General features: G+C 44.3%; 3 protein-coding genes across 8 annotated transcripts; 1 reads left to right on the top strand and 2 right to left on the bottom strand.

Annotated features, from left to right (window-relative positions):
- Positions 1-59209: 59209 nt before the first annotated feature.
- On the bottom strand, positions 59210-193831 carry ABHD5 (abhydrolase domain containing 5, lysophosphatidic acid acyltransferase). 4 transcript variants are annotated; one of them, XM_069211972.1, is made up of 11 exons: positions 193635-193770; positions 177640-177731; positions 175810-175901; positions 141896-142014; positions 121919-121963; positions 113754-113839; positions 101120-101492; positions 85197-85351; positions 71824-71935; positions 63984-64170; positions 59674-62193 (listed from the first exon to the last, which is right to left on the bottom strand). In XM_069211972.1, exons 5-11 carry the CDS (start codon positions 121933-121935, stop codon positions 62104-62106), a joined length of 1020 nt encoding a protein of 339 aa, XP_069068073.1. In that variant the 5' UTR covers positions 121936-121963; positions 141896-142014; positions 175810-175901; positions 177640-177731; positions 193635-193770; the 3' UTR covers positions 59674-62103. The 4 variants fall into 4 exon arrangements, with proteins under 4 accessions (XP_069068072.1, XP_069068074.1, XP_069068073.1 ...); XM_069211973.1 differs by lacking the exon at positions 177640-177731 and having other exon boundaries at positions 59560-62193; positions 193635-193831; XM_069211971.1 differs by lacking the exons at positions 175810-175901; positions 177640-177731 and having other exon boundaries at positions 59210-62193.
- Positions 193832-269804: 75973 nt separating this feature from the next.
- Positions 269805-785274, top strand: ANO10 (anoctamin 10). Of its 2 annotated transcripts, none has more exons than XM_069211970.1 (13): positions 269805-270208; positions 299576-299732; positions 310417-310608; positions 322045-322179; positions 325034-325153; positions 329967-330536; positions 344583-344638; positions 354175-354249; positions 358843-359025; positions 387139-387330; positions 400295-400423; positions 635754-635873; positions 783569-785274. In XM_069211970.1, exons 2-13 carry the CDS (start codon positions 299591-299593, stop codon positions 783596-783598), a joined length of 1944 nt encoding a protein of 647 aa, XP_069068071.1. In that variant the 5' UTR covers positions 269805-270208; positions 299576-299590; the 3' UTR covers positions 783599-785274. The 2 variants fall into 2 exon arrangements, with proteins under 2 accessions (XP_069068071.1, XP_069068070.1); XM_069211969.1 differs by lacking the exon at positions 269805-270208 and adding an exon at positions 297867-297917.
- A 51005-nt stretch (positions 785275-836279) lies between these two features.
- On the bottom strand, positions 836280-923971 carry SNRK (SNF related kinase). 2 transcript variants are annotated; one of them, XM_069211967.1, is made up of 7 exons: positions 923575-923971; positions 922167-922609; positions 896314-897003; positions 884840-884981; positions 870117-870329; positions 857900-858034; positions 836280-840417 (listed from the first exon to the last, which is right to left on the bottom strand). In XM_069211967.1, the coding sequence occupies exons 3-7, from the start codon at positions 896975-896977 to the stop codon at positions 839202-839204; spliced, it is 2370 nt and encodes a 789-aa protein (XP_069068068.1). In that variant the 5' UTR covers positions 896978-897003; positions 922167-922609; positions 923575-923971; the 3' UTR covers positions 836280-839201. The 2 variants fall into 2 exon arrangements, with proteins under 2 accessions (XP_069068068.1, XP_069068069.1); XM_069211968.1 differs by having other exon boundaries at positions 923432-923699.
- Between the last annotated feature and the right edge of the window lie 229462 nt (positions 923972-1153433).

The following is a 1153433-nucleotide window of genomic DNA, read 5'->3' as shown; positions in this document are numbered from 1 at the left end:
CGTTAACACAACACAAAGGGCCCGATTACCACCTTGGCAGAGGAGATTACTCCATCCAAACGTGACAGATATTCCCCGCTGTATTACAAGTTCCGTTATATCCTTGTAAAACGGCGGGCAGGATATCCGTCACGTTTGTGATCGAGTAATCCCCCACCCGCCAAGGTCGTAATCAGGCCCAATGTGACACAAGGGATTTACTTTCCAGTGTAAAATGTGGTTTGTGCTGGACAGGTGCTCTTTAAATAGGTCAAATACACTTTGCCCCTTATCCAGGGGTGCTTCTGAAGGCGGATTACTGCAAGCACTCATGGGTTTATACCCAAAGCCCAGTCTATTAAGGTAGCCTGATCAGACTTTGCACCCAAAACTAAATTGTAGTAGAATTAGTTGTTTAAAATGATGATGTTATCCTTCTGCTTTTTCCTTCCCTGACCATACTCCTAGGGCATCCTTTCCCACGCCTCCTTTCCTTCTCTCAGTCACCTGCATCTCTCCCCTCTTGTCTGTCTTTTTCCTGTGCATCTTACATCCAACTCATTGGATCTCCCTTCTGCACCTCGCTTTTTTCCTTTAACCCGTCTTCCTATGCTTGGAATTGTTCACTTCCATCTTTACCACATTGCTTTCTTCTGCCTCACTCACATATCTAAAGCACCTGTTCCATAATACCCAAATGACTGTTCCCTATCCAGGCTGGAATGCCATTTTAGTTAGATTAATCAAATAGAAGAGCTGGGTGTGAGGTTTTTCAAGCACCAGGCAAAATGATGTTTTGCCTTTGGCGTGCTCCCTTTGCCTTTGGAAGCAGGCCATTTTCAAGCCATGGGTTGTTATCTGTTGACCTATCATTGCCATGTGCAGTAGTGTCACAATGTATCTGCCTAAAGTGGCCCTAATGCATCATCAGCACTAGACCACTCTGCTGCAGTGACACTGGGCAGTCAACTGGGTTCACAAGGTCACTTCACCCCAATCCCAGCCAGTAGCATCCTTCTGATACTAGACCTTGGGCCCAGAGACAGCAGAACTGATGAACCTCAATTCTCACCTAAATCTTTCCTGGCCATTATCTCTCTGTATTTTGACCAGAAAATGCAGATCATGACCCGGAGTAATCAACTGTTTTAGTACTTGAACCCAAACAACCTCAGTACCCCAATCACACTTTACTGCATCCGTTGCCATTAACCTATACACAGCTCTACCAGTGTAGCAAGGTCCTGATAGGTAGCACACATGCAATTCCACTCACAGCTCTGCCAATGCACCTCAAGACTCGGCTGAAGCACTCGATCTTACTCTATTAATGACATCCTGACACAGCTTTGACAATGCAGGTCAATTCAGAGGCGATTTGTAATACTTAAAAATATAGGCATCTCAGCATTCAACAATATTAGCTTGTGCAGCAAGGGGCAGGATTTGTGTTTTAATAAAAGTGACAGTATACTGCAATATAACTAGCAAACTGCATAGATTCTGCAGGACAGAACCCAACAAACGTGCTTCACCATGTCCAGGAAAACATCTCTTTCTGATGGTTGAAATTACAACTGCACTTCCGGGCCACTTTTTCCAAGTTTTAGTTTGAGCTACTAATCTCCTTAATATTTTGCACCTCTGCTTTGTGGCTTATAATGCGTGTCCTGCTTGGCTCAGGGCCCAGGTCAACTGGCCACCAGGGCCAGACAGGCCTTTCATTCTACTGGGCATTCCCCCGGTGGCTTTCCCCGGTGGGCTGGAGCTCTTGGAGGTCGGTTTTGAAAGCCCAGGGCCGCTGCTGGTGCTTCTAGCACTTTACCCAGCTCCAGGAGGTTAGTTGCAGCAAGCACAGGGAGGCTTCAAAAGAGGGAAGGATGAAAAAGGTAGAGAGAAAGCGATCAAAAAGAGAGACGAGAAGAAGCGCGAAAGAATGGGTGGATATAAAGAGAGAGAGAGACAGAAGGAGGAGACATAGAGGACGGGGCAGCCATGCCCAGCTCTAGCATTGCCGGGGCCACTGGAACTATGTGATTGTGCAGCCACGGCGTTTTTTTTGCATAATTATAGATTTGCCACATAATTCATCTGCTACATAATCTGATGTTAACAAAAAATTGTTTCTAGCTCAGTTGAAAAGTTATTAAAAACACAGCAGTACCTGCTGCGAGCAGTGGGAAAAAAAGGTTGTCAGATCAAATTTCTGTTGCTTTATGCTATATTGAGGCATTAAACTTGCACTAATTAGGTGCAACCAATGCCCAGAGAGTGATAAGTATAAAAATGAACAATTAATGAAGCAATACTATCAAAAAATGTGCCACATTATGCCACATAATTTGCCATTTCTTGTTGCTTAATTTACTGAACCCTGCCACATAATTTGACCCTCTCGTGACACACAATTCCAGTGGCCTTGAGCATTGCACCTCACAACTACCCAGCTTTAAATTGTTCCCCTTCTTGAAAGAGTGGGTCTATTGGCATTTCATTGGTGGGTCTACTGCAGTCAGAATGAAAGTGGGGGTCTCAATTTAATGGACTTGTCTCCAAGTTTGAACCGTTTTATGTTGATGAATAATCCCTGTGCTAAGGTTGTGCCACCCGAGCCCAGCCCACAAACAATTTTGCACACAACTCCACTCCTTTTTGGAAATACCGTCATACCTAGGGCACAGCCTGTCTAATATTTTGACTTTTTGTGCCTTAAATACGTTTATGTTCGGTATAACAATTTGCCCTTTTGCATTCCTTCGGTCATTGTGAGTTTCCATCTTTGTAGGTGGTGGTAGTGGGGGCGTGGGGGGTGACATTGCGTCAATGGACCAAATGCTAGATGGTCTGGGCTGCACCACATACATGCTTTAAACTGTCTCCTTGCTTGTTTACCGCGCTTTTGATGTTATCTGTGGGGGTCAGACCAGTCCACGGCAACGAGGGGGCCACGGGGGCATTGGTGGGGGGCAAATATTTCTCGCTGCGGACGGCAGAAGAAGAAATGGCTGCGACCAGCGGGAATGGAAACTTTGGAACAAAATGGGGCCGTCGTGACTGAGCAAAGGCGCTGAATTTCAATGCTTCGTTCTTGGAAGGAGGTGTCGCTGCTCCTCGTTTGCAGTGTTTGTGAGATTTCACGCCCACGGTCGCCCCTGGGAGCGCGAGGGCTTTCTTTCCGTCAGAGGTGGAGGGGGGAGGGGAAGGGGGGGGGGTCGTTCCTTCGCGCCCTGCAGTAGTGTGGCACGTGCTGCGCCCTGCAGAAGTGTGGCACGTGCCGCCACGTGCCGGTGAGCGCCAAGGCGCGGCTCAGCAAACAACATGGCCGCAGGCTAGGCATAGAGAGGAAAAGCAGCCCTCTCGACTGGTTGGGGGAGGCCAGCTCAGTGGCGTAACGAAACTGGAGGGGCTCCCCCTGCAAAGTGCATGGAGGGGGCCTACCCCTCCGGCATTGGCGTAACGAAACTCGAGCCCTCCCCCTGCAAAGAACATGGAAGGGGCCCACCCCTCAGGACTCACTCATGCCAGGTGCTGTGCAGAAGAACCCCTGGAGCTTTGGGAACTCCTCCCCCCCCCAACACTGTGGGGGCTTTTGTTGCGCCAATGAGCCTGTTCCTGCGACTCTGTGCTTGCTGTCAGCTCAACAAGCGCTACTTGTGCTTATGGAAAAGCACCCCCCCAACATGGGGGGAGCGCGGCCCCTTAGGGATCGGGGACGCTGGGGCCGGACCCTCTGCTCTAGTTGTGCGCAGGCTGGCCTTGATACTTCCGCCTGCACGCCTTGCGAGGTGTGTAGGCGGAAGTGACACCTAGGGAGGTGCGTTGGGCCAACGTTGTGGTTGTTCCGGTCTGGGCCGCCGCGCGCCAGTGGGTAGGCACCCCCCCAGAAGGCTCGGCCTTCTTCATTTTGGCGCAGCGGCGGCCTGGACTGACGGAGGCAGTTTTGTTGACTCGCGACTCAGCGTTTTCTGGGCTGGTGTCTGTGACGACGAGCGTTTTTGTGGATGGGTGCCGGCGACGAGGAGCAGGTCGTCCAGTTCGGCCGTGAGGAGTCGGGAGAGTCGAGTTGAGCCCGCCTGGGGACATACAGGTTTTTTTGGTTCGCTGCGCGTGGAGGGACAGGGATTCCCTGTTGATTCATTTCCTTGCCTGAGGTGAGTGTGCGCACGGTGGCTGGTGCTCCGTTTTAGGAGAAAGAATAATAAGTTCCTGTGCACGCTCTCACTTGCTCGGGCAATTTTTTCAATTGGCACAAGACCCTCTACCTCGTTCTATTTGTATAATCAACTGGTGGGTGCTTGGTAGCATAGACGGGCGTCTAATATTTGTTTTTAACAAGCGCCTTTAGCAGCACAGCGTTTTCCATCTGGTTTCGGTAATTAAATTAGCGGAGGGCTTTAAATTTGAGGTAGTCCGGGCGCGCATTTTCTCCTCAGCGCTTTCAATAGTTGGGGGTTTATTTATTGTTGAAAAGTGTATTGGGCCCTTATTAATTGATGGGCTTGCAATTCCATAAAGCAGCTGGGGGCCGCGCTCCATTTTAGTGTGCAGATTTTATAAGGCAAAGTTGTGTGTTATAAAAATTTTTAAAAAAACACTGCTAATTTACACTGTCGATATTATTGAGATAAAGCTCTGAGTTTTTACTTTTGCTAAGGTGACATTGACAACACAGCTTGATTCCATGTTGTTAGCTATCAGGGTGTTTCTTTTGCAGTAATTAGTGTTACTTGACTATATATTATAATTCTATCACACGACATGGGGCCTTTGTTACTGTTATAGTCTGTGTTAAGTTACTCTGTTTTAGAGTCCTGTCTGCCCCCGCCCCCTTTTTTGTAGCAGAGAAGGTATCCTTTGCGCAAGGGGAATTCATAGCAGCGTGTAATACACTGTGTCTGATTTTAGACTACCGAATTCCATCAGACCCTTGAGCAATGGCATCCAATCGCGTAAGGGTGGGCAAGAGGAAGGGGAGTGACCCGGAATTGGCGCAACTTTTGAAATTGGTTTTGGCTAAATTAGGTGATGGGGACTCAGATGGTGGGGATGCCCCTTCCGAGGGAGAGGACAGTGGTGAGGGCCCTTCCCGCCCACAGCGAACACATGTGGCCCGCGCGCAGCATTCCCTCCAGTGAAGCGGAGAAATAAAAAACAGGCCACAGTAGTTCAGCAACCACCATCTCCCTCTCTGGTTAGTACAGTTACAGAATTGCCCCTGTCCTAGCTACTGCTTCAACAACGGCGAACAATACTGCGCTGCGCTCAGGGGAGGTGGTGGCGGCACCAACACCAACGTTAGGGGTAGAATCTATGTTGGCCAACATACGGCGGTCACTGGTAAATTTGTCAGCGCCCCCTGGAGGGTCAACCGTTCAATTACCCCCAAGTCTCAGGTGCTGGCACCAACAACTGGCCCAGGCACTGAGCAGGTGCAGGTTGCTCCAGCCCTCCCAGGAACCTCACAGGATTCAACGGCCCAAGCTTTGTTGGAGGTTTCACAGATATTAACCAATATTAATACAACATCCGCCCCTCCTCCCCCTACGACTCCTTGGGCTAACGATTCACTGCAGAATTCGGTTCTGGAACTTAAGCACCAGGTCGAGGCATTCGGGGTCCCGATAGCACCTGATAAGACTGAAGGCCCCTCCACTTGCATTACTTTTCTGGGTATTGAGATTGACTCTTTGGCTGGGGAGTGTCACCTTCCGGTAGACAAACTTCAGGCATTTAAAGGGTTCATTAGATCCGTCCTGTCCCATAATAAAGTCACACTTCATCAGCTACAGGTTCTGGTGGGTCAATTGAATTTTGCACTGAGGATTATCCCTACGGCCCGCCCTTTCTCCAGATCCATAGCCAGGGCCATGGCAGGTTTGACCGAGAAACACCAGCACACCAGGCTGTCTTCAGAAGTCAGGGAAGATTTGAAGGTTTGGGATGTATTCTTACAGGACTTCAATGGGGCAGTGATTTGGCCTCATCCTCCGGTGGCTAGCCCCACCCTTGGATTATTCACAGACGCAGCAGGTAGCGTGGGTTTTGGCGCCATTCTTGGATCCTCCTGGTGTAGGGCAGATTGGCCAGCTGATTGGGTCAGCATGGGACTAACCAAAAATATAGCTTTTTTAGAAATATTCCCCATCATTGTCGCCGTCTCTGTCTGGGATCACATATTAAAGGACAGGTCTGTGGTCTTTTGGTCGGACAGCATGGCTGTAGTAGAGGCAATCAATAGACAGAAAGCTAGTTGTAGATGGGCACTTAGGCTACTTAAGCATTTGGTGTTACGGTGCTTGAAACTCAACATTACCTTTCGGGCAAAGCATGTACCGGGGGTGAATAACAATGCGGCTGATGCCTTGTCTCGATCATTGATGCAGGATTTTCTGAGGTTCCACCCAAAGGCGTCGGAGAAGATGACAAAGTTCCCAACATCACTGTGGAAGATTGGTGTCCCGCACTCTCAGCCCTAGTAGCGACATCTTTAGCTGCCCGCACAAGGGTGACATACGAGAGAGCCTTTTTACATTATAGACTGTTCTTGAAATCCTTAAGTATTTCAGATTGGTTTTCTGCTGAAGCAATCTGTACATTTTCACAACATTTAAGGGATAAGGGTAAACCAGTGTCTTGCGCCAAAGCTAACCTGTCCGCCATTCGTTTTTTCGCCAAACTCAGGAATCAAGATTCTCAGCTAAACTCTTTTGTCATTAAGCAGGCTCTGGTGGGTTGGTCTAGAACAGACGGTCCTAGGTCAGACACTAGGCGTCCCATAACACCCCCCTTACTAGAAAAAGTATTGTACGCAGTCACCGCAGTTACATCTTCACCTTTCGAGGCTACCTTATTTACAGCTGCTTTCTCTGTGGCTTTTTATGGGGCATTCCGCATTGACGAACTGATAGGAGCCTCCAAGAGCGACCACGCTGGAGGACTCCAGTGGGCTGATGTTCAAATCAGTACAGATTCTACAACTATACAGTTGTGTAGGTCCAAAACAGATCAGTTAGGTAAGGGGGCGCGTATTGGGCTCCGGGCGGCACATGGTTCACTTTTATGCCCTGTGGGCAATCTCGCATCTTCCTTGGCGGTTTGCCCTCCTGATAGGTCCACCGCGCTATTCATTCATGCAAATGGGGACTGCCTATCTCGCTACCAATTTGCAGAGGTACTGAAAGTTACACTACGGGCAGCGGGGTCGAATCTCTGGGTTACTCTCCCCATTCATTCAGGATTGGTGCAGCTACTTTGGCAGCAGGTGCAGGTTTGCCCATATCAGAGGTGAAAGCTATTGGAAGATGGGCTTCTAACTGTCGTTATGTCTACAAGTCCAATACTGTTTCTCACGCATTTTGTTTTTTATTGCAGTCAATGGCACCTCATGTGGTTTGGGTCCTTGCGCATTTGTTCGTTCGTCGGGCGGCTTACCGGTTGCAACAGCTCCGTAAACCGAAACTAGCAGCAAGCCTAGACGTGGCCTTCCGTTGGTGCGGGGTTGGCGGCAAAGGAATCAAACAGCTGCAACAACTTGTCGCTTTGGCCCGTGGAATCATTATTCATCTTGGTGGCAAGGACCTGGTGCACATGGGGCGGAAGACACTCAGGGAAACTATTTTCCTGGAAATTACTAAACTAGCTAAGCAATTCCCAAAGACAGCCATCGCTTGGTCTCACATGGCGCCTCGCCCAAACTGGGGCCCAGGCATTAAACCACGAACAATCAATGTGTCAGTTAGGAGACTCAACGCGGAGATGGCCAAACTTTGCCCCAGTCCAGGCCGATTATGGAATATTCCTCATAAACATCTAAAAGGTCCTGAGATGTTTCATAGGGACATGGTTCACTTGTCGGATGCCAGTACGGACCAATTTATGGCTGAAATGTGGTTCTATTCTCGGAGTTTGTTTTCTGGTGGGGAGGGCGAAGGACCTTTGGGGCCCTGGTCGCCCTCGTGGCGGGAGAAGAAGTACTAAAGTAACCTGAAGCAACAGAGGGGTCCCCAAGGGTGGGGCCCCGGTATAACACCAGAGATAGGATCCTGAAGTCCTGGACCAACCTGCGGATGTACACACCAGATTGGGGTAGGGAGCCCAGATCACTGGCGTGGTCACGGTGCTCATGCCCTGGGCCGCCCTGTTACACCCCTTGGCTGATTGGTGTTTGGGGAGGGGGCGGAACCCTGAGCATGTGGGCAAGGAACAGAGGAAGCAGGGGTACCGCCCCCCCTTGGGATACAGGTGACGTCCAGTTCCTGTGTGGTCCAAAGGAGGTTCAGGACAGGAAGGGATCCTGTCAAAAATTGTATTATGGTTACAGATATAAATTGTATGAATTCATTTGATATTACTTTTGGATTTGGGGTGAAAAGTTTCTTGAAGTGATTTATAAGATAAATGTTTTAATGTTTTGGATATTAACAAAATAAATAAAATAATTACTTCTTCCAACGAAATGAGGTGTTGGTCTGTGTATGACTGGTGTTGGGGCAAGGGCCTGCTGGCGGCCTCCGAGTCCTATTAGGTGACTTCTGCTAGGCTCTGGGTACCGCCACTGCTTTCCTTTTCAGTGGCAGCCTTCAGTTTTGAACAGGTGTGCCACAGAGGCCCGGAAAGTTTTCGAAGCAGTTGGCAACTATGTGCCTGAATATACCATAATTAGCCTGTCCCTGGGGTGTGTCTGGGTTGCTCCAAATTACAGGGATTTACTAGGGAATGCCTAGGTAACTGGGTAATGGCTACTTTTTAAAACGTGGAGAAACAAGAAAGCTATGCAAACATCAGTTCTTGGAGTGAACACAGCAGGACGTTCAAGATGATGATATGGAATATCACCTAACAGTGAAAGGTATCAGAAATAAACATTGGGCAGTTTTTTTGGACAAAAGAGGATAGAATGCAAACCTAAATTGCACAGGTTTTGAGGACAGTGCCTTCAAGGAAAGGTATGGAAAATGTGTCACAAGTAGTGGCCGTATGACTATCAGTGCCAACTGCCTGCATTTGAAAGACAGTTCTGGTCAAACACAATGGGCATGGACACACAATGCAGAGAGACAGCACATCATAGACATGGGTACAGACGTGCCTGTTTTGATGATCAGGCAGGGCCTCTTCAGCTGCACCTGGTCCATGCAGGTGGGACCCTATAGGGGCAGTTAACAGTAGAGTGAGGAATAGAAGGTGTGGAGTTTTTGGGGAAGCTCATGTTATGTTTTGTAGTCTAATTGGGGGGGCTCCCCAGTCCATTCATAAGGATGGACAGGCAGTAATTTCACCCTTGATTGAAAGTCCCAGCCTTTTTGGCAGTGAGTGGAAGGCTTCAGACCTTAGGGCAGGGTATTTTGGTTTAAGGAAATTGATTGATCACTTATTGAAATTTACTCCCACAGTTCTGTTTCCTCCACATTAGTACCAGCACTTCTCAAAAAATGTCTGCTATATTTTTCATCAGCAGTACTGCCACATCTCTGCACGGGTATTTTATTATTATTGTTTTTTGTTGTTATTATTTATTGGAGAGTGGCAACACCTCTCAGCAGATATTTAATACGTCTATTGGAAAGCATCAGAAATTTTCAGGAAGGGTGCTATACGATTATTGGACAGTGCACACGCGTGGCACCTTTGAAATATGGCAGTCATACACTAAGTTGTGTGTACAACACTTCTCGGCAGGGCTTTGATGGGACTGATTTATTTTGTTTTGCCGGAAGGACTGTCATACTTTATATGGCAGCACCAAAACTGTTTGACAGGATAGCCATGTTCTAATCCATAATACAGAGACTTCTTAGCAGTTTCCCTATGCTTTCTTAAAAATACCAACACTTATGAGCAAGGCTGTCTACTTAAATTACAGTACAGTAAATGTACTTTAGTTATTATGGATAGTACAAACACTTCTTACATCTTATGTTATGTTATATGTATTTGTAGAGCACACAAGTCACCCAGGAGGGTATCCTGGTGCTGGAAGCAGGAGTTGCTGTACCGGGCCATGCTTATATGAAGAGCCAGGCCTTCGGCCTCTTGCAAAATTCAAGAAATGAGAAGATGGCAGGAGTAGGTTGTTTCAGGCTTTGGGAGTGAGGTAGGATAAGGTACGACCTCTGTCTCTGGTCCTGCGTATGCGGAGGATGTGTGCGAGTAGGAGTCAGAACTGCCAGTATGTGAACCAGGTGAAGTACGCAGTGGCACATCAAGCAACCTCACCAGTTATGATAACATACAGAGCACAGTCAGCCCTAAAGTTCTACACTATGAAACTTTTCAAACCGGACCCTGACGAGCAGGGCACGTATGGAGGACTGGAGGACTTTCATCAAAAGCAAAGCAGCACACTGCAATATTCCTGTTAGTGCAGTGCGCCGCAGACAGCCCCGGCGCGTCAAGGAAAATTTATTAACACTTTGGCCCATATTTAAGAAAAAGTGGCACATCAGAGCTGATGCACCACTTTTTCTGCCCCCCCCGGCACCTAACAACACCATGGTTGCACCGTATTAATGACACTGTGCACCATGGCGTTCGTTGGCACAATAGCATCAACATTTTTGACACTATTGTGGCGCTTTGCTACACCAGCGTCAAAATGTTGACGCTAGTGTAGGAAAGTGCAAGGAGGGCCAAAGTTTTCTATGGGAGCATCATTTTAACACCTGCTATGAGGAGGCTGGAAAGTAAATCCCTTATCAAGAATTCACACCGCTTTCAATATGCAGGAATGATGTAGATGAACGAAAAGGGACTGTTGAGATTATCTGACATGAGAGGGTGAGATGATATGCAATACAGAAAAGGTATACATAATTGTAAATTTCCACAATATTGTAATATGTGACATTAAAATGTTATGCACGAGATAAAACAGATTTGTATAAAAATAAGAGCGTGCTATGCCTCTTCCTGGGCCCCTGCAATCGACTCACCAACAGGAAATAGGATACCATTTACTACTGAAATGTGAACAAATAATTTGAAAAAATTTCACTGGGAATGCTCTTTAAGAATGCATTTCAGCCATAAAATACAGGTAAATATCCCGATCGTATCCGAAAGGAGCTTCAGAAACAAACGATGAAGCCAAATGTGGGGGGGGGGATTCTTGGCCCCTTTCCCTCCCTATTAACTGCACCACTGCAGCACTGGCAAACTCCTATTTTGTCTGGATTGGTTAAACTCATGGCACTGTTGCTAAGAGAAGGGTACAGTCATTGTGCATTACATCACTATTGAAATGGCATGCAAAGGTAGGTCGGGTGTATTGTGTGCACGCATTTGTAAGTGACTGAGCAACTCAGGTTTAGCAGACTGCTGTGTGGTTTTTTTTTTTTAGACCAATGAATGCGTTGATGTGGAGTCAAGCACAGAGAGGTCCATACTTGCCAATATTTGGAAAATTAAGGAGGGACGTTTGGAAAAGGAAATCAGAAAATTGTATCTCCCTATTAACTTGCATTAGGTTGGAGGATGTTTTTAAAAGGAGACACCTGAGAGGTAGGGATACACAAGAAGAGAACTGTGTAACTCTGAGGCAAAACACTTACAGGGACATGTGAGGATGGGCTTCTCGAGCCTGGAAGAAGTGTGGAGAAAAGATTAGCATCATGGCATGCTACCTTAGCCTGCCAAGTTCAGTAGTAGATATGCAGCAAACATGCACGCGTATAAAATGCAAATGGAAGACTGGGTGCTGAAATGAAGGAAACAAGCATTTGCAATGCAAAGGGTCTCGCGTTTGCTCGAGTTAGAGCTATTAGCGTAAATTCCTAACTGGACTATTCTTGCCACTTAAGTTGAAAATGAAAAGTAAAACAGTTGACATAAGTGAGCCGATTCAAAGCACCATAGCCGTCATGAGCGTGAGCGTGAAGGAGAAACACAAAAGGAAAAAGAAGTTTGCTTGCAGTGAAACATATCTGCAATCGTGCAATTATCCATGTAACAGGGGCAGCTGCAAGGTGGTAGGCAACAAAACCACCCCAAGGAGGGACAGAAGTAAAGCATTTACCAATGATGAAGGATTTTTTAAATGCACGCCCACGAACAAGTGAAAGTGGTGGGCGTGGTTAAAAGCCCACAATACATACAACAGGTCAAAGTGCTTGCGCGCTCGACCTAAAAAAGCCTTGTGATAGATAAAGCTTTTACTAGTTGGTCATAGTCAACTGTTGCATCACAATGCACAGCTCTCCTGTCAGATCCTCAGAGACTAAAGTCCTCAACCGAACATTCCATAGAACATACCAACAGGTAAGGTCAAAAAGGGAAAAGGAGGAAAAACGAGTTAAGAAAAAGAGAAACGTGCCAGGAAGAGGAAAGGGAAAAGGCTAGGTAGGGGCACATTAATACAGAGAAAACTAGGATGTACGACATCTCCCTTGGAGAAAAGTAAGATATAACAGTAGCAATCTTCGATTTCACTCAAACTTGTGTCCCTAGTATGTGTATTTCTGGTGCTAACAGGAGGGCAGGCACCCCCCCCCAAAACAAAGTGCCACTTTTACCACAGTGAGAACATTTCTTGACCTTAGCTTCAACAGAGTCTGAGAGAAGATCCTCCAGTTTCTTTCACATTTCATTGGCTGCACTTACCATGACCCTGCCCTCACAACTGCCTGCCTCATGTCTCCTGATGCACCTGCTCACTGCCGGACTGTTACCTGTCTGCCACCTCAGTAGGCCCATGTGTGTACATGGTGAAAATGACAAGCGTTGCTTGGGGAATTGGCTTTACTTGAGCAAAATGAAAAAAATATATATTCGTAAGCAATGTGAGTATTTTTGCACAATGACAAGTTGTCATGCTTTTTTAAGTACATTGTACTTCTGATTTGATTGCATTGGTGCCATTGTGCACCTGTTGCTTGTGGCGGTAACTACATAGCTCACAGAAACACTTCATGATCTATACTGATTTTTATATCATCATTACTGGTGTCTGACACATGAACATATGGGTTATATCTGCTTTCTGAACCTGTAAAGTCTTTGTAACCTTAGTACCAACACTTGTACCTAAGCAAGTGAGCTCTGGAATAGTTTTGCAGTTTACTGCGTGAAATTGTGTGATCTGTGTAATGCCAAATCTTTTCCATTTCTCTGTTTTTAATATCCAACTACAAATCTTAAAAGTGATAGGAATGAAAAATAAAAGTAAGTGGAAGGTTTAAATGTAGAAAGATACTATAAACATCTTGTAAAAAGGGGCGTGGCCAACTGTCCTAGAAGGCGGTCGCTTAATTGAATGGCTCCCAAGCCTGGACCCCTTATTCCCGCTTATGCTATGCAGGGACATCCAGCTACATCTGGACCGTGCCACTCCCCCAGTGCCTGGTGACCCCTCCCAAAAACACTGAGGTCGTGGAAAACCGAGAGAGTGAGCGGGGACGACAACATCGCCCGGGGCCGCATATACACTAGGCCTGCCCCCGGACACTGTAGGCCGTGGCCAGCAGTGCTGACAATCTCCTAGCTGTCAGGCCTACAATACTCACTAACAGAACGGGGTTGCAGGTCAGAGGAAACCCAACCGCTACAACATTCAAGCCCGCCTACCAAGGTGAGAGGAATCGGGTGGGAGACACACCAAGCTTGTTGCCGCATGGGTCTGACTTTGTAGCCTGTAAAGCTGAGGTGAGAGGATGAGCATCTGAACCCGCATGGGCCTAGAGGCCCCTTTATCTGTGTGGGGAACGCTGCACTTTGGTGGGCTTCAGCCATGGGGTGCAGCATATGACCTGCACAATGGGCCGAAAAGGCCTAAAGCCGTTCCTCCGTACCGACGCCTGAAGCGGTGCCCAATTGATCTGTGCATGCGTGGGCCTGTCCCGTTGCGAAGCACATCATTAAATATACATCGCCTGTTTCGAATAATTGAGGCAGCTTGTGATTCCTATCCATTTGCTGGCTGCCCCTTCCTTAATATACGTCATGCCTTCGACACCCTGAGATGGGAATATATGCTAATGGCACTGGCGAAATATGGGATACCAGTAACCTATATAAAATGGATAAGACCACTCTACTCAAGGCCAACAGCTAGAGCTAAAACGGGATCCCATATATGGGCACCATATACAGTATCATGGGGGACCCGACAGGGATGTCCGCTATCACCACTACTAATTGTGTTAGCAATCAAACCTATAGCACAGCTGCTCCATCAAGAAGCAGTGTCTTGGGTTATTCCTATTGATGGTACATTACATGCCGTCTCCCTATACGGAAATGACATGATCCTATACCTGAAAGATCTGTGCCTGGACACCCAACAGATAGCATGGACACTATCTGGGTTCGGAGACCTGTCTGGGCTACGGCTTAATGCCGACAAGTCCTGCGCCTTTTCATTCGCAAGTACCCTGGCTGAACCCATTCTTACATTTGGAGACGACAACCTCCAAGTGGCCCTACGTACCTTTCAATAATTAGGTATACATATATATAGTGAGACAAAAGATCTATTGGAGGGAAAACTCTTGTGAGCAATCAACTCACTCAAGGCCTCTGGGATTTTGGACCATACTGCCCCTTTCAGGCGGCTAGCACTGGCGAAGATGGTCCTTCTACTGCGCTTATTGTACTACTTTGTTAATCTACCTGTAGTGCTGCCAGCGTCAGTGTTCCAGTCAATGAACACTTTGCTGATGGAACTGGCCTTTGGTAATGGACGTTGCAGGGTAAATTTAGCCAAGCTGCAAGTTCCAATAGACGAGGGAGGGATGGGTGCTCCGGATGTCAAAGCACACTGCATAGCAGGACAGGTGCAGTGGCTGACATATTGGCTGGTTGGACATAACTTAACAGAAATAGGTTACATGACAGCCCAGATCAGTCGTGGACAACGGCTTAGTCTGATATGTCCTGGCGCTATTGTTCCCGCACAACTTCACTGCTGCTGAAAGTGGCTCTTACCTACTGGAAAATGGCCCTGAGATACACACACACACCCCAACTCCATATGCACTGAGCATCTCTTTGCAGGGCCTCCCCCTCACCATGGGTACACCAACGGCACAGAGATTACACATGTGGGAACAGGAGGTAGAACTGACAGTGTCCCCATTATTTGCTAACAGAGTCTTAGGTGGTCATTACGAACTTGGCGGTACATCCCGCCGAGTTCGGTGCTGGCGGTCTAAAAAAGACCGCCAGCATGTTGAAGACCCCGCCAGCCACATAGACAAGATTCCTTTGGGCCGGCGGGTGGAAACAGTGTTTCCGCCAGCCGGCACAGAGGAATGCAGGGCCTGTACATTGACGCCGTTTCCACATGGAGCCGGCGGCAATGTAGCAGTGCGGCAGGTGCAGCAGCACCCATTGCGCATATCACTGGCCGTAAATCAGGCAGTGACATGCGTGATGGGGCTGTGCACGGGGGCCCCTGCACTGCCCATGCGAAGTGCATGGGCAGTGAAGGGGCCACCAGGGGGGCCTGGGGCACCCATTCCACCAGCCTTTCCCTTGCGGGCTAAACCGCCAGGGAAAGGCTGGGGGAAACAGGTACATTATCTGGTGGGCAGCGCTGCCCTGTCGGATTAGTAACTCTGCAATTGCCAGACAGCCTGGCGTGGCGGAGTTCCGCCTGTGGCAGTCTTGCCAAGTACATAATATGGCGGTCCGGACCGCCATGCCGGTGGCTGTAATTAACACCACCGCCGGCATGGTGATCCGGACCTCCATGTTCATAAAGACCGCCTTAATACCACACACATGGATTACCAGACACCCTATTCTTAACACACACAAGTATCCTGCATTATGTTTGCCGACAGTGGACAATTGAAGGGACAGAACCGGAATTACTGCAAGCACTGCATGCAGTGGGGCACGGCAGACATTAAGCACACTGGCTTTATTGTGAACTTCAAGCTTACTTAGGGATATCCCTAACACCATTAAAAGCCAAATGGGAAGCGGATTTGGCTCATGAAGTCACTGACAAGGAATGGTGCTTCCTACTGGAATGCCCCAAAACAAAATCTCAGAACTCCAGATTTAAATGTATCGAATTCTCGATCATACACAGGGCATATCTTACACTATACAGAATAAACAAAAATATTTCTTGGTGCAGCTGCTGCAAGCCCATTCTGTCACATGGTGATGCAAACCTGCTACATGTAGCATGGGCTTGCTCCCCCGTAACCACCTACTGGTCAGATATTGCAAAGTCACTTATTGACCTAACTGGACAGACTCACTGGCAGTCACCAGATGCATCTATCCTAGACCTGCACCACGACCTAAAAGTGCCAGAGTGTCGATTTGATTTACTGATGTGGCCATACTCCTAGCTAAATGGTTAATCACAAGATGCTGGAAGTCCCCAAAGGCACCACAAATAACACAATGGCGGGAGGACGCTGTCAATTGGGGCCTGGTGTAAAGTGGAAATCTGCGTAGGGAGGAGTATAGAGGTCTAAGGAAGACACCTATTTTCTTGGAATGGGACATGTTGTTGGAACAATTCAAGGCTCAAACAGAGACTGAAGAGGATGCTTCACAAGAATAAGCTCCACCTATTGCTACACTGACAGTGAATCTAGAGATTGCATGGCACTCCTAGAGATTAGAAAGTTGCCAATTTGTTGCCCTTATTCCATTGGCCGTTTGCTGAAGCTGGAGATGAGACCTCATTCTGCTCTCCTGGGGAGACGTGAAAGATTCCCAGGAGAGATAGCAATAGAGACCTGCCACTGGAGGAGGTGTTACCCGCTCCTGGCAAGAAGCCACATGGGGTATTGGTTCAAAAGGCAAGCTTCAAAGGGGAAGCCAGCTTTGCAGGGCAAGTAGTGCATACACATGGGAGGGGGATGCTCTATTGTTGAGGTAGCCAGACTGGCATCAGGGACAGAAAGGGAAAACAGTTGCCAAACTGGTTTTCCCATGGGCATGTAGTCCAGAGGTATCCACACCTCTAGGGTGGGCTACTAAGCTCCACACACCAAGAGAGGGTTCCTGACTTCTTGGGAGTGAGCAGAATAGAGCACTCCAGGATAGCTAGATGACATACTTCACAGAACGTTTCCATCAAGCAGGAAGGGTGATGCTAGCCCATTAGCTTGTGATTGTGACCTTCCCTAAGGGCACCTTTTTGGGCATAAAAAGGGCACCCCTGGCAGCCAGAACTCAGATCGTGCTTCACTGGAGAAGAGGACCAAAGAAGGACTGCCCTGCTGACCCTGGAACTGGCAAAGAAGAGGCTGCACCGAAGTTGGACAGCACCTGCTGCTCCTTGGGCTAGCGCAGGAATGGACTGTGCCTGCTGTTTCCTGCTCATGGAGAAGTTATTCCCCAAGCGTAACAAGAAGCAGAGACTCCAAGAGTCAGCTGGATGACTTCCTGTTTGCAGCACAGAGTCAAAAAATCTGAAGAAGCCAGCTTGGGTGAATTGGTAGCCCAGATTGCAGGATCGTCACCCCTCACTGCAGTGCAGCCTAGGAGACCATGACCCAATGCTCTAAGGGTGCACCTGAGTCTGCTGGAACCGGGAGTGCAGTGCAGTCTGGTAGCCTAGAAGGAGAGTTATTGCCAAAAGAAGGAAACCACTGAAGCTGTTGTGCCCGGTAACCAATAATCCATTAGTGACTGGACTGTTGCTTGGCCAAAGAGGACTTCGAGGGACTTCAACCCCTGTAACCAAAGTTGTCCCACCAGAATCATGGATCCAGGAGTGGCCCCAGAGCAACCTCTGTTGATTGCACAGCCTCCTCAGCATCTGTGAGCATCTTCAGCATCCTGTATCCCTTGCATCAGGACCACTTTATAGAAATCAATGGCAAGGGACCACTGATGCTGGAACTGGACTAAAGACTGCATTTCTTGTTGAGGTAACTGTTTCTTTGGAGCTTGTTGGTTCCCTTGATGGGGTCCCTGCCAGAGGAGTCGCACAAAGTATCTCTGAGTAACTGCATTCCACTCTAACAAAGTTTTTCTTCAAAAACTTTCTATGCATCACATTTGTTGAATTTGCAAATCTTTGTTCATGCTTAAGTTAAGAGTCTTGATATATTGTTCCTTGCAAATTCTATATTCTGGAACACCCCTGTGTATCTAAGGTTTTACAAACCTGACTGGTCCGTCAGGGTTGGGAGTGTATTACACAGTGAGGTCTCAAAACCACACCATATAATACACCTGATTTCCATACAATTACAATTTCAAACTAAGTGACATACACATATTTTCCCAAAGGCATGTCTTCAGGTTCCAATATCAGTACCTAGGGCACTAGGCCATGTTATTAGTCGTGTCATGTTATCTTATTTGGTTTGTATTAAAATATTACTAGACATGTATTCAGTATTCTGTGTCATCTTGGACAGGTCAAGGGAGGCTCAAGCCATATTTTTCACCAATTCAATACAGTAAATCATTTTAACTGATACAGAAAAGTGTGTTAAAAAACCTCAATTTGCCTCCTTGAGATCTTTGAAAAGTGATACATCATATCCATTATTATTTGAATTGTTTTGATTGTTCAAAAGTGTGGCGAAAAATATCCACTTCATATTACATTTATATCTGGCCACAAATGGATCTCCCACCAAGGGAATAGAAAGAGGTTCAGGCCTCAGAGAATGTGAGACACACTGAAGCACTCCTCATCAATGAAAAGACAAGCAGCACAAAACTATCTTTTGATAAATTAACTTTTTGGGTCCAAATTCATGCTCCTCATGTAAACTTTAACAGGATTGGAACCAAGCATCTTCAGAACTCTGCTAAGAGAACGATAAGAGCTCAAGAGTTACCCAAATTCAATGTGTAGTTTACGAGAAAGGTACCAGTAGCTATTCATGTGCCTTCATGATAGATATGTGACAAGGGATGTCATATACTTGACCCGCGAGGCAGACGTACTCTAGTTAATTTTCCCCAAAAGACTGATGGACAATCTACCACAGGTGATCATGTGGCACAGAAATGGGGAAATAAACCTATGTACTGAAGATGGCTGTGTAAAATTTCTATCAGATATTTGTTACCCATAGATAGGAAATTGGTCTTTGGAGGCAAGAAAAAAGGTGGTGCGATAGAAGTGAGTCTTAACCACACTTGTCACATCTAAGAAGAGAACATAGGAATCCCACAAAGGGAAGGAATTATCTCTAAGGAGGAGAAGAGCACTACTATAGTTCAGATGAAATTTCAAAATAATCCTAGGACATAGGATGGACTGGTGAAAGGGACTACATTTTCTGGGTGGTTATATGTATCCTTAGCCCCCTCAAACTCCTTGCTGAAGTAATGAGGACAGCTACCTTGGGAGTCTGTAATTTTAGAGGTGAACCTACTAACATTGCAAAGAGATCCGCAGCAAGAACCATGAACTCCAGATTGGGTTCCCAAGCTGGGGCCAGGAAGTCTAGAAACATCCAGCAAGTTCATAACTCTTTAAGGTTCTATATTTATACCTCAGGGCCCGGGAGAAAGCTTTCCTTCAGGAAATCAAGAAACCTAACAGTCATAAGAGCTAGAAGCTAAGTCAATTTCTTGTGCACTAAGAGGAACAGGTAACCCAATGCTTTCCATATAAATTTGAGTGTAGCAAGGTGATAAGATTGTTCAAGGGCAACTACTCTCCACCTGAACATCCCACACACGGAGCTGGTGCAGACTGAAGAGTATAATCTACAGGTGACTTAGCTTGAACAGTTGTACCTTTGACCGTCTTAGGCGACATCGGTAGAACTCATTACCGAGCCACTATTGCTCTGATTAATCAGGGCAACCTTGGCCTCCTGGACTGTTGGGACCATAAGAATATCCTGCCTCATTCCTGCAGATCTCGCTGCAAAGCATGGCATCTGCAGACAGGGGGTCAGTGACAGTTACAGGAAGGGATATGCACAGAGCTGGCCCTCTGACCAAGGGATGGAAAGGGAATCTATGTCTCTCAGAATTAATTACAAGTAGATTCCACTTTATCTGAAGGTCCGTTTTGCTTTATGGAATGTAGTATAACAACAGCATTTCACTCTCTTAACATTGCATGGTATCTCACAAAGCTTCCTTCTACTATATTCCTAAAACTCTACATGAAAAAATTACCTTGATAAAAACTTTCAATAGTTCCCTAACTTTTATTTCTTTCGAATTACCCTTTCCTTTCCTTCCTTGTACAGCATGCCTCCTTTCTCTGAGTAGATACCACTCTCTAAGTTGTATGCCTATCTGCCTTGATCGCTGTTGTATGTTTGTAAATTGCTGTCTCCTCATTTCATAGTGCGCAACATTTCCTCCTTTGAAACCACATCTCTGCAACCTAATAATAACCTTATACAACCTAATCTTCTCTTCTAGCAGATCTTTTCGTCCAGCCAACCTTTTGCATGAACTTGCATAGCCCGCCTATAAGGATCACACCTAACTTTTATACATTTATAAACTGGAGTGAATGCTTGGACTAATGTCCTTACGACCACAGGAAGTAATCCCAATGACAAACAATAGCTATTGGACTAACCATTTACTCTGGGTTCTGGAGTAGCGTGCTACTCACCATGAAGCTCTTCAACACCAAAGGCAGTGAGCGCTATGTAAATGGAATTACAATACAATAAAAAATAAAAGAACAGACAAACTGGCTTAGACGCATGCTGAAATCTTCAGCACTTCCTTCTTGGGACTACAGCTCAAACTCAAAACAAGTAGGAAACCAGAACTCACTAAGCCAAGTGTGGAAACACCACTTCTGAAACCCGTGAAAAGATATCCCCACTGAAAATCTCCTGAAGGCCCAGAAAAACATTCTGGCAAAACTGAATCCCCTGGAGGAAATCACTGAAGGCCAGCAACAACAAACCAGAAACAGTGGCCCAAATTTAAATAGCAAACAAATCCTGGAGCCCAGATTAGTTATGAAATGAGATGTTCGAACACAGCTCACATCGAATCCAAGTTACACCAGTAAAACCACCTTAAACCGAACCATAGCCCATATCTTCACATTACAGATTCTTATCGGCAAATCTGTATAGAACACAAAATGGGATATATTTACCTAGGACTAAACAATTAATAGAAGTATAATGGGGGAATACATAGGATATCACAAAATCTATTTACACCTCAAACTGCTCTATAGGTAACAAGGTGCACACCCGCACCTTCAAACAGAAGTGTAGAGCCAGACAAGAGGCAGCCTTCTCCATCCTTCTTGAGTCTTACATGGATGACTTATTCAGACTGATAGAGGAATCCGAGGCCCCAGGTCTGATGAGGAGTCAGGACCAAAAATGGCCATTGTATACAGTGGACCTGTTCATCCTGGCGCACCACAAAGAATGGCTGCAGAAGAATTGTAATGCCCTGGAAGAGAACTGCAGAACATAGACCCGGCAGGTAAAATTCAAAATGAGAGAAACATTAATGATTTTCCAGAAAAAAATCAGAAGAGCTGTCGAAATTATCTCTTAATAGCTCAGAAGTTAGCACACCACAGACTACATCTATCTGTGGCTCGGAATAAGTGCATCTGAAAGTTTTAGACAGCAATAAAGGCACTTAAAGAAATAAGTGTGCATTATAAGCCATCAAGAAATAAATATCACACTACAACTCACCATTAAGATTGAGTCAAAACTACCGAATCTCCCCAAGCCTACCTTTAAGGAGGTGACGCGTGGGGCCTAGCAGCAAATAAAGGAGTATATTTAATGAGACAAATTCCCAACAGAAACGCTGCATCTGTAGTTCTGCAAAGTTTCTCCCTGTGCAGAGTAAGGCCCATATTTATACTTTTTTCCCGCCGCATGTGTAATTTTTTTACGCAAAAGAGGCGCAAACTTACAAAATACAATTATATTTTGTACGTTTGCACCGCTTGTGCGTCAAAAAAATCCACAAATGCGGCGCTAAAAAAGTATAAATATGGACCTAAGTCTCCAAATCATGGTTTCAAAACAGAATGGGGAAGGAGCAGAGGGTTTTCTTCTGTTGCTAAATATCAAAAAGTGCTTCTCTAAATGCTGGTGTCACATCAAGGGGACTGGCCCAAATGGCTTCCACCGCCAGGCACCAAAGTACCAAACAGCTGAACCCTAAGAGAATTACTAGAGCTGTATCTCACTGGCATTATATTGGCCTGGAGCATCATCCTGACAGTCTCCTAACCAATGAGACCACAAACGGAAGTGACTTCCCAGGGACTGAGAATCAAACCAAAGAAAGCAGTGCACAAGGTAATGGGAGACACATCTGAGGCAACAAAACAAACTACAATGCTGCAGATCTCGGCAAGAAAAGCGAATCTTACTAAATACTTCACTTGTAAAACACTCACCCCACCGTGTACTGATGGGTGACCAAAGAATAGAAATGGAGACTGACAAACACAGAACAGGGCAAGCCACAAGTTCAGAGAGAAGTAGAAGGGGGAAGTAAATACAGAGACACTTTCTCATACCCTGCCCCACCCATAAAACTACTCAGGACACCTACTTCCCCAAGCTCTGCAAGTAAACAGAAGGCTTTGCTAATAACACTGAAGAATTAAAACTGCATCTTTCCAGATGACCTACCAAAACAATGGACAGAGCGACAAAATGGAGCTACTCGCGTCAATAAAAGTGACATTGTCCATAAAACATAAAACATCCTGGAAAACGAAACAACCACTATTAGACATACTGTAATCGTGAATGTACTGTAGTGGTTTACTTTAGCAACATCTTCTTTACAGATGCATCAAACTGCTGTAAGAATCCTTGAGGAATTGATTTTTCCCACTGTTCATCTAGGGATTGCCACGTGTTAAGTAAACCCTTTGAACTTCACTAGGAATCCTAAAATTACCATTAAAGTACAGGTTAACACGAATGCAAAATGTACAGTTTACTCATCATTTAAGATGAGCCTTACAAACTGCTTGATGTGGTGTCACTGCACGCAGGAATTAAGACACCGTTGTGTGTAGCAACTCCACAGTCCAGAACTACTGTTCCATTCCAATGTTTCCCTAGATAATGCAGATTTACTGTTAAAATCAGTGCAGGTTATTTTCAAATTCCAGTCTGATTTCCCTGGACATATTCCACCTGGTTTGGTCATACTGTGTGCAGTAATAGCACATCATCTTAGAATACCGAGATAGAACTCCTGTTTCCAACCACATCTGGAATTTGGAGATACTCAAGATGAGGACAATGATGTTTTGAAAATTGATGGAACCTTTGTGAAAGATATCTTCACCCACAGGACTGCACCACCTTCAGCTGCAGGGCACACTCTGAGCAGGAGAGCACTGATGACCCAAGGCTGTTGTGTACTCAGGGGGTGGTGTGTTCAATAAGATTGGGGGGGGGGTGTAGGCTCCAGATTTTCCAACAAGCACCGTGGTGTAGCTTGGTACAATACATTATGAGAAGCAGGACACAAGGGGGACTTAAGAGGCAGTAGAAAGAGAGAGGAGTGTGGATTGTTCGGGTGCTTAAAACAATACTTTTCAAACTCACCAAGTTTTAAGGCAGAGAGATTGTGCGTGTTTTTGTCAGTATGGTGTTGGCATGTAAAAATCCAGGGTGAAATCCGACAGATACGTCACCAGATACTTCACCATACCCAACAGAAAGCACCTACACCCATGTATTTACTACAGAATACAGTTTTAGGAAGGTGTAACACCCAAAACACCCCTCCTGAAGGTAGGCCCCTGTGTGTACATAATATGTGTACATAATATTCCATTGAGTACGGAGGGCGGTTCCAAGTGCAAGAGAATTTCTTGCACACTCTCAGGCAGGACCAATGGTAGAGATCTAGTCAGTGATCATGTTGTACAGGATCTATCGTGAACAACATTCCCAAGCTTTTTTCAATTTTAACAAAACAGTTACCATACTTTTTGTTAAAAAGACAACAGCCTTTCCTGGCTGAAAGGGAAGGGGCGTGGTCCTCGTCTAGTGAGAGAAAGGACCGGAAGCTAGAAGAAACAAGCCAGCTCTGTCTGCTGCCTGAAAGAAATGTAAATGTGTGCAAGTGGTTAATCAGCAAACCTAAAGGCTGGTGGGAGCCAGTACAGGCTTTAACTGATAGAATCATCTGCAGTGACAAAGAGTTGTTCTTTTTAAGAGGTGCTGTAAGGGTGGTACCAGTTCTGGGCTTACACTTTTCAAAAGCAACATGTAAAGAAGGTTTGCACTAGATAGAGTTGGTGTACTACTAAAAATAAAACTTCTGAAGGCACTTGAACACCGAGGGGCAGATTTATTATTCTTTCATCTTGCAGCAGTGCGCTGCGTGAAAGGGCAGGAATGCGCCATATTTACCATTAAACAGTACATTCCTCTGCTTTCCGAGTGCTTGCACACGTTTGGCTGCCTAGCGTGAACACAGGCACCCTTGTATCATATTACAGAGGTGCCTGCATTGTAGGCAGGACTTTTTTTTATCAGAAGAGGGCACCTTCCAGCACAAAAACAATCCTGAGAGGCATTTTCCTATTTCTGTGTGTGTAAAATGCAGCACACTTACAAAGAGGAAAAAACAAGGAGAAATGAAGATATTTCTCCTTCTAATACCCCACCTGGGGAGGCATAGCAGTTTGACTCATTCTCAGGTCTACCATTAATGGTAAATCTTGGAATGCGTCAAAGTCCATGGGTGGGTGCGTGGTAACACCCACTCTTCACCCATGAAATTCCTCCCTGGGGTAGAGTAATGCAAAACAGCGATTTGTGGTGCTTTGCGGTACTCTAGATTTATCTAGCCATGACGGGCAATGCAAGGTGCCCTTGCATGGCTTCATAAATCTCACTCAGGTTTTGCGTCACCATGGCGTTGAGCAAGGGGACGCAAAACCTTCATAAATATGGGCCTGGGTGCCAGACTTATCAATACTTTGTGCCAGTGCAGAGTCCCCAAAAGTAGTGTAAACCAGGGCAAAGTATTTATTTATTTCTTTGCACTGGGAAGCTGCCTAAAAGTAACACACGCTAGTACTATGCGCCTTAATTTGTGTCAAGGGGGTTGGCGTCCCAGTGGAGGCTTGGGTGCTCCAAAGCTACCATGCATGTCTTTTGATGCAAGGTCTTTCTACTAACATTTGTAGACAGGGATTTGCACCAAAAATATATGCTTCTTTGAGGCGTATACAAAGTAGGAGAAACGTTTTTTTCTCTAAACTTTACACACTTTATATGTGTGCTGCACCATACAACACACATCTAACGTGGGAAAATTGTAAAGTATATCAGAGTACAGTATTTAGTACTGCAATGATACCCTTCCTATGCAAAACCAATGCTAGACATCACAAACGCTTACTTTTGCACATTTGCATCTGCCTAATTGTGTGCTACTGCTTGGGAAGAGAGCAGCATTGCCTTATCATAGCAAATAAGGGCATATCCTCTTTTCATCCTCTCATGCAATTTAGCTCAGCGATTATGAATACTGTGCTGCATTGCATAAAGTATTGGCAAATCTGTCCCTCAGTCTTGTTGCACATGTTGTGGCTGCCCATCTTATATTGTGTAATACTTTTTTTTTTTAATGTGGCAGCCTCTCTTACACTGTGGGTGACACATTTTTCAAACTAATGACTTACATATTCACAGTGCTTTCTCTTACAGACCGGGACAGCTGGACACTATAAATACATGTTGTGCTCTCCCTGTTAGGAAACTTTGTGATGCCACAGAATTCTAAGGTGATGGGGGGGTCCTTCGGAGGTAGTTAGCCACTGTGCCAGTGTCACCAGGCCTGAGTTACGTCTGTTCCTGATGGGCTCTTTCATGTATCTATTTAACTCGGAATAAACCCTCTCCTAACAATGCTATGTGCCAGCGTATTACTACAACACATCTTGCATCACAACTATATACGTCACTACTTGCTAGTGTACCAACCTGTGCCATATTATGGAAAGGGCACGTTGTCTCTGTCTGTGGCATGGCGTACCTTTAAACAGGTATGCCAGGTGCGACCCATGACCTTGTTTTGGTCAGGAGAGGCTCCCCTCGCCGCACAGCTCCACCTGACTGCGCCCGTGCCTTTTACCCCGCCCTCGCTTCTGCTGAGAGTTCAAGGCCATCCACCACCCGCAGGCTCCCACCTGCGCCTCATCCCTGGTGTCTAGTGGTTGCCGTAAGTATTGTGTGTCTGTCTTGTGACAACCTGTTTATTTTTGTAGTTTTCACTGCTTTTTGTCTCCTTTTTTCTGCCTTTTTCTCCCCCTTCCCCAGTCCCGCCGCTGCGTCCCCTGCGCCCCCCCCCTTGTGCCCCCATTCGCCCACTGCTCCCGCCTCCCAGCTGCTCCTCCTTCCCACCTCCCCTTCTTAATGGCAAGCCCGTCTGTGCCTGTCTGCACCTGGACCACGCCCAGCACCAGATCCCCTGGCCTCCGCGATCCTCTCACCACCCAGCTCTGCTACAGTGCCAACACCATCCACGCCCTCAACTCCGGCCGATCAGCCACCTGCTTCCAAGCCCCCCGAAGCTCACCCACGGACCCTTCGCATGCCGGAATTGCAGCTTCACCAACCCCTGAGCCACTGCCCCTCCTGCCAGAACCGGACACAACCACCTCATATGCATCCTCCTCAACACCTGCTCCGTCCACAAGCATGCCATCGAACTTTGGGACCTGCTCATCTCCTCCTCCCCGGACGTCACCTTCCTAACAGAAACCTGGATGAACCCCTCCTCGGAACCCAACATCGCCATAGCCATCCCGGACGGTTATAAGATCACCCTCAGAGATCGCACCAACAGACCGGGAGGAGGGCTCGCCATAGTCCACAAGAACACCATCAGAATCTCAACCAACACCGAAGACACCCTCAACACCTCCGAACACTTCCACTTCCAAATTCACATCAACGCCAACACCACTCTCAGAGGAACACTTGTCTACAGACCCCCCGGACCCTGGACGCAGTTCAGCGACTCCATCGCTGACATAATCAGCGATCACACCTTTGCTTCTACGGACTACATTCTCCTCGGCGACCTGAACTTTCACCTCGAGAACGCCAACGACGGCAACTCCACCGCCCTGCTCGCCAACCTCGGTCTCAAACAACTCGTCACGACACCCACCCACTCCGCCGGCCACTCGCTCAACCCCGTCTTCTCCGCCAGCAGCCACGTCACCTTCAGCCACACCACCGAACTACACTGGACCGACCACGCTGCGTTCATCTTCAAGATGCCCACCACGCATCACCACCCACAACAGATTCCCCATCGCAGCTGAAACAAGGTCACTGAAGACCAACTGATCTCCACCCTATACCCGAGCCCCGCCACCCAACACCACTGACACTAACACAGCCGCCCACAACCTCAGACAATGGATAGACGACTGCGCCAACACCCTCACCCTGATTAAGAAACCCTCCAACAACCGCACCAGCACCAAGGCTACCTGGTTCACCGCCGACCTTCAGACCTTCAAATGGGAGTGCCGAATACTTGAGAAGAAGTGGCACCACGAACAAATAGAGACCAACCACACTACCCTCAAGAATGCCATTCGCAGGCACCACTAGCTCATCTGGACCACCAAGAGATCCTCCTACAAGGAACGCATCAACAACAACGCACACAACAGCAAAGAGCTTTTCAACATCGTTAAGGAACTCGCCAACCACAAGTCCTGCTCCAACGACACCCCACCTTCGCAAGACCTCTGTGACTCCCTCTCCACCTTCTTTCACCGCAAGATCACAGACATCCACAACAGTTTCAACACCTCGATCCCCATGACAGCCACTGTCACCACAAACCCCAACTCACCAGACCTCAGCCACACCAACCTCCTGCTCTCCTGGACCCACATCAACGACGATGATACCATCAAAACAATGAACACCATTCACTCCGGTTCACCATCCGACCCTTGTCCTCACCATGTCTACAACAAAGCAAGCTCCATCATCGCCCCCCAACGCCGAATGATCATCAACAGCTCCTTCGAGACTGCCACCTTACCGGAAAGCTGGAAGCATGCCGTAGTCAACGCCCTACTAAAGAAACCCAAAGCAGATTCAAGAGATCTCAAGAACTACCGGCCCATCTCCCTGCTCCCTTTCCCGGCGAAGGTCATCGAGAAGATTGTCAACGGTCAACTGACCCGCTCCTTGAAGACAACAACACTCTGGTCACGTCTCAGTCTGGTTTCCGCAGTAACCACAGCACTGAGACCGCCCTCATCTCCCCCATCGACGACATCAGGACCATTCTTGACAGAGGCGAAACTGCGGCCCTCATCTTCCTAGACCTCTCGGCCGCCTTTGACACCGTCTGCCACCACACCCTACGCACTTGCCTCCACAACGCAAGGATCCGCCACAAAGCCCTGGACTGGATTACATCCTTCCTCACCGGCAGAACCCAGAGAGTCCGCCTCCCTCCCTTCCGATCTGAAGCCACCGAAACCATCTGCGACGTTCCCCAGGGATCCTCCCTCAGCCTGACCCTCTTTAACATTTATATGTCACCGCTCACCAACATCGTCCGATCACACAACCTCAACATCGTCTCTTACGCCGACGACACCCAGCTGATCCTCTCACTCACCAAGGACCCGGCCACCGCCAGAACTAACCTCCACAACGGAATTAAGGCCATCGCCGACTGGATGGAGAGCAGTCGCCTGAAGCTGAACTCGGACAAGACGGAGATCCTCATCCTCGGCTCCACCCCCTCCGCCTGGGACGACTCCTGGTGGCCGGCCACCCTAGGAACCGCACCGATGCCCACCAACCACGCACGCAACCTGGGATTCATCCTCAGCGACTTGAGACCCTCGCGGGTGAGTGGCGCGCTCTACAAATGAATGATTGATTGATTGATTGAGGTGCAACCAAGGGCAGTAGAATGAATGTATTGCCCACAGGGCAGCTGCAAACTGGTGCTACTCTGGAGGCAGAGCTTTCATTGAAATAGAGAGCGACTACTTCAAAGCTGCTCTGTGTTTCACAGTGTAGGCAGCATACAACCCGCACTTCAAAGAAGATAGAAAGGTCTCCCTGCAGGCAAGGGCAGTGAGTGACGGCACTTACCTGCAGGGTGATGTCTGGGGGCGGGCGGGCTACTGGATACCATTTCCTCCATCCAGACGGCTGCAGTCAGGAGGTGCACTGGCAGTGTGGCACCTTTTTGTGACGCACTGTAAGTGCACGTCCTAAGGGCCTGTTTGCGTCTTTGCTCGCGCCTACACTGCTGGTGCAGAGGCAAAGCGATTCCCTCATTTGCATGGGGCCACGTCTATGTGTTGCCTTTGCTATCAGAAGGGGATGCACAAGTGTTTTTGCGTCCCCTTCTGTGACAGCATTGTGCTGTGGGAGGCACACAAAGTGGGAGCACTTGCTCTTTGCACCCTAGGGGCACAATGTATAAGGCAGCCCCAGGATTCAAGTCAGTGACCTGGTTACACCCACAGATATCTGAAGTAATCGCATTTGCCATCTAAGCTTTCTTACCAGAACAATGCAATAACATTTGCATTTATTTATTTTTATATTTTATCTAAAATGTGTACATTATGTGCAGTTCCTGTAGTAAATAGGCCAACAAAATAGCTATAGAGTATTTTGTTCTTTTCAGCCACTCTCTGGCCCTACCCCAACGCTCAGTGACTCCACCCCATTGTACTCAGCATCACAGTTTCCATAAAAGTGAAAAATGCATTTCGACTGCTGGATACAATGGCATATTATAGACGTGGAGGTCATTGCAATCCAAACGCTCGATCTTGCAACACCGCATTCTAATACAGAGCATCTTTCTTTCTCCAGTGTCCCCGGTTACCAAGGAAACCCCTGCCAGCCTCCTGATTGCATTGTCGTTTCCTAGGTAACCAGGAAACCCTGCTCCCTTAGAAATTAATAGAAGGTAATGCACCACCTACGCAGTACGCAGATGGGAGGAGGGCTGGGGATATCTAGCTCATCAAGGCAACGGGCTTTTCCATCTCTTCGAAAGAGGAAGGGGGAGCACACGAGGATAACAAAGAAAAGTCCACAATGGCACTGATTCACCACATTTTGTGCGCCTGTGTTCAGTGTGGGTGCACAAAGAGGTGCCATCGGTGGGAACAAATAGCACATTTATGCACTCAAGTGGGGTCATGGAGAATCTGCCAGTGCGACACACGTTCCGCAGTGGAGATCAGTACAGTGGCCGAGTGATGGCCGCTGGGAAGGTAGTGTACACCCCTCAAATAATAACGTTTGTGTGTTTACCTTGGGTCAAAGACCCAATGTGCACACCTGATGCCGAAGAGGCTGGCATTCAAGTGCATATTAAGGCCCATATTTATACTTTTTTAGCGCCGTATTTGCGTCATTTTTTGACGCAAAAGCGGCACTAACTTACAAAACACAATTGGGCCATATTTATACTTTTTGACGCAAAACTGCGCTAACGCAGTTTTGCGTCAAAAAAATTAGCGCCGGCTAACGCCATTCTGAAGCGCCATGCGGGCGCCGTATTTATTCAATGACGTTAGCCGCCGTTAGCCGCCGGCGCTGCCTGGTGTGCGTGAAAAAAAACGACGTACACCAGGCAGCGCCGGCGTAGGGGGAAATGGAGCTTGGGCGCCAAAAAATGGGGCAAGTCAGGCTGAGGCAAATTTTTCGCCTCAACCCGATTTGCGCCATTTTTTTCGACTCCCAACCCCCATTGAAATGACAGGAGTCATGCCCCCTTGCCCAATGGCCATGCCCAGGGGACTTCTGTCATTGGGCATAGTGGCATGTAGGGGGGCACAAATCAGGCCCCCCTATGCCACAAAAAAAAAAAAAACACTTACCTGAACTTACCTTAATGTCCAGCCTTGGGTGTCCTCCTGGGGTGGGCAAGGGTGACAGGGGGTGTCCCTGGGGGCATGGGAGGGCACCTCTGGGCTCCTTCAGAGCCCACAGGTCCCTTAACGCCTGCCTTGTCCAGGCGCTAAAATACGGCGCAAAAGCGGCCGTAGGTAATTTTTTTTGACCCGCCCACTCCCAGGCGTGAATTTTGCCCGGGAGTGTAAATACGGCGCACATGCCTCGGAGTCAATTTTTTAGACGGGAACGCCTACCTTGCATATCATTAACGCAAAGTAGGTGTCCACGCTAAAAAATGACGCAAACTCCATGGACTTTGGCGCTAGACGCGTCTAACGCCAAAGTATAAATATGGAGTTAGTTTTGCGTCGAAATTGCGTCAAAAAAAACTATGCAATTCCGGCGCAAACAGAGTATAAATATGCCCCAATTGTATTTTGTAAGTTTGCGCCACTTTTGCGTCAAAAAGCGGCGCAAATGCGGCGCTAAGTGTGAAACATCCCAAAATTCAACCATTTTACACGGAAGTGCAGGAGTGGGTCTTTCTCCACTGCGAAAAAAATATTTTCCCTTTGGAGAGAAAAAACAAAAAAAAATTATTGATATGTGAATGAAATCAGCAGCAGTGAGCGAGAAGGAGTACTAATTGGGAGTTTTGGGGACCCAAAAAAATTGAAATCTTATTTGTTTTATTTTTTTCCCTTGCCCATCTTTGGGTAGTCACTTCTGCAGCACGGATTAGTGCCAACCTGTATAAGAGCAGATACACAAATTACATGAGCTCGGGAAAAATGGGATGTAAGTGTGTTGTAGTTGGGAAGGGGTTTTGGGGAGACAGGATTTCCCTAAAATGGCCCCAGATTTTAAGATTATAATTCTTCAGGGAATATTGTGACTCCGACTTCCTTTCAGGCAGCCTGGTCAATGGTTAATTCCCAAGTAAAGACAATCACTCCTGTGGCTGTGCGCATGCTCAGTATCTTCCATTAAAGCAGCAAAGGGGCTGTGCCAAATTACTTTTCTATTTCCTCGGTTGGTACGGGTGCCCATCGGCTGGTAAATGTATATGACTGGCACCAACAACAGTACATCAAAATGTCCCTGGATCCATCAGCATGCAGACTCACACCACTGGACATTTTTGTGTCACAGGAGAAACCGTGCCCATCTGAAAACTGCCACAGGAAAGACATTGTCCACCCGACCGAATCTACCAGCAGAAGCAACAAACCTCATGTATCCTGTGGCAGGAAAGGCACTCTAGGTGTCCTTAGGTGGCATGTGGCAGTGGAAGATTCGCATGGTATTCAGAAAACAATATTGTCAGCTGGCAGTGATTCAAGTATATATTACACCAACGCGTGTTTTTTGCAAGCTCTCTGTTAGCAAGAGAGATTTTTCCATTGGTGCAACAGGTGCAGTGGCACCAGGACCCAGATGCCTGAGGGACCCACTAAACCCTGATTGTTGTTGTATTTTACAATTCAAACAGTAGCCAGGGGACCCATTCTCCTTCCTTGTAGAAGGGGCCATGCACAGTGGCTAGCTACCGAGCATTAGGTGTGATGAATACTCCTGATCAACAGTGCTTTTTTTAGCAACCTACATTCTACAACATCCAGACAGGATTTAACTTTGCAGCATTCAAGTTATGCACAGATCTCAGCGTGTAGGAGCATTTATTTGTGCCAAGAAAAATCTCAACACCTGCCAGCTAAAAAGCATGCATTATGTTAAAATAAAAATATATATATTCCAAGCATGTGGCTGCCACACATATGCAGCAGGATGGCGTTTTCTTTTTTTGTTTCGAAGTCTATATTGGAAATAGATTTTTTTTTTAACCAAATGTTACACCTGTTGCTTTTTCCAATGTTTTGCTTATTTTTCTGTACCCTTTCTGCTATTGTGAAACACTTTATAAAGCTGAACATTCATAAATGCAATTTTTATATTCTAATATCTTTAATATTGATCCCACTGGGCCTTTTTACAGTCTTTTGAGGCAGAAAATTATTATTCAGCATTTACCCATGTAGAGGGCCTTGTTGTAAGTGAAAAGAGTGTACAAAATGTTGGGTATGCTCAAAACTTTCCTCCCTGAAAAGTATACTGATCTGATGTTTGACTAAACCAGGAGTCTCCAACATTTTCTGGCATAAACCTACTTATGTTCAGTGAACATCGTCCAGAGTGACTGATATTACCATTGTACTAGTAAGCATATCAGACAAGATTCCATTAGTGACCACCCCATGACAGATGACCACCTGTGATCACCTTAGTGCCACATACAGGGTTGTCATCAGTAATTAAAAAAAAGGCTTTAGCAATTTAGAATGCCTCTGCTTGGGTAATACATATTAGCCACAGCTGTAATACCCCTGGCACCAATGTAATAATATGAGTCATAAGTCTCCCTGATCCTGCATAATTTATCACTCATATATCGTCTTCAAATATATGTTACAAAATCTCTCATTTTTCCTAAAACATCAGCTTATGAGTTCTGAAAATACACAAGGTTTCATCTCCAATACACATTACAATTTTAGTATAAATATATATTAATTCACCCTAGCAAAAGCTTCTAATTTAGAAAGCTGGGTTGCACATAGGAGAGCTACTTACAGGTAGCTGGAGAGCAACCAGTAGCTCACAAGCTACTCGCTGGAGAAGCCTGGACTACACCCATCTGTTGTGCAAGTGTCACTTCTGAGACACGGTAAAGTGGATCTGTGGTGTGAAACCGTGAACGTTTGCAAACATGGGGATGCTTGTTGGTGAACACAATACTGATATGACATGGACATGGATGGATTCATTGTGGACTCATCTGCTACACCAAAGAGTTCATTGTTACTGTCCACTTTGGGAGAATCTCAAAGTTAGGGAGACGTGCCTTAGGATGCACAAGGGGCAAGGTGGACAAGGGAAATTAGATGGTATGGTCCTACAGTTGAATAGTGGTCCAAGTATGAGTCCTATAGAAATGAGCTTTAGTGTAACTTGCTACTGGCTAAAAGAAGTTGTCCACTACAGGAGGAGTGTTGTTTATTTGGCGCTCAGGCTAATAGCCCGGTGTACACATAGGTCTGCAAATACTTAAAACATAATTATGTGACCTATTCTGTAACTCACATGCTGCACATGTGAATAGCTTGATGACACCCAGACACTTCAGTGTAGCAGGTACGGTTATGGACCAGCATGTATCGCTATCAGAACAATGTATCAAAGAAAACATATTGTGTTGACAAAATATTGTATCAAGATTATCAACAACAAAAGTATCGTGAAGGTAACTTTCTATTTCAAGGAATAGTTTTATTACACTCAACGCCACACATAAGTAGCTTGACAACATGTATCTTCGTGGTACGTAGATGAGGATTTAAGAATAGTAAATTGATACTGACCTATTTACACTTACCTTTTCGAAATTGTGGTTCACAATATATTTGATACAATATTCTGTCAACACAATATTTTTAGATCAGTATTCTCTCAGGCAACTGCATATATGACTGCCAGAACAGGGGACATATTTATCATTTTTTCACACAACGCAGCGCTATAAGGAAACTTTCTGCGCTGCATGAGATGGCATAAAATGTGCCATATCTATCAAGATATGGCGCGTCCTGTCCTCTGCCTGCACTGGTGCACAATCTGCAGCCTAGCACCAATGCAGGCAACCTTATGCCATGGAGCAAGGGTGCCTGCAGTACAGGAGGATTGGTTTTATGCAGAAAGGGGCACTTTTGTGCACAAAAACAACCCTTAGAGGCATTTTTCTCTCTCTTAATGTGATGCCGAATACAGCACACTTAGAGAGGAAACGATATGGAGAAATAAAGATATTTCTCCTCATTGCGGCTCTGGTGGGAAGGCGTACATTTCTGATCCATTCCCAGGTCTGCCAGTGTTTGTAAATGTGGGAATGAATGAGAATACATGGGAGGATCCGTGGAAACACCCACACTCCACTCATATAATACCCCCACCGCGCGGAGTAACACAAGGCAAGGACTTGCACTGCCTTGCCTTACTTCAGATTTATGAATCCACGCAAGTTGGCCTTGTGTTGCTTGGTAAATCTCATTCGAGGTGGCGTAAAGTGACGCAAAATGTTAATAAATCTGCCATAGTTCCTTACCTGAGGCACGAGCGAAACAAAGGTGGAGCATGTCATGACCCTATCCCTACAAGAGAGACAGAAAGCGAGAGAGTGGATGTGTGCATGTGTGTGACAGAAAGAGAGAGAGAGGTCTTAGGTACACAGGTATAAAACTCAGTTACAGAAGTAGCGAGTCAGGGGGTGCGGATCTGGTAACAGTGTACACGGGCATCTGATTGGTGGAAGACCTACCCAGTTGTATCTTGTGTATTGTCCAGGGCCGACTAACCAATCCTTTTCGCAAAGCAGGTAGGAACAACCTTTCTTGTAGACTTCTTCATGGAGAAACCTGTGCCTCAGATCTACCAAACCAAACACAACTGTCTAAACCACTTAAAGCTAAAGAAACAACTCTATGTCTTGCATATTGTACCCAAGTTCTGAGGTTCTAAACTGTTTCCTCACAGTGTAACATAGTTTCTCCTTTGCTACAGCTCGATGGTAAGGCAGCTAAATTGCTTTTTTTTCTACCACTGTCAACTTTCTTTTATACATGGTAGGTAAACATGAGCACCTACACTTGGTGCTTAATATACACAAATGTAAACATCACTTTCCTTGCATCTAAATGTAAAGTCTCTTTCTTTGTGTAGTGTATTGAGTAATGTGCTGACCCTACATGTTTCTGCACTTCCAACACACCTGTGTCTACCAAAATATATAGCAGTTTTAATGTTTAAATATTATACGTTTGTGTGTTATAAATTGTTTCTCATTGTTTGCACGTGATGTAGCGGGAATGCTCGGTTTGTCATTTTAAGTTAGTGAAATGTATGTCAACGTCTGGACCACGTGTACCTTTTTGAGGGGTAATTCATTTTGTGTTGCTATCCAACTAAGTAGGCTTTGCAGCACTTGACTACCTAGCTTGCTGGACTTTCTTCTGAGGATGAGCAGTGAGGTATTTGGGTATTACTCATCTAATGCTTTTTTTGTCGTATGATAGATTCCCTTCCACTGACTTAAGTATAATAACCATGAGATTTCCTGCACCACATTAGGTTATGTTACGTGACATATTAAATAAAAAAAACAAATCACTGCTTAGTTTACTCTCTTCAATTTTCTAGGTCAAGCATAGCAGCGCACAAGCGCTGCTCTTCTTGACATGCTGTAATCTATTCTGTGGGCTTTACCCACACCAATCACTTTCATTTGTTCCTTGGACCGCCTTTCAAAAAATCACTTGATGTCGTTTGTAAATGCTTTTGTTTGTCCTGCCTTGAGGCTGTTTTTTTTTAACGCCTTGGAGACTGACCCGTTACATGGATCTTTGCATGACCGGCCAGATAGCTTTGTGTTGGCTGCACTATTTTTTTCTTTGGCCTCGTCCTCATGCAGTATGTTGTTTCTTCATCTTCCATGTTTTTGGGCATCCTGTTGTTTCTTTTCAATGGCTGCAGGGTCTTTATTTTTATTTTTTTGCCAGTTTTATGTAGAACAAACTCGACACAAAGGTATTGGAGTACTTTATTATTTTTTTTTGCAGTTTTATATAGCACAAACTCAATATGAAGGTATTACAGCACTTTACATGAGCACCGGTTACACTACACAAGAACACATTAATTTTTGGTAGCAAGGGAAAATTAAGTGATTTGCCCAGAACCACAGGACGTTGAGCGGGTGCCGATACTCTAAAAATGTGCTCCAGCTCCAAAGTCAGCAGCTCTGGCCCTTAGGCCACATCCTCTCCCTGAGGGTTCTTTGTCTGATGCGTGTTGGGGCAGTCTGGGAATAACTAATTTAAAAAAATATATATAGCTTGGTAATACAGGTTTTGCCATTTCATAGCGCTGCAAAGCAGGTGCCATTCTTAACATAATCACTATAATTAATTTGCATCAACCTTGCAGAGATGAAGAGGTGAGAAAGCTATGTCAGGAATGTAATGTGCGACATTCTCATTCTGCCAAGACCTCTGCAATGGGTGCATTGACTAACTGACTTAAGTAGAGCTTAACACTAAGTGGTAGCACATGCTCTTGATAACCTCCAGCTGGTCAGCAACCAAGCACATAGGTTAGTTCTAGGCAAGAAGATGGCGAAAGGTGTTGTCTCCAAACTGGTGGAAAAGGAGTTGTGACTCAAGACCCAGCACTTCACGGCCCTAAACTTGATAGCAAAAAACATCTAGCCTTTGGATGTAAATTGGGCCTCTTCAAATAGATTTCAGTTAGCGAGAACTTGATACAAAGGTATTACAGTGCTTTACATGAGCACCAGTTACATTACACAAGAACACATTCATTTTTGGTAGGAAGGGGAGATTAAGTGATTTGCCCAGAATCACAAGATGTTGAGCCGGCGCCAAGACTTGAACCGTGTTTCCCAGCTCCAAAGCCAGCAGCTCTGGCCCTTATGCCACATGCTCTCCCCTAGGGTTCTTTGTTTGGCGAGTGCTGGAGTAGTCTGGTAATAACTCGTTTTTTAGCACTTGGTAATACAGGTTCTGCCATTTCATAGCCATGCAAAGCAGGTGCCATTCTTAACAAAATTGCTATAATTCATTTCCAGTTAAGCTGCCTCTTCTGGTATTCACTTTTTATAGGGTCAGTGTTTTTAAACGTTAGGCTGGTATTGCCAATGTAGAGGAATAATTCCTTTAAAAGTTTGATACACAGAAATATAAGGCTGCCCTCATTCTCAGGGTTAAATGCCACAAAGGTGCCTCTTCACACTAGAAAGGGTTGCATCTCTAGGGTATCACAGTGAGTCTGCAGGAAGGAAGCAAAAGCACTCCTAAGATGGCAGCCTTGTTGTGCCCTCTCTCCTGCAGCGACAGGCCTGGGAGGGTTGCTGTGGCACCTGGCATACATCCTCTACACGCCATACCAAAACACATAGGTATAAGGAATTGTCATTTACAACACCAATAGCTCTAACTCTGAGACCTTTTGCTTTGCAAATGCTTGTTATTTATGTTTTTTTTACTGCCTCCTTTACTTGGCTCACTTTACATCTGTGGGGCTTCCCTGGGTCAGTGTTTCTACCTCTAACTACCAGCCTTAGAATTTACTCCAGTCTCACATCTACTCCACTCTCAGACTATTCCCATGCAGCGGCCACCCCTGGGGGGAGGGTGGGGATTGGAGGGGTCACGTTACTTTGATGTCCCAAGATGGTGGACTCTGGTTACCCACATCTTCCATCCTCCACCCTCCTTGTCAGACGATGTGCTCTTATAGACCGAAGTGACCCCAGAACAAAAGGTAAGCCAACTGGTATGAACTCTGAAACTTGTTGACTAGACTAAATATTATACCCAATCCAGGCAAGTCCTGAAACTGTGGGCCTTATCTCCAAACTTCCCTACAGCAGAGACTGACAGCTTCTTGAATCTCACTCACTATGACTTTCTACAGTTTCTGACCGAATCTCACAAAACTCTTTCTAGTAGCCATTAGGATGTAATTTATTCACTTTCGGTAATATCAGTTCTATTAGGGTTTGTTTACTGCGACAATGAGTCCATGTCGTAACCCACATTTGACCATCTTACTTGAATAAACCGTCATACAAAACGATCAATAGTTTTGATTTATTTACCTTTATTACTCAAGACTACATGCCAGCTTGCTTAACAACCTTGGCAACATATAGCCAAAATTATTTATACAATTTCATTTACATATGATGCCAAATTTACCTAACCACCTTGTTTGTAGGCTAATCAGTCTGTCTTCAATTATCCTGTTATTTTTGCATGTAGCATTGACTCCCCTACTGTGGGATAATACACACAGGTGCCCTAATTTACCATTTTAAACTTTTGTTTCACTAAGAAACTTGTTTTTGTCCCCCAGCCCTCCCACCTCCCCCTCCGCCTCCCCCCTCACACACACACTAGCATTCACAACTGTTGGCAAACATTGCCTAACAGCTTTGAGAAAGTTCATTGGCGTCACATGTCTGAGAGAAACACTTGTCAGCTGCTTCTAAATCACGCAAACCTCAAGTTAAATATTTCACTTTGGAACAATAAACAGAAACTTCCCCTAATCAGAATCGGGTGTGGATTAGTTGGGAAATATTTGGAAAGTGCTACAAGCCTCCATGAACTTCTCCATTTCCTCATACACTTCCTCGAACCGGAAGGAAAGAGAAATACTACTCTGGGAACTCTCCTACAAGAGCAAATAATTTATAAAACCGAAGGATGGACAGAAGTTCCTCACTAATCATGAGGCTGTTCTCGGTCAAAGATGGCAGAAAAAGCAGCCCAATCCTTGCCAGCCTTCAACACCATCACGGGCCTAAGGACACACATGTACAACTATATTGTACTACCTCTGAACCTGCAACAAACAGCATTTTTGAACTGAACTGATAGCTCAACCTATCTATCACATGCTCTGATCCCTAGCTGGTTTACAAACCACCACTGCACAGCTTGAGATCTTGAGATGCGAGTGAGATGGGCAGCAAAAGCTCAGTCTGAGAAGTAACTGCACTTTAAAACTTTACACATCAAAATAACTTTTCATGCATTACTCTAATGGGGGTAGGGCACCCCTTACTCTGCTAAACATCAGATCATTCAACGAGGGGCACTGTGTGATCCGAAAAGAGCCAATTTACATTACTTCATTGAAATTAATTGGATGGCATGCATTATTTTGGAGGGACAAAATAAAACACATAGAAAGTGGTTCATATTGCTGTTAAATCTGGGCCTATATAAAATTGTGATTTTCTAGTAGGAGTAACATTTGGGACTTTAGTCGGTGAGCTGGTGCAATGCAAATGCCAGAAAAACGAACCAACGTGCCTTCCTAATCTCATTCCATTATTTATAGATCGATAAATAGATGTGTGTGTGTGTGTGTGTGTGTGTGTGTGTGTGTGTGTGTGTGTGTGTGTATATATATATATACATATATATATATGTATAGAGAGAGAGAGAGAGAGAGAGAGATATTTTACCACACTACCCTATTGAATTCCTCTTGAAGGACCAAGACCTGCTTGCAATGCAACATGATAATGCTTGGGAAGACACCTTTTCTGCACCATGCCCCATGTCTTAATGTTAGAGACTCATTCAGGTTTATTTAAAAAAAAAAAAAATGTGATGATTTTTTTAATTAAATGCTTAATACAACAATCTGATCATCACATTATTATCTGTAATAATACAAGCAAATCCATAGCAACAATTTAACATGATGAATACATTTGAGGATGGTTATTGCTAGAATGGCAAGAACGGTATCCAAGTATATCCCCTGGTATACCCACACACACCATTCCTGAAATGAAAGCCACAAAGGTCATAATTCACTGTGGCCAGTAGGAAAGAACCGGATGGGGCAGAACCTGTGATGGTGAACAGGAAAGGGCTGATGGTTCCATGTATGGGTGTGTGCGGTGTGGTAAACTCGATTGAAAGCACTCTGGCCATCCTGATGAAAGCAAGTGGTTGCACATGCTGGTCCAGCTCAGCCTGGGAACTGCCTCCTCTCTGAAAAGATTACAAACTTAGGGTAAGATGTATAAGACATTTTCATCGCAGAATCGGGCCATTTGCGACTGCAAAAATACTTTTTGTGATGTACAGACACCAAATTGTGATTCAGAAATGTGTTACCGAATCACAGTTTGGGTTTGCAAACAAAAACCGAATCACTATTTGAAAGGGGCATGTTCAGGGTGTCCCTTCCAAATAGGGAATCTGAATAGTATGTACTAATGTTTTGCGACCGAAATGGGGTCGCAAAACATGCACACTTTACCACCAGCTCAATGTTGGTGGTAACTTACTTGCAAATGGGAAGTTGTTCCCTGGAAGCCGCTTCCCCTCTAAAAATGTTTGAAAAAATATTTTTAAGAGGAGGCAGTCATTCCACAGACTACTGCATACTCTTAAAAAATAAAAATTTAACTTTCATTAGTTTTAAAAACCTTTTAACACATCGAGTTTTCCTTTATGAATAATGGGCTGCATTTAAAAAAGGATTGCTTTACTTAAAAGCAATCACAGACACAGCGTTCTTCTGATCCCAGCAGGCCACCATCCCTGTGATGGCAGCGAATCCTAGTGGGCCACAAATTGCAACCTACCTCATTAATGGTCATGTGGTAGGTAGCTTTGCGACCCACTACAAAGCAATAACTTGCAAAACAACCTATTAGTACATAGGTTGCTTCCTAAATTACCACACTGATTGCAGAAATACTTACTGGTCGCAGATGTGACCCATATTTTGTGACTAGTTGTAGGTATTTCTAAAATCAATGTGTCAATTATTGCTTCATTAAAGCAGCTGAGTCACTAAGGGGAGACACAGATTCTTATCCCATGAGTAAAAACACTTGAGAGATCACTATTCAGGGAAATCATGAACATGGTCCTCAGTCACTTCGACACTCATTTGGAGATGCATAGCACAAAGACTGCCTGTTTGGCTCTAACCAAGACATTATCTCTGCTTGTTTTTCTCTCTGGATTCCGTAGACTTCGCTGTCACCTAGTCCCTGGTGAATATATCACTCTGGGCCCAGGCTGACCTTAGGCACAATATTCCAGCCTTCTGGGCAATCATTCATTCACAATAGGCACGACTATTATGGTGCTAATGAATATCTGTCAATGAACCTTCCCTACTCCATTTGCACTTTAATGGCACTGCTAGCTAGGCGGTTCAACAGAAGCATGCACTTAGTTAACATTCAACCTCTTAATAAGGATTTATGCGCTAATTGCCTAGTCAGTTGCTGCATTCCTTTAGTCGCTCAGCATGTAAGGAAAAATCCCTGAATCCTCCTTAACCGCATTGTAGATTGAACCTTCATGCACAGCTGTCATCCATGGCAGAGCACACTCATACATATCTGCACACAAAGCATCCATGGTATCTGAACTGTCTTGCCTGCTGCTAGGCCAGGAGGGAAATTTGCACCATGGTCCCAAGCGTGCAACCTCCTGGCAGAAGGCCCACAGAAATCCCCAAGGACTCAAGCCAAGGTAGCATATATGATATAGTGGCACCCCAAGGCACACAGTAGCATCCTGTTCCTCAGACATCCATATCACAAGGACATCATTGCAAACATACCATGCATGACTGTAGCCAACTTCCTCCTTGTACTATGACTGTCCAGCACTAAACACCAGATTCCTCCATGACCAGCACAAAACATCAGACGGCCTCCATGTGGCATGCTTGCATGGAACCTGAACTGGATAAGCAGTGATCTAAGCACACACCTTCATTCTGGAATCCACCTATTGACCATCAGAACTAGGGCCAGGGTAATCCCTAGACTCTCTAAAGATTTCCATACGGTGCATCAACTCTGGCAATCAGGAGTCTTTTATCTGGGGCTGCAGCAGGTTCTACAGCGTCCCAATCAAGCATCACTATGACTCCAACCATTTCCCTAGCTAACCAAAGACTGCATCCACCAGCAGTTTCACACCAAATAGGTGCATCCATAACAACCTACTGTCACAAACTGATTCATGCAACACAAAGGAGGAAGACAACCTATAAATGCAGAGAACAGTTCCAGAAAAGTCAAGTGTATTCTTCCGAGGTGCCAGAAGGGGGCCGTTTGGCCAGCTCCAGTTCAGCAGAGAATGGCATGGGTGTGGGATGACTACGCACGATCCTGGATCTGGTTGCATGCCACAGCTGCAGGGGAGTTGGTGCAGCGATGGCTAGAGCATGAGCATGAGCTGTGCATGGCTAGGATCTTCTTGAGCAGACTGCCAACATTTGCCCTCTAGCTCTAGAGACCACAGCAAGGGCTCCTGTTCTAAGTTCCATATCCATGGAGAGGGACACGTACAAGGGGATATGCCCTCTTGCACAAACTAACCACATGGGTTGCAGGTGCATTAGGCATACTTTGCCACCAGGCTGACTTTGTGTCCATTTTTTCCAGCAGCCTGGGCACACTCAGAGCATGGTGCATTTCAACCCTGTGCACAGAGACGATTCCTCTGGAAAGAGCACTAACCATGCCATTTTGCCCAACCTACCCTTGCCTGGTTGCTGCTTCTCTGCAGCGTTATGCATTGAGCCTGATGCCCAAGTCTTGGCCTGGTTTTTACTTTTATGGCCTGTCTTGCTAGGTAAGTTAAGGGTTTCCCGCATCTGACCGCGGCAGAACCGCCGCGGTCAGAATGCCCTGCGGGGCACCGCCGGTCTGTCGGCGGTGCTCCCACCGACCCTGGCCCCGGCGGTCATAATGACCCCCATAATATAGTGTGGACGGCGTGTGGCTTCAATTGAATTTAGAAAAGCTCCAACTATCCTACTAAAATTATTTTTTTTAATTTTTGTTAATTTATATTTGTGGGTAAATTAAATAAAATGTGTTATCATTTGATTTGTGTGTTTGATGGAATGCTTGTTTCTGTATTTTTTTGTGCACTGTTTTGCTGTTCAAACCATCAACAATGTTTAGGACGGGGTCCCTGAATCTCGGTGATACCGCCTTTGTCACAGTACTGAGCATGTAAGATGGGAATACCTTGGAATGGCTCTGTCCTGCTAGGGTGTCAGCAAACGTATGATCTGTTTGACCAGAGGAGTATCTTTGCTGTGAGATGTCTAAGCAGTTTATGTATAAGTAACATAAGAGATAGCTCTGCCTTGCGAATTCTCACCTTTGAGATTAATAATTCTTCTGTACGAGACCTTAGTCATGAGTGATGTGCTCGCAGCTGAAGAGTTCAGGTGTGAAATGTGTGAGAGATACGTTGTATGAACAATCCCTGTAACCTCAGAACAGCTCTGAAGCCACAAACTTCAATATTCTTCGTACATTGAAGGAGTGGGCTTTTGGCCTGTAAGATGCATGCATGTAAAGTGTGGCTATGCCGTCTGAAGTCTAAATCTCTGAGCTATGTTTAATGTGATGGACAGGTTTGCTGTCCAGTGCACACATCTCTGATGGTTCGGCGATTTGATGTAGTTTAAAGTCTGAGTCAGTGCAATCTCTGTAACCTAAGGTAAGGGCTGAAGCCCAAGCCTTTAAGATGACAGTAACCTGACTGATTGATGGCAAAATCAATATGAATGAGTGATGACTTTCAGGGATGAAGCATGTTTGTGCATAATGATCTGTGTTACTTTCTTGTGAGTATACATCTAGACTTATCTACCATTCTATTCTCTGTAGCTGGTCTGGCATTCAGTCCGTGTTCTATGATCTTCTCTGTAACAAACAAGCATTGGCAAAGCCAATACGTTTCACCCATACAAGAGCTATTGGCTTGGCAATGTGTTTTTACCATGTTGTACACCAGTGTGGCTGCTGATCAGCATGGCTAAACATTAAGGGTGTGGAGTGTCAGAGTGGAGTGAGGGTGTAGTGTCATACAGTGGATTTGTTGGAGTAGAGTGTTGTGGAGTAGAGGGTGTAGAGTGTCGTAGAGTAGAGTAGAGGGAGGTAGAGTTTAGTGGTTCAGTGTCAGAGTGTCGCAGAACGTGTTGTTGTATAATGGAGTGGTGTAGAATGGAGTGGGTGAAGAGGGTGGAGTGGATTGAGGTAGTCTGGTGGATTGGAGTAGAGTGGGGTGGACTGGATTGAGGCAGAGTGGGTTAGATTGGGTGGAGTGTGGTGGACTGGAGTGCATGAAATGGATGGAGTGGACTGAAATAGGGCAAAGTGGATTGGAGCAGGTAGATTGGGTGGGTGGACTGAACTGGATTGGATTGATAGGACGGGGTGGACTGGACTGGGGTAGGTTGGATTGGGGTGGATTGGAATGGGGTGGTTTGGAAAGGGGTGAATTGGACAGGACTGGAGTGGGGTGGCATAGATTGAACTTGAGTGGTGTGGATTGGACTGGAGTGGGATGGATTGGATTTGAGTAGGGTGGCCGGGAGTGTGATGGATTGGAGTGGAATGGACTGGAGTGGGGTGGATTGGAGTGTGGTGGACTGGATTGAATAGGAGTGGGGTGGGCTGGATGGAGTGGGGTGGACTAACCTCTGGTGGGCAATATGGATTGGATTAAGGTGGACTGAACTGGGGTGGGGTGCAATGGATTGGGGTAGAGTGGGGTGGAGTAGACTGGGCTGGAGTGGGGTGGACTGAAATGGAATGGGTGGACTGGATTGAGGTAGACAAATGGGAGGGATGGACTGGAGTGGGGTGACTGGCTTGGATTGGGGTGCACTGGAGTGGGTGTTTTGGGGTTGCTTGGATTGGAGAAGGGGTGGATTGAATAGAAGTGAATCGGACTCTTTGGGGTGGATTAGATGGGGTGAACTGGGCTGGGGTGGAATGGAGTGGACTAGATGTGAACGGGCTAAATTATAATTGATTGGACTGGGTGGGTTAGAATGGATTGGGGTGGGGTGGATTGAACTGGGGTGAGGTGGTTTGCAGTAGTGTGGATTGGAGTGGGATGGATTTTTGGAGAGGGGTGGACTGGAGTTGGGTGGACTGGACTAGATTTCAGTGAACTCGATTTCAGTGACTGGACAGAGTGGGATGGATTGGAGTGGGATGTATTTCTGGAATTGGGTGGATTGGAGTGGGGTGGGTTGGATTGGTGTGAGGTGTATTAAGGTAGACTGGATTGGACTGGAGTGAGCTGGATTAAGGTGGTTTGGAGTGGGGTGAGTGGATTGCAGTGGGGTTGATTGGGCTGCGGTGGATTGAACTGTAGTGGGGTGGATTGGATTGAAATGGAGTGGAGTGGATTTGAGTAGGTGGACTGAGTTGGACTAGATAGGAGTGGGTTGGATAGGAGTGGGTTGGACTCATGTGGAGTGCACGGATTGGGCTGGAGTAGGGTGGATTAGATTGGGGTTGATTGTTTTGGAGTGGGCGGACTGGAGAGGGGCAAAATGGGATGGAGAGGTGTGGATTGGATCGGGGTGAGGTGGATTGGAGTGGGGCAGACTTTTGGATTGCAGTGGGGCTGATTGGAGTGAGGTAGATTGTTTTGGATTGGAATGAGGCAGGTTGTTCTGGATTGCAACTGGCCAGACTGGAGTGGGGCACATTGTTTTGGATTAGAGTGAGGCAGACTGGAGTAGTTTAGATTGTTCTGGATTCCACTGGGGTGGTTTGTTTTCGACTGGAGTATGGCAGATTTGTTTGGATTGGAGTGGGAAAGACTGTTTTAGATTGGAGTGGAGTGGACTGTGGTAGGATTGGATTGGGGTGAGGTGAACTGAACTGGATTGGGGTAGACTGCATTGGAGTGGGGAAGATTGTTTTGGATTGGAATGGGGCAATCTGTAGTGAGGTAGATTGTAGTGGGGCCGATTGTTTTGGATTAAAGTGGGTCAGATTGGAGTGGAGCGATTTCCAGTTAGGCAGATTAGAGTGGGGTGGGTTAGAGGGGAGTAGACTGGATTGGGGTGGGGTGGAATATTTTCGATTGGAGTGGGACAAATTGTTTTGGATTGGGGCACATTAGAATGGGAGAGACTGGAGTAGGGCAGACTGGAGTGAGGCAGATTGGAGTGGGGCAGATTGTATTGGAGTGGGACAGATTGCAGCAGGGCAGAGTGGAGCAGGGCAGATTGTTTTGGATTGGTGTGTGGCAGATTGTTTTGGATTGGGTCGGACTGTTTTGGAATGGAGTCGGGCAGACTGGAGTGCAGCAGATTGTTTTGGATTGCAGTGGGGCACATTTGTTTAGATTGGAGTGGGGCAGACTGGAATGAGGCAGATTGTTTTGGATTGGCGTGTGGCATATTGGAGTGGGGCAGATTGTTTGGGACTGGACTGGGGCAGATAGTTTAGGATTGGAGTGGGGCACATTGTTTGGATTGGGGCAGACTGGAGCAGGGCAGATTGTTTTGGATTGAGTAGGGCAGATGTTTTTAGATTGGAGTGAAAGATTGTTTTTGACTGGAGTGGCCCAGATTGGATTGGAGTGAGGCAGCTTGAGTTGGTTTGGAGTTGGGCAGACTGGAGAAGGGTGGATTGGAGTGTGGTAGATTGGGGAGAGTGGGATGAAATTGACTGGTCAGGGGTCAACTGGATTTTGTGGGGGATTAAATTGGAGGAGGGTGGATTGGGCTGAGTGGGGTGGATTGGAGTGGGGAGGAGTGGATTGGAAAGGGTAGGACTTCATGGTTATGTGTTAAAGCATAATTTCATAAATTGCACATAAGAAAGAAGGATAAACTGCTTACCTGTAATCCTAGTTTACTTCCAGGGGAATCCTGATCAAAGTCATAAGCACTGAATCATCCCGCACAAGTACAGGTAGTACAAACTATGTATGTATGTGTATATATATATACACACATATATATATATATATATACATACACATATATATATATATATATATATATATATATATATATATGGAAAATGTCACTTACCCAGTGTACATCTGTTCGTGGCATGAGACGCTGCAGATTCACATGCTGTGCATTATCCTGCCATCTAGTGTTGGGCTCGGAGTGTTACAAGTTGTTTTTCTTCGAAGAAGTCTTTTCGAATCACAAGACCGAGGGACTCCTCCCTTTCGGCTCCATGGGCGTCGACTCCATCTTAGATTGTTTTCCCCGCAGAGGGTGAGGTAGGAGTTGTGTATATAGTAAAGGTGCCCATGCAATGGAGTTAGTATGTATGTACATAATGTATATAAAAATAGTTTATATTTACAAATTTAAAAATGTATAGTTTCATCAACTTATAACGGCTACAGGCTCCCGGGGAGGCGGGAGGGCGCATGTGAATCTGCAGTGTTTCATGCCACAAACAGATGCACACTGGGTAAGTGACATTTTCCGTTCGGTGGCATGTGTAGCTGCATATACACATGCTGTGCATAGACTAGTAAGCAGTTATCTCCCCAAAAGCGGTGGCTTAGCCTGTAGGAGTTGAAGTTGTTTGAAATAATGTTCGTAATACAGCCTGTCCTACTGTGGCTTGTTGTGTTGTTAACACATCAACACAGTAATGTTTTGTGAATGTATGAGGTGTAGACCATGTGGCTGCCTTACAGATTTCTGTCATAGGTATATTTCCTAGAAAGGCCATTGTGGCGCCTTTCTTCCTATGGGAGTGCGCCTTTGGCGTAATAGGTAGGTCTCTTTTTGATTTAATATAGCAGGTCTGAATACATTTCACTATCCATCTGGCAATGCCTTGTTTGGATATTGGATTTCCTGCATGAGGTTTTTGGAAGGCTACAAACAATTGTTTTGTTTTGCGAAACTGTTTTGTTCTATCAATGTAATACATTAGTGCTCTTTTAATGTCTAACGTATGTAAGGCTCTTTCAGCTACTGAGTCTGGTTGTGGAAAAAAGACTGGGGGTTCCACTGTTTGGTTTAGGTGGAATGGTGATATAACTTTTGGTAAGAATTTGGGATTTGCACGGAGAACCACTTTATGTTTATGTATTTGTATAAAGGGTTCTTGTATAGTAAATGCTTGTATTTCACTTACTCTTCTAAGAGATGTGATAGCTATTAGGAAGGCTACTTTCCAGGTTAAGTATTGCATCTCACAAGAGTGCATGGGTTCAAATGGTGGACCCATGAGTCGTGTTAATACAATATTGAGGTTCCACGAGGGAACCGGTGGTGTTCTCAGGGGTATGATTCTTTTTAAACCCTCCATAAATGCTTTGATGACTGGGATTCTAAAGAGTGATGTTGAATGTGTAATCTGCAGGTAGGCAGATATTGCTGTGAGAAGTATTTTAATAGAAGAAAATGCTAGTTTAGATTTTTGTAAGTGTAATAAGTAGCCTACAATGTTTTTGGCGGAAGCATTTAGTGGTTGAATTTGATTATTATGGCAGTAATAAACACATCTTTTCCATTTGTTTGCGTAACAATGTCTTGTAGTAGGTTTTCTAGCTTGTTTAATGACCTCCATACATTCTTGTGTAAGGTCTAAATGTCCAAATTCTAAGACTTCAGGAGCCAGATTGCTAGATTGAGCGATGCTGGATTCGGGTGTCTGATCTGTTGTTTGTGTTGAGTTAACAGATCTGGTCTGTTTGGTAGTTTGATATGAGGTACTACTGACAGGTCCAGTAGTGTTGTATACCATGGCTGACGGGCCCAGGTTGGTGCTATTAGTATTAGTTTGAGTTTGTTTTAACTCAATTTGTTTATTAGATAAGGAAGGAGTGGGAGAGGGGGAAAAGCGTAAGCAAATATCCCTGACCAACTCATCCTTAACGCATTGCCCTTGGACTGAGGGTGTGGATACCTGGACGCGAAGTTTTGGCATTTTGCGTTTTCTTTTGTTGCGAATAGGTCTACTTGTGGTGTTCCCCAGCGTAGAAAGTACGTTTGTAGTATCTGGGGATGAATTTCCTATTCGTGTGTTTGTTGGTGATCTCGACTGAGATTGTCGGCCAACTGGTTTTGAATCCCTGGGATGTACTGTGCTATTAGGCGAATGTGATTGTGAATCGCCCAATGCCAAATCTTTTGTGCTAAGAGACACAGTTGTGATGAGTGTGTCCCTCCCTGTTTGTTTAAGTAATACATTGTTGTCATGTTGTCTGTTTTGACAAGAATGTGTTTGTGGGCTATAGCGGTTGAAATGCTTTCAATGCTAGAAACACTGCTAACAGTTCTAAATGACTGATATGCAGTTGCCTTTGTTGAACGTCCCATTGTCCCTGTATACTGTGCTGTTTGAGGTGTGCTTCCCACCCCATCATGGAAGCATCTGTTGTGATCACGTATTGAGGCACTGGGTCTTGGAATGGCCGCCCTTGGTTTAAATTTATAGGATTCCACCATTGAAGCGAGAAGTGTGTTTGGCGGTCTATCAACACTAGATCTTGAAGTTGACCCTGTGCTTGCGTCCATTGTGTTGCTAGACACTGTTGTAAGGGCTGCATGTGTAGTCTTGCGTTTGGGACAATGGCTATGCATGAAGACATCATGCCTAGGAGTTTCATTACAAACCTCACTTTATAGTGTTGGTTTGGGTACATGTTTAATATCACATTTTGGAAGGCTTGTACTCTTTGTTGACTTGGAGTGGCAATCCCCTTTTGTGTGTTGATTGTTGCTCCTAAGTATTGTTGTATTTGACACGGTTGTAGATGTGATTTTTGGTAGTTTAGAGAGAACCCTAGTTTGTGTAGGGTTTCTATAACGTATTTTGTGTGTAGAAGACACTGTTGTTGAGTGCTGGTTTTTATTAACCAATCGTCTAAGTAAGGGAATACGTGCATGTGCTGTCTCCTGATGTGAGCGGCTACTACTGCAAGGCATTTTGCGAATACTCTTGGGGCTGTTGTTATGCCGAATGGTAATACTTTGAATTGGTAATGCACGCCTTGGATTACAAACCTTAGGTATTTCCTGTGTGAAGGATGTATGGGTATGTGGAAATAAGCATCCTTGAGATCTAATGTTGACATGTAGTCCTGTTGTATGAGCTGTTCCCAGTTGTGGTAATATTCTGTAAGTCTCCCCCCCACTGGTGTTGCGTGGTGGTGGTTTGTGACATTGAAGTCACTGTTTCGTTTGTGGGGTTTTTGGGCTCTGGAATTTCCCTCTTGGTTTAGGGAACTGTCCACCCCTATCCTCGAAACCCTCCTCTCTGATATTGGCTCTGATATGTGGGTCTGACTTGTGAGGTGGAAGGCTCTGTGGTTTAGGCACGAAACCCCCCTCTAAAGGGCGGCTTCCTAAAAGTGCCTCTGCTATGTGGGGAGTAGAGCGCGCCCATGGCTTTGGCCGTGTCCGTGTCTTTTTTCAGTTTTTCTATTGTCGTATCCACCTCCGGCCCAAATAATTGTTGTTCATTGAAAGGCATATTCAGCACAGCCTGCTGAATTTTTGGCTTGAATCTGGAGGTCCGTAGCCATGCATGTCTCCGAATGGTTACCGCCGTGTTTACTGTCCTGGCCGCCGTGTCTGCTGAGTCCATAGCCGACCTTATTTGGTTGTTGGAGATAGTTTGGCCCTCCTCGACAACCTGTTGGGCACGTTTCTGGAACTCTTTGGGAAGGTGTTGAATGAGATGTTGCATTTCATCCCAATGTGCCCTGTCGTATCTTGCCAGTAGAGCTTGAGAATTGGCAATTCGCCATTAATTGGCTGCCTGTGCTGCCACCCTCTTGCCTGCAGCATCGAATTTCCAACTTTCTTTGTCGGGCGGTGGTGCGTCTCCAGAAGTTTGTGAGTTTTCCCTTTTCCGGGCTGCTCCTACTACCACCGAATCAGGAGTTAACTGTTGTGTGATATATACAGGGTCAGTAGGGGGAGGTTTATATTTCTTCTCCACCCTAGGCGTGATGGCTCTCCCTTTGACTGGGTCCTGAAACACCTGTTTGGCGTGTTTTAACATGCCTGGCAGCATTGGCAAGCTTTGGTATTGGCTGTGCGTAGATGACAGGGTGTTGAACAAAAAGTCATCCTCTATGGGCTCTGCATGCAATGCTACATTATGAAATGTAGCTGCCCTGGAAACCAACTGCATGTTTGCAGTACTGTCCTCAGGTGGTGACGGCCCTGCCGGGTAGCAATCAGGACTATTGTCTGAGACTGGTGCATCATACAAATCCCATGCAACCGGGTCATCTTGGCTCATCCCTGTGTGTGTTGGTGACTGCATCATTGGGGGTGTTGCTACCGGGGACAGATGTGGCGAATGTGCTGGCGATTGCTGTGGCGAAAACCGTGGTGGTGTTTTTTCTTTAGCCACTTTCGCTTTCGGCTGCATTTCCGCCTCTTGGAATGCGAGCTTCCACTTCATCTTTATTGGAGGAAGAGTTCTGATTCTCCCCGTGTCTTTTTGTATGTGGAGCCTCCTCTGGGTATGGTCTGGCTCTCCCATGCCCAGTTCTTGTTCAAATCTGTGACCTTGTAATTGTGTGGAAAGGCCTTGTTCCTCTGTATAGGAGCTTTGTTTCGGCTCCGAGGCCGCATGTTTCGGCACCGAAATCTTTTCGACAGTCTTTTTCGGCTCCGAGGAAACCTTTTTGACTTTCGGGGTGCCGAACTCTCAGTGCCGAATCTGGTCGGAGCCAGCATCTCGACCGGAGTCGGATGTCTTCGGCTGCTGGGAGGCCTTTTTCGGTGCCGATGTTTGGTCACTGTGTTTTCGGGTTAAGCCATGGCCTGTTGGCGGTGGCGTCCCCTTGGCCTTCATTATTTTGGCGTGAGTTTTCCCCGGGGCTGGTTTACTCACGGTTTGTTGCGTCTTCGGCTGCTCACTCTCGGACTCGTCCGAGTCCGAAATCTCGAATGGAGAATCTCTCCTCTTCTTCGACGTCGATGTGCCCGGTCGGTGTCGACACCATCTGGAGCCTTCGAGCTCTTCGATCCTGCAGTGTTTTCTTGGATCGAAATGCCCGGCAGGCCTCGCAAGTATCCTCTTTGTGTTCGGGAGACAAACACAGATTACAGACCAAGTGTTGGTCTGTATAAGGATACTTTGCGTGGCAGTTGGGGCAGAAGCGGAAGGGGGTCCGGTCCATGAGGTTTGAAGATAGACGCGGTCGGGCCGACCAGGCCCCGCCGAGGAGTGGAAGCCCCGAAGGGCAGCCGGAGCGCTTCTTTCTTCGGTGTCGATGTGCTAGCACTAACCCGGTACCGAGCGCAAACAATACCGTCGAATTTTCCGATAGCTAACTAACTTTTCTGAACTGAAATACGGAGCGAAGAGGAACACGTCCGAACCAGATGGCGGAAAGAAAAGAATCTAAGATGGAGTCGACGCCCATGCGCAATGGAGCCGAAAGGGAGGAGTCCCTCGGTCTCGTGACTCGAAAAGACTTCTTCGAAGAAAAACAACTTGTAACACTCCGAGCCCAACACTAGATGGCAGGATAATGCACAGCATGTGTATCTGCAGCTACACATGCCATCGAACATATATATATATATACATATATATATATATATATATATATATATATATATATATATATATGAAAAAGAGAGAGAGGGAGAGAGAGAAAGAGAGAGAGAAAGAGATAGTGTGTGTGTGTATATCCTAAAACAAATGGGCATTTTACATTTACTTTTTTAAATATTACATAAGCCATACACTGTAATCAATCAAAAACCGCTGAGCATAGGAAGCTTTCGCCAAACCTTTATTTGAAAGTAGAAAAGAAAGGAAATACGAGGCATTGTTGAGCATTAGGCTTCACTGAAAGCATAGACAACTGGCACTGTGCCTTTAAGAACCTCACAGCATTCCCTTTATCTCAACAAGCCCCACAGGTGACAGGTCAGGTCATTTTTACTGAGACAATAAATATTTCTTCATACAGATTGAGAACTGTAATGGGCTTCCGTCCGGGGAGGTGGGTGGGTTCCTTATGACTGTTCCCCTGGAAGAGAACTGGGATTACAGGTAAGCAATTCATCCTTCTCATTCAGGGGATCCTTATCAATAGTCATAAGCACTGAATAGAATAGCAAGCCCATCCCACAACATGCAGATTTAGAAGCCGAAAACAGCTCTAACTTTCAACCAAACAGATTTAGTTAAAAAAACCTGCCCTACTTGAGTGTCAGCTCTAGCATCTGAATCCAGACTGTAATGCCTAGTAAATGCATGGGCAGATTTTCGAGTAGCGGCTTTACCGATTTCAGAAATTGCCACATTTCTTAATAAAGCTACAGTAGCAGCCTTTCCTCTAGTAAGAGTGTACTCCAAGCCTTGCTGGAAAATGCTTGTTAGCTAACTGATAAGAAAGTACAATACATGAAACAAGCCACCTGGTGAATGATTTTATAGAGGAGGATAAACCTGTGCGAATTGGACCACAGTTAACAAATAAGTGATCTGATTTCCTGATACTTTTGGTCTTATCTAGGTAGAATTTCAAAACCCTCTTAACATCCGATGAGTGCAAAGATCGTTCAGCTTGATTCGCTGGATTAGGAAAGAGTGTAGGAAAAGATATTGTCTGATTAACGTGAAAGTCTGAGACTACCTTTGGAAGAAAACTGGGGTGTGTTCTCATAACCACCCTGTTAAGAGTAAAATATAGTATATGGTAATTTTGAACATAAGGCTTGAATTTCACTTACCCCACGGGCGGAAGTGATAGACTCCAAAAAAGCCACTTTCCAGGTGGGATGCTGCAGATAGGCTTTATGAATTGGCTCAAATGGACGACCCATCAACTTAGAAAGGACAATGTTGAGTTCCCAAGGAGGAGAAGGCTTCTTTAATAGGTGCAACACCTTCTTTAACCCCTTAAGAAATTCTTTTTTTTTACGACTGTGATACTGAAAAATGAAATTTGTGAGGTCGATTTTCTGTAAGCTGTGATGGCAGCAAGGTGCACCCTGATGGAAGAGAACTGTAACTCTGATTTGGCTAAGTGAAGGAGACAGGGAATAAGCACATCCTCCTGACATGAAACTGGATTATGATTATGCTGTGTGCACCACAAAAAAAATATTTTCCATTTAAATGCATATGAATGTCTTGGCGAAGGTCTCCTATCTTCCCTTAGAATGTCCATACACTCCAAGGAAAGTCCTAAGTGTCCATATCAGATGAATTCAGGAGCCATGCTGCAAAGTTCAGGGAGGAGAGGTTGGTATGTACTATCTGTCCCCCGAACTTGTACAGGAGATCCTGTCGACATGGTAGTCTCTTGTGAGGCCTCTCAAAGAGATTTTGAAGGTCTGTGTACCACCACTAGCGAGGCCACTCTGGGGCTATGAGAATCATCTTAGTGTGCGACCAGTATATTTTGAGGATCGACGTTGGGCTGAGAAGAGTCGGTGGAAATGAGGAAAGAAATTTCCCTCACCAGTTTATCAGAAGGGCATCCCCTTGTGACCCTGGTTGGAATAATCGAGATGCAAAGTCATGGCATCTTTTGTTGTTGACGTCTGCAAACAAGTCAATGTAAGGATAACCCCACCTCTGGAATATTTCTTGCAAGACATAGTCGTTGAGAGCCCAATCATGTTGGTCTTGAAAATTTCTACTGAGATCGTCTGCTTGCTTGTTCTGAGTTCCTGGCAGATGGATGGCTGTTATTGTGAGACTTATGGCTAGTAGCCATTTTCAGATGGCCTGTGCCTCTTGAGAGAGAGGACCAGAGTGAGTTCTCCCTTGCTTGTTCAGGTAATGCATCATTGTTGCATTGTCTGTTTGGACAAGGATGCTGTTGATCGCGAGTGCTGGGAAGGACTTCAGAGCCAGATGGACAGCTCGGAGTTCCAGCAAATTGATGTGGTACATTTGTTCTCTGTCTGACCACGAACCATGTGTCTGAAGAAGACCCATATGAGCACCCCATCCCTGAAAAATGCCTCTGTAACAAGTGATTGTCAGGGAAGTTCCTGATGGAAGGGAAGCCTCACCATGAGATTGTTCCTTTGAGACCACCATGGAAGAGACTGACGTGCTGATTGTGATAGTAGTAGTCTGTCTTCCCAACGGCTGGATAACTGGTTCCATTGATGTTCCCGACACTGCTGTAGAGGTTGCATGTGCAACCTAGCATTGGGAACTATAAATATATACAATGCCATCAACCCCAGAAGAGATGCTATCTAACTTGCAGTCGGACAAGGAGACTTTAGAAGAGTGAAACACTTCAGACTGATGATAGTCTCTCCTCCGAAGGATACATTCTTGCAGACTGAGTATCCAGCATTGCTCCTAGGTAGTGTAATGTCCGGACTACTTTGTCTGTTGATTTCTAGAAGCTTATGTGAAGACCGAGAGTTGATAGTGTCTGCCTCCAAAACTGGAAATGCTCCGCTGCCTGGGACGGAGAGAAGCTTTTTATCAACCAGTCGTCGAGTTATGGATTAATGAATATCTTGTGTCTCCTTGGAAAAGCTGCGACGATGGCCAAGGACTTTGAAAACGTCCTTGTGCAGATTTGAGTTTGAATGGTAGGGCCTTGTATTGGTAATGGCGGGAACCCACTGAAAAAACGAAGAAACGTTTGATGCTAGGTGGATATCAAGATATGGAAATGTGCAACCTACAGACCGATAGCAGACATCAAGTCCCCTTGCTGCAGTTGTGGATATATCTGCTGCAGAGCCAGCATCCTACACTTTTCTCAACGCATGTACTTGTTCAGCACTATTAGGTCTAGGATGGGTCTAAACTCATGCTTCGGGCCTTTGTTTTTCACCGGAAAGTAACGGGAATAGATTCCCAATTCCCTTTGAGAACCTCCTTCATTGCCTCTTTTTGCAATAAGGTGGTGATTTCTGATTGCCAAAGAGGCAATAGGTATTGAGATGTTCTTGCTGGCAGTATTGCTGGAGGAAGGGACTTGAAGCTTAGAGAGTAGCCATTCTGCATAATATTCAAAACCTACTTGTCTTTTGTGATTTTGTATCACTCTGCCATGTCGGTGCTTACACGTCCCTCACCGGAGCGGGAAACAGTGAAGGGGAAATATAGTTTTCATTGTTTTGCAGTAGACTTTCCTGGTGCTGCAGGTTGTTGTTGTTGTTGCTGCAACCCTCTACTTCTTAGTGGTCTACAAGGGCGGTAATGAGACCTTGACTTTCTGTTGCCAGTGAGGGGTTTGAACCCTCTGCTATCTCCTATCATAGGGCCTGTAGTGTCTTTGGTATTCTTTCTTTTTCTGAAGGCCCTCCGATTTGAGAGGGTCCAGCTCTGTTTTCATTTGGGAAATTTCTTCGACTGCATGTGAACCGAAGAGAGTGTTGCCAGAAAACGGAAGATTAAGAATACAGTGTTGTGCTTCTGGTTTCAGCCCAGTAAGGTGTAGCCATGAGAATCTTCTTGTTCATATACCATGGGCATATCCATGTGCAGCCAAGTCGGATGCATCTGCAGCTGCGCTTATGATTTGGTCAGTTATAATCCCTCCTTCATTAAGTACCTCCAGAAAATCTTGTCTGATCTCCTTTGGTAACTTTCCTGTAAATTCTGAGAGTGAGTCCCAAAGGGATCTGTCATAGCGTTCCAAGAGTGCCAAAGAGCTTGCTACCTTCATGTAGGTAGCACACATTTTCTTTCTTATTGCATCCATGTGTTTACTCTCCGTATATGGTGTTGTTAAGGTAGAAGATGTCGCTGCATTATGTGACTTTCTTGTAGCAGCGACTATGACAGAATCCAGAGGAGGCTCAGACCTCAGAAATAATGGGCCTTGATCCGGGGGTTTGTATTTCTTAAGTATTGGAGAAGGTGCGGATCTTAAGGATGACTGAGTAAGGAACAATTGCATTGCTGGTTCCAGCAATTCAAGCACCAGAGGAAGCAGAGGTTGTGAAGTCGCTCTGTGATGCAGAGTTTAAAAGATCACAGAAGATGAGGCAGAGGGAGTTGGAATATCTACTTTCAGTTTTGTGGCACCTCTGATCAGGACATCATTGAAGGTGATGAGATCATCCACAGGTGAAACACATGTTGGAGGTGTATCTGAAAGTGTTGGAGAATAGTCTCGCACTGATGACCTTAATGAAGTAAACCAAGATGGTACTCGCCAATGCCTGGTGTGAGATCTTGACATTCTGGATCTTGTCCTTAATCGTGATCTGGTGTGATGGGGGCTAGGACTTCTTCATCTCGTTCTAGATTGTGACCTTAGGATGGTGCCTTACTTGACTTGAAGCCCTTTGAGATGTTGGTCTCTTATGTTGGCTTGTTTTTGTAGCAGAGGTAGGATGGAGAGAAGCAGTACTCAAGAGAGAAAAAGTGAAGGTATTCTCTTTGGAGACAGTGTGTGAGGTCTGGAAGGTGAATATACCTGTGAATATTCTTAATCAGATGTTGCAGGTACTGGCCTTTTCCTCAAATTTTCCAAATATCCTGGAGATAGGTGGAAGGGCGAGTGAGTTATTGACCTTACAGGTGTTTGAGGTTGAGAAGATACCTCTGACACAGGTGCAGTGTTTTCTAGAGACTTTGATGCATATTTTGACGTATTGTATGCATCTCTTGAAGTCCTGACATCAACAGATATTGCTGCACCAGAGATGTAGTCTTCAACATCGCTCTTCGGGTATGCCTCAATGCTCAGGGATGGCCGGCACCTGCTTTTGACAGCATCTCTGAGAAGGCCAGTATTTTCTTTGATGCCCTACCTTTCAATGTCGACCGGGGCCTTGATTGATGGCATTTTCACCGGATCTCCTCTCTGGTGCTCTTTAGGATGAGAGGAGGGCTCTTTGGAGGACGTAGAAAGTTCTCCAAGGCTTCTTATGGAATTTTCTCTGTCCATAAAGCCACAAAGCCTGATCTTCTCTCTATCCCTCAGCGTGTGCTCAGAAAAGTTCTGGCAATGGGGACAGGAATCAGGACGGTGGGAATCTGGGAGGCAGACAATACCGACTGAATGGGGGGTCAGTCTTAGCCTTTTTCTTCCCAGAGGCTGGGCACTCCATGCCTTTTTGACTGGTTTAAAAAAATTTCCCGTCAGAAAATAAGTTGTCAGCGCAGTAAATACTGGCAACTGTCAAAAGAAAACTTTTCACTTAATGCAGTGATATTTTTCTGACTTTTTAGTAAAAATAAAGAAGAGCTCAGTGCTCCAGGATCCTAACTGAAGGAGCCAGAAAAATTAACTGAACTAACTGACACCTGTGGGGCATGATGGGATACAGGGGGTGCTGTGAGATTCTTAAAGGCACAGTTCCAGTTTTCTATGCTTATTCTTTCAATGAAGCCTATTGCTCAACAATGCCATATATTTCCTTTATTTTCTACTTTTAAATAAAGGTTTGTAGGAAGATCCCTATTCTCAGCTGTTTTTGATCGCTTGCAATGTATTGCTAACATAGGCGGTCACTATGAACATAGGCGGTCCGGACCGCCATGCCGGCGGTCCACACTGCCATATTATGTTCATGGCGTGACCGCCACAGGCGGAACTCCGCCACCGCCAGGCTACCGCTGCCAGGCAGCCTGACGATGGCAAAGTTCCTTATTCGACAGGGCAGCGCTGCCGGATAATGAACCTGTGTCCACCAGCCTTTCCCTGGCTGTGTCCCCCGCCAATGAAAGGCTGGCAGAATGGGAGCCCATGTACTTGGCATGGGCAGTGCAGGGGCCCCCGTGCACAGCCCTGCCGCGCATGTCACTGCCCGATTTACGGGCGTTGATATGCACGACCGGTGCTGCTGCATCCGCCGCACTGTGACATTGACGACAGCTCCATATGGAGCCGTCGGCAATGTGCAGGCCCAGCATTCCATTGGCCGGCTGGTGGAAACACTGTTTCTACCCACCGGCCCAGCGGAATGTCCTTTATTGGGCCGGCGGGGTCCTTAACGGGCTGGTGGTCTGTGTTTAGTTAAATCAGTGCTTGTTCCCTGTTCCACAGGAAGGCCTGCAGTGACCAATTATGAGGCTGTAAAGAAGAGTGCCAAGCAAGCAAACAAATGGTAAACAATAGGCGGGCGCCAGCCCTTTTTAGTTAACAACAGTCTCACAAGCAAGATGCATGAGCTGACAAATGTTTTCACAGGCTCGACACTAAAATGGGGGGTCTCCACATTTTCTTTTGCTCCTTTCACCTCTCTTATGGACATTTGAGTTTCAGGACAGTCCTGAAGGTGGCACTGTGCCAACATCCTGGGAAAGGGTTCTACAGACGTTTGATGAGGCATGGAGGTGGCCAACGCATATTTAAAAGATGCCACTTTGTCTAATAACTGAAGTAAATCAATCATATTATACTCATGACAGCGAACATTTTACAAAAACATCACGCTTACAAGACGTTTAATTAGGTGAAGAACAAGAAATATATATATTTGTGTTCATTAAGAAAATACTCGGTTTCTAAAATGCAAAGTTACAAGCACTAGCAAACCTCAGATTATCTAACTTTTTTTTTTTTTTACAACAAAATCAACATGCATGCTATTTCCATTTCTTAAACAGGTTTCCTTTAAAGTGGCGAGATAACTTGCATTTTCTGTTTACATTTTAGTAAGCACCTTAAGAAATGTAAAATGAATACTATCAGGCAGAAGAGTTTTGATTACGGTTTATGTTAAAGGGCAACCTTTTTTCCAATCAGGTCAGTAACATTATTTAAATACAACTCAAGTCTCCATAGAGCTTTGTGCAACAATGCAGTTATGGCACCATGTTCTGTGACTGTATTCCCATGGGATAACACTTGCATTTAATGAGCACCATATTGACAAGAGGCTTGACAGGAAGGGACACAAGTTTGACATGGACAATGTCCATCCCACAGGTCCGCCTTAACCTGATTATGGGCAGGTTTAAAGTACTAGTTCTAGAAGCAGGTACCAGTCTTATCACAAGCTCCAAGTTTGCTTTGAACGAATTTGATTTATCACATAGTTTGTAGTCAACTCCTTGAAGGATCGGGATGAGCTTGAGATTTTGTTGGAAAAGCTGGAAATTGGACAACCAGAAAGAAGCTCCAGGTACAGTTGTGTCTTCTCGAAGTACCTTCGTAGTTGGAAAACCTGTTGGACACATCAGCAACCTGAATAAAGCAACAGACTGGAGTGCAAAATTGCTTGTGCTTTGAGGCCTATCAAAGCTGCTTAACAGGTCTGCCTGTAGGACTAGGAATATCTAGAATTTAGGGGGTTAAATTATGGATCCACGTGTCTGCTGCACCATGAAACATAAGATATGGCTGGTGTGGCCTTGTTTGCAAGCCACAGTCAACAACGAATCAGGTACCTGCAGAGCCAGAAGCAAACCAGACTCTGGCTTGGAACCTTTGGCACAGTTCCTCATATTAAAACTGAGGTAAATTACATTGGCTAACAATGATGCATGAAAATATCTTATTAAAAACACACCAGGGCTCTCCTTTCCAGTGTAATATCTTGTCTCGTATATTAGGAATACCCTATTCCAAACTTTTTGCAAAGCCATAGTTCAAGGCAATCTATCCTTAGGCAGAGCCAATATGACGAGTAGAATCACATCAAATATTTTTTAAAAATGCACCAAAACACAGAACACTAACACATACATTGTGCAGAGTGCCAAGACAGAGCTCCATGGGACTGATTGCTCAACACCGCTGTCGAACAAGCAGTATCTCTTACTTACAAGTGCTGCTACATAAAATACATCTGTCACAAAGGGTGAACGGGAGAAAGGATAGCTGGTACGAATGCTGATGTGAAATCTAGTGCTCAGTGCAAGGTGTTTGCGATCACACTGGGATCGCTGCATAAATGCACTCTCTCAGCAGAGCCGATTATCCATACACAGAATGAGGTATGTTCTAATGTTCAATAGCAACGTCAAGTGTCTTCCAGAATGGGTTCCCGCCGCGTCCCAATCTCGGTATTCCGATGACCGGAGAAGAAGTCACTTTGGTAGAAAACCTTATTGCGGGTTATTAGAAATATCTCCACAAAACCCTTCAGTTGAGGCCAAATGAATTCTCAAATATACACAGTGCACGGCTTACGACGGGCAGGTAGGCAGCTGGTGTGGCGAGAAACGTTTGCCCATTGCGTTTTATCTAACGAACATGACCTTGAACTGTTTAGAAGTTAAAAAACTGAGCAGAAAAACAAATATTATGACTGTGATAAGATTCCAGCAGAAAGGATATATTATCCACGGGTTTATGACGGGGTTCCAAGTTTCCTAGGAGACATGGGGCAGTCCTGTTGTGAAAGATTCCCTTCGTACCTTTTTCCACAGGATATTGAACCTGAGCTGAAGTGAGCCTGGTCCAGAATTTACTTCTCAGATCTCCTAAAACGTACACGTTAGTGGCAAAATAAAATATACATTTTAGCATTTCTTTAGTAAAACCACGAGTTTGCTACCATTGAATACATGCTGATTGTATGCAGCAAAAACAACAAAGTACTACTGTCTATATCTGCTACAAACCTTAATATATATATATTAATAATATACGAGTTAAGAATAGAGTTTTCTTGAGTGGGTGTGTGGCATACAATGCTGAATAAAGTGCAACTGTTCAGTGTTGCATATTCACTTATAATTTAAGAACATCTTCCAGTTAAAAACATGAGCAATATCTTTTAAAGTATATCTTAAAAGCTGAGTTCTTTTCAATCGAAGTATATAAATATAAATGAGAGATCTGGAAGCAAGAAGTGTAAAAATGGTACAACGCTACAGCTAAAAGTGTTCCAACAAATAGGCACTTTTGGGTACAAGTGTGCAAGATACTTCTTAAAGGAAGCAATGGATGTGCAAAACAGTCTTCGAGTCACTTCATTGTCCGTTTACATGCGTCTCCTCCGGAGCAGCAGGCACCGCAAACAGGCAGTCATTGCTTGCAAGCCCCGGTCAGTCCACGGAATCACATATCTCCTTGACTTTCTGGTTGAAATCGTCTGGTTGGTCAGCATACACATAGTGGCCTGCCCCACGAATGGCCTACATATAAAAAACAACATATCCAGCAAGATGAGATTCTTAATTTCCATTATTCGGTTGTATCTCATTTTTAAAGTAAAACATAAATAAATTATGTGAAACCTCATATCTTTACATAGAACTAAATAGGAAACAAATTTTGAGTTTTGACCCCTGAAATGGCACACAATTATTCATGCAGAATCAGATGTGAGCTGGTGTCTTAACCTTGTTGGTCACAAATGGATGCAAGAAAGTGACAAGCTAGTTGGAGAGAAAATCGGGGAGGTCACTTGTCCTTAAAGTGTAAATATTCCCTAAACCTTAGTTCTTCCCTAAAAAAAGTCTTGCAAGATAATGAACTGACCTCATGCAAATGGCACCCAATTCTACTTGGACGCCAAGTCAGACTTGCAAATCCTGGTGGCTTCTCTGTTGGTTGCCTACATTTCCACTGTGATTCCCCACTGTCACCCCTCTGAGCTCTCAGTGTTCCTCTGCAGAAGAGAAGGAGCACTGGGGCGCAGGAGGGTGCAGATCGCAAAACGACCTTTCAGGCCGCTACATGACCAGAAAAGAATGAAGCCCAGTGAGACTTACTGGTTGGCGAGGGGGCTGCTCACAGGACGGAAGGTGCTGAGACAGTGCAACAAGTAGGGGAGGAAGATTCTCCTGTATCCCGTAAGTAGTTCTCAGAGGCAGAACAGGAGAGGTTTCAATCAGGGGGCATTGGTGGGCGGTTCTATGGTTTCAGAATGATCCATAGGGAGGCAATGAGGTGGACAGCAGCAGTCTGGTTGTGAACATGGTGCTAGGAGGCTGCCATGAGGTTAAGAAGTTTCAACAATAGCAGCCCAGATGTCAACTTTTAAGAACCACTCAGGTCTTTATTAGGTGTGGAGGGCCACAAACTGTAGCAAATATGCAAGGGACCAACAACACATGAACATCTCCACCTCCTGGACCATTTCAGAGCTACTGGACTTCAACGCCACGGGTCTGAATTGCATCATTTCCATTGCAGTCCATAGCACATAGTGCTACATGGGGCGTCCTAGAAAGTGCTACGCTCGTGCCTCTCTTTTTCACCACATCCCCTGCTCTTCAGAGTGATCCCTTCTCGCAAAGAAGCATAGGGCGTTATCATACCCAGAAATACTATTCGGATCAAAACCTCACTAGGCCGTCAGTCTAGACATAAAACAAGTCAATTTGAGATTGATCAGAAACGAGGAGGCTACGGTGGGTCATTTGGACAGAACATTAAATCAGATGGATTTGTTAACTCACAATGTATGATCAACTGAAATGTAACTCAATGCAACAATCGAAAAAACATAGTTAATATGGCAGGTTGATTTAATGGGAGAGCGCGGAAGGGTGCCTGGTATGTTTACATCCTTCTCTGTTCTCTTCAGTTACTGTTATTGCACTCGACAAACAAACACTAAAATATTTTGAAGCTGTTTAGGCAGTTGGGTGTCATAAAATGGCGCACAAATGTGACATATCTATTGTGTAAGAAAATATTAAAAGGATTCCCAATTTATTAACTAGTTGCAAACTACCAGTTGGCAAAACTTTAAGGCATAAAATGTGACTTTAATGCAGAACGTAGAATAATTTATTCACTGTAAAAATGCATTTTAATAAAAAAGAATTCATTAGGTGGGTGCAAGTGGAACCCAATATTAATTAATCCCACGTGCTGCTTCTCACCAACGCTAAACAACTTAAGCAAGAAAGCGGTGAGAGACTACTCATGAGCGGTGGATCAGTGGTAAAACATGAAAAGTTAATGATGAACTTACTACAGTTTGCACAAAGCAGCCCGGCCGCAGGGACTGGATGGAGCTACCGGAGTTCCCGTCGATACACGAGCGTGCACCGTAGATGACGGTGATCGGAATGTCCGGGTCCAACTGGTCGATCCGCTTCAGCATTGGCCTCTGTGCCCATCCATAGGGCACGGTCATGTTTCTGAACGCAGTCTCCCCGCTGTGACGACAAGAGACCATCATTAAATTCACAGAAGATTCAGAGATTTAACAACTGACTGATTACAATTGTGTAACGGAGACTGTTCACTGGTCGCTGTGTGCAATGTGTGCAGTGGTGCTGGAACACATTTTAGAGTGGGGGTGCTGCCATAAGTGGTACATCACTGAAGTCATAGGGAGCCAACAGACTCACATGTCCACCGCTCAAATTAACAATTTATATTTCCTAATACTAATCCACCACTAATCCTCTGGGTTGTGGAGTAGCGTCCTACTCGCCGGAAAGCACTTCAGCGCCTCATCAGGTGTAGAGAATGAGCCACTTACATTCAGTAGGAGTGAAAAGGGTGTGGTATGTGTCCAATGGTGCATTTTGGAGCACACAGTCACAAATATATTGCTAAAGCATCGTGTGTGGAGCACGGTCATTTACAGACAACACTTTTTCCATTGACATGGCCTCTAAATTTGCACAGACGTGTAGCTTTACTGATAATAGTATATAGCACACAGATGATGTGTGGAAATTGAGTTTCAGTTAATAGTTATCATTTACATACCACCAACTTAAGCGTCTTGGTTTGTTTTGAACCTATTACAATATTTGTTTTCACCACATTTCAAAATTACAGAAGAAAGTGCTTAATCCATGCTTTCCTAACTGCTGGCATATTTTGAAATATTTGTACAGTTCAGGTTTTGTTTTGTTAGTAAACATTATCATACAGCCTTTCCTTTCCTACTCAGGAAGATTGTTATATAGTTCACATTACAAAATCCTCTCACTTTGCAGTCAGAGAAAGAAAAGTAAACACCAGTCTCCATGTTAAAAGCATATTCAGCAATTTGTTAGAAGACAGCACCTGGCATTTGACCTACATTACAAGATAAAACATAAAGGCATCTTTATTGCTCATTCACCTTCTGAACTCTAACATGTTTTTGGGGGTGCTGCACCACCCCACCCCACCTGTACCTGTGTCACTGGAGTGAGGTCTAGAGGCTCACTACGCTGCTGTGTGCTTTATTCACTCTTTGCTTCCATCAGATTGGTGTGTAGTGCTGTGCAGGGCACGTGTGCTATATATGGATTAAATTACCCTGAAAGCATCTGTTTGTGGCATGTAGTGCTGTAGATTTACATGCTCTGCATAGTCCTGCTATCTAATGTTGAGTCTGGATGTGTGCAAGTTGTTTTTCTGCAAAGAAGTCTCCTGAGTCACGAGGCAGAGTGCCTCCTCCTCTTGGTGATACTGCACATGGGCATCATCTCTATTGTTAGATTGTTTTCCCGCAGTCGGGTGAGACTGGAGTGTGTGTGAGCGTTAGTAAAGAGATGCCCATGCATATAAAATTACAAGAAGGTACACAACAACCACAGGTGACTGGGGAGGAGGGCTGGTGCATGTGAATCTACAGTACTACATGCCATGAACTGATGCTTACAGGGTAACAATCTGTTTAATGGCATGTGTTGCTATGGATACATATGCTCTGCATAGACTGTAAAGCAGTGCCCACCAGGTGGCTAACCTGAGGGTGTTGCAGTTGTTTGAAAAAGGGTACGCAGCACTTCCTGTCCTACATTTGCTTGTTGGCATGCTAATACATTCACACAGTAATGTTTAGTGAAAGTGTGTGGCGTAGACCATGTAGCTGCTTTACAAATTTCTGCTACTGCTATAATGCCCAGGAAAGCCATAGAAGGGCCTATCGTACGGGGAGAGTGGGCTCTAGGAGGTGTAGGTAAAATTCTTATAGCTTTGGCGTAACCAGTCTGAATACATTTAATTATACATCTGGAGATACCAGATTTAGGTTAGGGGGCGAAAATGCAACAGAGTTGCTTAGGTTTATGAAACCCTTTTATTCTGTCAATATAATACATTAAAGGTCTTTTTACATCTAGTGTATGAAGGGCCCTTTCTGCAACTGAATTAGGTTGAGGAAAGAAAACTGGTAATTCAACTAACTGACTGACGTGGAAAGTGAAAACTATCTTTGGAAGGGATTTTGGGTTAGCTTGAAGGACAACTCCATCTCTGTGTAGTTGAAAGAAAGGCTCTTTCAAGGCTAGTGCCTGGAGCTTACTGCCACATCTAAGTGAAGTGATTGCTACTAAAAAGACTAACTTCTAAGATAGGAATTGGAGGGAGCAGTTATGCAAAGGTTCGAATGGTAGACCCATAAGTCTGGTAAGTACAAAATTAAGATCACAAGCAGGTGCAGGGGAAACCCTGGGTGGAATTACTCCTTTAAGTCCTTCCATTAACACCTTAATGACTGGTACTTTAAACAATGATAAATGTCTGTTTTGCAGGTAGGCAGCCGCTGTAGCTAAATGCAGGCATACTTAAGTATAAGCTAGGCCAGAGGTCTGCAAATGAAGCAAATAGCAAGCAATGTTTTGAACGATTGGCGCGAAGGGTTCAATGTGTTTATCATGGCAGTAGAAAACAAATCTTTTCCACTTAGTAGCATAACAAGCTCTGGTTGTGGGCTTGCGTGCTTTCTTGAGAATGGTCATGCATTCTGGTGGGAGATTCAAGTAACTAAATTCTATGACTTCAGGACCCAAAACGCAAGGTTGAGTTCTTTTGAATTGGTGTGCCTGACTTCTCCATGATTCTGAGTGAGAAGATCTGGGTTAAGAGGAAGTTTCTCGTGCGGCACTGCTGAGAGCTCGAGTAATGTGGTGTACCATGGTTACTGAGCCCAAGTGGGAGCTACCAGAAACAGGGTGAAAGAGGTTTGCTTGAGCTTCCGAGCCACAAATGGAAGAAGTGGGTGAGGTGGAAAAGCGTAGGCAAATATCCCTGACCACTTCATCCAAAGAACATTGCCATTGGATAGTGGAGTGGGAGCCTGGAGGCGAAGTCTGGCCATTTTGCGTTGTCTGTGGCGAGCAGGTCTATCTGTGGAAACCTCCACCAGCATAAGTATGGGTGGAGTTCCCACTTGTGGACTTGTTGCTGCATCCTGCAGAGAAGGTCAATTAAGTTGTTGTTTGAGCCTGGGAGGTGTTCTGCTAACAGGTGAATGTTGTGCTGTATTGCCCAATGCCAAATCGTCTGAGACAGGCGTGCTAGCTATAGCGTGATTGTTCCCCCCTGTTTTTGTAAATACAGCATGGCTATTGTGTTGTCTGGCTGAACCTAGACAACCTTGCCTTTCAGGTGAACTAGAAATGCTTTCAATGCTAAGTAAACTGCATGAAGCTCTAGGCAGCTGATATGGAGACTTTGGTGTTTGGTGTCACTGAGACCCTGAACTGTGAGATCCTGTAGGTGTGCACCCCAACCTGTGAGGGATATGTCCGATGTGAGAATGATCTGGGAACTGGGTCTAGGAACGGCCACCCCATTGATAAGTTTTGTGTTCTACCACTGCAGAGAGTAATGTGTGCGGCTGTCTACCAACACTAGATCCTGTAACTGACCCTGTGACTGAGACCATTGACTCACCAGATATTCCTGCAGCATACGCATACGTAGTCTCGCATATGGCACTATTGCAATACAAGATGCCAATATACTTAAAACTCTTTGAACTGTTTGTTATGTGTTACTTGGGGTGAAATTCATGTAGCAGAGTGGTGATATAAATCCTGGTTGCATTTGGGTAGGCTAGGCCAAACTGTGTGTTGAGAGTAGCCTCTAGATGAGGCTGAATCTGTGAAGGATGAAGGTGAGATGTTTGTATGTTGATTATAAACCCCAGTTGATGAAGAAGTTGTAGAATGGTCTCTGTGTGTTGCAGAAACAACTGAAGGGTACTAGCTTTGATGACCTAATCGTCCAGATATAGGAAGACATAAATACTCTGCGTAGATGTGCTGCGACTACCGCTCGACATGTAGACTGAATTCAATGTCAGAGCTGGAGTCTGGTATGGAGAGGACCTTCTATTTAGCTGCTGAGGCCCTGTACAGTGCCTCCTCTGCCTGTTCGACATCATGATGGATTAAGATGTCAGGTGTCTCTTCCGGTTCTTTTTGCTGCATTTCTTTCCGACACGCCTGATGGTCCGGCAATGTTTTCTTCGATCTGAAAGATCGACAGGCCTCACAGTTTTCTTCGTTGTGGTCTGGAGACAGACACAGGTTGCAAACCTGATGGAGATCTGTATGCCGGTATTTCGAGTGGCAGTTGAGACAGAATCGAAAAGGAGATCGGTCCATTAGCAGCGCATTGTTGAGTAGAAGGTAATAAGTCAAGAAAGAAGGCCCAAAGGCCACGACCGGAGAACGCTTAATCGACGATCGAACAATTGCTTCTGTTTTCGAAAGACTTTGGTGGAACGTAACCAAAAACAATACCGACAGGTATAGTAACAACCAACTGAAGGCGACCCGAAACTGTCTCGAACCGGAGCGCTGAAGAACATGTCCGAACCCGATGGCGGAAAGAAAGCAATCCAACAATGGAGTCGATGCCCATATGTATTATCACCGAGAGGGAGAGTCACTTTGCCTTGCGACTCAAGAGACTTTTTCAAAGAAAAACAACTTGCACACATCTGGACCCACACTAGATGGCAGGAGTATGCTCAGCATGTGTATCTACAGCCACACATGCCATTGAACATATATATATATATATATATATATATATACATATATATATATAGGAACTGGATTTATGTGTGCTTATGAGTAGTTCAAAACAGGGATCCTGCAGTGCTGGGCATATGCATGTGCTGGATGCATGTTGGTCTCTGAGTAGTACAATACCTGGAAGACATAGTGCTGTACAGTGTGTGTATATTCTAAGCGTGTGCTGGGTGTATGTGTGCCTGTTAATTATACAATACATTGAAGATTCTGGGTTCCATTTTGGGAGACCCAGGGCTAATTGGAAGAACAGGAGGAGGTAGAGGAATACCCTTCAGACAGATTTGTGGATTGCTGCTTTCCTGTGAGTTGGGTGGGACATATTGGAGGAAGGCAGAGTCAGGCTCTTCAGTATACCGCAAAGGGTGCCCTCTGATTCAGAGAGAAGTCACTTGGAAGGGGCCTGGGCACATCTCAGCAAGGAAATGGAGCAGATAAGAGAGTCATAAAGATTAGGGCTGAGGCCCTGGGGTATTTTGTTAATACACATATCACTGTGGCTAGCATCCAGTCGTGAACCACAAGTCACTCAGTCTTATGGCCTGTGTTGTGGGGCTACTAGATTCAGAGTCGGTCCTCCTGTGACAGAATGCTTTCTGGAGGAAAGGCAGGGCAGAGGAGAGGGCACCTCGAAGGGAAACACACCGCAAACATAGACTTCAAAAACTCAGACTCCTAAATCACATCCGGTGTCCTGGAACAGACCATAAGCTGAAGGCCCCCAAAACTGTCAACTGTCAAGCACCCAGTTGGGCTGTGTGAGGAAGAGAAGCTCTACAAGACTTCTGCCTGCGACCAGGACAGACTCCCAGCTAAGAGAGGGATAACACCCAGAGAATCCAAGATCACCCACCCCTGGACCCTGGAACACCAGTGTCCATCTGCTTGTGGGCCCTGTGAGGGAGAGGAGAGCGCTGGAGTGAGCGAGTGAGGTCCAGTAGGAGATGCTGGTAGGAGAGACTTGTTCAAATAGAAAAGAAGAAAATATGGAGACAGAAGGCATGGTGTGGAAGAAAAGATGGAAAGAAGACTTGTTCAAATAGTACGGAAGAAAAGATGGAGACAGAAGGCAGGCTAGTGTAGTGTGGAAGAAAAAGTGGAAAGAAGACTCGTTCAAATAGTACCGAAGAAAAGATGGAGACAGAAGGCATGGTCACGTAGTGTGGAAGAAAAGGTGGAAAGAAGACTCGTTCAAATTGTACGGAAGAAAAGATGGAGACAGAAGGCATGGTCATGTAGTGTGGAAGAAAAGATGGAAAGAAGTCTCGTTCAAATAGTACGGAAGAAAAGATGGAGACAGAAGGCAGGATAGTGTAGTGTGGAAGAAAAAGTGGAAAGAAGACTCGTTCAAATAGTACCGAAGAAAAGATGGAGACAGAAGGCATGGTCACGTAGTGTGGAAGAAAAGGTGGAAAGAAGACTCGTTCAAATAGTACGGAAGAAAAGATGGAGACAGAAGGCATGGTCATGTAGTGTGGAAGAAAAGATGGAAAGAAGTCTCGTTCAAATAGTACGGAAGAAAAGATGGAGACAGAAGGCAGGATAGTGTAGTGTGGAAGAAAAAGTGGAAAGAAGACTCGTTCAAATAGTACAGAAGAAAAGATGGAGACAGAAGACATGGTCACGTAGTGTGGAAGAAAAGGTGGAAAGAAGACTCGTTCAAATAGTACGGAAGAAAAGATGGAGACAGAAGGCATGGTCATGTAGTGTGGAAGAAAAGATGGAAAGAAGACTCGTTCAAATAGTACGGAAGAAAAGATGGCGACAGAAGGCAGGATAGTGTATTGTGGAAGAAAAGGTGGAAAGAACACTCATTCACGTAGTGCAGAAAAAAAGATGGAGACAGAAGACATGTCCATTTAGTGTGGAAGAAAAGATGAAAAGAAGACTCAGTCAAATAGTATGGAAGAAAAGATGGTGACAGAAGGCATGGTCATTTAGTGTGGAAGATAAGGTGGAAAGAAGACTCATTCATGGAATGTGGAAGAAAAGATGGAGACAGAAGACATGTTCATGTAGTGTGGAAGAAATTATGGAAAGAAGACATGATCTTGAGTGGAAGAAAAGGTGGAAAGAAGCCTCATACATGTAGTGAGGAAGAACAGATGGAGACAGAAGACATGATCATGTAATGTGGAAGAAAAGATGTAAAGAAGACTTGTTCATGTAGTGCGGAAGAAAAGACGGAGACAGAAGACATAATAATGTAGTGTGGAAGAAAAGGTGGAAAGAAGACCCATTCATGGAGAGCGGAATTAAAGATGGAGAAGGAAGAGACGTTCATGCAGTGTGGAACAAAGGATGGATAGATTTTCCCCAAAATGTTCTTAAAAAAAAAAGTGACCAAATTTTAAATTATTGTAAAGTTTGCATGGAAAAATTGTTGCAACTGCATCCATCCCGCCTTTGTGTGCATGTAATGCAGGCCTTGTGGAATCTCAAGGCACTACTCACACAACACATCACTATACATCAACTGTGGTGTAGCTATACATATAAATCTAACGTTTAATGGCCTTTGTGCAATATATCTTGGTACTGCTGTAAACTAGTGAGCTTCTGGGCTCCCCTGCCAGGGTCATGGCTTAGTACCGTGTTAGGTTAAAGGTAGAAGGCATGCCATGCCAAATGCATTACGAATACTGTTTTAGGGTGCAGAGTGGTCCATAAGATTGTAAAACAATCTGGGCTTCCTAGTCGAGGACTGAGAAAGAGATGAGATGATACTGTGAGGGACTCTTCGGTCCATCCGTTCCCTCCACTTGCTTCTGAGAATGCATCAGCACAAAAAAAAGGTGGATTGTTTTTTCGGCAGTGATAGAAACTTCTCCATAACTTCATTAAGTAGTTTAAGTGTCACACAGGTTTAGTTTTCATTTTGGCACATATGAGGCAAATTACATCAAAACCGACAATATTAAAGGTCGAATGCTTATTTCTATCACACAAACTACAAGTAGCTCACAACTTCCTTGGATTTCCAAACACAATTTTAAAAAGCTCTTAACGTAAAGAAACAGAATGCAGCCAAGTACTCACCTGGGTGTTTGCACGTTGCAGTGGTAGATGTACTCTGTCACAGTGTCGTCGTCAAACATCGAGGAGTACTTTCGCTTGAAATCTGGCCTTAGACGCTGTACAAGACTTAATCCTATCCGGAAAGTGTAGAAAAAAAAACAAATAACTATGTTTGCCACAGACTACTCCCAGTGAAACAAATTGTTTCTAATTTGTAATGGTGGTACTAGTCATCGTCTTTTGCTTTCTGTTTAGTTACTGCCTGAGAACCAGTCACTGGCCTGTCAGGATAGTTTCCATTAGACACCAAAAACCTCATTCCAATGGCCCTTTAATTCTGATGGACCTTGTAACAGCAGCTCCACAACCATAAGCTGGACACCCTCCATGGCCTCTCTTGGAGTAGGAGGACCAGTAGGGCCTCCATGGTGGTTATTTTCACCAAACATGCTCATGCCTTGCTGGTCTCAGCACTTTTGGTTAAAAAAAAATCATTCCCGCCATACCCATAGAGAATTGTTAAATGTGGGTGGCTGGGTATGGGCAAGGTTTCTGACTCACTAGCAGCTTGGCAGTTCACCCACCAGGCGGCCTTAAATCTTAAATGATCAACTTCAGCATAACTGCTATTCTGGATTTAAAGACCAAGGGGGTCATTTTGACCTCAGCAGTCTTTTATCAAGACCGCCGAGGGACCGCGTTGCTGAAGACCGCCAGTGGTGGCGGTTTTCTGCTCGGCGTATTATGACTGTTGGCAGCTCTCCGTCCTTTTTCGGATGGTAAGCCGCCAACAGCCATACTGGCGGTCGGCGAGGAAGTGGAGGTTGCTCCACCTCCACCGCCACGTCAACAGAACACCGCCCCCCGAATCACATCCTGTGATTCGGCGTGGCGGTGTTCTGTTGACAGTGTGGTGTCGGCGGAGCAGCTACCATGGATCCCGTCCCCTCCCGGAGGATCGACGGACCAGGTAAGTCGATCGTCCGTTAGGGGAGGGGGGTGGGGTGGTGTTGTGTGTGTGCATGGGGGTGTGCGTGTGAGTATGTAGAGGGAGTGTGTGAGTGCGTGTATGCTTGCGGGGGTGTTGTGTGTTTGGGAATGAGTGCGTCTATGTCTGTAGGTATGTCTGTATGGATGTGTGCGTGTATGTTTGAATGTGGGTGTGCGTGTCTGATTGTGTGTGTGGATGTTGGCATGTATGTCGGTGTGTGTGCGTGTATGTGTGTTGGTGGTGCCTGCGTGCGTGTCGTGTGTGAATGAGTGATGTGATGTTGGGCGTCGGGGTGGGGAGGGGGGTCCTGCCACCTTTGGGGGGTGGCAGTGGTGGTGGGGGGTGTAGGGGAGGGAGACGGGGTGGGGGTGGGGGAGACCCCTATCAGTGCCAGGGAAGGAATTCCCTGGCACGGATAGTGCTTACCGCCATGGATTTCATGGCGGTTTCAAACCGCAGGAAATCCATGGCGGTCAGCCAGGTCCAAATACCGCCGGCGGTATAGTTACGACCGCCGGGCTGGAGACCCAGGTCTCCAGCCCAGCGGGCGGAACGGAGAAGCGGCGGATGACCATGGCGGTAACCGCCATGGTCATAATTGCAAAAATTAGACCGCCAGCCTGTTGGCGGTCTTACCGCCGCTTCTCCGCAGTCCGCCAGGGTCGTAATGACCCCCCAAGATACTTATCTTCAGTAACACATTATCTGGTAGAGACAGGATCTATCCACACATTCCTTACTTTAGAATCCTCCCCAGATGTGAGACTGGATCTGAAAACTTTTTCGCCCCATAGAACATCTGTATGTTTGAAGAGGGCTTCATGCGAATCCGTATCGATGTCGTCCAACGGATGTGATGTGTCAGTTTCTTCCGTGACTATTTCCCACGCTCAAAAACGTGGACCCACATATAGAAACTGCCTATTGAAACTAAATCTTTGAGACAAAGAAGGACTCAGTTCGCAGAGCAGGGATGATGTGATGGTCGTTTAGGAATCTGCGGCTAGATCTTGTCTCTGTCAGATGAACAAGTTACTTCCCTTCCGTAACGCATTATCTGGTAAAGTCATCTAGATGCATATTCCTTATTTTAGAATCAGATACCAAAGCCATACCATCCCAGAGGAGGGGCTGTGCACTGATTCCATTAAAAGTCTGTAATCAGAACAAAATCAGTCTATAACCACAGAAATAGACTGTATGCTAATAGTAATTCATCTGAGTAAACGCATACTCTTTACCAAAAGAACTGTGGAAAGGATCATAGTAAGAAAAATCATGAACACATTGAAAACACGAAGCTAACTTCACCCATGACCTAGACCATTAAAAATCTCACACTAGAACAAGTCAAAAAGACCGGAAATTAATAATGTAGGTGAGCCATAACATATTCCACAACGTAAAACTTGTGGAAGGAACCACTTGTAACAAAGACATAAGACATTTGAAAAACACATGGAATAAAGACTATCCATGCAAGTATGACCAATCTGTGTCAGTGCGAACAAACAATGTGAATATAAAACTATTTGTTCCATTAATGGGATCCGGACCCATGCATGAGTAGCCCATAAGTACTGTGGAAAGGACCACAGAAATGAAAGTCACAAAGACAAAGAAAACATGGGTAAAAAAAAACACTACCCATGACAGTAGAAGAATATTGGCAAATGACTAGTGAAGATAAATCTATTTCTTCTTATATGTAGACCCAAACTGCATGTTCTACAGTTTTGGAACACAGAGCAGCATAACATGACATTGAGCAATTCCTCTTTGCCATGTAAAGGTATATCCTAATCAGACCTACTCTACAATAAACACAGAGAATGCCTATCTCTTGTAGAGAAAACATCAAATTACCCTCTTTAAAATGATGATAAAAATATCTTTCAGATATTGCTAGTTTATATAATGACATAGGAGTACAATAAACAAACACCTATTGTAGTAACAATATAGATTTATCTTTATTATTTAATGTTTTAATATATATAAAGATAGGGCTGAATAAAATAGCAAGTATGAAAACGAAATCTTGGCAGTGTGGCAGAAAACAAAGTGAGTATGTGACTCATATATGAATAAGAACCACCAACAGAGCTAGAAAAGGTGTCAAATACTTAAAAATTGAAAATTAAAAGGATTCTAAAATTAAAAGAATCCAACCGATTTTGTATATTCCGTCTAACGACAATACTTCACAAGGTGTGAACCCAACCTACAATAACTAGAGTCAGGTAAACAATGAAAATAGTCATACCTAAAAGAGGCAAACATCTAACCTTCTCATGCACAACATACATGAACATCTTCATAGAGAACAAAAATACTCCTTAAGAGGGTAAAACCCTTCAGAAAAGAAGGAGGTCTTAAATGCAAACGCAAAAGCGCAGAACAACTTCTAAAGAGTCAATAATATTAATTACTCTATACAAAAGAGTGAACAGAATCTAAAGAGAGACATGTCTCAATGGAGACCCATGATAACCTGACATATGCCAGGAAAATGAAGGAATAATGTTTAAAGAACATGTCTAGACCATACAAATGTCTACACTAAAGTGTAGAAAATCCATCAAACTGTGATGACTATCTGATATAAAACCTTTAAGACCAAAACAAAGAGAGTCTTAAAGTCCCCAAGATTATACTTTCTGGTTTCTATTGTAGCAATGCAACTCCTTGTGGCGTCGGCAGGTCACAGTGCAGGCCAGCGGCGTCATTGGCAGTGTCGTGGTGGTTTCTCCTTTTAAACAGCACAAAACACAGAGTTCCCAGTGCTGCAGGTTGAGGAAACTGAAGTCTTTGGTGTCCCTGAGACTTCCAACAGGAGGCAAGCTCTACTCCAAGCCCTTGGAGAATTTTCTCAAGCAGGACACACAGCAAAGTTCACCCTTTGCACTCTTTTCGGGCAGAAGCAGCAACTGCAGGTTAGTCCAGCAAAGCAGCACAGCAAAGGGACAGTACTCCTCCTTAAGTTCTTCAGCTCTTCTCCTGGGCAGAGGTTCCTCTTGATTCCAGAAAGATTCTAAAAGTCTGGGGTTTCGGGTCTTCTTCTTATACCCAGTTCTGCCTTTGAAGTTGGCAAACTTCAAAGCAAATTCCCAAGTGTTTGCAAGATCCTTCCTTGTCCAGGCCAGGCCCCAGACACTCACCAGGGGGTCGGAGACTGCATTGTGTGAGGGCAGGCCCAGTCCTTTCAGGTGTGAGTGACCACTCCTCCAATCCCCTCCAGCACAGAGGCTAATCAAGACATGCAGGCTACACCCCAGCCCCCTTTGTGTCACTGTCTAGAGGAGAGGTGTGAACAGACCAACTGTCAAACTGACGAAGACGGGGAATCCACAAACAGGCAGAGTCACAGAATGGATTAAGCAAGAAAATGGCTACTTTCTAAAAGTGTCATTTTCAAACTAACAATCTAAAAACCAACTTCAATAAAAGATGTATTTTTAAATTGTGAGCTCAGAGACCCTAAACTCCAGATTTTTATCTGCTCTCAAAGAGAATCTGCCCTCTAAGGATATTTAAAGGCAGACCCCATGTTAACCTATGAGAGAGATAGGCCTTGCACAGTGAAAACCCAATTTGGCGGCATTTCACTGTTAGGACATATAAAACACACTAGTATATGTCATACCTTAAACATACACTGCACCTAGGGCCTAACTTAGGGGTACCTTACATGCAGTAAAAGTGAAGGTTGAGGCCTGGCAAGTGGGTACACTTGCCAAGTCGAATTGGCAGTTTAAAACTGCACACACACAGACACTGCAATGGCAGGTCTGAGTCATGTTTACAGGGCTACTAATGTGGATGGCACAACCAGTGCTGCAGGCCCACTAGTAACATTTGATTCACAGGCCCTGGGCACCTCTAGGGCACGTTACTAGTAACCTATTAGTAAATCAAATATGCCGATTATGGATAAACCAATCCACAGTACAATTTATATGGGGAGCACTTGCACATTAGCACTGATTAGCAGTGGTAAAGTGTGCAGAGACAATAAACCAGCAAAAACAGAGTCCAAAACCAGGAGGTAAGAAGGCAAAAAGACAGGGGAGACACGCTAAAAAGCTGCCAGGTCTAATGTAGGGCTTCACTGTAAGGAAGACCTGGCTCAACCCCTGGTTGGCCTTGATAAAGAATGCCAATCAGAGGATCAGAAGATAATTCCACTGAAGGAAGTGTTAGATCCAAAAACAACAGCAACCGTTCTTAACAAGTAAACCAGACAGGAACTTGCAAGGCCATCGTGGTCAGAAGGGGAAGTAGGCCTGAGGCTGGGGAAGAGTCCAAGCCACTAGCCACAGGTATGTCAGCCAACCAGCTGTCCTCTACATGAGGATGATTAATATCTGAAATGGGTGGTATACCCGCCAACTCTTCCAAAGCCTCTCCACCATGTCCCTCTGAAGGGTAAAGATTAACATGAGGGGACTCCCCAGAATATGGAGGGAAATCAGGGATAACCAGCATGACTGGCACCATACCAGATGTCAGCTACCACAGAGAAGGTGATTCTTTAACGTTGATTTAGACTTTAGACAGGGAGAGGGATGCGACGTCGATCGGTGCCGCCAGCGGAGTCCGCTGATTGGATACTGGCGCCTAAGGTTGGAATCCAGAAGGGCTGTACGCCAGTGTCGTCACAGCTTTGACAGCTGAAGCCATAGCCGACTGCCTAACTGAAGCCGAGGGAGAACCCGCCCAGACAAAGTCAAGACCTCTTGCACCTCCTAGAGGCCTATAGGCGTGCCAGTGGAAGGTGATTTTATAAAATTCCCGCATCTGGGTCATAGTCACCCCAGCCCCATGAAAAAAAGGGATACCCGGGGTAGACTCAGGCCTCGACTCCTCAACCGAGGACTGATGGGAGGCCATACTATGTAAAGATGGCAACTGTTGTGACGTCGACCGCTTGCATCGTGACTTACCTTGTGAAGTCGATGGAGAATGATGTCCATGGGAATGACTCCTTAGATGGGCCCGCAAACAGACCTTAGTATGAGCAGGAAACCTTGGTTGATGGTAAGCCTGGAACGGCTATGACATCCATGCGCTAGAAGCTTTACACAACCCTCTGGCAGAGCCTTCAGCCAAAGTTAGCAACAGGAGTCCCATTGTTCGTCATCATGGTGCTTGCCAGGCACCACATACAAATCGGGTCTGGGTCCGTAGCCAACATTTGTTATCCACAGGACCCACAGCGTTTGAACCCTGATTACATGGACAGGAAAAGCACCCTGTTCCCGTAGATGAAAACGTTGAAGTAGCCCGAAAGTTGCCTGACCAACCGTTACTGGAACTACATTGCAGGTGTGTAAAAGAAAGAGACGTTGGCCTGTTGTCAAGGGGTTTATATGGACTCAGTTGACATCACATCTGGTAGACGATGTTGATACAGAGTCGCATGACACCCTCTTCTGATGTGCAGATGTGTTTAGGGGGGATGGAAGGGTAGGGGGGGAGTGGGTTTTGGTGTGGAAGGGGAGGTTTCTGGATCCAGCCTCGCGCCTAGGGAGGATTCTAAAGTAAGGAATATGCAGCTAAATGTCTCTATCAGATAGAATAGACCCATATTAGCTCATCCTGTTTCTTCTGTACTCGTCCGTATCTAACGTACAAGTACTGACAAAGCCAATAGTTTTGATTTTGTATAATGAAAAGTTCCAAGCCATGCTAACAGCCATCACATAGGTACAACATGAACAGCAGTGCACAATTGCCACAAGAAGATCGTATAGGTTCTTCACTCCCTAGAGATATATTCATCACTGAAAAGAGCCCTAAATCACACCATGCCATTGTGGAGAAAAGTGAGGAACAGAACAGGCTGCAGCCTTGCCCAACCTGGAAGTGGACTGCAGCCTCTGACCGAAACAGTCTTTTTGCAGCCTTAGGGGAAAAAGTGAAGGATTCACCTCCCGTCTTCCTGCCTCAGGAGCCAGAAAGCCCACTAGCCATCAGGGACTGGAGTAACAATTAAAAAAAAGAATTAAAAAACGGAATGGTGTGGATTCTTGGTTCGTCTTGGCATAGATTACTACTTCTGGGCACAAGATAGTTATGCTGCCACCTGTGGGAGGCAGAATGGGTGTTTCCCGCCTCATTGGGGATAGCTGCAATATTCAGGCTCAAATCTCCAATGGAGGGAGGGGTCTGGGGGCAGACATACCGTCGGGGTACCAAAAATGAGGGGTGTGGCATATGCCAGAACAGACCAGCCCCTATTCCCATAACAAATTAACACATTCAGTGCCCGAATTTTACACTAGACACACTATTCGGCGTTTGAACCGCAGTTCACATGTAACTAGGTATGCCTGGCACAGACCAAGACAGTGTTGCCAGTTACAAAGAGAAATGCTGCCAAAATGCTGCCCTCAGGAAAGGCACAAACACTGTGCAACAGCACCAAGGAGATTGCACTAGTGAAGTGTAGGGACACATCCCCTTTATGGGTGAGAAAGAGCAAAGTTGCCATATCTTTGAGGGCACTCTTCACTTTGGCTAATTAGTATTGTCTTTCCTTCGAGGTTTAAAAAAAGTACAAACCACGTCCATCTTTAGAGAGGAAAAGTTAACCTATGGCCTGATTGCTTCTACTAAAAACTTTACCTCTCAATGTCATCTGACTCCAAAACATCACCATCGTATCCTAGGCCTACAACATACAACTCATCCTCTCACTAATGGACAGGACAACCACCAACAGTACCAACTTCACTAACTGCATGAGCATGGTAGCAGAGAGGATGAGGGCCAAGTGCTTGAAGCTCAATTCCAAAAAGATGAAAGTACTCGTCTTCAGAAGTAACGCTTTCCTGTGGGACTCCACCTGGTGGCCATCAGAGCTAAGACCAACACACACTGACCACGCACAATAGCTCGGGGGGGGGGTCATCCTAGAAACAAGCTCAACATGACAACACAAATCAACACAGTGAGCTACCCCTGCGTTTACATCCTTTTACATCCTATGCGTGCTACGAAAGATATTCAAGTGGCTGACACAGAGCACCAGAAGGAAGATCACACAAGCACTCATCACAAGCAGGCTCAACTACGGGAACACACTCTACACTAGAATCTCCAAGCAACTCCTACAGAGACCATCCAGAACCCTGCTGCAAGACTCATACTGAACCTCCTGTGCTGCACCCTCATAACACTGCACCTCAAAGAGCTTCACTGGTTCCCCATTCACAAGCACAGCCAGTTCAAACTTATCACACACTTACAAGCCCAGACAAAACACTGGACAAGCATACCTAAACAACCCCATACACTTCCACAAGCCTGCCTGAAACCTATGCTTGGCCTCACACTCTCTTCCACCTCCCTTTCACAAAAGCAGGGCAGGAGGTTATTCATTCTCCTACATTGTACCCACAAAATGGAATAACCTCCCTCAGCACATTAGAGCCGCCTCCTCACTTCTTCAGTTCCGCAGGACACTGACGACCTTGCTCTTTGAAAAGCTCTGATTCTCACCACCCTAATATCTCACACATATACACGTTGTGCTTTAGGTGTGCTATCTTACACCACTGGCTGTAACTGCACCTACGCTCACAAACTTTACTCTACACATACATCCAAAACTGCTAACCATCACTGACCCTAGTTATGAAATGCTCTAAACGGCTCACACCTTGTGTACCCTCACTCACAACAACATATCTTTCGTTTCAAGCTGCAACCATTCCAGGAACCTCTATCCTCAGTCCTACATTACTGATTGGGACCCTCCCATACATGATTTACCCGCTCTTGTGAACCCAAAGGTCCCAAGAAAATCTGTTTGGGACATAATACTATATCTCGGACCATCAATGTGAGGGTTTAAATTTTAACTTTAAAACAAATGTGCCATTTGACATCCTACCACAGACTTCTTGGTCTGTAAGGGCCACATCAAGTATACAAACCCAGGAACTCTGGATTATTTTCTCATTCATATAAAATACACTTTGCTGCAATTCTCATGGAAAGTGCTCCAATGTGGCTAGGGCCAGCAACACAACAACATAAATCAGGGCCTAATTTAGAACTCCGCGGAGGGATTACTCCGTCACAATAGTGACAGATATCCCATCCGCCGAAATTTGCATCCATAGAATATAATGGGATTTAGATTTCAGCGGACTGGATATCCGTCACCGTTGAGACGAAGTAACCCATCCACCCAGTTCTAAATCAGGCTCTAAGCCTGTAACAATCTTTGCACAGTGCTGGTGGGTATTCAGTATATTGTGGAAACAAAGTCACTGAACAGAAGCCTGTAAAGGAATTTATTCCTTTATGTTCTAGCCACTAGGATAAGCTTTAATGCGTGTCAGGGTCTGGTGGTATTAGTGGCTAGGCAAATTTGTGGCCAACAACTGAGAATTAAAATGTAAAATACAAACAGAAAAGATGCAAGATCTCCCCTAGAAAGGCAGGTTAAAGTTATGAGCATAGGATTCTATGCAGGATGACTGTGCAATCATCTTGCTTTCTTACTCCACAACATACACTGTCAGTGTTCAGTCACTATGTATATGATCCCATTTCTAAATACTTCCGTGGGATGCCAATGAGATGTCCTAACAGGTCTCTCTCTGCAGACATCGCACTGCGACCCTATCTTCTATCATGGAGATATTTTGCGTTCACTGTGGAATAACGCCCATTGAGGGGTATTTGCTTCATTAAGCAATCGTTTTGACTGACTGAGGTGCAATTTTGCTTATCTTTGATAATATTTGAATCATGGGGATGGGAGACGTTAATTCTAATGTAATTACGTGTATTTGTCGGAACGCAGTATAAGAAGAAACAGAATCCCTACTTATTGACAGTATTTTAAGTGGAATCTCTGGTCTGTCCAAAGAGTATTGACTGCACACATTCCAACATCCTGTGTCCAAAAAGAAAAGAGAGGTGTACAGGGTTCAAAACTGCTAATAGTTTACTGATGCTATGACTTAAAAAATTATCATATGGCATTTGGCCCGACGATGACATCACAGGAAATCTCATCACATGACGTGGTACCCAGGACTGAATAACCAGCTGTTTGGCTTTTCACCCAAAGATCTAATGGGAAACAAATGTCAGAAGATAAAAGAATGGCCTCCCCAGACACATGCTGTCACCATTAAATATAACATCCTTGAGCATAGTTCTCAGTTAGCAGTTCTATTGACAACTATAAGACATGTATTCCAAGGTATTGCACTGCTTTTAGAGTGTTGATGGTAATTGTCTTTCTGCTCAGCCTGCTGATATTCACCTAACTGGTTCAATTCTAGACAAATCTGTAAGCATGGGATTGGTTGTAATGATTTAATTTTAGGAGTTGTTGGACACACCAGGTGTGGGGCAAGGGGGTTGGTCAGGCAATAGCTTGACTGTGACAGAGAGAAGCTGAAGGAACACAGTGAGAAATTTGTTAAGACTACTATTAGACGAGACTTGCAGAAGCCATGTTGTAAGACGGGTACAAGGCAGTAAGTGGGAGTACCTTGAATTTGAAAGTGTGAAATAGGACATACATAGAGGCAAGCTAGAATATCTTCATCATGAAAACACTTTGTCCATCTGCACTACCACTTTCAAAAACAGAAGAGCTTAAAAAATAACTGCTATCCAAAATAAAGCCTTTCTCTTCAACAACTTGACCACCACATGGCCTACTTTTAATTGTTTAGATCTTGTTGAGCACGATGTCACAACTAGTCCCCTAAGAAGTGGAACTCCAACAAGTCAGAATGGCCTTGCCTTAGTGCTAGTAAACACCTGTAACATTCCCCCCCACCCATCTCAAAATCATCTGGGTGTTGGGGGTGCCAGCTGCTAGTGTACTGTCTCTGCTCAACAGTTATGGCCATGTGATCACCAGGATAGCCAAATCTTAAAATTGATGAGCCTGTGGGTTTTCTGTAGGTTTGACATTTTCAGTTTTTCGTAGAATTACACAGTAACGTATGAAGAGATTGCAAAACTGTAATTGTAAATTGTTTTTATAAAGTGCTCATAATCAGACGAGACGAGGTGCTTAAGTGCTTTGCAGTGAAAAGAACAATACTGTGGAACCCAAAGCTAGAGGTGAATATGTAGTAGATTAATAAAATGTGCTTCCTTATAGGATTGGTTGTGTTAAGTTTGTTAAGTTTTTGCTCTTCAGATCTTATGCCTTTATTTGAGTGTCTTGAATAGGGATAGATTAATTAAAGTGGATTAGTAAAGGAAATATGGGAGTTGTTACTGGAGTGACAGATGGGGGAATGAATTGGATAGAAAAGAGAGAAGAGTTTGGAAAGCATGTTTGGGATTCCATAGTAGTCAGAAACCTCTGGGATGAATCCGAGTGGATGGAAAGGAAGAGGCGGAGTTTTTTTTTTTTTAATACAGAAAAAATGACACACAGCAAAATATATACATATATGCATACATATAAACAGACACACATGTACACATTATATTTAATCATATTTCTATGCACATTTCTGTGTGTATGTAAATATATCCATATGTACATACATGTAATATTTACATGGCCAGACATATACATGTGTGTTGCACATACATATGCTTACTTTTCTTTCTACAATTGCAATGTATATCCAGACAGTTAACCTGTGATGTTAGAATATATATGCAGGAATTTTTATATCTAAATATATTGTTATGCTCTTATTGATGGTTGAAATTGAGGCAATTAGCTGCGTGGTAGACAAGGGTAAGTGAAGTTTTGATGACTGGCGTGGCTTTCTTTAGTGCGTGCTGAAGGAGGAAGTGGATGGGTGGGAGCTGGTGGAAGAGCATGAGGGTCTGGTTTTATCATTCTAAATTCTGCAATGGATGACGGACGGTTGAGTGAGTCATACTTTTATTTATTTATGGGCTGAGCAGACGGTGTATGTGGTGCTTGGAAACTGAAAAAGAGATGGGGAGAATCTGCTTTATTTGTGTTGGCATTAGAAGCATAGAGCATGCATGGATGGATGGGAGTTAATCAATGTCTGAGTTGTTTTACAGAGAAAGGTTGTGAGGGTGTTTTGGTTGGTTATTATTGTGTGATACTGTCAAAGTGACTTGAGATACAGGGTTTGAATGTAAGGGAGTGGAGTGGAGCTTGAAGATGAGGGTCTTGGGTTGGGTGCTACAGGTGACGTGAGATGTAGGAATTGAATAAAAGAGAATGGAGTAGTGCGGAGGTTGAAGGTGAGGGGATCTGGGTGCTAAAGGCGAGTCTCTGGCCAGTGGGAGATGGGATACACAGGGGTTATAAGGGTTAGCTGTAGGGTGAGTAAGGCGAAGTGTTAGGTTTGTTGATTGAGAGGAGTGTTGAAACTGTTGTCCTGGGCTTTGGGAGTCAAGAAGAGGGGGAGTGGTGACTACGAAAGTCTGATAGAGGGGTATGAGAGCTGATATGGTAATAGTTGGAGTTGGCATGGTGTAGAGGAAGGATTTCGAGAAAAAAAAGGGAGAGGGTGTGTGATACTGGGAGGAGTACAACTATGTACTGTATGCGGCAGTGGTATAGAGGGGACAGCGGAGTTCGATTTGGGTTTAGCACAGAGTTATAGGCTGTGTAGAAGTGAAGGGACCCTTGTATAGATGCAGGGATAGAAATATATGCAGGAGTGTTTGGTAGAGAAGGTTATTGTTTGGTGGGTGAAGGTAGGTTGGAGAGACCTTGTTTGCAGAGGTTCGTAGGTGTTTGGTTGTCGAAAGATTGCGTGGATATTATTTGATGTAGATGTGTTATGTCTGATTTGAATTGGTAACAAAAAAGGGCAGCATTTCTGGCCTGAGGTCCTTCCACACCCATATAGGGAAATCATCCTTGTCCTCTCTCTGCCCAGTGCCTCGACGCCTGAGATAAGACACCCTGAGAGAAGGCGTTGTATGGGCTGGTGGTGAAGTCACGTGACCCTTTCTCATCTGCAACCTTTGTGGTTGCCAAGCAACCACCAAATAAATGCACCTGGGGAAGGGGTGTGTTCAGATTTCTAATCAACAACTTGTGTCTGGAAGGGTAGGAAGGGACACAGTTATGAAGAAAGAAGAGGGGATAGGATGGAGGCAGCTACACATAAATAGGCCCCCTACCACCAGAATGACTGAATATTATTTTTTGAAAAGCTTCAACGATTAGAGTTCCTATCAATCAAGATTCAGCTGAAACCCCCTCTGCCAGCTTCAGGGCTCCTTTCTGGGTCAATCATTACTTCTCCAGACCTAATAATTCAGTGTGGGCCACGTCAACCACAACTTCTCAACTTTCAGCAATTACAGAACACTGTACAAGAAAATGCATGTCAGGAAACCTCCTTTATATGAGTCAGGCATTTCAAAACACCACTTTTGCTGTACACAAACGCAAAAAAGCAGCACTCACCAAAAGGTCCAGCCACCCGGAGCCCTGCCAAAGGGTTAAATGGACTCAACACAGCTCCCACTGCTTTAATCCAGATTGGAATTGGTCTTTCGCCCTCAGCATTGTCAGGCCTCTCAGGAAAACCCCATGGCTCCACCAATATAAGGTGTTTTACCCTGCAGATAAAAGGCAATACAGGTGTTGAGGCAACAGTCTCTTCAGGGTGTAATTCCCTTACTCTCAAGCAGGTGCATCCCACCTTGCTTATGTTCTTGTACATTAACAGATGGTTTTGCAAACACTGGAAATGACAGCCCTCCGCTTTATACTGGTAACCATAACTATATGAAAAACACTAACCAGATGAATTCTACATTTTCATGTCAAATATTAAGATGCAAAATAAGATACCTACTGAAGTGCCAAAAAAGTTTGCCCACCAACACCCCTCACTTCTTAGATGTTTTACATGTCTACATTCAATAAGGTTTTCATTTTTAAATAAAGATACCAAGGCAAACACCTGGTCCTATTCATCATCCTTGGATATAACTGTAAACCCTGCCACAATTTGTGTATTATGTAACCCTATTTCCAAAATAAGTCAAAATACATTTTTAAAACATGTTTTGGAAAAATTGCAATAGAAAGAAGTTGTGAAATTGTACATCTGTCAGTAAATGGCAGCATAACCTTCACATGTAAAATTCAGTATCTTGTCCACTTTCCCAAAACCAGTGTAAGTTCAGAAGACTGTTATACCATAGGCTCTCATTACAAGTTTGGCGGGCGGACTGCCATTGAGGCCAGAACATCGCCGGCCCTATTACAAGTTTCCTGCTGGATCGGCGGGTGGAAACAGCGTAATTTGGGCAGTGAAAAGCAAGACTGGGCTCTCCATGGGGGTCCCTGCACTGCCTATGCCAAGTGCATGGGCAGTGCAGAGGACCCCAACACCCCCATTCCGCCAGCCTTTCCATGGCGGTCCAACTGCCATAAAAAGGCAGGCAGATTGGGGAGTTGTAATCCCCAGGGCGGCACTGCATGCAGCACCACCCTGGCGGATTACAGCATCCGAGACTGCCAGGCTGTCGACTGTCAGCAAGCTGGCCGTGTCGGTGGTCGGACCGCGGTGGCTGCGCCACGTCATAATGTAGCAGTCGGTTCACCACAACCGCGGCAGTCTGATCGCCACCACGAGTCTGGCGGGAGGCCCATAGTATTCAAAATATTTGACCAATTTTAAAACTTGCATGCCTTTGCCAAGTTGGTAAAAATGTTACAAAAAAACTGCCAAACAATAAATAGCAACATTTCTAAAATGTAAAATGTAATTAATGAAAGTGTCTTTCATCCATGTTTCCAAAATGTATCTGTCTACAGTTGCCAGCTCATCAAAGTAATACTAACATCAACTTTGTGTGAATTGTTAGCACAACACTTTGCTCTATCAATGTTGACTAATGTAAAATCAGCTCCAAACACCTTAGCCAAGCAAGGAAATGCATAAACTTCACAAAATGTCACTGACCTCTTTCCCCCTGTCTTCGTAAAAAAAATTAATAATAAACAAAATGTATTCTGATATTTGGGAATGCCCTGAATGGCATATTGCACGTCAATTTTAAAGGAAATGTTATTGATACTGCATACATGTTCCTGAAAAACCTCATGAAAAGTTTGGAAATCAATTACCACTTTCGAAATCACACAAGTACGTTTCCACATTCCATTGCTCAAAAACAGTACACACAAAGGTTACAGAATAAGGCACGGTCAGTACTAAACCCAAAAGGCTCTTTAGGGTGTTCAGTAGTTTAAAGAGCTACTAGAGATGCCCACCCCCTGGACAAAGCCCCACTTTTGGTGGCAAATCCGACAGGAAAATTAGGTAAAACAGAGAGGAGTGACCACTCCAGATGGGACCACCCCTAAGGTGTCCAGAGCTGACGTGACCCCCTCCCTCTAGAATCCTCCATCTTGGTTTGGAGGACGGGGACCAACAGGGTTAGGAATGTGCTCCCCCTCCCCAAAGGGAGTGGGCACAGGAAGGGTGTAGCCACACTCAGGGACAGTAGCCATTGGCTACTGCCCTCTGACCCCTGTAGTATTTTAGTTGAGGGGCACCCCTGAACCTAGGTTACCAGATTCCTGGTGACCTCAAAAAGAGAAGAAGAAAGAAGCATGAAGAAACTCTGCTAAGCCGACCCCAGCAGAGAAGCCTCCAGACAACAAATGACTTGGCCCCAGCCCTAACGGCCTGTTTGTAGCTTCAGAAGCCCTGCTACAAAAAGGCGACACATCCTGCAGGACCAGCAACCTCTACAAACCCCAGAGAACTGCCTGCCCCAGAGAGGACCAAGAACTCTAGAGGACAGTGGTTTTCCAGAATCCACCCGCTGGACCCAGCCTGCAGCATCTTTGTGACCCCTGGGGTCCCCCTATTGAAAGGCACTGGGAGCCCAACACTGTGTTTGCCGCTGAGGGTGTGTGTTTGGTGCTAACCTGTGGAAATCCTAACCCCCGGAGACTGGAACTATAAGTCGAGTACTTACCTCAAAAGTCGAGTACTTACCTCAAAACTGCATTAACACCCCCCCTCCACCCAGGACTGTTCAGAAAATTGCAGTGAGTCAACTTTTGAAAGTGAAAAGTGTTACTTGCCTGTAAACTGTTTTATTATACCTAAACAAAGTACATTTGATACATATGCTTGGTACATACTTACAACTGTACTTACCTGTAACAAGAATCTTTTGGTTCTAGAAATAAAGTAACAAATAGATTTTTCCCATATAAATACATTGGCCTGGAGTTAGTCATCGAGTGTGTGCTCCATTTCTTGACTGTGTGTACAACAAATGCTTTGCACTACCTTCTAATAAGCCTAACTGTTCGACCACACTACCACAAAAAAGAGCATTAGTATAATCTACTTGACCCGCTGTTAAGCCTCTGGGGAGCCCCTGGACTCTGTGCACACTATAACTCACTTTGATATAGTGTATACAGAGCCAGATTCCTATAGGAAGCACAACATTTTAGTTTACATGTTTTAAGCCATATCCTTAATTATGTAGGCTACACTTCTTGGAACAGATTCTTAGTTGCGCTTCTTAGGTTGTGCTTCTTTTCGTGACGCCTCCTGACTTTTCCATCCCACTCTTAGCCCTGCAGCTAGCAATACGTACGAATAACAAAATATCTTGTACAAAAAAAGCGAGTCTCAGGCAATGGGATGAAAAGATTTGATCACATCTCAGCAAGGCAGAACTTATACTGACTGTGGTTTGATAATTAAGTTTATATTAAAAGCCAAAGTAGTGTGCACAAGTTATTGGAATACTCACTTTAAACCGTTTACAACATTCAACGTGACAGTGGATTTAGGTAAAGAAAACATCAGATCATTTCCCAGACAGAGGTTGATAATCCCGCTGTCACGCCTACAAACTGGTTTGGGTGGTTCTTTTTCATATTTCCTGTTCTTTCTCATAGCAGGCAGTGATGATGCTGCCTCTTCTGCAATTGGCTATTATCAGCCTTCCTTAAGTAGCAGTGAGGGAGAGACAAAAGGGGCAGGCCCTGTCCCTGAAACGTCCTTCCCTCTAACAACACAAAATGATGTCTCGCTCCCCACTCCCCCATTCTCCTACCATTAACCAAACTGGCGGGACTCTGGAAGATATAATCAGCAATTTGCAGTTAATAGGTGACTTCAGAAATTCTGAAGGCAGTCCTGCCTCCATCGTCACAAAACTTCGATGTCGAAAGGTTACACCCTGAAGATCAGGACTGTCGGTAATCCATGTATGGGGAGGCTGTGCCGCCATCTCCATCTTGTAGCATGTAAAACCAGGAGCATTCTAAAATAGATCCTGCCAGTTTCAGCAATCTTAACTCACATCCACATGGAGTCTTGCAAGCTTTACACAACACACTCCTTACAAGCGCATGAGATGTCAGCACTAGGGTACGGTGGGGGGGGGCAAAGGGGGGAGTCTCATGCTAGTGGAATTTTACATGAGTGTGGCCGGCATGTGCCACACTCCATCTGAATCAGAGACAAAGGTCTGATCAGGGCTAGGATTATTGAAACAGTATGCTGCGACTACCAATTAACGTTGATAATCCAAGACCTAGATTGTACTCCCATGTCAGCTAGAGGGACCGCAGGATACACACTTCCAAGGCTCTGGACCGCAAAATCTAAAGGAATGGCCTATGTCTCAGAATGCATGCAGGATTAGGACAAGCTGGACCACAATAAGTCAGAACACCAGATATCGCATTCAGCTGGGTCCTTCAAGGCAGGGGTACAAGCCTGTTTACCATGCATGGGACATTTCCATTCCAACACTTACCATAACTTAGATGGTGCTCTTGGTAGCCACTTTACCCTTCTTGGCTTCATCAAAGTCTACAAAGAGCTAAATATGTTTACTTTTAGTTACGAAAAGGGTAATGGTTAAGGTTAGGTTAAGGTATAAAATTAGGGTAAGGGTGCAGGCTAGAATTTGTGTTAGACTTTAAGTTATGATTTTGTTATGATTAAATTTATGGTTAGTGCAGAACTTGGGTAAGAGGGAGGATAAGGCTTACAGTGAGAGAGAGGGATGGGATTGGTGTTAGGTTAAAGAGATTTGGTCTGATCACCTTACATAACGGGAAATGCCATAGTGGTAGTTTTAGGTGGAGGGGTGATGGTTGGGTCACTTTCAGCATGGGTGAATGCCTAGATCAAGTACATTAACAATGACAATTAGACAGCACGTCATCTTAAATGGTTAAAACCTTTTTGTTTTGAACCTCAGGATTTTAATGTTGGTTAACCCAGATTTAACATCACCATTCACCTAACATAACTGTGTTCATGGCTAATGATCCTTAAAGGCTACTGATGAATTAAAGTAAAGAAACAGGGGCAGAGTGGGCAACTGTGGGAGGAGCAAGGTGGGATCTTATGAGACCAATGTAAGTGGGCGCAAGATGAATGGAGTGTGGGCGGGCAAAGACAGGGTTGTATTTAGGCAGGGTCTACTTTATCCATGATAGTGAGAGGCAACAAGGCACCACCCTTTGAAATTGGTATTTTTCAAGTGGATAATCCATGCACTATATTATTACAAACAATAGTCTGTGCCGTAACAAAGTTAGGCAAATGAGAGAATATTCCTCAAGCAGGCCCATCATCATGCACCTTTTGGTGCCAACTCTTAAGCTTCATAAACACAAGAGCTGTATCAGATAATAGTGCTCTAAATGTCACTGAAGTTGAATTCAGTATCCTTTGATAGGTGATTCACATAGAAGGTAAGGCGAGGTCAATTCTTCATCTAATGAATGAAGCTGTTCATAACAATTTCCGATGTGACAATAATTTCAGATTAAAGTAATGGAGCACATTACTCACCACAGAGCCACACGTTTCCTTCACTTCTGACTGCCAATTAGTTTTAATCCTTGGGGAACAAGAACTAGAACCTGCTCTTCAGCTTTAACAAGTGGCCCTAACATACACAATATTTTCCTTACTCACCCTGGCTTATAAAAACAAAGATACCTTCAGCCTACAAGTTCACAACAGTAACTGAGCAATGAAGTTTGAACCTACCATTAAAAATTAGAGAATCCATTCTGAGATCTCAGCATTTGAGAAAGTAGCTCACTACTCTCTAATAAACAGACTTTCACCAGAGTAAAGTCTGTTAGTCTCTCCAGGAGATGGTATTCTCATAACTTAAGCATAGGTTCCACGGAGTTAAACTGGAGCCATTTAAATGCAACAGGGGTGGACATTTCATGTGGAGTTCCACATGGATCACTTATCAACAGTGTTGTTTAAAAGCTCATGCAATGTTTGGTCCTCTAAGGAGTCAGAATACCCCACGAGGGGCGAAAGTCTGCTCTTTAGAAATGCCATAAACATTAACATATTGTTCCCTTATTCAACCTCCTCCAAGAATTAGCTGGTTGAATGTCAATCTTATAACACTGATAGTAAGCTTTACGTTCAGGTCCAAAGTCCCATCAGAACAACAGAACTGGTAGCAGTGGTAAAACAGATGTTGCTCCTCCCTTGAAGTAAGCACTGTAATTTGCAATAGATAAAGTGTAACTGCTCAACAGGTGAAAGCACTCTGCTACCAACTTAAGGCCAGATGTACGAAGCATTTTTCGAGTCGCAAAGGGGCCGATTCACAGAATTGGTCCGTTTGCGTCTTGAAAAATGCTTTTTGGGATGTACAAAGCCCAAACTGCGATTCGGTAACTTGTTACCAAATCGCAGTTTGGGTTTTGCGATTCGGTATTAGGAAGGGGAGTATCAAGGGGCGTCCCTTCCTAATACCGAACCCAAATGGTACGTATGCTTGTTTTGTGACCAGTGTCAAACTAGTGCTAACCCATTCGCAAACGAATGGCAGCGAGAATATTTTTTGGGACCACTGCCTGCTCTGAAAAAAATGAAAAGTAAACTTTTCATTTTTGTTTTTGAAATGCATCTCGTTTTCCTTTAAGGAAAACGGGCTGCATTTAAAAAAAAACCCTGCTTTATTTCAAAGCAGTCACAGACATGGTGGTCTGCTGTCTCCAGCAGGCCACCATCCCTGTGAGGGCAGCCATTCCCAATGGGCTCGCAAATTGCGACCTACCTCATGAATATTCATGAGGTAGGTAATTTGTGACCCCACTGGAAATCACTAACAGTGTAAAGTACACTGTTGTACATCCGATTTTGCGACTCACAAGACTCGCAGTTTGCGAGTCGCAAAACCGGATCTTTGTATATGTGGCCCTTAGTGCTGTAGGCAGTGCAAGATACTCTCACATCAACATAGAGAAAGCAACACCCAGAACAAAGTAGTAATGTACGAAAGTCACTGAGAAGGCATCCAGTAAACTCAGTCCAAACGAGAAATTAGTAGAAGAATGCGATGCTTAATCCATAATTAACAGGCAGCCGATATGTGTTCAGTCTGAAGACTTTTTCAAGGCTGCAGGAATACAATATTGTATGACATGTATCAATACAAATGTCATGACTGTGTACTGAAAAATGCAAACCCAAAACCTACATCCGAAATTGTGACAGAACAATAGAACGATGGGTTCCTCAATCTTGCTTACTAAAGATCAAAGCTTTAATGCATGAAGACTTCTTTTAACTTAAGGGGGGAAAACAGAAGCCGTTCATTTTAGAATAAAAAGAAGAGATCTTTAGTTTATATCATCTAAAAATGGCCAATACAGTCCTTCATGAGCAAGTCTGCTTTGTAGTTCAGAACTGTTTTAACAGCTGCACTTGCCAAAGATTATACCCCTTTCTTGCCATAGAAAAGCTTGGGACTGTGGATGTATAAGTGTTTGTAAAACACTAGGAGAGCAGCTACAGGTGGCTGAGAAAGCTTTTACCAGAGTAATCAATGGCCTCGAAAAGAAAAGAAAAAACATGTCCCATGCAAGAATAGAATATCCATGCACCATTGTGAGGAAATAGGGTCATCCTAGGGTAGCCTGTTCAAGTGTCTATGGGGTCTACCATTTTGGGTAGTATCTTGGATTCTGTAAGGAGCTTTGGGAGCTATTTCATCTCAGTGCCTACAAGTTTCCATCCAAGAACAAGTACTGTTTTGCAGTCCAGGTTGTGCTTATTTGGAACAGTCTATCTGTTCAAACCTGATCTGTTGGGTTTTCTGGAGCTTCTCAAGGATATCTTTCCTAACTGCAGAAACCAGACAACAGTGTTTAGATAATGCTTTCAGGTTAAACTGTGCAACAGAAAGCTGTATGTGATTTCTTGCAAAAAAACAATTCGTGGAATACCATTACTGAGAAATATTTTCACCTAAACTGCTTAATGGATTTGGATGAATGGAATTTACCATTTCAAGGAAACCAGTTCATAGAATGCCTTTTTTTTCTAAATTGGCTTGTGCATGCTTATTTTTTAACATGTAAATGAAATGGTTGAAGGTATTTTACAAATATATAAGCACTTACTTCAGGGGACACCATTTCATATTTATATCTTTCACATCGTGAAACAATTACTGTGGATGCTTTTAATTTGCTGACCCCTCTGCACCCCATCCCTGACCCCTAAAATCATGTCACCAAAACAAACTAAACCCCTCCATGACCTCTACCCCTTTATAAGCATAAATCCCACCCATCCTAAAACCCTAAAACCACGTGCTAACCCTAATCTCCATCCACTCCCAAATAAAAAAAACTCCTTTCTACTCCTAAACCTCACCCTTCACGGAACCCTTAAAACCCTCATCACCCCTAAACTCCATCCATCTCTGAACACTAAAAACCCTTTTTATGTCTAAACTGCACTCATCCATGGCCCCCCAAAACCTCTTTCTGGCCATAAACTCCATCTATCACTGGTACCTAAAACCCCTTACCCCTCCTAAACTCCTTTCCTGAGCCCTAAAACCCCTTCAAGACTCCTAAATTCTATTCATCACTGAACCTTAAAAACCATCACCAGCCTTGAACTCTGATCCTCTGGGAACCCTAGAATCCTATCAACACCCTAAACTCCACCTATTCCTGATCCCTAAAATACCCTGGCCATCTCTAACCTTAACCTATCCCTGAATCCCAAAATCCCCTGTCTGTGCCTGAATATTACCAGCCCCTGCCCCGTGGAAATGCCTCATCAACCATAAACATCAACCAACTCTGAACCCAAAAAAACTCTCAATATCCCTAAACTCCACTGTGGTTTAATGTAATTTGGGACTTTTCTTTACAATAATATTTCCTTCAAATGTTTCTTTTAATTTTCAATGTATTTGTATTTCTGTAAAATTGGATTTCTATGCTTTGCTTCCCTCCAATATGGTTTCTTGGTTTTCTTTTTTTCCATTAATCCAAATACGTCAGCTACAGAGACAAACTCGGGAAGCCTTAGTCATCTCAAGAAGAACTACCATTGGTGAAAAAAGGGGCCTGGAATTTTGTTTTTTTGCTGAAAACAAAAGTAGATATGAAGATTTCTCACAAGTACTTTATTATCTGGCTGGTATGACGAGAGATGGAACATTAAAAGAATTTTAAGTGAGCTGGATGAGCATACCAGGATATGAAAAGTTAAAGAATATAAGGGGTTCCAAAGGTGGACTACTAAAAATTCAGGACCTCTAGACGTCATTCACAAGACATGAGGAACAAAACTTTTTTGCTAGCAAGGGTGTCATAGACGATCCAAACAGGAAATGCTCACAGTTAACCCGATTCATGCCTAAATTTGAAAGATCGACTACTGAATGTGACTCAAAGGCTAAAGAAATCCTGTTCCTGGATTAACCTGGGTTTAGTTCTTGGGCCATTTTACAGAGTTGTCTCAGGAGCACAGTGAGCATCTACCCCTGTGCTCAGCACTCCCAAGACACTTTTGTATTACAGAAGGGGCCTTAAACTCATGTGCAGACCATTTCAGAATATTAATTGTATGGAGGGCTATTTAACACTTACAAAACATGAAGCTGGCATACCATAAAAAGCCAGTGCAGACAACACATGGAATGTCATTCTTTGGGAGGTGGACACAGAGTTACAAGAACCTCACAAAATGGGGTATGTCTAAGTGTACCTTCACATTGGGGTTCTCTTTTCTACCTCTCTTTCTCTGTTCGTCACATTATCCTACTATCCCCATCCCCAAGATAGACTGAAGAACATCAACACATACATCAATAGTTGAGCATGACTACAGTATCTCTACAGGTACATCTCGACTTCTAAAAGAAGGCCTTAAAGGCCACACAATGGCAAGTGCATTCCAGGATTACTGTACAGAAACACAAATGCACTGGTGAACCATTGCCTGTGTTTCTTGCAGGACTCCTGCCAGTGCCTGAGCTAACTTCAAGATATTGTTAGGGCCACTGAAATTATGAGATTCTGCAGCTGCAACTTTTTTTGCATAATTATGGATTTGCCACATTTGCCAAATAATCTGTCATCCGCTGCATAATCTGCAAACTTTAGCAAAAAAAATGTTTCTAGCTAAAACTGAACAAATGTTACTTAAACGTGGTGACATGATTTTGCATTAAGTGAAAGGCCCTTTGCAAAGGTTAACTGGTTATCTATTGGTTGTTTTTTCAGTATTTGGCTGTTAAAGTGGTACTAATGAGGAGAAATCTTTGCCCAGGCAGTAATATAATTTGTAAAAACAACAAAATAATGAAGTAATAGTAACAAAAAATGCAAAACGTCCTTCTTCTTGCCACATAATTTAGTAAACACTGACATAATTTGGTGTTCCTGTGCCGCATAATTACAGTGGCCCTAGATATAGCACATAAAATGAAGAGAGCACACTTTCTGCTGCTATATAGAGGCAAACAGCCCACGTCTGCACCAGATGCTTCAACAAAAACTGAGCTAGATCGCCTGATATGTAAGCCAGCAACAAAAAATATTTACAAATGTATTAGTCTTAACTAAACAAGAGTAATAAGCTGATTCAGTGACCCCTTCAATCGTATTTTCTGTAAAGAATGGAACGATCTCACAAGCAAGAAATTAAACCAGTGGTTAATCAAGAAGGGTTGCTGACCTTAAGAGACAGAAGTCAAGTAATGGAAGATGCATGCTCATATGGAGACATGATGGGTGGGTTCTGCCTGGCTTAGGTGCATACCCTAGCCAACCAGAAACCCCATTTCTAACAGCCACTTACAAGGCTATGCTTTAATGGCAGCTAAACTAAAGTACGCATCAGGGTGGCAGCCCTGACATTTTCCTGGCCGGTTCCCATTAGGTCAAGGATAGTACCTCTGAAAAAGATGAAAGGTCTCATTTGATGATGATCAATATGTAACTGAAGGCTACTGCAGCATCAGTTACCATTGAAAAAAATAATTTACATTTTTACCACTGGTAGCAGGTGAGGGGCAGACCACTCTTGTGCACATCATTACACTCAAGCTTGTCCTAATGTTAATCAATTTAGTTAAACTTTTCAGCCAAGTCAACAGTCACGCTTCACAGAGTTGAAAACAAAGCCCTCAGTCATGCAATGAGGCAACCACAACGGACCACATGACCACAGCTGAACAGGGCTAGAATTGGCTGCAAGTATGCAAGGCCTTGTGCTTGTTGCATAAAGCTGCTTCTAGAAAGCTAATGACCCAAATACAAGTGGGAGGTTGGAAACACAGAGGCCAGTGAAAGCACTAAACTTCAACTGATAAGGAAAGGTGCAGATCTAGGAATATCTCAACAGCGGGGGGAGGCGAGGGGATGAAAAATGGTGTTACAAACGCATAGAAAGGTTTCTCTCAGTAATTAAATATTTTATATAACCCATCTTGCTGAATCAATAATTACATATGGAATACTGAGACACTTTCTACCAGTGCCCCTTTCTTACTTTGACATATGGACTTATGAATCAATTTCATGTGTGCACTTATGAATGTGTATTGTATACATCATCTTTATGGCACTTTATTAAGTATCTATCTTCTATTAATTATAAAACTGGCTTAAACAGATGTCATTAAGGTGCCTGAAAGAATACATGCACATCTCTTTACAAACAGCACCGAAACAGAGTGTCCTGTGGCCCACTCAATGAGCCCCAAGCAACATTTCAATATTTTACTTTGGAGCCGACTAAGGAAAAGGCCACAATGAGGTCTCTAGTGTAACTGCAATCCAACCAAACGCTACCTGCCCCTGGATCTACAAACATGTGAGAGCTTTCTAAAAGCAGCATGGCCACTTTGGAGTGCATTCTTAATTAGTTCACATGAGCATGTGATATGGTGTGGAGGTGGATTATACAACTCACATACCTGGTTTCTGGTCTTTCCTTTTCGCCTGGCAACACTGAGCGATCTTGGGCAAATTGGTAACCCCCTGTACCTCAGTTCCATTAGGTACCAACATTGGGAGTGCTATAATTTATTTATAAATGTTTGAGACACTAGTATTAAGGTCATTTGCATTTACAATAAGGTGTCCTGATACTAGAGTCCAGAGAGTACATTTTGGAAATAGGTCACACAGCACTTTGGCAAGCCTGATAAGGTAACGACCCTGAAAAGCGCTGCAGCTGCACTCCTCCCATTTGAAAAAGGTGTCCTGGAATGAACTGGCAGAGGGCCTTTTGCCAAGTGATAAAAGAATGCAATATATGCCACAAGGTTCCTGGAAATCCACTTCACAGAAAAGGAAATCCCTAGAAAGCTCCCTTCTAGAAATGAATGAAGCAAATAACTTGTCGTATTGTTTTAGTGTGGGCCAGGTCGTCAGGGCACTTGAGTACATTTCTGTTTTTTTATTACAGGATTGCTCTGATAAAGAGAAATATACTCAGTGAGAGCAGTAGCTATCGGACATGGAGTCTTTCCGTTGCTCCATGGGCAGAGCCCTTTTCCTCAAGATATTTAACTTCTGTGCCAGGTAGTAGGAGAAGCCAGTGTTCAATAATGTATGTACCAGCAGCATGAACATCACATGTGTAGCCTTGAGAGGGGCAAGAAGAACTCTGGTATAACCTCAACACCATCAAGGACTGTAGTATGAATTTAAAGTCTTGCTCAGGAATGTCAGACTGTAATCTTCTTGAGCCTAAGTGGAACTTAACATAACTTAACATTCTCAGTTACATTTCTGGTCAAGAATGATGCCTAGGGAGATGGTGCAGGCAATGATGATGGACATGCGTTCACGTTCGTTGAGAGACTCTAGATCTGATCAAAGAAGGAGCATTGGGGAGATGAGCAGAAACTTGTTTTTCTGAGGGTTAATCTTCAGACAATTATGAGTAATCAAAGCAGGAATTCTTTCCTGGGTCACAGGGTAGAGGGGTTCATGCCAGCACATGGGGTGACTTTAAAGTACAGGTGACTATTATTAGCATAATGGTTGAACCACAGTGTAAGACTACAATAGATTCAAGGTGAACATTGAAGACAGCAGGGTTAACAATGGAGCCTTGTTGTACACCTTGCATATGGTTGACTGCCAAGGGAAAGCAAAGTTGCTGTTAACCAGCTGAAAGCGATGCAGACAGGACTTTCCATACTCTTGTGTTCCACTGAAGTTTCAAGGAGCTCTTTATCTACTGGGTCAAAGGCCACAGACAGATCAAGGAGAACCACCAAGCAGGACTCAGAAGAGAAGAGGGCTTACAAGTCATAGTTGCTTACTTGGGGCATGGCAGGCTACAGGATAGGTCCAGTCTTCTCACTGGTTGCATTCCATCCAGAAGGCATTGGAAGAGATGGGTTTGTGTTGTGCAGTCATGTGGTGCTTTCTGCCCTTTGGTTGGAAAAAAAGACCTGCTGCAGATTGAAGGTTGTTTTAGAGCAGTTAGTCCTACTGAGAACTTACACATTCTTGATGCAGTCATGCAGCTTGCCCTGGGCTAGCGGAAAGGTCACAAGATTTGTGCAGTAGGAGGCCAGGTGCTATTTTTACACCCTTCGGAAGACTGGCTGAGTTGCGTCAGTCAGCAGAGGCTATGGTCCTGTCAATATATTCCTTTAAAGGTCAACCCCTTGGCCAAGAAATTTCTAGTGCGAACAGAATGAGACGGAGTGTGAGGAGTGAGAGGAAAGACCGATTGTTCGTGAAAAAATTACTAATCTGTTTATGCCAATTTTACAATTAATAGAAGATATTTATTAAAGTACCATACTTTGAAGGATGATGCATACAAAATCACATTCATAAGTGCACACATAAAACTGATTCATAAATGCATATGTCAAAGTACGAAAAAGGCATTAGAAAAAAGTGTCTCAGTATTTCAGGTAATTATTAATTCAGCATCATGGGTTATATCAAATATTTAATTACTGAAAGAAACCTTACTATTAGTTTGTACCACCATTTTTCACCCCCTAACCTCCCCCGCTGTAGGGATAGTCATAGATCTGCACCTTTCCTTTTCAGTTGAAGTTTAGTGCTCTCACTGGCCTCTGTGTTTCCAACCTCTCGCTTGTATTTGGGTCATTAGCTTTCCAGAAGCGGCTTTATGCAACAAGCTCAAGGCCTTGCATACTTGCAGCCAATTCAAGCATTGTTCAGCTGTGGTCATGTGGTCCGTTTTGGTCGCCTCGTTGCATGACTAAGGGCTTTGTTTTCAACTCTGTGAAGCGTGACTGTTGTCTTGGCTGAAAACCTCAACTAAACTGATTAACATTGTGACAAGCTTGAGTGTAATGAAGTGCATAAGCTTACATATTAGAAGCTGGTAATTTCTATCCTAAAAAGCTTTGGTAGTCTGCACTGACATCAACACTCTTGCCAGCAGAAAGTGTTCATTAAGACCAAAATAATGGAATACCGGACATCAGAAAAATCAATGTACACGGCCAATGAAGTGAAGTCTGCCATACATGCGTTTACACATTATAAAGGAGGCACGGAGACCAAGGACAGAGCTCAAAGTCATACAAAGACTTTTGCTCGCCAGTAAATATTATTTTAGATCTCCAGTTTCACAAGTTTTCATTCTTTTCAACTTGTTTTGGAAGTAATTTCAGAAACAACATTTTAAAGAAACCCACCAAAAGAATTCCTATTTAACCCCATATAGCACAGTCTAATCAGTGGCATTTAAATCTGCCTAAAGAAACATGGGTACACTTGTCCAGTGATAACATTCAGTAACACATTTCATCAAAACTCATATGTTTATTATTTCAATTTTTCCTTTAGCTCCCTTTAAATCAGTTACTGACTGAAACATCCGCAAAGAATCACTGCCCTCTCTTAACATATTCCAAACATTCTTCTCCTGCACAACTTTAATTCCCATTACTTCTATTCTCCTACTTGTATGCGGAATACCCAACAGCATTTGCTACGGCTTCCTCCAAAAAAACACAGAAAATGCCAAACGAGTCATCCTTTGTATCTATCATTCAAATGTAATCATATAAAGTGTTATGATCTCGCCCACACTGAAACTCTAGCCTGTCCTCCCTACAGAGGCAGAAGTAAATTATGATCTGCCATGCGTAATACAAAGTAATGTAGTAATGTCACACATTGTGATCTGGCCAGTGTGCGTACACTACACAGTCTATCCTTTAAAGCAAAAAGTCAAATTACATTTATCCTGTGCCATGTCACTGGCTTTGGCATTTTATACTTTCACTGCACATTCAATTTAGACATATATTACCAATTTGCCTTATACTAGCTTACCTTTGTGTAGCTTTACTTACCAAAGAACTTTACTGAAAACAACTGTTGATTTAGTGAAGGTAAATACAAAAAGCTACAGCTCCAGACATTTTGCAGGCAGATATTGTATTCCTTACTTCCAATCTTGGTGGTGGCTTGCGGACAGACAGTCGGCTTTCCACGGTATGTTTTCCTGTTTTTCTCCAAGGGGAAAACAATTGGCCTTCTGCAGAAAGGCTTTCTACGATACACCCACTGACTGGGAGGTGAACTTTTCTCACTCAACACTGCCCCACAAGCACAGCTAAAACAACCCTCTCCTTGTGCACATTTATGAAAGTTTCTGGAGTGGGGAACTACCTGCAAAGTTTCTGTAAAGCCCACCAGTTTCTAGCTATCTGAGCATTCCCAAATGTTGTGCTTAGCCATTCCACATTCCCTTTTTTCCAACTGATGGAGAAACTATTACACTCTGCGTCCACTCAGAATGCCATATCAAAGATCCAGTTTCCATTTTAGAAGCAAAAATGCCCTTCCCTAGGCTCATGGGCAGGCATAAAAACTTTTGAATTTGGCCCATCAACAAAATATATCTTAGACTTCCCATCCCAACTTCTTTTACAACAAGTTTTCCCTCACCAGGGAAACCTCACTCAGGCTTGACAGTGAAAGGATGTACAGATTTATAGATCTTTCTCGATTCTATTAGAAAAATCAATTTCAATGAGACAACACAATAGTATTCTCCACAGCCAGGTCTTCCACCTAGGACTTACCGCAATGGGTACTTTAATGCATAAGCGGACGCCAGGAATCCACCCAGATTGTGTCCTAATAAAATCATTTTGTCCAATCCTACTTCGATCCTCCACTCTTCTATGGAATCCACAAACTGATTTTCCGCTTCTTCTGCATCACTCGCAAACAAGGGGCGACTACTGCGGCCAAATCCCAAGATGTCAAATGCGTACACAGCCCGGTCTTGACAGAGTTCTTCAAAATTGAGAGCCCAAAGTCCGACTCCGCCTCCAAAACCATGCAAAAGGATTAGCGGGGTTTTGTCTGAAACGGCCTGAGTGAATGAGAGGGTCCAGATTTTATTTCCATTGGATACTGTGATGTGTTCATTATTGTACGGGATCTTGATACCTGTCAAGAGAGAAAAAAAATCTAAGTTGGAAAAGCAAATCAGACAGAACACAAACAAACATTTAGAGAGAAAAACCAGCCCGGAAGGGTGAAACATTCTACACACAATGCATATTTATTTTTATGTATTTATTTACACATAAGCTAGAGAGCAGATACAGCCAATGAGGCAGCAGACACTGCACAAAACACTATAAAGTGTGAAGAAAAACTGTAGTGAAGAGAGATGGCAACCTGCAAATGGGTGGAAGAAACTTACACACGAGCTGGAGGAATTTGAAAAACAGACACAGACTGATTTTTCATTCTACGAACAGTGTATGTGTAAAAAAATCTTCAGGATGAGAATTACAAAGTGCGGATGCATCAGTTGAGAAGTCTTAGTCAAGAGTTTTCTATTTTCTAACCAGAGGTAGTGCCTACTAACCACCAGGGATGAGCAGGTCATCTCTAAAACAGTTCAGCAAGACCAAGAGTTTAATGCTTCGAGGTGACTTTACAGGTATTCCATAACAGGCATGTATTTATTAACAATTTTTTTAAGCACACTGTTACCCCAAAGGGCATCCTGTTGTTAAATGGATTAAAGGTGTCATTGTTATCAAAATACAAGCAGAGGGAGCCAAAAGAAGACATATGAAATCTGATAAAATTCACTGGAGTCAACAGCACTGAGAAAGACAACGTTCAACGATCCCTTCAGTGACAGCGTAGTAATACGGCGACATACTTAAGCAAATCTCAGACCGTGATGCACATATCCATACGACTCTCCCACAGATTTCTTGGGAAATGATTTCACTCAAAACTGAAGTACAATGAGATGGCCCCACGAGAAAATACACAAAACAAGCATTTGCAATGCAATAGGTCTCACATTTACTTGAGTTGGAGCTATTGGCGTTTTAAATGCTTACCTGGACTTTTCTTGCCAAATAAATTGGTCAACTCTACTGCATAATTTGGTCCTCTCTGCCACATACTTACAGAGATGTCAGCACCTCTAGTCCACACATACGGCTATGTGCATGAAATACACGTTTTACGTGCTATACAAACCAGCATTTGCAATTCAATAGGTCTCACATTTGCTTGAGTTAGAGCTATTGGCATTGTAAATGCATAATTGGACTTTTCTTTCCACATAAACTGGTCAACCCTGCCGCATAGTTTGGTCTTCTGTGCCACATAATTTCAGTGGCCCTGCATATAACTAAAGAACTTCCATTAACCGTCTTCCTGCAGCAAAAAAATGAAAATATTGTCATCGTTTATATTTTTTCATATTTTTATTTAGGGTTTCCCCCTCTCCCCCCACAACCTACTGTGGGGCCCCAGAGGTGACCTACACAGAAAGAGCACATTGTGAGGATTGTTATGGGCAAAAATGTTTTAAAAAGCTTTATGAGGTGAGTTTCTGAGTGCAGTGAATATTGTCGTATCTTGATTGTAATGCTCAGAACAGCCCCTAGAGGACACCATAATAAAAACAGCATTTGTAAGAAACATGGTCATGTAACCACAGTCAGCACCTGGAGGGAATAATGACATGAAAAGAGAATGGCAGAAAGTAATGCAGCATAATCATATGTATCCCCTAAAGGGCACAGTGCCTTGAACATTTACTGCAATATTATTACAAACAAGGCCTTTAAAACACAAACTACTCCCAGCTGTAAAACAAAAGTTCCATCCATGGGAGAGTTTAAAAAGACATTGAATGGTGGGAGAGATTGCTATTTTGGCGTCCCACCCAACCTAATGTGGGGACCCAGAGATGACCTAGTCAGAAAGAGCGTGCTGTGCTGAATGGCTTGGTGGTGGTCCCTAGTCGTAGGACCACCAAAGGCTGAGTTATGGGCAAAAATGCTTCAAAAAAAGAAATGCCCCGCAAAGCATTAAGGGCTGACTTTCCCCGAGTGCAGTGAATATTGTGGTATCGGCTCTCCCGCTGTTTCGAGAGAGCTGCTTTCAGGATTTCTGTGTTCAATGCTCCAGTTTGTATATTTTTCAACTGCTAAACTTGTTAAGTGGTACTCATGTAAAGTGCTCCTCAGATCAAGGTTGCGCTATATGAAACTTCACGTAAAGTGCTCCTCCGAGTTTGCGCTATCTGAAACTTCACATCCTCATGTAAGGTGCTTCTCCGATCGAGTTTGTGCTACATGAACCTTTTTTTTAAAAAAAATGAAATAAATTAAAAAGAACCTCCCTCCAGCTTGCAGCCTTTATGTGCAGACACCACAAAGAAACAGTGGCAGGCCCAAAACAAGGAAGAAGAAGAAACAACATACGGCCAAGCAGTGCAAAGTGGCAAGGCCAAATAAAGAAGTAGTGCACCTGCACTAAGGTATATCGCCGATGGTGCAATGATCCAAGTAACCGGGTCAGTCTCCAAGGCGGTAACAAAGTAGCCTCAAGGCGGGAAAAACATGAAGCATTTACCAATGACATCAAGTGATTTTTGACAGGCAAACCCACAAATGCGTGAAAGTGATGGGCATGACACTGGCGTGGTTAAAAGCCCACAATACTTACAACAGGTCAAAGCACTTGCGCTCTTGACCTAAAAAAACTGGATGTGCCTAGTATCGTGATTGTACCCTTTGTAAAGGCACCGGAGCGCGTGATGTTGGGAAAGCCAACTCCTTTGTGCACGAACACCCCCAATGAATGTTTATGGCCCTCAAAGCAAAGAGGCAATAAAAAAAAACAAAAAAAAAACAGCCCACCACATCAGGCCCAGGAGCTCCTGCGCTCGGATTACACATTTTGAGGTAAATCTTCCTTTGCAGGACGGGGCCTTCGTCGAGGTCTCCATTCCGTAGTACGAGGGAAATTGAAAACAAGGCCTGATAGTTGTGAACACTATGTGAATATTGCAGCAGTACTCGCTATTCTGGGCCCTAGGAGGCCCAAAACAACATTCATTGGTAATGTACACGACAAAGCAAAACACCTGAATGGTTAAAGACACATGAATTCCTCCATGTCACAATAATTTGGACTTCCCTCACCAGAACATCGGGAGTGGTGCATTTGTGCTCGTACTAGGGGCCATACGGTAATCCCCTAAAACTCTGTGAACACACGGGGATTAGAGAAATATATGGGTGTCCAAGCACCATCACTTACTACAGGGCTTATGGTGATGAGTAGGGAAAGTGCTGGGACAAACACTATATAATATATTTATATATATGTATAAATAAAATAAAACTAATATTCAGTATCGCTTATCTTGAAGAAGTTTTATTTTTCTGTGCTTTTCGGCATTAATACTAACCAGTTGAGAAAGCGAATAAAGCGCACAAAGAGAGATGAAGCGAGATGTAAGCGCACTAAAGGATAGGCATGAGGGGTAGGCAATGTGATTTTTTTTTATCTTCGTGAGTTGGGAGAGTGCTGGGATGAGCACTCAAAATCACTGGCTTCGTTGAGCTCTTCCCCCTTACCGGTATTAAACAACCCAAGGATACAGTATCTGAAGGTACGCACGAGGGAGCGTGCAATGTCAGCACCTCTAGTCCACACATGCGGCAGTGCGCACGATAGGCACGTTTTACGCGCTAGATTAAAAAAAATGGATGAGCCCAGTGATGTGCCTGATCTCATGATTGTACCCTTTGTAAAGTCACACGCACCGGAATGCATGATTTTGGAAAAGCCAACTCCTTTGTGCGTGAACACCCCCAATGAATGTTTATAGCCCCTCGAAGCCAAGAGGCAAAAGTAGTGCGCCCACACTAACGTATACGGCGGTTCGTGCATTAATCCATGCAACAGGGTCAGTCTGCAAGGCATAACGAAACAGCCTCAAAGCGGGACAAACAAAGGATTTACCAACGAAATCAAGGGACTATTGAAAGGCAGGGCCAGGAACGAATGAAAGTGAAGGATGTGGTTAAAGCCCACAGAATAGATGTCGAAAAGAGCGGCTCTTGCACGCTGCTATGCTCAACCTAAAAATGAAAACTACAAAAATACAAGCTCAAAAATATAGACTCAAAATATCGATGATAAACAAATATCTCCCCACAATAACATTGGCGGGCCCTAGATCCTGCTTATACATACGATCTTCTAACCTGGAGCTGCAATCTGCAGAAGCTGGAAGTTTTCTTAATTTCTTGTTTGAATGATGCAAGCAGGAAGTCCTATAGAGGGTGAAAGCAGCTATCCTTCGGTGCCCGGCACAGTGACCAGAGTTAAGGATCTCCATGGACAACTCTGTCTAGAGCAACAGCCTGTGGTCTGGCCTGGAATGTGTTTCACCCCAGGCCAGTCCACATGCTGCAGCTTCTCACGAATATGGTACTGCAGTCATTCAGGAAGTGCCACGTGCACTCGCCCCAACCCCCTTGTTTGTCAAATTCCTGCTTCTATGCAAGGCAACAGATTTACAGATTTTGCAACCATCCACTTTTTCCAACGTTATGTAGCGAGCATCCCAGGTCTCTCTGGGACGCAGAATCATGACGTCATACCCAACAAGCCTGCATCCTGCTTCCGGTGCATAAAATATTGGTGTGCCATGCTAACCTTGAGGAGAACTTGTCTGCAAAGTGAGGGCAGGATATATGACGTGCTGTGCCACTTACATGCCAGACACCTGCTCTTCTTGAAAGACTAGTTTAAAAGTTTGTTCCAAGCAGCACTATTGCAAACATAAATAAAAACACAGTTAATTTAGTAGTTTGACCAGCAAAGAACAGCAGCAAAATCTAAACCAATAGTATGTCACTGATGTAGGACAATTGTATCCTCATATGCCAACATTTTATACCCATTGACTGGATGAGGCATGGGGACAAAAATGGAAACAAATGGGCTTATGTTAAGCATGACATCAATGCAGCACAGTGAAACATTTGGCCATGTGTATAGTTCTATATCCCAGCTACGAGCCATGTATGAGTGGCAACAGGAACGTGACAGCTGCAGTGGTGTGCAATGGTCATTCTGCAAGGGATCAGATGAGCTTAGAGGGCAATTTAACGATAGAGGGTGGGACTAATGGGTGACAAGTTTTGCTAAGTGAGTGCAGGACACCGCTAGGGCTGCAGGTACGGCTAAAGGTGATTACAAATATAAGACATGGCCGAGGGTGTGCAGTGTGGGACACAAATGTGGGCGGGCTCTACCGTTCACCCAGGCTAACATAACTGGCTAAAAAGTGGAGGTGCGGGGAGCGCAGACATGATTTTATGTTCCTGGGCAAATCAGGGTTAGCCATCTTTCTCTGGTGACGGGCCGTGGCAACTATAGTTTGACTGTTTTTACTGTGATTTTTGGCAAGGGAGTGGTCAAAATGTGAGTTTCCTATAAATGTCTTACAATCCCGCGCTCTGAAACAGCTCATCAAGCGCCTACACTGATACAACCTAAGAAACGGCCACAAAGATCTAGTGAATGTGTGGAACCGGGGCAGAAAAAAATGCAGTGAACCACTAAGGTTTCTGGAACAGAGATCTAGCAGCCTGGTTGCAGCTTCATTTTACATTTTTATATATATGGGTTCCACTGATGCATTTCACACAAGAATGTGTAGAGAATAAATTCCGATTTGAGGCTTTTGAAAGTGAGACTTACGTTGTTGCAAATTCCTATTCCAAGAGACATTTTCAACTTTCCTTTGCAATAAGGGGGTGGATGGGTGGGGGGGCTAAACAGAAGGGAAGGCAGCAGAACACAGAAAACTACATGTGAAACGGCTGTTGCGTAAGGATCAGAGCTAAAGGCAATTAACTACGTCAGCAAGAGCCAAAGAGGGGAAGGTTGAAGTCAGGAACCACTTGCTTCACTAAAAATGTCAGTCATAACTTGCTCAATCCGTAGCAGGAAGCTAGCCAAGTGTGTGTTAAGGGCACAGCTCATTGGCTCGCTTCACAGCAGACAAGACTAGGAGAGAAGCTAAGAACTAAGAAGGATGCAACAGGAAGAGCCTGCACTGTGATGCACCTTTACAAGGAGACTTTGATGTTCGCCTATAGGATTTCATCAGGCGCGTGCTGTTTGTTAAAAGAGTTACTTACCTTTGGTAGCAATACTTCTGGTGGAGACTTTATCTTTGTGAAGGGTCTTCAAATTACGACTGTCAACCAAGTGCTAGTACCTTCCAGTGGGATTGAACAGCGCTGATTAACCAAGGAATTCATGCAACGCAGTCCTGGTTGTAATGTGTAGCAAAAGGGATGAAAATGTGGCCGCCTGGCAAACACTAGGCCACCTCTGGTGAGAGCTTTGGGTGCAGCCGCAGCGCTAGGGGAGTGGGCACAAATGCCATGAGGATGGTCATCCTTGGCTAAAGTATGGCAGATCTTTATGCAAAGTAAGACGCAACATGAAATGGTGCATTTGGTCAGCGCCTTGCCCTTCTTAGCCTCTGGCAAAGACCGCAAAGACGCGATTATCCACTCTGCCGTATTGAGTGCGGTCAACATAGTAGGATACTGCTCATTTGGGGTCCAGTCTATGCACCTAATAGTTGCAAACCTAGAAGGCCTGAAGTTCTGACCCTATGGGCTCAAGGCATTGACACCAAGAGGATAGTCTTCAGAGTAAGGGTTGAAAGGGGGCAACTGTGTGTCGGCTCAGCTGGGAATGCAATGGGGAAAGTGAACAGAAGATTTGGATCTCGCTGAGGAACAATGAACGGAGAGCGAACAAGTCAAGTAAACCTTTCAGAAAATGCGCCGATAGTGGCGACTTAAACGGAGGTGGCTGGCCAACAGATATATGAAAGCGAACGGGGCAGCCAAATAACCATTCCCAGAAGCCACTAGTAGGCTGTGCTGGGCAAGTGACAGTGGGAATCACAGAACATCAGAATGGTGAAAAAGAACTGGCTTCAGACCTTCAGAGTCACACCACTAAACAAACCTATTCCAGCAACATGCATAAATGGATTCTGTGGCTGGTCTCCTGGCAGCCAGGGTGACCCCTCAGACAGCAAATAAAACTACAAATAAAACTACACTAGCAAGTACCACAACCTCCATGAATACAGCCTCAGGATTGGGATCTGGGATTGAGGAATGATCCATCCTACTGCGAAAGCAGGTCCCCTACTTGTGTGAGAAAGCAGCACGGCCTAAATGCAGAGTACCAACATACTGGCGTACAGGGTAATTTCTGCTGAGGTGCTGCTGACCACCCCCCCCACCCCTTATGGGAGCTTCAAGGTTGTTGAGGGGCATAGAGTTCATGAGAACATCATCTGCCTGACTGCCTCCCTCTCTGGGTTGTGGAGACTGTGGAGGCTGTAAGGGCTGGAGTGGTGACTGCAAGCCTTGGATTTCGCTGCTGGTTGAGAAGATGATGGAGCCTGTATCTTTCAGAAAAGAGAACTTTGAGTAGATTTTTGGTAGGAAGGAAAGAGTGAGGCTTCTCTTGGCCCAGTCCACCATCTCATCTATGCTCCTGCTCAATATATCCTGTGGCCCTTAGTCGAACGTAACTATGGAGCCCAGTGGTTGCACTTGCCCCCTTTCTTTTGCAGATTCTGTCTTTTTGCATTTTTCCCTTCCAAAACTGGAAGGGGGGGGTGCTCCCCTTCTCTTTCCTGACCTCATGGGGATTGAGTTGGCAGCCCCTCTGTAGTGGGAGAGTTCCCCTGTTGACTGATTTGCATTGCTTTGCTTTTACCACTCCTTTGCTTTGATGCTTTGCTAACTAGGTTGCTTTCTTTTTGCTTGCTTTGCCTTTGCTTTTTCTTTTTTATCGTTTGTCTTTTTTGTCATTTTATCGTTTTGTCGCTTTGACGTTTTGAAGTAATTCTCAATGAAAATAAGCTGGTGTTGGACTGGTGCTAAGCTGTCGGCCATAGAGCTGCAGAGGGATGAGGCCTCTTTTTTCCCACCTGTTGTATAATGGTTTTGGTGCCTGCTTCTTGGTGTGGATGTCTCAAGACCCAGCAGAACAGCACGGCCACACCGCGCCCATAAACTGACGAGATGCTTTAGTGCCTTGGCGCCTTATTGTGATGGGAGGGGGGCAGTAGCACACACATCTTACTGCTGGCCTGGGGGGCTAGGGTGAGAGAGCTGGGCGGTGACTGAGCAGAGATTTGGGTGATGATTAGGTATTGAGGAGATGCAGGATGAAGGCAGCTGAGGAGAACGCAGATCAGCAGGCTGCACCAAGACCTGGCTTGGTCGCCTCGGCTACTGACTAAAATCTCTGTGGCGGAGGGCCTCCCCTATCCGTGTAGATCTGCTTCTCCCTTCCCACTCCCTCTCGCCTGCCCTCCCACGTGGTGTCCTGTCCACCGTCCCCTCTGACACCCTCACTTAAGGAAGGATGTACAGCTGCCCCGGTCAGTGGAGGACAAGGCAGATCAGGTGCAAGACGAGGTAGGCTTGGTCCTTCGTGGCCACAGGGACACGCAGGGAGGAAGTTCCTGCCGCGGGTTGCTGGAGCTGGTGCGCAGAGCGTCAGAGATGCCGGGGTACAGTGTGGGTTGTAGCGTGATGGGCCAGACCGCCCTTGCACGCTCTGTCCAAACAAGCCAGTCAAGTTCAATCGGGGTTTGGGCTTCCTACTCAGTTGGCTTCCAGGTCTCAATGACCTGCACCCCCAGCCCCAGTCTCTGTGCCTCAGACTTTGGGTCAGCTCCCCTGCAGCCGCTTCGATTTGCATCCATACTCAACCGTCGCTTCCCCCCTCTGCTGCCTCGCAATAATTCTCACTCTGATTGGCACCAGGTCACGAATCTACAGGACCTGAAAGAGCTATCTTAATGCTGATCCTGGCTTTCTGCTTCGGCAGCAACACAACTTTCATTTCTCTACTGGCATCAGCAGTAATAGTATCTCAGACCCCCAGAGGGCCTCCGGGTGACACAAGAATTTTTTGCTCCGGTGCAATTATGTCACCTTTCACTCAGCAGTTATGTAGCGAGACTTGTTTCAGAGCTCTCTCCTTGGTTTTCCCCCATTTTATGTGCCTTCTCCTTGCTGTTCCCTCATTTCTCAATGCTTTCTCCTTGCCTTTTACCCTGATTTTTGTGCAGCTTCCCCATGCAACTCTGACCATCACCTCACTTCCGGAATTCCGAAGGTCCCTCAAGACCTGGCTGTTCGAATAAGCCTCGGGTACCTGCAAGACCTGGATACCCTGTTGGGTGATTAGCTGCGCTTTACAAATCCTGAGTGATTGATTGAAACTGGGGAGACCCCTTTGCAGCATAGGTCACTCATAAATTGCTCTCTTTGTTCATCATCTTCCTTTGGGTGCTCCACATTCTTGGAACACGATGGGCATCACCTCCTGTACAGTCTTTAATCCTTTAGGGCCAGGCACAAAAATTCCCTCTCTCAGCAGGGAGGCTTAAAGGTGCTTAAAGCAGATCCTCAGCACTTCCAGCAGACAATGCAGACCTCAGGTGATGTCCCCTTCTACCCCGGGAATCTGGATGTCAGGCAGGCACCAGCCCTGATTGCACATCAGCTCTTCAAATGTTCAGTGGAGCACTCCTTTCCTTGGTGAAGAAGAACTTGGACCAAAGAGGGGTGGGTTTTGATCCAATTTTATAAACATTTTCCAAATGGGATGTGGATCTACTGTTTGGGTTGGTTCTTTTTCAAATGTAATTTCCATGATGTTCTCTAGGCACAGCCTTTTTGCAAAGTGAGGTTTCTCACAACAGGTAGCAATAGGGCTGGGTCCAAGCATGAGTGCCCAAAACATAGTTTCAATGAAGTATGTGTTCTCTGCAACTCGCTCCACCAGCATTCCTGAGGCAGCAATCAAAGACAGACTGACTGACAGCCCCTGCCAAATCGGACTGGCCTACAGAGCAATCAGGCAGTGCCTGAAGGACTGGTCGACAGATCGGTGTATGAGCAGGTTTTTTGGCTACTTGTAAGCCGGTTTTATGGTCTGGTGGGCTGGTTCTGACTGTTGATTTCTCTAATATTACCACAAACAGTGCCTTCCACAAGCACACATGAATATATTCTCCCATTGCTTGCAAAACATCAATACAGTTTGTCTTTACAAGTTTAGATTTCTCCTGATTTGCAAATGCGGGCCTCTTTTTTAGTTATATGATTCGCTAATGGACGCCACTTTTAAGATGGTGCCCGAGTCTATGCCCTGTCCCAGTCTGACCCTGGACCTCGCCTAGACAGTTCTTCACCATGAACAACAGAAATTGCAGTCCCAACCTCATCCCTACCATCCAGTAAATGGCTATGCTCAGGAATAACTAATTAGAAGTCCTCTGCTAACAAGGATATCATGGAATGTTTAAAATAGTGCCCTGTCGTCATTCTCCTTGCCTCCTCTAAATCTACACCCTCCAGCTATAGGAATGCTGGCAATATGCTTCCACTGCCTAGGCAAGCTATCATCACACTCCATCTTGTGCCATGCTATACTAGGGGCATCCACTGGCTCCAGTACTCAGACTTGCACAACACACAGTCCCACTACCATACATGTACTACACATTTACTGTACACTCAACATGCACACAGGATGTCAGCGCAATGCCCTGTTTTAGAGAACAGTGGATTGTACATGAGTAGTCAGTAAACTGTGCTCTCACTGACAGAAAAAAAGTCTAGTCACATTACAAAAGTTACAAAACACTGTACACTTCCAACACCATTTTAGGTGATGTACCTAGAACAGTGACATCAGTCCACCGCCTAGTAAGATCTCCTAGTCACAGGATGGCTCCTGGACATTGCAAAGTCAGGAACATACCAGAGGCAAAAACCATCATGGCCCAAAGAGCCCAGATCCTTAGACGTTCAACCTGGAGGCCATGGGAAAAGGCATTTGGGTATAAATTTACAGATGAGTCTTTGACCAGCAGACTTTCCAGTGAATGGACTGACAACATAAACTGGATCACTCAGAGCAGACTTTGTCTTCTTCCAATTTGCAAGTATAGGCTCCAAGACTGCCTGGTTAAAGTTTTTAGATCCAGAAACTGCAGATGAGGATTGCGAGATTTCTGTTAAAATGTTAGATGTGCCTCTGCAAAGGGCAAGGTCACCATCATCGTTTCGCCTGCCTTTCATACCACTGAGGCGAATGAACACACTTCTTCTGAAGAAGGCCAAACATCTCGTTCTGGAGAGGCGTTGAAATCATTTACTGGGGCAGAGGCATCCGTGTTGTAACAAGGGAGGAGGTTATGAGACTCTGAGTCACATTCTTCTATGTAGTCATATTCTTTATCAATTATAAATGCACGGGGTAAACCTGGTAACCCTCAGAATCTGGGCTTAAGTTTAGATATTGTATTATGATTCTGTCCCATAATCATTATCAGGAATAACAAGCGCATCAGAGTGAGACTCAAAAGGTTCATCCATCCACTGAAACCTCTGGGCCCTGGGGAGAGGCTGTGGGAAGGGCTTGTCATCTAAACAGCCCTTCTGCACTGGGTTTGTGTTAGCAGACTTTGCAGCTTTTAAAGCGATTCTTAAAGTTGTTCTAATGCTGGTGGCAATGTTGACTGAGTATGTGGCACTGAGCACACTGGGGGTGAGGGTCATCATTGTGACACTTTTTTCTTTCTAGGTGCTGAATCAGGAGCTGTCAGGGTCAGAGCTGCCAGAGTCACTAAGGCCGCAGCATTGGGTCCACCTTTGGGAAGTTGCCCAGAAGTACTGAAAAAGTCCACTCTAGCAAGTCAGAAGCCTTTGACTTGCGTGGGGTCGGCCGATGGAGCTGGACAAGTTTTGCTTCACCTTTTTTAATGCTGGAATTGACTCCAACACTGAGGAATGGCCGGAAGGCAGGAAGCAGTGCTGACACTCCAAAGGGTACTGGGACCAGACCACTTCCTCAAGGAGGAAGAGAATTTCTCCTTTCTGTGGAGCTTTTTGTGTTTTTTTATGTGAAGACCTTTGGGGAGCCAGTTCCCTGTCGGGGAACCTACATGAAAGAGAAAGCGTAAATGCTTTGTGTCCACATCCGCCCACCACCCCAATACCCCTCCTCCCCCAAGACCTTGTCCATAAATAAAAAATCTCCACTGAACTTTTGCATATTTTTACAATGAAAAGGTTGACGCACAAGAAGGATCTTTAAGCAATAGCATTTTATAACTTGAGACTGAAGGCGATCTGTCATAAACCCAGATATGTACATTATAATTACATTAAAACTGTATATTTAAGTTGTAAATGGACAAAATGGCATTTTCAAAAGTCATAGTTTAGCAGCTGCAAATTAAACATAATCCTTAATTGCCAGGCTTCACAAGTTTATGTAGTGTGTGAAGACAAAATCAAGACATACACTTGAGCATGTTCTCCTCTGCTTCTTTCAGATGTGGTACTGATGTTGGGCACCAAGTCGGAAGCCAGTTCGAGAGCCATCCAGACCTAAACGGTTGAGATATTAAAAAAGCTATAACCTACAGAAATCAAGAGTTTGAAAATCAAATATGTCAATTTCACAAGCATCTCTACCACTTTCTTTTGTTTTAATACTTTTTAATAATAATTCTGAATGTAGCCAATAAACAGACAGTATAGATAAGGAGTGTCCAACCTGGGTCTAGGGGGGCTGGTGCATGACAGACTCTAAGGCCAACCACTGACTATGTAAGTGACTTTCAATAAAATGTATTATATCTAACTTAATCAATTAATCTTGACATGTACCTGGCTCTCCTGGATAAATGTTGGACACCCCTGCTGTAGAAAGTGCATATTTTCTGGTAATGGAAATAAACTATTCATTAAACACACACACACACACATATATATATATATATATATATATACACACACACAGTTTATGCACAACAGAAACAATTACCTGGGAGCAGGTTGTCAATTAAATGTGCCATTATTTAGCTTGCTGACAAGCACAGACTTTTTTCTGTTTAAATTGATCTTTTGGATGACCTGTTGCACTGTGCACATTAAAGAGAACTGCTGACAAACATAGAGGGACAGAAAGGATTGCTGCTTGACAGTGCCTTAAATGAGAAGTGAACGAAGCAGTAGAGGCTGGGGGCTGTGGTCTTGGTGGGGCATCAGAGCATTAAAAAAGTCATTTGGTGACAGGATGGGTTAGGCTGTTTACGTAATAACTTTGTGTAATTGTTTTCAATTTTTTATTGTATTACTTTTGAATTATTCAAATACTGCTAGTGCACCTGATTCTTCAAATGAGACAAAGTACCTCAAGGAAAGTAGGACATTAAAAATATATAGGTTATATTGTGCGAAACACACACTTGCAACAATCATCGTGCACAATTTAAATTGTTTTTTAACATTTCACAGGAAGATCATGAATCTGAAAGTCAAATGTCCCAAGCTACCACATAGTAGATTATACACTAGATTGTTAAGGAAAAACAATGTTAGACTACAAATATTTTGATTCCTTTCAATATGATCAGCTATAGACTTTGAATTAAAGTGTAAATAAGAAGCAAGCAGTATGCTCAGATAGTGAAGATGCTACACATGACTTAAGGCAACGGTGGAGTAAGATGATAATACAATAACATTTGGAGAACTACGGAGCTGGGAAGAGGATGAGGTATTCGTTAGTCCTCCATTTTAGATACTGCTCCATTAATTAGGCACGAAAATCCATGGTCTATACAGCATTAACAGAAAAGAAGAGGTAGGAATAATTAAAGGGGCCCAATTTACAAAATGTTTTAACAGTTGCAAACCCTCTGAGTCGGTAAATCTGAGAGTTTGCAACCACTAAAACACTTTTTGTAATTTACTAAACCCAGTTAACGATTCGGAAAAGGCTCTCCAAATCGTTAAGTGAGTTAAGTAAACTTTAAGAAATGGCTATTTTGAAGAAGTGTGTAAAGGGCGTCCCTTCTAAATACAGATTCCTTAAGAAATGTATTAATGTTTTGGGACTGAAACCAGGTTTCAAAACATTATTATTTTCACACTAACTACAAACAGATGGTAAGCCATTCGCAAACGGGGACCCCTTCCCATTTGAGAAGGTTGACAAAAATGTTTATTATGAGCAAGACCACTGACTACACCTAAAAAAAGGGTTTTCAACTATTTATTCTTGTTTTGATTGTGCCCAGTTTACTTTTTAGGAAAAAGGGTTGCATTTTAAAAAAAAAAACACTTTAATTAAAAGCAATCACAGACATGGTGGACGGCTGACCCTAACAAGTCACCATGCATTTGACTCTAACCAATTGCTGTGTGTCACAATTTGCAACCTACCTCATGCATAATAATGAGTTAGGTCGAATTGCAACCCACTACAATTTGGAATTTTGCGAAACAGCCTATTAGTGTATAGGTTGATTCGTAAAATCCCATTCCCAAGAAGTCAGTGCACAATTTGCAACCAATATATGCAAATGGAAAATTCATAAATCAGGCCCATGGTTCCAGAAGTGTCCTATAGATAGGTTTACATGAATTATCAAAGGAATTTCGGAAATTCAAAAAAAAGGAGCAAATATGTTGCTTAAAGCAGCTATCTACATAAAAATCTTTAGTGTGGTTTAGCCAATTATTTAAATGCCTTTCATAAGGTTAATCAAGATTACAGGAAAAAACTCAACATGTCTGGCATAGAACCAAGTCTTTTAAAATTGGCTCCACATTTCCACGAGAACATGTGAGCAACGGCTGGACTGGGAATGAGCAATGCACGCACCAAATAAAAGAAAACAGCAAATGGGCTTAAAAAGGGATGTGTGCTTGAGCCAGCTCTTTTTAAACTTTATTTGCAGATTTGCCATCACCAGGAAGGTCCTTCCCTTCAATTCTTGGTGATCATCATTTATAATTAATAATGTATGCTGATGATCTAATTTTGAAACCTCTGTATGCCATCCAAAACTACTAAACAGGCTATCTCCCTACAATGTACAAAAAACTACAGATTACAGTGGATAAAGCGTGGGTATTAAAATTCACAATATTTAAGGATGTTATGACTCCTACTCTCACATAGGAACCTCATTTAAATAGGATTGCTGTAAAGATGTAATCTGTGGTAGGTGGACTAGAATTCAAAAGTCCATATTGGGGACATTCTCTGCAAAGGTTTGTAAAGGAATTCAACACAAAAAACAATGTGATACCTTCTTATTTAGTACCACTTTTCATGGGATCTGCTGATGTTAAGTTGGATTTAATTGGCTGCAACTGGTTAAGAATATATTTAATATATATATAAACCTCACAGTGCTCCTCAGATTTTAACTTGCTAGGAAAGCAGACAGTCTATTTACAGTTAAGACTGTAACCACTGATTGAATGAGAGTGAAATGTGCTTATGCTAATACAACTGGAGGTTTATTATGTAAATACCTACAGCAATTTCACATTGGAATACTGGAGGGAAAGCTAGTAACATGTACCCTCAGTGATTACGAACAAGTTCCAAAAACCATCTTTGAAGCTGCACATAAAAATGTACGCAGAAGAATTAAGCTTGTTCGGGTTAGTGGGCGAATTCCTGTATGGCAATTCTTGCAGAACCAAGATGGGGATATAAAATAGCTAGAAGCCTAATAGAGCCTCTTTTTTGAGGTTCCTCTTCAAACAATTGCCATTATCTTTATGCCCAAGGATAAGAAGAAATGGAACTGATACGAAATGTGTGTTCAGTATTCGACACTTGCACTGTTAACACATTGTATGGATTTGTCTAGAGGTAAAGGTAACTAGAAATAAATATATAAATAATATATTTAATAGAAAGAGGATAACCAGTATGGTGGGTAAAACAAACTCTCTTTGAGTTAGATTCTAGGAACCAAGAATGTGCACTACTGGTTACATAGCTTTACACAACAAACGTCCAAGTATCAATTTACAATCAGAACAAGCTCCCATTGTTAAATAATGCTTATTAAAATGAAGAATTGCAAGGCAAAGACTAGCATGCTATTTTTTACAATAGTTAATCTTTCTAAAATACTAATTTTAAAACACCTTTTATTTGTAGAAAGCTGTTTGCACTGCCAAATAGGTCCTTTTACCTAACAAACCAATCAGGGTAATTTTGTGGAAAAAAATAACATTTTAGGTATTCTGAAAGATGGTGTATATAAACAAAAATGAGTGAAGCAAAAGGCTACTTAAGACACCACTAAACAAAAGTAGTAAGGAAAATGCTTCACACCATAACTACCGGGAGTATAACTGCTATCCTACATGCTGCTTGACACCTTCACAATTAAGAAGTACTAGGGAATGCAATAAAAGGTTTTAATTAAACTTTGGCAGTATAAGTGTAATTTACAATGCAAAGCACTTGACTCAATAACTTCTGGGGAGCAAGCGACTAGAAGCCTGTTGCCTATCTGAAAAATTGTGTTCATTTTTAAAATGAAATGTGAAGAAATGCCAACAACTGAAAAGCCACAAGGATGGAAATAAAACTTCAAATATACTGAGGGAAGAAGCAGGCACATAAAGTCAATATTTCAAAGGGAGAAAACAAACATAGGCCCCTTGAGACACTCACAAATGATTTGCCACATTTTATAAATCCTGATTGATTGAGTGATTGACTTTGTAAATGGTCTAAGAAGGGAATGAAACCTGTAACTCGCATTGGCAAAGCCAACAGGTCTGAATGGCACTTGGAACAAAGACTACCACTAAAAACTGCTGCACTGAAAAAAGAAAATAAATCTTGCTGTACACAGCACATCCATGAAGTAACGTGCTTAATGTATAATGCAACCAAGCAACATATTCTCTTGTGTAATGCAGTGTAAACACTTCGCAAGAGGTGAAATGATACAACAAACAGTTAACAGAATGTGATCAGAGAGAAACACTCCTCTGGGTGAAGCCAAAACCCACTCTATGTATATTTTAAAGAACTGGTAACAATATGTAAAACGAACAGCTGTGTTGTCAAGCCAGACCTAAAAACCTTGTTTCGAAAGGTTTAATGTTTAAACTGGTTGCAGATGTTACAAGAGCTCTGAGCAAGGTAACTGTGCACAACAATCTCTGGGCCCAATGATGGCTGTAATGTGGGTGCCAGAACACGATAAGCACAGACAGAAACTGGTAATCAAAGGTCACAGGGAAGGAAAATGTTGCCAATTTCCCACAGTTCTGAAAAACGTGCTAACGTCCAATAACTACACTGACAGAGGAAATATTAAACATTCAAATATTGTTTGAGAATGCAGGGAGAAAATAAATGCAGGAAATTAGGCAGTGTTTTCGGCTTGGTCCTCTTGCCTAACCATCTGCATATAGGATGATTTGTCATGAGACTGAAGCTGAGGCGGGTCACTTGATACAAGGGAAACAATAAACTTTGGTTTGGAGCTAGGATATATAATGTTGGCGCAGGATAGATGGTTCAGGTTGCTCTTCTGAGGCTGATGGGCCTTATGGGGGAGATTCCCCAAAGGTAGCTGATGGGGACTCTCCTTTATGCAGACAATATTGTGTCATTTGACCCGACTTCTAAAGGCTTGAAGAAACGTCTTAATTTTTTTTAAACCTATGCTGGCAGACATTATTTAAAAGTTAATATAAATAAAAGTAAAATCATGAAGTTTCACAGGAAGAGTTGTTACCCAAACATATTGATAATTGATAGTGATAAATCTATAAAGCGCTCGAAGGCCCTTAGGTATCTTGGCACTGGCATCGGTAACTACTGAACAAGAAAGATCTATAAAAAAATAAATAGGTGGTGTTAAAAAAAACAGATTTTGTGAAAAGAGTAATGTTTTAAGTTGTTTCCTAAACTGCAAAAGGGTAGATGTAGCTTTGAGGTACAGGGGAAGCATATTCCACAATTTAATGGTAACATCTGAAAGACTTCTGAAACTAGGAGAGCAGCTTGGGGAGGTAGATCTCGCCATTGATCTGATAGAGCTAGAGCAGCGGGGTCTTCTGGGAATGCGCCAGCAGAAAACCTCTCTCAGGTAGAGTGGCCCTGAATTGTGAGACGCATTGTAGGCAAAACACAGCACTTTGTAAGCCACTCTTTTCCTATAGATGGCTTTTGAGTACCGTACCTATAGAAATCATTTCAATCTTACCCCTATTTAGGAAACCTTTTCTTGGCTGAATTAACTGAGGAAGAACATATTGCACATAAGACGACGAAGGCTCTGTCCCATGTAAAGGCACTTAAAGCACTTTATGGCGCTACAGGCCAAAGGCACTTTATTAATTTACTGACTGTTTACAATATGAAAATCCCCCCATACGCTATTATGTGGTTTAGAAACTATAAAAAATGAGCACTGGCACTTTATGCATAGAGTATAAGGGAACATTTTGCGAACAATCTGCAATTTAAATACCATGTTATCAATTGAGGCGCATCAAAATGGGGCTGGTAAGCACATTTGGAAGAGGTTAGGCAGCTACAGTACGCTCCTATTCGTTTAAAGGAGAACTCCTTGAGGAAGCTCATAAGTGCAGAATGTTTTCCTCTGGAAGGGGTGACCATATTTTGATTTCTAATGTTGTATATGCACTTGAGCACTGTAGTCTAAAAGTGGTAGATTTGCAAGATAAGAGTTATTGTACCCTCCGAGGCTATCTAAAGTCTTTTATGAAACAGCTCTATGGAACAGGATATTCGCCTCTGTGGGTGATTAAAGAGGCTGGGGGGTTAATAAGGACAGTAAGTATTTGGCCCACAGTCCTATTTAAGATGGAATTTGGAGCACAGGGTCCGCCGCTGTATGCTCAGGTTTAAATTAAATTGCCTCCCTTTAAGATGTGTTACGGATACTTGGCGGTGAAAACGTTGGGGCAAAAGGAGGTGTAACTTGTGCAAGGGTGCAGTACAGATGGTCAAAAACGGTCTATTTGTTTGCCCTGTGTTAAAATCCCCTAGATTACATTTTTTAAAGGCCCTTTTTATTAAATATGGTACTGTATTGACTAGAGCAGCTGCTCAGTCGTTATATAGCCTGGTTACAGAATTGTAACATTTTTTAAGAGCTTTTTAAACATGTATCAATTCCTGTATTATGTAGATTAAACCACAAAGCCTGTTATAAATGTATCTAATTTTAATGCATTATGTTTTTAACTCTCACTGTTGCTATCTTTGCAGACCTAAAACTTTGATAAAAATCAATCAATCAATGGGTTCGGGACGTGAATTCAGGCTATCTACACACAGCAAGTTTGCACTTAATTACATTTAATTAATATAAATGGGATTTTTTTTTATAGATAGTGGACGTTATGAAAATCTGGCAAGGATTAGCCCTTAACAGCATCAGTGCTTTAGCGGGATTCCTACTGAAGTAAGATGTAAAGTGAAAGAAAAAGACTGCCAGGAGTTAAAACAGGACTATTTACAAGAGACAACTTTATAAACAACGGAAATAGGGGAATATACTGAAAAACGACAAACATCTACATTTAACTTAAATCACAAACTCAGTAGTTACACTAATAGCAACAATAAAATTTACAATTTAGAGGATTACCCTTCTTTAATGAACAGTTTTATTACTTATTTTAAATCCTAATTCGATTCTATTTAGTTGTTTTGTATGCCTGCCACATGTGTACACTCAAGTCACTACTAAATGCATACTTTTTTTAGGGACTAAAGTTTAGGTGCTTTTGTTGTTTACCAAGTTATGGTATTTTTTCAGATTAATACAAAAATCGAAGTATGATAGACCTGAGATCCCAATTAGTTATTTGTAAGCTAATGTTGACAAAATCAATTTAGACTTTGAAAAGGATTCCTCTATTAAGGACACGGGACCCTCAATTACGGAGCGTGCTTCATCACTGGGTCCCTCCCCACATCCCGTATCAGTTTTTCTATTTTCAGGGAGTGCTCCTGTTTAGGAGTTCTTGATAGGGGAATTAGTTCCCTGATGTGATCTCCAAAACCGCACATAAACCCTTCAAGCTTGGAGAGACACAGACACACATGTACGCAAGCAGACACACACACGCACCCCATTCCCCCCCACTCCAAGTCATAGGATAGGTTCTGGACCTCGCATAGTCAAGGACAGGCCTAGACCTCTGCACACACACTAGAGTAGTGCGACCGCAGGGCAAAAATACAAATCAGAATACCAGAAACACACCCAGTCGGGCCCACAGGAGAGGGACCCACCAGTGTTGCATGTAGGGGACATGTCTGACCCAACACAGTGTGTTATCCGTGATGAGGGCCAAGGTAGGAGGATCCCTGTAAGGTCCAGCACACAATATTTGGGAAGTGGATTGGCAGGTTCCGCTCCCACACTAAAACGCCTTCAGAGTGTATTATATGCAGAATATGCACAATAAAACAAAACAATAAATACCTTGGTGACGTAACTCTAGTACATACATACTGTGTTTAAACGCATTCATACAAGCCACACATTTACAAAGAAAATGTTCCCGTTGACCCAGATCCAAGTAGATCACATACATTCCATGCATCATTTAGTTAGGACATTGATTCTTTGCGCTTCAGAAAACTGTACTCACCAATTAGCAGTTGACATGACCCCTCCAATCTCGTGCTCCAAAGCTCTGAGGGGAATGTAAAAGCAACACATTGTTAAAGGAAAACCAAATAAGAGATTATACCACCGTGTCTGAAGCGTCCACTGCAGTCCTCCTGATTAGATGCATGTCAATCAAAGGGACACACTACAGAAGGATCTCCAGGGCAGAGGCCCACAACATTCAGCAAACCAAAGGCAGGAAACACTCTTATCTTCTTTTATATTAGAACTGCTGCTAGGGTGAAACCATGTTGTGAACCACTGCATCAAATATACAAGGTATATATATTCAGCAAGTACTTTTTTTTAACACTTAGTGCAGGGATCTCCAATAAGTAGCTCTGGAACTACTGGTAGCTCGCCAGCTCCCTGGAAGTAGCTCATGGGAGCCCATCCCAGCAGGTCAAAGGGAGGATTTGGGCACATTAAACGAAATAATGAGTCACATTTTTAGACCCTTGAAGTCCCAGCCAGAAAAAACAATTTCAGGTCTCCACACTAACACAAACATACACTGACAGTCTGCTGCAGTCAGATAGTCTGCAACATGACCACATGCTTTCCCTGGCAGAGCATCAATGTTGAATAGAGATTGGTCATGTGGTGTACCTCATTGTGACAATCACAGTGTGTAAATTAACACTCAGCCATGAAAGAATGGGAGAAGAAGCAAGAGTAGATTTGCTTTAGTCGGGGCTGCAAGGAGTGATCCGCATTGGTAATCTTATAAGGAAAGGTCTGTACTGGAATCTTATTGGACGTGGTCATCTTTAGAGGTGTGCAAAATCCACCTAATTTGCTTTTGTATGTAAAAGGACAAATAAATACTGAAATGCAAATCCATCATTTGGTGCTATATTTTAGATCAAAATGTGTCAGTTTGCCAATTTTTGATGCTAGGATATAGTTTTCCCCCACAAAAAAGCTCACAAAACAGAGCTGCTGCAAACAACGGGTGCTCGCATTTGTCTGTTTACATTTATCCAGCACTCTATCGCAATTTAATTACATGATGTGCCATAATGCTGTTAGTTTTAGTGTTATAACAAGAGTACCGCAAAATTACACTGGTGTAATTTAAATTTCACCCAGGCCTAGTCATATTGTAACAGTGATAGTATTCATGAGTAGCTCAGGGTGATATTCATGATTAAAACTAGCTCCTGTCACAGAAAAGGTTGAAGACCCCTGACTTAGTGTGTTCCTTGTTGCAACTCTTACCCTCCTTTCTTTTGTTACCCCTTGCCTCCTCTCCCCCTCGCTTTGTCAAACCTGATTTTTGTACCCTGTCCTCCTCTACCTACAACCTTCTCACATGCTCATGCAAATTTTTCATTTGCTCTCCCCCCAAAGCTAATTGCGTCATTTTATTATATTATTTAAATCGCACACCCGCCCCGCTCAAATCCTTTCTGTTGAAACGTTTGTTAAATCGTTGATTTTGTTGTGCGCTACTGCCTTTCAAGGTTTATGTTAAGGTCTGACATAAGCCTCTTGTTCGAATGTACAGTATGCAGACACATCATCGGTTGACCTTCATGAAAATTAGAAAAAAAATGTAAATAAATGATGCTGAACCTCATTTAAGTGCATTGATGTTGCATTTTTGACAGCCTGGCTAGCAGCAGCTTTGCACAATCTCCCACGATCTAATGTAGACACTGCGTTGGAAATCTAACAGAAACAAATGTGAAGTAACTTTCAATGATTGACAAATTATTTTAGTTTTGCAGTACTAGTCAAGAACCCTCTGGCCAATAGTCAAAATAGTTGAAGAACAAGTCAACAGCAGGATACTTTCCTCTATCTGCCCTGATTGTAAATTCACTAAACAGATTAGCTTCCTGAATTGGAACTCTCATGGTATGTCCCTTCAATTTAATGGGTCCCAACTTATGTTAGCCTTTGGAACAACTTGTACAAATAAAGGCAATAATTTACATTAGTCTCAATACAAACGAAGTGAGATTCACTTTGCCTAATACAAAAATAATAATTAACCTGATCGATGATAAGGTCGTTTAAGAAAATTGGCAACTATGTGATGCCCTTCCGCAAAATGTTGTGGCCTGAGAGGCAAGCTGACCCTATAACGCACCCTAAATAACCCTATAATTCACCTTACAATACCAACAAACCTCTGTTATAAGCGCCCCTCAAGTTCATCATTGTTGTGTTGCCATTTATCCTTACTATCCTATGTTCAACATAGTTTACATCATATTTCAGCTCCCAAGAGCTAGCTCTCTTCTCACCCTTGGTGCACAGCAGAATATTAAAAAACACAAAGTCAATAAAATCAGGTACTGCAAACATAACACCAACAATTCTGTGGAAATATAAATAGGGTTTCGGAGAAGGGAGAGAAGACAAGGGGTCTTGAAAAGACAACGGTTATGGCAATACCCAGGATAAGAAAATGGAAAGAATTTCACACTGCGACAATGACAGCAATTAAAATAAAACAACAATCACTGCCAAAACCATTAAGTCTTGCATTTTTCAGAGGAGTGCAAAGCAACTAGCTCTGCCGATTCTAGTAAATTTCTTTTATGTTTTATTTTTTCAACAATGCTCTACATTTCAGAACACTTGAGAAAAAGCTATCATGGATCTTAAGGTATTTCTAAACTGCACAGTGAATTCAATAAGAGCATAAAAACATCTGCACACTTATGGAGTGCTGCGTGAAAAAGAAAAAAACAGTAGTTCCCTGAATGTGAGCAGTGTAAGAATAAAGGTTACCGAATCAAAGGGATGGTAAAGAAGTAATGGTTCAGGTGAAGGACAAATACATGGAGAGAAAGGAAATAAATTCAATAAGAAACAAGCAAATGACAGTGACAAAAAAGCCAACCAATATTAGGCAACTGAACTATGTTTTCGGTTTCTCACTGACGTCAGCCTTCAGTTCTCACATTGGTACCGTACTCCTCACCCACAGCCTGTGGATATTTACACACATCCTTGTAGCCATCCTCCACTAGACACTTTTGTAGTCTAACTACCAGGACACTGCCTTCTAAATACAGAATTGAGTATAACGTTTCACTATTCTTGTTACCTGAATTCATGCATCCATCCTGGACACTTTACCTAGAAATGGAGGCGCCCTGGTAATGAACAATCATTTTTATTAAAGAGCGGGTTGTGTTGTGTTAGACAATAACTAGGTCGAACTTAAAAATAAAACTGGCCTTCAAGATGAACACCTAGTTGGCATATGCAAATACTTCACCTTGACTGTGATCCTGTTTGTGGATACTTCGGGGACACAGGAGATTATGGTAGTCTACGGATCACAGAGTTAGGCAAATTGGATGGCTACTTTGAGAACTGAGGACCTGTTTAGCTGTGATCGAAGATGTTCTGTGCATGTACTACATGATCATTCTGGCACTCAAGTATTGGTGGATTCCTCCCCAGTGTTGGCTTGGTCAGACTGTAAGCACTGGGTCTGTAGAGCTCTATGAAATGCTGTGGGTATTGATATTCACCTAGGCCCTCTTCCCAGTGGCTATTTGTGCCTTAGGTGATCAGTGCTGGACATTTCCCCTTCTCGTCACAGTCTGTTGACCAACTTAAAGTGTTACTTCCCTCTGCACTGAAAAATTACCAAGCTCTTCTAGCTCAATGCCTTCAACACAGACAGTGGTGGAAAGTCCCTGGGGTTGTTCAGCTACTGCAAGGCACTTGCATTCCTTTGCTTACTTAAGTGTGGAGCAAAGGAACCTGGACTGATAGGAGATGTTTTGGATTCTTCATAGTGGGAGAGAGACAGACACACCAAGCCACAAAAAGGTAATTATTGGGCAAATACAATGCCCGTGACTCCAAGAGGGAGGATAAAGAGGTCGGCTAAAGTGGATCAAAAAGTGATGGGCAGATCATCAATTTCAGCTTTGGGATCCGAGACATTACAGCTTCATGTAGAACTGTCTAAAATGTTGAACATGGTTGACAACAAAGAGAAAGGGGACTGTGCTTCAGATGGATGCACTGATGCTTCAGATGGATGCACTGGAGAGGGAGTCTGAACACACACAGGGTCATTCAAATTATTGGAGTCCAGTGTTTAAAGGTGGACGGCTGCTGCCTCTGCCTTCAAACCCCCAGAACATTTTGCAGGAGGCACAGCCGTGAAGGAGCAGAATAGAGGGGAATAGAGAAAGTTTGAGAACTAGGGAGAGAAAGAAAGAGAAATTTGCGATGGGTGAATTCCCTTTTTCCATCCATGGTAAACACAGGTGAAACTATTAGCAAACCTGCTGTTTCCACATCCATTTATCTATTACTTTTTAATCTCCTGTGCCGACTATCTCCCTCTTAGGAGGTGGAGGTGAATTCTTAATCAGGGGACTCTGATTGTATCTGTGAGTGTACCTTGAAGGGAAGGGATAAAAATATGAGGATCGAATGCATAGTAAAAAAGGAACTGGGGGGCAACTTACTGCAGATTGTGTTGCTGCAATACATCAAGGAAAATGAGGGTCGATTAATATAAACATTACACTCTGGGAGATTTTTAAGCCTGTCCTCAGAGGACACAATTTGTACAAAATCATGTAGAAGGACCCATAGCAGTCGCTGACTCCTGTTGTAGTAACAAGACTGCTTGATTTTGTGTGGCAGCACCACCGAGTGACAGCTGCCGGCCTAACCCTTCCGGTTAGCTAGCAGCACCTCAACAATACTAAAGCATACCCCTTTTCTCTCAGTTATACAAGTCTCACACAGGCAAAGACAAACAGAAGCAGGATCTTGGTTCAATAAATATTTTATTGAAGCAGCTGCGTTCTACGTAAAAAGGCATGAATTGCAACTTTGAGGATAATGGGACACAACGTTATTACGACAGTGACCAGGAAAGTGAAACACAAGAAGAGTCCCCCCATACTGTCACACTAGTGTCCCTAATATCCCTACCTACACAACTAAGTTTCTACATGAGAGCAAGTAGCAGTAGTAGCCCTAATCCACCCTTCTGGTCCAGGGAAGGAAGCCCAACCCTCATACCTGCTATCAGAGGTGAAGAAGAGGTCTGTTAGTCTACTCGGAGTCCTCCCACGCAGATGAAGAGGAACCAAAGGGTTTCCGCAGAAACATCGATGACGTGCAGCATGAGATGGCAAGCTGCCTGGAATGTCCCCTCCACCCAGGTGTGGGCAGTTTCATGTTTTATAACATATGTTATTCTAAGAACTGCCCTGACGTGACAACATGTATTTTTCTGTGTAGGGTAGACAATGTACTCTTTGGACCGGCAATACCCGGTAAATATTGTGTGCAGCTTTGGATTGAGCACATGATGAGACGGTTGTGAAAAGAAATGAATAACAAATTCTACGTGGAAGGGCAACTAATAAAATAATGAAAAACATCTCTACTAAAATGAAGCTTTGCTAAAATAAAAGGAATAAAAGCTAAATGTAACTAGGTGAGAGGGCATAGGCCTCAGGCCCAGGACTAAATAATGTGCCCTTCTAAATGCTAAAATAATATAAAAATATTACACTCTGGGAGATTTTTAAGCCTGTCCTCAGAGGCCACAATACGGACAAAATCATGTAGAAGGACCGGCAGCAGAAGGTTTAGGACGTGAAGTCAAATCTTTTTTTTTTAAATCATCCTTTCATTCTTAATTAACATATTAATGAAGCACAGAGTTTACAGTCACACATTGTGCCACAAGTGTGTTAGCATAACTATCTGGTAAACACTGACTTTTATTACAATGTCTGCTTTCTGCCCTGCACATCCTGAATGTCTGCACATGCTTCCAGCTTTTTTCTCATTTCCAAATCTGCGCCTGCCACATGATGCCCTGGTAAGTTCTCCACTTGGAACAAATTATTTCCCATTACTTCGGACAACCCCTCCCTTCGTATATGAACTTCTCTGCTACCATGCACAGGGCCATGTCTTTAATCCATGTTTCTTAATCTAGAGCCTCTGCTCCTATGACCCACTCCCCACCATAATGAAGTCAAAGCTTTTGACTACGACGACTATGGAAATGCAGCAATTGGCTTCTCCCAACAGAAGAGTCTACCCCTGATCAACTAATTCAGGCAGAGCAGTGACTAATCTGATCAAGACTCACAATGCGGGGACCAAGAGGATGTTCTGCAAGGTTGGAAACGAGGCTGAGGACACAGAGCATGGTTCAGTAGAACCAAACAGAATTTCAGATGGGCAGGGAGAGTAAGGAATGTGCAAGAAGGAATAGTGTGAGGGATTCTGGAGGTCATAGGTGGTGTGCACACTGGTGTCCAGCGCTATATTGATCCAACTGCAAGACGATGGGTTACTTATGTATTTAAGTGGCCTGAAACGCCATCATCTGTCTGAAAGTGAAATATTAAAACTGGATGCATATCTTCCAGAAGAGGATCTTCCAACCTCGACAAAGCAACTACAGTTGGATAAAATACCTGGGCAGAGTCATCAGAGGCACTATTTAGGTGGTCGTATGGGTGACAAAATCCTTAAAGCAGATCTGCAGCAAAGACAGATGGAAAGGTACCTGTAAGCTATCTTTAGATCCCTAGCAAACCTACTAGAGAGTTGTGGGCTCACCCTTTTTTTCATAAGCCGATGACACGCAGATTTTGTTTTTCTCCCTCATCGGCCCAGAACCAGGACCTGTCGATCTTGAACCTAGGCTTGAGGAAAATCTTGGGATAGATGAACAAAAACTCCCTTGAGCTCAATGGTGATAAGACAGATGTCATGGTTCTTGATAAGAACGTTGTTCTGTGGGCCCTAGACACTGGCCGGCTTTTCTAGGGACCTTGCCTACTTCATCCACGCAGGTGAAAAACCTGGGCTTCCTTATTGATGATATACTGACCTTGAAACCGCAGGTGACTAAAGTAACTGTCAACTGTTTTGCTGTTCTCAGATGGCTAAAAAAAAAAAGATCATCTGGCTAATGCCCTCTGCAGCTCAGAGGACCGTAATACAAGCTCTCATATTTAGACTGGATTACAGAAACGTGCTCCATTTGGGCGCTGATAAGACAACAATTAACTGCTTAAGATAGTTCAAAATGCTGCTGCCAGAATGCTCTTTCATTTACCCAAATCAGCCTCAGCTTCTCACCTACTACAGGAACTACATTGGCTTAGGATCGCTAGGGGGTTGAGTTCAAGGCACTGTGCTACATATTCAAGGCTAAACAGGGAGCAGGATCACACTACAATCAGAGGCTGGTGAGGCTCTATCAGCCCACATGTTCTCTTAGATCTTCTAACCAATCTTTGTTTACAATACTGAGAATTGGTCTTTCTCATATGAAAGGGCTTTCTTTCTCATGCATGGGCCCTCAAACTCTGGAACACTCTGCCGGAAGCTCTAAGGAACTGTAATTCATTAATGACCTTTCGCAAAGGCTTTAAGACCTGATTTTTCAAAATTAACTGATTTGCACACTCTACCTAAACCTACCCTGCACTGGGAAACCCTTTTTGGGTAGCTGCGTGCATTACAAAACTCATAAATAAACATATGTGTGCCAGGCCACTAAAACAATGATTCATAAGCAAGTTAAGGTGGAAGACAAATGTCCATTATATCACCTGATTTGCATCCATAAAGTGGAAACAAAAGTCCAAAGTACACCCAGATCAGTCTGGTCTCATGTCTCAATAATCCACTAGACTGAATTGCATCACCTTCACAACTGTATCAACCAGTTGGATGCAACTGGTTATCTCCCCTGGATGTGTTCACTGGCTGGACAATAAAAAAAGCTTTTGACTCAAAAGTGACTTTTTTTAACTGAAGGTGTAACTGAAAATAGAGTTTGGTCCTGAAATCATGTCACGCGTTGCATAGCTGCATGCACACCCACCAATCCAGTGGCGGTGAAAGGAGTTTGGTCCGCGAGAAAATTTCAACAAATTAAGGGAACAAGACAGTTTTTTTTCACCTTTTGTTTCAGACCATCTTTTATGGTTAAGTGTGACTTGCGGGTCAGTGGATTTTGGTGGGAAGTTCGGCGAGAGGCCAGTACGTTACTATAGGTGGATAACATCTTAATGTGTGTTGCACATCCATAGTACACATACCCAAATTTGTATCTATATTTTGGATACTTGGACTACACTCCGAAATGAGTGTCCTGGAAAGAAGCCTTGTATGTAGTAGAACAAATTAACAAGGGATGTGCTCCCAGACGGGCCCACACAAAAGGAAGGGATTACAAATAAGTGACACCGTAAGAGATTTCAAATCTGCATGATCTGGTCAGAAGAGATTAAGTTACATTGTTTTCAGATGTGAAGGTTGCAATTGATCACAATAGTGGGGAATACTATCTTTAACAGAGAATCAGACACTTGCTGAATATGTACAACATCAACTGCTATGACAAGCCAGAAAACCTGAAGACTGATTTCATGGTATTGATGAATTGTCAGATGCCATCATCTCTAAACTGAGCCTTCCTGTTCTTAATAGAAGAGTCATTCTTCCATGCTATTTAGAACTATAAAAATCAGTCATGTAAAACTTTCTGCTGTCCTTTGACGAGCCTCACCCCCTGCCTCATTGTATACAAGGGGGAACCTCAAAGTGACTAAATATAATAATATACTTTAAGCTTGCTGTAGGAAAGTTGCTTCTTTTTAGCATGGTTACCCTCACTTTTTGCATGTTTGTCAGTGTGTTTGACTCTGTTCACTGGGATCCTGCTAACCAGGACCCCAATGATTATGCTCTCTCCTTTTAAAAATGGTTGCTGGAACCTTTTTCACCCCACATTTGGCCTACTGGTGCCCCCATGTAAGTCCCTAGTATATGGTACCCAGGTAATCGGGGTACCAGGGGATCCCTATGGGCTGCAGCATGTATTATGCCACCCATAGGGAGCCCATGCAAAGTGTTCAGCAGGCCTGCCATTGCAGCCTGCGTGAAAGGGTGCATGCACCCTTTTACTACCAGGCCACTATACCAGGTCACTGTTAGTCACCCCTATGGCAGGCCCTCCTAGCCTAGAGGGCAGGGTGCAAGAACCTGTGTGTGAGGGCACCCTGCACTAGCAGAGGTGCCCCCACGAACTCCAGCTCCATTCTCCTAGTCTTCGTGAGTGCGGGGACGGCATTTTATGCGTGTACTGGACATAGGTCACTACCTATGTCCAGCTACATAATGGTAACTCCGAACTTAGGCATGTTTGGCATCAAACATGTCGGAATCATACCCCAATACTGTTGCAAGTATTGGAAGTATGATTCCGTGCACTCTGTGGGATACTTAAAGGACTCCCAGAATGGCTACCACCAGTCTTAAAGGGTTTTCCGGGCAGCCCCTGCTGCTTGATCTGATCAAGCTCAGGAAGGGAGAACAAAGGATTTCCTTTGGGAGAGGGAGGTAACACCCTCTCCCTTTGGAAATAGGTGTGACTGGCTTGGGAGGGGTAGCCTACCCAAGCCACTGGTACGCTTTGAAGGGCACATTTGGTGCCCTCTGTGCATAAACAAGTCCACACCGGTTCAGTCCCTGCTTTGGAGCTAAAAACTGGACAATGGAAAGGGGAGTGACCACTTCCCTGTCCATCACCACCCTAGGGGTGGTGCCCAGAGCTCCTCCAAAGGATCCCTGGGTTCTGCCATTTTGAATCCAAGGTTGGCAGGGAACTCTGAGAGCATCCGAGTAGCCAGGAGAGCCAGGCGACGTCAGAGCCCCCTCCTGATAGGTGCTTACCTGGCTAGGTGACCAATCCTCCTTTCAGGACTATTTAGGGTCTCTCTCTTGGGTGGATCCTCAGATTCGGCTTGCAAGATTCCAGCAGGATTCCTCTGAGACCTTCACTTCGACTTCTGGCCTCCAGAACTGTGGCTGGACCCTCCAGGACCCGACAATCTGCTTCCGACATTGTTTCCAGGGCTCCTTCCAGCAATTGCAACATTTCCACCGGCTGTGCATCCACTGAGAGCGGCATGTCTTCAGTCTGCACTAGAAGAAAGAAGTAATCTCCCTTGGAGTGAAGGAGTCACTCCCCTGCATCCGCAGGCAACTGCTACAATGGCGACCGGCTGCGTGGATTTCCTCTCATCCTGAGTTGTGTGGATCCTGCATCACGAGTGGTGGTCCAGAGTAGTCCTCCTGGTCCTCTCTGCCAGCTGTCCAACTTTGGTGGAGGTAAGTCCTTGCCTTCCCACGCAGGAAAGTATCCCGTGCACCACGTCACTTGCAGCTGCCAAGGGTTGTTTGCATCTCCTCCACGGGATCTTCAGGTGACGTTTACCTCCAGTCCCAAGCACTCCTTCCTGCAATGCACAGCCCTCTGCGTGGTTCTCCTGTGTTGTGGGATCCCTTACAGTAGTGCTGCATGGGCTCCTTCTCCGACTTCTATGTCCCTGTCCTGTGGGACTCCTGTGGGTGCTGCCTTTGCTCTTGTGGGCTCTCTTGTGTCGCTGAGGGTCCCCTCTAACTCCCCCTCCTGGGTTGAGTCCTCCTGGGCCTTGCTGGTCCCCAGAAGCACCACTTTTGCACTAACTGTGAGTTTGTATTTGCCAAAGCTTTTTGGTGGAATTCCTGCACCGACACCCATCTGCAATCTTCATTCCAGTATGGAACATCTTCTGCATCCTTCAGGAACTCTTCTCCGGCTCCAGGGCTGCAGTGCTGACCTGATCTTCATCACCGTCAACCAACTCCTGCAAGTACAGCTGGGTGGGTAGTAGCTCCTACTTCTCCTTGACTCCACTATTACTTTTGGACTTGGTCCCCTCTCTCCACAGGCCTGCCTCTCCAGGAATCCACTGCTGGTTTCTTGCAGTCTTGTCTGGGTGTCTTCTTTTCTTCCTTTTGGGTGGTTGGGGAAATTCCAGTGAATTACTCCTGCTTTCCTGGTCACTGGGGGGGGGCTGTGTTACTAACCTCTGTGGTTTTCTAGTACTCCCAGCTCCCCTCTACCCATTCCACTTACCTAGGTGGGAGTCCTGTGCTCGCATTCCATTTTTTCATATATACATTTGCACTGTTTTCTAACCTTTTCTATGCCTATTGCTGTTTAATAGTGATTATAATTAGTGTATTACTTACCTCCTATTGGAGGGTTGCCCTTCTACTACTTTGTGGTATTGTGTGACCAAAAATAAAGTACCTTTATTTTTGTACAACTTTTTTCTTTCATGTGTGTAAGTGCTGTGTGACTACAGTGGTTTTGCATGTCTACTAGATAAGCCTTGGCTGCTCATCCACAGCTACCTCTAGAGAGCCTGGCTTTTATACACTGCCTACACTTCACTAAGACGGGATACCTGGACCTGGTAAAAGGTGTAAGTACCTTACATACCCACCACACACACCAGGCCAGCTTCCTACACTTGCGGATTGATGATTACTTGACAAGTAGGTCTCAGGAGAGGATGTGTCCCAAAACACCAAACACTGTGGGTGGACTGAGAGAAAAGGATGGGTGCATGTCTTCTGGAACAATTGTACACTAAAACCACGAGTGACACAAAGTTTAAGAAAGTGTTTTAGCAGGATAGCTTTCACTTCCAGTGAAGTTTGAAGCTGGGCTTAGCAAACGGGGCACTGGAACAAGGTGGGAGGTTAGGTATGGTTGAGACATGTATCACATCCCACTGGATCTATGCAAAATAATAAAATATGAAACATAACTAGTTTTTTGCTCTCACTGACACTCAGCAATGCTTTTGTTTGTAGCTACCATTACGTCTTTATATGAATGAATGTATTGTTTTGGCTTACAAGTGTAAGCCATACAATATGAAAGACATAACAATACAAAAGATTAAAACATAATTTGCAGGTTGAATTTGGCTAGAAAATTTAATAAAATGATTCACTTGCACAATATTATAACAACCAAATGACATAATTATTCGACAATGTCATCCTTGGCATCTGGGATCACCTTGCTATCCTTCTAAAGTGTGTTTAGCAGATACATTTCTTGTTCAATTTTATATCACATGGTAATGCCAATTTCATACAACATATTTAAAAATTCATAATAGGTGTCTTCTGCTTATAAAATTGATCTCTTTCCCTTTTCTTCCCCCTCCTGGTGTGTATGATGTAAAATATTCCTATATAATACAAAATACATGCATTATAATAGTAAACCATCATGATTACAAACCTTTAACCAATTTCAGTTACCCGCAGATATTGGATCAAAGATGAATGATATAATTAACATCAGATTGTGTGGCAGGAGCGAAATGTTTAAATATTAGCATAGAACTGTGAACAAAGTTAATTTACTCGTAAAGTGACAGCCATGAGACTTTCCAGGCAGCATAAATTTAAGAGGCCACTTGATTGAAAATAAGTTTGCTGCCAGTCTGAAGGCATACATTCATAGCAGCATCAGTGTCTTATATAATATATATATATTTTTTTTAAAGCAGGCAATTATATAGCCTACTTGCTGAAAGTGCATAGCGGCATATGCAGAAGTGTTTCATTGCATACAATTACATACTTTACTTTGATTACTTCCTCGCTTGAGGAAGCCATGTTCTCGGGGTTAGACCAAAAAGTATGCTGGTTAATGACCTTGCAATATGATTTAGCTAATGCAGATTTTGTGAGTTACTGCTTTGTCACAGTTCCCGAATAGGCTTGAGATTAAGTTACAAGATTGGTTTAGTCCATATTCAATACCAGATCAAGACAGGGTAAGCGCTGCAACAGCTTTGATTATGTTCTTGTCCAACTCATGTCTTAGGGCTGCCGTTGGGGTTCTCGGGCCAAGCTACATTAAACAATGCGATGATTGATTTTCAATCTTCAGAAGACTCCGGGCCATACTGCCTCGCAAAAGATCAGCCCCATGCAAGCCGGCTGGCTCTGTGCTTCGGAATGGTAGACCTATAAGGCTGGCTTTGTCAATCCAGGGCCAAATTTGCAGCTGAAACGCAGTACAGCGTTTGAATACTGAGATAGGCTGGCTTTGCTCTTAGTTTTCTGCTTACATTTTACATTAAGCCTTTTTTCCAAGTAGTCATCAAAATAGACCTGTTGTTTCAGATTGTATAAAACCAAAAAGATTGTAAAAAAAAAATAAAAAAAAATTGCAGTTGTAGTCATCAGTAAAATGACAACTGCTATATTCACACTCCAACTCAAGTGCAACACCTATAAAACAGAGATTATGCTACTTGGGAAGTCCAATTCTTTCGACCCCATGCTATGGTGGCCCAATTCCACCCTAACACCTCCGTCCACGGTCAAGGTCCTTAGAAACCTCGGGACAAAATGTGATGCTTCTCTTTCCTTCCGGTCACAAGCGACCATTGTGGCAGGAACATTTTTTGGCCTCCTTAAATCCCTGAAGAAAGTTCTTTGACTACCTTCTACTGGTGGCCAGAAAAACAGTAGCCTTTGCATTAATAACATCAAGGTAGAATTACTCCAATAGTTTGTATGCTGGTTCTTCCAAACTAACCTTTCAGGAGCTACAGGTGGTTCAACACTCTGTTGCCAGACTGGTACTGAAACTGCCCCCGTCATTCTTCCGCATCTGCATGACTGAGAGCATTGCACTGGCTGCCAGTAGATAAAAGGATCCTGTTTAAAATTCTCTAGTTGGTGTTCAGAACTTATAGAGCACTATGACCAAAATATCTAACTGCTAGAGTTAACCATCATACATCACTCCAATCTCTTAGGTCCTCAAATGCCAATCTGCTCAAGCACCTCACGTTCAGACTGAAAACTCATGGAGGAAAATCTTTCGCAGTTCCGGGTGCAAAAGCATGGAACCACATCCTCAGACATCTTCAATTAATTGAACCAGAAGCCTTGTTTAAAAGGCAGCTTAAAACATGGCTCGTTGGTATTTCTGATGTTCTCTACTGTTATTTGCTCATACTCTAAAGTACAGGTTCTTGGTTCAATTTTGTTTTTGGAGCCATATACGTTTACCGCCCAGCGCCAAGATGCTCTTCTGGGAGTGACAGTGCGCTTTATAAATCACATCATTCGTTCATTCATTCACACAGGAACGTTTATATCCTATTTGACAGCTTGTGAAACAGGTCAGGGAGAGTTAAATTAGCAAGAAATAGGTGAGAATGAATTAAAATAGGAAAAGCAGTGCATCGCCTTATGATGCGTTTCTTTATGGTAAGAACACCAACTGTACACTGGTGGGTAAACAGCCAGGTTTCGATTGAGTTAATACTCAATAAACAGACATTAAGGATAAGGAACCCTTGCTCAGTAATGGCTGTCATAAAAGCCTGCGCCTTATGGACTTAATAATCTGAGTCACAAGATATGTCTGGCTTACATGAAGGCCTTGAAGGCACACATTTAAAGAGACATTTTACAGGTGCTGAAGATCAGCGGTTAGAGGGATAGTCACGACTTTCCCATTTGACCAAATTGTGCAATCCTGTTCAGATCATTTGATCTCCCGGTGACTTGCCCTAACCATCTACTGAAAGCGAGGGAACAGAGATGCAGTAGATGAGGGTAAAGCTTACAGTACGGTTAGGGATATGAGAGCCAAGCACTGCTACCAGGGCAGGCCATGAATATATTTCTACAACCAAAGGTGAACCCATATAAATGTCAAGTGATTAAAACCAATCTTCCAGACCAATTCCTTTAACACGCCAAAATGGATGCCACAAGTTGCATCTTTGCAATAGTTGAACGGAGGGCTCATCTGTCACGTCAGCACAAAAACTGTCTTTCCTGAAATGCCAACAATAGCAACTTTGGCACTTTCATGCCACTCGAGTTCCATAAAACATGCCTACAATCAAAAGTGTTTAAGAAATATTTCATATCTATTCACCACATTTTACTCTCTACATCTTTTATAATTCACAAATGCTCAGTTGAATTAAAATACACAGGAGGGTAATGTTTATCCATCAAATCCTGTACCATATTGTCTCCTATCTGATGGCAGAACACTTCCGTGATGACAATGAAGAGTACAGAAGCTAGTACTGATGTCCCCATCGCCCGGTTCTTCACTTTAGCGTACAGTGGATACCACCATTCCTCAGAACCTAGAACACAGTGTGTTCTCAAAAGCTATATCACCTCGACCGACAACCTCTACCAGGGTTGACAAGAACATCCTGCCGTCAGCCTACAAACAAAAAGTTTAAAAAAATTGCAATAATGAAAAGGAGAGGGGCAAAAGGACAAGAGATCGGGAGGGAGAAGGACCCATTTCTTTCCTCGAATTATGAATTTGAAAAAAAAAAAAAAAAAAAAATAACTGTTGTGCTTCACAGCAAAATAAGCACCGAAATGAAGGGCATTAAATGTATTTGGAAAAGGGGGAGGGGCGTGAAAGCACTAGGAGGGGAAACGTCGAGAACTACTGCATTATTTATCATCATAAGTGGAGGAAGAAGAGAGCAAGAAATAAAGCACAAAATGTATAAGAGTCAGGGGGGGGGGGGGCTGAAATACCACCAAAGGTACACAATGTGGATCTTTTAAGTGTCCTTGTTCCTATGTACGGGCGTGGACTTCACAGGTGGTTGGAGTTTATCCCATAAGTAAATGTCATACATTTTGGAAATCCCCGAATACTTCTGATGCTGCATCATTTCAAACAGAATTATCCTGTATCGTCAAAACAAATCCTTCTAAGCAATGAACCCAAAAGCACATTAGTCACTAAAGTAATGACAAAGCTGTTATAAAGCAGTTTATAACATTTCTCCTGCAAACAATCGTCTTGAAAAAATACACATATGCCCAGAGTGTTAACAGTGCATCAATGCAGTGCAAATCTGTAAGACACCAAACTTTTTAGTTATGCCTCTAACACACAAAACATCAACACATTTAACCCCCAAAAGTATCGGTGGTGCAATCTTAATTCTAAGTGACTTCCACTGTACCATTCTACTTCTCATAAAGTAAACCTTTCAAAGGAGTGTTCAAACCTCTATAATGAAACTAAAGTGGAAACGATCAAATGCCTTGTTTTCAGTCGTCGCACTATATTCTAATTAAAGTAAAGTGAAATCTTGCAACTACCTTATTTTCAGCCAGTGGGTAAGTAGCCTCACTATGTTCTAATTAAGGTCAGGTGAAACTCTGTAAATACCTTCTTTTCAGCAGTGCGGTCAGTCGCCTCATGTTAGCCCACATATCATCCATGGAGGTCGGGCTCGTGCCGCAGAGCTGCTCCTCGAGATGCAAGTTATAGGAGAATGCTAGGCGCATTTTCAAAGAATAGAAGCTGTCCAAGCACCTCATGGTGCACATGTAGAAAACAGACTCAACTATCCTTTCTACAAAGAACCTCAGGTCGTGGGCAGCGGAGAAGTGACAACGAGCTGGCAGTCACAGGGCGTTGACTGAAGGCGAGTGCAATAAATATACCATGACCACGCTGGCGTGCTGCAGTGACAAAGTCCATCCATCAACCATAAAAGGCACATTTTGCATTTTTTGCCTGAATTATTAAGTTAATAATTACACCATAACAGCTGAGGCACTGAAAACCAGAAAAACGAAAGTAAAGTGGACTTCACGCAATGATAACGCCTCAGGCACAAAAAGTTAGTTAAGCAACACCTGATACCAAATGCTGCATATAGTGGTCGTACGGTGTATTCAACAGGAACCGTTACTGGTTGCAGCAAATGACACCTTCCTGACAAGGCTGCAGAACAAAGCCGCTCGGCAGACCTGCAACCTTCCAGCACGGTCGCCCTCCGCTCCCATTTTCAGAAAACTACACTGGCTACCAATCAGACAAGCATTTGCACTGCAATAGGTCTCTCATTTTCTTGAGTTAGAGCTATTGGCAATGTAAACTCATAACAGGACTTTTCCTACCACATAAATTGGTCAACACTGCCTCATAATTTCAGCTTTTCCTGCCATATAATTCCAGTGGCCCAGCATTTAACTAAAGCTCTTCCATTTACCCTCTTCCTCCATCTTAAAAGATATACAATTATCATGTAAACCTTTATCAGAAATACATTTTTGGCATTAGAGTGTAATACTCAAAACACCATAAAAATATAATTTGGCACTGATTGGTGGGTGAAAGGAAAGAGGGAGTCGAGAGTAAAGATGGAGAGGACAAGTGGCGTATTAACTGTGCCATGGGCCCTGGAGTAAGACAGGAAAATGGTTGACTGGAATTTCGGTAGGAAAATACAGAAGTAATTAGAGTTGAGTGAAGCGCGTAGGTCTCTAGGCTCCGGTGCCACTGCACTTGTTGCTCTGTTGATAACTAGGCCTCAGGAGAGAAAGAGGATGGGGCAGAAAAAGAAAAGCAAAAGGAATACAACAGACGGAGAAAAGAATCTGAAGGGGTTGCAAAGAAATAAAAGAAAGAAAGAACGAGAAAATGAAAACACAACTAAGAGAAGAAATAGGGAAAACGTGTGAGACAAAAGAAAAAAGGGAAGGAAGCTAGCGAACGAAAGATAAAGTGGAAAAGGCATGAAAGAAGTATGAAAATAAAATGGAAAATGAACATTAGCAAAAAAAAGAGAGATGGCGAGAGAAAGAACCAGGGCATGTATGTACCGACACATTTCCCACAGACACAGAATGGGAAAACCACTTTGACACTTCAGGTCCCGACAAGTAGCTTGTGGCTTCCACATAGAGATGGGAAAAAGAGGAATTTACAGTAAAAAATGAATTAGCAGATAAAGATCAGAAAAACACCAGAGAAAGGAAGAAAGATCTAAAAAAAAATTTTTAAAAAAGAAAAATGTGAAAGGACACATACCAAGTCAAAGGAAATAGCAAAAAAAAAAAAAGGCAAAGAAAGAATGACGGGAAGAGACAAAAATAGTGAAAGAATGGACACCTGATGAAGAAAAAAGAGAGGAACGAAGCAAGGAAAGAAATAACCAAGTTTTTGCAAGCTTGAAATAGCAGGTTGGAAGAGGGAAATGAAAAAAAAGGGACAGGAGTAGAAATATACAGTTGAAAGAAAGAGCGAAACTGTTAACGTGTGGATTTTAAGAGCTGGGAAGAGAAAAGTGGGGGAGAAAGAAAACATTGAAAGTAAATGGAGTAAAGGAAAGAACGGCGTGAGATAGGTGAAACAGACCCTGCCAAATAAAGATGGCAGCTAAGAATAGATTTAATTGGCTCCCCCCACGTCCTCAAACAGAAGTCAGTGTGTGGAACAGCAGGGGGGGCCCCAGAACAGCAGAAGGTGCATTAGCAGTTGTATGTGAACCCCAATACAGCAATATTGGGGTCTTTCAGATCAGGATTGGCGGTATAGACAGAGCTGTGTCCCGGCCCAGTGCTGGAATTACAGAAAGGCAGCGAGTGAGGAATGAGCAACAGAGCGCTGTGTAATTCCTGGTATTGGAATAATGGGACGCTGCAGGTTAGGGTTGAGGTGCACTGATAGAGTTTATGTGGGCTGCAGCACTAGAATAGTAATGGGTACACAAGGTCACTACTGAGGTAGTTAACAGAGTTATGTGTGGAACTTAGAATTGGCGTGCCAGTGTTGCCGAGTGTTAACCTGGAGGTGCCCTGGTGAAGCTGTGAGTGGGGCCCAGCCTGGGAGTGGCATTGCCTCTGAACCACAGAAGCGAGGAGTCCTGAAGGGCGTATGTGAGTCTTAGTACTGAGAAGAAATGCACACTGAAAGTTACAATTGATCGATTTAGGCAGAGGTGTGGGGGTTCCCATCAACAGTGGCGTTGGATGTTGGACTTGAGGTACACTGGCTGAGCTGGGTTTTGCTCTTTTGGGTTTCAGTATTGGCTTGGCAGTGGGACTGAATATTACAATTGAGCTGCTGTAATTGAACTGTATGTGAGTGGGGTCCCAGTATAGGAAAGGAATTGACCTTGCCGGGGTAGAACTGAGGTGCACCGATGGAGCTGCGCCTGAGGTCCGAGTACTGGAGCAGCAGAGTGTACTGACTGCAAGAAATGAGGTGCTCTGGCAGTCAGCGTGTGTGAGGCTCCTGGCACTGGCACGGCCGAGGGCTTGGAGTGTGTGAACTGAGGTGCATTGATGGAGCTGCATCTGAGGTCTCAGTACTGGGCAGAGTGTACAGAATTGAGCAGAAGTGAGCACTGTCTCTAAGGATGCGGGGCCCTGGAAGAGCTGGGTGCCTAGGCTATAAGCAATTACAAGCGATCCTCCGCCCTTACTCTCAGCACCAGGGACCAAAGACAGGCAGACTTGGTAAAGAAAATCCAAGCCAAAGAACGGCGGGTGCCAGGCAGCTGAGAGAAGGTGCAGAGAGTCCACCAAGACCAAATGTGACAAAAACAACAGATTGATTTAAAGCTTTATTTACAGCTAAGCTCAGAGCAAGAATGCTCTGCAAATGAAAGGGGAAGCTTCCCTGGACAGTAGCAGGAAACTAAGTTAAAAAAAAAAAAAAGTCCCCTACAGACCAGATAAACAGGACAAAGCGTAATTATACAGTAGTTGGTCCCTGCTCCCACACAGAAGGAGGGTCAAAGAGGCATGACTGACAACTAGCAAGCAAGGATTTATAAATGATACTGAAGCTAACAAATGAAATAACTGCAAGCCCACAAAAGAAGTATACTTATGCTTGACCTAAAAACGGGCCGTTTTCAAACTCTGCTGCCCGACACATAAAGCACTATGTAAGGCTCGCCAGGCCTGTCCGCACTCAAGACTCAGTCCCTATGAGCCCTCCAGACAGCTAAGGGCCTCAAATAAAGCGCTCCTGCAGATTCCACATACTTACACCTCAAGATCTAGGGGTAGATCTTTTTCATACACGACCCCATACCACTGGAATAAACTTCCTTTTCACCCAAGCACCTGCCCAGATTTAAATGTTTTTTTGTTTTTTTTTAAACGTTAAAACTTGGCGGTTTTGACCCACCTCAGCCATTCTAATTAGCGCAGCGCAGAGGTACTCCTTCGAGAGCGAGTAGAGCACTATACCAAGAGAAATAAATCAATAATAAATATATTTGCACTACAGACCACAAGCCAGCAGAAAGCCACTCACCTGCCCTAACTTCAGAAGGCTCCTGCCCATTAGAAACTCTTTGAAGCCTTACGTCTCTGACACTGCACTCCAAAGGCCTTGGTCCTCCTCACCAATCAGGTCCCAATACGTAGAGGGGTCTAGAAATATGAACAGGATTATTAAAAACATCTGAGCTACAGCGGATAAAATTCACCACCATCAGTCATACAACATTTGTCCCATAAACGGGGCCTGTGGATGACCAAGACCGGAATTGCCAGAACGGATGCACACTGTGGCTGCGTTGGGAGTTATTCGCAGGTGCTGGTACCCGGTTGGTAGTGTCCCTCCTACTGTGTAGCTGAATTAGCTTGGGGCCAAATAGTGCACTCCCATTTCTGTTACTGAAACACAGTCCATAAATTCGTTTTCTGATCTGAGTAGTACATCTCTTTTTTATTATTTTGCAGTGTGTGTTATCAACTTTTTCCTAATTCAAGAAGATGAAATTCAATATTAACATAAATATCAAATTTCACCTCCTTGAACTAGGAAGAAAGTTGACTGCACCCAATATAAAATTAAAAAGATATATTTCACATAAATAAAATGTAATCTGTGGATTTTAGTAACAGACATAGGACTGCACTATAGGTAACAAACAAACCTGAATACTGCATTCGTTTTTAAGTCAAAAGATTGCACATGCCAAGCACCTGTGCCAGTGACCATGACGCTTCAAAACACTTGCAAGCCCTTGAAGAGATAATCTCAGAACAGGCTAACAAGAAGAAAGGTAAGATTATACAACATTTGTTTTAAATACTATTATGCACATACCCATCCTGAAGCACATTATGTGAATAAACTACAGCAGGCACAGTCTACTGACGTCAGGCGTATTTCACAAATACTTCAGCAAGACCTCCACATATATTATCTGTACTTGCAAAGAAAAGCAATGCTACAGATCCCAAATCTTAAAGCCATGTATCAGTAAAGTAGATCTACTGTTAGGAAATAGCTGGACAGCGTAGTGTACACTTTTGTGATTCATATGCAGTATGTCAAAAGTTGGAAATAAAAAGTGAGAAACCCAAAAAGGTACGAAGTAAAAGTTAGAAAATCATAACGCTCGAGAACGCAAAAGAAAGAAATGAGAAAAAGTGAACATGTAAAAAATATTTAACAAGACAAGCACAAGAAGAGGGTTAGGGTCAGTTTTAGGGTAAACGCTAAGGTAAAAGTGATGATAAGGTTGTGAATTACAGTGAAGAATAGGGTTAGAATAGGGACAGGGGTAGAGATAAGATTAGGGCGATGGCTATTGTTGCATTCAGGGCTAAAATGACAGAGTGCTTCAGGATTACAGCTAATATTGGGGTAGAGGGAAGGGTTGGGATTCGGGTTAAAAAAGAGGGTGATTGAGTGGATTATGGTAGGAGGTAGGGTTAGTGTTAAAGTTAGGGGATGTAGGTTAGATAAATAATTATAAAGGGTAATTGATGAGTTAGCATTATGGTTTAGGTTGAGATTTATGTTTATGATACTTTACTTTAAGAGTTAGAACCTACAAAAAAAATCTGTACCAGGATAAAAAGAAAAAAAAAATATCGCACTTCAAACTTTGCTAGAAACATAGCGTTAAACTCTGGACTTTTAGTTTCACGTTTGTATTCAAACGTTTGGCTTTTGTCACTAGACAGTGTCTATCTCACATCAACGAATCACAGATAACACTAGACATTGCAGTTGTAAGTATGGAAAAAGTCAAAAGTAAAGCAGAAATCTTAATCTTGGATGACTGACGAAGGGATCCGTTGGAGGGCTAAATCACCAACGACGTTGCAGAAACAGAAGACAGGCGAGGGGCTGTGTCAAAAAATTGATTCCATGGTAGATATTTGTACTGCCTTTGTCAACAACAGCAATTGTGTTATGTGAATGATAATAACTGCACTTTTCTCATGTTTCTAAATGCTATATATAACAGATTACACAATCTTATGGTAGTCAATTTACCAACCAGAAAAGAATGAAAGACTGAACATGCCTTGCTAGGATTCAAATGTCACCATGGTCGCAGATATCCCATCCTGCGTACTGCAAGTCACTATGGCCTGTGGCACTTGTAATACGGCAGATGGGGTATCCATCACGTTTTGGTGGAGTATCCCATTTGCCAAAGTCTAAATAAGGTCCTACGTCTTCCAGTGACTTGCCAAGCATTCAATGTACTCTGCCAGTTTAGGTAATCAGAGGACTCACAAGTTACTTGTTTCTTACTGTCAGTGTTTCCCTTAGGAACTCATTCCTTTCAGTGTCGGAGCCTGAGGCAAGTGGCACAGCTTGGAGAATCTGATGGGGGCGGAGTGAGGGTTAGATACAAATGAAGAGGTGGTTACGGTAGGTGTTGACTTTCCTTAGTTGTCTGTAGGGGGATTTGGCTCTTGCAACATTCTCACTCAAAAAACCCTATGTGTGGGGCCACTGGAATTATGCAGCAGGGGAGGACCAAATTATGAGACTGGATTGACTTAATTATGTGACAAGAAAAGGCAAAGTATGCATCGTAATGTGGCACATTTTGTGATGGCATTACTTCTTTTTTTATTTTTATACGTTAACACTGTCTGGGCAAAAATGTAAACTCCTTACTGCCAGTTTAACAAACAAACACACCTATAAGCACCAGAAAGGTGATCAGTCAAACTTTGCGAAATGCCTCCACAGTACGACCACACACATTGTCGAGTTTTTAGTAACTTTTAATGCGTTTGAGCAAGATAAAAACTTGTTTGTTAAAATCGGAAGACTATGCAGAAGATGATGGATTATGTGGGAAATCATAAATGTGTGGAAAACTCCACACCCGCAAAAATCACATATTTTCAGTGGCCCTGCTCACATGTGTCAGCCATTAGGAGTTCTGGGGTTACTGAAAGGTCTCTACGATGGGAGCCTTTGGGGGACTCCATTTTGTGATCGTATTCAACGTTGCGCATGATTTGATTCGCTTGCCAGTAGTATGTTCAACATTGGTCTCTTTGTGGCAACAACAAGCTGAAACGGAACCCTGAGTGGAGACTTTAAAAAAAAGCATAAAATACAGTTGTTTATGTTTTATGAACTTTCAAGCAAATCACTGTGCTCCTCACACAGAAGTCACAATGTTCCCCAAATTATGAAACTAAGAATGAAAAAGACCGCTCACCTGCAAACATCTGCAATTATGAAGCACACACGGATGCACAAACAGTGGGTCGCGTGTTCTTTAGCTAAATAGATCATTACAGAGGAAACCTTCGGAGGACATGTGCAATTTTGCACAACTGTGACAACACAATGGGTGCAGGCGGGATGGATTCTGGCTAGGTGTGAATCTATAAGGTGGATCATGCAGTAGGGTTCAATAAATTTAGAGGCTTGCCTGGCTGTGGGAGCCCAATATGTGGTAGAAGCAGTCTGTGTTTTGGAAGAACTCATAACATATGTGTGTATGTATGCATTTATTGCTATGGAAATTACAGGGATGTGGAATTCCTATCGCCCGACGCCCGGGACATCTTGTTTGGGGTCAAGGGCTACAAGTTTTTATGTTTACTTTGTCCTTGGGACAAGTAGGCCCAACCCCCTGCAGCACAAACCCTTTGGCTGCCTGATTACAGAGAGTGGAACTCTCTGCAGTTGAGTTAATGTGTTTCCAAAAGATAATGCTGTTCGAACTTGTATTTATGGTTCATTATTTGAAAGTCTTCATTATTAGGGTGAGTGCTGTAAATAAATGTTTTAAGGTCACACTTCACTACTGACGTTGGTTCCAGTACAAAAAAAAACAAAAAACGTGTATACACATGTTTGAAAAGTTTAGGCTATGAGGCTAAGTTTGATGCTCCCAGAATGCTCTCTGATTATATGCAAATGAAGTGTCATTTAGTAAAATGTGTTGATGCATGCTAGTATTTCCCAAAAATATTTCTAATGGAAAATCAGTGTAACCATTTTCAACACGATTATGGGAAGCATGAAAATAAACAAACACTGACAAAGCCAACTGATCTGACATATTTTTATAAGTCTTTTAGTTTCATCAATGCGTGTCTTGTTTTGACATGGCTTTTGTAACACTTTATTGTTGTGGGAGCTACCAGGCCCTCAACATTGTAACAAACACTGGCAAACCCCCCCCAAAAAGTTTTTGAACTCTCTAAAAGCACACCAGCGGCATAACAAAGGCCCCGCAGCTGCCCTCCAGGGGGCCCCTTCAGCACAGCACCTGCCCTGAGTGAGTCTGGAGAGGGGGCTCCTCCATGTTCTTTACAAAGGGGCACCCTCCAGTTTAGTTAAGTCACTGATTGCCACTGTAGTTCCTGACACTGAACAAAACTACTTTGTGTGGCAATATGCTCCTTGTGGAAGAGCAGAATGCGATCACTCACAGTAAAGCCGGCCGAAAGAGAGAGAAATAGAAGTTTAATAAAAACAAAATGTCTTTGTTAACACCAGACCTAATTAGGGACCAAGACCCACATGTAGGTAGCTTTTTGCATGTCGCAAACAGCGACTTTCGCTGTTTGCGACATGCAAAAAGCACACTGTGATGCACAAACCCAGTTTTGCGATTCAGTAACCTGGTTACCGAATCGCAAAACAGGTTTGCGACTCGCAATTAGTAAGGGGTGTTCCCTTCCTAATTGCGACTCGCAGTGCAATTTAGGATTGTTTTGTGACCGCGAACGCGGGTGCAAACCAATCGCAGTTTGCACCCATTTCAAATGGGTGCTAACACTTTCGCAAAAGGGAAGGGATCCACATGGGACCCCTTCCCCATTGTGAATGTCACTGTAAACATTTTTTCAGAGCAGGCAGTGGTCCTGTGGACCACTGCCTGCTCTGAAAAAATGAAACGAAAACGTTTCATGTTTCATTTTTGTTATGCATCTCGTTTTCCTTTAAGGAAAACGGGCTGCATTACAAAAAAAAAAACTGCTTTATTGAAAAGCAGTCACAGACATGGTGGTCTGCTGTCTCCAGCAGGCCACCATCCCTGTGAGGGCCGCCATTCGCGAGGGGGTCGCAAATTGCGACCCACCTCATGATTATTCATGAGGTGGGCATTTGCGAAGCCCTTGCGAATCACAGATGGTGTCAGGGACACCATCCTACATTCGGATTTGCGACTCGCAATTTGCAGGTCGCAAATCTGAACCTACCTACATGTGGCCCCAAATTCTTAAAGAAAGTCACAAAAGTGCACCCATGGTATATGTTGTACCCTATAAAATATTTGTGAACTGTATTTTAGCATGGGTAAATACGATGTGTAGATTTGCTCATGTAAAAATCTATTGAGCATTTGCAAGTTCATTTTCCCTCCAGCCACTTTCTTCCCAACCCTGGAAGAAGTTCTAATTCTGCCATTGTCAGGAGTAAATTTCCAACCTTTCTTATTATGGGAAAATATTAGAGAGAAGCTGGTAAAAATCTTTAAAACATGCAGGTTAGTAGGTTTGCAGACTCAAAGGCATTCCCGCTTACTGCTTCCTCCAGCCCCAGTATGCAGATCTGCAGAAAGGTGGCAAAATAAGGAAATTGTTACAGTAGGGATTGAAACTGCAAGTATTTAAGCCCTACTGTGGTAGTAGCCCTGGCATAATCAGAGAGGCTATTATCAGAGCACTTACATAATGAGATTGCTGCCATAATTTGTCGCCACACTACATGGCACCAAAGGGACAAGTAGATCTTTTTACAGGACAAGTAGATTTGAGAAGCAACCTGTCCACTGGACAAGTAGATATTTTAATAAATTCCACACCCCTGAAATTAGAGTATATTTGCGGTTGGCTATAGAGTCTTGTGACCTTCCCCAATAACCATTTAATATTAGAAGGAGTGATTATCTGCTGGGGCGGATCATTCTTGTGAGAGATAGGGAGGCAGAGCAACAGAGTGGGAGTAGGAGGTTCAATATGTGGTATATGTGTAATGCCAGAGATTTGTCATGATGTCACATGCAGTGCCTCGATTTTAAGTAACTGGCATCCTTCACATTTCCTTTTATGTAAGGGTTTGATTGCAGACTTCGGTTTTCATCACGTTTTGTGTGTAGATCCTGGGAGTCCCGAGTGAGTGAGAAGCACTGAGTGCAAGATAAGGCTGTTGTCAGCACAATGTAGTGATTTAACTGTAGAATGGGGCGTGCCACAAAGGAATACATAGTCACCCACAGTGCTAGACTAGTTCAGCCTCCACCACATTTTGGATTAGTGTAGTTGATATTTTGTGAGGTACCAGGAGAACAAAAATCTGAGATACTCGATTTCAGACACTTTGACATTCTTATAGCCCTGAAACCCAAATTCTGCTCGTAGCAGACACAACGTGGCATTTTCCTTCTGTTAACTTGCCAAGAAACCTGGGTCTTACCTTTATAAATCGGATCTGAAAAGATAACTATCCAAGTCTCTTCCTGTTATTTCTACTACATAAGGATGTTGCATAGGGAAATTCTATTTCTTCCTCTGGACTGTTGCATATCAGTCGTTCAAGTTTCCATTACATCTTGTCTTGACTACAGTAACTTGCTGCAGCCATAGCTACAGATGCTTTTGTTATGCAGACTTCAATGTATTCAAAATATAGCAACCACCTTGTGACTTGGCTTCCAGCTACGTGCTCTATTATATATTTTCGTTATGCACTTGCTATTGGCTTCCAGTAACAAACAGCTGAGTTTTCGAGGCACTAGATTGTGCTATCACACCTTACAAAAAATAAGGACCTCTTTTCTGTCAACAGTTTATCATCCTCCTTGTTCTGAATCCATTCTCCACTCCTCCACAGCCCATTGGGTATATGTAAGTAGAATCAGGACAACATGCCACAGTGACCGGTCCTTTTACTGAACAATCTTACAGAGGGGATATGCTTGAAAATCAATCATTTTCAATTTTGTGAAACGCTGAGAAATTGGATCTTCCCTTAATGTGTAGGAACTTCACTATCTGATTGTAATACCTCATCACCACAAATATCTATCATACAAAAATACATATTAAAATAATGATACCTTGTACAGAGTTACAGGACCCTACGCCCACCAACCCTCTTGTTCCATCCTTCTGCCACTGCTCTTCATTTCCTCTACCCACATTCCTCCCTTCTAAGTCTCTCCCCATCCCTTTTTTCTTGTGTACTCCTGGTTTTCTCTTACCGACCATCTTTCTGTCCCATCCTCCTGCCTTTTCCCTGTTCCCTGTGTTACCCCTGCTCGACACCCCTCTTGATCCATCCAACTGCCTTTCCCTGCTGGTCTCTTTTCATTACTGCCACTGGGATCAAGTACTTTTCCTATTAAACAAACCTACGGCTATGTGTAAGGCTTCCTTGCTTTCAACAGAGCCACTTTTTTTTTTCTAGGTCAAGTAAAGGCCGGGTGAAACGGAAACCTTTATTTTAGTTCTTCCATTCTTTCTATGTCATAGTCAGTAACAAAGGAGTGTAAATGAAGGCACATTTCCGAAGTGACCTTTATTAAAAGATAAGCATTTGCAATGCAACGGGTCTCGCATTACATCGAGTTAGAGCTATTAATGTTGTAAACTTCTAACCGGACTTTTCTTGTCACATTAAATGAAAAAAAGGAAGAAAAAAAAAGCGCGATTGCGCTGCGAAATAAAGAGAAAAGGTAGTCCAGAAAGCATATGGAAAACATGGAGCCTCATATGTTTCCAGTAGTTTACCGGTGCTCTTGAGGAGGGCTAAACACCAGAAAAGGCATGACGTATCCATGCCTTTCACGAATGAAAACAAGCGGATTTTAAAAGGCAAGCCCACGAACCAATGAAAGTGACTGACGTAACATGGGTGTGGATAAAATCCCCCTAAAGAGAGATTAGAAGTGGGATGTAGCGCTTTATGCTTGCCCCTAATAAAAACGAAAATAGTATTGAATCATAGGCAAGGGAGCCTTTAATCTAGATGTCATTTCTTTGTATGGCTGTAGAGAGCTTACACCACAAGCATTGGTACGTTAAACCCAGCCCTACTGACTAGGCAATGTTCATTTCCCTCCAATTCCAATGTCTATCGTACATATATTTAACTATTGTCTCTTTCCAAAAACTGGGATTCACATCTTTATTGTAACTGTGATATTTGTGCTGTACGAGCACCTGGAATCACCTCAACCCTCTTCAGCTGGGCCTTGACTGCTGATTCACATCTACTCAAGAGAGTCAAAGAAGGTTCTCTGGAAGGCCAGCACTCTCTTTTCATGAGTGGATCCAGTAGCAAGCGGTTGTCTCTTCAATGGCAAGTCTTGGGGCTAAACCATGAGAGCAACTTTAACTCTGAATGCTCGGGGGGAGCCAAGGGACTGAACTTTTCTGATGTACTGTTTACATTGCCTTAGTCCAAATCGTCATTCATTAGGCTACTTTTTGCATGGCACAGCTACAGTTCCTGAGGTACAACTATATTGTCGAATTATAGGTGCCAACATAAACAAACAAGCATTTTCAATGCAACGGGGCTCGCATTGGCTCGAGTTAGAGCTATTAGCGGTGTAAAGAAAAAAAACGCAGCACGATCGTGCTATGTAAAATGCAGCGTGATGGCGCTGCGTAGAAAATAAACAGATAAAGTAGTCCGGACCCCAGGCTGAAAACATCGGGCCTCGTATGTTTCTAGTAGTTTACCGGCATGACGTATGCATGCCTTTCACAAATTAAAGCAGGCAGATTTTAAAAGGCAAGCCCAGGAACCAATGTAAGTGACTGACGTGACATGGGCGTGGTTTGAAGCCCAAAGAGAGATTACAGAATGGACTGAGCGCTTTGTGCTCACCCATAAAAATGACTAACGTGATTGGGCAAAGGGAAGACTGATGATTCTCCATGACGGTCGCACCATGTAATTCACTGTAGTGTCATCCTATCATACGCTGTGCTTGCGTTTCCTTGTGATCCTACTGGAAACGCCCCATCAAATTCAACTAAGACTGGAACACCCTGAGGATTGCTTCATGCTGTGCTCATCACTTCAGTTCTGAAAGTGTTAAAAAGTACGCTTGCGGTGTACAATGGCTTGTCCACACACGTTGTACGCATGTGTATTTATGCAGCACCAACCTGGAGAAACAGAGTGCTGCTCCAAGTACACCTTTAGTCATTCTGTTTTACCTTCTACAATGACACAGGTATTTCCCACAGCCACTCGTGTTTATCGCATAAAGATCCGATAGTGCGACCATACGTGTTTATAATGTATGAAGCGATGTCAGTGCATTTGTAGACTCAGTATACATTGAAATAATAAAAATGTGTTTTCCTATTTAAACACTTGCGTGATGATTGATTGATTGTTCACAGATTGTGAACAGTTTTCTGAAATCATAAGTATTTATATACCCTACATGATTATCTGCTAGTTAATAATTGGTCTGTTCACAGTCCATGCCATCGAGAACAGGATGTCAACTTATTTTCTCAAACTCAACAGGAACTAAAAAGGAATATCTTTACTTCTCTTGTGTCTTCTTTACTTTTCAAGTGTGGTCGCCTTCTCTTCTGGCCTTGCATTACTTCCTCAACCACATCTGCTGCAAATTCCCTGGGTTTCATCATTGACCTTTCAACTTCACAGTGATAAACAGGGGTCCTCGTGCACATTTCGGTGATGGGAAAAACACTGGTGTGAGTTTTCGGTCTTTCATACCCTTGAAGTTATCAGACTTGATGTTAGGAATTACATTTTTTCTAGCTACAGGCCCCATCTTTTTCCAAAACAAGGTTCCAGGAATGCAGACATTCAATAACATTACAAATGTTCTTTAAATAAAGAACTTATTGTCAAGCAATCTTCAAAACTGCGGACGATACATTATTGTGGTGGAATGTTTTTGAAAACATTTTGCAAACACGTAACTAACAAACTTTACTTCCATAATTCTCCCGCAAGAAGGGGTATTTGGTGATCTTTTTAAACTTGTGTTTATTAACAGTTCGTAAAGGACATATAAACAAGTAATTTACATAGCTCTAATAATTTCCATAACTATTTTTAAGCTGAATTCAGCAAGCCAACAGAATTACACCAGCAGAACTTAAGACATAAGCAAAGTTGAGATCAGAATTCTCAGCAATATATAATAGTGTAACACAGTCTGTTCTTAAAGAAACCAGCTCATAGCCATAAGATTATAAATGGTCAGCAAATTCAAATTACTGTTTGCATAATCTGCATATAGGTCTTGAAAAGGGAAAAGCCTGCCATGCCCCAGTGTCCGCTGAACATGGGAGAAGGTTAAAGCTAATGTGTGTGAGCACTTTAAGTAATTGAGGATAATTCATACTGCGCCTACACTATTAAAAAATCCAAATATCCACTAGTGACTCTATGTTCACTCAAAGCTCATAGATCACAATCCGATGAATATGATCTCTGGTCAATCTTTTAAATTTTATTATTAAATTAATACACAGAACCTAACAATCAATCTCCACAGAACCGATGAAATATACACAAAGTTGAAAGTAATCCCCGGAAGAGTTTTCTTTAGTAGCAGAAATTTCCTTATAAATACAACGGCCTATAGGGTCAGTCAGAGCTCTGCCAAATGTAAATATCCATATCTAGGTTAGTCAACAGGCAACTGTCCAGGTAGATTGCAGATCCAACTCCATACGTGACATTCTAATGGGGAGCTTTTCCAGAGACTAAATACCTTCTAATAGAGCCATAGCTTGACCTAACGAGGGCAACTAATAGGGGCACCATAAGTTAGGAGTGATGACACCATGGCCTGAAATACATCGAAGGGCGGATCAAACAGACTTTAGTTACAATGTTAAACTGCAACATCGCCTTAAACCTTAATCCGAATTTATTTGAAGGATAAATCGCGGTACATGCTCCACTATTTCTAGTGGAAGTCGTTTTAGGTACCACTGGCCTTGGAATGCTGAATGTTCAAATTTCATGATTTTAGAATAATTAATATTGACCTTAATTATATGTTTGACCACGGGAGGCCAGTACCTCCAACATATGTTGAATTCCTGTAGTATTCATAAGCATAGTATACAGCATTCATTTTCAGGCCTCCACCTGAATCAGGTGTGGAAATGAGTGTCATATGCTAAGGGCAGTATTTCAGTGACTAAAGTATATTCTAAATACAGTAGTTGCAAAAAAGTATAAATTCTACAGACTATAATGTAGTTAACAATACTTTGGGGGAAAGAAAGTGGATTGAGCATCCTAAAAGGACATTATACATCCTGTACCAGGAAGCTATGAATGAATGGGGCCACGATACGTTTGAATCTTTTGAAGCCACCCATGATGAGAAAATTACTTTTGAGGTGAAGTTTGCGAAGCCTTCTTCTTGCAACAGAGTCCTACCAGTCGATGGCTATGAAAACCTTGACTACACCACAAATGCAATGTTCCATTTTCAGACACTGTGGCACATCTTTGCCTTAATATGCCCCATTTGTGCTCTACATATCTAGAGGTTGGTACAATTTTTTCAGAAAGATAACCAGAAACAAATATCAAGGCTGATTTGACACATGAATGTCGAGTTTTCAATTTACTGTTTACCAATTCACTCGGGGAGCCTAGGCACTGTGCTCAAAGAGGAAGTTCACATTTTTTTCCAAAGTGGTTTCCTTACATTGTGAACTTTCTGTTCTTAGCCGAACAATATCTTTTTAACTAACTTTGACACAACTTTTATTGATAAATCTTTAGATTGTGAAGATAAAATCAGCAGCAATCTTATTCGAAGATGACTGAATCCAAGAATTTGGTTAGCCACAATAAGACTTACTTACTCATTATTTTCCAGCTCCTCAACAACTAGCTGGATGCATACAAAAGCCCAATGCCAGAGGACCCTTGCCCAAGAGATACAACATACCAGCCAGAACAGCCCCTCCCTCGTGAACACACAGGGCCAAGATAAAAACACTTTCCCATACGGACCAGGCTACCTGTGCCTCCCGTAGGGCCACACCCTTCCAAACAAAACTCTGCCAAACCTGCCAGAGTACCTACACACAATCCAAGAACGCACGCAGTAAGCAGCAAGACCTCTTGAGCTACATTGTTCAGCATAAGGAATTACCTAGACTGTAGTACCTAAACTGTGTCCTCTCCACAACCAGGGACAATACACTACTGCAACAAGCTTAGCCATTCAGCACCTTCCAACCCTAGCACAAAAATATCAAGACAGGAAAATGGATGCTTACAACAAAGCTTGGAACAAATGCCCCAGCCTGGTCTGTGAAATACTGCCTAAAACGCACACATCCCCCATCCAGGATCTATGAACCTGAATATGACATGGATCCTAAGAAGCCACTGCCCCATTTTGACATAATCAAGTTAAATGACTAAATCATCATGGTGAACACCTTTAAAAATCTGGAATCGTATTGTTGCTGGGTATTGAAGTGGAGTTCGGAACTGACGTCTGGAGGAGGAGCGAAGAAGATTGCAGGTGTGCGTATGTCCGTATAGGAGCACGGAGCAGAGACCGGTGGTGGAGTGTAGTGCTGCGAAGGCCCAGGTACCAAGGTTCAGGAATTAGACCACAGAAACTCATGAGCTCAGGCACATGAGGGCTGGGTCCGGAGAAATCTTGGTCGAGGGGACGAGATGCCAGCAGCCTTTTCATGCCACTTGCATTCCACCAGTGGTTAGGCATATGGCGGTCAAACTGTGTCCACCACCTCACAGCCACTTACTTACGGCTGTTTTCGGCTGCCTTTCGCCACATAGACCTCCCATCCTTTCGGTCTACCCACCAGACCTTTCATCAAATTGTCCCTCGGTTCCTCTGTTTATTGCCTGTCTTCAAACCCATACCCAAGCAAACTAACTTTACCTGAGTTCCCATGCTCCAGCCCCTCTGGCTCCACACAATCCACTGTCACATATCATAATTTTATCTACCATCATAGCTAATATAGTTAATCTGGCAGCACGCTTGTTGATTTACATAAAAGACAGGAGCAGTGAAACCAAGTCCTCGCAGAGTCACACAATCGGCATATGCATCATAAGTATGTTATACCAACTTTAAAAAGTGCTCCAGACAAGCGAGTGGTGCGAGACACTGGTTCAATCAGTCAGTGGTGAGCATGTTCACGGCATTAGCGTCACTGCCCCAGGGTTGAGCCGGAGTGGTGCGGAAGCGGCCGGACTAGGTCTCAGTGTGGCTTGCATCATTCTGTGTGCTCTCTCGCCCCTGCCTATTTGGGATTTTCTTGTGCCTTTGCCCACAGCACCGCCTTCACCATCTATGGTACACGATCCACAGCACACTTTCTACTTTCTCCACAACAGCTATAGAAGTTGCCATAGACGCTGCTCACATTGCACCGAAGTAACTGTCGACCTAAAAACTTTCCGTAGCAACTGCTACACAATGAGGTCAGGTAAACCTAGGGGCAATCTCCCTTTGACCCAGCACAAAAGGAAGAGTCAAAAAGCCTCTGGCACATATTTCCAAACGGCTAACCCCAAGCAAAGCTTTCGATCCTCCCCATCCTCAAGGGTTAGCATATTAGTCTCACTGCTTATTGCATCTTCGCCTAGCATGTTCGCCTCCTGGCCTAGGCTCCACAAAAACCTGATAAAATTCTTATTCATAAAAGACGAAGGTGCAGTCCTATATCCATCCACGGAGGAGGTTAGTGGGGTGCTTACTGCATTACAGCCCCCACTAACTACCTGGCTCGCTAGGCAAGGATGCAGTCGCCGTTCAGCAAGCCACAACATGACAACTCGATGGACCAGAACACCTTGATCAGCCCTATTAACATAACCTCAAACCCCCCTTCTGAGCAGCATCTTGATACATCTTCAGCAGTTCTTTTAATACAAAATGCTAATACCAAACAGGATACTCATTCTGAGCAGGCAGAACTGTGCTTAACGTCAAACAGGGCTCCAACAAATACCACAAACCCCACAAAGCACAAGACAAATAATGATGCACCTAAAGGCATCATTAGCTTGCAACAACAAACTTTTCAGCCTGAGCAGTGATCTTCATCACAAAATCCGTGCTCTTCTATAGGCTCATAGACAGTAGTGAACAATGTATCAGGATGGGGAAATCAGCATACCCTTTTGCCTGCTAATGTAATCGCCAGAAGCTCAGTTACACATGAAGCAACGTTCAATGGCGATTTCCAAGTTAGGTCTCCGATCCAAGACTATTGCATTAATTCCCCAATGGATATTAAGACCTGGCAACAATTGGTTAACACTCTAGATATTACTGCTAAGGCATTGCAATACCAGTCCAACAAGTTTGACATCCAAATGTTATTACGAGAGATGCTAGCTCAATATACATCATTCACTCAGTCTCCTTTTGGAAGCCTCAATGTCAACATAAGTAGATTACTTCTAAATGCCCATAATCCATCGGTTCATAACTTACCACCCTCTTCTGTGTTTAGTATACAAGACTGCGTTTTGCTCAATTTTGATGGACAAGCTGCTCGCTTTAACCTCTATAGTGGGTGACTTACTTCTGGAAGTAAGAACAATTGGCAAAGCACAGCCCTCTAATGCTAAACCCTAACCACTTTGTCTCCAACAGCCTTGCCAAACACTTCTGAACAATCACTAACATTGTTAGCAGCAATGGAGCCCTCCACTAAAGCACCAATATAAAACAACGCTACGGAACTTTGCGTGGCACTACATCCCATTCCTTAAAAACTAGAAATAATAGATAATAATGGAAAAACCCAAAGCAGATAATATCATGCTACCGAATACTGTAACAATCTCACCAATAAGTTCCAATAATGCTACAATGATTGTATGCAGTACCCCTCATGCACAACTATTGAGACGCAAGAGAAAGCAACTCATGAAACTGAATAAAAAACAGGATAAGATCTTGAGAGTTGCAAGACAGGCCTCTACAATCAAACATTTCTTTCAATCTACAAAAAAAAAAAAAAAAAAAAAAAGAAGGAGGGACCCATGCTGAGAAGGAATTCACTCATAATTCTAACCCCCAGGAAGTGACCTTTAGAGCACCCTCTTAAGACCTAAGTGCTCAGTCATCCTCACAAAAATTGATAGAACATGAACTCTCGCAAGAGCAGACACTAGAAATTCAAATGAAACTAGCCTGCTGTTCTCAGTAGCACAATTTAAATGAGAACCTTTGCCATGCATGGTGTCAACTATGAACCTTCACGCCATAGGTCATTCTCAATCCTTAAGCCGGCATACTATCACTAGGAGCGTAGGCCCTATACTATCAAAAGAATCAAATTCCACACAACGAGCCACCTCAGATATAAAAGCAAAGTCCAAACTAACAACAGGAAACGCTGAGGCAATAACAATCCATCATCAAGCAGACAGTATTCCTGTAACTGGGAAAGACCAAAGCCACACAAGAGCAAGCAGTGAAAAGTTAAATTAACCTAAAATTACTTCAGCAGCTAAATCAGTGTACACAATCAACAATAACATTCAATCACACCATAACCAGTGAAATCACCGTAGAAAATTCTAAGCTGTCAGGTCCCCTATCACCGCCACGGCTGTATTCCAATGTTGTTGCTTCATCAGACTGTTATCCGACCAACAGAGCACCTGGCACTACTGTCACACCTCAATTAGGAGCTGGTAAACTTAATGAACAATCACATGGTTTGCCCATGCCTTTGATCCACTCTGGCATGGTCTCAACACAACAACACAACCCAAGACGCCTTAACTTTAATAACAATCTGGCACCCTGAGTATACCTCTCAAAGCAATAATGAAGTACTGAATCAAGATATTGTTGTCAAACTCTTGGCCTCACATCCAAACCTCCAACATTTAAACTAACAACATTGTTTCTATACAACTTATCCCTGCAAATATACTGGCTCACAAGGAAGCAACTGCTGTGACATGGTCTACTTATTCAGCAGTCAACACAATCTGTGATAATCAGAAACTCTTAGAAGAGATGGGTATACTGATAACTTTTCCAACAGCACTCCTAAAGAAGGAACATGCTCAAGCATGCAGCCAGCCCTCTTCCAACTATCTCATAATTCAAAGACCCATGGGTTTCGATAAAACCCAAAGAATACCATCTCTTCTAAGAAATCAACTGTTGCTACTGAATTACAAAACCTAATTGTTTCCACTCACAACCAAGCAGGGAGATGCTGTATGTCTGTTACTCCACCAGCTGAAAATACCTGACGCGAATTACGGATGGCTCTCTGCCAGCTTAGCCAGACCACCATCCAATTCACTTGCATCTACAGGGCATACCCGTTTAATGTTAAACCCTAAGAATGAGGCTGCATCTATATCTCTAATAATTACTTCGAACATAGCAGGTTTTGAAAATCTCTTAACAATGTCCTTTTTAACATAATATGATATTATTTGCCTCCAGGATTTGTGGCGTGATGTGGAAACCCTGCTTGAAATATTATGAGTTATTCTCTCCTGTCTCAAGAATGCATATTAAGGGCCACACAATGGGTGGTCTGTCCATCTTCTTATCATCCCGCTGGGACTTTGCGGTTTCTGAGTACACCACCAGTAATAAAGACTTTTTATGCATGGAGATTAAAAATTGGAGCTACAATTCCATGAAGAATAAACTACTCTTCCTAAACGTGCATATCCACTGAGCACCCTCTGGGAAAAAGCAAAAGGTGAAGGAGCTGAAGCAATTAATTTTGGATATCAGGCATAGTCATCCCAATGCTCATCTCCTCTGCCCGGTGATTTCAATTTAAATCCTTTTTTTGCAGGACCACAGAAAAAACAGCAGACTCCTGGTGGCTAATTCCATTGCATGTAACAATCCCACACAGAAAAGGTCCACCGATCGCACTCAAGCAGCTGGTTTAGAGAGCATGTCTCTGCAAGCATTAAATGGCTATTTTCCGGAAGACCAACCATCATATTTTACACATTTCTCTCCGAAAAGATCAGCTATTTTAGATTATATGTTACAAGCAATCTCACTGTTCAACACTATTAAGTCATTCTCCGTTATCTTGAACTGTGAAAGTGATCACATGCTCTAGAGCTTGCTTACAAAAAAACTGCAGCAATGAGCACATTACTTTAAGGTCCATTGGTTCAAATGATACTCATTATAACTGGAAACAAATTAAATGGAGCTCGGAAGTTGCAATAAAATACACCATCTGGAAAACAACATTATCTAATCATTGTACCTCCTTGTGACATACAATTCACGACTGAGGCTGCAACACCTACTTTCTGCTCTTGCCAGTAGACTTCAGCCTAGCCCAGCATTAAGACACTCCAGGCTCACCTCTTCATAGCCTTGATTTACAGAGGACCTTAAGATCCAGGACAGAGCTCTCAATAAGATGATAAGATCACTTAAGTCTGTGTCTTGTCCCTCTCTACCTGTGGAAATACACGCCTTACCTAGAGGGTATAAAGAACAAATCTGGCAAGCAAAACAAAGATATGAGGAAGTACTCCAGTTGAGCTTTTCTTGGCCTGTCGAAATAAAAATCCAAAGGAGTTCCTGATTATCATCAATCGCCTCAGTAAGGGGACAGAAACTGTCAAAATAAATGGGAATAACGTCACCTCCGAAACTTGAATCACTCGCATCAGCATCCTGTACAAAGCCACAACAGAATGCTCTAATCCACAACTCAGTGATACTAAGTTTAGCTCCTCGTACGTGCGAATCCTTCAATATGTGTCAACCTTTACAGCAAAAAGTATAGTAAACTTGATCCAGAAGAGTAGAGCGGATGGAGCACCCCAGCATTCCTGCTTCAGTATGCAAATAGGATGCTGAGTTCTGGTCCTTGTCAATGGAAAAATTGTTTATAGCTTGCTTGATCACTGAATCCACCCCTTCTGCCTAGCAAGGATCATTACTGCACTTTATTTACAAAAAGGGCCCAGTGGCGAGCCCCGACAGCTATCGCCTTATAGCCCTCTTGGACGTTGAGGCTAAATATTTTGCCTCTCTTATTCTGGAGGACTTAGAAGCATAGGCATGCTAAAAAAATTGATCTCTCTCAAACAAACTGGCTTTAGACCTTTGTTAGGCATCACAGACAGCCTTGTGGCAAAACAGAAAAGGAAAAAGGAGTTACTTTACTGCTGATTTGCAGAATATAGCAAGGCCCTAGACCATGTAAATCGTCAGGTGCTCTGGTCTAAGCTCAAAGCCTGGGAAATCCCACAAGTACTACTTTGTGGCATTCAACTACTCTATTCTGAAACGTGGGGTAGAGGTAAACTGGGAAATAATACGGCAGTCTCTGACAAGATAAAAATTGAACAAGGCGTTAAACCAGGGTATGTATTAGCCCAACTATTTTTAATCTGTTTATGTGCGATCTGGTACCCGTGCTGGATTAAATTATCAGTGACGCACCAAAACTGGCAAATCATCCCATAACTTCACTTCTTTATGCAGATGATGTAGTCTTCTTAAGGACTAAAGCAATAAAGCTACAGAGACTGTTCAATGTTTTACACAAGCATAGCAGCTTAAATGGAATGACGATAAATTTTGAAAAAACAAACATTGTGATATTTGGCAGAAAAAGGGGGAAAAAAACTTGTGCTTGGTACCTGGTAACAGCCATGTGGTTACATCGAATAAATATAAATATTTGGGATGCTGGCTGGATGACAAAAGAGACCATTTAACTCACCTAAATTCACTAAAACCAAAATCTGCTTCATTACAATTTGCCTTTCAAGGAATTCTCAAAAGTACAAAACAGCCTACGCTTGAACCTCTGCTGAAGATAGTAAAGGCGAAACTCATCCCCACAGTGGGTTACAGTGTAGAAGCTTTTCCAGGGAAACTGGGCACCTTTTTGAACAACGCTTAAAGTGCTGTTTTCAGATCATTGTTCAAGCTCCCTCATCGCACCTCACCAGTCCAGATTAGGTTGGAGTTAATGACGAGCGATCACCTCCTTGTATAGAAAGTCAGTTTCTTGAAATATATGCACTCAGCATGAGCCGCAAAGGAAGACTCACAGAAGAATCTAATCTTGCTGGAAGTCCTATCTAAGCAAGTTGCTTGGTGTCCCCAAATGCTTGGAAGTATGCCCTCTCTGATGCCTTGGAGTTCAAGTGTGCAGCAGCTCTCTGGAATTGAAACCTTCTTCACCAGCAGTTGAAAATGGCCTTAAATAAAGAGGATCATAAGGAATCTTTTGTATCTGATCGTCGGATCCTCATGAGAAGAAAGCACGCTGACCTCATCATCAGGAGCTACGCCCAAAACCAGGGTGCAAAAACATCACTGAATAATTTTCATTGTATTACAAAGTTAAGGTCGGTTATCGCCACATGGGCTGTTTTAATTCCTTAGACTTTCTGCCCCTGTGGGCGTGCCAACCTATAGGTAAAATGTGCCGTCTCTGTGAATCGCTTTAGGGGTTACTACCACATCTGCTCTGCATATGTCCCGTGTGACGTCACAAACATAAAAGGATTCTTCCTCATTTCTTGATCAAACAAGGGACACTGATAATACACGCTGCCGTTGATTTCCTTTTGAACGATGCCCACCTACAAGGAATAGCCTGGTAAAATATTTTGGACAGAGTGGACAAAATATTAATTAATTTAGCCGCACGCCCAATTCCCTCAAGGTTATGGAGACACATTTCTGGTGTGTGTCTATTGTGTGATCTGGTACTTTATGTTCCCAGAGCAAGCTAGCATCTGCTACAAAGGTGGTCAGAGGCTCTTTGTGTGCTGGACAAGTATTAGCATTTTTCAGCCTATACCCTCCGCTATTGTTCAGTCATTGTTGGTACAATGTTGGCTAATAGGTGAACAGAATGGGCAGGCTGCTAGGCGAAATCCGTTAACACTACATGGGATTATTTCGAGTCTACCATCATCTCATTGTTGAATGTCGTCTACTCTGACACTTTAGGAATTCACTGTCCAGATCTTGACATTGGTAATAATTTTTAGTACAGATCCTAGTGATTATTTAGCATTTTAATAGTATTTAGCGCATGGCACTTTATAATTCTGCACTTTAACAATAACTACTGGTCCCTGACAATTTTTCTTTTTTTCTAAAATGCATTAACAGCAGTGAAATCCCACTACGCTCAGTCCCAGAAACTATCAAATCAACAACAGCTGAACCACCAGCAACATTAGTAGATCATTCCATCTTGAGATTTCTTGACCTCATGTCATAGTTATTGGAATCAGTTATGTGTATGTCCAGTGAGACCTAGTTTGTTTCTAGCATTCCATGCAAATTCACTGTTATATGTCTTGACACTAGACAGATGTTTTTACAACTGCACTATGTGCTACAGTTGTTTTAACTTTTTATGAATTGATTGTCATGTACATTGTGACATGTTCGTTCACTGATTTTATTTTTTACGTTATTACTTCATGCTGCTGACACTTTAATGAACTTGATTATCTAAACAGAGTACTTTAAATTATTATTATATGGTTCAGCAAAAGGAACTACCTAGACTATGTCCTCTACACAATCATGGATAATTTGCATAATGGAACAAGCTTAGCCATTTATTACCTTCCAACACTAGCACAAAAAACCAAGACAGGAAACTGGGTGCTTACAACAAAGCTTGGAACAAATGCCCCAGCCTAGTCTGTAAAACACTGCCCGAAACCAAACCTCACATCCAGGACCTAAGACCCCGAATATGACATGGTTCCTAAGATGCCACTACCCGCCTTTTGACATTATCATCAAGTTAAATGACTAGATCATCATGGTGAAGACATTTAAGAAGCAGGAATCATGGACCTAAGTGAAAATTACACACAAGATAGCCTTATCCAGATGTTATTGAAGTTTAAAACTTAAAAATGTCTACAAAAACTTTCACGAGCTATTGTTCTGTGAACTGAGTGTTTTCTATTTACCCCTAAAATTGGATCATTTCAGGAGTTAAATCAACTTGAGTCTGAGTGCGAGCTCCTACCAATGTACCTTTATCATTACAACCGAATGCTCTTGCTGCCATGAGCCCTGCAACTTCTACGACTTGGCGTAAGTACGTGTAAGTCACGTCTCTTTTCATCACATCACACCTGCAACATGTTGACAAATGTGGCCCTTTTGATATGGGACAATGCACATCCAGCGCATGTCAGCCATTTATATTTTACATGCATGGAACTTTGATGTGATGTGCGCAACGACTCATATTGCTGTGCGGTAATTATTTGGGCATATTCTCCTGAGGGACAATGCTTAACGACACACATTCAGGTGTCCTATTTACAGATAATATTTATCAGCTGTTGGTACACTATCTTTGAGACAGTGCATAATGATACACACAGGGGTATCCCATTTGTCAACAATATCTACAGTTTTGTACATCTCGTGTTATTGGTGCAACAATTTATTCAGGTCAGCTCTGAGACGTCAAGAAAGTAAATTAGCTTGATGCATTTCTATCTGCTTCCTACGATATATGTAGCCTCTTGGTTTATCTTATCATGTGGAAGTTTTTTCTACAACTTAAGCCTACAACATGGCACCTGTAAACATGTCACACCCACCAGCTTTTTCCTCAGACAGAGGAGAATTAGCACTGCTCTAGAAACGATGGAAGGGGTTGTTTGATTTCCACTTACTTGCAACTGGGAAAAGGAATTCTCTCCTGCATGAAATCAAGTAATACTTTTTTACATAATTTAGTGGTAGAAAGATAGAATACCTTTGGGCAAGTGAAAACTGAGAGTGTGAAAAATTATGTAACCTCTTTGAGAACCTTAACGCGTAATGATCTCACTGACTCACTCATAAGGGACCAGCTTGTAAGGTGCAACAATATGAAACCGTTGACGAAGAACCTTTACCTTAAGGAGGCTATACAGATAGTCGAGGAGATGAAAAACACTTCTAATTGGGTGCAGGAGATATAAGACCGCAATAGTGAATCTGTGAATGTGGTATCAAAAGAGAAAGGAGAGACTACGAAGGCAGATTTGAATACGGAAAAATTGAAAAAGGTTGATCTGAAAAGCTGGAATGTTCCATCGAACAAATATATCAAGGATTTACAAGTGATGTGTTACAGGAGCACGGGCATCTCTTAAATAATCCTGGGTGTTATGCGGAGAATTAAACATGAATGAAGTTTGGCAAAAAGGGGTATTATGCCAGGGTATGTAGAGGTGGGAAGATCCACAGCACAGCACAAGTTTTGTTTTTAACAAATCTGGGTGAGGATTCATATGTGGTTGAGCAAGGTCCAGGTGTGTTTGAGTAAGTTGTTTCTACTAAAAAAAAATTGAGCACAGATTATTTTAAAGAAAGGTGCTGCAGCTATAGTTCACACACTTGTACCCAATCCCATGGTGGTATGAATTAGAGAAATTACTGGAAGAAAGGGCTATTGAAGAGATTGATTCATCTGCATAGCTTGCACCCATAATGTTTGCATAAAAAAATAGAATGTGTGTGACTGACAAGATGTAAACAAGCAAATGATGGGCTAATATTTCTGAAACACTTGCCATGCTAAGCAGTGCAAAGATGTTTAGTGTCAAGGATTTATCATCTGCATACCATCAATACGGAATCTAGGATTTTGAAGTATTTTATTATCCCCTTGGGTGCCTATATGTTCCACAGTGTGCCTTTTGGTATGGCATCTACCGCAGTGTGTTTGATTAAATGGTACATGAGAGTATATTCCAAGTATTATTTTTCCAGGATCACATACTTATTGTTAAAAAGGAGAGATAAGACCATGATGGAGTCCTGTGAAAATTTTAAGTGCACTCTTGAAGTCGGGTCTCATGATGAAGAAAGAGAAGTGCAGGCTCAGAGAGAACACTGAAGTACCCAGGGTAAGTGAGTAGACCAAAGTTGGAGGTAGTTCAATGTATTTTCAAAGCTCTTTTTCCTACTGATAAGGTTCTATTGAGATCATATCTCTGGTTGGCAGGAATTTTATTGTAAAGTGTATTTGTAAAGTTTATTGATACTTTTTCCATTGCACTGCAACCCTTGAGACAGTTACTCAAGAAAGGTGTGAAGTTTGAATGGTCCAATGAGTGCAATTTGGCATTTGAGGTGGTTAAATAAGGGGTTAGCAAGATGTCCTCTTTAGGTTGTTTTGATGTTCTCAAGAAAGTGGTCTTGACAACTGATGCCAATCAGAAGTGATCAGATGCCTTGTTGTCTCAAAGGCTAGATGGTGAGAAGTTTGTGGTGTTTGCCCTTCGTGCCCAGCGTGGTGCAGAGGAACATTACTTAGTGATGGAGAGAGAGGCTTAAGAGAGGCTTAACTGTGTTTTGGGGCAATACACCATTTCAAGTTCTTTTTGTAGGGTTTGCCTTTTGTGGTGCTTTTGACCAGACACATCTCAACCAGTTATTTATTTGTGTCAAAGATGAGGATCTAACACCCACGATTAGTGGGTAGTGGGGTTGAGTAACCTTAATTTCATGGTAGAATACCTACCAGGGCCACCAATAACAGGTGTCTATCAAGATCACCTGCTGAGGAAAAAAGTGCTGAGTTGGATCAGAATTCTGTATTTTAGGTGGAAGAAAACGCCTTGGATAATGAGGAATGGTTCAAAGCTCAATCTTTGGTTACAAACTATAAAGCTGCACAAGGTAAATTAATTTGTGGTTAAAGGTTGGACAGACCACAGACGTCTTCCCGAGTTGGAGAAGTGTTTCTGGAATGTGAGGGAAAAGTTAGGTGTGGTAGATGACAAATGTTTTAGAGTACACATGATAGTTACACCAGCAAGTTTAAGAGATAAGCAAATAAATTACACTCATGAAGGCCATTCAGTAAGGAATCTTACTAAATCCAGCCTAAGGATATTGTGTGTGATTGTCAGGTGGAGAGTGTGGTGAAGGATTGTACACTTTATGCTAAAATTGACAAATATAAGGTTACATGCACTTCCCCACTCATCAGAAGTGCCTGAAGAACCATAGACTAAATTGGGCTTTGACTTGATGGGTCTTTTTGAGCTATTACCAGCCAAGTAAGAACGTGTTGCTTATAGTAGATTACACCTCCAAGTGGGTTGCATGTTGTGGCGACGCCAAGACAGCAACTGTGACAGCTGCAACCTATTGAGCGCTGGCCCTGCCCGTCTAGTATCTTACATAATCCTGCTGGACCTGTGCAGCCTGCACCCCCGGAAGAGCAGTGAAACGCCCCGTATGCGATGGGGGCATTGTTGTTGGCCCCAGGCTCGCCGATCTTTGGTGCAACCCAAGGAATCGTGGGCACGCAGACGACACAGACCTTGCTGCGGTGAGCACTGGAGCAGTGGATCACTCACGCTGGCTGGGAGCGTACACCGCGTCCGCGCCATTAATCTTGGTGGAGCCCCGGCAGCCTGCACACTGAGAGGGTTGTGAGGAGGATCATGCAGAGGCCCGTGGTGAGACAGGGTGTGGCTGGCACGAACAGGGCACAGCCTGAATCTGACCTGGTGCGCACGGTCACTGAAGCGCCTGGGGCAGAAGATCTCCTGCTGTTTGGAGGCCCGGGTGAGGAACAGGAAGCTCCTGACTCCAGATAAGCGTTCAGTAGCATGCAGCGATCACCTGTGGGGAGAAAGCGCAGTGGAGGCGAGCGCTGTAGTGGTCTGCAGGAGCTCTGGTGAGTGTGTGAGGGACTCAGGCTGCAGCGTGAAAAGAGACTTGTGATCAAGCTATACCAGCACTAACGTTACGATGGGACTCAGCGGCCCGCGATGAGCCCGCTCCAACTACGAGTGGCTTGAGGTGCCGGACTGTGAGATTGCGCACAAATGAGGGGGGCCATTAACGACTATATTGATATAACTAATCTACTCCATGGAGGAAACTTTCATTGCTGCAAATCACTTTGGTCATTTTGATCCCTAGTCCACCTGATTATTATCGCCACTACTGGGAACAAAGGACAGATACTATGGGCCAGAGCCTAGTACACCAGAGACATAGACCTGTTGGCGCAATAACGACTCCAGGGTGCGCAAAACTGAGGACTGTAACGCAGGCTGGCCACATGCTAGCAGAGGGGTCCCGAACTGCCTGACATATATTGACACTAATCTGACACCCCATCCGTCCGCCTCAAGATTTATTGTGAGCCCTGCATTTGGTTATCCCCAGATGAGCCCGACACACTGCCCTACAATTGCTCTAACTGTGATCCAGCAGTGGTTGGCCACTCCGTGTCGCACAGGATTGAGGGGGCCAAGCCTCAGCACGGATCTTACCAATGGTACTGGGGACCAGGGAACAGACAGTGCATTGCTCTGGAATCTTTATATTAACAGTTTGGAACTACTGCATGGGACAGCGACCTGGCCACCATGATGGTGCAAACCAAGTCCCCCAAACCCATGGGACAAGAAGTTACTAAGACCTCCAAACCCATGGGACGAGAAGTTTTAAGTAATGCGTATTGTGCAACCTCGATGGATACGCCAGAGGATCCTATGGCCAGGTTGAACACCACCCTCTGCAGTCATTCTGTGCAGTTTGATAAAATCTTGCAGGCAACAGCTGACTAAGACACCGCTGGAGGCAAAGATTGATACAGTCTCCTTAGAAGCCAACTTACTTAGAGCAGACCATCGAAAACTAACGGAGACCGTCAATGAATCGGAATCAGTGCTCACCAGCATGAGACCTACTTTCCAAGGCCTACAGACACAGGTGCAAGATCTACAGACGAAGGGTGAGGACCTTCATCGGCGAGCGGAGGATGCGGAGGGACGCTCCCGCCCAATGTCCGGTTCTTTGGCCCCCAACGTTGAACTGTTCTTGGAAGACTGGCTGATGTCTATGGTACTGAAAGACAGGATACCACATTTTTTCCTCAATTGAGAGGGCGCACAGTACACCCGGTAGGCCACCACCCACTGGGGACAGGCCGCGCTCACGGATTGCCCAGTTTCTCAATTTCTGTGACCGTGACTTAATCCTACAATTGTTTCGTTCGAAAGGTCCCTGGCACTATGAGAATGTCACTATTATGGCATCCCCCAAGTTCACCACTGAGGTGCAGCGGCGTCTCAATTCTTGTCTTGCCATGAAACGAAAACTCCAAGAGCTCTCCCTGAAGTATGCCGTATTATTCCCTGCCAAACTAAACGTCATCTACGAGGGGGTCATCTACTTTTTCACCTCCCCAGAAGACACCTGGCGGCAGTGACGGGCCCGGATCAGAACACAGGAGAGTGGCTGATACCTCGTTGCAAGAGCCATTGAAAGATGACACACCAACATGACAGTGTGGAGATGGCACTTTCATCGAGTACCACAAATTGAAGGCCAGAGATGACACTGATATTGGCAGATGATCTAAAATTGTAGCCCGTCTTCTTCCTCAGTATTGAAGGGTGCCTTTGCCCCTCCTCCTGCCCTGCTTGATGACGGGCCTACCAGAATAATGGCCGAGGGGTCCGGGCACACAGGTCCGACATAACTGTTATGAGCGCGGGCTCGCAGACAAGCTGAACTTGCGCTCCTAAGAGAGTGCCCCGCCTCCAGACAATGACTAAAATGGATGAGGTTTATGCTAAGGAATTAGAAACTTAATCTTACTGTTGATAATGTTTGTGTGGGAAGATCAGGCCAGAGACTCTCCATCCTATCGGCGAGGGGGGAAGTTAAGCTTGTTATGTTTGTTTTCTTCAACCTACTTTATCTGTATACCGTATCTCTCTCTACGCAATATATGTGGGACTGGTGAAGCATGCTGGGATTAGTAGTGAGAGTACAAAGAATTAGCCATGGGCACACGGGGTCCCCAGTCCCGGGATGCGACTGCAGGTCAACAAGATCCTTATTTTCCGGAGGGTATGGTGTATACACACACATCACCATATGGGTGAACGACAGAACACTTCCACCCCTCAATACAAGTTCCTGACATGAAATGTCCGTGGTAGGGCCAAAACTCCAAAGCACTGTAAAATACAAGCATATCTCAAGTGCCACCATATACAAGTGGTGATTTTACAAAAAATGCACATCACACAAACCACACTTAATGAGGTGAGGACTAGATGGAGGGGACAGGTTTATAGCACCACTTCTTCTGCCTATGCTAAAGGGGTGCTGATATGGATTTCTATGGACATACCATATGTTGTGGATTTGCATAAAATTGACACAGAAGGCCGATATGTGATTTTGTTGGCCTTCCACAGGTGATCGCAGAGATATACCCCCAAATTTCAGTCAACTGGCATTCCTCGATACCCTCAGTCCTGCCATACTACATGACCCTTAGAGCCCCGGAATATGGGGTGGTGATAACAATTGCGTCTCTGATATACACGTAGACAGATTGACCCCCACAAAGCAGGGTGCGACATCCACCCGAGCGACACGTCGCCTGCTTATGCGACATTTAGCATCTACACAACCCTATGGCAAGGGACTACTCTTAATAATCACCAGTCCAGGATAACCACATGAGACTAGATTTGTTTCTATGCAGCGAATCCCTAGGTGGGTGGGCCCAGGGAACTGAACACTTGGCACGTACGCTCTCGGATCACTCCCCATTGCTGTTCACACTAAAATGGGGAAGAGAACAGTCTGTGATACTCACCTGCTGCTTCAACCGGAGGCCCTATTGGATCCTCCATATAGAGGAGATCTCTCTAAGCTGCTTTTAACTTATTTTGAACACAACCAAAAAACAGAGACATCCCGGGCACTGGAGTGGGAGGCCCACAAGGTGTTGGTGCGAGGCGATTGTATGCGAGTGTCTTTGGGGGGAGGCTTAAAGAGCTCTGTCAGCTGAGCTCTCACGACTGGAGAAGGAAATGAGAAGGACGTAGTACGCTTACCCACCCACGTAGAGTGGCTTTGCACCCTGAGAGGGGAAAATACAGACACAGAAATATGACTAGAAGACATGATTATAGAAGATGGTTAGCCTCGATACACACTGAAGGGGACTAATCAGGCAGATTACTAGCATGGCTAGTTAAGGAGGACGTCCACCGAAAGCCAATAGGAGCCATATGTCTGCCTGACAGCAAGATAAAGAATACACAAATGGCCATAAATTCTGCTTTCAATGACTATTATCAATCACTCTATTGAGTACTACCTCCACACCAATGGATAGAGTGCGCACTTACCTAAACAGCTTGACTTTGCCCACGATATTGCCTACATACAGGGAGGACTTATAGGCACAGCCACAGCTGGATGAAATCAAATTGGCCATAAAACAGATTGCTAGGAATAAGACACCGGGCACCGATGGACTCCCCATTGAATACTATGTACAATACACAGCCACACTAGTGCCCACATTTTGCGGGGTTTTTAATGAGGCCCGAAAGACGTGCCAACTACCCCAAACACTTAAAGAAGCACTGATAGTGGTGTTACTTAAGCCAGATCGGGACCGTTAGATGTCCGATCCTATCAACCACTGTCCCTATTAAACCTGGACTGTAAAATACTCGAGAAAATATTGGTCAATAGGCTACTCCCAGTTATTAATAGTATAGTGCATTCGGATAAATCAGGTTTCAATTCTGGTTGCAATACCTTCATTAATATTAGGCGTCTGCTCAGTCTTATTGATATGGCCCCAGGTCATGGGAGGGGACTGTGTATGGTATCATTAGACATAGAAAAGGGCTTTGATACCCTGGGATGGGGATTCCTTGTGGCCACGCTCACACAGATTGGCTTTGGTCCTGTTTTTGTGAGCTGGATCAAGACATTATACAGCAACTTGATGGCGCGGGTGCGCACAGGGATTACCATCTTGGATACCTTTGCTATTCATAGAGGTACCAGGCAAGGGTGCCCGTTATCCCCTCTATCATTTGCCCTGGCTCTGGAGAAGTTGGCATGCGAACTGAGACTTCAAACAAGACTTTGGGGAATACCAGTTCTTGGGGTGCATCAGGAGGCTTCCCTGTAGACGGATGATGCACTGCTGTTCCTACGCGATGCCCCCTCTTCATTCTCACACTTAATGGCTCTGATGGACGACTTTGCAGAGATATCTGGCTTGCGAGTTAACTGGGACAAGTTGTGTAGTTATCCACTGGTGCTGGTCCCGGCGCCGGAAAGGGGACTTCTCCCTGACTGCCAACTAAAGTGATGCCATGATACTTTGAAATATTTAGGAATACAGATTTATCATGATCCAGATGACCTTAGAGAGGGCAACCTCAACAGGTCCCTGAGGGGGTTCTGCAGGTCTCTCCCTTTTTTGGAAATCCCTCCCATTGTCACTGGTGAGGCGCGTTGCCAAGATGCTAGTGTTGCCTCGGCTATTATATTATTTTGCAGTTTTCTTTATACTTACCTAAGACCTTTTTTAAGGCAGTACACAGCCTACTGACAGACCTAATAGACGGGTGGCCTTACAGGTGTTACAGAATCCGCAATCGGAGGGTGGGCTGAGTGCACCCAATTATGAATGGTGCTATGCGGCAGCCCAGCTCCAGTGGTGGATGTGGTGGCTTGGTTCTGACAACTGCCCCGAGAGAGTACAGATCCAAGGGGCTCTTAATGGAGTCCCAGTGTATACATTGTTGACATCCCAGAGACCCCGACATATTACAGAGAGCAAGGAGATAGGGTTGGTCTGTCAGTGTTGGGCAAGGTATGCGACGGGAAATGACGATGGGCCGCCCTACTCTTCCCTGGTCTCAATATGGCAGACGCCACGTCTGGCTGTTACGACCGGCTGAGCTGTTGTGGCCGCTTGGACTGTCACCGGCCTCCTGATGCTGGGTGACCTGTACAAGGAAGGTATACTTTTATCATTCCAGGAACTCAGAAATGGATTCAAAATTCCAATGGGGTACTTTTTGACATATTATGTGCTACAGAGAGAGATGCTAGACACAAGGAGGGGGGTGAAGTGGAAAGAGCCTCCCTGCTCCCATATACTACTTACTTTTCTTACACATGGGGGCACCCTGCATGCCATTACCAACATATACCTGGCTTTGCAGCCCACAGCATTTAGGGGCCTCACAGAAGCTCGGGCAAGGTGGGACATGTAATTGTCCTCCCCATAACTGATAGCCAATGGACTCAAGTGGTGCAATAGATAAAAGAAGTATATCGTGACACACAGTTCAGGTATACACAATTGAATGTCTTAAATCAGGCTTACTTATTGCCGCAAAGGATAGCGCAAATGTTTCCAGGGGTGGCCCCAGTGTGTCCCAGCTGCAGGCCTTTAGGGATGAGCTTTTATCATATGACATGCGATTATCAACCACTTCAACACATTTGGGATAAGTCTGTAAAAATCATAAGCGAGATAGTGGACTATAGAGTGCCACTCATACTGGAATTCTGCATACTGGGGGCACGGACACGAACACCAACAGACAAAAACATTCACAAATGTATTGACCTAGCCCTTGCTCTTTTTAAGTACCAAATACTGATGCAATGAAAAGCACGCCCTGGTGTGGGCGAATGGCTAAGAACACTGCTAACATGGATGCGAGCTGAAGCTGAGTACTACTCTAAGATGAAACTCCAAGGTGTACTGGATATGCAGTGGAGATTTGGAACATATGATGAAAGTGAAATCCAAAAACAATGACCCCCCCCCTAAATCGAGACTTTGGGTCATGAAGAGTTACTACATTACTGCCAGTCACATGTTTACTGTGAAGTCTGTGGGCATCCCGTGGTGCACAGCACTACTCCAATAATCTGGTGACAAGAAAAAACGAATGCACTGCCTTACTGAAGTGTGACTATGGTTGTATTTAATCAATGTCAGAACCCCCTAAATTGTGCAACTGGTGGGCGTGCCATCCATGGTCATTTCTAAAGTTACTAGTGGATATGCTACAATTTCTACGCCATTGTGGAGAACAGTTTCAATCTCTATTTCTTCTACTTCTCGATCTCTTTAGTATCTGTGTAATCTTCCTTCTTGGGTCTAATTTCCTTGTATTCAATGCCTGAACAGGTTACATCGTTCATGCCATATGATGTTCATTAAGCAGTTGCCAAGACCCGCTCTTTGTTAAGTTTCTCAATGAAAATCAATAAAAAATATAATTTTAAAAAAAAGTGGGCTGCAACCAAAGGTGTTGGGTGGTGTACACAGGGAGTATGACTGAACTCTTAAAGGACAAATTTGCTTGTGAAGGTATACCAAAATATTTGGTAACTGATATTGGAGTGCAGTGAACCTTATCTGAAATGCAGGAATTCTTGAATAGGCTGTCTATAATTCACCAAAAGACTGTTGTACATTCCCCAGAGTAAAGGGTTAGTGGAACGTACGAACAGGGATGTCAAAACCCGTCTACAAATGATATTTGATAAGAAGGTGCCACTAGAGGATGTTCTTCATGAAACATGGTGGGCGCACCTTAATGCTCCTAATGGAGTTCCTTGCCATCACCTTTCTTTTTTTTTTGATGAGAAGAATTGCATCAGTCATTTTGAATGGAAGGCTGGGGATGTTGTGCTAACACTGCTGGGGATACAGGCACTATATGAACGAGCATAGCAGAGTGCCCTAACTGATTGTTATACTGTGCTGAGTATTAGTGACCTCTGTGACTGGCTGGTGTAGGTCTGCTCCCCCAGCCCCTCTTGCTAAACTGGATATATGAATAAGCTGCTACATTGCCTGCTAAACCTCCATTGTTATCCTGCTGCAACACTACCTGTGGAGCATGTGCTGACCAGGGAACTGTGTCCTGCAACTTTTGAAGGGCCTATTATCACAGCTCAAGAAAAGGAGGAGAGATCAGCATTTGTAAGGGGACTCGAGGCCTGATCCTGAACATTGGAGACCCACCCGTGCATTGGCTTGGGTCTGTCTGCTCTCCCCCGCTCTTCTAACCGGCTTGGAGGTACGTGAACACTGTAACTTTGCCTCCCATACCTCCACTGGGTCTACTGGTGCTCTGAAAGAGGCTGAACCCTACAGTAATGATCGGGAAGGGGCCTAGGCCTCTGTTCAAATCCTGAGCTGCCACAGTAAACCATTGGGGAATCTGATATAATTAGGGAACTATAGGGCACCTAACGGCCTCAACATATACCCCAAATTAAGAATTTGGATGCACAGCCCCTGCACAGTTGGATCGTGTGTTTGGCCCCTCACAGGCATCCCCACATATGTATAATGCTGATCTACGCCTGCTCCCAATTAAGGATTTGCATGGATAGCCCCTGCGCAGCTGGATTGGGTGCGTGGCTCCTCACAGGCATCCCTACATATGTATACTAATGATCTACACCCTGAATAAAGTTGAGAAGAGAGTGCAGAAACAGAGGGATTGATCATAGCTTTACTGGGACCTCGTGGAATCAGGTGGGGACGAGAGATGTACTTTGGGGATAAGTAATCTGGTCCAGCTACACCCCGCTCTGTGGGGCACCTGACTCTCCATTCCCCTTTGATGTTGGTACACTGAAGTGGTCAATGCTTCCAGCTTGCTTGGAGAGCAGAAAGCATGGGGAGTGACTTCAGAATGGCAAATATACAAAGAAAAAGGGTGCGGGCGAGCCTGGCTTACCACAGGAGCCTGCCAGTCTCTCTGCGTCCGACGTAGTGATTTTTTTTTTTTTTAGGATAAAATCCTCAAAATCAATACCAATTTAACAGGGACGAGTAACCTTTTTAAGAAGCCAGAACTCTAGCTGGTCCTACAGCATACTCCAAATCAATGTCTTTTCAGGTTCCGTCTGCAGGAGCAAGTGACAGCTTCCTTCGCCAAATGGAAATCAGGATCTCCGACTGATCTTATTCCACCTCACATCCTGAAGCTGATCACGGATATTGTTGGCCCAATATATCAGGAGTAATTCGCTACCTTTCTGGTACTCTACTGGATGACTGGAAGTGAGCCAATGTGATTCCCTTACTTAAAATGGCCTAAGGCTATCTGGAATCCCTGTCTAAATTTAGACCTATCCGTCTAATCCCAGCAGCCGCAAAAGTCTTGGAAAGATTGGTAAATCAACAGTTTAACACTTTTCTCACTGAGAACATCTTGCTCCCTGCTTCTGGGTTTAGAGCTCGCAGCAGCACTGAGTGTGCTTTATTATAGGTCTCTGAAGAGGGGCAGAGCTTGTGCAGCCAAGATCGGGGACACGCCTTGAAAGAGCTTTAACATCTATCCCCACAAGTCAGCAATTATCCTGTTTGGTGCAAACCATCCACTCTGCAGGAGAAAAGACTCAAATCCCTCAAGCTTTGAGTTGATAACCTAGCCAAAATCTGCGACTGGAGAAGAGGCTGCAGATAGCGGAGAGCAGCTTAATGTGAAGTGGCCTGTGGGGAGTTGTGCCTGCCATCTCTAAACCGCGCCGACACCAGGCAACTGTGCTTGCCACACCTCCCCCCCCATACAGGTATATTCGGCTGCCCCCAGTATACCTTCTGCCCTCCTGAAGGAGCTTGGAAAGCTGCAGTGTACTGCTTCCCATGCACTGCAATGCGAAGCCACTGCCAGGATTGGAGCTGAGGCAGCAACGACGTTCGTAGAGGCAGAGGAGCTTTGCTATGGCTCATACAGTGGGGCGCCTGCTGCTAGGCCACTCACTACATTGACCCGAATTGGGGTTGAGGGGTGATAAGGGAAAAAGAAGGAACAGACTGAGGCTCTTCAGTGTCCGCTGCCGCAGCTTTCCAACAACTTACCTACTACTGACCTGGCTGGTAGCTATACTTGCTACAAATAACCATTATCTTGCCCGGTATACCCAGAAATCTACCTCTCTGCTGCAACAAAAACAGGTTGCTTGTGCTGCCGGGCTCACACTCAGCCCTGGGAAGTGGGCCCTCCTCATTAAAAGGCCTCCTGCGCGGACGCATCGATGGCATAGGATGCCTCCGCGCTGGAGCAAACAGCACAACTACACAGCCCTCATCTGACCAGAGAGACAGAACCCAACTCATCAAACCTACCAGAATGCGCCAATTCCATTGGGGAAAAGCTGGACTCGGTGCTGGCAGCGACGGCAAACCTCACCACCTCACTGGCAAGCACACGTATGTCCCTAGAGAGTAAGATAGACAAAGTTACAGCTGATCTCACTACTACATGGGGATCACAGAAAATTAGCAGACTAAGTTAAGACTACTGAGCACCTTCCTTCTGAACTGCAACCGAAAACCCAGGAACTACAGGTAACACTGCGCTAACTGACAGACCGCATCAACATCTTGGAGCACCGAACTGAAGATTTGGAGGCTACTCACAGGGAAATAATGTGCAAGTGGTGGGCTAAGAGGGAACAGAAGGCACAGATGCAGTAGCATTTGCAGAAAAATGGATATGTGATCTTCTTCAACCTGAGACACTGTCTCAGTTTTTCTTGGTGGAGCACACCCACCACATCCCAACAGAGGCCATCCCCAAGAGCAAACCACCGCCTGTTCCTCTTCCGCTTGCTGCCTTGATAGAGACTCCATTTTACAGGAAATTTGCAAGCTCAAAGAAATTACAGTGGAGAACTCCCAAGTCATGTTTTTCCCAGACTACACTGTGTTCGTACAAAAACAGAGCAACTCCACTCCTTTATGACAGTCAAATGTGATCTTCGAACCCTCGACATCCGTTACTCACTCCACTTTCCATCACGGTTGAGAGTGATCACCGGTTGAGACTGATCACCGGAGTATGTATGGGAATGGTTGGAGTCCAATGGCTTCGGAACACTGTCACACCGCAAACTTAAGCTGGGGTCATTTAATGTCCCACCTACGGACCACCGCAGGAGACACCACACTCATCCCCTGACCTGGAACAAGTCTTACAGGAGAGATGGCGAGCCACACAAATGTTTGTCACGATGCAGGAGACCAAATAGAACTCCGATCACGAGATGGGGTCCACTAAGTCACTCAGCGATGATAACTCACCCACCTCCTGGCCATCTGGAGCGGAATCCCTGCCTCCCCCCTGAAGTGACACCGCAGACCACAGATGGCATCACATGAATATAATCATCTAGAACAGATAAGCTGTCTTTACCCACACCTGATCCAGCCCCAAGTAAACCCAGACATTGCTGTTGCACTGACCGGCCTCCCCCTACAGAACAACTACACACTATATTTATGTCATATCTACCTGCACTGAACTCAGTGGCCTAGAGCTGCCTACCTAACGCTGCCGCACCAACACAAATCTATGACCAACCTACCCTATTACTAAGGGGATAGACTCCTCTAGCTGATGTGCTTTGCTTCCCTCCAACGTTCCTCTCGCTAAGAGACATATACTTTGCCGCATATGTTGTTTGGCTGTTTGAGCGGATGCCTGTTGTCCCTCCGCTCTTTTGGTATTCATGTTTTGTTATTTGTGATATGCTATGTCTCCCTCTCCTTGATACAAATGCCACTTGACACTAACTCCTGCCCATCTTTTGACATGTCTACCCCGATCCACTAGTGCCTGGATAATGCACCATGCGATCTTGCGGAGCCCTACTGCACCGCGGCTATGACCAGCCTTACTATAGTCATGTGGAACGTGAGGGGTATGTATACCTCCTCATGACGTTCTTCGGAGTACTCTTACCTTAAACGTCACTCTATCAACTTAGCCCTCTTGCAAGAAACCCATCTTTCACAAACCAAAGCCTCCAGATTGCAGAGGTGCTGGAGGGGCCAAGGGCCAAGTGTTCGCCACTACTTTCTCCTCTTACACTAAGGGTGTGCTACTGTGGGTCAGGCCAGGGAATCCCTTCACTGCAGATAGCTCTGTAATTGACAGTGAGGGCAGATACATACCAGAATGAGCCAAGTCCATTGGGGAAAAGCTGGACTCGGTGCTGACAGCGATGGCAAACCTCACCACCTCACTGGCAAGCACACGTATGTCCCTAGAGAGTAAGATAGACAAAGTTACAGCTGATCTCACTACTACACGGGGATCACAGAAAATTAGCAGACTAAGTTAAGACTACTGAGCACCTTCCTTCTGAACTGCAACCGAAAACCCAGGAACTACAGGTAACACTGCGCTCACTGATAGACCGCATCAACATCTTGGAGCACCGAACTGAAGATTTGGAGGCTACTCACAGGGAAATAATGTGCAAGTGGTAGGCTAAGAGGGAACAGAAGGCACAGATGCAGTAGCATTTGCAGAAAAATGGATATGTGATCTTCTTCAACCTGAGACACTGTCTCAGTTTTTCTCGGTGGAGCACACCCACCACATCCCAACAGAGGCCATCCCCAAGAGCAAACCACCGCCTGTTCCTCTTCCGCTTGCTGCACAACCTTGATAGAGACTCCATTTTACAGGAAATTTGCAAGCTCAAAGAAATTACAGTTGAGAACTCCCAAGTCATGTTTTTCCCAGACTACACTGTGTTCGTACAAAAACAGAGCAACTCCACTCCTTTATGACAGTCAAATGTGATCTTCGAACCCTCGACATCCGTTACTCACTCCACTTTCCATCACGGTTGAGAGTGATCACCGGTTGAGACTGATCACCGGAGTATGTATGGGAATGGTTGGAGTCCAATGGCTTCGGAACACCGTCACACCGCAAACTTAAGCTGGGGTCATTTAATGACCCACCTACGGACCACCGCAGGAGACACCACACTCATCCCCTTAAATGTCACATATACACTCCTCACCTGACCTGGAACAAGTCTTACAGGACAGATGGCGAGCCACAAAAATGTTTGTCACGATGCAGGAGACCAAATAGAACTCTGATCACGAGATGGGGTCCACTAAGTCACTCAGCGATGATAACTCACCCACCTCCTGGCCATCTGGAGCGGAATCCCTGCCTCCCCCCTGAAGTGACACCGCAGACCGCAGATGGCATCACATGAATATAATCATCTAGAACAGATAAGCTGTCTTTACCCACACCGGATCCACCCCCAAGTAAACCCAGACATTGCTGTTGCACTGACCGGCCTCCCCCTACAGAACAACTACACACTATACCTATGTCATATCTACCTGCACTGAACACAGTGGCCTAGAGCTGCCTACCTAACGCTGCCGCACCAACACAACTCTATGACCAACCTACCCTATTACTTAGGGGATAGACTCCTCTAGCTGATGTGCTTTGCTTCCCTCCAACGTTCCTCTCGCTAAGAGACATATACTTCGCCGCATATGTTGTTTGGCTGTTTGAGCGGATGCCTGTTGTCCCTCCGCTCTTTTGGTATTCATGTTTTGTTATTTGTGATATGCTATGTCTCCCTCTCCTTGATACAAATGCCACTTGACACTAACTCCTGCCCATCTTTTGACATGTCTACCCCGATCCACTAGTGCCTGGATAATGCACCATGCGATCTTGCGGAGCCCTACTGCACCGCGCCTATGACCAGCCTTAGTATAGTCATGTGGAACGTGAGGAGTATGTATACCCCCTCATGACGTTCTTCGGAGTACTCTTACCTTAAACGTCACTCTATCAACTTAGCCCTCTTGCAAGAAACCCATCTTTCACAAACCAAAGCCTCCAGATTGCAGAGGTGCTGGAGGGGCCAAGTGTTCGCCACTACTTTCTCCTCTTACACTAAGGATGTGCTACTGTGGGTCAGGCCAGGGAATCCCTTCACTGCAGATAGCTCTGTAATTGACAGTGAGGGCAGATACATCTTCGTCAGAGGTTGTTTAAATGGCCGCCATATTCTCCTGGGTTCAATACATACCCCTAATTCCAAAACTAACTTTCTTCACAACCTATCAGGAATACTTTCTCAATTGGGGGGAGGGGCTTTTCTTGGCTGACAGGAGGTGACTTCAACAGTGTACTAGACACTACCCTGGATCGCTCCTTAACCCCACCAAAACGCCTCCCACCTACAACGCAATAACATTACACAACAGGCCCCACCGTTGGCGGCACTGCAACCCAAACACAAGAGTATATTCTTATTACTCAGCTAAAATTACACGTGTGAATAGACTGGCTGATCAGCTCCCTTTCTTTACTTCCAACTGTCACTTACGTAGACTATTTAGGCCGACCTATTTGGACCATAACCCCCAACCCCTGCGCTTATCCTGACATATACATCCTTCCACCATTCCCCAATGGTGATTACAGCCCAGATTGCTGGATGACCTACCATTCCGGACCTCTCTTGAAACAGCAGTCTCCAATTATTTTGACTCCAACGGAACACAGCCTCTAATGCATCTATAGTATGGGATGCCTTTAAAGGTACAATATGGGGTCATTGCCTAGGGACGCAATGATCTATGAGCCAAACGATCCACAAACAGGTTTTGGGAATTGAACACACACTTATGTCTTGAGTGTCAATCCATAAGTCACCCAAATAGAGCATTCCGACTAGCAGAAGCCCAGAAGAGCACTCCTCCTTACTAGGAAGAATACGCTGCTTAAATGATGCTGCCCATTAAGCCGCACGCATGCAGTGGCAGACAAATCCGGCCACCTATTAGCATGGCTAATTATACAAGACGCACCCCATTGCCCAATAGCTGCACTACGCTGAGCCCAAAACACACAGGTTTACACCCAGCTTGAAATACATAGCAAACTAACCACACACTGCAAACAGCTTAATCGATCAGTCTCTGTTGCTGAAACTGCAGACTTCCACCACTTCTTCACCAAGATCACACTGCCCCACATTACACCAAAGCAACAAACAGAGCTGGACGAACCCATCACAAAACACGAAATTTGAGAAGCAATACGCTCATTAGTCTCCAGTAAAACACCTGGCCCAGACGAACTCTCCACTGAATTATACAAAACATACTCTCCTTTAGTGTGCTTGTGATTATTGACATTATACACTGAAGCGCTATCAACTGGATGCTTTCCTGCTTCCTGAAGAGAGTCACTCTGTATCTCCCTTCCCAAACCCAGCAAAGATCTAACATTGATGGGATCCTACCGGCCACTTGTCCTACTCAATACGGACTACAAAATGCTGGCCAAAATACTTGTGGATAGTCTAGTTCCCTTGGTCCCAGCCCTGGTGCACTCTGATCAAAATGGGTTTGTCCCTGCCCGAAGCACTTCACTAAATCAGAGACGCTTCGTTCGAGTCATGACCTACTTGCGATCACACTGGTCCAACGCTGGTAGCCTGGTCTTAGACCTCGAAAATGCTTTTGATTTGCTGGAGTGGCCCTTCCTGTTTCACATGCACCCACACTATGGCATTGAGGGCCATTTCCTATGCCTATTACAATGAATATACATACTTTTCATAATAATGGGCCCAAGTATCTCAATGAGAGGATCAACGAGTACCATCCTGTGAGATCCTTGCGGTCTAGCAGTGCCAATCTAATTGTGGTTCCTCGCTTTAAAAGGCAATTCACAGGAGGCTCCTCCTTCACTGTTAGAGCGGCAGGTCTGTGGAACCAATTGCCTGAACAAATTAGGTCCAGAATAGAGGGAAAAAAAATTAAGGAGTTGAAATCATTCTTGATCAAGCACCATGGATGAGAGAATTTGGTTGATTGTCTGTTTCCACCGGTCTCAGTACCTAAAAGCGCCAGGACACTATTTTTGAGTAGCTGTGTGCTATAGAAGACTCTTTCATTCATTCATGTCTTTTATCCCCATTACTATTTGCACTAGCAGTAAAACCCCTTGCAAGCAGAGCGAGGTCGGGTAGTACTACAGAGGTCGAGATATATACAGCAAGCTGCATCATATGGCCCTTTATGCCGATGATATGTTGCTGTTCCTCAATGACCTGGTGGTAGGTTTGCCAAAAGCAATTACATTATTAGAAAAGTGCGGCTCAATCTCAGAAATCCCATCTGTTCCCACTATGTAGAGATATGCTCCAACCTTGAGAAGTACATGGGCTAACCTGTGAAGAAACTTGCCTTTAACACCCTGGTAACTAAAATATATCATAGCACCATAGATCTGTTGGATGGTGATATTGGAGCAGCTCACCAATGACTATGCTCAAGCACTGAATTTTGGAAACCGTTGCCGTTATTGGTTGCAGGGAGGATTGCTCTAGCTAAAATGGTGGCACTTCCTCGTCTACTGTATTTTCTTCCCTCCCTACCACCAGTAATCGCTCACTGCATATTTCGTGTCCTAAACACATTGATGATAGACCTTGTTTTAGGGTCGGGCATACAGACAGTGGCACTGTCTAAGTTACAAAGAACTACACCAGAGGGAGGACTTGCGTTACCTGATTTAGAAACCTATTACCTTGTGGCACAGCTCTAATGGTTCAATCAGTGGAACAATGCCTGGGTAACTAGGACACAGAGAAGGAATGATGCTACCCAGGACCACAATTCTCTACTATATGTCCTGCTGAACCTGTGGCTGCCAGTTTGTGATAATACCACAGAGATGCAGATTATCAGACACTGGTGGCAGCGTTGCCTTCAGACGACTCGAACTCGCCTCTCGTATTCCCCTGATATTCCACTACCAGGCCTGAGTATACATGCCAGAAAGGGGGGGTGGGGGGGAGGCATTAGGAGGATTTGGAGAAAGGGCGACTTATGGTGTGACTCGGGTGGGGGGATCACTACAGAGATGGGGAACTGCTAGATTTTGAAATTTTTGTGGCGACATTTGAGATATCTAGAGGACACTTTTTCTTACATGGAGCAGTTGTAGCGACCATTCGAAGCCATTGGAGAGCGGGTTTGATGGATCCCTCCACCCACTGCTGCTGCCAGGCCCTTTGCAAAACCACAGGACAAGTCACAGCAGTGATCAATCTTTACAGGCCCCTTAACACAACTCTGGTAGACCTATGTGAAAAATGGGGAGAGGACTTTGGGGCACCTATAACGGATGCGAATTGGGAAACAATCCTAGCACCTACCTAGGAGTATCCCGTAATGATAGATTTAACCTGATAAAAGTCTATTTCTTACACAGAGCATACTTAACTCCTGGCAAAAGTATTAGGATATATCATGCAGTTGGCACTGCTCGTCCTAGATGTGGATAGGTGGGGGCTGAGATGCTATATATGGTATAGTCCTGCCCGAATTTGCAGGATTTCGAGAATGAAGTAGTTTGATGCAATAGGGAGGTGACCCTACAGCCACTTCAATGCTCTCCTCTAGTGCGTCTGTTGGGGGGGGGGGGTTCCCATATCCGAGTAAGCATAAGGTTGCCACCAGGTTTGTTGACTTGGCACTTGTCCCAGCTTAACATAAATTACAACTCACTGGAAAGCACTTAGGGGTCCTAAATTGTTCAAATCGAAAGAGAATCTACTATTATGGGCAGGATATGAAAGTCCAATACTCCCCTGTTAAAACTAGAAGAGGAGTGGGGTCCGTAGACAAGGCTTGGGACCATCTTGTAGAATGCCGAATGGAACGAGAAGGAGAATCTCCAGGTAGCCCTCTATCGACTGTATCCACACGTGAGGGAGAAGAGGGGACACCTAAATGAAGTGAGCAATGGGACCAACGTTAATTGAGGAGGCTGATGAATCTGCGGGTGAATCAGAGTGAACATGCGTGGCAATGATCTATATGGGACCAACTGCAGGAAGGGGGCAGGGACGGGAGGGATTGGAAAGGGGATAGTGAGGTGCCAATGAATATAATATATGCAAGATGACATAAACTGATCACCAACATTTTTTACTCCCGATAGGAGTTGAAAATCATAATATATTAAGCTAATGACAGTCATTGCTTACTACGAGTGCACTGATCTGTGGGTATGTTAAAACTTGAATCAAGTTTATTTAAGAAAAAAGTGGTAGAGAATGTGAACAAAAGAAACTATCCTGTGGCAGGGCACATGGCTCCCCCAAGTAGTGAGGCTAGAGGGATTCCAATCCTAGGATGTAGTAGGCATAACAAAATTGGGGCACATATGTGTCCTAAACCACATAGAATCATTTAAGCAACTGTCCATGGAATTCTCTGAATATAAAACGCAATTCTTTAAATACCTCCAGTTGCGTCATATCCTGGAACCATATGGGGACAAACTGAAGGCCCTACTAGTTTTTAATCCCTAAAAATTTGAAAAGGGGGGCATTTCTAGTATATATAGGCTTTTAGTAGTCAACATGTCACATCCTCTTAAAAATCTCTGGGAGCATGAGGTTACGAGTTGAAAGATTACGATTGGACTCAGGCTAAAATAGCCTGCCGCTCTCTGGTCATTTAATTTCTAACCATTTCTATGGTAATTTCTTCCAGCCTGAGATGAATCCAATTGAAATATTTTCATAGGGTATATTTTCACCCAGCCAAACTCTGGCAGATAGGAAGAACCACAAACAGCAATGGTTCATGTTGCAGAATGCCTGCAGCACATTTCTACATGTAATGTGGGGCTGCCCAGTGACTGCGTAATATCACAAGTGTATAAATAGGACAATAGGGAGAGTGCTGGGCCATTTAGTTGCAATAGACCCTAAAGCAGCAGTGCTTGGCATAATGTTGCGCCCGATTACTATTAGCAGTGGACTTCAGGAGGCCCCCACAGTGGGAGAATGGGTAAAAGGTGTGGACTGCTGTTTAAAGGCTGAGGAAAAACTCTAAAAAGCAAGAGGCTGTTCGAGGAAATATAATATTTGGAGTCTTGGGTGGTGGATTTATAAAACTGAATGATCAGTACCTGAGTTTGCAATACTAAAGTATGAAAACAGTCAAAAGAACTGTAACAAAAAAGTTGCTAAAATTCACGAAAGCAGATTCCGGGGTGCCCAATAAAAGACTTTCATGTCTCCAAACAATGGTGAGACACAGCTATGTGTGGTCCCATGACCTGGAGTATATCTGTAGTATAAAAAAGCAGAGTGGCACATCAATAGACTGCACTGTAGTTGGGTGCAGGCACAGTAATCTTCCAGCTTTTTCAATCAATCAATCAATCAGTAAATTTGTAAAGCGCGCTACGTACCCGTTAGGGTTTCAAGGCGCTGAGGGGAGGGAGGGTTTAGCTGCTATTGGTCGAAGAGCCATGTCTTGAGGAGTCTCCTGAAGGTGAGGAGGTCCTGGGTCTGGTGCAGAGGGGTCAGGAGGGAGTTCCAGGTCTTGGCGGCGAGGTGGGAGAAGGATCTGCCGCCGGAGAAGCCAGATTCTCTGAAACTTTAACTCCAACATGAAGCTACTTACACAAGATGCAAGCCATGGAATACAGAGAGTAATTACTACTGAAATGTATTAACCTTCTCTTCAAGCAGCATTTATTGCTGCCTTAAGCATTAGAGGTTAAGAGGGAGCTCGTAATACCAGTTTTCCAAACTCCTTCTCCTCTTATTTGTTCCCATTTCTGCAGGCTGTTCATTCTGATTCTACAAATCGATTTGTTCCTTTCTGTATGTTTTTCCTATTCATCATCTTAAGTAACAACTTTTTAGTAACTGTTTTGTCAGTACTTTGATAAAAGCCAATTCACTGTATAAATTGTATTTTACCAGTATTCACGAAAGGCCATTTGATCGAAAGAGTCAAACAATTTAAGGCAGTATCTCACACAGTTTGTTGGATCGGACAGTAAATGTCCTTTTTACTTGAAAAGAAGTAATGTTATGCATGTTCCTGGCAATAGTAAAACGCTTTCCCGGGCTTCACATTGGAAAAATAAAGAAACGCATTCACAAACTATAAAAATTCAAAATAAGGGAACCAGAACGGGAATAAACAGGCACGCCCACTGTATGCTTGCTTGGACACTGTCAAAAACGCAATGTGTTATTGAAAAAACAAGGGCTCAGTAGATTAGTATCTATATATTAATCACAACAGCTTCTGAATAATTTGAACCTCGATGTACAAAGTTCTAAAGATTGTTTAACAGGTCGTAAAAGGTCCATATCTGTCATTTTAACACATATTTAGTTTGTGCGGGCTTGCCCTTAGTCCTTGGTTCTTAATCTGTGATCCGGGTCCCGTGAGGTCCACTGAGGGGGGAGGGGCGTAGGCCATGAGGCCCACTTAGATGATCCGCGACTCTTACACAATTAAACAACATTACTATACATTAAAAATAATAAAATATATACAAAGAGAAACTTATTTTGTGTATGGTTTTGAGGTTCAAACCATGAAGTTGCTAGGGAAGGGGATCCCCGACATCCAGTGATGACTCGGTGTGTGCGCCCAGATTCCAGTAAGTGTTCTGTTGGGGTCCACATAAATCACGAGGTTCAGAACCTCCTGCATATATCGTATGGTTCTAAAAACTGCACCTTTCCGAAGCAATGGAGAAAAGGATGTTTCCCTCGTAAGAAGGAAATAGCTTGCATTAAAAAAAATGTAGTGATCCATTTATGATATGAATTTTACTCAGAATTAATTCCCCCGTTTAAAGCCCCCCCCCCGCCCTCAAGCAGTGGCACGAGCTGCCGCTGGGCAGCGCTCCGGGCAGCTCCCGCTCAACTTCAGCCCCGCCGCTCTCCGCATGATGCCGAGGATTAAAATACCAAAGGGGGCTGGGGGGCCACTTAACACTGCATGAATACCGTGCTCCGTGCGGGTAGGGGTGCCGGCCACCGGGGCTAGGCCGAGGAACCGACTAAGCGGCTGTAGGGTCAGTCGGATGGGAGAGCCGCTATCTACCACACGCACCTCTATTTTAAGTTTTGGACATAATGCAATTGAGGGGCACTGGGGGGGAAATACCGGGCTGCACGGGTCGGAGGCGACGTCGAGGTATCGTGTCGCCATCGGTATTGTCCTAAGTCAGCCGCAATTATCCCATCTTGCGCAATCAAAGTTTATCAAAAAATGAAACTCTGTCCCCTGGAGTTTTCATAACATAAGGTGTCTTTCGGATTAGAAATGAACACCTGGTCTTGCGGCTCATTCCCGTTAGTAAACAAGCCTGCAAGCGGCCTGTCCAGTGTGAATTTAAAAAGCAGAAAATGTAGACAACGCTGGCCCTCCCTCTCGCAGCCCAACCAACCTCTGCATTATTTTTCCACGTATTTGGAGTCCATCTGTAAAGGTTAACCTTCAGCTAACACTGGCCTCACTGGCCTTTTTTCTATCACTCTATCCTCTCTCAAACTCGCGCCAAGCTATGCAGGCACTGGCAAAGCCAATAGGCCTGGGCTACTTGGGTTTTATGTTCTGTGTTGTAATGGCTGGAAGAAGGTAAGCAAAAAGGAATGATCCCATGTGTGTTTGTCTCCGACGGAAATCAGCGTATCGGCACCAAAGAAGCAGTACGATTCAATTTTGCAAAATGTACAAATGATTGATTCACACGGAAAAGCACTTTTGGGCCAATCAATCAATCAAGAAATTTATAAAGCGTGCTATGTACACGCCTATGAGGGTTTCAAGGCGCTAGGGGGGGGGGAGGGATGCTGCTAACGGTCGAAGAGCCCTGTCTTGAGGAGTCTCCTGAAGGTGAGGAGGTCCTGGGTCTGGCGTAGGGAGGTCAGAAGTGAGTTCCAGGTCTTGGCGGCGAGGTAGGAGAAGGATCTGCCGCCGGAGGTCTTGCGCTGGATTCGGGGGATGATGGCGAGGGAAAGGTTGGCAGAGCGGAGTTGGCGGGCGGGGACGTAGAAGTTGAGTCTGTTGTTCAGGTAGGCGGGTCCGGTGTCGGTGCCAAGAGATGGTAAATGAGCGGTCTATAGCAGCAACAGGGGATTGCAGCGTCTGTCCTCTCTGTATGCACACCTGATGTAGTCGCTTAAGAGGATCCTTGTGCAGCAAAGGTTAGTGCTCACTGTGATGAAAGATGCCTTGCTTCAAGATGAAACTGGCGAAAGCAGAGGTCAACAAGCACCTGGAACTATGTTTTGGCTCAAAATGATGCCGGAAGTGAATTTCGACACAAGTACAGCACAAATGGAATTCTGAAAGCAACACGGATTCCAGGCGGCACAAATGGCACAGATGATGCCAGAGGGGAAACCCAGTTTTTTTAATAAAGTGGCAAAGGTACAGCATGCATGGCACTCGAGGACAAAGATGGAGAGGGACATCAATTATAAAGCACTGCTAAAATGCTGCTGACACCGAAGGGAGGAGGGCCCTCCCTCCCGGTAAGGCTCAGTTCGGCCCCACAGGATGGGGCCCCCGCGGCCTTCAAGAGCCTCAGTGGGGGAGGAGGCACATGCCCTTCTCCCCTAAATAGGTTATCTGCCCACTATGGTTGTAGCCACAACCTTATTGATATGGTGGCAGACAACCAGATCTCACTATGGGATCTGTCAGGCCAGAGGATCCTCAGTGATGTGATATGTACAAAGCTTTTGAGACATAATTGCTCAAAAACTGCTGATCAGATCAACATCAAATCACAAAAAAAAAACCTCTCTTTCTAACGTTCTGACTTGGTGTAAATCCATTAGGCCGTTTGAGCTGTACCTGTGCCTAAAAATCCTATGGAAAAATGCCTGGGTAAAATGCAGGCACCCCAATACCTTTTTTCAGCCTTGGTTGATGAACCACCCTGTACCTTTCCACGGACAAACTAAACAAAAAGAGCACTTTTTTGGAAAAGATTTATGAAGATTCATCAAACAGCACAAAAGTTATTAGCCACACAAAAAAGGCATTCCCTATGTAAACCCTATCCCAACTGTAAGTAGAAATCCACATTTCCTGCGTGGTCACTTTGAATTTTTGTCCTTCTGCTGGGCCCTATATTTTTGCTGGTGTTAGAACTCTGTGCACTTTACCCTGCTAACCAGAGATAAAGTGCCTGTGCTCCCAAGTTAAACATGATCACATTGGCTTATTCCCAACTGGCACATTTAACTTATACCCTATTAGACCCTAGTATATGGTACAGAATATACCCAGGGATTGTAAGTTAATTATCACTAGTGGACTGCAGCACCTCCTGTTCCATCTACAGTGACAGTGTAAAACAAGGCTTCAAGTCTACCTCTGTAGCCTGACTGTGGTAGCTTAAACACTGTAACTAAGCGTGTCTCAATGTAACCTTTTGACAGGTCACAACCTCACTTTTAAATAATAAGTCAATCCTATGTATGCCTTGTAGCCCGCAAGGCAGGGTGCATGGTATCTGAAAGCAGGACATGTAAAAAATGTATGTTAGCATGCCCTTACAGTACTAACACTTTTTCACTGCGACAGGCCTAGATGTCCTACACAGAAAACTAGAGTACAGATCAAAAGTTCTAATACTCTAAACCTGGGAATAGGACTAGGAAGAAAAATAATTAAACAATCTTTACTTGCTATTGAAAATCCAGTTCGATGGATAAGTCTGATTTTTAATAAATATTAAGGAAAAGTAAGTTTTTGAAAGTAAGCTTTTCCCTGCCTGAAGTTCCTGCAGGCTATATTTGTATTTGCTCTCCCACTTCTGCCACCCAGTAAAAAGCATTTGAATAGGACTGAGAAAAGGTGTGAAACGACTCCCAGGAGAAAACAACGAGCTGACCTGAATGGGCAGAGATTACTCCTCTGAATCACACAGAATTGGGAGAGTGGTGCTGTGAGCATCCTTTCTGACATTACAGTGCAACATCCTGCTTGAATAACAAATCCGTCTTGACAGGTCTACTGAGTTTTTAAATATCAAACTGACTGCATTTGAAAGGAAGGGGAACAGGATGCCAAAAAATCCTTGTGTCTCCACTGTCTGGTTGCTGGAAAACCCTGTGTATCAACCAGACTTCTGTCTCTGGCTTTATTCGAGGTACAATGACTTCCCACAAACTGGATTTTAGTGTTAAATGTGGGAAGAAATTAGGATAACCATAGTACACTCCCCACAAACATCCCAGCCGTCAGGGCCCATGTTTAGTGTGATCAAAGACGCCTGCCATCTTGAAAATGCCCAAAGTGGGTAGGACAAGGCCAAGTAACGTTTGCCCCATTGGTTAGGGTGTGCCCAGGAATCATTTCTATCCACCAGTTCTCGTCGGACATAATTGTGGCATCTCCAGTCATCCACTTTAGAACATCCCTGGACCTGAGGTAGATCAGAAGAGGACTGAACCAGCTGTCTGCAACCTGAGAAGAGCCCTGAAGGACTGGACCTGCTTTCTCTCTTGTAGGCATGACAAGAAGTGGACTCCAAGGGTCATGAGGCTAACCTTCTATTAAAGCTACAGGGAAAAAACAAGGTACGAGAATGCTTTTCATGGAACTACCCATCTAATCAGTGGAGCTGAATCTGGGCTGGGCTCTGTCTGACACCCTGTAAGTCTCTAGGTGCCTTCCTTGAGGTCCAAGGGGCTTCAGAAGTGTACTCCTGTGGTAGATTGGGTCTTAAGGACTAAAGCCAGGAGGTACATTTTTTGACCAGGACAAACCTTGGTGTATCTGACCCATGCTCCATTGTAGTCAGCGTCAAATTGCGTGTAGGTACTGGTTTATGTCGACCAATGACTATCATTGGCACTTTGTGCTATTCCTACTTAAAACTTTTTAAAAAAATCATATCTCCTGTTCATCTTATTAGATTTTTACTTTATTTTACTCTAGTTTTTTTTTATTTGGGTTGGAATTTTCATTTAGTTGCATTTTAACTGTGTTACTGTTCTGGAATTGCATTCTTTAGACATTGCCCTAAATTAAGCCTGTCTGCTCCACCATAGCTTCCAGGAGGTTAAGCTCAGGTTAATTTAGTGACTTTCAGGGTATACCCTGAGAAGGGTTGTGATTATTCCTTGATGTGGGTAGTCATCCACTCCAAATAATAATCCAATTTCTTACAAAGGCTGATTAAAAGTTACTCTATGCATAGATGTCTAAATAATACATTGATAACTCCGTAGAATCATCATCTGTGGTGTCTAATCCAGCGCTAAAACATCTAGAATCACAAGGGTGAACATGATCAGAGCTTTAAGAAACGCATCTCTGCAAACGTGGCTTTGAAAGACCACCACTGGCTTCCAGGAATTAAAGACAAATTCAGAGTCCTCTGTGCTATCCACGAGGCCATGCTGCTACTGAAATCTGGCTCCTCATTACACCCCTTCTAGGAATTTTCTATCAGCCAGCCAAGCACGCATTCAATAGCCAGATCCATGTAGAAAGGTCGGTGGGGATTTAGGGCCCCAGATTTTGAAACACTTCATGCCTCACAGCTAAACAAAGCCACATCCGGTTTAGAAAACTATTGGAAGAAAGAACATTTTAGCCTTCTTTGAACAAAGGAAACCACATGGGCAACGACAAAGGAACACTGAACAGAGGTTGCCACAGCTTGTAATCAGTTCAACTATACCTACCCTCACTATCTTCTGCTTTTGTATTTACCACCATTTTACTCTCAAATAGAGCTTTATATAGACCACAACATGCCAAGCAGGCACTACAAAGGCACCCTAAATAAATGTTACTTAGCATTAACATCTTATGTCTACATTTTGAACTATAATTTAATTCCATGCTCTCCTTTCATTTTAAACTGCTCCATCTCAATTATCCCAAACGTGTAGCTTCTGTGCCTCCGCCTCCACAATTCTTCCTTTCTCTTTTACTTCGGTAAACTCTTTCATTTCAGTCTTTTGCCACTTGTTGTCCTTCTCCAGAAAGAGGCTCCCTATCCTGAGCTCTCTGCAGCCAAGCTTCTGTCCGTCTATGGATACAGGGCTGCCTGGGTCTCTGGCAATCAGTCATAACAATCACCAGTGTGCAGGATGAGGCATGTGAGTAACAGGTGAGGCCGTGCACTGCAGAGGAGAGCCCCAATGGGAAGGAACTCGGCAGTGCTGATGTATCCGTGTTCACAGTTTGCAAGTCAATTCATTGTAACATTCGTAGTTTAAAAGTGACAACTTCCTTACCTACCTAGGCCACCCGATTTGATGGAAAGTGAGTTGGACCGGCATTCTGTTAATCTAGGAGTCTCACAACTTTCTTTGGCACGTTTAAAGATACTATTGACAGCAACGCTGCCTATAAAATATCCTTAGGCTCAAACTAAGGCATCAGTAATGCAGCACCAAAACAATCTAACTCCTCTGCAGAAGCCTAGACGTTGTAGATGATTGCTTAGTAACACAACCACGCCTTAATATGAAATCGATTAAACCTCTTCCATGTGTTTGACAATAGCAGGAACTGCAAAACCATCCGCAATTATACACTTCAATCGCCAACATGAACACAACTGACACTGCGAAGCACACTACACCTCCATGTTCACTGATACCCAAGACTGAACTGTTTTTTCTATATCTAATACAACTTAAAAGCAGATTCTATCTGCTTTTGGGTAGGTCTTGTGTAAACCTATCCAAATGTCCATGTTTGAGCCCCGTTTCTAGTGCCAATTCATAAAAACATTATATGTATGCGTTATAAAAATATATTACTAGGAGAAGCTGTATCCCATCACCTGTTTTTGGTAGTTTCCTCTGAAGGTTGCACAAGTGGAAAACGTTTTGCTAGTGTTGCGTAAACAGCAGTGAAGTGGAAAGTAAGGTGCATTCTTGAAGTCGGCGTTTTACAATTATTGCCCAAGAGAGAAAAGTGCTGATAATAACAGTGACACGCGACAACGGAAGGGGGTTAGGGGGGCACTACGACAGGAGTCAGGATGGCTGTGATATGAGAGAGAGTCAAGGACAGGCACAGAGTCGCAGTTACAGGAAATAAAGATATGCAGGGATAGGAGGGAATGGCAGTGACGAGACAGGCGATGATATGCTGTAGTGGGGCAGTGACAGGAGAGTGGAGCGTGTCAACTACAGAACTTGGGTCAATTACAGCAGAAGAAGGGCAGTGACAGGTTGTGTGACAGAGAGATAAGCAGTGACTGGAGAGGGAGACATGGAAAGTGAATGGAGAGAGGACAGTAACATGAGGCAGAGAGAGACGGGCACGGTAGTAACAGGAAAGAGGAGAAGTGACGTGTGAAAACCTTACTACGCCAGGTGACACTCTGAGGAAAATAGGAAAAAGCGGGACACCGTGCAAGAACTATAGAAGGAAAGGGCAATTAACACTGAGTGCCCTCAGAATGAGCAGATTTTTAAATGATGGTGTTCCTTTCTGTCAAATAGAGTAGAAACACAGAAAAGCGGATCTGACATTTTCAAAATCGATGAAAGACAGGGCACTTATTATAAACATCAGTACAAGCATAAGAGATTAGATAAACTGTTTCTTCCCAGTGACTGTTGTTCTATTACAGAAACTGAGGTCTGGTGAAAGTGCAGAAATACAGTGTAGGTTTGTCATATTGCAGGGGTGAAGGAAGATGGGGAACGTTTCATGTAAATAAAAGGACCGGAGCTCTGCACCTTGGATGACAAGGGTCTTGGGAACTATATGTATCCCCAACATGATATGCACGAGAGTACTGGGGAGGAGGGATCCGTCACCAGACTGGTGACTACACAGTGGCAATGTTTTGGGGTGAAAAGAAAGAAAACAGGAGATCTTAGGGAGCTGGTGGCAGTATGAGAGGACTGACACAGACTTAAAAGGGCACAAGAAAGGGAAGCAAAATAAAGGAAGCAACAGATTGTAAATAAAGCTGCGAGTGGGGACACCAGCAAAAGAAAGCTCGAGGGAAAAGGATGAGAGTAAAAAAAAGGAAAATACAAAAAGAAGGCACAAGGATGCGTGCGGGCGTAATAAGAAAACAAGAATAGATCATCAGATGAGAATGGAAGCCCTGTGAATAGGGCGATCGAAGAAGAAATAACAGGAACCCCATCTATGATGAAATTACATGGATAATGAAAAGACACCAAAGAGCAGACAATCCAATGCCACTACTGCAGAACCATAACACCGGGGGTAATATAAGTACTACATTTATTATCATCAAAGCAGCCAACTGACACCGTAAACACACACCAGCCCTCCGGACACAGACGAGGATCGCCGGACACAGGACTTACCTCCTGTCTCTAACTGGGTTTACAATCCCGATAGAGTCTCCACTGCTTTCAACCCTAAAAGTACTTCAAAAACTGAAGGCAATGACAACCAATCAGAAAGCTACTTTAAAGCGACTATGAAGCTGGACGGTACAGGGCGGGACCTCGGCTTAAGCACCGCCCCATGACGCCTCCATTGGTTACGAAACGCTGAGACTGTTCCGGAAATTACGTCAAACTCGTACCGGGAGTGATCACCGTTTTTCTGAGCCGGAAAGAGTTACTGATGTCGCACAGGAAGAGATAGCCTCAGCCGTCGTATGCCCGCTGGGCCAGGCTGAGACTTAGTAGAGAGTGGCTTATGAGTGCCGGTGGTAAAAAGGACTTTTTGGCGTGTAAACCCGCGGACAAGACGCCTCAACCAGCAAGGGCGCTCTGATGCAGGGGCCCACACAGTGCTTAATTTGAGCCGGTGGTTTCCGGTGCGGGGCACCGGCACTTATTTTTCTGCCTGAAGTATTTACCGCGAGCAAAAGACACATATAGGAAAGACGAGGAAGAGAAAGACGGAAAAGCGTCACAAAGGGAGAAAGCTGTAAGAATGAGCTGGAGGGACAGGGAGTGGCTAGAAGTTGAATGAAGTGGCCCGAGATGGCTTCAGGATTACTCTGCCTCAGTATTCCGTGCTCGCACATTTAATTGCAGCAGCCTGGTATTTCAGAGGGGAGCTTTGGCTACCAGCACGTTTTTATTTAAAATTGAGTACTGGGCCCACTACGCCTCAACAGTCAGGATGGGTTTCAGCTTCCTTGTGTTAGGCATGCAGTGCTGACTGAAAGGGCAGGTTTCAGTGTGTTGGCATAGTTTATTTGCCAAAAGTATACTATGGCAGCATCCGCCTTCATCGTTCACTTGCAGGATCACTCGCGTTGATCCCATCGCGCACCTTCCACTTCGGGAGACACAGCACCCATACATTCTCATTCGCTCTATATTCATGTACTGCATCTACGGTGCCACACACTTGTGGCCCTCATTCAAGACAGGGCGCATCGCAGGTTTGTAGGCGCTCTAACTAAATCACACCAACATCTAGGTGTGGACATTAAGGTAAATTCTGCACACTCACTGTTAAAATTCAGGAGAAAGGGTACATTTACAAACGCCTGTGAGGTGGTAACTAGCAAAGGGGAGTATTATGTAGTGATGCTGGTTAGGCTTCACTATGCAATACTCTCATGATACCCCAAAGATGGTCCTTTAGATTCACAATAATAAATCCTTAGCTCAGTCCTGGTAGCGTGGTAAAGAACAGTCAAGCTTTACTAGAGGAACACGTGTTAAGAATTTGAGAGTACCAACATGGATGATAAGTAATTGACACAACAGTTGCGTATAACTGGAGTTATACTTTTTAGAGTAAAAAAATAAGTACATTTATAAGCCGTCAAACTTTACTATTGCGGTCAGTGGGGAAAATCACCAGTGGCAATTGGCCACTTGCGTGGTGAGTTCAGGGGAATTCACTGGTTAAGGTTGTGTGGTTCCCAAGACCAAGCTGTGTTAGTCAGATTTTACCTGGCTCCTGGGGCCTGAGTGCAGAAATATTCTGGCTGTCCTTGGTGCTGAACGCGGAAGCCGTGGGTGCAGAAAAATGGTACTTGTGACACCCTGTCACTTGCAGGTCAGGTTTGTGGGAGCCCACTGGGGGTTAAGATTGTGTGGCCCCCTGGGCCAGGATTCACCAGGCAGAACAACTCCACCTAGCCTGGATGTCTCAGGCACAGAGATGTGCTCGGCTATCCTTGGTGCTCAACGGGACCAGCGGTTGCTGGTTTTACCACTAAGATGGTGCAGGCAAGAAAACAGATGCAAAGACTCAGCAATGGAGCCACAGGTGATGTCCGATGAAGGTGTTGCAGTGTGCCCCTGAGTTGCAGCGTCAAGTAAAGGGGGAGATAAACGGACTGGCCACCAAAAAGCCTTGGCAGTGGTAAGGGCAAGGAGAAGTTATCTCCCCTTGCAGAGGTCCAATGGAAAGCGGTAGTTGGCTGAAACTTGGAGGAGCCTGGACTACATTTCCCATAATGCACTATACCACCTCTCTTTGGGCAATTCCTCAGAAGGCCCGATGCCCATCGCTTCTTTGGATCCGATAGTCACCTTTTACCTGTGGTGAGCAGCAAACTTGTGTCACCAGTCCAAGGTAATCTGGTCTTGCCTTTGGCTCACACAGAGTTCCCTCTTGCTGGTTGAAGCAGTCTTTGTCCAGGACGAGCTGCAGTGGAGCAGTTCCAGGAAGGTTGACCCAGGTTCAAGGTATCACACCTTATGTTAGTGCAGGTTCCTTGTCATCAATGCAGGTCACTTGTCCTTTCTTCGCAAGTTGTTGCAGATCTGAGGTTCTGGTGCTAGGGATCTCCGTAAATCCTAGATTTAGGGGTGTTACAGGTGTGGGTGCTAGTAGCCAATGGGCTACTGGCCCCAGCGGCTAATCTGCCCCTTAGGTGACCACATCTGGTGGGTTCTGGCACCTTTTCTAACTGGAACCCTCTATATCTACCACTTTTCAAGATGGCAGAAGTCTTCCTCGGCTGTTCAGACCTGACTACCCACCCTAGCGATGTGGCTAGCCTTATGGGGGTGTACGCCTCCTGACTAATTCATTTTCTGCCCTACCCAGGTGCAAATGTGCCTGGGGCAGTGGGACAGCTTTGTCCTCTACTATGGGACAGCTTGCTTGCATATCAGAGGTGGTTTGATGTGCCACTTCACTAGTCTTCCTGGGAAGGAGGGAGATGTGACCTCTTTACCATCCAGGCCATTGTCCTGACTCCTAGGACTGTTCACACTTCTGCCCAGGGGGTGATAATCCTCTCTTGGCAGCAGGAGCTTCTGGCTAGAAGCCAGAGCACAGGAGAGCTGGGGCAACTTGGTGGGCAACCTCTATGTTTGCTTTCTGGGTCCATGCTGCATCGCCCTCAACACAAGATTCATGTCATGGAAGAGAAGGCACATTGTTTGATACAAACTATGGCCCATTTCGGTGGTACCATAATGTTGTTGGAGACCTCTGGTTTGCCTGGGTGCCAGCCAAGTTTATCCTATGGACTGTCATTCCCTTATAATAGCCTTTAATAGGAAAGGCCATTATAGGGATGTATAAACGTGCACTTATATGTCAACACCCTTAATATAATGCACCCTGCCTTCAGGGCTCAGGAGGCCTACCCGAAGGGTGACTGATGTATATTAAAGACAGTGCCTGGGCTGTGCTACACATGGTGTGGGCAGAGCCGATTTTGAGCAGTTTGCACTGCTCCTGCAGTCTGCAATGGCAGGGCTACGGTTAGTAGCTTGCTTGGGTCACTTGGGGTGACATAAAAAGTGCTTCAGGCCCTGGTGACCCCTTTAACACTCATGCCTTGGGTACCACTGCTACCATGTACTAGGGACTTATAAGGCGGTTAAAGTACTTGGCACTTGGGGATGCCAATTCACTTTTTCAGATTTAATGAGACCACTGCTACTGGGGCCTGGTTAGCAGGCTCCAGTGCACTTTCAGAATCATAACCAACAGCATCTATTGTGAAAAGTGGGGGTGACCATCCAAAAAGGGCCCTTACCTACAGTAATGCAATAATATAAAGTAAGTAAACAGCAGGCTGATACAGGTACTTGTATACATTGTTTGCTGCTTTGCGTAATGCTTAGCCATAGTAATCAAGCATTTACATGTTGCTGGCCTTATTTAATGATTAATAAAAGTAGCAAACATATCCGTATATATATATATATATATATGTTTTTGGTTACTGCTTTTGCATCTCTAAATTCAAAAGATTCATATACCAGGTTGGACAACCTCAGACTGATTACATCTTGAAGTGATTCAATGTTTCAAAATATAGTGCTTTTTAATGACTTTCTTGCGACGTACAATGAACGTTATTGGCATGTATGTATTCACCATACTACAGATTTTGTTTATTAAACTTGTACTTAACAACAAGGATTGCTTGTGTGTAAAATGGATATTGTTAGTTTGTACACAGATATACCCCAGTAAAAAGAATTGAAGGTCATCGTACATGTCCTTTTAAAGCAATCGGAGCTAGAAGAAATAAGGACTTGGATTAAGTAAAGAAATACAACAATAAGTAAAGTCTTCAAAGAAACAACAATGTTCAGATTGGACTTACAGAGAGAAAGGCGAGAGAACTGACCATCCATATACAAAATTATGCTCAAGAAATGTAATACCAGAGATACCACAAATTGTGTATATGCAATGCAATGCAATGCTGTTGCAATCAATCAATCGGTGCTTGTAAAGCACAACTACTCACCAGTTAGGGTCTCAAGGCGCTGGGGTGTGCGGCGGGGGGATAGCGTATACCGGTAAGGTGGTTATGGAAGCCATGTCTCCAGTTCCTTCGTGAAGCTGAGGAGGGAGGTGGTTTGTCTGATGTGGAGAGGAAGGGAGTTCCAGTCGGTGGCTGCGAGGTAGGAAAAGGAGCATCCTTCGGTTCTGGTTTTCCTGATGTGATAAATACAAGTTGGCATGGCAGAAATATCAGTGAAGACTGATTGGAATGAATATTGATTGGACTTCCAGACAAATAATATAAAGACACCTGTTGCTTATCAGTTTCAAGACGGATGACACAATTTGCATCAAATTAGGTTTTTGATATTGGAATTCACCCATCCCTCAGAATGAGAAGAGACACACCTAAAAGTATTTTAAGAGCAGAGGCACCCTGGATAATATCTTGGATAATCTGTACCCCGGAGGCCATAACAAGGACTTTAATGCTTTTTGTAAAGTAATATTTGAAAGTATAATTGAAAAAGATAATGATGTATTAAGGGTTTTGAAAACTAGGAGAAACTGATAATTGAAGAAGTGAAGTTTGTCATGGTAGGTGGGTTTAATGGGAGTAGGTTTATTAGGGAAACATGGTGGCTAAACAGGGTAATAAATGTACGAAAAGTACAAACTAGACTTGTACTGACAGGATGTGATAACTTGATGTGAGGATGAGGGCTTGTGATAGCTACAGCTAATTGAAGAGCCCCAGTCAGAACAAAACCAAGCTTGGGTTGCTTGCATTCTGGTTCAGTGAATACCTGACCCGGCAGTTCGGGCTGGACTGTTCCTACTGGAGCAGGGCCAAGACTGACTTGCAAATGACCAGGTCCAATCTGAGGTGGGCAAAAGAACAATGGAATGCTACCCCCAAGCGATTGCCAGTGGTTACACTTATTGCAAGCACCCTTCCATCACCTTTTGTGTGTTTGAGATTGTGATAGAAGACCGATCAGAAAATCTATAACCCTATTGGGAAGATGCGACAATCCCAAACAGTATGAAATGTGAAAACATGTAACAAGATGTTTTTTTCCTTTTGTTAGTAATGTCGGGATAGATGGTCCTGAAAAAACTTGTATAGTTAATGTTTTTAAAAAATAATATTGAAGTGATATTTTTGTTTAACAAAATACCTCTGAAGAAGGCAGAATAAAAATGTTTTAGGTTAAAAGTAAATAAAACCAAGGCATTTATATCAGCATGGTGATGAAGAAATTTGTGAAGAAATTGGATTTGTATATAAAAAAGAATGCTGGTAAGGGTTACAGTTGTTAACCACATTAACAAAGGATTAAAGAAAACATTTTGAGATGGGAGGAATATTGTTTCACTGGAGGTGTGGATGAGTATACCAGGAGATAAATCTGTTTCAGTTGCGTTATGGTATACCTGTCCCCTGCCTATAATGCATTACCCACATCATTGTGCCTAGGAACATTGTAAGGCTAAGCTATATGGTGGGGACTAGTGAGGTTGTTCTTGCTACATTGGTATTAGGTACAGGTATTGGCTGAAGATTACATCCTGTTACAAATGCCTCCTGGGGACAAGGCAGGATCACAACATGTGTTTTGGTGCAGCAATCGCAGCACATGAGTAGAGACCATCGGCAACGACCACACACTGTGTTTAGTGGGGATAAAGTAAGCCTTGTCCAAAATGTACTTGAAGGAGAGTCAATACTCTGTGCTGAAGACAGTGCACACTGTTCACTATGTATTGCAAGCAGGGTCAAACACTGACTCACCACTTGAAATCAATAGCATACAATGTTCTGCTATACAGTCCCAAATTTTCCCTTTTTGCTAAAAATATGACCTTCCAGCAAGCTCTGGCAGAGGGTAATTCAGTGCAAATTAATGAAGGATCAGAAACGTGTACGGTAAACAAAGCATTCAAGTTCTCACACTCAACTTTGGTTTTCAGCAATGTCCCTAAATGTTAGCTAACAAAACCCATTTGCAAGGAGCTTCTGAAGATTCCAAGAAAGGAAATGTAGGTTACAAGTTGTAAATCCCAATTCCCATTATCATGTCACCTCAATGTATGTAAGTTCTGCAGAACAGGAGCTAGGAAAGAGTTTATTTTTTAAATGTAGCTAAATAGAACCAGTACAAGTCACTCCTAGTTAAATGTTACAAATAATAATTGGAATCCTCGCAATTGTATATTTGCCTATGCATTATTGATCATGAATCAGGATTTTGATAAGTGGCGTCTCGCTAATCCGCTTGTGAACCGTTGTAAATAGCTGAAATTGGGAAACTTTCTCATACTAACTTTTCTGTGAGTGCAAATCGAATGTAGTCATACTAGGCGCAGTTCGCAGAATATATTCTTAGATTACTCATAGGAAGAGTTTGGTGTAAGTGGATAAACAGATCTGTGATTTCTACCACTTGTGGCGATAGTTTCTGCGAGATGGTTTCGTCTGTGCGTTAGTTTAGTTTAGATTGTGAGGATCCAGAACTGACTCCTTAAAGAAGTTGTAATTCTTTGATGTGGGAAGACAGCAGCATAAAGCAGACTTTGCAGCTTCTTGGACTGAAGCATATTGTGTTACAAAATGGGAATATTTCTCCCAAACACATAAGAAAAAATAGGGCCTCATTACGAGTTTGGCCGTCCGACCACGGGACCACCAAACTCACAGGGAGGACTCCACTGCCATAGCGGTGACATTCCCCGAGCGTATTACAGTGTTGCTGACCGGCGGGAACATTGCAATACACGATAGGATATTGGCCTCGGCTCCCTTTAACACTCCAGCGCCCTTACAATGCACACTGTCTGCAAAGCAGTGCAAGGGCAAATCTCATAATTAGGCCAGTAGTCTTTGGTGTTGTTCGTGGCTGTATTATAAAGTATATCCAGTAGGCTGGAGGAAAATGCTGTAACCTTGTTTATAGAGTTTACTCCAGTAACCGATTAATATGTCAGGTGGTAACTGGCTGAACTTTCCTGCACGGTGTACAAGAAAAGAACAGAACGAGTTAAAGGACATTGAAACCAAAGAGGTAGGAGTAATGGAGTGCAGCCATGTATCTAAAAGGTGATTTGAAGACAAAAGCTGGATGGTCATTGGCTAATTGGATTGGTATTGCCTCTTTAAGATAGTTACACATTGATGCAATGATGAAGCTTGAGGAGTGATTAGTCCTAGGTGAAAATACTGTTGTTCACCATAACGAGAGTATAACGTTACGTTTTGGAGTAGATTCATTGCCTGGAGTTGTTTTAAAGGAGTAGTACTTGGTGACATAAAGGAGTCTGTTGCTTAATTCAGAATTCTTACTAAATGGCTTTGTTAAACCTGCAAGGAAACTTTATATTTGAGTTTTGCCTAGCAAGGACTAATTCTAGTTAGTGATGTTTGGGGACAGGGAGTGCAATTCTTTAATAAGAAAACTAAGGAGCTGCAAACCAATTGACAATTGATAAAAGCCTTATGTGGCAAATAACCACAATTGTGCAGTTTTTAATATCAGATCTGTGGATACCCAATAGGGCTGTTCAATGAAAAAGCAATTTGGTCTGTTGGAATTATAGTACACTTCACCTGGTCAGAAAGCATTCAATACCTTGCGTGTAGCCAACAAGCTCTTGGCTGTGGAAATATTACTATTGATAGCTCAGGAGTAAATACACAACTGGAAAGATGCAGAGGGTGTTTTTGGGATGATGTAATCACGTCACTGAACACCCTGTAACCTGGATGTGTGATAAACAACAGTGATGGCATGCTTCCTAGAAATGGGTATTTACACAGCTGTGTGACGCAAGGGGTGTAAGATCTGTGCAGCACAGTCAGACCATGACATTCATTCACAGCCTGTGTTTCCTGGATCTGTGTGATAAACCATACTATTGACCTCAAAGAAATACTTTACAGGTATGCATACAAATGTGTGTTAACAAATATTGATGTTAATAAGGCAACACATTACTAGGAAATGGCAAACCATCTTACATCGGTCCCTCCCACACACCTTCTCATGCCGAAGTGGCACTTTCAAGTGCAAAAGAGAATTCTGGCAGATGGTGTCAGTTGTCCTGTCAAGGTGTTTGGTGATGACCGATCTACATAAATCATCTTTCTTCATAGACTGATATCATTTTTGGAAATCTCAGCACTTGACGAATAGCAAGAGAAGATCGTGTTGTGCTTGGGACAGCAGCCATCACCATCCTTGTTGCTTCTAATGTGACAGAGGCACAAGCTTAATGGATGATTAATAACACTGGAATAACTTATTCAGTATCATTAAGTTTCTGCAGTGTTACCTTTACTCCACTAAAAACACAACATAGTCTTCTTAACAACCTGGGTGTACAGGATGGAAAAATCTATGAAAGCTTGCCAGATATACCAGAAGGTGGTGGTGACCAAGTTGATGCTTAGATAGATGCATTCCAGGTACCTTTTTAAAAACTGGAAGATCATTTTTGTGATAAAATTAATGTAATGTTGGAGCGGCACAGATCCTTTAGAAGTGTTCAAGGAAAAAGTGAAAAGGTATCAAACTATGTAGCACCCCTAAGTGCTCTATCTAATGCATGTGAAGTGTTCTCTGTGACTGTTTAATCAGGAACCAATTGGTAAGGTGGACCAACAATCTCCATAGTCTGGAAGAACGTTTACCTCGCAACCCTTGTCTGAATGATGACTTTGACATAGCAAAAACAACAGGACATACAGATGACTATCGAAGGGAAATGCAGGCACAGTGGAACAGATCTGTGGAATCAAGAAGAATGAAAGACAGTGCCAATCTTAAGAATAAACAAGGGGTGACTATAGTATAGTCAAGGGCAATAGGTGAGGGAATATTGGGCACCTAATTAATAACCCTAGTCACTTAGCAAAACAGTTTTCCTGTCGAAAATGAGATATATGTGTTAGAAGAGGGCACTTAGCAAAGAACAGACTAGTAGAAATTAGTTCAGTGCCTTGAAAAAGACAAGAAAAAGATTATGGGGGTCATTCTGACCCCGGCCGGCGGCGGGAGCCGCCAGCCTGGCTGGAACCCCCAGAATACCGCTGCGCGGTCAAAAGACCGCCGCGGGTATTCTGAGTTTCCCGCTGGGCGGGCGAGCGACCGCCAGAAGGCCGCCCGCCCGCCCGCCAAGTGACCCCCTTCCATGAGGATGCCGGCTTCCACAGAGTCGCAATTTTCAGTGTCTGCCACGCAGACACTGAAAATCTTAATGGGGCCCTGTTAGGGCCAGAGGCATGGGCACTGCAGGGGCCCCCAGGGGCCCCACGACACCCGTTCCCGGTTAAAACCGCCAGAACCAGGCTGGCGGGAAGGGGGTCGGAATCCCTGCCGTGGAGGATTCCCCAGGGCAGCGGGCTACCGGCGGGACACCGGGCTGTACCGCCGCGGTCAGAATGCCCATGGATGCACCGCCAGCCTGTTGGCGGTGCATCCGCGGTCCCCGGCCCTGGCAGTCCATGACCGCCAGGGTCGGAATGACCCCCTATGTTTCTGATCAATAGTGGTAATGCAAACTTGGAGCTACCCATAATTTCATGCATGGTGGCCAGGAGGAGAACGTCTTTGCTATTTTGTGTTCCCTATTTACTTTGAATGACATCAAAGTCTAAAGGGTATGTGCTAGAAGAGGAGGACATCAACCCTTTCCTATAATGACTCAGTTCAGTTAAAGGGTATGGTCAATGAGGATTTCTTTTAAGGGAAGAGCTACAGTAGGAATGGAATGCAGCACATTACCAAGCATGAATTTTTAAGGTGGCTACACCAAACATAATTTGGTATTAGATTAGACCCCCAGGGAGACTCCACGTGTCTTCCTGGTTGACATATCCTTTAGGGGAGAGAAAGTCTGCAACCAGTTTCCAGAAATCTTTTAAGAAAAATGTGGTCTCCTTACAATTTCGAACACCAAATCAGGTGCATGGCAGGGGCATTATTGGTAACTCACAAGGGTCTACCCAAGCCTCATCTAATGAAATAACCCCCAAAGGAAGAGTAGAACAAGTTGCTAATTGTAGGGTTTAATGAACAGATTTAGAGTTCCATATGGTTGGCCCCTACCAAGGCAGGTGACAAGGAGATACCATTGTGTGTGGATCTCAGGGGCCTGAATTCCAGAATATGGTTTCATCCTTTTCCCAGAATTAATGAAATGCTCAGTGCCTTTTGGGAGACAAGCTGTTTTTCTGTCCTAGATTTGTCATCAGCCTACAACGAGATCGATTTGCATTGCAACTCTAGGTTCCTACCACATTCATAACACCATTTGGACCATATCATTTCAACAGAATGCCATTCAGGTTGGCCTCCACTGCAGCTGCATTACAGTGCATAATGCAGACCATCATAGAAGACCTCCCAATTGTGCTATGTTTTCAGGATGACATTGTGCAGTACAGTAAAACTGAGCAAGGTCTTGATTCCATATTAAGTATAGTGTTAGAGGAACTAAGGGAAGCTGACCTCACCACCAAAAGAGATAAATGCCATATTAGGGTAGAGTTGTTGACCTACCTGGGTCACACTTTATCAAACAATGACATTTAACCTAAGTATGACGTATTACAAGCAGTGAGTAAAGCTCCAGCACCTGTTGACAAAGATGTACTTAAATAATTTTTGGGCCCAGTGGAATATTAGTTCAAATCTTTAAAGAATTTTGGAAGCATTTGTGATCCCGTGCATTACAAAAGGGGTGACATTTGTGTGGAATACCAACTGGGGTAAAGCATTCATAAAGATCAACACTGCTATTGTTGAAGCACCTTCATTAGGCACTTTGATGTTCACCGGTATACTGTTTCGACCAGAAATGCGAGAACAGCCTAGAAGCCACCCTGATGCAAATGGTAGATGAGAAGGACCACATTGTTGTTGAAAGAGTGCAGAGTATGTTGAGGGCCCTGTTTGATAAGTCTTTTGCACCTAAAAATCTGTAACTTGCTTTAGAAGTGAATGAGATATTGTGTTTTAAAGTAAATATGCTTGCATTATTGGCAACGAATTTTAGTAGGATCTGTTTGTGGCTTCTATAAAGGACCTCTAACTTAAAGATGTGCTGATTGGTTCTGGACCACTTGAAATCGACAGATTAGGGACGTTTTCATCAGTAGATATTCTGAATTGCAGCAGTCTAATCTGGAACTGAGAAAGGGTGTCATAATCAATTTAGGTTAGTCCGCTGGTGGAAATTTAGCATACACCCAAGGAAATGTATGTAGTTTGTGCATGATTAAACCTCAGAAAACACTTGAGATAATATTTGCAGGTTGTCGTCAATTTTCACTCCTAGGCTTTTGACCTCTTCCAAGAGAGAAGGGCAAATCCCTAAGATGGAAGGCTGTGTTTAATCATTCCATAAGTGGCAATTGGTGTAAATCATCAGAACCTGCGCCTTATCTGAACTCATCTTTTACCAATGTTCATTCATCCATATATTGACATCCACTAGGAGGCTTTAGGAGCCTCACTTTCGGAAGAACCCAGCTATCTGCTTAAATATGTAGGATTACACTATGGGGCTAAACTAGTTCCACAAATGACTGAATACACATATTGAATAGCTATGGAGACAATGCCTATGCTTGGGACGCTCCATAGTCAGGAATAAGAGATTTAGACCAAAGAAAGCATAACAAACCTTTTTGGATACATTCCCCCAAACGGAAGAAACCCAACTGAAAACTGTGTTTTTTTATATAAGTTGACGTTAATTGAGTAAGGATGTTGAATGCAGCCAATAAGTCTAAAAAAGTCAGAGCACAAATGCCATCCCTATGCGTTGGTAGATGGAGGTCATATAAAGCGGTCTGTATGGTCAGTCAGCCTGGTACATGTGTTTGGACTGAGACCAATGTGTGCTTCAACAGGAATCTCATTACTTACTACATATGTACATAGGCTTTTTGCAACATAGGGTCTAGGGGACCTGTACCCAGTGCACAAATTAATGAAATTTGCAGACGTGCAGTCCATTTTTTAACTGGGACGAGACAATTTACATAATACGCCTGAGTTGCACAAACCTGCAGAGTGATCTGGGTTTCATTCTCAGGGGTACCACAGTCCTTGCACACTATGGCTACTATGCTTGCTACGGCACAGTGCAAGCGACTGGTTGCAAATATTTGTGGGGCACCTTGAATGGGCGAAGGGTGGGACACCAAGGCAGCCATCAGCTGGAAAAAGGTGGCAACAAGGCACTCACTGACTCACAGTGGGACAAAGCATGCCAGGGACTAAAACTGACATTAAGAAATGCTGGCTTCAAGCTGCTACAATTAATTACCAGTAAACTACCTATCTGACACCACTTAAAGCAAGATATATTTAAAGGAAGAACTCTGCTGTGCTTGAGATGTCATGAACAACTGCAGACATGGCGATGTCACGGAGTAGGGATTTACTGGACTAGGGTGGTAGAAAGATTGCATCAATGTACTGGTAGGCCTCCGGGTTAACACAGAAAGAGTTCCATATTGGATTTGTGCCCAGTTAAAAAAAAGGAAATAGAAAATTTGTTGTGCTGGGGAAAATTTAACCCAAACAGATAATAGTGATACCGTGGCGGGATCCCAGATGGCCCAGTCCATGACAGAATGGGTAGCGGCTGAAGAAAGTCACATGAAAAGAGCGGGAAGAGGTGATAAATTTACAGAAGATGTTGCAGAGTGAGAACTACTATTGTGTGACACTAGACTGTTAGGAAACGGAAGCACGGACATGCACATGTAAAAAAGGGTGGAAAGTAGGTCTATCAAACAAATCGCTCATAGCCAACACAATGTGTCTGTTGCAAAGTGACAAGGATGGAAGCAGTGCTTAATTTGTGCTTGTTGTTTCCGGTGCTGAGCACCGGCACTTATTTTTTAGGGCTGGGCCTTATTCTTCTTCCTTAAGCATCTGCTGCGAGCAAAAGACACATATGGGAAAGACGGAGGAAGAGAAAAACGAAAAAGCGTCACAAAGGGAGAAATTAGAAAGCTGCAAGAGTGAGCTGAAGGGGCAGGAAGTGGCTTTATATGGATTGAAGAGGCCCGAGATGGCTTACACCGCCTCAGTATTCCGTGCTCACACATTTAATTGCAGAAGCCACATGTTTAAGAGGAGGTCTTCGGGCACAGGCACCTATTTATTTACAAATTAAGCACTGGATGGAAGGAGTCTACATTAATATGCAAAATGACAATAGGATAAAAAGAGTAATAAAGATGAAAACATGTAATAACTGAGCAAAACAAATAGCAGAATTCTACTAAAATAAAAAGATAATACTGTGCAATGATTGAAAAGTATGGTGACACAGACCAACAAAGTGTTGGATAAATAAACTGTGTGGGTCCGAACAAGACAGAGGGAAATTTAATGTTTAGGTTAAGACAATATTTATTTCCCCATCTTTGTTTTACCCTATTTTATAACATACATTTCACAATATTACAAATCGAAGTGTAATGAAACATTCAAATGAGACTTACTCTTAAAGAAATATCAATAAAGATATTTATACGAAAGAAATAGGCCCTAATAGTAAATCCTGATAGATTTCTAGGTGCTCTGTGATTATGAATTCTCAAGAAAGTACATTTATTTTAGCTTTTTAGGCAATTCCTTCTTGATGCTCTGCACCAGGTCCTACATTTGCTAAAATGCTATGATTCTGGGAACATAAACTGCGCCCTGTGTGGCATGCATCAGATGTGTTCCAAACACTCTTTCTGCGACCCTAATTTCTCGACGCCTCCCCTCGGTACTCTAATATCCGCTATCCCATTTGCCAATGTGATGTTCCCATTATTAACATTCCGATGTCCCTGCATACCCTTATTCCCCATATAGGTACAGAAGAACCATAACCACTACCCTCGTTGTGTGGCTTCCTATCTAACATGGCAGATAACATCACCAATCATATCACAGACAGTGAATTTAGGGCTATTGCACTGTAACCTAAAACTGCCTCCATTTTATGTTTTTGATTGAATACATCCTTACTGACACACTATATATAGGTACCCATGTATATATGCATACGTTTTCCTTACAGGTCAAATTAGAAGCTGTAAGCAAGACTCTTCACCCCAATATTTAGAGACAGTACAGCAAATATTCAAAACATTCCACGCTCTCAAAAGTGCATGGGTTACTCACACGCCTAGGCCTGCATTTCATGGTGATTATTGTTACTCTCTTGTGTGCATCTTGGATGAGTGAGCAGCAGGAAGTTATGCGTGCTATGACAATGTTTACCACCAGCATGCAGTACAGTTGTCACAGTGGGTTATACATGGGTTTGTGGATGTTTGAGACAATGGCTGCAGACCAGGAAGAAGACATTCTCTGCACTGTGTTATCTTAACACCCAAATCCAGCCATTAACTTGTTTTACCCTCCAGTGTGCTGTACCGGACTGACCTCTGCAGAAGGTTGGTAAGATGTATGCTTGTACTGTCATGAAAATGGCTCTGTACCAGAATATCGCAGCTTGAACATTGTTGACAAAAACAACATGATGTCCCAAATATCGTTTAAAAATATTGTAGCATTAAATTTAATATTAGGCCTCAATATTTATGTCAGACAATATTTTTGTTATCAATATTCTGTCATGCAACCCACCAATATGTTAATGGAAGTGATATTGTGCTCCCGTTGACTGATGTGGACCAGAGAGTGTTGACCCAAAGTACTCATCCACACCTTCTATTTGCTAGTTAGTTGTCGAGGACTGAAAGTTAAACATCTTCCAATAAACCCTTTGTGAATCTTGCCCAAAGTGATTCAATCAATCAATCAGAAATTTGTAAAGCGCACTACTCATCCGTGAGGGTCTCAAGGCGCTGAGGTGGGGGGATGTGCTGCTACTGCTCGAACAGACAGGTCTTGAGAAGTCTCCTGAAAGTAAGGAGGTCTTTGGTCTGACGCAGGTGGGTGGGAAGAGTGTTCCACGTCTTGGCAGCGAGGTGCGAGAATGAGCTGCTGCCAGTTGTAGCTCTGCGGATGCGTGGGAGGGTTGCGAGGGCGAGGTCGGCAGAGCGGAGATGCCGAGTCAGGGTGTAGACGGAGAGCCGTCTGTTGAGGTATTCTGGTCTGGTTTTGTGCAGTGCTTTGTGAGCGTGGGTGAGGAGTTTGAAGGTGATTCTCTTGTTGACTGGAAGCCAGTGCAGGCCTCTCAATGGCTGCCCAATGTGTGTGGAACTCCACTCCTCAGTGGACACACATCAAACTTTGTTGTGTTCCATATGATATGATGAGAAAGCGTGTTGTTTGGTAAATTGTAGAAAGGAATTTGGGCAAGAGTAACTAGATGGAGAAATATGTGTCTCTAATTTAATTAATCAAAACATTGATGTAGGAAGTTGGCTCTGTATGTGCTATTTCAAAGTAAGGAATAGCATGCACAGAGTCCAAGGGTTCCCCTTAGAGGTAAAATAGTGGTAAAAAGAGATAATACTAATGCTCTATTTTGTGGTAGTGTGGTCGAGCAGTAGGCTTATCCAAGGAGTAGTGTTAAGCATTTGTTGTACATACACATAGACAATAAATGAGGTACACACACTCAGAGACAAATCCAGCCAATAGGTTTTGTTATAGAAAAATATCTTTTCTTAGTTTATTTTAAGAACCACAGGTTCAAATTTAACATGTAATATCTTGTTTGAAAGGTATTGTAGGTAAGTACATTAGGAACTTTGAATCATTTCAATTGCATGTATACTTTTCAAGTTATTGACAAATAGCTACTTTAAAAGTGGACACAGTGCAATTTTCACAGTTCCTGGGGGAGGTAAGTTTTTGTTAGTTTTACCAGGTAAGTAAGACACTTACAGGGTTCAGTTCTTGGTCCAAGGTAGCCCACCGTTGGGGGTTCAGAGCAACCCCAAAGTCACCACACCAGCAGCTCAGGGCCGGTCAGGTGCAGAGTTCAAAGTGGTGCCCAAAACGCATAGGCTAGAATGGAGAGAAGGGGGTGCCCCGGTTCCGGTTTGCTTGCAGGTAAGTACCCGCATCTTCGGAGGGCAGACCAGGGGGGTTTTGTAGGGCACCGGGGGGGGACACAAGCCCACACAGAAATTTCACCCTCAGCAGCGCGGGGGCGGCCGGGTGCAGTGTAGAAACAAGCGTCGGGTTCGCAATGTTAGTCTATGAGAGATCAACGGATCTCTTCAGCGCTGCAGGCAGGCAAGGGGGGGCTTCCTCGGGGAAACCTCCACTTGGGCAAGGGAGAGGGACTCCTGGGGGTCACTTCTCCAGTGAAAGTCCGGTCCTTCAGGTCCTGGGGGCTGCGGGTGCAGGGTCTTTTCCAGGCGTCGGGACTTAGGTTTCAGAGAGTCGCGGTCAGGGGAAGCCTCGGGATTCCCTCTGCAGGCGGCGCTGTGGGGGCTCAGGGGGGACAGGTTTTGGTACTCACAGTCGTAGAGTAGTCCGGGGGTCCTCCCTGAGGTGTTGGTTCTCCACCAGCCGAGTCGGGGTCGCCGGGTGCAGTGTTGCAAGTCTCACGCTTCTTGCGGGGAGCTTGCAGGGTTCTTTCAAGGCTGCTGGAAACAAAGTTGCAGCCCTTCTTGGAGCAGGTCCGCTGTCCTCGGGAGTTTCTTGTCTTTTCGAAGCAGGGGCAGTCCTCAGAGGATGTCGAGGTCGCTGGTCCCTTTGGAAGGCGTCGCTGGAGCAGGATCTTTGGAAGGCAGGAGACAGGCCGGTGAGTTTCTGGAGCCAAGGCAGTTGTCGTCTTCTGGTCTTCCTCTGCAGGGGTTTTTCAGCTAGGCAGTCCTTCTTCTTGTAGTTGCAGGAATCTAATTTTCTAGGGTTCAGGGTAGCCCTTAAATACTAAATTTAAGGGCGTGTTTAGGTCTGGGGGGTTAGTAGCCAATGGCTACTAGCCCTGAGGGTGGGTACACCCTCTTTGTGCCTCCTCCCAAGGGGAGGGGGTCACAATCCTAACCCTATTGGGGGAATCCTCCATCTGCAAGATGGAGGATTTCTAAAAGTTAGAGTCACTTCAGCTCAGGACACCTTAGGGGCTGTCCTGACTGGCCAGTGACTCCTCCTTGTTGCTTTCTTTGTTCCCTCCAGCCTTGCCGCCAAAAGTGGGGGCCGTGGCCGGAGGGGGCGGGCAACTCCACTAAGCTGGAGTGCCCTGCTGGGCTGTGACAAAGGGGTGAGCCTTTGAGGCTCACCGCCAGGTGTCACAGCTCCTGCCTGGGGAAGGTGTTAGCATCTCCACCCAGTGCAGGCTTTGTTACTGGCCTCAGAGTGACAAAGGCACTCTCCCCATGGGGCCAGCAACATGTCTCTGGTGTGGCAGGCTGCTGGAACTAGTCAGCCTACACAGACAGTCGGTTAAGTTTCAGGGGGCACCTCTAAGGTGCCCTCTGGGGTGTATTTTGCAATAAAATGTACACTGGCATCAGTGTGCATTTATTGTGCTGAGAAGTTTGATACCAAACTTCCCAGTTTTCAGTGTAGCCATTATGGTGCTGTGGAGTTCGTGTTTGACAGACTCCCAGACCATATACTCTTATGGCTACCCTGCACTTACAATGTCTAAGGTTTTGTTTAGACACTGTAGGGGTACCATGCTCATGCACTGGTACCCTCACCTATGGTATAGTGCACCCTGCCTTAGGGCTGTAAGGCCTGCTAGAGGGGTGTCTTACCTATACTGCATAGGCAGTGAGAGGCTGGCATGGCACCCTGAGGGGAGTGCCATGTCGACTTACTCGTTTTGTCCTCACTAGCACACACAAGCTGGCAAGCAGTGTGTCTGTGCTGAGTGAGAGGTCTCCAGGGTGGCATAAGACATGCTGCAGCCCTTAGAGACCTTCCTTGGCATCAGGGCCCTTGGTACCAGAAGTACCAGTTACAAGGGACTTATCTGGATGCCAGGGTCTGCCAATTGTGGATACAAAAGTACAGGTTAGGGAAAGAACACTGGTGCTGGGGCCTGGTTAGCAGGCCTCAGCACACTTTCAATTGTAAACATAGCATCAGCAAAGGCAAAAAGTCAGGGGGCAACCATGCCAAGGAGGCATTTCCTTACACAACCCCCCCCCCCAAACGAAAGAGGATGAGACTAACCTTTCCCAAGAGAGTCTTCATTTTCTAAGTGGAAGAACCTGGAAAGGCCATCTGCATTGGCATGGGCAGTCCCAGGTCTGTGTTCCACTATAATGTCCATTCCCTGTAGGGAGATGGACCACCTCAACAGTTTAGGATTTTCACCTTTCATTTGCATCAGCCATTTGAGAGGTCTGTGGTCAGTTTGAACTAGGAAGTGAGTCCCAAAGAGGTATGGTCTCAGCTTCTTCAGGGACCAAACCACAGCAAAGGCCTCCCTCTCAATGGCACTCCAACGCTGCTCCCTGGGGAGTAACCTCCTGCTAATGAAAGCAACAGGCTGGTCAAGGCCATCATCATTTGTTTGGGACAAAACTGCCCCTATCCCATGTTCAGAGGCATCTGTCTGCACAATGAACTGCTTAGAATAATCTGGAGCTTTTAGAACTGGTGCTGAGCACATTGCTTGTTTCAGGGTGTCAAAGGCCTGTTGGCATTCCACAGTCCAGTTCACTTTCTTGGGCATTTTCTTGGAGGTGAGTTCAGTGAGGGCTGTCACAATGGATCCATATCCCTTCACAAACCTCCTGTAATACCCAGTCAAGCCAAGGAATGCCCTGACTTGAGTCTGGGTTTTTGGAGCTACCCAGTCCAGAATAGTCTGGATCTTGGGTTGGAGTGGCTGAACTTGGCCTCCACCTACAAGGTGGCCCAAGTAAACCACAGTTCCCTGCCCTATCTGGCATTTGGATGCCTTGATAGAGAGGCCTGCAGATTGCAGAGCCTTCAAAACCTTCTTCAGGTGGACCAGGTGATCCTGCCAGGTGGAGCTAAAGACAGCAATATCATCAAGATAAGCTGTGCTAAAGGACTCCAAGCCAGCAAGGACTTGATTCACCAACCTTTGGAAGGTGGCAGGGGCATTCTTTAAACCAAAGGGCATAACAGTAAACTGATAATGCCCATCAGGTGTGGAGAATGCTGTTTTCTCTTTTGCTCCAGGTGCCATTTTTATTTGCCAGTACCCTGCTGTCAAGTCAAAGGTACTTAAGAATTTGGCAGCACCTAATTTATCTATGAGCTCATCAGCTCTAGGAATTGGATGAGCATCTGTCTTGGTGACAGAATTGAGCCCCCTGTAGTCCACACAAAACCTCATCTCTTTCTTTCCATCTTTGGTGTGATGTTTGGGGACTAAGACCATTGGGCTAGCCCAGGGGCTGTCAGAGCGCTCAATTACTCCCAATTCCAGCATCTTGTGGACTTCCACCTTGATGCTTTCCTTAACATGGTCAGATTGTCTAAAGATTTTGTTCTTGACAGGCATGCTGTCTCCTGTGTCCACATCATGGGTACACAGGTGTGTCTGACCAGGGGTTAAGGAGAAGAGTTCAGGAAACTGTTGTAGGACTCTCCTACAATCAGCTTGCTGTTGGCCAGAGAGAGTGTCTGAGTAGATCACTCCATCTACTGAGCCATCTTTTGGGTCTGATGACAGAAGATCAGGGAGAGGTTCACTCTCTGCCTCCTGATCCTCATCTGTTACCATCAACAGATTTACATCAGCCCTGTCATGGAAGAGCTTAAGGCGGTTCACATGGATCACCCTCTTGGGGCTCCTGCTTGTGCCCAGGTCCACCAGGTAGGTGACCTGACTCTTCCTTTCTAGCACTGGGTAAGGGCCACTCCATTTGTCCTGGAGTGCCCTGGGAGCCACAGGCTCCAGAACCCAGACTTTCTGCCCTGGTTGGAACTCAACCAGTGCAGCCTTTTGGTCATACCAAAACTTCTGGAGCTGTTGGCTGGCCTCAAGGTTTTTGGTTGCCTTTTCCATGTACTCTGCCATTCTAGAGCGAAGGCCAAGTACATAGTCCACTATGTCTTGTTTAGGCTCATGAAGAGGTCTCTCCCAGCCTTCTTTAACAAGAGCAAGTGGTCCCCTTACAGGATGACCAAACAGAAGTTCAAAGGGTGAGAATCCTACTCCCTTCTGTGGCACCTCTCTGTAAGCGAAAAGCAGACATGGCAAGAGGACATCCCATCTCCTTTTGAGCTTTTCTGGGAGCCCCATGATCATGCCTTTTAATGTCTTGTTGAATCTCTCAACTAAGCCATTAGTTTGTGGATGGTATGGTGTAGTGAATTTGTAAGTCACTCCACACTCATTCCACATGTGTTTTAGGTATGCTGACATGAAGTTGGTACCTCTGTCAGACACCACCTCCTTAGGGAAACCCACTCTGGTAAAGATACCAATGAGGGCCTTGGCTACTGCAGGGGCAGTAGTCGACCTAAGGGGAATAGCTTCAGGATACCTAGTAGCATGATCCACTACTACTAGGATGTACATATTTCCTGAGGCTGTGGGAGGTTCCAGTGGACCAACTATGTCCACACCCACTCTTTCAAAGGGGACCCCCACCACTGGAAGTGGAATGAGGGGGGCCTTTGGGTGCCCACCTGTCTTACCACTGGATTGACAGGTGGGGCAGGAGAGGCAAAACTCCTTAACCTTCTGGGACATATTGGGCCAGTAGAAGTGGTTGACTAACCTCTCCCACGTCTTGGTTTGTCCCAAATGCCCAGCAAGGGGAATATCATGGGCTAAGGTCAGAATAAACTCTCTGAACGACTGAGGCACTACCACTCTCCTAGTGGCACCAGGTTTGGGGTCTCTGGCCTCAGTGTACAGGAGTCCATCTTCCCAATAGACCCTATGTGTTCCATTTTTCTTGCCCTTGGACTCTTCAGCAGCTTGCTGCCTAAGGCCTTCAAGAGAGGGACAGGTTTCTTGTCCCTTACACAGCTCCTCCCTTGAGGGTCCCCCTGGGCCTAAGAGCTCAACCTGATATGGTTCAAGTTCCAAAGGCTCAGTTCCCTCAGAGGGCAGAACTTCTTCCTGAGAAGAGAGGTTCCCTTTTTCTGACTGTGTTGCAGTTGGTTTCCCAACTGACTTTCCTTTTCTCTTGGTAGGCTGGGCCATTTTTCCAGACTCCAGCTCTACTTTTTCACCCTGTGCCTTGCATTGTGCTCTTGTTTTTACACACACCAGTTCAGGGATACCCAGCATGGCTGCATGGGTTTTTAGCTCTACCTCAGCCCATGCTGAGGACTCCAGGTCATTTCCAAGCAGACAGTCTACTGGGATGTTTGAGGAGACCACCACCTGTTTCAGGCCATTGACCCCTCCCCATTCTAAAGTTACCATTGCCATGGGATGTGCTTTAGTTTGATTGTCAGCATTGGTGACTGTATAAGTTTTTCCAGTCAGGTATTGGCCAGGGGAAACCAGTTTTTCTGTCACCATGGTGACACTGGCACCTGTATCCCTCAGGCCCTCTACACTTGTCCCATTAATAAAGAGCTGCTGCCTGTATTTTTGCATGTTAGGGGGCCAGGCAGCTAGTGTGGCTAAATCCACCCCACCCTCAGAGACTAGAGTAGCTTCAGTGTGGACCCTGATTTGCTCTGGGCACACTGTTGATCCCACTTGGAGACTAGCCATTCCAGTGTTACCTGGATTGGAGTTTGGAGTGGAACTTTTCTTGGGACAGGCCTTGTCTCCAGTTTGGTGTCCAGACTGACTACAGTTTCGACACCAGGCCTTTTTGGGATCAAAGTTTTTACCCTTGTACCCAGGATTGGTTTGTGAAGAGGCTCTGGGCCCACCCTCCTGTGCAGGTTTTTGGGGGCCTTTAGAAGACTCTTGACTATTTTTATTTTTGGCTGTCTCACCACCTTTCCCCTGGGGAGGTTTTGTGACCCCTTTCTTTTGGTCACCCCCTGTGGAAGTTTTGGACACCCTAGTCTTGACCCAATGGTCCGCCTTCTTTCCCAATTCTTGGGGAGAAATTGGTCCTAGGTCTACCAGATGCTGATGCAGTTTATCATTGAAACAATTACTTAACAGGTGTTCTTTTACAAATAAATTGTACAGCCCATCATAATTACTTACACCACTGCCTTGAATCCAACCATCTAGTGTTTTTACTGAGTAGTCTACAAAGTCAACCCAGGTCTGGCTCGAGGATTTTTGAGCCCCCCTGAATCTAATCCTATACTCCTCAGTGGAGAATCCAAAGCCCTCAATCAGGGTACCCTTCATGAGGTCATAAGATTCTGCATCTTGTCCAGAGAGTGTGAGGAGTCTATCCCTACACTTTCCTGTGAACATTTCCCAAAGGAGAGCACCCCAGTGAGATCTGTTCACTTTTCTGGTTACACAAGCCCTCTCAAAAGCTGTGAACCATTTGGTGATGTCATCACCATCTTCATATTTAGTTACAATCCCTTTAGGGATTTTCAACATGTCAGGAGAATCTCTGACCCTATTTATGTTGCTGCCACCATTGATGGGTCCTAGGCCCATCTCTTGTCTTTCCCTCTCTATGGCTAGGATCTGTCTTTCCAAAGCCAATCTTTTGGCCATCCTGGCTAACTGGATGTCCTCTTCACTGGAGTTATCTTCAGTGATTTCAGAGGTGTTGGTCTCTCCTGTGAGGGAACCAGCATCTCTGACTATTATTTTTGGAGTCAGGGTTTGAGGGACCTTGTTCTCCCTAGATAGGACTGGTAGGGGGGAATTTTCCTCCAAGTCACTATCCTCTTCCTCTGAGTTGCCACCCTCAGAGGGGTTGGCCTTTTCAAACTCTGCCAAAAGCTCCTGGAGCTGTATTTTGGTAGGTTTGGGGCCCATTGTTATTTTCTTTATTTTACAGAGTGACCTTAGCTCCCTCATCTTAAGATGGAGGTAAGGTGTGGTGTCGAGTTCCACCACAGTCACATCTGTGCTAGACATTTTGCTTCTAAAAGTTGGAATACTTTTTAAGAATCTACAACTGGTTCTAGAATCTAATTCAAACTTTTACAAACTTTTAAACTCTAAAAGAAATGCTAAACAGGATCTAACACAAGGCCCTAGCAGGTCTTTTAAGAATTTAGAAAACTTTTCAAATTGCAAAAATCAATTTCTAATGACAATTTTGGAATTTGTCGTGTGATCAGGTATTGGCTGAGTAGTCCAGCAAATGCAAAGTCTTGTACCCCACCGCTGATCCACCAATGTAGGAAGTTGGCTCTGTATGTGCTATTTCAAAGTAAGGAATAGCATGCACAGAGTCCAAGGGTTCCCCTTAGAGGTAAAATAGTGGTAAAAAGAGATAATACTAATGCTCTATTTTGTGGTAGTGTGGTCGATCAGTAGGCTTATCCAAGGAGTAGTGTTAAGCATTTGTTGTACATACACATAGACAATAAATGAGGTACACACACTCAGAGACAAATCCAGCCAATAGGTTTTGTTATAGAAAAATATCTTTTCTTAGTTTATTTTAAGAACCACAGGTTCAAATTTAACATGTAATATCTTGTTTGAAAGGTATTGCAGGTAAGTACATTAGGAACTTTGAATCATTTCAATTGCATGTATACTTTTCAAGTTATTGACAAATAGATACTTTAAAAGTGGACACAGTGCAATTTTCACAGTTCCTGGGGGAGGTAAGTTTTTGTTAGTTTTACCAGGTAAGTAAGACACTTACAGGGTTCAGTTCTTGGTCCAAGGTAGCCCACCGTTGGGGGTTCAGAGCAACCCCAAAGTCACCACACCAGCAGCTCAGGGCCGGTCAGGTGCAGAGTTCAAAGTGGTGCCCAAAACGCATAGGCTAGAATGGAGAGAAGGGGGTGCCCCGGTTCCGGTCTGCTTGCAGGTAAGTACCCGCGTCTTCGGAGGGCAGACCAGGGGGGTTTTGTAGGGCACCGGGGGGGGACACAAGCCCACACAGAAATTTCACCCTCAGCAGCGCGGGGGCGGCCGGGTGCAGTGTAGAAACAAGCGTCGGGTTCGCAATGTTAGTCTATGAGAGATCAACGGATCTCTTCAGCGCTGCAGGCAGGCAAGGGGGGGCTTCCTCGGGGAAACCTCCACTTGGGCAAGGGAGAGGGACTCCTGGGGGTCACTTCTCCAGTGAAAGTCCGGTCCTTCAGGTCCTGGGGGCTGCGGGTGCAGGGTCTTTTCCAGGCGTCGGGACTTAGGTTTCAGAGAGTCGCGGTCAGGGGAAGCCTCGGGATTCCCTCTGCAGGCGGCGCTGTGGGGGCTCAGGGGGGACAGGTTTTGGTACTCACAGTCGTAGAGTAGTCCTGGGGTCCTCCCTGAGGTGTTGGTTCTCCACCAGCCGAGTCGGGGTCGCCGGGTGCAGTGTTGCAAGTCTCACGCTTCTTGCGGGGAGCTTGCAGGGTTCTTTCAAGGCTGCTGGAAACAAAGTTGCAGCCCTTCTTGGAGCAGGTCCGCTGTCCTCGGGAGTTTCTTGTCTTTTCGAAGCAGGGGCAGTCCTCAGAGGATGTCGAGGTCGCTGGTCCCTTTGGAAGGCGTCGCTGGAGCAGGATCTTTGGAAGGCAGGAGACAGGCCGGTGAGTTTCTGGAGCCAAGGCAGTTGTCGTCTTCTGGTCTTCCTCTGCAGGGGTTTTTCAGCTAGGCAGTCCTTCTTCTTGTAGTTGCAGGAATCTAATTTTCTAGGGTTCAGGGTAGCCCTTAAATACTAAATTTAAGGGCGTGTTTAGGTCTGCGGGGTTAGTAGCCAATGGCTACTAGCCCTGAGGGTGGGTACACCCTCTTTGTGCCTCCTCCCAAGGGGAGGGGGTCACAATCCTAACCCTATTGGGGGAATCCTCCATCTGCAAGATGGAGGATTTCTAAAAGTTAGAGTCACTTCAGCTCAGGACACCTTAGGGGCTGTCCTGACTGGCCAGTGACTCCTCCTTGTTGCTTTCTTTGTTCCCTCCAGCCTTGCCGCCAAAAGTGGGGGCCGTGGCCGGAGGGGGCGGGCAACTCCACTAAGCTGGAGTGCCCTGCTGGGCTGTGACAAAGGGGTGAGCCTTTGAGGCTCACCGCCAGGTGTCACAGCTCCTGCCTGGGGGAGGTGTTAGCATCTCCACCCAGTGCAGGCTTTGTTACTGGCCTCAGAGTGACAAAGGCACTCTCCCCATGGGGCCAGCAACATGTCTCTGGTGTGGCCGGCTGCTGGAACTAGTCAGCCTACACAGACAGTCGGTTAAGTTTCAGGGGGCACCTCTAAGGTGCCCTCTGGGGTGTATTTTGCAATAAAATGTACACTGGCATCAGTGTGCATTTATTGTGCTGAGAAGTTTGATACCAAACTTCCCAGTTTTCAGTGTAGCCATTATGGTGCTGTGGAGTTCGTGTTTGACAGACTCCCAGACCATATACTCTTATGGCTACCCTGCACTTACAATGTCTAAGGTTTTGTTTAGACACTGTAGGGGTACCATGCTCATGCACTGGTACCCTCACCTATGGTATAGTGCACCCTGCCTTAGGGCTGTAAGGCCTGCTAGAGGGGTGTCTTACCTATACTGCATAGGCAGTGAGAGGCTGGCATGGCACCCTGAGGGGAGTGCCATGTCGACTTACTCGTTTTGTCCTCACTAGCACACACAAGCTGGCAAGCAGTGTGTCTGTGCTGAGTGAGAGGTCTCCAGGGTGGCATAAGACATGCTGCAGCCCTTAGAGACCTTCCTTGGCATCAGGGCCCTTGGTACCAGAAGTACCAGTTACAAGGGACTTATCTGGATGCCAGGGTCTGCCAATTGTGGATACAAAAGTACAGGTTAGGGAAAGAACACTGGTGCTGGGGCCTGGTTAGCAGGCCTCAGCACACTTTCAATTGTAAACATAGCATCAGCAAAGGCAAAAAGTCAGGGGGCAACCATGCCAAGGAGGCATTTCCTTACACAACCCCCCCCCCAAACGAAAGAGGATGAGACTAACCTTTCCCAAGAGAGTCTTCATTTTCTAAGTGGAAGAACCTGGAAAGGCCATCTGCATTGGCATGGGCAGTCCCAGGTCTGTGTTCCACTATAAAGTCCATTCCCTGTAGGGAGATGGACCACCTCAACAGTTTAGGATTTTCACCTTTCATTTGCATCAGCCATTTGAGAGGTCTGTGGTCAGTTTGAACTAGGAAGTGAGTCCCAAAGAGGTATGGTCTCAGCTTCTTCAGGGACCAAACCACAGCAAAGGCCTCCCTCTCAATGGCACTCCAACGCTGATCCCTGGGGAGTAACCTCCTGCTAATGAAAGCAACAGGCTGGTCATGGCCATCATCATTTGTTTGGGACAAAACTGCCCCTATCCCATGTTCAGAGGCATCTGTCTGCACAATGAACTGCTTAGAATAATCTGGAGCTTTTAGAACTGGTGCTGAGCACATTGCTTGTTTCAGGGTGTCAAAGGCCTGTTGGCATTCCACAGTCCAGTTCACTTTCTTGGGCATTTTCTTGGAGGTGAGTTCAGTGAGGGCTGTCACAATGGATCCATATCCCTTCACAAACCTCCTGTAATACCCAGTCAAGCCAAGGAATGCCCTGACTTGAGTCTGGGTTTTTGGAGCTACCCAGTCCAGAATAGTCTGGATCTTGGGTTGGAGTGGCTGAACTTGGCCTCCACCTACAAGGTGGCCCAAGTAAACCACAGTTCCCTGCCCTATCTGGCATTTGGATGCCTTGATAGAGAGGCCTGCAGATTGCAGAGCCTTCAAAACCTTCTTCAGGTGGACCAGGTGATCCTGCCAGGTGGAGCTAAAGACAGCAATATCATCAAGATAAGCTGTGCTAAAGGACTCCAAGCCAGCAAGGACTTGATTCACCAACCTTTGGAAGGTGGCAGGGGCATTCTTTAAACCAAAGGGCATAACAGTAAACTGATAATGCCCATCAGGTGTGGAGAATGCTGTTTTCTCTTTTGCTCCAGGTGCCATTTTTATTTGCCAGTACCCTGCTGTCAAGTCAAAGGTACTTAAGAATTTGGCAGCACCTAATTTATCTATGAGCTCATCAGCTCTAGGAATTGGATGAGCATCTGTCTTGGTGACAGAATTGAGCCCCCTGTAGTCCACACAAAACCTCATCTCTTTCTTTCCATCTTTGGTGTGAGGTTTGGGGACTAAGACCACTGGGCTAGCCCAGGGGCTGTCAGAGCGCTCAATTACTCCCAATTCCAGCATCTTGTGGACTTCCACCTTGATGCTTTCCTTAACATGGTCAGATTGTCTAAAGATTTTGTTCTTGACAGGCATGCTGTCTCCTGTGTCCACATCATGGGTACACAGGTGTGTCTGACCAGGGGTTAAGGAGAAGAGTTCAGGAAACTGTTGTAGGACTCTCCTACAATCAGCTTGCTGTTGGCCAGAGAGGGCGTCTGAGTAGATCACTCCATCTACTGAGCCATCTTTTGGGTCTGATGACAGAAGATCAGGGAGAGGTTCACTCTCTGCCTCCTGATCCTCATCTGTTACCATCAACAGATTTACATCAGCCCTGTCATGGAAGAGCTTAAGGCGGTTCACATGGATCACCCTCTTGGGGCTCCTGCTTGTGCCCAGGTCCACCAGGTAGGTGACCTGACTCTTCCTTTCTAGCACTGGGTAGGGCCACTCCATTTGTCCTGGAGTGCCCTGGGAGCCACAGGCTCCAGAACCCAGACTTTCTGCCCTGGTTGGAACTCAACCAGTGCAGCCTTTTGGTCATACCAAAACTTCTGGAGCTGTTGGCTGGCCTCAAGGTTTTTGGTTGCCTTTTCCATGTACTCTGCCATTCTAGAGCGAAGGCCAAGTACATAGTCCACTATGTCTTGTTTAGGCTCATGAAGAGGTCTCTCCCAGCCTTCTTTAACAAGAGCAAGTGGTCCCCTTACAGGATGACCAAACAGAAGTTCAAAGGGTGAGAATCCTACTCCCTTCTGTGGCACCTCTCTGTAAGCGAAAAGCAGACATGGCAAGAGGACATCCCATCTCCTTTTGAGCTTTTCTGGGAGCCCCATGATCATGCCTTTTAATGTCTTGTTGAATCTCTCAACTAAGCCATTAGTTTGTGGATGGTATGGTGTAGTGAATTTGTAAGTCACTCCACACTCATTCCACATGTGTTTTAGGTATGCTGACATGAAGTTGGTACCTCTGTCAGACACCACCTCCTTAGGGAAACCCACTCTGGTAAAGATACCAATGAGGGCCTTGGCTACTGCAGGGGCAGTAGTCGACCTAAGGGGAATAGCTTCAGGATACCTAGTAGCATGATCCACTACTACTAGGATGTACATATTTCCTGAGGCTGTGGGAGGTTCCAGTGGACCAACTATGTCCACACCCACTCTTTCAAAGGGGACCCCCACCACTGGAAGTGGAATGAGGGGGGCCTTTGGGTGCCCACCTGTCTTACCACTGGATTGACAGGTGGGGCAGGAGAGGCAAAACTCCTTAACCTTCTGGGACATATTGGGCCAGTAGAAGTGGTTGACTAACCTCTCCCACGTCTTGGTTTGTCCCAAATGCCCAGCAAGGGGAATATCATGGGCTAAGGTCAGAATAAACTCTCTGAACGACTGAGGCACTACCACTCTCCTAGTGGCACCAGGTTTGGGGTCTCTGGCCTCAGTGTACAGGAGTCCATCTTCCCAATAGACCCTATGTGTTCCATTTTTCTTGCCCTTGGACTCTTCAGCAGCTTGCTGCCTAAGGCCTTCAAGAGAGGGACAGGTTTCTTGTCCCTTACACAGCTCCTCCCTTGAGGGTCCCCCTGGGCCTAAGAGCTCAACCTGATAAGGTTCAAGTTCCAAAGGCTCAGTTCCCTCAGAGGGCAGAACTTCTTCCTGAGAAGAGAGGTTCCCTTTTTCTGACTGTGTTGCAGTTGGTTTACCAACTGACTTTCCTTTTCTCTTGGTAGGCTGGGCCATTTTTCCAGACTCCAGCTCTACTTTTTCACCCTGTGCCTTGCATTGTGCTCTTGTTTTTACACACACCAGTTCAGGGATACCCAGCATGGCTGCATGGGTTTTTAGCTCTACCTCAGCCCATGCTGAGGACTCCAGGTCATTTCCAAGCAGACAGTCTACTGGGATGTTTGAGGAGACCACCACCTGTTTCAGGCCATTGACCCCTCCCCATTCTAAAGTTACCATTGCCATGGGATGTGCTTTAGTTTGATTGTCAGCATTGGTGACTGTATAAGTTTTTCCAGTCAGGTATTGGCCAGGGGAAACCAGTTTTTCTGTCACCATGGTGACACTGGCACCTGTATCCCTCAGGCCCTCTACACTTGTCCCATTAATAAAGAGCTGCTTCCTGTATTTTTGCATGTTAGGGGGCCAGGCAGCTAGTGTGGCTAAATCCACCCCACCCTCAGAGACTAGAGTAGCTTCAGTGTGGACCCTGATTTGCTCTGGGCACACTGTTGATCCCATTTGGAGACTAGCCATTCCAGTGTTACCTGGATTGGAGTTTGGAGTGGAACTTTTCTTGGGACAGGCCTTGTCTCCAGTTTGGTGTCCAGACTGACTACAGTTTCGACACCAGGCCTTTTTGGGATCAAAGTTTTTACCCTTGTACCCAGGATTGGTTTGTGAAGAGGCTCTGGGCCCACCCTCCTGTACAGGTTTTTGGGGGCCTTTAGAAGACTCTTGACTATTTTTATTTTTGGCTGTCTCACCACCTTTCCCCTGGGGAGGTTTTGTGACCCCTTTCTTTTGGTCACCCCCTGTGGAAGTTTTGGACACCCTAGTCTTGACCCAATGGTCCGCCTTCTTTCCCAATTCTTGGGGAGAAATTGGTCCTAGGTCTACCAGATGCTGATGCAGTTTATCATTGAAACAATTACTTAACAGGTGTTCTTTTACAAATAAATTGTACAGCCCATCATAATTACTTACACCACTGCCTTGAATCCAACCATCTAGTGTTTTTACTGAGTAGTCTACAAAGTCAACCCAGGTCTGGCTCGAGGATTTTTGAGCCCCCCTGAATCTAATCCTATACTCCTCAGTGGAGAATCCAAAGCCCTCAATCAGGGTACCCTTCATGAGGTCATAAGATTCTGCATCTTGTCCAGAGAGTGTGAGGAGTCTATCCCTACACTTTCCTGTGAACATTTCCCAAAGGAGAGCACCCCAGTGAGATCTGTTCACTTTTCTGGTTACACAAGCCCTCTCAAAAGCTGTGAACCATTTGGTGATGTCATCACCATCTTCATATTTAGTTACAATCCCTTTAGGGATTTTCAACATGTCAGGAGAATCTCTGACCCTATTTATGTTGCTGCCACCATTGATGGGTCCTAGGCCCATCTCTTGTCTTTCCCTCTCTATGGCTAGGATCTGTCTTTCCAAAGCCAATCTTTTGGCCATCCTGGCTAACTGGATGTCCTCTTCACTGGAGTTATCTTCAGTGATTTCAGAGGTGTTGGTCTCTCCTGTGAGGGAACCAGCATCTCTGACTATTATTTTTGGAGTCAGGGTTTGAGGGACCTTGTTCTCCCTAGATAGGACTGGTAGGGGGGAATTTTCCTCCAAGTCACTATCCTCTTCCTCTGAGTTGCCACCATCAGAGGGGTTGGCCTTTTCAAACTCTGCCAAAAGCTCCTGGAGCTGTATTTTGGTAGGTTTGGGGCCCATTGTTATTTTCTTTATTTTACAGAGTGACCTTAGCTCCCTCATCTTAAGATGGAGGTAAGGTGTGGTGTCGAGTTCCACCACAGTCACATCTGTGCTAGACATTTTGCTTCTAAAAGTTGGAATACTTTTTAAGAATCTACAACTGGTTCTAGAATCTAATTCAAACTTTGACAAACTTTTAAACTCTAAAAGAAATGCTAAACAGGATCTAACACAAGGCCCTAGCAGGTCTTTTAAGAATTTAGAAAACTTTTCAAATTGCAAAAATCTATTTCTAATGACAATTTTGGAATTTGTCGTGTGATCAGGTATTGGCTGAGTAGTCCAGCAAATGCAAAGTCTTGTACCCCACCGCTGATCCACCAATGTAGGAAGTTGGCTCTGTATGTGCTATTTCAAAGTAAGGAATAGCATGCACAGAGTCCAAGGGTTCCCCTTAGAGGTAAAATAGTGGTAAAAAGAGATAATACTAATGCTCTATTTTGTGGTAGTGTGGTCGAGCAGTAGGCTTATCCAAGGAGTAGTGTTAAGCATTTGTTGTACATACACATAGACAATAAATGAGGTACACACACTCAGAGACAAATCCAGCCAATAGGTTTTGTTATAGAAAAATATCTTTTCTTAGTTTATTTTAAGAACCACAGGTTCAAATTTAACATGTAATATCTTGTTTGAAAGGTATTGCAGGTAAGTACATTAGGAACTTTGAATCATTTCAATTGCATGTATACTTTTCAAGTTATTGACAAATAGCTACTTTAAAAGTGGACACAGTGCAATTTTCACAGTTCCTGGGGGAGGTAAGTTTTTGTTAGTTTTACCAGGTAAGTAAGACACTTACAGGGTTCAGTTCTTGGTCCAAGGTAGCCCACCGTTGGGGGTTCAGAGCAACCCCAAAGTCACCACACCAGCAGCTCAGGGCCGGTCAGGTGCAGAGTTCAAAGTGGTGCCCAAAACGCATAGGCTAGAATGGAGAGAAGGGGGTGCCCCGGTTCCGGTCTGCTTGCAGGTAAGTATCCGCGTCTTCGGAGGGCAGACCAGGGGGGTTTTGTAGGGCACCGGGGGGGGACACAAGCCCACACAGAAATTTCACCCTCAGCAGCGCGGGGGCGGCCGGGTGCAGTGTAGAAACAAGCGTCGAGTTCGCAATGTTAGTCTATGAGAGATCAACGGATCTCTTCAGCGCTGCAGGCAGGCAAGGGGGGGCTTCCTCGGGGAAACCTCCACTTGGGCAAGGGAGAGGGACTCCTGGGGGTCACTTCTCCAGTGAAAGTCCGGTCCTTCAGGTCCTGGGGGCTGCGGGTGCAGGGTCTTTTCCAGGCGTCGGGACTTAGGTTTCAGAGAGTCGCGGTCAGGGGAAGCCTCGGGATTCCCTCTGCAGGCGGCGCTGTGGGGGCTCAGGGGGGACAGGTTTTGGTACTCACAGTCGTAGAGTAGTCCGGGGGTCCTCCCTGAGGTGTTGGTTCTCCACCAGCCGAGTCGGGGTCGCCGGGTGCAGTGTTGCAAGTCTCACGCTTCTTGCGGGGAGCTTGCAGGGTTCTTTCAAGGCTGCTGGAAACAAAGTTGCAGCCCTTCTTGGAGCAGTTCCGCTGTCCTCAGGAGTTTCTTGTCTTTTCGAAGCAGGGGCAGTCCTCAGAGGATGTCGAGGTCGCTGGTCCCTTTGGAAGGCGTCGCTGGAGCAGGATCTTTGGAAGGCAGGAGACAGGCCGGTGAGTTTCTGGAGCCAAGGCAGTTGTCGTCTTATGGTCTTCCTCTGCAGGGGTTTTTCAGCTAGGCAGTCCTTCTTCTTGTAGTTGCAGGAATCTAATTTTCTAGGGTTCAGGGTAGCCCTTAAATACTAAATTTAAGGGCGTGTTTAGGTCTGGGGGGTTAGTAGCCAATGGCTACTAGCCCTGAGGGTGGGTACACCCTCTTTGTGCCTCCTCCCAAGGGGAGGGGGTCACAATCCTAACCCTATTGGGGGAATCCTCCATCTGCAAGATGGAGGATTTCTAAAAGTTAGAGTCACTTCAGCTCAGGACACCTTAGGGGCTGTCCTGACTGGCCAGTGACTCCTCCTTGTTGCTTTCTTTGTTCCCTCCAGCCTTGCCGCCAAAAGTGGGGGCCGTGGCCGGAGGGGGCGGGCAACTCCACTAAGCTGGAGTGCCCTGCTGGGCTGTGACAAAGGGGTGAGCCTTTGAGGCTCACCGCCAGGTGTCACAGCTCCTGCCTGGGGGAGGTGTTAGCATCTCCACCCAGTGCAGGCTTTGTTACTGGCCTCAGAGTGACAAAGGCACTCTCCCCATGGGGCCAGCAACATGTCTCTGGTGTGGCAGGCTGCTGGAACTAGTCAGCCTACACAGACAGTCGGTTAAGTTTCAGGGGGCACCTCTAAGGTGCCCTCTGGGGTGTATTTTGCAATAAAATGTACACTGGCATCAGTGTGCATTTATTGTGCTGAGAAGTTTGATACCAAACTTCCCAGTTTTCAGTGTAGCCATTATGGTGCTGTGGAGTTCGTGTTTGACAGACTCCCAGACCATATACTCTTATGGCTACCCTGCACTTACAATGTCTAAGGTTTTGTTTAGACACTGTAGGGGTACCATGCTCATGCACTGGTACCCTCACCTATGGTATAGTGCACCCTGCCTTAGGGCTGTAAGGCCTGCTAGAGGGGTGTCTTACCTATACTGCATAGGCAGTGAGAGGCTGGCATGGCACCCTGAGGGGAGTGCCATGTCGACTTACTCGTTTTGTCCTCACTAGCACACACAAGCTGGCAAGCAGTGTGTCTGTGCTGAGTGAGAGGTCTCCAGGGTGGCATAAGACATGCTGCAGCCCTTAGAGACCTTCCTTGGCATCAGGGCCCTTGGTACCAGAAGTACCAGTTACAAGGGACTTATCTGGATGCCAGGGTCTGCCAATTGTGGATACAAAAGTACAGGTTAGGGAAAGAACACTGGTGCTGGGGCCTGGTTAGCAGGCCTCAGCACACTTTCAATTGTAAACATAGCATCAGCAAAGGCAAAAAGTCAGGGGGCAACCATGCCAAGGAGGCATTTCCTTACAATTGATAATTAATTTGTGCGGGTAAGTAAAAACTAAACTTTACAAGCAAAAACCACTCTTGCCATTTGTTGGTATGGGGGTATTAAAAGAGTGCTTGGTACCATAATCAATTCCATGTGATATTTTTCAACTTCTGCTTCACTGTGTTTTAATTAGTTCTATTAAATGTGAAGCAGTTCAGAATCTAGCTTTATCCTCTTCTTGCGTTGCTAGTGATCTAACAAACTAAATTAGATCATGGGCGTATTTAAATGAAGATGACATGCTGCAGCATTTCAAAAGATAAAACACAACAGATGGAGAAAGTAAACCATAGCTAGACTTTGACACAGTTATTACTAAATACACACTTTGTCATCTTTGATTCATCTTTCTCATCTTATGCCCTTTAATGCTGTGATCCTCATCCTTGCTTCCATACGTTGCATACATTGCTCACATGCCCTGGATCTTGGTGGTTATACTCACTATGAAGTCCAAGGATTGAACACGTTAGCTAGGACCATACGTTATTCTGCTTCTTGAAGATGCTTCTTGACACCTGACCCACCAAAGCTCTGATCATTAAAAACCATCACTCTGCAAGGACCATGGTCTGGGTGTAGCTAAGCCAGGCAGTGGACAAGTACATTGGATATACAAGTTTATTTCAATGAAGACTCTCCTAGGCGAGCAGGCTTCTTACACCACAATTCACACCATCAGCATGGGTCTAGTGCCGTCAACGAAAATTCCATAAAATGTTGAAACAGCCTCCTTGCTGATAACTGTTTGTGACAGTAGCTTCCACTAGTCTTCCCTCTCTAGATAGCTACCTTTTCACAAATTTAGAGGTGATTAATGATGTTGAATTATATTGATCTGTATCCCTATAGTTATTTTCAACATTCTGTGCATGGCTTTTCAAAATGCACCACTTATTGCCATGATTGGTAGCTCTCCTTTTCAGGTCGCAGCCTACCACACATCACTCTGGTTTGCTAAAGACACCCTGGGGGCATTCAGAAAGTTTGACCTAGGAATGCATTCTGCCTGTTGCTTGCCAGTGGCTTTGTAGTTTGTAACTCACGTTTTCTTGCTTTCCATTTGTTGGCTTCATTTGGTTTAAGCCTTTTCAACTTGAGTTCGGTCCTTCCCTTGCCAAAACCTTCTTTACCATATCCTTCTGACTGCTTCCCCTCTGTAAACAGGCCTGTAAAACTTTTCTTATCTTGTCAGATTTTCTGTGCATTCAAAGACTGATGTCAAATGTCAGACATTGTCTTCCGAGGGTACTTGTTTACTTTTCTTTCTCTGACTTCAGAGTAAGAGGATCTATGTGAAAATCTTGCTGAATACTCGGGGTAGGAAAGAGTTTCTTTTCTAGCACATGACAACATTTAAATGAACTGTGTAGTTATTTCAGAATATATCAAGATTAGGAACACAATTAAGTGTATTTTTTTTTGTTATTTCTGAAGCATGCTGGAAACAAATACCTTAATATGATTAAATCAAATCATTAGTCTAGGTGGTGCAATTTCCACACAGTATTGTCTGTGCACTACATAGATTTATTAGTAAAACTGTGTATCTGTTCAAATGTAATGGTGATTTCAATTGAAAAAGTTTTGTCTGTAATGGCAGTGTGCTACCACACCAAGAAAACTCCACTCTACGCCACTCCACTCTGCACAATTTCACTTTAAACCACTCCATGCCCTTGCACTCTGCACCACTCCTCACCACTCCACTCCTCGCCACTCTATTCTACCCTGTACCACTCTACTTTATGCCAATGCACTCTTCGCCACTGTATTCTACATCACTTCACTTTTTGCCATTGCGCTCTACACCACTACATTCTAGGCCACACCAATCCACTCTGCACAATTCCACTCTACGCCGCTCTACTCTGTTCTGTGAAATACACTGTCTGTGTTGTTTCACCCCCTCCCAATGTGCTGCTTCGGCCCACACCCACTGGCCTCGGTGTTACTAGGCGACATCATCCTTTTCATGTTGCTAATCTCCTGTCCCGCTCTTTGTTGCTCCGTCCTCCTCCCCCACCCCGACCCAACTAAAAAACTGATCCATGTAGAACGAATAGCTTAGAGCTGCGATGCCATACCAGTGGAAGATCACTCACTATACAAAACAAAACCAAATAAGAAGAATTTAGGGCCAGATGTACGACCCCGAGTTTTGCGACTCGCAATTTGCAAGTCACAAAACCGTATGTACAACAGTGTACTTCACACTGTGTGCGATTCCCAATGGGGTCGCAAATGACCTACCTCATGAATATTCATGAGGTAGGTTGCAATTTGCGACCCCATTGGGAATGGTGGCACTCACAGGGATGGTGGCCTGCTGGGGTCAGCAGACCACCATGTCTGTGACTGCTTTTAAATAAAGCAGTATTATTTTTTTTTAATGCAGCCTGTTTTCCTTAAAGGAAAACGGAATTCATTTCGAAAACAAAAATGAAAAGTTTTCTTTTCAGCTTTTCAGAGCAGGCACTGGTCTGTGGGACGACTGTCTGCTCTGAAAAAATGTTTTTGCATGCAATGGGTTAGCACCAATTTGAGACTGGTGATAACTGCAATTGTTTTGTGACCGCATTCGCGGTCACAGAACAATCATACATTGGACTGCGACTCGCAATTAGGAAGAGAGCGCCCCTTCCTAATTGCGACTCGCAGGCCCTTTTTCCAATTCAGTAAATAGATTACCGAGTCACAAAAATGGGTCTGTACATACCAAAATGCTTTTTTCTCATTGCAAACGGCCAGATTCTGCAAATCGGGCCGTTTGGGACGAGAAAAAAGGTACATACATGTGGCCCATTGTATGTCAATCTTGGATACCACGATTTCTATTAAAACATGTTTACGTTCTACTCTACCGTGTGTGCCATTTTATCCTGTATTTCTTTCTTCATAAATGTTTCTTAAAATATAAATTTCTTGGTATATTCAATCATGTACAATCACAGTTTCTGACTATTTTATATAACGTCCTATTTCTTACTTAGCACAGAATTGAATTGATGTATCATAGCCCAACATTTTCTATTATTTGTAATTGCCAAATTCCAATTTTACATATTTCTCATAATTGTTCCTGTTAAAGTAAGCTCAGTGCTCCTGTTCTGCCAGGAGGGGTGTCCTGCCAGCTTAAAATATACTTTCTGATTTTGGAACAAAACAGGCATGTGCACTGGAGGGATGTTTATCCAGTACAATGGAAACATATTGTCTGCTGTCCTCAAACCTCCAGCTATTCCATATAGTGCCCCCCTTTGGCCATGTATAAAATATCCCTCTCAGCAGGGGTGTGACTTGGCCAGTCACATTACTGGGGGGTGTGACCTTCTGATTTTCCAACAATCACACTAGCATATCCAATTAAAATACATTATACGACAAGCAGAGAGCATGAGGGGGGCTTGAGGGGCAGTGGAAAGGGAGAGGAATGCGGATTGGTAGGGGTATGAAGCGAGGGAAAATACAATATTTTTTGTAAACTAACTTAATTTTTTTGAAGTCTTTCAAAACAGAGAGAGGGAGAGTGTGTCTGCTTCTTTGTCTCTTTGTAAAATATTCTGATGAAATCCCCCATGCACCTCACCATACCCGACTGAAAGCACCTGTACCCAACCATTTATTAGGGGAGTGTAACACCCCAACCCCACCCCCCTTGGCGGTACGCCCCTGAGCAAACAATAATATGTAAAAAGAGAGAGAGAGAGACAGTGTGTGTGTGTTTTGTCTGTGTGTATATGTAAAACTTCCAGGTGTACTCCGACAATGACCTCACCATACCCGACTCAGAGATCCTGTAGACAACTGTTTACTTAAGAATACATTTCTTAGGGGTGTACACACTAAACACCCCTTGAAGCTATGCTCCTGCCTCTTAACCTGCCTGCAGTTTGAGTACATTTCATACATGTAAATAAAGGCTGCCCACCAGGAGTGGAGAGAACTCCCTGCCACCCACTCCGGGCTCACCACATACCGTGGCACCAGTACTGAAGGGCCAGCGGAGCCACACACACACGCTTGATCCTGAGCATGGTGTCAGAAAGCTTCTAGCCTGGTAAGTCTCTGTACTGTCCGTTCCCAGGCACAAGGTACTGGTGACATTTGCAAGCTTAATGGAGGGAGGTGGTGGGGGTGTTGAATCAGAAGCTCACCGGATGACACCAACCAGATGCCTGGCACCCCTAACCACACATGTCCGATTTTTTTTTTGCAGTTTTATATAGCGCAAATTCGACCTGAAGGCAGCAAAAAGCTTTACACGAGCACCAGTTACATTACACAAGGTCATGTTCATTTTGTTTTTAGGCATGGGGAGATTGAGTGATTTGCTCAGAATCACAGGATGCTGAGCTGATGCTGAGATTAGTACCTGGTGCCCTAATTCCAAAGTCAGGAGCTCTGGCCATAACACCACCTCTTGCGTTTAGATAGATTTTACATCAATGCATTTTGTTGCCACAAATATTCAGCCCATCACAAACGTTTTTGCAGACTTTAACATATAAAAGTGCTTTTGGGGTGCAAAAATGCTGTAAAAAATGCATGAGAGTAAAGGCACAATTTTATTTTGATGTTTGTGTGAGTGTGTTGGGGCAGTTACTCACCATTTGCACATACTAAACCGATCCCTTATTTCAACCTCCTCAGAACCAACGATAATGATCCGTCTTTCCCTAGATTTACCGAGTCTTTTTCTAGCATTGCGTGCCATCCTGCCACACGAAGATTTGATGAGTATTGCATATATGCTTGTGTTGGTGCTGCACTGGCGTATTGTGCTCCATGGGGAGAGTCCACACATCTCTGATTAAGAAACAGACCTCCTTTGTTTTAGTCAAACAGCATTATTGTTTGCTTGTTTACTTTGTCACTCTTAAAACATCCTTCTTTCAAAGTCAGACACTGTCGTATTAACAACTTGGGGTGTACACAAATCTCTGTCCTACCACTAATGCACAGAAAGGGGCAGGTGAGCGTATGTACTTCTGGTGAGCACAAAAACTGGGGGCTGGGGTGCTAGAGGCTCAAAGTAAAAGCCAACAAGCTTTGGCAAAGTCAATCGGTCTTGCCTCTATGAGAGCTACTGACTTTGTCAGGTTGGTTTATAGCCATGTTGTACTGCATGTGCACCAGGGCTGAAAGTAAAGAAAAAAACACTATGATGCGGTGTGCACTAGCCTTGTTATAGGACTTTCTTTTCTTTACTTTCATGACCAGGTAAACTAGTTAAGAGCCCAAATGAGTATGTGTATGAGTTGCATTCCCAGTCTGGGTTGGTTTATATGTAACCTCAATGAACACACACACATACCATACATAACCTAAGAATTTTGCCATCCGCAAGCCATCTCCTGGGCAGTTTATTTACACTCATCCACACAGGGCAAAACCCTTGTATACAGACCACCAGGACCCTGCACTCATTTTGCCAGATATATCACAGACTTTGTCACACCCTTCATCATAAACTCCAGCACCTTCATCCTCCTCAGAGACATCAACTTTCAGCTAGAAGACAGCCTCAACCCAAATTCTACAGCCCCTCTAGAAAACCTCGAAAACATTGACTTCACCCACCACGTTACCAAACTCATCCACATCGTCAGACACCTATCGGACCCAATTTTCTACTCAGTCAGAAACATAACAGTTGATAAGCAAACAACTATGACCTGGACCAACCATGCCCTTGTTAGTTTCAGCATACCCATCACGCACCACCACAGGCCTTCTACCATTGGAACCACCCGTCGCAGCTGGAAAAGCATCACAGAAGAGGAGTAAGCTTCCGCTGTCTCCATGCACCGGCCCAAGCACACCAGCAACTTGCCGAAAGCCATCAAGAACCTCAACAGATGGATCACCTTGTGCAGACATCCTGTCTCCCCTCAAAGCAGACCCACTAGCAATAGCCCAGCCAAGGCCAGTTGTTATAGAGAGGAATTCAGGCAAAACACCACTGCATGCAACTGGAGCCTAAATGGAGAACCAGCCAAGACTCCACATATAAAGACATCTCCAAATCAGCCCTAAGAGGCAACCACCAGCAGATACGGAGCACCAACTGTACAGCGCTTGCAGATCGCATCAACATCAGCACTAACACTAACGCCATAGTCACCAGAAAGTTGAATTAGAGGAACATCTATGCTGGGATCACTAAGCAACTCACGAGAAGACCATCCAGAACTCGAGAGCCAGACTCATTTTCAACCCCCCACACAGAACTCAAATTACACCACACCTCAAGGACCTCCCCTGGCTCCAAATACACAAACGCGCTTAATTCAAAGTCTTCACACACATATTCAAGGCAATGCACAAGGCAAGATGTCTTAGGTCCCATCTACCTGAACAGTCGCATCTCATTCCATCAACCACCTAGACAGCCCCGCTTTGCAAGGCTCCTACTTGTACACATCCCCCATATAAACAGTATCAGATAAGGAGGACGGGCGTTCTATGACATCGCTGCTATGGCGTAGAACAGCAGCCCACTTCACATCAGAGCCTCCTTCTCTGTTCTTGAATTCTGCAAAAAACTGAAGACCTGGGTTTTCAATTAACCAATCTACCATAGGCGGGGCTAGGCAGACACACCAGCTCAGCACCAGGACACCCTTGGTGGTGATGGTGTGTTTTACGAATACACATGAGACATTAGTGCAATGAGAGGTGGGTAGGTGAGTAGGTGGTTGACTGTTGAGTGACAGAGAACAAGAAGTTATAGAAGGAAAGAGCAGAGCCTTCCAATCGTCGACCTCCACGAGTTCGCCCTCATTCCATCAGCCTGGGCCAGCTGGTGGCCAGGATGAGGCTGACTGCTGCCCTGGTCCTCGGGACTTTGCCTGCACTAACAGTGTTCATGTGTGTTAAACATAATGACATGTAAATTGTTTCCAACAAAACAAAGAGAAAAGCACACAGGCTGTTTACTTTGAAGCGCCTTCCCTAAAGATCACAGTCATGGAGGATTAATGCCCGGAATTCTGAATTAAAATTCTGTGAATCGGGCCTTCTGAACCCTGTGCAAAGCTGAGCTGGGTTTCAGGAAAACGATAATTACAACATGATTTGCTAACTGGGGTGACACAAACTTAAAAAGATGATGTAATCGGTGCCAAAGGCTGCCCTTTCCGCCATCCCCCGTTACCAAACTTCTGTCTCTCCATAGTCTCGCGAGAGGCAGCTCGCAGAAAGTTATGTTTGTTCTTGCTTTATTAAATGCTGCAGTCTATCCCCCCGGGCTGCACGCGTGGCGCGTCTGCTGAATATAAATGTGACTGCTAAATTTAGGCTGCTCGAACCCCTTCCGGAGACGGTTCGGAAAGCGGTTGCTTAGTTACACGCAACTCTTACTAGAGATGTCACACATTTAATCTTCTTTCTCCCCTCTCTGTGAGCAACAAAATTAGCTGTTACGTGGCATCTATGGATGGGTCATATGCACCCAGTTGGTGCCTTTTGACCCCTTCCACGGACATGTGTCCACTCCCCACTGTTTAATTTGAGAATAAAAAGGTGCCGGTGCCCAAAGCCCTCCTCTTCCACACACGGCTGTTGCAGTTAAATGTGCGAGCACTGACTATTGAGGCAGCGTAATCCTGAAGCCACCTCGGGCCTCTTCAATCCATTTACCGCCACTCCCTGCCTCTCCACCTCACTCTTGCAGCTTTATGCTTTCTCCCTTTGTGACGCTTTTTCGTTTTTCTCTTCCCAGTCTTTCCCATATGTGTCTTTTGCTCGCAGTAAATGTTTGATGCAGAAAAATAATTGCAGACCCTCAAAAATAAGTGCCGGTGCTCAAAAATAAGTGCCGGTGCTCCGCACCGGAAACAAGACACACAAATTAAGCACTGGATCAGGGCTAGGCTTCTATTCTAGTCTTGCCCCTTAGGGTCTGATTACAACTGGGCCATTAGATTGTGATCCATGTGCAGACACCTTTATATATGCCCACGCAACAAGTGGTGCACTGTTAATCACCTAATAATTACCAGGAGCGATAAAGATCACAGCCTTCATTACATTTCGGTAGGTCAATCCACCTAGAAGTTAACAAGGGCAGAGGGTTGTGTTTACCAGTAAGCACCAAAATGTGCAGGTTATTCCTCTAAAAGATGCACTAGTGGGGAATAATTATATTATCCCATAAATTCCAAGAATTTTGATGTCAGATTCTGGACACTGGTCATCAAGCCCTAAGTGTACATATGTAAAGTAAAAGGAAAGAACGCCCTGCATTGTTCATGTGCCATCACTTGTATGCGGTGCAGACATTGTTATAAACTATACAGAGGGCAGACGTGTTTAAGAGCTCTCCTTCGACACTCCTACATGCTGAATAGTAAGGCTGCATGCATTGCACCACTTTGTCAATATGGCATGGCGATTTTTGCCTCGCTGAGCCACATTAGCATAAAAAAAATGGTGCTAATGTGGTGGAAGAAGGCGCTAAGGCCTTGTAAATCTGGCCACCAGTTTTGTGTTAAAAGTCAGGGTCAGATGTATTGATAGGATTCGCGAACAGTGGTTGCAATTTTTGCAATTACTTTTTTTGACTCCTATGGTGTGTTGTGAACCAACCTATGTACTAGTAGGTCGGTTCACAAAATACTGAATAGCAGTGGTTTGCAATTCAACCTGCCTCCTAAATATTAATGAGGTAGGTCGCAAATTGCGACCCACTTCCATTCACTGCCATCACACATAGAATGGCCTGATTCGGTCAGCAGACCATCAAATCTGGGATTGCCTTTAAATAAAATAATTTTGTTTTTGTTGCAGAACATGTTTCTTAAAAGGAAATGGGAGGCATTTAAAAAAAGCAAAAGAAAAGTTTTAGAAACTATTTTTAAGAGTTCGTACTCCAAAAAGTGTTTTTCAGATCGTTCACAAAGGGGAAGGACTCCTTTCCGTTTCTGAACTGGTTATCACTAGCTTTCAGTTGTTGACTAAAGAGTAATGTTTTGCGACCTCATTTTGGTTGCAAGTCATTAATACATACCATAAGGAATCGCTATTTGGAAAGGATGATCTAAACGCGCTCTTTCAAAATACCAATTCCTAAAGTTCCCTAAGCCCATTTCGTGATTCATTAACTTGTCAGTGAATCACTAAATGGGTTTAGTACAGTAGAAAAACACATTTTCTTGACGCAAGACCTGTGATTTACCGAACTGCAGGGCTTAAGACCAGAAAATGCGTTTGCACATCCGGCCCTCACTTTCTACTTGGAAGGAGCATGGTGGAAAATCTAAAATAACACACGCCTCTAAATTGCAGGGCAAATAGAGCACAACTACCAGTGATTAATTTGAGCAGGTGTTTTTTTGGTGCTGAGCACCGGCACATAACCACACTTAATCGTCAGCACCAGTGACATGGTGATGCTGTTTGTCTAATTTAGAGAGGACCAGAACAACAGTTGTTTATTAATTCAATACACATTAAAATGGCTAATACCTGCCAACAAAGTCATTCTTATAGCTTGGGGGGGACTGCAATAGTCAGAGTTGTCACAGTTGTATGAGTGTGATGGTTAGTAGTTGTGTTGTTACTGTAACTGGCAGAGCTAACAGCAGCAATGACAAGTTCAAGCGGAAATGGCCTCCTGACGAGGGCCTGGCACGTATTTCTTTTTACAAATTAAGCACTGAGTGAAGGCAAGGTGGTCACCCAGTTAAAGAAACTACACATTTAGAGACGGATGATCTAGACCATAACAGAACCTTTTTTGACATGGCTATGTTCACTGAGGATACACATCGCTAGATATGTTTTAATATTACTGTCTCAGGGCCTTGATTAAAGCAGACGCTCTGAGCTTGCCATATCTGTACTGCTATTGAACGTATATTATTCATATTTGTTACTTGCGTTGTAACTGAAAATAACAATAAAACATTAAAAAAAAGCTTGGAAAACCATTGGGCGCCATTAATGTCCGATAAGATGCCATCAATGGCTGAAGTGAGATGACTCTGTTGATGTTCTGGTTTGGGAGGCAGATATCTAAACTAGCACTAGATTCTGTTTTCATTTTCACATAACTATAATGTGGGAAACCATGATGTTGGACTATTTTCACTCTGTGGTCGATGCACAACATGACCGGTTTGAACTTCAGACAGCCTAGAGACCCAAACAGGTAATCAAATTATTCCACCATTTCGGCAATGTGCATATTCCTGGCAAAGCCGGGCAGTGTGCCCATGTGGTCTTTCAGTCACTTGAAACGACATTTCTTTGTGATGAATTGCTACTCTGAATGTTTCTGCTAGCTTCTGTGGGGGGATGCTGCCAGAGGTACATATTTTCACCTTTGTTGGTAAAAAGCATGGTTTGGGCAATAGGTTGCAAATACTGGCACCTGTCCATGACATTCACAGATGCACCATAGTCATCCTAGGTGGTTATAGGATGTCTTTGCAATTGTACGTGCCATTATGATTGTGATCTTTTGCTCCTGAAACTTCTGAGAAAAATCTCCCCCTCATATGCTGTGTCCAGCACTTGCACTTGCTCCCTAAACATGTGAATCCAGTCATTGTGTCCATGTAAGATAATCTGAAGTGTCTTTGAGAAAGCACCTCTCTTCCAGGACACTGTACCTCGTTTGCCCCCTTCAAACACTCTGCAGATTGGTGTGATGTGCTAAAGTTTGAGCAATCCTTGCCTCGTGCACGGGCACATGCTTGGAGGATGGCGCTCACCCCGGCTGTACTCTAAGGCCTGCCACCCTTCATTGAAGTTGTTCTTTCTGCACACATTGCCTCTGGAGAATGGTTTGCTTCAAATGGGGTCCAGAACTTTTGATCTGATGGGTCGTGGATCTTCAGGCTTTTCCTTAACCGTCCGTTGGACAAGGGCACACTCCATTCACCCACTTTGGCGTTTGCCAGCTCATGTGATCCCCAGAATGTGAGGATGGCATCTGCTGGCATGTGAGGCTCCTGGAGCACTGACAGACCGTAGAATTAATTGTGCTCTCACTTCCTTAGTTGGTCATCATTTGTGCATGATTAGCTGACTTTCATTGGATTCTCCCTCCTGTTGGGCCTGCCTGGGGATGAACAGCTTATCGTTGGGTTTAGCTGGGGATTGAAGTGAACCCCCCCGCACTGCCACCGTTGCATGATAATCAGATTCAGTTGATGTTGCTGCCACTGTTCAGCATGTGCAGCATGCAGTAGGCTGAACATCTGTCCTCACAGTCTCCACTCACCAGCGGGGTCCTCGACCAAGCTCCTCCATTGACACAGCAGTCCTTGGCTGGCCATCCATCACACCTTTTACATCCATAGCAGGAGATCTGGCAGGGATTGTATTGGATTGGATTGTGAATTTACAAAGTGTTTACTACTCCTGATTGGACATTTAATTGCTTTGCAAATGTGTAGCAGTCAACTTTGTGGTGCCCAGAGCTAGGGCCTGATTAATAGCTTGGCGGACGGATACTCTAAGCCAGGCCCTTGCTTTCTAATGCAAGATGCAGTGTTTCGGTTAGTCGTATGGTAAGCTACACTGCTGGAGTTGGTAGACTAATTAGTTGCATGATGTTTACAGTTGAGAGGAAGTTGCTTATTATTGATGCAGATTTTTCAGTTATGGATAATTTTGCATTCTTAATAGCGTATTATGAATTGAAGGTAAATGGGGAGTTCGCAGGCATGGGGCATGTAGGGCGCAGATGTAGATATTTTTAGATATGCTTATTCTTGCCGGGTCCTCGAGTCTGGAAGAGAGAGTTCAGTACAGTGTGGCCAGAAAAGTTAAAAATGATAAAACAGAGGAGATATGAAAAGGCTGTGGTTCAGATAAATAGGTGTAAGAAAAGTCCTGATACGTATTTCATTTGATTTTTGGAGATGATTTTCATGTAATATCATGCAGTGAGTACATTTACTAGACGAACATTTTTGATAGTATGAAAGTTGTGCATTTGATGAGAGTTGTCAGGGTTTCTTTGGTGCTGTTCATGGCTCTGTAACTTCAGTGCAGTGGACACATATTTTCATCATCCTACTTTTTTCCAGATTCACAATGGAATCCTATCTTTTTCGATGCAATGTAAGGTCTGCTGGTCGAGGGTTATGATTATCCATTCTTATCATTTCTTGGTGTTAGACTATGTCCAATTTCTGTCGATTGTTAGTTCCTTACACAAACGTAGGCTCTAGATTGAGGTGGGGAAGAGTCCAGACTTCCACAGTTTCCTACTCTCCTGGGGATTCTTGAGTACCTTATTTTGGCTGGCAGTGAATTCAATAGTTTTCCACTGATGGATTTCTTTTTATGGGGTGGGAGGGGGACAATGAATTGTGGTGCCAACCTTAAATATAATGCCATATTCTGAGAATGTTTCTTCTGTTGCATCTCTAACAATAATTGTCCAGATCTATTATTGCCTTATGCAGAGCGGTTTGAGGAAAGATCTTCTGGCAACAGGTAGCCTTCCGAGCTGGGAGAGCTTGTCACAAATCTTAAAGTGTAGAACTTGCGTAGCTGCCGCATCTTGAATTCTTTAGAGACAATGTAAACTAGATATCAATACCGAAAGGTGTAATCCATTGTCATAATCTATGGGTGATAGAATGAGAGAGATAGTTGCATTGGCCGTCTACCAGAAACCCAAGGGAAGAGATGCATAGGAGCCTCCTCATTGTTTGCAATTTTGGTTTTGGACAATTGCTTGATCTGTGGGCCACGAAGATGACTGAATTCATGATAATTGCACACCTCAGAGAAGGTAGTTGATGGTGGCCCTTGCCGCTTTATTGAAGGATTCTAGCTTTTCTGTTCTGGGGCAATCAACCAGTTCTGAGCACACATGGTCATTTGAATTATTCAGTTTGAAGACTATCTGGGTTGTAGCAAGTGGGGTTGAAGGTTTTGATGAGTTCCTAGAGTGGTCTGATGTAGAAAATAAACAGAAAGGGTGAGATACTTGATCCTTGTGAAACTCCTGTCTTGATGCTGCAAGGGTTTGAAAAGAATGAGGAATAGAGAAGATGCTTGATCTGTTATTAACATAGGAGTCAATTTAGTCCAGTCCATTTGCTTTTACGCCAATATGATATCATTTAGCATGTGCAGTAAGTTTTGTGATGAACAGTGTTGAACCCTCCTGCTAGGTTTAAGAGAAGGAATGCATCTGCTCCATCCTGCCATTTTGATCGAGCCATTTTTGCTCCTTAAAGTTCTGTCTAATAAATGAGGAATAACTCCTCCTCCTATTTTGTCTAGCTGTTGTAAAGTCTTCCCTAATGGAGGCGGTGGGAAATTCAGGGCCTTTTACTCTTGATGGAAGATACAGTGGCGGTCAGATAATGAGGAGCTTTCCTCCAAGAAACAGTTATTAGCAATAACTACATTTGTTAGGAGTGTGTTGGGTCCAAGTTACTTTTCTTAATTAGTGGACTTGTGTATAATGGTTGATATCTGGAGAAATAATGCATCGGCTTAGGGATAGTTATTGTTGGGTTTGATGGTGATATAGAAATAAGGTTTCTTAGAATATTAGAGGGGGCAGAGCAGATTGGCATCAGCCTGCAGGTCCCACTCCGCAGCACCCATGTAGTGTGGTAGTAGCACGCGAGCCAGTGATCACACCATAGCAAGTATGGAGGTACAGGGTTGAGCCCGTAAGCTCAGATCCTAATGTACTGGTACCACACAACGCACATGTCATTGTGAATGCATGTGACATGTAACCCTTAGGTGCTGGGTGGCACACTACAGCTACATGCCTGGTGCGTGCCCCCTTTCCAAGATCACCCTGTTATTATGCACTCCATCACTGACTGACTGACCGTGTCAGCAGGAATAAGTGAACCACAGCCAATGGATTTGCTCCTGATGGATTTAGAATTCTAGGCCCCACAAAGGTGTTATTTTGAAAAACAAATAAAATGTTCTAAATTCCCTTATCAGCGTAATCCCAGGCAAAACTGCCACAAAACAAACAGAAAGTGTGAATTTATCATTAAGGACAGTTAATATATTCCTTTGTACTGAACTTATGCAACCTGCTACCACTCCTGACAGTCACCAAGTAAGACACATGTAAACGTGGCAGCCCATGTTAAATCCATTAATGAGTATCAACCTTCATTTTTTCATTGTGTAACTTCATGCAATGACAAGGAGTGCTTTTGAGGTCTGGTGGTAGCCAAGATCTTTTGATTTTACTAAAAGTGCACGTATAATATATTTATAAGGGCTCTAATCCAGCTCTTTTCAGACTTTGGACTATTATCGTGTCATTCGCTTTGGTCTTCCGCTCACTACAGCACACTGCATTGGGCAATGGCTCAGCCTACTTCAACCACTGGCAAAGTTCACTGTGAGTGACATCATTCTGTGTTTTCACAAGGAGCACATCCGCACACACAGTAGGTCTCTTCAGCCCCAGGGACTACTATAGCAGTGTGTGCTTTTCGAGACCAAAAATAGTTTTGCTTTTAGCTACTTTTTTAGATTGACCAGAGCCCAACGGCTTCCCCAGCAATAACGATTTGCAAGATCATGATAAAACAAACCAGGCTAAATGGCTGGCAGACAATGCTACTTGTAAGCTTTGCCGATGCTTGTTTTCCTTTTACATCTGGAATCCTATTTTCCTCACTTTAGTAATGTTTCCTTTATTTCTACTTGAAACCTTTCAGGAAGTATTGTAGTGGGATACTGCCACCTGCTGGATAATAAAGGTACTGCAGTTTGCTAGAGATCACTGATTCTGGCTAACAACACGTATTTGCTGCGGGACTTGCTGCCTGTCTCCTTTCACACGTCTTGCACACGTTGTGTGCTGTGTTCGTCTTTTGCACACGATATGAAATTGCTGCAGTAAGACACATTTTTTATACAAAGTGAGACTGAAGCTAATTCTTGTTGCTATTGTGAAACAAATATGTTAGAACCAGTCATTTGTGTATTTTATTATAAAATGGCGAGAGAAAGAAAGAAAACAAGCATTGACAAAGCCAATAGGAAGAGGCGGCATTAGCGTTGGTGGCACCCTGTGCAACAGTCTTTTTTGGCGGTCCATGACCACCTCCTCAGATTCACTCACTACCACCCCGCAAATGTTCCCCTCATCTCTCCATAGCCCTCTCACATACATTCATTTGTTTTAAAGCGCTTGTAAAGGCTGGCTTTACTAATCCACTCACCTATCCTTATAAAATATAGTTCTGTTCTTTGCAGCCGGCATATTAACCCTCTGCGTTACTTTATGGCGAGTCAAAGCTGGCACTAGAAAAAACTCCCATCTCTCTCTCTAGCAGGAACGGCAATTATAAGAGGTATCTTGACATTTCAATTATTTCCTGAAGGCTGGACGCACAAGACATTTTTCAGCAGGTGCTTTTAAATTGCAAATTTCGAATGTCATTGCTTAACATAGTGCCCCCCTGAGGTCAGCACCCCTCAATTCAGGTCAGCACCCAGTGAGGCCGCACCGTCCTAAAGCCCACCCTGCCAATAGGTCTTGGCAATCCAAGAGCTATTGGCGTTGTCAATGCTGATGTCTTTTAGCCGTGTTATAGAGTGCAGTGGATGTATGTGGTGTGGAGTTTAAATATGTGTAGTGTAAATATATTGCATGGTGCAGAGTGTAATTATCTGGAGAGTAATTATCTTGTATGGTTTGGATTTACGTGGAGTGGTATTGTGCAGCACAGAGTGGCATGAGGTAGAGTATAATTATGTGGCATGATGTTGAATTATATTGTGTGGCTTGCAATTATTTGGTGTGGAGTGGAATTATGTGGGTTGTAGTAGAACTGTTTGTTGTGGAATTGTAGGCATAGAATTGTGTGGTGTTGAGTGCAGCTATTTGTAGTGGAATTATGTGTCATGGTGTGCAGGGAAATTATGTGGATAGTAATTATGTGGTAGTCTGTGTAACGGAATTATGTGGAGTGGTATTGTGTGTCATGGAGTGGAATTATGTGGTATGGTGTTGAATTATGTGGCATGATGTGGAATTTTGTGGTGTGGATTGGATGTATTATCGTGTGTAGTGGAATTATGTGTTGTGGAGTGAAACTATGTAGTTTGGTGTTGAAATATGTGAAGTGGAGTTGAATTCTGTGGTGTGGAAAGGTGTGACGGTGAGTGAACTTATGTTGAGGGTACATATGTGGCATGGTGTGGAGTGTGTTCCTGGGGCATGTTGCAATGTTTAAACGTTTAAATGTTTAATATTTACTTTACACCTGCAGAAAATGCAAGCGTTTAAAGTTCTAAGGTAAAGGCATGTGTGGAAGGAGCCTGTGGGCCGTGGTACTGGTGTGGAGGTGGGTGCAAACAAGTAGCGGGGAGGCGGGGAGACGGCCGGCCAGAGCATGGAGTGCTACAACAGTGAATAATATAAACTGAAATCAGTTAATGAGACTGTGCAGGGGCGCAACATGTCAAACTTATAATTCCATTTGGCAGAGAGATGGAATCCTTGATAAAACGTCCACATTGATTTGACCATCCCGTACTTATGAGTATGGTTGTATGTTGAAAAGTAAAAAACACCCACAACAAACAGTCACACAGCCAGCAGCGGTCCAAGCTGTCATTGGAGACCGAGACCGGTGACAGGAAAAAAGGTAAGAGCTAGATTTACAAACCTGTTTACAGAAACACAGCAGCTTTGAGCAACTGAAAATAGGTTGTGTCAATTGCTTTTCAAGAAAGAACAAACAGCGATAGGCACTGTGTCAACTGCTTTTCAAGAAACAAGAAAGTAGTCTCTGAAAAACAGGTTATAATGGTGACCAGTTTACTTACATATTACTTAGTCCCTGCTCTTGGGGAGGGCTAAACATGACAAGTGCATGACAAGTGCATGCCATGGACAAATGGCGAAAAAGAATAGGAGAGTGACGATGAAGCCAACAAATGGGAAGCCAGTGGGCGAGCTGAAGCTCAGAATGTAGACACACCAAGTCTCTTTGAGACAGCGCATGCGCTACCTAGCCGATACCTAAAAAAAAGAGTTCACTTTCTGCATTTCTTTTATCTGTGCCTTTATTGTGTATCCAAAATGTTTCTTTATCTGCTTTACATTCCATGTGGACAGACCTCAATAATTCCTTGGCATTCATGAGTAAAGTGTACACATATGTAGCTACATGATTAACGGAGGTCTGAAAAAGATTAAAATACAAGTCATACATCTAAAAGATAGGTAGGTAATTTCGAAACATGAGGTAATTTAGTTTCATACGGCAATCAGAAATATATTTGTGCCCACTGTTCACCTTGATGGTAAATTATACGTAATTATGGCCTTCATGTACTAAGCTATTTTACAGATGGTAAGGGCCGATTCATAAAATCATAGCCTTTTCCAAAATGGCATTTTTCCATTCGCAAAACCCAATGAGGGATTTGGTAAATTGCTCCCATATCTTACCAAATTACAATTTGGGTTCGGGAATCGATACCAAATCGGTTTTTGGAAAGGGTGTGTTAAAGGTGTCTCTTCCAGATATTGATTCCTTTAGGGATGTATTAATGTTTTGCAAATGAAATTAGTTTGCAAAAAATATTTTACCTCCTCATTAAAGTAGGTGGTAAGTCATTCGCAAACTGGAAGGGGCCACCAAGTTACCTCTTCCGCTTTGTGAATGTTCACAAACTGTTTTTTAGGAGCAGGTAGAAGTCTGTGGCACCACTGCCCGCTCCTAAAAAAAAAGTTTGTGTAATCTGTCATTTTTTTAAAGGCATCACGTTTTCCTTTGAGGATAACAGGCTCAATTTAAAAAGAAAGATTGCTATATTTAAAAGCAATTACAGACATTGTGGTCTGCTGACCCTAGCAGGCCACTATGCCTGTGATCGAGCCAATCATAGTGGGTCATAATTTGTGACCTATTGCATGCTCCTCCCCCTTTTGGGGGTTCCTGAGACATGGTTGTCTGGGGCAGCCTTGGAGACTGAGGGCACCCCGCTTTGGTGAGTCCAGATGAACTGAGCCCCATATCTACGGCAGTACCCCCGAAGGGTGTGGTGTAATCTCTGGATCTTTGGGTCCCCCAGCATTTGGAATGTGGCCTCCATGTCAGCCGCCGGTGTGTCTCCCCCCCCCAGGTCCTTTTGGAAGCACACTTCTAAACCTTCGGAGCCGTATAATTGGCGTGATTTTGCCCCAAGGTTGTTGGCTTGTAATGACCCCCTACTTGGCCAGAGCTCCCCTCAGGGGGCTAGAGGTGTTGCTCTCCCTTGTCACTGTTTGCTGACCCCTCCCACTGGATGTCACCTGGGTGGTTGCAGGGAGACCGCTGCTGGCTATTCAGGGCGCTGTGTAGACTCCTCCCCGCATTGGTGGACTGCCGCCTGATCCACGAGGACACCCAGCTCTAGGTTGGGGTTTGGCTGAGACGGCTTACACCTGGGCCCTAGACATGGAAAATGATAGACTGGAGGAGGGGTGGCAGCAAACCAAAATGGTTCAATTTACCGCCCCGGGAGGAGCTTGACTGCTAACCGCCCGCAACGGGATGGTGCTACCGATCCACAGGAAGCTTCAGGCCCCACAGGAGCCAAAATACTTGCAGCAATAGAGGCCTCCAGTGCAGTGGTGCAGGCAAAGATTGAGGCAGTCCCCCAAGATGCTGGATTTCTGAGGATGGATCTCCACACAGTTGCGGAGCGCTCGTTGGCGACAGAACAGGATGTCCCCAACCTTCAGGAGCTAGTAACCTCCTTGCAGGCTGAGCTGTGCTGGAAGCTACGGCTGAGGTCGCAGAAGGGTGTGCCCGTTGCTGCAGTTTTTCATTTTGGGGATTTCCTGAAAGTGGTGGAGGGCTGGGCCCTGGAACTCTTCTTTGAAAGCTGGATACAGGCGGCGATCCCCTCGGCCTGGCTGTCACCAGTCTTTGTGATGGAGAAAGCTCACTGTGCCCTGATGCCAAAACCTCCTGTTGGTGCACCCCTTGCACCATGGTAGCAAAAGTGCTCAATTACAGGGATGCTATCCTGCAGGTGGTCTGACAGTCCAGTGACCCCAAGTACGAGAACCATGTCATTGCCATTTTCCCAGAATATACAGGACAAGTATAGCAGCTGCAGTGCACATTTGATGGGGTTAAGCAGAAGCTGAGGGCCATTGGTCTAAGATATATGCTTTCATACCCTGCGAAGCTGAAGGTGTTACATGAGGACAGGGCACACTTCCTCAAGGCCCCAGAGGTGATCTGAAACTGGCTAGGGGTCCGTGGCTAGGGCCAGATTCCACCGCAGCCACCCTTGACTTGTGGCTGAATAGTGAGGGGTCCAGTGGCTCTCGGCCTGCTAGGAGGGGACGGGGTCCAGGCGGTGGCACCACCATATCATCCTCCCATCTGGTGGCCCACCATGATGGTTCTTTGGATCTCGAACGGCAGAAGTCGGAAAGAGAGGAGGAACGAGCACTGGTGGAGGCGGTGACAGCTTCCAATTTGGACAACAGCACTGGGGTTGTGGTGGAGGAGACTCTGGATCTGGGACGGTCTTATGCTGGTGACTGACCTGAAGGGTGCTGATTGCTTTGGGGGTGCTGCTCCGTCTTCGTGGCCCATGGCCTCTGGGGCTCTACCTTGGGCTCCCCTGATGCTGGGAGGACTTGGAGTTGGCCATGTTAGTGTTAATATTGGAATAATTGATGCAGATGAACACAACAATACATTTACATATAAGAACAAGGTTGCATCACCACTATTAAATTCACCCATCATGAACTCTCCATCAACCCCAGCACACAAGTACATCGTCAGGCATGCTGTGAGACATAGGCCTGAGGTTACAGATTGACAGGTCACAGGTGGGGGTGGTGTAGCCGGCAGACAATTGTGGGAACAGGAATCTTAGATGAGTCCCACAGATATGCACAGCAGCACCACAAGGGTTTTAGGAAATTGGCCCCAATAAAAAACACGTTAGAGGGGTTCCCCAACCCACCATAAAGTCAGATGCCACATGAAGTTAGGAACACTTAGCCAATCAGAACACAGCATGCATAGCAGCACGCAGTGACCACGCACCCCTCAGGTCGGACATCTGGACACATTCCTCCTGGCCCATATTGTGTCCATGCAAAGTCGAGGCCTACCTGCATTTGTTCTCAGTCTCAGACCATTATTTATGACTTCAAGACAACTGTTCACATTTTTCACATCAAAAGGAATGTTGTACTTGTTTAATGGTACCCAGAGAATTGTGTAAAACAACGCTTAGAACCACTGTACTCCGAGGCAGTTGTCAGACCCTGGTTCTGTATTTGTTCACCCAGCCGTAATGTTTAAGTCAACTAACTGTTCCTCTTTTGCCAGACACCTCCTCTCTTTTGTTTTTAAGGTAATTTCACATTTGAGCAACATTAGTTTTGGCGGGCAGGAAATGGGGCACAGGTTGCGTGATTCTGTATGACATTGTGCAGGTGGTTGTGTAGCTGATGGCATGTCCGGTATAACAAGGGCAGAGCCACCCCCGATCCTTTGGTAGTCACTTTAGATAGCTGTGATCAAGGTTGACTGGGGTGTTTAACTTGCGCATGTGAGGAAGAATTATCTGTAAGTGAGTGTTGAATGGCGGGTGTATGTATGCAGTAGTGGGTTGTGCTTGAGGACGCCGACAGCTGTTGGGGTCACTGGAGAGAAATCCCTCCCTCTAATTCTGCCGTTTGAGGTGTGACTGCAGTACAGATGAGCAGTGAAGGGTAGAGCTGTTGGGCTTACGAAAGCTTTGGGGGCTTTTTTTGTTGGATCAGAAAATTTGGGGAAACACATTTTGTTTGTGAGTGTTTACCCATTGGAGGGTTTGGTTGTTTGGGGCTAGTTATGTTTTGTTTAGCAGCAGCGGGTATGTGGGGTCCAGCTGGAGGGATAGGCTGGGGAGGTGTGGTCAGATGTGACATTTTAAGTATTTTGCCAATTGTCAAATTGCGTAAAAGTGGGAATAGTGGGCACGTTCAGTTCTTTTAGTTTTGCTAACCCAAAGCAACTTGTTTGCTGGATGGTGTCATTTAAAAAAATTATTTGTAACTGAATAAGGCATGCTCTGAATAAAGCATCCCTACCCTGTATTTGCCAATCTTAGGTTCCCCACATTTTTTAAATCAATAGATTTCTTCCAAAACTCATAGCCCTCAGTGGCCAACTGGGAAACAAAGGAATCAGAATAAATCAATTTGGAGTTGGTTAGTAATATTTTTCTTGCTTTAGACAGAGGTAGTTTAAAATAATATGACTCAACATTCTTAGAATCATGCCCAGTAAAATGTGCAAACTTATCTACATATCTTTTAGAACTCCCCACTCGTGGAGTTGGACAATGTTCCCATTGTGTGTAATCATAAACTACTCTTGGAGTACCAGCTCAGTGCAGAAAATAATGTTTGTAATGCTGATAACAAAACATTTCTCCATAATTCGCAGTTGTCATATAAACATCCACTTTCAAAAACAGTGTAATATTCAACCTCAGAAAGCATAGGGTCAACTGTTTTTACATCCCAGTCATCAGAGCCAACACAGGTATAATAATATAATTCATGGATACTTTGAATACATATGGGATTTGAATAATGTCAGTAGGCCTAAAGATGTCATACAGTACTTTATCCCAAACAATCCCATCAGGAACTAGAATAGCTGAAATGTTTACAAGGAACAAGTCTCTTTGGACCTTATGTGAGGATAGGCAAGGCTTTAAAACCTCATCCATCAGTTCAACAGCAGAGCATGATAGTGACCATGTATCAGTAGAAAGACAATGATGACAAAACCAATCCAAAGAAGAAAGGTAAGCAGTGTCAGTAGGATCCACAGATAGTACCATGGATAGACCAAGTAATTATTTTTAAGCCAGGTGAAAAGCTTACGTGCTCTTAATACAGGTGCAGTAGCAGATGCTGAAGAGTTTGAAGAAAAGTAATCAATGTCGGCAAAGCAACCAGTAACAGTCTGTGCAAAAACTGGGGCTGGTGCAGAACTGTCCAATGGTGATTTATTATAAATAATTTCTTCCATTTTCGCTGCATTGGAATAGTATAGATCTGCATCTTGGACATTTCTTGTCGAAGTGGTGACAGTAATCAACAAAAGTTAATTCTCTGCTCTTCCCAAGCTTGGGAAGACAATTGTATCATTGTTGAGTTCTTGAAGAGGTATACCCCTTAGGGTACTGAGAGAGGCAAGGGAACTACCCAGGAATACTCTTGGTCTACTGTGCAGGATCGGCCACATGGTGCAATTTGACGTTGTCTTCAATAGACAACGTCAAATTGCATCATGTGGCCGATCACGCACAGTAGGCCAAGCAGTTTTCTTTATAACGAGGCAGTGGTGGTAGAATGACAGTTCTGGTACTGTGTATTCCAAAACTTGAATCGGTGCTCGGTATGATGAACCAAACTCCTTCTTCACAGGTATCTTTTCACAAACCAGATCACCAAGTTTAGGAATCCAGCCTGTGGTTGGTGGCAAATCCCTCATTCCCAAGGTGGCAGCATATGCGGGTGAGTTTTCAAAATTAAATTGTTGTGTTTCCTGTAAGACAGTAACATGTTCTTTTATGTCAAAAGGTGTTTCTGCCACCACTGCGCCACAGCCATCAAGACATACATGGGTATCCCAAACAAGACTTCATAAGGGCTAAGTCCTCCCAAAGACCTTCTGGACAGATTATTTAGTGCCATCTGGACCCAATATAGGTGGTGAAGCCAGCTGTGACCAGAACCTAATACTCTCGCTGTTAAGGATTGCTTCAAGTCTTGGTTCTTCCTCTCCACGACCAAATTTCCCTCAGGATGGTAAGGAAAGGAATAATGCACCCTAACACCCATCATTTTCATGGTGTCCCTGAATGTCCTAGAGGCAAAAGCAGGGCCCCGGTCCAAGTGGAATGCTGCAACTGCATATGTCCCAATAAAGACTTGCAAAACTTTACTAACAGTTTGAACGTCAGTCAATCATTGTGGCCACACCCACAGAAATCTAGAGCATGAATCAACAGTGACTAATATGTATTTGTATGCACCATCTGGTTGTAAGAGACCACAATGGTCAGTGGTTTGTTCGAAACCAAGAGGAGTGTCTGCGGTGGGCGTTTGATGGTAGAGCCCTTGATTTGGTGGCAAATGTCACATCTAAGGACATATTGCTTGGTCTGTTTGTATAGACCATCCCGACAATGCCGTTTCTGTAATAGTGAGATGGTAGCCTCAACACTGGCATGGTTGCAAGCAATACCCTCATGCGCTGCTTTGATGAGATCTAATCTCTGGTCTTGGTTGGAGATCACATGATCTCCCACCCCTGGTATTGTTACAAATGCAATGTTCTGGGCACTTCAGTAGTAGGAATATTTAGCAGGGTATGCTTTTGGCAAGGGCTTGCTGTCAGCCGAAGCTTTCACAGTGGCCAATGTTTCATCATCCATTCTTGTCTGAGAAATAGTCATTGCAGCAACAGAAGCCATAGCAACTGCAGATTTAGCAGCTTCACCAGCCAAAGTGTTTCCTACAGCATATATTCCTATACGTTGGTGACTCAATGTATGGGCTACATGGGCCTGCGGAAGCTTCTCCTTTATATCAGCTACCTTCCCCCACAAGTATTTGTGTTTAGTGGTGTTACCCTTGAAATCTCTGAACCCATTAAGGTGCCAGTAATGTAAGTATTCATTGAAGGCCTGGCCACAGTAGTACGAATTGCACACAATCAAAGTTGAAAGTTCAGGATCCGTGTGTTTCAGTGTCAAAATTAGAGACTTAAACTTTGCAAGTTGTGCTGTGCAGAAAACTAAGGTCTGCGTGTAGGTATGTAGAGGGCAGAATTCACCATCCCTCCTTACTCCACTAACAGCTGCGCAGGCCATGGAGTATTTGTGTTTGGTAACTACAGCTGGTTGTGCTGAACAATCAGTATAAATTATGATTCTGTTTTGATCAAGGGGCAAATTATTAGTGGACGTAGGGTATTCAAATTCATATTGAAGGAATTCTTGGGTCTGTAGCTTTGGGTCGAAAACATAATCAACATCAGTTGCGGTGAGAGAGGTAGCACATTGAATCCATCACGGATGTAATTCTTTTGCATTTGGAATACTTGTTTTTGTACCAGTCTCTAGTGCTGATATTGGGGTGACAACAATGATGCATTTCCCTTGGGCAAGTGGCCTCCCCTTAATGAAGGCCATCTGAACAGCAGTTGGTGTTTATTGTGTGGGTGCAAAACAGTGTTTTGCATTGGAGTACAAATATGATTAGTATGCTATGGGTATAGTGTCACCCTCATTAAATGTGACATAGGTGAACCCAATGCCACCAGGAATTACCCTTATTACCAAAGTTTGTTTTATCATCACGTGTGTGCAAGTGTTTTGATTCAAGCATGTCAATATGTAATGCTCTAGGAATGCAAGTGTGTTCCGGTGTCCAAAGTTTACTTGAGAAATCCAGACGTATTAAGTGATAAAGAGGTTTTATGCATTGCGAATATTCTGAAATATACGTTCTGACAGAATGGAAGAACCCCAGTAATGACTGTAAATTTCTTGATGGTATTTGGAGGTTGTAGTTGAGAACATTTTTTGAGAAATTGTGGTGCTAGCCTCTTGCCCTCATCTGATAATTCGTATCCTAGAAATAGGACACTAAGAAAAGCAATCTTGGTTATTAAAATATAAAATTTGTGGCCTTGGGAGGCGAATCCCAAAACAATGTGATCCACCCTGGCTAGATGTGTGTTGTGGTTGTCATCCTTGCGCTAGACGTTATCCAAAAAGAACAACGCCTCTGAATCAATATCATGTAATATTGATGTTGCATGGGCATTGAACAATCCAGGACTGTTCTCATACTCCTAGGGAAAATGGCAAAAAAAAAAATTGAGAGCTGAGCGCTGTAAAAACGATTTAGTCCCTGCTTTGAGGCGCAAGATTGTGGCAGAAAAAAACATTGGAAATATCCAAGGTTGTTTTGTATTTTTTGTGCAAATGTTGTTCATTAGTGCTGTGCTATGTGAATTTTCTATTGCAAATGTGCATGTGTCTGTTCAAGTGTCTGTAATCTAACACTATTCTTAATAATGGATGGTCAGGTTTTGCTACGGGAAATAAAGGGTTATTCATTGCAGAGACACAGGGTTCTATAACTCCCTGGTACTCCAGCTCTGAGAGAATTTCTCTCGCTGGTGCTTTAGACTCATGTTTAATTGGATGCTGAGATTGAATCTGTGGTGTGTATCTTATTGAAATAAAGTAGTTAGGTAAATCTCTATCCTACCCTACATGGTTGCAGTGCAGCATAAGTGATTATGCCAATGCCCAATCTGCAGCATAAGCTTCTTTTACTGTGTCTGGAGCTAGGACCGAGAAAGAAGGCAAAATGCTTCTTCCCCTTTTGGGAACACACGGACACATTCAGGTGGCCAATCTTTTTCTGCCAATAATATATCATAATTTAGTGTTAATCTTCTCTAGAAGACTACTTTAATAGTACGGTCGATGTCTCCCTCAATTTGTATGCGTAATTTAAAGACCCTGTCTGTGGGGAGGTGCGCCTGTCCGCTGTTTCAATTTCAAGGACATCGTTAGTCAGTGTCACATTCAGAAGTTCTATAAGATTCTTGTGACATATTGTGACGTCTGCTGCTCTGTCTATCAGAGTCACTGCCCACGTCCTGTTCTTCAGTAAGGTTCTCAATATTTTTGGCATTTTTAGCTGAAATAAACACAACTTTTTTCTTTTTAAATTGGGGTTTTTGTTGTGGAAGCTTCTCTTCCCGTTTTGTGAAAGTTTCTGAAGAACGTCGGGAGTCCTTTTTTGACTTCACATATTCATTTTGGTGCTCTGACAGCCCTTCTCTCTCACTCCGTTTGTCTGGTGAGTCCTGGAAGGAACGAGATGGGCAAGTGTCAGTATATTGATATGTCAGGTTTTTTTTTAAAGTTTCCCTATTGCTAAGGTTGTATCTCCTTTCTGAAGTCTTGAAATATGGAGATTCTCCTCTTTGGCTTCTTCTATATTTATTAAGTTTTGTTTATCCCAGTGTGTTTCAGAGTTCTTCTTGCCGGAAGTACTCTATAATTTTGCTTTAGTTGGTCTGTCCCCCAGACTATCCCGACCTATAGTAGAATAAGTTTCAGAAATAATCTTTGGCAGCTCACATTCCCATACCTGTTGAGGAACCTCCCGGACCCGTTGGCCAATTGCCAAAGCTGTTGCTTTCCCTTTAATGTTACTTAAAATAATTGAGGAGACTGTGTCAAAGTTGCACACCAGTTTCATCCCCAAATCCAGGACAGAGGCTGCCTCGTGTTCATTTTGAATTTGTTTTAACACGTCCAGAAGATTTGCAACCGTCTGTGTACCATGCGTTATGGTATAAATTGCAGCAAAGACTGAGCCCCAAGTGACACAATCTCCTATAGAAGGAACCATTTCAAAACGCCAGCACACTGTCAGAATTCTGTTTATCTTGGAGTCCTGTTTGGGGAGACATTGCTTCAAGCTAGTTTGTTTTTTTGTGCAACCCAGAACAAAACCTTCTCTCACTCACTGGGTGCTTTTCCTATTATTGAATGGACAGTTTGGGACTTATTCCTGTGACGGTCAATTGATTAATTGCTGGAGCAGCCCCACAAGGGCGATGTTTAAGGTCCGCAGTACGAATTGTAATAAGGGTCTATATATATCAGCTAAATTGTTGTATAAAGTATGCACTTCGGCTACTTGCATAGCTGGATGTGATGCATATATTTAGCCAATGTTGGCCATGTGGGTCCATCATTGCTTAAGGGACCTAACCTAACTGGTTCGATTAAATGTGGGAGGGTGCCATTAAACTAATCGTGGTGTTCTTGATAAGTTAGCGGTATCTCTGAAGTATTGGCATGCTCTTTATCGTTGTGAAACAGTCACTATTGTGTATGTCTGAAATGCATTTGAGTCTGCATTGACTGCTGGAAAGGTAACCCATGAGTAGAATATTTCTGTTCTGTATGTGTTGTATGCCTCCATAACTAATGTAACATCACCACCCTCATTTGTTATTCCATGAGGTAGACAAAACCGTGTGATGGGTTGTCTACAGTTTTCTAGGATATTTACTGGTTGGGCATTAGTGATATCGAAAAGATAGGGATCAGAGTTGGGAACACCAACAGGGGAATATTTTTAAGGTTCAAGCATTAACAACCTACAGCGTAAGATAGGTACTACCTATTATGCTGAGGAACATTTTCCCTAAGACCATGGACGTCTCCGTATAAGGTAATTAGGGTACCTTAAGCATGTGCGAGAGAGATACTCAGGAGACCTGTAAAATTAGTGGCTTACCAATGTTGGTGACGCCATGTCATAGGACTCTCACCATGGGTGTAAGACTGCTGGGTTTCAGGCGGTAGCACCACCATGTGCGGGCGACTGAGTTGTTCCCTCACTGGTTGGTAACTGTCAGCCTAACCATTTCACCCAGCTAGCAGCACCTCACCCAAACCTAGGAAGTATAGGTGATTTATGGCAGCTTAGAAAACATGACACTCTGATACCTCTGGGAACTCGAGGTTAGCAGACATTGCACTTTTCTCTCATTTGCACAAGTCTCACACAACCAAAGGCAGACAAAGAGATGCAGGGCAGTTTTCAATGATAAAAAATATGAGCTGCAATAATTAGGAGGGTGAAACATATCACAGTACTGATTGTGACCATTAGTGAGAAACATATAAAGAGTCACAGCATACTGTAATACACATTTGTCTATGAATTCCTACCTACACTTCTAGCATGTACTTGAGCATAGCAGCCCTAGCTCTTTCTGCCTGTACTAGTACCTGGAAGGCACCTCTGACCCTATACCTGAAAACAGGGGTCTGCTCATTCTCTCCTCGGTTGGCTGTAGAGACAGGGCTGAAGTCAGCAAAGTTGCAATGAAGCGGCACACAGCATAGGATGGCTCCTCTGGCTGGAATGACCTATCTAACCTTCTTAGCCCTGTGTGGAGTTTTTATAACAAAACATGGTGTATTCTGAGAACAGGTGTGATAAGAATTTTTTTTTACAAGTTTTGTTATGCACAATGTTTCTCGATGGATCTCACACTTTTAAAATCTTTGTAGTGAGAACTAATTAGCAAATTTGTTTTGAACACACAAAGTGATGTTCCACAGCCTTGAACATCATGGATCAAACAATAAGTATCACAAGTGGCATGACGAAAACATTAACACATGAAAATACATATCATGAAACCCAAACCTTAATACTTTAATTTCATGTCTTTGAAAAACTGAATCAGTGCTCTGAGGTCTTTAATTAACTGAAGGTGTTTTCAATTAATAACAGGATAACTTCCTGAAAGGTGGCTTCCTTAATCCTGTTCTGCAGAGGTTGGTTCTTAACTTTTGACCTCTGTGGGACCCAACTTAATCATTACTGGAACCTGGTGACCCCCAAATAATACTTATGGAATTTGGGGTCCCCACTGGGTCATAACTGGAAATGTAGACCCATGCCTACACACTTTCAATGATTTGAACAACAAAAACAATACACAAATGATAAAATGTTCAATCAATTCACAAACATAAATGAAAATATTTTTTTTTAAATGTTAGTATGAAGGTTGCCTTAATTAAGGCAACCCATCGTCCATACTATAATCTGTTTGATGCACTTGTACTGTCCTGTGACTATATCTGAGGGCACCAAGTTCATTTTTTGCCTCCAATTTCAAATTCCTTCACATTTACAGAACATTTTAAAACATTAAGTTTTGCTTGTTTATTTGCATTCTTTATCAATCTGTTAATATTATTTAATTATTTTACTAATAGCAGACTTCATGTGCAGGCTTCGCGGACCCCCACGGGTCCCTGAACCACAGGTAACAAACCACTGTTCTACAGCTTCCAAACACTTCTCTTCATACAGCACAGCTGAGAACTGAGACTTGTTTAGAGTCCACGTTTGAGCCCCTCTTACCAGGAGTGATATTTAGATCTCAATTAAGAGTGCCTTCTTAAGCTGCAGTCCCTGCAAAACCTGCTTGTAAATGTCTCACCATTACAAGTGGTGTGATAAAGTTTGTACCCTTCAGATCTTTCCCCTTCACATGGCGAAGGCCAAACCTGCCAACTTTGAAATGAGGAAAAAAGTCAGGTGCGTATTTTGATGTGGAAAGCACTGAGATCTGCATTGTGCCCATATTTACGTACAAACTCATAATTAATGCTGTTTATCGCACTGGGTGAATTCTGAATCCTGGGGTGCTGAAGTTCACTGAGTACCAGTGGTGTAAGGCAAAATGATGAGGTCTGTCTTTAGAATTTTAAGAGGGGCCCTAGGTCTTGCATACTCTCACACATATTCATTGACCATGCGCTGAATGGGGGCCCCTTGAAGGGTTGTGCGCACCGGAAGTGTTGCCTCCTCCACCCCCTGCATTGGAGGCCTGTGTTACGCCATGCGGAGTGCAATGCACAGCACCAAATCCTCTGGGGCACTAGCAATGGAAGTCTTAGCCTTCTGTGACTGAGAGCTCACATTGACCTTCACACATCTGAATCTGAATCATGAGTGAGACCTGCACCTTCTGTATCTTTCAGTCCTAAGGAAGCATTCCCCTGTTAAAGCAGGACACCAGGTATTCATAGTACAGAGTTCACTAAATGTTTAATTAGTTTGTACACAAGGTATACAAGGTATAGTTGGGCAGACAGATGGATGCTTTGTTTTATTAAGCAGGTGTATACTGTCATAAATAACTATAGTATTTTGTGCATTGTTTTTAAGAAACAAGCTATAGAACTATAATAAAAATGAGTTTTTTGAAGGATAAAGTACTAATAATGAGACGTAGGAGACTCTGTTTCTAGGTCTGGCTTTAGAGTGCATCTGTCTGCTAGACCTATTGTTACAAATTAATTAAAATGAGAACAGAATAAGACGACACACAACCTGAGGTTGAGCAGATTGATTGAGAGATGGCTTGAGATCCCGAGGTGTGTTGGGATGATATATTGCTGTTTATGACAATGTAAGGCGAAGTTGCGCCAAACTAGTGACCTGATTGTATATGCAAGACACTGACTGTGAGCTCTTCCATTGATGACTGGGGGAGGGTGGTCAAGGGAATGTTATCTCTGTTTTGAAATCAATACAGACATTTGAAAAAGTACCATATTAACTCTACTTGAAGGTTTATTTAGCAAAAAAAAAAATTGACACAGAATAAGCCTTGGCTCTGCCCACAGAAATATATTTCTCACCCCACGCTAAGAAGTTGTTAACGGCCACAAAGTAACAAAGTTTTCACCAGTCATAACTTAAAATGTGTATGGCAAAGATATTTTTTTGCCTTTTCCAAACTAGGATGTATGCAATTCTTGACTTCCATATTTGTGCCCCTTGTTTCCCGTTTGTCTTAAGGTCTTAAAACTCTTTATTCGATCTCACAATGGAAGATTATAAAAGTAATCAATATGAAATATACAGTTCACATATATATATATGTCTGCGGCCCGTCCTCCCTTGGCACGGCCAGCGGAAGAGGAGATTGCAAGAAGACTATAGCAAACGTACCCATCAAAGGACATGTTATTCGGGCCCACTTTTCCTGTAAGAAAATAATGTCATATTTAGCAACCAATGTACACCAGTTCTCAACCTGGATTTTAGATGCTAATCCTGCAATATTTCTGCTTAACATTCATAAAGCCTCGCCCGCCTCACAAGGGGTGGGATTAATCATACTAACAATATGCACCGCAGAATATGCTCCTTTAATGGGTTTGAGGAAGTAATGATGTGGGGGGGGGTCCAAGAGGAGTATGGATGGGGGAACACAACAACCTAAAACTGAATCTGAGGATAACGGATTAGCAGAGGGAGTAACTGACGATAACAAATTAGCAGAGGGAGTAACTGAGGATATGGGGGTGTTCCTTACCACACCCATAGGGTGAACTTTTTCCCCTTCACTATAGCCTGCATACCTGCAAGTGCCATAAATCTATTGCCAAGTAGAGACTGCGAAGCTCCAAGGAATGGAGCAGGGCGGGGGTAGAGGATCCAACTCTTCATGTGTGTGAAATAGGAGGGGCCCAATGTCTATTAAAAAAAACAACAGCAGAACCTTTAGAGAACCTGTCCTAGCAGACCCGTCCCTGGTTTGAGCTAAGATATCCCCAACAACACTGGATTTTCAAAAGTTTACAAGATAGTCATCGGAGTACTGACTAGGTAGTGGACCAACTCCCCCCACTCTACGACCATACAAGACTTCATCATAGACATTGAATGGGCACCTAATGAGTATGGAGCCAATGAGTAACCTTGCTTTTTAAGCCAAAGTTGACTCCTCAATGCCATCTAGCAGCCTTGGAACATTGCCAAAAAATCAACCAATGGGCTGGAAGCGGACAGGAGGTTAATTGCGTGTAGGGGATAGGTATGGGATTGTATATCAGTCAAGGAGGAAGCAATGGCAGTTGGAAGTTTAGGTGCAGAGGAAGCTAGGTTTTCCAACAGTAGGCATTTTAAAGCACGCAGAGTGAACAGGGCAATTAGCCCCTCGACTAGTGAGTTCTGTTGCTGGGTTAGAAGGTGAGGCAGGTCTCAGGTCTGTATCATCATGCCGAGAGCTAGAATCCCTAACGGGAGGTTGGCAAGACTGGCTTTCTGCATGGGACAAGACCTGCCTCTTGTCTTTGTTGGTCAACACAGTTACGGGCCACCCCTGAGCATTTTCCACTAGACTATCCAATGAAGCCTAGATAGCAGAGAGGTTATCAAGTACTGGCCCTAGTTTACTGTTCAGCAGGCTGTTGAACCGGGCGCTTAGGCTACCCCATACGGTTTGATCTACAAAGATTTGTTACTGTCCTGGAAAGACCCAGGGAGGCCCTGCTTGGATTTTCCTGTTTTCCTTCTCCACTTTGCCGTAGGGCCAGGAACAGGCAAAGTCAAACCTAGTGCCACCTCTGGTTGACCACCCCTATCAGGAATACCCTCCCCAGTGACCACAGCATGGGTAATCCCCTCGGGCACGGGGTAGCCTCTGGATGAGCATGGGGCAGAGGGTCATGGGGAGATATAAGTGGAAGGAGATGGCAGTATCCACAGAAGAGAAAGTCGCCTTTCAACTAGCTGGCAGATGAGACTGGGGCTCCACGGGAGCCACAGGGGCCACAGGACTGATTTTCCTTTTCTCCATCACAGCAAGGGAAAACGATGAAGAGGGAACAGTACCTTAAACAGTTAGAAAGTAATCAGAGGCAACCATAGAGTGTCAAGCAAGGGAGCAAAGAATGGTGGCCCAGCCTCTTCCAGGCGATGATGAGCGAAGACGGGCCCAGTCTTTGCCCGGGCAGGCGACCGGGCGCATCCCGCTCTGCGGAAAGCCAAGTGCACTTAAAAGAGGTGTCCACTCCTTGGCTCTGCCCACAGGTCCAATGCAAGCTGGGGGTTGAGTCCCACCCCAGATAGAGATGACAGATCCTGGTGGTAATGGTGGGCAGGTAACAAATGATTACAGCCCGTCTGTCTTTAGTTCTACTTCTTCACCTGTTGTTTTTACCCTTTCTGTTTTCCTAATTGCCCTTTCACCTCCATCCTAGTGACTTTCCCTGTCTATTTTGTTGTTTTTTCCCTGTGTGGATTGTATCCTTGTTTCTCAACTTGTCTTTTCTCCATTGTTCTTTTTTGTCTGTGGGAAAAAACTGTTTGCAAAAAACACAAGTTTATAATTATTGACAGGACGCTTGCAAATACATGCGCTTACAAATGCCATTGCTACGCTTAAACTCATTACATCAAGAACTATTGTTGTTGGTCTTTTTAAAAATGGCTTTATTCTAGCTTTCTCCCACTTAAGTGCATGTCGATGAGGAAATAAAATGCCCTAATTTTATTTCTAAACTTCCCTTTTCTGTTCCCAAATTTTGGTAAGTTTGGTTTGATAACTTCTTTAAGATGAGGTCCTGTTTGTGCTTTACACTATCACACATCGTTGGTAGAGGTGGGCAAGCCAAGAAATTAACAAGGAGAGCCGAGCTAAGAGTCTGGCTTGGCTCTTAGAGCCAGTGCATGAGCGGAGCCCTGGAAATGTTTGCTATGTGAATCATACAACAAACATCACATATTATATGATAAAATCTCTTTAAAATGAACAAGTATGGGCCAGATGTATCAAAAGAGTTTGCAAATCAGTAAATTTCACTGTTTGCAAATGCAAAATAGCCTTTCACAATGTATGAAAGGCATTGCAGTCCCATTTTAGGGAATCACAATTTTTTGCGATTCCCTAAAATAGCGACTCCAAATAGGAAATCACAAATAGGGATTTCCTATTTGCGTATCCCTGTGCACATGTAACAAGCATTTCCTAAATGCAAACTGGGCATTTAGGAAATGCTATTACTATCAACTCCAAGTTGATGGTAACCATGGGCAATTGTAAAAATGCATAAAAAATGTATTTTTATGTAGTGCATACATGCCCACAATTCTTTTGGGGGGATGCATCAAAGGTGGCTTTAGCCCATTAGCACCCTTCGTTTTGCTTTTCCTAATTTGCAATTTCCTAATAGGAAATGGGCAAATTAGGAAATGTGAAACCATTTGCACCTTTGGGCCTTCAGGTCCATAGAAACAAATGAAGTCACAATCCCTAATAGCGATTGCGATTCTGTAGGAATTGCTATTAGAGAATCGCTATTTTATTACATAGCATTTTGTATTTCCTAAATAGCGATTTCCTAACATTTGCTATTTAGGGAATGCATAATGTGATTTTGATACATCTGGCCCTATATGTCTTTAACATGTGGAAGCGTTAAAATTAATATGTCACATTATTGCACTGCACTGAAAAATACTTATTAAAAGTGTTCGTTTTTAAGCATGAACTTGAACTTAAAGCCATTCCTGCCACCGTCTCTCCACTGGGGACAGTGCCATAAGACAAGAGGCAAGGGAGCTGTCATGTGAACGCTGATGTGGTCCAGATTATTATAGTGTAACTTTATAGTCCAGCGGTCCTTAATTTTTTGACTTCTGCAGACCCACACTGAATAATTACTGGAATCTGGGGACCCCCACGTAGTCATTATTGGAAGCTGGGGACCACCAGCCTAAGCATTTTTTATGATTTGAACTTCAAAACAATGCACAGAAATATAAAAACAAGAATACACCAAAATGTTCAAATATTGATGTATTTTGTTTAACTCACAATTAAATATAGAAAAAGATTTCACATTTTCAATGTTGTTCCTTATTTCTATATACTTTATTAATTTTAGTGTATTAATGTTAATATTATGTAATTTTGTAACACAGTTGCAAGCCCCCCGAGTAGGACTTGCGGACCCCCAAGGGTCCTCTGCCCACAGGTTAAGAACCACTTTTATAGTCTATTAAATAATACACACTAGATTCTTATAATCCTGGTATTCTGAACCCATGTATTTGAAAGTGCTTTCATAGGTGAATATGAAGAAAAAGGAGTTTTGGTGAAATAATATATCTGCTTATGGTCACTCAATTTAAGCAGGGAGCCGCGATGTATCCAGGTTTTCTGGTTTCGCTGTGCACAAATCAGCCACTAAATGGGTATCTATTTGTCCCTCATTTTATGTTAATTCTTTGTATTTACCTCTGCATTTTTTTACATAGCACAAACTCGACCTGAAGCTATTGGAGAACTTTACATAAGCATCAGTATTGGAGAGCTTTACATGAGCGCCAGTTACTTTACATTCATATTCAGGCACTAGGAGATTAAGGGCCACATGTATGAAGCTTTTTTCCAGTCACAAATGGGCTGATTCGCAAAGCCAGATGTACAAAGCCCGAATTGCGATTCGGTAACTTGTTACCAAATTGCAATTTAGGTTTGCGATTCGTATTAGGAAGAGGCATGTTGAGGGCTTCCCTTCCTAATACCGAATCTGAAAGTTATGTATGAATGTTTTGCAACCAAAATGCGGTCACGAAACATTTGCAATTTACCGCCAATGAAAAGTTGCTGGTAACCATTCACAAAGAGGACCCCTTCCCCTTTGTGAATGAATGGGAAAATATTTTTTAAGAGCAGGCAGTGGTCCCAATGACCACTGCCTACTCTTAAAAAATGAAACTTTAACATGTCATTTGTTCTTTTTAAACGCATCCCATTTTCCTTTAAGGAAAACGGGCTGCGTTTAAAAAAAGATTGCTTTATTTAAAAGCAATCCCAGACATGGTGGTCCGCTGACCCCAGCAGGTCACCATCGCTGTGATTTTTGCAACTCCCAATGGGTCATAAATTAAGACCTACCTCATTAGCATCAATGGTCTATTTGCGACCCACTGGGAATTGAAAAAGAAACTCAATGGAGTTTCGTACATATGGAATAGCGATTTCCTAATTGTGATTCTAATTAAATCACAATTTCTAACGTACGTACATGGAGCCCTAAGTGTTTAGCCCAGAATTACAGGATGTTGGGCCGATGCTGAGACTTCAACCTGGTACCAAAGTCAACAGATGTGGTCCTAATGCCATATCTTGGGTACAGCGTGGGTAGCAGGCAGAATCCACAACTACTTTTCAGCTTGAGGTTCTAACAGGACCTCAATTTGAGCCACAGCCAGGTTTCAGGCTCAAGCATTTAGTGGCTCAACCACCTCCAATCAATTGAGACTATTTAATAAATCCAGTAGATTTTATACAAAACACAAGACGGTTGTTTTTAAAATGTTTTTATTTATTTTTTATTTACAAATTCTACATTGATCCCTTTCGGAAGCAGCCATAGAGATTACTGCAAACGTTTTGGCACAGGTACTTTTTATCGAACATGCAGTAAAACCTTGTGGAGAGGATGTGGTATTAAGACCAGAGCTGGAGACCAGAGCTGGAGGGTGACCACCGGCTCACAATTTACAAGGACAGTCTGTAATTTTATACTTTTGTACGTTGTCTGAGATAACTTCTTCAATGGAGGCAGTCTGTCCATAATTTGGACAAAAATTTCAGTGCAACAAATTCATTTTCCCTTTATAGGTAAAGGGCCTATACCTCTGCTGTGATTGTATAGATCAGTGAGCTACCTTCCTTTTTCTGCTGGAAATAAAAGTATATATGGTCCATTCACTGTTGCATTAGGTTACATCTTTATTTTAATACACCCTATATTTAACAGGAATGACTTCGGGCACGCCTTATTGTGGCCTGTTGTGACCAATTGTTCCTCTTTTTACTGACATTGTGAGTCATATTTCCGTTTCTTAAATCAGGCCTTTAGCGTGTGCAGAAGAGTGGTGGGGTTCCTAAAGACTTGCCTGATTCTAACGTTTATAACAAATACCTAATAAAGCAAATTTATGTGCAAATAATATTCCTTTCTACAGTCTTGCATCCTCAATTTGCATGCTGTCTCATGAACATCCTCTATATCATTTTATTTAACAGACTCAGATGTTACTCCACCTGTAAGACTCTAATTCACATATAGATTACAAATAATAAGTCACCAGTTCACTGGTGCGATTTTTGTCATGGTGCAGGTGCAGGATTGTTCCTACATTCATTTTGAAATGCTATCACTTTTAATACTCACACATCAATGCAGTGTAGCTAGACTGTAAACTTCCTGTTATATTGTTGATGGCAAGATTGATCGGGTGAAAGGGGAATTATGCTATATAGGATTGCGACATTCCATGCCAATAAAGGGTATTGGAGGTGGCAGGCCAGGCTCCAGCTTGACTAGGCAAAGGTATGAGAGATGTTTGTTGTAGACCACAGATGGATGTAAAAATCTTAATGGGAACATTTTCCCTCTAGGGTCATAGTGAATACAAACCACTTGCCCAATGAATAGTGTTGAAATAGAGATATACTGGGTAAGGCAGTGTCAAGGAGGCAAGAATGTTTCTGGGGTGTGCACATGACAATGGACGTCTGAGCTTAAAGCAGCCCCAACGAAGGCTGGCGAGTGTCCGGGGAAGGTCAACACCATGAAGCCAAAGACATTGCATGCAAGCAATAAGGAGCATTCTTCGCTGCGCGCGCACCCCCATACTAGCTACCCGCACATCCCCTAGTAGCTGCCCGCTGCAACCGCAATTGAGAAGATGGCGCCACAAGCCCCTGGTGATGAACGGCCACCACCGGCAGAAGAAACAGCAAGCGCGCAAGGCACCGACAAAGAGAGCCCAGGGAGAAAGACAGAGAGACCACACAAGTGCGCAGACAGCCGCATCTGGCAATCGGACAGCACGGGCAGGAGCCCGAGAAAGAGACAGCAGCCCCATAAGACAAGATGCAATGCCAATTGCAAGAGGCCGTACCAGCCGGCCACGCACCCAGCACAGGATAGCTACCGTTGGCCCGACAGTGAGCATGTCATGAGAAGTGACCGAACCTGCTAAGAAAACCGGAACGGACGCAGGAGCAAGCGCTGTGAAAGCAGAGTCTCGAGGCGCAAGTGCTATGCCCTTAAGTGAAGACAAGAAAAAGCCACCTGTCACCGGCTGCTTGACACAGGTGGCATCCCTGCGGGTAACTGCACATGCTGAACGAGAACCACAAGTTGCTACGAAGTCCCTCGAGTCATCCCTTCTCCAAGCAAGACACCGCCACCTGTTGATCTTACTACTATTCGGTAAGATCATCATCCTTACCAGGTGCATCACCCGAACCAAATAAGGAGTACTGCACCACCAGAGTGGAGCTGTAGTCAGCAAAAGGACCAGAAGTTGACAAGGCATCCCTGGCACCATGGGAGGCTGACCACCCAGAAACCTGCTGCGAGCCCCCGTAAACCCGAGACCTGCAGAGGAGAGCGTACGCGACCACTTGACCATCCACCCTTGGGGTTGCACGAGGCTTGGATGTGACCCTGGTGGGATTTCTGCAGCGACTCCCGTTTTTGCGCATCCTACAAGAGGCCCACTCAGCCCCGTGGCAAACCAGGAGCAAGGGCCTCAAGGGAATTTCAGTGAGAGGGGAATACCGACCAGAGAGATATGTCAGAGGCAGCTCCACAACAGGCACCGGGATGCACTGAGGTCGCGGACGGAGACTGGTTACCCAAAGACTATTGGATAGAGGCCAGTGCATCCGAGTCCTGACAGCCAGAGCACACAGACCTGAGACAACCACCCTTCGTGGCTGCACAACGGACCTGGATGTGGTGTTCCTCAGTGACACCTTCGCTCGGCCTGCGATAGGCAATGCACGGTTCACATTGTCCCGTGGCAGCCCGGCAAAAGGGCCTCGAGGAGACTCCTGGTCGATGGAGTCCTGACAAGAGAGGGAAGCCTGAAGCTGCTCTACCAGGGGATGTTGGGAAGCACCAAGGTGTTCAAGAAAGATGTTCTTTCATCCATGTCATCCTTAGTCTATGAAGGTTCCCAATCCCTGGAGCCTGAATGCCTTCCACGAGATCCTTGCAGTGGACTCGCCACCGCTCCTGATGCCCCCGCATTGAACTTTGTAAATAGACTTCACCACTGCTCAGGATGCAATATCCCAGTGGACTGTGTAAACAGACTCCAACACCGTGAGCCCAGGAGGGACAGGACCAACAGTGCCCGAGAGAACTGTAATGTCATGGACAGGCGACTGAGGGATCCGGACTTCGCCAACAGTGCCATTCGTGCCCAGAGTAGTCTGGTTAAACTACGGAGGCATGGCGTTATGCCGAGTGCCCCAGCTGCACCTGCCCACGCAACATGTCCGGTGGACCGCTGTAGGAGGCTGGACTGGCTTGTAGTGAGTACCAAGGGGTACTTGCACCTTGCACCAGGCCCAGTTATCCCTTATTAGTGTATAGGGTGTCTAGCAGCTTAGGCTGATAGATAATGGTAGCTTAGCAGAGCAGCTTAGGCTGAACTAGGAGACGAGTGAAGCTCCTACAGTACCACAAGTGTCACTTGCACAATATCATAAGAAAACACAATACACAGAAATACTAAAAATAAAGGTACTTTATTTTTATGACAATATGCCAAAGTATCTCAGTGAGTACCCTCAGTATGAGGATAGCAATTATACACAAGTTATATGTACACTATACCAAAAATATGCAGTATAGTCTTAGAAAACAGTGCAAACAATGTATAGTTACAATAGGATGCAATGGGGACACATAGGGATAGGGGCAACACAAACCATATACTCCAAAAGTGGAATGTGAACCACGAATGGACCCCAAACCTATGTGACCTTGTAGAGGGTCGCTGGGACTATTAGAAAATAGTGAGAGTTAGAAAAATAGCCCTCCCCAAGACCCTGAAAAGTGAGTGCAAAGTGCACTGAAGTTCCCCAAAAGACAAAGAAGTCGTGATAGAGGAATAATGCAGGAAAGACACAAACCAACAATGCAACAACTGTGGATTTCCAATCTAGGGTACCTGTGGAACAAGGGGACCAAGTCCAAAAGTCACAAGCAAGTCGAAGATGGACAGATGCCCAGGAAATGCCAGCTGTGGGTGCAAAGAAGCTTCTACTGGACAGAAGAAGCTGAGGTTTCTGCAGGAACGAAAAGGGCTAGAGACTTCCCCTTTGGTGGACGGATTCCTCTCGCCGTGGAGAGTCGTGCAGAAGTGTTTTCCCGCCGAAAGAACGCCAACAAGCCTTGCTAGCTGCAAATCGTGCGGTTAGCGTTTTTGGACGCTGCTGCGGCCCAGGAGGGACCAGGAGGTCGCAAATTGGACCAGAAGAGAGAGGGGACGTCGAGCAAGACAAGGAGCCCTCTCAGCAGCAGGTAGCACCCGGAGAAGTGCCAGAAACAGGCACTACGAGGATGCGTGACACGGTGCTCGCCGAAGTTGCACAAAGGAGTCCCACGTCGCCGGAGACCAACTTAGAAAGTCGTGCAATGCAGGTTAGAGTGCCGTGGACCCAGGCTTGGCTGTGCACAAAGGATTTCCGCCGGAAATGCACGGAAGGTGGAGTAGTTGCAAAAGTCGCGGTTTCCAACAATGCAGTCTGGCTTGGGGAGGCAAGGACTTACCTCCACCAAACTTGGACTGAGGAGTCACTGGACTGTGGGAGTCACTTGGACAGAGTTGCTGGATTCAAGGGACCTCGCTCGTCATGCTGAGAGGAGACCCAAGGGACCGGTAATGCAGCTTTTTGGTGCCTGCGGTAGCAGGGGGAAGATTCCGTCGACCCACTGGAGATTTCTTCGGAGCTTCTAGTCCAGAGAGGAGGCAGACTACCCCCACAGCATGCACCACCAGGAAAACAGTCGAGAAGGCGGCAGGATCAGCGTTACAGAGTTGCAGTAGTCGTCTTAGCTACTATGTTGCAGTTTTGCAGGCTTCCAGCGCGGTCAGCAGTCGATTCCTTGGCAGAAGGTAAAGAGAGAGATGCAGAGGAACTCTGATGAGCTCTTGCATTCGTTATCTAAAGTTTCCCCAGAGACAGAGACCCTAAATAGCCAGAAAAGAGGGTTTGGCTACCTAGGAGAGAGGATAGGCTAGCAACACCTGGAGGAGCATATCAGAAGGAGTCTCTGACGTCACCTGGTGGCACTGGCCACTCAGAGCAGTCCAGTGTGCCAGCAACACCTCTGTTTCCAAGATGGCAGAGGTCTGGAGCACACTGGAGGAGCTCTGGACACCTCCCAGGGGAGGTGCAGGTCAGGGGAGTGGTCACTCCCCTTTCCTTTGTCCAGTTTCGTGCCAGAGCAGGGCTAAGGGGTCCCTGAACCGGTGTAGACTGGCTTATGCAGAATTGGGCACAAATGTGCCCAAGAAAGCATTTCCAGAGGCTGGGGGAGGCTACCCCTCCCCTGCCTTCACACCATTTTCCAAAGGGAGAGGGTGTAACACCCTCTCTCAGAGGAAGTCCTTTGTTCTGCCATCCTGGGACAAGCGTGGCTTGACCCCAGGGGGGCAGAAACCTGTCTGAGGGGTTGGCAGCAGCAGCAGCTGCAGTGAAACCCCAGGAAAGGCAGTTTGGCAGTACCAGGGTCTGTGCTACAGACCACTGGGATCATGGGATTGTGCCAACTATGCCAGGATGGCATAGAGGGGGCAATTCCATGATCATAGACATGTTACATGGCCATATTCCGAGTTACCATTGTGAAGCTACATATAGGTAGTGACCTATATGTAGTGCACGCGTGTAATGGTGTCCCCGCACTCACAAAGTCCGGGGAATTGGCCCTGAACAATGTGGGGGCACCTTGGCTAGTGCCAGGGTGCCCTCACACTAAGTAACTTTGCACCTAACCTTTACCAGGTAAAGGTTAGACATATAGGTGACTTATAAGTTACTTAAGTGCAGTGTAAAATGGCTGTGAAATAACGTGGACGTTATTTCACTCAGGCTGCAGTGGCAGGCCTGTGTAAGAATTGTCAGAGCTCCCTATGGGTGGCAAAAGAAATGCTGCAGCCCATAGGGATCTCCTGGAACCCCAATACCCTGGGTACCTCAGTACCATATACTAGGGAATTATAAGGGTGTTCCAGTAAGCCAATATAAATTGGTAAAATTGGTCACTAGCCTGTTAGTGACAATTTGGAAGAAATGAGAGAGCATAACCACTGAGGTTCTGGTTAGCAGAGCCTCAGTGAGACAGTTAGGCACCACACAGGGAACACATACATATAGGCCACAACCTTATGAGCACTGGGGTCCTGACTAGCAGGGTCCCAGTGACACATAACAAACATACTGAAAACATAGGGTTTTCACTATGAGCACTGGGCCCTGGCTAGCAGGATCCCAGTGAGACAGTGAAAACACCCTGACATACACTTACAAACAGGCCAAAAGTGGGGGTAACAAGGCTAGAAGAGAAGAGACTTCTCTAGCCTGAAGAGAGACACAACCGCCTGAAGAGACTCAGTGGTGTTTATTTCTCTCCCACATATTGGACTTGTTTGTTTCTTTTAAATAAAGTTTTGATGGGATGTAGAGTCCAGCTGGATTCATTCTAGTGTTCTGGAATAAGGCGCTTCCACCAGCCACTCCCCGAGGGCTGGTTTCACACTCACCCCACACACATACATCACAGGTGTCACCGATCAGGTGATCCCATAAAAGTGGAGGCCAGTTTCTGCAACTATAATGCTGAGTCTGTGTTGTATTAGGTAGCATGAGGGCCTAGGTCCCCCCAACACTATACTTTTGTCCTGAATTTTTACACCCAATTATGCTATATGTCAAGTGGTCAACTTTGCACTGTGGTACCGGGTTCCCTCGAATCCCAGCGTGGGCTCAACATCCTGTGATTCTGGGCAAATCATTCAATCTTCCCTGCATAAAAATGATGAGGTCCTGCAATGTAACTGGTGCTTATGTATAGCGGTCCAATATCTTCGGGTGGAATAAAAAATAAAAAAAGCAAATTAAACCCTGCTGTGCTGCGGTACGTGCGGCGCGTGGATCCGGCTCCCTCGCCCGCCTCTCCCCGCAGGAGCCGCGGGGACACTCCCTCCCGAGGCCTGGGCCCGGCCCCCGTCCTTCCTTCCAGCATCAGCGGCGGCCTCTCCCTCCCGGCCGGTGCCGCATTGGAGCACTCGGGGCGGCACTAACCCCGGCTGCTGCTGCCGCTCCTCCGTGGGACCCGCCTCTCGCCCCCAGGTCTCCAGCCCTCCTCGCAGGCCCGGTGAGCTGTCAGGGGCCCCTGCGGTGAGTAACAATCACCCCCCTCCTATAGCGGGGGCACTGGGGGGCTCCAGCCTGCGTGACAGCCACGCGAGCAAAAATCATGCTTCATGTGGTCTTTTTTTTTTTAATGCATTTCTATTGTTAGCGAAAAATATATTTTTCGTGCTTGTGCATTTAAAAGATAAAGTGATTCTTTTTGAGTGTGACGTGAGCGCACGTGCACTTCCTCCCTGTGCCTTGCACGCGCTTGCACGCGCATCCTTGCACTACCACCTGGCTCGTCCCTGTCAGTGTAAACACCGGGCGGCGGAGTCTTTTCTTTCTCGACAGCCACAAACAACAGACTGCACCGAGGCACAGGCGCGGCGGACCCAGTACAGCTTGAGAAGTCCTCACGACCTTTAAAGTTCAGTCAGGGGCCGGGGTTTCGATTTCTATTTTTGCCCGACACATAAGCAATGTTACTTCCGCTTTTAACTTTGCATGTTCAGATTTTTCAACCCATATTCAGCGCTTTAAATGCGCCGCTACTGTCCGGTGCAGAGTACCTGCACTTTTTTTATTTTGAGAGGGAGAGTCCCTGCACTTCTCAAGAAAAACGTAATGCATTTAATTGGAGAGTACCGGCACTTTTTTATTTTGAGAGGGAGAGTCCCTGCACTTCTCAAGAAAAACGTAATGCATTTAATTGGAGAGTACCGGCAAGCACTGCGGCCATATGTATTTAACCAGTAGGGATGCCAAGTTTTCATTCTGCTTTGGGATGACTAAATTTGGAAAAACAGCCGGGACACTTAGCAAAAAAAACATAGGACTTCTATGTTTACATCAAACGAGGGGTTCAGTACGACTTAAACTACAATGTACATCAACATAACACAGAGAGCGAGGCACTAAGTGAATAAATTAAATGTAATTTTTTTATCCCACTATCATGGTGTTAATTAAATAGCTATCTGATAAGAGATGCTACCTACTCCTGCCCTGGAACATAAAAAATAACTTGCCTCGCTCTGTTTTTAGTCTTCCCCCTCTGAAAGCCGCAGCATGTGCTTAATTTGCTGACATCTGAGCTGAAGGGCAACTCTTGGAAAAAAAAAGAACGGCCTATCCAGGCAAATCCTTGACACTTGGTCACCCTACCCAGCTTTCATACATGCCAACGTTGCAGAACAGGAAAGTGGAGATTCCAAACAAGCATTTGCAATCCAATGGGTCTCGCATTTGCTCGAGTTAGAGCTATTAGCGTTGTAAATTCCTAACTGGACTTTCCTTGGCACATAAATTGAAAATGAAAAGTAAAACAGTTGATATTAAGCAAGCCGATTCAGAGCGCCACGGACCCCGTGAGCGTGAAGGAGAGACAAAAGGAAAAAGAAGTTCGCTCACAGTCAAATGTATCCGTAAACATGCAATTATCCATGCAACAGGGTCGATGTCCAAGGCGGTAACCAAACCGCCCCAAGGAGGAACAAACGTAAAGCATTTACCAATGATAACAAAGAATTTTTGAACTGCAAGCCCATGAATGAGTGATAGCGGTGGGTGTGCGGTGGGCATGGTTAAAAGCCCATAGATAGATTACAACACGTCAGAGCGCTTGTGCACTCGACCTAAAAATGATTGGGCAGTGCATTTTCTCTGTTGACTTCTATTACAGCATAGGCAATTTTAGGCAGAAGACAGCTAAATTAAAGCCATTTTTGGCTTTAAAAAATCAAGAGTCTCCCACTTGCATTGGATGTGATGTTTCCATGTTTGCATTGTGCTCGTGTGTGACATTTTCATGTCTTAAGTGTGATACCTACCTTGAGTGACACTTCATCGGAAATTAAATTATTGACCCGAAGTTGAGAAATAACCATAGTAGTATAAAGTATTGCTCTCTGTGATATATTTGATTGACTCAAGCGTTGGAATTGCTCCAAGCAGTTCCAACAGTGAAGTGATTCCTTTGAAGTTGACATGAAGCTAGTTCACTGCTTTAAAGCTTTCAAGTCCACACCAGGATGATTCTTTGACCTAGGTGAAGCCCAGAATTTATAATGGAATAAAAAGGCCAAGGGTACCAGAATGCAAATAAAAAAAAAAAAAACTGGACTGGATGTGCTACTCACACATGAATCCGGGAGACTTGAGAGCTCTTTTGCTGTGGAAATGTCCAGCAACAATTGTCTACAGACAGCCTTTTTTAGCCCCAAGACTCCTTTGCCTGGAAGCCAGCATGCCAGAGTTGTTGCCAGCAGTTGCTTACATCAAGCGGATGCAACAGTTGCTCCTCCAGCCTACTTCTGAATGCCCTTGGTGACGTGCAAAACTCATTCGATCTTGCCCTGATGTCCGCCTTGATGGATCGGGAGAGGTGTACGCGCTAGACGGACATTGGTGTTCCCGACCGACTTGTACCAATTTAAGAAGTCAAAGGGGACCATTTCAAATAACAGAAATGTAGCACACATTTGGTCTTACAAAAATCATAGACAATAAAGTCTTATCCTTTAAAGTTTTTATTTTAAGAAATTTCGGCATACAGAGGTTAATTCAATCTGGTCATAATCAGTAGATAAAACAGAGTGCAAAGCTCAGTTAAAGTACAGAATCAATCAAGAACTCAGTAAAGTTCAGACATCAAAATACAGATGACAAAATGGGGAAGAAATCCAGCATAGGTTTGCCTTCTAAAGTAAGTACGAAGGACTATGGGCCACATCAAGAAATCACACTCTTTGATAGGGTTCTAAAGAAAGGATTTCATACATTAACTACAGTAGTACATGGTTCACATGTTCTCAGCCAATCAGAAATAAACTAAAAAAGCACCCACAACTAAATACATTAAACAGTTTTGTCACAATTCTACTATATGGGGCTTCTCACAAACAATAATCTACATATGTAACAGTAAAAATTACATTGTACGTGTTTTTCTCTGGACAACCAGGTTTAACGTTGAATGTTTATACTTTATTCAGAACAGTCTGTGAAAGTCTTCATCCTTCTCTGGGGGACACATTTCATTTTTATTCTAGTGAGACTTTGACAATATAGTTTTATTCACACGGTGTAATGAAATGTCAGAGTAAACATGGTGTCTAAGATATTGGCCCTCATTACGACCCTGGCGGTTTGTAACCGCCAGGGCCGCGGGACGCGGTGGCACCGCCGACAGGCCGGCGGTGCCCCGCGGGGCATTCTGACCGCGGCGGCTTAGCCGCGGTCAGAGAAGGGAAACTGGCGGTCTCCCGCCGGTTTCCCGCTGCCCCCAAGGAATCCTCCAAGCCGGCGCAGCTTGCTGCGCCGGCTTGGGGATTCCGACTCCCCCTCCCGCCATCCAGTTCCTGGCGGTTCTCCCGCCGGGAACCGGATGGCGGGAGGGGGAGTCGCGGGGCCCCTGGGGGCCCCTGCAGTGCCCATGCCAAAGGCATGGGCACTGCAGGGGCCCCCGTAAGAGGGCCCGCTTGTATTTCACTGTCTGCATAGCAGACAGTGAAATACGCGACGGGTGCAGTAGCACCCGTCGCACCTTCCCACTCCGCCGGCTCGATTACGAGCCGGCTTCATGGTGGGAAGGTCGTTTTCCCCTGGCCGCCCGCCAGCCCAGGGGAAAACTTGGAATGCCGGCCGCGGTCTTCAGACCGCGGTGCGGTATTCCTGCGGCGCAACTTTGGCGGGCGGCCTCCGCCGCCCGTCAAAGTTGTAATGAGGGCCATAGTTTGCCTTAAGTTAACTCGAGTACAAATTTTAATCGCTGCAAAGTATTAATTCCAGTTAAATAGCTATGTCACTCTCCTTCCAGATTTTTGTAGCACGTGTTTTTCTCTGGGACAACCAGGTTTAACAGTGAATGTTTATACTTTATTCAGAACAGTCTGTGAAAGTCTTCATCCTTCTCTGGGGGACACATTTCATTTTTTATTCTGGTGAGACTGTGAACATATAGTTTTATTTACACAGTGCAATGAAATGTCAGAGTAAACGTGGTGTCTAAGATATAGTTTGCCTTAAGTTAACTCGAGTAAAAATTTTCATTGCTGCAAAGCATTAATTGCAGCTAAACAGCTATGTCACCCTCCTTCCAGATTTTTGTAGCACTCAGTCCCTCCAGGCGTCTGCAGCACTTATGCCTCGCTACAGATTTATGCATTACTCACACTGTTGCTGATATTACAGCACTGCCTCCAGGATCCAGCAGCAAGACTCTCTCTAGTCCCAGCAGGCCTGTGCAGCAGTACTACAGACACACATTCCTACAAGTGTAGTTCTCCATCCTTTTCTCCCGCCAGGATCCTGCTCCTGCACCATGGTCCTATGCACCCAATCTTGTCATCCTTCTCCGGCCTTGCCACTCTTCATCTAGTTGACTTAGCTCACCTGCTTTAATAATTCAGTAAGACCATCAGCAGAAATGTCACCACTGTAGCTGGACTTGATGAAAGGATTAGTTTGTTACAATTATATATTCTCTAATTTCCACAGTTTTGCATACTCACTAACCACACCCTTACCACACACTCTCCTGCACTTTGCAAAATTAAAAGTTTGATAACTATCTTGTCCAACTTGTGATGGCAGCTGAAGCTCAGCTCTCCCTTGCTTGTCAGCATCTGTTTTTTTGGGTGAGATGTCATAAAATTCCAGGACACTCATATAGAGAAAACATGTTACTTTATTAGGACAGCTTTAAAGCTAAACTTGTGATAAAAAACAATTAATTTGAGAGCTCCTGACTCACTAATACATCAAACCTTCTTCTCTCCACCTCCTGTAAACCGCCCTCCTCTTATCAACAAGAAACTCTCAACACAAACAGCACGTCCTCAAAGTCACACATTCCTCACCGCTCCCAGCTGCACCAGCCGCATGCCATCTGTTGACTTCCATAGCCACTCCTTCTTCCTGCAGACCTCTTGTACCCTCTGACTTTTGATGTCCATGCCTTCCCTCTTTTTTTATTTTCCCGCTTCAAGCGTCTGCACTGCTGTGCCCCAGCACTTGTTGGCCACTGTATAATTCCTGTCTTTTCCTCCACCAGGAACAAATAACCTGGTATATGTAATTTTCCTGCCCTCCTCACGTTTAGTGGCTATCATTCCAAGAGCCTTGTGCCACATTTCTTTAAAACAAATATCCTTTAGCTCCACTACTTAACAGCAAACCTTTTGAGTAAAAACTAACTAATCCCAAGCAAATAATATTAATTCTCAAGCAGAGAAAGGTGAACTCCATCCGGATGAAAAAAAAAGAACTATAGTCAGTAGCTTTATGAGTCATTCTTGCAAAAGCACAGCATTTCCCTATTTGCCATTCTTCTTTCCCCCTCAGCTGCACTATGCTTTATGGCTCCTCCCCTCACATGCGCTGAACCAACTTTGTCCGTGCCAGATATGTTTCTTGTCCGCAAACTTTTTATCCTGTCTAAATCATATTTCATCTGTTTCATCACGGCCAAACCTGACAACTATACGAAATCATTTCATCTAGGTGAATCAACAGTAGATTGGAGCAAGTTCTGGTGGACGCAGAATCTTCCCGCCAGGCCAAGAGCTGGGCCCATTTTATGCCTCTTTTCCACCACCATCCCACTTGAACATTACCAGGTCCTAGGCCCAGTGAGCTCCTGAAAGGGTGTATTTCTGCCTGCACCAGAGAGTGCCAATTACGCACACCCCTACCACTGCTAACCATGGCCCTGCCACGCAACCTGAAAGAAGACAAAACATAAAAACATTTCACATCATCTTTGTCATTCAAAACTCTAATGCACCACCCGAAACAGCCCAAGGACCATTTGCCCAGCTTGTTTATCCTCTCCTTTGAAAACTCCAATCGATTTGCTTCTGTAGAATGTGTGCCAAACCCACTTTCCATTGCAATATTCTCCAGCTTCGTCCTCATCAAAGCAGCTAATACCTGAAATGCTGTTAGAACGTCTCCTTCTTCATGGAAAAAACAGCACTCCTTTTGTCCCTCCCCACATCAGAAACATTTCCTCTGCTCCAATTGGACACAAACTACCATTCATTTCTCCCACCATTACCCATTCCCCTGTCTCTTTTTGGTCCAATTTCAATTGACGCTGCTTTAGCTGCAATATGTGCCACGTTCTGCTCACCTCTGATGTGTAAGAACCTTTCTTCCCCCACCAGATCTGAAATCTAATGGTGCCAAAAGACAACCACGTCATACAAAGCTGAAAATTTGAAATACAGTCATTGACAGTGTCCCTACCACCCTATCTAATAAAGTCATAGACAGTGACCCTACCACCCTATCTAATAAAGTCATAGACAGTGACCCTACCACCCTATCTAATAAAGTCACTGACAGTGCCCCTACCACCCTATCTAATAAAGTCATAGACAGTGACCCTACCACCCTATCTAATAAAGTCACTGACAGTGACCCTACCACCCTATTAAATAAATTAGCAGTTAAAGGCCTTCTCCACTCTCTTGTTAGACCTCTTTTATTTTGCCCACTTCACCACACTTCTTTTTCCCATCTATCCTACTGTGGGTTCTTTACTCCGAAAACATTTGCAGTGAAAAGCTATTCCCGACAGCTTTCCAGCTATAGTTACCGGTGACCAACCTTTGCCTAACATAACCATAATAAAGCGTGCCACCCTTCGCTTGTCATATAATGTTGCCTTACCACCGCTGATGCCAAAAACTCCTTCCAAGCTTCCCTATAGGTATTCATAGTAGATGCGGCTGAGGTATTTTCAAATACCTTGGAATACCCTCACTTTTCTAGAGACCAAATATGCTGCAACATAAACGTATTCTGTGCATCCGCTCCTGGAGACGGCCCTTGGAATCTCTACCATTGAGAACAAGACAAAGCATCAATTATGTAATTGTTCACACTTGACGTGCCGGACTGGAAAAACAATCTTATGCTGCAAACAGCCCAGAACAAATATTTGCAACAATTTCGAAAGTCTCATGTCCTTGCCTTTTGCCCATTCACCAGGGCTACTACTATTTCATTGGCAACATTCAGCATCACTTTCTTGATTGCCAATTCTTCCCCCCACAGAACCAATGCAACCAGCAGTGGAAAGAACTCCCAAGAACGCAGTGCTCCTCCACCACCCGCCGCTCGCAAAAAAACAAAACTATCAGTACCCACTCCATCCTTGAATATTTTAATATGCTTAAGAAATTCATCCTCCACAGCCATAGTGTGACTCCATTGAAATGCCTTACACAACAAAGCCACATTCTCAAGTATGGCCACATCTAGGGGGACATCCTGATCCTGTGGTGTGGGAGCTGTTCTTCCGAATTTGCAAAACCATGTTTCCTACAAAAGGTTCTCCCTGCCCTTACCACTAATGTTTACACCATGCGTAAAGCTATCTTTCTCGCTGCTTCTACAGTTTCGAATATTGCTACTAATTCTTCTGCTATCCCTTGTGGTAACTTCACTTCCATTGTTAGTGTCCAGCTCCATGCCCAAGAGGACCAAGGTGGTTTCCTAGTCCTTTCATGTTTTCTGGGGCTAAGGGTACCCCCATTTCACCATCATAACTTTAAAGTCTGTCAATGTCTTGCTGCATGCTCCAGAACCCCCCAACCCCTACTGAGAAAGATCCAAATAAGAAGTCATCCAAATAATGCTTTACTTTCCCATAGCCAGACCCAACAACTAAACCCCATTGCAATAATGTGCTGAAAGTCTCAAACAGTCTGCAAGAAATGGTGCAGCCGATTGCCAGCATTTTGTCCACAAAGATCTTTCCTTCAAACTGTATACTCTGAAGTGAGTAATCCATAGGATGCACAATTAGAAGCCAAAAAGCAGGTTGGATGTTGCATTTTACTAACTTAGCCAATTTCTACAAAACTCAAAATGCCATAGCCATGTTAGCTAATGCAAAATCCACAACGGTATCCTCTCTACCTATGAAACTGTTCGCTGATTAACCTTTGAGGCCATGACAAATGATGAATCATCCCGAACACATCCAGCTCCTTTTTTGGCACTACCACAATTGGTGACACCATCAACTCACTCAAGGACCCTTATTGAAATGTGCCCACCTTTCCCTCCTCTAGCTCATCTTTTTACAATTTGTCTTGTACCATCTGGTCAATTTCAAATTGTCTGCAAACATCTTCTCTTGTGGTCCCTGATTCCCTAATCTGAAACCCCTTTTGAAGCCCCATTCCACCAGTACCACACCTTTCCTGTTTGGGTATAAAAGAAATCATTTAAATACATTTTGAAGCAGGACTGGTGTAAACGTTCTATCCTCTAGTTGTTGCCTGCACCTTTTCCCCTGCTTGCCCTGAATTGTGCCTGGCGTTTGTTCTTGACTCTGTATGGTTGTCTGCTTCCCCTACACTTTGACCATTCATGTTTGAACTTACAGGGGTTCCTGCTACGGAACCCCTGTTGAATCCCCAACAGGCACCTGCATTAAGTCCATGCTTGTTTCCAAACTGGCCATGCCCCTAGTGTGGGACATCTATTGTAGCCATAGTTCTCTGTCTATCTACCTCTGTGGCTTTTCTGGAGATTCCCCCAATCTGACCCTGAACTCCTCGTCATACCTCAACCATGCAAGGCCCTCAAAATCAACTTGTGTCTTCCTAATGGTATCACTGTATTTCAAGATGCCCATCACTGTTCTGGGAACATTTCACAGTACACACTTGCGTATATTAAGAACGCTGAAGAACAAGTCTCTCAGTTAAAGGGTACTTTAGGTCCTCTAGCTAACTCCCATTCCTCCTCTATGGATCCCCCTTTAGCCTTTATTCCCTTATGTAGTAACTTAAATATATCCATAAAGTCACCTTTAGTATTTTGTCCTCTGTTGTCACTGATAAATGTATAAATGTGCCCACAACAGCCTCGAGATTTCTTCTTGATATCATTTCTGATTTCTCACTCACCCTTTCTCTTTTCACCGGATTCTTTTCCTTTGTACCTTTGGTCTCTCTCTCTGTTCCACCTCTCTTGCCCATTTCAGATTCCATAGGCACCTGTTTTTTATCCATTTCTTCCTCCACCTTCCTTTTGCTCTTAAGTGCATACCGCTTTGTCACAACTGTTTACCGTAACCCTGTTTTTAATAAACATTCCTCACTGTGTCCTCTGCCATGTGGATACCAATGGACATCCATTGCATATCCTTTGCTATTTTTGGTTCTCTTCTCAACACTGGCACCATTTTAATTGACCCAGTTGCAATTGTGGCCTCTCTTTCAGTGGTCCGTCTCTGTTCTTTATCTCCTTTGTGCTATAAAGTATGCTTTTATTGTCTTTATTCTGCAAAACAGCCTCTTGGCCAAATTGGCGTTTAAACTAACACAGCCACATCATGATAGAGTAACATACAATATCCAAAAGTTAATGCTCACCCGGTGATATAGTAACTGAAATTAGATTGCAAAATATAAGTCCATTTGGTTTCAGCACTCCAAAAGTCAAAGTTCAATTCAGTTGTAATCCTTTTTTAATAATGTATATCTTAACAAGGTACTGTTATTCATTCGACACATTTAATTTCAAAAGGGAATTTCTGTGAATAACATTGACATATACATTTTTTAGTATAAAAAAAAATAGAAATAATTAAAATCATAACATTAATTCCTAAATTGTTATTTGAATTGATTACCGTGAACAGTAGTGAGAAAAGAATACACCAATATTCGCATGCAATATTCGCTTGCAGTTTGGTCAGATACTAATCATTCGGTTATACTGGTTAGTTTGTACTATTAGTATTCCTTGACACAGAAATAACATTCATTAACTTGTTAAAACCTTAATATTTCAGCACTCTGATGGTATATAGTCAAATACTAGTCATGAACGAGAAACTCATAGGACAATTCAGACTCTCCACAAACTAAGTCCAAAAGTAGAAATAGCCGGTAATTCTGCAATATCCTTGTTTAGTTAGAATTGCGTCTGCATAGCCGAATTCCAGGTGTCAACATTATTGAAGAGATAAAGGATCATGAATGGTGTGATGATTTATACCTCAAATGTAATCAACATTGTTACCTAATTTTTCAGTACAAAGTACTGGCCAAGAACAACTATTAATATGTCCAACAGTAAGATCTCAGCAAGACACTTTCATGAATGGTTCAATCTGAATGTGTAAAGCAACCAAAACTAAATTAACATTTACTAAATGCATAAGTAAAGAAGTGGTAAACTAGTGGTATTGGGCGGACCTTCAAGACACATTGTAACAGGTATTGTAGTAACAATACAATTTCATAATGGTATGGTAACCATGGAATAGTCTAATTTTACTTAGATCGTGAGCTATTGTGGAAAAAAGAAAGGAAAGAGACATTAGGCTGGGATTTGATGACTCCAAAACATGTCAAACTATAGTTATTTCTTTATAATGAATATGTAGAAGCATTCCATGTTTTTGAAAAACAAAGTAAACTAAAACTTCACTATTTGGGATTGTACATTATTTTATACACACTTAATGAAACCTATCTAGGACGGCAGGTGAGATTTGTAGTAATTTGGCCAAAATGTCTCATGCAGTACTAATAAACATTCCATAGTTAATATAGCTTATGCTAGTGTAAGATGAGCTTCTTCAATCTTGCCATCAATATGGTCAAAATGTGACACGGAATTTAAAATAGAAATGTAGCAAAATAGAAATGCTGTGGATCCACTATCTATGCAATACCACAGAAGGTATCTGCGGTATGTTCTCATCGACATGCTCATCATTAGACACATCAAGTGGATTTGGAAGAAGATCTAGTAATAATGTGTCAATAACAATGTCAAAAATGGCATAGGTAGTTGGCATGTTAAAGTGGAGTCTGTGAAATAAATGATAAAGCATCATAATGAGCCACAATATATTTAATAGTAACAAACGCATAAATGACTCGCTGACCATAATCGCACTCAGTATGTGCAGATTTAGGAAAAACAATTACAGTAAAATTAAAACAGTGCTAGGCTCAGGAAAATGAACACAGTCACCATCTTTATGTGGAGTCGAAGGACTAGGGATTATAGCATCAAGTTATTTTGTAGTATAATCACGAGTTCTTGAAGCAAAATTATTACTGGATGACACCCAAGGGATCACATGAATTGACCAAAGGTCATACTAGCAAATTAAAAGTAAAGGTTTACTCAGCTGAAACATGCTGTCATCACTCAAGCATTTATATATCGGTAAGGGTTGCCATAAAAAATTATAACATCCTGTTGCTATCTTAGAGTGGAGTTTGTCATTCGAAACACATAATCCACATTAGCAAAAATCCAATAGTTAGCTGGCTCAGCTTGTGAAATAATTATAGTCCCACCAGCATGTAGATTAAACTAACATCCTGAATGGTTAACTCAGACAAGACAATAAACATGAAATATTCTACTCATAGAATGCTATTTTCAGCTTGCATAGTATAACCTAATATTAGCAGGGACGTGTGTGTATAGAGAGAGTTACTGAAAGCAATTACAGCTCCTTTGAAAGCATGATTCTCTGCTTGAGATGTTCGAGTCTTGACACTTGAAGTCATGTGGCCATAGAAGGGATCATCATGGTTGACAGATAAAAGCCTAAGATGAAATAACTAGCTTGAGGAATAGAAACTTGACATGTAATCTAGCGAGTAGCCCTCTCAAGGCTAAGAAGTGGATTTGGGGATTGATGTTCTGTTAGATCTTTGTCTGGCCTTAGCCACTTGACAGCCGCTGTCAGTCCCTGCTGGAATTATTCCATATAGTCAATAGTCCAGGATGTTATGTTGAAGCTGAATGAACCAACACTAAGGCCCTCATTACCAGGCTGGCGGTCATCAGACTGCCAGCCTCGCCGTGGCGGTCTTACCGGCGTGGAACCGGCAGTAAAGACCGCCACATCACATGTTGTGGGGTTTGGCAGACACCAAAACCCCACAACACCGCCTGGCCCGCTGGTGCGGTCGCACTGCCGCAGCCGGCGGTTAGCACCTCCAACCTGGCGGCTGGATTATGAAGCTGCAGACCGTGGCGGTCACTCCGTCACGAAAACCCTGCCGGAAACGCACATGGCTTTATTTAAAAGCAATCCCAGACCTGGTGGTCCGCTCCCCAGCAGGTGGTCCGCTGACCAGAGTAGAGTGACTTTGATGTTCCCGACCGACTTGTACTAATTTAAGACGTCAAAGGGGACCATTTCAAATAATAGAAATGTAGCACACATTTGGTCTTACAAAAAACATAGACAATAAAGTATTATCCTTTAAAGTTTTTATTGTAAGAAATTTCGGCATACAGAGGTTAATTCAATCAGATAAAACAGAGTGCAAACCTCAGTTAAAGTCCAGAATCAATCAATAACTTAGTAAAGTTCAGACATCAAATTACAGATGACAAACTGGGGAAGAAATCCAGCAGAGGTTTGCCTTCTAAAGTAAGTACGAAGGACTCTGTGCCACATCAAGAAATCACTCTCTTTGATAGGGTTCTAAAGAAAGGATTTCATACATTAACTACAGTAGTACACAGTTTACATGTTCTCAGCCAATCAGAAATAAGCTAAAAAAACACCCACAACTAAATACATTAAACCGTTTTGTCACAATTCTACTATATAGGCTTCTCACAAACAATCATCTACATAGGTAACAGTAAAAATTACATTGTACGTGTTTTTCTCTGGGACAACCAGGTTTAACAGTGAATGTTTATACTTTATTCAGAACAGTCTGTGAAAGTCTTCATCCTTCTCTGGGGGACACATTTCATTTTTTATTCTGGTGAGACTGTGAACATATAGTTTTATTTACACAGTGCAATGAAATGTCAGAGTAAACGTGGTGTCTAAGATATAGTTTGCCTTAAGTTAACTCGAGTAAAAATTTTCATTGCTGCAAAGCATTAATTGCAGCTAAACAGCTATGTCACCCTCCTTCCAGATTTTTGTAGCACTCAGTCCCTCCAGGCGTCTGCAGCACTTATGCCTCGCTACAGATTTATGCATTACTCACACTGTTGCTGATATTACAGCACTGCCTCCAGGATCCAGCAGCAAGACTCTCTCCAGTCCCAGCAGGCCTGTGCAGCAGTACTACAGACACACATTCCTACAAGTGTAGTTCTCCATCCTTTTCTCAAGCCAGGATCCTGCTCCTGCATCACTGGCTTCTTCCATGCTCCTCTGCACTCAATCTTCTCATCCTTCTCCGGCCTTGCCACTCTTCATCTAGTTGACTTAGCTCACTGTGCTTTAATAATTCAGTAAGACCATCAGCAGAAATGTCACCACTGTAGCTGGACATCATGAAAGGATTAGTTTGTTACAAATATAAATTCTCTAATTTCCACAGTTTTGCATACTCACTAACCACACCCTTACCACACATTCTCCTGCACTTTGCAGAGTTAAAAGTTTAATAACTCTCTTGTCCAACTGGTGATGGAAGCTGAAGCTCAGCTCTCCCTTGCTTGCCAGCATCTGTTTTTTTGGGTGAGATGTCATCAAATTCCAGGACACTCATATAGAGAAAAAATGTTACTTTATTAGGACAGCTTTAAAGCTAAACTTGTGATAAAAAACAATTAATTTGAGAGCTCCTGACTCACTAATACATCAAACCTTCTTCTCTCCACCTCCTGTAAACCGCCCTCCTCTTATCAACAAGAAACTCTCAACACAAACACCACGTCCTCAAAGTCACACATTCCTCACCACTCCCAGCTGCACCAGCCGCATGCCATCTGTTGACTTCCATAGCCACTCCTTCTTCCTGCAGACCTCTTGTACCCTCCGACTTTTGATGTCCATGCCTTCCCTCTTTTTTTATTTTCCCGCTTCAAGCGTCTGCACTGCTGTGCCCCAGCACTTGTTGACCACTGTATCATTCCTGTGTTTTCCTCCACCAGGAATAAATAACCTGGTATATGTAATTGTCCTGCCCTCCTCACGTTTAGTGGCTATCATTCCAAGAGCCTTGTGCCACATTTCTTTAAAACAAATAGCCTTTAGCACCAGTACTTAACATCAAACCTATTGGGTAAAAACCTACTAATCCCAAGCAAATAATATTAATTCTCAAGCTGAGAAAGGTGAACTCCATCCAGATGAAAATAATTAAATTAACTCTAGTCAGTAGCTTTATGAGACATTCTTGCAAAAGCACAGCATTTCCCTATTTGCCATTCTTCTTTCCCCCTCAGCTGCACTATGCTTTATGGCTCCTCTCCAAACATGCACTGAACCAACTTTGTCCGTGCCAGATATGCTTCTTGTCGCAAACTTTTTTTCCTGTCTAAATCATATTTTATCTGTTTCATCAGGGCCAAACCTGACAACTATACAAAATAATTTTCATCTAGGTGAATCAACAGTAGATTGGAGCAAGTTCTGGTGGACGCAGAATCTTCCCACCAGGGCAAGAGCAAGGCCCATCTTATGCCTGTTTTCCACCACCATTCCACTTGATCATTACCAGGTCTTAGGCCCAGTGAGCTCCTGAAAGGGTGCCTTCCTGCCTGCACCAGAGAGTGCCAATTATGCACACCCCTACCACTGCTAACCATGGCCCTGCCACGCAACCTGAAAGAAGACAAAACATAAAAACATTTCACATCATCTTTGTCATTCAAAACCCTAATGCAACTCCAGAAACAACCCAAGGACCATTTGCCCAGCTTTTTTATCCTCTCCTTTGAAAACCCCAATCGATTTGCTTCTGTAGAATATTTTTTCAGCTTCCTCATCAAAGCAGCTAATACCTGAAATGCTGTTAGAACGTCTCCATCTTCATGGAAAAAACAACACTCCTTTTGTCCCTCCCCACATCAGAAAAGTTTCCTCTGCTCCAATTGGACACAAAGTACCCTTCATTTCTCCCACCATCATCCATTTCCCTGTCTCTTTTTGGTCCAATTTCAATTGACGCTGCTTTAGCTACAATATGTGCCATGTTCTACTCACTTCTGATGTGTAAGAACCTTTCTTCCCCCACCAAATCTGAAATCTAATGGTGCCATCATACAAAGCTGAAAATGTATAATACAGTCATTGACAGTGTCACTACCACCCTATCTAATAAAGTCATTGACAGTGACCCTACCACCCTATTAAATAAATTAGCAGTTATAGGCCTTCTCCACTGTCTTGTTAGACCTCTTTTATTTTTCCCACTTCACCAACCTTCTTTTTCCCATCTATCCTACTGTGGGTTCTTTACTCCCAAAACATTTGCAGTGAAAAGCTATTCCCGACAGCTTTCCAGCTATAGTTACCGGTGACCAACCTTTGCCTAACATAACCATAATAAAGCGTACCACCCTTCCTGCCGTTCACGAAGGGCACTTTACATATGTTGCGACAGACGTATTCTGTGCATCCGCACCTGGTGGCGGGCCTTGGAATCTCTACCATTGAGAACAAGACAAAGCATCAATTATGTAATTGTTCACACTTGACGTACCGGACTGAAAAAACAATCTTATGCTGCAAACAACCTAGAACAAATATTTGCAACAATTTCGAAAGTCTCATGTCCTTGCCTTTTGCCCATTCACCAGGGCTACTACTATTTCATTGGTAACATTCAGCATCACTTTCTTGTTTGCCCATTCTTCCCCGCACAGAACCAATGCTACCAGCAGTGGAAAGAACTCCCAAGAACGCAGTGCTCCTCCACCACCCGCCTGTTCGCAAAAAAAACAAAACTATCAGTACCCGCTCCATCCTTGAATATTTTAAAATGCTTAAGAAATTCATCCTCCACAGCCATAGTGTGACTCCATTGAAATGCCTTACAAAACAAAGCCACATTCTCAAGTATGCCCACATCTAGGGGGGACATCCTGATCCTGTGGTGTGGGAGCTGTCCTTCTGAATTTGCAAAACCATGTTTCCTACAAAAAGTTCTCCCTGCCCTTACCACTAATGTTTACACCATGCGTAAAGCTATCTTTCTCGCTGCTTCTACAGTTTCGAATATTGCTACTAATTCTTCTGCTATCCCTTGTGGTAACTTCACCTCCATTGTTACTGTGTCCAGCTCCATGCCAAAGAAAACCAAGGTGGTTTCCTAGTACTTTCATGTTTTCTGGGGCCAAGGGTACCCCCATTTTCCCATGATAACTTTCAAGTCTGTCAATGTCTTGCTGCATGCTCCAGAACCCCCAATCCCTACAGAGAAAGATCCAAATAAGAAGTCATCCAAATAATGCTTTACTTTCCCATAGCCAGACCCAACAACTAAACCCCATTGCAATAATGTGCTGAAAGTCTCAAACAGTCTGCAAGAAATGGTGCAGCCAATTGCCAGTATTTTGTCCACAAAAATCTTTCCTTCAAACTGTATACTCTGAAGTGAGAAACCCATAGGATGCACAAGTAGAAGCCAAAAAGCAGGTTGGATGTTGCGTTTTACTAACTTAGCCAATTTCTACAAAACTCAAAATGCCATAGCCATGTCAGCTAATGCAAAATCCACAACAGTATCCTCTCTACCTATGAAACTATTTGCTGAGTAACCTTTAAGGCCATGAGAAATGATGAACCATCTTGAACACATCCAGCTCCTTTTTTGGCACTACCACAATCGGTGATACCATCAACTCATTCAAGGACCCTTATTGAAATGTGCCCACCTTTCCCTCCTCTAGCTCATCTTTTTACAATTTATCTTATACCATCTGGTCAGTTTCAAATTGTCTGCAAACATCTTCTCTTGTGGTCCCTGATTCCCTAATCTGAAACCGCTTTTGAAGCCCCATTCCACCAGTACCACACCTTTCCTGTTTGGGTATAAAAGAAATCATTTAAATACATTTGAAGCAGGAGTGGTGTAAACGTTCTATCCTCTAGTTGTTGCCTGCACCTTTTCCCCTGCTTGCCCTGAATTGTGCCTGGCGTTTGTTCTTGACTCTGTATGGTTGTCTGCTTCCCCTACACTTTGAGCATTCATGTTTGTACTTACAGGGGTTCCTGTTATGGAAACCCCTGTTGAATCCCCAACAGGCACCCGCATTAAGTTCATGCTTCTTACCAAACTGGCCATGCCCCTAGTGTGGGACATCTATTGTAGTCATAGTTCTCTGTCTATCTACTTCTGTGGCTTTTCTGGAGATTCCCCCAATCTGACCCTGAACTCCTCGTCATACCTCAACCATGCAAGGCCCTCAAAATCAACCTGTGTCTTCCTAATGGTATCACTGTATTTCAAGATGCCCATCACTTTTCTGAGAACATTTCACAGTACACACTTGCGTATATTAAGAACGCTGAAGAACAAGTCTATCAGTTAATGGGTACTTTAGGTCCTCTAGCTAACTCCCATTCCTCCTCTATGGATCCCCCTTTAGCCTTTATTTCCTTATGTAGTAACTTAAATATATCCATAAATTCACCTTTAGTATTTTGTCCTTTGTTGTCACTGATAAATGTATAAATGTGCCCACAACTGCCTCGAGACTTCTTCTTGATATCATTTCTGATTTCTCACTCACCCTTTCTCTTTTCACTGGATTCTTTTCTTTGTACCTTCGGTGTCTCTCTCTGTTCCACCTCTCTTGCCCATTTCAGATTCCCTAGGCACCTCTTTTTTATCCATTTCTTCCTCCACCTTCCTTTTGCTCTTAAGTGCATACCGCTTTGTCACAACTGTTTACCGTAACCCTTTTTTTAATAAACATTCCTCACTGTCTCCTCTGCCATGCGGACACCAATGGACATCCATTGCAGATCCTTTGCCCTTTGACCCATTTTTGGTTCTCTTCCCAACACTGGCACCATTTTCATTGATCCAGTTGCAACTTTAGCCTCTCTTTCAATGATCCGTCTCTGTTCTCTATCTTCTTTGTGCTATAAAGAATGCTTTTAGTGTCTTTGTTCTGCAAAACAGCCTCTTCGCCAAATTGGCGTTTAAACTAACACAGCCACCTCATGATAGAGTAACATACAATATCCAAAAGTTAATGCTCACCCGGTGATATAGAAACTGAAATTAGATTGCAAAATATAAGTCCATTTGGTTTCAGCACTCCAAAAGTCGAAGTTCAATTCAGTTGTAATCCTTTTTTAATAATATGTATCTTAACAAGGTACTGTTATTCAGTCGACGCATTTAATTTCAAAAGGGAATTTCTGTGAATAACATTGACATATACATTTTTTAGTATACTAAAAATAGAAAGAATTAAAATCATAACATGAATTCATAAATTGTTAATTTGAATCGATTACAGTGAACAGTAGTGAGAAAAGAATACACCAATATTCGCATGCAATATTCGCTTGCAGTTTGGTCAGATACTAATCATTCGGTTATACTGGTTAGTTTGTACTATTAGTATTCCTTGACACAGAAATAACATTCATTAACTTGTTAAAACCTTAATATTTCAGCACTCTGATGGTATATAGTCAAATACTAGTCATGAACGAGAAACTCATAGGACAATTCAGACTCTTCACAAACTAAGTCCAAAAGTAGAAATAGCCGGTAATTCTGCAATATCCTTGTTTAGTTAGAATTACATCTGCCTAGCCGAATTCCATGTGTCAAGATTATTGAAGAGATAAAGGCTCATGAATGGTGTGATGATTTAGACCTCAAATGTAATTGACATTGTTACCTAACTAGTCAGTAATCCATTTCAGTACAAAGTACTGGCCAAGAACAACTATTAATATGTCCAACAGTAAGATCTCAGCAAGACACTTTCATGAATGGTTCAATATGAGTGTAAAGCAACCAAAACTAAATTAACATTTACTAAATGCATAAGTGAAGAAGTGGTAAACTAGTGGTATTGGACGGACCTTCAAAACACGTTGTAAAAGGTATTGTAGTATCAATATAATTTCATAATGGTATGGTAACCATGGAATAGTCTAATTTCACTTAGATCGTGAGCTATTGTGGAAAAAAGAAAGGAAAGAGACATTAGGCTGGGATTTGATGACCCCAAAACATGTCAAACTATAGTTATTTCTTTATAATGAATTTGTAGAAGCATTCCATGTTTTTGAAAAACAAAGTAAACTAAAACTTCACTATTTGGGATTGTACATTATTTTATACACTCTTAATGAAACCTATCTAGGACGGCAGGTGAGATTTGTAGTAATTTGGCCAAAATGTCTTATGCGGTACTAATAAACATTCCATAGTTAATATAGCTTATGCTAGTGTAAGATGAGCTTCTTCAATCTTGCCATCAATATGGTCAAAATGTGACACAGAATTTAAAATAGAAATGTAGCAAAATAGAAATGCTGTGGAGCCACTAACTATGGAATACCATAGACGGTATCTGCGGTATGTTCTCATCGACATGCTCATCATTAGTCACATCAAGTACAAGTGGACTTGGAAGAAGATCTAGTAATAATGAGTCAATAATAATGTCAAAAATGGCACAGGTAGTCGGCATGTTAAAGTGGAATCTGTGAAATAAATGATAAAGCATCATAATGAGCCACAATATATTTGAGTAACAAACGCATAAATGACTCGTTGACCATATTCGCACTCAGTATGAGCAGATATAGGAAAAACAATAACAGTAAAATTAAAACAGTGCTAGGCTCAGGAAAATTAACACAGTCACCATCTTTATGTGGAGTCGAAGGGCTAGGGATTATAGCATCGAGTTATTTTGTAGTATACTCACGAGTTCTTGAAGCATAATTATTGTTGGATGACACTCATGGGATCACATGAATTGACCAAAGGTCATACTAGCAAATCAAAAGTAAAGGTTTACTCAGCTGAAACATGCTGTCATCACTCAAGCATTTATATATCGGTAAGCGTTGCCATAAAACATTATGACATCCTGATGCTATCTTAGAGTGGAGTTTGTCATTCAAAACACATAATCCACGTTAGCAAATATCCAATAGTTAGCTGGCTCAGTTTGTGAAATAAATATAGTCCCACCAGCATGTAGATTAAACTAACATCGTAAATGGTTAATTCAGACAAGACAATAAACATGAAATATACTACTCATAGAATGCTATTTTCAGCTTGCATAGTATAACTTAATATTAGCAGGGACGTGTGTGTATAGAGAGAGTTACTGAAAGCAATTACAGCTCCTTTGAAAGCATGATTCTCTGCTTGAGATGTTCGAGTCTTGACACTTGAAGTCATGTGGCCATAGAAGGGATCATCAGGGTTGACAGATAAAAGCCTAAAATGAAATAACTAGCTTGAGGAATAGAAACTTGACATGTAATCTAGCGAGTAGCCCTCTCAAGGCTAAAAAGTGGATTTGGGGATTGATGTTCTGTTAGATCTTTGTCTGGCCTTAGCCACTTGACAGCCGCTGTCAGCCCCTGCTGGAATTATTCCATATAGTCAATAGTCCAGGATGTTATGTTGAAGCTGAATGAGCCAACACTAAGGCCTTCATTACCAGGCTGGCGGTCATCAGACTGCCAGCCTCGCCGTGGCGGTCTTACCGGCGTGGAACCGGCAGTAAAGACCGCCACATCACATGTTGTGCGGTTTGGCAGACACCAAAACTCCACAACACCGCCTGGCCCGCTGGTGCGGTCGCACTGCCGCAGCCGGCGGTTAGCACCTCCAACCTGGCGGCTGGATTATGAAGCTGCAGACCGTGGCGGTCACCCCGTCACGAAAACCCTGGCGGAAACGCACATGGCAACAGGAATCCCCATTTCTGTTGCCGGCACACACACCCCACATGTCCACGCACATGCAGACCCCCCCACCCGTCCACACACTTACAAACACCCACCCACCCGTTCATGCACGCATGCATTCACATACACACCCTCCGACATAAGCATACATTCACACAGACACCCCCACGCACTCACATACATGGAGACACACACCCACGTTCACTTGCATACATGCAGACACACACACCCCCATTCACGCGCACATACATGCACACAAACATTCACATTCAATCACATACACGCACGCATTCACCACACCCTCCCCACTGCACCACATACTCTCACCGCGAAACAGCCCCCCCAACCGTACACATCCATTTACACACTCACACATACACACACCCCTGATATCTGCACTCTTGCACACAGACACCACCACTCACTTGCTCACAAACACGCACTCATATACCCCCATTCGCACACATACACGCACACACCACACACATGCACCCAACACTCCCCCCCCCCTCTTTCGAATAATCACTCACCTTCTCTGTCGAGGAGGTCATCTGTGAGGGGATGGGTCCTGGCGTCTTGTATCACCAGCACCACCATGCCAGCAAGACTCTGCCAAGCCGTATTACGGCTTGTAATATGGCAGGCGGAATCTTGCTTCGTGGTGGTGCTGGTGATGCAACCACCTCTTCGGAGTCAGACTTCCACCCATAAATGGGTAGAAGTCCTCTCCTAATATGGCAACCAGCAGACCGCCAACACTGGCGGTCTGTTGGCTGCAATGGCTTCAGCTGTCTTACAAAAAGACCGTCAAAGTCAAAATGAGGGCCCAAGACTTCCTAACGAGTAGATATTGGAGAACGTGTGATGATGGAAAGGGCTAGAAGGACCACTGGAAAGGGTCTGAGTAAAATTATTCTATTTTATTTTTGTATTAAACTCTTCATTGATTTTTTCACAGTCACAGTTACCAAGATATAAACATTTCGCAGATCCAGCTGCAACTTTTCAGAATCGATATTACATATACTACATTGTTACTTACTACTTATCACTTATAGTCAGGGGTGCTATACCCTTTGGCAACATATTTTGGCTTCTTGTACTTGCTGGTCAGTGGTGTCTTCTGTGACCTATTTCAAGTCACCCGTATACCTTTTCTATCCATCTGTATTGCATCCATACATCCCATATTTCAGCATGTTTATGTTGGCAACCGCTCATCTGAATTGTCAGTACTTCCAGTGCCATACAATGACCTAACTAACCCCTGTCCTTGAGTCTCAAGGTCGGGTGAGTCTTCTCGTCTCCTCCTGACGGTGTCTCGCTTTGCCACCAATAACCCTAAGATTAATTGTGCTAGTTTGTACCTATTTAAATCAGTCAGTGGAGACACCAGTTTCACTTCCTTCTAAAAGGGCCTCATCCTAGAGCAGTCATAGGCTGTATGGATAAAATCTTCCTCTGGACACCTCCAGACATTCCTCCCTGCTAGCCCTCCACATGTTAACCCATGCCATGTATGTTTGGTGGAGGTATTTTAGCTGAACTGACAGGAATAGCCTCCGGTCACTCCTCATCCGTGAGTTTGCCTATGTCTGTTTCTTTGAACACCTCCCATGTATCAGGTGTGTTAATCAACAGGAACCAATAGATGTCAGATATCCTTCCTCCTTCTGGATACCCCATCAGAAGGGTTAAAGGGCTAAGTGTGCAGCTCCATACTATGCCTCAATGTCTGTGGCTCCTATTCCCCCACCATAGTGAGATGTGTAGCAATTTGCCATAGTCATATGCGGCACCCCACCGTCCCAGAAAAAATGACTAATCATAGCCCTCACATGTGTGAAGAAGACCATGCAAATTTTAAAAGGTAGTTTTGAAGTGGGTACAAGAGACGTGGCAGCATAACCATTTTAATTAGGGCAGATTTCCTTATTAGAGATCGCAGGAGATGGTCTAAAAAAGCCATGTCACCCTGTAGCTTATTTAATTGTGAAAGCAGTTTTTCCCCAAACAAGATCCTAGTCTTTGGTGATGAAATTGCCCAGGTACTTAAAGCCATCTTTGACTGTCTGAAGTCCAGATGCCCAAATCCTACTATCTCATAGTGAGTATGTTACAGATTTATTTATATTAAACTTTAGGCCAGTGTAGGCATGTCACCTGGACTGGATTTCTCTGGCTCTGGGAGATATACAAGAAGATAGTCCACGTATAAAAACAGTCTTTCTGCAAGTCCAGGGCCCATCCAAACCCCTTAACCGTTGCGTCTATCCTGAGCCATTCTGCCAGTAGTTCAGTTGCAGTGACAAAGAGTAAAGGGAAGAGGGAACATCCCTGCCAGGTACGTCTCTGTTCAGGGAAGGAGTCAGACCTTACACCAGTTCTTACTCACAATCTAGTTAGTATACCAGAGATGTGTAGCCATGGACTCTGGGTCTCTGGTTGACTTTTTCTAAGAATGCAAATATATATTTCTTACTCAAAGAATCAAATGTTTTCTCAAAGTCGACCATCAATAAAGTCAATGGGCCTATCAGCCGTTTTGACAGTGCAAGTGCGTTACTCAACTGCCTGATATTTATTCTGGTGGAGCTAAGCTGCATGGACCCGCCTTGATCTGAGAAGGCTGTGGGTCGGATCACTCAAACTAATCTCATCTCCAATATTGGCTACAGTTTTAGCCTCAATATTGATAAGGGAAATAGGTATATATAAGAGGCACAGCTCCTGCAGCGTTCATGTTTTGTGAATTATGGTGAAATCCTCCAGTTTCAAAGTTGGTGGGAGCTCGCCTTTCAACAGTGTTTCTTCCAGAACTTTCCTCACGGGAGGCATTATTACACATTCCACATGCTTGAAAAATTCTTCGGGGTAGCTGTTCCTCCTAGGCTCCCTCCTGTTCTGCAGGTGATTCAGAGCCTCTCTCAGTTCATCATCCCCTATTTTGTCTTCCAGAGGAGTCCACATCTTCATTTGTGAGTCACTTAACTGGAAAGTATCTTAACAATTCATTTAGCATTGTCAAATTTGGTGGCTTTGTTCTGGCATACTGGTTTTGATACAATCCCCCAATTGATTGTCCAGTTGGGTGGGTGGTCCTAGTCTCCCATCCACGCGTTGAATGTAGCTATTGTGTCCCATGGCATCATTGCATTGGCAAAGCCAACGTTACAGTTTACTGGCTTTATCTCTCCATTGCTACACTGGCTTTGGGTTGTCCACCAGGCCATTCTGGCTTACTTTATTACTTTGTTGGTACACTGCTTTGAATTGCCCTTTAGGCAATTGTGGTTTCTCCCATGGGAGTTTATGTGAGTGTGGTGTAGTGGTGCTCTATATTTCTCAGAAGTCCCTGTTTCACAGATGCTTTATATTGGTTTTACATGTGCAAGAGTGGCTTCTGAAAAATATGTTTTTTAATTGACCCCTATTGTATCCTGTTACAATATAATTCAACACTGCTTGTAGGCCATTAAAGGCTTCACATAGGGTCTGAACCAAGTCATGCTTCTGTTCAAAGTTTCTGTCTGCTTTACACCCCACATGTGATATGAATTTTACTTTTTCCATTTTTGAAGGTTTTACCTCAAGAATGCCACTTGGGAAACACTGATAAGCACTAACCAACTGGTTTAAAACAGACAAGCACTGATGTTTTCATAACTATAGCCTTCACTGAAGGACCAGTCGATGTTACCTCTTCCTCCGATGCTCTCACGCCATTCATCCTTTCCCTCTGATTAAGAACAATAACCTCGCTCACCAGAGACTCAAGAGTTGTTGCAATTCTGTGGAGAGACAGTCCAAGTTTAACATTAATACAAACATGGAAAAATACACAAGGCAGATATGTGGCCATGTTGGAAAGCCTAAATAGAAGACGCATTTAATTTGAGAGCATATGGGACCTTCCCCCATTGATAACCACACTATGGCCCTCATTACGAGTCTGGCGGTCAGACCACTGCCAATGCGACGGTCCGACAGCCACATTACAACCCTGGTTGGACCGCCAGGGAACCGCCAGCTCCGCCAGATGTGGCGGTCCTAATCTGCCAGGGCAGCGCCATGAAAAATGCATTGGCATGGTCACCGTCCGCCGAACTCATAATCAGGCCCACAAAATCTAATAGCAGTGATGTTGTAGTCCTGGAGACCCAAGCGAGTATAATGTATATACAAAATGATAATCTGTGAAACTCTCTAAAGCAGCTAGTCCCTATAGTATACCTGCTTACGTTTATGAGGTAAATTCTGAATAATGGGCATTACGGTTGTGAACAGTGCAGAATGGCCTAATCCCCACTCTTGGAAGGCAGCCATAATTAACCCTCTGTTTCAAAATGGTAAAGGGGTGATCTGGCATGCTTTTGATCCATCTCCTTCATGGATATGGCCAGAAAATCTTTACTAAGGCAATCCACCTGCCAAACTCCAGATGAGGTGACCGCAGTGGTGCTGGCGGTCTCCCCACCGGCCCCATTACAACTTCCCTACTGGGCTGACCGCGGAAACAGCCCAGTGGGAACGGTGCAACAGCATTGTTCCCGGCTCATAATTTAGCTGCCAGCAATGCTGCCACGCGTAGTGTGCACCAGCACCCTTGAAATGCGCACTGTCTACACAGCAAACAGTGTGGATTTCAAGTGTGCTGGGCGGAGGACCCCTGTACTGCCCATGCCACAGGCATGGGCAGTGGAGGGCCCCCCCTGTGGCCACCTGCACTTGTTCTCTGTCAGCCTTTTCATGGCGGTCAGACCACCATGAAAAGGCTGGCGGAGAACAAGGTTGTAATCAGCAGGGCGGTACTGAGTTCAGCGCTGATTACAACCAGGACCTCCGCCAGTGCGTTGAGATCTTAGATTCTGGCTAGGATGGAGGTCGGTTGGCGGGTCTGCCCACCAACCTCATAATGTGTTGGTCGGACCTCCACAGCAGCGGCAGTCTGGACGCCTCCCTGAGTATGGCGGACTTGTGACCGCCAGACTCGTAATTGGCCCCCTTAATGTGTTCAGGGCAGGGTTTATGACTGGTACACCAAAATACTTTTGATCTCTTTAAAAGAGGCAGGCTTTCAATATGGCCAGTCCACAATGGATCATTGTTTGGTATTATGAGATGGGGTTTGGTGATTCTCTATTGCTAGAAGGTCTTTAATTTGGTGTGTTGTAGATTTGAAGTCAGCATTTGACTTTGTAGATTGCTGGCAACTATGGGATATTACTTCTGAATATTATCAATTCCATGTCTGCTTCATTTGGACACTTGGGCTAGCGTTGAAATGTGTGGAAAAAAGAAAATTGTCTGATGAAAGTCCAATTGGAAATGACATGAAACAAGTCTTTTTACGGGATCTACAATATTTTGTCAATTTTGATAAACTACATTGCATTGATGAAATCCTTTCCCCAAAGTTGGGAGTTCTTTCCTGGAGTCTCACTTGCTGATGATCCTGCTTTATTAGATTAAACCCTAATAGGACTGCAGAGGAAAACTGTTGCCACAAAAGAGTACTGTGAAATCAATAAATGAGGAATTAAAACAGAAAAAAATAATTATCTAACCAAAACATTTATACATTTTTATGGCGGTTAGCAGGTACAAAATTGAAGGTGGATAAAGAATTTATATTTGGAGCTGACTCATTGGATAAGAACTTTGGCTAAGCTCGCTAGTACCTTAGTCACAATATTGCACTTTCATAAAAGGAATGGGGCTTTTTATCTAGTGCCCCTTTAAAAGCAATTGCAGGCACAATTGTGTGTATGACATTATACAGCTGCAAATGTTAAGGTTGGTTGTTGGTTGAAGAATAGTAAAGATTAAGGGATGGTAATGAAAAAAGCCTTATTTCCTTAGAGGCTCAACAATGTTACAAACTATAGATGGGGGCTGGGGTTGGAGTATTGGGTTTTAATTGCCAAATGTCAGGCACTAAACTCCTTCTTAACGTTTAAGGAATTAGACCATCTGAAGCTTTCCAACATTTGTTGGCCAGATAGCCACAAAGATTCTACTAGAGAAATGTATTCAACCTATAAAATGTCTGAAACATTATTTGAGTAGTCACCTCTGCCTCCGGATTCTGGAAATCTGCAAGGAAAAAATGCAAAAAAGTTTGCACTCTTTGAAAGTTTGTATCTGGGTGTTTGAAAAAGACGTCGTTGGTAAAGCTGACTCATGACTATCTGGGGACACTGAGTGCTATAAAATACTATAAAATACATAAGTTGTTTTTTCTGGTGCCTCTAAAAGAAATACCTTTCTTAAGCTAAGCTTGGTGTGAATTTAGTTGACAATTGGGAAATATAATCTCAGTTAATAAAGCCAAAAATGGGAAATGTATTTATTTTTTAAATGATCCCTTTACGTAGACTCATATTCAATTTGATTGCGGATATTTGTTTGTTAAATATACGTCTCATGGTGTTATGTTTTCTGTTTATAATTGTTCAACCGATTAGCAACCTATGATCTTGTAGGTGAAATAAAATATTTTGATGTTGGGTATCCATTAGTGAATTTTATTTAAACAGTGACAAAGTTATTTTATCATAACTTTTAATTCATGTATATTTTATGACTTTTAATTCATGCATATTTTGAAACCTTTTTGTATGAAAGAAACTATTTTGATTGATTGGTCAGAATGTTTTATGTACACTTAAGGTGGGTGTTTTCAGTAAAGCCTGAATGAAAAAAGTGTAGGAAAAATATTTAGGGCTTTATTCAGAGTTTGAGTAATGGACTTCACCGTCAAAACACAGCAAATACGGTGCCGTAGTCCATAGTGCACTTGTAATTTTATTAACTTAACCATGTTTTTATTAATGCCAAGGAAATGCAGGTTTATAAAACTGAGCAGGGGCGGTTCCTCCGCCAGCAGCAGCAGCTGCAAAACTTTTACAGTAAAAACATAATAAATTGTGTTTATTATGTGTTTACTGTAAAAGGGGCGGGGACAGAGGCGTGACGGGGGGGGGGCTTGCAGCATGAAAGCAGTGGTAGGATTGGATGCAGGGCAGGCTGGGAGCCTGTACCTGCAATGCAAGACCGGAGCGGAGCGGATTTGAGTGGCGTGGGAAAAAGGTAAGTTTTTAAAAATTCTAATATCTTTTTTTTTTTTTTGACATCCACGCGCCGCCCCGCCCCTTTTCCCTACAGTGAGCCGCAACTGAATCTGAGCTTCATTCTAAATAGGTACTAAAGGGTCACTCAATATACCTCACCGTACGTAAATTATCAGGTTACTCACTTACATGGTATTCTGCGTTTTTTATCTCACAATAAGGCTTAATACGCAATATGTGAGTTTTCCACAACGATTACAGTATGGTTTATCGTTTATACAAACGTTTTCTCTCAGAAAATTTTTGCACATTTTTTCTGGCAACATTTGTGCAGGGGAAATTGTGTGTGTGCAGTAATTACGAGAAAACACAGAATATCGATTTGTGCACAGACCTGATTTTGTGCATGAATCCAGATGATCTCACTACTCTGAGTGAGGGCCCCTGTTGGTAAACATATTGTTGCTCTACAGATTAACAGATTTAATTGGGGCCACCTGACATTATGTAATATTTGTAAATCATACTTCGTTATTTTCATAGTGTAAACATTAAACAAATCATGGAAATTGTACATAGAATTGTTTTGTTCAAATACAATTAAGGAAACATACACAGAAAAAGGACATGGTACGCATAACACAGGTATTAGGCAATTTAAGGAAGTTAGGAGAAAAACTCAGGAAACTCTTTTGAAACTTTTAGACAATTGCTGTCCCTCTGCAGTGCTTGAGCAACTCTTGAAGAGTTTTGCAACAGGTGTGAGGAATGATGAGTTTCTTTAATCTATCAATCTAGTTAGTGTGTTTTTCTTTCTGGTACGTGATGGGAGGTTTTAGAAGATTGTCATGATTTTATATGCGAGTAGGGGGGCTTCTAATGGATTGGGAGGAAAGAACTCTTTTGTTGATAGTGCTTTGGCTTCCATGCGGTTTCAGAGTAGAAGACCGATGAATGATTAGGTGTTCCAAGGATGCCTGTGCTGTGTGCAGCCAGTTGTGAGGGATTTGAGACGTCAGCTAGTTTGACATTGCTATGGTCCGTGGAAAGACAGGTGATTGTACATCAAGTCCAAGCTCCACATTGTGGAAGTAGAACATGTGCATCTGTAGCTGGGAGCCCTTGGACAAGCAAGACTTTGTGGTAAGAGAGGTCTGTTTTAATAAGGGTTGCCCTTAATCCATTTTGAAAAAGTCAGGGATGATGCTATGACCAGGGATCTGCTGTTCATGGAAAAGGCATTTTATCCATAGGGTTTTGCTGAGGCTATTATGTAATTCATTGTAATTATATTTTCAAGTCATCTGAGAAGGTAATGGACCTCCGCACACTGTGAATGGGCTACACAAGTAGAGTAACTAAAAAACCTCACCTCTCAGGAGCTCTTAAGTACATAATCCATTGAGTTGTCGGAGGATGCCAGTCTCTATATATCTTTAGCTGGGTTGGTTCCTTAGCCATGACAGTGAAGCTGCACCAGCGTAGCAACATCCTGTGCTGTTCGTATGTTTTGTAAGGCTACCGAATTTGGCAGTGTTTTTCTGTGATTATTCAAATGAGTAAAATTGAGGTAACATTTATTTTGGAAATTCCTAATCCTTATCAACATAGCACCAATAGTTCTGAAGACCATGTGCATTTTTGATTTCACCAACTTTCATTGGTTTCCTGTTGTAGCTCCACAGGTACTCCATGATGAATAGATTCAGTGCCTCACGTGAACCCATCGGTCTTGGCTTCCGTCCCTTGGTTGTGATTGAGCTTGCAGAGGATGCTAATGAAGAAACCAAAGAATGGCTTGTAAAGCGGATCATGGACAAAAAGGAAAATGGAGGTACGTGTTAAAATGTGACACGACCACAGCAGCGCATGTCTGTTACACTATAAAATCCATTTTAAGTTGTTGATGCAATAAATTATAGGTGTGAGAAACACTGTGAGCATATCATGCTGCATACAGCTCATTCCCATTTAACTTCTTAATTTTAGCATCTCCTGTATAGTGTGTCAGATTCTACACTTATTTCTCGAGGCACAAGGGGACTCTCAACTATATGTGATGCATGAAGTGCATGACAGTTCTGTCTCCCCTGAACCTGCCCAACGAAGGAGTTCTTTCCACCATTTGGCTAGGCTTGGGCTCCTGGGTGCCTTCCAAAGCATAGAGATCTCTTGTTTTGCAAGGATCATGGTGAAATCCACAGGCCTTGCGGTGGTCCTACGGTTATGTGGTCGTGGGAGCCCCGCCAGTAGGTACACTAACAGGATGTGTGGGATGGATCTTTGTGTAATCTCATTGGTGCATTCAACCACCCTTTTAGCAAAATCTGTCAACTCAGGGCAGGACCACACCATGTGAAGCATTTCAGCTCCTTGTGCCCCACATCTGGGACAAGTCGCTGTATCAGCTCGAAAGAGGTGAATGATCTCACCAGGGGTGAGGTACCCACTATGCAAACAATAGAAACAAATTCATTTAAAACAAGCGTTCCTATAAACAGTGTGTATATTGGTGAGTATTGAGGTCCACTCTACATCGGAGATCGGTAGTGTGATGTCCTCCCACTTTTCTTGGAGCTTCCCCAGGGTCGTAAATATATCTAGCCACAGGGCTTGATATAGGCAACTGATTGCTTTGGATTGGTCCGTCTTGGTGTACAGTATTTGGCCACATGGATGGGGGGTCAGCTGATCTAGATCTCTACTAAGTACAAAGAGTCGCGTTCATAGTGCGATGAGGAGAAATTGGCCACCCAGTAACTCAAACGTGCTAGCAAAGTCATCAAATGTCATGAGTTCCCTATTCTGATAGAGGTCTCCCACTCGCATATTCCCATATTGGGACCAGTCTGTAAATCCTCTCAGTCCTGCGCCCGGGGCTATCTGCGAAAGTGCTTTTAAGGGGAGGTCGGGTCTGCTGGCCCAAGTATTTTGGAGGGAGCATTGCCAACAATAGGGAACAGCCTGTAGGCCCACAGTGTCTTCCTGAGGTGGTCGCCCAGGGTTCGGGAGGAGAGGGAGCAGCACGGAGCTATTTTGTCGAGTTCCCTTTTGGGGTCCTGTCTGGATGCAATCCACTGATTGTACCAATGAAGCTGTGCTGCACAGTACTATATTTCTAAGTCTGGTGCAGAGAGTCCCAAGTCTGTTGTCGGTCATTGACGTTTAGCGAAGGCTTCTCTACGCCTATCCAAGCCACATATAAGCTCCGTCATCAATGAGTTTAAGTCACAAAAAATCCAACTAGGAATTACAATGGGTAATGTCGAAAAGGAATACAACAACCTGGGAAGTGCCACCAATATAGCTACCACTATTCTGCCAGTGACAAACAGTGGCAAGGACTTCCAGAAGTCCACACTGGCAGGAAGTCCTCTGACTGCTGCCCCAACGTTGCCCTCTAGGAGGTTAAGAGGGTCATGGTAAATTTTGACCCCTAAGTATTTCAGCCATGTACCCCCCCAAATAACGTCCCGGAGATCCAGAGGTTGGGGTGTATCCTGTCATAATGGGAAGAAATGAGATTTTTGCCAGTTTATACAGAAAGATTAAATCACAAATGAGAGTACGGGGTTCTTGTAACGTGAGTAGGTCGGTAGTGTATCAATTATGACACTAGACCACTCGTGAACCTCAACTAGAGGTGAAATGTGGGTGAGCTGTGGTGTGGTGTGTGGTCTGTGAGGGGGATTTCCTTTACGGACTAGGTGGTTTCACACACTATATAGTGTCATGCTTCATCATATGACCACCTAGCCCCACCCAGGTAGGACAGTGCACCTGGGCGGACTCAACCTCACTGTTAAAAGAACAGGAGGGAGTGCGTAAATTAATTTTATTTCTGGAAAAGGGGATCCAGCTATGCTAGGGAAATAAAAACACCTACTCAGATACCCGGGTGGATTTTAATAGAGGGTTCTGTGTGGTGTGATTAAAAAGGAATGGGGAACCGGTGTGAGAGCAATGACTCACAAGGTCACCTGTCTAAAAGAAGTAGCCGACATGTTTCTGCCCTTGAAATTGAGCTATGGAGGGTCTCTGGGCATTCATCAGGGCGTTGGATCCCTGTTGCATATGCTTCTTGAGCGCTGCACAAATAATTACAATAGAAAAGGGGTGGAGGAAGGGCCTACCTTAACCAAGGGAATACCTGGGGAGGACCCTAACACTCGAGGCTAGTGGCCTCTGGTATCCTGGAGAGGGAGCGTCCCGTCCCCAAGCGGTCCTGAGGAGAGGTCGGTATAGGTGCACAGAGAGCGCCCATCTTTGATGCAAGTCTGACTATAAGGGGACGCTCCCTCTCCATAGCTCAATTTCAAGGGCAGAAACATGTCGGCTACTTCACGTTACAAGAACCCCGTACTCTTATTTGTGATTTAGTATTGTTTTTGGGAGTCGAGTACGGTTGTGTGTCCTTCTTCTATCTCCTTTCTCCCACATATACTCTCTCTTAGTGTAATGTTATACAGAAAGATTCCCAAAGCGCTCCAGCAATGCTATTGCTCCAGGTAAGTCCTTGTCTACGTTCTGTAAGAAGAAGAGCATGTCATCAGCATGAAGGGTGGTGTGGTGAATTTTATTTCTAGTCTCCGATACGAAGTAGTTGTCCTTGCTGTGCCAGCAAACAGTTCTACCACGATGGTAAACAGCAGTGGAGAAAGCGGGCACCCTTGTTAGTACCCCGTCCTATAATGTAGGTTTCAGATATTCATTTGCCAGTTTGGACCTGGGCAGTGGGTGCTGCATACAATAATTTGGTCCACTGTACAAAACCTGGCCCATGCCCATTTTTAGCATAATCTGATACAGGAAACCCTACTGGATTTCTCAATATCAATGGCAACTATCATTGCTTCATGTTTGTCAGGGAACTGAGATAAGTCTGCAAATGTTAATGGCTGCGTTGCCTCCCAGAATAAATCCAGCCTGGTCATGTGTATTAGCTGGGACCTTAAGGGAAGTAGGCAGGTTGCTAGGATTCAACTTAAAATTTTATAGTCCATGTTTAGCATGAATAAGGGGCATTCCCTGACATCGTGGAGGGGCCGTCCTGATTTCACCAGCGAGACAATCAGATCCTTGTTAGTGATAGGTGGGATGCGACCCAGCTCTCAGACTGTTGCATAGAGAGTGACCAATTGTGAGGCTAACTCATCAGTATATGCTGTGTAAAATTCCACAAGGAGGCCATCGGTCCCTGGTACCTAACCTCTGGCCATGGCTTTAATTGCGACTCTCACCTCTTGGAGTGTGATGACTCCTCCCAGGGCCTCCACTTCCTCCTGCGTGAGTGTCGGGAGGGCCAAGGAGTTTATGAAATCTCCCATCAGTTGGGGGGACTGTGCCGCTAGGGGTGGGGGGTGGGCATACAGCACGGTATAGTACCTTGCAAATCTGATGTTAATACCATCTTGGGTATAAAAGGTGTTTCCCAATTTCCAATTCTATAGCAAGAATCAAGAAGTTTATTGATGTGGGGTTAGCCAACCAAGCCAGAAAGGTTCCAGCTTTGTCGCACTCAGCGTAAGCGTGCACCATATATTCATGATGGTCGAAGCACCGAAGTTTTTGGTGTGTATAGCTAGTTGCTCCTTAGCATCTAGGAGTTGTCAGTGTATGTCTGAGTTCCTGGGTCGGGTCACCTCAAAGTCTCGCAATGCTCTTTCAGGTGATTCTATCTTGCTCACTATTGCACACCAGACCCCATGACTTCGGCTATGCACCAGTCCCTGATAAATGCTTTAAATGCACCCCACTCACTTAGGGGTGAAGCAGTGGTGGCCACATTATCTGTAAAGTAGGTCTGTGTCACTTCACCTATACTGTGTAGAGAGACTTTGGCCTGTAGAACAGTGTCAAGGGTGGGTTCTTGGTGGGTCCTGAGTGGAGGCTGGTGCGTCCATGGTGATAGTATTCATATCCTGAGAGGAACCAATTTTAAGTAAAAAGGCAGCAAGATAATTGCACCAGGGCTGCCCCGACAAAAGGGACCACAATACAGGGCTCCCCTGGGCCAATTCTGGTGATTTTCAGGCAGAATATTACAGATAGTGGAGTTCAGCTGGGAGCGCCACAACTCTTGCCCTACTCCATTCATGGCCAAGCCACGCCCCCAGCACTGTTAAGCATTATGACGTTCTTGTGTATATGGTTAGAGGTGAACAGGATTTTAATAACAAAAGCGTTCAGAGAGTCAAGACAGACAATGGTGTACAAATGTGCTTTCTTCCTAACGCTAATCTTTTTCCACAGGTTTATAAGAAACCTACTATGTTAAGTAGGAGCTGCAGGTTCATATCACTTCAAACTAAGTAACTTGCCAGTTAGCATCATGAAAAACGAATGAATGAACTAATGAATAAATAGAACATTTGTAGGGCGGCTTTACTGAAAGCATCTTCACGCCCTGATTTAAAGATGACCCAATACTATGAGATAAGAGTCCTCATGTAGTACACAAGGAGTTTGATTCTCTAGATAGGTATGTGAACCTTAATAAATGCGCTGTCAATTATATAGGAACAAAAGTAATATTTTTAGGGAAAGTATAAATGATCTTTTCTTGCAAACAAAACACCTGAGGTACTACCCTCTTATACCTTCCTCTTGAAAATTGATAATGAAAGGTCTGATTGTGATGAACACTGTAAATATATACTAACCGAGGCATTAGACACCTTCATTGACTTCCTTAGATTAATTTGATTGCATGGTAAAACTCTGTAATTCTTATGTTTAGAGCATATGACACTAAATATTGTCTCAACTGCTATATGGCGTTAGTGTTTGGAGATGGACACAGAACATCATTAGAAAATAATGAACAAAAGAAGGAACAAAGTTGTGTACAGTCCTGGGACTTAGGACCTGATTTAGGTCTTGGCAGAGGGGAATACTCCGTCCATCTTATTAGTTATTAGTTATTATTTCCTATAGGGATCGTAATCAGGTGGACCCGATATCCATCACGTTTGTGACAGAGTATTCCCTCCGCCAGGACCTAAAACAGACCCTTAGGGGCTCATTATGACCCCGGTGGTAAAAAACACCCACAGCCGCCAAAAGACCGTTGCCGCGGCTACCAGCTGTCCGCCCTATTATGACCACAGCTGGATTTCCGCCAGAAGGATGGCGATAATCCGGCTGTGCCCATGCCAGCGGATGGCGGTAAGGTAACACCCCACAACACCCTCCACCCCCCTCCCCTGTCGGAGCACCCGACTTACCTGTTGTCAGTGGGTCCTACCGGCAGGAGACAGGACGGGGCACTGCTGCCAGTAGCAGCGCCACGCCAGTAGACCGCCGCAGACCGTATCATGACCCATAATACAGCCTGGCGGTGTTCTGCTGGTGGATGCTGCTGCTGGCAGCAGTGCCCCGTCCTGTCTCCTGCCGGTAGGACCCACTGACAACAGGTAAGTCGGGTGCTCCGACAGGGGAGGGGGATGGAGGGTGTTGTGGGTGTGTGTGTGTATGTCTGTGCGTGCGTGTATGCGGGTCTGTGTTGCGTGTTGTATGTGTGTGCATGTATGGATGTGTGAGTGCGTGTATGTTTTGTTCTGTGAATGCGTGTGTGCTTGTATGTATGTTTGTGTTTACGGATGTTTGTGTGAATGGATGTATGCATGCGTGGATGAATGTGGGAATGAGTGTGTGTATGCATGCGTTTGTGTGTGAATGAAGGTGCGTGTATGAAGTGTGGGGTCTGGAGAGGAAGGGGGGTTGAATCTGTGGAGGGGGTAGGGAAGACCCCTATCAGTGACAGGGAAGGGGTTCCCTGTCACTGATAGTGCCTACCGCCATGGTTTTCATGGCGGTAAGGTTGCCACGAAAACCATGGTGGTAGGAGGGCGCATAATCCCGCAGGTGGGCAAGTGACGGCTGCCGGGCTGGAGTGTGAAGTCTCCAGCCTGGCAGTCGTTACCGCCGTGGCAGTCGGTGTGGTACATTGGCGGTTTGGCTTTAGCCAAACCGCCAATGTCATAATATGGAGGAAAGTACCGCCAGCCTGGTGGCAGTACTTTCCTCCATACCACCGCAGCCCACCAGGGTCGTAATGAGGCCCTTAGTCTCCATAATCAGGTTTTAGCATTTTGTCATAAACTTTCCAGGGCCTTTGTTATTATAAGATACAAAGCTGGTTTTTGTGCTTTGCCCTCAACAAGTGGCAAAGAGGAGAACATAACTTCACTATGTACAGCTCCTATGAGAAGGAAACCCACATGATGGGGAACAGCTTATGATTTACCAAGATAAGTAACTTTTTGCTAGAAATTAATGTACAGTAAACAGATCTCTACCCATGTGAAAAATCTAACTGTACCTAAATGTAGTACTTTCCAAAATCGTGGACATCGTAATAAGACAATCTTTGAAATCCTATACTGAATTGGTCTGTGACTAATATGATTATTTTTTGTATTAAATAGGAGCTAAATACCTGTTTTGCTACCTGCTTGCAATGGTACTGGATGATTTCTGCTCATACTGTGACTAACATAACTAACATGATTTTGATATTAAGAGAAAGATCTTACGTTTTAAATCTTAAGTCAGACAAATATTGTTTATCAGATATTGTAACTGTTTGTATTTACATGTACACTCTAATACAAGGAAATGATCTGAACAGCAATTAAAATTTATGTTTCAATTCAATTATGGCAATTAAGCAGCTGCCCAGGCCCTGACTTACCTGAACCATCCCTCCAACCAGTCCAGGCCCTTGCAGACCCGGTTCCTGATCCTCAACCCTGCCTCGTCCTCCACACTTCTTTCGCTCTCTTCTCAATCTCTCTCTGGACTTTCTCTCTCTGTTTTTCACCCTGTGTGCCTCTTTTGAGCCTCTTGACCCTTGTGACTCTTGACTCTCTCAATCCCTTTCACCCTTGTGCCTATTTTTGTTAGCTTTCTGCCCCTTTTGGGTCTCTTTTACTCACTCTCCTCACCTTTCTGCTCTTTTCTTGGTGACTCTTGTTTTCCTCTTCATTTCCACCCTTTTGCATTGTGTGTCGCACTCTCCCTGCTGCCTCACGCCATCCAGATCCCCGCCCTCCTCCCCCTTACCTGCTTCTCTCGTGCCTCCTCTCCTGCTCTCCAGCTAAGCCCCTCCCACACCTCGCCTACCTCCCAGGACCTACTTAATGAGAGCCGCAGCACAGTCGCATAGAGGATGCGAGCTGCGGAAGCACCAATGGCAAACCCATCTGACTCGTCCACACCTGGACTGTGCCCAGCACCAGGGTCCTTGGTCTGACGCTTCACATTTCCCTCAAAGTTCACACTGACAAAAGAAATCACAAACATTGTCTTGGACATTTCCAGCTTCTCCAAAATGATAAGTGTCCCTATCGCACATGGTGAGTTTAGAGATGTGGGAATGCTTCTCTACAGAGTCTACTAAGATCCTTCTTAGCCCTAGTCAAAGCCATAATGTGCTCCGTGACTAGACCTGTCATAGCAAAAAGGAAGTTACATTGGTTTCCTTTGGGAGCACAAATCACAATGAAATTGTATGTTTTCTAGACTTTAAAGATTTGCAGTTAGAGCAACCACCTTGGCTGATGAGTAAACCCATTCAGATCAATTTTCAATAAATCACACCTTTATTTTGAAATCCTGAAAATTAGAAAAATAAAACTCTATCAAGTTTTCTTGAGCTTTGGCTCTAAAATTAATTGGCATCTCCCCTTCTGAAAGGCATTCAAGACTTTTTACTCTCAATCCATGTGATGCTTCGGGGGTTTTCTATCCCAGCTCTGTAGTTGACAAGGCATGTGTTAATCCTAAAGTTCTGTTACCCCTGTTCTATACGTCATGAATTTTTTTTTTGTTACCTCCTCCACATGAAGTAGTCTGCTGCCCATGTCTAAATTAGGGCTATATGATTCTGTTTATTCTGCGTCTTACAAAGTAACTTCAATGGATGGGTATGCACCACTCCTCAGTGACGTCTTGACAGGGATGCAGTACTATTCCAGGAAGCAAGGAGGAGGAGGGGCACACTAGACAAAGCCAAAGCGTGGGATCACCTGGCGGACTGTCTAAAAGAACCAGTTGTGGAACAAGAGTAACCTTAGCTTCTCCTTGAAGCAGAAAATGTGGAGCATCTTATACTTAGGACCTTCATAACATTGCCAAGTAGGAAGGCAGCTCTAGAAGAGGACCCATAGGCATCAGAGGGGATATGGGTGGAGGGAACATTTGTGTTGAATGGGCAGGCCTGGAGTGATTATTGTATCACATTGTCTATATTGCCAATTTTTATTTGCTCTTTGACTTCACCTTTAACTAGAGCAGTTGTCAATAAAATTGAAAGGAGCTTGTTAATCTATATAGGAGCAGAACATGGGTTAATTACTATGCTTTGCATGCTAATTCATCTATTAATTTATCTGAAAGAACAATACTGTAACATGATGTTCCATGGTGGAACGGGTTGGCCTAAATCCTGTGAACATCAAGTTACCACTAACCTGTAGATCTGAATGTTGTTTCAGGAATGATGTGGAACCCACCTATCTCCTTCCCCATCGACAATGACAAACATGTCCAAGAATGTGGTTGATACTGGCAGTGAACAGGCAGAAAGGTCTTTGGGATGTAAGAGAGGGTACACAAAAGAGAACCACATCCTGAGTGGCAATGCCATGAGCAAGGGTTAAAAGAGGCATTCAATCAATCAACCAAACAAGCTTTATTCATTCATTTAGTAAACCATCAAAGCATACACATAAAAAAAATGATTAAAATACATAAAAGAATACAAATAAACAAGTAATCAAACAAGATTTTCATACCACTTGACCAAACCAATAGGTACTTCCTACAATCACTTTTCATTTGGTGATTTAATATCACCGGATACAATGATCAAGCCCAAACATTTAAACACAAGAAAATACATATCTAGATAATTGATAAATTAAGCACCTAAATTAATGATCAAATCTGGGTATCAGCCATAGCCAAAGTATAATTTCATCTATACCATACATCCACCAAATATCTACTAACAGCACCTACAGCTACACTGGAGGTGTCACCTTTCAAAATCCTGAGTGCTATTTCATACTGCTCAACTCCAAGGTTTACACATACTGGACAAATACACTTGCTTTGAGAAAGAACATATGCAGGACAAAATATGTTTGTTGTATCAGAAGCTAAACTAAAAGCAGGTCACACTAGCCACTGAGCCATTTTTCCAGAGGTTCGTAAGGGACTTGAGTAGTAAGCAACCATACCGAAAACATACATAAAGGATCATGGCAAGTGGTAAAGAGAGGAAAGCCGAAATAGACAAGAAATAAGGAGTCAATTGAAACTCAAGGAACATTGGAAACATTAGCACCATACCTTTCACAAACGTATGCCCAATAGCAAGATTTCAAATTAATAACTTGGTATTTACTGATGCTACTGGGATTATCCCAGTAGCTCTGGAGCCCAAGCTTCTGTAGCCAAAAGGGAGACAAATTTCAGCCATGGGACTCTGGATGCATTTTGTCTGGCCAATAGGTCCCTGTATTCACTAAGTTCAGGCGTAGCCCACAGACGAACCCAGTATACCAATGGTTTTAGAGCTACCAAATCGGGAATTAGGTGTAAGCCTAGATCAAAGTAAATTGGGATACAGAGGGATACTGGATGGACACCCAAGTAAAAAGAGGCCTTCAATAATATCCCGAACCAGAGATGGATGGGAATGAGGGGGCGGTACAAGCCATGACAAGTCCTGTCTTACATATTGGAAGTAATCACTTAGCTTCAATGCATGCTCAATTCTATGTAAGGTTACATTGGTAAATACTTTACCAGGAGTGGTCAGCAGCATGATCAACATGAAGTTTCAAGAATCTCCGACATTACCTTTATTTATAATACAGACAAATTCCATAACTCCCTATAGTTTACACCCCCCACCTTGTCCATTGTTATTTTTGGATCTCATTTTTAAAAAAATAGGCTTGAAAGTGAACCAAGCTGTTTTTAGACTAGATTGATGCATTCTATCTTATCATAATGCATCTATTGGATGGTTAAGTGATATCGCCAGCAATCCAGTCATTAATGTTAGTTGTGTTATTTTCAGGGTGCATACAGATAATAAAGGATGTTGCTATAACAGCTACTACTGTTATATGGAATCAATGTAGTGTGAACCTCTCAATGGCTGCCAGGGCCAGCCTTTCTCAGTTGATATGTTTCCCTTCAAATTCAAGACCCAGAAGAGCTAGTTTGTGAACCCCATAGATGCACACAAGGCACATAGGAGAACAACTGTCTCACCCAATCAGGTTCAACTTTCAATTCAGAAATTTAGTTTGCAAACCAATTCACAAACCTAATGGTCCAGCTATACATATGTTTTGCCATAATTATTTCTTAATTTCCTCATAATCTACTGAACAGGTTTACACCAAACTGATCCCTGAAACAAAGTTGGATCAAATACTATACTCTGGTTAAGGCTTTGTGTTAATGATGATTTATTTTATTTTTTAATATATTTAAAGGTGCCCAGTTGTTGATAAAACCCCTCCCAAAAGAAGAAAAGGACTTTGAAACCTCCAACATTTATCTTGTTGGAGCTTCCATTAGACGTCTGCTGGTGGGAGCAGAGGCTGCGGGATTTGTGAAAGAATGCCATGACCACACCATGAGAGCTTTTACGTACTCCAGAAGGAATGAATTCAAAGGCTTTGCAGGTAAATGGCACCTAGTGTGCGGATACATGTTCCAAACATTGTTTTTATTGTTGCATCTATAAAGATGGTTGTCGTCCAGCTGCTTGGAAGCTTCCTCCTTGTGTGGTTCACTCATGTATTCTTAAATCGGAAACAGACTGTTTATTTACTTTTTCCTAGCATTCCATTAAATATTTTCATTCCATTCAAATTTCTATGTTGTTGACAAACCTGTAGGTTGTCCTAATAAAAGGGGGTTAACCGCTGTGCTTTCAATTCTCGTTTCTTTGATTTTGAGTTTTGAGACTTTGACATAGCGTGTGTGGACCCAAAGTCTTGATTACCAAGTGCTACGTTTATCATTCTAGTTTGAGAATAGACTAATATGTAGCTATTCAAATTAAAGTTCAGCACGTAGGTGCTCTTTTAAAGAGAAGGATTATGGCACTTTTCAGTACTTAAATTATCAAGTAACACTTCTGTAAGAAATTGGATTACTATTTGGGGTGGGTGACTACCCACCTCATGGTATAATCACTATCCGTATCAGGGTAAACCCCAAAGTCACTAAATTAACCTGAGCTCAGTCCCCTGGTAGATATGGAACAGAGTAAACAGGCACTGTGTTAAGTATTTATGCAGTACCAAAACAGTAATAAAGTCGAAATGCAAAACAATCAAAATGTCAAACCAAGTTAAAAAAATAGAGTAAAATCTAACACTCCGAATGACTCTAAAATCCAATAAGGGGAACCAAAGATATGATTTTTAAAGTTTTAAGTAGGAATAGCACCAAGAAGCTTAAAGTGCCAATGATTGTCAATGGTTGCAGCAGACTGGGACCTAGGCACTATTTGGCTCTGACCGTAATGGAGCATTGGTCAGAAACACAAACTAGGATCTCCGTGGCCAAAGATTTTACCTTCTGACTTTAGTCCTTTATGTCTCAATCCTCCACAGGACTACACTTCTAGAACCCAGCATGCCCTCAGGAGAGGCACTTGAAGACTCAAAGGGTATCAAAAGCCAAACAGCAGTGACTAGTCCAGTTCCCATTGCCACTGGTCAGGCATTTGCAGGAAAAGGCCTCTTGTAGCATGGTGTGTCCCTGTAGGTTCAACTATAGGGCAGTCATATGACACTAGAGTCCCCTTTTTTCGGGGGTACAGGAGAGAGCAGGTCCAGTCCTTTTCCACATTTATGTTATTATGTGAGTGCTAGTGGGTGGGGCATGGCTGATATCCATACCCAGGCTAATCCCGGGCCAACCATACCCACTTTGGGCATTTTCAAGAAGGCAGGTGTCTTCGGCCACAGTACACCTGGGCTATGAGGGCTGGGTCTATGTGTGGGGAGTGCACTGTGGTAATCCCAGTGTCCACCCACATCTAACAGCAAAATCCAGTTTTTGGTAGTCCTTTTCATCAAAATATCTTTATTCAGCCAAGGCCATAAAAGCAAGTCATCAACATAGAATATAAGAAATACACATTTCAGCAAAGCCATAAACTGCATCAGCTGGAAATAAAGTGCTCATGTGGGAATCATAGTGCATACGTATTGCAGTTATTAAAGTGCATATTGTTTCCTAAGATTAAAAGTTATTCTTATAAAATGCAGCAAAGCATAACAACTGTGTGGCGAACCTAGACACTTCAAAATCACAATCCCATCCTTCTAGTGCCTCAAATTTGTCTTTAGCAAAATGGGGCAAAAAAGGAAAGCCTCTGGGACTGGAATGAGGTGGAAAACAAAATAAAGTGTCTAGTGCTTTGCATAGAGATGTCACAGCAACACAGGAAGGGCATGTTGCCAATACCCTAGCACAGGGAAAAAAAATTAAAGTGCAGTGTGCATAACCTAAAAAGCGTAAGATGGTAACGCTGGGTAGGATTTATAGTCCATTCCAAGTACGGTCCATACTCCTTGTAGTTGACACAGAAGAATATTTAACTATCGATTCCTTGGGCTGGGCCTTCTCTAGACATGAATTTATACAATGGTCCAAGTAGCGTTGCTCGACCAGTTCTTTATGTTCAGGCCCGGTTATAACAGGGTTCTTATGTAGTTCTGAAAGTCCTATGATCTTGAACGTTTCACTCAAATATGAGAGCCATGGAATCTGGTTTACCATGTCAAGTGACAGGCAGTCAGTAATACACATTCTAACAAGGCCAGTCTCCGGGGTTCCCCAACATTTAATTCACAATAACAGTAGTGCAAGACCAATCAAGTCCTCCAGGTAAGGCAGTTCCAGTTCCTCATGACATATGAGTGGAGCAGGACCCCCGGAACTGGCAATAATCTGCACATAAAACAATTTTTTGCTGTTTGGAGGACCCCTGCCTTCCAATGGCTTCATAGCCCAGCACCAAATACCCCCACCAAAATGCATTTACTCCTATGTAAACTCAGCATTACTATGATTGGTTTATGCTTTAACATATGTGCAAACCAGAATATAGACTCAATTGAAGTGCTGCTTTTTTGAGGTTAGTAATGCAGTCCAGATAAAATAATTCCTAAAAAGAGTACCAAATTAATTAAAAGATTTTACGTTTGATAGATCAGAATCCCCCATTAGAAAACACTTGGACAAATTAGCTGTGTGGGCAGCAAGCACCGCATCGTCAATATATAGAAAAATCGGTAAAAGTTTGTGTCCCATGCGTGGTATATCCTTTCCATTTTCCACTAGGTATTTATAGATCCCACTGATATAGAGGAGGAAAAGGAAAGGAGCCAGGATGCATTCTTGACTAAACCCGGGTGGAGCTAATAGGAGGCGAACACTCGCCTGAGGGGTTGTAGCACACCCTTACATTGAGGTCCTGATGTAAGCGCCTAATTATAGTAAGAAGGTCTTTCTCGATCCCCATCCTGCCCAACTTGTCCCGTAGCTTGAAACGATTCACTAGTCAAAAGACACTTGATAAATCAATGAAGGCCTGTTGTAACAAGCCACTTTTGGCCTTGATGTATTTCCCTGCTGTGAGGTTGAGGCTTAGGCATTGTTTGACAGTGCCAATACCAGATCTAAATTTGTATTGGACTTCATAAAAATGCTGTTTTCCGCAGCCCAGTCTTCTAGGCGGGACAATAAAACTCACCCCAGAATCTTCACACTAGAATATAATAAAGAAATTGGCCTATAACACGACTGTTAAAATCTGTCCCCCCTTTTAAAATTAGGGATGATGATAGACGACCTCCAAGAGTCCAGGATTGGGACGGACACAGCTAACCTAAAAATATTTATTACTAAAGTGGCCTGCAAATTAGTTTCAGAAATATCAGCTGGCGCCCCATCCAGGCCATGAGCTTTCTCGCAAATTCATGTTTTCTGACTAGGCACACTTCATGTACTTTGATAGGTCATGGGAAATTGTAGGAATGCCAAAGATTTGGGCTGCAGTTTGAAACTCTATTAGCGAACAGACTTTCCGGAGAAAATATTTTTGTAAAGTGGGTCACCCATGTGTCAACTGTAATTATGTTTTCTATTTTGGGTATATTTAGCTCAGCAGAAAAAGGCTGGTTAACAACTTCTTAAAACTTGGAGCTGTCCCTGATCTTCCCTGCCGTTATGAGATCTTCCCAGGCCTTATGCCTAATCTCAGTTTTACCTTCTTAAAGAGTCAATTTATATAGACGTCTTGCTTCCTTAACATCAGATGCTACACAAAGGTTTTCAAGGTGACCAACAGCTGTTTATAGGCAAGCCGCGGTACAAGCCACATTGAACCACTGACATGGCAGAGGCTCATGGGTGGTGGCGGTGGTGGTGGGGGGGGCTACCAGAGGTTAGGTTGTCTGAGATAGACCTGCAAATGTTATAAAAACTGAGATTGTAATTTAGTGGGCCAGGACACCTTGGTTAAACAAATTATAATAGAACCCACAGTATCTTTCACAATATGTTTGTTAAAAGCAATTGGGACTACCTTATCTCATTTCACCTTCACCCCTTTATTCTTGGAAAACTCAGTGCCATTTTTACTTTTTGAGCTAGTGCGCTTACAATGAGAGTTTAATTTGATAATGAGTGGATTATGGTCAATTGCCCAATTACTAATCACATCAAAGTCTTAAAGAAGGGTAAGACGCTCAACTGATAAAAGGATATAATCAATGGTGCTCTCAGCACGATTTCCTCGAAAGCATTCTCCAGGCCACAAATATCGTTTGAGAAATTTAAGTTGTGCTTCAACATCAATGCATTTAGTTCCTCACCATAGACTGTGTTCTTGTAATAAGTAAGATTATCATTATTCCAATTGCTAAAACCCCACATTCGAATGTCAGAACATTGATAGAAACCAATGTCAAAATCTCCGACCCAGATTATGTAAACATTATGTTTTGCTTTTTGATAAACTTCCAACAGCAATTCATCCAATTGATCAATTACATCACTCATCAACTGATTAAAAATATTATAATAAAAATTGATCAGCTGTTGGGTTCAGTAGGAAAAGTTAGAAGAGTGACAAGGAAATGAGGGGAAGACCAACATTTCCAGATTTGAAAATACGTAATTTTGACAGAAAAGAAAATGACTGGTCTGCCTTTACCTCTTACCGCCTTAGCGGGCATTGCTGGCTGAAAAAAAGCACAATATTCATCAATGTGAAATCCTTCCGTCAACCATGTTTCTTGACAACATATAATCTCGAAGGAGTTGACAAAGCTAACCCAATCAGGATTTAACATTTTTGAGTGGGGTTCCGCGATATTCCTTGAAATGAGGCTGAGAGACTTCTGAGCAAGACTTGATGTTTGGGTTATGGGCAATACTATGTCAATCTTTGACTGCTGAAATCTGTGAGATGCATTGCTGAGAAGGGAGACCTGGGTAATAGGCAAGTTCTCTTTGTCCAAAAGTTGGGGTGCCTCTTGTTTGAAGACTTATAATCGTCTATCCCAGAAATTATGAGGTGTCAATCTAGGTCTTCCATGGAGGTCAGTGGCTCAAAAACATTGCTAGTTTGCATGGCACACGTAAGCCCATTGGAAATGTGGCATACATTAGTCCCTATATCATTCGCCCTTAATAGCACAGAAGACCTGTAGAAGTATCACAAGGGTAGCACCTCTATAGATCCCAGGGGTTGCCGTTGGCTGCCAAAGAAATTTAGAAGTGATTTTATCAGTGTAGGAGATCTAAAGTTTATAATCACACAGTCTCAATTTGTCTCCTTTCCATCCGGATCTATCTAGGGAGTTCTTGTGACCTTCAGATGACAGATCTGAAAGCCACCTAGCCTTGCTTTTGGGCCTTGGAGTTGTTTTAGTCTTCAAGCAAGAATAATCTTCAAATGCGGATGCAGATATAGTCGGAACGTCTTTCAGCACCAAAACATATGAAGTACATTCACAGGAACATGGGGGGTGGGGAGGGGGGGGAGAAGTTATTTTTTCCCCATAATGTTAGTAGCTTCCCTGTTAGCTCTGTCCTTGCCACTTTCTATTTGACCCCTCTGTGCTATAAGGTTCGGTCCCTTGTGATTAACCATAACTGTCTTTGGTTGAGTTGCCAATTCACTTGTTGAAAGATGGGGCCACCAGGTGCCATACTGGAAGAGCTGGGAGCATTAGATAACAGCACTAGACTTGGGTCTAGAACAGAAGGCGTCTTGTGGCGCCACAGTCGGCTGATAAGCAGCAAGGAGAGAGTCCAGTTTACTTAACTGAGCTTCAGTAACCCCTAGTCGAACATAGATGGGTTCAAGCTTACTCAGCAGAGATTCCTTAAGGTCGCTGCACAGGGATTTCATTGTGTTAAGGAGAGAGTCCCCTTCTACTATCCCCTTGTCGTTCTAAGATACAAGGTTTAACCTGCATGGCCTCTTTGACTTGCAGCAGCTCTCTTCCTTTTTCTCACCTGCCCTCTAATTATAGGGCCACTAGATTGAGGTATGGAAGCTTCACCCAATGCCAAAGCCGATGAAGAGATGCTGACAACTGCTAGCGCTGTGACTCCAAGACTTTGTTCTGTGGCAGAAGTTATAGTTTTAACACTAATATCGCAACTTTTAACTTCTGTCAATGCGGGTAGGGGACTTAGAAGTGCAATGGGAGGGGAGGAGAGTGATAGGCAACGCTCGGCAAGCTCAACCTCTTTAGAGATGACTCCAACTGCCCCTTTTGGAAACCCATTCACCGTAGAACCTGGGGCCCCAAGGGTATCGCCTATGTCTTGCTCTTTCCCCTCTTTCCCGTGTCACAGTTGAATCGCACAAAAAAAGAGACTTTTTTAGGTGACAGTACCTATAGGTGGATGTAAAGGGGGTGGCCCAGCCTCCACAGTCTCTGGAGAAGGCTTCTAAAGCTTACAGTTAGTGAGGAACACTCTATGCATCTTTTAGTTTTTCATAAACATCAACAGGTCTCACTTAGTTTGTTGCACTGCAATCTTTGGAATTCCTGGCTTGGTCTGTCTTCCTTGCAAAGGAGTAGAGACAATGAAATGAACAATCACCAACTTGACAGTGAGGCCTCAGTCTCCCACACAGTAGATTCAGAGATTACTAGGCCTCGTAGCCTTCTGCATACGGCTTCCTCTGGTGTGCCTAAAAAGTCTTAAAATACCATATCTATATTCACTGGGACCAACTGTAGAAGCAGCATTCAAAAACATAGCCACCTCAGAAGAGAATTTTTTTTATAGTGTATGCTGGTGGTTTGCAAAGCATAATTTTCCTAAAGGACAATATTTTCAACCATTATTCCATGGCTTCAATATCTATTGACTCCTTCCAGTACAGTTCAGGAGCTCACATCCAAAGTGTGGTCAGCCCAAGAAGTAAAGCTACATGAAGCCAGTTCTTGGGGTTGTGTTTAAGGGTGCCTGCATGCCAAGGAACTGTTGTTTCGTACTTATCTCCCAGAAGCCAGTTGGATAACCAAGTATCTCTCTTTTGGCACCCAACTGTTTTTTGTGAGTGATGAGCTCCAGTACTCAAGGCTTACACTTGGAAGTAATTGATGTGTTCGACATGTAGGGCCGATGACGAGGCTGGGGGTTGTGAGACCTCTAGCCTTGCGTTGACAGTCGGACCGGCTCACTCCAGGTGGTCCTACTGCCACATTACAACTCAGGCAGGTGGGACTGCCGTCCCCGCCAGGAATCCTTTTCATGGTGGGGACCCCACCATGGAAAGGCTGGCGGAAACACAGTCATGCTATGGCATGGGCAGTGGAGGGCCCGCTTGCTCAGCACCCTTGGAATGCGCACTGTCTGCTGTGCGACGCCGGTACGAAAGCAGAATCCTCCCCGTGGCTTTGGCGGTCCCGCCAAAGTCATGATAACCCCCTTAGACTCAGACAATGCATTAAATAACAAACTGATTGACAAGTGATACTATAATTACAATGAAAAACTGAATTTGATATATAGATAAGCAAATTATGATAGCTAAAACTACTATATACAAATGCTGGCCTTTATTTCAGAATAGTTCTCAAGTCCAGGTTGCTGGGCTGCAGGATGTGAAGGTTTGTGTCTAGCAGCACGCACTTCTAAGGTGAGGCAAGTTAAGCACAAAACTGGCCTCTAACAGTTGTGGATGAGGTGGGGTGGGATTACCGATTAAGAGCTAGAGGCTACACATGTGCATCCTTGGTAGTACTCATCTTGGCACTTGTTGAAGTGGGACGTTCAAGATTTTCATTTGACATGGGCACCCAAATGTCCTACAGTACCCCTTTGACCAAGATTCATGACTAGTTTCTTATGGAAATAGGAAATTAGGATCATGACTTGGAAAGTCAATATTTCTTTAGCCACAAGGGCCATAGACTTAAATCAAATGGTGAAGAGCCCAAAGCCTTTGTGTTTAGATGGGGATACTGCTTCCCTGAAGTACTGGACAGATTTGCGATGGTGCAGCTTCATCAAGCAGTCAAAGGTAGACCTGCAGTCAAACTCAGGGTGTCTCCAGCTCCATGACATCCAGTCACTTCTTGAGTAATTCTCGCCCGTTTGGTTCTGTGGTTCTTCTGGTTTCTGGCTGACTCACTCCACAAAAATCGTCACACATTCCATGCAGAACATCCAACAGCTGGGCCTTGTGCTAAGCCTCCTTTCCATATATTTCCTTTCTGGGCAATATAGGTTCTCCTTCTTTTTAGGAGACATCAGTGGGGTTCCTCCATATTCCAGAACTCCATGGGAAAACAGCAAGGTTTTAATCCTGGCAAAAGTCCTCCGTGTGCTGGTGCACTAAGCCTCTGTGAATTCCAAGCAAAGAACATGTTCTCTGGTCAAGAGACCAGTATTTATTCTATCTTGGTGACAATGACAGGTATCAAGAGCCAATCAAAGTATAGATGTTCTCTAGATTTCAAATTTATCTTCCTCCAGTCAAGAGGAAGTCTTTGATGTCCTCTTTCTGACCTTTTTCAACAGCAGCGTCAGGCATCCCAAGTCCTAATTTTTTTAAATACTGGATGACATACAGAACAATGCATGAGAGGGGGAAGGGCAGACTTCAGTGAAGTGGAAGGGAAACTCGTCTTGTAAAGAAGAGATGCTATGTACCTGACCAGACCGCTGCAGTTTTGGTCTGGGTGGAAGTGAACAAAGGAGACATATGTTGTCTTGTCCACAAAATACAAAGGCAAATTTAAAAAAAACAATTATCGTGTGACTATGTCCTAACTGAACATCTGCCTCTTTCTCTCCAATGTGGGGGAAGGATGCAAGTCGTCAGGAATTGGACATATTTTTACTAAGGTGAGACTGGAAGATCCTCTCTCCTCCAGGTAAAAAAGAACTTTACCCCTGACTCTATAATCAGCTACTAAAGACTGCCATGCCTCATGGGTAGGACTCCAGTAGGTGTCAGCATGAGAGCAAAGAACCGTACTTTTGTCCTTTGGTCTTTGACACCCTTTAAAAGCTTTAAACGATTAATTAGTTAATCATTTATGCTTAATGACACACCCAGTGAAACCTGAGGCAGTTAAGGGGTACTTTGAAAGTGTGCTTTAACATTCAACCACAAATCATTCTCCTCAGCAGGAACTTAATTTAGTCTTTGTCTCTTTTAATTCACTAATATTTTGAACCTTCGGTGCTTTCTGACATTGACATCTTGATATGAAACACTGCCTCTTATACCACGTTTTCTACAGCAAGAACCTTTCAAGTTTTTATTAGAAACCTGGAAATAAGACCACATTCTTCCCCGGTTAGGGGAACTCTACATAACCGGGATGTTTCTAGGGCTTTTAGATTCTTCTTGGAAAGGTTGATTACTTAAAGGAAGTGAAATCATCTTTTTATCATTAATGAAGATGTTTTCTAATGCAACAAAGCAGCTAAGCACCACTTTTCAGGTATGTAGCACCATGCATCTCGAAAGCGTACCACAGGAGAGGGGTTCAAGCTCTTCTAAGACGTCAAACTCCTTTCACTAGATTTGAGGCAGTACTACTGACTTTCCAATTATATTTATCCACCACAGAGTACAGCCACTTGTAGGACAGCTGCATGAGCGACCCACATGCCTTTTTAAGCATCATCTGATAATGGCTTGGGCAGGACAGATTTGCATAATAAGTTTTCAGGCCATGAAACCTGCACTGGCATGTGATATTTGGTACTCCATTAATTTATGAGGCTGTGGTGTCATATTCCCAACCACTTGGGAAAGAGGGAGAGAGATCAACAAAGTGAATACATATTACTTTGATGGTGATTTTGGTAGTTTGAATCCTTGTTCCCCCATCCTTTCTTCATCCACCCAGCCATCACTACATAAGCATATCACATGCATGGCAAAAGAAACTGCAGCCAACTGGGCAAGCAAGTTGGAGAGGGGGGCGAGGCATGCACATGAGGAAAGGTTGCTGGGGCTCTGGTCCTCCACAAGACACTTAAATGGTAGTATTTGTGAGGAAGCTTTTTTTACCTTTTTTTGCCTGTGGTGAAGGCTTCCCATTCAACTGTGAGGGAGGAATAGCATGAACTATCAGGGCTGGAATTATTGTGTAACAGATTATTCCTATTCTCACTCTTATACCAAAGAAAATGTGTGTAATACTTCCCTGGTATGGCTAGCATCTCCTATGAGTAGACGAATGCCGAGGCTTCTTGGAATTCTCCTAGAGAAATGTACCTGAATGGTCTGTATCTTTGGGTGGAGAAGAGTTGAAGTTGGTTGATGGTTTGCGGCTTGGATTAGACAGTTAACATTTGACCAAAGAACAGTCTGACCAGAATTATGGACCCAACTTTAGATCCTCTAAGTCTGCACTCGAATTGAAGATTAAATCTAAAGTGCTTTAGTTAGGTGTCGTGATTTCTGTCAAAGAGCAAGTAGAGAAGGGGTCATGAAGATATTCATTCAAGTTAAGACCGGTTCAGACTCTCTGTAAACAGTAAACCTAACACTACATCACCCCTACATTAGCCATAGAATCACCTGATTCAGACAAGGAAATTACTGGAAACTCTATAAAACTGGGTAACAGCATTTGAAAAAACTAGATCATGAGTAGGAACTTCCAAGAGCAGGAATCCACCTATTCGTAAACAGTGGTAGAGTACATACTTTAGCACTCTGCATGCATGTTTCCTTGGCTGGCAACTATTCCTAGTTGTATTGGCTCTCCGTTCAGACTTAGTTCTGTCCACTTGACCTTGCATACCCACATGTTTGTTGTTTTTTTCCATTCTTGGTTCCCTTTTTGAGTTAGTCTTTACCCTATCAGTTCTTTGGGCTTCTGTTCTTGTTTTTTAAATGTTGTTTGTCTTACCATCTGTCTGCTGTGGTTCAGGAGTCTCCTGCCTCCAGACATCATGGGGTCACTGCAAACATCTGGTCTTATTTCAAGTATTGGGTTTCAGTGCTGTCTCTTCTACCCTGGATCAGGGCAAGGCACTTGTTCCTAGTGTGGTAATTGCTGCCTTTTCCCTGATGCTGCCAGCTTGCATGGGTTTGGGTGAGTATAGCAACTGCAACCATCATACATTCCTGGAATCTCAGCACATCAGTGCCATCGAAGCTAGGCTTGTATGCAATTATTGCAGGGGCTCCAATGCTGGGGAGGTGGTGTTTTATATTTTTCTTAAAGGTGCTAACTTGATTCTGTGCCACTTCTGCAGCTTACTACAGATCTCTGTTAACCTCTTAGTTTTAGAATTTCAGATCTTCGGGATTTACAATACTTTGTCTCATGAAACAAGTACTGAATGAAAAGCTGTTTTAGAGCAGCCTCCACTTACATTGTTTTGCAGTTTAAGCCTTACAGTAGTGCATTGACTTTTGAAAGTTGGTCGTAGATATGCATACTTGAGCATAATAAACGAATGCATTTGTTTAATGCTTTAATTTATTTTATTGTTCTTTGATAGTTTGTTTCTTTATTATTCTTTTATCATCCAAACAATACCTAACTGGTTGTAGGTACTGATGGTAACTTATTTTCCTGTTTATCCCCTCCCTGCAGAAGACAATGATGACTTTCTTACTATGACCGAATGCCAGTACATTATTAAACGTGAATTAGAAAATCTTCGAGCAAAAGATGAGCAAGCTGTTCCTGGCCATGCGAAGAGCAAACTTTATCCTGGGAAATCTATATGTAAGTATATGTCTTAACAGTGTCCTAAAATAATTTTAGGAACCTCGCTGAAGCATTCAAGTACTTTAGTGTAGATTGCATTCCAAACATAAAAATATATATTTGGTTTCTTGCCAAAAGCTTCTTGCAGGAGTTGTATGTAATTAATGTAGTTGCCTAATTTGATGGAGAGCAGAGAGTGTATGAGGTGGACTAGGGCAGTTCCTGTAGAGTGAGAAACAAGATAGAACCTCCAGGAACTCAGAGCTCTTTTGTTGTAGTGCAAGAAGAACATGCTAAGAAGTCACCCACAGCAGAGATTAAGTAAACTTTTCAGAACATGTAATAAGTCAGTCATGAAACTAAATGCTAGACTTATCACATCCACAACTTTCGAGAATTGTTCAAAGCTATACCTTGGGAAATCGATTCCCCTGAAGCTGTTTCCTGAATGATTTGTTTTCTTTGGCTGCGTGGAGGTGGTCAGGAAGAAGGCTTCACCTAAAGGGGGCCAAGGCAAATAAGGGTCTAAACCCCAGAAAGACGTGGCATTTCTGTGAACATGTATAAAGCAACCCCCGGAGAATGGCAGTGTTTTTCACTACAGAACATTCATTATTAATATTTGTGAGGACAGAATATCTCCCTTTTTGAGCATGATTTTGCAGTATTTGTTTTTTGATGGAGAAATATCTGTTTTCTTACACCAAAGTTAATGACTATGTGAGCTTCTTTATATTAGAAAAAATGCCAATTTGGGATTTTTCTGTTAAGTGAAACTTTTCTTGGTTGAACACATTCATAAGATCCTATTTCACAAGTAAAAGGGAAATAAGAGAACACTGCCCAGAAAGGGCACTTACACTGTTTTCATAGTCAATCTTCTGTACAGTCACACCATAGGAGAGTTTACAATTTGAGTGCTAAAGGAGGAATCTGGCTTAGGGCAAAACTAAGAGTTCCTTTGGGAGCACTTCAGGTCTACTTGTGCTAAACTTCTGAGTCGTAGCCCAAAAAGAGTCAAGATTGAACACTCCACTTCACCACCTTGGTGGAACATGCTGTGATACCACAAAGGCCCCAGAGGATGCAAGTGGCATTGTTAATATTATGACTGTTTTTGTTGGATATCAAACATATCACTATCACAAAGTACTTGTTAGTGCCATTTTTTATGTTAAGGATTAGTTTATAACCTAGGTTTTCATTAATGTCAATGACTTTGAAGGTGAGACATGCAACACAGCTAGCTTCAGCATTGAGATAAGAGGTTTTGACATAGAAGTAAATTTCAATCTAAAGGACACTAAAAAAAGAGAAACAATGTTATGAGCTCTGGCTGACACAAGACCCTCCTCTGATCTTTCAGGATTTGATTCCTGACACTGGCTTGTGAGCAATCCATGTTACCAAAACTAGTTTTAATTGAGCCTGTACGTCAGGCTAAGAAAGCACTCATGGGACAACAATGTGTCATTTAATTTTTAGCACCAAATATTAATTGTCACTCCAAAATGGAAAGTACTCTTGAGGCGAAGAAACAGGCATTGAACTCTGGAAGCTTAGAACTCCCTCCATGCAAAACTACATAAATATCCCCCAAGATTCCACAGTATGTGCTTGGAATATGAGTGGAAGCTCTTTAACATTACTTGAGTTCATTACTCCAGAACTTCAATGTTAAATGTTGATAAATGTATGAACAGAACAAAGCGTTTCCCCAACAGGATCACTAGTGAGATCAGGAGTAGTGGGTGCTTTGAGACTGGAAATAGGCACTCCTTCACAAAATGTACTTAAAAGTCCGTAATATACATAGGAGCCTCTAGGCTCTCAGTGACAGTCCATGGGCACTGAACAAGTGGTTCAGGACAGCTTGTAATGTGGAACTTTGTCTCTGTATAGTACATGTTGTCCACTGAGGTATATGGAAGAAAAAGGCTTCTCTTGTGATTTTTTAATTAACTTTTGTTGCGTTTTATGTTATGTACAGTACACTGTAATCCGTATCATTGTTTGGCATCCCCAGTCCACCCTCCCCAGTTCTGCCCACCCTGGAGTGTCCTTTTAAGGGCTTCTCTTGGTTAACACCTACTGGTCCTTTTTGGGTTTTAGTACCTGTTCCCTGTTTCCTGCCCATGATTGTTTTCTAGCAAGCTTGCTTCATGTCATCATCCCGTGTAATGATTCACAAACACTGCCTTACTCAAGGCTGGGGACAAGTACTGGGCCTGGAACCAGAGAGTACCAGGAGTGTGTCCTGATGGAAACATAGCCTTCTTGAAGACTCCTTCACAGCTCCCGCCACCAAGTAGAACTCTTTTTGTATTTCCTTAATAATTACATCAACAAGAAGGCTCAGTAAATAAAATGGTCGCTGTTGACATCAGGTGGATTCAGGAAATCATGATCTCAATCCCAGCAGTCTTAACTCAGCATTTTAGACACCAAGGTCAATTGATGAAGTGCACTTACATTCGGTGATAGAAGTACTTCTTTTGTACAGCACGTATATACAGTACAAATTCTGCAATACAAATTGCATTTGAAGAAAAATATAAGAACTATTCTCTAGTCTGGAACAAATGCTCTGAGCCGCCAGGTGATTAATCTGACAATGATATTGTAGTGGCGTCTGGGAGTATACATGGTTGGGAAGGAATAGAGAGCTCTGCTAGCGATTTATTGTTGCTGCTTTTGGAAGATAAGCATCAAGGAATTAACGGATGGCCATGTAGTTGTTCCTGCATCATTCTAAGACATTGATGATCTGCCCAAGATATTGATCATTTTGATTAATTGGTTAATGGCAGCTACATTCCTATGTATTTATTAAAGGAATGTTTTCATTGGTATTTTAATAATTTACTTTTAGTGCGAAGACTTCAGACCAGCGGCATTGTGATACAGTTTTTTCCTCTCCATGACCAAGAAGAGTTGAAGCGTCTTACTAGTAACTGGTATGCAAGAGTCCGGATCGGCTACCAGCCACTCGGTATGTTCTTATGTTTCAGAAAAATATAATTTAATTTTTTCTTTGTTATCTGCATGGGCATTACCACCACTGGCAAAACCAAAATTATAGACCTCTGAAACCCAATGGCTATATTCATAAACCTTTATTTATTTTCTGTTTTTTTCAGTGTGAGATTTCCTTGGTAACAATACTTTTCCCATAATACTACACTCTTTGCTTAGGCCTCATCAGCTGTTTATTAAGTTTGTTTCATCAAGGACCAATCTACTAGCAAAATCAGTAGGTGTGTTCTTGTTTCCAATTTCTCCAGGGAGTGACTTCTGTGTCTGTTGAACATGATTGATGGATGTCTGTTTTTGACTTGCAATATGGATTTAGGTGATGCTGCTTTAGGAATGTGACCTTTTTCTAAAGTTTTTATCTTCGAATTCAAAAATCATTTTTTCCCCACTAAAATTTGCAAGCCCGGACCTTTTGCTTTGTAAGGCAATGCCAGTACGACCACCGACCTTTTCTGGTGCACATCACAGAGGTTTATTTTTCCTGTTTATTTGCTCTACGTATCATCAAATATGATCGCTAGCACCTGAGCTTCAGTGCTCTCAGAGGCTGTCAGTTGCATCAAGCTGATAAGCAATACATTAAAAGTAGTATGCATGACTTTCAGAAATGCCTACCTTTGAATGAGAAGTTTGGGCCTGTTTAGAATTTGGCAGAGAGGATACTTGGTCAAAACGTGGTAGATATCCACTCCGCTGCATTTCAAGTTCCAAAGGCTATAATGCACTTGTAATATGGAGGATGGAGTATCCCATCCGCCAAAATCTAAATATTGCCCTTCATGTTTAACGTGACACTGCCTTTGCAGAGCAAGAACCATTAATATAACAAGCATTTGCAATGCACTGGGGTCTCGCATTTGTCCGAGTTACAGCTATTACCAGTTGTAAACTCTCATCCGAATTTTTCTTGCCACGTTAAAAGAAAAAAACAGCACGATTGCGCTGCTACAGTTCACTCGTAATGAAACTTATCGGCAAAAGTGCAATTATGTACGTAACCAGCAAAAGTGCAATTAACTGTGTAAGAGGGTCGATATTATGCAAAGTGCTCAACTTCTGCCCAGCGAGATTGCGCTGTGAAAATAGAGAAAAAGTAGTCCGCAAACCTGACGGGAAACAGCGAGCCTCGCATGTTTTCTGTACTTGGTCGCTGCGCTCGAGGAGGGCTAACCACCGGAAAAGGCATGACGTGTGCATGCCTTCCACTAATGAAAGCAAGCAGATTCTAACAGGCAAGCCCACAAACCAATAAAAGACATTGACATGACGTGGACGGGGCTCCGAGCCCTTTTCTAATTCCTAAAGTGTCTCGCTAGCGATACGCATGCAATGCAGGCTCGACCCTAAAAATGTGGGTGAAGCTGATAATGGGGATGGGTATTTTCTACTCTCCTAGTAAAGGACAGTGATTGTAATAAAGTTTGGAAAAGGTGTCCAGCCAACAGAGGTCGAGCTGAAAGCGTTACTGCAAAGACAAAATAGAAGTTGACCTCTATAGAATGTTAAGAGCTCTTAAGCCAGAGCACGTTCATTTCTCCTACTTTGTTTCCAGAAGGTTGAAATTGTGTATTTTGTGTTTGAGAGGCAGCATCAGGTCCCAGATCTGGAACAATGATGGTCAAGTGTATAGTAAAAGCCCTAGAAAACCCTCAGTAGATGGAAGAATAAATGAATGGATGTATAGACATAGATAGGGTGGTATCTGTGGTTACTATTCCCCTTTTAGTCTAAGACCTCCATAACTAAGCTGGATTGATTCAAATGTTCACGTAGCTCACGTCTTAGACACCTCAGAGCCAGAAAACTGGGAAAGAGTTTTGAGGGAGCCTTTGGGGTGTCACTACATACCCAAATGTAGTTAGAGCATGTAGCTGACTCTTTGGGTTTGCATACTGTTGCTGTTTCTATTTTAGTTTCCTATACAACAACTGTTGAAAGGGAGTGAGATCGGAAGGTGCTAAAGAAAGAATTTGCCCTTCCTTCCCTGTTCTAAGTGAGGATATTATCATGTTGGGCATACACCATGTGCTGAGCCCGCATGGGGCAAGCATCACAGAGAAGCGATTAGCCCTCTGTGTAAGCTAATAATATTGTGATTGCTTAATGTTGGAACTCTTTAAGAATGTTCATCATTCTTATATTTAGGTTTTAAATGGAGAGATTGTGAATGGGCCAGATTCACCTCTAAATGTCAAGGAGGTCAAGCCTGCTCAAGGAACAAAGTTTTCTTGATAGAACCTTCAATGCTTGTCCTTTCTGCTCCCCAACCCATAGAGTGTACTCATTTTTTGTCAGTTTCATTTGGCCATAAATGTTATCTTATTATATCTCAGGTGTATCAATGACTCCTTCCACATTTAGAGTGTGGGACTTTTTTTTATCTCAGGTGACAAGTAGATACCATTCTCATTCATGGGACCAGGTGTAAGAATCGGTGCGGTCTTGTGGTGGAAATTTGTGAAACCATTTAGTGTCTTCCCTACAATTCACCATCATTGTGGGCACCTATCCTAAGATCCTGTGCCCAAAAGTGCTTTCTGAGTGGACGCACATGATTTCTTGATTCATTAAATTAGAATCTATAGACGTTTTAGCCCACGGGTGAAACTTACAACTGTTGTAAATCTTCAGGTATGCGCAATTTCCCATAGTCATTTGATAGGCCCATGGATGGAAGTGTGTTCTTGGAGAAAGGGAAGATTGGGTGGCAATTATGAAGGTAGTGAACAAAACAAGTTTGAAGCTCTATGAGTAAACCTAAAGCTTCTGAGTAGCCTTTCCCACCCAATTTGTGCCCCTATAGTTAGTGCTAAAGAGACTGATGCAGCAAGTGGACCCAACAAAGCCACAAGATCGCCATGAGTTTTCCTGGCTCCGAGTTGGCTTTATTCTTGGGACTGTTTCCATCTGGGTGAATAGGTGGAGGGATTAAGATCTGCCTCAAGAGCAGACTGAGGTTGAACCAAAGGGGCAACTCATCAGAATCTGTAAGAGTGTCTCCTGGCCAGATAAAGCAATAGCTTATTGCGCCCACCAGGATCAGATAGTGATGTCATGGAGGTTAAACTGGGCTGCACCAGACGATAAAGTGATAGGCATAAGTAAGTGCCAGGAAAGACCTGTGGCGATTTTGAGCTCTGGGTGGAACCAGCACCTATGAATGTTCTCTTCAAGACTGGAGCCGGTTGTGGCAAAAGAGGTGGAGGGAATCAGCGTCACAAGGAGATGCAGAGGAGCATCCGGGCGGGTTCTAGTCTGTGCTCCACACAAAGTGACGATTGGAGGCCACAACAGCCACTGTTCAGAGAAGATATGCCACTGAATGGCTAGAGATTAAAACAGGTGAAGAACCCAAGGAATTTTTTGCCCAGAAATCGCCAGCCCCGTGAGCAACGTGCAAGGCAGAACAGCAGAGAGAAGAAGAGAAGAAGCACCATTGATGCACGGTGAGCCGCTTATATTGAAAGCACTAACAGATATGCAAGGCACTATGCAGTGCAGAGAAGCCAGGATGTTCTCTAGAACCCTGGATTCTCATGTGAGCTGTATCTCCAAGGTGGAAAAAGACGGGGGTAGGGTTGGACCGGAGAGTAGAACCAGAATGTGATTGAGACTAAGCAGCAGGAAGATGAGGCGAGATCCCAGCAGAATCACCAATTTGAAACTGCAGAGTTGGAAGACTAGAAAATGAGACACCCGCAGCAAAAATCATGATTCTATCAGATAAATCCTCCCATACCATGCTGGGAGGCTTAAGCTATCCTATATTTTCTTCTTTTACTTCAATTGACATTCACCTGAATGAAGTTTGTTTACCAGTGAATGCATTCTTGTTGATTCTTCCTCTAATTCCTCCCCTCTATTTGACTATGGGTGTTGGGTTAAGTTTTCATTGTCATCAGATTTGAGTGCTTTAAAACTAGTTCCCTACTAAAGAAAGCAAAGGGTGAAAAATATTGTAATATACACAGTTGTTCCCAGTATACTACTTGTATTGGATGTTTCAGTGATCTAACCTATTAAGGCTGTCTTTAGTATTCTAACAATAAATCAGTTTAAACATAAAAAGGCTGATATGAGAGTGCACATTTGGTGCAAAAACACCCATGTATTTTATAGGGATTTAATGGAAAGGATTATTGAACCTCAAAGTTTAGTTTCCAGGTGGAGAAAAAAATTAAAATGTTTCGCTTTGCGCATCTGAGGATTTTTTGAGTACTGAAGAAGTAGTACACTTTCAAAACCCATGACCTAACATTTGTAAAGACGTTTCCTCTCTGAATACCTGGAAGATCTTATCATTTAGTTACTGTTTGTATCTGATGTCTCTAGGTAGTAGCAGACTTATCCCCACAAGTCATGCAATAGTTTGCTTAGCTAAAACATATTAGCAATCATTAATATGCCCCATATATGAATATTTTCTCATTTTGAGATGATGTTCTTTGGCATTATCAAATGTTGCAAAAACTGTAGGAGAAGACCTGTTTCCACCCTGTCCTTAGTTGAGTCTTAGTGCTCCTTCTCTGCCTTTATAATAACAGCCTACCTTTTGTTTGTTTTTACACACCCCATATCATTACTTCCTATTTGACTAGTCAGTCCTGTCTAAGGATAAAACATAAGGGAGTCTCATGAGGAGTACATTCCTTGCCAGTGAGTCTTTGTTGAGGTCCATAAAATCCTTCTCTGTACATTATGGTACTGAAAATCCCTGGCTTTCGGATAGAAATAATCACTTTTCTTGCCTTTTTCTTCCTAATCTACAGATGACATCCGCAGATATTTTGGGGAAACGATCAGCATATACTTTGGTTTCCTGGAGTACTTCACTTTTGCCTTGATCCCAATGGCCATCATCGGAATTCCTTACTACATCTTGGCCTTTGAGGACTACGACAAGTATGTCTTGTTCGCCTCATTCAACCTGCTTTGGTCTACGGTTATCCTGGAGGTCTGGAAGCGCATCTGTTCCGTCACGGCATACCGCTGGGGCACGCTGATGATGAAGCGTCAGTTTGAGGAGCCCAGGCCTGGATTCCATGGAGTGCTCGGCACCAATCCTGTCACTGGAAGAAAAGAACCCGTCTACTCAAGTCTAAAAAGGCAGTTGCGGATTTACCTGGTGTCTGTTCCGTTTGTAATAGTCTGCCTTTACTTGTCGCTGTATGTGATGAAGATCTACTTTGATTGGGAGGACATGGCGATGGCCTTTCATGAGGAACACCAGTCTCAGTTCAGTGGTGCTATGTTGTTTGTTCCAAGTATCCTTTATGCCATTGTGATTGAGATCATGAACCGCATCTATCGTTATGTGGCCGAGTGTCTAACATCATGGGGTAAGACCTGTTCTTTAACAATTTCTAATGTTTTTATGTCTAATGTTTAATGTTATAAAATGTTGAGCTTTGATTTGGATTAGTACTTCTGCAGGGAAGGTAGCCTGAAGAAGGAAGCCATGAGGCTTGCTCACTTTCTGGCAGGAGCTCATTCAGAAAGAATTAGAAGCTGCCTTGTTAGTGATACAAAGGGAAGGTTTCATCCCCCCTTGTCCTTATGCATCAAATCTGACCTTTTCATGAACAATGTAGCTTTCATTGCTATCCTATCTGTTTGAGACCCTTTAATTACTGTAGGCCTGGGGGTTCAACATAGTTCTGAGTACAACGGATCTATGCTTTGAAGTTTATTTTATTCAAGTGACAGTTAATTAAAGCCTTTGCACTAAAGTACATTCATTTACACTTGTAAAAATAAGAACTTTTAAAAGAGAAAAGTAATTGTGCAAAATATCAGTGTACAGTGCAAACAAGAGCAATTGTGCAAAATAGTGTTGATTAAAAAGTGCCTAGTGCTTCAGGTTTGTCCATATGAAGGTAAAGTGGCATCTGCCTGAATCTTGTCCAGGTTTTTGGTAAAAAGGCAATGCTGTCCCGATTGTGAGCAGGCAAGGTTGTTATGTTCTTGTGCTCTCATGCGTTAGCCACAGCCTTTTTATGCACTGCTCACAGTCACGATGTAGTGGCTGGGCTAGCGTGGACTTATGCTGGGAACTTATTTTGGGGGTAGCGTGTCAATTATTATTATAAATATAAACAGAAACAATAGTACTGGACAGAACAAATTTGAAGTGTCTGGTCTGCCGGGTCTATCCAGGTTGTAAGAAAGCAGCATCTGTCTGAGTCTTTTCAGTTTTTGAGAGAGTGGCAGTGCAATCCAAATTTTTTACAAGCGGGACATTGTGCTCGCATGCTTCGTCATGTTAGGCACTAAGGGCCTGATTTAGAGCTAGGCAGATGGGGTTACTACATCACAAACGTGACGGATATCCCAACCGCATATTATGATTCCATTATATCCTATAGATATCGTAATACAGCGGACGGTATATCTGTCACGTTTGTGACAGAGTAACATGTCTACCAAACTCTAAATCAGGCCCTATGTTTTTATGTGCTACTTGCGGTCGCGGTAAGGTAGTGGGGCTACCATAGACTGGTACAAAAACGTGTTCAAAGAACATGGTTCTCCCCAGATGTTGTGCCGTCAGTCAACTGATTTTCTGGTCTAGTCTCCTCAAGTATCTTGTCAGACTACAGTTGAGCTGTATATCTGAGGAGTTGAAACAAGCTAGAATTGCAGGCCTTCAGCAGCATATCCCCCTCTGTTTCCATAGAGGTCTTTAAATGGTTATTTGGTCATTTATATTTGCTTCCCAAATGCAGATTTGGTACATCATGGTCTCTGAAGCTTTTCTGAAAAGTCATCAAACCTCTTTTCTGCCAGTTTGTTTCCAGGGTGGTAGGTGTAGGAGTGATGGTAAACAGTCCAAACTGTATTTCAGAAACAATGTTTTGATCTGGGCTTTGATGGCAGTGCCCAGATATGGTTGAGGGGCTAACTTGACATAGGACGCCATTATGAGCCAAGCATGCCGTATCAGTGCAAATAACTCCTTGTCTGCCAGCAGTGAGTGTCTCTTGACTCTTTTATTTACATTGGCCCTGAGTAGGGAGTAGTTGGAGGTTGTCTCCCATTCTTCAGATAGTCAAAGGGTTGTTACAGAGCTGGTGAGATAATCTCTGGCCAGAAAGTGATTTCTGCTACAAATTTCATCCCAGAGATGCGAGATCTATGCTTGATTTTTAGATACCTACATAATAGTTTTACAGGTATGCATTAAAATTCAAAAGTAGCAATTTTGAAACTCAGAGATCACCCTGAATATCTGGCATGGAATGGATCTGGCATCCTGTACCAATATTGGACACAATTGGTCTAGAGAAATAATTTGCATATATTGATATTTATATAGCACAGACCAAATTGTTTTACTTTAATTTGTTTTCAGTCAATTTGTTTTCCTACCAATAGTTGAATAGTAAAACACAGAATACAGATAGATGTTGATGAGGATGGCACTGTGCATGTGTAAGTTAAAGTAAGTGAGGGACCCATACATCCTAGTCTGCTTGATTCTGGTTATTGATGTACCTTCTTTAGTTTAATTTCTTTTTCCACCAACCAGTGCGCTCCCAAAGCTATTTCACAGCTGCATAACACCTGTTTTTGTTTCAAGGCCTCAAGTCATTGGCTTTGTCTTATTTCTGTTTTGTTGACCTTAGCACGCTCATCTTAACAGACTATTAGAGGAATATATAATCTGTGTCCTCACAGGGTTATTTTGGCACCTGAAAGGATAACTTTTCTTTAATTCTTACAAAGTCTAAGAAAAAAAGTATATTTCAGACTGAACTGCTGCAGGGCCTCGGTCATATGTTTATTTATTTTATTATGCATTTTTTATGATGATTTATTAAGTGCTTCATGGTGTCGTTTGGGCTACTTCAGGCCACAGTGATTTTGTTTTTCTCTCTTTGATTCCACCAAATGTTTTTGAAATAAGATTAGTTTACTCCATCCATGCATGAATATGTCCAGGCTTCAGGGGATTTTCCTTCCATGTAAGAGTTTTACACATAGGTTTAGGGTACGTTGAATTTGAAGGGATCTTTGGTCCTGTCAAAGGCCATGTCACCCTGATGCGTAACTAAAATAGTTTAAACCTATAGATCTAACAGATGTATGATGCTAGAGTAATCATCATCGGATGCATCAACCCATTTTTAACCTTACCAGAGGACTTCAACAATAAGGATAGTGATAGGGTTGCCTATCAGGTCATTGTAAACATGATATTTCAAGTTTCTTAAGACTTGTAATATCAAGAGTTTCCTTATAAGTTGAGCGCATCCACATGATTGATCATTGTGGATGAAGGACTCCATGATGAAGCTTGACGAAAAGTATGGGTGAGTGTTCTTTTCAAAAACACATACTTATCTCTAGTAGGAGTCGTCAGGATATTGAGTCAGATTATTCAATTTACTTCAACTTCACCTCTGTTTGCTATACATTTTGTGGTATTTGTAGATGAGAAGAAGGGACCCATATTTGACATCTCCACCTCCTTGTGATCTGCCATGCCACTACCCTTCATTGTGCATGTTTGGCCATTTAGATATGAAAATTCTAAGAAATATGACAATGAAGCCAGACTTAACACAGAGGATACCTTATATAGGAGCTAATCACATTTCAACAGGGAAAGGGTTCTAGGCCAAGGATCTACAGATGGAAAGCCTTGAGCATAGTATAGCCATGCCATATCTTGGGATCTCTAGGTGAAGGAGATCCTGGCTTCCATCTCAGATATTGTACTTATCAGTCAAATAATTTAGATAACCGAGACACCCCAGATCTGGTGGCTTATAAGTCACGCATCATCCCTTAAGAAATAAATCTGACAGTGTAAAAGGAAACACAATGCTCATACATAACATACCAATATTAAATTCAGACATATTAATTTATATCCATGACACCAGTTTTCCAAAAGGATTTCTCACCACATCTAGATGTACATGGTGTTCACCTTTCACACACTTATTGTTCTTGTTTTGAGAGTGGTGACTGACTAGTCAAACATAATCTACGCTACTCTAATTATTAAAGCCTTCATTACGAGTGTGGAAGTTTCAAGACCGCCACACTTGCGATGGCGGTCGGACCGCCGCAGACAAACTGCCTACACCGCCAGGCTGCAGCCTGCCTGCAGCCTGGTGATCCCAGCAGTTGTAATCCGCCAGGACAGCGCTGCCCTGGGGATTATGAGTTCCCATGCGCTAGACGTTCCATGGTGGTAAACACCGCGATGGAATGGCTGGTGGAATGGGGGTTTTGGGGGGCCCCCATGCACAGCCCCATCGCGCATTTCACTGCCCGAATTACAAGCTGTGAAATGTGCAATGGGTGCTGTTGCACCCGACGCACCACAACATTGCCGCCGGCTCAATTACGAGCCGGCATCAGTGTTGTGGTGAGTGTTCCACTGGGCCAGCGGAACACTCCTAATGTGGCAGGCAAAATACCTCCATTACTGGTTGTCTTTTGCCTTTAGCAGTTTCGACGGTCCTGTGAATGGACCGCCGAAGTTGTAATGAGGCCCTATGTGCATAATTAATTTTATTAGCGAGCCATGTCACGGGGCAGAAGCATAAAGTGACAAGATCACCACAACAAATTTAGGAGAAAAATAAATTGCCTACCAAATCTAAAATTCTGTCATTTTGACCCTTCAGATCCTGACCACTTTTCGTCTTTAAAGAGAGTCGGTCTATTAATAAAAAACGGGACAAGCCATCCTTTTTATTATGTGCAAAGGCTACCTTTCATTCACCTGCGATGTAAGGTTACATCTGATTATATGAGACACATTCAACCACTTTAAGAAACATCAGTGCTGAACTGCCTACAGATTGTCGGGAGGCACTAACTTTGTGCTCTGAATGCAGTGGAGCAATGCACTGTTCCATCTTCCACCACCTTCACCAGTATCCACAAACACAAGACTATGAGGGCCAGTGACAAAAGTGGGAAAGCTGAATGGGATGAGTAAGAAACTAGAGGCACTTGACTTCATTACACTGACTCGTCTCTTCTGCTGGGCACTGATTCCTGCAAAATATTAGTGGGTGTGTAAGCCTAAAACATATCCTTAGTACAGTGATTTTCAAACATTTTAATGCTGCGCCCCCCAGTGGAAAACAAATCAGTGGGGCCCCCCTCAGAATTTTTCACACTTATTATATTAGGTTGGCAATGTTTAAATATGTCTCCCCTTATTTAAGCATTGCAGTTAAGTTCTGTTGACTTTTTAAAAATGCAGTATGTCGTTTTTCTTCTGAAAACAAAACACAATTGTCTGTGTAATGCTTCTTTTGCCCAGAGCTTGACGCTCCCCTGGGATCACTTGAGGCCCGATAGGGTGGCCCACCCCCCAGTTTGAAGACCCCTGTCATAGTAGCTTGCCATAAAAATATTGCATTGAACTGTAACAGTGAATGGACATACCTCATCAGTACCTCTGTGTAACCAACTATTTGTAATATACTGTGTAACTTGTAATTCCTGAAACAAACTGTACAAGAAATGAGTATATTGAATATATGTACATCAACAATTCTCTATACGAGTTGGACAGCTTTCTCATGTTTTGGAGAATCGCAGTATCTCAAATGGTAAACCATACCTTCAGCCCTGCTTCTTAAAGCATTGGTACTAATTAAGTGTCGACAGAATATATTCTAGATTCATATATCAGTCCCTCAATTTTTAGTGCACACTTAAGGTTGTTAGCTAACTTCAGCTTCATTTGTCTTTCGGACGTACTGTGCAGCTTTATAATTCTTATAATAATGAGTGAAGTATACATATCTCAATACATTTTAAAGTTTTGATAATGTAGTACTACGGTCTTTAAAGTTAGTTTCATTTTAATTTAAAATATTTGTTTCATAACAGTTAAAGTTATTTGGATTTGCCGACTGCAGTCATGTGACCTCCATGCATTCCTTACTCCATCTTCTTCTCAACCGTTCTTCCGTGATCCAAGCCCTGGTAAAAGCGTGGCGGATGGATAAGAATCTTGTTGTAGGCTGAGTAGTGCAGGAGGCAAAATAACTAAGTAATCTTTCCTTCCTCAATTTATGTTAACTTGGGCCATAGATTATATTCTGAGAGAAGCTCGAGACTGCAGTAACCTTGGATGTGTAGTCAATGATTAATAGGGAAATAGATATTGGAGGATTGAAGTTTTCCACAAATCTAGATTCTCTCTCAGTTATGAGAATTGATTTGTAAATGTAGTAAGATCACCACAACTCAAGGGCTCATGCACATACCCTCCTCCATGCATCTCTCCCAGGGGGTAAAGACTAATTTCAAAGTCCATTCAGTTAACCTTTTTCCCCGTCCCTTCTGAATCCTATTTATTTTTATTTTTATTCTCTCTTCGAGCTTACTTATCCTTGTTTTTCTCAAGATTACTCTATTTCTGTTTATTGATCACTAACTCTCTCAAATGCGCCTTCAGACCTGGAGTTTTCATGTTTTTCAATATTTCATCCTTTATGTGCACCCTGAAATTCTTCTACAGGGTTTGGCTATTAGATAGGTCAAACTTGAACTCCGCAGCTGCCCTTCTAACACTGCATAGGCTTCACTAGCAGTTTGGGTTACTTCTTTATACAGGAACAGAAGTTCCTCCTCATTATATCCATCCACATATCTCGCATCATGATTTCCTTTAATTAATGAACTCATCCAATTCTACATTTGACCCAACAACATCTAGGGGTCTTAGGGCAGCTTGTGCGATGGAACTATCATCAACTTCTTCTGTGTTTCCAATACCACTTGATGTTTGCTCGGACCTTGGCCATGCTTCCAAATTCAGAAGCCCAGTAAAACCCAGCGTACAGGCATTCAGAGCACTATGAAAGGATATGATGCAGTTGCACCGCCTCTCCTCGTGTACCAGAATACTACACAACTGTCTGTGAACCTGGGGCTGTGGTGACATTAGTGATAATTGGGATTACTGTCGTTGTGACTGGGACAGCAGGAGGTAGTTCTCCTGTTTGAATATGAACCAGATAAACTCCATAAACGATGACTCTTCCCAAACAGCGATTGGTAATCTGGAAATATGTAAGGCTTGCCCTATGTTCATCACATCTCTTCTTTGAGTAAACGTGCACATTGCAGAAGCAACAAATAAATGTATGTCCTGACTGACTGTGGAGTTTATGGAATGTCCACTTTGTACCTTTTGACAACAGGCACTGGCAAATCCAATGGGTCTCCCCTCTGAGACCTGCTGGCTCAGTCAATGCCTTTTGTTCATGCTAAAAAGCATGAACAAAAGGAAAATAATCAAAAAGGTGCAATCACATGGGCGTGTGCCGTTTTGTAGCCTAACTCTTGCGGCTGACTTGACTTGGGCTGTATGTTTTTTTAATCACCAATCTGAGATGTATCATTAAAAAAACAAAATAGTGCAAAAGTGCGATTATTTAGAAAGCAGAACATCAATGAACTGCCTGGCCCTTCTAAAAGAAAGTCATAATGAAAATAAATTGGGCTGGAGATTCCCTTATATACTGAAAAATATAGTCCCTCCTAGGCTTAACCCGGAGTCCGTTCACATTCCAGGAAAGACATTGCACCTTGTTACTAGCCATTTCTTGTATCATTCCCTGTATCTTTAATGTTCTTGGTAGAAACCTTAAGATTATAAACTGGCCATCGAGCTCCTAAATAGTGAGGTACACAATTTTCCCATTTTTCTCCCCCATTCCTACCCAAACCCCTCTTCCCGAAATACTCCCTCTTCCACCCCACTGAAAAATATAGTCCCTTCTAGGCTTAACCCGGAGTCCGTTCACATTCCAGGAAAGACATTGCACCTTGTTACTAGCCATTTCTTGTATCATTCCCTGTATCTTTAATGTTCTTGGTAGAAACCTTAAGATTATAAACAGCCCATCGAGCTCCTAAATAGTGAGGTACACAATTTTCCCATTTTTCTCCCCCGTTCCTACCCAAACCCCTTGTCCCGAAATACTCCCTCTTCCACCCCCCTAACTCCCCAAACCCCCCACCCTGGAGAACCCAACCCTTCTTCATACTGGCTGTTACGCCCTTTGGCGCTGACGGGCTTCACAAAAGAAAGAAGAGGAAAAAAAGGAAACGGAGGCAGAGAGCAGAGGATCCCTTACACTGACTATGTGCTCCTAAACTTCTCCAGAGGAGTATCCGCATCCTCACAGTCTCTTAAGTTATACATTTTATTGTTCCGCATCACTCTCAGGGTCGCAGAAAATTTCAGTTGAACTGTAGCTCCCAGTGCTCTGAAGTCTTCCATCCTTTTACCCAATTCCCACTGCCTATTCGAGGTGATACGGGAAACATCAGATCTGACCTCAAAGGAGCATTCTTTCGCACTTATAGTATCTAATTTTAGTGCTTTTAATAAAATCTTTTCTTTGACCATATAGGAGAGAAAATTCTCTAGAATCCACCTAGGTTTAACCCTGTCCTTATTTTTCCGAAAAGGGCCTCGATGTACATGCTGTATATTGTTGCTCAGTGCTTCCTCTGTCCCTTCCCAGGCGCAACTTTGAGTCAAAAGATCCACCAGAAAAGCCTTGATATCATCACCTTCCTTCGCCTCTGGGACATTCATTATCTTAATGTTATTCCTTCTGGCATTATTTCCTAATGATTCCAATTTCTCAAAACCTTCCTTATTCTTACTTTTCAATGCCTCTATTTCCTGCGTGTTCTTTGCAGCAGTATCTTTCACCTGTTCCACTTGAGCCTCCAGGGCCTGTGTTCTTTGGGCCAACAGATCCAATTTATTAGCTAAACCTTCCCAGACCTCCTTGATCTCCTCCTGATTGGTCTGCGACACCAGAAAGCCATGCTTGACTTCTTTGGTTAAGGAATGTAGCAGTGATTCTAACGAGCTCATCTGTAAATCCTGTGCCTTAGACACCCTATTCATGTTTGAGGGTAAATTCTGAGGTCCTATATGCTCCGTCAGAGCCAAAGATTCAGAGTCAATTCCACCAAGGCTGTCTGACAGATTACCCGAGTCCCTTATCAAGAAATTTGAAGCCTGAGCAATGTTGCGATCCTCAGCAATTGTCCCCATAGCAAGTTCGTTAATGTCCTCCCCTCCTAAGGGCATAAGACATTGGGGTATCGGTGGGGCTAAGATTATGTCACTCTGACCTTCAACTACCACTTCCATCCCACCACTTGACCTCCCTACAGGAGTGTGCGTTTGTTAAGGGGATAGTTAAAACTCCAACCGAGTTTTGTGCTTTAAAGTACAATCTTAAAGAGGGGGTAATCTTCAGTTGGCGCCCCGGGGGGGCTGTTTTTTCCTTCTCCCCCGTGTCACTATTTGGTTTGGGGATTGTCTCCTTCCTGTCTTGTTTGTCACCACTTTAGGGAGATTCTCTCTCCTTTTTTGCTGGCAGAAAATGCTATTCCCTTCACCGTGGGTGCCTTCTTTTCCTATCCCCACCTTTAGGGACACGGGCCCTCCTCCATATGATCCAATTTAGGTGGAATCTCCTGCCCAGATTATAATGTTACAGGAGTCACATCTAGCAGGTATAGAGGCCCATGAAATTTTTACATCTGAGAGGTGGGTGAAATATATGGTTTGTTCAGACAACACGATTCATTCTAGGGGAGTTATGATTTTGATTAAGAGGCGGTTAAATGCTTAAGTTTTGCATCAGAAAGCAGGTGTGATGAGGAGATGGATTGTAGCGGATATCAAAATCAATGAAAATACTTATATCGTTGCTTGTTATTATGGTCCCAATCTGGATGATATAGGTCCTCTACAAGAGTTATGTGCTGAGGTACTAGACGCTCGATATCCAATTATAATGTCTGTGGACTTTAATGTGGTGTTAAATGACTTATTGGATAAATCAACTGGGAGTAGATAATTGGGGCATCAAAAGTCGCAAGCATATGTTAAGGCTATTATGAAACAATTTTCATTAATCGATATTTGGAGAGAAACCCATGGTCGAGTTCAAGGCTTTACTTTTCATAATAAGATATATAAGCATCATTCAAGGATAGATAATTTTTTAGTAGAAAGGTCACTTAAAAAGGGTGTTCTTGACATTGAGCATATTGCTGTGCATCTATCTGACCATGCAGCAGTGATATTAACACTGAAGTGTGCCCCAGAACGTTGTGCTAGAAGATGGGCATTGGACAAATCACTTTTAAATGATCTGAAGGTGGTGAGCCGACTGGGGTCGGAAACTAAGTACTTTTTTTAGTTAAATAAGAACTCGGCACCTCTTCACGTGGTATGGGACTTTTATAAGGCTTTTATTAGGGGGATTCTGATTAGTATCTCTGCGTGGAAGAATAGGGATTACAATGAGGAAATACAGTATCTCGAACATAACATAGCCCGTTTAGAACAGGAATTGTTAGAATCACAGAGGGTGGGAAGGAATGAGGAGTCTATTTTAGTTGACTTGATATCTAAACGAGCCTCCCTAGCAGCTGTAATTGAAGCTAGAGTGAATGGAAGGTGGGAGGCAAGTAGACTATCACATTTTGAGTATGGCGAAGGCGCAGGGAAACTGCTGGCGTGGCAGGTAAAATCAGATTCAGTAAGAAATGAGATCAGAGAAATAAAATGTACTGCCTCCGGGGAAGTACTGAGAGAGACTGTAGAGATTCAAAGGACATTTGTAAGTTTCTTTGAGTCTGTCTATACTGAAGTTTTATCAACTATACCGGCGGATATATACCAGAGGTTAGAAGATTTACAAATGAAGAAACTGGGTGACATTGACAAAATATCCCTAGAGGAGGAAATTCAAGTAGGAGAGATCGCTCAGGTCATCTCTAAAGGTAAAAAGGGGAAGTCGGCAGGACCGGATGGCCTACCACTTGAATTTTTGCAAATATACAAGAAGTAGTGACTCCGATTCTATTAAGTCTTTTTAATAGTATACTCAAAGGTGAGAGCTCCTTGCCAAAATCTTGGGATGAAGCAGTATTTACCCTTATTCTGACACCAGGGAAGGATCCATTATTATGTGAATCTTATAGGCCAATTTCCTTGTTAAATAATGACTATACATTTTTTGCTCACATTCTGGCTAGCAGGCTGAGTTCAGTGATTGGGGGATTGATTCATGATGATCAAAAAGACTTTTTAGGGGGTAGATATATGTATGAGTTGTCCCATGATCTGATTGGAGCAATGGATTTAGCGATTGTGAATGATTTACTGTTGGCAGTAATAACGTTGGATCCCATTAAAGCCTTTAATAGAGTGAACAGGGACTTTCTAACTTCTATTTTAAAACATCTTAATTTTGGGGAGAATTTTTGTGGGGCTGTGAAGAACATTTATAGAACCCCTTCAGCTAGATTAGTGCTAAATGGTGATTTGACTGTACCGTTTCATATTACAAGGGGCACTAGACAGGGTTGCCCCCTTTCCCCATTATTATTTAATTTGTATATTGAACCATTGGCTCTCATGATTAAGAGGGACCATCTGATTAAACCCTCTGCTTATATGGGCTGGGAGAAGAACATTTCTTTATACGCAGATGGTATTATGATTTATACTGAAAATTTGCCCCTTGCATTGGAAAGGCTTGAATTGTTAACGTCAGAATGTGGCCAAATTTCGGGTTAACGTCAGAATTTGGCCAAATTTCAGGTTACGCAGTAAATATGGCTAAAACAGAAATTATGACTTGGAATATGAGTGAAAATCATGGATTAATAAGAAACGAGTTGAAATATTTGGGGGTTAAGGTTTATAGTAGTCTGGAGGATATTCCAGCAGAGAATTTAAAACCTACGACACAAGAGATATATAAATTATTGTTGAGTTGGTCGCACCTACCATTAACATTATATGGTAGAGTGAATTTGATAAAAATGTTCATTCTCCCTAAGCTTACTTTTTTTCTCTATGATTCCATTATCCTTTGATAAGACAGGGATAAAAAAAACTCCAGGCAAAGATAGACAGTTTTATTTGGGCTTCGAAGGGGTTAGGATACCTAGGAAGAAGCTTTGAAGAAAATACGATAAAGGAGGGATTGCTTTGCCTGACATTCAGTTATATGTTTGGGCTTTTCAGTTAAAGTATGCTAAGGGTTTATTGTCGGGGAACGGGCTGAGTTTACTAGAGAGAACCATGTTAAAGTGTGAGGGGGAAGATGGACAAACATTTATGTATAATTTGGTCATCCTAAATTCTTCAAAAAAATCAGACTGAAAGTGTTACAAGCCCGCTGCCTAGCTCTCTGCACAGAAAGGGAGAATTACAGGCCTATCCTATTATAGTGTTTATGCCCCCATTTGGGACTCCCTGGGTACACCAGATTGTCTTAAGGACTCTTTTTCTCGACCTCTGAAGGAAGCGGGTGTAGTGGAATGGGGTCAGATATTTTACGAAGGTAAATTAAAAGCTTGGGAGGAATTTCTGTTAATAACACAGGGCTCTTTATCTAGATTTAAGTATCTCCAACTACAAAGCTAGACACATTCCTTGCAAGAAGTGGGAACTTATCCAAATGAGTTAGAGTTACTGATTGATGGTCCTTCCAGTAGGAAAGAGATTGCTGTTTATTATGGTTTATTCTTAGATATTCTGGAGCAGGACCAGGATTTTCCTGGCTCTCTATGGGCCGATTTGGTTCGTAGGGAAGAGATTATTAGTTTATGGTCAACTTTGTGGCAGCTGCTGTATAAGGTAGTGAAACCTGCTTCATTGAAGAAGAACCATCTTTTTGTTCTACATAGGGTGTACTATACCCCTAGGAAGATAGCTGAATTCAGCTCTAAAGGGAACACGGCTTGTAGGAAATGCGGTCTTGTGGAGGCCAGCAATCTTCATATGTTTTTGTTTTGTCTCCAGATCTCGAGTTTTTGGGTGGAGGTTTTTGAAATTATAAAGAAAGTATTTTATATACAGTTAAACTGCTCTCCAGAATTAGTTTTATTTGGTTGGTCCCCCCAAGATAGGTGATTTGGTTGGTTATAAGAGGAGTTTACTGTTTTATCTAATTTTGTTGGGCAGAAGGGAGATCTGTAGACAATGGTTATCTTCAACACCTCTGTCTCGGCTTGAATTGTTGTCAACTGTAACAAAAATATGTAAGCTAGATCTTAGCCGCCCCAGTGCTAAAGGAGTTGTGAATTTATGGAAACCCTGGTTGAACTGGGTGAACCAAGGGGTCTTTGTTATAACAAGAAGTATATAGGCAAGAGGCTGTCCGATGATTAAGACATATGAGATGAAGACATTTTTGTGAAAGGGGCCTACTCTCTTTGGATTCCTACTATGAATATTCGCTACTCTCTAGGTTAAATACTGGAATGAGGGCCTTGTTTTCCAGAATGGAAGTTTATAAAATACGAGGACACTAAAAAAAAAAAGAACTGCAGGGGTGAGGGCAGTGGAGGACCGAGTGAGGGCGGGAGGCAACGGTGACTGGATGGGTGATGAGAAAAGCACACTTGAGAGAGCAACACCTGCAACAGGGGAGGAGTAGAGTTACGAGAGATAGTAAAACAGGATGTGATGCAGTTGGAAGGAAAGAAACACACAGGTGAGAGTGCAACCAGGCGCGGCTCCTCCGTATGGGTGGTGGAGCGTCCCCCCCCCCCACCAGCAGCAACTGCTGCAAATCCTTTTGCATGGAAAGGATAATAAACTCTGTTTATTATCCTTTCCATGTGAATGGGGAATGGCATTGGGGGTGACGAGCAGAGGGGAGTGCACTGTGCACTTCCCTCAGAGTGCATGTGTGTTTGGCCGGCCGTCTTGGGCCGGCCAAACACACATGCGCACAGGGCTCTCTCCAGCCCAGCAACACGCTTTCAGGGCTGAAGAGAGCCTGCACAGGCTCCCAGTCTGCCTGGGAGCTCCCTGGCTGGGCACTCACAGCCAATTCTGATGCCGCTCTGAGCAGCGTCAGAATCTGGCGCAGGGCAGGCTGGGAGGCTGTGCCTGCAGGAGCGAGGGAGCGACGCAGGAGCAAAGCTGGTAAGTGCTTATTTTTTGGGATTTTTTAATTAATTTTCTCCCATGCCCCTCCCCCGCATCCTGCACCCCGACAAAGCCATGCGAACCCCTCCTGAGTGCAACATGAGGAAAGGCAAGAAAACACAAAGATGAGAACTAACATGGAGCGCAGGGGGAGAAACACGCACAGAGGAGGCACCTGGAAAACACCTGCACTCTTATGGAATTAAGCACGCTATAAATTCTTCATTCGCTAACAATATGTTGTTTTCAACCAGAGGACTGTGATGTCTTGTAGGCTCAACCTAAAAAAGGCCTGTTCACAGTGCATGGGCTATAAGCGCTGGTGAGCTGTAGTTAGGAATAAATGACTCTTTCCTCTAATCTGTCACAGCATTGCTCTGAAATTAAAAACTTCTCTTTTTTATAAATATTGCAGAAAATCACAGATTGGAATCTTCTTATCAGAACCATCTGATCCTGAAAGTCTTAGTGGTAAGTTTCAGATTTTTCACAAAGTTTTTCACACAAAGTTTCTGATACTTTAGGACATACCAAGTTGTTTATCCTGTCGACTTGTTAGATAAAAAATGTGGTGCTTTAAGCTGGCCTGCATAATATGCCTGTAATTATTAGTGACTGTTTTCTTAAGATGGGTTTGGAAGGTCCATTGCTAATTACCAGTATGTACCATAACAAAAAAATGTAAATCAAAAATGCAAAGCTGTTGCCTGGCTTCTCTTGTTCTCTTATTTTCCATATAAAGCACCAACAAATTATGAGGTTATGAGGACACTTTGGAGGCTGTCGACTTTACTTACATCCTAGTTTTGGAATCTTTCCTCATTGTTGACTAAAAGAGTAGAAGGTACATTCATAACATTGGCACACATTCTGATTGTGGATATTCTAACATTATATAAAGGTCAAATCTCCTGGAGTCACCTAGACTATCCATCCATCCATTAAACTTATACTGAAAATGTCATAGCTCTTAATTCTTTCAGTGACTCTAAACTAAATCACAGCAATTCCTTCCCTGCTGGTATCACCCTAAAAAAAGTACACATCTGCCAGTATGACCACCAGTCAAGAAATGTGTAGACCTGTCTTGTCTCAGCCATTTACACTGCCTTCATCTGAAGGCTTCCATAAAATTGAAGATGACACCCTACAGCCGACTTTATCAGCATGGGCTTACCTCACCCTAGAAATCCAATCCATCCCTGGGCATTACTACAGACGTACATACGCAATAGCACTTCTGCTGCACATAGTTAATGTGCAGAATGTTTACATGTGTGCAGTAATGCTGTAACTATGTGCATGGAGATACATCACCTGCCAACTGTAAGAATGAACCGGAGGAAGGCAGATTTAACCACAATACGCCTGCAGGAGTTGAACCATAAACTGCATGACTCAGTATGCCACAGTGTACAGAATGAGTTCAGGCATGGCATCTAGAAAGTATGCCACAAATGGCACAAGCCACAGCGCCGGCTGTTCTAATAATGACATGGGCCCAGTGAAGCAGTTCTGTTTGGTTACTCATCTCCTCAACCAAGGTATGTATCCACATTTCTCACCTTCATACATTTGTGCCCTGATATATATTATGTAGAAGGGGGTCAATCACACTCTAAACGTTTACCTCCTAATCTCATAAAGGACAGCATTCTTGTCTGCATCTAAATGCATTTTTGAAATAATTTGCCATAAGGGTGCAAACAGTTCCATCTGTCATCACACAGCATCAGTGAGTGACGTGTGGTGGCTGGGGAAGTGTACTATTGGCACACTGGACAAATACAGTATTTGCAACTATGCCATCTGATGAAAGAAGGTACCACTGTGCCTTTAAGGGAGACATTTTTATTGTGGGCATTGAATATGGAAAGGGAAAGGTGGTGGACTCTATGGGTTGTAGAACATGGTGTGTTCTGCAGGAGGATGGCAGTGGAGAAGATGTAGCGTTGAGGGCTGTATGGGATGGGGAGGACACACAGAGAGTCCATAGGGAGACTAGAGCTCAGGCACACATCGGGGTAGCAAGACCCATATTAAAACACAGACACTGATGTCATATAGCCAATCAAGGGCACACATGTGGTGGGGAGGTGTGATTGGGAGGGATTGAAATTTAGGTTAGGCCTCTGTTGCAGTTATGGAGACTGCGGAGTGCAGTTACATTGACTCAACAGAAAAAGGGGGGTTAAGAAAAAATAAACCAGGCCAGGGATCATCCTCCTACAAGTGTATACCAAAAACCAAAAGCGTATACCCATCAGTCTTGAGGGGCTATGGTGGATCATGGAGAAGTTTGGCTGCCCATGCAAATTCACCAGTATGGTGCTCCAGTTCCACAACGGCATGCTTGCTCGAGTACTGGATGATGGAGACTTCTTCGATGCCTTCCCAGTCACCAATGGAGTCAAGCAAGGCTGTGTATTGGCACCCACGCTGTTCAGCATGATGTTTTCGGCCATGCTATCAGATGCCTTCTGCGATGATAATGAAACCAGCATCGAGATCAGATATAGGACTGATGGCATGCTCTTCACCTCGGATTCTACAGGCCAAGACAAAGGTTGAAGAGGACTCTGTGTGTGATTTCCTGTTCGCAGATGACTGCACACTCAACGCTGCCACAGAGGCCCAGATGCAGCAGAGCATGAACCGTTTTTCCACTGCCTGCAGAAATTTCGGCCTCACAATCAGTACCAAGAAGGCTGAAGTCTTGCATCAGCCCGCACTGCAGAAGACTTGTAGGGAACCAACTATCACCGCTGAAGGAGAAATCCTGAAGGCTGTTGACAAGTTTACATACCTCGGCAGCACACTCTCCAGATCTGTGAACATTGACAATGAGGTAGACACACGCATTGCCAAGGCAAGCTCTGCATTTGGACGGTTGCAGGAGTTAGTGTGGGAGAGGAGAGGCGTCAAACTGTCCACAAAGCTGAAGATGTATAAGGCAGTCGTACTACCCACACCACTGTATGGACTGTGTATGAGCGTTATGCTAAAAAGCTCAATCACTTCCACATGAACTGCTTAAGAAGGCTGCTGAAAATTACCTGGCAGGACAAAGTTCCAGAAACAGATGTACTCTCTCAAGCTGGTCTGCCAAGTACCTACACCCTGCTGAGGAGAGTACAAGTCAGGTGGGCAGGCCACCTTGTATATATGCCAGACATACGTCTCCCCAAGAGACTGTTCCCTGGTGAACTGGCTGAAGGCCAAACGCACACAAGGTGGGCAGAAAAAGCGCTTCAAGGAAACGCTGAAAGTCTCTCTAAAGAGCTTTGACATTGACCCGGACTCCTGGGAAATCCTAGCGCAAGACCGCCCCGCCTGGAGAAGCTGTTTCAGCAAGGGTGCTACCTCTTACTAGCAGAGCAGGATTGCAGAAGCGCAGAAGAAGCATGAGTTGTGCAAATTCATAGCCAACTCTTTGCCAACCAACCCAGGAGACCACTTGTGCCCGATGTGCAGCAGAGCTTTCCGAGCCCGCATCGGACTGATCAGCCACAGCAGGACACACCCAGTCAACCCCCTCAACGTGATGTCCTAGGTTAGGGTTCTGCAAAGTCGGTCCTGGAGAGCCGTGTCCATGCCAGATTTTTAGCATATCCACATTTAGAAACAAGATGTTTAAGAATTATCAATTTTTCTAAATGTGGATATGCTAAAAATCTGGCATGGACCCGGCTCTCCAGGACCGACTATGCAGAACCCTGTCCTAGGTCATCGTCGACAATGACTGATGAACACCACCACTGAAAACCAAAAAAGAGCCCATCTGTATTTAGTGGACTAACCCTCTACATTAGAAAGTAAACTCTTGGTTTTCTTATATAACCCTCACCCACAAGGGTTTCCCCTTGGTGTCATGCTTCATCATTGGGTCCATCCTGTTCCTCTATGGAACGGAGCATGCTGCAACCTACAAATTGCGTGGGAGTACTTATCAAGGTTTTCTACTGATGAAAGATAAGAGGGGGGAGGGAGGGGGGGGAGTCTTGTGTGGATAGTGGAAGTTAAAAAATACCTGCCAAGTCGGTAAACAATACTTTATTCCAACCTCCCGGCAGTGTGATTAAAAACGGGTAAAAGGAACGGGTAGGTGTTAATGCACCTGCCTTTCTGGTGTCTGGTCAGCATGATTCAAGTCACCCCTCGGCGATTCGTCAGGACCGTAGTTCTGACCCCCTTGTACCACTCCTTTCAAAGTGACATATAGCTGCACACCCTCTGCATGCTAAGGATATCAAAATCTATTCTGCACCTACTTGGTATTATTCTTTAATAACTTGAAAATTATAAGGGGAGAGTTAGTCTCTTCGAGTATTGGCAAAGACTTAAAATCTACTCCCTTTTTATACTTATAACATATGCATTCCTTTATTAAAGACACCTCAATGTGAATGATCCGGTGGGAAAATGTGCATAAATACATAAAGTGGGCACCTCTAGTGAAAGCCATAAATGTCAACAAACACACAACAGAGAGCACAAAACAAAACCTTTCGAAAATAGTGCTAAATTCTTGAATCATGGGTCCTCTGGTGTAAGGGAGGCTTGTAGTCACACTCTACATTGTACAGAAAAGGGGAAGAAAATCGGCATTTCAGAAATATTACATATATGAAACTGCAAAACCGATCTTAATGGCGCCTGTGCCGTACTCACAACTTCAACCCGTCACCTTGGTTCAATGGCTTATATGCGCCTGCCCAGAGTCCGAATATTACTGTCACTTCTGCATGCCGGGTTCTTATACTCTCCGCCGATACTCCGGTGTGTTGCTGCAGCGACCTCACTGCACTGAGAAGACTAGACTTTCAGTAACTTTGCAGCACTGACAGGTAAGAAAATACAGGTTGACTGTTGAAGCGAGAAGTTAGCGTTCAGTCAGGCAGAGCAAGTAAGCTTGTCCAATATTTTCCAGCACAATCAATGGTCTATGGCAATTTCAGATGACTGCAACTTTGGAGAGTTTGTGTTCAGCTCTTGCAAATCCTGAGCAGAAGTCTGAACCTCTAAACCAGTACTCTCTGTAGACAGTGAACAAGACTTGCAATTTGATGCTAGCCTTAACTAAGAGTTTGATGTAGCCTGACTTACAGAAAGTGAAGAGCATTGTGGCTGTATGGTTTTTAAGACATTGGCACCTAGAAATTGGTTTCTTGGTGAGACCAGAGAAGACAATGGTACAATAGCTGCTGCTTGCCAGTATGAGCTCAATTGTGTGCTCAGAGTGAATGAGCGAAAAGATTTTCCTGCAAAATGTGAATTGCTTGTTCCTGTGAAGTGTGAATTACATGTTCAAGAACATTGTACAGTGAATTCACAGATTCTTTACTTTTGGTGAGGGAGGGAAAGCATTCTGAGGGATATAGGTCAGACAAACAAAAGTGCATCATGCATCTGGTTCGGGGTTTCTGATCACTAGAAATTCTGTCTTGTCATTCATGCACAGGAAGCTTAATTGGAACATGCAGAGCAAGCATATGATATGATAAGTCCTTGGTGACTTCAATATGTTTTACAACATGACTTCAATATGTTTTACAATCACTCAGATTGAGAAGTCTTACCCCCTTCTGGAAGCTCTGTCACCAGTGCATCTCTGATCTTACCCATTCAATCTGAAATCTCTTGGATTGCATTATTTCCGATCGTCAATCCATTGAGTCTTAAGCCTACCCACTGATCAGGATAGACCACTATGCCATGCTGTTCTTCATTTGTTTATTTATTTAAGATTGTTTGTAAAGGCTACATGCAGTCCGGAAGGAGATTCTTGCTTATTCGAGTGGCAATATTAGGTGTGAGTAGAGCACTTTACTTCTAGATAAATTTCTAGGTTGTTGGGATTTTCTGAATTTAATTCACAGTGGTGCAATGCGCATTTGTAGGGGGAGGGTGTTCAAAAATTGTGCGGCTTGACCTCAGACTGCTATTGCTCTGTATTTAGAGTACTTCACTGTGGGGATTTCAAAGATAGAGTTGTTTCATGATCTTAAATTCTGGGTGGGATGATATTTCCTGAATTTCTTTATTAAGAATTTAGGACTTTTTCATAATACATTTTTTTGCATGATCTAAGGAGATTTAAAAATAGTGTCATTGACCTAAAAAATTAGAAACTGAGGCAATCTTTTTAAGATTGAAAATGCATCTGGTTAAGGTGTTCTAATTTTTTTTTTAGTCAAATATATATTTTTCTTAAGAGACACATATTCAGCAGTTTGTCTCCTTTCTACCAAGAATTCCTCTGGCACGTTCACTTCACTTTAAATGGACCTATGCCACTCCTCGCTGAAAAAACATATGCTATCATTTGCTACTCCTCCATAGCCAAAGTCGACCTCCTGTCCCAAAGCCACTGGTTTCCACGTTCAGATATATTATCTGCATCCTGTAACATAAGTGGAAGCTAAACACTCACCCAACTAATAACCAACAACTGATATTCTGCAGAACATCAACCTTAAATATAAAGAAGAGGTTACAGACCACTTTGACTTCCCATTTAGGGGACTCTTCTAAATCCTATCAAATTTCCTAAACCAGGAACCAAGTACAGCCTTCGTTAGCCTTCTTGCAGTAATTTAGTGGCTGATTGCTTCTTCAAGAAAACAGTCAACCTTACATTTCATTGAGTCGAACAAATGATAATCTGAGAGAACACTCTGCAGTGCTCATGGGCGTATTCTACAGCTAAGCCGTGCCCATGCCCGGTAGCTGCCTTCAAGAAACTTCAGTCCTTGCCCTCAACCTCTATGGCAACATCAACCAAATGTACCTATGCCAATTGGTATATGTTCAGATACTTGGAGAACCTCTTAAATCAGTTCACTTCTGTTGAAGCCTAGGTTTGATCTTAGAAAACCAGACTGATTGTCAGTGGACCTTGCCAGGGTATGTTAATTGAGACAGCAACAGTACAAGCAACAGTAATGTCCCTACTGGGGTTAACCAATCATGTATTAGAAAGTACTTTCCTACCTCTTAACTAGCTGTGCCACAATCATTTCTGCTGTATCTCTGCTGGATTCTGCTTAAGCCTTGATTCAGGAGTAACCTTAATAAATGGCTACCCAATCTCAGACCCGCATGCCCTCCTCTTGGCAATACATGCTACTTTCTAAACTACGATTGAAGCATATTTCTTGCCCTTACACATGTTACATGCACAAGTATATTACTCAGGTCTTCATTCTGCTGCGCGTGCTCTGCATGCTGCTCTATTCCCCCGAGTCTTAGGCTCTGCCTAGGATTAGTGGGTACTTTTACTCCAGTCAGTAATAGGTTTACAAACCCTTTACAAATGTTGAGTATAATATTTTGGAAACTTTGTTGATTTTGTCTTCCTTTTTGGTTAGAGCATAATGTTCTTGGGTGGAGAGTTTAGCACATGAAATTAATTCTAAGGATCGGTTGTATAGCCAGTTTGATGATAATTTCTGAGTTCGTATGGATCGAAAGTTTAAAATGTTCAGCATATGGGCTAAGGATGTCTTTATAAGTGGCTCCTACGGTTTTAATATCTAGAGCCCGATAAGGGACCAAGTGTAGCTTGAGCAAAACAAATGTCATTGCCACATCTGACTAGAGAAAGACGTTCCTTTGTTTATCCGGGATGCTTTTGATAGGCCTGGAGAGACAGCTGGCTTCAGGCATTAGCTGGAAGTGTACTGCATTCATGATAAAATGAAATATTTTCAGTGTGACTAGGGCTCTCTGAAAAGTGTAGACCCTTCAACCAATCTTCTCATCTCGATTTAGCCAGTTTGGCAAATAGCTCATATTTTCACCTCTTTCATGCTAGAAGTTCCTCATTGTCTCTGTGACAACAAGTGCAAGGCAATTGAGTGTGTCTGGCTAATTTGTAGGTCTGTAGTTTTCAAAATGACCTATTGATAACAATACTGTATATTTCGCTGGCCACTGGGTTTCTTTGACTTGCCTCTTTCAGCCACTGACTGGAGACTTTGGACCTGATTTCGATATCGGCGGAGGGGTTACTCCATCACAATGGTGACGTATATCCTGTCTGCCGAAATCTAAATCCCATAGGAAATAGAGTTTGGTGGCCGGGGCATCCATTACCATTGTGACGAAGTAACCCCTCCACCAATATCTAAATCAGACCCTTTGTCAATCAATTCTTGGTTCACCCAAGTACAGTATTCATCTCATAATGCTATTGGCTGACGTGTGCCTTGAGCAAGCCAAATTTCATTACTGTATTTTTTTGTTGCTACTATAAATGTTTACCTTTTGCAGAACTATACTAGCATGTTTCTCCAATGTTCAGATACCTCTAGCTTGCATTGTCTACGGGGCTGCAACCCATTCATCACAAATCTGGCAACTGACAGGTACCCCACAGTTTGTTGGCAGTGTTTGCATTATCCATATTTCAGCTCCAGTTTTTGTTCTTGTAATTTTTTGTTCTGTTGCAGGAGTACGCTTGGAGTCTATGACCTGATAAGCTGCCGATAGTGAGAATTTGTAAGCTGCTGGATTCTGCTTAAGTCTTGTTTCTCAGATGCACTAATATATGGCTGATTGTGGTGGGTGGGGGGCGGAGTTCAGAAGGTGGTAGCTTTTCTAAGAGAATGCCTGCAGCACATTGTAGTTGATTTTTGTGTACTTAGCATATTGTAGAGGTGTATATTGGTTATTTCGGAAATGACCAACGAAATGGGGGGGAGGGGATATCAATCCAATGCATATTTTAATTAGTCTAAAAAAATCTATCTAAAATCTTCAGTGATGGGTCATCCTATCTGTGAATTGTCAAGATTAATGTACAATGTGAGTGATTGAATCTCGGTTACCTTGGCATGTGCTTGTTAGTTCATCTTTTATGGACTGATTTGCATATTGTTTGGGTAACGTGGGTTTACATTTTGCAACAATGTGTGTAATTGAAAAACAGTTCACTCCCCTGTGTTACCCAGAGTGTAGTTCAGGTAAGTAACTGTGTTTTGTATGTTTTGGTGTTTTGAGTAGACCAGGGCTGCAGAATCAATTGTTGATGCTATCACACAGCCGACTGGTCAAATAGGCTTGTACATCGTTTCTAGTTACGAACACGAACACACAACAAGGAAGATTATTACACAGTAAGGAAATAGACGAGGAAAAAAACATAAGGCTGTAGCACAGACACTACACATCCTGCCTATTAAAGTAAAAAAAAACACACAAAATAAAAAAACGCAAACTTTGAGATATGGATTTCAAGAAGTAATGATACACTAAAGACTCCACATAAACATTTTACATTTGGGGACATTTTTATACTACACAACAGTGTTACTTACACGTGAAACTTCAAACTTCTTTTGAGTGACAGTAGCTCACCCATCTACTCCCACTTTGGTTTTCCTTGCTTGACTCCCTCCTTCAGCAGGAAGGAAAAGAACCAACAAAAAGAACCAGGAAAGGACTGGAGGACGATGTAGCACAAACCCTACCCTGTGCTAAATTCACAACTAGCGGGCCATGAGTTTCAATCAGACGCGCTAGAACAATACTTATTTACATCTCCACCCATATTGAGAAATACAAATGCTACTTTGGATTGATATAAAAACTTGTCTGGGGTTAGTACCTGTAAACCTGGTAAACGTTGATCCAGTTAGATGTAGATGGTGTTTTTCTGAATGTTACGATTGATTACCATTGTAGGAAATGCAGTACCTGAAAGGTAGTGGCCTATTTTAAGGGGTCTGCAGGCGGATTGTATGTAATGACATTTGGTCTTGTTGCACATAATCAACCTATTGATGCTCAGGGTCTTTAAGGTGACCTCCGAGCAGCATAGTATCTGGCACAATAAAGTAGCCTGAATTATTTCTTAAATTACACCATCGGAATGTAAATTCTGTATTGCAGCAGACCATTAGCACTTCAAAGCACCAGTGTGGTAATTAGTGTTTTCCAACCTACATCTGTTTCTGATTTTAAAAATATGTTAAAAATAACTTAATGTTTCTCTTCCTTCACAGTTCAACTTTTTGAATTGCTTTTCATCTCTGTTCCACATTGCCTTTGTGCTGCAAGACATGAGGCTCTTGCGACAGGTAAGCCGCCAGGACATATTATTCTCATTGAAGTGCTTTCCCTTTACTGCTCCTTAAATAAACCACCTACATACCTGTTGCAATATTCAGAAATAACAATCAGAAATAGGAATGGCAGTATTTTATTCAGGTTTAATTAGCAGACATTTGCTCACCAGATATGTAATGCGATCTGTAATTTCACTTATCCAGCAGAGTGGGCGTATTCTTCAACACTCTATGCTACAATAGGAGAAACTTGTTTCTTCACTTTCCTGTCACAAATTGAGTTCACTTTCATTGGTAGACTCTTGATCAACTGGTCCAATAATTTCTCCATACACGTGAGCTCAGCTGTGGATACACATCATCTCCCTGTCTTATGGTGAGGGCAAGTGTGGGTCATTGAGGATGGATGGATCCCACTTTGTCTCATATGAACGACATACTTTATTATTAAAAGATACATTATCTTCCTTGTGTTTGTCCCAGGTACAATCCTGATTCACTTCTTAATCTTTCTGTTCCTCAATATTCCTTCTTCCTGGTGCTCTCCAGCCATCGAGTGAAGTGTCACAGCAAACTCCACAGAATGTCATCATTGGTGGAATGCTGGGAACCCACCAGCTAATGCTGCCACTGTTCATCTTCTGTACCTTCCCTCATCTACTTTCCTGACACTGCAGCCTTTAGGCAAAAGGTGTTTTAGACCACGGCCTCTACTTGAGTCTTGCCCCTTCTGGTGGTAGTCTGGTGGTATTCCCTGTTCCCTACTGCTCTCCACTGAAAGGAAGTTGCTACCAGGCAGCTCCTTCTACATCGCCTGGAGAGGAGCCATTCTTTTGTTGCTGACCACAGTACAGCAGCTGACATTTTTAACTGCTCCACTGAATGCCAGTGACCTTGTGCCTTGGTCTCTTCTGTTTTACACTGATCTTCTTGCCTACCCATGTGCCTCAGTTCTGTCAGTATACAAAAGAGTGATAGATGGAATGCTGGAATTAATCTCAGCCTCTGGTAATTACTCGGGCTGCATCCCAATCCATCGCTATTTTAAACATCATGTCACCTCAGTTTAGACCCAGCTGTATGCAAATCAGTCTTGACCCTGCTCCAGTCGCAATAGCCCAGCACGAACTACCAACCCAGGTCCTCCCTGAACCGGAACGCAAGCAACCCAGGACCGGTTTCGCCATAGGTATGGGCTCATAAGCTGGGTACAGCTTGGTTCCACTGACACAGCCTGGCATACCCGTCTGGGCATACCAGTCCCACTTAAGGCAAAACTCTAAAGTGTAGTTTCTTGTGTTCCAGGGTCAAACTGAGGTGGCATGGTGGGAAACAGAATGATGGATTTTGGATGTGGCCCTGAGTAGCCAGTGGATGAGATTCATTCAAGCATTCCTTCCATCATCTTGTTGTTTTTTTGCATTTGCTGCCCTCAATTTTGTCAGTGTCCAACTCTGCAATCAGAAATGAGGGAAAGGATAAGTTTGTGGTGGCTGTCGAATGAGGGGAGCAGTAATTCTTTACGTAGATGTGTAGGCTTCATTACTTGATGCCATTAATGTGCCTATGCACACTGGATCTTTGCGGATGCTGGAAATAGGGGAAGCCACCTTCTTGCTTCTGTCAGTGCCATTATGATCCCTGAGATGTTATCAGGTGCAAAAAAGGTCTTGTTAAGATAGCAGTTGCATGTGTGATGTGTGTGTTTTGAACCAGCTTTACTGTTCAGCTGGAATACACAAGACAAAGACAGCAAGCTAAAAAAATAATTGTGATGTGGTTGACCACTCAGTGCTATCGAAAGTTGGTAACATATCCCAAGTATTCAGTAGAAGATACATAGCTACTCTGTGTTGTTATTTAGCACTCTCAGGTCTACACACAGTCTTTTGCTTCCATTGTAGGTGCACACAACTACAACAGAAAAGAGCCATTGTGTGACAAATCTCTCTAGGGGTCCTATTTTCTTATTATATTCTTACTTTCTCATCCTCTCTTAAACCACCGTTAGCTGGTCTGCTCTCCATGGTTTCAAGCCGGTCTGCTTAAGTAGTCATTCCACCAATGTCTCTTCCTCATCGAACATATGCATCTTTCCCATTATCTCCCTTGCTTTGAGTTTAACTGTTAGCTTTTTAATCACTAAAAGTTAATGGCCTTGCCTCTAGAGCCCAAAATTGCAATTGCAATAACATTGTTAAATATGTTCTCCAATGTTTTCCCAGAATAGCTCTTTTCTTGAAACAGAATATGGAGACACTAACTGTATCAGCATTTTTACGTGCACTACACTTACTCTGACTAATTCATTTGGAGCCCTCTCTTTTAAAAGCATGCTGTACAATTCTCTTCACATCTCAACTATCAAACAGGACAACCCCCTTACAATTTGCTTTGCATACTCTGCAGTATTCCTGCCCTTAGCAGCCCTCATACACATAGCAAGAAACCCCTTGAAGTTTCTCATGTGGTTGTGAATATCATATAACAATAATTCCTTTCACCTCTAACTTTGGCTTCCTCTCTCCTCTTGACTTTCATGTATCAAACCGGAATTTCTCTCCCTTCTTTACCACTGGTGCTGTTCATTCCTCTACAACTAACATTTTATTCATGTGCTCAGTCAGTGTTTCACTGACTATACTTAAGCTAACTCAGTGTTTGTTTTAAAGAGTTTTGTTTTCTGGGAACACATTTGAATAGTGTTGCCATGCCCTGTGGCATTAGTGTGGATGCTTTTTGGCTCAGTATCAGTGCCAAGTGTGTTCCAGGTTAATAGAGTAACTACCCAAGAGCCGGATAACTTATGTAGCCCACAAAGTAGGGAACAATTGTGTCTTCATGGACCTCACACTTGTTGGAACTGCACCAATCTTCTAAAATCAACACTGTACGAATGCACTGTGTTTTCCGTGCCATGAGGCCTCACTCCATGATGTAATATGCACATTATAAACACAGTCAGTTCAGTTGTAACCCATTACATGCTGATAGATTATAACACAATGACCAAGGGAATTATTAGAAACAGGAGAGCTGAAAATAGTTGACTGTGGTGTGTTTCTTATTCCACTGGAATATTCAGTGAGTTGAATGCTTCCTACTAAAACAGATCTGCAGGTCGTGAGTTTGAATCCCAGCACACCCAACTAAGCCTTCATACTTCCTGGGTAGGCAAATTGAGAACTATTAAATTGGATAACAGCACCGTTTGTTATTTACAACTGTTATAAATGGTAGAAACAACATGTTATCAGAACTCCTGAGTGACATTATAAAGGAATCTGGCATATCTAATCAATAATTTGATGAGCCTGGTCTTTTTGACGGTCTCCTCTCAGGAGGATAGTTTTTTCTTACTTTGACTTTTGGTAATGTGCAGTCTTGGATGATCACTCATCACCTCAACTTTAACCCAGTAAGACTGAGTGTCTAGTCATCTCGCCACCCATTGCCTCCACTCCTGTTCAACAGTAGCCAGATTCCACTAACATCTACACTACTCTCCAACTATTATTGAAAGTGCCAAAGCCCTTGGCTTTTTTTTTGCCAATAGTCCCAATCTTCACAGACATGATGGCTTAGAGAACTGATCATCAACTTTGACATATCAGAAAGATCAAACTTTTCCTTTCAGAATAAGACCTCAGGGTAGTAATTCAAGCTCAGATTCTACATAGACTTGATTGGAGGAACGTAATACTATCAAGCATCCCTAAAATTTACCTGGGTCTGCTCAAAGCTTCCTTACACGCAGCTGCCTATCTTCTTTTTTAGGCGTAATGACAACTTTACCTCAGTCCTACATTCATTGAGTTGGCCTCCTATTGACAGTAGAGCCACCTGCAAAATTGTGTGCTTTGTTTACAGTACAAACTCACAGTCTGACCACTCACAACACCTGATTAAGAAACTATGGCTCATGAACCATGGCATCGATTCCCGGCTATTGGAAAGACGGGTTTGCAGCAAATAACGTTTTTGAACCGATGTTTATCTGTCTGGGCACCCAAAGTTTGGCACCATTTTAGTGCCAACTTTCAAAACGAATGTAGAGTAGTTTCTTCTAAACCTTTAATTCTAACCTTCCTTGTACTGGACACCTGTCTCTTCTATTGAGTCACCTGCTGCTCCCTACCTATCCCACCTTAATCTCTCCACATAGCCATGTGAACTGGAAAACACCCATACTGAGTGAATTAAAACTCTGGCTTGCTCTATTGAAATTAACAACACACATTTATTCATTAATAGTTTTATGCTTCTATGAATGTTCCAAATTGCAAATTCTTCTGTCTGTCACCGTGTAATTAGTTTGGCTTTTGTACTATTCTGCCTCTCTTTCATTTACTCACACTGCAGCATGTAAAGTCTTGCATGGTAGGAGCTATATTAAAGTTTTCAAATGTGTAAAGCCAGCAGACACATGTTTTAGCATGTTGTAGAAGTCGAGATGGATTGAGGTCGACTGTCTGGGAGTAGATCCATTTTCTTAGTTATAAGTAACCTTACGGTTGACAAAGAGTGTAGCTGTGCTATGATTTCTGTTGTGTTCAGTGTCTTGACTGCAGTGTGATGTTCTACTTTCACAATTCTTTTTTGAAGAGTTTGGCCACACTTCTCATAACGTCCCAGATAATCAACCAGTTCATCGAAGCCTTGCTCCCTTACTGGCTGCAGAAGAGACGCAATAAGAAAGTCAAGAAGAGCGTCAAGGCCTTCAACGCAAATGCTGACCGTTCGCTAGTGGAGCAAATAAATATTGAAAAGGAAATGGGATCATACCTGGTATGTGTTTATGATCTGTAGAAACTAATACAACCACTTGCTTGATAACTGGTTGTCTAAGATATGTGAGCACAGTGACTGAATTATTCATTGCTTTATTTTAAGTTTTTGAAAAACTCAATACAAGTAAAAATTTGACATAAACACAACCACACCTAATTTGACTTAATAAATTGAAGGGACAACATTGATTAAATATGCTAAATACATTTTGATAATAATGACAGTGGAGAAATCATTCATGCATTCAGGAATGTAAATTGGTCATTGGTCAAGCATAGGTTCAGAAAGGCAAAGTAGGAAGTTAGTATTATGCAATGTCCAGATATTTGTAAACATGGGGGGGGGATGTACGAGATATCTAAATTGTAAACAAATTTAATGTATTTGGTGGAGGATTCAGAGGGTTACTCTTGTCATTTATTTTTTCTGCTTGCTGTTTAGTTTTCAGTCTGTTGCTTTGTTTTGCTGTGAATAGAACAGTATATAATCTCCTTGATCTATCCAGGTTTTCCTGCATTGTATCTTAGAGAGAATTGTTGTTATAAGAATTAGTGATTAGAAGTCACTTTGGGGAGAACTTGAAATTGAACTTTGCCGGGCTTTTTTGGGTCTTTGTACTTCTAGATAAGTTTTGAATGTTCAATAACATCACACCTTTAGATGTTTTTTGGTATGTAATGCTCTCACATGGAGCAACCACCATGAGCACGAGATCCCCAGTTTCCCACTATTTCTACATCATGGAATAAGTCCCTACTCCCAGAGAACTTGTCAATGCAGAACTGGCTCTCTGCTCTGATAGAGAACAGAGAGCACAGCTTCAGTACGGGAGCGGGAGGGAAGTCACAGATTGGCAAAGGTGGGCGGCAGGAGTCAGGGTATGTTTTGAACATTTGGGACAGGGAGGATAGGCCATGTTGTGTATGGCTTCCCCATTACTCCTCTGCCCCTGTGTTACAGTTAAAAGCAGCTGCAGATGATTGTGGGGCCATACATAACAGAAAATTATAGCTGGGAAAAAAGTGAATGACTGGGATGTTTTTCAACATTGGGGTTCTCAGTGACAGCATAAACAACTCGATCTTCGCTCTTGTTGTCTATTTGATGTCACTTAGAATGCCTTGGTGAATAGCTATAGCCAACTATAGGAAATTGATGGTAAGGAAAATAAAGAAAAAGTTACATTTATATGTGCAAGCGAGCTTAGAGAGTCTGCAGAATTATAGGACTCAAAAAGGTTCAGGAGGTATAGATGACACAGAATGTTAGGACATGTACATTGCAGATGTTCGTGAGTGCATGAGGCTTACCCACTTGCAGTGAGATTGTCCACTGGTTTGTGAAGAGGCTCTCACATCAGACCATTATCACTTATAGAGGGTTATTCTAACTTTGGAGGAGTGTTAATCCGTCCCAAAAGTGACGGTAAAGTGACGGATATACCACCAGCCGTATTACGAGTTCCATAGGATATAATGGACTCGTAATACGGCTGGTGGTTAATCCGTCACTTTTGGGACGGATTAACACCTCCTCCAAAGTTAGAATAACCCCCATAGGCCCTCATTCTGACCCTGGCGGTCGGTGATAAAGCGGCGGCCAAGCCGCCAACAGGCCGGCGGTCTAAAATATGCAATTCTGACCCTGGCGGGAACCGCCAACACAGCCCGCCAACTTAACACTCCGACCGCCACAGCGGTACAAACAAACAGCGCGGCGGTTCCCGCCAACAGCCCGGCGGCAGACAAAGTACCGCCCACCCTATTACGACCCACCAATCTGCCACCTTTTCCGGGGCGGGAGCACCGCCGATAAGAACACGGCGGAAACAGACTACGAACGGGAAAACGCTCACCTCTACGCACTCCACGCGAGATTCCGGCAGTATGGAGCCAGAGTTGCAGGTCATCCCCGCACTCCTATTCCTGCTCATATACCAGGAGCACGCCCGGCGGCGCGGAAGACATCGGTGAGTACGGCACCTACGACACAGGGGAGGGAAAAGATTACCGGCACACACCCACCCACCCACACCCACTACAACACACACATCAATGCATTCCCACAGATCACTGTCACAACCCACAAACCACCCCCCTCCGAAATAATGCAAAGACCAAAAGAAGAGATCATAAACGGGCAGATATATTGAAATATGTACACCAGTAATCCCAATAAATAAATAAACTATGTACAAAATATATACAGCTACTAAATGTAGTCCAACCACTGTCCGTGGATCACAGGGGTCCTGTGCAAAGGGGCAAGGCCCAGTCCCACGACAAGAACTCCACGGAGAGAACACTGCAGGGGCATCAGAAAGAAAATAGGACAGGCACCTCAGGGGGAAGGGAAGGGGGGGCACCTCAGCCACTTGAGTACACGACGCCAGATCCACGAGGGGACTCCATGACCACTGGCCCATCCTGGGGAGAGCAAAGCCACAGTCCATACAGTCCATACAGTGGGTGGCCTGCCCACTGGGCCATCCTGGGGAGAGCAAAGCCACAGTCCAAACAGTCCATACAGTGGGTGGCCTGCCCACTGGGCCATCCTGGGGAGAGCAAAGCCACAGTCCATACAGTCCATACAGTGGGTGGCCTGCCCACTGGGCCATCCTGGGGAGAGCAAAGCCACAGTCCATACAGTCCATACAGTGGGTGGCCAGCCCACTGGGCCATCCTGGGGAGAGCAAAGCCACAGTCCATACAGTCCATACAGTGGGTGGCCTGCCCACTGGGCCATCCTGGGGAGAGCAAAGCCACAGTCCATACAGTCCATACAGTGGGTGGCCTGCCCACTGGGCCATCCTGGGGAGAGCAAAGCCACAGTCCATACAGTCCATACAGTGGGTGGCCTGCCCACTGGGCCATCCTGGGGAGAGCAAAGCCACAGTCCATACAGTCCATACAGTGGGTGGCCTGCCCACTGGGCCATCCTGGGGAGAGCAAAGCCACAGTCCAAACAGTCCATACAGTGGGTGGGCTGCCCACTGGGCCATCCTGGGGAGAGCAAAGCCACAGTCCATACAGTCCATAACAGACCCCACTGCCACTGGAGGAGGCAAGTTGGCCAGAGGACATCCTGCAGCCCTTCCCGAGATAGATCCTGCCCTGCCACGTCTGCCAAAGGGCCAGCGGTTCTTGCCCTGAAGGGCCCAGTTCAGCGGTTCTTGAGACGGCGGGGCCCAGTTCAGCGGTTCTTGAGACGGCGGGGCCCAGTTCAGCGGTTCTTGAGACGGCGGGGCCCAGTTCAGCGGTTCTTGCCCTGAAGGGCCCAGTTCAGCGGTACTTGAGACGGCGGGGCCCAGCGGAGCGGTGCTTGAGACGGCGGGGCCCAGTTCAGCGGTCCTTGCCTTGAAGGGCCCAGTTCAGCGGTTCTTGCCCTGAAGGGCCCAGTTCAGCGGTTCTTGAGACGGCGGGGCCCAGTTCAGCGGTTCTTGCCCTGAAGGGCCCAGTTCAGCGGTTCTTGAGACGGCGGGGCCCAGCGGAGCGGTTCTTGAGACGGCGGGGCCCAGTTCAGCGCTCCTTGCCTTGAAGGGCCCAGTTCAGCGGTTCTTGAGACGGCGGGGCCCAGCGGAGCGGTGCTTGAGACGGCGGGGCCCAGTTCAGCGGTCCTTGCCTTGAAGGGCCCAGTTCAGCGGTTCTTGCCCTGAAGGGCCCAGTTCAGCGGTTCTTGAGACGGCGGGGCCCAGTTCAGCGGTTCTTGCCCTGAAGGGCCCAGTTCAGCGGTTCTTGAGACGGCGGGGCCCAGCGGAGCGGTTCTTGAGACGGCGGGGCCCAGTTCAGCGGTTCTTGAGACGGCGGGGCCCAGTTCAGCGCTCCTTGCCTTGAAGGGCCCAGTTCAGCGGTTCTTGAGACGGCGGGGCCCAGCGGAGCGGTGCTTGAGACGGCGGGGCCCAGTTCAGCGGTCCTTGCCTTGAAGGGCCCAGTTCAGCGGTTCTTGCCCTGAAGGGCCCAGTTCAGCGGTTCTTGAGACGGCGGGGCCCAGTTCAGCGGTTCTTGCCCTGAAGGGCCCAGTTCAGCGGTTCTTGAGACGGCGGGGCCCAGTTCAGCGGTTCTTGAGACGGCGGCCGGTCTATGGCCAACTGCTAATTGCCTGGTGGTGCCCTCCTGGGCAGCGGGGATGGTGCTCCTTCACTGCCCACCTGGGCTGTGGGTGGTGGGGCCCTCCTGGCCAGCTGGGCTGGGTCCTCCCTGGGCAGCGGCTATGGGGGTGGTGGGCTCTCCCGGGGCAGCTGTGCCGGTTCCTCCCGGGGCAGCGGCTATGGGGGTTGTGGGCTCCTCCTGGGCAGCAGGCCTGCTGCCTGACCTCTCCGACTTGCTGCCCTTGCCCTCCTTAGTCGTGGGCCTGTGGCCCTTTCCTCCCTTTGGAGCTGTGGCTGGTGACTGTCTCTGGGTGGTGTCCGGGGGGGATGTAGAAGGCGGGCTCCTGCGGCGACCCTTCCGCCTTCTGCTCCTCTTCCCAGGGGGTGGGCTGGCTGTCCCCTTGCTGCTGGGCGAAGACCCAGACATGCGGGCTGGCGGGCTCCAATACCCCTGCACCCTTGTCAAGGGGGCTGCAGGGCTGGTGGTGGCTGAGGTGCTCTTCTTACCCCGACGAGAAGGAGGGGGGGGCTCAGGGTCAGGAAAGAAGTTAGTAGTGGCGAGGAAGAGCTTCTTGGGACAATGGAGAGTGGTAGGTACAGTGGGAATGGGAGTGGAGGGAGAGGATGTGGTTGTAGGTGAGTCACGTTTGCTGTCTTTGGGTGCAGGTGCAAGAGGGATAGGCTGTCGTAAGGTGGATGGCTGTTGGGTGGGTGGGTGGCTGCGTTTGTGTGGTGTGGAAGAGGGGGTGACAGACACAGTGGGAGAGGACACAGGGGACGTGTAAATGGCAGTGGGGGTGGTGACTGCACGTGTGCGGACTGGAGTGGAGGGTGTGCTGGTGATGGAAACATTGGCTGATGGTGAGTTGAATAGAGGTGTGAGTGTAGACGTCACAGGGAGGGAGGAGGGAGACGAGGAGGTGGGGGTCACAGAGGTGGTAGTGACTGTTGGCATGTCTGCATCGGAATGTTGCGTGTGTGAATGTCTGCGTGATCTGTGGTGCTTATGTTTGGATGAGCTTCTCTTGGGTGTTGAGGTGTGTGCAGGCTGGTCTGATGGTGTGGGTGGGACAGGCAGAGGAACAGGAGACTGGGAGGAGGGAGTTAGTAGAGGCAGGCAGGAGACAGGGACAATGGCTGCCGTCAGTGCTGAGGCCAGAGCCTGGAACGATCGCTGATGGGCAGCCTGACCCGAATGAATGCCCTCCAGGTACGCATTGCTGCGATGAACCTCCCTCTCCACCCCCTGGATGGCATTCAAAAGGGTAGTCTGCCCAACAATGAGCGTTCGGAGGAGGTCAATGACCTCCTCACTGAGGGCAGCGGGGGTAACAGGGGCAGGGCCTGAGGTGCCTGGGGCGAAGGAGATGCCCGGCTTCCTGGCAGAGCGGGCACGGGGCGAACGCTGAGGGGCTGCTGGGAGGGCAGAGATGGTGCGCTGGGTGGCGGCTGTACCTGTAATGGCGGGGGGCACGGATGGTGCCACCCCCGCAAGGGAGCCCCCTTCCGAGGACGTGTCCGTGTCGCTGCAGGGTCCAGTCGTCCCCGTCGTGGAGCTCCCCTCGCCCTCCGTCTCACTGGTCCAGTCTGACTCTGTGGCATGGCCCTCCTGGGCCATGTGAGATGCAGCTCCCTCCTGCCCCGATGCCACTTCTCCTCCGCCTGATGATGCTGATGCACACAAGCACAGAAAGACAAACAAAAAGGGGGGGGGAGAGAGAAATAAAGGGATATTGAGTACATGGATCTCCGGTACAGTTAGCGGACATGACAGACACAGATGCCCCCTGCACTAAGTTGCGCACTTGGGGTACGCTACGCATTCCGTGGAACATGCCCTACACGCCTAGAGTTGACAACTGCACCCATGGATGACACGGCCCAGGGATGGCTGTACTGACAAACTACTGAGGGTGGTGGCTGGGGACACAGGGGCTTACGGGGGTGCCCAGCCTACAGATATCGCCCTGGCCTAGGGGGACCCCCAGCCCTCCTCCCCCACCCAGACACCTCCACTGCGCGACAACAGAGTAGATAATGCTTGTACTCACCCCCTTGTGTCTGCTGTGCTGCCCTCACGCGCCCATCCAATTCAGGGTAGGCCACCGCCAGGATCCGGAACATCAGGGGGCTCAGTTGACGGCAGGCACCCCGCCTACGTTGGGAGGCCATCCCCAGCAGAGACTCGGCGGTCTTCTTGGTCCCGCGGCGGATGTCCTCCCACCTCTTGCGGCAGTGGGTGCCCCGTCGATGGTGGACCCCCAGGGCCCGGACTTCCTTGGCGATGGCACGCCAAATCCCGATCTTCTCATGGGCGCGGACCTATGTGACACGTACAGGGAGGGAGAAATACCACGTTCAAGTTTCTCAGCATTTTCCTTTCCAGTGGCCCAACGCCCCCATCCCCGCCAGGCCCCCCGCCAGGCCCCCCGCCATGCCCAACATGCCCCCCATCCCCGCCAGGCCCCCCGCCATGCCCAACATGCCCCCCATCCCCGCCAGGCCCCCCGCCATGCCCCCCGCCATGCCCAACATGCCCCCCATCCCCGCCAGGCCCCCCGCCATGCCCCCCGCCATGCCCAACATGCCCCCCATCCCCGCCAGGCCCCCCGCCATGCCCAACATGCCCCCCATCCCCGCCAGGCCCCCCGCCATGCCCCCGCCATGCCCAACATGCCCCCCATCCCCGCCAGGCCCCCCGCCAGGCCCAACATGCCCCCCATCCCCGCCAGGCCCCCCGCCATGCCCAACATGCCCCCCATCCCCGCCAGGCCCCCCGCCAGGCCCCCCGCCAGCCCCAACATGCCCCCCATCCCCGCCAGGCCCCCAAGCCAGCCAGTGGCCCCAAATCCATATTGAATTAAACTCACTTGTTGGTCTGGAGGACCGTAGAGTAGCGCATACTGGGGGAGGACCCCATCCACAAGTTTCTCCAACTCCTCTCCAGTGAAGGCAGGGGCCCTTTCCCCAGTCGCAGCAGCCATTGTCCCTTCCAGACCGAGGTCACAGCAACACTTGCAGTATAGGTCCTCTCCTGTGAAAGTTCAAGTCGCAAGTGGATAAGTAGATAGAAAATGGCGGTCACGTCCGCGGCGGTGCGTACCGCGGCGGTGCGTCCCGCCACCGCCGGCGCCCTTCGCCATTGGCTCCTGAAACCCATAGGCTTCAATGTTAACCAATGCGGCTTCGCGCCGCGGTCTTCGCCCGCCGCCCGCCGCGGTGTGCCACGCCAGCGCATTGACCTCACATCCCATTGTCACACTTCACAGGTCAGGCAGCCGCCATTTCCAGGGCCCACATGGCTCAATTTCAACTGCGTCACACAGGCCTAGGCCTTGCATAGCCACTCAGACACGCCATTCACTGCATAGAGAATCGTATACTGTGCTAGCCGTGAGTACGTACCTGTGGGTTGCTTGACTGTGTGCTCCATGTTGTCCTTCCTAGACACCGTCCGCTGGGTTGGGCGAGGAGACGGATGAATCCTCCCGTGTACCGACCGCTGGTGGACCTGTCGACAATGGAAGAACGCCACATTATCCTGACCTACCGTCTTAACCGTGCCACTATCCATGAACTGTGTGCCCAGCTGGAGCCCGACCTGATGTCCCCCATCCGCCAACCCACAGGGATTCCCCCTCTGGTGCAGGTCATGTCAGTACTACATTTCTTGGCAAGTGGGTCATTTCAGACAACCGTGGGAATTGCTTCCGGGATGTCTCAGCCCATGTTTTCGAAGGTGTTATCCAGAGTGTTGTCTGCCCTGATGAAATCCGTGAGGAACTACATCATTTTCCCTGAGGTGGGCGAATTGGCTACAGTGAAGGGTGATTTCTACGCCCTTGGACATATTCCCAACGTAATTGGTGCCATTGATGGGACCCATGTGGCTTTGGTTCCCCCAAGAGACAGGGAGCAGGTGTACAGGAACAGAAAAAATTACCATTCAATGAACATCCAGGTGGTGTGTTTGGCTGACCAGTACATCTCGCATGTAAATGCCAAATTCCCAGGGTCAGTGCATGACGCCTACATCCTGAGGAATAGCAGCATCCCTTACGTGATGGAACAGCTACAGAGACACCGTGTATGGCTAGTGGGGGACTCTGGGTACCCCAACCTGTCGTGGCTACTGACCCCAGTAAGGAATCCCCGGACCAGGGCAGAGGAACGGTACAATGAGGCCCATGGGCGTACTAGGAGGGTGATCGAACGCACCTTTGGCCTCCTAAAGGCCAGGTTTTGCTGCCTGCATATGACAGGTGGATCCCTAATGTACTCACCTAAGAAGGTGTGTCACATCATCGTGGCCTGCTGCATGCTTCACAACCTGGCTTTGCGCCGCCAGGTGCCTTTCCTGCAGGAGGATGGTCGAGACGGTGGTGTTGTGGCAGCGGTGGAACCTGAGGAGAGTGACGAGGAGGAAGACGACGGGGCTGAAACAGACAACAGGGACAGAATCATTGAACAGTACTTCCAATAGGACACAGGTAACATTTCAAAGATAATTTAGTAAATGTTAACTACTCTCCAGCATCTCTGCTGCCTGTCTATTTGCCCCAGTGTATGATGACTGAGTTTTGGCTTTTCCCTCCCTATTTCAGATCTGGGGTCCCCACTACGAGTCCTGTGCTTCGTTTCCCCATGGACTACAGCTTTGTGGCAGCTGTTTGTTGACTTCACCATGTACAAGGACATATTTGCACTGTCATGTCAATTACAATCTATTGAAATCACAGCCAGACTCCTGATATTTTGGTGCAAAATAGGTGTTTATTTAAGTGCTCAAAATGGGATGGGTGGTTTCAAGTGGGTGGGGGCTATGGTGAAGGAATGTCCATGGCAGAGTCCAGAGTAACAGTCACACAGGTGCATTGTCCAGAGGCCTGTGGAGAGATGGAGCATGGGCAGTTCAAGGATGGACAGGGTGACAATGTGGGACAGTGGGATGACATCAGGTGGTATCCTTTGCTGGCGGGGGTCTTGACATCCTACTCTGTCTTCTTGCGAGATCTCAGGGCCCTCTTGCGGGGTGGTTCTTCTCCTGCAGGAGGTGGGGGTCTGGTGGGCTGCTGCTGTGCGGGGGCCTCCTGTCCACTAGCGCCGGCGGAGGTGGTTGGCTGTTCTTGGTCCAGGCTAGTGGCAGGGGCCCTTGGGTGTTGTTCAGTGTCCGCCCTGCTGTTTACGAGGTCCTGCAGCAGCCCTACCATGGTAACCAGGGTGGTGTTGATGGCTCTGATGTCCTCCCTGTACCCCCGATAGTGTTCCTCCTGCAGCACCTGGATCTCCTGGAACCGGGCCAGTACCGTCGCCATCGTCTCCTGGGAGCGGTTGTATGCTCCCATGATGGTGGTGAGGACCTCGTGGAGAGTGGGTTCCCTGGGCCTCTCCTCCCCCCCCTGTCGCACAGCTGCCCGCCGAGTTCCCCTGTTTCCCTGGGCCTCTGCCCCCTGGCCGGTGTGCCCACTACCACTGCCCCCAGGTCCCTGTTGTTGTTGGGGTGGTGGGTTATCCTGGGTGCCCTGTAGTGGTAGACACACCGCAGATTGACGCGCCCTGGAGACAGAGGCATGGGCCCGCTGGGTGGGAGCTGTGCTGGTGTTCCCAGAGGGGTTTGGGTCTGTAGTGGCCTGGGCCTGTGTGAGGGGAACCGACTGTCCAGAGGTCCCCGATGGTCCGGGCTGGTCATCGGTGTCCAGGTCGACAGAGCTGCTGTCATCGCTGACGGCCTCTTGGGTGGGGGGTGTGGAGAATTCTGGCCCCTCCGCCGCGGTGTGTTGACGGTCGGGTCCTGCAGGGGTATAGAGGTATGGTTATAGTTTCAATGTGTGGCATATGGGTGTATCTGTGGGTTCTCGTGTCCCCAAGTGCTGGCATTCGTGTGTGGGGGCTTTGGTGAGGGTGGCTTGTGGGGGGGATGTGTATATGCATTGGGCATGCTTTGGTGATGGGTGTCCATGCTTAGTGGACGCATGCAGGCCTAGGTTTTGGGATGTGTGGGTTGTGATGGTGAGACATTGGCGGGGAATAGGTGTGCTGGGGGTGGGGGTGAGGATAGTGGTGGGGGTGAGGATGGTGGTGGGGGTGAGGGTGGGGGTGAGGATGGGGGTGGGGGTGAGGGTGGGGTTCGAGGATGGGGGTGAGGGTTGGGGTCTGATTTGGCATGCAGGTGGGGGGGAAGCAGTATTGAAGCTTCAACTTACCAGTATCCATTCCTCCGCCGACTCCTGCGAGGCCGTCAGGATGCAGGATGTTCAAGACTTCCTCCTCCCATGATGTGAATTGTGGGGGTTGAGGTGGGGGTCCTCCACCAGTCTTCTGCACGGCGATGTTGTGCCTGGATACCATGGAACGCACCTTCCCCCGTAGGTCGTTCCATCGCTTCCTGATGTCTTCCCGATTTCTGGGGTGCTGTCCCACTGCGTTCACCCTGTCGACAATCCTCTGCCATAGCTCCGTCCTCCGGGCAATGCTGGTGTATTGTATCTGTGTGCCGAACAGCTGGGGCTCTACCCGAACGATTTCCTCCACCATGACCCTGAGTTCTTCGTCTGTGAAGCGGGGTTGTCTTTGGGGTGCCATGGGGTGGTGTGTATGATGTGTGGGGTGGAGTATGTGTATTTAAGTGAGTTGAGTGTGGTGGTGTGTGTTGTTTTGTGTGTGGATAGTGTGTGGGTGATGGTGTTGAGTGGCTGTGGCTGTTATTTTTTGGATGCTGGTGTCTCGCTCTTGCCTTCTTGACGAATTTTTTAGCGTAGGGGTTTGTGGGTGATGTGGGTGTGTGTTTTATATTGTATTGTGTGTGTGGGAGTGGTGTGTGTATGTGTATCAGGTGTGTGGGATTCAAATCGTCCAATGTGGCTGAGTTTTGTTCGTTTGTGTGTATTCTGACCGCGGCGGTGTGTCCCGCCAATGGAATACCGCGTTTGAATGACCGCCGCGTGGATTCGTGGGTCGTAATGGGATGGGCGTATTTCTGTTGGCGTGGCGGTGGAGGTTTGGTCACCTCCACCTTTCCGCCGACCGCTGGTCTGGCGGTCTGTTGTGGCGGTCGGATTTTCGGAGGTTTGCCTTCTGCGGGTCAGAATGACCGTGGCGGGTTTCCGCGACCTCGGCGGGATTATGGAGGATTTCTGACCGGCGGTAGGCGCCTTTTACCGCCGAGGTCAGAATGACCCCCATAGTGTCTTATTTGAAAAACCCCGATAATCATCCATCAAGAAGAGTACAAGGCTGGTTTCAGGGTAAGCACTAGGGTGCAGGTGGATTTGAGACTAGGGAAGGGAATGGTGGAATGATGTTTTCTCCTTCACATTTTGCCTGTTAATCATGTTTACTTTAGGGCCATCTGATCCTGAGTCACTAAGGTGTGTTTCTCTGGATTTCCTGTGTCTCCAAGCAACACAACCCTTCTAAAAACATAATTCTGGGAGAAGTCACTGAAACAAAGTCCACTGTTGTGAAGCCAAGTTGTTGGTGTTCGCACTCTAGGCAACTCAGATGGATTGAACATTTGTAGCTAATCATCCCAAGAATCGTCTTCAGAGCCCTGATCCTAAAATTACTGAGGCGCAAGCCAGAGCCCTTAGAGATACATCATATGAGCTGGACTCTGACCTTTGCAGTTTTTTTTTAAGGTGAAGCTGGGCGTGATTTTCTGTTTATAAAAGTTGACAGGATGAGCATTGCATTGTATCTCATGCAATGTAGGATTTGTCAATCAATCAATCAGAGTATTTGTAAAGTGCTCTACTCACCCGTGGGGGTATCAAGGCGCTGAGGGGAGCGGGGGGAGTGCTGCTACTGCTCGAACAGCCATGTCTTGAGATGTCTCCTGAAGGTAACTAAGTCCTGTGTCTGTCGCAGGTGGGTGGGAAGAGTGTTCCACGTCTTGGCAATGAGGTGGGAGAACGATCTGCCACCGGCGGTCGTTCTGTGGATGTGTGGGACGGTGGTGAGGGCAAGGTTGGCGGAGCGAAGCTGTCGGGACAGGGTGTAGGAGAGCCGTCTGTTTAGGTATTCTGGTCCGGTGTTTTGCAGTACCATATGAGCGTGGGTGAGGAGTTTGAATGTGATTCTCTTGTTGATGTGGAGCCAGCGTAGGTCTCTCAGGTGGGCTGTGATGGGGCAGTGGCAGGGGATGTCCAGGATGGGGCATGCGGAAGCTTTCTGTATGCGTTGCAGTCTTTTCTGGAGCTTGGCCGTGGTTCCTGCGTAGAGGGCATTGCCGTAGTCCAGTTTGCTGCTTATGAGGGCTTGGGTGACTGTCCTCCTGGTTTCAGTGGGGATCCATCTGTAGATCTTCCGAAGCATGCAGAGGGTGTTGAAGCCGGAGGAGGAGATGGCGTTGACTTGCTGGGTCATTGATAGTGATGAGTCCAGGATGAATCCCAGGTTGCGTGCGTGGTCGGTGGGTGTCGGTGCGGTTCCCAGTGTGGCAGGCCACCAGGAGTCATCCCATGCAGAGGGGGTGGAGCTGAAGATGAGGACCTCAGTCTTGTTGGAATTCAGTTTCAGGCAGCTGTTCTTCATCCATTCGGTGATGCCCTTCTTTAGTTCGTGGAGGTTGGTCTTGGCGATGGCGGGGTCCTTGGTGAGGGAGAGGTTGTGAGATCGGGTGATGTGAGCGAGCGGAGCCATGTAGACGTTAAAGATGGTCAGGCTGAGGGACGATCCCTTGGGTACGACGCAAATGATTTTGGTGGCTTCAGAGCGGAATGGAGGGAGGCGGACTTTCTGAGTTCTGCCGGTGAGGAAAGAGGTGATCCAGTCTAGGGCTCTGTCGTGGATTCCTGCATTGTTGAGGCGTGTGCATAGGGTGTGGTGGCAGACGATGTCGAAAGTGGCTGAGAGGTCCAGGAGGATGAGGGTCGCGGCTTCGCCATTGTCAAGTATGGTCCTTATATCGTTGGTGGCGGCGATGAGGCCGGTTTTGGTGCTGTGGTTGCTGCTGAATCCGGATTGGTATGGGTCCAGAGTGTTGTTCTCCTCGAGGAAACAGGTCAGTTGTTTGTTGACAATTGTTGGAAAATGGGTTATTGGTAAGGGCAGGTAGGTACCTACACCTAGCAACAAGCCACTAACCTCCACCTAGGTCCAGTTAGGTCTCAGTAAATTAACCCCAGCTCAACCCTTGGTAGCTTGGCAACGAGCGTCAAGGCTTAACTTAGGAGACAGTGTGTAAAGCATTCAAATATCACAAAACAGTAATTAAATAAAACACAGGAAACAGTTTAAAAATCCAAAACCAATTTATGAAAATAGTTTATATTTTTATCTTTAAAATGACACCAAAACTAATAAAATCGGATAAGGGGAACCGGAGATATGAATTTTTTAAGAATTATTATTTTTCTAGCGCTTAGAAACAAAAAGCGCCAATCGGGTCATCTGGTTGCACCTCGACCGGGGCAAAGTCAAAGTTTCAGGCCGACCGCGATGGAGCCCTGCTCGGCTACAGGTCGCGGGAGGCCTCGGTTAAAAAGTTACCTTCTGACTTAGTCTTTATTTTGAAGATTTTCTTCAGCGGGACGAACCTGCCAGTCCAATACGACCTCCTGGAGCCCTTCTCCGGATACGCGATGCTGGATTCCTCGGTGGAGATTTTTACCTTCGGACTTAGTCGTTTTTTCGAGGTGAAAATCCTTCGACCGGGGTAAACATGGATCTTGATCCGACGTCCATGGAGCCCTTCTCGGATACGATGGCTGGAAGGTCCCGGTCAACTTTTTACCTTCGGACTTAGTCTCTTTTTCGGAGATTTTTCTTTACCGGGACGAACCACCAAATCAGGCCGGGTCGCGGTTGAGGCAAGCCGGCTAGAATTGCCACGGCGGGTCGGTCCCTCTATGGAGCTTTTTTACAAAAATTCTCTAATCTTCTCCAAACTTCTGGGGCTTCACCCAGATGTCCTTTTAAGGTTTTCTTGGGGTCCACAGCTCACCCCAAGGGTCCAGAAGTTCTGTGATGGTCCTTGGGGGGTGCGGACTACAACTCCCAAAATGCACCTGTCGCAAACTCCTTTTTGGCCACTGGGCAGTGGTCAGCTGGTCGCTTTCTTCAGGAGTTGGTGCAGAGGACTCTGGTTAGCAATTTTTCACCTGTAGCAAACAGGGAGTCCCTCCTTGAACCAGTTGAAGCCAGGCAAAGTCCTTCTTGTGGTGAAGCCCAAGTGTGCAGCTGGTGCAGTCCTTCTGAGTGCAGGTTCCAGGTGCAGGCCAGGGGTCCAGCAGGGCAGTCCTTCTTCTCCTTTAGTTCTTTCTTGTTGAAATCTGGTGGGGATCTGAGGTGTGGGTGCAGGTCTGCCAGTTTTATCCTTGCTCCTGGGTGAAAAGCAGGGGGGTCCTTGTTCTCCAATCAGGTACAGGGTTGTCCCCCTGTGATGACCACTTCCTGGGAAGTGTGGCAAAAATCCATCCCAGAAGGCAACATTCTCTAAAAATCCAACATGGCTGAATCTGATTTTTGGAGGTTACATCTGGCTGAGCCCACCCACTGGTGTGGCTAAAAATCATAAACACACCCCTCTCTTGCCCTCTCCTAATCTAATCAAGGGGGCACCTAGTTGTCTGGGGTTGCAGGATGTGGGGGTGTTGCTGGGTGCTCCAAATGTCCTTCTCTGCCTTTGAAGACCAGTTTGGCAGCCCTCCCCCTTCCTGCCTCACCATCTGCTGAGGGGAGATTCTCTCCCACAGGCACATTCCTTTGTGTGAAGCCAGGCCACTTCACACCTCATCAAGGCAGCTTGGCTAAGCTGCTGCAGGCTGGCCAATCAGAGCACAGCAGCAAAAACAATGCAGGGCTGAAATTGGCAACTTTTTAGGTAAAGTCTAAAACTTTTTACCTGAACAAGTTATATTAAATCCCACAACTGGAAGTTGTGGGATTTATTACAACAATTAATTTGATACCAAATTCTTGGTATGCAACATTTAAGGAGACTTTAAAATTTAAAATAAAGTCAGCCCATTCTAGCCTATGAAGGCCATTTACTTGAATGAGGGAAAAACGAATTTGGCTGTTTTTACCTCACCAGGGCTTATAAATCTATTTTGATAAAGTCCCTGCTTAAAGTTACATGGCACCCAGCCCTAGGGGCACATAGGGCACACCTTAGGGGTGACTTATATGTAGAAATAAGGTAGTTTAAGACTTTGGAACTACTTTTAATTCCAAAGTCGAATTTGCATATAACTTTAATTTAAAAGCAGCCAGCAAGGCAGGCCTGCCTTTAAAATGACCCTGGGCACCTCAGCAGTGCACCTATGTGTGCACCACCTATGCTGTGGTCCCTAAACCTACATGCCCTACCATATACTAGGGACTTATAGGTAGGTTAACTTAGCCAATTATAATTAGCCTAATTTGCATATCCATTTTATACAGAGCACAGGCCCTGGGACTGGTTAGCAGTACCCAGGGCACCATCAGTGTCAGGAAAACACCACCAAAAAGTGGAAAATGGGGGCAAAAAGTTAGGAGGCCTCTGCAATCAGCCCTGTTTTCTCACAACAATGTTCTCTAAGACTTTTGCCGGAAAGGGGAGCAGGGAGATGGGCCGGAAGTTCTTGAGGTCCTTTGGGTCCGCCTTGGGTTTCTTCAGGAGGGCGTTGATCTCAGTGTGTTTCCAGCTCTCCGGGAAGGTGGCGGTCTCAAAGGAACTGTTGATGATCTTCCGGAGTTGGGGTGCGATGACGGAGCTTGCTCAGTTGAAGGTGTGGTGAGGACAGGGGTTGGATGGTGAGCCAGAGTGGATGGTGTTCCTGATTTCGATGGTGTCGTTGTCGTTGACATGAGTCCTGGAGAGCAGGAGGCTGGTGGGTGGTGAGTCTGTGGTTGACGAAGGGGTCTGAATATTGAAGCTGTCATGGATGTCTGCGAGCTTGAGTAGAAGAAGGTGGCTAGGGAGTCGCAGAGATCTTGTGATGGTGGGATGTCATTGACATTGGAGCCGGGGTTGGAGAGCTCCTGCACGATGTTGAAGAGCTCCTTGTAGCTGTGTGCTACAAGTCAGCAAAGTAATATGCAAAGCAAAATTATCTTTGCGGAAAGAGCTCATAAGTCTGTGGGTCCGAGAGCAGCAGCTCAAAGGAACAAACAGATCCATTGACGTAAAAACTGAAGACTTTGTAGACTGTAAAATAATTTTGAGGATTGCCAGAGAAAATCAAGATATCCATTTGGATAAAGCCAGAATAAGAGTCTACCCAGATTTCCCCATCTTTGAAGAAAGTGAGGAAGCATTTTGGCGAAGGCAGCACTGAAGGAAAGAACTTTGAAGAATTCTGTTCTGCCTCAGGCGAGCCTTAAAATCTTTGACCAAGCTAAGGCACATTTCTTCACTACTGCACGGTAATTATGGAGGTGAAAGGGTTGTATGTTGGGACAACGACTGCAGTTACACCGAACGGCTTTACATTGATGGGTTTACAATGAAAATGCCTTTACCACAAAAGTCTTTTACAATGGATATTTTTACATGGGTATTGTCTTTACAATACATGCCTTTACCATGAAAATATAAGTATTTTACAGGTAAGTAGTAACCATATATATATATTTATTTATATATATATATATATATATATATATATATATATATACACACACATATATATACATATATGGGTTGATTGGGTAGAGGCATCCGTGGTAAAGGTATATGCATGGTAGAAAAATAACTTGCCACCCCCAATATCCCTTGCCACCCAAAAACCCTTATCCATCCTATAACCTAAAAATTCCGCTACCACACAAAGACTCATACCCACCCTGAACTCGAAAATGCCTGCACCACCAAAAAAAAACACAGCCACCCTAAACACCAAAAATTATATATATATGTATATCTATATTTCTTTCTTTTTTTTTAAAATGCTATCTACTTACCTGCAAAATATTTAAATTTACTGTGATTTTCGTGGTGAAAGAAATTTGTGGTAAAGGCATATCCGTCGTAAAACAATTGCTTCGTTCGCTTTCCCAGGTGAAAGTAGCCCTGATGTGGAAGGACTGTTCATAAATAATTCCATGGAACTATGTACATATTTACTTACACCTTTTATAGCTAAAGTCAGAAATGCCAAGGCAACTTCGAGGACTTGGAGTGTTGAAGCAATTGTGGTGCAGAAGTTAAAATTATTACTTTGAAGGTGTAAAGTTTGAGACTTGGGGCCTGATTCAGAGTTTGGCTGATGGCGTTACTCCATCGCAAACGTGACGGATATCCCATCCGCTGTATTATGATTCCATTCTTTCCTATGGAATCGTAATACAGCGGACAACATATTGTCTGCCAAACTCAAAATCAGGCCCCTATTTGGGAAACATCAGAGGCTTCCCACTGGGTCTTCCTGATCACAGATTAAGGAACACACCCTGCTAAAGTTTGCACCAGACTGGTATCAGTATCTGGGGATAAAAATACACAGGGTAAAAGGTTATAACCTCAGACATAATTACTGACTGATCTAGAACAACATACCAAAAAGTGAACACATCCTAATACCAAATTAGTAAGTACAAGTAGCCTAGAATAATTCAAGCATTCCACCCACTACTTTTTTCTACCTGAGACATCGTAAGTTTGACACGTATACCAGATGTGGCTACTCTAACGTCTTGTGCAATAGGACTGAAGCTGCACACCGTAGGGATGAGCCGTTTTTTGACATGGCCACCCCCACTTATTGCCTGGTATTTGATGCAATTTTGACTGAACTCGCACTGGGTTTCTGCCAACCAGGTCCACAGTGCAAGATGTCTTTCCCTGAAGCTGAACAGTTTTCCCCAGTTGGCAATACCTTTGGTCCCCCTGTAGGTATCTAGTAAATGGTACCCCTGATACCTAGGGCATGGGTACCAAAGAGGGTCCCCAAGGGCTGCAGCATGTATTGTGCCACCCTCAGAGACCACTCACCTAACACATACAGACTGCCATAGCTGGCTGCCTGTCTTGGTGCAGCTAAAAGTGAAAACGCAACATGGCACACAGCCTATGTGCCATGTCCCCTAACACTGTGAGCACTCCAAACCAATGATGATGGCCATGACCAACCTGTTGCTTTCATTAGCAGGAGGGTACTCCGCAGAGAGCAGTGTTAGAGTGCCATTGAGAGGGAAGCCTTTGCTATGGTCTGGTCCCTGAAGAAGTTGAGGCCATACCTGTTTGGTTCTACTTCATTGTTCAAACTGAATGCAGGCCTCTCAGATGGCTGATGCAAATGAGAGATGAAAAGCCCAAACTGCTAAAGTAGTCAATCTCCCTACAGGGAATACTTTATGGTGGAACACAGAACTGGAACTGACCCTGCCAGTGTAGATGGCCTTTCCAGTTTTGTCCACTCAGACAATAAAGACTCTCTTGGAAGAGGATAGTCTCATTCTCTTTTGTTTGGGAGGGAAGGGTGTGTAGGAAAGTGCCCCCTTTTTGACATGGTCACCCCCACTTTTTGCCTAGTATTTGATGCAATTTGACTGAACGTGCACTGGATTCCTGCTATCCAGATCCCCAATGCCAGATCTCTTTCCCTAAAACTCTACAATTGTTCCCCAATTGGCAATCCATTTGGACTCCATTTAAGTCCCTAGTAAATGGTACCCCTAGTACCTAGTGTACGGGTACCAAAGAGGGTCCCCAACGGCTACAGCATGTATTGTGCCACTCTCAGGGACCCCTCACCTAGCACATACAGACTGCATTGCAGCCTGCGTGTCTTGGTGTAGCTAAAAGTGAAAACATGACATGTCCCCTAACACTGTGTGCAATATATGTGAGCCAACCTCAGCAGGCCCTACAGCCCTAAGGCAGGGTGCATTGTATTACATGTGAGGGCATACCTGCATGAGCAGATATGCCCCTCCTGTGTCTCTGTCGATTCTTAGTCATAGTGAGTGAACAGGGAAGCCATTTTAAGCACATGTGATGGACACTGGTCTCTACGAGTTCCCCAGCTACCTGATGGCTACACTGAAAATAGGAATGTTTTGTATCAGACGTCTTGTATTAATAAACCATCACTGATGCCAGTGATGGATTTATTAATACATGCACCCAGAGGGCACCTTAGAGGTGCCCCCTGAAAACCTACCAACTACCAGTGTGCGGGCTGACTAGTTTTAGCCAGCCTGCCACCACCAGACACAAGTCTGACCCCCAATTGTGAGAGCCTTTGCTCTCGGGCGGTCAAAAACAAAGCCTAACCTAGGAGAGGTACTTGCACACCCCACCCTACAGGATGACCTGTGAATCTGCATTCCAATACAAGGGGGCTTCAAAGAAGCCCACCGCCCTTGGTATGCAGATCTGGGTTCACTCAAAGGAGCGTTCCCTAACGACACCCACCCCAGGGCCCATTTAGCACCTGGACAGGCGGAAAAATTAGTATTCAGGGAGCTGTGTCCATCCCTCAGGTCAGTCCCACCTCTAAGGTGCGCTGCCTGATGTGGACATAACTTTTAGAAATCTGCCATCTTGGTGTTGGCAGATGTAGGAACTCTGGGACAGGGTTATGCCCACTTCCTACAGGAAGTGGGGCTACAGGGGGTGTAGTGACCCCAGGGGTGAGTAGCTACTCCCCGAAATGCCCATAAATTAAGTATTTAGGGGAGCCCCTGGCATCAGAACAGGAGATTCCTGCTGACCTACAAAAAAGGACACTGAAGAGCCACAAAAGCAAAGGAAGAAGCACCTGACCTGGATCCAGTCCTACTTGCCTGTCTGCTGCTCCTGCCGAATTGCTACAAAGTCGTCTCATGCTGCAGCTGTTGTGCTTCCAAAGCCTGGGAGGTCAGCCTACCTTCAACAAGGACCCAGAATCTCCTGTGGAGCAGCGTAGCTGCTTCCCTGCATCTTGCAGACACCCCAAGTCAAACTGCACAGACTCCAGACCGCCAAACACCTGACACCTGAAAGCACCACTGCACCCGTGCCGCACAGCCCGAGTTGAAGTGGACTAAAGGTGCCAGCATGGTTCCCCAGCCCTCCAGTGACAAAGCCCACCTTGGACTTGTCCACTGTGGACCCTCCGACATTGCCTGCAGTCTCTGCACGTAAACCCCCTCAACCGCGTGTGCTCTAGTGGAGAAAACCCGACTCCTCAAGACACCTCTGCACCAGTCACCCCTGGTCCGTGGAGAAGAGGACCCGAGGTGTCCCCAAATCCTCGGCCATCTCAAGACTGGAACCCACTTGTTGATTTCTCCCGACTGGATCCCCAGTCCTCACCTGCAGCATCTTTAAGATCGATGCAGTACTGCACCTCTGTACCCGGCTGCTCCAGTACCGCTTGTGTGACCTGTTGGTGTGGTCCTGAACCTTGCCCAATACTTATCTAAAGTCCAGCAGATTGGCCTCATAAATCGCTTACTGTACCTTTTTTGCCGTCTTTGTTTTTCCCCCATAAGATAACATTGCAGCTTCCAAAAATTGCACTAAGTTAACGTTTCAAAACTGTAAAGATTTTTCTTGCAAAACGTACTTACCTGAACAAAATGATTCTGGTTTCAAATTATATATAAAGATACTTATTATTTTTGTAAATTGGTGTGGATCTCCTTTTTGAGTCATGTGTCTCATTTGTTGACTGTGTGTGTGTTAGACCTGACAGCCTTAGGGTAGTCACCCCTAACTTTTTGCCTGCCTCCCTCCACTTTTTGGACACTGTTTTTGCTGGTTTATAGACTCTGCGCACTTTACCCCTGCTAACCAGGGCTAAAGTGCATATGCTCTCTCCCCTAAAACATGGTAACCTGGAATCATACCTGATTGGACTATTAATTTACTTATAAGTCCCTAGTAAGGTGCACTCTATGTGCATAGGGCTGGTAAATTAAATGCTACTAGTGGGCCAGCAGCACTGGTTGTGCCACCCACTTAAGTAGCCCCTTCTCCTGGTCTCAGGCCTGCCATTGCAAGGCCTGTGTGTGCAGTTTCACTGCCACATCGACTTGGCATTTAAAAGTTCTTGCCAAGCCTAGAACTCCCCTTTTTCTACATATAAGTCACCCTTAATATGTGCCCTAGGTAACCCCTAGGGCAGGGTGCTGTGTAGGTAAAAGGCAGGACATGTACCTGGGTAGTTATATGTCCTGGTAGTGTAAAACTCCTAAATTCGTTTTCACACTACTGTGAGGCCTGCTCCCTTCATAGGCTAACATTGGGGCTGCCCTCATACACTGTTGAAGTGGCAGCTACTGATCTGAAAGGAGCAGGAAGGTCATATTTAGTATGACCAGAATGGTAATACAAAATCCTACTGACTGGTGAAGTCGGATTTAATATTACTATTCTAGAAATGCCACTTTTAGAAAGTGAGCATTTCTTTGCACTTAAATCCTTCTGTGCCTTACAATCCACGTCTGGCTGGGCTTGGTTGACAGCTCCTTGTGCATTCACTCAGACACACCCCAAACACAGGGTACTCAGCCTCACTTGCATACATCTGCATTTTGAATGGGTCTTCCTGGGCTGGGAGGGTGGAGGGCCTGCTCTCACACAAAGGACTGCCACACCCCCTACTGGGACCCTGGCAGACAGGATTGAACTGAAAGGGGACCTGGTGCACTTCTTAGCCACTCTTTGAAGTCTCCCCCACTTCAAAGGCACATTTGGGTATAAAACAGGGCCTCTGCCCTACCTCATCAGACACTTGCTGGAGAAGAAACCTGAACCAGAAACTACATCCTGCCAAGAAGAACTGCCTGGCTGCTCAAAGGACTCACCTGCCTGCTTTCTACAAAGGACTGCTGCCTTGCTGTTGCCCTGCTGCCTTGCTGAACTCTTGTCTGGCTGTGAAAGTGCTCTCCAAGGGCTTGGATAGAGCTTGCCTCCTGTTCCTTGAAGTCTCAGGACCAAAAAGACTTCTCTCTTTTACTTGGACGCTCTGTGCGCCGAAAATTTCGACGCACAGCTTGTTTCGCGGCGAGAAAAACGCCGCACTCCGACGCTGATCGACGCGACGCTCTTGGGACGATCGAAGATCCGACGCACGGCCTCGCAAGGACAACGCCGCCCGACCTCTAGAGGAGAAATCGACGCGACGCCTGCCGTGAGATCGTAATTTCAACGTGCAGCCCCGCAGATCGAAGTCTAGAGGAGAAATCGACGCAACGCCTGCCGTGAGATCGTAATTTCGGCGCGCAGCCCCGCAGATCGAAGTCTAGAGGAGAAATCGACGCGACGCCTGCCGTGAGATCGTAATTTCGACGCGCAGCCCCGCAGACCGACGCGCAGCCGGAGAACAAGCAGGAAAATCCACGCACAGACCCGGGACATCTGGTAATCCCCGCGATCCACAGAAAGAGACTGTCCGCGCGCCGGAAAACGACGCCCGACTTCCCCGCGTGGAAAATAACGACGCAAGTCCGTGTGTGCTGGGGAGAAATCGACGCACCCACCCTTTTTCCACGCACCTGTTCTCTTGTGGCCCTCTGAGGAGATTTTTCCACGCTAAACCAGGTACTTGTGCTTGAAAGAGACTTTGTTTATATTCTAAAGACTTAAGACACTTTTATATCACTTTTCAGTGATATCTCTACAATTTCCCATTGCAACTTTATTCTTTTTGACCTACAATTATCCTGATAAATATTATATATTTTTCTAAACACTGTGTGGTGTATTTTTGTGGTGCTATATGGTGGTATTGTATGATTTATTGCACAAATACTTTACACATTGCCTTCTAAGTTAAGCCTGACTGCTCGTGCCAAGCTACCAGAGGGTGGGCACAGGATAATCTTGGATTGTGTGTGACTTACCCTGACTAGAGTGAGGGCTTTTGCTTGGACAGGGGGTAACCTGACTGCCAACCAAAAACCCCATTTCTAACAGTGTGTATTTGCTGATGTCTGACACTACTGTCAGCTAAACCTAAGGCTGCTCGACTACACTACCCCCTAAAAGAGTGCCCTAGGATTGCTAGAGTAAGTCCCTGTCCTCTAGGGAACCCCTGGACTCTTGGCACAATATATCCCATTTTGATATGCCATATAAAAAGCCAGCTTCCTACACACATCATCAGGGTTGAACCTAACCCAAGGCTGTGATTGTTTGTGTTCCCACCTAGAGCAGTACATTATGGATTATTTTTGTGCCACAGTGAGACAAAAGCAAAGTAGCGGAATGCAGCCCAAAATAACTACCACTTGAATAGTTGCCTTAGGGCGTCATTACAAAGATAGTGTAAATGCTGTCTCGTTCTGAATCAAAAATGTCTGCGTTCCATACAAACACAAGCAAGTGGGAAAATATTTGTCTGTAACCATAGTGAACAGGATACATAATGTGGAAGATCCTGCTTTGGTTAGGCATTTGAAAAAATCTGATGCACCCTACAGCGATTTGTCATTGTAGCTTCAGATTTAGGCTGGTAATTATTGAAACCAGTGTTCCATCAGAGGGCCTATGTATCAGACTACCCTGAATATATGTATGTCATGTTCACATGTATTTTTTATTTACTACAGCCTCTTTTTTTACCTGTTGCCTTCATCCTAGAATGGAAGATACTGCAACAAAAACATATAGGCCGGAATTTTAACAAAGCAAATCTTTCACGGTGGTCAGAGTGAAAGTTCAGAGAAAGCAAATTGTTTTGGGGTTGCAGCCATGGGGTTGCTTGTGCATTGAACAGTGAATGAGTGGTTCAGGTATCTTCACTGACAGGTAAATGAGCAGAGGAACAGATGAGAATGAGTCAGAGGGCCATGACCGTCCCAGATAGAAGTGGGTGTGGTGCAGCTTAGCTTTGGGAATGCAGCATGGTTGGAAGCACAATGGGCGTGACGCAGAGGGTGTGGTGGTAAATACAGCTCCATTGAATGATCATGCATTGTGGCCCACTGCATAAAGTGAGGCAAGAGGCACAGAGGAAATGGTTGGGAATAAGCTGGCGTTAATGTAACTTGGCTGAAAGCGTGGAGAGAGATGGACCTGCATTGCAAATTTAAACCACATCAGCTTACTGTGTAGGGCAAGGCGGAAGGTGCAAAGTGAGATGACGTGTCTCTAGATCATAGCTGGGGAAGGAGCTTTAGGTCCAATGGTATGTGGACTCTGCTTCCACACAGGTCAGCGTGTATGTGCATTCAGGAGCTATGTGACTGTAGCAGATGCAGTGGCTGATCACAAGGGAAGTCACATGTTTGCAGACCTTTGGGACGATGACTTTGTGTCTCCTCAAGGAAGGATGGTATAATCAGTAGCATTGACATGGACATCTCGATGAGTGACAGGAAGCCAGTATCGAACCACTTGACCATGTGGGTATAGATGCGTGAATGTGCCATTTTCCACCTTGTTGATGGAGTCAAGAGCTAGTCTTTTAAGAGGAGCATTGTTCGTGGACGCTGAAAGCGGGGCAGCATTATGGAGCCTTTAACCTGAGATGCTCAGCATGGGGTTAGACACCTGGTTATGTTTTTGGTTTAACTCAAGAGGAGGGGCTAGAGCCAAACAATCTCAAATGATGGATATCCAGGCAATGGATCTTGCTGGGCCACATGAAGTTAGATTCCCCAGAACATCAATGCATAGATGATAGAGAGGAAATGCTGGGCCCTGACATGCTAATTGTTTTGTGCAGGCTGTAAGTGAGGGGTGTCATAAGTCACCACTAATGACACCCAACCAGTGGATAAGTTTGGGCCTTCAGGTGCAGACCTTAGTTTTTTAGAAAGGGGGCCTAACCAGTTTTAGCCTCCAGCCATTCCCATTTGCCTGGTATTTCTCTGTGGGTGGTCACAGGCACAGCCCTCTGTATTGCTGGACCTAGAGTTACATTATGAAAACTGACCATTCACCTGCTCTCACAAACAAAAGCCAGCTTTGCGTATTGCTCTACAACATCGAGAGTGAGTAGAGAACACCTCTGGTTACTAAATCTTCAAAGAGAAAGTGCCTATGAATGTGATTGAGTAGGAAAGAAGGTTGTTACTTCTCCAGTGTGTGAAAGTCGTTAGGGGTGAGTGAGTGAATGGGGGTTATTCTAACTTTGGAGGAGGTGTTAATCCGTCCCAAAAGTGACGGAAAAGTGACGGATTTACCACCAGCCGTATTACGAGTCCATTATATCCTATGGAACTCGTAATACGGCTGGTGGTATATGAGTCACTTTACCATCACTTTTGGGACGGATTAACACTCCTCCAAAGTTAGAATAACCCCCAATGTCTCTTAGTACGTCAAAGGAGTTTTTGATTTTCTGGAGGACTATGTTTGTATATTTGTTCTGCTTGTTTGGAGATGTAAATCAAGAGTATAGCAGATAGCCAGTTTTGGGAGAACACACAAATGGGGTTCTCTAGGCCTGCGACAGACATAAGGCAGTAGGAATACTTAATCAAGGAATGATTTGCCCCTGTAACACATCTAACAGATTAGAGTGTTCCTGTCCCTGTGTAGTTTAGGACTAGATCAGTACCTCTGTAGTAGGGCTCCGCGAGGATGTGCATAGCTCACTAGTGGGAAAACAGCACTACACGAGCTTCATGGATCCATGTTTGGAGTGCTGCATGGTGTGCGGAAACACGACTGTCGTTGGTCGTTGAATAAAGTTGTCACTGTGCCACCATACTCTTGCATTGTACTCGGGGGCTTATTGCCCCTTGAGTGCTAGAACTTCTTGGCCTAGTCCTAGAAATTGGCCTCTGTTTGTGCTACTGTTGAGGTCTTAGAGCCAGATGTGCTACCATTAGGAATACAGATTTTTCTAATTACACTTCTTTTTTAATCACCATTAGGAAATCGGTATCCCTAATGTATGAAATTCTTTGGAGCTTCATTAGCGATTCCTTGAGGGCCACAAATAGATCTACCCCATGCATATTAATGAGGTAGGTCGCAATTCGCGACCCATTAGGAATCACAGCCGTCACAGGGATGTTGGCCTGCTGAGGTCAGCAGACCGCCATAAATGAGGCAGCTTTTTAATAAAGCAATCTTGTTCTTTTTTTAAATGCAGACCATTTCCTTAAAGGAAAACTAGATGCTTTTAAAAAGAAAAAAAATAATCCTTGCAGTTTTATTTTTTTAAATTAGCCAGTGGACCGTGGGACCACTGCCTGCTCTTCAAAAATATTATTATTTACATTCTCAAAGGGGAAGGGTTCCTTGGAGACTACTTCCATTTTGCCAGTGCATTACCACTACACTTCTGTAGTCGATACATTATTAATGTTTTGCAATCGGAATTCGGTCGCAAAACATTAATACATAGCATTCTGAATCGGTATTTGGAAGGGACACTCCTTCCAAGTACCGAATCAGTATTTAGTCGCAAACCAAAATTGTGATTCGGTAGCTTGCTGCTGAATGACAGTTTTGGTTTGATACATGCCAGAATCCTTTTTTTCCAGTCGTAAATAGACCGATTTTCTGAATCGTTCCATTTGCGACCAGAAAAAACCTTGATAAGTGTGGCCCTTAGTTACTTCTCAGCGTCACCACTCACATAATCAACCTAAAATAGGGTTCTAAGCATGTTAAAAATAATATCTGATATATTTTCACCACCTTGTCTATACTTGCACCCCTGCTCTCCCACAGGTATGCAGTAATTATATGCTTGATGCAATATTTGCTTTTTTAGTGACTACTAAATATTGCACCACTTGTGCGTACTGAAGTGTTGCTAGCACGTTCACATTGAAGCGGCGGGAGATGATGTGGTATCTGCACCAGAGCTGCCAATTTTAGAACTTGGGGCACCCGGTTCGAGGCGAGGGGTCAGTCCACTGCCTGTGATTGTAGGCAAATCACAAAGGGCCAGATGTTGGGGATAGCGATTTCCAAATTGCATTTTTATGCAAATCGAAATTGGAAAACACTGTTCCTAACGTATGAAAACTTGTTTTTATTAAATTAGTGATTCCTGTTGGGTTGCAAGTCGACCTACCTCATGATTATTAATGAGGTAGGTCGCTGATTGTGACTAATTAGAAATGATAAACACCACAGGGATAGTGGCATGCTAGGGTCAGCAGACCACCATGTCTATGATTTCTTTCAAATAAAGCAATGTTTTTTTTTTGTTTACATGCAGACCATTTTTCCTTAAAGGAAAATGGGATTTAAAAAAAAAAAAAAAAAAAAGATTAACGTTCATTTTTCAAGAGAAGACCGTGGTCCCAAGGACCATCAGCTGCTGTTAAAAAAATAATAATATATATATATATATATATATGTATATATATATATATATATATACATTTCATATATTCTCAAGGAGGAAGGGATCCCATGGAGATGCTTTCCAATTTGTGAAACGGTCACCACCTCCTTCCAGGAGGTGGAAAATATTAATGTTTTGTGACTGGAATTTGGTCGCAAAACATTAATGCACTGCAATTTGGTATCTGGAAACCCTAAACATTCCCCTTCCAAATACCAAATTGGAATTGGGTCGCAAATGCAAATTATGATTCTCTAGTTAGTTACCAATCACATTTTGGTGTTAGCACATTTTTTAAAAAGGACTTTTGGGGTCGCAATGGCCTGAATCTGCAAAAAAAAATGCAGTGGACATCCGACCCTTCCTCTTCGTGTGCCTAAAAAAATTTAACCAGACCTTCTGTAACGTAACTGGTGCTCATGTAAAGCGCTCCAATGTCCTTGGGCTGGGTTCGCACTATATAAAACTTCAAAAATGAATAATAAATGAAGTGGCAGAGAATTGCTTTTTATTTAGTGTACACTGAATAATATAATAAGACACTGACATTTGTGAGACCCTTCACTAGAGTGATAAACAACCATAAATTGTGCTGGTAGAGACTACTGTTAATTGTAAAACTTCTGTTTTTGTTTTTAAAACATTGGTCCATGAGTCGCAAGACCTGTGAATATTAAAACTGTCTGGATGTCAAATCCTCACCTTTTCGCGTCATCGGACATACGCTGTTGCAGGCATCTTAGTGTATATCTATGTCTATCAGAAATAGCAAGAGTCAGCAAGAACAGAGCTTGTAAAGATGTGCATGCATGTCATAGCTGATTGACACCCTCCTATTATTTTTGTTTGCAGGGCACATTTGATGATTACCTGGAGCTGTTCCTGCAGTTTGGCTATGTAAGCCTCTTTTCGTGTGTCTACCCGCTGGCGGCGGTCTTCGCGGTGCTGAACAACGTCACGGAAATATATTCCGACGCCTTAAAAATGTGCTGTGTCTTCAAACGTCCGTTTTCGGAACCTGCAGCCAATATTGGAGTCTGGCAGGTATTTTGTTTCTTGTATTTACTTATAAATATAGAAACCCACCTCCCAATTCTTAAAAACCTTTGCCTACCTAGGCTTTACTTACAGGCTCAAAAACTAAAAAAAAAAAGAAAGAAAGAAAGAAAACATGAAGTGTGAGTGCCAGTGACAGATCCTGATTAATTGAGTCAGGATTTACTCACCTTTACATTTACAATTCATGGACAAGATACAGTTCAGAAGAGTGTGAGACTCCAAGCAGAAAACTGCACACACCAGACACATACAGCAGACTCATGATTAGACATAACATTCTAAGACAAATGTAGGAACTGCACAGCCGCATACCCGTATGTGCTGTCTTTTATTACGCTACGCTGTGTGACTCAAGTACTTTCTTTTAACTCAAATGATGAGCACTGGGCTGGACAATATATTGCTGTGTCTCTTGGATGACAGTTGAGCTCTGAGCACTTGCCATCCCCCAACTCCCTCAGAAGCCTGTGACTGCTTGCCCTTATTACCCTGAGACTCCAGTGGGGAAGGGGTGTACTTGGCCTAGTTTGCAGAGCTTAGTAAGACCGACCCCAGGACACCAGTTGCAAACACCTTCAGCCACCATGGTTGGGGCCCTCTGATCCCCTGAAGGGCGACGAACAACAGAAATATTCGCGTAAGATTAAGATTTTGGCAGACTATATATTGGGCTTCATGTTTTTATGAAAGTTGCCTTTTCCGTCTATTTGACATGGAATTCCGTGTTCTATCCTCTCCCACTCACATAACTCTTCTGATTCTGCAACCATTTACCCCATTTATTTGAGCAATCTGCTGCACTGCAGCTGCTGTAACACAACACAAAAGCTGGTGCATCTTCCCCTGGTATCAGCCTGTCCTCTTAATATTGTCCTTCTTTCCTAAGACGCTTGGTTCTGTTTAGGCTTCAAGCCTGTCTTGCGTATTAACGTGGATGATCCTGCCTGCTGCATTTGATACTGTTGACCACTCTTTTCAGGTGAATACCCTTGATTCACTTGGAACTACTAGCACAGTGAACAAGTGGCTATTTCCATACTTGTATTTTGTTTAGAAATGCTTTATTGAAGTAAAGTCAAGTGAGGCAAAATAAAACATCCTCCTAACAACTTAAATGAGTACAAAACGATTATGTTTTCAATCTGGAATCATTTAAAAGGTATGACATAATATATTTCATTCATGTTAAAAATGCTTAGCACTCTAAAAACATTAGATATTAAATATAGCATGTTATACCTTTTTGGAGAGATATAGGTCGGAGAGAAAAAGGAGAAAAGATAAAAGAAGATAAAAAATGAAAGCAAAGTAAAACCTTAACAAAGGGAAAATAAATTAAGCATAAAACGGATCCAACCATATTAAGTAACTTCCTGCTATTAAAATAGTAAATTCATGGAGGTCCAATTCTTGTATTTGTATCAGGAGACAAAACTATTTGAATCAGTTGCGCTGTGTATTTCTCGTTTGCTCTATTTAATGTGTGATTATGCATAACATATTCCACTGTCTGACAAAGGTGATGTAAGTAGTGCCTTTCCTAATAGACATAATAATTTGTAATGCAGTAGCACTAAGTAGATCAACAAATCTCATAAGCATGAAGTTAGTGCACCAAGTATGAGAGCAACCACCTACATAATTGTGTATCTATCAAGTGTGAGTGCGTCTGACCTTATTTGATCTTTTATCATTTTTTTATAAGGGGACGCGTTAGAGGTTCTTTGGACCTTTTGACTACGCTTAGAATGATTCCACCATGGCTCATAACTTCAATAACCACCATCAATCTTTAGGAGTCAATAATCTTTACACACCATGACCCATTTGGCCATGAATAACCACACCATTTAGTAAAGTTAAAATGTTTATTTCCCTGGATTAACAATGCTAATATCACATAAATTAGTCTCAAAACCACTTGCTAAGCGTATACAAACAACAAAGGCTGACCAAAACGTCGAAAGATTTCAGTTTAACTAAAGCATTAATAATTAGACACTTGAGAGTTAGAGTACAGATTAATAGCATCAATACCTGAACAACAGAGATAGTATACATCTAGATTCAACAGGTAAGTGAAAAAATTCTTTGTTATTAACATTTATCAACACATTTGGGCATACTAACTAACCCTCTAATTCAAATAGCATGTTTGGGCTTCATGCAAAACAATTTTAGTCAAGGTTCATTTGGAAAACATCTAACTAAGGCTCTACTAAAAATAGTGGTTGGTACCTAAAGGAAAGAACAAAAATAGCACAGAAAGAATAGCATCTTGTTATACCTATCCTCAATGGATTAGCAAGCTGTGATTTCTCCGTCAGGTGGACATCCGTCTGAGCAGCGTTGGCAAAGAACAGTGAAAGGGATTGGCTCAGCCACAGTTGGGCTCTAAGTTAACTGAACCAACTTAGAAGGCGTTAAGGGCCAGATGTATCAAGCCTTTTTGCATTCGCAAACGGTGCGAATGCCCGTTTGCGAATGCAAAAATGCCTTTCAGTATTAATGAAAGAAATTTGCAACGCAAATTTAAGGAATCGCTAAAATAGCGATTCCTTAAATTTGCGAGCCTGTTTAGAGAATCACAAATTGTGATTCTCTAAATAAGAAATCGCAAATAAGGAATCCTTATTTGTGATTTCTAAACCACATGTAACAAGCAATTCCTAAATGCGAATTGGGCATGAAGGAATCGCTATTACCACCAAGTTGAACTTGGTGGTAACCATGTGCAAATTAAAAAAATGCATTAAAAATGGATTTTTAAAATTGACATGTAACACACACATGCCACCTTTGGCATGTGTGCGCCATACATGTCCTTAAAAAACTTTTCGGGGTGCAGCAGAGGGGGCCTTAGGCCCCCGGCACCCTGGGGTTTGCATTTCCCAAATTTGTGAATTCCAGTTAGGAATTTGCAATTTGGGAAATGCAAAAAATTCACAAATATGGGCCGACAGGCCCATAGGTGGGAATGGGGCCGGTATCGCAATTTGCGATTTGGTAATAGCATTTGCGATTTTTAAGAAATCGCTATTACCGAATCGCAAATATGATACATTGCATTTTGTGATTCAGAAATAGCGATTTCCTAAAAATCGCTATTTCCGAATCGCAAATGCCTTTTGTGATAGATCTGGCGCTAACCCCTTTGCTGCCAGGCCTTTTTCCCCTCAGGTGCCAGGCCTTTTTTTGGCTATTTGGCTTTTTGTCCACATAACCTACCCAAGCCAAATTTGTGTCCCTTTTTTCCAACATCCTAGGGATTAGAGAGGTACTCAGAGTTTGTGGGTTCCCTGAAGGAGACCAAGAAATTAGCCAAAATACAGCAAAAATTTGAATTACAGGGCATTTCTCAAATAGACATCTTGTTTACACACTGTCTTACATTTGGAAGTAAAAAGTGTAAAGAAAGACAAGGCGCAATAACACCTGTTCTTCTATTGTGTGTTCCCCCAAGTCTCCCGATAAAAATGGTACCTCACTTGTGTGGGTAGGCCTAGTGCCCGCGACAGGAAACATAACAAGGACGCATCACATTTTTACAATGAAATCTGATGTGTTTTTGCAAAGTGCCTAGCTGTGTATTTTGGCCTCCAGCTCAGCCGGCACCTAGGAAAACCTACCAAACCTGTGCATTTTTTTAAAACTAGACACCTAGGGGAATCCAGGATGGGGTTGACTTGTGGGGCTCTCACCCAGTTCTGTTACCCAGAATCCTTTGCAAACCTCAAAATCTGGCAAAAAAATACTTTTTTCTCACATTTCGGTGACAGAAAGTTCTGGAATCTGAGAGGAGCCACAAATTTCCTTCCACCCACCATTCCCCCAAGTCTCCTGATAAAAATGGTACCTCACTTGTGTGGGTAGGCCTAGTGCCCGGGACAAGAAATGCCCCAAAACACAACATAGACACATCACATTTTGCCCAAGGAAACTGACCTGTTTTTTGCGAAGTGCCTAGCTGTGGATTTTGGCCTCTAGCTCAGCCGGCACCTAGGGAACCCTACCAAACCTGTGCATTTTTGAAAGCTAGACACCTAGGGAAATCCAAGATGGGGTGACTTGTGGGGCTGTCACCAAGTTCTGTTACCCAGAATCCTTTGCAAACCTCAAAATCTTGCAAAAAAAACACCTTTTCCTCACATTTTGGTGATAGAAAGTTCTGTAATCTAAGAGGAGCCACACATTTCCTTCCACCCAGCATTTCCCCAAGCCTCCCGATAAAAATGGTACCTCACTGTGTGGGTAGGCCTAATGCCTGCGAAAGGAAATGCCCCAAAACACTATGTGGACACATCAAAATTATAAAATACAAAACTACCTGTTTTTTGGGGGGGGGAGGGGGGCACCTGTGTTTTTGATCCTGGGCTCAGCAGCCATATAGGGAAACCTACCAAAGTCAAACATTTCTGAAAACTAGACACCCAAAGGGAGTCCAAGGAGATTTGACTTGCACGGATCCCCCAGTGTTTTCTTACCCAGAATCCTCAGCAAACCTTAAATTTAGCTAAAAAAACAAAATTTCCCATATTTCTGTGTGGGATTGCTGCCCGGGACAAATTTCCTACCACCCAATGTTCCTCACAGTTTCCCGGTAAAAATGATACCTCACTTGTATAGGTGGTCCAAGTGCCTGTGACAGGGAAGAGCCAAAAACATGTTGAAATTGAGGGGGAACCAAAGCGTGTCCAAAAGGGCAGTTTGAAAAAAAAACGTTTTTAGGCTGACAAGTGGGGAAGAATTTTTATTGGTATAGATGCGACAATGCTGGTTGGTAGGAATATTGTGGGTTCCTGCAGATTCCGGAAGGTTCTATCACAAAAATGTGGGAAAAATGTGTGATTTCCAGCAAAGTTGGAGCTTTGCAGGTCATTGTGGGTAAGAAAATGGTGCGGGGAGCATGTGAAGCACACCACCCTGAACTCACCCAGATGTTTAGTTTTCAGATGTGTCTAGGTCTTGTAGATTTTTCTAAATGGCAGCGTCCCTCAGTCGAAAAAGTGCAGCCCTCACCATTCCAAGTGGGACGATTTTGAGAGTTAGACAAGCTCTCATGGCCCAAATGTAAAACAAAAACCCAAAATAATAAATGTCCGCTTGCTTGCCATGGGACAAGATGTTTTAGAGTGAGGGGGGAGAGGCGAAAGACTGTTACGCCCTTCAGTTGGGGTGGGGACATAATCATTCCCATATTGGTTGGCAGCCAAGACCCCACTTTTTTTTTCTTTCAATTCCCTGGCATCTAGTAGGGCTTCTGCCCCTCTGGGTAGTGGATCGGGGCTAGTTGCCCCATCTGCCCCCCGGTGGGCAGAACAACTTTGTCCCCATTTATTTGGGGTGGTGGTATACCGATACCCCCACCTTCTTTTAAAAAAAACAAAACATCTTCCCTGGTCTCTGGTGGGCTTTCTGTCCCTCTTGGGGGCAGATGGGCCTTCCAAAAATAGGCCAATCTGCCCCCAAGGGGGCAGATATGGCCAACAGTAATGTGCCCCCATGGGGAGCGAGCCTTGCCCAAGGGGCTGCCCCCCCCCAAACAAAACATACACACACACCAATCCCTGGTGCCTAAGTGGTTTCTGCCCCCAGGGGGGCAGAGACGGCATAAAATAAATCCCCCCCACCCCAGGGGAGCGACCCTTGCCTAAGGGGTCATTCCCCTTGTGTGAAATTAGCGCAAAACAAACTCCCTAGTGACTAGCGGCCCTGGGGGGCAGATTGGCCTGATAAAAATAGGCTGATCTGCCCCCAAGGGAGGCAGAAATGGCCTCAAATAAATTCTCCCCCCCAGAGGAGCGACCCTTGCCCAAGAGGTCGCTCCCCTCATGACAATAACAATAACAAAAACATATCCTTGGTGTCTAGAGGGCATTTCTGCTGCCCGGTCGCTCCAGGATCGGGCAGCAGAAATGCTCAGAGAGACATCAAAGGAAAGGAAAAGCCTTTCCTTTCCTTTGATGCCTCTCCCACCCTGCAGAGCTTCCAGCGCAGTGGGGGCAGCCTCTGATGAGGTCAGCACGCGATTACACGCTGACGTCATCAGACGTCCCGGGGGGTGTCAGAGGAGGTGGGGGTGGAAGGGGAAGCGATTCCCCTTCCATCCCTGCCCAGGGGAGGGAGGTGCTTGGCCATTGGGGAGCGCTAGCGGCCCATAGCAGGACGTAATGGTTACGTCCTCTGTACCTGAGTGGTGCAAACAAGGACGTAACTGTTACATCCTGGGCACCCAAGGGTTTAAGCTAAGGAATCAGCATTAACACAGTTTTTCTTTATGGGCAAAACTATAAGGAAAAGAACATCTGGAACTGCTGTGCTCCACGAACCGGACTTCTAAGGAGTAGACAGTGAGATCAAATCGACTCAGGGAAAAACTGGACTGGCTTTCCTAAGTGGAATCAGGCTAAGTTAAACTCCACAAAGTATCTTGTCACGCCGTCACTGGTCAAAATATTGTATGTCCACAACAGGACCAATAAACTCTAAAGCCTAAATCTAAAATATGAATAGACAATCTTTCACATGTCGATGATTGGCTCCTCTTCTTCTGATCCCATCATCAGGTTTGTTGGATAACTTTTCAGTTGCAATCCAGCTCCAGTCAGTGCGTCCATTGTTCAATCCTGGGAACATCTTCTTCTCACGCATCAAAGATACATTTGTAACAATCCGTAGTACAGAGTATTTCAGCAGACAGTTCTCACAAGGAAGTTTAAGACATTTAGAGATCGCTTGGCCAGCACCGTGTGAAAAATGATCAATATTAATTCTCTGCTTTCACAAAACATTTACGAACATTTATTTATGCAACTTAACATGAGGCTCTGTCGACTAGGCTCATTATTATTGAAGCAAATATATAGTACTTATATGTTAATATGACCCACTAATACATTTTAGTCTACATGTGCACATCATTTAAACTGTAAGTGCAAATTTGTTATAAATTGTCGTACATGTCATGGTGTCCATATCAGTGGGCACATTCTCCAAACCACACAATTTTCTCTACATTAGCCAAAGTCATGTAAATTCTTAGATATCAATCAATGCAAATTTATTAGTAATTAATTCAGCTTTCACACAAGTGCTATGGAAAATTGAACATATATCAGTAATTTTATCCCAAACTTGTAAACAAAATAAACTAACCTTTGAACAATTAAAGAACGTATGAGATATTTATATATATATATATATATATATATATATATATATATATATATATATATATATATATATATATATATACTTTTTCAGTATCACAAGACCAACATTTGTTATCTGTAGATAATGTAAACCTGAAAAGGGAAGTGGCAGTTAAGAACAATCTATTATAAAAAGAGAACAACATTTTGTTTAATACTAGACATAGGATTTCACACCAAATTTTTGTCCATATTTGGGTGCAGAAAACCTGTTGAGTCAGTTTCCCATTGTAATTCCACTTTACTTATCAACAGTGCTTTCGTACTTGAAAGATGACTGATTCTCCTTTTCTAAGTGCCATCTGTATTCTCACCTCTCCCCTTGAGTTCAGTTCTGAGCCGGCTCCTTTCCTTGATTTTCAGGTCCTTGTTCAGTGCTACTATTTCCTCCTTTGGTTTCTCACTCCCCACCAATGATTCTCATATCTTATGCCCATCACTGCACATTCTTCCTCAGGTCTTTTCCAATTGCTATGAAGCACTGGATAGCCACTCACACCAGGGCTTACGTCTACAAAAACATACATTTTCTTCATCTGTATCTTCTCTCACTCTTCTTCAATAACTCACTCATGTCCTCCCCCCTTGTACTCTTTCCTTATCCTCAACTGCTGGAAACCTCAGTTTCTTTCTGCTTTCCCCAGTACAGCTAGAACATAAAGATATGTCACTAAACATTAGAAGGGTTTGTGCTCATTTCCCAGGTAATACTTCTAGATTCATCATTACTTCTCTATTCAAGAGTAGTCTGAATTATTGCACCTACCACTAGGGCTCAATAAACTCACATATAGATAAATGACTATTAGGGGCTCCTCCTTAAATTCATAAATATTAGAATATGGGCCTGATTTAGATATCGGCGGACAGGTTACTCCATCACAACAGTGATGGATATCCCGTCTGCCAAAAACTAAATTCCATTAAATCCTATGGGATTTAGATTTTGGCATACAGGATATCAGTCACAGTTGTGAAAAAGTAACCCGTCCGCCAATATCTAAATCAGGCCCTTTGTCTTCACATTTGAGGGATCTCGAAAGACTTTTTCAACAAAGATAGATAAAGCTTTCTAACCATGAGCAAAAACGCCTATCTTATATTTTTATTTTACATTTTTTTAGCAAAATGAACATAATGGGGGTCATTTTGACCTCGGCGGTCTTTTGACAAGACCGCCGAGGGACCGCCGTGCTGAAGACCGCCAGTGGTGGCGGTTTTCCACTCGGCGTATTATGACTGCTGCCAGCCCTCCGTCCTTTTCCGGATGGAGAGCCGCCAGCAGCCATACTGGCGGACGGCAGGGAAGTGGAGGTTGCTCCACCTCCACCGCCATGTCAACAGAACACCGCCCACCGAATCACGTTCTGTGATTCGGCGTGGCGGTGTTCTGTTGACGGTGTGGTGGCGGCGGAGCAGCCCCCATGGATCCCGTCCCCTCCCGGAAGATCAATGGACAAGGTAAGTTGATCGTCCGTTAGGGGAGGGGGGTGGGGGGGTGTTGTGTGATGTGTGGGTGCATGGGTGTGTGCGTGTGAGTATGTAGAGGGGGTGTGTGAGTGCGTGTATGCATGCGGGGGTGTAGTGTGAATGGAAATGTGTGCCTCTCTGTCTGTATGTATGTCTGTATGGATGTGTGCATGTATGTCTGAATGAGGGTGTGCGTGTATGACAGTGTGTGTGTCTGTTGGCATGTTTATTCGTGTGTGTGCGGGAATGTGTGTTGGTGGTGCCTGCATGCATGTTGGGTGTGTGTCTGTGTTGTGATGTCGGGGTAGGGGTGGGGAGGGTGGTCCTGCCACCTTTGGAGGGTTGCAGGGGGGTGGGGGGTGTCAGGGACGGACTCGGGGGAAGGGGTGGGGGGTGGCAGAGACCCCTATCAGTGCCAGGGAAAATATTCCCTGGCACTGATAGTGGTTACCGCCATGGAGGTTCCAAACCCCATGAAATCCATGGCGGTAAGCCGGGTTATGATACCGCTGGCGGTCTTGTGACGGCCGCTGGGCTGGAGACCCAAGTCTCCAGCCCAGCTGTCGTCTCCGCCATGGCGGTCTGATCGGAGAAGTGGCGGACCGCCATGGTCATAATTCCAATTCTTTTACTGCCAGCCTGTTGGCGGTAAAACCGCCACTTCTCCATCAACCGCCAGTGTCGTAATGACCCCCAATATGTGTAAAAAGATAGAAACTCTATTGGGCTTAAAAAATATAGCGCCACATTGCTGCTCGCACTTTTTAAAATAGCTTTCTTTTAATAGTGAATAAAGTATGGAAACTGTTCCCATAGGAATATCATCTCATATACATGCTCATTTGAATCTGTCACCTAATGGCACTCGAGTACTGTTGTAGACTCTCGCTATAATAACTGTTGGATTCGGGCAGCAGCACCGCCAAGCATGGGGTCTGATCCCACATCGTGTGACAGCTGTCAGCCTAAACATTTCCAGCCAGTTAGCAGCACCTCACAATTACCAGAGGTAACAGTGATTTGTGGCAGCCTAGTGCCTGACACTCAGACTCAGGGGAGTCATGGTGGAACAGATCTCACCCCTTTCTCTCAGTTAAATGGAGTCTCATACGTGCAAAGACAAAATAGAAGCAGGATCTTGGTTCAATAGGTTTTATTGAAGCAACTGCATTCTATGTAAAAGGCATACATTGCGATTATGAGGCTAATGAAACACAGTGTTATCCCAGCAGTGATCAAGAAAGCGAAACACAAGAAAATGCCTACCATATTGTCATACTAGTGTGTCTAATATCCCTATCTACACTACTAATTTTCTACATGAGATCAAATAGCAGTAGTAGCCCTAATCCACCCTCTGGCCCCAGGAAGGAAGCCCAACCCCCATACCTGTGTTCAGCAGTAAAGGAGAGGTCTGCTAGTCTGCTTGGAATCCTCCCACGTCAACGAAGAGGAACCAAAATCCCAGAATGCATTACCGGGGAAGTTGATCCTGCTGTATTGTTCATATACCAAATAAAGCTACAATCGAAAGAGACCTGTGAAGCATGCTATGAAATCAGCGGCTCTTACATGTCTCATGGACAACACATTTTTTATTTTATCTGAGAATAGTGAACATTGCCTTTCATTTCTTTTTTAATGGAGAAAATGAAAATGATTTGAGAAGCTTTTTGGCTCCATATACCTTTAAAGCCATTTTGACTTTCTAATGGGGTTAATAACATATTCTGGTTAGTTTTAAAAAATATATAAATCAAAGAAAGTAAGTGTTTCATCTAAATAGGAAGTATTTACGGTTGGAGAGACTTTTTTCCACTGTTGAAAAAGGGTGTTCAGATCCTGTAGATGTGTGCAGAGGATGTAATATTTATTAATTTAAAGAATGCTTTCATAACTGAGAACAGGTGACATAGTTAAGATTTTTTTATCTTTAATCTTATGTTTCTCATACCAACATCCCAGCTTCCTTTGTCATAAGCATGTTGGCTATTGGCAGGTAACACAAACCATGCTGCTTAAGGCAATTAGCAGCCTATCCGCTGTCTAACTGAGATCACATCCAGTCACACAATCACACATGTCCTCTGTTTTGTGGATCTACACCTTCTTACAGTTTTTAAATGTCCTTGCCCTCCCTCCTACCCGAGACATCATCTGTTTTCCGTTTGTTCTGTTTACTTGATCTTCATCATCGAAGTGAAATGGGCCACCTGGATACCAAGGCGATGTCAGGAACCGTCACCCAATACATATAATGGCAAGGTTTGGCATCCCATGAGCCCTTCCTTGAAGCTGGATGTCCCACACAACATACACAGTACTTCAGGCTGCCACATTTGTTTTCTAGCAGTCATTTAGGGCTGTCCCTCTCTGCCTGCTGCCTGACAGGGGTTACAAGGTGTCTTGCAGGCAATGGACCTTCACCTTTCTTTCACACAGGATCAGGTTTTGGGTATTGCAGCTCAGTTGTTTAAAGACACAACTGAAGCACCATGACAAACTGAAAAACACCAGAAGCAAAAGTGAAATTGGGTGCACTACTAGTTAGCAAAGGAAACTGGACCAAGTCTCACATTAATGGATCTCACTTTTACAAAGTCCTCGGGGCTCAAGTTTGGAAAGCCCTGGACAAAATACTGGAAATTAATAAAGTCTTTAGTAACAACAGACAACATTTCAGACATATTTCCAAATTGTAGGGATTCTTCCTTCTGTGCTCAGTCTCCTAAACAGGAAGATTTGCATCCAAAAACAGAATGGATATCTCACTTGCAAGCTGTAAAATCGTACCTGGTTACATAGACATGGCGTTTGTGTATGCTGTAGACCTTGATGAGTGCTGTAAAATAAAATCCAGTTTCTTCTTTAGGACGTCTGTCATATTTAATACAGTAGAAATCCCCTCAGTTGAATGTTTGCAGATTTAAGATAGAAGGAGGTGTCCCCTGTCCATCTTGCGGTTCTAGGTCATCAAAAGGAACAAGCAGATAACAGGATCCTGAGTAATGGCTGCATTTAAATGTTGACTATATTGTGGCAAAGATTTTATTGCAGGGATAATTTCAGGGCTCAACTATGGTATGAGGCTGGAGCATCCACAGGAGAGAAAGACATGTCAGGCTTGGTCACTGATTAGCGGAATTACTTACTTCAGGAGTAGCACTGGAATCTGGGACAGAATCAGGAGTGACTGTATTGGCATCAGGAGTCAGGCTCAAACCAAAAGACATCCAACTTGCAAGACTATCATCTTTCTATGTTTTGCGACTGTATTTTAGTCGCAAATCATTGATACATACCATAACGTATTGCTGTGTGGAATGGACTTCTAAACCATGCCCCTTCGAAATAGCGATTTGGTATGCCTTTCTAAAGCTATTTTGTGATTCAGTGACCTGCTACCAGAAAGGGTAAAATCATATATTTTGTATTCATTTAAAAAAAGCCATTTGAATGGCAGGCTTTGCGACCACAAAATGGCTTAGTACACGAGGCCCTTGGTCATGAGAAGGACACTCTACTTAAGACTACAGGCTGGAGTCAGACCTTTCTCCTTCAGCTGAGCTAATTGGACGATAGTTTTTGGGCTGCAACCTAATGTCAGTATCTGTTAATTTTGTTATCCTTTAAAAAAAACTACAGCACAATTTAGACCATTGACATAGTAGCTCCTTTTCTCATGACCTTTCAAAGGTTAAGTTTTTTCAGGACTGTGTGCTTGTGGTGGCTGAACCACATATTGCCTACTGGGATTTGTCCTCTCTCTGCCCCCCCCATCTGGATTCTCTTTCCCTCCATCACCTCCGCTCAAGTCTCATTCTTCCTCCTCTGTGTGGTACAGGGTCTGCTAGGGCAGAAGTGATGTGTTTTAGAGTCTTGAATGTAAGGGAGGCAACTATTGTTCATATTTTCCCTTTGGGACAGACTGTACAAATTCACTTTTAAAATATCCAATGAGGCTGCAATTTGTGTCTTATATATGTGAGGACCCAATGATCTTATGAGTTTTTGAGTATATAAGCAAAAATAACTGTTCAAAGTAGATTGCTAAGTATTTACAAACCCTAAGTTTGTACATCCAGTGGGCTTTAATTATGGGAAGTTTTGCTACCTTTGCTTATACCTATAGTTGTAATGACCCTTAACAATCTCATGCTATAGATCATACAAATTTTACTAATATTCTCCCCTTTATTGACCTGTACCCCAAACACACAGTCATGACCAGCCACTGACAATGTTTCTTGTCTCATCCTTTGTTCCAGTTGGCTTTTGAAGCGATGGGTGTGATATCAGTGGTCACCAACTGTGCCCTAATAGGGATGTCGCCACAAGTCAATGCGCTTTTCCCAGACGACAAAACCGAGCTGGTTTTGATTGTGGCTGCAGTGGAGGTAAGGTAAAACAGTGCACACATTTGAGATGTCCTTCAGAGTGTTAACAGTATGCAGCTGATATTGAAATTATTCTGATGCTGAGATATAAATGTTGATGAAGAATGTTTTTTTTCCAGCATAGTCTCAATATGAATGTTGTAGTTCGTCGTATGATTGTAGTCCATTTCGATTTTTTTTGTGGATTTTTTTCCCCGTTTACCTCTAATAATATTTTACGGCATCTCTAATGCAAGGCATTTAATCATCTACATCAACTGCACTTTTCAGCATCAAAAATTATTGCATTCACTGGGTTTTCGGCAACAGACTATTATAAAAGTTAACGTAATGTTCAAGCAGGAATATTAACAAACCATTTTGCAAGTACTTGGTAGTAATACAAATATCACACAATGCTATGATGTGTTCTCAGTTTTATGCACTTGCCACTTATATATCTCGAAGGTCCCCTGACAAGGTAGTCCAGATATCACATCAGGGTGGGATGGACACTTATGATGAGAAAACAGCATTTGAAGAAGTCTAGTGTATCCATGCCTGAACCCCTTAGTGTATCCATGCCTGAACCCCTTAGTGTATCAATGCCTGAACCCCTTCTCTTGTAAAAAAGAAAACTCCCCATTCATGGGGAGATTATATTTTCATGACATTTTGCAAAAAGAAAATAAAGCAATAATACTGTGCTTCCTCCTAGCTTTGAATGATAGAGTTTTAGGTTTTGAGGAAAAGAACAAGGTCTTGGGCTCCGTTTCAAATTTGGGTTGAATATCAAAAATATATTTATTGATTTACTTGGAGTTTATAGTGGTACATATTGTCTTATTGTCACTGCAGTATGTAGCAGACATTTGAGAGTCTGACTTCTGTAATCAGAGGTAAGCACTGTCCGCTGAATGTGAGGTATAAACCCATATTCAGTATTCACTGTTTGCTGTCCTTGTTAGTGGGCTGTAGCGGAACACTCTTTTTTTTTTTCTTTGTAAGTATTTTATTGTTTTTTTTAAATAATATAACACACAAAAAATTAAACCATTCTTCACCCTTCCTCCCATTCCACCACTCAGGTCTCCGGTAGTCCAATTGTTCATACATCGCAAGACCATCCTTTCCATACTTTGTTTAATTTCTTAGGGCATCCTCTACCTTTATATATTTCTTTTGCTTGTATGTAACTCAGATACATTTCCCATTCCCAATCTTTTGCCTTCGGGGTCCCCTCCAATCCGCAACCATGTGCTAACTCCCCTTTGGCCAGCATGAACCCTAAGTTAATGAGTATTCGGTGGTATGGCGTGGCGTCAGAGTCAGTCCATATTCCAAATAAGGCCAGTGGCACATTCATCTCTATCCCCACTCCAGTGACTGCCTCTAGTCTATGATGTACCTTCTTCCAAAACTCTTTCAATAATGGGCAGTCCCAAAGGGTATGGAATGAGGTCCCTGGCTGCCCACATTGTTGCAAACAGGTGGGCTCAGGCATTTTTCCGATAGTATGCAGGTGTGTTCTATTGTAGTAGACTCTATATAAGATTTTTAGTTGTATTAATGAATAACTGGCTTTAATTGCTACAAGCTTGGGAAATTGTAACACCTCTGTCCAGTCTTCATCTTCCATCTCACCAATATCAGTCTGCCATTTATAATATGTATTTGTTAGCGGCGTCCGGTATGTAAGAGAGATCTTTCTTTTCCAGGGAACCATCTAAGAACCTATATTCTAGTGTAGAGGACTCCATAGTTTCATCTCTAGCCACAATCTGCAAGGCGCAGTGCAACTGAAGGTGTCTAAATAGTTGAGAGGTTTGCATTGGATATTCTGTTTGAGAATGTGAGAATGGTGCCATTCTGTTGAGACATCTGCCAACATGCATATTCCTATGAGGTCCTATTGTCTAAAACCTTTCAGTGTTGTGACATCTTGTAACCTTGTGCCCAACCATAGTGGCGTCCTTGGCGTTAGTCAGCCTTTCCAACTCATCGCTCTTTGTATCTCATGCCACAGTTCCACTTTCAGTCTTGTGGCTTGGGTGGGTGGGCATCCTTTCTCAATTTCCCCCCCATATAAGACGTGTAGCTAACCTTTCTCTCCTATCACTTCCATATCCATTTAAAACGTTGGGTGGGTCAGCGGTGCAAAGGCCCAGCCATTAATTATGGATACGTGTGCTGCTTCATAATATCCTTTTATGTTAGGGAGGGCTATTCCTCCTTCATCTCTGGAGAGCTGTAAGCTAGCAAGCGCTATCCTCGATGTGCCACCTTGCATGAGAAGAGTCTGTAGAAGTTTATCTACTTCATGGAAACATTGTTTAGGCAATCTATAGGGGGTATTTTGTAATATGTAAAGGAACCTGGGGAGGGTTACCGTCTTAAACACTGCCCCTTTTCCCAACTGGGAGAAGGGCAAGCCTCTCAATGCTTTACTTCCTGTCCTAGGCTATGCAACAAGGGTGCATTAATATCATCATAGTGTATAGTAGCAGACGTGGATATCCAAAGTCCCAGATATTTAAGGTGTGTCCTTTCAATCTGTAGCAGAAGAGATACTCTCGCTTCCCAAGTACCCACTGGAAAAATTAAGGATTTATTCCAATTAATATGAAGTCTGGAGTATTTTCCAAAGATCTCCAATATTTCTCTAATTCTATCTACAGTTTTGTCCAGGTCTACCAAATAGAGCAACATGTCATCAGCATACAGCAATATATGCTCTTCCCTCGAAAAATCCCACCGCCAGCTTTCGATTTGTGCATCACGTCTCACCCATTCCGCTAGCGGTTCTGTGGTTAATGCAAACAATAACGGCGACAGGGGGCACCTGGAATATATTGGTGAGAATGCTGTCTACCTTCACTCTTGCCTGAGGTGCTGTGTATAGTAGATGGATCCTTTGTAGAAATGTGAGGCCAAAGCCCATTTTCGGTAATGCTGGAAACAAATAGGGCCATCATATTCTTTATGAGCATAGACGAAGGGTACCTCCAAAGGCATCTGCAGCTCTGCGCTGCTGCCATATTATTCTATAATCTTCTAAGATTAAAGAGGGTAGAGTGATGGAGCATGAAAAAGTTTTGATCTGGCTGTATCAGGTCTAGTATCACTCCCCTTAGTCTATTGTCAGTGCCTTTGCCAATATCTTAGCATCTACATTCAGCAATGATATGGGTCTATATATGTCCCATCTATCCGCCGGTTTCCCTGGCTTTAGGATGCAAACTTCTGTTGTGTCCGTAGATCCCCAGGCAATTCCCTTTTTTCATAAGCCTTAATACACATCTTTTGTAAGGGAGGTACCTCCTTCGCAGCCATATGACGAAAGACAATCTTTCACAGCGGCCTGTAGCTCTGCCTCGACATAACTATGAGTTACTCTATAAAACTCCTATAAACAACCTGCCACCATCTATGCTATAAGCTTGCTAGTTTGTAATTTGCCCCCTCAAGGGTTTATCATGGCTGTTATGTATGATCTTGCTGTCTCCCTTTTTGCCAGCCATGCAATCAGTTTCCCTGCTTTATCTCCCCTTTCATATATTTTCTGTTGTTGTGCTTAATATATTAATTTTACCTAGTTTGTGACTACTGCTTTATATTGTGCTCTTTTCTGTTCTAGTTGACAAGTTATGTCCTTTGATTATGATTGGGCCTGTCTGTCTTCTAATTGTCTTATCTCCCTTTCCAAATCTGCTCATTCTTGTCTTTCCTTCTTTTATGTGCTAGCCCTCTAGCTATTATCTCCTTTCGTAATGTCGCTTTGTATGCCTCATATAGAATGATCTCATCGGTGTCCATCTTCCTGTTTTCTTCATCTGTGACTTTGGCCAACCCCTCTACTTCCTCTGTAGAGATTAGGCTCCATGCCTCCACTCGCCAAGTTCCCATCCGTCTTGCATTGTGAGTCTGTATTCTGATCTCAAGGGGGGAGTGATCTGAGATACCCCATGCTTTAAATTGTGCATCTATACATCTGTGGAATGTCGGTGCAGGTGTAAACATATAGGGGGTTATTCCAACTTTGGAGGAGGTGTTAATCCGTCCTAAAAGTGACGGTAAAGTGACGGATATACCACCAGCCGTATTACGAGTCCATTATATCCTATGGAACTCGTAATACGGCTGGTGGTATATCCGTCACTTTTAGGACGGATTAACACCTCCTCCAAAGTTGGAATAACCCCCATAATCTATACAGGAGCTTATTTCACTCTTTGAATCACATTCCAGGGTATTAAAAACTGTGAAAACAGGCAAATTCCACACATGAAGAATTCTAGATTTGTCCAGGGAAACCTACATATATAAGAAATATTGTTTCTCCAGTATCTGAGTTTTCTTGCTCCCATCAGTGACATTGTCAGACCCTGAGCATTCATGCCCCAAGTTGTAAGGCTAAACAGATCCCCACCACCCTGCTTGAGGAGTCTTTTTTCAGCTGACACAAGCAAAAATGCCCATTTTAGCAAAGCCTTGGTAGGAAGATAACCTTGGATCTATTGTTTTGTTACTCTTTCTTCACATTACTGTCTGGACAGCTCTTTATTTGGTGAAGCAGGTCCTTCTTTGTTCTGATAGGTTCCTTTTTGTCTAAGATGTCTGTGTTTCCACAGTGTGGGAAACAGGATTGTTAAAATATGGGCGTGAGTGGTCACAATCTTGATCAGAGCCATGGCAAAGGTCCCAAAATGTCAAAACAGTCATATTTCTATTACATGAACTATTTTGTTTTTTAGGACTCTCTAGATTACTTTGGTAGTCTGGCACAAGCAGCAAGGCCTTTCTCAGAGAAAATTGCATATGGTACATGAATATCAGCACAAAAACTATATTAGAGTTAAGAAATAAGCATCTTAAAATTCCCTGACATTTTTCTTTGAAGCAATAAAAATGTAATGATTAACACGACACAGCAAAATGACATTGGTGATGCGTGGCTTCCACAATTTTTGCCCATGCCCCTTTTTGCCACTGCATAGTCCAGATTTACTAACACTGATATGTGGAGAGATAATTTGCGTTCCTTATACTTGAGACTTGGTTGATATCCTCTTGTTGATAAGTCAGCCTAACTACTGATTCTCATTGTCTGTGCACTGTGTCCCAATACATACCAATCACGGGCAACTCCCATATAGTATGCAAAAATGTGCCTATTCCATTGCATCCCCACAAGCACTTATCAGCTATTGACCTGTCTCCATATAACAGTACTTACCTGGTAGAACAAACTCTTTGCAGATTTTTGAGCTGCATAAGTCTAAAACTGGCTTTGATTATTGTTTCCTTGTTCAATTTATTGAATCTCAAGGCCCCCAGCCATTAGTCACCTTCTAAATTGCCTGCGTCCTGGACCCAGATAATGCTCAGCTTTGCCAAGTACCTGTGTTACAGAAAGGTTCTGGGACAGTACCCCACTGCGCAATTCTGTCTCCAACAATCGAGTTTCTCGAGGTGAGGTCTCATTTACTTCGAGGGAATAGGATGTGTTACTATCCCCTACGCATGCCTGAAGGGCAAGCTGGAGTTGTAGGTATCTAGAGGTCTGTGTACGCTCCGACTCATATTCCTGCTGTGTATGTTTAAATGGGACTATACTATTAATTCCCCACTCCTCACCCAATGTCCATTTTTCTACTATGTCAAATTCCTTGAACCTTGATAGGTTGTTCACCATGTTTGCGTATTGTAGCTAGATGTCAACCCTATGACCCATCCCATCTCGCTGTTGAGTTTCTGCCACATTGTGCCAATCACTTTAGTGCTAAGCAGAGTGTCGCCATATAGGAAATGTGAGTAGCCATTTGCATGCATAATATGACAATCTCGTCTATAAGCTTTATCGTCTTGAGAAGCAAAAAACCCTCCCATTGATATTAGTTGGTGGACAGCCTGGTAGTATTTCCAAACATTTGGAAGTGCTACTCACTTCCCCCAGAACAGGAGTCTGTGAAGCATCTCATGGGCTATTCTAGGGGATTCCCTCTTCCAAAAATGACTTCTGGCCTTATCTACCATTTGATGCAATACAGTCCCCAGTATCTTTGACAGCGTGTTTTGTATTATGTATACTTTCAGGAGAATATTGATTTTGGAAAGTTCAGCACGGCCCAGCAGAGACATAGGAAGTGATTTGCAGTCAGAGACACCAGTTGCGGCATTCTATAACAATGAGTATCTTCGTGGCAATAATCTGGATATCTCTGGGTCAACCAAATCGGGAATTACTGTTATTAATCTATTGGCAAACACCTTTTCTAATGCATTTGTCACTCTGTTACTTAAGGAGATCGGATGAAACCAACCTCCAACTCTCCTTCAGTTTTCCCTTTTTGGGGATCACACCACTATCACCTATCCCAGATTGACAAGTCGGTTTCCTTCTTCACAGGACTATCGACACATAGTTAACATTGTTTTGAGTGTTTCTTCTGACATTTTTTATGGAAGTCTGTTGTCAGTCATTTGGAACCAGGCATTTTCCTAGGCTGTAGTTGTGCTACTGCAGTCCTCAGTTCCTCCAAATAAGACCCTCCTCTAGTTCCTGTCTGTGTATTACAGTCAGGCTGCTTGTCAAGAAGGCAGACATAGTCATTCATTTCTGAATCAAGCCATTCCACTTCGGGAGCACAGTATGTTCCAAAGTAGTCCGCAGTTCTCTTTGCCACTGCCCACTCATTCTTTAGTCTTTCCCAGATGTTGATGAGGATGTACAAATTGTGCTGCAGCCTCTCGTCTCTGGCTTTATATCCAGGCAGGAAGCTATTAAAGCTGCTTGGCACGAACGTCTGTGCAGCTGTACTACACTGCAATTGCATTTTCTTTTATTTAGTAATCCCTTGCATGCATCTCTCTTAATCTGCAGTACTCTTGGCAGTCTTTGCTGCAGTTTTAAAGACTGTGCTTGGTGATACCTTTCAGCAAATTAACTTAAGGATCTCAAACTATTTCCACCTATTACTCTATTCCTTGACCACAAGGTGTGATGGAGCATTTAGCAGTTATGCTCTAAATTAGGTCAACAATCTTTGTGAGTCCTGCTTAGGGTTAAGCTAGAAAGATGGAAAAATCCATTCAGCGTAATCAAAATTTAAACAGTGTAACCTATTAGGACCCAAACTGTAAAAACCCAAGTCAGAAATCAAGCTTAAAGGGTTTTATTACAAGTTAACACTCAAGTTAATGTAAGTGATTCTCAAAACATGCTGTAAAGATACAGAATAACAATAGAACAACCATAACGCCAAAAGAACTGTAGGTGTGCTAACTTAAGGCAAACTAATAGTTCAGATACAGCATCACAAAATATCAACAATGTGATCTAATGCTCAATAAAGAAATACTGGTGCAAACTATTGCACATTAGTGCGATTTAAAGTCATCTAACTAAAGAAGCTATGGGCAATCAGGAATCTCCTAAAGAACCCTAAAGAATGCATATTTTGCAATCTAAAGCACACAAGGACAAAGAGCAAAAAGCCAAAATAGGACAAAAATAATTTGGGAAAAGGTCCTCAGGTGCACAAGGAAACCAAAGAAGGCACAAATTGAGAAAATAGGGAATATGTCAGCATACAAGAAGCTTGATCAAGAGTCTTCTCGGGGAATAAAGTGTTAGCCTAAGCCACACTCAGCAAGCATGAGGAAAGGGAATCAGAAGTCTGTACCTCTCAAAGTCCAAGGGAATCTATTGTAACATCAATTAGTGAACATCGTAGTTAAAACAATGGTTTGATTAACTAGTGCCTCCTCTGAACAGGAAAGTTCCAGTTCCATCTTCTCACATCTCACAATGCAATATCTTCATTCTTTCCCAAGACTGTCCTGGGACGGAAAACATCTTTGGTCTCTTGCATGACATTGCAACGTGGTTGAATAGTGGTCCTCCCTGATGTTATTCTGCAATGCTTTTAGTTCATCTATTGTATCTACAACCTTTAAGGCAAATGCTTCAGCTGGTTCGAGTTCTGGCTCACTTATCGAATTCCATTCATCCCTGAGTAATATACAGTTCAAGGCACAAAATCTTGCGACTTGATCCGCATATGCATTTCCCAGAGAAACATAGTCCTGTCCTTTTGTATGAGCACTGCACTTTACCACTGCAACTTCAGCTGGCACTTGAATGGCGTGTAACAATTCCCTTATCCTTTCCCCGTTCTTCACTAGGGATCCTGAAGAAGTCAGGAAACCTCTCTGTGACCATAGTTGTCCAAAGTCATGCACAATCCCAAACCCATATTGACTATCAGTGTAAATGGTGACTTTCATCAATGCGGACAGTTGACATGCTCTGGTAAGGGCTACAAGTTCTGCTACTTGTGCAGAATAGACTCCTTGAAGCCATCCCGCTTCCAAGACACCTGTTACAGTACATACAGCGTATCCTGCTTTCAAAATCCCCATCCCGTCTCTTAGACATGAACCATCAATAAAAAGAATTTGGTCATTTTCATCAAGCTTAGTATCCTTAATGTCCGGTCGGGGTTTTGTGCAAAATTCAGTCACCTGAAGGCAGTCATGCTCGACGTCTTCAGCGTTCTCAATTTCAGCATTTTCTCCAGGAAGCAAGGTTGCTGGATTCAACGTAGTGCACCTTTTCAGCTGCACATTCGGTGAGCCCAGAATAATCGTTTCATACCTTGTGAGTCTTGCTCCAGTCATGTGTTGCGTTCGGGAGCGGGTCAAAAGTATCTCAACTGAGTGAGGGACCATGACTGTTACTGGGTGTCCCATCACTATTCCTTCACTCTGAGTGAGGCTGATACCAACTGCTGCTACGGCGCGCAAACACCCTGGGAGTGCTGCTGCGACCGGATCCAAAGTAGCTGAAAAATACGCTACTGGTCTGTTTACGCCACCATGGGCTTGAGTCAAGACAGACAAAGAAAATGCATCACGTTCGTGGCAAAACAATGTGAAAGGCTTTGTGTAATCAGGCATACCTAAAGCTGGAGCCCTGCACATGCACTCTTTCAATTCAACAAAAGCATCCATCGCATCTCCTTTCAGTTCAATTTGATCCAAGGCATCCTTCTGGGTCAGTTTCAGTAAAGGCTTTGCTAGAGTCGAGAAGTTGGGAATCCACTGGCAACAGTAGCCCACCATTCCCAAAAACTTCCTCACCTCCTTTCTCGTCTTGGGTGGACTCATTTGAAGTACACTCGTTATTCTTTCCTTCATTATTCTCCGTGACCCCTTCTCTATCTGGTGACCCAAGTATTTCACTTTCTCCTGACAGAACTGCAATTTGGAAGGAGACACCTTGTGTCCATTCCTTCCCAAATGGTTCAACAGAGCAATGGTATCGGCCGTGCAGCCACTTTCTGTCTTTGATGCAACCAGTAAGTCGTCAATGTACTGTACTAGGGTTGACTCGAATGGCAATTCTAATGCTTCCAAATCTTTCTTTAGAATCTGATTGAATATTGACGGTGACTCAGAAAACCCTTGAGGAATTCGACACCAACTGTACACTCTGTCTAGGAACTTGAAACAAAAGAGGAATTGGCTGTCCTCATGAAGAGGCACAGAAAAGAATGCTTGTGACAAATCGATGACTGAGAACCATTCGGCATCGCAAGGGACCTGAAACATTATCACAGCTGGATTCGGTACTACTGGGCAACATTTGACTATGATGTCATTTATTTTCCTCAAGTCCTGCACAAGTCGGACCTTTCCACTCGGCTTTATTAGTCCCATTATTGGTGAATTACATGGACTGCTTAACACTTCTTTCAGTACTCCCTGCTTTACAAATTCATCAATAAGTTGGGCAACTTTCATGAGGGTATCTTGTGCCATGTGGTATTGTGGGGTCTGGGGAAAGATTGCATTGGGCTTTACAGTCACTTTCACTGGTTCCACTCCTTTCATCAATCCCACCTCTTTCCCTGTCATATCCCACACTTCCTTTCCGACTGTTTCCCGTAATTCAACTGGAATATCTTCTTCAGTTATCATCGGGAAAAGACAAATCAGAGGATATTCTTCATCGACAGTTTCCATCTCATCCCCCTCTACACTGTCCTCTTCTTCCCCGTCACTGCTCGTCTGGATTGTTATTCCTTCGTTCGAACACATGATCGAACAACCCAATTTGCACAATAGGTCTCTCCCTAACAGTGCTATCGGGCTTGAGTCACATATCACAAACTGATGTACCCCTTGATAGTTACCGATGCTGACTGGTACCGGGTCTGTTATTGGGTTCGTCAGGTGCCTGTTTGCTACTCCCACCACTTGAACTGTCCTCCCTGAGAGTGGCAAATTCGGTACTTCACTGCTCTTAACAGTTGAACGTGTGGCTCCTGTGTCAACCAAGAACGAGACACGATGACCCATTACTCTTCCCTCTACGTACGGACCCTTTTGATCAACTTCCAAAGATGCAGCAAGCACACAATCTCCTTCTTCTTCTGAGCTTTCACTCTCCCATACATTGTTTATTCCACTCTCACTGTGTAGTGGGAACTGTTGTACGGTGCCATTTGTACTCATTACCTGACCCGAGACCTGTGGAGGAACCATCACTTGCTGCTGACTCATTGGTGCCAAAGGTATTTGCATTTGCTGATTAGGTACCATGGGTAACTGCTGTTGCATCGGCTGCATTTGCGTCATCTGCATACGGGGCATCTGCATCTGCTGCGGCTGCATAGGTTGCAATCCCTGCAACTGATTTATGGTCTGAAAATTTGGGTTTGGACCTCTCATTTTTGGTCCCCTCATTGTCTGAAATGCATTGACATCATTGTTTTGCTGACCAACACCTACACCTGCACCTGCACCTGCACCTTCCTGCACCACCATCGGGCACTCGCGTTTCCAATGACCGACAATTCCGCACACGTGACACGGCATCACCTTCTTCATTGCCTGCACACCCGTTACAACAGTGTTCAAATCCGGACCATTATTCGCAAAACCTCCTCTGCCTCTGCCTCTAGGCTGTGACTGAAACGCCATGTTTCCCTGCAACTGCGGCTGCGGTTGCGGTACCTGCTGTTGGAACCCTTGCATCCCTTGCAAACCTTGCAGACCTGTCTGAGCTGCTTTAAGTTGCATTATCATCACCTTCTCTTTCAACCTTTTCTGTTTCACTTCAATTTCGTCGCTACAGTATTTCGCATAATTCAACACCTCATCAATCGGTTTCGACTGCCAACAAATCAAATGCGACTTTATCATTTGACTTATTTCTGGTCTCAGCCCTTCCACAAATCTGAACACAAAATGAAGCATGTCCTTCGCCTCTATTGTTTCTCTGCCACTGTAGTTCTTAAACGCCTTTAACAACCTCTCATAGTAACTATGAATCGACTCTTTAGCCTCTTGGGCCGTTCTATCAATCTTCTGCCAATCCACATTTTTCGCGGCAACCTTCGTCTTCAAATGCTCAATCACCTTGTAGTACAAGCTCATCACCATGGGTGATGGTGCACCCGTCTCCCTGTCTCTTTCTGGTTCACTTGTCGGCCAACCTACAGCTCTTTTGCTATCCTCCCACAAATCTGCTGGAACTACAATCTCAAAGAGAGTATTCAGGTCTTCCCAAAGGCATTTCGCAAGCTTCACAAACCTATCAGTCTGTTGATACCATTCGATCGGCTTCTCTCTCAGTTTGGGAAAATCGTCCGTAAAAGACTGAATATCGCTTCTGTGCCATGGTACATGTATTAATTTTCCCCCTGCTGTCTCCCTCATTGGTAACATGGTTACTGCTTCGCTACTCTGTGGTCTTTTCTCGTTGAGCTCTGTAGCACTGTCCCTCCTCTTTTCCTTTCTCTTTACCCACCTGCTTTCCCACTTGTCTAAGCACCTCCACACTTGTGCACTCTGCAGCAATTCTCTAAGGTGCGCCTTCATGCCTGCTGACCTCATGTGTTCAAAATCTGTGGTCCCAAAATCCAACCTATAGCTCCTGCTCAAGTGTTTCGTCTTGTCTATATCAATCCCGTTTCTGTCCGCTACTTCCTGCAAACTTTTATGTACCTTGTTCACTTCTTTCGTAATCTTTGGGCATAGGTATCTCAGCTCTTCTTCCGAGTAGGACTCTAACCTATTCACACCCATAGTCCCTTCCACCAATTCTTGTGCTTCCATGTTCAACCTGACCCTATTCAGATAGTCTTCTCCCTTCCCACTGGCTGAACTTTGTGTGGAATTCAGACTGTTGAACCATTGTGTCAGCTGTTGCGCATTCAACCCCATCAGTGTAGCGTTCACATCGACCGCCATTGATGGTTGCGGCAACTTTTCAGTATTCGATGACAGCGGTATCACCAGTGGGGGACTCGACCTCACCAGTGTCGACTGAGCACATATGGGACTAAACTCCATCAAGGTCCCAGATCCAGTTGGCTGAGCCGCTATCGGAGTTATCCCTGGAGTGTTTTCTATGCACCTCCTCTCTGTCCCATTCTGCAGCATTGGTCCCTGACCGCTCATACCTAGATTAGGCTGACTGTACAAAGGTACCGGTGGACCTACAGTAATGGGTAGCGATATCGCATCTGGGTTTTGTCCATTCCCCATGTTCTGAGGTACATTCATTCCCACACTATGGGTCATCATTGCCGGCATGCCCATCTGACTCCCCGTCATCTGAGCATGTGCTGTTCCCCCCGCATCTGCTTTTGGGGCATCAAAAACTGAGTTGATTCAGCTTGTGTCATTGTTGGATTGTGACCATTCTGTACTCCCCTTACGGTTGGATCTAGAATCATTCCTGCACCATTGTCACTGCTGTAGTACCCTGGGATCTGCGGCTGATAATTTTCTGCTGGTTTCAACATGGGCACGTCTGGATATATTCTCCTAACCTGCGGTATCTGCGGGGTAAACAGTAAACTCGGGTCCTTAGATCCCGATGACGCTCCTGAACTCTGAGTTTCACTGTTCCGTACCGATGCCGGAGGGGCAGAACTGGTACTTGGACCTTGTCCATTCTCCGCATAAGGTGGTGGACGGTCGTTCAGCAATTGCATGATTAACTCCTCATCCTCCAGCTCCTCTTCTCTTCTCAACTTTTCCTCATCCTCTTTATCCTTGGAACACTTTCTGTCTGTCTTACAGGTAGCTTTCTTACCTGTCTCCTCTTCTTCCTTAGTAATTGCTGGAAACAATTTTATCCCCTGCAATACATCAGACCTCCACACCTTCTGTGCATTATCCCACCTAGCGTCCGCTAGTGTCTTTTCTACCTTCCTTATCCTGTTCTCGAACTTATTTTGCTGTTGCTGTCTAGCCATCAGTTCCCAAATTGCTAGAGCCTCAAACTGTGCTGGCCTTGGAGGTACCTTCATGTCGTACATCGTGAATCTCAAATTCTCTAGGATCCTTATATTGAATGTCCCATGTATCGGGAACGCTACGCTCCCATGTTTCTCTGTCAGTTTGTGCCATTGCTTTAGCCAAAGACACGGAGCTACCCCCTTCTCTTCCATTACAATGTAAGCTGGTGTACCTTCGGGCGGCGTCTCCTCTCCTACGCCCGCTTTAATGTAAGACTCCCCCTTCATCGCACTCCTCAATGCTTTAAAGAATTTCATTTTTCTCGTCTTTTATTTCACAAAATTTGTAATCAATAGGTGACTTTAATTCCCGGAATACTCTTCGCCTGCCTTTCCCCTTCCAATCGAGCCCCACGGACTGCGGCCAATCCGTGTGCGACCCTTCTCTCCAACCAACCTATCCCAGCGCGGTTCCTAGTGACGTCACACTCACACACACTGCGGCTGACAAAGCCTCGCGGCTAGTCCTCCTTCACTCACCTCTTTCCGTGACAACTTTTTGCATGTATCGCGAGCTACCAAAAAATAAAACAGATCTGTCGGTTTACTACAGGAAGGGTAACACAGTCGCTTCAGGACCTTAGGGACCTTTCACTAGCCTCGGCCGCTATTCCGTCTTTCTCGGTCCCCACGTTCGCAAGCAAATCTGACCCGCAGACCTACTCTCAACTTGTCAATGATCTGTTCTAGTGCACTTAGAATCTTGTCAAAGCCCGAAGTCGAAGTTCCTTTCACTCCCTAACACACGTACCGACTTGTTGACCACGCCCGATCAACCTACTAAACCGCCCAGACCACAACATAGATCAACATACTCCGGAGTCTCTTGACCTCGCAGGGCCCGCCTCAACAACAACAACCACGTGGACCTTTTTATGCACAAAGCGCCACACGCACATGAAGTTCGACGACTTCCCTACTCTCACACTCGGAGCCGCACCTCCGCTATTTCTATGAAGTTCGACGACTTCTCTACTTCTACACTCGGAGTCGCACCTCCGCTATCCTCTATAAAGAAAAAAAATCCTCGCAACCTTTTCACACACCCTGCGGCAATAAGCTGTGCAAGCGCAAAACCCTAACTTCACTCATACCATCACTAGTACCGCCAACGCTGTTTCCACACCTCCGTTCTCTCCATTCGCAAGCTCCGAGATCCCGGGAAAGTCGCGGTGGACCTAGCCCATCATCATTCTGTCAATCAGTTTTATCCAAGAAAAATCTAATTCAACTTCTCGAATGGGGGTCTCAAAATGCGTAACCGTTAATTCAACACCATGTACTTTAAGAGTACAGGGTCCCAAAAGACGAAACCGTCCTCTGCTAGTCAGGAATAACCACACCAGTTTATTGCAAAGTTAGTGAATTTATTTCCCTATATTAATAAAGCTAGCACAATGTAAATAAGTCTCAACACCAAATGATAAACATAAATGAACATTAATAGCTGTCCATAACGGCGAAACAAGTGTAATCTATGTAGCATTTGGATCACAAGGCATTCGATAATAGCAATGCAAATCACTAATACGATAATCTGTAATGAACTAATTGCATACATTTAGTCAGCATAACAAGGTCTCAAATTGCATCGTGCAACAAAAGGAATCCTCCTCTAACCTCAAATTAGCATCGGCATGTGGGACTTCATGCAAAAACAATTTAGCAACATTAATTTAGAAAACTCCTAGCTAGGGATCTTGTCAAAAATCAGCAGTTGGTTACCTAAAAGAAACACAATGCAATTTTTACAATTTTCCTTTCATATTTACCAATTACGATCAGCATACAAGGAAGTCTTCGTCTCACAGGTACCGTTTCTCGATCAGCATTGGTACCGTTTCGATCGGCATGGGACGGGGCAAAGGGGCAGGGGTGGACGGGGCGATTGCCTCACGGCGGCAAGGTAAAACTATTACTTCATGCAAAGGGATCAAAGTTAAAGTCTCTAGGGCCAGAATCGTTAAAGTCTCTTTCTCTCGATTAGAGAAAGCATCAAAGTATCTCTCAAAATGGCGTCGCAGCGAAGTGGGCCATAATAGCTACGAAGTAACGCAATGGGTGTAGTGTCCGGGTAATGGCCTAATCTCTTCTCGGGCACCTGGTTTTTATAGACAACAGTTCGAATCCAGTAGGGTCTTCCATTGGAGGGTTCATAGGTTAGCTTCAAATTGTCCAATCAAAAACAACAGTTCTCAAGCTTTTACTTAAGCATACATTATCCTTGGAGATGGGTACGCAAGTTGCAACATAGTATACCAATTAGCTCACTTTCAGAGCCTCCATTGTCCGCACCTGCAAATCGACCTTGGAGTAAAGAGAAAATATGCCAGGCTGGCACGAAACTTTAAGATAAGCATGTGAACGGTTTCAGTGGAAAAGTACAGCTTCAAGCAAAATACACGTTTAATAGCACATTGGAAAAATACGGGCATCTAAACCGTGAGACCAGGCAACTAGGCCAAAGCCTCCACTAAAGTTATGCTAAGCTAAAGCATTTCAAACAAGCAAATCGTAGCACACGTTTATGATTATGCCGGATTAGTGCAATTCTAATACATCACGTTATATAAAGCACGCTTATAAATGTTGGCAAACTACTCTGAGGGCACATTTTGTCCCCGTACAATCTTTGTTAGTTCGGTTAAAGTCACACATGATTATTTCACACTACGTTTATGCATTAATAAATCAAAACCTTCATTTTCTGCTTCATCAGTGGCAGTCATATTTCTTTCAGTCTCTCAGTGTACCTTTCCATGGCTATGTTCGCAGGCTGTCTGTGAATAAGACAATAGCATATCTATTTCCAAACTAACGTTTCTCTGCACAAATACCTAAAAGAAATGACATGTTAGCAGGAAATATGGAAAACAGTTTCTCACGTTCAAGAATAATATGATTAAGGCCTAGTTCAGCTAACCAAAACAAAAGCATTTATGGCACATTTATTTAATGTTTTACTAATAGCCTGCATGTGAATGTTTACAACGTAAAATGTTAATTATACTTGTCAGTTTAAACTCCATGTTACAGTGAAGTGCAAAGCGAAATAAATTAACACATATAAATGAATATGATGGAGAACTATATTTCTTCAACATGAATCAATTACATTTAATATAAATGTTATGAAATGTATTATCATTTCAGGGAAAATCACTTCTAAACACCAAAAATGAGGGTTTCAGAACCACCATAAATGGTTGCAATGTAAGTAAAATGGTTATACCCCATGGGTTTCATCTCCTACACTACAGGGAGTGCAGAATTATTAGGCAAGTTGTATTTTTGAGGATTAATTTTATTATTGAACAACAACCATGTTCTCAATGAACCCAAAAAACTCATTAATATCAAAGCTGAATATTTTTGGAAGTAGTTTTTAGTTTGTTTTTAGTTTTAGCTATGTTAGGGGGATATCTGTGTGTGCAGGTGACTATTACTGTGCATAATTATTAGGCAACTTAACAAAAAAAAATATATACCCATTTCAATTATTTATTATTACCAGTGAAACCAATATAACATCTCAACATTCACAAATATACATTTCTGACATTCAAAAACAAAACAAAAACAAATCAGTGACCAATATAGCCACCTTTCTTTGCAAGGACACTCAAAAGCCTGCCATCCATGGATTCTGTCAGTGTTTTGATCTGTTCACCATCAACATTGCGTGCAGCAGCAACCACAGCCTCCCAGACACTGTTCAGAGAGGTGTACTGTTTTCCCTCCTTGTAAATCTCACATTTGATGATGGACCACAGGTTCTCAATGGGGTTCAGATCAGGTGAACAAGGAGGCCATGTCATTAGATTTCCTTCTTTTATACCCTTTCTTGCCAGCCACGCTGTGGAGTACTTGGACGCGTGTGATGGAGCATTGTCCTGCATGAAAATCATGTTTTTCTTGAAGGATGCAGACTTCTTCCTGTACCACTGCTTGAAGAAGGTGTCTTCCAGGAACTGGCAGTAGGACTGGGAGTTGAGCTTGACTCCATCCTCAACCCGAAAAGGCCCCACAAGCTCATCTTTGATGATACCAGCCCAAACCAGTACTCCACTTCCACCTTGTTGGCGTCTGAGTCGGACTGGAGCTCTCTGCCCTTTACCAATCCAGCCACGGGCCCATCCATCTGGCCCATCAAGACTCACTCTCATTTCATCAGTCCATAAAACCTTAGAAAAATCAGTCTTGAGATATTTCTTGGCCCAGTCTTGACGTTTCAGCTTGTGTGTCTTGTTCAGTGGTGGTCGTCTTTCAGCCTTTCTTACCTTGGCCATGTCTCTGAGTATTGCACACCTTGTGCTTTTGGGCACTCCAGTGATGTTGCTGCTCTGAACTATGGCCAAACTGGTGGCAAGTGGCATCGTGGCAGCTGCACGCTTGACTTTTCTCAGTTCATGGGCAGTTATTTTGCGCCTTGGTTTTTCCACACGCTTCTTGCGACCCTGTTGACTATTTTGAATGAAACGCTTGATTGTTCGATGATCACGCTTCAGAACCTTTGCAATTTTAAGAGTGCTGCATCCCTTTGCAAGATATCTCACTATTTTTGACTTTTCTGAGCCTGTCAAGTCCTTCTTTTGACCCATTTTGCCAAAGGAAAGGAAGTTGCCTAATAATTATGCACACCTGATATAGGGTGTTGATGTCATTAGACCACACCCCTTCTCATTACAGAGATGCACATCACCTAATATGCTTAATTGGTAGTAGGCTTTCGAGCCTATACAGCTTGGAGTAAGACAGCATGCATAAAGAGGATGATGTGGTCAAAATACTCATTTGCCTAATAATTCTGCACTCCCTGTACAGTGAATGCACCTCATAATGCGCTTTAAGTGCAACACTTTACATTCAATACTAGATTATTTCAATTAACATATCTAAAGTATGGTCACATATAGATGACACTGTGACGTCAGGGGTGATAATAATCTCATCTATTCTAAGTGTTTTACTGCAAAACCAATCCCACAGTTTCTTGTTTGTAACAGGCCTCCTACTGATGCAGCTGGGCTGAAAATAGATCAGAGAGAAGATATGATTAGCAAGCAGGAAGGGCTTGTTTCCTAGGCAGTGATAGCTGTTCTCAAATTTACTCCACAAGGAAGTGTAATGTAAGGGGCTTGGTTGGACATGGGGCATTCCTCTAATGTACATCCTCAAGTTGGTAGTTAGGATGTATATCAGATGTATGTGTCTCCGGCACCAGCATGCCACGATAACAAAGGGACTGATTTCACACATTGAGAGTGTGCTCCAGATGAAACTGCATGAGTGCAGGCAGCACAGCCAGGGGCTCATGGCACCTCATTGCCGGTGAAGTTAGGTCTTTCTGGACTGAGCAGAAGGAGGCTAAGAGCATCAAATTTGTCCTTTAATGACAATTTGAGCCTGACTAATGCAGCGTTGTGTCACGCTGACGGCATGGTTCTGTTAACCTACACAGCAAATGGGCACCAGCCTTTGATAACCAAATTGCTGCTATTTTGTGAACATAATCATCATAAAATAAAACTGTGTATAACAGAAGTTTTGAATGTCGTCTCAAAGGGTGGAGTCGCGTCCTGGTGCTTGATACCATGAAACTGGTTGCGATAAGTTAGTATTCCCATCGGAGGATACAAGCAGATTACAATGGAAGCTACTGTATATAGATAGAAAGAGGGCTGCCATGTGGTCTAAAGGTACATTAATTAAATTAATGCCATAGGCATGTCTCTCTACTCCCACTGGTCAAGTCATACCAGCCACAGCTACGCCCTCTATGACTTACAGCGCAACCCCATGGTGGCCTGTGTAGGATACTGGTTGAGATCACATCAAGGGGCGTGTGCTTCGAATGGCTACCTGGCTAAAGGTGTGGTGGTGCATTGATGAATTCTCAACTACTGCTGTGTGCTGCAAGTGGTGGGACTTTACAGTGTAAGTTGACTCCGCTGTAAGAGGGAACGCAAAGCTCTGATTCGCTGTAGGGCTCTTACGCAAGCATGATTAGTGAAACAAAACAACTCTTGTGCATGCTGAGAACTGGTCAACTTATTATCAAAAATAATAATTTGGAGAAATTTATAGTTTCTAACCCTACTTTAAACGGTCAGTTAGCAGAAGAATCACTGAACGTCTGGTAAATCAAATGGTACGTATCTAGCAACCATCATTGCTAATTATTAGAAAACTTACCAGTTGCCGGCCTTGCATCCATTTTGCAGTGAGGCGCTTGAGGCCAAGCTGAGGCGGGTGTTTATGATGTTTTTACGTCATCGCCTGCCTCTTTTTAATTGGTTGGTGGTGAATGCAGATCAGGTAGCTGTTTTTATGGTGTCCTAGGCCGAAATATGGAATATTCAGATATAGTACCTCCGCATTGTTGTCTGACAAAAATGAGATTCGTTAACTTTTCCCCTTCCTGCACTAATGTTGTTACATTTATTTTAAAAAGGTGTTACTTATTATGCGTAAGTTAGTGGACGCAGTTCGAAAGGCACATTTGCAAGATGGTTGTTTAAATGCTGTGATTTTGATATTTAGTAGGTTTATGGCTTTGATAAACCAAATGAACAGCTACTTATTATTACTACTAGTGTAACAAGTAGTATTATTATTATCATTATCTTTAAGAGTGACTGGCTAGTAAGAAGCCACTGAATGGATCCTCTTGTCTTGTTCATGTTAGGGCGGTGCCACCTTGCCTTCTGCCAATGTGAAAGATGTTCTTTGGTCAGCTTGTTGGGGGCTCACACGTACAGTGTTAAAATAGCCCGGGTGTGATGGTGTTTGGGAGACAGGGGAGGAGGGCGCTAATATAGCCTCGCTGTACTGTGCTATACTTGCCATTAAAGGCCCGCTCTAACAAGGGAGCGGGCCTTTAATGGCCGGTATAGCCCATCTACGGCGAGCTGTAAGGCTGTTAGAAAATCCCGCCTCAAGAGGGCAGAATGTTCTAATTAGTAAAACAAGGGCCTCAAGAAGCCCAAGAAGTTCAAGGGGGTTGAAATCTTCGGGCTCCATGAGGCCTTTGTTCACAGCAGCAGCTGTGAAGGACAACATTGGAATGTTGATGTTCTGGGCCATTAGAAGCCTGGAGCGCCTCCATCGTCGTCAATGGAGCGCTCATCATTCCACTGGTGTAATTTTCCTATGAGTATGCAACCGATCTTTAGATTTCGGATAACAGAATGTGAGCACAACAAAAATATGTGGCATCACACCTTGTATTTGTAATTGTTTCAGAGTGGCGGAAGAGGGAATGTGTTTTTGTATTTAATATTCATATTGAGTATGGCGAGATCTAATACACAGGGGGGGGCTAGAATACTGTCTTCCAGTTCATAAAACAGCTGCTCTCATTACTACATGCAAAGAAAGTGTTTTCGTCGATCTCTACAAGAATAGGAACTTGTAGGTTCTTGAAGAGCGTGCCATCCCTCCATAAGCTTTCCTATTGGGATTTTAATCTGCCAACTGCAGGGTAACAGGAGAAGCATACCTTGCAGTAGGCACACTAGCTGCCTTACCTATACTCTTGGTATTGTAGAAGTTGACCTTGAAGGCTGCACACATCTGCTGGTATTGCTATAAATATACTGTCTTAATATTATTAACTTATGCTTTGTAACGCGCCTCTGCCGTTTCCAAGCACTGTAAATAGCATGTGTCAGTATTACCTAATTTAATGGTTCTCTGAATTTGATAGTGTAACCATTATGTTTTGCACACACCGCATAACTACCTCATTGTCTGTCTAGCCTGCCAGCCCTCCAAGGTGCCTTACTCATTTCAAACATTTCAAAGGCCTACAGGTTGCACAGAGATCTCTGCTGCAGACTCTTGACCTTCTGAGCACGGGGGGCTCCTCCAATATGGCGGAGAAGCGTCACCTCCTCGCCAGCAGTGGCAGCTGCAAAACCTTTACAAGGAAACGATAATAAACAGTGTTTATTATTGTTTCCTTGTAAAGGGGCGGGGCCACGGGGTGACGAGCGTGAGTACGCATGTGTGTTTGGCCGGCCGTCTCTGGCCGGCCAGACACATGCGCAAAGGGCTCTCTCCAGCCCAGCAACAAACACAGTTGCTGGGCTGGAGAGAGCATGCATAGGCTCCCAATCTGCCTGGGAACACCCTGGCTGGACGCTCCTAGCCAATCCTGACGCTGCTCTGAGCAGCGTCAGGATTGACCACGGGACAGGCTGGGAGCCTGGGCCTGCAGCATGCTGAGGAGACGGAGGAGCAGCGACAGAGCACAGCGTTCAGGTAAGCTTATTTATTTTATTACTATTTCCCGCGCACACCGCCCCGCCCCCTTTAACACCCGCGAGCTGCGACAGCTTCTGAGCTGCTTCATTGGGATTTAACACATAGCCTGAATGGTTCTCAATTCTCTGCAATATATGTTCATCTCACCGAGATATCACAACGTTCTATGTTTTTTTACTGGTATACCAGTGCAAGGTGCAGGATATGGTGTAGAGGAGGCCTCTAAATACCTGACACATTAATACCAGTAAATGCTGCAGATCAGAATAGACCAGCTTACCTTGAGAGGGCTCTTGACATCTCAGCAGTGGGGTATCTGTGCATGATGCTGAAGATAGCCCAGGCTCATCATGGAAGCTTTGCAAGGTATAAGTACTCTGCCAATGAGTGCCTATTGGTAAAGGAAGCAGAGGCCCTTGTGACAGTTCTCAGAGTGAGATAGTGGTGCATGATGCAGGATAGTAAACCGGGTGCATTATCGCTGTCTCATAAACGCACAGTGGAGGTCTGCCTGGAGGCTGCATTGTGAGTCAGGACTGAGATAACGGCAGACAATGCAGGTCATATCAGTTGGGGGGGGGGGGGGTGCTAGGTCTGCAGGTGTCTCAGTAGTGGGATCCCATGGTTTAGAATTGTCACTTCATAAGCTGAGGCTTTATGAAGCCTTGAGGGATGTTTCGTTGCCTGAAGACCAGCACACTGGGAAGGTCAGGCTACATCTGCTATGTGTACATATGTCTCATATACATAACATTTAAACTGCAGAAATAATTTGTGCGTGAGAAGTACCAGCTCAAAAGAACTGGAGTCGTTATCTCCCTGAAGACCCTGTGCATGTCCTGTGGTTGACAACCATTGTTCAGGGCAACATTACTCTTCTTCTGTGGGTATGTGTTCCTAGGCCCTTTGTTTTTTTTAATCTTCATTTAATCTTCATTTGTGGTGCTAAATTAAAAAATATTCTGACCAAGTTGTTTTGTGGTCATCGCTAGGGGAATTGTTGGCTACTTTCCAATGCACACTAGGTATTTTGCGGCATATTAAACTTCTTCTATAGTTATGTCCCAGTTGTGTAACTGTGTTTTATAGTGTGAGTGAATTTCTTTTGGTGTGGGCGATTGAATGAACAACTAAGAAGGCCTGTGTTTATCCAATGTTGCAGAAGAAGCTTGGTTGATGTTCATGGCACCCACGGCTTGCTGATCTCATTCGTGATTTTTCCCTTGTAGGTCTCTGCAGGTAACTTCAGTTTTCAAACAGACCTACTGTACCCAATGTAGCCTGGAAGTGGGCTTTGTGTTCGCTCATTACAGATAATTCATTGGCTCCCTCGTCTGTTTCAGTTCTGTCCCTCCTAATTTGACGGCTTCCCTCCCAATTCTTGAGTTGTCCTGCCCAAGGAGTTGCATCTTTCTGCTTCGGGTGTCATAACCCTGTATTACTGTGAGTGAGAGAGAATTTACTCTCCTGCTGGCCCTTTCTCTTTATAAATTATCAACAGGCAGGTTCCTCTGCCTTCCATAGCATTGTTGGGTGGCCACTGTGAAATGGATTTTTAAACTTTTTCACTATAGCTACCCTTTAGTGTACGTGCAGTGCGGGCCATCTTGGAATTTACTTTTGTTAAAAAAAAAAAAAATGACTGCCATGCATCCATGTGGATGAATGGAAGCGGTCTTTCATTGATTGTTCTTAAAGCAAAAGAGAAAGCATTCCAGTATGACTTCCGCATAGGTGCTGAATAAGTACATTCACACTGGACACCCAAGGGGAAAAAGCATTGGCAAAACCAATAGTAGTTGTGAGTAACACCTGTTGGCTTTGCCAGTGCTTGTTCTCTTCAGGTGTCCTGGTCCACAGGGCTGTTGACCAAGACTCTCATGCTACTAAAAATGAATGGAAAGAATGCTCCCTTACTTAAACATATGGCTTTTACTCCGACTTTGCTGTGAATATCAGGCGCCATGTCATGTGTTCTTCTCATGTTCTTCTCATGACTCTCAATTAATGCACAGAGCATCATTTTTTTCTGCAGCTAACAATAAAATTGGCTACATTTTTATTGTAGGCAGTCTACATTCGGGTGTTTTGTTAGGCCTCTACCAATGAGCATTGTTCATGTTGCTGCGGGAGGGAAGCGATATATTTGGAAAGGCTCTGAAAAGTGAACACATTTCTAGCCCTGAAATATTTCCCAGCCATGAATATGAACAGGGAGTTCTGACAGCACAAATTGCACATCTCTCAGTTACCGGAAATAGGTCAGCAGTGATAATGAATTCTGTGCGAATGTTGGTTTTCTCCCCCTCGCCTGCGCCTGAGAACGCAGGTCACGTGCCCTGGGTTTAATTTAGATGCAGCTGTGGTTACATAACCCCAGGATGCAGTTTGTACGGCGGGGGATGCTGCACAGATGAGCCGCCTGGACCTATGACCTCTCCGCCGTGTGGCTCGCGCCATGCGCTTACTCACGACGAACTGCAGAAGTTAATATCATCGACATGCATTGCATTTTCTATTCAGCAAAATGATGAAAAGACTTCCTGCAACATGGAGGCTGGTGTGAGGTGCGACTACTGCAGAAGAGAGAGTTTAAACTACCAACCTCTATTTGCCCAGAATCTGAGCAGAAAACAAATACTGAAGCACAAACACAGGCAAAGACAACAGAACATCAGGTGACTTCATGTCACCGAGGACATGGCGCTCGCCTCTTGGCTTAGTTTATGAGTCCTGTATAGTCTGTGCCCATCCCCGAGGCTCAGGTTATGCTGAATAGTACTAAAAAAAAAAGTTTGTCGCGATAGCTTGCAATGTTTTTTATTGTGCGAGTTGACCTGAAAAAGGTCTATTTGTAAAAGAAGAGCGGGGCGGACCATTCCGCCTTGTTGACATGGAACCATCTGGACATGAAGTAGTTTTATGACCTTAATGCAGTCTAAGGCTCAGGCATGTGGGACACATTTGTGCTCATAAAAGCATAGGCCAGGAAATACCACTCAGTTCATTGGTGCTTATTTTAATCACGCTTAGGATGAAACGTTGAGCAAGCCCTGCTGAAATGTAAGCATTATACAAACACACCTGCAATATGTCCACTCTTTGTTACACAATGTTGGCAAGGCCTCCTTAAAATAAACTACGTGAATGGGTGGGCTTCTTATACGTAAGCATCTGAATGGACAGCAAACTCCTGCCTGTGATTACCACACATTAACTCCATCAAGAGAAGATTTAGGGCAAGTTCCACTTAGATACAGGTCGCAAAATGTGGTTGCAAATTACCCACCTGTGTCTGATTCTTTGTACCAGTATGTTGCCTTAGAAAATCTCTAGTGGCAGGGGTCGCAGGATGACTTCCTAATGAGTACTATTGGGCAACCCCCTGTGATTGGTTAAAAACACAGGGATGGTGGCCTGCATGGCTCAGCATCCCTCTGTTAGCATTTACAAATGGCATTTTTTTTTTTTTTTTTTTTTTTAAGCAGCCAGTTTTCCTTAAAGGAATCGGTATTGCATTAAGAAAATAATTTTCTATTTGGGAAAACTTTGGGGTGGGGGCTGGCAGTGGTCGCTTGGACCTCTGCCTGCTCTCCCTGAGGTCACCCAACATCACTCACAAAGGGACAGTGTCCCAATAAGACACCCCACATTTTGCGAATCAGTTACCACTACTACTAGAGGCCTTTATTTGACCAATAATTTGCAACCGCCATTGCGGTCCCACACCTTGATACACTCCGTACCAAATTGCAATTAGGGGGGCTCCCGTTCACACCCATTTCTAATTGCTATGCAGTATGGGTCACTAATCCTATTTTACAAGCCAGGAAGGTTTTTCCAGGTTGCTAAATGGGATTCATAAACACCTAAAAGCCATTCTGTTGCTGTTAAAATCCAGTGATTTCGCAAATCAGAGGTGTACATCTGCAAAATGGCTTTGAACATCTGTCTCGTAGTTCACAATTTAAAAGCCACAGTGGTAGTAAAATCAGCAGGCTTGAAGCCATGGGCTAGTTGGATATATAGCTACCCAATCTAGCCTGGTCTTGGCTGCTGCATTTATAAAAATTGTCTCCTGAATGACAATGTCATTGACTGAAACAACTCTTTACCCTTTAAATGCGGAAAACAGCTTGCCTTTAACTGCTGAGTGATTTGCTTTTCCGTTTATAACATAACTCAGTTGCTGATAATTTGTCAAGCTGAATTTTGAATTAGCGTGAGAGGCGGGGTTAACTAACGCCTCCAACTGGCTGTAAAAGAAAATTAAATTAAATCTGGGTGGGGTACTTTATCTCCCAGCATGCCCATTGGCACAATCCTCTCTGCAATCTGTGCATCCAGGGATGTTGTGGTGCTTAGGGGTGTCTTCACCTCTGGATGGCAGGTTTTCGTCCCATACCTTTGTATCTCAGTTTTTAGATAACCTCACCCTGGGGGAGGTGGACATCGGTTTACATCGCACCACCTCCCAGAATTGAGTTTTAGGTGTATGATCGGGCTTGCATTTGCAATACTCTTGAATTCTATTGACTATTGTGTTTGAACCAACTCCCTGCCCAGACCACAAATACATATTGAATGTTGAAGTAAATTCATGTTTTTATGAGTCATTGTCAGTGCTTAATTTGTGCTGGTGTTTGCCAGTGCTCTGCACTTATTTGTAAATCCCAGCATATATTGATGATAATCCGTTACATGGTGGTGCTGTGTGTGTATTTTTTTAGCAAAGTTCATTGGTGCAGCATTTAACTATGTATTATATCTAAAAACATCATAAAACTGGAACTAAAAGATACAGCTTAAAGTGACGTGGGTTATACCAGTTCTAGTGGACCTGCGAGAGATACCTTGGGCCTTGGCACTTAATTTTCTTACAAATTAAGCAATGGGTATTGTGAAGGAACAGTTGTATTTGGAAAGGTCTGTTGGAAAGGTTGATGCTTTTTGTACCTGAAGGGAACCCATTTTGTTCGTTTGCAAAGATGACAAGGCTCTGGGATAGGCTGAGGCATATGCACACATGTTTTAAGGGTACACAGGATATTTGAGAACGTTCCAAACTTCATAGACAATTAGGTGTTCTTGGTAGCATGATGGTGTGCATGAATTTAGCATCTTTGTGTTTGCTGAGTTTCTTGTACTGGTCAGTTTGAGCTCTTTTACATCAAACCGATAGCACTTCACCATATACACCTTGTCCTGAACAATTAGACATCTTCCTGGACTCCGGCGGAAACAAGCATTTGTAAAGCCAGTAGATCTAGCTTTGGCAAGAATGCAGTTTTTTAAATTGGTTTCCAATACATGAATGAAAGCAAAATGTGAATTATACTTGAACAGACCAGTAGAAGAAAAGGGCTGACTGAAAGCCACTGTATACATGTCTATAGGTATGTATTTTTATTGTGATTTTAAAACATGAGGCTGGTGAGACATCTAAAGCTGCCTTTAGACCACACTTAAATAATTACACAAGATGTTTGTGGCAAACACTGTCGCGAACAGGTGATATAGTGCGCAGCTTGGAGACGGTGAAGGAGGGCTTGTTGCTAATGGTTACAGGTTACGCAATTATAGCTACATTGCCAAATACATCAGATGAGACTGCTGCTTTGTGCTGTTTTTATATGTGAAAACTTAGTGTAAATGTACTGCCATCACTCCTTAGACTGCTCAGTTTTAGCAAATGTGCTTGTTTCTTACCTCCACAGACTCTGTTTAGCTTTTCTCCAATTTTCTTCCTTTGCAATTTCACTGATAAGTGCTGTAGTGCAGGCAGTCGCGCTTTGCAACGGTGAATGGGCGGGGCAGCGCGCGCGGGGAGGGAGGGAGGATTAACATGGGGAGCGGGAGAGAGGGGAATTAAATAAAAAAAACTTTTAAAAACTTAACTGGGCTGCTGCTGCTGCCTTCCGAACCACACTGCTCCTCTGCCTGCAGGCGCAGGCTCCCAGCCTGCCCTGCGTCAATCCTGACACTGCTCAGAGCAGCGTCAGGATTGGCTGGAGCACCCAGCTAGGGCGCTCCCAGGCAGACTGGAAGCCTGTGCAGGCTCTCTCCAGCCCGGCAACTGTGTTGCTGGGCTAGAGAGAGTGTACAGCGCATGTGTGTTTGGCCGGCTCGAGACGGCCGGCCAAACATACATGCGCATTGAGGGGGAGTGCTGAGCACTCCCCTTCATTGCTTGTCACCCCGTGGCCCTGCCCATTTTCCATAAAAACGATAAAAAACAGAGTTTATTATTGTTTTCGTGGAAAAGGCTTGCAGCTGTCGCTGCTGGCGGGGGAGGGGAGGACGCTCCACCGCCCTAAGGGTGGCACCGCCCCTGAGTGCAGATACATCCTGAAATTCAGCAAACGCATACTACAAATACATGGTCACTACTGATAGCCCTACACTCAATTTACCTTACGCCACATATTACTGTGTGGTACCTTGTGCTGAGTGGTGTAACTACCTGTGATTTCGGGGTGCGACTTAGAAATGTAAACTTGCACGTGTAGATTTACTCACATGTAAATCTGCTTCTACAAAATGTGTAAGTATTGTTTTCCTCTGTTCACCATTTCCAAGTGTAGATTTACACCTATGTGTAGGCTTACGTGAACCAACCCAATGAAATCAAGCGCAGTGGCATCCATGGCAGAACTTGCGAGTGTAAAGTTACTGCTAATGACTTTTCACACATAGGCAGAGATCCCCACTTGACGGTGAACAGCACTCCTCTGCCTTTTGGACAGTTTTGTCCTATATAAATATCACATACATACATACAAAAATACATACCACAGCGGCAATCTCCTTAGGAGAAAGTGTAGTGGAATTAATAGAGTTTATTAATTCTTTAAAATATATATTTCTATACAAAATAAAATTGTAGAATCATTTAAAATAATTATTTAGTAACCCAGTGCTAATAATATTGAATGTTACCGCACATTAACTCATCAAATGTTTAGTAAAGAATTAATATATGTATATATTTATTTATTTATTAATCGAGCCCTCCAACTGGCATTTTAATATTTAATTAACATTTTGTAAATTTAACTATAAGGCATGTGTTTTGTTATATTTTCAAGTAAGTGGAAAATATGTATTATGTATCCATGTTTAAAATTTTACTGCGTGTTAAAAAAAAAAGGTAGTTGTTAATTTTAAAAAGTAGAACTGTTTTCAATTTAATGCAACCTTGTACCGCTAAAAAAAATATTTTATTTTATATATAATTTTAGTTTAGAAGTTGACATAATGTAATTTATGTACTATTATTTTCTATGGGATGTTATATTAAGTTCCTGCCTCCTTTATTTTCTGTGGCAGTGAGTTGCAGTGCCTGTGAGTAGCCTTGTGTAGTGCTGGATTTACACCCAAGCTGGGTTGGAGTAGATTTGCTACTGTTTTGTGAACTTGTGAGCTGTAGTAACTGCAGGATGGTAATTTGTGAATAGCAGTGGTTTTACTCTTTGGTGGATGGGTGTACTTAATAGAATGTTCCTTACCCCTCTGTAAGCTCCTTTTTGCTGCTCCCTGAATCCCTTCCCTTTAGTAGTCACTAGTATCCATTTTCTAGCCACTCCCATAGACCCTCCTCCATTTACTAGACACATAAACAACACAACCCTACATAAACCTACGTGTGGAGACCTATATTTCTATACAGAGAAGCCAAACACAGCTGCTACCGGACTATATAATACCAGAACGATAATAAGTGAAGAGTAACATCGCGGAGCCTTTGCACGTAACACGGGCTCTAATGTTGCTTTTAGTGCATGTGCAGTAATTCAGAAGCTTGTTTAATTGAAGCCATTTTAAATGAGTTGCTTTACATCCACATCTGCATCCAATGTTGATGTAATAGAAGGAAAGCTGATAAAAGAGAAAGACAAATCTATCTGAAGCAGAGGTGTGTTGGCCATGACTCTCCCTCCAGCAGGGATGTTCAGACCTCAAGCCTGACCTGCAAATGTCATTGCACTGCCCCCTGTATCACATCTCCTTTTGGAATGCCTGACTTTGCAATGGTGGATTACTGTTCCTGGGAAGCAGCTTCTGTTTTTAGACTTGCTGACATGAATCTGTCACACTCAAAGGGAAAACAGACCCATAATCAATCCGTGCAGTCTTGACTTCAGCAATGCACCCACTTTCGTCACATGGCGTACTCACTGCATAGGTACAGATGTAAAGGAATTTCCCAGAGTTGAAATTAGTCAGACAAGAGTCTGAGTAAGATTGTGAGTGGGAAGAAGAGAAAGATAACGAGAGAGAAGGAGGAAGGGGTGGTGGAAAGAGTTAGTAAGAAGACTGTAAAAAGGATTAGTTGTAATGAACTGTGTAGGTGTCAGATAAGGAGAGGGAGAGAATGAAACAGATATTTGTGGATTATTCCTTTCATGTATATAGATATACCATAATACAAGCATAATATATTTATATGTATGAAGCAATGGATCAGTGAACACAAACCCAAAAAAGCCCTGAAATTCTCCAGTTATGGTATGCATTACATAATGCAGACTTTAAATAATGCCCGCCATGCTCACTATATCCCTTTGCCAAAGTAATATCCTACAGCAATTCCAGAGTGTTTTTTGGTTTGTATTTGCTGAACTATAACTAACATTTTTGTATTTTTTCAGTGATTTTTATTTATTTAATTTTTTTGAGGTTCCGCATTCAGCCGCTGTGCACCCATTACTGTGCACGGCCTTTGGAAGTGCCCAGCGGAGAAAGGCTTCAAGGCCAGGCAGTTGGCCAGTCCAGCAGTCTCTCCCCTCCAGGCACCCTTCAAGACCCTGCACTCAACCATAGCCACGGTCACTAGAAATGGAAAAAAAAGAAATGCATGATTTTTTTTGTAAACTTGAGAATTTCAATATTCGCAAATATCCTGAAACTTGCCAAATCCTTTAAAAAGGTGCTGGTTTTTAAACAGAAAATTGTTGCTACCTGCTCATGAATTGCCTAAAAATCCTGCATTCACAGAATAGTTAGCGCACTATTGACAAATTATCTTACAATGTTTGCACCCCGCCATCATATTCACCCCCCTCTGGTGTTTTTAACCTGCCATCATGGCCGCCCTCCTCCCTGTGCATATTTTAAACATTGCAGATGTTGTCCTTTCTCGCCCTCCATTGTTGGGTTTCGTGATGTGCATTCTCCTCACTATAGCATGCAGGGCTGCCATTGCGACAACAAGAGTTCATTCTGGGTCTCATATAGTTTGCGCCTCCATACCATCTGCTTCCACTTGGTGGCAGATTGCAAGTGCAAAGAGCCCATTTGGAGTTGCTTTTGTGATTGTGAATCCTTGATACTTTGATATAATGATTCCTTATTTGCGAATCACAAATAAGAAATCGCTGTTTAGAAAATTTATTCTAATAAATTGGATTCCCCATTTAGACCTCCGAATGGAATTTGGGACACATGCAGTGGTGGAGCGTCGCCCCCCACCCCGCCAGCAGTGGGAGCTGCGCAACCTTTACCAGAAAACAATCCTAAACTTTGTTTAGGATTGTTTTCTGGTAAAGGGGAGGGGGCCATGGGGGTGACATGCACTGGGGGGGAAAGCACAGCACTCCCCCTCAAAGCGCATGTGTATTTGGCCGGCTGTCTCGGGCCGGCCGAACACACATGCGCACAGGGCTCTTTCCAGCCCAGCAACATGGTTGCTGGGCTGGAGAGAGCCTGCACAGGCTCCCAGTCTGCCTGGGAGCGTCAACCCTGGGTGCTTCCAGCAAATCCTGACGCTGCTCTGAGCAGCGTCAGGATTGGGGCAGGGCAGGCTGGGAGCCGTGCCTGTAGAGCCAGTGAGGAAGCAGCGGAGTGGAGTGCGGCGTCAGAGAACGTACTTTTTAAAAAATGTTTGTATTTAATATTTATTTCCTCCCGATCCCCCCTGATCCCAGCCCCTCCCTCTCCACGCCGCACGCCCCTTCCGAGCATGCGAGCCGCTATTGGACACATGGAGGGCCCATTTTAACATTTGTTTATCTTTTTGCGACTGGTTCATGAATTACTAATCTTTCGTATGTATGACCTTTTATATATTATGCAGGCAAGCTGCATTCGTTATCCTGGACCCACAAGTGCTTAATGTTGCAGGGTATGGAATCAGTATCCACGTGACTGTTCCCACGTTTTCCCTCATTCCACTGCTTTTTATAAATAAATATATATATATATATATATATATATATATATATATATATATATATATATATATATATATATATATATATATATAAATCTCCCTCTCCCAGGAAGCCTGCCCCACTCGATAATTTATTCTCCGAACATTTCCAGGAGATGGCACAAATCCGGTACGAATGATTCCTTTTACAAGGGATTTATGATTTAATTTCGTGACAATCAAAAGTACAAAGTGCGAGGTATACACACACACACATACTCAACTCCCTGCCAGACTTACACACACACCCCAACCCCCTCCCCCGCCAGATGCAAATATACTGCTGCCCCCACCCCGAACCTTCTCCACTGAGCCCTGAAAGACACTGGGGCTGAGGTGACAACACTTGGACCACAGCAAAGCCCCTGAATACTCCCTCCCCATCCACCAAGGCTCTAATGTGATGTGATGTGATGGGCCAGTGGGGGAGGGGCCAGGGGAAAGACACTGCTTTTGGGCTGGACTGAACCTAAGGGGGGGTGAGGTGAGAATGACCCCACAGCCAGAGCAACAAATGCCCCCCAGAGGGGCCTCTTCCCACTCACCCCCGCCCCAGCCCACTATAGCCTTAAGGGTATGGCCTGGCAAAGGACAATAAGCAGAGAGCAAAGCTTCTGGGCCAGCATCGGAGGTGGGGGTGGCAATGGGGCTGAAGTGAAGATGGTCCAACGACCATATCACCCGACACCAAATCACCCCACCCCACTCACAGCGAGGCGTCTTTACTCCTTTTGTCCCTTCTCTGATTGACAGTCCAGCAGGGGAGAAGGAACTCTGCATTTGGGGGGTCTTTGCAGCCCCACAGGGGCCAAGCTGAAGTCTGCGACGGCAGGCCTAGTGACGCAAGCCACTGCCCTGACAACCGGCCTGTCCCATATTACAGTTTCCTGGTGTGGGGCTGGCGGAGATAGCCAGGCTCTGTGTGCCGGGTGACAGAGGGTTTACAAAAATCCAGCCCACTGGTAATTCTTAGGCACCGGCTCATCATCCAATGCCTGACTGCCCGCTTTCCCAAACCGACCCTGGCTGCAGGCTCCGCCAATGGCCTGACAAAAGCCAAAGCTTTTTAGAGGTGGCGTTTCATGGTTCCTCACTCACAGTGCTTAATTTGTCAATAAAAATGTGCTGGTGCCCAAAGCCCTCCTCTTAAACACGCGGCTGCTGCAATTAAATATGGGAACACTGAATACTGAGGCGGCGTAATCCTGAAGCCATCTCGGGCGTCTTCGATCCATATAAAGGCACTCCTTGCCCCTTCAGCTCACTCTTTCAGCTTTCTGCTTTCTCCCTTTATGACGCTTTTTCGTTTTTCCCTTCCTCCATCTTTCCCCTATGTGTCTTTTGCTCGCAGCAAATGCTTTAGGCAGAAAAATAAGCCCCGGCCCTCAAAAATAAGTGCTGGTGCTCAGCACCGGAAACAACAAGCACAAATTAAGCACTGCTCACGCACTCTTGATCCAGCAACATTGTTCATGCCTGGGCCTGAGCTTTCAGCACCCGTGAACACCTTAACTGTGTGTTAACTCTTGGTGCTGAACCCCAGGGCTTATTTTACCATGCCCGTGCCACGTTTCAGGTTTTTTAACTCACTGCACGAGTTTAACCCCTTCACTCACAAACGGCTATTCGACACCACTGTATGTGTCCTAAACATTTTGTCTCACTTCACCTGTGCCCCAGCCCAGCGTCTCAAAGCTGCCTCAGATCAAATGATGATGGCACTTCTGTTGGGCAGCAGCAAGCTTGAGCAGAGTTTGGACTGTTTTTGAAGTTTCAGACACATTTAGTTGATCTTTGCTTAAAACATTTGAATGTACCTGTCCTTACCTTCCACTCTCTGCATGCCTCCTCTCTCCGAGTTCAGCCTACTCGAAGCTGCTTCACCAGTCTGCCCTAACCTCGTCTTATTTCGGTAAGTTACTCACACCGCATTTCCCAGATCACAATCTCTCCATCTTTGAAAGTATGCAATCTGACAAATTTCACCTAAACTATTCATCCCACCAACCATTGCATGAACTCACACGGCGCCCAATAATGACCACACCCAACTCCTAATAATTTCATCTACACCAAAAAAACAGGGGAAAATGCACAGAAGGATTTCCTTAAGAGCACCAGACTAATCCCAATAACTTAGAAGATTTACTCGATTCCTTAGTAGCATGCTACTCGCTATAAAGCGCTTCGACGCCTTGTCAGTGGTAGTGTGTGCTATATAAATGCACTTGTAATACAGTTTCGTTTCCCTCGCTGATGCAGACCGTGCTTTGATGGACCGCACTGAGGGATACCATTATCCCGGTCTGCACAAAGGGAACCGGGGGTACGGCCGGTCCCTGCCCCCTTGTTTCTTGACTCCTCTTAGAAAATCAATGCAGCTTCTTCCGGTGCGGTGTCACATTTTCTGTGATTCTATTTGTACACTCCGCAGGCCAGGCGGGCTGTCTCTCTGAGGAGCTGCTGTCGACAGGCTGCGGAGGAAAAACACATGCTCTTCAGTCAAGGGGTGGCCATCTGCTGCTGATGGCCGTCTCTGCTTACAGCTGCAGAGTTTGTGTGAACTGTGGGTGCCTTGGACAGGCCCCTCCCTGCCCTCTGCTTGGCCAAGAGAGAGTAGAATCCATGAACTGGCCTGCTCTGGAGAAATATTGTATTATGGGGGGATTTGGGACAGGCAGGGAATGTTCAATGACATTGTTACAATTCAGGGAGGTGCAATAAACCATACCACCCAAAATAGATATAATTCAGCAGGATGGCTTCCTACTAAGAGATGGATTCAAAAAGCCTCATAGGAAAGTAACGCTTAGTGCCCCAAACTCCCTTCAGAAGCGACTGCCACCGAGAAAATATAACACACAGTGGCTTCTTGGCGCTAAAACTCAGACACGACGTCTAAAATGAGGGACATGTCTCAGTTGAAATGCAGTAAATGAGGGGATCCACCCGGATCCTGGAGATACCACGCCAGAATCGGCTAGCCCCTGTGAAACACTGAATTTGTCCCGTGTGATTTGCCAGCACCGGAGCACATTCAGCGGCGCCCACACACACCTTCGGTGCAGCAACCTGCAGGCAGCGAGGGGGCTTTCTTATTTCCACTTCCATCTGGTCCCAAACCAAAGGCCTGATTTAAAGGGCCAACACTCCTACTTTTGTTAGGGGAACATCCTTGCTGGGAGCATCTGGAGCCTAACACTTGGATATCAATCGAATGGAGGGAAACAAAGGTACACAGGTACCTACGAGCAGCTATGATTTGGAGGAAGATTTTTGACTTTGTTAAACTCGTGTATGTAAAAGATATATCCATGCACTCCAAGAGTGTCCGGTAAATCTGCATGAGTAATTATGCAAATAATGATTTAAATCGTACTTACATTTTTTAGCTTATCCAGTGATACTCATCCTAATGCAGGGTGTCAGCACTTTGAAACACACACAATGGGTCATACAAGTGTGTAAACCAATGTACAGGACATGTTACACAAGACATGTGAGGGTTATGAAGGTGTCTGAGTCACATATATACTTACATATCTATTTATTTATTACTCTAGTCCTACTCTACTAGAGAAAAAATAAAATTAAAATAAAATAAAATCTATAAATAAAATTCAAATTATAAATAAATCTAAATATATATATATATATTAATAATAATAAAGAATAAATAAATTAAATAACAATAATGAACAAAAATGTGTATATATATATGTGTAAAAAAAATATAAATAAAGAATATTATATGTTTACTCTCTTGTAAGCTTTACTTTGTCTGCCCATCAACATGTGTCATGTCTCTATCAATCTATCTTCCATTCCCACTCTGACTCATCCCAAATCCATTCAACTACTTTCATCTCCTAAATAACCCTGCCTAAGCTCTTCCCTCTTCCACATCTAACTCACCCAAACCTCAGTTTACTACCATGATCTCCCAAACAACCCTACTAAACTCTCCCTCATTTATCTCACCTTTAACTCATCCAAAATCCCTCCTGCAACTATGATCTCTCTAACCCTTTCCACAGACTCTTCCCTCCTCCATCCCCCCTTTACTCATCCCAAGCCTCATCCTATTACTATAAACTCCCAATTAACACTTCTGGATTCTTCCCTCCTCCACCCCTCCATTACTCCAGTCAATCCAACTAAGAAACTCACAAATCCGCGGCTCGAATTAACTCATAATAATACTAAAATTGTACTCATATTTCCCTATACTAATCCACCACGAATTCCTTTCGGGTTCTGGAGTAGCGTGCTAGTCGCCGAAAAGCGCTTGGATGCCTCTTCAGGGGTAGCAAGCGCTATATAAATACTATTATAATACAATACAATACATATCCTTCAAACTTGTGGCCCTTATGTGTTAAGCGTGAATGGTCGGGGGAAACACAGAGTCAGGATTTAAAATGTAAAGCAGTTGTCAGGGTTTTATGTACTAACAGAAATCAAAACAGAAATCCACTTTGCTTTCTATATAAAACACAGATCTGGGATCTGCATGTTACAGATGCGCTTGGCAGCTGGCACATTAGCCCGCTATGCTGCTTTATAAGTCAGAACTGGCTAGACAGAACATCTCCCACTAAGTGCATTAGCCACCAGGGCTATATTGCCATTATTATTGTCCCATAAAAATTTCTAATCACACAAACATCACTGCAACGCGTACTAACCCTACAGAATATTTTAAATTGGAGCCTCTTTGTGGCCAATTAAGATATAGTGGCTAGCTGTCACATTCACCCTAATAACCGGATTACGGAGTTGAGAGTACGTGCGCAATCATAAAAACAATTTTGGTAATAGTTTCCGCTATAAAATGTTCGACCCTGCATGACGTGTACTCGGGTCGGCATAGTTTACATATTTTTTTGGCCCACCTTAAAACTGTTGGCAGTTTTGTGGGAACGTTTCTCCATGGCATATAAAAATGGGGTCACCATCATGCAGTAGCTTGCGATGAGTACATGCAGCCACCAGAGGGCGCAAGTAAGCTTGGTTGTTTTTTTCAAATAATTCAGCCTTCGCTCCTGGTTCCAGAAGGTGCTGAGGGAGAGGTTTCCTTTACCAGCACGAGCCTGCAAAGACGGCCGGAATGAAATGGCAAGACAATCCTGTCGCAAGAAAGTGAGGGGTCAGGGGGCCGCTTAAAAAGACTGGGGAATGCTTCTGTTTTTCTTCCGCGAGAGGTTTTCAGTCGAGTTTAAATTAAAAGCAATGCAGTCGCCTCTTCCATTACTGTTGTTCATAGCTGGCATCCAGCATCACACCCATTTAAAAAGGATGCCTTCCCTTCTCTACTGGGATGCATTTCTCCAAAGCCTTACCATGTGGTTTATTGTGATTCTAGTTACAATGTGTTTAGTGATATATATAATATATAATTATATTTTTTTCACGTAAAAAGACAAAGGTTACAGGTACGTTGTATTTAGGCTCACATCTTAAATGTACAAAACCATAGAAATTCAACCTATTATAGTTAGTTATCTCAAGTAACTATAACTCGTGCCCTAAGGTCTTTCTGGGTGCGTGCCCCCCCCCCCCCCAGCCCTGGGGACCACCACCTCCCCGGGGCCGATGTCATACAGTATTGGGGGGGGGAGACGGCCCCCAAGCAGTCCTGGGGACTGCCTCCTCCCTGGGACAGATGTAATATGGTATGCGGGGGACGTACCTCTGTGGTACTTCAAACAAATCAAACGCCTCCCCCCACAGCCTCAGGGACCACCGCCTCCTAGGGCTTTAATAAAAGAATGAAGGGGGAGCGACCAACACCTGCTGTGCACGGCCAAACACTGTGCGTAGTGCGAGATTGGGTGACCAACCTCCGTGCACGGCCAAAGGCAATGCGGAGTGGTGGTTGGATTAACGTATACTGATGACATCACTGGCTGCTGTTTGTTACATTCCTACGTATTTGAATCTGAGACGACGTATTTTGAATATGACTACTGTGCGTGAAACGCTGTATGTCACTGTCTTGCTTGTTCGTCTTGCCCGACTTGAGTGTCAGCCAAAGCGTATGCCCTATCTTGGACATCAGGCAAACCACTGTTGCGTATCAACCTAAATATTCCACTAGGTCGCATACAGTTACTTGCCCGGAGCACATCAATGCCCTATGTATCTTATCACATGCAGCAAACCTGTTCCTGTCCCGCCAATACTGCAGACTGCCTGGTGACTCTTCACACGCCACAGGTCCGCCCAGGTCACTCTACTAATCCTCCGCTCTCACAGGTGCATTTCTTCTCCAGTTTTCATTGAGTGTCACCACTCATATATCTCTGGTCAACTCTTCGCCAAATTGTTGTAGATGTAGACACAGATACACATAGAGGTAATCGCATGCTAATGTTAATTGGAGCTGATATGAAGAGTGACCAGAGCAACAGACTGCAGTGGGAACCGTGCAATTCAAAACATAATAGAATCTCACCCCAGTGAGAGTCTACTAACACAATACGAGGTGGAATGCACCCGCATACTACTTGAGACTATGTAACATTTTCATGCTTATTGTTTAAGAATAAAGCACCTCAAACATGTATTATGTCACTGGTTCCCAACCTGTGGTCCGGGGACCCCTGGGGGTCCGTGAAGCCTCCTCAGGGGGTCCACGACTGCTTAGAAAATTCTATAATATTATCAGATTACATCCCTAGCTTTCAGTAATGACTCAGTGGGGGTCCCCGGATTCCAATATTTATTCAGTGGGGGTCCCCGGGTTCCAGTAATGATAAACTGGGGGTCCACAGACGTCAAAAGGTTGGGAACCACTGTATGATGTGATATGAAATTGCTGCTTGTCTGTCTTTTTTGTAGCCGACAGAGGCTGAGTGTGTGGTATGGGCTGGTTGTGAAAGAGGATTTGAGCTGTGGTTATTTAGGGAATGTTCTCCACACAAACAACGGATAAAGCCACAGGTGGCGTAGAAAGTAGTGCGTCAAGCAATGGATTAGCCGCATACCCAAGCTGCTTTTTTGGCAGTTGTGAAAGGAAATTTCCAGCAGTGCTTATAGTGCAACCCAGGTTAAACCCCAAAGGCGGAGACATATCAAGGATTGCCCACCCGCTGCAAAAGAAGTGCCAAGTAGGAGCGAGGATTCTGGGGAGGAGGTTGGCGGGTAGGTTTGGGGTTTTACAGGAAGGAGCTAACCCTTCATCAGCGATGGCACATGGCCTGCCCCAGGTTGCTTTCTGGGGATATAAAGAGTATATGTAGGTTGCACCAGATATAGTGGAGTAAAAACAGCCCCCACAGTCCCAGGTGGTTGTAGGGGAGCCCGAGCTCCAGGGGACCCCCTCAGCTCAGTACCCTGGCCTGAGAGCTCCTGAGTGAGTTTGGGGGGGTGGGGGCTCTCCGCGTACTTTGCTGCGGGGGGGGCTCAAGTTTCGTTACACCACTGACACAATAAAAGCTATAATGCATATATAGGCCACAATACACCTAATACACAATGCACAGTAATACATATGTAGGCCACAGTACCCCTTAGAGCGTGCATGGACTCAAGATGTGTCTGCAATGCATCACCCAACAGGATCCGGCTGAAAAGGCAGACTGAGGATTTGCTGCTGCCAGTGCATATTGCACTAAAGCACTTCAGTGGAAGGAAATTCTTAATTTTGCACATATCTGCTACTGTGGCCGAGTTTGACACCTTTGTTGGCAGAATCTCGGTAGACATGTGGAGCACCACAATATTCTTCAGATGTAGAAGGAAGCTCTCACCAGTTGTATTCCTTCTCCCATGCATCTGATGTAGAGGTGTCCTTCCATTATACGGAATACAAATGAATGGCAGTTCTATGCCCATTGTTTATGGCATAATGATCTGTTATGTACTCTATAGCCAAGGTTGTAGCTTTAGTGGGGGTGTCTGGTGTGTGACACCCCCAAAATAAATGCACTCTTGGCTTGGTAGCTAGGTCTTGTGGCCTTGAGTCGGGTCTGCTACGTCTGTCTAGGTTTTTCTTGCCATCCTGATTTCACTAAGAGTTTTTAACGTGTACATTTTTGGATTGGGAACTTAAATATATATATATAGTGACAGCTTTACCAAAAAAGTATTAAATCTGCATCTCACAGAAGTACTCTTTGAAAGGGTGCTAGTGTCCTACTTTTTGGAATTCACAAGCGTTGGCAGCAGTAGGCTTGGAAGCTATGCCTGTGTCAGATTTCCCGGCATACGGCTGGCAATCAGACACCCAAAAAGTGATGGGATGAATGCTTGCAAATAGTCTAACCACTGGGAATCACTTGGGGTTTGCATTCCAACCCATAATTTTTCACCCACTGTGCCACTCTAGACAGAGGCCATCCTAATGCAAATCAGTACTGACCCAGCTCCTCAGGGACAGTCAACCACAAACTTTAATCATGCCACCTCTTCACCCTGCAGACCATTATTTTTGTGGTTGTTGGGAGAATTGAGATTCACCCCCCACCCCCAAAAGCTCATTAAGCTGTGCCACTGTACATAGCGTGACCACAGGTGTTTGTCACAATGCCAGATAATGTAAGGCTTACTTCCTCCCACTAAGTATGCCACTTGTGTACAATAACACATGTGGCATATGAGTAGAAAATATTTTTTTCCTAAGTTATGTAGGTTATTTTTAGATGTGGGGAAAATTTGTCAATGCATTTGTGGCTTTTCCACTTATGATGTGGTATTTGTTGGTGGATTAACCACCAGTAATTAACGAGAAATCCTGGTGCAACCCTGTGTAGCGACATTACATTTCCACATATTTGTACAACGCAGCGTTTTATTCTGCAGCTAGTCTAATTTTTGTCTCACCTGCTTTTTTGGCAGATTTTTGTTACCGCTCATCTGCATATCAGACCATTGGTTCTCGTTTTTGATTCCCGCCATGCAGCTGGCCTTCCAAAACTCTTGCTCCCACCAATGTATTACTGGCCTTATGCAAATAACATGGTGTAGCATCACAACGAATCAGGGTCTTATGGCTCAAGCAGCAATAATTACCCTCTTAAGACATGCAGTGAAAAATGTGAAGTAATACCAGATAACAAAAACAAATCTGTACTTTGACCCCTTGATGGGTAGTAGACTTAACTTTTTGTCCTGCCCTTTCCTTGAGTTGTACCTTGATGATTAAACTTTTGAAGTAAAAAACATATACATTATAAAAAACCTGTTTCTTGTATAGCGCTATCTGTTATATGCTTTCGATACACTATAAGTAACATGGATTGCACAACTAAATAACACTTGTTTCATTGACCTTAGAAGGCCTGGGGGCTGTGACTCCAACAAGCAAGTCTCAAGTTACATAGATCGCCACGGCAGGTGCATTAACCCACTGAGCTTACTGTATCAGTTTATGCAGCATAGTAAATTATTTCAGTAACATTGTGCAGAGTGTGGAGGTGTGGGTGTTGCGTTCACAATTGCACGATGCTGGTTTAGGTGTGAATTCTAGCCATGCACACTCATGTCAGACATCTCCCCAGAGTAGACACTTATCCACTCACATCAGCTATTGGTTTTGTGAGATTAAAATATAGAAATGTCATTGGTTGCATCAGAGACATAGAGCTTCAATATCAGTAGCTCATTCTGATGATAAGGAGATATGTGCTGGCTCATGGAGATGAGTTCTTGCATTGCACTTTTCATTGCTTCTGTACATTGTCTTGCAATAGATCTACAGAGAGTACTTTGCAGATCACACCAAGGTCACAGGGAGTGGTAATCGTGAGGTTGTGATTCAGATTTGTTATTGGAGTAGTCTATGTGGTAACTGCCCTGGACAGTTTCTTAAGTACTTGTGCTGGTATTTTTGGGCAAGGGGGAGGCTTGGCAGAATTGGTGCCTCTAATATGGCCAGCTGCCTTGGGTTTGTTAGAGCTTAAGGATGAACTTGTGGCAAACAATGAGCCAAAACCAAAGGTTACAGGGTCGTTAAAGTGAGGAAATAGAATTTTTTTAAAAACATAGAATTTCACTTAAAAAACCAAAGGTTACAGGGATGTTATAGTTAGGTTCTAAATTTACTCGCACAAAACCATAGAAATTCCGCAGTTATAGTAACTATCACTCGGCCTCGCCATGCACAATTCTTTCTTCAATAATTTGACTACTAATGTTTCAGTTATATTTTAATGATGTTATAGAAGTTATCATGAGTGCTGTAATATCTGGAGTAATTAGCAGTGCAAGGTGAGGGTGCGCGGTATAGTTACCTTAAGCCGCGAGTGGCGCTTCCTGGCCAGGCCCAGCGTCCAGTGCCCAGCCCCATATAACTGGCCACCCCCCATAGCCACCCAAAAGGCGGGGGTTGGCTGCCGGTTCTGTCTCTCTGGGTATGAGAATAGGTGTGAGAGGGTGTCTCTGGGTGTGAGAAGGGCATCTCTGGGGTTTCATATTGAGGGAGGCGTCCACGTGTCCCCTCCTCTTGCCATCTCCCGGGGCCCGGCCTTTATATATATTCAGGGCCGCCTTAAGGCAATGTGAGTGGTGCAACCGCAACGGGCGCCGACTTCCGGTGAGAGTGCTGTGTTTGTATGTTTATTATGGTTTCAAATGCACCTGCTGGCACGTTTCTTGCCTCCAGCAGTTTTCAGACAACAATACAAATTCCATGATTAATTTTCTTCCTTGAGAGAGATCAGAGCTTTGTCTCATAGAAGTTTTGTCTCATCATAAGGTAGCGCAGAGGGTTAATATGCCTGCTACAAAGAACGTCTACAATGCAGATCACAAAGTGTATATGCTGTGAATAGGTCAGTGGGTTACTGCTTTTGTGAGAGATTCTTTTGTTGCTTGCAGTTTAGAAGTTAACATCCTAATATAGAACAGTGAGCAATTAACTGACATCAAAGAGCTGCATGCAAACTTCAAGACATAGATTGGAGCATTATGATTTTTATCCCAGTCTTTCATTAACCTAATGTTGCAAAACCGCTACATTTGAGTAGAAAGCAATTCTCATTATTAAAGAGAAGCCCCAACTATGGTGTTACGTTTTAAATATTGAGTTTGTGCTTCGCCAGACCAAGCACTCTTAAACTATACTACCTACCAGTATAAATGACGTGAATCCTACACCTTGGAGTCCTCTAACCTATATAACATTTCCTATACAATGATTTGCACACCCATGACTGTTTATCTGCGTGTGATGTAAAGTGTCCTGACATCCTACACTGGTATGAGTGGCGCTATAAAAATAATGAAATGCATCTGAGAGAGAGTGGTTATGGAGACTTGAAGGGCACTGTTAAAGGGTGGTAGTGAGGGGATCCATGGCAGAGGTGGTCATTGTACAGCACCAACAAACATTGTTGCAACGTGCGCCACTAGCTTTAAAGCTGGCCCTTTACATATTTTATGTAATCAGAGGCCCATGCGGCCCACCTTCCCCAGCTGATTTCGGCCCCAAGGACCCATCCCTGGGGCTGGCCTCAAAACTATGTATTTTTGGATTTGGAAGGGGGGGGGGGCACGTGGCCCGGGGACCCAACCCTCCCGGAGCCCAAACTTAACATATTTTTTCTTTTGTTTGGCAGAAAGGGAGCTGTACGGCCCCCCCTCCTGGGCCAATCTTGGCCTTGAACCCTTTCCTCCGGGGCCTGGTCCTGTCACCTGGGTGGCCCCCATGGCACCCACTCCTCACTGTTCGGGACCGCGGGGGAGCCTGAATGTCCCTGCAGTCCAAGCCACCTGCCTTCCGCCATGTCAGAGCAAACAGCTATTTCCCCGGGGTGGGTACTCCGGGACATAGCAGTTACTGGCTCTGGGGGGTAGCAGTCCCCAGGGTCATTATTGGCTCCACGAAGGGGGCTGTATGGCCCCCCTCTAACCTTTCTATTTAGCCCTGGGGAGGCCCCCCTATTAATAATAATTTGGGCCTGGGGAGGTGGAGATTCATCAACCGGCACTAAAGATATAGGTAAGCAAAAAAATGCTTTTTCTATAGAAACTAGATCCTAGCTATAATTACCTAGTGGCAACCACTGCTAAGTTATAATATTAAGGGCCCAACCTGGAATTTAGAGGAGGAAGTAAAGGGAGTGAGGGCTTTGAGTTTCTGGGTTTACATAAAAACTTATTTTCCAAAACAAACAAAATCCTAATGTGGGGGTTTGTTGTTGGAAAAGAAGAAAATGGATAGCATGACACCATGAGAGTTTTCTCTCATAGCGTGGGGGTCATTTTTTTTATTTTTTATTTTTACTGTCTGTGATGGACAGGTAAGAAACAAAATCCATCTAACTGCTGACTCTAAGTACGACGGACTTTCAGGTAGCTCACCTCCAACAGCACGTACTCCCTGGGGCCACTGGAGGAAGGTTTACACTGAGAGAGTACATTATACTCCGTTGGCTTAAACCTGGAGGACCACCGGCCTCTAAATCAGGTGAGCGGACCACGAGTTTGGTGTACAGGGTTCTTTGTCACCATTACAACAGTGTACGCAGTCCACCAAATTCTAAATCAGGCCCTAAATATTTTCCTAAACCTCAATAGGCTTAAAGTATGTCTTGTGTGCATCACACAAATGCAGAGTTTAAAAAGTGGCACTCTATCACTAATGTATATGAATGCCAACCATTCCTTATAACATGCATTTTACAAGTATCATAAGAGGAATGTGTGTAAATATCCCAAAAGTAAGCATCCTTAGATAAACATAACCTGAACCTTGCATAGTTTACACATATATATGCATACCTTTGTGAATTAAGCTTTTGTTTGAAGTGTGCTCTGTTACAGATCCCCTGAACATGACACAGTCACGTGTTCGTTCACATAGCTGTGCAGTCAGGATGTCACAAGGTGAAGTGCCGGCAAGGGTCCCTAGAGACCTTCTAAGATTCTTGACAACACATGAAATGTTTCTGGTATCACAATGGGATACCCTCAAGACTGAAAAGAACAAAATGAAAGCAGTGAATGCTCCTTATTTTTATAAGGTCATCACTCTGAGCAGTCTTTGTTGGGGGCGCGTGCAGAGCTCTTGATTTTTGTATCTCTCTAATGCACATTTAGCATCAAAGGCTGCGTCTTCCGTGGCTTCTGCTCCACGTGGTGCACTCAGCTTTGACTCCTCCCAGCTTCATGTTTCTGTTGAACTATTTTCAATCTGAAACCTCAGTGCCACCTCGAGCTCACAGTGACTCCAGGACACCATGGCCGGGTACTGCAGGGGCGGTCTCCCCCGTTAGGGCAGCGGAGCATCGCCCCCTGCTACCAGTGCAACAAACGTGAAAAATAAAATGGCAATAAAATGAAGTACCAATTTATTTTTCACTGCTCCCAGCCCGAGAAGTATTTGGGGGCGGGGCATTGCTGCTGACTGGCAGCAGGGGAGCGACACCCACCCCGTTTATACTGCGCATGGCAGTTTGGCCGGCTGTCTTGAGCCAGCCAGCCTCACATGGGCGGTGTAAGCCTCTCCACTCAGCTGTAAGCCGGGTGGAGAGCAGGCACAGACTCCCCATGCCTTCTGGTGCGTCGAGGCAGCCCGCTTGAGCCAATCCTGGCGCTGCTCTCATGCCGCTCATCTGCAACATCGGGATTTGGAGTGGGGAGCTGACTGAGGCTCCAGGAAGTGCCACGTGCTTACTGGACGAGGAGCAGAAGGAGGAGAGTGAGTAAGTATATTTTTCTTTTGTTGGGGGCCCACTGACAGGCACTGTGAGAAACTCACATTGCCTCCAGCTTTAATTCCAGAGCTGTCAGTCACGGCCATAATAATAACAAGCAATGATTAAGAGCTTTGGAATTTGAGCCTAAAGGCACTGCGTGTTCTTTTACAGTGCTTGCCACTGGACTGCAGCTCAACGACCCTCCACTGGTAAGGATCCTCGGCTGCTATTGATCTACTGGAGCATCCGCCACACTGGATGTTAGTGCATTGCACTATTTATGGTTGTACGGATGCAGGGCTTCCGTTTGGGCCCAAGGCACAATGATGGAGAGAAGGGAATGTGATAGTCGATTAATCTTCCAATAGTGTGGTAACTCCTGGGAGAACATTATAGAGATATGAATTTAAATTTCACCCTCATAATTTTGGTAACTTTGTGTTACGCTTGCCACACGAAGTTCCTGAAGTTACACCACTTTGCGTAATTATGCAGCACTCGTGGTAAAAATTTACAGTGAACTCACTCAAACAACAGAACAATAGTGGCTGTTCTCAGTGCCTTTGTTTTTGCTGTAATATGTAGCACAAGATGGCAAATTTGCACTTCATGTAATTTCATGTGAGTTTGCTGGAATTCCAAATACTTATGCTAAAGCAAATTATGCTGACTTCGGACATCCCTGGAGACTTACTGCTTTTAGGACATTCAGTGGTGCCAGTAATTAAAAAAGAACTCCTTCAAAATGTGAACCGATCACTTGCAAATCTAGATTCAGATAGCGTGGCTGTCGAGTAAGTCTGATGTGAGGAGTGGCCCTTCTCATATACGCTTGGTGTTTTTTTCTCTTAGTGTATTTACAAAATATCTTGGAAGTTAATGTCCATCTTGGAGAAGGCTTTACTCTATTTTCCCAGCTGTTTAAGCAGAATGATATCAGCACTGCTATAACCTGGTTCAGGAAAATCTGGTGACCCACAAACACTGTGCAGTGAAAAGTTTGACACGTCCATTGGGTCACAGTGATGGGCTCACTATTATTCGCACTTACAGAGGCTTGCCGGGGCTCAGACAACAGATCACACCATAACAGCTGATGTGCAGTGGTGCAACAAGGGTGAACTGGCCATTAATGCAAGGTAGGAAAGTCTCCCCCAGCCCCTTGTCTGATACCAAAAAGGATGCATAGCTCAAGTCAAGTACTCTCCTCCCTATACTGTTGGTCCCAGTTCCACTGGCCCTTCTGACACTGCTCTGTGGAGGGCTGCAAGTACTGATGCCCCATTCTGGTACACCTTGGTGGGAGAATCCAAGACATAACTCCTGGCACCTCCTTGGGCACAAACAGCTCTAAACTGTATAGTTGGCCAACCATTCTACACATCCATAGCCTTGCACCAATATATGTATATAAACCATCGAAAAGAATCTACCCGAAACCAGTGCTTTAAATGGACCGGCCTTCTTTTCGATGGTTTATATACATATATTAGTGCAAGCTTTGCAAAAAAATCCAATTAACAGGCAAAGATGCCTGGCGGAACAAAACAGATGAAAGTGTCCTCTGGAACGCACATCTGTTCCCTTGGGATCACAGGATGGCACAATCTAGCCAGCTACTATCTAGTATAATCCATCACTAAACAATACACAGTCTCTTCTAACCTTGCCACCCATTATCCAATAGAACTCACCTCTAAACAAAACCGAAGTGTAACAAACTCATCAGGTCCTCTTCTACCTCAGAACCGTAAAAGGCACCAAGATTCCCAAGGTGCTCCAGGACCATGCACATCACAAGGATGTGCTATACAGATACACATAACAAAAAGCGATTGCATACAGGGATTAGTAGAAATTAAATTGGTTCGCCACCTCCCTGGAGCACCAATTTAGGGATACTCCATGCAGACTACGTCACTCATTCTTATAGGGAGTAGGGAATGTCTGATGGCCCTAAACCGTACCAAGAGCCCTCTGTGGAAAAATCCTCAAATCACAGGACTCAGGCCCTCATTACGAGTGTGGCGGTTTCAAGACCGCCACACTCGCGTTGGCGGTCGGACCACCGCAGAGAGGGCAGTCTGAGTGCCCTATTATCACCATGGCAGATGAGCCACAGTCCGACCGCTGGTACCGCCAGGTTGCCGGCCGACGACAGCCTGATGGTCTCAGCGGTCACAAGCCGCCAGGGCGGTGCTGCAAGCAGCGCTGCCCTGGGGAATTAGGAGTCCCCTTTCTGCAGGCCTTTGCATGGCAGTCTCACCACCATGCAAAGGCTTGTGGAAAAGGGCCATCGGGGGCCTCATGGGGGCCCCTCGCACATTTCACTGCCCGAATTACGTGCAGTGAAATGCGCGACGGGTGCTGTCGCACCCGACGCACCACAACATTGCCGCCAGCTCGATTACAAGCGGTGTCAATGTTGTGGTGAGTTTTCCGCTGGGCCAGCAGGCGGAAACGCTGTTTTTGCCCGCTGGCCCAGCGGAAAACTAATATGGCAGGCAAAAGACCTCCATTACTGGCAGTCTTTGGCCTGCCGCGGCTTTGGTGGTGCTAAGTTGTAATGAGGCCCCCAGTTTCCCTTCAAGAGCCAAAAGTGTCACGATTTGTGGAATTAGCTAACGCTGCGCTATATAAAAATTCCTAATATGATATGCAGGGCCTGCGTTGTACGGTGTTGAACTATAATGTGTGTGTGGAAAGAGTGCAGTTCAAAGCTTTACAGCATTACTCTGCTTCCTCGCTGGTTGCACCGAGGAGTTACTTGTGTTTTTTTTTCTTCATTTTTTACTCGTGTTGCCAGTGCCAAGGCCATCACTGGGACGCCTCTTTCAAAGTGTTTGACAGCTGCGGGTTCTCCACGCCAAGCCCTGGCTGCCATGCCAACATCTCAGACCCAGTGTTTAGTCTCAGGCTGATTCAATTGGTAGTTAGGGTGGCAGCTACAGAAAGGCCCGAGGCAGCTGTGAGAAGCCCGCAGCTGCTCGCAGCGCTTTATACTGCGGAAATCTATGCAAGGTTCGTTATCCATTAAATCATCCTGTAAGAGGTGTAGTTTACCTACTTTTCAGCCTAATCTGATACTAAACAGCCTTTTTCCATTTACTTTTGTATGTATTTATTGAAAAATATAAGTACCAAGTAACAACGAGGTTATAGGTGGCTAATATACCCGTTTACTCTTGGCTTTCCTTGAACAAGCCTAACTTGACATGATTTTACAAATTGAGCCAAAACTTAGAAAACTTACTAAGTGCAGCAGTTAATTTGTGTGTGGGTGCACAACTTTCATCCCTTCACACAGTGCACCCCTGATCAAATAAGCGAGTAGCTGTAATTTTTTTTGTGTAATGCAAATGTTATTACCTTTCAACCGTCTTTTTCAACCCTTCCATTAAAAAAACATTTTTATCTCCCTTTACTTATGTTTTTAATATGTTTACAGTATATTCCGTTAATCTTTCATGTAGTATAGTACTGTATAACAAGGGTTTTGTGTCATGGTGTGTGTATTGTCCTCATTTGTTTCATACTTTTTCTCTGTAAAGTGTTGTGCTATCGTTGTGGGTCGAATTTGTGCTATATTGTATTGTATTGTATTGTAATGGTATTTATATAGCGCTTACTACCACTGATGAGGCGTTGAATCGCTTTTTGGCGAGTAGCACGCTACTCTGTATATGGAACCCCGAATTTGAAACCCCACAATCTTTTCACAAGCTAACAGCCGCAGCCCGTCCTTTAGAGGCAGAGGGGCCACGCCCCCCCACCTTTTGCCCCTCATGAAGAGTGTCTGTCAGGCTGAGCAAAGGTCAGCCTGACAGACACTCTTCATGTTCAGGTCAGGCAGCCAGGAGCAGACATGCGCGATTTGCGCAGACTCCTGGCTGCCAGAGCTGAACTTTGCTGGGCTGAAGAGGTCACAGCTCCTATGGCCGTGACCTCCTCTGCTTAGCAAAGGTGCCTCGAGGCCCTCCCCCGGGTGACGAGGGAAGCGTCATCCATTGACTCCGACCAGGGTACTTCAGGTTTGAGCCCAGAAGCACCCAGGGCGAGTGTCAATCAGTGACTCCTCGTCACAGAGTGGGGTGGGGTCAGAAGTCTCACTGACCCAATTCCACTTTGTGACGAAGTTGGGACCTAAGGTCAGCCAGTGAGGGAAGGCAGCAGTCCCAACCCTCCTGGAACCTCCAAACTGAAGGTAAGTGTGTGTGTGTGTGTGTTTTTTAAATGAATGTTTGGTTTGTGCATTTATGTTTGAATGTTAATGAGTGCTGTGAATGCATGTGCGTGCTTGTGTGAATGAATGAGTGTGCTTACCGCCCGCCCCCCCCTCCTAACATGACCGGTCGCCACTTCAAGCTAACCTAAAATTCTCTTGAATATTTAGCTGCAATAAAGTGGATACACTCCTGTGTGAATTTCATCATTGGTTCTTGAGTACATTAAACTTTAATACTGCTTAAAGCAGTGGCTCCCAACCTGTGGTCCGGGGTCCCCAGGTAGTCTGTCACTGCTGAGAAAATTAAATAATATTAACAGATTAGGTCCCTAGCTTTCAGAAATGACTCAGTGGTTGGGTCCCGGGATTCCAATTATGATTCCGGGGAGGGGGTCCCTGGGTTCCAGTATTGATAAAGTGGGAGTCCACAGAAGTCAAATGGTTGAGAACCACTAGCTTAAAGTGTTGTCCTAGATTCCTTAGCCTTGGACTTCTTACAAGTTGATGGGGCCTTCCTCCTCCAGGCTACCAGAGGATCAGTTCATCCTTACACCTGCCAACATTTGTCCAGCCGTGTGTCACATTTAATTTTCCATCGACTGCCTAATTGTGTCTCCCAGTTTGGGGGTGTGGTGCTGTGGCTCAGTCCCCCTGATGAGGCCCACAAGACTGAAGCACATCTGGAGTTGTTTGTGGAGTCATTCAGAGAGGATGTGAATTATCAATTGAGGCTGGACTGCTCCTAGGGCAAAGGCGGATTCGAAGATGGCTTGGCCTCATCTGTAACAATAAAGATAAGTTAATAAACTGTGGAATGTTATGCTGCCTGGAGCAATTACCAGTGATTAAGACCGGCTCAAGCATTTTCATAATCAATTGCTGCTGCACGTGTGACTCGAGGATGTTGTTGTATTTGGCTGTCGGATTCCTTCTGACAGCAGAGTGTTTTGGATACCGAGGCAGTAGCCTCATTACTCCATATTAATTTTGAATGTTTAAATCACTGTTTTGTTTACTTATTGATCTGTGACACTTTGTCGCAGGTGAAGTTGGTTCACATGGTCAGCTCTTTGATGGGCCTCAGATAGTGGTCAAAAGAGTTTTCCAAGACTGAAATGCATGTGGGGTGGGTTTGGTCCTTTTCAACTGGAACATCGTATTTTAGCTTAGGCAGGGGGCCATTCAGGGGAGGGCAAGACCGGTCTATGTGTGGTAAGTCTGATTTGCATGAGGTTATCTGTGCCTCCAATGGGATTATGCTGACAAGTCAATGCAGTGGACAGACGTCACAGTGAATGTCCACTGGTAAACAGTAATTCAAGTATCTCTGTTCATCGCCTTTTTGTCTGACTGACTTCCATTAACAGTGAGGGTTTTCCCAATTCAACCCGATGGACTGTCCTACCAATCATATGCCTTTGATCTTTGTTATTGGTTATATCTACCATATGGAATAGTACAAATATATTCACAGGTAGAAATGTGTAGCTCTAGGTTATAGAAAATATGTTAAATTGTCATACATTCCAATCTTGCTACTGTTATGTTTGGGAGGCCTGGCGCAACCCATGTTGTATATAATTAAAAGGGGTCACAATTGTAGAGCCCCTACGAAGCGATAACTGGTTGGTCCTGACCGTGACGTCAAGACTGGTAAATAAAACAAAAAGTTTCCCGCCAAGAAGCTAGTTTATGAAGTTACTACAATACTTCTCTTGCATCCTTATTTGTGTCTAACGCTGCCGTGCCCCATACCGGGGACATACCGCGTAACAACTGGTGACGAGAGTGGAGACTCGTCATCGCCAATGCGGCGCCATACCGTCCCTGTAATTAAGGCCTGCCTCAACGTTACCTCACCTCCCCTGTCTCCAGGCGGAACATCGCCCCATGGGATAACGCCTCATCGCATTCGCCGCATTTCACCTACATGTGGCTGCCAGTGCAAGCGTCGTCCTCCTGTTCCTGAGCAGCTCCTTTTCCGATGGCTGCCGACAAGCAGGCTCCGCCTCTACATCCACGAGCCTCACAGCACCGCATGGAACCTGGTAGAAGTTAGTTTGGAGGAAGGAAAGCCCGCTAGCCTCGCTCCTTAGGCTGTGTGCTCTGTCTGCTGCCTGTAAGTAATGCCCATATGCCTGAAGGTCCCTGACAAGTCTGTGCACTCCATATTAATTTGGTCAAAAGGGCATTCATATGCTTACTGTGTGTAAGACTCTGGCTGACCCTGGATTACTGCATTTAATGTGAACATTCATAACCAATTGCAACGCACAAATTAATTGAAAAAAGGGACTTTTATTAAAAAACAAATTATTACAAAACAAGTCTTTTTTCGGAACAGTGGGCGGGGCTACACAACTCACAGGCAGTGACACAACTCCACAGTTGACAGCATCTAAAGATGGCGTCCATCCCTGCCCTTGAACCATTTGTGTGCAACGGACCCCCATCTTCTCTCGCGACAAAGTGGAAGGACTGGCTAGACCGCCTAGAAACGTACTTCGCCGCCGCGGCCATCGAAAACAACAGGAAGCGTCCCATGCTCCTTCATCAAGGAGGGGTCGCTATACACAAGATTGCTAAGTATCTCGGAGAAACAGGACCGCCATATACCCACAGCACACTAAAACAAGCACAACTTATTTTGAGCCACTCACCAATCCTGATTAAGAGCGCTTCTTACTTCGTCAAGCCAGGCAACAACCTGAAGAGTTGGTTGATGCATTCTACGCACGGCTTCAAGAGTTGGCCAATACGTGCACCCTGCCCGATGCTGCAGATGAAATCAGGGCACAATTCAAACAAGGGTGTTCCTCCACCAAACGGTGGGAAAACAATCTCTCAATGCCTGGAATATCGATGGCCAACATACTGATGCCCGGGCGCTCCAAGGAGTTATCCAAAGCACAGGCTGCATATATGGAGGCTGCTCTCCAACTGCATGTTAAAAAGGAACCAGTTAATGCGGTTGCCATCTCCACACAAGACAAACGGAAGACTCGTCCCCAAGCCATCATTAACACCGAAAACATGTCATTGGTGTGGTGGACCCTACCCTGACCAAGGGACCTTCCCGGCACATGGGAAGAGACATTCAGCGTGCAATAAACTGAAACACTTTGCCAAAGTCTGTAAGTCGACAGCTAACAAACCAGCGCAGAAGCCCAAAGTTGTGCACACAATGGCTACATCTAATAACCATGAAGATGATGACATGGATGACGATGAGTTTGAAGGGACGGTACATGTCATCCACATCACGCAACAAGGAGACCTGAAGGGACGTCGCATCCTCAAGTGCATCGTCACAGTGGAAGGACACTCCATCTCGGTGCTAATCGACACTCGTGCCTCCATCAACATTATGTCCGAGCTGGTCTTCCGGACTCTCCCACACCAGCCAGCACTTCGACCTACGGCCACTCAGGTATATGAGTTTGGATCTCCAACACCACTGCGGCTAGCGGGTGTTTTCTGGGGGTGGTGACCTACTGTGGACCTTTCCTCCCCAACCTCACCTCTCTGACGGCTCCTCTCAGAGAACTAACAAAATCCAACACACCCTGGGAATGAAGCCCCACACAAGAAAAGGCATTTCATGCGACAAAAGATGCCTTATCAGAAAATATGATGCTGGCCTACTTTGGCCATCGCCTAGAGTCTGAACTGTCCGTAGATGCCAGCCCCACAATACTGGGGGCTGTACTCTCCCAAAGACAGAACAACAGGGAATGGACCCCAGTGGCCTACGCTAGCAGAGCCCTAACAGACACTGAACAAAGATTCTCCCACATTGAAAAGGAAGCTGTCACCATCCATTGTGGGTGTTGACACTTTCATCTTTACTTCTACGGACATCCTTTTACCGTTCACATGGATCACAATACACTCATCCCGCTATTCTCAGGATCCTCTACTAAGCCACCACAGAGGATCGAAAAATTGATTCTGCAGCTTCAAGAGTACTGCTTCACAGTAGTTTACCAACCTGGAACTCAGAACCCGGCTGACTACCTGTCCCGACAGGCTAGACCAGCCGCTGCAGGAGAAGAATCAGAGGCAGACGAAATGGAAGAGTATGTCAGATTAGCGGCAGAAAGGTGGAGGCCACTTCCTCGCTCTCTAAATGACATCGTCAAGGAGACACAAAATGATGACTGTCTCCAACTAGCTATAACCGCCATCATATCTGGCAACTGGGACAAAACAACTCACAATCTATCTCGCTGAACACACAAGGCTGAGCAGACCATCACCTCCCTAAGGCGCGTCAAAGACGAACTGGTGCTATCGCCTGAAGGATGTTTACTACGGGGGCCTTGCATTGTGATCCCAAAAGTTTTACAACAAGTGGTAGACCTAGCCCACTTAGCACACCAAGGCATTGTAAAAACATCATCAAGGCTAAGAAGCAAAGTACAGTTCCCAGCATTAGAAAGCATGGTGGAACGAACAGTCAACCAATGGCAAATGTGCTAAGCGGCCAGACCCGCTGAACCACCTGCACCGACCCTTACGACCCCAAACCCCTGGCACCAAGCCAGAGCAAACTTTGGCAGTCTCCCCGACGGCCACACATGCTGGTTGTTATAGATGAGTTTTCCAAGTATCCCAAGGAGGAGATCATGGAAACAACTACGCCAAACCAGACAATCTTGCGTTTTGAAAAGGTCATGGCCTCACATGGGTTTATTCGAGATCTACGTACCGATAATGGACCTTCTTTTTCCAGAAAAAGACTTTGGCGACTATTTGAAATCTAAAGGTTTTCACCACCTCAAGATCACACCACGGTCTAATGAGTACTCTAAATAAGACACTTTGCATCGCTGTCATAGAAGGGCGAAACCTGGATGCATTTCTCAGAGAATATCGGCTAACCACGGGAGTCAGCCCAAATGACTTATGCCTCAGTTGGCCAGTGAATGACACTATTCCCCACGCTGAACCTTTTTCTGGCCTTCAAGATAAAGTTACTAGTGCCTTACAAAATCAGAAGATAGAGAACGACAAGATGTCTTCCCGGAGAAGGGTCAGACAACGATACCTGCGGGTGGGAGACCTGGTTCTAATCAGAGACCGACATCCGGGAAACAAGTTCCATCTACCGTTTGAACCTTCCCCATGGAAGGTAGTTCGAGTGAAAGGCACGATGATCACTGCCGCTAAAGGAAGAGAGATAATCGCGAGGAATGTGGTCTTTTTCAAACATTACAGGCCGTTTGACCAACCACCCCGAGCTGAAGGCTCACAGTTGCTGGAAGCAACCACTGGGGTAGGCAGTGAATTGAGCACCCCAAAAGTGACACTTCCAGACCCCCTGCCTCCCTGACGAGGAGCCAACTGCTATCAGTGGAGCCCCGGGGTGGAGAACTGACCCAGAGTCACAGAATGGTCCGAAGGCTAAAACCCTGTGCAGAGAGCCAAGCCCCAGGAACAGGAGGAGGGATCTGTGTTCTAGGAATACCCGATACAACCTTCGCCCCAATCCTGTGGCATCCTCATGGCTCAAGGATTTTGTTTGAGAGTAGGGCCTGAAGAAACCTTTTGACTACTGTTGGGAGGTGTGTATATATATATATATATATGTTGCGCAGAATTTCCATAACATGGAGAAGCGCGGAGGGCCCCAACATACAGGACTGGATCCGAGATGTTACGTGATGGGGGAGAGCAGAAGTTAGTGCCTTAAAGAGAGATGCAAACAGAGGACTGAGACGTAGGTTGCTTGCACCATTGTGGACTGAAGTGATGGATAGCTGGGAAAACAGATCTATAGGGGTTGACTCGCACTCCGAGAGCGGGACTGATGACTCGGGGATGAGCATGTAGAGGATAGCGGAGAGAAGCTTACAGCAGTGTTCTATGATACCTAAATAGAGGAGCACAGTAGCATTCCTTCCCCTCCTGATACGCCAATATAGGATACATGACCCCGGCAACGTATCACGTAGATTGGGCAACACGGCCAGGGACGTCGCACAATCACTCACGACTTAGTATGGGCAACCTGTTTGACTGTTTGTATTTGCTTTTGCTTTTGATTAGCTTTATGATTGTAACATTTTGGGGTTTTTGATCCTGACTAAACCCTCTGCTCAGACATACTATGATATGAGCAGAAAGGAGAAGAGAAAGGAAAAATAGCAAAGCAAACCCCAGCCACCCACTGCCCTCCGTTAACTAAAAAAGCTACCTGACAAATGTGAATTTTTTCTCAATATAGTAGGTATGTATATAAAGTAGTAATATTGGCACTGGTTTTATGTACTAACATATTTATCTGAAACCATTCCTGACAGATTTAAAGTATACTTACAAGATATATGTGCGTTGTATAATAAAATAAACGGATTATACCAATGTTATATGTACCGGAATATACATTGAACCACTTGAAAAGCCAATTAAATAAAAGTTTAAAATATATATATATATATATGTTTGTCTCTAGTCCTTTCTCTCGTTCATATTGTTTGAAGCGCCTATGGCATCTCTAGTGAGTGTTTTCTCGTCCTCTATATTTTTTTTCTTTATGGTTGGGGAGGGATGTTATGTTTGGGAGGCCTGGTGCATCCCATGTCTATAATTAAAGGGGTCACTTTTGTAGAGCCCCGTCGTCGAAGCGATAACTTGTTGGTCCTGACCGTGACGTCAGGATCGGTGAATAAAAGGAAAAGTTTCCCACCAGGAAGCGAGTTTATGAAGTTACAATAAGTGTGGGGCCTCCTCATACCGGGGCATACCACGTAACAGCCAGGGCATGCTCTGTTTCTATCTGAGACTTGCTGAGGAAGAATATTAAAATCCGACACCCACTCTAATCCTTTTTAATTTTACAATCGTGTCAGCAAGAGCTTTGCTTTGCTGCTGCACCCACTTGAACGATGGCAACCAGTGCTTAATTTGTAAATAAAAACGTTCTGGTGCCCAAAGCTCTCCTCTGAAACACCCGGCTGCTGCAATTAAATGTACGAGCACGCAATACTGAGTCAGCATAATCCTAAAATCATCTCAGGCTTCTTTAATCCATGTATAGCCACTCACTGCCCCTTCATCTCACTCTTGCAGCTTTCTCCCTTTGTGACGCATTTACGTTTTTCTCTTCATCCCCCTTTCCTCTTGGTGTCTTTTGCTCTCAGTAAATGCTTGAGGCAGAAGAATAAGCGCCGCCTCTCAAAAATAAGTGCCGGAGCCCCGCACCAAAACCACCCGCTCAAATTAAGCATTGATGGCGATTTATTTCCAGTGATGCGAATAAAAGTGCGCCGGGTGCTGCGGGGACCACAGCCCGCCACGTGCTCCAGCTCCTTGTCCGCATCCCGGCGGCACGCGCATCTATTTTTATTTAATTACTGGGCTCCTCGCTCAGAGGATTATCACCGTATAAACTAAAACACTAATTGCCGTGCCGGGGCCCGATGTTTCCTGGTAAAACGCCATCATTCCCTGCGTTCATTTGCGCCTCGCTTTCGATTATTCCCTCCAAACTGTATGATTTCTTGGCGCTGGGGAGACGGGCATTTTTCACAGTCTTGTTGCCGAAAGGGATTTAAATTCCAGTGCTGGAAAATTATCCTAGCCCAATTACCCCCCACCCCTCCTCGTTCACCCAGGGCGTCTTTCCGATGGAAAAGAAACGCGCGCCTTGTTGTGGAAAGTCTCCGCAGTTGCTCTGCTAGGAATTGCTGTAAATGAAATTTAGAAGACGTAAACCCACAGGGCTCTTGCAGGGAAGTCGTGGTATGGTCATTATTATCATGCACTTGGCAGCGCCATTAAGGAGTGTGCTGAGCAGAGATAAGAGATTATAAAATCAGGCCAAGCAGGATGCCTCCTAAACTCAATTACCCTGGTGAAACAGGGTTCTGAGGCGGTGGCATGTTAATAATTACTCGATGCTTGTTCATGGTGCCTAAGAAGATTCACAATCAGTGCTTAATTTGTGCTTGTTGTTTCCGATGCGGGGCACCGGCCCTTATTTTTGAGGGCCGACACTTATTTTTCTGCCTCAAGCATTTAATACTGAGAGCAAAAGACACCTATGGGAAAGATGGAGGAAGAGAAAAACGAAAAAGCGCCACAAAGGGAGAAAGCAGAAAGCTGCAAGAGTGAGCTGAAGGGGCAGGAAGTGGCTGTAAATGGATTGAAGAGGCCCGAGATAGCTTCAGGATTACACTGCCTCAGTATCCTGTGCTCACACATTTAATTGCAGCAGCCGCACATTTAAGAGGATGGCTTTGGGGCACCAGCACGTTTTTGTTTACAAATTAAGCACTGGTCACAATTGTGGTGTTGACACTCTTTGCAGTGTAATTTACAGTTCTCTTCTACTGCACCTGTAATGCGTGCATGGGTGGATTCCAAGTACCATTTAGTGACCTTGGGTGCAAATTCCCTTTGATTGATCTCCCATTGCCAGTAAGATGTATTTCTAACTTAGATACTTGTTGGATGCACTACTTTAATGGGGTGTGTATTTTGTGAATACTTTCAAAAGAAGATACCTGACCTTAGAATACCCCACAAACGCCACACTGGATCCTCAAACCTTCCACAGCACTGCTCCTCCGTGCCGCCAGGTGGTGTCACCCAGCTCCATGTTGGTTCCACACTGCCCGAGTGACAAAGCAGAGTCGCACATACACGTCACCACTGCACACTGAGGACAAGTTTCTCGTCATTTCCTTTTCCACGCCCTCCGATGCGGAGCTTCGACAATTGAAGGTAGCAGTGTGCTGAATGCCACTTTGTGAGCTGCTAAGACAACCATACACTTGGGAGGAAGAGGGCAGTGAGGAATCTGTGCTTAGATGGAGTATCCACCAAAAGTGTGTTACCGACAGTAACACACTTTCTGGTTCCTCACCTATAGCTACCAAAGCAATACCTTTCCAGGTGATGGGTCTTTGGAGTGGGCTCAGACCAATATGTCCTATATGACCGAGCGGGCAAAAGGTTCTTCCTTCCTGACATGGCTGTCAAGGCAGTAGTGCTTGGCATATGTTGAGGACAGGCATTCAGTGTGCATATGCAGAGGCAGCACCCATAGTCCTGATGGAATGAACTCTCAGACTTTCTGAAGGCTGTTTCTTGACCACTGCGTAGCAGTGGAGAAGTGTGGCACAATGGTTAGAGTGGCAGACCCTGATGCAGAGACCTGGCCCTGGACCAGGGTTCAATTCCCGCCTCAACGGGTCTTGGGCTCAATTCCCTTGGACCAGATAATTCTCGCCTCGGTGCCTAATCTAATTAAAGGGTCCCACTCTGTAATAGCTTGCTTAATCTCCACAACGGACCTCCTGGGGCTGTCCAGGAGTGGGCACCTCACAGGGAAAAGCCAGGAGGGGTTCCACAGCGGTATGCGTACAGCGCCTTGAGACCCTAACGGGTGAGTGGTGCGCTATACAAGTGCGAAGTTTACAGTTTACAGATCTTAATGCAGAAGGCTATTCACCTCAGCAACATTCTGTTTTGCACAGACTTCTCTTTCATTGCTCTACAAAATGCCACAAAATGCTGATTGTCCACTTACCCCTCTCTGGGATAGTCAATGCGAAGGCTTAAAGCCCTTTTGATATCTCACCGATGAAGCCTCTTCTCTTTTGAGGGGTGAGGAAGAGCAAAGAGCGCTGGTAGAGTGATTGATTGTCCAACGTGAAAGAGTGTCCTTTTGGGTGAGAAGGCCACCCGTGTCCCCTGGATCACGTCTAGTTAATAGGGGATATTATAGGGCAAGGAATCTGTGGTTAGGTAGAGTGTTAACAAAAGTAACCAACCTATTCTTTAATGGAAAATGTGGTTTAATGGTGGTCCTGGTTGGTTCTTCCAAATCAGTGTTATTTTGTTTTTCTTAAAACAAATATCCAGGTGGCATCCATCAACTGCATTAATGTAGTGAAGATTTTTGTTTGCTACTAGAGATGACGGTATAGCAGTGACTAGCTGCAATACTTCGCACTGACGTTTGATGAGGGGGTAAGTAAAGACAAGTGACACAAGGGCAGTAGGCCTTCTGCAGGTGAACCCCCATAGGAATGCCTAACCACAGCTGTACCTCTAGGTTCTATATTTGGTATGGCCGACAGTAGAATCGACTGAGAGTGGAATCTTCCAGAGAGGGCAATATAGTGCTTGGACAAGTGTTCTGCTCGCAGAGGTGGAATTCTGAGGATGTTCTGCTCCACTCTTAGAACATAATGCTTGACTACATGGTTCCCTTCCATCTGGCATATGATGGTTGCCAAACATTTTGGATTGCTTTCTTCAGGGGTTTGAAAAGGCCACTATGCAAGTTGGTTACTTTGTCGAAATTAGGATTATCTCTATTTATTAGAACAGTTGTTTTTCTTTGCACATATATTTTAATTGCACTGCTTTTTGATTGTGCAAACGAAAATGTTCTCAGAACTTAACCACTCCTCGCTGGTATGCCTGCACTATGTTTCTGTTGATATTATTGCAGTCATGGAAAACATTTGTTGTTTGCTGTAGAGAATCTTGACTGCTAGAATCACCAAAAACTTCCCATGTGGATCACTGTTTTTCCCCAGTTCACACTCTTAGGTTCTCCTGTAAAGGTGACTTGTCTACTTGAGTCAGTATATTTACAAAGTGTTTAAAATTAGGGTTAATCTCTCCTTGGAGGTCTATCCTTTTTGACCACTGGAGGAAACAGGTCACAGGTGAATGGAGTAGCTTGCCCTGAATTGCAGTGATTGGCTGGTCAGGGAGACTTGTAAGGGAGGATTGTGGGCGGAACCGGAACCGGAACCGGAACTAGGGTCACCTAGCTCCAGCAACAGGGATTTTGGAACTTGAACACTTGAAGTCATGCTCCATTTCAAGGAACAGTGATACAAACAATATTTTCTTGAAAACAGTCGCCGGATGAAAGCCAGCCAAGCCATTGGCAAAGCTTTTGTTTTAATTTGTAACCCATTTGCTTTTTTATTATTTCAAAACTGAGCGGGGACCATCTGTGCAGTTTCAACATGTGAAGCCACAAAACACTTTTTCTTAGGAGGTGGTTGGTCAGATCAAAACTTTGTTCCTGTCATGTGTACATTAAATGTTAGGTTATGGTTTGTAAGAGAACCATATACAAATGACGGCTGTAGTGTAAGTGAATAATTAAGGACAAATAATTTAAAAAGGTTTGGGAGGAAACATTTTGTCCTGGTCCTTCTTATATGTCCTCTCACCTCCTTTCCTTCTTCTCTTCCTTTTTCCCTTCCTCCTTCCTTTTCCAGGACTCCTTTCTTCCATCCCCATCCTACATTTTAACACTCCCCACACCTCTTTATTGCATTATTCTCCCGATTCTCCTAAAGGTATTTGAAGTGGCCTCTAGGTGGCATAAGGCACTATGAAAAAGAACATATGTCCTTCTCCATCACCCTTGTTTTGACTTTTTCCCTTGATTTTGCCCATGACTTTCCTGCTTTTACGCGTCTTTTTTAGTCTTGTTTTTGCTCCTCTTTCATTTCTCCAGAGTGGTTTGACTCCTTTTCTTCTGTTCTGTTTGGGCCTTCTCTTCCGTTCCTGCTTTGGCCTCACCTCTTCGATCTTTCTTTGGTCCTTCTTCAGTATTCCTTTAGCGCTTCTCATTCTCTCTTGCTTTGCCATCTCTTGTCCTTCAGTCTGTCTCTGGCCTTTGCCATTCAGCCCAGCTTTAGGCTTGTCCTATTCAGTCTTACTTTGTTCTTTCTCCTTAAAATTTGCTTTGGTATCTCTCCTTCGGTGTTCACTTATTCCTTCTCTTTCAGTCTTGCATGGGCATCTCTTCATCAGTCTTACTTTGTGTCTTCCCCTTCAGTCTTGCTTTGGCATCTCTCCTTAGGTATTCATTTGTGTCTTCTCCTTTAGTCTTGGTTTGGCATCTCTCCTTCAGTATTCACTTGTTCCTCCTTCTTCAGTCTTGCACGGGCATCTCTTCATCAGTCTTACTTTGTGTCTTCTCCTCCTATCTTGCTTTGACATTTCTCCTTCAGTTTTGCTTTAGCTACTGTCCTCCACTCCTGCTTAAGCTTCTGTTCCGCTAGTTATGCTTTCTGCCTTCTTCTTCAATCCTCCTATGGCACTTCTGCTTCAGTTATGCTTTGGCTCTCTTCTTCAATAATCCTTTGGCCCTACTTCAGTCTTACCTTGGCATCTCTCCTTGAGTGTTATGTTGTCTCTTCTCCTTAAGTCTTGCTTTATCTCCTTCTGGTAGTTATGCTTTGTGCCTTCTTCAATCCTCATACGGCACTTCTGCCTCAGTTATGCTTTTGCTGCTCTTCTTCAATATTCCTTTGGCCTCCTGTCTTGCATTGTCTCTTCTCCTTAGGCCTTGCTTTGGCTCCTCTCCTGTACTCATGCTTCGCGCCTTCTTCTTCAGTCCTGTTATGTTCAATTCACAAATTACCCCCAACCCTCTGTCTTGCTTTGGTCCTTCTTCTGCGGCCCAATGGAAAAGTATCAATATATTGAACTTAACTTAATAAGTTTGTGACTTAATGTCTTCTGTAGCTATGAATGGATAGGTAAACGTATTAAGAGACCCAACCCAGAGGGGAAAGTCTTCCATAGAAAAAAAGTTTTTTTGTTAGAAAAACCCTCACCCATCAGGGTTACGCCTTGGTGGCATGCTTCATCATTGGGATTCTTCCCGTTCTGCTGCAGAACGAGGCGTGCTGCGACTGACGGAATACATGGGAGCACTATTGGTATCAGCAATGCAGATGCTAGAAAAGGATAGGAGTGGTGGGGTCTTGGTAAATAAAAAATACCGCTAATTGCACGGCGAGGTAAGGAGTAGGTTTTAAGGCTGGAGTGTTGCTTTGAGGAAGTAAGTACTCTGCATACCCTAGACCAATGGCAGTGATTAGAACGCGGTCGTTGAGCTTGACCTTCACCGCATTTTCATTTGTGTATATTTTACAGCGTGCGACTATAAACTGTGTAATGATAGCAAACGTTTAGTGACCTCTAGTGGCGTTGGAAAGAACTTCAAGCAGGAGTCAGATAGCCACTTCAAGACGTTCATTATAACCAGAACCACTGGAGTTATGCAGCAGGGGAGGGCCAAATTATGCGTCAGGGTTGAGTAAATTATGCGTCAAGAAAAGGCAAATTATGCAGCATAACGGAGCACATTTTTATGTAGGATTGCTTGATTAGTTTGTATTTTTGACACTTGTTAACATTGTCTGGGCATGGGGTGCACCTCAGTACTGGTTTAACTCACAAATATATCAATAAGCAACAGAAAAGTGATTTTTACAAAAGGCCTTCCACTGCACTGCGACACGTGTTGCTGCGTTTTTAGTAACTTTTGAACCATTTGAGCTAGAAACCATTTTTTTTGTACAAATCTGCAAATTATACAGCAGATGATCGATTATGTGATAAATGCAGCTAATGTGTATTGTTACGAATCACATTGTGGCACAATCACATAATTCCAGTGGCCCTAATTATAACCATGGTGGCCATCATTAAACAACTGATGTGGTTTCTGTGTTTTGTGATAATGGGAGTGTTTGCAAAGCCTTACAAAGAATTCTATAGAACAGCTGTCTTTTCTATTTTAATAAGAAAGTAGATTCTTTCCCCGTTTTTTTTTCCCTTTATTCTCGCAGTCTGGAAGTTTCGAAGGGATTAAGCGTCAGAAGTTTAGTTTCTAGTTTGTGCAATCCTGCAGCCTGTTTCGCTTTCCTTCTTGCTTGCCACTGGAGCAACAGAAAGTGATGTTTTCGTGAGAATGTCAAAATGTGCACATTAAAATAATCGGATTATCCCACTGTTTTCTGCACCATTTGGCTTTGCCTTCCCTCTGACTAGTTGACAAGTGCAGTTCCTGTAAATGCATACATTTGTATGCTACAACAACCTAGAATTATGCACCCCTTGCATCTTAGGCGTGTTGGTTATTCTTTTTATTAAAATATACTCCTATGTTTTACGCTCAGGAAAAATCCAAAGTATTAAATGCTTCTGTACATTTCTTGCGAATGCATTTTTCTTCGGCAAGGTCAAAAAACATCACCATCTGGACTCGGAGCAAACTCTGTTCCTATCGTTAGGTCTCTCCAGACATTGTCAAGCTATAATAATTGGGCAGCAGACGAGCTTTAGCTCTTTATCACTTTCTAGGGATTGATGTCTCAAAGGCAAGGCTGCTTCATCAAAAAGAAGGCAGATGGATTGCTGAAAATATTAGCCCATGCCCTATAAAATCCTCACCGTTATATATTTTAGGTCGACTTCAGCCCACGACCCAGTTGCATCCTTTCGGGAGCTCGTTAAGTGACTAAAACAGAGTGTTAAGGTTTTTTGAGTCCCTGTGGGATTTTTCTATTTCTTGTGGTTTGTTTCTTTGCCGAACACATGGTTTTCATCTTTCCTAAGATACAGGAGGCAAAATTAAAGTAAAAGAGTCTACTGTATTAAAAAAGCATCCTTGACTATGTTTTGGTTTCTTAGAGATATCTCTCTGCTTGCCAACAGCCTTCATAACTTTTCCCATTGTGGTTATTTTCCTGTCAGTACTTTATTTTTAATATTGAGTATGGAAACTGGCTCTTGTGCATCATTGGGTGATTTTAGGTGATTGGGTGAGTTCTGCCACAAGGTGTCAGCAGCATGCTGGCGTCCTATTGCTTTATATATAAGAAATGTCTCCTTATCTGCAGACTCTGCACTGCAATATTAATACATATCACCAATTTGTAGGTTGCTTCTTCAAAACGCTTGTCACAGCGGAAGTGACACCACACCCTTTGACCCTCAGTGATGGTGTAGGGTTGGCCCCTTTTGTTACCCTTAGCAAACTGATGGACTCCTATTTGCTGCTAAGGTGCTAAGCAATGGGCAAATAGTGCACATGATATTAAGTAAAAAGGACTGTTGGATCACAGTTTACTTCCTCTTTTTACTTCTTCCTTCGTGACCTTACAGCCCATGCAAAGCAAGGTCAGGGGCAGGGAAACTACAAGACAGAGTTTGTAGCTGTTGTCGCTTGCTGCATTCAACTAATGCCCTTGCATGGTCTGTGTTAGAATTGGGGCCTCTAGTTGGCAGTGGTTTGCACCGTGTCCAGGTAGGGACCCTCATTCTGGTCAGGGTAAGGGAGTCACACCTGCTAAGGTAACCCCTGCTCCCCACCTTGGTAGCTTGACTCAAGCAGTTGGGTTTACTTCAGAGGCAATGTGTTAAGTATTTGTATACACAAACACACACACACACACTGAAATCACCACTAAAGTACTTCACACCAGTTTAGAAAAATAGCCAATATTTATCTGAGTAAAACAAGACCATAGCAACAAAAATCCAACATACACAAGTAAAGATACACATTTTCAGAGATGAAATGTAATATAGCACTTAGAAACACAATAGCTCCAACTGGGGCTATCAAAATGGCTTGATGGAATCGCTTCCAACAGTCCAGTGCCACCCGCGAGAGAGTGCAGCCGGCTAAGGAGTCATGTAGACCCCTGTTAGAGTACCTTAGACAATGAAGAGTAAACAATGACGTTGTACAAAGTCAGGAAGGTGAGGCATCGCTCGAACCAGTGCACCGTCAGTTCCTTACTGCCACCGGGAAGGTGAGGCGTCAGTTCCTTACTTCTAGGTAGGGGAGGCAAGGCGTCGGTTCCTTATGATTTCAGAGGGGTTGTTGCAGTGTTAGCAGCGAGGCGTTGGTTCCTTACGACAAGGCAGGATCGATGAATCCAGCTGGTCAACATGGGATGTGTCGACTTTGCGGTGTCGCGATCATACCACAGGGCAACGGGTGCTGCGCGGAGTTGGGTGCCACGGACGTTGGTGAAATGGCGCTCTAGACCCAAGCTGTCGCAGGACTTTGGGGGTGCTGCGGCAGTGTCTGGCCTGTGGCATCGGTTCCGGTCGTTGCACTCAGAGGGGACCACAGTTCCGGTGCAGGCATGGGCACGGGGTCAGAGAGCGGCACCTGTTCCAAAGTCGTTCTGGAAGTCGATGCAATAGTTTCTTCCTTGTTGCACCAGAACTCGGTTCCAGGAACTGGGTTTGGCACCACTTGGCAAGACAGGACTCTCAGCAAGAGAGCCCAGGCGTTGGCAGGTCAAGTCTTTGATGTCACTGAGACTTTGCAACAGGAGGCAGGTTCAGTCCACACCCTTGGAGATCCTTTGGAAGCAGAATGAAGAAAGCCAAGGCTTGTCCTTTCACTCCCAGGGCAGAAGCAGCAAGCCAGCATAACAGAGCAACAAGATGAGTGGCAGTCCTTCCGACACCATCCAGCTGTTCTTCCTGGCAGAATTTCCTCAGTCCAGAAGGATTCTAACTATGTGGTGTCAGAGGTCAAGTACTTATACCCAATTCTGTCTTTGAAGTAGGCACACATCAAAGAGAAGTATTTGTAGTGCACAAGACCCTGCCTTCCCTGCCCTGGCCCCAGACACATTACAGGTGGTTGGAGACTGCTTTGTGTGAGGAGTGTCAGCTCCTCCCACTCCTGTAGCTCAGGGATACCCATCAGCCTGGTGATGGGCCATCAGGATATGCGGGGCACACCTCACCTCCCCTTGACTGTCTAGAGTGAATGCACAAACACAAACAGCCTAACTGCCATCCTGACCCAGACGTGTATTCAGCACACAGGCTGAAGCATAGCATGGTTAAGCAAGAAAATGCCCACTTTCTAAAAGTGCCATTTTCAAACTTACAATTCAAAAGTCAAACTTCACCAAAATATGTATTTTCAAATTGTGAGTTTAGAGACCCCAAACTCCACATTTCTATCTGCTCCCAATTAGAAATTACACTTACAAGAAATTTCAAAGCAATCCCCATGTTACCATATGTGAGAGATAGACCTTGCAATGGTGAAAACCTAAATTAACAGTATTTCATTATCAGAACATGTAAAACACACCGGTACATGTCCTACCTTTCAAATACACTGCGCCTTGTCCAAGGAGCTGCCTTGGGCATACTTTAGGGGTGACTTACTGGTAATAAAAGGGAAGATTTGGGCCTAGCAAGTGGGTGCACTTGCCAGGTTGACATGGCTGTTTAAAACTGCACACACAGACAGTGCAGTGGCAGACCTGAGATTTGTTTGCAGGGCTAGTCATATGGGTGGCACAATCAGTGCTCCAGGCCCACTAGTCCCATTTGATTTACAGGCCCTGGGCACACACTGTGCACTGTACTAGGGACTTACTAGTAAATCAAATATGCCAATCATGGAGAAACCAATCACCAATACATTTTAGACAGAGAGCATATACACTTTAGCACTGGTGAAGTGCCCAGAGTCCTAAAGCCAACAAAAACAGGTCTGGAAAAATAGGAGGAAGAAGGCACAAAGTTTGGGGCTAACCCTGCAAAAATGGCCAAGTCCAGCGGTCTGTGATAGTCCTGAGCTGCAAGATAGACTCTGCCCCTTCCTACGTCACTAGCGCAACAGTGCGATATTTTATTTTGTACTTTGCACGTCATTTCTGCATGAACATCAATTCACCAAAATACCGGGACGAGTAAAAGTGACATCACACGTCCTTTGACCTTCAGTTTTACTCACACATACATGCCGACACATATACACGTTACTTCAGCTGCCAGAGAAGGCCATAATCCAGCTAAATGTGCTCCGTTTTCATTACACTAATAGTGAATAGTGAACCATTGGTCACTGTTAGTGTAATAAAAAAAAATGAGAGAAAACAAAGAGAATGGAGACCCAGTGAGGGCCGTAAGGCGGAGCCCCACTGCGCTCCTGGCACGGATTTTGCCACCTGTGAGGCCAGTGGTCGCAAAGACAGTGCCAGGGGTCGCGAGGAGCAAACCAAGGGTCGCAGCTGCGACTCCTAAATGACGTCAATGCATTTCTGTAGTGAGGTTAAATCCGCTTGGCACGCTGTTCTGAAGGATGTCCCCATGTGTGCTGTCACACCCACACGTCCGTCCTGTCGGATGAAGTGAGAACATTTCCGTGACTCTTGGCGGCGACAGGTGACACCGCCGCGCTTACAGCAGCCGTGGCCGCCCAGTGACCACTTCCCAGAGGCTCCACGGCTCGGATAGACCCGGCCTCCATCACCTGCTCAGCATCTGTCAGCCGCGCGCCGGATTGTATTTTGTTTTCCGTAAACGAAAGGGGAAAAAGTTGCTCGCGACACCACCCGCATGCCGGAGAGCCTTCACTGACCGTGATAGCCCAGGAGTGTAACTGGTTCAGGCCTTGGAAAGATCCGATGGTGCCTTCTCATACGAGAAAGAAAGACAGAAATGCTGTCCCGAGACAGCCACTACGGGAAGAAATCTGAAAATGTATCTGGGGAAAAGGTTGTTTGAAGTCAGTGCTTAATTTGTAAATAAAAGCGTGCCGGTGCCCAAAGCTCCCCCTAAAACTCGCGGCTGCTGCAATTAAATGTGCGAGCACGAAATACTAAGGCAGAGTAATCCGGAAGCCATCTCGGGCCTCTTTAATCCATTTACAGCCACTCCCTGCCCCTTCAGCTCACTCTTGCAGCTTTCAGCTTTCTCCCTTTCTTACGCGTTTTCGTTCTTCTCTTCCACCGTCTTTCCCATGCGCGTCTTTTCCTCGTAGTAAATGCTTGATGCACAAATTAAGCACTGTTTATATGCCTTCTCCCTTCACAAACCATATGCGTTAAGACCTAATGCCAGCTTACAGTGGGCTCAGCGTCAGAGCGGCTTTCTTTTATGTCTAATTTTTACCCTCGCTTCACAGTATCACGCATTCTGCATAGCTTCGCTAAAAATCTTTTGCAGAGCCACTAAGGGGGTCATTCCAAGTTTGGCGGGCGGCGGTTGCTGCCCGCCAAACTTCCCCCGTCAAAAGACCGCTCCGCAGTCAGAAGACCGCGGGGGCCATTTCGACTTTCCCGCTGGGCCGGCGGGCGCCCGCCAAGGGAGCACCCGCCGGCCCAGCGGGAAAGGCCCTGCAACACAGGAGCCGGCTCCGAATGGAGCCGGCGGTGTTGCAGGGGTGCGACGGGTGCAGTTGCACCCGTCGCGATTTTCACTGTCTGCTAAGCAGACAGTGAAAATCATGCTGGGGCCCTGTTAGGGGGCCCCTGCACTGCCATTGGGCACATTATGGGGATGGTAATATTTTTGATCAAAAGTTTAAATTTTAAACAAACACATAGGGGGTCATTCTGACAGGCTGGCGGTGCTCCCACGAGCATTCTGACCGCGGCGGTTCAGCCGCGGTCAGAAGCGGCAAGTCGGCGGGCTCCCGCCGACTTACCGCTGCTCGGGGGAATCCTTCATGGCGGCGGAGCACGCTCCGCCGCCATGAGGATTCTGACAGCCCCTACCGCCATCCTGTTCATGGCGGGAAACCCGCCATGAACAGGATGGCGGTAGGGGGTGCCGAGGGGCCCCCGTAAGAGGGCCCCGCTAAGTATTTCAGTGTCTGCCTTGCAGACACTGAAATACGCGACGGGTGCAACTGCACCCGTCGCACCCCTGCAACTACGCCGGCTCAATTCTGAGCCGGCGTCCTCGTTGCAGGGGCATTTCCTCTGGGCCGGCGGGCGCTCTTTTGGAGAGCGCCCGCCGGCCCACAGGAAATGTCTGAATGGCCGCCGCGGTCTTTTGACCGCGGTGCGGTCATTTGGCGGCGGTACTATGGCGGACGGCCTCCGCCGTCCGCCATAGTCTGAATCACCCCCATAATCTGTATCTGGAGGTTTGGGCTGCACTTGCTCTTTAAGATGCCTGAATTCATTTACTTCAGTCCAGGGTCTCTTGCCCTGTGATTTTTGGTTCCCTGTGTCTCGCCAGTGCATTCCACATTACCTCCCGTCCCTCCCTCGCCTTCCTTTTAACCAATGAGGCCTCCCGCCTCCCCTCTAGACCCTCCCTTCCCCTTTCAAAACCCCCCCCCACCCTTATCCCCTCCTGTTCTTTTGTCTAGCCCACGCTAGACGGTTTTCTTTCCCTTTCTTACCTGCACGGCGGGGCCTGGAGGTCGTCGATGGAGGCACTCCTCGGGACGCGGAGCTCCGCGAGGAGTGCTACGGCTGGGGCGCGTCTTGAACGAGCAGCATGGTTGATCGAGAGGCGTGTCCTGGAGGCCGGCTGACGGGGTCAGCCGGCCCTCTGTGGCTGGGACGTTGATTTCCGGGTTTCAGCGCCGCGGAGCCGCGGGGAACCGAGGGAATTCAATTCTGAGATGCTCTCAGGTAGGACGGGCGTTCGGCCCGTGGTTTTTAGGTATTTGATGAAATAGGTGACCTCTTTAGGGATTGGTGGAGCCCTGATTGGGGGGAGGACCAGGTGCCTATATAGAGGGTAGTTTTTTGGGGTTCAAGTCAGTGATTATTTGTTTACCATGCCTAAAGTCCCAGCAAAGAGACGTAGGATTGTCTCTTCTTCCTCGGAGGAGGAGGGGGGTGAGGCTAGCATTACTACTCCTGAGAACTCACAGGTACCTGGCAGGGGTACTCCCCTCATGTCCAGAGAGGAGGTTCAGGATATGATTGAGGTGGCGGTGACCAGGGCACTACAAGCAGGCGTGGCCAGGACTGGTCAGTCTAAATGTGCGCACTCATCGGTAGCAGCTAGGAAATCCTCATCGGAGAGTGAGGATGAGGCCCCATCGACGTCATCTGGGGGGAAATATGTTTCCAGAGAACATATGTGGGAAGTGATGGCACATGTTCGGGACAATTTGGGTTTCCCAGTGTTTCAACCTGCAAACTCGGATTCTCATTTATTTCCTCAATATAAGACACCTTCAAAGTTTGCCATGCCTTTTCAGGGACCTGTGAGGGATATGGTGTTTCGTGAGTGGAAGGATGTGGATAAGGCTCAGGTTCCACGATTCCTTCAGAAACTTTACTTACTTGAGGGTGAGGAGGTTTTGCCTCCTTCAGTACGCCTGGACTCTATTTTGGCTACTCTGATTGGCAAAACGGCAGTCAATCCGGAGGATTGTGTGCCTACGGATGCCACTGACCGTAAAGTGGATTCGGGTCTTAAGAAGGCTTTTGCTGCGGAGAATCTGGCGCTGAGGGCAGGGATTTATTCTGCTTATGCGTCACAGTCATTGGTTCAAGACTTTGATAATCTGGCGGTGGCTGTACAGGAAGGGGCGGAATGTTCGGAGCTCCTGGCTGGTATGGAGCAGCAGGCCAGATTGTTGGCTGATGTGTCTTCGGATGTAGTCTGTACTTCGGCTCTGGCATCTGGGTCTTTGATTGGGGCTCGTAGGTCCCTCTGGTTGCGTTCCTGGAAGGCTGATCCAGGGGAAAAGGCGGCCTTGTTGAGACTGCCGTTTGAAGGTCGTACCTTGTTTGGAGAACAATTGCCATCCATGCTTTCCAAGGCTTTTAAGGAACGGAAGCATGCCTTACCTTATAAAGGGGGTTCTTCTTCGGGTACAGGGTGGAAGAAACATTCCAGATCTTCTCCTACTAGGGATGCTAAATCCTTTTCATTTAGGAAAAGGCGTTTTCAGCCGCGTTTTTCAACTAAGAAGTCTGCCACTGCGACCCGGGGTGGTTTCAAGAAGGGGTCCTGACAATCACTGTGGGCCTGGCAGAGGGCTGGTTGGGGGAAGACTGAGTCACTTTCTTTCGGCTTGGAAGGACAGTGTAAAAGATCATTGGGTACTAGACATTGTGGCCAATGGTTATGTCATAGATTTTGTGGTGGTTCCTCCAGATTCAGGGGTACGTCCCACACCTCTGCCTTCAGAGGGGTCACGGAGAAGAGCATTATTGGACGGAGTGCGGGACTTACTGGTCAAGGGGGCCATTTCCCACGTTCCGCTAGACGAACGAGGTCAGGGCACTTATTCGGTCTTGTTTCTTGTGCAGAAAGTTTCAGGGGGATTTCGGCCGGTGCTCAATCTAAAGGAGGTGAATACCTGGATCAGGACAGTGCATTTCCGCATGCTGTCCATTCAGACTATTTTTCCATTTGTCAGACACGGGGACTTTCTGGTGTCACTGGATCTGCAGGACGCTTACCTACACGTACCGGTGGCAAGATCCTCTCAAAAGTTCCTGAGGTTTGCTGTGGGTCAGGACCATTATCAGTTTTGCGTTCTGCCTTTCGGTCTAAAATCTTCTCCTCGAATTTTCACAAAGGTGCTGGCTCCTCTAGTGGCTTTGCTTCATTCAGAAGGGGTATTTCTGCATCCTTATCTAGACGACATTTTGATTCATGCCCAATCACGAGACCTTTTGCAGAAGCAGGTGGTCCATGTTCTGGGGGTCCTGCAAAACCACAGATTTTTAATCAATTGGGAGAAGTCAGACTTAGTGCCGTCCCAGGATCTGGTTTTTCTGGGAGCTCGGTTTCAGACTCTTCTTGGGTTGGTGACTGTGTCAGAAAAACGGTTGGGTGTCCTACAGGCTTTGGTAAAGAAGGTATTGTGGCGGTCTGCTCCCCGAGCTCTTCTATGGTTGCGTCTGCAGGGTCATTTGGCGTCGGTGATATTTCTGGTTCCTTGGGCACGTTTCCATCTCCTGTGCTTGATGACATGGTTCTTGAGAAGGTGGACACCAGGGTCCGGTTCTCTGAAGGACAGGGTTCCAGGGTCCGGATTGATTCACAGAGAGTTGCAATGGTGGTTGGATGCAGACCACCTGAGGATAGGGGTTTCTTTATCGCCTCTGAGACCCGTGGTGGTGACGACGGATGCCAGCCTCTCCGGTTGGGGGGCATGGATGGGGTCGGCTCAGATTCAGGGGTTTTGGTCCCCTCGGGAGGCGAGTCGGTCGTCGAATTGGCGCGAATTGCGGGCAGTATTCCTGGCTCTGGTCCATTTTCAGGATTCCCTGAGGGGTTCGGCGGTTCTGGTTCGCACAGACAACTTAGTGGCCAAGGCTTATGTCAATCGGCAAGGAGGGACCAGGTCAAGGGCTCTGTTCAATCTAGTCAGGGAGATTTTTGTGTGGGCTCAGGAGTGGGTTCCTTCTCTCAGGGCTACGTACATTCGGGGGGTGGTGAATGTTCGGGCGGATCTGCTGAGCAGAGTGATTCCTTCCTCTCAACTTTTCTCTCTCCGGAAGTCTCTGTTTCAGCATCTGGTTCGGCTTTGGGGTCTTCCAGTGCTGGATGTGTTTGCGTCAGTAGGGAATGCGAAAGTGGATCGCTTCTGCTCCCGGTTTCGATGTCCCCAAGCATGGGAGGTGGACGGGATGTCATGTCCTTGGCCGCAGGGCCTTTTGTATGCGTTCCCTCCTTTTCAACTACTCAGGGCGTTTCTGTTACGTGTGAGGGATCTGGGGTCCAGGGTTGTCCTAATTGCGCCACTTTGGCCGAGGGCGAATTGGTTCCCCTTGTTGAGGCTGATGGCGGAGGGGAGGATGTGGCCTCTGCCTCTTTGTCCGTCTCCCCTGGAGTTTCCCTGCCTCCCATTGGGGTCATTGAGAAGGTTACACTTGACGGCCTGGAAGTTGAACGACGGGGATTGACAGGTCTGGGGGTGCCGGTAGCTTTGAGTTCTACATTGCTGGCTTCGAGGAGACGTTCCACTTTGCTTTCTTATGGTAGACAGTGGAAGGTGTTTTCGTCATGGTGCTTAAGTCGTGAGTTAGATCCTACCTGCGCTTCTATCTTTGAGGTGATGCAGTTCCTGCAGGACGGTGCTCATTTAGGGTTGTCAGTGGCATCTCTTCGGGTGCAGTGGGCGGCTATTCAGGCATTCAGAGGACCATGGCGTAATCTTCAGGATGAAGGGCGCTTGATGCCGAGATTTTTTCAAGGGCTTGTTAATTTATTTCCTCGCCCGGTACGTTCTTTTCCTTCATGGGATCTGTCCTTGGTTTTGGATGTGTTGACGGAGCCCCCTTTTGAACCTTTGGGGGACTGTGATTTGCGCCATCTATCTTTGAAGACATTCTTTTTGGTAGCCATTACTTCGGCTCGTCGGTTGGGGGAATTGGGGGCATTGGCTTGTTCTTTTCCTTTTTGTAAGATTTTTCACGATCGGGTGGTTCTGGTTCCGGTACCTTCCTTTATTCCAAAAATCAATTCTTCGTTCCATTCCCGGCAGGAGGTCATCCTTCCTTCATTTTGTCCGAATCCCTCCTCAAGGGAGGAGGTCCGTTTGCATTCGTTGGATGTGCGCAGGGTTTTGTTGGAGTATCTGCGGGTGGTGGCTCCTTTTCGTAAAGGGGATTCACTGTTTGTTAATTTTGGTCCGGCTCGCAAAGGTGAAAAACCTTCCACGGCTTCCTTGAGTCGGTGGGTTCGATCTTTAATTCTGTTGGCCTATTCCTTGAAAGGGGTGGTTCCTCCTCAAGGGATTCAGGGGAGATCTACCAGAGGCATGGCGGCTACGGTGGCGGAGCTTCAGGGGACTTCCGTGGTGGAAATTTGCAGGGCCGCCACTTGGGCTTCTCCTTCGACGTTTGTGCGTCATTATAGGCTGTCGGACTTGGGTAGTTTGGAGTCGGTGTTAGGTCACCGGGTCTTATCCTCTATGAGATAATGTTTGGGATGTTCTTGGTGCAGGATATTAAATAAAGGTCTTGCAACTCGATGTCCGTCTCCTGTGTGTTTTCTTGCTATGTCTCATTGGTTAAAAGGAAGGCGAGGGAGGGACGGGAGGTAATGCTTCCATTTTCTTACGATAATGGCATTACTCCTAGTCCTACTCCCTCGCCTTCCTTTTCCGTTCCCTCCCACCCTCCCGGTACGGACTGTCCGAGTTGCAGCTTGGGCTTGGTTTTTGTACAGGAGGGGATAAGGGTGGGGGGGGTTTTTGAAAGGGGAAGGGAGGGTCTAGAGGGGAGGCGGGAGGCCTCATTGGTTACAAGGAAGGCGAGGGAGTAGGACTAGGAGTAATGCCATTATCGTAAGAAAATGGAAGCATTGGTGAGTTTTCAGTGCCTGGAGCCGTCCGAATGGGCACCAAACAGCCACCAGAAGATGACAGTGACTAGAAGGCTGTGCGCAGGGGAATGGAAATACAGTGTCACTGAGACCTCAGTTGATAAGAGCTGGCTCTTGATTAATATGTTAACAGGTTTGATGTATGCGATAATTAGTGCAGCTGCAAATGAAGTCGGAGGCTGCCAAGGGCCTGTTATGTCATGTTAGACTCCACAGACTTGCAAGATGCTGAGGACTTCCCAGCTGATGGGCTGTGAGTCGCCAAGAGCCTTTGGTTGCATATTAGGGATTTAACTTATCCTATGAACTGAGGGGTTTTCTGGGCTGGCACAAAGGCAGAGTAAGTGAATCCCAGAGGGAAGTTGCCAGAAGTGAGAAGATGCAGCCACCCTACAGTGCCAGAGACCATGGGGGCAATTGAAGCCCGTTAAGTGCCTAAGTGATATTTCTCTGAGTCCATGAGCTGCTCACTGGCCTTGAGGCCTTGAACGAGATGAGTGTTTGTAGGAAATTATTTCTAGGTCTTTTCTAAAAGGCCCTATGCACAAGGTTCCCATAAGTGCATTTGGAGATCTCTATAGCTGTGCACCACTCGCAGTACCACGAGTTTCCATTTGTCAGCACCTCTCAGCTTTGCATTTTGCTCCCAAAATGACTTATGCTAGTTTGGGTGGCGGTCCCGCTGAGAGCAACACGAGGTGCATTTTTAATTGCGTCTGCAAAGAGCTAACATCGATAGATTAGAGGCCTGGCGAAAATGAACAGAATTCCCAAAGGAGCTGTGGTCTGCTTCTCGATTCATGAGGTCCGCGGAGTTACCGCCGACAGCTCGTGTTCCCCCCTCAGCCCTTAGGGCCCAGTGATGCCTTGAGAGGTCTGCAAGCGCCGGCACTCATTAATTGTTCCAGTGCTGTGTCACGGTTTGTTTAATTTGTTTTGGTAGCTTCAGCAGGGCTGGTTTAGGGACACTGTGTGCAGTTTCTCCAGATTTTGCATAATGTGGTCCAATTTATTTTGGGGGTGTTTAAGGTGGTGGTGACCACTTTTTGAAGCGGATATCATTACAATGAGCACTTTACTAACCAGCACTCAGTCTTCCAAGTTCAAGTAAACGTTCTGGGCCTGGTTGTACGTCCCTCTTTGCAGAGCATCATAGCTTGTTGTCTGCTCGCGTGGACCAGTGTGGCATCCTGCGATCACCGGAGTCGATGCTGCCACGCTCTTCCGGACTTTGTTAAGCATAGTTAACATTTGTAAAGAGCAGCAAGTCGGCCCTGGGCTGATAGTTTATCTGTATATGAGATGTGGACTGACAAGAGGGCCGGCAGGGCGAGCATCCCACAGTGATATAGCGGCTGGGTTCTGCAACAGCGAGCAGGCTAGAGAGTCCGGGCTTGCATATAAGTGTTAAACTCCTGTGCACTCTTTTTTACCCTTTTCTAGAGGTGAGTACGCCAGCAAATTATTGGTGAGAGCCGAGCCAGGCCAGTGGTGAAGCTTGGATGTGAGCACTCGAGCACCAGCTGAGCCAGAAAAATGTTTGGCATGTAAACTGTGCAACAAATACAGTGCTTAATTTGACCCGGGGTTTCCGGTTCTCAGCACTGGCACTTAATTGTCTGCACAAGCACTTATGACAGTCCCCACATGGTAGCGCTGTCTGTTGAATTTTGGAATGAGCACAACAGTTGTTTAATAATTATATATACATGTATATATATATATAAAAATTAGTAATACCAGCCACCTAAGCCAGTGGTTCTCAACCTGTGGTCCAGGGACCTCTAGGAGTCCGCGAAGCCTCTTCAGGTGGTCCCGGACTGCTTAGAAAATTAAATAATATTAACAGATTAGGTCCCCAGCTTTAAGTAATAACTCAGTGGGGGGTCCCTGGATTCCACTAATGGTTCAGTGGGGGTCCCCAGGTTCCAGTAATGATAAAGTGGGGGTCCACAGAAGTCAAAAGGTTGGGAACCACTGACCTAAGCCATTCTTATAGCTCCGGGTGCCTGGAATAGTCTGAATTTTCACACTTGTAAACGTGTCATGGTTAGTAGTTGTGTTGGTGCGGTTATTAGCAGCCCTGGTAGGGGCAATGAGCAGGGCAAGCTGCAGCGGCCTCCTGACAAGGGCCCTGGCACTTATATTTTTACAAATTAAGCACTGAACAAATGTCATTATACACTGAATAAAGAAGTTTCAACATTCAGAGTGTTTTTCTTTTAAATGTTGAAATGTTTTACTTTAGTCCATTAGTTTATTTCACTTCACTGAGTGTCACTTTTTAGAAGTGACAGTTTCTGAAATCATCTTAGAAACATTCATGACCCAGCCCACCATGACGACGCTGCCACTAGCCATCCTAGAGGCAAGTTAGGTGTCATCAGCTCCCTATATGTGTAGAGTGTATTTCAAGGCAGTGTGTCTAAGCATCTCCCCCTTTTTATAAGCGAGATCAAAATAGTTTCAATTAAGCAAAAGATCATTTTTTTCAGTGACAGCAAATCTGTCAAAATAGAAAAGACCTGCTAATATTTTCATTATTAGAAAACTGAAATTCTGATGCATGGGATCATCAGCGGAGCTGGTTCACAACCCAGCGAGCCCAGGCCAAACATGTGCTAGGATAGGGTACACATTATGGACAAGAAATTATTAAAAATTGAGTTGCCTTGCTATGTAGTAAGGCATACTTTGCTGTCCCAGTGTCAGCTAACCCACAGCTTAACGCATTGGCGATAACACGCCTGGCCTCCCAGCATTTACTTGACGTTACCACTGTTGGCCAGCTGTGACCACAGTCATGGCTGTCCTCATCCAGCTCTTAGCAATTGAGACACTTACAGGGACCGGCTGTGGCACAGCTAATGAGTAAACGTCACAGCAATACAACATATAAACCTTTTCATCAGTATTCCATTGCAGGCAGTGTATTTCCCAGGCTGGCCATGGATCCACCCACCCGTGATTAGAAGCAAAATGGACAGAGAGTAGTAGAAGTAAGCGAATGGCCTCGCTTCCCTCTCCTGGGAACCACACTGTGCTTGGAAGGGCACCGCACATTTCTAGGTCGAGCGCGCAAGCACTCTGACATGTTGTAATCTATCTGTGGGCTTTTAACCAAGCCCACCGCACACCCATCGCTATCACTGGTTCATGAGCTTGCCTTTCAAAAATACTTTATCATCATTGGTAAAGGCTTCACGTTTGTTCCTTCTTGGGGCGATTTTGTTACCGCCATGGCCATTGACCCTGATACTTGGATAATTGCATGTTTGCCGATACGTTTGACTGCAAACAAACTTCTGTTTCCTTTTGTGTCTCTCCTTCTCGCTCATGGGCGTGCTTATGTCAACTGTTTTACTTTTCATTTTCAATTTATGTGGCAAGAAATGTCCAGTTAGGAATTCACAACACCAATAGCTCCAATTCGAGCAAAAAGGAGACCCATTGCATCGCAAATGCTTGTTTTTTATTCTTAACAACATAAGCAAACTCAGTGTTAAGTAAGTGACTTGATCCATCTTGCCTGTACCTGCTTTTTCTGCATCCAGTAGATGGGGCAGATTGACTCAAAATTGGTCTACTTCAGTGATCTTATCAGACGTGTGTGGGGAGAGTAGGGGGTAAGACTGAAAGACGATGCCTGTTGTGGATGATGTGTGTGGGGCGAAGAACAGAGAGAGGAAGACAGTGGAAGAGATGCAAAGTAAGGCCAGTTGTGAGAGATTTGTAAAGGAGAAAGAAAGGATGTTAGAAACTAAAGAGATGTCAACAGTGTGTACGAAAGAGACAAGCGGGATAGTGAAACATCTGCAGTGGGAGCGGGAGTGGAGAGAGGATGATAGGATCGCAGTTTTTGAGACAGCAAGAGCGTTGCGCTGACAGAGCTAGCAGAGGCTGGAAGGAGGGTGAGCTGTGGGTTAGATGTGGAAGGTGGGGGGTAGTGGGGGCAGGTGCAAGGAGCAGTGGGTCTGGAACAATGTTCAGAGTCGGGGTGCTTACAGGGGCGGTTTCTCCATTAGGGCTCTCGGGCTGTGCCTCTCTGAAATTCTTACACCTTTGTCACATAAAAGTATTAAATAGATCGATTTATTTAGAGATAGAATCATATCTATAAAAAAATCAATGTATTTAAGTCTTGGCTACCTGTCCCAGGCTGCCTGCCCCACCTCACTCTGAAGCAGTAACTCAACTTTCTGCAATGTAACACACAACACAGGGGGTACCTTTCTAAAGCCCTTGATTACCATTGCAGTCTGTGAGGTATCCACTGATACTGATAGGTCTGATTAAGACTGATTAAGTCATAGTGGGTTTTGGAATAGAAACTGGATTGTACTGGTGCTCCTCAATGGATATACAGGACGCCACTGAGTTTATACCTAGCCTACAGAGTGCTCAGACTTTGTGAGGCTCTGGCCGAGAAACATAAGTCCCACATCACTGCTTTGTCTTCACAAATGACTAATGTCCCACGTGTGGCTTATTTCCTTTGGTATTTGAGTCAAAGCTTTGGTGTCTGGCATGGGACAACGACTGGTGAATGTCCTACAGACCCATTGACTCTCTACAGGGCAGTAGACTCTCTACAGGACAGAGGCCTTTTTCTGCTGTTGCCTACTTACATTAGAACTCTTCCCCCCAAAAAAGGGCCATAAAAGGAATGCTATCGCAATAGGTTTTGAAACCTAACCCAACATCATAAAACAATGGGACATTCTGGAGCCCGCATTGTTGGCGGGCGTTGAATATTTAAGATTGGAAAAGGGGACAAGCTTTGTTTTCTTTAATGGATGGCCTTTTTAAGAACCAGTAGTAACTTATATGTAATGCTGAGTTGGCTCAACCGTCAGAATGCTTGGAATTCTATCACTAGTTAGAACATTGGAATGTTGAAAGCTCTGTTGAAGACAATGGTGCAACAGCGGCCTATATGAACTGGTATAGGCCTCTGTTCTCAACATTTCAATGTTAAAATACACAACATTTGTCTTTCTCTTTCCCTTGCCTCTCGAAAATGTATTATTTAGGCAGAGGGAAGCGAAAAGCAGAGGCCATACAGTAAGACACACGTAGGCTTCACCCTTCCCTCCTCCTGTGGCTTAGTCGTACTAGAGCTTCAGCAGGAGGGAGGGGTGAATGCTGCTCAATTCCTGGGTCTCCCTGGCTTGGCTGAACTACCGAGCTCGGGGAAAACCAGGGGCGGACTTCAGCCCCTTTTTACAGCCCTTGCTGTGAATGTTCAACAGCTAACAGCCGTAGCCCTGTGTGCGCTGTTAGCTGTAGGACATTCACTGCAAGAACTGCGAAACAAAGGCTTCAGAGCTGAGGGGAATTCAACCCCCTCAGGCTCTGACAGGCCTTTGTTTGACTAATTAGAACATTCTTCCCTTATGGGACGGAACTTTCTAATAGCTTTATAGTCCTCTGTAGCTGGGCTATACCGGCCATTCAAGACCTGCTCCATTGTTCAAGGCCTTCACCTTCGGCTCGGACCTTTAACGCTGGAGCGGTCTTTAATGGCCGGTATAGCCCGCTGTTAGAAATGGGGTCTTTGGTTGGCAGTCAGGTTACCCCCTGTCCAAGCAAGGACCCTCACTCTAGTCAGGGTAAGTAACACACAATCCAAATTATCCTGTGCCCACCCTCGGGTAGCTTGGCATTGAGCAGTCAGGCTTAACTTCGAAGGCAATGTGTAAAGTATGTGTGCAATGAATCATGCAATAACACAGTATAGCACCACAAAAATACACCACACAGTGTTAAGAAAATTATATAATATTTATCTGGATAAATGCAGGTCAAAATGATTAAAATGCAATAAGTATATGTTGAGATATCACTGTGAAAGTGATATAAAGTGTCTTTAGTCTTTTAAAAGCAATAAGTGTCTCTTTCAAGCATAAAGTACCTGGTTGACATTCAAAATCTCTGCAAAGAACCGCAGAGGAGGAGATGCGTGGAAAACAATGGGTGTGCGTCGATTTCTCAGGCCGCACACGGCGATGCGTCGTTTAGTTTTCACACAGGGACGGCTGTGCGTAAATTTCCGGCGCTCGGTTGTGGATCCTCTTCAGGTTGCGGGGTTTTCGGCCGCCGCCGGGGATGATGCGTGGATTTCCGGCGCTGACAGGACGACGTCACAGGGGATGTGTCGATTCGGTGGGCATTGCATGGAAATTTCTACCGCACGCCACGCGCTGCGTCGATTCCTCTCTGGAAGTCGGCCTGCGTCGTTCTGGCTCGGCTGTGCGTCGATCTAGTGGGCCATGCGTCGAATTTCTGGTCGCTACACTGGCACTGCGTCGAACTTCTCGTTTCGAAGTCGGGCTGCGTCATTTCGGTTCCACGTGCGGTTAATTTTTCACTGCGGTGCAAGCTGTGTGTCGTTTCTGGCAGGCTGTGCGTCGATTTTCGCTGCACACGGAGTCCTTCTTTTAGAGATTACGTTTTTTTGGTCCTTAGACTTCAGGGAACAGGAGGCAAGCTCTATCCAAGCCCTTGAAGAGCACTTCTCACAACAGCCAGAGAGCAGCAAGGCAGCAGGGCAACAGCAAGGCAGCATAGTTCCCTTTTAAGTAGTTTCCTTTGTCCTTCACAGAAAGCAGTCAGGTGAGTCCTTTGGGCAGCCAGGCAGTTCCTCTTGGCAGGATGCAAGTTCTGGTTTAGGTTCTCTTCTCCAGGAAGTGTCTGAGTCGGTAGGGGCAGAGGCCCTGTTTAAATCCTCAAATGTGCTTTTGAAGTGGGGGAGACTTCAAAGAGTGGCTTAGACGTGCACAAGGTCCCCCTTCAGTCCAATCCTGTCTGCCAGGGTCCCAGTAGTGGGTGTGGCAGACCTTTGTGTGAGAGCAGGCCACTGTCTTTTGACATGCAAGTGTCAGACCCTCCCCCCTCCCAGCCCAGGAAGACACATTCGAAATGCAGATGTATGCAAGTGAGGCTGAGCATCCTGTGTTTGGGGTGTGTCTGAGTGAATGCACAAGGGAGCTGTCAACTAAACCCAGACAGACGTGGATTGTAAGGCACAGAAGGATTTAAGTACAGAGAAATGCTCACTTTCTAAAAGTGGCATTTCAAAAATGGTAATATTAAATCCTACTGGCAAAGACGGAGGACCCAGCAGTAGCAATTTTTTTTTTAGTTCATTTGACATTATACTCCTATAGGAATCCTGGGCAAAGGAATCAACACCGTTAATAGGATTTATGGAATATTTTAGTCCAGCTACAAAACCCAGTAGGTCTGGCAGGGCGAAGGGAGGCCTAGCAATCTATGTTAGCACAAGCATCATAGCGAAGACCACAGAGTACTAGGGGGAAGATCTACTCTTTCAACTAGTCAGTCTTGATGGATGGGGAAAGAGTAAACAGGAACCATTGATCTTAGTCAATATATATATTAAACCAAAACAGGAAACAGTTGAAGCCAACAAGTTACTAAACCAACTGGTAAGGATAAAAAGCACAGTACATTGGCATATTGGCTAATTTCGGGTGATTTTAATCTCTATCTATTCCATAATCCTGGTGAAGATCATATTCAAACAGTGGCAATGGTGCCCGGCCAAACTCTCCCAATAAAAAGTTAGGGGAGAGTTTCATACGCATCTGTGAATCTGTAGGCCTCTTTGTGCTAAATGGTCAGAAGTCGCCCGACATCCCTCCAGCGTGGACAAGATCCTCCGGGAAAACGGTTTCTTACCTAGATTACACACTGGTAACTCCTGCTTTGTACACATTAGTGAGTGACTTTAGTATTATGGACCGCGTGGAAAGTGATCACAAGCCGCAGATAATCGGGATTCGATCATCACCATATAAGCCAGAGGAAGCGGTAGCCCTGAAAGGGGTGATTGGTACTGAAAACTTAAATGGTTATCAAATACTATTGAAAGCCAAGCAGAAGAGGCTCTATTAAGGCTAGAATCAATGGATATGAGTTTGGCAAATTTTACAGCGGTTTGGGAGAACTTTGCTATTGATCTCATAAACAAAGACTCCTCAGGAAATACAAGAAAGGAAGTTCAATTGAATTATCATAAATGCTTACATAAACAGCAGCCAGTTCGTAGAAGGAAAGCAATTGTAGGTAAACTACTAAGGCAACTGCCTAAATTCCCAGAAAATGGATCACTATTGTCCGCCTTGCGAGAGCAAAGGAAACTACTTAAAAGGGAACTATGGTCCTTTAAAAAACATCAGCAGGAGGCACTTTGGGCCAAACTACACTATGCGTCCAAAACATCTGACTCCAAAAGATTCTGGAAACTCATTAATACCATAGATAAGGGTCCAAAGGCAGCTAATAATACAATAATAACAGAGGAAGCGTGGGTGCGCCACTTAAAGTCTCATCTAAGAGAGTTGCCCACTGAAGAAGGACTGCTAACTCAGGGCTTCACTAAAAATTGGGAACCCGATGCTTCGAATAATTTGAAGATCACGGCATCAGAATTAATAAAAATCACTGGGAAGTCACGAACTGACTGTGCACCTGGCCCAAACGGTTTACTGCAGACACTGTTTAAACAAGCAACAGAAAGATGGGCCAATTTCCTGGCTGCAATGTTCAATCACGTGCTTACAACAGGAATTGTCCTGGCAACCTGGAGAGCTTCAATAATCCACCCCATATACAAGGGAGAGAACGCTGCTTCGCCAAGCAATTACAGATTAATCGCCCTCTTAGACGCTGACCTCAAATATTTTTCAGCTTGCGTGCTACAACACTTAGAGACATGGATTGCAGATAACAACATACTGCCTTTAAATCAAAGCGGCTTCACCAAGTACCAAGGAACGTTAACGAACCTTATGGCACTGGGACTGATCATTAACAGAGCAAAAGCAACTGGGACTCCCACCTATCTGTGCTTTGTTGACTTTAAAGCTGCCTTTGATTGTGTCCCCCGTTGCAAATTATGGGCCAAACTACAGCTTTCGGAGTTACCAGCTACTATTTTAAATGCCATCAAATTGATTTACTCTGATACATGGGTGAAGGTTAAATTGGGGGGAGGTTCACACCTATCTAGGGCAGTTAAAACAACAGTCGGTGTTAAACAAGGCTGTGTATTGGCCCCAACACTCTTTAACCTGTACATAGCAGATCTCTTTGCTAAGCTAAACGATGAATCAGCCCACTCCTCCTCTCTAGGTGGCCAACAACTATCTAATATGTTATATGCAGATGACCTGTTATTTCTTAGTAACACCAGAATAGGCATGCAAAAACTGCTAAACAATTTAGAAGAGTATGCAGGAACAAACGAATTAGAAATTAACCATAACAAATCTAAAATGATTACTATCAATCGCAGACCCACTAGCCAGCGTAAATGGTATCTGAATGGAAAGACCTTAGAGGACGTAAGCTCATACAGATACCTAGGAGTCGTGATAGATGTCAGAGGTAATTATGCGCCACAAAAAGAAGCAATAAAAAATAAAGCGCACACACTTGTTCACGCCTTTGGCAAGCGTGCAAATTGAATCTGTGGCCATGCTCTGAATCCATTGACAGCCATAATGAGAGCAAAATTACTTCCAACCCTCACCTATGGGGCCGAAATAATGAGGGGGATGGAGGTAGCTCTCCTGGATAAACTTCTGGTAAAGTCATATAAGCGTGTGTTTCGGTTACCAGGACATGCCTCCCCAGCCCAGGTCAGATTGGAATTTATGTTGGTTAAGTAGTCGCTGACTCGTCATGCGGCATATATCAAATGCTGTTACAAACTGAGCCGCGCCCCAGAAGGGTCACTAGCTAATTTAGTTTGGCGGGAAATTATTTTAGAAAGCGGGAATAGCAATTACAAAAGGTATTTGGAAAAGAGTATAACTCTTTTGAACTTAGGCGATGTATGGGATCAGTGGCTTCCCACTCTGGCTTTCAACAAAGCAATGAATAAATCAAGTAAATTATACAGCTGGCTAGAAGACAGGGAAGTTCTGGCTAAAAGGTCGCATGGTTGGTTGATTCTCAATTCTTATAAAACTCTCAAAGAATCACCACTTATGGCTGCCCCCCACTCACAGAAAATCAAACAACGCTTTCTAAGCCTCAGGCTAGGTGAAGTTCCAATGCTAGACCTCATGCCAAAATGGAAGAAGGGGCATCTAGCAGGCACCCATGAGTGCCACCTATGTCATCTGGCGGAAGAAAACTTGGTGCATGTGGTCTGCATTTGCCTAGCTTTGGCTGCTGAAAGAAGATGCTTATTGAAAAAAGAACTAAATGTCTTAGGGATCAAATAATGTAGACAAGCTGTAACTGAAGCATTTAATGCACGAAACATCACATTGAATATTAGGCTGTTCAATTTTTGGAAATTGTTTCCTCCAAAATTGCATGCGCCGAAACAAGCTAGTGATAGGGAGGGTGCCAATAGAAACAAAACCCATCTACTATGAATAAATATATTAAAGAGAGGAAGGCTCTTAGGTAACGTCGCTGTGCATCCAGTTAACCCTGTAATGAAGTCATGTACCAGCAACTGGAATTAAGAGGGGGCAAATCTGTAGAATGTATCAAATTATTTTTATTTCACAATTTTTAGTGCAATATAAATGTCTTAGAGCACCAATACTGTTCTGTTGATTTTATGTTGAAGGAATATGTTTATGGTTTTAATTAACTAATTAAATAAACATTCATTCAACTTCACCAGTCAGCAGGATTTTGTATCACCATTCTGGCCATACTAAATGTGACCTTCCTACGCCTTTCCGATCAGCATCTACCACTCAAACCATATATGAGGGCAACCCCAATGCAGTGCAAAAACGAATTTAGGAGTTTTACACTACCAGGGCATGTAAACTACACCGGTGCATGTCCTGCCTTTTGCCTACACAGCACCCTGCCCTATGGGTTACCTAGGGCATACCTTAGGGGTGACTTATATGTAGAAAAGGGGGAGCTTTAGGCTTGGCAAGTACATTTAAATGGCAAGTCGCTTTGGCAGTGAAACTGCACACACAGGCCTTGTAATGGCAGGCCTGACACATGATTAAGGAGCTACTGAAGTGGGTGGCACAATCAATGCAGCAGGACCACTAGTTGCATTTAATCTACAGGCCCTGGGCACATATAGTGCACTTTACTAGGGACTTCTAAGTAAATTAAATAGTCCAATTGGGTATGATCCAATGTTACCATATTTAAAGGGAGAGAGCATATGCACTTTAGCACTGGTTAGCAGTGGTAAAGTGCTCAGAGTCTTAAAACCAGCAAAAACAGTATCTAAAAAGTGGAGGGAGGCAGGCAAAAAGTTAGGGGTGACCACCCTAAGGCTGTCAGGTCTAACACCCGCTATGGCGGGTTGGTAAAGCTATACTATTGTTGTTTGCCTGCGCTCCTAAGTAGAATTCAAAATTAGAATTAGATTGTTGGGAGCTCCGTTGAAGACAATGGATTGGCTCCGGGTTTATAGCGTCTGGTATAAGCCTTCTGCTCCAATATACTAATGCTTGTCTTTTTGTTTCCCCCTTTTTAATTTACAACATTCTACCACAGTGGGTGGAGTGTTCTGATAGCCTTACAGCCCTTCTTCCTTGAGCTATACGAGTTGGTAACAGCCCTCTCCCTCATTCAGGTCCAGAACCTTTAACAGCCAGTGCAGTCCTTGGCAGCGAGCTATAAGGCTATTTGAGAAGCAGGGTCATAAAACACCCCTGGATAGTTTGCCTGTTTCCCTCTCTCTGTTGGTTGAGATTCATGTGCTGGTGGTCTCATTTCCCCACATGCTATTGTAGGCCAATAGCACGCTGTAGAGGGCTATTATACCGGCCATTAAAGACCTGCTTCAGTGTTAAAGGCCCAAGACGTATGACTCTGAATATTTCCTGGTGTAGTCTCTCCTATCAATATACATGCTTGTTTTACTGCCTGGTGTAACAACCTGCTTATCATGGAGATAGAGACTTTGTTACCCTTACTGGCCACCCCATAAGATAACAAAGTAATTTGAAATATGAAACTGTTTAGCCAATTCCAGTTAGACCAATAAAGCTCTTTAAACCTCAAGAGCAGAAGGCATTCCTGACTCTGTGACCTCATCTGCAACAGGTAGAACAATTTCTTGTGAAAGATGAAATACTGCCTGGACCGTTGTAATAAATTTGGGTTCTGAGTTTAAACCTATGGTGTCTGGAAAGAAGCTCAAATAAGGATATGAAATATTTGGAGCCGCAACTCACCCAACCTCCTATCTGTAGTGATTGCAATAAAAATTGCAGCTTTAGCCGATTGCCAGACTAAATCCACTGACTGGCTTATCATGGTCTGCAGATGGTCATGCTGCGTTGTCACTTACAATTACCTCAGTTACTCAGCAGTATAAAGTGACAGTCAGCCTGCTTTTTATGGGGTTTACACTTTTACTGTAAGCGTTACTTTCCATAGCATTCTGAGTAGCTACTTGGTCAAGTGGTTTCTTTATCTGTATTTACAGACCTGACCGTATATTATACTGGTCTACTGTGCAATTAGGGTTCACCACGGTCCACACTGCACGTCTTTTTGACTAATTGTACCATTAGTTACATCTGCTGAATATTAGTTGGCCATGCCATACGTTGGATTTTATTATTGGTTTTAACTGCTCTACTGTTGGAGCGTTGTGAAGGGTTGCCCTGGTCAATGGACTCACCCCATTCATTATGTTTACTACTGGTCACTCTCCACAGCTGCTAGACCACTGTCTCATTTCTTTCCACCTTTTGCAGCATTTGAAGGGGCTGAGGACGCCTCAGTGACTGGTTTGAGTCTCCCTTTTGCAGTCTACTTGCCTCATCCTTGGCGTACTGTGGTCCATAATTTGAAGGACTTCTGAGCATTGTCAGATGGTGTCTTCTTTCTATATCTTCATTTGGATTTTTAACATAATTAGTTAACTTTAATTCCATGCAATTATTCTATGTTCCCTTTTTCTCTACCATTCTGCACCTTAATCCAATTCCGTTCTTCAACTTTACGGGGGGCCCGGACATTTATTTTAAAGGTGTGACTCAATCTGTGTTTTTATAAGTTGTGCGTCACAATCCTGGGGCTGATTTTCACTGTTGGTGGTATAAACTTTAATCTAACTTCTTTTTGTATTTCATCCGCATGGCAGATTCCATTTTTGCTTGTTCTTTCAGGCTATATCAAGTGTGTCCCTCTGCATGGGTCTCCAGTGTTTCCTCCTCGTCTGCTTTCACAATCTTATCACCTTTTCACCACGGCAACTGTGTTGGCTGTTGAGTGTGATAATTTTCAGATTACACAACATTTACGTAGTAACTATTTTGCAAGTTTTGCAGCCTTGAAAAAGTCCTGTGGACGAAACACGTGTCGGCTGCTTCTAGGAGGAAATTTTGTATGTAATACACAGAAGATATGGATGAATAAACAGATTAAATTGAACAACTTGATCCTGTGACTGACTTATCAAGGAATTTGCTAAAACTCATTGCAGTGTGTGCTTTGGTACCATCCTCACAAATCTACTGACTTTAATGGTTCCAAAAGCTTTCCTTACAAACCTCTCAAAAGCACAGAAAGAACTACTGAAAGTTGGAATTATATTAGGAACCAATGGCTTCCTGAACCTGAAACTCTTTTAACAGCCTAAATGCTAAAGGCACCACCGTTGAGTTATCACCTGCTGATTCCCTAAAAGCGTGTAGCACAGCCCACTGTGAGGATGGCGCAGCTGGTGCTAACCCATTAAGAAATCCATCCCTCAAAAATTAATTATTTGAAAAGGATCACAAGATGTAGGATTTCGATTATTGGACAAATACTACTTCTCAAAAAAAATTCCAGTCTTTCGTGTAGGAGAAAAGAGCTCAAGATTTTCTTGAAACCTGGATATGAAACACTGCTTCCCTATACCATCGCATCTGCTCTAAACCAGTCCTCTCAATTTCCATGCCATGAGATTTAAATGTTGCGATTTGCTCTGTGACAATAGTGAATATTGTAGTGGAGAAGGTTCCACTGGGAGAAGAAAACACTTCCCCACCGGAATACTCAAAAACAGAGAAAACCAAGATTGATGTGGCCAAAATGATGACACCAGAATTACTGTTGCCTTCTTCCCCTGAACCTTCTGTAGTACCACGAGGAGAGAAAGCATAAATTACTTGTCAAGGATATAGACACGTAAGAGATTCCACGCCCCACTCATGAGGGCACCATGTATCGATGCAAAAGAAGGACACTATGGTTTGGAGCAAATCATTTAGCATTTTAAATAGAGAATATATCTAATTTAATTGAGTGCTGGTTAGACTAAACTTCACTGAGATTGACATTTTCCAACTCAGGCTCTCGGTTTGGTTGTTCAACTTTCCCTCAATGTACACTCCCCTCAAGGCAACCAGATGTTTCTCTGCCCAGCTGCTGATTTTTTCTTTACTCCTTCTGCCCCCTAGCCGCTCGAGGTAACTTCATGTGACCTGATTGTTCTTACAACTACACTTGTTGTCCAATTGGAGGTGGAAAACATGCAGTGTGTTCTACATTGCTAACAGCTTCCAACAACTGGAGGAATGTGTCCTTTCCAAACCCCAAACACCTGCTCACCCATTGGCATCTTTTACCAACTCAAGTCTGCATCTCAATCATGAACTCCATAGAGTTGGGAGCACCCACAGGCTTATGTCCCCACCACATCTTCAATCGCACTAGCAAGACGATTTGCAATGAGCTCAAGAAAGTCCTGAACACCTCCAACACCACGGCCTCCTTCCCTGAGGACTGGAAACACGCTGAAGTGAGGCTCCTCTTAAAGAAAACATCAGCTGACCTAGAAGATCCGAAGAACTACCGGCCCACTTTCCTGCTCCCCTTTCTGGCAAAGGTTCTCGAAAAGGCAACCAACCAGCAACTCATCGAACACTTGGACCTCTACAACCTCCGAGACCCCTCTCAATCTTGATCCTGAGCTAACCACAGAACTGAGACACCCTGATCGCAGCCACCGACCCCAGGGCCCTCCTGGCCCAGGGAAAAACTGCAGCCCTCATCCTCCTGGACCTGTCAGGCGCCTTCAACACCATCTCCCACCACAAATGGATCGTCGCATACCTCCTAGGAAGAACCCAGAAAATCTGTCTCCCACTATTCACCTTGGAACCCAAGAAGATTATCTGCGGCGTCCCACAAGGATTGTCCCTCATCCCCACCCTCTTCAACACGTACAGGAACCACCCAGCCAATACCATCAAATCGCACTGACTCAACATCATCTACTATGCCGTCTTTGGGAACAACGCCTCGCCAAGGAACAACACTTCGTAGCCTGCTGAACTCGGCCCTTCACCTTTCCGAGCAAACTATGACCCCATCACATTGTACAGAAAGTTATCTATGCAGAAACAGGTAAACATGGTCTTGTCCACCTGCTTCCACACACTACGCATGCTTTGTAAGATTTTCAGGTGTCACACAATCAACACCAGAAGGACCCTCACTCAAGCACTCATCACCAGCAGGCTGGACTACGGTAACACTCCTTGCATAGGAATAACTGCACGCCTCCTGAAGAGACTACAGACAATACAAAACTCAGCGGCAAGACTCATCCTAGACCTCCCCAGATGGACTCACATCACCCCGCACCTCAAGAAGCGACACTGGCTCCTGATCCAGAAGAGATAGCAGTTGTAGATGCTGACCCATGCACACAAAGCCCTGCACAACGAAGGACCAGCATACATCAACAATGACCTTCCACCAACTGACCAGACACCCCCTCCTCCCACCAATCTGCCAACCCAACAGCAGAGGATGCTTCTTCTCTCACATGGCGGCAAAAGCTTAGAACGACCTTCTGCTGCACTTCAGAAATGCTGCATCGATCCAGGAATTCAGAAAAGGACTCAAGACATGGCTGTTCAAATAAACTGAGCAACACAAATCAGCTAGCAACTTTAGCGCCTTGAGACCCTCAGGGTTGATTTGCCTTGCTTTAGAAATCCTGATTAATCGATTGACTGTATTTGGGACCACAACCACTTCCTTTCTTCTCTCTTCAGAGTCACTCCCAAACCCCAAAGGCTGGCCTCTGTTGTTAAGAGAACCAAGGTTGAGTCTGGCAAGGAACTCATCTTAGCACATTGTCCTCAGCAAATTACTCTGTCTGATATCTCCCTGGACTCATCTGATCGTAATTGCCTTATTCCTGGGCCCAGTGATCCAGAAGATAATTCACCAGGGGGTTTTCAAATGTTAGCAGGAGGAAGCACATCCACCATTGTTGCTGCCATCAAGCACTGTACCTTTCACCAAGCTCTGACCGCTGCTTGATGTTGAGACAAAAGATTTGAAAGATGGGATTGAAGAGATATGATTCGGTTCTGATGGAGATGCACACATTTCTGAATGTTGAAAAGGTTCTTTCCTGAGCTGAAACCAACTTGGATTTTAGATGATTCAGAATGAAACCCAATTTTTCCAGGCAGCTGCATACTCTCCTTTCACTCTCTTGTGCCTTAGAAAAGGAAGAAGCAATCAACGTCCAACCATCAAGGTGAAGAAAAATTGGAATAATTTAGAATTGCAGTGCTGCCACTGCTGGTGATGCTACTTTTGTAAAGACCCTTGGTGACCCTGAATGACTGAAGGGTAAAGCCTGGAACTACAAGTATTGATTCTCTATTGCGAATCATAGTATTCCTTGACTTCGATGGATGCACTGGGACATGAAAATATGCTTCCTTTAAGTCTAAAACTGCTATATAATCCCCTTTTATGATTAGCAGAATAAAAATCTGCATGGAAACCATCCTGAATGATTTAACCAATGGAAACTTGTTTAGAAGCTTTAAGTCCAACACAGGTCTGAATATCCAGTCCAGCTTTAATAAAAAGAACAAAATAGAATAGTGTCCTTCTCCCTTCTGGCTTGTGGGTGCTGGAACCATAATTTATTTTTGAAGTATAGAATGTACCCCAAATAGAATTGCTTCTCTTTTCAACCTGTCCCTTAGTAAGGGGTAGATCTGAAAAAGTCCAGTGGAGGAGGGTGTTTGCACTGTATGAGATAATCCTTTCTGTCAGTGGACTTCCTGGGCCATCTAGTCGTTTTTGCTGTTGATCCTGGGGCTGAAGGTTTTGGAGCTGGTATTTATTTGCAAATGCTGTCTTCTGGCCACAGGTCCCACCGTAAAGGAGCCGCCTATTGTCCTGTGGATTTGGCTATTTTGGAATACACAATTTTCTTCCCAGGGAGAATTTTAATGGTTGCAAAATGTGTTTCTCCTATGCTTATTTTTGAACCATTTCATTTAGCTCTGCTCCATACAGCTTAGGTCCCATAGAAGGTAGCTGGTAAATTAGCAATCTTTGACCAGCATCCGAGGATTTTTCCCCAACATCCTTTTGCCTTTCAGATGCAGGTTCTGCTGTCGGCCCAGCAGACCTGGATCGGATTGGGAAGGCGGGCAGTCAGGTATTGGGTGATGGCCTGGTACCTCTGGGTCACCTGTGATCTGGTTTTTTAGGGTCCCTGTGAACGGGCTCACAAAGACTTTCTGTCTTACACCTTCACCGCCGTGCCACTGTAACGAGGCGCCAGAATAATAGGCACTCCCCTGCCTTGTTGTCAAACTGAGGTTGGGAGTCAGGTGTTTTACTGGCCCTGAGGGCAGTCTCACCTCAGGCCCCCTTGTTTGGCCGGGCCAGTCTCATCCCCTGCTGGGCCATCACTTTCAGGCCGTGGTGGGCATGGGGAGGGGTGGGAGTATTCAGAGGCCTAGCAGGGGAACCATTCTGCATCCCCATCCCCCATGAGCTTCAGCAGCAGCCGCCCTGTGCTTCTTGACCCACCCGTGCCGGGATATTCCCTGAAGTTATAGTGGGCATGGAGCGGGGTGAATAGGTGAAGCGGCCTCACTAGGGGTCAAGGGCCATATGTACGAACACATTTTCCCATAGACACAGAATGGGCAAAACTGCTTGCTACATCTGGCCCCAAGTGTTGTCACCTCAGGCCCAGTGTTTTTAAGGCCTAGGTGGAGGGATCGGGGAGTGTTTGCATAGAGCTACCTCACTGTAAGGCCACCGTTTCCAGAGTAAAAAAAACAGAGGATGTAGCGTAATGTTTTCAGAGCTGCTGATGTTGGAACGGAGGACGAACGTACGATGTGTGGTGTCAGCTCAACATCCAGTGATTCAGGGCAAATTACTTAATCTTCCTACCCAAAATAAAAAATAATTTGATCTTGTGCAATTTAGCTGGTGCTCATGGTAATTGCTCCAATGCCTTTGGGCCCAGTTCACAGTGTATAAAACTACAGAAAAAAAAGACTTGGGAATGTGGGCCACTTTTTTGGGCGTGCCCGGGCCTAATTCTGATCCCAGTCTGCCCCTGCAGCAGAAAACAATGGGTTGAAAGTTGTATAAGACAGAAATTGTACCAAAAAGTTATATCTGTCTCAAGCTGGCAAAGGATCATTCTTCTCCTGGAGACATTTAGAGACTGAAATTCTTGCAATAAAACTTGAGTTCAATCAATCAGTGTTTGTTAAGCACACTACTCACCTGCAGGGCCTCAAGGCGCTGCATAAGTACCGGCTGTTACAGCGAAATTGCATGCCGCAGATAATCTGTGGAAGGTACTTTCTTCCTTCCTATCCAATATGTTTGGGAGAGTGGACTTTTCTGAAGCCTAAAAAGATGTTGAAACTGTTGTTCTTCAGATTTCTCCATAAGATACCGATTCTTTAAGAACTGGGGGAATGCTGGTTTTGTCAACATCTCCATTCTTTACAAATTATATTTGTCCGACTGTACTGCACATAAAAGTCACCCTCGTCCTGAGACACTTGCACAAACCCCAAGACCTCTCCTTTGTGCACAAGCAGGTTTAGCAACTGGGACCTTTGCACGCATTCGCCTCTGTGGCCACTGTCCTGGTCTTTATTTGATTCAAGCATAGTTTCTACACACAAGACTTATTCAGAGCAATCTCTACTGCCTCCCTAATAATGGTCTCTAAATCATTTCTTGAAATGCAGAGAATCTTTTCCTCCTTAGGGTCAACCCCAACATTGTACCACTTTTCGAGCACTTCTTTCCCACCAGGGTTACAGGAAATACTGACCACGCTGCAACACCGATACTTCTGCTTATATAGGAGTTGCCTAGAGGGTAAACCCCATATTGTGAGGTTAGACTCTATAGACAACCCGCGCAGTCTTCCCCATCACTCGCACACCCCTGGACTGACTGCACTTCTAGCTGGCAAAATAATGTTGCATGGTAAAGGACTCAGAGCACCCTCAACGTGTGGCCTCCTTGTGGTGCATCTTCAGTGCTGAAACATGCTCACATCCCTAGCCACACCCCTGAGCAGGAAGTACATTCCCAGACAGTGCAACATAAGATCAGCCCGCCCACTGAGATGAATTTTAGCAAATGCAAGGATAATAAAAAACTGATATTCACAGTTGTCTATGTTGGAGACAGGAACCATGTAGGAGGAATTGAAAAAGGAGGGGATTATTATAGAATGGTTTGTATAGACATACAAACTAAAGAAAACTTTCATTGGTAGTTTACTTTCACTTTGTACAGGTGATAAGGAGTTTGTTGCCGAGCTGGTCTACTCTTATCTGGATGGTGTGGTCCCTGAGCTTTCATCATGTCCAGTGGCTCACCCAGAGGCAGTATTGCAGGAGATGCAGCATGGCCCTGGGCCCAGGTATATGAGGGGTGGGCGACTCAGTGCTTAATTTGAGCCAGTGGTTTCCCGTGCTCAGCACCGGCACTTATTTGCTAACACCGGCACTTATGACAGTCTGCCACATGGTGGCACTGTTTGTTTTATTTAGAGATGAGCAAAGCAACAGTTGTTTATTAATTCAATATAATTTAAAAATAACTAAAATCTATCACCCAAGCCATTATTATAGCTTTGGAGGCCTGGAATAGCCTGTAGTAGTGTGATAGTGGGTGTGTTCGCACTGTCATCGGGAACCCTGTCAGGGGCAGTGGGTGCTGCAAGCTGCAGCGACCTCCTGACGAGAGCCCTGGCGCGTGCGCGCGCACGCTCGCGCACACACATATATATTACAAATTAAGCACTGGGCCCACTGCACCCCAGTTATGGCTATTGCTACCCCTCTGAGGACATGCAGGTAGGGTAGGGTGACCAGACGTTCCGGATTTCACCGGACAGTCCCGGTTTTCAGAGAACTGTCCCAGTATCTCAACACTTTTGTCATTTCAAATAAATGTCCCGGTTTTTGGGACAAAGTTCAGGCCAACCTGTGAACGCTTTTGTTATTTTTAAATAACTGTCCTGGTTTTTGGAACAAAGGTCAGGTCAAGCTGCGAGTCAGAAGTGAAAGGTATGCTCTAGACTCTTAAATAATGTAATTAGTAATTTATTAGTTTCTGCCCATCTGCTGCCGCCTGCTCCCTTATCTGTGAATGGCTCATGTACACATACAAGAGGCCAGATATAAAAGTGAGACTAAAGGCTTTAGTCCTTCTTTTATGCCTGACCCGTCCCGTATTTTTCTTTCCAAAGTCTCATCATCCTACGGTAGGGCCTGCGTGCCTCATGGCATGCTGCAGGGCAAACTATGTCGATAAGGAAGAACAAATGTGTGTTTGCCCTCCCCGCACTTAAGAAAGGTGCCAGGAAGCGATGCTCTGCAGTGGGCAATCTTATGTAATAAAATGCACCGTTCTGTTCCTGTTAACTAACCCCCCCAAAGTTGGCGATGGAACCCGCTGAGTTTGTGATGTGCCCCTGCACTTCTCGCAACAATAAGGGCTCTTCCCTGAATCTCACTCTCTTAGATAAATATTTTGTACGCAGCGGACGCTGATGTTGCCGGAGCACACTGAACTGTCCCGGTAAACAGAACACGCAATAAACGCGTTAATAACCATCAGCGCCTTGACACGGACTCGGTCCGCCTTCCAAATTTACCTTCCTGTGGCTCTGTGCGGAGAAAACAGGCTTTCCCGTGCAGATGGCAATTTATATATTTATATTCTGACCTTCTGGCAAAGTCCTTCCGAGCGTTTCCCGTCAAAAGCCATAAAAGCCATCAGCAGTTTTATAGGACAATAAATTGATGATGTCTTTACTCAGACACAGAGCCCCCTCTTAGAACGGGGGACTAGGGGCGTATCTGGGAGAGGTGAACCCGGAGTAGCTGGAAATAAGTGTTGGACGGCCCAGTCTGCAAACTGGGAGGCGCGAGCTAGAAACTCCCTGAACTTCCGGCGCCAGATGAGCATCGATGAGAAGTGCGGCTGGTCATTTCAATATGTAACTGACGGTGGTAGAATTGTAATCCCCTAACTCGTGAGCCGCGCGCGCAGGTGTCACTATAGTGCCAAAGCTGTGCATAAGGAGGGACATTAGACGTTTTGGCCCCGTTAGTGGAATTGAGGGAAGCGCTTTATATTTTTGCAGTTTGCAAAGTTTTCTCTTGTGCCAATGACCGTGTGACAACGCCTTTTCCACAACAAATCTCCCTTTCCTGAAATAATTCTCCCTAAAAATCGATTTGTGAGTGTTATTCTGAGCAAAATAAGTGACGGAACCTTCCAAGGATGTATGGTAGAATGAAAAGGTAGCCAAAGCGGGTCAAGGGTTGAACTGGTGGATTGAAGGGGAGTGTGCGAGCCTTGTGCAGAGTAGATTGTGGTCCTGGGCGGGAGGAGAGGCAGGCGGGTACCTCATTTAAGGCATCAGGGTGGATGTGGAGTGCATCCACATGTGTGCTCGCTTGTGTCTGCATGGATGCCTGCATGTGCTTGTGTGTGCATGTGAATGTGTGAGAGAAGGAGTGACCCATTCCAGGCTGCAACCCCTGTCATCTGGGACCAGCAGTGACATTTGATGCTTTCCCACCCACTGCATATGGGAGTAGTCTCTGGCACAATGGTGGGCATCATTGCTATAGGTTAAGCTTCCCTGGCAGTTCATGCAGTAATGTTGTTCATACTTGAAATACTGTGGACATCCTTGGCATTATCTGTAGCCTGGCATAACTGTGGCTATACTTGGCATATTGCTGGCACCCTTGCCCTAGTTGATGTCACCCCAGCCTATTGATTGCTTTTGTTGACATGTTGCTGGCAAAGTTGGCCTTCCGGTGCCCAGCTTGGGTATAGTGCCAGCCAGCGTTGGTATACTGTGGTACCTTTTGATGTCATCCGTGGAATAATGGTGGTAATACCTTGGCATATTGTTGGATTTCTTGTCACCCTTGGCATATGAGGCAGAATCTATCCGTGTGATGCAGTTGTGCGTGTGAGTGCTCGATGAAGACGAGAAGCTAATGTTTGAGAGCCAAATGTTTATTTACGAGAATGAAGACTGTTTTCTTAAGGCAAACGTTTAGGTTTTTTAGAGAACAACAAACATTTGTTTGTGGGACTTGTGTTTTTTTTGCAAAATTGAAAAATATACATTTGATTTGTACTTACAGAGAGTGGTGGTTGGAGACAATGTTATTACATTTTCTTTTTTCAACCATATTTTTTTTTGCAATTTTTCCTTCAAGGACATGAACCGTGACACAGCCCAACATGTCGCTCAATAGACAGAAAACAATGAAACAAGAAAGAAAATTAGAAACATGTCAATGTGCTGACAACAAGAAACAACATTCATAAAAATCACATTTTTTAAATCAAATTTTTCAGTCGGGTTAACACCTGTGGTGCTCGTCATTAAACGTTATCAGTCTTAACATTCCAACAGAGTGCTAAACCAGCAATTTAATCGAGTTGTAGAGACATTTTTCATTCCCAAGGTCCCTGATTCCCACATCAGTTGAGAAGTACATAGCAGTGGCACCTGATATGAGCTATGACCAAGTTCGTTTGGTCCGTCAGCATCTTTGGTCCTCCTTCGCTAAATATTATCTCTCTTAATGACCTGCGTTGAATCAAATTAGTGAATGAATATCCCAACTGACTCTGGTTCATCGGAGGAGCAGGACAATCTATGCATCTCGCCCATCCTTTCTGGTCTCTTAACAGGTTGAGCCAATCACTAGCCCCCGGCTGGCCTTTGACATGGCCTTGAATGGCTTCCATTGGTTTTCAGATTCTGTTCTTCCTGTTCCGTGTTCTGACTGTGTTGTGGCTTGATTGTGGAAATGCCAAAGCAGGCCAGTTGGTGATTGGCTGGCAAGGAAGGACCAAGCTCGGATCATTACTTCAACAAAGCGTATATATCACCGTCTTGAAGTCTCAAGAGTGTTGACAACATATATTCCTGGCATCAGTATTTTGCCTGCTAGAAGTTCAATAACTCTAGAGGTGGCCCCCAGAGAACCCACTTTATCCTGCTGCTATTTTAGGCAGCTCTGACCTAGACTATGGTAAGTTTGGACAGCATGTCCAGACTCTGCCCTTTCATTCCGCATAAATATATTGATCTGTGCTGCTAAATTTAAACATTTGTGGTAAAAGGCGCACTGACCATCACGAGGCACAGAGCATGAAGAGCGTGCACACGAATGCAGACGCGAGTACCCAATTGTACGCAGACCATTGACTCTAAAGCAGAACGGCGACCATGAGGCATCTCAGCGTCCACCAGAGCCCTCACACAGTTCAGTCTTGTGCTCTCAGCAGTAAAGAAGAACTCATTTATTCTTGGTGCAGGCCTCGTTATTTAATTTTCAACCTCATTGTAAGCCTTCTGCTCCAACATTCCCATGTTTCTCTTTCTGTTTCTCCCTTTTTAATGTAGAACATCCTGCCCTTAGTGGGTGGAATGTTTTAATATCCTTATAGTCCTTCTGCCTCACGCTGTACCTGTTGTTAAAGGCCCTCACCCTCATTATAGGCCCTCGCTTGCAGCTCGGGTGTATAACTCGGGTTCAGGGCCTTTAATAACCGATATAGCCCTCGACAATGGAATATAAGGCTATAGTGCAGTCAGAAAGGAAGGACAATACTTTTTTAAATACTTACCAATGACTCTTCAACAGGCCAGCCATCTGGTGTTGGATGTCTACAAGGAAGCAAAGAAAAGACTGACAAACGTGTTTGCAAAAGGTATCAACTTTGTTGTGACGAGGTTCACCCAACCACAGAAGGATGGAGAGACTGTGAATGAGTATCTGCGAAGTGCCAGTTTGGCACTTCGACTGATTAACTTATTAAGATCAATTGATAGTTCGTTGTCAGAGTAACAAAAAGCAGGAGAGGTTGTAGGCAGTAAAAAACCTGACCCTAATTGTTGACGTTGAAACAACAAATATAGTGGAGGAATCAAAATACTGTATGAAGGAAATGGAAACCAGGATGCAAAGTGCGGGGTGATATCTCACTTATAGATACAAATAACAAATAAGTGAATCTCACAAAAACCATCAAGCAAACCTGCCTGCCTTCAGCAGCAGGTATCTCTAAGAGAATGATGACAGATGTTTTCCGAGGGATTGCAAACATCTTCTGCTTTCAGGATGACATATTAGTGTCACCACATAGGTGAAATATTGGGCCAGATGTATGAAAGCTTTTCGCATTAGTAAACGGTGCGATTCCTTAAAATTGCGACCCTGTTCAGAGAGTCGCAAATTGCGACTCTCCCAATAAGAAATCGCAAATAAGGATTCCTTATTTGTGATTTCTAAGCACACGTAAGAAGCAATTCCTAAATGCGATTTGGGCATTTAGGAATCGCTAACCATGTGCAATTTTTAAAAATGCGTTTAAAATGCATTTTTAAAATTGACATGTAAAGCACACATGCCGTTTTGGCATGTGTGCACCTTACATGTTGCAAAAAATTATTTTGGGGTGCAGCAGAGGGGGCCTTAGGCCCCCAGCACCCTGGGGTTTTGCATTTCCAAAATTGCGATTTCTGGTTAAGAAATCGCAATTTGGGAAATGCAAAAAATTCGCAGATATGGGCCTACAGGCCCATAGGTGCGAATGGGGCCGGTATTGCAATTTGCGATTCGGTAATAGCATTTGCAATTTTTAAGAAATCGCTATTACCGACTCTCAAATGTGATACATTGCATTTTGTGAATCAGAAATAGCGATTTCTTAAAAATCGCTATTTCCGACTCGCAAAATGCCTCCTTGATACTTCTGGACCAATTTTTTTTGTCAAAACTGTAGAAGATCATAATTTAGCACTGAAACAGACTTTAGATTATGCATTACGGAAGGAGAAACATAAGTTTGTGGTTTAGTGTATTGAATATTTATGCTACACGTTATCAGCATGGGGAATTCAAGCCAAAAGTGGATCTTCTGAAGTCCATAAAATTGGCTGCTTCTCCAAAGGGAAAGGAACATTCCAGGTCATTTTTAGATCCTATTGAATATTATACAATATTTGTAAAGAATTTTGCAGACAAGGCAGAGAGTTTAAGAGAGAGATGGAAAAAGAGGCGCAGCTTTACTTTGGGTCAGTGACAACAATAATATTTTGATAGGGAGAACATTTTGGTACAGATAGATACGATATATATATATTTTTTAATGTAGATGTTAGTGCTACTGGAATAAGGGCAATTCTATCACAGGTTTGCAGCAAGTTTGGAAAGACCGTGGTGTTTGCTTCAAGTTCTTTGATGAAAAAGGAGTGCCTTTACTCCATCATAGTAAAAAGACAGCTTCTGGTGCAGAATGTATTAGGACATGTGTCTGGGGCTTACAAATTTAACTTCATACTGAACAAAACCCCATAGTTCTGAAAGACTATCTAAATTAGCGGCCAGGCTCCAGGGATATCAATAGAAACTAGACCATATCCCAGGTTGGCGACATGTTGGAGCTGATTGTCACGTCTCCCGGTGGATTGAGACGTGATGGATTGTGAAGCAGTTCGGGCTAAGGTGCAGTACCGAGTATGTGTGATGTTGTGGAGTCGAGTCATTGAGCTTTGACTATGGATAGGTGGGTGATTGAACCAGAATTTGACACAGTATTGAGAGTAGGGACCCTTCTCATCCATAAAGGTGGTAGGAGAGAAAGGGATGTACCATTTTCTTTAGGACTGTACCATAAGGTTGCTTTGAAAAGAGTAAAGGTGGAGTTTGCAAGACATAGATTAATCAGTTACTGTTTGTGCTATTGATACGGCCAATTTATGACAGATCCAATCAACCTCATCTCAACAAATCCTTATGTAGTACACCCAACAGTGTTGGAATATTATGGGCATATGACGCATTGTAATCGTGGGCGGTTCAAACTCCTAAGTAAAGTTTTGGGTTTGATATTTAACTAAATCCCCCTGCCTCTATGTGAAGTCTGGGGTTTGCTTTTGAGTCTGCTAACCCTATTCTGAAGGATTTAGTGTAATCTATTCTGCGCCCGTGAACCTAGACAATTGGTTACGCTCTGTGGATGGCGGTGGCTCGATCTGTTAGGAAGCCTATTATGTCATTAGCAAAAACTGCGATTTTATATGTGCCCGTGTTCGTGATTTTCCCTTTACTGCATGATTTCCATTGATGATTTTCTGTATCAGGCGCTCCATTGATAGAGCAAAAAGCAGAGGGAAATGGGTAAGATGGCTGCATTGTGATAGTTTCCTGTTTTTTTTTTGATTAGAGGTTTGTACGAAATTTTATTTGATGAATAAGATCATTATTGGAACTCTGGATGTTTTTGCTAGGGCTTTTAATGTAATTGCCTATCAACCCCATCCAAGGCTTTCTCCCCATCAAGCGAGAGAAGGACCGTTGTGATGCCTTGTTTAGCTGCTGCAATGATGAAGGCTCTTACTAGTTTAGAATAGTCACAGGTGTGGGGCCCCCGCACAAATCTCACCCCTGGAGGAGAAAATTAATGTTGGCCAGACTGTGCAGTCTGGAAACCAGAATCCAAGTGAACATTTTTGCATCTATGTTTAGTGTCACAGGGGGAATATATGAACTTCAGGGACTGGGGGCCTTAACCTGTTTTAGCAAAACTGTGACGACGGACTACATTCTCGATTCTGTAACCCTTCTTGCTTCTGCTGTATGATTGAACATCTTGGCCAATGGATTGAACAGTAAATCTTGGAATGCTTTAATAAAGATAATTGAATACCCATTGGGGCCAGGTGCCTTATTGAGGAGATCCACTGAATGGCAACTCAGACCTCAAGTAGGGAAATATGAGCCTCAAGCTCCTGGATGACACCTGGTTTTAAGGCAAGAGGTTTATATTGTGCTAAGTAAGCATCTTGTGCTACTGTATTCAGTTCTTGACCATGATATAGGGTAGAGTGATATTCAAAGAATTGTCCAAGAATCTCCTGGTTCATGGTAAGCTCATTCCCCTAGTCTTCCCTGGATCCCATGTGTTTAATTATGTGCCTAGATTGTTCTCAATTAATAAGCGAGGGTACGACCTGTCTTGCCTCCCTTCTTATAATACTTCTGCAGTTTATACTGCATTTTCCGCACTATTTCCTGCATCAATAAATGTTCCATTTTTCTCTGTGCCTTACACAAAGTGTGATAGATTCTGAGTTGGCAATTTACATTGTAGAGTTGCTCCATCTTTAAAATGAGAGCTTCCTTCTGTATTTTGTTTCATCTCGGTTCAATGTTTGAAAGGCAGATGTGTGCTATGTAAACGCCCCTCTGGCAACTGCCCATAGCACCATACAGTGCCCTGAGGGAGGCCTCTGCCGAGTCATTTTCATTAAAGTAGTGGTGGATGAAATTTTCAATTGTGTCCGTCAACACAACATACCTAAAGACCACCTTGTTATTACATTTTCAAACCATATTTACAACTTGTGTTTAAACGCTGAGCTGATGAGTTTTATCAGTGATGTGAATTCCTTGGTACTAGAGGCATTTGCTGCGTCGGCCATTGCTCCATTATCCGTTGGGATGCATTTCATATTGATTAAGCCTTTTATTCAATTACATTTGGTAACCCTGGCTAGTCGCAACGGGTGATTCTCCACGAGAAGGTCACTATTGTCATCTTGTCTGACCCGGTCACTGTTGAAACAGTGATATCTGTACGTCGCTTGGTATTGTTTTTAATGGTCGTTACCAGTGGTCGGGCATGTCACGTTCTGAGATACTTTTAAATCATCTCTTCTCAAGTAGGTTTCTTGGATCAAGAGTGAGAGAAAAGTTTGTATATCTTTAGTTGGACTGCTTCATTGGGCTAAGTGGTATATTTTGATTGCAAATTGTGGCCTGTAAGTGATGCTACAATTCTTTCATAGCTTTACAGAAATTGTTCCTAATACTTTATAGCAAGTGCAGAATGCCATCTGCGGACATATTCTGTCAATATGTCAATACTATTGTGCTTTATAGTCATTCATTGTACTACTGAAGTAAAGAACATGTAGTTATGAAGCATCTTAGTTGAGGCTACAATCTGAGTATTTTGAAGGGTGATAATAGTGACCAGAAAGCTCTCTCCATGCACTTGAGAACCATTATGTTTTTACCTTTATAATCTCTTGCTGATCAGAGTCCATTGTACAAGACTAAAATTCTTTGGATCAGGATTTCTCCAGCATCAGGGCAAGACATTTATTGATATGAATCCATTCATTCAGAGTAAAATTAAACAATGGCTGATCGTCTGCCAGGCTATGTGGAAACAGGCCCAATTTACAACTCCTGTCTTATGAATCTCATGTGGTCCATTTGGTTCCCAGTCTCAACTCTTGACTGGTATCCATGTGACAAAAGAGTCCTTGTGTCTCACCCAGAGAGGCAGAGAAAGCCTCTGCAACAACCATGTCCTTGTTGCACAGGCACCAGCTAAAAGAAATTACAATTGGCGTTATTTGTTGAAATTTGTTCATAGGACTACTGCTTTCATCATAGTGCCTTCTTACTTTTTGACAGAACCAGTTGTATTGTGTATGATAATATTTAGAAAAGGACAAGGTGAGTCCTGGACCTCTCCAGGACTCCAGGTTGAGTAAACCTCTCCAGGACTCCAGGATGAGTAAACCTCTCCAGGACTCCAGGTTGAGTAAACCTCTCCAGGACTCCAGGTTGAGTAAACTTCTCCAGGACTCCAGGTTGAGTAAACCTCTCCAGGACTCCAGGTTGAGTAAACCATGAGTAAACCTCTCCAGGACTCCAGGTTGAGTAAACCACGAGTAAACCTCTCCAGGACTCCAGGTTGAGTAAACCTCTCCAGGACTCCAGGATGAGTAAACCTCTCCAGGGCTCCAAGTTGGGTAAAGTTTTGTACATTTATGTTGCAGGGCTGAGCCTTACTACTGAATCAGGGCACACTAGAATAATGTTTCCCATTGTTAGCAGTGAAACATCTTGTTCTTGTCAAGCACTGAGACTTTTGTGATAAGCATCAGGGTTTATAAAAATGTGCTAATCCCACAGAACATATGTTATCAATATTTGAGGGCTCCTCACTGTTTCAGCCACCTCAAAACATCTGCAGGGCCTTTGAGACTGGACGATGGGAATAACTGGTCTCTCTTTTATCTAGTACCCAGTGAAGGTACATCATGGGTTCAAGTTACTTGTACAACTCAGAGCTAGAGTTCAAATTACTTTTGTTTTAATCTGATTTTGCTGACTGCTGTACTTTTTTGGTTGAGTACTTAATTCAACACTTTGTACTTGATCACTTGTGGCTTCTCTTAACAAAAATATTAATAACTTGTGTACTGCGAACCTCGGTTACCACTCTTATGTCCACTCAACAAACAACCAAGGTAGAAAAAATGACATCTTCCTGCCCATCTCTCATTATGAGAGAGCTGGCTCAGCAGAGCAGTGGCTTGGTCGGACTGATCTGCTGAAATGCTTGTTGCTGCTGCCTGGTTTCACTGCAACCAAGCTGATGGAGTCAGGTCAGCACATGAGCATTGTGAGCTATATCAGCCGAGTGCCATCTTGTTCTTTGCTCTACTTGGGTTAATGGGCCCCAGGTAGACAAGATGCAAGATGCAGAGCATGGACGACGGCAGCAGGGAGCCCGATGCTTCCAGTGTCTCTGGTTGAGAGAGAATTTGGTAGCGGCTATCTTGGAGAAACATAAAGATATCTTGGGGGCAGTCCCTTAGAAAAGTCAGCAGGACATTGCATGGCAGGTATCACAAATCTGCTGATGAAGGACCTGTAGACTTACAGCCTCATAGTCTGACAGAGGAGGAGATGTGGTAGAGATGCTTCATTCTGCCAGAGTACTAAGCACAGCACAGGAGGGGAGCAGATTTCAGCAGACGTGTGGTTCCAGAATGGGATTAGCAAGCTAGGAGTAGTGTTGGGGGAGGATTCTGTGTAACATATGCAGAACTGTGGCTTGTCCACTGTCGCCAGTAGGCATTTTTCCACCAAAGGTGGGAGAGTGTGTGTGAGCAACAAGAGTGACACTCCAGGTACCTTTGATGCACTTAAAACCCTAAGCGGTAAGGCATGTCTCCCTTCCACTCTCCTTAACTGTCCTCAGGGTGCGGGCATAGGGTCCTACTGTGGCTAAGGTGGGAATGGTAACACTCTAAGTTTCTCTGCCTCGTGAACTTACGCCCTTTGCAACTTCCCTGAAAGAAACTTTAGTATCCAATGTCCTTCCACCATTCCCAAATCCCTCTAACCTTCCTCACCTATCACATGAATCATACATGACCCCCTCACCTTACCCCCATTTTCCTTTGGCTCCACTCTGTACACTGCTTGTGCCTAATCCATTTTGGCCTAAGCTCCTGCTTTTCAATGTTTACCTATGTTGGTTTGCATTTTTCTCCTCGTTCCTCTAACAGTCCTTGCAGGACTCATACTTTGACCCTATTATCTTCAAATTTCATGCGTTCTTAGAATGTACATGGCAGCGATGCATACGCTGATATACATTTTACATTTCTGGATTGCACGTATAGCACATGTGCAGTGGTGGCTGGCTTGTATTTGGAATGGGGGGCATTGAGGAGGATACAATAATATATATATATATTTTTTTAAAGGCACATACCTGACGACGATCTTCTCTCCTCTCGTCGTCTATCCCAGCTCCGATGTGCGACGGTCATGGGACCCAGGAAACAGCACAAGTCAATCCTGACGCTGGTTTCATGCTGGTTGCCAGCATGAAACCAGTGTCAGGATTGGTGTGAGCGGCCTCTCAGCGCTCACAAGAGCGATGGAAACCAGTGCTTTCCCTACCCAGCTGTCTTAGAGAAGTTTAAAGTACACATTCAGGTTGGGTGTCGCAAGACGGCCATCCAAAGGGTCATGCGCACTTTAAACCAGTGCACACCTCCCTGATGCCACTCTGCAGCAATTGCCCTGCCCTGTCCTGAAACTCGGTTTACGACTGGGTGCTGAAAAATAAAATGGTGATGAACAAAGTTTATCACCATTGTATTTTTCCGTTTTGGGGGCATTTCTTCGGTGGGGCGACACTCCTCCGCCCACGTGGACGGGCGGCCCGTGCCCACCCGTATGTTCCTACTTTTACCTGGTGGAAGTCAGTCTCACGCCTGTAAAAGCTCTAGGAGCTGGGGCTGGGTAGTAATGTTTCAAGTGCACTTGCTATGAATAGAGGTCAAACAAAAGTTTCGAACAATATTTTAGTCATGGTTAATATTAACTAAGTGTTTAAATAGCTGCAGTCTGGCTTTAGGACACACTGCTGCAAAATGTGCTCTGTGGCTGCAGCCAACCGAGTTTAGATCAATTATGCGCTATTTCCTGTTAACACTCAGCTGCTTTCTGTTCTCTGAAGCTCAACGATTCTTTTGTAATTAATTGTTTTCAGCCATGTTGAAGGTAACTATTTGCCCTCAAACGCTGCATTAGTGTTGCTTCCAACATGTCAGTTGAATAGAGAGCAAAAACCTCATTTTTGTAATGACAGCCATGCCTCTACGTGGCTTCATTTATAGCTATACACATATTCTGTGACACCTGATGAGGATGGGGGGCAGATATTGTACATATAAACCTTTGATAGTATTTCAGTCTAAACCTACTGCCCAAGGAGGCTGTCTCCTGCCTTAAATCGGCTGTGCATTGAAACATTGAATGAACGGATCCTAACTTCTTAAACTTCTCCCCCTTAAGTTGGCAAAGCATATCTAGTCTAGGCGCTTTAGCTTTCGCTAGGTGGCCGTTGTGATGAGTTGTGTTATTGTTTGCCCATTCATGTGTGGGTAGATGCCCACAAGCTGAAAGCACAAGTTTTGTGGTTGAGTGTAGAGTGACTACTGAGTTTAAGTGCAGGAGACGAATGGCCTACCATAGCTCTGCAGACCCAGATAGAACCACTCTAGTCTATGTTAGGCTGCTACATTCATTTGCAGTTCCATTTATATAGTGCTTCAAACCCCTATGAGGCTCCAAGGTGCTTTTAGTGCATGAATAGGACAGTGTTCTCTACATTTTGGACCATGCAGGAGATCCTGGTGTGATGAGTATGGACTTTGATTCTCTATTGGCTAAAAGACATGCCGCATCAAGCATCTCCTACCCCGTGTCGTGGGGATAGTTATGGTTCAAGCTGCTTACAGTCCTTGTTCACAAGAATGTTTCCTGGGACCAGTGCGAGGATGCTGATGCTGTACTCTCAGAATTAAAATGCTCTTGAGAGAAGCCACGTTTTCAAGTCTTATTGCACTTGTCCCTCTAGGAAGCTAAAGTCCAGCTGCTGAGCTCACTTAAATAGTTAGCATGGTAGAGTCTTGTTCGGTATCTATCGGAACCTCATGCACTGTTGTGTGTTCTGAGCTGGAGAAACAGAGAAGGTGATGGGGAGAGCAGGCTGAGCTATGCAAACAGGGATGGCCCTTGTTTTCTAAAGGAGCCTGTCAAGGATTCAGTGTGTTGGACCGAGATTTCAAAGGGACTTGTAAGAAGACCTGGGTTGGTAAAAGAGGGGCCGTGTCAACCCTACCAGGGCCGAAGGCCACGATACAGTCCATATGCCACCTGGGCATACTGTGGCTCCTATCCTTGCCTGGCCATGTTTCAAATGCGTGATGATGTAGGCATGCATTCACCATCATTCCAGTGGCAGCAGTAGAGACTGTACTTGCACACTGAGACACGATGAGGTGACAGCGATGACTTTTTCTCCTACCCTGAGCCCATCAGCAGACTCTTATCAGCGACTGGGCTAAAAGGGTGAAGAAGAAGAAACTAGAGAAATTGAAGATGACTGTTGGAGCCACGTTTTTCTGTTTCTGCCTCCATCCCACCTACCTGATACCAGCCCTAGAGGTACCAGAGGGCAGGTGGCCACCCCCTAACTGAAGCCCATGAGTCTGGGGTGTGAAACTCAGCTCACCTGAAGCCGTCCTCTGTCCTGGTGGCTCAGATGTAGCCTGAGACACCTCTCTGGAGCAGAGTAAAGGTGCAAAGTGAAGAATCAGTGGCATGATGGTAGAAGAGAAGGACAAAAATGGAAATGACACTTCTCATGCACCAGGAAGAATCAAGGGGCACCTGCCAAGTGGCCAGAAGTGTGAAACCTTCAGATAGTTTTAGTTGTTAAGATAACAACACTTTGCCTTCTGGAAGTCGTGATTTTTAATATTGCTCATTATACGTGTAAGACAAGTCCCTGCTTGCAAAGTGCATACTGGGATGTGTAAGACAGCTTGCAAACCACTTACACCACGAATGCATGGTGCCTATGCTGTGGTGCCACTCGAGAACATAACTAACTTTGGAGCAGGTAGTGCAGTGGCATCAGGCCAAAGATGTAAGGGAACTCTTGTGACAACTTTCTTTGGAAATGACTCAGATAGACTAATGACCTTTGTAGAGTTGTTTGTTAATTATTGAGCTGTTTTAACAGGTTGTTCTGGGAAGATTACATAGTTACTGTTATTTGGAAGCCATGCAGTGGGCTGACACGTGTTTCAATCGCATGCAATTTAAATAGCCCGGGAGATTTCTCAATGGGGAGAGTAAAACCTTTTTACAACACTGTTATTCTGCTTCATTAAAGGCTGACTCAGAGTTGTGTCTGCCTTTTTTATAACTTTCGGTAACGGCTGACCCCTTTTCAGCAGTATCCAGCAGGGCTGATGTGCTGTAGTGACGAGGGAACAGATTTGGCGTTCAGGAACTATTCGTACTTGGCTGGCACTGATCTGAAGCAGGCTCGTCCCACTTTGAACCCTGTGGCATTGATAAATAAGAGAGTAAGGCAGCACCAGAGCCACGTGCCTGTAAAGGGCGCCCATTTTCATGCTTATTGGAACACTTTGAGACCCTGATAATTCTCAATGTGATCTTTACGCAGTCGTTTACCAGATCATCACTTTCCTTTCAGCAAACTTTAAAAAAAATCATTTTCTTTGGTACCCACTGTTAAACTACGTGTTGTTTCTTTATAATCCTGTTACAACCAGCTCTATGGAAACCAGTAGGTATTTGCTGATTGCATGAACAGCCCGTTTTCTTTCCTTGTAAAGCACGTTGCGTGCTGGCTTTTTAAGGAGGTGCCTGACTCTTGCTCGGGCACCATATTGCTCCTTCTCTATTTTAATCATTTTATGGTTCCAGTTTCTCCCATTTTAGTTTTCTTTGTTTATTTTACCAGTATTACGCCCTCACAGGTGAGCCTGTGGGCGGAGTACGGGGTTGCAGGCTCCTAGTTCTGCACCTATTTGTTTTACGCACCTGTTTTGGATGCACGCGCTGTGTAGGGCTGTGCGGTAGCCATGCCCTCCTTTTGCATGGAGGGTTATTTAAGGTCACATGGAGCGTGCCCTCCAAAGGCAAGCCCGTCTGCCCCCGTCCGTGCCTGGATCATGCTCGGTGCCCGTTACTCTGTCAGCCCTGACCCTCCCGTGAAAGACTCCCGTCGCTATTCCAGTCATGAGCTGCATATTTTAAGTACTGACTGTAAGACCTCAAACTACATCTGTGTAGATGTTGGGTCGCCCAGCAAAGAGACTTTATGTGAAGCTTGTAGAACTTTAATCTTTTACATGGACACCTTACATTGCTAATAATACGATTACTGCCATCACAGATAAAAGCACTAACAGCATATATTACACTGTGTACTATTGAATACCAGATCACTAGCTAAACACAGCACTGAATTTGCAGAGTTTTCAACGAACCAGCAGTTCCACATAGCATTTGTCACTGAAACCTGGTTGGACTGTACATCAGGACCTGATTTTGTAGAGGCCACTCCCCGGGTATCACATGTCACACATTAAATAGGCCACTTAAAATGGATGGCGGCTTAGCAATCATTTATTGTGACTTCATACCAGTTACCTTTAGCGCTATATCCCCTCCAGTATGGGAAGCTCTTGCCTTTACAATTATCTAAACTACAGAGATTAACAGGAGTCTTAGCCTACTTTTCCCCCGGGCACAAGAGGTGACTTTTCACAAAATGTGGGCTCATTATTAGAAGAGGGACTAGCAGCTAAAGATCACACAAGGCTCTGGGATTTTAATTTCCACTTTGAACTCTTTGAGGATTAAGATACGAAACCACATCCGAACACGTTGTCTAGTGCAGGTTTGGTACAATAAGTCCAAGGCTCCACCCACTCTTCCAGTCATTCGTTGGACGAAATCTTCTCGAATACCTGTCTTAAGTTCCAAAGCTCCCTTCCACTGACATGGTTAGACCAATACGTGGTCATGTTTGACATTGAGTTCTCATCTAAAGTGCAAATCAAAAATGCCCAAAAGTAGCACACAGCTAAGGTCTGGGACAAGATGAATAAAGATCAATTTGAAGGCACACTCACCTGCTCTCAGCTTGTCTATTCTGAAGATGTGAACCATAATGTCTCTACTTATACTAACTGGCTGCAGTCAGGCATCCCAATGTTGACCCCTGAGAAATCTGTATGCTCGAAGCATAGCATGCCTTCTACCCCATGGTATAATGATGGTCTTAGGAAACAGAAACAGCTATGTAAACAGCTCCAATGCAAATGGAGCAAATTTTCAGTCCTCAAAATAAAGAAATATATAAACTATCTCTGGCAAATTATAAGACCCTACTGATCACGGAAAAAGCAGCTTATTTTACGAAGCAGATAGAACTAGCAAAAAACTCCACAAAGGAACTGTTTCAGACAGGGTCAAAACGTACGGCTAGTCCGGGTAACGGACAAGTCGTTGGTAGTCAATCGTTTTGCAATTCTATTGCAAGCTTTTTTCTAAACAAAGTGGAACAGCTATACAATAAGTTCAAAACATCCAGGGGAAAGGGGGAAGAGAGGGCTATGCATGAGGTACCTGATAGTAAACCCACTCCCTTCTTGGAATTTAATCCATTAACAGTGGAACAAGTTCTTCTTTAAATTCCAGCAGCCAAATCTGGGTCTCCTTAAGACCCATGTCCACCATCAGTGATCAAACTTGATCCTGATATTATTGCAGGAAACCTAACTTCAATATTTAATCAGATAATAAAATCAAGTCAATTCCCTGAACCACGGAAAGTGGTGTCTATCCTTCCCGTAATGAAAAAACCTAATCTGAGTCCCAGCAATCTTAACAACGTTCACCCTATTTTATGGCTTCCATTGCCGGCTTAATTTATAGAAAAAGCTATGAACGCCAAACTATCCAATTTTATTCAGGGTACTCAGCTTCTTAATTCAACCCAACATGGCTTTAGAAGCGGACACAGTACTGAAATGGCTTTGATTAAAGCCTCAGAAGAATTCAGAGCAGCTGTAGATACTGTCTTGGTGCTGTTGGACCTATCCACAGCCTTTGACCCGGTCAATCATAGTCTTTTGATTAACTGTTTGGTCAGGATCGAGGTTAATGGAACAGCTTTAGCCTTGATCCTTTCCTTTCTTTCTGAGCGCACTCAATCTGTTGTCCTTGATTCCTTGGTATCAGAACCTTTTTCCCTGCCTTGAGGAGTCATACAGGGGTCTTTGCTGAGCCCCACATTGTTTAATGTTTACGTATCTTCATTGGCTCCATTGATACGATCTTATGGCTTTTCACTTACTTCCTATGTGGATGAAACACAAATTGTCGTGTTGTTATCCAATCAGGTTGAAAATACAGGATCTAGGTTTCACGATTATATGCTTGCCATCAGTAGCTGGATGCAAAAGAATTGTTTACAACTTAATTCTGACAAGACTGATGTCATCCTGTTTGGAAATCCCTCTTCCTTTTGGTCATCTGCTTGATGGCCAAAGGATTTGGGTATCCTTCCGATGCCGGTGCAAAAGGCCAAAAATCTAGGCATTCAAATGGACAACAAGCTTACGTTTGCGGACCAAGTAAAAGCAGTTACTTCAGCTACCTTTGGTACTTTGAGAATGATAAAAAAATACTCAAATATATCCCTCTCAATATGCAGCAAAAACATCTGAATAAATTACAAACATTACAAAATGCTGCTGCAAGGCTGTTAACCATGATCCCAAAGTTGAATTCAGCAACTACGGCAATTAGGAAGCTACACTGGTTACCTGTCAGACAGCATATCAAGTTCAAAGCACTTTGTACTGCTTATAAAGTGTTACATGATCAAGGCCCCCTTTATCTAACACAAAACTTCAACTGGTACAAGCCCAAGAGAAATCTCCGGTCTGCAGGCACCAAGACTTTTTGTTGTATCCTGATTCAGCAGAGTTAAGTGGGGCGGAAGAAGCTTTTTCGTTAGCGCTGCTAAAATTAGGACTCAATTACCTTTCCATATAGATCCGCCTCCAGTCTGTTGTCTTTCAGGAAAGAGCTTAAGGCATGGCTTTTCAGGAATTAACCATCAGCCTGCTTGGGTTACTTAGAGATGGCACCTGGACACCTTTGGGTAACCATGCGCTCTACAAATATGTAGAACATAACAAAGGTGCATGCTTCACCCTCCACATAGCCTGGTATACTATGATAATCTTTACTTCACTTAGTGTTAGCATACACATATTTAGAAACATGTAACACCACAGAAGTGCTCAGATGTAGTCTAGTACCATTCCTCAGGCTCAATCCCCCTAGTAACTCTGTATAGTGTGGAAGTATTCACCTTGGAGCCCGCTCCACATTCTACTCCGAGCAGAGCACAGAGGCATTGACTCTTTGCCATAACATACACAGGAAGAGCACACCATATAGAACACCACACTTCCCCATTTCACCATCTAGCCATTGCTGAGTCCCTAAAAGCTAACTCCAAACCATGATCCATTTTATTCCCCTAAAATGCCCACAAATGCAGAGGCGTGCCTTTGTAGGTGACCCTTCATCGGTTCTTACCACATGCCCTAGCAGGGTTACCTCGTGGTAAATAGACTGAGTAATGGACAGCTGATCAGACTGGCTCTGACCTTCTAGGGCTACCCCTGATCTTCTCTAGTCATCCTCCAGCTCAAGCTCTATCACTTTACATGCAATAACCCCCCACAACGCTTGTACGGTCATGCATCATCCACCTCAGTTTTTCTCTTGGCAGTCTGTTTCAACTCTGGACACAAAGAAGGGAAAACATGGACTTGGGAATAAGGGCCTCTGTGTTGGAGTGGCACATCAACAGCTTTTACCAATCCAGCATGCACATATTTACAATAGTGAACTGGTGGCAGTCATAGGCATATATATATCTAATGAAAGCAAAAACTTTGGAAAGTTAAAGTCTATACAATAGCACTAGGTGTTGCATGTGGGACATGTTAGAGCAAGAACATTGCAAGCAGGGGAAGGTCTGGTAAACAGGCCAGTGTGGTACTATCAAACGCCAGTAATAATATTACCTAGTAACCATAACACTCTTTTAAATTTGACAAGTTGGATTATTCCAGGTGACCCAAAACTGTAAAAATGGTGTGGCCATGCCGGTATTATTCTTTTTGAATGTATATTGAATTGTTAAACAAATGTGCTGTGCTCAAAAAGAAACATACAGCACCGCCATGTGTTGGACTGTCATAAACAAGTGCGGTGTTAGGAATCAAGTGCCCAAATGTCAAACTGCCCCAGAAAGGCAGAGTCACTGAATGGTTTAAGCAAGAAAATGCCTACTTTCTAAAAGTGGCATTTTCAAACAGACAATTTAAAAACCAACTTCAGTAAAAGATGTATTTTTAAATTGTGAGTTCAGAGACCCTAAACTCCACATTTTTATCTGCTCTCAAAGGGAATCTGCGCTTTAAGGATATTTAAAGGCAGCCCCCATGTTAACCTCTGAGAGTGATAGGCTTTGCACTGTGAAAACCGAATTTGGCAGTATTTCAATGTTAGGACATATAAAACACCCTATTATATGTCCCACCTTAAACAAACACTGCACCCTGCCCCTAGGGCTACCTAGGGCCTACTTTAGGGATGCCTGACATGTAGTAAAAGGGAAGGTTTATGCCTGGCAAGTTGGTACACTTGGCAAGTTGAATTGGCAGTTTAAAACTGCACACACAGACACTGCAGTGGCAGGTCCGAGTCATGTTTACAGGACTACTAATGTAGGTGGCACAACCAGTGCGGCAAGCCCACTAGTAGCATGTGACTTACAGGCCCTGGGCACCTCCAGTGCACTTTACTAGTAAATCAAATATGCCAATCATGGATAAACCAATCAACAGTACAATTTACCTAGGGATCACTTGCGCACTGATTAGCAGTGGTAAAGTGTGCAGAGACAATAAACCAGCAAAAACAGAGTCCAAACCAGGAGGTCAGAAGGCAAAAAGACAGGGGGACATGCCAAAAAGATGCCAGGTCTAACAAAGTGCATAGACACTTTAGCAAATATCCCATATTTCTGTTAAGATGATCCCTCTGCTTGGTAGATTATCAGGTCCTGAACTAAGATGCATACGTTTATATTTACAATAATGTGATTTATTCAAGGCTATCTACATTTAGAAAATATATGTACTGTGAATGGAATACTGCAACGTAGTGATAGAGTACAATATGCATTTGAAACAGTTAACGATTTACTTGCATGCCATCAGCAAAACTGCTTAAAAAGTTCAAAATGTATTTTGTATTTCTACATTAGAAGATGTTTTATGCCTCATTGAAAATGATTGAAATACGTTTTATTATTTTATTGTGCTTGTTATCACTCATTGTCTCGGTCACTTAGAATAGATTGGACAAGTTTTTGACCTCTGAAAAGTGACCCCTGAGCCTATGTTTGTGCTAGACTTCCTTTTCTAGCTGATGGTGCTAATAGCCTGTGCTCTGGTGCTGTCCTGGAAGCCTTCGCATAACTTGTGGTGCGTGTGCAGCATTTGTAATCAGCTTAATGTGGAAAAGATCACTGAAAATAAACAAGTGGATTAGATTGGTATTGTTCATATTTGGAGGCAAGCCAAAACGTGTTAAATACTGTATTTTGAGAATGTTTTTAATGAATGCTATTTTTGTTATGTCTGATGTGTGTGCACTGCAGTGGCGGCTCGTGGTGTGCGGACGGGGCGGGGTGACACGCGGAGGGAGACAATAAATATTAAATTATTGTTTTTTTAAAACCCACTTACCTGCACGCCGCTGCGCCGCTCCACTCCTCCGTCTCCTCGGCTGCAGGCTCCCAGCAGCCAATCCTGACTCTGCTCTGAGCAGTGTCAGGATTGGCTGGGAGCACCAGGCAGGGCACTCCCAGGCAAACCGGGAGCCTGTGCATGTGTATGTGCCCGGCCCGAGACGGCCGGCCAAACACACAGGCGCTCTGCTCGTCACCCCCGTGGCCCCTCCCCTTTACAAAAAAACTATAATAAATACAGGTTTTTCAGCTGTAACTGCTGGTACAGAGTGGCGATGCTCATCCGCCCCTGGTGCACAGAAGGGTAGGGGGTGTGCTTTTCTAATGATGTCGCATCTCTACGTTTCTGGAAGTTTAACCTTTCCTTCCTCACTGCGCCGACTCCGTATGTCCAGGTTAGTGGCAGGGTTTGTAATTTTGATGGGTAAGTTTCTGAAGGCCAGAGAATGGTGGATGACAAGGTGCCTATATTAGCATGGCTTGGTTGAAAAACAGAAGTTATGAGCAGCGGAATATCATACAAAATCAAATCTTTGATTCAAAGGGACTTTTCATAGCTAGCATAGGGCAATCCGCAGTCTAAAAAAACCCACTTTTCCTGAGGATTTCTTTCATGGATCTGATTGTTGACATGACATTCCAGTCCATAGTTTGTGAGCCTTTTGCTGTGGAAGGTTTACTTTAAACCAGTCATTATTGTTTTAGGTCATCTCAGAACGACCTTCAGTCCGTGATTATTGTTCTAGTCATGCAGACTCTAAACATCAAGGCAGCAGTCCAGCAAGGCCTCAGTAGTGAGGTGTACAGTGTTAATGAAACCACCCTTTACCTGCTGAATAACCCCGGCATGGCTGGAACTGGACCATGTTGATAACTCCTAGTCACCCTGAAATTCAAGGCATAGCCCCTGGCAGTCTGCAGCGGCTGAGGAAAGACCAGGGGGAATCAGGGACGGTCGGGTAGAGGAACGGTGCAACGTTGGATCCACGCAGTTTGGCTCCCGGTTGGTGGAAGCCTCTTTTGCTGAATGGCCTGGACCCTCTGTGACACTTAAACCCAACTGAGACAGTGTCACAAAAGACATGGGTAGAACCAACATATAACAGTTTGTGCTATTAATGATGTAGCATAAACAGAGTCAGGATATAGCCCCAACCTAAACTATTTCTCCTGCTACTCACGACCACAGGAGTAGTTCCACAGAGAAGGAGAAAGCAAGGAGACCAAGCAAAGGTGCAGTTGAATAAGAGAGAATTTAGGAGAGGTAGCGGAACCGAAAGGATACAAAGGAAAACAACAATAATGCCACTGGAGAGAGCTGAGTGCAAAACTTACCAGAGCGGTGGAGCCTTCTAGCTCCACAGCCAGCAGGAGTTTTTGAAGGTCTGTTTTGGCACCTTCCAGGACCGGAACTGTAACACTGCCCAGCATCTTGGCTTGGGGCAAAGGTGACCATCCAGAAGTAGTTGGCATCCATCTTAGAATGGGTTTCTTGAGTATGGCCAAGGCCGACTGCCCTAGTCTCAATCCTGAGTTTGGATACCAGAGATGCTGTGCGCAAACAACCTTCTGATGCTGTCAGGCCCTCAAAGTCAGAGCCCTGACTCGCGCCTTTTCACCGATCCTTGAGAGACCCCGATGGCAGGTGCCACATACTGACATACCCGTTGAGTTCTCGCAACTTCCGGGCCTGTGCTCCACAATGCACGTTGAAGTTTTTTTTTTTTGTAGAAGCATCTCAAGTAAACGCTCCATCCAGTATATTAAAATTTAGCAGTGGTATGATGAAATAAACCTGTAAAATGATTGCTGTCGTTGAATAGTCTATTACCCCCAAGAACGTTATATGTTTTGTGAAACGTGAACAAAGGAAGTGGAAAAGCCGGTGTGGGGTGTGGAGGGCAGGGTGGGACTATCCCTTTTGGGGTGTGGCCAAGACTGATGTACGTGTGATTAACATGCTTACATTGCACGGTGAGCAAAAAATGATGGACTGGAATACATCTCTGAGTAATTAATTACCTGTGGCTGAGATTAATGTATGCATTCCAGCCATCAGGATTTTGTTATAAACGGATTCCTTAATCAGTTCCCCAAAGAAAAAGTAATGGCTGGTTTAAGGTATGCAAGTGAATTCCACTGTTTTGTCAGCTTGATTGTGAGATGTTTGCCAGTCGTTTCATTTCCACACCTGCAGCTTGCCATGAAGTGTCACAAGACCAAATACATTTGCATAATAATTAGATTTGTCTCTGTAGATAAAAAGGAGCTTCAAAAACAGAACTGAGAGAAACTCTTCCAGCCCAGTAAATTGATTCTTCAATTGGGGCGTAAATCGCAGAGAAATAAAATGTCCGTGGTCGGCTTTGGATGCTCACCGCATCCCTTAAATTAGCCTGCTCTCTGAATCCCATTTCTGTGTTCTAATTGGTTGAAAAGAGCATGTTCATTAGCTGTCGCAGTTACTGAAAATACTCTCGGTGCCAATTAAAATGCTGCGCGAGTTATTATTTAAATATATGAATAATTTGTGTGTTAGCTTTGAGCTAAGAAGTGATTTTCACCTAAGTCGGCTTCCTATGTACTTTTACATATTTTGTGTATGTTTTTGGCTATTTTATGAGGTGGTTTTTGAAAGATAAGAAAAGTTCAACTTAAATCTGAGAGGAGTCTGTATAGATGCTGAGTGATAGCTCTTGTATTAATGGTGCATTATTGTGCTTCATTTATCTTTGTAGTGTACTCTTCAATAGTTTTTTGGAGCCCATAAAGCAAAGGTTCTTTCATGTACCACCCCCAGTGGTCCACACTGAGGGAAGGGTCAGGTAATCATTTGGAAATGATGGAGGCGTTTTTCTTTGGGAAACAACGAGTGTTGGATTCAGTACCCTGTGGCAGAACTCCATTATATTGAGGGAATTCAAGCTGATCCATTAAAAAAACATGGATTTTGCCCTAGCGAGTTCTCTAAGACTACTAAGGGTACATGCAAAAAAATCTAAACCTAATTTTCCTAATGAGAGTGGATGTGCAAATAGTGCAGTTGCTGGGGGCAGTGCTGCTCTGTTTTTGTGTGATTTCTGACTATAGAGAATTTATGCATGTTTGAGTTGCCAAAGAGGAATAATAACTGTTCTGCGTGAGTGGCTTAGAAATAAAAAACAATATATTAGTGTTGCAAAAGAAAGGCACACCGCCCTCTGGGCCTATTGTGTGATATGCCTGAAGAAGCCAGTGGGCAATGATGCATAATGAACATTATGGTTAAAGACAATCTTATCTTTTCATCATGTTGAATTAGTCAGTGGCTTGAACTGCAACGAAGGAGGGGGGTTGGAGTCAGATGTATGATGATAGAAAATTCTATTGTATTTGTGATGAAACCGTAGAGCATGAAATGAAGGATTGTCATAGGCATCAGAAAACTGGCTTTTTTCTATTATAAACGTAGCCCTTTATCATGCTAAACCGAGTACAGCTAAGGAGAAATTAATATTTGCACTAAGCACTGTGGGATAATGAACCTGCAAATTGCTTTTTGTTTAAAAAAAATAATTATAAATAGCTTTTTAACTAGTTTAACGACTTTTAGAAAAGGAGCACAAGGCACTTTGTAATATTTATGACTAATTTTTAGATAGTTGCCCTTGTGTTTAATTGTTGCCTGACTTCTTTAACATTGATTTGTGAAAGATTTTCCCACAATATAACACTAGAGAGCATTTGATTTGACTTGGCGGGTCCTGTGTTTCCCCCGCACCGTCAGTCCTATTCCCCACATAGCCTGGAAGAAGCTGCAGTACATGCAAGGTGGTCCCTGCCTTGCCTCTGCACACTGTCTGTGTTTGTAGGCATCAAGTGGTTGCACTATTTGGTGCGTTTACCATGAAAGGTTCCCCTTAGGAATGATACTGCCACTGCCCCCTCCTTGAATAAGGACAACAGTGCAGCTGAGGAAGCTATACCATGTGTTATTTCAGAAAACAACACAGAATAACTTTCTCAACTTGATTGTTCTACTTATTCATTTTGAACTTCATCTCCTGTTTGATTACAGAGGTGGCCTGTGCCTTCCAGTGGTTTCTGATGGCCACCCTATCACTCTGAGCTTACACGATAGACAAATGTAGGGCCTGATTTTGAGTTTGGTGGATGGGTTTCTCCTTCCCAAGCATGACGGATCTCCTGTCCGTCGTATTAAGATCCCATAATGTCCTATGGGCATCGTAATATGGGGGACTGGATATCCGGATGGAGTAACATGTCAGCCAAACTCTAAATCAGGGCCTTAGTATTTAAACTGCATAAGAAGCAGCACTCCATTGTTATCCCAGAGGCCACGAGCCACTGTTCTGTAGTTAGGGCCACTGGAATTATGCGGCATGGGAACACCAAGTTATGCAGCAGGGTAGACTAAGTCATACAGCAAGGTAAGGCGAATTGTGCTGCATAATGTAGCACATTTTTCAATACTATTCCTTTACTATTTTGTAATTTTTACACATGGTAGTAGTGTCTGGGCAAAATTGAACTGCCATATACAGAAAAAGCGACCGAAAGATGACTTGTTAACCTTTGCAACGGGCCTGCCATTGCCCGCTAACCCTTGTGACCACGTTTTTAGTAACTTTTAACCAGTTTGAGCTAGAAATAATTTTTTTTGTTAAAATCTGCAGATAATGCATCAGACAATGGATTATGTGGCAAATGCATCAAATCCATAATTATGCAAAAAAACAGCGAATTGTATAATTCTGGTGTCCCTTGCTATAGTGCCTTGATGTCCGGACAACCTGTGCTTTTGTCCTAACCCCAATAGTGCCCGTGGCTCCATGGTGGCTATTTTGAGTCTACCAGTTTCAGCGCATCCATCTTTGTGAGGCGGTGCACAAGAAGCTGTATTGAGCAGGCCTTGCAGCGATACTGCAGTTGATTGAGTAATTTTGTACGCTTCTAAAGTATCTGTTATAAAATTCCATCTCTAGACACTGAACTATCGAACTAAGGGCCTGATTTAGAGTTCGATAGACTGGTGACTGTCACAAACATGACGTATACCTTGTCCACCTCATAAAAAGTGTGTTATATCCTACAGCACTAGTAATAAGGAGGGTCGGATATACATCACATTAGTGACAGAGTAACCCGTTCGCCAAAATCTATATCAATCCCATAGCCTTGTAAGGAAGGAAGGGAAAGTTATCCTGACAACAGGTACGTTTAGAGTGATGGGTCAGTGGATTGGTATAATGCAGGATTTCACACTCCCACTTTTAATGTTGTAAGTGCACATTTTGTGTCCCTCTTACCAAGTCAATAACTCAATTTGTTCAGATTTGTGAACTACACACACCGTAGGTTGCATCTATTTAACTTTTTATTCACCCAACGAACAAGTGTTTCGCTCTCAACCCCATTTGACTAGACAGCTTTATCAAATTGTTGTATGCAAAAAGGAGCGAAAAAGAAAACATTTCGAAAGATAGATTTTCAGTTCCTACTGGCAAAACAATAAAAAAATTAAGTCTGTCCACCAAAAAGCTGTCATCCTACTGTGTGTGCCAATTTCACTTACATTTCTAGTATTTTCGCAATGTGAGATACTTTTCGTACATTCTCTCCCGGGTCCTATATTCTAAGGCCACATTTATGCTGTGTGCTCCAATAGCTGACACGGTAGTTGCTGTTTAGCACAATCACATGTCTTGTCTTGCTATTTGCTGATTTTAGGTAGCCCGATGTGAATGGTTGCTTTAGGGCATTGCAGTCATACAAAGGCATGTTATATACTTCTGTTCTAGAGTCCAGTGTCCTCTATCGGTGCTGTTAGATCAAAGTTTTAATTAATCAATCAATCAGGATTTATAAAGTGCAGCTAATCTCTCGATAGGGTATCCAGACGCTTGCACGTCCTGAAGGTTCCTTTCGAACAACCAGGTCTTGAGGGTCGTTCGGAATTCTGGAAGTGAGGTGATGGTCCGGGGGTGCGTGGGGAGGCTGTTCGTGGTTTTTGCTGTGATGTGAGTGAAGGAGCATCCTCCACTTCTGCTTTAGTAGATGCAGGGAGCATGGGCAAGTGAAAGGGAGGCAGAGCATAGTCGTCTCAGCGTATTAATAAACATTGACTGTTTAGTGAAATGAATGATTCACCCATGAATATAATTTGTAGTGTTCTATTTTTTCCTTAGCTTGGCCTAACTAGGCCCAGACTCTATCTTGAATTCAAAACGTGACCATGTTTTATTGCTTACTGTCTCCATACGTGTTTTAATTTCTTACTCTCTCCATACGAAGCAAAATGTGCACAGGAACATGATAGGCTTTGTGGTGTTATTTAGTTTCTATCTATAATAGAAATAAAAATGATGATGCTGTTATTCTTGGTTACACAATTAAAATGTAGATTAAGTTTGTTTAATATAACTTTTTAATTCTGTATTACGGTTGAATATTTTTAAAAATATTGTACACAAATTTTGGGAGCAATCATAGTTATTAGCGTTTCTTGTCTTTGTCCCTCATAGCCATCATTTCATATGTCCTAGTGAGAAACACTAAATTTGATTATTTTAGAAAAAAAAGTCTAAAACCCTCTGCTTGCGTTAATCGCTTAGCAGTAATCGCATTTACACGTATTTAAATAGTGTAATTATAAAATATTAAAGCATCTGAAATAGAAGTCATTTGTGTGGACAGGTTTGCAGTTTCATATAGATATAGGGCCTGGTTACAACTTTGGGGGAGGTGTTAATCCGTCCCAAATGTGACGGATATACCACCAGCCATATTACGAGTTCCATAGGATATAATGGACTCGTAATATGGTGGTGGTCACTTTTGGGACGGATTAACACCTTCCTCCAAAGTTGTAATCAGGCCTATAGTCTCTTCTGTTGTGACGGTGGTCTCTAGGTGCTATATGTGTTTTGCCTCGTGAACTGCACTTTTGAGTCTCGCAAACCTGGATAGAGATGGTGTTTTAATTCTTTTGCCCACTTAGTATGCAAAATGTTTCTTGATAAAAAAACACATTTTTATACAATGATTCTTCTACAAAAAATCGGGTTATTTTAATTACATATGGATTGTAGCTTACTCAAAACGAGATAAATTATTATTTGTTTTAATTCGTCTAACAAGGAAGTATTAAGAAACTTCACACGTGCTACAGGAACGAATTCCAAAGGTCTCTGTGTGCGGAAGTGGTGACCTCTTCCTGAGTTGAGTGTGAAAAGCATGGCTGCCTGTGTGTGCTAACCATCAGCAGCAGCCCCCGTCTGACACCCACAGCAGCTAAACACAACCGGCAGGCTCCTTTAAATAGAGCCCCCTCTTCCTCCAGCAGGGAGTGACCTTGCGGTCTCTGAAGTGTTTACATTCGCCTGCCCCATAAATCTTGTATTTATTACTTAGGTCTATCATCCTGTCTCTGAGCACACTCCATCAGGCTGGCTGCTTGGAGCTGTCCTCCCTCTGTGTAATCTGTCCTGACCTTGTTAGTTGCTTTTCATTAACCCGCCTCCCCTCCTCATGCAGTCATCAGGTCCATCTTGTAGACATGTCCCCATGGGCTTTAGGGACAACTTTAACATGACAACTGATCAGCTTGACTGTGTGAGATGCAGGTCAAGGGTACCATGGGATGGAGACAGTGGTGTCTTGTTTCAACCATGCGACTGACAACTCTAAAGCAAAGACTACAGAACAGACATGTGGTCTTTGCTGTACAGAAAGAGGGACTTTTTATTGGTTAACCCATGATTTCAGTGCAATGTGAGTCGGGCCGGGTTATAGCACAGGCACACTGCACCTTGGGTGGGTCATTTCTAGATTAAAGGAGCCATCTTATAAAATCTAGTTGAGTAATGTATACAATGTAAGTTATGTTTGGAAACACAAAACATAGAGTTTAAAAAACAGTCCTAAAGCTTCAGTAACGTAGACAAAAATGATGGAAAAATGATATTTAGTATTCCATCTGTTGTAGCAAATGTATTCTTTTCTCACAACAATGCTGCATTCTGAGAAGAGCCCCAGCCCCTTAGATGCTAAATCTTCATCCTTGTGTACAAATGCTGACTCTTACATATACACTTTACAGGTAGATGCAGACATTGGGATATGAATTGCAAAATGTACAAGGGATTGGTTGAGTAAATAAACACATATCATGAAACTGTAGAACGGATAATCATTTTATTGGTAAAGTTCTGCAGTACTGCTTTGTCAGCTAGCTCTTGACTCCATTTATATTTGCATACTCTTCGGGCCTGATTTAGTTCTTGGCAGTGGGGGAATATTCTATCACAAATGTGGTGGACATCTTGTCCGCAGTATTACAATCCTATGATATACTATGGAGATCGTAATACAACAGACGGGATATCAATAACGTTTGTGACAGAATAATCCCGCCACCAGGCTCTAAATCAGGTCCTTAGTTTTGTAGGTCTGGTTACAGACACCATTCTCACTTTTGTAAGCTCTCATGTTATAAATTCAATAAAGTACAAGAAGTACAGAAAGAGCAAGAAAGTGGCCTTTTGGATCAGCCCCTTTCACCCTTCGGCTGTCATGTCTCTTATAGTTTGCTATCATCAGGATTGGGTGTCTATCAAGGCCATGGCATTTTGATAATGATTATATTGTATCATTGTGCATTTCTTAGACTGCAGATGGGACATGATATATTGCTTGTAATTGAGAGATAGTGTTTGTTCACTGATGTCTTTATGGCATTTAAATTTTTTTGTGTTGAGGAAGCATGTGCTGTTTTGTTGCCATAGCCTATTAGTAAGACACAAAGGGGGTCATTACAACATCAGCGGTAAAAGCCGCTTACCGCCGTGCAGAAGACCGCCAACACACCGCCGCGGCCGCGGAATTCCGCCACAGCTATTATGACCCACATCTCGAAATCCGACAAAATTCAGACACCCACACAAGTCCGCCCCACCAAAGGTCAGTGATAAACTGGCGAAAACAAAACCTCCACACCAACAGAAATACGCCCACGCTATCACGACCCACGAATCCACGCGGTGGTTTATCAACCGCAGTATTCCATTGGCGGTACACATAGCTGCGCTCAAAATACACACACTTCTACAAAACACCGCCACATTGGACAGATCGAAATACACACACCTGATACACATACACACACTACTCCCACACACCCCTTACAATATAAAACACACACCCACATCACCCACAAACCCCTACGACCACCATTACAGAGAGAAGGCCAGAGAGAGACACCACCATCCACAAACTAGCATCCACAGGCACTCAACACCATCACCCACACAACTTCCACGCACAAAACACCACACACCACTACATATCACCACACTTATCACCACACACACCCCCCACACATCACCCACACCACCCCATGGCACGGCAAAGACACCCCAGGTTCTCGGAGGAGGAGCTCAGGGTCATGGTGGAGAAAATCGTCCAGGTAGAGCCACAGCTATTTGGAGCACAGGTGCAGCACACCTCCATTGCAAGGAAGATGGAGCTATGGCGAAGAATAGTCAACAGGGTCAACGCAGTGGGACAACACCCAAGAAATCGGGACGACATCAGGAAGAGGTGGAACGACCTACGGTGGAAGGTGCATTCCGTGGTCTCAAGACACCACCAGGCGGTTCAGCGGACAGGCGGCGGACCCCCACCTCCTCACCCACAACTAACAACATGGGAGCAGCAGGTCCTGGCGATTCTGCATCCTGAGGGCCTCGCAGGAGTAGCTGGAGGAATGGACTCTGGTAAGTCAAACCTTTAACTACCATATCCCCCACCCTACCTGCATGCCATCACATACACCCACCCTCACCCCCATCACTCCAACTCCTCACAAATGTCCCAATATCACAAACCACCCATCCCAACACCAAGCCCTGCATGCAACAACAAAGCATGGACACCGATCACTAAAGCATGCCCACTGCACATACCCATACACCCTCCTAAACCATCATCACACAAGCCCCCACACAGGAATGCAAGCACTGGGGTACACGCTCACCCACCCATTGCACACCATGACACGCACAGATGCAATAATCATGGTTTTCCACCCCTGCAGGACCACTACCCAACATCACCAGACAGGAGGGTCCAGACATCTCCACCCCACCCACAGAAGAGGCCCACAGTGATGACAGCAGCTCTGTCCAACTGGATCTAGATGACCAGCCCAGACCATCGTGGGCCTCAGGACAGTCGGTTCCCCTCACACAGGCACAGGCCACCACAGACCTTCCACCCTCTGGTAACACCAGCACAGCACCCACCCAGCGGGCCCATACCTCCGTCCCCAGGACACGTCAATCAGCTGTGTGTCCATCACTACAGGGAACCCAGGATAACCCACCACCCCAACAACAACAGGGACCTGGGGGCAGTGGGCACACGGTCCAGGGTACGGAGGCCCAGGAACACAGGGGAACTGGGAGGGCTGCTGTGCAACAGGGGGCGGACAGGCCAAGGGAACCGACTCTCCACGAGGCCCTCTCCTCCATCATGGGAGCATACCACCACTCCCAGGAGACGTTGGCAACGGTCCTGGCCAAGTTTCAGGAGACCCAGCGCATGCAGGGAGAACAGTATTTGGGGTTCAGGGAGGAACTCAGAACCATCAGCTCTGCCCTGGGCACCATCGTAGGGGTGCTGAAGGAAATACTCAACACCAGGAGGGACACTGTGGCACTCCAAGGGGCCCCTGACACTAGCATGGACGATGAACTGCCCACCACCTCCGCCGGAGCTAGTGGACAGGAGGCACCGCCACAGGACCACCACACCAGCACCCTACCTCCTGCAGATAGAGAACCACCCCGCAAGCGGCCCCTGAGATCCAGGAACAAGACAGAGCACGATGCCAAGACCCCCGCCAAGAAATGAGACCACCCTGATTGTCAACCCACTGTCCCACTTTGTCACCCTGTCCATATTGGAACTGCCCCAGCTCCACTTCCTATGCCCATATGGGCAATGCACCTATGAGACAAATAGACTGCACTCTGCCATGGACACTCCTCCGCCATCACCCCTCACCATTTAACTTCCCCCTCCAATATTTTGTATGTAAATAAATACACCTAAACCACAAAAAGATCTGGAGTCTGTCTGTGATTTTGAAATAGTGTATTTGCAATTACAGTGACAAAATATCCAGCAAATAGTAATGTCAACATACCTATGTCACACAGCTCTAGTCCATGAGGAATCTAAGCAGATGACACACGTTGGGACCCACATCTGTGAAACCGTAAGGGAAAGTGACAACTCAGTCACCATACACTGGGTGAAATCGACAGACAGGAGAGAGGTAGAAGCGTAAAAGTACTAGTAGTAGGCAGGAATGTATTCTCACCTGTGTTTCACTGGAAATATTGCTGAATGACTGAGTCCCTGTTGTCAATGTCTTCTTCCTCTGCTTCCTCCTCATCACTGTCCACAGGCTCCACAGCTGCCACAACACCGCCATCAGGACCATCCTCCTGCAGAAAAGGCACCTGTCGTCGCAAAGCCAAGTTATGAAGCATACAGCAGGCCACGATGATCTGGCACACCTTCTTTGGTGATTAGAATAGGGATCCACCTGTCATATGGAGGCACCTAAACCTAGCCTTCAGGAGGCCGAAGGTGCGTTCGATCACCCTCCTAGTCCGCCCATGGGCCTCATTGTAGCGTTCCTCTGCCCTGGTCCTGGGATTCCTCACCGGGGTCAGTAGCCATGACAGGTTGGGGTAACCAGAGTCACCTAATAGCCACACCCGGTGCCTCTGTAGTTGACCCATCACATAAGGGATGCTGCTATTCCACATGATGTAGGCGTCATGCACTGAGCAAGGGAACATGGCATTCACATGGGAGATGTACTGGTCTGCCAAACATACCATCTGTACATTCATGGAATGATAACTCTTCTGGTTCCTGTACACCTGTTCACTCCTGTGGGGGGGGACCAAAGCAACATGGGTCCCATCAATGGCACCTATGATGTTGGGGATATGTCCAAGGGCATAGAAGTCATCTTTCACTGTAGGCAAGTCCTCCACCTTAGGGAAAACGATGTAGCTCCGCATGTGTTTCAGCAGGGCAGACAACACTCTGGACAATACGTTGGAAAACATGGGCTGGGACATCCCTGATGCCATGGCCACAATTGTTTGAAAAGACCCACTTGCGAGGAAATGGAGCACTTATAGCACCTGCACTTGAGGGGGGATTCCTGTGGGTTGGCGGATTGCTGACATCAGATCTGGCTCCATCTGGGTACACAGTTCCTGGATTGTGGCACGGTCAAACCTGTAGGTGATGATCAAATGTCTTTCCTCCATTGTCGACAGGTCCACCAGCGGTCGGTACACCGGAGGATTCCGCCATCTCCTCACATGTCCCAGCGGACGGTGCCTAGGAAGGACAACAGCGAGCACAGAGTCAAACAACTCAGAGGTATGTACCCACAGTCTACACAGAACACCATTCATACACAAAATCTGGCCTGTATGTGTGTTGAGAGTAGGCCTAGGTATGTGTGACGCAGTTGGTAATTAGGCCATGTGGGCCCCTGAAATGGCAGCTGCCTGACCTCTAAAGCGGGACAATGGGATGTGAGGTAACTGCGCTTGCGTTGTACACCGTCGCGGTAGGCGGTCCAAGGCCGCGGCGCTATGCTGCATTGGTTAACAATGGACCCTATGGGTCCCCGGAGCCAATGATGATGTACAGGGCGGTGATGGTACGCACCGCCGCGGACGTGACCGCCATTTTCTAGCTGTTGAATCACTCGATACCTGATCTTCTACAGGAGAGGACCTACACTGCAAGTGCTGCTGTGACCTCTGTCTGGAAGAGACAATGGCTCGTGCGTCTGGGGAAAGGGCCCCTGCCTTCACATCGGAGGAGTTGGAGAAGCTCATGGACGGGGTCCTCCCCCAGTACACACTACTCTACGGGTCTCCAGACCAACAGGTAAGTACACAGGGAGCATGCTGTATGGGCTATGCCTGTGTGGAGAGGGCTGGTTGTAAGAAGGAAGGGGGCAGAGTTCTGAGTGAATGAAAGACGGTGGGTGCATGTGCCACATGGCAAGGGTAGGGATGGGGGCCACTCACTTTGACGGTGCAGTTGGTAATGACTTCTCTTCTTCCCCTGTACATTTCATGTAGGTCAGCACCCACCAGAAGAAGGATATTTGGCGTGCCATCGCCAAGGACGTCTGGACCCTGGGGGTCCACCAGTGACGGAGCACCCACTGCCGGAAGAGATGGGAGGACATTCGCAGCTGGAGCAAGAAGACGGCGGAGGCTCAGCTGGGGATGGCCTCCCAACGTGGGAGGGGTGCCCGTTGAACCATGACCACCCTGATGTTCCGGATCCTGGCGGTGTCCTACCCTGAGTTGGATGGGCGCTTGAGGGCATCACAGCAGACACAAGGGGGTGAGTAGACTCTCATTCTGCTGACTTTGCGCGCAGTGGAGGGGTCTGGGTGGGGGAGGAGTGCTGTGAGTTTCCCTAGGCCAGGGCGAGTTCCGTAGGCTAGGCCCCTTCGTAAGGCATGGCCCTGTGGCCCTCCACCCCACCTCTGTAGAGTGCCAAGTACAGCTATTCATGCACCTGTGTCATCTATGTGTGCAGATGTCGTCCATAGCCTTGTAGGCCATTTCCCAGGAATTGCACTGTAGATCCCAACAGCGCGCCGTAGTGCAGGGGGCTGCTGTGTCTGTCTTGTCCGCCCACGGTAGCGGTAATCCATGCACTCAACCTGTCTTTCTTCTGTTCCCCCCCCCCCCCTTTTTGCGTTTTCCCTGTTCTTGTGTGTATTAGCATCAGGCGGAGGTGCAGTGGCACTGGAGCACGAGGGAGCTGCATCCCACATGGGCATGGAGGCCCACACTACAGACTCTGAATACACCAGTGGGACGGAGGGTGAGGGGAGCACCACGGCGGTCACAGGATGTGCAACCAGCGACACTGACTCGTCCTCCGATGGGAGCTCCCTTGTGGTGGCGCCAACATCTGTGCCCCCCACTTCAACAGGTACAGCCGCCACCCCCCCTACCAGCACCGCCCTCCCAGCAGCCCCTCAGCCTTCGCCCGTGCCCACTCACCCAGGAGGGTGGGCATCACCTTCGCCCCAGGCACCTCAGCCCCTGCCCCTGTCACCTCCACTGCCCTCAGTGAGGAGGCCATTGACCTCCTCAGGTCCCTCACTGTTGGGCAGTCTACCATTTTGAATGCCATCCAGGGTGTAGAAAAGGAGTTGCAACACACAAATGCATTCCTGGAGGGCATTCATTCTGGTCAGGCTGCCCTTCATCGAACCGTTCAAACTCTGGCCTCAGCACCGATGGCAGCCATTGTCCCTGTGTCTAGCCTCCCCCCTCCAACTTCCTCCACCCAGACCCAATCCCCTGTACCTCTGCCTATCCCAAGCACACCATCAGACCAGCCTGCACACACCTCACCACACAAGGGAAGCTCAGGCAAACATAAGCACCACACATCCCACAGGCACTCACGCAAGCATCACACACATACAGACACACCAACATCCACTGCCTCCACTGTGTCCCCCTCTTCGTCGTCTCCCTCCTCCCTCCCAGTCTCGTCTACACTCACACCTGCATGCACTACATCTACAGCCACTACTGCCATCACCAGCACACACACCACCACAACCCGCTCACGTGCACTCACCACCCCCACTACCATTCACACGTCCCCTGTGTCCTCTCCCAGTGTGTCTGTGACGCGCCCTCCGAAGATACACAAACGCAGGCACACACCCATCCAACAGCCATCCACCTCACGACAGCCTCCAGCGCATGCACCTGCACCCAAATCCACAAAAGTTACACCTCCTACAACCACCACCTCTTCCTCCACTCACAAACCCCCTCCAGCTATCCGTCCCAGTGTCTCCAAACAACTTTTCCTGTCCACCCTTAACCTATTTACCCACCGCCCCCCGTCCAACTCATAGGTCCCATACTAGCACCTCCGCCACAAAATCACCGGGACCAGTGGTGCCTGTTGTAACAGGTATGTGGAGTGCACCAGCCACCAGGCCAGCCAGTGTATCACGGAGCCAGAGCACAGCCAGTCCCCTCCCTATGAAGCACCAGAAGTTGGCCAGTGTCCGGCGGGAGAGGGGGAAGACTCCAGCCACCCAAGCCACTCACAGGGGTCCCGGGGGGAGTGTGGACTCAGCTGTGACTTCTCCCAAGGTGGGGAAGGGGCAGAAGAAACCCGCAAAGTCTGGGAGGACCAGCACGGCGGAAAAGACCGCCATCATCCCCGCTGGCCAGGAGGCCACCGCCAGCCCCATTGTCGCTGTCCAGGAGGACCCGCCAGCCACAGCCCAGCTGCCCAGGAGGACCCAGCCAGCCACAGCCCAGCTGCCCAGGAGGACCCAGCCAGCCACAGCCCAGCTGCCCAGGAGGGCCCCGCCAGCCACAGCCCTGCTGCCCAGGAGGGCCCGCCAGCCACAGCCCAGCTGGGCAATGAAGGACCGCCAGCCCCAGCCCAGCTGGGCAATGAAGGACCGCCAAGTCCAGCACCGCTGAACAGGGCAAGCACCACTGAACAGGGCAAGGACCGCCAAGTCAAGCACCGCTGAACAGGGCATGCACCGCTGAACAGGGCACGGACTGCCAAGTCAAGCACCGCGGAACAGGGCAAGCACGGGCAAGTCAAGCACCGCTAGCCCATGAGCGGCAGGGGCAGTGACGCAACAGGGACCGTCACGGGGTGAGTGATGCACTCTGGGCACCAGTCCCCCTCCAGAACTAGTGGAGACATGCATCCACTCCGTCTGTCCTTGGCAGGATGAAGCACTCTGGGCACCAGTCCCCCTCCAGAACCAGTGGAGACATGCATCCACTCCGTCTGTCCTGCACAGGATGAAGCACTCTGGGCACCAGTCCCCCTCCAGAACCAGTGGAGACATGCATCCACTCTGTCTGTCCTTGGCAGGATGAAGCACTCTGGGCACCAGTCCCCCTCCAGAACCAGTAGAGACTGTTATCCACTTGAGAGACTGTGGCTTTGCACTCCCCAGGGTTGAACAGTGGGCAAACCACCCACTTGGGAGACTTGAGAGACTGTGGCTTTGCACTCCCCAGGACTGAACAGTGGGCAAACCACCCACTTGCGAGACTTGAGAGACTGTGGCTTTGCACTCCCCAGGATTGAACAGTGGGCAAACCACCCACTTGCGAGACTTCAGAGACTGTGGCTTTGCACTCCCCAGGATTGAACAGTGGGCAAACCACCCACTGTAGAGACTTTTGAGACTGTGGCTTTGCACTTCCCAGGATACAGCAGTGGGCAAACTACCCACTGGAGAGACTTGAGAGACTGTGGCTTTGCACTCCCCAGGATTGAACAGTGGGCAAACCACCCACTGTAGAGACTTGAGAGACTGTGGCTTTGCACTCCCCAGGATTGAACAGTGGGCAAACCACCCACTGTATGGACTTGAGAGACTGTGGCTTTGCACTCCCCAGGATACATCAATGGGCATGGAGCCCCGTCGTGGATCTGGTGTTGTGCACTCATCCGTCTGAGGTGCCCCCCTTCCCTACACCCTGAGGTGCCTGTTGTGTTTCTATCTGATGCCCCTGCAGTGTTCTCTCCGTCATGTTCAGGTATCTTGTGTGGGCCTCGCCCATGCATTTTGGGCCCAGTGGTCCACAGACTATGAATGGTGCATTACCTGGACTCCTATTCGTGGTGTATATTTTGTTAATAGTGTTTATATGTATATTTTTGCTTGCTCTATTTTTATATATTACAATGGTTACACTCATTTCCTTTTGTCTTTGCATTCTTCCAGGGGGGTGGGGGGTGTTACTGTAATTTTTGGATATGCATTGGTATGTGTGTTGTAGTGGGTGAGGGTGGGGGTGGGGGTTGGGGTATTGCATGTGTGTGTCCCTGTTTTTTGCCTCCCCTATGTCGTAGGTGCAGTACTCACCGTGGTCTTCGCCGCAGGCGTTGGTGCTCCTGGTACAGGAGCAGGAAGACTAGCGCAGGAAGAATATGGAGTTCCGGCTCCATGGTGTCATCGTCCTCTCGTGGAGTGTGTAGAGGTGAGCGTTTTCCCTTCGAAATGCCTGTTTCCGCCGTGTTTTTATCCGCGGTGAATCCGCTCCGGGAAAGGTTGCGGATTGGCCTGTCATAATAGTGTGGGCGGTACATTGTCTCCTGCCTGTCTGTTGGCGGTGACCGCCGCGCTGTTTGTTTGTACCGCCGTGGTGGTCTGGGTGTTAAAGTGGCTGTCTTTGTTGGCGGTTTCCGCCACGGTCATAATTGCAAGATTTCTACCGCCGGCCTGTTGGCGGTCTTACCGCCACTTTAACACTGTCCGCCAGGGTTGTAATGACCACCAAAGTTATTCACTAATTGCCTGTGTGTGTTCATGTATTTAACTATATTGTCATAATAGCATCTTGTTGGATTTGTTCCTAACGTAAGTATCTGTGTGCAGATAGGCTTTATTAAGAGATGCAACAAAACTTTTGTCCGCTTATCGAAAGTATCTACTTTGCAATATTTTGATGTGTTTGCTTTAGGTTCACTTTTTAGAAGATAAACTTCATCTTCTGACTCCTTTTATAATACTCTTCTGTGAGGGTCGGCTTACTTCTGTAAATGCAGTCATTTCACCAGAGGAGATCTATTCCCAGCTTCCATGTAGCTAACATCTTGCTTCATTATGGTTTTTGTTTTCTAAGATAGCTGGGGGCAGCACGCACAAAGGTCCTCAACTATAGCCAAACACTTCCTCTAGCAATGCTTATTTAATTTTGAAGTGAATCTTCAGATACCGTGGTGTACATGTGTTATGTGTCCAGACCTCAGATAATATTTTGTTACAGTTCGATAACCGAATGACTCCATTTTCACAATCTAAGCGTAGCGAGGGCTCCTACTGAAGGTTTCCTCCCAGAACCGTGGAGGATTTCTGTCTGCCCATCCTTTTTTTCTCATCCTTACATTTTCCTTTTTACCCTTTCCATCTATGCTATTTTTTTCTATTTGTCCTACTCTGTATTTTTTTTTCATTTTTCACCTATCATATTTTTTTTCTCTTATTTTGTTTCCTTTACTATGCGTGGCAGCCCACGGACTCCCACCTTCTTGTGTGGATTTCAGAACATTTTGTCCATGGACCTGCAGATAGAAGAGGCTCATAAACAACTAATTAAAGTTTAAGTGTGACCAAGTTCACTAACCCATCAGTCCCAACTGCAGCGCCTCCTTAAGCTGCTAGAGTGGGGGTTTCCCTATGCCACTAGTTAAAGGTTTTAACCCAGTACAGCTCTACAATTCATAACATATGGGTTTCTATGGACAATGTTATCCTAAAAGAGAAAGGTTGCCATGTTCCTCGCTGCCTTCAAAACCTCTTGGGTCTTGGAGAAGTGATACAGAATACTACAATGTATCAACTTTGTTTAGTAGATGTATCTTTATTTCTCAATGCCAGTTCGGTGTTTGGGACAAGTGATCTAATTCCGGATGGAGAGACAGCGCCTAATTTGTAAAAGACCAAGAGCCTGATGTAGTGTTTAGCAGACAGTTTACTTTGTCGCAAACGTGACGGATTTCCAACCCGCCATATTACGATTCCCATTGGTCATAATGGCATCGTAATACGGCTGATGGGATATCTGTTTGTGACTGAGTAACCCCATCCGCCAAGCTCTAAATTAGGCCCTAAGTGTAGGGGCCTGAAATTTTGCTCAGAGACCCTCAACTGGCATAATGAAATGCCAGTGGTAACAAATACCAAGGCTGTCTAGATTTGATCCCACCTCATACCTCTCTTGCCCACCCCAGACACTCCTCACCCCTTTGTGCCAATCCTTTATGTTCTTTTTCTTCCTCCTCTCCTCCTTCCGCACTGTTTTTTCATCTTTCACTTCCTCCTTCTTTCACCACTTTTCATGTTTCTCTCTTTTGCACTGGGTCAAAGTCTACTGAGGAAAAATAAGTGCTGGTCATCAAATGTGAGTGTCAGCGAGCCCCACCTCCAGCCATTAGCTCAAATTGAGCACTGGGAAGAGACGTCTTGCACTCAAAGTCTTTGCAGGGCAAGAATACAAAAGTCTTGATCTTCAAGTGCCCGTATCTCAACTCGGACTAGTATTTGGGTGACGCGGCCCCCACTTCAAACCAAATACTAGTTCAAAATGAGGAAACTCTTGAACCGTGAGAGCTAGGAGGAAATTCTGATGGTTCTGGTATCAGAGCCTTCAGGACACTATCGTAAAGTTGAGGCTGAAGAGGACAATCCTCTTATGTCTCTTTCAGCAGAAAGGTAACAAATGCAATTTTGCACAGTCAGGGGTGAGAGAGAGTATGTTGCGACAATGCGTGTTTTTTACACTTACAGCTTTGGTAGGCTTTCTGTAGGTTCCTTTCAAGCTCTGATCCTCCATCGCTTAGACCAGTGTTTCCCAAACTGAGGATTGTGGCCCACTTCTGGGTCTTGATTTTTGGTGGGTTGCAAAAAGTCCAAACAATCAATAAAGAAGCCTTCAAATTCTGTATTTATTTTGTCATTTCTGCTGCGCTTCAAAGACAGTGGTCACTGTCAGGCTATGTCTTCTGACAGACTGCTTCTTTGTAGGTCATCTAGGTAGCGCAGATGCGCTATCTCTCGACATGTTGTAATCTACTTCTTTGGGCTTTCACCACGCCCATCTCACGCCCATCACTTTCATTCGTTCCTTGGTCTGCCTTTCAATATTCCCTTGATTTTACAGGTAAACACTTTACGTTTGTCCCGCTTTGAGGCTGCTTTGTTACAGCCTTGGAGACTGACCCTCTTACATGGATTATTGCAGGGTCAGCCATATACCTTAGTGTGGCACGCTACTTTTTTCTTTTGCCTCTCCACTTCCCGCTCCGTGTCCGTATTTTGTTTGTTTTTCTGCATTGTTTGTGAGCATGCCTCTGTTTCTTTGTGATGTCTGCACCAAAAGGCTGCAAGCTGGAGAGGTGCTTCTTTTTTTTTTTGTGGACGTTTTTTACAGCATGAACTTGATCGTAGGAGCGCTTTATATGAGTACCACTTACGTATAAGTTTAGCAGTTGAAAAATATACAAACTGGTGCATTTTAAACAAAAAACACATAAATCCTCAATGCAGCTCTCCCGGCTCAGCTGGAGAGCCGATACTATAATATTCACTGCACTCAGGAAACTCGCCCCATAATGCTTTGTGGGGCATTACTTTTACAAAACATTTTGGCCCATAACTCAGACTGTGGTGGCCCTGGGACAATGGGATCACCGCCAAACCTTTCAGCATGACGCACTCTTTCTGTCTAGGTCATCTCTGGGCCCCCACACTAGGTTGAGGGGGACCCCAAAACAGTAACCTCTCCCACCATTCAGTGTCTTTATAAGCTCTCATGGCTGGAACTTTTCTTCTATGGCTGGGAGTAGTTTGTGTTTTTCAGGGCCTTGTTTGTAACATTATTGCAGTAGGCCTGCTGGCCTGAAAATGTGTAAGGGACTATGGCCCTCATTCCAACCCTGGCGGTCATTGACTGCCAGGGTGGAGGGACACGGAAGCACCGCCAACAGGCTGGCGGTGCTTCCAGGGCCATTCTGACCGCAGCGGTAAAGCTGCGGTCAGAAAAGGGGATCCGGCGGTTTCCCGCCGGATTTCCCCTGGCCCAGGGAATCCTCCATGGCGGCGCTGCTTGCAGCGCGCCATGGGGATTCCGACCCCCTTCCCGCCAGCCTGTTTCTGGCGGTTTACACCGCCAGAAACAGGATGGGGGGAACGGGTGTCGTGGGGCCACTGGCATGGGCAGTGCAGGGGCCCCCTAACAGGGCCCCATAAAGATTTTCACTGTCTGCTTTGCAGACAGTGAAAATCGCGACGGGTGCTACTGCACCCGTCGCACCCCTGCAACTCCGCCGGCTCCATTCGGAGCCGGCTTCCTTGTTGCAGGGTCTTTCCCGCTGGGCCGGCGGGCGCCCTTTTGGCGGTCGCCCGCCGGCCCAGCGGGAAAGTCGTGATGACCCCTGCGGTCTTTTGACCGCAGAGCGGTCTTCCGACGGGGTTACTTTGGCGGGCGGCCTCCACCGCCCGCCAAAGTCAGAATGACCCCCTATGTCCTCTAGGGGTTAAATATATTGTTACGCTGCATTACTTTCTGCTATTCTCTTTTCATGTGGTTATGCCCTCTAAGGGCTGACTATATGGCTACATGACCATGTTTTTTCCAAATTCTATCCTCGAGGGGCTGTTCTACAATATTCGCAGCCCTTGGCAACTCGCTCCATAATGCTTTGCAGGACATTCCTTTTACAAAACATTTTTGCCCATAACTGACTGTGTGGTGGTCCTAGGACAATAGGACCACCTACAAAATGTTCAACACAACGTGCTCTTTCTGTCTAGGTCATCTCTGGGTCTCCACACCAGGTTGGGGGAGGAGGGAAAATAATAACCCCACCCACCATTCAGTGTCTTTTTAAGCTCTCTCATGGCTGGAACATTTGTTTTACAGCTGGGAGTAGTTTGTGTTTTAAAGGCTTGGTTGTAATATTATTCTAGTAGGCCTGAAAATGTGTAATGCACTACGCCCTCTAGGGTCTAAATATATTGTTACATTGTGATACATTCTGCCATTCTCTTTTTAGGTGGTTATGCTCTCTATGGCTGACTATATGGTTGCATAACCATGTTTCTTATAAATGCTATTTTTATTGTGGTGCCCTCTAGGGGCTGTTCTGAGCATTACAGTCAAGATATTACAATATTCGCTGCACTCAGAAACTCGCCCCATAAAGCTTTGCAGGGCATTCCTTTTACAAAACATTAATGCCCATAACTCACCGTGTGGTGGTCCTAGGATAATGGGGTCACCATCAAAATGTTCAGCACAATACACTCTTTCTGTCTAGGTCATCTCTGTGTCCCCGCACTAGGTTGGGGGACCCCAAAATAATTCTTCTTAAGTTCTCTTGTGGCTGGAACTTTTGTTTTACAGCTGGAAGTAGTTTTTTTGTTTTAAAAGCCTTGTTTGTAATATTATTCTAGTAATGCACTACAGCCCTCCAGGGCTAAATATATGGTTAAACTACATTATGTTCTGCCATTCTGTTTTCATGTGGTGATGCCCTCTAGGGGCTGACTATATGGTTACATCACCATGTTTCTTACAAATGCTGTTTTTATTGTGGTGCCCTCTATGGGCTATTCTAAGCATTACAGTCAAGATACTATAATATTCACTGCACATGGAAACCTGCCCCTTAGTGCTTTGTGGGGCATTCCTTTTACTGTGTGGTGGTCCTGGGACAATGGGGCAACCATCAAAACAGTCAGCACGATGTGCTTTTTCTATCTAGATCATCCCTGGGCCCCTACAATAGGTTGGGAGGTGACCACAAAATAATAATATAAATAAATATAATAAATAATGGCAATATTTTCATTTTTTGTTGCAGATAGAGGAGGAAGGTAAATGGAAGTGCTTTAGTTATATGCAGAGCTACTGGAACTATGTATCAGAGAGGACCAAACTATGCAGCAGGGTTGACCAATTTATCTGGCAAGAAAAGTCCAGTTGTGCATGTGCAACACCAATAGCTCTAACTCAGGCAAATGCAAGACCTATTGCATTGCAAATGCTTGTTTTAACATGCAGGCTGGTTTACTAACTCTTCTCACTTTACATTCACAGAAAGATAACATGACTCATGTGTCAATCTATTTTGTAACACAAAACAACATGTGACTACCTGTAAATGAATTGTACACACTCAAAAGTTAGGAAAACAAAAACTGAAGTACATTTTGTGGGTAATTCTAAAATGTGATGGAAACAAAGATTTTGATAGGATCAAAGAAATCAAGACAACTTAGTGATGCACAAATGATATTGAGTGAAACCCGATTATCCACACATTTTCATGTGTGTGCAACATGGTTTTATCAGTAAAACTGTTTGTGCAAATTTAGGGACCATTTCAGTGGAAAATGTGCTATCTGTAAATGAGAATACACTTTTACGCAATGCCTAAGTTACATTAAAACATCACCTGCCTCATGCTCATTAAAGCTCAGTGGGTCTCAAAGGTTTGTTGTTCTAAAAAGTGATTTGGGGCTTTAAGTGCAGATGCTGTTCCTTCCATGTTCACCATTTCATTAGCCTGAACGTGTTTGTGCAGTGACGTGATCTGCCCTCACGTTTCCATCACCCCTCCCATGCATTTCTTTACAGAGTGGAGGCAAAGCAAAGAAGAATACAATTTGAGGTCCTGATTATGCAGTACTAAGGGTCACCTTTTCAGCAAACCGTTGCATTGTTGGTTGCGACATCAGGCTCCACCTGCAGTAAAGCACCTTTATATGCACATTTGCAAACCCTCAGCAATACCTGCCTTCAAAATTTGTTGCTGGTTTTCGCCACAAGGTCTCTTCTGTAGTTAAAAGCTCAAGTGACGGGTCAAGGATTCATGAAAGACATTGGTGTAGAAGGAACCAAGATGCCAATTGAGTTCCTAGTGGGGCATTCCACCGCCGCCTGCTGCATGCCTACCAGAGCAGCCGAGTATCCTACCCACTGCTATGGTATATCAGGGATAAATGTGTTCTTCGTTCAATATCAGAGTGACTGAACAAATTACAACACAATAATGTTGACCATTAGTGGGAGTAATATATATATAATATCACACGGCTGCTGTAGTTATGTTGACAGAATATTTTATCGGCTAGTGGGAGGCTCATCAGAATCAAATGACAGCTCTCTAATTGTGAAAAAAAATCTGCCATATGAAATCTGTTAGTTGACAATAGTTTAAACGAGAAAAAGTAGAGCTACTTAAATGTATCACTTCCTTTCTTTCATTTAAAAGTAATGTGAATTTGAAAGGAGAATATTTTAGAACGTTTTATCCTTTTCTAACAGAATATATCTATTTAGTGTTGAAGAGTTTTATGATGAAATCACTTGCCCTGGGACCAGTAAGCAGGCAGCATAAGGCCCCGTTCGGTAGACTGATTTATAACACATTGCGTCTGATTCACAAATGGCACTTGGTGCTACGTTTTGAACTACTACAAAATACAAATCACAAGCTATGTTCAGAGTAGTTTTACAACTCCACACTCCCCTTAATTATGTGTGTGGCACTCTCCTGCAGAGTCTCCAGGTGATGAGAACTTCACACACATATGTATAGGCAGTGTGAAGTCATCAGGCCACATGTAGTTTGTGTATTCCCAAAAAGTAGTAAACTTACTACCAGGTGTAACTTTAACTTAGCGTTCTGCGCATGGAGAAACTGTAGCGTGCAGAAAATGTATGGTATAAATTTATTCAGACGCTAACGCTAACAGTAACGCTTCATCTGTTTGTGTTACATGTTGATAATTACAAATTTTCCTGGAAACATTCTTGGGTGTTGGTGTTAGGTAAAATATTGCATAAACCACCTCTTTTGTGCCTAGGTTGCAGAATGCATAAATTGCATTGCTGCACTGGTGAAATGTCACTATTGGTCAGTCAGTGCTAGTATTGTTTTTGCACTAGGTGCTAGCGGGTCGATGTACTGAATCTAGCACTTGGTCTCTGACCAGCCAGTAAAGCCTGGATGCTGTGTCCTAATCTAGTGAAAAGCAGTTAATATTTGGGGAAACAAAATTGTATATTAAAAAAAATAGTTATAATGATTTTTATTGTTGGCATCTGCATTACAAGAAAAAAACAGTACTTGTGATTTTTAAGCATAAAAAACAAATATAAGTAACAAGCATTTGCAATACAGTGGGTCTTGCGTTTGCTTGAGTTATTAGCATTGTAAATTCCTAACTGGACTTTTCTTGCCACATAAATTGAAAATGAAAAGAAAAACAAGTGACTTAAGCAAGCCCATTCACAGCGCCACAGCCGCCATGAGCATGAATGCAAAGGAGAGCACAAAAGGAAAAAGAAGTTTGCTCACAGTCAAAAGTATCGGCAATCATCCAATTATCCAGTCTGCAACGCGGTAACAAAACCGCCCCAAGGAGGGACAAACCTAAAGAATTTACCAATGATAACAAAGGGTTTTTGAAAGACAAGCTCATGAACGAGTGAAAGTGATAGGCATGCGGTGGGCGTGGTTAAAAGCCCCCAAGACTTGCAACAGGTTAAAGCTCTTGTGCGCTCAACCTAAAAATGCATCATTGGAATGCACACAGTGTAAAAACCCAGACTCTCAAAGACACGTCTACCAAGAAGAGTAGTATTTTATAACTGTGTAGTTAAAGTAAATCCTCAACACAACAATCAAGGCCGGATCCTCAATATTTGTGCAGAGGACACAATTTAATTTGATTCTCCTACATTATAGTCAAGCCTCCTGATTCTCTGTTTCGATGCATGTTGCAAAACTGGATCTGGACATAGTGCTAAACCTTTTTTAGTAGTATATCAATGAAAATACTCTGTATTGATGTCTTTATCCAGGGAAAAGTGTCATAAGCCTGAGGATCTAGCTCCAGTGCAATACTGAGCACATTGTTTCCCCACCTTAGGCTCCCAAAAGCGTTGTGCCTACAGCCACGCCCGTTATCTTTGCGGTTTCAATTTTACGAATATAGAACTATGTTGTAAACTCAGTCTGTTTCTGTATGTGTTTCACAAATATTGTAGGTCCCCAGTATGATTTTCTAATAAGCATCTCCTGGTGATGGTAGGTCTCGGGGCGTTAACACTTCTCTAGAAGCCATTCAGCCAGTTATTTGTAACTCAGACCTGTCAGGTCTCATTTAGGAAAAGAGATAGGAGTTTAGACTACCAAAGAGTGGATGCTGAACCACTCACATACTTGTTTAGCAGGCGGCGGCATTCAACTTAATATGCTGTTCTACGTTCAACCAGTACAGGTGTCTTCTATATCCTGTGTCCCTCAGGGGAGCATAGTGGCCTCAGTTTGCTTCCTGCTCTAAAAACCCTAAATGAAACCTTAGTAAAAAGAATTTGCAATTTTTGTTACATAAAGAATAAAACTGAACCAAGCAGTTGTCTTTTCATACTTGCTCTATGGGAATGCATTATCCTTGGTGCTCCCCAAATACGTGATGTTTTACTCCGGTAACCACAGAATGTTGCAGAACACCTGCTTCCCTACCTTAGTCTGTGTACAAGGGTTTTGCTGCTCTTGGTCAGCTTTCATTGGCTACCATGGCTTACACAGTCCGCTTGTGGCACAGGCCTATTACTGCACCAGTGTGTCTAGTCTAGGTCAACGTGTCCTACAGTCATCTTGTTATCCAAGTGTATTCACACAGTGCATCACATCTCCACACAAAGATGAAAGTAAATACCTGAATATAACCCATCAGGCTCATAGATGATAGAAGGTTACAGAGCTCACCGTTTTAGAGTGTGTGCTGCAGTGCACGGGTCTCATTGTTCCAACTGCCCATATTCTAATACAGACGTAATCTTGTTTCAGTGCTCCTCCTTTTTTAGGGATCTTGAAGTCGATAATCACCAATTTTCAATCAACTCACCCTGTATAAAAGGGTTGAGTAACTATCTCTAGTCTTACTTGGAATGGGTGCCGATGCATAACTCCTGTTCACTATAGTTTTGGAGAACAAGGGTCTTAAAAATCCTGATGAAATCTGTGCATCTTTCAAAGCACATGAAACATGTCAACTGAGAATAGACGCACTGGCGCAGTAGATGCCTCTTTGCATCATGTTATACTTTTAACCATATCACAGGGCCCCTATTTTTAAAGAATTGTGTTAGGGGTCCCTGGAGCTATTTTTCAGGTTTTCTGTCTCAAAATCCCACTAACAACATAGAGAATATCAAAGTGCTCCTTCCCACTGCGAGGTTGAGCCCATCTGGTAATGAGTACCTCACTAAGGGCCATATGTACGAACACATTTTCCCATTGACACAGAATGGGAAGAACCCTTTGCTACATCAGGCCCTAAAAGAGGACCCGATGATGAAAGAATCCCACATGATTAGCCTGTGGGTGAGGGTTGTGTATGAACCCATGCAGTGTGCCTGGTGAGCACTGAGGAGCAGGGCATAATGACTGCATGTTTTGGGAGACACCCTCCAGGTTTGGTTTATGCAAGTCTACAGCTGACCATAGCTGTAAGCTCCATGCTTTGTAGGGTTCTGGGTGTGATGCTGGATTACCTCTCTAAGTGATGCTGCCCAGTTAGAAAAGTTCAAAACACAACCGGAGAGTGAGGGATAGTAGAGGGTATAATACTATAATACCTGTGAGGAACAACACCGTACCAATCTCCCTAATCACAGATCCAAAATCACACAAAAAAGTACGGGGTTCACAAGATCATTGCAGAGCTCTAACAAAAGGGAATTCCTAGTGGCTCTTCTACCTCATTAGGTAAGTTGGTGCTAGTGAGAACTGTGTAGAGTCGAGATTCAAAAGAGGGGGAGATGGGGAAAGTTTCCTTTACGGACTAGGTGGTCTCACACACTATATAGTGTCATGCTTCATCATCTAACCACCTAGCCCCACCCAGGTAGGACAATACCACCTGGGCGGACTCAACCTCACTGTTAAAAGAACAGGAGGGAGTGCGTAAATTATCACTGTTCTTTCCCCATCTCCCCCTCTTTTGAATCTCGACTCTACACAGTTCTCACTTTTTTGTGTGATTTCAGTTAGAAAAGTTAACAAACATCCTGCCCAGGTAAGGCTTCATCGATAAATGTTATTGCTTAATCTACGAGAGAATAAGTGCTGGGGCCCAAAGATTTGTTCAGAAGCCCACGGCATGTGATATTTAATACCAAGATAATACCAAGGCTAAGTAGTCTTGATTGCACCTCATGTCTCTTTAACACACCACAAGCCACTTTCTGCCCTTTTATTTAACATTTGCTGGCTCTTTTTCATCGCTGCGTTCTCCCTCTGTCACTGCTTTTCTAACGTTCTCTTCCTCCTTTCCCATTTCTTTGTGTTTTTCTCTTGCCTTTGCTGGGCAAAATCTAATGGGGAAAAATAAATGATGATCCCCAAAAAATGAGTGCCAGTGTGCTTCAGCTGTGACCATTGCCCAAGGTCAGCCCTGGTGGTCCAGGATTACACCTGCACCTTGAGAATAGATCATGCTGTGGTTGTTTGACCAAAGAGAGCCAGCCTGGTTCCAGTCAAGCTGGGATTACTAAACTGAAATTGTGTGCCAGCACTTGGGCCCTCATTACGAGGCTGGCAGTCATCAGACCGCGGACCCGGCGGTAAAGACTGCCACATCACAAGTTGTGGGGTTTGGCAGACGCCAAACCTCCACAACGCTGCCTGGCCTGCCGGTGTGGTCCCATCGCCTCCCACCTAGCGGCAGGCCTCAGCCTGCCGGCCGGATGACCAGACTGCAGATCGCCAGCCTTTCTGTGGCAGTCAGCCCACCATGAAAACCCTGGCGGAAATGCACCCGGCGACAGGAATCCCCATTCCTGTCACCGGCACATGCACCCCCACACGTCAACACACTTAAAGACACTCCCTCACCCGTTCATGCACACATGCATTCACATACACACCCCTCGGCATACACATACATTCACACAGACACCCCCACACACTTGCATATATGCAGACACACCCCCATTCACTCGCATACATGCAGACACCCCCATTCACGCGCACATACTCACACACATTCACATTCAATCACATACACACTTGCATTCACCACCCCTCCCCCAGCACCGCATACTCGCACCCACAAACACCCCCCAACCATACACATCCATTTACACACCCGCACTTACACATACGCACCCCCATCCGCACACTTGCACACAGACACCCCCACTCACTCGCTCACAAACATGCACTCATACATCCCCATTCGCACACATACACACACACACCACACACATGCACCCAACACTCCTTCCCCCTATCGGACGATCACTTACCTTTTCCGTCGAGGGGGTCGTCCGGGAGGGGTTGGGTCCTGGCGGTATTGCATCGCCAGCACCATCACACCAGGAAGACTCTGCCAAGCCATATTACGGCTCGTAATAGGGCGGGCTGAGTCTTGCTGGCGTGGCGGTGCTGGCGATGCAGTCGCCTCTCCAGTGACTCCTAATATGGCGGTCAGCAGGCATGTTGGCTGCAGCAGCTTTGGCAGTCTTTCAAAAAGACTGCCAAAGTCAAAATGAGGACCTTAGCTCTTTTTTTTGCTTCTATTTAAGTGTACCCTGGTGCTTTCGATCCAATAACTGATGTCTTTCAAACATGATCGCAAATTTTCAGGTTGATTTGTCAACCATTCAGTTCCACCTCTATCAGTATGCCATTCACATAACTGCTGGAAGACTCAGGCCTAGATTGATGGCTAGAATCATGAGTATTTTTTTTTAAACCACAGTTGAAAGGAAAGATCCAAGCTTAACTGGGGTGGAGCGACCATTTCTGGAGTATGTCCTCTGTTGTCAGTGCCACTGTTATCAGAGTTTCCAATGGAACCTCCCATTCAGAACTGGAGTGTGTGTTACTAAATATCAGTCCCTTATGACAGGGGCTTAATACAGGCCACTGCAGCCCCTTAGGAAGAGGAGGCCAGCCTTCTGGGAGGCCCACATTTAGTGCAAGGCTAATGAATAGCTGTATAATACGGGAGACTTAGGGACCCATCTTCACATTCTGCGGGGAGACCCTATCATTATTAGTTATGTCACTGCCTGGTGACTGTGCCTTGCTGAGAGGAGTGTAGTGATGCCATAGCATTAGAGCTTTCTTCTCTAGAAGGTAAATTGGACCTACTCACAGACTAAGGGCCTCATTCTGAGTTCAGTGGGCGATTTTGCCCATTCGCCGAACTTCCGACAGGGATGCTGCCGCCATTGTGGCTACCTTCCCACTGTGCCCATTACGAGTTTGTAATAGGTCAGCGGGCGGAAACCTCAGTTTCCGCCTGCTGGTCTAGCGGGAAATGGCCTACCCCATTGTCTATGGCTCGTAATCGAGCTGGCGGCAATGCTGTAGGTTGCAGGGTGCATCAGCACCCTCGCAGTGTTCACTGTCTGCATAGCAGTCAGTGAACATTGTGAGGGTGCTGGCCAGGGGGACCGTTGCACTGCCCATGCCAAGCGCATGGGCACTGCAGGGGCCCCCTGGGGCACCCTTTACCCATTCTCTGCCAGCCTTTTCATGGTGGTGCTACCGCCGTGAAATCACTGGTGGAGAACATGGTCGTAATACCCAGGGCGTCGCTGCTTGCAGTGCTTCCCCGGCGGATTAGGACCACCACAACCGCCAAACCGCCGGGACCTCTGATCCTAGTGGTGCTGATGGTCCGACAGCGGCATGACCGCTGTGGTCGTAATATGACCACCATCCGTGAAACTGGCGGTCATGAGACCGCCAGGTTCTTAATGAGGCCCTAACTGTTACCCGCTCATAGAAAATATATTGGATGGAAATAGAGAACAAATTTGTCTGCCTAGACTGTGTTCCCTGTAAAGTGAAAATCGGATTTATTTTAGGTCTTTATTTTAGCTCTGAGCTACCTCCAAAGTGCAGTGCAGCACTTTCCAGAGAGTATTTATACTGTACCAAGAGTAGCATCAGGTGGTGCATATAGAACAGCATGCTGTGTGGGTTCCTGTTGAGTCCGGTTTACAGAAACCAGCACAGACTGCTTTCAAAAGAAAGGTTCACACGTGGAAAAGGAAATGTTTTGTGCAGGGTATCATCCCTGTGTTTGTAGCCAATCACAAGGGGTCGCAAAGAGTGACCTAGCTAATAAATATTAATTAAGCAGGCCATTCTGAGACCCCCTACAGCAGGAGGTTTTATGATTAGTACATAAGTCTCATTGCAAAATCAAAGAATAGTCGGTGAGCAATTTGCAACCACTGTTTATGACCTGTTTCTTTGTTCATGTGATGCAAATGTCTTTTTCTTCTCTTTTCTGGTAATTTTACTGTGACTGATTTCTATAAATAATATTAACACTGAAAATTTGCAATATATCAGTTAGTAACACAAGGTAAGGGAAACATTTTTGGATTTTCCGTTCCTATCTTTGCAGTCACAGAGTCTCTCTCTCTCTCTCTTTTTCTCTCATTTTCTCCTCCCCAAAATGTTTAGTACTTGATGCGATTGTTAATGAGGCATAAATGCGTCTTTTTTTTCTTCTTTTTTTTAATGAAAAACTAGCGAGAAAACAGTGCAAATCCATAAGCCATCCAGCTGCAAATCTAGTCCTCAATGACCGATTGCAGAGCAGTAGGATTTGGAAAGGCATCATTTTCATTCAATTATTCCCATATAAAATTTTGTTGCCATAGCGGAAGGAATCTGTGTTGTTCACTATATGTCTTCGATCAGTTATTGGCCGCAAATGTTCAAATGGGGTGCCAGTGCTGCTATGAACTTTCATTGACCTCTAGGCTCAAAGGTTTGCTCTTTATTTTCTTTGAAAGTTCGATATCATAGGTTTTTCATTTTATGTTTAATTACTCAGCATATTTCCAATAGTATTAATTAAGTTTTCTTATTGGTCTCTCTTCCAGAATCTTTACAGCTATCAGTGTGTAAGTGTTGTGAGCCTTATTTATATATTACTGTACTATAAGTGCCATTAGACTTGCTGCTAGTAAATTGTAAAGAGCAGACACAGCAGTAGTATATTTACCCATATAGTAATGTTAGCAATCCGCAAACACAGACATGGCTTTTGATGACAGAGGAAGCGGTGGCTCCTCCGCTATGGCGGGGGAACGTTCCTCTCCTACCCCTCCCCACCAGCAGCAGCTGCCGCAAACCTTTAAAAAGGGGCAGGGCAATTGGAACGACAAGCATATAGGGGGAGTGCACAGAACTCCCCTCAGTGCGCGTGTGTGTTTGGCTGGCCGTCTCGCACTGTGTTGCCGGGTTGGAGAGAGCAGGCAGAGACGCTGATTCTGCCTCGGAGCGCTAAGCCATGGTGCTCCGGCCAATACTAACCCTTCTTTCATGCTGCAAGCAGCATGAAAGCAGAGTTAGGATTAGCCTGTGCCTGCTGTTTGTGAGGATCGAGGTGCGTTGCGGCAGAGGCAGAGAGTAAGGTAAATTTTCTTAAATTCTTTTCTGTTTCTCATTCCCCCTGGCCACACAGCATGCCGCCCCACCCCTTTTCCATGCCACGAGCCGCTCCTGGACAGAGGAGAATACATTGTACATCATTTTGCCAATAGTACATGATGTGAGAGTTTTGATCCATCGCTTTCAGAGCACAGTGCACAGCCTGTAATTAGGTCTGAGCACATCGACCCACAAAATAGTAAAATTCAGCCAAATGTTACTAACTAACTACACATTTAACTGTCTGATTTTCATAGCATGTAAATTCACTTCATACAAATTGAATGTGGATGTCCTGAAACCCTCTCTCAGCCCAGTTTGTTCATTAAACATCGCTTTAAATGGTTGTCATGATTCCTGTTGCAGGCGAAAAGTACTTCTCACATTGACCTAAAAATGTCTCTGTTGTCATGTGGTTTGTAGAAAGCGAATACAATGTATTTAAAGAACTGTGATCTTTTGCCATTTCTTCAACATCGAGCTTAGCTACCATGGATTATAGTCAATACCACTTTTTGGCAAAATGTGCAAAGGCCATATCCTAGTTTATTAAAAAAATCTTTGAGATTGTTTCCCATTCTACTACGCTTATTCTAGTTTCCATAGAATATGATAATTTTGTTTTGCAAATTTACCTCTGATGTATTGTGTCACAAGAAGCTTGAGTTTCATTTAAGATAGCCTGAAAGAACCCCAAGCGTGTCAGAGCACTAATCAATCAATGTTTGGCTCCGAGCAGTAATGTGGGCACAGTAATTGTCCCATGTGCTTTTTGGTTTGTCCCCAGGCGGATGATGGAGTACACAGATTGTGGGCCAAAATGAGTGTCATCTGCTCAGGTGAGATCATCAGGCTGATGATGATACCAGAATAGCCACCTCCAAACATCAGGTCATAGGAAGTCATAGTGATTGGAATGAACTGGAAACTTGAGGTGCCGGGCTGGCCCTGTTCTCTCCAGGAGGTAGAATCTGGAGTGTGGGATGAGTGTTGTTTTATGAGCTTGATGCATGCACACGGATGAATTCTTTAGTAGTAGGCCGAGGCTGTCTTTTAGTGGTTGTTTGATCATAGTTGCTGTAATGATTGTGGGGGTTGTTTTACCTGTAGCATTACTGAAGAATGTGCATGTTACTTTGAAGAGTTGGCTGTTGCATTTAGCTGTATGTTTGCACTGCAGGCTTTCATGCATACAAGCTTTCACCTGATGATGGAGGGTAAGGCACTTTGGTAAGGACTTAGAGCATATCAAGAGATAAGATAAGCTGGGCCTAGGTGTAGGGGGTTGGGGTACTGCATCAGGATTCAAGGCAGTAACTGGATACAGTCCCTCCCTGAATATCTCTTCTTACACGGTTGAAGGAAAGCTATGCCTGGCTTATGAGCCATAACTAGAATTAAACTGATCCAGAGTTGCTTATATTCCTGTTTAGGAAGGACCAAGTCAAAGGTCTCCAATACATCTCCAAAGACTCTGGTAAGTTAATGTGTCATGGTACTTTATTCTAAGACTGATACTCATGACCAGCAGAGCAGAAAACACCAAGCAACTGCAAGGCTTACTTAAACCCAAACATTTCGTGGCCTTCCCCGCACTCTAGAACACACCCAGCAAATCTTCCCCTCATACACACACCAACCAAATCTCCATACCAAAATCAAAACATTACTATGAGGAAGAATCACATAGTTAGTGCAAAGTAAACTAACACTTATATCGCAAAGAAAGGGCCTTAGATTGTAGCTCTTACATATCTTCGGAAGCTTCCACTCAATCACAGACATCATCCTCCAGTCTCTAGGGAAGTTTCCTCTCAGCCATGAACCTCAGATGTCTACTCTCTTTGTGTTTTCAGCTGTCACACATACTGTGGTTTGTAATGACAGTTTTCATTTATTCAATCATTTCCCATCTTCTAGCAGTACCACATGATCATTAACTTACACCACTTTCCTTGGAAATTAAAACTTAGATTGCTCCTTTGCCACAGTACCAGGTATTTTTATTCTGACCAATCGCCAGTTTTGACATTCAATTGACAAGTATTTTTCCATTCATTCTTGCATGCATACTTGTTTTGTGGAACTTCCTGTTTGTGTTTAATAGATTACACTTTTCCCTTTAAGGCTCCTATTTTCCCCAACCGCAACTGCACCTAGAAGCAGGCCAGACCTGTCATTGTCCTGACAGGTTGCCTTAAATCCTCCGTGACTACTTGTTTGGCAAGAATTAAGTTGATCTTTTAAATTAATCCCTTGAGATGCAAAGGAACATTATTTCCTTCACAGTTCACTATGTTTTTAGATATGACAGGCTCCACCACCATAATCAAATAATCATTATGTGGCCCTTAGTCATTTCTACACTTTCACACTTCCTTTGTCTAATCTACACATTTAGCACCCTCATCTCAGGCTCATCACGTGGGGCCCGTTGGGCATTGCACCAATTGCCCATTGAGGAGCTGCCTGTTTTTTACTTCCCTTTTGTTGCAAACTTTTCTGTAACGGAACCCTGTGTGTCATTTTTAGGTTGTAAATGTGGTTTACCAGGTCGCGAACCCAAAGTATTCCTACCAAGGAGGTGTAAACTTCCGTAACTATTTTTGGTAGTTTCTGTTCACGATTGAGAACCCAAACTGTTTCCAATCTCTGACAAATAACCATAACTGAAGTCTCTCCCTTGAAATTGCTTAGGATGGTAGAGTATACTGTAGAGAAGTTGCCCATTAACTTAATTCCTAGGTCCAGAGCAAATGTAGCTCTGTGCTCTTTCTGTACCTGTCTAAGTACATGAGAGAGAGCTGCCAATGAAGGCATCCGTGCATATTGGTGTAAATGTACGCAAAGATGCTTCCCCAGGTGTTACACTCCTGTACGGGAAGCACCATTCCAAGAGGGAGACACATTGTCAGTATATTATGTTTGTCTTCGTGTATATTCTATGGATACACGGCCTCCAACTGATTGGTCTTAGCAGCCGTCCAGAAAGCCATATCATCATGGTTCATGGGTGCTTTTCCTATTGTAACGTCAATAGTTTGTGTGCTAATGGTCTGTGCCCATGCAGAAGCAGCAGATCCTGCTGCAACAGCAAGTCAGGAGCGCAATGTATCCTGTACAAACTGTACAAGTCTCTTGTATAAGGCGACTGTGTAATTTAACACCCTTACTACCTCGGCATTTATTACGTTGTCAGGGCGAGGAACTGGCTACGTACCCCTTCATTACTCAGGAAACCCAAACTGACATTTTGTGTGTGTGTGGTAACTGACCAGCAAACCAGTTCTGACGTTCCTGGTAAATTACATGGATTTCCAAATCTTGGTAAGCCCTATAGTGTGCCGGCAGGTCAACCGCTGTAGAGGCACGAAACTTCCTTAAGGCAGTATGAACAGGCTCAAACTCCACCCATAAGTAAAACATCTAAAAAGCATATGCTGGATGTGTAGCTATTACAGAAGTAACTGCCCCCTTGAACTTTGAGATGCTGAGTAACTGCGTCCCTGTAATTGTTCCCTATGACAATAAGTGCTGCCATAATCAATGAACTCAATTAAAAATTGGAATAAAAGAATATGAAAACCCACAGAATGGGGAATAACCTTTTACGAATCAAGCTTGACAAACTTACAGAAATAGGTGCCCTTTTATCCCCAGTAGGAGGTAACTGTGATTGCTACGGACGTCCCTGTAATGACGTAACAGTGGTTCAGATGTGTGTGATAAAGGAAAAACTGCTCAAGCCTGTAAGATACGTCGCCCCACGTTTGCGGGAACTGTTGCATAAACTACGACTCTGACGTAGTTTTGTGAAGTGTGGTTTCTCACCTACCGGTGACATGGGTGAACTTGGTTCAGTGCACCAGTGTGAAAGACAGGTTATTGTAGCCCCCTCTAAGCCCTACTCAATGTGTTATTGAAACAGAGGTATTGTTTTGGGTTACTAACAAGCCCTATGAAGGGATCAGGGTACCGTGGTAACAGTAACAAAACCTTTTTCGTTATTCACAGTATCATACACCCACTGCACTAGGAAGAACGAACACTTTTAAGTAAAAAGTATTTATTACTACAGCAACAACTTGTTTCTCACTACATCTAAAACAACTACTCAGATTATTATAAAACATCAAGAAGGAACATTATAAAGAAGAATAAAATGAACATTTCTAACATGGTTAAAATGTCACCTTGACCCTAAAACTAAATGAGCATGGAAGGCAGGGCAACTTGTAGTCTAGAGTTTCTTAGAGAGAAGAGACGCACTGCATACTTTGTTGATAGCAAACAATGTCTTTATCAGCAGAGGCGTAAAGACAAGTTACCAGTGAAGGGCAAACACACTCGGTTTCAGGCTTCAGACGAGATGTTTCGTCTGTGATGTGCAAAGTGTGCTGGCAGGAGGTGAGACAGTCTCTGGTACAATCTACTGCAATAATCTGGGCAAAGGATCTCTCCTGACAAGTGGTCTAATGGCAGTCTTCATATATTAAATCTTATCAGAAATTTGAATTTCTGAAATAAGTTTAGGTATATCTGTCACATTATCTAGGTGTGCTTTCCCGGTTTTTCCTTATGAACATACAAGGTAAAAGGACATGTGTCTGCATTTGTAATTTAACCTTAACATGGTGAAAAGCAGACATTTGACCCAAACAAATGCCACATCAGGTGTTATATCCATGTCATAGGTCAAATGACTTGACACAAAATCAGGAAAGATGGCGACTTCCCGTTATTTCTGTAGGAGTTGAGCACGTCAGCAAAAGTGGAGCTTGTGATACAGAACAAGGGCTTATGAAATAAAATGTGTAATAGCTTCAATTTAGAGGTAGAGCTGCTCCAACTCGAGACCCCGGAATATCTTTTTAACAGACACATTTCAGTGCAGTGCTTTCAAAGCAATGTCAAGAAAACATTTAGAACATCTACCTGAAGATTCTCAGGGTTGTTCCAGGAAACCCGCGCCAGTTGCAACTTCCCATCTGTAATCCTGTTAAAGGTTTGTGAATTCTATTTTTGCATGTGAGAAAATACACCTATTTATTCACAAGCAAAAATAATCCTAAAAATGTACACTTGCTTATTTTAGTTTTCTTTTTTTTCCTCTGGGAATGTATTTTTTATGGCTGAACTGCTGCCTCCGTATCCCTACCATTTTTTAGAAATGTTGCCTTCTCTTTCTCTCCCTGGACAAGGATTTACTCTCTCCGTTGACTGGAGTAAAAACAACCACCATTTCCATAGTGGGATGGTCTGGAAAATGGATTGTGTGAGATTGTTGTCATTTTAAACGTTCAAGGCATTCCCTTCTTGAAGTGTTTCATTGGAAGCTTCTATGTAATTACATTCTTTTATGAGTGCAAACCTTACTGAATTTGAAAATTGGGTTTCCACTCCTAAACCAAGATATTTGTTTGTGTATGTCTAACTTAATGGAGTCTACTCAGTTGGCAATTAGTTTGACTGTCGCAATATCAGTTTCTCCATTGCTCAAATAATGGAACTCAATTTTAAAAAGCACTCACTCACCCATGCTGCACGGTACCATATTATCTAACCATAACACTAATCCCCGGCTGGTGTATGCTCCTGATGCCACATCTCCTAAAACTGCCCAACCTAACTCAAAGTCCAAAACTTTACCCCAACTATACCCCTAAACCTAACTCCAACCATTGCACTACCTTAACCCTAGGACAGATTCCTGTCTTTCTGTTAAGGCTAACTTGTCTCTAACACTAACTTTTTCCCTTACCGATATCCTACCCCCCAAACTTCACCCGAACTTTAAGCCTTTCCCAAAGAGAAACTTATGGTACTAATCTATACGTCTTTTAAATATGTTACACCCTTTTTGTCTTATTTTTTCGAAACCTTTTGCTTGCAGGTTATTGGTCTTTCAAACTTTTAGTGTCAAGCTTTTGGTGTTTCTAACATTTGGATTAAAATTTTGACATCATGCCACTCAAGTATGTAGCTCCATTGCTCTAGTTGGCTGCAGAAACATAACTGCTGGCCACAAATGCCTGGTCAGGGGAGATTTCAGTGGCTGACTGTAGATTTCACCTCAAACAATGGGGGTCAGAATGGCGAAAGTAGGTATGGTTTATCTGAAAGAGACTTCTAGTTGCAAATTCCTTGCCTTAGAATTTCCCCCAGGTGTCAGACTGGATCCAGCGATTTTTCTTCAAGCAGTCCCCTTGCACGTCGATTGACTCCACGTTCGTTGTTGGCTTTGTGGTCGCCGTGATGATGTCTGGGTCGTACATAGGCGCCACCTCGGCGAAGTGATGTCAGTTCTTTTCTTTCTGTGCCCCGTGCTGATCCGGAGAGAGCTACCCTGGTAATTTTTTGACCAATTTCTACACTTTTGTCTTGTTTTTTGGTGACTTTTGGTATGTCGAGGATGTCCCCGAAGACCGGATTCAAACAATGCGAGGGCTGTCACTTCATAATGTCGATGACGTATACGCACCGGGTCTGTTTATGGTGTTAGGAGCACGACCATGACCTAAAGTCATGCTCCGAGTGCCAGGCCTTGCATTTGAAGGCTTTGAGGGAGCGGTCCCTAAAGCTCATGGCGGCCCGGCGCGACTCTGCATTTCTCCTGGTCGTGCTCGAGAGGAAGGTCTTGAGACCTCTCGCGGCGTCACCACCACTCATCTTCCTCCAAATGTTCAGGTCACTCGGGTAATAAGAAGTCATCGAAGAAGGCTAGGCATTCTTCGACTTCACCCCGTCACTCGGCTGATGAGACGCAGGAGAACTGTCAATGCTCCAGACCTCTGGCCGCAGAGCCTACTTCTCGGTCCACTCTTTGCCTCCCTGATTTTTCAGGAGCCGGAGCGAACCCTGCCCAACTACAGGAGTTCTATGAGGCCATACTTCTCATCTTTGGGCAGTCCAACTCCCATGCAGCGCCGTTTGGGCGTGGGTGTTCGGCTTGGAGCCGTTCTGGTTCCACGCCGGCAGCTTCGGCCTTGACCTCTGAGGGCCACTCTGGATCCGCTACCCGATCCATGCCAATGCTGGTCGTGCAAATGCGACTGGCTCTGGCTAAGTTGTCACCCAATCCTAATTCCCGATGACCCGGAATGGCATTGGCCCATGCTGCTTTCGACTCCGATGGCGCCTACTCACTGCAGGTCGGATTTGGACCCTTTTTCCTTGGGTACGAATATGAGGAGGGATTGGAGGGGTCGCTGGACCCTTATGAATACCAGCTGGATGAGCCTAACATGGACTGGGCACAGGAATTGGGTGAGGACAGTGGTCTGGATACTTCTCCAGACGCTGGCATACTTTCTCCTCCTACCATAGCAACAGCGGAGGGAGCCTCCTGTTCAATGGTGGTCAGTAGGGCGGTCCTTTGCCTCGAACTGCCCTCTGTAATGGTCAGGACTGATCTGCTGACTGAGGTGCTTCAGCCTGGGGCTTCCACTTCGGAGCCTCTACTCCCATTCAATGAAGCCCTCGCTGATGTCCTTTTGGGTACTTGGTCCAGACCCCGCATAGAGGCTCCTGTGAACAGGACAATCGCCTGCCGCCATTGGCCCGACCCAAACGACCCTAAATTCCTGTCGCAACACCCCACACCTGAAAGTCTGGTGAATCAGGATTCCTCTTCTTCCGCCACATTCCCCTCCGCTCCCCCAGATAGGGAATCAAAGAGACTGGACCAACTTGGGAAGAGGATGTTTTCTTCCTCCAGTCTGGCATTGTGGTCAGTAAACACCGGATTCCTTTTGGGCCGCTATATCCACTCATTGAGGGATACAGTCACACAAGTCTTGCCACAGATCCTGGAGGAGGCCAGGGCTATCATCTCTCAAGCTGTTGCTGATGGGAGAGACGCAGTGAAGTTCACTATTCACTGTGGGCTGGACACGACCGACTCTCTGGGTAGATCGGTTGCATCGACAGTGGCCTTGAGGTGCCACGCCTGGTTGAGGACATCTGTTTTTTCGGGGGATGTCCAACAAACCCTTGTGGACATGCCCTTTGATTACAACCGCCTCTTCGGAGACTAGGAGGACTCGGAGCTTGAGAGATTCAAGGAGTCAACTGCCCCTCACCCACAACAGTCCGCCTTTTGCCCCTTTCGTGGCCACGGAAGGGGCTCCCTGTCGCATCCCCTTCCCAGCCACCCACACTACTTAGCCCCTGCGTGGCTGCGGATGTGGAATCCCACTGGCTTGTGGGACATGGAACCAGAGGTCTGCCCAGTTCACCCGTGCCCCTGCTGCAGCTTCCAAGCCTTCCTAGTCTGGCCTCCCATCTCAGACCAGTTTGGAGGCACGATTTGCCATCACCTACCCCACTGGGAATCCATCGCAATGGACAGGTGGGCTTTGCAGATCGTCTGAAGGGGCTAGTCCCTCCCCTTCGAGACTGCCCCTCTGACCATGCCTCCATCCTACGGTCACTTAACAAAGGATCATCTGGCACTTCTCCGTGAGGAAGTCGCGCTCTCTTGGCCAAGGAAGCCATAGAGAGGGTCCCTGTGCCAGAAGCAGGTTGTGGTAGTTATTTCTGCTACTTTCTGGTGCCCAAAAAAGGACAAGGGCTTACGTCCTACCCTAGACCTTCGGGCCCTCAATCCCTTCCTCAAAAAGGAGAAGTTCAAAATGCTCACTCTGATTCAGGTCCTGTCTGCCTTGGACCCAGGAGACTGGATGGTAGCGTTGGACTTGCAGGACGCTTACTTCCATATACCCATCTTGCCTGTCCATAGACGCTATTTGCGATTTGTGGTAGGTCATGAGCACTTTTCAATTTACCATGCTCCCCTTCAGCCTTACCTGCGCCCCTCGTGTGTTCATGAAAGTTATGGTGGTGGTTTCAGATTATTTGTACAGGTTAGGGGTTTCAGTCATCTCCTACCTCAACGACTGGCTGCTAAAGGCGGACACGCCCCAGAGAATCGTTTCCCACCTTCAGACTACGGCAAACCTTCTGCCAACACTGGGGTTCACTATAAACATGCCGAACGCACACCTGACTCACTCTCAGACTCTCCCTTTCATCTGAGCTATTCTGGATACAGTGCAGTTTCGGGCCTATCCTCCTGAAAATCGAGTCCAGGATATTCAGGCTATGTTTCTAATGTTTCAGCCTCTATCCTGGGTTTTGGTGAGAATGACTCTGAGGCTGCTGCGCCTTATGGCCTCCTGCATCCTGCTGGTGACATGCGCCAGATGGCATAAGGGGGCTCTGCAGTGGGACTTGAAGTTCCAGTGGGCGCAGCATCAGGGGAATCTCTCCGACATGGTCCAGATCTCAGAGGAGACTGTGAAAGATCTGGAGTGGTGGCTTTTGAATCAGGATTGGGTCAACAGCAGATCCCTCTCCCTTCCCCAACCAGATCTTAGAGTAGTGACAGACTTGTCACTCCTGGGATGGGGCGGCCACATGGGAGAGGCGGAGATCAGAGATGTCTGGTCCCTGAAGGAGTCTGGACTCCACATCAATCTTCTGGAGCTCTAGGCAATCAAGCTTGCAATCAAGCTTGCATTGAAAGCAATCCTTCTCTCTCTCAAAGGGAAAGTGGTGCAGGTGTTCACGGACAACACTACCGCCATGTGGTACCGCAACAAACAGGGCGGAGTGGCGTCCTGGACCCTTTGTCAAGAGGCTCTGCACCTCCGGGCGTGGGTGGCACATTAGGGCATTACCCTGGTGGTTCAACATCTGGCGGGCTCTCTGAACGCCAGAGCAGACTAACTCAGCCAACGATGCATAGTCAATCACGAATGGCATCTCCATCCGGAAGTGTCGCAAGGCCTCTCAGCAGTGGGGAGAGCCTTGGTTAGGTCTGTTCGCCTCCGTTGAGAACGCGCAATGTCAGCTCTTTAGCGTGTTGGAGTTTCCAAGACGGCACTCGCTCGGCGACGCTTTTCATCTTGAGTGGAACTCAGGCCTCCTTTCCGCCTCTACCACTTCTGTACAGAGTTCTGAAGAAGATCAAGAAGGACCGGGCCCAAGTAATCCTTGTGGCTCCGGGCTGGGCACAGAGACTATGGTGTCCAGAGCTACTGAGCATGGCCACAGATCCTCCAGTCAGACTGCCCCTCCGGGATGATCTTCTGTCACAGCAACATGAGACGGTGCTCCACCCAAACCTGTCCAATCTTCACCTTCATGTGTGGAGATTGAGCGGCGGCAGTTGACAGCTTTTGACCTTCCGTCGAAGTCTGTGACGTTATCTTGGCAGCCAGGCATCCCTCCACCAAAACGTTATATACCTGTCATTGGAATAGATATGTGGCCTGGTGTACCAACAAGTCTGTTGATCCCCTCTCTGCCCCTCTCTCTGAGGTTCTTTTGTTCATCCTTTCTTTAGCCCAGCAGGGCTCTGCTTTGGGCACCCTTAAAGGTTACTTATCAGCTATCTCAGCCTTACTTAGATTGTCAGACCAACCTTCCCTTTTCGAATCTCCTATTTTTGGTAGATTCCTTAAGGGACTCACCCATTTGTTTCCTCTGACTCAGTTTATTATGCCCAGTGAGACCTCAATCTGGTCCTCTTTTACTTGATGTATGCCCCTTTTGAGTGGTTACACAATTGTCCCTTGCGGCACCTTACTTTCATAACTGCATTTCTTGTTGCCATCACCTCAGCTCTCAGAGTGAGTGACCTTCAAGCTCTAACTTCTAAACCCCCATTTTTGTCTATTCACCCTCACAAATTGGTGCTTTGTACCAGGGCCTCCTTCCTTCCCAAGGTTGTTAGGCCTTTTCATGTATGCTAATCCATCACTCAGCCTAATTTGTACACACCCTCACATCCTTCTCATGAAGAGGAGAGACTCTACCATCTGGATCCAAAAAGAGCGTTGGCGTTCTACCTCAATTGTACTTAAGATTTCTGGGTGGACGATCAACTCATCGTTGGGTATATCGGTGCAAAAAAAGGGATGGCGGTGCAGAAGCGAACCATCTCATGATGGGTGGTACTAATCATCAAACTTTGCTACTGTTTGGCGAAGAAGCAACCCACTGAGGGCTTGTGCGCTCAAGCCACAAGAGCAACTGCTACTTCAACAGCGTTAGCATGTGGAGTTCCTGTCCTGGACATATGCCAGGCAGCAACGTGGGCATCCCTGCACTCGTTCACAAAACATTACTGACTGGACAGTCAGGTTCACATAGATGGCTACTTTGGTCATTCGGCACTGCAGGACTTTTTAGTATGATCTTGGTTCGCAGCCTACCACCGAGGATGGTTTTGCTTGGGTATCTATTCTAAGGTAAGAATCTGCTACTAGAAGTCTCTATCATATGAACAAGTTACTTACCTTTGGTAATGGTTTATCTGGTAGAGACATATTCTAGTGGCAGATTCTTTACCGACCCACCCATTCTCCCCTCTTGCGAACTGATTTCTAGGAGCAGGGATTCCCTTTTCAGGGTCTTAGCTCTGGCGCACCATTTTCAGTGTTCTTCCTGGCTCCGCGCTTTGGCGTGAAAAGAAACTGACGTCACCAAGCCAAGACGGCACCTATGTACGACCCCAATGTCATCACGGAGCCACAATGCCAACGATGAACGCAGTGTCGACTGATGCCACTTGACGGCGTGCAAGGGTATTACTCGAAGAAAAATCTCCGGATCCAGTCTGAGGGAAATTCTAAGGTAAGGAATCTGCAACTAACATATGTCTCTACCAGATAAATCGTTACCCAAGGTAAGTAACTTGATCATTTACACAAACCTCTTTTTCTGTGTTTGAGGTAATCTTTCATGTCCGGCGCTGCCCTTCAATGAGCAGCTAATATGCTGTTTGCGTTTTAACGTGGAAGTTGAATTTTCAAGATTAAGGGTCCAAGGCCATCATTTGCTGCATATACAGTAACACATTTTACAAAATGATGCTCAGCGACACTGTCCATAAAACTGAGTTTATAAAACTCTTATTGTTTTTAGGAAGTTGGGGCAATATGTTTTTTATTATTCTTTTTTCTCAGTATTTTGAAAATGCAAGGCTTTATTCAGCTCCAAGGCTCAGCATATCACTTGACAGAGACGATTGTTATTGAAACTGAATAATTTCTTAAGAGATGGGGTACACAGAACAGCATTGTGTGTGGTTCGCAGTTAAAACTGCTACTTGAAACCAGAATTTTAGGGGAAGTATGAGGTGGAAACAGCCAATTGTTCAATATGAAAGTACACAGTCTATGTTTTTTGGCATATTTAGATTACACATGCTTACAGGAATTGTATTAAGGTGATAAAGTGTTTTCTCCAAAGTCACACCATTTTTTTGGAGAGTGGCAAATTCAGGATAAGAACACACGTCAGTAGAATTCCAACTCACCCAATGGACCACATCGCTTTCGTAAATATCAGCACCTCTGCAGACTAGCTGGGATTTTGGGAGAGGCAAAAATCTACTTTGCCAGACTGGGTCATTTTGGTTCTTTGTTCGAACCATATGAGGTATTTTTTTAGGGCTGTGGGATCTTGTCAGGTTCCAGATCTGTAGACCCGTTAAAAAACCCATGCATCCCCCCGGTGGAATTAACACCTGCAGTAGGCATCTGGGGAAAACAGGGAATGTGAATTAGAGATAAAGAGACATCAGACTTGATCTCCCTGTTTGATAAGAGATCTGTCTCAGCTGAGGGACAGCACAACCTTACTGTGATGTTTCGAATAGGTTTACTGAACCGGCTGCATAGAATACAAAGGACGAAAGGTAAGTAAGGCTTACCAGCTGGTTGAACGTTCATAATACAGCAGTGCTGGTAAGGCAAACCGGTTTTGGTAGCGCTTCCTGCTTTGACAAACCTTGAGCAGATCTGGATGCCATCTTAGGGCCCTGGCACGCCTCCGCAAACTCACCAATCACAAGCTAGGATGCAAGCGAGTGAGGAAGCGTGCATGCACAGCAACAAGGAGTAAGGGAGACTTAAAGGGAACAACTGAGAGGTAGGAAAACACGAATGATGGATAGTGAGGGCAGACTGGCACAATAGAAAATAGCCATAACAACTCACTACATATTGTTGGGCAAAGGCTGGCCACTATGAAAGGTCTTAATCCCTGCTCTGCCACCAGTAATCTGGAGGTGAGTAACTGAATTTATGGTGACTAGCAGTCCAATGTTCCCAACCTCTCAGTTTCTTCTGAACTGTTTCCAACCCTCTACTTATGTTACACCTAAGTGCATGTCTGTGCTTAGCCTGAGTTGTGACAGATCTGATGTCAGCTCTGTCCATGAGGTACTGTCTATGAGTTTTCTGTTACTTGCTGTGAGATCCTGGATTATTAATTGGTGTGAGGGCAAATTATAGGCTTCAACATAGACAGTGACCCAGAAGCATGTTAGATAACTACAATCTTTTTCAGAAAATGTGGGCTTACCTCTGGTATCTGTTGCAGTTAGCGGCAGGCTTTCTCTAATAGAAATACCAATATATATTAAAGCAACCATACCAAAACCACATAAAAGTCAAGAAACCAACCAATAAAATTAATATAAGTAAGCACAATGTGATACTTAAACCAGGAACAAAATGACAAAATTGGATAAATCGAGAGGTGAGAATTTTTTAAGCAAATGTAAAAAAACAAAAGTTATAAAATACGTAAAGGAAACAATGAGACTGTAAATGTCAATGTTAGTCTGTGCATTACCAAAGGAGACTGTTGGAGGTCACTTTTGAAACACACATAGATAAGTCAGCAGCCAACTTTTCTACCACACTGACTGGGAGGATAGATGCAGTTATCGTCCAGGCAGGTATATGTAAATACTGTGAAACTTCTCAGGTTGCTGCATCATTCGCTTAATCAATCCTAAAGTTCCCAGCCTGCAATAATCTGGAATAACAATGCACAGCTCTCAGTGAAAGGCAGGCTGAAGCAGTCGCTCCGGACCGTAAATGTCCCAGCTGCCTCTAGTCTGCAGGTTCTCAAATAAAGATGTCTGGCATGTTGCAGGGACTACTAGAGATCAGATGTTTGGACAACATATTGATTTAAGAATATCATGTGGACAAAATATTGTGTCAAGAATACCGAGGACAAAAGTATCATGGAGGTAAGTTTGTATGGGTAAACAACGTTTACAACACATAACTCCACATATATGAACCTTGACGATAGATATTTCTTCAAGGTACGTAGATGTGGAGTTAAGAATAGTAAATCTATACTTACCTTCTCGATAATTAGGCCCTCAATATTTCTGACACTGTGGGCTCTATCATGAGTTTGATGGACGCTAATGCCCATCCACCAAACTCCCAACAGGGTGTCCGCTGCCTACAAGTGAACTTCCCAGCTGGTGTTATGAAGAGTTACCTGCTATGCCGACGGGCAGAAACCTCGCAAGTTTCTGCCACCTATGAGCTGACCTCCCCGCCAGTGTTATTAAGAGTTACCTGCTAGGCCAGCGGGCAGAAACTTAAGTTTCCGCCCGCTGCCCTAGCGGGATCAGGCTACAGCATTGTGAGCCGCGGCAATACTGTAGCCTGCAGGGTGCACCAGCACCCTCGCAATGTTCACTGTCTAGACCAGACAGTGAACATTGCAACGGTGCTGGCCAGGGGGCCCCTGTACCAGTTGCCCGCCATCCTTTTCATGGCGGTGCTTCCGCCATGAAACCGCTGGCAGAGAAGGGGGTCGTAATCCCCAGGGCAGTGCTGCTTGGATTAGGACTACCACCATCCTCCAGAATGCCAGGATCTGAGATACTGGCAGAGCTGGCAGTTCCCTGGAAGCCCAGCTGCCTGGGCTGTAATTTGGCGGTCATGCTACATTTTATTTTTAGCTTTAATATTCTGTCAGACAACCGGAGGTCAGCTACGTTGACCCTGGAGAAGCACTTCCTGTCCATAAGTGCAGCAGAAAGTGGGGCGGGCCTCAGTACTTTTCAAAGGCAGTCTCAGCCTGCAGAGAGACCATTTCAGATTTGTCTTCAAGTCCACTTGTGTCCCCAAGTGCTAGTGTTGGGAAGCCCTTATTATAGTTGTCACTAGCTAGTTATTGATGGTAAGTCCTGATCCTATGCAAACATAGTACACATAGTTAAATCTGTCTTCTTATGTGGTACATCCTGTGACTTCACTGTCAGAAAATCCAGAAATCCATAATTTAGGTTGTTTCAAGATGGTACGATCCCTCTGTCATGGCACGGAGGTTTTATGGATGTCCTAGAAAAATGAGAAGACTCCTTGGAAAACCAACTGAGCCTCCTCTTGTGCAAACATAAGACAACTTGGCTGGAAGCAGGCAAGCCTCACATCATAGCCCAGTTTTATTTGAACATGTCACTGTGAGAGTCCTTTGTGGTGCCTATAGGATGTCCCTATTCACTCCCCTTCCTTCAAGCTCCCATATAGCTATGATCGAACCCTCTGTAATTACGTTCCTTTTGCATTCCTGTCAGAGATCTGCTAGCAGGCCAGGGTCTTTTGTTCTATCCAAACATAACTCTCTCACCTACTCAGCAGAGATGGAGGTGTTAACTACTTTAACTCAGGCAAGGGAAGCCTGATCTAACCGGAAATGGGCAGCTTTTCATTAAAGTCATCTGTGGGCCAGATTTTGATACCTATTGCATTTATTATATTGCATGTATCCCATTGCATATATTGTATTTAAGACTCCCAGTTTACTGTTTTTACTGATTTTTACAGATAAATACAGACAGAAAAACAATGTTTCCTGTCTGTAATTTTTTTAAGTCAGAAAAGTATTGAAAATTGTGCTTCCGGGACAACAGCTGAGAAGCTGTTCATACGAAGTTAAAAAAACAGATTGAGATTTCCCTAAGTACAGTAAAATGTTAACATTTGTAGTGTAATGCTGATAGTGGCCTGTAGGTGTAGTGTTTTGCTATGTTTGGCTGCTTAATGTGTACAACACAAAAGGGATCAAACTATGATTGAGTGTTTATCATTTAAATAAATGTGAAGTTATACCATTTTAAGACTTAGTTTATTCTCAAAACACGAAATAAATATGAATAAATGCCATTAAGATGGCCAAAAAATAAATATGGATAAATACAAATAAATACCATAAAACCGGAAGTCCTACTTAAATTGCAAGATTTACATAGATAATTTTCTTAACCCTTTCCTATGAAAAATGGGACTTTTATTCCCAAACAGGCCGTCACAATAAGGAAAGGCTTAAAATGATATATCAGGTGCACTTCTGTCTATGCAGCCCATGCCAATCGTTATATTTGGCATGTCTTTCTTCTTAGGTCAAGCATAGCAGCGCCCAAGAGATGCTTTTTTGACCTGTTGGTATGTTTCTGTGCTTTTAAAAACACCCACCTCACGCCCATCACTACCAATCGTTCGTGAGCTTGCCCTTCAAAAATCCTTTGATGACATTGGTAAATGGTTTACGTTTGTTCCTCCTGGGGGAAGTTTTGTTACCGCCTTGGCCATCACCCCTGTTACATGGCAGATAAGTTTGACTGCGAGCGAACTTCTTTCTCCTTTTGTGTGTCTCTTCACGCTGGTGCTAATGGCGGCCGTGGCACTGTGAATCGACTTGCTTATGTGAAACTGTTTTACTTTTAACTTTTATATTTTAGGCACCCATGCCTGGTGGCTTCAACGCAATATCTATGAGCTGCTTAACTACTGTAAAATTGGCCTTTGACGTGTTTTCTGCAGGTTTGGGCTACAGCCATTCACGACTGCAGTGGCAGACCTGAAATAATGTTTTTAAGGTTGCCATGTTGGAGGTGAAAAGCCACACCAAAAACCTACACCTAAACGTTATGCTTCTGAAACAATTTTCTGTGGATTTTAGTGGTCTCTATTAAAGGATCCAATATGTCAGATGGAATTAACCAGTGACTGATTAGATCAGAATACATGCACTAGGAGATGTTTTGCAGTATTCGAGTGCCTAGTCAAAAATGTGCCATTGAATCTGGTCCCATAAAAGCTAGAAATATTTGGAGACCAGGCAGAATTGTGAATTTTCCTTTTGTTGTAATATTACGTTTGCTAGGGATGTAGTCATGATCATATGTTAGCATTCATCCAAATACCGAACATCTGTTCATATATTCACTGAATATAAAGTTGAATCATTTGGTTTTCAAATATTTTTAATAACTGGTAAGTGCAATTAGTAAAAACAATTAAAATAATTAAAATACAATTAAAAGAGGAATTTCTTGGGAAATGAGTAGGGTGTATTTTTAATTTATTTTACAACTATGTCGCAGTTTTGTTAGGCTCGCCCGATGTCTTCTCTGGCTAAATTTTCAGACTGTTTTAGGAAAATACATTTTAAATAAATGCATTGCTGCAGGCTTCAGGTCCTGTCTGCAATAAGAGCGTAGGATTATCTGAGTTATATAAACTGCTACTTTCCAAAACAAAGAGGGAAGATGGAGATCCAGCACATGCATGTTCTAGTTGACGAAGCAGTCACAGTAGGTACAATTGCTGATGAAAAGGATGTGATTAACTCATGAAATGGCCTTTAAAATTCATGAATATGTCTTAAGCACATTTTCTGTCTACAATCAGGACATCAAATGAGCCATTACCCCGAATACATTCAAGTACAAATCATTCCACATGTTCAGATTCACGGAGCTGAAATGCTCATAATTATCAAACGGATTATTAATGGCTAAATCAGGCAGGTCTCTTGTGTTGAAACAAATTCCCTGCAGAGCTGTCTTCGTGTCACTGTGATAAACACATACACGCGGACCTGTTCAGCATTTTTTTGGTTTCATCTCAGGCTAATTAAAAAAAAAGAAATATGCAAATTTATAATGACAAAAGCTGCTGTATTCCATTTTCTGACATACTCTGAAAGGCGACAAATTACCAAAATAGACAATGTAGTTCAGCTGGCGACGAAGCAAGTTAAACAAGCATTGGTAAAGCCAGTAGGCCTGATGTTGGCTGCCGGCCTTATAGCTTTGTCAATGCTTGTTTTGTCATGGTTTTTGTCAAACTCAATACTTCTGGAAACTGCTGGGTCCCTGCCAATATATATAAAAAAATGGCTTGAAGCAAAAGTATTTTTTGGTCTCAAAAACCACATGCTTCGATAGTGATACACGGAACTGAAGGGAATCGCTTTGTGTACAGAAGTGCTCCTTGTAAGAGAGCAGTCTGTGGTCACAGTGAATTTACCCTATGAATGAAGTGGAACGCTCTATGCAAATCGCTCCAATACTGCTGATCAAGTTCCCGCTGTATAAAACTTAAGAGCGCCATGAGCGTGACTGAAAAACAAAACAAACAATTACAAGTAACTGGTAGTTATGCAAACCGATCCACTACTGCTGATCGAGTATGACAGTATTGGAGTGATGTGCATAACTACCAGTTACTTGTTATTGTTTGTTTTGTTTTCAGTCGTGCTTGTGGCACTTTCAAGTTTTATCCAGCAGAAACTTGCAAAGCGCTCCAATATTGTTGATCGAGTTCCCGCTGTATAAAACTTGAAAGTGCCATGAGCTCGACTGAAAAACAAAACAAACAATGACAAATAACTGGTAGTTATGCAAATCTTTTCAATACTGCAGATCGAGAGAAGGTCGACCTAAAAATAAAAAAAGTAGTCCAGAAATCATCCATAAAACATGGACGCTGCGTATGTTAGCATTAGCTGGCTGGTGCTCTCGAGGAGGGCTAAACACCGGAAAAGGCAGACGTATGCATGCCTTTGCCAAATTAAATTAAGGGAATTTTGAAAGGCAAGTCCACAAACAAATAAAAGTGATGGGCATGAGATGGGCATGGGTAAAGGCAGAGAATAGATTAAAAGAGGTCGAAAAGCAGCACTTTCGCGCTGCTATTTACTCGACCTAAAAATGCAATGCACTGTTGGCTAAATTGCAGTGATGTTCAGCAATCACGTTTAATAATGGAATCAAGAACATCATTCATTATTGGAAATCCAGTCTCTCTAAAAGTGTCCATAGTGTGGTCTATGATCAGAAATAGTGGCGGGGGGGAGGGGGGTGTAGGGGGGCACTCTTCTATTTCACCAAAATCACAGCACTGTTTTCACCCTGACGTTTGTGTTTGTTAGTCAGCATGCTAAGTGCTCCCCTTGGCAGAGCCTGCCACCCTGGACATCCGTTTTAACCCTCCCTATTGGTACCCCCCCCAGATTGAAGACATCAGGTATAGCACTGTGTGGTGCTGTGGGAAATAACCTAGCTCAGTGTGCTCCGCGCCTGCGTAGAGAGACTTTCAGCTCACAGGATCGAACATGTTAATAGTTTATGCCAGGAATATAATAAGTATTATAGCAGTGAGCAGGTTATCTCGAGTTATAGGAGTGTCACAGAGAAAGGGCACTGTGACCAGATATTTTCCAATGGTACAGATCATCTTTGCTTTAATTATTCAGCGGCAAAGGCATCCTAACTGAACATAGAAGTGATGCCGGAGTATAAATAGTGTATCCTGTATCCAGCCATGTTTTTGTTGTTTCTGGGGAAGCCTCCTGGGACCATACTGTTAGAAGAGCCACGGTATTTCTTACACAGTGCCACTGGATGAGTCTGCGGTGAAAAGGTCAGGCAGAGCGCAATAAAATGAAATAAGACAAGGGCTTATTTCTGTAGAGAAATAGAGATCCATTCTACCCAGTGCAGCAGGGTCAGGTGGGACCAAACGCACTTCCGGGTGCCGGAGTATGTGTGCTTTTGGGAACTCAATCCATTTCCCATTGGTCAAAGAGCATTGGGCTGCAGTTGTTTATAGGACCCTGTTTGTTGATGCAGTAATCGGTGTTTTAGCACAAAGATCTATTGTGTTTTTGTAATTGTCATTGTAAATTGAATTCATATAGCTCTTACTACCCCTGATGAGACGTTCAAGCGAATTTCAGCAAGGAGAGCGCTAATCTGGAATCCAAGATTAGAGGTTAATGGATTAGTACATTTTTTTCTATTCTTTATGCATGAGTTGTGTTAGGTTTGTGGACAGTTTAGAGTAGGGCTAGAGTGATGGGAATGGATTAGAAAGGGCCCAACTCAACTGGTACAAACCTCACTCCCTTCCTTGACATATGGGGGGTTATTACAACTTTGGAGGAGGTGTTAATCCGTCCCAAAAGTGACGGTAAAGTGACGGATATACCACCAGCCGTATTACGAGTTCCATAGGATATAATGGACTCGTAATACGGCTGGTGGTATATCCGTCACTTTACCGTCACTTTTGGGATGGATTAACACCTCCTCCAAAGTTGTAATAACCCCCATAATCAGCTAAAGGATTCTCCTGTGTTCTTCGAGTTTCTCTTGTGCAGTTTGTTGCTGTGATTTTTGGAGCCACTAGCCTTTAGTTGAGCGACTTTAGTAAATGTGTGGGTCTCCCTTAGTTCTCTCCGCTTTGAATCTACCATGCTTTGTATCTTATGGATGCTTCTTGTCAGGTGTATCTCTTGTAGATTGAAGGACAGCAGAGCAGGTCCACTGAGCAGACACACAAAATGCCACCCTAATAGGGAGAAGTCTCAAGTGGGGGGGGGGGGGGTGTCAGACACATACTCATCATTAGGAAGAGGGTCCTTTCTGGCTGCTTTTTCCCTCTCTCAGTCAGCTCAAGCTTTCCATAGCACCCACCCTCATGGATGCTCCGAGGAGTGAGGCCAGATGACTTTTAAAAAATGAATTGATTTTGATTACCCCGGCAACCCGATTTCATCGCTCTGGTTGTCTCAAGGGCCCAGGTACATTGCCTTGGCGCTGTGGTACCAAAGCAGACACGCCAGCTAAACAATATGTGATGCACAGTGAGATAATGGTTTTACATGGGCAGGGGCTTGGAAGGGCAGACCACCGGGCTTTGGGAAATATCTACACATGTGCACACGCACTTCCATCCATCCATGAGCGCACATGCTCCATACCTAACCACTTACAAGTACACCCATCCATTCACAAGCACACGTTTGCGCACATACACTCATTCGTTTACAGATGTGCATGCACATACTTTCACCCATCCGTTCACAAGCACAAACTCACACCCACCCATTCACAAGCACATACATGAAGACACTTTACTCACCCATCCACAACAGACGCACACAAATACACATGCATTCATACGTACACACACATGCACCTAAGCATTCAAAAGGGCACTTACCGGGCCGTGGCAGTGAAGACCTGACAAGCGTGTGGTGGGAGCGAGGAAGACAACAGCTCATGAGGAGCTGGAGCCTTCGAGAGGGAAAGCAGGAAATAGAAGATCCTGCTGCCTTCTGTCATTGGCTCACCTTGTTAAGGGTTAACCAATGAGAGGAGGACCTTCCATAACTCGTCACAGAGTTGGTGGGGTCAGTGAGACTTGCTGATCCCTCTCTACTCTATGACGAGTTAGTGTAAGGGTGTTGTGAGGTGTCACTGATAGAGAGTCATCCCTGGGCACTGCAGAGCTTAAACCTGAAGCGTCCAGGACTGGCTCTATCAGTGACTCTTCTCCTTGTCATGAGAGGGAGGATCCTTGCAGGGCTTTGCTTGACTGATGATGTCACTGCGGCTCAAAGCTATGAGATCTCAAGCGTCGCAAGTCTTGGCTCAGGCTGCCAGGCACTTGCGCAATGGCTCATGTAAAGTGTCTGACTGCCTGACCCTGACATGGTAAGTGTCTTTCAGGCTGGGCCTTTCCTCACGACATGTTCCATGACAGCATTAATAACATTATGGGAGCTGAAATGACATCACTGATGACACAAACATCTGAACTGAGATCATTTATGACAACAGTGTGCATGAGGGGGTGTGAGTTATAGTTCAGGGGATGAGCTATAGTTACTTGAGATAACTATAATTGGTGAACTTCAGTGATTTTGTTAGTTTAAAATGGTATATTTGAACTGACATTTTAACCTAACTATACCGTCCCTTTAAATTATGGTTTATTTCTGTGATTTTCTACGTTTTTTTAATGCAAAGAAAGATATTGAATTTTTAGTTTTTTTTTAATGTAAAGTAAAGTAATATTTTATTACCATACGTAACTCCAACCCCATGCTGGTGTCCAACCCTCCATGGGCACCCAACTCCCTGCAGGACACCAGACCCAACACCCCTCATGGCCTTCAGCTGTGCACAGAGTGTGGTTGGCCACAGGTTAAATATATATATATATATATATATATATATAATATATATATATATATATATATATATATATATATATATATATATATATATATATGTGTTTAATTTTTAGCAGCCAACGCCTTGCAATAAAAGTTGGTTAGGCAGATGAGTGTATGTCACAAGATGCAGTGTTTGTCTTTTTTTTATATTGCCTCCTGGTCATTTAGAAGCTGTGGTACTAGGGCATAAGACGGGGACGACAAATAGAGCTAGGACATGTTCCCCCATAAACAGTGCTTTTTTCACGTCAGTTTTGTTGTATTGTGATAATATTATGAAATAACTATAGATAATATTTACATATATTTATATACTATTAGAATATGTTAATAATGAGCATAATTGCTGTAAATAACGTGTTATTGGCCCACATTTATTTTACCTTCCTTGGTATGGCACAGCATATAAATATATATCCTGCCAATGCTGGTGAAAATAATAATAATACCATAATATTAATAATAGGAGCGAATCAATGACATGAACTGCACAGTCCATGAAAACAGGAGCACAGCCTAGTCTAGGGAAGATGGTGGAGAGACCTAAAATGGGAAATCCCTGAAAATTGAGGCGTGAAGTCGCCCTGGTAGGAATCCCAGAAACGCATGAAATAGAGGGGCCTTAAAACTCAAACATGCACTTAGGGTGGGGGGAGACAGACCCGAAGAGGGATGAGGATGGAAGGGGAGAACGTCCTGAAGTGACAGCTTCCTAAGAATGTACATAGGTGACCTCCCAAGCTGGCCCTAGATGACCTGAAATTGACTGTCCAGCAAGTCACAGCCCCCTGGTCAACTTACACATCACTTTGAGGGCCACTTAAGAGGTACTGGCTACAGGGGGCTAGTTTAGAGTTATAGCAGGGGGGCATGGGCCCTCATGCACAAGAGGAAAATGGGCCCCGCATCCTCTGGCTTGATAGTAAAAACAGCAGTAATTGAGCTGCAGTGGGTCCCTCAGACTCCTGTGCGCCGGTGTCACTAACCCTGCTGCACTGATGATAGCTGCGCCCTGGTTAATGTCAACTTTTGAAACTTCTCAGCTGAGTCTCTCTAGCGCCTTTGCAGTCATCAGCAGGATCTAGGCGCTGTCAGTGAGACGCTCACTTCGCTTCCCTTCTGCATGAGTCTGCAGTGCACTGCAAGTACGCCTTGGATAGGGAGACATTCGGCAGTATAGGTCATTAAAACAGATGGCCTCTCACTCTCCTAATAATGTTCTCGCCTTTATGAATTTGAAATATATTTATGCAGTATCTTCCATGATGCTCAGTGCATTTGGGACGCGTCATTCATCAGTGGTTTTCTTTTAACACGATTTACGTGGCTAATAAATAAATGAATGCAGCATTTCCTTTATCGACCTGGGGCCAATTAAATTTGAGCCACTTGAATTGCTCATCAGAGATTCATTTTTCAATTTCCTTTGAAAACCAACAAAAAAAGCCGAGCAATAAATTAAAATCGCAGCCCCTTAATGAAGCCTTTTTTGTGTTTGCAAATGTAAAAACTCGGGCAAGTCATTCAGTGTAATGAAGGGCGGCCTGTTCTGGCTAACTGACCATCGAGTACCTGCCAGGGAACCCTGGGAATGAACATGATTTAACAGAGCAGCGGGGCGTCCCCCGCACCCCCATCCGTGCACCCTGCCATGATCTGGAATAACATATCGATCCTGGGTACCAGTGCATGATGGATGCTGCGCCAGGCCCAGAGATGCTCTGAAATTGGCCAAGTCACGTTGTCGTTTCAGAAGTTAAGTAGGAATATTGGGTAAGAAAATACTTTCTATACCCTTAGTGATTATTGCGTTGCCTAATCAATCACATTTAGCCTGTGGATGATGCATTTGCGGTCAATAGTTTCCATTAGCTCTTATTTGGAAAGCAAAATGAGAAAAGCCATCTACTTTAAGTCTCTGACCACTAACTTCTCGGAGAATTACCCCCGGCTCAGTTGAAATTTCATAAAAGTTTTATTTTCATCCTGGGTCTCTTCTAGGCCTTTGGACTTCGTCTCTTCAAGGGTGCTTGAGGCATTCCTTTTTATGCATCGCCTCTTGAGAAGGACAGGGACACAGATGCTGCTTATAATGCCAGCTCTGTGATCTGAAGTGTGCCACGTGGGCACAACAGCCGCCTTATGCCAAGCTGCCTGCAGCAGGCTCTTTTTCAACAGGAGGCAGGATGAGGAATCTCATTTTCTGCTCTTTGTCACACAAAGATACTTCAGCCTTGCTTCACTCTGATCTCAAATTCCATTTCACTTGCATAATTTTAAAAAGCACAGTGTGTGCTTCATCTTGCAGAAAAATACTGCATTCGTGTATGATTACCTCTTTGGAGTCTAGCAAAGCTAGTGAAAACTTGATGTACAAATAACATGATTTAAAAAAAACACCCTTGAATATAAGGTCCCCACTACCTCACTCTAAGTCAGGCCTGTTTTTTACCAGTGTTTTGTCCAGTTGGTTCCTTGAAGGAAAATCAAGACCACAACTCCCAGAATGCATTTGGTTATTAAAGGAAAGACCAGGACTTCAAACACGGTGTCCTAATGACAGAGAAAACATGCGCTCTGAGCAATAAGTTATATTTACTTAAGGAGAACAAGATTCGCGACATTTCTTCACCCGTAAGGTACAATTACAGGCGATTCAAATGACTCCTGAAAATAGTGCCTCGTGGTTGCAAAAAGTGGCCAGTTTAATGTAATCTTGTCTTTTTAGTACAGCCTACAGTGGAAGACATATTGGGCCTAATTTAGATGTCGGCGGGCGGGTTTCTCAGTCACAATGGTGTAAATCCCACTATTTCCTATGGGATTTACATTTCGGCTTACAGGATATCCGTCGCCGTTGTGATGGAGTAACCCTTACGCTGAAATCTAAATCGGGGTGTGCTTACCATTATTGGCTTTCCTGTCACTCTTATTTGCCCGCTTTTGATTCGTATCCCAGCTTTCTATCTTGTTTGTCCCTCATATGGAGCATAGCATCTTCACCATCTCCTTTGAATAACTGACTTCTATGCTTCCACTGTTTGCCTTTAAAGCACTACTTTTTTATTTTTGTTTAAACACTCCATGAGAATGCATGTGTTTTCCAGCTGTCTTCTCTGTGTACTTCTCTTCCCTTGCACTTAGTGTTGCGCTTCTTTGCCTATGTGCTACTCCACATCCCACCATGTTGCACACAGTCTCCCCCCTTGCTTTTCCCTATGTGCTTCTCTCCCACCCGCTGCAAATGGCAGCCATGTAATTTAGTACCACACTGGCCATCAGATGGACAAGTATTCAGACATTTTTATTCCAGGACACCTTTCATCGTAATTGTTTTGAGTGAAGGGTGCTGGGTCTGATCTATTGCAGCCCGCCAGACCACGCCTGCACACTCGGCATCATCTAAGACAGCAAGCTATCCATGAAGAAACAGGTAAATGCAGTCTCACCCGCCTGCTACCACACCCTGCAAATACTCCGGAAGATCTTCAGGTGGCCTCCAGTCAACACCAGAAAGACCATCATTCCGTCCCTTGCCACCTGCAGGGTGGACTATGGGAACACACTCTATGTGGGAATCACTGTACATCTCCAGAAAAGACTACAGACAATCCAAAACTCAGTGGCCAGACTTATCCTTTATCCTCAGAGGAACCCACATAGCACCTCACCTCAAGAAGCTAGACTAGCTCCCCATCCTGAAAAGATGCCAGTTCAAGATGTTGACCATCACATAGAAAGCCCTGCACAATGAGGAACCAGCATACATCATCAAACGCATGACCTTCCACCAACCAACCAAACACCTACGATCTGCCTCCCTCTTCCTTGCAGACATCCCCTGGGTCCACAGAGGCACCAGCGGAGAACGCCTTCTCACACCTGGTGGCCAAAGCTTGGAACGACCTTCACCTGCACCTGGGGACCTCCCATAACTCCAGCATTCCAGGAAAGGACTCAAGACCTGGCAGTTTAATTGAACAGATCACCATGAAGCAGCTAGCAACACCAGCACCTTGAGACCCTCGCAGGTGACTTGCCATGCTTTCCAAATTTTTGACTGATTGATTAATTTGTTGTCAGTACATAAATATTCTGGGATCGCAGTCTCACACACAGCCCATTTAGTAGCTACCTTGAATGGACTTTGCAGATAGGATGGTGTTGCAGGTGTGACTGTTCAGCACTTCCATCAACTATCAAGATGCACAAAAGTACACAGCCCCTTCCCCTGCAGACATATCAGTCAAGTTGTTGCCTTAGTTGCATTAGCCATTGTGCACGCCTCCTCCACCCCCTGCTGGTGATGCAGTCACATGCTGTTTGACTCACTGATAGACGATGCTATGGTTTACTAGCAAATCTCTCTGCTTGCTTACTGCAGTCCCACTGTCTACACAAGAGGAGGAAACACCTCACCAGCCTTCCGGCCTTCATAGCTTTAAACAATGTGCATCGTTGAGTTGTGTCGTAAGAACAATTGTTAGAAACAGCACAAGCCTGGTCAGCCACCAGCTAGCAACTCACAGTAGCAAACCTTGTCTCCTCATGAGCTACTTCTGCATTCTGCGGCCAATCCTAAAGTGACCCTGTGCTGAACTTGTCTGGCACATTCAACCTACACCCACCTCTGCTCCAGTCAACCCTCCTCTTTGCCATGAAGTATCAGTGGTGGCATCGTTACACCGCCCCTCTGATTTCGGAAGAGTGATTATCCCAGCTTTCCCTTGTACATGACCTTAGGAACTCTTTCAGGCGTTCTTCTAGAGCCGCAGGGAGTTTAACCACTATGGAAACATTTGGTGTCCAAACTGGTGACAGAACTGGAAAAGCCACATCCATTCAAATGCACATCCATTCACCAGGCAGTGATGCTGGTAGTGTTCGAACCAGTGGAGTCAGTTTGCACCATGTTCAGACTCTGAAAAAACATCTTGGAGACAATGCTTCACCTCGAGCTGCAGTCACTTTAAGTCATGGTGGCAGCATCTATAGCAGAACATCAGTTCAGGCGCCAGTAGAATAGAATGCTGTATTTACACACAATAAAGCAAACAATGAAGCAAGCATTGGTAAAGTCAGTAGGTGCCGCCTTCTGGACCTATGGGCTCTACTAATACAAATAATAATAATAATAATAATCCTAATAATCATCCCTAATGCTTATTGAATGGTGTAGGTTCTGCCCAGTCACCCAGGCTGGCCTGGGCCATGCTAAAGACCATAAAGTACAAAAGAACTGAAAGTGAGGACAGATGGAAAAAACTAATAAAAATCCAATAAATATACAATTTCCTATTGGACTGTGACTTATTCCCAAGTACGTAAATGACACAATTTCAAAGATGCTGACCATCAATTTGCAAGCAGAATTTGTATATATTTTTTGAACAAACCATAGTATACAAGACAAGCGCTGGTTTACAAATTGACTATTGCTTATTAGTCCAATTTTTTTGACATTTAGATACCTACATATTTATATATAATAATAATAATACTGTACCTGGAGTGGTAAATGGCTTTTGCATTTTACAGCTCGGCGAGGATGACACTGTGTCAATACTATGCTTAAAGATTTTGCTGTACAAATGGCAAAATACTTTGGGGGTCATTCCGACCCTGGCGGTAAAACCCGCCAGGGCCGTGAACGACGGAAAGCACTGCCAACAGGCTGGCGGTGCTTTCCTGCCCATTCTGACCACGGCGGTAAAGCCGCGGTCAGAAAAGGGGATCCGGCGGTTTCCCGCCGGATCCCCTGGCTGGGCTGAACCATGGGGATTCCGACCCCCTTCCCGCCAGCCTGTTTCTGGCGGTTTTTACTGCCAGGAACAGGATGGCGGGAACGGGTGTCGTGGGGCCCCTGGGGGCCCCTGCACTGCCCATGCCACTGGCATGGGCAGTGCAGGGGCCCCCTAACAGGACCCCAGCATGATTTTCACTGTCTGCATAGCAGACAGTGAAAATCGCGACGGGTGCAACTGCACCCGTCGCACCCCTGCAACACCGCCGGCTCCATTCGGAGCCGGCTTCTGTGTTGCAGGGCCTTTCCCGCTGTGCCGGCGGGTGCTCCCTTGGCGGGCGCCCGCCGGCCCAGCGGGAAAGTCTGAATGGCCCCCGCGGTCTTTTGACCGCGGAGCGGCCAAGTGGCGGCGTAAGTTTGGCGGGCGGCAACCGCCGCCCGCCAAACTTGGAATGACCACCTTTGTACCTATCTAGCTCGGCATGGATAGCACTGTGCTGATCCAATGCTTAAAGACTTTGCTAGATAAACAGACATTTGAGGTGAGCAAACTTAGAGTGTCGCTGGTGTTGTAGAGTGCTCCTTACTAGAGCTGCTCTCCACCTAAATTTAGGAACTACCCAGAGTTCTCTCTTGTGTTTTGCACATGAATATACAAACTATACAAAACACTCACTGTATACCAAATTTGTTTTCTTGTCTGTCAGTATTCAGTTGAATAGCTTTGGTGGTACATTCTTTTATTTCGAGATCTGATCGACCTGTAAGTAGTCAACAAACAAGCAAAGCATTATAATGAAAGCCAATGTGTATGGAAATTTCATTCCTTGCTCAAAGACATTCCCAAAATGTTTAGTCCATAGACTCCTCCTCTGAATAAGGTTGACTTGTTTCAGCTGGAATCATTTACTGCCTTCTCAGGACCACAGAAAGGACTAGTACGTTTTGTTCGTAATTCAAACAAAATCTCAGTTGCCTTATATATACCACAAGAAAAACAGTTTATGTTTCCGCTACAGCACCAAGTGAAGCTCACTACAGTGATAAAAAGATGCACTAAAAGTCTCTCTGAACCTGTACAGTGTCCAGTACTGCCTTGATTCTTAGCAACATGGCTTGAAGATAATTAAAGAAGCCTAGGCGGTGGCCTCCTGCCTCATTTTGTTGGCTCATGCATCAAGCATGCTCATGCCCACAATATGACATGAGCATTCTTTTTTCTATACCCATCCAAGATGGGACATACACAAGAAGAGGAAGTAAATCCCCCTCAAGGTAATGAATAAGAAGCAAGCAAATGAGACTGACAATAAAAGTAATTAGTGGTGAGTAATGGACAGGTTCTGCCTACTAGCCCACTGTGAGCCGACCAAAGGTTTTTTCATCTATACATAAACACCAACTTCACATTGCTTCAGCAGTGGCTCCTCTGCTAAGGCAGAGGAGTGTCTCCCTTCTGCTTTATGCAGTGGAGAAAATGGAAAATTAAAATGATAACATAATGTTATTATCATTTTATTTTTCCTCTAGAGCTCAGTTGGGGCGGGACGAGGGCGGGCTAGGCTGGGTTGGAGGAGAGCTATGTGCACATAAGTGCGCATGACGCTTTGGCCGACCGTGTTGGGCTGGCCAAAGAGTCATGTGCACTTTGCATTTCTCCACCCGGCTGTATTGAACACTCTGTGCACCAGACTCCACGACATAGGAATCCGCGGAAGAGCCCTGGCATGGATCCACTCCTTCCTCCCCGAGAGGACGCAGAGGGTCAGACTCCCACCCTACATATCCAGACCCACAGGAGTCAACTGCGGCGTCCCCCAAGGATCCTCACTGAGTCCCACACTGTTCAACGTATACATGGCCACTCTCGCAGCCATCCTCTGAAGCCACGGTATGAACATTGTGTCATATGCCGATGGCACACACCTCATAATTTCCCTCACTGAAGACCTGGACACGGCCAAAAGGAACTTCCACTCAGGAATGGAAGCTGTCGCCACCTGGATGAGAGAAAGGTGCCTCAAGCTCATTTCCGACAGGACTGAGCTCATCATCTTCGGAAACGCCACCTCAGCTTGAGATGACTCCTGGTGGCCCACATCCCTTAGCGCCCCCCTGTACCGACTGAGCACGCCCGCAACCTAGGCATCATCCTTGACTCCTCCCTATCCATTACCTGCCAGGTAAACTTAGTCGCTTCCTCCTGCTGGCACATACTCCGCAGACTTCGGAAGATCTTCAGATGGATACCAGCAGACTGTCGCAGGACAGTCACCCACTTCTTAGTCACAAGCAAGCTCGACTACGGCATTGCGCTCTACGCCTTCAGCTCAACTAGAAACATAAAAAACTACAACTCATACAGAATGCCGCCGCCAAACTCATCCTGGAAGACCTGAGGGCCCTCCACTGGCTCCCGGTTGAGAAACAAATCACCTTCAAGCTACTCACCCACACGTACAAGGCCATACACAATGTAGGACCAGCCTCCCTGAACCACTGCGTCTCCTTCCACACCCCCTCAGATCCCTCCCCTCGGCCCACATTGCCCTGGCCACCATCCCTCGCATCCGCAAAACAACCTCTGGAGGGCGATTTTTCACCTACATCGCAGCAAAGAGCTGGAACAACCTCTCTTTGCACCTCAGACAAAGCCCATCCCTCACCATCTTCAGGAAGAACCTCAAGACTTGGCTCTTCGGATGAGGCCCCTCCTCCCCAGCGCCTTGAGACCCTCACGGGCAAGTAGTTGCGCTTTACAAAAACTGATTGATTGATTTTTTTAAATGTCAGGAAGTGCTTTAGGCAGAAAGATGATAGATGAAAGCCTTGTGCAGAAGCATAATGCTTCATAGTGTAATAATATATATTTTCCAGCTCGTGAATATGTGTCAAAATACAGCTATTTCTATTATCAAGCGCTGAGTTTTGGTCCAACCTGTCTTTCCAATTTCCATTTGATAAGAGGTGCCTAAGAGGTCCACATTGGTAAATCCAAAAGGCGAAACCTATTGCATTTGTGAATGCTTGTTTTGACTTTCTTGGATTTTTCTCTAAAAGCTGCCAATGTCAACAAGATTTTCAAAATGTGTTTCTTTGGAGCTTGAAGCCTGTGCCCTTGAAAAATGTCCTTTTAACCACACTGGGACGTTTTAGTCTTCGGACCAATGGTAGTATAGATTAGTAAATACATACATGTATAGGTGAATTCTGATTTTGATTGTGCGCCTTAGCAAATCTAACAGCAGCATCTTGGTGACGTATTCACTTTTTCCTTCTCTTGTGATCTAGAATTCTACCACATTTTCCAATAAGAGGAGCTCACTACGTTATGCAAGGAGAACATTTGGACCTAGAATCCTTAGTGAGGCACATTTCCCTATCCCATCACTACAGGAATAGGGTGCTCTAGAAATAACAAGCCAGAAAGATTTTAAGACATACACAATATTTTAGCAATCGATGCTGCGAGGCATCCCCCTCCAAGCGGTTGAGGTGCCAGCGAAAAGGTTTGCTAGTACTAGAACATTGTGCAGGTGATGGCCTCCAGAAACTTTTTTGATTCATGTAAACCATCTGTTAGTGCATAGAAGACTATGGACCTTTAATTACAAATGCTCCCAGAATGCCTTTGTGCAGAAGGGCTATGGCACAGCTGCTGCCTGGAGTTCTGAAGTGGTGACCCTGCTTGAACAAAGTACTTAATGCTGTTCTAAAGGCTTTCCTTGCTGCACCTATTCTTTGGTTTGTTTGCCCTCAGAGGCTAAACAGTGCGCATTTCGGAATGAGTATGATACGCGCCTTCTGGGTGAGGAATGAAACATAGTTGGTGCCTAGGGGTTACAAATGTGGCAACTAATTTAATTTTTTTGTTGTTGGTTTGAGCCCGAGAGAGCTGGTGCCAGGGTTTATGAAACTGCAAAGAGAAGAATGTCTTAATTGACATCAAGAAATCGAAAATTATACTTAGCCAACATTGTTGGCACACAACACATAATAGCTTTATGATGGAGAACACAGGATCTCAAATCCAAATAAAACAACAAAAGGTTATGGGCGCTTGCAAAGGTATGAGCCAGCGTCAAGCGGCTAGACTACAATCCAGCCCATCACATTTTGCCCATGCTACCACTCCAAGTGAGTGGAAACAATGTGAGGATCAGTCTTGTTCTTGCTCGAGTAGGAACACACCGGCCCAAACTGCGATGTCGCGCACCCTCCGAATGGGAATCTGGAACACATGGCCGGTTTCAGCTTTGCCGGGCTTCTGTATGAGAGGTGCATTGGATCCGCGGCCACAACATGCACAGGTCTGGTGTTTGGCAGACCTAGAGCACTTACAGTGTTACATTAAAACCACAAAAGGTGGTGGGTGGAATGCTTGTAAAAGTGTCAGCCTCCTGCAATAGCTTGGACTGCATTACAAGCCATCCTTTTTTCACTCATCGCATCGATCTAGACGATGAGCAACCACATTCAAATCTGTCTTGTTTCTGCTTCACTAGGGTCAGTCAGTCCAGCTAGAACTGCCAGGCATGGTCTCCCATAAACGGTAACACCAACAACCTTGCACTTCTGAGTTAGTGAAAAAATTGGTTTAGATATGCTTGAGTCTCGGTGAGTAAAAGGCAATAATGAACTTTAAGCAGGCCTGAAAATGTTAGCCTTGCCTTGATCCCTCTGTCTTTCCATGTCAGAATTTGAGTTTTTGCCAGATTAACCTTGTCTCCCAAATACTGGGTACATTTTGTAAACAAACGAAAAAATAATATTGCTCAAACATCATGGGTAGCAAAAGCAATAATGGAAACAAAGTTTGGGTTGGGGGATATTAGATTTCATACAAATAAAAATCTAGTCGTTTTATAAATTGAACTTGGGAAGAATTGTACTAATCTCTCTAAAAGAACTGTAGTAAGAATGTATGAATCAGCTTAAAAGAGAAAGATCGCAAGAATGATTCACAAAGCATTGAATTTTGCCCGGTTATTAGACCTTCCCGGCTTTTTGAGTCCTCTTACATTTTTCAGATTTGCTGGAACATATTGAATAACGTGTGGGGGTGTTCCCATGAAATTACCAATTCCATTAAAGTCTGTCACTTATTCGTTTCCAGTAATTCAGTGATATTTCATGGCACCGGGGTATGGTGAATTCAGGCTATATTGTTACTCTGCACTGAGTTCACCTAGACCCAGAAACTGAGGGACTGCCTCTAAAAAGCAGAAACGATGGGTAATTTTATTAGGATAATGTTTGACTTGATGAATTGTGGCTAAGTTACTGATCAAAAATTATATAGAAATACCTAGAAATCTATTTGAAAGTATATATATTTATATATATATATTTATGTATATATACACACACAAATCTATACACACACATATATATTTCACATTACATCTTGCCACCGTCAATCCCAATTACATAGCAATTCCTGATATTCCAGTGGTGCTTCCTCATTCCTTTAATACTAGTATAATTAGCTTCTCATTCAGCGTATTCAACCCCCTCCCCGACTTTTTTTAGACGGTAATTCCCATCCATCAACTTTGTACTTGAGGGCATGACGTATTATATGCATAATAAAGTAAATTTTATTTTTGTATTGAATTTTAGTTGTCAGATATTAAATTGAAAGTTGATGTTTGTATGGCCACTTTGTGCCACAAAACACACTCAAATATATAAAATACGAAAGCATATCTTTTAAATAATAATATTATAGCCTCGCCACTTCAGTAAAATTTTGCCTTGATATTGTGATAACCCTCATGGGTTATTCTTGGAGGAAGATCTGCTTATAGTAAGTTGGTGGGGGGTCTAGGGAAATCCTTGCATTTACTAAATTGAACCTTCCTATCTATCCAGGCTTTTATGCTTTTGACATTCAACCTTTGGATTGGAAATAAACAAATGTATGAAGATGACACAGGTTTTTGTATAAACAGTACTTAGGAATTTTCCAGTAGAGCTTACTAAGTCTTAGGAGTACATTTTCCAGCACAATTAAAAGTGGAATTAAAATATGACAAGATTGAGAAAAAATCCAGGACTAGTTATCTGGGTTATCAAAGGTGATTGAAAGGAAGCCTGATAATGATGCCTCACATAAACTATTGGACCCTATCTTCTGGGGCGGGCTAAGCCCAGCAGGAAACTAATGCAGTGGCTTAAGGTGTCCTAAGAATCTTTCCTGGGTTTGGGTTTGGCATACACACAGAAGAGGAGTAAAAGTAAGAGGTTTCCTTGCAGCAATTCACCAAGACAGGAGCTGATTGCACGCTGTGGTGGTTGATGTATGAGGCAGCAGCAGCTGTGGTAGTGAAGAAGTTGTTAGCAGGTCAGGTTTGAAGCTTTCCTGCAAGGATCCGTGAGGAGCAAAGGTATGAGAGACGCTCCAAAGTCCAAACAAGTTGCTGAGCTGGGCTATGGACACCAATACTGCTATCTATTGTCATTTGTAGGCATTGTGCCCCACAGAAAGTACAGAAATAAGCAAACTACCAAAATTGCACTGGAGCGGGTAGATGGGGAGGAGGACTGGCAATGGGTAACCAAGGGTTTCTGGATTCCATTGAGTCTGCTATTCCCTTAAGTCCAGGAACATATTTATCTTTTGTTGGTGCTACACCAGATTCATCTTTACTTGGAATACAAAGACAGATTTTTCTGTCCTGTTCTTGCTCTCCTCACAGATACGAGCATGAATCCTACCACAGACTTTTGCTTTGCTCTAGACCTACACTGTTTGACCTCATTTAAGTCAAGCAGTTTAGGATCCGTGTGAAAATAAATTAGGTGGAAGCGTCCCACCACAGCAACATGAGGGTGACTAAAGACCCTGCTTTGGTTCAATTTGGTAGCATTTTCCAAGATTCTCCTCTCTTCAAGAGTTGCTATTTTTCTGACCTTAGTGCATGCATAGTAGCTTCATGTACCTTTCTTCCTACGCATTTCTAACTATTCTTTTCTGATTACGTAATACAGTCATGTAGAATGTCAAGTTTTTCTGCAACTTAGAGATGATCCCCTTTTTTCTCTCAAAAGGCTGAAGGGCAGACTCTCAACACTCCAGCCCTTTAATTGCTCTTTCCATCCTGACCTGTGACCAATGAGTGCAGATTCTATTTTTTTTTATTGGCCTTAGCTAACAACACTGGATCTCCAACCCGGTTCCTCAAAGCAGTACCTGTGGGTTGCTGACCCTGCTTTGGTCTATCTGATCCCCCGCCCGTTACCCATCTTCTCTCACTGTGCAATTTCTGCAGGCATTCCGGCTCCTTTGTTCCATTGCATCACGGGAACACACCCTGGTGTCAAAAGATTTAGTCCACGACTCTATACTGACTGAGTTAACAGGAACATGGAGAGATATAAACTCAGTGTGAACAGATGACATAAACTGTGCCTGGTTGGTGCTGATTTGCTTGGATGTGCTATTTAGTGTCATGTTACACATCACAAGGGTGTGCTATTTTAGCACACCATTGCAGTCCACAAAATATGAGTAACTTCCTCTTTATGGTAAACCAGAGCCACCTGTGCAGTTTATATCCTCTTACCCCTGCAGAGCATGTCCTATGGGGGGGGGGGGAGATATGTGCGAGTCTGCAAATGGTTCTCAAGAAATGCATTTTTGGGTGCAATCTTGAACCTTCGTTAACAAGGAAAAATATCCTTATTCTGCATCTGTGATCCTTCGGCCAAGTGTTCCAACTAATGTTATGAATCCAGCTGCTAGTTTAGGACTTACAGAAGTTAACATTCTAACCACAGATAAACTCACCAACATAATTAAGTTGATTAATAGAATATTGTGGTATTAGCAGGAGAACTCAGTAATGAACAGTGAACTGAGTTTTTTCAGTTCTTTATATATACATATATATATATGTATGTATGATTTGTTTAGCATGGATCTTACCAAAGGCAGCAGAGCAAAGTACAGGGTCAAAGGCATGGATATAGTCGACATGTGGTTTGAGAGGCAACTAGTTTGTGGACTGTGTCGTCAGCACGACATAGTGTTCTTTAGCAGGTGTGTCTTCAACCTTTTCTTGAATTGGAGCAGCGTTGGGGTGGTCCTGACAGATACAGGGACGTTGTTCTAGATTCTAGGTGCATAGATGGAAAAGACTTGCTGCCTTGTTGTTTACTTTTTTTTACATTTCTTTGTCTCCATTCTGGTGGTATCCTGGCTGTGGGTGTGCTCAGAGCCACCAGAGATGGTGAGCTTAACAGCCAGGTAGGTAGGGTTGCTGGTCATGATGGCTCTGCAAATGATGAAACTGGTTTTGAAGATGGTGCAGCATGGCTGGGGAAACCAGTGGAATTCCATCAGGATGAGGTGATGTGATCATATTTTTTCAGACCCTGGATGAGATGTGATGCAGTGTGTAGGATACCCGAAAGGGGGGCATTGGATGAGTCTGCAAAGCCACAGGCCTCTGTTTTATTGCAGTAACGGTATCTTGGTTAAAGAATCTATCTGTTTTTGAATCCTTTGAAACAATACCCTGGAAGAGAATTAAGTGGTGGCTGGTAGTAGGCTACCTATATTAGTTCTGGTTAACATCCCCTGCTTGAGCAAGACTGAGGGGAGAATCCAGTAATTTTAGAATTGTGGAGTTTAAGTATAGGAATTTGCTTCTAGTCTCACATTTTATTACAACAACTTTTTGGTAGTGCTACCTCTCTACATTTAGTGAATCTTTCAGACATCCTGGAGCACGTTATTGCAACCCACTTTGCCAATATTAATTGCAATGTGGGCTATATCATACTAGAAATGTTTAAACAATGGTAGCGCCCTAATGTTGGTATATGTAGAAGCGGATGAACTTGTGTGAGGCATCCTAGTGGCCAAGGTCTCCGAATTAAGAGTATATGCACAGGAGGGATACTTTCAACACTTTCTAAATTCCTTGGATGTTTACAGTGGCACTGGTTGCTTTCTGCTGGTCCAACCAACATATAAAGCTCAACAGACATCAAGTACAATTAATTACCCTATAGTGTGGCTTTTTTAAGATAGTTGCCCCATTGAGGATGCTATGGACCAGAATGTGGCCATATTCCTTTGGGTTTGACTTTTGCACCCTAGTTGTAACCCCTCTGGAGTATTCCTGGTCACCTCGACCCTGAGTGGAATTTACCTCAAGTGACAGAAGAACTCTGGTCAAAGGTAGACTTGGTTCAACAGGATGCTCAGCTATTGTAACTGTATTTCAGTTTGGAGAAACCCACAAGCCAGTCTTAGAAGAGTCATCCTTATGGATGTTCTGAGCCTGGACAGTTCACGTGTCATCCTTTAGAGTGCTTCTTTACATTCAACACTGGGGAGGATAGGATTGGGGTAAAACTATGACCATCTGGATAAGATTCTGTCACACACTAGGTGTATGCAGTACACTGTGCCCCCTGTTTGCTGAGGAAAGAGGATTGTTGGAGTTACAAACGCCAAAAAGAGAGCAACAATCATTAGAAAAACCTATCCCCGGATATGAGCCTTAATTAACTGAGCTGCATAGACCAAATCTGAATTAAAATCGGTGCGATTTCGATTGGACTTTATATCTAAAATATTACCCTTCCCTCTTAATCTTTGCTCCTGTGATGCAACTTCTCTGTAATCTGTGTACTTTTTATGTGAGTTTTACCAAGGTGCAGATTTTTTAAACTAGTTTTCCTTTCATTGGGTCTTAAAAAAATAGGTCAACTTTTCTTGCTCTATCTCTGTTAAATTTCTACTTAATTTGTAATGCAGTAAGTGATTTGTGGGTATCATGAGTCAGAATCTGTAGGGGCGTGAGAAGTTTGCTGATGCTTGTCTGGCATCCTCATCATCTGTTCTTATATATTGTGGAGTGATTTGCTTTTATGATCTAGCACTCGAAATAAACTGTATTCGTAATTGATTGAGTAGATACCGTGTGTGTCATAGAAGTAAATATACAGCACTCCCTTGCCCCACTTGCTGGGTGTGTGCTGTATAAATGCCTAAAAACTAGTCAGCAGGCTCAACGTTTGACACCAAGCAGTAATGAATACTGAGACAAAGGGAGCAACAATTCACCCTAAAAGTCAACAAACACAACAGTAAATCTCACAGGTACCTAAGCCACGTATTCTCGCAACAACCATGAATAAAGAAGCTTTTCATTTGCCAAAACACAATCTACATTGCTCTCAATGAATATATATCCTCTCCACTCTGAAATCCCAGAGGCGCGCCCTCTGATTCAACATAACACTTTCTTAGAGCTAGATCCGGCCTCTTGTGAACCCAGTTCATGTAGGAAGGCAGAAGCACATTAACACAAATCCTTGCCATTTAAAGATGGCTGCTATTGAAAACCCAGTAAATTTAACAAAACAATGTAATCATTTTGTTATATTGTTTCTAAAGTAAATTACTTTTTTACAGAAGAGGACCAGTAGAGGGCTACGTTACCAGTTTTCTCCCATAAATTTAGTATTTTATCATGTTTAATCATTGAGGTTTCGCCCATAGTTTCACCTCTGTAATTTCCCACCAGAAATGTATTTAGTACAAAGTCCTAAAAACGTTTTTTTCACCCTTAAATTTCATTTAAACTGCGCATGACAAATTTAAATTTGTTGTTTGGTTTTTGATGATGTGATTATATTTATTTGATTCATTTTTAAAATTTTATTAATTAACTATTCCTCCTCAACCGTATTGTCTGGTTTTAACAGAAAGCCACATAAACAAAGTCCATTATGTGCATATGTTAAGATGTACTCATCACCTATGAAACTCTCAGCATAACTCACCAAGGAAGGGAGCAAATAGATGCAGCTCCTTTTTTATGTGAATTGCAAAATGTTGGTATGTAAAAATGAGTTGTAGTTTGCAGCCTCAGTTCTTCAGTCCTCATAGTAAAATTCCTTGGGAGGCACTTGCGTGTTTGTTCTGCCATGATGACTAGGCAGCCGTGGAATGATAAAAATGCTGGTACGCGCACACACCTTGTGACAGGGTGCTCTCTCTCACAATGAATAACTCTTTTCATTTACTAGCTTGTCAGAGTAGCCCTACATGCCTGCAAGCTCTGTTTGCTCTGTAGTATTTACAGAACTCTAACTATTTGCTGTTGAGACTATCCCTCCTGTTCAAACCACTTTCTGATACCAAGAAAAAAAAACTGAAGGTGAGCATGGATCATGAAACTTTGAGAATTGATGGATGTCTGTTAAAACTACATAGATGTGTCTGAGAAGACACGTGCATGTTTGATCTCAAGAATGGTACCGTTCTACTGGAATTGTTATGCCAAAATAATTAATGTACAGCCTTTTAATCACTCACTGGGCTTATTACATGTCCTCCGCCCACTTCGTCCATGTGTCTTAGATTGTGTTTGTCAATATCCCTGTTTAATGAAGAAAAAGGAGTCTATTTTCTGATACAAACCCGGTATATGAGAGTCTCAGACCCTGGCATAGTTATTCATATGTTGTAATTGTACTTTGTGTTTGAGTGCCTCCAAATTGGTTTGTGTCTAGATGTCTGGGTTATGAGTTGGTGAATTGGAAAAGCTTTTTAAAATTTTGAAATACTTATGCCTTCCCTTAATTTCAGAAGAACGTATACAACAGTACCGAATGTACTAGTGATACTTGCTACTTCCGGTGGAAGGCTTGCCTTTCTTTTTGTGCGTTGGAAGTCTCAGACTGACCTAAAATAACTTGAAGCTGGGTGCACAAATATCCCTTTTTAGATGAATACATTTTAAAGGGATAGCATCAGACTGGCTTTGCTACAGCTGTCGTGCATTTACGAGAGGGGTACTCACGTACAGATCAGTTTACACCTTTTCATATTAGGTAAGCATATGGATCATATAATATATATTGCTGAACTTTATTTTGGAGTTTTTAAAATTTTACAACCATACAGTGGAGATTCCATAACTGCACCCAGTAAGTTTGTTGCACTTAATTAACTTCAGGAGACATAGAATGCTGATACACAGATGCACATAGCTTGTGATCCATTAACTACTGAGCTGCTTGCTGCCCCGGGCGCATTGACCTCCCCTACCGCAACCCTGCAGTGTCTCCAGAAATCCGTCCGCACTCCTCTTCCTTGGAGCTAGTGTGGTCATTGCTGCCCCTCACTCATATGTTGCACCCATAGCCAGCACTCACTCCATCTCAACATTGGTCATCTGGGAATTTCCCTCCCCCCTGCAATGTACGTCCTGCTAGAGAATAAGCAAAGCTCATCTGAAAAGATTGTCTACATTTTATGTTTTTATTTATTGGTAAGATCCTTTATAGGGTCCCATGACTATTTCTACACTTGAAACAGCTTTGTTTCGACTAGTGGTGCAACCTCCATTTTTGTTTTTTGCGTACACCCTTTCTTCTGATATAGCCGTCTGCCAGAGTGACTGCACGAAAACAGTTCAGAGTCAATCTGGATGGAACATAGACACAGCTTTTCACCCCGGGACTATTAATTTGATTAATTTTGTATTTGTGATTTATTTTGTAAACGCATCAATTCAGGTGGAAGATATTTATGTATTGCCTAATAACTTTTTTAAAGAATATATGCTGTTACATATCTCCCTTTCTACTATTTATCTGAATTCTACAACTCACTCCCACCAAGTGATATCCACCAACAAGTTTCCATAATCTGATCCGGAATAGTGCTATACCATAGGCAGATATTATTTACAGGTTACTTCACAAGACAACTATTCTCAAAACTATGGGCTTAAGACCACCAGGGCCGTGGTGGCAGTCAGTCTGCCGCCAATGTGGCGGTCCAATAGCCACATTATGACCATGGTGGTTGCACCACGGTCGGACCGCCAGCACTGCCACTTCTCTACTGGAAGGGCTGGCAGTCTTAATCCGCCAGGGCAGCGCTGCAAGCAGGTCTCCCTGTGGAGTACGAGTCCCCTCTCCGCCGGCGATTACATGGCAGTAGTCCTGCCATGTAAAGGCTGGCAGAGATGGCGTTTAGGGTGCCCCACAGGGGCCCCTGCACTGCACATGCCTTTGGCATGGGCAGTGCATCCCCCAGTCATCCCCATCGCGGTTTTCACTGTCTGCTTTGCAGACAGTTAAAATGGCGACAGGTGCTGGTGCACTCTATGCGCTACAGCATTGCCTATGTCTCTATTATGAACCGGCATCAATGCTGTAGGCCGTTTCCCACTGGGCCAGCAGGCGGAAACTCTGGTTCTCCTCGCTGACCCAGCAGGAAACTCTTAATGGGGCCTTCGGGAATGCGACCGCACAGGCGGGATAACCTGACTGCTGGAGTTTGGTGGACTACCTTTTCTGATGGTTGAACTCATAATGACCCCTAGGTTTTCAACTGAACTATTATGCAGAAATGATATGCAGAATGAATTTAATATACATACCTGGAATAGAATATGCTTTAAATTATCTAAAACATCTGGATCTGCAATATTCATATTTTTAAGTTTATCACTCTGTTTCGAATTTATATTGATATTTTAAAAATGTAGGCAGGTGCAATGTGTCAGATGTTATTAAAATATAAATGTGCTAGTTCATTTTGGAAATTGGACTTGCCTGTGAAGTGTGGAATAGGAGGGTCAGGCATGGAGGTGGAAGCTGAGCTTTATTGTCTTGAAGAGCATTCTGCTTCTGTCGGTATATTACTTTGCTTTCCTCGGTGTGATGACTTACCTGCATGTTGCACGGGTGGACTTCAGTAACATGAGGTCCCCCGACCCGGCATCTCTGCTCCGCCGACCTCGCAACTGTCCCACGCGCCTGCAGAGCTACAACCGGCGGTAGATCATTCTCGCACCTCGCCGCCAAAACGTGGAACACTCTTCCCATCCTCCTCCCCCAGACCAAAGACCTCCTTACCTTCAGGAAACTTCTCAAGACCTGGCTGTTCGAGCAGGAGCAGCACCTTCGCCCCATTCGCCCGCTCCCTCCTCAGCACTTTGAGACCCTCACGGGTGAGTAGTGCGCTTTACAAATTCCTGATTGATTGATTGATTGATGAGGTCATTTGGTGTTTGTTTTCTAAATGTGTGGTTACGGTATCCAGGAACAATTATAGTAGTAAATATTTGGTATAAGTGGGTGGATGTGGAAAAGGGAATAGTCCAGAGCAGTTGATGTGTAGTGGGTGGGGAGGTTTCATTTACGGGCACGGGTATTAAAAGAGATGCCTTGAGTAATGTGCTGTTGAAGGAAGAATGGAAAAAAAACCATAGTTTGAACCTTTTAAATTGATCTTATAAATCAGTGGTTCCCAACCTGTGGTCCGGGGATCCCTGGGGGTCCGCAAAGCCTCCTCAGGGGGTTCGCAACTGCTTAGAAAATTAAATAATATTAACAAATTAGGTCCCCAAGCTTTCAGTAATGACTCAATGGGGGGTCCCTGGATTCCTATAATGATTCAGTGAGGGTCCCCGGGTTCTAGTATTAATAAAGAGGGGGTCCACAGAGGTCAAAAGGTTGGGAACCACTGTTTTAAATCATATTTTGGTAGAATCCGAGCTTTTTACAATCAGTGTTGGACTACCTAGCTCACAAAGAGAGATAATGGGGTGGAGTGACCATGGATCTTGTTTATGTTTTATGATGGTGTGTCTGTGGAGAGCACGGGATGCAGTTTGAATAGGATGATTTTATTCATGAGATTGCCATTATGAGGGAAAACATGGGAATAATTGACTGGTGAGAGGGCCATTATACTGAGAGAACACGTTTCCAACGATTTGAAGGTCAAATTTCGATTCACATCGAGTTGAATGGATGGTGTGACTCATTGTTAGCAGAGGGAACAAACTTGTTAGACAGATATTAAAGCATATCAATACAGCATTATATTGTGTTGAAATAGGAATGTAATTATTACAATGCTGCTTTTTATATTTTTACTTATTAGTTCACGGGAGCCTACTGATTTTACCATTGATGAGCAGGGTTACTTGTGGAAGTGGCTGGATGGTTAAAATTAACACTCGTCTTTGCACAATATTTTCTTTGATTTTCAGATTAAAAATGTAAAAACATAGGTAACCAAATTCAAATGTCAATAGCATTGCACTGTGTAATTCTCGTTAAATCCCTTGTTGTGTATCACCACCCAGCATTGTGGTGTTTTGCTGCACTACGGTGTAAACACGGAGGGGAAGAGAACGAAACACTTTAACAAAGTTCGAAGTGGGTTGTTCAGACTGGAAGCCATGTCACTTACTCCCTTGCATGTATGAAGATCTCATTTGAATCATGTCTAAAAAAAAAACAATGTATCAAAACACACTGATAGTAATGAGAAGCGCCAGCGGTGAAGGTGTGATCCTGTGGTCCATAAAAGACTGCCGTCAACAATTATGTCTTACACCAGTCAGTCAGTCAGTCAGTCAACACAAGCTTTATTCGATCAACTGATCATCAAAGCAATAACCAGTCATTTTAGATCACTCCTATTTCCTCATATTATGGTGCATGCAGTTGTTGGAAGCTTGTCCTTTAAATAACCCTCAGAATTAGATACGCCTCACTATTTGAAGAGTATTGATTGCACCGCTGCTTTCCCTAAAAGAGCCAGTGCAGGACTTTAATCACATTTTGTTTTGACATAGCTGTCTGTCCAGGAAAGATATGTTTGCGTAACAAAGACAGGAGTTAGTAATTTAGTACTGTGGCATTGTAGCTCTTTGTTGTGGATTGGGAAATGTATGATCCATTAGTGGTTTTGAGCCTGGAAAGTTTGCTTTTAGTATAGGGGCCACCACTGCATGGTAATTCAGGATGGTTGTAAATTATGTCCCATGTCCATCTTTGGGAGTTAGGTTCTTCTGCCAGCCTTTTATCCATTCATCAATGAAGTATATTCATTAGAGGTGGTTTGTTGAAAGGTGTTAAGTCCCACACTGAAACCGTGGGGTAGATGGGAGGCCTGATGCTTTATAATTGTATTCAGTTCTGCTTCCATCTATCTTGTAGTCCTTTGAAGACAATTCTTTCTAAGGCCGGGGTTAATTTGAAAAGTAGGCTCAACCCCTGAAGTTAAAACCTTTGGCTGCTTGTCTACAGAATGAATTTAGATGTTTGCCTGCCTCTAAATCAAGATTTGTATATATGCCTCTAAATCAAGATTTGTATATCTTTATATGGTTTAATCTTCCATTAATGGAAAGGCTTGACTGTTAGGGCCAGCGGTGTGAGGATGTGCATTGAGTTCCGGGCTCCCCTTGCATTACTGACAATGGTTCCAATATAAACATGCGTATTCATGTTTGCAAAATATAACAATTCAATGCTACTTAAAGCTCACAGAATGGTCCCAAATTATATGAAGAATCCTGTAAGCAATATTTCAGATATTTTGCTTTCGAAATGAAATGTATACAAAAAGTTCTAATTTGAAAAACTGTGAACTGTTGCACAAGTTTACGTACTGTTTCTCTGAGGAATCTTTCCTAAACTCTGATTTATGCATGCCAAACAAATAAGTTAGGCACTCAATTCCTAAAGAAAACTCCACAGAGATATGTCCGTGCATTAGTGCAGATTTATGACTTTCAGGAATTTGCAAAAGTTTACCAAAGTATACCTGGAAACCATACTCCTTGCAGAGTTTTGTGAATTCCATTTTTGCATGAGCAAATAAATAGATGCATAGGTTTAAATCCTGGTGGGTCCACTCAGTCTTTCCACCCTTCCAAGGTAAGATGCCCTACTTGCCCATGTGAAATCTGTATATTGTCTGTTACCTATTGTACAAAAAGTTGCTGAGCGATTGCAAATTCACTTTTTCTACACCCCTACTTCCCTCCAACGTCCTTCCCCCACCTCGCAGAAGCTTTACTCCTGACTTTGCCAGAAGTAAGCTTTCTACCTTTTCCAGTGTGGTAAGAGATTGAAGAGGATCTGGTGAATACATTTCAATGTGAAAGTTAGTAGACGTGCACCGGCTTACAGGGAGTTCCAACCCAGAAACTACTTGTTAGAAATTGGGTGTCTAATTGGCTGAGGTATGCACCCTGTCCAAGTAGGGACCACAATCCTAGTCAGGGTAAGTCACAACACAACCTAAATTATCCTGTTCTCACCCTCCAGTAGCTTGGCACAGAGCAGACAGGCTTAACTTAGAAGGCAATATGTAAAGTATTTGTGCAGTAACTCTTACAGTAACACAGTGAAACACCACAAAAGTACTCCACACCAGTTTAGGAAAATAGATCATATTTTTCTGAATAAAATAAGACCAAAACAACAAAAATCCAATATGCACAAGTCAAGATATAATTTTTTAAAGGTTTAAATGAGTCTCAATTCTTAAGAATCAGTGGTTGTAGCCTTTTAACACACAGTACCTGGGATGCACCAAAATAACGATGCAGAGGGGCCACAGAGCAAGAGGTGCGTTGATAAGTAAAGCGATGCGTTGATTTTTCTAGTGTAGCAAAGGCGATGCATTGTTTCTTTCCATGCTGCATGGCAGTTCGTCAGTTTACAGGAGCGCAGCCTTGGGTCCTCACTGCGATGCTGAGATATTTTGACACTCAGGGACAATGCATGGAAAACACAGAGTGCAAGGAGCAGAAGGCCACCTGTGCTACATCGATCCGGCAGGCGATTTGTTGATTTTTGCAGGCCTTGCGTCGATTTTCCGACACGCTCGGTTTTTCTTCTTTGGTGAAGTCTTTGATAGCCCTGAGACCTCAGAACAGGAGACAAGCTCAATCCAAGCCCTTGGAGGAGTACTAGAGGAAGAAGGCAGAGTCCTTCCAGCAGAGTCGGGGGTCAGCAGGCAGCAGGGCAACAAGCAGGCCAACAAGCCTTCCAGCAAAGCAGTCCAGATACGTCCTTTGGGCAGCCAGGCAATCCCTCTGGCAGAGTTTAGTTGTAGGTCCAGAAGTGTCTGATTTGGTGGGTTCACAGACCCTCTATAGATATATATCCAAAAGTGCCATTGAAGTAGGGGAAACTTCACAGAGTGGTTTGTGGTGCACAAGTTCCCCTTTCAATGTAGCCCTGTCTGCCAGGAGCCCTGTGGGGGGTTATCAGTCCTCTGTGTGAGGGCAGGCCACTGGCCTTTGAAGTGTGAGAGAGAGCCCCTCCACCCTTTCTGCCAAGGGAAACCCATCTGTATGAAGATGAATGCCCTGTGTTTATTGCTGCCTGGGTGGAATGCACAAGGGGAGCTGTCATTCAGCACAGACCACATGTGGATTGGAGACAGGCTGTAAGGCATGGGTGGCAGTAAGTGCAGGGAAATGCCTACTTTCTAAAAGTGCCATTTCTGAAATAGTAATGTAAAATCCAATGTCACCAGTAAGTAGGATTTCTTACCACCATTCCAGCCATACCAAATATAACAAGTCTATTCTTCTCAGAGCAGAAATTACCACTTAAAAGCATAAAAGGGAATCTTTAATGCTGGATAGGGAGATGAAAAGGCTTCACAGTAGTGAAAAACGACTTTGGGAGGTTTTCAAAACCAGGACATGTAAAGCGTATGAGTACATGTCCTGCCTTTTACTTACATAGGACCCTGCCCCATGGGTTACCTAGGGCCTACCGTAGGGGTGCCTTATGTGGAAGAAAGGGACATTTTAGCATTGGTAAGTAGTTTTAAATGCCAAGTCAAAGTGGCAGTGAAACTGCGCACACAGCCGAACAATAGCAGACCCGAGACATGGTTAAGGGGGTACTTACGTGGGTGGCACAATGAGTGCCGTAGGCCCATTTAAATTACAGGCCCTGGGCAGTTCTAGTGCACTTTACTAGGGACTTGAAGGTAAATTAAATATGCTAATTGAGTATAAGCCAATGTTACCATGTTTTAGGGAGAGAGCACATGCACTTTAGCACTGGTTAGCAGTGGTAAAGTGCCCAGAGTCCTAAAGCCAACAAAAACTAGGTCAGAAAAAGAGGAGGAGGAAGGCAAAAAGTTTGGGGTGACCCTTCAGAGTGGGGCATTTTCCAACACTACTGCTTCCCACCCATTTCCAGTCAGCAAATTTGAGCCTTGCTAGAATCCAAACCCTAATTTGGTATGAGCTTAATCAGTGAGTTTGTTATCGGAGCTCTGATATAATGTGAACGCTGCCATAATTTATCACTTCTACATGGCACCCAAAGGTTCAAGTGGTTTTCTTTTTTTACGGGACAAGTAAATGTTTGAAACATTGTGTCCTTTGGGCAGGATGATGTGTTAAAAAATTCCACAGCGCTGCAGTAGGATACAAGATCACAGACCTCCATTTGTCATGTGCTTATATCAAGCTTCGCCATGCAGAGCCAGTTAAGCTGAGAAAGGGAAGCCTACACTAACCAATCAGATAGAGTACTATTTCCCTGGCTCTCGTTCACTGAATGCGCATAATCAGCACTCATTATCTTGATTTGAATGGACAAGTTTTACAGCATTTTTTCACATTTTTATGTAACACATTTATATACTGATTATATTATTGCATAATAACTTTCACAATATACATTATTATTCATTAGTGTGCATTGTGTCATAATTACCAAGAACAGGAACTCTTGGGATTGCAAAGGTTAATATTAAGCCTTGATAAAGAGTGTCCTGGAGGGATAGGTGATATTTGTCTTACTTTATAAAATCTGACCTCCTAGAGTTAAGAATTTAGCTAATACAATAACACTTATTGCAAGTTTTTTTTTTTCATATGGGAAATAACATGCAGTTTTTGTTGCAAATTCCAGTATTTATTTACCAGACATTCCCCCCCCACCCCCAATTAATCAGTGGAAAAGACCTGCCAGGATGTATCTGAGGAAAAGTTCGAATGCACGGGCTTTATTTCACCCTGTAATTCTGGGGTGCGGTTAAGTTGGCACCATTCATAATTCCGAGCACTGCACAAAAGGACCTAGTATTTGAGTTGGTTATAATCAAAGATCAAATGGGATAACAATGCAATGAGTCTAGCACGTCTGGAAAAAGATTCACGGTTGCGTTTTAGGAGATTAATTTATTCACATTTAGATGGTGGGTGGTGGATTCGGATGTTTTGCTTGACCGTCTAACTTCTAATTTGGAAGATGTGCACAAAAAAAGTTGAGTTTGCAAAGTGGCAATACAAAGCGAGTCATATCAAATGTCACTCCTGGTAGAAATGCACGAGGGACAATTCTTAAGGTATTCCTACTTCCTGTGCACAAATTTGAACATCTCATTGCCGACCTAGATTTTGATTCCATTAATGAAGTGTCAAAAAGTGTTTAGCAGTTCCTTTTTGACACCTCCCATTAATCAAAATTCATGCAAATTCATTGATCTTCATTTTTGCTTAGTGCAGAATCTCATGTAATGTTCTTCAAGCCTGCTCTGATGTGCAGGGGTGCTCCAGAGGGAACGCCTTGTTATTGGGGGATTGTCTAGTCATCCTCTAATCGGGTCAGGGAGACCAGTCTTCAGTCGGCTTCTAGGTACTGATGTTTTGGTGCGGTACCCCGTGCATACCTTTGTCAACTACTCCCATAGGGTCATTTAATGGCTGTGTTGGGGTGTTAATGCCTGCAAAAACCCCCAGGCACAAATAAGGTTTACATGAGACTCGTATACATTTGCAACCAATTAACACCCATGTAAAAATAAATGAGAAATAATGTGAGAAAACTTTAATTGCACGTGTTGTGATGACGTGCACAGGGATTTGCAAAAGCAACCACCACCAAGGATAATTTAGTGCTGACTGCTGTGGAAACATATGAGCACTTCAATTTGCGCTGAACTCATAAACCGAGTTAATGGCAAAACGGGCATTTATATTCTTGATAATCTAAGCTACCTTGCTCGAAGTGAACTTTACCCTAAATAGCCCTAATTTTGTCTCAGTTATTAATTCACAAACGTAGATACAAACAACTAAATCTTCAGCAGGGATCTGTAAGCCTTCAGTCAACTTGGTGGTTTAATTTAGACTTTTTAGCTGCTTCCTGAGCTATTTTTTCAGTGGCTGCAAATGTATTCATCATTTGGTTTTACCAATTGTCTATAAGCTTCCTGAGTCTGAGCACCCAGAAAACGTATTTCTTCTTCAATACACCCATGCAAGTGAACACATTTGACACCACTGTTCTCTCCATCTCTCTCCAACAATGACTTTACATTGAACTTCTCGCTTTGTGTGTATGCTTGTGGTATTTGTATAACATGAACTTGGCCAAAAGACAGTGCAATGATGTACAAGGTCAAAGGCAAGGATACAATGGGTGACTCTTGGGGAAGCTGGGTTCTGAGAGCTGAGCTGTACTGTCCCTGCACTGTGGTGTAGTGTTCTTCAAAGAGGAGAAGGACCACTGCCTTTTTTCTTTTTTTGCATTTCTTCTCGAATCTAATATCGTCGTGCTTGCTGGTTTACCAGGAAACTTTGGAGGTGACCGGTTTGGTAGCCAGATAGGGGGGCTGCTCGTCTTCATTTAGATGATGCATCTGCTTTGACGATGGTACAGATTGCTCAGGGGGTTCAGTGGAGTTCCATCGGGGTAAGGATGATGTAATAATATATCTTCAGGGCTGAGTTGTGCTGCTACATGTAGGTTGTTGTTATTGGGGGCCAGTGTGGACTCTGAGTGCCCGGGTACAGAGCAGTTCCACCACTCAGAAGTAAGAGTATGTGGGCTTGGAAAGCAGTTCTGAAATTGCTCTGTTAAAGGAATGCTTTCACTTTCTTCAGTACACAGAGCTGGCACCAGGCCTCCTGGTTTTCTTAGTGATGTGTTCCTTCATGAGGTTGGTGTCCATGGTGAATCTGAGTGTCTTGACACTGGATGAAAAGTTGGGTTTCGAATCTGTCTAGATTCATATCGTTGAGCTAGGTTTGACTAGTTGTTGCTTGTTGTTGTTGGTGAATGGTAAGAATTCTGTTTCGGTAGGGTTGAACTTCAGGTAGATGCAGGACATCCAGGTGTGGATGAGATGCAGGCAGTTTTTCAAGTGTTAGATGTCTTAAGCAGAGGAGACTTTCAAATACACTTGTGTGTCCTCAGCATATAGGTGAATTTTAATGGTGGTGTCATTGAGTAAGAGTGCAAAGGGCGAAATGTAAAGGCTGAAGATCACAAGGGACATGATGGAACCCTGGGGACTCCACAGGTGAAAACAATCTCCTGGAAAGTGAAGGTGTCCTCAGGAAATAACTTGTACTGGTTGTGTAGGTAGGTGGAGCTCCAATGGAGGATGTTGCCACTGACTTCCATTTGAGGCCTGAGGGTGTGGATTGGCCCTTCACATCATGTCAACAGATTATTGAAAGTCACCCTCATTCTCCTGACAAAAAAAAACATTTATTCCCTATTCACCCCAGGATGCCAACCCAAGCTTTGGTTTTTTTTGTTTTTTTTTCACCATCACTCTGACAGTGCGATAATGGCTGGAGTAACTAAATCTGTGCTTATCCCAGATCTGGCCATACTGCAGTCTAAGACCAGGCTTTTATCATCAACAAGAAAAACTGTTTCCATCACACTATTCCTGTGCAACCTGTAGTGGTGACTCTTGAAAGCAATGAACAACATCAAAAGTGGACTGTTTGGTTTATAAAGTATTTCTGGTGGTCAGGAGAGGTCTTCGAAGCAAGGCTGCATTATTGTTTGGAAGTTTCAAGATTCAGAACCAATGTAACACCAAACCTGTCCTTCTCAGGAGGTCCTACTACTCTTAGGAGCTCAGTACCTACTGGTCTCATGGCAAAACCATCCCTCTTGCTTTTCAGATGATTTCTCTTTCTGAAGTAAGACTATCAGACTTGAGGGTCTTCTTAACATTTCTGTTCTAATCGTCCTACTTCTTTGGCTCCAGTTCTGCATTGCTCTTACAAAGCAGTTTTGTTCTGTTCAGAATGTAAAGGCCTCTGCTGCTATTCCGGTTCAGGAATACTGTCATAAACTTGCCAAATTAATAAATAAAAAGTGTGGTTTGGGTCTAAGTATTGCTTTGTCAAAAGTTGATGACAGCTCTTCATGATTCTGCCAAAGTTTAGTGTCGGAGCTTGATATGTTATGTTATGTAGATTTGCACAGCTTATAACCCAGTGTGATCCAGGTGCCCTTATGTGTTCAGGTAATGCACTTTGAGGAGCTGACTGCGGTCCATGGATGCTTGATCTATTTTGCTGATGTGCTGTTTTGCCCTGTTAGAAAGGAGAATTGTTGCAGGGCCCTCCACCTCTCTGGGAGCTATCCAATATGTAATTTTTTCAATCAGCTAAGAGTCCCTTTATTAAATTGTGGCATTAATCAGAGTATCAATTCCAATGCATTGACTGTTTTTTTCTGACCACATTTCACTTAGACTTCATTTCACAGTGGATCAACGTCCTGTATCCATCAGATTTGGTATTAGCTAATTAGATTTTTGGCCACTTTTAACACTGTTCAGCAAAATGCCTGCCAGGACCTTTGATGAGGTTTCCTGGCAAACATTTAAGGTATTAGAAGTAGCATGTCTCTGCGGTGAGCACATTGTCACTTCCTATTATATGCTGCCGGTCGGTCTTAGTTAAGTCAGGCAATTACCTATTAGTGGACGTGAGCCAACCTGGATGAGGGTATGGCTTGGCTGTTCATACAGTAAGTTATCAGTGAAGAATTGCTGTTACTCCTGGGAGCTTTCTTTTCTACATTTATAGTTTTTAAGAAGGATCCACTGTTAGTGAATGACAAAAACATCTTACACACACATGTGTATTCAGTTTTTATAGTTCTCTGATTTGGTTTCAATAGACTAGCCTTTTTTTCGAAAGCATCTACTTTAGCATAGTATTTTTCTCAGACATCTGGATATTTTGCAGTTACATGCAGTGTCTATGAGACATTCGGTGCTTATTGTGAAATAGAATGAGTATTGGTACCCAAAGCTCCGCTCAGTGCTTAATGTGAAATAGAATGAGTATCAGTACCCAAAGCTCTGCTCAGAAACCTGTGAAAGGTGCCTCTGAACATCAGTGCACCGATTACCAAGGCTGTGCAGTCTTGAACCTATCTCAGGTCTTCCAGTGCTTGATTTGAGCCGGTGGTTGGCGGTCGGGCACTCATTTTTGGGTCCTACCGGTACATACTGAAAGGAGAAGAAAGAGAAGGTGAAAACCCATCAACAGGGAAGAAAGCAGGAGTCTGAAAGAGTGAGATGAATCGGCAGGGAGTGTCTGACAGTGAATTAAAGAGGTATTCGGTTTGGGGATATTTAATACCGCCAGCTACTGTCTTTTGAGCAGTGCTTTGGGCACGACACTCATTATGTTACAAATTGAGTACTGGGCACTTCCATCCACTATTACACACAATCCACTATTACGCACTCCCTGCCCCTTTATCTCACTCCTGCAGGATTCTGCTTTCTCCGTTTGTGACAATTTTTCCATCCTTCTCTCCCTACTTCTTTCACTTTTGTGAGTTTTGTCCTCTCTTGCTCAAGGCGAATGTCTAATAAGGAAAAGTAAGTGCTGGTCCCGTAAAATAAAAAATGAGTACCTGTGGGTTCCACCACCAACCTCTGTCCCAAATTAAGCAGTAGAGAAATTAATAATTTTACAGATTCTTTTTAAAGGTGTTTTAGATGGTGCCCTGGGTTCACACCTGGTTTGTCTAACCTCCATAGGGTCACACTCAGACTAGCTTAACAACACTTAATATGTTTCATCTTTGTGCTTCAGATGAAACACGGCTCAGCTGCCCACCCAGTACTTTGTGTTCAGTGTGGTCCATCTCTAAAAAAAATAGTTATTTAGCTTTGCCTCGCTGAAGTAGAGAGAACTTTGCACATAGACTACATTGACGACAAGGAGCCAGGAGCCAGGTTCACCTGAGACTCACAGCTGCAGTTTAAATTAAGTAGAACTGTGTACAAAATAATGATAAAAAGCAAATCCATTGTAAGGGAAGTCTCTATGAAACTGCAAGTTTGCTGACATCAGCACCTTCTCTCCACAATTCATTGAGAAGACCACCGAGCCGTGTTTCACCTTAAAGCCACAACTGATGGCAGTTGTGTGTGCAAATTTGTTTTGAGTGCGGCCACATGGTAAAAGTTTGCATGTTGCTGGAACCCTAAATAATACAGACCTATAGCCCTGCATTGTTCCATATTTTTGCCCTCCCTTACAGCCAGCTGAAGCATTTCTGCAGGGCATAGGTATTTACTTAGATAGTATGGGCTAGTTATTAGCAGGAACTGCTTAAACCCTGTGCCACTGATACTTTTATGAATCAGAATTGGTACCATAAAGGTGGATTCTAGGTGATTCAAAAACAGGTGAATTGTTTACAAGGCTTATGTGACTATTAGAAGAATGGTGAATCTCTCAGAAAGATGTCCATAAACGTAAGCATCACCTGCCAGAGAGGGAGGGAGGATGGGTACCACTCTCACCAGTATTGTCTTCAAACATAAGCCTCACTCTCTGTATCAGAAAAGATGATTCTCTCTCAAAGACCTCTAATAAAGGAATCATTGTTGACCAGACAGGGATGTGTGATACTGTCATAGAAAATGTCTTGAAGTAAGTAAGTTGAGTAAGTGCTGCTGGCTGAAGGGATGGTTTATATTCTCACCAAGATGCCTCAAAAGTGAGCGCTGGTGGTCAGACAAGGGGCGGTGATACACCTGGACATCTTCAAAAGAAAATGCTTCTGCCCAAAGAAGGACTGATTATACAAACCCCAAAACATCTTCAAAAGGAAGCACTGTTTGTCAGACAGGAACTGGTGAAACCCGCACAAGGACATCTTCAAAAATAAGTGCTGCTGGTGAGACAAAGTGCAGTCATACTCACATTAGGACATCTTCCAAAGATTGCTGACCAAAGAAGGACTGGTGATACTCAGACCAGGACATTCTCATTAGTAACTGCTCTTGGCCAGGCAAGGACTAGCGATAAGCATAAATCAAACCTCCTTTATGTACATGATTTGATTCTTTTAAGTCAAACTAATGTTGGCTTACAAAGCCTTTTGATAAAATATTACGTTACTTGATAGCTAACGGTATGACGATTAACAAAAAGAAAACTAATATGGTAGTGAGTAACAGATTACAGAAAAAAGCACAAATGGTAACTACAAGGCCAACAACTGGAACAGGTTAAAACATACATATACCTGGGAGTACTATTTGATGAAAGGGTCTCCGTTCAACAACATAAAGATCAGTTGCGGAGGAAGGGACATACACTACTCCTCGCATTACATACATTACAGAGGTCAGTAGACAGACCAATTTATCTACCATTACTAAAAGTGATATCTGCAAAATTATTACCAAGTATCACATAGCAAAATGAGGGCCTGCAGGGCAGGGATGCTTCAAGTTTTAATATAATTCTTTCCAAAACAAATAGGTTGCTCTTCCGTCGTCTTCCCTGCAATGTCTCGCCGGCCCAAATAAGGCTGGAGTTCGGCATAGCGTATCAAACAATTGCTAGGAAAGGGGCGGGTATTAAAGTATGGAAAAGAATAAAGTCATATGAATCAAATCAATTATGTCAAGCTCTCTGGCAAGATTTACAAATAAATACAAATGCTCCATCACTGCAGTATTTAGAAGCGGGGATCAATGATTTGGCAGTTCTTCCATTTTGGGATATGTCCTTGCCTCTGGAGTCTTTTAAAAAAGATATCAACAGTCGGATGAAAAAAAATCTCATTACTAACAGGTAAAGTGATCTTTGCACGTAGATCTCCTGCTTGGGTGATACTAATTGACTATAAAACTCCCAAACCACTGCCCTATTTAGTGACAGGATGGGCCAGACATCTAAAACATGATTTCAGCAGGTTGTGGTTTGGTTTCCTTCCTGGTCTCTCCCATGCAATGCCTTGGATCCAGGACATAAAAAGTACTCTCTGCAGATTGTGTTCAGCAGAGGAAGAAAACATTATTCATCTGACTTATGTCTGCCCTCCACTCCTGAAAGAAAGGTTTAGGCTGTTAAAAACTTTCCTTAACCAGCAGGGAGTGCGTACGAGCCGGCAGGCAGGAATTGCATGCTTTACGCCATTGAATACCCCTTTGAACTGCAGTCATACGCAGTTCCTAAAACTGGAATGCATGAGAGTTACTCGACTTAACCTCGCCGATAGGAACTAACTATGTAGTTAAAAATGTTCCCACCCAATATTAAGGACACTACTAATGTAATGGAGTCAGAATGGTTACTAGTGTCTTAGAACCGTGTGTTGCTGCTTCTGCCTTCCTGTATTAACTGCCATTTAATCATAGACAATACATTTTATAGAAGAGTATGGATAAAGAAATGTTATGATGATTTTCTATCTAGCATTTTGTAGGTTACAGTCCTAAAAGTTAAAACATTTTTTTGTTTTGTTAGGATATTGTAAGATTTAAATTAATATAACAATAAAAAGGTGCTACGACTACTGTGACCGTCCACTTGAACATTAGGCTGGTAAGGCTTTTATCTAAGTTCAGTGAAAAGCTCTGAGTGATATATAATGTACAATCCCCTTAAATCATTTTAATGGTCAAAATATATTTATACATCAGTTTTAATGGTGTTTATTCTCACAGCTTTAGGGCGAACTGTGATCTTATATCTGTATAAGTCTTAGAGGTGTTTTTATGTTTCGTCTGGTAATTATGTTTTGCTAAGATTTTGATTAATCATGCAAATAAAGATCATTCAGTATTCGACTAGCGATTTGCACACCACACCATATCATCTGAAAATGTAAGTGCTGCTGGCCGGTCAATAACCGGTGAGATTCACGCCAAGACATCTTCAAAAATAAATATTGGCAAAGGCATTAGGTCTCGACTTTGAGACCTGTCTATTTTGTCAGTGTTTTTAGCCAGCATGGCTAAATAAAAAATAAAAAAACACAAAAGCCTATAAGGTGTCCAGTATTTTTTTCTTTATATTTACCAATCTGAGTGGGTTCTGGAAATAAGGAGAAAAGGGTGTGCAAAATCATGTTTTTCAAGCACAGGTGGAGGCGAGGAACATAGACGGCACAGTTGAGGGCGAGCAAAGCAGAGGGGCGGGAGGAGACGCAGAGATTGACAGAGGAGGCGCTTGTGGGGGAAAGGAACATGAAGGGCAGGGATATGGTAGCAACACGGAGAGGGTCGGGGAGGAGAAGCAACGGGCGACATAGAAGGAGGACATGGGAGGGAGGAAGCAGAACAGGGGGGGGGGCGGAACAACACGGAGGATAGAGTTGCTGAGGAGAAATAATGGGGGAGAAAGCAATGTGAAGCGGATCGGAGAGAAGTGCATGGGCGAGATAGTAACCGGGGAAGAGAAGAGAACGGGTGCAACGTGGAGTGAGTTGAGAAGAAGCATGCAGGCGTCAGAGAGCAGCAAAAGGTGAGGTGTGGTAGGCTTGACCTACTAAGTGCAAAAAAAGTGACATTCTTACCATATCTTCTTTGATATCCAAGGAAAAGGGTTTTGCAGATTATTTTCTGGACATGCTCTGTTGGCTTAATATGGACAGGGAAACCCGTTGATGACGTCTTCACCATTAAGCTCTGCTGGCCTGATGTTAAAGGGTGAAGTTCTCGCAAAGTCTTGGTCAGCCCAAAGTGATACAGTCACCAAGAGTGTGGTGCTTAGGTGCACTCCGGCAGACATTTTCATAACTTAGAGCTTGATTTAGATTTCAGCCGGTGGGTTACTCCATTACAACGGTGGTGGTTATCCTGCCCGCCGAAACATAAATCCCTTTATTTCCTATGGGATTTATATTTCCGAGGATGGGATATCCGTCACCGTTGTGATAGAGTGACCCATCCACCGAAATATAAATCAGGCCCTTGGCTTTGTTTTCTGATATTAAAAGATGACAGGCTCGTGAAATCATCTTTAGAATTGAGCTCTGTTAGCAAGACAGAGAAGTGTGGCATTCTTGAATGGAATTCTTTGGAAGAGAGATGTAAAGTCCAGCTATAGAAGTAGAAAGCATCACTGAGATTCTTCAAGCTCCTCTTGCATAGCTACCCTCAGCGTTCCTGTGTGGCTATATCCACAACTCCGGGAATCGTAGTGCTTCTCATCAATATGTGGCCACAGGGGTTCTTGCAAAAATACAGCTGGTATATAGAAACAAACTTCTTAACTACTCCTACTCAAGTCATTCCAATTTATTCCAATGATTCCACTAAGCTTGCGTTTGTCTAAATAATCATTTACCAACTTTTTGAATCATTCTCCGTTTGCTCCGAAGAGTACATGTGGACCACTGTGGCAGGGGCCATTACCCTACCCTAGTGCCATCTTCTACCAGACCTTCAGCTCTACTCCCTATTTTGATTGATTTTTTTGTTAGGGCTCCTCTATCCAGGTGCAAAGCTTTGTCCCAGCCTGTCATTGTGCAAGAGCTTAGTTTGGCCTATCCCTCTGTGCACTGTTATTCTGTTCTTGTGCATGAGTTTAGTGTGTTCTGTTCCTGTTTTCAGCTAGCATGTTCGCACCCTGCCTGGTGGTTTTGCACTGACGTGTGCTTGCCCACCCTTCTTTTTAGGTAGGAAAGTATCTGGGGGGTGGGTTCTCATATCAAGTGGTGGGCAAGTGTCATTTAAGATGCAGAACATTCTGCCATTATTTCTGCCTGTAACTCCTGTTCCCACATCAGTCTTCCTGCATAGAACCATTGAGGTGCCTGTTATGTCGAAGTGGGTTAGTTTCGTCTCTGCTGTTCCTTGCAAGACACTTACCTGACACCGGATGTGACAGTTTGACAGTTCCCCTATCATCGTTGTTTGTAGTGTTGTCACTTTATGACAAGGCATATTTTTACCTCATTTAAAACAAACTCCTCGAAACCAAAGGTAAGCATACACATTGGGCTTGACTCACACACTACAAAAGGTACTAGAAATTCCAATTCACAAACTACCTGTGGCATTTTACGCATCCGCATTACCTATTCTTATGTGTGCGGAGTTCTGTGCCGGGCTGCGGAATCTCTGCACACTTAAGTATACGTTTTAGTAGTAAATGTGGGTGGGACTGGAGGGAGTGGGTGGGAAAAGCTGCAGGTTTACTACCAAAGGGAATGGGATTAGGGATAAGTAAGAGGGGTAAAGAGAGGGTCATGGAGGGGTTTAGGGTGGTACGTCATCCACATACACAAGTGTAAGCCAAAGGCTTACACTTTTGTGGTGAGTTTGAACTCGGAGTTTGCGAATACCGAAATTAGTAAACTTTCTCTAAAATGTAAGTTACTCTTAAATGTAAACTTACTCAAACGTGTAATTTACTTTTGCGCATCAGGCCCAAAGTGTCTTATCATCAGTAGAGTTATTCCATGTTTCAGATGCATTAAACTCCAGGCAACAAACTAGCAGCGAGAGTGCCATTGCTATGTGGAGCTATTCATGATGTTTTCCTAAAAACGCAACAATGTAGCAATGGGGACTTTTGTGCCCTTGCACTGGAAAGGAGAATTTCTTTGGTGATAATCTGTGGAGAGGAAGGAGCTTAAAGAGTATTAGCGTTGAGAAAAAGAAGCTAGTAGTCGTTCTGCTTCCTCAGCAGAAAGCAGCAGACACCAGGGGCCCGGGTTTTTGTTCTTCACTACAATGCTGACTTTCTATTCATGTCAAGAGACTATGAAACATCTTTGGAAATTAGCATGTAAAATTGATTGCAGCACCAAAGCTGCAATCTTTTCTGTGCCCAGGCCCTTGGGTTTGTTGCTGCGGGCGCTTCAGCAGCTGTCGCTGATCCTCGAGTGATTCATCGAGCGCCTGCCCGACCGCGCGGTACAAGGCGCACAATCTGTTTATAGTTCCATTATACTCATTTACACATGGTTCTACTTTACCATCACAAGCAGAAGCCTACCTCACATCAATTTTAACAGGATAGCGACACATAATGTAGACCCTGGAGAATTTCCGCTTAACTTGAAATTGGACCATTAACATTTGTGAATCCAATTTCCTCGAACTTGCCAATCCTATCAATAAATGTGCCTTGGAGAAAGTGGAGCGATATGATTATTTGGGGCTGTACTTATCAACGTGGGACAACTAGAAGCTGAATACAAGCAGAGGCGAAATCAAGCCAAGAGGCTTCGGTAAACTGAATACTGAACAGTGAGAGAGGTGGCAAAGGTGTGTGCCAAATAGGTTTGGTTATTATGCAAATGTCATCGTAACTGCAATTTGTAGGGTTGATGACATAGTTAAATGTGAATCACTTCTGACTGTTCAAAACTACATCCTGGGTTAGTATAGATCCAAAGCCATAATCATTGTTTCTGGAGAAATTGGAGGTCCAAAGCATAGATCAATGAATAGTTATGAAATCTTGTAAGTAGAGTCAATATTTTTTTATTTATTTTTCGAATAGGCCTTCCATGAAAGAAAAATATCAGTTTCAGCATGGAAAATTTCTCAACAATTGGAGTCACTCTTTCGCTTTAAACTGTGCATAGAATTAGCGCATAATATCATTCCTCTTGCAGAGCGACAGTGTTAGTAGTAGTTCGCTCAAGCCCAGTGGAAATGCATGAGGCAATCTTAAATTTCCCTTAATTAGAATGTTGACAGCATATCCACGAGGTCATGGTGATCTGTCAACTGACTTAGGGACATGTGTGAGAAATAGGGTGCCCCAGTTGAGATTTGTTACTTCCTTATGAGCTTTAAAGTGGTGCAGTTTACCTAATTCATCTTCCTGTGTCACCTATTTGTAGTGGTCAGACATCCACATGGCCACACCGGGTGTTCGCAAGGCCTTCTGTTCCTTGTTATTGATCTCTTGGCCAGTATTACTGCCAAATCAGTGTATTTGCAATTGGAGTTTTCAGGTGCTGGTTGGGACATGAATCTAAATAGGCATAATTTGAGTTTGTACAGATTGTGTTTACACATCAAGTCAATTACCTGTTTCGACACTTCTGTCCAAACGCACTGAAGTGAAGGACATGCTCTTGTCACTTGGAAGAAGGATTCATTGTCCTCTTCGCATCTGGGACAAGTATGAGGGTGTATGTCATGTAAGAACTTTGGTGTTGGATAATTAGGAAGTCAAGTTATCGACAAATCCACTATCGAGAAGCCCTACAACACTTCTTCGAGCAAGAGCAAGTAGTTACGGTACTCATGTTAGATTGTTAAATGGAACTTGGCAGGATGGTGGAATCAACCAGGTCCAACAAACGAGTACTCTATAAATACCTCGGAAGGTGTTTTTCTTAAATGTGGACAGTTGATCACTCAGACAAACGGATACTTTTCAACATGTCTTCGCACATTACACTCCTGCAGCACTCTAGAATTAGAGTCAGGTCTTTGGTTTGTGAGTCTGTATGAGGATATATTGACCTACCCAGGTATCATTTGGTCATTTGAAACTATCTCCTGCAGAACATACTTGGTCTCACAGTAGTCTAGCTCCGAGATGTACATGTCCAACGTGCTAGCCCAAAATCTGCCTCCATTCTTGTTTTTCGTGCTCACATTGCAGCAATCGTACGACTGCCTACAACCGTTGCATGCTAAGTGCAATGTATGAATGGTGCAAGATACAATTAAAAAAAATTCAGCTCCCTGTCATCAATTTGTTTGATTTGCAGATCAGTAGTTCTTATGGAGAGTGTGGGAAGACAACAGAAAATGCTAACCGTGTGTGTAATATTGAATGACATAAATATAGGTTTGCATTGTTCTTTTGCCTCAAACGCCAATCAAACGAGGAAGAAATGTCTGTAAAATACATTATATTATATTTAGTATTTTGATATTGTATTACACACCTGCACTATACACCTACAGACTGTGTATGACTGAAGAGCTCTTTCAGTGCCTTAAGTGATGCTTCTCCTTATAGCTGGAAGAAGGTGTCATTATTGTGGAGATCCAAGCAGGAGGTTTCATCTACAGCCTAACACGTGGACCCACTTATTTTTTGTTGCTAGGACCTGCTAAATATTTATTTATTTATTTGCATTTTATAGAGCTCAGCTCAACTTAGAAAGTGTCAGTGCACAACTGCTGTGCTACTCTGAGTATGCTGCTCACAGTTATTGCAGGGCTGTAACAAGCACAAACATAGTTGCCTGTTAGAAGTTTATCATTAAATTATACCAGGGCCTGATAAGCAAAGGGTCTTAGAAGTAGTTTACTATTCACCTCTACTGTTATGGGCTGATGATGTTATACAGTGAGCAGTGATAGGAGATCTGCTAGAAACTAATACATATATATTGTGTTGTCTCATTCAGACCCTGATGCACACAGACATTGATACCTATCAGTATCACACCACTTTCCATTATTACTCCAGTCTGACACCGCTGCCTATTAGCAGTCTGCCACCCACAGTTACTATCAGAAACTGCTTTTCATAAACATTGGGGGCCCTCACAACTACTAACAGGGGTTTATCACTACAACTTACAATTATATCCCGACAGAAGCCGAAGTTGATGCCTTCTTCAGGTTTATCACACAAAGGTCCTGCTTTGTACAATCCACCATTGGAGTTTGCCAGTCCCTTTTATACTTAGACCCTGATACCATCTGAAGTTGATGACTTCTTGGGGTTTATCATACACAGTTCCTGCTTTGTACAATCCAGCATTGGAGTTTTCCAGTCCATTTAACTCTCATATCCTGATACAAGCTGAAGTTGATGCATTCTTGGGGTTTATCACATACAGTTCCTGCTTTGTCCAATTCAACATTGGAGTTTGCCAGTCCCTTTAACTTTTAGACCCTGATACAAGCTGAAGTTGATGCATTCTTGGGGTTTATCACATACAGTTCCTGCTTTGTCCAATTCAACATTGGAGTTTGCCAGTCCCTTTAACTTTTAGACCCTGATACAAGCTGAAGTTGATGCCTTCTTGGGGTTTATCACATACAGTTCCTGCTTTTTACAATCCAACCTTGGAGTTTGGCTGTCCCTTTAACCCTTAGACCCTGATACAAGCTGAAGTTGATGCCTTCTTGGGGTTTATAACATATAGGGGGTCATTCTGACCCGGGCGGGCGGCGGACGCCGCCTGCCAGGTGGGAACCACCAAATGGCCGCTCTGCGGTCAGAAGACCGCGGAGGCCATTCTGACTTTCCCGCTGGGCTGGCGGGCGCCCGCCAAGGGAGCGCCCACCGGCCCAGCGGGAAAGGCCCTGCAACACAGAGGCCGGCTCCGAATGGAGCCGGTGGTGTTGCGGGGGTGCGACGGGTGCAGTTGCACCCGTCGCGATTTTCACTGTCTGCTATGCAGACAGTGAAAATCATGCTGGGGCCCTGTTAGGGGGCCCCTGCACTGCCCATGCCACTGCCATGCCATGGGCAGTGCAGGGGCCCCCAGGGGCCCCACGACACCCGTTCCCACCATCCTGTTCCTGGCGGCCGCCATGGAGGTTCAGCCAAGCCAGGGGAAATCCGGCGGGAAACCGCCGGATCCCCTTTTCTGACCGCGGCTTTACCGCCGCGGTCAGAATGGGCACTGAAGCACCGCCAGCCTGTTGGCGGTGCTTCCGTTGCCCGCGGCCCTGGTGGTTTTAGACCGCCAGGGTCGGAATGAGGGCCATAGTTCCTGCTTTGTACAATCCAACATTGGAGTTTCCCAGTCCCTTTAACTCTTCGATCCTGATAGAGGCTGAAGATGATGCCTTCTTGGGGTTTATTGCACAAAGTTCCCGCTTTGTACATTCCAACCCTGGAGTTTACTACTCCTTTTAACTCTTAGATCCAGATACAAGCTGAAGTTGATTCCTCATTGGTGCTTACCACGCACAGTTACTATTAGATCCTGATTTAAACACAGGTGGGGATGCCTATTAGGAGTGTACGATTTACCATTACTATAAATGCCTGATAAACAGATTGTGTGCCTTGTAAGAATGTACATCCCAATTGCTGAGCCTGATACACTCTGCCATAGGTGCATACTAAGATGTGCATCACTGACAGTCACTATTAGAAACAGATGAGCATCTACTACATATTTTATTTCATTGTGTGATTTTTTAAAGTGCTGCTGATCACAGGACCATGGCATGTAGGCATGCTGTGATATAGGTACATTGTGATAGAGTTACGAGGTTCATTTGCCAGAACCTGGTAATGCAGAACAGGTTGATCATCCAGCATCAATGGACCGAGCCTGGAGATAACCTGCACTGAGTATGTCATCAACATCGCCAGACCTGGACAACCTGGGTGAAGAGGCAAAGATTGTGCTATGCATCTCACTAGTCAGAAATTACAGATCCAAGTAGAAACTATCACTAGCATCTAGAGAATATGCTTATCCAAATGGCAAGGTGAAGGTGAAGGCATGAACTTTTAAGGATTTTGTGAATTTTTGTTATTCATTTTCCAGTCTCAGTAGAAGCAGTAGGGAGTTCCATAAGGAAGACAGATCATTATTCACAATCTCCACAGTCTGGGAATGAGCAGTGGTTGGCAGACCCAAAGCTTCAGGCTCATGGGTACGGGGCAGACAGTTTTGGAAGATAGTTCGGTGAGAGGCCATGGGTTACCTGAAGTGCAAGGCAAATTCTTTTAAAAGCCGCTCTTTCTTTGATTGGGAACCAATGGAGGGATGTCAGGCCCGGAGTGACGTCGTTGTGTCGATTCAAACCAGACAACATGCAAACTTCACACTTTTGAACTTTGAGGGGGTTTGAGGGAGATGTCCCTAGAAACTAGTCTATAAGCTGTTGAAACTATCCTGGCATGACATGATCTCAGCTAGGATTGGTGAGATTTTTGGAGAGAAGTGGAGCTACGAGAGAGGTTGGCTCCATGGACGAGAACTGATCACCTTAAACCTATTGATGTTATGATTGTGTTTATTTGGCTGGATCTTTGTCTTAACATTATTTTAGTTGTTGATGTAGGTTGGGAAATGTGTGCATTTGGAGGATTCCACCCCCATTTGTCATTGATCGTGAGGGGAAAGGTATTGTTCAGTTTCAGATAGGGTCAATTCCAAGACTGAATGTTCACAGTATTGAACAGCAAATAGGTGTTAGATTCTTCTTCAAATGAATTGGGATAGGCATGCGCATTTAGTCCTGTGACGGGCAATGGGTGGATAGGATCTACATTTCAATCTGCTTTGTTTCAAGGCTATCGGTGAGGGGTAAAGAAAGTCATAGCACAGGAGGCAGTCATAAGGTGGGGCCTGGACCTAGTTATGAGGGTCATGATGCAAAAGAAAGTAACCCATCCGCAGAAATGGATGCAGAGTCACTTCTGGGGATGGCTGCTCCCAGCGCTGTTGTCGCTCTGGTCTGTCTGGCATCACATTACGTTCAGGGCGTCCTCTCCACCATACTGCGCTCATGAGCCAGGGAGAATGCAGCATACATGATCATTGCCAGCAATAGACTAGGTGTTGGCCACCAGTCACCAGATGAAAGACTCCCGATGGGAAAAATTCTGTTGCCTGCAGCTGTCCAGGTAGAGTACCCTTTGTGTTCAAGGTGATTCTGGTGGAATGGGAAGTGGTCAGAGGGTGGAAACTCGAGCCAGCAGTGACTTAAACAGCCATGATGGTGTTCATGGCATGGAAATGTTCCAGGACCTCCTGCATAGTCACCATTAATTGCTATAAATGTTGTATAGACACAAACATTGGGGGGCTTCCTGTTTATGTAGCACTGAATTTAAGAGGTAGATGCACGGAGGCATTGGTACTTATACAGAGTGTACCACAGATAGTTTTCTAGCAAATATTCCTTAAAGCCAAAATCATTCAGACAGATATGTATCAGAGTGGGCTAAATGTAATGCTTGTGTCGACTACCACACAAGAGGCAGAGATGGGCTCCAGGTGCATCCTGGAACCATACTGAGGAAAGGGGCAAGCGGCAGCATTTTATAAGTGGCAGCCCCTGTGGTGTTTTTTGGGTAATCTGACATGGTGGGCACTGCTTTAGCCTTGCTATAATTGCTAAGCAGACATGTTCTGATAAAAAAAAAGTCAGAGTGTGTCTGCCTAAAAGTGCTTTGGTATGAGCAAATCTGATTTCATCCGGCTTTTTTTCCCGACAGCAATGTTAGACTAAAGTCAAATTAGACACCAAAGCGTCTGACAGTATGATTTGCCCAGCACATGGTGTCAGATTGTTATTTTATGTTATAATATGCATTGTGTTCTTTAAAGCAAGCCCACTAGTTGCTTGGCCTCTTAGCGCTTTGGTGCAAACACTGTCGGCGGCCAATGTTGCACTGACATTTGGGCTGATGATCAGTGCAAACTTGTTTTGCACTTGCCAGGTGGTGCAAACGTTGATGCAAAATTGCACTCACAGCATTGCAATTTAATGCAGCCTCAAGCGTTCACTGCGCCGATGCTGTGGCTACTTTCAGCTTCTTGGTCCTTATCGACACAACTTCCGGTTTACATGTATGGAGCTGTTTAATTTGGGAAAGATGGACTTATTAAGAGTTGCTGCATGCACACATACCAGTGGCAAAAGGACAAGTGTTGAGACAATGTGTAATGAACGGTGGGACACAGACATCAGCATCGTGAACTGGTGAAACATGAGCCCAAAGGAACAGATGCTCTTTAGCTGAATCAGCTCTCAGTGCAGTGGCTCAGACAGTCTGTGACTGTTTAATCATTTGCAAGCCCCTCGCTGTTTAATATCATTTGGATGGCAGACACTGTGAGACTGTTCGCTGTGAGCATCTGTTACCTCTTGGACCGGGACGCTTTCCAAGGCTTGGCCGCGTCTTGTGATGGGAAGCCATTTGTTGCTGTGTGCAGCCTAGTCGTGTGCCAGGCTCTGCTCTTGCAGAGCCCTGGTCTGCATCTTTGAAAATTATATATGTGACTTGCTTTGAAGTAGACTGAAAACCATTATGCTTGAGATGTTGTGTTGCAGGTGTACTACATCTCTGGTCGATGCTTCCATTCCAGGCCCTCACATGTGGGAATGGTGATGAAGTGTTGTCAGCCCATTCCCAGTCGGGCTATGTACCATAACCTAGAAAAAAGCTACTTGCAGCTCACATTGCTTGGGCTTTCACTGAACTGTAGAAAGTTGGCACAAAGCACTGCTTTGATATCTGAGATGTCGGAGACATGTTCATTGGCGGATGTCTGGTCATCCCTCCACACACCCAGATGCTCTCCCCAAATCAAACAGAGATGGTGATGTAGGTCCTGTGTCCCATCCTACCACCCGAAGGGAAAGTATGAGACAGAAATGTAGTGAGTAAGTTTGATCTTATTTTTAATCCAGCCTAAAGGGCTCAAGTGGGATTTAAATTGGTGTCATCAACATTATGCATTCAACCTTGACACAGCTGGATAGGTGCTGTCAGTGGTGTCTGTATTCGTCTGGGTATTAGCTTAAAAGTGAAAATAAAAGCAGATAAAGTGGTCTCCCTTGAACTGTGCCCCACTCTTTCAGCAACAAGCAAGAAATGTAATTACATAGCTCAGACATAGAGGAGGCATCTGGTGAATGATGTCATAATATGTCTCAAAACCCAAGGTGACATCATCAAACAATCAAATATTCTGAAATGACTGATTCTGGTGATTTTCGGAGATGCAGGAGTGGGGAAAGAGAACAGAGCTTTTATTGAAACTGGATGGCCCATTAAATGTTACAGCAGCTTGAAAGAGGAGAGGGTGTTTTATATAACTACCAAAGATTACTTAGAAGATCCCTATTTTTCCTAAATTTACCAGTATACGTGCTGCCTTATTAACTTCACTATACAAATGGAGGGACAGCATCCTTTTCTAATGACTATATAAACCTTCTGAAAATATGGTATGAACACCTGGTCATTGTTTCATTAAATACGTTTTAAGATGGAAGCCTTACAACACGCTTTGCCTTGTCCCATCAGTATGGAGTGTCTCTGATTCTCTAATAGCACAAGCCATTCCATAACCAGGAACCATTCACACTTTGTCACCCTTAAGGAAATTCTTCAAATTTCACATTTGAGAATGTATTTTTAACACTTAAACAGAAATATTTATATCCCCACATAATTATACGTCTTCAGTAATACGGATTTTACTACGGGCTTCTGCATCCCTCTTGATAATTAAAATAAGGTCAACCTGCTTCATCACTCTTTCCTTGTTGACAGTAATGAAATACGATTTTAATTAACTTTTTGCTTTCTCTTCTCTCCTCAGTCATGTGACCGTTATCGCTTGTTTATATATAATTTCCACCAAATCATATGCATATCAATTTATAAATTATAATATATATATATATATATATATATATAATAAAGGAACGTTATAGTAAGGTTCTGAATTTGCGCACACAAAACCAGCACTTGAGTTATTTCGATCAGCTATAACTCGCACCCTAAGGTAATTATAACTCATGCTCCCCCCATGTCACCTGTGTGCCTCCCCCCGGGCACCCAGTCAGCACCATTAGGGACCACGGGGGAGCCTGAAGGCTCCCCATTAATCTGCATATGATTTGTTGGAAGATATATATATATATATATAGATATATATATATAGATATATATATAGATATAGATATATACACATGTATATGTGTGTATATATATATATATATATATATATATATATGTGTATATATATATGTGTATATATATATATATATATATTGATCTGCCTTGAGGCCTTCGCGGTCCCGCAGGAGCCTGCATTGCTGTCCCAGAAAGGGAGCTGCTAAGCATGCATCTCCCACTCTGTCACAGCAATTGTTTCCTCGGTTTCCCTGCCCGCATCGCCATGTATGGCTCCACGAGGGAGGCCGCACGGCCGCTATCCAATGTTGTATTAGCCTTTGGGAGGTGGTGGTGTCTGGGGCCGGGGTCTGCAACAGACCCTCTTCATTCTTTTATTTCCACCCTGGGGAGGTGGCGGTCCCTGTGGCTGCAGGGGGAGGCATGCCCTCCCATGTGAATAAGTGTTTGCCTTAGGGAGGTGGCGGTCTCCTTGGCTGCGGGGGAGCGTCCCCCCATGTAAAACAATGTCTGCCCCGGGGAGGTGGCAGTCCCCAGGGCTGCAGGGAGGGCCATGCGGCCCCCTTGCATTCATTCTTTCTTTTGCCTCAGAAAAATGGCAGTCCTTGTGGCCCGGGTTGAGAATCCACAGGACCTCGCTTATATAATTTGTTGATTTTGCCCAGGAAGGTGGTGGTCCCCAGGGCTGCAGGGGGCGTGTGCCAGCCCCATGTAAATTTATGTTTGCTCCGGGGAGATTGCAGGTCCCCGGGGCTGCAGGTGGGCTGTGCAGCCTCCCTGCATAAATTCTTTATTTTGCCCTGGAAAAGTGGCAGTCACTGGGGCCCAGGGGGGTCCGCAGTACCCCTCTTTATATAATATACTGATTTTATTTTGCCTGAGGAGGTGGTGGTCCCCGGGCCACGTGGTGAGGGGTCCGTGCCCCCCGCATTCTATTAAAATAAAGCCCCAGGGAGGTGGCAGTTCCTGAGGCATAAATAAGCCCAGGAGAGGGGCCCTGTGCGCCCCTCTCCTTAATTTCTAACAAGCCCCTGGCCCACCTGGGTGCTTTCTTAAAACAAGTGCTAGAGACCACACTTGTTTTTTTATTTTTTTTATTTTAACAAAAGATTTGCAACCCCATCACAAATTCGCTGCATACTTTTTTTTTAAAAAGTACTTTTTTGCTCTGAGGGGTCCCTCTGGGTCCCCAGCACCAGAGCTAAGGGGTCAGGGTGTCCCTACCCAGCCCCCTTTTTTGGTTTTCTACCTTTTTTTCTTGTTGAAGTATTGGCAGCCAATCAGATCTCAGCATGAGATCGAGAGGGTTCACTGGGCCTTTGCATCCCTATATATACAAATTTGTTTTTTCTTTAATATTTAAAAAACTACTGAACAGATTTACACCAAATAACAAAAAGTACTCCTTCTGGACTAAGAGCCTGCTGTCTGCCAAATTTGGTGAAATTCCATCCTGCAGTTTGGCCTCTATTCCTGTTCAAAATCCCTATGGAAATTAACATTGAGAAAATGCGTTTTGGAACCCCCTTTTTTTCTTGGCTCCCGCTTGACGGATCACCCTGAATATTTCCAGACATCGACATCAGCTGCAGTAATCGTCTTATTTTTTTGGGAAGATTTCATGAAGATTCATCAACCAGTGCCAACGATATAGGCAAGTAAAAAAAACACTTCTTCTATAGACACTAGATCCTAACCATAACTACCTAGTGGCGACCCCCACTAGGTAATATATATATTATATTCTTTTTGGAAGTCCGGAACCTCAACTTACTGGTTTTCCTGAAAAGAGCACCAAATTAGTTTGCCATGCACACTCCTCCAAAATAAAGTCTGAAGATTTCCCCTGCCATCGTTGAACTCTACACTCATGGATTATTCTGATCAAAATATGTGTATTTCCATGTCTAACTGTCCACAATAGCATACTTACCCAAGAATCCCTTCCTGGGCTTTCACAGCGGCATTTAGGATGGGTACCTTTTTGCCTCACAAAGGCCTAAGGAACAGAGGAGAGTAATTAGGCTTCCTTCTGGATCCACTCCAATCCTTCACAGCAACTCAACAGATGACAGTGACAGAGGAAAATACGGAGGGAGGCAGAAAGTTTGTGTGTTCCGCGTTAAAAAGGCAGCAGGCACATGTATTAGATGTACACCAGCATTTAAACTCGAGCCTCTTTGTGGCTGTGCTGGGGCAATTGCAGTACCAGGCAGGAAAGATTGGAGCGTGCATCTTGATGACAAGGCATCAATTTATAACTTCTGCACAAGCAAAAGATATGCACTGAAATTGCTAAGGATATACAGTTCTGCACAGATGTTACTATATGCTAGCTCACCTTAAGTGAATCAAACTTGAAATTGTTGCTTAATGTTGAGAAAGGAGAAACTTGAAAAGCAGGGCTCATACATAAATTTTCTCTTTGCATAGTAGTGGGGATCTGGAGTGAGGCAAGATGAGCAAATGAGGAAATGGTTGGTGGAGACATTTCCAGACCGACTACTCAAGATATCCTAGCACTGCCCGATCTCAGTCTTTTTTTTCTAATGCACAGGTAATATCGACTGATTAAAAAGTGCATTTTCTCACTGTTGAGTTTAAAGAGGTAACAGCCACAATGCGTATGCAGAGACCAAAGTCTATCTTGTGACAGAAGTCAGCCTTTGCCATGAGGACTGGGATCTAGAGTACGTCTTGCCCAAGAACAGTAGGTGCTGTGCACTTTTTCTGCCTAATTAGAGCACAGGAGATGGATCATTGATTTTGAATAATTGGGGACTCTTTGACCTCCAATTGAATGAGTGGAGGAATCACATGGACCTATATAAGGGGATCTTCTGACTAAATGCTCATGGATTCATTTTTATTGACTTTTCTCTGTGGTCACATGCCAAAGTTTGGTTAAGATAAGCGTTTACGTTAAAATCTCTAAAACATAATGAAAATGTTTGCTAGAAAAAGGCTTTAAACTTGTGACTGCTCTTCTTGTCTCTACTGTGCAGCTGGAATGCTGGAGTTGTCTTTGATTTGAGTGAGATTATTGAAATGGAACACAAAATATTTCTTACAGCTTGCCATCCCTACTTCTACTTTTCACTATTGAATTAGTGGTACAAGTGGATTGCCTCCAAGGTAGGACACAGTAATTATTTGATATAGGGTACACTGGCCTTGAATTGCTCGCAACACCTGAACATGAGGATATTATCAAATTAAAGTCATGATTTTTCCTAAGGATCATGTGGGAACAAACTTTAGGTGGTGTCTGAATGTGTTCTGGCTACAGGCAACAAAACAATATACAAAATCTGAGACCGACGTTCTCCTGTAACCTTGCATAGTGTGCACGTCTACAAAAGCAAAAGTGTTCGCTAATTACAGTGGGAAGAAGGCTGTTGGCCATTCACGTGTCGGTGGATGGTAGGAATATTTTGGCCCTGATTTAGAGTTCAGCAGACGGGTTACTCTATCACAACTCTAAATCTGGCTCCTAGTCTCTGCAAAATGTTTATGAGGTAGAAATTCCTTCTTTGGTACTTTATTGAGTTGAAGAATCTCTTTGTGTTATCTGCTGTAGATGTATGGAAGGGTCTTTTAGCCACCTGCTGGGGATGTGCATAGAAAGTGTTTGCTTGGACCTTCTCCATAGCATCGCATACCAAGGCTACGCTCAAGTGCTAAGAACGCTTTCCTGACCCTCTGCTTGCCCAGTAGGCTGCAGCACCTGATGCTTTTGGAAATTAGAAAGAATCGGGCATACCTTTTTGACTTTATACATTTTGTTATTTGTTCATTAATGAAGTTGGGTCTCACCAGTGATTTAGTATTGGATTGCTCCTCCCCAGTGTACTAAAAAAAGTGGGAAAATCTGCTATTGTTCAGCAGAGCTTTTGGTTGGATCTGTTATATTGCTCAGGGTTTTTGACTAGAGTCTTCTACGTGTTCGCCCCTGTTCTATTTTAATGCCATTCAGGAGGATAAAGTCTGAAATTTATATTTGAAATCTAAAAATGGAGGGCTTCCCCCTGGTCAATGATAGAGGACGGTGGACGGGGTTGAATGTTAAGACTGACCCTGTCTTTTGTGTAAAAGTAGGCCATTGGATCTGTCACATATTTATTTTTGGTCTGAATTTGCAGACACTGTGTTCTACGTTTGTAAGACCTGTGTTTGCTGAAAAGCAGATAGGAACTTTGCAGGCAGCAATGGTAAATGCTTGTTACCGCCATCTTAGATTGTTTTAACTCTTTTTTTTAATATTGTAATGCTGGAATATTTTTATGGTTGCTTGGCTACTTTGTGTTTGTTTGTTTTTATAAACAATATTTGATAAACAATATTTGGTAGTGATATTCTAAGAGGTGTTTTTAAAAGGGACAGCAGCCTTTGGATGCATATCTTCAAACGATTTACAAAAGATGAGAAGGTTCCAGTGCACACCATGAAATTAGATCTTTGAACCTCCAGCAAACCTAATGGGGTCAATGTGATGAGCATCATAATGCTTTTCTAATTACATGATTTGGATCAGAGACAATGTGCCTGGTGAGATGAGCATTTCTGAGTACTTATCTGGTGATCATAGAAATGACTGATAACTTTGTGTCTTCTGGAGGGCTTTAACTTTTGCCATCAACAAGTGTCACAGATCCTTTTTTGGGAATTTGAGGCTATCTACTGCTGCAATCCCTCATAAGCATTCATACACCATCCATGTTCTAATCACCTTTCTTGGTGGCATAATTTAATAAAGGGAAAAAGGGAACAAGCGTTTCCAATTCAATGTGTCTCGCATTTGTTCGAGTTAGAGCTATTAGCTTTGTGAATTCCTAACTGGACTTTACTTGCCACATAAATTGAAAATTAAAACAGTTTACATATGTGTGTTGATTCACAGCGCCATGGCCGCCATGAGCGTGAAGGAGAGACTTAAAAAGAAAAAAGTTTGCTTGCAGTCAAACTTATCAGCAATCATGCAATTATCCATGTTATAGGGACAGTCTGCAAGGCGGTAACAAAACCCACCCCAAGGAGGGACAAACGTAAAGCATTTACCAATGATGATAAAGGATTTTTGAAAGGCGAGCCCACGAATGAGTGAAAGTGATGGACATGTGGTGGGCGTGGTTACAAGCCCACAATACTGATAACATGTCAAAGGGCTTGCGCGCTCGATTTAAAAAAGGGTGAGCAGAAAGAACCTAGGGCCGGATGTAGCATGCATTTTTGCGAGTTTGCAATCGCAAAAATGCATTTTGGTATGTATGAATCCCAATTTGCAATTTGGTAACTTGTTACAGAATCGCAAATTGGAATTGCGACTACATACCGATTCGGTATTAGGAAGGGGTGTGTCATGGGCGTCCCTTCCTAATACCGAATCGCAGAGGTATGTAGGGATGTTTTGTGACTGAAATGCAGTCGCAAAACATTCGCATTTTACCATCTACTTTAAGTAGGTGGTAACCCATTCGCATGGACCACTGCCTGCTCTTAAAAAAGTGAAAAGAAAGCTTTTCATTTTTCTTTTTTAAAACGCATCCCATTTTCCTTTAAGGAAAACGGGCTGCATTAAAAAGAAAAAAAATATTGCTTTATTTAAAAGGCATTACAGACATGGTGGTCTGCTGAGCCCAGCAGGCTACTATCCATGTGATTATCGCCATGCACAATGGGTCGTAAATTGCGATCTACCTCATGAATATTTATGAGGTAGGTCAATTTGCGAGCCATTGGGAATCGCTAAATGAAGCTCCTGGAGTTTCATACATTCAAATAGTGATTACGTAATTGCGATTTGCAGATAATTGCAATTAGGTAATCGCTATTTGAAAAAATGATACATCTGGCCCCAAGTCCTGATCTCCAAGAGGATTTTTTGGTACTAAGAGTTCGTGCTTATGGAATAGCAGTAAACCCGTGATCTTGATTATCATCCATCGCAGATTTCTGCCAGATTAGGGTAGATATGGTGCTTATAGGCATTGGCTTCTTCCTTTTAGAGGAAGCATGACATACAACATGAGATGCCCCTCCTAGACTACATCAGGTGTTTGTTTCATAGCGAGTTTGTGATTCACTTAAACTATTTATTCCGCTATCCACTTTGGTCCCCACAGTGCTCACTAGTCAAGCTTTGAGCATCGCTGAAGACAAGTCTGCCTAAGCAGATGCTGTTTCTGTTGGGTTAAGACCTATGTGTCAGTATGATAATAGGGTTGGAACAAGAGGATCCGGCATGATTCTCAAAGTGCCACTTACTCCTGTGGGCGTGATCTGCTGCTATGTTATTAGCGCTTGTTCGTTGCAATGGTTTTCCCATATCATGCTCCTCAATTACGTATGGATTGTCGAGAATGGGGAACACTCAGAGTCCTATTACACGTGTTCATTAGTCATGGTTGCTGAATCATTTCACTTTTTTTTAAATGTGACTGCCTTCCTCAGAGCTGGAGACCTTTAAAGAAAGATTTTATTTCCTAGGTTTACTGTTCTTTGTATTCCAACAGGGCAGAGTGGCATGTCATAGACCAGTGGTTCCCAACCTGTGGTCCGGAGACCCCTGGGGGTCCGCGATGCCTCCTCAGGGGGTCCGCGACTGCTTAGAAAATTTAATAATATTAACAGATTAGGTCCCCAGTTTTCATTAATGACTTAGTGGGGGGTCCCCAGATTCCAATAATTATTCAGTGGGGGTCCCCGGGTTCCAGTAATGATAAAATGGGGGTCCACAGAAGTCAAAAGTTTGGGAACCACTGTCAAAGACTGCTAAAGTCCAATTTTTGTCAGTTTCTTGGCTGTTTACTCAAAGTGTCACCTTTCTGTTGGAAAAAAGAGTTCTGTGGCCGAATAAATACATTCTTAGTTGTCCGTTTTTCACCAGAGGATGACTAGTCGGTTGTTTTACTGGTGGTAATAGTCAACATTTTAAGTCTGAAAACAGAAAAATACTTGCCTTGTTCAGCCAGTGCAATAAAAATATTTTAATGAGCTTGGAATTTTTTGTGTATGAATTCCAAAGTATGGTGTTTCAAGGGACTAGAAATCAGATGTGACTAGCCACAAGAATTAGATTCTCTGAATACTTTTTTTGTGAATCATGTGTGTCATATACCGTTCATGGGGGCACAAGTCAGACAGGACCTGTTCGGCTGCAACCATGGCAGTTGAGGTAATTTGCCAGTCATGTCCTGGGGTCCTTCCTACTTTGGCTCTGCAAGCTGGTCCAAATACTACTCTTTCCGCACTTAACTCTCAGGGTAGCGAGGGCGAGCAGTCAGAGGCTTCTCATGAAGGGTGGAATGGGGGCTGAAACTCAGGACACAACCAGTGAAACAGCAGATACAATAAATCACGGTCTACCCCAGTGTTTGTCTCAATAAAAACAGAAGTACTTTAATATCACAGCAAACTGAAATACTAAAAATCGTACTGGGGTTTAGGTACAGAACTCTTCAAGAGTGCAGTCAAAACCAACGAATAAAGGCACACACCCACCATAGTGTCCTGTTTCAGTGGTGGCAGTTCCCTCCCTGCTACAGAGATCTAGAACAGTGAAGGCATCTCCCATTCTCGCCCAATGACCTATTAATGCAGGGAAGCTGAGGGCAAGGATTGGCTCAGGTGCGAGTTTGCTACTTTTTTTAGTTGCACAATCTCTCAGTGTGAGAACCCACTGGTCAATTCAGATTGTAACATGCCACCTCATTCAGTTCTGCACTTGTTACTCCTTTCAAGGCAGTTCTAACTCTAGTCTCTTCAGACAGCCTGCTGTATTATCTGTTTGTGTGAATGTGCTTCAGTGTTGCATTGGTGTATTGTCTCCCCTTCTTAGAATCAAGGGCAGCATCTCCATCAGTGGGAGCAAGGCCAGGGCTATGGTCCAGCCTCTCAGATCACATCACTGAAGAAAACAGCACAGCAGCCCTGGTTGGTTCAGCAATCATCTACCTTTGGCACTCGCAGCCTCCGAGCCATCGGTTGAGTCTTTCTTCTATGACAGTGATGTCTTGGTCCACAGGTCATCAGTAGTGGCAGGACAGATCCCTCAGATCAGAACAAAGTTTCTGGACAGCACATTACAACTTTTGGGGGTGTTGTTGCCTCATGCATTTTGTTAAATGACCCACACAGTTGAGGCCTGGTGACTTCACTCAGGTTGGATCACAACAAGGAAAGCACCTTTACACAAGTTGACTTCTTCTGAGTGTTCCGTGCACTGGGAAATGGGCTTCTCTTCCAGAACATTCTTTCTTGCTGCACAGCCAAGTACTCTACTCTCTGAGCATGCTGGAGGTTACTCAGTGCTAAATAGACCCACAACTTCTCCAATAGTGTGTGCAGGCTGATAGTAATGTCGTTTCCCCTCTGGGAGACTAACTTTCACACACAAGCTTTGGATCTTAGTACCTCTTCACGTACTCTGTGGAATACTCCTTTTCTTGGTCAGGAAGAACTGGGACCACTCCTTTCCTTGGCCAGTAAGCACCAGGAACTAGAACCAAGTGGGATGGTTGTATGTCACCTTTATATTCTGCATTTTCCATACAAGGGATGTTGCTCTACTGCCTTGAGCCCTGCACCAGTTTTAGGGTGGTTCCCTTTCAAATGTAATTTTCTGCCTTCAAGGCAGATACAGCCTTTATGCAAGGTAATGGCTCTCACACCAGATATTGTGGATGCTGGCTCTGAGCAGGAGTATCTCCAAAGACTGGCACAATGATGTGAGGAGATGCGGCTCCTGCTTGTCGTCAGCTTTCTTGAAGTAACATTCAGGAAAAGACAAAAGGACAGGCTATGTCTAGAAACGTTGTCACATTTAAGACAATCTGCTGGCATCCCTTGTGCTTCACCATTCACCAGATGACAGCACTAAGGAAGGACTAATCAGCCACCCCTTCCTAAAAGGTCCTGATTTCTAAGTAGCCCTGTGTCCATCTTCCCTCACTTCTTTGTCTGGGTCTTCTCTTCTCTGCTCCAGTAATGCAAGCAGTATTTTTTCACTGTCTGGGAAGCTGTATCCCATCCTGTTCTGGGACAAGCCAGGTTCTATCCAAAATGGATTCTACTGATTCCAGCAATCAGACTCTCACCAGAGCACTGAGTCCAGCTACCCTCTGCACATAGGTACATGCACTCGACTTGCACACAGGATGTCAGGGCAGTGTTATGTTTGCACGAGTGCAGCCAGTAGGTTGCACGCATCCTAAAACAGAAAAAAGGTCTGCTCAGTACTATCAGTTTACAAAAATTTTGGTATGCTACCAACAGCACTTGATGTCAACAACCAGGGTCTAACAGGCCCCATGCCAGTGCAGGGGCACGGTTGGTGAGTTCCTTCATGTTACAGAACAAGTTCTGGAACTTGGAATCACTGTGGGCAGGCGTAGGCCTCAGCACACACACTGGATTAATGTGCTGGCCAGGCCAACAAAAATCAGGATGCTAGTTTCATATGAAGTTGGGTCACTCGTGGCAGGGGTAAATGCCCGTTTGACACACAGGGGATTAGGGCCTGTTTGGCCATTTATTCCATTGGGCATTTCCTCAGTGTCCTGGAGATATTGAAGGCTGGATTTGAAGGTCGACAGGTGCTGTCTCTGTCTCCAACTCGCCTGGATTTATGAAAGCAGGCCCCTGTGGTTGTTGGGGAGAGATTGGAAATAAAGTGACTGGAATGAAAGACATGGGGAAAGAGCGGGAGCTCTTCGAACATTTTTTGCCAGGACTGCTTTCAGTTCCCAATCCAGGTCTGCAGGGGACATTCCCATCTCATCAATTTTTTTTCTTGTATCTGTAATAAAAGGTATTTGCCCATTGTGTATTCGGCAGATGTTTTGCTTTGGGGCATCTGCATGGGCCTGAGGCCTGCTAAACAGGCTGCTGACACTCTATTCACATTTAAGATAGTCTACTCTTCTCCTCCAGGGCTGATATTTAGGAGGCGGCCAGTTGTCACTGTGAGGTGTGAAAAAACTCAGTGCACTTTAAGTGACTGTCAGAGACACCCCTGTCTGGTTTTAGCTGTATTTCTTTAAAAAGACTTGGAGAGTGCATAACTTTTCATTCCCCTAGGCGAACATTATCATTTATTTTTGCCAAGCCAAGACATAATGATGCATGTTTTTCTGTAAACCAAATTATTGTGGTTCTTACAAGACCACAGCTGAGATGCTCCTAAGTTAATATATGCAATAATTAGTAACTTTGATTGGCAACTTCTATTGACATCATATCTGAAGACATTATAGATCTGAGAATCAAACTTCCAAATGTTAATATATAATTGAAATATCTCAACTGGGGAAACAAGAAACCCCACTATGGTAAAATGGAGTTCCAATCCAATCATTGACTGAAAAAGACAACATGTCACACTGGTGTCATGAAGAAAAATCCAATTAAGAACTGCAAATAAAGATTTCTAGGAAAGTGTCTGCCTTCCTGCTTTCAAATTCATTACCGCCATTGTGTGTTGATTAAGGGCCAGATATTGAGATAAATACTGAATCATGTAATCATAACTTCCCTTTGTGTAGCTTAACTCTCTGGAAGTGTTTTAGATTTTGGCTGACAGCATACTCCATCTCAAACAGGACAAGAGTAACCGCTCCACCAAACTAATGGTCCAACTGCCCTGTTTAGGGTCTGGAAAGCTTCCTGCGACTACCTGATAGAGTAAGGGCTGTCAGAGAAAGGGTATTACACATTCTACCCTATTTACTGTGGTCGGGATGATGTCCTTTTTTTTAATTATCCATGACCACCCGGTAAACCTTTTGGTGAGGGACAGGCAAAAGCACTGTCATGGTGACATCCCAAACACCACGCCCATGAAAAAACTCCCTGGTGTGGGGTCATTTTTTTCACTAATGAAAAAAACAAAAAGGTTTGTAAAAGTTTGGTGGTTGGCTGTCCCCTAACCATTTTGTACCATGACAAGAGCTGCCATGATGGTTGTTCTTGTCAAGGAACAGAGATCATCGCTGGGCCAGCAGTGATCTCTAAATTTGGCGGATGGTAGTCCAGCAGGGTGGCAGATGTAATGTCCTCTCCAAGCCTGATGGATGGAATACCAACCACCAAACTGCATATCTGGTTCTCTTTCTCTATTAATCTTGAGGTTCCTGCTCGTTGGAGAGATGTCTTTGCAGAGGTGGAGGCATGAAAACTGGTCTAGTGCGAAGTTTTGATCTGCATGTGAGATTGGTGCTGTATTGGCTGTGGCTCTCATTAGCAAGAAATAATTTTGAGACAGAAGTGCTACTATCAGAGGCTATTCTACTGCCAAGAATGTGAGTTTGACATTAGGCCAGTTAGGGTTTGGTTTAGGGGTAGCCTTCGATGAGATTCTAGCTTGACCCATTAAAGTGCTGTACTTAATCCACTCATTTTATTGTACTATTTGTACAGTTGTGAGGCCATGTGTGCTAGGACCCTTAGGTTCTGGGTGGACCTAAGAGAGAGATCACATAACTTGTTGGGAGGTGTCAAGGTGTGATTATTAATTATTATGACGTAATTAGAGTAGTGTGTGATCAGCAGAGATATTTCAGGATGTCATACGTCGAATAATTCAACCTGTCACGCATGCTTTTATCTACAGTGGTGACATACCAGTGTTTGAAGCAACACGAGATGAGCATGACAGAGCTCTCACACAAGTGTGCCAATTGCGTGCTGATGCATGTCTCACTCTGAACGCAGCAAAGTGTGCGTTTCAAAAAAACAGGCTTAAATTCTTTAGGCACATATTCTTTGATGGTGGAATGACTCCTGACCCAGATAAAGTTTAAGCACTGTCAGCTACATGTCCACACAAGATATCACCATGCCCCGATACTTCTTGGGCATGGCCAGTTATTGCTCAAGTTACATTCATGAATTTGGTACAGTGAGTGCCCCATTGAGGGAGTTGACGAAACTAAATGTCCACTTGCAGTGGTCTGCTGAATGAGATCAGAGTTTCAAAAAAATTAAACATGCCATTGAAAACGCACCTGAGATGGCCTATTTCGACCCTTAGTTCCATACTGAGATCACTGTTGATGTGAGCCCGGTGTGGTTGGGGGCAATCCTTGCTCACAATAATGGTCCTCCGAATGCTCAGAGACACTTTGTGGCCTATGCCAGTTGAAGCTTGTCTGACACAGAACGTGCCTATTCTCAGCCCGAGAAGGAGAGTCTAGCTGTAGGGTGGGCCTGCAAACATTTTGATGTGTTTCAATATGGAAAACGTTTTACCATCATTACAGACCACAAAGCGTTGCTCACCATCTTTGAGAACCCGAAAGCCAAGATGCCTACTCTAGATTGAGAAGTGGGAGTTGTGACTGCAAGAGTACACCTATGTAATTGTACACAAGCCAGGTAAAGATCAGAACCCTTCGGAATACTCTTCACAATTACCTCCACACAAACACAGTTCGATATTCAAAACAGCTGAAGAGTACATTAATTTCATTGTGAGGTCCAGCACGCAGGTAGCCTTATCTATTGAACAGATTTTTTTCTGCTACTAATGCTCATAAGAACATGCTCATTCTTAAAGACATCATCTCGATTCAGTCGTGAAAGAAGAGTATTCGACCTCTGGCTGACAATAATAAATTTCAGAAATATAAAAATGTACAGGACAAACTGTCTGTGGCCAAGTAATGTACTGTGTTGAGAGTTTCGAGGATAGTCGTACCCAAGAGCCTAAGACAAGTCTTATCCGAGAGCCTAAGACAACAAGTCATTGAACTAGTCCATGAAGGACATCGGGCATTGTAGCCACCAAAGGAGCCCTAAGAGACCGAGAGTGGTGCCTACGCCTAGACAAGCAAGTTGAGAAGGAACTATAGGAGTGCTTCTTTGCAACTACCTTTCTCCAAAGGTAAAGCAACTCCCTCTCCCTGGAAAGAGTTGTAGTTGATTCCTTTGGGCCCTTAGGAAATGGACGTCATCTCATGGTAGACATTGAGGAGTATTTACGCTTCCCTTTAGTGGAGGAATTGTCAGTCACCCATGACAAGTTCATTGAGCGACTGGACGACACCTTTGCAGCATGGGGTATCCCCACCATTCTCAAAGCTTACAATGGCCAGCCATTCAATAGGCGAGAATTTAAAGAGTTTCCAGTCAAACTAAACGTCAAGCATCAAAAGATTACACCTCTGAGGTCCCAAGCCAGTGGTGTTATACGATGGGTACCCTCAGAAGGGAAATTTAACAAGCATCAATGGAGAGAATCAAGCTGAATCAAGCCCTTTGTCAAGCACTCCACGCATATTGCTCAACTCCTCACTCGACAACTGGTGAGAGTCTTGACACCTTGCTATTTGGGAGAGATATCAGAACCAAATTGCCACAGTGGACCATTCCTAAGGTTTGCGTTCTGTACACATCTCGAAAGTGCAAGATGAAGGCATATGCTGATCATTGTCAACAAGCTCAGGAAACAGTTTTGGATGAAGCTGGTCAAGCAGAAACAGAAGAAGAAAACAGACACTCCATTTACTGTCGATCCTCTGAGGGTGGTGATGGTCAGAGGACATATAGTGACAGCACATCGTCCCGGAAAGTCCATCACATGGGACTCGTTACATTTTAGGCACTTACCTCAACGTCAGATTTTAAGCACTTTCCAGCCCCTGCAATTATGGATGAAGTGACTCTGCCGACAGTCCAGATTAAGCACTAGAACCTGTGCCATCGGTGCACGACCAGAATGCGTATCAGCTAACTCATACCACGCGATCTGGCCGACTACTGCGAGCGCCTCAACGACTCATTGATTAGATATGATACAACTATGGTTTGTAGTTTTTGTTTAACAAGGGGGAGATGTAGTATTGTGAGACTAGCTGCACTAGAACCCTTGCGGTTCTGGGCAGGCTTAAGAGAGAGGTCACATAACTTGTTGGGAGGTGTCAAGGTGTGGGTATTAACAGTTATGATGTAATCAGGTCAGTGTGTGATCGTATGTTGAGGAATAAAGACATCTAATCTAAAGCTCTGAGTGTGGCGTGTGCTTTTGCATGCTCCCAGGCTGGGGAGGACGCTACACTATTCTTGAGAAGAGGAGTAGATTCCTACTTCTTCTGCTGAAGAAATACACGGACGTTCTCTTCACTTTTTCTACAGTTTTTGCAGAACTGGTGACCTGTTACAAGGCCCAGAGAAGTCACTCTCCCGATTTCGTTCCCGGGTCCAGCATATGTGAAAGTTATGGGGAAACAAATTTAAAATGTGTATAAATGCGAACAAAATTACACCTGTCTTGGTGCTCAGATTATTTTCAATTTGTTTTCCTGACGGCCCGCTTGACACTTTCCTTCCTTGGGAATGACTAACAGTGTGTAAATAATTTCCTGATATATATAGCGAATTTTTTAATGGGTGAGTGACACCTATGTTTATGAATAACATGGAGGCAGCGAAAGCCAGAAAAGCTTGAATTAATCTGCACATTGCTCTAAGTGCATTCCACCCAACCCAATCTGCAAGGTCATCCGAATGATCACCAGCTCTGCAGATGTTTTTTTCCCTACTTGCATCTGACTCACACAAAAAAAATCTGTGAATTAGATTTAAGACCTGATTTCGAGTTTGGGGGGCGAGTTACTCTGTCACAACCGTGAGAGATATCCCGTCTGCCATATTATGACTCACGGAGTAACCCCATCAGCGAAACTCTAAATCAGTCCCTGTATTTCTTAATCAGCCTCTTTGGGCATTGGGAAGTGGAAATAATGCCAATTTCAAGGGGAGAGGAGAATACTAAAAATACGAGTGTGGATGTACATCTCTGCCTGAGTGTATTTTTGTGTTTTTTTCCTATCACCAACAGCTCCCATAGGGTGGCTGGAAAGTGGCCAGGCTCGGGTTTCCAGGTTTGGTCAACATTGGTTGAAGTGCATAAAAATGGTGTGGGAACTTTGAAAAGTGCAATGGGGGTGTGGTCAGCGAATTTGAGGGTGAGGTAACAAGAAGTATAGGAACTGTTAGCGTATTTTTTTTAAAAAAGATTGGGAATGTTGTTCTCAACAGATCCCACTTACTTTACTCCTTCAAGCACTGGGACTAGTGGGAATGGCATGTGACAATGCCCATAGGCTACAGTTCCTTCATAATGTAGACGTCCACCAAAGGAGAAAACACACGCTTTTTAATTTTTTTAACATTTCCACTTAAAGAGAAAGCTCTTCCCTTACACATCCTGGAAGGGTGCTTAATCCAGCTGTTAGCAGGAGTAAATTCATGACTATTTCCAGGGTGGAAAGGTATCATCAAGAAATTTAGGAATATCAATAAATGTAAATCTCTCTGGTTGTTCCCATACTTTAAAGGCAAAGTACTCTTTGGAGCGCCCACTTCCCTCCTCTTTAGTGGTATATACTGCAACAATTTTCTCAGCTGAAGAAATCTGCAGTAGTAAATGCAAATGTAAAAGAAATATTTTCAGTCTTACTCTGACATTTACAGCCAAAAGTACCTTTGTGAATTGGGTTCTATATCAGTGGTACCCAATCTGTGGTCTGCGGATCCCCAGGGGTCCGTGAAACATTTGCAGGGGGTCCGCATGCCTGAGATAGCAGGAAGCTACTTCTCCAGTTGGGGCCCCTCAGAAACACAGTTTCTCTATTCATTACTTTATTTATGCAGCAGTTTAAAAAGCACTGCAAATTAATCTACCAGCTTTCGCGCAAAAAATAAAAGCCTCAAGATAAGTCATGTGATTAATGTTCCTGGAGGAGAGAGATGGGAGTTCTGACTTGTGCCAGTTTTGACTCATCTTTGGTAGCGTAGAGGGTTAACATGCCTGCTGCAAAGAACGTATGTCATGCAAAGAACAGTATTTTATGTGCATAGCAAAGTGGGTTACTGCTTTTGTGACAGATTATTTTGTCACTGTGCATTTCATAAATTACAATCATAATGGAGCATAGTGAGCTATGAACTGCGGTCAAAGAGCTGCATGCAACCTGCATGGCAGAAATTAGAAAGTTATCTTTTTACCCAGTCTTTCATTATCCTAATGCCTGTAAAAAATGTTTGCTTGCATAGACATCCATTCTTGTTATTAAAGTCCATGCTAACCACTGTGTTATGTTCTGAATCCCGAGTTTTCATGTCTCCAAACCAAGCACTCTTAGAAAATGCCTACCACTATAGATGACATGTGAATCCTACACTTTGTAGTCCACTGTAAAGCGCTCTTATACCCTACACTGGTATTAGAGGTGCTATAAAACAAATGAATTACATGTGACAGAGAGGTTATGGAGAGAAGAGAGGTCCTTATGGTTTTACTTCCTTTCCGCACCACATTTATATGTGAAAAAGCTTCTCAGATCTTATGTACCTAAAAGTAGAAACAAATGGGCTGGGAAATGTAGAATCTGACCTGAGGATTCTGTTTCCCTAAATAAAACCAAACATTAAAAAGTTAGTCATCGAGATGCAGGGTCGACCTTCCCATTAAATTTTTTTGTTTTTTTTGTGCATATTTTCAAAATAAAATAATTCTATCATTAGCAATTTGAGTATTTGTTTGTTGTGTTCTCGTTTGTGTATTTGTTGTGAATTACTGTTTTAATGTTTGAAATTTAAATTGCACAAATTGCTTGGGGTTCCCCAGCTTCCAACAGTGATTCAGTGGGGGTCCTCGGGAGTCAAAAGGTTGGGAACCACTGTTCTATATTGTTTAGGTCTGGCCTCACAGCTTGTTGTCTGTCCCAGCTGATGACATAAAAAACAAGCATTTACAATGCAACGGGTCTCGCGTTTGCTCATGTTAGAGCTGATCGCGTTGTAAACTCCTAACCTGACTTTTCACCTATCGGGCAAAAGTGCATTTGTGTACACAACCCAAAAAAGTGAAATTAACTATGTAAAGCGCTCGACTTCTGCCAAGCGAGATCGCGCTCGTAAATTAGAGAAAAAGAAGTCCACGAGCCCGATGTAAGGGCTAGCCACCGGAAAAGGCATGACGTATGCTTGCCTTCGACTAATGAAAGCAAGCAGATTTTATTAGGCAAGCCCACGAACCAATAAAAAACACTGACATGAAGTTGACAGGGCTCCGAGCCCTTTTCTAAATACAAAAGCGTCTCGCTGCGATACGCATGTGCGAGTGCATGCAACGCAGGCTCGACCCTAAAAACCACACACGCCATAAAGCGTGCACATATACATAGGGGCAGCCATTAGCTGCGTTTCTTTTTATCGTCACGGTTTGAAATTGAAAGCATCATCCTCATGGATTCTTTACTTTTTATTAAGCTTGTTATGTTGATTGTATTACACTCTCTTGCCCTCTGAGTCCTAACTTCACGCCCTGCTTGTTGTTCAGAAGCAGGCCCCTTGGCGCATACATTTCCTTGTAGGGTGGTCTCTGGACGCGGAACAGAAAATCCCTTTCTGCAGTGCTAGCACCCTTGCAAATAAAATCACCGTCTGAAATCCTGCGAGTTCAACCTGGCTTTGTTTTTCTGCAGCAGGGTAGAAGGGACATAGCTCAGGGCACCAACAACGTGCAAGACTCGCGCGCCAGCAGCCGCTGCCAGCTTGCATCAAAAGAGACAGCCAGCCTGACCTGTGGCAACCTTCATCCATCCACTCATTCGAGATGCAATGTTATGGTGCCAGCCCCTCAGCGAGGCCCCGGAATGTAGCGCTTGGCAGATGGAATCTGTGTTCACTTACAGAAGAAAGCAGAATGTCCTCGTGATTTTATAAACATTCCCAAAATACCCCTGAAGTCTGTAATTAAAAAGATAAGCTGAACACTGACAAAATATCTATTCCCTTTATTCGTCTAAAATTTCTCCGTCATGCTCCTAAAACTTCGGACTCCGTGTTGCACCGGTCCTTTCTCAAGGCATTAGGGTAGCTAAAGTCAACTTGGGCATACATTTCCTCGGTCATGATGAACATCTCCCGATACGTGTTTCCTAGTTTTTGTCACTCTTCAGAGGCGAGGCTGGGCAAGGGGGCCGGTAGAGGTGTGGGCTCACCTGCTGGGTGTTGCAGTGCATGGTGCATTTAGCAAGCACAGACAAACCAGCAGAAGGCCTCCTTACTGCTAAAAACACTTCAAAGCCCTTATAGGAGATGTAGTGTGCAGTCTAAGGTGTTACCTCAGTTCTAACAGAATGCATTATGGGAGATCTTCAACCACATTCCAGTTATTTTTCTTGTTAAATATTTGCCCCTTCATCCTGGAAATCCCCTGACATGTTTCATGTTTTTTTCTGCCAGTATACGGCCCAAGACAGTTCACCAGCTAAAACCCAGTGACAGTTCCTGACCAAAAATGAACAATTACCACAACAATAGGATCTAGATACACAAATTCCTTAGCAATTCCTCTGTTTTAAAGATATTGTAGGGTGCCACTTGAAATAATGTTCCAGAATTACCCATAGTCAAAGTCTTGGTAATGCTGGATGCAGGTATCCTGCACAGTGCTTAATTTGTGTTAGTTGTTTCCGGTGCTGAGCACTGGCACTTATTTTTGAGGGCTGGCGCTTATTCTTCTGCCTCAAGCATTTGCTACGAGCAAAAGACACATATGGGCAAGATGGAGGAAGAGAAAAACGAAAAAACGTCACAAAGGGAGAAAGCAGAAAGCTGCAAGAGTGAGCTGAAGGGGCAGGGAGTGGCTGTATATGGACGGAAGAGGTCCAAGATGGCTCCAGGATTACACCGCCTTAGTATTTCCTGTTCATACATTTAATTGCAGCAGCCGCATGTTTAAGAGGAGGGCTTTGGGTACCAGCACGTTTTCATTGACAAATTAAGCACTGATCCTATATTGGTATTCTCTTCCTAGATGTAATGAGGGCGACGGTGTCGTGCCCTGACACACACCGTCATGCTCACATCCTGGCACACATATATTCTCTCTTCTCAGTCCACCCCCAACCACTGCTGTCTGCCCCTCTATCACACCTCACCGGTGGTGCTGCTAGGGCAAATTCTAAAGACATTCCGTAGCTGAAATTATGATGATGGAAGGAACTTGATATAATAGTGAAGTCGGCGATAATGAACCGCATTTCTTGGAATTAGATGAGTTTACAAGGCTGTAGGCTGTAAATGTAGAAAGAAAATGAAAGATTAAAAATATGAAGTAGAGTTGAGCAATTAAAATGAGTGTAACATACAGTAAGAATAAGAGACTGTTCGGTGGTTATTTGTTATTGATTTTGAATGTAGTATTAGCAAAGCATGTGAGTGTGCCAGTTAATTTATTCTGTTCAGGGTTCAAAGTGCATTAAAGAAAGTATGGCAACTGTGATCCTGAGTCCAATGGGGGGGGGGGGGGGGGGAGGGAGAATTAGTGAACGTAGGGGTGGTGTCAAAGGCGTGGCTAAAAAGAACAAAATATTCTGTATGTATTTTGTTCTTTCACCTTCAAGTAACTGCACATAAAATAAATGCAAGTTAAACTAATGAGCGAGAGATGCTCTATTTTAAGTTGTGAAACCTCTATTGGTTAATTAAATAACTGCAAATATCTGTGTCTGTAAGCAGAGAGCCACAGAACTGGATTCTGATCGGTGCAGTGGGGAACAGTAACTTCAGTTCTGTTTAGTGTTAAAAGGACCCAGAACTGTGACCATGTGTGTCATTATTTTAAAATTGCATAACAAACAACATATGACAGGTTGCCACACAGTACACAAAAAGATTTAGGTTTAAGAAAAAAAGTGCTTCCAAATTGAGTAATATGCAGGTTGTACCTAGTGCAAACAAGGTTTTATAACTGTCCATTAAAAGCATGCACTCCAAAGCTCATCAGGTCACCTTACAATACCTCCCAAAAAGACACGGCTTCCGAACAGCCTTTATATTTGCCGATTAACCAGTTGCACACATTTACATTTCTTTCAGGCAGCAGACACCATAGCAAGAAGGCTTGTTTCTTCTTTAGCTGCCTGTCACTCCCTTGGCTTCACAGCACAGGACACTCTCTCCCCTCCCCTTCAGCTAAGGTATCCCAAATGTCGAAATTAACTTCCCAGGACCGTTGCCTTTTAACATAAAGTAGGAGAACTATTTTTGTCAAATTAAAAATACTATGGTTCCATTGTACTCCTCAGATCCTGCCCACTTCGACCACTAATTGTATTGGAGAATTTGCAGAGCACTTTCATCCCCATAGGAAGCCGCAAAGCACTTTTGATCAAGTAAGCTGTAACTCAGTTTATTATGTATCATTAGTGCTGTGTGCAGCCGTGATCCAGGCAGATTGAGACACTATTCACAGAGGGGTCTAGAGGGTCCCAAACTGGGATATACACATTTCAGAAACTTCAGGAAACTTCAGCAGGATGCACTCCATCCCGTCAAGAGCACCAACAAAATACACAAAATTCATCACAGAACTGCTTGAGTTTCCACGGTCAGAAGACAGAAGACAATAGGCAGGCTTTTAAGTGTTTTGTAAATGGGGGACTTTCTGAGGTGGTCCTCAAAGCATGAGGGAGATAGAGCATTACAGTAACATCTCCACAAAAAGACAACCAGGAGGTCTTTGCTTTGTAAAATACAGGTACCTCCAGCCTGTGCTTCTCCCAAGTCCCCGTAAAGAGACCTAAATGATTCAATTGAGCAGAAAGGTAGTTAGGGGCACCACCATGCATAATCTTATGAGCACGACAGACCATTTTGATTTTATTTGGGATCTAAAGGCTGCTAATAGGGTTGCTTCAGTATGGGACTAATAAGGTTGAATGTGAATGAATGAATACATTTTATTGCATAAGTAATTAAAACCATTGCAATGTTCATGCATAGCTACATAAGTCTGTCCTCACTTTCCTTATGATAAGCCTGACTTATGATCCCTTCTCAAGTGTATGTTGAATCAGTCTTACAGCAGAATATGAATAAGATGTAAGAGAGTGCTGACTAATACTGTCCCCAATGTATACCCAAACATGTAGGTTTATTCTCAGCTGCAGTTTTTTGATGTTCTCCCATTTTTTGGTGGAGATTTCATGGCAAATAACATTGTTTCCTTCTGCTTTCACAGCACGCTCTGCTGGCAATAAAATTTGTGATGGCTTTCGTGATCCCGGATAAACCGTATGAGATCAGGATGAAGCTGGCCAGGTTAGAGTTTGAGTCTCTGGAAGCACTTAAACAGAAAGAGGTAAGAAGCACTTTACTCCTACAATCAAGCGTATCAATTTAAGAATGCACTGAGAACCCCAACGGCACTATTCTTGAGTTCACTTTTTTAGCTTTATTTTGTAATTTGACTTTGGCTGAAAGACAATCACATAGATACCAAACTGAATGCAAAACAATGCACAGCAATCTAGCTGAGCACTCTGTGATGGAAATATATGAGTAACAAACACCGTATAATGCACAATCACAAAGTAAAACAAAAATAGGAAAAACATGGGGAACTATTAAATCAGTAAGTTACTATAGTCAACATTCGAACATGGCTTAAAACACTAATTGTGACAGTCGCATTCTTAGTATATTTTAGGGAACTATAATCCAACACAGGCTCATCTGCAAAGAAGGCAGAAAGTAAAAGGAGTAGTGGGAAAGAGACAAGAGGCAAAAGGAGAAAAGATAAAGAGAGAAGCACCAGAACAGGAGAAGAAAGAAAAGTCAAAGTGAAGGACGAAATGAAGAAAGATATTTGTTTAAAAGAGAAGGGAGGCTTCAGGAGAAGGGCAGCTCTAGAGATAAGTAAAACAAAGGTCCTTGAAAGCCTTACGGTGAAGTAGAAAGAGGGAGATGACAAAGCAGAGATTGTTGAGATTTGACAGTACAGGATGTATGAGTGAGCTTTTTTTGTCTATTAAAACAGGCAAGTATAGACCTTTAGTTTGATCAAAAGGAAACAAATGTGCGTCCCCGTCCCATTAGAAGATTTTGTAAACACCTGGGAAGAGGCCAACCACATCACTGCATCCCAAGGTGGAGCTGGTAAACTGTGGGAGGTTCAGAAGAGAATGCAGATAAGGGTTCTACTAAACTCAATAGTAGACCTGCTGAGAACCCGCCTCACCGTCTGGGAGTAGCATGAGATGCTTTGCATGTAATTTGATTCAGCTGCTTTCAAGTCCTTTTCACTGAAGGTATCTGAAGAGTGGAGACTCTTTGTACATCCTGTGGCACACAGTCCAACTTTCACCAAAATATGGCACATTGTGAAGAAAACCCAGAATACATCTTGCCGTATCCATTTGGGCCATTTGGGTTTCCATCTGCAATGGAATGTAGGACTCAGGTAGACCATGTGAGGGATTCTGCCTGCATTTGTGGTATGGGATGCCCTTAAACAAGTACGCTTCCCTGCCACATTCGCACTCTTTGATATATCTGCCGCTGTTGTATCAGATCTCTAGTACAAATTCTCTGGAGCAAAGAGGGTTAGTAACAGTTTATTACAACAGGGGGACACTAGAGCCACCAGCAATTATGATGCATTTACTTTTAGCTAAAAAGAGTGCACTGGGTACATCTGTATACTGAAGGAAGAATTCAGACAACAAAAGATTTGTATGCTTGAACATATCGGACTGGATTCTAGTCCATCATTTCTAGCCACTGTGGCGCTCCATACAGGGAACAGCCTTATACACATCAGCCTTGGTCCTGCTCCAGTAGGAACAGTCCAGCCCAAACTGCCCGGCCAGGTCTCCTTTAAACGGGAGCACAAACTACTCCAGACCAGTGTTTGTCCTTGTTAAGTCTAATCAGTGAGGTGCAGTGTGGAAGATAAGTTAGAAGAGTTTTACTGAGGGGAGTAAGTAGCAAGGATTTCACACTCCACATACAACCTGCTATGTGCTTTTCTCTATTGTCTCACAAAGGATCATTTTTATTAAGATTAGTGTCACAGCTATTAAACAGGGATACTTTCATGAGCTCAAACAATATGGTAGAGAAGGACTGCATTGCAGCAGACACTGGGGCAGACCTTATTAATTTAATGAAAAGAACTGAGTGTACTAAGACCAGCCATCCATGGATGACCCAAATGAATTACGCTTCCCTGGTCTTATGGCCTTTGCATATAAGAAAAGTATTAGGCGAGGGACAGATAATGTGATCGCTATTCGTTCCTGGAAAATGTAGTGTCCCCTTATAGCTTTGCAGAGGCAATTAGTAAACAATATGTTTTCAGCTTGTGGTCCCGGGACCCCTGGGGGTCTGCAAAGCCTCCTCAGGGGTCCCTGACGGCTTAGAAAATTAAATAATACTAACAGATATAAATAAAGTGGCTAAATGTACAATTGAAAAATGTACTTTAAATATCATGGAATTTAAAATTGGAGGCAAAAAATTAAATTAGTATCCTCAGATTGATTAATGGGAGAAATGTTATTGTTCCACCTGCTGCTGATCCTTCATTGTTTTTGGAGGTTGTTAACACTTTTGTTGCTCTACCTGCTGCTGATCCTTCATTGTTTTTGGAGGTTGTTAACACTTTTGTTGCTCTACCTGCTGCTGATCCTTCATTGTTTTTGGAGGTTGTTAACACTTTTGTTGCTCTACCCGCTGAAGAAACTCAATATGTTTGGAGGCTGTTAACACTATTGTTGCTCTACCTGCTGTTGATCCTTCGGTGTGTTTGGAGGCTGCTAACACTGTTGTTGTTCTACCTGCGGCAGATGCTTCAGTTTGTTTTGAGACTGTTAAATCTGTTGTTGTATTGCCTTTAGATGATGCAGCACCTGCTACAACCATCTCTGGAATCTAAATTTAACAATGTCAAGTGGATTGAGTCTGCTGGAGTAACAAAGAATCTTTCTGTGTAAACTAGAAATAACTTGGAGGAAACCTGTAATGATCAGGGGAAATACTTATTTTAGCATCCGCTGGGGATATGTATCCTTATCTTGTCAGGTGTATTATAAAGCAATGTAGGCAGAAAAGGTGTAAGCGAGCTCACTGTATGTCCACCCGCCCCTCTCCTGATAAAAGAAAAACACAGAATCTGTGTGATCCTGGAACAAATGGGGATGTTTTCCATATGAAAGACATTCACCAAGATGGATTCTACATGCATTCCTCTTTAGTGGATCAATTGGGAAGATCAGTTCAACATGAGTAGAAGCTTTATCAACACAAAGTCTACTTTGACAGCTGCTCCAGGGAGCCTGAAGGTGTACAATGCTTGGAGACACAAGTTCCAAGTAGGCACCCCATGCTGTTGAAACCACTTTTCAATCTGACATGATAAGAAAGGGTCAGTGACTAACTGGTCAGTAACTCTTGGCTGAGGTGAGGTCTCAAGTCTTATTAAATTGTATTTGTATAAGACTTACCATCTCTGAGGAGGCACTAAAGCGCTTTACTGTTAGTAGCAAACTACCCGGGAGTCCAAGTACCCTTTAGAACGAGGAAATTAAATGGTGTCCAGTGTCCAGCCAATGCCATTATTTGGAAAAACAACAACCTTTTAATAACACCGTCATTTTTCCACACAGTAGACTATTGAAGTGCAATCCCCAAATCTGCAATGCTGCTCACAACCAGTGGTTCTTCCCAGAGCACTATTCGTAAAATACGCAAACTGACATCCTCCTGACCCTCCCATCCACATTGTTCACTCTTGTGGGGAATTCTGTGAAATATGCATAATCCGAACATACCAAATTCACATTGATAGCAGACTTTGCTTACACATCATGAAACCTTAATAAAATGTTTTTTTTATTGGTCCCCCCCAGGGCACCGAGGCTTGGAGTACCACTATCTTGTGATGTGCCGGTGGTGGTCACAGTCTTTGAACTTAGGAGGCCCAATACAGTGAAGTGTTGTGGGAACCAGGGGCCGTGACACAAGCAAGGAAGTGGACCCATCTGGCTTCCATTTGGATATGGAAAAAACGCTATAATTGGGGTGCAGTGGGCCCCTTACCTTCTTGGGCCCCAGTGCCACTGATCCCGCTACACTAATCATATCTACGTCCGTGACCCAAGGAGGCTTATTTGCCCAAAACAATAAACTTTTATATTTTTTGAACCTTTTGTTGTGGTCAGGAAATCCCAATGGGTGATGCTCAAGGGGACGAGGGTTGTCTCCCAGTGAAGGGATCTAGGTGAAGAAGCTGGTGAACAGCCTGTCCTCATCACACAGTGGGCGGGGGCTTGTTGGTGCACGGTGGGGCCTGGTCCTCCCCAAAAAAGTAAAAGGTAGTTGGTGGTATGGAGGAACGTGCTGCCAGTGGCGTAGCGTGGGGAGTGCAGGGGGGGCCGGCCGCACTGGGCGCAACATCTTGGAAGAGACTAAATCCACGGGTTAGGGGGCGCAAATTACTTGCCTTGCCCCGGGTTAGGGGGCGCAAATTACTTGCCTTGCCCCGGGTGCTGACAACCCACGCTACGCCACTGCGTGCTGCTGCTCTCGGAGTCTCACCTGCTCTGCTGGGAAGGTTCTTGGGGAGCTGTCCTCTGGAATATGGTGGATAGCACAGAGAACTCTGAACCATCTTTTCTGGACTCCTTCGGCTGTCTGGGAGCTCCCAAGCAGATGAGGCAGACCGAGGGCAGGCCCGTAGAGTCCAGCAGGGCTTCTACCTCAGTTGTGGTTTAGAAGAGATGGACAGCTCGTGGCTTCTAGTGTCAGGGAGAAACCTTTAACTTGTGTCTTCGCTGGTAGTCCCCTCTCCCACGCCCTCATCCTTCCCTCAGTCACTCCGTGCCAAGAGGCCCTTGTCTGTGGGAGCAGAGGGCGCCAAAGAGGAGAGGGCGCCAAAGAGGAGAGGGCTGTGCTTTTTAAGTCACCTTAAGATATCTTAAGTTTTCTAAGTCATCTTAACATATCTTAAGCTTTCTAAGTCATTTTAAGATATTGTGTCAAAACAAGGCAAGCTTAGACGCTGGGATGAATGGGATGTTTAAGGGAAGTTGCTGTCAAACTCACTCCTATGTAAGGTACACTGTTTACTCACTGTAAGGAAGTGTCTTTAGTCTTCAGGGTGAAATCCTGCGCTTGTTTGGCAAAGTTCAAAACTTTAGTTTTTAAGTAGTTTATTTTTAAATTTCTCAATTTTTAAAAGACAGACAACCTTATTATTGGCCGAGCCGCAAATCCAGTATCTTTGGCGTAGATGTAACTGTGTAAATGCAGGACCCCGTTTTTGAGGAGCGGGAAATGTTTTCAGCAAGAATTGCTTCAAGAGGCTTATGCGAAGCATAAACTTTACAATGAAGTTGTGCAGGAAGATGCTCCTGTTGCGATCCTTGATTTCCAAATATGTCCCACTATGTTTTTTTTATCAGTGCTCACCTGGGTTGTGAGGTGGATATTGGAATGCACGAGTAACTTCAATACAATTGGATGAGTACCCCAAGACTTGAACTCGACTCACAGGATGTTTCAAAGGTGGTACTGATGTTCACTGAAACATCAGCGCAGCGGGTCCTACCTCGAGTTGACCACTCCAGACACCAAGTAGAACAAGACAACACAAATATATCCTATATATATATCTTTTCTGTGCCATGCTTGAGACGTAGTGATCACATTTATTTTCACCCACTTTTTGCAGTTTGAGCAACAACATTGTTGCAAACAGCTTTCAGGCAGGTGCCAAGCAGGACTGCATGCAATGACGTGTTGGGTCAGCGCTAGTGTCTTTCCTGAGGGTGGTCACAAAGCGCTCTGCTGCCATGATGCAGAGCTTAATTGATCATATTGTGTCAGATAGCCTGCTTACTTCTTTTTCTTAATCTGGTACCCATGGGCTCTATTCATATGGTTTTGTTACACCTATAAGAGCCCACGAGAAGCATAAAAAGTAAACCTTCCTTGTTCCTGATTCACTGGCCTCTTACTCTGCCTTTTTAGGTGGACTTTTCTGGAGGAGGAATTGAGGGTTTTGAACAAGAAAAGAGAAGGATGGTGGATTGTCAGCATTAGTGTGACCATAGAAAATGTTGGCAAAGCCTTCAAACTCAGCGCTCTGTGGATATTCTCAAACCTTGTTTATACGTTCTTTCATTCTGATAGTGCCTACTCGAAAGTACCATTCCTTGTGTGGCCCTGAAAGCCTGGTTGCTTTTTCACATAGTCAGCCCCAGCATTTGGAATTCTTTCTATACCTAGTTCCCTATGCATTTCCGCTTTGCCATACACCAAGTTCCCTAGTCTGTGTAGCACTCAGTGCTTAATTTGTAAATAAAAAGGTGTCATTGCCCAAAGCCCTCCTCTTAAACATGCAGCTGCTACAATTAAATGTGCGAACACATAATACTGGGGCAACTTACTCCTGAAGCCATCTCAGGCCTCTTCAATCCATTTACAGCCACTCCCTGCCCCTTCAACTCACTCTTGCAGTGTTCTGCTTTCTCCCATTGTGATGTTTTTTTAGGATCGAGCGCACAAGCGCTCTAGCCTGCTGTAATCTCTCTGTAGGCCTTTAACCACGCCCACCGCACGCCCATCAGTTTCGATGATTCGTTGGCTTGCCTTTTCAAAACCGCTTGATTTCATTTGTGAAAGGCATGCATACGTCATGCCTTTTCTAGTGTTTAGCCCTCCTCGAACGCACCGGCCAACTGCTGAAAACATATGAGGCTCCATGTTTTCCACATGGTTTCTAGACTACTTTTTCTTTTTATTTCCTATGCAGCGCGATCTCGCTGGGCAGTATTCGAGCACTTTACATGACATCGACCCTGTTATGTGGATAATTGCATAACTGCTGATACGTTTGACTGCGAGCGAACTTCTGTTTCCTTTTGTGTGCTCCTTCACGCTCATGGCGTGGTGCTTTAAACCGGCTGGCATATGTAAAACTCTATTACTTTTCATTTTCAATTTATGTGGCAAGAAAAGTCCGGTTAGGACTTTACAACGCTAATAGCTCTAACTCAAGCAAACGCGAGACCCATTACATGGCAAAAGTTTATTTGTTTTTTCTCTTCCTTCATCTTTCCCATATATGTCTTTTGCTCGCAGTAAATGTTTGAGGCAGAAAAATAAGTTCCGGCCCTCAAAAGTAACTGCCGATGCCCAACACCAGAAACAACAAGCACAAATTAAGCACTGGTAGCACTACTCATCTCACTGATTTGTGAGATGCACAGTCACAGCGAACATTTGTACCAAGACGACACAAAGCTCTCAAGTCATTACACTACAGTACTTTACAATTGTAACACTGGTTGTGATTCAGCTGCGGGGCTCTGATAATCAGAGCTCCCCTGGAAGGTATAACTGAGATGAAAAGGGCTAGAAATGGTTTACTTTTCTTAAGTGATTCTCTCGCCCTCTGGAGCATATTTTTGCGGGCATGTTTGCGCACACGTGTGTGCCACCTATGGGGTGTCTGGCCAGTGGGTGGATGGAGAGTAGTTTTCCTAGTAGAGCCAGTCTGGCTCTTTCCTCAAGCTGTTGAGTCATAGTTGCCTGCGATGTTTATTACTGATGGGTTTTTGCAGATGTTTGTTTAAAAAAAAAAAAAAAAAAAACTAGTGTTCTAAGTTTTTTTTGTTGTCAGGCAGTAAAACTTTATTCGATTTTTATAATAAAAATAATACAAGTCAGTGGCAGCCGGCAGTTTTAGGAGGGAGGGGGGCAGGCGGGAAGCACACTCACACTCATTCATTCACACACACACGCACGCACCTCCATTCACAACACTCATCAACATTCAAACATACACTCACGCACCAAACATTCATTTAAAAAGATCACACACACACTTACCTTCAGACTCGAAGGTCCCAGGAGGGTTGGGACTGCTGCCTTCCCTCACTGGCTGATCGTAGCCAGTGAGGGAAGGCAGCTGTCCCAACTTCGTCACAGAGTGAGAAGGGGTCAGTGAGACTGCTGACCCCACCCCACTCTGTGACGAGGTGTCACTGATTGACACTCGCCCTGGGCACTTCAGGGCTTAAACCTGAAGCGCCCAGGTCGAAGTCAATGGGTGACACTTCCCTCGTCACCCGGGGGAGGGCCTCGAGGCATCTTTGCTGAGCCGAGGAGGTCACTCCCACAGGAGCTGTGACCTCTTCAGCCCATCAAAGTTCAGCTCAGGCAGCCAGGAGTCTGTGCAAATCGCGCATGTCTGCTCCTGGCTGCCTGAGCTGAACATGGAGAGTGTCTGTCAGGCTGACCTTTGTTCAGCCTGACAGACACTCTTCATGAGGGGCAAAGGGTGGGGGGCATGGCCCTTCTGCCCTAAAGGACGGACCGCGCCTGATACGAGTATACATGTCGAAAACATACCATCAGCATTAATACAAAAATATATATAAAGCATATGTCAGCAAGTAGTTAAAATTAAAGGAAAGACAGAAGCACACGGACAGCCGTTAACAGAGTGTCAAACAAGGAAGTAAATAGGCCAAGCTCCTGGAAGCAGAGCTCTAGTGACACACTCCTGTTCTAAGTTGCTGGCCCTGAAGGTCAATTCCTCAACTTTGACTTATGTAGATACGAGCACCAAATCCAGTGGTAATTCCTCAGTTGCAGTATTAATGTTAAGACAGTTTTGATGGTGCGTTACTACTCCGGGATTTGAGATCAAGAGCAGTAAACACTGCGTGAAAGTAAATGACCTGCTTTACTGCATTTATTTTTCACATTTCGGACATTTCGTTTCCACCAGTTTCTTGCTGTTGGAAACCCTTCATGGCACTTGGGTGATGCCTGCAAAATCCTGAGTCCCTGGTAATGATCACATCTGATTGTCGCATGTTTCTGCAGTTGCCAGGGGACTCTTAAGACCCTCCGAGTGTTGAAAAACAGAAGAATGGAAGTCGCATTGCTCTACAGTTCGGGGCAAAGTGTTTTGGAAAGGTTACTTGGTGATGAAGGTATTTCAAGTGAAGTCTCTGGGTGTCCCTAGAACAGATTCCATGTCCTCACTGTTTGGGTGCCTTTTGTCGCTTTCCTCTGAATAGCCAAGTGGGCCACCATCTGCTGTGGCTGAGACCAGTAATTTATGGTGTGTTTAGCACAACAAAATGTCTTGAGTTGTGAATATGATCCCCAGGTGTATGAACATATTGCTCAAAGAGATTCAAAGACGTCAGTTCACCAAAATACCAGGGGTAGTGAAAGGACATCCTGCACGTGTTGGCTTCTGATGATGTCACAGATATGCCCCCTTGTCTCACTCTTGGCTCCTCAGCAGCTTGTATTTGCTGCTGAAGAGATTTAAAAAAGGGCATTTAAATAAAAAATAAACAAGAGGTCTGATTGACTGGTCCCGGGATGCTTGTTTTCGGTCTTGGCAGTTCGGGATGAACTGTTCCCATGGGGAGCAGGGTCAAGGCTGATTTGCATATGGCTGGGTCTAAACTGGGTGACGTGGCGAGCAAAATAATTATGGATTAAACCCAGCTCTGTGACTCGGTGAGTGTTTGAAAAGTTTCAACCATCCGTCTATCATTTTATTTTGGTTTTGCTATGTGCACCCTAAGTGGCAAGGGGTAAGCCCAGAAGTGAGTTCCTTGCCCGGTGCAGCACTAGATTCGACCTAGCTTGGCGGATGAGGGGTGATACCCCGAAGCCGGTCCCAGGATGCTTGTTTCTGGTCCAGGGAGGACCTGGCCTGGCAGTTCGGGCTGGACTGTTCCCATGGGGAGCAGGATCATGACTGATTTGCATAATGTTGGGCCCAAACTGGGGGGATGTGGCGAGCAAAATAATGATGGATTAAACCCAGCTCTGTGACTGGGGGTGAGTGAAAAGTTTCAACACTCCAGCCTTCATTTTATTTTAGTTTTACTTTGTGCTCCTCCCACTCCTTTCCTGACCCTTAAAAATGGGGGAGCGAGCACAGTGGCAGGAGTACCAAGTAGCTATCTAGGAGTTGCAGTTAACACTCGTTCTTGACTACGCCACTTGATGACAGCAGATGCATCCCCTGTCACCAGAGAAACACTGCAGCTAGTACTGGGCCTTTTCTAGTTGTATTTTATTGGGTGTGTTTATACAATGTAAACCTAGCTCAAGGTAGCTTTTGAGACGTATACATAGTAAAAGGATTCATAGCCAACATGCGCAGAGAGGCCAGAAGTATGTTTACATTGAGAGGTAAGGACAGCAAATATGTAGAAATACAGAAGGTACACAGTGTCACAGTGGTGGAGGGGGGCTGGATGGAAGAATACAATCTCTGGTTGTTACAAGGTTATAAGGGTGGGTTTTGAAAACTTTCTGAATTGCAGAATTTAAGATGCGCATCAGAGGTGGGTAAAGGAGTCCTTGGGGTGTCTTGGTTCACATACCGTGAAAGCCTGTTGGCGTGTACATTCTCTGCAGCTCTTTCACCTGTTCTTTCCTGCTGGGGTGTGCTCCACACATTGCACTCACCACCAGGCAAGTTGAGTTTAGAGGCAAGGTGATTAGGTTTATTTCAGTTGAATGCTTTATAGATCACACAACAGCCTGACTTTGAAGTGGATTCTGGGAAGGAGCGCTAACCAGCGCATTTCTTTTGAGGTAGGGGATATGCGCTCAAAATCTCTTTGGTCAGTGATCAGTCAAGGTCCTGCAAGAGGAATGGCTTTCATTGTTGTCAAGGAGGATTCTTGGGGGGCAATGAGTAGTGCATTGCGCAAGTCGATGTTTGAAAAGAGGGCCTAGACTGTGGACCAGAAGTTTGAATGGGAGATGAAGGGTTTGTTTGGCTCAGTCATGTAAGCTGGATAAATGATGTTTGTGCTTTCATTTTACCAACCATTGTGATTTGGTTCTCCTGACAAGTGGGTCCATTTAAAGTCAATCAAGGGCACAGTATTCGTTCTACATGAAACATATTTTGTATTAGTTATTGGGATGTTTCAAGATGCATAATGGACTATGAAAACTCTCTACACTAAAAGTTGCAATAAAATGATACAACAGAACAATATGTAGACAGTAAAGCGTAGAGAGAGGTGTCGCAGAGAGAAAAAAGTCAAAGAAAGGACAAGAGGAATTGTTGCCCCTCTGTAATCAAAACCACCAAGAAAGCAACTGCAATGTGGGGTAGCCCGAATTCTCAACTTAGAACATAAGCGTCCCATTCGTAGGTTCATCAGACGCATCCAGTTCAGAGCCGTGTGCTACCTGCACAAAGCTATGCTTGATCCTGGTCCTACCTGTTTAAGGTTGGCGGCCCAGCCTTGCATCTCGAACCGCGCGCTACGTTCAGGTAGGCAGAATCTTGTTGTGATACCCAGAGTGAAGCCGGGGAGGTAAGGCGGGTGGTCCTTTGCCTTCTTGACCCCACATTGTGGAATGCTGGACCCCCTTTTGAGAAATTCAGAAAGTGGTTGAAACTTGGCCATTCAAATTTTCTATCTTTATGTACCACTGGCTTACTTTAGCGCTGGGAAGCCCCAGTGAGAGAGCCATGCACCCTACAAATAAGAATACACTGGAATATCCAATGAAGATATGGTTGTGTGTTGCGTTTTGTACCTATAAGAGGGCAAGGGTGGTCCAAGGGCGAAGCTGGTCCTGCAGAGTATACATTATCCTCTCGTAAGTTCCTGTTGTCATCATGTCGGCCGGACGGTCTATGTTGGGGTCACGAAGGACTGCCACAGTTTTGGAATGCCATCTTTATCCACAGTAGCACAGTTTCTTATTGAAAGCCCACCATGAAAACATTGCACCCTGACAAAATGGCGCCATTCTCACCTCTGATGTGTTTCACATTTGCACTAGTACCAGAGGCAGCCGTGCTCCTGTGGCCAGCTCTTCACTCACTAGGACCCATGCGTCTTTCAAAGCAATCTTTTATCCGGAGGTGAGGGCGCAATCTCATCCCGTGAAGTCCTGTCACTGCACCTTGTGTTGTGTTTCCTCAGCGTCGAGGCGTTTTAATTTGTTCTGAATCACTGTACCTGAGATTCACTTTCCAGATCGCCCGGAAAGCAATTTCTAGAGGGCGCGGGCCTGTCGCTGGTTTTAGGGAATGTGTTGTGACATTTTCTCTCCATTACTCCTGGGATAAGCGCATCATCTCCTGCGCGCGCCCTGAGGTGTCGGATGCGCGCGGTGCCCTCTGCTAGCAGATCAATCCCGTCTGGAACGGAGGCGAGTGGGGGTCCTTGTACGACAACCGGCAGGACCCCCGCTGCCTTCTTCTTTGCTGATTGCATTTTGACAGGAAATTCTATATTTTCTGAAGATGCGCCCATGTGGACCCCTGTGCCTCGTTATCTCGCTGTCATTGGGGGTGCAATTGGGTCCCGAGGATAAAAAGGCTCCAACACCTTAGGTCTGGCCGTGAGTTTTTGCTCACACTATATCGTGTTGCCGTGATGAGCTCTGCAGTCTTATCCGACGCCAATCATCTTTTCATGAATACATTTGGAACATTTTCCAAATTGCTTTCACGTTCCCCCTAAAAAAAATCAGCTCTGAAAATCTGTGCAGGCACGTGAGGAGGTTTCCTAAACATGTGGCCTACTTTGCATTGGAGGCTGGTGCGAGCGATCGCGCCTGTGATCAGTGTTGTCTTAAGGATTTTGGGGGCCCCAGTCAAGACATGTTTTAGGGGCCCCTTTAGGTAAAAAAAAAATGAAGTTTATCACCCATTGCCTGCTAATTCTAGAACGCAAGAAGCCAAAGAACATTACATTATATGTTAAACATTTAAAGGATCACACAAAAATAGGTGAAATATGCTTTACCTGGAGCCCCCCAAAAATTAAAATGACACTGGACAGGTAGTCAGAGTCAGAGATAGAGGGAGGCAAAAAACAGAGGTACAAATAGGGGATCAGAATAGATGGAAGCAATATAGAGTGAATGATTACTTTCCCAAGAGGTCCCTTGGAAACTCTTGTAGCCGCCCCGCCATTACCTCCTTCTCCAAGATTCCCTCACTACCACCCTCCATTGGTTCCCCTTTCTCTCAATAGCCCTTCCCACTAATGGAGTAATCAGAAGCAGTGCTTAATTTGTAAATAAAAAGGTGCAGGTGCCCAAAGCCCTCCTCAAACACTCGGCTGCTGCAATTAAATGTGTGAACACGGAATACTCAGGCAGTGTAATCCTGAAGCCATCTTGGGCCTCTTCAATCCATTTACAGCCACTTCCTGCCCCTTCAGCTCAATCCAGCAGCTTTCTGCTTTCTCCCATTGTGACGCTTTTTCGTTTTTCCCTTCATCCGTCTTTCCCATATGTGTCTTTTGCTCACAGCAAATGCTTGAGGCAGAAGAATAAGCCCCGGCCCTCAAAAATAAATGCCGGTGCTCAGCACCGGAAACAACAAGCACAAATTAAGCACTGATCACTTGAACCATACCTCTACTCACAGCAGGCACAGGAGAAAAGCAAACCTGGCCCTCCTTAGGAAAGTTACCTTCTCCCTTGATTTACCTCCATAAATATATGCATCCATCATTTCACGCATTCACTCATCCATATGTCCACATAGCCATCTATCCATACTTTCACCCATTCATCTTTTCACTTTCCCCCTCTTTCCATTCCCCGTCCTTCCACTCAGTCACCCTACAGTCTCCCAGTCCTTCTGCTCTTTCGTCCATCCCTCACCCTTCCATCTACTCACCTTTTTACCCTTCCATCCTGTCTTTCTCCTTTTCTTTTATTTCCTTTCTTTCCTTTAACCCTTCCTTTCTATTATTCTTTCCTTCTTGTATGTACTTTAGTTGGACTTTTTATTTGTCCCTATCTGTTTTCCCCTATTTTCGTGATTTCATCCTTTTCCTTTCTCTCTTTCCAATGCTCTGCATCTGTCCACCTCTCTGGCATTTATTGCCTATGGACTGTAATTTATTAGCACTTTGTCCCCAGACCTGCAGACAGAAGATGCCCAAAAACAACCAATTCATGTTCAGAGGGACTCATGCCACAGGCCCATGGCACACCATGGCAACCCCAACTTCAGCTGCAGAAGTGGGGGGTTCCCTACGCTCCTGCCTCCCTCCCTCCCTCATATTTTTGTAGAGCTACTCATACCAATGTAGGGTGTCAGCATGCTTTACCTCACATGCACTGTACAGAGACAATGAAGAATACAAGTGTGTAAATTAAAGTACAGGCAATGTTACATGAGATGGTGACAGGTAGGAGATGCAGGAGTCTCTTGTCGTCCTTACCGGTAGCCGTGAAATGTTAAGAGGGCTTGGTCTGGAGAAATGCAAGCTCAGGGTTTCAAACATTACACAGTGGTTGGAGTTGGCTATACTAGCAAGGATGCCTTACTACCCAAAGCAACCATTTTAGCAACCTGAGAATAGCAAAAGATTGAGGAAAAACAGAAGTTGCTGAATCTATGCCTTGCAGTTTGCATGCAGCTCTTTGGTGTCAGTTCATAGCTCACTGTGCTATATTAGAAGGATTGTAACTTATGAACCTGCAAATAAAAGGATGTCTGTGTGAAATGCAGTAACCCACTAAGCTAGCTACATTAAATCCAAATCTGTGATGTGCTTGTAATAAATTGTGCTTTGCAGCAGGGATTTAACCCTCCGTGCTACTTTATGATAAGTCAAAACTGTGACGAGACAAAACACAGGTCTCTCCAGCAAGTACATTAACCACCATGTTGTCTTGTTGCTATTATTATCTCCATAAAAATGCTGAGCACACAGAGATCTCTCCAGGATGCTGTTGTCTCATTCTGTCCTTCTCTGCCCCTTGATTTGAAAACAGCTTTTCAAGAGTTTCATATTGTTTTGTAGCATTTGTATAGCGCTTCATATCACTGGTATAGAGAGGTTTTAAGGCATGGGCAAAGTGGGCTTTCAAGGGTCCCCGTGATAGGGCCAGCTCTGTTCTGCAACGAGTCTTGTCCTGATGACCTTGTATAATTCCTAAGCAGATTGTTTTAAGTACCATTGCCTTTAATTTATTTTAAGTATGGGTGATGTATGAGAGTCTATTACAGACATATTGCAGAGAAGTGTGTTTATGTTACATGCAACATCCATAAAAATGGTTTATTTTAGCTCAAAACAGGACCTCATGTGTGAAAGGGTCACAGAGATTATTTTCAGTAATATTAGTAAGCAACTGTTGCGTTACAGTATTGGAAACACATCACTGTCCCTGAATATTAGATGTAAACACCTTTAGAGTTCAGATGAGTGTGCCTATGCACTGTCAGTGAGCTGGCCAAAGAAGGCATGAAAGAGCTGAAATTGGATCATGAATTCAAAACTGTTCCAAACACGGCCCCCAAAATAAGTGCGGCCCAGGGCCCCCTTAAGATGTCGCTGTGCTATAGCACTGGGACACTCTGCTGGGCAGTCAGGTAAAAGACTACTGAGTTTGTTGTGTGAAGTTGGGAAACTATATGTTTATAAAGTGACCTTTGTGGCAAGCCTTGGGTGTCATGTGTGAGGTTTGAAGGAATGCTCCAGGGATCTTGGTGGTTTATGGTTTTGTGTATGGTGCATACAATCTTTTAGGTGCATCTTTTTTGTGAAGTGGAGCTAGTGCAAGTCATTCAGGGCAGGAGACGTGGTCTCGTAAGTTTACATGCAGCAGCGGTCTCACTGCTGTGGTCTGGATTCCTTGCGACCCCGCATGACTAAAGCTGACACTCCTTGGCATCGACTGTCAGCATAGTCGAGTCTTGATCAGACAAGTGAGATTGTTGCCTTGGCTTTCTGTGAGGATCTCAAGTGTGAGGGAAAGCATCTACTCGTGATCTCGTATGTACATGAGTGGCCAAATCAGGAGATGCTAGTCAGACATTTCTTTTTAAAAACTTCATATACTGAGCAGGTGAAACAGATTTTGGAGGAGAGTTATAAGAGATAAGCTTGCCTGGTTAGTAACACTTGGAGTGTGGAACCATGACAATATGATTTGCACCCATTGCAATGGTCACATGTAACTTATTAATTGATGATCACATTCATTATTGAGCATGTTACCACCCCATCACTGCTGCGGTTTAGGAAAAAGTTGAAGGCGCACCTCTCTAAAGAACATTACATCACAGTGCAGTAATAGTCCAAAAACTGGTTACTTTTCCTATTTCTCGTTGACGTTAAGTTAGGTTTGCAATATAGAAATGGTACATACATGAGTGTAGCTAGCCTTCTACTTCTTTGTATCTTAGGCAAAGTTTGCCAATGGAAGTAGATGAGAAATGTGTATAAATAGAAGCTAACCCATGTGCACAAGGTAAATGTCACCCTCTGCCAGGCCAGGTCCTCCCTGGACCGTAAACAAGCATCCTGGGACCGGTTCAGTTAACCAGACTCAGAAGTGTGAGGGGGGGGCCACATCCATCTTTCCGAGCTGATTACGTCTTGCGATGCCCTTCTTCTGAAGTGTTGGCTTTTATTTGCCTGTTGATTTAAGTGTCAGTAATATTTACGATTTTCTAACCACAAAGACAAGTTCAGGGAGTTTGGATAATATTTGGGAGGGTTTGCCTGTCTAACAGTCACAATCTCATGAATTGCTTTCTTTTACGACTTGCCTACAGACAGCGGTAGCTGTCTCTTGTTAAATACCTACTGTCAACAATACAAGATATTTAGGGAAAACTTTGGGGAAGGTCCTTGCACCTGATTGGATGGCTTCCTTGTCTAGCTCAGTTCTCAGCTTCTCATTTGATGGCTTTACCCCTATTTTGTGTTTGTCCCACTCCGGGAGCATTTTTTCTTTACATCATATCTGATGGATAATGTATATCCTAACACTGCGGACATGAGGCAGCCCCTTTTTTAATTGTCTTCCAGCATCCTTTGGAGCGCATCACATTCCTCACCCTCCAATCTCCTTGCATCCCCTTTGATCCGTTGTTCCGTTGTCTCTCCCCTTATCACCCTGTCATTAGTTTTAAATTTTTTATTTTTTTTTGCACTTGCTGGTTCAAAAGCTGTACATTGCTGCTTAGCCACTCACTTCCCCATTCATTGCTTCCTACCCCTCCCCTTCAGGCTTTTCTTTTTTTCAAATGTTCTTAATATTATTTTCTCTAGGAGAACCAGGCAGCTGCATACTGCTATTAGACCACTCTTTTTCTTTTACAGTGCCAAAACAGGTACTACTTCTGTTTTTAATTTACCATTCAAAAATGACCTTCAGCCATATTGGAAATGTAACTTAAAATGTTGAAGCGGCTGTCAGTGAGTGACTTTGCCTGCACATGGTGTACACAAATGGGCAGCCATCTTGGAATGCCTTTTATTTTAGAAAATAACATTCTAAGATATCCACCCTTGCGTGCGCCTTCATCGCCAGGCAGTTGTAGCCATTTTGAAATGATTATTCTTTATGAAAGGATGCCCACCGGTGCATCATGACATTTGTGTGCGCATACATCGTAATACACCATCAGTCATTTTGATAGAACCATGAGAACAAGTGTTGGGAAAGTCAATAACTAGAGACCTGCCTTTTGAAGGGGAGACCTGTTGGCAGTGGCAGCGGCTGCAAATCTCAGTGGGAGGGGTGGGCAGGGGGTCAAGGAGGGTCAGGGGGCATTAAAAGAATCATTTTTTTAAAATTACCATTCTGCTGCTGCCTGCCGCCTCGCTTCTCTGCTCTTGTGGTGTCCCAGCAGTCCCTGGGACACCAGCACAGGCTCCCCATGCAGTCCTGGCACTCCTCTCATGCTATGCCTAGCATGAGAGCAGCATCAGGATTGGTTTTTGAGCCTTGGTCTGTCCCTCAGACAGTGCACTGGGGTTTGTGCACTGTCTGACCCAGTTGTGCAACACATCCAGGTTGGAGAAACCTAAGTGCGCATGTCAGTTTGTCCGGCTATCTTAGGCTGGCCAAACTGACATGCGCACTTAGGGCACACCATTACTCCTCCCCCCTCCCATGGCCCAGCCCCGCCCCTCCCTGCACATGCTGGCTGAGCCAGCAGCTGAAAAATAAAGCAATAGTAAAATATAATTTTGTTTTTCAGCTGCTGGCTCAGCTAGTGGGGCGACGCTCATTCGCCATTGTGAAGGAGTCGCTCCTTCCTGTTGGCTTTGCCATGACTTGTGGTACATTGTTGTGTTGTCGTAGGTTTTCTATAGTGAAAAATATGTCAAGCATGACAGAAATATATTTAATTATGTTATCAACAAAACAGGAATACATTATTTCCTGAAATAATTTGATGTAACGGAGTAGGTAATAATAGTTAACACACAGTGTCGTTTTTTCATTATAAAACTTAAAAGCTATTAAGGGTCCCTTTAAAAAGTTGGCTTTTTTTGTACAAGGTTTGTATTCTTTTCATGTGCACTGTTCAGTATACTTCGATGATGTGTTGTTAACAAGACTTTGGCACATTGCATCAGTACTGTATGGCCTTCATTAGTATCGCAATAAAGGCCAGGGTATAGGTGCGAGCTGTTCCTCGTATATACTAGAAAACCATCCCCTTCTATGCTTTCTAGGAATGCGTAGTCACCCACCCGCCTAGAGGGCAGCTGGTTCTCAATGTGTTATGATTTCTAAAAAGAGCATGAAAAATGCCCCAGGGGCTCCCTATGCAAAATAAGGCATACTGCTCAGTCTTTTCTGTTTCCATTATTAAAGATGTTACTAATACATAAAAGATGATTGTATAGCAAGATCTGTAGAAGCAGCAATGCACAATTCATCCAAATGATGGCAATTGCACCATCATGGTTTTAAAGGCCTGAGGTGGATATGTGTGGAAGTGCGGTGCCCATTCTGCAGGGAATCTGTCCCGGAATCTCTTTCGCCTGCGTGAGCCTGTAATTTAGAAAATATTCATTCTGTGGCAATCCTTACCTCCCCACTTTAAATGATCCTTAACCTCCTGTACTCTAGATGGTGGGTTTGTTTATTTATTTACCATATCTTATAGTGCTTGAATTCTCTAAAACCCTCCAAGCACTAGAGACAGATGACAAGCATTAGGATATTAAGAGAGAGAGAACGCACGGGCCAATCTAATACGGCTACTTTTAGCTTTCTCAAACAATGCAAAATTCTCACACCTTTTCTAACAAGCATTGGCAAAGCCAGTGATCTCACCTTTATAATGTGAGTGCTGAGTTGTTGCCTTTTCCAATTTTCGTCTGAGAAATATCTTAAAAAGAAGAAAATATAAATGCTATAGCAAAAGCAAATACAGATCTTAGGTATCTCAAAACTATATATTGAATTCTATGGTTTGAATATTTATAATTGGTATGGATTCGTTTTCAAATACTTTTCAATCAGAAAAGTTTGAACATAATTAAAAAAGAATAAGGAAGTGTCAGACTGTAGAGAGTAAGGCTTGGCTATAGTTAATTTACTTTCCACAGGGTTCAGCCATTTGCTTCTCAGCCGTAGCCCGCGGAGCAGGTGTATGAGCCTCGAGAGGAAGTGTCATGTTATGTACACCCTCTACCTCAGACACCAGCTGAGTGAGTGCAGCAGATGGCCCTTTCCTTAATACCATGACAGCCTTTGTGTGCCAAAGCTTGTGCAGTATGTGGAATGCAGAAGATAAAATAAACACAAGCCTTAAACTCTGCTCTTCGCCTATACCCCAGTAAAAATATTCCTGCTGCTGTGCTTTTGCAAACAAACTAGAAGGGGTGGGGAGCAACACAACATGGTGGTGGTTGGGGTTATTCGAGGGGATAAGCGGCACACAACGGAGAGAGCTAGAAAACTGGTACACTCACCTGGAGTGCTAAGCAAAAACAAAAAAAATAGGGCCAGATGTAGCAAAGGTTTTTACCCATTTTGTGTCTATGGGAAAAAGTGTTCGTACATATGGCCCTTAGTTCCTTAAATGTGAGCAGTGGAAGGATACAAGTCAACTAAACAAAAAGGCTATGTTCCAGGGAAAGGACGAACCCAAGAAGAGGAAGGCCACCCATTGAATAAGAAGCAAGCATAAGAGTGATAACAAAGCCAACCAATGGTAAGCAGTGGGCTGGCTGGAAGCCCACTGTAAGCTCACTATAGGTCTTTCTTAATCACAGAGCTTGTGCTGTCCATTAGTCTCAACCTAAAAACAGAGGTAGTTTGACGTTGTACACGTGACGTGTGACGTTTTATCAATTAGTATTATATGTTTCAGAAAGTGCTGATTTGTGCCACAAATCTGTAAATAACAGGTATTCATTTTATTGACCTCAGAGTGAAGCATGGTTAAATTGGCCCCTTACTAGTGACTGTCAGTCGACACAGCTGTCATTTAAGTGTAAAAGGTGTGCATCTATGTTTTATTGTTTTTATTGGCATTTATGTAACGCTTTCCTATTCTTTCCAAGGCACAAACCTTTTTCCTAAATGGTCTTCTTGCATTATTTATGAGGTGCTTCATATCCCTAGGGATAGCGCATGGTGCTTCGAATGTGACGTCAAAATTGAGTGACAACACAAGGGGGTACAAAATCACACATGGTGCAGCACGAAGAATATGGAAGGCGTTTAAGAGCACGGATCACTCTTAGAAACACAATCGTCCTTGGTGCAAATTAAGAGGCACTGAAGGCTCACATTTTGGAGTAAAATTATATTTAGGTGCAAAACAATATTATGGTGCAAAATCGCCCTAGTTGCAACAGCAACAGGCGCAGATGTCATCTTTTAGGAACACAAATTACATTTATGATGAAAAACGTTAAGGTGCAAAATTACCTTTAGTGCATTATCAACAGAACTGTGTAAATACTTGCAGCAAAAATCACATTTAGGTGCAAAATCACGTTTAGTTGCAATGTCACTCTTGGTGCAACTCTAAGAGGCTTGTGAAGACATATTTTGATGCATAACACACTTAAAAGTAGAAATCACTTTTAAATGTACAAATATATGTAGATGCAGTGTTACCTTTTGTGCACAGTCAGCCGGATTATGGTATCACATCAGGACAGAGAGAAACTACTTTAGTAAAGTGTCACTTTAGATGTAAACGATACTCACGAATATAGCATCACATTTGGTTAAACACACTTTTCAAGTGCAAAATCACTGTTTGTGCAGTTTCGGTATTAGTGTGGAAAACATGTAGGAACACAGGTCACTTTTATGGGCAAAGCCACCTATTGTGACTTGATGGTTTCATATTTGGGAGCAATCTCATATTTAGGCATGAAATCACACTGAGGTACAAAATCACCCCTTAGGCAACATCAGAATGAGCATGGAAACATTTTAGGAGCACAAATCCCACTTAGAAGCAAGAACACATTCAGGTGCAAAACCACCTTCTAATTTTGTTATTTTATTTGGGGGGTTTGTACTGTGCAATAAGCCTCTTTGTAGTGGTCTCTCCACATTTACGTGAAAAATCACTGCTGGGGCATTTTAGGGACACAGATCTGCCACTAATGCAGGGCATGGATGCTTCTCTTCATCATCCATGCCCAGCAGTAGGGTTTAGGTCTGTTGACTAACACCATAGATGCTGACGTAAGGCCCCTCTCTGTGCATGCTTTTGGTGTTGGTGAAGTCATCCATGACATGCAGCTAAAATCTGTTTCAGCCAGACCTAAAAATAGCTGCAGTGTCTTATACCAGGTGGTTTTGTGATATAGACGTGACCACATACTCTGTGCAAGCCTTCTTCTTTGAAGAACAGAGCATTCAATGTATACAGTGAAATGTGATTTACTAGGTTCTCCTGGATTGATTTAAGTGCTGTGCATTAGAAGTGCATTCTGCAGCCTCTGCATTGAAACTTGACAAATGTAAAGCTTCTCTGTCTGGATGGGCTGTGTTAATTGACACCAGAGCTTGGCAGAGGAGAGGCACTTTAATCGCGCCGCCCACTCGGTGTTGATGTTTCACAGAGCTGCTCACATAGCAGCCTAGCAGATGACACGTCAATTAAAAATCGAGAATTCAGCCGGCTGGAACAATCTGTCCATTTTCTCCTATCATGCCTACCGCCCCAATGTGATAAGGGGAGCCCTCTGGCCATTTAAACCTTCAGCAGCACAAATACCTTTCCTGTAAGGACATTATCACACAATATTTCATTAATAATGTGATCTGTCTCAGACTCTCTCTCTCTCTCATATGTGCTTTATTGAATCATTTACGAATAATTCATTGTTGTTATATCAGCTCCATAATAAGAATTTCCAAAACTGGAGCCATAATAAAGTCACAAATTCATTATGTAGAGCAATAAAAAAATCCGTAAAGCCTTTAATAAAGTCATTCTTTGCTGGTTCAGAAATGGTTCTGGGTGGCTTCTAAGCACTTGGACAGCCCAACAAGACGTGTACAAAGCAAGGAGGCTTCCACCCAGGAGGTACACTGTGGGGTTAGGATTGTACATTCCTGGGCAGCAGGGTGCCAGGGGGTAGAAGCTGGGGCATATATTCTGTCTAAAATTTGAAGTGGGTATGGAAAGCAGGGGGCATGCCTGAGGGACTCATAGGCCAGTGTGGGCAGTGTTACACGGATCTATGTTACATCCTACGCCACCATACATTACTCCAGTGGCCCGCTCTTGACTGGGCTAGACCTTACGTAGTTATGGTGGTGTGTTACTGTTATTGATGCAAAGCCCAGTAGGACATTTTTATTCATGTTTAAGACTTTTACCAAATCATCCTCCTATAGCATGGGGTGGATGAGGTCATAGAAACTGCTTTGGAGCTGTTCCTGGTTCTGTCTTTTGACTTTTCATTCCATACCTTGTTTGAGGGACAGTGCACAACTTTGTCGTAGACACTGCCCATGTCAGTGGTCACTTCTCCATAATCCTATGGTTATCGCTTGTCATCTCTTTGGAATCATGCTGGTTCGTCGCCTGTGCAGTTTTGACTTTGGGAGTGAATTCTGCGACGTGAGGTATAGCAGGGATCTGGAATAACCTGCATTACTCCCACCTTGACAGCGAGGGTCAAGGGTAACTCAAGTAGGGGCAGACTGGGCATCAGTGCTTCTGGCACCTGCCAAAAAGGGAAGAAGTGTCCAGAGGGCTCCACGTTACGTTTTTGCTCCTAGTCTCACTAACACTTCCAAGGAACCTGATGAGTCTATCAAGCTTTTCTTAGGCTTTTGAAATGAATAAGGCACTTTGAGTGAATTTCTCCAGGTAAGACTACAACGGTAAAGAACCTGATTGAGAAAGTAACTTGCCACTAACCAATAAGGCAGAGCCTAGCATTTGTCTCACAGAACTGAGATCTAGGCCATGTCATCACTGTAGACACAGATAGTCCTGGATCAGCTCACAGAGGTTCTGAACAAACTCATGGACATGTAATGGACCTCTGCTGTCCGGCTTAACCTTGTTCTTGCAGAGCAACAACAGACGTATAAGACCGCACCCAAGGGAAGCTGTTTGAGATTTGATGCTTCAACAGACCAAAAACTGAAGGGGGCTAGGTGTCCAGGATTTACACCACCAAATCCAGACATCACAATGCCTTGCACTTCTTCCAAGACAGCATTAACAAAGCTTCATGTGTACCAAGACCACTAGATTTTATGTTAGGACAACAAACATTTAGATGGTAGGTGGACAGATATTGGGACAGGTAGTCCGTAGCAGGGCTCTATCTGCACCATTGACCTTCAAAATACACATCCCACATCCTGTGAGAAATAACACGAAAAGCACTTTCGTAGCTGCTCAGAACTACTCGTTTATCGTACTCTCTGTTTCCACTAGATCAGTGTCTCACACTTTCAAATAGCCCTTGGAGGTTGTAGCCAGCTCTCTGTGGAAGGGCAGACCTTGGTATGTATTTCACCCAATGGCTTGTCCCAGTGCCCTTGTTGATTGGCATTTTCCACCAGCTTTGAAACGTCAGTTTTAATTCTGTGGTGGAAGGTTTGTTTTTTTGCAAACGAGCTTCGAAGGTAGCGGTTATTTTGTATTACATTCAGAAAAGAACCTTCTGAAATTCTGAATATTCAACAGTTATCTGTCCATATCCAGTTTGTCAGGCCTGTATGCCATCATAGGGTTCACCTAACTGATATTGTCTCCTCACCCTTCCACCTTCACCTGAATCGCTTTCATTGGAAACCAGGATGAAGTTAGCTTTGCTTTTTTCACTCATATCTTCACTGAGAGTTTGGGTTATTCTCAAAACCAGCAGGATCAGAATTATTGAAGCAGGACACTGCATCTGTGGACTTTTTAAGAATTGTGATTGATACCATTGGGGCAAATCTGACAGAAGGTTATCGAACAACATCTACAAGAGCTGCAAATAGCCCTTAAGACTAGAACTTGTAGGGTACATTGCCAGACCCAGAAACAACAGTAGGGGCCCAAATCCCATAGCTTAATTATCAGTATAAGGCATGTGGAACTTGATATATTTGTGCAACAGGCTATTTGTCATTAGTGCATGGTTGGTGCATGTCAATGCACTGAACTGCCTTTGGACACAACTATTGGCCTTTATCCCAGGAGGAGACATGTGCCTTGACCTTCGCCATGTAGATGAGATCTTGGGTGCTGTCATTACTGGCACATTGACGTGTTATTGTAATTACTGGCTTTCATCAGACGCCCACTTTAATATGTTTTGCTGCTGTAAACTCTAAATGTAGTTGTATTTCCTCCCCTCTTTGGGAAGGCAGTGGTGTATGCACATTTGCCTGTTTTCATGTATATTAACCCTTTCTGTAATGAGGCGCACAGTGAAGATTTTCAGATCCAGTGTTCAGTCTAGTTGCAGCTGCTCTGCTTCCCAATTAGCATTTGGCTGGCAGCTAGCTGAATGAGAAGCTTTTTTCCCCTGAATTTGCTTCTTTCAGCTGATTAAAAAGAGAACTCAACAGAGGCTTGGAGGTTGTGAATAGCTGCCCAGACTGATAGGAAATACAAATTAAAACCGAACATGGCTCTGAACATAGCTAAGATGAAGAACGTTTCACGCCTGCATGGCGAGAGATATGAAATCACAGCGGGTTGCTCTACGCGAGCTGCCTGAAGATCAAGGGAGCTGTCGCAGTTTTTTATTTCGAATGATTTGAGGAGAGAAAAGAAAATGGGATGCTAAAACCCCGAAGATTATATGGTTGTCAGAAAATATTAGCTGTATAATAGGTATCTGTCTCCTATGAGACCGTGCTAATGCCCCGGCCTAGCTCCCGCACACAGAGGAAGATGAAGTATGGAGGCTTTGAGCTCCAGGATGACAGAATTACTCCATGTCAGGCTTACTCCACTTTAGCATGAAATATCTCACCTGTGATTCCCTTACAAATGGTGGGAGATTGAACTTTATTGTCTAAGAGGAAAGTTGATCACAGATCATTCAGTTCCATAATAGATTTAATGATAAGGAAAGGACTTGTTCCACTCCAACGATCGAGGTCAGCTACTAGCGGTGCAATATTTTTCAAGCAGAATGTAAGCAAGGAGCAGCCGAGTGCAGAGAGAATTGTGTAGGTGCTAAACCTGCAACGTGTGTAATGCATAATATTATCCCTACCTGCTAAGCCAGCATATAATTATATGCTCTAAGCAATAATACTAGATTCACGGACAGCGATGAAGACCAGAGACCAGATGACTGAATCAATACTGGAACTTATCACCATCAAGTCTAACCTTATATGAGGGGAAAATGGACATACACATTTCTAGGATCCTGAGATAGCAGTATCCTAGACTAGATCACTCACAGATCCATGATAGGATTTATCCAGTTCTTGTTTAATATGACTCATTACTAAACAATGCTAAAGTTAGTCTTACCCCCTACACAATAAACTACATTGCGGGACAAAACTTACTACAACCAAACACAGACATTACAGACCAAGTGGATTCCACTGAATCCTAGAACTATAATGGATACCCACATTCTAAAAAGATCCATACAGATGTGTAAATTTGTTAAACTAGTGCCTGTAACATATCATAACAAATACAGCAGAAGAAAAGAACTTCTTGAGCAGACAGTTCTCCGAACAGCTGGATTTATACAAGTTGCATATTTACATTTATCTTTAAGACCTTTTATCCCAGACAGCTCTAAATTGAATGCAGCGAATGTTAATTTTCTACAAATATTATTAACTTGTGTTTTATTTTGTACATCGTATTTTAGTTCTGCCATTTCTAAGAGCTATAGATAACACATGTTACTGTTAACCTTGTTATAGGACTCAGATTACTTCCCTCAGAAGGATGGAAGATTGAGACTGTCTTCCAGAAACTTGAACTCACACCTTTCAGATCACTGCTTTCGACAGCAGCGATCGTTCAAATCACTACGCCATCCTGCCCGTCGTTACTCCTGAGTGAGTGCAGGAAATTGTGGATTCAAATCAAAAGCTGATTTTAAGGGAGTGACCAGGTTGGTCACAAACAAATTTTCAGTGAAGTCGGGTGCTATCTAAACCAGCAGATCCTCTTCAGTTTACGATCACTAATTGTTACAGATCGAACTGTGATGATGATAAATGTACGTATGGCCTTATACCACTACTCGTTCTGCTCTGCCATTTATAAAGTGAGAACATTTTATCTGTCCATCTATCCACATCATGGTAGGTGATTTAAATCTACACAGGCACTCTTACCCAGGATTGAGACAGCAATGTGACAATTAAAAAGGACATATATTCCACAGAGTGTGTTTTCTGTTCAGGAAAATAGTCAATCCGGGTAGACTAGAGATTTGTCAGTAGATTACCAGGGATGACATTTTCTGACAAACTTTACTAACTGCCATGAAAATTTAAACTTAAATTGCCGCACAGGGACTGAAGTCTGGAGGCCATTGTAGGCTGAGTATCAGGGGATTGAATTTTGGTGTGAATGGATCAAGGGATCATCAGCTACCAACCTGGCAATTGCCTTCAGGGAACACACTCAATATTCCTGAAGACAGATGTATAACACCCCCCCCCCCTCTATCCCCCAAATCATCCTGAAGATAGTCAGGCTACACTTCCTCCTCAGTACAACAAGAGGCTCTTATGGACACATTTCCCATAGCAGCATTTAGGTCCCATAGAGTCCCACTGAATAAATCAGCATTCTTGTTTGACAGGAAACAAATACACCATGCAGACATTAAGTAAAATGCGTCAAGTCCATCGGGACCTGTTTAATTTATTTTTGGGAATCATCATGGCATATGATATGAGCCATCGCTTAGGTCCATTTGCTTCCAGGAATGTCTTGGCCCCTGGCAGGATATATAAATATTTCCTGTCTAAGTTAAGTTTGGAATCAAAGAAAAGGGAGAGACTCAATGGCCCACTAAAGATGGAAACTACCATCAATGGATGGGGTACATGCTATTACCACAAACACACACATTCCAAAAAGCCAGAACTACATTGAACAAGGGGAGAAAAGTTGGAACCTTTTTCCTTGGCAGATTAAACAACATGCATCTAAATACATCAATACAAAAGCCATTCATCCAGAAACTAGAGAGGTCTTTGACGATGCATTAGATGTTTTGTTGCATTCATTCAATAGATAGACTCTGTATAGTGAAAGAATGCCAACAAGTAGACACAATAATATCTGGAACCTCTGCATTTTTCTTTGCTTTCTAATGTTAATCTACATAACAAAAGAAGAAGGTAAAATGTTTTCATAGCTCTTAAGAATTGGAAAGCAGTGAAGCCACACGTCTTTCCTGCAGAGCTGCATAATGCGTGCCTAAAAATGAATCAGATGCTGATGGATTTATGTAAAGAATCTCTTTTCAATCTGCCTCTATCAAACAAGGCCAAGAGAATAATATAGGAAATGAAGGAAATGAATAACCCTGGGTGAAATTGTCTTTTCTTAATGAACATTGGCAACCATGTTAACCACAAGGCCCTGGCTGCAGCCTGCAAAATTGTTTTTCCTTGATGAATCATATTGAGTAATCTGGATTCATCCTAAATGAATTCTTTTATAATCCACTAAACAATATATACAGAACCACTGACCCAGCCTGCTCAGACAAGGCCCCTTTTTCTGAGAGCACCTTTACACAGAACAGTTATTGAAAGTGTAAACTAAGGTTTTGTGTGGCAGACATGGCAGATAATTGATCTGTATTTGATATTTGTATGATAGGGTAATCATTATAAATTTACATCGTGAAAGATGTCATTACAACAGGACTCTAGACACCCTTATTCTTATACATCTTTTTGGGACCATTGGCCCAATCAATCAAAATTAATTGGATAGGATCACATTTCCTGCAAGAGGCTGGTCTACAAAGGTTGGATTGTATGCAGATGAACTTACTGCACACTTCTAATGTTGTGTTCTACTTAAGAATGAATGTCACAGTACTAAGGTAATGTCCTCAGAACCAAAGTCATGAAGGTCTGTGCCTTTGTGCTACCCGAAAAGCTTCAACGCCAGTTATTTCTAGCAGTGTGGCTCAGATTATCAATGCCAGTATTAAGTCTGGAATTGTATCTGATCAGTGGAAAATTGCTGAGCAGGGGCAAGTCGGGAGACATGGACACACCTGTGATATGTAGCACAGGCATCGGTACGGCCTGTGCAAATACCCTACCGACAAGTCTTCAAAGAAGTGATTACAGGAAAAAGAAACTATGGGCCTCATTACGACCTTGCGGGTGGGATACTTCGTCACAAATATGACGGATATCCCATCCGCTGTACTACAAGTTCCATTATATCATATGAAACTTGTAAGATGGCAGGCGGGATATCCGTCACGTTTGTGATGGAGTATCCCATCCGCCAAGGTCGTAATCAGGCCTTATGTCTTTATCACTTCTATCCTGATTTTCCTGAAGTTTTTTCCATAGAAGAATGGTGCACTTTCAACACTGCCACACTAACATGTAACCTCTGTTAAATACTTGTATGATAATCTTCACAACATTGTCTGTATCATAGAGGAGATCCATCTGTTGTTCTGGACTTGAGAAAACACACATACTTTAAGGCAGTCCTTCTCGAGAAGTGCTCCACGTATCTAACACTCCTTCTTACAAGAACTTCCTTGAGCCTCATTGATCTTCTTCTTTCCAAGAGTACTGAAACCCCTTTCCCTAAAAACATCTCTCCGGGCTACACAAGACTAGCAAACAGTTATATGATCACAGCATCTACTGGATTTCACCTTAGTAATAAGCAGGCTAACCCTTCGTCAAGCATAACATAAACAGCTGCTACAAACTATGGTGACTTGCTCTTCTCACAGTTGTTAGATGAAAATATATCCTTTGCACGCATGTGCCTTATGCACAAGGCTATTGCCTGGCGTGCGGTCCATGCTAGTACACACATATTGACATGTTATTCTTACTTTTCTAAAGCTGTTGAACTTCTCTACCACCAGTGGCCACTCTTTGCCTATGTGTTGAAATTTCCCTTCTTCCTGTTATGGCATCTAACCACCTTAAGAAAATTTATCGTAAAGAATATCTGTAAATCTCTCAAGGGTCCTGACAATTCTTCTAGCATCAAAATAATGAATCTGTCACGTTTAACGATACCCAAACCAAAAATAAACACGTGAATTGGTCGCCCTAATTAAGGCAGTTCTGCTATCTTTTGCTCAGTGCTTCCATAGCCTCCTGCTCCTGTAGATATAATGTTTCTTTAAAACTGCACTTACCTCCCTCTGTGTCTTTTTCTGGTCTGCCATTTATTTACAAGTCCCACCTATATTTGGTTTCTTATGCTGAAAATTCTTCATTTTAGAAATTCTCAAGTCGAGCATTGGCTCTTAGATGTCCTAGTCTCAAATCACAGCTGAGATTTTAAATAAATATATTTGTGAAGGCCTGCTGCCCTTCCATGTGTAGGAAACATTGGACTCTGAACTGTTAATGTAGGGAAACAGCATTCACAAGGCGGCCCGAACCACGCATGCTGTTACATCGCAAGTGTTACAACGAATGCGTCTTTAACACGCATCCCTTTACCACGCACATCCTTACTACGACATGCCCTACTGATGCACAGACTGGTGTTGGAACAGTAAATTATTCTTCTACAAAGTCAAACACTTTCCCTAAGGCATCTCTTTGTAACAATATGCATGATAAGGAATGCGCAGGAAAGACCCATGCGTTGTAATGCCCGCGATGTAACAGCATGCGTGGTAAAGCCATGCATTATTGCAACATACAACCGTTAATGTATGAGTGCTGCATCTCCAAGCACTCTTGTAACTAACCTGTGATGTTTGTTCGAGAAAGACTTCATCAGGGCATGTCTTGGTGAAGGCTTTCAGAAAGGAACATCGCTGGACCAACAATTTTGATCCTTTGACTCCCCTGTGTGTGTGTATAATTTTCCATCTAATTGATGATTTGTTCTACGTGCATACGTAAAAAGTGCAGCCTGACATTCATTGTAGGAAACATTTGCCTTTTGCCTTTCTCTTTTTGGTACCCAGTATTTCCTTACACGGAAGATACAAGTCCTTCAGAATCTGGTTCTCAGTCTCATTTAAAATTCTAATTTTCGACAAATAAATTACATACCCAACAAGATTTTTGATTTTTACATTTTACAAAAATTAATATGAAATCTGCCATTTTGTAAACAAAAGAACACAAAATATTAAAGAAAAGACAACCGATCTTCCTTTTATTCAGCCCTGCACTGAAGCTGGGCAACATAAAGGGAGGATGCGCAGGAGGCCGAGAGGTATTTCCCTCCCCTCCTACAACAGGTGCCACCAAGACAGTACATTCATTGAGGCATCAGATGCCGGAAGCCTGTATCCTGCCTCCCACCACCTGCCTCAGCTCCATCAATATCCACCATAACCTAGTTTAAAAGCTGTTGGAGGCTGGGACTAGGCAGGTATGTAAGTGTCATAGTCTCCTTTGGCGGCTTCTCGAAACCCGCTCCCTAGCCCTCTCCGGGGTGCAGTCCGCTAGTACTGTCCTCCCCTTGCTGTACATTCTCTGCACCGCATCCTAGTGTCTCACATGCATCTGGTGTTCTGTGGCAGCCACCCTTTTTCCACCCTCCACCCCCATCATCTAGCATGTTGGTGCCCCAAATAGGGCATTGTTCCTCTTGTGCCCTTCATGGCTGAAACTTGGACTTTTCTGCCACCCCAAGCCTGGCATCCTACCTTCTGTGCTCCCCAGTGGTCACCCGTGTCACCACCGGCAGCACAGGGCCTCGTTTGCCCCCTAGGCTGCACCAGGACTCCCTTGTTCTACCCTGGCTGCATCCATCCTCCTTTGCCATTTCCAGTGGCTTGAAGCCTCCTGTGTTCCAGCATCTGTCCTTCCATAGGCTGCATGAGATCTGCCCTCTGTGGGCTCAGCTTGATAATGTAGCCCTATCAGCATTTGGCATCCTATGGCTACCCCTCATGTTGTGACCCTTCTTTCTTTTGGCATCTGACAATTGTCAGACTCTATAAGAATTTCCAAATGATCCTTTCTAAAGGAGAGAGGATGGCCTGGCTGCAGTCACTCTTGAGAGCTCCCTCATCCTAGAATGGCTGTTTAGCCATGTCACTCTAGAACATGATTATGTTTACAGTAGGATTCAATGTCACCAGGAACCTTTGTCTCCAGGACTGGATACTTTGTGGCCAGGTGACATGGAGCCACATTGGAAATCTAGGTGGGACTGAGCATAGGATTAGAGTAAAATCAGTTGCTTAAATGATAGCACAAAAATGCTGTAAACAAATTGTGTTTTTGGTCTGCAGGGCTCGCCAATGTATGTCCAGAGTACATTTTAGGGTCCGCTGGCAGTGCCACAGGCCTTCACTCCGGCCCCCGGTAAAGGGACATTACAATTTAAGCCTGTGGTTTCAGCACAGAACCACCCCCTCATCACTCTCCCCCACTGCTTCTCTTCGTTCGCTCTGCGAATAAATAACTTGATTTTCTGCTGATTAAGTTTTGTTCTTTCACCGGTTAAAGGTTTGCCATCCCTGGAGCAGAACTGTGGTGATTTATCCCCAACTCTGACAGCCATCCTGTATCCCCCTCTGTGTAGAAAAACAATAAAAACTGGGTATTCGATTAACCATTGCTATCCAGTTCATGTGGTACTTGGAGCTGTCTGTTCCATTCTTGACAGTGCTTCATTCGTATTGTTGCAGAGCTTTTCTTTCTGTTACATTGTGTTTGGCTTGAGGCCAAAGTGTATATGTTAAAAAACACAGGGACCACTTGGTATTAGGTGCTTTTAAAATGCAGTCAGTGAGTTAGTTTTTACTATAATTAAACAGCTTTGCAAAAGCTCAGTGGCTAAAAAAGATCTATTAAAGGGTTCTCTCTTTTGGTTCACTACTTTTTGTTTTTGAAGAAGAGGATATGTGCAGTTTGGGCCACAGGGCCTTAGATTAAACCACCAAAACAGGTCAAGCAGAATACAACCAGGCAGTTTTAGTAGCATCACCATCACGAAAAATTCTCAAAGCCAAACCCCGAAACATATTCAGTATGTTTCAGTTTCGCCAGGCGGGGCAGCACTCTCAAGGAAAGAGTAGAGCGATAAAGAGGATGAGGGGAAAGTGAAAGGATGGGGTAACGGCAAGGTTCACGACACAATCAGCCACCAAAAAGAAATCTGAAATAGCCTAAAGCCATGTTCCACATCCATACATTGACATGGTTAAGATACCAGATCGAGCACCCCGACCACAGCTGAGAGAACCGCTCCTTAATAGAGTTAGATCTAGAGCCATGAACCCACCTTCAAGAAATTACTTGTGTGCCTCAGCTTGAGTGAAGATCGCCGCTTCCTGTTGTGCACCACCGTAAGTCTTTCAGGATTCCTGACCGATGCTTCATCACCAAAATTCATGATTTGGCTGTGAATTTCTGATAGGTTTTTCCTCATAGCCTGAGTATCATTCCCAATCTTGACCGTCCACATGTAAGTGCTGCTTTAAGGCAGCCGCTCTTCTCAGATCGTGGTGACACTTGTTTGGGTCTCAAGGATGTAACATGATTGTCCCATACTCTGGGGAGGAAGGCATAACTGATGATCTAGAGGCCAACCTGTACATCCTTTTAACCATGGACTAACAAGGGTGGTGAGGGAGAGCAGATGGTCCGAAAAGGAGGTCCACATGGCAACAGTCAAATCCACCTCAGCAGCTACAAGTGGAAATCCAAAACCCTAATGTTAGCTGCTCTCATCCCAAGATCTTGAATCTAAATCCCGCTCTCCGGTTGAAGCATGCCTCCCCCAGTAGTCCTTGTAGCGACATCACCAGCTTAGCCTCCACAGCACTAGAATGTATCACTCTTCTCTGTACCTTGGAGTCCACTTTAGACACTGTGAACTCTACACCGAATACCTTCCTTTCATTGTGCACAAGATGTGATTCCTTCGGAGTAACTGCCTTCTCCTTGCTTCGGGGTTTCTTGTCTGTTACCTAGAGAGCCGCTGTTATGTCCTTTTGACTGCAGGCTGGGTTCACAGAGGTTGAACCCCCATCTCTCCCTTCCTTGCCTTCCCCATATTGCCTCCTCGTCTGAAATCCAAGTTAACATTGTGTATGCGTTGCTGCTGCTGTCCTAACGCGGACTAAGGGCTTGATTTACATATTGGCAGACGAGTTGCTCCGTCACAACAGAGACGGATATCCCGTTTGCCGAAATCTAAATCCCATTGTATCCTATGGGATTTAGATTTCCGCGGAAGGGATATCCGTCACCGTTGTGACGGAGTAGCCTGTCCATCAATGTCTAATTCAGGCCCTAAGGCTGGCAGGCACAGCACCGTGATCATTTAATGGTTACCATCAGCAACTAGGGAGTCCCTCCCATCATTGCAGTCTATGATCCTCAGTAATCGACACCTATCCAGACAAAGCATGAAATCACATTGGATTAAGGTGTCCCAGACGTAATCCGTCAGAGTGCCTTCGAGCCGCGGTCTCTGTCCAAGGCTCAAGAGAAGCAAAAGAAAGACCAGGTAAGGTGAGCACAAGTGGAAGTGTTGATTCCACTCGGTGACAGGCATAGCCCCAAGAGAGAGAAATCTCTTTTAAACAGAAAACATTAGCAAATCTAAAATCTTATTAATTTACTGCAATTCCAGTTATGTGTGTAAAACTCCATGCCTTCAATATTCATAAACTAAGCAGGTACCTTTATAACTAGCTCCACCTTTAATCTGTTCATATAGTTAAGGTTCAGGTTAGTAGCTGCAGTGGTTGCAGTTCCTCACACTGCTCTTGGTATCAGTAGTAGACATTTTTTTCTTTTTTCAATTTAGTGTCTTATGCTTCTGCATGTATGATGTGGTGGACGGGTGTTTGGATCATTGACACGGCTCTGTTCATGTGCTTTGTTATTTGTTTGTTCTTATTTAGTCTTTTGTTTTGGCATTCCTCTTCCACCAATAAGATAGTCAAAGCGGTTCAGCCAGGTTAGAAGACTATGGGGGTCATTCTGACCCCCGCGGGCGGCGGTAGCCGCCCGCCTGGCGGGAACCGCCAGAAGACTGTACCGCGGTCAAAAGACCGCGGCGGTCATTATGACTTTCCCGCTGGGCGGGCGACCGCCAAAAGGCAGCCCGCCCAGCGGGAAAGCCACAGCAACGATGAAGCCGGCTCCGAATGGAGCCGGCGGAGTTGCTTTAGTGCGACGGGTGCAGTTGCACCCGTCGCGATTTTCAGTGTCTGCTAGGCAGACACTGAAAATCTATGTGGGGCCCTGTTAGGGGGCCCCTGCAGTGCCCATGCCATTGGCATGGGCAAGGCAGGGGCCCCCAGGGGCCCCACGACACCCGTTCCCGACATCCTGTCCCTGGCGGTCAAGACCGCCAGGAACAGGGTGGCGGGAAGGGGGTCGGAATCCCCATGGCAGTGCTGCGATCAGCGCCGCCATGGAGGATTCACTGGGCCACGGGTAAACCGGCGGGAAACCGCCGGTTGCCCTTTTCTGACCGCGGCTTTACCGCCGTGGTCAGAATTGGCCTGGATGCACCGCCAGCCTGTTGGCGGTGCATCCGCGGTCCCCGGCCCTGGTGGTCCATGACCGCCAGGGTCGGAATGACCCCCTATAAGGACACCTTGATCAGGACTAGATGAATTGGAAGACAGATTATCACCTTCTTGTCCACATTCTTGATACCTGTTGTCTCATTGCAAATTCTTCCATCTGTGTTTAGAACCAAGTTTGTGAGACCATCTATAATTTGGTTTTGCTTCTCCAACTTATTTCCAGAGTCATGGCACATCAGCGTGTGTTGTTAACTCAAGATAGCAGAAATGGCATCCAAACCTGATGCTTGTATAATTCTCTGTTGTGATGCCTTACCTCTCTGAACCAAAGGCTCCTAGTCTGGTACCAGGTGTTGGGAGATTAGGTGGTGGTAATTCAAGAGTGTAAGATCATAGAAAGAGAAAGTTTATTCTATGAGTAAGCAATTGTTGACACCCAGAAGTTTACTGGCAGCAAATAAACTGGACCTTATCAGGTCTTGCTCTGCGTCATTGCTATTGAAACACTTTATCCCATTGAAACACTGTATCCCATATGCACTTTTACGTTGTGTCTTCCTTCTGGCCTTCCTTCATTTATGAATCGGTCCCATCTTTCGTGTAAACCACTGTTGGCTCGGAAACATACTGGCCGTTCATTTATACTTCAGTGGTTATAAATGTAACGTTGTTGACCATTGACAAGTGGTAGACACTGCAGGGTCCAGGTGTTAAGCTCTTCATTCTCCAAAGGTTGCACCTTCCTCTTCATAATAAGGAAATAAAAACATCTCATCAGACTGCACTGTGGATTTTGATCCTTTTGTTCAACACTGTGTACTCTACCTGTCCCTCTCCACTTCTCTGTGGCAGGTTCACAGTGACCTCTAGTGTCTGCAGTCAGCCTCGAATAATGACATGGGGTGAATGTATTTGCTTATGTCATAAGTAATGAGCGCACTGTTCCTAGTTTCAAGTAGTTTCAAGTGAGCATTTGTGCATGGCCTGCCTGCTGTTTAACTGTGCCACAAACCATTGTAGGTTTGCTGTCTTGCATACCTGTGCCTATATATGCATTATTTGTTTCCTAATGATTAAACACATGTGTTTGCACATATGGGTTTTTACACCATTGATGATGAAGCTCAACATGAATTAAGCCATCTTGGATATTGTCAAGTAGCCCACTCCAAGACTCTGATTGATGAACTTTCATGGCATCTCTTTCAATGACAGCAAACACTCCAAAATAGTTGTCATAGTCCTACATATGTTTTAGATGAGTCATCAATAAGTGCAACTATTGCCCGCATGATTGAGGCAGCGCCACATAAGACTAAGATCAAGCCACTTGCATCTGGCCGGTGGGCTCCAATAGGCCACCACAGCACCAATCAGGAGAGCTGCAGCTCTGGTCTCCTGTGATGGCTGATTTGAGACACTGTCAGACACTGCTGTTCCCTGCTTTATGACTGTGTAGGCAAATACAGCAACATAACTGAGGGCAACCCTAACATGGCAGCTGGTAGGAGCATACCAGAGTCTAGCCTGCCAGGCCCACCTGGCCTCCTGTATCAGGCAGACCAATGTTGAGAGTTGAATTAAGATTGAGAGTGTCTATAGACCTGACCAGGAAAGACAAGTCCAAGTAAGAACATAAAGAGAAAATATATAGGAGGTCAGTGTATAACAGTGATAGTGCTCTATGCAATCTGCACATGCACCTGCCAGATGACACTATGTAAATCGGTGCCCTTGTATTGCTAGCCTTAGTTATATTCAAGATAGTTTACTCACTTAAGTACACCTCACTGAGTGCCATCTTGAAGTTGTTTTTGTATGTGTGTGTTCGCATTAGTAGCTCCATAATGCGCATGCTGGTTACTGAACAGTGGCACCCAATACATTATCTATAGCAAACCAAGCATAATGGAGCTAATAACAATGAAATACATACATATGCAACTTCAAGAAGGCTCTATGTAGATCCCTACCCTAGTCATCACTACCAGTTAATTGCATCCAATAAGGAATAGTATAGTGAGGAACAATGTCCCCGTACCCATCAGGACCTCCCATCCCACCTTTGCTGAAGAGAGGCGAGAGGTGCAGGCGCACCTCTTTGAAGAACACTACATCATAATGCTTCTACAGCCCACAAGCCAGCTACTGTCTTAGCTCTCATGTTTATGTTTGTCTTGCACACTGCATGGCACTCTGCCGCCTATTGGTTAGGTGTGCACTATAGAAATACAACATACTTACATACATAGACTTACATGCATAGTGTGCCAGGGCTAGTGGTGGAAGGGGGTAGGAGCAGGCCTCGGCAGACATCTCTCAAGAGAAACCTTGGGTCGCATCAGTTATGACATTTGCAAGTTAGAATGGACACTCATGTACAGCTACCATGATCCCAGCCCCATCTAAATGTTTAGATTTTAAGGTTAGTTCGTAGATCTGTAGGAGAAGCCACTTTCTGTGGATGCACAATGGCACACACTGTGTGCCAACCAGAATGATATGCATTACTTTGCAACATTGAGAGAGATTTTGAAAGTGCAATTTTGTGAAACAGGTTTTTTTACTTTGAGATTAACTGAAGTATGTCATGCAGTTGTGTTGACACAAGGGTCATGGTAAATTACCACTGCAGCACAGTGTGACATGAATGCCTCGGTTGTTAGTGTGTGCGATGCAAGCTCTTTACAGTCAACCTCTAGAAAGTCCTTTCTCGAAACAGCATTGTCTTGTTTGTGATTGCCCTGAATATTTTCAGGCCTTGCGCCAACCATGTTATCGGTACCACTTGGGGAGGTGGTTTCTATATGATTTATTGGCAACGTATGGGCGCCTGCAGATTGAAAATATGTGATAGCAAGTCATAACTCTTTATTCATTGTGAGTTACCCCACCACTCCCAAGATACCTTGATGTAAATGGAAATTTGTTCATAATTGTTATTATTGTGAATTTTATCAAAAATTACAATTACAGTAAATGTGATTATATAAACTTATAATAATTATAATAGTAATTATGATTGTATTAAGTACACCAAGTAAAATGTATATATTTTTTTAATTAACTTATTTTTCCAGAGCTGGTTGTGAATAACCGTGCAGTGTCATGAAGAAAACTGTAACAAGCACATCATGTCCCTCTGATCCCCCGTGTATAATTCATTTATGGTCAAATGGAGTTACGTTGACAAGCCCACAGGACCACCCATCATGGAAAACTTAACTTTGTTAGGGACAGCTCAAGTAAGGAATTGCATTCCTCTGTTCGACATTGCAGGAAAAGTGGAAAGCCAGTATTTTACCACAGGAAGTACAGGAGCATGTTTACTATGAAGAGAAATTTACAGACTATTAAGCAAAACCTTAAGCAAGTGTCAGTGAGGAGCTGGAATTAGTGAGTGCACGAGTAAACGTTTAAACAGACGTGGATGCTGAAGAATGTATATTTTGTGGAAAGATAAAATGCTACAAGGAAACTTCAATGCGTGAGAAATTAATCAAGGTCACAGAGCTTAGAGTTGACAAAAGGCTTCGAGAGTGTGCAACCATTAATTGTGATTCAAAGATCTTAACAGTTTGTAGTGGGGACATAGTGGCTGCAGAAGACCATTATCATACAGCTTGTTATAGGAACTATACAAGGAGGAAGATCGTGCATCTAGCATTCAAACTGATGATCACTACAAAAACATGAGAGATGAAGCATATGATGAACTATTTCAATACTTTAAAACTGTCATTATTCCTTGGAAAAAGGTCATACTTATGACGAGTCTCACTGAAAGGCTTGAAATACTCATTACATGTTATGTTAAGTTGCTCATACAGCGCATAGCTACCCGAAGAACTTCCAGTGCCAAAAGACAAATCTCTACAACAATGTTTCAGAAAAAGGCCCTAGAACAGCCAAGTTTTGAGTGCTTACCGGAAGTTAAGTTCATGACTGGTTAGCCGAAGGCTGCGGGGAAGAGAATTCCACAATTTTGCTCCGAGATATGCCACTGTGGTACCTCCCATCTAGATTTTTTTACTCTAGGTATAATAGTCAGTGCTGCTGATATGGACCTGAGATCTCTGACAGGTATATAGAAAGATGCAAGGGTCTTTAAAAGAGGAAGACCTCTATTGTGTAATGACCTATGGATGCAGCACAATGATTTGAACTCTATGCGCTGTTCCACTGGGAGCCAGTGAAGTGAAGAATGGGTAGATTTAACAGAAGCATGCCTAGGTATCTCTAAGAGAAGACGAGCCACTGCGTTTTGAACCACTTGTAACTTCATTTTAACATAGTTGGGGGAACCAAGAAATAATCCATTGCCATAGTCCACTTTAGAAATAATGAGAGCCTGGATGATAAGTCTTTTTGCGAAGAACAGGAGAATTGCAAACATTTTCCTTAAAAGCCTCATTAATCTGAAGCAAGTAGCAGAGATTTTGTTAGCTTGGTGTTCCAAAGTAAGTCGGGGATCTAGCCAAACTTCTAAACTTTTAATATAATTCTTAGGAGGAGGCAGCTCCCCCAAAGAACTAGGCAGCAAGGGGTTCATGCCCGGACGGGCACAATGTCCCAGGATCATTACTTCTGTTTTGTCTCCATTTAATTGGAGCATGCTTTTAGTCATCCAGCTTGACACTGCCTGTAAACAAAGAGACAATGAGAGTCCATCGGTATCTCATTTAGTAGGAAACGAAACCACTAGCTGGGTGTCATCTGCATAAGAAACTATTGAAAGTCTGAATGGCTCCACTATCTTAGCCAGGGGGTGCATATAGATATTAAATAAAGTAGGACTGAGGGAAGAGCCCTGTGGCACACCACAGCTACATTTAATCCAGCTGGAAAGGTAAGAACGGTCTAGGACCTGAAATGATCTCCCCCTCAGAAACGATGAAAGCCAACTTAGTGCCTCTCCCTCGATTCCAATCTCCTGCAGAGGAATACAGGGAATAGACGAATCAACCAGAAGCATAGTAGAAGAAAATTGGACTCTGCATTTGGTGACAGCCTCCACATATTCCCAGACAACAAAGGAAAATTATTGGCCCATCCTAATAGTGTCATGCTACAGGATGTTGTAAGAGAAAAACAGAGTTTGAAAAGAGAATTATCAGTTTTAAAGGTTAAGGCAACAGACATGAAGAAGATCATAGGTCAAACATCATCGCACGTAAGAACAACTTAAACATTAACACCATGGCCATAGCATCCATCAGACGTTGATAAAGATTCATTTACAGTGCCTGATTACCTTAAACGGTTCCTATTAGAACTTCTGACTGGAGATGTAGAAATCACAAAACCATCCAAAAGGGTAGCCTTACTTATGTAATCATTCAGTCAGGGCATTATATATGCAGTCACAAATGGCCAGCAGAAACCCCCAAAGCATTTGTTGCTCCTTTATGCTGCAAAAACGCTGACAGGCTATGTTGAAATCATTTGCACTCTAAACAGACTTGGTCACGGGATTTCATACTCACAACTAGAAGAAAATGATACTGCCTTGTGTCTTCAGAAACGTGCTGCTACCTTAAATGAGCAAATTGTTCTTCCAGCAAACATTCATCCTCATGTCTTCATTAACTTTGCATGGAATAACATTGATAGGCTGGAACAAGACTCAACAGTACAGCTGTGTTTCCAAAGTTGTTTGGACCACAACTTTTTAAAGCTCCTCTCCCAAGCATTGAGAAACAAAAGCAAAGAACATTGACCACCACAAATACTGAAGAATTGTTCATGTATGTTTCTGGTGAACGAGTTGGGCCGTACCCATTGATGGCATGTTGCAAAGTCATGCCGGAATGTGTTGTCCAATTGAAGCTTGCACAAAATAAGAACATAATCTGGGTTGTTAGAAAATGAGAAGTGAGCCTTGCACAGATAATACTAAGTTGAACAGGATTTGACATCAGTACTAGAGTCTTAGTTAGATTACCACAGGATTCCATTGGCTACTTGCCCACAATTACTACAATTAAAGTCCCTGCAACTGTGTTGACAACTGTTCCTGAAATTTTGAAATAGTCAGAGCTGATAAGGGAATCATTGCATTTGGCGAAAATTGTAGTGGTCATGGATCAAGTTCTCTATGTAAAAGCAACTGAGATCGTGTGGAATATAAAGCAATGTACAACAGAATCATTTTTAAAATGGGCATCTTTCACACCATTTGCAATGTCATGTCCATTCTTGGAAAATGCTTTCAATACGCTGGCCTTCGCAACCTTTGAATTGAAGCAGACATGATAGCAGAATGGTCAGTATCATCAGTACTAGAAGGTTGTATGTACAATTGTGAGGTTCAAGTACGCAAGTGCGTGTATGAAGCGATGTTGAGACTGGCTTGTTTGCAACTTATCCCCTGGGTGGGGAAGAATTATGAAGAGAATATTGTGATAGTCTACTCCTTCATTGAGGATGTTAATGACTTTGCAAAAGACCTATGCTAACAGAAATTAGACGACCTCTTGCAGAATGCTGCCTTTGACGAAGTAAAACAGCTTTGGGATATATTCATGGAACATCTTCGTCATGACAATGGAGATCTCTCTGCGTTTTGGATGTCGTATGTGGATATTGTTAAAATTGTCTTGCTGGCTCTGCTGCTCGAGAAGGAAATTGGCATTTACATCTTACTGCCATACGCTCTGTGATCCCATGGTGTTTAGCGTATGACAGGATGAACTACGCTAGATATCTTCCTATATACTATGCTTAAATTATATTACTTGCAGTGAAACAACCAGAGGTACAACACAACTTCATCAAATGATGCTTTTCCGTTCAACTGTCAGATGTTAATCTATTTGGACAAATTCCACTTGATCAAGCGATAGACGTAACATGCAAAAATGACACACAGACTCTGGGTGGTAAGACAGGGTTCAACCTCAAGGCAGGTGCTGTGAAAAGAAATTATATGACGTCTGAAAACAGAAGCACCTTTTTGGGTCAGATAAGGAAAATGGTTCATAACAACAGATCAGATCTTGCTCACGCAGACCTACATAATAAGTCACAAATTGAAAAAGACAGATACTGTTATTACGAGAGCTTTTAGTATGGTTCAAAGCTGGATAAACCCATTTGTTAGGCCACATGATTTCATTAGTCTCTCCACTGCAAAAAGAGACATCTCGAGACATAGTATCCGACATAATGAAGGTGTATGAAATAGGTGAACAGTGCTATACAGACTTCAAACTTGAGCAACTTGAGATGAAAATGAACAAACTAAAAACTTTCACTAACGTGTCCAAGAAGAAGGCAGTGAACAGCAATGGCAGAACAATCATCATGAAAGCAGACAAAGCACTATTTGGTTGAATCTTTGTGACAGCACAGAATCTGAACTTTCAAATGGCGGATGTACTCTCTATCCCTTAGGACCTTTACCATGGGCTTTAGCAACTCCAGAAGGTCTGTTGCTAAAGAGAAAGACAAAAAAAGCTGTTTTAGCAACATAGTTGCAGAAAACTTACCCCTGCTGAGGAAATACCTGAAAATTCAGCCACACTTATTGGTGGTATAGTTCTTGTTCAGAGAGTAAAAGGAGAGGAATCAAACTTTCGTGAGGTTGCTATGTCTGTCTTGTCCATAGCATTGTAGGAAGGAAATAGGAGTCAAAGAATCAATGTTGTGTTTGATACGTACAATGAGATGTCTATTATAAACAGCAAAAGGACAGTCAGAGGGGAAGAACTTGGGCACAAGTTACAGAGCATCTCACCTTCCCAGATTATCAGACGTGAAGGAAATTTTTAAGCCACGTAAGGAATAAAACAACTCTCATTGCATTTCATGTTAACAAATGGAGGAAACCAGTGTATTTTGTAAAACTTGAGAATAAAACACTGTTCATGAACTTTGAAGATAAATGCTACAAAATCACATCTGAAGGGTGCCACGAAGTGCCCGATTTCAACAGTACACACGAAGAAGGAGATGGAAGTTTGCTGCTGCATGCTGCACATGCTGCTAATGTGGGTTATGAGGTAGTAATGATAAGCTCAGATGACACTGATTTGTTTATTATGTGTTTGGGATTCCATGACAGAATCATGGCTAAATTGTTTCTGAAATCTGGTAATAAAATACGCATGCGAGCCCTTGACATTGGGAAAATAGCCTCAACTCTTGGTTAAAATGTTTGTCGACCTATGTCAGGTCTCCGTACATTTACCGGATGTGACACGGTAAGCGCATTTTCTGGAAAAGGAAAAGTGCATTCAGAATCCAATCTGCCAACAGACACAGGCAGGAAACATTTTCACAGCTCAGAGACAAATGGAATCTCTCTGAAGAGCTAATCAACAAATTGGAGTAATTCTCGTGCTTGCTGTAAGCACCAAAATCTTTGGTTCATCACATGAATGACTTGAGATATCACCTATTCTGCGCAAAGAAGGGTGAGATAAACAGTCATCAAGTTCCACCTTGCAGGGACTGTCTGAAGAAACATTCCAAACTTGCAAATTATCAAGCCGCTATAAGGTAAAGATGTCTTTTTAATGATCCACTGACACCTAGTCCATTTGGGAGAGGGTGGAAGTTGGAAAACCACGAGGCAGTAAAGCAACTGGTAGTGGCCTGGGTGGAGAGGCAGGCAGCACTGCAGGCTGTGTTAGATCTACTAGCTTACAACTGCATTAGGAACTGCAAAGTGTACACATGTGTCTGCTGTCTAAATGACCTCAAGTGCACTGACATGTGCAGACTTCCCTCCTGTGAAAATCAAACATACGCAGAGAATGATGACAAATATTCAGAAGAAGATGATGTCGACGAATCTGAATGATAACATTGTGTTATGTTCACTCATGACATACATTGCCTATGTAAGATGTGATGTATTTTAAATTTTAAGTGGAAATTATGCATATAATTTATTTCAATATATGAGAAATACAATGAAGTTTTATTGTTATTATTTTAAGGACTATATTGTTATTATTACAACTATTCATCTTAATTATTTTTACGTTATATTGAATTAACCAATCTGGTGGAATTAGATTTATTTTTCCACATATTATGATGAATTTGTATTCTATATATCAAAAATATGAAGAACCTAATTTTTTTCAGCTATCGTTGCAAATCCAATGATGTCAGATAAAATGCAGCGGGTGATGACTTGCTATCACATACTCTTCATCTCTAGGCATCCATACCTTGCAAAAAAACATGATATAACCCATCCTCCTGAGTGGTACCAGTGGCCTTAAATTGATGCCCTGACTCATGGCCTACTTTACATGTTGTTTATATAACTTTCTTTCACTGGGTATTTCATTTCTCTTGATTTTATCTAAGGCAGTTTCAAAGCCCTGACCTAGCTATACGATGCAATACCGCAGCAAGGGAGTGAAATTTGCAAGCAAGATAAATTTACAAGCCAAGGTTGACCCCCATTTTTGTGTTTACATAGAAATTAGCATAAAATGCCATTCCATTGTTCCAAATTGCAGGTGAAGTTAGAAATCAATTGAAGTGATCTGTGTTGCGATTCTACCGATCAAAATACTGTGAAACTATCCTAAGTAGGAAGTCATTGTGATAGGAAATAGTTGTAATCACCCGATATTAAGCTTTTGTTATCAGTGGACAGTGAATCAGTATTTGAGGACAGGGGACCTAGCCTAATCAATTTCCATGATTTGAATCTCATAACAAAACTTAAAAATGCAGAAACCAGAGAAAATCAAACAAATACCTCAATGATTAAATATTGTATTTAATTCACAAAGAAAACATGCAAAAATCGACATTTTAATGGGAAGGTAGGAGCTTACAAATTTAATTTTAGTTCTAAAAGACGAGGCAATGTGCCGGATGCTAGGATATCATCTTGTCGTTTTTGCCCTACATGCATGCTTTCTTTTTGTTGCCATATATCAGTGTGCCAAACGAGGCCACCAGTCATCCATACTTGATTCCCTTTGTATGCTTGCATTTCTTCCACAAATCAAACTAAGATGCATATTTAATTATTAACCTCCAGATTTACAGAGTGTATTATTTTTTTTGGTTTTCATTGTTGATTTTTATATATCTATAGTTTATTAATCTGATAATATTATTTCATTTAAACAGTTGTGGATCTCCTGTGTAGACATTGCAGACCCCAGGTTAAGAATCACTGGTTTAAATGATAGCTTAGATGAGAGGTCTTGTTGGCTGCATCTCAGAGCCTTGACAACTTGAAGGTAGCAGGTGTTGTGGGATCAGGTAGGGGTGTGCGATCATCGAAGGAGAAAGCTTGTTCTCTGTTTTTTTTATATTAGCTGCCTGGATATTCATTTGTGTCGTTATGTGGCTGTGGGTTACCCTTTGGCATCTAGAGCCTGACAGGTAGTTAGCAAGATATTCCGTTTTGTCTGTGTTCATTGGAAATGTTTTATTACATTAGAAAGTGGACATCAGTTGCAAGATTGAAGATTGGCAGAAATATCTCTAAAACACAATTTAATATATTCTACTTAATTGCACACAGTCAAATGCTGCACCAAGAGTTGTACTTGTGAAACAGAGAGGTTCAGTTCACAATTTCATCCTCAATTTATATCACAAATTTTTGGCCTTTTTTCCTGAAAATAAAGTTTAGCTATGGCATGATGAAGTTCACTTCTTTTCTCTTGGCTGTAGACGTGTTGGTTTGGTTGGGTGGACGTAGAACAGTTTTTGATGACAGACATTGTTTTCTTCCATAACCACCGTAGGAGTTGCATGTGTTTTGCGAAGGTCTCATCTGATCTGCAAGATACCAGAGGTGATAATGCAGGGCTTATACCTGCTGTAGAGCTTGTTTTTCTGCCTTTGACCTCCTTGTAACATATAATGCAGGCGTTCAATTTTACATGTTATTTTTATTTCCAGTTTCTTGCCCATCCTACTCTTTGCAATAAATGTCACGAAGGTTTGAACATTGTAATCACAAAATAGATTTTGCCATCAGACCCTAACAAGAAAAACACCTCATTTAGACAAGACCTGATTGAATGAACCTCGCACCATGAATGTTTCATCACTGAGCAATCTAAATGTCTAAAGTGAGCTCAATCAAACATTGCATTTCCACTTATTGGTTGTAAGAATCAGTCACGTATATTCTTCTGCATGCACACCTTTAGGTCTATATTATACCTTTCAGTGGTCAAATACTCTCCTAATGATTCTCTTGGTGTTGGCATGGCTGCCACAATATAGCGCTCTGACATACAGAACTCGTAGTCAAACCTGTGAATAAATCTGAAATCTGTCCAGATTTTACTGTGCACTCCCATGCATCTGGCGCAATTATCTGGCACAATTCTCCTTGAACCACCTCTTCAAATTCCTTCTTCGACTTATCATTCGATACATGCTTCAGTAATGCTAAACTCCAACCACCACAACACAGGGTTTAACATTACTAAAGTGTGCATTGAATGGCAGGATGAACGAGGACATTTCTTTGATGGCATTCATAAAGGATAATTGTGCCAGAAGCAAGGGACTGCGAAATAAAATCTGGACATTTCACCAGATAAATTCCTATGTTCGGTGTAAGATCCAGATTTGTTTTTCTACCAGTAAATGATTGAGAGTGGGATAAGGGGATCAAATATTATTTGGTAACAAGCTTTATATACAGTCTATTTTGTAATATGACCAATTTCATTTTGCGCTCTTCAATAACTGCAAGACCCCATCAAGCACTTAACAAAACTCCCTAATAAATGAGCACATTGATGTAAAGCTAATGTGCCTCTGCTTGTGTCAGCCGCAATCCCTCCCTCACTATCCTAAATTGGATTACAGATTGCGCACCCAGGTCACTTGATCAATTAGATTCAGCTAGGTCACTATCAGAGCAAAAGACCTTGCATGTGTTTTAAAACTACAAAGACACAGTTAAACTTACCACCGCTTTAATCTAATCTTAAATCGCTTACTTTTCCCTGGAAGATGCAATTATGGTATTTTTTCTGAAGGGAGGACATCCAGGGGTAGCCATGCCAACCCTAAGTAGGCTAATTATAAGACCAGGATAATGAGGTAGTAGATATTTAGAGAGATCTGCTGAGAAGTACTTCTTACTTTAAATGCAGAGCTTTAAAAAGAGTTAAATAGGGTCAAATATACTTGCAAATTACACGCCATTGCGATATATTGCAAAATGCACTGCTTTCAATGGGAGCGGTATGAAAAAATAGCACGTTCCATCAAAGAATTGTAAAAAAAAAAGACAGTACCTTATTGTAGCATTCTAGTTGCAGCCTCTTATATAATACACTGGTTTCTGAATCATCTCCTGTTGTTCATAGACAAGCCTTTAGTCCTGTTTTTTGGACAAGCCTGCAACAGCACATGTGCTTATGAGAGCATGGTGTACAGTAAAGGCCTCTGAGCCCGCCCATTGCTTCCCATTCATTGACTTAGTTGCTCCTAATTGGCTAGCGCAGGCCAAGTGTCACATCCCTTCCTTTCAGCGCTGTGTATCATGTCTAAAAAAACATTAACAAAACCAATATATGTCGCATAGGTGAGACTTGCTGAATTTGCCAATCGTTATTTTTCAGTGTTAATGGTGGATCCCCCCACTAAAGACCCGGCAGTCTAAGCAGCCCCTTGCTTTTAAGTTCTCCAAGCAGCAGAGATTGAAACTTCTCTAAACATTAGTGTTTGTTTGCTTCTGAGAACTGCCAGCGGCCCTCGGTGACGATTGCCGCAGGAAGACCGATGCCACCAGAGCTGGAGATCTCAGCCTGTGCTGGAAGGAAAGGTCACCCTGTTCGTCACAGTTGTTTGTTCCTCTGTGGACCTCCAGGGCACAGTGACCACTGAGGCACAAGCCTTTTTCTGTTTATTTCTACCCTTATAGGTATAAGCCCCAATATAAAATTGAACACGTAGGTTTACACGGGCCCTGTCTTTCAGGGATCAGTGCTTGAGATTTTTAGTCACTGTGGGGAACAGTGGTCTTTTCAGAGTGGGGTCTCCAGCCTTTTTTGTAGTAAAAACGACTTATGTTGATGAAAATCGTCCAGAGTTACGAATATTTTTAGAGTTTTAATACTGACCACATCAGACAAGTTTACATGTTTGTTTTAAATATAAGCTTTCCAGTTTCTGTAGGCTGGGCTACACACAGGAGAGCTATATATGGGTAGCTCAAGAGCAACTAGTAGCTCACGAGCTACTCGTTGGAGACCCCTGAAAATGAGTAATACTTTCCTGTCCTCAGGGCACTGTCCAGGTCTACCATTTCAAGAAATAAATCTGTGCACACGAAAATCGAAAATAGCAAGTAATTAACAGGCAGTTGTGGTATTGGACTACTGGCACCTTAAGGAAGTTCAGGATGGTCAAGGAAGATGCAGGCAGACCAGGCTGCCCTGTTTGGCTGCTCAGTTGCAATCGTAATGAATGTGAGTCTGATGCAGCCAACATTATTCTGAATCCTTTTTGCATTCTTGGGTGGCACTGAGAGGCCTGGGGCTCTACAGACGTCCATCACAAGCAGAGTTTAGGCAGATTCTGCAAGCTCAGTGTTAAATGGCAGAAATCTCCATCTTCGTAAATCTTTAGTTCAGCAGACTGTCATAAAAGTACATATTAAAACACATCTAGTATAAAATCTCAATGAAACTATAACTACACATAATAGATATTTGGAGCCTAATTCATTATAAAACATACTTCATTAATGAGACTCCCAGTTTTCCGTTTTACTGATTTTTTTCATATAAATATAGACAGAAACAATGTGTTTTCTGCCTGTATTCATTTTTAAAATCTGAAAAATACTGAAAATTGTGCTTCAATTGAGTCACTTTCCATGCTATCTGTTGTGAGTTCTAAGACAACATATGAGCAGATAGAATACATGGGGAGTTAAAGAACAGATTGATATATCTTTAAAATCAGGCATATGTTAAAATATAGTTGTAGTGAATTGCTAATATTTAGCTATGGGTGTGTTGTTTTGATATATTTGGCTGCTCAGTTTGCTAAAACGCGGCAGGCATCAAAATATGAGTGCATGTTTATCACTTCAATAAATGTGGAAATGTACCATGGTTGACTCCACTTATTCACAAACCACAAAATAAATGTGGATAAACATTAATAATATGGCCAAAAAATAAATATGGATAAAAAAAAAATATATCATAAAACTAGGAGCCCTATACATGAATTCCATTTCAATATGACGACACAATTAGCACACATCATAATTGAAAATGTTATACTGTTCTTCTCATCCAAATAAAATGGTACATCCTTTAAAAGAGGAATAATAAATATGGACACATTACCTCAATGGTGCTTGGGTCAGTTAACTGGGAACTCAACTTTTGCCTAATCATTCACATCAGTAACAAGAACCGTGAGACAACAAAAACTTTGCATTGCATTATATCAGATTTCGGGATTAGTAGCGCCTCCTTATGTTTCCTGACACCTAATTTCCGGCATACTGGAATTATCCATTTTCTCCCACCATTCATGTCTGCTGCACAGAAGAAAAGGGCATGCTCCACCATTTCCTTAGTGGCTCCACAAGAAGGGCGTACCCACTGTGCGTCCCAGAAGTATGTGCCCATTTAGCTATAAATGAGAGGAGTGGCAGAGTCCCAAAACGAAACTGGAGAAAGAGCTTTCCTTCTAATCCAGGTTTAATCTCATCTAGGTACTGCTCTGCTTTAAATTCATCCTTCATCAAGAGAAAAAAATGGGTCAATGGACCCCGGTTGACTGGGCCTGCACTCATCTCTTTTTATACTTCCCATGATTTCGTTTGATACCTAATTTGGTGATTGTCGGAGTACCCATTGGGTCAACCCACAACCTCTTGTTCCCCATCTCTTTAAGGGTCTCTCTGACATACTTGATCCAAGTAATATTTCCTGAACCCGGAATTCCTCGCACCTCTTGTAGACCATGTCGATACGAACAAAGCTTGGGAGTGGCCCAGATCCTTCTCCAGTAAAGGATCAGTCTCACTCCAATCCCATCGGAGATGGGTCTGAACCCCATACTGGCCTAAGAGGGCACATTGGGGTGCTAATGGAAAATCCCATCAACTATCGCAGGAATCGATTTTCAGCTGCCACCATAACGTTTGCATCCTTATGCCCCCATAATTCTGCACCATGAAGAGCTGTGCCCAGGGCCTGATGTTTGTATATTTGGATCACCGGTAATACTGGATGAAATTCGGTACCTCGATGCACCTTCACCGACCACTGTCGGCTTCACATAGCTGCAAACGATTTAGCCATAGGTTGTTGCCAGTGCTTTAAATGGAAAAATAGAAGTGCAAGTACTCTGTAATAGAGTACCTGCTTGTTTCTGAGAAGTGCCGGTACTCACCAATTAAAAGTATTACGTTTATCTTGAGATATGCCGGTACTCTCCCTCTCAAAATAAAAAAGTGCTGGTACTCAGTACCGGAGAGTACCGGCCCATTTAAAGCACTGGTTGTTGCCACTAGAAATACAAACCTGGATATCAGAAACTTGAACACAGGCCTTCTTTAGTTTCAGCCCCTGCCCCTGTTTTGCCTCCAATAGATACTTTGGATGAAAAGGGGAAAACTGCTTTCAATCTTAACTACTCAAGAGCCACTGTCTTCACTTGTCTTCCAACTCTCCAATCTCAATTGCTGTTCACTGTAAGAAGTGCATTTTATATTCTCATGTCACTGTGGGCTCAGCAGATCTGGGGATTTTCTTCCTCTGACCAAGTGTGGCAATGTGGACATTTCTCAAGAACCAAGTTTTTGTACCTCAAAATAAGTTATTATATGTTATGTGCATTTGTGGAGTGCACTATCACCAGTGTGGGTATCATGATGGAAATTGGATCTTATTGCACTCCTGCAAAGAGTCATTGTGATGAACTGCCTGTTACCTGACCCATTTATGTTTATCCATTTTTCATCACAACAATTTGATTTTAATCTTAGAGTCACAGTATGTACTCTGAAAACATTGGCCGTTTCTTAGAATGGGTCTGTTCCCTGCATGGTGTGCAGTCACAACCCCATACATACTGTGTTTTGTAGTCATTATAGTAATACAAGACCGTTTTACTTGAGCCATGTGAATGAGGGGAGGGGGCCAGCTGGCCCTTTCACGTAAAGTTCTGCTGCGGACTGTGAACGTGGAATCCTAGCTTCTAGATCCCGTGCACCTGGATGCGTGAATGTATGCTAGGGAAGTTTGGTATGCACCACGTGATTGCCTGCATGAATCCGAGTGGCACAAGCCTGTGGACTCTGTTCAGAAGCCCCTGGCCGGGATATGTGCACAAGATGGCGATATGTTTTTTTGTTGCCAGACGGAACAACAGTTTTGCTGAAATCCTTCGACTAGGGTTTGGGGGGACTCAGACACTGAAGCGGAGAAAGATGAGACAGGCGTCCACTTAGAAATTCAATTTGGTCCTTTCTTCTGCTGATTAGCCTTCCTGAGGTGCTGTGTGGTGGATGGCTGGAGTGAGGGAGGAGGTTGCAGTTCTGTTGTCAGGTGTGGAGGCTCCTTGAGAAAGGGAGCAGCCCCTTGTCCCTCTTTCTGATCACTATGAAGTGTGGATAATGACAGTCAGGTGCGGACTGCTCACACCTCTTTGTGCCTCTGTTGTGGGTGCTCCCGCTTAGGGATGACTATTCTACTCCAGACAAAGGCTGAGGCTGGAGGACAACCTCAGGAGGACACATAAAGAGGCAACAGACCCAAACTGTTTGTAAAGACAGACAGGAAGTCCACATCCCATATGCAAGCTCTGTAAAAAAGTGGAAGATGCTGACCCACATAGTATTCCAGGTCTAAGTTCTCTGTGACAAACAAGGGGATGCTAATATTGTACCCAGAGGACTACTGTGTGAAAGAGAAGGTATCTGCATGACAGCCAGCTTCCCAGAGATGAGGGGACATTCCTGGAGCCCGATCTGGAGGAAGAACTGCCTGACTTCTCCAGAGAACCCAAGAGTCCTGTCTGAGTGAGAGAGAAGGCACAAATCAAGCCTGCAGGAGGAATTCCCCATTGGAAAGGGCTAGAATCTATTGACCCTGGTCTGTCTTACAAAGACCCACAGACTTCCTAATTGGCACGATTGAAATTGTAGGCCAGTCCTGGAGATCTTTCGAGGAACTACCTCACTTCCAAAGCGTGCCCAAGTGGCCTCCAGGTTCAAACCTTCAGTCGCCACCATGGCATTTGTGGAAGTATGCTCAAAGGATGGTCCTGACTGAAGGTGTGGTCGACAATTGCCCTATGGCACCTGCTGCACTCCTGCAATCCTAGAAGGCATGAACATGCTGCCTCGGCCGTCCCATAAGTGAAGAGTGTGAGGCTATGATGCCTGCCTAGGGCTCCACCCGAGTAAATGCCTAGCCCGCTCTGACCTGCAAGAGTTCCGCATGGACGATGCTGCTTTAAAGAATGAGGCTGTCACCTCAAGACAGTAGGTGCTGATTTAGCACCTGCCAACTGAGGTGCTAGAGACCCTAACACCCGATTGGACTGCTGCCATTGTGCCCCAAACAGTGCCGACAAATACCTCAGTCACCAGAGCCCCACATCTGAAGAGAGAACTGTTGAATCACCTCCAACCAGGGAGGCCCCAACACAACTAAAGGCGTACTCACTGGAGGACACATGCCCATAGCGCTTGTGGGGCCCATGTGCCCTGAGAGCCCACATAGCCCAGAAGAGGGCCACCGCCAGAAACTGCACCTGCCAAAGTCTCATTGTGCAGGCTCTGGCCCTTACCCCTCCTCACCAGGACTGCCGTGAGCTGCTCACTTGGTCCTTGGCACCACTGGTGAACCCGCTCGCCCGCAGGAGGGCCAGCGCAGCTTTACACCTCCAGGAGAGGAACGGATAACAGGCTATGCGTCAGTCTAACCCCAAGAATGGATTATATAGTAAGAGTGGTGTAGACTAGGCTACCAGGACCCCAATGCCACAGAGAGGCAGTAGAAAGGGTCGGGGAGATCGCCTAGCAGGGGCCACTGTGAAGCACGTGGGACTCATACTCGCGCATCGAGTATCTAATGCATTCTTGTAGTAAAATGTTTTGTGACTTTGTGTAAAATAAAGTACCGGTCTGTTTTTTCAAAAGAGAAGCATTGGGCTGGACAATGATATTACTGGGCAGCTGGGTGCCTTGTTGAGCGCTGAGACTATGCTCCCCCACTTTACCATTACAGCAAAGCCTGTGACTGCTTGTCATGGCTACCACTGAGAGTCAGGTGCTGAAGGGTAGAGCAGCGGTAGGACATACACCGGGAAAGTAGAGGTAAATAAACCCATCCTCCCCGACTTTGGTCCAGCAGGCTCCGCCTACCCCGTGGCCCTCTGAACAGGATCATGCACCATATTTCAATGTGAGAATACATTTTTACTCTTTCAACTCACTATTGCCCAGCGTCTGTTTTTAATCAAGTGTTTGGTTTGTTCGGTGCTGCATGTATTCTTCTATTCAGTTCAAGCCCCCGGGTATATCACACTGACATTTAAAGATGGAGCTTGGCTCTCAGGAAGTTTATCCATGGTAAAAGTCTGGTCAACTAAAGTTCAGATTGGCATGGGGCGAACCAGTACCAAGCCTCTGGTCCTGCCTTGGTAGAGACAATGTTCCTCAGCTGCGGAGTATAGTCAGAGGGAGTGCAAATGTCACTGTCCAGTTGGCCAGCAGATGAAGACTTCTCTGTAGTGATCATCTTGGGGTTTTCTTTAAAATTGGAGCTTTGGAAGGAGTTGCACATCCTTGATCATCATGATAGATTTCTGTCCGTGCTTCTGATGTCTGAGTCTGGCTGGGCTGATTGCTCAAAGTCAAGAAGACCTAAAGTTATGTGAGGGGAGGCAGTCAGGTGCTAGCTTGCGAAGCTGCCCAGTAAGACTTGCGGATAGGTTGCAGGACTTTAAATGTGAACCTAATTTCTATGAAGAGCGACATCCAGCTGTGACAGCTGTGGCTATTGTTTTTCTCAATTTCAAGGGGAACGTGTATCCTTAGGTCTAGATTCTCTGAGGAGTCTGCAGCTTCTTTGCAGGGTAGGTCAGTGTTCATTTTTTTTTACAGTAATACAAACAGTATAAAAACAGAATACCTGCATGCTCTACTTGACAGACTGAAGGAGCAGAAATACTTTACTAATGTATATTACTAGGACAATTTTTTTTTATTAAATACAAAAACCACCTTCTCCGCCACCGCGCTGCTCCTCTCCTCCGTCGCAGGTTGTAAGCACAGGCTCCCAGCCTGCCCTGCAGCCAATCCTGACGCTGCTCGTAGCAGCGTCAGGTTGGGCTGGGAGCGCCCAGCCAGGGCGCTCCCAGGCAGACTGGGAGCCTGTGTAGGCTCTCTCCAGCCCGGCAACTGTGTTGCTGGGCTGGAGGGAGCACACTGCGCATGTGTGTTTAGCTGGCCAAACATACATGCGCAGTGACGGGGAGTAATGTGCACTCCCCCTCACTGCTCGTCGCCCCCATGGCCCTGCCCCTTTCAAAGAAAACAATAATAAATAAAGTTATTATCGTTTTCTTTTAAAGGTTTTGCAGCTGCCGGTTCTGGCGGCTGGCCAACACTCCTCCGCCCTAATGGAGGAGCCGCCCCTGGTTATATCAGGATAATTGAGAGGTAAAGGTTGGGGGAGGCCAGCTCGGGGTTGCTGCTTACATTGTAAATGCAAGGCTTTGATATATATATACATTTGTGTCAGATGTACTTGCGGGCTCCTCGCCTCAATGGTTTCCTGCCAAACATACTGCTTCACCATGCAGGAAAGAAATCTTAAGAAAAAACTTTATTCCACATTGTTCCATATGCAACAGCATTTTAATGCCACTCTCATATAAAATATATTGGTTTCTGAATCATCAGCTGTTGTTCAGACACAAGACTTTATTCCTGTTTTTACAACGTTAGTGGTGGCTTCCCCCCACCAAGGGCCCGGTGTGCTCAGCTGCTCCTTGCTTTTAGGTTCTCCAGGTAACAGAGATTGAAACTTCTCTAAACATTAGTGTTTGGTTATGAGAACTGCCAGCGGCCATGGGAGGACGAAAGAGGAAGAAGGATGCTACTAGAGCTGGAGATGTCAGCTTCTGCTGGAAGGAAAGGTCACCTTCTTCGTCACAGTTGTTTGTTCCTCTGTGGACCCGAGGGCCCAATGACTGCTGCTGCACCAGCCTTATTTTTATTCTGTTTATTTCTACATTTTATCCACGTCGGAGATCATCAGCGCCACTATCGATCCCCAGCGCATTGAAGACATACATTGTATGTGTCAGTGCTTAACACTTCTGGTTATAGAAAATGTGTGTATTGTTAAATAGTTGACAAGACTTCCAATAAAGTTGCAAGGCACTCATACCAGTCAGCTGCAGCCGCCGCAAGTGTCAAGAGGGGTTGGGGGGGGGAGACGGGGGAAACAATAGAATAAAATAATAAAATGTACCTTACCCGCCACTCCCGCCGACTCCTGCCGCCACGCTCTTCTGCTCCTGATTGTTGGATTCCCAGCATTCGCGGGAGACACCAGCACAGGCTCCCCAGCAATCTTGGCACTGTTTTCATGCTAAACATAGCATGAAAGCAGTGCCAGGATTGGCCTGAGTGGCTCGGACTGCCACCCAGACACAGCCCTAGGGTTTGTGCAGTTTCTCCAACCCAGCTGTTCAACACAGCCAGGCTGGAGAAATCTAAGTGCGCATGTGTGTTTGGCTGGCCTGAGATGGCAAGCCAAACACCCATGTGCATTTAGATGCACTCCCCCACTCCTGTGACTCAGCCCCGCCCCTCCCTGCGCTGCTGAGCCAGCAGATAAAAAATAAAACAGTAGTCAACCATTGTTTTATTTTTCATCTCTCCTGGCTCTTGGCCAGGGAGGAGACACTCCTCCGCCATTGCGGAGGAGCCACCCCTAATACCAGTCCCTCTGGATGCAATGCTCAAGTGAAGTTAGAGAGCCCAGATGCAAACATCAGAGACATGCACTCCCACCACTGGATGCAGCATTCACCTGATGGCATCACACAGGAGTGTATTCTCTCTCCAGCATAATATAAATCTGGATAGAGAAGCCTCCACCCCCCCCACGACCAACCCCATACCTACCCCAAGCTGTGAACTATGCTGAAAACAGGCTGGGTTTGCCTGCAACTACAGAGGTTAGTTGTCCCAGAAACCATCCATGCTTTACTAATTATGGTATCTAGGTGCATGTTGAGACCTGTTAGTTATATCTGACCAGCCTAGTACCACAATTAGTGAAGCATGGATGGTAAATAGGTCACAGTTCGAACCACTATAAGAAAGAGAAAGAATGTCTTTATGAACTTAGGACCGACAATAAAACAGGGATGTGACATGACTAAACCATGTAGCTCTATTACCATGAGAAGACATTCGGTGTCGACCTGGGTTGACTGTAGCTTAGATGGACTGTACTCACCCCTTCCCTTATAGAATATGCATGTGATGTGAAGCCCATGCCACTCGAATGACTATCCAGTGTTGCCATCTCGGTTGCTTACTTGAGGTGTTTTTATGGCAAAAAACAGACCGAGGCTGGTCTGATACCCAGAGATTTGGGATAAAGGGCCTAGGGTACCAGAACTGCATTATGCACTGACTGCTGGATCCGGGGCTTAGTATGTCTACAGATGCTCATGCACTCCCCTGTTTTTGGAGATGGCCAGGCTCATTTGTCCATTGGAACCAGAATTTCAAGAGCTCCTTCCCTCACTTCCAGGCTGCCATGATAAAGCACCCAATGGCTTGGTGTTTCATTGACTGCCCTTGAAGCGCCCTTACACTTCCCCGTATCTTTGCACAAGGATTTAGTTCACAGCATCACCATTCGTGAGCTCAGCCCCACCCGCTTCCATCCCGGCTGAGCGGCTAACCTCTGGACCATCACCAGAGCCCCAAAGGGTTGTGCAGATATTAGAATATCAAAGGGCAGATGTGCTGGATAATAGCTGGACTTGCACAGGTGAGCGGCCTGTTTGATCCCTGAGGTGGGCACTTCCTTGGCAGGCAGGACTCAGTGAACCTGTGCTCCAGGTTGCAAAAGCCCTTTCGTTTTGTCGACCATCCGTACAGTGGATTGGGCACAGCACTCTATGCCAGTGGTAGGTTGCATTCGGTCACCCATGCGGAACCAACATGGAGATTTTGCACCCATGTCCTCTGTTCCTTGCTCTTTTATCAAGTCCTGGTTCTTGATCCATCAGTGATATGAACCTTGTGGATGACTTGAAGCTAGGCCTCTGAGCCAATGGTGAAGGTCCCTTCAGGTTGTGTGAATCATCAGCCTTATCCAATACAGTTGCGATAGAGATTGTCATAATAGCCAGCTTGGGAACCATCTCCTCGAGGTGCTTGCGAACACTGATTGGCTGCTTCATGATCAGGGCAGCAGTAAAGAATGATTGGGTAGAACACTTTTTCCAAGAAAGGTGATATAACTGTTGAGTTTTGCTGTCACTCTGAACTTTTAGACTTTGTTCATAATGCAGAAAAGCATTTTCACCAAACACCCCCCTTGCCTCTATCCTGCACAGAAAATTATTGATTTCCGGTTTATGTATTTGTTAATTAATGTTAGCTCATGTTTCATGGAAGGGGTGCCCTAGCGACTCCACATTTCTATGCTGTACAGCACACGGATACCGTCCAGGTAGAGTGGCAATCTATGAAAATGTAAAATAAAAAACATAAATCACTAACGGGGGCTAAAAGGCACCAGTCGATTCGTGCTAGGATACGGGCCTTTGAGGAGACATGCACTTTAATTTAAACTGGAGGTGAATGGCATACAGGGTGTACGCTCTAGTGAATTTATTTGTAGATTTTAGTCTGTGATTTTTTGGATAGAGCATCATTCACCAGGTCCTTCCCCTCTTTTGCTGCGCTGGGCCATCCCTCTGATTCAGGACCAGTTAATTGCTCAGCCACAGTATTATTCTCTGTATGGTCAGTGTAAATGTACTTTTTCCTGATGATAATTTAGAAAAGTGCATTTTACTTGCTATTATATTTAAATAATTGTGCTATTTATACAACACGTAATACTGCATTTTTAAAACGCCAAGTGTTATCATTTACACCTAATGATTCTCGTTTTATAGACCGGGGAAGTTTAGGCAGTGCTTACCTTATAAACAAAAATAATATTAATAAAAACTGCAGCAGCTGAATCTTTTTCCTAGGAACCCGCCACCGGTGATGCTGAGTGCCAGGGATGCTGTGTCCCACGTCTGTCTAATGTTGATTGCACCTCATGGCTTTTACTTCCACCACCTCACACATATTGGCCCTCATTTTGACTTTGTCGGTCTTTTGACCGCCAGGGTAAATGTGGCGGTTCCACTGCCAACTGGCTGGCAGTGAAGATAGCCACATCTCCACTCATACCGCCATGGCAGTTGGAATCCGGCTACCGGTGCCAAGAACACCCCCCCTCAGCATGCACTAAACCCCTCCACCCCTCCTTCCAGGCACAGCACCCCCATCCCCCCACTCTCCCTTCAGACACAGCGCCCCCACACCCCTCCCCTCATACATGCACACAGACACCCACACGCACCACGCATACACTCATTCACCTACACTTATATACACGCATTCACTCACACGCATCCTTAGACGTATTCACTTCAACATTCATACATGCATTCAAATACGCATACTCACACCCATCCAAACACGCATTCACCACAACACTCACATTTGCATACACACACGCATACACACTTACATGCAGACAAGCACTCACTTCAACATTTAGACACACATACCACCACGCATACACACATTCATGCACACACGCAGACACCACACACTCATACATGCACACACAACACCCCCCACCCTCCCTCCCCTGTCGGACGATCACCTTACCTGTTGCCGGTAGAAGGTCGTTCAGCAGGGTACGGAAGGGGCGCTTCCACCGCTGGCAGCGCCCCACCATCAGGACACCGCCAGGCCGTATTATGACTCATAATGCAGCGGGTGGTGTCCTACTGGTGGGGCAGGGCGGGTGGTGGAACCTCTAGAGCGCCTCCGCCCGCCAGCATAACTATTGCTGGATTTCCACCCAAAGTGTGGCGGGAATCCGGCAGTACTCGCGATATGGTGGGCAGAAGACCGTCAGCATTGGCGGTCTTCTGGCGCCCGTGGCATTGGTGGTCTTCTGTGAAGACTACCAAAGTCGTGATGAGGGCCATTGTCTCTTCATCTCACTCTGGCGGATTTGTTGTCATCTCTGCTTTCTGCCTTTGTCACTTTATTTCCTAATTTCATCCCTTTTTCTCCCATATCTGCCTTGCTCTCTCTTGCTCTGTGTCAAAGTCTGATGATCAAAAAATGAATCCCGCCCCTAATAAAGGTGTGCCACGTCCAGCATCCGTAAGCACCGGCACAAGTTAAGTAGTGCCTGGAGGCAACTAACCGTCTGAGCTATCCTATTGCTCGGTAAAGGAAACAAAAAGAGAAGGCGGCAGTCTGTACCTGCCACTTCTCTAGTTTGGTTTAATCTGGAAGGACTCTCTCTGCTTCCGCGTCGCAGGCATCCACTCGGGAAGATGTTGTGATTACCTTGAGTGACAGGTGGGATGACAGCGGCTGCTCGGCGCCGCCTGAGATTGACATGTTGTTAAAGTCTGAATATGAAATGTGAAACTGATTTGCCATTTTGTTGAATTCGGTTTTGTGTAATCAGAAGAAAATTATGTTTTCCAACCGGGTCATATAATTTTTCTTAAATGCATAGGCACAGCAAAGCTCATGATTGCCTATTCATTAAAATTGTCAGCGTGTAAAACAGCCATGTACAAAAAACATAACAAAATATGTGGGGGCTGCGGGTACAAATAGCGCAGCATCCTTCTCCTCGTGCATGTTTGGCCTGCGGAGCGGGAGCGCGCAGCGCGGGCCCCGCCCCCGCGCAGACAGGGCGCAGGATCCAGTCACACAATACGCTTAATTTGCGGCAGACAGCTATGGAGCTCGGGAGGCCCGCCGTGCCTGCGTGCTCTGAATCCATCGGCTGTAAATGTTCATTCAGAAAGTGCCAGAAGGCTGGTCGGTTGCCATGGCAGACCCTCTTCCCGCCAGTCCCCGGAGAGCCCGCTTCCCGCGCGGCGCCCGTGTTTTCATGCTTTGTCACGGCGTGGGCTCGCGCTCGCCTCGCTTCTGCAGAGCAAGAGCTTATTTTGTTTATGATCCGATGCGCAGGGCCCGGGCCTGCACTCCTGTGGACGGAGAGCTGTCACGGCGCCGCTTCCTGCTGCACAATATTAAAACCAGCCTCGCGAGCTGGGGCACATGGATTTAACACATAAACAAATTAAACCAAGGTGTTTGTGGTGGACTAGAGCTGCAGAGAGATGCACAGAGCAGTGACGCAAGAAACCTTTTACCAAATCTACCCCGCTCCCCCCTTCTTTACAGTATTGCTTAGATAACTTTTGAATAGAAATTGCATTTTTACAGCGCTTACTACCTCTGTCGAGGCGTTGAAGCGCTTTATGACGATTAGCACGATAGCGGGAGCCCAGAGTTAGTGGGCAGACCATCAGTTAATTGAGTTGTCATGCATGCTAAAGGAAACTGTTCCATGCATTGGTTTCTTTGTGCTACATTAGTGGCTCGTGTGTGACCATTAGAGGCGGATAAGTGAGAAGCAAATGATTTAAAAAACACTAACTCCAGACAGGCTTGAGATGTAAGAGTAGTTTATATGTATAGACAAGACATATAAGGTATGCAGAGGGGCGTTCAAAGTAAAAGAGAAATAGTCATTCTAGGTCATGCAGGACTTTAAGGAATATAGCAGGCAGTGTTTTTGTGACAGCATGCAACCTCTGAGTGCAAACCTGTGTAAACAAACGGTTTTAAATTCTGCTCTAAAGGAACGTGTTTTTTAAGGCTTGGGAGATACCTCAGTGCAAAAAGCAAGCCCGATGCTTGCTGAGACCCCTTTACCAGCAACAGTGCGACATTGAGCATCCCATAACCCTTTATTAAACTTTGACTTTTTACAGCAATCAAAGTTCAGTGCATGTTAGTGAGACCCATGCAGTGCCTGGTTTGTAAGATGGTGTCTGCTGCGTCCACCTGAAGAGCACCCCCCACAGAACCGACTCCGTGTCCAGCAGAATGGATGTGTCTGCGATAACCTCCAGCATCCACTTTCCTTTGTAGGGCTTATTCTGAAAAAAATGTGTAGGACCACAAAGACTTTCTCAGGAGCCCGCCACCAGTGCTGCAGAATGCAGGAGTAGCCAAATACCAAGGCTGCCTGGTCTTGATTCCACCTCATGCCTGTTTCTTCAACCACCCTACGCTTCCTGTCTCTTATCTTGGAGATTCTTTTCCACCTGTTGTCATTGTTTTTCTGTCTGTCTTATCCTCCTTTATCTGCTTTTCTGTTGCCCTGGCTCAGTCTGGTGATGAAAAATAACTTCCGGTCTCCAAAAAGTGAGTGCTGGTGCCCACCATCTGCAACCACCCACTGCTGACATATGCATGGGGTTGGATATAGTCTTTCATACAAATGCCCACTGTTTAAGGCCATCACATTAAAAAAAAGCCACTTCCATCAACAGCAGTGCCTTACGTGGGAGGCACAAGATGGGGTACCACAAAAGGTGGCAGTGGGCGGCCTAAGAACAGCGGCAGACTCTGAATTAACTTATTTTGGCTAATACAGTATCCTACATGACAACATTTTAGTACAGGGAAGTGGGAGATTTTATTTAAAAAAAAAGAATGGGGGGATGTATTTATCCATTGACTTCTGTTGAAGCAGAGACAATTTCTGGTGGGAGACAGATAAAATAAAGCAATTTTTGCCTCAGAAATGTGGAGTCTCTCTCCTGAATCTGGTTTATCAGCATACACGTCATACCGCCAGGTTGAAAGAGGTGTTTTGGGCATTTTTCCCTGTTTGTCTCGTTTCATGTGCTGCTTTAAAGCCGCCATATTGGAGGCATTCATATTCGTTCTTATAAGCATTTCTAAATTTAAACATGCTTCTAAAGCTGCTTAGTGCCCAATTCTTTAAATGGAAATTTAGAAGTGCAGGTGGTGAGTACCGGACAGTACCTGCACAGTACAAAGCACTGGGTGTGCCAGACACAGTCATACACATTGTGTTATGTCACAGTCACCTCTACAGAGCTGATGTTCACAATGTGCAAGGTTACACAAGGGATACCCTGCTGGGCTTTTAAGACAACCCATTCCACTCCAAAGCGGGTTTTCTTGGTATGGCCTTGCTATGGCCTACCTAGTGTGTATGGATACTTTTGTGCTTGATAAACCTGCAAGCAAAGAAGGTCTGGATTAAATAATGTGCTTTCCAGAATTAGTTTTCCTTTCTGCTGTGTCCCGTGACTGCATTTTCAGATCTCACGGTAGGAACATTTTGGAAGACAAACCAAGGACTCTTTCAGCCTTCCATGGCAGTGCACATTAATTTGTTTGCTTAGAAGGACTGTAAGTTATTTATCAATATAACTTGTGAAAATGATCTAGCTGGACTCCGTGGGCTTAGCTGCATGCAACAATGCACCTTTAGGCAGGATTTATTAATTAATGTTTGCATCTGTAATTCCCATTTTTGGTCCCTTTCTTTTATGCCTCTACTTATGAAAGTTCACTGGTTGTAAATGTTATCTACATTATGAGCAATAAATAAGGGAAAGTATATGACTATAATGTAATAGAATAGTTCTGTGGCCTTATGTGTCCAGTCTATTACACATTTCATGCTGACTTACAAATAATGTGTTCTCGCACTGTATTAAAGTCCATGTAAGCAATTACATTATTGCAAATGTATAATGATTAACAACATTCGAGTTGGATAACATTGCAAGCTCATCTGTCATACTGTATTCCAATTTAAGTTTATTGGCTATCACTTTGTGATGTGTAAAACCTTTAACCGTGTCAGGAAAGTGGAGTACAGTGCACGCTGACCGGTCCTCAGGTTTTAAGGCCTAAGTTCATAAGAGGTCAGGAATGAGGACTTTGGAAGACACAAACGTGGAAATTAGCATTGGAGATTGTGAAGTCACACTTCCGGGTTTGGGGCAGGATTTCCAGGGCATATTGGGCACTGCTAGTAGTTAAGACTCTCACCGACACTGCAACGTCACTAGTTGTTTCGGCTTCCCCTTTCTACACCGGTATGTCACATTCCATTGCGTCCCTACGCTTCTCTGTCTTTCTCCTTCCCTATTCCCATTTCCTCCCTGGGCTTTCATTCCTTCTAGAACTTCTCAGCCTTCCTTCTCCTTACCTGAGTATTGGGCGTCCTGCTTCTAGCATCCAGCCCGCAACATCTTCACAGTGCTCATGGTTCCTCCTCTCCATCTTTTGGCTCTGGGCCTGTATCCTGGTAGGCCATGACTAGTTACAGTCCCCCTGAGTGGAGGGGGAGGTAAGCTGCTAAGACCCTTGCTTCCTATGTTGTACATTAAGCTGTTTATTAAATCACAGTTTCTAGAGCTTTGTTCTGTATTTTATTGTGCCACGATTACTAAGCGGGGGTTCTATAACTATCCGAAGTTGCTGTTGGAACCATTCCGGACCAGTGTCTCTGTCTCTCACCCTTTAGCCCATTTCCCACTGGTCCCTAATTGAGGCATTTATACCCAGTATCTTGATTGAAATGGATGGATGATTGGAACTGTTAGCTGTATCTCTTGGAATTCTCATGCTTACTAGGAATCCTGACAAACTTGCAGACAAAACACACAACTTAATAAAACATAACATAATTTCTATTTGAATATTTCAAAGGTCTAGTCTGTGTTCTAAGAGGCTAATGATGGGAAACCTTTATAGTGTACATTAGCTAGTTTTTGTTTTATTTCTTGCTAACTGTCCCAGAGTTCCCTGCCAAGGGATATTATCAGTGGTTCTGAAAATGGATTGCTCCTGGCAGTGAACAAAGACCAAGTGTTTGGAAGGCAGCCCAGTTTAAAAGTCTTCCTTGCAGTAGGACCTGTTCAGAGCCATTGTGAGAATGGCCAGACCTCAGATAGCTCCTTTGAGATGCCACCTATGTTCCTGTTCTCTCCTGGCCCCCACATTCCAGGCTAAATGGGCAACAATTACTCTACTCTGCCAGTGACTGCTTCATTATCTCTGTGAAGAGAGGTATTTACACCACATCAAAGGCTTGAGGGCAGCTTTGTTTTTTCTAAAGTTGCCTTTACTATATTTAGCAAAATAAAACACCTCCACCACTGGATATTAAAAGCAGAATTTGAATGATTTATAAAGGCTTTTCCTAAAATGAATTGTGACAAAGTGACCTTTAATCACAGATATGTCTTCTCCACAGGAAACACACAGTGCTAATGCAGTGAAAGCAAGACTTTGAGCTAGTTACCCCAGGGAAATGCAATTATTAATATTTGACATGTCCTGCTTTTAAACATTAAGCCTCAGGTGTGTGGGCTACCATGCATGCTTAGAGGTGACTTAGCCAGTGTTTTAAAATTAAGCATATCTACATGTCAAAATGGTTTCTTTTGATCTGCCCAGTTGCAGCGCTTTAGGCTACATTCATCCAGGGTACAGAGTAAAGCCTTTCAAAGTCATATATGTAGAAAGTGTAAATGTCATTTGTCGCCCACATGTATTTATTGTTTATGCCACTGGTACATTTACTGAGCCAAGTTACTCTGTCCTTACCTAAAAGTTAAATGAGGCAAGTGGGTTTGCCAGTTTTATTCCATGTTTAGAAGTAATAGCACATGCACTGAGACACAGAATGGCAGTCTCTGTGTTCAAGCCAAAAGGCCAGTAATCCAAGACTATACAAAGTGAGAAATCTGGCTACATAGGCCAAAAGGAGGATTTCCTGCACCTTATATTTAACTTTCTTTTGTTACTGTTAAATTCCCGGCATTAGTAAAGGGACTCAAAAGTAAAGTGAAGCCTTTAATTTTGCTCTCTCTTTTAAAATCTGTTGCAGACAAATATCTCATTCTTGAGTCTATTCCTGCGGGCTGTAGTGCTTAATTAAAAATAGAACATTAAATGGTCACAAAAATCAAGCAACGACAATCTGCAAAATCTAATAATTACTAATGGAACAGCGGGCAGACTTTAGTCTTATCTGAAGACTAGAGAGGGAACATCAGACTGGCAAGTAGAACGAAAAATGATTTTCATTACAAAATTAGCATTGCAGAAAAATTTAGGATGATGAAAGGAAATGCAGAAAAAACTTCTGTGGCGTAAATCAGTGGTTCCCAACCTGTGGTTGGGACCGCTGGGGGTCCGCGAAGCCTCCTCAGGGGGTCCGCGACTGCTTAGAAAATTAAATAATATTAACATATTAGGTACCCAGCTTTCAGTAATGACTCAGTGGAAGGGTACCTGGATTCCAATAATGATTCAGTGGGGGTCCCCGGGTTCCAGTAATGATAGAGTGGGGGTCCACAGAAGTCAAAAGGTTGGGAACCACTGGCATAAATCATTTCATTCCATAAGCCTTTATGAAGGCAAAATGAGGTTAAAGCAGCCTCGGAGAAACTCATCAGCAGTCACCTGCTCTTTCGAGCTCTTTACTCTTGAAGAAATCATGACAGAAGATCTGGTATCAACACAATATTCAGAGATGGAGAGAATTGTATGTCTCATTGTTTCTCATCCATAGTGAACATTTTTACCTGGAAACTTGTAGGGCAGCGTGTGTGAAATTATCTGCTGTTTCCCAGTGGTTCACTAGTCCGAATGACAAAATAAATACCACCAAAACTGGCTTTAATTTGGGTACTGCCATCTCCACTAAAAGCTTAAGTTGACACTCTCACCTTTACTGGTGGTTTCTCTAACACAAAGGGATTCCCTGTGAATTGTTACATACAATGTGTCGCTTGAAGTGGGTGGCACTACCTCAGTAAACACTCAGTGTGCACCTTTTGCTTTCTGGAGCATGGTGTAGTGGTGTTTCTTCCGACTTTTGTTTCTGAGTCATGTTCCACCTCTGTCTTCTCTGTCCTAGACTGCTCTTCCTTTCCAGTATCATTTTCAGCCCTCTCCTTTTGATAGTCACCATAATATGTGGATGGTCTTGTTTTGTTTGGGAAGACTCTACTCCATACGCAAAGGTGATCTCAAGATGTTCATCTGCATGATTGTGGTTAAATTCTAGTGAGCTTGTTTTAGGCGGAGCAGGAAACATGGGATGAGCCTGAAGGAGAGCATACCAGACCTTTTGGTGTATGCTCACTGTTAGTGACATCAAGGAAAGCTGGGTACCAGAGACGTGTTTAAGCATCGCAGTCTGATGGGGGCGTGGTTCATGAATGATTATAAATGCTACAAGTGTCAGGCGCCAAATGAAAGTTAAGGATGGAAGCTCAGGCATTTTGTATGAGGTGTGGAGAAAAACAATGATTCTTCCGAACTAGAAACCTATTTCCAAGGAGAAAAGAGTAAATGAAAAGGCAACGTCTCCTGAAAGGCCTAAAAACGTGCCGTATGAGAAAATACAGGATCGTGTGATCCATGCTTACCTGGAGAAAGGCTCCTGGTATGTTCCTGACAATTTGTAGGGTGCTGCATCTAACACTGTGCAAAAGAAGCATTCTTTTCTGTCACACGGCTGACCAAGTGTACCTCTAATGGATATTCCCCCCTGATCTAAACACCCAAAAGGAGCTTTTTAAATCTGTAGACAACAAATTTAAAGAATGTCATGGAGTGATAAACCAGTGTGAAATTAGGAGAAAGGGAAGTTACCAATAACAACCATAGCAGAGATACCAGGGGGAATCTTGGTGTCTCTGCTGCTGGCAGCCAGAAGAGATGCTGTCTAAAGCTCTGCTAGTCTAGAGCAGCCTCAGGCATACATGGCCACACTTGGTCACATCTGAGTAAAGGCAAAGGACCAAAGAAAATATCTGAAATGAAGAAAGTCCATATTTTGAGGGTTGTTCGACCTAGTTAGGATGAGCGGTCGTAGGTGGCATGTTGGTGGATCTTAAGAGGAACGGTTTTATGTCAATGTGACGTAGACGGCAGGTAATGTGATAATTTTCCTCAGCCACTCTTTTCCTGATATCCTTTCCCATACTATGGAGGAGTGCAATCAGGAGCGGCTGCTCCATAAGGGCAGGGGAGCCTCACCCCCCACACCAGCAGCAGCAGCCGCATACCTTATCTCCAAAAACAATAATAAACTTTGTTTATTACCATTAGTGAGGAAAAGGGGCAGGGCCAAGGGGGTGACGAGCAATGGGTGGGAGTGCATGTGTGTTTGGCCGGCCGTCTCAGGCCGGCCAAACACACATGCGCACAGGGCTTTCTCAGGGAGAGAGCCTACACAGGCTCCCAGTCTGCATGAGAGCGTCCACCCTGGGTGCTCCCAGCCAACCTTGATGCTGCTCTGAGCATCGTCAGTATTGGCGCAGGGCAGGCTGGGAGCCTGTGCCTGCAGAGGAGCGGGCGGAACGGATGGAGTGGCACGCTGCAGAGGAGGTAAGTGTTTTTTAAAATTATTTTATTATTTTTAATTTAATCCCCTCCCCCTACCGCCGTTAAAACCCCCCTCCCTCACCTCTCTGACGCAGAAGAGGTGGGGCAGTGCGTGAGCCGCGTCTGAGTGTAATGGAGATAAACCGAAGGTGATTGATTGAATACCTTGTGAAATACATTTGTGGCCTTCAACAAGGGTCTTGTGGGTGAGGGATGCAACACATAAAGAAGGAACGGTACCATGGTGCTGTATCGTTTGTATCTTCTAACTGCTTCCAAGTCTAAAACTATTTTTTAAGAATACACAAAGTAAAAATCTGATATATTTTAGGATAGCAACAAAATATATGCCTCTAGAGTTTCTAAATCAAGTTTGATGATATGAGTATTTGGCATGCCGACAAGGATTGGATTTCTGTGAAACATAGTATCCTTTCCCGTGAGCACTTGACTGTCTTAAAAATAACATTCCAGAATTTTCAGAGTTCATTTTATAAACAGTTTGTCCCAATCAGTTACAGGATTAAATTATACACAACGTAAACTGTTTTGTTACTGTCTACAAAGTAACGTAGCCAATGTGGTGCTGTGGCTTTAGTGCAGTAGACTGCGGGAGGTTAGTGTGAGGTAAGGCAGAGTGGGAGAGAGGTGAAGGTTCTGTGGGTGGTGGTTGAGAGGAGATGCTGAGGAGGGGGAGAAGCCGCACCCTTGCTGTGGGCATCCTTGTTATGTTCCTGCTGCAACAGAGTTGAGAATAAGATCTTTACCTACTACGAAGTGTGGAAAATATTCACTATTACCAATAAGCAATTTTTGTTTTGGTAAAGAGGGTTTGCAAACAAAGATCCCTCCTGAAATGTAATTTAGCCATTGATGGATAGAAATGCCAATATTGTGGCCTTCTGTTAACACGAGAGTAGAATTACTTAATCAAACAAAAGTGCATTTGAAGGTTTAATAAACGCAATATAACTGGTCGAAACAAAAGGGGACACAAAAGTGACAACAAACATAAAGTGTCGCGTTGATGATAAATGATGATTGGGCTCAAAGACGGTTGAATGCTGTCAACATTTTGGGAAGGCTAGTCATTGTTATACATAGGTTATAGAACATCACATAGGTCAAGATTCAACTTATCTGTAATAAACCCCCCAAAACAATAACGCTTGATAGGCTGCATACATGCGTTACGCGTGCATAGATTTTCACGTGTTTGAAGTGTGTGCAGTGAGAAACGTGCTCATGGTGAACATGTATATGTTTAAGTATATAATAGTTGGCATGCTTGGAGTACATGTGTGGGAGGTTGTGGTCTCCCTGAATGGAGCTGGAACCATGTTGGCGAGGGTAGTACATATTAGAAGTATGCTTGCTGCATTTTGTTATCATGTCTGGTGCCAATGAATTTATGGAATGGCCTTTTAGCGTGTGCAGGTGGCTCTTTGTTCAGAGTATCCAGGCACTGAGATATACATTTGTAGGGAACTCTTCGGGTGGTGTCTTGAGTGATGGATTCCATACGAGGATATGCCAGCCATGCAAGAAGGTATACTGTATTTGTAGATTGATGTATTTTGCAGGGATTATGTTTAGGGGTCTGTGGCCTGAGTGGTTTAATGTTTTTTATGAGGATGGGTCTGATAGCTGGTATTGATTGTGTGCTGCACAAGGATGGGGTCACCTGGCCAACGGTTGAGTACTTAATCACTTGCAAGAAAATAGTGTCTACGGATGGTCGTGAACGCTGATATTGTGTCAGGCAGTGGCGTAATATAAGCCCCGGCAGCCCTGACCTCCAGGGTTCCCCCACAGCGAAAGTGGCAGGAGGAGGGTCAGGAGGGGTCCCCCTCCATGTACTTTGCGGGGGGGGCTTTAAGTTTCATTACACCACTGGTGTCAGATCTGGGGACCATATGCTCTCCAGTGAATGAGTCAGTGCCACACGTGCATTCGAGCTTGTCTGTTTGGGGTGGGGTCTGGGCACCTTTGGTTGGGTTTGTGTGTGGTGGGACCAGCCATGTGGGGTTGGGGCTCAACCTTTGTGTTTACATTGCTATATTTCCACACATACCCTTGCTTTATGTTGCATCTTTAAGGGGGCAAAATGTATTTTATTGTGTAAATTTACATGTGCACAGCTGAGGTCTGCGAGGGAGGACGATGCACTTAGAGCGCCAGGAATGCCCCTGTCCGCTAGATTAGTGGAGCAAGCTGACTGACCCTGCAATGACACCGTAAAAGGAACCAGCCACTGCAGAGAAAAAAATAGATCTTTTATCCTAGTCTTTCATAATTAACAACCACCAACAATAGATATTGTAGAATGTTCCTTTGCCTCATCATGTCTGGTTGGGTTTAGGTCATATTGTGACATCAGTCACCTGCAAACCACCTTTAAACCACAGTCTACATCAATAAGCCATGGATCGTCTTCATTTGTGGATGAACATGGAATCAGGGCTTTAAAGGAGCGCTACGAGGCAGGAGAAGGAGGATGCAGGTGGCTCTGCCAGAGCCTAAGACCCAAACCCCTCACTGCTCACCATGGGCAGTGCTCGGACTGGTACGTACTGGCACAGGAGGCGGCAGTGTGCTACTGGTGATGGAGAAGATGCGAGGATGGAGAGAGAAGGTGGAAGACTAGGAGAGATGAAAGAAGGAAAAGAGACGTGAGGGAATAGAGCGGGAGAAACAAAAGGATGGATTCTCCCATTTCTTTTCAGAGAGATGACCACTTCCTTTCTAAATGTTCACCATCCAGGCCGAGACAATTTAATGGAACGCGTGAACCAGGCCAGCATTTCATTATCAAGGGACTCTCATAACTTTACCAGGCTGAGAATTAACACCCCCCCCCCCCAATCCCTGGGGCCTAACATAAACTTTTAAACCATTAGCACAACTCAGCTTTTCTTTATAAAAAGTGCCAGGCTATTGGCTTAATCGGTGTTTTTTCGACTTGGTAGATTCGTTTGAGTTGCCTTGTTTATTTTTTTATTTTTTGGGTGTACTAGGTAAGCACTACTTTTTTTCTTCATACATTCTTCTAGCTCTTTTTTATCAGAAAATGTAATTCAGAGTTTAAAATGGAGCAGGTGAAAATACAGGCGCCCAAAGCGACCCAAGTTTCTTATGTGTAACTGTGTTTTTCACATTGTAGAATGCTCACGGAAATGTGCAATAACCTCAAAAGCAGGCGGGGGCCTGGGAAGAAACGAGATAACAGCGCATCGAGGCACCCACAGATCTCTTGTGGTTTCTGATGTTTCCAGGGTCTCCGAAGAAGTGAACCTCAACGAGTAATTGTGTTTAAAAGAGTGACAAAATCGTATTCTCTTCATTACACACATAAACTCATTTTTGTGAATTTTCTTATCCTAAGATATTAACTTCTTCCGAATGAGGTAATTAACTAATATCCATTGCAGTTAATTTTCAGATGAGGTCACAGTCCTTTTGGACTGATGCATCTGCTTATAGTTTTGAGGTTCTGCTCTTGTTAGTGTTACAGATGAACTCGACCACTTTATCAACATTTAGGAAGTCTTCCCTGCCTGGTAGAACATCGACCAGAACATACTTGCATCTTCTCTCTTTGAGGCAGAACATCTTCTCTTCTGCTGTTCACAAATGAGAATAGGTATCCCGCCGCCATCTTGTGAATTCAACCTACCTACTGTAGCTCCTCCTATGAATCTACTTTATGCACTGAGCTCCACTCCTCTGAGTGCAGATTCCCTTTTCTATATTAGAAGTATTTGTCCACGAGAATCTTTTTTTCATCCGGCCTATTTTATGCTTTTTAGGCACCAGTGGCCCCCGGCCAATGTGGAAATTGTGTATACAGGTAGCTTGGTCAGCAACCACAATGGGCTCTCTTTTTCCAAGTTATTCACCGCTTGATGAAAGTATATGGTTTCCTCCAGAAGGTTTGGCAATGCCCTTGACATAAGCCAGCTAAAATGTTGAAGGTGTGGAGCTGGAAAACAAGAGAGAACTCTGCCCCACTTTCGGAAACTTCCAACCTGCTGGGTCTTTGTTGATTATTGCAAGCTTTTCACTTTCAACAAAGGGTGTTCACCAGGCTGACCCACCGAGCCTTTGATGGAAACAGCATGCAACTTAATTCTCTAAGGTGACTTTAGGCTGCAACGTGTAAACATTGGTTGGAACCAAGCATTAGATCTGGTCTTGTGGAGGGCTTGCCACCCAGCTTTATTCAGCCACCTTGAACCCTCGTACCCATTACAAGCAGATTGGGCTTGCAGTAAAGGTCCCCACCTCGTGCGTCAGACCCAGCTGAAGACTTCCTTTGATACAGACTTCAGGGGGATGGAGCTTGAATGTCTCTACCTTAAACAAAAGAGAACACTTACATGTGCCCAACCATCACCTTTCATCCTTTGAACCTCTAGACATTTTTCTCAATTTAATTTATATTTTTCTTATTACATTGTTTTTGTTTTACTTAAATGTGAAGTGGATATTAAAATTATTTATTTCCTTAATTGCATACTTTTTGTTTTGGTTTCTTCAAATCTCAATCATTTCCCCTGAGAATTGCCTTGCTGCTCAGGCCATGCTATGTAAGGTGATCAAAGGTTACCATTATTGAAAACGGGTTTCCTCTGTGAAATCTTCCGCTTGGGCAGCAGGGCCGCTCAACCTCTGCTCGCATCAGAAACATGGCCTCTCTCTTCTACAGCCTGCCCAACAGTTTTCCTAGATATGTGGATAAGGGAATTTGCTTGGTCTCATATAAAATACTCTGATTCAGAGATTCTGATTATTTAAAGGGCTATGCACAAGGCAGACTCATCGATCCAGGGCTAGCACCATCAAAGATCTGCAAGCCTCTGTTAATTACTTTTACCAATACAGACTTAATTCAATAAATGCATCTCCATGTATGAGCTAATCACCCAAAATAAATGTTGGACGCAAACCAATATTGTGCATATATTGATCTTTGTATTCAATTCATTCATTTACATAGATCATTAATCTTAGTCAGATTCAAGAAAAGTACTAGTACAGAAGACGCACCGCTTACATAAATAACAAAGAAACATAAATAAAACCTACAATACAGTGACACATTGTAAATTTCTACAATGGTTTCCTGATTCATTATTAATCTTATGAGGGAGGCCTACACCATAGGCAACACCCATGTAGTTGTTCATGTTATAACCAAATAGGTGAATACTGTCAACGTTTCGACCCCTTAATAATTTCTCGGGTCTCATCAGGACATCGTTGTCCACCTAACAAACCTATAAAATTCAATAGGCACAAATTAGATACTATTTGCACATCCTGCGGTTATTTAAAGGGAGCATAATGTAGTTGAGAAATGATAAAGGCATGTTTCACCTCTTTATTGTTACAGGTGATTGAAATCACAAGTTCTGTTTAACGTCATAATTATAAAATTGTTATAGTCTGACATTTCACGGTGTTTAGCTTTCATTAGGCACACAGACACAATACAGGTGTCCTGGCACTACATAAGCGCTAAGCCATGAAAACATTGAACCGGAATACCTAAGCAGAAGTAGGAAAAAAGCATGTTTACAGCAGTTGGTTCTGTGTTAGCCCTAGGGCAGCATGCAGGAACTTCCATAGTTTTGTGGGGATCTAAATTCAGAAACCCTCAGGAGAGATGGAGAAGAGGCCCATAACATCTGTGCAGAAAGATAAGGAGTAAACCTGTGTTGCAAACACCGGGGACCACCGGCCGGTATGCAATGGTAGTCCGGAGTGAGAACCTTTACGGCAGTTTGCCTGGTCACCAGCAACCAGTGCAGGTTAGCCAGATGTGAGGAAACAGAGCAAAGCAGTGAAGTCTCCTACGTGGGTTGTTCTGTGTGTGCCTGTCCAGGCAAAGAGAACAAGCATTTTCAATGCAACGGGTCTTGCATTTGTTCGGGTTAGAGCTATTAGCGTTGTAAAGCAAAAAAAAAACGCAGCACGATCACACTATGTAGAATGCAGCGCGATCGCGCTGCATGGAAAATAAACAGATAAAGTAGTCCGGACTCCAGGCTGAAAACAGAGAGCCTCGTATGTTTTTGGTACTTTACTAGTGCTGTGTAGGTGGGCTAAACACCGGAAAGGGCATGACGTATGCATGCCTTTCACAAATAAAAGCAAGCGGATTTTAAAAGGCAAGCCCACGAACCAATGTAACTGACTGACGTGGCATGGGCGTGGTATCAAGCCCAAAGAGAGATAACAGAATGGACGGAGCACTTTGTGACCGAGATTGAGAAAGGTGCCATAATCAAAGGGAAAGGGAATTAGGACCTGTACAACACAACACAGTCATTTTGTGCTTAAGAGGAGGAAGAGTGATGATTTTGCTTAAAGTCAGGAAAAGTAACAAGAATGTGGAGGTGGCCATATTGATTTTTGGTACAATGAAAACGGGTGGTGTCAAAAGAGGCTCACCCAGAGCAGGGAGCAGGAAACCCAGCTGAAGGGCAAACATTCTAGGCTCAAAGCTTCAACTTATTCAGAATTCATGTCAAACTCTTGTTGTGCATCGAGGCGAACATGGGAATCAAGCAGGTTTGAAACTTATCTTCAGCATAAGAGTAAATTAAGTCAAACAGGCGGGTGAGAGCCATAACGCATGCCACATAAACAGTGAACAATGTTGGATGCAAGGTGAAACCCTAGGGAATAGATATGCTGTACTAAAAAGGGGCAACAACAACGTCTTCGGTGCACTCAGACTGCAAGGAAGAAAACCATTGCAGGGCAAGGGCCCGTATCCCAATTTTCATGATATCTAGCCAACAAAGTGGGGTGTGTGCGGGTGTAGATTTCAGTGGATAATCACGCGGGATCAGCGCTGCTGTACCATCACCATGCTACGGAGGGGATCCAACAGGGCTACAAGAACAGGCTCCTTGGCCCAATGAACAGGGCAGAAGCTTCCTCAAAAATATAAGAAGTTGATCAGTTAACACATTTGGAGAGGATGTCTGGACACGTTATTTGTCTAAAAAGAACACAAATACAAGATTTTCAGCTGCTTCTTTTATTTTCATACAAAAACACTCTTACAAGGCTGGGGCATATTTTGAATTCTAAACTTTTAGGAAGACATAGGTCTCTTCTTAGGTTGTCCTCTTACAGGATAATGCAACATAATTTAACAAATTGCAGGTTATCAGGCTGCACTTCTCTGTATTTCCCATTTAGTAATACTAGTCATTCTATCTCTGGGCTTTTTCCTTTCTGGATTCTTGCCATCCATGGTGTATGTTTGATGGGCATAGTATTGTATTACAGTCAAGTTAAGGTCTGTGAGTCTGTCTTATTCTTTCTGTTTTCTTTATTTTCAATGGTTATTAGATTGTAAAACTACTGCTTAATGTATGCAGTGCTCAACCTCTTGAGGTTCCTCTGAGTAAATGATAGTCCGTTTCCACTCTTTCCTTTATTTCTTATGTAATCATTGAAGAGTAAGAAAAAATATACTTTTGAGCTCAGTTTCAAGAAACTCTTGTAGAAAACCACATTTTCGGGCAAATCCATGAAATATGTGCTCTGTGTCTGCATTTCTGCAGGGCTCTGAATGCCGTTTGCGTTCCAAGTGACCACATTAAACAGTGACGTATAGGGTTTGAAGAAAGTTCATACAGTCTGAGTTCCAGGAACCTTGTCAAACCAAAGGTGGTAACACAAGAGCTGCAAGCAACCAGCCACTCTGTCAGAACCTTCTGAACTGAATCACACCCACTTGAATGTATTCGTAGACACAAAGTGAAATGGTATTCCTGGTGCTTTCTAGCTTTCACATTCTGATAGGAACTGAAATGGCCTCCACTGAGGCCAAGAAGAATTATAGTTCAGCGGCGACTCAGGTTTTAAGGTAATTTTCAAAGGTCTCATAGTGATCAGGTGTTTTCAAGGTGAGTGAGCATCTATTCTGTATTTTCGGGACCTACTAGCCTTTCACATTTACTTTTTCTAGGTAGAATTTCCTGAGAGGTAGACGTAAGTGTTCTACTGGTGGCAAAAACCAACAAGGAATGCTTGAAATAATCTCAGCCACTGGTGGTCACTCGGTCCTGCATTCCAGACCATAATTTTCACACAGAAACCAAAGTTGTCAGAAACCTGCCTTATGCAAATCAGTCTATGTGTCTGGATTATAGAGATAATAGTGTAATGCCCACCAGAAGTAGAGTTGGGAATCCCAATCCTCCCCCTTTTCCAGCCCATATACTAGATATTAATACAAAAGTTGGGAAAAATGGTTAATACGGAAACACATCGTAGATAGAAATTCTGAGTAGCGTCCACAGAAACTAATTCTCATCTCAGTAGTTCTGTAGGTTTTGAGCAACTAGTGTTACAAAGATATATTGGTATGCATGAAGAGTAAAAAAGCTAAAGATATCTTGATAGGTGAAAAGTTGTTTTTTGATTTGCCTAAAAAGTTAGGACTGTTTAATGATTTTGTAATAAATTTGGATATTAACATAATAAACTTACCCTCGGTATTTTTAAATTTGTGCACGTCCATCAAGGGGAACCAAAAAGTGTTCATTCGGTATCGTTTAACAATTCCACATTAAATTTATCAGTTGTTTAGCTTGTTTAGTTTTCTGTAAGTATGGCAAACCTTTGTCAAGCCAACAAGGAGGCAAAGTTAACAAGCATTTGCAATGCAAAGGGTCTCGCATTTGCTCGAGTTACAGTATTTGCTCGAATTGGTTTTGAAAGCCAGCTTGTACAAGAATAAGCAGGTAGACTGAGGTGATACAGTTTAATAGAAACGTTGGAGAGTCTAGTGAGAAACAGTGGAAATGTGGGAGATGGAGGATGGAAGTTTAACCTGAGGAGGAAGAGAAGATGAGGAAGTAAAGAGGAAGGGAGAGAAGGAAGAAAAGAAGAGGAGAGAGAAGATGAGAAAAAGTGAGCATACAGTTGGATAGGCAAGACTTTGGTAGCTAATTAAAAGGTACTTCAAGTAAAGTTTGAACGGAGGCATTTTTAGTTTATTACAGAACTTGAGTCATGATTTTTAGAATCCAAAGTTTACTGAAAGAGAGTTCCATTGTGCAGTTTGCCTGCCAGCGATTGATAGCTTTTTGATGGGTTTTGAGTTCTGTATGCCTTGGTTTTGAAAGCTAGCTTGCGCACACTTCAAGATGTTCATTTGTCCTAGATAATTTGAGGTATTCGTGTACCTAGGCCACTGCATATGTAGAGCTTTGTAGTTAATGCAGTCTACCCTAATTTAATCCTAGCAACGAGAGGGAGCAACTGCAGTTCTGTGAGCACAGGAAAGATGTTATATTTTCATGTACCCGAAAGACGATAACATTTGAGCGGTGTACTGCCTTTATGGGGTGAGTGCTGCAGCTGGAGCATGGACCAAGATGGAAATACCATAATACGGCCTTGATATTATTAACGGCTGAAGAGAAGGTTTGACGTTGTCAATGGTGTAAAGTGCTGCTTTGATTTAGATGTAGCATTCTCCGTCTGTGCCGGAGGGTCTGCAATGCCATGTCGGCATGAAGATCTGTCCTCTTATATGTGATTCGTGAAGAAAGGCCGTATAGAGGGAGGTCAGCAGTCACATAACTGACGTCCCCCAAATACTGACAGGCTTCTTCCAGTACATGAGGGACGTTCAAATGGGTTTTGTATCTGTGTCTGCCAATCTTTCCATGGAGGGCCCAGGCAGAAAGGATGCCAAAAATGTGTTCTCAGGGGGAGAGCAGGGTGGCTAAACTCTTGGGTGTGCTTCCCTCATACTCCAGATGAGCTGGGGGGGGAAGAGATGCTCATTCAGGACCTCCATTATTTAGCAGACGCCCCATTACCACTTTTAAATAAGGCCCAAAGCCTTCACAAAACCTCATTGTGAGTGGGGTGCATGTTATCTTACTGACAATGGCTCACTGTCAAAGTGAAAAAATTATAATGGCGTAAACAACACTAACTCTTCTTCAGGCCACCATGTACCTCTACTTTTGTGGGATATATAGGTCTTGTGTGACCACTAGGTGGCCCATGAGCAGCGCGTGTTAGCTTTAGTAATTGAGTTGAAATTTAAGAAGTAGCACAGAATAACCTTTACGGTCACAGATATTTGTATTACATCAGTGTTTTCTTTTCTTGGCAATATCCTCTTACAAAATAGAGTCAGTATACACTGCATAACTGCATGCTGAAGGGGTCAGTGGGAGTGTGCAGAGAAGGGCAGACAGCTGTGTTCCAGAAAGTATGTTACAATAGCCCCGCTTTACTTAAAAATGCAGAAAAAACTTTCTGAATTACTGCATCAGAATTGTGAGAGAGGGCACATAAAGCCAGGCATCTGTTGTAATTCACACCAGGGACAACACACTGATTCCAAGCAGCTGCTGGCAATGATGCTGCAAGTCTACACACTGTGTATCATGTCTTCTCATCCAGTAAATCTTCAGTACTTTTCCAAACCTGGCTGTAAGTTGTGTTTTCCTTCAGGTGGGTACCTCTTGGGCTTTCTTCTGTACTTTCATACTCAAGAGACCTAGCTGGCCCATTACCAGCTATCTCTGCTGAGAAAGATGGGATCATGCAGATGTTAGATTGCCGCCCGTGCATTGGTATCATCCCACATTGATGTACTGATTTCCCTCCTCAATATTTCCCCTTGAGTAAGCTTTTTACAGAGCGTCCGACTGATAGTGGAAGCCAGGAAAGTCAATCATATTCCAGGTCACTTGGGCTCACTCATGTGGCTCCCCCTAGACCAACTTATCCCTTTATTGGGGTGTAATAGCTGCAAAGCTTGGATCATTTTAGAGACCCCCCAATTCATTGCATGCTCTTACCAATAACCTGAGTCAAGTTGATCCGCTGATGTGACCCACGTAGTGCAAGTAGGTAATAGCAACTAGGAACCACAACGCGTCCCTCAGGCACTGATTGAAAATGGTCATTTTATCATCAGTGCCCATGAATGAGAGTGTTTGTTTTCTCCTGGAACTCAAAAAATATTAACATTTCTGAGATTATGATGTCTCCAGGTAACAGTAAAACAATACTGCACAGAAATTGCTGTTGGCAAAAATTAGTCTTTTTCAATTAATATTTCGAGTCTTTTGAAATGTTATTCTGAAAACAGCATGAATAGATGACACTGCAGAAGAAGTAAGTTAAAATATTAGAGTACATCATAGATGCATCCAATCTCGCCTGACAGGGCTCTGACACGATTCACCAACGCTCTATTTGAGCTTCAACTGAAGGTTCCAAAAGAAGGAACCATAGTGGGGGAAGGATGGGGGGAAACAATGGAAGGAGGGAAGAACCAACTAGAGCAGTGTTCCCCAACCCCCGGGCCGCGGACCGGTGCCGGTCCGTGGATCAATCGGCACCGGGCCGCCCCACTGTGGCGGGCGGTAAATGTTTGATAATTTTTCCGTGGCCCGCTTGTCACACAATGGGACAAGCGGGCCACGGAAAAATTATCAAACATTTACCGGTCCGCGGCGATAAAAAGGTTGGACAACACTGAACTAGAGGATACGTTATAACACATCATTATAAAAACAGGCAATTCAGTGCAATAAACAGGGGAAACACGCCACACAAAATAGTGGCCCTCATTATGAACATTCATGCTGGCGGACTTTCTATTGACTGCCAGCTCCCCTGGGACCCAGCCGGCCGTATTATAAACATTCTGCTGGGCCAGGACATTGCCGGCGGCTCCACATGAAACCGCTGTCAATGCCTGTGTGCGGCGGGTGCAGCTGCACCTGTCACGCAGATCACTGCCAGTAAATCGGGCAGTGACCTGCGGGATGGGGCACTGCACAGGGGCCCCTGCACTGCCCATGCCAAGTGCATGGGCAGTGCAGAGGCCCCTATGGGGGCCCCGGAGCACCACTTCCGCCAGCCTTTCCCTGGAAACCTGCCAGGGAAAGGCTGGGGGAAATAGGATAGTTATCCGAGGGGCAGTAGCGCTGCCCTGTCGGATAATGATGCCGTCCACCATCAGGCTGCCTGTCGGAGGCAGCCTGGCGGTGGAGGAGGGCCGCTTATGGCAGCCCTCCCTGGCTTGATTATGTGGCAGTCTAAGCCGCCATGCCGGATGGCGGAATTTCCCACCACCGCCGGCATGGCGGCCCACACCGCCAAGATCATAATGAGGGCCTGTGTTTTAGCAACAGTTATTACCACTGTATAAATTTACAGTATAGGCACGTATTTCTAAGAATTCGTACCCACACGAATTCATAGATACCTCCCTAATGTAGTTCATTTTGATAAAGTGCAGTTCTTTATTCATCTGCTTTATTGCTAGTGCATTGTCAATAAAATAATGAAAGCAGACACATAATTCAAGCAATCAACATACAGCAGACTCCTGTTTCGTAGCTTCCTTTCTAATCCCGTCTTAACCAGAATTATTTTACGTCTCTCACTTCCTCAATTTCGAGACTTTACTTTAAATTAGCATACAATGTCTGCGTTTGGATCCCCGATTGTCCATCACTTTCATTTAGTTATTGTACCATTAGATCCTTTCCCTCTCCATGTGCTGTCTGGGAACACCCACACGTTTTGTCTCCATTGTGTTATGACCTTCCATTTAGTTTCCATTGTGTTATCATCTTTCCTTCCTTGGAATACAACATTGTTGTAAGATTATATTCTCTTTCAAAGCTTTCTTTTTTATTTGGGCCTATAAGTCAAAGTTAGAACATCCCACCGGTGAATTCCAATGATTTAGGTTGTGAGGGAGTGATAGTTGTAAGATTTTAAATACCTATTTAATATTTATATATGTGTGTATGTGTATTTGTGTAAGGTGAGTCTAACTGAAGGCAGTGGAGTGCTCTACGGGGTCAAAGAGAATTAGGATCCTCTCGTTTTTCCTTATATGATCAATATATTATCTCTGGGAAAAACTATTGAAATCAAATCAATCTAGGGCTGAATTCAAAGGTCCTTATGGGTTCAAAGGTGTATTTTTTTGCCGTAGTAAACAACAGGTCCCAGCTTAGCCTCATTGAAATATATCCTTTTCCACATGGAAATCTGGTAATTACACATCCGAATGTCTAAAAATACAGAGTGGCAACGCAATTGCCAGCACTGGAGACAACTATCCAAAACACTCTTACTCTGCTCAGAGCTTCTATTTCACCATAGTCTCCAATTGTGTGTTTGTTTCCTTTTTAGGGTCGAGCCTGCGTTGCATGTGCTCGCGCATGCGTATCGCAGCAAGACGCTTTAGTGTTTAGAAAAGGGCTCGGAGCCCTGTCGACGTCACGTCAGTGTTTTTCATTGGTTTGTGGGCTTGCCTAATAAAATCTGCTTGCTTTCATTAGTCGAAGGCATGCATACGTCATGCCTTTTCCGGTGGCTAGCCCTCCTCGAGCGCATCGACCAAGTACAGAAAACATGCAAGGCTCACTTTTTTCTGTCCGGCTCGTGGACTACTTTTTCTCTAATTTACCAGCGCGATTTCGCTTGGCAGAAGTCGAGCGCTTTACATAGTTAATTGCACTTTTTCGGGTTACGTACATAAATGCACTTTTGCCGATAGGTGAAAAGTCGGGTTAGGAGTTTACAACGCTATCAGCTCTAAAATGAGCAAATGCGAGACCCATTGCATTGCAAATGCTTGTTTGCATTTGCTTTTGCTTTATAACTTAACATTCATTCGCAGGTACTGGTGGCTAAAAAGGGACGAGGTTAAAAACAAGTAGGAAAGAAAGAACTCAGTTTTGAGGTTGTGGTGAATGGAAACAAGGCCCTAAGGGAAAGGCAAGCTGCTCGTGGTGTTATGTAGGGTTTTTTCTATCACTTCGTAGGATTTACTCTAGGATTGTACCTGGAGCCAAGATCAGGTACGACAGTCTGGCTCAAAGTCCACATTCCCTCCAGCCGTCAGAATTCTCTTGAGGCTAAAAATCTCAAAGTAAAATTGTGGCAGAGTTTCTGTGGTCCCCTTGGTGCCAGATATTGTCTTAGGTGCTTTCACCCCACACATTTTCCAGAACACCAGACCACTCTCCTCTCTGATCTATCTCACCAGCATCTCACTCAAATGGTTACAACATTTGCACGGCTCTCCCATGTTTCAGGCTGAAGAAGCCTCCAGTTTCCACAGTAGGAGGCTGAAGGTGAAGTAGAGATGAAGCTGAAACTGAAGGTAAGGCAGTGTGGAAACTGGCCACAGTGTGAGCAAAACCACAATCCACTGATGCATGGCTCTTCTCCCTCTCCAGGAGCAAAATACTTACCTCCTTTTAGTCCATCAGCTTAGAAGCAGCAACCATTCACCATACGTCAAAGGTTTTTAAATCACTGCTCTTGTCTAGTTTCTTGTATATTTGGAAGGACCTGTATCAGTTTTAGTGTACCACTATCTGGAAACATCTTATACATTCTCAGTGATTTAGTTGAGAAAATCACTTGATAGCATCTGTCCATTTGACTGAATGATTCAAAGTTATTTAGCATCTGGAATATTTATTGTGCCTCTACTGACAAAAAAGCTGATGCCATTTTAGTGTTAACTGCAAAGTTGATCTGTATATCATCAGTTCACAAGAAAACTTAGCATAGCATGGCCTTGCCAAAATTGTTTCTCGTAGACTCTCATAGATTTTTACATTCGTCTGTACCTGAGATACAGGATAGTAAGAAATATTTTTCCACTAAAACTCGATGTATAATTGACAAGGCAATTAAGGTCACAATGACTAATTTCTTTGTACATAATGGTCTAATATCTTGACTTCTTACCCCAGTCTGCAGTGGGCTTTCTATTAGATTATGGGCCTAAAGCATCCAGTTGCATTTCATTTCAATATATTTGTCAAAGATAAATTTATATTTTGGATTATAGCCCTACCTGGGCGGTGAAGGCTGTGGCACAGGCGTCTCCAACTGGTAGTTTAGGAGCTACCAGTATCTCACCAGATGTCAGAAAGTAGCTCACAAATGAGCAATTTAGTACACTTGTTAATCACAGTGTATGGAGCAAACCAGCACTCCGTCCTGCAAGTTGCAGGAGGCAGCGATGCCCTATTCCCAACTCTGTGAGTGCTGACTGCAAAGTGTGAGAATTTTTTCAACTGAACTATGTGACAATCTTGCTGGGGTACAGAGAGTGTGAAGGAACAACTCTTCTAGGGTGGCAATTCTTTTAACACACAACAAAGTGTAAATATATGTAACTGAACTGTACAAATTATTCACAATATATCCGCAGTTAAGAAAGTGCAAATGGAGACATTTTTGTAATTCTGAAGTTTGATGGGAACATAGATTTCAATAGAATCAAACAAATCAAGTCACTTACTTGGTGATGCTTAAATACTAAGGGGGTTATTACAACTTTGGAGGAGGTGCTAATCCGTCCCAAATGTGACGGATATACCACCAGCCGTATAACGAGTTCCATAGGATATAATGGACTCGTAATATGACTAGTGGTATATCCGTCACTTTACCGTCACTGTTGGGACGGATTAACACCTCCTCCAAAGTTGTAATAACCCCCTAAATATTTGTGAAAAGCGATTTCCGCACATTATCGTTTGTGTGAAATATATATTTATCAATAAAAAAGAACATCTATGCAAATTCCGTGAGCATCTCAATTAAAAATGACTGTGCACTACCACACTATTATTTTGTAAAATATGTGTGACAGTGTACTCCAAAGTGCCCCATCAGCCATACACCACGCCCTTGCTACCCTCTTTCTTAATGGACGAGGCTCATTTCCTACCATTGTTCTTAGTGTGAAGCTTGAATTTCCCACAAAGCTTGGGACTTCAGTGACGGAACATTGGCGTCCGCACCCCATACCCTGAAAATTGTTCCAGCCCCACTGTATTCTATGTGAAACCCCACCAACATGTTTCCCCTCTCCAGCAAAAGAAGCCCATGGTTAACAGTGTCATTCACTGTATCAGTTTCAAACTTTGTACCTGCCTCCCAGTGCACCTGTTGTATGAACTAAAATAAAATCTTCACGTTTTGTCAGTTCCTGTAGACACTTCCAGATTTTTCCTGGCCACAGCAACCCTTTTGAGTATGTGTGTGTTATTTCAAAACACCTGCTTCCTGTGTTCCGGGAGCATTAGATCATCTGATGACCCTTACTGTGTGACAGTGTTCATTACACGCCCAGTTCCCATCAGCTTTCATCAGTGGACTTACTGGCACCTGACCTTACTTAGTAAAAAGCCTTTCATATTAAATCACTTTTTTTGACTTAATGAGCCAAGGAGAGAAGTATTTGTTTCTATAACGTTAAGATTCTTAATAGGTTACCCGTCTCCGCCTGATGGTTCGAATTTGTTGAAACAAAATGTTGGTGTTTATAAAGCGCTCTCCTAACATCTCAGGGCAGTGGTTCCCAACCTTTTGATCTCTGTGGAACCCCACTTTAACATTAATGGAACCTGGGGACCCCCACTGAATCATCATGGGAATCTGCGGACCCCTGCCTGAGTCATTAATGGAAGCTGGGGACCTAATTTGTCAATATTTGTTAATATTTTTTAATTTTCTAGGCTCTCACGGACCCCCTGAGAAGGCTTTGCAGACCCCCAGGGGTCCCCGGACCACAAGTTGGGAACCATTGTCTCAGGGCATTAATATTAACCACACTGAGCTGTTTTGATCTTTTGCTGTCTCTGTCTTTTTTTTTTGCATTTTCCTCTCTCTTATATTTCTTCCACTTTGCTGGTCAACTGAACCTCCTCCTTTCAAGATAGAGATTTTAAGGGAATTTGGTATCAACCACTTAGTTTCTTTAGCAGACATTCCCATGGCTCTTCAAGGGATCTCGGGTTGTGTCCCTAATGCATTTTGTATCAAATCTTATTAATGCTGTAAGGTGCTGTATTCATTCCCCCGATCTTCGCATTGCTTGGTATATTGCATTCAGATATTGTGCTAAAATGCAGCAGGTTCCCTGTTCTTCTTTTTGCTGCTATTTGGCAGTAGGTGGACAGATCCCATATATATATATATATATATATATATACATATTTATATATATATGTGTGTGTGTGTGTGTAAAAACTAAACTTTAGCAGCGTCAACAACATAACCTTTTCCTTTATTCATCCGCTACTGAATTGTGTCTTCTGCGTCTCATCACTGCAGCTTGAACTGCAATCCTCAAGTCTCTGAGAGGGACCGGCCCTTCACCTGTGCTGGCTTGGGCAGCCCGCTATGTCTCTGTTATCTGCTCTTGAGAAGAAGCTGCCTTTACTCGTCATCTGGGTGTTTTTTTAATTATAGGTTTTTATTGCCATTAACAGTAGCATGACAGTATTTTAGTACGTTATGTGTGGCAGTACCCATAGAACAACTGAACCTTGTGGATGGTTGTTTTGGGAAAGACAAGGCAGCACATGCTCTCGACATCCTTCCTCTAAATCTCAAGCAGTATTTGATGCCTTGTTGAAACATCTTTCAATAAAAGCATTTTGTTTCTGTCCCATTCCATTTGGCCTCGACTCCTCATTTTGTTTCTTCATGAGTTTAGTTTAGGAAAATCAGTTTCTTTGTCAATAGTCAGTGAAGTGTCTCTGAGTATAGATTAAGACTTGTAGCGCCCAGACTGGAAGGCAAGGAAGTCGAGGGGCACCTGTCATTCGTCAGACAAGCTCTTGGTCACAGTTCATATCTTCTCGCATTTGAACAAGTGAAGGGTTGTGAAATGGCTGTGGTTGGGATACTTTCTCCACCTACATCCCTGCACCAGGACCATGTGTTTAATCTCCTTAGTTGTTGTTCATTGGATTTCCATTTCTCTCTCAGAAAATGATTGAGCGGACTTCTATCTCCCTACTTTTTAAAGAGACAAAACATAGATAAGTTGAATGATGCACTGTCGGGTTTATCTGTGTGTTGTTTTCAGCCGTAGTGTGGTGCCGCAAATACACCTGCACTACTTCACCACCACGTCGAAAGGCTCATTGAGCAAAAAACTAATTTCTAACATATAACGCGTATAATATTTGATCATATCAGTGAATACTCCTTGGGGAGCTACTGTAAAGAAGGCATGGGGCTGAAATTGCAGCTGCAGCAGCCAAGTGTCTAATGATGCTCAACATTGTGGGCTCCCACCTGGGTATATGGTGATTGTCCATCTCCGTCTGGTAGACATCTGCTGGCCTGAAGCCAAATTCATTTTCGAGGATATTGATTGAGGCTGAAAGTAAGAAACACATCCAAGGCGAAGGTTGGCCCGGAGCCCTTGTCGCGTGCTACATCTCTCATTGTTACCGATATGGAAACAAATTTTGCTGTAGCCTTTGTTCCAAAGGAACCCCCACCCCCAAGAAAGATTTATAGTTCATAATTATTTTGGGCCAACTAACCAAAGCAGGGTTAAGTTTGTGTTATGCCAGGACTAATGTGTATTATATATAACACTTACTGCACATGGTTCAAAAACCTATGCATAGGTGCAGTCTACCTATTTCCATGATGTGCACTCCATGTGTGTCCATAACATACTCATACATGTAAATTCTAACTTACATTTCAAAAGTGGACCTGTAGATGGTAGTGTCAGAGCACTGGCTAGAGAAACATACTGCTATTAGGTTGCCATCCAGAAAATGGTAGGTAACTGGGTGTATGTGATGTTTTTTTCTGAAGCACATCTTCCCAAGTTCTGGAATTGGCCCTGCGATATAAGACTATGCTGTAGATTGCGGAAAGATACTGCTGTAGTAGACTCCTTCCCTCTTTGTGTAAATTTGACCTGCATGGATAGAGAATCCTTGGGCACGGCTTAAAGTTTACCATTTTGGAAGGAGGACTCAGGAGGAAAGGTAAGGTGGGTAATGTACAGAGAACTGAATGCAATGTGCTCACTTAGCAAAGCAATTTGCACACCTAACCTCAGTTTAGGGGGGCAAATTGCTGGATTAAGGAATGCTAATCTTCATTTGGGATTCTCAAAATGTGGATTTATAGTCATAAAAATAATTACTCACATATTCTTGCACGTGTGAGTAAACATTCTCTCAGTTATCCTGAGTGCAGTGCGATGCAAGCACTTTAGTGGTGCAGACGGAAATGTCCAACAGCCAATAGAATTAGGTCAGAGGAGGAAATCCGTCAGGCTTAGCCAGGTTATGCTTGACAAGTCTGAAGTTAGTGGCCGGAAGAGCCAGTTGGAAGAAAGCCTGTTGTTGGAATGGGCGGACCGAAACCACTCTGTTAGAAATAGATCTGTTTAACAGTTTGCGATCAATAACCATACCTAATCAATTACACTTCTTTGACTCCTTGTTTCCTCTTGATTCCTAATCAGAGTTCTATAAGCCATCATCGTTGAACAGCAGGTTAACATTCCCCAACCCTTGACTGCCTTGATCCCCCATAAATGTCCCAGAACCAGTTGGTATATTGAATGTAAATCCTTGACTCATAAAGAAAAACTGAGCCTTTTCTTTGTGATTCATGGTGCTCAGTAATGATGTCCTTTAACTGCTTTGAGCTTTAGAGTATTTTTTTGATCTCTGTTCAGAAAAACAGAGCTGTGGTGTTCGGAAAACTCCGCCCACAGTGGTTGTGAACTTCACGCAACTTCGCCTCGGGGTGAAGTTTCTCAGAAAGCAATGTACTAGATGTTTCCCTGAAAAACTTCTTGTGCAAGAGAATTTGTCTCTAAAAGTAGATTTTTGCAATGTTGTTCCCTTACAACACCTACTTTTTGTAGGTTGCTTCACCCTCGATTTTTGCGTTGATAACTTTATTTTTAGCAAGCAGGGTGACCCTGGTTGCACCTGCATTTAATTTTCGCTTTATTCTCTTGCTTTTTTATTTACATTGTTTGGTTCTTACTTCTTTTTATAACACATATATTTGTTTATCCAAAGTGTTATTAAAATATTGTTGATTTACATTAAACATTACATTCAGTTTTAGATTAAAATAGCACCTCTGGCTGGACATTCCATCTTAATGGTAGCTGTAATAAAAGTGCATTAACTGCATTACCGCCTTCGCACCATCTCTTTTGAGCCACGACTTGAATTCTCGACCAAGGCACTTGGAGAATCATGGAGCCATGGAAGGGCGTCCCAACTGGTGATTGGACATTTGATATGGTCCCGTCCCCTCAGGGATCTGGGAAAAGCCTGACAGATAATATCAATATTATTTAATGATGATAAATCGGCTATAAAGGCAATCTGTCCATGTATTGCAGTAATGTAGGTTAGTTATAATGAAAATGACAAGTTGATGTTTGGGGACAAAGCCTGCATTGGGAAAATGACAGGCTATTATCTGGGTGAATACGGCTTTTGAGTCCAAAATAAAAAGTTTGTATTTGATACTAAAATGTTTGTGTTTTCAAAAAGTGGCACACTGATATTTGTTGACAAAATGATTGAATTTCCAAAATATATACCTGAGTGATAATTCACACTGCGCTCAAGATGTCCCTCGTTGATCTCACTTTTTTGGGGATCAGGGAACACTTCTGTGCCTCTTGTAGCAACAATCTATGTTAATAAAACCTGTGACTTCTGTTGATTGGTTGCCATGGGGATGGTGATCCCTCAACTGCAGCAGGGCTTGTAAGGCGTATGTGTTACATCAAGAAATATTAGAAAAGTGTGTTAGTGCCCATTCAGAACCCAGGATTCTTTATGTAAAAAGTCTTCTATAAAATGTCCTTTTTAAAAAAAAAAGAAATCGAGGGAAAATAAACCATTTTCCCCATTATCCCCCCATTTTTGCATTCACCCTTGCTCACTTCACGTGCTCAATCACTGCAATTCAAGGCAGGTTTTTACACCTATCACTTTCAAAGGTAACAAACCAACACTGCTTCTAATGTGTAAGAAACAAAACCCTGCTGAAGTGGGCCTTGAACTTCCATCCATGTGGGTGCAGAAAGTATATCTATAGCTCATTATTTTGTGTCAGCCTGGTAATTGGACACACAAGGAGGTCTCCCATAACATGCATGATTCGCCAGTAGATAGAGCATCTGTGTTGGGTGCCATAGTGAATTGGGCAAAGTGTGTATGAAACTGTCATACTCAGTTTGCATGTAAATGTATGGGGTTTGATCACTGCAGTCTACATTAAAAAACAAAAACACGAGTCTGTTAACCACCTTATTCTGATGGATATTTTTAACCGCAGATTCTTCACTTTAGAGTATTCCCAGGTGCCAGGCTGCATCCCAAAAATTTCTTCAGGAGTAATTACGCTAGGTGGTGCTATATGGTCCCTCGATGGCTCAGCACTGCCCCAGAAGTGATAGAATATATACTAGCAACATCTTTGCATGCTGACATCAGTTCTTTTCCTTCAGTGAAAGTGATGCAGACCTGGATGTATGCTCCTACTCTTGTTGGTCTTCTGAAATGACACTTGGGAAAAATTCCAATGTGCTAGGGAACAGTGTCACCACTCAAAATAACAGATTTCAAACCATGCCACAGCTGCTGAAAACAGATGTTGGTCAGGAACCACCACAAGGTTGTGACTCTGGTTCCTGGAAGTCAGACCACAACTCAATGTCAAACTATAAATTTGCCTTCATGTACCTAAAGGTGATTTGGGACTGGGAAATGAAGGTGTATGTTGCCAAACATAAGGAAAAGTTGCAGCCATCTCGTAAGCCCAGATCTAAGTCACAGGAGGACATCCTGTCCCACTCCAGAGGTGAGCAGACAACTTAGCACTCAAATTGCTCCGGTAAGTCAAAATCGAAGTCCAAGTGCAAAAAAAAAAGCAAAGTGTGGTTCGACTCCATTGCGTCTCTCTGAACCTAAATGGAATGCTCGAGAGCGCTCCATTGTCAGCCATTCACCTTCAAGGTCTCCAATCGAGGAGCTGATTCCTCAAATGATCCTCGTGTGCCCTGATTTTTCCGGGGTATAAGCAACACTACAGCAGATTGAAGCCTTCTAGCAGACCATGCTGTGGATTTCTGGTATGCTTCCGCTTCCCATTGGCAAACCTTTGGGCCCCAAGGCACTGCAGGGGCATCCCATTGGGTTACTACAGGTGAATACATCCTTGTTGCCATTTGACCCTTTGGGTCCCTTTATGGGCCCCATACTGTCACCGGTACAGACTTCTACTCCCGGTCCACACCTGCAGCAACCCCTTCCACATCGATGCCAGTACCGGTGCCACTGGTGGCAGAAAAGTGTTTGGTGCTGATATTGATGCCGTACACCAAACTGACTTTGACTTGATCTCTACCGATGTTGTGCTTCAAAATCACAAAAAGTGCAAGACAGGATTTTCTGGCAAGGTACAAGTCTCCCTCATGGGTATGCCATGTGATGGGTCATGCCTTTTTGGGGAGAAGGAAAGTAGAGCTATGGCACATTCCCCGAGTCTCTTGACCCCTGTTAAATAGTCTCCACATCAGGTCAAGAAGTTCAGAGGCTATTCCAGAGGGTCTATTGGCAGAGAAGGTCTCCCCAACCAGTACAGCAGTCTCTCCAGTCATTCTGAAGCTGTGGGCATGGGTCTGGCAGACAGTGCATGGCCGGCAGGGACATCAGTCCGTCCATTCCTCTTCACCGGCTGCCACTAAATCATTTGCCCTTAATGGATCAGTAGGGGCCATGATCCATCATTTCCTCTCGGGATGGCGATGCACCACATCCAATAGATTGGTACAGCAAGTTGTTCAATACAGATATGTCCTTCCTTTTTTACCCCCGGCAGATATTCTTCCCACAACAGACTGAATTTCACATGAGCAGCTGCCCATTCTTCTGCAAGAGGTGCATGCATTATTCTCCAAGAGTGCTATCGAGAGGGTACTGGCCTCGGAAAGAGAAGGGGATTGTTATTTTCTCTATCTCCCTGTTCCATAGAAGGATGGGGGTCTGAATCCTAATTTGGAACTTTGACCTCTGAATGCCTTCTTGTGGGAGGAAATATTCAAAATGCTCATGCGGACCCAGATCCTGACTGCTTTGCACTTGGTTGACACAAACATCTGCTTTCAGGGCAGGGCAGGAGCATTTTCACTTGGCTTTACTAATCTTTGGCCTCATCAGCTTCCCTCAGATGTTCACAAACGTGATGATGGAGGTCGCTGCCCACCTTCAAAAGTTAGTGATGCCGGTCTTTCCCCACCTTGATGACTGACTGTTGAAGGCTGGCTCTCTGTAGTCAGTGGTAGGCATCCTCTAGAGAACAGTCCTCCTTGACATTGTTTGTGTTTACTGAGCATTAGAGATGTCTTGGACACAGTGTGGTTCCTGGTGTTCCCTCTGCTAAAATGCCCCTAGTGTTCCCGGCCAGCAGCTCACCAGACCACCAAGCATAAAAAAACTTTGCTCAGGCTATGGTTTTGTAGAGTAAACTGCTAAGGTGATTTTGTTAAAACTTGTTTCCCTCTGCCTAAAAGCCAGTTCACTACTAATTCAGTTCTACCAGAACCCCCTCAAGTAGCAGTAATAACCTATTTTGAAAAGATGTGAAATATCTTTACAAATAAAGAAGGCCTGAGCCCCTGGCACGGAGGAGTTCATTACAATCCACCCACCTTTACTTACTCTGGAACCTGGGGAAGGGGAGCAATGCCGTCTTAAGGATTTTTGTGACCGTGCGTGAAACATATTTTGGGCCCCATGTTCAGACAAGTGAAAATTGAATCAATTTTAAGATAATTCAAGCCTTTGTGGTGCCATATAATATTGAATTATATGATAGAGTGTCAGAAATAAGAGTGGCAAAAACAGCTGAGTATTCAAGTTACCTGTCGTTCGGGAGCCAACTACTACCAAAAAGAAAGCTTGAGCAAACATTAATAAAGATACTATTTTTATAACTTAGAACATCGTTTTCTCTTGTGTACTATTTTACGTTGAATTTAGGGGCAGATGTACGAACATTAGGAATACCGTTATCCTAATTGCAATTATATCAGAATCACAATTTGGATTCCTAATGTACCGAACGTTTTTATTTATAACTTGCAATTCCTTGTGGGTCGCAAATTGGCCTACCTCATGAATATTAATAAAGTAAGTAGCAAATTGTGACTCATTAGGAATCACAGCCACCACAGTGATGGTGGCCTGCTGAGGTCAGCAGACCCCCATGTCTGTAATTGCTTCTTAATAAAGCAATATATATTTTTAAATGCAGCACATTTTCTTTCAAGAAAAATGGGATGTGTTTAAGAAGAAAAAAAATGTACTTTGTACTTTCATTTTTTAGGAGTTGGCAGTGGTTCATTGGACCACTGCCTGCTCTTACAAAATATCGTATCAATATTTGCTAATGTGAAAGGGTCCCAAGGTATCTCTTCCTATGTGCAAATTGGTTACCATCATCTTTATAATGGTGTTAAATTATTACTGTTTTGCGACTGAAATTTGGTCTCAAAACAGTAATACATACCATACCAATTTGAAAGGGGTGCCCAAAACACACCACCTCCAAATATCGAATTGCAAATTGTGATTCGATAAAAAGTTACTGATTTCACATTTTGCATTTTGTACATTCGAAAAAACATTTTTCCTGTTGCAAATGGCCCGATTAGTAGAATCAGACCATTTGCGACTGGAAAAGTACTAAGGGGGTCATTACAACCCTGTCGGAAGGCGGAGAACCGGCGGTAAGACTGCCAACAGGCTGGCGGTCTTACTCTGTGGAATTATGACCATGGCGGTTACCGCCATGGTCATCTGCCGGTTCTCCGTTCCGCCCGCCGGGCTGGAGACCTGGGGCTCCAGCCCGGCAGCCGTCACTATACAGCCGGCGGTATTTGGACCTGGCTTACCGCCGTGGATTTCCAGCGGTTTGAACCACCATGAAATCCATGGCGGTAAGCACTATCAGTGCCAGGAAATTCCTTCCCTGGCACTGATAGGGGTCTCCCCCACCCCTCACCCCACTCTGACTCCCTTCCCTACCCCCCCCACCACCCCTGCCACCCCCCAAAGGTGGCAGGGCCCCCCTCCCCACCCTGACCCCCAACATCACTTCACCCATACCCACACAACACGCACGCAGGCACCACCTACATACTTACACTCACACACGCCGACATACATGCCTACATCCACACACACAGTCATACATGCACACCCACATTCAAACATACATGCACACATCCATACAGACATACCCACAGACATACACGCACTTATTCCCATACACACACTCACACACCCCCTCTACATACACATACGCACACCCCCATGCACCCACACAACACACAACAACCCCCACTCCCCTCCCCTCACGGACGATCGACTTACCGGGTCCGACGATCCTCCGGGAGGGGACGGGAGCCATGGGGGCAGCTCCGCCGACACCACACCGCCAACAGAACACCGCCACGGCGAATCACAGGACGTGATTCGCTGGGCGGTGTTCTGTTGGCGTGGCGGTGAAGGTGGAGCAACCTCCACTTCCCCGCCTCCCGCCAGTATGGCTGTTGGCAGCTCTCCGTCCGTAAAAGGACGGAGAGCTGCCAACGGTCATAATAGGCCGAGCGGCAAACCGCCACCATTGGCGGTCTTCCGCACGGCGGTCCCTCGGCGGTCTTCAAAAAAGACCGCTGAGGTCAAAATGACCCCCTAAGTGTCTAAAACGCCTGTTCCTTCACTTGTCATGAAGACACAATAAAGGCAAGTTGGTGGATTTTTAGAAGCCATGTGCTTAACATTAAAATAAGACATTTGGTTGTAGGTTTACTGCCAGATATTCATAAACACAAAAGAAAATCTCACTGGCATTCTTGTTGCAACTCTGAAACATAAACCACTGCTTAGAGATCATCATCCCCTCTGGTGAAATCTGATGAAGGTAGAATGAGAGGCGGGGCTAAAGAGAGGTAGAAGTAGACAGGTGGGAAGTTGATGGACAGATAAGGGAGATGGAACTAGAGTGAAAAGGGAGGCAGAGGGCAGGTGAGGCAGTAAACATGGTGAGATGAATTGAGAGGATAGGTAGAGAAACAGATGGAGCGCGAGATGTGGGGGTGGAGAGATGAAACAGGTAATGTGGCAGAGAGAGAATAGTGGTAGAGAGATACAGGGCTGAGAGAAATAGCGAGGGAGAGAGATAGAGGTGAAATAAAGAGATGTGAGAGAGTGATAAAGTGGATGAAGGAAAGACACAGAGGTGAGAAAGAAACTGAACTCTGAGATGTAGTGAAAGGCACGAGGTAAAGAATGAGCTCAGGTAGTGTTCGTGGTCACATTTTCAAGTGTGTGCAATATTTTTCTACATTTTCTACATAAACTTATTATTCAAAATACATAAACACTCATTAATAATTTTTATTAAGGCACCTGCGCTAGCAGTAGAGAGAGGGTAGAGAAGTAGAGAGAGGGTAGAGAAGTAGAGATTTAGCGGGAAGCATCAAACGGTAGAGAGAAAGGATGTGATTTTAGTAGCGAGAGGTCGGCCAGAGAGATCAATTCAGAGAGATGAGGTAGACATTGGTGAGGTAGAGGGTCGTGAGGAAGAGAGATGCCGGGTGCACAGACTGTCATGGGGTCCTGTTATTTTGAAAGACGTCCAGAGAAGTGTTTTCTGCTGTTACGGTGAAGCAACACGAGCTACTCCAAAGGAGGGATGGATTGAATGGGGAAAGTTTCCTTGGAAAGGGCTAGGAGTTATCATCAATCATTGGCTTGTGACCACTATAAAAAGACTCCTCTCCAATAGCACAGCGGAATACAACTGGACTTGGAAAAAATAAAGGGGTAGGATGAATCTGCATCCGCGTGAAGGATGGGACTGAGTCCTGCCCTGCTTTCTTCTTGTACACAAGAATTGGTAGTGCTTCTCAAGGGTCAGACCAGCTTGCCTCCTGCAGAACCAGGAACATAAAGGACAAAAATTGACTCTTTACAGAAGAAACAGAAAATTTGAGGAAACTTGTGCTAGTGCTAGAGCCCTGGCTGAATAACATAAAAGACAATAAGAGCATCTTTAAAGTAGAACCACCAGGCGAGAAGGACTGAGCCTGTTGTGAGTTGGGCCAACACTCCACTTGCATCTAAGCGCTGGTATTTGGAAAGCTTTTACTTGCAGTTTGGGAACTTCATTAAAGGCGGCGAGAAATATGTTCAGCCCGCTGACATCTTTGGAAGCAATTGAGTGTACCAGCCTGCAAGATAGCTGATCCTACCAGCTCCCACCTATGGATGTGACAGGACATTTTGTGGACAGCTGTTTTTAAGTTGAGATGTTTTCTTCACAAAATCATACACCCTCAGTGGCTCATTACATTTGCTTCTGATTGGTTTCCTTAATGTTGGTTTGGTGCTGCTTAAATATTTAACAAGCATTTAACTGAGGAAAAACTTGCTGCTTTGTACACATGCTACCAGCGTAAGCCCAGGTGTTCTCATTTCTGAATTTTACCTAACAAGGTTCTAGTTTGGGAAGCTATCCCCGAAATAACTAATTTGATTTCTTACAGTAACACTGCTGGCAAGCAATTCTTGGACTAAGTTTCCAACCCTACAATCCCTGCCCGTCAGTCCAGTAGACCACTGATTGTGAATGCCTGTACTGGGGAGATAGTGCTCTGAGTTGTAACCCTCACTTAATGTTGATGGGGCCCCTGTGGCCTCTTCCATGGCAGTCCATTGGGCCCACCTACAGACTAGTGGGTGTCTGTGAGACATGCCATTGCCATTTCTTCTCGGCAAACACCACCCACAATAGATCAGCAAAAGGTTGGTCAAATTGTGAGCAGTGTGCACCATCCTCCCACCCACATTGTAATGCCAAATCTAGATTTGAAACTGGCAGAGACGGGGCATGTTTGACTTTGCCTAATTAGCACTCCTGGGTAAAGTTGTCCCCACCCTCACCGTTTTCATACTTTTCCTAAAATTGGAAGTCTCCACCTATTATAGTTTGGACTTTTCTAATTACCATTAAAACAATATGAAGTGCTACAGCTGGCTGTACAGATTGCCCATTAAAGTATAAAAGGTACAGATCTTCTAAACAAATGCTGATAACATAACATAATCTGGGCTATATTATTTTGGTGTTTGCAGTGTTATTTCCTCTGGCCTGTGTTGAACATTTGTTGGCTAGTAGCATCCCTGTGGAGCATCTGCACCTCCAGGGGGGATATGTAATGGGAGGTCTCCACCTGCCCAGCAGTAGGTGGGGCGACTGCTGGGAGACACTGGCTGCCCTTTGGGTTATGTGGTATCATCTGCTTCCCATCTCGTTGCTACTGACCGCATTTGTGGAATCTTGGTTAGTAGCACTGCAAACTTTTATTTGAGACATTTACTTCTGTACATCTATAGCAATTTTTGTGTTTTTGTTTTATGTTGTCGCTCAGAAGGAGGCCTTCTATTTTATAGTGGGTTGTAAATATAGCAACTGGCTGTATTGTGCTGAAATGTGGTCAAGTCTTCAGATGCTGGATGGTCCTGCCTAGACTTTTGCACTGGGAAAAAGTGAAAAAGATGCACTGGTGTTGGTGTGGGCCGCACTGGTGTTGGTGTGGGCCGCACTGGTGTTGGTGTGGGCCGCACTGGTGTTGGTGTGCAGCCGCGCTGTTGTTGGTGTGCAGCCTCAGGGTGTGACAGACCTGCCTATTTAACTCAGGTGAGCCTGCGGTAAGGAAATTGGTGCATTGCAAGTGAGCTGCACTGGCAAGGAGAAACAGAGAAACGCAGGCGTGGGTGTTATGCTACACTTGTTGTTGTCATCATCATAATATTTATAGCATATAAAGTGCATTAAACCTGGGTATCTTCTCAGTGTGGCAAGCATCCTGTTGTTTTTGCATTTCTCGCCCCAAGTGGGAAGAGTATGCCCCTACGTGGGTCCCGTGCTCACTGCACCACTGGATTCAAGCTAGCCTAGCTGATGAAGGGTGATACCCTGAAACCGGTCCTAGGATGCTTGTTTCTTCTCCAGGGAGGACCTGGCCTAGCAGTTTGGGGTGGACTGTTCCCATGAGGAACAGGGTCAAGACTGATTTGCATTTGGGTGGGTCCAAACTGGGGTGGCGTGGTGAGCAAAAAACAATGGATTAAACCCAGATCTTTGTGACTGGGCGTGAGTGTTTGATTTTCTCTGCTTTCCGTCCATCAACTGTTCTTTTTGCATATTTTACATCACCAGCAGTTTCTTGAAACCATATTTTGTTTTTACTTACGACCATGCAACTCAGGAATTTATGAAGGAGTTGTAAGCATTGAAAACAATTGGCAAGTGCCATGAACCTGTGAGGTACACCATAGATAGCCTGTTTTTCAAGTAGGCTTTGCCTGCCCTAGGCATACACTTGATTTCCAGCCCTTGAGAGAGGACTGGACCCATCTTCTGCAGCCTCAAACACTGTGACTAAGTGTTAAATCATGTTGGAGGCAGAAACACTGCTATCAATAGGGAGGATGGTGAGGAGCGGTAATCTGACATTGAGCAGGAGGTGAAGGTCAGATGTGTTTAGTGAGGGGGCCTCATGGATTTCCACCCATGACTTTACCTAAGAACTGCCTCTAAATTGTGTAACTTTGAGTGGAGGAGATGGAGGGCTGACACAGGGGACCAATGCCTTGATGTCAACCTGCATTAGGATAACATAGGCATTTCCCATTGGTACCTTTGGAAATATGGACCCATCCATCTTGATCCATAAGACAGTGGAGCTGATGAGAGGTACTTGTAACTGATTGCACACAGGGGCACAGAGCCCAAGCGCGTAACCTGCTCTGGTGACTGGCGGATTTCTGCACTGGTTCGTTGCATTTTTCATTAGCATAGGGCAGTTTTGCAGTGATATTTGCACTAAAAAGCAGCGGACAAACGACATTGGTATCGACTTTTACACCAGATGGTTGGTGCAAAGGTGAAAGACTGGCACAAAATTGTGGGCATCAGTGGAAGCTCAGCCTATGTGAGCTGCCCTCTCTCCTGTGATGGGAGAATGCAGTTTTGCAGTTATGCTTCTGCACATCAGTTCCTCCAGTGTAAACACTGCTCTCTCGAGTATGCGTTTCTTTTAAACTTCATACGGAGAGGAGAAAGGGCCTCTTCCACTCGATTGTTCTTAAACCGCGACGGATAAGGATGTTGCTTCCATTCTGTCGAGTGAAGATCTGAATCCATGAGCACTGGCACGCCGCAGGGGTCGTGGCCTCGTGCGTTTCGCGTAAGTGCATGTTGGCTCCTCCACTCGTTGTCTCTTAAAATGTGCCTTGAGCAGTGTTCGTGCACGCTGCTGACTGAGCTTATGCAGTAAATCAGGTCACCTCCATTTTTTACCCACCTTAGGTCCCCGATAATTCTGCCGCCTGTTCTGAACGTACAAGAGACCGTAAATGTCTTGATCTGCTTGCTGGTAGATTCACGTGGCTTTGTTCCCTGCGTTTATTTTTTACAAAATGTAATGCGTAAATTACGCTTTGTCAAGTGCGTAATTTATTAACGTTGCACGATAAATGTAAATCCCTTTGTTCCCGAAGTCTGAATACCGTGATGCGTGGATCTGTATGGTATTCACATGCATTACTGATTCACACTTAATTTACTAACCCTGTGTTTGCACAATTTATGCAATAAATGCTGCGAACAAAAATAAAATTTGATCATTGGAAATATTGTGAATGTTCTCTTAAAATTCTTACTGAACTGAACTTTATATACACGCAGATGGCCTTCTTCCTTCACTCATCTTGTAAAGCTAGCAGGATGGGTCATCACTTACACCTGATCTTTGTGAATGCCCTAAAAAGCACTACTTTGTCTGTGACCACCTCATGTGCATCGCATGTGTCTGGCCTCTTTGTGAGACTCCCCAGAGAAAACCCAATTTTGAAATCCCATGCGAAAAATAACCTGTGTGCATCCATGCATTGTGTACAGGATCTTCATGATAAATGTATATTGGTTCATTGTATTTTTTGTGTGAATTTATTACATGCCAGTTAGCAGAAAATGGTTAACTGACAAATAATGGGGACTGCAACTTACTAAAGAAATCAGCCTTGTATCTGCTATGATTGTATCCCTGATGGACCACTGCAACCTCATGGGGCTTCCAGGATTAGACTAACCAAACCTCAGCTCATCCAAAATGTCACTGTACGCATTGAATGCAAACTGCACAAATTTGATGACTTCCCCACTGCAGTGGTGGCTGGTGGGGCGATGTGCACTCTTCAAGGCTGTGTGTACGGCTCGCAGAATCTTCTATGGACAAGAAAGCCTCTGACCTACAGCATCTTCTTACCCCATAACACTCCAGTCACTCCCGGGGATCTAAAATAGTGGTTCTTCATTTTATTACCTCTGTGGACCCTTATCTAATTTTTATGGGGACCTGGAGACTCCTAATAAGTCATTGCTTGAAGCAGAAACAAACATTCGTAGAAGAATACACAAATAATGAAATATTCAATATTCACAAACAAATATAAAAAAAGTCCTAAAAAATTCAGTTTCAATGGGAAGGTTGGAGCCTTTCTAAATTCAATTGAGGTCAGTCGTTATTTATAGTATATTTTGTTTGATACACTTGCACTGCTCCCACAAAACAATCTGAGGATACTAACTTAATTCCCAGCCTCCAATTCCAAATTCCTTCTCATTTACAGAACGTGTAAAACTTTTCATTTTTACATTTCCCCTTCTTTAGTTAACCTGTGAGAATTATTTATTTTTCTAAGCGGTCACTGACCTGAGTAGGCATTGTGGACTCACCGAGGTTTCCGGCCCACAGGTTAAGAGCCAGTGATCTATGCGATGGCTACTGCTGGCTGTGTCTCGAGTGGCCAAGGGCACGTTGGAGACCACTTCTTCCAATACCAACAAACTTTGAAACTCGCTTCCTCTGAGCATCAGAGCATTAAGGAGCCCTTAGTCTTCAGATGAGACCTGAAGACATTTCTGTTTGCCTAAGTTATGAGGTTCTTTTACCCCCTTTTTTCTGTTGTGTGGTCCAGCACTGTCAAATTTAAAGGTGTTAACGCGCTGTAGTATTGTACACTGACTTTTGTATCCTTTGCAAAGCACTGTGTATGTATTCTCTTGTTATTGGAAACACTCATTCTTGTGAGCAAGACAGTTCTAAGAACTTGGAATATGGAATAGCAGGGATCTAGCAAGGTTCTGGGGCAGTTGGCTTTGAACGTCTTGCTGACAGGATGAGGCTTCTACACACTGGACTTATACTTCAATAAACCTGGTGAAAGTCGGAAGAAACTGTGTGCTCCATTACCTCATTTTGGCGACGAAGGTGACTAGAACCTCACAGACCTGAAGCCTCAACTGGATGCTGCCTTACAGCCTGTTTTCACTTCAAAATAGTTCTCGCCCCAGCTGCGCGTTGAGACTGAAGACAACTGCAGCCCAGCACTTCTTTGACTGTCAAGTGAGTCTGGGAGCCAGGAATGCGGGTCAGGAAGCAGCAAAAACTCTGTTTTCCGCCTCGCGCGTCTGATACAAGACGCGAGGCGTAAACGCTTTACAGTGCCGTGCGCGCGAGTACACAGTGTCCCTGCGTGCCGGCGCAATGCCGCGCTCACATAGTACCTGCGCGTGCCTCCTAGACAACGCAGAGATGCTTCCTTCAACTCTGCAGCACGCGTATAAAGCCGTGTGCACACAGCGTCACTGCACGTCCCCTAGGCAACAAAAGATGCTTCCTCCTGCGTTTCTGTACTTATTGAAGACAACGAGGGTGCGCTTCAGCGTCACTGCACGTCTCCTAGGCAACAAGAGACGCTTCCTCCTCCGTTTCTGTACTTATTGAAGACACTGAGGGCACGCTTAACAACACGGCTGATTGAACCTGAAGCCGTGTGTGTACAGTGTCTTTGCACAATACAAGGAAACGAATAAACACATAGTTTCTAAGAACCTGAAGTACATCTTTGTTCAACTACGTGGGAAACAAACATAAATATATGAAATTGGAACTTCGAAAATCTCAGTATATTTTGGTAGGTGTTACATTATACCATCTTTAGAGTATATATATAATTAGCAGTCAGCACCAGCATACTCACTCGCCTTCACCATGCAAAATGTACCAGCAGCACCGTTCTTCTTAGTTTCTCCTGGTGAGCCTCCCATTAAACAGCAGAAGTGGAAAAAGGTGTTTATGAATTATGCAAAAGTCTGTGGTACGTCTCTTAATGCGGAGAGGAAGACTTCCTTGTTAATGCACTGTCTAGGCACTGAGGGACAAGAATTATTTGAAAATCTGCCTGATTTGTCAGACAATGATTCCGCTGGTCTCAACGAATATGAGATTTGTATAAAAAAACTTGATTTACATTATTTACCCAAAGTCTGCACAGTTTTGGAACGTTATCAATTCGGAAAGAGAATACAACGACAAGACGAAACAATCGAACAATACATTACAGCGCTGCGTGGTTTTGCCACTAACTGTTCTTTTGGTGCTTCTTATGAAGAGCGCCTAAGAGACCAATTCATGTTGGGTTGCTCATTAGATAAGGCTAGAGAAAACATGTGGCAAAAAGACAATCCATCATTGGATGAAGTAGTCTCTATGGCGAAGGCCTGTGAACATTCTAGGAACTGTGTTCAGATTTTGAAGAACCGGAAAGTAACAACTTTTGAATATGACATAGAAGAAGGGGGTTCTGTTAAAACTATTAAAAGTTGTAAGTTTGTTAAAAGGTTGAAGTCATTTACGGGGAAGTGTTTTAGATGTGGCAATGTAGGTCACATGGCTAATAACAAGGCGTGTCTTGCTTGGAAAGTATTATGTAAAAACTGTGGAAAGAGAGGACATTTAACAAAATGTTGCAAGACAAAAATGGGTGCTAAGAAAGTGAATGAAGTAGTTTATGAAGACACAGTGATGAGGTGGATGTCATAAATGAAATTGATATCTTACAGAATACGAGTGGATGCTTGAATGGTCCCCTAGAAACAATTTTGGTGAATGGTGAAAGTGTGAAAGTTTTATTTGATTCTGGAGCTAAAATTACTCTGGTTCCTTAGAGTTTTTATAATCAACACTTGAAAGGTAAATTAAGCTTACAGAAGCCTGATATCTCTCCCAAAGGTTATGGTGGTGTGCCAATCAAATTACTTGGGTACTTTTGGGGTACTATTGAGTTCAAAGAACGTGTAATACCAACAAAAGTGTATGTGTCTCTAAAAGGTGATTCTTTGATAAGCTGGTTTCACCAACGTGATTTGCGTGTATACCTCGACCCTAATGAGGTCCCATCAGTACTTCTTAAGGATTTTTATTCTGTTGGTCAAGTGGAAGAACAAGGAAAAACATGGATAAACAAATTCCCAGAAGCTTTAAAAAAGAAATTGGCTGTCTAAATAATTATCAACTTGTGGTTAGTTTAAAGCTTGGAGCTCAACCCAAAATAGCAAAGTTGAGGTCGGTCCCTTTCACCGTCAACCATAAAATGAAAGAGGAGATAGACAGACTACTATGTAGTGGTATAATTCAAGAAGTAGAGGCATCTGAGTGGGTAGCTCCTGTAGTCATGACAAAGAAGGCCAATGGTGAAGTTGGACTTTGTGTAGATCTCAGAGAGTTAAACAAAGCTGTGGTAGTAGACCATCATCCACTTCCCAACATTAATGAAATGTTATGCTCTCTTAACGGTGCAAAGCACTTTTCAACTGTCGACCTTTCCTCTGCATACCATCAGATAAGACTACATCCATCTTCACAAGATCTCACAACTTTCATTACTCCTTTTGGTACCTTCAAGTTTCTCAGGATGCCTTTTGGCTTAATCTCAGCAGCATCTGTATTTCAAAGAGCACTTGAAAAGGTATTAAGAGGGGTAGAAGGTGTTAAGATCTATCAAGATGATATCTTAGTATATGTAGCTGATTTAACTAAACATAATGAGAGGGTGGGAATAGTCTTGCATAGGTTGAGAAACTCAGGTCTAACTCTGAAATCTGAAAAATGCAAGTTTAACATGCCTACCATTGAATATTTAGGGCATGAAATCTCGGGAAAAGGGATTCGTCCTAAATCTGCTTTAGTTGACACAATCATAAATATGCCAGCTCCAGAAAACAAGGAAGAACTAGTAAAATTTCTTGGGATGGCTGAATTTTATAATAAATTGGTACCAAAGTTTGCTGAGAGAACGAGGAACATGAGAAGTCTTTTGAAGAAGGGGAGTGAATTCTCCTGGTGCAATCAATGTTCAAATGAGTTTCAAGATATTAAATGTTCTCTACGCAGAGCAGGTGACTTAGGGAGCTATGACCCAAACGATGAGATCAAATTAATGTGTGATGCCAGCTCGAAGGGCATTGGTGCATTACTAACACAGAGAGCAGATGGTGTCAATAGGACTATTTTATTTTTTTCTAGAAGCTTGAAAGGGGCAGAACACAATTATTCTGTGATCGAAAAAGAAGCACTAAGCGTTTATTGGGCAATAAGAAAATTAAGAAAATTTTTATGGGGTTGTAACTTTGAAGTCATCAAGATCACAAGCCTTTAAAAGAAGTTTTGAAGAACAAAGGAATTGACTTGGTCTCACACCGCATTCGCAAGTGGGTAGTAGCCTTGCAAGAGTTTGACTATACAGTGGTCTATATACCTGGTGCACTCAATGTACAAGCTGATTGTCTCTCTAGGCTTTGTAAACCTTATTCTTCGGAAGAAACAGACAGGGAGTATGACAGTGTTGATGATGGACACTTTACAAGTGATGAGTTTGACCAGGATATTAAAGTGTGTCTAGTAACGAACTCAGTTATCCAAGAATCGGAATGGGGAGATGAACTACTGAAATATGCCACCTTACAAAAAGTAATTGAACAAACTAAAAGCGGATGGGGTGTTAAGAAAAGTTGTGAAGAAACTTTAGTGCCTTTTTGGCAAGTAAGAGATGAGTTAGCGATTACATACAATCTTTTAGTTAGAGGTAGTAAGTTGATTCCTCCTCTTTCTTTGAGGAAAGAATTAGTGGCACATGCTCACTCTAGTCATATGGGTATCTCCAAAACCAAAGAGAGATTAAGGTGTATTTATTGGTGGCCCACCATGGACACCATGGTGGAGAGAGAAGTAAGGGATTGTCTCTTGTGTGCCCAATCAGATAAAGTTTTAAAATGCAGGATACAACCCATGGTCTTAAGGGAGGACTCCTTAGGACCTTGGATGGATGTAGCATTAGATATTCTGGGACCTGTGAGGTTAGGTTCAATAGACAGGTATGTATTGGTCTCCATTGATATGTACTCAAGATGGCCAGAGATAAAGATTGTGAGTTCGGTAGAATCTAAAGACATAATTGCCTTTCTTGAGGAACTTTTTGAGAGGGAAGGGTTTCCTTCTTCTGTCCTTACTGACAATGGCGTCCAATTTACATCGAAAGCAACAGAATCCTTTTTGAAAGATAGGGGGATTAGGCACAAAAAGGCTGCTTTACATCATCCTGAATCTAATGGAGTGGTAGAACGCTTTGTCAAGGTTCTTAAAGAAAGCATACAATTAGCACAAAGACAAGGTGGGAGAGTGAAATTAAAAAAAGGTGCGTGAATATCGTTTGACTCCACATTCTTCCACGGGGGTGACTCCCTTCTGTCTGTTTAAGGGAAGGTTACCTTGCCATGAAGTAGCTCCTGGATGGGTGCAAGAGAAACGTTTGGGTATTGATCCCCTGATCGGTGATGTGAATGGATGGAGGGACAAGGAACGGGAAAAAAAATTCAAAGGAAAAAATGGTATGATGCACGCAAAAATGTAAAAGAAACCAGGATAAAAGTGGGTGATTGGATAAAAATAAAGTCGCCCAGAGGTGGAAAAACAACTAGCAAATTTCTAGGTCCATTTAAAGTTGTAAAACTCTTTAAAAATGCAATAAAGACGAATGATCATAAGATATGGAACTTAAACAGGGTAGCAAAATGTGGTTTCTGTAGTTCAGATGAGATTAGTGAGTCTGTCACTCCAGAGTCAAGTGTACCCGATGCATTTGATAGTAAGACTCACTTTTATTCTAATTCAGTGAAGAAGGTGGTTTCTAGACCTACAAGATTAATATGGAGACCAGAAAGACTACGAGACTATGTGTAATTTTATTCTTCTTCATTTGTGTTCATTATTGTTTTTTCATGATTCTTAAGTCTGTAATGCAAGGGAGGTGATGTAGTATTGTACACTGACTTTTGTATCCTTTGCTAAGCACTGTGTATGTATTCTCTTGTTGTTATTGGAAACACTCATTCTTGTGAGCAAGACAGTTCTAAGAACTTGGAATATGGAATAGCAGGGATCTAGCAAGGTTCTGGGGCAGTTGGCTTTGAACGTCTTGCTGACAGGATGAGGCTTCTACACACTGTACTTATACTTCAATAAACCTGGTGAAACTCAGAAGAAACTGTGTGCTCCATTACCTCACGCGCTCTGTAAATGCAACAATAATAATAATATTACATATATTGTCTGTTGAGAGATGGAAGAAGGAGATCAGAGGAGAGGGGGGTATCATCTGATACAGGTATTTAAATATGTCAAAAGCATCAACGCAGATTAATAAGGGGAGAGGAATGGGGATGTGATACAGGGATTTAACTATCTCAGTGGTAGGAATATGATAGAGATGGAAGGTTGAGGGGAGGCACATTAGAGACATTAAAATATTCCAGTAGTGTAATTATAATATAGGAGGGAGAGTGAGATGTGATATAGATAACGACTGTAGATTACATTTCATTTTTCTGAATACAATGGAACAGAAATAGGGCAGATGTAATATAAAAAATGTAATTAACAATATTGAAGGAGGGAATGGTCAGACGTAAAACAGATGTAGGCATGAGAATTGGATTTTATTTTTGTTTCACGGAACACAGTAATGAAACAGCCAAGGTTTGTGCATGGCAAAATGGGGAAAAAGGTATTAAAACACAAAGTTTCATGAAGGTTTTGTGTTTCCAGCTCATTTGTGAATCACGCGAAACACCACAGCCTTAGCGAAACATATGGCGAAACAACAAAATTAGGCGTAATTTTGCAAGGCAGAGCAGCTTAATGAAACCTGAAGCAAATCCATTCCTTGTGTAAATTTCCACCACAGGTAGATTTTGCACATGGGTATTGTGTTTCGGGGGAATGTCTCCCTCTACACTACACAGATGTGTATATGGCTGTGGTGTGGCCATTTGATCGTCCAATGCGTCGTCATCAGATACAACCCAAGAAGGCTTTGGGAATGGAGCACCAGCAAAGCAAGTTCCTCTTCCCAGAAAGGATGGAAAGCACATAGCATCAGTGTCGGCTCCTCCGTATGGGCAGAGGAGAGTTGCCCCCCCTGCCAGCAGCGGCAGCTGCAAAACCTTTTAAACAAAACGATAATAAATTATGTTTATATTCATTTTGTTTAAAAGGCGGCAGGGCCATGGGGGTGATGTGCATGTGTGTTTGACCGGCGGTCTCTGGCCGGCCAAACACACATGCGCTGGAGTCTGGAGGGCTGGAGAGAGCCTGTACAGGCTCCCAGTCTGCCTGGGAGCGCCCTGGCTGGGCGCTCCCAGCCAGTCCTAATGCTGCTTTGGGCAGCGTCAGGATTGGCTGCAGGGCCTGCGCCTGTGTCCAGCCAGCAAGGAAGAGGAGCGCAGTGCGGGACCGCACAGAACAGGTAAGTGTGTTATTGGTTTTTTTTTTAAATGTAATTAAATTACATTTTTGTGCCACCTCACGCCTCTTCCTCGCCCCGCCCCTACCGCGGCCTGCGAGCAGCTACTGCATAGCATGACCTTCCTAGAGGTAGGAGAAGGTCAAAACCAATACTGGCATCCAAGGAGGTCTAATAGGGCGTAGCGGAGTAAAGCTGTTTGAGCAGGAGACCGTGTTACCGAAGGAGTGAAAATATCCCACTCAAGGCCCTTTTACACCTACCTTCACTATACATACATCTCTGTGCTTCACAGAGTGTGAAGTTGACTTCTTAAAAATTGCGAGAGGTAGACTATATTTTGTGTGAGTGCGCGCGCCTTCAAAAACTGAATCTAATCAACTTTAACAATATTGTATTTAAGGTAGAGTACATTCATGTTTTCTTCGTCTAGACAGTGACCTACAGAAAACTGTTAACTTTCCTGTAACTTAAAGCATCACATACTAGAAGGTTCCCTTTTGGTCTCTTTGTTTATCCACCTTACTAGCAGCTTTTTGTGGTGATATTGTCTGGCATCGGTTTTGCTTGCACTGCATGTGATATCGGCACTCAGCAGGCACTGTAGTTTGGACTTGGAAGAGCAGTGCCTGGAGTCCGCAAGTCTGTGTTTATCCCCTTTCTTGTCCTGCATGATCCGTCACACACAATCTGTCTAGGCGGCCCCAGCCTGAAGGGGTTCTGACATAAATCAAAGCATTCATCCTTGTGAGATGAAACGTGATACTTTCACGTGACTGCACCGTGAATCAATACTTCATGGTGTGGAACATTCTGCCCTCGGGGCAGCCCAGGGGTAGGAAAACCTTATTTCATTGGACAAAGATCACATTCAAATTTGATTTACAAAATCTTAAGACTAGGCAGAATATCAATATTTCATAATTGCTGCAGGCTTTTTTGTACTAAGTTCTGACAAGCATGCCTTCAATTTTGAGCCATTCCATAAAAAACACAAATTATTTCTCCTGTTTGCTTACAGTGTTTCTTCTGTCTTTAAGTGGATTTGTGCTTGTGAGCAAATGTCTGCAAACAAGGGCATTTTGTTGCTGTACACTGAGTATAATTCACCTTCACGGTGATTCACATTAGTTTCCGCTTGAGGCATATTCTGCTGTAGCCTATTTACATCAACTAAATCTTGACCTTGAATATTACCTTCTTATGCCAGGGATTAGTAATTGAATTTGAATTTTATTTCATATTTGACCTTGAGAGAGAGACATTTCCAAACAAGTCTTTATCAACTTGTTGTGTTTCCCCCCTTAGAATTAACTCATCTCATTCAATGAATAATCTTTGTCGTAGCATGAATGCAAACTATTACATGAGGCAGTATTACTTAAGATAACAAGCATTTGCAATGCAATAGGTCTCGCATTTCCTTGAGTTAAAGCTATTGGTGTTGTGAATGCATAACTTGATTTTTCTTGCCATATAAATTGTTCTAACCTGCCGCATAATGTGGTCCTCTCTGCCACATAATTCCAGTGGCACTGCATATAACTAAAGCACTTCCATTTACCTTCTTCCTCTAGCTGCAGCAAAAATTGACAATATTGCCACTATTTATTTTATTGTTTCTATTATTATTTTGGGGTCCCCCCCCCCGACTTAGTGTAGGAACCCAGAGTTGCCCTAGACAGAAAAAACACATTGTTCGGTGAATTATGGGCAAAAATGTTTTCTGAAAGGAATGAGTTTCCCTGAGTCCAACGAATACTGTAATATCTTGACTGTAATGCTCAAAACAGCCCCTAGAGAACACCATAATAAAAACAGAATAAGAAACATGGTCAGGAAACATGGTTGTGCAACCATAAAGTCAGCCCCTGGAGGTCCTAATGATATGAAAACAGATTGTTAGAAAATAATGCAGTATAATTATATATGTAGCCCCCAAGAGGGCATAGTGCCTTACACATTTTGAGGCCTAGCAGGCCTACTGCAATAGTATTACAAAGAAGGCCCTTAAAATACAGTCTACTCCGAGCTGTAAAACAAAAGTTCCAGCCATAAGAGAGTTTTAAAAGACATTGGATGGTGGGGAGGTTACTGTTCTGCCCCCCCGACCTAGTGTGGGAACTCAGAGATGACCTTGACAGAAAGAGTGCATAGTGGTGAATATTTCATTGGTGGTCCTATTGTCCTAGGACCACCACAGGCTGAGTTATGGGCAAAAATGTTTTGAAAAAGAAATGCCTGCAAAGCATTATGGGGCGAGTTTCCCAGAGTGCAGTGAATATTGTAGTATCGGCTCTTCTGCTGTGCCGGGAGAGCCACATTGAGGATTTCTGTTTGTTACTGTTGTCGTCGCTGCAGTTTGTATATTTGTAACTGCTAAATTTGTGGTAGTCATATAAATCGCTCCTTAGTTCGAGTTTAAGCTATATGAATCTTCACTGTTATGTAAAGCGCGCCTTTGAGTTTGCGCTATATGAAACTTCACTTACTCATGTAAAACGCTTCTCTGATTGAGTTTGTGCTCTATGAACCTTTTTTTTTTTAAATGAAATAAATGTGAAATAAATCAAAAAGAAACAGCAGTATGCCTAAATAAAGGAAGATGAAAAACACAACATAAGGCCGCGTAGAGCGAAGCGGAAATGCAAAAGAAATAAATTGTGCTCCACACCAACAAACCTGGCCAATCGTGCAATAAGCCACGTAATAGGGTCGGTCTCCAAGGCAGTAACAAAGCAGCCTCAAGGTGGGACAAATGTAAAGCATTTCCTTGCGATATCAAGGGAATTTTGAAAGGCAGGCCAAGGAACGAATGAAAGTGATGGGCATGAGATGGGCGTGGTTAAAGTTCACAGAATAGATTACAACAGGTCAAAAAGAGAAGCGCTTGCGCACTGCTGTGCTTGACCTAAAAAGCAAGTGAGTGGATTTACCTAGCAGGAAGAATGAATGAAAGCAGTGTATATGCCCAGATTATATGTGCTTGTTTCAGCATCTTTACTGACCCAAACATTTAGCGGTTGGACTTAAGTGCCTGGAGGCGCTGTGTCACGTGTTGCATCTAAAGACATACTACCTTTTTAGCAAACAATACTTTCCATGGTGGGGATTTTGACTCCATACGTATATTGTTAAAAGTAAAACTTCAAGTCCCTGGATGTAATTTGCTCTTGGCAAAAAAGTCTGGATTGTCCCTGGTTATCGCACATGACGTGAGACTGCTTGTAAGCTAAATTTGGAACGCACCTTGACCATAAACTGAGGTGTGAACCACACTACTAGTGGTTGAGGAAAAGTTTAAAAACTGAAATATTCGGACTTGCTTCTATCTGAGCTTATAACTGAACCAGGGGTTGTGAGTGCAGAATATTGGGCATGGTAATTCACTCTGCTCTATTAGACTGTAGCCCCCTTTTCCAATCCTTTTCCAGTCTTTAAGCCATATTTTTTTTCTTTCTATCTGTGCACCATGCAGCACTTAACAAAGCTCATTAAGATTTAATTTTCTACATTTCTACATTTCTGTGCTTGTGAATTTGAAATATTGTTGAGGTTTTGTTTAGCCTACAGAGGGAGTTATTACTGAAGGTGTCATCAGTGTTTCATATTGATCCGTCCTTAAGTAATTGCCGGAGAAGTGCAATTCTTGGTAAAAATAATATATAGGGCCTGCTATATTTGGCCTTTTGGGGTAACTTCGCCTGTAGTTTGCAAAATCAAATGCCCTGCGGCAACAAAGAGTCTAGCCAGAATGAGAAAGGCACACTGTGAACCATATATATTGCCAACTACAACTTATTGCAACTCAGTAGGAGGAGGGGCCCTGAAAGGGCCAATTTACAGGCAAATTACCAAAAGTTGCCATTTGCAAAAACAGGGCCCAGATACTACTAAACACCACAACCTTATATTTGTCTGTCTCTCTAGTTTGTCAGTATTACATTCTCAGTAGCCAGGGGTGATATAAAGTCCACCTCCAGGGCTACGACCATTAGAATATAGAAAGTAGGAGATGTCTTACCATTCTACTGGCAGTGCCTGGCCCAAGACAACATTAAGGAGACTACATACATTTGCAAACTTTTCAGCACAACAGTTCTCTCACAAAGGTAAGATAGATTATCACTTTGTTATGCAAAGACCTTTCATTGTATTAAATAACAACAACCAGTATTGCTACTAATAAGTAAATGAGGAGAAAGCAGTCATTTTTCAGAGGCTAAAAGTGGCTTTAGAAACACATACAATGATTTGGTCGAGAATGTAATCAGTGGCCCTCAGAGTCAATGTCCTGCGTAAAGAGCTGAAACCACAGAAGGGCAGAATTTACCTCCTACTGATTCACTAACCACAGAATAGTGGAAATAACCCAAGAGAATAAGTTGTGCCCTCACACTAGATTTTAATCCGGTTTGTCTGCCCAGCATAAGTGGCGATGTAACCTGACATGTTATTACTCAAATACCCATACTGGGTACAGAGAGGCTAGAGCGAGGGAGGGTTAGGGTTTGGGGGAGGGACTTTACACATTGTTATTAACATGCCGGTGTCATGCGGATATTGTATGTTGATATGCCAATAAAGATTACACAAAAAAAGTGGATTTAGACTCTGCAGTGATTCTGGTGCACTTAGTCAATCTGTGGTCACCAGATTAGTACTACAAGACATCTGCTATAACCTGATCCTGTTGTAGAACCAACATCCTGCGTACAAAACTTGCCGTCCTACCTGGATCAATTCACAAGCCCTTTGCAATAGTCAATAACAGCATTGTATGGCCAGAGGTTTTTCCACTGTGCCTCTGTTGTTTTCCCACAATTAAGTTTTACAGGGTGATTTGTGGTTTTTCCCCCTACTTGTTTTTTCCTTACTTTACTTGTTTTTCTTCCTTCCTACTGTAGGCATCCTTGGTACATTTGATCAGATAGAAGGATGTGGATTGATCTGAAAGCTCTGTTCTTCCCCTCCCACCACCACTAAACTTCAGAGTCAGTTGTAATTAATCAAATACTACTGGTGCCCTTGCCTGAGAGCATCAGCATTGATTTTATGTCTCTGCAATAATGGGAAGCAGATACTCAAGCCATGCTGCGCTCCGGGCTCCTCAACTAAGTTAATTTGTGGACTCGGTGTACGAGTGTCGCATCAATGAAGGCGCTTTAAAATTTGATCCTGCAAGGCGGGGAGCTAAATTGAGAGATGAAGCGCAGAATTGATACATTCTTAAAATGTTGTTCTAATAAAAACTCCTAAACCACAATTGAAGCACTACTGACTCCCTAGGGTCTCTCTTTTTGTATGCACATCTTGGGACCAGCCATTTGTTAACAAGGCAATAGCAGCACCCAGGAACACAGAGTAACATATTGTGTGTGCTTGCATTGTGATGGGGTCTGTATGTGGGGTTTAATGAGGATAAGCTGCCCTTTGTGCTGCAAGTCTTACAATAAGTACTGATTCAAATGGCAGTCCATTAATGTGAAGTTTAGCAACATAAAGTGAATTTGCCGTTGTGTGATTCAGCACATTGAAATTAATGGAACCTCGTTTTCTGGGCCATGTTTACAACCAGAAACATACTAACATACTGAAAACAAAGTCTGAAATCCCTTTCGTAAGCACATTGCTTCCTATTCTGAAGTCATTGGTTGAAGTAACCATTGAAAATGTTTCAAGGTCTGGGACTCGTCATCACTACCAAAGCTTGACTGCTTATAAATAATGAAGGCCTGTGTAATAAATTGGATTATTTGGGGCGGTGGCAAGGACAAGTCACAGCCCTTGTCAGGGTGAACCCTCCAATTCACCAAATTAATCTGAGCTCAACCGCCTGGTAGCAGTGGCACAGAGCAAACGGGCTTAACTTGGGGCAATGCATAAAGTATTTATGCAGTAACAAAACAGTAATACAGTCTAAAAGCAAAAGAATAAAAACATACCTATTGTCAGTAAAGGGAGATTAATTTATTAAACAAATTAACACCAAAATGGCAAAAGTTCAATAAGTGGAAACGGAGATATGGATTTTTAAAGTTCCAATAAGAAATAGTGCCAAAAAGCACAACGCATCAATGATGGGTCAATGTTCGCAGTAGACTGGGGCCTAGCTGGAATTAGAAGCAGACCACAATTGAGTGTGGGTCAGTTACAGCAACCAGGTTCATCCCAGTCAACAATTTTACCTTCTGACTTAGTTGTTGAAGTACCAGTCCACCGTAGGAGTACAGTTCTAGGCCCCCAGGACCTCAGGGGAGGCACTTAGAGACTCACAGGGAGTCTGGCAGAGGCTAACAGCAGGGGTCAGTCCAGGTACAGTTGCCACTGGTCGGATGGGTACTTCCAGAAAAAGGCCATTTGCCTATTGTTGTCTCCCTAAAACCACACAGGAAGTCAGCCAGCTGACACTTGAAGTCCACCTCATCCTCCTGTGTACAAGAGGAAGCAGGTATAGTCTTTCAATGCTTCTGTCAGTTCACGGACAGCAGGTCCAGCCCTCTTCTGATGTTCCACAGATCCAGAAAGTGTTCTGAGATGCCATATTTATGCTTTCAGCACTTTTTGTATACTTTAATATTTATGCTTGGCACTATCTAGTGGGTGGGTGTAGCTCCTGGTCCCTTCCTAATCGAAGGGGTACCAGGTCCCAGAATGTAAACATCCCTTGTCCTTGGATACATGAGATTATGCATGGAAGCCATAGACACATGGGTCTGTATCTTGCATATTATGACTGCATCTATGGTTATGGTATGTTATGCTATGTTAATGCATATCATGTCAGATTTGGAACGACTTCCCTCAACACATTAGAGCTTTCTCCTCACTTCTTTAGTTCCGCAAGAAGCTGAAGACCAGACTCTTCGTATGAGCACCTTGGGGACCACACACCTGTCCAAGCACCTGGATACCCTCTCGGGGGATTAGTGTGCTACACAATTCAACATAACCTAACATATACTGCTTGTGAAGATAGCGGCCTTTGCAAAGCCATGAGGTCCAACTACATGGGTTGGATGTATACCCAGTCCTAAGTCTAATTTGTTCTGCCGGCGGTTGATTGTTTATTATGGTGAGTACTCTTGGAAGCTCTGTGTATGGATTTTCTGTTCTGCGTCGGCTTCCGTCTGATGTGTTCTATTGATTGGTATGCGTTGATTCCTAGAAAAAAGCTCTGTACTCAGCGACATCCAGACCCTGGTCGCCTCTGTCCTGCGCTAAGGTTGCGTGTAGTGCCAATCAGTGTGCTCTGTTGTGTATGTTACATATGACACCTGCTGCAGGTCTCTGATAAACATGGCATTCCATGATCGTAGTCCTGCCGTATCTTGGTGGCACCCAAGTACATATATGGTTGGGGGATTGTGTGTATACTCCTTTAGTAATATATTACCTCATGATTCTTATTGTAGTTATTTTCAGTTGAATGGTATCACTACCTGTGATGTCACCGGGTGAAAAGGCTGGTAATGTCACTTCTTTGGAGGTCATGGTCGGTTCAAAGGCACGGGATGCCTCGTCCGCTTCCTCTGGACTATTGGTGGATGGACCTCGCTGCTTCCTGTGGAGTCTGACCTGAGACCTCTTCTGACAGGCTGGGGGTGGAGTCGGTGTGCCACCAGTGTCCGAAAGTGACAGGCCACCAGCGTTTTCTTTCTCTGCAGCAGGGATGAAGGATTTTGAATGTATTCAAAATATTTTTAAATCGGAGATAGAAACCTCCGTCCTGTAATTGATGCGTTGCATCTTTAATGTCTTTTGCTAACCTGTTCCGTGTGCCAGCATCCATGCAGTGTCAGGCATAGATTAGCTTCCTCGTCGCTGCAGTTGGCATTAATTCAGAATTTAATTAGCCGAAATGCCAAGAGTGCCTGAGAACCGCCCAGGTGTAAATGAATTACTCTCAGTGCAGTCTGGTGACTCATGAGAAGGACGAACATGCTCTTCTCTTTCTCCGTCCAAATCTTGCACATTTGAGGCAGAGAAGATTTTCAGTTTTAAGAGAAATTTCCTAATTACCCCGAGCCAGCAGCACGTACCTTGAGGATGCAAGTTCTGGAATAAATATTCTTAAAAAAACAACCACATCTATATTTTGCTATTGTGTGTTTGCTGAGTGTAACTGAGAAAATGTACTTTTGACCCCAAAGAGGAATATTAGAGGGGAACTCACAACTTCAGCTTTCCTTTTGTTTCAATGAACAGTATCAGAAGGTTGGGGTGAGGTGCCTGCATTGGTTTATTGCAGTAGAGCAACTGCACTTACTTGCAGCTGATTAGAACTCAATCAGATGTATTTTAATTCGCTGGTTGAGTCATTTGGCTGGTGTTATTGACGGTGAAGAGGCATATCAAGGCCTGGCCCTTTCTAGCTGGAGCTAATAAGTCAGCTCTCTTGTCTTACCTCACCCTGGCACATAGGAGAGAGCGCGTGGTTCAGCCTCTAGACTTAAGCCTCGACTTGTCTGCTACAGTACGGTACTGGATATATCAAGCAACCTGGTCTTCACCTCCAAAAGTTAAGAACTCCACTCTGAGTAGGACATTTAAGGTACCATGAGATGTATTTCATCAGTAACCCCCTATATCTGAATTCCTGTTGGCTCCTACACCCTGTGCCGCCTCTCTTAAAACACCTGACAAATTTTGCTTCTTCTCGAATTTATTTTCTAGTTCTCTTTGTGCATTTTCCATTCACGTCTTTACTTGCAGTATCCCTCACTTCCAACTCAGCTGTTTAAGTAAGTGACACAGGAGGTCTGCCATTGTATCAGACATGTATATTGAACACTACAGTGGTCTTGAAGCTGCTTGGAACATGGAGTCACGTTGCAGTGCATCTAGTCAACTTCATGTCAAAATTGCATGCTGTTTTATATCACTGGCCAAACTTTAAATTTAAAATAATAAATTAAGTCTGGTTCCCTCGAATACCAGAAACTGATGTTAGATGGCACTTAATTGATCTATATTGTTATTTCTGGTGCTTTACATGTGAGATTCAATTTTCCGAAAACATTCCTCGTTATCTGTATGGTGTACTTGATCATACATCCACTCCCCATTGTGCATCGTTGATAATGTGTAGACTGCATTTTCACACTCGATTACTCATGTACACACTGATGTAGTACTGCTGCATTTGCAGCAAATTATCTACAGTGTGTAGAAGTGTGTTTTCCTGCTCTCTGTCAACTTAATACAAACACCATTTTTTCCCCTTATGACTCATGTTCTTTCCCGTGCTGGTGCCTCAGCAAGTTTCAGCAGCACACAGCCAGGCTGAAATATGCTTCTTTATTTCTCTGACATTGTGATGCTGCTGTGGGTAAACTTTCACCAACACAGCCTCCAACTGTAACATTAATTACAAGGTCCTTCCACTGGTTCACTGTACCCTATCCATTCGTATACCCTATTGTGGTTAATGTATCTTGTTTGAGCAACTCCAGACTATATTGGCATAGAGGAGGTAGAATTATTATTCATGTAGTGGGATAGTGCTTAGGTGCTAAGGCAATGTGATGTTTATTGTTCATGTGCTCTGATTTGCTCACATCACAGTCATTCTGCAGTTATTGTAAATTCCATATGTGATAGTAATGTGTAAAAACCCTTGATTTGGGGAGTGAGCCATAAGATGTACCTACTCTAGTAGGGATGCTGTCACTGCCCTGATTTTGTTGCTCACTTGGGACTTATATAAATAATTTCAGATTTTTCATTTCTGATTGCCTTTTCATTGAGAGCCTTCATGGCATTTACTTTGTATTGCCTTACTTTTGAATTTTGGAGGGAAAAAAACTAAAAAAAAATAATCTGAAATTCACTTATTGAGTTGGCCCATTTGTGTAATCGATTGATTTCCTGATATTTTGATACATTGGGAGGTCCCTTAACACAGGGACACATTTCCTCGTGAAATTGAGTGAACACTGTATCCGATCCAGTGAAAGTGGGCATTTTGATTAGGGAGAATTTTGTGGTGTCTACAGTCTTGGAGTGCCGACATAGGACAATCCACTCTTTGCCAGTGGCAACCCCACAAATTTCTACTGTAGCTGGAAGGTTGGCTATCTGTAGTGGTAGCAACAGGGGTTTTATGGGAGCGTTTGCTTCCAAATATCTAGATATGCTCCAAAATAACTTTTAGTCAAATATTCATGTACATCATGAAAGAAGAAACACACTTTAAACAAAGAAAGTCGTAGGAAGCATACATGCATAAGTAGATAATAGGTGTCAACAGGGGCATGCCCTGGGGTGATTGTATGACATGGGACTCTATATCAATCATTATAAACATTTTTTTAAAGGAGAACTTTGGTTGAAAGCAAGAAAATATCCCTGTCTCTTCCTAACCTTTCTGATGAGCACAACGCAGTGGTCTATGGCATACTCCTGTAAAGTCAGAGAGACTTGACTGGTGTGTCATATTCTGTCCTGATGTAAATCAAACATTTTTTTCTTATTACTGACTGCCAACAAGGCTAAAGTTCACCTGTGAAGTCATCTTCCAGAATAAATAGTATGCAGTGTGTCGGTGTGTCCCTGAATATTGAGACCACAATATCGATAGGACAGAATACTGATAGTAAAATATCAGGTCAGTGTAGATTTTCCATACGTAACTCCACATATATGTACGTACATGAAACATATATCTTCAAGGTATGTAGATGGGGAGTTGGGACTGGTCTGTACTTCCATATATGCTCTTACCTTTCGATATTTTGTCTGCCGATATTCTGTCGTCGATATTCCTGTACCATAATATTGTTGGTGTTGATACTCAGAATACTGATAGTTAAATATCAGGTCAGTGTAGATTTTCCATACGTAACTCCACATATATGTACGTACATGAAACATATATCTTCAAGGTATGTAGATGGGGAGTTGGGACTGGTCTGTACTTCCATATATGCTCTTACCTTTCGATATTTTGTCTGCCGATATTCTGTCGTCGATATTCCTGCACCATAATATTGTTGGTGTTGATACTCAGAATACTGATAGTTAAATATCAGGTCAGTGTAGATTTTCCATACGTAACTCCACATATATGTACGTACATGAAACATATATCTTCAAGGTATGTAGATGGGGAGTTGGGACTGGTCTGTACTTCCGTATATGCTCTTGCCTTTCGATATTTTGTCTGCCGATATTCTGTCGTCGATATTCCTGTACCATAATATTGTTAGTGTTGATACTCAGAATACTGATGGTTAAATATCAGGTCAGTGTAGATTTTCCATACGTAACTCCACATATATGTACGTACATGAAACATATATCTTCAAGGTATGTAGATGGGGAGTTGGGACTGGTCTGTACTTCCGTATATGCTCTTGCCTTTCGATATTTTGTCTGCCGATATTCTGTCGTCGATATTCCTGTACCATAATGTTGTTGGTGTTGATACTCAGTAGTACAGTCAGTGTGTCTGAGGGGTCACCTCAGACACACTGACTGTGCTTTTCAAATAGGTTCTGAGTCTCACTGTGCCGCAGTCATCTTGCTGTAAGTAAGGAACCTCGGAGGTCTGTTCACTTCTGAGCTCTAGGTTACTTCTCAGTCAACACTGTGATTTAAAGAGTCAACCTGCAGCCAGCTGTAGTTAAATAAAATCGCCCCCCTCATGCAGCAGGACCATCCATTTGTATTGAAAATAGCCCTTGCGATGGCCTGCTTAAATTATTTTGTGTTAGAGGTGTTTGTGTACCATGTAATGTACCATTGGAATAGTATTGCACTGTTAGAAGAGGTGTGGCGCCTGACAGCAAGGACCTGCTTTAGAGTTTGGGCGATGGGCACTCCATCACAAACATGACACATATCCCATCCATCTTAATACAAGTGTATTAGAATTTATTAGACTTGTAATACGGCAGACAGGATATCCGTCACACACAATTGTGGCGGACTTAAACTTTAAATCAGGCCCTTAGTTATGAGGATTCCATCTCAGACTGGATTTTAATTCACCTTGTGAGGATCTGTTTTGAGTTAAGTTTAAGTAAAAAAAAAGTATATGTGTGACCAATCTATAGGTGTATTTTATTTTGTCAGCATTCAAGCAGTGCTTAATTTGAGCCAGTGATTTTGGGTGCTCGGCATGGCACTTCATTGTGAACACCGGCACTTATGACAGTTTGGCACATGGTGGCGCTGTTTGTGTGATTTAGAAATCAGCACAACAACAGTTGTTTAGTAATTCGATATTCATTAAAATGACTAATACCTTCAGCCCAGCTATTCATAAGCTTTGGGGGCCTGGAATAATCTAATTTGTCCCCTTTTTTAGGTGTATGATGGTTAGTAGTTGTGTAAGCTAGTAGAGGCAATTGCTGGTGCAAGCGGCAATGGTCACCTGAATAGGGTCTTGGCATATATATATATTATATATATATATATATATATATATATATATATATATATATATATATATATATATATATATATATTATTTTACTAATTAAGCACTGCATTCTACTTTCAAGGGCTGGTACCCTGCTAACTTAGGGTTGCATCACAACATCTGCCTCACTCCCTAAGCCACTGCTGTAGCAAAGGCAACACACTAATATGTTATTACATTAACTTTGTATAAAACGATTGCCCAGTGTGAGTTATACAGGATAGCTTGTGTCCCAGACAACCAAATGTTTGGTAACAGAGGTGTGATTTTCTTGAACTTGTCTGCATCCCAGTGTGGCCCCGTTATTCCATTTTCAGTATTTCTTCTCAGAGCCCATAGTAGTCCAACTCTAGTATTACTTATTTCGAGAATTCCATTGAGGCAATCTTGATATTTTAATAAGAATAACCACGACAACAATATTAACAAAAACGTGTTTTATATAACTTAACGTTCAGTTTTCAAGGCCGCTGTGAATGGCCGGTGTTATTATTTCAAGGTTAAATGTTATTCTAGTTATCGAACTCAGGAGCATGAAAGGCTAAAGGCCACACGGATTACAGCTGCGAGTGAACAGCTCGCTCAGCCATTATTTCATCATATGCAAACACTCCCCGTGCTGCACAGATCTTCTTTGCACGTGCTATACATGTAGTCACGTGACTTTAAAACCGTGCTCCTCCGTTCATCTTACGGAGCTGTGCCGGGACAGTCACACCGAACCCTTCAGATGCTAAAACAGCAGCTCTAAGGAGCCCTCGTGCACAGCCGGCTTCCTTCTCTGTAGAGATGTGGTGTTCATTGTGCTTGTGTGATGGGCCGAGCACTTGCACCATTTAAACCTCAGTATTTTGATGACTCTCATCAAGGGGTTTAATGGTGAGATATGGCTCTGCTCGTAGAGCACAATGCCTCCGAGACCGAAGTGTGTCATTGTCACTGCTTGATTCATGGGCTACAGGGAAACATTAACACGTAGACCACAGACTGAGCAGGGGGGACAGCCCTGCCTTGGGAGACAGGCAGAGGAATCTGGTAACCTAAAGCCGCTCATCCATTTTATATTAAAGGATATTCAAATGGGATTTGTAATTAAGATCATCAATAATCCAAGGTGGCTAATGAGCCCATTCGTGCTAGAATATTCATAGATTGTTACTCCCATTGAGTGGCCCTTCAATAATCCATGTCAGGGCTGGTTAAAGACAATGGACTCCTTCAGAGCCAGGCATCTCTCCTGCTATCGGAATACAGCCCCTGAAAATGTGGACCCGACGGCGGCCGATAAAGGACATGACATTTCATGGATGTTTATATTGTCCCGTCTCAGTCTCCATGAAGTTTTGGGATGAGTCAGCAAACAGTCCTTTGTTATACCACAGACGCAACATGATATGGAGCTTGTAATTGAGAGCTAGTGCGTGTTCTTTATGTACTTACTTTACAACAACATTTTAATTGCTGATCTGTTGCTTTTTTCGTTTAGGAAGTGCGTGCTGTTTGGATGCCTCACCCTGCCATAAAAAGACAGCGCTGTTCAATAATTGCCCATGCACTTTCCCTTATTTTACCTCATTTTCATGTATGTATGTATATGGTATATCTATAGTGCAAACCTAGTCAAAAGGCAGTGAGGTACTATGCAGTGTTAAACACAAGCATAAAGTCAACAAGTTATAGGAGGGCCACTGGAATTATGCGATTGTGCAGCTGCGGCAATTTCCGCATGATTACAGATGTGCCACATTATCCATCATCTGCTACATAATCTGCAGATTTTAACAAAAAAAATATTGTTTCTAGCTCAACTGGTTCAAAAGTTACTAAAAGTGCAGCAACCCGTGTTGCCGCGCAGTGAAACGCCCTTTGCAAAACTGGACTGGTCACCTTTTTGTTGCTTATTGCTATGTCTGGGTATTAAAATGGTACTAACGAGGAGCAACCACTGCCCAGACGAAGTTATGAAGTTTAAAAATGTAGAAATAATAAAGTAATATTATTACATAATGTGCAGCATTATGCCACATAATTTGCCTGTTGCTGCCGCATAATTTACTATACCCTGCTGCTATATGATTTGGCACCCTCATGCCACATAATTCCAGTGGCCCTGCTTATAGGAGAGGTACCTGTGTCCTGGGTGGAGAATGCATTGTGAGGTAGCGTTCTCTAAAGAGGTAGCTCTTCAAAGTCTCCTAAATTGGAGCAGCGTTGGGGTGGTCCTGGTGCATAAGGACGGGATGTTGTTCCAGATTTTGGATACATAGTTGAAAAGGCCTGCTGCCCTGTCTTTTCTCTTTACACTTCTTAGTCTCCAGTCTGATGGTATCCTTGCTGCAGCTGAGCCATGAAGTACAGACATGACTGCACAAAGGCTCTCATAAGGCAACAAAAGGCAGTTCCTTTGCCAAAAGTATCTTCTAGCAATCTTTTGCTTTGTATTCCTTTTAAGTTCACAAGGTGCAGTTCATCTCCTGAATCCGCATTGGTTTTTGATGGTACTGCTTGATCCTGCCTTTCTACTCCATTCACCAAGGGGGCCATATCTCACGCTGCCATATTATTGATTCCCATGATGTTGATTCATTGTGGGAGTTCGCTCTGTGATAGCTGGAGGCCAACTATCCACAGTAGTGATGGGCCGATAGTTGCTGCAGGTTGGGGTGGCATGCGAAACCACCCAAATAGGCGTTTATCCTGTAATACCGGCAGGTCACAGCTTTCACCCAGGGCTGGCTTTAGGGCGGTGCGAGCAGTGCAGACACACCGGGTGCTGACCTCGATTGGGAGGCGGTGACCTCAGGGGGGCGCTGTGTTTAGCAATAACTTATGAAACTTGCGATTTAAAAGCACCTGCTGAAAACTTCCTTATGCGTCCAGCCTTCAGCAAGCAAAAAAATGTTGAGATACCTCTTGTGATTAATGTTCCTGCTAGGGTTAGAGATGAGAGTTTTGTCTAGTGGCAGTTTTGACCCGCCATAATGTAGCATAGAGGGTTAATATGCCTGCTGCAAATAACTGAACTATATTTTATGTGGCTAGCTGAGTGGATTAGTAAAGCCAGCCTTTACAAGCGCTTTAAAACAAATGGATATATGTGAAATGCGGGCTATGGAGAGATGAGGTGCACTTTGCCAGGTGGTAGTGAGGGAATCCAAGGAGGTGGTCATGGGGTGGGCGCCATAAAAGACTGCCGCACAGGGCTCCACCAGCGCTAAAGCCGGCCCTGCTTTCACCTGTGCTTCAGTTGCCACTTTGCTGTAGGTAACAACAACAATTGTACCATATGATAAATATCACAGCAGAGAAATGTACATTATATAATGTTGAGGAATCCTTTGCACACAATGATTTGCAGTCTTAATGCTTTCAGTTATCATTGTTTATAAAGTTATGCATTTTTATAATACAAGTGTATTGTTTTCATGCAAACCTGCCTGGAAAGTAGAGGAAGGGGAGGGGTATGGAGACATTTGGCCCTTTTTAGGTCTAGGATTGACAGCTTAGCTGCCAAACACTGCTACTGCTGCAGTTCCTGACACCTCAAATCTGCTGTGATCCTGGTGTGACAGAAACACACACTTGGGGCAGATCAAGCAAGGGCTGTGCATCGATTCTACCCCTTTAGGGAGGCTGCTGGGACTCAACCAAGCTGAAGGTATCTGTTCTATCTCTGTGTAGATGCCAGTCTGCTTCTCGCTATGTTTCTATCTGGATCTAGCTATGTATAGATAAGAGCACATTACTAGTTGGCTATTTCAGGATTCTGCAGCCACCACCCAGGTTAGTTAAGATGAAGTTTGGGGTCAGGATGCAAACTCCCACCGGGTCAGGACGCAACCTCCCACCTTATGTTCCCACCTAGGGAATCCGCAGCCCAGCAGTAGTGTGTGTCATACATTAAGATCTCACTTCCTCCAGTCTGGTCAATGGACAGACAATGGTGCGACCCAGCCACTCCTCTCCCAACCTCAGAAGAAGTATAGTTGCAATTTAGGAAAATGACACCACCAGGCGCGTGACCTCTCATGTCGCTGAGCTCCGATCCTTACCTACCCATCATGCATTTATCAACACATTCGCTGTTGCAGGATGTTGATTTCAAATAGGGCATTTTGTCTGGCAGAAAAGTAGAACTTAAATGTACCTATGCAATTTCATATTTAACAGCCATGTAAAGCAACCAAAAAGTAACGCCATAAAAGCCCAAAAACCTGTACAACTACTTGGATCTGTCAGTGGCCCTATTAGAAAGAACATATTGGGGGTTATTCTGACCCCGGCGGTTTGGCCGCGGTCAGATGCGGAAAACCGGCCGTCTCCCGCCGGTTTTCCGCTGCCCAAATGAATCCTCCATGGCGGCGCAGCTCGCTGCGCCGCCATGGAGGATTCTGACACCCCATACCGCCATCCTGTTCCTGGCGGTTCGCCCGCCAGGAACAGGATGGCGGTATGGGGTGTCGTGGGGCCCCTGGGGGCCCCTGCAGTGCCCATGCAAGAGGGCCCCACTTTGTATTTCAGTGTCTGCTTTGCAGACACTGAAATACGCGACGGGTGCCACTGCACCCGTCGCACCTTCCCACTCCGCCGGCTCAGTTCTGAGCCGGCGTCCTCGTGGGAAGGGGGTTTTGCACTGGGCTGGCAGGCGGCCTTTTGGCGGTCGCCCGCCAGCCCAGTGCAAAACCCAAAATACCCTCAGCGGTCTTTCGACCGCGGAGCGGTATTTTGGAGGGGGGGAACTCTGGCGGGCGGCGGAGGTGAGAATCACCCCCATATTCTTTAAAAAAAAAAAAAGAAATGTGGCTGTCTGTAAATGCCATATTTAATTTCAGTAGGGATCCCCCGGAAAGTCATCTTTAATCTCAGCAACCACCTGGATGCTCTTAGACATGATGTCTCTCCATGAATGCTGTCAAGAAGTTATCAACCTGGGAGAGGGCAGAGACTTGCATACTTGACAAGAGCCTCAACAGCACCTAAAGTCAGTTCTCCGCAGACGAAAAAATGTGCTTTAAATTGACAGTAATCCTGGCTCACCGTAAGGTAGCTTGGTCAAGTTCAAAACTTGAAATCCAAAGCTGGCCATGGGGGTTGCACAGGCAGCATACAGAAGTCATATCACTTCAAAAGATTAAATAAATTGCAAATATTTCATGAACACATTCACTTTAAGCTGGTTAGGAAAAAAACAACTAAGCCCTCAGTCTCATGGAATTTAGAGTTAGTGCCCTGAATATAGCCAATGACTGTATAAAATAACAGTGAACAAAAATAATTAGCTGGCTAAAATTGTGGTACAGAGCAGCACTGTTGGGGAGATGTAAGGGAGGGGAGATGTAAACACGCAGGGAAGGCTAGCTAGCATCAGTGCTTAATTTGTGTTTGTTGTTTCCGGTGCTGAGCACCGGCACTTATTTTTGAGGGGCGGGGCTTATTCTTCTGCCTCAAGTATTTGCTGCGAGAAAAAGACACGTTTGGGAAAGACGGAGGAATAGAAAAATGAAAAAGCCTCACAATGAGAGAAAGCAGAAAGCTGCAGGTGTGGTCTGAAGGGGCAGGGAGTGGCGTTAAATGGATTAAAGAGGTCCGAGGTGGCTTCAGGATTATGCTGCCTCAGTATTCCGTGTTCCTACATTTAATTGCAGCAGCGGAGTGTTTAAGAGGAGGGCTGTGGGCACCGGTACCTTTTAATTACAAATTAAGCACTGGCTAGAATGAGCCAGACAGAGCTGATGGGCAAAGTTATTTTAACACCAACTCTCCCGCTAGGATAAAAGCGGGCCACTGACTGTCTGGTCTTATACACATCACCAGAGATTGCAAGTATTCAGGCGAAGCCTGTGCACTTCTTGCACAGTTAAGCAGCAGTTTGCTGGACGCCGCACTCGGGATGTGGTTAAGCATCTTCGCTTGTCAAGCTTTTTCGCCTGGACTGCAGTCACTCGGGACAGTGGTCCCCAAACCATGCAGAGCATCAGAAAAGAAGTGCAATGGTGAACGGCAGAGTTCAGCAAGGGGCAAAGAATATCCAAACTTGGGTTTCTTCATATCTCTAGCTGGCACCATGAATTTCATGAAAGACTCATCAAGAAACCATGTAAACTGCCCTTTTCAAGATGTTGGTCTGTCCAGAGAATTCTGAGGTTCCCAATCCAGGATGAAGTACCGTCTCTTGCTGTAAAGTTAGTTTCTATTTGAATCATAAGTATGGAGACACCTACAAGTGATGGATGCGTTGCTTCTCACGCGTTCCTTTATAGTTTGTTGGGTTTTTTGCCAGCTACTGTTCTTCTTCCCTGCTGTCAGGGGGAGATTGGTGCCTTCAGTTAACTTCTATATTCATTTTCAACTTAAATCAAGAGTTACAATTTTGCGGAAGAGATATGTGTCCCTTGTGTTTTTTCCCTTCTAACTGGGACCGTCTTATGGTGACTCATGATCCCCTGGCTACTAGGAGTCACCCCTTTCCACGACAATCAAGCAGGAAATGTAGCAGAGCTTCTTCACATCTGGTTCCTGACATCTGGTGAAGTTAAGATGTCCTTTTGTTAGATGAACAGGTAATCCCAGTTTCAATGCCTGCTTGATACAAAAATACTTCAAGTGGTAGCAGGTGCAGATGGAGACTGATGAAGTAGGCAAGACCCCCGGATCAACATGGCCATTGGAATCTGTCTGTTTTTTCCTGAGCGTAGAAAGTCATCAACATGGTCAATTGTGCAAGAGGTGTCTAACAAAAACACAATTTACCCAGCTGAATTCAAGAGGATGCTCCTGGTCAGCATTCAGTGTGATCCAGAGACGATTTTTCTCACTAAAAGTTTTGCTTATGAATTTATTTAGAATCTAAACATTTTGTATGAATTGATTGACTGAGTCACAATTTGGTGGCAACCAAAACTCTTCTGGTGTGCAGAGAGAGCGTTAAATCAGCCATTGCAGGGTTCTCCGCTTGCAGAGAAGCCTACGGCAGAATTGAAGCGGGCACAGTTGTTCCAGGGGAGTCTTTTGTCACAGAAAGTCCTCCAGCTGGTCATGTGCCAAAATCTGAGAATTTTTTGTTACCACCTATCTGTGAATAAGAGCCTTTTATCGTTTATTTCACATCTTGATCTGGTTTTGCAAGAAAGTTGGACTCATCACTGTCTTTATCCCCCACAAGATGCAAGATAGTGGGGTTCAGGATTATTGATCATCAATCACCGGAAAAAAAACTAGCTTTTGTAAAAAAAAAAAAAAAAAAAAGACAAAGTGGTTGTATTAGACCTTGGTGGAATTCAGTCTGTAGGCCACCCTGACACACTGAGGACCGCAATACTTTGAGTACACTTGTGGCCCGGGGGGTGATCTCTGAGTGTTCACAGGTGCTGATGAAAGTTTGGTTGGGGGGGAGACGGCCTTTACTCCGCTGTGCACCAAACTTTATAGTTTTTCAGAAACAAACTCCCAAAGATGGATTTTGTTTCTGAAAAGTGAATGCCCCTCACACACCTCTGGAGTTTTCTCCCAAATTGTGGGGGTTAATATTTGTTTTCTGTTTGTGAAGGCCATGTTTTAGTGCATCAATCACTTCAACCATCTGCCTTACACTGGGTGGGCGGCGTGACACTCTTATTCCAACAGCACCTACTCAGACGGGCCATCTGAGTAAGTTTCTTGACAGAAAAGCCAACAGGGCCACCGCCGGTTGAAAACTGACCGTCCACCGACTCAAAATAGAGCAGGCGCTCCAGGGGTTTGGTGGACAAGTCGTCACTTTAATACCCTAGCTGCCAAACTTTAAACAAGGCCCAAAGTTTCCAGCATAGGTTTTTCATTGCAACATTGTGAAAGTGCCGAAGGGGGGGGGGAATGGGACAAGGCCAGGCTGACTAAGAAAATGTAATAGTCTATTAACATTTGCTCAAATCAAGACGATTCAGTTCTGCTGAAAAGGGGATACCCTTTTTATGGGCGAGCACAAAGTGCTCAGTCCATTCTGTAATCTCTCTTTGGGCTTCAAACCACCCCCATGTCACGTCAGTCACTTTCATTGGTTCGTGGTCTTGCCTTTTAAAATCTGCTTGCTTTAATTTGTGAAAGGCATACATACGTCATGCCTTTTCCGGTGTTTAGCCCACCTACACAGCACCGGTAAAGTACCAAAAACATACGAGGCTCGATGTTTTCAGCCTGGAGTCTGGACTACTTTATCTGTTTATTTTCCACGCAGTGCGATCACGCTGCATTTTACATAGCGCGATCGCGCTGTATTTTACATAGGGCGATCGCACTGCGTTTTTTTTTGTGCTTTACAACGCTAATAACTCTAACTCAAACAAATGCGAGACCCGTTGCATTGAAGATGCTTGTTTAACGAATGACAGCAGTTTCCAGACGTTGCAGACATAAAGTATTTTTGTAACCGTAGCTCTGCTTTGTAAAGTTAATAAACAGGCTTAGTAGAGAATAAAACCTCACAGTCTGTTTAATTAAGGTAATCCAAACGATGCATTATTTACTGCTTGAGGGTGTTAAAGAGGGATTCGTAATAACTGTGTAATAAAAAATATGTTTTTCTAACCATGTAAACTGCTGCCTGGGATTTACTGCCATGGTTGTGGGATTAACTAGGAATTATTTCTTTAGGATTTCTAAATTTTCTCTGATTTTATTGCAAGAAATTTAAGATAGCATCACATTTCCTAGATTCACAGTTAATCTACTCTTCCAAAATATTAAAACAAGGCACGAGCAACTGATGTTTGTGGCTCACTTCAATCCCCTTCCAGAAAGGTGTTTGGTCATTGAACAGAAGAATAACTGCATGACTTTAATGGCTCCTTTGACAATTCATAGCTACATTCAGCTACGTCACCGCAGGTCTACCTGAGTGCACTTTCATTTAGGAGCATATGGCAAGGATTTCTGTAGACTGAAACCCATTTTAATTTGTTTCAAATTGTGTGACACAAAAGCAGACGTTGTTGACATCAAGACAAGCACATGCATAAATTGCCTTGATGGGGGCAAAGGGATAAATTCATTGTGTATTTTAGTGTTATTTTTGCTACATTTTATTTATGATGTTGAGATACAAAAATGATTCACCCTCCTGTAGTTGGTTCACAAGATCAACTGTTCTTTGTCATGGCATTTCAGGTGAGAGGCGCACAGTCAACCCTTTTTTTCTTTGTGTGAAGTTGAGTGAAGTTCGACACTTTTCATTTGCATTAACTGTGTAATGTGGCATTTCCGGCAGCCCACAGTGTGTTACAATGAACACATTTAGCAATGTAATTGGAGAAGGAGCAACTGGTGGAACCAATCTAAGATAAAACTCTGTAGAAGGTGATCTACAGTCGCCCCAAAAAGAGCTTCAAATGTGGGTTTTAACTATTTTCTATTGTGGTGTAGCGTGGGTTGGGTTCTGAGTTCAAATCGTTAGTTGCAAAGCCTATATTGGGGAACCCACCCAGAAGAATGTTCCATAACCACCTGCTAGGCGGCAGAGGGGGCGATCTCTGTGTAACATGGTCCATCATGTGTCTGAGTGAGGTGACTCACATGGAGACATCACTATGTGTTGAAAGGTTACAAAAGATAAAAGTAACTATTGTTAGTAGTTACAACAGGTACCAGTATAATCCAGGCTTGCTAGCCAATGCAGAGCGCAATACAGCCATTAGGGAGTCGCAACGAGAGTTTACTGGCGTGGTCGCTTGCCCAAGTAAATGTTTCTTGATGATCCCTGGAACATATCATTCCAAGAGGACACTCTTGTTTGTCATAACAGTCACATTTGTTGTGGATATTCATAATGTCTTTGTTGATGCCAAAATCATCCTGCTCGCCGCACTGGCTCCTTGACAATTAGCACTCAGTCTAAACCAAATTTTATTAATTGTCAGTGCTCGCCTTCATGGATTTTTGGCTCCTTACTGTCCAAGAAGTAAACAAGCCAGTGTCTGTGACTGAATTTAAAAATCCCGTAGAGAGGACCAGATGGACCTCTTAAGTCCTCACTGTGATGTGCAGATTCAAACTCTTCTGAACATGTTTGTTTCAGGAGGGGACTTGTGCTCTCTGAACAGCACTGAGTAGATCTCACCTGAATAAACTCTCTGTTGCTGAGTAAATAAAAGCCCAATAAGTGTGAACGCTGAGTATTGACCAGGTTGGCCCAAGAGTGGCCACCGTAAAGCCAGAAGTGTTCCGCCTGCAGCAGAATGTATCAGTACTTTTTTTTTTTTATTCACAGCACAACTTTATGCGAGTTTTGCAATTTCTTAATAGTCTATGTTCCAGCTCAGTCCAAACTTTTTGCTAATTAGGAGAATATGTAAATGTCCAAAGTGTCTGTACACTATGTGCCATTCACAGATGTGGAATGCATTTGTGTACCAGCTATGTTCATATAGTAACCAAAGCATACATACTTATATGTACTGTCAACTTGCAAGATTGTTCCCAGGGGAGTGTCAGTGGGCGTGGACAAGGACATGCAATGGTTATTGGGTAAAAAGCCACCCAATGGTAACTTTGTGGTATTGATAGAAGTTTGGAAATATATTTCCACACTTATCCAGGCTTTTCACATGACATAAGAGGAAGAAAATTGTAGTTAAGTGCCCCAAAGTGTGCTGTAGTTAAAGAATTTGTGCAGGGAAGAGAAATGTGTGGGGCTGGGAGCGTATTCATCGTGTGGAGGAAGCAGTGACATTCTCACAGTGTGGTTAAACTGCAGATGGGCACATTGTGCTCAATGCATACAGGATGTGAAAAGGAAACAGGCGCAACTCACCTGCGCATGATAGCTTGTACGGATGCGGGTACATTACGACAGACGTTGTGAATCAACCCCACAATGCATTGCTCCTTGGGTATTACTTGAACTTGCTTTGCATTCTTCCTCCAAATGCAACAACCATGCACCTAGCTTATGGGTATGAATGGGTTAACATCCGGACCACTACGCCGGAACCACAACAACGTAGCTAACGCAAGCGGAACCACGTTTGCATTAACAACAACTCCCTATTTCTCTGCCTTAACCATGCATGTGCTGAACAACGCACATGGGTGGTTAAGGCAGAGAAAAAGGGAGTCACCATCGGGAGAGGACGCGGTCAGGTAAGTGGTACTGGGAGGTAGTTTTGTTTTTGGGGTGGGGGATTGAGATAATTGTGTTTTTTAGGGGTGGGGTGGGGGGTTGGGGTAATTTTGTTTTTAATGCGGGTGGGGATGGGTTTTTAGGAGCAGGGTCAGGGTAATTTTGTATTTAGGGCGGGTGGGGGGCAGGTTTTAGGGGCAGCGTGAGGGGTCGGAGTAATTTTGTATTTAGGGCTGGTGGGTGATCGGGGTAATTTTGTATTTAGGGCAGGGGTGGGGGGTTGGGTAGGACTCGCTGAGGTAAGTGGGGCTGGGAGAGGGTTGGGTGCAGTTTTTTAGGGTGGGGTGTTTTTTTTTTTTTTTTTTAAGGCGGAGGTGGGGGTTCGGGGTACTATGGTTTTAAGGGTGGGCGTGGGGGGCAGGGTCATTTTGTTTTTAGGGGCAGGGGTGGGGGGTCGGGGTAATTTTATATTAAGGGTGGATTTTTAGGGGCGGGGTGGGCGTCGGGGTAATTTTGTTTTTAGCGGCAGGTTAGTTTTATTTTTGGAGGGTGGGGGTCGGTTTTTAGGGTGGGTGGGTGTTGCAGTAGGTTTTAGGGCTTAGGGTGGGTGGGGGTTATAGGGGTAGTTTTTAGGGGCTGGTGGGCGGTCCGGGGTTGTTTAATTTTTGTGGTAGGGGGTTGGGGTAGTTTTATTTTTAGGGTGGGGGGTCGGGTAATTTTATTTTTAGGGGCAGGGTAGTTTTATTTTGGGGGTAGGGTCAGTTGTTTTTAGGGCAGATGGGGGGTCGGTAGGTTTTAGGGTTCAGGGTGGGAGGGCGGTATCGGGGTAGTTTTTAGGGGTGGGTGGGGGGTTGGGGTAGTTTTATTTTTAGGGCGGGGGGTCAGGGTAGTTGTATTTTTGGGGTGGGTAGGGGGATGGCATGCGAAAACCACGCATGCTGTTCCACACATGCCTTTACTAGGCATGCCCCTAGATTGAAAAATCGTTGTAAAGACATTCGTGGAAACAACGCAGTTGTTGTTCCAACCACGTTGTCCAGGCATGCGTGGTTGGTGCATGCGATGTTCCATCATACATCTGTATGAATGTGATGTCTAACTAGGTTAGTTGGATGTCGGGCATCTGCCAAAATTTGACGGATGCGCATTCCACCCTACTTAGAGTGACCAGTACATCTTCAAATTGCTGGTAGATGTCCTGCATCTGCCAAACTCTAAAAATACCCTTACAGTCTGCTGTGAACACAGTCTTTTTCTAGTCTTGCCTTCAGAGTCTGTGTATTGTACTGTCCTGCGTCGTATGTTTTGCTTCAAAGGAGAAAAAAATATTTTTATGGTAGATTTCTTTTAGGCATATTACACAGTGCAAGGAACCCTAAGAAGAAATTATATAGGATCTAGCATATGTGGGGCTTGCTAGCCATAACCGTCGCCTCTGAGTGGAGTACAAGTTTAAGTGACCTTGGTACCACTACCTCCAATGGAGGAAATTTCACTGGGACAATCTGCAGACAAAGATATTGCTGCTTTGTTTGTCATTAATGTATATGTAAATATTTGTTGTATGTGTTGTTGATAATTCATAAGCATTTTCCTGGCATGATGGAATAGCCAGGTAGGGACAGTTTGCCCTTGTGAGTTTGTTTTTCTGTGTCCTGCGTGAACTTATGTAAATAAATAATGTAAAGAAATGATTTTGTGAAGAAAGTATTCATGACTTTTCTTTGAAGAAAATAGAGTTATTTATCCTGTCTTTTGACCAATATTGTGCTACTTATTTGCAATTTCCCATCTGTAGTTATTTATGCATTTTTAATACCCCTCATTTATGCATCTTGGATTGCTAAATGTTAATTATTCTCAGAAGCTCCGAGCACTCAGAAGTGAGTCCACGATGTATACTTAGTATTTATTGAAACAGTATTCAAATCACCACTGCCCATGCCAATGCAAGTCTCCGACTCTTGTCAATTTCAGATATTATATATTCTTCGTATAGCATGTTATAATGTAGTACGTATATAGATCTGGGAGAGCGTTCCCAAGTCTGCACGGCGTCTAGCCCAACACCGCTACACGAAGAATACATACTATATCTGAAATTGACAAGAGTCAGAGACTTGCACCTATAAGAAATTAAAGGCAGTACAAATATGGGAGTTAAAGAGAAAGAGGCTTAAGCCCTAAAGAAGTCCACTGCGACTCAGACAGCATTGATGAAACACGTGTTGGCATGGGCAGTGGCGATTTGATTAAAGTTTCAATAAATACTAAGCATACTGCATGGACTTACTTCTGAGTGCCCGGAGCTTCTGGAAATTTGTGTGGATCTCTCCATTTGAGGAAGACAAGTTGGCTCTTCCCCTGTCCTAGAGCACCAAACATTTATCACTAGTTTGTTAGATACCAATTACTACGAGAGTGAGTGCACCGCCAATCCCAGCCGCCTCCACCCATGAAATTTGAATGCAAAATGTTGCTTGTGACCAGAAATGTGTGCCCTTATATTGCAGATAACAGCTGTATTTGGCCCTGTCTCATCATTCTATAGTTTGTTTTTGTCTTTTTAATTAAAATTTTAGTTTTTAGAGGTTGAGTGCGGTTAGAAGCTACTATATTTTAAGATGCATTGTTTTTATAATAATGTCATAAGCCCTGGTTCTGCAAATGTATGCTGAGGACCCATCCCCATAGGCTGTGGGACGATGCCCAGCATACAGTGTGCCCAGTTAGTGCCCTGCAAGTCCATGTTAAATGTATAAAGGTGGCTTCCCTGTCTTCGCATCTTGGACATTAAGGGCAGCGGTTCTTAACCTTGGTCGGAGGACGAAGGGGCTCTGCAACACCAACTCAGGGAAACTGCTACTCGTTACAAAATAAAATAATATATTAACAAATTAATAAAGTGTATATAAATAAAGAAGCCTAATGTAAAATTGGAAATTATAAACTATAACGTTCAGTAAATGTGAAGGAATTTAAACCTGGAGGCTAAAAATTAAGTTGGTATCCTCAGATTGATTCCTGGGAGCAATGCGAGTGCATCAAACAGAATTTAGTGTGGACAATAGGTGGTCTCAATTGAATTTAGAAAAGTTGCAACCTTCCCATTACAATTAACATTTTGATATTTTTTTTATTTTATTATTTTTTGCAAATTAAACTAAACATTTCTGCATTTGTGTGATAAATACTCCTTTCTGTAATTTTGTTTATTGTTTTGGAGTTCAAGTTGCCGAAATTGCGCAGGTCGGGATCCCCGGATTCCAATAATGAATCAATGGGGGTCACACTGGATTTCAGTAACGAACAGTGGGGTCACTGAATTCCAATAATGATTCACGGGGCGTCCCGGATTCCAGTAATGATAAAATGAGGGTCTACAGAGGTCAAAAGGTTAGAGGTTCTCGGGATATAATCTCTGCAGCTTTAGAGGGGACAAATATGTGTGGTGCGGGGAATGGACACCAAATAGTTGGAGTCTCTTGTTACTAGAGAGCTCCAGCACATGCCCTCTGCTAGGCTGTATCTGATAGTGGGGTCTGTATATCACCCTCCCATACCTTTTGTGGTCCTATCTCTATTTTCCTTCTGTCTTTATCCAGTGCCTTATAGATATTTAGCAGTAGTCTGCAACCTATCTCCTTTCCAGTATTGCCTTGAGTGTAGCTGAGGTTGTTGGGGTACTGGGGAACACAACCCATTCTTCCCTCCAGGTCCTGACCAGCTATGCGTATTAGAGGAACTGCCCGTTCCCACCCCGAATGCCTCCTGCATATCAACAAAGGAAATGAACTCCTCACCTGGATGCAGGTCCCTAACTGACCACCCTCCGTCTGGTGGTTGACATGTCTTGCCATATACACTGAAATGGTTGTAGCCACCAGATGCCTCTGGACTTAGTGAATGGGGGCTGTCCCGGGACCCTTTCCATGGCCAGCTGCCATGCGCTTGCTGTCAGGCGTACTATGCACTGGCAGATAGTCCTCCCACAAGTTCCGCGTAGTTGTCTTTTTTCCCAGTTGTTTGTATCCGCACAATATTTCGCAGAATGCTGCAGTTGCGCTGCTGCGTAGTATAATTCTAAATCAGACAGGCCGAGGCCGCCCCCTTCTCTCTCCATGCTCGTTGATCCGCTAGCACCTCAGGGACGTAAAATATGGCGCCATAGGAAATGGAGGGGGAGGTTAAATAGCCGTAATGCACAGTGAGTCCCTAATATATCCGCTATGGAAACTCCCTGAAGGAAAGTCTCTTTCAAATGTCTCCCATCTGCTATTCAGGTGTTTAAGTCCCATCTTAGCAACACCTCAGTATGGCCCCACCCACCTAGTTCTTACACATAATACACACTGAAAATCTGATTGCCCTCCTCACTAATGCACAAAATGACCACTCCAAAGACCAGTTACTGCTGGGAGACATTAACTTACACTGAATGGCAACAAGGATGCATCTGTAAAGCCATGGGCCTCATTCCTGCTGGCCACGCGCCAAGCATCGTGGTTTCCTAAGCCCACACTTCCTTTGAGAGCAACTTTTTACCTAGTTCTTGATTTTTAATCTTGTAGCGATGGATAATCAATTCAAAATGATTTGTCTGACCACTTTATATCCCTCTTCTCTGCCATCCTACTTAAGTCATCCCTGTAAACTCAACCCAAGCTCAGGGATGAACGGGTCAGGAATATGAAAAATCTATCCCTTGAAACCCTGAAACAGCGATTTCTTCACCAATAAATCTAGATCATGAAGACATTGCAACACCTTCGGCATGACCGTCATGGATACTCTGGTGCTAGTCTCTAAAAAGAATCTAAGAAACTACCACCAAAAGATGGGTCCCATCTTCCTTGAAAGCAGATGACTTCATTCAGGCCTACATTCACTTGAATGTAGATATAAAACTGCTGTACCACCCCCTTGGTCGTAAACCTATAACATCACCGGCTACTTACAAATCCACCCCATTCAACGCCGAAGGCACTTTTCACAGAGACCATATAGCATATGGCAAATTTAGTCAACAAAAGGATCCATGATAATTTAGATGAAACGGCAATCTGTTATATTGCAACATTTATATAGTGCTTACTAGCCTGATGTGTGGTGCTGATGCATGAGCCTAGTGGTGCCTGTATATCATCCTCCATACCTGTCATGTTCCTGTCTCTGTTTTCCTTCTGTATTTTTTCATGGTATGACCTGGGCCACTGGAATTATGGAGTAGGAGAGGGACAAATTATGCGGCGGTTATGTAAATTATGCGGCAAGAAAAGCCAAATTGTGCTGCATAGTGCAGCACATTTAAAATAGTGTTACTTCATTATTTCAACATTTTTAGGGGTGAGCGCAAAGTGCTCCGTCCTCTGATGTAATCTCCCTTTGGGCTCCTACCCACCCCCATGTCACGTCAGTACCTTACATTGGTTTGTGGGCTTGCCTTTTAATGTCTGCTTGCTTTCATTAGTGTAAGGCATGCATACGTCATGCCTTTTCCGGTGTTTAGCCCTTCTCGAGCGCACCAACCAACTACTGGAAACATAGGAGGCTCTATGTTTTCCATATGGTTTCTGGACTACTTTTTCTCTTTATTTCTCAGCGCGATCGCTTTGTGCTTTACGCAGCGTGATCGCGCTCAGTTTTTTTTTTCTCCATTTAATGTGGCAAGAAAAGACTGGTTAGGAGTTTACAACGCTAATAGCTCTAACTCGACGAAATGCGAGACCTGTTGCATTGCAAATGCTTGTTAGACTTGGTGACACTCTCCGGGCATTGGTTGCACTTCATTAGTACCAGTTTAACATCCAAATATAGCCATAAGAAACAGAAAGGTATGCAGTCCAGCTTTGCAAAGGTCCTTCCACTGCATGGCAACACGTCATCACATTTTCTGTAGCTTTTGAACTGTTTGAGCTAGAAATTTTTTTTTTGTTATAATCTGTAGATTACACAGTAGATGATGGAGTCGCATAATTCCAGTGGCCCCTGGTATGAGATACAATGAAATGACATACAATGAGATGGTCTATAGTAAAATTGTAGTCCACGGGTCAGTTCCACCGAGAAAATGGCAGTGAAATGGATGCAAAGAAATGCTACGTTCCCAGAGTTGAATAACTCACAGTAAATACTTCAGATATGTTTTATTCAGTAGTGATTACATCATGGTGACTACATCACAAGTACCCGTACACCTTAAGTCGCCATACTGCGCCAAACTGCATTCAGAGCCTGGTGAAGTTAAGAAGATGAAGGAAAAAAGCCTCGAGCCCATGAATGTGCAGCCTCATTGTATCAGGCAGGTGGAGTGGGCGGGTCTCAAGTGTCGGGCCAGCCAATAGGAGAGAGGTGTTGGTGAATTGAGGAGCTGTGGAGGTCGACTGGGAGCGCCTAAATACCAAGGCCTTTGCGAGGTATGTTCTTTTTATTCAAGATAAAGCATAGTGCATGTTTATTTAATTTCGGGTATTTACCCTGGCATTTTGCCTAATTTCGTGAAAAAAATACGCATTTTCGCAGACTGATTTCCCTCTATAACCAGGGCCAAATCACCCTGGCAGCACATAAAGCATATCCAGTCTTAAAATAGCCGACCTGCCGAGAGGAGCCCTGGCAGTCAGGAGACATTCCAGTCGATGTTCTGCAAGATGCCAAAATACAGAATAATCCAGGGCCGCACCATATCGCGCGCGGCTTCTTTATTGTGGGATTAGAACAGCTTTATGAATAGAAAGCCTCAGTAGGTTTTACGAATCTGGGACACAGCATAACATTGCATCGATTCAGACATGATTCATGCCCCTAAAAATAAAAATGAAAGGAGACGGCAAGACAGGGCTTTCTCTGCTGAAATGTCAGCGGAAGCCGACGCGTTATGAACAGTAACAGCCGAAAGAAATGTGAATTACTCGGTGCACTTAGCATACTGTTCTGGGCTCATTGATAAACACTGGCTCCTGGAAATATATACATGTCATTCGTTTTTTTCATCCCTCCTCATTTTTCAAACAAAGAAGACGGAGCTTTCGCTAAGGGCCCTCTTTTAAAAAAAAAAAAAATTGTTCCTTTTTTTTTTTTACAGCATAATTCAGTCAGGGAGGTCAGTGGAAGAACAGGCACAAAGGAGTCATTTTTTTTTTTTTTTTTTTACATTTGCAGGTCTCAGCCTTGCAGCAGGGAAAGGCTGTTTGGAAGTAGTCACCGTTGGTTTACAGTTACATCGGTGGCACCCTCCTCCCCTTTCGCTCATTGCAGACTGCAGTCTACCATGAGAATAAACCTTCCTTACACTGAAAAAATCTCACTGCAAGCAGAATTTTGCAAGGTTGTAATTTAAATACTGCACTCCGGCAAATGCAGGTGTGTAAATATATGTTTACATTTTTGACATGGCACACCATGACTATTGGTCCCATGCTTCTCTTCTGTTTTTTTGGAGCAGCTGTAAATTTCGCTGTCGGAATAAATGCCATTTCTCAGTAAATTACTTCTCAGGCTGGGGGGCTGCATTGTTCCCACCAGCGCCAGAAATGTCAGGGCTGCAGCTATTCCCAGAAGTGTCGAGAAGCTGTCGCTGCACAGAGCTCCTTTGAGTTTCATTTTGTAAAGTTGTGTGGCGGGGCTCATATTTAGGGGCATATTTGTGGAAAAGTGGTGCGTCATTCATGATGCGCCACTTTTCTAGCGCCCCATTGCGTCTCTCTAGCAACACCATGTTTGAGCCGTATTTACAGTACAACGTACCGTGGCAGTCGTGTCCACATTAGCGTCATAATATATGGCGCTTTGCTGGATTAGCACCATAAATTATGGCACTGTGCTGGATTAGCGCCATAAATAATGGTGCTTTGCTGGATTAGCGCCATAAATTATGGCGCTAATGCAGCAAAGCAAAGGGAGGCCCATTGTTTTCAATGGGAGCATCATTTTAACGCCTGCCCTAGCCAGACGTTAATAATGGCGCTAAAAATGACGCAGTGAAATCTTGCAAATTTCACTGTGCCATTTTTCTGGGCCTCCCAACGTGGGAACGTCCCCCTTGCATAGATTATGCCTCACGCAGGTATAATGTGCACAAGGGTTTACAAAGTGGCACAATGCTTGCATTGCGCCACTTTGTAAATGTGGCGCATGGGAAATGCCACATTAACGCCACATTTGTGTCAAAAAAATGACGCAAATGTGGCGCAAGGTGCTGCTAGGGTCATATATATGCCCCTTAGTTTTGTATTTGAACAGAAGACTTTGCACTTGTGAATGTAGCAGTTCTTGCCCCTCTTTCGAGCTCATGGAGATAAAAATGGATGCCATGTGTTTGCCACTCATTTGTAGCCTCCCAGACGAATATGCATAGGGCCCCGGCCCCTCCACCAAGCCACAGAGTGAGAGAAGGGGGCATGCAAAAGTTTTGTTTAGGTGGACTTTATTCGTGGTAATCTCTATTGTATCTGCTCTCCTATTTCTGAGGGAGCTTGTCTGATCCCACCCCTAGGCTGCCTTGTTTTCTAGTGTTCCTTCTTTCTTTCACTACCTGACTTCCTGTCCTTGCCACCATTGTCCGGCCCACCCCTATGCTGCCCTGTATCCTACTGTTCTTTTCTCCTTTTACTTCCTTTTCCTTCCAGCCAAAGAAAGTGGTATCTATTGACCACAACCCCTATCTGTTGCAGGGTCCTAATGGCCAACCTGACACTCGCCTACAAACCTGTGAAAAATATGGCCAAATAGAGCTTTTAATCCACATTTCCCAAATATATTGGTTAAGGAGCCATATGTTTTAGAAGCAGTGCCAGAGTATTGCTAATTAAATGTGAGTTAATTTTTAGGTTGAGCATAGCAGCGCGCAAGCACTGCTTTTTAACGTGTTGTAATCTATTCTGCTGGCTTTAAACACGCCCATCTCACGCCCATCACTTTCATTCGTTCCTGGGCTTGCCTTTGAACAATCCCTGGATGTCATTGATAAATGCTTTACATTTGTACAGCCTTGAGGCTCTTTTGTTATGCCATGCAGACTGACCCTATTACGTGGATTATTGCATGATTGCTGATGTACTTTCAGGAGGACAAACTACTTTTTTTTGGTAGCTCCCCTTCGCGCTCCCTGGCAGCCCTGGCACTTTAAGCACGGACCATGCCAACTTGGTGGATTTGGAGCACTAGTCACATTGTTCACACTGCTACCTAATCAGAGTCATTTCAGTTTTGTTTTAGTCTCTCCCCTTCGTGCTCCATGGCTTTAAAAAACACTTGTAATTGGTAAATACTTTACCTAAATTAAAAAACACAGAAATCAACAAAGTGGCTTTCCCGGCACAGTGGATGAGACAATACTACAATATTCACTGCACTCAGAGAATCCTGCCCCATAATGCTTTGCAAGCATTTTTTTCCAAAACATTTTTGCCCATAACTGAGTCTGTGGTGGTCCTAGGACAATGGGACCACCACCATAATGTTCAGCACGACACACGCTTTCTGTCTAGGCCAATTCTGGGTCCCCACACTAGGTTAGTGGGGACCCCAAAATAATAACCCTCGCACCATTCAGTGTCTTTATAATCTCTCTCATGGCTGCACTTTTTGTTTTACAGCTGAGAGTAGTTTGAGGTTTAAGGGTCATGTTAGTGATATCATTGTAGGAGGTCTGCTAGCTCTTAAAATATCTAATGCACTGCAATCTCTAGGGGCTAAATATATGGTTGCACTGCACTACTTTTTGCCATTCTGTTTTCACCTATATAGTTACATGATGCTATTTTTTGTGTGATGTCCTCTGAGGGCTGTTCTGGACATTATTGTCAACATACTACAATATTCACAGCACAGGGAAACTTGCCTGTTAATGCTTTGCAGGGCATTTTTTTTACAAAACATTTTTGCTCATAACTCAGCCTATGGTAGTGTTAGGACAATGTCTACATCATCACTAGGTTAGTGGGTACCCCACAATAAATAATAACCCATCCCACCCTTCAGTATCCTTTTAAACTCTCTCATGGCTGGGGACTTTTGTTTTGCAGCTGAGAGTAGTTTGTGTTTTAAGGGCCTTGTCTGTAATATCATTGCAGTAGGCCTGCTAGCCCTGAAAATGTGTAAGGCACTACACCCTCTAGGGGCTAAATATATGATTGCACTGCAGTATTTTTTGCAACTCTGTTTTCATGTGGTTATGCCCTCTAGGGGCTAACTATACGGTTGCATGACCATGCTTCTTGGTAATGCTATTTCTATTGTGGTGTCCTCTAGGGGCTATTCTGAGCATTACAGTCAACATACTACAGTATTCGCACCACTTGGAAACTCACCCCATAATGCTTTGCATGGCATTCCTTTTCCAAAACATTTTAGCTCTTAACTCAGCCTGTGGTGGTCCTAGGACAATAGGGCCACCTTCAAAACATTCACCACAACATGCTTTATGTCTACGGCATGTCTGAGTCCCCAGGATTAGCTTTCTTATGGCAAGAACCTTTGTGATGCATCTGGGAGCAATTTGTGTTTTAAGGGACGTTTGAAAAATATTCCAGTACGCCCACTAGCCCTTTATTTATATGAAGAGCCATTGGAATTATGTGGCAGAAAGGACCAAAATATGCGGCAGGGTTGACCAATTTATGTGGCAAAAAAAAGTCCAGTTATGCATTTACAACGCCAAGAGCTCCAACTGAAGTAAATGCAAGACCTATTGCATTGCAAATGCTTGTTAAGGACTATTACGTTACAAAAGAGTTGTATTTCTTTGCAGCAGAAACTTAGATGTTCCCATAAGTCATGTGTGCTCCTAAGAGAAGTAGTAGAAACACATCAGAAAATGCTTCGTGCCACAGGACAAACAGTACCTTCCTGGTACATTTGTTCCTTGCTGGTTTCCTCTCTGGTTTCCATGGAGTAGAGATCGTGGATGAGGAACATTGGACACTGGAAGGTCTAAGATTGCAAGGGGAACTGGGGTTACATTAGAAAACAGAGCATTGACAAACCCGGTCCCTGATACAGCAGAATAACAGGTGGGAAGCGTTTGTTGGAGAATAATTCATTTGGTGGTTATTGAAAATTTCTGTTATAGACCCATCTTAACCACACTGTTCAAAATGAAATTTCTGGCTGATTTGGTTCCCAGTGGTTACTATTAGCATATCCAGCAATAGTTACCCATAGAAACTTTAGATTCCTTTTCATGTACTAAGCAGGCACTCTGGGGTGGATTTACATTTACATTAGTTAAGCTACTTTGACATAGAGAGGACATACTAAATCTGGAGGGGGAGTCTATTGGTAAGAGTTTCCTCTACTATGAAGCAAAGTTTTAAGGAGGAACATCTACCGGGGGATTCTTCTTTGGATGAAATATTTCATCCAGGAAAAAAAAGAATTTTCCATCGCAACTCAATGCTAAAACAGACACAAGTGAATGAAATTAGGAAACTAGGAAACAGATAATGTTTAGGACACTGCTTATTTATATTGAGTTTTATAGAGCGCCACATGTTGCCTACGGCTTACTGCAGTGATGTGTGTTGCACGCCCTTTTCATGTATTGAGATAATATTGCATAGAATACAGGCCTTGTTGTATGTTAACATGATCACTGCTTGTGTATTGGATGCTTTGGGATGCATGAAGCAGTATTAAGGCCTTTACTAACATGAGCTGCTAAATTTTCCACTAGAGCAATAACGTCAAGTCTGTCTTTAATGCTTACCATTAACAGGGCCATGGGTCTCTTCCATTCTCTGTAGAGCTATAAACATCATGGAAGCTGAGGAGCTGGTTCAGGGAAGAAAGACATGGTCTTAACTTCTGGACCAGGGGATCAAGGGGTACAACATAACCGCTTCTGTGTGCTTCCTAAAATGCAATGGAGGCATTATTTATTACCTGGTGCAGTAGACACGGGAATTCATGTAAGCCCCTTCCTCACTTTGTAGAGTTCAGTGGACTGAAAATGTATATTTAACCACTGGCAGTTGGGGCAAGGCAGGTGTACTGGCTACTGGAGGGATGCTGAGAGGCAGGAGTCTGATTTGAGGCCTAGTGGCATAAAGGGACGCAGGGATGCTTTACTTGACCTGGCAAGGTAGTCAGATGTAGCTATACAAATATCTATATTATGGCCCGATAAAGCAGAGAAACAGACCAATTTGTAAGAAATGTGTGATGATATATGATTAAGGTATATCTTGCATTCATTTTGTTTTCCTTTTTGTTTGTTAAGTTATTGATACTAATGCTGATTATTCTTAATCATGTTAATTGGAAAAGCCATAATAATTACTAGTTAATTTTGAAATTCCAGTATGTGTGTGTGTGCTGAATTCGGGGTTTTGGGAGGCCTCCACTATATCCCCTCCTGACTAAAGTTTGTCTGACAGGGCTGTCTTCCCCCCCAACACCCTACTCCACAAGAGCATACCGCCGTGGACGGGGCGAGGGATACTCGCCTTTTGGGTCTAACGGCATCTTCCAGGTGCGACATCACTAAGTTTGGGGTAGACTGCTAGCATAGTCGCTTGAAGACTGAGAGTAACTAGCAAAGGGTAGGACAGTAGAAGTACCCAGAGGATTTCAAGGTGATAACCAGCTGAGTTGGAAAAAATGCACCCAATTCTGCAAGTTCTCCTCATTTACCCTGTCTGTCACCCAGAGATTGTGGCTGCCTTTGGGTGAAAAACAAGAAGTTTACCTAGTTACTGTGGACCAGGGAGAGGAATAAATGAAAAAAATACATGTGAATTTGCACCTTAATTTTAATCCTAAAACAGAAGATTTTCAGCTGTCAGGCTCTGAAGGTTAGGGTTAGACGTTTGCATAGTTATCTGTGATGTTTTGTGAAGTTTTAGGTACAGATTATGGGGGTTTTGTGAATGCCATTAAGTAGGAATTCCTCTGAGGACATAGGAGGCAGTCAGTGTTAAGGACATTTACAACTTTTTTAAATGTCTTTGTGAATTGTCCCCATTGTTTGTATGAATTAACATGCGTCCCCTGAATTGTGCTATGAATTTATTCATTCATCCCACCAAGTGTAAAACATTGGTATCTGCTCCCTCAACTCTCCACCATTCTGTTTTGCAGGATTGGATTCCAAACGAAAACCAATTGCACCATGTATATAGAGTTAGTTTGCTTCCTAGAGTAGGGAAGGGTGATATGAAACCTTGGACATCTTTAAGCATTGCACTTTTCTTCCACTATTCCATTGCAACCATTTGTAGTAGAGCCACATGTCACATTTTCAAAGGCTCCAACAGATGCTGTATATCCAAATGATGTACAAACTCACTGCACATTCTCCCGGGGGTAACCCGTCTCAAAAGCATCCAGATGTAAAGACTGAGGGCCTTATTATGAGTGTGGAGGTCTTATGACCACCACACTCGCCGTGGCGGTCGAACCGCCACATAACAACCCTTGCGGTTCGACCACCAGGGAACTGCCAGCTCCACTAGGATCTTGGATCCCGGCGGTCTGGCGTTGGCAGAGATTTTAATTACGACCTTGTTCACTGCCAGCCTTTTCATGGGGGTAGCACCACTATGAAAAGGCTGGCGGAGAACAGGTGCAGGGGGCTAGAGGGGGGGCCCGGCACTGGCCATGCATTTGGCATTGGCAGTGCAGGGCCCCCCCTGCCGAGCACCACTGCGATGTTCACTGTCTGCTTTGCAGACAGTGAACATGGCGAGGGTGCTGGTACACTCTGCGGGCCACAGCATTGACACCAGCTCGATTATGAGCCGGAGACAATGCTGTAGCCTGTTTCTCGCCAGGCCAGTGGACGGAAACTTAGGGAAACACCTAATGACTCTGGCGGGGAGGCTGCCGTGTAGGCTGCGGCTACCCTGTTGGGAGTTTGGCAGACAGGGTTTTCAGTCCGCCAACCTCATAATGAAACCCTGAATCCTTCATCAATGATTTGAGTTTAATGCAATCACTGTGAACATAAAATTTGACCTTCGATGTTGAAAACAACAGGATCACTTTTCCAGATGTTGAAATATATAAATAGAGGGGGGTCATTCCAAACCAGAGTGTTCTGTAAAAGTACAGACAGGAACACCAGTCTGCTGTATCCCAGTGTTCATCCAAAAGCACTGAAAAGACATCTTCCATATTCTCAGTTCATGAGGATTAGACGAATAACATTTGAACAAAGCTCATTTGCACAGTCTCTAGATGTGTAAGCTGAGCTTTTTGTCAAACAAGAATACCTCAAAACAGTGATACAAGATTCCATAACTAGATTACAAATAAAAAGCAGAGAGTCTCTGTTAGCACAACATCCGAAACCATTACAAACAAGGGTCATATTTGTTTCAAAGCTCTTAACCAGTTGTAAACAAATCAAGAACATAATTTTAAGAGGTGTGAAATTCTACAGTGTGACAGATTTTGGAGAACTTTGTTTGAAAAAGCCTTTGTTTGCCTGCCAATGGTTGAGGAATGTAAAAGAGATATTTAAAACCCATAGCATGAGGCCACACAACAAAGCTGGAAAAGGACAGTAAGATGTGGTAATTGTACCCATTGCAACAATATTATTTCTGGGACCATTTTACGCAACCCTATAGTTGGCAAAGGATGACTCTGACACATACTTCTACTTGAGAAACAAGAAATTGTATTTCTTCTTTAAAATGTCCTTGTGGCCTATTGTACATAGGTAAAAAAAAAACTCTTGGAAGACTACATTGAGAATAACTGTGCATATAAGCAACATTCACCTGAAATTGAAATCTTTAAGCTTTGCCATGCATTGGAAGGAGTTGAAACATAACATTAGCCAATTGAGGTTTCAGATTGCTGAAGTGGTGGAAACGCACAAGGGGATTGATAATAAGAAAAACTGTCTGCAGAAGGAAATATTTTGGATAAAGAGGTTGAACACACTGCGACTATTTGGTCTGAATGATATACTTGAAATTACATGTTTTTATTATTCAGTTTGTTGTGGCCAGGGGAACCGCTTTTAACATCTATGATATGGACAGATGAATGTTTTTGTGTTGGGAGGATACACATAGGAGATATCTTTTTTGGGTATCCAGATGTATTGTATTTTTAGCCATGGTTGAATTATTCTTTAAACCTTATGTGATAAATATTCTTGTTGTACAATCAGATATATTGTATATACTCTAGTATTGTTGATTCATGAGTTTATTAGTGAGTTTCAGTTTGTTTTTATTTCACAGTTTCTGCCTGGAATCCATTCTCACTAGGTGAAACCTGAGGATGTTAGGACCCACACACTTTCTTTTCTCCATTAGTGAACGACGATTTGTCCTTTAATCATTATTGATTCACGAGCTTATTGTATTATTTTTGACTCTGTCATCTCACTGATTCTTTTAGTTTTCTTAAACATTTTTTTATTTGGTACCCGTTTCAGTATGCTGCTCCCCAGGGTCACAAGGGGTTGGGTAACTGTTTCGTGTCTAACGGAAATGGCGCATATTGAAGCTGCATCATAATGACTTAATTTTGAGAAAAGCCACAGTACCAGTGTCTAGCTAGTAGAAGCAGATTCAGTATGACACTCTTTGTAAATGGTATTCAGGTGAGCGCTTGTTGCATTTTAAGGGTAGTGCTTGTTTTAGTTTTAAGTGGATTTTTCAGTGGATCGTGTACACTTTTTTTTGTTTTTTTAATTATTTTGGAGTATCTTCAGCACAACTTGACACACTGTTAAGTTAACTGGCGAGAAGTATTAATGGGAGGGGTTGTGCATGTGGTTCACCATTTTTGTACTAGCGCACATTCTAAATGTCATGAGTTCCGTTGCGCGTTTCGAGTGTCAGTGATTGGGACATAAACCTCTTTGGGTCACATGGCTTCAGTGGTTGAATTACTCAACGGGCTTAAGTTCTAGTTGGTGTCAGACATGTGGTGGCATCTAAACATCTTCCTGGTTAATTAATGTTATTCTTCTTTTTGGATTAAGAACGGCGATTCTGTCTTCAAGATTTTTGGGGGTTTAAGGTGGGGGTCTTAGAGATACTGTTGGGTGACATTTGCCATGTATTAAGAGGTTGTCTTGAATGAGTCTCCTTGACTGATGTGACTATTTTTTCAGCTTCTTTTCCCTGAAGAAAGGCACATGAATGTGTGTGTTCTCTCAGAACTAGTTTGACCTAACCAGAATGGGTTTATAGAATTAGCTGGGATGCTCCCTCCCACATTAATAGCCCAATTTCTGCAGCCTTTGCAGTTTTTCCTTTTATGAGATAATGCAGGGCTTGGTAAAAGACATGGGGGGTTATTACAACTTTGGAGGAGGTGTTAATCCGTCCCAAATGTGACGGATATACCACCAGCCGTATTACGAGTTCCATAGGATATAATGGACTCGTAATACGGCTGGTGGTATATCTGTCACTTTACCGTCACTTTTGGGACGGATTAACACCTCCTCCAAAATTGTAATACCCCCTATGGTCTTCTGGTGTCACAGCACAATGACTTATCTTCCCGCCTGACCATGTGGAAAGCAGGCGCTCCTGTGTTGCACTATTTTTTTTTAGGTCTGGTGTTAGTCAAGATCTTTTGGTGTGCCTGTTTGGAAACCTTAGCTTTGGTACATTCTCATGTACATGCCAGGGCTGCACTAAACCTCACTTCTTGTTCAGGATGTTCTAGGGAATTCTTTCGCCCTGCTAGTAACAGAACATCAGCTCCTTCTAATGTCTCCACGTCCCATGCGCGGGTCACACGCTGCAGCTGGCATGCGTAAGTGTCTTTTCTAGGGCTGGTGTATAGAACCGTCAACATGGTCTGCAGAGTACAAACAGGGAATAAAGAAAAAGTGATGGTGGCATACCCTCCACCTCTGGCTATGCTTCCATATTGTTTTTGCTGTTAATGGGTAATTGCATTTATTTTTTATCAGGTATATGGAAAATGTGCATGGCATTTCATTGAGTTTCTCATAACTAAACAGCTTGATTGCTTAAGCAATAAACTTTAACATTTCAAAATACTTCAAGCAATTTTTTTAATGTAAACTCATGTATGTGTCATTTTTTTGCCGAAGCAATGAACTAGATGTAATAAGAGACTTTAAAAAAACAAAATATAAATGAGAGAAAATCCAGAATAGATAATAATATGGAGCAGGCGAGAGGATGTGCTATAATATAAAGTGGAGAGAAAGTGGAAAAGAGTACCACTGCTTATCAACCAGTGGGAGGGAGACTAAAAGCCTGGACAGAGTGAGGGAACAAGCAGGAGCCTGGAGGTGGAAAGAAGAACTGTCCTGGGGAGTAGAAAGAGGCAAGAGAAACCGGATAAGGGAGAGTAGGATCCCATAGTAAATTTAAAGATACTACAAAGAAAGTGAAAAGGGAGCCAGAGAAAAGAAGGGAAACATCAGGTGTGGTTTAAGGCGCTGTGTAAAAATTAATTTCTAATTATCATAGAAATATGGAGGGTTGCATCTGGATGAAATAAAACACAGAGAGAAGAGGTAAAAATTGACCGCAGAGAGGAGATGGAGTTCAATACAGTCCGAAGAGCAGTATTTGAGACAAGATGAGAATTTTAGTAGAATGGAATGGCAGGAATTGAGACATTTTGTGAGTGTTGTAGAGGTGAAAACTGCCAGGCATGAGCAACTTAAGCGACAAAAGAACAGTAAGAAATTGAGGGTATAAAAAATAAGGTTTGCGGATAGAGATGTTCGCAAGAATGGCAAATAACAGCTGCGAATGGTAGACTCAAGGAAAAACTATAAGGCGGTCTTAGCAGGGTTAGCACGGAGAGAGCGAGAAGACACCCAGGTCTGAGCAGAGGAGAAACCGCTAGTACCATTGTCAAGAATCATTTGTGGGGAGAGAGGAGAAGTTTTGAAATTCACCAACCTACCAACATTTGGCGAGACAGCACGGTGCTTATTTTTAGAAGGCGGGGGGGCTCTGATGGATCCGCATTCGGGCCATCTCTTCATGGCCACAATTTGTTTTGGGAACTTTGTTCTGTTGAATGTGGTGTGCCGGTGTCTTCACGTTGCTAGGATTTGGGAATAGATTTCTAGTGGAGGTGGTCACCCTCACCCCGTTAAGATGTGGTGATAGATGTGTCAGGGTACTAGACTCAGAGGTGAAAGTGAAGGTCTGGTCTGTTCTCTCGTTTCCACATTGATGGAACTCTATTGATTGACGTCTGATGGTCACATGTGGTGAATTTTGGTGGATAAAGGCAAATTTATTGTCATGTTTACGTGGAGAGTAAACTGCATTTTATTACTGCAGTTGTAAGTATATGAATGTTTTTAGTGTAAATATCATCCCACCAATGAAACTATACCGTACTTTTATTTTGATTGCTTTTTGAGTATGTTTTTTAGAAAATGCTAATTCCTTTGGTTTGCAAAATGTCATATGTTGATTCTGTCTCACTAATTTACATTTTGCAGCATGTTTGCTTAAGGTTTCTCCTTCTCTTTCCAGCACCTGAAGCTCGCTGAGTCGCCGAATTAACAAGAAATGCCCCAGGACTCCAATGAAACGCTACGTTCCTTTACTGAAGTTTACAAGATTCGAACCCCGCAAGGGCTCATTGTGATGCTGAGAACACAGTGTTATCCATGTGTAGATAATTAACACTATGAAACACTGCATCAGAGCGAAAAGGACTACGATTTCTATGCACCGTCCCTCCTCCCCTTTGTCCGCGTCATGACCACATGTGCACTTAAATAGCAAACCGTGGTAGCGAATCTTTAAGACCACTTCAGTTCAGCAAAGTTAATATTTTCTGGATGTTGATGGCATGCAGGCTTTGCCTAGCACACTTGTGCAAGCCACCATCACCGCAACCATGTATTATTTTTTATTTATTCAGACTGCTTTCTAAAAATCGGGGGTTGTGATGCCTTGTGATCCCACATGAACCATGGCTGCACACACATTTCACATTACATGTAACACGCCTACACAACACCACCACGTTACCCACTCCTTTCTGTCTTGCTCTCCTCTTGAGGATTTGTATCTGATGTGTTCCAACTGCGCACAGCATTTACCAATGAATGAGCCTCATCTCTTCTGAAGATGTAATTGTGTCATAATGTTTACTCCATCAGTCACATGAAATATGTAGAAGATCTTATTGCTTCCTCCTGGTGAATAAGGACTTGGTCAACTCAAAAAACACTGCTTCCCCCTTAGTTCTGCCTTATCACCCCAAAGAGGTGTAATTCAGAGGCATAAATGGCTACATCTCATGTCGTAGGCCTCACAGGACCTTCACCTGTAAGATGAAACAAGGATCAGGTTAAAAGTGACCCAAACAGTTTCCATATCTGTTTGTGCTTTATTGACTTATTGGTGGCCACAGTTCATTATTAAGCTAAATTAAATAAGTATGCTTTCAGATTCAATCATATTTAGCAGTGTTTAACTTAAGGATCAAAGAACCCAAGGAAATTGAGAGGATCAAAGATCAGGTCCATAGAGACACATCCCTCTGGCTTCCATCGTATAGTCTGCACTATCTTGACTCCCATGTTGGTACCATGCCACCTTATCGAACCGGTTCATGGTCAGTCCATCACTGTTTCCAAGATGTGTTAGTCTTGTGGTCCTGTTCCGCTCCTTGTTTGCGACTACATGGAAACGCCCGTGTCCCAAGGAATCTGATTGCAGAATGTAAGTGTGCATTACCTTTACAAAAGCATGTGAAACAAAATGGCGACTGAGACTAGAGTAGAAATGATAATCTAGAAAATTATCTCTTGAACAGTATTTTCCATAATGGAATAACCTGGGGGAATGGATGAATAACACCAATCTAATCTTTTCACATAAAAGGATGAATTGCTACAGTGGTAAGTGTTAATTGACAGTTATCTGCGACCTGCTTAAAAATACTCGGTAGTATTTATTTTTAAGCTAAATCTATAAGTATCACGTAAGTGTTGTAACAACATACACATATTAATTGTTTTCCAGCAGAAGGATTACTTGAAAATGAAGTCTACGAATTAGCATAAGAATGAAATTGCTGCTCATTGCTGTTCTTGAAAATGAGCTGTCCCTTTGCAGAGTGTGTGATTTTTCCAGTTATTTCTTTGGGCTGTCAATGCATTATATGTACGTGACGTTCTGGCAACTTAAATAATCAGTGCTGGGTTATAATAAAATCGCTAAACACAGGTCTTTCGTTCCGAACTTTTTGTGTGTACTGCAAAGTCTGGTATTGGCATGATCTCTCTTCTGTGTAAAATAGTCCTTATTATTTCAGCTACTTAAAAATGAAAGGTTTAACAGGTGAAAGTAACTTGTAAGGCCTCTTGGACCTTAGCGAATCAGTCATCGGCTTGGGCCACAGATGTAATAACATTATGCATCAGGTGACTTTTCTGAAATATTCTTTGAGCAGCGATCAAAAAACTTTGCTGAGGATGTTTGAGGGTTGCAAGCTGTCTTAAAGTGTGTACGAGCATCCCTCGGAGAAAGGCATGTGACCATTCCGACCTTCAGCTGTATCTAACCCTCAGAGGAGAGCATAGTAGCCAACCAGTATGACCTTACTGTCATTTTCTTTAGTTTAAGCTTGGAAAATAATGAAAATGATGTTGATGCCACAATGTGGCTTGAACCAAATGGTGTCACATGTGGTAAGTTATCGGCCTGAGTCCTATCAGCTGCATTGAATTTTGGTCCAGGGAGCTGCATGCTTTCCTAATGGTTTTTCCAGTTTCATGTTCTATTTATGGTTAACGTTGGTCTCATTATAGATTCCATATAACATACTTCTGGAACAACTACTGGTTGAAGGAAAATGTTGTGATATTGAAATGTTTCTTCCATTCGCAATGTGATTAAATAAAGTAATGTGACCCGCCTCGAGGGGGACCTGACTTGATGCAAGCTCTGCAATGTACAGCGGTTTGAAGCCGATCTAGCGCACACATGGACTCTGTGCAAACTGGATTGCCAACCAGTCTGCTTTTTGGTGTTGGTCTGAAGAACATGAGTTCAGCAGAACAGAAATATGAAACTTTATTTTCCAAAATGTAAGTCTATAATTAGATCCAACTACAAGTGAGAGGAAGAGAGATGGTGTGTGTATATATTTTGAGTTGGTGCATTCCTTTTTCATTCCGAGTATAATTGGACATTTAGGGTTTATTTTATTTAGGCTTCTCCTCACTAAGCACAAGAAGGATAGAGCTCCGTAGAAAAAGAAAAGTATTTTTCCTTGTTACGCCTCACCTCGGGAGGGGTAAGGTTTTAGCACTTCCCCAGGGTTCCATGATTTTGTAAATCTGAGGCAACATCAAAAACCATGGGTGTTGCGTGGGAAAACCCACCACAGCGCCTCCCCAGGTTTCCGTGATTTTGTAAATCTAGGGCAGCGTCAAAAATCAAGGATGTTACGTAGGAAAACCCACTGCAACACCCATGAAATGCCTCCCTACTTCAGAGTAAGGCAATGCAGTGATCCGTGCTGCCTCGCCTTACTCTATGCCTATGAGGCCTTTCCATGCATGGCTTCATAGCTCTGATTTCAAGGTTTGCTCCGCCTTGGGGCCACAAAAAATGACGCAACGGTAGCACAAGACTCTCATAAATATACCCATGGGTTTTTAGTATTGTGAATAAATCATACATAGTAAGGCTTATTTATTTTGGGGAGTTTTGTTGGCTACATTTAATTTTGAATAAGTTAAAAACAAATCTTAAGTTCAATTGATGGAAACAGAACACAGATCCTGAGGGGAAAAGTTGTAGGGAAAAAATATGAGATAATAGGACTCCATCAGAGAATGCAGAGTAAAGCGCATCGCCATGGGACGTTCAGAAGAGACCTTTTAGAGAGTAGGCACCCACAGAGGGGCCTGAGCTGTGCCATGACCTGGGGTATTTGAAGGAGGTTGAAAACTATCATTCTGGAATTGTCTCACAAATAATGTAAGATCACACACATATTACTAATAAATCCCCTTTGCCCTCAGGCTAGCGAGGGAGACAGACTCCACCCATAGTCTTCGGCAAAAGAGGGGTGGTGAAAAATATATCCCTCTGTCCTTGACCAAGGTAGACTTTTAAACACCCAATATACCCCACCACCACTGGGCAAAGTAATGAATAAAAGGCACCCTCTGATGCCTGCAGTATTTTTTTTATGTCTACTGCTGTTCGCAAACATGAATGAATAAAAAAAATGTTCCCCTTACCCTTGGCCAAGCACGGTTGGTGCATGTGTCAAGAAGCACCATAGCCCAGCCTCCTTTCCCTTGGGCAGCGCGGTTGTGTGGAAAAAGAGCTCCTCTGTCCTGGGGCAAGGAAATGGGTTTCATGGTGGTTCATTTCCCCTCCCACTCCACAGCCATTCAATAATGCTACAGAAACCTCCTGCTTGTGCGTATTCATTTTCAACAAAATTGCTAATTTGTTCAAACTGGTATGTTTTCATAATAAAATGGCAATTTTGCTATAAACATCTGAATCACACAGTCACTTTTTTTTTAAATCTGACTTAAAGTGAACATCGAGAGTGTATAAAAAATATGTATATATACCACCTCCCCTAGCCTCAGCCCAAGGAAGTTGTAGTCGATATTGAGAAAGAACCTCCTTGCCAACTAGGGAATGGGGTGGCAAGATGTCTTACACAAACCACTCCTGCCCTTGGGCAAGGCAGGGGGTAGATAACGCAAACCACCACCACCTTTGGGCAACGCGGGTGCAGGAAAGGTCTGTGTCGTGGCCCTTTAGCACACATCTCCTCTGCCTTTGGGTAAGGAGGAGTGGTTAAAACATTTACCCCTCTGCTCCTCCAAGGAAGAGAGACTGCAAGAAGAGGGTTCCCTCATCCTCACTTGGGGTGAAACAAACAAAACCCTGCCCTTAGGTAAGGTAGAGGAAGGACACACACCACCAGCAGACTTGAGCAAGGCAGTGATGTTGAAAAAACCTACTTTCTGCCACCCAAAGAATGGCACACTCCTGCTCTCTGCATGTGCTGGTGCACTTGTGGCAGCCTAGATCCAAAGCAGGTACCTTGGCTCCACGATGCAAGGGTGCCTATGTTGTGGTCAGAATAGGTTTTGTGCTGTAAAGGATGCCTTCCTGCACAATGACTATTCTTAGAGGCCTACGCCTATGTGTTGCACACATACAAAGAGGAAGTAACAGAGAAATAAAGATATCTCTCCTCGTTAGGCCAGCTTCGGGTAGGCACTCCATTTTTGCTCCAACCCAGGTTTACAGACTTTAGTAAACCTAGGTTTGCGTCGAAATCTATGGCCGGATACACGGAACACCCATGCTCCACCCATGGAACGCCTCCCAGACTCCAGGTAACATGAGACAGTGCTCTGCACTGCATTACTTTTCCTGTGATGAGGCCAGGTAAAGCCACGTAGACCAGATTTTTAGTGACTAAGTAAAAAAAGTGAGGCCACCTCAACACAAAATGTTAGGGCCTTTGTACAACACCATGGCAGTAACATTTGCAAGCATTACACGGTGTCAGCGGCCTACCGTAGAGACATACGTGGTCCCTTGAGGTGCTACTCATTCCTGAACAAGGAGGACACCTGCTGATATGTGTGGAACTATCTACCTTGGATCTGAACTGATAATTGAGAGTACTGTTGATCAAGGGTAGGATCCTCATTGAGTAACTTCAAAGAACAATATATGCAAGAATGGCCTTCTGAGGGAGGCGGCGAGGTGAAGGCCTTTGACCTATAATCAGTGTCTGGAACATGCTTTCAACCTCCTCATTTTTAAAAAATTCATTACTGATTGATTACATGTATTTGTTGTGATCTGTTAATGGCTATGCCTGTAGATAACAGTGGTGATGATGGATGGATGCCAATCAAATGTTATTTTGTTTTTTATTGTCATGAAATACATCACCAGGATGCAGTAAGGCTAAATTGGTATCCGTTAGACAGACATGCAAGTTTTGAGCCAAAAATACATGCTCGGTGAGGTCCAAAGTGAGGCTTCCTATTATGCAGATGAGATCCCTCAAAGACCCTAATTTTGTGAAAATCTGAAAAAGCTGGTCTAGCCTGGGGTGAGAGGGCGGTATGAAAGCACCTGCCATGTTGTGAATGCAGTGCCAAATGAGAACATCAGTGTCCTGTGTGCATGGTATTAAATGCACTCCAAAGGATGGGGGTGTGTGGTGAACCACAGTTGTGGATATTCTACTTCGCTAAGGAGGCAGTAAACACCTGCCCATTGAGTGGCATATTAATAAGTAGGTTGCTGCCAGCTTCCACCACACAACGTGGTACATGCGTGGCGCAAACCACTAAGTCATATATTTGAAGCCACGTAAAGCCACTTTGTGTGGCTTTGAATGGCTTCAAAAATCTGGAGCAAGGCCACGCACCACAGATTGCTATGTCGTCTTGCTCTGCCCTGGGTAGGCGTTCCATGAGTGTTGCGGTGGGTGCTCCCACGCAACTCCCATGGATTTTGACACGTTCCCAGATTTACAAGAACTTGTTAACCTGGGAATGCACCACCATTTGACGCCCATCCAGGAAAGGCGTAAAGAGAAGAAATATGTTTATTTTTCCTTGTTTTTTCCTCTTTCTATTTGTACTGCATTGTGCAGCACACATAGAAGAGGAAAAAGCATCTCAGAATTGTTTTTGTGGAGGAAGGTGTCCTTACCTGCACAAAAACAATCCTGCAGGCAGCTTATGGTGCTCCGGCGCAGGGGGAAGATGCAGGAAAGCGCTGTATGCCTTAAATACAGTGCATTCCTGCCGTTTCCCTGTGACGCAGGGCAGTGCAGCAGGGTGACTTGCCCTGTGCCCCGGAACCCATAAATATGGGCCTGAGTGTTTTGCCAGGGGAGGGCAGGTATCTTCACAGAGAGGGCTGTATTTGCCACGAGAAGAGCCACCTTTCTGCTGGAACTTCCATCAGGGCATATTAGCGCATGTGTAATTCTTACCACCTAATTTAGGTAGTGGAAATGTCCTGCCAACTTAAGGCCAGGCAGGTAGGGTGTATTACAGCTGAGACATATCTGGCCTTACTGGCATGCTGGGTTTTTCCCCAGCACGTTAAGGACCCCAAATGTATCTTTCAACGACAATCGGAGGTGGATTTAATGGAGTTAACTCCTCCAGGTAGGAGCTCCGACCTCGAGAACTTTTGTCAGCAGCATCTCCATCAGCTATGGACAGGACCTCTGGAATTATGTGATTGCGCGGCGATTTGCGCATAGTTACAGATTTGCCACATAATCCATTATCTCCCGCATAATCTGTAGATTTTAACAGAATAAATTGTTTCTAGCTCAAACGGTTCAAAATGTACTACAGATGCAGAAACTGTTGCTGCACAGAGAGAGGCCCTTTGCAAAGCTGGGCTGGTCACCTTTTTGGTGCTTGTTTCTATATTTGGGTAATTAAAATTGTACTTATGAGGTGCAACCAAAGCCCAGACAGTGTTACTGAGTTTGAAAATGATAAAATAATGAAGTAATACTATTACAAAATGTGCCACATTATGCCGCATAATTTGCCTTTTCTGCCACATAATTTACTAAACTCTGCTGTATAATGTTTCCCTCTCCTGCCACATAATTCCAGCCGCCCTGCCAATGGGTCGCCGGTACAGACAGGAAATTCGCCGTTTTGGCCTGATTATTTGTTAGCAACTTTGCAAATTAAACTGTTTCTAATTTGTTCATTGGATTACAGTACTGGATCGCGAGGAAGAGTCCGTGAAAAGCTGTGGAGGATGGAAACAAGGACTATGCTTGCCACATGCATATGTAAATTTAATTTACACATTTACAGGCGCTTTTGTTCTATCGTCTTCACGAGACTTGCCGAGACATACGTTTCGCTCAGTAAATCTTTCCCCGTGGCACGAAGTACTGGTTCGTGTCACTTCCCCGTTATGTTACGCACTTTACTTCTGTCTATTGCAGAAGTAACCATATTCACAGGGTCAGAAGGGGAGACGAGCGTCCCCAAAAATAGTGGGTGTACAGAGGTAGGAATTTCTCCTCGGGGAAAAATAATTTCCTGCCGAAGAAAAAAGTTTGTTAGTGCAGTTTCATACTTGCATAAGATTTTTCCGCTCGAAAATGAACATGGTGTACTTTTGCATATACGGAAAAGCCCTTTGGATTGATGTAATTGCAAATTCATGACATTTTCCAGTGCATCTCACCCATCCCCTCTACCTTCCAGAAATCTGCGGCTTGCACAGCATCCCAGCTGTTCTTCTCAAAACTGGCGCTGCCCAGTGCTTAATTTGTAGAGAAAAACGTGCCTGTGCCCAAAGCTCTCCTTTGAAAAACGAGGCTGCTGCAATTAAATGTGCGAGCACAGAACACTGAGGTAGCGTAATCCTGGAGCCATCTCAGGCCTCTGTAATACATTTACAGCCATTCCCTGCCCCTTTAGCTCACTCTTTCTGCTTTCTGCCTTTATGCGATTTTCAGTCTTTCTCTGCCTCCATCTTTGTCATGTGGCTTTGGCTCGCAGTACATGCCGGATGCAGAAAAATAAGTGCCAGCTCCCCCGAAATACCCAGAAACCACCGGCTCAAATTAAGCACTGGTGCTGCTAGGGAAAAAAATCTGATTTTAAGTAATTGCGGTCCCCGCGTGCCCCCAGTTTAGTCTTCGCCTGCTCATCTCTCTCACAGAGGTTTAACTTTCCATTAAAGTACAGGTTCTACTTCTAGGGGACATGGCTATTTTTAACTTGCTCTTTCAGCAGGTTTATTAATGAGTCCTTTTCTGTTCTGAGTTACTAACACTGAACAGAGTGCCGCTGTCCCGGGGTTAGGATGTGCTGGTTTCCTTGTCGGAAGGAACAGAGGAACACCAAATAAACAGTGGAAAAATCTGCACAGCCTCCGTCACATTCCGACTTAATGGTCTGCCCGGCCTCCTGCCTGGCACTCTCAGCCGCTGCTCTGCCCACCCTCCTGGCCTGGACTCCAAGCCTCTTCTCTGCCAAACTTCCTGCCCAGGACTCTCAGCCGCTGCTCTGCCCACCCTCCTGGCCAGGAGTCCCAGCATCTCCTCTGCCCAACTTCCTGCCCATGACTCTCAGCCCCTGCTCTGCCCATCCTCCTGCCTGCCACTCTCAGCCGCTGCTCTGCCCACCCTCCTGGCCTGGACTCCCAGCCTCTCCTCTGCCCAACTTCCTACCCAGGACTCTTAGCCCCTGCTCTGCCCATCCTCCTGCCTGGCACTCTCAGCCGCTGCTCTGCCCACCCTCCTGCCTGGCACTCTCAGCCGCTGCTCTGCCCACCCTCCTGCCTGGCACTCTCAGCCGCTGCTCTGCCCACCCTCCTGCCTGGCACTCTCAGCCGCTGCTCTGCCCACCCTCCTGGCCTGGACTCCCAGCCTCTTCTCTGCCCAACTTCCTGCCCAGGACTCTCAGCCCCTGCTCTGCCCATCCTCCTGCCTGGCACTCTCAGCCGCTGCTCTGCCCATCCTCCTGCCTGGCACTCTCAGCCGCTGCTCTGCCCAGCCTCCTGGCTGGGACTCATCTGCTGCTCTTCCCACGCTCTTGCTGGGACACTCAACCGCTGCTCTGCCCAATCTACTGCCCGGGACTCATCTGCTTTGCCCACCCTCCTCACAAGTACTTTCAGCTGATGCTCTGCCCAGCCTCCTGGCGGGACTCTCCGAACCCTGCTCTGCCCAACCTCCTGCACAGGACTCTCACCACTGCTCTGCCCAGCCTTCTGCCGGGACTCTCAGCCCCTGCTCTGTTCATCCTCCTGCCTGGGACTCTCAGCTGCTTTTCTGCCCACCATTCCCTTCAAGAACTCAAAAGTGCTGCTATGCCCAGTCTCCTGCCCGGGACTCAGTCCCTGCTCTGCCCAGCCTCCTGCCTGGGACTGAGCCTCTGGTCTGGCCAGGTTTCTGCTGGAGCTCTCAGGCCCTGCTCTGCCCAGCCTCCCGCGTGGACCCTCAGCCCTTGCTCTGCCCAAATTCCTGGTCGGGAACCTCAGCCACTGTTCTGTCTACCCTCCTACCTGGAACTCTAAGCTGCTGCTCTGCCCAGCCTCCTGCCACGATTCAGCCTCTGCTCTGCCCAGTTTTCTGCTGGGGCTTGCAGCTGCTGCTCCGACCAGCTTCCTGCTCAGGACTCAGCCTCTGCTTTGCCCACATTTCTGCTGGGGCTGTCAGTTACTGCTCTGCCCAGCCTCCTATCAGGGACTCAGCCTTTGCTCTGCCCAGATTTCTGCTAGGAGTCTCAGCCGCTGGTCTGCCCAGCTTCCTGCCTGGCACTCGGCCTCTGCTGTACTCAGATTTCTGCTGGGGCTCTCAGCCGATGCTCTGCCCAGCTTCCGCCTGGCACTTAGCCTCTGCTCTGCCCAGATTTCTGCTGAGGCTGTCAGTCGCTGCTCTTCCCAGGCTCCTGCCCGGGACTCTGCCCCTGCTCTGCCAAGTTTTCTGTCGGGGCTCTCAGTCTCTGCTGTGCCCAGCCTCCTTTCCAGGACTCAGCCCCTGCTCTGCCCAGTTTACTGTTGGGGCTCTCAGTCGCTGCTCTGCCCAGCCTCCTGTCCTCGACTTAGCCCCTGCTCTGCCCAGTTTTCTGCTAGGGCTTTCAGCTGCTGCTCTGCTCAGACTTTTGCCCGGGACTCAACCTCTGCTCTGTTCAGATTTCTGCACGAGCTCTCAGCCGCTGCTCTGCCCAGCCTCCTGCCCGGAACTCAGTCTCTGCCCAGATTTTTGCTGGGGCTCTCAGCCGCTGCTCTTCCCAACCTCCTGTCGGGGATTCAGCCTCTGCCCTGCCCAGATTTCTGCTAGGGCTCTCAGCCACTGCTCTGCCCAGCCTCCTGCCCAGAACTCAGTCTCTGCTCTGCCCAGTTTTCTGTTAGGGCTCTCAACTGCTGCTCTGCCCACCCTCCTAGCCAGGACTTTCATCCCCTGCTCTGCCCACCCTCCTGGACAGGACTCCCAGCCTCTCTTCTGCCCAACCTCCTGGCCAGGACTCCCAGCCTCTCTTCTGCCCAACCTCCTGCCCAGGACTCTGAGCTCCTGCTCTGCCCAGCCTCCTGCCTGACACTCTCAGCCACTGCTCTGCCCACCCTTCTGCCTGCCACTGCCAGCCGCTGCTTTGCCCAGCCTCCTGCCTGCCACGCTCAGTCGCTGCTGTCCCCAACCTCCTGTCCAGGACTCCCAGCTCCTTCTCTACCCGGCCTCTTGCCCGGCACTGCTAGTCGCTGCTCTGCCCACCCTCCTGGCCAGAACTCTCAGCCTCTGCTCTGCCCGGCCTCCTGCCAACCCTCCTGCCTGGCACTGTCAGCCACTGCCCTGTCCACTCTCCTGGCCGGGACCCTCAACCATTGCTCTACCCACTCTTCTGGCCGGGACTCTCAGCCCCTGCTCTGTCCACCCTCCTGCCTGGGACTCTCAGCTGCTTTCCTTCCCACCATCCCGCCTGGAACTCAAAACTGCTGCTATGCAAGTCTCCTGCCCGGGACTCAGTCCCTGCTCTGCCCAACCTCCTGCCTGGGACTGAGCCTCTGGTCTGGCCCGATTTCTGCTGGAGCTCTCAGCCCTGCTCTCCCAAGCCTCCTGCGTGGACCCTCAGCCTCTGCTCTGCCCAACTTCCTGGTCGGTACTCTCAGCCACTGTTCTGTCCACCCTCCTGCCTGTAACTCTAAGCTGCTGCTCTGCCCAGCCTCCTGCCCACGACTCAGCCTCTGCTCCGCCCAGTTTTCTGCTGGGGCTGTCAGTCACTGCTGTGCAAAGCCTCCTGCCCGAGACTCATCTGCTCTGCACAGTTTTCTGCTGGGGCTCTCACCCACTGCTCTGCCCAGGCTCCTGCCCAGGACTCAGCCTCTGCTCTGCACAGATTTCTGCTGGGACTTTCAGGCGCTGGTCTGCTCAGCCTCCTGCCTGGGACTCAGCCCCTTCTCTGCCCAGTTTTCTGCTGGGGCTCTCAGCAGCTGCTCTGCCCAGTCTCCTGCCAAGGACTCAGCCTCTGCTCTGCCCAGATTTCTGCTGGGGCTGTCAGGCACTGGTCTGCCCAGCCTCCAGCCTGGGACCCAGCCCCTGCTCTGCCCAGTTTTCCGCTGGGGCTCTCAGCGGCTGCTCTGCCCAGTCTCCTGCCCAGAACTCAATCTCTGCTCTGCCTGGATTTCTGCTGGGGATCTCAGCAGCTGCTCTACCCAGTCTCCTGCCCAGAACTCAGTCTCTGCTCTGCCTAGATTTCTGCTGGGGGTCTCAGCCGCTGCTCTGCCCAGTCTCCTGCCCGGGGCTCTCAGCCGCTTCCGCCGGATTCCACAAGGCATTGAAACCAGATTGGGTTTTAATCCCAGACTCAAATGACAAACATTACCTCTATCTCGTTAAAACCAGATATTCGGCGTGCACGTCTCGGTAAGGCTCTCAAAATAAATGAATGCTGAGCTGAACTAATCCCAAGGTATGCGGGGGGATGTTCTAGGGTATAATTCGTTCTGTTCAGCATCCCAGAGGAAGGGAAGCATTTGTGCAGTTCGAGGAGAAAACAGGACTTTATCAGAATTCTTTTATGGACCCCAGTCTTGTTATCTATCCTTTTATATAATAATTATAGATGCTGGGTACATCTCCCCCATGAGTCCGCTCCACCCCCGTAGTTTGCAGAGGGCAGTTATGGTGGTAATAGTAGGCACTGCTTCCATTCTCCAAACATTTAGGTCCAGATTTGCAATGCTTTGCCTTATTTGTTTTAAGGCAAACTGCGTAAAATATTCAAGTGGGAGATTCTATCTAACCTAAAATTGCGATTTCTGTTGGATGGTAGCACAAAGTAATGCACAGTTGTGCAATGGTCAGCCTTGAAATCGGAGGGAGCCTGTGGGCTCTTTCCATGGTCTCTGACCATCGAAATATGCCTACAGGTCCCATAGCGCCTGCGCATAACCAGGCGTTAAATAATTGAGGTAAGCAAGCTTAGCGCTATTATTTAAGGCGCCCATCCCCCCGTGCTGGATTTTAGCACGGGGGATAAATATGGTGCTATGGCCATATCGTCCTTTTCTGGACGGGAACACCTACCTTGCATCTCGTTGACGCAAGGTAGGTTTTCGCGTCCAGAAAACGACGTTAACTTCATAACTTTGGCGCTAGAAGTGTCTAGCGCCAAAGTATAAATATGGAGTTAGGGTTGCGCTGAATTAGCGTAAAAAAATTGACGCTAATTCAACGCAAACCCAGTATAAATATGGGCCCAAATATCTAGATATGTGGCAATCTGTAAATCTGCCACCCCTCCCTTAGAGTTCACTCTTTCCATATATTCTTGGGATTTGGTATTAGCCAAGACCTTTTGATTTTACTACAATTACATGTATACTATACTTAGTGGGGCTATCAACCAACCATCTTTATCCATTGGTCTTTTTTTGTGTCATTCATGTTTTTCTTTCTTCCATTACAGCATGGGACAAAGGGTCCACTCACTTTAACCAGTGCCTAACTCCACTGTGAGAGATGGCACCTGCCAATTCACAAGGAGCATAGCCACATACAAAGTAATTACCTTCAGTGCAGAGGCCTACTATGTCAATGTGAGGCAAAACAAAAAAATGTATTTTGCTTTTAGCCTGTAGTTTTTTGAGTTTTTAATGACCAGGCAGACTTATGTCAAAACAAAGCTAGCATTGACAATGCCAAAAGGTTGGCAGCCAGAGCAACTGGCTTTGTCTTGCTTGTAAAATCTGGTGTTATGCATCCTTGGGGCTCTGCTCTTTAGTTTGCCATTAGAATGCTGAAAACCAGTATCTTGGTAAAACGAAATGAAGACATTGGCCCTCATTTACAAGTTTTTGCCGCTCGGCAGCACACCAAGGCCCATATTTATATTTTTTTTAGTGCCGCATTTGCGTCATTTTTTTTATGCAAAAGAGGCGCAGACATGCAAAATACAATTGTATTTTGTAAGTTTGCGCCGTTTTTGCATCAAAATGCGGCGCCAATGCGGCGCTAAAAAAGTATAAATATGGGCCCAAGTCACTTTGCTGCCCTGTGTCAAAAGGAAAGGGCAGGAATGCGCTGTATTAATGAACTACGCAACATTCCTGTCACCTCTGCCTGTGCACAAATTGGTGCGTATCGCCAATGCAGGCACTCCTGCACTATGGTGCAAGGCTGTCTGCTTTGTTGGCACAATTGTTTTTGTGCAGGAAGGCACACCTCCCTGCACAAAAACAATCAATGGAGGTGTTTTCCTCTTTCTATGTGTCCTGCAGAATGCAGCACATTTGGAAAGAGGAAAACACAGGGCGAAATAGTTATTTCTCATGGTTGCGCCTCCCCTGGGGAGGAGCACAGTTTTGACGCATTCCCAGGTTTACAGATCCTTGTAAATCTGGGAATGTGGGAACACCCACCGCAGTGCCCATGGAATGCCTCCTTGATGCAGAGTGAGGCAACGCAGTGTTTTGCGCTGCCTTGCTTTACGAGGCCATGAAAAGCGACTCAAGGTGGCTTTGTGTCGCCTCATAGATATGATTGAGAGGCCTGCGCCACCAATGAATCATAAAAAGAGTCTCTCCAGCGCTGCAGGCCGTTCGTAAATGAGGCCCCTTGTACTACGCTCAATGCCACTTCTTGGTTTAACCATTCTCAGCCAAGAAGTGAATATTGGCTGCCGGCTCTGCATTCAAGCTAAGTAAAGCTAGCGCCTCCTCCCTCTTACTCTCTGCGAAGGGTAGAGTGATCTCCACGAACTGCAGCCTGCAGGACTGACTGCTGTTACTCCCACATCACAGTAGTGAGAAGCAAAGCTTGTTTTGCCCTTCAGTCCACGTTATTTCTATGTTTAAAATACTACAATTCAAAAAGCCTTTTCACAAAAGCGCACAGATTTAGAAGCCATGTTCAACATAAACTTGTAGATGACTTACTGAATAAAGAGGATGGTTTTCACTTCTGATTGACATTACAGACAACTCAAGCTTCGTTCTGGTCGTCCATTCGAGGTAACTGACCGTCTCTGTGAAAAACACCCATAACTCTGTTATTCAGCTGTCTAAACAGTCCTTTGCATTTGGAGGAGAAGTGCACCGCAGGGAGGGAGGTCTGAACTTCAGACAGTAATATTTGGCTCTGACTTGCAGGAAGAATACATCTCCAAGCCTCTCTTTCTCAACGGTTGGGAAGTTCACAAGGAGAACCCTTAGTAGATGGCAGCTTTGTGAAACACTGCCCTCTCATGCTATAACATAGCTTGACCAATTAAAAAAAATCCCAGATGGACTCGCTCCCATGTGTGCAGCAGAGAACTGTTTTGGGATAGGAGACTTGACTCCACTCTGCTAACAAGAGCTTACAAAAGGTAAATCCATGCGCAACACAACTGATTTCCAGACCGATTTATGTATTGAGAAGATTGTGGTGTATTATATGCATAGTTGTGCAACCGTACCATGTAATATACTAACAAAACCATCTTGGGTCGAGTCAGGCTCATTTGTAAAACCTCTAGCTCAGTCCTGGGTAGTGGTGGCTTCAAGCAGCAAGGCTTAAACAAAGGATCAAGTGTAAAGCATTTAGAAGCACCAAATAACAAAATAAAGTCAGGAAACATGAAAGAAATCCAACACTATTTTATAAACATAGATTATATTTTTAGACACCAAGATAAGCTAAATCCACCAGAGGGTCCAGAGATACAGGATTTTAAGTAAAATGTATATCTTAGCTTTTAAGTCCAAAACACAAACAAGCATTGGTAACTATGAAGTTTGTTAACTTTTGAAAAGCTTCAAAGAGTTGTGTTTGACTACCCCGGCTCAAGTTGGGCAACCATTTCCAAAAGGGAGAAGGTCACGGAGCCATTAAGTAGTACTTGGACAATTAGCTGACCACCAAAGGAGTCCCAAGTCCAGTTCCACAATTTACATCAAGACAGTAATAGACTTCAATAAAGTGGTCCTGATGCAGGATGCTGAAAGATGCTCTGCATGCTATGCGATTGATGCGGGCCATCATGTGGTTAATCCACGGGTTCAGTGAGGTGAGTTGACTTTGGGCACTGTGGTCAGAGTACCTCAAAGTCTTCTTTGAGTCAGCAGAAGTCCAGCTGCGTCTGTGCTATTGATCTCCAGACACAGCGGATCCAGTAATATCAATTGGTGAGGGCTTGTGTCCATCTTTGGCGACATCCACACTCTGACGACTCTCCCGAGTCAGACGGACATGGGTGCAACTTTCAGTTCAGGGTGGAGGTCATCTTGGCTGCACGTCGGTGATCAGTGGCGATTCCTTACATGTGGCTACTGACTAAACAGAACAGGTGACTTCAGCTTTTATGGCCGTGGTGCTGAAACAGGGGGTCAGTAAACTGCTCTTTGGAGGCACAACTTCATTCTTGGGCTTAGGAGCAACTTTTCCTTGAGCCAGCACCACTGCCAGTCCTCTCTTTGCTAGCCCAATGAGGAGCAGGTGCAGATCGGCGGTTTGTGCAGCTTCTCCTGCATGTTCATGGGTCAGCAGGGCGGTACTTTTGTCCTTAATTTAGTCCAGATGTGATCTGAGGTTCAGGGTGCCAGAGGGGCCATATTTATGCCCAGATAGTGCACAGGGTTAGGGTAATGCAGTAACTAGCCAATGGGCTACAATGATCCCTCCTGCCCTATTATGGCTTCAAGTTATGTGCAGCATCCAGCAATCCCAGAGTGCACTATTCTGCTCACTCCCAAGATGTCTGAACCCTTCTTTGGAAGTTAGGATCTTAATAGCCCACCCTAGACTTTGGCTACCTGTGGCTGCTCACCCATGGAAAAAACAGTTTGGCCACTGGTTTCCCCTCTGTTCCCGTCAGCACATCCACCTGAACAAAGCGGCAGCCCAACATGAATGTTATTGCCATTTGCCCACCAAAGGCGGCTTCCCAGTTGACACTCGCCTTTCAGCCTGTTTGGCTTCCTGCTGGGAGGTTGTAACACCTCCTTCTGTAGCAGGCTTCTCTTGGTCCTGAGTCTGGGAGTCCTTAACACTACTCGACAACTGGGCGGAAGGCTGTCTGGTGGGCTTCAACTTTGAAGGCCACCAGATAACCTGGGCAACAGAGTGGCAACTTTCTTAAAGTTGTCTGTCTCTAAAAGTGACATTAAATTCAATTTGGGCATCAAGTGGGGTTTAATGCCACGATTAATTTGATACTTTGAAGTGGCCATTTTAGTAGTCTCATTCAGAAGCTAGTCGAACTTAGAGGGCACCCTTTAACTCTGTATTAGCAAATGGGGCTACTAATGTTTCCACAGCAAAACAGCATTTTCGGAGCTTGCTGCTGGAACACATTAAAGTTTATATCCCACTTAATAAAATACAGCTCCCTGCCTTAGGGCTTGATAGGTCTTCCTTAGGAGAGACTCATATATTGAAGTGGGGGCTTGCCATTGGCTTAAATGACAAAGTCTAACTAGTAGTTTTAAATCTGTTCTTCCAGGCTGCAGTGGCAGGCTAAGAGCCATGTGTACCTTGTCACGTGCAGGGTGGCACAATCAGTGCTACAGGCCTTGGTGAACAGTAACTTACATGCTCTGGGTACCCTTGGTACCATATCCTAGGCACTTATAAGTAAGTCAGCTTATGCCTACTGGGAGTAGCTAATTCAATATATATTTTAAAATAGGTTAGAATCCTGGCACTGAGGTGGGGTTGGCAGACCTCTGTGCACTCTGAATCGAAAAACCAAAAGCATCAGACCAAATCTTTGGGGGTGAGCACGCAAACAAAAGGCATTTTCTTACATTTATCATTCCATCGTGTCAGGCTTTCCAGAGTCCATTGTAAAATCATTTCATTAGCTTCTACTGAGAAATAATGACCTGATGTACGAGCTCGTTTTTGCACTGGCAAAGCCTCCAGAATGCAAAATTGCAGGCTTGCAAGGACAAAACACAGTGACAATGTGAAGTGACATTATGTGCCACAAATGGCTTTGCAACTTGCAGTATCCACATTACATCACCTTGCAACTTGTATGGACGGGGGTGTTAAATGGGTAACCTCACCCTCTTATTTGTGACTTCCAAAGTACCAATGGCCTGTACCTTGAAGGCTTCCAATAAGCCATTTGCTAGGATTTGGAATGAATCCTACCTCATTGATAAACTTTAAACACAATTTCTCTGAATCCTAACAAATGATTGGTTTGTGCTTCAACAGATTAGTTCATCGAACTCAGCGCTGAGAAAGCATGCATTTTGTATTTTAAAATCAGTCCTTTATAATGAATACACCATTGAACATGTATGCCTTAAAATGCAGTGTTTTTTAAGCACCTTTGCTGAGTTTACTATTTAACCATTAACGGGTTCTTAAGTTACATGCATGTCTCGTATGTTACATTTTTACAACTCCTCCATAAAGTACACATTGTCCTCAATCAAAATTAAACATAGCCAATACATTGCAAATAACCTCCATCTTGACTCAACTAGTCAGCATTTGAATTATTTACGGTGGGCTGTGTGTGCGTTATCTTTTAATTTATTACAAGCCCCCCTCCCTGTACGTAGGTGTCAAATCGAAGTATTCATTAAAATGTTTGTGCTTCGCAAGTTGACATGCATAATCAAGTTTCATTTGACACATTCCACATGTCTGTTCTCTTTTTTTGTACTGGGAAGGTCTCAAACCAGCTTAGCACCTCATCCACTGATCAGCTAATGGATGCAGCTGTCTACCCCGCCTTTCCTCCACTCGGAGCACAATGGGGCATATTTTCAAGAAACTGGTGCATTAGCACTGATGCGTCACTTTTCTTGTGTCGCCCCTGCCCCACCTAACAACACCATGGGTACGCCATATTTACAATACCGCGCACCATGCTGGTCGTTAAGCCAATAGCATCAGAATTTTTCATGCTATTGTGGCGCTTTGCTGCAATAGCGTCAAAAATGTTGACGGTAGTGCAGCAAAGTGCAAGGGAGCCCATAGGTTACTATGGGTGCGTCATTTTAACGCCTGCTTTGAGCAGACGTTAAAAATGATGCAAAAAATGGCACAGTGAAATCTTGTAAATTTCACTGTGATAATGTGTGTGTGGTAGTGGTGGAGAGATGAGGGTGTCCTTAGTTTTGGACCCCCATCCTTGCATCATTGTGTGCAATCCCCCACTGTTGATTCTGACATTCTTCTGGCCAATAGAAAGCCTCCTACTATAGGGAGACCAACTAATGGTACTGTTGGAGTATATCAGTGGGGTATGCAATATTTTCTTCACAGTCTTCTTCCCGCAACGTAGGGATAATCCTAATCCATTTTGGCCTAATTTGTGTGTTAGATGACCCCCCTCAAACAAAGATGTCAATGCTGCCAAGTTCAGCTGGGTACCAATAAGCCCTCTATCTTCCTGAATATCGCCATTGAGCCACCTGGCTACTCACTGTAATAGGGCCATCAGAAAATTTAGCTCACAATCCGGGGTCTCCGTGTCTCTTTCCATAATGCACGTTCTAAGCAGTTTACTGCAAGGCTGTGTCACTGGCCATCCCAAACTAGATCCCAAAGTAAGTAGAGTAAATCAGTGAAGCAACAGGTTAGTATCCATCCTGGCAAGTTCACAACAAGGTATAGCAATCTTGGAAGGATTACCCTTTTGGATAGGGAAAGGCAAGCCATAATTGGCAGATTAAGAGATCTCCAGAAGTTCACTGCACCTTTTAACAACCGTTTGACATATCCAGGTCCCCTTCCCCATCTGTTTCTCTAGGGTAAATATTTAAACCAACATATTGCAACATATGTTGTTCTCATGTAATATTACTAAGGCCCACCGGAAAGGTAGTTCAAGCATCAGTTGGGAATGCATACGTTTTGGCCCAATTGGGTTTAAGACCCAACGTGCGCCCAAAATCCTCAAGTAGCTGGATAGTTGAGTTAAGGCCCATAGTGCCATCTCCAAGAAATAATAAATTATTTGCATAAAGCAAGATTGTGTACACTTTATCATGAAAGGGTATATACCTAACCCCCCACCGCCATTCTCATAAGTTTAGTAAATAGCATTAGGGGCAGCAGGCACCCTTGCCTAGTGCCACGAAATAGATCATACTGGTTAGAAATGTTTACCAGTTTGCAACTGGTTCAATGAAGAGTAATGTAATCTATTTAATCAATCGCACCCCCATTCTAGACAGTACTGTCATGAGGTACTCCTAGTGTACTGTATCAAAAGCTTTTGTAAGTCAACAGACCCACTATCGTCTGTGTTCTTATGTCTTCCAGGATTTCTTTTAAGAACCTGAACAACCTTCTAGTGTCAAGTGAGGTTTTACATGGGTATAAACAGTTCAGGTCTCTGTCGATGACATTAGGTCGGGGTAAGGCATGTTTCTCAAAACTTTGCCGAGGAATTTTAATCCACTATTAGCATAGAGTGGCCTATATGAAGCCACTTCCCTCACATCCCGACCAGGCTTAAGTAAGGATACAATCAGGTCTTCTCTGGCCATTGGCAGGAGACTACCCTGCACTAGCACATACATCGAAGGTAAGTATGAGATAAGAAGTTTAATATAGCTCTGGTAAAATTCTGTAGGCAGGCTATCCGTGTCTTGCCATTCTTACTGCCAGATCATTATTATCATTCCTAATGTCAGTAGTAGGTGCACCAAACAAGTCTCTCGATTTGGTTCCTATGTGTTTGAGAGTCACTCTATTCAAATATGCCTCAATGACCTTCCCAGTAGTTCTTTTCCTTCCTCTCGTATAGTTCACTATAATATTGCAGGAAAATATTATTTATGTCTTGTTGCAAATGCATGATTCGCTTTGCCTGATTCCATACTACTGTAATCAAGGTCCTCATGATTCAGTTTATATTAACTTAGCCACCAGCCTTCCAGCCCACTGTGACTCCTCAAGCAACCATGATGTGTACTATCATGTATAGATATCTTATATGGTCTAATTCCAATGTCATTTTTATATTAATCGGAAGTGCTCATTAACCTTAATATGTCTGCAAAGTTGCATGTATTTTGGAGGCCTAGAAGACTTCTTCTGCACTGTGTAGTGTCGTAGGACTCTTAACTTGGGGGTAAGACTGCTTAGCTTGGAATGGCGGCAGCACTACCGAGTTTAAGTGACTGAGTCAGTCCCACACCATCTGGAAGGTGTCAGCCTGACTTTGTGGACTGGCTAGAAGCTCCTCACCAAAACCACTCCTGTACCATTGTCGGTACAGGAGTGCAGGGTCCAATACCTAAAATGAACTACAATTACCTAAAAGCAGGCTAAAATATACATGAAGGAGATAAAAATGTCCAAGTTGAAAAGCAGACCGGGCTGAATTAAATGGGCATATTTGAGAACAGGACAACTCAAGATTTTTTTTAATTAAAACTGCCAAATTAACAATAATCGTGATCCTGCAGAAGGTCTCTGAGCACATCGCTGGAGATGGAATCCAGGATGGACCCCACTTCAGCAAGCCATAAATCCACCAGCTAGTTAGTCAAAAGGTGGAAGGAGCACACATGCTCCATTGTCTCAGCCACAGTTCTGGCTGAGGGGGCAGCGTTCCGCGCCAACCCAGCTGTTGAAGCACCAGGAGCCACTAAATCCACAAAAGACGGCTCATAGAAAGCATCCAGCATCCTGCAATCTCACTAGACAGGTTCAGCATTGAACCCTCATAGAGAACATCCTCAGCTTTACAACCATAAAAGGTACATGTTGCAAGACAAGACACACTTCCGGTGCGCATTTGGGAGGGCACCATAAGCAGTGGAAAACGGGCTGCACACAGTTGAGAACTAGTCGAAATGACAGTGACCAATTCCTGTTCAGTTTTTTCAAGAGAAATGCTCCAAAATACTGCAACATGTATTCACAACACAGTTGGACTGGTGGGACCTCCATCATTTCTCTTTGTTGAGATGGAGCAGCTATTGCAGATCAAAAATAGCAATAGCAACATACAGCTAATTAATGTCAATATTAAAGGGAATCCTCCAAAAACACTCGAAAAACGTGAGTGGATGACTGAAGGTATAACTCGAACACAGTGTGGAAAGTGCTGACAAAACCAAAACCTACAGCCTTACAAAAGTGTACAATCCAAGCGGTGTTAGATGCATTAAAAATGTGACTGACCAATTCACCAAATTGTTTTGGGAAGTTGGTATTTAAAAGGGTCTCTATCCCTCTGGATTCCAGGGGCTGATGTGAGCGCCACATGTTTTTGAAACAAAAGAGCTTTCTGTCGTCTCAGTTTGTCAAAATTTACACTATAAGTAGCACTGTAAGGCCACATATCCACTACTTTTAGCTCATGTGTGGGGCGGGAAAAGTACATTCCTGCAACATGTCACAATTTCAATTTAAGAAACCAAAATCACATAAAGGAAACCTTCTCTCATCTCACAGCAACCTTGATCACTCAGCATCAAGTAACTCCCATTCGAAAGTAACTGAAACACTGGGTGAATCAAAGGGACGGGAATGCCCTTCAGATAGCAAGCTAAATTTGCCACAGACACGTTACATGCAACATGCAATACCATCTGTTTACAAATCATAGAATGGCTTATAGAAGTTTCATATTCAGTACTGGTAAAAAACAACTCTTTTTCGCCATTCAGGCATTTGTAATCAAAGGGCAACTTCCACACCTCATGGATGTAACTGTCTCCTAACTGATCAAACCTGCCTACAGGAAAATGTTTTAAACATGAAGTGAATTGAAATGTTGATATCGGCAGAGAGATCACTCCATGTATTAACCACGCTGACGATAGTACATCAGCTACAGTGAAAGGTAACTTTTAAATGTTAAGCATGATGTAACTAGCTACCTTCTTAGCCATTATTTGTCGTCTTCACGTAAGATTAAATGCAGCAAATAACTCCTTAACGTTAACATGCTTCCAAGGCATGGAGTCATTTTTCAGAACTTGTAATGTCCAACTCAGCTGCATAATGGACCTAAGTTGACTCTGTCCATGGTGTAAAAGTGACATGTCATTTTGAATGATGCAAATAGCAAAGCACACAATGTTGTTTAATGTGTAAATGCAGTTGGATAATGTGTTCATACCATTACCGACTTCAGCTAGAGCTTTCTCTAAATTCTCCTTGCCTATTTGCCTTAAATGTGCAGCAGCTTCCATTTGCGAAAGCTTTCATATTTCATTATATATAGCATATAAGACACATTTGGAGTGTGGTTTTCTAGGGCCTAACAAGAAATCTTGGAAGTCTACTTCTTGAGAAAGGAGACTAAGGTGTTCTTTTTCAGCTGTTAATGTGAAAGATTGTAACCATTGTTGACAAACTGTTGACAAAATGATGATTGAAAAGTGTTGTGTGATGGCGTAACGAGGGCCAGGTTTGCTCGCTCTAAAACACTGTGTAGAGTTAATAAAACGTGCATGACAACCAATTCTGTCCAGTGGCCACAACAACCACCCGTTGGGTCTTGAAAGTGATTAATTAAAGGTATTGTTCTGGACTCAACCTTTAAACTGTTGTTCTGTGACATTTAGAATATTCTGCCAATTTTCAGTTTTAGCTGGTGAGGGAATAATGGGTGCATTCATGTCCTTTATTGTTGCTAATGCTAGGCAAGTTGTTTCCTGTACGGTGTAATTTAGAAATATCATTTGCAATGGAATTAAGCAAGCTCTAAATAAAGCCTCCGTGCCTGTATGTGCTAGTCTTTCATTCCCCAAACACTTTTCAAATCAATCGATTTTTTCCAATATTCATAGCCTTCTATGGCCAACTTACTAACATAGAAATCAGAATAAATCAATTCAATATTGGTTAACAATATTTTCCTTGCTTCCGAATGGGATAGTTTGAAATAGACTCAGCATTTTTAACATCATACCCAGTAAAATAAGTAAACTTTTCTACATATGTTTTAGAACTCCCCCCTGAGTCAGACAATGTTAACACTGTGTATGATTACAAAATACTCTTGGGGGAGTACGCTCGGAGTAGAAAATGGTGTCCAAAATGGTAATAACAGAAAATGTCCCCATAATTTGCAGTGTTCATGTAAACATCTTCACTTTCAAATACAGTGTAATATTCAAGCTTAGAAGAGCATAAAATCAACAGAAACAACCCCAGGTGTAATAATATAATTTGTTGATACTTTAAACACATATAGAATTTAAATCATTTCTGTAGGGCCGAAGATATCAAATGGTACTTTATCCTAAATAATCCCATCTGGAACTGAAACAGCTGAAATGTTCTCAAGGGCCAAGTCTCTTCACACGTTTTGTGAGGATAAATGTGGCTTTAAACCTCATCCACCAGTTCAACAGCAGAGCATTCATGGACAAACCAAGTAGTTATGTTTAAGCCAATTGAAAAGCTTACTTATTTTTGAAACAGGTATAGTAGTCGAAGGTGAGGAGTTTGAAGAAAAGTCATCAATGTTGGCAAAGTAACCAGGAGCAGTCTGTACATGAATGGGAACTGGTGCAGGTGAATGAGAACTGATAGATGTATCCATAGGTGGTTCATCATAAATGATTCCATCTGTTTGTATTGGGTTGGAAAATTTCAAATTTATACTCTATACATTTCTTGTCAATAAAGTTGTGACAGAAATCAACAAAAGTTCATTCTCTAGTCTCGGGGAAATAATTTCAGCATTGCTTAGTGCTTGAAGAGGTATGTCCTGGATGGTAGTAAGAGGGGTAAGGGAACTACCCAGTAATCCTCATGGTCTACTCTCTAGGATGTACACCCTGGTGCAATCTGACTTTATCAATGGAGACAAAATGGTTGTCTTTAGAACCAGGCATCAGTGGCAGAATAACAGTTCTGGTACCATGTATTCCTTGAACTTGAACCGGTGCTCTGTAAGATAGGTCAAACTCCTCCTTCACAGGTATCTTCTCACAGACTAAGGGCCAGATGTAACAAAAAAGGCATTTGCGATTCGGAAATAGCGATTTTTAAGAAATCACTATTTCTGATTCGCAAAATGCAATGTATCATATTTGCGATTTGGTAATAGCGATTTCTTAAAAATCGCAAATGCTATTACTGAATCGCAAATTGCGATACAGACCCCATTCACACCTATGGGTCTGTAGGCCCATATTTGTGAATTTTTTGCATTTCCCAAATTGCGAATTCATAACCCTTACTGCTCCACTCCAAAGGGGATTTATTATTTGGAGTGTGTTAGCAGGGCCCTATGATGAAGCATGCCATAATCTGTGGGTGAGGGCCGTTTTTTCTAACATTTTTGATTTTTGTTGGAGTTTGACCATATTTCTTGTCCTTTAAATGCACCCCAATAACCATTGTTGCAATGGTGTCCCTGAATGTCCTGGAGGTAAAAGCAGGGCCCTGGTCCGAGTGGAATGCCACAGCTGCATATGTCCAGGTGAAGACTTGCAAATCTTTAATAACTGAGCGTCAACCAATTGTGGTGGCGACACCCATTGAAATCTGGAGCATGAATTAACAGCAACAAGAATATATTTGTATAAGAGGGGTGTCTGGGTGGGCGTTTAACGGTGGACCCTTTAATTTGTTGGCAAATGTCACCAGTAAGGACATACTGCTTTGTCTGTACAGACTAGGACACCAATAACCTTTCTGTAACAGTGAGATGGTAGCCGCCACACCAGCGTGGGCAGAGCAACACCCTTATGAGCTGCTTTAATCAGATTTAGTCTATGGTCTTGGTTGGAGATCACACAATAATCCACCCCTGGTATTGTAACAAAGGAGGTGATCTTTTGGGCACTTAAATGGTAGGAATATTTTGCAGGATATGCTTTGATAAGGGCTTACCATCAGTCAAGGCTTTCACAGCAGTGAATATTTCACCAGCCAACCTCGTATGAGAATGAGGTATCACAACAACAGAAGCCATAGCAACTCCATATTTGGCAACTTTGCAATCCAAAGAGTTTCCTACAACGTGTACTCCACAACATTGATAACCCAATGTATGTACAACATGAAGCCATGGCAGCTTGTCTTTAAGATCTGTCACTTTCCCACAGAGAAATCTGTTTTTTATGGTGTTTCCTTTGGAATCTCTGAACCCATTAAAGCACCAGTAGTGTAAGTATTCATTGAAGGACTGGGCACAATAATACAAATTGCACTCAATCAGTGTTGACAGTTCTGGATCCGTGTGCTCCAGTACCAAAATCAAAGCTTTGAGCTCTAAAAGATGTGCTGTGCAGTCCCCTAAGGTCTGTGTGTAGGTTTGCTGAGGGAGGAATTTACCATCCCTCACTACCCCAGAAATGGCTGCGCAAGCCACAGAGTACTGAAGTTTGGTACCTACAGCTGGTTGGGCTGAACCACTGGCATAAATGATGATTCTGTATTATTGAAGAGGCAGAATGCTCGTAGACATGGGTTATTCAAGTTCATACTGAAGGAATTCTTGGATCTGTAGGTTTGGATCGAAAACACAATCAACATCCGTGGCAGTCAAGGAGGTAGCCCATTCTATCCAACGTGGATGTAGTGCTTTTGCATTTGGCGCACTTGCTTCTGTAACAGCCCCCAAGGGCTGGTATTGGGGTAACAACAATTATTTTTTTTCCATGGGCTAGTGGTCTCTCCTTTATGACAACCATTTGGACAGCAGTCAGTATTATTTTTTTTTGCTGGAGCAAAAAGCTGCTCTGCATTAGAGTATAGATGAGATGTGTACGATTTGGGCACAGTGTCACCTTAATTGAATGTGACATGTGAACCCGATGGCACCCGGAATGACCTAGTTTACAAAATTTGTTTTGAAGTGTGTGTAAATGTTTTGCTTCTAGAATGTCAGTCTGCAATGATATGTGTGTTGTTTGGTGTCCAATGTTTGCTTGAAAAATCAGGACGAATTAAGTCATAAAGTGGTTTGATGCATTGTGCATAATCTGGAAAGTATGTTCTGCCAAAGTTAAAGAAACCAAGCAATGATTGCAGTTTCTTGAGGGTATTAGGTGGTTGCAATTGCACACATTTCTCTAAGAATTGTGGTGCTTGGCTGCTTCCCTCATTTGATAGTTCGTACACTAAGAAAAGCAATTTTTGTTGAAACAGAACTTGTAGCCATGAGCAGAAAATCCCAAAACAATGCCATCCACCCTTGCTAAATATGTGTTGAGGTCGTCATCTGTCAGGTAGATATCATCTGCATAGGATAACGCCTCAGGATCAATATCATGCAATATTCATGTCACACGGGCAGAGAATAGTCCTGGACTGTTCTTATACCTTGGAGGGAGATTTAAAAAAATCTCGTTATGAACCCAACATGGAAAATATGCTTAGAGCCCAGCTTTCAGGCAGTAGATTTTGGCAGAAAAAAAAACATTGGAGATATCCAAAGTTGTTCTGTATTTTTTGCACACTATGTTGTTGATTAGTGCTGTACTGTGTGTGTTTTGTAAAGCAAATGTGCATGTGACTGTTTAAGTATCAATCTAAGACTATTCTATATGAACAGTTCGGCTTAGCTATGGGAATCAAAGGGCTATTCATAGGAGATACACAGGGTTCAGGGTACTTAAGTTGTCAGAGAATTTCCCTCACTGGGGATTTAGCTTCTTGTTTAATAGGATATTGAGGTTGTATCTGTGGATTGGATTGGAGTAATATGGTATGGGGAATCCCTATCCCAACCCACATGGTCGCGGTACAGCCCTGGAGCCTGCACCAAAGCCCCATCTGCGGAATAGGTTTCTTGTACTGTGTCAGGAACAAGGACTGGGAGAGAAGGCAAGATAAGATTTTCCCCCTCTGGGAGCTTACAGACAAATTCAGGTGGCCAATCTTTTTCTGCCAATAATACGTTACAACATAGTGTTAATCTCCCCCAGAAGATCGCATTAATGGTGCGCTCAATTTGTATTCTTAATTTATAAACCATGTTGGGTGGGGAGACACACTTGTCCGCTGTTTCAGATTCAAGGAAGTTGTTAGTTGCTGTCACATCCAGAAGGTCTTGAAGATTCTGGCAAACTACTGTGACCTCTGCCGCACTGTCACTGCCCAGGTCCTGTTCTTCAGTAGTGTTCCCAGTATGTCTGGCATATTTAGCTGAAATTGCCTTGTCTTTATTATTTTTCTGTTTATCCAAGCCTTTTTAAGAACCCTGTCCTTACCGGAGTTACCTTGTAATTGTGATTTACTTTGTCTGGCACACAGACTATACCGACCTATACTAGTATACGTCTCGGTGATAATCTTTGCCAGCTCCTGATCTTGTGGTGGAGGATCCCGGAGCTGCTGGTGTACTGCCAATGCTACTGCCTCCCCTTTAATATTACTTAATATGATTGAAGAGACTGTGGCAAAATTGCCCATTAATTTCATTCCTAAATCCAGGGCTGGGGCCGCCGTGTTCATTTCCAATTTGTTTTAACACTTCCAGTAAATTCGCAAGTGTCAGACTACTATGTGTGGTAGTGTATATTGCAGCGAAGACTGTGCCCCCAAATGGTACAGACATCTATAAAGGTAACCATTCCAAATGGTAAGCACATTCGATCATTCTATGTTTATCTTGGAGTCCAGTATGGGCAAACTCTGCTTCCAGCACATCTGTTTTCTGTGCAATCCAGAACTGAATTTCATTGCGTTTGGAGGGAACCTTACCCACTACTGAATTCAGTCACAGGTTTATCCTGGTTGTAGCCAAATGTGGTGCTCCTGGAGCAGCCCTTGCTAAAATCTGCATTACGAATTGTATTAAACATTTATACATGTCTATTAAATAAGCAGCATAACTCTGCTACTGGCATATTGTGTACACTGAGATGTGGTGTGTATGTGCCTAATTCTGGACATGTAGGTCCATCATTACTTTAGGGTCCTAATCTAACATTTATTATAATGTGTGGAAGGGTTCCTTGAAACCAATTCAGGTGTTCTTGATGAGAGATGTATTTCTAAATGTGCATAAGCTCTATATTGTGAAGGTGCATTTGGGAAAGTGTAATTTTGAAAATTGTGCGAGTTTGCATCTACTGCTGGAAAGGTGACCCATGAATATAATATTTCTGTTCTGTACGCTTTGTGCCTCTACCATGAGTGTAACTTCTCTACCCTCTTCCGTAAGTGTATGGGCTATTAAATATTGTGTGAGAGTAGCTCTCATATATAATGGAATGACTACTCCTTGTGGGTCTTCCATAATTATTTGGGTAAATTCAGAGATGGAAACTCCAAATTGGGGAATCCTGTTAAGGTTGAAACTTGAACAACCTACAGTCTAAGATAGGTGCTACCTATTTAGCGGAAGAAGATTCTTCCCTTATGCCACTGACACCTCCGTATAAAGGAAGGTAATTAGGGTACCATTAGCATGCAAAAGATAGATATACTCAGGAGATCAGTTAAATTTGTGCCTGACCAAGCTTAGGTGGATTCATGTCATAGGAAACTTACCTTGGGGGGATAAGACTGCTAGGTTTAGGGCAGCAGCACCATTAAGCGTGGGGGACTGAGTCCGTCCCACACCAACTGGAAGCTGTCAGCCTGACTTCGGCGGCCAGCTAGCAGCACCTCATCCAAACCTAGAAAGTAAAGGTGATTTGTGGCAGCCTGAGAGAAGTTGTGGTGAAAAGATCATACCTCTTTCTCTCAATTACACAAAGTCTCATACATGCTAAGGCAGACAAAGAGATGCTAGATATGTTTCAATGTATTTATTGATGCTATTGATTCCGATTATAAAGTGAGCTGCGATTATTAGGAAGATGAAACATAATACAGTGATTGTGAACGTTAGAGTGAACAATATAAACAGTCCCACCTACCTGGCCCTATCATAAACTCCAGTGATTCCTACCTATACCCTAATGTCTAAACCTGAGAGTATATTAGCCCTTCTGCCTGTCCTGATCTATGGGAAGAGCCCAGATCCAATATTTAGAAAGATGGGCAAGGATCTACCTGTTGTCGGCTGGCAATCTTCCCACTTGGCAGGAAAGAATGGGCCAGGATCAGCGCAACCGTCAACAAAATGGTGTACACCCTCAGACGGCCGTGGCTGGAGTTCCCTCTACCCTCCTTAGGCCCATATAGTGTATATATAACAAAATGTGTTCTAAAAACAGGCCTGACGTGATAATGTCTGTAGCTGAGGGTTGACTCCATAACTCTTGGAGCAACAATACTAGGTGAACTATTGTGTACAAAACATAACAGCCTTGAGCAGAGCAGAGTGAAATGAGTACAACGGCGGATAAAAATGTGCAGCACGAACTGTGCCTTCTCCAAAAAGCAGCGGATTATAAAATATAATCAAAATGAATATGGCACAGGCTATGGGCCTAGAGCTAAAATAGGGGGGCCCAACCTAGATACTAAACGTAACCCACAACAGCATTACGCATAGCCTCGTTAAGACGTTTGGCAGTAAGAAGTATAACTTAGGCAACAGTGAAATTGCATTTGTAGCTGTATCGTTCCTTTGAGCCCTTTTTGCATTCTCTTGGGAGAAGATCCTGCCTCCTGCTTATTAGTTTTGTTGGATTAACAGTGTCTGACACTTGTCCACACTTCCATTGAATTGTACTGAGAGAATGTTGGACATGGCCCTTCTTAGGGGATTTCCCTGAAACTTTTCGCTTTTTTCTCCCAGTTTTTGCTGACTCTGTGAGCGTGGCCTTATGACTCTGAGCACCTTCCCACTGTACTACAGGGGGAAAGTGCGTGCGTCCTTGCTATTAATTCCATAAAGAGGCACTTATCTGATCGGTTGAGGTGCCATACTTAGAAGTGCCCTCCATAAAGGTGCACCACATAACCGGGACGGGTACACCACTGGGCACTAGTGGGACATTGCACTGATTGTGCCACCACACCAGAGTAGCCCGACCAACATGTACCAGGTCTCGTAGTCCAGGCCTGTGGAGGCACAGGTGTGCCTACGCTCAGGGTGGCATCTTCCTACTTGGGCCAGCCCTCAGTAGGCCTTCCACTACTCCTGGAGCAGGAGGGCGGAGAAGGTGGTAGTCAGAAGGCAGGGCAGATACACAAGGGTGTCCCATGCCCTGGTAGGGGAGAACCCCCACATGGGTTTCCCTACCGAGGAGATTGGCTCTTCCTTGAAGTTTTGCTGATCCTCTCTGAGTGGCCTTAGGGCCATGGGGACTTTCCCACTGTAATACAGTGTGAGAGTGGATATGCGCCCTCCTTACATAAGATAGGAAGTGGTGCCTACGAGTATGTCCACACTTGCATATTGGTGACTTCATGTATATACTGAGCCTGGCCTAGCTTGCCTATATGTGCACACTCGCACATTGGCGTTTGCATGCATATACTCATCCTGGCATGGCTTACCTATATGTGCACACTTGCACATTGGCGTTTTCCATGTATGTACTGAGCCTGGTTGGCCTATATGTGCACCCTTGCACATTGATGTTTCGATGTATGTACTAAGCCTGGCACACCTGCACATTGGTGTTTTCTGGTATATACATGGCCTAGCATGGCTTGCCAGTATGTGCACACTTGCACATTGGGGTTTCCATACTGAGCCTGGCACAAATTGCCAGTATGTGCACACTTGCACATCAAAAACAAAAAAAACAAAAAATATATATATATATATATATGTATTTATTTATTATCACAGCAGGCCTGTATGGGTGCCCCTGCAGACTTGTGCGTGCGCCAAGGCACATGCCTACGGAGTGAAGAATGCCCATGTGCATTTTCATTACCATTGAGAGCTGCTCTCTCTGCCTGTAGGTTAATACGGGGGAAAGTTTATAATTAACCCTAGATGCAATAGTGGATTGAAGTGGAGCAGCCTCATAATGTTTACTATCATTAGATTCCTAAAGACAAACCCTTTCCAATGGTAAAGGTGGTTTTGTCAGTAATACCCTGGAAAAGCCACTTCTAGAATGTGGGCACTTCCATGTTCTAAAATCGTTTTTATGGGCCTTTTTAATTCAAGCTACAGTCCACGGGGGGGACTGGAGTACTACATCTGTGCATTTCCCAGCAACAGCTATAAAACGTGGACGACTGAACAACCTCAATTAATGGTCTGGCTGGATAAATTGGAGGGAGGTTTCGACACTTGGCCTCTCAGAGTCAGATCATGTCACCAATAAAGATAAATATCTACTTTCCATGGCAGATATGCCTGAAATTTAGGGGAGACATCTGTGGTTCAAAGGGGAACCCTTTGAATCACCCCCAAATTCAAAGGCACACGAGTATAGCTAAGGATACCACACTTCAGCAATTTAGAGATACACATGCAGGAGCGCAGGATGGAGTCTCTGAACTGCATGGTGCAGACTGCCAGAGAAATCTGTTGTGCAGGAAGGGTTTGTGCATCCTTCCTGGCCTGGGCACACTGCTTCCTGCTGGGTGGCATTCTGAAGTGTGCTCTCCGAGGGCCAGTTGGCTTGCCCCCTGTTCTGTGTGGAGGTCTCCCAGACATCAAAGTCCTCCTTTAAGGGACCTACACCTTCTACCATGTTGTATGGAGAGCGGTGCCCTCCTATGCATCTACTTTGTCTCTGGACTCTACCGGATAGCAGCTGTGTGAGCATGGAACTGAGGGCCTGATTTATACTTTTTTTAGCGCCACATTGGCGTCTTTTTTTTGTTGTAAAAGCGGCACAAACGTACAAAATTATTGAATTTTGTAAGTTTGCGTCAACAAATGACGCAAATGCAGCGCTAAAAAGTATAAATCAGACCCCAAGTGTTGTGTCTGGGGACCGGATTTGCCTGGTGCAGAGCTTGCAAAGTACTGTCCGCATTCAAGGAGTGTGGCCCTTCATTGTGGGCCACATCACGCATAAGCGTTTGGTTGGTAGTGGGCAGATTACTGGTCGAAGTGCCCCACGTGGCCCGCATTTCTCTTGTGTGACACCCAACTGCATGTTCATTGCGTGCGGTGTCTATGTCACTGGTTGCGACCTTGGGGGGGGGGGGGGGGGGGGGGGGTGGGGTGTGTGTGTGTGTGTGTGTGTGTGTGTGTGTGTGGGTGGGGGGGGTGTGTGTGTGTGTGTGTGTGTGTGTGTGTGTGTGTGTGTGTGTGTGTGTGTGTGTGTGTGTGTGTGTGTGTGTGTGTGTGTGTGTGTGTGTGTGTGTGTGTGTGTGTGTGTGTGTGTGTGTGTGTGTGTGTGTGTGTGTGTGTGTGTGTGTGTGTGTGTGTGTGTGTGTGTGTGTGTGTGTGTGTGTGTGTGTGTGTGTGTGTGTGTGTGTGTGTGTGTGTGTGTGTGTGTGTGTGTGTGTGTGTGTGTGTGTGTGTGTGTGTGTGTCAGACACACACAAAAAAAAACAATTGGCCTGGTGCAGTTCTGGTCATTGCGCATCAGAAGTTATGCCTCAATCCAGGGAGGGACGGAACGGGAACGGATTGTGTTTTCAGAAGTGCCTGGTGTGACACAAGTCGTGCACCAGGCACTGCGTTTCATTCCAAGGAGGCACCGCAGTGAAAACCTTTTGTGTGCAAGTGGGATTGTCTGGTGCGACTCAAATAATTGCACTCTAGATGTTGTTCCTCATTCCAGGGAGACACAGTATTGGAACTCTTCATGTGCAAGCAGGATTGTCTGATGCGACTCAAGTCATCACGCACCAGACGTTGTGCCTCATTCCACAGAGGCACAGCATTAGTAACTTGTGTGCATTCAGACGTGTCTGGTGCAACTCAGGTCATCGCACACCAGACCTTGAGCCCATACAAGGAGGGCCCAGAATTTGGTAAACTCTTCATGTGCAACCAGGAGGCCTGGGGCAGTCCAATTCATCATGCCCCAGACGTGGTGCGTGGTGCCTGCTGCCCTGGGAGATGCTGAATATCTGAAGTTGTGGTCTGGCTTGGCTGGGCACCACTGTGAACAGCATGTCCCAACCCTTTCCCTGTGCTTTGCAGACCAGGGCCTGCGCCCAGGTGGAGACCAAACCTTCATTTGCAAACTTCTGCCTGATCAGCCATTCTCTCTTTCTTCCCCTGTACCTTTGTCCCCGGATCCTGATTAACTGTAACCACCGGCCACGAGCAGCCTAGTATCCGGGAAAGGTTGCTTCATTTCTAACTCATAGGGGGCAGGAATTGGTTGGAGGAAGGTTTGGGTCCAAGAGGGGTCTGCAAACTCATTTACACCTCACCTGCCGGCTTTTGGAGCACCGCATTAGGGTGCTGGGAGCAAGTGTGCAGGTATGTTAGCATGACTGATAGCTGAGCAATACACCACTGACCTGGTCAGTGAACTGCTCTGCCTCCTGTAGCTCCACCTGTTAAATAGAGCCCTCTGAACTTCTGACCCCTGTCAGGAGTTCGAGGCCCTCCTCCACCTGCAGACTTCTGCCTGCACCTCATCCCTGGTATCTAGTGGGAGAGCTCTGCTTTCCTACTAGGCTGCCTCTCTACTCCTTTTCTCTGCTTTGCTCTCTCTTCCGTGTCTGCCCCCTTGTATCCCTTTTTGCTGTTCGCTCTCCACTGTGCTCTTTGACTTTTGCTTTATTTCTGTGCTTTTCCCTCCACTCTCTCTCTCACTCACTCTCCCCCGCCGCTGTTGCCCCTGCGGCCCGCCCCCCTCCTCTCTCGCTGCACTCCCCCTGCTGCTGCCCCTGCGGCCCCACCCCCTTTTTCACACCGTTTTTGCCCCCACCTCCCAGCTGTCCTCTCCTCCCCTCCCTCCCTACTTAATGGTGGCCTCTGTGTAGCCGGGAGAAGCGGGTGCACCGCAGGTGTGCCAAAGGCAAGCCTGTCCACACCTGGACTGCACCCAGTGTCAGAATCCCTGGCTCTTGCCCACCCCACTGCCGCTACACCCGTCTTCGTTACAACGCCACCACCCTTCACACCGGCTGCTGAACCATCTGTCATCAAGCCACCCCGCAGCTCACCCGCAGACCCTTCTCCTGCCAGAACTGCATCTTCCCTAGCCTCCACGTCAACAACCCACCACGGCAAGACACAACCATCTCAGATGCATCCTACTCAACACCCGCTCCATCCACAAACATGCCATTGAACTTTGGAATTTACTCGACTCAGCTTCCCCAGACATCCCCTTCCTGACTGAGACACCTACCCCTCCCTCAGCACCCGACATCGCCATAGCCATCCCGGACAGCTACAAGATCATCCGCAGGGACTGCTCCAACAAACCAGGGGGAGGCATCACCATCGTCCACAAGAACACCCTCAGGATCACGACCAGCACCGTAGACATCCTCGGCACTGCCGAACACCTGAACTTCCGATCCACACCGACCCAAACACCACACTCAGAGGGACCCTTGTTTATAAGACCCCATTCCTCCCTCCCCCTTGGCCCCCCACAGCAGTTCAGCGACTCCATCACCGACATCATCAGCACGCACGCTCTTGCATCCACAGACTACTACATACTCCTTGGGGACTTGAACTTCCACCTCGAGAACACCACCGATAACAACTCTACCAGCCTTTTCGACAACCTCGGCCTCAGACAGCGCGTCACAACACCCACCCACTCTGCAGGACACGCGCTTGACCCCACTTTCTCCTCGCCAGCAAACACGTCTCCTTCAGCCACACCACCAAACTTCACTGGACCGACCACCGCTGCATCCACTTTTCCTTCGAGAAACCCACAACACACCATCACCCGCAACGGATTCGCAGATGGAACAAGGTCACCGAAGACCAACTGATCACTACCCTCTCCCGTAACCCACCCTTCGACACCACCAAGACTGACACAGCAGCCCGCCACCTCAGGCAGTGGGACTGTGCCAACACTCTCGGCCGATCAAAAATCCTTCCAACAGACGCACCAACAGAAAGGCCTTTTGGTTCACTGCCGACCTCCAAGAAACTAAGCAAACATGCCGAAGACTTGAAAAGAAGTGGCGCCAAGATCAGACACTGGACAACCACACAGCCTTCAAGAACGCCATCCACAGACACCACCAACTCATCCGAGCCACCAAGAGAACCACCTTCAAAGAACACATCAACAAGAACGCACACAGCCACAAGGAACTCTTCAGCATCGTGAAGGAGTTCTCCAACTCCGGCTTTAACGTCAACAACATCCCACCATCAGAAGACCACTGCGACTCCCTAGCCACCTTCTTCCACCGCAAGATCGCAGACATTCACGACAGCTTCAGTACTCATTCCCCACACCCCCACCCCCACCCCCACCACAGACTCACCACCCACCAGCCTCCTGCTCTCCTGGACCCACATCGACAACGACACCATCAAAGTCATGAACACCATCCACTCCGGCTCACCATCCGACCCCTGCCCTCACCACATCTTCAACAAAGCAAGCTCCGTCATCGCACCCCCAACTCCAGTAGACCATCAACAGTTCCTTTGAGTCCGCCACCTTCCCGGAGAGCTGGAAACACGCCACGATCAACACCCTCCTCAAGAAACCCAAGGCGGACCAAAGCACATCACGAACTTCCGGTCCATCTCCCTGCTCCCCTTCCCAGCAAAAGTCAGAGAAAATTGTCAACAACCAACTGATCTGTTTCCCCGAGAACAACACTCTGAACCCATCCCAGTCCGGATTCCGCAGCAACCCCAGGACCAAAACTGCCCCCATCGCCGCCACCGACGACATCAGAACCATACTGGACAGCGGCAAAACCGCGGCCCTCATCCCCCAGGACCTCTGAGCCACGTTCGACACAGTCTGCCACCACACCCTACTCACATGCCTCCGCAACACAGCAATGCACGACAGAGCCCTGGACTGGATTACCTCCTTTCTCACCAGCATAACTCAGAGTCCGCCTCCCTCCATTCTGCTCTGAAGCCAGCAAAACCATCTGCGGCATACCCCAGGGTTCATCCCTCAGCCCGACCCTCTTCAACGTCTATATGGCTCCACTCGTTAACATCGCCCGATCTCACAACCTCAACATCATCTCATATGCCGATGACACCCAGCTGATACTCTCCCTCACCAAGGACACCGCCAAGACTAACCTCCACGAAGGAATGAAGACCATCGCCAAATGGATGAAGAACAGTTGCCTGAAACTTAATTCCGACAAGATTGAGGTACTCCTCTTCGGCTCCACCCCCTCTACATGGGATGACTCCTGGTGGCCTACCACACTGACACCCACGCAACCTGGGATTCATCCTGGACTCTTCACTATCTATGACCCAGCAAGTCAACACCATCTCCCCCTCCTGCTTCAACACCCTTTGCATGCTTCGGAGGATCTACAAATGGATCCCCACTGAAACCATAAGAACAGTCATTCAAGCCCTCGTAAGCAGCAAACTGGACTACAACAATGCCCTCTACGCAGGAACCACGGATAAACTCCAGAAAAGACTGCAACGCATCCAGAATGCCTCTGCGCGCCTCATCCTGGACATCCCCCACCACTGCCACATCACAGCCCACCTGAGAGACCTGCATTGGCTCCTCGTCAACAAGAGAATCACCTTCAAACTCCTCACCCACGCTTACAAGGCACTGCACAACACCGGACCAGAATACCTCAACAGACGGCTCTCCTCCTACACCTGGACCTGACAGCTTCGCTCCACCAACCTTGCCCTTACCACCATCCCACACATCCGCAGAACCACCGGCGGAAGATCATTCTCACACCTCGCCGCCAAGACCTGTAAACACTCTTCCCAACCACCTGCGTCAGACCAAGGACCTCTTTACCGTCAGGAGACATCTCAAGACAGGACTTTGAGCATTAGCAGCCCCGCCTCAGTGACTTGGGACACTCACGGATGAGTAGTGCACCTTACAAAATCCCCTGATGGATTGATTTTGGCAGTGCATAGCAGTGCTGAGTGTGGGAGCGAATGTCTGGGCTTGACTTCACCACCCGGTAGCGTTGCCCTGCACATTGTTTACAATAGCGGATGGCATTGACCTTTACTGGCTGCAGACCTATTTTAAAAGTGCTATAGTTCTCTGTATGTGTACATTGTTTTTATTGTTGGGAACCGGGATGCCTCCTACAACTATTTTATATTGAATTGGGGTGAGGCGGTCTGTCGTTCAGTTGGGGTTGGTCTCATGCTGCCAAAGCAGTAGCACTGCATGAAGGTGCGGAGAGGGGAAGTATTGTTTCTCTCACGTGCACATACTGCTGATGTTGTATTAACACTCTTGGCCCTACTACTAGTGATCTTTCAAAGTGTGATTTATGCCTAGATTTACACGATGTTCATGTGATGTTAATTCATGTGTGTGTTGAATACAAACTTTACTTACATACACCTCGTGTGCAGTGTCGTTTGGGACGCTGGTGTACTTATTGTGTGGACATGCTGTGCCAATGCTTTACACATTGCCTCTGTGATAAGCCAGACTGCTCTGTCCCAAGCCACCCAAGAATGAGCGCAGGTTATACAGTCAGAGTAATCATCCAGCCCTGATGGGAGTGGTAGGTTCTGCCTGGATAGGGCCTCGCATTGGTCAACCAGAACATGCCACCTCCAACAGAGAACATGTATAAAACTGAGGAACGTGTTTAGATTGTAGTACGATATGCTCTAGCAGGATTTGAGCTGATGCTCTGGTCCACTGAAATAACTGCCACCTATTAATTTGCATGCATATTAATTACTTTTGCATTTTATGAATGTTAGACTATTAGGATTCCAAAACTGCCATGTTTTATTACATCACAATAATGGATCTGGTTGCATCGCAGCACAAAAACAGCAACTGCTTGGCAAACCGATCTTTAGAATGTAGGGTGACTAGAAGCCTTCACCCTGCGCACAATTCCCTTTAGTTCATGGGAGTCACAAAGCTGTACCAGTCGAGGTCATGGGTCACCTGCAAAGTATCCTTTTTTTTTTTTAAGTAGTTGATGGCGTCCTTAAACTGGAAGCACCAAGGCCCGTATTTATACTTTTTTTAGCGCCGCTTTTTGACGCAAAACGGCGCAAACCTACAAAATACAATGGTATTTTGCAAGTTTGCACCATTTTTGCGTCACAAAACGACGCAAGTGCGGCGCTAAAAAAGTTTAAATACGGGCCCAAGTGCTCAGCAGGGGTCTCCCAAAGATCCCTACTTGAGCTGACCAGATTATTTTTTTTTGGTAGAAATTGTCTTCAATACATTATTGAAACATACTTCAGGATCAGAAAAGAAAAAACCTGACACAGGAACGCTGTTGATCAAAGGATGTGAAGAAGCCATTAAAAGTCATCAGGAAGCAGAGAATGGGGACAAATGGCTTAGGAGTGGAAAGGTTCCTACTGAAGACGCAGATTCTCAAAGGCAGAGCAATGCGCAGCATTGGAACAACCACTGAGAATCAATGTCCTAGTTCTGCAATCTGGAGAAATTAGCATTACTAGTGGCGTTGGCTGTTTCCAGGGATAAACTAAGGTCTTAATCGGAACTGTACCAGCCAGTGAGAACATCTCCAGAGGCTTTTTTGCTCCCCCTACAAATTGAGGAAGAATGACAGTTTTCTTTAGTTCATGACAGAAGGCCAGGAGGGCTTTCCCAACATTCATTACTCAAGTGCAATCTTTGACAATTGTATGAAAGGATTTCCCATATTTTCCTTTATGTGCCATAATTTGAATCCAGTAGCACCAGGAAGTAGGGTGAGCATGCAAATTCAATTTTGTACAAAAAATAAAGTGTAGAATGATGAACTATTTTAGATTACTGGGGGAGGCGTAGGATTTTGAAGTGGTAAATCTGGGAATGCGCCAAAATACATGGACACCCACACTCTACCCATGGGACGCCTTTCCAGGCAAGAGTAACACACTGCAGTGATTTGTGCTGCGTGGTTACTCAAGATTTATTAAGCCACGCAAGGTGACCTTGCATGGCTTGATTAATCTCACTTAAGAGTTGCATCGCTTTTGCTCCCTGTTGTGAGGCACAAGAGTGATGCAACTCTTTGTTAAATATGCCCGTTTGGGTTGTTGAACCAGAATAATGGCCCCAAAAGAGTTGAGTAATAGGGCCCCAAGGCACAGACAACACTCTCATGAGCATCAGTTGGCAGGCGCTGGATGGGGTGTTGGTCAGCATCACTTCCTGGACTCAGGTAAGACTGAAGAACAATATCATGGACCCAGATGTATACCAACTCATGGGGGCAGATCTGTGCAGGGATGGGCACATCAAAAGAAGAACAAGCTGGACTGGTGCAGAGTGATCCTACAGATAGGGTGGCATGGAGGAGATATTCTAAAGGGAGGCCAAGTAAGGACGACCACAGTCTTTCTTGTGTAGCCTTTTTGCAATATAAACTTGGCAAACATTAATACCAAGGCTACTGGAATATTGTGGCATGGAAAGACCAAATTAAGCATCAAGGCTTGACTAAATTATGTGTCATAATGCATTACCTCTTGTTTTGTCCTTTTTACACATTAGCACAATCTGGCCAAAGGTTTCATCTCATCAGTACCAGTCTGACACCCACATACAGCAATAAGCAACAGAAAGGTGACCAGTCAATCTTTGTGAAGAGCTTTCCACTGCACAGCAACACGTGTCACCACATTTTTAGTAGCTTTTGATTTGTTTGAGCTAGAAGTAAAATGTTTTGGTTACAATCGGCAGATTATGCAGCAGATGATTATGTGGAGAATCCAGAATTATGTCAAAAAAGCCACAAAATTGCAAAATTAGCAGTGGCCCACTTACTACCATTGTGTTCCTCATCCTGACTGGAAAGGGACTGAACAGCAAATGAAGAGCAGTATGATTCAGTTCCTTGGATGAGCTTAAGCTGAATGTGGCTCAGGGCTTGGTGGAGAGAGGAACCAAAAGAGCCTGAGGTAACCCCAACACTTCCCACACTGGTCAATAGCACGTGACCTTGCCATCATCTGCAATTGGGTCTCAGGCACTCGCACAGATCACTGGTCTCTAAGTGACTGCTTCTGCAAACCAAATGGTCGCATTCACCTTCTAGGTGGGTATCCATGGGGCACATACTGTGCAATGTGAGTTCACTGCACAACAATGCTTGTAAATGCATGAGACTTTTGCCTTTGGTTCAACAGGCCTGCCCACAATTTGACAATGGGAGCATTTCCCGTATCTCTCTTGTCCACCCGTTCCTGATCACACCACTAATGCCGTTGAACTTGAGCACAGACAGCCTAGGCATACATGTTTAGAAATATGGGTACCTTAGTCAGTGTTTGAGATTTGCATGTCATGACTCACTGACATCTCACTTCAACTGGGACAAACGATGGCCGAAGGGGAAACTGCCCCAGAGACTGCCACATCTGGGCTGAAGGTACACTCAGAACAGATGCGATGGTGTATGCCCCTCTTATTGTGAAGTAAGGAACTGGCCAGTACACTTAAGGTCTGCATCGACTGGTAACATTTGTAGTCCCTTTAAAGCGCCACTGTCACCAAATGCACATGTGCAGCATAGGTTGCCCTCCATGCCGTGTGAACCATGTATGTGACAACCTATAGTACGACCCATGGGACAGTACATAAATTTGCCGTGGATGGCATACCTTTCAAGCTGTTCTATTCACGGAGGATGAACCTGCTATTCAAAACAAAATCTTACAAAAGAACAGAGTGAATGATACATCCAGAATAATTTACCTGCACAGGGAGCAAATGCAAGCTGCCATACGCAGTTTATAACCACCAACTCTATCATTATTGCAGCATTTATTTGAAAGCCAACATACAGTACTGCATTCCCCCAAACAATCACTGGCATGGTCTGGCATGGTCTGGCATGGTCTGGCATGGTCTGGCATGGTCTGGTCTGGTCTGGTCTGGTCTGGTCTGGCCTGGCCTGGCCTGGCCTGGCCTGGCCTGGCCCTAGTCTACCATGTTATGGCAGAAGATCAATATAATGAAAGCCTTCGGTCTCTGCTTGAACGCACCTCACAACAAACAAATATCGAGGTGGCTGACAAACATTTGGGTTTAACCAGCTAGCAGCCAGTATGAAGCAGGAACCCAGTCACACACTTCATTTTATATGACTATGTGGGTACAGAGATTGGCTAAGATTGTCCTTCCTAATTAATGGACCAACCAATCTCAGATTACACAGCTGGCATCAGAATTACCGTTCTAATCCAAAGGATTAGGTTCAACAGACAAGCTCTCAAGGCGATAGCAAACAGAAGCTATGCTTCCAAGAGGCCATAGAAACACTATGGTTTGCACCTCCTTTTAAATGGCACCTCACAAAGGCTTCCAGACAAGATATATCATACCACCAAAACCTGCAACGTCAAGGGCTGCACATGAAACAACATAAAATCAAAGGATAGGTCAATTAAACTGTTTGGATCAGAATTAACTTATCTGGAGAAAATTACAAATTAGAATAATTTTGATGCAATTGAAAAAGCCCATTGAAAACACAAATGAATGGATATTGCAAGATGACTCTGTTGGTAACGAAGGACCACTACACCATGATCAGGCTTTCAATCAAACCAGTAAATTGTTAATCTTCACAGAACAGACTGAACCAGAAATCAAGAATGTCTCAGGTGCCCCGCACCAGCATTGTGAACATTTTAGAGGGGGAGATCAACAAAATACAGGCCAGTACCCAGGAAAGCCCAACAGAACCCATCTTTGGTTCTCCTGCACCGCCTAGGAAACAGGCATCGTGATCTCAATGGTAATTATGAGTTTTAAATTGAATTAGAAATGGCAGTACAATGTCATCCAAATGTTTATCGTTGGAGCTTCGCAACTTAAATATCTTTCAGTACCAATTCCAATCAATTTCCAAATGTTTTTGACAACACAGACCTAGATTCCACTCCTAAGAACCCCAAATTATGAAACTAAATAATCAATGTCTAAGGCATGTATAATGTAGGGTGAAGAACAACCTGTGCCTAATTCACCAGCCAACCATAGAAGCCTCTCCCATTAGCATAGTCCCAAACATTAGGTGCTGCTCCAAAACCAGAGCTGAAATAAAATTGCATGACTACCCTTCAACTCACTCCTCTCCTCAGAGTAGATCACAGCTGTCATGAAGAAGAATGTTTAGCTAATGATGCTGCGGGTCCTCTTACTCCTGCAAAGGAAACAGTGAATTGAACTGACATGGGTTCTGCTTTCACCTAGGCTGGGCTACTGAACACAGTTTAAACATGTGCATGAAAGAAGACCCAGAAACCTCAAGATATCCATAACAAAGCAGGAGGGCTTTTCCACAATTTGAAGTTGTACTACATCCAGACTTGATGGAGCTTCACTGACTTCTGATTGAACAAAGAATAACGTGTAAAAAGCCCTTCACCACAGAGGATTTAAATAAATGTGACAGCCAGATCCAAAAGGAATCAGCCAGTCAAAACTATAGATCAGATAATACAAACTTTCTTGTTCCAAGTGGAGTTCAGGCATGAAAAACAGTGTTGAGACTGAGGTATCCAGTGAACTCTTCAGTGAGAAACATGCCATACTTCAGCCTTTAAAAGGAAGCCCTGAAGACACATCAATTGAAGGAAACATCCAGCACATATTCTACCACCTCAGAGACCAACATCTCATTCAATAAGGGAGTGGAACTCAAAGAAAGGTGCGCGTGAGCTATATAAGATGGACTACTGAGCCTAGAAATTAAAACCTCCACTGAATTGTAATGAGGTCCCTAAGTCTCTGGAGATCGATTAAGTGCTCTGTATGCTTCTGATGTCTTGCTCTGGAAAACATCTGAACTAAACCATGCTCGCACTTTATGAAAAATAGCCAAATATTGATGGTGAACCTATACAAGTCCAGGTGTAGGCCATTTTTTGGGTCGAGCCTGCGTCGCATGCGTTTCACTAAGCGAGACGCTTTAGGAATTAAAAAGGGCTCGGAGCCCTGTCCACGTCACGTCAGTGTCTTTCAATGGCTCGTGGGCTAGAATCTGCTTGATTTCATTAGTGGAAGGCATGCATACGTCATGCCTTTTCCGGTGGATAGCCCTCCTCGAGCGCATCCACCAAGTACAGAAAACATGCGAGGCTCGCTGTTTTCCAGCTCGTGGACTACTTTTTCTCTATTTTACCAGCGCGATCTTGCGTGGCAGAAGTCGAGCGCTTTACATAATATCGACCCTGTTACATAGTTAATTGCACTTTTTCCAGTTACGTACATAAATGCACCTTTGCCGATAGGTTTCATTACGAGTGAAAACGCGAGACCCGTTGCATTGCAAATGCTTGTTTAGTTTTGCCTGCAGAACGCTTGAACTGTGCTTGTGAAATCTATTGTGTTTATTATATCCTTACATCCAGCCTTTACTTTTTATTGGTTTGTGTGCTTGCCACTTACTTTTCCTCCATTTCTATAGGCTGTTGCACACTATTTCCTTTTGTTCTGTGTATATTTGCTCTTATCAATGTCTCAAGGCCCCAGTACTCCTCTCCATCCGCTTGAAATTCTTTGTGAGGCTGCTCTCTTAGGCGTGCTTGTACAGGATGTTGAGCCAGCGCAGAGACTCACACCCAGCCTCATTTCTATGAATAGTCGCCAAGGCAGGCCTTTAGACGACCTTGTTTCATGGTGCAGAACGTGCAGTATAGCACAAGGGCCAAAAGCTCCAGGAAATCCACTGAACACCGGTTATACCCAAGATGCTACTAAGCAAGCAGTCATAAGCGCAGTTACCTTGCAGGCACCAGGGCCATGATTTGGGTGGAGCAGTAGGTGCAGTGGCACAGGGGCCAAAAGGTCCAGGATTCCCACTGAACATTGATTATTGCTATAGGTTGCTACTAAGCAAGCAGTCATGAGCGCAATTACCATACAGGCACCAGGGCCATGATTTGAATGGTGCAGCAGGTGCAGTGGCACAGGGGCTAAATGCTCTAGGAAACAACTGAACACAGTTACTGCTATATTTTGAGTGCTTTTTTGGTTCTTTTGTAACTACTGCACCCAAAGTAACACACAGCTTAAAGTACCACTGTAATAAAAGCTGTAACTTATTGTATTTTTCTGTCTACCTACATCTTATGTTACATTTAGCACATTTATATGGCACATTTTCTCAGTTTCTGTATGGTCCAAAAATGCTTCTGAAACTGGGGACACTAACACCATGGCAAGGGCATTTTCAATTCTAGAACATTGGCATTTCAGCCGTTAAAAACACTATATAAATACTTATAACTTACCATTTAGCATTCCATAACAATCACTGGCAAAGCCACTAGGTCTTGCCTATGCAAGATGTATCTGCTTCGCCAATGTTTTGTTAGCCATTAAATACAGCAGCGCAGAATTTAGTGCACCATAACTGAGAACAAATAAAAAAGTGCTATAACACGGACAGCAATGGCTGTATCATACAGCCTTTTTTACATTACTTTCAGTCATTTGCAACATGGCTAACAACATTAGCAAAGCCAATATATCTCACATAGGCAAGACCTACTGGCTATGCCAATGCTTTCAGCTCTTTGCTTAAATTGCTCATTTGCTCACCAACCTACAGCTTATTAGTAATCACATAGGTGAAACCTATTGCATTTACCACTGCTTGTTTCCTGAGCTAAAGGTACCAATTAAGTGAATGGGGAGTCTATTGCAGATATCAGGTGAGGCTACTTCAGATGGTAACAATGGTTCTGAAGATGGTGAGGACTACAATAAGCAAATGACTTGATAGGCCACTGTGAGATGAACTATCCCTTCATTTCACTTACCTGACCCTGCAGTTTGTATATAGAATTGGAAGATAACACTGACGTACTGATGGAGAGAACTGAGGAAGGGCCAGACCGTCAGCTGGTGCTGGGCCAGTTCCCAGAATTGATTAAGGGCATCATTTAGAGTTTGGCAGAGGGGTTACTCGGTCACAACATTGACTGATATCCCACCCACAAGAACTCTAAACCTCATTATATTCTATGGGATTTATATTTCAGCAGACGGGATAACCATCACCGTTGTGACGGAGTTACCCCTACAATATCTAAATCAGGCCCCAAATCTTGAATGGGACTCTTTATGGACCTTTTTCTTATGGCCCCTCAAACACAGTACTACAAATATTTGCCCTCCCCTCCCCCGCTGAGTCGCTTCCCTGCTTTTGCTGTGCAACTGCGCAAATTAATGTAAGATATTGTTACCAATTATGGTCACCTACTTGCATATAAAATATAGTGTCCTCTCCCACTGTTCTGCAGCAAATTTCCGATCTTTGAGCATGGCCACACTTATAAGACTTGGAAAATGACGTTGCAGTACCTATATAGGTGTCACCTAGGCGCACAACATCAGTTACTTTTCACGACTTTCCACGCCAGAAGGGCAGAGCCATGAAGTACAGGGACCACTGGTGTGAACCACTAGGGCACTTAAAGGGGTCAGCCCTATCCCTAGAACTCAGTTCACGGAGTGGGGAGGATGGGTGGTTCATTAAGGAATCTGCAGCTAGATATAGTCTCTAGCAGATAAGGCGTTACCACAGGTAAGTAACTTGTTCATCTCATAGAGACTTATAGCTACAGATTCCTTACCAATGAATGGATACCCAAATACCTCCCCGGAGGTAGGTCTGCGGATCAATTTCGAACAGGGAAGAGCTGCAGGACCAACAGAATGGGCAAAGTGCCCATCCCTACGGACCTAACTGTCCAGGCAGTAGTGTTTGGTAAATGTGTGTAGAGGTGTTCACGTTGCTGCCTGGCAGATGTCCAGGCCCAGAACTCTGCATGCTAATGCAATGGTCGCAGATTTAGCTCTGGTGGAATGAGCTTGCAAACCATCCGCAGGGTGCTTCTTAGCCAGTGCATAGCAGATTTGAATGCTGAGCACAACCCATCTAAATATCGTCCACTTCTGCACTGCACAACCTGTCTTCGCACCAACATACCCCATGAAGAGTTGGTTGACAAACTGGAACTCACACTTGCAGTCAAGGTGAAACAACAACGCTCTTTTTGGATCCGGACGGTGGAGTCGATCCTCTTCTTGTGAGGGATGTGGAGGAGCAAAAAAAAGGTAGGAAGTGTGAGTAACTGGCCTACATGAAATGGTGTGACAACTTTCAGCAGAAAGGAAGCCCTTGTACTAAGTAGCACTTTATCAGGGTAGACAGAGGTAAGGTGGCTTAGATGAGGCCTGCAGGTCACTCACTCGGCGCGCAAATGTAATAGCCACAGGGAAGGCTGTTTTAAGTGTCAGAAGCCGGAGGGGACAGTAGTGGAGAGGCCCATAGAGAGCACGCATTAACAATGGTAACACCAGACTGAGATCACACTGAAGCTTTATAAATGGCAAAGGAGGAAAAGATGAACCAGACCCTTGAGGAACCAATGTACAATAGTGGACTTGAACAAAAAGGGTTTGCCAGCCAGCCGCAAGAAGGAAGACAGGGCAGAGAGATAGCCCTTCAGAGTGCCCAGAGCAGAGCCCTGCTTGGCAAGAGAAAGAATAATAAGTTAGACATCTGAAAGTGGGGCAGAAAGAGGATCAACATGTTTCTATGCACACAACGCCACAAATTTCTTCCAAAGGCAGGCATATACTGGGTTGTAGTGGGATGTCTGGCTGGCAGAATAACTTGACAGACTTTGGGAGGCAGACCGAAAGCTGCCATCTGCCCCTCCTCCCTCTCCATGCAATAAGGTAGAGGTTGCACAGGGCCGGGTGAAGAACCCTCTCCTGCAATAGAAGATCCTCCAGAAGGGACAGCTTGATCGGAGGGTTGAGGGCCATGCTCAATAGCTCGGGATACCAGACTCTGTGCAAAGTCCAGAGCCACAAAAATGACTTGGACCCGGTAGTTCCTTATCTTCTTGAGAACTCTGGGCAGAAGTGGTATGGGTAGAAAGGGATACAAGAGGCATGAGCTCAACTCAAGGGGAAAAGTGCATGCAAGTGAGACCTGCCTTTGAAACTCCCCCATGCAAAACTTCTAACATTGTGCGTTTTCCCCACTGCTGAACGAGACCTTGCGCCACCTCCAGATAGAGACGCCATTCGTCATCGGCTAGGAAGTGACAGCTAAGATAGTCTACGCTGATGTTCAGAGAGTTCGCCAGGTGTTGAACCACCAGGGAAAGGTCCCGTTGTTCCAGCCAAGTCCAGAGATGTAAGGCCTCTTAACAAAGGATCCACAACCCCACCCCACCATGTTTGTTGCAGTATCACATGGCAGTGGTGTTGTCCATGAACACCTACACTAGCCTTCACTTAAAGGAGACTAGAAAGGCTTCCAACATCAGTCGGATCGCTCAGAGCTCCAGAATGTTGATGTGAAGTCCTGCTTCTGCTGAAGAACAGAGTCCTCTGATCTCCACCTCTCCCAGACGCTTCCACCCCCCCCCCCCCCCATCCCAGGAGTGATGCATCTGTCACTACTTTAAGATCTGGTTGGGAAAGGGAAAGGGGTCTGTCTGTGACCCAAATGCGGTTTGTTAGCGACCACTGCAGGTCTTTTGCAGTTCCCTCCTAGATGTGGACCATGTCGCAGAGATTCCCCTGATGCTGTGCCCACTGGCACTTCAGGTCCAACTGCACAGCCCACATATGCCAGCGGGTATGTCACTAGCATGATGTAAGAAGCTATGAAACCCAGCAGCCCCAGAGTCAGTTTCACCGAGATCCAGGATGGAGGCTGAAACATAAGTATCATAATCTGAATATCCTGCACTCGCTGCTCGGGAGGATAAGCCCAAAACGTAACCAAATTCAGAACAGCTCTGATGAAAGGGAGCATCTGAGAGGGAGTCGGTGTGACTTCTGCCTGCTGATAGTGAACCACAGTGAATGCAGAAGGTCTGCCGTAGTCTGGAGGTGTGAGACAATAGCCTGGGGCGAGCTCGCCTTCAACAGCTAGTCGTTGAGATAGGAGAGGACTGGCAACCCTGATCCCTGCAGATGAGAGCAACCACCCCATCACCTTAGTAAACACCCGAGGAGCGCTGGTGAGGCCAAAGGGAATCAAAATGAATTTGAAAGTGCTTGTGTCTTACCGTAAACAGAACATAACGTCTGTGGGCAGGAAGGATGGGAATGTTGAAATGTGTTCTGCAAGTCCAACTCTACCATCCAGTCTCCGGGGTCCAGGGCAGACAAGACCAGAGCCAACGTGAGCGTTTTGAATTTCTACTTCTTGATTAAGAGGTTGACGGTTCAGAGATCTAAGATATGACGAAGGCCCTTGCCCTTTTTGGGAGCCAGAAAGTAGCAAGAATGGCAACCACAGCATACTGCTGGCACCGGAACTCACTCTATAGCTCTCACTCTATAGCTCCCTTAGCAAAGAGAGCTGCGACTTCCTTGTGGAGAAGGGACAGATGATCGTCCGTCAGCCAGTCGTGAGATGGTGACATGGAGTGAAAGGTAGTCTCGAAGGGGAGGGAGTAGCAGATTCAGACAATCTGCAACACCCACTTGTCTGATGTTATGGACTGCCAGTGGGGCAGGTGATGCAAATCTGCTGGTAACTGGATGCCCACAATGGTAAAGGGGTAGATTAGGAAGGCTTGGAATCTGCAGCTGCCTGGGAGGTTTTGAACTGACCAGACTGCTGGCTACCTGACCCAAGAGCCTTGTGGGTACTGCATTGTCGGCCACGTGGCTCGGTGGCTGGAAGGGAATTGGCGTGGCTGCAAGCCCCTTTCGCATCCATGAAAGGAGGGAAAGGAATATTCGGGATGACGTGGGTTGCTGAGAGGCCCAAGGACTTGGCCTTAGCCCGTGAGTCCTTGAAGCACTTCAGTGCCAAATCTGCCTGGTCTCTGAGGAGAATGGTGCCATCAAAGGGCATGTCCATAAGGGAAGCCAGATGTCCTCAACCAGGTGTGGCGCCTCAGGGCAGCGGTTGATAAAACCGCTCTGCCCATTAAACCGGTCATGTCCACTTCATATTGTGAACTTTGGTGCATGTTTTCCTTTGGCAACAGCCTGAGGGAGTACAGCCTGGGCCTCCTCTGGGACCTGTGGCAGCACTTGCGTAACCGCTTCCCATAATTTGCTGGAGTAATGGCCAAAACGGCATGCAGTTTGAGAGTCCAGCTCTTTAGATTACTGGGGGGGGGGGGGGGGGGGGGGGGATGGGCAAGGAGGAGTGTGTCAGGGCAGACGTTAGTGTGCGCGCCTTGGTATGTTGAAGGTTGGACCACCAAAGTTCTATGGGGTAGGGTGAGGAAGTCTGGGTCACCACGGGCAGGGTGGTAACAGGGGAGCGATTGTCCTATTTACAGGGGCCCTTGTGTTGGTTTTGGGCCAAGTCCCCAATAAGCTGTCCGTAAGGGTGTCACTGAACAGGAGTATGGGTTCTGACGAGGAAACTCCTGGTGCAACACCTGTCAAGATGCTAGTCTTGACTGCCACCAAAATCAACTGAAGGCCAAGGACCTCAGCCCCCCTCTGCACCACATTGCATAGGAAGCTCCCTTCTTTGTAGCCACAGTAGTCGGAGAAAGCAGACCAGTATCTTAAGAAGTATCCAGTCCACAGGCTTCACCCAGGTCACACACCAGTCCATAGTTGGGTCTTATGTGTAGGGCTGGTATTTTGCAGGGTCCATCGACCCCTACGAGGCCTAGCCCAAAGGAATAGGGCTCAGGCTCCGATCTAGGAAGCAAGGTTACTGCTGGTGTCGAATGCAGCACTGTATGACACCCCTCTGGCCCTGTGTCAGAGTCAGGGGATCACAATGAGGATAGCACGGCCAGTGGGCGTCAACGGCATTTGGAGTGTCAACATCAGGCCAGAGATGGGGAAGGTCGAGTTGGTATGACCGGCACCGATCCGGATCCAAAAATGGATCTCTGAGGGCCACTGGGGTAGAGGCCAAGCCGTGGGCATGAAACTAGATAGGGTGCCCTCCAACCCCTCAGGCCCAAAGGCACATCATAGGGGTGGGGCCACCAAAAACGAGGCACATGGCCTCATAGAACTCCTTCTGTTGGGTGGGGGTCACTCTGGCTTCCGCATAGTCAGGAAGGCACAGAGTCGGCCCATGCGCAGACTCCGAGGAACCAGGCTTTGAATGTCAAAGCTTTCTCATCAGCTGATGGACAAGGCGAAGTCGAAGACCTCTTCGACTTCTTGTGCCTCATCTTACCCGACCGTTCCGAAAACTTGGACAGGAACGATGAGAACGGGCTCCGCAGGATCTTCTTCTCCACCAAGACCTCGATTTGCACCATGAGTTTTGGGGGCCGCTCCCTCAAAGACTTTGGGTGCATGGAGTGGCAATCGGAGCACAACTTTGCATAGTGGACGCGCTCCAGACAACACAGGCAGACAAGGTGCAGGGCCGTCACTGACATCAGCCGAAGACAGGGCTTGAATCCTGACTTTCTAGATGGCATGATCTACACACCAGGAGGAAATCCCCAACAATTCTCGACAAAACATTGAATAAAGCCTGAGGGGTATCTCTTCTCTAGCTCAGCGCTGACTTGCATGGAGAGAAAATAATGGACATCAAAGCACCTGGGTGGTGCCTATATTATTGTCATGGTGTCACTCTGGTACGGAAGACACCACTGATGCATGCATAGCCGATCAACGCCACCTTACGGTGCAGTCTGATGCCTGGGAAATTCAATGTAAGGAATCTGCAGCTAGAAGTCTCTATCAGATTGTAATTTTCATGCTGAGTGCTGCTTCTTGGTCTTAAACATTGGTTCCGATGCTTGTTGAGCTTGCAAGGGTGTGTCATTCAGACCTCGAGAGACAGTCTGTGCTGAATTCTCTTTGTGCTGCTACTATGCCATTTTCTCTGCCTGTCAACAGGTTGGATAGGTGTTGTTACAACTGGCAAGATTCAGATAAGTTCTTTGTCCGACTCCTCTATTTTTGTCTCCATTTTGCACTGCTTTCTCCTAGCCTCTCCTGCTCATAGCCATTTTTCTAGATTCCTAATTTATGGTGGCCACTGATCAAGAACGCATCCTTATTCACTCCTAATCTAGATTTAAGATTATGAGGACTCTGTAGTTGTACCATCAGCTCTACTATAATAACTCAGCACTTTTGCATGCTTGTTTTCCTCTGGTCCATGTAAAATGATCAATACCATATTGAGTTTCCTTTAGGTTCATTCTGCCATTTGAGGAACAGACACTCAAGCCCTAAAATTGATAAAATAGGAATACAACCTAACTCTTCATCTTTCACGGCGTTCGGGAAGCTTCAAGCACGATGCTCTAAAGTCAAAGTGAGAGATGGCAAGAGGGACAAAAGTCTTGGATCCATGCTCTGGACAAAACATAACAGTAAAATACATTTTCATAAATCATAGTTTTCACGTTTAAACTCACATGTCTGTCTCTTCTTTTTGGCGAGTGGGAGGCATACATAAATAAGTGAAAACGTGGTAGCCCAGGCTGAAGTTGTAGAACTCTTCTGGAACAATTAGGTCCTGATGGAGATATGCAATACCGAAGAGCCTTGCTTAGACATGCTGCTACGGATCTGAAAATGCCCACGGTCCTTGGGAATCCATGATTATTTAAATGGTTATGGATATGATGAGGCTACCAACGACGGGGAACTAATGTTTAGATAATTAAGGTTTCTCTATCAACAATGATTATGGACATGTATGCCTGACAATTAAGGCTTTACAATTTTACATGTGCCATTTGGTTCCTTTGCAGATTTTGAAATCGGGTAACAGTGAATGAGGTAAGCGTATGAGCACATTTGGAAAATGGAAATAAATTGTTTCAGTCAGAAAATGCACGTACATGTGGGGTTATATGAAAAGACAATACACTAAGTCGATCTGAGATGATAAATGCATTTGGATCAATATATGTGCAAAACAAATGAATGCTCTAAATGGGCAGAAAGTGAGGTGAGGTACACAAATGCAACAAGGCAGTGTTTAACCGCAACTACTGGCCATACCTGGTAGAAACAGATCCACTTTTAATAGCTGCTTCAATTTTTCCCCTTCCTTTCATTACTTGAAGGGATAAAGTGAAGCGCTTACTTTATAGAGTCTTATAACAAAGCACCTATTTATAAATAATATATCCCTGCTCCTTTATGGTGGAGACCACAGACGCGAACCAGATTTTTAAAGTGAGTGGGAAAATAGAAAAAAAAGGAAAACAAAACACAAAAAGAAAAATGGAAATGTGACACTACAAAAATAAGGAAGATCCACACAGCTAAAGAATAGACATTGAATATACTGATGTGCAGTAATATTTGCCTCCAGTGTTTTGATTGGTCTCTGACAGTTTTAAGTATTTGGTACTGCTTGAAGAATACCAATGCTCAGAACTGTCAAGGTAACCATATTTTACGACTAAAATCACATACTTCAAAGTTCAATAATAGGACATCGCTTTTATTAAGTGACCTGAATTGTTACACACAAGTCAACCACCGCTGTAGATATACAGGCAAATTAGAATCCAATGATATTGCTATATCACGTTGCCTTAAGCATACCAGATTTACTTGGCAAAAACCACTTTTATTTAAAATTCATTTATTATGTATCTTTACTGCCATTCTTAAAACTGTTGAAGATTGTCACACTTTAAATACATATAAATTTGCTAGTTACATAATTGTATTCACATACAGAAAAATACAAGACCAATTGCTTTTCCACAATATTCAATTTATACACTACTGTAACTTAATGAAACTTTAAGAGACAGAAAATAAGAGTAGGTAACTGGTTTGGTCCAATATCTTAATGTAGTGGTTATTCTCTCCCTTTTATAGAAAGCAAAACGACATACAACACATGCACAACCATTCACCTTTTAACAACTGGCGAAAGGACAACAACCGGACTAGGATCAATACACCCAAAAATTCAATCAACCATAAAGAATAATATGCCTATATTATAGCTATATACAGCACAAATGGTCAACATTGCTGTTCTAAAGAGAGCACCATATATACATATGTATATTTACACATATAAACATTGCCAGGGGAAAATACACAGGTATGGGTAAAAGGTGACAAGGCTGTACATCACATTAAAAAGTATTTACAGTAACTGGAAAACAGCTGCAACAATTAATTTATTGCAAATGCCCATTAGAAATGTTTCTCTTACTGCACTTTGATACAGATGCTAGTCTCACTGTTGGCAATCATGATCACAAATCCATTTTTTAAAACTTTTTTATTGCCTCACTTCAAACTAGCAAATTAATGCATTTTTGTTCCAACTAAGGTGCCCTAAACTATAATTTGCTCACAACAAACACTTTCATATATTTATTTAAATCCACAGTGAAACTGGACTGTACAAGTATGAGTGCATGGGGGCCATTTTTCTTTTAGCCGATGATAGTATATTATACTATAGGTGCTAAACAATAGTTTTTGTTTAGGGTGGACAATAAAAAACCATCATCGGAGGATTCTTCTGTAATTTTATTCATTGTAGAAAACTTCCCCTGGGGCACTATACTTCTATTTTTTAAGGCCCCATGAACGTTAAAACTTATGCTTTAAAAATACAGTCCCCGACTCGCTACATTACTTGCCAAATGAAATAACCCGGAAAAGAGCGGGGGAATAACCCTGCCACAGGGTGCACAACGGCAGGGGCTTACTAGCATAAATAAAAACACACACACCCCCACGCATCCCCTTTTTCAATTAATTCGGTCCAATTTCATAAAGCCAGTGTATATGACAATTTATCCCCAAATAATGTTTTTGGTGCTCTGTTCGTTCCACAAACTTAATGAAATGCACTGTCCGACCATTCTCAGCAACTGAAGATATCAAAAATATGGAATTGCACATTGCCTTGTCACCACGTATATCGAAATGGTAACTCAAGCTACTGTACAGTAATAAAATAAAACAAAATTGTGCTCCTTACATAAATAAGAATGTCACATTTTATTTTGCATACTAGAATGCCTCATATCAAACTTAAATTGGTCAAAACTAGTCTTCTGCGGAGGAATTGTAGAGCATATATTTGCCATTTTACTGTGGCGGGGTGAATAAGGAGATGGGACAACGGAAGAAAAGGAGCAGTTTTTGTTGCAGTAAAATAAAAACAAAGATGTGTCAAAAGATTGACGTCGCCTGAGACTTTATAGAAAAATACGTGGTGATATAAAAGCATAAAAAATTATCGGAGACACTAACGGAGCAATATAAAAGTTGGATCTCTGAAGAATAAGGGGACAGGGAAGCGGTGACCCAACTCTACTGGCGCTTTTCAATAAATACCTAAAACAGATCTACAGTAGTTAAACCTTTACAATCCTTACGGCTTCGTATAAAAAAAGACTGCGGAGTCTTGCACACAATGGAATTTTCAACAGACAAAGAATATCAAAGAATATCCTGCTTACTCAATTGGGCCATATCATTGAAGATTAATCATATTTACAGGATTCATAAAGGGCACACTGGCAAATCATAAGTGATATACTTACTACAGAAATAAAGTTGTACAAGAGGTTTCCAAACACAAACTAAAAACTTTCAGAAGAATTGCTGACCCTTAATTATGGCAGGAGATGATAAAAACAAGACACTCTTGCTTGTACCGTTCACAACAGTGAGGGTACAGAATATTGGGAGACGGGAATATGGAAGTAAGTCTGGTTACTTTGCCAAAAAACCTTTTTAATCATATTCCTATCCAAAACAGCTTTCAGGTCTGGAGTTATATCATACATTTAAATATATTTTCGAGGTTAAGACAAACAGGGATGGACGGCACTCAGCCAAAATAACTCATTTCCAGTGCAGCCTTGCTTGCATAAGCATTGGATCATCTGTACGTCCCGAATGGGATTTTCCACATCAAATCATTATTGCTTTGGTTCGATTTCAGACACTAAATATGCCTCAGCACATATTTCGGATATTAGGGAAGTCTGAATAAGTTAACATTTCACAAGGAAACAAAAGAAAGCTTTTTTCACCTAGCTTAAGTGCTGAACATGAAAGTTGTAAGTGCTTCCGTTACACTACGGTCTAGAGTACTCTTTTACACAGGGTTTTCCCATACTAAAACTATAGATGTAGAATTTCCACAATAAAACAGTCTATTTCCTCGAAAAGAAAATGCATTGCCTCGCAGCATGCACAAAAAGACCATGCACTGTGGAAGCAACTAACAAATTAAAATGCAATAAATAACTGTTCAAAATCCCACTTAAAAATGTTAAGAGAACAAAATGGAATACACAAACAGATGTTCTGAACAGATATAATAGTGACAAGTTAACACACTAAAGACAAGCTATAGTCAAATGACATGGCAACAACTTGTCTGACTGGAGGTGCAAATAAGGTCCTCTATGGTATTTCGCTGAATATTAACAGACAGTGTCTTTTCACACAGAGGTAGTTGTAGAACATTATTTTTAAAGTTTTTGCTCTTTACTAATTCCAATTCGTTTGTTGTGTCTGACATTTTTTCAGCGAAGAACTTTAAGCTACCCACTGGTGAAATTTTGCCTGGATTCCCACTGGAGCTTATACACATTTTCCACATGGACTTCTCTTGCACTTTAACACTGGAAAAAGAGAAGTTATTTTGAGGATCAAGAATGTATTTCGCATTGCTTTGAAGCTGTGAGCCCAAGCAAAGACTCATTAGTTTTAGGCTTTCCACAAGTTCCTCTGCAGTTCTGGGTGACTGCTGCGATGAATTTCCAGATCCTGCACAACTGCGTGTTGAGCCAGAGGAATTGTTACTGGTACCACTGGATCCATTGGAGGGGCTATTTCCATCTTTATTGGTATCATTAGGACTTGCTTTATCCACACTTCCATTTCCATTGCTTGGTTTGCCTTGACCACCACCATCTCCTTGACTGCCGGGCGGGCCTTCACTGCTGTCACGTCTATGCCAAGAGTATGTAAACCCACTGTCTTTATCTAGGCGCCGTCTGGTTTCTGAGTCGTCATCGCTAGTTTCTGAGCTACTACAGCTTGACCCCCGGCCTTGACTTTTCCTTCGATGATAACGCTTGTGTACAGTCCCAGGAGAGGCAATATTCATTTTTAATCGACTAAGTTTTGGAGGCAAGTTTTCATCCATGTCAAACTCGTCATCCGATTCCCCTTCCTCAAAGATCTGATTAAGCACTGGAGCACTCTTCCTAGAAGTGAGGCGATTTGTAACAGAAGGCTTGCGCCTCAATACCACTTGTGCTGCAAGAGGAATAGGTTTTTTATCTTCTTCATCTTCCTCTTCATCTTCCTCAACTCGGAATAGACACTTTCGGCCACTAGTTGATGCATTCAAGCTTACTGGTGGAACCCCAGACACAGATCCAAGAGACTCCGGCAGATCTTCTTTCTTTGCAGATTCACAAAGTGCCTTATTTCTATGACCATTGAGCACATTTTCAACAGTACGGACTGGGGAAGGAGAAACAGTAGTATGCGATAATGGAGAAGAAGTAAGATCGTCTTCCAGGTCTTGTGGAACATCAATTTTTGTAGGCCACGACTGCCTGCATGAGAGAAAATAAAATGTTAATGTAAGCGACCATCATGTTATCTAAAATATGGAGCGGGAAAACCCAAGAAAGGGCATCACCGACTGGCAAAAAAAAGCAAAAATAAAACTTGGAAAATATGTTCACAAAGGATTAGTCAATGAAATAACAAGTTTAGGCAAATAAACAGGCAATGTCAACATGTGAAAACAAACGTGTACAGTACATTGTCACAGAAGGATGTAAAGTTTGTCAAGTTACCACACTATATATTTCCTCATAGATCTCTCCTATAAAGATATATTGAAAATGCTTAATTTAAGAATCCAAAGAAGTAATTTGGATTCCAAGATCTGGTTTATGCAAAGACACTGTATCAGGAACAAGCAAACTGCAAAAAGTGAGAGGGAAACTCTTGAAGCAGATGAGCAAGAAAGTGGTAGCATATGAGTCGAATCAAGCAACACAGGTGAGAAAAGTAGACTTTCCTAAAATTCAGTGTTCCTGGGGAGCTTACAGAGACTGTGCAAAGCGAGAAGGAACTATGCGATAGTGATTACTGAAATACACTCTTCATAATGTTCAGTTATTTGCAATACTCCATAGGCAATGAAAGGTGCTCTGTTTTTACTGTTACAAGAGCCAGGTGATAAAGTAAGAGATTTACTAGCAGACCACCCCTTTCTATGAATGTTTGGAAGGATGGATTTCCAGCATTAGTTTTAAGATACAGGCTTTTAATACAATAGAGTGTAACGAAATGAGGCCTCTGTGGATGCTTCTTCAGGTAAATAGGAGTGTGTTGTAACAGCAGCAGATGGTAGAAATAAGGACTACGTGGATCCTCTTTTTGAAATATAAAACACGCCTGTCACGTTTTAAAGGTTCACATCAACTATTCTGAACAACAAAAACAGTGAGCCGGGCAACCTTTCAGCAAATGTTCAGCACTTTTGCCAAAGACTTTAAGTCGCAGATACATATTTAATGTATTTTCCCTTCACTTTTGCGGCAGACCTGTTAACCATTAGTTCAATTAACCACAAATGAGCAATTTATAGGCCACTTACACAGCCAAGATAAGAAACATAGGACATTCATTGCATGAACATATGCAATCAGGTATTGAAGACATCATCCTCGGCCACAAGGTATTTATTTACTTTGTTAGGTCCTACTTTAAAAAACGAAGGCAACAGCTGACACCATCTTTTTACTCCTCCATCAAGTTATCTTCCTCTCGTACTCTTCCCACTTAATACTTTAATCAGTAGTAGAACATCATTAGGGATACTGCCTCAGCTGAGTAATTCCACTAGCCGGACACAATGCCGATGGGACACTCCTCGTAGCCGGACATTTTACCCCTGCGTTCTCACATACCCAACATGTATCATCCACATTATTTTACAGAAGGGACTAGGATCCACAAATACCTAATTCAGGATATTCTAACCCGCGATGTTAAGGGTTTAATTGCTTCTATTAAAAATAACAAATTATTATACACTTGTATGAGGGGAGACAGAACTTAAAAGTAAACGAGTAAGATGCTTTTTCATCTGCCAGCTTCCCAGAAGAGCAGAATGGCTTCTGCAATTGTGAAAAAAAATCCTCAACATAGTTTCCTGGCTGGGAAGCTAATCCAGAAAGGCGATAGGAAATTGTTGTCTGTATACATCTGTATGGCGCCACATAAGACGGGCCCAAATTTTGAAAATGTAATTATAGCAAAATTAAATCCAATTCTCTAAGTATGTCAGCAGGTTTTCTGCTGAAAAGGCGTGGCTCATCTACTATCTGACGGGTCAGGATTTCACATTCTTCTCTTTCATAAGCTATTTGACGATAGGTATCATTGTAATTAGGCCATACATTTGATCCACAACCAACCATATTATCAAAACAATTTGCATCACAGACTACGCATGTATGCAGATCATGAGAACTGTAACTCCTGGCGAAAAAAATATTAAATTATGAAGTTTAATGATAAATTACTAGATTCCTTAGTCATTAAAAATCTGCTATTTTTATAAGACAAATAAGACTTCATACAATGATTAAACTATTTTATGGGGTGCAATGAAGTGACCAATAAAAAGTAAACTATTGCCATAACAGCTAAAAAAACAAAACAAGTACTGACAAAGCCGATTGGTCTTTCCTTCGAAAGGAATCAGATGACCTTTTGATTTTCACAATGCTCTTTGCCGATGTACAACAGCATCAGCAACAAAAGATGGCTATTGCCATAGTCGATGACTATCGTTAGCAAAAAAAAAAAAAAAGAAGAAAAGAAAATCGATAGAAGATTAAATAGATAACCTCCATGTGATAATGTATATATTTACATGAGTCAAATTTGCATGTGCAAATTGGACAAGTTACTTACGTTCAGGAACGCCTTATCCGGTAGAGACAATATCTAGTTGCAGATTCCTTACCTTAGAATTTTCCCAGGCGACAGTCTGGATCCAGACATTATTCTCAAGCAGTACCCCTGTGCGTCAATTGGCTCCATGTTTGTTATTGACGTCATATGCACCAGATATGATGCTGTCGGACCATAGACCTTCATGGCGAAACTCAATGCATTTCTGATGGAATGTTTCATGAAGGATTCCGATTGCCTGTGTGGCATCAGACAGGACTGTTTAATTATTAACTGGTGTTTGTATCAGATAGTCAGGGGGTTAGTTCCCTCCTTGTGTACCCTAGATGTGGCGTTAGTGGGACTGGAGAAGGTTACCTGTGCTTGTTTACATGATTAATCAGTGTTGTTTTTGCTGCTCGAATTTCTTGTATAAACTTGATGATCATATAAAATAGGCACCCATTTTATATCACGCCGTATGTGGATATATTCAAATATAGAATTGGTCCATTCTTGGACTATAATGTTGATATTCATCTATATTGAGTTCATTATCAAAATGAGTCCTCCTTGAACATTTGTTACATTAGAATTCCAAGTACCCAGTTCTTGGGCGAATATCTATTATGGTAGTGGGTCCTATATAGGCACCACCCCGGTGTGCTGACATCAGCTTCTTTTCATGACTTTCCACACCAGAAGTGCAGAGCCATGAAGAACACTGACTACTCGTGTATCAAAACTAAGGTCCGGAAAGGGTGTCCCTGTCTCTAGAAATCAGTTTGCGGGGAGGATGGGTGGGTCTGTACGGAATCTGCAACTAGATATTTTCTCTACCAAATAAGGCGTTACTGAAAGTAAGTAACTTGTCCATCTGACAGAGACATCTAGTTGCAGATTCCCAACCTAGAATAGATCCCCAAACAATACCATCCCCGGAAGGGGGTCTGCGAACTAAGATCATACTAAAAAGGCTGCAAGACCAAATGGGTAAAGTGCCCGTCCCTACGTACCTGACTATCTAGGTAGTAGTGTTTGGTAAGTACACGTGTGCATGCATCCCCCGTTGGTGCCTGACCGGTGTTTGGAACTCCCCATGCTATCGCTATGTCTGGAACTACGCCTGCTATCGCTATGTCTGGAACTCTGCATGAAGCTGATGAGCATGCAAACCCTCAGGGGGTTGCTTCATAGTCAGTGCTTAGTGGATTTTAATGCAAAGTACGACCCATTGGGAGATGGTTCTCATCTGACCTGCCGGATCCTTCTTCGCACCCACATAACAGACAAAGAATTAATCACCCACCCAGAACTGTTTTGTACGATCAAGGTAGAATGACAATGCTCTTTTTGGGTCCCGGTGGTGGGGTCTCTCCTCCTCCTTAGAAGGATGTGGGTGTGTGTAAAAAGTAGGCAAGGTGATAGATTCTCTTTATACATAGAGCATTGAGAAACCACCAACACTCAGTTGGATTTCAAGCGAAAGAGGGCTTAAAGGATCTTTTTTTTTTTAGGGGGTGGTCAACTCCCCACCCAGAGATACACGGGGGGAGGTCCACTCCCCACCCAGGGATACACCCTCCCAATTCAATAAACAATCACAATAAATAAGTAAAACTGGACCTAGTCACCAGTCACAATTATGACCGTTCTTCACAATGTGGTCCCTTTCCCCTTGAAGAAAGAAGTTCTTGCCCAGGACCTTATAGGCATTCGAAGGGGCTGAAACATGTCGACACCGATTAATATTCCAATTTAGTCTAGGGTTCTAGGACCATAATTATCTAGAGATCCCCTAGTTGTGCTATACTTTAATCATACCCACGGGCAACACAAGTAAAGGGATTTAGACCCGCATAGGATCTATCCTCAGTGCTCCCATAAGTCGGTTGGAGCCCACCCTGGCCTCTAGGAGCTAAGGTGGACGATGATGAAGCATGCCACTACTAGAGTGGGCGAGGGTCACTAAAAAAGAAAGAATTTCTTTCTTCAAGGGGAAGGGAACCACATTGTGATGAGCGGTCATAATTGTGACCAGTGACTAGGTCCAGGGTTATTTATTGAAGGTGATGGATTGGCCTACATGAAAAGGCATGACCACTTTTGGCAAAAAGAAAAAGTGCAAAGCACCATTTTGTCAGGATAGATGGAAATATAGGGAGGCTTAGATGACCATGCCTGCAGCTCACTCACCCTGCGGGCCGATGTAATGGCCACAAGAAAGGCTGTTTTCAAGGTGAGAAGCCTGAGAGGACAATGTACCACTAGTTACCTCTCCTGAGAGGCTGAGTTGAAATGAGTTTGAGGTGGAAAAACAAATGTTTGAGCACCTTCTGTCTGACATGTGCCTCTATTTACTTGTATGGCAATGCAGTAATGTTTTGAGAAATTATGTTCAGAAGACCTGTCCTGCAGACATCTTTGATGGAGAATGGCTATGAAGGACAATGTGGGCTCTTTTTTTAATTATAGAATGCACCTTTGGTCTTTGTGTTAGCGCGGTGCTCACCAATTTGTAGCAGGTTTAGATTATCTTCTACCCATTTTGAGGTGGTTCTCTTGGTTACTGGAAGTCCTCTGTTGTTTGGAATGAAGGAGACAAAGAACCAGCTTTGTTTTCATGATGTCCTTTGTTCTCTGCAGGTAGTAGACAACAGCCTTTCTTACATCCAGAGTGTGCAGGTCTCTGCTTGTATTTTGGGGTTCTGAGACAAAGCTGGTAGCTGTAGTGTTTGACATTGAAGTAAGAAATTGTCTTCGGTAGGAACTGTGGATTTGTCTTCATTATCCCTCTGTCCTTGTGTATCTTCAAATGTTGTGAGTGCCTGTAGCTCAATGACCTTTCCTAAGAAGTTGACTGCTATTAAAGGAAGAGAGACTTGAAGGTTAGGAGTTTGATGTCTGTTTTGTGTGTTGGCTTCAAAGGACTAGCCTTGAACTGGGTTTGTACCCTATTTAGGTTCCATAATGTTGCACCGTCCTTGGTGCTATCTTTTTTTGCCCTTTAAGGTACATATTGATCACTAGTACCTTGAAGAAACTTCTGCCCATGATCCCTCTGGTGTAGGGGACTATGGCTGAGAGGTGCACCTTCAGCAAGGCATTTAAGAGACGGGTGAGGGTCTTTATTATTGTGGTCTCTTGTGCCCATCTGTCCTTGACTCTTATGTACTACACCAGTGTGCAATTCTACTTCACTTTACTGTGTAGCATTTTGTTGTGCTGCCCCTTCTGGCCTCTTCAAGTACTTTCCTGTTTGGCAGGTTTAAGGTGGCCAAATTCTACATCCTCAGAAACTATGTTGCTAGGATGAAGGTGCTAAGCCCCCTTCATTTTTCGTAAGTACTGGTGCGACTGTAGCTTTTTCTGCCATTTCCATTAGAAACGAGAATCAGGTATGCCTGACCCTTTTTGGGGAGATCAGTACTGATGCTCACCTGCATCTATTCAGAGCCACTGGTCTCAATGGCATTGTTGGAAGAGCATACACAAATCTCCCTGACCAGTCTAATGACAGCGCATTCCCCTCCAATCTCTGTTGCAGGTACCTGGAGGTGAATCTTTGGCATCTTGTGTTTACTCTGGAGGACTAAGTGTGGTGTTCCCAATCAGTGGAAGATGTCGTCCACAACCTGATGTTTGCGTTCACATTCATGGAAGGAGTTCTGCTGTCTGCTTAGCTTGCCTGCTTCTGTTATGCACTTCAGGCAGGTGGATGGCCGACAGAGCTATGTCCCTTTAGTTGGCCAACCTCTAGATGTCTTCTGCTAGCTGAGATAGTAGGTGTGATGTCGCTCCCCCTTGTTTGTTGAGATAGAATATGGTGGTAGTGTCGTTCGTTTTGATTTAGACCACTTGTCCCCTTGATATGTTTTTAGAAGGCCTTCAGTGCTACGAAAGCTGTTGCTAGTTCCAGAAACATTATGTGCTTCACTGCCTCCTCCAAGTTCCATATGTTTCAGATGTTCAATATCCCCATGTGTGCATAGCACCCTGCATGGGATAGATCTGTTGTAATGGTCGCTGAGGGGGAGCTGCCCAGTGTAATGCTCCTTGTGTTTCACACTATCTTCTCCTCCTTTTGTACCATTGCAGTTAAGAGAAACTAGATCTTCCAGACTTCCGGTGGCATGTGACCACTGTGCTTGTAGCAATATCTGGAGGGGTCTCATGGCTAAACAGGCAAGTAGTACTAGTGGGATGCAGGATGCCATGATACCCGTTATTTTCCCAATGGTCCTCCCTGTCAGAGACCGTCCCTTCTAGTACAGGTAAGATAGCTACATCAGTGTCTGTGTTCTCTTGTTGGTTGGAAATGCCTTCGCTGAGTTCAATGTTGCGCCCAGGAAGATCTTTTACCTTTGTGGGGTTCATAGCAATTTCACGGTTTATGGAGCAGCCCAGGCTGTACAGTGCTTGCATAACTGTCCTTATGTTCCTTTGGCACTGGCCGAATGATCTTGCTCTTACCAGCTAGCAGTCCAAATTAGGGTTGACATAGATTCCTTCACTGTGAGGGTGTGCCGGGACTACTGCCATGCACTTTGTGATACCCTGGTGCTGATTTTATACTGAATGAGAGCGCCTTGAACTGGTTATCCATCTAGACCACAAACCTCTGCAATGTTTTGTGCCTGCTGTTCATTGGAACATGGCAGTAGGCGTCTGATGTCTGTTGTTGCCAAGTAGTCGCCTAGCTACAGGCATAGTATGACCTCTTGCAATATTACTATCTTGGATTTTCGTGTTTTTGTTAACTTGTTTAGGGTGCCCGGATCTAGAATATGTCTGAGGGTGTGGTCTACATTTATTACCAGAAAAATACATTGTGTACACACCTTGCGCCTTTTGTAGTTTTGGTACCCTTTCTATTGTGTTTTGTTTAGGAGGTCCTTTAACTCCTCCAGTAGACACACTCCCTCTTCCTTGTTGCGAGGTCATGTTCTTGGTCTTATGTTTGTAGGTGTTCTTAACAGTTCTATGTAGTATCCATACTCTATTATGTTTAATATTCACTTGTGGGAGGTGATTTGTTTTTGCCATGCACTGAGAATTTTTCCAGTTCTGCCCCCTACTAGTGTTCTGTGTGGTGCCTCTGCCCCATGCACTGCCACAAAAGGGCTGTTCTGCATGCTGGGATTTCTCCACTGTTGTACCTGCCCATGGGGAAGAGGGGAGTTGTTTGATGAGCAAAATGGTTTGGCAGTTGGCAATTAACCTACCCTTCCTGCTAGTTTCCTCCGTTGTGCCTGTCCAACTCTATAGGCTCCCAATGCCATCACTGCATTGCTCTCCTTTTTTATTTTCTGTAGCGACTCATCCACTGCAGTGATGCAAACGTTGTTGCGTGTGAGGGGCATGTCCAGTACTGGTGCCTGTACTTCCTGCTTAAAGCCAGTGACCTTCAACCATGCATGTCTCTTTAATGTTGAGCCCACCCCTCCCCCAAATAACTTCCTGCTAGCTGTCTCGGTGTGGAGGGCTGATTTGAGGCAGGAGTAGGCATTGTTCTTGCCTTCCTCTGCTAGTGTTTTTGCTTGATACTGTTGTGGGAGGTGCTGCATGAGCTCCTCCATTTTCTCCCAATCCCGGTGATGACAAGTGGTTTAGGGGAATGCTCAAGTTGACAATGCGGCAATATGTTGCCCATCACTTCTCTGCGTTTTTCCCACCATCTCCATGTTCTTGCTGTCTCGGTCCAGTCGGGGTGGGGCAAAATCAGTTTTCAATTTCGAGGCCAGTTCTGATGGTGGTTCGCCAAAGGTGTCTTTTGACTTCGACTCATAAGGTTTGCTATGTTTTATCTTTCCCTAAATCACCATTGGTTTTGGTATGAGGGTAGCCTTCTGTTTGGACTCCAAGTGTCTAGGTTTGGTGACAGGGCATCCCAGTGTAACCTAACATTTTTTTCAGTTCCTTTCCCCAACTATTTCATAGGCCTACTTTTTCCACCTCAAGAACTTTTCAAATGTCGAAGTTCTCCCCCCGAGCCAACTCGGTGTCTGAAAGGTTCTCCACCCCACTCGAGAGACCTAGGTCATTCAGGGATATCTTTGACTGTGCCATGGCGTAATGTTACCATCTTTGTTTTTCTCTTGCTTTAAGGGCCTTGGGCTGGAATTCCACAGACACAATACAATGCTCTGCACTGTATTTTTTTGAGAGCGACAAGTTGCAGACCTCTTGTGTCTTCCTCTGGGTGTACTTGTTGTGGCAGTGTGGTCAAAAGCTAAAGGGGGTATAAGTTCCATTCTCATCTTCATTCTCTGACCCTTGTGGTTGATTTCTTTCTTTTTTTTTGGTCCAGAAACTCAGTGAAAAGACGTAGTCTTCTCCGAAAATGTATTGCATGTTCACAGGAAAGGAACAAAATAAAAAAATAAAAACTCGGGACCAACCCACTAGATGGCAGAATAATGTACAGCCTATGAACCCAAAAAAGATTTGCTCTAATATAACAGTTTCTCCTGCAGGGCCACACAAACCACAGAAGTGAAAAATTAATTACTTTCCTTGGGTAATGTCGTTTGTGGAACAGGCTCTATCTAACCGCAGATTCCCTGATTCAGAATCTTCCCCAGGCGTCAGACTGGATCTGGAAAATCTTGAGCAGTAACTGTGTGCCAGTAGGTGGAGATGTTCGGCTCCACATTGGAGGTGACGTCAGACTGGGATGCGGACATCAGTTCTTTCACGACTAGTTCCGCCACAAAAACGCAGAGCCACCAAAAAAAACAAAAAAACAAAGGAACCATCTTGAGTAATGTTCAGTGTCTAAAAGCATATTTTTTGGGGGAAAAAGTGCCCAGTTCACAGAGGGGGGGACGATGGGTAAGGAATTTGCAGTTAGATAAGAGCCTCTACCAGATAGGCCAATAACGAGGATAAGAACCTGCAATAGGTCCAGGAAATGGAGTCTCACCTCCTCCTTGGAGAGATGAGGCAGAGGGTAGAAGGCAGGTAGAGTAATACTCAGCTAATGTGAAAATGGGTGATCACTTCCGGAAGGAAAGATGCATATGTTCGAAGGATCAGTTGGTCAGGGAAGAAGTTGGTGTATGGGAGCTAAACTGACCAAGCCTGAAGTTCACTGATCCTCCTGGAGGATGTAATGGCCACCAGGAACTCTGTTTTCAATGTCAAGAGAGCTGCAGAGGGCAACTAAGCAGGAGCTCAAAGGGAGAACCCATAAGGGAAGTAAGGACCAAATTGAGGTCCCTTGGGACTGCAAAGAAGGCGCAGATAAGAACAAATATTGCAAACCTTTCCCAACAGGTGACAAATAGGGAAGGTTGATCTGGCAACCACAAGAAAGCACAGATGGCTGACAAATAACCTTTAACAGTGCCCAGAGCAAAGCCCAGAGCAAAGCCTGGCTGGGCTAAGGAATGAACAAACAACAAAACCTCAGCAAGAGCTGCAAAAAGCAGGTCCACATAGCGTGAGGAACACCAAGCAACAAAATTATCCCAACGGCAGGGGAAGACAGTTTTAGTGTAAGAACGCCTGGGTGTCAGGATGACATCACAAACCTTGGGAGGGAGATCAAAAACCCTAAACTCTAGCCAATCAATCTCCATGCATGAAGGTGGAGCATGTGCATATGCAGGTGTAGGACTCTGCACTGCTGCTGCAACAGGAGATCCTCCCTAAGGGGCAGCCTGAACGGAGGACAGATGCTCATGCTCAGCAGCTTAGGATGCCATACTCTCCAGGCCCAATCCAGAGGTACTACAATGACTTTAGCCCGTTCGGTCCTGATCATCTTGAGAACACAGAACAGAAGTGTTATCGGCAGAAAGGCATACTGGAGTCCGGAGTCTAACTCGAGACGGAACACACCTCTGAGCAAGAGCAGTTTTGGAAACTCCAGTGTGCAAGTGTAGACATTGCATGTTCTTGGCAGTGGTAAACAGATAGAACTAAGGTTCTCCTCAGACTAGGAAGAAATCTTGCACCACTGCCAGATATAGATGCCAATCGGTCAAAACATCCTGGCCTGAATACGCTGGACTCGCAGCTCCTGAGGATAAGCACAGAACTACACTGCGTCCAGAATGGCTCAGAAGAAAAGGAGTGACTTCAGCATGCTGACCATGAACCTGTTGACCATGAACCCCAGTGAAAGCAGAAGGTTTTCTGTAGTTTAGAGGTGGGCGACTACTGCTTGGTGCGAGTGCACCTTCAACAGCCAGTCAGCGAGGTGGAGGAAGAATGGCACCCCTAACCTCTGCAGTTGGACTGCAACTACTACCATCACTTCTGTGAACACTAAGGGGCGCTGGTGAGTCCAAAGGGGAGCACAGCAAAGTGAAAGTGCTCGTAACCCATCATGAACTGCAGGTAACACCTGTGTGGAGAAGTAAGCGCCCTGCAGGTCTAGCACTACCCATCCAGTCTCCAGGATTCAGGGCATATAGGACGTGATGCAATGTGAGTATTTTGAATTTTTCTTTTTTTCAGAAAGTAGCTGAAAGGCTGTAGGTTTGAGCACAAATTCACCGACAGATGGTCCCCATTATACAGTACTTTATCAAACTAGACCACTTCTGCTTTCTCTCCTCAAGGAGTGAGAGCTGTTAATTCATTTGACCACTGAGTTTGTGACACTCATTTTGCTAGTGCACAGGGTTGAATACAGTTATGTTGAGGAATTTAACCTAGGGAGAACCTTAAAACCCTCTGAGACACAATGTCTTGTTATGTGATGGCTTCCTATGGCACAATGCCAGCACTGGTTATTTGGGTGCAGTTGAGAGGAAGAGGGGAGTCGGCAAGGGGACATCAGGGGGTTGTATTCACTTGTTTTGGGGCTTCTCTGTTCCACACTCAATGTTTGATTCCACAACTTGACATTTGACAGCAGTCTACATAATACGTATTAAAATAATTCAAGAGAAAATGGCAAAGGCTGTTTTCCATAGCCATAAGAAAGAATTCCTGCAAGAGTTTCTTAACACAATTTAAGTGTCTAGCATCTGCAGTAATACATTTAATCACCAATGTTAAGCCATTTTAGTAAGAGATGCCTAACTCTTGTCTGAATGCCTAATTTGTTGGCCACAATTCTTTTAATTGCTAAAGCGGTTATATTCCATTTTAATTGCTACATTTATGGCCTAGGCACGTATGCGCCTAGGACACACAAGGCTTCTGGAAAAGACACGATGCCCCAAAATTATTTAATTTAGTAAATTATACAGTTTCAATGAAATACTGTTATATCAGTGACAGGAAGCCTCGCCAAAAACTGCAATGACTGCACTTCTTCAGCAACAACCCACACACTGGCATGTAACACCAAGGTCTTATGTTTGTCACCTGGAGCTATATTTTGACACAAATGACAAACAATGGCTCTTATGTCCAGCCATCTTTTAATAACTTGAACTTGTTACTCCTAATAAATTATTCCTGCAGATTTCCTAATAAGAAAGGCATAACATTTCAAATATATATTGCCCCTTCTATTGTGAGGTAGCAACTATCCATAGTTCCTAATCATGCTCCATCCACCAGCAGAGAACAGAACCAACACAAGCAAGTTATTGTTCATAGAGTCCTGAAAACACAAGATGCTGAACTCACCTTATTAGGAACTGTAGATCGATTCCAGCCCTTCACATCAAAATATTTTGTGAAAGTAGTAAAATACTAATTGCAACCATTTGTCAAAAACAATAATCTGCTGGACAAAGTGAAAACAGCAAACAATAAGTTGTTAGTGCCATCTTTAATGGCCTTCAGAAAGATATGGATGGCACTGATGTCAAAGTGCTGATCCTTGACATATCGTACTAACAATGTACTGCTCTCCTGGCACAAACTGATGACTTGGTGTTTCGTTAATCCATTTTTAGAGTTTATTAGTGCACTACCATCAAACATTTTCACTTATGCTGAAGACCAGCGTCTTCTAGTGAAACTTGCCAAGCCTGTCTACTGGGACCAGAAGTCCATTACTGGATGTGAAGTAGATGTAGATCATTAGATCACAACATTTGAAAGTATTCCCGTTCTAGGCAGAGATCTTGTTAAGAGGAAATTTTCCCTCACCCTGGCCAAACCAAACCTGGTTATCCCTTCTACATTATTACTACTGATAACTTGGGCACTATCATGAATACTGAATTAACCACGGTCCCAGAGCGTTCCATGTCGGTCCACGCATCAATTTACAGTCTCAATCTGAAAATTCTCATCTACCTGTCCTTTACCCATAGGGTCAAAGCAACAATGGCCTTGATCCTCTAAAGAGAATAAAGCTTACCTTGGATTCCCTTCCTATTTGATACAAAAACTTCAGCAGCGTCTAACTGCAGCAGTCTGAAGACTATGCCATCTTATGAAAACAGCAGGTGACTCCTCACGTCAGGGTTCTATGTTGGCTGTTAATCACAGAAAGCATTAGATTAAAATCTTTGCGCATGATTTCACTTATAAAACTGTATTCATTAACCTTGCATCTGCTTCACGTCAACAAGGTGTAGCTAGGGAGCTCTCCAAGATTTTAGCTCAGGCTTTGCAGTTTTGAAATTCCCTTCGGCTGCATCTCAAGACATTTTAAGATTACCACTCCCTCCTTTTGTAAAATGTATACTTTCTTCTTCTCATTAGACTGATGGTCTGAGCCACTCTGGCATTTGCAATAACCAAGTATTACTGTTATGAGGGCCAAGAAGCCACAGTTGGGGAGGTAGCTGTGCTTGACAAAACACTTAACACAACAAGTTGTATTTTATGCCTACTAATAATTCAATTAAGTTCAGCTAAGATATTTCCCCCCACCACAATCAGGTTCTGTTGTTAATTAGGTAATAAAGTAGCTTAACAAAAGTGTTCAGTAGCTAACATCAGATGTCGCAAGCTCAGATAAATGTACTTGAAGCTACAGGTCTTGGGGCAAGCTTATAAGAACCAGACAAAAGTAAAATACAATGTGTAAAAAGTACAGAGGTTAATTTTCAACAAGTGCTAATGAGTTTGAAGTAAGGATTTTCTTCAGTTCTCTTCACCCCAGACTGTAATTTGCCATTTATGTAATCGTCCTTTTCCTCCCTCATCCGAGTCCTGACTTGTGAAGTTCCAATCCCATATGTTTTTATTCATCATATGCTTAAATCGGGATTCCATGGAGATACATCTGCTTATCACTGTGCAAAATGTCATCTGAAATGGGTCAAAATTGAGTTAAGTCTTTAACAGAACACCTTAGCTAGGGAAGGTGGCTGAGATATAGGCAGAATGTCATCAGACTCCAGTGTGGCTTGTGTCATTAATAGTGTCCCTTCAGCTAAATAGGTACCTGCCTATGAAAAATAAAAGTTTGAATACTTAAAGATTTTAGCTGATTGGCCAGGACTAAAATCAGTACTCGTGGGAGGAATAGGATTGCTGGCTGAGGTGGAGCATTAACTGATAAACAAAGGAGAAGAACAATGCCACCACTATCTCCTGTTCTGGAAAAAGGGCCCAGGATTAGGTTTAGTATGTGCTGACACACACTGCAAAAAGAACTTAACAGCTTTGATGATAAGGAGGATCTGTACTGTGGAGCACATTCATGTTTCCCCATTCATTACTAGCAGTGACGCCTACTTGTGCATTGGTACACCACGTGCAATAATGCTCTACATAAATGAGGGCTTTGCATATATAGGCCTGATAGTTTAGCCCCTGCCAAGCCTACTATAGAAAACTTCTGTTTGTGTCACCAAAGTGTTATGGTAGGAGGAGAAAAGAGGGACAGTGAGTGTGCAAAACCAAAGAGGCAACACACAGAAGATAAAGATGGCCATATTACAACTCAACTGTATAAACCCACCATTTATGTTTTACAAAAGCGAATATTGTTATTTTCCTGCCAGTGAGGGACAGAGGAACTTTAAAATAATCACCCAAACTGGAGGCTAGTTACCCCACTGAAGACAGCCCATCAAACAGACAATTATGTCGGTCTGGAAGCAAATAAATTAACCAAGAGAATTCCTGATCTTGGAATACATCATCTATAACACACCTGCCCTGATTACTGTTTTTACCAAATATTCAAATGCTTTTTGAACATGTACTGCTTGAGCGATGGGAAAGCTTGTGCTCAATGAAAGAAAGAGTAAGGGCATTCACCCTGCTACTAGGTGTACATCAGCATCATAAAGACCAAGGCTGAAACTAATTAGGGACCAGACTTGGATCTTGCTGGCACCAACTGAACCACTGGGTTGCTGCACTGAGGTAAGAACTGAGCTTATATAGAGTCTGATTATACCAGTGGAAAGGCAACTTGGATTGAATCATGGGAGGACTGCATTTTTGTTTGCTACGGCGCGAGAGCGAGAGAGCGAGAGCGAGAGATGTTTGAGCAGAATCCATTTAACAGGCAATTTCTAAGGAAATGGAAGTTCAGGCCTTACAGACAATGAACTGGAAATCACGTCAAGTTGTTTAATATCTACAGGACTCACAACCATGCTAGCCTTGGTTGACTGTCTCAAGATCTTATGTATTACAACACCACCAGGTGACCAGAGGGTATTCACGGCTGCTTCTGTGGCAGAAGAGCACGGTGCTTCCCAAAAAAACAAATTAAAAAAAAGTTTTTCTGGCCCTCTTTAGCACTGCAGGCTTGATGGACCCCAAATAGCAAGACAGAGTGATGAGTGGGTGCCAGGGCAAGCACTTTGAACATGCCCTTTTCCCCAACTTGACTGCTGAGTCAATAAAATTGAGTAGATCACCAGGTTGAGCATGACTGCACAAGATGTAAGCTTTTTAGATAACCGAGTCACAGCCCTGGCAATATACAGTGAGAGCTGTTTGGGGTAGGCATTCTCCATTAACATGCAGAACTCCTGCCTGACAACTGAGATTAGGCTTGGCAAAATCTGTCAAAACACACCAAAAGCATGTGTTGTATTAAAAAGTGTTATGGGACACCTCAGAGTACTCTCTGGAACCGTGAGAGTCTGACCCAGTAAATTTAGGTCAAACCAACTCTTCAGAGCTCGGTCAGTATGCCTCAGCTTTGGAAATGTACTGCTGGGTACACTGCAAGGGCACTTAGAAAGCAACACTGGTACAGCGGTGACGAGCACTTAACAAGGAGGTCGTCTTGCTCCACCATTCGTGCAGCCTTTTAAATAATAGCTGATTTATTTTACTATTTCCGGTGAAGTTTGGGACTATGGTGTCTACAATCTGAAAGCATTATGCCATCAAAGGAGCAAGGCTTTCTGAACTGAAGCTGAAAGGGGATTTCATAGAGCAGAGGCAGGAAAATAAAGTGGATGGGCCCAAGCACTCCAAAGAGAGACCACAGACTGGAACCAGTAGAATTTGCAGGAGATCTGGGCAAAGAAGCAAGCAGCCAGAACATTTAAGCAGCTGAAAAACAGAAGGGGTGGTGAAGTACCAAACCAAGAATGAAGGACTTTGAAAGAACACATTCAGCTCTAGCAATGAAAATAAATAAAACAAGAGTATGGAAACTGGAAGGTGTGTTCCTTGTGAGTGTGTGCAGGCATATAGGCAATGGGGCCCTTTACTAGCACCAGGCTGAAGGAGTACTTTATAGAAAAGAAACCTTACATGTAGGATTTACTCTATCCTAATGAAAAGTACAAACTATTGTGCCACACTACAAAGGACAATTGGGACATTAAGTTTATTTGGGAACCTCAATCTTTTATAACTCGTGGGAAACGTTAACTCATGCTACGATGCTATTATGTGGATACAAATTCTGTAAAACTGAAGATTATAGCAGAGGAAGAATATCTGGCATTGAAGGCACGAGTGGGGAAATTAAATTTACTCTCTTACTTAGTTTTGGTCTTAAAGATACAGGGGGTCATTACGACCCTGGCGGTCTGAGACCGCCAGGGCTAATGTGGCATCCGTACTACCAACAGGCTGGCAGTACGGAGACCCATATTTTGACTGGGGCGGTAGCGCCGCAGTCGCGCCGGCGGTTTCCCGCCATTTTAGCCCCGGCGGTGATAAGCCAGCGCAGCGCTGCCCTGGGGATTATGACTCCCCTACCGCCAGCCTGTTTCTGGTGGTTTGCACCGCCAGGAAGAGGCTGGCGGTAAGGGGACTCCTGGGGCCCCTGGAGGCCCCTGCACTGCCCATGCCACTGGCATGGGCAGTGCAGGGGCCCCCTAACAGGGCCCCGTGCTGCTTTTCACTGTCTGCATAGCAGACAGTGAAAAGCGCGACGGGTGCTACTGCACCCGTTGCACGGCCGCAACACCGCCGGCTTTATTAGGAGCCGGCTCCTATGTTGCGGCCGCATCCCCGCTGGGCCGGCCGGCGTAAACTAGGTTTGCGCCCGCCGGCCCAGCAGGGATGTTGTAATGGGAACCGCGGGAGTGTGGGCGCACAGCGGTTACAGCTTAGCGGGCGGCGTTAGCCACCCACCAATGTTGTAATGACCCCCACAGTCTTATTTGTGATGAGAAAAGGCTAAATGTCATGTTACTTGGAAATAGGGGTTTGAGTGGGGAGGCCACAGGGGATCTTCTCAGATTCACATGATCTACTATTAATAACACCTTTTGTGTCAAATTTCTTGTACTGCAACAGTGTGACACCAGGTTCTTGCGACCAGTATTCACACGTGAAATTCAAAGAATGTAATTAGTGAACACGTAAGGCAACACAATTTTATGTTCATTTTTATTGTGTCAGAATACGCCTGGGGGGGGAAGGGGGGGTGATGTGGATATAAAACCTACAGAGGCGTATGATTGTCTAAAGAACTGTTGTGTTCTATTATAGATTTTTTGTACTGTATGGGTAGATGCACGGCCCTGCTTTTCAGCTCTGCCAGACACAGATCCATTTAAGGAAATACACTCCTGTGAGATTCACTAGTATGAGTTCTCAATGTAATTTCGATCACAACAGAAATAACCTCTAGGTGTGACCAGCTATTGCTACACTGAAGGAAAACCAATATTAGGAGAATTATCTGGTCAAACAAATTAAACAAGCACATGCATACAAAATACGAAATCGTAGGATGATGTTTAAACAATTAGTTGTTGAGGAAGGATGCAACAACCACCATGTAACAAACAAAAGGCCACAAAGACAACCTCTCAAGAGGGATTCTATTACCTGAACTGAGCCTTGATGTTGCTAGGACTGGCTGATCTAGTTTGTATTTCTTTCTCTTGTTTTTCTCGCAGGATTCTTTCAGCTAGCAAGAAGTACGTAGCTGTGATGTGATTATATTTGTTGGTTTCCAAGGCCCTTGAAGAAAGATAAAAGTGTCATTTTAATATAAAAAAAAACAATAAAATCCATGTTCTCGCACTTCAACAGTAAATATTGTTTGTCGTGTTTATTTTGTTTAAAGGCAATGGATGAAAGGTGCAGTAGTTTACTGCTGTAATTCACACACAAGGGTACCTGCAGAAAAAGAACCGGCTTACAAGTCAGGTACGACCACGATAATTAGAGGATAATGTAGTTTTTCTCACTCAGTAAGACTGTCCGAGTGATCGGGTCGGCAACAGAATCCGGTAGGAAGACAGGGGGTACAAGATGGTGGAAGAATGGATGATAAATGCAGGTCTTTCGTAAAAATAGCAACGCCAGATACCTGCAGGTTTCGCCAATGACAAAGACAACCACTGTTTCCACAGCAGGCTAGCTCACCAAAATCAGTGCTCGTGCATGCGTTCTAAGGAACATTTTTAAATTTAAAGATGCTGGCTCTCTATATATCCATCAATTTAAACAATTTCTGGAGTACCAGAAAATACTCTAAATAAGAAAACTGAAGGGGAAAACTGGCCAAAGACAACTGACTTATTTCATATGTAGTTACAGCGCTTAGATAGCAGATGTTTGAAGACTCTTTGAATTTCCACCCAACATTATTTGGGTATTGAATTGCCCACAACATAAAATAACAGTATCAGAATCATCCAGGTTTAATCTTTCTTATTATAACTTCTCTCATAATGCAGGGATGTGGAATTCCTATAGCCCGACGCCCGGGACATCTTGTTTGGGGTCAAGGGCAACAAGTTTTTATGTTTACTTTGTCCTTGGGACAAGTAGGCCCAACCCTCTGCAGCACAAACCCTTTGGCTGCCTGTTTACAGAGAGTGGAACTCTCTACAGTTGAGGTAATGTGTTTCCAAAAGATAATGCTGTTCGAACTTGTATTTATGGTTCATTATTTGAAAACCTTCATTATTAGGGTGAGTGCTGTAAATAAATGTTTTAAGGTCACACTTCACTACTGACGTTGGTTCCAGTACAAATAAAAAAAAACGTGTATACACGTTTGAAAAGTTTAGGCTATGAGGCTAAGTATTATGCTCCCAGAATGCTCTCTGATTAGATGCAAATGAGGTGTCATTTAGTAAAATGTTTTGATGCATGCTAGTATTTCCCAAAAATATTTCTAATGGAAAATCAGTGTAACCATTTTCAACACGATTATGGGAAGCATGAAAATAAACAAACATTGACAAAGCCAACTGATCTGACATTTTTATAAGTCTTTTAGTTTCATCAATGCGTGTCTTGTTTTAACATGGCTTTTGTAACACTTTATTGTTGTGGGAGCTACCAGGCCCTCAACATTGTAACAAACACTGGCAAAAAAAAAAAAACGTTTTTGAACTCTAAAAGCACACGTTGCCACCAGTGGCATAACAAAGGCCCCGCAGCCGCCCTCCAGGGGGCCCCTTCAGCACAGCACCTGCCCTGAGTGAGTCTGGAGAGGGGGCTCCTCCATGTTCTTTGCAAAGGGGCACCCTCCAGTTTCGTTACGTCACTGATTGCCACTGTAGTTCCTGACACTGAACAAAACTACTTTGTGTGCCAATATGCTCCTTGTGGAAGAGAAGAATGCGATCACTCACAGTAAAGCCAGCCGAAAGAGAGAGAAATAGAAGTTTAATAAAAACAAAATGTCTTTGTTAACACCAGACCTAATTAGGGACCAAGACCCACATGTAGGTAGCTTTTTGCATGTCGCAAACAGCGACTTTCGCTGTTTGCGACGTGCAAAAAGCACATTGCGATGCACAAACCCAGTTTTGCGATGAGGAAGGGGTGTTCCCTTCCTAATTGCGACTCGCAGTGCAATGTAGGATTGTTTTGCGAACGCGGGCGCAAACCAATCGCAGTTTGCACCCATTTCAAATGGGTGCTAACACTTTCACAAAAGGGAATGTCACTGTAAACATTTTTTCAGAGCAGGCAGTGGTCCGCAGGACCACTGCCTGCTCTGAAAAAATGAAACGAAAACGTTTAATTTTTCGTTTTTGTAATGCATCTCGTTTTCCTTTAAGGTAAACGGGCTGCATTACAAAAAAAAAAAAATGCTTTATTGAAAAGCAGTCACAGACATGGTGGTCTGCTGTCTCCAGCAGGCCACCATCCCTGTGAGGCCGCCATTCGCAAGGGGGTCGCAAATTGCGACCCACCTCATGATTATTCATGAGGTGTGCATTTGCGAAGCCCTTGCGAATCACAGATTGTGTCAGGGACACCATCCTACATTCAGATTTGCGACTCGCAATTTGCGGGTCGCAAATCTGAACCTACCTACATGTGGCCCCAAATTCTTAAAGAAAGTCACAAAAGTGCACCCATGGTATATGTCGTACCCCTATAAAATATTTGTGAACTGTATTTTAGCATGGGTAAATACGCATATGTAGATTTGCCCATGTGAAAATCTATTGAGCATTTGCAAGTTCATTTTCCCTCCAGCCACTTTCTTCCCAACCCTGGAAGAAGTTCTAATTCTGCCATTGTCAGGAGTAAATGTCCAACCTTTCTTATTATGGGAAAATATTAGAGAGAAGCTGGTGAAGATCTTTAAAACATGTAGGTTAGTAGGTTTGCAGACTCAAAGGCATTCCAGCCCTGGAACTATTGCTTACTGCTTCCTCCAGCCCCAGTATGCAGATCTGTACAAAGGTGGAAAAAAATGGAAATTGCTACAGTAGGGATTGAAACTGCAAGTATTCAAGCCCTACTATGGTAGTAGCCCTGGCATAATCAGAGAGGCTATTATCAGAGCTCTTACATAATGAGATTGCTGCCATAATTTGGCGCCACACTACATGGCACCAAAGGGACAAGTAGATCTTTTTACAGGACAAGTAGATTTGAAAAGCAACCTGTCCCGTGGACAAGTAGATATTTTAATAAATTCCACACCCCTGCTCATACTTTAACAACTCAAAGTGAACACTTGGCAGCTGAAAGTCACGCTTGACGTCACTTTGGGTTCTCTGAAAGGCACAAATAAGTATGGCAAGAGATAACAGTAAAACAAAAACTTTACAAGATAGCCATCAATGTGTGTTGAGATTTTTTTCATAATAAAAGTAATACAATATGGACATAATGCAGGTATACCAACAAAATAAAATGAGCGCTCCTGTACCAATGTATAGAGAGCAACCAAGTCCTCACAAAAAAAGGAATAACAAAAACAAAAAATCAACACTTTCCCAGAGTTGGAGGGTGGATACTGCTTCCCAGACAGAGGAAGCGTACTGACTGTGTGCCTGTCGCTGGAGGAAGGAGGATCAGATACTGAAACGAGGGAAGACAGTAATAGGGCTCCCCTCAGAAATTCTATGAACACAGGGCTGCTGACTACCTCTTCCAGAGTACTGCCATTTGGTAGATGGGAAAGGGTGCGATTGTAGTTCCTATTGTTCAAAATCAGACCCTTATTGCAGCTTCAGGCAGGCTTATTACAGCCAAGTGAAGACATCATACAGTTTGAGCCCTTGTTTTGAACATACCTACTCGGAGCCAGCATTACTACAAAAAGCTTGCATCGAGGAACAGCCAGAAAATTACATTTGAAAGGAAGCCAACCAAAACCGGTTCCAAAACCTTTAGACAGTGGATCTACATCACCTGTCTGGAAAATGTGTATAAAAGTGGGATCAAAATCACACCATTGTGTTCAAGTACAAGCTGTTTTTGAACAGGGAAGGCGTGTTCAACAGAGTACTCTAAGAACTGTTGTGACAGGGCTGGTGTTTCTATGACCGCTCCCAGAGGTGAGGTGAGAGGTCACCACCTGAAGTCTGCACTATCTGCTGAAAGAGAAGAGTGAGGGTCTGCCTGGAGCCCGAAAGTCTGCTAAGAGGTGAAGGTGTGTGCTCGACCCTGTAGGAGGAATGACTGCTAGTAAAAGAAGTCCATTGTGTGTTCCTGGTGAAGGGAATAGCCAGAGAGAGTGAGAGACTGCAAAGGAGCAAAGTCAGGAACTAGCTGGGTGCGTGAAAGTGGTCACCCAGTCTCCTTGAATGGTTCTTATCAAGTACTGAGTGTGATGGAGAGTCTGTTGTGACAGAGTGATGCTGCCGACTTCAGAGTTGGAGAGCTCCGTCGACGCTGAAGATGGGCACACTCATCAGCCTAGAGGCCACAACTACTGAAGAACTACACAAAACCCAGAAAAGCTCAGAGGCTGCACACATGCTGTACAAGCATCCCATCTGCACCAGGCCCACGGAAGCTCTATCAGGGAAAGATCAGAGCTGCAAGTGGAGCCACTATGCTCGGAAACGCCAAGTCATCAAGTTCTGTGTGAGGCTGCAAAGGCAGTGCCAACAGCTCAACGTTGCCACAAGAGCACGACCGCTAAGCCAGTTGGAACAGCTGATGACTGCAACAGCACACCGTTAACGCAAGTTCCCTAGTACTGTGAGAGAATGTGCTGCAGATCGAGGTCTGCATAGCAAACTAAAGAATAAGTGAACTGTGGGGCGTACCTATGCCAAGGAGGTCATTTGAGACTTCTGCACCTGTGCTTAATCTGTGTCTTGTTCCACATTACACAAGAGAAATTGCAGAAGCTAAAGAACTCAGTCACTAGAGGAAGGGTGCCCAAGGGTGCAGCATCTAAAGGTGAATTGCAAACAGTAGTCCAGCCCTAATGAAGCATTTCTTTTAATTCAAAAGATAAGGCACTGGGGTGGACAAACCATTAATGTTGCTGTTAGCTGCCTGTTGAGTTCTGAGCTCTTTCCCACATTACACCCCTGAGAGGTGCGACTGCTCCCTGCTGTTACCCTGAGAATCAAGTGCAGAAAGGGTGTACTTAAACCAATTTGCAGAGCCACAGAAGGACGGACCCAGGACAGTGGTGGCAAACTACCTCACCTACCACTGTAAGGGGCCCACCTGTACCCCTCTCTGTCCTGTGCCCCCACTCCTCCACTTTCACCCCTAAGAGAAAGGTCTGACAGAAGACTTCCTATGACCTTGCCATCAGGGTCGGCAACAGAATCCGCTAGGAAGACAGGGGGTACAAGATGGTGGAAGAATGGATGATAAAGGCAGGTCTTTAGGAAAAATAGCAATGCCAAAGACCCCGACATCTGTAAGCTGCAGGCAGCTCAACACCTACCACTTTGCACCTGGGGCACCCTGAGCGGACGCTGCGGGTAGTATTTGTTCATTCTACTGGGGATAAGGTATGCTCTAGGGATATAATAAAAATTGATTAGGTTAAAGCAAGCATTTCTAAACACGCGGGGAATGCCAGCCAGTTATTTTCGACCAGTCCACGTCAGATATAGAGATGCGTACATCCATCGCCCATGTGTCTCTAAAGCTATGGAGTAGGGTGCAGGTGTCTCCCCGAAATGCATCATTTAGTCCTGTGATTGTCTTATGTTTGCGGGAGGAGCTGTAGATAGTATGTCAACCCTGTAATACTTTAGGTTCGGCCTGCCCGTTCTGTGAATTCTGCCTCAGTGTTGCAGTTAACGTTTCAAAGAAGAGGATTTGGGCTGCCGGTAAGTCACATGTGACTTCTAACTCGTGAGAGAACCTCGACTGTCCCCACATCTAAGGCCAACCAGTCCCCCAGGTTACCTGTAGCATCCTCCCAGAGGAAACAAGCCAACCAACGTAAGGGTAGGCTAGGGCAGTACGGAGTAGGTACCTTGGAGTTGGGCCTTCTGTAGATACCGCAGCCAACAATACCTGGCAACTGGCTGCAGGTTATGAAGTTCCACCTTAAGGCATTTGGGCTCCAACAAGAGTTGAATCAGCCACTGAACGATAGGGGTATCCGTTCCTCCGGTGCATTGCACCACATGCTTTTAGTGTACCATCTACTTACCCACTGCAGCTGAGCCGCCAGGTAGTACGCCTCAAAACCGGAGCCGCCAAGACACCATCCTGCACCGGCTGCTGCAGTTTTGTAAACGCCACTTGGCATCTCCCTGTCTTCCAAATTAGATCAACAAGTTACGAGCATGCGCCCCGGAATTTACCAGTGGGGATTATAGCAGATAAGGTGGTAAAATGATATAGCAATCTTGGAAAGGTTATCATTTTAGCAACTGTCACTCACCGCGCTACAGATAGTGGGGGCGATTTACAGATTTTTTCCTACTGCGGAGCGCCAGAAGAGTGCTACCTATGCTACCTTCTAGTAGGTCTGGTTCTGTCCAGCAGAGCTCCCAAATAGTGGAAGGTTATGGTTTCCCCGTTAACCGCCGCAAGGGAAGAGTTGCCCTCAGGCATGGGACGCAGGGAAAACACGTTAGTCATCTGCCAGTTTACTCGCAGGCCTGATATATTCCTAAAGTCCTGAAGGTGGCAGGAGGCCCCATGGATGTCAGCTCGATAGTCTTTGAGGAAAATCAGCATGTCATCTGCATAACTGGTGGTAAACATCACCTCGGAGTATTATACCCTCATAAAATGTACCTTGCCGTGCACTACATGCCAGGGGCTCCACCGCAATAGCAAATGATACTGGGGGATGAAGGACTGCCAAGACTCTTTCCACTCGGTACACGTCTGAGATTATACCCACCTTTTAACCCTTCCCTGTGGGGTCCATATATATAAATCTGGTCCAGGTAATAAACCCGCCGGCCAGACCCATTTTGTGCATGACTGCATATAGGTAGTCTCAGTCAAACCTATCAAAGGCCCTTTCGATGCCCACAGACATCAACATTAGGTCCTCATTTGTAGCCCATGCAGCATCGTTGTTAACCTCCTAATATTCATATATGTGTTCCGCTGTGGTCTCTATTAGCAGATAAAAATGTGGCAGCATCCGTGCTGCTAAGATCCGGCTTAGGATGTTGTAATCAAGGTCTAGTTTAACATCAACAGTAGCCTACAGACAGTCATATCATGTGGCAGCTGTCTCGGTTTAAAGGAGATTATCGAAGCCTCTATCGTGGTAGGGGTAGAACACGGTCAGTCTTTGCCTGTTGATCAACTTCAGTCAGGTGTGGGGTCAGTTAGTCAACACAAGCAGCATAAAATTCCATCGGGAGACCATCAGAGCCCGCTAACTTAATCCATGCTATAGGTTTAATTGACACTGACACCCCTCCTAACTATATGTCGGCACCCAATGCCTCTGCCATATCTGGTGAGAGAAAGATTAAAGGCTGTATGTGGATGGCGTGTGTATAATGTGGAGTAATAGGTTTCCAAAAGAGTGTTAATGTTTCGCTAGTTGTAGACACAGGTTTTCAATTCATCAATCATCTCTAATAGTTGCGATCCACATTTATTGGGTCCGCCAGCCAGGCCGGAATGCTCCAGCAACAAACATCACCCCCCCTCGTAAAATTGTCCTGGGGTAGGCAAGCCAACTGCCTTAAAGTGAGCAATGTCCCACAGTTCAGTCCAGGCCCACCACCATACCTACCAGGGATTTTGTCTTTGGCCTCCAGATCGAGGACACCCATCCCCAGGCGCTCCTCGATACAGACCAGTGCAGCAGTCCGATCACCTGGCTGCCAGGTACCCTATGAAACAGTCCTCTGTGTCAGGGCACTCACCGGGGATCCAGGCAGGTGCCACCATGCTCTACCTCTCCTCCCTACTCACCTTGGTTCACTGAGCCCCAGGGACACCGACTCTGGCCTGTATTCCTCCGCAAACCAAAGCGGCCCGGCTCCAGGCAAATCTTGCTCCTTTGCTTGTTGTGCACCCACACTGCGGTCGGCTAGGCACCAGTGCAGGGAGGGGGTTCCAGCTCTAGTGGTTACCAGCAGGGTATCTAAGCAAATCAACGCAGGGCCAGAGGGAGCGCCGTAGTTGGGAGCACATGGTCAGCCCTTCACTTTTCCACCGCGGGTACCCCTATCTTGTTCGGCCACACACAAGAGGGAAATCCCAGCTCAGAGCCCCCACAGAACGGAAGCAAATGGCACAGCCCCCTCTGACACAGTTTGGTGACTGGCAGAGTGGGGGGAGCGGGGGATCTTGATGGGGGCAGGGGTATATAGGGGTCTCTTTCCAAAGTCCTGAACTGAAGTAAAACTATTAGCTGGATAGAGCAAAGATTTACTCTGTTGCGGGGGTTTTAGGGGAAACCAGGTCAACCAAAGTACTAACTTTGTACATTCTAATCAGGAGGAAGTGCACTGCACAGTAAAAAGGCCCCCTGGTCCTCACTATCATTCTGGCAGATTCAGTATGTTATTTTGTTCAAGAACCCTGCATCACAAATCTCCTCACATGTGTGCTAAATTATTCTCACAAGCAGAGTGCCAGAATCGGTTTGCTAAAATGTAATACATTGTGGCTTAATAGAGTCATTGGGTGCTGGTGGTGGGCTCTAGCACTCAGTTTCAAAGATCAAGACTTATTTTTCATAATCTGACCCAGTGCAAGAGAGAGAAGTACAAAAGAAATAATGAAGTATGAAGGCAAATGGAGAAAACAGTGAAAGTGTAAAGGCAATAATGAAAATAACCTGCAAGCCTGAGATAGACAGGGACTTTGGGGTCATGGAAGAAAGAGGTATGGGGTAAAATCAATACTAAGCAGCCTTAGAATCTTCAACAATAGCAATCCACTGCAAGTTTATAAGAGAAACTTTGGGTCCATACATTTATTTATTAAGCAATGGGAGTAACCCAAAATGGTAACACTTTTAAAAATGGGCGGCATTACACTAATGGATGGCGGCAGATGGGTATGGTAGTGGGGCGCAGGCCTTTTTACCAGCACCCCAGCAGGAAGACAGCCTAAGGGCTCTCTGTGGTACGTTCATGTAGTTGTGATGGGGTGTCTGACTATATGAAGAATGAAGTGCTCATAAGACAGCTTGTGTACATGATAGGTGTTACCCCTGAGCTGCCTCAACCCTGGATTTGCGTAGCTAATATGCTTGTTGGTTATAGTACTAATCACTCCTTTGGTTCATGCATGACCCCCTCAGCTGCTCTTCTGATTCTCTAACAGGAGGTGAGGATTATGCTTATCTTTATCTATCCAGCAGCCATTTTCAACATTAAATCAAGAATTAACTTTCCCATGAACACTAGGGAAACTGGAAGTAACAAGGTCAGTCAATCAGAAGTCCTGTATGGATAAAACAGTAATTTGCCACACGTCGTGACTCTTCTTTCTTCGTTGCTCCAGCAGCTGCCAGTTAACTATCACCAACTCTCTTTCAGATCTGGGCCTTTGCTTTCCCTCTAAGTGGCTAAACTGGTTAATATCTGTTATGCTTAACTCTGTTCTATTTCCTTATTCAGCAGCACATCTAAATACTGAAGCAAGACTGCAGTTTTGCAAATCAGTTCTCCAACCACCTGAGGGTGCTTCCACCACTCTTGCATTTTATACACTGCACTATATCCGCAACCAACGTGTAATTTCCTCCACGGGATATTCTGAAGTTTGAGAAGCCCACAGATCACGGAATAATACAATTATAATTCCAGCTGCCCCACAGTCTGCCACCTCTGGCCGGGATTCATACGAGTTAAAACACCACTTGCCTCCCAAAATAAATTGGGACACTGACCAGGGAGCAAACCCTTATAGAGTACAAGCAGTGCACAGGTGTACCTGGGTGTAAGACCAGACAGAGCCCACTGAGATGGGGGTGAGGGGGGGGGGGGGGGGGGGGTTAATTCACCTGGACTGCCGAGGAAAAACATTTGCCCAACCATGGAAAACTCGAAATATCTACTCGCCCTCTTGCTATGGCGAGTCATATTTTATTAGGTCGAGCTATTTTTATGAGTTACTTGCCCCGTATAATGGGTTGACAAAAACCAGGTGGTAAAGGCACCTTTAAATCTTGCTATTATCTTGACATATTTACTCTGTGTTCAAAGACAGAGGTTAAAGGTCAGTTCGTCTTCTTACAATTATTTTTCATTCGGACTGCAGAGTTCCAGGATTTTGTAAGGTCTGTGTAGGTTTTTCCTAACACACAACATTTAAATAACTAAGTTAACTGTACAAACATTTCAAAATATATTTCTGTAGTTGTGAAAGCTCATTTTTTGTACTTCTATGTGATTTCAAAAATATTTTAATAGGATGAAGACAAATCAGAACACTTTACTTGGTGATGTGCAAATGATAACTGGGTTTCTGAAACCTAATTTTCACAAATTATTGTTAATACACTATATAGTTTTATTAGTGAAGCTGCAAGTTGGTGGGACATTTTTGGGAAATTTACTGTCTATAAATGAGTGTGCTACCACATCATGCTTTGTAATATATATATATTAAAAGTGTGTGCTTAACCAAACTGAGTAACACTCCTGCCCTTGTGGCAATGTTATTAGTAAACTAAGAGGTAAGTCATGGATCATATGTACCCTATAAGTGGGCTAGATTTTTATTATACATGGAGCAAATGTTTAGTCTATTTGATCAAACAAAAGATTTTTTTTTAACAGCAGAAATGCTGAACTCACATACATGAAGGTGCACTCAAGCGAGAATGAAGAAAAAGGAGACTGGAAAATAAAATATTTGGCTAGGATCACAAGTAGATCAGTTAGGTAGAGAAGAGTATTCAAGTTACTCAACCTGCAGGTCTAGTAAAATGTTTATGATTTACCTCAGTCGACTGATGCATCCGCTGTAGGAATATGTGTTTGAAACAGTGGTCAAAGGTTGAAATCTCAGCAACCTTTAATCCTTCTTTGGTTAATAAACATGTACCATTGAAACGGGTAGCAAGAATGATCTATTAATGGTGAATAGTGTAAAGAGACCCTTTGGGCTCTGCAAATACATCATTTATGTGGTGTTATATTTAACTAATTTTCAACATGTGTAGCAGCAGTAGTGGTGACATTGACTGAGTCAGATATTGGAGGGTGCATGGCACACGATTAGCTATGCCCGAATTCTATGAACCCTTCTGATGAAGATCGATACATGACACTTTCTTCCTCTGCTCAGCCAGAAATTTAGAGGTATTTTGGACTTGTAAATTACTCCCTGCCCAGAAAATCTTTCAGTGACCTGTACCAGCACTACAAACCTTTCAGAAGCAAATCTGACAAGTGACCGACCCTTACTTACCTCACCTGCATTTTACAGGTCATGTGACCGACTATTTTGATAGTACAGAGAGTCTGCTAATGAGGATGAGGACATGAAATAGACTGCTTCAAGTCTACTCACCTTTCGGAGACAATCTTCACAGGTGAATGAAGTGCTACAAAGTTGCCCCACATTATTGTGACACCTTCAGTCAGTCAGGAGGGCCTTTAGCCAGAAGCACCCTGCCTTCAGGAACTGTAGTTGTCTCATCAAGCGAAAACCAGGCTGTGGGTTTTATTGCATTAATTTGGGAACTAGGGGTTGAACAGGAGGATATGGGTGGTGGGGGGGGGGGGGGTATATCGAAGATATAGAACTGGCTGTTCTTCAATCCTAGCATTCTTTCAGAAGATGGTTAGGAAAAAAGTCAAACATGCATTAAAATACAAATTATGTGAAATCATAAAAAGGCGGACTAGTATTGCTTAAGTAAACTCCAGAATTACTAAAATTATATACAAATGGGTAGTTCTGAGCACATTTCCTTATATAAAAGTAATTGGTGATTTGATTCCTTCTCCTAGCATATAAAATGAAAAGGCTCACTGGGGGCAGGGAGGAAACTCTTTCCTTACCAGGAAATGAGCTCATGCCAACTGGAAGTACAGAGGCGTTACGAGGACTCCATCAAGAAGGCCCTGAAATAATAGGTGGCTCAGGGTCCCATACTTGATGAAACTTGGACGGAGATATTAAAAAAAAATAATAATAATCACTAGAAAAATAACTTGTAAAACATTTTTCAACATGAACGACATTCAGAAAGTAAAAACTTGGCGAACGTCATTCATTTTGAAAATCTGTTGACACTATTCAAGTGGAAAGTGATTGACAAGGCGGTTTTGGTCTGAATCACATGAATATTTAATCCACAAAAGCCAATATTAAAGACTTTTTCATACATATGTCGAAGGACCATAAGACACAGGAATAAACAACTATATTATGATTTTTGCAAGCAGCATTTACAATGACAATTAGACAGCTAACTTACTCTATGATACTATCACGGTCTGCAATATCCCCAAGGACCATGCGCTGTATTATACTGTTGTGCTCTTCCTCTGAAAGGTTCTTGTATGAAACAAGCGGGATGTTATATTTTGTTGCAGGGGAAGGATCGACCCCTTGAAGCCACGGATGGTTCTCAATTTCTTCCAAAGACGCTCGCCTCTTTGGGTCTCTTTGCAACATTCGAGTGATTAGACTAGAAAAAAAGTAAATGTATGTCAGCATTGCGGTTACGAAAACAAGATTGTTGCTTGCAATGTGGATGCAAGCAAGCACTCCTAATGGTGAACATGCATCTAACAAATCGCATTTAAAAGTTACCAATTGCATTATTGTACAAACTACAATAGACTAAAAATGTACATTTAACAGTCAAAGGGGAAAATATTTAATTCACTTTTGGCTGCTTAACAAATTAGTTGTGCATTATGTTATATCTAATTTTTTACAAGCTTCTGAGCAACCTCATACATCCACTGGTTTCCCCAAGGCTTTGTGCCAGGACTAATGCTAGGGAGATGAATTCCTCAAAAGATGACTCACTGCAGCCCGTTTGGTTCTGCAAAGACTAAGATTACTTACAGGCTTTCAATTAGTAGAATTTATTCACGCAGGCAGTCCAATCACCTGCAAAACAATTTTGTCTGGATGGCAGTGTCAGTCACATAGCCCGTTCCCACACAGTGGCAGAGGGAACTATGCCACTATCCAAATATTCTTAAGTAGTCATAAATTGGCAGAATTCAAAGGAAAAGGTGCCTGTAATAATCCACACCTGAGCTGTAATGTGATTAGGCACCATCACTGAACTCAAGGAATCCAGGTAAGCGCCAGTATCGTTGTACCACTAAAATGTATTACCAAGATCCTTGTAATGGAAGCAACTGACCCCAGTCCTTTGGCCCACAAGGTCTAACAATCCACAAAACGATAAGGCTCCGTGAAAACTATTTGACTCTGAACTTTCACTTTCGGTGGCTCAAATAACATAGCAGTCAAGGTTGGCAACATACAGTTCTTGTAATACAAAATGATTTAACTTCTTCCAGCCAATTTTAGGGTGGAGTTGACAAGAGCCCCTGCCATGGCATCTACACTACTTCAACATCTACAAAGCACTTCCTAAGAAACTCAGTACCGGGCTACAGAGCCAGGCAGGCAGGCTGTGCCTAAATTCCACAAAGATGATACCAGGCCGGCTGCGATAGCGCTCCAATGTCTTTCACCCAAACTCGGGATCGAATCCAAGGTCCTTGGCACTTCCCTTGCAGTTTACTGGGGCACTACACTCGAGCTAGAAACTGCAGCTCTTTAGATTCTCCCCTTATAAATCAACAACCATGAATGAGACTGGAAAGTGCCACAACACCATCCTGAAATTTGAGCTGGACCACTTATTATTCAGTAAGGAACTAAAAAATGAACTATTCAGACTTATTAACTCGATGATTAGGGGTGGTGATCAAGGAATCAGACACTGACCCTCATCCATCCTATCCTTTTTAGGTCGCAGCCGACCAGACAGAGCAGCTGTCCGGTTTGCTAACAACATCTTGGGGATATTCAGAAAGTTGACCTAGAAACGCATTCTGCACCTTGCTTGCCATTAGCTTTGTGGTTTGTAACTCACATTTTCTTGCTTTCCATTTGCTGGCTTGATTTGTTTTAGGCTGTCCAGCCTGAGTTCGGTCCTTCCCTTGCCAAAAACCTCATTTACAGTGTCCTTTCGACTGCTCCTTTTCTGATAACAGGCCCGCAAATCTTGTTCTTATCTCATCAGATTTGCTGTGCATTCAAAGAATGAGGTAGAATGTCAGGTACTGTCTTCCGAGGGTGTTTGTTTACTTTTCTTTCTCTGACTTTAAAGTGAGAGGATTTATGTGACAATCTTTCTGGACACTGGGGGTAGGAAAGAGGCTTTTTCTAGCACACGACAACATGTAAATGAACTGTGTAAGTATTTTAGGATATATATTTTAGGAACATAATGAAGCATATGTTGTTATTTCCGAAGAGTGTTGGAAACAAATACTTTAATATGATGAAAACAAATTATCATATGCCATGCAATTTCCCCACATTTTCATCTGTGCCCTGTATAGATTAGTGAAACTCTATGCCTGTGCAAATGTAATGGTCCTTTCAATTGAAAATGCGTTGTCTGTAATGGCAGGGCGCTACCACACCATGAATACTCCACTCTATCCTGCACCACTCCACAGCACTACTCTTCTCGACGGCACAGCAGTCTATCCCGCTTCACTCTACCCTGTGCCTCTATTCTATGCCAGTGCACTAATCACCACTCTACACTACACCACTCCACTTTTTGCCACTGCACTCTACACCACTCCAGTCTAGGCCACACCAATCTACTCTGCACAACTACATTCTTTGCCGCTGTGCTCTACAACACTGCACTCTATTCCAATACACTCTAACACTCAACTCAAAGCCCCTGCACTATATGCCAATCCACTGTACGCCACTCTTATCTATTATGCACCACTGCACTCTATGCCTCTGCACTTTACAAAACTTTACTCTGCCATTACACTCTATGCCCGTGCACTCTACCCTGCACCACTCCATGCCACTGACTACACCACCCCAGTCTATGCCACTGCACTCTACATCACTGTACTCTGTCACTGCACTCTAAGCCACTCTAATCTTCTCAACTGCACGGACACACTCCTCTGCAACACTGCACTCTACGCCATGCCACTCTCCTCCTCACCACGCCACTAATCTAGACCACTGCATTCAACGACGCTGCACTGTATGTTGGTGAATTCAATGCCACTATACTCTGCAAAACTCTACACCGATGCACACTACACCAGTCCACTCTAGTCTATTCCACTAGTGTATGCCACTCTACGTGACTCCACACTATGCCACTCCAATACAAGATACTCTCTGCCACTCCACAACACTTTACTCCACTCGTCATTCCACAGTATGACACTCCACGCGACTCTCCTCTACTCCACTAACTTTTAGCCATGCCGAACAGCAGGTATGCTGTGTACAACATGGCTAAAACACATTGTGAAAGCCAATAGTGCTTGCATAAGCGAGACTTATTGTCTTTGCAAATGTGTGTTCTTCCAAGTGTTTGCTCCTCGATTGCTCTCAAATAATTTCAAAAGGCAAAAGCATATTTAACAAGCTTCAGCAAATTCAACATCGTCTCGCCTATGCGAGATCTATTGTCTTTATCTGTTATTTTTTTAGCCATGCTGTACAGCAGCATGGTTGAAAGTATTTATTTATAAAAAAGTGCTCTGAGTCAATGTGGGTCGCATCACAGGGCTTTTCTTTTTTTGTTCTAATTTTAACCTTCAACCATTAGTGCAAAGCTGCCGCAATGCTGTACAACATATCAAAAACAAAAATTGATAAAACCAACGGATCTCACATAAGCAAGACCTATTGGCCTTGTTAATGCTTGTTTTTAAAATATGTTGTGGAAGAGAACCATGCCACTGTCCAGCCATCACTCCTTTTATGCTGCAGGTTTTCCTTTGGGCCAAGTACCACTAAAAAATGGATCCGTGGCTATGAACCTGCTGAAGACCATTACACTTAAAACTGATACAGCAGAATCTGGTGCTGCTCACCATATCGCTGGGCACCCTTAACGAGCACAAACTATTTAACCTCGTACACTACACACATGGCAGGAGACACTGACAGTACTAAGGTGAAAATGCACACTGACCTGCCCAACCTCACAGTCACATTACAGATCCTGATTGCACGCTGTATGATTACATTATATAGTGTATGGATGAGTAATTCCACCAACCTAGTAGCGTTCTCAAAAGAAACATGGCACTCATCTGGGCGCAGTTACTCTTGCCAGTAAACAACTAAATGCTTTTTACTATAACAAAGGGAACAGACAGGCATTGCCAAATCTTGCTTTGTATATCCCCATCGAAGTTTCCTGATGCCAGACAGTGTCGGAGACAAGTCGCATCTTTGCTGCTACTGTAAATTCTAAGAAAGCTGAATAGGTTGGGGTGTCTGCTGCAGGCATACTTGCGAAATGGAAGTCGCAGTACAGAGACTGCGCAGTACATTGTTCCAAATCAAGGGCGGTGAGATTTAGAATCCCAGCTGAGAAACAGTGGCATGTTTCATGCAGCACACATGTAGGTTTATATGGCATGCTTTGAAGACTAACCACCTGATTTAGAGTCTGGCGGAGGGATTGTAACCTGTACGCTAAAATATAAATCCCACAGGATATAATGGGATTTACATTTCGGAGGGCGGGATATCCATCATGTTTCTGATGGGGTAACCCGTCCGCCAAACTCTAAATCAGGCCCCATGTCTGTAAGCAAGTGATACAAACATACTTTATTTAATCTTATTATGTAGCGGGAGTTTGGAGTCTACAGGACTCTCATCCCTATACATTGCAGAATCACCTACATTTTGCCTTAGCGCAGAGAGGCCATCTAGAGAACAACAGGTGCTGTATTTGAAACCTCACTCCTTCCAACCTGGGGGATCAGTAGTCTGCTGCCTGGCCAGGGGGCGGTCGGGCATGGAAGGTTTGCTACAGTGGCAATGGACAGCCGATTCCAAAAGTCTGATACCAAACAGAGATGTTCTGTGGTTCCACTCACCAACCACACGATCGACACATCTGGATTCACACCCAACCATTCCACACACGATTGGGACTTCCACTAGATACACTGGTTTGGACAAGGACCAACCAATCTGACCCCTCCTTGATTGCAATGCCAGTCACAGTAACACACAACATCTTTCCAATGCTCATAACAAGTGGGCCCTCGGTAATCAAGACTGTGGTTTGAATGAAATCGCAAAGATGAAGGGAAAAATCCAGTGAACCCATGCGCTGAGAGGCCATGCAATTGAAGAACTGGTTACATACAGAAAAAGGAACGCACCTAGAGCAATGATTTTACTATACCTATATCATTCAGCAGAATCAGACCCATTTAAAAGATTTTAGCATTGGCAAAGGCAGATTTCCCCATTTCATTTTTAGGAAAAGGTTTAGTTTTTTATTCAAGAAGCAGCCATCAAAGGTGAAACCTCAGGACATCTTGGTTTACTGTAAGATGAAATTCGATAGAAAGGTTTAACTTCTTAAAAGGCTGTAAAACGCGAGACCTACAGCAAGAATGGAATATAGTCCAACATATGAATAGGAGACTGATACAGAACACCATCGTCAGACTAAAGCATGCCTTCGACACTAGGAGGCCACCTAGTTTTATACGGGTGTAAAACATTGAAAGGGAGTATGAACCCAGAATAAGAATGATTGGTCAAGGGGAACTACATAAGGGTTCAAACACAGCAGACTACCATTGACGCAGCAAGGACTTCCCCAACAAGAATGCAGTGGGGCATTGTGTGTGCAGGATTTTTAGCCACAAAGTGAAATCACACAGAGACCTAATGATGGTTGCATCAGCTCCCAGCTTGACAACATCACACACTGGTGTAGACCAGTGGGGCTTCAGTTTGTGTCTTGGCTCAGGTCCAAACCAGATTCTCCACAGCTTGCAATACACTACATACTCATGTAATAAAAACATTAACAAATGCCAGATCCAATCAATCCTGATGGATTAGTTATAATTTTACTGGATTTTACCATGCACCAGGTGGCAAGGAGGATCTTAAAACTCAATTACATAATGGTAGTGAATAAGGAATAAAGAAGAGAAGGTTAAAAGTTCATGACTATATTAGCTCTAGCCTTCGATAGGATGGAGTCACCATCAACCATTCAAGCCCATTTGGGGAAGATGAAGATGCATTTGCCTGTGGCATTGATGATTCTCCAGCAAATGGATCCTTACTAGAATAGCAGATTTTTTTTTTTAACAACAAATCCAATTTCAGGCAAGTCTTCCAGAATAACTTTGTTTCTCTTTCACACGCTGGAACACTGTCACTTTTGAAATGTAATTGCACAATTCAGTTCAGCCCTTTTGTTCTAAGCGACATGGATTTCAGCGATCACACGATACGTTGCAATTGCTAACTTGACAAACCTACTGATTTAAGAGCTAATCTACTCCCCTTTCAACAAACAGTTCTCTCAGTCATCCTACCGCTTATAGGGAAGCTGCAACTGAACTGGTTACAAGATGAAACCCAGCTCCATGAAAAGAAATACCCTGTGTATTGTTCGGAAAGGCATTCCTTGCAGATATTGCTGGTGATCCCAAAGGACAGCAGTGCACTAGGCAGGAATATCTGCTGATGAAGATACGTGTTCGTGAGGTTAAAACTAGCAACAGACCACAATGCTTGTTTACGGATATTAATTTCCCATTATGACATCTGGGTCGGAGGCCTTTCTTCAAATGCCTTGGTATCTCTTGCCACTTATTGTGAGGTCATTATCAGGCCAAAGGTTGTAGGCTATATTTTCCACTGGTGTCATCAATATACTATTAAGTAATTTTAAAAATTTGAAAAGTTCACCTCCTTTCGGTCACAGAATGGTGAAAAGTACTCATGGGCTATCTTAAATTCCTTTTTGGTGAATGACTCGGAGATACAAGTGGCAGAACACCAAGGTAAGAGATACTGGAGAATAAGCTTCATAGATCAGTAAATGTCTTCCCCCCCAGCATGACTGCATCTTAATAGTCCCATGCTTCTGAAATAGATTACTAGAGAGGCTTGAAAGAGGGTGTGCAGGCCAAGCCTAATCCACATGAGGTGTGGGTCTACCATGAGATTATAGATTGTATTTCATCCAGAATGGAGTAATGGATATATAGTTGGGTGCCGTGCAAATAACTGTCAGATTATTGATAGGCAGCAATAACACGGAACTCGGTCTGCTTGGGAATACCCTGGTTAAAAGTTGGTATTCATCGCAATAGACAATTTATGACACAACATGCTTGGGAGACACTGTACAGTATAAAGAGAGGTGCCCTATACTGCACAGAGCTGGGTCAGACTCCCGAAAATCCCCTTCACATAAACTTGGGATCGAAGCACTCTTTCAATTCAATTTTAAATACCACTACAGCTCTATGTATGCATACACAAACAGCAGGCCTGATGGCAACAACAAACCCAGTATCGCAGGGGAAGAATGATAAGAGATCAATTTTGTCTGGATTACATTACATGCCCAGCAGGAATCTATCTGATGCAAAGTAAAAAAAAAAAGTTTGAGATGGATTTCCTGAGAACGAAATGCATCTGAACACTTTCTCGAAACAATATTTGACTTTTTAAAAAGCATGAAAAAACAACCAATGTGAAAAAGAGATCACATTGCTTTCAAACTCCTGCTAAAGCATAACCGCATTTCTTTTTTTAGAAGCAGGAAGTAACTCTAAAGTATCAAAGGACTCTGGCAGAGGACTGATGTCACGAGTACAGGAAGAGAACGCCAAAGAACCATTGCTATGGGTATGCATTTGTACGAAACGCTTCGCAAGGATTAAAAGAAGAATAAGGAGAGCATGAAAATGTTTTCTCTGTGTATGCATTAGGGAAAGATGTCAAATAAAATATGAACACACATTTGACTAATTAAAAGAAAGTAGCCGTTTAGTTCAGACACAAAAAAATATAAAGGCTCTTAGAAAATAAACAGTTCTTCTGGGAAGTATACTTTGTTCTAAAAAAGAAACTTTTCCACTTCCTTAAGAATCTATGAGCAGAACAAAGGGAGATCCGGTTAACTGTAATTGAAGGCCTTAGAAATCAGGCTAGGAGTACAGAGACGTGAATATAAAATGCTCAGGCTTTTTTTTTTGGTTTTAAGAGAGAAATTGCTCCCTTCGGATATTTGACCTGGTTCTAATACAACAGGTTTTGATGAACAGGGGAACCGAGGGTTCAGAGAAATAAGGTTTTCTGCCCAAACTGTTAAACCTTGGTCAAGATGGGCAGCTAGAATTATACCAAGCCTGGTGTATTAAAAAAAAAAAAACGAGAGGAAGCATTTCGCACTAAAATATAGCGTGAAATGGCAGATTTGCATTTTGCGTAAATGAGTGATTATGAGAATCGTGCACGGCCCTTGTTGAAGATCAGGAACTGAGAGATAGTATGCAGGAACAACAAGTAGCATATTTTGAAGAACAGTTTGCATGCTGTGCTTGCGAAATCACTTCTTCCAACCAATAATGTTCTGAAAACAAGCTGTGTCAAGAAACGTTTGTGCTGAAGTTAAGTTCATCGAGTGTCATAAATGTACCAGCTGCATATCTGGGAACGGTATCACTTTTATATTCTACTGCAGAGGAATGATTAAATCGGAGTGAGAAAATTCTCAAAGCAATTCAGATAGTCCATTTTATTGAGTGCCTTCAGGCTTAAGCAATGCATATTGTCAAAGGTTCCCAAATACCTATGGTTGAGGCGGCTGCTATGAAAGCAAGTACATCTACAGTGTGGGCATAATGTTTCCAATGTTTGCACTGGGTAGCAACACAAGTTCAATTGTAAATCTGAATATAATTCTACAGTTATGACACGTGATTTTTCTAACCGCATTAACAAGCAATCACGCAAACTCCACATATATTACGCAAACTCCACATCCACTTCAGCCCACAATCAAACCCAATAGACCTTGTCAAACGCCTCGTTATCTTATTTATAGAACCAATGCTAACCACATGGCCCATCTCCACCTCAGAAGAAACTGCTGCCACCAGGACGCCATCCCCTCAGGGGCCCCATCGGAACCCTGCCCCCACCACGCCTACTCCAGAGGACTGCAACCCATCAGCACCATACTCACACCCATTCTGAGTGCCTGAATCACTGCCATGGATGACATTTGCATGATTCTGGACAAAGGACACACAGCAGCTTTCATCTTCCAGGACATCTCCACAGCATTTGATAGTCTCCCACCCCATTCAACGCCTACATGTCAAGGGAATTCCAAGGCATGCAATTCAATGGATCTGCTCTTTTTCACTTGAAGGACCCAGTCAGTCACCCTGGCATCGTATAACTCAAAATCCTGCACCATCATCTGTGGAGTTCCACAAGGATCCTACCTACGTCCGACCTTCTTCAACACATCCATAATACCTCTAGCCCGCATCAACCATTCTCACGATATCAAAGTCTTCTCCTATGCTGATGGAACGCAACTGAATTCTCCCTTGCAGAAAAGGCAGCCAGTACTTGGATCGAGTGCAATGTTTGCATGACCGAACTCGCCCATCGGATGAAGACCAACTGGCTAAACCTGAACACCAACAAGACTGAAATCGTGATAGTCAGGAAGAGTGCATCACCATGGGACTCCACCTGTTGGCCAACAGATCTAGGACACCCGCCTCCTCAAACTTGGCATGACCGCCTAAGTCAATGCCATCACTTCTCCATATTTCCATACTCTTAAGATGCTAAAGTAGTTTTCCAAAATAGCTCATAATTAACACCTGGAACACCAAAATGCATGCCCTAGTCACAAGCAAGCTGGACTATGGGAACACCCTGTATGCCGGGCTCACAAAAACTCAGACAGCTCCAGACCATTAACAGCTTGGCAGTCAGATTCTCCCCTCAACCTCCCATGCCAAATGCACATCACACTACATCTGAATGAGCTCCACTGGCACAAACTAGCAAAATTCACACTCCTCACCCAGACTTTGAAAGCACTACAAAACATTGGCCCAGTATACCTTAAAAATCACATCGGACTTCACAAACCTTACAGAAACGTCCACCTGTCCACACTCTTACTTGCACAAATCTCACACATACAGAAAACCAGAAATGCGGTCAACCCTTCTCCTACATCGCTCCTAACACATGGAACGAACTGCCACAACACAAGCCTTGTTCTCACTTTTGAATTCCACAAGAAGCTGAAGACCTGGCTTTTCGAGCAGTCCACTAGGCCGTAGGAGTGCCCAGACTCGCACCTGCTTAGCACCAGGATACCCTCCAGGGTGATTGTGTACTCTACCAATCTGCATAACATACATGGGTACAAGAGTGTGCTCTATACGGACTGCCTGGCCTAGGTCTGCAATTGGCACTGAGCAAAAATACTATGTGGTCTGTGATGCAGCGCAGGGAGTTTTTGAAGATGTAAAGCTCAATGTGCTTGTAGATACATCAGTTTTGGGTTACTCCACTGCACAGGTAGGTAAGATCAATGCCGTCTTGCTTGCCCATCAGAAAGCTAATCCATCAATTTCCCCACTAATTGTGTCGGATTCGGCATTCTGTGTGCAAGGTTGTGATGTGGGATTACCACACTGGGGCTTGAAAGGATTTAGAGAAAGGACCACAACACCTCATCCTTAACTGGAGAACCTCACCACCATTGGACTCAAACAACTGGTCACAACTCCAGCCCTCTCAGCAGGACATATGCTCCACTCCATCTTCTCTGCAAGTAAAAGCATCTCTGTCAGCCACACTGGTCCGACCACCACTGCATCCACTTGACCTCACTAAACCCACCGTACGCCACCAGGCCTACCGCGATCCTCGCAGAAGCTGCAACAAGGTCACCGAAGACCAGCTCACCACCTTTCTCAGCAAAACCCCACGAATGACATCCAAGGATGCCAATACCTCGGCACGCAACCTCCACCGATGGATACCTAACTGCGCCAACACACTGGCTCCCCTCGGAAACCCACAGATAAGCAGCCCTCCAAGAAAGCCAGCTGGTTCTCCCACGCCCTTTGAGAGTCCAAGCTCACCTGCAGACAAATCAAGAAAAAAAATAAAAAGGAGGAGCAGGATTTTGGCAGACCACGCAGCCTTCAAAACCACCATCACAGCACACCACCACCTCATCAGAACAGCAAAGAAAGCAGCCATACAGGAACGCATCACAGCCAAGGAACACAACAGCAAAGAACTCTTTGTCATAGTCAAGGAATTCGCCAAAACCAACACAGAGACAGCAGACATTCTCCCCTCTCAAAACCTCCGAGACAACCTTGGCACTTTCTTCCACTGCAAGATCTAGGCCAGCTTTGCCACCCAAGACCCACTCACTTCACCCGCAACCACCGCACCCAATGGCTCCAGATCCCAGCCGACCTTGCCCAACTGGACCACCCTCACCTCTGATGACACCCTCAGGATCATGAATAGCCCCCTCGGACCCCTGCCCTCACCATATCTTCAACAGAGCCGGCACCACCATCGCACCCGAGCTCTACCACACCATCAACTCCACAACCTTCCAGGAGGACTGGAAGCACTCAGAGATTAACCCTCTGAGATCAGCTGTGAAGTGCCTCCGGAATGCTCTCTGAGCCTCACTTGCAGCCATCATCAAAAGCCAAGGACTGAACATCGTCTCCTACTTAGACGACACTCTGCTGATTCTCTCGACGAACCCACAGCCACCAAAAGCAACTTCCACAACGGGATGAAGGCAGTCGCCACCTGGATGAAGGACAGCTGCCTCAAGCTTAACTCAGACAAGACCGAAGTCCTCATCCTGGGCTCCATCCCCTCTGCCTGGGACGACTCCTGGTGGCCCGCAGTGCTCAAAATCCCCTCTCCCACCCACACCCATGGACCACACACAAAACCTCAGCTTCATCTTGGACTCCTCACTCTCAACTGCCAAGTCAATGCTGTTTCGTCCTGCTTCCACACGCTCTGCCTGCTTTGTAAGATCTTCAAGTGGATCTCCAATTAATCCAGGAAAACGGTCACCTATGTACTCATCCGCAGCAGACTCGACTACAGTAACACACACAATGTCTGCACCACCCAGAAACGCCTAAAGAAACTGCAGAACATCCAGAACACCTCAGCCAGACTCATCCTGAACATCCCACGCCGCAGCCGCATCACCGGCCACCTGAGAGACCTGCACTAGCTATCTATCAACAAAAGAATTACCTTCAAGTTCCTCACGCACGCCTATAAAGTCCTCCACAATGCCGAACCTGCATACCGCAACCTCTCCTTCTACATTCCCACCAGACATCTCCGCCCACCTGTCCCTCGCCACCAACCCACAGATTTGCAAGACCACGGATGAAGGAAAATCCTTCTCCTACCTCACTGCGAAGACCTGGAACTCCCTGCCTCTACACCTCTGACAATCACCAGCGCTGTCGCAATTCAGGAAGGACCTCAAGACCTGGCTCTTCAACTAAACTGCAGATCCAAAGACTGATACAGCCACAATGATGACAACATAAACAATATGTGCAGTATATAAATACAACAGAGTCTAAGCTTGATTCATTTGATACGGTCTCCCGATCGAACTGGTTATATTAAGGAAGTTAGAGAAACACTCTTCAATAAAAATACTCTGACTACACCACTGAAGAAAATACTACTGACAGATGGCTTCCTAAGGTAGGAAAGCAAATTCAGGAACGCATCCCTGACAAGCAAGTCTTCAGTCCATTTTACAGATTAAATGCTCCAGTGCTTGGGTTAGAAGGCACATCCCTAATAATCCTGCCACCACTCCCAGGTGCAAAGAAAAAGACTACGGTGTCAACTTATCACATCAAGAAGAACTATATAGGAGATTCTGTTCAGTGTTCCCCTGATGGCAAAAAGTCTCAAACTTCTGAAGAATCACAGCTCTGGAGACCCTAAGAAGCGTAGAGCAGCACTGAAACAGTCACAATTCCAGGAACTAACAGTCCTGCAGTGCCTCCAGTTTTACACCTATCATCAATTACTGATAAAGGCTTGTTGCAGCTGTGACTACAAGTGCTACATCAGAAACTGTAAATGCACCACTGTAAGAATCTAAACCAGCTGAAATGACAAGAGATGCGAGAAATCGCACTATGTAAAGACAAGCCAATCCAGATCCTGAAACAGGAGCTTTTTTTCTTCTGTCTATCCAAGAAACAAGAAACGTCCACTCGTACAATTAGTTGATGTGACAGATGGGTTCTTACCTATTGCCGAGGCCATGGCAGTCATATTAACCCACCACAGTCCTACCTGTGGATCGTTAATGCAATATCATTGTTCATTTCTGTGGTTTACAATGTCATTATTTAATTAATGGTACCTGTAACATTACATCGTGGAGCCAGGTGGGAGACCCTTCTGGCAAACTGATACTAATAGTGTGCATGCATAGGTTTCTAACACTACAGGTCCACTAGCATAGACCCTAGGTATAATTCATATTCATCAATGAAAGTGACTACATTTACAGATGGTTGCCAAACCTTTTATAACTGAACTGCGAACCTATTTTCAGAACAAACTTTCGGGCCCCATCTAGCTTTAACAGACATAGGACAGGGGAATTCTCTAATGTAATAGTAGACATAGTTTCTATCCTCTTAACAGTTTTCCTCTCAAACAGCAATTGGTTGTACACATTTCCCACACCGGACTACGCCCTTTATCAGACTGCGGTCAAGATAGTGATCTGCCCATAAATGTGGCAGATGGTGAACTGCACTCGAGCTGGACCACTTTTCAGAGTGGGATGCTGGTATGTGTCATCAGTTCACTAAAAACACAAAGCTTCTGAAAAATATTGGTGTTGATACCAGTCATTTTTTATTCAATTTAAAACTGGGTGTTTCATTTAGCATCACTGTAAGACTTCAATGTTAATTTTCTTTCCACATTTGACTACTGTTCTAAACCTATGCATTTGACTTCTCTAGTAACCACGTGGTATATCTTGTGTATTGTACGAAAATCAACAAAGAACTGAGATAGAAAGTAAAGTGTATATAAGCCTGGGATAAACATATATTAAGCAGAGAGACATTTTCGGCTCTTCGTGTGAGCTCTGCACAAGCTATGCAGCAAACATCCTTAGCGAAGTCCAATGGATCCTAAGACAGGCCCTTATCAGCTCTGGAGTGCCAGAACTTAGAGAGCGGCATTCTCAAAGTACAAGAGCTTACTGACTAGTTGTTCATCTAAGGTATGCAGGCTAGAAGCCACTTATTAAAATAATGTGCTCAAAAGGCTTAGCAAGGAGCTATAAACGAGAGGATATTACCAAAGAATGATTTGGTTACTTAATTCTTGAATTCAGTAAATACCACACTTCCTCCCAAATTCACTGCTTTCTTCAGTTTTGGTGTAGCTCATCTAGGCAAAGCCTATTAAAACTACCCCTATTATCTGTATGGAGATGAAAAGTGATGCTCACATTCTGTTGCCCCTGAAATTATTAGCACTCTCAAACTGACTTGTGTCTGCTTTTGAACAGACACTTCAAACAATGGGTCAGTTTTACATACTCTAGCTGCTATAGTACCTAGAAAGTAATTCCCAAAAAAACATTTTTTCTCCATGCAACGTCTATGGGGATTTTGCAGTCTTTGGACACGAGTACAAACTGAACTACACCAAAATTTGCAGAAAGGAAGATCTGTAGATGTGTAGAAAGAGCCTTTTTTGTATCTAGGAACATGGATTTGCCTATACCCGCGAGGATCCACGGGTACCTGCACCTACGAGCAAGAAGCAAGGCCCCGATTGGCTGGCCGCAACCTTAAGGTTGAAGAAGCCATTTTGTTCCTTTGCTGGGCCCTCGGGAAGAAAACAAATAAAAACACACATAAGGGGTCAGGATAGAGGTATTCTGACCCCAAGGCACATGCAGGACCTCTAAAAGACACCTCATGGGCACACAAATTGTCCTTTTTTTATTTTATTGGTTATCTGTGCTGGTGTTACAACAGAGGATTGGAATATATAATTAAGAGCTCTTCAACTTACTCTTTACATTCTTTGGATACATGCAGTGGCACTGTGTATTTACAGTCCATAATCATGGTCAACGTCTCGCTGTCATTTGCTTCTTGGAATGGAGGTGTTCCGCATACCAGCATGAAAAGAATCACTCCCAGACTCCATATATCTGAAAAGAAAAGGATATATGTAATGAAATGCAATTGACAACAAAAAGGTACAGCACACAGTCTAAAGCAACTCTGGTCATAAATACATCTTTCAAGTGGGTGCTTTACCCAAGAATATCACAAACATTTACTCTTGCTGTGCTAGTTATGTTTAAGTTATGTTTAGGTGAAGTTGGTCACGGCTTCTTCCTGATCCATCAAGGGTGAACAGAAGAAACAAACGCAATACAATAACCATGCAAACTGCCTTACTTTTCTGAGGAATTCATTTTTCTGCAGTAGTTACAAATGAATCTGTGCTTCGTTGTATATTTTATAATTCTACAATCCATCTCCTATTATTCCAGACCACACCACTCCCCTTGAGCGCCATCCCAAACTCCGTAGTTGAGCTGGCCAACTTCTCTTTTCCTCTGGCCCCCAATCCTCCTCTTCCTGCTTCCAAAGTGGCTCGCCCTTCACTTTCTCCTGCTCCATCCACTGCAGGCTCTCAAAATGCGGTTTAGCGCCCGCTCTCTTTGAAACTGCTCCTTATACAATTGGCCTTCTCCCTTCAAAGTCCAAAATTGATCTAAAGTGAGCTAAAAGCAGAATATGGATTCCATTTAAAAAACACAAATAAGCAACCAACACTTGTTACGTTCTGCCACTGCACTGCAAAAAAGGTTGTTACTGTCAAGCATGTGCTCAGTGCATCCATACCCTGTGCAGGCTGTGTCTTGTCTCTCTTTATTTGCTTTTAACAGCAAGTCACTACCCAGTAATACAATCAATCTCCGAGCAAGGCATTATCAAAGCCTTCTGACAACATGTTTAGCAGATACGAATTTGGCAATCTTACTGGCCAATCTGCGCACACGTATGAATTAAAAATCCCACCTTAATAGGTGGTCGGTGCCACATGCCACACTGACCCAGTGGACAGGCTTTTCAAAGAACCCCAAAGTTAGCCTTAATCTAGAATAAATGATATGACATCGTCAGGGAATCTCTTGCACCTGCACTGCTCCCCAGCGGATATAGTGCAGTTTGTTTTGAATCACATATCAAATCAAATTAAATTCAGAATTAGGGTTACAGTTGAGATAAACTAAACCATCCATGATGTCAATCCCTATCCCCCACAGGAGGTCTTTGGGACAAGGGCTCACTGAAAGAAAGGTGGCGGACATCAATACAAGACCGCTCACAGGAGGACGTGGTAGTATCATTCAAAAAGATGCAGAGGTCTTCGAGAAGAACGCTATGTTATTTTGGTGGGGTAGATATTTCATTTTAAATTATTTAATTTCTGCAAGAAGTGAAACAATGATCAAAAAGTATGAAATACTTTCGAAAGCAAGTTTAAAACATCCACCTTTCACCTGCGAAATGTCAGAAGATTTCAAAATACCGCCATTTCACAGAATGTATAATATGTAATCACAGGGGAGTAAACAAGAACTGGGCACAGCGGAACAGCGTAAAAGTGAGAAATGCCTTGACCATGCAGCAAAACCCTCAAAAGTAAAAGAGAATTTCACACTTATGCCAGGTCCAACAAACATTACTTTAGACCAAGAGCTTCACTGAAGCACACACCACTGCCTCTACCGGGCACGCTCCTAAAGAGTTTGTCATGCAATTTTTGTGATTAAATTCTTGCGGAAGCTACGTTTACAGTGGCCATCCATAATGAAATAATTGAAAGATTCTGGTCAGTGGAATAATTACTTATCTTCTCAAGGTTTTACTCAACAGTCAAACAAAGAAGATGCAGGCATGTGCCTCGTGGATGCTGTCCCCTTTCCAAGGATACAAAAAGTAAAGGAAACCGAGTCTTAGTGATTTAATATTAAACAAGTTCATAAGTAGCATAAAAATATGAAAAACAGGAAAGGTGGAAGTTAATATATCAATATGTTTTTATATAGTGCCACTCTATCAGCATATGTAATACACAATTTCAATTATGGAGCTGGATGAGGCTAATCCAGTTAGAGACTAAGTGACAAGTGATAAGTTTAAGTTTCAAAGATAGTGAAAAGATATTTTGTAGTTAAAAACCAAGAATGGAGAATCAGAATGGAAATGTATGCATAACTAAAAAAAAAGTGAGCAAGACTGCATCATGAAATTCTAGAAACTAAAAAGCCAGGTGCTGTGCCAGAAAGATATTTATAAATAATGCAGAGGGTTTTAGCGTGGCTCTAATGTCATTGGCCTGCCTGCAAAGTTGAGTTAGTAGAGGTTTGGCAATTCTAAGCAGGGAGAAAGATTCCCGCTTGATTTTTGAAGCAATGTAGTCACAGGTTCCTTTACCCTGAAGTAGAGAGAATTACAATAATCCAATCAGGATCTAATTAAGGCACAGATTGGCACTCTAACTTCATATGTAAGGCGAAGCAGAATAGGTCTTAACACATCCATGTAACGTGCATGATGACACCAGCAGAGACTTGTGCCTCCATCCTAAAGTCTGGAATAAAGTTTGAATCCCAGGCATTTTACTGTGTTAGTTCAAGGAAGACCCAAAATTAGAAGGCCAAAGCAGGAAGAACCATAAAGCAGGGATGCCACCCGACATAACAATCTAATTTGTTTTCCCAAGATCGATTTTCAGACAGTGAGGGTCCTCCCTTTTCAACAGTCTAGTGAGGAATTCTCAAATGATGAAGGAATTGGAAAGTTTGTTGTGCATATGGCAGATCAGCGGTCATCTGCATAGGTACATAACTGAATACCAAAACTTCTAAGGAGTACAGAATAAGGCTGAACACAGATGATGAATAGAGGGCTAGAAAATAAGCCCTCCTGTATTCCAAATGTCACCGAGGTAGAAGATGCTAAAACTGAACCACATTCACTCTAGCTGTGCTCTGTCTTTTAAAAAGGAAGAAAACCACTGGAGTACACGTCAGACAAATTAATGGTGGCCTCATGCAGATCGTCCATGGCAGACTCCAGGCTTCTATTGGAACGGAAGAGGAGGTAAGCGTCAGCAAGAAAATAATGTTTTATGTTATGAACATAACTGCTTACAACATGTTTCTCAGGAAATGTTGCCGTTTCAGGAACTAGATGGAATAGAGGGATCAAGATCAGGTTTTTCTCCACAAGAGGTTTTAGAAGCCCTTGCTTGAGTTCTGCCCATTTGGAGGGAGAAGCTGATTGCATTTCCTTTGCAGTTAGGATTTTTAAGATGAACATGTATTGGCTTTGCATTCCCAAACGAAAGTCGACCTATGTGCTGACAGCATAGTAGTTTTTCAGATTCTCAAAATAATCCTGAGCCAAGATACTCTTACACAATAACAACCTATTTTATGCACCTTCTAAGATGGCAGGTCTAATGTGACGGAAGAACATTATTAACATTGTCTGGCAAACTGCAACACATATGGTTCTAAATAGGACTTCTCACACAAGGGGATGAAACCCGTCACCAAATATCATATGTGAAATAACTTCTATTTAAGGGTGAGTCTTCACTGTGGAAGGAAGTCTCGTTTCACACACTCAGATCAAATCTTGATACGACTATATTTTAATACCTCAGGAGTCAAGAGGCCATATTGAACAAGGCAGGAATCCGAGAACAAAATATTGCCAGCACGAACTAATATGTATATTAAAGTAACAAACTGCACCGTATCAAATGCAGAGTACTTTAAAAGCGGGAAGATAAACAGCTGAGATGTCCGCTATTTTCGTCTTAAAATGTGGACCAATTAATTCTCAGAAGCACTTCACCTCTATTTTTAGCCTCCTTCGGAATACATTTCTGTGACCCAGTAATACAACGCTATAGATGATCCAAGATGGTTACAGTTCTTAAAACAATGTCATTATGTAACATAATTCAAATACAAACAACGAAGAGGCAACTTTTATGCCTCCTATTTGAACAATATTATGTATACATTTTTGTTTTCTTATATTCAATAATGAAATGCCGACTCAGACTGCTTTTGTTACTGGGTTCAATGGTTAGCAGAGTATGTGTTGATTTTTTGTTGGAATAGTGTCATTAGTTCGTGCAGCTGCTTTTAAGCCATTGCTGTAGATCATAAGACACATGCCACCATTTCAGTGTGATGCAAACAGGATTCAAGGCTTCACTTTAAAAAGAGTTCTTGATCAGCCCAGGTAGCTTCTGCTACACAAGTATCCATTTCTATCCCTGTAAAGCAATCTTATGTGGCTTTCACTGTCTTTAGCTTCCAGCCATACACACACACACAAAAAGCTAATTTGATTGTGTAATAATATTTTGTAACGAGTCTTCCCACGTACAGTGCAAACACAGTTTGGTCTAATGTACAGACTGACAACCAACAATATCCAGCTGTTCTCACTCTTCTGTACAAGAGAAGTAAATGCTCAGGAGGCGAACAATACCAAACGAACAGGGTTCAACCTGGTTAGGCAGCAATGCAAAATAAAGAAAAGAGCAATTAAAATATTTTTGGTGTGTGTTTTTGCAAAATCCAAGCTCAAAAGCATTTTTTTTTTAAATTTGGATTCACAGATTTTTCCCAAACTTAAAAAAAAAAAAAAGAGAAGAGAAGGTCTCCGGTGCTTTTCCTTTTCTTTGCCCCTGGGTGGGCCAAACACTCTGGTTCCAGCAGGCAAGAGCTGTTAAAGTGCTCCCACCCGCTGGAAGCAGAGGTTTCATCTCTGCTTCCCTGCCTGCAGAGATGTGGGTAGGGAAAGAGAGAAACGATTGCTCTCACACAAGAGCTGCATGTTTAGCAGATCCCTGATGGCAATAGCAATGCCGGCTCCCGCAGGACGTGGCAAACCGACTACCAGGCCTTGATGCTCCCACTGCAGTACCACTGGGTGCCACGGGGAGGTGGCGGTCCTGGGGGCTGCAGCAGGGATCACCCCCTACATCCCCTCTCCCCCGACTGCAGTGGGGATCACACCACTCCCCCCTGCATTTGTTGCAAATTTGTGCCCCCGGGGAGTTGGAGGCCCCCGTGGGGGTTGGGAGGGCAGTTTCTGGACCAAGTGCTACCTTTCTGCCAAATTTGGTGGAATTCTGGCCAGTGGTTTGGGTGCTTTTCCTGTTCAAATTCTCTAAGGGAATTAACATGGGAAACAATTTTTTTGACACTTCCCCAATCCCCCCTCTGTTTCTCTGCCCCCAACCGACGGATCACCTCGAAACTTTCCAGACATCAGCTGAAGTGATTGTCAATTTTTGGGGAAAATTTCATGAAGATTCAACCAGTGCCAAAGAGATAGGTAATTAAAAAACTGCTTTTTCTATAGAAACTAGGTCCTAACTATAACTACCTAGTGGCAACCTCCACTACGTGATATATATATATATATATATATATATATATATAAAAATAATGAACGTCTTTTGTTTAGAAGCTGTGTATGTTTCTTATACAATGGAAACAGTGTGCAGCTGAATCTTTAATTGACTGCAGGAAGCCAATCATCACGTTTTCCCTCTTAACAACATATTGTTGGTAATAGCTGTTGATTAACACACAGGAGGAGTACAAAGGATTTCTAAAGTGGGAGACAGGGGGAAACTTGAAACAAGAATGTTGTGCAGTCTAGTTGTTTTTAGATAAGGGGGTGGGTACTGGAAAACTTTCCTTTTTAAATGGGCACTCTGCATGATGTGACTATAGGGCCCAGAGGAAGGCCATTACTGAAACATGTTGCCCATTACTGCACTAATGCATTATCGGAAATAAAATATTTTTTTCACCACATACCCGATTGTTGTGCCACTTCTCACCTTGACCTGTACTCTGCATTACAACGGGGTAGATACTGTGGGATTCTGTGGCGAGGAAAAGGAGTGGTCGATACATACATATACGCGTACATACAAACATTAACTAAAAGCAAAAATGTATTTGGTCCTCAAGAAGTGCATAGTCACTGTAGTATCAGGCACAAAGAACTACTATGGGTGAGGCTGTGAGCTTGCGAAAAGGCTGTATGCAGTAAATCAAAATTAAGTTGGTCAATGGCTAAGTACTGTATTATACTGCAACATTTATATAGTTCTCATTACCACTATGTAGGGTGCTAAAGAGCTTGGCTACATAGCTAGCATGCTACACAATGTAGGGTGTGTGATCGAAAGGGTGTTGTTTTGATCCTATGTGGGAAGGGTTTCAAGGTTGTGAGTGATGACAAATAAGGTGCAGTTCGCATGGTACTGGATCCAGTGCTTAGCAGTGTGATAGATAAAGAAGTGGAGTGAGACACAAGCAGTATATGCTTTTCAGTGAGCTGGGACCATTGAACAGTTCTGCAGATCCCTTTATGGTATTTCTTATGATCATAGTCTACTTAGCTGGTTACTGCACTGTGATGTCCATTCCAAGATATATTTTTAAAGCTTATGGTCTTGAGCAGACACAGGCTGGAGAAAGACATAGTGGAGAAATCCGCGGAGATGAATTCTGGAAATACCCCAAATCTGATTGTCATTGTGAGATATCAAGGACTGATCTTAGATTGTAGCTAATGATGGTCTAAATTAAAGTCTTTCACTGGCCATCATTATTTGGCAATCCTCTTCAGTTATTCTATGCCTGGTCAGTTGTACAACATTGGGTGATGGAAAGGCCATGATCTGAAGCAGTTTTGTCTTATGCGAGTGTCAAGCCATATAATGAAATTATTATGCAGTTTGTATGAATTACAATTCAGACCACTAAGTGATATGGTGTATTAGTGATGGCCAGGAGAATTGTACATTGTATTGTACTGTAACAGCATATAAATAGAGTGCTTACTTCTCCTGATGAGGCGCCGTAGCACTTAACAGGGAGCACACTACTCGAGCACCCAATGTTAGAGGTTATTCAGTGGTTATTAGGAATAGGTTTGGACTCCTAAGAAAGCAATTCCATGCATTATTCTAGTTTTTACCTGGTAGATTAAATTAAAAGGAAGGGTGCTCTTTACTTGGAGATGGCATGTAAATCCATGCAAATGAGCTGCAGTATGATGGGCATTATTAGGCTTCAGGAATTGCTTTTAGAGGAGAGGCCATGATCTCAGAGATGCGCTATGACAGAATTTGCAGAAATAGGATAATGAAGATTAAGTGGCACAAGCACATGGCGGTTGTACTCACAGAAAGGAGGAATGAGAAGGATGGTTCGCCAATGGGAGGTTCGTTTGAGGGACAAAAGTAGAGCCAGCTATGAGAATTTTTTAATTCAAGATACATTTTCATGGAAATGCAGAGAAAGGATTTTTGAGATTGCATGCAATCTTAGGATGCAAAACTGTAGAAAGAAAACATTATTGTACACAGGGTAGTGCTGTAGTAGGACATTTTGCAAAGTACTAGATTCAGACAGTTTATCCCCTGAAAGGCTTCCCAGCAGACCACCGCTTAGCAAGAACAGCTAATCAACTAAAAAGCTGGAATCATACAGTAATGGCTGGACACATATGGAGAAGTGTCCAGGCTGCCCTCCATTACAGTGTTAACCTCATGATCATAGTAACGTGTGTGAGCATAAGTGGAAAATAATGCCAACATCGAAAATTAGGTTAAGCTAATGCGAGAGTCTTCTGATGTGAATTCTTAAAGGAAACATATTATGCATACAATTTCAGTAGAATCAAAAGGTCTTAGCTAACACATTACCTAACAAGCATTTGCAATGCAATAGGTCTTGCATATTTAGAGCAAGTTCATTTTCATCTTTTGAGGAAAAAAACTAAAGAAAACATGCACAGAAACTGAGAAAAGATGACGTGGCAAAATTAAAAAAAGTTAGCTTTAAAAAATAAAACTTTGCAATTTTGTTTGTCCTGCTGGGAACGTTTTTGCTAGTCACAAGCCTTCTGTTTGCTGGGCACTAGAAGTTAAAAGGAAAAAATAGTACTTCGATCACGTTCGGAGCAGCGGACAGGTCCTAATTAAGAAGAATCAACTAGTACTTGATCCCTGCTCTACACAGAGAAACGGAAATGATGCCAGGCATGCGTTGACGAATTACAAAGCTGTAAAGAAGAGTGCCACGTAAACCAACAAATGGTGAGTAACAGGTGGTCTCCAAGCCCTTTACTGAACACAACAGAGTCTTGTAAGCGAGACGCATGCCCTAGCACATGCACATGCAGGCTCAAGCCTAAAAATGCAGAAAGGGAATGCTAGGCTAGAATACTGGTCGCTCTGTTAGCGCTGTTCACTCAAGAACAGAGAAGAGAAAAGGAATTTCATAAAGCAAAGATGGCATCAATGTGAAAAGAAGAAAACTGGGATGCTACATACATCAGACAGAAGACAGAAAGGTAACAAGAGGCACTTTGAAAACCAAGGCAAGAAAAGAAACATATCTGAGAAAAACGTTCACTTAACGGAGGCAGCTGTCCAGCCATTACAAGGAGAATGTCATTTGGAGCAGGCAGGAAAGGTGGGAGTCTGATTTCAATGCCTACACCACATGCTGCTGCCTGCAAGCAGGTCTCCGTGTGTCAGACATCACTAAACATAGACATCTCTAAACATGAACAAAGCATCTTTATCAGGTTAGAGCTCAAGCACTGCAACTATAGAAGTTCCAAGTGCAAGCTTGGCTAGTATCAGTACTAAACTGCAGCTCAAGCACACGCATGGCTAGTATCAGTACTAACCTGCAGCTCAAGCACATGCATGGCTAGTATCAGTACTAACCTGCAGAAACAGACATAGAAATGCACAGGTGTCCTAAGACTCGGCATCAGCTGGAGCCAGAACTTGAAAAGTGTCTTTTCAGCTGCATAACATTACCTTGTATTGACAGTACCTAGAAAAGGGAACTGTAAATGGTTAAAAATAAAAAAACCAAGGTTTGGAGAGGTTGGAATCTTGAAGCTACCAATGGTCAGATGCTGAAAAAAAGATTACTATTGTTTTTGACTGAAGATCTGATGTCAAAAGCAGGGCCAAATGACACACAAGAATTCTCACAATCAAAAGGGCGAAAGGACCCACAGAAATGCAAGATGCCGTGGAAGCTTTGGAACCATGAAGTTGTTGCAAAGATGCAAGCTAAGAAAAATAGTCTGGGCTGCATTTTTGTATAGACAGGGCTATCTAAGGAAAACTGAGAACGTTATCTTGATAGACAAGTGGAAGTTTGAGTTTTGGAGGTCAAGGTAAGACACCCATTATAACCATATTTCCATCAACATTTTAACATGTAAATACACTAACTAAAGTATCAAGAGTAAAAACTATCATCCATCAGACACTCTGATAGTAATTCAAATAGGTGTGCAGTAATCTGCAAAGACTCTGAAAGATCAGTACTATTTATGAAATGATGAAGGGGCAGCTCAGGGCAGTTGGTGGAAGTAATCCTAAATATAGTTCAACAACCTGTGATCTTGGGTGATTCATGTTCACTGAAGGAGAAACCTGAACACACTTCTTGCTACTGAGGAAGCATGTTCATGAACAATCAACACAATCAAAGGAGGCAATCCCATGAGGGAATCATGCTTTTGATTGAATTATGGGGGTCACAAAAGAGGAAGTCAGGTTTGGTATAACATCCGCTCACTTGCTGGAATTGTTCGGCATTTGGGGCTTTGTAAGCTCTACAAGATGTGAAGGTTACCTAGCTGACCCAGTTAAGATGGCACTTAAACTTGGCCATGACAATACACATTTCCTTTTCCGCTAAACCACATCTGTAAAGTGAAAGTGATTTTTTTTTCCAAAGGGCTCCAACCCTTTGCCTTCAACGTCATGAGGCACCAACATAGACTTAGTAAATGCAGAGCTAGTTAAGTACCAATTAATTTCAAGGAAAGATACTGAGAGGGTAAAGAGTAGCAAGCCTTTCCTCTGGCTATGTTGCTTACATAAATAGACAAGCCGGAAATCAGGAACTTTTTTTTTTTTTTTAATGCTCGTCCTTCAGACTTTGGCCTTTTCGTCAAGGTCAGATAATGCCAGAGGAGTAGCCACAACTGCAGAGATTAAACCTGACTTAGAGGTTTCATGTTTGACATTAACGTTTCTAAAGTTCACCGCCCCAGTTTATTGGCAACGTACGAATAATGGGGAAATGGCTAGAAGAGGTTGAGGCACTAGCTAAAAATCCTGCAAGGAAATGATGAAGACAGACAAATAAGTATAAATCATCACTAACACCTGTTAGAATCTGGTATAGCAGTGCTAAACCTTCGTTTCTTGTGTGTGTCTTAGTCTGGTCTAGTGCAACAAAAAAAGTATCTGGGAAGCATAATGGTGTGGGCGACTTCATATGATGTGACCTTTGCCACAGTGAAAGCCAGCAATGAATCGCTTGGCACAATCTCCAGAATGACAAATCAGAACAAGAAAACAAAAGAGACGAATTGAACAGAAGAGCTAAAAAAAACTATTTGGGAGGCACAATAAAATGATCTGCAAGACAATTTGTTTCTCTATTAATTCTAATACATATAATGGAATAGGAGGAAGATGAAACAAAGTATGACTGAGGACGATTTACAGAACACTTAAAAGGAGAACTTACTCGAGTAGGCATTGGTACAGACCATTTATATAAAAAAAAAAACATTACGTTCAATCGTCTTCATAATCTTCTTTGGCCCTCTGGGGTTCAGAGGAAACAAGATTAAAGAAACTAGGATGTGAAGATTTGAATGGGAACATGTCGCTGGAAAGTACAAGACACAACAGCTGAGTTTTTGTTCTCATCATTTAAAGTAAAACTCAATTATACTTTTGCAATACCCCTCTACAAAAAGGCACATCAAGATAAATTTACTGGCCCAAAAGGACTATTTTTGGTCAAGTGCAGAAGTGATATCAGAACTTACATAGTGTGAAGAAAAACAAGAAACTAAGCCATCAGACAACATTCTGTATTGCTGAAAACAAATGAAATGCAAATATTGTTTCAGTATGTAATCAAACATTGTGCAAGTTACATACTAAACTGAAGCCTTACAGGTTTCACTGATGTATGCACCAAAATGCGACTGAGTCTAAAATTCTGTAATGAAGTTTGTTTATGGAATAAAAATTCAAATTTGTCAATGCCACTGAAGCAAGGAAAAACAGATTGTAGATTTACCATAGTGCATCCCTCAGCTCAGTCTTTTAGGAGGAAGCCAGGCCTAACGATCCACATCTCCCAAATCACTAAAAACATTTGCAATATTGGGAGGAGGAAGTCCTTAAAAAATTCAAAGGCATTATCTTGTTTTGTGAAAACTAACAATACATTCTGAGTAGGTCTGTTTTTAGTAGAGCTCTGCAGGAAGACAAGGCCATTGTTAATAACTTAAGAGACACAAACAGTTAAAAACTTTTAGAGGCAGCATAAGATAACATTCATAATTGTGACTTACCTACGGCAGGAGCATCATACTCATCACCGAGAAGGATTTCTGGTGCTGAATAGGCAAGAGATCCGCAGCTTGTGGTGAGCTTCTTCCCAGGCTGAAATTTGTTACTGAAACCAAAGTCTGTCAGTTTGACCAATCCCTGCTTTTCGAAGAAGACTACATTCTCTGGTTTCAAGTCCCGGTGAACCACGTGCAATTTATGGCAATAGGAAATGGCATGAACTATCTGTGCAAAGTATTTCTTGGCCAGATCCTCGCTGAGCCCTTCTTCGTGCTTCATGATGTAATCAAACATATCCCCTCCATCGCCCAGCTCCAGGATCAGATATAGTTTGGTCTGGGTATCGATCACTTCGTAAAGACGGACAATGTTGGGATGCTGCACTAACTTCATGCATCTCACCTCTTGGAATAGGTGCCCAGTTGCCAGAGAATCCAGTTTGGTCTTATCAATTACTTTTACTGCTACCTTTTCACCCGTAAAAACATGACGGGCAAGTTTGACAACTGCAAAATGGCCCCTTCCTAACGTTTTGTCCAAATCGTAGAGCCCAGCGATTTTGCCATCATAGCCTCGTTTGAATCCTGCCATGCTGTTGTTCCCAATAAAGCTGAGTGCAGTTTCAAACTGCAATCTCATATAAGAATGTCCGAAGCAAGAAGCCATCCCATTTTCACTGTTGTTAAACACATCTGAAACACAAGAACACATTTTTACTGCAGGGTATGTTTGAGAAATGAACACAATTACGGTAAATAGAGCTTTCTATCGACAAATGTACTTTTCCATTACTTGTAAAAAAAAAAAAAAAAAAAAAAAACACTATCTTATTTTTAAAAGACATGGTTTTTTACTCATCAAACCCTAAACAACAAAATGAAAGTCACTCAAAAAAAAAAAAAAAAAAAAAGTCTTTATCTACATCCTGGTAAAATGCGCCAGTCTTAACTGGCATGTGCAAAAGGTGACACAATGGATTGTATTTTGTAGACTGTTGTGTTTGATGCAAATGTGAGAAAATCATGTCTTAAGGCAAAACACTGTAGTTTGCCTTTCACCAGATGAAGAAAATCCTGCAAATCAATGCAAGAGACCCCTCGCTGGGTTCGAAGAACTCCCTGAACAATATATGGCGTGGTTGATCTACGCTGCTTTCAAGCACTTGGGTCCTAAGGGCTCGAAACAACTAACATGTAACTTTTAAAAAATTGGATGAAACCATAAAGCCAGAAGGCAACTGGCTTGGCTCCATCTTATGGCTTTCCTTGGTATATGAGGTAAATCAACCAAATGTGGGCTATCGTTTTTTGGTCGAGCCTGCAAGGGCTTTTCGACCTGCTGAAAGTACTCCGTGGGCTTTTAACCACTCTCATCTCAAGCCCATCACTTTCACTAGTTTGTGGGGTGGCCTTTCAAAAGTTCCTTGATGTCATTGGTAAATGCTTTACGGTTGTCCCGCCATGGGGCGGTTGTGTTACCGTTCTGCAGAGGACTCCGTTACATGGATTACTGCAAGACTGCTGATATACTTCAGCGTGGGCGAGCTATTTTTCAGAGAAAGGGCTGATACTACAATAGTCACTGGGAAAGTCGACCCATAATGTTTTGCAAGCATTCTTTTACAAAAGATTTTTGCCCTTAACACAGCCTATGGTGGTCCTAAGACAATGGGGCCACCACCAAAATGTGCATGATAAAGTGCTCTTTCTGTCTACACCATCTCTGGGTCTCCACACGAGGTTAGTGGGGACCCCAAAATAATAGCCCCCCCTCCCACAAGCTAGTGTCTTTTTAAGCTCTCTTATTGCTGGAACTTTTGTTTTACAGCTGAGAGTAGTTAATGTTTCAAGGGTCATGTTTGTAATATGGTTAAAGTAGGTCTGCCGGTCCTGAAAATGTGCAATACACTACGCCAAAGGTTTCCAAACTTTTTAATGCCGAGCACCCCCAGTGGGAAAAATAAATAAATAAATAATCAATCGCCCCACCCTCAAATTAATAATTGTGAAAAATTCTAAGTTGGCAATGTTTAAATATGTCTAGACTTGTTCGAACATTGCAGTTAAGTTCTGTTACCTTTTTAAAAATGTAATAAATGTTTTTCTGCTTAAAACAAAGCACTGTTTTCTGCATAATGCTTCTTTAAGCCAGAGCCTGGTGCGGCCCCTCAGATCACTTGAAGCTCCCCTACGGTGGGGGCTTGTCCCCCATTTTGAAGACCCCTGCACTACGCGCCCTAGTGGGGCTAAATATTTGGTTGCACTACATTATTTTCTGCCATTCGGTTTTCTTGTGGTTATACCCTCTAGGGCATAACTATATGATTACATGACCATGTTTCTTAGGAATGCTATTTTTATTGTGGTCTTCTCTAGGGGCTGTTCTGATCATTACAGTCAACATACAACAATATTTGCAGCACTAAGAAACTCACCTCATAATGATTTGCAGAGCATTCATTTTTTTAAAACATGTTTGCCCATAACTCAGCCTATGGTGGTCCTACGACAATGGGACCACCTTCAAAGTGTGCTTACCACAAAGTGTTCTGTCTAGATCATCTCTGGGCCCCCACACTTGGTCAGCGGGGACCCCAAAATAAAAGCCCATCGCACCATTCAGTGTACTTGTAAGCTCTCTTATGGCTGAAACTCATTTTGCACCTGGGAGCAGTTTGTGTTTGAAGAGCCTTGTTTAAAAAAAAAAAATATATATATATATATATATATATATATATACTCCAGTAGGCCTACTAGCCCTTTAGTTACATGGAGGGCCACTGGAATTATGTGGCAGAAAGGACAAGACTATGCAGCAGGGTTGGCCAATTAATGTAGCAAGTCCAGTTATAAATTTACAATGCAAAAGGACGGTTTTCACTTTGAAAAGTGCTGTTGAGTTTGCCACCTACTATACACACTATATAATAATGATGAAAGGGTTAACATACGGAATTATAACAAAGCATCACTCAAACTTTTTTTACTCATGCCATATCTTAGCCCCCATGGCAGTGAATGGGGAAAGTAGTTTTCAAATAAAATCAGATTCACATAATAATAACTGGTAAGAGTGTTTTTTTTTTTTTTTATTTTTTTTTTTTTTTTTAAGTTCTTCCTGGTCCTTGGTGCCTGCTGTGTACAAGATAAAGTAGCACAATCTCAGGCCTGCACTTAAATCCACCCCAGCTCCATAATTCACAATAATTTGCAAGAAGATAACACCAATTTGCTTAACACTGGATTATTCTGTACAAAATGCTAACACCAAAATGCACTTTGTGACTGTTTCACAGCAACGGATATATGGTTTTGCAGAATAAACAAATGTGAAGCATACATCATGTAATACTAATGCAACAGTCTGCTACTAGTGGGGCTACTGTGCCACCATTCCAAAACAAATAACTTAATACCCATTTTACACATTTAACATTGGAACACCAGAGTTACTCTTAGGATGGCAAATGAAGATGAGAAACATTTAAATGGACAACCAATGTAATATCGACCACAATCTGAAAAACATAAGATTATAACAAAGAAGGGCCTATTAATTTGATAGGTGAAAGCACTAAAAAAACGTTAGAAGACATGTCCCTTAAAATAGAAAGTGTGCCTATTCAAACAGCACAAAGAAGGTCTATTTATTTTGCATTTTTAGGCAGCGCATTTCTAACAAACAACAAGTGTTAGTGAGTTTATAGAGTTAATAATGGAGAAGGCAGATCTAACAAATAATGGGAAACTCAACAACCATAAACCAGGGAATCATAATTAAATTTATATTTATGGAGTCTTAGTGATGCAGCAGCAGCACAAGTGAGGGAAGGCAAATAAACAGAGTAATTGATCAGGTGGGAAAGGAGAAGAAAGTCTAACAAAAAGTATAATGCAAGCCTAAAAGGTGTGACCAAGATCAGAAAGCAGGATCAGGGCAAAGAAAAGTCAAGTGATGGGTAAAACATGAGGCAAGATGAAATTGATTGTGCGGTTATATGTAAAAAAAAAAAAAAAATGGCTACAGAGCAGGGTAATGTCTAAACAGATATTAAGATGTTTATGACTCGCTGGAGGATTTCTTATATTCAGCAGTCTTCTGGCAGAGTTCCACACAGAGGACCACTTAGTCAAGCCTAGTTTGGATTTTAGCTTCTTTAGAAGCCACTGAATTTGTCCAAAGATGCTGGGTAACGTGGTGGATTTGTTTTCTACACCTTCAACAAGTCTGACTGCAGCCTGCATCAAGACTATCAGATGCCAAAGTGGATTGAGGAATACTTAGCAGGGTGGCATTTCCAGAATTCGTTTTTCAATGTACCTGTAATTATTCACAGTCATTTTTCGTTTTCCTGGAACACACTTTGGTTCTGCTCTTAGTAAGCATTTAATGCTTGAGGCAAATGAATAAAATCAACTAGGATTTCAGCCATTAATTTAATTTCTCGGTTGCAGAAAACACATATTAACACTGCAGTAAGTTACTTGCAGCAGTGACCTTGTGGTATGATTCCTAATTAACATTGAAACTATTAGTCCTGCTATTGGGTGCAAAGCATCTGTCACTGAAATGAAGTGGCCACTGAATTATGTAGCAGTAGGTTTTAGTGTTAGGCTTGTTGCTGACTGGCAAATCATTAAATTCTGTGAAAATGAAATGAATTGTGACCTGTTATTAATTGGACTGAGATGTTTTCCAATACTGTATGGGAAATGTGGTCTTGTACCTATGAATTTCCAAGTCGCTGGAGAGCCACAGGGGTGATGTGATGCTCACTCTCCTATCTACTTTGTTCTTGACTGATTCTGGCTCTTATTTGAGGAAGCAAATATAGCTTCTACTGTTGACATCCAATAAAGCCTAGAGTGGAACAGATGAAGCACTGACTGGACCGATGGCTGGAACGGGGACTGCACCGTGGCTTCAGCACCCCAATGAGGAATTTGGCATTAGACAACTTCTGGGCACATGGATACCAGGGCTTAGGACCAGCTACAGTTCTGGAGATGGGGTCTTGCATGGTGTCCTACTGTGGGTGGAAGAGTAATCAAAGCAACAGAAGACTAATCAAAGCAAGATGATGGGTGTAAAACTTATTATAGTCTCTTTCTTGTTAACAACTTTGTGACATATTTCAATGTTGCATTTTTGCTACATAAAAATGCTTATATATCAGGCAAGAGACCACTACTTGGAACCCTTCTAGTCCAATATCGAATAGGGAACAGTCCAACAATGAAGAGTGACATAAGCATTTCAGATGTAGATACCCAAGAGCAGCTGGCAAGTATATTCAGTCTTTACATTTGCCTTGCCCTTTATAACACCACAGTGTCCTTTACATCCACCTCTGCCACTATCGTGTCTCTGGTCGACCCCTGGCTTTCCTAAGTTCTAATACTTATTTACAGCGCCCTCCTTGCAGTTACAGGCGCTGCCAGTCTTTCTCTGAAGTTTATTGATAAGATTTCTCCGTAACATTTATAAATCTGGGGTGTTTATCAAAACTAACTATTCTCTGTGACCCACATTGCAGATGTGAGGTCAAGCTTCATAGCAATCTCTCTGTGCAGGCCATGCATCATCTTTGTCCGTTCAACGGTCTTCTACTGTGGTTATTCTTCATAGCAAAGAGGCTTGAGGAATATGAAATTAACTATTGAGATATCATGAACTTAAACCAGCTAAGTCTCTCTGTCCGCTTAATATTTGTTTGGCTCTATTTCCTGCCTCATATGAAGACTTTGTGGGTACAGGCTTACAGAACAGGGAGAATTTTCCACTGCTCCTATTGCCAATAGACCTTTGTACTCCCCTACATACCAATATTCAACAGCTTTCATCTATACTATATCGTAGTTGCCACTTCTCCAATGGTGGCAACATATGTCTGACCTACAAGCACTGACTGGCCAGACTCTTGGACTGATGTCGTTAGCAGTGAAATAGCTGAAATGTTATTGCTACTCTGACATCACTGCAATCATCTATGTGACAATCTTTACATTTTGTTATTTGAAATCTTAACAAATTAATTGGAAAGTGCTGAACTGAAAGCCTATATTAATGTGCATGCACTACAGAATAGTGATTTTAAGTGATGACATAGCCCTAAAACCTAATGTCTGACTAATGAATTTGCTTCATGTGTTTCCTTAGCATATTAGTTCATAGTCTGCATCAAATAAATAATTAATTGCTAAAAAGAAATGATTTAAATGTTACATACATTGTTAAAAATGTAGTTGTACGTTATTTCTAATGAAATGCATTAGTTATTTTGTTTAAATCTAATGTAATATTTACGCTGACAAAGTTTATTAAATAAGAATTTATGATTTAAATGTTAGATGTGCCTTGCTTGATATAAATGAATGTGCCATTTTAAATTCTCTTTAGTTAGCCTATGTGTGACAAACAGAGCCCTGTTTCCTGACTGTGTAGTACAATGTTTAGTCATTCTAGCTAAAATTTTGTTTCTTTCAAGTTCCGCTTCCATGAAATTCTAGCTTGGAAATAGATATCCTATTGCTTTATCCATAGTGAGCCTGAGAAAGTAACCTTGAACCTAGTACATTAAGGAACTGTGGATATGGACTATACACAAATGTTTCGACCCCTATAGATGAGCTAAGATTGATGCCTTTGGTAATGGCAATCTTTCCTGATGTTTCAAGTGAATGTCATGCGATGAACTTTGACTGGACAGTGAAATCTTCTGATTAGGTCATGCAGCTGATGGACAAATCATCACTCACTGTGGACTTTAATATAAAACATTCGCCAGATAGACTCTTCTCACTCCATTCCTGATCCCCATCTGGACTCTGAGAGGTACCCCTCTCTACTGTTACCCTTCTTTATCAATGCTTTGCTGAGACTTAGATTTTTTCCCATGAACCAAAAAGACTCTTAACCAAGCTTCTGAAATGCTGATGTCTTCCCTTTTGACGTATTTTTTCCGAACCTTGGTTAGTCACATTTTGCCCCAGATGTCATTTTTCCAAATTCTTTTTGTTCCCTATTTTCTTTTTACTTTTCACCTCATGTATTTTAACCCAGCACATGCTAATATGAAACTTGCTAAACTGTAGAGACCTCCCTTAGCCTAGCTAGCTAGCTTAGATGACTCAATCGCCTTCATGCTTAAAAGAACTGAATAGTTCTTGTTTTCTACTCATCAGATCATTCTTTTGATGTTTTGTATCTACTGTTGAGTGTTCAGTTGCTTTAATGTTAGTTCGCTTGAACCTTTTAAGTTGCCTTGGACAACCCATGGTGAATCTATATCTTTATAGTTTAGTTTTGTTTTGAGTATCATTTACATATATTTGAGCTTGAATCTGTAATAAAAACCTAAACTTTTTTTCAGACTAGAGTTTTCCTTGTATGGTCAGATGGGTTATACTGTCATTTAAATTGTGCTGTTTGAGATTTGATGCCAAATCTCTCTACCCGTTATGCTGGGTGAAAAAGACTCATTGACCTTGTTAAAAGCATAAATGAGAAACGCTTTACCGGCAGGAAAAAGACAACTGTGCTGCAGGAGGATACCAGGAGAGGTTTTAAAACAAATACCTAAAGATGCTTCTTTATTCATGCACCTAAGGGGTAACATGTCCTGTAGCAGCTCCCGGCATAAGGCAAGACCTGCTCTTGTCCGACGCCCCATAGTGCTCTGCGAGTTCGTCCAATTGTCAAATAAAGAATAAGTATATTGTGGCACTGCTTATGCCTATCTACACATTTTTCCCAGTTCTGTGTGCACTGTGTCAAGTTAGGCAGACTGAGGCATCTAGTTTGTGTAAATCAAACATGTAGTTAATTATACACATCAAGGGATAAATAAATAAATCCAGGATTTGTAAAGCGCAACAAATCACCAGTGAGGGTCTCAAGGCGCTGAATTGTAGGCATGGGCAGATTAAGTGATTTGCCCAGAATCACAGGGTGTTGAACTAATGCCGAGACTCAAACCTGGTTCTCCCAGCTCCAAGGTTGGCAGCTCTGGCCGAAGCAACCAAACATTAAAAGAAATGCACCCATTGAAACAGGATTTTAAAACACTATTTATAACCTAACTCAATCAAATATTTACTATACAAACCTAAAATTGCTCCTTTCAATTTGTACATGGTGCTTGAATCACAATCAAAGTAAAACACTCTGCCAAAGCTTCTCTGGGGGAAGACCTCAGGATACACTTACTTTAAGGGAGACAGAGAATTCTAAACAAACCAACACAACGGTCCATCCACGCTGATCCAATTATGCGTCCCCCAAATAGTTTAATATTAGTAACTCATTCTCAGTTAATCTCTAGGCAATCAGTACTTTCATGCTGACGAAATTCTACCAGGTGTTATACCCAATATTCAGAATGGAAGATCACTCAGCTGCTGAGAAGCACTACTAGGAGCATTCTATAAAAAAATTACCAACTAACCGGCAACACCAGGTTAATAGTTATACAGCGCTTTCATCACATTTTACTGTATATGTAATTGGTAAGGTGCTCAGACAATGACTTCACTCACACTATATAAAGCCACAAAACTTGAGAGGCAATTTAAAGAACAGTTGTAAGAAAATAGTTGCTGGCAAATACTAATAGCCAGTTTCAATGCACGAAGTCTCACAATGAACAAACTGACATTCTGATAATTTTCCTTTTTTTGAACTGACAAGCGACTGCCATATAATTTAATTTTTCCGGTCAAAAACCAGATTTTTATTGATTTAGAAGTGCAGGAAAGATTACACAAAGAACCTATAGGCTTCTCTTCATAGCATTCCAGAGGGTTTTACAGGAACATATTCCTAATTCAAAAGAAAGGAGAATCTTACAGACTACTAGTACTAAACCCCAAAGATTTTAACCACTGGATTATTATTTTATTTTAATTTTTTTACAGACACTCGAGAGGGAGGGCAACCATCTTTTAAAGAATAGTCTCAAAGAGAGAGACTGGATGGTCCATTTGGACCTCAGTCACTTATCTCATAGTCCCCATAACTGAGTCCTGCAGACAATTTCTGTGGTTTCAACAGGAAGATCAATGGTATCATGTTTTAGTACTGCACAGTTAGCATCTCCTGGGTGCCTAGGTGTTTCGGCAAAGTGCTGATACAAGTGTTGGCATTGTTGAGGGCAAAAGCAGTATGGTTAATACTATATCTGAATAATCTTATGATGGCACAAGATCAGATGCACGTGATGCTTCATTTGGCATGGTATTGCAGAGTATAGAGTTCCTGTGGTTCCAAGTGGATTCCCTTATGGCTCAGTTGCAGCAACCCAAAGAAAAAAATATAACAGACATTAAATGGAGAAAGAACAATGGAATATCTAAAAAACGTTCTCCAGAAGATCTTTCTCCATTTCATATTATCTCCTCCTACCACTGCCTTTTTAGAACCCATCTGGTACAACTTTTTATTTGTCTTTTAACTGCAAAGTTTCTGCAAGGTGGAAGCATGCTAATGTGCACCCTTTGCTTAAAAATCCTCAGCAGACTCATCTAACCTTTCGAATTACCACTATAAATATCTCTGTTCCAATTTCTGGACAACATTTTTGAAAAACCCATTCAACAGTTATTACTGCTGTGTTATTTGAATGGTCAGCTGTTTGCGTCTGGATACTCCCTCGGAGTGATTTGGCGAGTTACAAATTCATATAAGATAACATAAGAGAGAACTTAGGACCACCTTTAACTAATAACTAGTGTATGAGAGACTGTCAGCTCGGATAGCAGGACTCTTATTGTCAGTGATTCAGGCAATATTTCTTGGACCTCTACACTACAGAGGGTGAAGTTTCTACACCTACAAAAAGACCTAGCGTATGGATTAGATCACACATTCAGGGGAAGTTATCATGGTGGAAGGAGCACACTGAGGCCTGCAACAGCAAAGCCATTTTCGGTTCGCAGCCAGATGTTATAGAATCATATGCGAGCAGGAGGGGTTGTGGAGCCAAGTGTGGCATGGTCTCCACAGGAGGTCAGATATCACAAACAGAATTTGAGCTTCACATCAACTGCTTACAGCTCTTGGCAACGTCCTTTACTATAAAAACTCTTATCACCCTGAAAGACCAATTGTTGCATATTACTTTGAATGGACAACATCTCAGCACTTCAGTTTACCAACAAGTTATGAGGCACAAGGATGCTAGCAGAGACAGCCGAAGATTTCTGACACTTGCCTTCAGCACAGGATTTCAGTAATGGCGGAATACCTTTCGCACCATAGGAATCCAGAAGGTGACTGAAATTTCAGGAATCTGATGGAGTCCAGTGCCTTAATTTTGCATCCATTGGGGTTCCCAAGGTATATTATCAGAAGCAGGGTCCATGCACAGTAGGCAGTTTAGCATTTTGGTTAAACAGAAAACTCAAGGAGTTCTTCAGCTGCAGGCCAGAAAAGCAACAGGGGCATTCCTGCAGGAAAAGTTTGTGTACATCCAGTATGTATTTATCTTGTTTGCTATGATTTCTCAAGCAGCAGCTCATGCGAGGAGGCAGAAAACAAACAGTTCCGGTTCTAGTGACTGTATTTTGGAGAGCACCACCATGATTTCCAAAACTGTTGGAAATGTTCAGGGATCTCCCACTTAGGTTACAAGTGTTTCCAGAGATTCTGAAGGACGCAACAGGATAGACGCACGCCTTGATAATGACGGATCATCTGACACTCAGGGAATAGAACGTTTCAGGAAACGTTGGCAAATGCTAGGGATTTTACACCAAGATATGTTTTTCTTCAAGAAAGCTTGGCCACACCTTCCAGGAAGGTGAAGTGCCTCATGTGTGAGGTCGGCATTTATGTTAGTGAATTCGGGGCACATCCTGGTAGGGGAGCTACAGCTTTAAAAAAAATGTAGGTTCTAGGTTAGACAATATCATGAAAGCAGAGTATCAGTCCTCAGATTCAACATTTAAATGTTTTATTACAAACCTCTTATGAATGTTTCTTTTGTTGTCAAACCTAATCTCTGAAAAAGCATAATCTGAGTCTCTAGTACTGCCATGGAATAAAAAATTGCACGACTCGTGTCAAGAGTTTTCACTTCCATTAAAGACAGGGAAACAAGAATCATCCCACCCATGATATTATTGTTACCACTGAAAGGTTCAAAAGAAATATAGTTGTAAGTGTTATATATGAGTTTAATACTGTGCTACAATTGTGCCTCAATTGTTTAAAGAGGATATCCAGAAGATGTGTTACTTCGGAAATGTCTACTGCACAAACAGAACAAAAGCAAAATTAACAAAGGAGGCTGGCTTGGGAGCATGCAGCAACAAATGCACAGGAAGTTCGGGAGACTGGATTACGGATTGAATGAAGCTGGATGGTGTTAAAACCTCAGACTGGAAATCTGTACAAATCTGGGATCACTACTGTTTAAATTTACAGACTGAGGTTAAAACAAGTTTGCAAAGAAAGAGGCAGCAAGATGGTGTCTCAGTTTTGAAGGGATAGTTGGACAGTCTGATAATATGACTATACGTGCTCATGGGACATGTAGTTTAATATTGTTCACTTTGTTATTGGTTGTTGTTAAAAATCATTAAGGAAGCAGCATAATCATTGCTTCTCGGTCCTTAATGGAATTTAAAAATGTTTTACTCTGCAATGAGTAGCATTTAGTTGCTTGAGGCTGTCACAGCCAAAGTGCACAGTCACAATGATGCGGTCAAGACAGGCCTGAGAGAATATGAAATCCTACTGGTGCAGCCTGCACTGAGAATGGAAGTAGACTCCTGTTCTCACAACGTGCATCAAGCATGGAGCAAACCATCCTTCCTTCCACATCAAGGTAGGAGCTACACTTAGACAGGAGTCAACGCTAGCACAAAGCATTTGGTGCGGTTTTACAGAACACAATTTAAGCAGACTTCAAAGGATTTTATTTCAGGGGAATACTGACCAGTCAAAAAACATCTAGTACACTCACTGAATCCCCGTTTCACCCTTCTGGCCGTACAGAGGAGAACAGATGTTAAGTAATAAAGACCTATTAAATATGCATGAAGTGAATCAACTGTTTCACAAAGCATTGTGCAGCCCGTTCAAGCGTGGTCGGAGCTGGCACTAATTTTGTATCTGCACATCATGGCACTGAAGGCCAGGCACAACCCTCCCCTAGGCCGGGATGGAAGGGAATAGCTTCCCCTTCCACCCCCACCCACCCCTTGACTCCCAGTGGCGTCTGATGACATCAGCGCGCTTTCGCACCCTGACCTCATCAGAGGCCTTCCCTCCGCTGCTGGAAGCTCAGCTTCCAGTGCTCGATCAGAGGAGAAATGCTTTTCACGTGGAGGAGGCAGAGAAACCTGAAAGGAGAGGAAAGGCCTTTCCTCTCCTTTCAGGCTTCTCTGAGCATTTCTGCTGCCCGATCACGGTGCGATTGGGCAGCAGAAATGGCACTAGACACAATTTTTTAGTTATTTGAAATAAGGGGAGACGCCCCTTGGGCAAGGGCCGCTCCTTTTGGGGGGGGGGGGGGGGGGGGGGGAGGCAATTTGTTTCTTGCCATTTCTGCCCCCCGGCCTATTATTACGCCGATCTGCCCCCGGGGGTGGCAGAAATCCACTAGACACCAGGGATAAAAAAATGGTTTTATTTTTTTATTTTTTTTTATGTTTGGGGAGCGACCCCTTGGGCAAGGGTCGCTACAGGGGGGTGGGGGGTAATTGTATTTAGGCCATTTCTGCCCCCGTTGGGGGCAGACCAGCCTATTTTTGTTAGGCCAATCCGCCCCCCAAAGGGGGCAGAAACCTCTAGACACCATGGATTGGTGTGTGTGTATGTGTGTGTGTGTGTTGTTTGGAGGGGGCAGCCCCTTGGGCAAGGGTACCTCCCCATGGGGGCAAATTACTGTTGCCCATAACTGCCCCTCTTGGGGGCAGATTGGCCTATTTTGGAAGGCCTGTCTGCCCCCAAGGGGGGCAGAAAGCCCACCAGAGACCATGGAAAAAAAATTTCTCCCCAAAATAAGAGGTTGGGGGTATGGCCATGCCCCCACCCCAAATAAATGGTGCCAAAGTTGTTCTGCCCACCAGTGGGCAGATTGGGCAATTACCCCCAATCCACAACCCGGGGGACAGAAAGTCTACTAGATGCAAGGGGGTAAAAAAAATAAAAGAAAATAGTGGGGTGGTGGCTACCAACCAGTATGGGCCGGTTATGCCCCCAACCGAACTGAAGGGGCTAACAGTCTTTCAGCTCTCCCCTGCACACTAAAACATCTTATCCCATGGCAAGCAAGAGGACATTTGATTATTTTGGGGTTTTGTTTTACATTTGGGCTATGAGAGCTTGGTAACTCTCAAAATCGTCCCACTTGGAATGGTGAGGGCTGCACTTTTTTTTTTTTTACTATGGGATGCTGCCATGTAGAAAAATCCACAAGACCTAGACACATCTGAAAACTAAACATCTAGTTGATTCCAGGGTGGTGTGCTTCACATGCACCCTGCACTATTTCCTTACCCACAATGCCCTGCAAACCTGCAACTTTGCTGGAAAGCACACATTTTCCCCACATTTTTGTGATGGAACCTTCCGGAATCTGCAGTAATCTACAAAATTCCTACCACCAGCATTGTCTCATCTATACCGATAAAATTTCTGCTGCACTTGTCAGCCTAAAAATGTTTTTTTTTAAACTGTCCTTTTGGACCCACTTTGGTTCCCCCTCAATTTCGACGTGTTTTTGGCTCTTCCCTGTCACAAACACTTAGCCCACCTACACAAGTGAGGTATAATTTTTACCGGGAGACTGAGGGGAACGTTGGGTGGTAGGAAATTTGTCCCGGTGCAGTGATCCCACACAGAAATGTGGGAAAAATGTGATTTTATTTTTTAGCTAAATTTGCGGTTTGCTGAGGATTCTGGGTAAGTAAATATTGGGGGATCCATGCAAGTCACACCTCCCTTGACTCCCTCGGGTGTCTAGTTTTCAGAAATGTCTGGGTTTGGTAGGTTTCCCTAGATGGCTGCTGAGCCTAGGACTATAAATGAAGGTGCCCTCCCCCGCAAAAACAGGTCGTTTTCTATTTGATAATTTTGATGTGTCCACGTTGTGTTAAGGGCATTTCCTGTTGCGGGCACTAGGCCTACCCACACAAGTGAGGTACCATTTTTATCGGGAGACTTGGGGGAACGCTGGGTGGAAGGAAATTTGTGGCTCCTCTCAGATTCCAGGACTCTCCGTCACTGAAATGTGAGGAAAAAGTGTTTTTAGCCACATTTTGAGGTTTGCAAAGGATTCTGGGTTACAGAACCTGGCGAGAGCCCCACAAGACACACAGTCCTGGATTCCCTGTGGTCTCTAGTTTTCAAAAATGCACAGGTTTGGTAGGCTTCCTTTGGTGCGGCTGAGCTAGAGGCCAAAATCCACAGGTAGGCACTTTGCAAAAAACACCTCTGTTTTCTGTGGAAAAGTGTGATGTGTCCACGTTGTGTTTTGGGGCATTTCCTGTCACGGGCACTAGGCCTACCCACACAAGTGAGGTACCATTTGTATCGGGAGACTTGGGGGAACATAGAATAGCAAAACAAGTCTTATTGCCCCTGGTCCTTCTCTACATTTTTTCCTTCCAAATATAAGACAGTGTGTAAAAAAGACATCTATTTGAGAAATGCCCTGTAATTCACATGCTAGTATGGGCACCCCAGAATTCAGAGATGTGCAAATAACCACTGCTCCTCAACACCTTATCTTGTGCCCATTTTGGAAATACAAAGGTTTTCTTGATACCTATTTTTGACTCTTTATATTTCAGCAAATGAATTGCTGTATACCCGGTATAGAATGAAAACCCCAGGTGCTGCTCATTTATTGGCTCTGGGTGCCTAGGGTTCTTGATGAACCTACAAGCCCTATATATCCCCACAACCAGAAGAGTCCAGCGGACGTAACAGTATATTGCTTTCAAAAATCTGACATTGCAGGAAAAAGTTAGAGTAAAACGTAGAGAAAAATGGCTGGTTTTTTCACCTCAATTTCAATATTTTTTTATTTCAGTTGTTATTTTCTGCAGGAAACCCTTGTAGGATCTACACATTGCTGAATTCAGAATTTTGTCTACTTTTCAGAAATGTTTAGGTTTCTGGGATCCAGCATTGGTTTCGCACCCATTTCTGTCACTGACTGGAAGGAGGCTGAAAGCACAAAAAAAATCGTAAAAATGGGGTATGTCCCAGTAAAATGCCAAAATTTTGTTGAAAAATTGGGTTTTCTGGTTCAAATCTGCCTGTTCCTGAAAGCTGGAAAGCTGGTGATTTTAGCACCACAAACCCTTTGTTGATGCCATTTTCAGGGGAAAAAACACAAGCATTTTTCTACAGCCCTTTTTTCCCTTTTTTTTTTTTAAAATGACATTTTCACTGTATTTTGGCTAATGTTTTGGCCTCCTTCAGCGGAACCCACAAAGTCTGGGTACCTCTAGAATCCCAAGAAATTTGAAAAAAAGGACGCACATTTGGCGTGTGTAGCTTATGTGGACAAAAAGTTATGAGGGCCGAAGCGAGAACTATTCCAAATAGGCAAAAAAAGGCCTGGCACAGGAGGGGGGAAAAGGCCTGGCAGCGAAGGGGTTAAAAGGTTATCTTTTCCTTACAAAGGAAGACCTTATTTTGAAAAGAATTCTTCATATTTTCACTTCCTGACATCTAAGTTTTTGAGCTAAGGAAGAAATAAAGGCCTAAATCTATAGAATTCATGCAGCCTATTCTATTAACCAACTAACTTATCAACATGTTCAGTCAATGAACCGCAGGAAATGCTGGTCTTAGCAAAGAACATGGATTCCGATATGACAGGTTGTTCAATGGTAAAATTATTTATTGTGTGCCGTAATCTGAGGGTATCAAGGAACCATCAGAGTTCAAGCAAAACATTCAATCAAGGATCCTAGGAAAGAAGTTATTTCACCCTGCCCTTGTACAGTTCCAGGCTGTCCAAAACATGATTAAGGGGATGTTTATCCTATACTTCCCTCCCAAACTTACAAAATGTTCTCCCACTATAGTTCCTTTGACCATAGGAGTTTCCAACTATCCCCAATCCCGTGACCAGAGTGAGCTACACAGCAAATTCACATTTAATGTTGTTCTCTACTGCACAAGTCTCCATCAGTGATCAATCTTGTGAAAATGTTATTAATGAGCAAGTATTGCCAATCTAAGGAAGAAGTAACTGCAGTAACAAAGCAAAATATAATCGGCCTTCTAAAGTTGGTGTGAGGAATATTTTTGTTTTTGCAAACACAAAAATATTTAAAATGGTAAAAAAAAAAAAAAAAAATGTGCGTCATCTGAATGTGGCTGTCTTATGCTTGAAGTAAAAAATGTTAAATTTTGAAACATTCATCGATGAAGTGGTTTAACTAGTGGTGCCATTCAAAAAACAAGCCTTTCAGCCGTGCCATGCAGGTTATCATTATTATTACTATTACAATTATATGTTAATGAGCCAAACAAATCACCATCTGACCAAGCACTCAAACTGCAAGCAGCTACAATGTTACAATGCCACTTTACACTTTGTAAGAGAAACCATAACATAGGAGTCTAGGCATACTAAATAGCTAGTATTTAAAGTTAATAAATAAATAAATAGAACAAAAGCACACTTTGAACCGGCTTAGTAACTGAAGAAAAAATAAACACATTTTAAACAGAAGTAACAATGTCCACAGGCTTAGTGCAGTCACTCAGACTGAAGGGAGACAATAAGTGGAATTACCTCATGCAGTGGAGGACAGAAGCAAATTGCGAATGACAAAATCAACTGCTTACGTGATGAGGACGGAAGGGTTCTGTCCTCAACCATGATGGTTGTGTGCAGAGGACGGAACCGTTCTGTCTTCTGCACATGGCAGGAAATCTGAACAGCAGAAGGATTTCCTTTTTCTAAAAACAGCCTCGGTAGCTGGGAGAACAGCTTTTCAAGCTCCAGAGGATGTTGTTGGCTTTCAGTGAAATAATGAGCAGTGCGCATGCCACGCTGACGTCATTTCACTGAAAACAAAAGTAAGATAAGATCATTTCATCAGCTCATTTCACTTTCATTGTCTAGCTGCCCGCTGGGCTATCTCAGACCCCAAAGTAAATAGGCAGATGGGAGAGGTATCACTGGGAAGAAGAGTATCTCCCCTTTCCAATGGCACCCTTCCATAGTGGATCCATGCTTGGGGGATCGCCACAGGAGGGCGATCCCCAAGCAGGGATCCACGACTTGGAACAGTAAGGGGAGAGCTGCCCTCTTTGGCAAGGGCTTTTGCTCCCATCCCCCATTTAGTATTTCTGTCCCCCCAACACCCCTCCAGGGGGACAGAAAGCCCACTAGGCAACAGGGATTTTTTTTTTTTTAAATCCATAGGTGTGGGGGCTGGCCAAAATGGGCATGCCAATGCCCACCACCGACACTAATAGGAACAGATAGGCGTTATTAGCTCCCCGGTTTGCCACTGGGATGGGGGACAGAAAACCCACTAGAAACCAAGGTTTTTTTTTTGTTCTTTTTTAAAGAGGGCCTGGGGATGCCCACAATGGGCATGCGAATACCCCCCCATCCTCCAGACACAAAGAGTACCAGTCTTTCTGCACCCTCCCGAGGGGCAGATGAGGGTTATTATCCATTTATTTTGGGTGGGGGGGGGGGGGGGGAAGGGGGGCAGGAAACCCACTAGACACCATGGACTTTTTTTTTTTTTTTTATTAAAGAGGGGTGGGGGGGCTGCCCGCAATCGTATGCCCCCATCCAATTATAAATGGAGACTAAAGTCTTTCTTCCACCCGGGGGCAGATAGGGCCAATAGCAGGATGGGTGTTGGTTTTTTACAAATGGTCCAGAAGAATTTGTCCAACTCCCAGTATCATCCTACTTTCAATGGTGAACAGCTGCACTATTTAGACTTGGGTAGGCTGCCAGCTAAAAAACTACGAGACCCAGACAGTTCTGAAAAGTAGACATCTTGGGGTGTCCAAGGTGGTGTGCTTCACATCCACCCAACACCATTTTGCTTAGCCACAATGCACTGCAAACCTCAAATGCTGACTAAAAACACACTTTTCCCTCACATTTCTGTGGTGACAGCTTTCGGATTCTGCAGGAATCCACAAAATTCCTACCACCCAGCATTGCCCCCTCTCCTGACAATAACAATGCTGCACCACATGTGTGGTTGGACCTAATGCCAGCCACAGAAACATATCCAACCAATGTCATTAAGAGTTCCCACGCTGACACTAGGCCCTGCCACACAAGTGAGAAACCATTTTTATTAGAAGAATGGAGGGTGGAAGGAAAGGAAGGATGTTTGTGGCTCTTTGCAGATTCCAGAACTTTCCATCACAGAAATGTGAGGAAAATGTGTTTTTTACTCTAGGTTTGAAAGGGATTCTGGCAACACAAGCTGGTGAGAGCCACATAAGTCACCCCATCCTGTATTCTACTAGGGGTCTAGTTTTCAAAAATGTACATGTTTGATATGTTTTCCTAGATGCCAGCTGAGCTAGAGCCCAAAAACCACAGCTACCCACATTGCAAATAAAGGGTCAATTTTGCATGGAAAAATTATATGTATCCATGTTGCATTTGGGCAGTTTCCTGTTGCCGGCACTAGGCCTACACACACAAGTCAAGTACCATTTTAATTGGGAGACTTAAGAGAATGCTGGGTGGAAGGAAGATTGAGGCTCTGTGCAGATTCCAGAACTTTCCATTACAGAATTTCGAAGAAAACGTGTTTTTTTTTTAGTCAAAGTTTGAGGTTTGCAAGGGATTCTGGGTAAAACAACATGGTGAGAGAGACACACGAGTCACCCCCATCCTAGATTCCACTGGGTGTCTAGTTTTCACAAATGTGCAGGTTTGCTAGGTTCGCCTAAATGCCACTTTGCAAAAAAATGTGTCAGTTATGTGAGGAAATATTTGATATATCCATATTGCGTTTTGGGCCGTTTCCTGTTGCAGGAGCTAGGTCAACCCACGCAACTGAGGTACCATTTTTATTGGGACACTTAAGGGAACACAGGATAGTAGAACAGGTGCTATGACCGATTGCATTTCTACGCATTTTCCAAATATAAGAATGTGTAAGAAAGAAGTAATTTTGAGAAATACCATATAATTCAATAGTATGGGTACCCACAAATTCAGATATGTGCAAATAAAACCCGCTTTTAAACTCTATATCTTGCGCCCATTTCAGAAATACATAGGTTTCTTTGATACCTGTTTTGCACTATTTATATTTTATCATATGAATTGCTCTTTACCCGGTACACAATGGAAAAACTTGCAATGTGCAACTCAGTTTTTGAACCTTGGTTTCTTGAGTTCTTGGAAAACCGACAAACCCTATATATGCCCACAACTAAAAGAGTCTAGCAGAAGTAATGGTATATAGCTTTTGTGAATCAGCAATTGTGATGAGAAGTTACAAATTAAAACATCTCAAAAATGCCCGTTTTGGCCTACTAATTTTCATTTTTTTTTATTTCAGTACTTGGTTTCTTTGAGAAAACCTTAAAGGATCGACACAACAGACCACTTTCTGAATTTAAAATTTCGTTTTCAGAAATGTATAGCTTTCAGAGATTCACCATTGGTTTCACATCTGCTTCCACCACAAATTGGAAAGAGGTTGAAAGGACAAAAAAATAGCCCATTTTCCTATCTCCCAGTAAAATGCCACCGCTGTTAGAAAATGTGGTTCCTGAAAGCTGGGAAGATGGTGATTTTAGCACTGTCAACCGTTTGTTAATGCCATTTGCATAAGAAAAAAAAAAAAAGAAATTATCTTCCATAACACTTTATTTGCATTTCCCCATGCACCCCCACACCCAAAAATGTGCTATATATTTGGCTAATGTCTGGGTCCCTTCTGGTGGAAGCCACAACCCCTGGGTACCTTTAGAATCCCTACGATGTTTGAAAGAAAAGAAAAGTTAAAAAATAAAAATAAAAAATAAAGAAGGATGCAAATTTGGCATGGATAGCTTATATGAACAAAACGTAATGGAGGCCTAAGCATGAAGCACCCCAAATAGCCAATAAATGGCTTAGCATTTGGAGGGGGGTGGGGGAAGAGACCTAACAGAAAAAAAGGTTAACCGACAAACCTATGATGTCCATTGACCAAAAGCCCTTCTGTGTAGAGACAGTATGTGATATTTTTGGGAAAAACAGTAGTCTACTATGACAAAGGCCGGGCGTAAAAATAGCCTGATGGATAAGTACTTCTACAGCTCACGCATCCGCAGCCTATTCCAAAACTGGGCCCAGTCAGTGAAGGGGGGGGTGGGCTCTTGTCCTCCCTCCTGCAGAGGCACTGTGCAATACGGGACAGCAAACAATACATTTACAGAACTATTTTTAATTTAGCTCTCTATCTGGCCGTAGGGGTGCAAATCACTCCCACCGTGCCTCTCTCCTTACAGCATTTTAACTACAATACCGTTCAGGTTTTTGGCCTCCTTTCACCAAAAAGGCAATCTGGTACAATTCCAGTGTGCCTGATAAAGTGTCAATAGGGAAGGGGTATCAACTCAGTATACAAATAAATTGTAACTGTTATATCTCTAATTCGAGGTTCAAAAGTATGGTGTAGGCTTAATTAGCACCACACCATACGTAAATACAAGTGTTGTGCACTGAAGCAACACTGGGGTTCAACAGATGAAGACTTCCCTGACTGTCACCCTAAAATCTGGTGTGCTGAAGCACTTCAATCAAACTATGCGGAGCAAACCATAACACATGGATGCCACAATATGAGCCTTAGACTCCAAAGTGGGGGAACATACTATGCAGAAGTGTGAAATGACCCCACGATGGAACAAGCCCACCATAGCAAACTGTATGAGACCTGCTTCTGTAAACGAGTTAAATCCAATGTTTAGCCCAGGCTGTTTTGGTGCAACTATTAATAAAAAGACACTTTATATTTCAAATATCTCATTGAAACTTTATATAAGACATATTCACCTCCATCTGAAGGTCAGTGAGGCAAAACATTTGGGGGTAGAAGAGGTGAAGCAGGGCATCAAAGGTAGACAAGGGGAGTCGGATAAGGAAGGGGTGGGGAGAGTTTTTAGAGTTTATCCCCAAAAGTGACAACCCTTGCGAGGAGCATTAGTCACCTCTGATCAATTGGTGTGTTGATTCTCGCCTTTCATCAAGCGAAGCACCCTACGATAATGAGAGCAGGTAAATTCCTGATAGTCATGGGCAAGGAAGCAAACACACGAGCCCCACATGTTATCCACGCGGGGCAGTTGGCATATGAAGGAAGACAAACTTTTTGAAAGCAACAATGTCCCACAGTTTATGCAAACAGAGTGGGTTGATGTGGTATCCGTGCCTCAATTTGATACGATGACTTGTATTGCAGCACATAGGGCCATTTTGTTTTTCCCTGTCTTATGAGAGTGGATGCGTTAGCGGGATGGGGAGACCCAAAAGCAGGGGTCTCCAACATTTTCTGTACTAAGAGCTACTTCCGTTCAATGAAAATCACCCTGAGCTACTAATATTAGAGTTGTATTAGTGACCACACCAGACATGATTACATTAGTGGCCGCCCTATGGAAGATTGCTAGCAGTGATCACCTTAGTACATCAAGCAGGATTGCCAGCATTATCAATTTTGAATGCCTCAATTGGGACATTACATAGTGGCGATAGTTGCAATGCCCCTGGCACCAAGGTTTTGATATTAGTAATAAGTGTGGCCAAGGCCACATTATTTTTCCACTCAAACATCAGCTTTACATATATTTTGAAAATTGAACCGTTTTCATAAAACATCAGCTGAGTTCTGAAAGTACACACAGTTACTTCTTAAATAGACACTCTCAATGTTGGTATAAAAATATTAATTTAATCAACTTAAAGCCTCTAATTTAGTAAGCTGGACTGCAAACAGAAAAGCTACTCACAGGTAGGTGGAGAGCTACCAGTAGCTCACAAACTATTCGTTGGAGAAGCCTGCCCAAGTGAACGTAGCTTGAAAAACGAGGGATGTCTGTCAAAGATATCATCAGTGTCCTTAAGTATCTCCCTCCCAATATAGCTTGATTTGTAGGCATCTCCAGAGTAGGTGGTTTAGCGTGCCCGTTTGTCAATAGCGTCGCCAGCAGATGTCATCAGCATTGGGGTTGGGGCTCCACTTAGCAAGTCTAGCTGGGGTACAGCAACAATAGTGAATGGTTTCCAAGATCGATTCTTTGCCTGCGGTAAGGAGGGAGGGGGTGCGAGTTGTGTATTAGGTATTGGCCTATTCCCTGGGTAAAAAGACACTTTAGTGGTGTACACACATGTAATAACAGAAGATATATATATATTTATATATATTTTAGGTATGAAAGCCCCACCTGAAAGAAAAGCAACTAAATGCTATGCTCCTCTGGCCTACATCAATAATGGTGTAAAGAAACCACCATATGGCACTTGAACAGCCCTCCAGCTTCTGTCGCCAACAATAAAGCACAATTCATGGGCTGTGAACAACCATAAGCTGATGTACAGATGAACCATACAGTTTTCTTCACTGAACATCAAAATGATTGCACATCTACAGCAATACAACTGCATATTAATACAATAAATGCTCATTACACATTTACCTCCTGACTTTACAAGTTAAGAAAACATGGCAAATTATTCAACTGCAGTGCAATACTTTCACACCCAGTGTTTCAACATTCTGGGGACGTACGAACAACACATCCTAACAGGTTATAGCTGGCTCAACTCCAGAGGGAATCCAGGCAACATTACAAACAAGGATACAGTGGGTGGAAACTTGCATTCCCAGTTACGTTTAGAAAGGCGCGTGTCGGCAGTCAAAAATACTGCGTTCCTAAGTCAGATCCTTATGCTCCTGCTACGCGTAAACATCTTATCCCCATCGACCCCAACAATGTTAACAAGTGTCCAGGTGCCGACAGGGCAACCAAGTTAAATATTAGGGATGTTTAGTAGCACTGTCTAAGAGGTGTATGCCTATTACTTAGGTGTGACTTTCCTTGCTCTCATGATTCTTTCTTTTAAGAAAAGACCCCGTACAAGTCTATCAGCAGTGCGTCAGGGTGCATCTGTCCTGTGGCGTTTTCCATACTCCAAAGAACGTAAGATTAGAGTCAGGGAGCAGAGCTCAAACACCATATTTTCAGTAGCGTACCCAGTGTGCCCTGGGCCCTAGTGCAAGCAAGGAAATGTTGTGTAGCATGGTATTATCAGATATAGTGCACGTGGGTTCGAAGTATTTTGTTGAAGTGCGCATTGTTGTTTTGTCTCAAATCGTGATGTGATGGTGGGTGAAATTATGCTGTCTTGTATACCAGCATGGACCAATAAAACAGAACATCTACCTTTTTTCCAAGCAAACTGGACTTCAAACAGATGCTAATGCCCTAATAAGGTACAGAGGCACCCCAAAATTAAGAAATCTATTTGGCCACTAATACGTAAAATGCAGTTCACCAACCATTGTAGACAATGGCAAAGGTACACAGCAGCACATCGTAATGAATGATTTAATAGCGATTTCAACTAGCTTTGAGCCAATTAAAGACAAACTAAGAGCATCGGTAAACACACGGGGTGCTGGACAATTTGGGACGCTGAAATACTACAGCGTGCAAGACGTCAGGAACGGACAGGTCTATAAGATTAAAATTCAAAGAAATTTCCTTCTCAAGTCAAACCTATAGTGTAATTTTTACAAGTTCTCACTAAGACATGTGGATTTTGTGTTACAAAAATAGAACATTGGGCAGTGTGCTCCCATGTGATGTACAAAATAATCGAAGATTGATTACAAGAGCAAAAATAGATAATGTCTAAACACTTGAGGAAAAATGCGCATGGCTATTTTTTTTCCAAAACCCACACAAAATAAATGGCATTAGAAAAAGCTCACACTTGTTTGTATTGCAGACATGCTACAGGTTTTGAGGAGTAGCTTCAGAAAAAAGAGAAAAGAAGTAAAAAAGAGACAGATAAGGTTAACAGATTTTTCACTGATGGTTTGAAGAGTTGGGGCTCCAGGATTTAGGCTCACGTGAAACGCACACACTAAGGCATAGGATTAAAAAATAATGAAGAATTAACTTTGGGTAGGTCTGAAACTCTACGAGTTTCTAAAATTCAGGTCGAATTCTTCTAGGGAACGTTCTCACTTTCTTGTGTAGAGTTCCATACCTCAACACAAACAAACGTAAACCAATAACATACAAAAAAAATAGGTCTCATTTTATGTTGGGGAAGAGTGTTGCTTAAAACTAAAAGCAATACGATGCCCAAGACCAAAGCACATCGCGGATGTAACAGCATCACAAAACCATTATCTACAGTTTATCAATCTATACTACTTCATTGGCATAAAGCAGTGTTCATTTATGAGGTAATTTTAGTAATACTGCGGGTATACCACTTTGTTTAGTAAATACATTCCACACAAACAGTGTGCTATTCTTATAGGGACAAGAAACATTCCTTGCTCGGGTAGAACAGTTTTGCAACCGCGCGATGTGGATAGCTTGCAGCAGAGAAATACGTTAATACTTACATTTTAGCAATAGAACAACAAGGTTTTCCTTTGTACAAACTATGTTCAGCGTACAATATTACAAAGTTGTTTTCACGGTATTAACTACTAAATATACAAAGTTTCAATAAAAGTTAAAAAAAAAAAACTGGATAACACTTAACTAGCCAAAATGTCTCCAAAAGGCCCAATAATAAAGCTTCTAAAATGCGATCATGATGCGTAGTGTTTCGGTCTTAGCCTCGCTTCAAATCACCTTACCGAATATATCAGTGATGGGCAAGAAATGGGGGGGTTCTAAAGGCAGTCAAGAAAGAAAAGAATTTAAAGAGGGAGAAATGTGGTAGTGAGTCGATTATCTTGCGTGAACCGTATATGATCTAAAGGAGATGGAGGGTTCCTGACGACATCACAAACGAGGGGTGCATTTTATCGTCCAATAAAAATAAATAAAAATAAAAAAAACTAACACTCCATTTTAACATTTCAAAAAGTCCACCGTGATCTATTTTTCAGTCAGACTGCCCAAGCCATTCAGAAAGCACTCCCCTCCAACCTGCCACAAAACTATACAACTCTTAAATGGCTCGTCCAGTGACCGAACTAAACAGCTCATCTAGAATGAACGAATGACAGCCTAAAGAAACCAAACACCTTGTACAGTTATCGAAGCGAACACCCATCTCCAGTAACGTACTCGTCACCTGTTTCAGCCAGGCTCAAGTGACAGAGACCTCCCTTAAATAACAGAGCCACACTCAATGCAATGAGACCCACACAGCCTTCCCTCCAGTGACAGAGGCATCACCCCGGTAGCGGCGCAAACACAGCCTGTCTCCTTCACAGACAAAACACGTCACCTTGAGACGCACAGGCCAACTCGTTCAAATTCGGGACGGCCAGCCACTTCGTTTACAGTATATCTCCTTCACCTTCAGTGACAGATATTCACTGCTTTAGTAACGAAGAAGCCCTCTCACAGCCGAGAGTCGGGTCTTCAGTGAGAGAAACCTCCACCGACCTCCATTTAACATACTTCAGATCCTGCAGTGACAGTTCCCAACCTTTGTGAGATACAAGGAGCATTGTCCGGTGAAAGACCAGAGACCCGTGCCTTAAGTCCCCCCCACCACCCCCCCCAAGTTACTGAGAGTCTTTAGTGATCGCAGGCCAGGCCTCTGCTTCGCGGTATGCTAGTGCAGCGAGCGAGCCTCATGCATACAGGAGGTGGGTACTACTCGGTATGTGCAGTGTCAACAAGAAAATAAATATAAACTTACTGGTGCAGGTCCTGGGTGCCGCATCCCTCGGGCTGCAGATCCGATGCCCCTTGGACTATGGCACGGGGTGCAGGTGGACGTCCTCTGTTTATGAGCGACCCAGAGCCCTTACCCTTTACTGGTTCCAACTGGTAGCCTCGGACCAAAACGCCGAGGTCCAAACCTTGGTCAGCGGTCCAAACCTTTGCGTCTATCCACCTTCTGAACACATCCACTGAGATTTCAGAATTCAGTATCAAACAGTAACCCTGGGTGTCCCTGTTCCATTGGTCAGGCCGTAGTCCGGGCAAGAAGGCTCGATATAGGACTGCACTTGGACATCACAGGTCATTGACAAATGTTCTGCACGGCGTGGAAATGAGGACCATGGACCCTTGAGCTAGGTTGAGCAGCATGCAGACGGTTGTGTTCCTGAGCTACAAATTAGGCCACAGAGCCCACTCCTGTAAGGAAACAAGACAGCAAAGTTACTGCTTAGAACAAAACATGTGGGGTCACTTGTTAAGTGGCATATCGCAACCATGCCGCTGGAGCTCAAACACATTTCACAGCTGTTCGTTCAAGAGATCATTGACGCACAGCCACCACAGTGAGAGAGTTAGGGGCTCGTCCACTGCTTTCTGCATCACCTGTTAGCCTTCGAGAATCAGATGACTACACGCACGGCTGCCTGGCTCATAGTTATACAAATAAGCGATATCATCATTGCTGCCCTCCTGTGTGAAAGTGGTCTGTGGCTAAAGAATGGGGAATACAATTAAGGTGGGTTGGATAACAACCAAGGAGATCAAAGGACAGTAGGCCAATAGATTAATTAGTTGTTATAACTTAACCAGTTTACTTTTTTTCCAGAATTGTATGATACACTTGCAACTGTCTGATAAGAAGCTTTTAAAAGATAAGGCAAGAAGGCTGATGATACTTTTGGCAAAAAGGTGTCACGGAAGTGGCCCTCCACCTTCCCTCGAGTCCCAGTGCGAGCAGAAGGCAAGAAGTTCAGACCCAGGCATTAACCAGCTACATGTGGGAAATATCCTTGCAGCCCTAATAACTCTTCCGCAGGGACAAAACCTTCCCAACAAAGCAGCCCCCTGTGACAGCAGGAGGCCCCCCGGCTCATGCGCACAGAGGCCCAGGACCAGCTGGTCGCCTGCCGCTGGAAGTCCCAGGCAGCATGCATTCGTCCCGGGCTGAGCCCCTTCCAGAGCCGGTGGGACACGGGTGGTAGAACAGCAGGAGGGTCGAGCATGGAGGTGGCGCCTCACCAGGGGTTGGGGGTCCGGGAACCCTCGCCGCACCGAGGGGGATCAGGGCAAACCCTGAACAGGGGGGGAAAGCACAGCCCCCGGGGTTCAGCGGGTGAAGGGCCCGAAGGCAGCCCCTCTGGGCAGGTGAGGGTCGGACTCACAGCATTGGTGAAGACCCCGGGCAGGGTTGCCGGTCCGAGGAGGCGGTTACAGGAGCAGGAGAGAGGCCGTCCAGCAGAAGCCGCAGAGGTCGGCCCGAGCCCTGCGCACACAAGGGGCAATCTGCGGCGGCTCAGGGCGGGGAGCAGCAGCAGGGCTCCGGAGCAACGGGAGGGCGGGACTGAGGGGCGGGCCGCAGGAGGTGACGCTACAGTGACGTTGACGCAGCCCGGGTGACTCGCGGCAGTGGAACGTGTTCATAAAAGCTGCTACGAGGGGGCAGAGTCGGGTCCACAGCAGTTCCTGTTTGTGCGCGTCACGGCTAGGCTCAGGTAATCACCGTGAAGAGAGTCGGCGTCCTTGCGTTACGGCCTCTCTTTTACACGATAGGAAAACAGTGAACACTAATTCTGAGGAACCTGCGCTCGTCGGGGACCCTCAGCCAATGGGTAACTTGCTAACGTTTCACCAGCTAATCCCGTGCCACAGTGCCAAGCTCCTAGACATTTTAGCCAATCAACAATTCACAATAGCCACTGTAGCCAATGCCATAGTACGAGTCCTCTGGACCAATCTAACATCACCAAACAGTCAAAACTGTGACGACAATTTAATTTCTCTTATGGGATTGGTCGCTACCCTTTGAAGTACTTTAACTTGGGGACAGGCCTTGTTCCTCGTAGTTGCTGCCACTGAAGTTGGTCCTTCTGAGAAGTAATAATGAGTAATTTCCTAGCTATGGAGAAGAAAACTTTCGATTCTGTTAAGGACAGGGAGCATTATGCATTTTTCTTCACTTTTTATTTAATAGCCAGTTCAAAGGTTATCAGAAAAAAACATTACATATCCCATGGTTAAAAATAACGGTTTACATGCCAATCAATATACACACACAGACAGACACACACACACACACACATATATATATATATATATTTTTTTTTCTGCTCCCCCAGTACTTCCTCAACTTTACTGCTGGAGATTAATTTTAAGCACCATCAATCCATCTTGGAATCATATCCTATTGGGAGAACACATTTTGTTGAGACAATTCTCCCACTTGTATCATACAGGAGAAACCCGTGTAGCCAATAACATTGTGAAAAACTTAATTTGTAAAGTAAGACCACCTTCCAACCAAAAAATGACATTGCCAAAGTCTCATATTTGTCCATCAGTTGATGATAGTAACAACATACCTTTACATCAATCATATATATGGAAAAGAAAACCAATACTACCTCTTAGTAGCTGCACTTACTGTTGTCCAGAAGGGTGAGAAATGCATCTCTAATGTGTCGGGAGGGATAATCCTCGCCTCTGTGTCCTTAACCTTAATAGAAGTGAAACCTTCCTTCTCAATAGTTAGGAAATTTCTCATTCTATGTCAGGACCAGAGGTGAGGATTTTGCATGTTCAAAGCTTATTCACCACCAAAGCAGCTGCCTCGTAAATGGGTTTGAAATAAAACCCTTTAAAGGTAGATTCAGATGACCAGTCAGCTGCATTCATGATATCTTCCGATCTACCACCTACCTCTAAGGCTGTAGAAGCTATCACAACTCTTGAGGAATGAGCCCTGAAAACCTGGACATTGATTCCTGCTTCTGCCAGGATCTTCCTTACCCACCTTGCAATGCAGGGGCACAAAACTGCCTTAAATGGTTTCTTAATGGAAATTAACAGGTGTCTTTCCCCCAGCGGCCTGAATTCCGCCCTCACTTCCTAGTATACCTTAAGGCATCTGACCACACACAGCTTAGGAGAGTTCTCCAAGGCAAGGTATGTTACTGACCTGGTATTGCATTTGGTCCTCTTAGAAATGGTAAAGGTGACTCCTTCTGGTGTGAATATCCTAGCCGTAGTGTACAGGGCCCTAATATCTGAGACCCTTTTGCAGGAAATGAGGCACAAGAGAATAACTAGTTTAGCTGAGATCTCCTACCTAGAGAGGTACTAGTTATATGGCCAAGATGACAGAAAACGTAGAATTATGTTTACGTCCCATAGGCCAGAGAATCTTAGTTCAGGAGGTCTGGACATCTTGATGCCTTTAAGCAGTTTACATACCCAAGGCTGTTCCCCTATAGGTGTATTGTGAAAGGGTGGATGTCCCGCAGATATAGCTGCCCTGAACGAGTTCACAGTGCAATAAGATAAGCCTGAGTTTGCCAGTTCAGCCAAAAAAAAATAGGTATCTGTAATCTAGGCCACCATGGGATCCAGGTGACTTTTCACACACCAAGAAACTCATCTAGGCCAGGTGGATTTCCATCTCTTACTTGTCCTAGGGGCCCATGCCTGCTGGATGAATCCTTCAGCCTCCTTCGAAAGTCTGGTGTCTTCCCATCTGTGCCTGAAATTCTCCAAGGCATGAGATTCAAGTGGCTCTGAAGAACCAGATGGTGTGGTTGGTTTCTGGGGTCCAGGAGCACCTGAGGAGATGTTGGGATCAAGATTGGGGTGTCCCAGGACATTCCCAGAAGTGCAGGAAACCACACTTGTGAGTTCCACAGAGGGGCTACCAGAACAACCGAGGCCCCCTGATGACGAACTTGCTCCGTCACTCGGTATCAGGAGAAAAGGAGGGAATGCATAAGCTTGTTCCAACTTTCAGTCTTGCAGGAAGGCATCAACAGCTGACACCCTCAGGTCCAAGCGCCAATTGAAATACCTCAGTAGTTGTGCATTCAGTCTGGACGCAAGCAGACCCGCCATGCTTGGACCCCACCGGATAAAGATGTTTGCCCAATTGCCAATCACTGGTATCCCCGTAATGTCTGGAGTTCCAGTCGCTAACATATTCTGTGACTTCAGAAGAAACTCCGCTGCCACTGAAATCTGGTTTTGGAGGCAGTAATGCCAACAAATTTTGGCCAGTTCCGCCAGCGTCTTCAAGCAAGTGCCCCCAGGCGATTTATGTATTGGACTGCGGACACACTGTCCGTTCTTAGAAGACTACAGCATGAAACCTTGTCCTGAGTCAGTGACTTGATTGCAAAGGATCCCGCCAGGAGCTCCAGGCAGTTGATATGCAGTTTGAGCTCCTCTGTAGTCCATCTGCCCCTCATGGATATCTCTCCACATCTGGCACCCTAGGACTGATGGCCAGCATCGGATTCGATCATGCAGTTCGAAGAGGATCCAAAGATTGCCCTGCTGTTCCACGCCTCCATCTTATCTATCCACCACTGTAACTCCATCAGTGCCTCTGGGGAAAGGGAGATCAGTTGTGAGTAGGTCAAACCCCATCTGAGGCATGAGACCTTCAGTCGTTGTAAGGTCCTGTAGTGCAGGAGAACCAGGAATATGGCTTGGAGGGAGGAAGATAACAGTCCTACTGGCCAATTGCCTGAGGGAAATCCTGTCCCACCTCAGAACCTTTCCCCAGTTCTTTCTTGATCTTGCTTACCTTTGTGCTTGGGAGGCTGAGAGAGGCTGCGTTGGAATCTATAAGTAATCCCATGAAGGTGATAGTCTGCAAGGGTGATAACTCCAGCTTATCCTGATTTATGACAAAACCCAGATTCTGCAGCAAGATAATAGTCGTGTTCAAATGGGACATGTGTTGGGATTGTGACAGATCCATCAGGAGGATGTCATTGAGGTAAATTATTAGCCTGATCCCCTGTGTCCTGAGGGTTTCTACTACTGGTTTGAGGAGTTTTGTGAAAGACCACAGGGCTGACGAAAGTCCAAATGGGAGAGATCTGAATTCAAAGACCTGCTGCCTCCAGATGAACTGCAGAAACCGGCAGTGGACTGGAAAGATCGGCACTGTGAGGTACGCATCCTTGAGGTCCAAGTGCACCATCCAGTCTCCCTTTAGGAGAAGATCCCTGAGCAGGTGAATGTCCTCCATCTTGAAGTTTCTGTATATCACCCACTTGTTGAATGCATGTACATTTATGACTGGACGAAAGCCCTGGTCTTTCTTTTCCACTAGGAAAGATTGCTCAAGAAACCTTGAGGGTGCAACACTGACCTGCAAATGACTCCTTTGCTTAGGAGCTTCTGCACCTCTGCATCGATCAGAGCCATGTCTGCTTGTGAAAGGATTATTGATGTTGGTGGTGTTTCCTGAATCAGGGTTCCTAGAAACTCTACATGGAACCCCTCCACTGTCAGTAAGACCCAAGGGTCCGAAGTAATTGTGATTCATTTGTGCATAAACCCTCTCAACTTCCCCCCCAATTCTAGAGGGGAGGAAAATGTAATGCTTACAGTTAGGTCCTCCAGGGGCGTTCGCCCCACCGCTGCGCTGGGATTGTTTTTGTTCTTTCCTCTTCCCCTTTTGGAGAAGACCTTTCCCTGTCGGCCATCCTGCCATCCATTATTTCTTCTGGTTGTTCCTTCGCCGGGGCCGTGGAAGCTGGAGCGTCCGTAAGAGCGACCCCTGCCTCGTCCGCCCCCCTGTAAACCCTTCCAGGAAATTTTTTCTTAATCGAGGTCTGTGCCTTGTCCAGCACCAAGAATGTAGCCATGAATTTTCACAGCTCCTTCACAAAGGGATCGGCAAACAGGTTCCCATGTGCGATGGCCCCTGCTTCAGAGTTGGAGCGCTCCCCCAGCTGTGGATCTATTTTAATTAGTAGAGATCGGCTCATCTCCATGGAGATGGCATAATTGATGTTGCCCAGAAGGCACACTGCAATCTGGGCCCATCCTGCAACTATCTCTTTGGGAAGGGCATTGCCCGTGTGCTTTGACTGTTCAGCAAGTTGTATGATCTGATTGAGGGGTCCCAAAATGTCCAAGGGTTTATCCTGACATGCTTTCCAGGAGCGGTCATTGCCCTTCTTGGGGTCCCTGGTGTATTTTGCAAAAAGGTACACATTTGCACATTTTGGGATTCGTGTCTGGTGTAGCCGCCACCTTGCCCTCCATCGTGGGGTGAGGGCATTCCGCCCTCAGTCGAGCCCACACCTCTTCATCATGGGGCTGACGTATTTTGTTGGCCACATACTCAGCAACTTTCTGGTCTGGCCGCCACTCGGAGGATCTGGGGTGATAAATACCCTCCAGGGCAAACATGTCAGAGATGGTAGAGTCCACTTCGTAGGGGTCTGGTGTGGTTGAAGCTGTGCACCAAGGTGAACCAGAGTTGCTGTCCTCATTCGAGGACGCTTCCTCATCTGTCTCACCCTGTCCCGGAATGGGTAACCCTATGTCAGGATTAGATTCTGGGCAACTTTGTCACCTGTCTTCCTGGGCAAGTCAGCCTCCGGGTAGGGTGCATGCTTTAACATGCACGCACTCTTAAGGCTTCTCTCAGGTGATTGAAGCCTTCTAGGTGCCCCGCGTCACATTTGCGTGTTTTCTTGGGAGCAGACATGTTACTGCCACTAGGGCCTGCTCCCGTATCCCCAAACATGCCGGCCCCATTAGTGACCTGGACCATCAACTTGGCCACACTCTCCTGCAATGGGGCAAGTGCCTTAGCTATAGCCTGGGCCTGCTCCCGTATCCCCAAACATGCCAGCCCCATTAGTGACCTGGGCCATCAAGTTGGCCACACTCTCCTGCAATGGGGCAAGCACCATAGCTATAGCCTGGGAATAGCTTGCCCTTTTCAACAGGGAGGTGGCACTGAGGGGGCCATTCCTTCTCAGCCATGGTGGTGGAATTGTCCTGGTCCTGTAAGGACTGCATCATTAGAAGGGTGTGAGCACTGGACAGAAAAGGAAAAACTGTAGAAATCTAGTTATGCCCTGAATACTATGAAGGGCAGCCCCCTCTCCGGTGCTCTGGCCAGTGGCGCTGGCCAGTCAAGTTTGTCTCTGTTTAAAATTGCCAGCAGGAGGCAGTAAAGGAAGACAGGCCTGGAAGCAGGCCTACTACATACCACTGCTGCAGTGTCAGGCGAGGGCTGGAAGGGGTTAAATAAGCAAAGCACCCACCCTTGGAAAAGCTCTCAAACCTCAGTGCACAGCGTGAAACTGATCGAACGCTGTGGCACTGTGCGACTCGATTCAGCTCGCACTGCGCAGTACAGGCCTCACAGACGGTGCAGAAGAGCACCCTCTCTGTATAAAGAGCCATGATGCGCTCTGGTCAAAGCCTGCCACGCGATCAAAGCACACAATAAAATAATAATGGCAAAGACAATGCAGTGATATATTGCAGTCAAAATATACAACTCAGTCAATTCCCACACATTAGCGCCTTAAGGAAAAGGTAGTGAGGGAACTTAGCTGACACTCAGCAGTGAAGAAAGAGGAAGGAATTGGAGAGTGGTTAATATATATAGACAGTCAGACTGTGCCAGGATTGGATATTGGATGTCATGGATAACGTTATTCTGAACCATGGGATAAGTAGTGTTTTCGTTTTGAACTTGCTGTTAAATAAACAGTGAAGAAAGAAATGCATAATCCTTGCCTCCGGTCCTGCCATAGAATGGACAGCAGCTTTCGCTTTCATGTTACCAATTACTGATCAAAAGCACAACTTAATATGACGACAGATGAGCTCAACCTGGTTCATTTCCCTCTGCTAATATTATACTAAACATTCAAGTTCTGTTAGGCTAAAGGTCTAAAGCGCCGAAATCTCTCATGGGTGTCTGTGTCTGATGCTATGATGTTGCCGAAAGACCTTAAAATTCCAAATTTATCTGTGCAGGAAAAATCCAGTGGGTAAACCTATCCTCCCTCAAACTCCTCCAGAAACTATGCTCAAATAAAAGACAATATCCAGATCCAAAATATATGCTGCAGTGCTAGCGAGGATGGGTGGCGCGTTCCCACGAGGACCCTACCATGGTCCCAGTAAGACTGTGACTATTGCCAGAATTGAGGCACATTTGATGACTACTGCAAACAAACATTACAGATACAATTGCACTGAACTTTTATAGATTGATATAGGATTTTGCATTATGCCAAACAGCCCTGAAGAAGTCCTTGAATGGGACAAATCATGTTTGATACCGGGAAGGAAAAATTGATTTTCTTGTGAAAAAGAAGAATAAAGAAAAAAGAAAGGTTTGAAAAACTAAATGGACTGAGGAGTTGTTACTGCACGTGGCTGTTTCTTAATATGGTTGAAATGATGAAACTTTTTTGAACTGATTGTATTTGGGAATTAATAAGTGGTTCTGGATTCCTCTTTCTTGTTGATGTTTTAAGGGCATCTTTGCCCTATCGGTGGGTGAGGAAGACTGGCCTCCCAGCTTTGTGCTCCGAGGGTTGCGAAGATATTTGCATACTGAGATACGTGCAATAAATTGTGCCCCAGTCTTCCTGTGAATTATTTGATGTAAAAGACAATTTCCATTTTTGTTGGTATTCTCTGACCAAAAAGAGGAAGAGGTTTTTTTCAGGTTTCAAAATTACTAATTGCCCTAACAATGTTACCATATGACATAACCATAACCAACAAGCTTCCTAGGTCCATGTGTGACTAGTTGCTCGAGTCGAGGTTTTTTGCATTCTGGGTCTTGTATTCCTGACTTTATAATGAGGTATATATGTATAATCCTTCAAATCCCACAATGCAAAGAAAATAAGCATTGTCAAAGCCAGTCGTTCTAACCTTTTCAGCCCATCGGTTTTGCAGACACTTTTTTTCCAACTATTTAGAGCATTATATAAAAATATATTTTTTTGCCAATGGTGTGAAACATTTGCAAAAAAAAGAGCAACACGACAGCAACACAGTGTGATAATGTCTGCACGCACATGAGGTATGACAGCCACTTTTTTTGTTTATTTTTCATTTACCTTTTTAAAGATGGCGGGAATGCCTTGGAGAGGTAAACGAAAAAAAATGAAGTGATACATGTGTGATAAGCATTTTTTAAAAACCGAGCAATTCAGTAGTAAATGCTAGCCGCTCCAGAAAAATTAGGAGTTTTTCTAAGGAGCCACTATGAAAATTGTGGGTGAGCAAGGCAAGGAGGGTGTAAAGCGACCAGGAGAAGCAAAAGAGAATGCGAAAGGAGCTACAGAGAGGCTTAAGGTGGGGTATCGGGGACAGGGAAATTAAAATGAAAAATCAAACAATCTGGGTTAGGGTAAGCAGTGGATGAGATGGATGAGGGAGGGAGCAATATGGTGCACACAGAGGAGAAGTAGCATAGGAGTGAGAGAGCAAGAAGACACATGCACTCTCACAGTGTGCTGAAAGGAAAATAAAAATAGTTCCCTGAATTTTAAGAGTGGAAAAATACAAATAATCCACTCAAAAGGATGGCAAAGATATGATGCTTCAGAAAAAGGGCAAACAGATAAGAAGAGGAAGGACACCCATTGAATAAGAAGCAAACAAATGCAACTGAAAAGCCAGCCAGCGGTAAGCAGAGGGCTGGCTGAAATCTGACCTTAAGTTTTGGTAGGATCCACAATAGGTCTTGTGACAGTAGACAGCTTACAACTATCTGCCGATGAGATCTAAAAACTGCTTTTAAGCAACTAGTCAAACATGGACCTTGGAAACCTGGCCATCTATGTATAAAGCAAGCACTATTGAAGCCAATAAGTTTCACCTTTGTTTTTTCTTTTGATCGAACTGGATTATAAAATATTAGAAAAATGCTATAATAATGTGTGTTTTGACTCTGAGGCTGCCCTCTCTATTGATCTTCTTATTGACTTCTCTGTGCTCCTTTCACTGAAGACGTCTATCTTTTCTTTGAGTACTATGGCTTTCAACTTGGGTTTGGAGAAACCACCTCTGGAAATTGGTTGGGAAGGGGGGGATTGTACCAGCTGTCTGGTTCCGGGTTTCAGTAGTGGGGTTCGGTGTGGGTCTGTTGGCCCTTTCTCGTTCTACCCCTTCCTATGAACTGGTCTCTTTCTTCTGGGTCTTCTTATTGGGACTGTGATTGTATTTTGTTCCTTTTCTTAGGTCAGTGGTTTATTTTTCTCTTGACCCACTTGGTCTTTCTCTGTCTAAGTGGGTGAAGGGGGGGTGGGCTGCCCATGGACTAAGCAGCGAGCGTCTATGTTTGATTGTTTTCTGGTTGTAGGGGTCATTGTCCTTGGCACCACAAGGCATTGAGTGTAGGGGAGGGGTTGGTCCACCCATATAGGGACCAGGGGTGGGGTTGGGTTCTGGGGTTGGCCAGGTTTGGTTTGGGTTCACTGTTTTTTCTTTTTGCAGGGCATTTGGGGTAGTTCTTCTGGAGCGTGATCTCGAAAATGGCATATTTTGATAAATTCCGTATCACTCTCAGGGAATTGGAGTATTTCAGCCTGTTAGGTGGTGAAGTAACCTCTGGGGTGGTGGTGTAATGGTAATTACTGGCAATGGCAGCAGTCCTGGTCAGCAGCTGCATAGTCTCTCTTGGAACATTGACAGAGTTAAGTCGCCACAAAAGCGCAAACTCATTCAGGAATAATTTTATGTGCTTCGGCCACAAATTCACTGCATGCATCCGATGCATCTATCTCGGATATTGGGTCTTATCCCTTTCCTGTTTTACTTCTTCACATAGATGGATTGCGCTGTTGGCATGGGACAAAAGGTGCCAGGTCCTTCGAGAAGAGACAAATTTAGGGTGTGGTGGTTGTTGGCGACCATACGGAAGGACAGGGATTGTTTTACTATCTGTGTTGTGTATGGGCCGAATGAAGATGACCCGAAAATCTTGGATTTTCTTCTGAGTTGCATCTGTGGGCCCCTCCCTATATTGTGTGTGGGGATTTTAATGTGACATAGAGCCCAGAATTGATACTGCATCTCAGCTGGGATCCCCTCATTAGTTCATTATGATCAGGATCATTGGGGTAAATATTGGCCCCTGGTGGCGGGCCAGCAGTTAATCTCTTCCTACGCTTTGGTAGATATCTGGTGTTTTGAGCGTCATAGGTAATCCCGATTTACGTTTTACTCTGCTCCTCACAGAGTCCTTTCGAGGCTAGATATGTTTCTGGTCAGCAGTACGCTGGTCCCCTTCTCAAGGTTCATAGTCAACCAGAGAGTCCTGTTGGATCATTTCTCTCTCTCTCGCTGGTTACACAAGTTGGGGATATCACCCAGGCATGTTGCACTCGGAATTGGACTTTTGAACGTAGACACTTATTGGAAGACAGTTATTTCAGATCTATGAATTCCCATGTAAGGGAGTTCCTCGAATTTAATACTGGATCAGCACCACTGTTGGTGGTTTGGGATACTCTCAAAGCGTCATGTAGTGGACAGCCCCTCCAATTTACCTACCATCAACCCAGAATGGTTATTGAGGAGGAAATCTCGACTCAACGGATTCTTATCTCTCTGGAATCGGAATTGGCGTTTCAGCGTTATGGTGAAGAATAGGCTTCGGGCAAACCAGGTGATGGAGCAGTCCACTGTCCTCCAGGCTTCTCTCAAAAAACAAATCTGGGATACAGCAGTGAAAAAAGGAAGGGCCCGGCAGATGTCCTTTTTTTGAAAACAGTGAAGAAATTGGGCAGATTCTATAGTTCAACGTAAATGACAGATCTAGTTTTAACATCATCAAGCAAAGGGATGAGAATGGTATTCTTAACTCTGATCCAACTGCAATCTGTGATATTTTCCGTAGGTTCTAGCAGGGTGTTTACAGGGAAGATTGTTTTCCTGCCACTGAGGAAATCTTCAGATTACTCAGCAACACGTTGACCATCGAGTGACACCTCAACGATCTATGCTGGAGACATCTATTTCACTCACTGAAGTAAAATACACCATTGGGTCCCTCACTAGGGGGAAGGCTATGGGCCCTGGCTAGATACCTTTGAGTTTTTATCTTATTTGTTCTCAGATTCTGGTGCCTGTTCTAAGAGACCTCTTTAATTGTTTTGATTGGTCCAATAGGGTCCAGAGTCTTAGAGACAAACAGCATTATCTTTCAAAAAAAGGAAAAGGATCCCATGCTCTCAGTTATTACCAGGCAATCTCGTTAATCAATACTGATTCTAAGATCTCTACAGGGGTCCTAGCTAATAGACTGAGCACTGTTATCTCCATGCTGGTTGCCCCGAGCCAGCATGGTTTTATCCCGGGCCGGGATACAACATTGCATGTCAATACGGCTATTACGGCCCTGGAGGTCGCCTCAGTGAGCAGGGGTCCTATCGGAATGCTTTGCTTAGATGCAGAGAAGGCCTTCTACTGGGTCTCATGGCCCTTCCTTTGAGGTTTCATATATTCTGCTAGCTTGGGACCTTCTTTGTCTCTAGAGTTAGGAGGCTCTATTCAGATCTTAAGGCATACATTTTCAGCTTGGGTGTCATATCAGATCCTATTTCTATTCTCCGCAGTACCTGGCAGGGGTGCCCTCTCTCCCCTCAGCTATTTGCATCATACATAGATCCGTTTATTCAGTCATTAAAGAGGAGGGAGGAAGATCAAACCCTGAGACTGCACCATTATGAAGTTAAAATCTTGGCGTAGGCTGATCATATTACCGTTCTGACCCCTGCTCCGATTGGGGGTTTGCAGGCCGTGGTTGATGCTGCACAGTCATTTGGTGTAGTAGCTGGGTACAAGTTAAACTCAGATAAGACTCATATCCTATACAATTTGGCATCACCCTGTCAGGATGAGAGGCGGGTACAGTCCCTGGTGTATCTTGGGGTCACCTTATCTACTAATACCTCCACGATCTCGGTGAATAACTTTGGGACTCTGTACCAACACTCAGCGGATGTTTATCTGAAATGGCATTGCTGTCCTCCAGGGCTTATCAGCCATTGCAATCTAATTAAGATGGTCATTCTGCCACATTATCTTTATTTTTTTTGTTGCGTTCCATTATTCCTCCCCATGGCGTTTTTCACCAAGGTTGAGGTGTTGTGGCAGAAGTTTGTCTAGAGCTAGCAGAAGCCTTGATGCAAGATCCAGTTCCTGCAACAACCCAAGGAGAATATTATCTAGCATATTTTTTTCCCGTCTTTGGATGGTGTTGGACTTGGAGGGGTGGCGTCTGGGTCGCATGTTCACAGAGTTTCTTCCCCGGGTGAAACAGCAACTGCTGGGGTGGGTATTGTCTGCACAATGTACTTTAAGGGAACCTGCTTAACGACACTCACGTTTTCCATCTTATTTGGGATTCTTTAAAGAGAGTGGTTCCTGGCATTGCTCCATTTAGTATGCTTACGTGTTTGGGTTATGACCCCAATCTCCCTATTAGCATTCATGAAGGCTTTAGGCAGATATGGTGAAATGTTAATCTCCTGACCCTTGAACAATTTGTTGATGGAGATATTTTTTCTTCATTTGAAAACGTACAAAAACAGGCACATTTTCCTTATTCTACTTTTTTCGGTATTTGCAAATGTGACACTTTATCTTCAGCCCTAAGGACAATGATTTAAGTTGATCACATAATCCTTGTCTGGATCTCATTAATCTGGCCCCACTGAAGAGAAACATAGGGCTGGAATATAAATTAATCTGCACGTCTTCTAATAATCAGGAGGAGGATCCCTTTCTGTCCTTCTGTTTTGTTCTCAACATTAAAAACCACAAACAAGAATGATTCCACCTGGCACCATTTTGTTTCCAAAACATGTTTTATTGGTTTTACATTATTATGACAATACATGTTACTAAAGATGCAGCACATGACAGTGTACACCACTTTCAAATGATACATATGAAGCATTAATTACATTGCAACCTATGCATGGACGTACTGCATAGGAAAGTGAACTTAACATCGTTTGAAAGTTGATAGTAGAATCATTTACCTGTTAGAAACAAAAACAGCTCCAAGGAGCTTAACAGAGTTGCCCTAACGTCCCACTTTCATCGCTCCAGGGACAACCCTTGAAGTGTATTTAGTGGAAACATAACTAGATCCTAATGAAGAACTCAGATGTTTGGCATTGAACCTGAGCATACTGAGAAGAGGTCCAGTATCCTTAGGTTAAAGGTATGAAGTTCAAGAGCACTGAGTTGCAGTTGTGGCTCGCGGTAACCAGAAGGGACAGGGCGGTGTGGGGGGGGATAAATAACAATTAAATAAAAAAATAAAAACCACTTACCTCCTCCGCCGTGCCGCTCCTCTGTCCCTCGTAGCTCCAGGCTGCAGGTACAGGCTCACAGCCTGCCCTCCGGCCCATCCTGACACTGATCAAAGCAGCATCAGGATTGGCTGGGAGCACCCAGCCAGGGTGCTCCCAGATAGACCGGGAGCCTGTGCAGACTCTCTCCAGCCCGGCAACTGTGCTGGTGGGCTGGAGAGAGCCTACGGCGCATGTGTGTTTGGTACACATGGGCTCTGAGGGGAGTGCTCATCACCCCCACTGCCCCGGCCCTTTTCAAGAAAATTAAAATAAGCACAGTTTATTATTGTTTTCTTGAAAAGGTTTTGCAGCTGCCACTGCGTGCGGGAGGGCGACGCTCCTCCGCCCTAATGGAGGAGCCGCTCCTGCAGTTGTCTGTCTTCCACTTATGAGGGGTTTAAGCGAATTCAGGAGTTCTGTAGGGAGGGGGTTAGAGGGTGAATGCCGTGAGGGGTATTTCATAGGTGGGAAGGAGGGGGACAGCGCATTAGGGGGCCGGGGAGGGCACTCAAGGAACTGAAGGAGGGGCATGGTTCAAAGTGGACGCACATCATCTTTCATGTGCTCTTTGAAGCGATGTAGGAGCTCATTCCACTGCCCTGAAATTGGGTGCCTTCGGAGTTCCCCTTTTTAACTCATATCTAAGGAAACTACTCTCGGCCTCGTACCAGTATTTGACCGCCTGTCTCTACCCCATCAATTGCAGGGCATGTTGAAGATAGTGCTGGCTCGTTTTGCTAAATTCCACTTGGCACCATACCTAAGTAATGCCCTTCAGATTTTATGATCTCAGAAATTAATCCTTAGCGCTATTTTTGAAGAATTGAAACTTTCGAAACAGTGGCATGGCTTCCAAAAAGTTTTATGTGGCATTATATGACGTTTTGTGCAGAAAAGGAAATGAAGCACAGAAGATAGGAAGGTGTATTTCTATATGAACAATAACTACATTCAGCTTTATGTGGCCTAGTTAATTTGCAGTGCACTTTTTGAAGAATTAAAACTTTCAAAACAGTGGCATGCCTTCCAAAGTTTTGTAGGTTCCATTTTATGACGTTTTGTGCAGAAAAGGAACTGAAGCACAGAAGACAGACAGGGAGGTATATTTCTATATAAACAATAAATACATTTAGCTCTAAATTGTCTAATTACTGACGGTAATCATTTTTACACCAAGTTCTCGCCTTCTTGTCACAATTCTTACTAATTGAGGTATGTTAATAATTCACAGCATTATGTTGAACAAGGTGACCTACTTCTATTTCCTTCTTTTTCTAGACTTCGCCCACTCACCAAACCAATATGACTGCGGACTCTGCCTTTCACGCTTCCTGTTTATGTCCACGTCATTACGTCAGCTGTTCCAAAGGAGAGAAGAAAGAGCTGTCAAAAGGAAGAGAAAACTCAATGTAATTAGAATTATGGATAAGCAGTCAGTCTATTACCATCTCACCTCTGTTTCTTGTAACAGTAACTATTAATTGGGGAAATACTAAAGTCATGTATAGGCACGACATAGGTCTAACAACACTACACTATGGTTTTACACAACCAATATAAATTTATGTTCCCCTACATTTTGGGAATTACTGTATCAAGCTCAGGTCGGAGGTATTACCCTCTGTAGTCACACATTCCTCAAGAGTTGTACTTGCACGAGTGGCTGGTTACACGGGGGCCTAGTATGTTGTCCCGCATGGAAATTTACATCAGTTGTTAAGGTAGGAGTTTTGTTTACAACAACTGAGCAACTGACACTATATTGAGATAGGCTTACCTTGGGAAGACAGGGATCCTATCCCCCCTGATGAATGCCCCTGACTGTTAGCGGCAATAGCAAGAGTAGAAACGTGTTGGCTTAGTATGGATGGAAGGGTCATTGACCATAACTACTATCACTTGTTTGTTTGTAAACCTACCTAAGGTATCCATTAATAAAGGTACAGTTCCGGGTTTAACTTACAGTATTTTTTGTTGATCAGGATCCTGCCTTTATCCAGCAAACATTTATTAACAACTTCCTCTCACAGAGGTTAAGGCTGTCCTGGTCGTACGATCTTACAAGGTGGTGTGAGGATGCCAAGGATGAAGGGAGCCACAACCTCATTCATTCTAAACTGGCAAGTCTAGATTGGTTAGGTCCTAAGTGGCAAAAGTAGCTAGGTTCACCTGACTGATATCATTGATTGATTGCCAGCCAAGCACTAATGATTGGGATGTATTGGTGAATTTTTGGAGGATGTGTAATAATATATACCTCTAGCTCTCATTTTGTGATAATTGAAAAGAAGTGAAAAACATTCATAAGAAACTAAAGATTTCAACTTCCAACGTTGGTGGAAAAGGTGCCTTGAAAAATCCTCTTGCAACATTGTATTGCCAATGGAGTATCAAAACTGAAGGTTCCGTCGCCAATGCGGAACACCAAATATGAAAAGACAATCAGTGACAAATGTACTTTAAAAGTAAGCAGATAGCAAGATTGCTGGACAGCATTGTCCCCCTCCCTGGACAAACAAAACCCCTCTAAATCTAACCTATCAAGCTTCACACCAAGCGCTGAAGCTAAATCAGCACCAAGAGTGATGACTCGAGGGTTTTTTGGGAGATGGGCCATATCTGTTTTTCCCCAGTAGCCATCAGCTCTAATACAGGAAGTCTTTTTGTACCTGAACATATAGTTTGAACAACTGATATTGCGCAGACAAAGGCAAAAAAACAGAATACTCAATTGGGGTGTTCCTTTTGAGGTAATGCCATCTATAAAGCACATATGACTTCTAGTATGTTAATGAAAAATATATGGTGTCATCAGACATAGGTGTCACTTGGGTGAAAGTCTGGCATTATTTACCAGGGATGTCTTCAGCACAGATGCTGGTGCTGGAAAGGGCAATGAGACTGCCAGTGCCTGAATGGTATCAATGAAACCCTTCCCCGAAGAGTTCTGGGAGTCGGAGCACCGCAGTTTCCATGCATGTCAAGGATGAAGACCATACAAACCAACACGGCTGTCCTCCTAGTGAACAGAGGTCACTGCATGTTGATCAGGGTTTAATGAATAAAGAATGTGAGTGAGCATGCACTTTTCAAATTAGGCCGCCATGAGAAGACTTCATCCAGACCTTAGCATCAATGACAGACATTGTAGGCTGGTCTGGAGCCTGCTGGTTCACGACCCCCCCTCAGAAAACTGGAAAACAACATTTGCAACCGTATCTGGAATCCAGACATACAACATAAGTTTCTGCTCATGTGTGGAAAACTTGTCTGAAACCTGACACTGCTTGGTGAGACCCTAAGATGCCTGAATAAGACATGGAAACCCTACAAATGGAGCAAACACCATTGAAAAGTTTCCAGGCTGATAAAAAAAACTATCCTTGGTGACACCCCTCTGTCCTCTTGAGACCAGAGCAGCCAAACAGAACTGATATTAATTGGCAGCTCCAATGCAGATGCTCTATGGGCCAGAAGGGCTGTCAGATGTACTAGGGGCCAGAAGGGCTTTGACCCCAATGGAGGGGCCCTATTTCCAAATTGAAAGGGTGACTTTTACAATCATCTATGGTTGCCATCATTTTCAGACAGCAATATTTCTGTGGTCGTTCATTCTTAGTCCCAACCCACAACCACAGATTTGCATGTTGTAACTTTGGGATTTAGGGCCTGATTACAACTTTGGAGGAGGTGTTAATCCGTCCCAAAAGTGACGGTAAAGTGACGGATATACCACCAGCCGTATTACGAGTACATTATATCCTGTGGAACTCGTAATACGGCTGGTGGTATATCCGTCACTTTACCGTCACTTTTGGGACGGATTAACACCTCCTCCAAAGTTGTAATCAGGCCCTTAGATTTCTCAGTCCTTTTATTACAACAGCGTTGTTACTCCTTCAGATTATGTTTTTTACCCAGAGCGTCAGCATAGCCATGCCAAGAGAGGTGAAAGTAGCCAAACCTATTGCATATTTATGTGGTGCCTACAGCTGACCAACGAATCACAGTACTAAGATTTGTGGAGGACATGTTGGAAAAGAACAAGCATTATGCAGTGAATGAGTGCACTGTAGCAGTCACTGAAGATGGCTTACTGCTGCAAGACACGGGTCATTCTGACCCTGGCGGTCATCGACCACCAGGGTCGACGACCACGGAAGCACCGCCAACAGGCTGGCGCTGCTTCCTCTTGTATTCCAGCCGCGGTCACCCAGCTGGGTCCGACGGTTTTCCGCCAGATAACCCCCGGCTGGGAGAATCCTCCCGCCGCCATGGGGATTCCGACCCCCTTCCCGCCAGCCTGTTTCTGGCGGTTTTCACCGCCAGAACCAGGATGGCGGGAATGGGTGTTGTGGGGCCCCTGGGGGGCCCTCCACTGCCCATGCCACTGGCATGGGCAGTGCAGGGGCCCCCTAACAGGGCCCCAGGGAGATTTTCACTGTCTGCATTGCAGACAGTGAAAATCGCGACGGGTGCAACTGCACCCGTCGCACACCTGCAACTCCGCCGGCTCCATTCGGAGCCGGCTTCATTGTAGCAGGGCCTTTCCCGCTGGGCCGGCGGGCGCTCCTTTGGCGGGCGCCCGCCGGCCCAGCGGGAAAGTCAGAATGGCCTCCGCGGTCTTCTGACCGCGGAGCGGCCATTTGGCGGTTCCCGCCAGGCGGGCGGCGTCCGCCGCCCGCCATGGTCAGAATGACCCTCACAGTGTGCCCCAACAAGCAACACAAAAAGGGGCCGCAGAGCTTCAGGAGTATCAATCATATGCAAAGAGAAGGTACAGGTGGCTGGTGGCTTCATTAGGAGAAAATCCCAAAACAGTAAGCGACTGGCCATGTTGGACAGAAGCCCTAGTTTCTAAGCCTACTGCAAGATACACACCCCATAAGAAACCATAGGCAGCCTAATCCAATATGGCACCATCAACAGTAAATCACAGAAGCTTCTCTGTCCAAGATGGCAGCCCTATGACTACTCACTGCACACAGGAGGATGTTTCCCACTGTTTCATCATATAAAAGACATTCTGGGAAATCAGGAAACCTTATTACTTACACGAAAGGCCATTCTGGGCCAACTACTTGGAGGAACTGTGTTTTTTGGTCTACCCATGAACAAAAGTCCTTTCGTTTCTGCTCTGGGATTTACCTGTTGAGGATTACTGCTGCTTATTTCCTTTGATTTACTCTCTTTATTTATTGTACATCTTGGAGATTTCTATTTACAGGTCATTGTTCATAGGGAAGTTCAAGTGAGAGGTTACCTTCTAGCTGATCAGGATTTCACAGCTGCCTCCTATTATATAATTTCAGTTGTCCGCTCAACTGTTGCTTCTGGGATCTCCTTTTGGTCATTGGTGCCTTTACAATGAGCTCGCCTCGTTCCTCATGGTTCCGTATTTGCAGATGAATGGAAATGAGCTGCTATTGACCTAGGTGGGACTGTCTTCTTCTTAGCTGTCTCATCCGTAACTGGAGAAGTATTGTATACACAGTCCATGCCAGAAAAGACAATAGCAGCTCATGGAATTTCATAGGAACTCCAGTCCAAACACAAACACAATGTAAGCAGAGGGAATTCCAGAAAATGCAACGTGTTCGATGTCTCAAGATACCACATGTGGGACACAAGCAAAGTGATAGTTTTAGCGGTTCACACAAACGATAACACAGTGCTGACGTTTGTGCGTGCTTGGTAAGGCTGGTCTGGCTGTAGCGGGCAATGGGCGTTTTCAGGGAGGCTGGAAGGGTGGGGGATGATTTTGCAGCGTTGGGGGGCGGTTTTGTAACAAAAGCAGCAGTGCTTCACACTTGCACCCTGCCCCTGATCCTGGGGCTGGTCAGACAAAAGTGCCAGGGGTGCTTTGGGTTCTGACTCCGGCCCCAGTGCTTGGTAGAAAGACAAATTGCAACAGTGTTACAATTCCTGAGAGGATACAGAAATTTCCTGCTCTCATCCATGGACTGTGCACCTGTAACGGTAATGTTTAGCCATCTGGTAAAGTCAATAGTCTATAATTCTGAAGACTTGTCATGGTGAGGAATAGACGTATCTCAAAATGAGAACATAAGATAGTCAGCCAACGAATGGTTTCAGTGTCCCTCAAATGCAAGTAAAGAAAGCAGTGTTGGTGAGAAACAGTGAAAAACTTTGAACCATGCACCTTACACGTTCTAGCACCAAAAAGAACCATGGTGACCTGAGCAAGATGTAACAAACTAGTTACCTGTAATTCAAATGTCTCCAGAAGAATCTAGCTCAGAGGTATTGCAAAAGATGGAGCATCGCGACCTGTGGAAGAACTCTCCGAACTTGAAGAAGTTGGAGACACCAACACCAGAAAGTTTAGACACCACCACCATCATCTCCAAACACTCCAGGAATTTCCACAGTTCGATCACTGTAATGCCCTGGCAGAGGAATGCCGTGCCAGAGTGACCTCTGTTCAGTAGAAGAGCGAAGTTCCTTCTGTTTTCTAATCCAGTAAGAGCACATGTCTCTTAGATTCCACGATGCCATTTTTGCAGTCACCTTAAAAGGGGAGCGCTTCAATTGCATACATTATGCCTGGAGCAGGCATAATGTGGCGCAAGGGGTTATAAAATGGTGCAATGCATGCAAATATGGTGAGGCAAATTTGGCCTCATTGGGCCACATTAGCGTCATAACAAATTACGCTAATGTGGCGCAAGGAGGCGCTAGGCCCTCTTAAATCTGGGCCTATGTCACTTGATGCTAACACCTCCATCCCTTTCTGGGATGTAATGTTCTGGTTGCAGACTGCACCTGTATCTGCAGTCCCTTTATGGATATTCCCACACTTAAGCATCCGCATAGCGACACCTATGAAATCCTCATGCACATAAACCATGCTGGCCCCTGGGCTTGCCTGAAGAACAGTACCAGTGCTGTGGTTGCTGTAATCTGCTCTTGGCACATTGCTATGCCTGTGCTCACCGCACACTGATTCTGGGAGTTCAACAATGTCTAATATTAAGGACAGCAAAAAATAAAGTATCATTCATGCAGCGCATGTATCAAGAAGATTTCTTGCTAGTTTGCGGGAAACAGTGCGGAAGTATGCGTGAATGCATTTTAGGTGGGTAGATCATTTTCATTTATTCAGATATTGCACTCCACGTAAAGTTTCCTCTGAAATTTTCAAAGGTGTGAAAAAACTTAGCAACTGCAGACAACCATGTAATGTGCTCGACTTAAAAATCATACTGATTCCCACAACTGACACAAATAATCCCTACAAAACCCACAGTGAGCTTTTAAACTGGTTCAGCCCATATTTAATAAAATGTGGGCTTCAAATACCCAGGTGGTGTGATTCATTAATAACGTTTGTGGGCTTCTTACAGGTTTCACAGTTAGTCCCTTTTCTATATTCATGGTTGAGAACAGTTCGGAAACCTCCCATTAGTATTAGTACTTCTTCAGTTTTAAGTGGTTTTGCTTCACATGCAATATTTACAAACAACGCCTCAGGGTTGATAGCACAGTCAAGAGGCAGAGTAATTATCGAGCAATGCAACACCTGAAGGAGAAGAAGGATTGGGAAATATATGATCAGGCTGCCAGCATCAGAATCGCCTCCTGTTTGAACAAAACATCTGGGAAGTGATGTTGTTTAGCTGTCAGAGTGTGTTCTTCAGTGGCTTTGGATTGTGCCATTAATGGGTGCGGCCCAAAGCGTCCACTTATCAACTATGGGCCTGATTTAGAGTTTGGTGGGGGGGTTACACCATCACAACGGTGACAGATATCCCGTCCGCTGAAACATAAATCCCATAGGAAGTAATGAGCTTTATTAATAAAGAGGACCTAAAAAACGTATAGATAATAGGATAGTCTGAAAATTGGGCAGAACCACAATCTTGCATGTAATTCTGTATTTTTTTATCCTTATTACATTTTCACAAATTGGAATATTTTCTAAATGGCGAGTAAAAAAGGCGGAAGAAGATAACTTGGAATGCGCAGAGAGGGTATACAGATGCAACCATTCTGAGTAAGAAAGGTTTATAACTTACATAGTAAAGCCGAAGCCAGACCCACCTTACAGCCTCTGTAGCACTGTAGAATTGAGGATGCTTCATCACGATTTTAGAAAACCTGAAATATGTTTATACGCCTACATACAGATCACTTGCGATATATAGGTCTGCGGACAGTGCAATGTGCAATCTAAAGATTTTGAGGAAGGCAAGGATGGAGATGGTGTTTTAAAATGGTCTTTTTTTAAAGACACAATTACTGATTTTTATATATATTGTTTGACAATATAGGAATTTTGCAATGCAATACAACATAATAACCATACAGCAAGGTGCCATGCTTTCTCAAGTGTCCCCATGCCTCCCAATAAATATAAATTACCAAATACATATAAGAAAGACAATATAAGTTACAAATGACCATATCTAATGCATTTGTTTGATTGTCAGATTGCATGATGCCCCTATAGTATGCCAAGCGTTGCCAGATTTTACGTATGCTTGAGAGCACCCCCTAGCTTCGTACACAGTTTTTTCTCTGTTCAAGCACCAGTCTAGGCACCTCTTCCATTCCTCAATTGAGGGCAGTGAGGTACCCTTCCAGTTGCAGGCAATGTCTCTCTTAGCCACTATCATGCTCATCTTTAGGAAGGTGTTTGTGTATCAGTAGCCCTCAAACTCTGCTGATAGGTGTAATAGGATCAATTTGGGTTCCAGATGTATGGGGCGCCCTGCAGGTTTAAAATGGTCCTCTTGATACCTCTTGTGATTGCTGCAGAAGGCACCAACTTTGTGAATCATAGGAAGCATGTTGACAGCATTTACTCAGAGATGTATGATCCTGGCTGCCGATCAAGATGTTAGGTCACAGTGAGAGAAAGGTGGGGGGAGGGTCAATACATCTTAGGAGGATCTTAGTTTGGGAATATTGAGGTAAAGCAGTTGAGGGGCACCCCAGAGTGGATGGATTTGAAGCATCTGAAAAAGGCTTGTTCTAAAATGATCCAATGGAAATAGAATGGACAGTAATCACTGCATATATGTAAGTATACCCAGTAACTCCTAGTCAGGCATGCACTGTTTTCAAGTAGACAGTGAATCTCCTTTTAGGGTTTTTGTTTCCACCTCTAATGTAGTGCTTGCATTGAACTACATGGGGCACTACTTTATAAACTTTGTGTCTACTGCCTGCCACCGATCTTGTCCCCCCCCTTCTAACCCTCTTCCCCATGTGCTCCTTGTTCCCTCCTGTATGCCACCCTCTGCCACTCTGCCTATCCTTGGTTCTCTCCTCATTTTGCCAACCACTGGTTTCCCCCACCTACTCTTCCTTCTTTGTGGATTCTTTTCAAGGTCTCCTGCCCTAGGCATTTTTTCTTTTTTCCCATTTCCTACAAAGGAAATGAGGTCTACATTTAAGGCTCCCTTCAGTAAATATATTGGATACATAGTGCTTCCTGTTTTATTCTATGCCAGAGAAACCCAAGAAGGTTTATATTCAAGGATCCCTTGCCACCTGACATGTATTTGATAAAGAAGCAAACCAAGACTCTATAAAAGACAGTGGAGCCTTCAATAAAGACATCATTTTGTTTCATTTTGTGGCTTTATCATACCTTTGGTGCTGTCAAGGACTGGCTGAAGCGAAGTCCTTCTAGATTGCACTAAGGAAGGGTAACTTCTCCCAGTAGCCAAAGTGCCTCCCTGCACTTAATAAAAAATGATATAGAAGTTAAAAACACAAGCGGCAAAATACAGTGTTGCAAACTGGTTGTTCTTGATTGAAGATGGAGATTAATATAGGAGAAGATAAGGCAGGCACTAAACTCTCCTTGCCATCAGGGAAGAGAAAAGAGCTAAGCCAAGTCATCAACAAGAAGATCCTAAATGGCAACTCAAATACAAGGATCTAAAAAGGAACACAAAAATAGGAGCAAGTGTGTGATGAACGCAACAAAAACTAGGTATGAAATATAAGGAATGCTTTTTCCACTCACGGTTGCTTCCTTTATGTGTGCTTATTGAATTTATAATTAGTGCTATTAAAATGGATTTCTAGGCACATGAGTGAGAGATAAGATGATAAGTTATACACTAGGCATGTGAGACCGCCTAAACTTCACCAAGGATGTCTCGGAGCGCAAGGGTAGAGGTAAACACTTTCATTACAGAGGTGCTCGAAAAGAGTAGCTGGGTCCACAGGATCTAGCTTACCATTTTGTGGGGACCTTTAACAAATGGTGGCCCCCTGAAGTCCACTCTGGGAAATACGTCACCAAGCACTTTTTTTAGGAAGTTGAAGGCATCTCTTAATAAGGATTTGTGGGCCTGACAGAACATATTTAACAGCATTTTATGTCTAATGGATGACAAATTGGTCTGATGTGCTCAATCCTAGAATAGCCCACAACAAAGCATGCTGCTTAATTTTGAACTGCAGTGCATTTGTTAGTTGCAGGGGCAAGTACAGATACACTGCACTTGCATTGTTGAGACAATGAAGGCCCTTGCTGCTAGATGCTTTCCTTCCGAATTAAGAAAGGGCAATATTTTCTGAAGTATTTTGAGTTGATGACAAACCGAAACTGTTGATGATTTCTGCTCTACCTAAGTAAACTGGGAGTCAAACTTGACCCTTAATCTTTTAACAAAAGTGGCAGGATAGGCCAATGGATGTCCAGTTATAGCTCAGTGCAGCCATTCAGTGTAAAGACCTCTGTCTTCTCTGCATTGAGCTTCAGTTTATTGCTCTCCATCCAGTTCCAAATAAGTTACATACCGTGTTGGAACTCAGCATGAACGGGAGTAGCAGGTTTAATCAGGGGTGATACCTCTACTTGAGCGGAGGAGCATCGCACCGCTACAAAAATGTCCCCAAAAATGCCACAGAACTGAAAAATAAAATGGTAATAAATTTTCTTTATTACCATTTTATTTTTCAGTACCCCACCCTGAACAGAGTGTCAGGACGGGGCGGGGCAATCGCTGCCAAGTGGCAGCAGGGAGTTGTGCATTTGTTAAAATTGCACATGTCCCTTTGGCCGGCTGTCTTGCGTCGGCCAGCCTGACATGAGCACTTTAAACATCTCTAACCCAGCCGTCTCCAGACAGCTGGGTTAGAGAAAGCACATGCCTCTAGCGCTCTTGTGAGAGCTCAGAGAGCCCGCTCCCACCAATCCTGACGCTGCTTTCATGCTGGTTACCAACATGATAGCAGTGTCAGGATGTGTTAGTGCTGTTTCCTGGTCCCCGCGTCCACGCTGGAGCTGCCACGACGAGGAGAAGAGGATGCCGCGAGGAGAGGAAGATGCCCGCAGGTAAGTGTCTTAAAAAATATATATATTTTCATTGTACCCCGCCCCGCCGTAACTACAAGCCAGCCGCCACTAGATTTAATATTAAAATGCAGCAGGATCTGGATGGCATCTGTGTACATAAAGGCTGACTCCCTCCTGTGCCAGCACACCTGCCCACGGTCTCATATCAATATTAGGAAATAAGTTGACAATGAGGAGCATTGCGGACCCTGTGCACCTCATGAGTTCCTTTAAAAAGAAAAAGAGCAAGCATATATGCCTGAGATCGAGTAGTGAAAATGCTGTGCGGCCAATACCGAGGGGGTCATTCTGACCCCGGCGGTCAAGGATCGCCGGGGCCGGGGTCGGCGGTAGCACCGCCAACAGGCTGGCGGTGCTCCGCCGGGCATTCTGACTGCAGCGGTACAGCCGCGGCCAGAAACGGAAAGTCGGCGGTGTACCGCCGACTTTCCGCTGCCCATGGGAATCCGCCATGGCGGCACAGCTTGCTGCGCCGCCATGGGGATTCCGACCCCCTCACCGCCATCCTGTTCCTGGCGGTTCCGACCGCCAGGAACAGGATGGCGGTGAGGGGTGTCGTGGGGCCCCTGCAGTGCCCATGCCAATGGCATGGGCACTGCAGGGGCCCCCGTAAGAGGGCCCAACTTTGAATTTCAGTGTCTGCTCAGCAGACACTGAAATTCGCGACGGGTGCTACTGCACCCGTCGCACACCTTCCACTCCGCCGGCTCCATTCGGAGCCGGCTTCGTCGTGGAAGGGTGTTTCCCGCTGGGCTGGCGGGCGGCCTTTTGGCGATCCCCCACCAGCCCAGTGGGAAACCCAGAATGACCGCTGCGGTCTTTTGACCGCAGTACGGTCTTTTGACCGCGGTACGGTCTTCTGGCGGTCCCAGCCAGGCCGGCGGCTACCGCCGCCGGCGGGGGTCAGAATGACCCCCCGAGTGTCTTGATATGGTCCATAGGAATGGTATGATTGACCATATCGAAAGCGGCTGAGAGGTCCAACTGAATCAGCGCACTGGCATGCCTCGGGTCTAAGTCCACCCAAGATGGAGACCAAGATTAACTCTGTACTACGTTCTGGGTGGAAGTCAGCCTGCATCTCATTTAGCCAGTTTTAATGCAACTATTTACAAAGTATTATTTTATATAATTCACACAGGAATTGACATCACAGGAAAACTCAAACTTATATTAGGAGTCTCTGATAAAGATCTCTGGACAAGCTGTCTTGGAAAGGGTTTGTCATAAGTTCAACCTCAGCCCTTGTCTCAGAATCATGACATTGTCTTGACATGGAAAGAATCTTAAGAAGACATGCTTTGCCCTCTACTGTAGTCTGCGGCTCGGCCTGTCCTTAGCAATGCTTCTAGCTATTCGCGGAACATCCCCACTGTAACTGTCAATGCATTCCAGGATGTGCGGACAACTAGGTGGGCACTGAGAGCGGTGTCTAGCAACATGTCGCCTGAGTGTGTGATATGTACGCAATTTTCTTCATTACACTTACAGACATAGGACAGCTTCATGTGTTAAATTGAACCTAGATCTACTGTATGGGCCAGTGCTTGTTTTAAGTCTGTAGCTTATAATAGGATGGTCAACTGTGCTCCTTGTTGAAAGTCAAAGACACCAAGTAGAGTGCTTGTGTTGCTTGTAGTCAGTCAAAAACCAGAACTGGTGCTCATCCTTGTTGGGATGAGACAGCAGGTGATGCTCGACTGGTATGGTAACGATTTTGCAAGGTAAATTTAGATAGAAAATTATAGCAGAACATGCTATATCTGTTGTAAGGGACCTTTCTTTGTGAATCTTCTTGCACAGTAGCAGTGCTGTGGATCAGTCGCTTTTTTCTGGTTGAATGTATGGTTTGGCGCAAACCCTTTTACAGCATTAAGCTTTTCCTCTCATTGTATGCTGGTGGTTATCAATCTGGATGTGTTTTGCATAAGTCAGTGAATACGGGATGACACTAATTATTATGTTCACTGCTGGTTTTGTATGATTGCTGTGTGCATGTAGAACACTCCAAACATGCTTAATGCTCTACATAATGTAAGAACTGTGTACAATCACAGTTCCTTTAACACTGCAGCAACAAAAGCTGTAATTATACTGAATGAAAGGTCTGCCTAGGGTTTGGAAAGCTTATTTTATTCCTGGCAGAACAAACTCCATAAATCTCATTTCACTTGCTTTGCCAGATACGATGTGTGTGTTGGATGCTTCAAACTTCCGCTAACACAAAGAAATTATTGTTTGGCAATTTAAGTTTGTGGGCCACACTCACCTTCAAATTCCTCTTTTGTTAGAGCTGCTTTGTTTGTTAAAAGGTCAGGGAATGGTTGTGTCCTCGCTTCCTATGCGGCGGAGGAGAAGGGCCAGATAACATTTTAGATGGTACAGACAGCTATTGAGGATCATCTGCAGATTCTCTGCGCTGGGATTATGAAACTGGATGTGTTAGGCTTGCTTTAGAGTTGGGCGGTAATGGAAATCTAATTTTTGCAGGCAATTTAGAATTCTTAGTTTACAAGTATTTGCTGCACCTTCCCTAAACAATGCTTATTTATGCAATTCTGGAATTTAGAATGTAAGTTAGTTCTTTCTTATATACAGAATATTCTATACTTTACTGTTTGGTGAGTTGAGTTCTGTCCTTTGCCAGCTGTTTGGGCTCTTTGCTCTGTAACTTAAATACATATATTTTACCTACTGTAATTTGTGAATATTTATTCATTTCCAAATTGGCAACGAGTTGATGGGATGCCAAAGAAACAAATGAGTGTAGCCCATGCTGGAGCAGTGTCCTCATTGGAGTGAAGTTGCAGAGGAAGTTGGTCACTGTCTTGAGAGAGCAGTGATTTAAGCTGCCAGTGACTTACGAGGACTAGTGTGGGATAAGGTTATTCTGTATTGGAGGCTTGAGGAGGAGCTGTTGAAGCCTTAGTTTGAGTAAGGTCAGGTACCGACATGTAGTCTGAGGGCAGATAATGTTATTTAAAGGGTGTTCAAGCAATGCTGGCGTGTTGCGTCATTATGCAATGTGGTGGCCATATTTGTCTAGGTCATATTGAGTGAGACTAGTAAATATATTTGCGAATGCTTCCAAGCAGTTGGGGAAGCTTCTCATGTGACTTATAGGAAGACTACAAAAAACTGTGACTAAAATAAATTCTTTATTTTGCAAGTACTGTGAAAAAAGGAAACCATTGAGTATAATGAGCTGCTGCCACAGTTTACATCGTTTAGCAATGGTTTATTTTTCACTACGTGTTCCAGTTGGATACTCAGATGTTTTTGTTATAACGGTCATTACAGATAAATATTTGTCCAGGACCAAGCATTTTTCTCTGACCTTGTGGAAAGTAATAAGTGAAAAAGTCATGACATCAGCACAGAACATTTCAGCTCCATCACCATATCTACAAAGCATTGGGAAAGAACCTGTTACATGTAATAAATGGTTATGGGTGCTTGAAAATTATATGCTATCAATAGATGGAAGACGGATGGATTGTGACAGGAAATTTCCTATTTTGTTCAATGCTTTGGGATCAGAAATCAGAAAACCTTTAGATCATCTACTGGAAATAGAGCCAAAACTAGAAGAATTTGAACATGGAATGTGTATACAAAAGCAGTAAAAAGATCAGAGCGACAATTTACAGAAGAACCAAGTTTGCTGCGGAGAGACAACATTTCTATTCCAGAAAACAAAGTTCAAAGGAAACTACTGATGAATATATGACAGTGTTAAGAAATGTAATATCCACTTGTGAATTTGAAAGCTCATTAGACAAATATGTACAAGATCAAATTGTTACCAATAGTTATTTAAAGAAAGTTCAAGAAAGCTTGTTATTCTGCAGAAACCCTACTTTGCAGGAATAAATAATATCACAAAGTGCATAGAAAACTCTCTGGTATCAATCAAAGCTTTAGTCAAGTGGTAAAGGATCATAATCAATTCCAAATAATAGCTAGAGGAACTGTGAACAGGATTATAGTAGACTAAAGGAAAAAATATATATATAAATTGCTTTACATGTGGTTCTCGTACACATCTAGGAAGTATTTCTGAATGTCCATCTATTGGAAAGAAATTTATGGAATGAAAGAAAATTTCACATATTTTTAGGGTTTGTCGATTGCATGCAAGAAAATGTTGATTATGTCAGGGATGCCACGTCTAATCTTGTTTTGATGGCGGACTTGGAAAATGATTCTGAGGAAATCATGAAAAAAACAAAGACCATTTTGCAACATATACATTGATGTACAGAATGTAGAGGTAATGGCTGATTCCGGATCTCCTGGCACTATTTTAGATTAAAGCATATCCAAACAATTTTGGGAGAAAATGGTTGTAAAAAAAATCAGACATTAAAGCTGCGGTTTATGGAGGACATACAATACATACTGTCGATTGTTTTCAGACAGATGTGCAATTTAATAAATGTTCTATTTATATAACAATATATGTGGTGAAAAAAGGGAGAGAGATTATGGGATGGGTGGATCAGGGTACATTGGGCATCACTCTTAAACCAGGTATTCATACTCCAGTTCTGTTAGTTGCACAGCTACAAGATGATTTGGCTTATATGTGTTTTTTAATACAACTGGAAAAGTAAAGGTTTAAAAGCACAGAATAATTTTAAAGGAACGTGCCATTCCTGTGGCATATTAAGTCAAAAATGTCCCGCCGAGTGTGACAGATGAGTTGCAATTGAAGTAACAGAGTTTTGTAAACAATGGATGATTAAATATGTAGATGCAGCTGAATGGAGTTCTGCAGTTGTTATTATTTGAAAAATGGGGGGCAAGTAAGATTTTGTGTGGATTTACGTTCAATGAACAAAAACACTGTAATTGAGTGCTATCCTCTACCAAGAATTAAAGCAATGTTGGCAATCTGATGGAAAGCAAAATATTTAACTACAATTCTCTTAAAAGCGGCATACCATCAGGTTCCTTCAGCCTTCTTAGGATTTCACAATGTTTATCACTCCTTGTGGCTGCCTTTCAGTTTGGCATCAGCTGCTAGTGTATTCTAGCACCTAATGAAATAATTATTCAAATATGCCTAAGCATGTCAAGGCAATAGTTTAATTTATGATGAGGATATTATCACACACAACTCCACATTGCACACTGTTTTGTCCATTCTCAGATACATGGGAATGACCGTAACAAAAGATAAATATAAATGTCTTACTCAGGAAGTGAAATATTTGGATCACTTAATCACACAATCTGGGATATCACCTAAGAAAGATTTGGTTGATGCAATTTTAAAAGCAGCAAAGGCTTTGGCTAAATTATTTTCATAGGATTGTGTGGTTATCATGCATGTTTCATCAAAGGTTATACTATTATAATGGAATCTTAAAAAAAATATTAATAAAAAGCATTAAATGTACATGGATTGAAGAAACAGAAAAAGTGTTTACAGTAATGAAAATTAGTAATGCTTCAGCCTTAAAACCTTTATTTGGGGATATGTGTGTACAGTTAATGTAGATCCAAGTAATGTGGAAGTAGGAGCAGTGGTGTGCTAGTGTGAGGATGGTGAGGAATGCACAATAGCATTTGCATAAAAAATGTTAAGCAAGACTGAGAGAAAATACAGTACAATAGAAAGGGAAGCTGTTGCATGTTGTTTGGCAGTTGAATAATTCAAAACATACTTAAGGGGTAATCATTTTATTTTAAAAACAAACCACAAACCATGAATGTATATGATGGGCGAACATAGGTCTGGTTGACTATCTGCACGTCTTGCTTGGTTAATCTCAAAATGACAGGAATACAACTTTGAAGTGAATTAAGCATGAAGCCAGATTGTTTTTGAGGTTACTGTGGGATACTGAAAATGACGTGAGTGAACATGATGACTGTGAATGTCATAACAGCTGCCTATATTTTTCAATCAAGCATAGGTATTCTGATAGAAGAGAATTGGAAGGTAATTATAAACAAATGTAATCTTTCAGAAAGTTTGTGAGTATGTGAGAAAAAAGTGAGAACATTCATGTTGATTTGCAAAGTTTTGATCAATTGTCTGCAGAATTGAGTTTAGTATCTGGAGTCTTGTATAAATATATTCTATTAATTAATCTCCACACTAAGGGCCTCATTATGAGTCTGGTGGTCCATGGACTTCCAGACTCACAGTGGCGCTCGGATTGCCGCCATAAGGGGCGGTCTAACCGCCCTATTATGACCGTGGCATAGCTGCCAGGGTCCCACTGCCGGCACTGTCAGGTTGCCAACAGCCTGGCGGTACCGACTATCACAATCCGCCAGGGCAGCGCTGACCTGGAGATTACGAGTCCACTTTCCGGCCGCCATGCAAAGGCTGGCAGAAAGAGGGTGCTGGCTGCCCCATGCACTTGGCATGGGCAGTGCAGGGGCCCCCATGGACAGCCCCGTCATGCTTTTCACTACTTGAATTATGGGCAGTGAAAAGCACGACGGGTGCTGTCGCACCCGACGCACTGCCACATTGCTGCTGGCTCAATTATGAGCCGACGTCAATGTTAAGGCCCTGTTCCCCTTTTCTCCAGCCAGCCCTGCGGGCAACTTTTAATAAGGTCAGCGGGTGGAAGAAGGGCGTGGTGGTCTTCCGTGCAAATGAGTTTGACAGGCAGCCTCTGCCGCCTGCCAAACTCATAATGAGGGCCTAAGTTATTTTCATGATCACATTTGGGTCATTTGTGATACACTGCACCGAAGCAAATATTAAAAAGAAAGTTTTGGTGGCCAAGGGTGAGAGGATACTTTTGTTAATGTATGTAGTGAGTGTTTACATTCAAATAAAAGTAAAATGTGAGGAAGACATTTTTTAATATTGGTTCCTTTTCCAAATGCATTGTAAAAATGAAATAGCTGTAGAGTTTGCTGGAGCCATAACATCTACACTGGTGAAAAAAACATTACATGATAGTTGCTGTGGTTTGTTATTCTAATTGGATCTACTATGAGTTTGTAAATAGTGCTGATATGGAATCACCTTTACAATATTTTTAGGAAATATTTAGACCTGAGGGACCCAGTGTTCAGTTAATTTCAGAGAATAGGATCCAGGTCGTATAAAATAGCGATACTGTTGCTTTATTCAGACACCAATGTATTGGATTAGTTGAAAAGGCTAACTTAGCTATCAAGGAAGGAGATCGGTTAGCTAATTCCTCTTGGAAGGATATGGAATTGAAAATATCAGAAAAAAATTGGCAATACCATAATGCACCACACAGCACTACAGGTTGGATTTCACAGTGACTGTAAAGAGGACGAGAGGGTAGGCCTAATCTTAGGCCTGAATGATTAAGATAGTTAAAAAATCAGAAAAACTGTAAAGTGATGAACACGCTAAGAGGAAAGATTAATATAATATGAAATATGAAGTAAAGAAGCTTACTCTGAATGTCAGAGAGCATGTGTTGTCAAGAATTGTTGTAAAAGAAAGTTCAGTGGAATATAAACAGGTATTTTTGTTTTTATAAATTACATCATTATGTAAACAAAGGATGAAGTAAGTACATTCTGAGAAAGAAATAATGACTTAATGTGCCTTATCAGGAGCAAAACAATGGGTAATGATAGAAGACTGGCTGTTGAGAGTGGGAATAAGAACGTGGATGAAGATAACCTTAACAATATCTGTGAAGGAGATTACAACCAGGTGGACAATGAACTCTTAAATGAGAATGCTGCATTGAATATTAGATAATTCCATGGAGTATGAGCAGTGAAGAATGTAATGATTCACAAGGAATGGTTTGATGAGTAATTACGTGTCTTCCAAATTGGCTAGAATTGTTCGAATTTTTTTTCACAGGTTTGATGAATAGTGATTATATTGATACTCTATAAAATATATTAATCTATTACGTTTTGGGATTTTGGAATGTTTTGTAAATTGGAATTATTTAATTATTTGTTCTATTCTGTAGTGTACAAGTACTTGCTATGGAGCAGTTTCTTGAATCAGTGCTTGTTTGTTCAATTCGGGAATTGGAATGTAATTTAGTACTTTGTTGCACACAGAATATTCTTTCATTTACAGTTCGTGAGTTGAGTCCTGTCCTTTGCTGGCTCCGGATGGTGTATTTGCTGTGTAACGGAAGTACATATATTTTATCTACAGTATTGTGTGAATATTCATTTGTTTCAATGCTAGTGATTTTTTCTTTATCTGAGGGATAAAATGGTCAACGAATCTCCACAACAATATTCATCTGTAGATTTGTAACATCCCTTTGAGGATTTTCTATTGTCCCCAATTCTAAATTAGGCCATTAGTATTTAGTCATGTTCCAACAAAAGGTTGTAAGGCAAAAAAGCTTGAAACTGGGGGCCGAGCATGTCTCTATGCCTTGTCTCTTGGGTCACTGATAGGCAAGTTTTCACTGGTCTCAGCCCACCCATAGAAATGCAGAGGCCAGATTCCGTAGCTGGAATCATGGCTGAGTGCGGAGCCGTGAAGAAGGGTAAAGGTCTTGCAGCTTGAGGGATAGAAGAAATTACCAAGGTATGCCTCCATCCTTCAAACACAGCAGCCTCAGGATGATGCTTGTAGATGCGTCCCTGGAGCAGGAGATGTGTACCTCATGGCAGCCACCTCTGCCTCTTTCTTTCCTGCAACAGTTTCTGGCTGGAGACATGGCCTTGGATGGTTTGACGGTGAGCTCGGACAGTGCCTGAGACAGCATTACATGCCAGGAGGCACTGTCCCTGTACAGGGAAGAGCCGAGGTCCGGGGCAGTCATTTAAGTTAAGTGCAGCTTAGAAAGCATGGATGGTGGACCCAAAGCACACAGTGCTCCTACATCTCAATGTAATTTCTAAAATACCCTTAGGGTTGCTTCTTTGTATTCCATGTCTCATACGAGGAGCCACATATATAAAAGGAAATTAGTTAGAATGAATGACTGTTAGTATGACCTATATGGTTTGTATCTATTGATGACCTGTTAACTACTGACTGTTTTTTTTTAGACTTGGGGCCAAAATATCCCGTACTGATAAGCGACCTCTCATGGTCTTAACAGACTTTGTTGCACAAAGTTTCCTTCTTGAAGGAACGAGGGAAGGGGACTGAGGTACCAACTCCAGCTGCAAATGCCTCCAAAAAGTCACAAAAAGATCTTTGTGGCTTCTTTGAGCCTGCTATGGTACCAGTAGCCTAGGCCTGGTGGCTTAATGGACTAATGTATCTAATTCAGGGATCTGTGTTTGACCTCAGTTTGAATCCTGGTGGGTTCACTTAGCCCTTCTTCCTTCTAAGGCTGATAAAACAAGTACCATTGAGCATAGATGTTTTAAAGCATGGACGAAGTGGGCAATTGTTCAGGGCCCCTACCTTCCAAGGAGCCTCTGACATTTCACTCTGTTTCACATACGGCTATTTCTCAATCTCAGCATTCAACATATTACACAATATTATTTGGCTACATAGGACTTGAATTAGCAGAGAATGAATATTACATTCAAAGTTGTTCCGAACAGGGGCCCTAAAATGTGTTTTGCCTGAGGCCCCCAAAATCCTTATGGTGACACTGCACTGAGCTAGGTAACAATAAACATTTGTTATGTCAGTGCCAAGGTATCCTTCTTTGTAAACGTGTGCTTAAATGCACTAGTTAATTTAGAGCTGACAGCCTCAAACTCAGTGCCAGAGATGGTTGACGAGAATTTGACCATTGGTCTACCTAAAGCGAATCTCCTACAGTCCTGCATTAAAATTGAGCCTCGTGGAGACTTTATGGAAGATTTGGCAAAAGGCCTACAAGGTCTCAGATACGACCTATACAGCAAGTTGGAAGGCATGAGAAAGCATGTGAAGTCCCTGGCAAAGATGGTGTTGGAATTGGAACCCAAAGTGGATAGACATGACTTTGCTGAATTGCCAATGGCAAAAAGCTGGAAATATGTAAGAGTTTAACTAAGACGGCCCTTTAGAGATGTGAGGAGGTGGAGAATTGCCTCCCCCTAAACCTTCTTAGTGGTATTGTTTTGTGGGATTATTTTCCTCCCACTTTGATAACTTACACTCAGAGATAAAGTTTGACATTGTTCCCAGACTGAGAGTTATCTTAGCTAAATTCCTCTACTTCCCTGAAAAGGAAGAGATCCTAAGGGTCGGGAGATGCATGGTGTAATAGCGTTTCAAGACAAAAACAAGACATCTGTTCCAGGATGGCCCTCCTAATACAGTCTTGAGCAAGAACATATTCAGACCAGTTCAGAAAGATCGAGGGGTGAAAGCACTAGATACATGTGAAGCTTTTGCTCTGGTTATTGTTTGAAAAGGGCAACAAGCCCCAGCACTCCAAACTTACATGTGTTTTCTAGTAGAGCAGCAACTATGCAAATATGGAGTCACTACAGCTTTTGGTCGATATGAGTTGAGATGGATCCATGGCTCAAGGCTAGAGCTTAACGGCACAGAGAGGTGAGCAAGAAATCAGAGACAATAGTAACCATGCTGGACGGCCGATGTTTATATGAAGGAAGCTGTGTTTGGTTTTTACTGAAATAATACCTGTTCCTTTTTTTTTACAGGTCACCTCTATTCAGGAGTGTTTTGCTGTAGGGAATATTGTTGTGGGTTCATTTTCACACCTTGCTTAGGCACAAATATTTTAGCTTAGTTTAGGCCTGCGGCCTGTGCCCTTTTACACAGCTATATGCTCTAATTTCATTTATTCATTTTAGTTCAGCTTGCTTTTCAGTGGGGATGTATTATTTTTTCTAATCGGCTGTGATTCTGTGAAAGTGTTGTTAGTATTTTTGTGCACAACGTTTCACCATGTACTTCTGCCCAAGGCTGACAAGAACTGTACATGATAATCCATCTAGTATTATCACCACAATAGTACGTAAACAGTCCAACATTTGGGCACATTCTCATGTCAGGCCTATTTCACAGAACATAAACATGTTTCTTATTAAAAACATCATACAGGCAAGGGAAAGAGAGGGAGGTCATTCTCGCCAGGATACCCATCCAGGCTGTATGCCATTTTACTGCTGACCTCAGCCCTGTCTCTAAAACCAGCCAAGGAGATGGCAATCAAACCCCTGTTCTCAGGTAATGGGGGTAGCTGCTCCTCTCATGGACTAAGTACAGGCAGATTGGGCTATCACTGCTATGCTCTGGCTAAAAGCTACATGTTAGGTTGGATTCCGATCCACATGATTATTCCAATATGCTTGGGATGTTTATTTGCTTTTCACTGATCGTAACAATCCTAATCTTGCTATGTCTCAGTGCCCTAATAATTGCAGCTCATATATTTTAATGTAGTTTGCAGTCTTTTCAATAAATGTATTAAAAACCATCCTGCATCTTTTCCTTGGGCTATGTGTGTGTGTATGAGACCTTTGCTAACAAGAGAAAGAGTTGAGATTTGTCGACCATGACTTCCCTGAGAGGTCACTGAGTGCAATGCATCAGGCTGCACAAATCACCTTTGTTTTCTATGTTTGGGTGACAGGGTTGGGCCGACTGATGCAAAAACGGTGTGGGATTGACTCAGCCACCCTCAAGCAGTGGTGCTGCCGCCCCAAATCCAGCAGTCTTGTTCCAATAGCAAGAGTCCTACGACAATATTGTGTGACTGTTATGGTTTGCACTTTCAAGACACACATCTCTGTGGAACAGCAGAGTATTAGGGAGTTGTTACAATGTCCAGCCAGGATAAATTCAAGAATGATTCAGGGCACACTTGTTTTGGTAAGAAGGCAGGTGTTGGTGCTCCTGGCTCCAGGGCAGGTAGTTTTCGGTACCTGGGTGTGTCTCCTCACCCACCTCAGAGACTAGCACTTCTTGGCCCCAAGTCCTGTCACAGGCTGAAGTCTTGCAGAGCTTCTCCTCCACGCAAAGCCTGATTGGCTGCTTGACAGTTGACAAGTTAGGGGTCTCAAGGTGCCCTTCTTATAGTCCTTTTCCAGACAGCAAATGTAGTTTAGAGTCTGAGTCTTTGAGGTTTGTGTTGGGGGTCTGCCTACTTTTGAAGTGCCCACTCCTCTGCACTCTCTTCCTCCAGAAATAAGTCTGTCACAGTAGGAGCGATTCCAAATCTGATAGCCCAACAAACCAGGCCATGGTAGTGAGTAAAAGTTCACTCCTGGATGTGAGCCACAGTGATATGTTTATGAAAAGGTTACCCCAGTGTCTCAGCCCTACTCTTTATGATTCTTTTATGAACCCCAACTCCTTTCTGAGATGTTCCTAGACCCCTTCATTGTGACCTCTCTCTGAAGCAAGGAGCATCACTTGACATGTGCTGGAGAGCCTGTCTGTCCCTTCCTCCAGTGTGTCCCACTGAGCTTACAGGAATGCAGAAGGACAGGCTCACCAGGTAAGTGAGGGGAAGGGGGGAAGGTGCCCAAGCTAATATTGAGGGCACGCGCACGCAGGACTCACTGAGGCCCCATGCCCAATTTGGGGGCTTGTGCGAGAAAGTAAAGCACAGAAGGGGCCCGGCACGCCTGCGCCGCGGTCCACCGCAGTGCGACAACCCCTACTGATCACTACACGAAATGGTGCCACCAACGCGCTCGTGCTGCTTAACTCCTAGCAAAGGCTGTAGCCATTTACCACTATGAGGGTAGCACTTTGAGATCCATGAAGCAGGCCTATTTCATGGCATGCATGCATGATCCGTGTTTGCATATGACAACAAACAGTCATGGCTGGTGACTTGGCATGGTGGCGGGGTGGGGGAAAGCCAAACAAATGTCTATATATAAAATAAAGTTAGAAAATGACTTACCTCATCGCTGCGCTGCTCCTGCGTCGCTGCCGTCGCACTCCAGGCACAGGTTCCCAGCGCAGACTGGGAGCCATTGCAGGCCCTCTCCAACTCGGGACCATAGTGCCGGGTTGGAGAGAGCCCTTGTGCGCATGTATGTTTGGCTGGCCCAAAACTGTCGGCCAAGCATACATGCACACTGAGGGAAGTGCTCTGTGCACTCCCCTCCATGCTTATCACCCCCATGGCCCCACCCCTTTAGAAACAAAACAACAATAAACAGTGTTTATAGACGTTTTGTTTCTAAAGGTTGCTGCTCCTGCTGTTGCTGGAGGGTGGGGGGTAACGCTCCTCCACCCTAACAGAGGAGCCACCCCTGACAACAAATTTCAGCATCAGAAATCAAGTTTTGAGTACTGTTGGGGCATAGTTACATTTTCATTTGCAAAATGTTACTTGATAGGAAAACATGAGTTTGTTCTGCAATTGGCTGTGAAAAATAGAAAAAAAAATGTTATGCCCATTTTAAAAGTGATTCTTTGTGGAAGGCAAAAATGCCAATAAGAAAAAGATACATTTAAAAGTAGACGATGATTTGTGCTCTAACATTTATTTTATCAATGGCTCTGTGGGCATCCGCATCTTGATGTTGTGCACAAGTTGGAGGTATTTCTTCTTCATTACTATTGTCCTCTAAGATCTGTATAGGCATACTTCTTTGTGTTGCTACATTATGCAACATAGCACAACATGCAATGATTTAAAAAAAAGTCTGGTCCATACTGCAGTGCTCCTCTACTCTTATGTAGGCATCTGAAGTGTCCTTTCAGGAGTCCAAATGTCCTCTATCATGGACCTGGTCTGTTGGTGTGCTATATTAAATCTCCGCTGCTTGCCTGAATGAGGACTTAGAAAGGGTGTCATAATTCATGGGCGAAGAGCATATACTGTACACTGTCACCTAAAAGTACATTAAACATTATAAGAAACCCTGCACATATATAGAAAAATAATAATATTGTAGTGCATACCCGGTAGAAAATCATCTCGAAGATGTCCTATAGCCAGACGGGTGTACAGACCACAGTGCTGGAGCACACAGGAATCATCAGTACTGTCTGGATAAAGTGTTACAAAGTCAGTTATTACACACTCACTATTACACACTACTTATATACTTAAGGAGTGGTCGTTTTTCCTAATTCTAGCTAAACACTGAGATCGACATGGTGGGCAAATTGCAATGTGTGTTCCATCAATGCAACCAATTGTCCTACTATGAAAAAATGTCCTACTATGAAAAATGCAACTTTGGTGTCTAATAGTTCACCCTGACGTAAAGTCCCTAAGGCCAGATGCCACCTTGAGCAGGCCAAGATTCAATTTTCTCTATTTTTGCATAATCATTGACATGTCTGCCTTTGAGGCAGATGTTGTTTATCCTTAACTTTCCAAATACAGGCGAAAGTATCAAGTCACTGAGACAATGACATCAAAAAGAACACCTGATGTGACATCGGTCTGGGACAAGTACATTGTTATCTCTGTCTGAAGGTCAGATAGTAATAATAACATAAACAGTGTAGTTTGAATTGATTTGTTTTTACCTTATTTGTTTATAAGAATGCGCCTACTACTATCATTTTGATGCACACTTTATGTCAGACATTCCTACAGTCATGCCCTAGTATTTCCAGTACAGAAGGCTGACCCGTCGGTTCCCATACATATAGGGGGTTATTCTAACTTTGGAGGAGGTGTTAATCCGTCCCAAAAGTGACGGAAAAGTGACGGATTTACCACCAGCCGTATTACGAGTCCATTATATCCTATGGAACTCGTAATACGGCTGGTGGTATATCCGTCACTTTACCGCCTCTTTTGGGACGGATTAACACTCCTCCAAAGTTAGAATAACCCCCATAGTCTCCAATTCATCTTTTTGTGTGCAAGGGTACAATGTAGATTTGAAACATTGGCCCTGAATGGATTAAAGAATTCAAAGGGGAAACCTATTAAGAATAAACTGCTGCATGAAATGGTAGCTCTCTTACAAGATAAGCTTCCATTGGTCCATGTGGCACACACTTTGGGCCATCAGCGTGATAGGTTTCGTACCAAAGGGAACATGGCGGCTGTTACGGTTCATGCCACTGTGCACATTACAGCATGCTCATAATGCATCTACTGTCCACAAGTTACTTGTTTATTGGTGTCCCCCCACCAAGGTATATGTTCAGTACAAGTAATGTTCATGCACCCATCTAAATTCCTGGTGGTAGTGGTGTGCCCTTTATTCTACACAATCATGTTTGGGTATACTTTGTCATTGTTTTCTAATGTACACTGTTGCGCAAGACTGTGTTCAGCATTGCCATAATCCCCGGTGGCAGGCTCTCAAGAACATTGTATGGACCAATGTTTGTTTGAAATGTGGCCGAGCGCGCGCTCCAATATAGCTTAACTGCTAACACATGTATCAATAAGCAGGTAAACAAGCCCTCAGCAGTTCCTATGTGCCGGCGGCCTTTTTGGGAGGGCACAGCTATTTAAACCGCACCCTCGCTGACACTGCTTGACACAACTTAGCCTCTTCAGCATTGGACCACTCACCAGGGCTCCTGTTCCAGATTCACGTATAGGCAATTCCCGTTCCCTGTGGCCTCCTGCTTCTGCTGCGCAGATCTGCATCGGCAACCTGTAAGGAAACAAAAGAAGAGAAGAATTAAAGGTGTTTTCAGCACCACAGAATGCGGCGTCAACAGAAAGCTGCCCAAGGTAAAGATGACCATCGCATAGTTAAAGCTGTAAAGCCCAAGGCAATTTATCACTTCTTTATTTGGACGCATTTTAGATTACGTACCCTGTATAGGTACTAGCTATGTGTGTAACGCTTTTAGCATAAGACAGCATGATTTGAACATTGAATTAAGGGAGAGTTCCCTGGAGAAAGAAAATGAGTGCAACCATTAACCACATTAACCCATGTAACATCTAATGAGAGAACATACGTGTGTGAACCACTGAGGTGCAATTCTCTGTGAAGTTTGACCACTGTTATCCTTTGTATGTGTAACTGCATGCTGAGCCTACTTATGTAACCTAAGTATGTGTTGCAAGTACTAATCAAGTCTGTCATTCATAGATATACCGTTTGCGGCTTTGAGCCAAAGCCAGTTCCTTATAGTCAGTGACATCCAGTCAAGTCTATGGCCCGTAGACATATTCCGACCACAAGGTATTCTGCATGTTCTCTCTACTCTCATTCCAAACCACTCTTCCCTTTGGGGAATAACGCCTATGCAGTGTTCAAAGGTTTCTACCACCTTAGCTGCCAAGGCTGCAATACAGACTGTCAGAATAGCAGTCTTAACCAGATCCCAAATGACACAGATCTATTACCAGTGAGTCGTGCAACCACTAAAAGGTAGAACGCTTCCAAGAGGCATTCCTCCTAAGAACTTCTATACCCTAAATTAAAAAAAAGCTTCTGTGGCTGCTATACCTGGAGTGAGGGACAGGACTAACAAACTTAATCAGGGAAGATAAATTTAATCAGAGAAGCACATAAGCGATTGGCATCTGCCCATTCTGGTATTCTGGCAGCTGCAACAGCAATGCTACTGGTAACCCTGTTTATATAAACAGACTAGATATTATGTTAGATGAGGCAATATTTGTCAACAGATTAAAGGTTCTACTGTTAGAAGACCCCTGCCAACTACCCTCACATGCTCCAGTATCCCATTCAGGGTGATTTATGTGGACCATATTTACCCTATAAATTCTGTTAACCAGTATAAGTACAAAATGGTAGCAGCTGATTCATGTTTTCGATTCTTATGGATTTGGCCACAGAGATATGGAAGTCTTTGAGCAGTCATAAAGAATTTGTAGTGTCTGGCAGCAATGGGAGTAGTTCATTCATTTCATTCAGATAATGGTTCTAAGTTCGCCTCCAAGACTTACAGGGATGCTCTGCTGATCTGAGAGTTTGTCTACAGTTCAGAAGTCCTTTCTGATCGAGGCAGATGAATTAGTTGATCATGCTAGTAGGATTAATAAACAAGCCTTGACTGCTTGGGTATTAAGTGCAGCTCTTAGTTGGTACCATAATCTGTATGGAGTACAGAGAACATCAAATAACGTGCCTGAATGAGTTTTGGGAGGGTGCACTTCAAACAAAATGTTCTTTGTAGTGCCTACATTTGTATCTGGCCTATATACTCCTAGGAAGGTGGGGGTTGAGAAAATGTTTGACCTGAAACAATGTTTGACTGTCTTACAGAATGTCTATTAGGCCAAAAGCGAAGAAAAGGTTTTAACAGCTACTTACAGGTGGGTACTAAAGTAGGGTATCTAATTCAAGACAATATCCATGACAAACAAGGCTTTGAACCATCTTACAGACCACCCATTCCAGTCCTTGGGGTAAAAGAAAAACAAACTGTGATCTTGTCTCCTTTGTCGGATACAAAGAGAACCAAATGAAGAAGCACCATGTGGCCGATTCTGTACAGCAGACCATACTGGACTCCAAGAACAATTCAGAGTAGAACTTATCAGCTGCTCCCTATTCTGAATGAACTACCCGTAGAAGAGAGCCACAACATTACTAGCTTGACTACACAGATAGGGAAATGTGAAATTATTGCATCTCCAACTTTAACACAAAGCAATGGGTTCCACTGATAAATCTGATGCTGCCATTATTACAGTTGCAAATGTTCAACGCAATTCCATGGTTTATTATGAACCACCACAAGAGTCACTATCAAACAAGATGATGCCTTTTCGAGAAACAACAATCTATGAAAATGAATCTGAATTCTACACAGAGAACGTTTCACTATGTTCCACAGTCACTTTACACCAGCGATTTCTTCTTGCTTATTATTGGTTGCACAATAGGTACTTGTGACCACCTAGGTCCTATGTTTGGCTATAGGAGTGTTTTATTGTCATCCTTTGGCAAACAATGATCGTCATTCTACTGCTACTGAACAGATATTTCATCCCTGAAAGAATAATTCCACAACCTATGGTTTGGGAACTCAAACCACATCTCTCAGCAACAGAGCAGGAAAAGATCTTTATGCCCCAAACATCACAGCTTATCCTGTTCCTGAGGGCAAAGCTTGAGAAAAGGTTCTTTATCAAATCATGGACTGACTGAGACATTGGAATTACCATATTTGTTGAAAGTTTCAATGAATGATGTGATTATTCCTGGTTCAATTTCAGATGACTGGGATACAGAGACTGTAAATGTATGATGTCTGATTTACAGGCATACCCTACCTTGAACGTTGAAGACCCTTATTTGAATGCACGGAATTCTAAAGAAATGTACTGTTTTTATCATTATGCACACTATTACATACATTGAACTCTAGTTTTCCTAGGCAACCATACCATTACACACAGTGGGAACATTGTAAAGTTCTGCCTCCTAATAGTCACCCACATTTCTAAAAGAAATTTCCCTATTTTCAGAGTGAGGTCAGGTAACATTCCTTAGCTTTTTGTTTTTCACAACATCCACAACAATTCCAGGAAAATGTAATCACTACTAATAAACTGATTTATTCAGCCAAATTTAATCAGAATTTGGCTATACAGGGACATGAGTATGATAAAGAAAACATTGATGAGAAAATCATTTCGGGAACAAAAGTTTGGCAGGTCCAAGGCAATGAAGCCTTATTTCGAGCATGCATTATACCTATAGAAATTATTTTTCTTAATAAAACCATCCGGTAGACTACCTGGGATTTGGAACCATGAAAGGCATTAATAAACCCACAGTACCAAAAGTTAATTTAACCTTGTGTACTAATTGGCGAACACAAATGAACATTTCAGATTCTGAAATAAATTATATGATCCAGAATGGAACCTATAATTCCTCTCAGTTCCTTCATGAAGGCTTAGCCGTATGGCCTGTGATGTCAATACTTTAATGCTTTGTTTTCTTACCGGCACCACTGGTCTTAAGGTAATCACCCTAATCCGCGATATAGCACACACATACCTTTAGTCGTTACCACGGATGGTGTGGACAAACTGTTCCAATGATGATTAGCACATTCCAGTCTTTCAGCTATGAAGGAGCATTTGTCCTTAATTAAAGAAAACTTGGGTTTTTCTTATTGTCCCTTAGCACCAAGCTTTACTAGAAATACTCACTTTTATGGCAACATTGATGTATGCATTTATAACAGGCGGAACAAATACCCAGAAAAAGAGGCTGCCGAAAGAGACAAATAGATTATGTAATCTGCAAATAATTTTTAAAGTTATCACCAGTGGTAAACACACGTTTTCTAAAAGAGCGTATTTACTAAACATCATCTTGTCTTCAACCTTAGATCTTCTTAAGGGAGCCTTGGGTCTATTACAACATGACCAGGCTCAGTTAAGAGTCATAATACAGATGAATTGTGCCCTGCAAACTCTTAGATCAGGTTATGTGCCTTGGAAACTTTTGAACGTAACAGCCATTTTTGAGCATTATACTCTCTCATTGACACAGAAAGCAGTGGCTAAAAACAGTCCATATAGAAGTTGTTGAGTACTGAAGAAAATGCAAGAAACAGTGTTTTCAGTTAGGGAAAACCCACCTGTTACATAGTTGTACAAGGCATTATTTCCCTACTTATTGCAACTTTTCATTTTCATGACCGTCAGAAATGCAAATCTTTAGGATGATATGAACAAATGCACAATTAACACTTATTCCATTCATGGAAATGTCTCTTTTCTAATGTGTTTAAATGAAGATGACCCTGTGTTTATCAAAACTTCCAGCTGTAGAAGTCCTTTGGGCCTTCCTCTTGTATGTGATACATTTTCCTTGATGCTTGGGTTAAGATGTGTCCCATCACTTACTCCCATTTTGTCCATTCCCAGGCGCCATGAACTAGTGTACAACAATTCTTATATGATGTTAACCAACATCAGTTGCTGGGAGTTGATACCTAGCCCACTTTATGTAATTACGGTTTCTAAAACAATACAGTACTGTGAAAGAAACTTGTATCCACTGCCTCAACATGTAATGAAAGGTGTCCTTTGGACTAGTATTAATATGAGGGGCATGTTTTTTCACAAACTTAGCAAATTGGTTGCTGTGTTACTACAAATAAAATTCCTTTGACATCTGTGGCAAAAACTTATACCTGCTGATAGCCGGAACTGCTTTGGAGATTTAGAGGCTCTTACAGTCTCAATACTCAACTCACTTTGCTGATGTTGTCAAATGATGTTTAATTCCTCAACAACAACTGGTATTGTGCACTTTTTCAAGAACATTGACTTTGGCCTGCAATTGGATTTAAAGCTGCGTTCAGACTGATACCATGATTTTGTTCACTCTTTACTCCCCGGTCTTTTTGGAGGATTTCCTACCATTCTCTTGCTGATCAGCTGTGGTATTGTCATCTTCCACCAAGGAAATCAACAACATGGAGTAAACGTATCCTGCTGAATAAAAATGCAGAGAAACCCTATCACGCTATCTGGAACGAAAACTGGATGTTGTATTTTTTGCGACATCGATGCTATGCAAGTGAAACCTGTGTCCTGGTGTATGAACTGCCCATCCAAAATCATCTTGGATCTACATCTGGAGCAGCTTCCACTGGCTTGCCTACACGTGGAAATGCTCCTGACACCATTGCAATCACACTAAAGATAATGCTGAGCAAGACATCTTTCCCTAGTACAAGATGCTAATTATGATGGATCAATCTGACCAGAGTCATCTTTGATGAGATTCCAGAGAACTGGCTTGCATCACTGCTGTTAATCAAGCCTCCAAAGAATGTACTCTCACAATCACTGAGTGCTTTGAAATCCCAACCACTTGCAGGCCCATCTGCTGTGAAAGCTAATGACAACAAGTACACCTTGATTGCTTTTCTTCATGACCACATGTATTTTGCATGTAAACCTGATGACGTTGAAATATCCTCAGATGAAGACTAGGAGCAACTCATAATTTGGCAAAAAACATGCACAGGATCTTGTATTTCCTGCACTGCAAAGACTGTGTCATGAAGCAGAAAGATTTCAAAAAACTATTTTTTTATTTTGAAAGCTGCATTACTTTCAATCTGGCATACTCAGTATCATGCCTGACCTGTTTAATTGCCAACACGCATCTTTCTTAAGTAAACCATCATAAGATAATGGGGGTCATTCAGACCTTGGCGGACGACGGAGGCCGTCCGCCAAGGTACCGCCGACAATTGACCGCACCGCGGTCAAAAGACCGCGGCGGCCATTCAAACATTTCCGCTGGGCCGGCGGGCGCTCTCCAAAAGAGCGCCCGCCGGCCCAGCGGAAATGCCCCTGCAACGAGGACGCCGGCTCAGAATTGAGCCGGCGTAGTTGCAGGGGTGCGACGGGTGCAGTTGCACCCGTCGCGTATTTCAGTGTCTGCAAAGCAGACACTGAAATACTTTGTGGGGCCCTCTTACGGGGGCCCCGCGGCACCCCCTACCGCCATCCTGTTCATGGCGGGTTTCCCGCCATGAACAGGATGGCGGTAGGGGGTGTCTGAATCCGGATTCAATGGGGCAGCGGTAAACCGGCGGGAGACCGCCGGTTTACCCTTTCTGACCGCGGCTGAACCGCCGCGGTCAGAATGCCCTTGGGAGCACCGCCAGCCTGTTGGCGGTGCTCCCGTGGTCGGTGACCCTGGCGGTCACCGGCCGCCAGGGTCAGAATGACCCCCTATGTGTTTAATAATAATGTTCTTCATGCTATCCTTAATAGACGTGTCTTTCATGGCTTGAAACATGCAAGACTTAAGAAAAGTATCCATGCTAAGCTTACTGCATTATTTCTATTTTATTAAGTTACATTTATGTATATACATTTTTATGCCTTATATACTTATCTTGAATCTTGTTGACTAGTTTGAGATATAGAGTTTTATATCTCACTATATTGAGAGCATGGATTTCCCTATAAATTAGATAAATCCCTAAACATTTTTCCACCCACGTTATGTCACATTCAGCTGCACAAGCCAGGGACCTTAATGCCAAACTCCATCTTGAGCAGACTGAGACTCCATTTTGTCTATTATTGCATAATCATTGCCTGTCCTTATCTTTCCAAGAACCCATGAAAGTGTCCAGTCACACAAACAATGCAATTGATAAGAGCACCTGATGCAACATCAGTCTGGGACAAATGTGTTGTTATCTCTATCTCTACATCAGATAATAATAATAATAACATAAACGTTCTAGTCTGAATTGACATGTTGTAACCTCATTTGTTTATTAGAATGTGTCTAAGACTAGCATATTGATGCACACTTGTTATGTCAAACATTTCCATCTGAGATAAGATAGAGTATAAAAGGCCCGCCAAATGACCAATAGTCAGGAGAGGTCCTTTGCCACAGATTATGGTGCAAGATGCTAAAAGAAGATCTTGATGGAGACTGCCAAACTCCTGTGATGCCACAGTATCCCATTCTGCCTGAAACTTGATACCAAGACAAGAATGTTATGAGAGTAGCTGCTGCTGATGTGTGTTTTCCTTTCAAGGGAACACTTCCTCCCAGTAGCTGATAACTGCAATGTTTTGCTGTAAACAAGTATGAGGTATGCAGTGTGTTGATTCTCCCTAAGGAACTCTATATGCAGGTTATGCTACTCCATGCTCTTATAGTATAGCGCATAGAAGTAGGTTTAGGGTGTTAGGTTGGTAGATGAGATTTCAATTATGGTAGAAATGTTAATTTTATTCTTGATGTTCACAACATGCATTAGTGCTGTTTTAATAATATTGAGTGGTTATTTTAAATGTGTCAAGCAACAGGATGCAACTGTTGAAATAAGCACTTTACAGTTTAAAGTAACTTTCTCTTAGTGCAGTTCGTGTGTGTGGTATTGTAAAGAAAGAAATTGGGCTTTCAAACTGCCACTGCGACCCTGGATTCCTGTTTAGGGACTATTAGTAACCTAAAAAACATGGACACCACATCAGCTATGTATTGAGTGGGGTTGTGTGGGGCTACAACAACCTTCTTTTTCACATTCAGTTGCTGGGTCATTGAACTAAATTCACTCATGACACCCATGCGCATGAAAGCAAACTTTGTAGAGCTAAGCCAGATTATTATTTTACGCAACAACCTTGTGTCTGAGGAAACACAATGTAAAGTTTCATGTATAGCAACATGGCTTCAAGAAAATGTCTGAAAACCTGAGATAGTGCACTCTGAAATACCCCCTGCCTCAATCACAATGGCTTTGTAATCCCTTATGCCAAAAGATGTAAAGATCACAGCACTTGATTGTGTGTTTATTTCTGATAAAGAGTGCAATTCATTTATTAAACCTAAAATAGCACTACTGGTAAGGTCATACTCTGTACAAATCTCCTCTGCTTGGTCAAAAAATATAACTCTAATCCTATAGATTCTATCTTGCTTGTTCCTTCTACTGTGTACGACTGCCAAAATGTGCCTTTGCCTCACAACTGCATACAACACAGTCCTTCTGAAAAGAAATGAAGCATTCTGGGCCCCTTTTTATAGTTTGCTCCAGGTACCACCTGCATCCACTTGGTGGTAAACTGCAAGTGCAAACAGCTTCTTGTACAACTAATGGCAAATTGTGAATGCTTTGAACATACAAACCCTGAATCGCTAAATTGATTTTGCAAGGACCTATTTGCAATTCAGAAAACATTGACATCCCACAAATGATAAACATTTTGTTTGCAGTGCCAAAATAAGCAATGCTTACAATTTAACCTTTCAAAAATCCTGATACAAAGTTTTAGCAGTCGCATACCAGTTTGCACTGGTTTGCGAATCAATAAAAAAAAAAAAGTAAGGCCCCATGTGTCAAACAATAATGTTGGAAGGGATATTTCTGCAGCTGGCTGAAGAGGAGCAGCACCTACTGCTATTGGTGGAACAAAGCACTCAGCTCTATAAGATAGATATTAAATAGAAGCAGATTTAAGTAAACATGCCACCCTCATAACAAAGAATTAACAGGTTCAGGATTTAACATTGACACCAACAGAGGAAGAGCAGGTATCAGTAGTAACCTCTGGGGAGCAACTAACAGAAAGGCAAAAACTCACAGCTATGCATGTTAATAAGGAAGAACCTGTTGTTATTCCCAGAAAAGCCTGTAAAAACTAGATGAGTCTATCATCCTATTGTCTCTCCACCTAACGTGATAGACAATGGGGGTCATTACAACATTGGTGGTAAAAGGCGCTTACCGCCGTGCAGAAGACCGCGGCCGCGGAATTCCGCCACAGCTATAATGACCCACATCTCGGAATCCGCCGAAATTCAGACACCCACACAAGACCGCCACACCAAAGGTCAGTGATAAACTGGCGAAAACAAAACCTCCACCGTCACGCCAACAGAAACACGCCCATGCTATCACGACACACGAATCCACGCGGCGGTCTTTCAACCGCGGTATTCCATTGGCGGTACACACCGTCGCGCTCAAAATACACACACATCTCCAAAACAACGCCACATTGGACAATTCAAAATACACACACCTGATACACATACACACACCACTCCCACACACCCAACACTATATAAAACACACACCCACATCACCCACAAATCCCTGCGACCAAAAATTAGAGACGAAGGCGACAGAGAGAGCACAGCAATAGACAACCCCACCACACAGAGGCACACCACACCATCACCCACACAACATTACACGCACAATACACCACACACCACTACACATCACCACACACATCAACACTTACACCACCCCACACATCACCCACACCACCTCATGTCATGCCAAAGACACCCCAGGTTTTCCGAGGAGGAGCTCAGGGTCATGGTGGAGGAAATCCTACGGGTAGAGCCACAGCTATTTGGCTCACAGGTGCAGCACACATCCATAGCCAGGAAGATGGAGCTATGCAAAGAATCGTGGACAGGGTCAACGCAATGGGACAGCATCCAAGAAATCGGGAGGACATCAGGAAGAGGTGGAACGACCTACGGGGGAAGGTGCGTTCAGTGGTATCCAGGCACAACATCGCGGTACAGCGGACTGGCGGCGGACCCCCACCTCCTCCCCCACAACTAACAACATAGGAGGAGCAAGTCTTGACCATCATGCATCCAGAGGGCCTCGGAGGAGTCGGTGGAGGAATGGACACTGGTAACTTAAATCTCAACTATTATACCCCCCACCCTACCTGCATGCCATCACACACCCCCACCCTCACCCCCTCCCCTCTCCTATCACTCCAACTCCTCACTAATGTACTCATAACACAAACCACACATCCCAACACCAAGCCCCGCATGGAAAAACAAAGCATGGTCAGCCCTCACAAAAGCATGCTCACTGCACATATCCATAACAACCCCCTAACCATCATCACAGAAACCCACACACAGGAATGCTTGCACTGGGGTACACAAACACCCACCCATTGCACACCATTACTCACACACATGCACTAATCATGCTCTTATATCCCTGCAGGACCACTATGGAATGTCACCACACCAGAGGGTCCAGACAACTCCACTCCACCCACAGAAGAGGCCCACAGTGACAACAGCAGCTCTGCCCTACTGGATCCTGATGACCAGTCCGGACCATTGGGGGCCTCGGGACAGTCGGTTCCCCTCACACAGGCACAGTCCAACACTGACCTTCCACCCTCTGGTAACACCAGCACAGCACCCACTCAGCGGGCCCATACCTCCGTCCCCAGGGCACGTCAATCAGTGGTGTGTCCACCACTACAGGGAACCCAGGATAACCCACCACCCCAACAACAACAGGGACCTGGGGGCAGTGGTAGTGGGCACACGGTCCAGGAGACGGAGGCCCAGGAACCCAGGGGAACTGGGAGGGCTGCTGTGCGACAGGGGGCGGACAGGCCAAGGGAACCCACCCTCCACGAGGCCCTCTCCTCCATCATGGGAGCATACCACCACTCCCAGGAGACGATGGCGACAGTACTGGCCAAGTTTCAGGAGACCCAGCGCCTGCAGGACGAACTGTATTTGGGGTTCAGGGAGGAGCTCAGAACCATCAGCTCCGCCCTGGGCACCATCGTAGGGGTGCTGAAGGACATACAAAAGACCATGAGGGACACCGTGGCACCCCAAGGGGCCCCTGACACTAGCATGGACGATGAACTGCCCACCACCTCCGCCGGCGCTAGTGGACAGGACGCCCCGCCACAGGACCACCACATCAGCACCCCACCCCCTGCAGACGGACAACCACCCCGCAAGCGGTCCCTGAGATCCAGGAACAGGACAGAGCAAGATGGCAAGACACCCGCCAGGAAATGAGACCACCATGATTGTCCTCCCCCTGTCTCACTTTGTTACCCTGTCCCGATTGGAACTGCCCCATCTCCACTTCCTATGCCCATATGGGCAGTGCACCTGTGTGACTAATGGACTGGACTCTGCCATGGACATTCCTCCACTGTCCCCCATCACCATATCACTACCCCCCTCCATTTTTAAGCACTGAAATAAACACCCTTGAACCACAAAACAATCTGGAGTCAGTCTGTGATTTGGTAAATATGTATAATCAATGACAGTGTCAACATGCTTTCCATTTTTATAGCCAACATACCTATGTCACACATCACAAGTCCTTGAAGGATGCAAGCAGATGACACACGTTGCTAACCACACCTGTGAAACCGTAATGGAAAGGTACAACTCAGTGACCAAATACTGCTATGAAATGACAGACAGGTTAGAGGTAGAAGTGTGAAAGTGAATGTAATGGTAAAAAGAAAACTGTTCTCATCTGTGAGTCACTGGAAATATTGCCGTATGACTGACTCCATGTTGTCTATGCCTTCTTCCTCAGCGTCCTCCTCATCACTGTCCACAGGCTCCACAGGCTCCACAGCTGCCACAACACCGCCATCTGGACCATCCTCCTGCAGAAAAGGCACCTGGCGTCGCAAAGCAAGATTGTGAAGCATCGAGCAGGCGATGATGATCTGGCACACCTTCCTTGGTGAGTAGAATAGGGAACCACCTGTCATATGCAGGCACCTGAACCTGGCCTTCAGGAAGCCAAAGGTGCGTTCGATCACCCTCCTAGTCCACCCATGGGCCTCATTGTAGTGTTCCTCTGCCCTGGTCCTGGGATTCCTCACTGGGGTCAATAGCCAGGACAGGTTGGGGTAACAAGAGTCCCCCAATAGCCACACCCGGTGCTTCTGGAGTTGACCCATCATATAAGGGATGCTGCTATTGCGCAGGATGTAGGCATCATGCACTGAGCCAGGGAACATAGCATTTACCTGCGAGATGTACTGGTCTGCCAAACATACCATCTGTACATTCATCGAATGATAACTCTTCCGGTTCCTGTACACCTGTTCACTCCTGTGGGGGGGGACCAGAGCTACATGGGTTCCATCAATAGCACCTATGATGTTGGGGATATGTCCAAGGGCATAGAAGTCACCTTTCACTGTTGGTATATCCTGCACCTGAGGGAAAACGATGTAGCTCCTTACGTGTTTCAGCAGGGCAGACAACACTCTGGACAACACAATGGAAAACATAGGCTGGGACATCCCTGATGCCATGGCCTCTGTTGTCTGAAACGATCCACTTGCAAGGAAATGGAGCACTGACAGCATCTGCACTTGAGGGGGGATTCCTGTGGGATGGCGGATTGGTGAGATCAGGTCTGGCTAAAACTGGGTACACAGTTCCTGGATTGTGGCACGGTCAAACCTGTAGGTGATGAGTAAATGTCGCTCCTCCATTGTCAACAGGTCCACCAGCGGTCGGTACACCGGAGGATTCCACCATCTTCTTAAATGTCCAAGCTGACGGTGCCTGAGGAAGGACAACAGCGACCACAGAGTCACCAAAATCCCAGGTATGTACCCACAGATACACAGAACACGACACCAAAGACAAAAATCTTCCTGTATGTGTGTCGAGTGTATGCCCAGGTATGTGTGGCGCAGTTGCAAATTAAGCCATGTGGGCCCCTGAAATGGCGGCTGCCTGACCTCTGAACTGGGACAGTGGGATGTGAGGTAACTGCGCTGGCGTTGTACACCGTCGCGGTAGGCGGTCGAAGACCGCGGCGCAAAGCTGCATTGGCTAACATTGGACCCTATGGGTCCCAGGAGCCAATGATGAAGTGCGCCGGCGGTGATGATACGCACCGCCGCAGACATCACCGCCGCTGACGTGACCGCCATTTTCTATCTGTTCAATCACTTGATACCTCATCTTCGACAGGAGAGGACCTAAACTGCAAGTGCTGCTGTGACCTCGGTCTGGAAGAGACAATGGCTGCTGCGTCTGGGGAAAGGGCCCCTGCCTTCACTACTCAGGAGTTGGAGAAGCTGGTGGACGGGGTTCTCCCCCAGTACACGCTACTCTACGGTCCTCCAGACCAACAGGTAAGTACACAGGGAGAACGTTGTATGGGCTATGCCTGGGTGGAAAGGGCTGGTTGTAAGAGGGAAGGGGGCAGAGTGCAGTGAACATGAAGGACTGTGAATGCATGTGCCACATGGCAAGGGCAGGGATGGGGGCCACTCACTTCGACGGTGCTCTTGCTAATGACTTCTCTTCTTCCCCTGTGCATGTCATGTAGGTCAGCGCCCACCAGAAGAAGGACATTTGGAGTGCTATCGTCAAGGCCATCCGGACCCTGGGGGTCCACCAGAGACGGAGCACCCACTGCCGTAAAAGATGGGAGGACATTCGCCGCTGGAGCAAGAAGACGGCAGAGGCTCAGCTGGGGATGGCCTCCCAACGTGGGAGGGGTGCCCGTCGCAACATGACCCCCCTAATGTTCCGGATCCTGGCGGTGGCCTACCCTGAGTTGGATGGGCACTTGAGGGCATCACAGCAGACAAAAGGGGGTGAGTACACAATCATTTTGGGGACTTTGCGCGCAGTTGAGGGGTCTAGGTGTGGGAGGAGGGCTGTGGGTTTCCCTAGGCCATTGCGACTTCCATAGGCTAGGCCCCTCCGTAATGCAGGCCATGTGGCGCTCCACCCCACCGCAGTAGAGTGCCAAGTACAGGTATACATGCCCCTGTGGCATCCATGTGTGCAGATGTCCACCATAGCGATGTAGGCCATATCCCAGGAATTGCATCTGTAGAGGCCAGGAGCACAGCGTAGTGCAGGGGGCTGCTGTGTCTGTATTGTCCGCCAACGGTAGCGGTATGCCATGCACTCAACCTGTCTTTCTTTTGTCGTCCCCGCCCCCCTTTTCTGCTCTCCATGTTCTTTTGTGCATCAGCATCATCAGGCGGAGGTATAGTGGCACCGGAGCACGAGGGAGCTGCATCCCACATGGCCATGGAGTGCCACACCACGGACTCAGAATGCACCAGTGGGACGGAGGGCGAGGGGAGCTTCACGTCGGGCACCGGATCACCAACCAGCGACACGGACTCGTCTGCCGATGGGAGCTCCCTTGTGGTGGCGGCACCATCTGTGCCCCACACTTCTACAGGTACAGCCGCCACCTCCCCTACCAGCACCGCCCTCCCAGCAGCCCCTCAGCATTCGCCCCGTGCCCGCTCACCCAGGAGGGTGGGCATCACCTTCGCCCCAGGCACCTCAGCCCCTGCCCCAGTCACCCCTGCTGCCCTCAGTGAGGAGGCCATTGACCTCCTCAGGTGACTCACTGTTGGGCAGTCTACCATTGTGAATGCCATCCAGGGTGTAGAAAGGGAGTTGCAACATGGTAATGCATTCCTGGAGGGCATTCATTCTGGTAAGGCTGCCCTTCATCGAACCCTGCAATCTTTGGCCTCAGCACTGATGGCAGCCATTGTCCCTGTGTGTAGCCTCCCCCCTCCAACTTCCTCCACCCAGACCCAATCCCCTGTACCCCAGCCTATCCCAAGCACACCAACAGACAAGCATGCACACACCTCAACACACAAAAGTAGCTCAAGCAAACATAGGCACCACACATCCCACAGGCACTCACACAAGCATCACACACATACAGACACAGCAACATCCACTGCCTCCACTGTGTCCCCCTCCTCATCGTCTCCCTCCTCCCTCCCAGTGTCGTCTACACTCTCACCTGCATGCTCTACCTCTACAGGCACTAGGATTCGCACCAGAACACCCAGCACCACACCCCGCTCACCTGCACTCACCACCCCCACTCCCATTTACACGTCCCCTGTGTACTCTCCCAGTGTGTCTGTGACGCCCCCTCCCAAAGTACACAAACGCGGGCACCCACACACCCAACATCCATCCACCTCACGACAGCCTCCAGTACCTGCACCTGCACCCAAAACACCTAAAGTGACACCTCCTACAACCACCTCCTCTTCCTCCACTCCCAGACCCCCTCCAGCTACCCATCCCAGTGTTCGTCATAAACTCTCCCTCAGCAACGTTGACCTCTTTGCCCCCATCCCCACCCCTCAAATTCATAAGTCTTGTAGTAGCACCTCAGCCAAAAAGACTCCAGTACCAATGGTGCGTGTTACAGGTGTGTGGAGTGCACCGGCCACCAGGGCAGGCAGTGTGACACGGAGCCAAAGCACTGCCAGTCCACCCCCTGTAAAGCATCTCAAGTTGGAAAGTGGCCGACGGGACAGGGTGAAGACTCCGGGCGGCAAAACTGCTCACAAGGGTCCCAGGGGGATTGCAGAGTCAGCTGTGACTCCTCCAAAGGTGGTGAAGGGCCAGAGGAAGTCTGCACAGTCTGGTGAGAGCAGCATGGCGGAGAAGGGCGCCATCCTCCCTGGCGGCCGGGACGCCACCGCCAGCACCGTCATCACTGGTCAGGAGACCACCGCCAGAGTCATTGCCCAGGAGGGCACGAGTATCGTCACTGGTCAGGAGACCACCACCGAGTATCGTCACTGGTCAGGAGACCACCACCAGAGTCATTGCCCAGAAGGGCACAAGTATCGTCACTGGTCAGGAGACCACCGCCAGAGTCATTGCCCAGGAGGGCAGGAGTATCGTCACTGGTCAGGAGACCACCGCCAGAGTCAGTGCCCAGGAGGGCCCCGGCTGCCACAGCCCCGCTGAAAAATGAGGGACCGTCATGCCACACACCAATGCACAGGTCAGAGACCGCCATGGCAAAGCACCACTGAACAAGGGAATCACCGCCATGGTGAAGACCGCTGAACAGGGCACAGCACCACTGAACAGGGCAGAGAACCGCTGAACAGATCAGAGACCGCCATGGCAAAGCACCGCTAAACAAGGAAACACTGCCACATCAAGCATCGTCATCCCATGTACAGCTGGGACTGTGACGGTACAGGAACCGTCACGGGGAGCTAAATGCAGTGTGGGCACCATTCCCCCTCCAGAACCGTTGGAGACTGTTATCCACTTGAGAGACTGTGGCTTTGCACTCCCCAGGATTGTTCAGTGGGAAAACCAACCACTGTATAGACTTGAGAGACTGTGGCTTTGCACTCCCCAGGATTGTTCAGTGGGCAAACCACCCACTGGGGAGACTTGAGAGACTGTGGCTTTGCACTCCCCAGGATTGTTCAGTGGGCAAACCAACCACTGTATAAATTTGAGAGACTGTGGCTTTGTACTCCCCAGGATTGTTCAGTGGGCAAACCAACCACTGTGCACTCCCCAGGGTTGTTCAGTGGGCAAACCACCCACTGGAGAGACTTGAGAGACTGTGGCTTTGCACTCCCCAGGATTGTTCAGTGGGCAAACCACCCACTGGAGAGACTTGAGAGACTGTGGCTTTGCACTCCCCAGGATACATCAATGGGCATGGAGCCCCGTCGTGGATCTGGCGTGGTGCTGTAATCCGGCTGAGGTGCCCCCCCTTTCCCTTCCCCCTGAGGTGCCTGTTGTATTTCTATCTGATGCCCCAGCAGTGTTTTCTCCGTTTGTGGACAGGTATCTATTGTGGGCCTCGCCCATGCATTTTTGGCCCAGTGGTGCACGGACATTGATATGTGCATACCTGCACTGCTTCTCGTAATGTATATACTTTTGAATGTGTATATATATATCTGTATATATTTGGTAACTGTATTTTGATACATTACAATTTTTTGATTGATTTCCTTTGGTCTTTGCATTCTTCCGGGGGGGTTGTGGGTTGTTACTGTGATGTTTTGACATGCATAGCTGTGTGTGTTATAATGTGCGAGGGAGGGGGTGGGTGTTTTGCGTGTGTGTCCCCCTGACTTTTGCCTCCCCTATGTCGTAGGTGCAGTACTCACCGTTGTCTTCGCCGCCGCCGTTGCTGGTGTTCATAAATGAGCAGAAAGACAAGGGCAGGTAGGATTTGTAATTCCGGCACCATGGTGTCCTTCCTCGTGGAGTGTGTTAAGGTGAGCGTTTTCCCATTGCAAAAGCTGTTTCCGCCGTGTTTTTATCCACGGTGAATCCGCCCCGGAAAAGGTGGCAGATTGGCGGGTTGTGATACTGTGGGTGGTACATTGTCTTCCGCCTGTCTGTTGGCGGTGACCGCCGCACTGCTTGTCTGTACCGCCGTAGTGGTCAGAGTGTTAAAGTGGCTGTCTATGTTGGCGGTTTCCGCCACGGTCATGATTCCCTTTTTTTGTCTGCCGGCCTGTTTGCGGTATTACCGCACCTTTAACACCGTCCGACAGGGTTGTAATGACCCCCAATGACCCTACAGAACACCCACAGCAAGAAGGAAAGCAGGAGAGGTGAAAAAATGCAAAAAATAGATTATTGAGCCCTCCAGAAGTGTCTGGTTTCTCCAGTTCTGCTGGTCCCCAAAGTTGATGCAAGCATCACATTTGGCATATAAAGTGAATTCATAGAAATGGAATACATTGAATTGGAAAGTGAATTAAGTGATCAAATTTGACACCTATCCATTGCCAAGCATGGATGGATTAATTGAGAGCTTAGGACAAGCTAAATACACATACACAATTGACTTAATAAAAGGGTATTGGAAGATCCACTTTACTACCTCAGCAAAGAAGAAAAAGGTGTTTTTAACACCTTCAGGCTTGTACCAATTCAGGGTGCTGCCTTTTGGATTACATGGGGTTCCAGCCATATTTCAGAGATTAATGGGCAAGATTGTAAGACCTCATCAACATTATACTTTGATGTGCTTAGACAGTGTCACTGTGTTTAGCCCCACATGGAAGAAACATTTAAAACACTGTGAGAAAGGCCGTAAAGCATTATAGGTAGCAGACTTGCTGGCAGATCCCAAGAAAAGTCAATTACGCAGTAAATTCCATGCTTGGAGAGGAAAAGATAAAACCCCAGGTGGAAAAAAACGTAAGCAATGCAAAATATCCCACTACCAATAACAAAGAAGGGCATCAGAACATTTTTAGGATTGGTTGAATATTATAGAAGATCCATACCCACCTTTCCGGAACTTGATAAACTACTCACAAAGTTAATACAAAAGTGTGTACCCAACAGATTACAACAGTTCAGTCAATCATATCAATTCATCTTTGAACATTCGAAAGCTAGTGTATGCAAATATTCAGTGTTAAGTTGTCTACATTTTAAATCATCCATTTTTATATTATGGATTGATGCTTTAGATATGGGGTTACAGGTGGTGTTATACAAACTACACGAGGATGGAGCAGTAGGATCCATCACATACATCAGAAGAAAGTTATTACCTAGAGAAAAAAGCTATTGCACAATCAAAAAGGATTGCTTGGCAATTAAATGGGCAGCAGAGACTCAATATAATTTATTGGGATGGAGATTTAAACCGCATACAGATAATGCTCCATTGGCTTGGTTAGCTTGCCACAAAGACAATTCCTTGGATCATGTTAAGATGGTTTTTGACTCACCAACCTTTTTCATTTTAGACAGCCCTTAAAGAAGCACAGCTTTGAGATAATGTGGTCTTTTTGTCTAGGTACCCGAACTTAGTATGGCCCAAAAAGCCCTAGGTTGCTGGGAAGGTTTCTAGAAGGACAGAACTTAGGATGCCTTGAACATCTATATGCTGGTAGCAAGGTTTGTGGAAGGAAGTCAGCACTGTGGAAAGGTGACCATGGAAGAAATTAGCTACGTTTGCAGAGGGCACGCTTTTCAAGAAAGTAGAGGAAGATGCTAGAGAAAGTCTTGAAAAGGAAATCAAGTCAAGCCACAATACCAGTGGAAGCATCTGAAGAACTAGAGCCTAGGGAGGAAGAACTACTTGGGACGGAACTAACCGGGATAGAAGGATACAGCCAGGCGAGATCTGATCTGGTCAGCTGCCTCGAAAGCACAAACAGATTCAGCAGCTCAGGGATTGAGGCTACTGGTTTCCAATTGGTCATGGATCCCGGAAAGGACCATGGCTTCAGGCAAGTGTTTGTGGACAGGTGGGCTCATTCCCGGGCCTATTTGGGTTGACACATTCCTATTGTCAGTATCTACTAATGCATGGTTGGAGCACAGGGCTTAATGGGATGTCATGACTACTGGATATGATCACGCTGAGGCAAAAAGAATCCTCACTAAAGGAAAGATGATAGGAACATACAGTATAAGAAGCCAGATTATGAGATGAACCTGAGCTTTACTACCGCCTTTGTTATGTTTTGTTGAAGGGAGCCAGAGAAAGTGACCCTCCTAACAGGCAGGGCTGAAGTCTGGGGAAAACCAAGTGGAATGGAAGAGATAAAGAATTCCAAAGTAGCCATTTTGCAATACTTACTTAACCGCTTCTGTGCCTTGGACGAGATCATCACCGTAGGCAAGGGTCGTTCCCGGGCAGGGGGGGTATAGGGGGGTTGGGGGGGGGGGCAAATTTATTTTAGGGCATTTCTGCCCCCCCCTGGGGGCAGATTGGCCTATTATTAGGCCGATCTGCCCCCAGGGGGGGAGAAACCTCTAAGCGCCAGGGCACATTTTTTTGTTGTGTTTTTTGTTTTTTGTTCGTTTGTTTTTTTAGAGATGGGGAGCGACCCATCAGGCAAGGGTCGCTCCCCTGGGGGGCAAATTGTATTTAGGCCATTTCTGCCCCCCTTGGGGGCAGATTGGCAGATTTTAGGTCAATCTGTCCCCAAGGGGGCAGAAACCACTAGGCACCTGGGATTTGTTTTTTGGCGCCAATGTCACGCAGGGGGAGCGCCCCGTAGGCAAGGGTCGCTCCCGGGGGGGGGGGTTGGGGGGGGCAAATTGTATTTAGGCCATTTATGCCCCCCTTGGGGGCAGATTGGCTGATTTAAGTCAATCTGTCCCCAAGGGGGCAGAAACCACTAGGCACCGGGGATTTGTTTTTTGGCGCCAATGTCACGCAGGGGGAGCGACCCCGTAGGCAAGGGTCGTTCCCGGGCAGGGGGGGTATGGGGGGGGTCAAATTTATTTTAGGGTATTTCTGCCCCCCCTGGGGGCAGATTGGCCTATTATTAGGCCGAACTGCCCCCGGGGGGGGGCAGAACCCTCTAGGCGCCAGGGCAAATTTTTTTTGGTGTTTTTTTGGGGGTTTGTTTGGTTTTTTAGAGATGGGGAGCGACCCATCAGGCAAGGGTCGCTCCCCTGGGGGGCAAATTGTATTTAGGCCATTTCTGCCCCCCTTGGGGGCAGATTGGCAGATTTTAGGTCAATCTGCCCCCAAGGGGGCAGAAACCACTAGGCACCTGGGATTTGTTTTTTGGCGCCAATGTCACGCAGGGGGAGCGACCCCGTAGGCAAGGGTCATTCCCGGGCAGGGTGGTTTGAGGGGTGGGGGGGGGGGGCAGAATCCTCTATGCGCCAGGGGAATTTTTTTTTTTTGTGTTTTTTTTTTTGTTTGTTTGTTGTTTTAGAGATGGGGAGCGACCCATCAGGCAAGGGTCGCTCCCCTGGGGGGCAAATTGTATTTAGGCCATTTCTGCCCCCCTTGGGGGCAGATTGGCCGATTTTAGGTCAATCTGCCCCCAAGGGGGCAGAAACCACTAGGCACCTGGGATTTGTTTTTTGGCGCCAATGTCACGCAGGGGGAGCGACCCCGTAGGCAAGGGTCATTCCCGGGCAGGGTGGTTTGAGGGGTGGGGGGGGGGGGCAGAATCCTCTATGCGCCAGGGGAATTTTTTTTTTTTGTGTTTTTTTTTTTGTTTGTTTGTTGTTTTAGAGATGGGGAGCGACCCATCAGGCAAGGGTCGCTCCCCTGGGGGGCAAATTGTATTTAGGCCATTTCTGCCCCCCTTGGGGGCAGATTGGCCGATTTTAGGTCAATCTGCCCCCAAGGGGGCAGAAACCACTAGGCACCTGGGATTTGTTTTTTGGCGCCAATGTCACGCAGGGGGAGCGACCCCGTAGGCAAGGGTCGCTCCGGGGGGGGGAGGTGGGGGTTGGGGGGGCAAATTTATTTTAGGCCATTTCTGCCCTAAACCAAACCTGGTCTGAGCCCCGCAAGTCACCCCTCCTTGGATTCCCCTAGGTCTCTAGTTTTCAGAAATGCACAGGTTTGGTAGGTTTCCCTAGGTGCCGGCTGAGCTAGAGGCCAAAATCTACAGGTAGGCACTTCGCAAAAAACACCTCTGTTTTCTTCCAAAATTTTGGATGTGTCCACGTTGCGCTTTGGGGCGTTTCCTGTCGCGGGCGCTAGGCCTACCCACACAAGTGAGGTATCATTTTTATTGGGAGACTTGGGGGAACGCTGGGTGGAAGGAAATTTGTGGCTCCTCTCAGATTCCAGAACTTTCTGCCACAGAAATGTGAGGACCATGTATTTTTTTAGGCAAATGTTGAGGTTTGCAAAGGATTCTGGGTAACAGAACCTGGTCCGAGCCCCGCAAGTCACCCCATCTTGGATTCCCCCAGGTCTCTAGTTTTCAGAAATGCACAGGTTTGGTAGGTTTCCCTAGGTGCCGGCTGAGCTAGAGGCCAAAATCTACAGGCAGGCACTTCGCAAAAAAACACCTCTGTTTTCTTTAAAAAAAATGGGATGTGTCCACGTTGCGTTTTGGGGCGTTTCCTGTCGCGGGCGCTAGGCCTACCCACACAAGTGAGGTATCATTTTTATCGGGAGACTTGGGGGAACATAGATTAGCAAAACAAGTGCTATTGCCCCTTGTCTTTCTCTACATTTTTTCCTTCCAAATATAGGAGAGTGTGTAAAAAAGACATCTATTTGAGAAATTCCCTGTAATTCACATGCTAGTATGGTCACCCCGGAATTCAGAGATGTGCAAATAACCACTGCTCCTCAACACCTTATCTTGTGCCCTTTTTGGAAATGCAAAGGTTTTCTTGATAGCAATTTTTTACTCTTTATATTTCAGCAAATGAATTGCTGTATACCCGGTATAGAATGAAAACGCACTGCAGGGTGCAGCTCATTTATTGGCTCTGGGTTCCTCGGGTTCTTGATGAACCTACAAACCCTATATATCCCCGCAACCAGAGGAGTCCAGCAGACGTAACGGTATATTGCTTTCGATAATCTGACATTGCAGGGAAAAGTTACAGAGTAAAACAGAGAGAAAAATTTATGTTTTTTTCACCTCAATTTCAATATTTTTCTTTTTCAGCTGTTATGTTCTGTAGGAAACCCTTGTAGGATCTACACAAATGACCCCTTGCTGAATTCAGAATTTCGTCTACTTTTCAGAAATGTTTAGGTGTCTGGGATCCAGCATTGGTTTCATGCCCATTCCTGTCACTGACTGGAAGGAGGCTGAAAGCACAAAAAAATTGCAAAAATGGGGTATGCCCCAGTAAAATGCCAAAATTGTGTTGAAAAATTGGGTTTTCTGATTCAAGTCTGCCTGTTCCTGGAAGCTGGGAAGCTGCTGAGTTTAGCACTGCAAACCCTTTGTTGATGCCATTTTCAGGGGGAAATCCACAAGCCTTCTTCTGCAGCCACTTTTTAAAATTTGTTTGAAAAAAACGAACTTTTCACTGTATTTTGGCCAATTTCTTGGCCTCCTTCAGGGGAACCCACAAAGTCTGGGTACCTCTAGAATCCCTAGGATGTTGGAAAAAAAGGACGCAAATTTGGCTTGGTTAGCTTATGTGGACAAAAAGTTATGAGGGCCTAAGCGCAAACTGCCCCAAATAGGCAAAAAAAGGCCTGGCACAGGAGGGGGGAAAGGCCTGGCAGCGAAGGGGTTAAAGAATGTTTCTTTCTTGTGACTGTAAATCTTGTTCCGCTAAACTGAAAAGTATTAAAATTGAAGCCTTGGCATAACCCCTGAGCAAAGTATTATTGATTGAGACAAGGATATAAGATTGACAGATGACTTCAAACTAGTTTGGGATGCTTCTCCAGACAGGTCAAGTATGAGTAGAGGCTTGGCTAATGCCTTCTGAAAACAACATATAACCTCGGCACATCCAATGGTTTATGAGCTGTTTGGAGGGAACAAAATTAGCAAGATGGGGAGTGTATGTTATCTCCTCTGTCCACGGAGCATTCTTTAGCGCAGATAATATTTTTGTGACCAATGTACTGGTACTGCAGGAGGGGCAAGCAGACTTTGATGTGATATCAATTTCAGAGCCCACCCCTATGACAATGTAGGGGAATTTGGGCTTGAAGCAATCTGGCCTCCAACCCACTTTACTAAGGGACCCCATTGTAAAAAAAAAAGGAAATAGAAGCTCTGATTAAAAAATCATTTGAACTCAATGAAAGTGAAACAGTTGCAGCTGATGGTGTTTGGGACACTATCAAAACAACGGTAGGAGAATGTATTCCTATGATGGCAGAGCTACGTAGAATGTGGTGATCTGGAAATACAGTGATTAAAGAGGGAAATTAAAGAAGCTGAACAACTACTAACAATTTGCAAGGCTCAGTTAACAACTATTCACGCTAAAAAGCTTAGTTGTAGCTACTCCAACTCCAGAGACAATCGTATGAAGTGAACAACAAAGTAAGAACAAGATTAGCCCTTCTACTAACATTTGGAGACGGCACATAGATCATGTCTAGCTCAGGAGAAAAATTAATCAATGAAAATGACAATGTAGAAGTGTTTAAAATATTTTATGCTCAGCTCTTCTCCTCAGGCAGATAATCCCTACGATGAAAGAAAGTCTACATTGCACAAACAAACCTTTCAAAAATTTCCCATCTTCACGTTGAAGCTGTGGACGAGGCCATCACTCGTATGCAAGACACATAAGCCACTCAGTCCATCACTCTGAAAAAAGCCTTGGGTCCTGCAGGCTACAAAAGCAGTTTTTTACAAAATGTTTACCCCATCACTTAGTAACCACACTCGCAACCCTGTTTAGCCACGTAAAATGGAAAAGTCAGATGCCCTCACACCTCATATGCATATCTCAGCATGGCAGCCCATACACATTTTTTTGTGTGGGACCCTATAACAAGAAAGCAGAATCTTACTTTACAACACATTCCTTTCAATCCCAATCTTGCATTATAGACCTGACGGAAGGTGGATGCTGGCTCATCTCAGTCATGTATAACCAGGCATTTAAATCTTTCACATGGTGCAAAATGGAATCCGGACTGGATGAGCCGTAGAGAGTGTGCTACAATGAATGAGTTGGAGAGTCTGTTCTACAAAAATAGATGCAGTAATTTGTGAGAGAACCACTTTTCAAACCTTATTCACTACAATTTCATCTCATGCGTGGATCATCTCTAAAATATATACAATACTGGTTGACACCAGGCCAACCCTACAGAGTTCATGTAGGGATAAATGGAGACACAACCTAGGTGTAACAGTCACAAATGAGGAACACACTATGAAACTATACATAGTTGAGAGGGGCATGGATTATAAGTTAATGTACAACTTTGCCTATACCCCTTAGAGACTAAATCATGTGTATCCTGGATCCAACCGACATTGCTGGAGATGATGTGACAAAAAATTAGACGTTATGCATATTTGGTGGACTTGTCCAAAGGGAATCCCTGTTTGGAAGGAGGAACTAGCTGTGATGATAGATATAATAGCCTTCCCTTACCAGAAGATCCAGAAGTGATAATTCTAGGACTGCGGCAACAGGTTATTTGCATATTAAATGCCATGGTTGAAGACTAATTTAGCAATGTATAGGTGTGGTAAAGTTTATTGTTGCAGCATCATGGAAGAACAAAGACACTCCTTCGTTAATGCAAAGGGACTCCAGAATATGGAATATTTTAGTGATGGAGCACCTCATTGCTAATGTAAAGAAGGAACATCTAGGGTTAGATATGATCTGGAAACCCCTGCTGGAGTCACCACCCTTACATCACTGATCATTATTCCCTGTAAGCTGAAGGGAGAGAAGCTTGGGGTAATAGGTTCTTTCTCTCTATTTTTATTTGCTATTTTTAAGACCATATTCTTGAAAATCTGCACCAGTCAATCGTCATGTGAAATCGGGATCATGTATTCTTGCTTGTATTAACTTGTTAAAACCAATAAAAGGTTGTTAAATACTTGAAACATGAAGCCCAAAAAGGACAGCATAGCATAAGGATAGCAGATAGCAATGCACAACACATGCTAAATGGCATTTGGAAGAGGACTATTGCTGGTGTCCACCATTAGATGTAAATGATCACAAAAACAGCATGGTGTGGGACATCTTTACAAATGACTGTTGAGTACATCTTCTATAACAGAAAGGGGGAAATATGGAGATGAAAAGGGTGGAAAGCAGAAATCAAACGTGGACAGAAAGGAGAGGGCAAAGTGGAGCATCCTGGGGCCTCAAAAAAACTAAAATGGAAAACACTTCATGAACTGTAGTGACAAGACAGTTCAACCCCTCTTTTGGGCTAAAAGTGTCAAAATAAGTGATTTTGATATGAATACATTTGGTACTTGATAAAGATGGAGAAGTTACCCAAGCAGTGGCTGCAAGACTCTTCAGTCTTCAGGGCGAGGCATGCCTGTCTAAGAGTTATTGAGGCCTCTCAAACATTTTCAGAAATAAGAGCTACTCGTAGTCAATGAAAATCATCCTGAGCTATTAATAATACTGGTGCCATACGCATAAGAAAAGATTATATTAGTGGCCACCCTATGCAAGATTACCAGCTGTAATCACCTCAGTGAAGGATTACCAGCAGTAATGTAAAAACAGCATTTTAAATTTGAATACCTTTACAAGTGCAATATATAACAGCCACTGGTGCAATGCCCATGGCACCAAAGTAATAATACTAGGGTTATATTATTAGGCATAAATCTCCCAATGCATGATTTATCAACCAAATATCAGTTTTTAATGTAGTATGGAAATTATGGGTTTTGAAAATACACATATGATCCTTGAATACTCAGTTTTCTATTTTGGAATACGTATATTAATTCAACCAAGCAAAAGCTTCTAGTTTAGTAGGCTGGGCTACACACAGGAGAGCTACTCATAGGTAGCTGGAGAGCTACCAGTAGCTCATGAGCTACTCCTTGGAGAAGCCTGAGTTATTGTGTCAATGCTTGGTGGATAGCCCACAACACCACCTTTACACCTGCGGTTCAGAACTCTTTGCCTTATGTGGTCCAATTGGGATATTCAGACATCTAAATGAGGAATATGAGAGAGAGAAAATGCAGACATTAGACTATAGTCCAATTTAAGGATTTTTGAGGATTTCATTGCTTTTATGCCCTACTTACTCAAATAAAGTACTTGCAATTGATTTTTGAGTTATGAACCATGGATTAACAGATATGTACCAGTGTCGGTGTGCCAATGTAGACATATAAGGGATGTGGGGGTACGGTGTATGGAGATTGAAATATAAGAGACAGTGCAATGTGGTGTCTTACCACAAAGTTGCATTCAAAATGTCGGCCAAAACAAATATTGCATCCACAATAATGACCTTACCGCCGCACTGCAAACTAAGGTCTAGGTGAGTGGAAGTGGAGTTGAGTGAAGAACAGTAAATACACACATCTTGACAATGTGATAGTAGGCGACAGATCTAGCGTGACCAACAGAACATGTATAGTTACTTTGATGATATAAAATTACTAAGTGATAGATCTGGAGTTTAGAAAAGTAAGCACAAACGTACCTTGGCAATGTAACAATATGCTATAGTTGTGAAGTGACGACTAGTAAATATATAATTACCTTCATGATGTGGTAGGCAATATAGTGCTTGCAATACTTCTGTAATTCGATATTTTTTGCACAATATATTGACATACAATCAGGGTGTATAAAATGAAGGAATAAAGTGGAGTAGACGAAGGAGAATGGACAGGCTGAAGGATTGATGAGAGACAAGACGGAATGTTGAGATACCCTGCAAGGTAGGAAAGCAGGTCCCACAGAGAAAGTAGACTATCAACAGCACTGTGTCACGCTCCATATAGGAAGAGGCAGTTTTTAACCCATCATAGGTCACAATCCATTTATCTGCAGCACATGATCGCACACCAGGGTGTCCAAAATCACTGCATGTCAACGCTGAGCTTGGGCGCCAATGTAATTATTCAGGGGTTATGGTTACAATGCTAAATGACGATTAACAGAGTAGATTAGGAAGGTACTGGTGAAGGGATGGCAGAATGTGATTTATGGAGATTTAATGACAATCAAAAGTTCTCGATGGAAAAATCCATTTAAAAGCCTTTCTTTGTTACCTGAGCTTCCTAAGGACTTTTGACTGTAAATGTATACATCCAGTTTTGAATAAAATGCCTAGTATTTTGTTTCAACCCATTTCTACAAAAGCCTAATTTTTGCATATGGGGTGATGGCAGGGTTTGGACAAAGTCCATCAACTGGGGCCCTTCGTTTGTATATGTGTGTGTGTGTGTATATATATATATATATGTATGTATATCTGGAGAGCAGTGTGCGCTCCGAGATGACTATATATAAACATAATAAGCGCCAGAAGTGAGCGGCACACATTGCAGTAATGTGGCTGAAAACCTCCCTCTCATTGCCAGAGCATCAGATCTCATTTGTAGTGTGCCACTGTAAGTAGGTCACCTCATTGCCAGTAGCAATCCTGTCTCACCAACAAATGTGGAGAAGCAATGATTCATCACATGGTCAGCAGTTCTAGGCTATTGCTTGTTAGACACAAAAATACAGTGGAGTTATTCACCGACTGAGCGCATTTATTTATAGGAAATGCAATGTTCTGCCTGCACCCAAGAACTGTGACGTCCTTTGGACAACCACAGCCTATTATTATGTGGGCTGGAGGGAAGATCTGAAACAGGCAGGTGACACAAATTTCTTGGATGTCCGTGGAAATGCTGAAAGCAAAAGGGAGAAATGCAATAGTTTTGAATGACTATGTTTGAATAGATTCTTGTGAAAATACACGTTTTCATTAGGAGGTAAAACATGGGAAATAAATAGGACTCCTGGTTTATAGTATTTATTTTGTATAGGTTTCCCTCTGTAAGGATCCCCTATTTATTTGCTGCTCTTTTTAACTGTATTCATCCATATGTAGTTTCTGGTTTATGAAAAAATTAACAAGAAACTAATATTTTCCCACATTTATTTAACCGATAATTGACACTCGCAACTAAATGCTTCTTGGGTTACACTGATTAAGATGCCATATATAATGCATCGCTTATTTACAATACCCTCCTATGACACTAGCATTTTAGTACACATGCACATCTTCAACTGTTTAAAGTTTCATTAGGAAAACTTGCCCTTTAAAAAAAAAATTCTCATGTGTTTGTCTGTACAGCTACTGGCCTGGCACTCATAATACACAAAATCAAAGTCACTAAAAAAACACCTATTTTCCCAACGTTTCCTTATTTGCAAATAGTAGACAGAGAAATAGATGGTTTTCTATCTTTATTTATCTGTAGAAAATGGAAAACTGAGAGCATTTGCAATAATACATTTGAAGTAACCAGTGTGCGAAATTTAAAAGGAGTATATTTTCTTAATTTGTAATGCATGTTTACAAAAAAGGAAGTAGCTTGTACACCAGCTTTTTCCCCTCTCGTGAATATCCCGGTGGCTCCTCACCACAGGCACCGCTGCCAAGGCAAGCACCAGCAGAGAATACTGGTAGGGTTGGAAGGGAGGTGGAGGCCTGGAGGGGCACCCCACTTTAGAAAAAAAAGAGGGAAAGAGTAATTAGCAGCGACTTGAGTTGCAGTGGAGAAGAACAAGATGGCCGCGGGACATGGAGGAAGGCTGTGGTGCCAATCACAGGTTCATTGCTGGGCCCTTTTCTGCTTCCATGACAGTGCAGTTTACTTCCTGTCCTAAAGCTGGTTTGTTACTTGTCCTTCTTCCATACGTTTTTCCTTGAATGGGTCTGTAGCTTTGCAGTAATGGGATAGAAAACTAAGCAGGCAGACCAACAGGAACTGAGCCAGGGAATTAGAGGTGAAACCAAAAGCAGTCATGTTATTTAGTGCTCCATACTTTTATACATCAAATATAAACACTATGGGATGAGAACCTGTGTGCACAGTATTAATTATATTGTTAGCAAGTGGCTGTTTTCATCTGTAGTGAGAGCCACATTTATATAGTACAATGAAAACTTTTCTAGCTTACGCGTCAAGAATTTTCAATTCTATTAAGGACACGGAGGCGAGGATTATGCTTCTCTTTCCATGCTTTATTTATCCAGCAGCCAATCAAAGAAGTTTTAGAGAACAAAAACATATCCCATAAACCATATTAACATCATGTGACTGACCATAGAGAGGGACAATATATAAGGCTGTTTCAATAATACATTTCTCTTTCTTTGCGTAAAGGCCATGACGTAGCCCTGTATCAAAATCAAAATTCAAAAATGCAAAAAACAATATCAATGTCCGGTCAAGAATCGAACCCAAAAAAACAACCTGCCAACGGGAGACATCCATCTCAAGGAATTAACAACCCATATCCGTAACATAGGATATCCAGGCTATGAAGAACGAACATCATCCGTCGACAACCACGAACTGAAGATTTCTGAATTATTTCAGTTCGAAACCTAGGAAAAAACATAAAGAAAAAAACATAATATCCACTAAGAATAAAACTAGACTGTATAAAGTAATAATATCAGCAAAACAATTGTTTAGCATAGCAGGGTGGGTAAAGCAATGTTTCATCTCAACGAAAAAATTAGTACTTAACTCATTAGACCAATCGTCATGTATCATAGGGTGGGATAATCCTCTCCTCCATGTCCTTAATAGAATTGAAAATTCTTGACGTGTAAGCTAGAAAATGTTTTATTCTATGTCAAGACTGGAGGCTCCGATTATGCTTGCTCAAGTCTGGTCCACCACTACAGATGCGATATCCACAGTGGGCTTGTAATAAAAAACCTTGAACGTTGATTCTGTCGACCAATCCGCTGTTCTCATAATGTCTTCGAATCTAACCCCCAAATTAAAGGATTTAGAGGACATGGCTTCTCTAACTGAATGAGCTCCAAACGTGGAAGTGTCAATTCCCGCCTCGGAGAGTAACCATCTAATCCAACTAGCCATGGTGGCAGAAGTAACCGGGTTAAATGGTTCTAGGAGAGCAATTAAAACCTGACCATCAGGATCTCTCCTGAGTTCACTTGTAGCTCCCTCATATGCTTTCAGATATTGCACTACATATAACTTGGAACTGTGGGGAAACGCTGGATAGGACACAGAGTTAGTACTCGTTTTAGTACATCTGGAAACAGAAAAGGAGACCGCGTCCGGGGAAAAAATCCTTCCTGCTAAGTCAAGAGCTCTGATATCTGTTACTCTTTTGCAAGATATAAGACACAAAAGTAACGTCAGTTTGGCTGACAACTGTTTGCAAGATAAATACTTATTCTCCGGCCACATGAGAAGAAAAGATAGTACTACATTAACATCCCAAAGGGATGAATAACGAGGATGCAGGGGATTAGAGAAATAAATGCCCCTCATGAGCTTACATACCACTAGGTGTTCACCAACTGGTCTGCCAGAGACAGGCAAATGACCTGCCGAAATCGCAGATCGATAATTATTAATAGACCGATAAGCCAGACCGGAGGCTGCCAAGGAAGCTAAAAAGTTAATTACTAAATTGACATCAGCTTTAAAAGGATCAGAATCCCGTTCTGTACACCAATGCACCCAACGTCTCCAAGAGGAGGCACATCATTTGTGGCTGCTAGAGGACCAAGCCTGGTGAATGTAGAAAGAAGCCTGTGACGAAATGCCTGGCTAGAGCCAGTGTTTCCTGAAATTCTCCATGCTACTAACCGAAGGTTGCCCATTGGTATCAAAGGATGTGGATTCCCCAATGGGTCCTGCAGCAAGTTGTCCCGAACTTGGATCAGAAGAGGGGCGTCGCACAATAGCTCCAGAGCAAGAGGGAACCAAGCTTGTGCTCTCCATAAAGGGGTTACTAGGATGATCTCTGCCCGCCTGTGACGAACTTGCGCCAAAACCCGCGGGATCATGCTGAAGGAAGGAAAGGCATAACCCAGGAGAGAGGACCAATTATGAAGAAATGCGTCCGTGGCTGCAGCCTCTTGATCTGGCCTCCAACTGAAGAACCTGGGAAGTTGATGGTTCAGGCGAGAGGCGAACAAGTCCATCAAACATAGGCCCCATCGCTGATTGATCCAATGAAACACACTCGGTGCAGTTTCCAGTCCCTGCCAACCCGGAGAGCCTGGAGTTCCAGTCCGCTACTGAGTTGTTCACCACGGGCAGATACTCTGCAATCGCCGAGATCCAGTATCCGGTATCTACGATTTCGTACCACCTAGCTTGTTGACATATCTGACTGCTAAAATGTTGTCCTTCCGCAACAGAATGTAACAGTCCAACCGAAGAGGAGAGAGGTTCCAGATCACAAATGATCCCGCCAGCAGTTCCAGACAATTTATGTGGAGATGGAGTTCCTCCTCCGACAACCGCCCCCCTGTAGTCAGGGTCTCGCAATGGGCTCCCCAACCCCATCTACTGGCATTTGACTCCAGAATGACATCCGGTGAACTGCCGAAGATCGTCCTGCCATTCCAGGCCTCCATGTGTTTGAGCCACCAGGTTCTCTCCATCCTGGCCTCCTCCGACAGAGGAATCCTGACTGTATAAGACAATCCCCTGAGTAGATGAGAAATCTTGAGCCTCTGAAGAGCTCTGTAGTGAAGGGAGCTCGGTAAGATAGCTTGGATAGATGACAATAGAAGTCCCACTATCCAAGCTAAAGTCCTCAGGGACACAACTTGTTTGGTTAACAGTAGACGTGACTCCTTCTTTATGTTGCGCACTTTCTGTTGGAGAAGGATCAATTGAGACTTCACTGAGTCTATCTGGAAGCCTAGGATATCCATCTGCTGGGATGGAATGAGGCAAGACTTTGTTTGGTTGATCAGAAACCCCAGATTCTGAAGAAGTTGAACAGTCCACAACAGATGATTGTGAAGGATCAAAGGATCTTATGCCATGAGGATCAGATCGTCGAGGTATATGATTAACCTCACCCCTCGAGCACGAAGGGCCTCTACTACAGGTCTCATCACTTTGGTGAAGCACCAAGGAGTGGACAAGAGTCTGAAAGGAAGGACCTGGAACTCAAAACATTGATCGAGCCTAAGAAATTTGAGGAACCGTCAATGAGGAGGAAATACCGAAATGGTCAAATGTGCATCTTTCAGGTCTAAATGGACCATCCAATCTCCTTCTTGGAGAATATCTCTCAGGAGATGGATGCCCTCCATTTTGAAATGCATGTAAACTATCCAGGCATTGAATTCTTCTAGGTTTAAAACAAGACGTGAACCTTCTCCCTTCTTGTCCACTAGGAAAATGGTGCTGATAAATCCTCTGTGGTGTTGAGTAGACCGGCAAATGGCCCCTTTTTCCAGAAGAGACTGAGGCCCTCATTATGACATTGGCAGTAAATCCCACTTACCGCCATGCCGACTGCCGCCAACATAACGCCATATTATGACACACACATACCAATCCATCACTATACAACAACACACACAAGTCTGCCAGCCCAAAGGTCAGTGATAAACTGGCGGTAGCAAAACCCACACCCTTATGCCAACAGAACTACGCCCACAACATTATGACCCACGAATCACCAAGGCGGACATTCAATGGCGGTAAACCATTGGCGGTACATATTGCCACACTCAAAATACACACAACTTAACAAAACAAAACCACATTGGCCAATTAAAACTACGCACATACCTGACACACATACACACACCACACCCACACACCCACACACCCACACACCCACACCACTATAAGACACACACCCACATTACCCCTTTATGACTAGAAATAATTGCCAGCAGAGAGAGACAGCAAGAGCACACACACAACCAGAGCCATATACCACCATCACCTATACACCACACACGCACCTCACAACACACACCCCAACACATCACCCTACAAACCCTCACCCATACCACACTCATGGCACCACAATGACACCCCAGGTTCTCTGAGGAGGAGCTAAGGGTCATGGTGGAGGAAATCATCTGGGTAGAGCCACAGCTATTTGGATCACAGGTGCAGCAGATATCCATTACTAGGAAGATGGAGCCATGGCGGAGAATCGTGGACAGGGTCAATGGCGTGGGACAGCACCCAAGAACAAGGGATGACATCAGGAAGAGGTGGAACGACCAACGGGGGAAGGTATGTTCCATTGCAGCAAGACACCAGCTTGCAGTACAGAGAACTGGCGGTGGACCCCTACCTCCTCCCCCACAACTTACAACATGGGAGGAGCAAGTCTTGGCAATCATGCATCCTGAGGGCCTGGCCAGAGTAGGAGAAGGACTGGACTCTGGTAAGTCAAATCTCTATTACTATCACCCCCCGACCTGCATGCCATCACATACCCACACCCTTACCCTCACTCCCATCACTCTATCACCTCCCACATACCCCACCATCACAACCTACTCATCCCAATACCAAGCCCTGCATGCAACACCAATGCATGGACATCCCTCACAGACCTGCATGGACACCTATCACCACAGCATGCACACTAGAGAGAATCACCTAGCCCACCAAATAACAACTCACACAAGGCAAAGCTGCAAGGGCAATAATAACCCTAGAGGGCAACACAACCATGCACAATATGCCACACGCAGAAACAGGGTCAAGACTGATTTGCATATGGCTGGGTTCAACCTGAGGTGGCATGGGGAGCAAAAGAACGATGGATTAAACCCAGATCTGTGACTGGGGGTGAGTGTTTGCATTGTTCAGCACTCCGTCCATCATCCCTTTGTGTTGCTAAAGTTCCCTAAGTGGGAAGGGTATGCCCAGACGTGGGTCCCCTGCTCATTGTGCCACTGGATTCAAGCTAGCCTGGCTGATGAAGGGTGATATCCTGAAACCGGTCCCAGGATGCTTGTTTCCAGTCTGGGGAGGACCTGGCTTGGCAGTTTGGGCTGGACTGTTCCCATGAGGAACAGGGTCAAGACTGATTTTCATATGGCTGAGTTCAACCTGGGGTGGCATGGTGAGCAAAAGAACGATGGATTAAACCCAGATCTGTGACTGGGGATGAGTGTTTGCATTGTTCAGCACTCCGTCCTTCATCCTTTTGTGTTGCAAAAGTTGCCCTAAGTAGGAAGGGTATGCACAGACGTGGGTCCCTTGCTCATTGTGCCACTGGATTCAAGCTAGCCTGGCTGATGAAGGGTGATACCCTGAAACCGGTCCCAGGATGCTTGTTTCCGGTCTGGGGAGGACCTGGCTTGGCAGTTCGGGCTGGACTGTTTCCATGAGGAACAGGGTCAAGACTGATTTGCATATGGTTGGGTTCAACCTGGGGTGGCATGGTGAGCAAATGAACGATGGATTAAACCCAGATCTGGCACTGGGGGTGAGTGTTTGCATTGTTCAGCACTCCGTCCATCATCCTTTTGTGGTGCTGGCAGACATGGCCAACAGTATGAGGGAGGCAGTGGCACACCACGGGCCCCTGACACTAGCCAAACCAGCAAACAGCCCTCCACCTCCGCTGCCGCTAGTGGACAGGAGGACCCGCCACAGGAACAACAGGCCACCAGCGCCCCTCCCCCTGCAGAAGGAGAACCACCCCGCAAACGTTCCCTGTGATCCAGGCAGAAGCCAAAGACTAGTGCCAAGACCCCCACCAGGAAATAAGACCCTCCTGATTGTCACCCTTGTGTCCCACCCTATCATCCTGTCCACCTTGAACTGCCATTGCTCCACTTCCTATGCCCCCTTGGACAATGCACCTGTGATACAAATAGACTGGACTCTACCCTGGACTTTCCTCCATCATCACCCCAGCCTATTGCACTATCCCCTCTTCTTCAGAGCACTGCAATAAACACACTTTGATAAAATAGAAGTATGGCGTATGTCAGATGTTTTCAAAAGGTATTAGTTTAACAAAGGTTCAAACATTGCAATTCAACTGTACAGTAATGTTTACATTGGAAAGACCTGTAGTTGGCTGCACTGAACACACCAGGAGCAATAGTGGGGCACCAACATCTGCAAAAATAGATGCCAAAGGGTACAGTGAGTGGGCACAGAAGTAGGAATACACAGCCTGCCAGTGACAATGTCACACATCATACTGTCAATTATATGTGTATCAACACTGTCTTACCTGTGTTTCATTGGAAGTATCGACGAATAATTGCACTTCTGTTGTCGTCATCCTCATCCTCTGCCTCCTCATCTTCACCGTCCACAGGGTCCACTGCTGCCACACGGCCATTTCCAGCCTCCTCCTCCTGCAGAAGAAAAGGCCCCTGGAGACGCAAGGCAAGGTTGTGCAACAGACAGCCTGCCATGATGATCTGGCAGACCTTCTTGGGTGAGTAGCACAGGGCTCCACCTGTTAGATGGAGGCAACGAAACCTGGCCTTCAGAAGGCCAAAGGTACGTTCAATGACCCTTCTAGTTCTCCCATGTGCCTCATTGTAACGTTCCTCTGCCCTTGTCCTGGCATTCCTTACAGTGGTCAGCGGCCATGAGAGGTTGGGGTAACCAGAGTCACCTGCAAATATCGAGGGACAACTGTTAGCCACACACTAACCCTTAGGGCCCAAACCATACACATACACCAACATGTACTGGGTGGGGACCAGGGCTCACTTATTAGCCACACCCTCTGCCTCTGTAGTTGGGCCATCACATTTGGTATGCTGCTATTCCTCAGGATAAAGGCATTGTGCACAGAACCAGGATACTTTGCATTGACTTGGGAGATGTACTGGTCCGCCAGGCACACCATCTGCACATTCATGGAGTGAAAACTCTTTCGATTTCTGAACACCTGTTCATTTCGCCAGGTGGGGGGGGACAAATGCAATATGTGTTCCATCAATAGCCCCAATAATGTTTGGGATATGTCCCATTGCACAGATGTCAGCTTTCACTGTAGCCAAATCCTCCACCTGGGGGGAAAACAATGTAGCTGCACATGTGTTTAATCAGGGCAGACAACACTCTGGTCAGCACTATTGGGAACATTGGCTGCGACATTCCTGCTGCCAATCCCACTGTCACTTGGAATGAACCAGTTGCCAGGTAATGGAGCACTGATAGCACTTGCACAAGAGGGGGGATCCTGGTGGGGTGACGGATAGCAGATATTAGGTCAAGCTGCAACTGGGCACACAGTCAGTGATTGTGGCCCTGTCAAGTCCATAGGTGAGGATAATGTGCCTGTCCTCCATTGTTGCCAAGTTCACCAGGGGTCTGTACACGGGGGGATGTCTCCATCTCCTATTCATCCACAGCGGTTGCAATCTATGGGCCAAAAGAGTAAGCAGCTGGTCATTATCTGTACATTCTGTACATTCCAATCCTTACTACAGTTCAATGCATGTTGTGATTGTAACATTATTTTGTTGGAGATGTCCAAATGGTGCATTCGTGTACTGTGACGCAGTTAGGAGCCATGGCCTGCACCCCCCCCTTGAAATGGCATCCGCCTGTCCTGTATGGAGGGACAGGTGGAAATGAGGTAATTCCGCTGAAGTTGTGTGCTGTTGCGGGAGGCGGTCGAGAACCGCCATGCAACTCCTCATTGGTTAACATTGGGCCCTATGGGGTACAGTGGCCAATGGTGATGTACGCCGCCGGTGACGGGATGCACCGCTGCGGACATGGCCACCATTTTCTATCTGATTCCTCACTTGCTACCTGACCTTCAACAGGGGAGGAACTACACTGCATGTGCTGCTGTGACCTGTGTCTGGAACTGACCATGGCTCGTGTTACTGGGGAAAGGGCCCCTGCCTTCACCTCAGTGGAGTTGGAGCGACTGGTGGATGAGGTCCTACCCCAGTACCGACTGCTGTATGGGTCTCCAGACCAACAGGTGAGTACACCGTGAGTTCGATGCATGGAGCATGAATGCTTGGAGTGCTGGGTGTGAAGGCCTCATGTGTGGGGGGGGGGGTTGGAGGATGGGCCCTAGGCAGCGTACAGCATTTATGGTGGGCCATGTGTGTGCAAATGGCGATGGGAAGGGGCATGGTGGGCCATGAGTGTAACAGGCAGGACGGTCAAACTAAGACCTTTCCCTGTGTCCATTTCCCTGCAGGTCAGCGCCCATCAAAAGAAGGGTATATGGTGTGCCAAGGACGTGCGGACCCTGGGGGTCTACGGCAGGCGGTACACCCACTGTCGCAAACGGTGGGAGGACCTGAAATGCTGGGCATGGAAGACGGCGGCGGCCCAGCTGGGGATGGCCTCTCAATGAGGAAGGGAGCCCGTCGAACTCTGACCCCCCTGATGGCCCGCATACTGGCGGTGGCCTATCCGGAGCTAGATGGGCACTTGGGGGCATCACAGCAGCCACAAGGGGGTGAGTACAGTGCCCTAATATACAACGTACGCCTCTTGGGATGGTATCCAGGTGGGGGGTGTGGGCCCTGTGGGTGCCCATAGCCCAGGCCTGGCATTGCAGAGTAGGTCCCATGTTGGGCAGGGTTCTGATGTGAAAGTACTCCAACCAAGCTAGTAGGCAGCCACTACTGGGCAGGGGTCTGTGGGTCTCAGGTATGCTGCAATTGGCATTGGGTGTCCCTATCCATGGCCTGGTGACTAGCATTGTGACTGGTGGTGCATTGCCTAGTGCATAGAGCTGTTCCCTGTGTGTGAGTGTGTTGTGGACGCCAATGGTGGTGTTGGTGCCGCCATTGACCAAGTGTCTCCTTTGTCTCTCCCCCACTTTTTTTTTGTCACTCTTTCCTTATATGCATAAGCATCACCTGGCGGAGGAGCAGAGGCACCGGAGACTGAGGGATCTGCATCCCACAGGACCCAGGAGGCCGAGTCCACCGACGGTGAGGGCACCAGTGGGACGGAGGGCGAGGAGAGCACCACGGCGGAGACAGGAGGGGACAGTTGGGACACGGATACCTCCTCCGATGGGAGCTCCCTGGTGGTGGCGGACATCTCTGTGCCCATCCCAGCTACAGGTATAGCCGCCACCCCCGTAGCAGCACTGCCCTCCCAGCAGCCCCTCAGCGAGTTTCCCGTGCCCGCTCACCCAGGAGGGTGGGCATCTCCTTTGCCCCAGGCCCCTCAGACCATGCCCCAGTTAGCCCTGCTGCCCTGAGTGAGGAGGCTATTGACCTCCTGCGATCCATCTCTGTTGGGCAGTCAACCATTGTGAATGCCATCCAGGGGCTGGCAGCCCAAATGCAACAGACAAATGCGTTCCTGGAGGGCATTCACACTGGCTTGGCGGCCAAACAGAGACCAATCCAGGCTCTGGCCTCCTCTCTGATGGCAGCCATTGTCCCTGTTTCCCCCCTCCCCCCTCCGACTTCCTCTTCCCAATCCCATTCCCCTCAACCCCAACCTATCCCAAGCACACAGTCAGATGAGCAGGCACCCAGGACAACACTCAAGAGTGGACATGGCAAACGCAAGCACCACACTTCATCCCACAGGCACTCACACAAACAACATCCAGAATCTGACATACCAACATCCACTGCCTCCATGTGGCCCCCTCCTCCTCATCGTCCACCTCCCTCCCAGTTGTGTCTACACTCACACCTGCATGCACTATATCCTCATCCATTACCACCATCACCAGCACACCTATCAGTACACACCCCTCACTTGCAGTCACCACCCCCACATCAATGCACACGTCCCCTGTGTCCTCTCCCACTGTGTCAGTGCCCCCTCCGCCCAAAGTACACAAACGAAAGCACTCAGACACCCAATAGCCATCCACCTCACAACAGCATCCGGCCCATGCACCTGCACCCAAACACAGCAGACTGACACCTCCTACCACCACTCCCTCTTCTTCCACTCCCAAACCATCTCCCTTTTCCCACCCCAATGTCCCTAAGAAGCTTTTCCTCACCAACATTGACCTCTTCCCTAGCCCCCCTGTCCCTCACGTCAGGCCAGGGTGGTCAAAACCCAGCCAAGCGCCTCAGCCACTCAGTCCATGGGCACAGTAGTGTCCCCAACTACTCCAGGTGATCCTGGCCAACAGCCAGCCAGATGGACAGGGTGCCAGCCCCAAGTGCGTCAAGGAAGGGCACGGAGGCAGCCCGAGCTGCAGGAAGGAAGGGCAAGGAGGCAGTCCCAGCTGCAGGAAGGAAGGGAAAGGAGGCAGCCCCAGCTGCAGGAAGGAGGGGCAAGGGGCCTGCAACAGCAGGCAGTAGAGACAAGGGGCCTGGTGCAGGGACTCAGTCAGAGCCCCCACCACCAACCATGGTGGTGCCGCCATCTGAGGCTGCAGGGGATGGCCTGGAGCCTCCACCCCACCTCTGCCAGCACCGACACCAGCACTGCCACCAGCACTGCCACCAGCAGCAGCACCCCTAGTGGGCAGCCATCCGAGACTGCAGGGGATGGGCTGAAGCCTCCCCCCACCACTGCCAGCACCGCCACCAGCAGCAGCAGCCCCAGTGGGCAGCCGTCCGAGGCTGCAGGAGATGGGCTGGAGCCTCCCCCCACCGCAGCTCCACCATTAGCAGCACCACTGCCACCACTGAGTAGCCGTCAGCTCCGGCGGACAGTGTGTAGTCCTGTGTACATGGGCTGTTGTGCGGCCTGGCCCCTGCAAATCCTGTGGGTCTAACACCCAGATAAGAGACTGTGACCTTGCAATCCCCAAGATCTGCATCACTGGGCACAGGCCCCCTCCAGAACCAGTGGAAAAGCCATCCACTCACCCCATCCTCCACAGGATGAAGATCACTGGGCACAATGCCCCCTCCAGAACCAGTGGAGAAGCCATCCACTTAAGAGACTGTGGCCTAGAACTCCCCAGGACAGAGTAATGGGCATGTTGCCCGCTCCAGAGCCAGTGGAGAAGCCATCCACTTGAGAGACTGTGGCCTTGCACTCCACAGGACAGAGTACTGGGCATGTTGCCCCCTCCAGAGCATGTGGGCAAGTCACCCACTTGAGAGACTGGCCTTTCACTCCCCAGGACAGAGTAATGGGCATGTTGCCCCCTCCAGAGCACGTGGACAAGTCACTCACTTGGGGCTTTGCACTCCCCAGGACGGAGCACAGGCCATGTTGCCCCCTCCAGGACCAGTGGTGTTGTACCATCTTCCGGCTGAGGTGCCCCACTGTTCCCTGTCCCCCTGAGGTGCCTGGCTATTTTCGACCTGATGCCCCTGCCGTGTTCTCTCCGTGTTGTTGCAGGAGTGCAGTGGGGCCTTTGACTTTGTGATGTGGCCCTGTGGACATTGAGGACTGGGCAGTGTCCCTACATTTGTAAATTTGTATATACTTGTTAATTTGGATGCACGTATTTATACTATTTTATCTTATTACACTCACTTTAATCAGTTCCTTTTGTCCTTGCATTATTCCTGAGGGGTACGGGGTGAATATGTAATGTTAGTGCATCTGCTTGTGTGTATAGTGTTGGGGGTGGGGGTGTTGCGTGTTACGTGTGTGTGTCACTTTCTTTTTCCTCCCCCCTCCCCTGTGTGCCAGGCGGCAGTACTCACCGTGGTCGTCTTCGCCGGCATTGGTGTTCTTAGTGGAGCAGAACGTAGAAGAGCATGGGGAACACATGCAACTCGGGATCCATGGCGGCGTGGTTCTTCCTTGAGTCTCCAGAGGTGAGTCTTTTCCCTTCTGTGCAGTGTTTCTGCCAGGCTTTTGATGTCGTTGGTACCGCCCCGGAAAAGGTGGCGGATTTAACTGTCATAATTCGGTGGGCGGAACACTGTCTTCCGCCTGGCTGTAGGCAGTTACCGCCGTGGTGGCTGTTGATTTCGCCCAGGCGGTCGGTGTGTTACAGTGGCTGTCTGTCTGAGCGGTTTCCACCGTGGTCATAATTTCATATTTATTACTGCTGGCCTATTGGCAGTATTACCGCTACTATATCACTGACCGCCAGGGTTGTAATGAGAGCCAGAATCTCTAACAATATGATCTCTTGATCTCGAAGGGAAAAATGGAAAAGAAGAGGAGGGGAAACTTGAAAGGGGGATTGGTAAAATTCAAGCTTGAATCCCTGCATTGATTCTAAAATCCAAGGATCATTGGTCAACTTCTGCCACTCGGTCAGAAACAATTGAACCCTGCCCCCAAGAACCACCTCTGAATAAGGGATAATTCTCACCTGAATTGTAGGACTCTTTTTGAGGTATTTTGCTGTCCTCTGTAATAGTTCTTGGGGGAACGTGATCGTCCACCACGGGACCGGGTAGGGTAGAAGGTAGAGTCTGCAGCTTTCCCTCTATCATATCCTCATCCACGACTTGAGTCACGTCTGCGGCCTTGATTGTAGTAACGGCCTGACGAGCGACCCCGCATACGTCCGGCCCATCGAGCATAACACCATTTTGAGGGACAACTGGGCTTTGTCCATAGAGTTAAAGGTGGCTGCAAATTTGGAGAGGTCTTTAATGAAGGGAGCTCCAAACAGCAGTGCCTGAGCCACAGGACCCGCCTCCCAAGTGGCAAGTTTATTCAGTTGAGTGTCTATCCTCATAAGAACGGATCGTCTCCGTTCCGTGGAAATTGCCACATTGGCATTACCCAAGTGACAAATAGCTATTGAGCCCATCCCACTAAGATGTCTGGGTCAATAGGGACGTTTGACTCCTTCGCCAGGAATGCTAATTCCAGGATTTTAGCCAGCAGGCCTGAAAGATCTAGTAGTTTGTCCTGGCAAGACCTCCAGGCACGATCCAAACCCTTCTTAGGGTCTTTCGGACACTTTTTCATAAAAGTGACCGTAGAGGGGTCAATCTCTGGGGTATTGGTGACCTTTCCTTCAAGATCGGGTCTAGGACATTCCGCCTGAAGTCTGGCTCTCACTTCTTTATTGACAGAGAGTTGTACACTATTGTCCAAAGCTCCCACCAAAATTTCTTCCAAAGAAGGAGCGTCACCACTAAAATAATCATCATCATTATAAGAGTATGATTGTGCCATTATTTTAATTCAGGTAGGCCCCAAAGGGACTGCGGATCATAGAGTAGCTGAGGGCAACAGTCAGGGGGAGTGCACAACCCCAGCAGGCGTGAAAGTGAAGATAATAGAGCACGGAGGGAGCTGCCTGCAGCTCTCTAGGCAGAGGCTATGCAAACTTTTCCAACCATGTGCAATCTTAAGCCACAGGGCATAAGGGAGCAATAATGATGAGCACTCGAAATAAGGTTATATAGTATTGCACTAGAAGCTGTGCAGGTACGATGAAAAACAGCCACTCAACAAAGAGGGAACCTTCTGCAAAGGAAATGCTTATGTTTCCAGCCTCTCTGACAATCATGCGTTCGTTTATGAGCACCGCCGCTAAATGAAGCGTGCAATGGTCGGAGACGAACGCATGCATGCTCACAGTCTCAATATAGACGCGAGCGATGCGTGCACTAAGAAATATAAATATAAATACAGAGCGTAGTGTGATAGCGCGGTAACAGTGAACATGACAAAATCAGAAAGGAATAAAGGCACTTAACTGGCTGTGGGAGCAGCAAAGAAAGAGGAAGTGTATTATTGTTACAGCCTTATATATTGTCCCTCTCTATGGTTAGTCACGTGATTTTAATATGGTTTATGGGATATGTTTTTGTTCTCTAAAACTTCTCTGATTGGCTGCTGGATAAATAAAGCATGGAAAGAGAAGTATAATCGGAGCCTCCGGTCCTGACATAGAATTATAATCAGTGTTTTGGTTTATGTTAACTGTGCTCACCTGAGTGCAATTTTCTCTCCTAATGTTGGCCGGACTGTGACTAGGCCCAAGCTACTTTAACCGTTTTCTTATTAAATGCACTGCAATTTTAACATTCTTCTTTCCTCTGCAGGTGCCTTATCACGGAGAACTCGCCAGTTAGAATAGGCTTTTGTTTATTGTTTGGAACTGTTAGAATGGTCAGGTTTAACTGGAACTTAGCCGTGGATATGCAGTGCCTTGGGATGAGAGAGAGCCTCCTGTACAAGTACTGAACTGTTGCTATTTTCCAAGTCTATGCACATGTGCCACTTTTTTGATGATGATAACCTGAGGAGTCTACCTGCTTCCAAAGGGTGTGTTGTGCAAATGAAATTGCTGGGCTTAGATCACTTACTAGTTTGTAGTGAACATTATGACAAAGTCCTCTCAAATAGTAGGTCCGCCTCCAGGTCTCCTGTCTGATGTGATCTGGGCTATGGGGTATATACATGTTGCAGAAATAGACAAAGAGGGCCCAAGGAGTAGTTAAGACCAGCGAGTACTGACTCCTAATGCAAATTCATAACACACAGAATACTCCCTGGAAACATAGAGACAACCCTTTCCTCGAGCTGGGATTGTGTGCCATGCAAGTGAACAGATCAGAGTATTCTGTGCGTGTTGTGAGTTTATAAAGGCATAGCACAACTACACACTTGGTTGTTAACCGTGTTATGCAAGCACCTGGGAATGTATTTCAACCAGTGTAATCCTACCTATGGGGCTTGAAGTTGTGGGTTGCACAGTAGGTGGTTTAACCTGCTGTATATTCTCCATCGTGGAGAACAGCAGACAGCCATGAAATGTGTGTGGACTCAGGCGGGGCTTAGGTAACCTCTATGGCATTCAGTAACCTCCACTTCATTGTTAATCGAGACCCACATCTGGAATCCATTGACTGTGGCGTCCCTTTGACCTCACACTAAGGAGCCCCCACCAGCAACACATTCTACTCATCTGTCCTCTACCTGCCACTCTTCACAACAGCACGTAAAACACCTGGGCTCTGACACAATGTTGCATAACGATCTGCTAACCTGATTTATGAGTTAAGGAGTCCATGACCACACACTTGCCTAGCACACTGCAGGGAATCCATCTTCCGCCCTAACAACCTGAATTTAATATCTGACTCACGATGTGAATCACAGCTCACTGCCTAGTCCTACCCGTTTTAATGTGTTCATGTCTCCTCTTGCCGAGCTAATAGGTAGCTCTGGGTTCTCCTTGGCCAGGTGTGCAGATGACACACATCATCAGGCTTGAGTGCAACTCAACCGGTGTGTAGCAGGAACCTCATGTGCGGACAAAACCGAAGTTGTGTAGGAGGCTCTTTACCTAATTTCCTCATGGTCCTCCAACAGGTGGCCTAAACATCTTGGTTCTCTGCAATGTCTGTCTTTAATGTTGGATTTATGTTTAATCATCACTTTCCCATATTACGCACATCAGGAAAGTGTCATCTGTGTATTTTGATCACATCTACATGCTGCACAGCATGCCACCTCTCTGCCACTGCTGATCAATAATCAGTTATCATCTGCTCTTGGAAACATCCTCCTCGATTCCCCTCACAAAGACCTCGCTGCCCTGGCTAGACTCTTTTGACCATACTAGCCAGGCTCAGTCACACATTGCTATCCAGCAGATAAATCCATACTGCAAAAACTCTACACAACCAAATCTAGGTTTTCAGGCTTCGAAAGATCCACTCGCCCACGCTTCGTGGCAAGTCCGTTTTTTTCAGAGCAAGCTTGTCTTCCTGCCTATTAGCTCATTCTGGTGAGTGAGCTAATGCCTAATTGCAGCGCTAAATATAGTCAGTGTATTGCAGCTCATTGCATGGGGCACGAAGCTATGATGGCCTTGTGCTATACAATAAATATATACAATACAATACATTTTATAAAGCGCACAGCTGCTTCCAAGGAAGTGTCCCTGTGCTAGCAATAAGATGCCAGTGACAAGCAACATTCTCTAGAATCCTGGAACATAGAGCCTGGGCAGCAAAAAGGAAAGTCTTCAGATCTTTGCAGAAAATCAGTTCTGAGTACGGCAGAGCAATAGGGAGGGACTTCGAAAGTTTGGCAGTCACGAACGCAAAGGATCTCCCCCGACTTCTCACCTGGTTTCGCAGCGCTTGTACGAAATTCTAGCAAATGTTATGCTGACGGTAGCGCTTTAGGGGCCAGATGTATGAAAGCATTTTGCATTCGCAAACGGTGCGAATGCCCGTTTGCGAATGCAAAATGCCATTTCAGAATGTATGAAATACATTCTGAACGCAATTTTAAGGAATCGCTAAATTAGCGATTCATTAAAATTGCGACCCTGTTTAGAGAGTCGCAAATTGCGACTCTCTAAATTAGAAATCGCAAATAAGGAATCCTTATTTGCGATTCCTTAGCACATGTATAAAGCAATTCCTAAATGCGATTTTGGCATTTAGGAATCGCTAATTACCACCAAGTTGAACTTGGTGGTAACCATGTGCAAAATTTAAAAATGCATTTAAAATGCATTTTGAAATTGTACATGTAAAGCACACATGCCCTTTTGGCATGTGTGCACCTTACATGTCCACCAATTTTTTTTGGGGGTGCGGCAGATGGGGCCTTAGGCCCCCAGCACCCTGGGGTTTTGCATTTCCAAAATTGCAATTTCTGGTTCAGAAATCGCAATTTTGGAAATGCTAAAAATTCGCAGATATGGGCCAACAGGCCCATAGGTGTGAATGGGTCCGCTATCGCAATTTGCGATTCGGTAACAGCATTTGCGATTTTTAAGAAATCTCTATTACCGATCCGCAAATGTGATATATGGCACTTTGCGAGTCGGAAATAGCGATTTCTTAAAAATCGTTATTTCCGAATCGCAAATGGCCTTGATGATACATCTGGCCCTAGGTGACCATACTAGGAGAGATTAGAGGAAGCTAATCTAAATGAGGCACATCTGAATACAAAGGCTTTAAAGGTGTGCATTGTTTTGTAGGGACCTGCTCCAATCCCTCGGACTGCATACCTGCCAAATTGCAAAATATTCTCAGTGTGAGGGGGGCGGGGCCTAGGAGGGGACAGAGCCTGGGGCCAGATGTAGCAAACCATTTGCGACTCGCAAACGGCGAAAATCGCCGTTTGCGAGTCGCAAACGTGGGTTTGCCATGCAGAAATGCATATTGCGAGTCGTTACCGACTCGCAATAGGCATTTCCGAATCGCAAATAGGAAGGGGTGTTCCCTTCCTATTTGCGAGTCGCAGTGGGATGCAATACCATTTGCGACCGGGTACGCGGTCGCAAATGGCATCGCAGTTACCATCCACTTCAAGTGGATGGTAACCCACTCGCAAATTGGAAGGGGTCCCCATGGGACCCCTTCCAGTTTGTGACTGGACCCAAAAATATTTTTTCAGGGCAGGGAGTGGTCCAAGGGACCACTCCCTGCCCTGAAAAAATACCGAAACAAAAGGTTTCGGTTTTTTTTTTAAGTGCAGCTCGTTTTCCTGTAAGGAAAACGGGCTACACTTAAAAAAAAAAAAACTGCTTTATTTAAAAGCAGGTCACGAACATGGAGGTCTGCTGACGTCAGCAGGCCTCCATGTTAGCGAGTGCCTATACTCGCTATGGGGCCGCAATTTGCGACCCACCTCATGAATATTCATGAGGTGGGTCATTGCGACCCCATAGCGAGTCGCAGTCGGTGTCTGAGACACCGTACTGCATAGCAATTTGCGACTTGCAAATTGCGAGTCGCAGGGACTCGCAATTTGCAAGTCGCAAATTGCTGTTTTGCTACATCTGGCCCCTGGTGCCGAAAGCTGAGAGGCACTCTGCCCTTGACCGAGCCCCCACCTCCTCCCAAAAAAATAAATAAAAAAAACAAAAAGTCATCGAGGCTGTGACTAATGGCCTGATGTGTTTTCACACCTTTAATGGACAACAGCTGCTTACAGCCTCCGAAAACGGGCTGGACACCCACTATTTACAGTGGTTTTCGACTTGTTTTCCCCGCCACCGTGTGATTTCGGTTCCTCATCTGGTGACCGTGTGAAGGGAGTCAAAATCGCGTCGCACACGGTGGCACAGTCTGAGTTGGCAGGTCTGACCGACCCACATGACTTGACAAACCTGCAAAAAAACCTGCGTCTTGCATATTGTTGAGTCCAGGTGAATGAAAGTGTGTTACCATAAATACCATTTTAAAGATGTTTTATATATATGTGTGCTGCTAACTCTGTCATTTTTCTTGTTATTTTATTCTCTCTGTTCATGACTCGGATTCGCGCTGCTGCGCACCCAGGCTGCTGCATTTTGAACTTCTTGCTGACATTTAATCAAGCTATCCTTGGCTCCCCCTGCCCTGACGATAATGCCATTACTGAACCAAGAGGCCAATGAGTTATTGTGTGCACCCAACTTAGATTGTTTTTAAATACATGGGAAAAATTATAGTCTATTAAGTAAAACACAACTCGATTGTGTACAGATCACATTCTGAGCTCATGTATTTGAAAGTGCTCTCATGTGATAATGAAGAAAAAAGAAACTTGGTGAAATAAAATATTTGCCCAGGATCACACAATTTGGTCAAGCTGAGGTTTTCTGTTTTCACTTTTTGCAGTTCAGCCACTTGATGGGTATATGTTTCTCTCTCTCCTGATTTACAGTAAATGTTAATTCTGTATCTTTAATTCTTGGTGCATTAGGTTAGAGCAGGGTTCTGCAAAGTCGGTCCTTGAGAGCCGGGTCCATGCCAGATTTTTAGCATATCCACATTTAGAAAAATGTAGATTTCTGAAACATCTTGTATCTAAATGTGGATATGCTAAAAATCTGGCATGGACCCGGCACTCCAGGACAAACTTTGCAGAACCCTGGTTTAGAGCATGGGTGCTAAACAGAAGCCATGTGAAAGCTTGGGTCGCTTTAGACTTGGGGGCCCAAAAGGACCTCGGGCAGAGCCAGAGTTAGGCATCTGGTTTAAGTGTGGCTCGAGTTTTCAGTTGCTTGCCTGCCTCTACTCCACATGTGCTCTTTAGTTCAGGCAGTACTAGCTGGCATAAGTCCCTATCTTATCCTATGCTCTGGATGTGTGTGGGACTCATGGACACCTGCGTGGTGACAAACTAGCCTGAGGGCTCCCTCCTGACACCAGCAGTGGGGGTGGTTGTATCCAAGTCACTGCATGCACACAGTCCCCCATCACTAGGATTGTTCATGATGCTTGGCTGACTAAGTTAATGATCACTGACACTGTCTGCCTTCTCGGGCCGGCCTCCGCTCTGACCTAAGCTAGACCGGGTTCAGTCTTTTCTCCTCCTCCAGTCCTGACTAACAAAGGGTCTTGTCACTTGGGTGAGAAGTTACACTTAACTACTTGAAGTAATGTGACTTTATTTTTTAAAAACATTTTAATAGGATTGGCGGTCGGTTCTGCACCTTTCCATTTCTGCTTGCAGCACACATGGCACTGTGTGAGACCAGTTTGTGGGTTGCGTGCACTACAGTCGAGTAGATAATTCAAGTCACTTGACCTGCAGGTCTGGTAACATTTTCAAGATTTTTTGAGGCCTGCAGTTTTCCACCCACTTACACCTTCATGAATTTCATGAAGCAAAAAGCCACCCACATGCAAGAACAGCTTAAGCGTGTCTCATAAATAGGAACTTGCTCTGCATCACGTGATCAATCAATCAATCAATCAATCAGTGTTTGTATAGTGTAACTCTATCACCCCTGAGGGTATCCAGGCGCTGAGATTTCGCAGGTTTCAGTCGAGGAGCCCGATCTTGAGTCTGCTTCTAAAGTCTGCCAGGGAGGGTGCTGTTCGTATGTGGAAGGGCAAGTTGTTCCAGGTATTGGCAGCGATGTTAAATTAACATCAAATAATGTCACATCACCATTGCTGAAAGAAACAAGAACCACTCTGTATTCAAAAGAGTGAAATATTAGCAAACTCTTCAGTAAGAAAGTCAACAGCACTGTGACCCAATTATACATACAGCCCAGCCATCAGACCTTCAGCCCAATGTATGATACCAAAATGGAGGTGTTTCAAGCATGGATTTCACCTCAGTCTTGAATGCATTGGATGCTTGGTCATGGGATTAGAGTATCCTGCTGTCCTTCATCATGAAATCACTGACCCGAGATGCCTCCACATGCCATTCTTGATGTTAACAACACCTCCATCACACTTGGAAGCTACCCCACAATCATCTAGAATGTTCAAATCCCCCTCCACAAAAGCTGCACTTCAATGACCTCAACAATTGCTGCCTTTTCACCCTCCTCCTCCTTGGAGACACGGTTGGATAGGTACTCCATTCAATTACAGACCGATGTCGATACTAAAGATGTCGTACACGTCTATGGGTCTGGCCTCTGGTCTTGATGCAGCACGGAAATAAGCATCATTTAGGTTGCGGATAACATCCTTCACAGATTTGACACAGAGAGCCCGCTGACTTCTGGTGCTACTGTATGTTTCAGCAGCCTTTGGCAACATCAATCACAAATATCTTGTTAGCATCTTCAGCTGCAAAGTAGGGATTAAAGACAAATATTCCTATTTTGTCCCAAAATTTACCAAGGCAAACAGCACTTATTCATCCAAGATGGGATGCTCTGGATCATAATGGCAACCAGCTACTAGTGGAGTCCATCCTCATTCTGCATGGACATCGTTCATGAGATATCGATTTTGGGGGAATTCTGTTTCAATTTGGTGGGGCAAAACAGGTGGTTGCCGAGGTTATATTACACTCTTTGCCTTCTGCAGTTTTGTAGGGGCAGTGCTTTTAAAAGATCAGGGAGTGTAAAATTCAGTGAGGTTTGGATAATCAGATTGTGCAGAATGATGATCAATGAAAAGATATTTGGTTGCATTTCTGATAAATAGTTTAACAAGTTCAAGGTTTTCCTTTGCCTCTTGTTGACCTCTCTCTTTGTTTTATTGCTGTGAGGAAACTGGGTGTATTATATGGTGTGGTTGTGTGACTTCACCCTGTAATGCACTTACCAACCCATTTAGGTCCAGTAGGTTTCATTTGTGAAACCCTTAGTTCAACCATGGGTAGCTGTGGTTCTGACCAGTCAGGCTTACACAAAGGAACACATGGTAAGCATTTAAACAGCCCCAGAAAAACTGAAGAAGAACCACACAAGGCACTCAAGAAACCCGACACCAAAAATAGACCGTATTTTTAAGTATTTTTAGACTCCAAAATAAAAAAGATCCACTGGAGGGTTCCAGAGGTACAGCATTTACAAGATACAGTAAATATGCACTTTTTACTTAACCACAAACAAGCACTGGTAAATTCAAAGAATTTGACACTTAGAAACATTTAGAAGAAAAGCATAGGAAAGTATCAATGTGGTTACAGTTGATTTAGGTGATCAACTCCAGTAAGGAGCCAGTGCAAGGGACTAGCATGGTCCTTAAAAACAGTTACCTCGAAGGAGAAGCAGTCTTCAATCAGTTACAGAAGCTTTTATTCTGCTGCTATAGGTTCCTATGGAAATGATCCAGATGCAAGGGATACAGGATCCTGAAAATGCTCAAGGATGCTGTGGAGGCAAGGCAATCAATGGGGTCTTTCTGCAGCTACTACTCGGGCCAAGAACTTGGTGAGGTGGACCTTGCCACAGGGGTTGACATCCCTCAAAGTCCTATCAGACCTGGCAAAATTCAATCACCACTGGACTACCAGTCATCCGCTATCGTGGTTACAGCAGAACCTTTGGTGATAACTTGTCTTCTGGGTAACCAATCTGCATTCTGATGACTCTCCGCAATCCAGCAGACTCAGTGCAACTTTGAAGATTGGGTCCTGGTCCCTGGTTCTGCACAGCAGCAATATGAAGATCTGGGCTACCAATTTGCCCCAGCAGGCTTCTTTGGCTGCTGTGACCCTGCGGTGCGAACAAGAGGTCAGCCAACTGACCTTTGGAGTCTCTTGCTTCAGCTGGGTTCCAGAGAAGACTTCTCCACGAGCAGGACACAGCAGACACAGGCACTTTTCCTTTGTTAGCCATCAGGTGTAGCAGGTGTAGTCTACGTTAATGCAGCTTCTCTTCGCTCCTTGGTGCGGTCAGGGCTTCTTTGGACGTTTTTTCCAATCCAACCAGATCTGAGTTCTGGGTGCCAGGGGTGCCTTTCTATACTCAGAAAATGCCCTCAGGGTAGGATATGATTGGTAACCAATGGACTACCATGTTCCCGCCCTCTTGATGGTCACTTGCTGCAAAGTGTGGCATCTGGATGTCCCAGGATGCATCATTATGCCCACTTCCAACATGGCAGAACCCCTCTCTTGGAGTACAGAGCTCCCCAGCCCAACCCAAAGGTGTGGCTACCAAGGGGGTACACACCCTTGGAAAACCAACTTGGCACCTGGTTTTCCCTCCCCTTCCCAAGTGCCAACCTGTCTGCCTAAACAATAGGGCAGTTTCTTTCTTGAATTTTCACCATTTGCCCTTCAGAGGCGGCTTCTCCTTTGAAGCTTGCACAGGCTTCCATTGCCTCCCTTCTGGGAGTCACTTGCACGTCTCCCAGGATGGCAGAAAGCTGTCTTAGGGACAGAGCCTGTGTGCACCCGTGGGGGTACTAGTCTTTTTCACAGTAAAAATTGCAATTGTGTTTTTTACTGTTGGAAAATGTATAAGTACATGTTCTACCACCTACCATACAGCACAATGACATATATATTAAGAAGGGAATGCTTGGCTTCAGCTCACTCCGCCACACTTCGTTAGCATGACGACGCCTATCCCGGAAGGAGACCTGGACACCCGGAAGCGCTCACCGCACTCTCTGCCAGCTGGCGGCTGCCTGGTAGGACCTCCTCACTCCAAGCTTGCTGCGGGACGCCAGACAGCCGCGGTCCCGTCGCTCCCCCCACTTTGCTCTTTAATCCTCCAGTCCCCCACAGGGCAGTGAGGAGGTGAGAAGGGTAGAAGGCTGGTGTAGGAGGAGGAGTGGGAAGAGGGAGGTAGGCCCAGTGATCCCCAGGCATTCCAGCAGCAGCCCCCATTCCCCTCCGTGCCTCGCAGGGCAGCGAGGAGACCGGCGAAGAAGGAGGAGGGGAAGCAGGAGGCAGGCCCAAAGGTCCCAGTGACTCACAGGCACACCAGTTGCTGCCTGGACAGAGCAAGCGCGGCAGCCGTAGCTGGCTGCCACTAAGTGCGTGCCCTGGTCCTCCACAGAAGCGGCCCAGCTAGGCCTGGATTTGGCTTGTGGGGAGCACCAGAGAGACCCGCTCACCACCAGCCCCAGCAACAAGCAGCAACCTTCTTAGAGGCCCCAGAGGCTCCCACGCAAGGGGACCAAAAGTCCCCTCATCTCTTGGGCATCCCATCTCAGGACACCTCAGGACATCTCAGGCCAGAGCAGGTGAACACAGGAGAACGCAGCCTGGAAGCAGAAAAAAACACTAGTGGATCCAATGCAGCCTCAACGGCTAACGTTACGTTCAACCGACTCAGACGCACTCCGAAACCTCGCTCTTCCCTTGATTGGTCCTAGAAGCATTCACGGTAGACCACGACCAGTGGCACGAGCTGTCTACCTAACCTCACAGCTCAACCACCTAGCCCGACCCCAGCGGTACACCGCGGGTTCCTGTGAGGAGGGTTTCAGACCAACCTCCCATTCTCTATTAGAAGCTGCAGCAACTCATCATGGCCCAGACATAACGCCAGTACAAGCCCAGTGGAAGACCAGCATAAAGCCAGCGGAAGGCCAGTGCAAGGCCCCTGCACAAGGTGCTGACTTAACTCAAGCCAACTCAAGCCTACTCAAGCAGGCCTAAGCCAGTCTGGCAGCGTCCAGGACAGCGAGAACACAGCGCTGAGCACAGGTAGTCTCAGGAGGTACCCAGCTGCCCCAGGGGGGCCCACAAACACACCCACAGCCACAGGGAGCAGGACCCTTGCCACAGCAACAGGTACCAGCAGCAGCGGCAACAGAAGCAGGAGCAGATAGCAAGCGCAGGCATGGGTCCCAGACCTAGCGTAGCAAGTGCTCAGCATAGTGCGAGCGCGGCAGTCGTAGGCGGCTGTCGCCGAGTGCGCACCCCGGTTCCCCCCCGGAAGCGGCCCAGCCAGGCTTGGATGCAGCTTGCAGGTGATGAAGCTGAAATGAAGGTTTTACATTAATTTGACGCATAAACGTAGTGCTGCAATAATCATGTGTGACTTTAACCGAACTAATAAAGATTGTACGGGGACAAAATGTGCCCACAGAGTAGTTTGCCAACATTTCTAAGAGTTCTTTATATAACGTGATGTATTAGAATTGCACTAATCCGACATAATCGTAAACGTGTGCTATGATTTGCTTGTTTGAAATGTTTTAGCTTAGCATTACTTTAGTGCAGGCTTCGGCCTAGTTGCCTGGTCTCACGGTTTAGATGCTCGTATTTTTCCAATGTGCTATTAAACGTGTATTTCTGCTTGAAGCTGTACTTTTCCACTGAGATCGTTCACATGCTTATCTTAAGGTTTCGTGCCAGCCCGGCATTTTTCTCTTTACTCCAAGGTCAATCTGCAGGTGCGGACAATGGAAGCTCTGAAAGTGAGTTAATTGGTATAAAATGTTGCAACTTGCGTACCCGTCTCCAAGGATAATGTATGCTTAAGTAAAAGCTTGAGAACTGTTGTTTTTGATTGGACAATTTGAAGCTAACCTATGAACCCTCCAATGGAAGACCCTACTGGATTTGAACTGTTGTCTATTTAAACCAGGAGCACGAGAAGAAGGTAGCCATTACCTATTGCAGCCATTGCAGCCATTATTGGACTTCGCCCATACCCGCCATTTTGCAGGACATTGCAGCTATTATGGCCCACCTTGCTGCGACGCCATTCTGAAAGAGACTTTGATGCTTTCTCTAAACGAGAGAAAGAGACTTAAATGATTCTTACCCTAGAGACTTTAACTTTGACTTGTCCCTTTGCATGAAGTAGTAGTTTATCTTGCCGCCGTGAGGCAACTGCCCCGTCCACCCCTGCCCCTTTGCCCCGTCCCATGCTGATCGAGAAACGGTACCTGTGAGACGAAGACTTCCTTGAATGCTGATTGAAATTGGTAAATATGAAAGGAAATTGTAAAATTGCATTGTGTTTCTTTTAGGTAACCAACTGCTGATTTTGATAAGAGCCCTAGTTAGGAGTTTTCTAAATTTATGTTGCTAAATTGTTTTCGCATGAAGTCCCACATGCCGATGCTAATTTGAGGTTAGATGAGGATTCCTTTTGTTGCACGATGCAATTTGAGACCTTGTTATGCTGACTAAATGTATGCAATTAGCTCATTACAGATTATAGTTCTAGTGATTTGCATTGCTATTATCGAATGCCTTGTTATTCAAATGCTGCATAGATTGCACCTGTTCCGCCGTTATGGACAGCTATTAATGTTCATTTATGTTTATCATTTGGTGTTGAGACACATCTATATTGTGCTAGCTTTGTTAATATAGGGAAATAAATTCACTAACCTTGAATAAACTGGTGTGGTTATTCCTGACTGAAAGGTCAGGGTTCGCCGAAAATGTATTCTGGATTAATTGTTAAGTGTTATGTTGATCAGGGGATTGCTTATGTTCGATATTGATTATTGATTTGATTAAATTGACTGAGTAAGGGTGGAGAGGGTCCCACTTAGCCAAAAGATTCATCGGCCCAAAGAGCGTCCAAAGTATAGGTAAATTACTAGTACGGAACGCTCTATCAGTAGATGGTAGCAGAGGACGGTTACGCCTTTTGGGACCCCGTACTCTTAAAGTACATGGTGTTGAATTAAAGGTTACGCCTTTTGAGACCCCACTCGAGAAGTTGAATTAGATTTTTCTTGGATAAAACAGATTGAGAGAATGATGATGGGCTAAGTCCACCGCGACTTTCCCGGGATCTCGGAGCTTGCGAATGAAGAGAATGGAGGTGTGGAATCGGCGTTGGTGGTACTAGTGACGGTATGAGAGAAGTTAGGATTTTGCGCTTGCACAGCTTATTGCCGCAGATTGTGTGAAAAGGTTGCGAGGATTTTAGAGAATAGCGGAGGTGCGACTCCGAGTGTAGAAGTAGGGAAGTCGTCGAACTTCATAGAAGATAGCGGAGGTGCGACTCCGAGTGTGAGAGTAGGGAAGTCGTCGAACTTCATGTGCATGTGGCGCTTCGTGCATAAAAAGGTCCACGTGGTTGTTGTTGTTGAGACGGGCCCTGCGAGGTCAAGAGACTCCGGAGTATGTTGTTTTATGTTGTGGTCTGGTCGGTTTAGTAGGTTGATCGGGCGTGGTCAACGAGTCGGTACGTGTGTTAAGGGAGCGAAAGAAACTTCGACTTCGGGCTTTGACAAAAATTCTAAGTGCACTAGAATAGATCATTGACAAGTTGAGAGCAGAGTCTGCGGGTCAGATTTGCTTGCGAACGTGGGGACCGAGAAAGATGGAATAACTGCTGAGGCTAGTGAAAAATCCCTAAGGTCCTGAAGCGATTGTGTTACCCCTCCTGTAGTAAACCGACAGATCTGTTTTATAATTTTTGGTAGCTCGCGATACATGCCAGAAGTTGTTACGAGAGGAGCTGAGTGAAGGAGGATAAGCCGCGAGGCTTTGTCAGCCGCAGTGTGTGTGAGAGTGACGTCACTAGGAGCCGCGCTGGGATAGGTTGGTTGCAGAGAAGGGTCGCGCACGGATTGGACGCAGTCCGTAGGGCTCGATTGGAAGGGGAAAGGCAAGCGAAGAGTATTCCGGGAATTAAAGTCACCTATTGATTACAAACTTTGTGAAATAGAAGACGAGAAAATGAAATTTTTTAAAGCATTTAGGAGTGCGATGAAGGGGGAGTCTTACATTAAAGCGAGCGTAGGAGAGGAGACGCCGCCCGAAGGCACACCAGCTTACATTGTAATGGAGGAAAAAGGGGTAGCTCCGTGCCTTTGGCTAAAGCAATGGCACAAATTGACAGAGAAACATGGGAGCGTAGCGTTCCCGATCCATGGGACATTCAATATAAGGATCCTAGAGAATTTGAGATTCGCGATGTACGACATGAAGGTACCTCCAAGGCCAGCACAGTTTGAGGCTCTAGCAATTTGGGAACTAATGGCTAGACAGCAGCAGCAAAATAAGTTCGAGACTAGGATAAGGAAGGTAGAAAAGACACTAGCGGACGCTAGGTGGGATATAGCGGACGCTAGGTGGGATAATGCACAGAAGGTGTGGAGGTCAGATGTATTGCAGGGGATAAAATTGTTTCCCGCAATTACTAAGGAAGAAGAGGAGACAGGTAAGAAAGCTACCTGTAAGACAAACAGGAGGTGTTCCAAGGATAGAGAGGACGAGGAAAAGTTGAGAAGAGAAGAGGAGTTAGAGGATGAGGAGTTAATCATGCAATTGCTGAACGACCGTCCACCACCTTATGCAGAGAGTGGACAAGGTCCAAGTACCAGTTCTGCCCCTCCGGCACCGGTACAGAACAGTGAAACTCAGAGTTCAGGAGCATCATCGGGATCTAAGGACCTGAGTTTACTGTTCACCCCGCAGATACTGCAGGTTAGGAGAATATATCCAGATGTGCCCATATTGAAACCAGCAGAAAATTATCAGCCGCAGATCCCAAGGTACTACAGCAGTGATAACAGTACGGGAATGATTTTAGATCCAGCCGCAATGGGAGGACGGAATGGTTACAACCCAACAATGGCACAAGCTGAATCAACCCAGTTTTTGATGCCTCAAAAGCAGATACAGGGGGGAAACGCACATGCTCAGATGACGGGGAGTCAGATGGGCGTGCCGGCAATGATGACCCATAGTGTGGGAATGAACATGTCTCAGAACATGGGAAATGGACAGAACCCAGACGCGATATCACTACCCATTACTGTAGGTCCGCCGGTACCTTTGTACAGTCAACCTAATTTAGGAATGAGCGGTCAGGGATCAATGCTGCAGAGTGGGACAGAAAGGAGGTGCATAGAAAACACTCCAGGGATAACTCCGATAGCGGCTCAGCCAACCGGATCTGGGTCCTTGATGGAGTTTAGTCCCGTATGTGCTCAGTCAACACTGGTGAGGTCGAGCCCCCCACTGATAATACCTCTAACATCGAACACTGAAAAGTTGCCGCAACCATCAATGGCAGTCGATGTGAATGCTACACTGATGGGGTTGAATGCACAACAACTGACACAGTGGTTCAACAGTCTGAATTCCACACAAAGCTCAGCCAGTGGGAAGGGAGAAGATTATCTGAATAGGGTCAGGTTAAACATGGAAGCGCAAGAATTGGTGGAAGGGACTATGGGTGTGAATAGGTTAGAGTCCTACTCGGAAGACGAGCTGAGGTATCTATGTCCCAGGATTACGAGAGAAGTGAACAAAGTACATAAAAGCTTGCAGGAAATAGCTGACAAAAACGGGGTTGACATAGACAAGACAAAACACTTGAGCAGGAGCTACAGGTTGGATTTCGGGACCACAGATTTTGAACACATGAGGTCAGCAGGCATGAAGGCGCACCTTAGAGAACTGTTGCAGAGTGCACAAGTGTGGAGGTGCTTAGACAAATGGGAAAGCAGATGGGTAAAGAGAAAGGAAAAGAGGAAAGACAGTGTCCCAGAGCTAAACGAGAAAAGACCACAGAGTAGTGATGCAGTAACCATGTTACCAATGAGGGAGACAGCAGGGGGAAAGTTAATACATGTACCATGGCACAGAAGCGACATTCAGTCTTTCACGGATGATTTTCCCAAACTGAGAGAGAAACCGATTGAATGGTATCAACAGACTGATAGGTTTGTGAAGCTTGCAAAGTGTCTCTGGGAAGACCTGAACACTCTCTTTGAGATTGTGGTTCCGGCAGATTTGTGGGAGGATTGCAAAAGAGCTGTAGGTTGGCCGACAAGTGAACCAGAGAGAGACAGGGATACGGGTGCACCATCACCTATGGTGATGAGCCTGTACTATAAGGTGATTGAGCATTTGAAGACGAAGGTTGCCGCGAAAAATGTGGATTGGCAGAAGATCGATCGAACTGCCCAAGAAGCTAAAGAGTCGATTCATAGTTACTATGAGAGGTTGTTGAAGGCGTTTAAGAACTACAGTGGCACGGAGACAATAGAGGCGAAGGACATGCTTCATTTTGTGTTCAGATTTGTGGAAGGGTTGAGACCAGAGATAAGTCAGATGATAAAGTCACATTTGATTTGTTGGCAGTCGAAACCTATTGACGAAGTATTGAATTATGCGAAATACTGTAGCGACGAAATTGAAGTGAAACAGAAAAGGTTGAAAGAGAAAGTGATGATGATGCAGCTTAAGGCAGCTCAGACAGGTTTGCAAGGTCTGCAAGGGTTGCAAGGGTTCCAACAACAGGTACCGCAACCGCAGCCGCAGTTGCAGGGAAACATGGCGTTTCAGCCACAGGCGAGAGGCAGAGGCAGAGGAGGTTTTGTGAATAATGGTCCGGATTTGAACACTGTTGTGAATGGTGTGCAGGCAATGAAGAAGGTGATGCCGTGTCACATGTGCGGAATTGTCGGTCATTGGAAACGCGAGTGCCCGATGGTGGTGCAGGAAGGTGTAGGTGTTGGTCAGCAAAACAATGATGTCAATGCATCTCAGACAATGAGGGGACCGAAAATGAGAGGTCCAAACCCAAATTTTCAGACCATAAATCAGCTACAGGGATTACAGCCCATGCAGCCGCAGCAGATGCAGATGCCTCGTATGCAGATGACGCAAATGCAGCCAATGCAACAGCAGTTTCCCATGGTACCTAATCAACAAATGCAAATACCTTTGGCACCAATGAGTCAGCAGCAAGTGATGGTTCCTCCACAGGTCTTGGGTCAGGTAATGAATACAAATGGCACCGTACAACAGTTCCCATTACACAGTGAGAGTGGAATAAACAATGTATGGGAGAGTGAAAGTTCAGGAGAGGAAGGAGATTGTGTGCTTGCAGCATCCTTGGAAGTTGATCAAAAGGGTCCGTACGTGGAGGGAAGAGTAATGGGTCATCGTGTCTCATTCTTGGTTGACAATGGAGCCACACGTTCAACTGTTAAGAGCATTGAAGTACCAAATTTGCCACTCTCAGGGAGAACAGTTCAAGTGGTGGGAGTAGCAAACAGGCACCTGACAAACCCAATTACAGATCCGGTACCAGTCAGCATTGGTAAATATCAAGGGTTACACCAATTTGTGGTATGTGACTCAAGCCCGATAGCACTGCTAGGGAGAAACCTATTGTGCAAATTGGGTTGTTCAATTATGTGTTCGAACGAGGGGATAAAAATACAGACGAGCAGTGATGGGGAAGAAGAGGACAGTGCAGAGGGGGATGAGATGGAAACTGTCGATGAAGATTATCCTCTGATTTGTCTGTTCCCGATGCTAACTGAAGAAGATATTCCAGCTGAATTACGGGAAACAGTCGGAAAGGAAGTGTGGGATATGACAGGGAAAGAGGTGGGATTGATGAAAGGAGTGGAACCAGTGAAAGTGACTGTAAAGCCCAATGCAACCTTTCCCCAGACCCCACAATACCACATGGCACAAGACACCCTCATGAAAGTTGCCCAACTCATTGACGAGTTTGTAAAACAGGGAGTATTGAAAGAAGTGTTAAGCAGCCCATGTAATTCACCAATCATGGGACTAATAAAGCCGAGTGGAAAGGTCCGACTCGTGCAGGACTTGAGGAAAATAAATGACATCATAGTCAAATGCTGCCCTGTCGTACCAAACCCAGCTGTGATAATGTTTCAAGTCCCTTGCGATGCCGAGTGGTTCTCAGTCATTGACTTGTCACAAGCGTTCTTTTCGGTGCCTCTTCATGAGGACAGCCAATTTCTCTTTTGTTTCAAATTCTTAGACAGAGTGTACAGTTGGTGTCGCATTCCTCAAGGGTTTTCTGAGTCACCGTCAATATTCAATCAGATTCTAAAGAAAGACCTGGAAGCATTAGAATTGCCATTCGAGTCAACCCTAGTACAGTACATCGATGACTTACTGATTGCATCAAAGACAGAAAATGGCTGCACAGCCGATACCATTGCTCTGTTGAACCATTTGGGAAGGAATGGACACAAGGTGTCACCTTCCAAATTGCAGTTCTGTCAGAAGAAAGTGAAATACTTGGGTCACCAGATAGAGAAAGGGTCAAGGAGAATAATGAAGGAAAGAATAACGAGTGTACTTCAAATGAGTCCACCAAAGACAAGGAGGGAGGTGAGGAAGTTTTTGGGAATGGTGGGCTACTGTCGTCAGTGGATCCCCAACTTCTCAACTCTAGCAAAGCCTTTACTGAAGCTGACCCAGAAGGATGCCTTGGATCAAATTGAGCTGAAAGGAGATGAGATGGATGCTTTTGTTGAATTGAAAGAATGCATGTGCAGGGCTCCAGCTTTAGGTATGCCTGATTACACAAAGCCTTTCACATTGTTTTGTCATGAACGTGATGCATGTTCTTTGTCTGTCCTGACTCAAGCCCATGGTGGCATAAACAGACCAGTAGCGTATTTTTCAGCTACCTTGGATCCGGTCGCAGTAGCACTTCCAGGGTGTTTGCGCGCCGTAGCAGCAGTTGGTATCAGCCTCACTCAGAGTGAAGGAATAGTGATGGGACACCCAGTAACAGTCATGGTCCCTCACTCAGTTGAGATACTTTTGACCCGCTCCCGAACGCAACACATGACTGGAGCAAGACTCACAAGGTATGAAACAATAATTCTGGGCTCACCGAATGTGCAGCTGAAAAGGTGCACTACGTTGAATCCAGCAACCTTGATTCCCGGTGAAAATGCTGAAATTGAGGACGCTGAAGACATCGAGCATGACTGCCTTCAGGTGACTGAATTTTGCACCAAACCCCGACCTGATATTAAGGATACTAAGCTTGATGAAAATGACCAAATTGTTTTTGTTGATGGTTCATGTCTAAGAGATGGGATGGGAATTTTGAAAGCAGGATATGCTGTATGTACTGTAACAGGTGTCTTGGAAGCGGCCTGGCTTCAAGGAGTCTATTCTGCACAAGTAGCAGAACTTGTAGCCCTTACAAGAGCATGTCAATTGTCTGCATTGATGAAAGTCACCATTTACACCGATAGTCAGTACGGGTTTGGAATTGTGCACGACTTTGGACAACTATGGTCACAGAGAGGTTTCCTGACTTCTTCAGAATCCCCAGTGAAAAACGGGGAGAGAATAAGGGAATTGTTACACGCCATTCAAATGCCAGCCGAAGTTGCAGTGGTAAAGTGTAGTGCTCATACAAAAGGACAGGACTATGTTTCTCTGGGAAATGCATATGCGGATCAAGTCGCAAGATTTTGTGCCTTGAACTGTATATTGCTCAGAGATGAATGGAATTCGATAAGTGAACCAGAACTCGAACCAGCTGACGCATTTGCCTTGAAAGTCGTAGATACAATAGATGAACTAAAAACATTACAGAATAACGTCAGGGAGGACGAAAGAGATTCCTGGATTAAATCACAATGTATAAAGAGACCAGATGAGTTATGGGTTTCAAATGAGGGAAAATTTGTTTTGCCAAATAGTCTCTTATCACAGCTTGCGCGGTTCTATCATGGGCAGGCTCACCTAGGGAGAGATGCCATGATAAGATTGTTCAAAACTGATTGGTTTAACCCCAGATTCCGTCAAGCTGCAGAAGCAGTTTGCCATCGATGTGTTATTTGCCAGCAGATGAACCCAGGAAAGGGAACAGTTGTGAACGCGAGCCACATTGGCAGAGCCAGTGGCCCGTTTAGTAGAATGCAGATGGACTTCATTGAGATGCCTGTGCATGGAGGTTTGAAGTATGTGTTGGTGATTGTGTGCATTTTTAGTCACTGGATTGAAGCATACCCCACACGTAGAAATGACAGCCTTACAGTTGCAAAACTATTGTTGAGGGAATTAATACCACGTTTCGGATTCCCGATCTCTTTAGAATCAGATAGGGGAAGTCACTTCAATAACGAGGTGATAAAGTTACTTTGCGCAGCGCTGAACATTGAGCAAAAACTGCATTGTAGCTATCGCCCTGAAGCCTCAGGACTGGTGGAACAAATGAATGTTACATTGAAATCAAGAATGGCGAAAATATGTGCATCGACAAATTTGAAATGGCCTGACGCATTGCCCTTGGTGTTAATGTCAATGAGAAACACCCCTGATAGAAAGACTGGATTGTCTCCGCACGAAATTCTCATGGGCAGGGCTATGAGACTTCCTGCAGTTCCCGCAAACGCGCTTTTGAATATTACAGATGATATGGTGTTAGACTACTGCAAAGGTCTGGCTGACGTGGTTCGCTCTTTCTCTCACCAGGTGGAAGCAACCACCTTGCCACCGATCCAAGGTCCAGGACACGCACTGAAAGCAGGGGACTGGGTCGTGGTAAAGAAGCACGTGAGGAAGTCGTGTCTGGAACCCCGTTGGAAAGGCCCTTTCCAAGTGATCCTGACGACAACTACCGCTGTGAAGTGTGCGGGAGTTCTCAACTGGATTCACGCCAGTCACACAAAGAAAGTGTTGTGTCCCACAGACGAGGAAGTTGAAGCGCTGAAAATACCAGTGCCTGATAAAACAGTGCTGAGCGCTGAGACAGAGCAAAACCAAACTGAAAGCGAACAGGCAGGAACGGAAGAGAGAGAGATATTCTCTGAGGACGAAGAGACCAACTCACTTGGGGAAGACCAAGGAGAAAGTTCAGACAGCGACGAAGCAGCTGAAGGTGACAAAGAACCTGAAGCAGCTGAGGGTAGCAAAGAGCCTGAAGCAGCTGAAGGTGACAAAGAACCTGAAGCAGCTGAAAGTGATAAAGAGCCTGATGAAAGTAACGGTGATGAAGGGCTCGAGAAAGGTGAAAAAGCAGGAGAGCCTGATCAGAGGAGGGCTTTCCCAGAAGCAGACGATAGAGAAAAAGAAAAGGAGAATGTGATTGATTCTCCAGAAGGAGGGGACAAGGCAGAACAGAACAAAACAGTTCAAGCTTCCACAGAAAAGATCGCAGGTCCATCAAATGGACTTGGTGCAAAGAGGAGACTAAGTATATCACCAATAAAACAAAGGACTAAAGAAAGTTTGAATGACGGAGACAGGCCAAAAGTGAAAGAGAAAAGAAAGGAAGTGACTGTCGTGGTACCATCCACAAGTGAAGGAAAAGACTTGACCAAAGAGGAAAGTACCAGTGAGGCAGAATCGAAAAGAGAGGCAAAATTGAAAAGGAAAAGGATACCAAACAGGAGATATTCTGGTCCAGAATGGGCATATGCAGTCAATGACGATTGGACTGACGAATTCGTGTCTCTTAGCCTCGAGAACGAAGAAGAAGAGATACCAATAGAAAAGAAAAGTTTTATGGACTCTGTCGACTGAAGGGGGTGATAAATGATATTGCTTGCTACAATCTAACGTGATACGAAAAAAAAAAAAAACAGCTGAGACATTGCTAAACCGGATGAGACACTTGCTGAACTGATAAAGACTGAGTTATTGCCGAATTGAGACAAATGCTGCTAACCGATAAGTGACTGGCCTCTTGAAGAAGACTGTGTGAACATTGCGCTCGCTCAGCTTTGTAACTGAATTGCTGAATAGTTTCTTTTACAGGTGCTTCCAGCTCTCTGATTCTATACAGATCATGACGCAAAATAGTAGAAAGAAATATTGTAAATATGCGTGTATAGGCTTGGTAATTGCATGTGTACTAATAATAATGGCAATAGTGCTTGGAATGCATGGTAAGGGTGAGAATGAGAAAATTGATGCTTCTACTTTTGCTCCTGTTACTGTCACTGAACTAACCGCATTGAAGAGACTAGAATTAGATGAGAGACACTTGCATGATAAGAAAGAACTTTCGTATAATGTTTTCTATCGCTTGCTAACAGAATATGTTGAGACTATGGATGCGAAAGATTGTTATGTGTGTACACAGATACCGACATCAGTAAAGGAAGGGGTGACTTATCACCACATGCCTCTTACATACAGGATTACATGTAGTATAGTAATGTCTAGGTTTTATGGTCAAACTAACATACAGTATTTTTACTCAAATTATGATGTTACCTTTGCATATGTTCCTATAATAGCGCAGCTAAGCCAGATTGCTAAAGATTGGGATGCTAAAATAATGAGGGAATTTTTCGAGCCAATGCAACCTTTTGAAACAGCTCACGCTCATAGGGAAAATCTTACCTGCTCGCTATCTGCAGTAGAAATAAGCTTTTTAGATCGCACAGATGATAGAAGGGCACAAATGAATGCGAAATTAGAAAAAGAACTACATAAGAGGACTTCAGTAGATAATTATGATTTTGCCGCAATAAAGACACAAGGGAGAATTGCTTTAGATGCTTGGCATGTAGGGAAATTTTGTATATATCGAGGTGAATCTTATTATGATAACATTTTCGTAGGAGCGAGTGAGTGTAAACATACGTTTATCTTTAAGGCCAAATGGACATTCATGATGAACGGACTTGACCCTGTCATTCCAGGTGTATATTACATTTGTGGGTATAATGCCTATTATCGTCTTCCAAAGGGATGGTGGGGGAGATGTTATTTGGGTATAGTGTTCCCAAAGGTTTATCAACTGGATGACCTATCGATGATTCCAAAGACATCTGGATCCCATCGTATCCAGAAAAGAGAGACCGCAGCTGCTGTGGTAGGAGATATATTTGGAGCCATGATTCCTTCGTTGGGAGTTGTGCTGAATTCCATCAAAATAAGAAAGTTGTCTACTATAGTGGATAACATGTTGACAAAGTTTTCAGGTGCTATAATCCTGATAGATGCTGAACTTGCAGCGGAAAGAGCTATGACTCTTCAAAATAGGCTTGCCTTAGACATTCTTTTAGCAAAGGATGGCGGAGTTTGCAAAATGCTTGGTGCACGCCACTGTTGCACGTATATTCCCGACAACAGTGTGAAGATTAAAACAATGCTTGCTAATCTAACAAAAGAGAGTGCAGACTTGAAGGAATTGAAAGAACCAGGAGTGTGGGAGAAGGTTGGAAAAGGACTTGCTTCAGTGGGAAATTGGATTGGGGGAATTTGGAATGGAATATTACTAAAAATAATACAGGGAATTTTAATAGTACTGATTTGCATATTTGGAATTTGGGGAATAAAAAGGGGAATAATAATGATTATGGAAAGAATTAAAAGAAGGAAGGAAGAGAAAATGATGAAAAGAATGGCAGAAGAATATAAAGCGAAAACTAGGGGAATTAAAAGGAAAAGAGAACTGACAGAATTTTAATGGAATAAAATTTGTGGGCATGGTTTGGTGTGATGACAAGTAGTCATCAGAGGAGGGATTGATGAAGCTGAAATGAAGGTTTTACATTAATTTGACGCATAAACGTAGTGCTGCAATAATCATGTGTGACTTTAACCGAACTAATAAAGATTGTACGGGGACAAAATGTGCCCACAGAGTAGTTTGCCAACATTTATAAGCGTGCTTTATATAACGTGATGTATTAGAATTGCACTAATCCGACATAATCGTAAACGTGTGCTATGATTTGCTTGTTTGAAATGTTTTAGCTTAGCATTACTTTAGTGCAGGCTTCGGCCTAGTTGCCTGGTCTCACGGTTTAGATGCTCGTATTTTTCCAATGTGCTATTAAACGTGTATTTCTGCTTGAAGCTGTACTTTTCCACTGAGATCGTTCACATGCTTATCTTAAGGTTTCGTGCCAGCCCGGCATTTTTCTCTTTACTCCAAGGTCAATCTGCAGGTGCGGACAATGGAAGCTCTGAAAGTGAGTTAATTGGTATAAAATGTTGCAACTTGCGTACCCGTCTCCAAGGATAATGTATGCTTAAGTAAAAGCTTGAGAACTGTTGTTTTTGATTGGACAATTTGAAGCTAACCTATGAACCCTCCAATGGAAGACCCTACTGGATTTGAACTGTTGTCTATTTAAACCAGGAGCACGAGAAGAAGGTAGCCATTACCTATTGCAGCCATTGCAGCCATTATTGGACTTCGCCCATACCCGCCATTTTGCAGGACATTGCAGCTATTATGGCCCACCTTGCTGCGACGCCATTTTGAAAGAGACTTTGATGCTTTCTCTAAACGAGAGAAAGAGACTTAAATGATTCTTACCCTAGAGACTTTAACTTTGACTTGTCCCTTTGCATGAAGTAGTAGTTTATCTTGCTGCCGTGAGGCAACTGCCCCGTCCACCCCTGCCCCTTTGCCCCGTCCCATGCTGATCGAGAAACGGTGCCTGTGAGACGAAGACTTCCTTGAATGCTGATTGAAATTGGTAAATATGAAAGGAAATTGTAAAATTGCATTGTGTTTCTTTTAGGTAACCAACTGCTGATTTTGATAAGAGCCCTAGTTAGGAGTTTTCTAAATTTATGTTGCTAAATTGTTTTCGCATGAAGTCCCACATGCCGATGCTAATTTGAGGTTAGATGAGGATTCCTTTTGTTGCACGATGCAATTTGAGACCTTGTTATGCTGACTAAATGTATGCAATTAGCTCATTACAGATTATAGTCCTAGTGATTTGCATTGCTATTATCGAATGCCTTGTTATTCAAATGCTGCATAGATTGCACCTGTTCCGCCGTTATGGACAGCTATTAATGTTCATTTATGTTTATCATTTGGTGTTGAGACACATCTATATTGTGCTAGCTTTGTTAATATAGGGAAATAAATTCACTAACCTTGAATAAACTGGTGTGGTTATTCCTGACTGAAAGGTCAGGGTTCGCCGAAAATGTATTCTGGATTAATTGTTAAGTGTTATGTTGATCAGGGGATTGCTTATGTTCGATATTGATTATTGATTTGATTAAATTGACTGACTAAGGGTGGAGAGGGTCCCACTTAGCCAAAAGATTCATCGGCCCAAAGAGCGTCCAAAGTATAGGTAAATTACTAGTACGGAACGCTCTATCACAGGCACCGGTGAGACCCGCTCGCTTGACCTCAGCTCCCCTCGCTGCCAGGGATTGCAAGTCAGATGAACTCCAGGGGGACTCCAGCCTTTCATCTTCTGTCACACTCTCACACTCACCCCATGATTAAACGAGGAGAAGGAGGAGTGCCCACAGACTTTGAAATCCTCAAGGGGGACCAAAAGAAAGTGTGGTGAGCGCATGAGGACCCACAGCTCCCTTCTCTTAATGGGACATGAAAGAATACAAAATGTAATAAGGAGAGAGAAGGCTGCCCCCAACAAACAGGGGAGGCAGGCCAAAGGAGGGAAAACAAAGCATGCCACAAAGCCCCAACTCGTGCCACAGATGTCACCAAAGGGCGCAACGGCCTCCATGGCTCTAAAGGTGGGTTCCCCAGGACCCAAGGAGAAGACACACAGGGGAACCCAGAGGATGAAGGGTGGACCCAAAAAGATCCCTGAGTACTTTATGCCTCTGGAGAAAAACACTAGCCTCAAAACCATCACCGAAGATTCAATCCCGAGATGCCATCCGGGATGGAGATCTTTCATTGACAGAGCAATCACCCTGGGAAGCTCGTGGGCGGACTTCCCTCCAAGCTACAATGCTCAAGAATCAATGAAAAATCTTTCACAACCAAGATCCATGCCCCTCTTGAATCCCTCACGCAACAAAACTGGGCATACTCTCCAGCAATTAAAGCAGCCAATTGCTCTATCACCCACTGTAGGAAAAAGTTGCAGTTACCCCCCACTTTTTGCCTGGTATTGATGCTGACTTGACTGAGAAGTGTGCTGGGACCCTGCTAACCAGGCCCCAGCACCAGTGTTCTTTCACTTACAATGTACCATTGTTTCCACAATTGGCACACCCCTGGCACACAGATAAGTCCCTTGTAAAAGGTACCAGTGGTACCAAGGGCCCTGTGACCAGGGAAGGTCCCTAAGGGCTGCAGCATATGTTGTGCCACCCTAAGGGACCCCTCACCTAACACATGCACACTGCCATTGCAGATTGTGTGTGTTGGTGGGGAGAAAAAGGCAAAGTCGACATGGCATCCCCCTCAGGATGCCATGCACACAAAATGCTGCCTGTGGCATAGGTTAGTCACCCCTCTAGCAGGCCTTACAGCCCTAAGGCAGGGTACACTATATGACAGGTGAGGGCATAGCTGCATGAGCAATATGCCCCTACAGTGTCTAAGTCTATTCTTAGACATTGTAAGAACAGTGTGGCCATATTAAGTATATGGTCTGGGAGTTTGTCAAAAACGAACTCCACCGCTCCATAATGGCTACACTGAATACAGGGAAGTTTGGTATCAAACTTCTCAGAATAATAAACCCACACTGATGCCAGTGTTGGATTTATTACAAAATGCACACAGAGGGCATCTTAGAAGATGCCCCCTGTATTTTACCCAATCCTTCAATGCAGGACTGACTGGTCTGTGCCAGCCTGCCACTGAGACGAGGTTCTGCCCCCCTGGGGTGAGAGCTTTTGTGCTCTCTGAGGGCAGAAAAAAAGCCTGTACTGGGTGGAGGTGCTCCATACCTCCCCCTGCAGGAACTGTAACACCTGGCAGTGAGCTTCAAAGGCTCAGGATTTGTGTTACAATGCCCCAGGGAACTCCAGCTAGTGTAGATGCCCGCCCCCTGGGCACAGCCCCCACTTTTGGAGGCAAGTCCAGGGGAGATAATGAGAAAAACAAGGAGAAGTCACTCACCAGTCAGGACAGCCCCTAAGGTGCCTTTAGAAATCCTCCATCTTGATTTTGGAGGATTCCCCCAATAGGAATAGGGATGTGCCCCCTCCCCTCAGGGAGGAGGCACAAAGAGGGTGTAGTCACCCTCAAGGACAGTAGCCATTGGCTACTGTACCCCAGACCTAAACATCCCCCCTAAATTTAGTATTTAAGGGTGACCCTGAACCCAGGAAATCAGATTCCTGCAACCTAAAGAAACCAGACGGACAGCTGACCTACAAGCCTTCAGATAAGACGGACATTGGTTTCTACCTGAAACCCGATGCCTGCTTTGCACACTGCACCCGGCCGCCCCTGTGCCGCTGAGGGTGAGTTTTTTGTGCCTACTTGTGTCCCCCCCAGTGCTCTACAAAACCCCCCTGTTCTGCCCCCCAAGGACGCGGGTACTTACCTGCTGGCAGACTGGAACGGGAGCACCCCTGCTCCCCATAGGTGCCTATGTGTTTTGGGCACCTCTTTGACCTCTGCACCTGACCGGCCCTGCTCTGCTGGTGTGGTAACTTTGGGGTTTCCTTGAACCCCCAACGGTGGGCTGCCTATGCTCCAGAACTGAGACTTGTAAGTGTTTTACTTACCTCCAAAACTAACCTTTACTTACCTCCCCCAGGAACTGTTGATTTTTGCAGTGTGTCCACTTTGAAAATAGCTTATTGCCATTTTTACAAAGACTGTATATGATATTGCTTTTATTCAAAGTTCCTAAAGTATCTAAGTGAAGTACCTTGCATTTAAAGTGTTGACTGTAAATCTCGAACCTGTGGTTCATAAAATAAACTAAGAAAATATATTTTTCAATATAAAAACCTATTTGCCTGGAGTAAGTCTTTGAGTGTGTGTTCCTCATTTATTGCCTGTGTGTACAACAAATGCTTAACACTACCCTCTAATAAGCCTACTGCTCGACAACACTACCACAAATAGAGCATTAGAATTATCAAATTTTGCCACTATCTTACCTCTAACGGGAACCCTTGGACTCTGTGCACACTATTTCTTACTTTAAAATAGTATATACAGAGCCAACTTCCTACACCCACCATAGTGGTAACTAACAGAACCATAGTTACTGACGACCTTCCCATCAAAAGGCATTGCTTTGGGGAAATTCAAAAAGCCAGCTGGGACAATCTGGCCTCAAAACTATCAACCCCAAGGTGAAATTAGCCCAACAATCCCAGTGAGCCCTCTCTAACACTGGAGTAGTTAGAGGAGATCTTCACCATTGACGTAGATGAAGACGATGACCAACTCACACCCACAAAGAAGACCAGCAACCAACCTCTCACAAATTTGTTGCTCATGTCAGAAACCACACAATATCAGAGGCACATAGACTCTGACCCTCTTCTCCTGACAGGACGAGCCGCTCTAAACAAACGCCTCAGAGCCATAACAAATGCTACTATTTTCAACACAAACTAGACATTCAAATTAAAATCTTGCAAAGTTTGATTACCACAACTATGGCCATTGATAACAAGCTGTACAGATTGAATTCGCTAATCAAAATAGCTCAAGCACAAGTGGAGGCCGACAAGGAGCTACCCACCCAGGGCCATCATTGCCACTACAGCCCAATCTCGAATAAACTGCAAGAATTGCCGTCAAACATGTCTACAATAGTAGTAAACTTAAAACAGGAAGCCGAACAATGGAGAAATGGCAGACAATGGACACATGATCAACTAACCCCAGGAACAACAAACAGACCTCAAATGGGAGTTCCCAACATGGTAACACAGCACGAAGCATGCCCAGTGCACATGCTGGGAGCAATAACGGAATGTCCAGAAAAAATGTACACCCGAGATGAAGGCCCCTTTCTTCCGGTTCTGTTTGGGAAAAACAGGAAACGGCTAAGGAAAATGCACAATAAACCATCAATGGGCCAAGAAACTAAAGCCCATCCGGGACACAGAAACTGGTGCAATAACCCATTGGGAGGAAACTCGGAAAAAGAGTCAAGCATCAGAGCGGAACTGATAAAATGCCCGCCTCCCTCCCAATCGTCAGATAGCAAAGCTCTGCCCCCGAGACCACAAGGTGGCAACCATCCTCAAAAGCAGCAGATAGAGGAAAGAACCATCTCTGCTAGAAGCATGAGCCAAGGATTTCACAGCAATGCTGCAGTACCGGACAGGCCAAGCGAACCCCAATCAAACTGCTTCCGGTCAAACACCCTCTTGCTCATCCCTTCACATCTCACTTTTCGTGTCCTGGGTTGAGCCAGAGGGGAACACGGGCCCCAGCAGCTCCCAAGGGGCTCACCCCACATTAACTAATCCGACGGAGCTTGACATAAACCACGCTCAATCTGACAAATACGCAATTTCCACTTAGGCCACACCCACCCGGGCACAGTCTGTGAGAAGACAAGGGATCAATTGAACGTTCCTTCCAGAACGGGTGCTTCCTCCTGGCTAACGAGACCCTCTGGGCCCATCACAAAGACTATAGTCCACTCGCCTAACTCAAACTGCATAGATCAAACACCCACCGATGCGGAGCGAATGATAAACACTGATGTTGAAATTACATCAGCACTGCATTTTGCAAAGCCCCACACAACTGCGCTCCAACCCTCTTCAGAATTCAGTGGATAAGGACACTCATACCCTAATCTTTCATCCCACGTACCACTCTCAGGGCCCTTGGACATCTTAAATAGAGGCAACCTCCTGAGAATCTGCAATGCCATCCCAGGGTTGGAACAGCTAAACAGCAAAGACGTTGAGAATATAGCCTTTCTAGCACCAAGGAAGAGCGGCACAAACAAGTGCACGGAAGTCTGCCTTAGCAGTGCGGAAAACGTGAAGCTAATACTATCAAAATCGGAGGCCTTTGAACTTTGGGGCATAGAACTTAAAGAAGTGAACAAGGCAAAGTACCCAAGTTTCCTCATCTCGTATGATACCAGGGGAAAAAGCAACAGAACACAGACAGCAAACCACAGGGATGACGCTCGGAGATCAATCCTACAACACGCCAAGGGAGATTCCTCCCCCTTCCCCCTGAGACCCATGGAATTCATAATCTTTATCATACAGGAACACCAAGCAAAAAGTCAAGACCTGGTAATGGACCTACAAAAAGAGGAATTAGGTTGGAACAAATTATTCTCTCAACCCTAACACACCTCTGTTCCCCAAGACAGGTGGGGGATCCAGGATCACTACTGAAAACAAACTGCAATCTCTAAATGCCTCGCACAGAGTGCATCCTGGCTAATCACAGGCGATTTCAACCTAAATAGATGGGCAACCATAGGTAGAGAAGTACCAGAGAAGGAGCCCTAGATCAATACCTGGGCTTTCCACAGCAAGTATCACGCCACAGCGACATGGACAAATTCGATCACCCACTGGTGAGAGCATTGGAGGCTTTAGGATTGAGGGCCTTGAACGGTCATTTCCCAACAGACAGTGCAATGAATCCAACGCACATGTCAAAGAAATCAGATAGCACCCTTGATTACACATTGACATCCGTAACTTTCTTCAATCACATTCAAGTATTTAGCATAGAAGTAAGATGCGAAAGTGATCATCACCCGCAAGTCATGGAAATCATGAACAACAATCACTACATGGCACAAATGCACAACATAGGGGCACAGGATCCAGGTAGCTATCTCCACCGAATAAGATGATCAAATCTGTCTATGGGAAAATATGAGGCTTGGAAATCAAACTTATCATCCAACCCAGGGACCCAGCCGGATATAATCATCAGATGGGAAGCAATGCTAACCTCACTAAGGGACCAGCTGGCTCCCATACAATTGCACAGACTCGGACCCCCACAGAACAAAAGCTAAGGCTTCATACAACCTCTAAAACAACATAGCAACAGCTCAACAAAGCTGCCAGAGCACTACAGAAACAATACATGGACACTAGACAACACGGTTCCTTCCAAGCTTTAAGAAAGATATACAAGAAGGCAGTCTGGGAAGCAAAGGAGGCACACCGAGACCAGGAATGGATCAAAGTTGTGGAAGCATGCAAACAAAAGAATAGCCGCCCCCTTTAGTTCATCATCAACCAACTGGAACTTGGGGCGGTAGCGACCTTAAGCAACACCGTGCCTGAAGCAAAATGGATCGAGTACATCTCCGAACTATATGATTGTCAGGAAGCGGAGGAACGCAACACATGCTTAAACCATGACCCAAATCACTTAATCTTCGAAGCACAACAGATAAAAGAACACCTTGGGCACTGCAGAACCAATAGGGCCCCTGGCCCAAATGGCCTCGAGACTGGGGTCTTAAAACACGATTTGGAATTTTAGTCCAACCAATTTAGTAATCTGTTCAGCTCTTGCGTCACAGAAAATAAAATCCCTGACTCATGGCAATTCTCCATCCAATTTACAAGAAAGGACCGTATGGGAACCGCTACAGCTATCGCTTGATTGCCCTCCTCGTCACTGATGCAAAAATATTCGCAGAGTGGTTACTAGTTGAGATAAAAGACTGGGCTACCAAACAGAACCTAATCCCACTGAACTAAACAGGTTTCCGTCCCTCATCATGCACCACTGACAACCTGGTGGCACTAGCATTGCTGGCGGAAAAATATACAAAAATGAAAATGGCTTTGTACACTTGCTTTGTGGACCTTTCTAAAGCCTTCGACTCTGTGGAACAGCACAGATTGTGGAAAAAATGAGTGGAACTCCATATACCATCAAACTTGCTAAAAGGAATTCAGCTCTTATATTCTTATAACTGGACCAGGGTAAAAGTTGGCTACAATGGAAGAGTCTCTGCAAAAATTTCCAATAGGAAGAGGAGTAAAGCAAGGCCTCGCCCTAGCCCTGATGTTATTCAATCTATATCTCTCAGACCTGTGTGCAAAGCTGAACTCTGCCAGTTCCCATCCCCCAAATTAGGCTACCAACTTCTAACCGCACTTCTTGATGCAGATTACATCGTCCTCTTGAACCTATCAAGCACAGGGCTTCAAAAATTGCTAAACACCCTGGATCAGTACTGCAAATCCAACAAGTTGATGTTAAACTTGGAGAAAACCAAGGTAGTTATATTTGGCAAGTGCATAATAAAGAAAAAGCAGTGGCTCTGTGGAAACCGGCTTGTGGGCAGAACCAATAGCTACAAATACTTGAGAGTCTGGTTGCATGAAAGGTGGTCTCACAGCCTGCATTTAAACACCCTGAAAGCCAGAGTGGCATCACAACTTGCAGCACTTCAAAAACTATCGACGAAACTGCAAAGCCCAACCTGGAGGCTGCTAATCACGGTGAACAGAGCAAAGTTCCTGCCCTCCCTGAATGTTATTATGGCAAGTTTAATGCTTTCTTGAACATCGCTCAGAGTAAAGTTTTCCGACTTCTCTTCAGCCTACCACATTGCTCCTCACCAGCACAAATCAGACTGGAATTCGGGCTACAAGACCAAGCCCTGATACAGCCCCTCTATTAAGACAAGCACCCCCAAACACACTTAAAGCACTAATCTGGGAGGAATCAGGCCTGAACTCACCTGGGGACTTAATTTTACGGTCTGACAAAACTGCCTTAGCAATCAAGCAACTTCAGGCAGAAGAGCTGTGGCAAAAGTCCTTACCATGTAAAACATTTAGGAAGCTAATAAATAAGCAAATAAAACAGCTATCGTGGATCAAGGACAAAGACAAGTTCAGGTCACGGTCCCACTCATGGATGACTATAAACACGTACAAGACATCGACAGCACAGGCATACCTGGGAGAAACTCTCAAAAATTCCTAAAAATAAAGGCGCTGCACGCCAGGTTGGGTCTTCTCCCCTCACTAGACATGGTCCCAAAATGGCGCAATCCCTCACAAAATCGGAGATGCAGGCTATGTGCACATCATCAGGAAGACTTTCTACATCTTCCATGCATATGTCCTGCACTGTCACCCTGGCACAAATAGTTCCTCAAAAACATCTTTAATGCAAATAACATTCGATCATGCAGACCAGCCATCTTATTTTGTCTCAAAGGATTGACACCTCAGCACATGGCATGTGTAGCAATATTTATATTAAAAGCAGAACTCCTTTTAAAACATGCGTTAACAAACTCTGGAATCTGAGGAAGACATTCATCTCATGATTAAACACCCTCCTTCATTGTACTCTCTCGCACAGCCTAGATGCAGAAGATAACGGTCAGCACGGAATGTAAGAGGCAGTTTTTAAGTAATCATCACCCCTAATGAACAGCCATCGTTTTAAGTGGACTTCTTCCCCTTGGCTAGTGCCCGTTGTTTTATACTATGTGAGTTTGAGATACCGTTGGTTGTTTCCGGCCTACCAGTTTTATCATTTATGTAAACTGCTGATTGCAACGATTTTTATTAATTATGCAATAAAGGTTTATCATTAATTCATTCAAGAAGGGAAGATTGGGCTTTGCCATTGCTATAGATGGCAAAGTTGAGTTAGCAGTCTAAAAATTACTATTCCAGTCTATGGGGTCAGACTGGAAGCCATATTTTACTTTGTCACACTCCGGATGGCACAACCAGTGCTGCAATTCCAGGGGTAACTCTCTAATTTACAAGCCCTAGGTACATGAGTACCATATACTGGGGACCTACAAGTATGTTAGCTTTAGCCAATCAGGTGTAAGCCAATCAAACATACACACTTTAAGGTCAGGGCACAGGGCCTGAGGCACAGGCACTCAGTACACTCTCTGATTCGAAACACCAGCAGCACTAGTTAAAAACTTTGGGGGTTACCATACAAAAAGAGACATTTCCTTACAATGGCCCTGTTTAGCTCTATACAGCACTGATAAGGTCCTCCTTGGGACCCTGATAGGAGGATGCTCTCACCTTCCAAGTAGTTTGGGGCAGCAGCATGTAGGGTTGGTACCAGAACAGTTTTTTGACCGACCTAGTCGGTATTTTAATGAGAAAACAGGTACAGAATATAAAGACAATTATTAGAATCTGTATTTTCCATTTCACATGTAAACTTCAAGCAACAAAGACAAGATGTAATATTAATGCTACCTCAACTATTCCTAAACAGTTCTTAAAGCAAACGGAGGAACAATTGCTGTGCCAAAAAGAATACAAAATAATTTGCACAAATTATTATTCCAGTCGTAGCTCCAGGCACCTCATGGGCGCCATATCACACCCAAATGGCTGGTATTTTCTCTGAGAAAGGTTGCAACCTTAGGAGCATGTTTTTACGCAGTATATGGCCTGCTACAGTGCAACTGTACGTTTAAAAGATGCAAGCGGGAGCAGTGATTGTATCAGCAACGCAGAACGTTCTGCTTTTACTGAGTCAGACCACAAACTCTCTCTCGCCCTCCCGCTCCAAGTCACCATGCTCCCTCTTACACGCAGGATAATGACTGACCTTGGCTGTCAGTCATCTGCGCGAGCTTGGACCTGAGACGATAATACCTCCCAGTGCTTAAATTGTAAACAAAGGCGTGCCGGTGCCCAGAGCACTCCTCTGAAACACGAGGCTGCTGCAATTAAATGTGCGAGCACAGAACACTGAGACAGCCTGATCCTAAAGCCATCTCGGGCCTCTTTAATCCATTCACAGCCACTCCCTGCCCTTTCACCTCACTTTGGCAGCTTTCTGCTTTCTCCCTTTGTGACGATTTTTCGTTTTTCTCTTCCTCCGTCTATCCCATGTGTTTCTTTTGCTCGCAGCAAATGCTTGAAGCAGAAAAATAAGTGTCGGCCCTCAAAAATAAGTGCGGTGCCCCGTACCGGAAACCACCGGCTAAAATTAAGCAGTGATACCTGTGTCTCTGTTTGTTCCATTCACTATATTGTTGTTACTGGGCCACGACTCCTGTCTTGACGAGGCTGAAAAAGAAGATAGGACAAGGTGGCACTGATGGAGCAAAATCCAGAGGCGGCAACATCGACCATGTGGGAGGGTTTTCTTTGTGGTAGGGATGGGGGTCAAGCGTTAGGTGAGTATATGTGAGCATAAGCATGTTGTGTGTTTGCATGTGCCGTTGATTGTGTGCACTTGTTTGGATCTGTGCAAGAGTGCCCGTGTGTGTGCCATTTGTGCACATGTCCGGTGGTCAGCACCTGCATCTGTGGTTGTTGTTGGCCCATGGCTGCACACTGGCATCTGGTGACTGCCAACTCTTATGCATCTGCTGCCTGCCCCTTGACATATTGTGTACAGTTTAGACATTATGGTGCCTCTAGCGTCAGATTCCTTTTGGTGGCATATTAGTGGCATTCTAGGCTTTGTTGTGGCCCGGTATAATGCGGTCCTCACTGGCATAATTTGGTCTCCCTATACCTAGGCATTGTGCTACGCCACCATAATGTGGCCACACATGGCTTCTGATGGGCGCTTCACATAAAGAGTGACTGTCATTGTATGGCTTCCCTATGGCATACAATGTCATCCATGGTATGCATGTATGATACATGGGCCCGCAAGGCAGATTCTATCTATGTAAAACATTACAACTTGGAAATACTTGTTGGAAATCACAGGCTGGGGAATTAGGTAAAACACGTGGATTTATTAAATGTAAAGCTGTTGTTTTATGCACAAAATGTGGGTATTTTCCAAACTATCAAACCAAGGTTTAGAGAAACAATTGATTATATATTTAATGCTGATGTTTGAGTGATATTGAGTGCAAGGATTTGGAACATGTTGTTATTGTTAATTTGATTTCTGCTTGAGAGCATCCACTGCAAGTTCCATATTTTCACCATCTAAATCAGTGGTTCCCAACCTTTTGACTGCTGTGGACCCCCATTTTATCATTACTGGAACCCGGAGACCCCCACTGAATCAGTACTGGAATCTGGGGACCCCCCACTGAGTCATTACTGAAAGCTGGAGACCTAATCTGTTATTAAGCAGTCGGGGATCCCCTGGGGAGGCTTCGCGGACCCCCAGGGGTCCCCGGACCACAGGTTGGGAACAACTGATCTAAATCAATAATTAATTTTTTTAAACCTCTTTATTTAATTTTTCATAAAAGCAAACAACATAACACCCCTTCCCCAACTTCGAGGACATGCGGATACAGTATATATTCGAAATTACATGTAACTATCCAGGGGTTGGGTGAGGACAGTATAGCAACATGGCAAACAAGACTTTTTCACTTACTAATCACAGCAGGCCGGGGATCCCCTCACTCCCCTCACTCTTCCCGCAGTTGAGGTCTAGTCCGCCTGTCTGTGGGGCTGGCTTCCTCCATCCTGGTCTCTCTCCTCTCTCCATGGGCCCCAGACATTCTCAAATTTGCATGGGCAGCCTCGTGCCTGATATACTATTTTCTTCGCCTCCATACACCAGTCTAGAATCAATATATCATTTAATGCCACTATTATCATCAATACTGACTGTTGTGCTATTGCCTGCAAGGTTGGCATATCTTTACAGATATATATGCTGTTTGAAATCATGTCAGCTACATGCTTTATTCTTTATTTATTTTGCATTTTTATAGGTCGCCATACCACTAAAATTTGTCTTAGCGCTGAACAAACAACAGGTGAGATGCAGAGACACCCCTTACAAAGGAATAATGCAACAAAACATCGACAGTGTTCAAGTCACATCAAATCAGCACTACAAAATACATCCATACAGAACACATTCAATAGGTGTAAGACCGGCTTGCCTCCACCGTTGCTGAATGCAAATTCAAGACATTTCACTTAAATATCGATGCCAAAATATTGTGGTCTAAATATTGTGACTGTAAAAATATCATGAGCAAAAATGTCAAAGGTAACTATATATAACTTAACTTTTTTACAATAATATTACTCAAACAATAAAACATTGTTTACTATAAACATTTTTAATTATGTTGTTTAATTGTACTGTATCATATTTGCATTTCACTATATCATTAACAAAGTTATATTTAATTAGTATTTTTTAAAATTATTGTATAATTTTAGAGTTTTAGGTTTATTGAGTGATTGGGTGGCTTTTTATGAAACAAAATGAAATATTAATATAAATAATAATGTATTAAATTATATATGTCACTATATTAATTATTTTTGTAGTTGGTATTTGCTTTCATGTTTATTTGTTTATTATGTAATACTTTTTATTTTGGTTGTGGGATTTATTGCAGGATTGAGCAGGTAGTGTTTTCAACATAATATGTACACATTGCTATTAATTGATGAATGTATTCACAATACACTTTTTCACTGGAAATTATTTGTACATGTTTAATTTACAATTATTTATTTAATATTAATATTCTGTTTAATATTATCTTTGGGATTTTTTGTTTACTGGAGGAGTTGGTGGGTAATATTGTAACTAAAATATATAATTAGTTTATATCCAAGCAATTAGTTTAAATCAATTGATTAATATTTTAATCTATACATTATTAATAGAATAGTATGCCTGCCCCTTCAATGTATGTATTCTCTCTATTGTTTGTCAAGCTTGAGTTAGAATAGCATATTTACCCTTGCCCCCAGGTATACACTTACCCTACTGTTAGTTAGACTAGAGCTACAATAGTCTATCAGACCCCCCATTATATGCACTTTCCCCAATATTTATAAGACTAGAGTTAGACAAGTAGATGTGACCCCCCATAATGTATGCATGTTTCCCAATGTGTATTAGACTGGAGTTAGAATAGTAAATCTGATGTACACCTAATGTATGCACTTTCCCCAGTAATATTTGTGCATGATGTGTGGCATTGATGTGTAAAATGGCGATCATTCTATAATTAGTTACTTCACTAGAATCCCTTATTTAATGGTTTTGAAGCTAAATGGACCCATTTCTTAAGGATGGAACATTCTGCATCTCAAATGCAGAGCTGTCAGAGGTGGCTACCAAATTCAAGGTGAGTCTTAATAAGGATATTTGGCAACCCCTTGGGTCCTTGGGCCGTGTCAGATTTCAAAAACGTATTAATACTACAAACTGCACTGTGTTCAGGTGGATTTGGTTAGAACAAACATGATCTCCAATTTACCTTCATCGCCCACATATAGCAACCTAATGTGTGCAAAACAGCAGTGCTTTGGCATCAAGTTGCCAACTTCACTGAATTTTAACAGTTCAACTCCTTATAAATCGGTAACAAAATGTGGGCAGACAGATCTGCAAATGTCAGTTAGTTTTAGCCATTGCCGCTCTATATGAGACCTCCTCGTTTCCCATATCAGTTTATAGTTTTTCCTTACAACTTTCACCTCATTGAATAGTGGAGAATTAGAAGGTAGCTTCCTGACCTTTCCCCAGCTTCAATTTAAAATTAATTTCTGCTCTCTTAATTTAGTAGTAAACTGGCCCTTCTTGAAATACCTTTACCTACAGTATGAAATATATTAGTGAAATTAGAGAAACATAGATGGAGCATAAATGTTGTGATTTATTCCCAAGCAACACCAAGTTATGCAGATGCCCTACACCTGTCTGTCTCCATCCATTTTGCAAGCATCTCAGAGATGGCACAAGAACAAGAAACTTCTTTTAACTGCTGGCAACAACTGACTTTACCTTTGAAAATAAGCACCAGAGAGAGTATGATCTGGCAGCGTGAGTGCTCTCTATTCTTGTAATAATTTCAGAGGAAGTAAAATATGTAAAGTGCTTTGATGAAACCGAAGTGTAATCTAACTAAATAAAATGCAGCAGTTATTTGTTTTGAGAAGTTTGTGCACTCCTTGGGACTATTAATGATGAATCTTCCATTCAGTGATGTGCAGATTGAAAGCATTGATGGGGGTTCAACCACTGTTGGTATAGGCCATACTAAATCTGCATGAACAAAACCTGATCAGTTATGTGTCAGATTAGGATAAGAATAAAATGACCTCTTAATATGATGCACACATTTTTGTCTGTTCTCCTGTGAGCATATTAAGTGTAGGTTTTTTTTTTAACATTGTTTTTCAAAAGCTTGGAGGTAGGGTAAAAATAAACATTCACGTTCACCACATACTTTTCATTTTAGCTCTAGTGCCTGAATGTTTTCACATTTTAAATCAATTATATTAATTAAGGAATCAAGAGAGTTTGAAATGTAAATACATAAACCACATTTTTCTATCCCCTAAAGTTTCTCTTTACCAGCATATATCCTTTATGAGCGATCACCTAAAAAGGCAGTGGCTCAAAGACCAAAGATGCTTGTGCACAAATAATGTCATTGTCAGACAAGACATTACAGGTATCCTCATCTCTAAACAGGTTGGTCAGCCTTCCACATTCCTAGAGATCAGTGAAAGAGGTATTAAATCAGATGCAGACAAGCTAGAAAGTTTTGTGTCAGTTCTATCTTTGATTGACAATGTGCGAGGTATGTGCCGTCGCCAGCAAACTCTAACTTTCTCCCTTTCCCAAACTATGGTTGCCATTACGTTGAATAAAGACTACATTAGTTGCAGTTCAATGGCCAAAGATTGCAAATGTTCCCTTAGCACACAGTGCCTTATCAAAGTTTTGGGGTGTCATAACTAATAGTGAATCTTCAACCCATTGAGGTCCTCATTGATAGAACGCTTGCCAAACTGCAGGTCTGGTGGAAAATACTAATGCGTCACATCGCAGATGGACTTTCTGCTGTATTTTATATTCATCACCATTGTGTTGGGCTATTTCCCCTGAAGCTGCTTCTGCCACTATGGTGGGAGCTACTTTGGGAGAAATGGCAACAGGTCAACCAGTTCATTGGGACATGTTAGACTGTGACTGCGAACGTTCATACTAGCAATGTACATGCATAGTAATGAGCCATCTTCTCTGGCCCTAAATGGAGCGTGGTAACATACAGACAAGAGAACTAGACATTCACCATAGATTGGCAGGAGTTCAGAGACCAACCTCCAGCAAAATTACACCCTAAGCCAGAAACACTGTTCTGAGCAACATCCTCTCGCAGACCTGTCGCTATTTCTTTCCCAAGCCTACGGAAAGCATTCTCCGGATCTGCTTTGAGTTTAGAGGAATCCTTAGACATGAAACCCAGTGAGTAAGTCTCCCATGTATGCCGTTGGATGCCTTTTAAAAGCTAGTTTGATATTCTTATGGTTCATTTGGGAGTGTTTTGGATAAGTTATTTGCTTGTTTCTGACTTTGTACATAAGAGATACTGGTAAAATAATCACCTTAATTATGTGTGTGATACAGTTGCTTTTAGTGGTATGACTCTCTAGGAGTTTATTTAACATGATTCATACATCAGCAGCACATTGATGGATTTTCGCCCATTTATCACATTGAAGGTTTTTAGAATTAGGGAAAGTGCATGAAGATTTTTCTCCAAAAGAAACATTGCCATTTTAGCTAAATATAAGATCTTTTATCACAACTCTTCTGAAAATGAACCTACAGTGATTTTCACAAATAGTTAATCATCTCTAGGGTCACGTTGCTGGCTTTTTTGTATACAGTTCCACCCCCCAGGTAGTGCTTGCATTCTAATGCATGAGTTGCACTGTTTTAAGAAAGTTGCAAGGACTATTTGGAGAAAGCAGAATCCATCAGCGAAAAAATGTTTGCCCCTCCAAAAGAAGCAAAATGTGCAAGTTAAACTATTTTTTACATAAATTATATTTTAATAAATGTGTAAATGCAGCATAGTGCTTCTAAGATCTTATTTTTTACAGGATGTTGTGCAAAAATACATGAAACATAAAAACAACAACTTGTGTTTAAACAGATTGAGACCTCACAAGTATTATACTGCATTTCCATACTTTCTTCAGCTTACTTCATGTAAACATTTGTTTTTTATGTTGTGCTTTCTAAAATGTATTCTCTATACCATTGACCCAATGGTGGCAGGTACTTCCATTTTTTTATATTTCTCAGATGCCCTTCCTTCTTTCCAAGTCATCACAGTGACAACAACTTCCCTCTGAACAAAATCTAAAATTACATCTCCTGCAGACAACGACACAAAACAGATCACCAATAAAACATTTAATCCTCTGATGTATGCTAAGCAAAGGACAGCAAAGGTTTTTCTTTGATGAGCATTTGTCAACAATAAAAAAGACCCTGGGGTTTCATGTTGAAAAGTTTTTGTTTCACAAAGAGGCATTTGGTAAGTGCACTTGATTTCTTTTTTTTCAGTCAGAGTGGAATGTTTTTTGAATAAATATCAGCGATATGTTAGGATGTAAAATGTTTCCATACACACAATCAACTCTAAAAATGAGAAGAAATTCACAGTCATACATTCGTGCTGGAACAATTTTCTGAATGGGGCTGCAGGCATCAGTGTTACAACCCTGGAGTCATAGGGATTCTGAAAACTCCAAGTGTCACACTGAGAACAAGGTAATGCACCATCCTTTTCAGGCAGCACATTTCACATAGAAATGGCTCATACTTCACAATGTCATGGAGTTGTTCTGATAAAACTATGTAGTAGACAATAATGTGTGGAAATAGGTTTTCAGCAAATATTTACCATTTACACATCACCAAGTAAAGTGTCTTGATTTGTTTTTGAGCCTATTAAAATCTTTGTTTCCATTACAGTTCAGAATTACAAAAAAGTAATTCATTTCTGCTCTCTTAACAACTGATGTATTTTGCAATATTTGTAAATGTATTTTACATGTTATTAAATGTTGTGTATTAGACTAGGACATCTTTTCCATTCACACTCCCTGTGCTCCGGAAAGATTAGCAGATAGTTCACTTTTTATGACTGGCGGCTTTGGAAACTGGTTTTAGTTGTCTTCTGTTGCCAAAACATTATCTCAATTATACACATGCACATTGGACTGCTTGCCAGGCTATGCTGACCATCTAGGTCAGTTCAATTGCCTTTGTAGATAAGCACTGTCAAAACCAATAGGTCTGGTCTCTATTTGATTCCTGATTAAAAGATTGAAAAAACAGCCCGCTCCAGTGAAAAAACAACAAGCATTGGCAAAGCCAATAGGTCTTGACTTTGGAACCTGCTGGCTTTGCCAATGTTTCTACCTGTGCTGTTTAGCAAGGCTTAAAAAAAAAGCCATACGCAGCCGGCCACATCATTTTTGTAGACCAGCGCACCTAGAAAATAATGTAAGTGCTTTCTTTTTCTGTTTGCTGATCCAAGTTGGATTGGTATATAAAAAAAAAGCATTGAGGGAGGGGAAGCAACAGAGGGGATGTGGAATCAATGAGGGGCAACATGGAGGGGAGATGAGCAACATGAAGGGGGAAAGCAACCGGAGGGGGTGCACAAAGCAACACGGGAAGGCAGGTATCGAAGCAACATAGAGGGCGCGGCAAAGGAACAAAGTAGGGGGCTGAGAGAGATGAATGTAAGGGGAGCAAACAAATGATAGAGAGCGCAACATGGAAGTGGGAGAGAAGCACAAGGGCAAAAAAGCCATGAGGGGTATGGATAAGCACACATGGGTGGGGGAAGCACACGGGCGGGGAGCACAGAGGAGGGGAACATGTATATGAAGAAGACAGCAGGAAAATATGAACTCTCATAGAGTGCTTAAAAAAGGTAGCTTCTGAAAACAGAGCACCTAAAGGACATAAATAATGGGTCCACGCTCTAGTGGAGGAAAAACATCAAGAAGCTCACATGTGTTAACAAATTAGAATCAAGCAAATGAGACTGACAATGAAGCCAACCAATGGTAAGTAACGGGTGGGCTCTAAGCCCACTGAGAGGCAACGAAATGTCTCACAGTAGATAGTGCATGCTCTGTTGTAGATGACACCTACAAGAAAGATTGTGTTCTGTATAGACCGCGTCTAGGGGAGAACATTTAATTTCTGATGAGTCAGAGTACTTTTGAAATGTATAATATTCCCTTAAGCACTGCAGTACAATTATACCACAGAAGGTGGAACGATATCCCAAGCAACTAATTGCATTAGCTGAAAGGGTAATACTCAAATCGGTGGATCAAAGCTTCCTTCATCTATATTTTAAACAATTTATAACAATAATAATCCAGGATTTGTAAAGCGCAGCAAATCACTAAGGAGGGTCTCAAGGCGCTGAATTGTAAGCACGGGGAGATTACATGATTTGTCCAGAATCACACGATGTTAAGCCGATGTTTAGACTTGAGCCTGGTTCCCCCGGCTCAGAAGTCGGCAGCTCAGACCCTTACGCCACCTCCTCTCCCACAACAATGCGTCACACAGACGCGTGCTATCAGCTGCCAGGCTGATTATCATGCCAGGAAACTGAGGGATGAAGGCGGCTAGTGCATGTCCCCTTGATCTCTTTTAATTGTAACTCCGAGCTGCTTACATTGATGGTGTAGATCAACCCTAAAAGGTGTTGTTTTACAAAAATATTTAAAAACAGCTTTTATTTGGATAGGTCACCCATTCCAGCATCTTCATGAAACTGAACTCACTGCGGCCGGGCGATGGGTTTTGCGGTCTCTAATAATCAGTAAAGTGCCCCACTCCCAAGTGCCTTGACTATTGGTTTTGTTTCTCACAATTTTCTCAAATACTGTAAAATACACATACATGTGAATGTCCATGCAGTGTTTGGACTTTTGGAAAAACTGGCAATGACCTTGCTTATGTCACTTACAGCAGTTATTTGTTCCTGCAGTATGGGCATACCAATTATGCCATTTATTGTATTCTACATTGATGATCTGTGAAAAGAGGACTCTGACGTTAATTTCAGAAAATGATATCCCTGGAAGCGAGCGAGAATCCTACCACCCTCGCTCTCCAAAGTTACAATAAAGTGTCATGATGGGAAGCTTCTCTGATATCCAGATGATATGGTATGTGTTCAAGGAATATAAGGTGACTGGTATCATGGATCTATATGACATGGGAGCCAGACGGATCCTAGTTGGGCTTTATTGTTTGCTCATTGGCTCCTAAGTTTTATTTTGACCAGCAAAGTTGTGCTAGGGTCCCGATTTTTAGCCTTTGTCAAATATTCCGAGCTCTGCCTATTGCCACCACTCCCCTCCTGAAGCTCATCGCTGACTTTTATTTAGTTGGGTATAAATCCATGCTTGATGAAAAATGTATGACTTGCATGCCCCAAAAATTACTCACTCAGCTACGCCCCTGTATGGAACTCGATTGCTCTTCAGCTGTGGTTAGTGTTTTTTAGTTCCTCTACATTCCTCTAATTGGAAACCTCATAACCATTAAATTCTCCATGCCAAACCAGCCTAGCTGATAAAAAGGCTTCAAAAGCATTTACATACACATAATTATGTCATCTATGTTCATTAAGTGTTGCAGCATGGAACAGAAAAAAAATATATTTTTCAATCCAATGTTGTGTGAGTACTGTTGTGTGGCAACTAGATTTCTGAAGATAAAGTATTCCAATTCTACTGCAACACAAATGCCTTATACATCCAAACTCCACTTTCTCCCTGACAAAATGTGCACAGCTCATGCTCTCAGTTCTATTTAAAATCGTTATTTTCTATCATTAAGATTGGTCATATTTTTAGACAATAATAAAAACTTTCCTGATGCCAGAAAAATTGAATTTATTTCTTAGTCAAATCTCTTCTATCACAGTTCAATCATGTTGTTTCTAGTAAGTTTTAACACTAATGGAAAACATACTCCTGTAAACGGCTTAAATAAAGTGTTATGACTGTCTGCATCCTACTCCCACGCATGGCATTCACAGCACTTAGTGTGACTCATACCTCAGACCTGTTGAGCTGCAGTCAGATCTGCCAGTCTGGTGAGTTCTGGCATTAGCCTGGATCTGTCAGTCGGGAACGACCTTTTTAGTTTAACAAAATTACAGCTGTTTATATATGTATATATACATATGTGTATATATATATATATATATATATATATATATATATATATATATATATATATATATATATACATATACATATATATATATATTCACTGAAAAAAACAAAGGTTACAGGGAGATAGGAAATAGAATTTTAAAAAATCCATAGAAATTCACTTAAAAAAACAAAGGTTACAGGGATGTTATAGTTAGGCTCACATTTTAAATGTACAAAACCATACAAATTCACCTGTTTTAGTTATAGTTATCTCAAGTAAAAACATTTTTTACTGCAAATATAAAATTTATATTATCAATGATGTTATCAAAGGTGTCATGAGTGCCATAATTTGTGGGGTAACTTGCAGTGCATGGTGAGGCAGAGAGTTATAGTTACCTGTGGCCAGGCCTTGTGGCCAACCCATATAGCAACCCAACCTCTCACTGTGCACGGCCAAAGGCCATGCAGCGGGTGTTGGCCACAGGGCCTGGTCTGTGGACAGGCCCTGCGGCCACCCCTATAACCACCCAACCTCACGCTGTGCAGAGCCCTTGGCTGTGCGCATTGGGGGTTACCGCATAGGCTGGGCTGCGGCCAGGCCCTGCATCAAACCCCTACAACCACCCAACCCCCCTGCTGAATGGCTGTGCTACCCCTCTCCCCAGGCCAATCGCTGCCTCCGGGACCCCATCCCCCAAGGCACACCCTATATACTTATTTTTTGGGGGGAAGGCGGCATCCCTCCCGAGGACCTCATTGCTCGGGACCAGGTCTAATTATTTAATTAACCCAGCCATGAGACCTGGGTTCCCTGCAGGGCACCCACTGATAATGTTGGGAACCATGGGGGAGTTTGAGGGCCGCCACGGTCCCAGCGGGCTCCCCACCTCCTGTGGGTGCCGGCATTGCTGTCACAGAGAGGGAGATGCAAAAGGAGCTCTCTCTCTGTGAGAGCAATGTTTACTCTGTTTCCCTGCCTGCATCTCTGCAGGAAGGGAAACAGAGGAAACCTCTGCTCACAGTGAGTGTTTGACAGCTCTCCCTCATTGCAAGCAGAGAGTATGCTGTAACTTGGTGGAAGCTGTCAGCTCCGGCTAAGTCACAACAAACAGCTATATCACCAAGGTAGGCAACCCCACGACATAGCAGGAGCCGGCCCTGGGGGTGGGGGTCCCCAGGGACATCTGTGGCTTCGCAAGGATGGACGCCCGCACCTCCTCCAACCTCAATAGCCCCTGGGAGGTGGTGGTCACCAGGGCCCGGGGGTCCTCAATGTGTTTTGAAAATTTGTGCCCATGAGGGGAATGGCAGTTCCCAGGGCTGCAAGGGGAGGCACCCTCCCCACATTAGTTATGCATATGTGTCCCGGGAAGGAGGCGGTCCTCAGGGCTGTGGGGGAGCCACAGAGCCCCCCACATTGATTTCACAAATGTGCCCTGGGAGGAGGTGGTCCCCAGGGCTGCTGGTGGGGACATTTTAGTCTGGGACTCGGCTGAAACTGAGTCCCAACATGGCTGCCAACAATTGCCTATTGATGTGTTGGCAGCCAATCAGATCTCAGCACAAGATCGGGAGGGTTTGTGAAGCCCCCGCGTCCATACATATACAAATTTGAATTTTCTTTCCTTCATCTGAAACTACTTAATGGATTTACATGAAATGAAAAAAAGGGCTCTTTCTGAACCAAGAGCTATCTTTCTGCCAAATTTGGTATAATTCTGTCCAGTGGTTCAGGCACTATTGCTGAACAAAAATCCCTATAGAAAAATGCAAAGGAAAAAGCATTTTAGGACCCCCCCCCTTTTTTTCTCTGCTCCAGTTTTATAAAAAAAAAAAAGGAAAAGCAAAAAGAGCTCTAACAAATCCAAAAGGCTGGCAGCCAAGGTTGACGTGTGGACTTTACCAATGCTTGGTTATATTTTCATATTATTACTGAAACAAACATTGCTGCAAGTGGTTTGCCCCAACCTTACGAGGTGGGTTCTACCTCTTATGTAGTTTCAGATCATTTATACTTAAATGACACCAGGTCATATGCAAGTGCCCCTCTATTACTAACTGAGAGCTCTTACAACTTTTAAAGATCTGAGAGCAGCCTTAAACAAACACTGGCAATGCAAACAGATTAAACATAAGTGTCAAGCTATTGGCTTTGCCAGTGCTTGTTTTTAAATCATTGTTCAAGAACACATTTTAAAAAATCAAAATACTGAAGGAATTCAAAGACATATCTTAAAGTATCTCAAAACTGTACAATGAATTATATGTTTTCAGTCTTTATAAATGATGGTTTATTTTACAAACCACTTTTACTCTAGAAACTCAACAGAATTTAAAAAGTGTCAAAATGTAAAGGAAAATCATTGCCGAGTCCTGGGTTACTTTTAATGAGTGATTTCCAGGAGAAACGAAGCCGACAGCCCCGATCCCCACCAGCACCATCAAATGTTTTGTAGGCAGGGGTCTGTGATTTCATACAATATGTAAAATGCAGGACTTAAAAAACCAAACACCCCTTAAATTCTGCTCATGATACTGCAGCAAACATATAACTGCTGCTGTTTTTAAAGACAAGCTGGTAGGATCGAAACTGAAAATGCAGAGGGTATCCAGGGGGAGAAGCTGCTCTTTTGTCACACTGCAGCAAACATATACCTGTTGCTGTTTTTACAGAGCAGCTGGCAGGAGTGAGGAGCAAAACTGAAAGTGCAGGGTCTATCTGAGGGGAGAAGCAGCACATTAAGGAGAGAGCGAAAACACATGCACCTTCATGGAGTGCTAAATGAACAAGCATTTTGCAATGCAGTGGGTCTCGCATTTGCTCGAGTTGAGAGCTTTTAGCGTTGTAAACTTCTCACCTGTCTTTTCTTGCCACATGGATTGAAAATGAAAAGTAAAACAGTTTCACATAAGCGAGCCCACTCACAGCGCCACGCCACCATGAGCATCAGCCTGAAGGAGCACACAAAAGGAAAAAGAAGTTCGCTCGCAGTCAAACGTATCGGCAAAAGTGCAATTAGCCATGTAACAGGGGCGATGGCCAAGGCGGTAACAAAACCTCCCCAAGAAGGGACAAACAAACGATTTTTTATGGGCAAGCCCACAAACGAGTGGTAGTGATGGATGTGAGATGGGCGTGGATAAAGCCCAGATACATACCAACACATCGGAAAAGCAGCGTTTTCGCACTGCTATGCTCGACCTAAAAAGGAAAAGTAGTTTCCCAAATGCGATCAGTTGCAGAATACAAGTCAGCTAGTGAAAAGGAGAGTAAAGAAGTTATGCTATGAGGCAGAACAAACACAACAAAATGAAGAAGCAAGTAATTTGAGAGTTACAAGAAAGCCAACCAATGGAAGGCTGTGGGCTGGCACAACGCCTACTGTATGTTTTTGTTATGGTCCACATGAGGTCTTTCTACAACAGACAGTTTAAAGCTGTCTGATTGCAAGACCTAAAAATGGGTCAAATCTTCTTTCTTCATACTTCAGTTCAACTCCTCTGCTGTGAACCACTCTCCATGGTCAGATACCAGCTCTGTCAAAGCACCCAGAAAGACAGACTAAAATAAATGCCTGATCTCTTTTGTCCAGATTGTAACCCTTCTCTATAGGATGATGTGTCATTTGTCTCCCGCTCAGTCTCTTTCCCATCCTATCCTCACCCTCTTCTAGAGTCTAATTTGTCATTTATGTTCTACTATAAATCTGAAAAACAAAAGTTTTCGAAAAAGGAGGTGGTGATGACTTTGGAGCTGTGGAACTTACATCCTTCTGGTTGGATTCTCAGAGTTAGAGCTGCTGCACACCACAATTACGGTAACATTTTTAAAGAAATTTGAGAAATATAAGATTTATTTTGTAAATGACCATGCACAAGAGAATAATCTAATAGTAATATGTATAGTATAGTAACTGAGTATGCTCAGTGGACCTGCCAAAGAAGACCTGCGAGATATTAGAGCCCTGGACTGGTCTATTCAAAGGCAAATATCTTGCTTTTGTATTTACTTTTATATAAAATGTTAGTGTTGCAGTTGAGGAGGGTGACGGTGTAGTATGAAGTGCAATGCAAAGTATTTTTATTGGATTTGAGAATAGGCATTAAGACAGACTCCATCATTGTAGGGGTGACCAATCAGGACTCTAAAATGTATTGAACAGATACAAATTGTGCCCCGCCAGAAAATCACAATGAGTTTTATAAAAAAAAAGTGCCAGAAATCCTGAAGGCCCTGGAGCCTTTAAACAGCACTGTTCTTAATGACCCATCTCTCACATTAATTATATGCTAATATAGAATATTTAATCAACTACATGAGTGACAAGATATCGAAGGGTGAAAAAGTATACTACAAACATATACTATAATGCATGGACGAGGGCTAGCAGAAAGGATATCACACATCCTTTGACCCTAAAGCCATCACAACAAGATGACATCTTAAGGCCTTTGACCCTGAATGTCCTCTGGAAGCTCTCACATGAATTTAACTCTGAAGACATCAAAATAACTGACAGTCCTGAGATGTGATTATAAGTGCATGAATAATTTAACATAACATAGCCAAATATTCATTTTAGAAGCCACCTATATTAGGGCACAGACATGATCTTTAAAATTGTTGGAAAATAATACCCTGAATTGCAACGAGCCAGACCTTTTCTCGGAGAGCTTAGGGGAGGAGTTTTTCCCTTAGAACAATCTGAAAGAAATGAGGTCAAAGAGTACATTTAAAAGCACATTTTTCACATACATTTCCTAAAGAACCCACACAACACAGTTTATTATCATTTTCTTGTAAAGGTTTTGCAGCTGCCACTGCTGACGGTGGGGGTCGACGGTCCTCTGCCCTAGTGGATGAGCTGCCGCTGCCCAGATGTCAAAAGTTACCTTCATTGTGATAGGGCCAGCATTTTGTCCTGGATGCATCCTTATGCCAAAAATTACCTACAATATTGCAGTGTCAGTGTTGCAGTTAATGCCATCCTTATACCCTGGGTTACCCTTATGTCTAAGTTACCTCTAGTATGTTAAGGCCAGTATTTTGCCCCACCCCCATATGCCATAGGTTTCTTCCCTTATGCGAAGAACTATCTCCAATGAACTAGTGACAGTATTTGTACATGGGGGCTCGGATGCCAAGAATGACCTCCAGTATGCCAGTACCTGGAATTTTTCACAGGTGCCTATCATGTTAGCAATTTCCTCCTCCAGTATACCAGCAGCAGTATTTTGCATGGGCGTCTCTTTAAGTCAAGACCTACATTCAGTATGCCGGGGGCAACAGCAGTCTCGCAATCATAACACCACATTCTCACTTACATTCACACTCAATTACATTCACTCACTCACATTCAATCTCACTTACTCACACTCCTTCATTAAATCTCATTGACTTGCACTCATTCATTCTCACCATCTTGCCCTCACTCTTAAACACTCACATTCACTTTCAACCATTCAAACTCTGACTCAGTCATACTTACTCATACTCACTTGCACTCATTCTCCTTCATTCACACTCAACCTGACTCACATTGACTCTCTTCCACTCATACTTTCTCACTCATGTGCACTTATTCTTACTTATTCTCACTTATTCACTCATATTCACACACTGTCACTTCCACTCCCACACTTTCATTCTCATTCATTCTCTCTCAACCAGTCTCACTCATTCTGACTTACTCAAGGTCCAGACACTCAATCTCACTCATTCTCACTCACTAGGGGTCACTAACTCTTATTTAATCCCTGTGACTCTCACTCACTTCCACTTACATACACATGCTCACACATATACTCGCTCACAAACATACAGCCTGTCACCCTCAAGCACTAATAACATACATTTAAAAACATGTATTTATTTACATCACCTGCCAGTGGAGGGCACATTTCAGTTCGTAGTGCTCCATTCTTATTGCACTAATTGTGAATAATATATTATAGAAAATATATTAATATAGTAACAAAATAGGAAGAAAACAACAATGAAGTACGGATACGCATAAGGTTGAGATGCCTCTGTCTTTTTAGGTCTGATTTTGCTACCTCCTACGCCAGGGGTCAGAACAACAGTGCAAGGGAGTGCAAGGGGGAAACCAGGGGTCACACCTGCCTGGTGACCTCTACATGGCATCAATGCTACAATGACATAACATTTTATAATATAAGATTTTGCAATGAGACTATTTAGAACATGTAACCATTGATCACAACTCAATAGTCCAACATACATGTAAGCTAGACTGACTTGAGCATGATGGCGCATTATGGAAGGCTGTGTCAACCATTTTGGAGGCTGCTCTGAAATAGCCATGAGGGCCTTGTCATTTTGCCCATCAACACATACAGGCCCTCATTCTGACCTTGGCGGTCTTTTCGCAAGACCGCCGAGTTACCGCCGCGGTGAAGACCGCCGACCGCGGCGGTATGCCGCTGTGCGCATTCTGACCGCTGGGAGCGTTCCGCCGGAAAACCGCCAGCAGCCACACTGGCGGTCGGCGGGAAAGTGGAGACTGGTCAACCTCCACCGCCACGCCAGCAGAACACCGCCCACAGAATTACGACCCACATTTCTGTGTGGCGGTCTTCTGTTGGCGGTCTTCTGTTGGCGGTCACCTCCCCATGGCTCCCGTCGCCTCCCGGAGGACCAACGCACAAGGTAAGTTGACCGTCCGTGAGGGGAGGGGGTGGGGGGGTGTTGTGTGATGTGGGCGTGCATGGGGGTGTGCGTGTGAGTGTGTAGAGGGGGTGTGTGAGTGCGTGTATGCGGGTGGGGGGTGCTGCTGTGTCTATGGGTAATGTGTGCTGTTCGGCAGGTGCGCATGTCTGCATGTATGTGTGCGGGTATGTGTCCCCGTTGTGTATGTGTGTGTAGGGGGTGTGTATATGTGCATGTTGGGGGTGTGTGCATGTCGGGGTGCATGTATGTGCATGTCGGGGTGGGGGTGGGGAGGGGGTTCGTACCACCTCTGGGGGGTGGCAGGGGGGTGGAGGGTGTGGGGGGAGGACTCAGGTGGGTAGTGGGGGGTGGGGGAGACCCCTATCAGTGCCAGGGAAGGAATTCCCTGGCCCCGATAGTGCTTACCGCCATGGTTCGCACGGCGGTTCCCGCCCGCAAGAAACCGCGGCGGTAGGCAGGGTCATAATACCCTTGGCGGTCTTGGGACAACCGCCGGGCCGGAGTGCGCAAACTCCAGCCCCGCGGTCATGACCGCCGTGGCGGTCGGAGTGGAGAAGTGGCGGTCGGTCGCGGCGGGGACCGCCGCGGTCATAATGCCATTTTTAATACCGCCGGTCTGTTCGCGGTCCGACCGCCGTCTCTCCGCCGACCGCCAGGGTCAGAATGAGGGCCACAGTGCTTTGGCAATAAGCAGCATTGTATCCTAGACAAAAACAGTTTGTGAGACGCCTAGACTCTCAGAAAGAGTTCACAGATGCTTTCAGGATGTTGCTTCTAACAGCACCTCCTGGGATTTATTTACAGTGGTCAAATTCATGCCATTCCACAACTACAACAGCTCTAACCTTGCTCTCAGATGTTAAGTTATCTCCTCATTTTGATATTTTTATGAACTCTCAGTTGGGTGTACAGTCTTCCACCTATACACAGGTTTACATAAAATGAATCCATCCAAAATAGTGCAAAACATACTGCATGACACTGAGTGCAGATTGCATTGTAACAATCTCCATTTTCGTAATCGCAAGAAGAAGAGTATTGCCTTTGAGACCAAAAGAAAACCCAGTCTTATCTCTCGTGATAAGAGGGATCTTCACCCCTAAGGTTGAGGCATCTCCCACAGTTGGACTCTCATGTACCATGTTTGAATCTGACGTGCCTCTCAGTAGTCGGGTAGGAAATGTAGTGGGCAGCTGCTTTCAGTGACCGGTCATATTAAGGCCATTTTTGCCCCAAGAATCAACCCCACAATAGACTCGAGTACAGTGCTTAATTTGTAATAAAGTAAGCGCCGGGGCTCTTCTCACGAGGCCACTGCAGATATTACCCCTATTTCCCCTGCCGCCGCTGCCAGTAACAATACCAGCACAACCACTAGCATCGCCGTCATGTTTGACAACTCAGACAATTCCAGGCCACCCAAAGCTATAAGAATGCTGCGGGTAGCTGGTACTATCCATTTTAATGTATATTAAATTGATAAACACTGTGCTTTTGCTCATCTCAAAATTAGACCGATAGCGCCACCATGTGGTGGGTTGTTATTTGTGCCTGTGCAGAGCAACGGAAACCACTGGCTCAAATTAAGCACTGCTCGAGTAGCAGTAGCTGCAATTAGTTCGATACTAGAGTACTGCATCTGCCTCTAGGCACGTTTGCCAGCTAGAGATGTGAATCGGCTTAACAAATGCTTGGAATGCCAGGATTAGTGCCATTGCAGGTCTCGGCTGTGGAGGCCATGTACCTGGGGCAAGAAGAGTGCTGCTGCTAGGAAGAGAATGTGGTTTAAAGTTCACTGCACAAGCTGTCAGGAAGCAGGGCTGGAGGTACTGCTTGCCTCTTTGTGGGGTCCAGGTGTCTGGAAGCAGAACACCAAATCCGCTTGCACAGGGTGCCACTGAGCGAAAGAAAGGTTGGCCATCAAGACTGAGTGCTGGTGCTGTTTGGAATGAAGATGCACACCAATGGAGGACACAAGGAGTGGCATCATGCTTGAAATTAACTATGATTTCCTGCACGCCACAAACTCTGGCCCATCTCAGAGAGACAATAGCCATCTTGGATTATCAATTATAATTTTCCTTGTGGTTCAAGACATCCTTTGATAGGCAATTTTTCTAAAATGTGCTGCAGCATGACCTTAAAACATGGATTCCAAATTTCCTTGCAAATACCATTTGCTTCTCAAAGGATTATTTTAATTTCACAATTAGATTACAAGACGTACCGTGAAGTCGTGTTGATGGTGAAACCAACTTTGAACTATTCTTGTCAACATTTATTTGCACTATTAGACTGGGTTATATTCAACTAAATTACTCTGTGAAGAAACAAATTGGTCTCTTGAAGTGGATTATGACATATGTATTTATAAATCTCATGAATAAGTTCCATACACATCAATTAGACACGATAACCCATCTTCCATCAGAAAGGTGTAGTGACCAAGTGTGATGCAGATATTGTAACAGTAGGTTGAACTAGTATTGTAAATAAATGTATATTTCAGATACTTATTTTTTTGCATATTTGGGTTTCTGAAGTTACCCATTCCATATGAAAGTACAGAAAGTTGGTTATATAGAGATAGTACTCAGGTCTATTCATTCCCAATTGCAGTTTTGCTTAATCCTCTGACTGGTGAACTCCTGCATCTCTGTTTTCTCCCACATCCTATGCCCCTTTCCCTTCCTCTACAACTGGCCTTTGTATTTTTGTGTATGTGGTCACTGGTGAGGATGGTGAGAGTCACTCCTGTTGGATGCTGCACACGTTAGTGCAATCTCACATAAATGCATCAATGGTTTGATAACTCAATTTCTTGCCAGCCAGATCTCTCTCTAATGCCAAGTCAGAGCCTTAAGAATCCCCAAGAAAAACCCTGCTGCATATTTCTTAGGTCAGACAGAAGAGAAAATCATGTAGGATGTTTCAGTTCTGGAACCACTTACTGGGAACTTTCTCCACCTGGTCATGCTATAGTTGTCCAAACTTTCATCTTTAGGGAGGCTCTCAAAGTATACTTTAATGCTGCCTCTCAGGGACCATTATGGGAGTCTGTGTCTCATAAACGTGCTTAATCAGTCAATCAATCTGGTCTCATTAGACATATTTATAGAACACACATTCTGTTAGTAGTATGGTCTTGTGCTGCTATCGTGGTATGGAGGCTTCTCGCCCTTGAATCAAGTATTCCGCCAACGACCAGAGTTTGTTTGAGTGTATGAGCTGTAATATCAGTAGTATGTTTGTGGTATTTCAAAATACATGTTTTAGTAAACAATCAATTGACTGTGGAGTTTAGTGGTAGTGGCTGGGGGGCTTGACAAATGCATTTGGTTGCTGTCTGAGTTAATCCCCTTTGTTTATATGAAATTACTTTGACTGAATTTAGTAGGAGGCATGGTAACCCTCTACTGCTATATCTGGTCTATGTTGGGTGGGTGAAGGGAAACCTGGTTAGCATGATCTGTTGGTTAGTTGTTTTTCAAAGTCTCAGGTAGGATGCGTCCTGTTGAATGACCAACTATGGGGTATCTGAGCTGTGTGTGAGGTGTGAAGGGCATTCTGTCTCATATACCATGTTGGTTGAGTCTAGATGGTCAGTGCTGTTGTTACAACACTGATGTCCAACAATCAGTCACATCCAGTGCTTTAAACGGAAATCGAGAAGTCCTGGGGCACACTAACCAGAGTATCTGTTTGCTCTGGGAAAGTACTGGTACACTGTCACGAAAGGTATTGTAGCAGTGCAAGGCTGCGCGAGTACTCTCCGTTTCATGCTAAAGAAACACAGGTACTCAGTACAGGACAGCACCTGCCCATTTAAAGCACTGGCCATATCTGTGCAATATTACATGTTTGTGATACTCTATGGCGAGTATGCGGTCTTCGGCCTCATCAAGCATCGAGGACAGACTGTGCCACTATTTCAGATAAAAGGGGGGTAACTGTTCCAGTATTTCAGATACAAGTGGGTAACTGTTCCAGTATTTCATTAATATGCACAAGAAAGCGGCTGCATGCGCACTTCTTCAAATGACGTTTCATTCCCCATGCCTCGAGCTAAAAGTGCCCATCACATAGTTGGTAAAACACTCCTACCCGTGACGAGCGTGTTACTCAAGGGAATGCCCTGGACACGGTGCCCAGCACGTGTTTCAGTTTCCTTTTCACGCAGCCTTGTTCCTCACCAAGGCACATATTCAGACTTGTTGCCTGAGTCATCACTAATTAAGTTCCTTAGATTTCACGTCGACAACAACCTGTCATCCGATATTCCGCTGGTAGCGCTCTCATCGGCTTTGTTAGTAAGTGGCCTGGAAGCGTGAGGTCTCGTTGCGACATGTTGGAGATCCACCCTCCTTCCTCACGACAGCAGTGCCGAGAAGTGTGTCTGCGGCCTGCGTAGGCGCTCCGCCGCTAGGCGCTTCCTCAGAACTGTTCCTTCCCTCTTTCATTCTCTTGTGCAGGAGAAGCGCGTCACTTCCCCGCATTGGCATCACCTTAAGAGCAGGCCATGCCCCAGGGGGGCCAGGCTACGTAGGGGCCCACCGCAAGGCATGCGACCCCCTCTAATCCAGGCCAGAGAGACGTCATTTTTCACTCCTCTCAGGCAGGCTGCGGCAGGGTCAGGCGTTTGGCTTAATCGGACTGTGAAGCATTTTAGAAGAGGATGCCTAAGTAGAGGTTGGGGGGTGGGACGAATGGGTAGGGGTGCTATACCCCCCAATAAATGAATTTTCCTATAAACAGTTGGGTACAGATGCTTCCAGTGGGGATGAGGAGATGTCTGCTGGATTTAACCAGGAATTGTTACATACATTCAGACAGCGCACACCACACTCCCTCACAGTTTTTAAACTCGTCAAAAATATTGGTAAGTTTACAAAATATTATGTTGTCCCTCACTGAGTACCCCTACCAGTCCACAATCCTCTTGCTTTCCAGTGCCCCTTAGGCCCCTCCCATGCACCCTGCTGGTCATATAATGTATTTTAACAAGCAATGCCAGCCTGGTTGTCAGAAAATCTGAAGCTCACCCCCCCAGCCAATCTTACTGACCAAGCTACGCCCTTTGCCTCAGTGATGTCTGTAAACTGCAAAGTATGTACTTCCTCAGTGCTGCGCTAAATAATTCTAATGATAGGGGTGGGCAGGCATCTCACAGTTTTTTTCCCAGATGTATCCAGGGGCTGCTCCTCCATTAGGGTGGAGGAGTGTCGGCCTCCCGCCAGCAGCGGCAGCTGCAAACCTTTACAAGGAAACAATAATATTGTTTCCTTATAAAGGGGCGGGGCCACAGGGGTGATGAGCAGTGAGGGGGAGTGCTCATCACTCCCCCTCAGAGTGCATGTGTGTTTGGCCAGCTGTCTCAGGCTGGCCAAACACACATGCGCAGTAGGCTCTTTCCAGCCCAGCAACACAGTTGCCGGGCTGGAGTGAGCCTGCACAGGCTCCCGGTCTATCTGGGAGCACCCTGGCTGGGCACTCCCAGCCAATCCTAACACTGCTCTGAGCAGCATCAGGATTGGCCGCAGGGCAGGCCGGGAGCCCGTGCCTGCCTGCAAGCGTCAGAGGAGGTAAGTGTTTTTAAAAAAAATGTATTTAATTTTTATACCCACCGGACCCCCCCGTGCGCCACCCCGCCCCTTTCGCGTGGTGCGAGCCGCGACTAGATGAATCACGAGATAGATCGCACATTCACTTGTGTTGTGTTGTTCTTCTATGGAGCTCAGATATTTATCTGTTTCCATGGACTTCATTGCTTGATTTTGCTCGTGAGAAAGTGTCACTCTAAGTGTCACACATTTCCTCATTGAATGTCACTCATAAGTACACTGAAACCATGAAAATGTCACCCATAAGCAATCTGAAGCCTTGGCAGCTATGCTCCAAAAAGGTTCTGGAAGAGCCCATTGGTCCTGACAAAATCCATCTAGCAGTGCACCAGATGGGGAACAAAACTATGTGCCCAGACTGTCTTACATCTGGCTCCTACAGCTACAGGGAATTTACTCTTATCTGTGGCAGGATCTAGCAGTCCTCTGCAATTCTTTCAACTGGGCGCAGGGATACCCTTACTATGCAAGAAGCAGATATCATTCCTATCCTTAAGTAGGGGAAGGCTCTGAAAACCACACCTTGTATAGGCCAGGCACTCTCTTAAACACTGATGTTAGTGTGGTTGGTGAGGCAGCACAGATCCTACTGCCTGCAACACAATCCTTACTAAAACAGTGCTAGCGGTCTGGGACAGTGTGGCCTTTCAGAGTCACTTCACCTCATACCCCTCTGCTACAACTACAGTTCACTAAAACTCACTCTGTGCCCCTGCAATTTATGGACATTCCAGTGAAAAGTGGAAGTGCGGCAACTTGACCCTTTCAGATCTTTTCAACCAAGGACCCTTCAAAGGTTTTGAGACCTGCAAAGCAAGGTTTCAGGTGGGGGAGGAAAATATGCTCCAATACCTGCAAATTCGTCATTGCCGGGGAGAGGTTATATGTGCCAGGAAAGCACTGGCCCGAGACCATGAGTAGCCTTTGAAAACTTTATCAGAAAGTAAAATGGGGAGAAAGGCCATGTATCAGCAGTCTAGAAAAATTAGCGAGTGGCATGGGAACCATCTTTGGGGGAAGGCCGTTGACGAGTAGGATTGGAGGGAGAAATGGCAATGTTTTGCCCACAACTTCAAGTATATGCTTTGCAGGAAAGCAGCCAATGAACTCCTGTCCCCGTAGTACTTGATACTTACATTTCTTAAGCTTATCTTCCCCGCCACATCAGCTGTCTACTGGAGATGTGGCCAGGAGGTGGGTCTTTCCTTCACATTTTGTGGGGATGCATTGGTTTTGCTTGCTATTGGAAAGAGGATATAAGCCGTATTAAAGAAGTGATCCTAGGACCTGGGTTTATGCTTGCTGGGTGCATTCTACCATCAGGTTAAAGGGATGAGAAGAACCAACTGGCATCGTTTACAATTACTGTTTTGTGCAGCTAAAATGTTTATAGCTCCTTCCTGGATAAAGTTGAACACCTGGGCATTGCTTCCACGTTTCACAAACAATGACTTTTGATGGGTATGGAAAATCTGTCCCATGGCTCGGAGGGTAAGAGAAAATGTTTTGAAGATACCGAGACCTGTAGCAGCAGATTGCCATCACCTGGAACACAGATGTTTCTATCCAACTAGACTTACAGCTCTGCAAAGTTTTAGGTCTTGTCTACCAAACAGCATTTAGGTATCTGTGGATGAAAGTCTCTTGTGGACCATACCAAAAACATACAGTGGGCTTAGAGCCCATCCATTGCTTACCATCGGTTGGTTTTATTGTCACTCTCATTTGCTTGCTCCTTATTAAATGGCTTGTCTTCTTCTCCTTGTGTATGTCCCTCCCCTGAAGCACAGACTCTTTACCATCCTTTTGATTGGCTGTCTTGTGTGTCCTTCCACTGTTGGCATTTAGCAAACTACTTTTTTCTTTACTGACCTAAGTGATGGCCACCATCTTAAATCAGTAAATTAAAAAAAAAAAGTAAATGGTGCCTGTGTCATTCCGGAGGCGAGTGCATGTATGGTGCACATACATATGTCATAACCCATGTTTGCACCTAGAGAATGACAAGTCCATCAACAGCGACCCCCTCAAATCACCATAGTTTTCTCTTTTCTCTTTTTTTTTGTTTTTGCTGATGCTGCATAGTACTGGCAGCCTGCATTGGCATGCATAGCCAAGTCAAGACCTATTGGCTTTCCAATGCTAATTGAGTCTGGCCAATGATGGTAATACGTCTCTGTCCTTGGACTAATAGTGAGGATGTTGAGGCTCATGTACTTCGCCGTATAACCGATGGACTTCCTCTCATCTCAGGGGTGGAGGAGGAGGGATTGGGATTTTGCATTCCAGATTTTTTTTAATATCAGCCTGCCTTTGCTAGTGTTTTGTGCATACCTTGAATGCTGTGACTAAATGCAAAGGATTTGAAGTAAAAGGCTGCTCGTAGACATGGAGGGCAAACTATGAATTCATAAATTTAGAAAGTGTAATTCAATTGTATATTTAAATAAGCTTAAATGAATTTACCATTCAATATCAATATTTTTAGCTTCTTGATATCAATTAGTATCGAATCCTAGGACGATTCTTAGAAATGGAAAAATTACTTTTAAGCCCAAAGTGTATTTAAAAATGAATTTTGTTAAACCAAATTAATTATGGCGTATGAAATTGAGGATGGCAAATAGGCTACAGATTGCAGCTATACATATGACATTCATACTAGAAATGGCTCCGGTGATCCTGGATTCGTTTTAAGGGTGCTCTGAAACAATAAAAAAAAAACGAAGATATTGTATCACACTTCTAAATCATTTTCGCAACTCTCGTGAAAACAGGGTTTGAGTCGACGGAATTTTTAGAGTTATAATTCTATTTAATACGAGGAACCAAACACTAAAGTATTTGCACTGCTAAATTTCCCCTAGGTATCACTATACCTTAATTTATGACTCCCAATTTCCATTTCCGAATCACGGAAGCAGGAATGGTAAAGGTTTTCACCAAAAAAAGAGATTTACTGCATAGAAACCTCTACCAGAATGACATAGTTTCTCTGTCAGCAAATCTGTAGTCAGGTTTCATTTGTGGGCGTCCCAGGGTGAATCAGCTTTGTCAAACACAAAGTCACAGGTTTACAGTTAATGTCCTAATTTGAAAGCGGTTGAAGATTTATTCCAGTCAAGCACATGGGTGCTTACAGTTTCTGAGTCGCCTGGGCCCATAATTGAGGGTGGGTGGGTGGGGTGAAGAGATACATCAGTGGGGAAAATATTCTCCCTATAGACAACAAACATTATTGCAAGCAGAAATGGTTGTACATGTTACTAGTCCCGGAAAGCTTGGACTTCTGCACCATCTCTGTGGTATTACTAAAAATTCTTCTTGAATTCCAGGAAAGTCAGTATATTACTAATTTTCTGACGTGAGTCTAATGAAAATACTTTCTTAGTGTGTGGGAATTTGGTTTTGTCAGTCAGATAGAGCTGAACTACTGAAGCTTTTGTGGTAATTTCACAATTTCCTGACATGCTAACTTCTGCTTCTCCTGAGAAACCTAAAACTGTGCGTCACAATGTTTACCACACAACGTTTCGCCATTATGGTATCTTGCCGCATGCACGGGTATTGTAGAACGGGTGTCTCAAACCTTTTCTGTAATAAGGGATACTTAGGATTAATGAAAACCCTCCAGAGCCACTAATATTATTAGAGAAGGCATAGTAACCACATCACACAAAATCACTTTGGTGGCCACCAGGTGCAAGATTACCAGCAGCCATCACCTCAGTGTATCAGGCACGGTTGCCGAAAGTAATGTAACAAGCATTTGCAATGCAACGGGTTTTGCGTTTGCTCGAGTTAGAGCTATTAGCATTGTAACTTCCTAACTTGACTTTTCTTGCCATTTAAATTGAAAATGAAAAGGAAAACAGTTGACATTAGGGAGCCGATTCCAAGCGCCACAGCCGCCATGAGCATGAGCGCGAAGGAGAGACACAAAAGGAGAAATAAATTTGCTTGCAGTCAAACGTATCAGCAAACGTGCAATTATCCAGGTACCAGGGTCGATGGCCAAGGAGGTAACAACACTGCTCCAAGCAGGGACAAACGAAAAGCATTTACCAATGATAACAAAGGATTTTTGAAAGGCAAGCCCATGAACGAGTGATAGTGATAGGCGTGCGGCGGGCGTGGTTAAAAGTCCACAGTTAGATTACAACAGGCCAGAGCGCTTGCGCGCTCGACCTAAAAATACTTTGTCAATATAAAATACCTCTACATGGGTATTACATACCTGCAACGTCCGTAGCACCAAGTTAATAATATTACTGATAGTCTCCCCAACACCATTTGATTTTTATGACTCAATTACTAGCTTCAAATAAGTTTAGGAAATGCAAACATCAGATTATATACTATGAAAATAAACACATTTTCGTCTCGCATACATGCTTTTCTGTTTTCGTATAAATGTATTTATCCAATCAAGCTTGCTGGACTGTACACAGCAACACTACTTACAGGTAGGTGGAGAGCTGCCAGTAGCTACTCGTTGGAGAAGGCAGTTGTAGAACTACTAAGGTGCTCGATTAATACTTCTTTAAGATATGGACGGAGGCTGGAAGTACCTCAACAAGTATATGTCAACCTTCTGTTGAAACTGTCAGAGGCATGGCCGGAGTTATGACAGTATTCATCCGGGGTGTCCTTGTAAAACTGTTGGAAAGGGCAGTCATAAACCGATGACAGCTATGTATGCTACACATTCCCCCACCAGTGGCTTTACGAAACTTGATGGGGCCCCGTGCAAAGTAAATGGAGGGGCCCCTTTCCACTCCTTCCACTCAGGAGCTCTCAGGCCATGGTACAGTGCTGGGGGAGGGCCGTGGAGCTCGGGGGCTCCTCGCACTCCGCAGAGGCTGCAGGGGCCTTTGCTACACCACTGTGTTACACCTCTGTCCCCCACCTGATACCCTACTAACCTGCGACCCTCGCCCGCGCTATCTCTGTAACCCCAATTATGCAACAGGGTATAAACAAAGTGAGCATTAGTATCCACTCTTCCTTGCAGGAGGTCTGTGTTTCCCCTGACAGCTGGGCAGAAGCGACAGATCTTGTCCAGGGTCTAACAGGGTAGAACTGCTCGGAGGAATGAGAGTGTGAGGGGGTAGAAGGGCAGGGTGAAGGTTTGTTGCTGCTCTCACTATGAGTCTAGACCTGCATGTGGGTGGTGGACTAATATCCTCCGTCTCCAAAGGGGTTAATTTGCAGTTTCATCCTTTCTTCCACTAAATGCATACTCTTATGTCATGGCACACCTGGATGCGACCTTTCCACTGGCACTTGAACCAGGAAAGCCAGTTGCTCACTGACCACCACCATGTCTGCGGTGTCATGACCTGCAATCCTGGTGATAATTCCATCTCCCCTCTGTGCAGTGGATGCTGCAGCCCTGTCCATGGAGGGGTCAACTTATGTAGGCGTCCTGCTATCATCTTCCGCCTGATGAGATGGGGTGGGTTCCATGCCTCAATAACTTGCCACAACTTCCGGGGGAGTGCCATATTGGTCCTCAGACCCGTCCGTCATGTTGAGATTCTTTCTGCACCGCTGGGCTGCAGTGGAGCTTGAGGGAGGCACAGGTGGTGTGTAAGAATGGGAGGTGCATCCTGCTGGGTTGAGGATGTCAGTAGTTGTGGCAGTTATTGCACACACAGGTCAAATGAGGAATAATCTTAACTACATGTATATGGGGCCATTGTAAGGAATTACTAGTACTACTGTAGTGGAACACAATCTGTTCCATCCACAGTGAAACACAGAGCACAACTAATTGCAGGGTCCTGTAAGTAAAGAGCCTCTTGTCAATTGTCCAAACAAATCTGCCAAACAATTGAGAGCAGAGAAAAACATCCACCTCCTCGCTCCCCCAATAAATGGGCCAACACAAGCCTTGGTTTTTGTCTTGTGCAGAACTCACCAATGTAATAAAATCATTGTTTGAAGGTTTTCTGACATCATTTCAATTTTGAAGCAATTACTGTTGTCTTGCAAGAACTTGCACACAGTTCACCCACACAGCCACTTACCTGAGAAGGCAAGTTACAAGGATATTGTGCATAAAGGCGGTGCACCACCAACATGGCATCAGGCAGGGATGGTGATAGCAGTCAAACACAGGAACAGAATGGCCCAGTTTAGCTTCTCAAACACATGTGAGTAAAGCACTCCAGTTATGAGTAGAGCTGACATGGGGTTAAGATAAACCCAAAGTCGCCTCGGTGAGCTTTCAAGAAGGTGTCTTTGTTTGCATCTTGTGCCCTGAACATGGAATGCCCTGTTCTTAAACTGTCACAATGGTAGGATTCCTTCCAGTGACAATAGGCACTTGCAAGACTACCTAACAGCAAAAAGAGTAGACTACTGAGTACAAATATACAGGAATCCTGTGTTAGGATTTTATTACAAGACAGGAGGCTCATGTTATGCTTTATATTTCTCAACTTGTGTCTTCGATTGTGGCAGCCATGAATCATAAACAACTACATGTTGTATCTTAGCACATTATCAACTTGGTTGTGTGACGATAGTATCTGTATCTTTAAACCTAGAATGGTATATTACCAGTGTTCTTGTGTTCTGGTGTACTGTGACTCTGCAAGGGTCTCTCTTGAGTGAGCTCTTTGCTGGCTGGAGAGGGAGCACCAACTGCGGTAATTCATGTCTCTAATAAATTACCCATTTTAACTTATCTTTGGCTGTGGAAGATTGGATCTGAAGACCACACTTCCCTGCAAACTCGGGATCACAAACTACAGGTGTTGGGGAAGTGAAACCACCAATCAGTCATGAGCTTAGTCTATATATAGTAGATATATAGTAGTCATCAGGAAGTAACAGCCTGTTTTCTTGATGCTAAGCCGCACACTCCATGCCACTCCTTTGTTACAAATGTGTTTGGTAGTGCATATCTGATAGAGTTTGACTTAATTGGGCTGTATTTCACACAATTGTGCTTCTGATTTGCTATGTTTCTTATCTCTAGAAGGTTTTTGGGCATTGATTACCCGTTATTGCTACTTGGGCTCCCACTGGTGGTGCACCATACTTCATGTACTGACATTTTCTTTAACGAGATGATATGGACTGTATTATGACCTCCATGTATTTCTATTGTAGATAAGATGCAACACTGGAGTAATTTACTGACTATAGGGCCCATGGCTGCCCACATGCATTTACTGCTTGCTCCTGGGACTTATGTCCATGTCATTCTAAAGAAGCATTGATGAAAATACATGGAGGGGTGATGGTTGATGGTATTTTGTATGTAGAAGTCAAGATATTTGTTGCATGGCATAAACAGTACAATGGAAATTGCAGTTTACATGGGTGTGGCCCTTTTGATTTCCAAACCTTAGATTTAAATTTCAGTACACACACACAAACACACACACTCTCTCTATCTCTCTTTCACATACACACACACATACTGTATGGATACTGATGTAGTGGTTTTCATGTAAATTTGAGACTATGATAAAAGTAGTTATGAAAGGCTTGGGAGTGCTTTTATTTCAGAATTGATAAAATACAACCTATATTCTTCCCTCTCTATTTCTGTATGAAAGATCATGGCTTAAGAAATTGGCTCCTTGGCCTGTGCACTTACTGAAAACCTGACCCTTAAATGCTGTAGTCGCTGGCTGTGCACATCCCATTCCGAAGGAGCGCACTCTTTTGGTGAGTCCGTCTCTGTAGCCAGAGAAATTCAGACTTCAACCAAAATAGGTAAATGTTTTACTTTTAAATAAAATGTGCATTTTCATATGTTCCATGAGCCTTATATTCAATTGATTGCCTAATGAGCTAATATGGTGATTGTGATCCTCACCTTTGGAGGATGCAAGACAAATAAATAACCTTCTGTCCTTTTGCAGAATGCACAAAAGGATGCTAATGATATTTCTAATACAACTGCTTCAGACAATGAGTGGGATGATTAAAGTACTTTTGGTATTGTGATTATAAATTCCTAACCACCCACAGATAACAATTACTCAATCCTTTGACCCTCATGACAGGAGATAGAATGAAAGTGAAAGAAATAACCTAATGTTGTTGTAAGGAATGCACAAAAGTATGAGAATGATAATTAGGATACCTCTGAATCAGACAATGTACTGAAATGAGTCCAATACTTTCTTCTTTGGCCCTGACCCATCAAAAAGATAAAAGAGTTTGATTGCCTCTGTTCCTTAAGAAAGGACTATTTCAGAACTATTGTCAGTTGTTCTACATGCCAATGCCAACCCTATGGTTGATCCATCTTTTATTCGGCACCCAAATTCCACAGCTGCCCCTGCACTAGAATCTAGAATAGTTACCTTTTTCACCACAAGAGAGAGAGTCACTTGTGGCTTATAGCTTAAGGTGCAAGACACTCAGCCTGAAGGTTAAGGATTCGAGTCCTGCCATCTCCATAGTCATCTGTCTCTTTCATTACAAAATGTTTCAATGAAACAAGTAAAAGATGATTTGTTTCTGTAATTCTAAGAAGGGCATTGAGATGGCCTGTGACTCTTGCTAGGACAATATTTTAGATGTGGTGGCCCCCCATACTCGAATTTTAGAACTCGCAGGCTGAACCAAGGGGTCTGGGTATTCAGTGGACTGTCTTGTCTAACTGGGCTCAACGAAATTTGTGTTTTGCTGATAATGCATATGTAGTTATTTTGCTAGAAAGTGACAATGTCTTGTTCATTGGCTGATTAAACATTGCGTGAACTTGCAAGCTCAGACACTGGTCAGCAGCTGAGGGTTTCCTTTGTTTCAGTGACCAGTTTACAAAGAGAATGGGGATCTAGATTAAGGTTTTTCCTCACTATACAAAGTACACTGCTCTCTGAAGAGGGTGTTGGGGAAACATTTGTTGAAGAAGCCAATCGATCTAGGAAGTGTTGTGCCAACCATTACTACTTCAGTAACCAGTTACAGCAGTACCCATATGGTGGTCAATTTTTTAGGAATATTAATGACATTCCTTCTTTCCCCAAAGGAGAACTGGCTGATATTTCCCCTACAGCAGAGGATGAAGAAGAGCTTTTTCTGAAGCCTGCATCTCACTTTCTAGCCCTTTTGTTAATTGATTGTTCCTTCAACTTTAGCAAGCAATTTTAGAGAATCGTTGCATTCTTCAAGCTGCATGGGGCTGCTATACAGAGTTTTTCTTTTCTTTTGTTTCAGGGTTTTCTCTAAGGCAATTTGTTTATGTGTAGAAGAATTACAGCTCATATAATGTAGGAAAGGTTCTTTCCAAGAGAGCAATGGATTCACACCTTCCTAAAGACGTTTGTGACCAAATGTGACCAAAACAAAAGTGAAGAACAAAAAAGAACAATCACTTGAAAGGGGAGGTAATTCTTCCTTTCAAGGATGTTCTTTTTACAGGAGAGTGGATGGTGAAGCTAGCCCTTAAAACTCTCTGTTCCAGTTTGCCTGGGACACAGGAGGTTCCTTAGATTTCATTGGCACACCAGGGTTTATCACGTCTCACTTCTTTGATTCTTTCTTCTGTCCTTTGCTTTACCAAGTTTTTCTGTAAAATCCAAATAGGAACATTTATGACTTCCAGAATCCAAGTTAACTCTTATAAAAAATAAGGATGATGTTACACCGTCACACATCTCTCAGGCATTTGGCTGGAACAGTAGGACTTTTGACATTGTCTTAGCTGTTTTTCCATGACCCCCTGATTACAATGCATATTAATGTGTGGGGATCAGACATTTACAGAGTTGTCTCTCTTTAGAGACAAAGTACCCTTAGACAAAGATCTTTGAGAAGGAATGTTATGGTAGCAAAACCATTTAGTGCCTTGGAATGGTCGTACCATCTTTGCCAGATTCCCAGATCTAGTCTTAGTCACATTCCAGCCTGTGGAGATAAAGTTATTGGAATGTTCAGTAATCAGCTTGGGTGGGGCCATGATATGTGAAGGAATTGCCAGTGCCTATTAACTGCTCAGATCTTTTTGCAGGATCCAGTTTCACCAAGGACAAGGCACATTTCACCACACTTTTGTGGATGGATAATATCTTAAATGGTCCAATATGTAAACAATCTGGGAGGTGCCAAATCTAAACACCTGGTAGGGTTGGCATTGTGGGAGTACTGTCCTCATCCATAAAAATCAATTAGTGCAGTATTTGTTCCTGGCATTCACATTGTGGCAGGTTGGCACTCCAGGTACTAGTAGTTTTCCAAACACCGAATCATCACTGGGACCTGATGCCAATATATCTTTATCTAATGTTTAGAATCACAATTGCCCCACTTTTATAATACACTCTTACAATAGAGAAGTTCTTGAAAGATTGGTCACATTTATGCTTGTCATCGTTTTGTCATGCGTTCAAGGTGTCTGGCTCAGAATCTTGGATAGAATGTCTTCATGGGTCTAATTTCCCTACTCTCGATGGTCCAGACCTGATTCCCCACTCTGGATGATGCAGGCCTAGGTCCCCTCTCTGAGTGTATTTCTCCTCCAAGTGACCATAGATATTCCCGTATTGCTATCATCACCTCTTCTAAGATCCCTACAGCAAGTTCCACAATCTGATCATATCCGCTAATCTAAAGGTGATGGCTTCGAACCTTTTTGATATTCTTGGTCACTGAGGAGTCAAGTCTTTTTACTTTCAGCTGCTAACCTTCGAAACTCATTTCGGGCCCTGGCTGCCATAAAGACATACAGGAAAGCTTATCAAGCTTGGAGTTGTTTGGTGTGACATAAGGAATCACTATCTCATTTTAGGAATTTTCCATTCAGTTCTGAATTTTCTTTCCTGTTTGGTATCTCAAGGCACAGTTTTCAGGACTACAAATTGCCACACATCCAGTGCTTAATTTGTGCTTGTTGTTTCCGGTGCTGAGCACCGGCACTTATTTTTGAGGGCCGGGGCTTATTCTTCTGCCTCAATCACTTGCTGTGAGCAAAACACACATACGGGAAAGACAGAGGAAGGGAAACATGAAAAAGCGTCACAAAGGGAGAAAGTAGAAAGCTGCAAGAGTGAGCTGAAGGGGCAGCGAGTGGCTTTATAAGAATTGAAGAGGCCCAAGATGGCTTCAGGATTACGCCACCTCAGTATGCCATGTTTACACATTTAATTGCAGCAGCCGCGTGTTTACGAGGAGGGCTTTGGGCACAGGCACCTTTTTATTTACAAATTAAGCACTGCACACATCAATCATCTTTTCTGCTGGCCCTATGCTTTTTGATGCTAACTCATACAGCCACATCCTATAGTCTATAATGTGCGAAAGAAAATCAGGAATTCCATCCTCTAAACTCAGTTATTCAACATGGGATGTTAAATTAATTCTGAAATTGTTCCAAACATGGCCTGATGACTCCCTAGCATTGTAAAACGACCTCACTAATCTACTAAATATAAATTTGAAAGTCTCAAATGATAGGTCTCCCAGTGTTTCTAATAATGAAATACACTGTTTCTACCAGACGTTCACCTTCATGGTTATTCTTTACTGTTACCAGAGACATAAAGAATGCCTACACTAGTATAGAGTATTCTTTTTTTACTTCTCATTCAAAGTTATGCTTAGTAATTTTAAAGAACATGAATTACAGACTACTGATTTAATGTCCTTTTCTCATTTGTTAATCATTATTAAAAACATGCTCCTGTATCTTTTCTTACTTCAACCAGATGGACTGAGGGTATGTCTTTAGCTGAAAACAAATGTAAAACTCTTTGGAGCTCATTCCGCAAGATGAGGCAAGACCTCCAGAGCCTTTTTGTCTGAAACAAGGTTAGAGGACATTCTTAGATCTGCTGACATGGCACAGCCCATCAACATTCAGGATATTGTATTGTAAACTGGTGGCTCGTGGCTGTTTGGTAATGGTGAATGGGCTTTGAACAAGCATAATATGAGCCTACGGTCTTGTAATAAAATGCAGATTTTCCTAGCTAGAATAATGATGCCTGATTTTGTTGAAGACACATAGGCGAATATTATCCTTCCACTGTCTATATCGTGTCAGATGTTTCTCTACCATTCAATTTTCTGCGGTACGAATAATGTTCTTGATTATTTCTTTCAGCTTCTTTTGCTGCAATTCCTGTTTGTTCCTAAGACGTCATCTCAACAGGAAACATATGAAGCTCAACTGCCTAGGCTTCTGGATATTTCAGAAAAATCATCTGGGGATTGAAAAGAAGTTGTTCTTTTGTTTCTGTTGGGTTTCTTCTTAGAGTGATTTTCCATTTCATTCACGAGGTTCAATTTGCCTTCACATAAAGAAATTTAATGAATAGATTAAGCACATAACTGATTAGTGGTTCAGCTGAGCCTCCACTTGTACTGTGTTACTCATGGTTTGCTGGGAAGGTAGTTTGTTGTGATTTGTGGCAGCTATAATAAAAGGAGCAAATTAGGAAAGCATAAGCATAATATTTGCCTGCATGTCTTTAATAAAATCAGGACTTTCCATTGTTGCCCTAGTTAGGAAAATCTACATGGATATGCAAGGGCAAAGGCTAATTCTGAATCTATTTCTGGCTACAATAGGCAGCCAGTGTAAATTACATAGGTTTGGTGGTTCTGTGGTTGAACTGTCTGGTGAAACAGACAAGTATAAAGGTGAAGCGAAGCAAAGAATTTGGAAGAACTTTCTGTACAGCAATTCCAAAAACCACTCAGTGGAGACCAATGGAGACCAAAGCTTGGACTACATGCCTCAGATAGGCAGGTGGTTTATATTTTTGAGAACATGCAGGTAAAATTTTGAAGAAGTGGGTTGGGAATCAGGATGTTCTCAGACTCCAAGCAGATGTTTCATACGACAGGTGAAAATTATGGACATTTTTGAGACTACATCTTTGCAGTAGAGTTATGGGTCATCTACATATTGGTGGAAACTCCAAACAACGAAATTAGTATCCCAAGATACATATTGAATAAAGCAGGTGCTAGGCCACAACCCAGTGGTATATTTTTATAGTGGTATATTCTTCCTTAACTACTTTTTTGACAGCTGACATTAAATGGGGTGTGGTGCTGTTTGTGTTTTTTATGACTCATTAACTGGCTTATACAGAATTTGTGAAAAAAACATTTTGCTAAAAAACAATTAGTCTGAAAACCTTAACTTATACTTAGGCTGTTACCTTACTTGGATGTTACCTCCACGAGAAAGACTTATGATTCTAAATCAAGTCAAATTTGGGGCTAGAGATGAGTAATTGTAGTGGTAAACTGTGGCAATGTTTAAAGTTTAAAGCATCGTCAAGGAGTTCTCCAACCCCAGCGCCAACGCCAACGCCGTCACGCCCTCACAGGATCTATGCGAATCCCTCGCCACTTTCTTCCATCGCAAGATCAGCGACCTCCACGACAGCTTCGGACACCAGACCCAACCTAACACCACCGAACCCACATCCCCGACCATCACCCTCAACAACTGGACCCACATCAGCACGGAAGAAACCAAATCCATCATGAACTCTATCCACTCCGGCGCCCCTTCGGACCCCTGCCCGCACTTCATCTTTAACAAAGCCGACAACATCATCGCCCCGCACCTCCAGACCGTCATCAACTCTTCTTTTTCTTCTGCTACCTTCCCCGAATGCTGGAAACACGCCGAAGTCAACGCCCTACTAAAGAAACCTACGGCTGACCCGAGCGACCTGAAAAACTTCCGCCCCATCTCCCTTCTGCCTTTCCCAGCCAAAGTATTAGAGAAGACCGTCAACAAACAGCTGACCACCTTCCTGGAAGACAACAACCTGCTCGACCCCTCACAGACCGGATTCCGAACCAACCACAGCACTGAAACCGCCCTCATCTCAGTCACAGACGACATCAGAACCCTGATGGACAACGGTGAAACAGTCGCCCTCATTCTTCTTGACCTCTCGGCTGCCTTTGACACCGTCTGTCACCGTACCCTAATCACCCGCCTCCGCTCCACCGGGATCCAAGACCAGGCCCTGGACTGGATCGCCTCCTTCCTCGTAAACCGCTCCCAAAGAGTCTACCTCCCTCCGTTTCGCTCAGAACCCACTGAGATCATCTGCGGCGTACCTCAAGGCTCATCACTCAGCCCGACACTCTTCAATGTCTACATGAGCCCCCTCGCTAACATCGTACGCAAGCACGACATCATCATCACCTCCTACGCCGACGACACCCAACTTATACTCTCCCTCACCAAGGACCCCGCCAGCGCCAAGACCAACCTACAAGAGGGTATGAAGGACGTCGCAGATTGGATGAGGCTCAGCCGCCTAAAGCTGAACTCTGAAAAAACTGAAGTCCTCATCCTCGGCAACACCCCGTCCGCCTGGGACGACTCCTGGTGGCCCACGGCCCTCGGCACCGCACCGACCCCCGCAGACCACGCCCGCAACCTCGGCTTCATCTTGGACCCCCTTCTCACCATGACCAAGCAAGTCAACGCCGTGTCCTCCGCCTGCTTCCTCACCCTCCGCATGCTCCGCAAGATCTTCCGCTGGATCCCCGCCGACACCAGAAAAACCGTGACCCACGCCCTCGTCACGAGCCGCCTGGACTACGGCAACACCCTCTACGCTGGGACCACCGCCAAACTCCAAAATCGCCTGCAACGCATTCAAAACGCCTCAGCCCGCCTCATCCTCGACGTACCCCGCAACAGCCACATCTCCGCACACCTGAGACACCTGCATTGGCTCCCAGTCAGCAAAAGGATCACCTTCCGACTTCTCACCCACGCACACAAAGCCCTCCACGACAAGGGACCGGAATACCTCAACAGACGGCTCAACTTCTACGTCCCCACCCGCCCCCTCCGCTCCTCTGGCCTCGCACTCGCCGCCGTCCCTCGCATCCGACGCTCTACGGCGGGTGGGAGATCTTTCTCCTTCCTGGCGGCCAAGACCTGGAACTCCCTCCCCACCAGCCTCAGGACCACCCAGGACCACTCCGCTTTCCGGAGACTCCTAAAGACCTGGCTGTTCGAGCAGCGATAACCACCCCCTTTGTCCCTAGCGCCTTGAGACCCGCACGGGTGAGTAGCGCGCTTTATAAATGCTAATGATTTGATTTGATTTGAAGTTTGAGAAGCAAATGTTAAATTAAACTAAATGTGTTCAATCTAATAGTTTTAAGTTATTAGACTATCAGTGAATCAGTCTCTTACATTTACGTTAATTGAAAGGTCTGTTATGGGTTTGCATTGAAGTAAGGTAAGTGGCTCCTGGGGAATACTCCGTTTTGTGCTTTTACCCTGGACGTATGGTTCAGGTGATATACACATCCCAATTATTTTTCTGTATTTTGGGTCTTGACATGTTTATCCCATTACAATGTTATATCTATAAGTACTGCAACACAAAAAAAAACAATTTGGACTGCAAAATCTATTCAGCCGTGGAATCTGGTCCAGAGCTCTCAAGTTTGCCACTTACGTGTGTGCATAGTTTGTCCAGACCAGTTTTTTTGTTGCATTCTGGGATTTGTAGTCCTCTGTGTCCTGTTATAGAACCAGGACTACAAGTCCCAGAATTCAAAGAAAAATCCTGGAATGGATGAGCTACTCGTGCATTCAACTGGGAAGCCGGAGAGCTCTGAGACTCCTAATGTGAGTTTAGAGATGTTGTTTAACTAGCTTTAAGTGTAGCACTTACTACCCCTGATGAGGCATTGACATGCTTCACAGTGAGTTGCACGCTACTTCAAAACCCAAGATTGGTTGTTAATCCAGTGGTTATTGGTTATTGTTGCTTATTAGGATTAGTCATGTGCTCTCATGGTAAACATTCAGTGCATTTGCAAAAGTTCCCTTGTGGTAGATTAACAGTAGTTAAGTATGGATGTTAGCAGGAGGAGATATGTGAATTTATAAATATACTAGATATGATGAGTTGATAGCCTAGTGGTGATTTAGTCTTGTTAGGTTGCGGGAAATAGTTTAAAGGAAGATAGATTGTTATATGTGAAATAAGGTGTTGGTTATTTACAAAACTATAATAATAGACTTTAAAGACAGGCAGGCATGCAACTTTGAGAAATATGATATACTCAGATACAGGAGGCATGCAGAAGATGTACAGTAAGGAGAGGGTCAGTGGAAGTAAAACAAAAAAAATTGAAAGATTTAAGTCAAGATGATTTTTTCATGCAGGGTTTTAGGAATCTATTGGGAATAAGCATTTTGAGGTACCATGCAACCTGAGGAAGCAGAACTCTTAAATGAAACAACATTATATAGCACTGTGTGCAGGGCTGATTGCTTAAATATGCATGGGAGAGTGTGCAGATCATTTTAACATTATGAGCCTGAGCTTGCTATGTGCCAGGTTGAGGGCAGACCATTTAAATACAGTCTGCAGTACCCAGCGCTTGGTACAGGCTTCACATGTTGTCGGTGGGGAGGTGGCGCAGATTCCTTTGTTGGGAAAAGTCTCATTTAATGCTCCCCTCGCTATTATCAACAGGGTCAGACTGCGACAGAAAATAAGCTTAGGCAAAAAAATAGAAGGGGCTTCCATTTGTCAACCAGGTAGCTAAAAAAGAGGGCCACATTTGCAAATCAGGGCACATGTAAACTTCTGAAAAAACACTAGATAGGTGTTTTACAAGGTACGAGAGACTGAATGCATTTGTGCCTGCTGCCTCCAGACCTTAAAACAAGCCCATAAACTGCCATAACAAGCATTGGCAAAGCCAGTAGTTCTCACCTTTTGGATATATTGACTTTGCCAATGTTTTTTAAACATGCTGCTTTGCGAAAGAATTTTGAAAAACCTTTGACGCGGCTGCCTAAAACATTTTGTACGGCTGTACTTCACACATTTGCGTGCCTCTATAATGGTGCCGGCGCTTTTTTCTGTTTCATTACCAATTGGAGTTGGATCACTGACAAGATTTTTTTAACACGAGTAGGGGAAGCAGTCAAAGTGGGAGTGAGTAGAAGAAACCACAGGGGGGTGAGGAGAAGCAACGGGCAGGAGAGAGAAGTGGAGTGGGTGGGGAGAGGCACGTGGTTGAGCAGCCAAAAGGGGGAGTATGTGGGTGGGGAGGAGAAACAATTGGCGAGAGGTGAGGCCATGGGTGAAGGGAAGCAACACAGAGGGTGGAGAGGAGAAGCAACGAACAGGAGGGCGATGTGGAGTGAGTGAAAGAGAAGCACTTGGGTGAGGAAGCAAGGAGGGAAGTACACGAGGGTGAGCGCAACATAGATGAGGTGAAGCACACGGATGACAAAGGGCAACACATAGTGCAGGGGAAGAGAAGTACATGAGGGAGGCAGCTGGACAAATATGCAGTCTCATGGAGTGCTAAATCAGAATTAGTACTTGAAAAACAAGCAATAGAAGGAAGCACAGAAGGTAGCCACTGATAAGTAATGGCAAAGAGGGTATGGTCCGTGGGAGGGACAAACACAAGATTGACTGGCTGGGACACAAATAAGAAACAGAGAGTGGCAAATGACTATGCCTACTGAGCTCTCACTCAACACCATGCCATTGGTGAAAATTACTGAGCCCCCCACCTCAATACCACACTCATCGGATGCCCAAGGTGTCTGGTTGCAAAAGACATATTGAGGACTTACCAAGAACATGCAAGGGCTTGCTGCCTGCCCATTGCTTATCATTTCTTTCTTTCTATTGGATGTCTTTCCTTGTTTCAGCCTGTCCATCCTGTGTTTATCCCTCCCTTGAAGCATAGTCTCTTTACCATCTCTTTGATTGGTTGGTTTCCATGCTTCCTCTGCTAGCTTTTAGAGAACTACTTTTTTCTTTTTGTTTAGGCACTCCATGAGAGTGAATGTGTTTTTTCCAATGTTTCCCTTGTATGCTTTTGTCCCCTCCCACTTTGCTCTCTTTTCCATGTGCTTCTTTCATTCATCCACACTTGTGTTGCTCTCTTTCACCTGTATCCTCTTGCTTGTGTTCCTTCTCCCCTGGCCTGCTGTGTTGCTTGTCCCCCAGCCTGCTGTATTACTTCTTCCTTGGCCTGGGAGTGACTTCTCTTACTTTCCCACAACTTGGCCTTTTCTTTTTTCCTCCCTCTAGACCACAGCTGTCAACTTGCCCCACGTACCTTTGTCTTTCAACCACCAGCATGCTGGTGCTTTTAAGACCAGATTTCAAAAGGGAAAAATGGGAAAATTGGAAGTTCAAGCCCTACAATGCTCAGTTTTCTGAAAACCAGGATTGGACAAAACTTTCATGATATGAGGCTAGGTGACACACACATAAAGTATAAGAAAATAGTTTACACGTGCATTGAAGTCATACTTTATCATAAAAAATACAAAGTGAGATGACTGAATTTGCTTATTTTGCACTAGAATTGTTATTTCACCTGTTTTTCTTTTTCTTGATCTAAGTAGGAGCTCAGCCTGTATATTGATTCCCGTGTCATATTTAGCTGTTTTGCTTGGTTTACTGATTTAAAAATGTGGTAAGTCTACAAATGCTACTAGTGACACTCTTAAATAAATGTATGTTCTTATTATTTCTGGTCACGAATATGTGACCCTGACTCCAGAACACCTGTTCAAAATGCTCAAATAAGGTGAAAATTGTACATCGGATGATCTTTCATCCAATCAGGTTGTTGACTTCCGTCAATGGTGCCTCCCACAATTTGAAAATCCGAACTGCTGAAGATCGCTAACCTTCAGTTGTCTTTTGTGTTTTCTGTAACTTATTTTACCCCAACAGTAAAACAGCAGAGTGGACTTTACTGCCGGGTTTTATTTTCTTGTCTGTAATGTGCAGTGTCTACTGCTGGCAGTAATTTTCAATTGTTGTAATTGCACATGGATGGAATGTTGAGGGGAGGACAGCCAATCAGATTGCTTGGTACACAGTCCATCACTAGCAACACAAAAGGATGATGGACGGAGTGCTGAACAATGCAAACACTCACCCCGAGTCACAAATCTGGGTTTAATCCATCTTTTGCTCACCATGCCACCCCAGTTCGGACCCAGCCATATGCAAATCAGTCTTGACCCTGTGCCTCATGGGAACAGTCCAGCCCGAACTGCCAAGCCAGGTCCTCACTGGACCGGAAACAGGCATCCTGGGACCGGTTTCAGAGTTTAACCCTTCATCATCCAGGCTAGCTTGAATCCAGTGGCACAGTGAGCAAGGGACCCACGTCTGGGCATACCCTTCCCACTTAGGGCAACTTTAGCAACACAAAAGGATGATGGACGGAGTGCTGAACAATACAAACACTCACCCCCAGTCACAGATCTGAGTTTAATCCATCGTTCTTTTCCTCACCATGCCACCCCAGTTTGGACCAAGCCATATGCAAATCAGCCTTGACCCTGTGCCTCATGGAAACAGTCCAGCCCGAACTGCCAAGCCAGGTCCTCACTGGACCGGAAACAAGCATCCTGGGACCGGTTTCAGAGTTTTACCCTTCATCAGCCAGGCTAGCTAGAATCCAGTGGCACAGTGAGCAAGGGACCCACGTCTGGGCATACCCTTCCCACTTAGGGCAACTTTAGCAACACAAAAGGATGATGGACCATCACTACCTTCACTGGGCCTTTGCTTCGCTCTCTAACAGTGGGCAACCAGAGGAGAGACAGGAAGGCCTACTGTCTCTTCATGTGCTATGGGCATCGCTGACGTTGGCTCCTCCTTACAATGTAAATTAAATGTGGGTCAATATCTGGTTTTACTGACTGATTCTGTGGTCATAAATACTACAATATTAACTAAATTTATAGCGCCTGGTACAAACCAAGGTTATAGCGCATGATACAAACTGATTTTTATTGCACTTCTATGGTGGAATACATGTCTCTTGAAATGCAGCATTTAATCAAAATTAAACAAAAACACTAATAAGGTAATACTGAACGCAAGGCCGACTTTAGCGCAGGTGGCGCCCTGTGCGACAGTGTTTTTTGGTGCCCCCCACCCCACGACCACCCCTTCTGATTCATTCAATGGTACCTGGCAAAAGTGCCCCTCATCTCTCTTTAGTCCCCTTTCACATACATTCATTTGTTTTAAAGCACTTGTAAAGGCTGCCTTTACTAATCCACTCAGCTATCCACTTAAAATATAGTTTGGTTCTTTGCAGCAGGCATATTAACCCTCTATGCTACTTTATGGCGAGTCAATGCTGCCCCTCACAAAACTCCCATCTCTCTTCCTAGCAGCAACATTATTCACACCAGATATCTTGACATTTTAATTGTTTCCTGAAGGGTGTAGGTCACAAGGAACGTTTTAGCAGGTGCTTTTAAATCGCAAGTTTCGAAAGTCATTGCTAAACACAGCGCCCCCCTGAGGTCAGCGCCCCCAATCCAGGTCAGCACCCGGTGCGGCCGCACCGCTCGCACCGCCCTAAAGCTGGCCATGACTGAACGCACACAACCTAAATTCCTACTGGTACTTGTTTTAATGAATGGATTCGCTCCCCGTGCAGTTCTCACGCCCTTGCTATTCTCAAGGGGTGTACTGAACATATGTAAATATGTTTTTTGCACATCACCAGCACATTTGTTTGGTTTATGTTGTCATTCAGCTTAGCGTCCTGAACCAGTTTGTCTTTTTCATTAGCCAGCAGAAGCTGCTGCTGGCACCGCCGCCCTCAGTGCGATGAATGACAGAGTCCGCTGTCGGGGCCCGCACCCTCGTCTCAGTCGTTCGCGTTTAGTGCCAGTCACTGCTTTCAATATTGATTTATGCGCACGCACGCGTGAGCACGCAGACAGGCGCCCTTTACTTTTCTCACTTCCGTGTTCATCCGCATTGTTGAAAGTGTAGAATCTCTCCTTTAGTCCCCAGAGGATCCAATTCAAGCTGTTAACCAGGACATTTGTATTAAAAAGTAACCCCAAACCCACTTGGGCCACACAGTCCTTGACATTGGTATAGGAAGACAGGTGGAATACATAAGGAAAAATCTAACACAACCTGTGACTTTCTCTCTATAGATAGATGGATACATCAATAGATCGATCGCTCAGCTCGGTATAAGGCGGCACAAATGCAAAATTTCAAATTTTTTCACAAATGTGAAAAATAGACATTTGTTCACAAATGTAAAATTTCGTTATTCTCTGGGTCAATTGAGCCCTACACTCTGCAGACAGTTTCAAGACACGTGACTGGAGAAAGAGATGTGGATAAGTCGGCCTTTACACTCTTTTTTTAGAAGTAACAGAGGATGGGTTCATTGTTGCAGCAGAAGTGATGAAATTCCAGACTTTGGGAGCACTCCGAGAAGGCCTGCTTTAAGGGTCTTGCTTTTTTTGAGACTGCAGTTTCTGGGCGAAGGGTATTATCCCATTGGAGTGACCACAATCTCCTGACCTAGCCAGTTTATGCATCAGGTACTTCATCACACCACATGCAGGCTTTTATATGGTACACAGGCAAGCTTGAATAGGCTTCTGGCTAAACAAAACTATTTAAAGTGATTACAAATGGGGTGATGTGTTCTGATCGTCTAGTTCCAGATAATAGTCAAGTCATGGGGTGTACAGTTACTTTTAAGGGAGCCAATCGATTCTGCTGATGCCAGTCAGTAATTGGTTTCTGTAATCAAGCAATAAGGGGACAAATGATTGCACTATTGTTTTAAAGTCTTCTGCAGGAATATGAATTATATTCCGCGGAGGCGCCTGATCCAATATTGAGCACAACTGGAGTGCAGGTCCAGCTTCTTATCTATCAATCAATCAAACAAATTTCTTAAGTGCACTACTCACCCGGTAGGGTCTCAAGGCGCTGGAGATTGGGGGGGGGGCGGAAGGAAGCCATGTTTTGAGGTGCTTACTGAAGGTTAGGAGGCCCTGGATCTTGCGTAGGTTGGTGGGGAGGGAGTTCCAGGTTTTGGCAGCGAGGTGAGGGAAGGATCTAGGATTCGGGCAACAAAAAAATTATGAATAAAATGCTTGATTTAATCTCAGCCACTGGTAATTACTCTGGACCACAAACCAGCCTGCCATTTTTTTGCCCACCTTGCAGCCTCAGACAGGAAGCATATACTAATCAGCCTCGGCCCTGACCTCTGCACCAATAGGAATAGTCCAGCCCGAAATATTAGACTATGGGCCTCATTACGAGTTTGGTGGAGGGGATTACTCCATCACAAATGTGAAGGATATCCCGTCCGCCGTATTCCAAGTTCCATAGGATATAATGGAACTTGTAATGTGGCGGACACGATATCCGTCACATTTGTGATGGAGTAATACCCTCCGCCAATCTCATAATGAAGGCCCTGTGTCTTGGCTGAATGGGATTACAAGCAACCTCAGACCATAGTCCCTCGTGTTAAACCTCATCAGTCACGAGCAGCGCGGATCATGTACCCAGTGAACACGAACAAAAAATGGCTTCTCATTAAAAAAACAGAAAGTAACGAGTGGAATGCTTGCGAGAGCCTCAACCACTGGCAGTCGCTTGGGCCACATTCCAATACATTGTTTTTTGCCCACTCCAGTCTGGGAGCAACCATATGCAAATAAACCTTAGCACACCAACCCAAATGGACATAAGTACCACAGAGGAACTGAATTCTGTGGTTGGAGTCACCACCTCAGTTTTGGGCTGGGATCCTTACCCCAGAGGTGTGCCCACATCAGCTGCATCTGAGAGGCAAAAGTGCCCATGGTGGTCCTTGTGTCAGAAATCATGAATTCACAGGCAGCAAGGTAAAGTAGACAGGAGTGACAAATCCTTGTTTACTTTATGTAATTTTCACTACTTGATCTTACCCTATCCTGTCAACAAAGAAAAATAGACTGTTAAAGAGCTAAAGGGTTAAACCTGTGAAGTCACCGGGTATCAAATGGTAGTGATGTCGCTTACAGTGTTCCTGGCATTTTGGTGATTCGTCATACCTGTTCGCACCTAATGAGCAGGTAATACATCATGCTATAAGCAAATTATACACCTATATTATTTTGTAAATACAAATAAATCCCTAATACATCCTGGCTTATATTCAGGCCTTTTAATTGTCTTGCTGAGCTCGACCTTTAGTAATTAACCTTTATGTAAGTGATGATAATTCGACTCCTACGTTTGCTAAAATGTCTTTGCACATGGGGTTTGAATTCTAAGGCATGCAGTCCCGAAGCTCACTCCAGCCGTCAGTCTGCGAGTAAATGCTGCCTTGATGCATCAAAAACTGGCCTATTTTTAAAATCTATAAAATGGGCAACCTGGCGCGAGCGCGCACAGTGCACAGAAATTGCAGTTTAAGTATAATTATGTTCTCTAACTTGACATTCCTTAATGGGCTTCATACGCGTTGGCTCACTGTTCAATCAAGGTGCACTTGAGTTCTTTTTATAACTTCAAAGGACAACTTTATGTGGACGCCAGCAGCACCGCCTAGCAGGTGCTGCTGACGTCATTTCTGTTCAGACCTGCTAGCAGCTTTTACATTTAAACTCAAATACAGGGCCTACTTTGGAGTTGAGCAGGGAATGGAAAATCTTCTGATTTTGCTAGATGCAGGGGAGAATCCACTGATGGAATTTCCTACAGCCTACTGTCCCTGTGGTGTAGGACTTTCAACTAGCATGTTATGCTCCAGAAGTAACACCTCCTGTAGAAATTGGAGGATTTTCACTTTTCACCCAGATGTAAATCAGACATACAGTACACAGCTCAGGCACTGTTATCCTTCTGAAGCCAGAGTGCCATGGGTCTCTGAATGCACGGAACCTTAAGTGATTGGGTTCACCTACTTTTACAAGTAGAATTCAAACCTACCTCTAACCCTGAAATTTCAATTGTGGAAATTCCACTATATTTGCAGAATATTTATATTCAGAAATGTCATGCACGCCAGCGCCTTGAGACCCTTAACAGTGAATTGCAGCGCTTTATAAATACCTGATTGATTGATTGATTCTGCAAGTGATGAATTACATACCAAACTATAATAAACCATAACCTATCACGTTTATGTTTGTAAACTCCCACCAATCTGTGGAAAAAGTATTCGGATTTTGCCCTGAAATATTGATTTCTTGAGCACCTACATAAATTGAACACATGCGTGCAAATATATTTGTGAATCAGTCACTTAGGGGGTCATTTTGACCCTGGCGGAAGGCGGAGAACCGGCGGTAAGACCGCCAACAGGCTGGTGGTCTTACTTTGTGGAATTATGACCATGGCGGTTACCGCCATGGTCATCCGCCGGTTCTCCGTTCCGCCCACCAGGGCGGAGACGACCGCCGGGCTGGAGACCTGGGTCTCCAGCCCGGCGGCCGTCACTATACCGCCAGCGGTATTTGGACCCGGCTTACCGCCGTGGATTTCCAGCGGTTTGAACCGCCATGAAATCCATGGCGGTAAGCACTATCAGTGCCAGGGAATTCCTTCCCTTGCACTGATAGGGGTCTCCCCCACCCCCCACCCTGACTCCCTCCCCTACCCCTCCACCACCCCTGCCACCCCCCAAAGGTGGCAGGGCCCCCCTCCCCACCCCGACCCCCAACATCACTTCACCCATACCCACACGACACGCATGCAGGCACCACCTACATACTTACACGCACACACGCCGATATACATGCCTACATCCACACACACAGTCATACACGCACACCCACATTCAAACATACACGCACACATCCATACAGACATACGCACAGACATACATGCACTCATTCCCATACACACAACACCCCGCAGGCATACACGCACTCACACACCCCCTCTACATACACACACGCACACCCCCATGCAACCACACACCACACAACACCCCCCCACCCCCCTCCCCTCACGGACGATCGACTTAACTGGTCCGACGATCCTCCGGGAGGGGACGGGAGCCATGGGGGCAGCTCCGCCGACACCACACCGCCAACAGAACACCGCCACGGCGAATCACAGGACGTGATTCGCTGGGCCGTGTTCTGTTGGCGTGGCGGTGGAGGTGGAGCAACCTCCACTTCCCCGCCTCCCGCCAGTATGGCTGTTGGCGGCTCTCCGTCCGTAAAAGGACGGAGAGCTGCCAACGGTCATAATAGGCCGAGCTGCAAACCGCCACCACTGGCGGTCTTCCGCACGGCGGTTCCTCTGCGGTCTTTAAAAAAGACCGCCGAGGTCAAAATGACCCCCTAAGTTTTCTAATTGCGCTAGTTTTTTAATACCTTTATTTTTCACTTTTTACAACCACACAAATATAGCAAACAATGCAAGTCGGCAGTTACAGGTGTCTTGGGCTCCGTCTACATTTCCACCTTCAGTATAACATCTAGAGCAGTAGTTCCTAACCTTTTGACTTTGGTGGACCCCCACTTTATCATTACTGGAACCCGGGGACCCCCTCTTAAATCATTATTGGAATCCGGGGATCCCCCACTGAGTCATTACTAAAGCTGGGCACCTAATCTGTTAATAATATTTAATTTTCTAAGCAGTCGCGGACCCCCTCAGGAGGCTTCGCGGACCCCCAGGGGTCCCCGGACCACAGGATGGGAACCACTGATCTAGAGAGATCACTGCGATTTGAAGCAAGTCAGTGAGTTGAAGCAGTACATGCATATTTTGACTACTCCTGGTGAAAATATCAGTTATACCAGTAGCGGTTTGACGGTCGCTGAATGGGCGGGGCTGCGCACGGGGGGATTGGGAGGGAGGGAATAATCATTTATTTTATTTAATAAAAAAAATAAAACACTTACCTTTCCTCGCTGCCGCTCCTCTCCGTCACCGGATGCTGCAGGCACAGGCTCCCAGACTGCCCTTCGCCAATTCTGGCGGTGCTCAGAGCAGCGTCAGGATTGGCTGGGAGCACCCAGCCAGGTCACTCCCAGGCAGACTGGGAGCCTGTGCAGACTCTCTCAAGCCCGGTAACTCTGTTGTCGGGCTTGAGAGAGCCTACTGCGCATGTGTGTTTGGCCGGCCCGAGACGGCCAATCAAACATACATGCGCAGTGAGGGGGAGTGCTGAGGACTCCCCCTCGTTGCTCTTCATCCCCTTGGCCCCGCCTCCTTTACCAGAAAACGATCATAAACAAGGTTTATGATCGTTTTCTGGTAAAGGTTTTGCAGCTGCGGCTGCTGGCATGGGGGCAACGCTCCTCCGCCAAAACGGAGGAGCCGCCACTGAGTTATACACATCTATAGACAGTGACCTTAATTGTCCATATCTTCTGAGTCAGTATCATGCGCGCCATGATTATTAAATCTTTCCAAAAGTAACCATCACTTTTCCACATCCTCAGGAGCTTTCTCTGACATAACACTGGAGTTTGTAAGACAGACTGCTGCTCTACTCACTGCTTGCTTCACTTCACTAATAATCAACCATTTCATGGCTACTTCTTTGGAGATTTTGCAGTATAGGACAAAGTTTCACAGTTCAAGGCTCATGATAATAACCAAAACCACTGAATTTGGATGGAAAGGAAATTTACCATTGCAAGAGGATGATAAATAGGATGTTAGATTGTCTCTTCTTAAGAAATTACTAAAAGTCTATCTTAAAACAGTTAGAATTACCTTGTAAGTATAAATCACCTATATCATATCATATCTGTAAAGGACTGATTCCAGTTTCAACGGTGGTCTGCAAATATCTGTGCATTTCCATTTGTTATTTCTGTGGATTTCTATAGAAGGCCTGAACTCTCTCTTGGTTTCTACATTTTAAACTTGTTGATGATTGAAAATAGCATCTCCAGAACATAGCCGGCCTTCAGAAAAAAAACCTAAAAGCATAATTGTTTTATAATTTAACAAATTGAGAACAGACACCTTATCTTCGGTCTCATGCACAAAGATCCTTGAAGCCTCACATTAACCACATTGTAAATTCATCAATTCACTTATTTAAAACACACATTTTATATACGATACACAGACAATTGAAAGTAATGTGAGAATATCTATGCTATTTCTTGTCATGGTAGACCCCCCTTTTTGTCCTTCATACATTTATTTCCCTTTTACCAAGGCCTGAAGCCTGGGCCTGCTTTTTCTCCCAACACTGCACATGGAAGGCAATTCAAATAGCCTTACTATTCTTACACAATTTTCGCCCCCCAAATTTACCATTTATCTCTCACAACATGGTCTTGCTTTGTTGACTTCCTCTGCCTTAAACTTTTCTATTTGTCTTCCTGTTTCCAGCACCTTTTGCTGTTTCTTGCATTTTGTGGCATTGCACCTTTATAGAATTTGCATCTATGAAGGCTTAAATGCGTATTTTTGAAAAATAGAATCCATCAGCTCAAAGAGGCAAATGGTGCTGCAGGAAGGGGGCTCAAGAGGTTGCTGAAGCATTTCTCCTTTGCAGGATAATTCTTAACTGAGGTCAATGAATCTTCAGACCCAGCATAAGGGTGTGGAGAAAGAACCATTAATATTCATAGCAAATCATATTCAAATATAGCCAACACAAGAAAAACTGCAGTCTGAAAAAAAGTTACGGAGTTTTATTACAAGCTCAAACTCAAAGTCATGTAGACCAGTGGTTCCCAGCCTGTGGTCCAGGGACCCCTGGGGGTCTGTGAAGCCTCCTCAGGGGGTCCGCGACGGCTTAGAAAATTAAATAATCTTAACATATTAGGTCCCCATTTTTAAGTAATGACTCAGTGGGAGGGTCCCTAGATTCCAGTGATGATTCAGTGGGGGTCCCCGGGTTCCAGTAACAAAAGGTTGGGAACCACTGATGTAGACAATTCTCAAGACAAAGTAGTAAAGATACAGATTCTCCAATGATTGACCTAGGCGATGAAAGAGATTCAAACAAACTAACCTCAGCAGAACTAAACACTCAACAAAAACAATAAAAAACATCAAAAGTATCACCTGACGTACAGAAAGCAAGTGCTATTCACTTCTTACAACCAACAAGGCAATTTAAAAATCATCTAAGTTTAGGTAGTTTAGGCAAGAGAAACCCTACAGATCAGCCAATCAAGGATTAACGTGTGCTGGGCTAAACACATGTAGTCAAAAAGCACCAAAGGACAAAACGAATTTGGAAAAAGGAAAAATGGGGTAACAGGTTACTAAATAAAGTAGGCAAAAAGTAGGTAAAAAAGGGAAGGCTTCAGCATTTCAGAAGCTTGATCAAGAGTTTTCGTCTCTGGGTCAGGGGAAAAGTCTCTAAATCTCAGCAAAGCATTTCAAAAGGGCAATGGCATAGAGGACTGGACCTCTCAGAGTCCAAGGGGTTCAGCTTGCGTCGAAGAGTGGGGAAAATCTGAAATCTGAATTTATGTCCAACTGGGGAACGATATATTAAAGTTCATAGGGCAAGATGATTTGTCAATCCATCACTCCATGTGACACAGAAGATGTAACATCCAATACAAATCGATCATGCGATACAGGCTGAAACACTGCTGAAAGTTTTCCATTACCAACAGGTTTGATACATTTATATATGTTGCCAGTCCACAGTTCTGAATGTTCAGGATTCAAGGTCAAATTTGCGAACTCTCTTTGTGTAAAACAATAAGCCAAACTAGCTTTCTCATGAGAACGAAATCTGAAAGAAAGATTCACGTATTCACGTAGAATGTAGTGATTACTCCATAACCAAATGAGCTTTTAGTAAGTTATTTAATTATAAATGAGCTACACGGTGACAGAGAGCCTACGACAGGAGACCCTCTGCTGCCAGCATATGTCCAGACTGTCATTCGCTTGCACAAGGATTCTACCTATGAACATTGTATGTGCAGAACGCACGCAACAGGGAGTTCCCTTTAGGAAATTACCCAATGTAAGATACTACAAAGAATCACTAAACATTTTCTGCACAGTCACGAAGCAGTGCCTTGCACGCCTCGCTTAGGCTAATGCAATGAACTAAAACTTCCTATTCTTCTATACATTCAATATACATTTTACATTCTATACCGTAACACAATATCAATAAGCTACCAGGCTTGTTATGCTATAATACATTTTGAAACGCCATACGACATACATATTAACTTTGCCCTAGAGTGAATGCACATTAATGTAGCATTTCAGTGCATCACTTTACAATTAAACTATGAGTACTTTGATTAACATAAGACATAAACTGTCACTCATAGATGATTATTGTGACATGAAGGACAGTACTAAAATTCCGGCTAAATCAGCTGGATATGTAGAATTTTGAAGCCCAAGGGAAATTCCTTGGCTTTATCACTCTCAGTTGTTCCACCGAAAAAGGGCAAAGTGATCTATCTAATATATTCAAAGAGAGTAGCCTCAAAGGGCATCATTTTGTCCCATCGTCTCTTGACCTATCCGCCCCGTCCTCTTCTGGCACACACTGGCCCCTCATCCTCCTGCGGCAAATGAACTGCCAGTTAGGACCCGAGCACGTTCACAAGGACACACTGAGAGAGAGTAGGAGCAACTGACTGCACTCATCATTGCAGTTCTTGCAGATAATATTAGGACATAGGGAGACATGGTTGGTCTTTCCATCAGGGTAGGAAGAAGAACAACTCCTGATGCATGAAGTGCTTAAATAAAAAAAAACATAACTGCAGAGACCCAAAATCTTTCTTAGCAGCCCACCTACTGTGCTGCAGTATGCAAAAGGTTTTGAATTCCAAAGCTGCTTAGTTTTGATTCCTCCTCGTTTCCCTTTTGCACACACCCTTCACCACTTGGCTCTTTGTTTCATTTCTCCAGGTTCTTTTTCATCCTTTCTTTTTCCCTTTATCACTGTTTCCCTATCTTCTCACCCTCTTCTTTTCTACCTTTTCTGCCTTCCACATGCTTTTGGTCAAACTTTGATGTTGAAACTAATTTCCAGTCCCCAAACTTCAGCACCAGTGCCCACTTCTGGCAACCACCGGGACATATTAAGCACTGCTGACCCCTTCAAACTAATGCCAACTGTTGTAAGGATGGTGCTGCAAGCCTCATGTTTCCAAAGAGACCTCATGATTTTCACTAGCGCACCCACACTTCTATACTTCAATGTTCTGTTTTTAATGCATTGGTGAAGCTCTGGAGCAGGTGGTTAGAACTTCTTGGGGTGACATTTGGAAAAAGTGTGTTCCTTCTCGCCAAATTTGGGAATGAGGGATACAGATAGGGCTAGGTGGTCTCGGTTCTTAGGCTTGGTTCGGTTGTGAAAGAGAAGATGCCTCCCGGGAGTTTGGATGTAGGAACCATCCGAAACATGGCTCTTATTTTGTGAATGTAAGAAACGCCAATAACAAAGAGGACTTTGAAAGACCTTAAGCAACACAGAGCAAAAGAAAATTAGCAGTAACTGCAAAGGAAACATGTTTAGCAGTGAAGGAAAACATGGGTACCACATAAGACAGTTCCTCTAATATCTCTGAGTCCACATTGGAAATGCATTGCTATGGTTGTTCAAGACCCCGGTGATGAGCTCTCTGGGAAGTGTCCAGAGATAGTTCTCTCAGGGGAGATGCTATACACACAGTTCACCCAGGCTGGCCAGCAAAGGATGCTGTGGAGTGATGAGCTATGGCCAGCTGTACAGCACATGGCTGGTGATCAACAGGACCACAACACAAAGATGTGGTACTTCAAGACTCTGCTGCAAGGACATGTAGTCTACCGGCGTGAGCTGCCGACTTTCAAACTGAGGAGCCTGGTTCAAGCCCCAGCATCAGATCCACATTCCGTGACTGTTGCCAAATCTTTCCAGGCCTAAAAACAACCTTACCTAAAATAGCCTGTTGCTCAAGTCAAGCACTCTAATGCCATTGGTCCAAGTTTGCTCTATATGGAAAAAACAAAAAATGGTCTTCGCTGGCATTGAGCTCTGAACAGGGCTAAACCCTGAGAATATATTTGAAAGGAGATCAGAGTACATTGAGTGTGAAATGCTGCAGAGACAGGTAAACACTGTTTTTGAAGAATGTCAGAAACAAAACATATATGAAATATCGAAAAGTAGCATGGATTTCTCCATAATGCTTTGCCTGACAACAGCTAAGTTAGGGAATCGGGTACATGCCTAGTTTTTTGCCCTTTGGTGACCCTTCCTTAGTTTATTTGAAGAGTAGTTCTTTCCTTGCTTCTCCTAGGACAGATGGATAGTCGGATCTCCTTTCCCCAGGCTTCTCCTGTGCTCATCTGACCTACCAACCTAAGGTGAAATATGTTTACAGTTCTTCCATGTTTACCTGCACCAACAGAGGCTATTTTTGGACTCCAACATTGTTTAAAGAGTTAAAAATAATATATATATATATATATATATATATATATATATATATATATATATATATATTGGGCTCTAGGTGGAAAGAATGTGCAGTTGCAGGCATAAAAAGCCACCCAGCAGGCAGAATATGATATGAAGGGGTGAGCAGCAGAGGCCCGAGGAAAGCAGTAGCTCTTCTTCTGCTATTCATTTATATTCACCACATGCCTCTTGAGGTGTGCCACAGATAACTGTTGTAGTGCTCCTTCCCTGTTTCCAAATCTGAAGCTCTACTGATGAACCAGGAACATTGTTAATCCCCAACGGATTTTGATGCTTCAGAAATGGACTTGGGCAACATGTGAGTCAAGTATCAAATACCATTTCAAGGTTAAATGTAAAGCAAATTAGGCTTCCCAATAAAAACTGACAAGTATTTTAATGAAAACCATTAAGGCTTTTTGGAAAATTAAAGGCATTACATAAGACAAAATACATGAGAAAGAATCAGCCACTAGCCATTTGTCCTATAAAAGCATAAAGCACAGAATAAAATACAAATTATGTAAGGGCAGAACAGAGTATAATACAGCTCAGTAAATAAGTCAGGAATCAGAGATCAGACCGTCATAGTGTCACCTTCTAAAGATCAGGAGAGAGTGAACCCAACACCATCCCGGTAAGGGCCATTTATAGGGTGAAATATAATATGGTTTATACATTTTATGTGAATGTGCAAAAGGCCACGAAATACCAAGAAATTATTTTATTAAAAAAAGTTTAAAATCACATTCGTCAACACTGTCCCACATATTCATATGATGTAGTTCCTATCCCCGGGCTCCTTTGACATTCTATGGTTAGTACAAATTCTGATGCACATCAAAGTTCTCATGAGAACAGCATCCTGGTCCCAATAGGTGAGACCTTGAGAAAGCATTCACTATGCTAAAACAGCATAAATCAAAGCTTGAGAATGGTATGTCATGTTGTACGTGAGAGACTTACATCATGTTTCAAAACATTGTGTCTGTTGTGTGCTGAGTGCATGGTTTGGAAAGACAGAAAGATGTCTGCGTTTTCCCATGATCAATTCTGGCAAGTCGACTTTATTGGGGAAAAGGCTCAGAAAAAAAGGCAAAACATTCAGAATGAAGTGTGGTAAAAACGATTCTGTAAGTTATTCCACCTTCGGTGGTATCTACCAGACATGGTAAATACCTCACCATAGTTAATGGTAATTACCGCATGTGGTAAATACCCCACCCTATTCTGTCCAACACATAAGGAGTGCCAACGAAGAAGTGTGTTTTGCCTGTCCTAAAGCAACCGAGTGTTAGGTAGATAAAAAGTTAGTTCCATTATCTACTGCACAAGATGCTAATATAGCGTGGAAAACTGCTTATTAAACAATCACTAAAGATTAAGGACAAAATGCACAATTAGATGAGGAACTTTCATAGATGATTTTCACGATGTTTTTGGGGGTTTGGTGATACCAAGACTTACACATTTGAAGTCTACACTTTTTTAAGCTCTATGACTCAAATCTGCTGACCTACCTGACACTGGACCTACCAAAACTGCCAAAGGTACCACAACAACATCAGACTTTGTTCTTCTGATCATCCAAAACTGTGAGCAACCACTACCAATGTTACTACAGCATCTTTCTGAAGATTTGTGACTGGTAGTCGCAGTAGGTTAGGACAATATGTGATACTTTGCAGTTGATGGTCAGATGCCTAATATCAGCTAGTGCCTCACCATTTAAGAGCAATTACAAGACTTTGTAGTTAGCACAGCTCAAGGATTTTACATTTTCTTTCCTTTACACGGAGGTTGGTGTGAAGGCCTGGACACTGAGTAGATCTGTGGAGTCCCCTTCTTCATTTCCTGAAGAAAGGGCGATTCATCTCAGTTTTCCTGGTGCCACCCCACCGTTAACAGTATATTTGAAAAGCGTCAAGTATCTCCTTAAAAGGGTATCAGTTAGGAAAGAAAACTTCCTTTGCAATCTAGTCACTCTTGACAGAAGATGAACATTAATAGTGAAGTTATCAGCAAAGCACCAACTCCAGACATCAGGAAGGAGGAAAAAGCTCCAGACATCAGGAAGGAGGAAAGAACCAAGGATATCCATACGTAGATCCACTAGAATTCCAAACTGCCAGCAACAAAAACAGAACTTAAAAACCTAAATAAAAATACAAACATGATGAAAAATAAGGGAATCGATGTGTTCTGATGCATTCCTCAATTGAAATTGCCTCCTTATATGTGATTCAAACAGGCTCAAGATCACAGGAAAAAGATTGCACTTCACCTTGGATTTGGATCCTTGGACAACTTTCTAAAGACAGACTACAGCATTTGAAAGGGTTGTTTATAAGGAATACCTTTGTCTCTTTTTTGAAACTCAGTGTTTATTTAGCACATTATCCTTTGCCCAGTATTCTATTCTGTAGTCTTCTCACCATCATTCGTGATGCTCTATGCAGCTTGCAGAACACCACTCGAAGTGACCACGAGTGTGGACACACCAGTGTGGTCTAGGCAGCAAGAACGCATAACCACATGTTGAGGATGTTGTCTAACAACATACTGCATGATAGTGCAAGGAGTGCTCTGTCTTTTCCTGAGTGAATGTTATCTCTGATAGGCTCTTGGCTCAGCTCTTCTCAGAGATGCTACAGCAGTTTATTACCAATATTTCCTACTGCTCTACTGAATGCCATGGTTTCCTGGATTGCTGCTCCTTACTTCCTTGTATCCTCACTGTGTGCTCTGTGACTTCTTTTGGAGCTATGCAGTGCTTCACAAAAATAGTGAAAAAAAGAAAGTGCGTATTGTGTGCTGCAGAAGTCTCTGGCACTTTCTCCACTGCATCATATAACCGATGGCGCATAGATCTGACCCTAGAAAAAACAAGCACAAAGCTATCACTGGTCTTTCCCGGAATCTGCTAATTCCACTTTTTGGGTTTAATACTGAAAACCAGTGGTTTTCAACAGGACTCTCTAGAATTATTAAAGTTCAATCAACAGTTGTAGAACGTCACCACTCACCAAACAGTAGGCTTTGTGTGGGCCATCTTAGTTGACGTACAATTAGTGAGGTCCATTGGTCAGAGTGAATAGTTCTTGATGTTGATGAAAGCTATGGCGATGGAGGACTGTGGCTTGCTGTCCAAAGAGACCAATGGTGTCCTCAGTGGGATGCCACGTTACAGTGAGTTTATCCTTGGCTCACAGATGGTGACCCCTGCCTCATTTGAAATACTCAAGCAGAGATGGTGACTGGGTGCTCCTTTCCCAAAATGGCCTCACATTCTGATACACGACCTAGTACTTTCTTGGCCACCTCTTGCCAGCTTAATGGCATAGTAAAGTGTGTATCCAAGTTTGTGACCTGGCTAGGGCAATTCAAGTCTTAAAACACATTAGCAAGTTTACTAAATATAGTGCCATTTACTCTAGTGATGTATACTTTCTTCTCCTTCCATCTTTTCAAGATGTAGTTGAGGGTGTCAGTGATCAGCTCCTGATTGATACCAGCTATCATCTTTTTGAATAGTAACTAGTTAGCTGTGACATTCCACTTGGTATGAGTAGGGTATGTCTGCTACGCGTAGCAGTGTCAAACCCTCCAGCAATTCCATCAGCAGTTTATGCAGGTACTTCTAGTAGAACAGTTCACAGTTTATGATTAATAGATTATGGTGACCTGCAAGCCATTAACCATCATCCACTACTAATCCATTGGCTACTGAGCCTCTGTAGTCTTGCTGAGTTCTTGCATTTTCACTAGTAAAGTATATCTCCTGTTGTAGGTGTTTCTGTTTTAAGACCCTGACTATGATCTCCTGGACTAGGTCAGTGAATCTGGATATTCTCTCTCTTTATTCTAGACACAATGTGAATCACATTACTTTATCTTCTTTTGCCCCACTGATCGCCTGCTCTACTCTGGTAGAGTCCATTTCTGCACTTGCAATGTCCTTCTTCTTGTAGTCCTGCTGTAGGGTTTCCTCGATAGCGGTTGCCTAATTTTTTCTGCTGTTGGCTGTTCATGTAGCATAGCAGGACTTCTTCCAAATCTCAGTGCATCCAGCAAAGGTCTCAAACATGATGAGTACTTCTGCAGCAGAGGCAACAAGATTTCATGTTCTAAAGTAGCAATGTCTTTGCCGTCTGACAGCCCCTAATTTGAAGATCCTTTCCTTCAAAAAGCCTCTGCTTCACAGTATTTGAATACTTCGTCATCTACAGAAAAGACTGGATCCCTGAAACTGTCCAAGAACCTCACATATTTCAACATCAGGTTATAGAGCTATGCTAGGTTATTGATTGTTTAGCCAAAGGGGGCGATAACAGAGCTGAAATTATATAATTGTGACATTTCTCTCTTGGCATGGTGACTGTGATGATTCCCAAGTTCAAACAATCCGAGGCTGCACAAGTGTTTAGATTATCCGCATCTCCTCCATAAAGATCACAGATGTCACACCAGAAGGACCAAGTGTTTGCATTAGGGATGAGGTATTTCAGACTGCTCCCTTCTCTAGATCCTTCAGTTCCTCCAGCACCTGGGCTTCTGTGATCCAGGGTAGGATGCCTCATGTTACAAAGAACTTCTCCAGTTAGCTGTCCATAGTGCTTTGTATTCCAGCAGTACTTTTAAAGGAGGAAATATGGAATAAACATAGCAGGAAGGGTTGACGAGCAATAGAAGATCAGGCCACCTAGCCTAAAATTCAAAGGCGGCTCCCAAGAAGCTTAGATTGATCGATACTGTTAGAAATGGGGTTTTTGGTTGGCAGTTAGGTTGCCCTCTGTCCAAGCAAGAACCCTCACTCTAGTCAGGGTAAGTCACACACAATCCAAAATCAGCCTGTGCTCACCCTCCGGTAGCTTGGCACGAGCAGTCAGGCTTAACTTAGAAGGCAATGTGTAAAGCATTTGTGCAATAAATCATACAACACCATAGTATAACACCACAAAAATACACCACACAGTGTTTAGAAAAATATAGAATATTTATCTGGGTACTTGTAGGTCAAAACGATCAAAGTTGCAATACGAATTTGTAAAGATATCACTGAAAAGTGATATTAAGTGTCTTTAAGTCTTTTAAAAAGCAATCAAGTGTCTTTCAAGCACAGAGTACCTGGTTTCTGGTGGGAAATCTCCTCAGAGGGCCACAGGAGAAGAGATGCGTGGAAAAAGGGGTGTGTGCGTCGATTTCTCCTCAGCACACACAGACTTGCGTCGTTCTTTTCCACGCGGGGAAGTCGGGCGTCGTTTTCCGGCGCGCAGACAGTCTCTTTTTGTGGATCGCGGGGATTACCAGATGTCCCGGGTCTGTGCGTGGATTCTCCTGCTTATTTTCCGGCTGCGCGTCGTTCTGCGGGGCTGCGCGTCGAAGTTTCGATCTCACGGTAGGCGTCGCGTCGATTTCTCCTTGGAAGTCGGGCGGCGTTGTCCTTGCGAGGCCGTGCGTCGAAATTTTGGTCTCACGGCAGGCGTCGCGTCGATTTCTCCTTGGAAGTCGGGCGGCGTTGTCCTTGCGAGGCCGTGCGTCAAAGTTTCGCACTCACGGTAGGCGTCGCGTCGATTTCTCCTTGGAAGTCGGGCGGCTTTGTCCTTGCGAGGTTGTGCGTCGAAGTCTCGATCGTCCCGAGGGCGTCGCGTTGATCAGCGTCGGTGTGCGGCGTTTTTCTCGCCGCGAAACAAGCTGTGCGTCGAAATTTTCGGCGCACGGAGCGTCCACGTGAAAGGAAGAAGTCTTTTTGGTCCTGAGACTTCAAGGAACAGGAGGCAAGCTCTATCCAAGCCCTTGGAGAGCACTTTCACAGCCAGACAAGAGTTCAGCAAGGCAGCAGGGCAACAGCAAGACAGCAGTCCTTTGGAGAAAGCAGACAGGTGAGTCCTTTGAGCAGCCAGGCAGTTCTTCTTGGCAGGATGTAGTTTCTGGTTCAGGTTTCTTCTCCAGCAAGTGTCTGATGAGGTAGGGCAGAGGCCCTGTTTTATACTAAGTTGTGCCTTTGAAGTGGGGGTGATTTCAAAGAGTCTCTAAGAAATGCACCAAGTTCCCTTTCAGCTCAATCCTGTCTGCCAGAGTCCCAGTAGGGGGTGTGGCAGTCCTTTGTGTGAGGGCAGGCCCTCCACCCTCCCAGCCCAGGAAGACCCATTCAAAATGCAGATGTATGCAAGTGAGGCTGAGTACCCTGTGTTTGGGGTGTGTCTGAGTGAATGCACAAGGAGCTGTCAACTAAACCTAGCCAGACGTGGATTGAAGGGCACAACAAGTTTTTAGTGCAAAGAAATGCTCACTTTCTAAAAGTGGCATTTCTAGAATAGTAATATTAAATCCGACTTCACCAGTCAGCAGGATTTTATATTACCATTCTGGCCATACTAAATATGACCTTCCTGCTCCTTTCAGATCAGCAGCTGCCACTTCAACAGTGTATGAGGGCAGCCCCAATGTTAGCCTATGAAGGGAGCAGGCCTCACAGTAGTGTAAAAACGAATTTAGGAGTTTTACACTACCAGGACATATAACTACACAGGTACATGTCCTGCCTTTTACCTACACAGCACCCTGCTCTAGGGGTTACCTAGGGCACACCTTAGGGATGACTTATATGTAGAAAAAGGGGAGTTCTAGGCTTGGCAAGTACTTTTAAATGCCAAGTCGAAGTGGCAGTGAAACTGCACACACAGGCCTTGCAATGGCAGGCCTGAGACAAGGTTAAGGGGCTACTGAGGTGGGTGGCACAACCAGTGCTGCAGGCCCACTAGTAGCATTTAATCTACATGCCCTAGGCACATGTAGTGCACTCTACTAGGGACTTACAGGTAAATTAAATAGTCAATCATGGATAAACCAATCAATAGTACAATTTACACAGAGAGCATATGCACTTTAGCACTGGTTAGCAGTGGTAAAGTGCTCAGAGGTCAAAAGCCAACAACAGCAGGTCAGAAAAAATAGGAGGAAGGAGGCAAAAAAGTTTGGGGATGTCCCTGTCAAAAAGCCAGGTCCAACATGACCCCCCACCAGCCTAAAGCCAGGGGGGAACAATCACTATCCTGATGTACTTCCCTGTTTGAGGCGACAGAACAAGGACCCAGGCCCACAACAGCAGGGGCATGCTCCAGTTCTTCGCCTTCCTGACTCCAATTGGATCCCTCTGTCCATACTCTCAGGGCCCACTAAGCCCATCCATGGGGAACCTTTCTCCTTTCCTGCGGATCCCATCTGTGCAGCACCTAACCTTACTTTGCTCACAGATGTATCCCAGGAGCAGGATAGTACCCCCATGACCAACATAGTGGTGTTGCCCACTCTACCCCTGGGGTGTGACACTTGTCCCCTCCCCAGGGATAACTCTGTCCACCCGGACAGCAAGCCACAGTGATTACTGACAGCTGCCAGGGATGAGAGCCAGGCCCCAGGCCTCTCAAAGCTCTCCAACCACTGTGGCTGTGGAGGGTGGGGGGCGGTAGCCCCAGGTGCTGGGCACCCTTTAACCACTCTCCCTTCCACCAGGTCAGGGATGACAGCCTGAACCTGGTCCTCCCCTCTGGGGCTTTGTACCCTCCTTCCTGGAGCGGTACCCCCAGAGTCCAACATGGCCAGGGGGCTTACAGAAGTCGCCCTGTACCATTCCTCCACCAGTGCAGGGCTGTTAACCTGCCACTGGCCCTCCAACCTGGGGTCTGTACCTTCAGGTGGGACTAGGGCCCGGGGTGAGGCTTCCCTCCCCCTGCCCTCCCTTCTGGGGTCCAGCACCCTCCAACTAGGAGTGGCCTCCTCAGAAGACAACATGGTAGGGGCACTGTTATCAGTAGCCCCTCCCTCCAGGTCCAGGGGGACACCCTGAACCTGGTCTTCCAGCCCAGGGTCTGTACCCTCAGACTGGATCACCGCCTGGCAAACCAGGACTTCCTGGGGGGCACGCCTACCCCCCACCAGGTCAGAGTTTAACCTCTGCACCTGCCCATTCAACTCAGAGTCACCACCCTGAAGTTGAACAATTGCCTGGCACGCCAGGACTTCCTGGAGGGCACACTGACCCTCCACCAGGTCAGAGTTTAACCTCTGCACCTGACCATTCAACTCAGAGTCACCACCCTGAAGTTGAACAATTGCCTGGCACACCAGGACTTTCTGGAGGGCACACTGACCCTCCACCAGGTCAGAGTTTAACCTCTGCACCTGACCATTCAACTCAGAGTCACCACCCTGAAGTTGAACAGTTGCCTGGCGCACCAGGACTTTCTGGGAGGCACACCTACCTCCCACCAGGTCAGAGTTTAACCCCTGAGCCTGGTTCCCCAACCCAGGGTCACCACCCTGAGGTTGGGCAATTGCCTGGCACGCCAGGACTTTCTGGGGGGCACACCTACCCCCCACCAGGTCAGAGTTTAACCTCTGAACCTGGTCATCCAACCCAGAGTCAACACCCTGAGGTTGGACAATTGCCTGGCACAGCAGGGCTTCTTGGGAGGCACACCTACCTCCCACCAGGTCAGAGTTTAACCTCTGAACCTGGGTATCCAACCCAGAGTCAGCACTCTGAGGTTGAACAATTGCCTGGCACGCCAGGACTTTCTGGAGGGCACACTGACCCTCCACCAGGTCAGAGTTTAACCTCTGAACTGGGCCATTCAACTTAGAGTTACCACCCTGAAGTAGAACAATCGCCTGGCACGCCAGGACTTCCTGGAGGGCACACTGACCCTCCACCAGGTCAGAGTTTAACCTCTGAACCTGGTTCTCCAACCTAGGGTCACCATCCTGAGGTTGGACAACTGCCTGGTACACCAGGGCTTTCTGGGGGGCACACCTACCCCCCACCAGGTCAGAGGTTAACCTCTGAACCTGGATATCCAACCCAGAGTCACCACCCTGAGGTTGAACCATTGCCTGGCAGGCCAGGACTTTCAGGGAGGCACACCTACCTCCCACCAGGTCAGAGTTTAACCTCTGAGCCTGGTTCTCCAACCCAGGGTCACCACCCTGAGGTTGAACCATTGCCTGGTATACCAGGACTTTCTGGGGGGCACACCTACCCCCCACCAGGTCAGAGTTTGACCTCTTCACCTGGTAAGCCAACCCAGAGTCACCACCCTGAGGTTGAGCCATTGCCTGGCATTCCAGGACTTTCTGGGGGGCACATCTACCCCCCACCAGGTCAAAGTTTAACCTCTGAACCCGGTTATCCAACCCAGAGTCACCACCCTGAGGTTGAATCCTTGCCTGGCATGCCAGGACTTCCTGGGGGGCACTCTCACCCCCCACAAGGGACACGCCGTCCCCAAGGGCCACACAAGAGTCTGGTTGGCGCAGGTCTCCCGACCTCTGCCCATCCGGCAGAGTCTGGGTTTCCCCCAAACCAGAAACGGTCTCACCTGGGTCATTCCTGGGGGGCTCTGCTCTCAGAGCTGACCCCTGACTTTCAAGATCCTCCACTGGGGTCTGCCACCCCCTCTCAACCCTATGTCTGGACTTCTGCACCCCCTCACTAGGAGTGGTACTGCCAGACACCAGAACTGTTGGGATGCTGTCTACAGTCATCCCCCCAAGTTCTTCTGCCACTGCGGGGCTTCCCTCAAAAGGTGGCCCTACGGTACAGGTTAGGCTCTGAGACCTACCTGGGACACTACAATCCTTTCCCACCTCACTTGGTCGGGAACCACCTAGACCACTCCCTTCAGGAGCACCCCCAAATGCCTCTTCAGACTCTCTGGTACTCACCCAAAAGTCTGCCTCCACTGTAAGTTCCCTGGGGTCAGAGAACTCACACTCCACCTGGTGTTGGCGTAGCTCTGGAAAATAAGGACCAGACATATGCTCTCCAGCAATTACATCACTCTGCCCTTCACATGTATTAACCACAGTACCCTTCACCCAACCACCTAGTAACTCAACCTTGGAAAAGCACTCTACTTCACCCTCCTGAGACTGGTGAGACAGTATCTGTCTGTCCCTGACACTCAACCCAAACTCTTCTGGGATGTCTCTACACTCTATATCCAGGACGTCCACCAGGGGGGAACCCTTTTCTCTGTCACTCTCTGCTAGAGTCAGTAAAGTGTCCCTCCCCCCAGTAGGAATATGACTCCCTGTGCCAGTTCCCCAATCCTTCTCAGGGACCCTGTGCATAACGGGAACTACCTCATACCCTTGAACCGCCTGGGGTGTGTCAACTCTCTTCTTCAAGTTGGGTACCACATCTCTGGGCTTGTGCCCTTCTTCAGCAGTACTAGATGCAAGATTTTTGCTGCCACCATCTGAACTGGACTCAGCCCTTCCGGCCTCCAGTTTCAGCTCTTTACAGCTCAGCTCTTGAGCTGCAATCTTTTCTTCTTCCAGGGCTAAGAGACTTGCTGCCTCAGCCCTTTCAATAAACTCATCTAGCTCTTCCATCCACCGTGCTTGAGCCATGAGCCATTCTTTTTTCACTGGGTCTCTTTCCTCATCTGAGTCGTCCTCCTCCTCCTCTGAGGGGTACTTAGTCATTTGGTTTCTTGCTGCCTCTCTCTCTGCCCATCTGTCTTCCTCCCAGACTATGTAGGCACGTAGCATCTCTGCTTTAGTAGATCTCTTTGCTACAGGAAGGCCACATTCTCTGCAAAGCTTCCTTAGGTCAGCCTTAGTGAGGTGGTCAGTAGGCAAAAAGAATAAGTAGGTAAGCGATCCCATTCTGATAGGATCTTACCAGCAAAAACCAAAATCCAAAGTTCAAAATATCAATAGTATATCCAGGAGGACATCAGAGACCAAAAGTCAAAAAAGAGATAAAAAATCAAGTTGACCTTCAACTGTGGGTAGGTAGTGAAATACTTAGCTACTGTATGTCACTGCACAAACACAAGTCCTATCCTCACCGCTGATCACCAATGTTAGAAATGGGGTTTTTGGTTGGCAGTTAGGTTGCCCTCTGTCCAAGCAAGAACCCTCACTCTAGTCAGGGTAAGTCACACACAATCCAAAATCAGCCTGTGCTCACCCTCCGGTAGCTTGGCACGAGCAGTCAGGCTTAACTTAGAAGGCAATGTGTAAAGCATTTGTGCAATAAATCATACAACACCATAGTATAACACCACAAAAATACACCACACAGTGTTTAGAAAAATATAGAATATTTATCTGGGTACTTGTAGGTCAAAACGATCAAAGTTGCAATACGAATTTGTAAAGATATCACTGAAAAGTGATATTAAGTGTCTTTAAGTCTTTTAAAAAGCAATCAAGTGTCTTTCAAGCACAGAGTACCTGGTTTCTGGTGGGAAATCTCCTCAGAGGGCCACAGGAGAAGAGATGCGTGGAAAAAGGGGTGTGTGCGTCGATTTCTCCTCAGCACACACAGACTTGCGTCGTTCTTTTCCACGCGGGGAAGTCGGGCGTCGTTTTCCGGCGCGCAGACAGTCTCTTTTTGTGGATCGCGGGGATTACCAGATGTCCCGGGTCTGTGCGTGGATTCTCCTGCTTATTTTCCGGCTGCGCGTCGTTCTGCGGGGCTGCGCGTCGAAGTTTCGATCTCACGGTAGGCGACGCGTCGATTTCTCCTTGGAAGTCGGGCGGCGTTGTCCTTGCGAGGCCGTGCGTCGAAATTTTGGTCTCACGGCAGGCGTCGCGTCGATTTCTCCTTGGAAGTCGGGCGGCGTTGTCCTTGCGAGGCCGTGCGTCAAAGTTTCGCACTCACGGTAGGCGTCGCGTCGATTTCTCCTTGGAAGTCGGGCGGCTTTGTCCTTGCGAGGTTGTGCGTCGAAGTCTCGATCGTCCCGAGGGCGTCGCGTTGATCAGCGTCGGTGTGCGGCGTTTTTCTCGCCGCGAAACAAGCTGTGCGTCGAAATTTTCGGCGCACGGAGCGTCCACGTGAAAGGAAGAAGTCTTTTTGGTCCTGAGACTTCAAGGAACAGGAGGCAAGCTCTATCCAAGCCCTTGGAGAGCACTTTCACAGCCAGACAAGAGTTCAGCAAGGCAGCAGGGCAACAGCAAGACAGCAGTCCTTTGGAGAAAGCAGACAGGTGAGTCCTTTGAGCAGCCAGGCAGTTCTTCTTGGCAGGATGTAGTTTCTGGTTCAGGTTTCTTCTCCAGCAAGTGTCTGATGAGGTAGGGCAGAGGCCCTGTTTTATACTAAGTTGTGCCTTTGAAGTGGGGGTGATTTCAAAGAGTCTCTAAGAAATGCACCAAGTTCCCTTTCAGCTCAATCCTGTCTGCCAGAGTCCCAGTAGGGGGTGTGGCAGTCCTTTGTGTGAGGGCAGGCCCTCCACCCTCCCAGCCCAGGAAGACCCATTCAAAATGCAGATGTATGCAAGTGAGGCTGAGTACCCTGTGTTTGGGGTGTGTCTGAGTGAATGGACAAGGAGCTGTCAACTAAACCTAGCCAGACGTGGATTGAAGGGCACAACAAGTTTTTAGTGCAAAGAAATGCTCACTTTCTAAAAGTGGCATTTCTAGAATAGTAATATTAAATCCGACTTCACCAGTCAGCAGGATTTTATATTACCATTCTGGCCATACTAAATATGACCTTCCTGCTCCTTTCAGATCAGCAGCTGCCACTTCAACAGTGTATGAGGGCAGCCCCAATGTTAGCCTATGAAGGGAGCAGGCCTCACAGTAGTGTAAAAACGAATTTAGGAGTTTTACACTACCAGGACATATAACTACACAGGTACATGTCCTGCCTTTTACCTACACAGCACCCTGCTCTAGGGGTTACCTAGGGCACACCTTAGGGATGACTTATATGTAGAAAAAGGGGAGTTCTAGGCTTGGCAAGTACTTTTAAATGCCAAGTCGAAGTGGCAGTGAAACTGCACACACAGGCCTTGCAATGGCAGGCCTGAGACAAGGTTAAGGGGCTACTGAGGTGGGTGGCACAACCAGTGCTGCAGGCCCACTAGTAGCATTTAATCTACATGCCCTAGGCACATGTAGTGCACTCTACTAGGGACTTACAGGTAAATTAAATAGTCAATCATGGATAAACCAATCAATAGTACAATTTACACAGAGAGCATATGCACTTTAGCACTGGTTAGCAGTGGTAAAGTGCTCAGAGGTCAAAAGCCAACAACAGCAGGTCAGAAAAAATAGGAGGAAGGAGGCAAAAAAGTTTGGGGATGTCCCTGTCAAAAAGCCAGGTCCAACAGATACCCATTCTGATGGGAGGATGAATGGCTGGTGTGCTGTTTGTGATGACATATGCTGAGAAAGGACAACTGCACATAGAAGATATGGATATGGGCAGGGCTCCTGCAAAAAGTACTGAAACCTGGTTTTTAGTCCCTTTGCCATTCATTTACCTGTGTTTGGGAAGGGGTGGGAGGGAGTTTCAAGACAGACTGGCAGATGGAGGGAGGTTGCAATATCTGGAAAGCTGCCTTATGAATGCAAAACACAACCAACATGATGTGGGTAATAGCCAGAAATACAAATAGATTTGGTTTACAGTATGACCCACTCAGAAAATATTTACGGGAGATACAGCTCTAATAAAGTGTGGCTCCCTCTAGGAAGAGTTTAGCAATCTGATTTTAAATTGGCTACTAGCCCGTTCTTTTCCTCCCTGCATCAAAATGCCAATCTGAAATGCCAGTACCGAACTTTCTTTGTACCACGTCGTTCTCCCAGTGTGGAAAGAAAAGGCAATGTATTTACATGTTTATCTAGCCACCTGCTGAGATCAAGGTGTATGTTTCTGGAACAGCACCACTACCGATGGAGGCTTCTTCTGGAAACAGAAGATCTTTGGCTTCCAGAGTGAAAGGTCTCCCAGAGGTAGGCAATCCACCTCAGGCTAGTTGAGTTCTGAGTCTCCTTAGCTATCCGTAGTGCAGATAACAGCAGGACTTAGGGGGAGAGGCCTGAAGATGAAGTTACAGCAGCAGTTCTTTGACCTCAGAAGGTCCCCGATGAATGCGCATAGTACACGTCTCGAGGTTCCATTAGCTCCTCCTCCACTCAGAATGACTGACAACGAATAGCCGGGAAGTTGGAAAGAATTCACCATTGAGTCTGAAGCCCACCTCAGGAATCTACAACCCCTTCCTTGTGCACAAGATTGTTGAAAAAAGGCCTCCTGGTGTGGATTCCAGTCAGGGCCCAATGTGTAGTCTCATTTGTAGACATATGACCCTGGCCATGCAAGGAGACATGCCCGGCTTACAATAGCTGAAATTCCAGTCTATAGATTCATCAGACAGCCCTCTCATGCCTCTGGTTTTCTCTTGGAAATATAGACCTCACAGCACAGCACTAGGAGACCTATCATGTAACAACTCTAGCTCACTCGAGAGAATGGTGGCTGGGCATAAACATATTAGCTTCAACTGAGCTACTCTATGCAACTCGTTTTGAGAGGAGGACAGAAACTCCCAGCTGGTATCATGGTGGCTTAATGTGAGTAAAGGGAAATTGGTGTAGTATTGTCACATTCCAAGTATTCAATCAATTCATAGCAATTGTCACCTTCTTTTACGCATGTTTGCATACGGGGAAGTAGGGTGTTCGTTGGGTGGGACAAGGCATTCCCGAGCTACCAGGCCCTGAAGATAAACATTCACTGCTAACCTTTCCACTCAGGCTCTTCCCTCAGGCCAAGCCAATAAAGTCCTTATGCAGTTCAGGCCTTTACTGCATCTTGCACTTTGCTACATCCAATAGCAGAGGCCCTTTCCTGGAGTTCCTGACAATAACTCTTTGCCTACTTTCGGCTGGTCTCTGTGATTTTTGGACAGTACGCTGGCGAGGAGGCCGTTTTTACCCACATGTGGTGCTGCCGACATTTGTACTTCACGTGATCCAGGGCACATTTTCCCTGTGCTTTCCAGTCACCCTTCAAGATAACGAGGGGGACTAGTCCATCATGGAGGCACCCAGTTCCCTCAGTTGCACAGCGGTCTTCAAAGGTTCCTCAGGATTGCTCACATTTGCTGATCCTCGGCCTTACATTCTTGAATCCTGAAAACTTGGGGATGTTGGTGCCCCTAATATCACATATGTCAACCTCCTGCAAGGGCTGTTGATGCACTGTGTACCTTGTACAGCTCAAATACAACCATTGGTAGTGTTATCTCATTACGCCTATTTATAATAGACAGGATCGATTTGCCCACTTGTTCCCAAAAAGTACGTATCCCTGGACACTGCCACCAAAGATGGATATCATCAGCTCCCTCTAAGTCACACTTTGGGCAGTTGCTCTTTCCTTGGATAGCTATTTTAGTAAACCTTTTGGGGGTCCAGTATGCCCGTTATACAGTGAACAGGTGGTTCTGCCTCAAGGAGGCAGGTTTAACCACAGACCAAAGAATCTTCTTAGAGGCCCACAAGTAATAAAGGTCTAGGGCAGGAAAAATGAGATCCCATCCCTCTGTAGAGGGAGGAGAAGATGCCTCTTCAGCTTGTATGAGTACCCAGTACCACTTTGAAACCTCTTTTTTTAACACTGTGGACCAGTGATTTCCCTCTCCCAAGTCGTGGAGCACCCGGCCTCCGGTACCCCATGCGCCCAGGCTTTAATCTGCACATATTTAAATCTGGACAATTTAGCATTAGTTGCTTCGGTTAGAGATTCTCAAGAACTAACAGAGCCCAAACTAGCTAGCTGTCCCCACTGCATAATTCCTCCATCTCCCAGTGGCTTGGCTAATACATCCTGGAGGCATACCGGGGTATTGGGAGGGTTCCAAACTGGGGCCAGTTCACTATAATACGGAATGCCCAGTATCCTTCTTATTGCATACCAGATGCTGCAAGCCTTATAGAGAACATTTAGCCTGACTTTTTTGTAGTATCTGGGGTGACCAAATTTATAAAGAAGCTGTGTACCCTGGTCCCGGAAACACCCTGTCAGTGCCTTAAGTCAAGGGGCTAATTTTCCTTAGAGAGGAGTGATCTGATATTTTTCAGCTGAAATGCCCAATAATAAAGCTGGAAATTGGGAAGTGCAATTCCCCCATCTAGCTTTTTCTTCCTCAATTTTTTCCAAGCTATTCTGTGGTTTTTATATGACCAGGTAAAACTAACTAATTCACCCTGCAGTTTCCTTAGCCATTCAGTTTTAAAAGACAGTGGGATAGCATTAAAAATAAATGTGAATTTTGGCAGTACCACCATTTTTATTAGATTTGTTCTGCCCGATATAGAAAGACGTAAATATGACCATTGGATGAGTAACTTCTTAGTTTCCCTAAGGCGCTACACAAAATTCACTTGGGCCATCTCTGCCAGGTTCTTGACCACTTTAACCCCTAAATATCGAATTTCGTCTCTCTCTAATGGGTTATCTCGCGGGCCATTCCAAGACATTAGTTCTGATTTATCTATATTAATTAAATATCCAGAGATCCCTCCAAAGCTAGCAATAATTTCCCAGAGTGCCAGGACAGCACATTGGGGATTCAGTGTATATATCAGGAGATCATCCACATAGAGGGCTTCCTTCAGGGCCCCATCATGATACTGAAAAGGTGTAATTCTCTGATCTGCCCTGATTCTCCTAGCCAGCGGTTCACTGTAAAGATTCAAGAGAAGAGGGGAGAGAGGACAGCCCTGTCGAGTACCCCGTTCAATCTTAAACTGTGGGGATAGGATATCGTTAACCAGAACCTGAGCAGAGGGAACCTTATAGATAGTTTTGATTGCATTAAGAAAGTTATCTCCCAAATTGTTGCGTTCCATAACCGCCTGCAGAAAGTGCCAATTCACTCTGTCGAATGCCTTGGCAGCATCAATTGTTAATATAGTTAGGGGCATATTCATAGTAGTTGCCAAATCGATTGCGGCAACCAATTCATGGGTCAGGTCTCCTAAATATCGATTTCTCATGAATCCTTTCGGATTGATAACACTAAGACGCCAATCACCTTATCCAGCCTCCTAGCCAGTATTTGGGCAAAAATGTTATCGTCGTTGTTAAGCAATGAAATTGGTCTATAAGACTTGCATCTTCTGGGGTCTTTCTGAGGCTTTAATATTAAGGTTATGATAGCTTCATTCCAAAAGGGCGGAGCCGTAAAGGAATCTATAAAGATTGAATTCATCAGCTGCGTCAGAACAGGCGCAAGCTCTTCTCTCAAGAGTTTATATACTTCTGCCGGTATCCCATCTGGACTAAGAGCCTTCCTGTTTTTCAAGCCAATAATAACACTATCTACCTCAATAAGGAGCAAGCATTGATTAAGGCTCAAATTTTTAGCTGGTTCTAATCTGGGGAGTGTGTCCCCCTTTAGCCAGTTTTCAATTGCCACCGCTGAGGTCTCAGAGTCATCTCTGTATAGTGTAGAAAAAAACATGTCAAATTCTCCTACGATGTCGTGGTCTTCTGGGGATGTTCTGCCTGTTTCAGCTGGTATTATTTCTTTAATCTTATTCCTAACCTTGTCAGACCTCATCTTCCATGCTAATAACTTGCCACAGCCTTCGCCATACTCAAAATGCGCCAGTTTACTAGCTTCCCATTTGTTTTTCACAATTGATTCTAAAAAGACCTCAAGTGAATTTTGCACTTCTTGAATTTGGTGCTGTAAGTCTTTGTGCGTTGTTGCATCCTGAGAGGATCGACTTTGGGCTTGCAAAGTGCAGAGTTTATCCTTAAGAGACTCTATTCTAGTTCTGGTTCTCTTAGCTCTGAAGGCAGCATAGCTAATCAATTTTCCGGGAAGAAAAGCCTTATATGCTTTCCAGACCGTGGCTATTGACGCGGAACCTTAATTAATCTAAAAAAATTCCTTAGAGTCTTTTTTCAATATTAAGACGATCTCTTCTTCCCCCAAAAGAGAGCGATCCAATGTCCATCTAGTACGTTCACAGGAGTCAACAAGGTTTATAACCAGCTGAACAGCGAATGGTCTGAGAGTTGACTAGGCTGGTGGGAGATTCCCATTAAATTATTGCGAAGTTTTGCATCTATCAGAAAAAAGTCAATTCTGGAAGCATGCCCAAGTTTCTTATTCCAGAAGGTGAACTCTTTAGTCTGTCCTATTCTGTTGCCCCAAGAATCAATCAAACCAAGATTTTCCATTATTATATGCAAGCAAGTTCTCATATTCGGTGTACTGACAGTCGGTCTGGGGGTAGAACTATCTAAAGAGGGATTAAGCAAGACATTAAAGTCCCTGCCGACTATTGTCATATTCTGAGCTCTTCCAATCAGTTACCTGAATAGATACCTGCGTGGGCCCAAGTCGTCCACGTTGGGGCCATAATAGGAGACCAGAGTGTGTTGAACTCCTCCTAACTTGATATTTGCCAAAACCCATCTCCCCCTAGGATCAGCACTGACATCTGTCAGCTGGCTTCGAATTTCACTCTTTGCAATAATTGCTTACCCCCTCTCACGTTGCAGGATTGATTAGTACAAGCAAGGTGTGTGATCCACTTTTGTGACTTAAGAATACTCATCCACTCCTCATGTCTTAGATGGGTCTCCTGCAGGAGAATGATCTGTGTAGGAAGTTGCCTCTGTATGCACTATTTCAAAGTAAGGAATAGTATGCACAGAGTCCAAGGGTTCCCCTTAAAGGTAAGATAGTGGCAAAAAGAGATAATACTAATGCTCTATTTTGTGGTAGTGTGGTCGAGCAGTAGGCTTATCAAAGGAGTAGTGTTAAGCATTTGTTGTACATACACACAGGCAATAAATGAGGAACACACACTCAGAGACAATTCCAGGCCAATAGGTTTTTGTATAGAAAAATATATTTTCTTAGTTTATTTTAAGAACCACAGGTTCAAATTCTACATGTAATACTTTGCATGAAAGGTATTGCAGGTAAGTACTTTAGGAACTTTGAATAATCACAATAGCATATATACTTTTCAAATAAAACACATATAGCTATTTTAAAACTAGACACACTGCAATTTTCACAGTTCCTAGGGGAGGTAAGTAATTGTTAGTTCTTGCAGGTAAGTAAACCACCTACGGGGTTCAAGTTTGGGTCCAAGGTAGCCCACCGTTGGGGGTTCAGAGCAACCCCAAAGTTACCACACCAGCAGCTCAGGGCCGGTCAAGTGCAGAGTTCAAAGTGGTGCCCAAAACGCATAGGCTTCAATGGAGAAGGGGGTGCCCCGGTTCCAGTCTGCCAGCAGGTAAGTACCCGCGTCTTCGGAGGGCAGACCAGGGGGGTTTTGTGGGGCACCGGGGGGGGGACACAAGTCCACACAGAAAGTACACCCTCAGCAGCGCGGGGCGGCCGGGTGCAGTGTGCAAACAAGCGTCGGGTTTGTAATAGTAATCAATGGGAGACCAAGGGGTCTCTTCAGCGGTGCAGGCAGGCAAGGGGGGGGGGGCTCCTCGGGGTAGCCACCACCTGGGCAAGGGAGAGGGCCTCCTGGGGGTCACTCCTGCACTGGAGTTCCGATCTTTCAGGTCCTGGGGGCTGCGGGTGCAGAGTCTTTTCCAGTCGTCGGGATCTGGGAGTCAGGCAGTCGCGGTCAGGGGGAGCCTCTGGATTCCCTCTGCAGGCATCGCTGTGGGGGCTCAGGGGGGGCAACTCTGGCTACTCACGGTCTCGTAGTTGCCGGGGAGTCCTCCCTGAAGTGTTTGTTCTCCACAAGTCGAGCCTGGGGCGTCAGGTGCAGAGTTGCAAGTCTCACGCTTCTGGCGGGAAATGCAGTTGTCTTTAAGTTGCTTCTTTGGAAACAAAGTTGCAGTCTTGGGTGAACAGGGCCGCTGTTCTCAGGAGTTTCTTGGTCCTTTTAGAGCAGGGCAGTCCTCTGAGGATTCAGAGGTCGCTGGTCCTGGGGAAAGCGTCGCTGGAGCAGTTTCTTCAGAAGGGGGGGAGACAGGCCGGTAGAGCTGGGGCCAAAGCAGTTGGTGTCTCCGTCTTCTCTGCAGGGTTTTTCAGCTCAGCAGTCCTCTTCTTCTTAGGTTGCAGGAATCTGAGTTCCTAGGTTCTGGGGAGCCCCTAAATACTGAATTTAGGGGTGTGTTTAGGTCTGGGAGGACAGTAGCCAATGGCTACTGTCCTTGAGGGTGGCTACACCCTCTTAGTGCCTCCTCCCTGAGGGGAGGGGGGCACATCCCTATCCCTATTGGGGGAATCCTCCATCTGAAAGATGGAGGAATTCTAAAAGTCAGAGTCACCTCAGCTCAGGACACCTTAGGGACTGTCCTGACTGGCCAGTGACTCCTCCTTGTTTTTCTCATTATCTCTCCTGGACGTGCCGCCAAAAGTGGGGGCTGTGTCCAGGGTGCAGGCATCTCCACTAGCTGGAGTGCCCTGGGGCATTGTAACACGAAGCTTGAGCCTTTGAGGCTCAATGCTAGGTGTTACAGTTCCTGCAGGGGGGAGGTGTGAAGCAACTCCACCCAGAGCAGTCTTTTGTTTCTGTCCTCAGAGAGTACAAAGGCTCTCACCACATGGGGTCAGAAACTCGTCTCTCAGCAGCAGGCTGGCACAGACCAGTCAGTCCTGCACTGAACAATTGGGTAAAATACAGGGGGCATCTCTAAGATGCCCTCTGTGTGCATTTTTTAATAAATCCAACACTGGCATCAGTGTGGGTTTATTATTCTGAGAAGTTTGATACCAAACTTCCCAGTATTCAGTGTAGCCATTATGGAGCTGTGGAGTTCGTTTTTGACAGACTCCCAGACCATATACTCTTATGGCTACCCTGCACTTACAATGTCTAAGGTTTTGCTTAGACACTGTAGGGGCATAGTGCTCATGCACATATGCCCTCACCTGTGGTATAGTGCACCCTGCCTTAGGGCTGTAAGGCCTGCTAGAGGGGTGACTTACCTATGCCACAGGCAGTGTGAGGTTGGCATGGCACCCTGAGGGGAGTGCCATGTCGACTTAGTCATTTTATCCCCACCAGCACACACAAGCTGGCAAGCAGTGTGTCTGTGCTGTGTGAGGGATCCCTAGGGTGGCATAAGACATGCTGCAGCCCTTAGAGACCTTCCCTGGCATCAGGGCCCTTGGTACCAGGGGTACCAGTTACAAGGGACTTACCTGGGTGCCAGGGTTGTGCCAATTGTGGAGACAATGGTACATTTTAGGTGAAAGAACACTGGTGCTGGGGCCTGGTTAGCAGGGTCCCAGCACACTTCTCAGTCAAGTCAGCATCAGTATCAGGCAAAAAGTAGGGGGTAACTGCAACAGGGAGCCATTTCTTTACAATTAGGCTATCAGATAACCTTAGGAACTCAAGAATTCTCCTCCCTCTACTACTCACTCTAAGGCCGTTTACATTCCAAGTCAAGATTTTAAGTTTGAAAGTGTTGCCGGGTTCCATCCTCATGTCTTTATCCAGATAAAGAACTCTTGTATGACCCCAACAGTTATACCCTCCCTGGGGAATCCTCCTTGAAACCATATTGGGTCACTCATACTACTCATTGGGCCTCAGCCCTCCGCAACTCGCTGGCTCTCCCCCTTTATCTGATCAATCAAAACTCTAGCTTCCTGGGGATCACAGAAATTGTCAATTTTGATTTTCCACATTACCCGCAAGGTGGCAGGGAACCTCAATTGTGGAGTGGCACCCAGAAACTTGAAATCTTGCATGGCCTTCCCCAGCTCCCAACATCGATCTAGCGTTGCCCTGGACATATCGGATCTTATTAAGAATGACCAACCCTCATGCCAAAAGCCCTGGACTTTAAGAGCTTCTGCAAGAATCAGTTCTTTAACTCGATATGAGGCAAAATTAACCAGAATCTTTCTAGGTTTCTCCTTGTTAGGATTTCTCTTGAAAGGGTCCCGGTGGACTCTCTGAATTTCCAAGGCCAAGTCTAGGGAGGTCACCGTCTGGACATGGTCTTTAATCAAGGATATTATAAAGTCTTTAATATTGTCTCCTTATGCCCCTTCTGGAACATTCTGAGGTTATTCCTCCTGCAGTGGTTTTCCAGAGATTCTAGCTTCTCCCTCAGCTCCTTCCCACTTCGCTTCAGTATTTGGACATCACAAGTGTTCGACTCCACCTCTGCCTGTAGTGCACAGATAGAGGTCTCCATAGCAACTAGCCTCTCTGTTAGATTAGTGATTTTCACATCTAGACCATCACAAAGCCCCGGGATTTTGGCTTGATTGGATTTGGAGACAGCAAATTTGTCTCTCATCTCATGTAGAAGTGACTGGAGAAGGGAATCCGTATGGGATGGACTAGTTTGTTCAGGCTCTAGCTCATGCGGGGACACCGACGCCCATCCAACTGTGTCCTGTTCTTCCTCCTGCATAGGTGGGCTGTGTAATAAAACAGATGAGGTGGGGGGAACTCCCGTCATGTTAGCCAAATTCACAGCCGTTCCTCCCAAGGAAGTAGGTGCAGTTTGTAGAGTACTGGACTTATCTAATACTTTAAAGAAAGACCTAAGAGATGGAGTAACTTTAAGTCGTCCAGTAGTAAAGCTTGTGATGATTTTAGCTGGTGGGGCTTGATGCTCTAAAGGAGAAACCCCTCCCTCAGTTCGTGAATGAGAAGGCAAAAATAAAGAGGCTTTACCTTTATTGGCGCACTTGCTCCTTACCCCAGGACCCGGTAGAGACAGCACTGATGAAGCAGGTAGAGAAGCAGATAAAGAAGCTGGAGGGTCCAACCCAGATTTTGAAGATGGCAGCTTCCGTCCCCGTAGGCGAGTTCTGGCCCCTGGCCCTGATGGGTGTCTGGGGGTCATGCATGAGGGCCGGTGGTCGAGAGCCTGGTGTGTAAAATTATGTTGACGAACAATTTTGTTGCAAGGGAGCTCCAAATCCTGCTCCCCGAGAAGGTCCTGGTTCAGCCCAGGCAGAGCCAAGCACAAGCCTGTGCTGACTCTGCCCCTACTGCCCTGGAAGCAGAGCCTGGCTGCCGCCCCTCTGTGTCGGTGGAGCGACCAGGCTGCTTGAGTCCAACGTGAAGGGTGCTGTGGCTCGAAAGGGGCCCCTAAACACGGGGCGCCCATCTGCCGCGAGTGCCAGGTAAGTGCAAGAAAAAAAAAAGCGAACCGGGGCTCATCCCCACAGCGGGGGAGCCGGCAATGTAGAGCGGAGGGCTGAGACCGCAGTCTGCGCGTCTCAGTAAGCCCCCATGTTCCCTGATTATCCCAGGTTCAGAGGCAAATGTATAGTCAACAAGTGATTGAAGGGTTCAACGAGTGAGTGCAGGACTAGCTGGGTTCTGAGAGCAGGAGTAACATTTATAAATGTAGATACATTAGTCTTTCAACTCATCGATGACATGGAGACATCAATAGCAGTGGGCTATTTCATCTGAGGAAGCTTTAAAGTCTTAAATCGTGCCTTCTGAGCTTCCTCATTGGTGATTCCCATCACAGAGAAGCCTCAAAAGCTGGAAGATATCCTTGCCATGGCCAGGGCTGTGCACTACAGAATGCTAAGAAAAGGTGAAATCTTGTCTGAGGCAAGATACGTTCTTGGCACTCTCTGCCATATCAGTGGCCCGAGAGCGTAGGAAGACCAGCTGGAAAGCTCTTTCGGTGGTGTGGGTATGGCCTACATCATGTTAGTTCGGTCCCAGATGCTGAAGGCAAAATCCATAAATGCTGAAAATTTGGACAATTTTTGAGTGTATGTAGGCGCTCTGTCAAAGACGAATCAAGGCACTCCTTCTGCAGCAGGGCAGGTCACAAAAGATTTTTTTAAATGACAAAAAAATTGTGCCCAACACCAACAAATATGGTTGAGATTGGCGGCGGGGGTGGCCAAATGAGATATAGTCAAAGTATGGGGAGCAAGTGGATCCCCGTCGATTTGTGACTGGACACACAACATAGATTGGTGTCAACTAACTAAACAGGAGATTTATAAAGGCAGGAGCAACCCTAAGAAATACGATAAAATATGGTCCCATCGGCACAATTATAAAGACCTATGAACCGGCCCACGGCATGGGGCAAAGTCATAGACTAAAACAGAGCACTGGTTAGCAAACTGGTTGCTGGTAGACGCATGATCGACATTGGACTGGATGTTGAACAGTAGATGTGCTCTCTTGCTGATGTGTCAGATTGAAATATAGTACCTTTTTCCTCTAGATGCAAATTGGTATCCACATAATGATGATGACATTGCTTTGTATACTGAGCATTTGTGTAGATTAAGAAAAAGAGTTTTTTTAACAAAAAAATGACGAAACCAGATGAGTGTCAAGTCAATAACGTGGGGCAAGGGAAGTGTTAGCCAGGAGTAGCTCGTTTGTGAGAACAGCAGGAACGATTTAAGACTTTGAAGCTTCCTCAGGTGAGAGTCAAATTCAACAAAGCCGACGCCACCATCGCCCCCAAACTCCGCAAGATCATCAACCTCTCCTTCAACTCCGCCACCTTCCCAGAAAGCTGGAAGCATGCAGAAATCCAGCCCCTCCTCAAGAAACCCAAGGCTGACCCCAACGATCTCAAAAACTTCCGACCGATCTCTCTCCTCCCTTTTCCAGCGAAAGTCATCGAGAAGATCGTCAACGCACAGCTCGCCCACTTCCTAGAAGTCAACTCCATCCTAGACCCCTCACAATCTGGATTCAGACGTAACCACAGCACTGAGACCGCACTCCTCGCCGCCACAGATGACATCAGACAACAAATGGACAACGGCGAAACCTCAGCCCTCATCCTCCTCGACCTATCTGCAGCTTTCGACACAGTCTGCCACCGCCCCCTGCTAACCCGTCTCCACGAAGCCGGCATCCAAGACAAAGCCCTCAACTGGATCTTATCCTTCCTCTCCGACAGAACCCAGAGAGTCCGACTCTCACCCTTCCGCTCCAAAGCCACCAACCTCATCTGCGGCGTCCCCCAAGGCTCCTCTCTTAGCCCAACGTTGTTCAACGTATACATGGCCCCCCTCGCACGACTGGCCCGTCAACACAACCTCAGCATCATCTCCTACGCCGACGACACCCAGCTCGTCCTCTCCTTGACCAAAGATCCGCTCACCGCCAAAACCAACCTCCACGAGGGACTAAAATCCATTGCCGAGTGGATGAGCAACAGGCGCCTGAAGCTCAACTCCGACAAGACAGAAGTCCTCATCCTCGGACGCACCCCCTCGGCCTGGAACGACTCCTGGTGGCCCACCACCCTCGGACCCCCTCCCACCCCAGCCAGCCACGCACGAAACCTCGGCGTCATCCTCGACTCTGCTCTCACCATGTCCAAACAGATCAACGCCGTCTCCTCTTCTTGTTTCAACACCCTCCGCATGCTCCGCAGGATCTTCAAGTGGATTCCAACAGGAACCAGGAAGATGGTGACTCAAGCCCTCGTCAGTAGCAGACTTGACTACGGCAGCGCACTCTACACAGGCATCCCAATGAAAGACATCAAACGACTCCAACGCATCCAGAACGCATCCGCTCGCCTGATCCTCGACATACCCCGCCGATGTCACATCTCCCCCCACCTGAAGGACCTCCACTGGCTCCCTGTGGACAAAAGGATCACCTTCAAACTCCTCATCCATGCACACAAGGCACTACACAACACCGGACCCACCTACCTGAACACCAGACTCAACTTCTACGTCCCCACACGTCAACTCCGCTCTGCCAACCTCGCCCTCGCCATCGTCCCCCGAATCCAGCGCAAGACCTCTGGCGGCAGATCCTTCTCCTTCCTCGCCGCCAAGACCTGGAACTCTCTCCCCACCTCACTACGCCAGACCCAGGACCTCCTCACCTTCAGGAGACTCCTCAAGACATGGCTCTTCGAACGCTAGCAGGACCCACCCCCTCCCCCCCCAGCGCCTCGAAACCCTGACGGGTACATAGCGCGCTTTATAAATTCTTGATTGATTGATTGATTGATTGAGAGTCCATGGTTTCTCAGTGCATAGCTTCCTTGTTAAATTACCTGAAAGTTTTGAAAATTACTAGGCAGCTGCAGCCACGTTTCATTTGACTGCACAAGCGCTGGTGCATTATTGCACCATTGTATCTGGATTGTCAGTGACGTTTGCTTTGACTTCTGTTCCAACATTTATGTTGACCAACATGCTATTTTTGTACGCGCACTCTGAGCTGCAGAAACCTCAGTGCTCACCCTGCAGTAAGCCTGCTCAGAACTAGGCCCATCTCGTTTCACATGTTACAGTTCTCAATACATCTGTCTGCTTCACAGGACAGCAGGGCGTCAGTGTGACCTGCAGCGGGGCACCACGAACGCCCCCTTGTGGTGGTGGCTGCCACTGGGCAATGTGTGCAGTAGTGTAGCAAGGGTGCCTGGGCCTTGGTGCAAGCAAGGAAAATGCCCCCTTTGACTGCTGTTGAGGTACTAAAATACAGCAATTACCAGAGTTCAATAGACCCCGGTACCACTGCACCTGCTGCACAAATGGTAGCGATGCCCCTAATTGTGCATAACTTAAAACCTTCAAAATATTGTTTATGGCTCATCTGACTGTGAGTGGAAGCACTGGTCACCAAACATTAATACCGCTGCAGGAAAATAATATGAGGTAGCTGCAAGGATGCATGGATGGATGGATGAGTTATGTTGGTTGAGTGGATGGATGGATTTGAAAATTGCCATTCGAGATCTGGTTCAAAGTAGAGATATGTTATATTTCTGCCTACTCCCTTGTGCCTGATTGATTTAATTGTGCTTGACGCGAGGGCCAAGTCCCAGCATGCCACGCTGCCAGCCTGATGAGCATTCGGATCACATCTCTGAAGAGCGGTTAAAAACATCAATCTTCGGATCCATTCTGCGGTGCCAGCTATTTATAAGCCGTTCTTAGAGCATATATCAGAAAATCAGTTTTTTTTTTTAAGCGAGGTGCCCGCAGAGTGCGACATTGCAGCAGCCTGGCACCTGAAGTGGCACCTGCCAAAGCAAAGCTGCTTTGTGGCTGCCGCCTGCAGCCCTTTTTTGAGCCTCTGCTGTAGAAACTGTCACCATGGCAACAGAGGATGTGTGACCATATCATCCGTTTCCAGGAGCAGCAAGCCTGACTGGAACTTATTCCAGGATCAAAGATTCCTGCAAAGCTGGAACCAATTTCTTGAGAACTTGCCGTCCACCACCGCCGCAAACACGTCCTACGTGCTGCACGTGAGAGGCGTGACCCAGCGTCAGTGCACGTGCCGGGCTCTGATCATTGAATACTTGTTTGTACTGAAGGAACCTCAAGGTCTGCATGGGTTCTTTGTGAAAATATGAGTTCTTTCACTTCCAAAATTCACAAAACGCGGACTGCTGGTTATATTTGAAGGCATCCTTTTCTTAGGTTATGTGTTATGTATTGTCAGCCTGTAGTTTCTTCATGCTAAGTAGTGTTAACTCCAGGCCTGTTTTATACCTGAATGATCCATATGTTAACGCAAGGGCCGTTACCCAACCGCTATACCAGCTTAAGTGAGGGTGATACCAGCGGCGGCCGCTGCAAATGTCAGGGTGTGGGAGAACAAATAATAAAAAATAAAAAAAACACTTACCGTTCCACCGGTTCCTGCCACCTCACTCCTCTACTCTTCTGGTGTCCCAGCATTCACTGGGACACCACCACAGGCTCCCTAGCAATCCATGCACCGCTCTCATGCTATACCTAGCATGAAAGCAGCATCAGGATTGGTCTGAGAGGCTCAGACTGCCACTCAGAAAGTGCACTAGTGTCTGTGCAGTTTCTTCAGCCCGGCTAAGTATGCTGGCCAAACACACATGCGCACTTAGTGCACTCACTCCACTCCCACCTCCTTCCACCTCCTGTGGCCCAGCCCTGCCCATCTTTGAACATGCTGGCTGAGGCAACAGCAGAAAAATAAAACAATAATGAAATATAATTTCATTTTTCTGCTGCTGGCTCTTAGCCAGTGGGGCAACGCTCATTCGCCATTGAGGAGGGGCCGCCCCTCGGTGATACAGGAGCAATTTATTTATGACCCTTACCTTTTAACTCGGGCTCGCATGTCACCTAGCATTAGGAGAAACTAATGCATTCTGCAAGATTAAACTACAATAACTCACCTGCGGGGTGGGTACCAAAAGAAAACCTAAAAGTGGCATAAGACGGTGACAGAGAGAAAGAATAATTATCAAGATGGCAAAGAAAAGGTGAGTTAGAGGCAAATGGAGTGAGAGTATAAAGAAAAGAAACTAAAATACAAATAACGAAGGAAGAAAAAAGAAGCATTATGGAAAGAGGGCACAAAAAAATGGGGAATAAAGAAAATGATGTAAAAAAGAGAAACAAAGGTAAAGGAAGAAAAAAGAATGGAAAAAAGAATAGGTAGGAACAATTAAATAAATAAGAGCAATTGAAGGAGAGGAAGGAAGCACAACATTATTTTGGAATAAAGTAAAAATGTGAGATGAAAGGATGGGGACAGGAGGAAAGAAGGTAAAAAGGAATTAGCGAATGGAAGGAATATAAAAAGAAAAAAGGTGCGAAGGAACAACGCAAGCATGATAAGAATAAAGGGATACGAAGAAGGATAGGAAAAGTCAGATGGAATTAGAGAAGAATAGATGGAGGAAAGAAAGATGAATAGACATAATGTAATGTGCATAAAAACAAAGGGAAGATGGCGGAAAGAAGGAAGGGAAGAAGCGTAAAAGGAAAGAAAAAAGGTGGAAAGGCTGAGTGAGAGAAATAAGCCAGTACTGGTAAATGTGTAGGTTTTGGCCAAATTCCTTTAAAATCTTTCTGTAATATTTATAATTTTGCACCCTTTTCTGCAAATTTCCCCCAGGGCTACAATGCCCATGGCACTTCATAGTAAGGGCAGGGATCACTCACTTTACTCGTATATTTGGGTCAATGTGGGAGGTATTTTATTTTTCTGGCTACTCGTTTGTGTTAACCTCCCGGCCCACAAAAATAAGAGGATTCACCCAAAGCCAGTACTTTCCCCTTATCAGTACATACTTAAAACAGAAAATATATGACAAAAACACTTCCACAGCTGCCTTAATGACCCGACTTTGCAGAATGTTAAAACATGGACAGAAGGGCAGTATTTTTCTCTGGGGAAAGATGGCAACTCTCATGCTAACGAGAGGCGCTACCAGTGCTGAGAGCGTAAAAGATGTTTCTGCAAGTACAGCATAGGCTGGGTGTTCAGTGTCATATTATGTCAACCTGTGGTATGGTTGTATGTTATTTTGTTATCATTTGTATAGCTCACAGTCTGCCATTAGCATGACCTTGTATGGCTGTGAGGGGGGGGGAGTTGGCATGTGATCAGTGGTGTAACAAAACTTGAGCCCCCTGCAAAATACATGGAGGGCCCCCCACACTCTGGACCCAGTCAGGAATTGTCAGGTCACGGACCCTCAACCCATCCATAGTGCCGGAGGGGGCCCCCTGGAGCTCAGGCCCCCCGCACTGCGTGGGCTGCAGGAGCTATTGTTATGCCATTGCATGTTATTCTGGGGTTTTCAACAGTGCAGATCAATTTGAAATCAGTAGCCTTGACTCCTCTTTCTTGAAATCACCAGAACAACCACCCATCCCCTGGAAAGAATGGCAGAAAATGTTCTTGAAGGGGTAAGAAAGAAAGCTCTCTTGATGCACTGGGCACAGAAGGGCTGAGGGAATTTGAGTTTCATAAAAAGAGGGTGGGTGAGGAAGCAAATGCGAGGAAGCAATACAAAGGCTCAAATAAGATTATTGCAGACTAGGGTCAACCCATTTTGAGTTGGTGCTAACAACATGTTCTTGCAATGATGTAGTGCTTAGGGCCAGTGGCTGCAGGCGGTGCCCAGCAGCACTCATCTTTGGGGACTGGCAGTCATTTTTCCTCAACAGACTTTGATCCAGAGCAAGAGAGAGAAAAACACAAAAAGAGGAAAGAAGGAGGATGAGAAAAAAGAAACAAACTGCAACAAAATAAGAAAGCAGTGTTGAAAAAATACCGCAAGAGTGAGGTAAAGAGGCAGAGGAGTGTCTGGTGATAGATTAAATAGGCATGGGGTCGAATCAAGACTGTCTTGTCTTGGTATTTGGCACACCGATCTTTGATAGCACCTGTTGTGGCCTTCTGAGCAACACTTTGGGCCCTGCACTTTTTCTTTTACAAACTGAGCACTGCAATGACTTCTAGACATATCTTAGTGAACAGGCACTGATGGTACATGATGGAGTACAAAGCATCATCGAAAAACACAAAGGGGTATGCACTAATAAGATAAGAGTTCTAAGAAGGCACAAATTCGAGTCAGATTAAAAGAAGACGTCCTACCCTGGAGGTACAGTTGAAATAGCATTCCTATTGTGGTAAGGGAAGAGGCCAGGACAATGCTTAAAATAATGGAGAAGGAGGCTGATAACTAAACAAGTAGAATGTACTGATTGGTTGTCAACTGTAGTGATGTCTAAGAGGTTGGAGTAAACGTTAAAGTTCTGGGTTGATTTGCACAGTGTAATTAGATGTATTTTCCTGGACAGCTGCTCATGGCACACCATCAAGGTGAGGTGGATGGTAAAGGATGCAAACTACTTCAGCAAATCAGAGGACGTATTAATGCCTTCAGGAGTGGCCTGCTGTGCCACTGAGGTGGTGGAGGTCATGTCCACGACACCTCCTTTCACAGCACTGAAGATTGACTAGCTGGCATCATGTTTAAAGTTCATGTTCAGCAAACCTTTTTTGCTCCTATAAAACCAACTCCCAAAGCAGGAGCTCATGTAGATGTCTCCAATGTGCAGGGAATCTATCCTTGCATGTGGGAGCCATCTATAATTTTCCCTAACAATTTCTGCCAGGCCTCCGACAGGATGGCTGTCCTGTGACCCATTAGCAGATGAACCACTAGGTGAGGGGTTACTGACGGTATAGCCAGCGGAGGCTCCACTGACCGTAACCCAGCGTTTCCCCAAAATTTAAATAGACTGTGAAGAGAGATTTGAAGATCTGACAGGGCATGAGGACCACCAGTTTGTGACATACCTTCTACTTAGCTAAATCCGCAATAAGGCCCTAGATCTTAAGGCACACCAAACCAGACTGCCCCATAAAGCAAAAGCTTTTACTGTATCACAACAGAGGGGACATTTCTGCTCCCTGGTCGTCCATTAGGACTATCCAAAGCAGTATCTAAAGCAGTTTCTGATTTCCATTAGTGGCTAGTAGGTTTGATAGTTTTTTTCAAGATGACATACTGATTGATGGGCAGAACTAAAGGAAGTGTAATAAAGCCATAGACATGGTCTTCAGGAGACTAGCCATGACTGGTCCAACTTTGCAGAAATGCTGATTCTTAGAGAAAGAAATTGAAACAGTTGGAGCAAACATGACAGACATGAATGAAATTACATCTTTATCCCTAAACAAGAATTACTGGAAGCTTGATGCTGTGGCAGTATTTGGCAAGAAGCTGTAGATAGAACTGAGGTCTGATGGGTTGAAAGAAATATAGATTTAGGACTCCGAGTAGGATTATAAAGAGACTGTCACTCGAGGATGACATCTTACTAAGGTGCACCAGGTTGCTAGCAAGCTCTCTCCAAGAAGCAGGATTCTGGCTTTCATGCATGAGGGTCATTTGGGAAAACATTGTTAAAATATGGCTAAATAAACATATTGTTGCCAAGGATGGGCACAGATATGAACCAGTGAGTGAGTCATATTTAAGAGTAGAAATAGTGTGAACAAGCATTGGCAAAGCCAATGGGTCTGGCTAATGCAAGACCCATTTTCTTTGCCAATCTGTTTAAGCCTGTTGTACACCTGCATGACTGCTATTCAGAATGGCTGAAGAATAGTGGCCTTGAGGAGAGTGGTGTGGAGTATTGTAGACTGGCTAGAAAGAGTGGAGTAGAGTGCCATAGAGTGGAGTGGCAGATAGTTTTGTGCTTTGAATTGGCATAGAGTGGAATTGCATAAAGTGACGTACAGTGGAGTGGCATTGAGTGGGTTAGTTTAAGTTGCATTGGCTTAGAGAGTTGCAGGGTATGGAGGTGCAGAGTGCAGTGGCATGACATTCAGCAGCTCACAATGCAGCTTCTTATAATGCAGCAGCATAGATTAGAGTGTTGCATAATAGAGTGCATGGTGCAGAGAGGAGTGGTGCATAGTCGAGTGGTACAGAATTCAGTGGCTTAGAGTGCAGTGGTGCTGAGTAGAGTGGCATAGAGTGCAGTGGCATTGAGTATAGTGCTGTAGAGTGGAGCACTGCAGAGTGAAGTGGAATAGAGTGGAGGGATGCTGAGTAGAGTGCAGTGGCATAGAGTGCAGTGGCGTAGAATGCGCTGGCATAGAATGCAGTAGTTCGTAGAGTGGCGTTGAGTGCAGTGTTGCAGAGTACAGTGTCAGTGGGCAGTGATGTGGGGTGGTGCAGAGTGCATTGAGGTCCAGTGGCGTTCAGTAAAGTGACAGAGTGAAGTGGTGCAGAGTAGAGAACAGTGGTGTAGAGTAGAGAAGTGTAGAGTGTATTGACACAGAGTGTAGTGGCATAGAGTGCAACAGCACAGAATTCAGCGGCGCACAATGCAGCATAATAGAATGCAGTGGTGTTGTTTAGAGTGTTGCATAGTAGAGAGCAGTGGTGCAGTGGCAAAGAGTGCAGGGGTGTACATCATAGTGCCGTAGGGTGCAGTGGCATGGAGTGGAGTGCTGCAGAGTGCAGTGATATAGAGTGGAGTGATGCAGAGTAGTGTGGCGTAGACTGCAGTGGTGTAGAGTTCACTGGCATAGAAAGCAGTAGTGCAAAGTACAGTGGCATAGAGTGCAGTGGGGTAGAGTGGCATAGAGGGCAGTGGCGTCAAGTGTGGCTGAGTAGAGTGGTGCAGAGTACAGTGCAGTGGTATAGAGTGGATTTATGTAGAGTACATTGTTGTAGAGCGTAGTGGCATAGTGCAGTGGCAAAGAATTCAGCAGAATCCAATGCAGTGTCTTAGAATGCAGTGGCATAGTTTAGAGTATGGTGGTGTGGAGCGGTGCAGAGTGGAGTGATGCAAAGTAGAGCAGCATAGAGTACAGTGGCATAGAGTGCAGTGGTGCAGAGTAGAGGTAGAGTGGCATGGAGTGGCAGAGAGTGAAGTGGCATAGAGTGGTCCAGAGTGGAGTGGCATAGTGTGCAATGATGCAGAGTAGAGTGGCGTATAGTGCTTTGGCATAAAGTGCAGTAGCGCAGAGTAGAGTGGCATAGAGTTGAGTGGCATAGAGTTGAGTGGCACAGAGTGGAGTGCAGTAGCCTAGGGTTCAGTGGCATCGAGTGCAGTATCATAAAGTAGATTGTTTAAGAGTAGAGTGAAGTGGCGTAAAGTGGAGCGGTGCAGGGTAGAATGAGGTGACATAGAGTAGAGTGATGTAGAGTGTAATGGCAAAGAGTTAAGTGGTGTAGAGTGCAGTGGCATAGAGTGCAGTAGTGCAGAGTAGATTAGAGTGGCGTACAGTGGATTGGCTTAGAGTGCAGGGGCATGGAGTAGAGTGGTACATAGTAGAGTGTATTGGCATAGAGTGCAGTGGTGTAGAGTCTAGTGTTGCAGAGTGGCGCAGACTAGAATAGCGTAGACTAAACTGGCATAGACTCCAGTGGCGAAGAGTGCACTTGTGTACAGTAGAGTGGTGTAGAGTGCATTTGCAAAGAGCAGAGTAGAGTAGAGATGAGTAGAGTGCAGTGGCGCAGAGTGCAGTGTCATGGAGTGGTGTAAAGTGGAGTGATGCCAAGTAGAGTGCAGTGGTGTGGAGTGGTGCAGATTAGAGTGCAGTGCATAGAGTGGAGTATGCATGTGTGGTAGCACACTCTCATTACAGTCAACACATTTTCAAGTGAAATGACCATTACATTTGTGCAGACATACAATTTTACTAGTAAAACTATACAGAGCACAAACGATAATGTGTGGAAATAGCATCATGTAGTGTATTGATATGTTTTGATCAAATTAAAGTATTTGTTTCCAAAGCACTTCAGAATTAACAAAAACATGCTTCATTTGTGCTTTCCTAATTACCTAATTCTGATATTTTTTGAAATACTTGCATATCATTTAAATGTTGTTGTGTGCTAAGAAAAAACCTTTCCTAACCCCTGTATTCATCAAGATTGTCACATAAGTCCTCTCACTTTGAAGTCAGAGAAAGAAATGTAAATACCAGGCTACCTCGGAAGACAGAACCTGATATTTGACCTCTGTGTTTGAATGCACTAATGTGACAGGATAAGAACAAGACTTGCATACCTGTTTACAGAAAGGGCACTCGTGGAAGAATACAAGGGGAGGTAAAGTGAAAAGGCTTTACTTCTTGGGAGGAATGAACTCACACTGGACAGCCTAAAACAAATAAAGCAAGCAAGTAGAAAGTCAGAAAATTAAAATTACAAACCACAAAGCCAATGGTAAGCAACGGGCGGAATGTATTCCCAGGGAAGCTTTCTGAATGTCCCCATGATGTTTTTCGAAAACCAGATGGCTGTGCTGTCTGGTAAGCTTTGACCTAAAAAGGTTTGTAACCTGCACAACTCACAAGTACCACAAATAGAAATCTTTGGGACCAAATAGACATGGACGTTATTGGTTCAAAGTTGGCATTACCGCTTCATTGAGGACACGTAAATACACTATAAAAAGCCAAGAATAACATTACAATTTGTGGTTTTGTTTGTTTATATCCATGCGCTAGTCAAAAAAAGTTGAATGTCTGGCACAATGTCCAGGCCCTGGGGCAGTTATTGCTCATTCTGCTTACAGTCATGACTGCTCCCATTTAGAAGAGCTATTTTCTGTTTTTTTCTGAGCTCTTTGACGATGAAAGACTATGCATTTTACTAAATATTTCCACATAGAGTTGACTGCACTATTAAACACAATAATTCAGGTTGTAGCACAGGTTAGAAAATACCTATTCCGTGTATCTCACATGTACAGCCTCCTGTGCCTGCTCCATGCATGTCATGTACTGCCTTATTTGCTGCTCTCTTTAACACACATGCACAGCCTCATGTGTCCCTGCTTCCTGTCCCTCACATGAAGTGTCATGAGTTCATTCCCTGTACCTGAAATGCATGCATCATGTCAGCTAGTCTTTGTACTTCACATGCAGCCTCTTAAATGCCTACTGTCTGCGCCTCACATACAGCATCATGTGTGCCTGCTCTCTGCACAGCCTGTGTCATGCGAGACTGTTCCCTGCACCTCCCACGCACAGCATCATGCCTCTTGTTGCTTGCATGCAGTGTGCCTAGACTCATGTGTGATTGCCCCCCGCATGCAGCCTCCCCTCTCCCTACGCATCACATATGCAGAGTTGTTAGTTTGTTCCCTGTACCGCCCATAGCTTCATGTCTGTCTATACCTCAGATACAATGCTCGCTCTCTCTGCTCTTTAAATGCACCTGCACATTGTCTGTCCCTGTACCACACAAGCCCAGTTCCCAGCCTGCCTTGCTCCGAAAATGTTTGAGGCTGCTTCCCAGACACCGAACATGCAGCTCTCTGTCCCTTCCTGATCCTTTTTTATAGGAAGCACAGCTGCTTGTCTGCCCAGTCTCTGCTCCTCACATGCACAGATCACTAGAGATGTTCCCAGTGGCGGTTCCTCCGTGTGGGCAGAGGAGTGTTGCCCCCCAGCTTGCAGTGGCAGCTGCAAAACCTTTTAAAGAAAACAATAATATTATCATTTTCTTTGAAAGGGGCGGGGCCACGGGGGTGATGTGCACTGAGGGAGAGTGCTCAGCACTCCCCCTTCACACCGCATGTGTGTTTGGTCGGCCGACACATGTGCTGTAGGCTCTCTCCAGCCAAGCAACACAGTTGCTGGGCTGGAGTGAGCCTGCACAGGCTCCCAGTCGGCCTGGAAGCACCCTGGCTGGGCGCTCCCAGCCAATCCTGACGCTGCTCTGAGCAGCGTCGGGATTGGCACAGGGCACGCTGGGAGCCTGTGCCTGCAGAGGCAGAGGAGCGTCGAGGGACAAGGAGGTAAGTTTTTTGTTTCGTTTTTTAAAATTAAATTTAAAGTTTATTTCCTCCCTCCTCCCCACCTCCCGCACCCCCCCATCCCCGCCTTCCGTGGCCCATGAGCCGCTACTGGCTTTTCCCTGTACCTCACAGGCAAAGGCCCCACTATCTGACACCCTCAGTCCTGCTTTACATATTGAAATCCTACAAAGACAGCACTGATTACAAGCATATAACCTTCATTGCATGGACCGCTGTGTAGAAGTACTAGTCCCACAGTGCAGCAAGAGGAGAACCTTCCTTAACCACTCCTACCCTTGGGAACACCTGGCCAAGCGGTCCAAGGAGACCCGGCAAACAGGTGAGTTTTGCAGTTGTTATGTTCAGGGAAGGTCATTTAAAAGTCACTGGCGTTTCTAACTCTGTAATAACACTCTCACTGCACCTTTCCAGGTGATGGAGAGAGGCACTGCTTTCTGGTAAGGGAGGCAGAGGTTGCCAATGAAATTCAGACACATCATGCCCCTCTGGGAGGGTGTTTGACCAAAACAAGCTCTTTGCCAGCTCACAGGATCATTCACTGACAGTGCAGAAGGTCCTTCCTTCTTTGAAACCTCAGGGGAACCTTCATTTGCACAATGTAGGCTCTTTTCCTGTCAATTCAAATGTTTCTGCATGGATCTTCGGAGGCTTCCTAGCCGATACCTCACTGCTCCTTGCTTGAGAGCCACGACCTCAGCCTCCAACAACTTACAGGCTCCTTTGCTTGCACACTAGATGCTTCTCACTGACAGGTCACAAGCTTATTTGCCACCTCCTTTGTCACCTCAAATCAAATCAAATCATTAACATTTATAAAGCGCGCTACTCACCGGTGCGGGTCTCAAGGCGCTAGGGGGGAGGAGGGGTCACAGCTGCTCGAAAAGCCAGGTTTAGAGGAGTCTCCGGAATGCGGAGTGGTCCTGGGTGGTCCTGAGGCTGGTGGGGAGGGTGTTCCAGGTCTTGGCTGCCAGGAAGGAGAAGGACCTCCCACCCGCCGTGGAGCGGCGGATGCGAGGGACGGCAGCGAGCGCGAGGACAGAGGAACGGAGGAGACGGGTGGGGGCGTAGAAGCTGAGGCGACGGTTGAGGTATTCCGGTCCCTTGTTGTGGAGGGCTTTGTGTGCGTGGGTGAGAAGTCGGAAGGTGATCCTTTTGCTGACTGGGAGCCAATGCAGGTGTCTCAGGTGTGCGGAGATGTGGCTGTTGCGGGGTACGTCGAGGATGAGGCGGGCCGAGGCGTTTTGAATACGTTGCAGGCGTTTTTGGAGTTTAGCGGTGGTCCCAGCATAGAGGGTGTTGCCGTAGTCCAGGTGGCTCGTGACGAGGGCGTGGGTCACGGTTTTTCTAGTGTCGGCGGGGATCCAGCGGAAGATCTTGCGGAGCATGCGGAGGGTGAGGAAGCAGGCGGAGGACACGGCATTGACTTGCTTGGTCATCGTGAGAAGAGGGTCCAATATGAAGCCGAGGTTGCGGGCGTGGTCTGAGGGGGTCGGTGCGGTGCCGAGGGCCGTGGGCCACCAGGAGTCGTCCCAAGCGGACGGGGTGTTGCCGAGGATGAGGACTTCCGTTTTGTCCGAGTTCAGCTTTAGGCGGCTGAGCCTCATCCAATCTGCGACGTCCTTCATGCCCTCTTGTAGGTTGGTGTTAGCTCTGGCGGGGTCCTTGGTGAGGGAGAGTATAAGTTGGGTGTCGTCGGCGTAGGAGGTGATGATGATGTCGTGCTTGCGTACGATGTCGGCGAGGGGGCTCATGTAGACATTGAAGAGTGTTGGGCTGAGCGATGAGCCTTGAGGTACGCCGCATATGATCTCGGTGGGGTCTGAGCGAAACTGTGGGAGGTAAACTCTTTGAGATCGGTTTGAGAGGAAGGAGGCAATCCAGTCCAGGGCCTGGCCTTGGATCCCGGTGGAGCGGAGGCGGGTTATTAGGGTGCGGTGACAGACGGTTCGAAGGCAGCCGAGAGGTCGAGGAGGATGAGGGCGACTGTCCATCAGGGTTCTGATGTCGTCTGTGACTGAGATGAGGGCGGTTTCAGTGCTGTGGTTGGTTTGGAAATCGGTTTGTGAAGGGTCGAGCAGGTTGTTGTCTTCCAGGAAGGTGGTAAGCTGTTTGTTGACGGTCTTCTCTATTACCTTGGCAGGGAAGGGGAGGAGCGAGATGGGGCGGAAGTTTTTCAGGTCGCTAGGGTCAGCCGTAGGTTTCTTTAGTAGGGCGTTGACTTCGGCGTGTTTCCAGCTTTCGGGGAAGGTAGCAGAAGAAAAAGAAGAGTTGATGACGGCCTGGAGGTGCGGGCGATGATGTCGTCGGCTTTATTGAAGATGAAGTGAGGGCAGGGGTCCGATGGGGCGCCAGAGTGGATAGAGTTCATGGTGGTTTTGGTTTCTTCAGTGTTGATGTGGGTCCAGTCGTTGAGGGTGATGGCCGGGGGTGTGGGTTCAGTGATGCTTGGTTGGGTCTGGTGTCCGAAGCTGTCGTGGAGGTCGCTGATCTTGCGATGGAAGAAGGTGGCGAGGGAGTTGCACAAGTCTTGTGAGGCCGTGACGGCGTTGGCGTTGGGGTTGGTGAACTCTTTGACGATGCTGAAAAGTTCTCTGCTGGTGTGGCTGTTTTTGTCCAGTCTGTCGGTGAAAAAGTTCCTTTTGGCTGCGCGGATCAGGTGGTGGTGTTTGCGGGTTGCGTTTTTGAGGGCGGTCATGTTGTCGGCGGTGTGGTCCTTGCGCCAGGCCTTCTCGAGGGCGCAACATGTTTTCTTCGGTTCTTTGAGGGCGTCAGAGAACCAGAGAGGTTTTTTGGTGGTGGCCTGTTGATGCGTGCGTCTGAGGAGAGCAAGGTTGTCTGCGCAGTTGGAGATCCAGTTCGAGAGGCTGAGGGCTGCGACGTTGGGGTCGGTGGTAAGGGTAGGTTGGTTGACGGCGAGAGCGGAGAAGAGTTGCTCTTCGGGGATTTTGTTCCACTGTCGACGAGGGATGGGTTGAGTGCGGAGGTGGCGGGTCTCGCGTCGGAATGTGAAATGTACACAGCTGTGGTCGGTCCAGTGTAGAGCGGAGGTGTGGCTGAAGAAGACGTGTTTGCTGGCGGAGAAGATAGGGTCGAGCGTGTGTCCGGCGATGTGGGTGGCGGTGTTCACCAGTTGCTTGAGGCCAAGGTTGGCGATGTTGTCGAGCAGGGCGGTGGTGTTGGGGTCGTTGTTTTGTTCCAGATGGAAGTTGAGGTCGCCTAGGAGGATTTAGTCCGGTGAGGCGAGGGCGTGCGGGGAGACGAAGTCGGCGATGGAGTCGCTGCAAGGGGCGCGCGGTCCGGGGGGACGGTAGACGAGGGATCCTCTGAGGGTGGTCCTGGGGTCGGTGCGAATCTAGAAATGCAGGTGTTCAGCGGCGAGGGGGGTGTCTTCGGTGGAGGTGGTGACGCTGATGGAGTCTTTGAAGACGATGGCGATACCTCCTCCTACTTGGTTGGTGCGGTCTTTTCTGGAAATCTTGTAGCCTTCGGGGATGGCAGTGGCGATGTCTGGGGCCGAAGAGGCGTTCATCCAGGTCTCCGTGATGAAGGCGACGTCCGGTGCTGTGGAGCCCAGGAGGTCCCAGAGTTCAACGGCGTGCTTGTGGACAGATCGAGCGTTGACCACGATGCACTTGAGGTGGTTGATGGCGCGTGGGCTGGTGGTCGTGGTAGTTGCGTGGTGGAAGGTGCGTTTGCAGGAGTTGCAGGCGAAGGGTCCATGGGTGCGTTTGGGGTGAGCTTGGAAGCAGGTGTTGGGGCGCCCTGGGTTGAGGGCGTGGAGGGTGGTGGGGTCGTAGCAGAGCAGCGGGGTTTGGGAGAGCTGGGGACCAGGGGTCGTGGCGATGGGCGCGGGCAAGGCGCGGACTGGCGCAGACGGGCTTGCCTCTGGCGCGCAGGCGCGGACGCGCAGCGGCCGCCATAAGAGGGAGGGGGGGGGAGGGGTCAGCTGGGGGCGAATGGGAGCTGGGGGGCGGGGGCGTGCAGGAGGTCGCGGCGGGAAAGTGGGAGGGAGGGGGGGGACAGGTAGAGTGAGAAGAGCTGAGGGAGGGGGGTTTAAGGGTGGAGGGGGGTGAGTGTTAGGAAGTTTAGGAGATTAGGGAGAGCGATAGGAGTAGGGTTGGGAAGATAGGGGGGGGGGGTTGTAGAGGTGGGTGAGAGGTAGAGTGAGAGGATAGGAAGATAGGTAACAGAGGGGGTGGCGGAAAGGGGGGGAGAGATAGAGAAATAGGTGGAGAGATAGAGAAATAGGTAGATAGGAGGAGGTGGTGAGTGAGGGAGATAGATAGTGAGATAGAGAGATAGGTAGATAGGAGGAGTGAGGGAGGCAGATAGCGAACGGGGTAGATAGGGGTGATAGAGAGGGGGAGGCGAGTGAGGGAGGGAGATGAGACAGGAGCAGGAGGGCAGGCGCGGGAAGAACAGAAGACGGAGGACGAAGAAAGCAGAAGAACAGAAGACAGAAGAACAGAAGAACAGAAGAACAGAAGATGAAGAACAGAAGACAGAAGACAGAGGACGAAGAAGCAGAAGACAGAAGATCACAGAAGAAGATACAGAAGACGAAGAACAGAAGGCATAAGACCACAGAAGAAGATGAAGAAGAAGAGAGGCGACAGGAGAGGCTGAGAAGCACACAGATGAAGAGAGAAGACGGGGAAAAGAAGAGTACAGAAGAAGATTACAGAAGAGGAGCGAGGAGGAAGAACAGAGAGGAAGAAAAGAAGCAGGAGCAGGAGAGAGGGTGAGTAGCGCGGGGCAGGGCGAGGGGCTGGGAGGTGGGGGGTACTTACTGCGAGGTAGGTCTCAGAAACCTGGAGGAGCTGGAGGAGCTGCGGCAGCAGGGGGAGCGACCTACCCTTGGGTCAAGGGTCGCTACCACTGTCGCGCAGCGGGCGCCATAAGAGGGAGGGGGGGGGGGTCAGCTGGGGGCGAATGGGAGCTGGGGGGCGGGGGCGTGCAGGAGGTCGCGGCGGGAAAGCGGGAGGGAGGGGGGGACAGGTAGAGTGAGAAGAGCTGGGGTAGGGGGGTTTAAGGGTGGAGGGGGGTGAGTGTTAGGAAGTTTAGGAGATTAGGGAGAGAGATAGGAGTAGGGTTGGGAAGATAGGGGAGGGGGGGTTGTAGAGGTGGGTGAGGGTGAGAGGTAGAGTGAGAGGATAGGAAGATAGGTAACAGAGGGGGTGGCGGGAAGGGGGGGAGAGATAGAGAAATAGGTGGAGAGATAGAGAAATAGGTAGATAGGAGGAGGTGGTGAGTGAGGGAGATAGATAGTGAGATAGAGAGATAGGTAGATAGGAGGAGTGAGGGAGGCAGATAGCGAACGGGGTAGATAGGGGTGATAGAGAGGGGGAGGCGAGTGAGGGAGGGAAATGAGACAGGAGCAGGAGGGCAGGCGCGGGAAGAACAGAAGACGGAGGACGAAGAAAGCAGAAGAACAGAAGACAGAAGAACAGAAGAACAGAAGAACAGAAGATGAAGAACAGAAGACAGAAGACAGAGGACGAAGAAGCAGAAGACAGAAGATCACAGAAAAAGATACAGAAGACGAAGAACAGAAGGCAGAAGACCACAGAAGAAGTTGAAGAAGAAGAGAGGCGACAGGAGAGGCTGAGAAGCACACAGATGAAGAGAGAAGACGGGGAAAAGAAGAGTACAGAAGAAGATTACAGAAGAGGAGCGAGGAGGAAGAACAGAGAGGAAAAAAAGAAGCAGGAGAGAGGGTGAGTAGCGCGGGGCAGGGCGAGGGGCTGGGAGGTGGGGGGTATTTACTGCGAGGTAGGTCTCAGGAACCTGGAGGAGCTGGAGGAGCTGCAGCGGCAGGGGGAGCGACCTACCCGCCCCATCCCTGCATCTACTCGCTGGCACATTTTGGGTTCCTTCCCATGCCCATCTGATGGTCCGTTTCTGGTCCGTTGGCTCCTTCAGCAGCACCTCAACGGTTCCTTCTCCTTCAGCTGCCCATAGTCTTACCAAGTGTACATTATTGAAAGTTTGGCTTGTATGCTAAATAAGATAATAGACATTGCAATAAGCCCACAAGAGAATGAAATAAGTGATTCTGCTACAGCCCTAGTTTTGATGGATGTAGAGGACAAGGAGATTGAGGAAGTAATGGTAAAATCAACACAATTGTAACATTAGTTACACCTACACACAGTTCCCATACAACAGTCCAAACAGTTTAAAGTGAAATCATACAGATGTATACTCATTTCTTCTCAGGGCCTTCCACAATACAGCTTCTCTTTACATTTTTCTAACCTACCTTATCTGTCACAAAATGAGTTACATAGACGAGTCTGTACACTACAAGTGTGTCCTTGAGTATGCCACCAATTATAACATTCCATAAGTATCACAGTAAAGCATTTCACCTGGGAACGAAAGCAAAAGAACATTACATTCAATCATTAGGACTCTAGTTTCTTCTAAAAATATAATGCACATGTCTCAAAAAGCAGGATGCCAGCCAAGGTTAGTCATGTTAAACGTAGGACTACATTAGCTATGATCGTTCTAAATGTTTATAAAAACGAATTCTCTTCAGCAATTACATTTGCATCTATGTGTGTTAATGCCAATTTATTGGGAAATACTTAATATGAAACATGAAAACACCACCTCAAGGGCGGTGGGGGTGGGGGATTGAAGATCTTTGTCTGTGTTCACTGAAGCAGTGTCTTTGAAGTGCAAGTGGGGCTGTGCACAGCTCCGTGCCACCCCTCATCTTGTCAGAGCCGTCTGTTCTACCATCATCAAGTTCCTTTATTGTGTGGCTGTCTGGGAGGAATACACAAAGGTCAACTGCCAATTACACCTAGTCACATGACCCAGGAACAGGCTACAGGCACCAAATGGTTACGACAAGAAAATGCCAACTTTCTAAAAGTGGCATTTCAGAATTGTTACTTAAAATACGACTTTGTGAGTGCTTCACTGCCAGGACTTGTAAAAATAAAAATGCATGTCCAACTTTTTAAATATAGTGCACCCTGCCTTATGGGCTGTTTCCGACCTACCCTTATATGTATCTCAAAAATGAATATTTAGGCCTCTAATTGACGGTTTAATTACAGCCCACAGGCCCACAAGCTGCAGTGGAAGGCCCAAGACATATTTGGAAGGGCTACTTTAGTGGATGGCATAAAAAGTGGTGTGGGCCTCCTAGTAGCATTTAATTTACCAGCTATGATTATATGGTATACCATTTTACTAGGGACTTATAAGCAAACTATCTATGCCAATGAGGTGTAAGCCAATTTTACCATGTTTTAGGGAGTGAGCACCAGAACCTTAGCACTCTCCCAAGCCGTTCCCTGCTTGCACCATGAACATTCTTATTGTGCTGACTGCCTACCTCCTCCATATAATGTACTAGCTGTTCGGTGATAATACCTTGTTTTCCTATTCTTTCTCGGTGAGAAAGAATAGGAAAACAAGCACAGCTTACAATGTGGAAAATCACAGACAACTTAAACATAGCAGTGTCTAATGCTATGATAAAGTCAATAGGCATCTAAACTGAATACAAAATGTAATCTGCAACTGGTGAACACTGGACAGCTAATCCAGGTGCAAAGTGGTGCAACACAAAGTCAGTGGTCAAAAACACACATTTCACTACATCTGGACATTTCCATTGCCTAGCAAGGGTGTGGTTCACATGGTGTAGTTTTTATATCCTTCTTAGTCAAAGATGGCCGTCAAAAATTCAAACTCTTGTGCACCTGTTCTGGAACTTTCTAGCAGGTTCTGGAAGCTTCTAGTAGGTTCTGGAAGCTTCTAGCAGGATCCAGAAGCTTCACAGCTTTTACGTGCATGTAAGTGTGCTTCTTCCTGGATGCTTAACATGCTGAACATGTTACTTTCCCTGAGTTACCAGGCTAGATTTTGGGTACAATTCTGTGGTGACATGACACAATCAGTTTCATCCCTGATACCCTGCACATTATATGCTGGTTGTGCCTGAGGCTGTGGATGATCATGCTAGGTGTTTCCATATGCACATCCACTACGTCACCCCACCTATGTTCATTCTAGGTGTTTGGTGTTGTTTTAAGGAATGCTATCTCAGCGGTTGTCTTGGCTTAGCTGGATGTTGCTGGTGGAACTTGTGTAACAGTCAGGGTGCATGGGGATGGCAAGCAGGTTCCATTCCATTAGATAATACACACACCCTCTTTCTACCTTTGAGTCTAAAATTTGTTTTACTTCATATTAAATTTCCCCTTCAACCTTCAGAGAAGGCGGAGGTGTGTTGAGATGGATATCTGGATGGTAGGGTTTAGCAGACGGACATAAAACACTGGCTGTATGCGAAGTGTTGGTGGCAATTTCAGGGCTACTGCCACTGGGATAATTATCTTCATAGTCTAAGTCCAATGTACCTTGGTTAAAATTTTCTATTTCCTTGTAGTGCTAAATGTTTAGTTGATAACCAAACACAGCTTCCTACTCGATAATCAGGGTCTGTGGATTTTTTGTTTGTGTGAATCTTCTGCCTACCCTTCACCTCCTCCAAATGTTACTTAGTCTGTCTGAGAATTGCTTGGAGATGCACATGGTGTTCTTGCACTGTTAGGTGATTGGATGTTGCCGGCCACTAAAACAGCAGTATCCTAGGGTGAAAGCCATGTGAGTTAAAGCATGGAGAATACCCTAATATTGAGTGTTCAGAGTCATTGTACACTCTGTCATCCGCAGGTGTTTACTCCACTCTTCCCCTTGCTGAACGGTTATACACCTCAACTACTGTTCTAGAGGTTGGTTAAGGCATTGAGTTATACCATTGGTTTCTGGGTGAGAACTTGTTGACATTCAGGCATCTATTTTCATATTTTGACAGATTTTGCCAAAACCAATCTGCAAATAGAGGGACCACTCATTTCCATATCTTGCTTGTTCTCCCCACTTTGGAATGCATATTTCTCCAGTTTGTGGTTGTGTGGTGTATTTGCCTCTTTGTCGTGGACCATGGTAGTTTTGCACTATGAGGTTTTCCACTCACCCCTTGCAGGTGATGTTGTGAAGGTCGCCTCCCAGCAGGGCATCAGATGTTTGTTTTTGTTGTTGTTTTGTTTTGGGCAGTGGATCAACAAGGGTGCTCCCCGCATTCTCAGCCATGGGATCTGCCTCTGGGCCCCCCCTCGGTTCAGGCTCAGACATTAACTGAGATGTTGTGGTTGGTATTAGACCTGTCAGACTTAGGGTGGTCTTGCCCTAAACATTTTGCCTTCTCCCCTCTTGTTTTGTTGAATTAGTTTTTGTTGGCCCTAAGACTCGGTGCTCTTTACTGCTACTAACCCTTACTGAAGTGTTTGTGCTTACTCCCTAAAACATGGCAACATTGTTTTACACCTCATTGACATACTTAATGTACTTGTAAATCCCTTGTAAAGTGGTATACCACGTACACAGGGCTGGTAAATTAAATGCTGCTAGTGGGCCTGCATCACTATTAATGTGACTCACTTAAGTAGCTCCTTGAAACATGTCTCAGGCCTACCACTGCAGCCTGCATGTAGTGTTAAACTGCAAATTGGACATGGCAAAATAAATCCCTTGCTAGGCTTAAAACTCCCTTTTTATTACATATAAGTCACCCCTAATGTAGGCCCTAAAAGGTTGGTGTCTGCAGCCTGTTTCCTGGGTCCCACACAGCCACACAATAGTGGGGCTGGGTGTTGGCAGGATAAGCCATCCAAGAAGGTTGGGGGAGCAGAGCTGTTCGCAGGACCATTTGCACTTCATAGACATGGCCTCAGCTTACACACATAGAACTTCACACTAGCCTGTTGTGACTGCAGGCAGCCTTGGGCTAGAGCAGGGAGGTATAAAGCTCCAGACACTTCTGTGGGTAGAAAACTCCAGAAGTTTCTTCCACTTCAGGTATAAAATTAGGACCCTCAGACTCACTCTTCAGCTCACTTCTGGACCTGTGAAAGGACTCTCAGAGGACTGCCCTGCTGCCTGTGGCCTGCTGTGTACTTCAGAGAACTGCCCTACTGCACCAAGAAAACTGTTTTTGTGCCTGAATCCTGCCCTGCTGTCTGAGACCTGATTTGCGGCTTGAACCCTAGACTTCCAGAGAGACTCCAAAATATAGTTGGCTGGCCTCCTGATAAGAGGCTCAGTGACAAAAAATGATCCAACCATCATGAAACTGCACCTGGACCCAGCCTGATTGAGCCCTGACCCTACAAATGGTGCTCCTACAGTTGTGGACCATTGGAAGGATTGCTAAAGGTAAAGGTACCCACATAGCTCCACTGTGAGCACAGAGTTCAGCAAAACCTCTGCAACCGCCGCGTGGCGGAGTTTATAGACACCCACCCCTAATTATTTTATCCACACACTGCTTCGAGTGTTCCAGACCTCAATGAGAACTGCCTACCTGCACATCAGCAGGAAAGGAAAGTTGTCCTTGCCTCATGGTTCCAAATTACATGGTTATGCAAAGCCGGTGTAGCGAAGTCAGCTGTGTTTTCAAACTGGTCATTTCCATAACTCTCTGGATGGAGATTAGCCTTGTTCTTTAAAAAGTCGACATTTGCAACCTGTCTTTGTCATTGAAAAGCGAAGTTTGTTGCTTGTCATTAGAGCCTCAGAGTGGGAGTGTGTGGCACAGAATAAGGCCACAGTGAATTTCTAAGGTTGTTTTAATTCTATTTCCTGACTATAATGTCCCTCTAACCTTTGTTTTTTCAGTGAAAATAAATCATATATATTCACTAAAAAACCAAAGGTTAGAGGGACCTTATTGTTAGGCTCAGATTTTGCATTCACAAAACCATAGAAATTCAACAGTTATAGTTATACTTATCTCAAGATGCTTTAACTTGTGCTCTAAGGAAACTACAACTATTAAATTTCCATAGTTTTTTGTGCACGTAAAATCTGAACCTAACTATAACGTCTCTCTAACCTTTGTTTTTTTTGTGAATTTCTAAGGCTGTTTTAATTCTATTTCTTAACTATTACATCCCTGTAATCTTTGTTTTTTCCAGTGAATATCTAAGGTTTTTTTTACGTTAAGTAATATTAAATTACCTTCCGTTAATCCAACTGTAGTAACCACGCAGGATCACTGAAGATTAAGGAATCCTTTATTTCAGAAATGCTTCAATGAGTACATCACAGATAACTCCCAGCCCGCTCCTTCTTCCTCACGCTCCAGTCCTCTTCTGATTCCCAACCTTCTAATTAGTCCCACTAGAATGTACCTTCCCTCCACATTCCATTCCATTCCTATAAGCACCTTACTGCACCAACCCTAGCCTCGCACGGCCAGACCTTGCTGCCAATCCCCCATAGGCATCCAACTCCCCACCATGCACGACCTTCGGCAGTGTGTGGCGGGGGTTGGCCACAGAGCCTGTGGCCAACTCCCTATAAGCACCCAGCCCCCGTAGAAGCGAAGCTTCAGCTGGGGCACCTGCTATGTTTATATTTGTAGTTGCTTCCTTTTGAGGTTTCATTTATGTGAAATGAGCACCAGTTCCAAAATGGATCCTCACCTGCTCATTTATTCAACAAGAGTACACACTTTCGTGGAAAATGTCTATCCAACTGGAGTACTTTCTACTGGCTACTTAGTAAGTGTTACCTTGGGTAAATGTATAGTGCACATTCAATGCTACCACTACATAAAAGGCCACGAGGCAATACCTCCTGTGACCATCTCCGGCGTAATTTTGGGAATGTGACTGTTCCTCAACCGTCTTCGTACTGAGATCTGTGCTAACATTAATCCTCGTACAGAGAACACAGTGATTCAACAGAGTTAAATCTCCACCAAAAAAAGTTACTTCCTCTTAATATTCGGAACTAACAGTTTCTTTGTTAGGTGGAGATGTTCTCATTTTCATGTGCACCACGAATGCTCGGGGGGGCTTTTTGTAACTTGTCCATCAAGCTTGAAAAAGGCGGGAAGAGCGATGCACACTGCTAACGTATAAAGGACGAGGCCAAACAAGTGGAGCTTAGAGTTAATTTTCTGAATTTGCATACTGGTAGTAATTAAAGAGATAAAGGATGGACTCTGCTTTCACCAAGAGATGACAGGAAAGATCCTGCTTGTCTCAATCGACAGAGAAAAGATTGCGCTGCAATAGAGCAAGGATGCATTCATCTCCATCGAGTATGTTACAGCGTTTTTCAATGTGGAATTACAGAGCAAACAACCTTGCTTTACCTTGGATAAGCCAAAGAAGTTGTGAGGATTTGTCCTTTACAGAAACTGAACTTCAATTGAGGCACCGCCTATGTTTATATTTGTAAGTGCTTCCCGTTTTTGGTTAGAAAGAATATCGGAAATAGAAATATTGTGGGCCAAAATATTGTGTCAAGGATAATGAGGACAACAATATTATGAAGGTAAGTTCTATAAGAATAGTAAATCTATACTTTTGTGCAAAACTGTACTGTTATAGACCTTGGAGGTAGCCTCAATCCTCCTGCGGTCTCATTGCTCCAGCAAGGAATGCTGTTCACTGCGCTCAAGAGGAATTGTTTCATCTGTTTTCTGCCCGCTTGACAGAGGGCAGGAAAAAAGAAGAAAAGTCTGCTTCCAGCGAGCTGGAGCAGTTTCCCTGCTCCCGCCCGCTGGGAGAGGACTGACAGTTTGCTCTTGCTCGGCAGAAACTGTCCCGCAAAGCGACAGAAAACTACCATAGGGACATAGGGAGCTGACGCTGAGGGGTGGCAGTGCTCAGAACCATTAATGGCTCTTTACATAAGGCAAGACCTGGGGAGGCGGTGGTCCCCAGGGCTGTAAACAGCCTGGGAGGAGGCCGCGCAGCCCCCTCCCTTTCCAGAAGTAGTGCAAGCCCCGGGGAGGTGGTGGACGCCAGGTCCCTATGGGACCTTAAGAGGGGGGGACGCAAAACCATAGAAATTCAACAGTTATAGTTATACTTATCTCAAGATGCTACAACTTGTGCTCTAAGGTAACTACAACTATTACATTTCCATGGTTTGTGCACGTAAAATCTGAACCTAACTATAACATCCCTCTAGCCTTTGTTTTTTGTTTTTGTGAATTTCTTAGTTTTTTTTTACATTAAGTAATATTACATTACGTTAATCCAACCCTAGCCGCGCACGGCCAGACCCTTTGTAAGATGGCCACCTCCTGCTATATTTTATTCTTTATTGCACACTTACTGGTTGGGTGGCATGTTTTCTTTTTACTACTTTTATTCATTTAATTTATCTTACATATTTTAGGTTTCTTTGTGGATGGGTAAGTGGGTGAATGCAAGCATGAATCAGTGAGTAGACAATGAATGCATGTGTGGACGGATGAGTGTCAAAGAGCATTTATGATGACACATTGAGTGCCTAAACTCAGCAGTGACTGAAGAAATGCTTCCAGTAAAAAGTCAGACCTCTTGACTTTTTCAAAGCTTGTTAATCTCTTTAATGCCAATAAGTGTCTTCTGCACTGTCAGTGTCATGAGTGATAAACTTGAATGCAGTTATATGCTTGTAATTGTCTGGATAAACACTGCTGCTTCAAATCCTGACACCATGCATCCACCTGTAGATTTTGGTCTCCAAAACCCTGAATACTAGCCCCAGACTAGTCATCATCAGATTTTGGCCCACAGCAAAAGAGAGAAAGACAGAAAGATGGAAGAGAAAGCTGGGAAAGCAAAAACAAAAGGAGGAAGCTGGAATGAGAAAGGAAGCTGCATGTGTCAGATTAAAAAAGTAAGTGTAGGGCGGTAGAAGAAAGAGGTGTGAGATGGAAATCAAGGATATGCAGCCTTGGTATTTGGCAGCATGCTCGTAAGAACAGCTTTACTCCCTTTTACTTATTTTTTTAATCAAGCAGTGGAATTAACACCCACAATTGATTCAGAGAGAGTTTGTCAATTATTTCCTTTTTTTACTCAAAATTATCTGCTGTGCTGTAAGATCATAATGACCCACAACCTGGAATAAAGCAGGGAGTAATGAAAGGGCACACCCAACTTCACAACCATGCAACATCCACGATTACATAAGGTGCCACTTCCAGGAGGGCTATCTTGTTCACACAATAATGAACTTATAAGGAGAACACCCAACTGTACAGTCAAGAATAGACGGGGAACATAGTAAGCACATTAGAGACTGGACAAAGTGCATTGCTCTATTGTTTGTGACTATATAACTTACTCTGTGGGGAGGAAGGCCAGAGTGTAGCGACAAACACTCGCCAATGCCCAGAGATGCCCAATGCAGAAAACAAGCATTCAAATTTAATAACACTGTTTACACTGACATTGTATGGGAGGGAGGAATCAGTGTTATCAGATTTTGTGGTTAGTAGTCAAAGTAGTATGTGCACATAATATACATATTAAACTCTCGGTAGATGAGGGCATCTTACTTTTATTTGCACACACAGGTGTCTGTGCTTGGGGTTTGCCCAGGGCAGGTCATCCCTACGGTGATTTATATGGAAATATATGTGATGTGAGTGCAGACCAAGCATGTTCTCTGGTCTTAACATGGTATAAGAAAGCAGGAGTAGCTTACAGCAGGTGGTGAGAGGAGCGCTCATGCATGGTGGGCAGTACATGAAGAGCATCAGGGTGGCTTGTGGACATTGCTGCAGGAGTACAAAGCAGGGGGTTAAGTGATGTCCAGGTGTTTTGTGTGATAGCCGGATGTATGCGCTGATTGTGGCCTGGTAAGCAAGACCCAAAGGCTAGTGGAAGCCCAGTGATACATACCAGCATTTGGTGTAGTTGAGAGTTCCCCAGTGTCCCAATGCAGATGGATAAATAGTTGAAGCAGAAAGTGATGGACAAGTACAGGCAGGGACCCATAGTTGGATATATAGAGGCTTGGACTGGGCTTCTAAAATGGGTGCTGGATTCTAGCGTAAAAGGAGTGGGTTCAGTTACGGAAGTTCACAGCTCTATCGGAAGAGCTCCAAGGCCAGGTAACTCAAAAGCAAGTAGAAGTTAAAGTGTACTGAATGGCTTGGTCCTGTGTGGCAGAAAAAAGGTGTATCTGAAATTGAGTGGGATTTGAGGGTGAAACTCGCAGTGCAGCTCAGACCTTCAGCAGGTAGGTCAGTCCTGCTCCTGAAGCTCATGGCATTATTTCATCCAGACATAGCTTAATTAGGTATAAGGAAATAAATCAGCCTTGCTGACCCCATGTCATGAACATGTCTGATATTGGCATATAAAGATGGCATATAAAGATGAGTCTGGTTGATGTGGCTACCAGAAAGCTTGAATTTTTATCTGGAGTTTGATTTTGAGGGAAGACCGCTCCTGCTAGCTTGTCAGAAGTCTTTGTGGTAGGAATGTGGACCCCACATCATGTAGGGATGATGTAGAATGCATATGGCTTTAGGGAAAGCTCTCATGGGTGCAGGAAGCCAGTGGGGAGCATTCAGGGCTGGGGTGATGTGATCTCTGGGTTGACTATGGAGTGATATTCTTGCAACTGACTTCTGTACTCTTTGGTGTCTTATGGGATGTAGGCAGGAATGCTGAAATGAAGAACTGCACTTTGCTTTCAAGAAAGAGTATGAGATTGAAATACTGGTACATCATGTCCTGTGAGCACTCAGTGGAAATAACCACATCATCCAACTGTTCAAAAAGATTGAATATTCTAGCTGCAGCCACAAATAAAAATCATATCAAGCATGAATACTCTTCCTGATGCCCCCAATAATGCCCATTTTCATTGATGACACATTAATGCAGGTTTTTTTCAATTTGTCAAAGATAGAGTAATGCATATTCCTGTTCCTTCAATGATGCAGTCGGCATACATTTACCCCATTCCCACAGCAACACAGTAATGCACATTTTCACATCTCCCAATTTAAAACTCTCTGCTTAGTTCACCATGGTCAAGCCCGATCACACCAGCAAAGAGTCCCTTATCCGTACCTGTCTCACGGATACTTGAGTTCAGCCTTCACAAATCTACTGTCAGTTGAGCCGTACAAACTCAAAATATTTGGTGGAAGAAACATCCTGGTACACAGCTCATTTGAAAATCTCAGTTCTCTGGAATCCCTTGCTTTAAGAGGATTCCCTAAAATGTTTATTATTTTTTATTATTGTTTGGGATAGAGTACAAACAGTTATCAAAGCATTGGCCGCATCTACAATTTCATATCATAAATACCAAGTTCTTTGCAGCCAAGTCATAATTCATCTTAATGCAAAATTGTAGAAATTCACAGTGTGAAAGCCCATTCAGAGAGCACTTATTTCCACAATATACCCATTCCTAAAATGTGAAGCAATAAAGTGTCAGTGCGAAAGCAATTAATGAAATATAGCCAGGCAGATAGCCACCTGCTTAAACCTAGAAGGCAGCGAACTGGCTAATAGCAGTGCGACTCACACGATTAACAGTCTTAATCCTAGTGTCCTGATTAGTCATAATCACATATTATCAATTTTTTCTAACTTGATACATAAATACAGAATACGACAAGCTGCAAATAAAATAAATTAAGCAATAAAGTGACAGTGCAATAACAATTTCAGCATCTAAGATTGAGGAAAAAAATCTTTCTCTATGGTCAGTTGAGTCTCAAATGGAGTATTTCAAAGTAGTTTCCATCTAACTTACCTTTGCAATAATTGTGTCATGTCAGGAGGATCCATCGACTGTTCACTGATCACTTTTGGACATAACGAACATGGGAACTGCTAAGATGGCTTGTATTTTGCAACTTTTTTCCCCTTTGCCCTCTGGTACAGCAAGTATGTGAAGGGCAGCCATTCATAAATACATTTGTAAACCGAGTGAAGTAACTACTTTTGTGCTAAAGAGTGGAGTTCACTTTGGGCCTGAATTAGATTTCGGCGGACGGGTTACTCTGTCACAACAGTCATGGATAGCCGAAATCTAAATCCCATTATATCCTATGGGACTTACATTTTGGCAGACAGGCTATCCATCTCCGTTGTGACAGGGTAACCCATCTGCTGAAATTTATATCAGGCCCTTGTTACAGGATGTTAGACCATTAGCAAGTGGCTTCACTGACCCAGCCCTGCTCTTCACCTCAGAAGTGTAACGCAGAATGATGGGGCCTCCTGCAGAATGAAATGATGGGGCCCCCTGAAGATTGAAATGATGGGGCGCCCTGAAGAATGAAATGATGGGGGCCACCCTGCAGAATGTGAATAGGGTCTCCTGAGTCTCCCATAACTCACAGATATTCATTGACTCTGGGCTCAAGGGAGCCCCATAAAGAATTGGGGAGGGGGCCGAAGGGCTGATGGCTGCCCTGCACCTCGGGGGCTGCAGGCGCCTGCATTGCGCCCCTGATCTCAGACCTTTTATCTACAAAATAGAAGCAAAGGCTACTGCCAGGGTTGACATTATGTCCTTCAAAAAAACAATCAAAGATTTGACTCATGGTTGACCTTGACTGACACCTCTGAAGGAGAGACCTTTCCAAGGCAGCGCGCTGTTTGAAAGCCCTAGTCCTGTTGATCTGCAGAATGTGTTTGATGTAGGGAGAGGAGCCACCTAACAAAGAGAAATCAGGGCTTGCTAGAGTCACTGGTACATCAGGCGGTGCGGTGCACCTCTGCATGGACGTCATTTAGGGGTCGCAAGGTGTCACAACTGAGACCCCTGGTTTGGCCCTTGCGACCCCTGCCACTGCTTTTACGATCCCTGGCCTCAGGTTGTGTCATGAGGTTCTTTTAGTAGCTTTTATGGGCACGTCATTTTAGTCATAGGCATGCAGCTTGTGCCCTTTAGCTTAGTAACAATTCATTTTATTTTCTGAGCAGAAGCTCTCTTTTGTGGTGATGTTGTTTTTCCTTTATCTCATAGGATGTTAGCACAGAAACTGTTTTCATTCCTTTTACTCTGACATTCTCGTTCTGTGCTTTGCTCAGGGCTGTCTCCAATATGTTGTCAGTCCAAAGTGAAACACTGCAATCTTTGTCACTTCACGATAAAAATATGTGTTCTTACGTTAGGGCAGGTTTCTCAGAACACCAGCTGTTTTATTATAAAACATCCATCTGCCCCCTATACGTTAGCGGGAGAGTTCCAGCCAGAAAATTGCCACTGTATGCTTTCGCTTCACTGCAGCTGTCTGCTGAGTCTTGGCGACTTTCCATTTACATGAGAGAGGACTCTCAGTAGACCAACAGCCCTCTTCACCACTATTATATTCAGGTATTGGGGATGGTGTCTTCCCAGGGAACCTGAAGGACGGATTAGGGCTAACATTGCTGTGCTCTAGTATTACCTTAGTGGCGTAGCTCGAATTCCTCACACTTAGCACTCTGACACTATGGTGGGGCTTTTCTTGTGTTTCACTTTTCTTGTCACTACCTGGCTATTATTCTATTTTATCATCCTAATCATTGCAGTCCAGACTATTTTATCTAGAACACAGTTGATTCAATAAAATATATTGAACTGATTTCTGCTTCTGTTTGTCTTTGCATGTGTGAGACGCATGTAACTGAGAGAAAAGGGTGAGATCTGTTGCACCACGATTTCCATGAGAAATCAGAATGTCATGCGCACGGCTGCCACAAATCACTGCCACTTCCAGGTGCCGGTGAGGTACTGCTAGATGGCCGGAAAGGTTAGGCCGACAGTTGTCACACGGAATGGAATTGGACTCAGCTCCCCACAGCCTGGTGGTGCTGCTGCCCGAATCCAGCAGTCTCGTTTAGTATAATGAGAGCCAAACACGACAGTGGCAAAATCAGTACCAGGAACACAGGGGGCAGCTCGTCCTTATGAACACTGACTGGGGCTCCATTTTCCTTGTTTTCTGTCAGCTTATTATTACACTAAAAGTGTATAATAATATATTATTCACTATTAGTATAATAAAAATGCAGTGCAATTAGCTGGAATAGGACTCTCCCAGTCAGCCGAGGCAAGCAAAAAACAATTTTAAATATATATTTTACGTGTGCTTGCAGGGCTGTGTTTATGTGAGAGACAGTGTGTGTGTGTATGTGTAAACATGTGTGAGTAAAAGTAAAGGTCAAATGAAGTGTGATATCACTTCTGCTACCCCTGGCACTTTGGTGAATTGACGTTCATGCACCTCTGATAGAGATACCCTGCCAATGAAGGGCACTGAAACCTCCATCTAGTGCAACTTCCAGTGTTTTTTTCGGGTATTTATCTAGTAAAGGTGTATATTGTAGAATCGAACCACAACCATCTGCATACATTACATACTCTCTCAATGGTATGCATGGGCTTCTGCGGGGGTGGGGCAAGAAGGGGGCGCTTGCTCCACTTGGATTTAGGTACAGCCTGGTGTGCAGGCTCACAGTGCAGTGTAACACTACGTCTGCCGCCCCCGCCAAAAACAGTCCGGGACACCCCCCCAACCCTCCCCCCCCCCCCGAAACATTCTTTGCGGACGCCCATGTTGGTATAGTACCAGAATATCGTGGTCTAAACATCATCTGACAGAAATATTGCATCCTCAACATCGTTTACAAAGACTTTCATTTACTAATTACAAAAGCATTACTTTTCTAATTGATTTGATTAAATCATGACATAAACTCTACAGCCAATCGTATGGTATTTTTTTAAATGATACTTGGAATATGGCATTTAGGTCTGAATCAATTTTTTGGCAACAGTATTCTCATATACAGCTAGGGGCGTAGCTAACTCAGTAAGATGGGTGGGTGTGAACTTCAGATTTCCCAACAATTAGGCTGGCATATAGGCGGTCATTCTGACCGCAGCGGTCGGCGGTCGCCGCCCGCCAAGCGGTTCCCGCCGAAAGACCGCTCTGCGGTCAAAAGACCGCGGCGGCCATTCTGGCTTTCCCGCTGGGCCGGCGGGCGACTGCCAGAAGACTGCCGGCCGGCCCAGCGGGACAGCCCCTTCAACAATGAAGCCGGCTCAGAATGGAGCCGGCGGAGTTGAAGGGGTGCGACGGGTGCAGTGGCACCCGTCGCGATTTTCACTGTCTGCACAGCAGACAGTGAAAATCTTTGTGGGGCCCTGTTAGGGGGCCCCTGCACTGCCCATGCCAGTGGCATGGGCAGTGCAGGGGCCCCCAGGGGCCCCACGGCACCCCTTCCCGCCATCCTGGTTCTGGCAGTGGACACCGCCAGAAACAGGCTGGCGGGAAGGCGCTCGGAATCCCCATGGCGGTGCTGCAAGCAGCGCCGCCATGGCGGATTCCCTGGGCCAGCGGGAAACCGGCGGGAAACCGCTGGCTCCCCTTTTCTGACCGCGGCTTTACCGCCGCGGTCAGAATCGCCCAGGAAGCACCGCCAGCCTGTTGGCGGTGCTTCTGCCGCCCTCCGCCATGGCGGTCATGGACCGCCAAGGTCAGAATGACCCCCATAATGTTAAAATATATCATACAATAAACAGGGTGCACGAGAGGGGCTAAAGGGGCAGCAAAAAAGGGAAAGGAATGCAGATTGGTGGGGCTACTAAGTGAGAGAAAGCACATTATTTTGTGAAATAACCAACAATTGTGAAGTATTTTCAAACATGGAGGGAGAGAAAATGTGTGTGCGTTTTTGCCTGTGTGTAAAATAGGCCTGGTGAAATCTGACGGACACCTCACCATACCCGACTGGAAGCACCTGTGCCTATTTATGGCAAAACACAATTATTAGGGTGGTGTAACACCCCTAGCACCCTCATCCCCGATGCTACGCCCCTCTACACAACACTTGCCAAGATACTTGATCCAAGCAAAATAGCAGTGTTAGAAAATGATACGAGATTGAAGGAGCTATGCAGAGAAAAGGTCTGTTTGTCAGCAGTGCTTAATTTGTAAAGAAAAACGTGAAACACACGGATGCTGCAAAAATATGCAAGCACCGAATATTGAGGCAAACTAATCCTAAAGCCGTCTCAGGCCTCTGTAATCCATTTACAGCCACTCCCTGCCCCTTGAGCTCACTCTTGCAGCTTTCTGTTTTCTCCCTTTGTGACGCTCTTTCGTTTTTCTCTTCCTCCGTCTTCCCCACATAACCGTCTTTTGCACGCAGTAAATGCTTGAGGCAGAACAAAAAGTGCCGGCCCTCAAAAACAGAAGCCGGTGCCCTGCACCGGAACCACCGGCTGAAATTAAGCACTGTCTGTGAGTAAAGACCTTCAGTAACTGCACTGCCTAAGACTGGGGAGACGGTCGCCAAGGGGCGATTGATTGGTTACCACAGATGAAGGCTTGTGTCAGCGGTTTGTGTCCGTGTCAGAAGTGTTCTTGCACAGCAAAAACACCGACCCTGGGGAGAGACGAACAGGCCTCGTGTCCGTGAGGTAAAAACAACATCACGTCGCCCACGACCTTTAGAAGGCCCAGCTCCCAGTGGCGGCATTATACACATGCTTCAGCAACCACCTTCTGCTTGGAAAAGCAAGGTTTATTAGATAAGTGGAACAAAAAATACGACCCTAATTTAGATTCCCCCTGTGCAGTAAATACAGAAAATACTTTCCGTTAGTTCTTCACCCTTGAGCTTTGTGCTACCTTAGAATTTCACCACTTTTAATAATTCATGCCTCCAGAGGGTATTTATCAGCAAACAAAATGCAAGCCAATAACTTCCGCTCTGCTTGCAGTTTCTTGCCGAAACCTTTGTAAGTGGCTGCAAAGGCCTGTGATGTGTGAGGACGAGTGCAGGCAGTGTTTAAATTACTGACCCACAATTCCATAGCTCTGAGTCCATTCTTCTGGGTCCATCGTTACAAGTGAGGTAAGTGAGGGGTCCCGCCCCCCCAAAAAAAGAACAGGTACGCCAGACCATAGCTCAATTTCTAGCTGAATATTTCGGTCCTCACACACCCACCAGTGTGGAGCGCCTACTAAGAAGACATCCTGAATCGCCCACAAGCCCCCTGCTTGGTCCGGCTCAGCCAGCGCCGCCAACACGAAGATATCTGGATTTAATGACTGGAAAGAGGAGGATCGCTCTCAGAGACGTGTTCTTACCAGTAAGTAATTCAAACATTACCTCCTCATTCATATTTCTTTGTTATGGTCATTGCAAGAAAGGGGTTCCAAGGAAATGGGCCATAAAGCACCTTGCTACGGCAACACAGACCACATGTACACCAAAGTGATGGGATCCCTGTCCAGAACCTTTCTCTGAGTCCAATTTTACACATATTTCAGCACGTAAGTAAGAATCTTAGTATAAAAGCTGCCAGACACTGTCTCCTTCCTGTGGTGGGAAAAGCACCTGGCAAGGGAGCAAGGAACTGCCCCTCAGGCAAAAAAGACTGAATCGGAGATGCGCACTGAGCCCCTTCCCAGAAAGCTCACCTGCTCCAGGTGGAATATCCCTGGGCCCCTGAGCATTCCCCGAACAGGTCACAGGCTGAACCTCTCACTCAGACAAAATGGCAGACCCAACACAATGACGTAATGTGTGTGTGATCGGATCCAGCCCCCTACTGGCCTGGCCAAAATTCAGGAACAGAGAATAAGAAAAACAAAAAGAAATTAAATACATCACACTGCCATCCAGACATTGAGACTGTACAGTAGAATTTCCTCAGGAGAAGAAGGCTAAGAAAGACATATCTTGACCAAGATGGAGGAAGATGCACCATTTTCACGATGAAAGACCCAATGGTTAAAACATGCCCACTAGGAAACTCCTAAGGAAAGTAGGGCTGTAAGACTACGCCCTCAATTCACCCAACATCTGGGCCCAACTGATCGCTACCACGGGAAGACTCATTCTGTGTCAAGAATGCAAACCCCATGACTCCAAAGACTTAGAGGTCCGTTCTTCAACCTCCACAATACTAGCAGCAAATTCACCCCGGAACAATATCCGTCCATGGAGGACGAGACACAGACAACACCTTCATGAGCTGCAGATGGTGATTCTCCAAGTCATACATCCCGCCCACTCTGGGCTCCCAAGAGGCTTAACAGAGGCCCAGTGAAAACAGTAAAGCAGTAATCAATCCCAAAGTGAAATCATTATGCGAGGACCATAAATTGTTCAGGTCATCACCTGACTTGGGGTTCACTCCCTCAGCATCACACCACCTGTGAAAGGAAGTCCAGTGATGTAAGTAGACTCATTCGACAGACTGACGTCTTGACGCCTGCACTGCGATAGGTAAAGCCCCGGTCTGACAGGGATAGAAAATAAGCCCAGGCAGCAAAACAAAAGTGGCCCCCATTAGCGAACAGAGAGCTAAAAAGTGGCCCACAATAGCAAATTTTATATGAAACAGGTCTACCCCTGTGCTTTACCAGAGCCAGGGTAGATAATAGGAACCTGCTGCAGTGGTCCAGTGGGACTGCTTAGAAACATGTTTTGTAAAAATCTCAAATCAATCAGCATGTATAACTCAACACAAACAAATGTACACAAGAGCCTCTTTCGTGAGAACAAAAAAACCTCTGTGATCATATGTCCCAGCATGGAAACAATTGCTTAACAATCGTGTAGATAGTTCAGAAAGGATGAGTCCGAGTTGTCAAGGGATGTAGAGTAAATAATCCAGGATTTTCCAGAGTTTAATTCAGAATTATGGTTATCGTGATGCTGACAATTTAATTCCATCTTGGAAATATACTATGCGTAATACCTTTAAAAGGGGATTAGCCTTTTGGAGGTGACTTGCTGTGACGGGCTTAGTCTCAATTAGTGGGAGATCTGCTTCTGATCAACTTGCTTGACAGACTATTTTTGAAGATTGCTGAGTCAACTGTTTGATTATTTTGCCATCGACACGAAGAGCTTTGCGCGGTGTGTTGATTTCTCAGCCAATCATGGTACACTTTCCTATTGGTCTATGGCTTAAGGTAGGGGAGTTTAGTAGTGTGCCTGGGAACTGTCAGAGGTCAGTAAAAGTGGATAAATGGGTGAAATGAATCCAGTTCAGAGGGAATGTGTTGTTATATTGGGAACTGAACTGAACAGAATAGTTAAAGGTGATTTTCAATCTATTGCTGATCCTCCAGTATTGTGTATTACAAGATGGAGTTGCTATTTTCTGAGTTTCTATGGAAAGCATCTGAAAACGGCGAAAGAAAGACGTGAGTGGTTTGACTATGAATGTAAGAAACAGAGGTATTCAATAAGGAAGTTCTATAACATATAACAATAATTGTTTTCCTGTGTAGTGTAGATCTAATCTCATGTGTTAAAAAGAGCAGTGGATTCAAAAGAGTCACAAATCTTCTTGCTATTCACGACCAACGACACAGAAGATCCTCATTCGACTGCTATGAAACTTGTAGCAGTCAATGAAGCCTCATGGGCTGAGTTTATAACTAACCTTTACGGCAGCCCAGCGGTAATAAATCCGTCACTCACAATATAATGGAGTCAGCCGATCACTGTGGCCACACCCATTGAAATCGAGAACACGAATCGAGAGACAATAAAATAAATTTAAACATACCATCCGTATGGAGTTGTTCACAATGATCTAAATAGCCACATCGTAATGGTTTGCTTATAGCTAAAAGGGGTGTCTGTGGTTGGCGTGCAATGGTGGAACTTTTAATTTGTTGACAAATGTCACAACAAAGGACATATTTTTGAATCTGTTTATATAGTCCCTGCAACCTGTAGTGCTTCTGCAACAAGAAAACTGCAGCTGCCATAGCAGAATGGGCAGACGCTAGTCCTTCATAAGCAGCAATTATTAATTCTTGCCTGCGGTCCTGGTTGGATATCACTCGATCACTTACCCTGGGAATGTGGACAAATGGAATATTTTGAGAACTCAACAGATTATTTTGCTGGATAGCTTAAGTTTGAGGTGTGCCACTAGCTGAAGCCGTGACCGTGGCCATCATATCATCATCCGCCCTTGTATGTGAACGAGTAATCGCAGCTACTACAACAGTCTGAACAGCAACTTTGGCGGCTTCATCATCCAATGAATTCCCTACAATGTGTATACCAACATGTTGATGACTCAATATGTGAATGACATGAGCCCGTGGCAAAGCATCCTTCAATGCTGCCACCTTTCCCCCAACAATTTATGCTTGATAGCGTTACCTTTAGAATTTCAGAA

The sequence above is a fragment of the Pleurodeles waltl genome, chromosome 10, assembly GCF_031143425.1.
Source record: "Pleurodeles waltl isolate 20211129_DDA chromosome 10, aPleWal1.hap1.20221129, whole genome shotgun sequence".
NCBI classification, from domain to species: Eukaryota; Metazoa; Chordata; class Amphibia; order Caudata; family Salamandridae; genus Pleurodeles; species Pleurodeles waltl.
The sequence above is the reverse complement of the archived record's forward strand: the minus strand, read 5'-3'. Positions and strand labels throughout refer to the sequence as shown.

Excerpts from the sequence above, each read along its gene's own strand:
- SNRK (XM_069211967.1), bottom strand. The coding sequence starts at position 896,977 with ATGGCTTCTTGCTTCGGACATTCTTATATGAGATTGCAGTTTGAAACT. Across the intron at positions 884,982-896,313 it reads GTATGATGCTCCTGCCGTAG|ATATATGGAGTCTGGGAGTG; the intron begins GTAAGTCACAAT and ends TTTTCTTTTCAG. Across the intron at positions 870,330-884,839 it reads GTATCCAAAGAATGTAAAGA|TCTAATCACTCGAATGTTGC; the intron begins GTAAGTTGAAGA and ends CTTTTTTTCTAG.
- ABHD5 (XM_069211973.1), bottom strand. Across the intron at positions 71,936-85,196 it reads CCGGGTGGCTGGACCTTTTG|GATTAAGTCTTGTACAGCGT; the intron begins GTGAGTGCTGCT and ends CTTTCCGGATAG. Across the intron at positions 64,171-71,823 it reads TGCAACGTGCAAACACCCAG|CGGGGAGACTGCGTTCAGAA; the intron begins GTGAGTACTTGG and ends TTGTCGTCACAG.
- ANO10 (XM_069211970.1), top strand. The coding sequence starts at position 299,591 with ATGATGAATAGATTCAGTGCCTCACGTGAACCCATCGGTCTTGGCTTC. Across the intron at positions 322,180-325,033 it reads TTATCCTGGGAAATCTATAT|TGCGAAGACTTCAGACCAGC; the intron begins GTAAGTATATGT and ends ATTTACTTTTAG. Across the intron at positions 359,026-387,138 it reads AGGAAATGGGATCATACCTG|GGCACATTTGATGATTACCT; the intron begins GTATGTGTTTAT and ends TTTTGTTTGCAG.